The 1,153,433-nt window shown below is 42.4% G+C and overlaps 9 protein-coding genes and 3 long non-coding RNA genes across 38 annotated transcripts; 6 read left to right on the forward strand and 6 right to left on the reverse strand.

Annotated features, from left to right (window-relative positions):
- The first annotated feature begins 34,294 nt into the window (after positions 1 to 34,294).
- MAML3 (mastermind like transcriptional coactivator 3) lies at positions 34,295 to 478,307 on the forward strand. The gene is made up of 5 exons (XM_047798468.1): positions 34,295 to 35,573; positions 285,119 to 286,666; positions 452,967 to 453,212; positions 457,332 to 457,416; positions 476,028 to 478,307. Exons 1-5 carry the CDS (start codon positions 35,103 to 35,105, stop codon positions 477,023 to 477,025), a joined length of 3,348 nt encoding a protein of 1,115 aa, XP_047654424.1. The 5' UTR covers positions 34,295 to 35,102; the 3' UTR covers positions 477,026 to 478,307.
- LOC125137615 (uncharacterized) lies at positions 83,034 to 91,946 on the reverse strand. Of its 3 annotated transcripts, none has more exons than XR_007137457.1 (3): positions 88,429 to 91,687; positions 87,188 to 87,267; positions 83,034 to 83,576 (listed from the first exon to the last, which is right to left on the reverse strand). It is a non-coding gene; the product is annotated as an uncharacterized LOC125137615 (long non-coding RNA). The 3 variants fall into 3 exon arrangements; XR_007137456.1 differs by having other exon boundaries at positions 86,942 to 87,267; XR_007137455.1 differs by lacking the exon at positions 83,034 to 83,576 and adding an exon at positions 91,824 to 91,946 and having other exon boundaries at positions 86,364 to 87,267; positions 88,429 to 89,858.
- Positions 478,308 to 478,431: 124 nt separating the features above from the next.
- Positions 478,432 to 546,746, reverse strand: MGST2 (microsomal glutathione S-transferase 2). Of its 4 annotated transcripts, XR_007137453.1 has the most exons (7): positions 546,495 to 546,727; positions 540,732 to 540,831; positions 488,256 to 488,326; positions 484,954 to 485,035; positions 484,286 to 484,468; positions 478,570 to 479,097; positions 478,432 to 478,488 (listed from the first exon to the last, which is right to left on the reverse strand). XR_007137453.1 is itself a non-coding variant. In XM_047798469.1 (5 exons), exons 1-5 carry the CDS (start codon positions 546,550 to 546,552, stop codon positions 484,339 to 484,341), a joined length of 441 nt encoding a protein of 146 aa, XP_047654425.1. In that variant the 5' UTR covers positions 546,553 to 546,746; the 3' UTR covers positions 484,241 to 484,338. The 4 variants fall into 4 exon arrangements, 1 of the variants encoding a protein (XP_047654425.1); XR_007137454.1 differs by having other exon boundaries at positions 478,432 to 479,010; XR_007137452.1 differs by having other exon boundaries at positions 478,432 to 479,097.
- A 67,600-nt stretch (positions 546,747 to 614,346) lies between these two features.
- LOC125137735 (uncharacterized) lies at positions 614,347 to 616,110 on the reverse strand. The gene is made up of 3 exons (XR_007137496.1): positions 615,929 to 616,110; positions 615,740 to 615,837; positions 614,347 to 614,816 (listed from the first exon to the last, which is right to left on the reverse strand). It is a non-coding gene; the product is annotated as an uncharacterized LOC125137735 (long non-coding RNA).
- Positions 616,111 to 633,365: 17,255 nt separating this feature from the next.
- SETD7 (SET domain containing 7, histone lysine methyltransferase) lies at positions 633,366 to 682,614 on the forward strand. The gene is made up of 9 exons (XM_047751721.1): positions 633,366 to 633,683; positions 634,509 to 634,641; positions 643,592 to 643,721; positions 652,926 to 653,127; positions 657,523 to 657,712; positions 663,965 to 664,046; positions 667,746 to 667,863; positions 671,184 to 671,341; positions 676,986 to 682,614. Exons 1-9 carry the CDS (start codon positions 633,393 to 633,395, stop codon positions 677,164 to 677,166), a joined length of 1,485 nt encoding a protein of 494 aa, XP_047607677.1. The 5' UTR covers positions 633,366 to 633,392; the 3' UTR covers positions 677,167 to 682,614.
- A 17,802-nt stretch (positions 682,615 to 700,416) lies between these two features.
- On the reverse strand, positions 700,417 to 725,447 carry RAB33B (RAB33B, member RAS oncogene family). Of its 2 annotated transcripts, none has more exons than XM_047799057.1 (3): positions 725,309 to 725,447; positions 724,796 to 725,063; positions 700,417 to 703,228 (listed from the first exon to the last, which is right to left on the reverse strand). In XM_047799057.1, exons 2-3 carry the CDS (start codon positions 725,042 to 725,044, stop codon positions 702,788 to 702,790), a joined length of 690 nt encoding a protein of 229 aa, XP_047655013.1. In that variant the 5' UTR covers positions 725,045 to 725,063; positions 725,309 to 725,447; the 3' UTR covers positions 700,417 to 702,787. The 2 variants fall into 2 exon arrangements, with proteins under 2 accessions (XP_047655013.1, XP_047655014.1); XM_047799058.1 differs by lacking the exon at positions 725,309 to 725,447 and adding an exon at positions 725,239 to 725,302.
- On the forward strand, positions 725,444 to 763,714 carry LOC125137928 (uncharacterized). Its single transcript, XR_007137539.1, has 4 exons — positions 725,444 to 725,568; positions 726,679 to 726,851; positions 763,203 to 763,320; positions 763,422 to 763,714. It is a non-coding gene; the product is annotated as an uncharacterized LOC125137928 (long non-coding RNA).
- Positions 763,715 to 763,803: 89 nt separating this feature from the next.
- On the reverse strand, positions 763,804 to 846,490 carry NAA15 (N-alpha-acetyltransferase 15, NatA auxiliary subunit). Of its 4 annotated transcripts, none has more exons than XM_047799054.1 (20): positions 846,125 to 846,486; positions 819,438 to 819,522; positions 818,644 to 818,748; positions 815,569 to 815,726; positions 814,142 to 814,276; positions 812,349 to 812,502; positions 808,980 to 809,099; positions 806,681 to 806,776; positions 806,193 to 806,299; positions 804,271 to 804,343; positions 800,849 to 801,018; positions 799,306 to 799,458; positions 798,096 to 798,224; positions 796,483 to 796,696; positions 784,902 to 785,095; positions 778,717 to 778,825; positions 776,717 to 776,815; positions 770,015 to 770,161; positions 768,888 to 768,985; positions 763,804 to 766,577 (listed from the first exon to the last, which is right to left on the reverse strand). In XM_047799054.1, exons 1-20 carry the CDS (start codon positions 846,176 to 846,178, stop codon positions 766,377 to 766,379), a joined length of 2,601 nt encoding a protein of 866 aa, XP_047655010.1. In that variant the 5' UTR covers positions 846,179 to 846,486; the 3' UTR covers positions 763,804 to 766,376. The 4 variants fall into 4 exon arrangements, 3 of the variants coding, with proteins under 3 accessions (XP_047655010.1, XP_047655011.1, XP_047655012.1); XM_047799055.1 differs by having other exon boundaries at positions 764,133 to 766,577; positions 770,015 to 770,158; positions 846,125 to 846,484; XM_047799056.1 differs by lacking the exons at positions 763,804 to 766,577; positions 768,888 to 768,985; positions 770,015 to 770,161; ... (1 more) ...; positions 778,717 to 778,825; positions 796,483 to 796,696 and having other exon boundaries at positions 785,023 to 785,095; positions 846,125 to 846,487.
- A 3,975-nt stretch (positions 846,491 to 850,465) lies between these two features.
- Positions 850,466 to 854,818, forward strand: NDUFC1 (NADH:ubiquinone oxidoreductase subunit C1). The gene is made up of 4 exons (XM_047799059.1): positions 850,466 to 850,584; positions 851,158 to 851,261; positions 852,146 to 852,225; positions 854,488 to 854,818. The coding sequence occupies exons 1-3, from the start codon at positions 850,518 to 850,520 to the stop codon at positions 852,203 to 852,205; spliced, it is 231 nt and encodes a 76-aa protein (XP_047655015.1). The 5' UTR covers positions 850,466 to 850,517; the 3' UTR covers positions 852,206 to 852,225; positions 854,488 to 854,818.
- An 8,568-nt stretch (positions 854,819 to 863,386) lies between these two features.
- Positions 863,387 to 877,525, forward strand: MGARP (mitochondria localized glutamic acid rich protein). Its single transcript, XM_047799394.1, has 4 exons — positions 863,387 to 863,548; positions 869,450 to 869,553; positions 874,455 to 874,545; positions 876,697 to 877,525. The coding sequence occupies exons 1-4, from the start codon at positions 863,467 to 863,469 to the stop codon at positions 877,134 to 877,136; spliced, it is 717 nt and encodes a 238-aa protein (XP_047655350.1). The 5' UTR covers positions 863,387 to 863,466; the 3' UTR covers positions 877,137 to 877,525.
- A 51,038-nt stretch (positions 877,526 to 928,563) lies between these two features.
- On the forward strand, positions 928,564 to 1,031,431 carry ELF2 (E74 like ETS transcription factor 2). Of its 15 annotated transcripts, none has more exons than XM_047751704.1 (11): positions 928,564 to 928,691; positions 953,241 to 953,328; positions 954,677 to 954,915; positions 972,250 to 972,415; positions 1,015,818 to 1,015,931; positions 1,018,000 to 1,018,173; positions 1,022,372 to 1,022,410; positions 1,022,794 to 1,022,880; positions 1,026,448 to 1,026,640; positions 1,028,134 to 1,028,484; positions 1,029,109 to 1,031,431. In XM_047751704.1, the coding sequence occupies exons 3-11, from the start codon at positions 954,844 to 954,846 to the stop codon at positions 1,029,734 to 1,029,736; spliced, it is 1,824 nt and encodes a 607-aa protein (XP_047607660.1). In that variant the 5' UTR covers positions 928,564 to 928,691; positions 953,241 to 953,328; positions 954,677 to 954,843; the 3' UTR covers positions 1,029,737 to 1,031,431. The 15 variants fall into 15 exon arrangements, with proteins under 15 accessions (XP_047607660.1, XP_047607662.1, XP_047607663.1 ...); XM_047751706.1 differs by having other exon boundaries at positions 1,018,036 to 1,018,173; XM_047751705.1 differs by having other exon boundaries at positions 928,606 to 928,691; positions 953,244 to 953,328.
- A 7,886-nt stretch (positions 1,031,432 to 1,039,317) lies between these two features.
- NOCT (nocturnin) lies at positions 1,039,318 to 1,062,241 on the reverse strand. Of its 4 annotated transcripts, none has more exons than XM_047798961.1 (4): positions 1,061,848 to 1,061,961; positions 1,043,484 to 1,043,556; positions 1,041,851 to 1,042,120; positions 1,039,318 to 1,040,356 (listed from the first exon to the last, which is right to left on the reverse strand). In XM_047798961.1, the coding sequence occupies exons 3-4, from the start codon at positions 1,042,110 to 1,042,112 to the stop codon at positions 1,039,533 to 1,039,535; spliced, it is 1,086 nt and encodes a 361-aa protein (XP_047654917.1). In that variant the 5' UTR covers positions 1,042,113 to 1,042,120; positions 1,043,484 to 1,043,556; positions 1,061,848 to 1,061,961; the 3' UTR covers positions 1,039,318 to 1,039,532. The 4 variants fall into 4 exon arrangements, with proteins under 4 accessions (XP_047654917.1, XP_047654914.1, XP_047654915.1 ...); XM_047798958.1 differs by lacking the exon at positions 1,061,848 to 1,061,961 and adding an exon at positions 1,050,837 to 1,051,806; XM_047798959.1 differs by lacking the exon at positions 1,043,484 to 1,043,556 and having other exon boundaries at positions 1,061,848 to 1,062,241.
- Between the last annotated feature and the right edge of the window lie 91,192 nt (positions 1,062,242 to 1,153,433).

Genomic DNA, 1,153,433 nt, shown 5'->3' on the forward strand with positions numbered 1-1,153,433 from the left:
GCCACTCACTTCTATGGTCATATCTTTGACCTTTTCATTATCAATAAATTCAGTACCCTCAAAATCTTATTAATCTCAGACATCCTACTCTCTTACCGTTGCCTGTTATCTTTTGAGCTCATATCTCAACACAAATAATTCTTCTGTGCCACTAGGACTTTAATCCACTGCTTCTGTTACCCTCTCACTGTTCTACCACCGTAACATCCTCTCTCCCCTCCCCTCCTTGTAGTCTATGGGTACACTCATCCCCTTGCACACAGACTTGACTCCCTCACCCCTCTCTCCCTTGTACTAGATTAACTAAACAAAAACCATCATTGAATTTCAACTCTGCCTACTGGCTGCTTTTACCTGCCCAGCATAACCAAACACCCAAATACGCTGAGTGATTTCACTTTAAATTCCTGGTCACTAACCTTAAGAGGTACTCAATATGGCCTGGAACTCATCCTGGTTCCATCACTTTGTCATGTTCCTAGGGGGCCTAGCATGTCTTCTGACTCTTCAAACCTCCAACAGCTCCTTCCTCGTCTTTGCTCTCAGCTGATAGTGTCGCTCTCTATTTCACTGCAAAAACAGAAGTGATTCTCCCAATACCACGTCCAACCACTACCTGTGCCTGTATGCTCTACCTTTGGGTCCCATCCTCTCTGACCTACTCAAGGATGTTGCCTCAGCAAGTATCCCCTTTCTCCTCCAGTATCATCAGCTGTTCCTTCTCTACTGGATACTTCTCATTAGTGTACAAGCCTGTTGTTATTTTCCCATTGGAAACCCTCTTGAGTTCACTGCATACCATTTATCTCTTTCCCTCTACATCAGACCTGTCCAGTCTCACTGTCTTCAATTTCTCTTCTCTTGTTGCCCCCTAAGCCCATGCCCATCAGGCTTTCTCCACCACCGTGACACCAAAGCTGCTCAAGTCATCAGTGACTCCACATCATTCAGCTCCAGTGGGCAGTGCATGGTCCTCCTCTAATTGCTGTATCAGCACCTTTTCTCTGTGTTCCTGGAGAGTCCACAGCACACTGTGCTTCTGAAGGATGGAATGGGGTTCTGGTTTTATGGAATTAAATGTGTGGGATAGGAACAAACCAATCTACAAGAATGTGTCTTATAGCTACTGACCCATCTGCCTTCTCTGAGTTAACGATGATTTATGGCAGAGCAGTAGTAAGGAATGTTAATTGGCTTCATTTTAGTACACTTAGATTTCTTGCCAGGGACTGTGGATTGATTGAGGGGGAGGTTTTAAGGAACACTGTATTTTTGTTTTCCAACTGAAACAGCTCTTCCACTCTTCAATCTCTCTCAGTATTTTGAACCACAAAGTAGTGTTAGAATATATCTTACAGAACAACTAGCCAAACCTTTTATCTGATAGAAAAAGTTCAAAAAGGCTGAATGACCTGCCCAAAGTCGCACAGCCAATTAGTGACCCATTTGAAATAGAACCCGAGCTTCTCACTCCAAGTTCAGTATCCTCTCTACACACTTGCTGTTGATCTGCTTCTGTACAGTTCTCTCAATGTTCACATTCTGTAGTGATACTTTCAGTTCACTTTTCAAGGAATACTTTTGTTCTCCTGGACTGTAGAGGGTCTGTAAGTCCAGCATCCTTTCCAACACACTTGCAGCTGATGGATTTTCCAGCAGTTCTTTCAAGGCATGCATTCTCTTTGGTAAAAATTGAAGTGTAGTTAATTTACAATGTTGTGTTAGTTTCAGATGTACAGAAAAGTGATTCAGTTATACACACATATATGTTTTTCAGATTCTTTTCCATTATAGGTTATTATAAGACATTGAGTATAGGGAGTTCCCGTTGTGGCTCAGTGGTTAACGAATCCAACTAGGAACCATAAGGTTATGAGTTCGATCCCTGGCCTTGCCCAGTGGGTTAAGGATCTGGTGTTGCCGTGAGCTGTGGTGTAGGTTGAAGATGCAGCTCGGATCCTGCATTGCTGTGGCTCTGGCGTAGGCCGGCAGCTACAGCTCTGATTACACCCCTAGCCTGGGAACCTCCATATGCCATGGGAGTGGACCAAGAAATGGCAAAAAGACAAAAAAAAAAAAGATATTGAGTATAGTTCTGTGTGCTATACAATAGATAAAGTAGTGTGTATATGTTAATCCCAACTTCCTGATTTATCTCTCTCCATCTCCCTGCTAGCCCCTTTGGTAACCATAAATTTGTTGGCTGTCTCTAAGTCTACTTCTCTCTTGTAAATAAGTTCATTTGTATCTTTTTTTTTTTTTTAAGATTCCCACAAATACGTGTGTCATATGGTATTTGTCTTTCTCTGTCTGACTTCACTTGCGTGCATTCTTTACTGAGGCCTTTCATTCCCTTTTCAAGGAGTCCTTCTGTCCTCTTGGATGGTTTGGAATCTTTGGTTCCATCAAGGAGCATATTTCACTTATCAGGGCTACATCTGACAGTGGCTTTGATTTGTTGCTTTGCCCCCAAGTTGTAAGAGAGACACGCTTGGCAGAATCCCAGCGTGCATTCCAGGACCAAATAATTAAAGATGTTCTCGATTGTGCAACATTTGAAAATAACGTCCTAACCTAAAATTCTAGACTCACTGCTTGTTTAGCCATCAGCCCAATGCAGTTGCCGGGGCCCCGTTCCACACTTCAGCCCTTCTGGCCTCTGAACCTTTGTGCCCTTCGTGACGGTCTCCTGAGTCCTGCCCAAGCTGTTCTGCAACTGAGTTATTGCTGTGTTTATATGGTTAGAGAGGAAAATGGAATGAAAACAAGGCAGTGCCCCTCCCCAGTACACACATGACCGACCTTTTAGGACAACAATAAGCAAGGACTTCTTAGTGAGATAAACTGGTTCCGAGAACAGAGTCAAAGTTGCTGAAAGCTGTTAAAGAAAGGCTGTGTTGGAGTTCCCGCTGTGGCGAAGCAAGTTAAGAATCCAACTACAGTGGCTCTGGTTGCTGCAGAGGTGAGAGTTCAATCCCTGGCCCGGCACAGAGGGTTAAAAGATCTGGTATTGCTACAGCTGCGGCATGGGTCACAGCTGTGGCTCAGATTCAGTTCCTGGCCCAAGAACTTCCATATGCCATGGGTGCAGACATTAAGAAAAAAAAAGACTGTGTTAGCTTAAGGAGAGTGGTGGTGTCCTGAATAGCAGCTATCATAAGTAGCACTTCACTTCGTACGAAAAACTATTCTGGACTCTTTATATGTATGACATTAGATGTATTATGTTTAATTCTCACAACTCTATAATATAGGTACTATTATGGTTGAGAAACCCCAGGCACCAAGAGGTTAAATAGCTGCCAAGATTACACAGTTAATACAGTGGCAGGACACGATTTGAACCAGGTCCTGCCTCTAGTCTCCACTCTTAATCATGATGTACCCTGCCCTTCTGGAAGCCGCAAATAGGAGAGCTAGTGTCCATCTTTGGCTGAGCCAGTTGGAGACTTGAGGACAGACTGTTTCCCTCTCTCCCTATGGGCAAGGCCACCCTTCATTGGTGGAGAACAGTTCCTCAAACACTCTCAGTTAAGGAGCTGTTCCTAACAGCATCCATTTTTTTCTGAATCTTCATTTAAAGATCCACTTTAAGATTATAAAAGGGAATTTCATGGAGCTCAGTCTATAGAGGAAAAATGCAAATCATCACACAGCATTCTAGTTTTTTGCTCAAACTCTATGGGTCTTGGTTAACATGAGTCTGACAGCTCCTCTAAATTCACTCTTTCGATGCTGCAGAGCAGATGCAGGCTAAGAGCCCGAGGCCCCAGTTACTGAGAGCTACCTGGGGACATCCAGGGGCTGGTCTCACCTGGACACTGCAGACATCTTGGCATCACAAACCTTTTCCTTTGAAGTTTTGACTGTCCTAGCCTCCTTATTAGATTGGTGGCTTCTTGATGAAAAGTGCTTGTTTTACAAGTCTTGGCAGCCCCCCACTGGGTCTGTCATTGCCCCACTCACGTCCCTAGGAAATTTCAGAGTTTCTTCCAGGTGCCAGAATGGCATCTGTGCTGAGGGCTCTTCCTATAGAACAGTTGAAGGCACAGAGCAAGCTGGAATTGTTTGGCAATTAATCTGCTCCCCTCCCAGTAGCCTTCAGCCAGTGAGTCATGCGACTAAAGGCCCCAGTGCTCTCCTCCCTCAGGTGGGATAACACTGAGATTCTGTACTGTACCCTTTCCCCGCAGGATTAAGTTCCAGTCACCCACACTGCTGTCCATCGTAACAACAGATCCTGTTGGCTGCCTGCCAATCCTGCCTCACTCCTCCGCTCCTCTGGAGCATCCGTGCCCTGGAAACCTTGTCTCAGGACCTGCGTTGTGGAGGTGGGGGGAACATGCCTACTGTGCCCAGCATCATGTTAAGCTTGTTATAGGCAGGATCTTATTTCATCTTCGCAGCAGCCATAGGATGTAAGGAGTTATTTCATAGATGAGAAATCTGAAGCTCAGGAAGCTGTGTAACTGGCTTAGGGTCATGTAGCTGCTCAGCAGGTAAGCTGGACACTGAATACTCCCTGTTCTCTTTGGCTTCATGGTCCTTCTGTTTCCATCCCAGCCTGTGGCCCAGGCCAACTTTTCCTATCCTGGATTAAAGACTCAAAAATATGTGGAATCCATTTGTTGACATTTCTGGAATAACTTCTGATGATTTGCCATCCTATAACCTATTCCGTGGATAGATCAGCAGTAATAAAACAGTATCAACACAAGCAAGTGTTTTCAAAACACCTTTTCCTCCTCTCTTCTGTCTCCCTTCATGGAGATTGAGGTGGTGCCAGAGTGAAGGCAGGGAGCAGGCATGACTCATTAACAGCCTGCTCGGCAGACTGGTTTGGAAAACTCCCCACATGCAACTGATGATACGGACACAGAGGCGAGAGAAGACGGGAACCGGCTGGGGCGTAAAGACCAACACTCATATCCCTGGGCCTGGCTTCACTCCCGCAAAAATGTTCCTAAGCTGTTGTGTGGACACAGTCTGAACAACTCCGCAGAGAAAGACAGCTCACTGGAGGTTTGGTGTCCTCTCATATTTGATAAATAAGTGACCAGAGTATTCTTTTTTTGGCCATGCCCATGTCATGTGTAAGTTCCCAGGCCAGGCATCAAACCTGCACCACAGCAGTGACCCGAGTAGCTGCAGTGACAATGCTAGATCCTTAACCCCTGACCCACAAGGGAACTCCCAGATTTTTTTTTTCCTTGCCTCAGAGGAAAGCTATAGCTTTTTGTTGTTGTTTCTTTCTTTTTCTTTTTCTTTTTTCCTTTTTGCCCAAAGATCTCTCTAGGGTCTGTCTGTCAGTCTTTATTGGGCACGCAGAATTATAAACTTAGCAACAAGCTCTTGTCCTTAAAAAGCATTAGGGTCTAATAGCAGAATTGACCAACCTAACCCTTCCATTGAACTAAAAGTCCTCCCGGACTCCATCGTCAGACTTCGCCTGGATCTCATAGCAAGAGTGACATCCTTAGTCACCCAAGGACAGAACACTGCCAGCTCTGCCGCCTGCTCAGTGATAATTTAGTAAGCTTCTAGCTTCTGCACGGGCCTCAATCCTGAAGGTAACACACGCAGGGTTGAAGAGGGGCTGTCCCCCCCAGATCACCTGTGAAGACCCTCCCTCTTGATATGACGAGATGGATGGTCTGCGAGGGAGTAATTGTCCTAGAGCCACTATTGATTAAACGCTGAGAAACATGCTTAGGTTGCATCTGCTGTCAGCCGAACCAGTGATGGCTCTGTGTCTTCCTATAAATTCTTCTTTTCCAGCTGGGCCTTTTTTGGTGCTTTAGTATTAAAATAGACGCTTCCTAATTTGACAGATCTCTGTCATGAGGATCCGTCTGAGAACTTCTGTGGTACTTTCATATTAGCTATCTCTTCACAAATCAGCCCTGTGCTCTCTGGCTTTTCTAAATCATAACTCACTGAATAGCTCCTTAAGCAGGCAACAGCCACATAACTAGTAATTAGTGTCCTGTCAGCTGATATCAGCAGCATTAGTTTTTAGCTGCTGACATCAGCAAGTCATTCATACATTTAAAGCCATAGCTTCTCATAATTGCCATGAATACATCTGAACTCTCCAAATTAATACGAAGATCCTTTAAAAAAAAATAAAGCAAACCATGTTTGGGTGAAAGTGTATAAAACAAATTAAAATAAGAATTACAAGCCAAATTTCAGCACAAAAACGAGTCTGTAAAAGCCTACAGTCCCAGACAGTCTTTCCAGCTCTGGCACAGATATCTATCATAAATCCACAAACAAGCCTGCTCCTTTTTGATTAGAGGATGGAGTGGTTTGGTCAAGGTTATAGAGAACATCTGTTTTAATGACAGAAGTCAGTAGAACAGCAGTGCTTTGAGCCTCTCCTTTTTTTAATTCACTGATTGCTCCTAAAAGAGTCAGTGAGTTTTTTTCAAATATATCCTTTTTAAAAATAAGGCCAAATAAATACTTGACTCTTATCCTGAAGGGAAAAAAAAGTACTGTGTCAAGTTTGCATTTATTTGAAAAGTCAAAAATTAAAATTTCAGAATTAGTGAACCCTATCTGAACAATACCTATGTAACTTTTTAGAGAAGTTACAAATTAATATGACCAAAATATCGTCTAGGAAAAAGAGAATCATTTTAAAAGAAATTAAATATGAAGAAAAATACCTACTTTGTTGAAATAATCAGAGAAATAATAATTTTCTTTAAGAAATGTACTTTGTCCATTACTTAACTTCCATCCCCCCAAAAGACTACCAAAGTGACATTTATTTTTAGATTTGCTTCTGAGGTTTTACACCAAATTGATGGTTGCTACACCTGCAAAGCCTTACATATTAAATTGAATTAAGCATGAACCAGATCGCAATTGTAACTAACTTAGTACCCAGGAAACTCCACCTGCTGCCACCAAAATATAAGAGCTAAGATTTAATAAAGGAATTCTAAACAGATAACATTTTTCTTTCTCCACATTTTGAGACAATGTTTGTTCATCATATAAAAATGGCAAATATGCAAGTTGGAAATTCAGAAAACAAATATGTCAAGAAGCATTTTATGGATCATTTAAAATTATATTTAAACAGTTCCCGGCTATAAATTAAAGAGAAATTACGTGCCTCAGCTTTCATAAATGCCACATACCAAATTCATAGAAATTGATAAATACAAATCAAGTACAATTTATCTTATTTTTCATTAAATAAAACAGTAATTCACCAATTCCAAATGAGAGTTATAGACACTTACAGGTTATTAAAGGGAACAACGATACTGTATTACTAGAAATGTTAGTAACACATTAGGTATGTTGCTTCAACCGAACAGGAATAAATTAGGAATTGCATATATATTTTATGACATATAGATAGTTTTTCTTCCTCATTTAATCCAGCTCTCTTTTCTCACAGTTTAACCCTTCCCCTGGGGCAACAAATGCTATCAGTTTATGTCACAAATCAGTTCAGGGTGATGCAATGGCTATTAAACCAGAAGCAGTGGATAAGAAGGAATATTTTTATATTTGGGAATAAAATGTTGATCATTTATTAACTTTTCTCCTTCATTGACCTGCATAGGCATCTAACCCTGCTTACATGTTTGGAAAAGAGGGTGTGGACAAGGGGGCAGTTATAATGGTAGTTTGTAGTTCCCTGCAGTGGATTGTAATCCAGGAACCTCTACGCACTCTGTGGTCTAGTGCTCGCTGGACTGGAGAGGGAGATGAAGTGCTGAGACAAGAAAGGTGCAGAGATGAGAGTTATTTTCTTTATTAAAAAACAGCTTTTTCAGGAGTTCCCATCTGGCTCAGCAGAAACGAATCCGACTAGAATCCATGGGGATTTGGTTTCGATCCCTGGTCTCACTCAGTGGGTTAAGGATCTGGTGTTGCTGTGAGCTATGGTGTAGGTCGCAGGTGTGGCTCAGATCTGATGTTGCTGTGGCTGTTGTGTAGGCCGGCAGCTGTAGCTCTGAATCAACCCCTAGCCTGGGAACCTCCATATGCCGTGGGTGTGCCCCTAAAAAGACAAAAAAAAAAAAAGCGCCTTTTTCAGATCAGAAAAGTTCTGTTTGCTCTATGATTTAGAAAATACAGAAGTAGGAGTTCTTGTCGTGGTGCAGTGGTTAACAAATCTGACTAGGAACCATGAGGTTGTGGGTTCAATCCCTGCCCAGATCCGGCATTGCCGTGAACTGTGGTGTAGTTTCCAGACGCGGCTCGGATCCCGAGTTGCTGTGGCTGTGACGTAGGCCAGTGGCTGCAGCTCCGATTTGACCCCTAGCCTGGGAACCTCCATATGCCGTGGGAGCGGCCCAAGAAATGGCAAAAAGACAAAAAAAAAAAAAAAAAAAGAAAAGAAAAGAAAGAAAGAAAATACAGACGTAGATTAAAAAGTAAAAATCACCAATCATTTAACCTCTCAGAGATAATCACTTTTAAATTTGATATGCTTCTTCTTGGTCTTTTAAAAAAAATATTTGACAAATGTGAAGAAAATCTTGCATCCTGCTTTTTATTTGTGGGCATATTTCATCTTATTAGGTATTCCTCAGAAATGTGCTTTTTATTGGCTACATAGTATTTTGTTGTATGTACTGTCCTCTGTTGAGCCTCCCCCTGTTGTTGGACAACTAGGTTGTTTCCAATTCTTTTATGCTCTGAATAATGTTGTGAAAATAAGACCCTTGCTTGTATGTTCTTATGTGCATGTTTGATTATTTCCTTGGGATAACCCCCTATTATGGTAACTATGCCCTTGTTCTGTGTTGCCAAATTACTTTTCAGAAAACGTGATATTGATTCACAGGGTTTACATGATGGAGGGTAAAATTTAGTTGCAACCTTGCCAGGACTCAACATTACAAATTGAAAAAGAATTAGTGAAAATTTAAGTAAGTGAAAATTGGCATTTCTTTTTCATTTTAGCCTCCTTGGTTTATTGATGGTGCCCCCTGAAGCCCAGAGAGGGAGAGGCACTTGTCTGGGCTCACACAGCATGTAAGGGCAGAACTGGGGCTAGAACCAGGTCTGCTGGCTCCCAAACCTTTTCCTATGGGTCCCTGACACTGCCCTGCCATTCTTTTCCATTTTAATTTACAGTTCTATGGCAGGTGAGTTCTGAAGAACTATTTCAATGGTTTCATTGCATTTATAAAAATACATACAATCATTAAAAAATAGAGAAAAATATCAAAGAACATCTACTATATAGATATAACAGATGATCATTTAGAAATTTTTATTTAACATTTCTGATATATATGGACATTGTGTACATATAAAATTATACTGTACATAATATTTGTAACCTTTTTCATTCAACAAAATGTTTAGCTATCTTTCCACATTGTATATATAAAGCATCATTTAAAACATTTGCATAATAATTCATTATGTACTAACATTTATTTAACTAGATCCCCCCATTCATTGGCATTTAGATGATTTTGAAGCAACCAAACATTTTGATAATTTTCTTTCTCTTGATTTTAAAATAAACTATCTGCAAATTTAAATGTTTTTAATAAAATACTTCAGACATACAGTCAATGCAAAGAATTATATAATGAACACTTCTATGTCAAGCACTGAGTTTTAACAGATTCCAGCAATTTGTCATGATTAGGTCAAATCTTTTTTTAAAAGCAATAAAACAACATATATATAATTAAAGCCTCCTGTGCACCTCTTTCCGATCACATTCCCTTCATTCTTTCCCTAAAGGGAAATTGTGGTATAGCATTCCCATGAATGGTTTTATATGGATTATATCTGTAAGTACATAATATATCCATAAACAACAGATAGCACTGCAGTTTTGTTCTTAAACTTTTAAATAAATATTATTACACTATATTTTCTCCACCTTACTTTTTTAGTGTTACATTTCTTAAGCTTTATCCACATGGGAACTTGTAGCTTTAGGTCATTCATTTTCACAGCTGCACAGTATTTCCCTGTATGACTGTATTTGACAATTTACATAGTCATTCCTCTATATTGAAAGACATTTAGGTCATTTTCAATATTTCGCTACCACATATAACACAGCTGTAAATATTCGAATTCTTGTGTAAGAGTTTATCTTGACTAGGGACTATTTCCTAGAAATGGAATTACTGGATGGTAGAAAGTATAAGCATCTTAGCTTTGCAATTTGAATTGTCCTCTAAAGTTGTTCTACCAATTTGTACCCCGAATAGTAGCTCACCAAAGTCCCTATTAGAGTCAGGTTTTTTATTCTTCCTAATCCAATAGGTATGAAATGGTACCTCATTTTTATTTTCATTCCCTGATTGTTAGTAAGGTTGACCATCTTAACGTGTTGTTTATATCTCGTGTCCATTTGTCTATTGGACTGTTAGTCTTACCAATCCTTTGTGAGTTCAACACATGGTAAATGCCTTGTAGCCTATAGCTTATATATATGTTTTTACATGTTTGGGGGTTTGGTTGTTGTTGTCATGTGGTTGTTTTGCTCTTTTTGTTGAATTGTAAGATTATGATGTCATCACATTTGTCAATATTTCCTTAGGGTTTGGGATCTTGTATTTATTTACCAAATCCTTCCCAACACTGATTTGTTATGATTAAAATTATATTTTCTCTTGAACGTTTTGTTTTTCACATTTGATTCCATAATCCATCTGAATTTTTTGTATGTGAGGTATGAGGCAGGGCTCATTTCCTTTCCATACAAATTGCTCACCCTTACCAAAGCTGATATTGCTTTGTGATGTGACCTCTGTCCTGCACCAAATTTTTCATAGTCCGGCTTCTGGGCTTTCATGTGTTATTTCATTGGTTTGTCTCTCCTTGCCCTAAAGTCACCCAATTTTAAATGTTCTCATCTGATATTGGGTCAGGATTGTACTTTTCGTTTGTTTGTTTGTTTATTTTAAAAGTGTTGAGCTAATTTTTTCCCTTTACTCCACCAAATGAATTTTAGGATTAACTTGTCGAGTTCTGCTTCTGTTCCCCTCTGAAGGGTATCTGCCTAGCATCCCAAGCCATGTGATGGTCTGGGAGAAAAGTAGTCCATACAAGGGGCGGTGAAAAATGTCTGAGTTAGCATGAGCTTAGCGTGTCCAAGAAGCAGTTGAAGAGCAGTCTGACCAGAAGGAAGCAAATAGGGAGAATAGTGGGGGGAGATAAGTTATTGAGGTAGCATCATCAGGCTACGTAGGTGATGGCAGGAAGCTTGGAATTCACTCTGAGCACCAACAGAAGACTTGGAGAAGTCATAAAAAGGGACATGATGAATTGCATCATGTTTTAAGACATTCTCAGAGTTCCCGTCGTGGCTCAGTGGTTAACAAATCCGACTAGGAACCATGAGGTTATGGGTTCGATCCCTGGCCTTGCTCAGTGGGTTAAGGATCAGGCATTGCAGTAGGCTGTGGTGTGGGTTGCAGACGAGGCTTACATCTGGTGTTGCTGTGGCTGTGGTGTAGGTTGGCACAGGCTCCAATTAGACCCTTAGCCTGGGAACCTCCATATGCCATGGGTACGGCCCTAGAAAAAGGCAAAAAGACAAAAAAAAAAAAAGATGTTCTCTCTGGCTGCTGTTGGCAGAATTGACTCTAGGGAACAAGAGTGGAAGCTGAGGGACCAGTTGGGAGGCAATTGCCATCAGATGTGTAAGAGATTATGTTGGCTTGCCCTGTGTTGGTAGCTGTGAAGGTGGTAAGAACTGCTTGGATTAAGGATATATTTGAAGATGAAACCAACAAGGTGTAATGATGGGTTGGATGTTTAGTGGAGGGAAGAGAACAGTCAAAAATGACCTGATGTATCTGGCCTGAGCAATGGTAAATGAAGCTGCCTTTACAGAGGTAGGAAAGCCCTGGAGAGAAAAAGGCTGTGTGTTGGCCAAAGAAAAAGGGAAACGAAGAGTTCTGCTTGAGATACTTATTTTACAGTCAGTGAAGACGTCAATTAGAGGGTTGAAGTTGGATTTACCTTTGTGTGTTTTTAGTGAATATGCGACATTTAAAGTCGCAGGAATGAATGAGATCATCAGGATGGTGAGTGTAAAGATAGGAGGGAAAACAAAGAGGACCGAGGGCTGAACTCCAGGGAACTGTAATATCTAAGTACCAGAAAGATACAGGGGCACCAGTGAATGAGAATGGATGACCATTGATCTAGGAGGAAAATCAGGGGGTGTGTAGAGTCATAATATCCAAGAGGGAAGAGTGCTGCACAAAGGATGGAGAGCCTCTCTGTCAATAGCTGCTTGAGAGACTAAAATAACAATTTTCCATTAGATTTGGCAGTGAAATGGTGACAGTTACAGCCTGATTTAGTTGAGTTGAGGAGAAAATATTAGGTGGTAAAATGGAAACAGTAAGTCTAGAAATAAGATTAAAGGAATTCCCTTCTATTCATGATTTACTAAGATTTTTAAAAATCTTAAATATTTAATTTTATCCCAACATATTTACTGCACTTGTTGAGAATGACTGACTTTTCTCTTTCAATCTGACAATGCTGGCTATACTGTTTTATGATGTTGAACCATCCTTGCGTGATGGGAAAATTCCACTAATTAGGATGTATCATTTTTATAGATACATACATGTATGTTGAATTCAATTTGTTCTTATTTTGCTTAGGATTTTCCTATGTTCATAAATGAGATACAGCTGTTTTAGGATTATCTTTTCTTATGCTATCCCTTCCTATTTTAATTTTAATCTTGTACTAGCTTCATAAAATGAATGAGCAGCTTTTTCACTTCTTTAATTTTCTAAAATATTTATATAGTGTTAGTATTATCAGTTTTAATTCCTATAAAACTGTCTGGGTCCAAGGTCTTTAGAGTTTAGGGAGGATATAGAAAATATTTTACTTGTAGATGGTTGCAGGTTTATTGTCAGGTTTGGTTTTTTTTTTCTTCTTCTTGTCAATTTTAAGGATGTCATTTCTTTCCTCTTTGCTCTCAGATCACTTCCCTGTCTTCCTGCTGCAAAGTCCATTTCTGAGATTCCCTGTCCATTTAGCTAGTTTTGGTCAGTGGTGAGCTCTAGCAGAGGACTAACAGGCAGGAAGAAGGGAGAAGCCAAGTCTCTCTCTGCCTCTAGGAGTGGCTATTTCTTCTTGGGTTCCAGCTCCCACTAAACAGCTTTTCCCCTTGGTCCAGCTCCCTCTCAGCCCTCTGTCACAAATCCAGCTCCCGCTGGTGACCCTGGGTCTTACCCCCGCCCCAGTTATGCCAACTCCCCTCTTGGCCCCTCCAGCCCTAGTAACAGCTTCCAATGATACTAATCCCAATGTTGTGTAACCACCTGCTGTTTCGCTTTGAAGGTCATCTTTTGAAGGGAATCTCCTGTATTAAATCCCTTTTATTGGACTACCTGGAGAGGCTCTGTTTTCGTGACTGAAATGTGACTGCCCCAGAGAGTTTATATGTTTCTGAAAAATCATCTACTTCATTTTCTATTTTATTGGCATGCATATGAAAAATTATTGGCAAAATTAATTAGGATGCTTAGACTCTCTCTACCACATCCATGGTTGTGTCCTCTTTTTCATTTCCAAAATGGTATGTGTCTTCTTGCTCTGTCTCTCTCACTTCAGTCTTGCTAAAGATCTGAAAAATATATCCAATTTACCATTTAAAAAAAGGAAGGGGCGGAGTTCCCGTCGTGGCCCAGTGGTTAACGAATCCGACTGGGAACCATGAGGTTGCGGGTTCGATCCCTGCCCTTGCTCAGTGGGTTAATGATCCGGCGTTGCCGTGAGCTGTGGTGTAGGTTGCAGACGCGGCTTGGATCCCGCGTTGCTGTGGCTCTGGCGTAGGCTGGTGGCTACAGCTCCGATTCGACCCCTAGCCTGGGAATTTCCATATGCCGCGGGAGCGGCCCAAGAAACAGCAAAAAAAAAAAAAAGGAAGGGGCTACTATCTATGGATCCTGGCTTAACATGCAAAAGTTATCACTGGAGGGATGAGAAAGAAAATAATATTGGTTGTCAGTGGGAGGGAAATTGGATGGTCAGGTAAAAGACATGGAAAGTTTTTAATTACATACTAGTTCGTACATTTGGAATTTTGAACCATACGAATGATTCCCTTAACAAAGACTTAGATTTAGAATAGTTTAAAAGAGCAGATTTTGGATTTGCTTGCTTTTCTCTTATTTCTTTGTTTTCTATTTTATTAATTTCTGCTGTATCCTCCTCCTCATCATTTCCCACTTTTTACTCTCTCCATGTTTACTCTGTCTTCTAGCTCACTTATTTTCAGCTTTTGTATCTTTTTAATAAACAAATTTAAGGCTACAATTTATCTTTAAAATACCATTTTAGCTTATCTTGGGTTTTGACAGTTTATAATTTCATAGTGTTTTAACTATTCCAAATATTTTATTATTTCCACTGTGACTTCCTACTTAATCATTGGATTACTTAATATTAAGTTATTAATATTGCTTAATACGTATCTTTAATATTCTGAACTTATGGGCCTTTTCGGTTTTCTTTTTTATGTGCCTTTTAGATTTTCTTTTTATTGTTGATTTCTAATGTAAGTGTACCGTGACAAGATATTGTGGTTTATATGGCAGTTTTACTTTGAGATTCGTAACCTCCTTTGGATGGTCCTTTTTTTTTTTTTGCTATTTCTTGGGCCGCTCCCGCGGCATATGGAGGTTCCCAGGCTAGGGGTCTAATCAGAGCTGTAGCCACCGGCCTACACCAGAGCCACAGCAACGCAGGATCTGAGCCGCGTCTGCAACCTACACCACAGCTCACGGCAACGCCGGATCGTTAACCCACTGAGCAAGGGCAGGGACCGAACCCGCAACCTCATGGTTCCTAGTTGGATTCGTTAACCACTGCGCCACGACGGGAACTCCTGGATGATCCATTTTTTACAAGTTCCATTAATACTTGAAATAAAGGGCATATTCTCTGAGTCAAATGTAGGATGTATGTGTATGTAGGATGTACATTAACTCAAAAACTTAATAATTTTATTTTTCAGACTTTTATTTTCTTATAATTTTTTTCCTGATTGATCAATTAGCTTTTAATACGTGTGTTCAAATAACCCACCATGTTTTGCAAAATTGTCTTTCTAATTGTCAGTTTTTGCTTTACTAATATCAAGATTATGTTGTTAGTAGCATAGATATTTCATGATAATTATGTACTCTTGGTGGATTGATAACTTCTATAGTGTCCTATTTTTAATCTTTATTAATGCTTCTATTCTATTTATTTTATTTTATTTTTTAAGTGAGAATTGCAACGATTTTTAATTTTGATTTTTAGAATTTATATTTACTTATTTATTTTTTGCTTTTTAGGGCCTCACCCACGGCATATGGAGGTTCCCAGGCTAGGGGTCAAATCAGAGCTACAGCTGCTGGCTTACGCCACAGCAACAGCAACGCAGGATCTGAGCCGCATCTGCGAGCTGCACCACAGCTCACGGCAATGCCAGATCCTGCACCCACTGAGCGAGGCCAGGAATCGAACCTGCAACTTCATGGTTCCTAGTCAGATTCATTTCCACTGCACCACGATGGGAACTCTGCTTATATTCTATTTTTTTATGATATTATTAACTATCATCTGTTGTGTGTATATATGTCTGCCTGGTGTATCTTGTTCCATTCTTTATTCTCAAAATTTCAAAATCTTTTAAAACCATTTATCTTGAAAGAGACACAATGGGAACTCCTCAACTTATTTTTGACAAAGGTGCAAAAACAATTCAGTGAAGGAAAGATAGCCTTTGCCACAAATGGGCTAAACCAACTGATCGTCCACAGGCAAAACAAATTAAAAACAACAACAAAACATAAAAAGCAAAGCCCACCTAAACCTAACACTGTGTACAAAAATTAACTCAAAATGAATCACATTATTTAAAATGCAAAATGCAAAACTATAAAAGTTTGGAAAAAAAGTAAGCAGAAATCTTTGGGACCTAGAGCTAGGAAGAGTTCTTAAGCTTGATACCAAAAGCACAAATCCATCCATAAAAGGAAAAGCTAATAATGTGGGCTTCATCAAAAATAAAAACTTTGGTTCTGGGAGAGACTCTCTTAAAAGAATGAAAAGACAGATTATAATTTGGGTGGAAATATGTGTAAAACATGTATCGACAAAACAATTTATATCTAAAAAATATAAAGAATTCTCAAAGCACAATAGTAAATAAACAATCGAATTAGAAAAATGAGCCAAAGACATGACCCAATACTCTTTATCAAAGAGAGCATACCATTGGCAAGTAAGCCCACGAAATTGGATATTGAACTTCATTAGCCCTAAAGGATATGTAAATTAAAACCACAATTGAGATATCACTGCACACCTATCGGTATGGCTAAAATTAAAAACAGTGACTACACCAAATGCTGGCAAGAATGCAAAGAAACTGGCTCACTCATACAATGCTGGTAGGAATTTAAATGGTACAGCCACTCAGGAAAATAGTTTGGCAGTTCCTTTTAAAAGCAAACAGTTTCTATGAGTCAGCAACTGCACTCCTGGGCATTTACCACAGAGAAATGAAAACTTACGTTCATGTAGAAACTTGTACATGAGTGTTCATAGCAGCTTTATTCATAATAGCCCCAAACTGGAAACTATCCAAGTTTCCTTCAGTGGGTGAGTGGATAAGCGAACTGTGGTATATCCATGCCAAAGAAAGTACTCATCAATAGGAGGAATGAAATGTTGATAAATGCAACACTTGGATGAGTCTCAAGGGAATAATGATGAGTGAAAAAAAAAATTTGCCTACTGATAGCATTTACATAACACTCTTGAAATAACAAAATTATAGAGATAGAGAAAAGTTTAGTAGTTGCCAGGGGTTAGGGACATTTGGGAGAAGGAGAGGGTATGGGTTTCAAGCAGTAGCAGGAGGGAGCCTTATGGTACAGATTTTCTGTCTTGATTGTGGTGGTGGTTACAAGAAGTGCTCTAAGTGCAGACTATTTGTTCAGGAATCTTTTGTACTTTGCAATCAAAAAGGAAATATATTGACAACCTGAAAACTCTCTGAGAATGTTGTTACAACTGAAAAGTACAGTTTCCATGGAAGATGCAGAAATTTGTTTTCTTGGAATTCACCATGACGTGGAATCTACCGTATTGGTCAATGAGAATTACAGTTTAATTTCATATTCATGCAATAAAAATTATTCCCTCTGGTTCAGTATGTTAAATGCTGGCTACCATCTGTGTTGATAGATCTTTTAAAAAGTCATTCAACTTTTAAGAAGTATGTAGCCTTTTATCCACTAGAAGATTTCCTACAATATTGATTGGAAAATCATTCTGATAGCAATCCATCTAAAATTATAGAAGGTAAGAGATTTAAGATTGCTGAAAGTTTTTCCCTCTGACTTACTCTGGATTACCATTAGGGAAGAAAATGCAGTTCTAAAATAATTGTTCCCTAATTAAAGAAGGAGTTGGAAAGCACTTCTTACTTCAAGTCCTTTCCTGAAATATCAGTTTTTATAAATATCCATCTGTTTGGGTTATAATTTCCCTTATCATCATAGTTACGCAAACACATGTCTCAGTTTTTAAATAAGAAATGCAAGACCGCTCTTGAATGTTCTCAATATATCATTGATTAAAATGATATTAATCTGTAGGAGGCAGATATAAACCTTGGATAATAAACTTTCTTGGGTAATTAAAAAATGCAATAAATTAGTAAATTCTTTTAATAATTAAATTCATTTCACAATTATTTCTTGTGACTAGTGATACATTTGAGCATATCTTTATTATTGTCTTTATTTTGTTTTATTTTTATCCTCTTTTCCCTTTTTATAATTTTCCTTCTTGTTTTCTGCCAAATTGGTAAATGCCTTTATTATGCTTTAAATATTTTGCTATTTTTAAACTATAAATTACATTTCTTGTTGTTGTCACCCCTATGTTTTTAACTATGTAACTATAAATTTTCATTAAAAGTTTTAAGTTATTCTGTTTTCTTTTCTTATCTTTTTTGCTTTTTAGGGCCGCAACCGTGGCATATAGAGGTTCCCAGGCTAGGGGTCGAATTGGAGCTACAGCTGCTGGCCTACACCACAGCCACAGAAAGGCCAGATCCAAGTGGTGTCTTTGACCTATACCACAGGTCACGGCAACACCGGATCCTTAACCCACTGAGCGAGGCCAGGGATCAAACCCGCATCCTCATGGATACTAGTCAGATTCATTTCCACTGTGCCACGAAAGGAACTCCCTTAAGTTATTCTTTACCACCATCCTTCTAAACACACGGAAGATCCTGGCATAATTTAGCCACTTATGGAACAACCCCTAATATTATTATTATATACAGTTTTAGTTTTTCTTCTTTTTTTAAAGTAAAAATGTTAATTATTACAGTCAATGGCTAATTAAAATATATCCACTTATTTTGTCAGTGTCTTTGCTTATTATTATTTCTTTTATCCAATGTCTTCCCAGCCCACCTAGCTCAAATCCTCATTCTTACTAGCTGGGAGATCTTAATATTTCTGTACCTCAGTTTCCTCCCTTTAAAATGAGGTTAAATATGTATTTTACTGGGATAAATTAGGAGTTTGGGACTAACATATTCACACTATTATATATAAAATAGATAATAAACAAGGGCTTACTCAATATCTTGTAATAACCTGTAAGAGAAAATAATCTGAAAAAGAATATATGTATATATATTCATGTATAACTGAATCACTTTGCTGTATATATGAAACTAACACAACATTGTAAATCAACTATACTTCAATGCAATTTTTTAAAGTGTATCTACCTCATAGTATCATTGTGAGGATTAAAACTAGTTGATGTATGTATAGTGTTAGCTGTCATTATAATAATTATTATTATGAGCCTCTTTTCTTTATATTCGAGTCAATCCTTTAATGGGTCTGTGTGGGATTAAACTTTCCATGGGTAAAATGTCTTTATTTTGCCTCTTTTTTGAATGCTAGTTTAGTTTTGGTGTGAGAATCTAGCTATATGGCAATTTATTTTCCTGCAGTAGTTTGGATAATTATTTTATCCATAATGCCAATGAGAAGAGGGCTGCCAGCCGACTGTCATTCTTCTATAGGTAACCAGTCTTTTTTCTTGGGTAGCTTTTAGGGTTGTTCTATTTGCACTTGATGTTTTTACAGTTTTCCTACAACATGGATTTATTTTTATTTATGTTGTGAACTTTTAGTTTGAGGACATATCTTCGGTCCTGGAAATTTCTCATCCTCATCTTTTCAAATGTTATTCCTCTGTCATCTGTTTTTCCTTGGAACTCCTAAATATTTAGTTTGGAGCCCTCCATCTATTATTCATGACTCTTAACTTCTCTTAAGTATTTTTTGTCTCAAAGAGCTGCATTCTGCTTGGAATCCTCACCATTATTTTCCAACTCTCTCTTTGGCTGATTTCAATCCAGACCTGACCCCATCTATTAGGATTTTGAATTTCAAAGAGTGCATTTTTCCCTCCAAATTCCTAATCATTTCTTTTTCACATCTACTAGTTCTTGAGAATGTTTATTTTTGTTGGTGGTGGTATTTTCTATAAATAACTACTCAATTGTGTAAATATCCACAGTCATACATTGAGGTAAGAAAAATTCAACTAAATTTTCAAGGAGGGTGAGTTATTTAAATTCATTCTATTTTAGTTATAATTTTCATGAATCAAGTGCTTATTTTATGTAGAACTTTCTCCACAGCAATGACAAAGATTCTTAAAATGTCTTATATTCTACTTAGCTCCCTATTTTTTTCTTTTCTCTCTCTCTCTTTCTTTTTGTCTTTTTAGGGCTGCATTTGCAGCATATGGAAGTTCCCAGGCTAGGGGTCGAATCAGAGCTGTAGCAGCCAGCTTATGCCACAGCCAGATCCAGCCACATCTGTGACCTACACCACAGCTCAAGGTAGTGCCAGATCCTTAATCCACTGAGTAGGGCCAGGGATGGAACCCGCATCCTCATGGATACTAGTCAGATTCGTTACCACTGAGCCACAATGGGAACTCCTACTTAACTCCCTATTTCATCAAGTTCAGGGAATCAAAAATTTATCTGCATCAAAAATACTCACACTGCAAACATATTTCAAGGAAAATCTAACTGAAAGTTAACAGGCATGCAAAAATACAGTCCCCTCTACCTTTTTTTTTTTTTTTTCTTGATTCCATATTTCTTCCCAGGCAGTGCGATGGGCCCAGGTCAATTTGCACGGCTCTCAAAGGACAGTGCCTCAGAGCTCTGTGGATTCAGAGCACTACTGACTTAGCCACCATTCTGACAACTGTCTCCAGCCTCCCATCGGAAAGCCTCATAGACTCATTCCTCTAAGCAAAGGTGCCCAACTTGGAGAGAATCAGAAGGAATGTTAAGGGAACATTTTCCCTACCAAGAGGCTGCTAGCACCAAAGCATTTACTTAACGGCCCCTTTGAATCTGCATCATAAAGCCAGTTGGCTTTACTGTTTCCCAGAGGTGAACTGGTTTTAAGCTAGGGCATTTTGTTAATTCTGTTTCTTTAGGAGTTCAGCCTGAAAGTGTCCCTTTTATCTCAAAGGACTCCAAAGTCCTGCGCTGGATGCTAACCCCTCATGTGAAGACCAACCTCTTCTGAAGTGCTAGTCTGGACTGACTCTCAAATCTAACGTTGACTAAATGTGCCCTGGGGTTGGTTAGAGTCACTGAACAACAGGTGAGAAAAGCTTCAGTTTTCAACTTTTTGTATGTGGTATAAGACATGTTAGTGTTTGTATTTCCAAATACGTTTTTTTATGTCTGCTATTTCTCAAGGAAATGGATGCAGCTGTTACATATCTTTATGCTTAAAAAAGATGTATGTATATTTTTCCTTTAATCCTTATCACTCTCTTATATGGCTGCAGCAGTGTTTACAGCATGAAATGCAAGAGCCCCTGTGATCATCTGTTCCTTAGTAAGTTCCTATATTGCCATATTCAGTTCCGTGTACCAATTAGGATAGGTTTCTTTTTTTTTTTTTTTTCTATTTCTTTGGGCCGCTTTTGCGGCATATGGAGGTTCCCAGGCTAGGGGTCGAATTGGAGCTGTAGCCACTGGCCTACGCCAGAGCCACAGCAACTCAGAATCTGAGCCACGTCTGCAACCTACACCACAGCTCACGGCAACGCTGGATCGTTAACCCACTGAGCAAGGGCAGGGACCGAACCTGCAACCTCATGGTTCCTAGTTGGATTCGTTAACCACTGCGCCACGACGGGAACTCCAGGATAGGTTTCTTATTAAGGAGTTTTATTTATGGGCAGTTGTGGAATTTTGGAGTTGGAAGGTGATACAGACATTAACCTTCTGCTCTAGATAGATAAGGTAGGAAAGCAACAGTAAAGTCAAGAACAAACAGTTAACTAATATCAGGTCTAGGATTAGAATTTATGGTTTTCCCAACTCCTGGTCTAATGCCCATGAAGGCAGAAGAGCCTATAAATAAATACAAATATTTGGTCCATTCAGAAACCTCCTGAGATATGCCTTATAGTTTTTTGTGTGTCTATTAGTAGTATCAAAATTGTTACTTCTGACATGTTACACACAAAATCAACAATCTCCTGGACCCATTATGAGGTACTTAAGAACTTTTTTTGAAGGCTTTGAAAGGCAAAGGAAAATAGCCAAAGGAGCTCTCTGCAAATGGGCAGCTTTCCCAGATTGCCCCAGAAGGAAAAAAGAATGACCAAATTAGTGAATCCGAGTTCTTTTAATAGTTCTATTAAGATGTCTAATTGTGAGTGTAAGGCCCTATGACTTCATCACAACGTTTGGCACTCTGGTTGAAAATCTTGACTAAACCTGCACTCTTTTACAACACTAAAATTCGAACAAGTCCTTGGTCCCTTAAATGAAGAGACACATACAAAACTCTTAAGTTGATCATCCGTTTAAAACCATACTCAAGATCACAGCGATTTTACAAGCCAACCCTCACAATTACAGGCCGTATATTTCTGAATCCTTAGCGTGTATCAGGCAATCTTATTTAATCTACCTAGTAAACTGGTGTGGTAGTCTTAAAATTGATAGTGCCTCTATTTTGTAAACAAAAAATCTGAGATTTCAACAAGTTATATAACTTGTCAGAGGTCATATAGCCAAAAACAGCAGGGCTGGTATTTATATCCAAGTCTCCCTGACTACAGGGTTTAGCTCCAAATCATGGTGAGCCCCATTTTGTTACAGGCGGAAATGAGTCCATGAAAGAAGGTATCCCTATACCCCAAAGGACTAGAACTGGCATGCCAGCTAATGGTATTTAATACAATATTTGTTGGATACACAAATGAACGAAGTCACAAGGGTATGAAGCCTGCCAGCATCTTCAAATGCGTTTGTAAAGCTCCTACCCAATTTACAAGGTCTGCATGACCCAAGAAAGGTTTTCAAACAAGTTCTTGCTGTTACTTTGTTAGTCTTCACCAAATGGCTTCAAAGATGTCCAGTGTAGATGGCAAGGAAGACCGCGGAGCTTCCCACTGTGTATATCTATATTTACACACACACACATATATTCTCTCTATATACATACATATACACATATATACATGAACGTGTGTGTGTGTGTGTGTATACATACATAAACATACATATACATACATACAGAGAGAGAGTTATTATTAGGAGTTGGTTCATGGGATTGTGGAGGCTGACCTCCCAAGATCTGCAAGGTGTACTGGCAAGCTGCAGATCCAGGAGAGCTGGTGGTGGTGTTCCCATCCCAAGGCCAGCAGGCACACGACCTAGGCAGAGCCATGGTGTTTCCATTTGAGTGTGAAGGCAGGAAAACCAGTGTCCCCGTTTGAAGGCAGTGAGGAAGGAGGAATTCTCTGTTACGTGTTGCTTATTCTCTTCAGGCTTTCGACTGATTGAATGAGGCCCACCCCCATAGGGAGGGCAATCTGCTTTACTGTCTGTCAATTTAAACATTAATTTCATCCAAAAACACCCTAGAGAAATACCCAGAATAATGTTTGATCAAATATCCAGGCACCCCATGGCCCTGTCAAGTGGACACATAAAATTAGACACCGGGGAGGAGAAGCAGATTTGCAGAGGAAATCAAGAGTTTTGCTCAGAGTACGTTAAGTTGGAAATATTTATTAGACCTCAAAGGAGAGATTATTGTTAAGCAACTGGGTGTAGAGACTAGTGTCCTTGAAATACGGTGTTTTTCTTGCCCCCGTACCTCCCATATGAAATCCTGACATGAAATTCTTTGTATTAACATTGACTTTAATTGACCCTATTCTAGTTATTAAGATTGAATGTAGATTATTAATGCTGATATAGCTATATCAGAAAACATATTTCTTAAGACATCATGGATTCTCACTTTTCTGAACCCCTTCACCTCTGCTGTTTCATTTTTCTGGATGCCCTCTCTTCATGTGTCCATCTGGAAAATACCTTTTAAAGATTCATGAGATGGTGTCACCTCCTCCATGAATCTTTTCCTGAATCATTTAGACAGACTTCAGACTATACACACTCCCGTTCTTCCTCCTCCTCATTTTCTCAACTCCTTTCCTTTCTCTATTTTTCTTTTGAGAAAATAGAATGTTTTCACTTTCAGAGTTCCCTGGTGGCTCAGTAGGTTAAGGATTCTGCATGATCACTGCTGTGGCATGAGTTCAATCTCTGACCTGGGAACTTTCACGTGCCATGGGTATAGCCAAAGAAAAGAGAAAGTTTTCATGTTCTGTCTTTATTATATAAACATATACAATGAAAGCAATAAGGAAAATGAGAGTAGAAAGCCCCTAAAATCCCAAAGTAATGGTAAATAACTAGCTTTTTAGTCTGCTTGCTTTAGATACACAAAATTACATAATTTTATAGAATAAGAGCACTTTTCTAACTCGTTTTATAAACTACTTTTAAAAATCAGTAATGTTTCATAAGGATCTTTTAATGTCAATCATTATAGCTGAATGTGACTCATTTTTTGAAAACAGTTGCTTATTTGAGTGTATGGATATAATATACTTTATTTATCCCATCTTCCAATAGTGATTTTTAGTTGTTTTTTTTTTTTTGTCTGTGATAAGTAATGCAATCATTCATGCTTACGTGAATCCTTTAAATTATTACACGTAATTCATTATTTGGATATAATGAATATCCAGTCCCTGATTGATGGATATTTCAATTATAACCCCCCCCCCACACACACACACACAGTTGATGGAATGGAAAGAAAGAAGGAAGGAAGGAAGGAAGGACGGGAGGAAGGGAAGGAGGGAAGAAAATGTAAGAAAAGGGAGAATTAATTGGCTTGTATAATTGAAACTTCTAGGGCATCTTGGCTTTAGGCCCACCGGGATCCAGGACAGAAATGGTGTCATGAGGACTGTCGCCCTTTCTTGGCTCTGTTTTCCTCTGAGTTGGCTTTATTTTCAAACGAGTTTTGTCATTGTGATATTAAAGCTGACCCCAGGCAGCTCCAGGCTTTTCTGGTCCTTAACTTCCATGATTCCTGGAGGAAAATATGTTTCTTTTCTGGTATTTCCAGCAAAATTACCAGAAAGAGGTTGAATTAGACCAGTGTGAGTCACACGTCCATCTTTGAATCAGTGAACGTGGTCAAGAGGAAGGTGATCTGGTGACAAGCACGGCCCTGGAAGACCAGTGTGAGTCACACGTCCATCTTTGAATCAGTGAACGTGGTCAAGAGGAAGGTGATCTGGTGACAAGCACGGCCCTGGAGCCTCACTGCAGACTCCATGGGCTGAGAAGGTAGGCAGGAAGGTTGAGAAAAGCTATAAAGGTGTTCTGTTACCAGATGACATGAGTATGGTAATTGAGAAAGCCAAAAACAACAATACTTAAGGCAGATTAACATAGCTTAAAAAAAAAAATCCACCAGTGCTTGCGTTTTTTTTAAAAAAAGTTTTTAATGGTTACGAATCTATTTAACATCGACCTGTAAAATGTCCCTGGTTGGAACTTCATTTTAACCAACAGATGCCACATTGCTTCTGCTTTAAGATTGGGTGACTCCTGTTCCTTGCCAATCAACCTTGTCTTCTTGTCTTTTTGCAACATCTGTCAGTTACCAATCCATGGGTGGTGAGCAGAATTGGATCAATAAACTTCCACTGTCCTGGGCAGCTGTCACTTCATCCCTATGCCTGGTCTGTTCCTTATGGCACCTGAGGTATGGCAGACTTTTTCCTTCTTCCATGCTGAAGATTTTCTCTAACAGAGACTTGGCAGGAGGGGATGCAGAAGAAGTGAAAAGCGTTACAACCAATGCTGAGAACTTTGTTTTAAATCTCATAGGTGCTCACTGATACACTGATCCTAAAACAGTTGCATTTCACATTTGATGATTTTTCCTGGCCTTCCCAAAAGCCAGCATATAACCAGAGGCATGACTGGGCCACTGTATGTCGATCCCTAGGTAGGTTAATCATTTGGTGGACCTTGAAATCACTTTGTTTGGCATTTACTCAAAGGAAAAACTGAGAGTTGCAGAAAAGCCTCCATCTCCAGGTGCTGTTCCTTCTCTGAGGTCCCAGACTTGCATACCCCACTCAGTAAGACAAAACCCTTGTGGTACCAGGACACACCCTTCTTAGCAAGCAGACTACCCACCATCTACCTTCGTATGATTCTAGGGTCTCACAAACCCATGCCACCACTACACCAGGATGTACACTTGCATGCCTTTCGAACGTGAACAGTGCTCCCCAGTGGAATTCTAGACAATAAGGTTTTCCCATCTCAGCACACACTGAGTTGGGCCATCCTTGTATCTGCCCAGCTCAAAGGAACGAAGAGAAATTTGAGGAAGCCAGTTTTAACAAGTGAACCATTAAACTCTGGAGCTAGAGTTAACCAGTTCCAAGCCAACGTGAGCCAAGGTTTGGTGCCATTGAGAAGAATGAAAAGATAACACGTGAGGGGGCGATGGAGAGTGGAGATTGGGTAGGGGAGAAAGGGAGAGTTTGCCAGCAAAAACAAGGTCAAACAGAACTGCCTTTGAACACATTTTAGCTGTGGACCCCTTTATTCAAAGGCAGTCTTACTCCAATTGGAGTTAAGCTGAAGAGCAGCCAAGACCCAATCAACTCCTCTCCCCACCACGCACAGTCCCTGAGGCCCCTCCCAGGGAATTCTTAAGGCTCAACTCGGCTTAAAAAACCGCTGACCTAGACTGTCTGCAAAAGTAACAGTGAAGAATGCAGTTTGCTCAGAGATAAACTGATGTTGCTTGGGTTTCATTCCAGTGTTCAAAAGGGAGCGCTCAGCTGAGGAACAGTCAGTATCAAACCATTAAACAGATACCTTGGGGTGATTTTTCATCAGACAATGAAAGTGATGCTTTGTATTCCTAAACTGTTGTGGCTTATTATTTTTCACCTTTTGAATGGCATGTATAGAATGGTAAGCCTTTTCTTAATTTTGAGTGTCATTCTAACTAAGCAGAGGTTAATTGTTTTTTCCAATCCCCTTCTCACTAGTTTGGTTTTAACTGTGACAAACCCATTCCCATCCCTCCTTCAAACTGGCCAATCAAGAGCTGACTACAATTCTCTCATGCTAGCCTGTTGTATTATTTATATTTCCTTTTCCCCACTGGATTATGAAGCTCCCTTGGGGAGGAAAATGTTTCTTTTCCAGCATGCATCCCTTGCACCCAACATAGGACTTATCAATAGTCAATAAATATTTGCTGAATGGGCGACAATAGCAGTAACAGAATGGCTACAAGGCCCCTACAGCAACAGCAACAACAGCAACAACAAAATAACAGCCAGGGGAATCCAGACAAGTGCATAAGACAGAGGCTGTAGCTGATTTGAATGCAAGTCGTGTAAACTCTTTAAGCCTTCACTTTCTCCTCTGTAAAATGGGAGTAATAATATAGCAGCTATATCTTTCTCAGACATGTAGTTGTGATCCTCTTTAAACCCTTGCATCGTCTATGATGTGAGATCAATATACATGATTTGGTACATTCCTCTACTGACTCTGAGCAACTGCAAAATTGTCCCCTTGCCCCGTTTATTTTTGAGCACAGATGAAATATATATACAAACAGAGAGCATGTGGTTGAATTCACATTAAAGTCGCATTTGGTCCAACTCTGGTTTGCCTACCAGCAAGGGTTGTTGGGATTATTAAGTTGGTTTACACATGAAAAGCTTTGCGCAATATCTGACAATGGCCATGAGGGTACAATGAATGGGAGCCCTTGCCTTTGCTGACAGACAGCAAGTGCACCAACTCTCCAAGCCAATTTATAGAATACCTCAAACCTCTGAGAAGCAGGATTTTTGGAAAAATAAACCACACCTCACTATGATTTTCCTGTATTGCATTCAAATCACTTCTACAGAATGGTCTTCCTCTCCTGGGTGACGACTGTTCAGGACTGGTCACAACTCCCTTTCCCATTTTGTAACTTTGGTAAACTGTGAACCGTTCACTCTTTCATTTACTCATCCCCCAAATGCAGTTACAGGGCTCTATCATAGCCAGGCCCTGGGTTAGGTCCAAAGACCAATAGAACACACATGAGAGATGGACAAGTAAATAGACAATTAGAGTAAAATAATGTGGCGTTCCTGTCGTGACTCAGAGGTTAATGAACCCGACTAGTATCCATGAGGATGCGGGTTCGATCCCTGGCCCCGCTCAGTGGGTTAAGGATTCGGCGTTGGTGTAGGTCGAAGACACGGCTTGGATCCCACATCGCTGTGACTGTGGTATAGACCAGCGGCTACAGCTCTGATTCAGCCCCTAGCCTGGGAACCTCCATATGCCTCGGGTGCGGCCCTAAAAAGACAAAAGACCAAAAAAAAGAAAGAAAGAAAATAATGTGATGGTGTAAGCACCAAGACAGAGAAATATGTGTTGAGAACACCGAGAAGGTGACCAACCCAGAATGGGGCCTGAGGGAGGCCTGGCCAGAGGCAGCCTTCTGGGAGAATGACTCCTGACCGAGTCTGTTCTAAGCACTGCAGCAGCCGCCTTCTGTTTGAGTGAGAGCTGGGCAAAGGGCAGTGATCTTAATTTCATAGAAACGTAGACCCTTAAAATTAGAAGGAACGTTAGGCACCTAGTTCCATATCACATTTCTTCAGTAGTTTGTGCTCTGGGGTCAGGTGGCCTGGGTTCAAGTTTGCACTCAGCCACTTTTCATTTGCAGTTTGGGGAACGTTCCTTAAGCTTTCTGTGCCTCGGTTTCTTTACCAGTGAAGTGGGGACTAATAACAGAATCTAGACTAGAGCAAGTTTTCACTGAATGTTGACCATTAAAATTATATCCGAGGCTACTGCTGATCACCAGTAAACGTTTACCAAAAAAAGTCCAAGTTTTTAGTTCTTTGATTATTTGTTAAATAATTATTTCTGAAGTTAAGAGTTTGGCTGCTGATAGGCCTCCATAAATAAGAGACTTTATAAATATCTTCCCCAAATCTTCAGCATCTTACATGGAAGCCAGCCCTTGTTCAAGGCAGATGCCTTATAATATCAAATTACTTAGCCCTGAGACTAGAGGTATATGTGAGACGGTACGAAAGGCTTTTAAAAAATTTGTCTGCCTTGGACTTTCGATAACCTTTCTCCTAGTAACCAGAGAACTATTATACACATATGAAAATACATGACTAAGAAAATAAACCCCATTCATATTCCTCTGAAAATTTATGACATGGTCTAGAGCTCAGTAAACCCCTTCTTAATAAAAAAGTGAAAATTAATCATGTAAACAGGCTCTGGCTAGGAATATTTAAATACTCAAGGAAACAAACTTCTGAAACACCTCTTGGTCCATGGGGACGTCATGCACACGCAGTTGGTTTATTAGGCACAAGGAGCTCATTAACGTAGCCCTAAGAGGCCAGTAATTGTTAGACTAGACAGAGTGCAAGCTTCAAACGTTATGAAACTCTATATCTTTAAAGATATTACATAATGAAGATTTTCAGTTAAATAAGACTGACCTTTTCCCCTAATAAGGAAGTTTTATTATACAGAGATAGACATGAGCATGACATTCTCAAAGTACTAATGCTGAAAAAAGGCAAGTCAGATCGACTCTTCTGGGATTTTTACCTTTGTGTTTTTGCTGCTTCCCCAGGGCTTAAGGGTTCAAGAGCAACACATCCACTTGAGGTTAGGAAAGGGTCTTGCACCCTGGGTGCTAGTGATTCTGGCTGTGCAGATGATGCAGGGAGTGTGGGCTTTGTCACAATGTGTCGCAATTGCCCAGGCAATTGTTGTGAACTTCAGTAGATTTACAACTGCCTTCAATTTTTTTTACTCTCTCCTACACAGAGCTTTCTAGAGTGTGTTTCTTTCTGTGGGACATAACAGGACTTTGGCAACGCAAGGTTAAACAAAGTTAAACATGCTTTGTGGCAAGATTTCTTGCAGCCTTCACTGAGGTAATGAATCTTTAAGAGAGGGAGATGCCGTACAGATCACCTCCTCAACTTCCTGGGCTCAGAAGCCTTGCTGGTGAAACATCTTCGAGGGCCAGCTTCTGCAGGATCACAGCTCTAGAAAGCAGTGCAATAATACATCTGCTACCTCACCACAGTAAGAAGTGTAAATCAGCTTGAATCTTTTCAACGGCAGCATTGTCCCAAGTTTATCGTCTAGACTTCTGGATGGCCTTCACTATCTGGCTCTTGCTTTACTCCCGGCCTCAGCCTCATTGCTCATCACATCCTCTGCTGCTCATGCTTCCGGGAGAGGGAACTCCTTTGGGTTTGCTGAAACAATAGGCCTCAGAGCCCTCTTCCACTCTTTCCTAGCTCCCCACTTCGTGTCCCTCCCCACCCCCTCACCCTCACCACCTTAGCTTGGCTCCCTTCAACCCGGTGTTCAGAGTGAGTTCTGGAGAAGTCTGCTTAGACTCCCAAGCATGCACTTTGAAGCCTCTTTTTTTTTTTAGACAAATACAGAATATATATAAATTCTACTTATGTAACTATACACACACACAAATACAGAAAAATATGAAGCCTCTTTTACATGTTCCCAGACCCACTGTGTATTAGTCTCCCCTCCCTGCATCTGCACCGAGTCTAGCTGGCCTTCACTGAGGTTGGGACTGTGCTTTTTTTTTTTTCCTTTTCCCCCTTTCTCTTTATTGAAGTATAGTTGATTTGATGTACACTATTGGGTTAGTTTCAGGCATACAGCAAAGTGATTTGTTTACACATGTATATATGTACATGTATATATCTATACTATTTTTTCAATTCTTTTCCATCATAGTGTATTATAAGACATTGAATGGAGTTCCCTGTGCTAGACAGTAAATCCTCGTTGATCGATTTTGTGTATGGTACTGTGCACCCATTAATCCTATACTCCCAATTCATCCCTTCCCCCTCTTGCTCCTTTGGTAACCATAAGTTTGTTTTCTATGTCTGTGAGTCTGTTGTCAATAAGTTCATTTGCAGTATTTTTTAGTATTTTTTAATTATCCTTTTCTGTCTGACTTACTGTTGTATGACAGTCTTTAGGGCCCTAGGGACTGTCTCTCTACACTGTTAGGCTGTATTCCCAGGACCCGCCACAGCACCTGGCACACAGGAGGCCATAACTATATTTGTGGAATTACTGAAGTGATCACTCTTGCTAGATGGTTGAGGGCTCACGCTGCTGCCGCTAGTAACTCCGGACTGCCTGGCCCCACTCTGTGGGTATATAAAGGTTTGCTTATCCATAGGTGGGGCAGGCAGAGGGTTCGTCCTGTACCTTGGTTACCAAGTATTCTTTTAGAGGACAATTATGAAGCCGGTTCTGTTGATCCACATTAATAGGAATGCAGAAGTGGCACATACCGTGGAGTTTCTACACAAAGAAACTTGACTCTTCTTTCTTGACTCTGAGCCCAATTAGGAGGACATGGGAGGATGATGTGGAATTGGCCTAAAGAAAAGGGAATCTGGTTCACCTCCTTGGAACTGCCAACTTCGGCCCAGAGCCAGAGCCTCGGGACAACCTGGCACAGGTATTTCTTCATCGAGCCAAGCCTTTGGATGCAACCACGTAATTTCTTTCTCATCACTGCCACGACACCTCGGCTTTCTTTGCCATTCTAGGGCAACAGCACTGATGATGCGTTCAGTTTCCATCCGGAAGTTTTGCTTCATAGCGGGCTCACATAAAAGATAAAGATGGTCAGACTACCAGAATGCCCTCAGAGGAGGGACTAAAATTGCTTCCCCAGAACCTGGAGCTCTCTGACTTTCAAGGAGTTCTCGAGGATGGTGACCAACAAAGCTGGCAGCCCTGTAGGAAGATATCACGCGAATGTAGAAGTAGCCAGTATAAAGCCTCTGCTTCTTCTAAAGTCACTGAAGTAGACGGACATCTCAAATTCTGGGTAACTCACCTCCGTTGCTCAAGACTCAAGTCGTGTTCACTTCCTGCTTCTTTCTTTTCATCATCCTGTACAGTTAGGATAGGGTTTCTGACCTCAAGTATGTCAGTGGAGTACTTAACTGCACGGGTCAAAGGACTCCCCCGCTCCGCCCTCATTGGCCATCACTCAGCTTCACAGTCCTTCCTTTCTGCACATCGTAGTCTTAGAGCTTGTGGTTGCCACTCCCACCTTCTTGACCGGATAAAAGGTGGGTGCTCTGTGTGTGTGTGTGTGCGCGCGCGCTCACGTGCACGTGCGCGCGCATATGTACCCATGAAGAGAGTCAGCCAGCCATTCTTTTGTGTGTAGTCCACTCATGCACTACACTCAGACGGCGAATGATATTGTGGTTGTGCAAGAATAGCTCCACTTGTTTTGGGGGAGCTCTGGGGGTAAAGCCCCTCTACCTGCTAGTCCTCAAAGGGAAGGATGCAAACTCTTGTGTATTTGGGGCTTCCTTTCATCATAGGAGAGGTAAACAGCTGGATGGGAATACATGTTGCTGCTACCGTTGGAATTTTTTTCAGAATGACAAACTCTCAATTAAAAGATAAATTCTGAGGCATAGGAAAAAGCAAGAATTAGAACCCAGGTCTCAAAACTGAAGCCCCAGTGCTCCAGACCCTCAAACTTGCTGCCTCTGTAAATCACACCGCAGTTCTGCACAGGTAAGGTGAATGCGTGGGGTAGAAGGAGGGCTAAGAATTGAACTCTAGGGAAGAGACAGCAGAACGAATTCAGAGTCATAGCCTCCTCTCCACAGTGAAGCCGTATGTTTCCTGAATTAATAGAGATATTATTTAGTGAACCATGTGAATAAAGGTCACTTTGTGATATCTTTTTCTTATAATTTCTTAGAATTTCTCTGTGTTTTTAGGATCTGAACTGACTTTTTGCTATAGAACTCAACTCAATTCCCTCACAGACTTGAAGGAGGGGGGCAGTTAGTGATAATCAGAAGATTGAATGTTAACTAACTAGCCCTCTGAAAAAGTATGGCAACTTTAGCGAAAGATATTTTTTCATGTTGGTCACACCAGGTTAATCAATATTTTGCTACCCATTTTACCATATAACCCAAATGGATGTTAAAGATATAGCTCACCATATAGACCTGATTAATTGAAGAAAAATATTGCTTCTTATTGCTGACATTATGAGGTTAGAAATAGCATCCTATGCTAATCTGCAATGCCAAGATATGAAGATGGTTTAAATCAGATCTCATGACTAATGCATGAGATCCAAAGTTCTTTTATTCCTGGCTATTTTAGAAAACTGGGGTGTATTTTTACTCTAAAAACTAATTCTCTAAGATTTATTGAGATAATATAAAATGCCTTATTATTAACAGCTCACAATCAAGTTCTCATGATAATCACAGAAACGCTATTTCTCCATTTTAATTTTAATTTTTTTTTTTTTTTGGTCTTTCTAGAGCTGCACCCATGACATATGGAGGTTCCCAGGCCAGGGGTCGAATCCGAGCTGTAGCTGCCAGCCTACACCACAGCTCACAGCAATTTGGGAACCTTAACCCACTGAGCCAGGCCAGGGATGGAACCTGTGTCCACATGGATGCTAGTGAGATTTGATTCTGCTGAGCCACGATGGGAACTCCCCATTTTAATTTTTTCACAATTATGTATTTGCAATGGGTTAAGTCCAGACTCAAGGATATTGTATTTGATCCTTAATTGTTGTTGGTGATATTTTTGATACTCAATATCGGAAAGATAGTGGAAAGTTTAGATTACTCTCTCTGGTTGCCACTCCATTTTAATTGTACTTATGGTGAATTCATTTAAACAGAAAGAAATATATCTAGCAATAAAGTCAGCCTGTTATTTTTGCTTGTTTTTGTTTTGACAAACTGTGAAATGCTGTGTTTTTCCTATAGTTCTAGTCCATGAAATCTGCAATCTTTCCACCTGATTTATGAAGGACCCTTAATTACTGCTGTCATTAGCACCTAGTGTTCAAAACAGTCTGTTAAAATGTACTGTTAGTCTCACCTCCAAGTCCCTGTTTGCTTTATTTTAATTTTTCTTCCAAGTAAGTAAAACAATAATTGCCCTAATAACAGCAGTCATTATGTACCGCGCATTAAATAATATTCCAAGTTCTTTGTTGCCTATTTCTTTTTGTTCAGAATTTGGCATTTGTGTGTTAAGATGGCCTAGAGTTTGAACGCGTGTTCATAAGCAGCGTTACTACAATTCAGGACTTACTACCTGGGTTTTACAAACAAACGAGCCACTCATTTGCCTTTTTCTTTCCACATGGATAGGGATGACAGACAACTGCTGTGAAGCTTCAGTGTTTCTGCCTGATCATGCACGGTTCTGCAATATAATGCATAAATGTATAACAACAACTTGGGCTCTCTTGATACCTCGCTTGGAATAAGGAAATCCAGCCAGCCGGGCGCGTCCCTGGCCGTGCGCGCACGCGTGCTCGCGCGCACACACATATATACACACTCGCGCACGCACACAGACACAGGCGCGCGCGCACACACACACACACACACACACACAGGTCAAAAGTTGATGCGTTCCCAAGATCCCTCAGAATCTTTCTTTCTCTGTTTTCTGGCAGCGCCGGCTTCCCAGTCCCGGTAGTAGGGAGGTTGGGGGCGTGGAAGGGCGGGGAGGAGAAGCGGAGGGAGGCGGGAGCCGGGTGCCTGTGCGCGCCGCGCCCGCTCCAGCCGGGTGAGAGTCCGGGCCGGGTTTTGCGCGGTGTCCCCGGGCCTGTCTCACGGCCTCCAAGCCGCCGCCGCTGCCGTGTTTACTGAGCTCGCGCGTCCTGATATCACTCCGCTGGCATGGAGGAGGAGGAGGAGGTGGAGGAGCGAGAGGAGGAGGCGGCGGCGGCGGCGGCGGCGGCGGCGAGCAGTTGATCATTGTGATGGTGGCAGGAGCAGCGGCGGCAGCGGCAGCCCAGCCGAGCGTTAGGGGCTGCTCTCCGCGCGGCGTTTTGCAAAGGACTTCACCGATCTACTTTTGCAGTCGCCTCGGACTGTCCATGTGTTTACTTCCCCCAGCCCGAGGATTCGATATCTAGGTTCCTGTGAAATGCAACTGAGCAGCCAAAGTACTTTGAGAACACGGGGCGGCATAAACACCAAAACTTTTTTGTGGAAGGAAAATGCAATAAGCAAGCTTGCCGTTTTCCGATGCGGTGTGGAGTGAGTGTGTGTCGCGCGTGTCCGCACTGGAGGCATATGCTTGTGTGTGTACATGGGGTGTGTTTTTCGGTACGTAGGGAGAAAATGCTTGCCAACTACCGGAAATCTCCTGGAATTTATTAGAAAATAATGGATTATAAAAAGAAGGCAGGCGAAGAGCGGATCTCCCCTTGAGTTGCAACCCGATTTGCTGCTGGCTCAGTTTGTTGTGATTCTTTTTGTTGATAGGTGTCTGATGGTATTCTGATAACACCCCCCTCTTTTTCCCCCTCGAGCTTTACAGTTTAAAAAAGGAAACAAAAAAACCACCCCAAAATCTCTCCCCCTTTTTTTCGCCCGGCCGGGATCGCTGTTTCCATCCATGTGCTTGCGTCTCCCCCGCGTTCCACTTAAACTATTTTAATCCTTGGACCCAAGGAGAAGGCTGATAGGGGGTGGATAAAAAAAGTTCTTCCAAAATAGTGTGCCCGGGGAGCAGGATGGGGGATTTCGCAGCCCCCGCTGCCGCCGCGAATGGCAGTAGTATTTGCATCAACAGTAGCCTGAACAGCAGCCTCGGCGGGGCCGGGATCGGTGTGAATAATACTCCCAATAGTACTCCCGCTGCTCCGAGTAGCAATCACCCCGCTGCCGGCTGCGGTGGCGGCGGCTCCGGGGGCCCCGGCGGCGGATCGGCGGCGGTCCCCAAGCACAGCACGGTGGTGGAGCGGCTCCGCCAGCGCATCGAGGGCTGCCGGCGGCACCACGTCAACTGCGAGAACAGGTACCAGCAGGCTCAGGTGGAGCAGCTGGAGCTGGAGCGCCGGGACACCGTGAGCCTCTACCAGCGGACCCTGGAGCAGAGGGCCAAGAAATCCGGCGCCGGCACCGGCAAGCAACAGCACCAGAGCAAACCCCAGCAAGATGCGGAGGCTGCCTCGGCGGAGCAGAGGAACCACACGCTGATCATGGTGAGGGCGCGCTGGCAGCGGGCATGGGGCGCGCGCGTGGGGGGGGGAGCTTCTTACACGGGGGCACGGGGATCTGATTTGCAAGGCGGGTGAGGTGGGCTGAAGCCGAAGGGTTAACGTCAACTTTCCTGAGCTAAAAGCTGCTGTCGCCGCTACCTGTTAATCTGTCAGGGTTGTCAGATTTGGAGAAGAGGGGGCGAGAGGGGGAGAAGCCAGTCACGACTGCGAGGGGCGGAGGGAGCCTGGAGGAGCGTCGGGGTGAGGTGCTGGAAAAGTTTTCCCCCCTCTCCCGTTCTCAAATACCAATTTGAAAGAGTGAACCCAGAGTTGAAACCTCGCTCCTCCTCTTCACCGCTCCCCACCCGACCCCTCGCCTTGCCGCCTGGGCTCCCCAGACCCGTCCCCCTTCGCCCACACCTCTCAGCACATCCTCTGGGTGCGGGGAGAAATTGATGCTGTCGCAGATTCTGGGCGGACATCAGGCCCTCGAACCCTGGGGGGAGGAGGAGGAGGAGGAGGAGGAAGGGAGATGCTCTCTCCCTCCCCCTCAGCTCACCCTCTTCGGGCTGAGAAAGTCTGAGAGTTTTGTGAATGAACTTTGAAGTGGGTGAGAAACCAGCGAGGGTGGCTGCGCGCGCGCGTCCGCGGGAGCGCGCTTGGATGCGGGGCGCGGGTGCGCTTCCTCGCGGCTGGAGAGCCGGGGCTGCCCCGGCAGGTGGAGCGGCCCCGAGGGTCGAGCGGGGAGCGGCTCGGCGGGGTCAGGAAGCGGGGGGCGACGCCCTGGGCTTGCGCCCAAAGTCCCCGCCACACAACTTCGCCGGGGATTCTTTCTCCTCCTCCTCTTAAACTTGCTCGCACGTAGCTTTCTCCGCTTCTCTCCCGCCCCACTCCCTGCCAACTTTCCGAGCCTGTGTGATAAGCCCGGAGAAGTGGAAGGTAGCGCAGAGGTGAAAGACGCTTAAATGGTTGGGTGGGTGGGTTCGAGGTAGGAGGAGCAGCCAATGGCTTAACTTCTCCGGGAGGAAGGGGCAGTTCCCACCCCTTAACCCTGAGGGTTGAATCCTTTCTCCTATCTCCTCTCCGGTTCTTTTGCTTTCCTTTCTGGCGGGGGCGGTGCGGAGGAGGGGGGGAGCCGGAAGCTTGGGAAAGGTGTCTGCAGCCCCCTCCCCCGCCGTGCCGCGCCGCCAGGGTTGGGTTGCGCGCGTGTGCGGGGTGGGGCGGGCAGCGGGAATCTGGGAGCGCAGCGGTGCGGTGCGCTTTCTCCCGTTTCCCCTGCAGACCGCACCTCGATCGGCGGCGCGGGAGGCCCTCTTGGTGTGCGGCGTATAAGTCGCGCACGTCCTGGGTCTAGGGGTCGTCGGCTCCAGGGGTGGTGCGGGTGCCGGCGCGGGCTTTCTCCCGGCTCTCGGTGACAAAGAGCCGGCCTGGGGGAGGGGAAGAGGAGAGACCGCGCTCGCTCCCCACCCTCCTCCCACCCCGCACGTGAAGAGGAACAATTTGTTTATCTTGGGCTTCAAGAATCTTTCCCTCCTCCCAGTTCTCCGAGGCCACCCAGCCCCTCCTCCCTCCCTCCTCGCCGCGATCCTGCCCATTCCCGCCGGCAGCACCTTCCCTCCTCCCTTTCCTCCTCCTCCCTCCTTTTCCTTCTCCCACCTCCCTCGAGCCCGCCTTCCCCCTCCCATCTGGAACGCGGCCTTGGGGGAGGGAGCGGGAGGCGCTTTGTCCGCTCAGCGGCCGGGCTCGGCCCCAGAGGCCGCTGGGCTGGGAGGGGCGCTGCGCCCCGCGGCCCTGCCCCCACCCCACGGCCGCCCCCGCCCCGTGGGCCCGCGCTTCCCCTGCAGCCGAGCCTGCCTAGAGCGCGAAGAAGAGGCGGACTCGGTTTGGAGGAAGAACGGCAGTCATAGACTCAGGGAGGGAGGTTCTCGCTTTACAAACAGGAAGCCCCAAACCACTGGCACACTGTAGCTTTTCTGATTGTACCCGGAGGCGGGGCCGGACCAGCATCCTGACCGTGCCTCGCGTGGCCTGCTCCTATTTCTCTCCAGATCCGCGTGGTCTCTCACTCCCCGCCCCCCTCGCACCCTTCCACGGATGAGGAAACTCACTTTGTGAACCTAAGACTCAAGTAGCATTTGGAAGGCACTTGGAAAGTCATTCTTGCCGGCTGGCTCTACGCCCTCTTTTCATGTGTCTGTACACCCCACAAGCTCGGATTGTGTAGGAATGGGCTTTTTTCGTGAGGCTCCAAAATCTGTCCCAGGGCGGCTCTCCCGACCATTCGGGATGGAGGACTGTTGTGGCGTTGTTACCTCGCCAGCTGGGCCACGCTGGAACAAAAGCCATGGCCGATCGCTTTTGATCGCGGTGGAGAGCAGCAGAGTTTCCCGGCCAGAAAGTTTTAGTGTCTGGGTGGTGTTCTCTCGAGGGTGCCATATCTGATCTGGGAGGTGTGGAGCGAGCGTTCTGGGGTGTGCGCGTCTGGGTTACAGTACACCCGCAGGTGGGAGCAAGCCCAGGATCCTGAGGTTACCTGGAAGAAGGTAGCAAGCCCAAGCCAGAGCTTTCTTTTGAAAATGAAAAGATGGTGCTTATTTGAATGGATGGGATGTAAAATGTAAATTTCACAGTGAATCCTAGTTCAGCAAGTTACCAGACTTGAAAAATGATGGTCTGAAAATAACACTTTTCTATCAATTTTATGATAATAGTTTAGCCTATTGATTAGATTGGTGTAAATGCCAAGGCTATGTGCAGGAATATATTCTAGCTTCAACTGCCCTTCACATATGCATCTCCCACGAATATCGGTGGGAAGTATGTGTGATGAGTGTAATGAAAATAAGCAATCTTAAATGTTAAGCAAAGAGTTGCCTATAAATTCCATATGCAACAAAAAGGGAAGAAAAAAAGGTAACCTTCTCTACAAGTTATTGTTCCTTTAAAAATAGTTTATAATTTTACATTGGCCCCTGACATGAAAGTGTATTTTAACTTAGCCTGTGTGTGAGATAAAATCTTGAAAACAAGTGGCAAAGAAAATGTTGACCTTCCTTTTCAAAGATCAGCTAATTTTTTTTAGCTGGATTTTAGTTGGGCTGGGGGGTGGGCTCAGAGCTATTTAGTTCTCGGATTGAGGTCTCTATTTGGAAAGCTCTAAAGAAAAGCAATAATCAACTAGAGCCAAATAATAATGTGATGATAAAAATAAAGGTGAATAGGATTCTTTTCTGTTTCATTGCTATTGTTTACCTTCTTAGGGCCAATATGTCTAAAGTACTAAATATCGATTAGTTCGCTTTCTGCTTGGCTTGGATTAAGAAGGCAGTCTAATCAAGGCTTTACCTCTTTTGATTTGTTTTCTTAGCTTATATATTTACAAGCATAAGCATGAAGAACAAACAAGCAAACTGGAAGCAGGGTGGGTGAGGTGCAATAAAAATCTTCCTTGGCTCCAGGGTGCTGGGAGGGGCCTGGGTTTCTTATGGGTCCCTAATAGCCCTGTTAGAGAATGCTTAGCCCAGGCCAGGGTTTTGTACCTCAGGTGAAAGGGAGTTTCTGGGCAGGTGGTCAAAGAACTCTTCCCCCCACACCCTATTTATTCAGAAGGCTCATCCCCACCCCTCCCCCCCAAAAGTTGTTGGGAAATATTGATTTCACCTATTAGAGAATCTCAGTTGAAAAGATGTCTTTTCCTAAAAGAGTTTTAATTACCTGTGGTAGCAGAATGAGACATTGTTCGTTCTCTGTACTTGGAACTGAAGCCCTGGTTAAAATTTTAAGATAAATTCCAATTGACAAGTTCATTTTCAAGCCGAAGATAGACTCAACAAAGGTGTAATCATTCAGGCATACCAAAAAGCGTGACAGTGCCGTCTTCAGAATTTCAAAATTGTCTTCGTTATACTTACCAAGTTTGACCTGGATAAATCACGTGTTTTCGTGACCTTGCTACTTCCTAGCACCATCATAACTTTCAGAGTGTACTTACTTTATACATAGCTTAGAAACTGTATAAATAGAAGTGATTCCTGCTCAGAAGAGTTTATCACATAAAATACATTTGATAATAAGGGTATGAATCACTGACTCTTGGAGAAAACTGACTTCTCTGAAATATTCTCATCTACTCCTGGAAGAGATCCAGGAATGCCAACATACTGGTCCTGGGCTAAACCTCCTTATACATGAATCTTGTTTCTCATTTCTTACCTCACTCAAGGTAAATTACTGGCTTTGTATCCAGGTTTTTTGGCAAGCTTGTAACGTCAAACCATTTAAAAAACTTCCTTATGAACCTTTTCTTTGGCTTATCCTGTTCTGCTGTTCTCCTCCGTCATGGGATTTGACAGTGTCTCCTGAAAAACCTTCCAGAGCCCACACAGGGTATGGGCTTTTTTTCGCAAAAAGTTTGTGAAAACTTTTTTGAAATTTCACTTCTCTGTGCTTCACAAGTGTCTGTTTTTTCTTTTAAATTCTCAAGAAGCATTTTTTTTCAAGCTCCAATACATGTTTAATTATGTTATTGATGGTCTTGTAGTTGTAGTATTTAGTTGATGTATTTTGTATCGGGCAGCCAGCAATCAGAAAAGTAGAAACACAGTTAATCATTAATCCTAATCTGCAAAATGCTCTTCAGGCTGAGTTCCTTCCCAGGGAAAGCTGAATTTTCAGGCAGATAGCATATTTGATACTTTCCGTCTTGTCTTTTTATATGAAGAGAAAGCTTTGGAATCTTTGTAGGTTTTCTGCTGTCTGATATGAGGAAAGTGAACAGTCCACAAATGTGGTATACTAACCTCTGTAAGGATGAGGATTTTAAACATTAAAATGGAGTTATATAGAGTTATTTTCTAAATACCTCTATGAAACCAATAGCCAGCTGTTGTTAAAAGCGTTTCCTGACAGAGTTCTTCCATTTGGTTGCAGCAAGAATGGTAGAATCTCCTCTGTCTCATTAGCGCGGAAAAGGAATCTCGTAAAATAGACCATTCTGGACACTGCGTGGTAATTCTTGGACACATCTGAAGTATTTATGTGTTTTGTTTTGGTTTAAATCAGGCATTTCTTTAATTTTTCCATATTTTTCTTATTACTTCTTACATTTGACATCATATCAATGAACATAATCCATTGATTGTACTTTCCCATAGTCTCAGCATAAGTTTCCTTCTCTGTTGACGTACTTATGTTTTATTTGATGTCACTTACGGAGTTTTGCTTATGATTAGTGCTCCGTGTTTATTAATTGACACTTCTGTACTATATTCTTGAACTTAAGATGGCTAAATTCTGTCATCTCTTTTTGCATCACTCATCATAGAGAACTGTGAAATCATCAGACATCAGACTCTCATACAGAGGAATATATTTAAAACTCAGTCCCAGGATTTTCCTGTCTGTCTTTTAACTCCCGCAAATAGCTTTGCATTTTTCACTCTGTTATGCAGAGGCTGATTATTGAGTTTTCAGAGCCAGCTTTTGGCCTTGTTTTTTTCTCCTCCCTCCTGTTGCCGACCTTTTGGTCTTTTCACTGATTTTTAGCACCTTTACGAAAGAGTGGAAAGAAGAAATAAGAGAAATTTAATTCTGGCGCTTTCTCCTCTCATAGCTAAGGAAACAATTGGATAAGATACCAGTCATTTTGGACTATTTGGGGTTTGATTTTGTATGCCATTTACTGTTTATTAGCACAAAATCATAGAGAATAGACTGAATTTTAAAATGTCATTCATTCATTCGACAATACTGGCCTAGTGCTTATAGAAGTTAAAATGCTAAATAACACACTTGCATCCAAGGCTTTGACAATGTTTTATGTTCTTTGTAGGTTTTCAGTATTATTTAAGTTAGTTTTAAGAGAGTAACAGGTGTTTGTTTTTTAATTAGCATTAAATTTGATGCTAGTGACTTCTCAACAGTTTAGGACTGAGTTATACCCCTTTCCTGTAACACTTTAAGTAAAATAATATGCTTTGCTTTCCTGTTATTTCAAACTAATTTGATATTGGTTTCTGCAAAAAAAAAAAAAAAAAAGGCTGATTTACACATGCCCACACCGACTTATTGGATTCCCCCAAATTAAATTTTCATTAAAAATATAGCTTGCTTTTCAGATAGAGTCTTTCTCCAAATTCATTATTCATGTTTGTGAGTTGGAAATGGAGCTTTTAGAAAATCAGCCATCACCAAGAACTAATTAATTTTCCTTAACTTAAAACAAAACAAAACAAAACACTTTTTTTGTTCTTTGAATCTATCAGAGTTTAAAGAACTAAAGAAGTAGGGTTGGATAAAATTACTCAGAAGATGCAGTTGAGATCATAGGGTTCCAGGAGTTCTCTGGTGGCCTAGCAGTTAAGGATCCAGCATTGTCACTGCTCTGGCACGAGTTTGATCCCTGGCCTGGGACTTTCTTGTGGCAAAAACAAAACAAGACAAAACATAGAATCCAGATCATAGGGTTCCATTCTGTGCATCAGAGGAGCACACTTTTTAAAAAAGTCTACATGGCTATTCCACCTGCTAAACAGTCGAGAGGCATTTGAGTTGTGGCTTATCAACTCCATTTGGGAAAGAAGCACAGTTTTCCCTGAGAGCCACCATACACATGTGCATAGCAAAAGGAAATTACTACTCTGGTTCAGTTTATTTATTATTATTATTATTAACAGCTGTACCTGTAGCATATGGAAGTTTCTGGGCTAGGGGTTGAATTGGAGCTGCAACTGCAAGCCCATGCCAGCCATGGTAACATGGGATCCCAGCCACATCTGTGACCTACGCTGCAGTTTGTGGCAACGCCAAATCCTTAACCCACTGAGCGAGGCCAGGGATTGAACCTGCATCCTCACAGACACTATGTCAGGTTCTTAATCTGCTGAGCCACAATGGGAACTCACAGTTGGTTTTGGTTTTCTTTTCTTTTTTTTTTAAATCACAAGCTGCGCATACTATTCTTGGGGATTTTAATAGTAATCTCAAAGGGCTGCTGTACTTCCTCCGACATAAGGAAAGCATCTTCTTACGAATACTTTAAACACCTCTTTTTAATTGTATTGGACCTGCCATTGGTTGGAATGACCTTTCTGCTGAAGTAGAATCTTTTAAAATAGGAGTAACTAACATTCATCTTCCTTAAGCAATGTCTTAATAAACACAGAAAGCTTGAATGTAATGTTTAGACTGATTTTCTTTCTAACTCCTAAAGTCTCCGTTCTGTGGGTAGAATTTGGTTTTTGCAGTGTTTCGTGTTATGACTCTCCAGTCTTCAGCACATTCTCTTGTGCCTGTGTGTGAAGACGTTACTAGGTTACATTATGGTAGTTCTCCCCTTCTTGCTCGCAGTATCTTTCTCTACCTCCAGAAAACCCACGTCAGGACAGGGGCTTCTTTCCCTTCAAAGGAAAAGGCTGAAGTGCTGAGTCTATTTGTGCAGATTCAACCTGGGATGTAACTGTGACTCAAAAGGATTGCCCAGCTCTAAAAGACAAGCTCTCCTAGCGCCCTTTATTCTCACAGTGGTGGGTTATTTTTCTTTGATTGTTTGTTAGATGCTGAAAGTAGCTCAGTGATTGAGAGTGAATCTAAAGGGACTGGTACCCAGTAAAAAGCTTGCAGGAACTCTAGTGGTAAGTAAGAGGCAAAAGGGGATGTGGATTTTGGAGTCATCTTCTGGAATGGATGGCAAGGGAGATAGAATGGATGGCAAGAGAGGTGATTGGTTTTGCTCATTTGGGCTGAACTGATAGTATCCTGGCGCTCTGGAAGTTTCTGGCGATAACATATGCTTTTAGTAGTCTGTTCTGAACCTGCAACCTTACTAAAGCTCAAATGTATATTTTTCATAGCTAATGGCCTTATTGTTTGCATCTGGGAAAAAAATCATTTCCTAAAATATTTCCATGCTCCCTTAAATGACTACTTCTGCCATTTAAATGAATTACTATAGGATTCCTTTAAATCAGAGATTCTCAATTGATGGAGACCCCTCCCCCCCACCCCGGGGAACATTTGGCCATGTGGAGAGACATTTTTAGTTGTCACAGCTGGAGAGGTGCTACTGCTGTCTCGAGGGTAGAAGCTGGGGCTGGTGTTAAACATCCCTCAATGCACCCCCAACCAAGAAATCACCCTGTTCAAACTATCAGTCTTATATTGCTGTTGAGAAGCCCTGCCTTCATCAAGGAGCTCCCCTAGAATGTTGAAAATACAGAGTGTGGCTTTCCTCACAGATTTTCACAAACACTCTGATTACTTACAGGGTGGGGAGAGGAGGGTGCTGCTCTGCGGTAGGCGGTGCCTGGGAAGACGGCAAAGTGCTGCGGTGTCGCCTCTCAGCACTGGCCATGTGTCGTTCGGCTTCTCCCTTCCTGGTGTCCGGTGGGGGCGGTGAACAGTGGTCATTCCTCTTACCTTTACTTACTTGATCGTTAGGCTCCAGTGAATGAATCTATGTAAGCGTCCCAAAGACTTGATGGTGTTGCACAAATCCCAGGCTTCTTTTTCTGAATTACTTTCCTCCCACTTACTTGTTTGCCTCTCACCCTCGTGCACACTCACCGTTGAGTGATTTGAGGCTCATTTCACTCATGCATAAGCCAGGGTCTCAGGGCTAGGTATGGAGCAGCTGCTACCAACTGGACACAGGTGTTTCTAGGGGCAGGGATGCAGTAGTGAACCTGGGTCGTTGCTCTCTTTGGACTCACAGGGCAGAGTGTGGGTTCGTGTTTCAGATGAGCTGTATGAAATGTTCTTTGTGGTCTTATGAGAACGTGTTAATGGAGGCCATTAATAACCTACTGTTTAGGAAAATCCTGAGGGTACGGAATGCTTCGTATTTTCCTGCAAGCTTTCTATACCTGTAGCTTTCCATATGCACTGCTATCTACAGCAACATCTATTTCATTGTTTTTCAAGTAAAAGTCACATTGTGGAGGGGAGAGGAGTAGGTGGTCTGCTAGAGAATAAGGTTAAAGGATGGTGGTTAAAAATGAGGCCGATGGCCCTCTTTCCTTTTTCTGGACTAGGTGACCCTTGTAGTGTCACCATCCCCGCTTGACATCGAGCTGTTGGAGGGAATTAGACCCAGTGGGGGAGTGTTTAGAAAGAAGCCAGGGGAAGGTGCGGTGATTGAAACCAAGTCTCATGAAGAACAGCTGGGAGACCTGGAGATGTTTAGTCTGATTTAGGGGATGATATGATTGCTTGCTTAAAATATTTGAAGCGCTGTCATGTGAAGCAAGAATTAGAGGTGCTCTTCTGGCCTCAAGGGGATAAAGTCGGGAGCAGTGGTTGGCGGTTATTCGGAGCAAGGTGTGGTTTAATGTAGAAAAAAAAATGATGTGAAAATTGAAGCTGTTCACAGATGAGATGGGCTGTCTTGATGAGTGAAAATGTTCCAGCAAAAGTTGTTCAATTAGCTGAAATGTTGGGGAAGAAACGACACCGTTTTTCTTTTTTAAATTAGAAAACTTTTAAACAATATAAAAATACCAGATGCAAGAGGACAGGGACTTTGTCTCTTTATTACTTTCATCTTTATTACTCTCATGGTAGAACAAGACCTACCTGTACATGGGCAGAACCCTAACTATCTGTGGAATAAATTGCTGAATGAAAATGAGTAGATGGTGACTTAATTCCTCGACCTCAGTGTCCCCCCTTCTCAGAAATTACCATAGTTGAGAATCTCTCTGAGACCTTCTTTTTGCTTACCGTATAGCGAATATCATGTTTCTTTTTCTACATATGTGGAATCATATTGTACATAGGGTTCTGAGATTTACTTTTCCCACATAATGGATTTTGGAGACCTGTCCAAAACAACACTTAGATCCTTAACTCATTTTTTAAATTCTTCTAAGCATTCCGTAACATAAATGTTCCATAATTTATCCAGTGATCTCCTTTTGAGAGAGACTCTGATGGTTTCTCATTTTTGGTTACTTAATTTCAATGAACAATCCTTATCTATATATCCCTGTACCCATGTGAGCGTTTCTGTAGCACAGATTTGGACTTCTTTCTGTGTATGTAACATGTATAAACAGACGAAGTCCCCCCCCCCCATCTCTGAATCTACTGTGGTTTAACATAGCACCTGAGTCTTATTACAGCCCATTTTAGGGCAAATGATAATCGGGTCTCCTGAAACATCGGGCTTAAAAAAAAAAGCATTAACTTGAGTGACTGGTATGGGTCTTGGCAGTCTATGATGAACTCGATTCATTTTTAAAGGCTGTGTATCTGGCCATGCATCTTACAGGAGTGACTTTCTTTCATTTCATCTGGTCCTGGTGGCGAAATTAATAGGAATCACGTTAACCAGCTCCTGTTTATGCTGTGAAAGTGGGACATTCACTGTCTTGAACACGTTTGTAGCTCTTTTTATCCTTCCTGAGCTTCGTGTTTCCCAGACCCGCATGGCTTTGTGTGTAAAAAGGTACTTCGGTGGGCGACGCAGTCCCTGGGGTGGAGTGGGTGCAGTTTGGAGTGGTCATAAAAATCACAGGTCTGTAAGTTGCCACTTCCTACAGGTTCAATTACCCTGACTAATCCAGTCATCTGTGTAACATGGTAATAACAACCTGCTGACCCGGCCAGCTGGAGAAAATGCATCAAAACGGACTTGCCTCAACAGTCGCCTTTCAGCGTTTGTTTCGACAGTGAGGAGTCCTATCGGTTTTCACTACATGGCGGTGCTGACGTGGTCGCCAGCCTGCCCTCCGTAAGGCTCCTTGGTCATATTGATTTACTTCTGGCATGGCAACTGCCCTGCAGCCAGATACTAAGAGCGACAGTCAGTGTTCTTACAGAGCCAGAACAGTTTGGCTCCAGCATCCACACTCTTGCCTTCACTATTATTCTGCCTTCACCTGACTGCAGGGTTCTGTCTTGGAAAGGTGGTGTGAGCAGCTGTATTTTCCAAATAACCATGTCCTCCCAAGGAGTGAGCCTCACCTATCTGACCTCCCTTTAGGTTTTACGATCCGTTTGGACAGGAGCCCACATTAAGCCACGCGCAAGTGCTGGTCCTTGGCTGGCCCTGCTATTTTCTAGGGAGGGTCCCCCACGCTGCTGTCCCCTGCCCTTGTGAACTTCTAGCCCCCTGTGTCCCTCTTCACCCATCTCCTTTACCACCACCTCATGTCTTCATCTTGGTCACAGCGACAGCAGGGCCTGGAAACGTGTGCAGAATGTGCAGGGCCGGTTATTTGAAGCACAGAAAGAAGCCAAGGGCAGAGATGTAGGTGATTAGCCTAAACTTTAGAGGTCATTCTCTCCCAAGTGATTCCAGTAAAGCAGGCGTTCTGCTTCAATTGATGGCCTAGAAACTGATTAGCAGCAGCCATTTTCTGCCATTTAGCTGCACCGCATAGCATCTTAGTGAGAAAAGCTCCTTTGGCCAGCTCAGCTAATGCAGCTGTGTGCTCAGTGCAGCCTTTAGGGGAGGGGACCTCGGTCTAAAGACAGCTAGGTATGTTCTGCTTCAGTAGCTTAAATAGCAAGAGTTGGTTGGGCACATAAAATAAGAACCTTACTTCTAATCTTGAAACTAGGCCAGCCAGTCCGATCGTCGAAGACATCCTTAAAGTTGCTGTGCTGGTCACGCCGCGCAACTTCAATCTGTGACTCTTCCTGCTGACAGCCAAGTTGAAACAGTGAAGTTTCGTTTTTGCCAGTCTACTGTCCCTCTGAGCAGTGTCATCTGACTTTTGCGTTTGCTTCTGATTTTTCCTGGATCTGTTTCTTTTATCTTCTAGCCCTGGAATGCTCATTGAAGGGCGACTTTCACGTATTTACAAGGTGGACGGCTGCCTTGCATTTAGCATCAAGTATAACATGTACCTTTGCATTGACTGTGGACAGATAAATGATTCTCGGTTTTTAATATTCGTTATTTCATAGCTCTCTGATTATAGTTATTAGATTAAAACTGTTTTCCAAAGGCTGGTGAGATTGCAGCTAGGCTGCAGTAAACTTCTAAGTTCTAATTCCTTTTGGAAAGCATTTTCCATTTCTTTTTTGAAAGAGTCCCGACATGATTTGTTCCAGGGAATACATGATGAGAATCAAGTCTTACCTTATTATGGAGTTTTTAAAAAACACGTGTTACAAAAAGTGAGGGTTTCAAGACTCATTCTTTTTGAAGAGAGTTTAATAACCTCGGAGATAAATTCATACCGAGGCGATTCTGAGGTTGATGTTAACATTTATGCAAAGAAATCGGACCTCTGTCAGAGCCCGACAAAATTTCCTGGAGACTAAAGAAATACAACTGTTTTAATTGTTCATCCCTGAGTTTTGGCTTCGGAGTGGCTGAGTGCTCACAATACCGGAGTGCCCTGCGGGTAGAACATACCTCCCCCGTGCCTGCTCCTATCTTCTATTCTGTGCTCCTTTGTCCCCAGTTCTAATCCACTGTGGCATTTCAGTCCCTCCTTCCTCCCTGCCTCCGGGAGCAGAGATGTAGCTGTAGCAGGGGACGCCTTTGCAGCGCGTGCAGGTGGTGTTATCTTTAATCACTTCAGGTATTTCCTCACAGTGGTGTGTGCAGATCAGCGCCTCCCGGGTGTAACATTCTCTTCACATCCTGCAGTAGCCCCTTCCCCAGGAGACGCTCTGATGTTGGGTAAACAGGGTGGTTTCTCTAAAGGAGTAACTTTCTCAGTTTAGAAAGTTGTTACGGCTAAATGGTTGAGAACGTACTTTGCAGTTTAACTGGGAATTCCTAAAGGGTTTGCAGCTGCTATTGGATTTTTAAAAACATGTTCGTTTTCTTCAATGAAGCATGGAAACAAGGACATAAGATTTGGATTTCATGCTGCTTCCTTCTCAGAACCTATGGGAGGGATGGTTGAAAAAACTGTCACAACAAGGACTAACCATATTGGGGAAAAAAAAAAAAAGTCTTTGGCAGATGGTATGTGTTAGAGTGGAGTTAGTCTGGAGCCTGTGATGAACTTGGACCTTGTCATGGTAACCTGGAGGGTGGCAAAGTTGGGTGAACGGGAACCTCCAGAAGCTGGGATATTTGGCACCCTGGCTATTGAAATTCAAATGCCCCCCCCCATTTGATCCTGTTTTTAGAGTGAAAGGACTGATATAAATCCTTCAGGGGCCTTTTTTTACCTTGACGTTTGTGGTCTGGGTCTGAGATTGAAGTTGGAACACTGGGAAATATGTAACAATAGTTTCAAGGAAAGGAGCCTAATGATAGTGTGTGTCCGGGAGAATCGTGGCTTTGTTCCCTCTGCCGAGGTGCCAATTGTCTGTGTTACTGGTTTGGTAGGCTCTGTGTTTATCTGCGGCCTGGAATGTCAAAGGATTGCCAAGCTAAGAATTTTGCTTCCCTCGCTACCCTGAAGTGATGGTGTAGGAGTTTCTGGTATTGGCTGGTGGGGGTGAGGACAACCATATATGGAAGGGGGAGGGGACTGGCTGGCTTTGGTATCCCGTCCCTTCTTCCTAATGCCATTTTCATGCCTCTATTAACCGAGAGTGGATACTCTGAATAATTATTTATGTCTGTCTTTTCCTTCACAGTGTAACGCACACGTCACTGTTTTCTTCAACTTTTTGTAATATATGTGTTGATGATACACTGAAGAGCAATACATTTGAGAAGAGAGATAATTAGCTTTGACAGACTTACAGAAATGAGACTGTACAAGGAGGAAGCAAGAGGGTTGCTTAAGCAAGGGAGTCTAATACAAGGTTTGAGGGGAATTGTCCGGGTAAATTCTTCAGTGTTAAAATTCACAACCATCTTGGTGGCCCAGGTTAGAGGAAGAAGTGCATTACTGTGTGATTTTGAAGAACTTAAATATATCTGTCATAGTTTTAAAAAAAACCTTTTTTTTTTTTTTTTTTTTTTTACTGGCCGCATTCACAGCACATGGAGGTTCCCAGGCTAGGGGTCTAAGCGGAGCTGTAGCCGCCGGCCTACACCACAGCCACAGCAACTCGGGATCCCAGCCACGTCTACAACCTACACCACGGCTCACGGATCCTCAACCCACTGAGCGAGGCCAGGGATTGAACCACAACCTCATGGTTCCTAGTCGGATTTATTAACCATTGAGCCATGATGGGAACTCCTCAACATAGAATTTTTTAACCGCTTTTAAAATTGAAGAATAGCTAATTTGCATCATTGTGTTAGTTTCTGGTGTATAGCAAAATGATTGTTATATATTTACATACATATGTATAAATATATACATATATATTCTTTTTCAGGTTCTTTTCCATTTACAGGCTATTATAAGATATTGACTATAGTTCCCTGTGCTATACAGTGGGTAATTGCCTTTTATTTTATATATAGTGGTGTGTATAACGACATAGAGATTTTTTTCTGTTTTGGCTGCACCTCTGGCATATGGAGGTTCCCAGGCCAGGGATGAAGTCCAAGCTGCAGCTGCAACTGACACCACAGCTGAGGTAATGCCAGATCCTTAACCCACCGGTGCTGGGTGGGCAGTGAACCTTTGGGTTTGCAGCAGCCTGAGCCGATGCAGAGACAACTCAGGATCCTTCACCCACTGCCCCACAGGGGAAACGCCAACACAGAATTTTAAATGGAGAAATTAAAGATACTGAGTGATGATATCAGAGGAAGAAATAGCAACTCAGCCACTGGTGTTAAAAATTCCTTATGTTGTTCTCAGTGCCTTTTAATCTCTCTTAGCATGAGCATGTATCATCTTGGAGGGACCTTTGTTTAATAGCCATCTTACCTTAGAGTTTTCCTTTCGCTTTGGTGCCTTGCGCCCAGAGGGGGAGTTGTCCTTCAAGAAACATGGTTCACTCAGCATTAATTTGGCTTAGTTGTCCTTCTTGCCCCCTCCCAATTTAGGGATTCTTTGCCGAGGGGACAATTAAACTGTCTCAGTGTCTAGAAAGAAGGATATGGACCACGGGTTGGGTGAGGTTATTCCTCCTGTTGTCTGATTGTATATTTATTTTCTGTTTTCTGGATCGAAAACTTGTGGAACAGAGTGCAAGAGATTGACTATGGCAAGAAGGGAGGGGGAACAGGTAAAAATTAGGTCATCTACGTAAAAGAAAGGAGCAAATAAGGCTCCGGGGTCGCCATGGTTTCTCTGGGCCAGTCATGCCCCATCCACAATGGAGGTCAGGATGATGCCAGGAAAAAAGGGCTCTATCTAGACTGTTCTGCGATATACTGGTTTAACGCTCATGAGACAGAAGAGAGGAGGCTTTGGGGAAAGTTTACTGAGAAAGAAAATGTGTAGACAGCTCACCGTCAGGTCTAGGGGGTGCCTTTACGTTTGGTTACCGACAGCTTTTGGCAGCAGGATCTCTGGGCACAGACCAGGGTCTATCTAGCTGGAAAGTGGGCTCCGAGGGACTGGGGAGGGTGGAAGGGTTTGCATTTCCCTGTGCACGGAACCCACCGTCGCTGGGGATCAGAGTGAAGAACGCCTTTAAAATGTCCAGCTTTTCTTCCCTCCACACCCAGGAGCTGCCTCTGCCTCCCCCACCCCCTCCATTCCTCTGTCTTTTGTTCCATGAATAAATATTATGTGGTTTGGTGCTCATTACTCTCTGATATGAAAAAAGGCAATTCATTAGGTTGAAGGAGGAGGGGGAGGGAGACACCATTTTTCACCCGGTGCATCAAGCGCGGTTACACTGATTTGAATTCCCAGAAAAGTAATAAAACAGTGGAAATCATGATAAAACGGCTCCTGGGCTGACAGCTGTGCAGCACGCGGGAACCCGCGCACAGGCCCCTTGCTGCAGCAGGACAATATTGTGGAGCATATGGTGCATTGCAAGCCAGTTGTTGAACTTGGTGGCCGGCTTTTGTTTGGGTGACTCTCCCAGCATCGGGCCTGTGGTGGCTCTTCAGAAACTTGTAGTCTCCTTGGCAGGAGGGCTCTTGGCTCCAAGCCAAGCCGTGCTGTACGGTGGCTGACTCAGGCCACTCGGAAAAGCTCAGGCTTGGGGAGCGTGCACGCCTCCTTATTTTGGACACTAATCAGATCATTTGTTCAGCAAGGAGAAACTGGGATCTTTTTCCCACAGCAGCCCAGGGGCTACATTACCAAAGGGACATTTTCTGCAGGAATGCTGAGGAATTATTACGGATGCATTAATTCATCAGAGCCCAGTCCTTCTTGGGAGAGTGATCATCATTTGTTTTGTTTTTAGCTCTTTTCAGAAGCACTTTGCAATTCCCTCTTCATTCTTAAGGCTGTAAGAGCTAAAACCAGCAAGGAAGTGAGGGCCAGTGTTATTGCTCCAAAGGAGGGCTGCTACCCGTCTATCTAGTTTTTATAAGATGATGCTAAAATAGGCCCTTTGCTTAGCATGGGTTTATTTTTCAAATGTGTGAAGCTGGCATGTGTGTGTGCATAAAAAGACTGATTAACTCCACTTTCCTCAGAAGGGGCTCCTTGGCCGCCCCATGACTCTGCCCCACCTCGGCCGGCGTTGGGCTGTCATCCTGAATCCTTGACGACATCAACCTCTGTGGAGGCAGGGTCACTCATTCTGGTCCCTTCCCTCTTGATCTGAAGTGTAAGGGAAGATGCAGAAGGGCCCCCTGGCCTTGGGAGAGTGGTGCCTGCAAACAGAGCAGAAGGCAAGCCTCCGAGAGAATCACACTCCGTGAGGGAGGGCAGTAGCCCGTGCTATTGTGCTCTGCGTGCGTGAGAATATTTTTATTTCAGGAGCTGAAAGGAGAACATGGGTGGTGCTGGTACTCGATTGAGGAGCACCAAATGGCGCCCTATTCTTGATCTCCTTGGGACTTTTTTACCCCCTTTTTTGCAGAACAGCCGTAAAGGCTGTGTTTGGCTGTTGGGATGAGGACATTTCTTTTTCTCATGAACAGATGTCATTCCCAAGGCCGAATCTCCTGGAAAAAGACATACATATGTATGTGTATGTATATTTATTTATTTCTGCAATGTTCTGCTAATGACTAATCAGAGATTATGTTTGAACGCTCTTCTCGGGGAACTGGTGTTTTTTTTTCCAAGCCTTCATTTTACACTGGGATCCCTGGCCTTGAAAAGAAAATTGTTTGAAGTGGAAGAAAATAGATCTGTCGCAAATGTGCTGCAAGTGGCCGGGCACTGGCTGTAGCACTCCGGGCGCGAAAGTTGATGCCCAGCTCTGGATGATTCAGAGCATTGGGAGGAACGGGTAGGGTCCCGTTTGCTGTTTACTTGCTGGCGGGGTTGTAGAAGCTCCTTGATGGTGTGAACATCCTTTCAATCTTTTCTTGATAGTGTGTTTTCACCAGTTACTGTCAGGGGAGAGGTATTTCGACTTTTACTTTCATGAGTTTCTTGAGTTGGGGGAGCAGTCTTTTTACCTTCTCTCCCTTGATGAGATGGAAGCAAAAACACTTGGCTCTTTCTTTTCTGTGCCCTGAACACCGAGGAGCCAACCACGGCCACTCCTAGAGGCTTTGCTACAACTATCCCAGCCTCTCCCATACCCTGAGGGAAAGCTGGTAGAGAAAGTTGCGGGGGGAGTGGACAAATAGGGGAACAGCTAGAAAGGAAAGCAGGAGACAAGGGGAAGGGGCAAAGTTAAGAAATGATAAGACATTTTGGGTTGTTAAGAATGGGTGAACACCTCGGAGCTCCTGGCATGGCGCAGTGGATACGAGTCTGACTAGGAACCATGAGGTTGTGGGTTTGATCCCTGGCCTTGCTCAGTGGGTTAGGGATTCAGCAGTGCTGTGAGCTGGGGTGTAGGTCGCAGACATGGCTCAGATTTGGTGTGGCTGTGGCTGTGGCGTAGGCCAGCAGCTATAGGTCTGATTAGACCCCTAGCCTGGGAACCTTCATGTGCCAAGGGTGCCGCCCTAAAAAGCAAAAAAAAAAAAAAAAAAAGGTGAACGTTTGAATGGACAAAGTATCCTTGTTTCCATTGAATTAGGTTTTTTTTTTTTCTTTTTTCTTTTTATGGATGCACCTGCAGCACAAGGAAGTTCCCAGGCTAGGGTTTGAATCGTCACAGCCACAGCAACGAGGGATCCGAGCCACGTCTGCAACCTACACCACAGCTCAGGGCAACGCCGGATCGTTAACCCACTGAGCGAGGCCAGGGATTGAACCAGCTTTCTCACAGAGTTAACTTTGGGTCCTAACCTGTCGAGCCACAGTGGGAACTCCATTGAGTTACATTTGTAAATATCTTTATACCCATGTTATACTTGCACAATAATGCAAGTATAAAATTAGGCGGCATATTTAGGGGGTACGTCGAGCTACAGTGAGACTCAGCTCACTCACTGGGTCACCAAATAAGTAGGTGGCAAAGCAAAAGCAGAAACAGGCTATTGATGTTCTGTGTTTGGTATAGTTCTTCCAGTTGGGTGAAGAACTGTGAATCTGAAAATCCATCTGTGTTGTTTGACAAAGTATTAGGAAATATAATCTTCAAGGGCTATGGGGACAGTTCAATTAAAAAAAAACTTGCCCCCTAATGTGATTTGTATTATAATTATTTAATACCTAAAGGACTCTTGTAATTGAATTTTAGGGTGCTTCATTTACATTCTAGCTGAGGAGAGATAGAAATACTATCACTTTGTGGTCCTCTAATCGCTGTCCCAAACATTCACAAAATGCCCAGTGATTCAATTATAAGTGTCTTCTGGGGACCGCATAATTATATACTATCCAGTTATCATTATAAAGCACCAGGGGACGGTGAGCCAATCAGGTAGCATTAGTGGCTGTTTATTCATAACCCTGTAATGGATAGTACAAGATGCTTTGGGTAAAACTACAACTTGTAAGAAGGGGAATGATCTTGCTTTACAGGCAGGAAAGGGTTACATACTAATTGTTAAGTTGTACCAATAGGACTTTTGAAGTAAATGCTTACTGATACGACACTATCAAATAATTGACATTGTGTTTAGAGTAAATGAATTATGAGATCTAAAGACGTAGACCAGGAGTTCCCGTCATGGTGCAGTGGAAACACATCCGACTAGGAACCATGAGGTTGCGGGTTCGGTCCCTGGCCTTGCTCAGTGGGTTAAGGATCCAGCATTGCCAGGAGCTGTGGTGTAGGTCGCAGACGTGGCTCGGATCCTGCATTGCTGTGGCTGTGGTGTAGGCCAGCGGCTACAGCTCCGATTAGACCCCTAGCCTGGGAACTTCCATATGCCTCGGGAGTGGCCCTAGAAAAGGCGAAAAGACAAAAAAAAATAAAAATAAAAATAAAAATACGTAGACCAGAGACCCTATAGCAACGAAGGAAAAGGGAGGGTACCGTTGTGTCTATAAAGCTATGCCTTTTTAAGACAAAGAACAAAGAACAATGCAAGAAAATATGCCACATATAGGATATAGCTACTGGATATGAGGACCTCGTAACCTTTGAATTAAAGAACGGAGAACAAATGTTTTCAAGGATGTTTGTGCAAAATAAGAAGTCTTTTGCCTGTTCCTGCCAGGGTACCACAGAGGCATCTCCTTGCAGACTTCGCCTGCTTCCAGGCCTCTTTAAAGTGGTCGCCAGCCCTCAACAGCAATTGCTTCTGAGTAGTGTTCAAACAACCCTGACATGAGTCCCTTGGTGTATCATTATCTAGTCTCATATTTAACCTTTTTCTAAGAGCCTCCCCAAAGTCCAGAGTTTTCAGTTAGCACCGGAGGAAGTTAGAAAAGGTGTTTTTCCTCCTCCTGACTGCCCAGCTGTGAGAAGCATAGTTATCTGGAAGTTGTCTTTGTTTTTCCTTTTTTGTCTTTGTCCTAGGAGGGGACCAGGTAGATATGGGAGAGGAAAGTGGCTCGTTGAGATAGGCCAGACTTTGTGGCAAGCGTCCATACATCAGTAAGAACGTGCGTCTCTTTTTCCAGTTTTTACTCAGCCTCTTGCTTGATGAACTCTGTTCTCCTGGGAGAGAAGGACCAGGGAGTGCAGGCATTTGACAAGTATGTGACTCTATTCCTTTTCTTTTCCCTAAACTTGTCATTAGTGAGGCATGTGTGGCGATCAGAGGTCAGGGACAAGCTGCAGGGTGTGGACAAGCCTGCGAACAGGGGCAGTGGTGTAGGACCCACCTTGGCACCTCCTTACAGTAGGTAAACAGAAAACCCTTAAAAAACAAAACAAGGGAGTTAAGGATTGGCATTGTCACTGCTGTGGCTCAGGTTGCTTCTGTGGTGCAGGTTTGATGGCCTGGGAACTTCTGTGGCTCTGGCTGCAGCCAAAACACCAAACTAAACCAAACCCTTAAAATCCCTAAAACAAATCCAGAACCTTACCTGCTCGGTTTTAAGCTTGAAGGCAGGACGGTTTTTCCTAAGTTAATTGTTTCTTCATCCACCTTATGTATTTGTGTTTCTGCTAACACCTGCCTAGACTTACTATCTTAATATCAGTGCCCTTTCCACCATTGCAGATTTAATAGAATAGTAAATACTAGGTTTTTTTTTCTTTTTTTGGATGCACCCACAGTATTTGAAAGTTCCTGGCCAAGGATTGAATATGAGCTGCAGCTGCAAGCTATGCCATAGCTCTGGCAATGCCAGATCCTTAACTCCCTGTACCACAGCGGGAACTCCAGGGTGTTTTGATTGTAAAGGACCATTTATACTTTGGCTCTTTTAGTTGCTGTGCTGACTGGCCATCAGCCTAAACAACTTCTCTAGTTCCCATTTTCTTTTTTATTTGTTTCAGCTCTCTGGCAGACAAAGGTTCAGCCTGTCTTTCTAGAGGTCCAGGGACAATTATTAAAAAGGAAAAATCTGCCCTTTGTTTTGCCTTCACCTTTCGAAAATATATTCTGCAGTCAAAATCAGTTTGGGTTTAATTTGATTAAAAAAAAAATCATTGCCTCACTGAAAGAAGGCATGTATAAGCATTGGTGTGTGTATGTTTAGAAATGTGGTTGCATTTTGGTTTTACCTTAGAATAGGATAGCTCATGCTTCTAAGCTATTCATTTATGTAACAACTATGTGGCTTCGAGAATCTGCCATGGCCTGGAAGGGGGCCTCCAGGATCCTATGGATGGGAAAAGTAATAATAGTGACAGTTCACATTTCCGGAGCGTCAGACACTTTTAAATTGTTTTACATGTTATCGTCTCTTTTAATTTCATAACCATGCTATGAGGCTGTTATAATTATTGTTCCCATTTAAAAGATGAGACCACTGAGTCCCAAGGAGTTTTGGCAACTTGCCAAGGTTAATGAGCAGTAGAACAGGGATTCAAACACAGACACTCTTGCTCCAGAGTGTATGTGACTAACTCCTGGGTCTACGTGCTTCTTAGTGTTGGTCCCAGGAGGAGACTGATGAGTTTAGGACTTTGGAAAACTCTTGACTTGTGCTCTGGAACATGGTTGAAGGACCACACCCAGAGGTTGCACTTTTCCATTTATTCCCTGACTGGGTTTCTCTGCTCTGCCCTGACCCTAGGGACAGGGTGTCTGCTCTGGGTTGCCTGGCTCCTGTATGTGGCCTGGTTGCCATGCTGGTCTCAAAAGATACCATCCACTTTTATTCATTTGTTCCTCTATCAGATTTCCAAAGCCAGAATCTTCTTTGGGCTTTAGCACATAGGCAGGGGACTAGCATAACTGCCTTTGGAGCCAAGTGCGGTGAGAGCCTCTCTCTCTCTGTCTCTCTCTGTCTTGGTGTGTGTGTGTGTGTGTGTGTGTGTGTGTGTGTGTGTGCGTGTGTGTGTGTGCGTGTGCATGTGCACCCTTTTTTAAATTTTTTTAGGGCAGCACTTTTGGCATATGGAAGTTCCTAGGCTAGGGGTCAAGTTGGAGCTGAAGCTGCTGGCCTACACCACAGCCACAGCAATGCCAGATCCAAGCCGCATCTGCAACCTACACTGCAGCTCATGCAATGCTGGATTCTTAACCCACTAGATGAGGCCAGGGGTCAAACCTGCATCCTCATGGATACTAGTCAGGTTCATAATCTGCTGAGCCACAACAAGAGCCTTCTGAACCTTTTTATTGGACAGGACACCCATAGAGGGTTTTCCAAGAGCACCAGGTCGTCAAGGTTAGGAGCCAGCCTTGGCTCCATAGACCCCCTTGCTGAGGTGCACAGGCTCCATGAAGGCAGGGATTTTGTCTCTTTTATTCCCTGTTGTCTGGACTCAGAAACATGCTTTGCACATGGTAAGTGCTTAGTCCACACCTGTGGGCTTAAGCTCACGGCCACGCGTGGTTGTCTCTCAGCTCAAGGTTTCCTTTCACGGTTCCATCCTTCCCCCTCTGTCCTTCCCCTTTCAACCACCAGAGTTCTTTTATCCATGAATTTACCTAAATCCTTTTTTATGAATATTTTTAGCTTCTGCACCTCCCAAGGTGATGAGTATTCTGTTTCCATGAATAAGAGATCTTACCTCTTCTATATTCTAAAGTGTCCTTTGTAATCAGAGGTGGGAGCAGAAGTTTGGAGCAAACCCAAGGGGAATATGGACAGACGAGGGGACAGGAGAGCATTTGAGCACAAGGAAGGGGGGCCTCACTGGGAAGAAGAGGGGCTGTCTGTATTGTCACTCAAGTCTTGTGCTGATGACACTGTCTGTGAGGTGCTGGATGAAGGCAGTGATTCTGCAATTCAGTGAAGTGACTCTTTGGTGGGAGCAGGGTTGGTGACAAAATAGGTCCCTTTGCCCTTTCATTCAAGGTCAACTCATGATACACACATACAGTTTTGGAAACTACGTGAAATGTATATGGAGGCTTGGCTTGTCTTCTGCTCAGTAGCATCCTTAATGGTAAAGCTCGGTGGCCTTAGCGAAGTTACATTCTGTCTGGGCCTCGGTTTCCCCACCTATAAAGTGGGGATAACAGTAGTGCTATCCTCACGTGCTGATGTGAAGACTAGAGATATAATTCCTGTGGGATGTTCAGTGATGGTCTAGATACACAATAAACATTCTATAAATGTCAGCTGTTAGGAGCACATCACCAAGATGCCCACTGTTGTGCTTCACCAGAGCAGGCTCAGGAGCGAGCCAACATGTTTGCTCTCAAAAAAAAAAAAAAAAAAAAGGAACATGACTCTAAGTGGGTGGGTGTTGTAAGGAGGGGTGGAGCTTTTGCAGTTCTCTTGTGCATCTTGGGAGGAAAGTATTCAGCAGGTCCAGATCCCGTTGCAATGACTTTCAACAGGAGTCCACATTCCTTCAACACTTTTCTGTCACTGTCATTCATTTTGGACCTGCCATTGCCCATCTTCCATTATTTATCACCGACCACTCACCCAGCACCTTTAATGAGCCCACTGCTGGGCTAAGCATGGAAATGACAACCGCAGTTGGGCTATGCCCCCTGCTCTGGAGGAGCATGAAGAGTATTTGGCGGGGAGGAGTTCCTGTTGTGGTGCAGCAGAAATGAATCCTACCAGGAACCATGAGGTTGCGGGTTCCATCCCTGGGCTTGCTCAATGGGTTACGGATCCAGCGTTGCTGTGAGCTGTGGTGTAGGTTGCAGACACGGCTTGGATCCTGCATTGCTGTGGCTCTGGTGTAGGCTGGCAGCTGTAGCTCCGATTCAACTCCTAGCCTGGGCACCTCCACATGCTGCGGGTGCAGCCTTGAAAAGCAAAAAGAAGAGAAAAAAAGAGTATTTGGTGGATGAGGGGTGGAGGTATGACGTATAGGGCATCAGTGCAGAATCACGAGTTGCTTAGTGTTGTTGAGACGGAAGTTTCAGGGTAGAAAATGGTGGGAGCAGAGGCTGGTAAGATAGGCAGATATTGGGAGGCAGAGGCCCTTACATTGCCAAGCTCGAGAGCTTCCATTATGACGTAGGTGAGGAGAGACCATGGGAAGGTGGTAAACAAGGGAGTGAGGTGGCCAGCCAGCTGTAGGTGAAGCGTTCTGCCCACCATGTGAAGAATGGGCTCGAGACAAGGCCTGGAGGCAGGGAGGTCAGCTAGGAGATTGTGGAATCCTCCAGCAGGGGCTGTTGAAGAGCTTGAAGAAGCAGAGTGGTAGGGAGAGATAGAGATGGGAGCCCCTTTTCAAAAAATATGGAGGAAGTAATTGAGTAGCCTGGCATTGTTGAGAGTGGTCAGAGATGCCTTTCCGGTTTCCAGTTTGGGCTAATGGCCTTGTTACCCAATATAGGCAATGCCTTAGGTTTTTTGCCTTTTTTTTTTTTTTTTTTTTTTTTAATGGCCACACCTGCAGTGTAAGTAAATTCTCAGGCCCGGGATTGAATCCGAACCTTGACCTACCCACAATGCTGGATCCTTTCACCCACTGCACTGGGCCAGGGATCAAACTGGTGCCTCTGCAGCACCCCGAGCTGCTGCACTCGGATTCTTAACCCACGGTGCCACAGTGGGGACCCTGGAAATGCCCCAGGTTTTGGAGGGAAGATGATCAGTTCGTCTTTGGAAAGTTGAGTCAGAGTGGGGTCCATCCTGAAGGGATGTCAGCAGTCAGGTTGGGATGTACTGGCCTTGAATTCAGCCCAGAGGTCTGAGGTGCAGGTGGAGACAACAACAATGGCAAAAACGTCCGAGTGGATGCAAGGGGCCCAGGTTGTATAACCCGAAAAAGAGAACGGGGCCAGGAACCTTGGAAAACATCATCCAGTGTACTTTTAGAGGGGGAGGCCCCCAAAGGGAGATAAAGAAGGGGTCGTCCAGTTGGTGAGGAGTATTAGCAAACTGAGCAGTGTAGGATCACAGGTAGCCAGATAGGAGAACCAAACAGCACCCTGGGATTTGGCAACCAGAAGCACCTGGCTTTTCAGCAGAGTGGTTACAGTGGGGTGGTGTGTGCAGAGGCAACAAATAACAAGTATGGAAGTGGAGAGGCTGGCTGGACAGGAAACAACAGCATGCATGGGAAGGTAGAGAGAAGGCTAGGAGGTCTCACATGCATGAGAGGGGCCCCTTTAAATAGTTGGTCAGCCTGTTGGAGATCAAGGTGTCTTCAGCATTCGTGGTTTTATAGTCATCGTTTTTCCAATGCATATTATAGTCTGTTATTATTATTATTATTATTAAAAAGGATCTATTAAATTGAATTATGGTGTCGCCTCGTTAAGACTTAAACATTCTCCTCTGCATAGGGGTGATATGGTCATGGGTTTGCCTTGTGTATGAGTAAGTATATGTGTGTATGATATAATTTGGATTCTTGCGAAAGACAGTTAAGAAGAAATAAAGCCATGTGATTACCAATGCTTTTTTTTGTGAATCTTTCTTTCAAAATATACATATTTTAATAGCTTTTATTTTGTAAAAAAAAATGTTCTTTTTTATTGAATATTTATCCGTTTATGTAGTAATATTAATTTCTGTTCTGATACGAGTTGGAGTGTCTTTTAATAGAATCTATACGAATTGAACGTCAGAACTTGAGGATATTGAAAAATTAAGCTAAAGTTGAGCTTAATTAAAAAACCAAAGTCCTTGCCCAGTTTCTTTAATTAAAGAACATTAGGGAACAATTAATTTCTATGAATCATTTCTTTGGGAAGAATTTTCTGCGTTATAAACTCTTGACTGTTGGCATTGGATATAGGGCATTTGCAGACTGGGTATCAGCCTGGCGAGACTTGGCTTTTGTGGGATTTTTGGATGCCGGACACAAGTTGCTCTATTCATGACCCTAGTACTGAAATTCAGGATGCTCAGGGCTCTGCCGCCTGCACCTCGGATTTTGCTGCCGTAATGACAAGGCGTGATCCATGTGCTCGAGGAGTTTACTCGCTAAAGGACCATGAGGTTGGGTCAGCTCAAGGCTAATTAGAGTTAGAAACAGGCCTGGCAGCCTTGGAAGTCTAAACTCTAAATCCACCCTCCCTGGTTCTGCTTTTTAGAGAAGTGCCTGGGCTTCTGTTTTATGCTAGCTTTTGGCTTCTGTTCTTTCATCTAGATTTTATGGTGCTTCTCAGAGATAACTCGTGCAGGGTCACCAGGGCCCTTGAGAGAGCACTTCCTAATGCAGATGGAGAGAGGCTTAGAGCCGTTTGAGTGTTTTTCCCTCCTGGAGGCTTTCCCACGAGATCTAGTCAGTACAGTTGGACAGGAGCACATCATCACGTCGGGAACAGAGCACTCTCCCAGGCACCTTCCAGAAATGCATCAACCTGGGCTTGGTCTTGGGACATTTAGGAACTAGTCAGGACGGTAGGATCTTGGACATTGTTTCAGAGTAGCCATTGGTTTTTTAGCTCTCTGTTCACAGATCTCAGAATGCTGACATATAATATACATGGCAGCATGCCCAGTGGTGGATGAAGACTAGATGTACAGGAAGCTTCATAGAAACTTTGGAAAGAAGAGGCAGAGAGCGTGGTGGTTAAAAATCTTGGAGAAAAGGGTAAAGCAGGACCTGTTGGAAGGAAGAGCATTTTGACTGCTCAAGATGGAAGTTTGAGAAGCGAGAACACGAATCAGTGGCTACTGGTTAATGTTTGGAAATGTTGCAGGGAAATCTGACCAGATTTTTCCTAAAAACTGGAGGAAAGTGTAGAGGTTTGCATTTCAAATCTTACTCATTTTGGGGTTTGCAGCGAAAAATGACAAAACAAATGTTTGTCTTGAATGAAAAAGTCATCACTTTGCTGTACCCCAAAAACCTTACAAAGATTTTTCTGCTGTGACTTCCCCCCTTTTTACATTTATAAGGTAGTTCTCTCTCACCCCCCCATCTTCATTTCTTTCTTTTTTTTTTTTTTTTTGCTTTTTTAGGGCCACACCCGGGGCAATATGGAGGTGCCCAGGCTAGGGGTTGAATTGGAGCTACAGCTGCTGGCCTACACCACAGCCACAGCAATGCGGGATCCAAGCCGTGTCTGCAACCTACACCACAGCTCACGGCAATGCCGGATCCTTAACCCAATGAGGGGGACCAGGGATTGAACCCGCAACCTCATGGTTCCTAGTTGGATTTGTTTCTGCTGTGCCACAATGGGAGCTCCTTCATTTCTTTCTTCAGAGGGTCTGTTCAAGTGCCTGGCTGCACAAAAAGAAATCAGCCACCCTTTAAAGATGTTGCTCCACAAAATCGAATTCAAATTTTTTTTAACTCTTTAAATGCTTCATCTACACAGTTGGTGGTGCGGAGCAATAATGAACTTCACCCATGATTCTTCTGATGGGGTGGACTGTGCTGTGCTTTTTTTCCTGTGACCAGAGAGAGAGGATTCTTCTGAACCAGTCAGACGTAGGAAGCCGAAAACAGAAGACCTAATGAAAGTGATATTTGAGAGGGAGAAGAAAAAAATATGTTGGAGGATGAGATTGTAAGAAAAGTATTTCAGGAAAGCTCACACCTTATCAGGGCGATGAAAACTCTGAGCACTTAAAGTACTTGTAGATGTTTACTTAGTCTTTAGTTAAATATTGCTGTGCTTTATTTTAAGAAATGATGCTACTTTCGGTTTTACAAATGGTTTTCTTAAATGGATCCAAGCTTGTTTATTCCTGTCACTGAAGTGTTTTTCTCTAAATAAATCAACTTGCCTCAGCACCTTTTAAGTAGATACCTCTGGTATATTGGCTAAGTTTTGTTTTGGTTTATAAAACTTGACTAGATGCCACTTTGAGGGAACAAAGTCAATCCATTAAATAAAGTCTCTCTGTAAAACGTTCTGCTTTGCCATATTGCTGACCAGCACAGGTAACTCAGTGGCTAATATATAGAAGTAGAGGTTTTCCTTTCACCTGCAGAGTCTATTCAGCCTGTCACCTCTTTTCCCCTTGCAGTGGGGTTGACTAGTCATGATTGCCAGCTGAAGAATATTTCCAATTGATTTCAGAAGAACGTTGGAACTTTACCGTTAGAATCAAGGAAAAGACAGGTTATGTTATAATGTGGCTGAGATACGCTTCTAAGGCTTCAAAGGTTGGATTATTTATATGAGCCTAATGAGGCTTTAACATTTTTTTAAAATTATTTTTACTTTTTCCATTATAGCTGGTTTACTGTGTTCTGTTAATTTTCTACTGTACAGCAAAGTGACCCAGTCACACATGCCTGTATACATTCTTTTTCTCACATTATCCTCCATTCTGCTCCCTGGGCCCTGGTAAGTCCCAATGAGATGTTAATATTTGAGTCTCTTTGGCACAACTTTCTTGGCTTCAGGGACCACTGTGCAAACTAAAACAAACAAAAGCTTCAAGAAGCCAAGAAATTGAGTCTGAGCATCACAGTTTATGTGCCCAAGTGAAAATAACTTCGCCTTTTGATGTTTCTCTCTATAGCACATCCAGTGGCAGAATTTTCCATAGCATCGTTCTTCTGTAGACTTAGAAAAATGCAGGCTATTTTAAAAGCTTAACAATCCAAACTGTCCCTTAGTTTGGATTCAGAGTTTTTAGGCCTAAAGATTTGCTTTGATACTGGAAGTATATTTTCCCTAAAACAGCCCTGTTTTTTAAAATAATAAAGATCACGACAGTATAACCATTTCTAAGGATGCTCTTGAGTTGCAAACCAGATATTACTGGATTTTTTTTTAGCTCTGGGAACAAGAGGTGAAGAACTCCTTTCCCCCCATGTGGGTGGGTAATTTCAAAATAAAAAGTGAGGGTAAAAGGAACAGTTAATAACATAATCCATACGTTTCTTCGTGAGGGGGAAATAAAAAGATCAAGGAGAAACGACTAGATCTTAGTTATGACCAGCCTTTATTATGGGAAGAGATTAATTCGAGTGGACTAACTATATCTAAAATTAGAACTGTGGGAAAAGGATTATACGCAACAAAATGCAAAAGATTAATGTGGAAGCATGAGGCCTAAAGATCGGATAGCCTTAAAATACTAATCTATGGTAAACTTGCTCACACGGTTCCATGCTGTCAATAAGGAAACAGAGAAACAAGAATGGTGTCAGTTGAGCCAAAGGTTTTGTTAATTAGTCTTTGGTTAATAACTCGTTTCAGAAGACATCATCTGGCCTGATGTGCAGCTTTGTGGACAAGGTATCGGAAGTAACCTGTAATTTCCGACGGCTCCTTGCTCATTAGGACAGGCACTTAGCTTCACATGGTGGGTGTTACACTTCGGTTAGCTTTTAACCTTAGGAGACAGACTTGATTGTGATCGGGAGCCTTTTTCTCAAGCCCACAGTAATTATTAATTTGCTTCCCTGGAACAGCTAACAGTAGTGGACGACATGGCGAGATTTCGAGATGTTTGACCACAGAAGAAGACTTGTCTTGAGATGCCTAAACACTGCATGTCCCAGAGTCCCTTTAGGGGGAAACTGTTGAGAAAGTCTGTAATGGCTGTGCCCTAAGTGAGCACCAGTCGTATCCATGTGTGCAGTGGGAGGTGGGAGGAAGGGAGGCTGAGAAGCCTGTATCCGGAAAGGTATCGAATCTGTTGAGTCCAGTTGAGCTCTATGGACTGTAAGACTTTAATGGCTGAATCTACGTTCTTTTCATGTCATCTGAAATGAGGAGACAAGTGTTTCTAATTCCATCTCAGGCATATTTAAAAATTGTTAAAAATTATTCGTTGTAGTAACACCTTTTCACATGGTCTCTCGAATGGGTTATGTAGTGGAAAAAGTAAGTAGGTGTTCCTATCACATGAGGTGGGAACCGAGGACCAGACCTGAAGGCTGACCTTCTTGGGGTGATTTTTGAAAGCGCCCTTATACCACCCAGAACTTGTGCCTTGAATTCTGTGGGAAATGCCGTCATAGAGATTTTGACTTTGGAATGTCTATGGAAGCTGCCTTTGGCAGAAGTGGCTGCTGGCTACCATTCCTCTAATGAACAAGCCTACATTCATTTCCAAATCCCTTTTACAAAATAATTTGGTTGGTTTGAGTGATTGCATTTGGAATGTCGGGCCCTGTGCCCTTTCCCTGTGCCATTAGAGGCCTTGCAGGAGGGAGAGAATCTAGTCAACCCGGATCATTTGATCATTTGAGCCGTCGGAAATTACGTTTGGGCGTGTTATTTTTGCAGTTGGAGAGACGGTTCTGCTCTTTTTCCCTGCTACAGCTTGTTCAATTCCATTGGGCTGGGATATAAAAATTGACCAGAGGAATGAATCGGGGCTGTCCAAAATATGTTTAGTGTTATAGTCTTCTATCTTGTTAGGAATTCATTTTTTTTCCCCCCACACTGGAATATGGAAGCCCTACAAAGATAATCAAAGTTAAGGTCTTGATTCTACTACCAGAGCCTTATGTGAATATATATATTATATAAAATTATTATTATTAGCAAATACTTATATGGTACTTACTAAGAACCAGACACACTGTACTAAGCATTTATTTATTTATTTATTTATTTATTTATTTATTTATTTATTTATTTATTGTCTTTTTGCCATTTCTAGGGCCGCTTCTGCGGCATATGGAGGTTCCCAGGCTAGGGGTCAAGTCAGAGCTGTAGCCGCTGGCCTACGCCAGAGCCACAGCAACGCAGGATCCGAGCCACGTCTGCAACCTACACCACAGCTCTCGTCAAAGCCGAATCCTTAACCCCCTGAACAAGGCCAGGGACCGAACCCGCAACCTCATGGTTCCCAGTCGGATTCGTTAACCACTGAGCCATGATGGGAACTCCTGAAATTCTTACTTGAGAGAGAAGGACAAGTGTTTTAAGCAAATCTGAGGGAGTGTTTGGATCAGTAAAATTAGGAGCCCCAGACATTTACTTTTGGATTCTAGGGAAAAAGATAAGATAATGCCCTTCCCTATAATTAGGATTTTATTTCTATTAAAACTCTAAAAACCACCACAAATTATACTAAAGATGCAAGAGGAGACAAGGTCCTACTGTATGTAGCACAGGGTACTATATTCAATATCTTGTAATAAACCATAGTGGAAAAGAATATGAAAAAATTATAACTGAATCACTTTGCCTTATACCAGCATCGTAAATTAACCATACTTCATTTTTTTTTTTTTTTTAAAGGAGGGAATTTCTGATGTGGTGCAACAGGTTAAGTATCTGGCATTGTCTCTGGATGGTGTGGGTTGGATCCCCAGCCTGATGCAGTGGGTTACTGGAAAAGGAAAAGGAAAAAGAGGAAACAGACCTTCATTTTGAGAACAAAAAATAGGACTTTTTTATTCTGCTGAGAAAGAGGAAAGACGAAGTCCGGCACCAGGCTGTGCTGGAAGGAGAGTTTCCAGAATGAGGGGCGGTGCCTAGGTTATTAGCGCTCTGAGCGCGGATCCTGCAGAGGTGGTCTCAGGAGCTGGGCTCTGTATCTGTGGGTGAAGTGCCCCATGCTTTTTAAAAGTCTCATCTGCCAGGGGAGATGTAAATGCAAAGTGCTAATCCTTTGTCATCAATAACAGTCCCATGACACTGCTTTCCAAGACAAGTGTTACTGATTCAATTTGGTTGGCTGTGTTTAGCTTCCTTAAACCTGCTGCAGTTTCAGTTGAGTAAAGCATGATTCACTTCCTGCCCCAAAGGGTATTAACCAGCCCTCATGGTTTGGTCTGGAAGTGGCCAAAGCCCTGGGGGATGAAGAGAGTGACAACTTGGGAAGCAGGGGGTTGGCACCTGGGATGAGAGTGGCAGTTTCTAACCTGACTTTGGAAGGCATCGAAGCCTTCAAGGCATCCAAAAGTTAGTTGGCTCCACTGTGACTTGTGTTTTCTTTTGAATTTGTCAGCCTCCCTTTCCTTGTAGTGGAACCAGCATACACACTGCCTTGATTTTTTTTTTTTTTTTTGGTCTTTTTGCCTTTTCTAGAGCTGCTCCTGCGGCATATGGAGGTTCCCAGGCTAGGGGTCTAATCAGAGCTGTAGCTGCCGGCCTACACCAGAGCCACAGCAACGCAGGATCCGAGCCACATCTTTGACCTCCACCACAGCCTACTGCAATGCCAGATCCTTAACCCACTGAGCAAGGCCAGGGATCGAACCTGCAACCTCATGGTTCCTAGTCAGATTTGTTAACCACTGCACCACAACGGGAACTCCACACCGTCTTGATTTTTGATGGCCGGCCAGCAGTAGCCCTGAAGACACCAGTGCAATGTTCCTGTGTCTTCAGCAGAAGACACATCAGCAACACTTAAGGGCCAGCGATAAGAAGCTCCCTGAACCTTAAAGTATCAAAGGGCCCATTCTCTGGCGATCCTGGATACGAGATGGTGTTGTTGGGACACATGAAAAGAAGTAAAAATCCAGAATATAGAAATACAGTATGACTGGATTAATTCGAACCTAGATGTTCAGAATGTGTGGTCATTGTTATATGGCTTGTTACTTTATCTAAAAGCATATCAGTAAACACAGTAATGGAGCAAATAAAGCAGGGAAAGGGAGGAAATTTAACCCATCGAATGAAATAAAACTGCTTTCTTTAGAATCGTCTATTTTTTTTAGCCAAGGAAACAATAAAATACTTACAAATGCAGTCACCAAAATGAGGCTCTTAAAGGACATGTTTTTAGCAAATATTTGTAGTCTGTACAGTTGTATCTGTTTCAAAGTAATTCCTAACTTTTTATTAGTCTGTATCACCTTACCTATTACTGTGAATTAATAAGTATTTTCTATATTTAAATTGACATCTGCACATTATAAATCAATTATCCTCCAATATAAAATTTAAAAAAATAAACTGACATCTGCCTTTCTAGTGACTTTGTGGTTTTGCTGGGAAGCCTTCTACGTTGAAACCTAAATTTAAAAAGGATGATCTTTGCGTTATAGAAAAGAATCTTAATTTCTCAAACTCTCTGCCTTAGTTTTCAGTTAATGGCAGGATTATTGCATATGATGTATGGTTGTTTGTATTCAGTTTTTCATTTCAGTTGGATACATTGAATGCACTTACTTTGTGCTCTCTATGCGTCAGTTTCCAAATCCAAATAAAGGAATATATACACTATGTGTTCAGGGTCATCAAGAAGGGAATTTAGGAAGCTGTTCTTAAACCTCCCATTGGCTTTTGAAAACCCCTGGAGCCCTAGGTTGTGCCTGAAGAGACACGATTGCTTCCCAGATTTATCCTGGTGTTGGTCTTTCATGCACATTAACATGCTTACTGGGAATGCAAGCATGTATATATTCATGTGTGTGCCCAGCTGAAAGTGAAAATTATAATAGTTTGTAGCTTCCCATACTTTACTTGTTTATGAATTGTACATTGAGGGCATTTCTTTTCTAGTCCTCGTTTTATTTTAAAAGTGAAAATTTGGAGTGAAAGCACTCGTGTTAATTGAGAGTGAACGCTTGAATTTCAGGAAGAGGAGAAACCTGTGCTTTAAGATTTAAAAATAAAATGTATTGTTATGGGCTATGAATAACTCAGAAGGAGTGCTAACTCATGTGGAAATCTTTGTGGAATAAAATCTTTGGATAGAAAGGTAATGAACTGAAAACAAATTATTTTACATACCCATATAGGACAAATGTTTAACAAAATTTCAGCAGCATAATTAGTACATTGCAATGAACTGAGGCTTCATGAGTCTTGTCCGTGGAATGTTATGGCTCTATAGGATGCAAGTTTGGAGCTTTTTACTTAAATACAACAATTTGTCTGTGAGGTGTATAAAGTAATAGTATATTTTTCCTGTTAAAAATCCAATGCAAGTGACTGAGGCAACGGGAAATGTTAACGCTAACTGAATATTTGATGATACTAAGGAATTAGTATTGTTTACTCTTTAGATGTGGTAGTGGTATTATGGTTATGTTTTTGAAAAAAGAGACACTAACTTTTAAAGGTATATTCTGAAGTATTTACAGGTATGATATGATGACTGGGTTTTTCTTTAATATATGTGGAAGGGAAAGTGGATGTCATAGTCTGGTCTGCAGTAACAAATTAGGCAGACTAGGTGGCTTATAAACGGCAGAAATTTATTATTTATTTATTTATTTAATTTTTAGGACCACACCCGTGGCATATGGAAGGTCCCAGGCTAGGGGTCAAATCAGAGCAATAGCTGCTGGTCTACACGGCCATGGCAGTGACAGATCCGAGCTGAGTCTGTGACCTATACCACAGTGCATGGCAATGCTGGATCCTCAACCCACTGAGCAAGGCCAGGGATGGAACCCACATCCTTGTGGATCCTCGTCAGGTTATTTAAACCACCGGGCCAAGAAGGGAACTCCTGAGTCACAACGGGAACTCCAGCAGCAGAAATTTATTGCTTGTAGTTTCGGAAACTGGAAGTCAGCAGCCAGGGTGCCAGTATGGTCTGGTGTGAGCATCCTCTTCTGGGTTGCAAACTCTTCGTTGTGTCCTCACAGGGAGGGTGAAGGTCTCTCCACATCCTCTTTGATAAAGGCACCAATCCCATTCACGAGGGTTCCATCCACATGACTTAAGCATATCTTCCGAAGGCCCCACCTACTAGTACCATTCTTTTTCATTATGGTTGATCACAGGATATTGCGTATAGTTCCCTGTGCTATAACGGTAGGACCTGGTTGTTTTTCCATTCTGTATATTAGTTTACATCTGCTAATCCCCAACCTCCCAATTCAACTTATCACTGTGCCCCCGCCCCCTTGGCAACCACAAGCCTGTTCTCTATGTATGTGAATCTGTTTCTGTTTTGTAGATAGGTTCAATTGTGTCATATTTTAGATTCCACATGTAAGTGGTATCATATGGTTTTGTTCTTTTTGACTTACTTCGCTTACTATGATAAACTCTAGGTCCCTCTGTGTAGCTGCAAATGGCATTATTTCACTCTTTTTTATGGCTGAATAGCATTCCATTGTATATATGTACCACATCTTCTTTATCCTTTCATCTGTCAGTGGGCATTTAGGTTTCTTCCATGTCTTTCCTGTTGTCAGTAGTGCTGCAGTGAACACTGGGGTGCATGTAGAAAGATACTGGTGGGGTTTGAAGCCCATCTTGTAGGTGAGCTCTTGGTGCTATTTCCCTATTTCCTGGAGTAGCACCCAGAGGCACTGACTCTCTCAGAGCAGTGAAGGGCTATGTGACGGGCCTCATTGGAGAATTACTCTCTTACCTTAGGGTCTGCAGCCAGAAGCTGGAATTGCTTCTGAGCAGAGGTGACGTTTTACCATAAGGTGAATGAAACGTATGTTTCAGGTCCCCCCCCTCCTTGTACAGCCCTTTACAAAGTTCTAGGAGGGGCCCTAGAAATTTTCATATCGGCATGCTTTATTTTATATTACTGATTTCACTATTAAAGAATTAACTGTTGCAGGCCTCAGGCCACACAAACCCTGAAACTGCTCTTGCTTTTGAGCATCTTATAGAAGGTTCTTTGCTTTATTTCTTTCTGAAAAGAACAGAGCACAGTATCTTCTCCCTCACAAATCAGTCAGAGATTACTAAGCAGTTGTATGTAAAATGGAACCAGAAGCTATTTTCTGAGCAAGTGAATTGTGGTAATTTGGTACTGACACAAGAGGGAAGGGTCTCCTTGTAGACTCTCTGGGTGGTGGGCCCTACTGTAGGTCCAGCAAACAATTTGAGTTTGGTCCTGTTTCCACTGTTCTGCACTGTTGCTTTGCAGCTCTTATCTCTGTGTTCTCATTTTTTCTACTCTCCGACCTACAGCTGCCCTATGGGGGGTGGGAGGGATAGGAAACATACGTTTCATTCACCTTATGGTAAAACGTCACCTCTGATCAGAAGCAATTCCAGTGATAGCCAGAGGCAAAGCCAGTTCCTATGTCACCGGCAGTGATGACAAGAAAAAGTGTATGAGGCCACTTTTCTATAGATGGACCAGAGATGCACCCAAGACCAGAGATGTTTCTGTTCTGTACTGAACAGAATAACGTTTTCTTTTATGTTGCTCCTTTTGATGTCTGTGCATTATAGTCTTGGAAACCATCAAGTCAACATATTACCTTTAAAAATATAGAGCACGACTTGGAAAAAAGGCTCCCTCCTGGGCTAGGGTAGGGAAGGTGCGACATAGACCTGCAACATGTTGTTGAGCCAGAAAGAATGGGGGATGGTCAAAGGACCAAGACTCGAAGAGCCTGCTTGATGGGCTCCCACTGGCCAAACTGGGAGAAGCTGAATGTCAAAATAAATATGGCAGTGGGTTACAACTCATTGAGTAAAATAAGAATTTGTAAGCCCAGCGTGATATAGGAATTGAATACATAGATAAAGGTTAGGGGGATCGAGAACAAAACTCTTACTTAGAAGGCCAACTACTACATACAGAAGGAAGGGCAGAGGGTAAAATCACCCATGTATGGTAAGACTGGGTAGGTGAACATTTGATGAGGAACAGGATATTTACATATCAGAGCATCTCCCCCCAAATTGCCTTTAATTACAAGGCAAATATAGTAACTTTCTAGTAGAGACATCTGGGGAATATCACTTTAACCCAATGATCCAGAGACAGACCGACGTCATGTACTTCTTGGTAGGGTGCACGGAGGACGCGCTGTCTTGGTCTAAAAAAGAATGACCTGAATCTAATCAGGAGGAAACATCAGCCATACCAAACCGAGGGTCATTCTGTGAAGGAATGGGCCTGTAATCTTTAAGAATGTCAAGATCAAGAAGACAAGGAACGGCTGAGGAGGGTGAGGCAAGGGCAGGGACCAGAGGCGAGGCCAGGTTGGAAGAAGAAGAGATACTTCCGCTCTTGGTAGGGTTTGTTGGTTGTGGGAGCTTCTGGCTTCCTCAGGAGGAGGTTTCCGAACTAGTTTTCCGAGTTTGCTCTTCAAAGGGGGTGATGTAGTTAGAGAAGATCCTTTGAATGAGGAATACAGAAGACCTCAGAGAGGGTGCTCACAAGCTGCCCCTCCTCTCACAGTTGGGGGGTAAGACGGGGAGGGGGGCGGGGGGGATAGGTGACAGATAGGAGAATCTTTGCCAAAGGCAACTTGAGTTTACAGGCTCTACTCCGTCAAGCAAGACCTTTGTATTTATCTGACTCTTGTTATCTAAATCATGTTTTTCACATTCCACCTGCAGGGGGTGGGGACCAAGCTAGGATGACTAAGTGAAATCCACAATGACTACACAAAAATGTTTCCTCCAAGTGTTTTAAGTTGGCTGACTTGATTGGAATGTTCTGGTCATGAGGTGGCCACTTTGACTAGAGCTTTACTTAACACCCCTGTGTTTGCTAACAGCTGTATCTTTGATGTCCTATGAAAAATTACACAAATGAGGAGTTCCCGTCAATGCTCAGCGGAAACAACTCTGACTAGTAACCATGAGGACACAGGTTCGATCCCTGGCCTTGCCCAGTGAGTAAAGGATCCAGCATTTCTGTGAGCTGTGGTGTAGGTTGCAGACGAGGCTCAGATCTGGCATTGCTGTCGCTGTGGCGTAGGCCAGCAGTTAGAGCTCAGATTTGACCCCTAGCCTTCGAACCTCCATATGCTGTGGGTGCAACCCTGAAAAAGCAAAGAAAAAAGAGAGAAAGAAAGAAAGAAAATTACACAACTGATTGAATTTTTCCATTAGGAGGCTCAGCCTCAGTTTCCTCTCAGACCACCTTTTTCTGGCTTCCAATGAGGACTGTGAAGGAATAGCATCAATATAGGCAAAGGATGGCCAGGAAAGAGAAGACCTGTCCACCAGCCACCAAACAATTAAAGTGGCTGTGTTACCCAGGCCTTTGGCTCATCAGGCTTTCCATGCTTGTTGTGTAATGTACATAATGCCATGTTTAACACATAGTGTGGGTAATGTTCGTTCATAACTATAATGTTTTGACAGCTGGCTAAATGTTTTATGGCTGTGGTTTTTAGGATTTAGCCTAAATAGAACATTTCAGGCTCATTCTGACAGGTGTACAAATACTCCTCTAAGAATTAATTTGTTATCTGTGAACATTATGTTGCTTCTGTCCTTTTGTGGGTTGGTATTTGTCCCATCATATGAAATTGCTTCTTTTGTCTTAATGGGAGAGTTTTTGGTTAACCATGAAGCTCGGTACCACTTCCTATAACTTTGTTGCTGGTTAATGAGTAGTTGATGGGCATGATTTTATTTCTGTGAGAATGACCGAAGTTAAAGAAGGATGAGCCATCTTACCAGGAGCTGAGCGCCTGCACCTGAAGGGTTATCTTTTCCTGTGCATTTTTTGCTCTTTGTAATTTGCTTTTCAAGTCCATGTGACTTCTGACTTTGTCTTTAAGTTTAATGACTCTTTCTCCTAAGTGCTTTTCTCCACAAGATTTTTCCACAAAAGTGTTTGTTGGTCAAAGTTCACTTTTTAATGCTCTAAGAATGAGCCTTTCCTCAAAGATGTGGTTGCACCCAGCACTAAGAATGTGTGGTACTGGGAGTTCACTGGTGATTCAGCAGGTTAAGGATCCAGCTTGTTGTTCACTGCTGCAGCGCAGGTTTGATCCCTGGCCAGGGAAATTCTGCATGCCCAAGGGTGTGGCCAAAAAGAAAAGAAAAGGAAAAAAAAAAGCGCAAAAGAATGTGCAAGAGTTCCCGTTGTGGCGCAGTGGTTAACGAATCCGACTAGGAACCATGAGGTTGCGGGTTCGGTCCCTGCCCTTGCTCAGTGGGTTAATGATCCGGCGTTGCCGTGAGCTGTGGTGTAGGTTTCAGACGCGGCTCGGATCCCGCGTTGCTGTGGCTCTGGCGTAGGCCGGTGGCTACAGCTCCGATTCGACCCCTAGCCTGGGAACCTCCATATGCCGCGGGAGCGGCCCAAGAAATAGCAAAAAGACAAAAAACAAAACAAAACAAAAACAAACAAAAAAAAACCAAAAAAAAAAAACAAAAAAAAGAATGTGCAGTACTGAATCCAAAAGTCGGACAAGCAAGTATTCACTTATATTATTGGAGTGTGAAGCAGAGGGGTTGACAAGTACTGGGAAGAATGACCGAGGGCCAGTTGTCCACACGGAAGTCCTCTGCTTCCTTGTTTCCACCCTTGGGAGCTGTCATGCCATTCAGTGTCACCGTAACTGCCACATACTGCAGGGGCACATACACTGATACCTGTGTAAGGATTGTAGGGGAAGTAAGGCACTGCCTTCAGAATAGGCCAAGATTGGGAAATTTTGCTAATTTTCATTCTCAGATTTTTAAGAATCCTAAGATGGTATCCAGACTCGACCTGTTTCTGTACCCCTCTTGCTGGCTGGTGCATTCTTCCGGCGCAGGGACGGTTCACACACAGCTACGTTTATACGAGTCACAGCGTCCTCCTTCTCCCACCCCCCCCCCCTTCCCACTTAAGGTTTCTTTTAGTTTTTGCAAAGCAGCCATGTGAGAGGAATAAAATAATTTTGAAGAGCATTATATGGTGGGAATTTTGACAATGAGTGGAAGATGGTAATTACTCTCTTCCATTAGACTCAGTGGCTTTGGACAGATAAGCTGTATTGAAACGTGTGACCAGGGCATGGGATCATGGATTGTCTTTCACTGTTGTCATGGCGACAGTGATGCAGGTGGCCTATAACTGCCGGGCTGTCAGATCTTATACATCAAACTGGTGCTAAGTGAAAATATGTTAGAGGCATTGGGGAAAAAAACTGCCAGCAGTGTTTATAGGATCAGCTGGGGAAAAGCTAGCCTAGTTGAAGAAAAGATTTCCGTTAAAAGCTCTAGGTGGTTGCGAAGAAATTGGAGTTTTTACTTTTTATTAATAAGAGGAGCGTGGACTATTAAAAGAAAAAAAATGGCTTTCTGGGTGTTGCACTGCTGTCTTCATACACATAATTAGCACAATGCCTTTCTGCTTCCCCTTTGAGCTAATGTGATAATGCAGTGGCTTCAGGAGAGGCAACGAGACACCGTGTGGTTCAGAAGCTTTGCTTGGGCACTAGGGAACCCGTGGTGCACACTGCAAGAGGTTTGAATCCTTTTTCTGGAAAGCTTCATGAATTTTTGTTAGTAAGAAGTGGTAAGAAAGCACTCTGGTGGGATTCTGATACAGCGTGCTTTAAGTATTATGTAGAATGTTGGATGGGACTCAGCTATGCATATTGGAGTCAATCTGTTTGAATGTAAGAGCAGAGATTCCATTCAAATGTGGAGAGGTTCCTCTGTGTCAAGCTCTATGATCACACCTATTTTTTTTCTTTTCTTTTTTTTTTTAATCTTTTCTCCTCTTCTTTTTCTGTCTTTCCTCAAAAATTTATAAATGGGAGTTCCCGTCGTGGTGCAGTGGTTAACGAATCCAACTAGGAACCATGAGGTTGCAGGTTTGATTCCTGGCCTTGCTCAGTGGGTTAGGGATCCGGCATTGCCATGAGCTGTGGTGTAGGTCGCAGACGTGGCTTGGATCCCGCGTTGCAGTGGCTCTGGCATAGGCCAGTGTCTACAGCTCTGATTGGACCCCTAGCCTGGGAACCTCCATATGCCGTGGGAGCGGCCCTAGAAAAGACAAAAAAAAAAATTATAAATGCCTTGAACTGAAACCCTCAACTGCTAAGCAACAAAGAATATAACCTCTGTGTGTGTGTGTGTTTATGTATAAGTGCCTTATCTCAAGAAGTTGAAACTAGCTTTATAGTTCTCACTTAATCATACTATCTTGGTAAATTGGAAGAAGAAAATCATTTATGTTCCATTTCCAAAAGTATTCCTCAGGATAGACCATGAAAGAAGATAATAAAGAATGGGAATGCGTATATGTGTATGACTGGGTCGCTTTGCTGCACAGCCAAAATTGGCACACTATTATAAATCAACTATACTTTAAATAAAAAAAAAATGTAAAAAAAGAAAAATAAGTATTCCTGAGTGGGACAGTCTGTTAGTTGGTGAGTCAGGCATTGCAGATGTAGCAGTGGGTAATTCCTGGTTGGCCCCTGAGGTAGGCAGGCAGTGTAGCTCCCGCTTATGGCATTTTTTTTGAAATATCTTCTTCGGTATATTCTTTATATTGAAATCTAAGCGTAGGTGAAGTTACCCTGTATGGCCATTGGCATATAACTGACCAGTCGGAGTACTAGAGATTCAGTTTAATTCACACATATGTATTGGATGTGTACCAACTAGTAGGTATTTTGCTTGTACTCATCTTCAGGAGGAAGTAGCTCTAACATTTGTTGAGGGCCTGCTATATGTCTGGTTATTAAATTATTTAATTCATGCAGTATTCTTGAAAAGCAGATCATTAGCATTTTGCAGCTAAGAGCCTTGACAAAATCACGATTGAAATGTCTGACTCCAGACTCCATGTATTTTATTATTTTTTTTGCCACACCCAAAGCATGTGGAATTTCCCCAGCCGGGGATCAAACCTGCACCAGAGCAGCAACCCAAGCCACAGCAGTGACAACACTGGATCCCTAACCTGCTGCACCGGAAGAAGACGCCATGTTTTATTTTTTTACCGTGTGGTTTCAAGAGATGTGCAAGACCAGCTTTGCCTTCAAGGAATTCAGTTTCACTGGAGACCCAAGCAAATATTGAATAATTACAACAGAGCTTGTTAAGTGCTATAACATACATAGGCACTGAGGCATACAAAGCAGGGAGCATCTAACTCCCTAGAGGAGCTCATGATGGAGCTGGTTATTAAAGGAAAAATAAGTAATTTGAGGGGGAATTCCAGGCTAAGGGGACATCATGAGTCAAGACACAGAAGGATGAGACTGACCATGGCACATTCTGGAATGGCAAATGTGTGTGTGTGTGTCTTGGGGTTCAAAGACTGTGGTTGCTCTTGTAAGTCTTTACAAGTTAGAAGTTGTTGGCTTGCATGATAGTTCCCTCTAGATTTTGGTTTGTTCTGACTAATTTCTATTTTTCTCTGTGTGCCCTTCTCTTTTTGGGGGATATTTTTTGCTCACCCCACCCTTGACTTTTATTCCATCATTCTGGTTGAGGGTTCTCTTCTTTCTCTAAAGAAATGTACATAACGGGAGCTAGTGGGTGAAGAGGTGGAGTCTGGTCACCTATCAGTTCAGACAGATAATTTAAATAATTAAAATGAGGAAGATTTGTACAATCAAAGGACTCAGTGGTGATCATTTTCAGCTTTAAGTCCCAAGCAGCTGATTGAAAACTAAACTCAGATTTAGTCTCTGTGCTAACTGCTGACCAATAATATATTTTCATCATGTAGCTTATATACATAATGGAGATTTTAGTTCTTCATTCGATAATGTTTATAAATTCTCTGCTTTTTTTTTTTTTTAAATAGCCACGCCTCTGGCATACAGAAGTTTCTGGGCCAGGTATCGATTCCGAGCTGCAGCTGTGACCTACACCACAGCTGTGGCAATGCAGGATCCTTTAACCCCCTGTGTGGGGCCAGGGATGGAACCTGTGCTTCCGCAGTGACCCAAGCCACTGTAGTCGGATTCTTAACCCAGTGTGCCGCAGCGAGAACTCCTACTTTTTGTTTTTTTTTTGTTTTCATAAAAGCACCACTCCTTTTAAACCTAACTCCTTGATTAATAGATTTTGTCCTGAAATTAATCTCAGGATTTTGCTAAACCTTGTCTATTTTAGATCGAAGAAGGAAAACTAATGAATTTTTCTCAAGTTGGAATTGTCTGTCAATGATTTACAAAGTGATTTACAAGTAGTCCAGATGATTATGATACCAGTGATTGAGAAAAAGGTAAACATTAGGGCCCTTAAAAGTGACAAAATTTGAGTGTTGGTGTACGCCGATCTCCATGCCATGCTACAGTAGTGTGTTAATCTAAGATTTCAAATCCTGGTATTTTAGAGGTATTTGGAAATACTGATTTTGTTTTGTTTTGCTTTATTCAAAGAATCCAGAGCCTAAGGTCCCAGTTGCGTAAGGAAGATTCTCCTTGACTCATCCATGTGTGCACACACATGCATGTATAATTTTGTAGGTTGGTATGCCTAAGACTCATGCATATAGCAATTGAACAGTATACTATGTAAGGATGTGTGCCAAGACTTATATCTCCACTGACCAGAGCTGAGGCTTATGATGGTCAGGAGCCATTGGAAGGAAAAAAGTATTTCTGTGATCCCCAGGGCTGCCTAGAAGGATAAGTCAGTCCACAGCTTGCCTCCAAGCAGGGAATGTCTAATCAAAGAGGGAGATTTTTGGAGACAACAGGAAATGGAAAATTAATTTGAGCCTCCTCTCCCCCAATCTTTTCTTATGTCTCTGGAGGGGTTCTTTTTTTTTTTTTTCTTTTTCTAAGACAAGTCCGTTTTTACATAGAAATATCCTGCACTATTGATGACAAAAGATTCTTTCATTTTAGAATGCCTGTTCCTGGTGGTCTAGCATAATGCAGAGTGATGGGATTTGTAGTAAGGGGTCTTAAAAGTGGGATTAGGAGCACTGAAAAACCATGCTAGCTCTTTTAAAATCTTTCTTGAAGTTGGAATCATATTCAGGGGTTGTCTTTTCAAGAAGGGGAATTTTCCCCTAGTTATTCCCTTGGGTGTTTGCACACTAGGATCTCAGGATTTCAGTATTAATCCAGTATCTCCATCACTCAACTGACGTGTCATGGACATATAGACCAGACTGTGGAAGAGGATGTCATTTTTTTATACCTCCACATTCCTCACAAACAGCTTCTTAGAATTACAGGCTCACTTTTTAATTTGGTGATTAAGCCATTTAAACAGGCAACTGTTTGTTATACTGTATCAATACTAGGTTTTGGAAACAAGAAAAATGGATGTGATTTAACTTGAGGATGCCCAGTGGGGAACAATCCTGCTTTGTAAGACAGAGGCTGGGCTGACCTCTTGGGTCTTTTCATATTTCATTCCTATAATTCATTCCACAAAGTACTAAGAGGTTCTCTAAGGGTCCTTGACACCTTCCTACACTTAGGGTAGCTCTGAAAAAGTAGAACAGCAGATGCAGACTTGATGAAAATTTGAATTGGGGCGTCAGGCTAAGACCAAGATAATCTAGTTTCACATGAAACCTCTGGATCCCCCACTGGTTAAATCTAGTATTGTGAGTATTTTGATCACCATTTTAAAGTGCCTGTTCTCAAGTCATGAATAAAAACCTTTAACTAAAAATATGAATTACCAAAAAAAAGGACTTTATTGTACACTTTTTTTTTTTTTGGTGATAGGACATAAACAAAGCAAAATCAAGTTACATACTGGTGGCGGTGGTGGCTTCCAAGACAGTGGAAGGCTTTCTGTGCTCAGCTAAGTCAGGGAGCTTCAGGATGAGAGCCCCGGGACATATTCCCGCTAAACAGGGGATCCGAGTTGAAATAACAGCGCTCTGGCCCCTCCACATCCACTCAGAAAGTTTAGAGAGACAGGCTGAGAAGGCGTTGAATTATTATCTCAGGTGAGGGACTGTGCCACTATCAGACTATTCAAATATACATATGAGGGGAATTCCCGTCGTGGCTCAGTGGAAACGAATCTGATAGTATCCATGAGGATGCAGGTTCGATCCCTGGCCTCACTCAGTGGGTTGGGGATCTGGCATTGCTGTGAGCTGTGGCGTAGGTCACAGATGTGGCTTGGATCCCAAGTTGCTATGGCTGTGGTGTAGGCTGGCATCTGTAGCTCTGATTCAACCCCTAGCCTGGGAACCTCCATATGCTGCAGGTGTGACCCTAAAAAGCAAAACACACACTCTTATTAAATGTACATATGGGAGTTCCCATCGTGGCGCAGTGGTTAACGAATCTGACTAGGCACCATGAGGTTGCAGGTTCCATCCCTGGCCTTGTTCAGTGGGTTAAGGATCCAGTGTTGATGTGAGCTGTGGTGTAGGTCGCAGAGGCGGCTCGGATCCCGAGTTGCTGTGGCTCTGGTGTAGGCCGGCGGCTACAGCTCCGATTGGACCCCTAGCCTGGGAACTTCCATATGCTGAGGGAGCGGCTCAAGAAAAAGGCAAAAAGACCAAATAATAATAAATAATAATAATAATAAATGTACATAAGTAATTTTAAAAAATTTTATAATAATGCCTTAATTCTTTTTTTTAATATATTTTTTTTATTTTCCCACTGTACAGCAAGGGGGTCAGGTTATCCTTACATGTATACATTACAATTACATTTTTTCCCCCACCCTTTCTTCTGTTGCAACATGAGTATCTAGACAAAGTTCTCAATGCTATTCAGCAGGATCTCCTTGTAAATCTATTCTAAGTTGTGTTAATTCTTTTATTTAAGGTGTGGTACTAATAGTTTTTAGTCCCAAATGAACACCTCTATACCAGAACAGAGGTTACTGATAAATCCCACTTTTAAGATTCCTTACTATAAATCCCATCACTCTGCATTATGCTATACCACTAGGAACAGTCATTATAAAATGAAAGAATCATTTGTCATCAATAGTGCAGGATATTTCTATATATTTCACTGATATAATGTGGACAACAGTACATACTGTATTTTTCCTGGGAGAAAAAAAGGTGGAGAAATATTACTGTTTGAGTCATTTCCGGACCAGTGGAATGAGTTGCTCTGTAGTCCAAAATTTGGTCTCTGCTGTGGTGAAGCCGACACTGTGGTTTTGATGTTAATGTGCCAGTAGCCAACAAGACTGAAGATGAAGCGGAATTTTACCTCATTAACCATTCTTAGGGTAGGCTGGTAAGCCTGGACCAGCTTGCAGAGCCCAGGAAATCGGTAGCATTGAAGACAGGTAAAGGGTAACCCAGATTTCATCTCATTCGAACTTCCATCAGCCCTGCTGAAGTTTTTTATAGAATGATTCACACTGAAAAACCATCTTGATTTTTCAGCCCTTTTAAAAACAATATTTTCAGCATGTCTTAATGCTTTATATAGAGTTGTATCTCCAATAGGCTGGCTTAATTGTGTACGAAACTGGAATTTCAGATGAAAGGCTTCCTAATGCACAAAAGAACCTCAGCTCTCCCTCAGAACCAAAACAAATACATACATAAACAACAATAAAAGAGTTTCAATTAAGACTTTTAGAACACAAATACCCATTTAAATGCACCTAATTCTGTGCCAGCAGCCACTTTAAAATGTTGTCCTTTTTAAAGGAACATCCAATATAGTTGAAAGCATGGGCTTTTATAAATATAAGATGTTTCCTTGCATTATCTGAGAGAAGGAGAAAGGCAGGTCTAGCTTTTCAGATTTAACATGCTTAGCTAATCAGAAAATCTTTATTAATTAAATTTATGAGTTATATAACACTGGATGTGGATCTTTGAAATTTTGGGGTTGCAAAAATGTGATTAAAAAAACTAAACTGTAAATCATCTTATAATTTTGGGAAGAGCATGGCGCTGGGTCATACCCGTCCCATGGCTCTTCATAGGTTCCCAAGACCTTCCTCTCCATCTGAAAGGATGAGACACTTTTCTGTTGTTGAAACAAAGCCAGCATCGTGGGGCCAGGTAGGGATCTTGGCCATGGACAACTACATTTGAGTGTGAGCTGCATTTCCTGTTTTTCGAAGAGTCAGTTTTTCTGGATTTTCTGCATTTCGGCTTCCTTTCTCTCCTTTACGGCCACACTCTGACCTCCATTCCCTTACCTTTGTGTCCTGGGCTGTTTTCTATGGACTGAGAATGAGGTGGGAGAGGAAAGCAGGGCAGATAGCAGTTGGGTGGATCATAGGAAGGGAGGCAGGAGTTACACCCCATCCCGGCTCCACCACTGACTAACTTTGTGACTTGGGGAGATGTTATGGACTCAGTTATGTCCCCCCACATTCATAGGTGGAAGCCCTAACCCCCGCTATGCCTGTATTTGGAGATAGTGCCTTTAGGGAGATAGAGTGAAATGAGGTCAGAGGGTGGAGCCTCTAATTCAGTGTGACCGGTGGCCTTAGAAGACAGAGGGACATCAGGAGTGACTGCATACAGGGCAAAGGCCAGGCGAGGACACAGCGAGAGGGCAGCTGGCTGCAAGCCGGGAAGGGAGGGCTTTGGAGAAACTACACCTGCCGGCACCTTGATCTTGGACTTGCAGCCTCCAGAACTAGGAGAAAAGAAATTCCTGCCCTTTAAGCCACTCAGTCTGTGCTATTTTATTATGGCAGCACTGGGAACAAATAATGGGGAGTTACAACATCTCTAGGCTTCAATTTCCCCGTCTAAACTTAAGATGGAGTCCCAAATCCTTCTGAGGTTGTAGGGTTTTGGTATGAGAATAAATGATACAGCACAGTCCTGCTCATGCCTCAGTGTATGTCTGTGAGGAGGAGTGGATGCCCACAGGAACAGGCTAGTGTTCATTTTCTAGTAGCCCAGGCTTTTTGCTTAGTACTGCATTACCCTGAAACAACGACAATCATTCCCCATGTCACTTTGGAGTTTCCCATCACATTTCGGTTCATGTCTTATAGAAGACCCAGCCTGAGGGCACGGGAGATTCTTTTTTTTTTTTTTTTAATTATTACTCAATGAATTTATTACATTTATAATTGTACAACGATCATCACAATCCCATACCCCCAGTGCATCCCCCCACCCCCCAAACTGTCTCCTTTGGAAACCATAAGTTTTTTCAAAGTCTGTGAGTCAGTATCTGTTCTGCAAAGTTCATTGTGTCCTTTTTTCAAATTCCACATGTTGGTGATAGCATTTGATGTTGGTGTCTCATTGTCTGACTGACTTCACTTAGCACGATAATTTCTAGGTCCATTCATGTTGCTAAAAATGCCGTTATTTTGTTCCTTTTAATGGCTGAGTAATATTCCATTGTGTATATGTAGACCCTTTTCGATTCCAACACACGTTTAGATCGTCTTCAACAGTTAGCTGAATTCTCCCCGTACATTTTAGGTTTGTTTTATTTACTATGTTTCAAAGACAATAAAATGGAAAATCCAGTATATGTAAAAAAATGCTCAGCTGACCCAGCATATAGAATTGCCTTTGCTAATTCTGTCTATTTTATAAACTAAGATCACATATATCTGCAGCACAACAGTAGTCGCTTGAGTTTACCCACTATTGTGTGGCTGAGAAACCAAAGGTGTTTTCAATCCTTAACCTGATTTCACTTCTAGCTTATACTCATCTAAGAGATTTCAGATACGTTCTCCCCACTTAGATCGATGAAGACACAAAGATTTCTTCCTCGCAGGCATAAGAGGTGTGGGTGTTTAAGGGCTAGAACACAGGCTCCTGGCTTCCTGCACGTCCAAGATCAAGGTGCACCGTGTTCAGCGGGGTTGTTCGTAAAGTTCACTGTCAACTGCATCTGTTCAGAGAGAGGTGGGCACGTCTGTCTTTTCCCTTTTCAAAGTAAAGAATAGAGCTTAGGTTTTGTACCTCCAGGCCTTCCAATTTAATGCTCTTTACAGAGCAGACGGTCAATAAATCAGATACTTACATAGTATTGAGCATATTGAGTATATGCTGTGTACCTTATCCTTTGAGACAGAAGTACAACCTGCAGGACGTGGGTGCTGCCCTCAAGTTGCTGATTATCTAATGCAGGGGATGAGAGCTCTGCCAGGCTCTAGGACACTTGGGCTCATGATACACATGTATAATGTGTAATGCACGTTTCTTCAGGATAAGCTCATTTTCCCCCAACTATTCTATTGGTAAATAAGAGAAGTATTCCCTTTGGAGGAAAAGTATTCTAGTAGTTAGGCCAGGCCTAGGATGCTGATTAACATAGTGTTGTTCCAGGGACTTTTGCTGCTGGCAAACCACCTCAACATTTGGTGGGCTAAAAAGAGCCACCCTGTAATTATATCTGTGATTTTGTGGATCATGAATTTGAGCAAGGCTCAGCTGGGTGACCCTCGTGGTCCCTGTAGTATGTGTCACAGGTCCCTCAGTGGTATTCAGTCAATAGTTGATCTGGTCTGGAGGGTCCAGTATGGCATTCCTCACCTTCCTGGCACTGTGGCAGGGATTCCTGGAAGGCTGATCTCTCCCAGGGTCCCTCTCCCTCTCCATGTGGACTCAGGGCCTCTCGATGAGATTTCTGCACTAGGGTGATCAAATGTCTCGCAGGGCGGCTCGGCAAAAGCGTAGGGCAAAGCTGTGAGTCGTGTTACACGCTAGACTTGGAACTGGCATAATGTCACTCTATTGGCCAGACTGGTTACAGGCAGTTCATATTCAATGGGAGGGAAATAGACTCACCTGCCGATGGAAGAAGGATCAAAGAATTTGTGGCCATCCACCCCAGATGGCATACACCTCTGGTTTGCTGGGGGGGTTTTAATCTTTTTTTTTTTTTAATTTTTTTAAAATACACCCAAGATTTTACTTCCAATGCATTCCAGTTTTCTTTTGCCAGAATTTAAAGCACCATGGGAGTGTCTTCTTTATGTAAAGAATGATAAACTTGAGGATTCTTTTTTTCTTTGTTCTTCTCTTTTTTCTTTTTGCTTTTTAGGGCCACACCTAAATTAGCCTGGAAATTCCCAGGCTAAGGGTTGAAGCGGAGCTAAAGCTCCTGGCCTGTCACAGCCACACCAACGCCAGATCCGAGATGCGTCTGCAACTTACACCACAGCTCACGGCAATGCCAGATCCTTAACCCACTGAGCGAGGCCAGGAATCGAACCACATCCTCATGGATACTGGTTGGATTCATTTCCACTGGGCCACAATGGGAACTCCAGCTTGAGGATTCTTTTAAAAAAATATCTAAAATGTGGTCTCTAGCATGGAAGAACTAACAGTCCAGTAGAGAAGGACCACGTAAGCGGATGACTCTAGAACGCAAAACTTAATAAAATTGAGAGAAAGGTACCATTGAAGCATGAGTGCTGAGTGGCTGCGAAATCAGGGGAAGTTTCAGAAGGGAGGGGGTGACTCATCTGAGCTGAGCCTTGAGGAAGACAGTGGTCCCTGCAGATGGGAGGGGGTGGGGGATGGCATCAGGAGCAGGGGCAGGGAGCATCTGCACACGGAGCAAACGATGTGGCCTGCACATTGGCTGCGAGCCTGGAACGTGGGGGCTGCCCTCACCCAGGGGGCAGAGGCGGGGTGGGCAGAGGAGGTGAGGCTGAGCAAGTGGGTGGGGATGGCTTGGTTCTGAAAACAGACTTGTTCTGAGTGTAACGGCCAGGGATTTGTCACAGAGACATGCCAGGATCAGATTTCTGATTCTGAACACTATTTCTAACAGCAGGTCTGGGATGGATGGGAGGAATGGCAGACAAGAGGCCCAGAGACCAGGCAGAGCTGGCAGTCATCCAGGAGAGCGGTCACTGGGCAGTAGAATGGAAAAGAAAGGGTTTGAGAGTGGTGTGTCGTGGGAAGAGGGGGGTGGAACAACTTTTTCCGAATGCCTCGCCTGTGTCCAAACACTCTGCTTATATCCCTTATCTAATTTATTTCTCTCTAAAATCCATTTTTCAGGAATTCCCTGGTGGTTCAGTGGATTGAACTGGCATTGTCACTGCAGCGGCTTGGGTGGCTACTGGGGTGTGGTTTCGATCCCTGGCCTGGGAACTTCTACAAGCTGTGGGCATGGCAAAAAAAAAAAAAATCATTTTTCAGATGGGGTCACTGAAGCTTAGAAACATTTAAGAACCTCCTTGACACTGGATAGCTAGAAATGAGAAGGGCTGAGGTTCAAAGCCAAGCAGGTATGACTTTCCACAAAATCTCACGGCCTCACCCATTGAAAACAATTGAAAATTTCTTAGGAGGTGCATGGTTGTGCCAGTAACAAAAATAGAGATAAAGATTCTTTAGAAAAATCTCTGCCCTGAGTTGTATGTGGGTATGTCTGTATCGAGCACATGCTTCCTACTCGAATGTAGTTTTAAAATGTTTAAAGTTTTCAGCTAGTTTCCCTTTCTTTCTTTCTTCCTTCCTCCCTCCCTCCCTCCTTCCTTCCTTTCTCTCTCTTTCTTTCCGAGCTTACAGCATATGGAAGTTCCCAAGCTGGGGTCGAATCGGAGCGACAGCTGCTGGCCTACACCACAGCCACAGCAATGTGGGATCCGAGCCACATCTTCGACCTACACCACAGCTCACACAATGCCAGAACCTTTACTCACTGAGTGAGGTTAGGGATCGAACCCACATCCTCATGGATTCTAGTCAGATTCATTTCCACTGAGCCATGATGGGAACTCCTCAGCGAGTTTCTTTATCAATTCTATGCGCTTAAATGTCAGTAACAAGAAAGTGAAATACACAATTCGGGTCAGTGCACCTGATACTGTCTTTTCTCGTGCGTAAATGATTCTGGGCCTAATAACTGGGTTTTATTGCGTATTAGCATCTTGTACACACAACATGTATTGTGCCACATAGGGAGCTAACCAAAGCATCAGGGAGGGCTGGGAAGGAAAAGTAAAAATGAGTCAGAGAGAGAAATAATGCAGCAGTTCATTTGGGTGCTTCCTCTGTAGAACGTCCCCCCCCCATCACAAAATAAGTCACCTTTCTCATTTTAAGAGCAGAAAGGCAAAAGGGACAACCATCTATGTCTCTGAAGTCCTATTCCCGCCTAAACCCTGAAGGTTGGGGCTAGGCAGACCCAGCCCTCCGCCTTTGGGTTCCCAGGTGTCCAGCCTGACTCAGATCCACAGCCACAGAGCCTTTGTGGTCAGTGCCCAGGAGTCAGGCCTGCAAGCAGACCCTCACCTGAAAATGCAGTTCCTGATGCAGGTCAAAACGAGGTGCTGAAAATCATGGCCTCTGGCATATCTATAGAGCATCCACTTGGTTTCACGTTTACAGGTTTTCAGAGCCCCACCAAGTCCCAGTGGTGATAGGTAAGCATGAAGGAGAAGGGGCATCTTGCTTCTCTTTTTTGTGGCTGAGGCTCCCTGGCTAGATCAGAGTCTGCACGTCGTCAGTGAATATTCACTGAATGAAAGGACCGCTTACCCGCCAGGTGCCGGGTTCTGCTGGCTGCTTGACGTCCTATGTCCCATTTAATCTTCATAAAATGATGAAACTTGGTCCTCCTGTTAGCAGATGAAGAAATGGGTGCCTCGAGAAGTTAAGTTACCTGCTCAAGGATGAGCACCTTATGGGTAATAGAGCTGGACTTCAAACCTGGATTTGTGAGAGCTCTTACACCTCTGTCCTTTTGGGTACACTCTGTTATAGGCTTTGGGAGAATATTGTTTGGGTGTCAATCCACACCCTTCACACATGCAAAAGAGAAGTTAGCCCAGTTTGAAAATGTGAGAACTCTTGAGAACTCCCAGGACCAAGCATATAGTAGGTGCTCAAAAAATGCTGACTAAAGGAAACACTAGTGTTTCTTTCTCTCTAGTCTACTGCTTTGTCATTTACTATTGTGGAGAACAATATGGAAGACTTGAAGGTTTTTAGCCTTAAAAATATTATTATTATTATTGCCTTTTAGGGCCACAACCTGCGGCATATGGAGTTTCCCAGGCTAGGGGTTGAATCGGAGCTGCAGCTGCCAGCCTACACCACAGCCACAGCAACGCAGGATCCATGCCATATCCAAGACCTACACTCACAGCTCATGGCAACGCTGGGTCCTTAACCCACTGAGCAAGGCCAGGCATCGAACCTGCAACCTCATGGTTCCTAGTTGGATTTTTTTCCGCTGTGCCACAATGGGAACTCCCTTAAAAATATTATATTTAAGAGAAGTTTCTAAACATGGGGGTTTGACAAAATGCCACACCAGTCAGTGACAGCTGGCTAATGTGTCCTCTTCTATGCAAGTTTGGAGACATGTGGCAGAAACACAGTATTGGGGCTCTTTCTCTCGTCTTGCTAAAAGCGATCACCTCCCCCTTGTCACCAGGAAGGAAGGCAGCAGTGAGCTGGGAGATGCAGTTGTGAAATTTCTGGTTTTTCAGGAATAGTCAGATGAGTGGCCAAACTTTACCCTCTTTCTCTGCATTCTCTTTACTTACCTCTTGGATATGGTTTGTAGGATTAAGCCACTTCTTCTTCCGGGCCACCCTCCACCCCCTCTTTTCTTGCCCTCAGTGCATTCCTTCTTGCAATATTCTGTTTCTAAGAGAGCTTTTCGTTTAATATTTTCTAATGCAACAGCCTTTTCGTCTAATCTGGTTTCAAACTCCTGTCTTTTGAGGGAAAAAGAACCAGGTACTTCTGGCTCTCCCTGTCTTTGGATTTACCTGGGTTGTCCCTGCTGAAGCAGTGAAGAAATGAGGGCCACGGAACTGGCTTGAATGGAACAAAACGTAATCATTTTTGCCTTTTCCCTCGTCGAAGCTGCTCCTAGATATCTGAGGGTCTGAGAAAAGGTGGGGCAAGGCAGTGGGAGAGGAGAGGCCTTACCTGGCAGGGCGGTACCATGATCACAAAAGGAGAGGCACAGGCGACAGGAGAGCGGGTTGTGGAAACCTAAAGAAAACAGATTCGGAAGTGGGGTCTGCCTTGAAATAGATGCCTCTCTCCTGCTCTTGACCTGAATTTACATCTTAGTCCATGAGTGTTTTGCATGGACAGGGAGGTGTGGAACATGCTATATTGGCTAGTTTTTTGGCAGATCGAGTTTCCTGTCTCATTGTGTTTTAAAGTAAAGCTGCCTCTACAGATGAAGCGGTGTCTAGGGTGTTGAGTTGTTGTAGGTTGTATCCTTTCGGTGGGCGTGGCCTGGGATGTGGTTCCAGCTCCAGTCCGGTGGGTAAGTGCTGGTTCATTGCTCCCATAGGGTGAAGGTAAACAGGGGTTTATTTGTCAGGCATCTCAGGGCATAAGTTCCAGGTAAACACAATCTACCCTGGGACGTGTTAAAACTTAAACAAAACAAACACAAACCAAAAAAACCCCAAACTCATACTGACGGGAATTATTCTCACAATGTTTGAATTTCTTTCTCTGGACACGTGAGAGTGCTGGACAGAAGTCGAGGCTCTCTGGCTGTCTTGGTCATCATGATGGGGCTCAGTATTGTCCCTCTGTTGTGTGCTGGGGGCAGTCGGCTCTGTTCATACGTGCGGAACACCGTGTCCCTAATGGTGCAATGTCCCCAGACTGCTGTGTACGTGGTGTTCTTTTAAAGTTTGTCTCCTTTTTCGCACATGATTAGCCCTTGTGTCATGGTACCAGGTCAGCCCCTGGGAGCCTCTTTCCACCCTACTCGGCCTGCTTGGCCTCATATTTTATGTCTAACTTGCTATGCCTGGGGAATGAGACGGCACCAATTATTAGAAGGGAAGTTAAAGTGACAACAAATGGGCTGTGAATGCAGACCAGACGACCCCTAGAAAGCTCGCTCGTTAAGCCCCGCCGTGCGCACTTTCCGGGATTTGGCTTCTCTGGAGTGTGTCTGACTGAGGCTCCAGCCGGTGTTCTGGTTAGTTAAAGTTTCAAGACGAGTGAGCTGTCACCCTGTGACTCACCGTGTACTGTTTTAAGCAACGACACAGACTCAGAGCATAAAAGGATGTCGAGTCATCTCCAGTTTCCTGCTCCGGTTGACGTCATTGTCATCGTCATCACCCTCAACTGTATCACATTATTAAGTGTCCGAAGAAGCAGATCAGTCGCCAGACAAAACATGCTACATAGACACACTCCTTGGTGTCTCGGAGTCTGTCTTCTTTAAATAGATAACATGAAAATGGAGCTAATTCAGGCTAAGGTATTGATCATCCTGCAGTAACAGATGGCCTTAACCAGTCATCTGAAAGCACAAGTGCAATATCCCAATTGCTGAGAACCTGCTGTGTGTGCGTAACAGGTGTCCGCTGTGTGAACTGGGTGCTGAGACCACACTCAGAAAGAGTACACAGCCCCCCGGCCCCCAAGTTGCCCCTAAGGAGCTGGATACAGTGACAGAAGTGTGTGTGAACATGATAGGGGCACAGAAGTGTGGTATGTGGCCTACTCAGGTGGTAAAGAAGTTAAAGACAGATGTGGCCTGGGCAAAGTCATAGTCCTTAGCTGAGTGAAGGGGGGAGGGGCTGCTCTCAGGTGAGTGTGAACTAGGGGTGCAAGTGGGAAGCACCCTGGGGGAGGGGCAGGTGCCCAGTGCAGGGAGTCACTGACTCCAGTGGTGGCAGAGAAGCATGGCTCTGAATGTCATGCCGAGGGGCTTAGAGGGCAGAGTGGAAGGGCACTGGGCAATGGAGTTAGGTATCAGGTCCTTTGCTGGGTGATGGGGGATGGTTATGAGCAGGATGGGTTATGAGCAGGATGGGTTTGGGCTGTGGTTTCATCTCTGGCTTCTGGAGTTGGATTTGAAATGTGTGTGAAATAAAGTTCAAAAAGCTCGCTGACAGGTATAGGAGGCAAGGGTGCAGTAATGCTCGAGCCTGGCCCCGGGTGCGGGCACTGTCTCCATGGAAGGGTCACGTTAGAGAGGAAGGTGATGGAGTCAGCTTGGGATGTGCAAGTCTGGCCTGTTTGTGGAGATGGTCCAGGCTGAGCTCACAGTGAGATCTTGGAAAATCTGGGCTTGGAGTGTCATGGATGTGCTCTGTGAAAGTTGGAGAAAGCAGGTGGCCTTGGTGGGAATAGATACGATTCTTCTCACTCAATCAAGTTAAATCTGACAAAAAGAGAAGAAATGTATGCTCCCTCCGACTTCGGGGACGCAGATTCTCTGCATGAAAAGGAGGGGCTCCTGGCTGAGCTCCACCTTCCTCTTCTGGGGCAGAAGCTCAGGCAAGGCAGCTCCTCTGCAGACATGGACTCAGGTCTGCCCTGCTGATTGGCTTGGGTTTTGTCCTGGATGATCAGTAGCAGGCTTCCAAACCTGCACTGGGGCTGCCACTGGCCAGGGGAAGGGCAGGTAACAAAAGAAAAAGACGTGTATTGCACACTTCCTAACCCAGAAAGAAGCTATGGATCAGCTGAGAAACACACGGAGAGAGATAAAGACAGAGGAAAGAGGAAAGGAGGGGGAAGCTATCTGAATAGTCGGTTCAGCTTGAAACAGCATTTGAAAAAAACACGGAGAGCTGAAAAGAAGAGAAAGTTACTTCTGTGTCTGGTCTTAAGGAAGTTCACACTTTAGCCATGGGCTATCTTAGGAACCACACTCTCCATATTTTGAGGCGCCCTCTCTCTCTCTCATCATATTTGGGGCAGGGCGATGACTATAAAAGAGCAAGAAAGGAGCAAACTGGTTCCACCTTTAAAGCTTTCTTAATTAGAAGAGCCGAGAGAAGATGAGTGAGGGCCATCGGAGTCTCGACTCTGTGGATGGCCCCAGTCAGCACTGAGGGCCCTTGGTTAGCTTTATTGGACGTGTGCTTTTTCTTTGTTTTGCATCGAACAGATTCCCTTCTCTGATGTTCAGTGGGGAACACCGTTGCCTGAGGATGGCAATTAGCTAGAGCTAGGCTATCTCGTCTTTGCACAGCCCAAGATGAGGTATATAATTACTCTGGCACCTCAGCAGCCTTTCCAGCCCCTCTCTCTCTACACACACACACACACACACACACACACACACACACACACCACACACACACACACACACACACCAGGATGACAGGATCATCCTCTTGCACCCCGCCCCCTCTCCTGTACCCCCTCCCCCTCCCCAGTTCCTCCTCACCTGGCTGAAATCCTGGGGTGCACGGACCTTGCCTGCAAATAGAACACACGGTGCCTGTTACGTCATCAGGTTCGGCGCAGCTCATTGGCCGAGAAGTTGAGAGTCTTATTTTAGACCCAGAGACTGGGCGGTGTGGATCCAGCTAGAACAGGTCTCTTCCAGCCCCAGCTGCCGGCCCTCCTCCTGCGGTTGCTGGGGCTTCAGAGGATGGAATGTCAGAGGGAGCTTGCTGCTAACTGCAGGGTGAGCAGGACAACCTCGCTGCTATTCAGCTGGGAAAACGAAGATGGGCAACCCAGAGGTGGCTGACCACCCAGCTAGCTGATATTCTGCCCTCCACACTGACACATGCTGCCTTCTTAGTTGCTGCCAACCGTACAGGAGCCAGTTATAAAAGATTCGGTCTGTTCCTCAGCCTCTCCTCCTTTCCCATTTGCTTCCTGTAGTTGAGGTTTTAAAACGCCTGCTTTGATATTCCGAGTAGATCAAATGCGTTCCAAAGGATATCTCAAGCTAGGTTAATACACTTCAACTAAGATGCTTCCTCTGCAAACCGGAGGTTTAAACCTTCTGGGATAAAAGCCTTAATGCGGTGAACAGGGGTATAGATCAGATCCAGGAAGGCAGAGGAAACAAAATATTTGAAAAGACTTCACTTCGTTTAGAACCCGCTAAGCAACCAGAGAGGGCATCTTTTCAGAAACTGAAAATCTGGACACATCATCTGGCAAAGGTTTTTCTTTTTTTTTTCTGATTTAATTATAAAAATTCACATCTGGTTATGCCTTTCAGGAATTTTTTTTAATGAAAATTTGTGACAAAGTACAAATCTACCATAAACTTATGACAGCAGGCAACCAATAGAATGTTTCAGATCAGAATCGCCTAGGAAAATTCACAAGTTCCCTACACTGTAGGGCCAGGTTGTAGATGGATAACCAACCTCCCCAGTGTGGAAATCTGAGTGCAAATAAGAGCAATGAGGACTGAATTAAGATCTTGCTGTCTTCACACTTGGCGACTGTGCCCGCCTTGATTTCACAATAATACATCAACATCATCTCTGGTACATCCCGGCTTGTCATCTGCTGTCAGCTCAGCAGCTAAAATGTCTAGTGCTTTAATATCACGATCATTATTGTGTTGGGGCTCTTCAGGGTCAGGCATCCCTCTTTCCGGTGGCCTCAGTGTAGACCAGGACAAAACCTGAGTTTGGTGGGGGAGCCTTGGGTCCCCCTGGCATGGTTTTGTGGGCCTCTCTTCCCAGTACTCCTGCAGCTCCCACCCAGCAGCCTTGGGAAGCCAGCGTCCCCTCCCGCGTTTCCTGTGCCCCGCAGCCTGGGCCGGACCCCCTGACGACACCCATTGAAACGCAAATGACAGCAGTAATTGGCTGAGAGATAAACCCAGACAAGTGAGTGAGCAGTGCGCGGGGAGTTAAGTGGCAAAGTGACAATTACCGCACTGCAGCCTCCGGGATCACGAGCTGCCGGCCGTTTGTTCTCAGTTTTAAAGGAGCAATAACACATTAATTGCAGGAGGGCTTCTCGGTTAACGTGCCTCACCCGGTTTCTCCTCCGATTCTACTTTGGGGAGGGGGAGTAGGTGGCCTGGAGAAGAACGGCTGTGTTGATCGCTTCTCCCCAACCCCAGCTCCCTCCCCATCCAGTCGGGTTAGACTTTTGGAAATATATGTCCTTGATTTCCATAGGCTGAGAGTCGGTTTAGTTGGAAGATTTTATAAAAGCTCCCTAGCAGGAGCTACAGGTTCCCTCTTGGTCACAAGATTCTAGTGTCTACACCAAGGAAAAAAGCAGGGCCTTAAAATAAGTCCAAGTTGCCATCTTTCCCTCCAGGTCCATTAACCCTCCCCCCCCCCCCTTTAAGTTTTATAGCAAAAAACGATCTGTTAGCCAGATATATCGATCAACAACAGAGAAGATCCCTGCCCTTTTTAGAGCTTATAGTCTGGTTTGAAGAGAAGGATAAAACATGAGTAAAACTAGGGTCTGTTCTGTTTGCTCCAAGTGGAGATCCATATTGAGATGTTAGGTGGAGAATCTAGGTGGGCTGTGCTAGGCCTGCCCTGCTTTCTCTGAAAGGCCCTATCAACGCTGTTGTGGTCATAAACAGACATTTAGGTGATTAGCTTGCCCTTGAGATAAGCAGACTAAACAGACCCAGGAACTGGTTGGGAGCCCTTTCTCTGTGTTATCTGCCTTGCTCCTATATTCAGAGTTTTCAGAGTCTAAATACCTTACAGGTGCTGTCTACTGGACACGTCTTTGGTCTTTGGATGGTTGGTTTCCTTCAGCCTAACCAACCATCCCCTATGTGATAGCTGGTTCTTTTGCCTTTTGCAGAGAACTGGTTATTTCAAGAACAGGCACTTGTCTGCTTTGGGACATATTTCTACTCAGAGGCTGAAACCTACAGAAGTAAGTGAAACAATTAAAGGAAAAAGTAGACCCTTTCGAGTGGCAGATAGAAGCACAGCCGTTCTCCTGCCTCAAGAAAAGCTCGCCTCTCAGCTAAGGCCAGCTTTGCTGCAGACCCTGAGGGTAGACTGGGAAACTGCAGCCTGGGCCTGGTCGTGAAGAGTGGGTAGCTTTTTGCTGAACCCACTTCTTCTCCTCCTCCTCCCCCTGCCCTTCCTCCCTCCTTTTTTGTCTTTTTGTAGGGCAGCACCTCTGCATATGGAGGTACCCAGGCTTGGCGTTGAATAGGAGCTACAGCTGCCAGCCTATTGCCACAACCACAACAACATGGGATATGAACTGCGTCTGTGACCTACACCACAGCTCAGAGCAATGCCGGATCCTTAACCCACCAAGCAAGGCCAGGGATCGAACCTGCATCCTCATGGATACTAGTCAGGTTCTTTACCTTTGGGCCACAGTGGGAACTCCCATGTGCCCACTTCTTGAACTCACCTGGCAGAGCGGGACATACTGGCTTGTCTAATTAGAAAAGGCCTTCTGTTCAATATGTGAAGAAAGCCTGGATAAGAATTTGTGGAAGCACGTAGTAGTAGCTATAGACTGTCCAAGAAGATGAATAAATTGCTATTTATTAAGTGAAACTTTTCTACAGAGAATCTTAGCATTAAAGTAAGAATTAGACTATGTAGCTTGGTTTCTGACTCTGCCACCTGCTAGCCTTTTGACCTTGAGAAATTGTTTAATTGCTCAGTTTTTCAACTGTCAAATAAGGATACCATAACCCTTTTCAGGATTGTTCTGAGAAGTAGATGTTATAGCACTTAGTAAGGCTATTAATGAGCCCTGGAAACAGTGCCTGGAACATAGTAAGTGCTAATTAAACGTTAGCTATTGCTGTTACTGCTGTGTTATTATTATTCAGGTTTTGTACCTCATATCTTTAGTATGAATCACAGGAGTGATACCAACATTCTAACATTCCTTGAATGCCACGTGGGGCCTGGGCAAGAATCATTCCTGCTTGGGTTCATTTTTCTTTTTTATTGTTAGATGCACCACTCTACAAAATGAGCTCCACGGAAAGGAGTCAATGGACTGTTGGTGAAGATTAAAAGCAACAGTAACACCACAAAAACAAGCAGCAAATTATTTGGCTACAAAGTTGGTTCATCTGTTTTGGAACAAAATGGTGTTAGTGAATAAAGAAGGCCAATATTAACTTTTGGGGGGAAACTATCCAGCTATGATGTTGTCAAAATTGCATTGGATTTGGAGAAATATGTGGTTTTGTTTTGTTTTGTTTTGTTTTTTTATTGCTTTTTAGGGTCACATCCATGGCATATGAAAGTTCCCAGGCTAAGGGTCCAGTTGGAGCTGTAGCCACTGGCCTGCGCAACAGCCATAACAATTCCAGATCTGAGCCATGACTGTGACCTACACCATAGCTCATGGTAACGCTGGATCCTTAACCCACTGAGCGAGGCCAGGGATCGAACCTGGGTCCACATGGATGCTAGTCAAATTTGTTTCTACTGAGCCACGGCAGGAACTCCAAATATATATTTTTTAATGCCTTAAATCATTTGCTTCATGTACAGCAAAATTCACTCTGTTTTGCGTACTGTTCCATGAGTTTTAGCAAATGCAGAGTCACGTAACCAGCACGGTTAAACACAGAGCAATTCCATCACTAGATGTCCAACGAAAATTTCCTCATGCTACCACCCTCTTGTTATCAAACGTCCCCCACCCTTAATCCCTAGTAACCACTGATCTGCTCTCTGCTTCTAGTTTTGCCTTTTCCAGAATGTTCTGTGAAGGTAGTCACAGAGTATGTAGCCCTTTGCGTCTTTCTGCACCTAGTGCATTTGAGATGCATTCCTGCTATTGTGTGTGTACCAGTGAAAAGCTTATTTTTAATTCACAAATCATTGTATTGAATTCTAGAGCTGGATGGAAATCTTAAAGATCTGAGCCAAACACTTATTTCCCAGGTGAAGAAACAGAGACCCCTAGGGTGAAGTGACTTGCCCAAGGTCATGAAGCTAATTAAAGAAAGAGCATGGATTTGGAATTCCCTGCTATTAGTCCAGGCAGCATCTGTTAAATCATGCTGGGATTAAGAAAAATGGGTAGCTGATTGTCAGGGGAGTTCCAGTCTTCTTATGTTTGGTCAAAATCTGATCAGGCAAACAGCCTTATTTATGATAATTTCAGGAATAGATTTCTAGGAGGTGTAATTTCTTTAGAAAGTATTTGGATTAGTCTCTTAGAAACACATTTTTTTTCCCCTGTGGCACATCTGTATGTTAATTCTGATTTGATAATAGAGCTTAACCTGAAGGCCTGTTATTTATTTTATGTTGACAATATGTTTTTTAATATCTAATTATAGGAGTATTCTGAATATTACCGTCTTCTTTTCAGCTGACTTTTTAAATACCAATATGTTCCTAGGTGGCTTTGTCTAGAGCACAGAGCTAGTGGATCCACGTTGGAATTAGAGCTATCGATTCCTTAGTTCATTTGTTAAACAATTATTTGTGGACATTCTACTATGTAGGAGGCACTGAACCACAGGAAGTGTAATTAAATCATTGTTTTTAAGCTTACATTTGAGTCGGTACTATGAATTGGGTGCACCAGAAACGAATTCAAATCAGTTCTTTTGAGTACACTTAAAATCTTACTAAGCCTGGTGAGGATATAAAGATGATAATGCAAACTCTCTTTTCTCAAGAAGCTTATAAGTACCGAAGAGAGGTACAAATAGAGTGCTATTGGGAATGCGGTTTCTTGGTTGGGGACGGGTTGGGATGTGTTTTAGTGCCCAGAATTTTGCGCACGGGAGGGCCAAGGCAGGTGGGTGCTAGGAGATGAGACGTTCATCTGCTTGCAGCACACAGGATGGGTGGAGGGGCAGAGACTGGAAGCTGGCAAGCAGGTTTGCTGGGGAATGCATCAGACTGGGCAGAAGTGAGGAAGCCAGCCCGTGCAGCACTGGGAATGGAAAGGAGGTAGGAGAACTGGTTGAAAGAGGAAGCATTCAAAGAGGAGGGTTTTTTTGGTTTGTTTGTTTGTTTGTTTGTTTGTTTTTGCCAAGCCCGCAGCATGTAGGAGTTCCCCAGGCCAGGGATCCAACCGGTGCCATAGCAGAGACCTTAGCACAACTCAGGATCCTTAACCCTCTGTGCCACAAGGGGACTCCCCAAAGAAGATTTTGAAGTTGTGCCCTGGGTGACTGGATGGGCAGTCCTGATGTGACACAGAAATTGGAAGAAGGGGATGGGTGGTAAGTGGAGGGTGAAGAAGGTGGTAAGGAGGGAGGGAAGGGGCTTTGTCTCTTGGAGCAGGTCAAGTTTGTGGGAAGGATTTTGCATAGTTGGGAACCTGGTAATAAGTATTTATGATTGATGGGTATTCATTTCTAGCAGGCTAAATATTTCCCATTTCCCTTAACATAATTCCTTAAGAATTGTGTTTTTTGCTCAAGGGTTGATGGCATAGTTCGTTGTGGTTCAGCAATGATTTTTGACCCCTTTTCCTACCTGTGGCATGGTTCAGTGCTTAATGTGAGCAGTGAAGGAGACAAAGTACAGAGGAGGGAATGCAGGCCATAAATTATCACTCTGAAGATTTTCCGTCGTGGCTCAGTGGTTAACGAATCCGACTAGGAACCATGAGGTTATGGGTTTGATCCCTGTCCTTGCTCAGTGGGTTAAGGATCCGGCGTTGCCGTGAGCTGTGGTGTAGGTTGCAGATGTGGCTCAGATCCCGCGTTGCTGTGGCTTCGGCATAGGCAGGCAGCTACAGCTCCGATTGGACCTCAGCCTGGGGATCTCCATATGTCTCCGGAGCGGCCTTAGAAAAGGCAAAAAGACAAAAATAAAATAAAATAAATTATCATGCCGAAAAGGACATACCTTAGTTAGGAGTTAAAAGACATATTAAAGACAAGTTGAGAGTGAAGTTACATGCCTAGGAGACAAGAAACAAAGTAAATAGAAGTTTTCAACCCAGTGTTGATCAAAATGTGGGGAACTGTCTTCACTTTCACTTTGTTGATGTTTCTGTACCTGGATGGATACCATATATCCAGAGAAGAATCTGGCAGTAATTAAAAAGAACTATGACTCTAGTTTTCATAGCCCTAAAACCATAGAAAACCCCCAGTACTTGTAAAGGACAAAGAATCCTGTGGCAGCATTATTTACAACAGTAAACAACTAAGAACAGTACAAATCTGCAAATAACAGAATGTCAAGGCAAAAACTGCTGAAGAAAATATTTTTTTGGCTTAGAATGGGCTGTTATGACAGGGATGAGTATCTGAAATCATAATCAGTGGTGTGCAGTGCAAGATAGATGGACCCTCTGCTGACAGCCAGAGAACAGGACTGCCGCAAGAATCCAGAGTCACGCAGAAGCTGGGAGTCTATGATACAGGGAAGGGGTTAGTAGAAGAGTTTTTTTTTTTTTTTCTTTCTTTCCCCTGAGTCTATTCGGAGTTTAGTCAAAAATGGGAAGAAAATTTCTAACGAAGTAGTTTACTGCTCATTACTTGTCTCCTCCTCTCCTTTCTTCTCTCTCTCTCCCCCTCCCTCTCTCTCTCCCCCCCTTCTTCCTTTCCCTCCCTCTCTCCTTTCCCCCCTCCCTGTCTCTCTCTTCCCCTCCCCCCTTTCCCTCTCCCTTCCTCCCTCCCTCCTCTCTGTCTCCCTCTCCTCTCTCTCTCTCCTCCTCCCCTTTTTTAAGAGGTTCAGTTCCATTTATACTTGGCATGTAGTTGTGAGACAGAGGAGTACGACGCATTAACCCTATGGGCAAGACTCTGAAAGCTGGGACTTTAATTCTGATTCTGTTGTACCTGTAAAACTCAGAGCCAGTCGCATCATTTTTGATGTTTTAAATTTCCCGGTCCTGTGTGTCTCACAGGGCTGCAGATCGTTGAAATACAACAGGTACAATGGCTTAAAACATTTTGACAACTAGATAGTGTATTGTTTAACCCTACCATGGGACAAAAGAGGATAAAAGACCAGAGCTGAACCTATGAGAGTTTGAGTCCGAAAACGTGTGTCTACCCAGGTGGAATTAAAGAAAGAAAAGTAGCAGTGGACACTGAGGGGACAAGGTCTTGAGGCCACACTTGTGAGGCAGAGCCCATGTGGGGCAAGAGAGCCCTGTGCGAGGTCTGCTGTTCCCAGCGTAGAGCTACTTTGGACACGCTCCTGAAGCTTTTAATGTCTTCTGTATGTGCAGAATGATGCTCTTATATTGGAAAACAAACATGCGTGGAAGGCCTTTAGGAGCCATTACTTAAGTTCAGAAAAGATTTGTGCTGAGTCCAAAAAGAGCAAGCATTCTGTGAACGGAAAGTTTACATGAGCTTAGTTGGGGCCAAAATTTCCTTTAGGAAAGTAAATTTAGACCAGTAGTAGTTAAAGGAGAAGCATAGAGTTTGACAAAAATCTTAGAGGCCTATGAGGCCTATAGGCCTGTAAGACCTATGGTGACAGAAGTACAAATTTTTATTTATTTATTTATTTATTTATTTGTCTTTTTTTTTGCCTTTTCTAGGGCCACTCCTGTGGCACATGGAGATTCCCAGGCTACGGGTCCAATCGGAGCTGTAGCTGCTGGCTTACGCCAGGGCCACAGCAGCAAGGGATCTGAGGCGTACACCACAGCTCACAGCAACGCCGGATCGTTAACCCACTGAGCAAGGCCAGGGATTGAACCCGCAACCCCATGGTTCCTAGTCAGATTCGTTAACCACTGCGCCATGATGGGAATGCCAAGGTGTACAAATTTTAAATGATGCTTTTCAGTACACCTGGAGCTAGAGTTTCTGGGAAAATGTGACTCTAAATGAAGGCAGCAGTCCTACCTGGCAGGAGATTTTGCCTCTTTCCAAACAAACTGAATGCCTTTTATTTTGGCCATGTCCATGGCATCCGATGTAGTTCCCGGAGTTGAACCTGCACAGTAGCAGTGACGTGAGCCACAGCAGTGACAACGCTGGCTCCTTAACCCACTAGGCCACCAGGGAACTCCCATCATTTTTTATTTGGAAACTATTACAAATTAAAACCTCAGGGTACCTTGTTGGCTAAGCAGACCCTTGGGTGAGAGATGAGAAATCAGAAGTATTTTCAGAATTCCCGGTTTCATAGTGTGTCGCTTGCTTTGGCTAAGCAGCTCTAAAAACAGGACTTTTTAAATGTATTTGTATTTTTTTTTTAAATTGTTGAAGTGTAGTTGATTTACAATGTTGTGTTCATTTCTGCTGCGTAGCAAAGTGATTGATTTATAGGTGTGTGTGTCTACACACACATATTCTTTATTTGACTCGTTTCCATTATGGTTTATCACAGGATATTGACTCTAGTTCCCTGTGTGCTACAGTAGGACCTTGTTGTTTATCCATTCTAAGTAGCTTGTGGGGTCAGTAAGAAGTGGAAGGGACCAGGGCAGCGACCCGACTTCTGTTTACCTTTTCCAGAGAGGGTCAGGTAGGGCCGAGTAGGGAAGCCTTTTCGCTTATGATGGGGAAGTGATAGCTGGCATCGGTGTACAGTGTGGCTCAGGTAACCAGGGGCGGGGAATGAATTGTCCTGAGTCTTATGAGGGCGCCCTTAGGCCTGGTCTCTGTTCCCTGTGAACTGATCCAAACTAGGGGTGTCCTTTGAAGTTGCTGGCTGCTCTGCTGGGACCAGCTCTGTGACTGCAAAGCGAGATGAGTAACCAGTCCCAAATGTCTAACTACCCATTACCTCTTTGTTAAGAGCTTGGGAAGAAATAAACAAAGACAGGACCAGAACAGGTTAGACAACAGCTGGTTAGGTCTTTTGGTTTCTCTATACTGTGGCTGGACTGTAAACAAATCCTCGATTTTGTGAACTTGTTCACAGCCTACTAACAGCCTGCTGTGGTCCCTGGAGCAGCTCTTCAGATGCAGAAAGCTTTAGAGGGGACTGCGAGGGGGTTGTTTCCAAATTATCAATCAGCAACTGCAGCCTCCTAACAGTAGCCATCACCAGACTCTAGACTGTGCAAATTGGCCTTTTGAAAATGATATTTTCTAAGGATACTATTGGACTGAGTGGTTAATTGTAGGAGGGAAAATCACTGCATTTTAAATATTAGAACTTATATTCCAGCAACACCCCCCCCTTGGCTTTTTAGAGCTGCACCCGTGGCCTATGGAGGTTCCCAAGCTAGGGGTCAAATTGGAGCTACAGCCACAGCAACGCAGGATCCAAGCAGCATCTTGGACCTTCACTACAGCTTATGGCAACGTCGGATCCCTGACCCACTGATCGAGGCCAGGGATCGAGCCTGGGTCCTCATGGATGCTAGTCGGGTTCATTTCTGCTGAGCCACAATGGGAACTCCTGTTTTTCCCCTTTATGATAAAACCTTGAACACAGTGTGTTCAAGGCGTGTTTTAGCCCTCAAAGTAGGTTAAAGGAGACTCTTTCTCTGGAAAAATAAGCCTTGTTTATAGGGTCCAAAAATAGTTGCTAAAAACTTCCTCTTTTTTCTTGTTTATAAGTCTTTTTCATTTTGGAGGTCAGGAAGTAAATGCTGGTTTGAGGTCATGCTTCATAGTAACTTGAAGGGAAAAGCAGAACATTAGGAGGAGAACGATGGGAAAGAGGTGATGGGGGAAATCTGAGTTATAAACACTTAGATGCAGGAAGCTAGAGGATTTAGGAAGAAATAAACTTTAGAATGGCTGATACACTGGTAATAAAATTGTACAATGAAGTCAATGACATTTTAATTATCTTCGAGGAGTATGATCTGTAGAATGAGAGAATGGCAGCCTTATACACCTTTCTGGTGTATATATGCATGTCACTTTCCTCATATGGCAGCAGATCATCCAAAAGAGTTGAGAAGAATTTTGTAAATAAGCAAAAACCTTTCCTTGATTGTACCCAGACAAATAGGGCTTGAAAGCTGTATATGCCACCAATGGGTAAATATCTGAGTGGTCCTTGACCTTTAGCTTGTCCGGTAAGTTATATTTTCAGTAGGAGTTTGGAAAAGTTTCCTGTAAGTACATATTACAGGGTAAAGGTAGTCCTTTTTTCTTTCCTTCCTTCCTTCCTCCTCCCCCCTCCTCCCCCATCTTCCTTCCCTCCCTTCCTCTCCCTCCCTCCCCCCTTTTCCCCCTCCCTCACTTCTTTCCTTCCTTGGTCCTACTGGGTGCTGAGTGATGGTGATGTAGCAGCAGAATCAGGGAGACCGTTTAGCCCTTCTCTGCTGGCTTCAAAGTTAACAGTGAGTTGCACCTGGTATTCCTAGGGCTGAGTTCCACTATCAGCAGTATGGTTTTTTTAAAAAAACCTAGGGTGTTTCATTTGCCGCTGGGCTTCTTTGAAGCCTGCAGGAGCCAGTGTGTGGGAGAGAACTTGGGCCTGGAGGAGGCATGGGGGCCAAATGCCTGTTAACGGCCTGGGACAGGCAGGGAATGGCAAGGTGGCTTTTAAACAAAACAAACCCCCTAAGCCGGGCCCTTAACAAAACATCATTTGGCTTCGTTAAAACTGGGAAGACGCAGGGGAACCTTCTGGTAAAACTGGGGGCAGGGGGAAACTAAAGATAACTGGAGCTTCCAGAGAGTTGGGTGGCAACCAGGTGGCCTGACTTTTCAGGTCCGCCTGCGTGTTAGGAAGAGAACATGATTCGGGAGAGTCTGAAGTATCAGGCCCCAGGAGTCCAAACGACATTTATGTGCAAACAAGGAGTGTATTCACCTGTATTCCTTCTCATTTTTCTGACCACTGGGATTCCACGTGCCGCACACGGAACTCCCTAAATCTGGCCGACAGCAGGAAGGATAAAGGGATATTGAAATGGCATATGGAGGTGGGTGTTCATTGGTTCAGACGTGGTTTGCTGAGTGTCACTTGTGTGGATAAAAGCAGGGGGAATTTTCTACCTGTACCTAAAGAGAAAAGGCACTACAGGAAAAGTAAGAGAAATGCTTTTCTGCTTCTAAAAAGGCAAAGCTGCTTTCTGAAGGTGAGCCGTGATGTCGTGGAAAGAGCTGAGGTCTGAGGGTTTTTTGGTTTGGTTTTGGTTTTTTAGCTCTTTACTCATCAGCCAGATTGTTTTGGAAAAGTCATGTCACCATCGTGAGCCTTAGTTTCTTCTTCTGTGAGATTGGGGCCACTCATGTCCACCTTCTGCCTCCTAGATGTATTGCGAATGTGAAATGAACTCGCGCATAGAAAGAACGCATAGTGAACCGTGAGACGCTCTACACCCAGCAGGCGCTGGTTCCTGCGGATACTAAGACCAGGCCCCCTTCTCGCCTTGGTGACTAGCCTCACCTGTTCCACGGAGCACCTGCTGGATGGGGCTTCAGGAGATTGGCTGCCTTGTAAACCGAACCTTTGCGGCTTCCGTTTGATTTCAGGGCTAATGGATGAGCAGAGTCTCAGCGGGGATGAGAGCCTCCCTCTGGTCTCCAACGTTGAGGTGTGTTTGTAGCAGTTTCGACAGGTCCCCCATTCGGTTTCTTTTGAACAAACTCCCTAAGTGGCTTAGTTCTGATCTGGGGAAAGCCCAGCGGGTACTTCGGGGACTGTCTCATTTGAACCATCACCTCCTGACCTCAATGAAATGGACGTGGCCCCTGAGGTCGGAGGGCACCTGCCGTGGACCCTGCAGGCCTTCCACTGATGCAGGCTCGTGGCTGGGACGATGGCACTGACTGTGGGCAGAGCCTCGGGATAGGCCCGAGAGGCCACAGGTAAGGAGCGAGAACAGGGGGCTAACAGTGGAAAGAGGCCCCTCCTCACGCCGCCAGGGCGCTCCCGCCCTGCAGGCTGACCTTCCCTCTCAGGGCGGCCGTGGCTGCTTTGCCGTGTCCTGTGTTGTGTCCTTGTGGGGTTTGGTCTCCAGTAGACCAGGCTGCAACATGGAAGGGAAGAAAGGAAGAATATCACTTTGCAAACATATGGAGATGACCCAACTCATCCCGCTTGGGCCCCCAGGCAGAACACACTTGCCTGCTAGGGGTGAACAAGCAGCTGGTCCTAAACCATTCTTTCCTTGAACCCTTTTGACGCGGGAAGGAAGCAGGAGGGGAGAACACAGCAGGAATTCTTTCTCTTCGGCTGCTTCCTCCTCTGTTGCTTACAGTCACTCAACAGAACTGATCTTAGGGGGCGGCTCCTGTGTGGGAGAGAGAAAGAGAGAGGGCCTGTGTTTTATGGAGGAGACTGATTAGCTTGGGCCCTGTGATTGTTGTCATTGGTGGGGCGATGGATCCTATTTTATGTTTACTGCCCCTTGACATTTCTTAAAAGGAGTCTTCAAAGCAGAAAGCCCGATTCTGAAGACCAGTTTCTGGGCAGTAAAGTTGACAGGGTTTACCATCGGGAAAGTAAACCTAATAGAGAAAGAAAGCAGGAGAAACAGCGGCAGCTCCATTCCGCCAAGGCTTTTGATGGTCAAAGGGCTGTTTATGAAGCCTGAGGGGCAGGCCTGCACCGGTCACATCCTCCGGGGGTATGGGGCGTGAGGTCTGTTTCTTCTCTTCCCAGTAGACACCCGGGGATCTGGAGTAGCAGCTAGATATGAAAGCTATTAGCAAGATCACGCCAGGGAGACTTCAGTGTTTACTAATAGGATTTTTCAAATTGAGTCACTGTTGACTTGTCTTCATCTCCCGGTTTATTTCCTCCTTGGGCTCACCCAGGATCGGGGAGCCCCTTTGTCTTCAGCCACCCCATACCTGCGTGTTTCGTGACGTTTACACTTACATATTGAACTTGAACTTGACTTACGCAGTGTCGCCAAGGCAATAGCTAAAAAGGTTTATTTCAGTGAACACTCAGTGTTGGTAAATAGTGAGGGTGTTGTCTCATGGTCCCTGGGGAATACCGCTTTTCTCCTCGGTGAGGAGATGGTGAGTCCGGGGAATTTTGCTGCTGGGACTTCAGGAGCGGGTTGGAGATGCGTGTTTACGCTTGTGCTCATGGACAACTGTGCATGTGTATTTTGGTTTCCTCGATGTGTTTAATGTTATGACAGAGACATCTTTCCTACCCACACCTCCTCAAAAACAGAATGCTAGGGAAAAACATATCTGGGAGAAGGCGGCCTCAACGCTTTTCAGAAGATAAAAATGAAATGGCCATAAGCACAGAGAGTGAAATGGATAAAGAAGAGGTGGAGACTGTATAGGGTTCCATGCCCTGGAACACCTTCCTTTTCAGCAGGGCGTGGGGGAGACACGAACCCACCTGACAGTTTGTGTATTTTGTGTTTAATGATGTAGAAATATTTGGCTCCGCTTAATCCTGAAAACTCTTAATTCCTTCGCCTCTGGAGTACACCGTTCTGCTCAGAATTCCTTTTTACACACAAACAAGCAGGACGATTGTGTGGAGTTCTGCCTTATGTGAACTAGATCAACAGTTTAAAGCCAGGAGTCAGTTTGAGTGGAATCGGTGTCTTAAGCTAAAGCAGCCGTCATGTCTTGCTTCTCTCATTTTTTGCACCAGCCAGGCAGCCTGCTGCATTGGGGAACCTAAATCAAAGGCAAAAACTGAACAGTGGAAAATGTTCTTGTGCTGTCTTAACTCAAGGTTGAGAACTTGCCATCTGCTGTTTTAGGGTTTTAGCGGTGCTGTGATGAAAGACCAGTTTCTTCTCCTATTTCCAGTCCCTGGTGGACTGATACTCTGAGGAAACACAGGAAAAATGAGTTGCTAGCAAAACGATCTGGCTTGGATGTTCGTTCAAGCAGATCCCTCGAAGGGCTGCTAACTGCACCGCACTCTCAAAGCCCCAGCTTAGCTGGGAGTGTGGAGCCCTGTCGGTTTGGGGATGAGCACCTGGTCCAGGGCCTGGACTTCAAGTTACACTGGTCTTCGAGCACGTTCTGCCCCACAACTAGAACTTCTGTCTGTAATGCTTAAAGGAGGAAAAGAGCTAAAGGAGCTATTTCAACCATGTGTTATTTTTGCACACACCTCTGTGCTGGCTCATTCTAGCTCCTTCTTTAGTCTTTACCTTCCATTCTCTATAGTGTGTACCTTTGGGTTAATTGCCCATGCCTTTCCTTCCTGTTTCCTGCAGATTAAAAAATTGTACTGCAGACATGTACGTGATTACATGTGCTGCTTTTTCCCCAAATTACCACACACCCTGGTATTCTCTGTGCAAGGGAGTAGCGTGTTTGTTTCTCTTCAATACATTTGAAATAAATCCAAACAATTGTGTTGCATTTTGCAAACATGTATTTTGGAGTGAATTACACCTCCTGTGATTCCAAACATTCTACAGGTCAGTCTGAGACTTTTACGTGATAATTTGAAAAAAAAAAAAAAAGAATGTTCTGTTAACTTCCTGTCTTTGGCTTTAAAGGCCTATAAGCAAAGCGGAAACTAAGGTTTTGGGATTAGCAGTGCGGAGTCAGTCTTCTGTCTGGGGTCGTCTGGGAAATAGTAGCTATTCTCTTGTGCAGGCTTAACCTTGACTAAACATCTTTTAGGACTCAGAGGAAACCTTCTTGTGGGGACAGGTGTCATTTTACCTTTCAGTTTCCCTATGAAAAGAGTAAGAACATAAATATGTAGATCTACCATTTGCTTCTTACATGAATGGCGTTCATTTGTGATTTTAATTTCTCCCCATTTCTTCCTACTGAAGAGTTTGCCTTCCTGTTTGGAGGGTGAGGTGGGGTTTCCTTGCCAGTGCTGAACCCCGGAAAAGAGAGGGAACTGAGCTCTTGGTCCCAGTGTCCCACAGGCTCTGGGGGACAGAGTTTGGTGACAGGGCCTACCTAGACTTCTCTCTCCCTCCCCACTTTTTTCCAGAGACCCTTGACCATGGTCTCCAGGACCTGGGGACTGGGTCCCCGACTGTCTCTTTTCCTTTCCGTCCTCAGGAAGGGCCCGGTGAATTTGTGCTGACCTGGGAGCTTCCCTACCCTTGAACTCAGCACAAAGCAGCTCCAGTCACCCTGATGTTGGATGCCTGCCTGCCAGAGACAAAGCTTGGACAAAGCGTCTTGGCCTCTGGAGCTGCCCTTTCATGTGTGTGCCCTGCTCCCTCCTTTCCTTGGATCTTCTCGTTTTCCATCTTTAAATTTTCTTCTAAAGGCACAAATGCTCATCGAGTCTAGGCAAGCCTCCGGGGCTGGAGAGGGAGGTCCTTCTAACAGTAAAGCTCTGAGTGGCCACCCCTGTCCCCACAGCAGAGCCGGGGTCACATTGACAGCCCTGAGCCCTGGTGGTTTTCCTCAGAGCCCTGGGTGGGGGGAAGCACAGAAGTGTAATAAAGACGGTAATGATTAAAAGAGTCCTGGTTTTTTCTAGGGTTCTTCTACCATGTCTAAACTAAACTGGGGGGCAGAAGGCTCACACTTAGCAATTTGATCAAGCTGCAAGTGATTGGTGTGGGAGTGGGTGATATATATATATATATTTTTTTTTTTTTTAAACCCCAGCATCTTATTTCTGTTCCTTAGTGCTGGAGTGGACTAGTAATGGCTCCTTCTTGTCTATTGCCTATATTCTTTATCCTTCTTGTTTTCAGGCCTCTTCGAAAGGGTGAGGGGGTGGGAGGGAGGGGAAGACAACCCTCGCTTCTAGGAAAGACTGTTTGTTGATGGTGGTGTTTCCATGTGGCACAGTGGCTTACGGATCCAGCATTGTCACGGTAGCAGCTTGGGTCACTGCTGCGGTACAGGTTTGATCCCTGGCCTGGGAACTTTCACATGCTGTGGGTGTGGCCAAAAATTTTTTTTTTTCTAAAAAAAAAAAGACTGTTGATTCCAATTCCAGAGGTATCTGGAGACAGAGGGGCCGACTTGCTTTTATTTCTGCTTTACTTAAAAGGGGATAGTGGCTACTTTGATAAATTCTACTAGTCCTCTGTGCAAAGAAATTTTTTTTTTTTTTGTCTTTTTAGGGCCACATCCATGGAGGTTCCCAGGCTAGGGATCTAATCAGAGCTATAGCTGCCGGCCTACACCACAGCCACAGCAATGAGGCATCCAAGCTGCATCTGCGACCTACACCACAGCTCATGGCAATGCCAGATCCTTAACCCACTGAGTGAGGCCAGGGATCGAACCTGCATTCTCATGGATGCTGGTCAGATTCGTTTCTGCTGAGCCATGATGGGAACTCCCTCTGTGCAGAGACTAGCTAGGCATTATCCTTGGGAAACTCCTCGGCAACCATAAAATAGAGATTATCCTCAGCCCCACTCTAAGGATGAGTAAACCGTGGCTTGGAGTGTTTTAGTGGCCCGCCTGATACCATAGAGCTTTGTGAGATTTGGAATTTGAATTCGAATCTGTTTAGCTCCCAAACCCAGAACATATTGAGGAGGGGTGGTAGGATGGATCAAAGCATTGGCCTCCCCTTTGGGGCTGCCTTTGACGTGGCCCTGGCCCCCATCTTGTTGGGTTTGGAGGGAACAGTCTCTAATTCCCTTTGGGGAAAGTACAGTCTGGCAGGTTCCTGTCAATTAGGAACGTTTGTGTTCTAAAGCTACAGCAGTAAGATTCCTGCTCTAGACATGGAGGTGAACAGAGGAGTCTTCGGGGTATTTCAGATGAAAGGACTCACAGAAGTTCTTGAAGATGAGGACATGGTCTCTGTGTTTGCGTGCGATCGGGGGGCACCTGAGCCCCGGCAACTTGTGACAGCCCATCTTTAGGAAGAACGAACTGCAGTGGGTGCTAGAAGGAAAGATACGGGCAGGTTTGGGGGCAACCTGACCTCTGTGCCGAGGCCGTGGTGAAAGAGGCTAAATGCTAGCTCAGCATAAAGGGCAGAGAAAAAAGCTTTTGAGCAGGGTAGCAACATCCTCGACAAAGTTGCATGAACCAAATGCACCAAGAAAAGTAGGGCACAGGTGAAGGCAAGGCTGCCCGGGGCCCAGAGCCCGAGACCTTGCAGAGGCAGAGAAGGAAACTGCAAAGCCAGGTGCAAAGTGACTGGAGACTTTTCTGAATCTGAGCGCAAACATTTCATTTGTTCCATTTTCATGTGTACCTGTCGTTCTAAGGTCTCCACCAGTCAAGGACGTTAGCTTTATTTCTGTTGTTTTATCAAAGTAATAGGCTGATATTTTCATTTTGAAAATACACAAAATTTAAATGCGAACTATCCTTGGTTGTTTTTTTTTGTAGTTTGTACAAAATTCTAAAGCAGAATCCTCAGCTATGATATCTCGTTTGATCATCACAGATCTTGGGATAGGGGATAGAGAGGGACTGTTCCTAGAAAGAGTAAATACTAAATAACTTTTATATTGTATTTAAAATATGTAAAGTGCATGTCTGTACACACATTAGAGGTTCTTCCTAACATCCTGGGAGGAAAGTTGGCAGGTAAACTTAATTCCTTAACAGACACTTAGATTTTGCTATTAAAGAGCACAAGAGACTTGCATTTTCACTTATTTTTTCCCCTGCATTTGTATTTTTTTCTTCAGTAAAATTAATTTTGGAAATTCCCAGCCATATCTTGGCCAGGTTATAGGAAAGACTTCTTATAATGAAGTTTTTAGGAGCCCTGACCCTGGAAGGGGACAAACCTAGATCTGATTCCTGCCACTGTCACCTGCTATCAGTGTGACCTTGGCTTAATCACTTAACCTCTCGACGTCTCGGTTTTCATATCTATAAACTGGCAATGATACCAACCTCAGGGAGATACTGTGAACATTCAATGAGGTGATAGAGCTGAAGCATTGAACAGACAAGGAGCCTGGAGTGAGCATTCACTATGGCAAGTGATTACTGTTATGGGCGTTGTTATTAGTTCTCTCCCCCTAGAGGTCAGTTGTGGCAGGTGTGGATTCCACCTGAGGTGAGAACAGGGGGGAGCTGGCTGACAGAAGGAAAGCAGATAGAAGCTGGGGGCCAGTTGAGGATGAATAGTGACCCTGTCCTTCATCCTACGCATCCTTCTTTTTTCTGATGTCTTTGCTCCCTGCTTTTTAAAAATTTCTTTTTCTTTTTTTCTTTTCTCTCTCTCTTTTTTTTTTTTTTTTTGCTTTTTAGGTCTGCACCTGTGGCATATGGAGGTTCCCAGGCTAGGGGTCGAATTGGAGCTGCAGCTGCCGGCCTACACCACAGCCACAGCAATGCTGGCCCTTAACCCACTGAGCGAGGCTAGGATTTGAACCCATGTCCTCATGGCTTTTAGTTGGGTTCGTGCCACGACGGGAACTCCCTTTTTGTTTTTTGTTTTTTTTTTCCACATTCTTCAAATATATATTGTTGGGAAAGAGCAACTGATGAGTGACTTTGAAAACTATTTCCTCCAGCTTCAAATGCTATGAATGTTGACTGACGTCCACTCATACGAACCTCCGCCCCCCAAATGGCAGGCCGGGGCCTCCCACCCCTCTGCCTCTCCTGTAGTCCTGTGGGTTCCCAGCACAGCACCTCATGCCAGTAGGGGTTCAGTGCCCAGGGGGGACACGGATTGAAAGGGCCAAGCAACTTGTCTGTCCTGTCCCTCTGATGGAAGTTCCTAAGAGATTAAGCTGAAAAGCTAGGTATAAACTGTTCAGCAAATCAGGCAGTTGCAGATCTGTTGATTTCTGGTCCTCCCATCACTTTCACTAGGGCCTGCCCTTCCCCCAGCCTCCCCCTTCCCCACCCAACACTCACACGATGTTCTGTTACCCAGGTGGAGCAGGGACTCAAATTTAGAGACCTCCCCTCCCACCCCATCACTGTTTGAAAAGGAACACATCAACCACCCCCACCCCGTTTCTTTTGACATCTTCCACATGAACCCAGAAGAGGTGCCAGAGCAGTGACAGTTTCAGCCAGCATTTCCTCTTCTGGGTCCCTTCAGGTTTTCCTGATGGAGAGGTACTTAGAGCCTGAGAAGGAGGGATTATTGGCAGCTCCAGTGACCTCTAAGTGGTTTTCTTCGCTATTAATACCGTTGAGCGAGCGGGTGGAATGGAAGCGGAAGTGTCTGGGTGACAGACACTGCTGAGGTGTCCGTGGCTGCTGTTAGGATCACAACAGGCTGTCTGTGCCTCCCCTTCCTCCCCCGCGGCCACCGCCTGGCCCTGTGTTTCAGACACGCACACATTCTTCAAATATCACATTCTGGGACATTCTTGCCCCCCGCACCGGCCTGCCCAAGGGACTTGCAGATAATGAATGGGAGCTTTCTTAACTAATGATATTCCTCACCATCTGTCCAGCTGGTCACTGAGAATATAGGCAGATGCTCTTTTTATTTTTTTAAATCCTGACCTTGTAAACCTATAAATGTAAAAGTTGCTGTTATTAAATCTGAAAGAGTATTCTGCTGATATACTTTTTTTTGTCTTGTAAATGATTTTTATTTTTTCCATTATAGTTGGTTTACAGTGTTCTGTCGATTTTGCTGATACACTTTCATTGCGGATTTTTTTTTTTTTGGAAGTATGATTACGGTGAAGCCTTGAGTCTGTAAAATGAAGTGTTTTTTGTTTTGTTTTAAGTCCTGGGCTAGTGTGTATGTGTTGATATTTATTCTCTGCCGCTTTGCATTTCTCAGTGTTCAAAGCGTGGGCATGCTTAGCTTTTTGTTACCATTTAAAACTCGCGGAGGCAATGGGAATGTGGGAGGGGATCTCACCTCTGCCTAAAAGCTGTAAAATTCGGAAGCTGGGCAAGGGCTGGCTCCGGCCTGGTTCCCTGGAGGCGCAGGAATGCATGTCCAGGAAAAGTCTGGCGGAGCCAGCTGGTTGGAGCAAGTTCATTGGCAGCCTGCAGCCGGTGTGGATGGTGTTTTGAGGGAGCGAGCGTGTGTGTGTGTGCGTGTGTGTGCGTGTCCGAGTCCTTGCTCACGTGTCCTCTGCAGCAGCTCTTGCAGACAGCTGTTGAGAAACTGCTGGTGGTATTTGTCCTTCTCAACAATGACAAGGCATCTTATGAATCCCCAGGAACTGAAAGACAAAGGAGGCTACAGAAAATGGGACTGAGGCAAGTCATCTGGGACAGAAAGATGCCGCCCTCCTATTTCCATGACACGCCGTTGTCTGTTGTGGGAAGTTTGGCAGTTCTCAGAAGGAGCCCAGGCTGGCAGGGAGGCTGGGCTGCCGCCGCCTGCTGTGAGGTTGTTAACATGAAGGACGAGAGGGCAGGAGCATTTGTACTTCTCAGTGATTTTGAAATGATGACTACCTTGACCAGATGCAGGGGGCAGAGTCATTTGTGTGTACCAACAAGGCTCAATCAAGTTCAAATACAGATAACAATGAGCTAAAGCCGGAAGCTGCCTTTGGGAGGTGCCCTCACCTCTCATGGGGCTCCTTGGAAGGGATTTGGTCCAGTCTTTGTTGAGGCTTTCAAACTTGTACATCATCTCAGAGGTGCCATTTTTATTTCAAGGACTTATTGTTCAAGATTCTGATTTGGGCTTTGCTAAGCAAAGGCCAGTGTCATTTTGGTTCTTGGGTGTCTGTGGCAGAGCTGCTGTGCAGTTTGTTTGCTTGCTTTGAGGGTGCTGCCTTCACTTTGGGTGCTTGCCCCCCACCCCCTTTTTTTTCTCTCCAGAGTATGTTCTACATGATTCTGGTTATTTTTATCAGTGAGCTGAAAAAGTAAGCTCCCTTTCATAAAGGGAAAAGCGTTTTCATAATGGAAAAACAAGATTATAATAGATGACAACAAGATGCTCTGTCGGCCTCAAAGTCCTTAGGTTAAAATATTTACAGGATTCCTTTCCTAGGCATTTGTTTTAACATGGCTCTATGCAATTCCTTTAGCAAATGCTTCTAAAGCCTTTGCTAAGTGTCACGTACTGACATGGGTTTCAGAGATGCTGAAAGCGGGCAGACAATAATATCCCTGTCTTCATAGAACTTCAGAGTCTGGCTTATTAATTTATTTATTTTTAATTTTAGTATTTAAATAACCCAACTCCAGTGTGAGCTATCTCCATTGAATGATTTAACTGTATATTCTTTTTTTTTTTTTTGTCTTTTTGCCATTTCTAGGGCTGCTCCCGTGGCATATGGAGGAGCTTCCCAGGCTGGGAATCTAATCGGAGCTGTAGCCACCCACCTACACCAGAGCCACGGCAACGAGGGAGCCGAACCTTGTCTGCCACCTACACCCCAGGTCATGGCAACGCCAGATCCTTAACCCACTGAGCAAAGCCGGGGATCAAACCCGCAACCTCATGGTTCCTAGTCGGATTCATTAACCACTGAGCCACGACAGGAACTCCCTTAACTGTATATTCTCATCTGTAGGCCCTATGATATAAAAGCCATCCCTCCTCTTTTCCTAGTATCACGCCTCTAGACATACCATGTGAATTCCGCCTGAGTCCTTTCTCCTCTACTGAAGAAAGACGCAACCATGCTATAGTGGAGACTGGTCAAAAGAAAAAGGCTCCACACTTTGCCTTCTCTAGGATAATAGCATTTTGAAGTTGCAATAATCAAGGTACAAATTTTTTCCTTAGGTTAAGTGCAAGCTGATACAATCACATATTGATTATCTGATTATTCAAGAAACTTAAAAAGCTTGATCTTCCTTAAAAGTTACCCATCTTGGGGCATTTCCATTCTTCTTTTCGCATTTTTTTCAGAACACAAAGAAGGAGGATCAGGAGTTCTGAAAGTCTTATCTGTCAAGTTGTGAATTTTGCCAGCAGCCCCTTCAGTATTTGGGTGTAGGGGAGAGAGAGAGAGAGAGGGGGATAGAAAGTGGACACAAGAGTTCCCATCGTGGCTCTGTGGTAAGGAACCTGACTAGGACCCATGAGGTTGTGGGTTTGATCCCTGATCTTGCTCAGTGGGTTAAGGATCCAGTGTTGCTGTGAACTGTGGTGTAGTTTGCAGATGTGGCTTGGATCCGGCGTTGCTGTGGCTGTGGCATAGGCTGGCAGTTGTAGCTCCAGTTTGAGCCCTAGCCTGGGAACCTCCATATGCTGTGGGTGCGGCCCCCCCGCAAAAAAAAAAGTGGGCAAAGTGAGGGTTAATGGGGTTGTAATTATATTGAGTTAACATGTATGGAGTGGTTACATTGTTTTATGAAATGGTCTAAGAATTTTTTTTTTTTTTTTGCTATTTCTTGGGCCGCTCCCACGGCATATGGAGATTCCCAGGCTGGGGGTCCAATCGGAGCTGTAGCCACCGGCCTACACCAGAGCCACAGCAACGTGGGATCCGAGCCGCGTCTGCAACCTACACCACAGCTCACGGCAACGCCGGATCGTTAACCCACTGAGCAAGGGCAGGGACCGAACCCGCAACCTCATGGTTCCTAGTCGGATTCGTTAACCACTGCGCCACGACGGGAACTCCAGGTCTAAGAATTTTTGAAGAGCAATAATGATACAGAAACAACACGTTTATTGAGACCCAACTATGGGTCTGACCATAGTCTGGGCTTTTTATGTAATTACACATTTAATCCTCACAACAGTCATATGAGTGAGATAGGTGGTATTATTTGTTATTATTTTTAAGATGAGAGAAAATATATTAGGGGGGTGAAATCATGCATTTTCAAGTCCAGTGTGTAAGTGATGGGATCCACTTGAAAGCTGATAGAGTAAGCTCTTAGTTGAGTTCTCTTTACTGTACATGCTTGTTTTCATTCTCTTTACAAAATTAAGAACTGGCCCAAATAGCCTGAAAAGTGCCTAGGCAGAGACCATGGGTAAACACACAGATACATCCCAGATATTTATTTATTTATTTATTTATTTATTTATTTATATTTATTTGTTTGTTTGTTTAAATAAACAAATAAATAGCAGCATATGGAGGTTCCCAGGCTAGGGTTCCAATTGGAGCCATAGCCACAACAGCACCAGATCCAAACCGCGTCTGTGACCTACACCATAGCTCATGGCAATGCCGGATCCTTAACCCACTAAGTGAGGCCAGGGATGGAACCTGTGTCCTCATGGATGCTAGTCAGTTTTGTTTCCGCTGAGCCACGATGGGAACTCCCTGTCACCCTAGATGTTTAAACATTCCTTTGTGAGTTGACTTGAAGTTCATAGCCACGCTCTACTCTTCTCTCTAAGAAAAGTACTTCTGACACAGATTTCAAACATTTATTGAACACCTGTTATGTACAAAACCTGTGTGTGCTTGTGTTCATGGGCACAAATTAAACGCTCTGCAAAGAGTGATAGAGAATGCAAAGACTGACAGAACCATTGTGTCAGGTGTAAAACATGGTGCCCAAACTTTCTGACACTCTTCCCACTGAGAGGTGAGGTCTGTATCTCTTTCTGCTTCTGGGCAGGATCATTCTTGGAATACTTGGAAGTGATGCTTTGTGACTTCCAAGATTTCCAAGGCTAGGTCAGAAAAGGCCACGGTACCTTTCACCCAGTCTTCTTGAGCCTTTGCTTGGGAGGCCAGAACAACGTAAGAAGTCTGACTACCCTGACCGTGGCATGCTGGAGAGGCCAATGGTAGACTCCCTGCTTGACGGCTCCAGTAAAACACCCAGCCAACAGCTACTGTCAGTTGCCTGCCATGAGGATGAACCATGTCATGTGGTCAAGTAGCATGGCCAGCCTTCTGATGATGCAATGAGCCCCTCCCAAATTCCTAACTCACTAAGTGAAAATGGTTGTGTTTTTAGCCACTGAGTTTTAGGAATAGTTGTTATAACTTCAGGAATCAACTATACATACAAAATTTTTAAGTCTTCAAGTTTTGATACCAAATATTCTGTGGTTTAATGATTTTTTTTTTTTTTACTAATTTTATTAGGGTCATAGCTTGTAATCCATATTGCAGTGTTAACAGTGGTCACTTAATTTAGAGATGACATAAATTCCAAATGATATTTTCCATATAGTGATTTCTATAGTCATTAAAAATTACTAATATTTACTGTCATTAGTGTATAATCTTTATTCCTCAACTTATCCTTCCTTTTCTGTTTATCAAAAGCAGATAAAATAAGGCTAAGATGGATATTATGTATTCCCTGAAGTGTTCAATTTAAATGTTTGAAAACTTTAAATACATGGAAAAATTCAGTGTTGCATTGTGTTTATTGTCACAAGTTGAAGAGCTACCTGGTCTTGGCAGCTAAGTATGCTTTTTGCAGAGTGGTTGAGACAATGCAGAAAACCGTGCTGTTTTAGGAATTTAATACTTTCAACTACACCCCTCCCCACTCCAGTGAGTTATATTCTGGGGCATTATAATTGAGGAACAGAAGGGAATGGTCAGCCAGTTTTATTGTAAATACCCCTTATGCCGTCTCTGTCCGCTGACTTTGGGGCTGTCCCCAGCACTTCTCTGAGGAACTGTGGGACAGATTTATCAACTCTTGGCCATTTTGATAGCCAGGCTCAAGTCATGCACCTGAGCAGCAGAGGGAATTGGACCCTTCCTGAGCACCTTGGGTCTCTTTCTCTGTACTTTTCTTTTTTGGTCTCTTTTCTGCTATTCTCTCTTTTCTCTCCCTCTTTCTTACTCCCCTCCCCCCATGTTCTCCTTCCTTTCCTCCCCCTCTTCCTCCCTCAGTCTCTCCCAGGCACACACACTTCACTTCCCTTGATCCACGGGGTTGTAATATTTTGCAATTTCCTTTATTACTATCCTGAGTCCCCTTTCCTGCTTCCAAACTCGTGAAACTATTCTAGGACGCCTTGAGACTGGAGAAGAAGCACGCCAAAATGCATCCTCTAGGGATTCATAGGTGGGCCTTGCTGTTGCGGTTGCTCATGGAAGGGATACTGATCCTAACCCATTTACATAAAAGATGGCGAGTCTTTGAGATTCCAAATAGCCTGTGTGGTATAAAATCCCCTTTCTTTGTGTCTGAATAATTGACACAAAAAGATTTGTCGTTCATCTCTCAAGGCTGATCTAAAGATATTCGGTTCAAAGTGCCTTAAATTGGATGCGCTCTCCTGGAAAAGAAGCAGCAGCGAGGAGGATGGGAGAATCTGGGGCCGTATGGCCCTGCCTGCCAAGCGCTAGGCCATCCCAGAGCAGGTCAGCCTGGAGCTTTCCACTGCAGCTCCTACACATTCCCTGCCTCTGGTGACCTTGGGGCAAATACAGATGGGATGCACTTAACAGCATTTATTTTCTTGTAACTACTCTGCTTTGAATCCCCAAACTTTGCATTAGTCATTTTCAGCAATATGATTTTTTTTTCCTGCTCTGTTTGTAGGGACATACTTGTCTTCTAAACTCTTTCCTCTTAGATTAATTCCCAGGGCACATCTCTCCACATACTTGTCAAACTGGGCAAGCCACCCATCTGTGGGGTGTGAGGGGTGTGTATTTGAGAGAGGACTCTGGAAGTGTCAGCATGATACCTCCTCACACCTCTGGTACGGATTGCCAGCAGAGAGATGCAGACGTTGTCCGGGGAGCCAGCACATATTGGGAGCTGGCCTTTCTTGCATGTCTTCTATGTGAGCTACATGATAGTTCGTTTATTCCTCACAGCAACTTCAGAGGTAGTGGCCTCACTTCCACTGTTAGAAAATCAAGGCTCAGAGTAGTCTCGCCCAGGAACACGATTGTGATTCAAACTCAGGTCTGTCTGCTGCTCAGATCCACGCCCTTTCTGATTCTAACACACCAACCTTAAAAAGCAAAGGTCTAACCGGGGATGTTTCATACTTCTGATTCACTTATTTTCACCCATCCTTTTTGAACTGCCTAGTGCATGAGACACATGAATGTATCCTGGAAAACTGTGGCTGAATCAGTCATTGCTAACAGTGTGTGCTGAGAGGCCTGACTGTTAAGCTTTTACTAAGACCTTGAGTAAATCCTTCAGAAAGAAGGATGCCATTCACTGAACAGATCCTTATTGAGCAGCTTCTTTACACCAGGAACGGAGCTTTGGCAGCCTTCCAGATGGAGCTTCTCTCCTGGGGATGTGCCAGGAATGTGGAGTGAGAGGACAGAGCAGAAGAGCACCCTTTTTGTAATGAGAATAATGCCACGTGGATCCAGTGCATCTATAGCTTTGGATTCTCTCATGTTAGATTTTACTATTTAAAGAGAGAATAAAACTTAACCATGCCTGTGTAGGCTAGGAGAGTCTTTTAAAACAGGACTGGGAGTTCCTGTCGTGGCCCAGTGGAAATGAATCTGACTAGGATCCATAAGGTTGTGGGTTCGATCCCTGGCCTTGCACAGTGGGTTAAGGATCTGGCGTTGCTGTAAGCTGTAGTGTAGGTCACAGGTATGGCTAGAATCTGGCATCACTGTGGCTGTGGTGTAGACCAGTGGCTATAGCTCCGATTCAAACCCTAGCCTGGGAACCTCCACATGCTGTTGGTGCGGCCCTAAAAAACAAAAACAAAAATAAAAACAAAAACAAAAAAAACACAAGGCTCTGCCCAAGGTTTCAAAAATCTTCATATGGATGAGTCACGGCCCAAATTCTCACAGCAAACTCTGTTGGCTTTGCAACCTGATGGTTTGTGAAGCCAGCAGAGCCTGTCTGGACTAAGTTTATTGCAGAAGATCTCAAAGTTGGTAATGCCAAGCAACATTGATTTTGAAAAGTTACAGCTTTGAGGATGAAGGTCTGCTTCTGAGTTCTGAAAGCAGAAGGACTCAGCTGCATGTTATGTGAGAAGTAGCACCATCTGTAAGCCAACTGATAGGTGCAGTTATACTTCTTTCCCTTCTTCTTCAATAAAATAAATGCTAGCAATGCATACCAGGAAAAACAACAAAAAACTAAAAAAGAGAGATGAGATTCTATCTTCATGGAATTGTACAAAGGAAAGTAAAAGCAGACCGTGATTTTCAAACACAACTGAGAATTTAATGTCAATTCATACTTTCACTTCCGTATGTGTACCCATCACAAGGTGGCTTTTGGATTCTGCCAGAAAATCCTCTATAGAAAAGCAGGTCTTTACTTCTGCTTCCCTGTGAAGGTTTGGCATTTCCTGGTAGAGGTGCCTTCATGGACAGACACTGTAAGTATCTTTACATGATGATGCAAGATAAAGACAACCTTAATCCAGACAGTGGTGGTTGGAAAAATGTGAGCTCTGTTGGTCAGGTAAACATTTGTTGATTTGGGTGAAAGAATTTTCAGTTTTAGGAGATGGGAAGTTTGAAGTGGTTGGAACCTTCTGGCAATGTGAAAAGAGTCTTGAGAAAACCTTCTGGTAGTTAGAAAAGAGCTTCAAGGAATGAAACCTGAGGACTCCTACTGTAATATTAGGGCATAGCTGTTGTTCTGTTGTTGGCAGTAAAGGGAAAAGGGACGAGGGTCATGAGAGAAAGGAAGTCACTGTTTTTGTGATCAGGCGACAGAGACTGAAGGTGGGTGGATCTCGTTGGACTGTCTGATGAGTGGACTCGATGGTGTAATATTGGCTTCAGAAAAGACCAGGCCATGGCAGAGTCAGAAGGGCTCAAGCCTTGTTCTTTCTGGATCTGCCAGGAACCAGAGGGCCGAAGCTCAGTGGCTACCTCTGCCTCTCCCCAAGGAATCAGCCAAACTTTCAGTGCTTGAAGTGTGGAATGGCCAAAAGCTACCTTTAGCCCAACTACACACAACAGAAGCATCTGCAATTTGGTAAAGAGCCTATGATAGAGCACTTAGATGCCCCCAATTTGGTAAACTTTGGCTAAGATCGTATTTTCCTTATATTCTGCCTTATGTCATGTCTTCCTCATTGAGACTCAAAAGCTTATAATGTGCCTCTTGCATTTCTTTCGGCATGAGTGTTAAATCCGAATGCTAAGAGATCTCGCTTATGAAACAATTAGATATTTCTCTCTCAATTCAGTCACTCCTGTAGATACTTTATAGGTGCATGTTTTCCCCTGAAATAGCTTCTCGAAGATCAGATTTCTTCAGACTCAAGTCAAAGGGAATTGTTTGAAATTTAGAAAGCAGAGACCCATTTATGTGATTAAATATGGATTATAACCCAGGTGGTGAAATAAGACATTTGTTCTGATTTCTTCAATAGGAAATGGAGTTTTCCCAGCAGCTTCAAGGAGGGAGAAAAGGGGAGGATGAGGTCAGCCTTGCTACTTCAAGACACACACATTCTTTTTTTTTTTTTTTGTCTTTTTAGGGCTGCACCCACGGCGTATGGAGGTTCCCAGGCTAAGGTTGAATCAGAGCTGTAGCCGCCGGCCACAGCCACAGCCACAGCCACTCAGGATCCGAGCCTCATCTGTGACCTACACCACAGCTCAGGCAACGCTGGATCCTTAATCCACTGAGAGAGGCCATGGACTGAACCCACATCCTCATGGATGCTGGTCGAGTTTGTTAACTGCTAAGCCATGATGGGAACTCCATGACACACATTCTTAAGTAGACTCCCTTTCCAATGTGCCCATTTTGTCTTATTCCATCAGTATCCACACATAGCATCTCTTTGTACATTAAATATTTCAGAGAGCACTGAACATCATATAGTGCTCCTCTATGTTTGGTCAACTCTTAGGCCAAGAGAAAGGGAACTTCAAATCCTTTTCTTTTTAAGAAAAATGAGTAGACCAAGTAAGAAGTACAGAGGATGTTTCAATTAATAGTGTCCTGGATGATCGGTTATTATCAGTTATAGTATCTCAGCCATATGCTGGATGAAGAAGACCTCACACTGTTTACAGATTTAAAGATCATGTATGTGTAAGGACCCCAAAGTAGCGTGTAAAAGGAAACAGACCACTGTGGAGTATAGATCAGGAGCCTCTGTAGACACTGGCAGGTTTTGAGTTTCCAAATAGGATGGCATGACTTGAATCTTTTGTCTTCCTTGATTCCTTCCGAGGAAGGACCCATCTCTTCCTTTTCTGAATGTTGACATTTGTCACAATCCTGTCCTACTCTTGAGAGTCATCTCCACTGCCATCCTACCCCCTCTTCTTTTTTTTTTTATTACTCAATTAATTTATTACATTTATGGTATACAATGATCATCACAATCCAATTTTATAGGAGTTCCATCCCACAACCCTAGGGCATCCCCCCACCCCCCAAGCTGTCTCCTTTGGAAACCATAAGTTTTTCAAAGTCTGTGAGTCAGTATCTCTTCTGCAAAGAGGTTCATTCTGTCTTTTTTTTCAGATTCCACATGTCAGTGAAAGCATTTGATGTTGGAGTCTCATTGTATGGCTGACTTCACTTAGCACGATAATTTCTAGGTCCATCCATGTTGCTAAAAATGCCGGTATTTCTGTCTTTTTAATGGCTGAGTAATATTCCATTGTGTATATGTATCACTTCTTCTTTATCCATGCCTCTGTCAGTGGACATTTAGGCTGTTTCCACATCTTGACTATTGCAAGTAGTGCTGCAATGAACATTGAAGTACATGTGTCTTTGTGAGTCATGGTTTTCTCTGGATAAATGCCCAGGAGTGGGATTGCTGGATCAAATGGTAGTTCTATTTTTAGTTTTCTGAGGCATGTCCATACTGTTTTCCACAGTGGTTGCACCAATTTACAATCCCACCAACAGTGTACTAGGGTTCCTTTTTCTCCACACCCTCTGTAGCACTTCTTGTTTGTAGACTTTTTGATGCTGGCCATTCTGGCTAGTGTAAGGTGGTACCTCATAATGGTTTTGATTTGCATTTCTCTAATGATGAGTGATGTTGAACATCTTTTCATGGGTTTTTTGGCCATCCATATGTCTTCTTTGGAGAATCATCTGTTTAGATCTTCTGCCCATTTTTTGATGGCGTTGTTTGTTTTTTTGGTATTGAGTGGTAGGAGGCGTTTATAAATTTTGGAGATTAATCCCTTGTCAGTTGATTCATTTGCAAAGATTTTCTACCACTCTGTGGGTTGTCTTTTCGTTTTGTTTAGGGTTTCCTTTGCTGTGCAGAAACTTTTACATTTGATTAGGTCCCATTTGTTTATTTTTGTTTTTATTGTCAATACTCTGAGAGGTGGATCTGAGAAGATGTTGCTGTCATTTATGTCAGAGAGTGTTTGGCCTGTTTTCCTCTAAGAGTTTTATAGCGTCTGGTCTTATATCTAGGTCTTTAATCCATTTTGGGTTTATTTTTGTGTAGGGTGTTAGGGAGTATTCTAAGTTCATTCTGTTACATGTGACTGTCCAGTTTCCCCAGCATCACTTATTGAACAGGCTGTCTCTTCTCCCTTGTATATTCTTGCCTCCTTTGTCATAGATTAGTTGGCTGTAGGTGCATGGGTTTAATTCTGGGCTTTCTCTCCTGTTCACTGATCTTTATTTCTGTCTTTGGTTTTGATGATTGTTGCTTTGTAGTATATTCTGAAGTCCAGGAGCCTGATTCCTCCGGCTCCGTTTTTCTTTTTCAGGATGACTTTGGCTATTCTGGGTCTTTTGTGCTTCCAAACAAACTTTAAAATATTTTGTTTGAGTTCTGTGAAAAATGTCCTTGGTAATTTTATAGGGATTGCACTTCCTACCCCCTCTTCTAAACTTTGAGTTCACACCTGGCTGCCTCTTTGCTAGATAGACCAGTGATATTTTTAAAAAAAATAAAGAGGGGGAGAAGGAGGAGCAAAGGAAAAGGAGGAGAAGAAGAAAAGAGAATAGGTGGCTTTGGAATCCAGCTAACCTGAGTTCTGGTTTTGGTACTTTTTTTTTTTTCTTTGTAGGGCCCATCCATGGCATATGGAGCTTCCCAGGCTAGGGATCTAATCAGAGCCTACACCACAGCCACACCAACACCAGATCTGAGCCACATCTGTGGCCTATACCACAGCTCACGGCAATGCCAGATCCCCAACCCACTGAGCAAGGCCAGGGATTGAACCCACAACCTCATGGTTCCTAGTCAGATTCCTTTCTGCTGTGCCACATTGGGAACTCCTGATTTTGCTACTTAATAGTCCTGTAATCTTAGGTGGGTTCCTGAATAGCTCTGTGCCTCTTATTTCCTCATCTAGGATGGGGATAATAGTGCCTACTTTCTACTTGTTGTGAGGATCTAATTACATAATGTACATCGAATGCATATAGCACAGTACCTGGCACATAGCAAATAGTTAATGAATGATAGTTATCACAATTCTGTTAAAAATACTACGATGACTTTTGCAGTGACTTGCTGGAAAACCGCAGAGACATTCCATCTGCTGGAAATCAGTTATTCAGCAACCTCCTATACTGACCAAGAGTAAAAACATTGTACAATTAAGGAAGTAAGCAGAAGAGCCTCTACAGAGCCAAAATAAGCACTCAAAATCTGTGTCCTAGAACTATGCTCTTCCATCAGAGGGGTGTTTCCCCAGTTTTTTGTAGTTCTTGACGCATTTGATCCTATGTATTTGTGTTTTAAACACACGCTTTTTTAACAGCTATGACAACTGATCTCTAAGCCTGTAGCACATTAGCTACAAACTGGAAAGGAGCAAAGTAGAAGGGAGGAGGACCTCCGGATAGAGGCTGATGCGTGCTGGGCGGAAATGAGAAACAACAGAAATGCAGGGCCATGTCGTGGATGACACTGGTCCTGAAACCCTAGCCCGTGTCACACTCGCCTGGAGGGCTTTTAAAACAGAGTGTCTGAGTCAGAAAGATAGTATATTCAAAATAACTAATTTGGGGGACCTTCCAGCTCTCGAGAAGAGCTAGCTGTCTATAGTGATGCATTGCCTGTGACTCCTGGGTCGCCACACCTGTCTGGTGTTGTTCCAAGGGGGAGTGGGGAGGTATCTGGTCCCACTTGACAGTGCTGTTTATGATTTGGGGGAGGTATTTGTGGTTGTATGATTGCTGTGCTTCCTCCTCCTTTTCTTAGTGACTTTCTAGACCAAAAGCCTTCACAGATGTTTTCTCTGCCACACCAACTGTTGGCTTCAACATCGCTCTCATAAATAGTTGAGTTTGTTTCAATCACAATGTCAAAACACTGGGCTCCGTGGCGGTTGCCGTATACAGGCACCATATTGTCATTCTCCTCTTGGTTCCTTTTGCCAGTCAGTGGCAATTTCTGCCAACGTCAAGTCAAGTCTAAGCAACAAGTCGTGGACGAAGGTGACCATTTGTCAAAGAGGCAGCCGCCTTCTTCCTGAGGACCACTGCCATTCTGAACCTCAGCTTTTAAAATTTTTCTTTAACTAGGCGGAAGAGAGACCTACCCTGGCAGAAATTCTTGCTGGCCAAGGTTGCGTTCAGTAACTGGGTATAAACTCGGTCTGGTACTTTCCTCGAGTTGACATGTTGGAAGTCTTGCATGAGGTACACGTTGATCATTGTTTTGATCGTAGACGTTGTTCAGAATCTCTCAGACCTTCTAAGAGCAGGGTTTTGTTTCTTGTTATTCTTAGAGGTGCCTGCGTGCTGTCGTCCTCCTAGGAACACAGTGTGTTTTTTAACTAGAGAGAGCATGCAGTCTTCCGTGTCATGGTTAGGGGATTACTTTCATTAGGCAGACCTCTCTCTAAGATAAATCTCCTTCGTGCATTGAACTGTTTAACTTACTTAGGGAACGGTGTTTTCTTTTGAGTCCAGTTCTGGGAAAAAGTGAGGACTGTTCCCAGGGTGTTCACTGAGAAATGAAATATGGCTCTGGGGTTTGGTGCTGATGGCTGAGGGGGTAGGGACAAAAGGAGAGATGAGGAGAGCTTTGAAAATTCATCTCTGCCTGTGAGTGCCACGCAGAAATCCACATCGAATGTGCATGCCTTATTGTCACTACTGACGAAAATCTGAGCCATCATATTCCTTGATAATAACTTGGGATAAAAACAAGCATTTCTGGGACCACAGTTGCTTATTCTCCCTGATTATTTAGCTGAGGAGATTATTTTCTGCTGAGGTCATTGAATTTCAGCTAGCACAGGGACCTCTGGCTGAAATCCAGTGGCACATGTAGTTAGATTTCTGTTTATATCTGATCACGCAGATCATTGTATTAATACTGTAATTAGGAAGAGGTCAAACCTTTTACTTCTATTCTGAACAATACAAAATAGTCAGTACTTGTACTTAAATAGATTCTAGGATATTTTAAAATGTCAGAATATCATTTATAACAGTGATACTCTAGATAGGCAATTCGAAAACTGTTTCATAACATTAATGTAGGATCTGACACTCTCTGTAGGGGAAACCCATAAAATTGGAGAGATTTTAATCTTCCTTTAATTTAGTTTCTGGCTTTGTAATGGCTTTCTATGCATTTTCTGTGACTGGCCACGTTAGCGCTGATCTAATGCCCTGTCCCAGGAAATCTTGGTAATGTTTTCTAGGACCTGTATTACCAAGCTGTGTCAGGGGCAGGGTCTGAAAGTTAAGATAAGTTACCCCGTCTTGGTTTTTACTTTGATTTCAGGCTTGTGCTAATGATATCTATGACTTCTAATGGCTTTACTGTCCCTTTTCTTTGACGCCCTTGCAAATCCCAGCTAGTCGCTTCCAGACCTTATTAATACTAATAAAAATTCATATGGCTTCATAGATCACATTAGATACCAACATTTAAGGATCTTTTGAGTTCTAAATATAGTAGCTGTTTTGTTGGAGAAAAACATGTTTACCTATGTTTTAAATGCTGCTTACCTTTCTACTTGGAAAAGATGCGTATTTGGCTTCGCCATTGCGGTGCCATAGATGCCCTGACGATTTCTGCAAGAATAATGAATCCTTCAGTTTTTTTTCTACCTCTTGACCTAGTCTTTAACTCTTACAGACACATTTAAAACCACTGAGGTCACTTTTTACCTCAGCCTCCTTTATAAGAGTTGATTCCCTTCAGCAAGGAATATACTAAAACCAAGTTAAACAATTTGACCTGTATCAGACTTCTGGTTCAGACGCAGTAGTCCCCATATTCATCAGTCATCCATTTCTTTATTTTATAATACGGATTTGTTTCATTTCCTTAATAATCAGACCAGGAGAATATCAGAGTGTTTCTTTTCTCCTTTCGCCTGCATCCCTACCAGCGAGTACTCCTTAAAGCACGTTCCTTGGGAACTATGCATGATCAGATTTTACAGCCTTTTCCATCTCACATAGGCCCTACAGGAGGGGAAAGTGATTTCCTTCAGGGAAAGGAACAGCTCTCTGGGGTGCATCATTTCTTCAGAAAGTATTTACTGGATCCTTAGCTCTATTCCTGGGATCTGCTTATCGACTACCTATGATGTTCCTGTGAATGTGTGAAGAAGAAAGGTGTTTTTCTTTACTTCCAAGCGTAAAGTCACCCGAAAAACTTTTGATAAAATAATAACTCTTTCTTCGTAGTATCCAACTCCTTTTAGACAAATTTTAAAAATGAAAATAAACCTCAAGTAGAAATAATGCTAGTTGTTCTAGAAACCCCTGAACTCTGATCCTGCTCTCCATTTAGAATTTCTAGGTGGAATTCCCATCATGGCGCGGTGGAAACGAATCTGACTAGGAACCATGAGGTTGCGGGTTCGATCCCTGGCCTTGCTTAGTGGGTTAAGGAGCTGGCACTGCTGTGAGCTGTGGTGTAGGTCACAGATGCGGCTTGGATCTGGCGCTGCTGTGGCTCGGGTGCAGACCGGCAGCTGTAGCTCTGATTAGACCTCTAGCCTGGGAACCTCTATATGCTGCGGGTGTGGTCCTAAAAAAGTAAAAAAAAAAAAAAAATTTCTAGGCAATAAGTGAAATCACAGGAAGAAAAAGCATCTGTAACCTGAATCATAGTGTCTTTCAGCCTTTGCAGGAGAATAGAGGCTAGAACTAGCATTTTACATACAAGATGCAGCCTTCTTGAGAGAAAACACATACCCAGACTCTCCTTTCATTTCTCTTATCCCTGTTCTCATTTTCTTTTCCTTCTATTTCTCTTTTCTATGGTTGTTTTTTTTTTTTTTTTAATTGGGTCAGTAACACGAAGACCCTTGTTTAAACCCAAAGGATTAATTCAGAAGAACAAGTAGTTTCTATGAAAACATTCATTGCAGTGTTTTTTTTAAAACAGCAACAAAACTGTAAAACAAATGAAATGCTCAATAATAGGGAAATAGCGAAACAAAATTAATAGGAATTCCGGAAAGCTGTAACTTGGTGATGGGCACTGTGTTGAAACATGGAAACATGAAATAATGTATGGGAGACAGAATACAAACATTAGGAACATAACCTATTAACAATAATGCCCATATAGGTATATGTTTATATGTATATGCATATAGTATATATAACCTTCCATTTCATGTCTAATATCTATGCATTCATTGCTCCAAATCCAGAAGGAATAATGAAAGAATTACACCTAGCATTAGGTTCTTTTCTTACCAAAATGACTTAAATCTGTAATTTAAAAAATACTCAAAATGTGTGGGACTATCACGAAAGACAAATGAGGTGTTTAAGGGCAAACAGAGTTTTATTTTACATTTTAAAAGAATCATGCTTTTTCTCCCTTCCTATTCCATTGTATGTTGATATTTAATTTAAATTTAATTGAATTTAACTAAAAGGGTAGGGTCGTGATTTCTCAGATGAATAAAATAAAGCTTCTCCAGAAATCTACTCTCTGGTTTTTAAGAAAGACATTTTTTAAAAGAAAAAATTAGAGTCACTCTACATTTAATTGGAGGTTAGGCGTCCATCAGCCTCACCCATCTGGAACCAGGAAGTGAGTTTAAAAAAAACACCAACATAAACATTACAAATAAAAAGCCAGAGAGAAGGAGTGTGTGTGTGTGTGTGTGTGTGTGTGTGTGTGTGTGTGTGTGGAGGGGGGGGACCTGCCAATGAACACTGGAGCGGGTATGGAGTTATACTCTGAGATCTTCCACAGACAACCATGTGGAAAATGAGAAAGCAGACTAGAAGCCGTGTGAAAGCAACAAGTGTAGAGCATAGGAAAAAAAGAAATATAAAAAGCAGACTTGGGAGTTCCCGTGGTGGCGCAGCAGAAACGAATCCAACTAGGAACCATGAGGTTGCAGGTTCGATCCCTCACCTCGCTCAGTGGGTTAAGGATTTGGGTGGCCGTGAGCTGTGGTGTAGGTCACAGACATGGCTTGGATCCCGGGTTGCTGTGGTTGTGGTGTAGGCCAGCAGCTGTAGCCCCGACTGGACGCCTAGCCTGGGAACCTCCATATGCTGTGGGTGCAGCCCTAAAAAGCAATAAATAAATAGATAAATAAATAAATAGCAGACTTGGAGAACTGGAGGGCTTGTCAGTTTGGGGGTCTTCTAATCCAGGGTCAAAGAGCTCTATTGAGTTTAAACCTCCCCCCAGAGGTAATTGAATAGCAGCCTATTATTACTAATAATATTCATAACAATGACGGTATAATAAATCATCAAGAGAAATTGGTATTTTCTGTTTAAGAATATATGAATGTAAGTATGTCATGCTTTAGAAAGATTTCCATAAATAGCTTTTACTTCAGTGACTAAACTTCACTCTGTAGATAATTCAACTAAGTAGAAAATAGACTACCATATTTTTTCCTTCCTTCCTTCCTTTTTCTTTCTTTCCTTTCTTTTTTTCTCAGTCTTTTGTCTTTTCTAGGGCCTCACCCGAAGCATGTGGAGATCCCCAGGCTAGGGGTCGAACTGTAGCCGCCGGCCTATGCCACAGCCACAACAATGCCAGTTCCGAGTCGTGGCTACGACTTACACTACAGTTCACAGCAACACCGGATCCTTTACCCACTGAGTGAGGCCAGGGATTGAACCCACAACCTCATGGTTCTTAGTTGGATTCCTTTCTGCCGCACCATGATAGGAACTCTTTTTTTTTTTTCTTTTTACCATATTTTTCTTAAAGCCAGATAAAATGTTATCTTAGCCATCACTTAGAACATTCTTTTGCTGACCAAGAGGCTGTTCCTTATTTAATGCCAATGAATTGACTGATTTTTTTCTCTTCCCATAGTTTCAGAACAAAAAGCTTCTGGTAAATAGTTGCTAGAATCAGTCTTTTGGGGGAAATTTTGTTTTGGATTCCTATGACATAGTTTTGAATAGTTGTGATTTCTTTTTTAAAGAGAACTTTTTAGTTCAACTTTTATTAACAAGTAAAGCTCCACCCTCTCATTCTCTGATGTTCAAACATTAAATAGCTCCTTTATGGCCTGAAGGTAAGAAGACTGCAGAAATTTAAAAGGCAAGTCAGCGTGGTATTTGAGGTATTTTACTTCATTCTAATTCTGAGTTTAAGAGCCCCTAGATTTGGAGTTAGACCACGTGGGTTTAAATCCTGCCTGTGTTATTTACTAGTCTCACGATGCTCAGCAGGGTTCTAACCTCCCTAAATCCTTAGTTTCTACATCCAAAAAATGGGCCTTGTGTAGTAGGGCATTTAAAGTGCTTGGCTTAGTGCCTGCACATAGTAAGAACTCCATCAATGGAAGCTCTTTTTTTTTTTCCTTAAAAAAATTTTTTTTTTTCTTTTTACTGCTGCACCTACGGCATATGGAAATGCCCAGGCTAGGGATCCAACTGGAGCTGCAGCTGCCAGCCCACGCCACAGCCACAGCCAGGCCAGAGACAAGATGCATCTTAGACCTATGCTGAGTCTCATGGCAACGCCAGATCCTTAACCCACTGGCCAGGGATGGAGCTCGCATCCCCACGGACACTATGTTGGGTCCTTAACTTACTGAGCCACAGCAGGAGCTCCTTTTTTAAATGTTTCAAGTTTTATTGAAGTGTAGTTGATTTACAATGTTGTAATAATTTCTGCTCTTAATATAACGCCTTGATTTGTTTTTTATGGCCAGAACATGATTGAATCTTTTCTTTATGACCCAAGGAGGCTTTGAAGAGAAAACGAACAAGATAGTGGAGGGTGAACCGTGTGTGCCAGCCTTTTTAGAGCCAAAGTCAGGACGCCCTCAGAGAGTCCTTGGGAATGGAAGTATAGACAGGTGATGCGTGATTGTGAACACCAACTGGTTTGCTAAAGTGAAGGCACCACGTGGCAGGATCCGTGTGACGGTGGAGTAGGGGCCCCAGTGACTTCCAGAAGGTTCAGTATTAACCTCCAGGTAGCGTCCCGGCTCCTCTTTCGTCCATGTCAGCATCTCCTTCCTTCTAATGCCACGTGCTCTGCTGCTGCAGCTGAATCTCTCTTTTCCTTTTCTTCCTCCCTTGCGTTTTTCTTTCTCCTCTGTTCTCTCTCCTGGCACCAGCTCTTCATTTCTAGGCTTTGGAATAAAAGGTTGGCCTTTGAAAGACACTAAAGCCAGTCAGTGTGTTTCATTCCCTTTTCACAATTGGCCCTTCTCGGTGGCAGTGTAAGTCCTGAAGTTGGGGTCTGTCCCCAGTACTTAGCACACTGCCTGGCCCAGAGTAAGGATTCAGTGTGCACTTGATGAAGGAACCCACGACATGTAATTTTGGAACTTTGTTTACATGTGGTGGGGTGCTCAGAGGTTATTTATTTATTTTTAACCTCCAAAGAGGTGGTAGGATATGTATTTCTACGTTCTTTTTGAATCTGAGGTTTTTCCCAGAATTCTAAAGGATCTAGAAAGTTGGACGCAGGATTAGCAAAATGTAAGTGTAGTTATGTCTACATGTTGTCATCTAGACAGCTGATTAGTGGCAGCAACCCAACAATCTTTAAAAAAAGAATAAACAAACAAAGGAATAAACAAAAACAGTAAGAAAACCATCCCCAAGGGGCTGTCTAAATAAAGGGCAAAAATTCTTACGGCTCTGGGATCTTTCACATTAGTATTGGTGGTATATTAAAAATATACTAAGCCTGCTTGAAAGAAACCAATTCATACCATTTTCATATATGCACAGAATTGCAACAAATGGCAAAGTAGAGTTTTTGATGCTCTGACTTGTGAACTTATCACCTCTGTTACTTTAAATCACTTAAATTTTAACAAATAAATGAGATATTTGGGGTAGGGACATAGAGTCGATAAGAATAACAAATTCTTGAGTGAGAAGGGACTTTAGAGCCCATGTGGTCTGACCTAAATAATCCAGGAATTCCTTCTACAGAATCCCTGACAGATGGTCATACACTTGTGTTTTGAATACTTTTTAGTGTCAGGAAATGTGTTATTTCAAGAGGCAGCATATTTCATTGTTGGACGGTTTTAAAAGTTAGAAAATAATATTTTCATACATCAAGCCAACATTTCCATCCTTCTAACTCCCATCCACGGATCCCAGAATATTTCTTAAATATTCTACTGTTTGTGTTTTAGCAGAGGGTGACCAAAATGCTGTCATGTGTTTGTCAAACACCTACGTGGAGCTTCCTTACTGTTCGGCGCTGCGAGGCTCCTGAAGCTTCCGAGGTGGTCCCTGCCTGTGAGCAGCTCATAGGCTAATTATGAGACCAGACAACCCCACGCTGTTAACTGACAAGTGATGATGGGAGAACGGAAGGTTTCCCGTTCCTGTCTGTGATCTGGAAGTCTTAAAGGAGGAAGTAAAGACCAGGAAGGAAGCCTTGAAGCGGGATGCTCCCAGGCAGCAAAGGCCTGAAAAGAGGAGGGGAGGATAGGGCTGTAGGCACAGAGACCTAGGGGATGAAGTTAAATAAGAAGGATACGGAGGAACCGGAAAGCTCTGAAGACGTCTTTAAATAACCAGTCACATCATGTCTTCCATTCCGGCTTTTCAAATCATAGTGTAATACATCCTGCAATGAAAGGGTAAATGATACAGAAATGCCTTAATTAAAAAGTGAAAAAAGGGACGTATCTTTCAGCTCTCCTGCCCATTCCCTCAACCTAACCACCGTTTTAACCACGTAGGGTACATTCTGGGCTCGCAAACTAGGGCTCATGAGCCAAAACGGCCCCACCACCTGTTTCTGTTCAGTCTACAGGCTAAGAATGATTTTTACATATTTATATCATTGAAAAGAATGCCAAGGAAGAATGAGATGTGAAAATAGTGTGACACTCAAGCGTTAGTGTCCACAAAAAAGTATTACATTTTGTCAATAAGAAGTTTTTGGAAATGTTTCTCTCTCATTATGTAAGTATCTACATAAGAGTGTTGATTTTGCCTTTTGGCCCTGAAAACCTAAACTACTTACTAAATGACCCTTTGCTGGCCCTGGTATATGCCTTCAAACAAACAAACAAACAAACAAAAACTGTAGATATACACATACGTGCATGTTTATGGTGTTCTATTTTGTTTATAAAAGTGGAACTGTAGGAGCCATTTATGGCAAATCTCTTTAGATCTGAAGCAGTTAAATAGATAAGAACCACTGTTGGTTGTGAGGGCCAGGGGCAGACAGTGTTTTGAAGCTACATGGCCCAAGCCTCTGGGAGTGTGGTCCCTACAGGGATAGCAGGTGCAAAGTGATGTGCTCCAAGCCTGGGTTACCTGAATTCCAACGGGAGTGGGCGCCAGATGTGAGATGTCCAAAAGTAGAGTCCAAGGGGCCAGGGAAGTCACTGAAGGAGATGAGGTGGGGAATAGTCCAAGGCGCCCCCGCCTCCAGGGTGGTGCTGTGGAAGACGTCCAGATGTTGAAGGGGCACTCTTTGGAGAGGCAAACAGCAGACCATCCACCTCTAACCAGGAGTGCCGGTCATTGGTGCCCACAACTCATGTTACCTTCTGAAGCCTGTGTAAGCCCTCACCTTGCATTCTGCATCTTGCATCTGGCACGACTGATTTGATAATATACATTTTGAACAAGGGCTGTTCTAGGTGCCTGTTTCCCAGCTCTCTGTATACAAGTTACCTGAGTATACATACAACTGACATAAGTGATGTCTGTTGCGTTGGTTAATGCTGAACATTGGGGGTTCATGCTGAAACAGTGTCTGGAAAAGAAATGAATCACAGGCTTAAATTGAGCACCATTTGCTTCCCTCTTAGGGAAATATTTTGAGGGAAAGAGTCTCTCATTATAAAAAAGTGTGTGAGATTTTGGAGGGACATTTGCGGATGCCATTTCTACCACCCTCACCCCCATGACCAGATTTCTGCACGTAGGGTTGGGTGATGGGTGGCGTAGTCATAGCACTTCCCTGCGCACACACAACGCGGGTTTGTGTTCCCCTGTGTTCTGTCAGCATGAGCTGTGAAAAAGAAGGAAAGCCTCCCTGTTGTGCTACAATTAGGCCCGATGCCCCATTGCAGCTCCACCTTGTGGATTTTATCTAAGTGGTGAGTTCCCTACAGCTGGTTTTCAGAATCTCCTCTGATACTGAGGAGTCTCCTTGATACTCATTTTAGTTAAAATAGACAATTGTGTACATAGAGGTGGATAAATTTTACCTTTCATTTGACGTATGTTTGAACAATTTCTGGGTTTTTTGGGTAGGTTTTATTCTAGCCTCCTGCATACTAATTTTTTCCTTTAACTCGTTTGGTGAAAGCACCTGATAAGTGAGATCACAAACTAAAAAATTTGAAAGAGAATGTAAGTAGAATGATGTCTCAGCTCTGTGACAGTGGCAGTAATGAGGGATCCCTAAGAGGTAAGAGGGAGACCTCACCATGGGAGTCAGAGAACTGCCAGGTACCCATGGCCCATGGGCTAGACATCAAGAACCTGCTTCTGACTTCAGCTTGAAAATGGTTCCCTCTGTGACACTGGGTAATCTGCAAGACTCCTGTTTCCCAGATGGGAAATGAGAATGTCACAACCTAGCATCTAGTTGGACATAAAAAGTTTGGAAGTTTGGGAATAAAAAGCAGAATATTTGCACAGCACTTTGAGCATCTTTAAAGATGAGCGACATTTGAATTTTCAGCATTACTGGTGTTCTGTTCGGTGTGTACCTATCTTGGTGAAGACACCTTAGACTTTTTTTTTCCCCCCCAAAATGAATCAAGCTGTATCACCTGACCCCTGACATTACTTTTACAATCATCTTGGCACCTTTAATATAGTTTTAAATATAGTGCCTATTTTGGGAGAAATCATGGCTTCTGTTAGTGACATTGTTTCTTGTCCTTACTGGAAAAAAAAATCATAAGGCTGATAGATATTTTTGTCATTAACATATAGGCATTTTTGCTTGCTTTCAGAAGGCTATAACTTTAACGTTTATAATTAAATGGACTTTTTTCCTCAATGGAAGGGAATTTCTGGGATCTGACTATACACATAGAGTAAAAGAAATGTGAATTGATTAACATGCTATTATATAAACTATGGGAGTGGAGTTTCTAAAGACCTTTATTGTACTAATCCTTCACTGTCATATATTTCTCTATAGAGTAAAATTCCGTGGATGCTGGATAAAAGTTTCATTTTGCCAAAGATGACTTAGCCAGGTATCAAAGAGGATAGTTAATAAAAGTGATCTGACCTTCATCGTGATTCTGAAGGAGGCTCTTGTCCAATTATGTTCTCTCTCCCTCTTGTGTACAGTCACTGCTAGTGAGTCAGTTTCTACACGGGAGCATTTGTACCTCAGGGGAGAGGGCCCCTGACCCATGAGGAGGTCCTGCGGCCAGCTGCCCAGAGCAGAAAAATGTGTATTCAGTGGAACCCCTATCAGTGGAGCAAATGTTGAGAACCTGGTAGGTGGTACCACGTTGTACAACTGCACCCCGAGCAGTAGGTGTCACTGTAGTCAGTGGCTTCTGACTGCTCAGAGCTGAAGGGGTTAATTGGGTCTGGTTTATTTGGGCAGATAAAGGTCCATCTGTGCCCTCCCGGCTGCTTGTCTTTGTCGCTAGGGCCCCAGTTGACACCAATGAAAGGCTCCAGTCCATGTTGAAAGGCACCATTTTTCTCTCCAAGAAGGGAAGCAAGATACCCTCCCATCTATATTTTAGAGTCAGGGGCTAGGCTGTTTGATGTGATGCGGTGGGTTGAGTTGAGGGGGATAAACAGAAGTGACAGACTCCTTCTCAAGTCTGGTGGGGGACCTGGGATGGAGGGGAAGGGAAAATTCTATTAAGAGAAATGAAAGAATATGGACTCGCGGAATACATTTCCTTGTTGTTGTTGGCCCTGAGCCCTGTTACATTGAGGCGGTGTGAGCTTTCAGAACTTCTATCAGCATCCTTCTCAGAAATTTCCCTTTTACCACAAAGGAAGCAAAGAGAGAGAGAGAGAAAAAAAAAAATCTCTCTCCAGCAGAGATGTACTTTTTTGGCGCTTTCCACCCCAGAAAGTTAATTCTCAAATGCTAAAATGGAATTTAGGATTTAGAAACAGCTACTCTGTGGACTAATTAAAAAAAACAAACAAACCCAACAACAAAAAAATCCACCCAAAACCCTGGGATTACATAGCCAATTGCTTTTTCAAGTACACCCAATTTTACTTTTTCTTTTCTAGTAGCACCCTGGTGTGAAAACAAAACCGAGTAAGCCTGCTGTACAGTTTTAGATTCATCTTATCTCTTATTATAATTATTTTTCTTTTGCCTAGAGAACCTATCTCTCTCCCAACGCAGCACACATGCAGCACAGAGCAGTTTGTCCTTTAAAAAAAAAATACAGGAAGGCTTTCTGTGTATGATTTTTACAGGTACTCATTAAAAATAACTCCTGTCCAGTCTCTGCTCTTCCCCATAGCCTGCCGGTTGGTTGTGCTTAACTCCCCGATTAAGCCTTGCTCTTAATGCTACAGTGTGTTAAGCTCAGACTGCTCTCTTTCTCTCTCTCTCTCTCTCCCCTTCCGTCTCCCCTCCGAGTGAGTGGCTCGTTTTAAACCATCCACACGCTCCCTGAGCCCGGTGGCGTCGCTTCCTGCCTCCCCGGCTCGCTGTTGCTAAGTGAGAGGCAGCAGATCACCCGTAAAGCTGAACCAATAGCATCCTGACCCCCATAGGCTGGTAAAAGCCGAAGAAAAGAGACTCCCACCGCGTTGTCTGTGGCCGGCGGGTCCTCCTCCCCCTCCCTCTCCCCTCCCACCTTTTCTTTTCCAACAGGAAGGGGAGGCGGTGAGGGAGCCAGGAGGAGGAAGAGGGAAGAAAGAAGGTGGGGGAGGTGAATCCTAATCTGCCTGGCTGTACTTGAGATAAATGCCATTTTTTCTTTGTGGAGAAAGGGAATGGGCGCTTCTCTCCAGCAATCACAGACCGGCAGATGCGCTGCTTTCTGCCCCCAAACTGCCGGCTGTTGTCAAAGCTCAAACTCGGAATGAGACGTTTGTCGACCTGCAGACAGACCTGCATATCTGCTCTGCTTCCTTCTCCCTCTCCCTCTCTCTCCACGCCCCCCACCCCCTCCACAGCTGTGACTCTTTTAATCCCTATAGTCGTGCAGATCTTGGCACCCTCTGTTCATTCTTCCTCTTCACCTCTCCCTTTCTTCTGTCTGGCAGTACTCTAGTCCAGAAATGCCTTTCCTTGAATGTACAAATGGGCAAAGGGTATTTTGTATCTTGTCCTGTGGAAGGAGTCATCTGATCATCCTGGGGAATGAGTGAGAGCGGAGGAATATTTATAAAGGCAATTAAAAAAAATTCCCCATTAAGAATGTCATTGTCTTTGGTAAGGTCTATGCAAGCACAGGATGAGATGAAAGGCTGTTCCTATCTGGATAACTGCCAGTGTAGACAGCCAGTGGTAGAGTTGCGATTATACAGAGGAAGTGACCTTTCTCCTATAATTACTTGGGTATTTTGGGCAACAGCAGACCCAAGTTACCTGAGTAATTACGGCTTTGTAGATCTGACCTTCCAACAAGACAGATTCTAGGTAAGTTTTCCAGGGAGAATGTTTGCTATCTTTGGTGATAAAAGGAGCGAAGGCATCCAGTATTTTTGCAATCAGATGAAGTCCAGTTACAAGGAGGCTTTCTTCGGTTCAGTGCCCAATCGATTCCCAGTAAAGGTCCTTTACTGGACATTTTGGAGATGGCTTATTGTTTGGTGGCTCCTCTGTGCCTTTGGAAAAAATAACTCGTGTTTCTCAGTCAAGGGTGTTGTGGTTTCCTGTAACCTATTCCTGGATTTGCTTGTGTTGTGGTAGGATATCAAAAGCACGATACTCATGGTTAAACTGTCCATTTCCCTCAAGAAATTTTCCTTTCATACTTGAAATCCTATCGTACTGCTGGACCAGAAATCCCGTCCACTTACTCAGTATCACACAGAAAAGTGATCGTTATTTTCCCACTCCACCTACTTTCTCCAGCCTTTATACCAACTTCTGTCTGTCTTTTTTTTTTTTTTGAACCCAAACTAAAATATTTTCATAAAGGGGAAGCGTGGGGGGATCAGATTAACCAAAAGGGAATTACCAGGGAAAAACCTTCACAAGCGCTCAGCAACTAGAATGTTTTTGTTTTAAGAGTTTATCTTTTTCTTAATATCATGACGTAAACGACAGTCAATACAGGTCTTAGCTAAAGCATTTAAAGCCAAAATTCGTAGATGATCTCTAGATATCATCTCACTCACTTTTAGTCCCTTCCAGGTTAGGTCGGAACTATTTGCTGGTTGCCCAGTGCTCAGAACTTCATCTTCTGCTGTGCCCATTTTTGAAACGGAGAGCTGATGACAAAATAAAGCTCCACAAGTGAGCAAAGAGGTTAAAAGGGGTGTATGTCCATGAGGTGGGGCCAGCATGCCCTGTAGAACTGCCTTGCCCCCCAGTTGGTCACTAGATTAGAATTGTTAGCTGTTACTCATTTACCACTTGCCTGTTTTCTGTACAGCCCTGTGCTGAGAGTTTTGAGCTGGAAACACAGTCTAAGCTGGGTCCGGCTTGGTGTCCCTCTCTCTGGGTTACAACCCTCTGGGTTTTCATTGTTCAGACATGGGCACAGGCTTTAGCCACATTAACCTTCCAGGACCAGCTCATCCTGCTTTTCTCCTACTTGGTAATTCTCTCGCTTCAAATCGCTGGGTCCCGCCCACCTCTGCTGCCCAGAATTTCCTGACTCAGCCATTCAAGCACAAATCCTTCTAAGTCCCTCAGCACTTTCTTCCCAAATTTGCACTTGTCTCGTGTACTTTCTAGACATTAGTTTTGACTTCTCTGCCCTGGATACCTGGCTACTCTGTTTCCTCTCCACTGGGTCTTCTCTTCCAGACAACTTCTCTTCCTCCGGTCCCTGTGGAAATCCGCCCCCCCACCCCCCCAAGCCATCTTAAGTTCTTTGCTCAGTGCAACTTTTTTCTCAGTCTCACCTACTCAGATAGCATCTCCCAGTCCTCTGAAGCACTGCAGCCTCTTTCTGTAGAAACTCCCCATCATCTGATTTGACTTGTACTTGCCGTATCCTTGGTGGTGCCAAGGTCAGCTCAGAGGAGGGCATTCAACATTCTACAATATTCCCCATCAGCCTCCCTGCAAAGCCGCTTCGAATAAATATATAATTACACACCAACTGCATTTGCTCTGCAAACACGTCTTCAAGATCATCTCCCAAGTGCCCTTGGCGTCCCAATTGCTAACCCTAAGTTCCTCCTTTATAGAAATTCTGAAACTCTATCCTGCTCACTTTATTTTAAGTGTCTCAGGGCCGCAGCTGTGTCTTCAGGGTTCCCAGAGCGAGTACAGTAAGTGCCTGGCACCCAAAAGGCACTGGGGATGCTTGCTGAATGATCCCATCCTAAAGCCCAGGAAACTTTAGAGATTATGTCTGTAGCTCTCCAGGTTTTCAAACTATATAGATAGAGAAGAATGGAGTTTGATGTGAATCTTTTAAATCAGGTCCTGAGACATCAAAAGTCAGTGAAACATTACTGTATTTATTAAGAGAGGGTAGATGATGATATAGAATAGACAGTCCCCAAATCTGAGTGGTTTGAAGCAATGAAACTCTAATTCTTGCTCCTGTTTATTGTGGATTGGTAGGGGGAGGGACTCTGCTTATCACTTCTGTCTTTCAGGGACACACTCTTGACGGAACTAACCACCATCTCAGGCCAGTGGTTGTGCGAAAGGAAACGGGGCCCAAGGATGCTTTTGGAGATGATGGATCAATTTAAGGTTTTGATTGCAGTGATGGTCTCATGGGTGTATTCTTACCTCCAAACTCACCAATTTGGAGTTCCTGTCGTGGCTCAGGGGTTAGCGAACCCAACTAGCATCCATGAGAATGCGGGTTCAATCCCTGGCCTCCTTCGGTGGGTTAAGGATCCGGTGTTGCTGTGAGTTGTGGTGTAGGTTGCAGATGTGGCTCGGATCTGGCGTTGCTGTGGCTCTGGCATAGGCCGGTGGCTACAGCTCCAATTGGACTCCCAGCCTGGGAACCTCCATATGCTGTGGGTGTGGCCCCCCCCTCCAAAAAAAGGCTAAACTCACCCATTTAATGTTCCAGCCCAGAAACCTGGCCCTTGGTGGCTCACAGTGCTTTTGGTCAGAAGTGGTCACATGATCCCATCTACCCACAGGAAGGCCAGGAAGTATAGTTCTGCTGTGTGCCTAGAAGATAGCAAGTTAGAAATACTTGGCAAATAGCATAAAAGAACCTCCCAACACATACACACATTTTATCACTCACTCAAAGGTTTTTCGAGGAAATTTCTAGTTAATGGTGAGCTTGGAAGCACAGAGAATATTCACATAATTCCTCTCCCTTTTCTTATAGTGTTCTTACGGTTACCGCTGAGACAGATCGCACTTCGTAACTCTGGAAAGCTTGGCCATAGCAATTAAGGGATAAGTGGTTCTGTTGTCTCGAAGTGTAAAATGAAGAACTTGCCCCTTGCTTACCTCTTCAGCTGCTCTCATCAATACTTCAGAGGCTCTTATGATGGGTAAATTATGCTCTAGACACCTATCCAAGGATTGCCCCCGGGTTCACGTTGAATGTTGTCACAGTCAAGATCATAGAAAATCTGCACAAGTTTTTATGAATTTATTCCAAAAAATTAGAGAGTATACAAATAGTACAGATTAGCTGCTTCATGTTTCATAGTAAAATGTTGGAAACAGTCTAAATGTCCAACAGTAGGGAATTAGCCATATCACCTTCTGGAATGTGTAAAAATGGAATATGTGTCACCATTAAAATTCTATTTGAGGGGTTCCTGTCATGGCGCAGTGGAGACAAATCCATCTAGGAACCATGAGGTTGAGGGTTTGATCCCTGGCCTCACTCAGTGGGTTAAGGATCCGGCGTTGCCGTGAGCTGTGGTGTAGATCCGGCGTTGCCGTGAGCTGTGGTGTAGATTGCAGATGTGGCTCAGATCTGGCGTTGCTATGGCTGTGGTGTGGGCCAGCAGTTGTAGCTCCGATTCTACCCCTAGTCTGGGAACCTCCATATGCTGCAGGTGCAGCCCTAAAAAGACAAAGACCAAAAAAAAAAAAATTCTATTTGAGAAGAATATTTAATGAGATTGGGGAAATGTTCACAAAATATTGATTGCTAAGTTTTTCGAAAACAGGCACTAGAACAGAACAAAGAGCAGATTCTGCTTTTTAAAAATGTATTGTAACTGCAAAGAAACTAATATGTGACTAGGGTTTATCTTTTTGTGGTAATATTACGAGGGGTTTTGGTGCCTTTTCCCTTTTCTTTTTTTAGTTAAGCAGGAGTGACTTTTTTTTTTTTGTCTTTTTGTCTTTTGTTGTTGTTGTTGCTATTTCTTGGGCCGCTCCAGCGGCACATGGAGGTTCCCAGGCTAGGGGTTGAATCGGAGCTGTAGCCACCGGCCTACGTCAGAGCCACAGCAACGCGGGATCCGAGTCGCGTCCGCAACCTACACCACAGCTCACGGCAACGCCGGATCGTTAACCCACTGAGCAAGGGCAGGGACCGAACCCGCAACCTCATGGTTCCTAGTCGGATTCGTTAACCACTGCGCCACAACGGGAACTCCAGGAGTGACTTTTATTGCATATAAGGAGATAATGTAAATATCTCTGGCCTCTGACATACATTAATTTCAAGTAATATATGTGGTGCTAATTCTTTTAGACAAATAAGAGGCGCACAGGTGACTCTTGTGTATAGTGGAATGAGGCCGGTGCCAAGACAGAGGTTCAGAAACAGTTCCCTGTGGGAATCCCCCTCTCGGCGCAGCAGAAACAAATCCGACTAGGAACCATAGGGTTTCAGGTTTGATCCCTGGCCTCGCTGTTCAGTGGGTTAAGGATCTGGCATTGCCATGAGCTGTGGTGTAGGTCGCAGACATGGCTCAGATCCCACATTGCTGTGGCTCTGGCATAGGCCGGCAGGTGTAGCTCAGATCAGACCTCTAGCCTGGGAACCTCCATATGCTGCGAGTGTGGCCCTAAAAAGCAAACAAACAAACGAAAAAACCAAAAAGAGTGTCCTGTGGATCAGGAGACAGTTTGACGTGCGTTCACACTTGTCCGGGCATAGACGCTTTCCCTTTCTTTTACTGAGACGCAGTATAGATCTTTCGTGGCATTTTGACTTGACATTTCACAGCTGCCGCAAATCCACTAAGCAGGGACATGACACTGGCACTCTGAGGCCGCTGGTAGCACATTGGTTTGTCAAGAGATGCTAAATTTGCTGAGAGAGTGAAAAGCTGGCATGTATTTATTTGGGGTTGATACAAACTCGTATGAAATAGGGGCCCGTTCTGGAAGAACTCGTAACACTCATTCATCTTACGTTGTTCCCCGAGCTCTAATGCTACAGCTGTCATCCACTCTCAATGAACGATTGTCAGATTGTCAATCCTCCATAATACGGAACAATTTTCATTCCCTGTGTTGAAATATCCCCATTGTAGTATAATTCAGTTCATATTAACAATGCTTTGATGACAATCCCTCTCCACTCCACCCTTTCCGCCCTCCCCCTCTCCTTTTCTTAACCAGAAGGAAATGTATTTTGACAATATCTCCACTGTTAATAATTTTCTGCTTTTAAAACATTTTGGGCCCATAGCCCTCACTGAAACTTCAGGGAACACACCAGTCTTTTTTTTTTTTTTTTTTCCCTCTATCTTGGGATTAGGTAGTGCCTTACCCAGAAGAACTGAGTGTATTTTTACCCATTTGTCTTATTTATTCTTAAAACATCCCCCTGGAAAAAGAGCTTGTATTATGATTCCCATTTTATAAGGGAGCATATTTAGAACTCAGCCGTCTTCACGTTAGGGTCTACAATCTGTTCATTTGAAAAGGCTGCTTATTTTTCCGAGTATTAACAGTGGTATCAGGAGCTGCTTATATGGTGGAATTAACTACCCTAATGAATTTATATTCACTGATTTTCCCTAGAGGGGAAACTGGTTCTAAGTATAAGGCTTCACCAATTTTCAAGGTACTTTCCTGTCACCATAGACTTATTTTAAACTGATTGAGAGTGTTGTCTTTGTTCGAATTTTCCCAAGAGCTGAATCTAGGTGGGTACAGTTGATATCATTAAAATATACCAGGGCACACTTGTGAAGCTGCTCCAGCTACAGTGCTGCACTTCTACAAGAAAAAAAAATATTGTGGTTGTTGGACATTTTCGCTTTTCTCATTTCTTAGTTCTTCACGCATCCGCATACATGTCCCCCAACACGTGGGGAGATGGAGAGAGTTCGGGGAAGGGAGGAAGTTGGATGTCGAAAAACCACCAGAAATTTTTGTAAGGTCACAAATCCCCAGATGACTGCTTGGAAAATGTTACAGTATTGCCTTCTGGGGGCCTCTTCCTCAGCATTCTTAAAACTGAAAATTCAGGACTTTCGAAACAGCACATTTCTCAGAGGTAGGGAAACAAAATTGAAGGCAGGTGAGGAAAAGAATGCTGTTTGGGATCTGAGAGTTGAACAGAGCCTGAGGTAAACACGTGTAGACATGTTTCCTGTTCTGCCTCCGTAAAGGAAGACTTGAGAAATAGAGAAGAGGGGTGAGAAGCAGAGGAGAAGGAAAAATACATTCCTAAGACATGCCCGTCCTGGTCCAGTTGTCCTGCAGGTCGTGCTCTGGTGCATCTGGGGACAGTCCTGGATTCGAGGACCTTGTCCCTTAAGCCCCACAGTGGAGATCTGTTGTCACAGCCTTTCAGGGCATTAACTACTCAAGCATAGACACCCGAGGGATGTGAGCTACATGGCTGTTACTCAACAGCTTTGAACAGGAAGTGGAGACCCCACCACTAACTGAAACTTCAAACTTCATGTGAAGTCTGTACCCGCTTGGACCATTGCCAGGGCACAGGAGCCATCTCTCTCCCGCAGCAGGAAGCGCCATGGGGCCCAGAGGAAGCCCCACAGTCACTCTTGGGTGCAGCACTGCCTCATCGTGTGGTCCCAATGCGACGGGGTCAAATGGGACATCAGCCTTACTTCCCACTTTGCCCCCTTTTAAAAAGGAGGCCTAGCCAGGATAGGGATGTGGTGGGGGTTGGGGGTGTGAGAGGCATGGTTTTAGTGATCCCTGTGTATAAGGCAATTCTATACGGTGCAGCCAAGCTCTGCCAGCAGCCTTTAAAGCCACACATCAGAAACAGTTGGCATAACTGATGCATTCATTCATTCAGTCTCTCCCTCCCTCCTAATGAAATAATGCTGAGAGCTGGAGTCAGACACCTGAGTTTAAATCCCTGCTCTCCCATTTCCTGGCCGTGTGACTTGGGTGCACGCCTTACTTTTTACCATTAAAATGTGGATGATAATAGTTCTCACTTCTCCGGAGCTGGGGAAGGATTCACTGAGTTAACGTGTGCTCCACACGGCACCTTCCTCTTAGTAAGACCTTAGTAAAGCTTAGCTGCCATATTCATTTATTTCATGAATGAGAGGTGGCTACCCACCAAGTCTCACTCAGCTCTCCTCTAGTTAGAGGCCTATGCTGAAATACACTCTCTGGATGATGGAGTTGCAGCATTCCCTTTAAATCCTAGTTTGGCTTTTCTTTGCATTTATCATTGTCTGAATCATTTAGAAAAATATTCTCCCATCTTAACCAGTGCTGGAGGTGAGAACACACCTTTGGTTGTTTGGGGGGGGTGGTGGATTTATTTCCGTTTCCTCAGTTTTGAATAGTTATGCCCCTGCCTTGTTCCCTCTCCTTCTCTTCTATTTCTTCTATTCTCTTTTTTTTCCCCCAGCCTCTCTTTATCATCATCCTACTTCTGCCTTACTCCAAGGAGTCTGAGCCAGTGAAGGGGTGGTATCCAGTGGCAGGTGTATAACCACGCTCATTCATAGTTGGCACTTAAAGACTCTCTCTCAAAGCAGTGTAACTTGCCTCTCTAAAATTAGGTTACCTTACTATGCATCTGTATAGAAATGCTTGCATCTTATTGGACATGAACCACCTCCTATCTAAAGAAAGTCATATTTTAAATGTCAGGAATATAAAAGTTTAAAAAATATTCACAGTGTGTCGTACGACACGATTCCATGAAAGTTTCATAGACTGCATTTCAGAGGCAAGCAGAATGGATCCAACACTTGCTGAAGAGTAATTGTGCTTCTGTTCTCTCAGGGACTTGAGTTGAATTAAATGTATTGGCTCAGATTGTCATAATGTCTCCGGAATGGAAGGAGGGTAATATTTTATGTTTATGTAATAGTGGGAGAAGACTATTATTATGCATAATATATATATTTGAATCCTATTTAAATCAGTGAAGGGTTCGTTCCTGACACTGATGCCCATCCTCTGGCAAGATGAGGTCAGCATGAAAGACATAAATATGGCAATTACTCTCTGTGTAATTTAACATTTGCATTTTCCACAAAATTATGGTGTCCCTTTGTTGAGTACTTTACCCCGTGTGTTGTTGATTTTTTGAGGGGGTGTGCGTTGGAGTTTCTCATTTCTGTTGAACATCATATTAGATGTCACATGGTCCAAGGGTGAGGGGAAGGAGGGATGGACACACGCGTGGATGTCAACTGCAATTAACCTTGTGTGGTAGTGAGAGGGTGGCATTCACTGTGCACATTCAGGCGGGAGGGACCTCCCTCACCTTCTGCCTAGAGAGGGATTCCGTTTGTGAATTCTGCGTAGTGGCTGAGAACCACAGGGTGAGTTTGGGCAAGTTTTGAGATGTCTCTCCTAAGTTCAAGATCTATTTCTTTGTCTCTCTTTGTCTCCTACCCAAATATCAGGTCACCCATGCAGGTGATGGGAAGACGGCCTTAACACCATGATGGAATAGAAATGACAATGAGAAAACATTCCGCTCTCCTCCCCACTCCCTCTCCCTCCCTGCCTCTCCCTCTCTGCTCTGTTTTTTTGTTTTGTTTTGTTTTTTTGTGGGTTTTTTTTGTTTTTTTGTTTTGTTTTGTTTTGTTTTGTTTTTGGTCTTTTTGCCTTTTCTAGGGCCGCTCCTGGGGCATATGGAGGTTCCCAGGCAAGGGATCTAATTGGAGCCATAGCCACCGGCCTACACCACAGCCACAGCAATGCGGGATTTGGGCCGCATCTGCAACCTACACCACAGTTCATGGCAACACCGGACCCTTAACCCACTGACTGAGGTCAGGGATCGAACCCACAACCTCATGGTTCCCAGTTGGATTCGTTAACCACTGAGCCATGACGGGAACTCTGACTGCTCTGTTTTTCTTATAGGAGACTCCAGATTCTCCCTATTCATACTGTGTCAATGGAAAGAGCCAGCAGTCCAGCAGGGTCCCTCCCTTTTCCCTTTTCTACCCTAGGTGTTCCACTCACGCACACATTGTCTTAGGAGCCTGTCCACATGTGTCCTCAGGCCCTTCCTTTTCCTCATTCGCTCATTTCACTTCCGTGAATGTGTGTGTGTGTGTGTTGTTCGGCCCCCTGCCCCAGCAGTGGCAGAGGAGTTTGCCTTTGCTCTCACATGTGCCCTCTTTTTCTTTGGGGAGGGGGCTTTTGAAGTGCTGATAGTAGAGTGTGTTTGGTCTTTTTTTTCAGGGCTGCACCCGCCGGCATATGGAGGTTCCCAGGCTAGGGGTCGAATTGGAGCTACAGCTGCTGGTCTGCACCACAGCCACAGCAGTGCAGGATCCGAGCTGCATCTGCAAATACACACAGGTTTCCCCTGCTGTGTCCAGGTGACCCTATGGGGGAGCATTCCAGCAGGGAGCTAGGATGCTATGGCTTGATCTTCCAAAGCCTCAGTGATACCTTCTCAGGTAACTGCCTCAACCATGCCCTCCCTCACCTCGGCTCTCCCTTTGGAACTTCTCTTCTTTCCGTCGTTTCCTCAGATTTCATCCTAAGGAAGTTCTTGTTTTGGAATTTTGGAGTTTTGTTTACTCTGCCCTAACTCACTGTAGTGTGATTCCTGTACACGGAGAGGGAGCCCTGTCACTGTGCTTGTCATTCCAAGAGCACCTTCCCAAAAAGCAGCTGAGCTTGCGTGTACCAGTTTCTGTCCTTTGTGTTTTGTGTATCATCTGGATGGAGAGGGGAGGATAGCAAGGGACCCACCTGCATCTTTGTCCGACCTGAGGGAGGACCAGTGAAGATTAAAATGTATATAAATACACCAGAAGCATGATAGGTATAGGATGTGTTGCCTTTGGTTTCTTTGTTTTCAACAGCCTTAAATGTTTCATTTAGAGCTGTGAGAGGTGCACCTCTGCTAGTCAGCTCTGTGACCTTGGATGAGTCATTTTGTTCCCTGCCTTCCCTGTAAAATGAGGGCTTTGGATCAGATTGTCTTCAAGGTTGCTTCCAGCTCTGAAGCCTTCTGGTCCTGTGTTTCTTGCGTTTTCCCGTGGAACACTTGTAGCCCTGAAAACAGCGCTGCCAAGCACCTTGCTCTCTGGCTTTCTTCTGCACCATGGAGGCTTTCTGAAGCCTCCTGTGGTCTTTATTAATCACACTGAGACTGTCATCTTCTCAGGCTCTAGTGGAATGGCTAAGGTGCCCTCTGCAGAAGCTGTCGTGGCTAATGTTCTCATTACTGACTAATTGGCTAAAGAGACTTCTCTCACATTGCATTTAGCCTGATTGATAGTTTTCTATCACCTGATGGGTGGAATGGACAGCCAAACCAATTATCCCTGCAAAGAGATCCCCATAGAGCAGAGCAGTGCCGCCTGAGACAAAAGGCCCCTATAGATTATGTCTAGTCGGGGTGCCTGCTGAGAGTTTGTTAAACGAAATGGTTTTCTGAAAAGTACAGTTTGACAGGCCTTGAAATACGTGTGCCTTGGGTCACCCCTAAGCTCCCTGGGCCTTGTCTTATTGAAGGAAGGTGTGTTTCTGGTTATGCTTCAAACCTGGATGGCTGGGAACAGCTAGTTATCTGTGAAACTAACTCCAGTTAGCTTTCTCCTGAGTGAAACTGTGTGTGTGTGTGTGTGTGTGTGTGTGTGTGTGTTCCAAACTGAAGCTGCAGGCCCCCGATGAGTCATGTCACATGGAGACACACTCTTACTCAGACCCAACCTTGTAGACATAGGACGTCACTCAGGTTCCTTATTTTGTGTTCATTTTCTCATTATATTGCTTAGGCTGTTGAGAGGAAATAATATTCAGGCCATTTGCTTAAACTGAGTCCCTTTCTTTTTAGCTAACACACTACTTTATTGAAATGACTCTTTCAAGTCCAAACTCTAGTTTTACAGTGGAAAGATAACTCATGTGGTAAGGACTCAAGGCAAACCTATGTCAGGGAACTTCACATTCACTTCTCAGTCCTTTTAAAAAAAAATTTTTTTTTTTTGCTTCTTTTAGGGCCGCACCTGCAGCATATGGAAGTACCCAGGCTAAGGGTCGAATCAGAGCTACAACTGCTGGCCTCCACCACAGCCACAGCACTTAGGATCCAAGCCATGTCTTTGACCTACACCAGAGCTCATGGCAATACCAGATCCTTAACCCACTGAGGGAGGCCAGGGATTGAACCCACATCCTCTGGATACTAGTCAGATTTGTTTCCACTGAGCCATAACTGGAACTCCTTAAAAACATTTTGTATTAGAGTATAGTTGATTACAGTGTTGTGCCAATTTCTGCTGTTCAGCAAAGTGACCCAGTCATACATACATATATATATACTCCTGCATGTTGTGTGACCGAGGTTCCCGCATTCTGCTCCCCGGCTGCTGTATCCACCTGCCGCCAGTGAATCCAGGAAGGCAGCAGGGCAGGCTGCGACCTAGGCCGTTGGTAGATTCTCCTCTGACCTCACATGAGCACACACTGTGTCAGAATGGCCCTCAGATGCATCAGAGAAACACACACACTTGGTATTTAATGAAAACTTTGACTGGCAGGGTATGTAAGCAGAAGTACTGTTAGCAGCATCAAGCTGACGTACAATGACAAGCCATTTAGAAAAGAAATATGCCCCTTACTTTCCTATACAAGCCATTCCCTGTTGGAGAGATGCTTTGTTTCTGGTTTGAGTTCATCTTAATCCATTCTCAACTCTGCTACTTTTTCTTCTGTGAGCTCCTCAATAAGAAATATAGCAGGAAAAAATTCTAACAAAAAGTAAACAGCTCAGACATGGAAGACAAACTTACGGTTGCTACAGGGAAGGGGGGGTAAATGAGGAGTTTGAGATTAACAAATACACACTACTAAATAAAAAATAGATAAACAACAAGGGCACGCTATATAGCACAGGGAACTATATTATTCAATGTCTTGTAATAACCTAGAATGGAAAAAAATCTGAAAAAGTACATAGTGATTCAGTTTTACCTACATATATGTAAAACTGAATACATATATGATAGTACACCTGAAACTAACACAACATTGTAAATCAACTTAGCTTCAATTAAAAATTTTTTGTTAAAAAGTTGTGAAAATGGGGGTGGGGTGGAGTAAAAAGCAAGTTCTGAAAGGACTTGAACTAAAGCTTTACCCCTCAACCTTAGATGGACCAATCGGATGTTAAATGTTATTGTTCTATTAACATTTTCAGGGAAAGACTTCCATATATTCCCTAGAGGTAAAGACATGGCTTGTCTCTTAGAAGCTATATTTTATTAAGTGACGACTGCATTCATTGTGCTACTGGATAAAAACAGGAAGGAAAACCTGGACTGAAAAGGACTGTATTGATTTCAGTCATTTGGAACATGAACATTCCATCTTGGAGAGGTTAACCTTAGATCTTCCTTGACTCATATTGTTGGACAATGAAACACATTTTTGACCTTGTGTCTGGTAAATTGCCTTCCTGCGGGGCTCGTGAACATTCCTCTGCCTGCTTTTATCCATATATAACCCCCACCAATGCATGATTTGCTTTGGTTATATATCATTAAGTGGAATTTACTGGAGTTAGACAAGCAAGGAACCACATACAATCAAATAATAGTAACGCCTCCTTTATTAACCCCCTTCAAATCCAAAGCAAAACAAAACTTTGTTCAGTTACCGAATAGTTGCATTTATAGATACACAGACATTGGACAGGAAAACCTCAACAAATTATTAAGGGCTCGAATTTTTTGGTCAAAAATTTCTGTTAAAGTCAAATCACAACCAAGTAATCACATATCGGATGTTCCTTTATAAGAAATTAACTTCCAGGTGGAAACTAGGGATCAGGTAGCATTAAGCTTGTCTCTTCCATGAGGCCACTACTTGCTAAGCAGTAGGTGTCCTGCCAAGAACGGGACAACTGGATCGCAGCTTTGCCTCCGTCGTGATACTTGGCTGGCTCACCTCACAGGATTCTTGTGAAAGGTATAGAAGCCTTTTGTAAACACTTGGGTGCTATACAAAGCTGCTGTTGCTGTTATTATTATTATTATTATTATTATTATTATTATTTATTATCAGTCCACACTGTGAGAAGAGCTGTGTTGTGATAATAACTTTGATACCCATTGCAAGATGATTAGTCATCAAAGCACAATTTATGTTCAGGCAGTTGTATTTTCAAAAGCAAGTAAATCATTTAATATATCCTAAGAAGACTTTAAGAATTGAAAAAAGGTTTAAAAATCTCATACTCCTGCCTAACGCAGGCAGACGTCATTCCATTTTATGCTCAGCGTCTTGCCAACACAAGACCATGTGCACTGTCACCCGTAAATGATCTATTCCTCCTGACAGTCCTGTGTGATGGACCCTGTCATCATACCCATTTTACACACGTGGAAACTGAGACCTAGAGAGATTAGGTGACTTGTCCTGGAGCACAGAGCTGGCAAGTCTCAGAGTTTTGTTTTGTTTTTTTTTTATTATTACTCAAATGAATTTATCACATCTGTAGTTGTATAATGATCATAACAATCCAATTTCACAGGATTTCCATCCCATAACCCAAGCATACCCCCCCCCCCCCGCCCCCCAAACTGTTTCCTCCGGAGACCATAAGTTTTTCAATGTCTCAGAGCTTTTTTGAATCCACAGACTTAGCGCTCTTCATCACTGCCCTGTACTACCTCCTGTAGCATCTGGCATAAAATAGACCCCCAGTGAATGTTTGGTGACTGATGGTCAAATGCCATTAGAGACTCAAGGTGCCCTTTAGACTGAGCCCAGTCAGCCTTTCCCTCTGACTCTCGCTTCTCAGTAAACCAGTGATACCTTTCTTCACCCTGTCTTCCAGTGTTCACTTGTATTTACATTCGTCCATTCGTTTATTCTTTTGGCAACAGTTCTTTTGACATGCTCCTCAAGACTAACAGTACAAAGTCTGGGACACAGAACAAAGTGCTCCAAGCCCCTGTGCCTGTGAGTGATCCCACAGCGTCAAAAAGGGAAGGCAGAATCACAAGCAGAGTAAGAATGGCCTTTTATAGAAGGAAGCGATAATAAAAGCGTGAGCAGAAGAGGGTGTCACAAACTCTGTGGACAACCAGGGGAAGGCTTCATGGGGCAGGTGGCTGGACTTTAAAATATGTAGGAGTTAACAAGTGGACAAACAAGGAAGAACAGAGGGAACAGCATGTGCTAAGGCAAGGAACCAGAAATTGGGGGGAAATTCAGTATGGCAGGGAGACCAGAGGCTGGAGGTTTTGGTGGGGTTGAGAAGTGCTCTGTGTGCCATGGGTTTTAACTTCATCCTGGAGGTGAAACATTTGAAATGTCTCATGTGAGGCCCTGTAGACTTTTTTTTTTTTTTAATTGTAGTTGATTTACAGTATTATGTTAGTTCTGGTGTACAGCAAAGTGACTCATATTTATTTTTCAGATTATGTTCCATTATAGGTAATGGAGGATATTGCATGTAATTCTGTGCTGTGTAGTAAATTCTTGCTGCTTATCTATTTTATGTATAATAGTTTGTATTTGTTAATCCCATACTCCTAATTTGTCCCTTCTTCTCTCCCTCTCCCTGTTGGTACCTATGTGTTTATTTCCTGGATACCTTGATTTTCTCCACTGCACCTCCCTGGCTGGCCCTTTCCCATGCTCAGCCTCTCCACATGCCATTTCTTCTCCCAGGTTTGAATCCTCCCTGCTCTACAATGTCTTTTTGCATCGTCTCATTCCTGCGAGCATCTCCCTTTCCCAGCTTCCCACAGTTTTTATTTGAAATTAAATATGACTCTCATTCCTCGTCATCTTTTCGTGGGCTTATTGCTACAGAGCAACAGTAGTCATGAAGGGGAAGGAAATGCTTCCAAGGTCTGTTTCTGCAGAGCTCTCAGTGCCATGCTGCTCAGAGGCTGTGCTCACTGAGTATTTCGAGGGCTGTTGATTATGGGAAATCCATATGGGAAGAAGAGGTTTAGCTGGGTTCTCCTAGAGCTTTTCAAAAATTCAAACACCAGCTAATGTTTGGAATACCTATTCAAAGTTGTAAGTTGATAACCTCTTCCAGAAAATACAATTTCTCCTCTTCTATAACCTTTTGACCAGAAAAAACATCAAGCAGAGTATGGAGCTAAAAGGGACCTTGGCAGGTGAGCAGCGAGATCCGTCCCCTCCTTCTTTACAATGAGAGGGTTTGGGGTCTTTTTTTTTTTTCCCTCCAATGGCAGAAATGACACAAATTCATTGTAAGAAATCTTGGAATGTCTCCAAAAGTGCAAATAAAGAAGAATAAAATTTGATCGGATTCCTAGATCTCTAGTGAGTTTTCCTTAAAATAAATTTTTTAGAGGTGACAGGACAGGTTGAAGAGGATTCACATGTTAAAAGTTTTTATAAGATATGGCTAAATGCCCCTCAGTAAGATTGTTCCTGTTTACCTACTTGTGCCAACACTGTGTGTGAGTCTAGTATTCTTGGTTTTATGTCATGTGCAATAGAGCTTACTCTCAGATAATTAACAATTTTTATAGTCCAAGGACTTTGAGCCTGCTTAGGCTTTGTGAGAAACTGAATGGAGAAGTGAGATGATTTTAAATCTCTGGTTTAACTATAACTAATGGACAGTTTCAATCTCCTTGAAAGCAGAATGACTTCACGTCTAGAGTTTTCATTCCGATTAAACTCTCCATTCAATGCTAGAAGTCTAACCAATTCCAAGAGCCGCTCATCTGCTGCTGAAAGGCTACAGCAGCTCCCTTCAGTGTCTTCTGAACTTTATCACCAACTCTCATAAAAGGGGCGCATTCCTTATTTGAGCTCCCCTTGTCTTACCTTTGAAAGGGAGTAATTTGAGCTAAATTACGTCCAGAACCATCTCCACTGATGATTCTAGAACCATTGATATAGCTTGATATGGATCCTCCTGGAGTTATGGGAGTCTTGTCTGATGTGTGGGAAAATGGGACCTGTCTAGTTAAAAGCTGAAGCAAATCTGAGGCTGAGCTAGAGTTAGGATCCAAAATTCCACACTTTCACTGGACTATTTTTATTGATTAATATTCGCTCCAGAAGACTCTTGGCCAGTCAGCATGTACAGGGCTGCAGAGTTCCTTAGAGTTGCTGATCCAATCACTTCCATTAAGGCTTGGGAATGGGAATAAGGCACACCTGGAAATAGACCCAGGAGAGAACTTAAGCATAGTTCAGAAGGTGGAGAGATCACTTTCAATTAGGGGAGAAGGAAGATCTTTGGGAAGGAAGAAATTTTCCACATGCATCTTGGCAAGTGAAGACGGCAGAAGGCACGTTTCAGTGAAGCTTGTCATTTCCAAGATATGATGACTAACCCTAGGAAAGATGAAGATTTATGGATAAAAGTTTCCGTGCAGGATTATCATAAAATTTAAATTCCAATTCAACATTGTCATTCATCGAAAATCTTTGTACAACCAATATTGCGGAGCCTTTGCCGATGGATTACTTATGTGAATCAAAATTTAATATAACAAAATTTCAGTGAATGAATCGTGATAGGCTTATAGGGTTTGTTGTTTATCCCGTAATAACATTATAGGCCCTCACATACAGTCGCAAGCATCCTCAGACTCGGAACCAGTGTCAAACTTCTTGTTCTCTGGGATAGCCTACAAGAAAAAAATTACTTAGCACTTTTGAAAATATTTCTTCTTTCTGTGATAATATTATGTATATACACTCTCAGCTAGCCCCTCAGAGGAGAGCTGAAGGTCCCGTGTTCTGATTTCAGGTGAACACGCACTGGCTATATTTGAGGAATAAATATTTCAATCATACAGTGAGTATGTACTGGAAGAATCATGGACACATTTCTCTGTTCTTAATCTGTTTGTGCTCCCACTTGCTTCAGATGCCCAATTTTGAAAATTTCTAATGTAATGGACCAGTGAGAATGATCCCAACTAGTGGCCATATTGAAGGAAAGAGTAATTTTTACCCAAGTACAGCATCACTAGATTGTGCAGCTGCTTTGGGGTTGGATTTTAATCTCTGCTTTCTTCCCCGCCGATGCTGTGTTACCCACCTCTGTAATTTCTGCGTTTCTCCTTCTCAAAGGTGGCAGCCTTGTTAATCTCTATCTAACACGGCAGTGCCTAGAGAGGTCATAATGACGATGATCTTTTACCATCCCTGGGAGTTAAACTGTCTTCTCCGTTATGAGGCTGGCCCGGTGCAGGGGGTAAGCTCAGAACCCGCTCCCGCTGAAGCACTAGCTGGCAGTGTTGGAAGCACGTGCTGTCTCTCAGCAAGCGGGGAGGGAGACTGGAATGCAGAGCCAGGGCGAGCAGAAGTGCTAAATGCCTGAGAGTTGGAGGGAAGGAAGAGGAGACGAGGTAAAGGAACCTATGGCTTTAAGGAAATACAGAAGCAAAAATGGATGGGAAAGAAAAAAAAAATTAAGAGAAAAAGAAAGGGTAGGAGGAAGTGGATGGAATGAGAATGACATGCCTTGAAGAAGCCTTTCCAAGCCTGGCCCTTGGTTTTGTTTGATCAGTTAGTAAAAGCTGATTCTGTCTCCCTGTGTCTTTCCCCTCGTGCGTGTAGGCAGCTTAGGGCAGGCCCCTTGCCAAGGCTGGTGTTTGTTGTCCAGGGTCTTCTGTTGAATAGCTCATCAACAAAGGTTGTAATTTTAAAATAATTTCATCTGCTACCTCCAGAGAAGCTGTCACAAAGTTACTGACGTATGGTAGGTGTGGCATTTAAAAATGAAGACTATAGTTACCCCCATTAAAAATGGGAGGGGAGGGAGTTCCTGTCATGGCACAGCGGAAACGAATCCGACTAGGAACCATGACGTTGCCGGTTCAATCCATTGCCTCTCTCAGTGGGTTAAGGAGCCGGTGTTGCCATGAGCTATGGTGTAAGTCACAGGCGAGGCTCAGATCCAGCGTTGCTATGGCTGTGCCTGTGGCCGGCAGCTGTAGCTTCAATTAGACCCCTAGTCTGGGAACCTCCATATGCCTAAAAAGACAAAAGACCAAAAAAAAAAAAAAAAAGGGAGGAGAGGGGTGGAATGAACTGTGGACAGGATCAGTGCCAGAACTGAAGGAGATGAAAAAAGGGATTGTGGGGAGAATAAGTTGGGGGCCATATGGACAAAGAAACCAGGATGGGCAAAGAGAAAGATGTGGTGAGAAGAAAAGTCTTGTACTTCCCTTTCTTCATTTCTTCTTACTCTTAGAAATGCTACATCCACTCCCAAATGAAATAAGTGTGAATATGTGAGGAGCTCTCGCTCAGAGAAAGAAAAAAAAAATCCACGTATTTTGTCTCAGTCATCTTATTTTGTCAAACCAAGCAAAGAGTCCTCTTTATCCACAATAACTTTAGTTAAAAATACAGATTTGAGACCAACAGATTTAGATTGATTAGTTTGGTATGAATCTTAAAGAACATAACAAATGGGCACCTTTGTGTTTTTTGGTTTTGAAACAAAAATGCACTCATTTGCTAAGCCGATAAAAATGGTATTTGTGTAATAATTATGGGTGTTGTATTTCAGTCTTTTTAAAAGAAGCATATAATTGGAGTGATAGATGTAATATTTGCAAATACTATTATACTTGCTAATATCATTATAAGCCCTCTTTCTCTTTAGTTTGTGATTGCTTCCTAGTTGGACTCTTTAAAATGAATCTTTTTCTTAAAATGTCCCTATTTTTTTAAAAATGTGTTTTTGTGCTACAATATAGGGTGGAAATTAGTTGGTTATTAATCTAGCCTAGCAATGAACAGTCACAAATTCAAACAGCACACAAATAAGAAAGGAATAAAAAAAAGAGAGTGAATACATAGAGTCAAATACAAGCATAGATATTACCCACAAAAAAGAAATGTTGGTGCACCTCTTAGTCTGTGGTCTTTGAGGCATAATTGATAAATAAGGGGGATAATTCGTTGCCCTAATGGCAATGCCAGTTTTGAAGAGAGGGAAGTGGCCAAGTCTGCTCTTTTTCTTTTTTTGTCTTTTTGTCTTTTTAGGGCTGCACCCACGGCATATGGAGGTTCCCAGGCTAGGGGTCTAATCGGAGCTACAGCCACCGGCCTATGCCAGAGCCATAGCAATGTGGGATCCAAGCCGCATCTGCGACCTACACCACAGCTCACGGCAACACCGGATCCTTAACCCATTGAGTGAGGCCAGGGATCGAACCCGCAACCTCATGGTTCCTAGTCGGACTTGTTCACCACTGCACCACAACGGGAACTCCCAAATCTGCTCTTTTGAGGTGGGAAACTCACAATGGGGCTTATTACCTCCCTTTCCCCAGTTGAATCAACTCTACTGGGCTGAGCAGAGTTTGGTGTTACTGAGGTAGTATCTGTCCCCCGCGGGCAGGGGTGTGTGAATCTCAGGTGTCTCTGACCAGGGAGCTGGATCCCGTGGTTCTGCAGCCCTTCTGACCTTGTAAAATTGGGGCAGGGGCTTCAGTGGGGGCAGTGGTTTCACCCAAAAGCTAGAGGTCATTGGGAAAAGCAGAAGCAATATCCAAGTGACAGTGACAACCGTGTAAAACCAAGGGGGAAAAAATGGAGAAACCTGAGAGTAAATGAAGTCTGTCTATAGGACTCTCACAGGAGAGCGTGAATCATCAAAGAGGTTCCGTAGTTACAGCCAAGAAGTATTTATGGCGATCAGCGGTGCAAAGGGTAATAAGACAAACATAATAAAGAAGAGAAAGGAAGGCACACCAGAGATAAAGGGGGCCTTGTGTTCAATGAATAGGGAGATAAGCTTAATGATTATGCTCAAATGACTGAACTATTGATGGCAAAATGGCTGAGCTTCTGAACTGCTTTTTAAAACTGGCCTTTAAAAAGATAAATAAGGATAATTAAACAGTAATGAAGACCCGTTTCATTAAAAAAGAAGAAGAAGAAGAAAACAAATAAATAAGCAAGGTCTTGGATGATGTGTTAACCAGTGTTAATAGAAGTAGTAATGAATTCATCAAAATATGGACACTCTTCTTTGGAAATCATGAAGAATAATGAGGAAGAGAAGTGGGAGAGAGAGAGAGGAGAGGGGCTGGATGATTATCCAGTGTCCAAGAATGACTATTGAATTGTTGGCAGATATAGCACAGATAATCAAAGCATAGATTTCTAATATCTTATTTTAGCCTCTTTTTTTTTCCAGAGTTCCTACCCTAGGAACCCATTTATCATATCTCCTAGTAGGAGTCCAGACTCAGTTTTTTCTCTTCTTGCTGCCCTATCCATGGTCCAGTATTGCTAATGTACAGTAAAAATAAGTTTAAGAGAGTATCGTCCCTTATATTTCACAGAACAAGAGTCCCCAAGGAATTCATTTCTAAATAGAATTAGCTTTAAACCTGTTCCAAGCATAGTACCTGCCCGTAGTAAGTACAGTTATCCCTTAGTATCCACGGGGCTTGGGTTCCAGGATCTGCCAGAGACACCAGAATCAACAGATGCTCAAGTCCCATAGTCGGCCCTCAGTATCCACAGTTCTACAACCATGTATTGTGGTGTACTAGAGTATTTACTGAAAAAACTCCATGTATAAGTGAACCCGTGCAGTTCAAACCAGTGTTGCTCAAGGGTCAGTTGTATCCCATAGGCAGTTGTGGAATAAATACACAAATTAAGAAAACTGTGTGGCTAACAAATAGAAGATTTGGGCAGGGAAATATGTGAACACCGAGAAGATACGAGGGCCATGAGCCACACAAACAATGTAGTTTTATAGAGACTAACTTAATTGATTTTTTGAGGGGGAGGAATCGGAAAACAAGTGAACAAAAAGAATGTACAAGATACATTATTATTTCTAAATACATCCAGACATGAAGGCAAGAATTGGTACCAGGTCTCATAAAATCTAGTTCGGAAAATGAATTCAAATTGACTTGAATGTGTCAGATTGATTGAAACTTGCCTGAAGGACTGAAAGTGTCAATGATAAATCGCAATGCATTGAATCTAGACGAGGGTAAGACTCTACATTGAGCAAGGCCTTACTGAACATCTCCATTAATTATCCGAGAAAGGATGTAAATAGCACATTCATTAAATGTAGAGAAGAAACCAAATAGAGAGGACTTTTATTAAACACTGGGTGGGGCTGAGGATGCTAAAAAGGGAACTAACCTGCGCAGGAGAAGAATGATGCTAATGACTGGACTGAAGTCAGCTAATGCCCCGGCAGGGTTTACTCTGCTGAGCACAGTGCGAAGCACTGCCTTCAGGATGCTCATATCCTACACTCACATCCAAAACAAGTTCAGCATCCTCAGCAGACAGATAACACAGCTGCTTGTTGTGTGAAGGAGAATGAAGGAAGTGTGGCATTGGAGGGACAGCGGACTGCTGTGTGGGCAAAGGAGTGTGGTGAGACTCTAAATAGAGCAGAGCCAGGACTGTAGATTCGGGTCCTTTCACTGTAAGGGAAACATTTAGGGGAATTGACTAAGGTTAGGTTATTGTTAACAGCATGTGCAACCAAGAAGCACCAAGACAGGCTGACGTTTTCCTTCCAGCACATAGTATGAGCCACAGATTATGGGGTCGGGACATTCGGGCCCACCTACCCTACCTCTAAACGGGAACTTTTTAAAACATTTTTTTTTTGAGTTCCCGTCGTGGTTCAGCAGAAACAAATCTGACTAGTATCCACGAAGATGCAGGTTCGATCCCTGGCCTTACTCAGTGGGTTTAGGGTCTGGCGTTGCCATGAACTGTGGTGTAGGTCGCAGATGTGGCTCAGATTCCCAGTTGCTATGGCTGTGGTGTAGACCAGCAACTACAGCTCTGATTCAACCCTTAGCCTGGGAGCCTCCATGTGCCGCAGGTGCGGTCCTGAAAAGACAAAAAAATATATATTTTTTTCTTCCTTGTGTTAAGGTGACTTACTAGATACTGTTTTTACTTCATTTTTAAATTAGGCCCTGAGGATCAATTCTATGAAAATACATATAATTAATGGAAGAAAGTATTGCACATGAAGATGTTCATTCGAGTGTTGTTTATAATATTGAATCAATGGTGATACCCTGATGTCCAGTAGTGGGGGAAGATTTTAAGTTTCCTGGCTCCATTTGATGCCATATTCTTCAGCCATTCGTGGGTGTTTATGAAGAGTTAGAATGGGAAAATATTCACGTTTTAATGTTTGGTGAGAAAATTAGGATGCAGAATTTACCAGAGAGCATAATTAAAAGCAAAAACCTAGTGTATACCTAGAAACAAAATACATCAGTAGTTGTCTTTGTTGGGGGAAAGAGGATGCTAGAAAATGCAGTATTTATTGGGTCTGACCAATAATTTGTTCAGAGTGTTAACTCCTGTCTCTAAAGGTTTTTATTTGTAGTTTAATATGTTTTGATGAGCCACTAGTAAAGGTACTTGAGAGTATAGTGATTTAGCTATGTGGATTTTCTTTGGGGAAAAAAACTTATTTCCTCATTATTGAAGGGTATTAGCTCTCCTGAAGATGGATGTTGAGCAGGCACACCGGGAACATTCCCACATGGAAATGTGGCTCTTGATCTTATAATAAAGATGTAAACCAGTAGGTAAAAGGCAAGGATGTACATTATAACCCCCAGGATAAAGGCGGGAGGCTCACCACACACACAGACTCACAGCCACCCCTCAGTGATGAAGCCAGTTCCTCCTAAGGACTGAGTGCCGATCTGTGGGTGAGATTTTGTAGACACCAAACACGCAAGGTGAACAGGGATGCTGGGCTGATTTTATTGGGTATTTTTCAAAGTAGTCGAGAGGACGGGGTAAGAAGCAGGTTTCTAAAGGACATCGAAGCAGAACCAGCAAAACCCGAGATGATGGGCTGGTCCTCTAAAATCTCCTGGAAGCAATGGGGTTGTTCTTTCTTCTTCCCGTCTCTGTTCCCTAGTCACCCCAGGCTGGTCCCTTTCATTCTCACTTCCCATTCCTTAGGAGAACTGAGCTATATACACAGAATGTGCATGTGGCTGTTTCTAGAGTGGTTGGTTTGCAAGGTATTTGTTTTCAAAGTATTTCTCATCAGGAGGGACAAATCCTTCCATATTCGTTATCAACATATTTTATCCTGAGAATTGTCAAACATGCAGAAGTAGAGGGACAGTATAAGGATCCCTCATGTACCACCACTCAGGTCCAACAGTTATCAAGATTTGCCACCCTTACGTCATCTAGGTCCCTCTTTTTTTTTGGTCAAAGTAAAAAATCTTGGACAACATGTTTCATGCTGATTTACTTCAGGATGCACCTCTAAAAATTAGGAGATTTCTCATACAATTTGTCACAATGCTATTATCAGACCTAACAAACTTAACGGTATCTCCTTGGTATCATGTGATACCTAGTCCATAATGAAGTTTTCTTGATTATCTCGAGAACGCCTTTTCCTAGTTGTTTGTGTCTATCAGGCTGGAGACAAAGTTCACACATTACGCTGTTCCGTCTCAAATCTCAGTCCCTGCTTCCTCTCCCCCTTCACCACCCTCCCATCCCCATTAATGTGTTAAATAACATTCTTTTTTTTCCCCCTCCCTTTTTATGGCCCCACCTGCAGCATATGGAAATTCCTGGGCTGGGGGTTGAATCCCACCTACTACAGCTGTGACCTACGCCCGCAGCTGCGACACTGTTGGATCCTTTAACCGACTGTGCTGGGCTGGGGATTGAACCCACGGCTCTGCAGCAACCCGAGCTGCTGCAGTCGGATTCTTCAGCCACTGCACCGTAGCAGGAACTCCTAAACATTCTTTTAATGACTTGGAAAAATAATCACGGCGTACTCTCAGGAAGAACTTAGGAAAGTTGAGAACAGTTAACTTAGCCTGTTTCAGTTTCTGTGAGAATTTTCCCATAATATTTCCGATGGTTCTTACTTTTGTTAGGCATTTGGGAAGGAGATTTCCCAGGCTCCTTTGGTAAACCTGTCTCACATCCTCGAGAGGACAGAGCGTATCTAACCAGGATCCTTCATCATATGGGTCAGGCCTTTTCCTCTTGATCTGACTTCAGTAGGACCGAGAGATCTTTAGTGATATCACAGAGTTCATGTAATTCACATTGTGTCCTGCAGTGATTTATATGTTTTTATGATGATAGTGCTGATGTTTTACAAATTTAAGCAAGAGATGGTGGAGCGTGGTGATTAAGAGCACAGTATTGCTGAACTGTATGTTTAGGATGGATGGACAGCAAGGTCCTACTATACAGCCCAGGGAACCATCGTCAATATCCTGATAAACCATAGTGGAAAAGAATAGAAGAAAGAATGTATAGAGCTGTATACTGAATTGCTTTGCTGTATAGCAGAAATGAACACAGCATTGTGAATCAATAAAAATAATAATAAAAAGAAGACGGATTGCCGGATCCAAAATTTTATTAACTCTATCTCTTCCTCGCGGTGTGTGTGACCTTGGAAGGTCACGTATCCTCTCGGCACCTCAGTTTCCACATCTGTAAAACTGGGCCAGCAATAGTAAGCATCTTAGAGAGCTGTTAAGATTAATGCACACATACACATGTTGCTTAGAATAAAATCGAACATACTGGGCACTTATATAAGTGTTAGTTATGGCCATCATGGCATTAATATGTCCTTGTTATAAAAACAAAGTCACCCTCAACTTGTAGACAGATAAACCTTAATATTCTTTAGACTCTTTTAATGAAGAAAAACATGTGAATAAAAGGGAAAGGTGAATAATTTGTGAAACTGGATAAAAATTCTGTTTTCAATATTAGGAACCACTCTCTGGATCCTGATCACTTTTTCCCCAGAAAAGTTGAAATGTCAGAAGTAGCAGCATTTCAAGAGAAATCAACTGAGAATAGAGCCTTAGAATGTAGGCCTAAAGAATCAGTTGTAAGAGTTTGCTTCATTTCTCTGTTTTGGATGAATAATGTTTATTAAACTTGCATATTTAAATGAAAAAGCACAAGCAACTATTTTAACAGCCATGTCTGAAAGCCAGCAAATGTTTCGAAGAACAAATGTAAGCTTGTTTGAACAATTCTCTACAAATTCCCCTCCCTCCACTTATCCCCCCAAAGCAGCCTTTGCCATATTAGCGCTGGGCCTGGGCATAAAGGGCCGAATGTGAAGGGTGTAAAAGAGCCTATTGTCTAGGCCGCTCCTGGGTGATGTGAGGGCTTTGGAGGTGTGGGCTGAGCAGGAGGAGCTAACTGGGCGGGGCTGCCTCCCCACAGCTTGGCTGCTGTGCTGCTGACCACTGCCCCTTGAGCAGACAAGTTGAAGCTACTCTTATTATTAGTAGTAGTAGTATTTTTAGGGCCACACCCATGGCATATGGAGGTTCCCGGGCTAGGGGTCCAATCGGAGCCGTAGCTACCAGCTTACACCACAGACGCAGCAACACAAGATCCGAGCCGCAACTGCGACCTACACCACAGCTCATGGCAATGCTGGATCCTTAACCCACTGAGCCAGGCCAGGGATTGAACCCACATCCTCATGGATGCTAGTCAGGTTCGTTAACCTCTGAGCCATGATGGGAATTCCTGAAGCTACTCTTGGAACCTTGTGGCTGGATGGACTGGAGTCCTGGGAAGTGAAGTGACTCAGGTCTCCCAGGAAGGAAAGATGGGAACTCAGTTTGCTCTCCTCCTGGTCCAGAGTTCTCACCCGCATTTCTGCACATGGATGTTAATAAGGGCTAAGGAAAAAGGATGCCATAGCCAAAAGGCTTGGGACACACAGGTCCATATGCAGCATTTCTCAGATTTATTTGAACATGGAACCCCCCCCCCTTTTTTTTCTTTTTACGACCATACCTGTGGCATATGAAAGTTCCCAAGCTAGGGGTGGAATCGGAGCTGTAGCTGAGGCCTATGCCACAGCCATGGCAACACCGGATCTGAGCTGCATCTGTAACCTATGGTGCAGCTTGCAGCAGTGCCAGATCCTTAACCTACTGAACAAGGCTGGGATTGAACCCACATCCTCATGGACACTATGCCAGGTTCTTAACCTGCTGAGCCACAGTGGGAACTCTCCAGAGCCCCTTTTTTATTGACTATGCTTTGGCTAAAAACTCCTTCGTGCAGTCCTTTACTTAAATAGAGTAAATAGAGTACACAACACTGGAACAGAGGGAGAAAGAATAGCATAAGCTTGTAATATTTATGAGTCATCCTGAACTGTATTTGAACTAGGGTGATTTGTACTAGGGTGAGACCCTGGTAGGTGGGCTATTTCCCTTTTCAGGAACCCACTTGCCACATCTCTAAAAGGAGGATAATGGTGGTAACTGTAGCATCATTTAGCATATAGAGCAGTGCTAAAAAAATGTCTGCTGTAATGACGATGGTGGTGCTGATGGAGGAGATGGATCTGATAGGAGCAGTGGCATCAAGGACGGGGTGAGGCCATTCTCCTATTGAGCTGGTAGTGGCAGATGAAGACAAGGGGGGAAAGGTAAAAGTTGATTAAATTGCTTCTTTAGTGGGTAGAGCCAAAAAGAGATGGGTGTATTTTGTCTATTCTCAACCCTTGAATCGTATAAGAAAGAGGTGAATTTCTCTCCTATGCCTCTTGTCCCCTGCCTTCCTCCCTAGCCAACACGGATTTTTGCTATTTCTAGAATCAAGTTAATCCGTTGTTCTTTGCTGGGCATCTTATTGATCTTTTATGTTATTAATATTCACTTTTGGCTGCCAGATTGGCTCTAATGAACCATTTCTGTTTATTTTTAGCACACTTAGAAAGCTGGGCTGTATTAGCTAGATTGCATCCTGAATTGTATCTACAAGGAATTTGAAGTGTCCCCTTCTTGCCCCTCTTTTTCCTGTTTCCCCCATTTTAACTTTATCCCAAATGGAAATAAAGGAAGACTTCACTTTATGAACAGGCTTTTTTTTTTTTTTTTTTTAAACTCAGAACTTAATGTTCCCATAAAAACAATGTTCCCAGGCTAGCCACTAAAAATTATTTTGTCCATGGTGATTAAAAGAAATGCACATTTACAACAAGAAGGAAGCAATTTTATTTCAAACATCGTAAAATGGATTTACTCACTTTTTAAACAGGTGCCTCTCCCTCCTGATGAGACTCCCTTGCTGGAATCAGGGAGTTCCTTTGGGTTTCTCCACGGCTATGGAGGCAGTATCCTGTAGGGTTAGCTGGAGAACTCTGGGGCCAGACTGCTGGGGTTATTGCTCCTTGTCTGCCGCTTACACTGAGCCCCTGGTAGGTGGGCTATTTCCCTTTTCAGGAACCCACTTGCCACATCTCTAAAAGGAGGATAATGATGGTAACTGTAGCATCATTTAGCATATAGAGCAGTGCTAAATAAATGTCTGCTGTAATGACGATGGTGGTGCCGATGGAGGAGATGGATCTGATAGGAGCAGTGGCATTGAGGACAGGGTGAGGCCAAACCAAATTAGGTAGAAGTACTAGGATCAGTGGTACCAGGAAGTAGGTGCAGGGAGATATTTTAGGAAAATTAAACTGGCCAAAGAAGGGGAAAAAGGGAGACTTTCAATATAGTTGTGACCTGGAATAGCATTAGGAAAAGAGGAATCAGAGAGGGTGGGGACATTGTTGGGTCATTTTTTTTTTTTAAATGAGGGGGAAAAATGAGCTAAGGAATGTAGGTAGATGGTTTGGCCATTTTCCAGCTTTGAGATCAAGTCTAATTCCTTAGCTACTTTGAACTTGAGTTTTCTTATTTTATAAACTGGGAATAATAGTATTAATCTTGCAGGACTGTATAAAGTTTAGAAAGATGTATCTGAAATGCCTGCAACATAGAAGACCCTCGATAAATTGTGTCTGTTATTCTTATGTAAAGGGTATGTTGCTAAAGTACTTTCAGCAAATCATTCTTTTTTTGTTCCACCTCTAGTTTATCTCTTTTATATTAATGATCCATTCTCACTCTTGAAAAATAGAGAAGTAAAACAGTTCAGTAATTGGTCCAAGATCACACAGCTGCAAAACGGTGACATTGGGATTGGAAGCTTGCAAGTGTAACTCCAAAGCCCTTGCTCTTAACAGCACATGAACTGGTAAATCCCAGGGAAATGGCATCATTGTTTCATTTCTTAAGGCTCTACATACAGAAAAGAAACAGTCTTCTGTTCTCTACACCTTGTCTGTTTTCTTCTGCTTGTCACTGCTTGGGTACTTTTAAAATGAAAAGGTGACCTACACCTTTGCTTTTGGCACATCACATCTTGTTCAGGTAACATGTATCTGGCTTCAATTCCTTCCAATTCTCCAAGGATGGAATTTTGCCTTGTCACTTGACCCACGCCTAAACTTAGATAAATTAATAAGAGTGGACTGATTTGTCACTCAAGTAAAAGGTTCCTCTCCCCCACAACCCAAGTTAGTTTTTTACTTGTATTTGATCTCATCTGCATAGTGTGTTTGGTCCTTTGCAAGTTTTGCAAGTTCACGGTCCAGTAAGAAGTATCTGATTCACTTTTCTTCTTCGTCTTCTTTTTTTTTTTTTGTCTTTTTAGGGCCATACCTGCGGCATATGGAGGTTCCTAGGCTAAGGGTCATGTCAGAGCTGTAGCTGCTGGCCTATGCCACAGTCACAGCCACGCCAGATCTGAGCCACATCTGTGACCTACACCACAGCTAAGGGCAACAGTGGATCCTTAATCCACTGAGTGAGGCCAGGGATCAAACCCATGTCCTCGTGGATTTTAGTCAGGTTCATCACTGCTGAGCCACAATGGGAACTCCTTGATTCACTCTTCTTTGTGCTCAAGTAAATATTGTCAGCTTTCTTCCATCCTCTCAGAAACAGGCTCCCACCCACTCTGACTTAGCTATGCAAACCCTAAACAAAACCAAACATGGCAACCCCTAAACAAAGAGTCCAAAACTAAGGCTTATTTCTTTTCTCTTTATTCTGTAAAATACTTATACACTATTTACTCAATATCAAGCTTTTGGAAGCCATTATAAACAAACCCAGAAATAGGTGCTTTATAGCCCATATATTAGCAAAAACTTGTAGTAGCTGAAGGCACTGACAAATATCAGCCATGAACAAGACTTCACAGTGCAGTTCTTTTATGTGTATCTGGAAACGATATTTTTAATACAGCTACTGTTTTCTTCTGTCCTTTCAATTGTCTGCAGGTCTCCTCCCCACCCCCACCTGGAAAAAGACAAGCCACCTGTTTGCATTAGGGTATTTACATAGGCACCTCTTTCCTGGAGAAATATGGCAGCAGCTGAGATAGCACAGACCTTGTTAATACTTAACACTGAATAAACAGGGCAGGTAATGACCATTGTTAATACTTCCAGATGCAGTACAGCAACACAGTTGTCAAAGGTCAGGAGGAAAAAATATAGCACTGCTGTTTGCAGTGGGAAGAACTTTCTGAAATGGGACATGAGAAAACAAGGGGCAGGCATACATCCTGTGTCTTAAGGCCTTTGTCCCTGAGAGTACTGCCAAGCTCTCTTAGAACTGCTGTATAAGGATTTGCAGGCTCAGTACTGAGAAAGATGGAAACTTAGTGGCAGACTCTTAGTACCGGGAAATCCTCACTTTAAAGCAGCCAGGCCTTTACTGTTTCTCCAGGAAAATGAAGCAGTCAGATGAGCCTACCTAAATGTCATATTGTAGGCAGCTTCTTATGCCACCTTCCCCAGGGACATTCCTAGCTGCCCATTGCATGCTGAAGGCACATGCTGTATCTTTTTGAGGACCTTGCAGTATTTGCTGTAAAGGACTTTGTTACTTCCAAGAGGAGCTCACAGGAGAAATCTGCTATTAGTTGGTGTTTTCCGCAAAGATGCTTAGGTGTCTAGATCATAGAGCAGTAGAAAGATGAAGCTCTAAGATTGATTTGGGAGATCTCCAGGGACCTTGCTCATTCTGTTGATCACTTTCCTAAGCAGGAACCAGTCATCTGGTTGACCACAGAGTTGCCTATCTTCCTATGCCAGAGGTTTAAGAATCTCTTTGTTCATTTATTCATACTCATTCTTTCATCACGCTTAGTCACTGAGTATCTGCAATGGATTAGGCCATTTTCTCAATGCTTGTGACAAAATAGTGAACAGTAAAGGGGCAATTACAATATGATGAAACAATTACAGGACACATGAAGTATGCTTCACCCAGCCTTCTGAGGGATCTGGGAAGATTTCAAAAAAAAAAAAAAATCTTTAACACCCAAAGGAGATAGTCAAAATGTTGGGTGAGGAAGTTTTCAAGACAGAAAACACACCAAATCCCTGCAAAAGAACATAGCTGGTTAGGGGAACTGAAGGTGGTTCAGCATGGCTGGAGGGTAGAGTTCAAGGGTGACTTAAAGATGAGTCAACAGAAACCAACTGGAACCCAAATTAGTCAAGAAGCTGAGATTTAAACAACAACTTGGAAGAGGAAAAAAAAAAATCTCCAGTTACTGATTTTTCACATATTAGCAACTTGAGAGGTTACGAATTCATCTCTTTTAAAGTAATTTTTCATTTTTTTTGGTCTTTTAAAATTTTTAGTTTACGTCACTTATTGCTGCTCACACAGCACACATTATAACAAGCATGAAAAGCTGAGAAAACATATAGATGCCCAGCATTAGGGGATTAGTTACATAAGTTGGTAGTAATTATTATTATAATATGGAGAACAATTATTAAAAAATTAGGTTTTGAGGAATCATTCATTTTTTTCAACTCATTTTTGTTAAGTCATTAAAACATGAATAGCAGATACCATTTCTTTCTTTCTTTTTTTTCAAATGGCTGCACCCACAGCATATGGAAGTTCCCCAGCCAGGGACTGAATCTGAGCCACAGCTGTGACCTATGCTACATTTATGGAAATGCCGGATCCTTTAACCTACTGTGCCAGGCAGGGGATGGAACCCTTATCTCTGCAGAGATCTGAGCCCCTGAAGGTGGATTCTTAACTCACAGTGCCACAACGGGAATTCCATGGACACCGTTTCTAATTCATCTCCATGGCTCCCTCAGTACTAAGCTGTACCTGATAACAGACTATCAGAAATGCCTGTGGATATCTTAACAAATGAATGAGGAAGGCTAAGTGTGGCCACATGAGACTGTTGGATTTTACCTTTCACACACACAAAAATAAATAAAATTAGCTACAGAGAAGAAATTGTGTGAAATTAGACAAAACTATTTTGATTAATATAATGTTTGAATTAGTGATTCAGGGCCAAATAATTGTCCTGATCTTTTTTCTATTCTTTTTCAGGTAGTGAAATAAGTATATTAAAAGAAACAAGATCACTTTCCTTATTTAGAACACTTTTTCTATAACTGCTATGAAAAATCAGAGTATACTTTTGTTTGATGTATTTATCATATAACATAGTAGCTGTGTATATATTTTTATTATCCACACATTCATTTTCCACTTTAATACTGTTATGGGAAGGTTTTTTATTTTTTTATTTTTTATGGTGTCATATGTCTGTTTGGGTTTTCTTCAGTACACACATCAGCAGAAGAGGCTATGTGGGGGGAAAGGGACACCCACCCAGAGGTTTTTAAATTAGAATCAGGGTTACTTCTCAAATTAAAATTTTAGGTTACTTGAATTTGGGATATCTATACCAGCACTTGTCTGTTGACAGCCTCTTAGATTTGGGAGAAAGTTAGCTGACTCTAACTAGCACTGATCTTCATTTCTTAAGTTTTCAAATTAAACTTTAAATTTTGAGATGATTTTAGATTTACATGTAGTTGTATGATATGATGCAGAGAGATTCCCTGTATCCTTAGTCCTGTAGTATAATATCACCATTCAGACCTTAGCATTGATACAGTCATGATAGGGAAGGTTTCCATCATCATTAGCATCCCTCATGTTGTCTTTTTATAGCTATACCCACTCCTATCCACTTTTTTATCCCTGGCAACCACTAGTCTGTTCCCCAGTTTTATAATATTGTCATTTCAAGGATATTATGTAAATGGACTCATACTCTGTAACCTTTTAGGATTGGCTTTTTTTAACTCAGTGTGATCTCTGGAGATTTGGTCAAGTTGTTGCATGTGTCAATAGTTCATTCCTTTTCATTGCTGGGTAGTATTCCATGATATAGATATACCACAGGTTTTTAAACCACTCATCTGTTGAAGGACATTTTAGTTATTTCCAGATGATGAATAAAGCCACTATGAACAATCATGTACAGGTTTTTCTATGATCATAATTTTCATTTCTCTGGGATAAATGCCTAGGATTACAATTACTTAATTGTATGGTAGTTGCATGTTTAGTTTAGTTAGTTTTTTTTTTTTTTAAAGAAACTGCCAAACTGTTTTCTATGGCAGCTGTGTTACTTCACCTTCCCACCAGAAATGCGTGAATGATAAAGTTTCCCTTTATCTTTGCTAGATGTGTTTGGAGAATTCTTACGGTATTTTGAAAATCTTTATATATTCTAGATACAACTCTTTTGTCAGATAGATGGTTTGAAGTTATCTTCTCCCAATCTGTAATTTATCTTTTCATCTTCTAAGAGACTCTTTCATAGAACAAAAAAAAAGCTTTTAGTTTGGTGAAGTTCAATTCATCAATTTTTCTTTTACTCATTCTGCTTGTTGTATAAAGTTTAAGAATTATTTGCTCATCTCTAGAGTCTAAAGATTTTTTCTTCATTCCTTATCTTTTTGCTGATATTTTTATAATTTGACATTTTGCATTTAAGTTTGTGACCCTTTTTGAGTTAATTTTTGTATAAGATCTGAGGTTTTGGTCAAATTTCCTTTTTTTTTTCCCCCTCAACCTGTGACTGTTTAGTTGCTCCAGACCATGTGTTGAAAAAGTTATCCTTCCTCCATGAAATTGCTTTTGAACCTTTGTAAAAAATCTTTTGAACATCCTTATGTTGTATGGATCTAGTTTTGGGTCCTCTATGCTGTTCCATTGATCTACAGTCTCTCTCTACTAGTTCTGCAGTCTTGATTACTCTTAAGTCTTGGAATTAGGTAGACTGATTCCTTCCACTTTATTCTTCTTTTTCAAAGTTATTTTAGCTATTTTAATTTCTTTGCATTTTTATATACATTTTAGAATATTCTTGCATTTACAAAAAAGTCTTGCTGAGATTTTGATAGAAGTTGTGTTAAACCTGTATATCAATTTGAGGAAATTGACATTTTTACTATTTGAATATTCCAATCCATGCATGCCTCTCCATTTATTTAAAACTTCATTGATTTCATTTATTGGTGTTTTTAGTTTTCAGCCTGTAAGTCCTGACAATTTTGTAAGATTTACATCTTTTTCATTTTCCATGACTATAAATAGCATTATAGTTTTAATTTTGGTGCACACATTTATTGACAGTATAGAGAAACATAGTTGTATTTTTGTATGTTAGTTTTGGATCTTGATACTTTGCTGGTCTCACAAGTTCAAGTAACTTTTTAGTAGATTCCTCAGTATTTTCTATATAGATAGTCCTGTCATCTGCAAATAAGAACAGGTCCTTCCTCATCTGTATACCTTTTAGTTCTTTTTCCTGCCTTATAGCTCTGACTAGTACTTCTAATATTTTGTAGAATAACAGAGGTGAAAGCAGACATTCTTGGTTTGTTCCTGATCTTAGGGGAAAAGCATTCAGTCTTTCAACATTAAGTATGTGGTATTTTTTTGGAGGCTTTTTATCAAGTTGAGGAAGTCCCCTCTATTCCTAGAAATTAAGAATCTGAAAGAGTAAAGAGGTTTGAATATTATATGTCGTATAGGTTATTATTGTTTAGCTTAGGAAATTATTATAGAGTTTATTTTCTTGCTATTTGGATATATTTTTAGCAGTTATGTGAAACAGGGCAACCCAGAGAGGTGGATGCCCTTTTTTTATTGCCATTTCATAAGCGATTTAATGTTTCATTTCTTTTTGCTTTCTGTATTTGACTCTGATTCCTTTTTCTTTCTGTTTTTTTTTTTTTAAAATGCATCATAAACAATACCTTTGCATCATAATTGACTAATGGAAGCCTTCTGATTCACACTTTAAAAATAATATATGTTTAGGATGAGTACATAAAAATATTTCAAAAAGCTATCCTAAAGTTGGTTTCAGTTGGGATTCAAATTAAACTTTATTTGACTTATACTAGCCTCCTTTTCACTCAAAATTTTTGTTTTAGAATGTGCAGCTTTACTTTCTCCTGCAAAATTAAATATTGCTGCACTTACTCATAAAGATGTCTATTTCTTCAAGGCAGGCTATGAACATAGAACAAACATATCTCCAAATTTTGAAAAACAACAACAAGAAGTCAATTCAAGGTGTGTTCGTGAGGTTGTAGGTAGACCAGATGGCAAGGGTGAAGATAGACTGAGCTACGTGGGTGCCCTGGCAAGCTAAACATCTGGCTCCTTGAACATTTGTTGAACATTTCCTAATGAGAGTAAAGGGGAAATGACTGTCTATTATTAAGATCAGTATACCTTCCTTCCTGTTTCTTTATGTGCAAAATACAATGTCTATTACATGCTCTGAATGTAATGAGACATTTTAACTTATTTGGACATGTCTTTCATTTTACAGTTTTCTTTAACCACTCAAAACTGGATACAGTTAGTTGTACTCACCATCCTTACAGGTAGTCTAAGTGAGTCTAGTCACGTGGTTTCTTTGCACCACCATTGTTCGCTTGGATGGGAGTGAGTCTCCTTTACATTTCACTAGTGAGGAAAGAGTTTGAGGGTAGAAAGCCTGAGTTAATTGGCACTGTATTTTTGACTTATTAGTTGTGTTTCAGTGCCCCCTATGGGAGGTGGCAGGGCAGCTGTCTTATTGGGCACTGAGGATGAAGGACAAAGGAGAACCCAGAGCTAGAAAGGTTAGGGAAACTTGACTCACTGGTTTAAAAGGTATTGATTTTATCTAAGCAAAGAAGTCTTTTAGACAAACGTTAAATAAATGCCCAGATGGAATTCAGGAACATTTTTTTGGTAGTGGGGGGTATGAGTGGACCAACACAGAAAGCTCAGTTGACAGTAACTTCGAAAATATAGGCGTGAGGTCTTTAAGTTCTGCCTTTGGATGGGAGTACAGCAGCTGGAAGGAAACTGTGGGCAACATGAAGAAAGAACTGATGGGCTGGATGGCTGATGATATAGAGGAGGCTGAGAAGAAGGAATAAGACAGAACAAGAGATCTTAAGTCACATTGACCTTCCAGATATGTCTGTCACTACAGCCTGTAACACTCACAATTTATGTCTTCTGGCAAATACAGTATAGTAGATTGTCCTGCATCAGGGGAACTAAAGCCTGGGTTTCAGAAGCAAAACTAATTTTTGGATCTAAATGGCCCTCCTTTTATCTCCTTTTCCTTACTGAAAAGCTCCAAGGTAAAATTTTTTTTGGTTGCCAAACTTGCAAGAATTCTGTTTTTCAAAACTTTCCATTTTAAGACCCCTATTTGCGACAAAATATGTCTGATTGAAGAGGTATTAAATAACAGATAAGTGCTTAAAACCTCTATAGACTTTTTTTTTCCCTGGAGTTTATATTACTTCTCTAGTATATGTAAAAATTAGAGTTACTAATTCAGAAGTTTTGATAACTTAAGCAAGAAATTTAATTGTAATTCTCCATGAAAAAGGTTTTCTTCCCTTTTCTCCTTTTCCCCCCAGAGGTGGAATGTTTAAGACGGGTTGAATAAGAGAATAAATTGTTTATAGCTTTTTTTGGAAAAGTGGTTAATGTCTAATGAAAGCATCTCTTCTCTACACATACAGAAACTTGCCAAGCTGCAGGATGGACAGAGAGGTTAAATGGATAGAGCCAACTGTTGAGCACAAATAAAAATCATTAGAGCCCTTAGTGCATATGGGCTCAAAAAGGGGGTGGGGGGGGAACAAACCTTCTTGGAGTATAACTGATGAGTATCATTTCCCTACTTTATAAAGTCATCAGAGCAAAGTGTTCAAGGCTTATAGGTCTTTTATATTTTGTTTAGTGGGATCCTTATTTGTTTCCCTTATTTCAAATTAGAAATAGCTTCATATTTTTTATCTAGTATATTCCCCCTTCAAAATATCTTGACACTTACTTTGTTTCAGCTGATCCTAACATGAGTAGATCATATGGAACTGCTGTGGATATGTGAATATACTCAACAAAATACCATCAAGTCAATACCTTAAGGACTTAGGTGTGGCAACACTTATATTTTATTGATTTAATTCGAGTTAGGCAGCTGCTTGAAAACAAATAGCATTTCTTTAAATGAAAAATTCTTAGTTCTGATTTTTAAATGGTTCCGACTGATATTCTCCCTATAAAGAGGGTGGATTAAAGAGCAAATATGACTATAGTAGCAAGTAAGTATGCATTTACATATTCAGCTTGAATGAATGCTAACATTTAAAAAATGCTTCTACCATATGGCACAAACATAGATATGTGTGTGTGTATATATGGGTGTACTTATCAGTGGTACAAATTTCCAATCACTCCAGTCAAAACATCTGATTTAAATTTGTTCCTCCTGCAAGTTCCTGCTGTGGCTCAGCAGTAATGAACCTGACTAGTATCCCTGAGGCTGAAGGTTCGATCCCTGTCCTCGCTCAGTGGGTTAAGGATTCCGCATTGCCACGAGCTGTGGTATGGGTTGCAGACATGGTTTAGATCCTGCGTTGCTGTGGCTGTGGTGTAGGCCAGCAGCTGTAGCTCCAATTTGATCCCTAGCCTGGGAACTTCCATATGCTGTAGGTGTGGCCCTAAAAAGCAAAAATAATAACAATAATAATAATAATAAAATAAATGTGTTCCTCCTGCTGAATGCCACATATGCAGTTTGGAATCAGGTGAAGTTAACCTCTTTTAGAGAGGTCTAGAACTAATGTCTAAACAGGGCCCTTGTATTTGTAGTTAGCATGAATGACTTTTTAATGCGGAGCATGGTAGAAAATAAAGAATGGAGTTTCCCTGATGCGCCTGCCCTTTATTTAGTATATTCTATGCCACCTCCACGCATAGGAGGATAAAGTTACCTTTTGCACCGGGAAGCAAAAGGTCTAGAATGCAGAAGAACCCAATAAAAGCAGTGCCTATTTTCATTCTGCTTAGTTGAAAACAACTTCTCTGAATCACCAAAAGTTCTTCATTTTCCATAGTATACAGCCATTTGTGCAACAAATGGGAAGCCTGGCCTAAGGATGTTTAAGTAACAGTATTATGCTAAGATACAGTCTGCCTCAAATGAGCTTTTCTTACACTGAAAAAAATTCCTGTGATTCGAGATACCCTTCCAGGTCCTCAGTACCTTTTTGTTGAGTGAAATAAATGACTAGCTCTTGTGCCTGTATTACTGAGAATAATTTCCTTGATTTAAGGACACCTTCTCAGCGAAGTGAAGTTTAACATGTATTATCATTGTTAAACGTGTTACAGTTAGGTACGCGAATTCACTCAGAGAGAGATTCTTAAACATTGATCACCATGGTTGAGGACAAAAAGCTTTATAGGAAACCATGTCATGCTAACCAGCCAGAATAAGAGACCAAGGAAAAGACTGGGAGCAGGTGTTTTGTCTACACTGAACTGTGACACAGACTAGGGCATTGGGTCAGGATCAGTAACATGTGTGATAGGAGGGCTGAGAGAAAGCTTATTATTTAAAAAAGTAGACAGCTCAAGCTGCAGAATGAGGCCTGGGAACCCTAGATTGTTGGTTCCTGACGTCGATCCCTCTGTGTGTCTTCCTGGCAAGTCCCAGTTAGTAAACCAAAATTCCAGTGACTGAAATGCACATTACACGTTAATAGTGGGCACAGGCTGACATTCTGTCCTGGCATTAGCTGTCGTCAGGCTTGAGCAGATACATGCTTATATCTGGATGATGGTGTCATACGCACTATATTTTTGGGGATCGATCATGATATTTTTATAAGAATGCAAACGTACAGGAGTAACTACCATCAGGTCACAGTTTGGAAGGTATTAGAATTTTAAGGAAAGATGACTATTTTATTAAAAAAAATTTTTTTAGGATCGCAAGTGCAGCATATGGAATTTCCCAAGCTAGCAGTATAATAGGAGCTGAAGCTGTTGGCCTACACCACAGTCACAGCCATATCCGAACCATGTCTGAGGCCTAAACCACAGCTCCTGGCAATAGTGGATCCTTAATCCAGTGAGTGAGATCAGGGATCAAACCTGCATCTTCATGGATACTCGTCGGGTGCATTTCTGCTGAGCCACAACAGGAACTCCAAAGATGACTGTTTTACAAAATGAAGCCAAATGTTATTTACAAAATGAAGCCAAAATTACAAATTATAATTTAAGAACAACTTCACTGTCCCTCCTCTGTCAAATCCATGAGTGAAGAGTTTGTGCCCTGGGGAGACATAAAGCTGGATCTATATGCCTGTGAAGGCTGATGGGTTGGGGGCTATGGCCAAGAGTCAATTGCATATCAGGTTGTATGTGTGTGTATAAAGGTTGTTTACAGATATGGATTCACCTCTTTTTTCCATCCTCATAAATTTTATTTGTTTATTAGAGTAAGACACTCTGAGATTATCTAGAAGATGAACTATGTATATTCAGTATCTGAAAATCAATACAAAGGCAGGCTTTTAACTTGGGAGGGAAAAAAAAAAAGATTTGTGGTTTGCCTTTTCATCTCTTATCTGCCTGTGGTTTCTTTTTGGAGTTCCTTCAGGGATCCCTGCCATAAGGATAGGTGGTAAACTGTGTTTCTAATAAACCTACTTTATTTGAAAAATATTTGGTCAGAAAATGTTTGGTCCTCACCATGTGATATGACTCTAAAAGGTCAGCAACCTGTAAACACCATGTGAAAACATTTAAAAAATATTCTAACTCCAGAGTAAATATCACAAATATTAATCCTAGACATCAGAATCCCTTTTCTCAGCAGTCCAAATTGACTTAACAACGCCCAACAATGCCATTTCTTACTGAGGAAAAATCCTCTTTGACAGTAAGGCCAAGTGAGCTGTGAGTTGCTGGATTACTATGGCCTGAAGGGCCATGTCCCTGCAAAAGGCAGTCTCTCCCAGAGATTTTAGGTAAAGAACAGGGAAGCGGTGGGTGGGTGGAGGCCTGTGGCTTTTCCAGGGTCATGTGGGAAAAGACACAGGTCAGGAGTTGGAGTCCGGGAAGCCTAGTATTTTCCCTCAACTCTCTCAGCTGTTGATTGAAGCGTGTCATCACCCTGGTCTCCCAGTTGTCCTGGACCCACGACTTTGGCATCTAACCCAATTATCCCTCCATCCTTTTGGTCCCCAAGAGCTGAATTTAAAATGGGTGAAAAGGTAAAAGTAACTAATACAGGACTCTTTTTTTCCATTGTTATTTCTTTTCCCTCTTTCTTGCTAAATCTCTGAGGCTTCCCCACCCTGCCCCCAAAAGTAACAGAATACAGAAACATGTCCCCTTTCCCCTTTGCCTCATCTTCCATATCCTTAGTATTATTTTAGCTACCAGAAATTGGCATTGGGAAGAATCTCAGGAAGTGAAAGCTGTAGCAATTACTATTTCTAAGAAGGACCAGCCCAGTTTTCTTGTGAGATTTCCTTCTGCTCTTTAAATGAGTGTAGGCAATTTTCCTCAAGCCGATGGTAGATTTTTTTTTTTTTTTTTTAGCTACAGTGAAATCTTTTCACCTTTATTACACATCCTCTTTTTTTCCTAATCGTTCTAAAATCTTACCGTTTTCTCTATAGAGATCAGTATTCTCTTCAGTAGAAATTTATGATCAGAGCCATTTGAACAAAATGCAGATACAAGATTTCCCATAATCTGTTTTCTTCCTGTAATATTTGCCCCAGCAATATGTAGGATGACACCCTATGTTGCAGGATACGTAGGCTTCTGAGATCCCCTTTCAAAGTTATTACCCACCTCTGTCCCACTATATCACCAACATTATGAAGCTTGTTATTTCTCAGGTATAACCAAGTTTATACTCATCTGTATACAGTACCCAGCTCAGGGGTTGTTGGGAGGTTTAAATGAGTTAATATATGCAAAGCCCTTAAAAGTGTCTGGCATATGGTAAGATATATGTAAGTATTTGCTGTTATTAACTACCTGTTTTATTGTTTTAATTTGATAGAAGAATTTAGAATGTCAGCTTCAGTTCCTCATTAACTGTGATTGGATGCAAAGCTGGCCTGAAAATTGTTTGCCCCTCAGAGGTCAACAGAACTACTTCTGTTGAATGAGAGAACATACTAATCACCCTTTTCTCCACCTTGTTGAAGGGTTTTGAAATATTCCCTAACTTACATCTTGTTCACGCCAATACCAGCCAGGAGAGGGGAGGGCTGCAGGTCCCTCCTCCTCCCACTCTCCTTCCTCTTGGCCCTTTAGAATTAAGGACAAGACAGAAGAGCATTTTCTTCAAAGCCTCAGTTGTTCTGATAAACACGAGTCAGCTTACTGTACAAAGCCAGCTTAAATTTGGAAACCCCTTGCATGGCACATGATCTCAAGTGGCAGCCTCTCAGCACCCCACCTACCATTCAATTTCGGGTGATTAAATAAGGACTGTTTGCCCACCTGGTGCTTTAAAACTGACCTGTGTTTCCCACAAGATGACTTGAGGTGGAATTATGTCACGGCACCAACATCTTTAACACTTTAGGGTGAGAGATTTCAGAGAGATCAGATTTCGTCAGGTGAGTGACAAGACTTCAACTCCTTCCTGCAGTGTATAAAAACAATGAAACATGAATGCATTTTATTGCAGAGTGTTTGACTCATGTGTGCATATTAAAATATTTTTTCGAAGACCTGTGAAATAGCGTATCTCCCTATGAATGTTTATAGCATTCATTACCAAAATTCATCTCTAGGACATATGTTTTTCTGTTTTCTCCTTCTAATCTCCTTTTGGGAGAATGGAGGGTGGGCGGAAATCAGCTTCCCCAGCTAGATCTGCGTTTTTTCCAGTTAAAAGTGAAGTTTCATTTAATTTGTGGTCTGACGGTATGGGAATTTTTCCCCTAATCTGTTGTTATTTAAAAGAGCAAACCCTATTCCTATCATCATCTGTTACCTGGGGTATTATTTAGTAAGTGCTTTGTTTGTAAACAGACAGTGGGTTTTGAGAGATTTAGTCCTGTGGTGAACACGTTTGCAGCATCCTACCGTGGCTGTTTAGCAGCTGCACTGTTAGCGTTCATCTTTTCCATGTTTTAGTTTTAGATCTCAGTTTTGAGGTGATTTTTTCCCCCCCCGCAATGTTTTCTAGGTTAAGGAAGATTTTACACATATTACTTGTGAAATCCCCAGTTCTTTTTCTGTCAGGGATGACTAGGAATCAGGACGGAATTAACCTGTTCTAGATCTTTTTGGGGCAAGAGGAGGAGTGAAATATTTAAAAAATTCTTCTCCTCGGCATTGTCTTGTCGTCACTACAGCCAAACAGGACAAAGGGAGGTGATGCCTTTAGGTTAAGGTTAATTTACAGATGTCAGCAGCCTGTCTCCCAACCCCATTCCACGGAGGACCCCAGTTTTTCTACCTGTGTTTTTCAGAGGAGCACAGATTTGAACTACTTTGCTGAACTTCATCCTTCCTCTTAATTATTTATTCGATTTCACAAGCAATCCTCAACTCGTAGCAAAGAAATCAAAATCATTGTTTGTTCTTTGGATGGTTGAAAATACAGCTGTGTCCAGGGGAGTATGGGGATGGAGAGGTGTTATTTCTTATCTTAAAGAAAAAGAAAAAGAAACCCAAAACAGCAAAACTAATTAAAACGGTAGAAATCCTCTTAGCCAGGAAATGACTGTGAGTCTCTCCTCCGCAGCGGAGCAGCTGTTGTGAGCCATCAGCTGGCACCAGGCGAGCCCGGGTTTGGGGAGGGGGCTGCTGGGGGGCTTCCCTGCCCCCCCCACCCCCACGCTCTCTCTGCACTGCATTTGCTCTGAGCCTTCATTGTCTTCCTTCTGTGTCTAGTGTTCTTTGTCTGCGGTGGGTAGCGGTGTCTCGCCCCCACTCCATAGCCAGTCTCCCTCAGCCTCTGTTCATCCCATTTTCTTTCTTTTTCCTGCTCCTCGCGCCCCCACGGCCCCTTCCTCTCTTTCCTGGTTTTATGATTCAAGTGATTGGAGAGGATCTTAGGTAAATGCTCAGAAGGTCCAGCTTCTAATGAGCTTCAAAGAAGTAAGGACATAAGATGTGATGCCTTTAAAATGGACAGTGTGACTGTGGATTTGGGAGTTACATGTTCTTGATGTAACAGTGAAAAATACTGAGGGGGTCGGCATGAATGAGGGGGATGGTGCTCGCCCATCGGTCTGAAGTAAAGGGAAGGTGCTGTTGAATTACATTCCCTCCCCCAATATTCTGGGGCTTGGAGAGAACTGTCAATGTATCCTGGCTGCTGTGCCGTTGTTAATAAGAAACACAACGTGATAACAAATGCCTTGTGAATTTCAATGGCCAGGTACATGTTCAGAAAGGCTTCTGAAATAAACACGTGCCTCCACATTCTGGCTGGTGTAAAGCATTAATAATGGCTTGATAGGGCTTGGCTCTAAAGAGCTCATTTACAGCCTCTCTCTTCTCTTCTGCCCATTACCTGTGGCTTACAGTGCTTTTTAAGTGATTCTCTTGCTTGTGCTGAGAAGAACAGCGAGAGGAGAAAGCTTGGGTTGACAGAACTCTTAAAGCCATTTGTAATGGACACAAAAAACTTTTCCTTGGGGGAACTTCAAGCTCTCCAGTATAGAAATCCTATAGCTGGGACAGACTTAATTCAGGGAGCCCGTCCCAAAGTTCTCTGGTAGCTCATCAAGTTAAGGATCTGGCATTGTCACTGCTGTGGCTTGGGTCACTGCTGTGGCAAGGGTTTGATCCCTGGCCCAAGGACTTCTGCTTGCTGTGAGCGCCACCAAAAAAAAAAAAAAAAGCCAATCCCTTACTGTTCAAGATATGGAAACCGAGCTTAGAGGATGCTTTAAGACATTTCCTAGGACACAGAGCCCCATGTGTGGCCACATTAGAACTTGAATCTGGTACTTTTTTAAGACCCTTTCAGGACAAAGGCTAGTCTCTCAGTCCCCTTTGGAGGATGTCACCGGCAAAATGTTGTCCCCAAACACAGAAAGAGAGATTGATCCTGTTGGCCTTACAGGCATCAGTCCCTTGGCTCCAGCCATCCCAGAACTTTTGTTTCTGCTTCTCTTTTTCACACCACTCCCTGCCCTATCCCCTACCCCTCAGTACCACTTAGTACCTTTCCTCCTTGTACCTAAGGTGTGCCCTATATTTTTCTTTCACTAGGTGCTTCCCTCCCAGTATATTTGGAATTCTGTCCAAGAGCTCCACCTAAAATGTTCTTGTAGGTAACCCAGACCTAACCCAAAGAAGCAATGCTAATTAACATCAGTTCTAAATGTGCCCCAAGCTAGTGTGGCAGGCTCAACACAGGACAGGCCCAGGGGCGGACATCAAGTCCTGGTGCTATAGCACCAGTTCAGGGGAACATAGTAACTCCTGTGGGCCCCCTGCAAAGTTCCCTCCAGCTCTGGAAGCTTAGGTCCTCATGTATATGGACAGAGAGGAATTTTGAGAAAGAATTGGTCAGTGGAAGCATCAACCCAGTGGAACTGTGTTATTCAAAGTTCAGGCTCCTGGATCTTCAGTCCCCCGTTGGAGCTGGCTGCTTTGTCCCTGCACTGCTCTGCTGCTGCCACCACAAAGCATCTCTAGCTGGCTCTGCCGGCATTTGCTCAAGGGTCTGGTGCTGCTGGTGAGGGAGGAGGCTGGGTTTCTGCTGGACAAAGGCTACCATGTCATTGAGGGGGAATTCTAATACATACAAGTTGCTTGTCTGCCAAGATGGTTTGAGTATGTCTAGTAAACAAATCAAGGGATACATGTAACCGTGTTCATGATGTTTCTGTTTTCTGTGTTGTGTGAATATTCTGACTCCAGAGTGTAAGCTCCTTTACAGGCAGCCCTGTAATGACACAGTGTTAGAGCTGAGTTGCTACTTAATAAGTACTTAATGACAATGACATGTCCTGGGTCTGCCTTCTGATTTTAGGTCCAGTATTTAGAACCTCTAGCCCTATAGTATTTGAAGTCATAATCTTCTGAATATTTGGGAATGTATCATGAAATTAAATTTGATATGGAAGTTGACTCATCTTCCTCTTTCCCATGGTGACTTATTACAAATCATGATTTATACTTTCTGCTTCTACTTCTATGTAAGTTTTCCCACTCCATGGCCTCAACTGGAATAATTTTGCAGACTTTAAACTTATTCCAAATGTAATTAGAAATTCAACAGTACGGATTTCAGATAGAAAAAAAAAATGATAGTGTTCTTTTGAATGCTTTTCATCTTTCTGTGGTGCTGTAAAGAAGGCATGAGTCCAGGTGTGAATCTGGTTTTGTTGTTTTTTGAAAGGGAAAATGTCCAGTGTAGATGGACAGTATCTATTAAAACAGGATGTGAGCAAATAACAAGAAAGTTTTGTGAGGCCAACATTTCCTTTTTCAAAGAAAGTATTTAGTATATGGGGAAAGATTCACTGTGGTTTTTGTAGAATCATCTGGATAAATTGGGAAACATTCTTGGATTAATTACCAAAAAAAAAAAATACCTTCCATGAATCAAGTTGTGGATGTGCCAACAGGAGAGAATATTCGTCTCACTTTTGTATTCACCTGTAATTTTGACCCATTTCTTATAAGGACTCAGAAGAGGGGTCAGCCCTGTTTCTTAGACAAAGTTCTGAACCAACTTAGTGACTTTGACTTATCACTTTGCTACTTCTGAACTCCGAGACCTCTTGTGGGACATCTTTTAAGCTCTTGGCTTTCCTTTCACTGGAATTATAATACCTGCTCCCTGCCTTCCTTAAATGAATGTTGTAACACTTATCAGGATATATGGGATAATGTCCCCAATGAGAAAGCAATTTGGAACTTTCAAAGTGGTTTCACTACAGAGAAGGAACTCTGAAAATGTGTTTTAACATGGTAGGAACTGATGGTGGCAAAAACTGCAACTGCTGAGGGGGAAACTGGAGAAGGATGTTGCAAATTTAACAAACATCTCTTACATTCTGAGCTGAAAGAGCAAAATCAGTCTGTCTTTTGTTCGTTTATTTGAGATTTGGTTTGGGGATCATACTTGCACTACATTGGAAAGGAAAGAAGGCCACATCTTTTCTTAATTCTTGGTCCTTTCCCTATTGTGGGCGCCATTTACACAGCTGGATGGCGACCCCATCTCAGTCTCATCCACACCACCATACTTCCTTTGGGGGAAGACTCTCAAGCAGAAGTGGTGCTGGGATACAGGTTTGGGTCACGGGCCCTATAGTTTGGTTTTGATGTAAGCAGAGGTATCCTAGGATGTGACGATGAAAAGACAGGCATGCTGGTCTATTTCTCTGATTGTCGTACCAATTTGTTACATGATCTCAGGCAAATATGTTTATGTTCCTTTAAAGGGCTGTATTGATTTTAACTTCACCAGCTGTGAGGAGTTTTAGTTGATGTTGGCAAAGCTCTTTTTATTCCCAGGTTGAATCATGCCATAGCAAGCGCTGTTTCGTTTTGTTTTTAATTTCAGGGCTGGGGAAGAGAGGTTATGGAGCTCCTACTGCTTTGCTGGCTCTTTTTACCCCATAATTTCAGACATATAGCAATAAACCATCACTGAAAGTAATGAGCAGGTTTTACTGAGGTAAATGAAGATGACCGTGACAGTTTTATTATATTAATCGAATGGTATTACTGTTTAACATTAGCAACACCTCAATCAGATGCTTCCTTGAGTTTAAATGGAAAACCCACGGTGACTTTCAAGAAGAGGATCATGTTAAAAAGTAACATGTAGCTCAGATTGGAGAGAGAGTTTTGAAGTAATCCTTAGTTATAGCCTTCATACGGCATTTGGTAGAAATGTTTGATGAAACATAGTGGGCATAAGAGTTCCCGTCTTGGCTCAGTGGAAGCGAATTCGACTAGGAACCATGAGGTTGCGGGTTCGACCCCTCGCCTTGCTCAGTGGGTTAAGGATCTGGCGTTGCCGTGAGCTATGGTGTAGGTCACAGATACGGCTCAAATCCCACATTGCTGTGGCTGTGGTGTAGGCCAGTGGCTACAGCTCCAATTCAACCCCTAGCCTGGGAACCTCCATATGCTGTGGATATGGTCCTAAAAAAAAAAAAAAGAAAGAAAGAAAAAGAAAATAAAAGAGAAACATAGTGGGCAGAAATACGGTAAAAGTGGGGGGGTGATAAGCACATTTCTCGTCAAAATATATGTGGTAACCACATCTATGAGGCAAGGGTCATTTACAGAGCTCCTGCTCTAGAACTAGGTCCTCAAATGGTTTGACTTAAATCTTTAACTTATTAATGGCGTTTTTATTCCGTAGGTTCATGTTAGTCCTTATTCACTTGAAAAGATAAATATTTTATCAAAGAACTAGATAACATTTGACACTGTAAAAATCTTATTGGATGGGATATAAATAATCTGGAGCACCAAGTTTCTGTGTGGTACCCGCAGCATTTAAAAATAAATCCTGGGGCGGGACTTCTGCCTCTGGCCAAGTAAGGAGGTCGACAACTCTTCTCTTTAAAACAGCAAATATAAAATTTGACCAAATGAATAAAAACAATCATTTCAGTGTCTGGAAATCGAGTAAAGGCATAAAACAATCTGAGAAATGTTTAGGCTAGAACAACAGCTGAACTTCTTTTAAGAATACCCGGAGTTTGTGGAATTCTTGCCGGGGGCTGCTCTCATCCCTTGCCCCGTTGTCATGGAGGTTCTGGGAGCGAGGAGACCACAGTCCATAAGGGCTGGCAGGTTGCTGCTTTGTCAAAGAGAACGCACTTGATCTGGAATGGTGGGCAACTCTCACGACCAGTGATGGGCTTAATGATGTTGGTGGGGGGACGGTGGTTGGGGAGGGCCGGTGGCTCTGTTATCTTGAGGTTGCTGTCGTGGTTGGGGAAGCATATTTCTGGCTAAGGCTGCCGACATATGCAGCAGACAACAGAGGGCCAAGCTGTCCGTGCACTCCTGGCCAATCCCAAGGCTGAGCACATGCACAGAGGACATGAGGAAGGGCTGGGCGGAGAGCCACAGCTGAGACCAGCTTGAAAATGGCCTGAACTTTGAGCGTGCTCCTGTAGCCTTAGATCCATTGGCAGAGAATGGAAGTCTTACTGGCTTTGAGCACGGTGTTTGTGAAATCATTGGCCAACCATTAAGCCATGCAGACACAAGAGTGATAACTAGGAAACCAGGATTAAAAATAAAAACAAGAATTAAAAAAGAAAACCAAGAAGAGACATCCATCACCTCACACTGCAGAGGTGGTAGATTTCACAGAATTAATCCAGGCAAATTGCTAAACAACTAAAAAAAAAAAAAAAAAAAAGCAGTGACAGAAACAACAACAGCCTTCAGGGGGAAAAAATATCAGAATCCAGAATTACTCCAGTACATCCATCTTTAAGGTCCCTTTTCAACAAGATACTCTGGGACATGCCATGAAAGAAGAGAGTGTGACCTATACTCAGGGATAAAAGCTGAAACCATGGGGACATTGATGTAAAGTTGGTTTAACATCTGAAATGTAATTAAGTAATATACCGTATTAATAGGATAAAAGACACAAAACCACATTTTCATCTCAATAGGTGGAGAAAAGCATTTGACAAAACCCAGCACCTAACTATGATAAGAACTCTCAACGAAGTAGGAATAGAAGAGAACTTGGGCACCTGTGAAAAACCTACAGCTAATAACAGCATAGAGAATGGTGAAGGATAGAGGCTTTCCCACTAAGGGAACAAGGCAAAGATGTTTGCTCGCGCCACTTCTATTCAATATTATACTGGAAGTTCTAGGCAATGCAACAGGGCAAAAATAAAAGCATCAAGAATGAGAGTTTATTTGCCGATGATTTCATCCTGTATGTAAAAAATCCCAAGGAATCCACCAAAAAACCTATGAGAACTCATGAGTTCAACAAAGACGCAGGGTATGAGATTAATATACCAAAAAATATTCAATTTCTCTTATAAGCCACAATTTTAAAATTAAATTAATTGATACGCTTCCTAATAATATAAAAAAGGAAAGCCTTAGTAATATGGCTAATAGAAGCATAAGACTTGTACACTGAAAACTATAAATATGGTTGAAAGAAATGAACAATGATTAGAAATGGAGAGATATTCCAGTTCATACCTTGGAAGACTAAATATTGTCAAGAGGCAGTTCTCCCAAGTTGATCTATAAACTCATTGCAATCCCTGTATGAAAATCCCAGCTAGATTTTTGTAGAAATTGACAAGTTGACCCTCAAATTTATAGAACATTCAGGGGACCCCTAGTAGCTGAAACAGTTTTGAAAACGATGAACAAACCCAGAGGACTTAACTCTCCTCCAAGTAGTATTTCAGAATGTACTATGAAGTCAGAATATTCAAGAAGATGTATTACTGGTGCATATGGAACAGAATTAAGAATCCAGAAATAAATCCTTACCTTTTAAACCTTCAGTGATATTACTTTCAAGGACAAGATTTATGTGGTAGATATGTGTTAATTGATATGAATATTATAATTTAAAGCTAGTAAATATTATTCTTACTATATACATATCTTTATAGCACATGATTCATAACCATTAGAAGTAAGGTGGTGACCAGATTTTACGTTATTTCATGTGACTTTTAGGCTTTTATGTCCTTCATAATATACAGGTAAGTAAATACTAAGGTTTCTGGGTAGTGGGTTTAGATACTCATGTAACTACAGAAGTTGTAGTCAGTGGTACTTTAGACTCTGAAAAATGAGAAAAAGTGAAAAATTAAAATTATTGTATGTTAAAGAAAAATAATTACTGTCCTCTCAATATGTCTTATTTATTTTCTTATAGTCCTGATTTTCTTTTACCTGCCAATTTACTTTAAAAATAATTGGTATTTAAAATATTTAAATTAGGAGTTCCCATTGTGTCTCAGCAGTAAACGAACCTGACCAGTATCCATGAGGACGATGGTTCAATTCCTGGCCTTGCTCAGTGGGTTAAGAATCTGGTGTTGCCACAAGCTGCAGTGTAGGTCACAGATTCGGCTCAGATACCGCGTTGCTGTGGCTGTGGCGTGAGCCGGGAGCTGCAGCTCCAATTCGACCCCTAGCTTGGGAACCTTCATATACTGCTGGTGTGGCCCTAAAAAGACCAAAAAACATATAGTTAAATTATTCTTTTTAAACTTTTCACTAAAGTATACATACAGAAAAGTGCACAGATCTTAAGTTATAACTTGGTGCATTTTCACGAAACGAACACATCTTTGTCACCAGGATCAAGATCAAGAAATGGTATAGTACCAGAAACCCAAAAGCTCTGCTTAGGCCCTTTTCCAGTACTACACCCCAAACAAATGCACCCCAAATGAACACAACCACTATCGTGACTTTTTAAAAAATTGTATTCTGTTGTGGTAAGAACACTAAACACAATATCTACCCTTTTAACAAAATTTTAAGTGTACAGTTCAGTGTTGTTAATCCACTGTTAATTTATGGTTCATAGTAAGCACAATGTTGTACAGCAGAGCTTGAGAGTTTATTGGTCTTAACTGAAACTTTACTCCCTTTCATCAGTAACTCCCCATATCCCTCCCCTCCCCAGATCCTAACAACCACCAGTCCACTCTATTAATTCTACAAATTTAACTATTTTAGGTACCTCATCTAAGTAGGATCATAAGCATTTGTCCTTCTATGTCTGGCTTATTTCACTTACCATAAGGTCCTCAAGGTTTAGCCATACCGTCATATATTGCAGAATTTCCTCCTTTTTAAAAAAAGGCTGAATAATATTCTATTGTAGGTATATACCACATCTCCTTTATACATTTATCCACTGATGGACCTTAAGATTATTTCCCCATCTTGCCTGTTGGGACTAGTGCTGCAATGAATATAAAAGTGCTAATAATCTCTTCAAAATAATTTCAACTCTTTTGGATAAATATCCAGAGGTGGGATTGCTAATCATAGGATAGTTCTGTTTTTTTAAGGAAATTCCATACTGTTTGCCATAGCAGCTGCACCATTTTGAATCCCACCAACAGTGTGCAAAGGTTCCAATTTCTACATATCCTTGCCAATACTTCTCTTTTGTTTTTGATAAGAGCCATCCTGACAGACGTCAGATGATATCTCAGTGTAGTTGGGTTCATGGTGGCTGGATGATTTCGCATTGAGCATCTTTTTATGTATGCATTGGCTATTTGTATGTCTTTTATGGAGAAATGTCTATTCAGGTATTCAGCCCATTTTTAAATCAGGTTATTAGTATTTTTGCTATTGAGTTGTAGGAGTTCCTTGTATGTTTTAGAAACTAGCCCTGTATCAGATATATGGTTGCAGATATTTTCTCATCCTCTGTAGCTTGCCTTTTCACCTTGTTTATTCTTTCTTTTGCTGTTCAGAAGCTTTTTAGTATGTGTAGTTCCACTTTTCTATGTTTTCTTTTGTTGCTTGCTTTTGGGATCAGATCCACAGAAATCATTATCAAGACTAGTATCATGAAGATTTTCCCCTATATTTTCGTCTAGAGTTTTATAGTGTTAGGTTTTTTTAAAATGCATTTTGAGTTGATTTTTGTGGATGATATAAGATAAAGGTCCAGTTTCATTCTTTTGCATGAATATATCCAATTTTCTCAATACCATCTGTTGGAAGAGACTATCCCTTCCCCATTGTGTATTTTTGGCACTCTTCTTGAATATCAGTTGTTGACCATATATCCATAAATTTATTTCTAGGCTCTCTATTCCATTAGTCCATGTATCTCTTTTTGCCAGTACCATACTGTGTTTTGATTACTGTAGCTTTGTAGTATATTTTGAAATGAGGAAATATGATGCTTCTAGCCCTGTATCAAAATTGATACGGCTTTTTGGAGTCTATTGTCATTCCATAGGCATTTTAGGATCATTTTTTTTCTCTATGGTTAAAAAATGCCTGGAATTTTTATATTGTTTTGAATTTGTAGGTTGCTTCTGGTAATTAAGTTATTCTTGAAGTAAATACTTTGTGTGTGTCTCTGTGTGTGTTCCGGGGAGAAGGCAGTGATGCTAAGTGCAAGAGAGAAACAAAATTACTAAAAGACCAGGCTCACAGTTATAGCATTAACATGTTCGTGTGTTCCCTGATGTTATGCAGCCCGCTAAAGGCCTTAGCCATTGGTTTTCACAGAAAAAGAGTAACATAACCAACACACAAGGAGAAGGACAACCAGAGTTTGTATCCTTTGTAGAAGGAGGAAGCTGAGCACAAATCCCTTGCTAAGGCTGGTGGGATGGGAATAGGTAGCCTCTCCGGGTCTCATAGTGAGTCCCGGGCACCATGCCTCATGCACTTGTAATGACATCCCAAACTGGAGAAAGTTCAGGTAAAGGTTATACACGTTCAGTGATAAGTTCAACAAAATCTCTGCCCAGTCTTGCATAATAGAGTTATCGTAATAGGGATGAAAAACAGGAAGAAGGCAACTAAAGCCATCAAAGTATTTTGTCCCTAAATGCCATCCTGGGGAGGCTGATGGTTCTGATTCACCTGGCCTTCTCTCTGGAAAAATGCTCCAGAGGGTTCATTCTTTCATTCATTCTCACGATGCCCTTGTGGGTAGGTAAGGTGGCGCATACTATTAAGGAACGGTCTCAGTAATGGGACATTCAAGAATCCATTCCAAATGTTCTTTTGTTGGAAGGCAGCACCTTTGATGGTCCTGGGAGATTTGTGTCCTTGGCCGAGATTCTTATTTCTCTCCCTTCCGGAGCCTTCCTCTGAGCTGTGCTCTGGGATGGATAGAGTACATAAATTTCAGGAAAGAGGCAGTTCTGCCAATGGAGGAGACTTGCAACTCAGTCAGTCTGTACCCAGCAGCTGCCTCCCAGAGGCAGGCAGGGAAGAAGCAGTTTCAAACAGCAAGCACTCCCTTGGATTCCATGCACAGACCTGGGTGCTTCTCCAGAGAATGTGTGGTATTTGAAAATGTTCATCCCCTATTTAATAGGGGGTAAGGTAAGGACATGTTTATCTCACTTTCCCATCTGAGGATCTGCCTCCTTAATTGGGAGTTGCTTGTTGTCAGGAATTTTTAACTCAATTTTTATTGGGTTAAAATGTACATACAACCAATGCACCAATTTTACATGCACAGTTTGCGCTTTGACGCATGTATGCACTCAGGTACCCGCTATCCTACCCAAGATGTAGACTATTTCCACCCTGCTACAATGCTCTCTCTTGCCCCTTCCTGTCCTTGCTTGGTGTAAGTTTAAGCCGGGACAGCTTAAGAACTGAAGTGATTTGTAAATGGCCGTTTCATGGAAGCCTGTAATGGACTTAGACTTTGCTGTTCTCTCCAGCTCATGAACAGGGAATTGATACTTACCTGGAAAAACAGTTAAAACACAGCAAAAATGAACCTCAAGAATGGAGTGTGGGACAACTCTTCTGGGGCTCCCTCTTCCCCACCCTCCCCACCCTCCCCACCCTTTTTGATTAGTTACCATTATTCAAGCCAAAAGGTCCAGCAGAGTAGTAATCATGGGACAGCCCGCTCTTCATAGAAGACTGGCACTGGAAAAAGAGGCAACAGAGGACGGAGCGTCAGAAGCCCCACGAGGGTTGGAAAAGACTCCGTGAACTTCTAACTCTTGTGTTTCTCCCTGAGAACGCCTGTGTTATAAATGATGATGGCCGTGAAGGGAGAAGAGAAGCTGCCCACTCCAGGAAGAGCTGCACCTGACGTGTTTTGACATGGAACCACAGAGAGGCTGCCTTCTTTTTCAGCTTCTCACGAACAGGGGAAAGGACAGAGGAGGCTTCTGGACACACACGGAAGAGGCATAGCGTTTGTGCCACAAAACAAACAGACAGGGAGTGACATGGTGGCCACAGAGCACTGTGGTGACTGGCAGGATGCAGAAGCAAGAGTTGAGCTGTTTTTCCGGCCTCACCACAGCTCCTGTTGGGGTATTTTCTTCGAGGCTGTTTTGTTCCCATGAAACTGCTGACCATGATACCTCAGATGATGCCCAAATATTTATAAACAGCCATCCCCTGGGGAGACGGAGGGAGCAGGAGAATAATGCTTGTTGTAAAAGAAACCTTAATGTAGGGCAGGTGAGTGACTAATTTATCCATTAATCTTTTTAACATGAAGGAAAAGAAGCCACTTTCTCCGATCTAAAGGCTTCACAGTGGCTCCCTCAGCATCCCTTCTCACACAGCCGTAAGCCTTTTCAAACTGGCAGGTCGGCAGCCCTCAGGTTGATGGTGCAGAAGTGCTAAGTGCGTTTGAATGGTATCATTACTGGCCCCTAGTAATTGATTACTGTCCACGGTGAAATATGCAGGGTAGGGACACAGCCAATCGCAATCACTTAATCCATCCTGGCTGTTTGTTCCCCATCTCCTGAGACCTATCAGCCACATGCTATCTGACCCCACCAGGCAAATTACTGATGGTTGCTTTGTGTGTACAATTCACTGTGTGTTTACTGTGTTTCCTGTGTTAACCCAAACCACTAGCTTTAGTGAACAGGGAAACACGGGGAGGGGGGCTTGCTTTGCAATGCCAAGTTCACCCTCTGGTTAACCTCTCTGGCCTCCTTCTTCATGAGGATTTGTGATTGACTGGCCTCAGTTTTGTTGCTTTAAAAATAAAACTCGAATGGCATAGTGGTTGTATTAGGAATATTAATTGTTAGACTCAAGATAGGTTGATTGGAATAAGATCCTGGAGGGTTGTTTGTAATGCAGATTTTTTAGAAAAGAAGTGGGAGAATAATGAATAACAACCAGAACTAATCAGTTTTGTCCATGTGTGTGTGTGTGTGTGCATGCGCGTGTGTGTATTTAATCTAGTGATAATGACTAAAAGTAGTTATAAAAAGAAGTAGAAATTCAGTGGCTACATCATTTTCTCGGCCCCTTTCCAAGAGGCTTTATCCTTGTATCTTGGCAAATCTGCCTGTCCCTGATATAGACTAAGGAACTTTGGTACTCAACCCAAGAAAACACAATAGAAGGAGGTAGAGGTCAGCTGAGAGAAAGATTAAGAAATGACTGTTAGGTGTGCTAGTACTCTGATGACCAGTGATGAGACTCTGTGACCAAAATCAGAAAAAGCACAGTTGATACTCAGTAGTCTATAGGGGAATGAATGAGAGCTACAGATGGTAGAAAGCACACGTGGGTCTGCTCCTCTGCTCATCCTGACACTGCTTTGAGTCGAGCTGGAAGAAACAACATGACAGGTGCTACTAGGTCCACCAGTGCACTTGGGAAGCCAGCAGGAATGAGGTTGGGAAGAGCTCAAGGAGGTATCACCTTAGAGACAGCAAAGAGATTGGTCTATTTCCATAGCGACCCTTCAAGAGCTCATGTGCTAAAATTTATGAAAAGAAATTGTTGCGAAGATCTCAGTGGAGATCTTTGTTGCCTCTTTCGGTGTTTTTTCTGGTATTTTTTTTCCCAACACTCCCTGGTATGTGCAGCACGCCATGGAATTCTAGCTGATTCCGAGAAAAGCAGGGCAGGTATGTACATGTGTACTGTGCTTCTGGATGAGGCTTTTTAGGACACCTACCTCCACATGGTCACTTCTAGTGAGCACAGAATCTTAATCCTTGTACATATTTGTTCCTCACTTGGGGCCTCATAGCTAAATGACGTTGGACAGCTGGCGTAAGTGACTCCCAAGGTAGATGGGCATGTTTCACTGTTGATCACAATTCATTTTAGCTCAAATAAATAGATTAAATACATCTAAAAGCACTGCCATTTTATCCTGTGCCGTGAGACCTAAATTATTGCAAGGTATTGGCTCATTGTTCTGCTAATTAGCTCACATGTGATGATGGTTTGAGGGTCTTTGAGATTTGATCTGTCCTTCTCCAGAGCTCTGCTCCATGGTAAGATTTCCCTTCTCTGGAGTCTGGTGATTCAGTCCTCCTCACACTTGAGTCACTGACATTGAGAACTAAAATAGCAATCCGTAATTTCAGCTCTTATTGCTGGAAACTTCTAGATCTAGCCTGTGCTATGCTAATACCTGTCACTCTTCTCTACCTATTTACCTCTCAACCCCAGTGAACACTGTTAACCATCACCTCTCTATAAAAACATTGGTGTTCGAACTGGTCTGAAACATACTACATAGTATATGATTCTATTTTTATGACATTCTATAAAAAGCAAAACTGTAAACAGAATGGTGGTTGGCAAATATTTGAAGAGAAGGGAGGGTTGAATAGATGAGGCATAGGGGATTTTTTTTAGGATGAACTATTCTCTGATACCTTAATGATGAATACATGACAAGGCATTTGTCAAAACCTATTGAACTTTACATCACAAAGAGTAAAGCTTAATGCATACAAATTTAAAAATATATGAAAATATATATATTTAGGGGGTCAGAGGATCCCAGAATAGAATGCAGACTGTGAAAAAAGACACTATTTAAAATATATGAAATAACTTCATTGATGGGAGTAGGGGATAAAGATGCTGACCTACATAGCTTTAGAAATGAGTTAAGACTGCAAAACTAAAAGCAAAAGGAGCTGTATGTAAGCATTGTGCTCTGATGGTTTTTTCCCTGCAGAAGGCATAGATTCACAATTCTAAAACAGCTATAAAATATACTGAAATTGAACAGTTATTTTCAATGAGTGGTGGACTGTGGGAGGCAGGGTTTTCTCACTGTTGCAGGAGATGAGGTTTATGGCAAAGCAAGGCGAGAGGCTGGAATGATCCATATGGTAATCATTGGAGACAATGGTATGAAGTCATGTTTGGCTTAATATAGATACATTTGCCTACACATAGAAACATTTATAGTTGTGTTTCTGTGCACATGTACCATACACACATATATCCCTTTGCTCTATCTGTTAAGAAGGCCTAGAAATGACACCCTGGTAACAGTGAACCCCGGCAGTGCCCAGATCTTGGTTTCTAATACCATTCTCCAGTAAAAGGAACCAGGGCTTTGTGAAGAAATGGCTGATTGTAGGGCTGGAGCAGGAAATATAAAAGATGAGCATGGAGAGTCTTGTAATGTTAAGAAGTAGGGAAGTGTTAAAAAAAAAAAAAAAAACAACAACCCACAGTAACTGGAGTATGCTAAAGGGACATAGGAGCCAACTGAAAAAGCTCCCAGTGGCCAACAGTGGAACAATCTGAGCAACAAAATAAATAAAGTAGCATTGGATTGTAACCCAAAGTATAAAATAAACATTCCTGAGTTCATACTGATATAAATAAATGATTGAACCAATAAATAAATGAGAAAGACAAATCTGTACAGAGGAATTCCAAATCATTTATGTCAATACTGACAAGAAGGTGGAACATAATTTCCCACTCCCTAGCTGTGGTCACGCAGTCCCGTAGTGACTTCCCCCTGAAGAAGAAAGAAGGGAAAAAAGAATGACTTGACTGTGAGAAAATCTGGCAAGCACTGCCTTGGCCAGGTGATAAAGGTCCCCTCACCAGTAATAAATCATGTTGATATCACACACCCTTGACGAGATGTGATGGGAATGGCACCTCCCCTCTGTGGACTTCCTCTCCCAAACCCCTAACACCAGTGTAGCCATGAGAAAAGCATCAGACAGATCCCAAATAGCTGACTAGTCCTCTCCACACTGGTTATCAAAAACAGGGAAAGTCTGAGAAACGGTCACAGCCGAGAGGAGCCTGAGGAGACGTAATGGCTAGATGTAATACGGGATCCTGGATGGGATCCTTACAGACATTAGGTAAAAGCTAAGGAAATCTGGAGTTCCCATCGTGGTGCAGTGGAAATGAATCCGACCAGGAACCGTGAGGTTTCAGGTTCGATCCCTGGCCTCGCTCAGTGGGTTAAGGATCTGGCATTGCAGTGAACTGTGGTGTAGGTTGCAGATGCAGCTTGGCTCTTGTGTTGCCGTGCCTGTGGCCTAGGTTGGCAGCTGTAGCTCTGATTAAACCCCTAGCTTGGGAACCTGATTCATATGCTGCGAGTACGGCCCTAAAAAGCAAGAAGGAAAAAAAAAAAGCTAAGGAAATCTGAATAAATTGTGAACTTTAGTTAATGATAATGGATCAGTACTGGTTCATTAGCTGTGACAGATGTACCATATTAATATGTTAATAACAGTGGCTAGATGGGAACTCTCTGTACCATTTTGCAACTTTGTTATAAATTTAAAACTCTTTGTTATGGGCTCAGTTGTGCCCCCCCTCATGCCTCAAATTCATGAGTTGAATTCCCAACCCCCAGTACCACAGAAAATAACCGTATTTGGAGATAAGGTCTTTGAAGATGGGGTTGAGTTAAAATGAGGCCATTAAGGTGGGGCCCTAATCCAGGATGACTGGTGTCCTTCTAAGAAAAGGAAGAGACACCAGGGGTGTACATGCACAAAGGGACAACTGTATGAAAAGACAGTAGGGGATTGGCCATCTGCGTGCCAAAGAAGAGAGGCTTCCCGAGAACCCAGCTGCTGGCACCTTGATCTTGGACTTCCAGCCCCAAGAACTGGGAGAAAATACATTTCCATTGTCTAAGCCACACAGGCTGTGGTATTCTGTTAGAGCAGCCCTAGCAAACTAGTGCACTATTCTAAAATAACAGGCTGTTTAAAAAAAAAGTCAACACTGGCATTCTTTCTATTCCCAACCCAGGACCTTTGCCTGGATTTCTTCCTGTCATTCAGCTCTCAGCTCAAGATCAGCCATAGACGACGACCATACTCTTCTGTCTTTGTCACCTTCCCCTCTTTTACTTCCCTGCATGGAGCTTACCCCCCCACACACACTATTTTTATTTGTTGATCCCTTTATGCCTGTCTTCCTGCAGTAGAATGGGAGTTCCTTAAAAGGAGGAACCTCCACTGTCTCACAGCGGAATCCCCAGCACCAAACACTAGGGCCAGCACTGGCTGCATAGGAGACACTCCCTAATTGTTTGCTGAATGGATAATGAACCCCCTGGAGGAGCGGAAGGCTGGATGTGGACCAGGTATTCGCTTCTATTTGTGGACTAAAAGCTCTTCTATAGGTCTTTCCGGACAAACTACCATGCAAGTTCCTGGGCTCTGGAGGGCAGGCAGATGGTAAACCTCATGGCCCAAGGTGACTGATTTTTGATACCTTCTCCTGTCTGAGAAGCAGCCTGAGTCCGAACCAGGAGTGGAGGGCAGGGAATGCTGACCTGGCCAGAGTTCCCTCAGCCTCAGAAGCTGGGACAAAATCAAGTCAAAAGAAGGCAGTGGTAACAGTTCAGGGAGTGTGTCTGTGGCAGGGGGGAGGGAGTCTTGAAGGGAGCAGGATGGCGTGTGGTTTCTGGTGCCGAGGGCAGCCACAGGTCTGTTTTCTATAGGTAGAGAGGCTGGAAGCCAAGGAGGTTCTTCCTCCACGATCAGGCTCCAGTGGTGGTGGTGGGAACGAGGGCCTCTAGGCAGCTCGCTGGGTCCAGGGCTGGGCTCCGGTGCCGCAGGAAACTGAATGGGTGGGAAACCATCTGCCAACCAAGCAGATCATAGGATGGCCCAAGGACACCGCAGCTCAAAGCTTAGTCAGGCCCGTACCCACTGAGACCCTGTGGGGGACAGTAGGAGAGTCTCAGCTCCTGCGTGCCATTGGTAGTTGCCTCAGAAAACCATTAATCCCGCTGCTAGGGTCTGGGCCTGCGTAGAGCTGGGACAGCAGCTGGAGAACCGTTGTGGGCCGAAGGGAAGGGGCCTGGCAGATGGGAAGGAGATGCTGGTCTCCACAGAGGGGGCGTTGGATGAGCTCGCCTCTAGGCACGGAGTGGTACAATGGCACAAGGCACGAAAAAGATTTACAGAGGGAGCTTGAGCCAGGCAAGTCTAGACTCGTTTACATCATGTTGAGGCAAAAGGCAACCTTAGATGAAACTGTTTTAAAATTGTATTTCCTGGCTCTGCCATCCTAAATCATTCTAATCCTTAGTTCCTTCACCTTTAAAATGAAAGTAAAAATACCTACCTTCCAGGGTTGGTGAAAGGTTTAGAGATATCGTAGGAATAACTCCTAACACAGGGCCAGACATAGATAAGATGCCTAATAACCAGCAGCCGATACGATGATTTACTGCCACCTCAGACGGGTCCTTGCTTTTGTTCCTGTCAGATTTTTTCTAAAAGTAACTAGTCCTACAGCCCTTTGAAAGTGAAAGGGGAATGTGCGCTCATTTCAGTGCCATCTGAGGATAGAGAAGTGACAGATCTGCTTCCTGTTCTCCGGCGGGTTCTGTGGGGAAAGGCCAGGTGGTGGTGGCTGGAAAGGGACAAGCTGACCTACAAGGTCTCGGAAAAGGATGTCACTTGTGGGAGGGTCCCCGGGCCACCGAGAGCCAGTGGGGAGAGGCAGAAAGAGACCCCAAGTTCATTGACAACCCCTACCCCCTCCCCCCTCCCCGGGGCCTAGGTTGGAGACCTGGGAGAGAGAGGAAGACACCGATGCTCTGTGTCCCCTCCTGTCTGAGGATGTGGCTGTGCTGGGACATCATGGGAAGCATCTGGAGGGTGTGGTGAGGGTGCAGCTGCCCCGGATCCAGGAGGAGATAGAGCAGAGCAGCCAACCTTGGCTGCTCGTTTTTCAAGCGTTTCCAGGTCTTCAGGTTTTGGTAGGATTTTCCTTCAGAGAGAAGGGGTACTTGAGACGCCGCCCTTCTGACCACTCTCTTCTGTCTGTCGCAATACCGTATTTTACTTCCCTGCATGGAGCTTTCCAGCCCCAGTTATTTTTCTCCTTTGTGTTTGCATTTGCTGTCTGGCTTCCTGCAGTAGAAGACGAGTTCCTTGAGAGAAGGAACCGCCACTGTCTCTTTCGCAGCCAAATCCCCAGCACCGGACTCTTGCCACTTGTAGGGCCCGTTGTGTCCTCACGTTAACAGGCCCCCAGCAAGGTCCTGGCTTGTGCCAGCTGGGCCTCCTCAGAAGAGCTCTGCAGCCAGAGCTGGTGCTAAGTCATCCTCTGCTTGGGCAGCTCTCTCTACCCATAGGGATCGAGCGCCTGACGTGTGCCCCACGGCTCCCTGTAGCTTGTTACCTCTGAGGCTGGAGTCAAGAGGTCGACTTTGGTCCAAGGTGTCTCTATGACCTCCTTGGGCTCCATTTTTCACATCTGCATTTCCTCCATGTAGAAGGAGCCCAGACATGGGGAATGAAGTGTGTTCCAGCCCACCTGTAGAAACAACCTGCTGTGGGCCTCCCGGGAGGCAAGCGCCCTGACCTCCGTGAGCATCACTCGCTGGCCTGCCTCCCACCCTCACTGGGGAGATGCGAGCACTAACCTCATCACCGCCGAGCGCTCTTTCAGTTTTGGTGTTTCCCCATTCGGTGATGATAAATTTCCCTGAATTTCTGTGTGTGAACAGAAGAGAGCCTAGAATATCCTTTCAATGCTTATCTGGAGGTTGAATCTAAATGTTCCTAATTAGCATTGCCAATAGGGACAGAATGTTCCAAAGCAGAGCCGGACTGCATTTTTAAACAATGCAAGTTCTTCGACTTAGCCTTATATGAAGGACACGCTTAGACTAAAATGGTTTACTTTATCATAAGTTGGTGATCTCTGTCCAGAGATGGTTTAGGGCAGGTTTTCTCACCCTCAGCACTGTTGCCGTTTTGAATCAGATAGTTCTTAGTTGCAGGGCTGTCCTGTGCATTTGTAGGGTATTTCAGAGGGACCCTGGACTCTTATCTGCCATATGAGAGTAGCAGCCCCTACCCACCCACAGTTGTGACAATGAACATGTCTCTAAACATTGCCAAATGGGGCCTGGGGTGGGGGTGGGGGAATCACATCCCAGGTGAGAACACTGATGGAGGGCTGATTTCTGGTATGAATTTGAAAGGCAGAAAAATAAATATAGAGGCAAACTTAATTATGCAAATGCCTTGGGGAAAAATACTGTATTTCTAAAGCGGTAATAATAAATTCTGAGTTAGCCCAAGTGTAGGACTCTCTTTTAAAGTTCCTTTTCCACATATATACCTTCTCAACTCTACTTGAGGGATCATTACATAGTCAGGAAAGAGACCATCTTCTTTTTTTTTTTTTCCTCCTGGAGATATCACAGATGATTCCAAATAATATTGGATGTTAATATACCCTGTTTGAACAATTTCTTAAGAAATGCACACGTAAGATGTCAGCCTCACACATACAGTATTTTTGTGCTGAAACTCTGGTCACATCTTCACACCTGCATAGACTGGTAAAGACTATGTCACAAACCTTCTTGCTTGTTCCAGTTCCAATATGTTTAATTACACCAAAGCTGATGTTCGAAAGATTTATCATCATCTGCATTGACTGATATTTTGTGGGAGGAGAAAATACAATGAAGAGAGAAAGAAAGAAGAAAAAAAAAAAACCAACCAAAAACCCATCCCCTGAAGAATTGGCTCTGTCGTTCTTATATTCTATTTTGTGTTCCTGAGACCCGATAGAAAAGAAATTGTGAAACGGGGTGAGGTTGGCTCTACCATTCAGGCTGAAGTTGCCTTAAAAGGAAAACATGGCATGCTACATATTCCCCCTTCTTTCTCTTTTAGTTCCCTTTCAGCCATTCTCAGAAATGGAAGCAGGAAGAAAACTGCCATCAATTATGTTGAGAAACAACTGACGTTAAATCTGACTGATATTTGTTTATAAAACTATGCCCCATTTTATTTTCAGTGCATTCGCAGTTCCTTTTTTGCCCTTGAACATTCTCCTAACTCCCATGGTGCATATCTTTCCTTTAATCCGTGCCCGGATGTCGAATCGGTGAACAGTCCGTTTTGGTTGCTCCTTGTTGATATGATCCCTCAAAGTCAGCCCTTCCCCTCTTCCCATGGCCCTTCTCTGGTTCAAGCTTTCACAACCTCACAGTCACATGACGCCGTAACCTCGAGGCTCTCCCCTTTGCAGTTCGACCTGTGAGATTCACTGGACTCACACCTTTTTCATTATATTTGTGCATTTATTGGCCAGACGTCGTTTTAGGCTCTGGAAAAAAAAAAAAATCCCCACCCTCATGGGGTTTGCATTCCACTGGGGGCATGAAGGAGGAGTCGCAGATGGAGACAGACATTTTACAAAATAAATAAATGATAGGGTATGTAGAATATGGTAGATGGTATGGAAAAATAAAACAGGGAAGGGAAGTAGGGAGGGGTTTGTGTGTGTGTGTGTGTGTGTGTGTGTGAGAGAGACTGTGTATATGGAAAGACGGGCCATGATTTAAAATATGGTGACAGGGGAGGCTTCACTGAGAAAGTAACTTTCAGGCAAATACACGAAAACGTAGCCGAACATGTAGACCCCCAGGGAGAGAGCAGTCCAGGCAGAGGAAAAGCAGGTGTAAAATCTTGAAGCATGACAGGTGTTTGAGGAAAGGTCTGAGAAGCTGGTGTTAGAAATAGGAAGTCAGGTGAGTGAGTTAATGGGTTGGTGAGGAAGGGAGATACAGGGCCTTGTGGACCGTGGCAGGGACTTTGGCCTTTATCGTCCAGGAGAGAGGGGATACTGCTGGGTGGTTCTGAATGCAGTGTGATCTGACGTATTAATAGGATCATGTCCTCAAGTCATTACTTCCCCTGCTTAAAGCCACCACTTGACAATATATAATCCTATTATGCACAGAGCCAAACTCCTCATCCTCCCTGTCCCTGCTCAAGAACTTTCCCACTCATCCTGCAAAAGCCCTCTGGCCTCTTAGTAAAAAGGGGGCTCCCTACCCACTTCTGATTCTACCCATCCTTCAAGTCCAAACTGAAGGATGGACTTTTCTAGAAAAACTTCGCACCCCAAATTGATCCCTCCCAGCTCTGACCTCCTATTGTATTTATATTGTATTGATTATTTATAATGTGCACTTGGACTTAATCATCTATCGTCTTGCCCTGTTTTTGAAGCAGGCATCAACCGAAAGGTCTATGGAATTTGAGACCGAGAAGGGCCTCAGGAATCATCTGTTCTGGCTCCTTCATGTTACGAATGAGGAAACTGAGGCCCAGCAAAGTTTAGGACATTGCTCAAAGTCACTTAGCTAGTGGTTAATGTGTAGCAAATGGCCCTTAATAATGACATTTTAAGCTAATTATTAGATGATACCATGCCTTATACTTCTCCAGTCCCCTTTGATAGTAGTTAACATAGTATTTATGTAGCAGATGCTTATTAAGTTCAATTAAATATAAGAGTAAATTGATTTTTTGGTTTATTTTTTTTAAAGGAACATTATAGGCCTGTAATTCATCAACCACTTCTTGAATTTACAGATATTCTGATACAGAAAGCCATGTAAAATACCTTTGCCTTTGGATTTTAGGGGTTTTGTTTGTGAATATGGTTAGATGAGAGAATGAAAAATGTTGCCTTTCTTGTAGGTATTTGTTCTGATAATGGTGAAAGATAATTCCATTATCCCTCCATGATTCAGCTATTTTCAATATTTCAATAAGATTTATCAAGGCAATTTGGATTGCAAACAAAATGTTTTTTAATCATTCTTTGTCCAAAAAGGAAAGACCAGTCACGGCTGAGTCCCATCCTTTGAGCTGTTTCTTCGAAGAATTGTTTTGATGGCAGACATGAACTTTCAATGTGTACAGATGTTGACGGTCTATCAGGACTAGTTCAGGAGATCTAATTCATCCTGTGACCCACAGACATCCTTGTGAAGCATAGAGTTTTCTTAAAAATATAGCCCCACATGGGGATGATGGAATGTCTCTGTTACAGCAATAAGTACACAACAAAACGAAGTGGTTTCCAAGAGTTTGTGGTCCAGAACATAGACTTATTACACTTGACCTTTAAAACGCAGACCCATCCAAACAATTCAGTTATGATTTCCCAGCATTTCAATATTTGCCGATAAATTCAGCACTGTTTTGAATTTGGCCTATGTATGATCAAAACAACGGACAAAAGCATGGAAAGTGAATTCAGTCTGCCATTGCTGTTCATGCACGGCAGCCAAAGCAAAGCTCCCGAGGCTTGAAATCACTTGTGGAGAAATCCTGCTGGCTTTGGCGAACTATTTTAAAGTCCACTATTGGTGACCCATGGTAGGACTTTATGACTAGGTCAGTTAGCTGACCATATCATGATGACAGTAATGCTAAGAGGAAGGAGGAAATTCCTGAATGAGCCAAGTAGCTTGGTTTATGGGTACCCACTGCACTTGGACTTAACGAGTCATCTAACAGATGAATAAGGGTGGTCACAAATCCAAGATAAAATGTAAATGGTTTGATGAACTCATCAGAAGTACAGTCTTTTTTTTTCTTTTTCTTTTATTTCTTGCTATTTTTTTTTTCTTAATTTTATAGCTGCACCTGCAGCATATGGAAGTTCCCCAGGCCAGGGACTGAATCTGAGTCCCAGCTGCAACCTATGACACAGCTGCAGCAATGCTGGATCCTTTAACCTACCACATTGGGCAGGGGATCAAACCCACACCTCTATAGCAACCTGAGCTACTGCAATGGGGTTCTTAACCCACTGCACCACGGTGGGAACTCCAGAAGTATAGTCTTACTGAAAGAGAATCTAGATATATATTCCCATGAAAGATGAAATATCAAGTATTTTTGTGCATGTTCTAGGGAAAGTATCCACTATGGTATTTCCCTGTATGTTTATAAATATAATTCTATATTATGGGTCTCTATTCTAATTGAATAGTGTTTCTTTTAGAGTTTTCAAAAGCTTTCGACATTCATCTTCAGATTTAGGAAGATGAAAATGTTCCTCTTCGCACATTTTCTTCAAAATTCATACCTGTTTCCATTTTTGAAATTGAGACATTATTTACATAAAATTCATTACTTTTTATACTTACATAAAATTATTATTTACGTAAAATTCATTACTTCTTAGTGTACATTTCTATGAGTTTAGATAATGTATATATTTGTGTAACTACCACAATTATAATAGAGAACATTTCTATCTTTCCCAAAAGTTCTCTCATTTTAGCACATTTTTGACTGTTACTTTTATTTGATGACAGCTACTTTAGTGGGTTTGACTTTTGTAGAGATTAAAAAGCATAAGGAACTAAGTCCAGTGGCTTAAGTGGCTGGAGATATCACGGAGTGCTGTGACTTTGGGTACAAGACAAGCTGTGACTATAAAATCGTGGCATCTGTTTTCTGATGAGACCTGTAAACTAGTTCTGACAGTCATTTCAAAGTTCAGCTCCAAAAACGTTTAGAGCAATGGATTGGATATATTTTTATAATAAACCCTGGTATTGTCTCCCAGCGTGTTTACTATTATAAAGGACAACACTTACTTGGTTCCTTAATAGAGCCCTGGTATTTGCAGACTTAACATTGTGTGTATGTGTTTTGTTTTGTTTGCTTTTTTTTTTAGGGCTGCACCTGAGGCATATGGAAGTTCCCAGGCTAGGGGTCCAATCAGAGCTGCAGCTGCCAGTCTACAACACAGCCACAGCAACTTGGAATCCAAGCTGCGTCTGCGATCTACACCATAGCTCATGGCAACCCCGGATCCTTAATCCACTGAGCGAGGGCAGAGATCGAATCCATGTCCTCATGGATACTAGTCCTGTTCATTACCACTGAGCCACAACAGGAACTCCCACATTGTGTGTGTTTGAAAGAACCCAGAACATCTGAGAGAGGAAGAAACTTGCAGTTCTGCCAAGGCATAAGTTTGAATCTCGATTTTATCAGCTGGATGGGCACAAGAGTAAGTGGATTCATTAGTGAGTGAGCCAAGCCCATTGCAAATCATCCCAGTCCCAAAGAACTGACCATTGTAAAGGTCTCTTCCGAGTCTGAATGAAGCAATTTTCCTAGAGTGAAAGAAACATGTTGTCTTTGTGAGAAATGGCTCCCTAAAGAAAGTTAAGTGTAGTATTCCAGATGGAAGTGAAGAGGGCTAAGAAAGTAATTTTTCTTAATCAGGAAAATGGAAGTGTCGAGGAGATTAAAGTGTGGTTAGGTTATGGCCATTAATGAATTTACTATATGGAAATTTAAAAAAAAATTAAATAGTTTCAGAGAACGCTTGGGCTGATGCAAAAACAACTCCTTAGGAGAGAAATAAGTCAGTAGGGGTTGAAGAGATCCCCTACATTTCTATGCATATTTATATTGCTATGAAGCACAAGACAAGTTTTAAAAAAATTATATTGGAGGAGAGTTGACTTACAAGGCCGTATTAGTTTCAGGTGTAGAGTAAAGTGAGTCAGTTATCCACTCTTTGTTCCCGTATAGGTTTATTACGGAATATTGAGTAGATTTACAAGGCAAATCATATGCTATTGTGTATCTGAATTGGGGCACTCAAGAAGATTGAGGGTTTAATTCTGTGAGATCTGTTGAGTTTTGATACTAGCATCATTACACATAGTTCTGTCTGGTGTGTCCAAGGATATGGGGGAAGTTGACATTTGAGATAGAATCTGTTGAGCTAGAATCTTTTGAGCTAGAGATGAGAAGTGTCCTATGGATAGTTTTAGTAGATCAGTGTACAATCACTGGATCAGTATTTGATTGACAAAGGCCCAAGAGGCTGGTGGTGGATCCTAGTTGCAGTGCCATTTAAATCACCCAGAGGGTGCAGTGGAGAGTGTTCCTAACTTGGGGAGATTATTCAAGAGGGTGGAGGCTGTGGCTGCCCTTTTGAGAACTAGAGAGGAAAACTGTTATGAACAGATTGCCAGCTAACTTCAAGGTCCTTTTTTTTTTTTTCTTTTTTTTAAAATTGGTCTTTTTAGGGCTTCACCTGAGGCATATGGAGGTTCCCAGGCTAGGAGCTGAATCAGAGCTGTAGCTGCTGGCCTACACCACAGCCACAGCAACAAGGGATCTGAGCTGTGTCTGTGACCTATACCACAGCTCATGGCAATGATGGATCCTTAGCCCACTGAGGAGGCCAGGGATTGAACCTATGTCCTCATGTATATCCAAGGTCCTTAAAACAGTATTCTGAGGCTTCCTTAGCATTAATGGGATAGTTTTTTAGTTAGCAGTATAAACCTGAGCTGTAGATTCTTCTTTTCTCAGTGATCATGAGAAATTCCTTGTCTTTATCTGGGAACTAGAAATAATGGAGTAATTCAGATATTTAACTACTATGGGCAAGTACACTTCTTGGCCTCTGGAAATACAATGAAAAGGCATAGGCTCTGCTCATAAGGCACTTCTGATAGTTGAGAAGACAGACATGAAAGTGAACCATGAGAACTCCATGGAAGTTGCTCACATGAAGGTACGTACCTGGCACAATTAGAACCTAGGAAGACAAGCCCACAAGTCTACTGCAAGATACGTAGGATCATCTGTCCTGTAATTGACTTCTCTCCTCATTTGGAGAAAAGAAAATGCTGCTGAGGCCCTGAGCAATTAAACGACTTCCCTTGTCATTTGTCATCTAAACTACTCGGACATCCTCCTGATCACCCTTCTGCTTCCTAATCTCTTGATAATCTGGTCCATTCTTAAAACCATTGCTCCAGGTTCCTTTTAAAACTGAGTGGATCTGAGAGTCCAGAGCCCCAGCTGTGACTTTCAGAGCTGCCATCTCCTTTCCGTCCGGCTCATCCCTCCACGGGCTGGGCTTCAGCACCCTGCCCACTCTCCTGCCTCATTTCGTGTTTCTAACTTTTGTTCATGTTCTTCTTTCTTTCTCAGCTTCTTTCCACCTATCAAAATCAACACATTCAAAGCTCAGCTCAAATGAAGCCTGCTCTGATTCTCCCAGTTCATGCTTGCATTTCCACAGCTCCCATTTGTAGACAACTTCTCTGAAAATGGTTGCATTCAGCTTTGCCTCTGCTTCATGTTTATAGTTCTAGCTCTTTCATTAAATTCTAAACCCCTGGAAGACTTGGATAGGGACATATTCCTTCATGACCCATTGACCTCATAGCCCATAGTTAAGAAGTAAAGCCTCATCAGATGCAGTTGAATATTGCCCAAGGTCAGGTGTGAGCAGAAGCCCCAAGTCTAAAAAACCTGGTTCTTCTGATCTACATCAAAACCTTAGGAACTCCAAGAAGTTACCTAACATGTCTTCATCCTATCAATTGCTTCACCTTGCAGAAACTTCTTTGTGAGCCTAAGGTGCAGAATTGCCAGTGTTGTCATGGCTCCCAGTGTTTCCCGTGGCAGCCAGGTTGAGGAGGTAGCCGGGATGGATGTCTTTATGTTGGGCATCATTTCCCCATCTCCAGTAGGCCCTATGAATATTTGAAGGGGAGTCTGGAAGCTGTTTCCTGTGAGGGAAGTTAAGTTGAAATGCAGGAAGTAAAGATTAAGGAATATTAACATAAAATCTGTATTGTGAATTCTTTTACATAAAAATGTTACCATTGTAGGGTGAAGCGGTGTCAGGGAGCTTTTCAGATGTCTACATTTTAATACCCCAGTGAAGAGTTTGTTGTAAATTATGAAACGTGGAAATTCTTTATCCTTCCAAAGATCCTTGACAAAAGAATGCGCTGAAGGGAGATGTGTGTGTGTGTGTGTGTGTGTGTGTGTGTGTGCGCGCGTGTGTTCATTTTTCCAAGTGTACCTTCCTGATGCAAAAATGTGGGGCAGCAGAAGGCAGTGTAGGTGAAGTGAGGAGTGACTGCCTCAGTCTTTGGTATTTTACACTGCTCTGTCAGTCTGTCTGTCTGTCTATCTATCTGCCTATCTGCCTATCCACCTCCCTATCTGTCCATTTCAATGGCATCGTGTACAAGCGGGGATCGTGTACAAGTCTCTGGTCAACCCAGCGTTATCTAATATGCAGTGGGGGGTCTGAAAAGAGGACTGGGGCTGCAGACCACCCCTCCCGTACACTCTGCAAGCTCCTTCCTCTGCAGGTCAGGGAAGGATCCGAGTTGTTATCCCGTTATCATGATCCCTGCTGTGGGTTCATGGAGCTGTCAACTGAGGTCTTCACTTACCTGCTGGTCCCACTCCATCCGGCTCCCTCCTCAGGCCAGCCAGCACCCTTTACCTGTTCTTCCACTTGCTGTTGGAGGAACACCAGCACCGGCACCCTTTACCTATTCTACCGCCCTTAACCAGCCAACACCCTTTGTGTGTTCCTCCACTTGCTGGTATTGCCTGTCTGGTCTGGCTTATAGTCACTTGTCTGAAAACTTCCAGGTTTGGGGCCCCGCGAGGGTCAGCCTGCTTTCCCAGAACAGGAAAATGCTGGTAGATGAAAGGCTTGGCAGCCTCCTTGTTCTCCACTCTGCAACAGAAGGGATTTTCTTTCTGTAATCACCACAACCACTAAAGTATTTGAACGTGAAGGCATTGAATCAGTCATCTTTGCTGGGAAAAGTTTCCACCGAGGGGCGGGTGTTAAGAGCCAGCCTCTGCAGTGGCACCCTGTAGGATTTTAAGCCCGTTGACCTCTCAAGGTGGCAGGTACTTGACCTCTGAATGCCTTAGTGTCCTCGTCTATAAAACGGGAGTGATAAAAATCCACTTCATAGGGAATTTGTAAGGGTCAAGTAAGTTAACATAGGTACGGCATTTAGAAGAGTATCCAGCCCATAGTGAGCACTGTGTAAATATAAAGCTATTGTTACTGCAAGAATGGCTTTGCCTGCTGCTCAAGAATTCAGTTGATGGAGGTTGGAATGGGCTTGTCAAGAGGGATTAGCAGCCATCTTGACCAGAGGAGAAACTGAGGCAGTGAGAAGAAGCCAGCTAAGCGAGGTCCAATGGTCTCTGTGGCTTTGCTTGACTTAAAATGCATGTAAACCCAGCTGGGTCTCTGCCACCCTCTGTGTGTTCTTAAGGAAATATGGACACCCTAATGTGATGCTAAAATCAGATGAAGCCAAGAGTGTGTGTCTGTTGGAATGTCCGTTGGGGGAAAAGAGCATGAATTTAGATGAAAGTATAGCAAGAAAACCCTAAGAGAAGTGAACCCTGAATGCAGTACAGGGCTGACCAAGAGGGAGAGAGGCGCCCATTCCCCTTTGCCCCAGGTGTTTGAAAAAATCATCTCCAAACCTGTGCCAACCACAACCCAGTCCTGCAGACACTGTGATTTTGCAATTTGCTTGCATCTGTGTTTTGCTGAAAGCTTTCAGTTTTTGGTGCCTCCAGAACTCTTCAGGCCTGGCAAGGAGAGCCGTGCTCTCATTGCCTTCTGCAAGCAGCCTCAGGACAGCAGATTTCATTTGGGAAACTTCCAGGGATGAAGAATGCGCCGTATGTGTGTGTGTGTGTGTGTCCCTTATAAAGAAAACCAACTTGATATTTATTCATGTTATTTTTAAAGAGGAATGTCCTCTAAGCTGCAGGAAGATAGAATAAGATTGTATGATTTTAATGCAGCTTATTACTTCTCAATCCCTTTTCCTTTGTGTGTTTCCCAAATGCTACTGACGGGAAGGGCACCAATGAAGGGGCAGAGAGGCAACCTCAGGGGGAGAACTCTATACCTCACAGAAGTGACTGCTTTCGCTTGGCGCCTATAAGTATCTCTTTTCCATCATCTTCTCCCCTTTGCCTTACTCAGCAGTGAAGAATCCTCAAATATCTGCAGAGATTCCCTAACAGAATTGTTTGCCTTTACTGCTGGGTTTTTTGGTTTTGTTTTGTTTTAGGGCCGTACCTGCAGCATATGGAAGTTCCTGGACTAGGGGTCAAATTGGAGCTGTAGCCGCTGGCCTACACCACAGCCACAGCAATGCAGGATCCGAGCTGGGTCTGTGACCTACACCACAGCTCATGGCAATGCCAGATCCTTAACCCACTGAGCGAGGCCATGGATCGGACCTGCATCCTCATGGGTACTAGTCAGGTTCATTACCACCAAGCCACAATGGGAACACCTGCTGGGGTTGTTGTTTGTTTGTTTTCTGACAGAATAGAAGGATTTTTCTGTTTTGCTCTTAAATTAAGTACAATTGAATTGATGCCCAATTGTTAAAAATGGCACAAATAGTCACTTGGGGTTTTTATTTGGCCATACCTGTGATACGTGGAAGTTCTTGGCTGGGCTGGGGATTGAACCCAAGCCACAGTGGTAGCCATAACTGCTAGGCCAGCAGGGCACTCCACCAGTCGTTGGCTTATCACAGTATGTCTATATCTACATCTGTTTCATGTCCATGTTCACTCTATAGACATCCCTCAAATAGAACTGGTATTCTTTATGTCTCTTTTTTAATGTCTTTCTGCAGCAAGGCCAGTGCACTTGATGAGTGGGGAGTCAAGAGGTCCTTGTCACGGTCATTCAAGAACATTGGGTATCATGGATACTTTTTTTTTCAGGATGAATATTTTTGTCACCATTAAAGCTGCTCAGTCCGTCTCTGGTTAATGGAAAAATTTCTGTTAAAAAAAAAAAAACAAAACTGGGCTCCAATTTAGTGATAATAAGGTTACCAGTCTGACTCTATTAGAAACTGACCACCAGCCAGGAATTTCTAGTTAATGCAAAGATTAGCTGGCAGTCATCAGGCACTGGTAAGAAACCTCCAGGACAGTAAAAGGCTTTCCTATGGCTAACAGCTTCATCTAGGGGAGTGGTAAGCCCATCCCATTAATAATCCTGTCAAACTAGAGATGAACCTAGTGAATTTAAATGCATTTTAGGAAAAGGAAAGGCAGGGACATATTCTGCCTGTTTTACCTTTGATGAGCTGACTTCCACCATTTTTCTAACATGAAAAATCCTTGCATGTTTCTAGTTGCTAACATCTGGTGAATGGCAGGGGGTACGCTGTGCTGTGTTCTGCATGCGTTATAACCTAATGCATTCATCCTAAATGGAGTACTCAGTAAGAAAAAAAAAAAAAAGAATTTTAAAGTTCAAAAAATAGGAAGACTTGACAACATGTATTTTTGAAGAGTGAATAGGTACACAGGGTACACAATTCAAAAGATACAAAGTGAGCAGGATGGGAGCAAGCAGGGAGACTTGATTTGAAGCAGTGTTTTTCTCCTGATTTATTTCAAGCAGTATTTTTTCATGTTGGCGCCTTTGCCAAAATCATTTGTGCTCAGGGTGGTGGGCGAGTGGTGGCGGCTTTTTGTTTGCTCAGTTTTGGCTGTTGCTGATGGAGAAAGACACGAGTATGGTCCTGATGCAAATGTTTTTCTTCAAGTTAATGACATTACTTGGCCAGATATTTTTCCCCAGTGTCCTCCCTTCCCCGTGTCCTCCCTTCCCCCATCCCGGGAGCTGAAGCCGTCTTTGCTTTTGCGTTCTTGTAAGAAGTTCACTGGCCATAAGCAGGTGTTCACGGGTAAAAATATAAAAAACAGTTCAATAAAGAATCTCAGATAGGTTAAAAGGAGAATGCAGGAATATGTTAAAAGGAGTTGGATATGTTAAATAGGCAAAAAATAAAATATAAATTTTTGTTAAAAATGTAATTTTCTCATCGCAGTATCCTTTTTTAATATAAAATAGTTTTTAACTTTGAAGCAAATCGTTTTGGATCTGGGGGAGAAAATAAAGGTACTAAGCAGGTGTTAATCTCAAAAGTAGTTGTAGGGAACAATAAAAGCCACGGCAATGGTGATTTCAGCCTTTTCTGAAGATCCATAGGCCACAGAGGCTGCCTGAGCTGTGCCTTATAGTTTATGAAAGGAAAGGCTCGGACTGAGCCAAAAACAAAAACAGAAGAGTTCAACTCTCAAGGTCAGAGAGAAGAATTCTGAACTTTCAGCATGTTTGTGTCATTAAAATCCAAATGGCTTACTTTGTAAGATTTTGTGGTGATTATACAGATCGTGAGATTGTCCTTTAAAAAAAAAAACAAACCAACAGGGAGTTATTTTGGGTTTATAAAGACACAAGGGCTTATGGACTTATTCTCTTTAGTAACAAAGTAAAAACACTTTAAGAAACAAGCTATTTTGGAATTATAGAACACTTGTCCTCCTAGATTCTTAGTTTAATTATGGAAACAACAGTGTTTTACGTTGTCAGGGTCACTTGTTTTTATGTCCCAGAACTGATGTGTACAGGTTTGTGAATGTGTACATTTCTTTCTAATTCTTTGTTCAGTAACCTCAGGTTGGTGCTTGAAATCGACCACAGTGCTTATATGTACACCATAAAAATTGGTGAAAGCTACATACAGGGGCTTTTTTTCCCCCCTGGAGAGCTGATTATTAAATATTTACCAGCACTTCACTGGATATAAAGCCTAATTGAGTTGTATTCATCAAATATGGGAGAAATCCAAAATGAGTAGAACCATTGCTTGGAATTTTAAAAATGTATTAAAGGAGGGAAAAAAAAATCTAGTGGAGGAGAACCAGCAGTGTGGCAGCATGTGTGGCAAGTTACCTCAATACTTGCCAGGAGTTGTAAGAAACAGGTTTTACTGTTATTCAGAGTAGCCAGTGGCTTGGTCTTGCCTTTTTTTTTTTTTTTTTGGTCTTTTTGTCTTTTTAGTGCCGCGCTTGCGGCATATGGAGGTTCCCAGGCCAGGGGTGGAATTGGGGCTGCAGCTACCGGCCTACACCACAGCCACAGCAACGCCAGATCCTTAACCCACTGAGCAAGGCCAGGGATCGAACCTGCAACCTCATGGTTCCTAGTTGGATTCGTTTCCGCTGCACCACGACGGGAACTCCTGGTCTTACCATTTTGGATGGAGTAATGTGAATCATGTCTTCATGGAGTGAGAATCAGCCAAAGGGCAGGGGGTGCTCCATCCTGCAGGGTTCCCCCTTATGGAACAGAGCTAAGATCCAGCTTCGGGAGAGGCTCTAACAGCTACATGACATTTTTTCCTTAACCTCAAAAAGTGACTACTTCTAATAGCTGTATTTTACAGACACAGAATTTGACGTGTGAGGAGACATAGAGTCCAAATAATACACAAAGATCAGATCCCTTCTCTTCCCTCCACCCCTGCCTTCCATTGTCCCTGATGCCTCCCTGTCATGGCTGGGGCGCTTTGAACAGGAATAAAGAGTTATCTCGATTATGGGGATTCTCAGAGCTAAAGGACAGCCTGACCCCTGGAGTAATGCCATTCTACTAGTGTATTTAAAATTTTTTGACACGAGGAATTATTGGCCAGGGAAAATAGAAAACGCCTCTCTGTTTTGTTGGCACCTGCTTCATGCAGACATCTTGTTGTCAGCCATGTAGGCAAGATACTGTGGTTCCGCTTCTGGCCAGGTGCTATCTCACACCCTTGATATTCAAAGCATGATCTATGGACCAGCATCTTTGGCACCAACTAGGAGCTTGCTACAAACACAGAATCTTGGGGCCCTTATAAACCTACTGAATCAGAGTGGGCAGGCGCACAGGATCCCCAGCCAATTTGTATGAACATTAAAGTTTAGGAAGCACCTCCTCACCTGTTCACGAACTATCTGAAGACCTCTTTGAAAGCTCCTTGAAAGAAATGGTTTTAAGATAAATAGAGAACCAAACTAGAAGACCAAAGAATAAATGACAAAGTCTTTAAATAAATCACAAAAGAGTTTTATTCATGGTCTTGTCTTTCCCTTCACCTGTCTCTAGTCTCCATTACACACTTATTTATAAAAAGAAAGAACTACGGTGGTGTCCCCGATGTAGAGAGAGAGAATAACCTGGAATTTCCAAAGGAACCATGTTTTTTGCACTATTTGACTGTGTCTCAAGCTTGATTTTACATGGTCATCTGCTAAAGTTGAAGCGTCACATAAAATAGCAATTCTCTTTCTCACTCTTCTCTGTCTCTTTTTTTAAAACATGAAAGTTTTTATTTTAGAGCAGTTTCCAATTTACAGAAAAGTAGCAAAGATAGTACAGAGAATTCCCATTTACTTCAGGCCCATCCATCTCTCTGGATTTCTAACCAGAGTTGTATTTCTGCTTCTCGCTGATTGGCAGAGTTTCCTGGCCAAGAAGCAAAGTTACAGCACCTAACACAAATAGTATTTGATTAAGGCTAATTACGGTGCTGTCACATAAAAAGAGGAGAAAAGAAAGCTGGCTTTTTCAACTAGCAATGAAATAACCTGCTGTCTATCTACTGACTTAATAGCTTTAATTGCCAGAACATAATCAAGATCTGGTGAATTTGTTTGAACATAGCAGCAGGCACCAAATATTTCAATGAGATCAAGTTGTATAACTAGTTGTGCTCTAACTCAAGCTGAAATCTCTCTGACAAAATGAGCTTTGTAATCTAAAAGGGAACACCTGTTGGGAGAGGTCCGTGTTAACGACGATTTGAGTTATTCACACTCGCTGAACGAAGAAAGTTGTGGGCTTGACATGACCTTGCATGAGCAGTAACCCTCTGCTATGTCTGACTTCTTAGTTTGCGGGATTGATTAGGTCAGGAGTGTATTTACACTTTATTCTGCAGGCTCATTGTACTTCCCATTTATTGAGAACTTCTTTCCAAAGAGACCTAGTAAAAGTGGACATTTAACACACTTGATGGGTACACTTCAGACATCAGTAAAATCATTTTATATGTGAAAGCAACCACTCTTCCACATTTTTTTGATGTCTGCTTTCTTTCTTAGGAATGTAGAACCAGGAATTAAGACACCTATAAGACAGTCTGCTTCCAGGAGGACAGACCAGGAAGTGAATCTGACAACAAATGATTTTGCCCAAGGGGACCTCAGGGTGGGCCCTTTTGGAGACCTCGCAAAGACAGTCACATCTGATTGGTTCCTTCCCACCCTGTTCAGACACTCAGTACCTGTTTCAGGATCATCTAACCAAAGGCTGTCTGATGGTAGCTAAGTATGTATAACCTTGAGCTTTCTGGAGACAGCTGTTCAAGTGAAAAGAACCCTTTTTGTGGAACAGTAAGAATAATTCTTTTCCTGTTTAGTAATCATTGAATTCCTCAGAGGAATTCACATTCTTTACCAACAAAGAAATTCTTTACCAGCCACAGTTGTCTCAAAAGAAGGTAAAGGTAGGTCGTGTTTGCTTAACTTGCAGGAACAGGCGAAGTTGCAGAGGTGAAAACTAAACCTAGTTGAGTGCCCCCGCCCCCAGTCACTTCCTCTTTCAGGGGGACGGTGGTTGTTAGGGGCAGGGCAGTGGAGGTGTGACAGTTTCTGTCGGTTACCCTGCAGCCCCAGAGGTGTCGCTAGACTGGGCTCTCTAAGAAGGCTCCATGCCTGCAGCAGACCTTTCTCCTGGGCGATGCCTGGGTAACCAGTGGACAGAGCAGAGTCACAGAGACTGGATTCAAAAGATCTGGGCTAGGGAGAATTCTGCCCCCGTTCCTTTTCCTCTCCCTTCTTTCCCAGCCAAGACTTCATGGTCTGCTTGCCTCCTGAATTTCCTCACAGGCCCTGAGAGGCTGTGGCTCCTGTGAAGCTGCTGAGGGACTGAGGAAGCCTCTTGTGGCTCGTGTTCAGATGTGCAAAAAGCTTAGCATGGCAAGAAGCCCGTAGGAAGGAGCAGAAGTCTGAGGGGGTTGCTTTTCAAGTTCCTACTGTTAATTTTTTTTTCATTTTCTTTGCCTCATCTACCAAGTCTTTGAGGCTGAAGAGGCTCAGAGTGGAGTTTGTCCTAATTTTAAACTTGCCCCCGTGACTGCCCTGTAATTTTCATACCGCATCCTAAATTAGAGCATGTCTCCGTAGGTTGGGCTCTGAGCATCTCTTTCTGTGAAGCTTTAGCAAACTACCCTTGATTTAGCAGAGGAATTTCAGCATAAAAATCCAGGATTCAGGGAGTTCCCATTGTGGCTCAGTGGGTTACAAACCCCACTAGAATCCATGAGGATGCAGGTTCGATCCCTGGCCCCACTCAGTGGGTTAAGGATCCAGTGTTGCCGTGAGCTGTGGTGTAGGTCACAGATGTGGCTCGGATCCCCAGTGGCTATGGCTGTGGTGTAGGCCAGCAGCTACAGATCCAATTCTACCCAAGCCTGGGAACTTTCATATGCTGCTGGTGCGGCCCTGAAAAAAAAAGAGAAAAAAGAAACAAAATGTGGGATTCAGTCCTTGTCAGAAGACCGCCTTGGGAAGAGTTTGTCTGGTTGCAGGGGGTCGTGAGGGAGGAGGGGCAGCTACAGCCATTGGCTGCAGCCAGTCATCCAATCATCTCTTAGAACAGGTGCATCTCAGCAGACGCCCACAGGACAACTTGTTTATATTCCATCTCTGACAGGAGTAAATTTGAGAGAATTTGTACAGAGATTATCTAACTCAGATTCTTTGTGTGTGTCCTTCCAAGACTGCAGCTGTGACTTTGACCAAGAAGATCATATATCTCTCATTTTCTGTGGGACCCAACTCCAAGTCTTCCTTCCCTAACCTAGGCCTCTGGATGTGACCTCAGACCACCACAAGCTTTCCTTTCCCCTGAATTTCTAGGACAAGCCTAACCTGGGTCTCTGTGGTTTTCACCAACGATTGATACTCTCTGCTTTCCATTTTGTATGTCTCCATTATACCCCAGGCTGGGGGTGAGATATATAACATGACCTTAGTGAATGATGCTTCAGTTAAGTCATTATCATCCGCTGTAATGATCTACGAGTTGAGAATTTTCTGACCATTTTAATCATGGGTCCTAATGGTCTTAAAATTCCTCCATTAGAAAGATGGAATATTTATACTTGCCTTACATAAATCTGCCCTACAAATAGATTTCTATTTACCTGCGAGCATGGAAGAAATCTGCAGTCATCATCCTGGTTTTTTTTCTTCAATAACAGTCAATGTGTTTCCAGATTAGTCTGTTCCAAGTAACTTGTTCATATCCCTTAGGACACAGAAGGCCTCAAAACTTCAATACCTGCCAACAGCCAAAGCCAAAAAGGCCCATACCAACTTGAAAACTGCTGCTCCCCATTTAGCTTTTTAATTCCACAAGGTGACCGCCTTCCTTTCTGCCGAGTGGTACCCCATATGAAGGAGATACGTCTTGACTCCTGTCCCTGCTATGGAGGCCTCAGAATAAGAATTTCAGCCCCAAAGCGGCACTCCAATCTGTGGATGCAGTCTCAGGACAATCTGTGGAAGAAAGGTCCATGCTCTGAGCATCCTTCTGTGGGCTCCCTGGTTTGTACAGGTAGATTCCTAAGCTGTGGAAGCGATAAGATTTTACTCTAGTTACAAGCTATCCAGTTGGCTGCCTTTCTTCATATAGGCAATTTTGCTTAAATGCTTTCTGTTCTGCTGGAAAACACATACCAGTGAAATGCATGTGGTTGGTGCGCCAAAGACCAAGCTCTTTCATTCAGTCCCCACAGAGACTTGTTATCTCCACCTAGAGAAGAAAATGGTCTATGAGATGCAGATTCCAACTCTCATGCAGAATAGCCATCTTACAAAAGTGTGCCACTGGTCCCAAGAGAAATCACCAGAGGATGATGGATGCGCTGGCGTGACTCCAGCAATACTTCAAGAAAAACAATGCAAGCACAGCTCTACCAAGCCATCAGTATCATTGTCATTTACAGGAAGGGCAGCAGAGTGTCATTATCCTTGTGCTCCTGATACTGATAGTTTCTCAGAGCCCAGAGGGGTAGGTGGCTTAGACACACTGGAAAAATGGAGGAGGTGCCCTCTTGGCTACAAGACCAGCACAACTCAAGACGTGAGTGTGAAGCTAGACGTTGATTCACCTCTACTTTTGCCATCAGGTGACTCTCTCGACTGGGTCCAAACTTGGCCAGATGCCCTACCTCCTGTCTGTCCTGCATAAATGCCACCTCCTCCATGAAGCATTCCCAGGCTTCCCCCTGCCAGAGGAAACCTGTTCTTCCTTTGAGGAGGCTTGGTACGCTTTGGCAGGGTCATTCCCCTCCTTATATTTTGGCTTCATGTGTACACTTCACGTCTCATCTTTCCTGCATTATAAAGTCCTTGAGAGGAGAAACACTGCTACATGCACATATGTATTTTCCACGCTGTCTTTGGAACAGAGATCACAGCCAGTAAATATGTAGTGAAGGAGAACATGGAAGAACAATGGCAGAATATGGCAGAGCAAGGCAGAGCATCTGTAGAAGAGCAGTGGTAGCACCATATCTGGGCTTTCTCGACGGGAGAGTCCACACACAGTGCCCCCAACAGGTGAGGTAGCTGGAAGTACAAGAGGAAAGAGACGAGTAAAAACACTGATGGATGAAGAGCCCTACATCGGTTGATTCCTTCCACCATGTCCGGTTCTGTGCACAGAATCTTTTCTCTTCATTTTGTTTTCGTGATCAGGGTTGGGTATTGTTTGTGGAATTCACTCAGGAAAACTTTGTAATTTTCCAACATAGTTAATATTCAGATATGAAAAATCTCTTACAGTTTAAATGGTGAATAGATGCTAATTTATACATATATACTTATGCTCGGAATGCCTAATTAATGATCTTCCATGTCAGTCATGGGTATGTTAATGAGCTTCTTTTGCTCCTGTGTCATAATTGCATTCGCCTCTCTCACTTCAGGTTGGGAGAACATCTTAGCTATGGATTAGCAAATGATGCAAAATAACAACAACAAAACAACTAACAATTACTCTGTGATTCATAAGTTTAGGGAATATGGAAGTATATGATCATAACAATTTAGTGTGAGAAGATGTAAAGGCAGCCAAAAAAAAAAAGAAGGAATCGGCTACTTTCATAGTAACTCTCCATTTGCTGAGTTTCAAAAAGGCCTGCTTGATGTGCAGGACTGTCTTTCTTTGGTCTATACAGTCAATTCACTGTCTTTTTTACTCTGAGGACAAAAGGGCTCTGTGATAAAGGGAACTCTATCAATAGGTGTTATCCTATATTTAGATCTGTTCTATTTCTCAGAACCGAGAAGTACCAGCTTCCAACTACCTTCCATAGTCTTTCTTTCCTCTACCCTCTTATTTTGGTTTTTTCCCTGAAACACTTTCATATTTTTCAGCCATAAGCCTTCCCGCTTTGATCTGGCAGAGTCCAATTGGATTTGATTCCTCACTTTTCACTTTTTGCCTCTGTGACTTTAAGCAAGTTTAGTGGCTTCTCTGTGCCTCTGTTCCTTCACCTGTAAATGAGGTTGTTAAAAAAGACAGGAAAATTAAATGAGTTGAAGTGTCTGAAGCCCATTGCAAGGCATGTAGCAAGCGATAGGATTGCCCCCTGGTTTTCTTGCCTTTTTTTCTATCCCTCCCTGATGAATGTAGTGGTTAAGACCGCAGCATCTGGAGGGCTACTGTCTGGGTTTAACTCCTGGTTCTGCTGTCTCCCAGTCCTGTGACCTCAGACAGGTGACCTAGCCTCGCTGTGCCTCACTCTCTGGGTATCTAAAATGTCAGTGCTTGGCATTTAGTAAGTGCTCACAAAAAAAGCAGCTGTTATTATCTGACAGTCCAAGCAGCTGGGTGACAGCAGCCCTCTGCAGATCAGCCTGTGGATCGGTGTCATCTGCTGTCAGGGTCAGGGAGCCCTTCTCCTGTGTTAGAGGCAGAGTGCCTCTGTCCTTTGTTGGGGACTGCAGGGTACAGACGCTTGGCCTGCTTCTAGATCTTCTCTGTGCCGGGGGGGGGGGGGGGGGGGGGCTCTTCTCTTCCGTTTCTCCTCTCCTTTGCAGAGAAATCAGTCCTCTTTGTGAGAGGAGCACAGGAATAACTTGTCCTGCCGTCGTCCTCAATGTGCACAGCCCTCCCTGGCTCTTGGCGTAGGGCGGGTCTGGAATGCCCAGCTCTCCGTTCCTCCCCTGTGCTCTTCCTCCCTCCTCCCCCTGACGGGCTGTGGGAGGACGAAAGGGCTTTGTGCCAAGCCTTTCACTTGGAGCCTCTGGGTTTCCTTTCTTTTTATGCCAGAGGCAAATAGTTGAGTTTGCTTGCTGGAAGTGAGGCTTCTGAAACCATTCAGCTAGCCCTGACCTTTTTAAGATAACAAGTTATTCTCAAAGTGGGATCAGAATTTGACTTTTCCTGATCTATTGCAGGGATCTATTGCTTGGCTTTTTAAGAATGATGAAGCTGCGAATCCTAATAACTGACCCTCAAATAAGCAGTCAAATTTATCCCCTTAAGTCCTCCGGATATGCCCACAGCAGTGAGGCTACTGGCACTTTACATCTACGGGTGTGATGTGCAGATTTCAAAATACTTTCAGAGAAATTCTTTTGATCCTGACGTATCCCTGACTGGTAAGACATGCCAGAATGTGTTATTCCCATTTTACAGTTAAAACAAAACAAAACACCTGAAGCCCAGAACGATTAAGTGACTTGTGTACTAATTATATTGATAGGAAGGTGTTCTGACTGGAAGTCAGAAATTTTAAACCAGTAGCTCTGATGAACCAGAAAAAGCAAGATTATGTTGAAGTCAAAAGTTGTACCCTCACCCCCACTCCTTGATCCCACTGGCTTGACACAACACAACAAATGCTGCTCCTGCTTCATTTCCAACTTGAAGTTCATGGGAGAAGAGTGAGGAGGCTCTGCTCCACCTGGTCACTTGGGGACTCAGGCTGTCAGAGGCAGCCTGAGACAATGCCATCTCATTATATGACCTGAGGGTTTGCTGCAGCAGGAGAAGAGAAGGTAGAGAACTCACAGCCATTCTTTCTCTGCTAAGTAGCCCAGTGGCAGGACTAGTTGCATGGCCCCAAATTAACTACATGGAAGCCTGGAAAATCCTCCTATATGCTCAGAAAGGAAGGTGAGCCCCAGAAATCTCTATTGCAGGTTTTTAGGTGGTCCATTTAAAGACACTGTGCAATATAGGGGGCCCATGTGGAATTAAGGATGCTTTATAATAAATATTGTAAACCTCTCATTTGTTGAAGAAGTATAGAAAGAGATAAAACAAATGTAAACAGCACATGATGTGTGAGGTAGTTGCCAAAAAGAAATAATTTGTAATCACAATAGGTCATGTTAAACTCTCCCTTTCTGAGTGTTTGTTTTAAACTTCAGATTTAATGACATATAGTTGCAAATACAATTATAAGGTATTTAAAGTGTACGTCATGTAATATGATATATACGTTATGAAAGGATCTCCCCCACCCCGTCTAGCTAATTAACACCATCACATCTTTATTTTTATTTTTATTTTTTTGGTTTGAATACTTCCCCTTTTGGACCGGATTTTTTGAAAATTAGAATGTTCTCCAAAAGCTGAACAGAAAACTTATGTTTTAAGGCCACTGATTCTCTCCCTCCTCTCCCCTGTTTTATAGAAAAACCTTTAGATTAAAAACAAAACAAAACAAAACTCTTCAAGGTATTCTTTAGCAAGTATCAAGGTTCACTCCTAAGATATTTTAGGAAATGCATTGTGTCATTTATAAAAAGTTTTATTAACCGCTTGGGTTATTTCCCAGGAAATAAGCTCTATGGTTTGCCCTCTCTCTGGATCTCTGATGTACTGGAAAAGTGAGTCAGGGACATGAACCAGTTTGACTGTGAGTTCCACAGAGGCTTGGCTGTGGATGGCCTTTTAGTGTAAAAGATTTGAGAATTTTTTGGCGATAAGGCTGGCACCCAGGAGCCGGACAGAAAGTGAAATGGTTCAGAGCCAGCTGGACTGCCTGAGACACTTCTCGCGTGACGTGTGTCTCTCGCATCCGTGTGTGTTTTCCACGTGGTGATCCACCCCAGCACCAGTTGCTGCCTGGATATCCTTGTGTTTGAATTGCCCACTCCTCCAGCCCGAGGACTCACCTAAGAGACTTACCTGGGGCTCCCGCCCTGCTCTGTGCCTTCTGGCAGCAGCTTATGGGCAGAGGGTCAGCCCGCCATGAGCTCCCTGCTAAACCCCTATCAGCACAGCAGAAATGCTTGGAAAGGCTTTGCACAGAGACTTGTTTTTCAGCCCTACCCTTCTCTTTTACAATGAAGTATTTCTTTTCGGTGATACACCTTTATTTCTCATAGTTCTGAAAGCTAAGTCCAAGATCCAAGTGCTAGATGAGTTGTGTCTGGTGAGAACCTTCTTCCTGGTTTCTTCCTGGTTTCCACAGCCTCCTTGCTGTGTCCTCACAGGGTGAAGTGTTTCTTGGATAAAGTGAACTTCACAGCATAAAATAGCCATCCAGAGCACACACGCCTGTAGTCATTTTCATGATAATTGGCACTTTTGTATGAAACCTCATGTATAGGAAGTTCAGGTATCATCTTAGTCTCAGCAGGCGCTTTTGAGTTTCATAGGTCACACATTCCATCCTCTCTATTCCAGGGATATAAAACGTGGAAGTGGAGCGACTTACCCGAGGTGGCAGGCAGGACACGTGGACAGACACGAGTGGGGTCTCCCATGTGTGCTTGGGCGCGGGACTCCACTGACACTTGTTAACTGTATGGTTCCCAGGCTTCACCTCAGAACTACTGAATCAGAATTTTCAGGAGGAGTTCCCGTCATGGTGCAGTGGAAACAAATCCGAGTAGGAACCATGAGATTGCGGGTTCGATCCCTGGCCTCGCTCAGTGGGTTAAGGATCCGGTGTTGCCATGAGCTGTGGTGTAGGTCACAGACATGGCTCAGATCTGGCATTGCTGTGACTGTGGTGTAGACTGGCAGCAACAGCCCCGATTCGACCCCTAGCCTGGGAACCTCCATATGCCACAGGCGCGTCCCTAAAAGGACAAAAGACAAAAGAAAAAAAAAAAAAGAATGTTCAGGAAAGAGGCCCAGGATGCCTTGTTTTTCCTAAGGACCGTGAATGACCTGTGAGACGCACGGTTAGTGGTCAGCTGCTCTGGCAGAAGTGACGACCCCTCTGTCATTTCAGCCTTCTTCTCTCCACTGGAAGGAAAGTCTCTACAAGGATGAGCAAGTTAACCCCACTGTGGGAATAGCAGCTACCTCTGCCCATCCCTGGAGTTTTTGAGAAAAGTACAGTTTTATGTATTTTTAAATGTCAACACTTTGTACCACTGGTTTTCAAAAAAGGCCCTGGGGACTAATAGTCGTGTCTGTGAGCATTCTCCAGGTGGTCTGAAAACAGGGTTCTTTCAGAATTTGTGGGGTTTTTTAAATGGAACTTTTGACTAGGTAATAAACACACACAGCACAACATTCAAAAGGTTAAAAACAGTATATGGTGAAAGATAAATATTTTTCCATCCCTTTCCTGCTGTCTCCTTTCCCAAATGCAACCACGCTTGCTGTTTTCTCGTGTTTCTTTCTAGTAACATCCCAAGTGTACATACACATCTATGTAAGGGTGTCCTTTTTTTTTTTTGTCTTTTTGCCATTTCTTGGGCCGCTCCCACAGCATATGGAGGTTCGCAGGCTAGGGGTCCAATCCGAGCTGTAGCTCAGCCTACCCCACAGCCACAGCAACGCAGGATCCGTGTCTGTGACCTACAGCACAGCTCACGGCAACACCAGATCGTTAACCCACTGAGCAAGGGCAGGGATCGAACCCGCAAGCTCATGGTTCCTGGTCGGATTCATTAACCACTGCGCCACAGTGGGAACTCCAAGTGTGTCCTTTTTTAAAAACCCAAATGGTGTCCACACCATGTTTAACGTCTATGTCACTCTGTCTAATTAAATTCACACTTTTCCTCTGATATCACATTGATTTTGTATCGTAGTTTTTGTGATAGAGAATGCTGTGGTCCTCAGTGGCTTACCAGTAAAAGTTCACTTCTCTTTTACAAGTCCAGCATGGGCATTTAGTGGACAAGCAACCAGCTCCTTCCATCTAGAAGTTGTTCCATGGATTTTTGGAACCTTTTGCTTCCAGCTGGTGAAGAAAAGAGACGATCTTAGGGAGTCTTGCTGGAGCTTTTTATGTGTCACCCCTGGAAAGGGCATATATCATTTCTGCCCACATTCTTTTGGAAGCACTAAGTCAAATATCCCCCTCTGTCTGCAAGGAGAGCTGGGAAATGTAGTTCTTTACTGCAAATCCAGTCACTAGTATCCAGTCCACACAGGTGAAGGGGGGCACACCGCTTTGCTGGAGAGAGAACAATCTCTCCATAGTTCTCACCCCCAGTGTACCTAGTTTTCTTAGAATTCCTGTGAGTGTGATTTTTTTCCCTCTCGGCATATGAGTATACAGTAGGGGGGGTGGTAGGGATTTTCAGACCACAGATGTAACCTATGAGAGTTTGAGAACCAGTGCTTTATTTAGGAGGCCAAGATCAAGTTCAGCTTTTCCACCTATTCGTATATGAGCCCAGGTCCCAGAACTGCCCCATGGTGTCTGTCTGAGAACAGGGAGACCCACTGGCTACCCAGACACTCCATGTGACCTCCTCGCACTAAATGATTCCCTCTGTCATCTAACCCAGTTAGATCCAAGAAGAGAGGGATTCCAGAATCCCCAAATCCCAGTCTGCCTGTAAAACACGATAGTGATATTCTAATAGTCCTTTTCAAGCTTTAATTTAATGGTCCCTCCCCCCCGCCCCCATGCTAGACTTGCTACGCAGCAATTTCCTGGCACCCTTTTAGCTTACAAAACTTTCTCTGCTACTAGAGGGAAAAAATGAACAAAAGCAAATCAGCAATCTAAAGAACTTTGCTAAGTGAAATGCTGGTGAGGGAGAAGTTCCTGAAGTTGCTGGGAAAGGAGCAGCCTGACCCAGCCTCCCTCCTGGCAGGGGTCGGAGGATGGCCCCCTCCCCCTCCTTGCCGCCTGAGTCTGTCCCCAGCATAGAAGCCCTGGGATGAAGCTGTGGAGGAAGGAAAACGCAGAAGGAGGTGAGCTGCGTCCCTTCCCTGCCCTCAGTCTGGGCCTCTCTGAGCCCGCGGCCTCACGGGTGGACCTGGGACAGATAGTAGAGGATTGAGGCCCCGAGTCCCCCCAGGCACTTCACCGGGGCTCTCTCTTCTCTGCTGGTTTGCGTGGCCTCTGTGGTCACTGTTCTCCGTGTCAGCACATTCAAAATTGCTGACTGTAAACACTGAAGGCGGCGTGCCTGCTACTGAAGAAGCCACAAGGAAAACAGCTTTGGGCAATCTTGGATGTTCTCCGTGTGACAGAGTCCTTGCCCCCAGCGCTGGTGCTTTACCCAGCACGGGGTTCTGCGGTTTGGGCGGGATGGACAGAAAGACAGAAGGGGCAGGGGGAAGGCGACTGGCCTTTTGAGATCTTTTCTTAAGGAAATAAATATTGGTTTTCTAGGAGCCTGGACAGAAGAGGAGTTCGGACAGTCGGAATGAGAGGCTTGCCAGCAAGCAGATGAGAGGCTAGCAACCAAACCCACGTGCAGATAGAAGTTGGGGGCCCTTAGAGGAATAAGGGAATATGCCAGGGTTTTGGAAGGAAGTGGTTACCAAAATACCAGCGTAAACCAAATCGCCTCTTCAAGTCCCTTGGCCTGGAGTGGCCCAGAAAGCCGAGATGGTGGGTGGTACCCTTCCCGCAGCGGGGGACTTGGCTGGGCTCTGAGCTGCTGTGCAGCAGTGGGTCTCTGGGGCCTGTTGGGGGGACGTCCGCAGACCAGGGTGTGTGTCTTTGTAGCCTTTCAAATCACAGCCATTCACAGAGGGCATGTGGATTAGAATCTTCCATGGTCAAACCAAGGAGAGTGGGTTACCCAGCTTCAGCAAGTTTGCTAGTCTCTGTGCTAACACTTAAAGCAGCCAGCTTCATCTTTCCTTCTGGGAAATCAGGAAGGAAGCTCTAGTAGAACAATTCGTGGCTCTGTATTGAGAGCCTCCTTTGTAAACATGATATAGCCTGGGTTCTGGGGTGGATGAGTCCATTCTGCGGAGAAAAAGAAAGCAGAGAACGTGTGTGTGTGTGTCATATGTATATACAAAGATACATATACCTATATAGCCAGTAGGACATATATACCAATGTATACCAACAGGTGATGTATCTTATATATGATATGTGTGTATGTATGTATCATATATATCACATATATCCTATATATCTCCATATATATCCTATATGTCCACATATGTGTATGTATGTGTATATGTATATACGCATACACACACATACACACACAGAGGGAGAGAGATTTATTTTAAAGAATTGGCTTATGTGATTGTGGAGACTGGCAAGTCCAAAATCTGTAGAGCAGGCCAGCAGGCTGGAGATTCAGGTGGAGTGATGCTGCAGTCTTGAGGCCCCAGTCTACAGACTAGAAACTCAGGCAGGGCTTCTATGTTGCAGTCTTAAGACAGAATTGGTTCTTCAGAAAACCTCAATCTTTGCTCATAAGGCCTTCCAATGCTTGGATGAGGCCCACTCATATTAAGCAGGGCAGTATGCTTTCCTCTAAGTCTACTGATGTAAATATTAATCACATCTAAAAATATAACCTTTACAGCCACATCAAGACTGGTATTTAACCAAAGAACTGGACACCATAGCCAAGTCAAGTTGACACATAAAATTAGCCATCGTATGGGGGGTTTGTATGTTGGAAGTGGAACGTTATATGCAGATGCCCATATGTCAAATAATAGAAATGAAGAGAGTAAAACACATTACAAGCTAGACTGTCCCAGTGACATGCTTGCTGGTTTTCTTGTGGCAGATTATACCTGGTGTAATCTCTGATCTAATGGGCATTCATTGGAAATAGTTCTTTTTACCTTGATGTCAGAGGAAGAGCACCTGGGCCAGCACAGAGCACGGAAAGAGTGAGAGTTCAGGTCCTGATACCGCCTCTGTCTTATGATAAGCACCTGAGAGTAATTGACTTCTGCCACCGCTTCTGTACTTTGAGAAGCGTGTTGATGAGGCACAGAGGGGATGAGAGGAACCAGCCCGGCTCAGAGCCCAGCCCCCACACTTGTCGTTTAACCTACCTGTGCCTCAGTTCCTCACGTGACCATGGGGATGATAACTAGTGATTTCTACCACATGGGGCTCTCGGGACAATACAGTTAAATGCACTAACATATATAAGTGTCTGCACATAGTGCCACATAAATGTTTGCTAGTATAATGATTACTTCCTGGGAACATGAAGCTCTAAAGTCTGAATAGAGGATGGAGATAGTTGAAGAAAAGTTTTTAGGGAGTTCCCGTTATGTCTCAGTGGAAACGAATCCAATTAGGAACCACGAGGTTGTGGGTTTGATTCCTGGCCTCGCTCAATGGGTTAAGGATCTGGTGTTGCCGTGAGCTGTGGTATAGGTCGAAGATGCGGCTTGGATCTGACATTGCTGTGGCTGTGCTGTAGGCCAGCAGCTGTGGCTCCTATTCAACCCCTAGCCTGGGAACCTCCGTGTGCCTCAAGTGCAGCCCTCGAAAGACAAAAGACGAAAGAAAAGAAAAGTTTTTAGAAATAGATTATACATTAAAACTTTTCTTTAATTCTGTGCCATATTCGAGACCACTTTCTAATGTTGTCCTTTAGGGAATTCTATTCAAAGCCCTCTTGGATGAGTTGAAACCAGGGTGAAGCCTCCTTGTATCCGATTCTGTGCTGTGGTTAACAGTGTCATGGAGAATTTCCAGGGTATTAATAATGAGCTAATACACCTATGAATGTTAAATGTCTTGGAAGCAGTTTCCTGATGAGCAAATAGCAGATGTGACAATGGCCATGGTCTAATTGCCCGAGAGGTAGTTAAATATAGTTTTTAGTCCTTTTCTAAGCAGTTATTTGAAAGCCGAAATATTTTCCTAAAGGCCTGTCAGTTGTTCTTAGCCACCAAATGAAGTGTGGCATAGAGTGCAAAGGGTGAGTGCTTTGGGGTGTGTTTCCTTCCTATACATCTAATTTATCTTTGTAAGTTGTTGGGGTTTTGGTTTTGTCTATTTCCATGTGTGGCTTTTTGTGTAGGGAAGTAGCTTTTATTGTCCTATAAGTTGCAGTAAAAAAATAACATGAGTTACCTTTTACTACGATCTTTCTATGTGTCAAGCACCATATTGAAGGCTTTATAGGTTTCATCACATGTAATCTTCATAATAATCCATCAAAGGAAGTACCACTGTTTTTCCATTTGAAGAAATGGAAACCATTTGAAGAAGCTGAGGCTTAGAGGGGTTATCTTGCCCCAGGTTCACCAAGTGACAGGAACACAAAAGCCCACTTACCGTGATCCTCGAATGTTCTTTTAGTTCCATAATTAAAATCAGTCCTACCTGCTGCTAGGGGTTTGGAGGTGTTTTGCAAGGTGTGGATTGAACTGCTCTTAGACCTGTAATTCTTTTATTAAATAGTGTTGAGTCCAATCTGAGGTGTTAGGAAGTTGTCATTTTCATACCAGGATTGTTGGTGTTTCACTGAGTAGGGCCTTCCCTGGGTGCCTGACAGCCGACCTGTGTGTGTAGGTTCTCTGGGGATCAAGGTTCATCCCTGGAGGAGACCTGGGGACAGACTTTGTGAATCACTGAGGCCTAGGCCAGGGGCTCTGGGTAGCTCACATGTCCATTTAGCAAAGAGCACTTCACTACCTTGAGGGCAAGAAGGAAAATACCGTTTGTGTATTTATGCTTTTTTTCCCAGACCACACCTGCAGCATATGGAAATTCCCAGGCTAGGGGTCGAATCAGAGCTGTTGCTTCCAGCCTAAGCCAGAGCCACAGCAACTTGGGATCCGAGCTGCGTCTTCAACCTACACCACAGCTTACGGCAATGCCAGATCCTTAACCCACTGAGCAAGGCCAGGGATCAAAACTGCGTCCTCATGGATGCTTGTCAGTCTCGTTACTGCCACAACGGGAACTTCCAAAATGCCATTTAAATATTGGTTTAAAGCTCGAGGAGGGAGGAGAAAGGCATGAAAATTACCAGAGACATTAAGAAAATCTCCAGTGAAAACGAAAAATTAACGTGGTGCAATGGTCGTGTCTACTGTGTGTATTTTCAGGAGTGATTCTTTTATGCGACAGAGATGCTGACATATCAATGACTAAAGTTTTACAACCATCAGAGAGGTTGTGCCCTGGGGGGAGTCTTCCTCTATATTTAGAATAAAACTTTGTGTTTTTTACTGTCAGGACGTGAGCTTAATTATAGCATGTTGCAAACTTTGCCTTTGTGAGGGTGTGTGGGGTGGGGAGGAACTTCTGGAGAAGTTCAGGTGCAATTTTTGTTTTCCTTTTGAAGCATGAGTGGGAGTAGATGCAAGGTAGTTGAAGAAGTGCGCTATTTCTTGACCCTTAATGAATCGATAAGCTCCCGAGAGCAGGAAGCATGTTTTACTCCTCTGTTTTAGCTCTTACCATACTACTTACGAATATTTATTTGCTTGAATAAAACAAGGGACGTCAACTTAGGCTTTTGGAAAGCTTTCATTTTGATTTTTACCTAGGTAATGCACTAATTATTCTATTGAAATATATTTTTTCCAGCTTAGAAACTTACATTTAAAGAAAATATGTAATTATCCATCATATTATCCCAAGAATTAGCAATTATGTGTTTGGTCTTGTTATTCTTTGACTATTCAAGGACTACTTTTGTGTGTTTATACATACCTGTGTGTTTAGCATCAAAACAAATTATTGCATTGCAGTTATTCACATTGTCAGGCTCATTACACAGCCTGAAAAGTGCTTGATTCTAGTCATAAGTCCTTCATATCAACCATGAAAATTTGCTCAAACCTACATTTCCTGAGCCTGAAAGAATCAGCCTGGCTGGTTTATCTAGATAAATAACAGACTCCACCTTGCCTTTAAAAACTGCTTATTAGGATGAATATGATACAGATTATCTTTAGCTTCTGAATATAAAATTTTGCCACACTTTACACATAGTAACTTTTCACTATTGTGTATATTGAATGATTACTTCAAAAGCCGTCAAGATGGAACCAAGAAAGATGAAACCATTTGCAAGGCCATATTTGGGGAGCATAGTGTTCCCAAGGTTTTATTGGTATTTTCCATTCTGATTCTACCATCCTACCATTTGGGGGAACTTAACATTTTCTCATTAGAAGATGTCTGGTGCTAAAATAGAAGGTAGTTAATCAGAACTGAGGAGATGTGCAGTGCATACACTTATTAAGGAGCAATCCGCTGGCTCCTTATTATGGCTCTGAGTTCCCAAGCAACACCTTCCCTCTTTTTTTTTTTTTTGTTTGTTTCATACAGTAGCTTATTAAAAACCACAGCCTGATTAAAAGCTTTGGTATGATGAACACGAGTAGGTAGATGAACCTGTGCTGGTAAAACCATAATCTAGAAGAATTGATACATTTCAACAATTTAAATAAGATTTGGATTTAGTTTATTAAATGCAGGGGGAAAAAAATCTGCCTTGGGTGAACATTTATTTACCATCTATCTAGTATCAGGCCGTCTAAACTCAGTGAAACAAAGTTGGTGAAGCTAATTTAAAGTTAACATGATGATTTGTTTACCTTTAAATATCCCTATGCAGTTAAAACTTTGACTTTAACTTATATCTGAAAGAGTACTGTGGAAAATGCTGTCTTGTCTATGGTTTGTTTTTTAGTATTAAGGATAGATGTTTGGCTGTTAAAAAAGAGGAGGAGTTCCCGATGAGGCACAAGGGGATCGGCAGCATCCTGAGAGAGCTGAGACCCAGCACAGTTGGTTAAGGATCAGGCTTAGGTTGCAGCTATGGCTTGGATCTGATCCCTGGCCCAGGAACTCCATATGCCATGGGGTGGCCAAAAAAAAGGAAAAAGTAAATGAAAAAAGAAAAGAGGAATTGGCATCTAGCAATCATCAATCCATGATACCACGTATAAGACTTCTGGACCAAGGACACATCTTTTTAAAAGTGTTTCTTTACAAGGTTTCAGACAAAGTCACATCAATACTTCCACATTGCAGGAAGTTATTTAGACACCTGAATTCATGAGAGGCAAGTAAAATGATAAATAATCTTCAGGAATAGGAAGAGTTCCTTGCTTTGGAATAATTTAGTCTTTAAAAAAAAGACATCTGGAATCAGCCATTCTTCCAAGGAGAGCCTGTCTTCATTTCAATGGAAAATGGTTTTTAGAGGTCGCAAACTGGGTCCTCAGGGTGCTTATTGCTACAGGATTGGCATTGTTCTTAGCCCTTTCAATTGATAGAGTAGGAAATGTGTCTGTGTGTGTGTGTGTGTGTGTGTGTGTGTGTGTGTGTTTAAGGAAAACTGCATGAATTTTGATTGATACTTTAAATTCGAATTTAACATTAAGTGATTTTTACTCAATTTTTAAAAATTCTTGTGATAAATTTAGGATTTGATCTGTAAATATTTAAACATTTTATTGACATGTAACTGACATACAATATTATATTAATTTTTGATGTACAACATGATTTGGCATATGTGTATATTGTGAGATGATCTCAATAAGATTGATTAACATTTCACATCCCTGCACATGAAATTCTTTTTCTTGTGATGAGAATTTTAAAGTTTTACTCTCTTAGCAAATTTCAGATATGCCATAGAATAATATTAACTGTAGTTGCCATGCTGTGTCCTGTAGGAAGAATTACTTGCCTTGGAATAATTCAGTCTTAATTGAGAAACTAAAATTTGAAAAGTAAATAAGAAGGAAAAAGGGAGGCCCTGGGAGGGTGAAACTGCCCAGAGCAGGTCTCAAATCAGAACTTCCTGGAAATTGCGTTGACCCTTTCCTTGGGCTTGAATGAGGGGATCCTCTTTTTTAACCTTTTGCCTTTGGGCTGCAACCTAACCTTTAGTACCATGTTGTATTTCAGACTTGCTGCAGGGAGTCATCAACAGATTGTGAATAGTCAACAGAAGGGAGCTATATAGCATGTAAAATCTGCTACTGCAAGAAGATAGCCGTTGTACACATTCTAAACAAGTATATCACATACGTTCAGTGTAGGCATTGATTCCAACTCTAAACGCATCCTCGCTTGGTCCTGGTTCTTTTCTACTTGTGTCTTAGCCAAAATGATACTCTATGTAACCACTTGGATCCAGACCTGGTCATTCCCTAGAATTTTTCTCCTTAAATAGAGAGTTTTTCTCCTTAAATAAACCCTAAACAGGCATTTTTTTTCTTTTTTTTTCTTTTTTTTCTTTTTTTTGTCTTTCAAAAAGACAGTGGTTCAGTGGTTAACGAACCTGACTGGCATCCATGAGGTTGTAGGTTCAATCCCTAGCCTTGTTCAATGGGTTAAGGCTCTGGCATTGCCATGAGTTGTGGTGTGGGTCGAAGACGTGGCTTGGATCTTGTGTTGCTGTGGCTGTGGTGTAGGCCGGTGGCTACAGCTCCAATTGGACCCCTAGCCTGGGACTCTCCATATGCTCTGGGTATGGCCCTAAAATGACAGAAAGACAAAAAAAAAAAAAAAAAACGCAAAAACCCAAACATCCTCCTGTGCCTATCCCCCATAGCCCACCTCCCACCCTCGGGCTCAAATTACATTGGTTTCCTTTTCTCTTCAAAATGAGGACACTTTGCTTTTCCAGCTCTGGCAATCTGTGACCTCTTTAGAGCCCACCCCAGGCCATATCAATTGTGGGTCTTTTTTATTCTTTTCCTGTCAATCATGACTGGCTTCTCCAATACCATCTTTTACTTCCATATGTTGTAAAGATTATAAATGGTTTTTTCTATAATAGAAGAAGCTTCTACTCTGATGTTATATGATTGGAGGGACAAGGTGCTATTCAAAACAACCCTTTATTCTAAGGTTTTTGTGTTGGAAGAATCTTTTTATAAGTGAAGCATTCTTTTTAATCTTTGTCAACACCCCACTTCACATGTATAAATAACATGTATTTTGATTTTGTTTTTGTTAAAAAATTATCTTTCATTGAAGAAAAAAATCAAAATACAAACACTTAAATAAATGTTTTACCTTGACAAAAATTTAAAACTCAGTTGTTTTGAGTTATGATGGTGGCTATTCTAATAGAGCAGAGCAAAAAATGTTGCCCAAATTAATCTGTCAAAATAAAAATGCTTTGTCTCTCTATAACTTCACAGGTACCTGCTTTATTTAGCTTTATGGAATGAAATAACCAAATCATGATTCAGCTTTCTAATGTAACTGCTCCAATATGTATTTCTATGTAGTTTACACATATAATATGTATCTTTTTTTTACGTGGGAGAACCAAAAACCTGAGTTGTCTGTCATCAATGGTAGGAATATATATAGGGGACCTACCCTGGAAAGGAAAAAAAAGTCATGACATTTTATCTTCTTGAAGTTTGATTTGAATCACCTTTCTGATGAGTGATTTAAATGTTACAACCAAGAGTTCCTGTCCATGGCTCAGTGGAAACGAATCTGACTAGTATCCATGAGGATGCAGGTTCGATCCCTGGCCTCACTCAGTGGGTTAAGGATCCGGCGTTGCCATGAGCTGTGGTGTATGTCACAGATGCAGCTCAGATCCCACGTTGCTGTGGCTGTGGTGTAGGCCAACGGCTACAGTTTCGATTCAGCCTCTGGTCTGCGAACCTCCATATGCAGGCCAGAGGGTCGGAAAGAGCAAGCTGCAAGCCATCAGCCCAGGGTTATATGGACATGCAGTCCTGAATCCCTTAACTTGGATGCTTGGATGCTCAAGAAGGTAATGGAATCCTCTGAGTTATGTCCTCCTTGATGTTAAGCATCCTTTTTATTTTTTATTTTTTGGTATTAAAGATTTCCCAAGTGAAATAAGAGAGGACCCAGTAATTCATTCAGTCATGTGTTTCATGCTGAAATATGAGGGCACATTAGATCAAAGGGCCCAGAGGCTGACCCTCTCTCCGTGTCCTGCCCTAGTGAGGTTTAGCATGTATCTCAATTCTATACAGACACACAAGCACACAATGCATGCTTACACACATACAGGCTCGGATCACACGAGTACACATGCCTTGCTGATGATGTCTGATCATTATTATCATTCTTTCTGCTTCCAGAATTCTCTCCCTACCCTAAAAAACAAACAAAAACAAAACAAAACAAAACCCTCCAATACCACACCAGCAGCAATGATGAAAAATTAGGATCACCCTTGTTTTATGCATGGGAAGAAGCCTATAGCATGGCATTTGGAACATAACACAAGTTCAAAGTTTTATAACTAATTCATTGACCAATCTCTGTGTGTCGATGGCTTTGTTTCAGAAAGTTACTCCCAGTGATAAATTCATGAGTCCATGGGTTATTCTGCAGAATCTATAATGTAGTAGGAAAACCAAAGATTAAACACATATAACAACTTAGACTAGAAAATCTTAGAAACCCTGAAAAAAATTTTTCAAAGATAGTATAAATGTAAATTATTACCAAATTCTGTAATGTGGGCAGCATATGTTGCCAATAATGTACAGCTAAATCTAGAAATAGAACACAAAATAAAAAAGCCAGCATGTTTTTATGAAAATGAAGGGAATATTGTCATCATAATGAAACCCTAGACCAAATCTATGTAGTAGGAGGGGAGAGCATTTTAATTTATGATTGTAATTGAACTAACACAAATGCGACATCCAGCCCATTTATCAGCATCCCTCATGATCTATATTTAACCTAGATTACAGGACAGTAGATTAATAACAAATCTGAGAATTGAGCCAGCTCCTAAGTTGTGGGAGTAAAACTTAATGAACAGCATTATGTTATATCTCTGTGTCCAGGGACTTGGCCAAAAAGGAGAGTGAGCTCTGCTGTACTCTGAAGGGGAAGGGTGATATGTGCCAGGCGTTGCTTTGTGTTGTACCTGCAAAGAGAGATAAGTAATGGCATCCATGTGAAGGAATTTGGAAAGCCAATGTACTGGGGGGAAGCCAAGCGGGAGGAAGGGAGCCAGGTTTGGGGTTCATTCATGAGGCAGCTGACTCAGATTACGGGAAATGGTTTGCTTCCTTTCTCAGCCGACTCTCTTTGACCAGGTCTAAAATATACCACATGCTATTTACTGAATGCTTCCTCTATACCAGGCGATTTGCCTACATTACTGCCACAGTCTTCCTCACGGAACTGAGGAACTGCCATTGCTTTCTACAGGTGAGGAAACCAAGGCTGAGAGCAGTTAAGCCCCTTGCTTGAAGTCACATAGCCAAGAAGTAAGGGAGTATAGATTCTAATCATCCTTTACTCTAGGTGTCCTAGTAAATCTTGAGATATTGCTGTAGGTTGTATGTTTGTGCTCTCCCCCAAAGTCAGTATGTTGAGAACTAACCCCCAAGGTGATAGTATTAGTTGGTGGAGGCTTGAGGAGGTGATAAGATCTTGAGGGCCTGTATTACCTCATAAATGAGATTAGTGCCCTTGGAAAAGCTCCCTTGCCCCTTCCACCATGTGAGGGTACAACGAAAAGTCTGCAACCTGAAGGAGGTTCTCACCTGGCCATGCTGGCACCTGCTATCAGGCTTTCAGCCTCCAGGACAGTGACAAATACATTTCTGTTGTTTATAAGCCACCCAGCCTATGGTATTTTTGTGATAGCAGCCCAACCAGACTAAGACAGGTATTGTACCCATATGACATAGATTGGGTAGAATAAATATGGAGAAAATAAGTTTGATAAGTGCAAATGAAGGTGGTTGCTGGCAACTTCATTGAAAGATTAGTGGTTGGGGCAGTGGAGGAGCAAGGAAGGGAAAGTGTAAGGATGCACCTAAAAACCAAATTTAAATGATGTGAAAGAGGTATGGCGGGTTGGAACATTAGAGCACTAAGAGATGACTTGGCATGTAGAAGTACATTCAAAGTCAAGTACTATGCAGAAGGCGCTGGACTGGTGTCTTGTTCAGACATATAGGCGGTACTGAAGCCCTCGGGAAATTCATAGTTGAATGGAGAAAAGAGATGTGTAACAGTATATTAAGAGCTGTCATTAGAGATATTAACAAAATCCTGTGGAAGCACAGGAGAGAAGAGACTAAACTGTAACTCAGAGTTTTGGGGAAAGATTTGTTGAGCATGGGGCTTTGGAGTTGGACTTGAAGAATAGATAGCACTTTGGCTGGTGGTGATGGAGGCTGGGATGGGGATGAGAGTGTGTGAAAAATGCTTCTAGACCCTGAGGTCAGTAGGAACTTGGTGGGAATACTAAGGGATGCCTGGAGGGTTGAGTCAGGGTCATAAGCCAGACTGAGCCATCTTTTGGAGAATCTGGACCTTATAGCCACAGGGAGCCATGGAAGATGTCTGAGCCACTTAATGTCTGGAGGTGTGCTTTCCGATGGTCATTCTGATGGCTCCTTCAAGAAGGAAGAAATGAGAAGAAATATAAGACTTTTGCAGTCGTGGTTTATATAAAAGGTCGGGGAATCACAACCAAGTCTAAGGCAGTGAAAGAGGAAGAAATACATACACGAGACGATCCTTGAAGAGGGAGCATCGGACAAAATGTGAAGAGTGAGAAGTAGCAAAGAATCAATGGTATGGCCACGGGTCTTCTTGAGTAAAGGGACATGTGCTCCATGAGCAAGCAGAAATAAGCTATTCATAGAATACAGACTTTAGAAGCCAGCTTTCACAGTATGCAGTGTGGGGCAGCGTTACTGGTGACAGACCCATCTTTAGTCATATATACATCAAGGTTATGAAAGATGATTAGTGAAATTATGTCTGGGAAAGACAATAGCTGTACCACTCGTTACAGTAATGGGGTTTGTGTCTATCCAAAATACGGTTTGTGCACTGGATAGCACTGTGAAGACCACTGGCCATATATTAAAATTAGTCTCATTATTTTAAGTATAATACATGTTACTACAGGCATACATATCTTTAAAATATATTCATACATACACAGATATATTACTCAATATAAATATATTAAATATATTGTATATAAGTATGGCTTTCCTTGACTTGAATTAATTTTTTTGTTTCACTTTAGAGTCTTATCTTGATCGCTTGTGTAACCCTTGAGGCAAAAGGAAATTGTGCCATTGTTTCGGGATGCAGAGGCTATTAAAGCAGGTGGTGGCTAGTTCATAACCCCCACCCCTCCACTCCACTCTCACGACCATATCCTATCTCATCACCCAGGCGCAATTATAATATCAATGAGCTCATGTAATATGGTATATGCATTAGAATGTCATTATATTTTCTGATTTTCTAATCTAGAGATAGCTTGAAAAGCGTAAGAAGCAGTGTTAACTGATAGTAGATGCAGGTTCCTGCCTTAGCGTGCCTCAAACTGGCTCTGTGACCTTGAGCAAATCACTTCATGGCTCCAGGTCATAGTTTCCTTTTCTGTAAATGGATGGAGTTGGACTAGGTGGTCTCTAGGGTCTCCTCCACCCATAGGATACTCTGTGCTCTGGATGCCTGAGACTAAGCACCCCTGCCCTTTCTCTCCCCACCTCTAGTTCAAAGTACCCGCCCAAGGACTGTGGGCAGTTCCAAATGGTTGCTGTTATTGTTTCAGAATATGTCATTGCTTGTATTTTTAAATCTCTTGGGTTCAGAGACTACACATTGCCCTTGGCAACCAGACTCCATAGGGACGTAAGTTTGTCCACATTGGCACAGGGAACAGGAAAAACAGGGAGCACTGTGTGCGTGGTTTCAAAGAGACGTTTTTACCTAGCAGACAACCACTAAATCCACATTTGTCCAGGCCCAGAGTCCAGTGGGGCTCTTGAGTGGAAGTCTGTGCATCTCGATGTGTCTGGCTGGTGAAATTTTGAAGTCAGGGGAAATTTCATGAAGACAGGAAAGGTGTGTGATGTAACTTATTATGGAGGCAGCTCTCTTAAACTCATCAGAAGAAAGCATGACTTTGTGCAGAAAAGCAAAGGAAGAGAGAGACATGAGAAAGGGGCCAAGGAAGCTACAGGAGTGACCGACACGAAATTGAGTTCTGCCATTGTCGCTTTTGAGATTAAGAGTTAAATCTCTGACTGAGGTTAAGAATAAAATACTTACTTCTAGGAAACAAGAGTGTAATAATAATTGCATTTCTAGGAAGGGAAACATTTGATGAAATTATGCAGATTTTAATTCAGTGTTGAAAGAAAATGTATCTCTCCAAAAAGTTTTACTAAGTATATCTTTTAGAAAATTTAGTTGGCAAGTAGCATTGCAGCCTTTCTTTGCTTCTTGTTCCTTTTGTTTAAAAACAAAAATAACAAATGCCTTCGGACTTCTTTATTACTCAATGAATTTATTACATTTATAGTTGTACAATGATTATCACAACTCAGTTTTATAGCATTTCCATCCCAAATCCCCAGCGCATCCCCCCACCCCCCAAACTGTATCGTTTGGAAACCATAAGTTTTTCAAAGTCTGTGAGTCAGTATTTGTTCTGCAAAGAAGTTCACTGTGTCCTTTTTTTCAGATTCCACATGTAAGTGATAGCATTTGATGTTGGTGTCTCGGTTGTATGGCTGACTTCACTTAGCATGATAATTTCTAGGTCCATTCATGTTGCTAAAAATGCTGGTATTTCATTCCTTTAAATGGCTGAGTAATATTCCATTGTGTATATATACCACTTCTTCTTTATCCACGCCTCTGTCAGTGGACATTTAGGTTGTTTCCATGTCTTGGCTATTGAAAATAGTGCTGCAATGAACAATGGAGTACATGTGTCTTTGCGAGTCATGGTTTTCTCTGGATAAATGCCCAGGAATGGGATTGCTGGATCTAATGTTTGTTCTATTTTTTTTTGTTGTTCTATTTTTAGTTTTCTGAGGCATGTCCATACTGTTTTTCACAGTGGTTGTACCAATTTACAATCCCACCAACAGTGTACTAGCGTTCCTTTCTCTCCACACCCTCTTCAGCACTTCTTGTTTTTGATGCTGGCCATTCTGGCTGGTGTAAGGTGGTACCTCATAGTGGTTTTGATTTGCATTTCTCTAATAATGAGTGATGTTGAACATCTTTTCATGTGTTTTTTTGTCCATCTCTCTGTCTTCTTTGGAGAATTGTCTGTTTAGGTCTTCTTTTTGGATGATAATGTGATACTATTATTTGACACCTGGTAGGAACTTGACCCTCCCCTTTCTTTCATCAAATTGCAGGATAGACTGCTGGCTCCTGAATCCAGCCTCTTGGCTCTCAGGAACAAGATGAGTTTCTAATGTTTTTGGTTCTTAAAAAACTTGACTGAAACCTGATTCAACAGAACTTCCTTTCAGGGAGTCACTTTTTAAAAGCTATTCAATCTTAGGAATGTAGTATTGGGGGGGAAAAATCAACTTCCTAAAAACTACTTAAAACATGATACTTGGAGTTCCTGTCGTGGCTCAGTGGTTAACGAACCCAACTAGTAACCATGAGGTTGCGGGTTCGATCCCTGGCCTCACTCAGTGGGTTAAGGATCCAGCGTTGCCATGAGCTGTGGTGTAGGTCACAGATATGGCTCGGATTCTTTGTTGCTGTGGCTGTGGTGTAGACCAGCAGCTACAGCTCCAATTAGACCCCTAGCCTGGAAACCTCCATATGCTGCAGGTGCACTCCTAAAGAGACCAAAAAAAAAAAAAACCAAAAAACATAAGTATGATACTCTTTTGATAAATTGCAAAAATAAGCAAAGCTTCATAGATAAAGAGACAAGGTACTTTCACATTCAGAGTATGTGTGTTCTTAAGGTAGAAGAAACCTATAGGTCAGTGGTAAAGCCTAATCTAAATGTTGAAACCATTACTAGAAGGAGATTTTTTCAATATAGAATGACAGCCTAAGGATCCTTCTGATATAGTCTTATCAGGTCATATCTGAAACCTAAGTTTCAACTATAAGAACCGAAATGTTTGTAAACAACTATTGAATGAAACTGAGTTCAATGACTCAATACTTCATTATCACAAATGCCATAGCTTCATTACTTAGTAAAGATGAAATTTAGCTTACTTATTACTCATCTGTAATATATTGATTATGAAGGATAGAAAAAACCTGAATGGTGTGTTTTTATATATCTAAACATATGTGATAAAACTGTTAAAATAAAAATGAAGATGGAGTTCCTGCTGTGGCACAGTGGGTTTAGGATCTGACTGCAGCGGCTCAGGTGGCTGCAGAGGTGTGGGTTCAATCCCAGCCTGGTGCAGTGGCTTAAAGAATCTGGCATTGCTGCAGCTGCAGCATAGGTTGCAGCTGTGGGCAAATTCAGTCCTTGGCTAGGAAATTTCCATGTTCTGTGGGTATGGGCACAAATACTACTACTAATAATAATAATAAATAAAAGAAAAATGAAGAAAATGATTAACACAGAGTATTCAAGTGGCATTGTTGGGGGGATGGAGGATAAAGAGGAGGAAGTGGGAACAGAGATATCTTGGGAAATTTCTAAATTGTTCTTTCAAAACAACAAGCCAGAAAACAACCTAGGACAGCTGAAGTATTGAGAATGAGTGTTCGATAAAGGAAGGACCATTTTTCCTACGAATGAAACGACTCCAGTATTGGATGTGATGGATTTAGGATTTTACCAGAGAAGAGAGGAAGTGGGGGGAGGGGGTCTCTTAACAGGATATTGCTGAAATCGCTTTGGCTTGGTGAATAAGAAGCTTCCTGGAGTTCCCGTTGTGGCTCAGCGGAAACGAATCCGACTAGGAACCATGAGATTGAGAGTTCGATCCCTGGGCTCGCTCAGTGCGTTAAGGATCTGGCATTGCTGTGGCTGTGGTGCAGGCTGGCAGCTACAGCTCCGATTATACACCTAGCCTGGAAACCTCCATATGCCATGGGTGCGGCCCTGAAAAGACAAAAGACAAAAAAAAAAAAAAAAAAGAAGCTTCCTGAGTATTATTTGTGGGATATATGTTTATTGCTTAAATCTATTCCACATGTTATTTATTTATAACTTTAAAGATAATTTAATATGTAAAAACCTCCTCTGCTGAAATACGGGTTTTAATTTACAAGCATCATTTATTGCACTTATGGCTGATAGATTGTTCTGAGTCAGAACTAATAAACTTGTAAGGATTCATGGAATATTGGTCTGAACAAAAAGAAAGCTCTTTTTGGTTGTCCTGTAACTACATCTGCTGGGAAGGCTGGATGACAGGAGGCGGCTGCTGGGCCCTAGGTCTTGCCGAGGAAGGGCAGTGATGGGCAGTGGAAAGAACAGTCAAGTGGATGATGAATACCTTCTAATTGAGTGGATATTGGCAGTGGTACATTGCCCAGGACATGAAGTGTCTGGCAAAGCGAAGATCTTTTACTAAATAAACACGGTTACACCCACATGGAAGTGCCTGTTTCTCCAGATTGCACCAGGTGATGCTAAGGAAACCACTGGGCTTTGTTGAAACAAACCAGCCACAAGAGTCAACAAGCAGAAAATTGCTCTAGGCCTCAGGGTTTATTTTCTCTCTGCAGATAAAGAATCTTACCCTCCACGTATGTTCCAAAGTGGTGTCAGGGCAGACAGGGTTAGAAAACCAGCAGCAGCGGCAGCACACCGGATGTCTTTGGCAGGGAGGAAAGATGGCATTGAGAGTTGAGTTGGATGTTTTCCCCAAGCCTCGAGAAGAGGCGTGAAAACCCCTTTGGAAGGCGGGGTCCCTTTCTCTGCACAGGCTTTTAAGTGGGGGGGGGGGTTGGAGAGTCACGTGGTTCATAGTTGTCTTTGGATGGAAGTGGAAAAAGGAGCGCTGAGGAACACCCACCAACTTGCCCACTTCCTGGTCCTTTTTCTGAGAGACTGATGGGCTGGGCGAGGGACATCTACCTTCTGATTAAGGGAGAATGACCTTAATCGCTGGCCTGAAAACCTGGTCCATGGGCGGCTTTTCCACATGTTCATCTGCATTTCCAGTCGAGAGAGGAGGGTTTCCAGATGCATTTTCACACGGCCTCCTGTTTCCTTTTTTGTTCATCTCCATTTTCCCCCCTCCTTGTTCCTCCTGCTTCAACATACACTCACACACACACTCATACACTCACAAACCTGTTCACACACACTCTCTCTCTCTCTTTCTCTGGGTTTCCCTCTTCCTGCTTTGCCAGCTCCTGGTTTTCAGACAAAGCCCCAGGCTGACCTCAGGAAGTTGAAGGGGACTCTGGGTTAAGAGCTGTCTGTTACTGTAATCATTTATTAGACTTGAAGGTGGATTGGCCAAATTGGATTAAATACATATTTAGCAGGCAGACGCTGTCCTGCCTGGGAACATCACAGGCGTGTGACAGACTCCACCACCTGCCCTGGCAGCACGCCCAACACTCAGCGGCCCCTGCCGGCTTCAAAGGCAGGACCCAGGCCTTGACCATCCCAGAAAAAGACCCCTTTGTGCTTCTGGACCAGCCAAGATACAGACATATTTGAACAAATGCACATTCATAGGAAGGAAGGTTCTTCAGCGTAAAACGTATTCGTGTTGGCTGTCTTTCCATCCTGTCCCCCAGCCACAAACATACACCTTGGGGCCCCTTACTTTGGTCCTATTAGGAAGAGGTTTGGGGCATTTTCATTAGTCTCTGGCAGCAAGCTGCAGAATGAGACATAGCAACATTCAATTTACATCAGACGACAAAAAGGATCACTCTAAGGAGGCTGATGCTTATGGGCCGGGCCCGAGTGGAAAAAGCCAACAAGGAAATCTCCAGGGGCAAACCAGGCCCCTTAGGGTCACTCAGCCCATCTATCATCTGTCTTATCTGTGTGTCTGTATATGTATGTTTTTCTCTTAATTTTTTCTTCCTTTCCTTTCTCACTTTTTCCTCCATCCCTCCTTCCTTCCCTTTCCTCCCTCCCTCCACATCTCTGTCTTTTCATAGTAATTTCTTCACACCCAAAGTTCCCACAGGACTCACCTCACCTCCTGGCCTCGCTCTGTGTTACTGTCCTTTTGATTCTGCTGCCCCTGGAAACTGCATTTCTTCCTCTGTTATTCCCAATACATTTCCCAGAATCCGAGCAAGTCCATCTTTCAAGCCAGCCTATGTCACAAAGAGACCATGGCCTTTCCCTGGATCAGGGTCCCTCCTTGGTTCCATCAGTGGTGACCAAAGGGAGATAGCCTCATGCACAAATCGTGTAGAATTTGGTTGTTTCAATTAAAAGGCAGATACAGGAAATCAATATTGCCAGGAAAAGTGGCTGAAACTAGATTAGGTCTATGATGCCCAGATTATCTTTTCCAATGGTTTGTCACTCATGCAAACCTACTTTTAAAGGGACTTTGGATAACATTTTTCTAGAAATGAAGATTATTAGTTGACTATACCTCCTTGGAATTTATGGTGATTTTAGCTTTTGGGTTGATATTTCCTTGGCCTTTACAAAGTCTTGCTTTGAAAATAGTGTCTATTAGTACTGAAATAAATGATTTGCAGGAGGAGATTTAAAACTCTTAACAAGCTGTTTGGTAGCTCCCCTCAAGCACTTTAGAAGCACTTGTTTATGTGTAAACGGTCAATATGCTAATTACAAAGAAGGCTTATCTACTTATTAAAGCACTTAACTGACTCCAAGTCACTGTTAACTAAGCAACACTTTGTTAACCTTGGTTAGCTGGAGGTGTCGCATAATGCTGAGATCAGTGACACTTCTTTTAAAGTATTTTATAATTTATTCTCCCTACACGATGGCATTTCTCCATTTTCCATCAGCCTGAATTAGAGGGAGATATCAAAAAAAAATCAAAATAACAAAAACATCCAAACCAGGAACTAAAGGACAATCAGTCCTCTGGTATCTCAGTTTCTGTATATGAGGATTCAACCAACTACAGGTCAAAAATATTAGAAAAAAATTTCAGAAAGTTCCAAATAAGGAAAACTTGGATTTGCTGCACATCCCAGCAACTATTTATATGAAGTTTATGATGACAGTTGACCACTGGACAACCAAGGGGTTGGGGGGCACCGCCCCTCACTTCCCTGAAAAAATCCACATATAATGTTCTATTCCATAACCATTGTTCAGCATCCAAAGATTCAACCAAGAATGGATTGTGTCATCCTGTATTTTTTATTGAAAACAAAGCAACATATAAGTGGACCCCTGCAGTTCAGCAGTTCAAACCCATTGTTCAAGGGTCACCTGTATCTGCATAGCACTTATTAAGTATAATAAATATAATCTAGAGTTGGCTTAAAGTATATAGGAGGATGTGCGTAGGTTACAAGAAAATACTACACTTTTTTTGCGGGGGCGGGGGGCACACCCACGGCATATGGAGGTTCCCAGGCTAGGGGTTGAATCGGAGCTGTAGTCACCCACCTACACCACAGCCACAGCAACATCAGATCTGAGCTGTGTCTGTGACCTACACCACAGCTCCCAGCAACCCCGGATCCTCAACCCACTGAGAGAGGCCAGGGATCGAACCTGCAACCTCATGGTTACTACCCAGGTTCGTTAACCACTGAGCCACAATGGGAACTCCATTTTTTTTAAAGGGATTTGTGTATCCCTGGATTTTTGGTATCCACAAGTGTTCTGGACCAATCCCCCCGTGAACATCCAGGGAAGACTATAAATTAAGCAATGAAACAGAGTTCCTGCTGTGGCCCAGTAAGTGAAGAATCCGACTGAAGTGGTTCAGGTCACTGTGGAATTGCAGGTTCGGTTCAATCCCCAGCCTGGCTCAGTGGGTTAAATGATCTGACATTGCCATAGCTGTGGCTTGGATTCAGTCCCTGGCACGGGAACTTCCGTATGCCATGGGGGCAGCCATAAAAAGATAAAAATAAAAAACAAAAATAAATTAAGCAATGAACATCTGGCCATAGGGACAGAGGGTGTATGAACATCCCTGTACTTTCCCCTCAATTTTGCTGTGCACTTAAACTGCTCTTAAAATATAAGATTTTAATCGTTTTTAAAAAATCTAAAAAACAAAAAAAAATCTAAGCATAGGAAGTTAGTGTCCTGATCTGAGAAATAAGAACAAAATAAATACCTTGTATTTACATGATATTTTTCTTAGCTTTGCTCAAAGAAAGGCGATCCAAAGTGCACTATTCAAGGAATTAAGCAAATTGGAAATTATTTCTAAAGTACTTTTTTTAAAAGTTCTTTTCAACTCTCCATAAAGTGATTCCAGAAATAGGGATTCCTGAAGACTACATGGGAGTTTGTTGACCTTGTGAAGATGTCCCATTTCTCCCCATTTAAACATAGAAAAAGGACCTAGGACAGGAGGAGGGCAGGTGGCAGGAAGGAGCGGAGAGTATTGTGGGGTATGAACAGAGACAGCACACAGTGACATGTGTCTCCACTGCTTTGTAGTTTTTGCCTTTAACTCTTCTGTGCTGCTATGTGTGAGTGCTTGTCCTTGACCCGTCAGTCCTGTCAATGCTGCTTGCCTTAATTGATAAAGATGTCTTTTAATATGGCAATTTTGTAAGGAGGGCGAGAGTAGCTGCTTAGTATTTTTAAAGCTGCTGATTCCTTAATGGCAGGCTGTCCTTTCTGCCTTTGCCCCCTCGGCCTGTCTTTGTCCTGGGGAAGGTCCAGCACAAGGGCTTCCTCAGCCCCTTTGTCCACTCAGGGTATGGACTAGGGTCCACAGACTCTGCCTAGAAACGTCTCCTGGTGGTGGACAGCTCTTGTGGTCACCAGGCTTTTCTTGGGAGGTGATAACATGGATTTCTCTTCTTCAGTGTGACTCCTTTGATTCCACTGAAGAAGAGGAATAGTTGGCTTCTATCATTCACCTGATTAAAAGGACCCCCGTTTCTACCAGAAGAATGTCTTTTTTTTTTTTTTGTCTTTTGTCTTTTTAGAGCCACAGCTGCAGCGTATGGAGGTTCCCAGGCTAGGGGTCTCATCAGAGCTGTTGCTGCCAGCCTACGCCAGAGCCACAGCAACACCGGATCCTTAACCCACTGAGCAAGGCCAGAGATCGAACCCGAAACCTCATGGTTCCTAGTCGGATTTGTTTCTGTTGTGCCACAACAGGAACTCCCAAGAATGTTTGTCTTCGAAACCATGCTGGCAGCTTCATTCTGTGAGGGCTGTTAGGGTAGGAGAGAAATCTTGTCTAAGAGCCTTTCACCTTCAAGTTCACAATAGTGGATGCTGGGCACATGATCACCTGGCTGGGACTAGGCTGGGCCTCCTTATAACCATTCTCATGGCCAGTGGTTCTGCAGTTCCAAACTTCATCATGATCTAATAGAAGAGAAAGGGTATACTCTCTTTTCCTCTACTTTTGTCTTCCCTGTTGCCCTATAGCAGGATTAAGTGTCTACCATCTTAAAACAAACAAACAAACAAAAACATATTTAGCTCTTTTCCTTCTTCCTTAAAAAGGATACAATCATCAAAGACTGTGACATAACAGCAGCTGACTCAAGCCTGAAAACCAAATATTCTCTAGCAAGCACAGCCCAGACCTGTATGTGATATACTAACAAGCACTGTCATGATTGCCTAGATGCTGGTATATTTGAGTTTCAGCTGTTCTCTGAGATAAACAATCATATGTGAATGGTGATACAGCATTAATAGAGGAGCTGTGATGGTTTCATCCTAACTTAAGTGTTCTAAAAACTCCCTGGTGACTGGAGTTATATGGCTCTTTTTACTAGCCTCCAAGTCATCATGGATCAAGTATAGGCAGTTTCTAGTTTAGAGAGTGCTAACCATCTAAGTTCAAAGAAAATACCCCTTTGTGGTGATTATCAATGCCAATGGCTAACCAGCATCATGGGCAAATTAAATTTCTTTATCATCTAGAAATTTCCTTTTGATTTTTAATGCAGTTTATTACTATGTTGACAGTTAGCATTGCTGCTAGAAAGTTGCAAGATTGCTTGATGTAAGATTTGATTTTTCTCTCCTTTCTGTCCATTCATAACAAAGCACCAAAAATGGTCACATGGGAAGTGATCCACCTCATTCCTTGCATTTTGGAGGCTGTTGGATACTTTCCCACCATCTTGCTTATATCCTAATCTCTAACTCCAATAGTTTTTAATATTCCTCCTTGAGATCCTGAAGTTACCCTGGCTCTTTCCTTACTCTCTTCTTTTGATCTATTGTCACGTGTTGTTGATTGCACTCACTATTGCTCCTCATATATATTTCCTCTTCTCCATACTTGTTGTTCTTGCTGAAGTTCAGACCATCTTTGATCCCCTAAGCTCTATCTGTAGCTTCCAAACTGATTTCTCTCCTCCATAGATCTTCCCCAATCCTTAGATTCCCCCCTCCTTCTGTAACTCCTGTCTGGTCATTTCTTCCTTGCATGCTCTCAGGAGCTCTCCATGGCCCATGGATAGAGCCCAGATTCTACCATAGCCATGGTGGATCCTACTCCAGCCACCATGCTCCCTACGTAGCCTGGTCTCCACCCAGACACAGCTATTCCCTTCCATGCCTGGCCCCCACAACTTCCTTCCTGTGCTTTCCTCCAAGCTGTTTTCTTTATCTGGAGTGTTTTCCCCTAATCTTTATAAATCCTATTTCACCCATCCTGGAAGATCCATAGCTTCTTCAGGAAGCCTTCCCTTATTCCTCCAAGTAGGAGTACATCTCTTCTTCCTCTGCACGCCCATCACCATTTATTTGTTTCTCCTAATACTCCTTACCATCTGTATAATTTTTATATGTTTCCTGGTAGCCCATAAACTGCCTGAAAACAGGATCTAAGATTCATCCTTTTTATACCCAAAGTTGCTTTGTATGGGACCTTAAACAAATACAATACTTGCCAATTAATATTTGCTAAGTTAATAGCTCCATTTTCAGTCTAATCAATGAGTGGCTTTGGAGCTGGTTATTAAATGTAGCTATGTTTTAAGTTTCAAAGAAGCTATTATGGGCATCACACTGATGTAGAAAAAGAAGTATCAGGAAGAAGTATCAGGCTAAAATGAACCGTGGGATGTTGGACTAGGATCAGAGTAGTAGTATAAACTACTATATATAAACACACAGATATAGAAATATACTTATCTCTATATACATGGGTCAATATGCATACATATATTGGATATAGAAATATACATATCTGTATATACATGGGTTAGTATACATAAATATATTACCTAGCTCCATCTACTGAGAAGGCCTAGAAGCAAGACACTCACTCAACACCCATATCTTACTTCTAATTCTCCAAACTCAAATAAAAGGAACCAAGCCCCCTTTGAGAAGAAGTTGTTCTTCAGGGCTCAGTCAGGGACAACACAAAATGAGCCTGGAATATTCTATAGTGCCAATAAGTAAGAAAACACTCCACCCCAAAAGACAAGGGCTTGTCCAAAGAATGCGGAAGTGGATATAAATGTGTTCTCAGGCACCAAAGCCAGTACAACTTGGACAGAAAAATAAAAATAGTACTGAATTTTACCCCGTAGAATAAAATAAATACCCAGGAGTCATACTGATTAAAAAACAAACAAACAAACAAACAAACCATGGGAGAAGTGACAGCTCTTCCTTAGGTAGAATTCCAGGTAATAAATGTGGAAGGAAGGTGGAAAACAGAATCACCATTAGGCAAATACCACAGTAACAACTGTTTCAGGCAAGACCCACAAATGGATACTAAAATTAGTGGCTAATATGTGAGGAGAAACAGGATTTGTAAAGTGTCAGTATATCTCCCTCAAGATACTTTTTATTACAAAGGGAAAGATACTGAAACTTGACAGTGGAAAAGCCAGCAGACACCATTCTAACCAAGTGATCAAGGAAAACAGACCAGTAATAAGCCATGCTGGCATCATGAATCCCTTGATGTAATGCACCAAGAACACAACACCAGTTTTGTAGTGTACTTGCTAAAAGGCATAAGTTCATTATGATTATGAAAAAACATTAGACAAATTCAAACCGAGGGACATTCTACAAAATAACTCTTTGGCACTCTTCAAAAAAGTGTCAAGGCCAAGAAAGACATGGGAAGACAGAGGCATTGTTACAAACTGGAAAAGACTGACAACTAAATGCAACATGGGATCACCTTGGAGAGGATCCTACAACAGAGGAAGGATATTAATGTAAAAAAAAGGTGAAATTCTAATAAGGCCTGTAGTTTAATTAATAATATGGTATGGATATTAATTTCCTTTTCTTGATCATTATACTATGGTTATGTAAGACATTAACATTAAAAAGAAGTAAAGGATAAGAAGGGCTTTGTCCTATTTTTGCCACTTTTCCTAGGTCAAAAATTAGTTAACAATTGAGGAGTTCCCGTCGTGGCGCAGTGGTTAACGAATCCGACTAGGAACCATGAAGTTGCGGGTTCGGTCCCTGCCCCTTGCTCAGTGGGTTAACGATCCAGCATTGCCGTGAGCTGTGGTGTAGGTTGCAGACTCGGCTTGGATCCCGCGTTGCTGTGGCTCTGGCGTAGGCCGGTGGCTACAGCTCCGATTGGACCCCTAGCCTGGGAATCTCCATATGCCGCGGGAGCGGCCCAAGAAATAGCAACAACAACAACAACAGACAAAAGACAAAAAAAGACAAAAAAAAATTAGTTAACAATTGAAAAAAAAACTTTTAAAAGGAAGCTACTGGTAATAAATATTTTAAACATTTCTTTACTCAAAGAGGATCCAAACTACCTTTATGCATAGTTAACAATCAAACATCCTTTGTATCCTTTCTGGTCGCCATTCTTTTCCATGTCTTAATCTCTTGTTTCGACTTGTTTATAGATATATGGGTCTAACAGCCTGTGCAAAAGCTCTTCCCTTCCAGTCAGAAACTACAGAACATATACCATCTCTGTATGTGGATATTTGGGTTTTTGAGCTGAAGAGCGCTCTGTCTGAAATCTCTTCTGAGAACGTGAGGCAAACCGCAGCATTTTCTCCTTTGCCTGGACCTTTGCATCAGCCGGGGAAGTTCTTTGAGCAAGAACAGAGGTTGCCCCCTTTGTTCCTGTGCTTTCTCCATCATCCTTCTTGCATTGTAACCTGGCAGAGTACTCAAAATCTCCTGTCCTAAGATGACCAGACTGGTGCAATATTCCTTTCCTTTACCATCTACGCCTTCTGCTTTTTCAGTGAACAGTTGACATACTTTTTTTTCCCAAAACACTTTATTTTGGAAATGTTCAAACATACAGAAAAAAAGAGAAAGACTATAATAAATGCTTTGTCAACTTGTGCTTAACCAGACAGGTACCATTTCCAAAGATCATCAATGGCCTCTCTTCTGCATGGTGAAGGGTATAGGTGACTACACTGGCCCTAGTTCTCACCCTTTGTTCATACTTATTTTTATATTCTTGGTTTTGGGACAATAGCTTGTTCCTTGGCTACTTTATATTATCAGTAGGAGCATCTGCTCCAGTGCAGGGACCTGCAAAAGAGCCTCCATCCCACCCCTTTGCACAATGTAGAATTAAGGGCATTTCTGGGGTGGCTCATCAAAGAAGGACCTCTTTAAACGTTTGCTGAGGGGCTCAAATTTAATTTATGCTCTTACTCTAATCTGAAAGCCAATTTTTACTCTAAAGGTCTAATTCTTCTAATAGAAGCTGAAATCATGTGTTGCTGATTGTGTTACTAAACACTGAAGGGGAAAGGGTAATGAAAGGTCACCAAACCAGAGTTCTTCCAGTTGTTGATCTGGGTTTTTCCATTATCTTTTACCATATTTCTCCATCCTTGCAGTAGAATTTCTGTGATTTTAGTACATTTCAGCTGCTGTCTCTGGATTAGAGTGACATTATGGGAGCCCAGAGATTTAGGAATCAGGTTTAGGAATCAAATGTTTTACTGCATTCCAGCAATTTCTGGTCATCAGAACGTGATGATCTAAATGGATCCTGTGATGAGATGAATAAGATGCTCATTTCCTCAGGGTGAGAGAGATTTTTATATCTGTATCCAAGTAGGATATCAAAGCATGAAGCCACACCTCTTTGAGAGCAGTTGTAGTTGGGAGTAAAGCTTGCCAGAGGATGATAGTACACTGTGGAATAACTGACCCTAATGATTTGAATAATCATCTAACAGTTTTACAGTAAGGTATGATTTTTATTTCATGGTGGTGAGAAGGAATGTCATCTCTTGGTTCAGAATAACAGAACTTAAGATGCTTACATGGAGAAAATTTCATGTGCTACAAATTAGGATAAAAAGAAAAGATTTTTACATCAATGAAATGAAAGGTAGAGATTTCAGAGACAATTCTTTATATAAGGTAAAACAGCTTCTTAATGTACAATCAAAAGAAGCAATCAAAAGAAGAGGAATATCCTTATGTCCACCTGTGATTGTTGCTGCCACCTTGCTTATCTCAGAACTGCTATCAACAGCATATTCTCTTTTACCATACTTCTCTGTTTTTGAAGTAGAATTTCTGTGATTTTAGTACATTCAGCTCCTGTCTCTGGATTAGAGTGACATTATGGGAGCCCAGAGATTTTGTGAGTTTCTGTGTCTAGGGAGAGAACAACAGACCAGGTTGAAGATGTTTGGGTTCATATCACATTTTTTTTAATGGTCATTCCCATGGCACACGGACATTCCCAGGCCAGAGACTGAATCCGAGCTGCAGCTGACTGACCTATGCCGTAACTATAATGCCAGATCCTTTAACCCACTATGCCAGGGCTGGGCGTGCAGCCTTGCCTCCACAGCCACCCAGCCACTGCAGTCAGATTCTTTAAAAAAAAAAATTTAAGATATTTATTTTTTTCTATTATAGTTGATTTACAATGTTCTGTCAATTTCTGCTATACAGCAAAGTGACCTGGTCATACTTCTTAACCCACTGTTCCACAGTGGGGACTCCAGCATCATTTTCTTTATTCCAGGGTAATATTCAAACACTAAGAAGAAAAAATAAATTGTGCTGTTTCTGCTGGATGTAGATGGGAGAGAGTTCAGGTTCTGTTGAGAAAAAAGATCCAGCATTCTACAGACCCTAGACTCTGAAAATATAGTAAGATGCTAACTCAAGACAGACGGGGTCATAAGTGAGCCTCTTAAATATATTGGTCTATCACCTTTTTCAAGATTATCTTCTTTCCTAATTAAGGGAAATGGTAATCAAAAGCTAGCCTTTTTTTTTTCTAGCCCAAAAAATTAAGCAGCCGACCTATAACCAATAATAGGGTCAGTAACTTAGGATCCTATGAGTTATCAAAAAAGTTATCTACCTTTTAATAAACTAGGGAAGCATCTAAATATGTTTAGGAAGCTTTTCATCACAAAGGCTTAAGATCTTTAAAAATTATTTTGGCCCTTGGAGTTCCCGTCGTGGAGCAGCAGAAACGAATCCAACTAGGAACCATGAGGTTGCCGGTTCGATCCCTGCCCTTGCTCAGTGGGTTAAGGATCCGGCGTTGCCATGAGCTGTGGTGTAGGTCGCAGACGCGGCTCGGATCCCGCGTTGCTGTGGCTCTGGTGTAGGCTGGCAGCTACAGCTCCGATTGGACCCCTAGCCTGGGAACCTCCATATGCTGCGAGAGCGGCCCAAGAAATGCCAAAAAGACAAACAAACAAAAAAATTATTTTGGCCCCTAAAAGATGTAGAGAGTGTGTGTGTGTGTGTGTGTGTGTGTGTGTGTGTGTTTTCAGTGGGACACTTCATTCCCCAAAGTGCAAGACAAGCAAGGCATTTGCTGTAATTTTCAGAAGAGTTTTACCATAGTGCACTCACCCATATATCCAGGCCTGAGATAATGAGGCAGTACCATGAATGTTAAGTCAGGAAACCAAGGAGAATGCAAGAACCAAATACACATTCCGTGGCTGATGTAAAATCAGTAGTACTTGACATGACATCAACCCTTAATGGGCATTGAAAGCTACTGCCCTAAGTGAATTGCCGGGAATGTTCCCAGGCAGTGACAGAGGGAGGTGTGGGAGTGGTCACCCCTGCAGGAGGGTGGTACAGCCACATGGCTGGCCTGCTGTAGGATGTAGAGTTTTTTCTATGGCAGGTGCAATGAGTAACAAAAAGGCAAGTCATGGATACAAGGTCAGGACCTCTATTTTTCCAGGGACTCGGTCTGTGCTGGTCTAAAGGCTACATAAACATACTTGTCGATTGCTTACTTTCCAACATGTTAATTACCCTTCTGGATCACCGGGACCCCAGACCTCTTTAACACGCTCCCGAAACCTCCTTGAAGGGACAGCTTTATCCTTCTGCCCATTGGATCATCGGGGCTGCTGCAGCCGAAGGCTGACAGCCGCTCCATTCCATCTTTGCTGCATCCCTTGTGCCAGAAGCCTCCGGGAATAGACAGGGATTTGGCAAAACTCCGGGCAAATGGACGGCTCCCCAGTGAGCACCGTGTGTAGCACGCCTTAGCATCACCAGGCACCTCCGCTGCTGCCTTCCACGGGCAACAGGGGCCATCGCAGGGCAGATTCTTAAATGAAAAACAGGGACAAGTAAAAGAAACTGAAGCCCAGAACTTAAAAATAGAGGGTTTTCCAAAACTGTAGCTTCTTGGGTGAGCAATAAATTTAAATCTTGACTCTGAATCCCCTGATCTTTCAGCCTTAGCTGAGGCAGGAAACCAATCCATTGCCTTATCGACTGGTATCATTAGCCTGAGGTTAGGGACCCGCGTTCTCTCTGAAGCAGGCCTGCCCTGTCTCTGCTAGTATATTATCCCTCTATCATTTTTGCTCGCTCTCTCTCTCTCCTTCTCCTTCTATTGCCTTTGATATGATAATGATCTTGAACAAGTAAAGTCTTTTTTTTTATATGAGTGCTTAAGGAATTAAAGGTGCGTGAGAGGTGGAGGGTGTTAGGAAGGATGGCAGTTTGTCATTAAAAAATAAATAAATATACCCCACGGAATAAGAAAAAAAAAAAAAACAAAGAAAGGTAGATAAAGGCAGCGGAAGTCGGAGGGGAGGACAGGCGGGTGTCTCTCACAAGGGCGGGAGCTGGGTGTTCCTAACAGGCTGGCTTGTGGCCCTTTATCGTTGGACAGATGCTCCCCCTGGCCCATCATTGATTTCCCTCTGCCCTCCACAGACCTGGCTGCAGTTAAGCTTTGTGTCCTTCACGTGATGCTGAGCCGAATCAGATTTTCCTTTTAGTTGTTCGATCAAATTTTCCTTCCTAGAGCTTCGAAGGCACACTTGGGACCATCTAGTAATTGCCTCCCCACACTGAACTGCTGATACCTTTATTGGATTGGCATAGGGTTTCAGAGGACTGTGTTTAACATGCAGTGAGCCGCAGCAATGCAAACAGCTTCAGTGTTTAAACAAGCATCCATTAGGCCAGGAAACAAGGCAGTGCCAGCCCACTTGGTGCTGTGTAGCGCTGGCAGCTGGAGGTGAGCAGGGCAGCCGGGTGCCTAAGTAGGAGAGGGCAGGCACGAGGGGAAGTGGAGGGCTGGCAGTGGCAGAGGAGGATCTGATTCCCTTTAGATTTGTCAGAGAAGGAGCAGCTTCTCCGAGGAAGAGGGGGTGCGGGGTGGGGGAGGGGAGGGAAATGTTGTGGCTAGGGACATGTGCAAAGCTCATTAATTTCTCATTATGTTAGAATTGCAATCTCCCCGCAGATAGGCGTTAACATTTGCAGTGCCAGAGGAAGGGCTTTGGGAAAGCAGCTGCCCTCCCCCCGTTTTTTTTTTTGCAAGCCCCAGCAAGCTCCACTGAGGGAGTTTTGCACCGCGGGAGTGGTGGTGTTGAATTTGTGAGGGAAGGCTGCAAGCCAACCCCACAGGAGCGAGAGAGAGCAATGTAGTAGAGTGAAGTGAGATGGAAAACTGTAGTTTGTAAATAACAAAGTGACCAGCCTTCCGAGGGGCTGGCAATTGGTGGACAGCGAGGCACATTGATCGGAAGCCAGGAAACGGAGACTGTGGGTCCACCCCAGCCTGGGTGTGAGGAGTGGTAGCCTAGACAGTCTCCAGATGCAGACTCGGGCCTCCCAGAGAGGATGGCGCTTGTCCCCTGAGTTGGCCTGGGGCTCCCTGGGATCAAGCAGGGTAGCATGAGGCAGAGAGGAGAGAGGAGACAAATGAAGGATAAAGAGAAGAAATGAAGCAGGGGATTCAGCCCATGGGATTTGGGAGGCTGTCTACTCAGCGGCTGCCACCTGCCAGGGTTGGTGTGGGTGGGGCAGAGGGAAGGTTATAAAGCAGATGGGAAGAAAGGCGGGGGAGGGGGGCTTAGTTTTCTCAGATCCGACCTGGCTGGGCCCAAACCCCTTCAGCTTCACCCCAGGGATTAAATTCCCCTTTGTCTAGCTCTGTGGCCCCAGCCCAAGCTTGACCCCGTCACCTCACTCACCCTGGGCAGTAACCTCAGGGACTCTGGCTCTGAGACAGTGGCCTCCTGAGGGGAAAAGTTGGAGCCAAGTTCTGGAGAAATTACAACTTTCTTCAGATACTTAGTCCTACTCTGTTAAAGGGTCAGGTGTTTTTCTCTGCCCTGAACCAACATGTGTCCTTTATCCAGAAAGGAAAGCTGGGTGGTGGCCAGTCTAGCAAAGAGTTCTACAGCAGGATGGCCCCGTGAAGTAATTCATGTTCAAGTTCTTTGAGAATATCCCATTTATACCCTTGTGTTTTTTCAGGAGTTCTTATTTGTACCTTAGAATTTCCTTGCTGTGAGTGTCTGGCATTCAGGTTCTGTTTCCAGCATAAATGGACATGGCCACACACAGAGAGCCACAGGCATGTCACCGTGCGGATACTCAGCCCATGTTCTGGAAGCAGTCAGCACGTGAAGGAGCACCTGCCCTCGATGGGTGTCCTGTAAAGTGAAGGGGAAGCTTCTCAGTATGGTTTGTGCAGACCTTTATGGGCAGACTTTCTGATGTAACACAATATTCCACAAAAGGATGGATTATCCGTTAGTTGCAGAATGGCCGAAAAAGTTAATCTCGTCATCAAAAGCCGTTTGTGTTCCTTTTGGAAAAAAAGATGAAACAAAACTGGAGTCCTCTTGGCCATTAGTTTGTTATGTACAATGGTGCTTGTAATGAACATTTAAAAAAATATATTTGATCCTCACGACCAGGTTTATTCGGGTTAGAAATACAGGTATGGGAGTCCCCGTCGTGGCACAGTGGTTAACGAATCTGACTGAGAACCATGAGGTTGTGGGTTCGAACCCTGGCCTCACCCAGTGGGTTAGGGATCCGGCGTTGCCGTGAGCTGTGGTGTAGGTTGTAGACACAGCTCGGATCCCGCGTTGCTGTGGCTCTGGTGTAGGCCGGTGGCTGCAGCTCTGATTCAACCCCTAGCCTGGGAACCTCCATATGCCTCCGGTGTGGCCGTAGAAATGGCAAAAAGACAAAAAAAAAAAAAAGAAATACAGGTATGGCATACAAATACTGCGGAGAAGCATTAGACACGGCTTTTTACGGTGGGTGAGGCTTCTATAGGAAACATAGTCAAATTCAGGCTCTGTGTATTAAAATCATTCGTTCAATTATACAGCTTTGACGAATCAAGCAAGTCATAGGAACAGAGCTAGGAAACAGTGCAGTCACTATGATTTCATGGCCAAATATAAGAAAAACATGCCTTCACTGTTTACATGTTGACTTTCCCAAGCTTGATTCCATTAGAAAATCAAACAGGATTAAAACAAGAAGAAAAAGAAAAAGAATTGTTACCAACAATAGACTAGACTAATAGAGCTTAACTTCTCTATGTCACCCCAGCAGGTCCGTGTTGTGAGATGTACCACATTCCAGGAGGTCTTGCCTGTTTTTCCAGGGCTGCTCCTGTCCCGTGATCTTTTTCAGCCAGACCCACATGGATTTGAGCTCTTTAAGCTGTCATTTCCCAGCATCTAGAGACTCTTCCACCCTCTAGTCCTTTATTTTGCCACGCTAGGAAGGAGAGTGGAAGTTAAGTTTCATCCAGACTTTCTACCCAACAAAAAAATGCTGACATCCACATTGCCCATTTGAGGAGAGAAGGAGAGTGATACAGCAGAATTACAGTTCAAAGTAAAATGAGGTTTCACTTTCAGGGAAAAAGAAAAAGTGGATTCCTGGCTCCTTTCAGGCTTTTACTATGAATAAAACCTTAAAGTAAAATATTAGAGCATCACAGATGAGATGGGACTGGGAGGTCATTCCTTCCGTCCGCTGTCCCCTTCTTCCATGGAGACACATCTAACTCATCCCAGATGGCTCTTCTATTTTTAAATAGAATCCAGAAAAGGGGATTCTGCCATCTCCTCATAACTCATTCCAGGGTGTCTTGCTCCTCACAGCCAGAATATTTTTTTCTGTAGAGCCCCAAGAAGAAGAAAAGACATGCTCTCCTAGGTTTACGGGCTTGGGCTCTTTCTCTCTAGGATTTGACCCTTCCGTGAACACTCCAAGGCATGGGTAGTGTCTTTCTCTCTTCAGTGAAAAAGCTTTTTTTTTTTTTTCCTCTTATCATTGACTTTAAATTATATTTGTGAGCTTCTTGGGGGTCCACAGAATATTCTGGTGAGGGCCTGTCGTGTCCACAGCCCTCTGTCCTAGGTAAGAGGATGAACAGCAAGGAAGCGTAGTCACTACAGTCTAAGAGAAGGACAAGCTCATACAGTCCCAGAGCTGATCGTCTGTGCTGACCAGCCTGGTTCATGCGCTCACTAACTCACTCACTCATGCTTTCATTTTGGATACTTACTGAGCTCCACTGTGGGCCCGTCCCTGTGTTAGACACTGGGCACAGACACATCAGCAGCGGCACAGACTAGGTCCTTATCATCCATGAGCCTGCCCTGAAGAGGGGGAGAATGCCAAGTCGAAAGTAAGAAGCAGGGGTGTTATGAATTGTGATAAGTGGTATGAAGGGAATAAAGCTGTGACGAGCTAGAGTTATAGGTGGGGGTGTGGCTAACTGGGTGGCCAGGGACAACCTTTCTGAACCTTAAAGATGACAGGGAGCTGGGAGGAGCAGATTCAAGGCAGAAAAGAAGCAGGTGTAGAGGACAAGCGGGAGGAGATACCCGTGTGGCCGGAGCCTAGTGGAGCAGGGAGGCTGGCCTGACATGGGCTTGGAGATCCAGGTCCACGCAGCACCTTCCAGGCCACAGTCAGGAGTGTGACTTGAAGAGAATGGGAAATCTGTTGAAGGACTTCAGGCAGCAAGACATGCTCCGATGAATGGTTTTAAATGATTCCTCTGGTTGCTCGTGGAGAATAGATTGGAGAGACTGTAGCAAGTTTAACAAGTGGAAAATGCAAGAGTCCCAGGGAGAGGAGGGTGGGTGGAGGCTGGTGGGGGTGGGGGAGACTTGGACAAAGAGGTCCATGGGCAGAAGGGATGCTGCAAGCAGATGCTGCATTCCAGGCATAGGTTTACCCCATTTAAAAACCACAAAATACATAGAAAATCAAAGTTTTTTAAAAAAAGAGTAATTATCCTCCTTATAAAATGATTCACTGCAAGTATCTGTTATAAAGAAAGAGAACATGTTGTATGTGTCTTCGGCTATAAATATTAATAAGAGATATAAAATCTTAATAGACAGATTATGGAATTAGAAGGAATCGTAGAGGTCACTTTCTCCCACCTTCCACCCAATAAAGAATCTCTTCTACAAATCCCTGCAGAGAAACGTGCAGCTTAGTATGAAAACTCAAGGGACTAGAAGCTCATTAGCCTCACAAGGAAGCCCTTTCTATTTTCAATCTTTTTTTTTTTTTGGTCTTTTTTTAGGGCTTCAACCACAGCAGATGGAGGTTCCCAGGCTAGGGGTCCAGTCAGAGCTGTAGCCACTGGCCACACAGCCACAGCAACTAGGGATCCAAGCCGCGTCTACAATCTATACCACAGCTCACAGCAACTCCGGATCCTTAACCCACTGAGCGAGGCCAGGGATTGAACCCACGTCCTCATGGATGCTAGTTGGATTCGTTAACCACTGAGCCACAATGGGAACTCCTTTTAATCTATTTTTTAAAGGTCCTCCTTATAGAAAGGCTGAATTCTTGGTCCCCATAACTTCCAACCCTTGATCTTAGTTCCATATTCTGGAGCTACACAGATTAATCCAAATCCATGTCCCACACAGCAACCGTCAGCCACCTTCAAGAGGAGCTCTGGTGTTCCTACTTCCCCAGCTCTTCTCTTTCTCCAGCAAACTATGCTCGGCTCCTTCACCTGTGTGGCATGTGATACAGTTTCTGGGGCCTTCTCTGCCCTGGTCATGCCCTCTTGCTGCCTGATGAGAATGAAGACTCCAGAACCAAGCCCAGCCTCCCAGCTGCCATGAGTATAGGATGTACATAGCCTCCCTGGATCTGGAGGACGTACATTCACTAATGCGACCTGGGATTGCAAAAGCACCTGAACTTCGAGGCAATCAAAGCTGCTTATAAGACAAGTTCCAACCTTATTTTTTACCGCTGTAGGAGAGTGGTTTTTTTACACTTTTGGAGGATCACAAACCCACACCGAGAATCCGATGAAAGCTTTAGATCCTCTGTCCTGAAAAAAAAGGCATATAAGCACAAAATTCTTCATATAATTTTTGGGAGTTCTTAGGGATCCTAAAATCCATTTTTACGTACATCTCAAGTTTAAAAAATCAGCAGTATTCATATTGTGGAACTCTGGTTCTGTCATCTAAAACCATGTATTTGCATTATCTTCATACTTTATAACACTTCCTTATAAGGGGGATAAGGAACACCCACTTGAAAATCCCTACAGGTTACTCTGAAATCATTAATGGAAGAGGAAAGTTACAAGAAGTCTTCAAGGGGCATTGTTGGATATGTTGCTAATGTTACCTCACTTAGTGTTTACAGTCATTTTCTGAACTAGAGAATATCAGCCCTGTCTTATGAGGAAGGTGAAATTTTAAACTGAAGAATATTAGTAAAGAAAAATAAAGAGAATTACATCCATCTAGGTGAAGCCAGTCCCAGTATAGTGTGATTTTTTTTTTTTTTTGAACAGCTTCGGCAATGAACTGTTGGTTGGTGGCCCTCTGTACTTGTAAGCACTAAGGCCGTGTTTGCCTAGAGCACAGCATTTCAGGTGCTGTGAGCACGTTTGGTTTCCTGGGAAATGTGTTCTATGTTGGTGCCTTTGCAGTGATGTCCCTGGAGGGTGGTGGGCAATGTGGTTGGTCCTCCTCGTGGCCCACCTGGGTGGCTTGGCATCACCTACACCATTTTCTTTAGGACCCGACTGGGGCTGGGTTAAGGGGCAGCAGATATTTATGCCTGAGCAGCACAGACAGCTGCAGAACTGTTCTGAGATCATCTGAAAGAGCTCAGCCTTTATAGGAAGTCCCCTCTCAGGACTTCCTTCCTTGCCAGCCACTGTGAGGCAAGAGCAGTTCTGAAGAGGCCTCCCCTCTTTTCCTATCTCATTTCAGAGCCACGCTCACTTCGGAGGAGTTTGGAAGTGAGAAACACATTCCATTCACATGTGGAGAAGCAAATGATGGAGAAGCATAGGCTTTGGAATTCAAATCTCAGCTCCCTGGTGGGAGCTGTGTGACCTTCAGCAATCTGTTTAATCTCCCTGAGCCCCTGTTTCCTCATTTGTATAAATGATATTTACTACCTTGCAGGGTTGAGATAGAAATTAAAAGATGTGGATTTGCCTGGCATAGAATGGACCCGTGATGCATGTATGCTATTTGCTGGTCACCTGGAGGAGGGCTTAAATTGTTCGGGCGCTTTGGGTAACAGTAGATATGGTGCGGCAACACCATCAGGCTTACCCTGGTTTGAACCTGGATCCCTGAGCCATCCTAAAGGAGTTCCCCATCCCCTTCCCCACCCCTCATTACCACCAAAATTTTGCTTAAGATAAAGAAGGAGTCAGAGTGTTTCTACTATGAAACCATCCTCCACCCAAGGTGCCATATAGCTGAGGCGGGGGGGGGGAGGGTTCAGAGATCTCCCCAGTGGTGCTTAGTCCCCAGCCTCACAGGGGTGCTGGATGTCATGGTACCTTGGGCTCACACGTACGCGTGTGTGCGCGCGCGCGCGCACACACACACACACACACACACACACACCCCTCTGAATTTAGGGGTTAACAGACCTCAGTTATACTTCCCGTGGACCTTTCTGAGAGAATCCTTGGTTCCACAGTCGTAAAAGCAGAACTGGATACTGGGTAGGGCTGCTGCTGCTTATCTAAGCCTATGAGACTCTAAAAGTCAAGTTTAAATATAGAGATGGGGCTAGGCTGACCTCGTCATTCTGTGAGTCATTAGATAAAGACTAGACTTGGTCATCTCCCTTTGCTAATAAGGAAACCAGCTTCATTAACTCAAGGAAATTAACTTGAAAAATTTTGCAGCATGAATCTGTTTCCAAAGAGGGCCTGAGATTTTCCCCTTCCGGGAGCTGATGCTCGTACGGCAGTCAATTCAAGAGGCTCTGTTGGCATGCTGTTGCTGCCAACTGACAAATGTAGTATTTCCCTGATCAAGCACCCAAGCCTTTTTCTCCTTGCTCCTGGAACAACTGAGCACAGAGTAATAAACTATCCAGAATGATTTTGCAACATGGGAGTCATTTGCATGTCTTTGTAATATGGGAGTCGAATGCCTGCTCTCAGTAAATATAAGCCTCCCGATTGACTTAAGGTAATTGAATGATTTTAGATTTAGTGTGTATATGCTTTTCTCCGCGGCCTCTGATTCTAAGCAGGCATAAAATCACATCAGAGAAACCTAAGTTTGGATATTTGCGTTGGCTCATCTGAGTAAAAGCGAAAATATGTAGAAATTGGGTTATCAGTTCCAGGCTCCGATTACTCTGTCTGTGAAACCTCACATTTCCAGTGGAGCTGAAGGTAGTGTCTTGCTTCAGATGTTACTCAGGGGCAGTTCTGCAGAGGACAATGAGAGAAAGATATTTTCGACTCTCCCCCAGGCTGTTTTGTTTTCCTTTTTAACTGATTTTTACACCTTATATGATTTTCTTTCCCAATTAGTTTTGAATTTCTCTCATTTAGCTCCAGATGTCCCTTGTGGTTGGGTCTCACAGAGTTGCTTAGGCATTTTGCTGTGTTCTTTCCTTTCTCTGCCCTTCGTTGAAAGGAGGTCTAAGCTCACAGTGTAGCTATATTTCTAGAGAGACCTGCCACCTTTACAGGATTTACTGTGGTCATTTTCTTTTTCTTTCTTTTTTTTTTTTCCTCCTCTCCCCTCAGTGTGGTTCTTTGTGAATTAAAATCAAGGTTCCTGGGGCTGGAGGTAAGAGCAGGACATGGGGAGCCTGGCCACATTATAATGAATAATAATAATGATTGTCTCGCTCTTTTGTGCTCTTCCCAGCCGATCATGTCCTATTGTCTTTGCATCCCTGGCTTGTTGTGTGGGGCCTGGTGCATAAATGATGCTCAGAGAGGGTGTGTTGAAGGAACAAACTAATTTTTGCAAATCCCTTTACCATTTACAAAGATGCTCCACATAGCAACATGGGGTGATTGTTTTCAAGACCTCAACAAAACCATTTCCTCCCTCGTCTCATTATGATTGTGAAATTGCTTCGGAATTTTGGAACAGTGATACTTTTACTGTGTGCCTTTCATGAAAAGCCAAAGTCTAATTGCCTTTTTTCTTTTGTTAATACAAGGGGCTGTGGATGGGAGGGAGACAGGAGGGAAAGTTTCTCGACTGCATATGTTTCTTGTCAAGAAATTTAAAGATTGAGTTATCTCTGGATTTTTCTTTTTTTTTTTCTTTATAACTGCAACTTACAGCTCTTTTTCTCCTCTCTTGCTCAGATGAAGGTGAATTTTAACAAAAGCAAGAGGTATATTTTAAAGGGAAAAAGACAAGTAGGCAGCAAGGGAGAGCCTTTGTTTTTATGACTTGTGTTTTGACTTGGCAGACACTCAAGGTTAATCTGCTCAACCAAATAATCCACATTGCTTCCATGTCAGCCACAGCCGAGCGACCCTTCCAAGGCACGCCAGCCCCACTCTTCTGTTGAGACATTTGAAGGATTTCAACCCTTGTCTTGTGTGCCAGTCAATGGCTGACTCCCCACCCCTGGGCTCTCAAAACCACTGCATATCCGCCTCTGGCAGAAACTCACCCAGGATTCTTAACCAGGCAGCTCTTGCTTAACTGGCTTCATTTCTAGACTCTCATCCCCGTAACGCTGACTTTTCCCCTAAAACTCAAGTGTAAAAGTAGGAAAACCATTGTATTACTCTTTTTCCTGAAACCATTGGCACTTAAAGACCAAAGTCAGCAAAGGAAACCTTAAGAATTTAAAAAATTAGAGAAGTCTTTAATTTTTACAGATGATGCAAGAACCATACTCAGACTTATAACCCAGAAGAAAAAAAAAAAAAATTCAGGGGCCAAATGATTTCAATCCAGAAGAACTTCAAGGTAAAACAGCCTGTACTCATCTACTCCACATGCTTCTGCCCTGAGCCCTTCAGATTTCTTTCCTCCCTTGGTTCTTTGAAGCCTATGATTATTTATATGTTCCTGTGAAAGACAGAAAATCTGCTAGCAAGGACTGTGTTATAGCCGTGTTATAGCCGTGTATCAGAAAACATATTGCTGGCAGGTGGGATGAACAGTAATTTGGAAATATTCGTTTTGGTCTTGGCTTGGAATGACTTTGGCCTAGTGCAGATTCATACTCTGCAGCTGTGTTCGTTCCGAGGTCTCCCGTAACAAAGCACGACAGCCTAGGTGGCTTAAAATGCCAGAAATGCATTGTCTTATAGCCTTGGAGGCTGGAAGTCCAAAATCAAGGTGTCAGCAGAGCCATACTCCCTCTGAGACTCTTTGTGGATCTCTCCTTGCCTATTCCTAGCTTCTCATGGTTTGCTAGTGTTCTTTGGCATTCCTTGGCTCACAGCCACTGAACTGCCATCTCAGCCTCTGGCATCACTTGGCACTTGACACTGTGTGTCTCCATGCCTTCACGTTTCATCTTCTTCTAAGAATGATATCCATTCTTATTGGATTAGGAGTCCAGTCCACTCCAGTATGACCTCATCTTTTTGTGTGTGTGTGTCTTTTGGCCTTTTCTAGGGCCACTCCCGTGGCATATGGAGGTTCCCAGGCTAGGGGTCGAATCGGAGCTGTAACCACTGGCCAGAGCCAGAGCCACGCGGGGTCCGAGCCGCGTCTGCAACCTACACCATGGCTCACGGCAATGCTGGATCCTTAACCCACTGAGCAAGACCAGGGATCGAACCCACAACCTCATGGTTCCTAGTCGGATTCGTTAACCACTGCGCCACTATGGGAACTCCCAATTTGACCTCATCTTAAAGAATTACAACTGCAGTGACTCTGTTTCCAAAGGAAGTCCCATTCCGAGACACTGAGGGTAGGACTAGACGTCCAATACCTTTTCAGGAGAAGCACAGTTCAGTCCTATAACAGTGGCTATACCTCTGCTTCAGAGCCCTGGGGAAGTTTTCCCTGTTTTTCTCTTTTTTACTTTATTTATTTATTTATTTGTGTATTTATTTATTTATTGCTTTTTAGGGCCGCACCCATGGCATATGAGGTTCCCAGGCTAGGGGTCGAATCAGAGCTGTAGCTGCCAGCTTATGCCACAGCCACAGCAACACGGGATCTGAGCCACATCTGCAGCCTACACCACAGCTCACAGTAGTGCCTGATCCACGATCCACTGAGCAAGGCCAGGGATTGAACCTTTATCCTCATGGCTAGTAGTCAGATTCATTTCTGCTGAGCCACGATGGGAACTCCTCTTTTTTATTTTTTAAATTAAGTATAGTTGATTTACAATGTTCCATGTATATAGCAAAGTGAGTCCATATATGTATATGTATGTGTATTCTTTTCCACTGTAGTCCGTAAGATATTGAGTATAGTTTCCTGTGTTATACCGTAGGTCCTTGTTGGTTTTCTATTTTATATATAGTAGTGTGTATGTGTCAATTTATTTCTCTCCCCCTTCCCCTTTGGTAACCATTAGTTTGTTCTCTCTGTGAGTTTGTTTCTGTTTCATAGGTAAGTTCATAAATTCAACATAAGTTCCTATATTTTAGATTCCACATATAAGTGATATCATATGCTATTTGTCCTTCTCTGTCTGACTTACTTCCTTAGTATAATAATCTCTAGGTCCATCCATGTTGCTTCAAATGGCATTATTTCATTCTTTTTAATGGCTGAGTAATATTCCATTTTGTGTGTGTGTGTGTGTGTGTGTGTGTGTATGTATGTCTACATATATATACACATATATACATTATGTGCGTGTGTGTGTGTATATATATGTATATGTATGCCACATCTTCTTTATCCATTTATCCTGTTCTTCTCTTATAAAGGACCAGCTCTACAAAAGTTCATTCGCTTCTCTCCTCAAGCCCTGGGTTTTTCCTCCTCAGCAGTATTCTTCCTTGGAGGTGAGGTCCTTGCCTCAGTGTCCATGGGAAAACTGAAACTATTAGAGCCAAGCAGCCTAGTTATCCGTCCCCATACCCATACACTTCCATCTCAACATACCTCTTCCCCACATTTGTCTTTAGACCATTCTTTTGTTGACTCTGAAGTGTCATTCTTCATTGGTTCAAAAGGAGATATCTCCACAGGAATGTAGAATAGTACAACTCTATGAGAAATAGTAGGGTGGTTCCTCAAAAAATTAAAAATAGAACTATCATATGATTCAACAATCCTGTTTCTGGGTATTTACCCAAAGGAATTGAAAGCAAGGTCTTGGAGTTCCTGTCGTGGTTGAGTGGTTAATGGATCTGACTAGGAACCATGAGGTTGAGGGTTCAGCCCTTGGCCTTGCTCGGTGGGTTAAGGATCAGGCATTGCCGTGAGCTGTGGTGTAGGTCCCAGACAGCAGCTCAGATCCTGAGTTTCTGCGGCTCTGGCGTAGGCCAGTGGCTACAGCTCTGACTAGACCCCTAGCCTGGGAACTTCCATATGCTGTGGTGGGAGCGGCCCAAGAAATGGCAAAAAGACAAAAAAAAAAAAAAAGAAGAAGAAAAAAAAGAAAGCAAGGTCTTGAGAGATTTATCAGCTCATCTTCATAGTGGCACTATGCACAGTAGCCAAAAGGTGGAAGCAACCCAATGTCCATGAACAGTTGAGTGGTATATACATATATTGGAATATTATTCAGCCTTAGAAAGGAAGGAAATTCTGACACATGCTACAACATGGATGGACCTCGAGGATATTACACTAAAGGAAACATTCCCATCACAAAAAGACACATACACTATTATTCCATGTATATGAAGTATGTAGGGAAAGTTCCTAGAGACAGAAAGTAGAATGCAGGTTGCCTGGGCCTGAGGAGATGGAAGGGGATAAAGATTTGTTGTTTAATGGGTATAGAGCTTCAGTTCTGCAAGATGAAATGAGCTCTAGAGATGGATGGTGATGGTGGCTGTACAACAGTGTGAATGTACCTAATGCCACTATACTGTATACTTAAAAATGGTTAAGATGGTAACTTTTTTTTTAATCTCTTTTTTTAAATTACTCAATGAATTTATTTACATTTATGGTTGTACAATAATATTTACATTTATAGCTGTGCAATAATCATCACAATCCAATTTTATAGGATTTCCATCCCACAATCCAAGCACATCCCCCCACCCCCCAAGCTGTCTCCTTTGGAAACCATAAGTTTTTCAAAGTCTGTGAGTCAGTATTTGTTCTGCAAAGAGGTTCATTCTGTCTTATTTTCAGATTCCACATATCAGTGAAAGTATTTGATGTTGGTGTCTTCTTGTATGGCTGACTTCACTTAGCATGATAATTTCTAGGTCCATTCATGTTGCTAAAAATGCTGGTATTTCATTCCTTTAAATGGCTGAGTAATATTCCATTGTGTACATGTACCACTTCTTCTTTATCCACGCCTCTGTCAGTGGACATTTAGGTTGTTTCCATGTCTTGGCTATTGCAAGTAGTGCTGCAATGAACATTGGAGTACATGTGTCTTTGTGAGTCATGGTTTTCTCTGGATAGATGCCCAGGAGTGGGATTGCTGGATCAAATGGTTGTTCTATGTTTAGTTTTCTGAGGCGTGTCCATACTGTTTTCCACAGTGGTTGCACCAATTTACAATCCCACCAACAGTGTAGTGGGGTTCCTTTTTCTCCACACCCTCTCCAGCACTTCTTGTTTGTAGACTTTTTGATGCTGGCCATTCTGGCTGGTTTAAGGTGGTACCTCATAGTGGTTTTGATTTGCATTTCTCTAATAATGAGTGATGTTGAACATCTTTTCATGGGTTTTTTGGCCATCTGTATGTCTTCTTTGGAGAATCATCTGTTTAGATCTTCTGCCCATTTTTTGATGGGGTTGTTTGGGGTTTTTTTTGTTGTTGTTGTTGTTGTTGTTTTTTTTTTGGTATTGAGCAGTAGGAGGTGTTTATAAATTTTGGAGATTAATCCCTTGTCAGTCGATTCATTTGCAAAGATCTTCTCCTACTCTGTGGGTTGTCTTTTCATTTTGTTTAGGGTTTCCTTTGCTGTGCAGAAACTTTTAAGTTTCATTAGGTCCCATTTGTTTATTTTTGTTTTTACTCTCAGTACTCTAAGAGGTGGATCTGAGAAGCTGTTGCTGTCATTTTTGTCAGAGAGTGTTTGGCCTAAGTTTTCCTCTAAGTGTTTTATAGCGTCTGGTCTTATATCTAGGTCTTTAATCCATTTTGAGTTTATTTTTGTGTAGGGTGTTAGGAGTGTTCTAATCTCTTTCTCTTACATGTGGCTGTTTCCCCAGCACCACTTATTGAACAAGCTGTCCTTTCTCCATTGTATATTCTTGCCTCCTTTGTCATAGATTAGTTGGCTGTAGGTGCATGGGTTTAATTCTGGGCTTTCTCTCCTGCTCCACTGATCTTTATTTCTGCCTTTGTGCCAGTACCATGTGGTTTTGATGATTGTTGCTTTGTAGTATAGTCTGAAGTCTGGGAGCCTGATTCCTCCAGCTCCGTTTTTCTTTTTCAGGATGACTTTGGCTATTCTGGGTCTTTTGTGCTTCCAAACAAACTTTAAAATATTTTGTTTGAGTTCAGTAAAAAACGTCCTTGGTAATTTGATAAGGATTGCATTGAATCTGTAGATTGCCTTGGGTAGTATAGTCATTTTGAGAATATTGACTCTTCCAATCCAAGAGCATGGTATGTCTTTCCATCTATTTGTGTCCTCTTTGATTTCTTTCGTCATTGTCTTATAGTTTTCAGAGTACCAGTCTTTTGTCTCGTTAGGTAGGTTTACTCCTAGGTATTTTATTCTTTTGGATGCAATGGTAAATAGGATTGCTTCCCTGATTTCTCTTTCTGATCTTTCATTGTTAGTGTATAGTAAGATGGTAACTTTTTATGTTATGAGTATTTTGCCACAATTAATTTTTCCCGTGCCCCTCCTTTCTTAGCATCAACCTCTCCTGTTCCCTGATTTCCTTCGCCTTCAATCCCACTGAGGACTTCCTTTTCCTGAAAAACCTTGAATTCACCTCCTGTCATACAAGCACTGATGCCTTTTTCCATCCTGCTTTTCCAAATGAGATTTCTTCTATAGAAGAGTCATACCCAGCATTTCTAGTCTTTACCATTTGCTTCTCTTACTGACCAAAAACCTGGCATTCGTTTACAGCCAAGTTCTAGAGATTTGCCACCCAATAGAGTAGCCACTGGTAGCTATGTTAAATTTAATTAAAATAAATACAATTTAGAAATTGGTTCCTGAGTAGCACTGGCTGCATTTTAAGTTCTTACCATCCATGTGCAAGTAGAGGCTGATGTGCTGGATAAGGTAGATACAGGATATCTCCATCATCTCAGTGAGTTCTGTTGGGCAGGCCACACTGTTTTTGAACAAGGAGTCCCAGGTCAGGAGAATCACTGGAGGGCTGGTTCAAACACAGAATCTGGGCCCCACCTTCCACATTTCTGATTCAGAAGGCTGGGGAAGTGGCTGAGAATCTGCATTCCAACGTGTTTCCTGGTGATATTAATGCTGCTGGATGCCCTAGAGGAACCCTATCTTAGATTCCCACTGCATTACTCTGGTACCAATTTAATGGTCGCTTACCTCTCCTTTCAAAGCTGCAACTGATAGGACAGATCTCACCACACACTGTTCTTCGTTTTTGTCCTACTTTCTGGATGATGTTTTATTTTAATCTCTCACTGATACTGTCTGTCTCTTTGCTGACTTCCCTCATCTAATTCAGAGGACCCGTCTCCAGCCATACGTTCACTTTTCCTTGGGAATTTTAGCACTCACGTTGTTTAGACCACCTCAGATGTAGGGATGGGGGACTCTCAGATAAACATTGTCTTATTTCTAAAGCCCTGTCTTCAGGTTTGTGGAATAACTGCATTGGAGGTACCCTCCCTCTGGATCACTGAGGTTAGAAACAAAGCTCTGTGTCTCTACCCTCTCTAGCCAATGAGCCGACACTTCCCAGATCTCTGATCATTGTTTCCATGCGTTTCTTTAAGCCATGTTAAGATGCTTGCATGAAAAGGTCCATAGAAATGTCAAGTAGTCTGTGTACCTGTTCATTAAATATTCGTGCAGTTGGAGAAGTCACCACTGCAGTATGCTGAGTAATTTCCTTAATGCCTTTGCTCCTGGTGACCAACTGCTTTATAGACTTCATCTGCTTAATCCTTTCCATGAGGTGTCATAGGGGTCACACATGAAGATGCTCATTTTCAAATACGAAGTCGAGGTGCAGAAAAGTTTAAAAGAGTGACCAGAGGCACAAAGCTGGTTATGCTTCTGGCCAGGAAGTCCAGCGCACTCGCGTGATTCCCATGCTAAGCCCCCAATTCCCCGCAAAGCTCCCAACTCTCTTTCCCAGCTCTCAACTCCTGTGCAGAGCTCCAGCTATTAGAGAACACTAAGCTTTCTGGGTTTTAAACATAAAAAGCAATTGCTAAATGTGATTCACCGTATTCTTCGCATAATGCCTTTCTGTGACACTTCATAGTAATGAGATAATTACCATGGGTACAGTATTAGCGTATACATATTCTGATAAGTTACAGCTGTAAGAAATCAGTAATGGCCATTAATCACTCTGTGTTCATTCTTTACGAGTCTCAGACTCAAAGGTAAGCTGCAGAGTTCCAACAGACCGAAGCTGAATTTTATAGTCATCATTTCTGCCATTTAGATGAGGAGTTTATGAATACAATAGTGTCTCCTTAATTTAAAGTAATTTGGGCAAACAGCTGCCGGAATTGAGAAAAATCTGAATTGAAGTATAGTAGTAAATATATACTACCTGTGATATACTTAAAAATAACAACTGCAATTCAAACTAGACTATCGAACAGTTAGTAAGTAAACATCCTTGGGAACTACCCTAATTAATGTATGAGAAGGAATCAAAATATGTGTATCAGTCGTTTATTTAAATTTGAGTCTCTTGAGTTCATGAGACCCGTTTCAGTCTTAAATCAAGTTAAGCGTTCCCCTTATAATCTTTATTATATCCATTCTTTTACATAGGAATCTCTTTTTTTTTTTTTTTTCACACAAGGGTAAATGTTGGGTTGGCCTTTAGCCAAGTTATAGCTAAAGGCAAAATTAATAGGAATTGAATTAATCAGGTTTTGTGACACAATGCATAGAAGCGGCAGTAATCACAAATTTTTCATTCTTTCAAATTTAGGAATTAGTAACATATTTTAGAAAAGAACCACAAGGTTAAGAGGAAACCTAAAATGTCATTTAATTCATCTTCCAACTACATCCAAATTGACCTGGTAGAGACATTAAAATTCTAGGCTGTTAGATATGTAAAGATTTTAAGAGATTTTGAGCAAATATACACTATCATATATAAAATGGATAAACAAGGTCCTGCTCTATAGCACCAGGAACCATATTCAATATCCTGTAATAAGCCATACTGAAAAAGAATATATATATATATATATAAAACCAAATGCCTTTGTTTTGTATCAGAAACTAACACAGCATTGTAAATCAACCATATGCCAATAAAAAAATTAAAATGGAGATAATTTTGCCCAGGCAAAGATGGAGTAGTCACCCGAGAGTTCCCCGATGGTGCGGCAGTTAAGGATCTGTCCTTGTCACTGCAGCAGTGTGGGTTGTTGCTATGGCACAGATTTGATCCCTGGCCTGGGAACTTCTGCATGCCACAGCATGGCCAAAAAAAAAAAAAAAAAAAATTGGAGAGTAGTCACCTGACTTCCCGAAAGCACATAGCTTGGTTAAAAGAGAATTGATTCTAGGACCTGGGACCCAAAACTCTAAGCCTATGATTAGGCCTTCACCCCTCTGCATTTTCTAGGCGAAGTATGATGATCCATGTCCAGAGAAGGTGGACAGCTCCTGCCTTTAACTGGGTGCAGCCTCCACTCACCCAGCTGGCCCATTTAGACTCTTCATGGAATTGAAGGCCATTTATTCAAAATCACTCATGGAGGCTGTGGAGAAGCAGAAGCCATGCACCTTCTGTAAGTCAGCAAAGTTAGCCAAGTCAGTGGGCAGCATCAAAACATCGTTGTTATCTACCTTGGACAAGTGCTAAGCATAACAGGAACGTTTCCCAGTAGATACTTAGGAGCAAAAGGATCATGTGCAACAGGCTCTGAATTTCTTCGAAAGCAGGGATCTTATCGATCTGTCTGTCTTCTGCACCCCGCTCAGCACCTGACACCAAGCAGACCATCATGAAGTAAGAAATTCTTTTAAGTGAACCATGTGATTGACATGCTTGGGTTTCGGTTTTTTTAGAAGGTCTTCGTGATTAGGATTTAGTGTAATTTTTCTTTCAAATTTACTAAAGCCAGAAAACCTTTGCAGAAGGGTGTAATGAATTCTTCCTCTCTTGCCCTCAAAGGAGGCTCTTAGTTACTTGGTAACTACCTGCCAGATTCAGCTGCCCTTCTGAGTTAACAGTGCCTTCCAGGGTGATTCTGAAAGTGAGTCATTAATTTGAACCCAGAGTCCAAATAGAGCTGGAGCAAGCCTTGGCGATGGAGTGGTCCAGCCCTCTCCTTTTATAATTGAGGAAATAGAGGTCCGGAGAGGTTAAGCCATTGCTGCCTGATCACATAATTAAGTTTGTTTAGTTGCTGTACTTTACTGAGATCTGGAAAACGCCACATGCATAGTTTTGCTTTTCAAGTTCCTGTCGTTTTCTGTGGTCTGTGCTCAGGGTATTTTTAAATACTGATAAGCATGTGAATGCAAACCTCGTTTAGTTAAATCTGGCTGTGTGGGCAGTCGTCAGTGAAATCTATTATATTGCCTTGCTTGCTGCCTTTATGTTCAGCTCTTTTGATTGGTGATGTTTGATTGGACAAAAGGTAACAAAATATTCATTGCAGTAAAAGAGCCTCCTTTCTTTCATATTCTCATAACTTCGGAATATCCCCCCAAGTCATCATTTGTTGTTACCCAAAAAAATTTACTCTGGAACCACTTTCTTAACCAAAGTGAAAAAAATTCTGTCCCAGGGGACTTTTAGAGAGCCATAAACCATGCAAAAGCAGGTGCTTACATAAAATATTATACAAACGTTAACTGTAGGATTAGCATGGAAACCACATAAATAATACCTGGATGGCTAGGTAAGAAAGATAAAACCATCATAATACATATTTTTGACTCTCCGTGGTTACAGTACATTTACAATGCACCACAATTTAAACAGAAAGTTGACAAACTCTGAATCTCTTACAGGCAAAGTGATGTATTGCAGGGGGGCATCTGTCTGGAGCAGGAAATTCTGTCATTCATCGTTCTTCCTCTAAATTAGGCTCTGGTCCTAGTCTCTCAGTACCTCGGTTTTCCCTCCGTGTGTCTCTCTGTGGTCAGATGGATTATCAATGGAAATTAACATTTACTAAGCTTTGGGAACAAACCTTCATTATTCAGAACCTTCTAAATCGTGACAGGCTTCTGAGGCTTTGCTTGGAGTTATCTCTGACTGTACTTCTTTGCTAGTAGTTCAGGGGCAAATATGAAATGTCTTTTGAATTTGGGATTAAAATTGGGAGATAAACACTTTCACAAAACTATGCTAGCAAACTCTCTATCAAATAGCAGTTGTGGAGCTACTTGCTTCAAGAGCAAGTCTTGACCCTATTGATTTATAAGTTAAGGATGACTTTAGCCATTTGCTTCATCAGCCACACAGGGAGTGATATGGGATCACGTCATGGGCTGGATTGTGTCTTCGCCCAAAATTCATGGCCTGAAGCCCTCACATCAGGCCTGTATTTGGACATCGGGCCTTTTAAGAAGTGATGAAGTTAGAATGAGGCTGTTAGGGTTGGCCTTAATCCAATCTGACTGGTGTTCTTCTGAGAACATTTGAACTCACAGAAAGATACCAGGGGTGCACACACGGAGGAAAGGCCATGTGAGGACACAGTGAGGAGGCGGTCATTTGCAAACCAGAGAGAGAGGCCTTGGAAGAAACCCAAACCTGCCAATTCCCTGGTCTTGAACCTCCAGACCCCAGTGCTGTGAGAAAATACGTTTCTGTTGTCTAAGCCTCCCAGTTGGTGATATTTTGTAATGGTAGCCCCAGCAAATGAATATAGATCAGTTCAAATAGCTTACCTTTTGCCACCAGTCAGTGTCAGTCACCGTGAAGCAGAAGTTTGCCTTGCAAGTGACTCCTTTTCCTCTGGTGCATCTCAAAGCCTCTGGATAAAGTCCAGACTTTTTTTTTTTTTTTTTTCTTAAGGGCCACACCCGCGGCACATGGAGGTTCCCAGGCCAGGGACCGAATCGAGCTATAGCCGCTGGCCCACACCACAGCCACAGCAAGGCCAGATCTGAGCCGTGTCTGCCGCCCGCACCACAGCTCACTGCAATGCTGGATCCTTAACCCACTAAGCGAGGCCAGGGATCAAACCTATGTCCTCATGGATGCTAGTCATAGTCGCCTCCTCTGCGCCACGACGTGAACTCCCTAAAGGCCAGACTTCTTAACACAGCCGACAAGCCTCGATGATCTCTACAGCTCTCCCTTCTCCAGCCTCATTTCTTGATGCTTCTCCCTTGCACTGAGGCTCAAGCCAGACACCATCACTTGAGGTTCACTTAGAAACCTTGCTTTCTTCTGGCGTCTTCCCCCCACTCTGAATCCTTCCAGTCTCAGCTTACATAGCAGTCTCCCCAGGAAGCCTTACCTTGTCCGGACAGAGCAGCGTGCCCCACCTTTGTGCTGGCATAGCTCAGGCATCCACCTCTAACTGCCTTGTCCTCATTCCTCTGCCTCTTTCCCCTCCGCTGTGCAGACTCGGGGTCAGAGACTGTGTCTTGTTCACTCTCGCATCCTTCATGCCTGATCTAGAACCTGGTGTTCTGTTCATTGAATCAAAGCATGAACACATCTGTGCAAGATTTTCTTTTAAAATAGCTGTGGAGGGCCTAACCTGGGCGAGACCCTGAGAGGCCAGAGATACCTTTAAATCAGATTATTAGTTGTGTTCATCGGCTTGGGCTGCCGTAATGAAGTAGCACACAGACGGGGTGCTTAAACATCAGGGATGCATTTCCTCATGGGTCTGGAGACTAGAATCTGAGATCAAGGTGTCAGCAGGGTTGGTTGCTTCTGAGGCCTCTCTCCTGGGCTTGTGCACGGCCAGCTTCTGTGGCTTCACACGGTCTTGCTTCTGTGCGTATCTGTCCTGATTTCCGCTTCTTATAAGGACACCAGTCATGTTGGATGAGGGCCCACCTATAGGACCTCATTAAAGATCCTATCTCTAGATACCCCCACTTCTGAGCTACTGGGGGTTAGAGCTTGAACATATGAATTTGGGGAGAACACAGTTCACCTTCACCGTGAGCACTGGCTTCCTAGGTTTTTACCACCTAGGGGTACCCCTGGGGTGAATGCAGACTGTTATGTTGCTGTCTGCTTTGGAAGCGTATCTGCTATAAAGGTTCAGTTATAAGTGTACATGTTCAGCAAGAAAAGGGCATTTTTGGAGTTGATGGGTTTTTTTTTCCAGGACTTGACGTAGGCTATTACATTGGGAGGTCCACACCTCTAAGAATAAAATCCCTGGGGACAAAAGTAGCAAAGCCATTCAGAATGTGGTAGTCATGGCACATTACCAAACTTATCAGAAATTCCGGTTCTGAAAGCGCTGGTACCAGGTTAACTCCTGGAAATTCAGTGGTCACACGTCCAGTGCCCACCCAGGAGATGAAAACATCAGATGCAAAGCTTTTTCTCTGATCTTCACTGCTCATCGACTTTCAGTACTGGGAGAGCTCTATGGGACACTAGAGTGTGGCTTTTAGCTTCAGATTGGACATAGAGGATTTAGGCTTCCCCTCCTTAAAGGCAAAGAAAGAGCCCACCCAGGCTCAGGCTCTGTCACTCCCTGTGCAGAACTGAAATCACTGCCCACGAAGTCAGACTAAGGTTGCGGGGAAGAGGCTGTGTAAGTGACTCTGACTGTTGCTATAACAACAGTACTTCGGTCTAATTTCTTTTGAAAAATGAATTTCAGCTGGTGGGATGAAGCCAAGCAGCTTCTCCCCACAGATGAAAGCTCTGCCGACAGCCTCCGGAGCTATGCTGTTTATGGATTGAGTGCATGGTGCTGTGTGGTGCTCCCTGGAACCTTCTCAGAGCCGGTCAGATCATACCAGTATTTGCATGAATGTGAGAAAGCACCCATCAACATGTGGACATTGTCACCTATGGCTGGTTCATCCTGGAGGGAAAATCCCCACCTTCTTTGTCTCATATGTGCAAACAGAGTTACTCTAAAGACGTGTAAATAATGGCCATCCCTTTGCTGACAAATGAAGGCAAGTCCCTTAGCTTTCAGCTTTGGGATAAAGACCTACTAAGAAATAGAGATGTGGGAGTCAGATTCCATCCAGAAATAAGAATAACGTCCAGGAGTTCCCTACATGGCACAGTGGAAACGAATCCGACTGGGAACCATGAGGTTGAGTGTTCAATTCTTGGCCTCTCTCAGTGGGTTAAGGATCCAGTGTTGCTGTGAGCTGTGGTGTAGGTCACAGATGCGACTCGGATCTGGTGTTGCTGTGGCTCTGGCATAGGCGGGCAGCTGTAGCTCCAATTAGACCCCTAGCCTGGGAACCTCCATGTGCCGTGGGTGCGGCCCTAAAAAAAAAAAAAGGCAAAATAAATAAATAATGTCCATCCTGTTTGCTCACTGAGATGGTTTGTGTGTGCATGAGTGTGTGTGCACATGCACGCATGCATGTGCACCTGTGTGAAAGACAGAGAAGGAGATGGAGAATTCTCTTCTGGGAGGCAGCTCTTAGCTTTGCTGGCTGTAAACACCAACTCACAAGGAACTGCAATGTTTGACCTCTTTGAGGGAAACGAGGGCCTTTTTATAGACGAGGAGGTCTTATTTCAATACTTTTGTTTTCCAAGGGGAGATAAACACGAGCTGGGATTTTATTCAAAAGTAGTGTCAGGTCCAGGCGCTGTGGGCTATTTGCATCCCCTAAGCTAGTATGGAACTTCTGTGCGGTGGAGACCATTCTGGAAGGCACTACAAACCAAAAGGAGAATTTCTCGTTAAAAAGAAAGGACATGTTGAGTAAACAGTGAAATAAAAATATTCTTGATTCCTCCCAGAGGGACAGAAAAATACTCGGCTTCCCTGAAGTATTTCTCCTCCCACCTCCCTCCTCCCAGAGAATAAACAGATTGAAACCTCATGCTTGGTTCCAACACGCCTGTTCTTTGGTCTGTGTTGTCGGTGTAAGTCTCCAGCTGTGAATGATGCAGATAAGATCTGATCTTTTCATTTGCCTTCTTCCTCCCTATGGTTTTCCCTTCTTCCTCCTTTGCCCGTCATTTCTTTACAGCTCTAAATAAAATCCCATTAGGAATTTCAGATTGTAATACAAGGTCATGCATACAGGCATGTTTGAGTAGATAATGCATGCGTGACTTCTCGTAGGAGGTATTCCTAAGGAAATTGTTTCTTGTCCTTAAAAATAAATGTAGTGATGCGTGTGCGTGTGCATGTTTGTGTTTATGCCTCTGAAAGGACAGAGCAGTTCCAGGTTCAGACTGTGGAATTCTGATGGCAGCTACAGATCTCAGTGGAGCTTTTCTTCAGAAAGCTACCGAGTAAAGGAAGCTGCCGCCAGGATGCACACATCTGCTCCCTCCTGAAGTTTTCAGGGCTGCAGCTATCATCACTTCTCAAACACATGCTAAATCTGCGCTTTCTGTGAGTCTGACTCAAAAACGTGCACACATCCTCCTTAGGCCGTCACGACCTGGGTGTCTAAAACACTTTCCCAGAATTTCTAAGCAAGGTTTGCTCGTGTTTGATCAGGACAGGAGTCTTCAGAGGCAGAAGAGCACAGTAGGTGAGAACACAGGTTTGAGAGGCAGGTGGAACTCAGGATGGCTCTGCTGTGTGCCCCGGGTCAAATGACTACCCCCCGAGCCCATTCTTCATCCGTCATAGGGGTGCTGTGAGGATTAACCAAGGTAATATAGGTAAAGCATTTAGCTTGATGCTGCGTACATGGTAAGCTCCCAGCCAATTAGAATAGTAAATGACAGGAGTTCCCATTGTGACTCAGTGGGTTAAGGACCTGACCTAGACTCTGTGAGGCTGTGGGTTCGATCCCTGACCTCACTCAGTGGGTTAAGGATCTCACGTTGTGTGGCTGTGGTATAGGCTGGCAGCTGCAGCTCCAATTCGACCCCTAGCCTGGGAACTTCCATATGCCGCAGGTGTGACCCTAAAAAGAAAAAAAAAAGGAATATTAAATGACAATAGTACCCTGAAACATTTAGTAAGCAGTAAACCAAATTCTCTAGGAAAAGTGTAAAACTTGAGAGCTTTCTACCGAAAACTATGTGAGGAGATTTGGAAGTCATACAACCTTGGCCTTTGCAGAGATAACAGTCTCAGTTTTAATAAGTAGTTAATAAACTCGTTGAAATACCAACTTGAACTACAGGTATGGAGCTTGTGAAAAACTTCATTACTTCAGATATAAAGAGTACACAGAATTCATGTGGCTTGTGATGAAAATATAACTTCATCATTCAGTTGCGAGAAAGCCAAGAGGCTCGGCAAGCATTTATGTATTTGGAAATCTGGGGATTTGAGTTGATCTTGGGACTTGGCGTTTCTAGATGTCAAGAACCTTGACCGCCACTGCTCCTGATATTTTACGATCCATTCTCAACATGTTGTTGTGGATTCAGTTGGTACTATTCAGGCGTCACTATAGGATAGGAGCATACCAGAAAATTCAGCCACCCTCAAAAAAGATTGCAAATGCTTTTAAAGAGTCCCTATCTGGCAGCTCACAGCTGGAACTGGGTGGGCACCTAGGACCACTCTTAAGCATACATTCTTAAGACTACCTGGGAATAGAGTTTTAAATCTGACGCATAGCAAAAAGGAAAAAAGATCAGGGTCATTTTTTTTTTTTAAGGGCCTCACCCATGGCATACGGAGGTTCCCAGTCAAGGGGTTGGATCAGCACCGTAGCCACCAGCCTACCCCAGAGCTCACGGCAATGTCAGATCCTTAACCCAATGATTGAGGCCAGGGACTGAACCTGCATCCTCATGGATCCTAGTCAGACTCGTTTCCACTGAGCCACGACGGGAGATCCCATTTCTGAAAATAAACTCAAAGGCTCCACCAGTGTTCTGAATGGACCTGTTCCTTGGGCCTTTGTCACTGGGGGTTCAGATGCTTACTTGGAAGACAAGGCCCTTTTAAAGATGATTTTTCTTCCTGGAGCATTTCAGAGCAGAGATTTTTTTATTTTTTAAACTGGCATCCTCTCCAGAGACCCAGCATTTTCGACTGACTAGATCCAGAGAAGCTGTATTTTTGGGATGATCACAAGTAGAGGTTTTAATTTCTTGGCTCTCAGGGAAAGAGTGTGTGTGTGTGTGTGTGTGTGTGTGTGTGTGTGTGTGTGTGTGTGTGTACTTTAATTCATATGACTTTTATTATTCAAAAAAGTTATTTTCTCTCTCAAATAATAGTAGGAGTATATAAGGCTAATAAGGCAGATTTCAAGAGTTTGATAAGATTTCTCTTTTTCGGAGTTTCTGTTGTGGCTCCGCAGTAATGAATCCAACTAGTATCCATGAGGACACAGGTTTGATCCCTGGCCCCGCTCAGCTGTTTAAGGATCCAGCATTGCCGTGAGCTGTGGTGTAGGCTGCTGAGCTCTGGTGTATGTCCCAGACACGGCTTGGATCCTGCGTTTCTATGGCTGTGGTACAGTCCAGCAGCTGCAGCTCTGATTCAATCCCTAGCCTGGAAACTTCCATGTACCACAAGTGCGGCTATAAAATTAAAAAAAAAAAAAAAAGATTTTTCTTTTTGTGTTGTTCTATGCTTCATGGAGACCCCCTTAAAACAAACATACTCAACTTCTGTCAATGTGTCTGGCATGTGTTCACTTCCTGGTGTAGCCTTTGGTTTGGGGAATGAATTCATCCCTCCACACCTGGCACACGGATAGAGAGTACGCCCTCAGTTCACAGGGGATGAAGATGAAGGTAAGCCCATAATGTGGAGGAAGAAAATGGTCTAGGATATTACCACACTCAGAGAATCCTAAAATATGAAAAGATATACATTTTTGCCTAATGACTTGCAGAAACCAGCAAATTTCTACAGAATTCAAGATCCTCTACGCTTTGCAATATCTCCACGTGGAGCTTTGTTTCTTAGTCCTGTGTAGGATCTGTCCCACAATATCACCAGTTAAACTCAGGGACATTTCATATTCACTTTGGGTTTGGCCGTGTACTATTTTTAAAAAATCAGACCAACAACTTCATGTCAGAACCCCAACAGAAGTATTAGCCTAGATCAGACTTTCTAAAAACTGGGGATCCCAGACCAACTATTTCAGAAGAATCTGAACTTTAATTGTGTTTCTTTCGGTACCTATGCCGCCAACCTATGTCTTAATCTGGGCCCCACTGTGGGTGACTAAATTAACTGTGGAAGTGGGACCAAGAAATCTGCATCTGATTTTTTTTTTTTTAGGACCTCACCCGAAGCATATGGAGGTTCCCAGGCTAGGGGTCTAATTGGAGCTACAGCTGCCAACCTACACCACAGCTCACGGCAACACCAGATCCTTAACCCCCTGAGCAAGGCCCAGATCTTGCACTGCTTAACCCACGAGCAATGCGGCCCAGATCTTGCATTGCTGTGGCTCTGGTGTAGGCCAGTGGCTACAGCTCCCATTTGACCCCTAGCCTGGGAACCTCCATATGCCGAAGGTGTGGCCCTAAAAAAGAAAATAAATAAAGTCGGATGATCACTGGCCTAGAAAACTGAACCTCTAAGTAAACCTCAAAAAACCTTTTCTAAGGATGCTTAAATCTTAAAAGACAGTTCTGGAAATGTTTTGCACACTATTCATATTCTACTGATTAAAATATCTCATACATGAATATTCTGGGTCAGTCATCAATACATTAAATAAGCAAGTCAGATTTATCCATGTGTTCATATGCTTATTATCTGCTAGTAGAATGAGAAGAAAATAACCACATAAAAATTGATTCAGTGAATCATCTTCCAGTTTGACCAGAGCAGATCAAAAATGACCAAAATGTTTTCTCTGAGTCTCTAAATTTGTTATAGCATCTGCAAGCTGAGATTCCAGTCCAACTTGAAAACTTGGGGATGGGGGATATTTGTGTCTGTAATATTTGGTGAAGGAAGTTCGTTCACACTTTTGGTTGGAAGGCATGCTTTGGCAGGTGAAAACTACTTGAAACCTTTGTAAGGAAATTTAAAATTCAGCTATGAAAATATCCAGCATTTTGAGTTCACATACATGTCAAAACATGTGACCTTGGTAATATTATGTGAAGTCTCTGGGTTTCAGTTTCACATTTCTTTTCCATGATTCTCTTTTTATGCTCTTGAGTTGTTTTCAACACAGATTTCCCTGGCCCTTAGAGTTTTCAATATTCTTAATATTAAGGACAGGGACAGTCTTCAAGCCATTTCTGCCCTTTTAAGATAACCAAGATAAATCATACATTTACTCAGTTGTCTCTGAGACACCACATAGATCAATATTTTCAGGTGCCTGCTTTAGGGATCTGTACCACAAGCTGAGTGTGGTTATTTGAGAAATCTTTTCAGTATTCATTCATTCGTTCAATCCTACGAAAAGGAGAGCATTGTGGTTTGATGTGTATTAGGATGCCATGGGCACATACAGAGGGACTCTAAGATCAGAAGGTGGGGGTAGGGGTGGGGGCTGCTGTTAAGAGAGATTGTACGAAATGTAATGTCCAAATTGAATGGTGATGGACAAATAGAATTGATCAGGTGAAGAAGCTGGGCGAGAGTAACCGATGCAGAGACTCAGAGAGACAGAGAACAAGCACCGTGTGTCTTGAGAATGGCAAATAATTAAGTAGAGCTGGAGGTTTGGAGTTGCTTGGTGGTGGAGGGCCAGTGGAGGGGAAGAAGGTTGGAGGTGACAGCTGAGACTGGAGAGGTAAGCAGGGGTGAGGGTCAAGTCGTGAGGGCCAGTACCGGGGACTTAGATGATGCTGACGATGGCAGACCGCTCCAGAAGAGCTGCAAGTGAAGGATGGGTTCACGGAGTTCCCTGGGGACCTAGCGGTTAAGGACTCGCGTGGTCCCTGCTGTGGCTTGGGTTCCATCCCTGGCCGCCCAGGAACTTCCGCATGCCCTTGAGCAGAGCTAAAAACAAAAGAATGTGCTCACACTTATAAGGAAGATCACAGCCACAACGCAGAAGATGGGTTGGAGAAGAGGCTCTCGTAGGGCAGAGAGGCTGGGCAGGAGCTGCTGCAGAAATGATGCGAGAAGCGTTGATGTTCTGAACTAGGGTGGTGGCCCTGGGGGTGGGGGATGAGAACAAAATTGGTTAATGAGAACAGATAGTCCTTGAGGTTTAATTGAGTGTGGGTGGTGGAGAGAGCGTGGAATCCAGGGTGATTCCTGAAAACAGCCTGAAAGAACCTCACCAGAACTAGCGTTGGAGCCCTGGGCCATGGATGAGGGCATGACGGAGCTTCACCTCCTGCAGGAGGCGGCGTGTGGGCCCTGCAGTAAGACTTGAATCAGAATTTGAAGCTGGTTGTGCCCACCCCCGTCCCCCGCTCTGTAACTGGGGATGCTGTGCTTAAACTCACTGTCTCTAAGTTAGTTCCTCCTCTATGAGGTGGTTCTCATACATCCTGCCCACCTTGTGGAGTCATGAGGAACAGGAGACAGGAATCTGACGCTTACCTCACTATCTTCCATCCTAAATCTTCATTAGTTTAATCATAGGATCATCGTTATTCCTAAGCGCCCTGATCCCGCCCAGTGTCATGCAAAATCAAGGACAAGGCAATAAGAGTTTTGTTGCTGGTTTTTGTTTTTTTTTTTTGTCTTTTTGCCATTTCTTGGGCCGCTCCCGCGGCATATGGAGATTCCCAGGCTAGGGGTCTAATCGGAGCCGTAGCCACCAGCCTACACCAGAGCCACAGCAACGCGGGATCCGAACCGCGTCTGCAACCTGCACCACAGCTCACGGCAACGCCGGATCGTCAACCCACTGAGCAAGGGCAGGGACCGAACCCGCAACCTCATCGTTCCTAGTCGGATTCGTTAACCACTGCGCCACGACGGGAACTCCTGCTGCTGTTGTTTTTGTTGTTTATCTTACCAGCACTCTGAAAAGTCTCAAGAAAGAAAGAATGTCTTTGTCATGGACCCACTGGCCCAGGGGACCCCTTAGAATCTGGTGGAAATGGGGGCCCTCCGTGTCAGCAGGGGCCTGGTAATCTTAGCCACATTCCTCCTTGTCGTGAGTGTCCCCCACCCTCCCAGTCCCACCTCCTCCAAAACGCTGCCCTCTTCTTGTAGAACCGTCAGACCTCCTCGTGACCCGCCCCGAAGGTCGGCTCTGAGGGTAATGTGTGTGTGTGGAAGCCCTTTATGACCCAAAGACATAGCTGGTCTTATTACTGCGGGTCTGGGTATCATATCACGGCTCCCAAACCATTTTGTCTCTCCCTGCCTCCAAGGTTCTCTCTGTCTCTGTCTCTCTCTGTCTCTGTCTCTCTCTCTCTCTCATACACACACACACACACACACACACACAGAGTTTCAGAGAAACACAAGCCATCAAGCCACACTGTAGACCAGAGGCTGGAGCCACTGTGGAGAAGGTGTTGTCTCCTTTGGAGTCACTGACACAGGAGAGCAGCCCCCATTGCCCCAGGCAGTGGGTGGACAGTGAGTTCAGCTCCTGGCACCATGACATCCCTTCATGGGAGAAAATATTTATGTGTAATAATAGTGATACCAGAACAAGGAAGCTGAAACTCGGTCAAGAGCTCCTGTGTGTGCTCAGTATGATGAGCACACATCATACTGAGTGGCTTCCATCTTTGGGAGGAGAAGGGCCTGGGACTTCCTAAGATAAGGCTATTGGGAATGAGACCCTGGCCTGAGTGCGGGATGGGGCATCCACAGGACATTACCCCAAGGAGGTGGCCGTGCCGAGCAGCAGGCTTGTGAGTTACCCAGCACACAGGTCCTATCTCCTCCTACCCACCCCCCTTGCATCTCCCTGGAGGGACACACAGACCGAGTTAGACCCGAGCACCTTGCCATCTAGCAAAGGATGAAGAGACATGGGAGGGTTGCTTAGAATTGCTCTGCTGTGTGGATGCAGCTAAAAACTGTAACATGGCTTTGGTGTGTCTTCAGCAATGTCTCTCTTATACTCCCAGTGCTGATACAGGAAATACATGTCAAGACTTGGGTTAAGAGGCCAGCAGCAGAGAACTCTAGGCCTTCAAGGAGAAGGAAATACTCAGGAGCTGCATTCAGGTTGCCTCCTGAAAGTGTATGATTTGAGCCTCAACAATCCAGCACTGTTCTACAATCTAGGACATGAAGGCATCAGCACTTGACTCAGGCTTGAATTGCAAATTCAATTTTTGTTGTTCATATTTAAAAAGCTACACAAGGTGCTTGGAAAACATTAGGCTTTGGCAGGCTAGGGGCCAGAAATATTACCTATTTTACCGATTTGTATTTAGAGATCCGGAAACTGATCTATCTCAGTTGCAATTGTGACTACTGATGTGACTGCATTTTAAAAATTATAATAGTGAAGGCTTTTTGAATGCTTACTGGATACTGGGCATGAAGCTAATGCTTTTCCACATTCTTTCATTTATGTTCAACCTCCCAGTAACCACATGAGCTAGATATTATTAACTATTTTGCAGATAAGGAAACCAAATCTTAGGAGAGTTAATAAGTTTCTAGTAGCTAAAAAAAACCAGAAAATTCCCTACCTACATGTAACTCACTTTCCTTTTTTTTTTTTTTTGCTTTTCTAGGTCCTCACATGAGGCACATGGAGGTTCCCAGGCTAGGGGTCTAATCAGAATTGTAGCTGCCGGCCTACACCAGAGCCACAGCAATGCGGGATCTGAGCCGCGTCTGCGACCTACACCACAGCTCATGGCAACGCCGGATCCCCAACCCACTGAGCAAGGCCAGGGATCGAACCCGCAACCACATGGTTCCTAGTCGGATTCGTTAACCACTGAGCCACGATGGGAACTCCTAACTCACTTTCTAATAGTAACTAACACTTACTAAGTACCAGACATTTATATGTAGTAACCCTTAGGTAGCGGGGAGCAGGTGGCTTGGGTTTGAGCCCAGGCATTCTCACTCCAGGGCCACTACACTTGTTCTGTCCTATGCTGCCTCACCCACCTAGGCCTGTTCTGCTGGTAACAGGTGAGACTTGAGGTTCCCAGCCAGACCTGTCTCTCTCCATGGTCTTGGCCACCACTCTTTTCCAGGGGAAGCAATAGAGCATTTATCTTTATTTCTCCATCCTACCCCATCCACCTCATGGTCTAGAACAGAACCGTGGACCTGTACTTTTAAAAATAAATTCAGGTTCATTTTTTGAAACAAGAGCTTATTTTTTTTTTTAAGGTTAACGTTCCTTCAAGAGGTGCCAAGGGCCTCAAGCCTTATTTCCTTTGGCCCCTGAACTTGCCGCTCTGTGCTGGAGCTGCAGTCAAGGATCTACCATACTGATGACAAGAACCATGGTATCCTGGTTTGTTCAATAACTAATGTAATTTTCTAGCAGTTCCTATCTAATGTGATGGATTGAGCCAGTATCCTCTCTGAAGTCAAATTCCAATGTGTCCCAGTTAGGGCCTTGTTTTCAGCAATTCAGGGGCTTCTGCCAAGTAACTAAGAATGTTTGGTGTTGTGACTAAAAATCGAAGAATTGGGGAGTTCCTGTCATGGCTCAGTGGAAACAAATCTGACTAGCATCCATGAGGACTCAGGTTCGATCCCTGGCCTTGCTCAGTGGGCTAAGGATCTGTGGCTGTGGCGTAGGTTGGCGCTGTAGCTCCAATTCGACTCCTAGCCTGGGAACTTCCTTGTGCAGCAGGTGTGGCCCCTAAAAAAAGCAAAAGCAAAAAAAAATCAAATTAAGAACCAGGGTTAGACTGGATTTTTTTTTTAATTTAACTTTTATTGGAAATGCATTTCTTTTTTCTTTTTCTTTTTTGGCTTTTGTCTTTTTAGGGCCGCACCTGCAGCATATGGAGGTTCCCAGACTAGGGGTCTAATTGGAGCTGTTGCTGCCGGCCTACACCAGAGCCACAGCAATGCCAGATCCAAGTCGCATCTGCGAATTACACCACAGCTCATAGCTACGCTGGATCCTTAACCCACTGAGCAAGGCCAGGGATCTAACCCGCAACCTTGTGGTTCTTAGTCAGATTTGTTTCTACTGCGCCAAGATGGGAACTCCATGGATTTTTACTTAAGGACCTTTTCTGTTTACTTTTAAAATGGAATTCTCTACTTATGAGAGAATAGCAATAAAGTGGCACTTCTTAGAATCCCCTGCCTCATCTCTGGATTGGTTTTATCATACGCAGGGCTCTTCTGGAGGCTTAGCAGTTCCATGTGAGTGCGGGGTCAGTAGGAAGCCTGCTCCTCTCTTTCCTTGTTCTGTGATACACAGCCCTCTGCTGAGGATAGGAGGGCGCCCCCGTGAGGGGCTGTTCTGCCCCCGTGAGGGGCTGTTCTACCCCCTCCCTCCCCAGGTTACTCTACCTCATGCCTCCAACACTATAAAGTTACTGAAACCTCCTTCTAGCAGCTTGGTCTTTCCCGTGTCATCCTTCAGCAGAGTATTTGCCCAGGACCCCCTCTGTGCCAGCCTTTTTCACCAGAGCCCTATAGACTGGCCCTTTCTAGCAGAAAGGAATGCAGCAGGCTCAGAAAAATCCATAGAGTTAGCAAGACTTTTCAAATGAGTCCAGTTAAGTGGACACGACACTCGTCAGGGTTAGAGATCTCATCATTAGGAATGTAGAGAGAATCTCAAAGTCAGGCATTCCTTATGCTCCGTGGAGTTGCCCCTGGTCTGATCCAAACTCACCTCCAATAGCCCCTGAATTGGACAATAGTGTTATTCAGTTTTGCCGTTGCCTATGAACCACTGCTATGAACCTGATCTGAACACCAGGTGCAGCCCCACAGATACACAGTAAGCAAGCCAGCCATAGTCCCTACCTTCTTGGAACTCGCTAAACAGACACTTAAGGCATTGCCCCAACGTGTGGTAGAAGCTATAATGGGTAAGTAGAGGTTGCTTGGAAAAAGTTATTCCAGGATTTCCAACCCCGTGTCGGCCAGTCAAAGGAGATACCTAAGGTTGTTGAGGTGGGGGAGGGATGTGAGAGAAGATTTCCTAGAGGAAGTGAAATCTAAGATACAACCTGGAAGATGGGTAACTGTTACCAGGGGAAGGGGGGAAGGAGGGGGAGGAGTGTGTTCCAAGAAAAGAAACCAAGTCATACAGCGCCCTGGAGGCAGAATGAAGCTCAAGACCAAACAGTGAAGAATCCCAGCATTTAGGAGAATAACAACAACAACGAAAAGACTAAATAAGGGAGACTGAGAAAGAGCAGAGGGAGAGAAAGTAGGAGACCCAGGAAAGTGCGGTATCTTGGAAACCCATGGAAGTGCTGTTAGAACAGAGCAGGCTTCTGTATCTTGAGGTGCTGGGGGGTCAAGTAAAATAAGAACCAAATGGAAGTTTTGGGTAATGTTAACCATTAATCTTTGTTTCTATGCTATTCAGTAAAAGGGTTAAATTCCATATTCTTAGAGGATTTTTAGTGTTCTTTAAAGTATTGTTGATTTAATTCCTTAGTGTTCTCAAGTAAGATGTGACGGGCATTTAAGATAGGTATTACTGGAGTTCCCCTTGTGGCGCAGTGGTTAATGAATCCGACTAGGAACCATGTGGTTGCGGGTTCGATCCCTGCCCTTGCTCAGTGGGTTAAGGATCTGGCGTTGCCGTGAGCTGTGGTGTAGGTCGCAGACGCGGCTTGGATTCCGCGTTGCTGTGGCTCTGGTGTAGGCCGGTGGCTACAGCTCCGATTTGCCTCCTAGCCTGGGAAACTCTATATGCCGCAGGAGCGGCCCAAGAAATGGCAAAAAGACAAAGAAAAAAAAAAAAAGATAGGTATTACCATCTTCCTCGAGTATGACACATTTTGGTCCAAGCCTCACATGTAGCATTTATTTGAAAAATAATAATAGATAATTCTTCCCTAGAAGAGAAGCACTGCCTTAAGTGTTACTTTTCTTTCGTTCTACTCTCTTATCTTTAGTTTGTTTTCTATCTCTCAGCCATGTGGGCTCTGCTTTTGGATAAAACTTTTTTCCTTAGAATTTGAATTGAAGCCTGGCTAATCATGAAATTGCAAGTGTCGCTTCTACTGTATAAGTTCTAAACCGTTTGAAAATTAGTTCATGGGCCATGCAAGCCACTATGCTTACAGAGTAACCTTTGACTTAGAGATTTAGTCATCGTCTTTCCTCTTTCTTTTCCAGCTCCAAGAGACAGTGAAAAGGAAGTTGGAAGGAGCACGATCACCACTTAATGGAGACCAGCAGAATGGTGCTTGTGATGGGAGTTTTTCTCCAACCAGCAAGCGCCTGCGAAAGGACCTTCCCACGGGGATGGAAGCCATCAACAGTTTGCCCAACACCATGCCGCTGACTTCAGCTTCTCCTCTTCACCAACTTGACCTGAAGCCGTCTTTGCCCTTGCAGAATAGCGGAACTCACACTCCTGGGCTTCTGGAAGATCTGAGTAAGAATGGGAGACTGCCAGAGCTTAAACTCCCCGTTAATGGTTGCAGTGACCTGGAGGATAACTTCACCATCTTGCAGGGCAAGGACCTCAAACAAGAACCACTCGATGACCCTACTTGCATAGACACATCAGAAACATCTCTCTCAAATCAGAACAAGCTGTTCTCAGACATTAACCTGAATGATCAGGAGTGGCAAGAATTAATAGATGAACTGGCTAACACAGTGCCTGAGGATGACATCCAGGACCTGTTCAACGAAGACTTTGAAGAGAAGAAGGAGCCGGAGTTCTCACAGCCAGCCACGGAGACGCCCCTGTCCCAGGAGAGCGCCAGCGTGAAGAGTGACCCGTCCCACTCCCCTTTTACACACGTCTCCATGGGCTCTCCCCAGGCCAGGCCTTCTTCTTCGGGTCCTCCCTTTTCTGCTGTCTCCACGGCCCCCAGTTTACCTTCTGTGGCCAGCACTCCTGCAGCTCCAAACCCCGCCAGCTCCCCAGCAAACTGTGCGGTCCAGTCCCCTCCGACTCCGAGCCAAGCCCACACGCCAGGCCAAGCTCCAGCCCGGCCTGGAAATGGTTATCTCCTTAACCCTGTGGCAGCGACGGCGCCCGGTTCAGGGTCGGGCCCGGTGGCCGTGCCCAGCTCCGACCTGTCTCCGGCTGAGCAGCTCAAGCAGATGGCGGCGCAGCAGCAGCAAAGGGCCAAACTCATGCAGCAGAAGCAGCAGCAGCAGCAACAGCAGCAGCAGCAGCAACACTCCAATCAGACTGCAAGTTGGTCTCCTTTGGGGCCTCCATCCAGTCCATACGGAGCAGCTTTCACGGCGGAAAAACCAAATAGCCCCATGATGTACCCCCAAGCCTTTAACAACCAAAACCCTATAGTGCCTCCGATGGCGAACAACCTGCAGAAGACGACAATGAATAACTACCTCCCTCAGAATCACATGAACATGATCAATCAGCAGCCAAATAACTTGGGTACAAACTCTCTGAACAAGCAGCACAATATTCTCACTTACGGCAACACGAAGCCTCTGACCCATTTTAACGCAGACTTGAGTCAGAGGATGACCCCCCCGATGGCCAATCCCAACAAAACCCCCCTGATGCCCTACATCCAGCAGCCGCAGCCCCCACCGCAGCCGCAGCAGCAGCCCCCGCCGCAGCTCCAGGCCCCCAGGGCACACCTGAGTGAGGACCAGAAACGCATGCTTCTCATCAAGCAGAAGGGGGTGATGAATCAGCCCATGGCTTACCCTGCCCTTTCAGCCCACAGTCAGGTGAGTGGAAAAGTGGGATGCACTTGGAGGTGCCCTCCTGGGGCGTTTCAGACCACCGATGTGTGATGCTTCCAGGCTCCAGCAGTAGGGGTGTAATTACCTGTAGAAAATCCTTCCTGCACATCCTCATGCCGTCACTATGTTTGGTGTTTTTTTTCCAAGAGATGGAAAAAAGTGGCACAATCTACTTTCCGGTATTTGAGTGCCTGGGAATTCTGACAGCAGATCAGATGCCGAAAGTGACATACTGTGCTCAGCCTGAGGGGGGCGGGCTGGAAGGTCACAGGGGAGAACAAAGTGCCCCTCCTGTAGCTTCACTCCCAGGTCATGGGGTCCTGGATTGGGGGTGGTGGGAAGGCCAGAGCATTTAGAGTTCTTTCCCGCCATCATCAAAGGTCTCGAACAACCTTCACCCATCTCACTGAATGGCGAATCGTGGAAATCTGGACTTTTGATGTTCAAAGGTGAGAGAGTTTTCTGTATTTTCCAAGTGAAGTGGAGGACAGATTTTTGTAGGACTGTGCAATGTTTCAACATTTGTTGCTAAACTAGTGCCATTAGAAGGTGTTTCAACCTCATGACTTGGGGGGACAGTAAAACCTCTCCAATTAATTTAGCTGTGATTTGGGAGAATTTGATGATGACCTTATAGGCTATTACAAAATATTGAGTATAGTTCCCTATGCTATACATTAGGTCAGTTAGGTCCTTATTGGTTATCTGCAGTATATGTTTTATATGTGTATATGTTAATCCCAACCCCATAATTTACCTCTCCCCTCTCCCCCCACCTTTCCCCTTTAAGTTTGCTTTCTATATCAGCGAGACTATTGATGATTTGTAAATAGGTTTGTTTGTACTACTTTTTAGATTCCACATATAAGAGATACCACATGATTATTTATCTTTCTCTATCTGGCTTACTTCACTTAGTATGATGATCTCTAGGTCCATCTGTGTTGCTACAAATGGGTTTCATTCTTTTTTTACAGCTGAGTAATATTCCATTGTACATATGTACCACATTTTCTTTATCCATTTCTCTGTCAATGGACATTTAGGTTGCTTCCATGTCTTGGCTATTGTAAATAGTAAATCTCCTTTAATTTGACACTTTATCTACCTCAAGGGAAATAGGGAAAGGCACCCTTCTTCTCACCTTACCCCAATGTGAGTGAATTCATGAGCCATCATTTTACTGCCAATTGTTGTAAATGGTGTAGGCACAATTCGGTGCCTCAGTCCTCTCAGGATGCCCATATTTGCACTGCAGTTGGAAATTGTGCAGAAAGATCTCTGCTCTGGAGGCCTTTGTGTGCAAACAGGCCGTACGTAGCTAGTGCTTGGATATGCGTGCACCATGGGAAGCATTAGAGGCACCAGGAAGTAGGCAGGCAGACTTGCATCACCCGGTGCCATGGTGCTGTTTGCATCTCGTAGCTCTTGGTGTGCCCACCCCACCTCCTACCCACCTCCCCAAGCTTGATGGAGGCTGCAGGGCTGGAGGTAGTACTGGCCTGCAGAGACAGGCCTGAGCTCTGTGGCTTGATGCCTGTCTGTCACAGCACTTCCAACCCCCAAGCCTCCCAGTGGTTTCTTGTCTGCACATGCCGACCGGCTCGAAAGAAATTCTTTCTGGAGAAATTAAAAGATAGCTTGGTTTATATCAACTGCCATCAGTAGCTGGTAGAAAAACATCATTGAAATGTGAACTTTTATGTTTTATCTTGGTTTCATTAAAAATATATATACCATTGGAAAATGCAACCTTTTATACATTTCAGTATTAAGTTGTGGAGCAGGGAAAAATAGAGGCAATACACAGGTTGTTTGTTGTAGCCCAGACGCCCATCAGAGGTTTATGAGATTGGCAGGCTGTCAGAATGGTCTGCTGTTAATCTTCATACAAACTGTGCTTCTGCATCCACTGTTTTTCACATAGAGTACTTCCTCCAAGCCAGACCAAAGATGATTAATTCCCACTCTGCAGACAGGTGGGTGTAGTGCAAGCCATCCTCGCTCCCCACCCTCACCAAACATCTTTTGAAATTGCTAACTTGGAAAGCCCCTGTCTTTGCTGGAACATGAATTTTAAAGGTGCTTACTTCAGGTCCTTAAACTTGCCTGGCTATGAGTAACCGAAGCCTTGAGCCACAGAGGTCATGTTTTGAAAGGGCTCAGTCAAGTGATGAAAAAATGAAAGTGATGGTTTTCTGGATTGAATCCGTGGGCTCCTCCTCTTCTCCTTCCATCTCACCAGCTGCTTTCAGGGTAGACAGCATCTTCCTTGTTAAGAGTAATCATTTTATAATCTCATAAAGAACCATCAAGCAAAAGCATGCTTTTTAATGAAACACTAACTCACCACTGCTTGAAACAAGCTTCCAAATACGTATATAAACGTGTGAATATCTTTCTGCAAACATACCATTTATTTCATGCTTTTATCTGATTGTGGAGAAGTATTGGCACAGACCTCAGAATAGTTCATTACACTCTGTGTGAGTACATCACACAAATACAAGCGGGAATTGTAGGCAAAACAGAGTATAATTATACATAGGTATAGTTCAAATTTGTTTCTGCTGTTGCTAGTGAAAATTCACTTTATTCTTTGTTGGCCACAAGGACCGTGATCAACATTTAGTTTTGATGAATGCCTTGAGCACCAAAGCTAATAACACTAGAACATTTTATTTTGGGATAATTATATAGATGTTTACTTATTTGGGACATTTACAGAAAATGCCATTTCTCCCAGAAACAACAAATAGAAATTCACATCCATTCCTGGAGTTTTCCAGAAAGTGAGAACCGAAAATAGCGAAAAACACGCAAAACTTATTTCAAAAATTTTAATATATTTTATCTGGTAATTCCACTTCTCTGAATTTACATATTGTTCCTTTTTAAAGAATTTAAAGAAAGAAGGAAAGAATTAAATTATTTTAATTCAAGTATTTAAAGAATTAAACAAAGAAATATATACAAAGACTATGCTCATGGTGTTACTTGATAGTGAAAAATTAGGATCAACATAAGCATTTTGGAAAAATAGAAATATACATGAAAATCATGCTATTAGTGAATGGTTAATACATGGGGATGCCCATAGTATGAGGGAATAAAGCAGCTCAAACAACAGCTTGTACATCACGATCTAAATTGCATTTTTTCATAGGTATAGAAAGATACTGACTCCATAAACTATTAAGAGTGTTGTTCCTGGGAGTTCCCACTGTGGTGCAGACGGTGAAGGGTCTGGCATTGTTGCGGCAATGGTACAGGTTCAATCCCCAACCCAGTGCAGTGGGTTAAGCATCCTGCATTGCTGCAGCTGTGGTGAAGTTCGTAGCTGGGGCCTGGATTCAATCCCTGGCCCGGAAACTTTTATATGCCACAAGCGTGGCCAAAAAAGAAAAAAAAAAAAAAAAGAGTGGTGTTTCTGGTTGGTAAAGTTATGAGTGATTATTGTTTTCCTCTTTATACTTTCCTGAATTTTTGAAATGTTCCATCATACATGTATGTTTATTCTACCATCAGAAAAAAAAAAATTTAAGGGAGGAACATACCCTATATTTAAAGGTTTATACTTTACCAATTCCTTTTTTAAAAATCCGTAGTTATCCAGCCAGTTTGCCAGTAGGATTGAGGTGCGTTGTGAATCCCTGCTTTGCCAGATAGTTGAGAAAAACCCTTCTCCTGACACTTCACTCTCTTTTCCTCTCTCTCTCCACTTCTCCTTTGGTCTTACAATCTTCTCTTAATTCCAATGAAAATCAGCTAAACCAGTGACAATGAAAATGTCAATAAAATTTCCACTGTTAAGAAGCTTTCAGCTCTTCTCTGAATTATGCTCTTGTGTTATTTCTCTGATCATTTTTCCCATCCCGTTCCTCCTTTTCTACTTTCTGCAACTTCTCTTCATCCTGTATTGGACCTTCTGAATTGCTCTCTAATTTTTAAAAGATGTGTTTCCAAACTTACTTTGATCCTGTAGGTCTATTATCTTTTCCTGATCTTGTTTCTCAAGGACAGGATCTCTCTCTCTGTCTCTGTTTCTCTCTGTTTTTGCTAAGTTTTGCTCAGTACCTAACACTGTCTTAATGTTTTATAAGTCATTTGATGGCAGTGATCAAAGTTTGGGCCAAAAATATGTTTACAGTTGATTATCGGCTTCAATTGGGAGAGAGTGTTAGCACAGATAGCGCAGAGCTGCTATTGAGATCAAATAGAAGAACTGGAAAGGCAAGTCTTTAAAGAGGCCTTTGATAGGAGGTGGTTATCTTGAACTGGTGGAACAACAGTGAGATTGCTGGGATGGCAAACTCTGTCTCTGTGTCTGACAAGCGAAAAAAACAATGGAGCAACTATAAAAGAAGTAAAGCAAAAGCAAATGACTACTTGCTGATCAAGGAAGGGTAGATGGAGCGTTCCCACTGTGGCACAGTGGGTTAAGAATCTGCCTACAGCGGCTCAGGTCACTGCAGAGGCATGGGTTCAGTCCCTGGCCCGGTGCAGTGGGTTAAAGTGTCCTTTGTTGCTGAGTTGCTGTGGTGTGGGTCACAGCTGTGACTCAGATTCAGTCCCTGGCCTGGGAACTTCCAGATGCCGAGGGTGCAACCATAAAATAATTCACAAAAGTTTTCTTTAAAAAGGGAGGGTAAAAGGACAGATACCCAGAGCCCAAGAATAATTTCCAGCATGTGATGTTAATTTTTGCTAGCTGCAATCATAGGACTAGATAAATCATAGCTCTGCTACTACTTTATTCTTCATATGTGTGTTTTCTGTGTGTAGCTGTGCCTATCGAAATGAGTCCATATATGTTTCTATTTTACAGAATGTTTTCCCCTTTCAGTTTTATTTTGCCAAAATCTGTTGGGTTTCATGTGAGGTATATTATTGTAAGCTTTGTAGCCGTAAAATCTCCACAGAAAGAATAGAGCTTCAGTATTCACAGACCTCATGGAATTCTCTTTGAACAGATATTTTCCTTAACTTTAAAAACTTGGAGGAGTTCCTGTCGTGGCTCAGTGGTTAACAAATCCAACTAGGAACCATGAGGTTGCAGGTTCGATCCCTGGCCTTGCTCAGTGGGTTAAGGATCCGGCGTTGCTGTGAGCTGTGGTGTAGGTCACAGACGCGTCTCGGATCCCGAGTTGCTGTGGCTCTGGCATAGGCCGGTGGCTACAGCTCCGATTGGACCCCTAGCCTGGGAACCTCCATATGCTGTGGAAGCGGCCCAAGAAATAGCAAAAACACACACACAAAAAATTTTTTTAATTAAAAAAAATAAAAACTTGGAGCCCCTCTGTTTAGTTTCCATAAATAAATAAATAAATAAATAAATGTGTGTGTGTGTGTATACAGTTTATTTTATAAATATATGTGTGTGTATACAGTTTATTTTATAAATATATATATTTTACAAATAATATATGACATGGTCCAGAAAGTCGAATAGTGCTATGAGGCCCCCTGCTTCATCCCCTCCATTCTAATTTTTGCTTTCCAACGGTGGCCACTTCAATTTGTTAAGTTTTAATTATTGGAGTTCCTGTCGTGGCGCAGTGGTTAACGAATCCGACTGGGAACCATGAGGTTGCGGGTTCGGTCCCTACCCTTGCTCAGTGGGTTAACGATCCAGCTTTGCCGTGAGCTGTGGTCTAGGTTGCAGACGCGGCTCGGATCCTGCATTGCTGTGGCTCTGGCGTAGGCCGGGGGCTACAGCTCCGATTAGACCCCTAGCCTGGGAACCTCCATATGCTGCAGAAGCGGCCCAAAGAAATAGCAAAAAGACAAAAAAAAAAAGTTTTAATTATTGCCATAAACCCCTATTCCTCAACAATATTTCAATTATTTGATTCTACAGAAGATAAGGATTTAACTCACACTAGCTCCTCACAAATACCCCCTCACACACAGTCCCTCTTTTTTTCTCTCTCCCGCTTTCAGTGTACCTAGAGAGATCACAGATTATGAATTTCAAAGTATTCTGTCTTGACATGACTGACTTTTGCCTACTGCCCCCCAGTTGAACTATGTAGTATACTGTGATTCTGTTTCCTTTTTGGGGGGTAATAACTTTTTTGTTTTCCCTGGAATTTATTTAAATTTTAAAATTTAAAATCTCTGCACCTACCTTTGATCTATCCCCAGCTTTTCTTTTGTCCGTGCCTGAGGCATGTGGGAGGGAGTTCCCAGGCCAGGGATCGAACCTGCACCACGGCAGCAACCTGAGCCACTGCAGGGACAATGCTGGATCTTCAACATACTGAACCACAAGGGAAATCTTATCCTCTACCTTTCTGACCCTGTAAAACTTTCAATATGATCTAGCACATCAAATCATCTATCTTTTCTTACTATTTTATTTCCTTTTCTCTCTTTCTCCTTCCCTCTCTCCTCTCTTACCTACTTCTCTTTCTCTTTCTCAACCTCTTTCTCCTTCTCTCTCTCCCCTGCTCTCTCCTCCTTCTTTCTTTCTTTCCTTTTGTGTCTTTCCTGAAGGTTTATGCACTCTTGTTCCAGTCTTCTATCCTACACTTTTCTTGGCCTGCTGCTTAACTGAGGTCGTCCAATGGCCCTTCACCATCATTCTTGGAATGTTTCCCCTCCCTTCTGTGTTGCACTTTCTGCCTTCTTGATCCCTCCTCCTTTTTCTTGCTTAGGCCCTCAAATTGGTGGAGCACATCCTCAGAGCTTCTTAGGAAAAGGTGCACCCTGGAGTTCCCATTGTGGCTCAGCGAGTTAAGAACCCTATGTGGTCTCTGTGAGGATGTGGGTTCGATCCCTGGCCTTGCTCAGTGGGTTAAGCATCTGCGACCTACCCTGCAGCTTATAGATTGGATCTGGTGTGGCTGTGGCTGTGGGGTACGCCAGCAGCTGCAGCTCTGATTCGACCCCTAGCCTGGGAACCTCCGTGTGCTGCAGAGGCAGCCCTAAAAAGAAGAAAGAAAGAAAAAGTACATGGGAGATTGCTTTTTGGAAGTGATTTTTGAGATTGTCTTTATCCTCACATTTGATTGATAGTTGCCAGATGTAGAATTATAGTTAAGAAAACATATTTCATCAGAATTGTGATGTCATTTTTTCACCATCCTAGAGCTTTCATACTATTGAGAAGTCCTGTAGCATTCGGATCTCCCACCCTATGTGTGGAACCTGTTTTTTCACTCTGAGAGCTTTTCAAATCCTCTTTTATCCCTGAAATTTCACAATGGTATGCCTTACTGTAGCCCTTTTTCATTTTTTTTTTTTAAATTAGGAAACGTGTCCTTAAGATGTGTTCTTGTATTATTCTTTGATCATTTCTGCCTTCCCTTTGCTCTCCTTTCAACTTCCTGGAACTTTCATTCATCTTGTATCAGACCTCCTGGATTGTTCTCTAATTTTCATATCTTCAGTTTTCCTTGTCTTTGTCCATTTGTTCTGTTATGTGAGATTTTCTTAACTTTATGCTCCAGCTCTAAAATTAAAGACTTTCTTTTTATCACGGTTTTAATTTCCATAAGCTGTCCCTTGTTCTCTAATTTACTCCTTTCGATCTAAAGATATTGTCATTTTTAAATTAAGTTTTTTTGCACTCCCTACTTTTCTCTATTTCTCCTGCGTGCCTTTTTCCATATGCTAACTTTCATTTTCTTTCACATTGGAAGTTTTTCTCAAATGTTTGTTTATTTAAAGAGTGAGCCACACTAAAACGAATTACTTGCTCTCTGTGCTTAGATAGGGCTTGTCAAATGTGGGGCTTTGCTGCAGGGGGATTGAGCTAGAACCCAGCCAGTTTATTGAGTCAGTGTGTGCAGACATTTCTCCCCCCCCAGGGCCAACCGGAAAAGACTCCTTCAATCTCATTTCAGAGAGTTTTGAAACCTAGGGGCTAGCTTTCAGAGCTGAGCAGAGGAAGCTGAGTAGGTGGTGGTGATGGGAGGGGCGTCTCACTAAATACTGTGTAGATTCTCGCTTCATCTCCCTGTTTTGTATGGCTCCTCAACCCGACCCAACCCACCCCAGCTAGGGCTGGGATTCAAGATTCCATAGTCTTGTGGCTTAACCATTCCAGATTCTTTCAATCTGGGATTGTGTATCTGGTCTACCTCTTCGCTGAACGGAACCAGAGCCAATGTTCCTTTCCCGTGCAGCACCCTACACCTCCCACCCGGGCACTCAGAGGTGCTACTGACTCCTGAGACTTTACAGTATCCTTGAGCTTGAACCATCTTGCATTTTTTTTTTTTTGCTCCCCCACCACAGGATTAGATTTAGCATTCTCTAAACACTCAGTTGTTTACCACTAAGCCATTTGATTTTCATCTTCCAACATTTTGGTGACACTCCTTGATAGCCATTTCCATCTCCCATCCTTTTTGTTCTTGAATGCTTATATCATATTTATTCCTTTATTGGCATCATACCTGGGAGTTAGAGAAAGCCAAGATAAATGCGAGTGTTCAATCTACCAGAGGCTTCCTCAGTGACTTTCAACATCTTTCTATCCAAATACTGAATGTTGCCCAATATTGAAATGTATATAGTACAGCAGTTTTCACATTATGGCTTCTAACCTTTGGGGCTTTAATAGAGCTGATTTCATGAATGCCAAAGAGCGCTCTTAACATAAAATTTACATGTCAAATACATGCATTCAGAAGAACAGCAGTATCAACACCATCATCATGCTATTTTAGAACAAGATCTCGTGATATAGCTATTGGAGAGTTTTTAAGATCTTGAAAATATTGACTTACTTCAAGAACTATAAAAACAGTTTAGTTTCTATGACCCTGACTAAGCCAATGGAATCTGACAACTCAGATGCGAGGTAAAATATTGACAGAACACTCATCACTGACTGAATCCAGGGCCTCCCAGCTGAGGGGAGACCAGTAGGCAGAGCACTACCAAACTCCAGACAATAAATGAAATGTTCCAATTGATAGGAATAATAACTCATTTCCATCCACATTACTGGCATATTTTGAAAATCCTGACTGATATTCTGTCAGCGTCTTAGAAACATCAGGCTTAGAGTAAACAACAGAAAAAGAAAAGTTTTAGGAAGGGAATTCTTTTTATTGTCGTATTGTGGAAGACAGGGGTTTTAATTAGCCCCCTATGAGAATACTCTTTCAAGGTTTTGTGGGATGAGAATATTCTTATTTACTGAGTGAGCTTACAGCCCATCAAAGTTTCAGTGGTCTGAAACTTTGGGGGAATCCTAACGGTCAGCCAGGTCAATTGTTCAAGAAATAGGGAATCAGATTCCACCGCTAAGGACACAGAATCAGGAGATCTGGGACAAGGCTTGGTAAGGCGCATTTTAATAAGCTATCCACCATCATTTTGTACTGGAGAAGAGTACATAGGATAACTCTGGAGCTACAGTTAAAGCAGCCTGTGTTTATTTCATGGCTCAGTATTTGCATATGCTTAAATTATTGTCTGTGGAACTACAAATTCGACAAGGTCTCAGACTTGTGTCATTTGAAGTAAGATGGAAAAATAGGGATTTCTTTTTCTTTTTTAGAATGGAGTGAAGTTTTTCAAGAGATCAAATCTTGTGGGTCCTAGCTTTGTTTCGTAAATCATGGAATTATTCCTGTTGATTTTCTTCATTGGACAAAGCAGTTCATCCTGTATGTGCTGCTCCCCACCCCACCATGGCAAAGGATGGAATTTCCCATCATCTCCCAAAGAGAGCACTGGCTATTCAGTCCTCTGTTTCAGGACCTCCTAAGGAAGGGCCCCGCCTTGTGTGTACTGAGCTGCTTTCCTCAGGATCTCCAGGAAGAGACCCAGCCATGGCGTGGAAAGTGCACACATTAAAGGAAGCACAGGGCTTACGTAGGACCTCTTTGGGGACATTCTTCTTTGGGCAAGATTACTGGCAGGCACATCAGTAGGACCACAACTTGGGGTTCCGTTTTCTGACACTGTCATGTCAAAGACGGCACCCAAGCACCTTTCCCAGATGCTCCTGGGCTTTGAGGAAGTGTTGCCTCATCCAGATGCTCAATTTCATTCTCCTTCCTGTCTTGGATTCCCTTCCTTGCCAGGTCATTCATGGGACCCTAAACCCTGGCCCTGTGCTTCCCAGTGGATATCCAGTGCATTCACACAGAAGAGAGTAGGTCTGGCTTTATTTTTGCCATGAAAGGAACCTACTAGCCTAAGGATCTATCACAAGTATATGTAGTGGAGAAACTTGACCAGGCTTACCCTACCCCCATGCATTCACTCCTGAAATTCTTAGAATTCTAAGTAGAAACGAAGAAGAGATACCAAATTAATATCCTCTGCAGTGTCCAACAGTATGCAGTCTAGTTGGGGAGATAAGGAGGCTGATGATACAAGTTAATACAAGGCAGCAAGTGGATAAATGCCATCTTACTAAATTCTACATTAAGGCTCATGGGCAGAGAGAAGATGATGGTCAGGGCTGCCAGGAGTTGAAAGGAGCAGCCTCCAAGCAGAAGATAAGCCTTGAGGCTGATCAAGAATAAGTAGGAGTCAGATGGGTGGAGAGTGGGTAGAAAGGCATTCAGTACCGGCAAGGAGTCATTCCTTCCGTGGATGCTGCAGATTATGGCCAGGCTGTTGGGAAGGTTCCTGCTGGAAAATAGTGAGGCGGAGTGTGTGGGAGAGCAGCTGGGGGCCTTTTTACTCATTGAAGTAGAGACAGTTAGAATCTCTGTCTGGATGTGGCATTTAAAGTTTAAGGAAGAACAGCCACAGCAGCATTTAGAGGAAAGGAATGACAGCTTTGTGTGGTGGGGAGGGGTGTTTTTTTATGGCCACACCCGCAGCATGTGGAGGTTCCCAGGCTCGTGATTGAATCAGAGCTGCAGCTGGCAGCCTACAGCACAGCCACAGCAATGCCAAATCCCAGCCGCATCTATGACCTACACCACAGCTCACGGCAATGCCAGATCCTTAACCCACTGGGCGAGGCCAGGGATCAAACCTGCATCCTCATGGATACTAGTTGGGTCATTACCACTGAGTCACAATGGGAACTCCAATAAATTTTTATTAACAATTTTTTATTAAAGTATGGTTGATTTACAATATTCTTTCAATTTCTGCTGTTCAGAAAAGTGACCCAGTCACACATATTTAGACCTTTTTTTTTCTCATACTATCTTCTATCATGTTCTATCCCAAGGGACTGGATACAGTGCCCTGTGCTATACAGCAGGACCTCATTGCTCATCCATTCGAAAAGTAATAGTTTGCATCTGCTAACCCCAAACTCCCAGTCCATCCCACTCTCTCCCTGCTCCCCACTGGAGTCTGTTCTCTGTGTGAGTCTGTTTCTCTTCTGCAGATAGGTTCATTTGTGCCCTACTTTAGATTCCTCATATAAGTGATATCATATGGTATTTGTCTTTCTCTTTCTGATTTGCTTCACTTAGTATGAGAATCTCTAGTTGCATCCATATTGTTGAAAATGGCATTATTTCATGGAATTTCTGAGATTAAAAGGAAAGGGACAAATACGTATTGAACTATACCATGTATGGGCATGGTGCTATCTGTTTGGGCCACCATGTGTATTATTTGCTTTCAGCCTCCCCAGAAGGTAATATCTTTATTTACTAGTGATAAATACCCTGCACAGTATCTTACAGCTCAAAGGCAGTGGAGTCCATTTTTGAACCCAGGCCCTGCCTGGCTCTTTATGCATCCACTGCACTTCAGTGGATGAATGTCGCCCATTCTTTGTATGATGCAGGAGCAAAAGTCTATTTGCTGTATTGGTATATATAATTTTGAAGCCCCCTCACTCTCATTAAAACTCAGATCAAAGCTTGTCTCCCTTGGCTGTGGTGTAGGCCAGTGGCTTCAGTTCCGATTCAACCCCTAGCCTGGGAACTTTCATATGCCACCGGTGCGGCCCTAAAAAAACAAACAAACAAACAAACAAAAAAGCCCTATCTCCCTTAGAGCCTGTTTCTGTTTTGTACATAGCTTCACTTCTGCCATATTTTAGATTTCACACATAAGTGATATTATATGGTGTTTTTCTTCCTCTTTCTGACTTAGTTCACTTACTATGAGCATCTCTAGTTACATCCATGTTGTTGCAGACGGCATGATTGTGTTCTTTTTTATGGCTGAGTAGTAAGAAATAACAGAGCTTGGTGATCAAATAAATATATAAGATGAAAGGGGAATGAATCAAATATTTATGACAATAAGGTCAAATATTAGGATGGTGTAACATTTTCTGAAAGGTGATGGGCATGTCACATATACATCTAAAAATCAGAATGTATTTGTATTTAAAAGCAACTCAAGCAGTTGTTATTATTTATCCTATTCTTCTGATTTGTATTTCTCGTTTGATAAGGTGCAAGTTCCATACTCAGCAAAAGGTGTGAAGCAACTCAAAGCACGTTTTTAAAAAATCTGTGTTAAATTGAGCCACAAAAAGCTTCTCTTATGCTTTATAGTTTGGAATTTTGTTTTTACAAACATGAAATTTTCAATAAAGTCATCTTTTATGAAAATAGTTGTTTTCATTATTTAGGGTAGTAATAGACCATTATATATACCTTTTGCTTAATATTTCTGTCGTAAGGATTTTCCTTGGTCACATCTTATCTATGACTCGCAGAAAGTACTCTCTAAAGATAATTGTTATGCAAGAGGAGCAGGATTCCAAGCTTTATTTATTTATTTGGCTGTGCCCACAGCATGTGGAAGTTCCCAGGCCAGGGATCAAACCTGCACCACAGCAGTGACAGCGCTGGATCCCGAACCTCTAGGCCAACCAGGAGATGCCCAGGTTCTAAGCTTTAAAACATAGTAAGTCATCATTCATTAACTAGTCATAGGGAATTGGACTTTTCTTTGAAAAAAAATGCTGTTTTATTATACAAAATATTCTTTTATATCTTGGTTCCTGAGCAAGTTTCTATGGAATTAATGTTATTTTATGAGACCAAGTGGCTTGCATCTGACCCAGTGTGTAAAGGATCAAAATACCTTTCATGAGTTAAGTTACATTTCCAATACACTGTCATGATTAGTTAGTCTGATTCATGAAATTATGCAGCTTACCTATACATTTTTATTTACGAAACAGTAAGTACTGATCCCATATAGTATCTAAAGTGTTAACTCTTGTTTATTAATATTATAATCTCCTAAAAGAGGTTGTATCAACATACCTGCATTTCCTAATTGCTTTTGCATCTGAGACGTTTGAACATTTCTTTGGGCTTCTTTTCTGCACTGGGCTCCAGCTGGTTCATACAGAGGACGTTAATAGGCCTATTAGGCCATGAGTGCTTGCAGTGCCGAACTGAACTTACACAGTGATGCAGGGAAAAGGTCATCTCTGAGTGGAGAGGGCACTGCACCCCGGTCACTGCTATGTTCTAGTACTTAGTGAGAACCAGGAAGTCCCCCTCTGAGCAGATGGACTGAAGCCACAGCCCCTCAGGCACCCCAGGTGTGATGGCAGCCCCCTGACACCTTCCCTGGACATTGCTGTGCTCTCTGCCCACTGCACAACCGCAGGTCAGTGTGCTGGGTCCACCTGCTTATTCTGTAAGAGTCACTAAGCACAGAGCAGAGTCAGCCTCTCCGTGCAGTAAAAATCCATGTTCTGGAGTTCCTGTCACGGCTCAGCAAAAACAATTTTGAGTAGAATCCATGAGGATGCAGGTTCGATCCCTGGCCTTGCTCAGTGACTTAAGGATCTGGCATTGCCGTGAGCTGCAGTGTAGGTTGCAGACGCAGCTAGGATCCCACTTTGCTGTGGCTGTGGGGAAGGCCAGCATCTGTAGCTCCAATTAGACCCTTAGCCTAGGAACCTCCATATGCGGCAAGTGCGGCCCTAAACAAACAAACAAACAAAAAAAGAATCCAAGTTCCGTGCACCACGTTGTGGGGCCTGGTGTGTGAGGCCCCCAGGCTGCAGGGAGACCAAAGGCCCTAGAATGCAGGATGGCTCACATCTGACCGTAGAGCAGCCTTCATGGCAGATAATGCTAGTTTCAATATCACCTCTTACTAGGAGTTTCATTAGTGTGGCAGAAAAGCCCAGAAAAATCGTTTGACCTCTCAGAGCAATGACAGATTTAAACGTACCAAACTCTAGAGCAGAACTGCCTGTAGAAATACCATGCAGACCACAGATACAAACCATGTAATTTAAAATTTCTATTGGCCACATTACAAAAGGCCCAAAGAAACAGATGACATTAATTTTAATATATTTTTATTTCACCAAATATATGAAAATATGATGTTGACATGTAATCAATATAAAAATTGTTAATGAGAATTTCCCATCATGGCATGGCGGTAACAAATCCAACTAGTATCCATGAGGACGAGGGTTCAATCTCTGATCACACTCAGTGGGTTAAAGACCCAGCTTTGCCATAAGCTGTGGTATAGGTCACAGAATCAGCTTGGATCCTGTGTTGCTGTGGCTGTGAGTAGGCCAGCAGCTGCAGCTCCAATTTGACCCCTAGCCTGGGAACTTCCATATGCCACAGATGCAGCCCTAAAAAAAAATTGTTAATGAGATATTTGACATTGTTTTTTTTCATAACAAGCTTTTGAAATAGGGTGTGTCTTTGACACACAACTCAATTTGCACAGGTCATGTTACAGGTGTTCAGCAGCCACCCATGGCTAGCAGCCATGATGTCAGCCAGGCCAGGTCTAAAACGACAAGAGCAAAAATCGGCTCTGTGATCTGAAAGGCAATCAACAGGACCAGAGGTGAAGCAGAATGAAAAATTTTTGGCTATTTCAGAGCAGCAGACTCTTCATGTCACCTCTTAACAGCTGTAAAAACCTAACCTGGATAAAATAGACTAGTGCCTCCCATTACCCTCCAACAAGCCAGGGGGCCACACCCAGCAGGCTCTGTGTCCTTGTCATTAGAATTCACCTGCTCTGTGTGGCACAGCCGTTTGTGTATAAGGCGGCTGCTTCTTCAGAGAAGGAGCGCAGCCCTTATTCATCCTACCCTCTAGTCAACCTATAACATTTGTGAGCAGCCTTGGGGCCATATAAACATCCTGCGGTGGGTCAGAAGCACCTGACCCCCTATTAACATGTCAATGAGAGTGGCTGGTGCTCTGGGCTTGTTTTCTAGGGTTTTGATGAGGTTCATTAATTATGTTGAGAGAAAAAGGTGTGCAGCTGGAGAAGAACCCACTTAGCGCCACGTGATCATGAATAATTGGACAGTTGGCAGAGTGTTAAATTGGTGGTCTGGCGAGATAAACTCGTGAATAAACACAATTCCCCAAACCACCGCAAAGCAGGCCCAGTTCTCTCGCCTCCCATGTCCACAATGTCTGGACTTAGAGCTGGTGGGAGCTAGTGTGAGCTCAGTTAGAGAGGAGCCTTGGAGGTCAGGAGTGGACTCTGAAGCTGGAACAGGTACCCACATCCTGCCTTCACCACTTCCTTACCTGCAGGATCTTGGACAGGTTACATAACCTTTTTCTGAGCTTTCGTTTTTTCATCTACAAAGTGGAGACTATAATAATAGGATTATTACGATGATTCTGTGTCTCTATTTATGTAATGCATATAAAATAGTATCGGGAGTTCCTGTCATGGCTCAGGGGAAGCAAGTCTGACTAGCACCCATGAAGACACAGGTTCGATCCCTGGCCTCGCTCAGTGGGTTAAGGATCTGGCATTGCCGTGAGCTGTGGTGTAGGTCGCAGATGTGGCTCAGATCCTGCATTGCTGTAACTGTGGCATAGGCCAGTGGCTACAGCTCTGATTCTCCCCTAGCTTGGTAACCTCCATATGCCACGGGAGCAGCCCTAAAAAGCAAAGCAAAAAAAAAAAAAAAAAAAAGTGGAAAGATTCTGTGAGAAACGTATCATATACGTGAAAATTATATGGACGGGGACTGCCAAGTGGCAAAAGTGTATTAACATTCTTCTTTAAAAATCCGCTGTGAGCAAGTTTCAAATGCTGATAAAAATGGCTTTCTTTCATCCTGGCCATGTCAGGATTGTTCCCTCCTGCAGTTACCTGTTTAGAAATAGAGTTACTTGGCATATTTGAATATACAATATGAAAATGTGTACTTTTCATTCATGCCTGTTAAATGAACAAAAACACCTCAAGAGGAAAATCTAGCTACTTCCCTACCCCTTACCTTAGAGGTCTCTTAGACTGTTGGATGCCTAGAACATTACCGTATGAGAAAAATCATTTGTCTTTGTCAACATCAGAAGCTAAAAGGAAGAAGGGATTTAACTCAACTAAACACTTAGAACACCTAACCTTTTTGTCTATTAGGAACAGGTAAACAGATATTCCCAAAATAATGAAAACTATTATGATTTTAAAACTGCTTTTATTTGGAGTTACCGACTAGGAACCATGAAGTTGCGGGTTTGATCCCTGGCCTTGCTCAGTGGGTTAAAGATACGGCGTTGTGGTGAGCTGTGGTATGTAGGTCGAAGACATGGCTTGGATCTGGTGTTGGTGTGGCTGTGGTGTAGGCCAGTGGCTGTAGCTCCAATTAGACCCCTAGCCTGGGAACCTCCATGTGCCGCGGATACGGCCCTAAAAGGCAAAAATGAAAATTAAAAAAACTTTTTTTTTTCCCCCTCTCTCTCCGGAGTTATTTAGACTAAAACAGGTATTTTTAGTAAAGTTTCTAAAGCCCAATGCCAAAATAAATGCGCACACTATTGGAAATTTTACTCTATTAGTTATCTATCAACATGTGACAAATTACACCCAAAGCCTAGCAGCTTAAAACAACAAGCAATTCTAAGGAAATCCAGGAGCAGCTTAGGTGGGTGGTTCTGGCTCAAGATCTCTCATAAGGTTGCAGTCACGTTGACAGCTGGACTGCAGTCATCCAAAGGCTGGACTGGGGCCAGGGAATCTGCTTCCTAGGATCCTAGGGGCTCCTTCCCATTGCTGCTGACCAGAGGCCTGCATTCATCACCACGTGGACCTCTCCACTGCTTGAGTGTTCTCCTAACAGGGCAGCTGGCTCCCCCAGAGGGAGCGACTCAGGAGAAAGCCGGGAGGAAGTTACAGTGCCTTTTATGACATAGTACTGAAGTCCCATAACTTCGCCTCTTCATTATTCTATTCCTTTAAAGCAAATCATTACATTCAGTCATACTCTAGGGAAGGGGAATTAGTTCTACCCACTGAAGAGAGTGTCACAAATTTGTGGACATATTTGTGGACACCGTAATTACCATGAACGGCTTTTGACATTTCATAAATTGCTTAAGTGGCATTGGCACAGAGATACTTAGGATGGGGAAGACTGAGCTGGCAGAGATGAGCAGACTCATCTGGAGGGATATGTGATTGGCATGATGTGCCAGAGTTGGGAAGGGAGGCAGGGAGAAGGCAGGAGATCATAGACTCCAACACACCAGAAGTTTGTTTCCTTTTACTTTGCAGCCCTGATTTGTCTCGTAGCAGTGAATTAACCTACAATATTAACGTACAATTCTGTGGTCCAGTACGAAGAAGCTTTCGCTTTTGTTTAAAGTACGAAATACAATTTTAGAGGCCCTGGCATCTTGAGCTATTGTCTCATTGACACTAAGCCCAATTTTCTTAGTTACGTGATTTTTCACTTCTGCTTTAGGAATTCTTCCCCTCACCTTTTCCCTTGAAGGCATGTATTGTTTCTATCCTATGGCTTCTATCCCCCTGCCCCCCAGCCCTCTGTGCCATCCTCCCTGCTGAAGTATTACCCCCTGAAAGGCATGGCAAACTCATGCTACAGCTCACTTCTGCAGCATCTCGGATGTTCCTGCAGCACATCCTCTGGTTCCTCTGTTTTTCATCTCACGACCTGGGTGCTGCTGGTAGTCACATTATAACTTCCTATTACTGAATATTTCAGGGGCCAGAGCCCTCGGTGCCCCATGCTGTCCACTTAGTCATCTCTCCCCACATTTGTATTATTCACAGCAAGAAGCATTCATGCAAATCCTTTAAGTCCTTCAGGCTTTTCTTTCCATTTCCCTTCAAATATGAATCACCGAGCAACATTTACTGAGGACCAATTGCACGAGAACAGAGCTGTACACCCGTTCCTGTGAGCATCACAAACAATGTAAAAGGCATGGTCCCTGCCCTTAAGAAGTTTAGCCTCTAGTAAAAGCTGAATTTTAAAAAAATTTTAAGCAGTAACAGCATACAGATTTCTATTTATATTCAATGGAATTGCATGTTGTCCAAGTTACAGTGATCAAATTCAGAGGTTATTCTTTTCTGTACATTTTGATAGAGAAAACTTGCTGTCTTCTGGATTAAGTAAATACATGGGCCTTGATGAGAAATGTTGCTTCAAGAAAATCATTTAATGGGGTTGATTTCCTAATATTATAAACACACGCCACCCAATTTGGTGAAAAATGCATTTTTGAAACCAAAATAAAGAGAGCACTTATGAATAATCTGTAAAAAAAAAAAAAAGATACACCCTATTAATGTAATAAATAGTTAGCTACAACTGGTAACTGAAATGTAAGCAGAAGCATAACTTATCAGTGTTCTAGTTTTTCTTCCGTTTTAAAGAACATCAGCCCTGTGCTTTGATTTGCTTTACTTTTGGTGGACTGTTGTTCAGAAAAGGGAGTCAGGGGATTGTGGGCTGTGACGAGTTGCTAAGGAATAAAAAGTGTAAGCTGAGGAGTAGCTAAGGATGAGGCCGTGGGAGGGGACCTGAAGGCAGTGAGGAAGCCCCTTGGAGCTCGTTATCAAGATCTAACCTGTGATACAAGAAGCAATGGGTACACACTGTAAGTTTCTGAAGAGAGGAGAGTACTATCCCAGTCAAAGTGATTGGCAGGCAAGATGCTAGGAAACAGCACACCTGGAACAAAATAATTAGGGCCAGACTGATATAACCCGGGAAACAGATCCAAAGAAAAAGTAAGAGATGGGTGGAAGTGACTTGGGACCAATAAGGAAAACCGAAGTCAAATTTCACTTCCAAGCCTCTAACTTCAAAACTGAGGCTAGTTGCTGGTAAAGGGAGAGCTGTCCAAAGGGGATAGTTGGAACACTATTGAGCTTAATTGTCAGTTGGACATTCTATTAAAGACGTCTTGCAGTGGAGGAATAAAGAACTAAAGCTGTGGGTTTGGGTTCATTTACGCCCAGGTGGTAGATGAAAGCGTGAGTTAACAAACCACTTCTTGGAGTTCCCGTCGTGGCCCAGTGGTTAACGAATCCAACTAGGAACCATGAGGTTTTGGGTTCGATCCCTGGCCTTGCTCATTGGGTTAAGGATCTGGCGTTGCCATGAGCTGTGGTGTAGGTTGCAGACGTGGCTTGGATCCTGTGTTGCTGTGGTTGTGGTGTAGGCCAGTGGCTACAGCTCCAATTGGACCCCTAGTCTGGGAACCTCCATATGCCACGGGAGCAGCCCAAGAAATGGCAAAAAACAAACAAACAAACAAAAAACACTTCTTGAGGGAAGGAGAAGAAAAAAATGTATATATATATAATGTCTGGTGCTAAATCTAGAGGTAGCTAGAATTAATGACGGGGGAAAATGACAAGCAGACAAGAAATACCTGTGTGTACGTGTGTCATTGTATGAGTGTATATGCACACGTGTATGTGTGTATATCACACATATCTGTACTCAAAAAATGTCTGAAAACCCATTTTTTGTATTGTTAATCCTAGTCAGTTCTAACTGCTGGAGTTATAAATACTATATTTCTTTTCTTTTCCCTTCTTTCTTTTTTGCTTATTTATATTTCCTGATTTTTCCACTTGAACATGTATCATTTTTCGAAGTTTCCCGACAGGGAGAAATCATTTTTAAGTCCTGGCTGTAATGAAAGAGATAGGAATAGAAGTTTCAAGGTCAGAAACTTCTAAAGGGAGCTTTGAAATAATGGTCTTAAGAGGAGGAAACTAAGATTCCCATCGTTGAGAGATTTTATTACTAGACTTTCAAAATAAGAGTATGAATTTTTTAAAGTTGGGGCTTAAAACATATACATGGCAAAGAGAAGAATCGAATTATCATCTTCTGGAACCTGGTTTGATCCAAAGCAGTGGTTCTCAATAAGGGATAATTTTGTTTCTGTATCTCCCAGGTGATGGTTGGCAACATTTGGAAACGTTTTTGGTTGTGGCAACTAGGGAGAGGGAGGGCTGCAACTGACATCTGGTAGGCAGAGACCAGAGAGGCTGCTAAACATCCTACAATGCACAGCAGGGGCTCCCACAACAAGGGATTCTCCAGTTCAATAAGTGTTGAGGTCAGGAAACTCTGTCTGAAGGGTAGTACGTATTAATAGCTACTCTCCATGGAATGTTTTGTGTGCCAAGATCAGTGCTATGCTAAGCCCTGGACATGAATCCTTTCGTGTCATCTTCGAATGACCTAGAAACTCAGACATATAAAGTTAAGGAGCCTGTTCAAGGTCACATAGTCAGCACGGGCACAAGGAACTAAGGCAAAGTCTGTTTGGATGCACATCTGAGCTCTTAAACATTGTGCCACTTGCCACCATGTTGACACGCACAGAATGAAATGGGAACACAAGAGGCACCCAAAGATTATATTGATATTCTGGTCTCATCTTCCTACCCCGGCCGAGGCAGCGGCTTCAGAACGACTTTTATCCCCCTAGAATGTAGTAGCTGCCAAAACAGATTTAAACCCTTTTCTATGTCTCTTCTCCGTCCCCTCCCTCCATCCCCATCTTCCAGCCAGAGAACTTCTTTTGCATGAGGAGCGTGTGCTTTTTTTGTTGAGTTGGGGGTGGGAGGTGTTTGGGGTTGGTTGCGTAAAGAGGAGCTGCTGTATTTCTAGTCTTCAGGCCTTTTAGTCATGGAGCAGCAATCTGAAAATGTCCAAAAATTCCTACTTTATCGCATCATTTAAGCACAGTGGCAGCAGATATTTGTACGTTATGCTCACCCAGCTTCCTGGGTCTCTTCGTCTTTATCTCCAGCCTTCTAGAGTTTCCTCAACCTCCTTGTCACTTTCACCGAAGGACACTGTGTATTAAAAACAGAAATTGCATTGCTTTTAGAAAGCTGCCTTCCATGGGTCCTTGAAAACATAGATCAGCAACTTGGTAGATCTAATTGGCTTACTTGTCAGCTAGGAGGGGAGAATAGAGTTCCCACTGCTGTGGACACTCATGTATCTCCACTTTGCTGCCAACACTCACCACTTCTTTTCTGATTGAAAATGAGGGTTGTTTTTTTTTTTTTTAAAGACTTTTGTCTTATATAGACTAAATTACTATAGACACAAGAATTGGAAAGTACCAATAGGCATTTCATTCTGCCTTCCCTTTGCCTTGTTTCTCACACCAACATGGGACTGAAATACAGTCACCTCTCAGCATCCAAGAGGAACGTGTCCCATATCCCCCAAGGGTACTGAAATCCGGGGATGCTCAGGTTCCTTATATGAAGTGGCATAGAATTTGTGTGTAACCTGCACATTCTTTCATACTTTAAATCACCTCTAGGTTACTTGTAATACCTACTACAATGTAAACTCTATGTCAATAGTTGCCGCGTGGCAAATTCTTTTGCTTTGGAGAACTTTCTGGAATTTTCCTTCCTAATATTTTTGACCCACACTTGGTTGAATCCACAGATATGGAACCAACCCACAGATACACAAGGCCCACTGTAATTAGTCCTGTCATTGCCACGCACAGAGAGACCCTAGCACATTTCAGAGTGCCCCACCCCTTTCTGTGGCTTGCTATGGATCACACAGGATTATTTTAAGTCATAAAATGTCAACAGTAATAAATATAATGAGGAAGGAAATTTGGATAGACCTCTGCACAGGAAAAGACTTATTCTAGAATCTTTTCCTGGGTGTTTTTGTTTGTTTGTTTTTGTCAAGACTGAGTTTCTTTTTAATACCAGTGTTATCACTCAAGGAGAAGGAGAATTTATTTGTATTCTTTATCCTGTTTTAATTTTGAAATAGAAAATTTTACAAATTCCTTGTCCTATTTCTTTAGACATGAAGTTTGAAAAAACACTACTTTTTTTTTTTTAAGTGAATGCTGTGTTTTAAGCATTGTTCTACATCTACCTACATGTCTTCATTTCACCTTCACAAAGCTTCTTCTTCTTTTTTTTTTTTTTGTCTTTTTAGGGACGCACCTGCAGCACATGGAGGTTACCAGGCTAGGGGTCTAATCGGAGCTATTGCTGCCAGCCTACGCCAGAGTCACAGCAACGCCAGATCCAAGCCACATCTGCGACCTACACCACCGCTCACAGCAACGCCAGATCCTTAACCCACTGAGTGAGGCCAAGGATCAAACCCACAACCTCATGGTTCCTAGTCGGATTCGTTTCCACTACGCCACAACGGGAACTCCCCCACAAAGCTTTTCGTAACAGTATTATTATCGCCATAGATTGTAGCTTAGAAAGGTGAAGTGATTTTTTTCCTATGGGTATTTAACTAGTAAATGGGAGAGTGAAGATTTGAACTTAGATCTCTTTGAGTCCAGGGACCAGACTTTAGTTTGCTACTGTGCAAAACTGCCTTCCAAGTCATATAGTACACCTGATGTTCAATAGTGTTCTCGCTCCAAGAACTACCGGCACTTGCACAGTAATCTACCCTCATCCTATCAAGCTGGGTGGCTAAGTAGGATGAATTCATGATGTCAAATGAATCTTGAATAATCCTGTGGCCAGTCTTCCCTATATACCCAGCATCAACAGTCCTGCCTCTGAGTTCCTGCTAAAAGGAGAGCTGGTATTCCTTGAGGTTTGGCTGTTACAGCTGCTCCATTGAGTACACAGTCACCATTTTCCTAAACAGCCCTACGTACAATCGTGTATCAGAAACAGTATCCAGGAGTTCCCGTCGTGGCTCAGTGGTTAATGAATCCGACTAGAAACCATGAGGTTGCAGGTTCGATCCCTGGCCTCGCTCAGTGGGTTAAGGATCCGGTGTTGCCGTGAGCTGTGGTGTAGGTCGCAGATGCAGCCCAGATCCCGTGTTGCTGTGGCTCTGGCGTAGGCCACCGGCTACAGCTCCGATTAGACCCCTAGCCTGTGAAACTCCATGTGCCACGGGAGCGACCCAAGAAAATGGCAAAAAGACAAAAAAGACAGACAGAAAGACAGACAGACAGACAGAAAGAAAGGAACAGTATCCAGAAATCTGGTTAAAAAGTACATGGTATATTGACACCAGGAACCAGTCCACTGATTTATGGGGAAGCCAGGCCATACCCACAGAGGTCTGGGAAAGGCAGTGAGAGCAGTGGGTCCAGGAAGTGGATGGACCTTAGTTTGAATGCTGGCCCCTTGGCTCTTCAGCTGGGGGAATCTTCCACAGGTTGTCATGTATATTTGAATTTCATATTTATTTCTCTTTTTTTTCTGTTTGCTTCTCCCTTTTTTTTTCCTTTTTCATCTTTTTGTCTTTTTTAGGGCTGCGTCCACGGCATACGGAGGTTCCCAGGCTAGGGGTAGAATCTGAGCTGTAGCTGTCGGCCTACACCACAGCCACAGCAACGTGGGCTCCAAGCCGCGTCTGCAACCTACACCACAGCTCACGGCAATGAAGATCCTTAACCCACTGAGCAAGGCCAGGGATCGAACCCGCAACCTCATGGTTCTTAGTCAGATTCGTTAACCACTAAGCCACAATGGGAACTCCTTTTTTTTTTTTTAATTGAAGTATAATTGATTTACAATGTTGTGTTAATTTCTCCTATAAAGTAATTCAGTTTTATATGCGTGTGTGTGTGTATATATATATATATATATATATATATATATATATATATATATATTCTTTTTTTATATTCTTTTCTGTTATGGTGATGAATTCCATAGGATATTGAACATAGTTCCCTGTATACAGTAGGACCTTGTTGTTTATCCATTATATATAATAGTTTACATCTGCTAACCCCAACCTCCCACTCCATCCCTCCCCCAACTACCTCCCCTTTGTCAACCATAACTCAGTTCTCCATGTCTATGTGTCTGTTTCTGTTCTATACATATGTTCTTTTGTGTCATATTTTAGATTCCTTATATAGGTGATACCATATGGTGTTTATCTTTCTCCATCTGACTTACTTCACTTAGTGTGATAATCTCTAGTTACATCCATGTTGCAGCAAACGGCATTATTTCATTCTTTTTTCATGGCTGGGTAATATTCCATTGTACCGTGTCTTCTTTATTCATATCTATTTCTTAACCTCAGCTTTCCCATCTGTGAAGTGGAGATAATAATCTGTTCAAAGTTAACGTTCTATGATCATTATCAGTATGAATCTTGTAGGTAGGGCATCAGAGAGAGACAGAAACAATTTTTTGAAAATTTCCTAATTTGGAATCCAACAAATCCTGGTTCAGATCTCACATTGGATGTTTAATAACTATGCCTGGGGTAGGTCTTTTCAGTTTCTTCATCTGCAGAATGAGATGATAATGCCGACCTTGCAGGGGATCTTCAATATGGTGAATAGCAAATGTTTGATGTAGAGCAGAGACTCAACAAATGTTCACTCTGCTTGGTATTTTCTGCTTACCAAAGCTGCTGAATTATTTTCCTAGCAGCTTAGACTAACTTCCTGAGTACCTTCCAGGCTTATGGATTTTCACGTTTTTTTCTTTCTTTTTTTAAGTAGCACACCCTTTTGAGAGTACAATGAAAGCTCCTGCAGTATCACCAGAAAAATACACATTTTTGAAACAAATGTGGACACAATTACAGGGGATTTTTGGACACTCCCCTCCCTCCCCAGAATAAGATTCCCTGGTTGAGGCCCAAGAGTTTAAAAATCTATGACAATCCAAATGGAATGATATTGCTTTATAAAAAGACTTATCATAGTAGTCCCATTACAACTTTCCCAGTATCATTAAAATAGAATTCCATTTACCAAAAAAAAAAAAACAAAAAAAAACACTCACTTGATTCAGAACATTTCAAGAACACATTTATTTCATTAATGGAGACAAGCCTCTTTTTAACAAAACATATTTATCAAATGCCTATTATGTGCCTAATAAGGTGGTGGGTGTTATGTGGGAACAAAAGAAGCTTAACATGTGGTCCCTGCCCTCAGCGTTTCCTTCTAATTGGAGAGGCAAGTGAACAAGGCAGCATTAGATGTATTAGCGCGATATGCTGCTATAATCAAGTACTAAATTGTGTGTGCGTGTGTGGGTGGGCGCACACGCACTCACATCATTCCCTGACCTTGAATTGTACACAAATCATTAGCGTCAGATTGGAGTTGCAGGCTTCTCCCCCACCCCTCATCTTTGCTTGGCCCACTTCCATCATGCCCGCTTCGTCTGTGTCTGAGACACATTTTAGAAAAAAGGGGGTGACATTATACAGTGAGGAAGGAAGGACAATCCATAGAGAACAAAAGGGGTCACCTGGCTGTCTCTGGTTACCCCTGCAGACGGGTTCCAGCTGGAACTGGAACGGGGCTGACCCAGGAGCACCCAGCCTCTGTGAAAAGTGCTTCACGGGACACAGGACAGCTTCCCTTCCCTGTTTACACATTAACTGCAGGGCTTTCTGTCAACGACTGGACATGAAGAGGGAGAGGAATAATGCAAAGAAGAAGGCCTGGCCAGCAGGGAGGGGAATTCAAGCACATGGAAGCACCAGGCCTTGTTTCGTGTTCACAGCTGAGATGGCAGGGGGTTTGGGCACAGGAGAAGGTCTGCGGGGAAATTGTTAGGTGAGGAGAAAGGGGCCTGCTCTTCACGTTTGTGGGTCCAGGACAAGAGGACAGAGGTGGTCCTGCATCCCGCATGCATCATATTTATTTACATCAAGCTACTGTTACGTTGAATGTGTTCTGTCCTGTGAAGTGCAAGTCCACGGCCCCCGGAAGGCCAGTTTGCATGCAGAGTGGGTTCAGCAGCGGGTGTTCTCTGGACCACCCAGTTCTCTTTCCATCGTTGCTCTGTGCTGTTCCACAGAGGTCTCCAACCCTGAGACCCTCCAGCCCACACCTCTAAGAGCCCCACGCACCCCTCTGGGCCACTCTTTGGGCCTAGAGGCACACCCAGCTGTGTGTCCACCTTCCAGAGAAAAGACCTAGGAGGGCAGAATTGAGGCTCGTAGGGGAGGACACATGGGGGATCCGTATCTGGAACACAGTCAAGAAGGGAAGGCGTGGGCTCTGGACTTGACTCTGCAGACAGCTTGCTCTGGTGCTCAGGTGTGGCTGGAGGAAGACTGGATTGGGCCCTCTAAAGCTGGGGCTCAAGGCAGGGCACCCTCCATGCATGTCTAAAAGCATATCTGAAGAGAAGGAGGAAGAAGGAAGCGTGAGTTCAAGTCAGTCATTAAGGCTTTGCAGTTCATTTGGGGGAAGCAGGAGGTGGGGGGAGTAGGGAGCTGGGAGGAGCCAAATAGGTGGAAGAGAGGTTGGAGAAGGGAGAAGGCCAGACCTGGACCACCTCTAACAAAGATAGAGACTCTAATTTATTATTGTGTTTAGTTAGAGAATGAGAAAAGCTGCTTTTACCGAAGCCAAAGGGCTCTATAATTCAGTGACAAGAGATATGAGAGGCAGAAGAATGATGGTTTGGGAGTTAAAAGCAGAAACGGGGATGATTTCCACCCAAGGTCACCTGGCCCCATCTTGCCTCTGTGCCTATAGCCTCTGCCTGCTGCATCCAGGCCCCGAACCCCTTCAGAACGAAGCATCCCTGCATTGTACTCCCCAGAAGAGAACAAAACTGAAGGTTAATTTTGATTCTCCAAGGAGGAAAAAATTACTTTTCTAGAACATTGAAGATTGAGAAACACCTTATGTAGAGTATTGAATATAAATATTGAAGATTTAGCTAGACAAAGGAGAGTTGCTGTATTTTTTTTTTTTTTTTGTCTTTTTGCTGTTTCTTGGGCCGCTCCTGCGGCATATGGAGGTTCCCAGGCTAGGGGTTGAATCGGAGCTGTAGCCACCGGCCTACGCCAGAGCCACAGCAACGCTGGATCCAAGCCGCGTCTGCAACCTACACCACAGCTCAGGGCAACGCCAGATCGTTAACCCACTGAGCAAGGGCAGGGACCGAACCCGCAACCTCATGGTTCCTAGTCGGATTCATTAACCACTGCGCCACAACGGGAACTCCGAGAGTTGCTATATTTAAAATGGCACTGTTTGCAGAATTAAAGAGAAAAAGATATCTTAACTTTTGCAGAAATATACTTTGTAGAACTGAAGAAAATGCTAATGATATGCTAATGATATTTATCATTTATCTCCATTTCACAAATTCCTTTTTTTTTTTTTTTTTGCTTTTTAGGGCCACATTCACGGTATTATGGAGGTTCCCAGGCTAGGGGTCTAATTGGAGCTACAGCTGCCAGCACAGCCACAGCCACAGCCACAGCAATGCCAGATCCTTAACCCACTGAGCGAAGCCAGGGATGGAACCTGAAACCTCATGGTTCCTAGTCTGACTCGTTTCCACCGCGCTACGATTGGAACTCCCCTTTTTTTTTTAATTTCACAAATTCTTTTTTTGTTTGTTTGTTTTATAAATGAAACAGTTGAGTGATTTAGGAGGGAAGAAAATGAATAGCAAGTTAAGCTTTATAGCAAAAAAAAAAAAAAAATCAAGATGCAAATTTGTTCTGCTAGTGTCCTAAAAGTATTTTTATCCATACTTAGCCTTATTGCTAGTCAGGTTGTCAGGTTAGTAGGCAGGGAGTCTGAGAGTCTTTGGGTGCCCTTTGACCCTACCTAGCATTTTGGCCCCTAAACATGTTGATGGCAAGCTATAGGGCGAAAGTCAGTGAACAGAGTTGACTTTTGGTATTCAGAAATTTATCAGTCAAGGTTTTTATTCATCACAAGTAAAGCCAAAGAGCCATGGCAGAGGTAACTAATAATTATAGTAGAGGATGAATTTGAGGCCAGGACAAGGAGCAAGCAAATCGGAGAGTTTATGGATGAACCCACAATGGCCTCAAAGGGCCCAGGGTCTGAATCTTCTTTCTACCTCTGTGTTTGTGCTTGTCATCTACCTTAGAGTAGTGCTCCTAACACAAGAATTTGTTATTACGCATCACTGCTGTTTATATTTTACAAATTTTTGTTAAGTTCATGTCTGACAGTTGCTATAATAGTGATGTGACTGATACCTATGGTGGAAAATTATTTTTGTGGCAGATATTCTTTTAAAAGCTTAAAAAATGCCTTTGGTCCCATATTCTAAATAATTATGTGTCTGAAGATGTGACCCCATTGAACTATTCAATTATAATTGGTTGTGTTTTCTGGGGAAACGTACCTGCTCTGGTGGTATTGCACATTTGGATGTAAGAATGTTTCTGGATGCGTTCCCCTCGTGTGTCAAGAGTTTGTGTATAGGAAAAATTCTCACTCTGATATTGTCACAGAAGGTAGAAGAAAGCACAGAGATTAGGAAGTAAATATAAACATGTACTGCAGCTGCGAAGTGCTGCACTTGTAGAACATTTTATATGCTTTCTGTGAAGACTTTTAGCTTCCTTTTAAAGCAGAAGAAACTATATTACTGTGCCTCGGGAGTTCCTGTTGTGCCTCAGTGGTTAACGAGCCTAAGTAGTATCCATGAGGACATGGGTTTAATCCCTGGCCTTGCTCAGTGGGTTAAGGATCCGGCTTTGCCATGAGCTGTGGTGTAGGTCGCAGACACAGCTCAGAGCCAGTGTTGCTGTGGCTGTGGTGTAGGCTTGCAGCTACCGCTCCAATTCAGCCCCTAGCCTGGGAACCTCCATATGCCGCGGGTGCAACCCTAAACAGACAAAAGACAAATATATATATATATATTTTTTTTAAAATATTTATATGTGTGTATAACAATGTACCTCTTTCATATGCCGTGAGCTGTGGTGTAGGTCACAGACACGGCTTGGATCCTGCATTGCTGTGGCTCTGGTGTAGGCCGGTGGCTACAGCTCCGATTCAACCCCTAGCCTGGGAACCTCCATATGCCGTGGGAGCGGCCCTAGAAAAGACAATAAATAAATAAATAAATAAATAAATAAACATTTTTTTAATATTTGAATGTGACTGTTTCACAAATATCAAGTCCTACGTTCACAACTACCCTGTAATGAAGGTAGTAACATTATCAGAGTATTTCAACAGCCTAAGAAGGATCATGGAGTTAGTAACTGGAGCCCCTGTGCAAATTCAGGTCTGTACTGCTCTGCCTCCCAAGCTTTTCCACCCCACACTGCAACCTAGATTTTGGTCTCCAGAGTATGCTAGTCCGGTGTCCCTCCAGTTCTTGCATAGGTATTAAATGACTCGTGCATTCATTTGTTCATTCATCCCTTCATGGCCAGAGTCCCTCCTCTTGGCCGGGGCTTGAGTTCTGGGAGGAGCCACAGAGTTGATGCAGAGGGCTCCCCACTCTTACCAGCATGTCTCGGGGAGCCACCGTGTTTTCAGCTAGATCACAGGCGCGCACGAGTGGCTGGTGACAGGAGCAAAGGGCAGCGTGGGTGGTCAGGGCAGAGAGACTCAAAGACACATTTAAGCTGAATAAACATCAAAGGATGTAGAAGTTGGTCAAAGAGAGAAAGGACTCAAGACAGGAACTGGCTGGTCAAAGCCACGGCAGTGTTTGGAGCCAGTCAGGCACAGTAGTTGCTGCAGAGATGGGAAAGAATCGAGATGGGAGGGGCAGGGTGCCCAGCTCAACGGTTCCCAAACTTGCTTGTCCATGAGAATGATCTGGGATTTTATAAAATGTCAGAACCAGGCCACATTCCAGGCCAGTGAGCTCACAGTCTCTGGGGGTGGGACACAGGCACCAGCAGTTTTCTAAGCTCCCCAGGTGATTCCAGTGTTCAGGCGAGTCTGGTAACCGCTGGCCAGACCCACCAGTGAGGATTCGTCCTGGCATATAATCAGCAGGGACTTGCAGAAAACAAGAGGCATGATCATACTCGTTTCTGGAAAAAGAACTTCTGTCCACACCCAGGGTGCCCCTAGCAGGGAGTTTCTGGAGGCCACCATCAGGCAGGACAAGTAAGTGTGCAGGGTCCTGAGGGTGGACCTAGAGGGCTTCCTCAAGGGACAGGAACAGAAGTGAAGTTTCCCTGAGCACCCACTAGGCGCCTCGTACTTTCAGGAGCTTGACATCAATTGATGGGCAGAAGCAGCCCTCGGAGGTAGAGCTGTATATTCCTGTTTTCTAGGCGAAGAAACTGCAGCTCAGAGAGAAGTGAGCAGCCTGGGCAGCCTGCCCTTTGGAGTTCAATTCAAAGACCCTTCTTGACCAAATTTAAATTTTAGGCTTTTTTTGTTCGTTTGTTTGTCTGTGTTTTTAGGGCTGCACCCACAGCATATGGAAGTTCCCAGGCTGTGTGTCGGAATCAGAGCCACAGCTGCCAGCCTACACCACAGCCACAGCAATGGTGGGATCCGAGCCACGTCTGCAATCTACAACCACAGCTCACAGCAACACCGCATCTTTAACCTACCAACAAGGCTAGGGATCAAACCTGCATCCTCGTGGATACCAGTTGGGTTCGTTACCATTGAGCCACAATGGGAACTCCCAAATTTTAAGCTGTTAGCTAAACCTTTGTGGGTTCAGTTTCCCTGTCTGTAACAGGAATTGATAGACCTTTTTTTTTTTTTTTTTTTTTGCTCAACTGTTGTATGGCTTGTGAACTCATATATAAAACACCTGACAGATTGTGTGGCATTGTACATATGTATTAGTACCCTTAAGCCAGTGGAGTAGTGATGGGGAGGCTGTTGTGTGGCAGGGTGGTTGGAATTTTGATGGTAGAACAAAGTCAGAGGTGCATGGCGAAAAATAAGGGGGAGCCAAGGCTGCCTAAGGTTTCTAGCAGGGAGGAGTCCTCCAGCGACAACGCACACAGGGAGAGGAGAGCCAGCCAAGGGTAAACCCTTGGGAACATCCGTATCTCAGGGTGAAGCAAGAAAGGAGGAAACAAAAAGAGGAAAAGAGAAAGAAGTCACTGGGCACCTGGGAGGTGTGAGGCGCCAGGCAGGGGTGATGTCCTGGGGTCTGAGGGTGGCCCACCAGGCAAGCCACAGAGAGGTCGGGAGGTCACGGGCTAGAAAGGACAGATGAATTGCCTGGTGGTCCCACATCTGCCAGGGAGAAGGAGGGCTTCATCTTCAGTTGTGGCAGATACACACACACACACACACACACACACACACACGTACGTTATGTGTATTTCTAAACGTATGAGTGGGTGTACGTGTGTAGGCACACTCACAAGGCACAATTGGGTGCCCCATGTGCACTGCCTAAGCTGGAGCCAGAGCTCAGAAGGTGAACGAAGTGGTACCTGACCCAGCCCTGAGGGGTACATGCAGGACAGCGGCCAGAGTGAGCAAACAAGGCCGGCTGTCCTCGGGTTTCAACAAAATAAAGGCATGGGTCTGCCCCGCTTTAATTTGTGGGAGAGCATTGGTTGGCCTGATTAGGAAAATCATTATTAAAATTAGAGGAAAATACAAGAAGGGAAGAGTGAAGGCCAGTGTGTTCGTAGCACCTGCCCAGCCAGGAGCCATCCCTGGAACTTACCTGCTTGTTTCCCTGAGACCCAGGCATAGCACATCCTTTTGGGGAACTTTCTGGAATGTGGCCGCAAGAAACCCCTCTCCCAAAGGCTTTAGAGAGAATCCATGAAACCGTCTGCAGAACATGCTTCCAAAGCAGAGGGGTTTACCCGCAGTGAGTCTGTTCTGGATGGGGTAGGAAAGGATTCCGTCCTCCTTCCCAGGTGCGGGGTCCCGCTCAGCTTCTGATGGAAACTGGACCCCTGACTTCCAGGGGCCACGTCCCCACTTCTGTGGCCTGAGGATTAGTGATTCCCGAAACTCAGGCTGTGGGTGTTGAACCGTCTTCGTGGACGGTGAAAACCCTTCTGATGGGACATCTCACACTTTAAGGCCAGATGAGGGCCTCTCCCCTGAGGCCTTGTGGAGGCAGCATGCAGCAGTGAGCCTGTGCCTGGCTGACCTTGAACTCTGCCTCTGCTCTCCGGGCTCATCCGATGCTTGTCTGCAGGGGCCTTGCTGTCATGGTGGCTCCCAGTCAACCACAGATGAAAGCAGACCCGAGCTAGGCAGCCTGGGGCTCCTCCGACAGCTGGTTTTGCTCCCAGGGAGACCTTAAGGTCTTGGGAGACCTTAACGCATTTAAGAGAATAAGTGTCCAGCAGTGCTAGAGTCAAGCTTTAGCACTCAGCTCATTAGAAGCAAAGTAACCTTTCTGTCTCAGTTTACCTATCTGTAAATTGGGAATAATTTTAATATAGTTTTCAGAAAGTCGTTCTGACTATTCAATGAGACAGCACTTGCCTGTCGGTTAACCCTGTTTCTGACATTTATTTAGTACTCGTTGCTCGTTCTTAAGTCAACACTATTTTTAGGGCTCTTTAGTCCAAGGTATGTCAAGCTATTTTATATAAACTGTAGTAGAAACTCTAATAATGTGAGTGTCAGAAGACGAGACTTTTCAAGGTAAAATCAGAGCCATTCTTCCTGTGAGGGCGTATCTGGGGACGCGATCTGACCTACCATATCAGCAGACCCAGGGCACGCTGAGATGGATGCTTGATAGCAAGGTCCTGGGCTGCCCTTTGACATGTGGCGATTATGTTTTGAGAGCTGGGGTAGGAGTAATGCAGAATGGCATCCTCAGAGGTGAGGGGTACACCTCAAACTTCTCTTTATTTTTACTCCAGCTTCCAGATTCCAATCTTGTCACGGTGGACAGATAACTTCTTGTTAGGACTTTATTACAGATGACCTGACTTCTCATCCAGGGATGATACATTCAATCATAAGTGTGGTTCATTTCCTAAAATTCTCAGTGTCCCTTTAGCTCCCTTGTCGCCAAAGCATTATATCCTGCCTTTGTTCACCACTGTTACTGGCTTGTGGAAAGCACAGAAGAGCCACCAGAGTGAGGCCGGGATGATGACGGAAGAGTCCGTCATGGAGAAACTGTTGGCATGTGACCCTGAAACTGCAGGCAAGGCATGTGCCACCCCCGGAACCATCCCTAGGGCTTCATATAGCAGAACACAGTACTTCTTTCAATGGCTTTTCCTGAGCATGAACTAGCTGTGTGGGATGCAGAGAAATATGTGACAAGCATTCAAGGAACTTACAATGAATTCATTTTTTAAATAAACTCTGTTAATCTGACCAAGTAGAATAATTTCCACTGGCATTGAAAAAAAAAAAGAGGAGCCAAGAGTCGTTAAGCAACTCAGCCATAGTTCTGTGCTGGTCCATTTTATGAATGACTTGGATAAAGTTATAAAGGGCACATTTATCAAGCTGGACATGGCACAGGGCTGGGAAGAATAATGAATACAGTACATTGAAGGAAGGAATGGAGATCTTAAAAAGAACTTCACAATTTGGAGTGTTGAACAGAATCTAACAACATGAAGTGTATCAGCAAATCAGTGTTAGGTTTGCCAGTGACCATATGACTTTAAATACGTTACTTAGCCTCTCTCTGTCTTCGGGCCCTTAGGTGTAAAATAGGAATGATGGCAGTCCCTACACATTGGCTTGTTCTCAGAATTTCAATCAATGCCTGAAAAGTGCCTGACCCATCAGAGATGCTCAGCAGATGTAGCAAGAACTCCTTTTGGTCTGTAGCTCCCTGATGGAAGTGTAGGGGACTCTTCAAAAGGTGGGATGAGTCTCTGTGCCTGCTGCTTGTCAAACCACATTATGGGGCGTATGTCCGGTAAATACCACACTTTAAGAGAGAGCTAGAAAAACTGGATTGAGCTCAGAGAAAAGTAACCATGATGGTGAGAAAGCTTAGAATCATATGATGAAAGGATGAAAGAACTAAGTATATTTAGCCTGAAGTAGAGAAGACTCAGCATTTTCTAATATTTGAAAGGTCCTCATATTGTAGATGGTTGAGATTTATTCTCTCCCCAGGGGGGGCCAGAGGTGACTATTTCAGAAAGACAAATTTTAGCTCAACCTAAGGAAGAACTTTGCTAATAATCAGAGCTGCTCAAGGATGGTAACAACTCCTTCAGGAAGAAAGGAGGTCCTTGTCAGGAGAGGTGATAATAGGCCAGATGGTGAGGCGATGGATGGACAGGGGACCTTTAATGTCCAATCTCTGAAGTTCCATGATTTTGAGAATAAACAGCGCTTAGTCAAGATAACAGGTCCAAAAAATTTTTGTCTGTAGATTGATTTTTAATATACGCAGGTAGAAGATCCAAGACCATCAGATGAGTCTGATGGTGGTGATTTGCCTTCCATGTTCACTGGTGGGGGTGGGACAGGAGTAGTGGGGTCCGGGGCCCTCCATCCATCGGGTTCTAGAGGAAGCATGGCCCGGTCGCCTGTCCTCCTGGCTTTGTTGGACGTACGTGAGCCCACTAGCTCAAAAACAGACCTTCTGCCTGGCTGGATGCATGCAGCCAAATAAAGAGAAGCTAAACAGACTGCTTCTTGTTTATCTTTCCTAATCTCCTTTAAACCTCTTCCTGCCTCAGCCAGCAGTAAACCCGTCACAGAGGGTTAACCTACCCCTCTTTCTTTTTGGTGTTTAATGTCACTGATATTTGTGTTTCCTGTTTGCTTTGGTTCTATTTGTTGTTTAAAACAAACTTCATTACGTTCATGCTAATTAATTATCTTCTTTTATGTCGTGTTTTCATGACTTTTTCTTATTTGGATTGTACCTTCACTTTCCCACTACTAGAATATAAAATGTGGAATAGCATGTATATAGTATTGCTTTAAAAATCAGTTAATGTGGAGTTCCCGTCGTGGCGCAGTGGTTAATGAATCCGACTAGGAACCATGAGATTGCGGGTTCGGTCCCTGCCCTTGCTCAGTGGGTTAACAATCCGGCGTTGCCGTGAGCTGTGGTGTAGGTTGCAGATGCGGCTCGGATCCTGAGTTGCTGTGGCTCTGGCATAGGCCGGTTCAACCCCTAGCCTGGGAACCTCCATATGCCATGGGAGCGGCCCAAGAAATAGCAACAACAACAAAAAAGACAAAAGACATACATACATACATACATACATACATACATACATACATACATACATACATAAATATCAGTTAATGTTACAGGGCATTTCCATCGTGGCTCAGCAGCTAACGAATCTGACTAGCATCCATGAGGACGCATGTTCGATCCCTGGCCTTGCTCAGTGGCTTAAGGATCCCACATTGCCAGTGAGCTGTGGTGTAGGGTGCAGATGTGGCTCGGATCCTATGTTGCTGTGGTTGTGGTGTAGGCCAGTGGCTATAGCTCCTGTTCGGTCCCTAGCCTGGGAACCTCCATGTGCCATGGATGTGGCCCTAAAAAGCAAAAAAACAAACAAAAAAATCAGTTAATGTTACAAAATAACATATAGATACCTGTTATTAGGTGCAGTCTCAGAGTTACAAATGATGTTCCTCAATCATAGCAAAGATTTTAATTGTATTTACTTTCTTTTGGTTGATTTACTTTCATTTGGAGCCACCAGAATGCTCTAGGGCTCTTCCCAGAACCACAAGGTTTGGAGGTGAAACATGACTGATTTTCTTAAAGGTACAAGCTTCTCGCGGTTTACATGTGGACTGAAAGTGCTGGTTCAGACTCTAGCACTTCACAGGACTTGGAGAAGAGGCTTTACTATGACCTTTAATTGCCTGCCTGGGTATATGACATCAGAACGAAGCCATTCATTTGCTTTCTGATAACTGGCATTGACTCAGCACTGTCTGCTCATTCTACTTCATAGCTGTCTACCCGGAGGATTTCTGAAGCTGGAAGAGCAGGTTAAGTCCATTGGAGCTTGTGTCCACCCAGCTTCCCTACACTGGAAGTCCTTGTAATTGTCCTTTTCCCAACAGGAGCCTCTTTCTCCTACCTCCTCTCCTCTGTCCCGTTTGAATTTGACTTCATAAACAACAAAAGCTATATTCATCTTATTGCTTCAGAATATTCTTTACAGCAGGTATTCAGTTCACTCTCACACTTTCCATAAGGTACCTGTTGCCTGTGGATTTTCCATTCATTCCGAACATACCGAATCCTTTCCATGTGCTGAGTAAGAACAGACGAGATAAAACAAGACATTGGCATTGCCCTCCAGGAGCTTGTGGTCCAAAGGCAGAGAGACAGAAAGTGGCAGTGCCGGGATGCTGGCCAAGGAGGGTGCATCTGGAGCAGAAGGAAGGATGCATGTCCAGACAATGGGAAAGGGGTCCGTATAGGGTGGGTACCAGAAAGAAATGAGACTTCATCAGTCTTGAAGGAAATTTTCCAGAGCCAATATTTGGAAAAGAACAATTTTTCTAAGGGAGTTTTATAAGGAGGAATGTAGTGTTTTCCTCATAATGAGTTTATTTTGTTTTCCTGTAGACTCATGAAATGTTTGGTTGCCATGTGAAAATTAAAACTTAGAAAGAAGGGGTGTGTAATCCAATCTGCACAGACCTGAACTAGTCTCATGCTCTTCATACCTTATCGGACCTTCCTTTGATGCCCATGATAAAGATGAACTAATGTATAGAAAAGCATTTCAGGAGTTCCCGTCGTGGCGCAGTGGTTAATGAATCCGACTAGGAACCATGAGGTTGCGGGTTCGGTCCCTGCCCTTGCTCAGTGGGTTAACGATCCGGCGTTGCCCTGAGCTGTGGTGTAGGTTGCAGACGTGGCTCGGATCCCACGTTGCTATGGCTCTGGCATAGGCCGGAGGCTACAGCTCTGATTCCACCCCTAGCCTGGGAACCTCCATATGCCGCAGGAGCAGCCCAAGAAACAGCAAAAAGACAAAAAAAAAGAAAAGCATTTCATAAAAATAAAGGGAGCCATACGAGTTATGGCTTTCTGTTTTAGGATTATCACACACATCGTTTTTGGAATATTTTTTACTCCTTTTGAATTCCCTGGTGATTTTAAATCTGAATAACTGAAATCCTTTGGAAAGATGAAGCAAAGAACACTCTGCAATCCATGTAGATATGCCACTGGAATGATAAATCTAGTACATGCACTGAAAAACAGGGAGAAAAAGAGAGTGGTTGGTGCTTTTTAAAAATTGCTTTCACTGTACACAGCCATGAAGCCTGTTTGTTTGGACAGATTTTTTTTTGCCTCTAACATATTCGTTGATGAACTTTTTATTCTGACATTGGTTCATCTCTTTGCACGAAACACTTTTTATCGTGCAGCAGCTTCATTCCCTCAGACCTCCACAAGTGTCAGGCCCCGAGATTTATTATCCAGCAGCGTGTAGCCCAGGATGAAGTTCACATTCAAATACGGTGAGAACAGGATTACTTACACATGACACCTGCTCCAGCGACACCCCATTCATCCTCCGGCAAGACTTCTAGAAACCTCAGATATCTAAACAGACAACGCTGGGGGTAAGAGACAGGGTTCAAGGCACAGAGTGACTCCCCAGAACCAAGTCTGTTGATTAGGAGTTGAAAGTAGTCAGAGGTTGGGAGTTCCTTCCTATCATGGTTCAACAGTAATGAACCCAACTAGTATCCATGAGGACGTAGGTTTGATCCCTGGCCTCCCTCAGTGGGTAAGGATCCGGGGTTGCCATGAGCTGTGGCGTAGGTCGCAGACACGGCTCAGATCTGGTGTTGCTGTGGATGTGGTGTAAGCTGGCAGCTGCAGCCCCGATTCAACCCCTAGCCTAGGAACCTCCATATGCTGTGGGGTTGGCCCTAAAAACGACAAAAAGAAAAAAGAAAAAAAGAAAGTAGTTGGAGGTTAGTGATGAAACAAGCATGACTTCCTTTCCTCCAGGGAGAGAGCAATAGATGCTTTAGAAAAGAGAGGCAGGCTGGGCGGGGGCCTTGAGAAGGGGGCCTTCAAGGGGGATTCCACAGCCAAGTTGAGGCCATCAACAGGGGAGGTAATGCCTCCAGCGGAATTGGTCTGACAGCTACCGTGCTGCCCAAGAGAGCCCTCAGTGATGTGCCTGAATCATGTTCTGCAGCGAGGGCCGGCCTTGCTCCCTAAACAACACCCAGCTCTGAGGGGTGATCCTGAACATGCAGTGGGCTCACCCTCAGGACAGATGCCCCCCCACGCTGGAGACCATGGCTTTGTTCTGTGCTGGTGCCACAGAGCCCGCATCAGCCCTGAGTGGATGTCTGCAGCTAGGGGTCATCCATGACAATACTCCTCTCCATTAACACAGAGCCTTGAGAGATGGTTTTATGTGCCACCCTGCCATTTAATGTCATTGATTCTGCAGAACTAGACGGGCCCTTGGCACCCATCAACAGTGACAGCACCTGGGGTACCGGTGTTCCAGAACAGTTCCAAATGTCCTGCATCAGGGGCAAAAAGCTCCTATTTTGTCTTTAATCTGAGCCTTATGGATTTGAGCAAATGCCACTAGACCTCATTGGCCTTCAGTTTTCTCACTGGGAACTGAGGAAACTGAATTCGTAGCAAGAACAGTTGACATTTCTCGGATACATACTAGGTGCCAGGCACCCAGGTGAATGGTTTCTAGATATCAGACTTAATTCTCGAACAACCTCTGAGGTTATCCTCCCTTTTTGGGTGAAGACCTTGGAAGGACAAGGAACATGCCTGAGGTCTCATCGCTGATGATAGGCAGAGATGGCATTTGAACCACGGCATCCAGCTAGTGACTTGAGGGGGTACTGAGGTCCCTCCCCCCTTTAACATCCTCCTCTGTTTTCTGATTAGGGTGTCTAAAAACCTTAGCAGAAGAATGAGCACTGAGGGATTATTACCAGCTTCGCTGCACTCCTCGGCACAGAGGTGATCAGAGATCATTTGCCTCCTGCAGAGCCTTTTGTGTTCCTGTCACCCAGCCTTTAAAATGCCCCCTGGGGACCTCTAGGCTTTCTCCATAATCCTCAAAGCATCCTTTCAGCAAATACACCTGCAGGCCCCCACCCGCTCCTCCTTTTCTCTGTTTATTTGAGACTGTAAAGACTGTGTATTCTGTCTCTGGAATATAGGGTCATTCTCAGCAAGGTTAGTTGGTTTGTTTTTTTACCATTTTCACAAGGGGAAGGTACTCTTATTATAAAGAAAGGAGCAACTGTCTTCGTGGTACCATTTGAAATTGATGAAACTTTAAGTGGATTAGAAGCCCGTCCTTAGTCCGTGTGTATAGATGGAAGCAGAAGTGCGAGGGCGTGGGGTGCTGGCTGTGTAGGTGCTGGCTGAGTGCAGGGCTGCAATGGAATTGCTTTGGGCTGCTGGGCACTTAGTTGTCCTAGTCCCTCGGTGTCGTCAATTCTTCATCTGTAACACACGAGGACAGTGATCATGTGTATGCTACCTGTTCCCAAGTACACGTTATTTTCACATTTTTTACTTCTTTTACTCCTCACCTGAGAGGACAAGTATTTTGTAAATAAGGAAACTAGAGAGTTCCCATCATTGTGGCTCAGTGGAAACGAATCCGACTAGGAACCATGAGGTTGTGGGTTCGATCCCTGGCCTCGCTCAGTGGGCTAAGGATCTGGCGTTGCCATGAGCTGTGGTGTAGGTTGCAGACTCAGCTCAGATCCCACATTGCTATGGCTGTGGTATAGGCTGGAGGCTGTAGCTCCCATTCAACCCCTAGCCTGGGAACCTCCATATGTTGCCGGTGCAGCCCTAAAAAGCAAAAGAAAAAAAGGCAAGAAACCGAGACCCACAGAGAGTACAAGACTTGGCCAAGATCACCCAACTTGTAGAGGGCAGAGCCAGGAGACAAACCTCATGTGCTCTTTCTATGTTATCATAACTGAGTCTGTAGGTATGGTAAAAGGCAGAGACAACTAACCAGAATGCTTCCCAGGCATTTTGGCAAAGACAAAGATCCTGGATGGATCACTAATTGTCCAGGCAGAACTAGGGAAAGTGCCGTGAAGGTAACGATGCATGGCCTCTGAATCTTCACGAACACTGGGAATAAAATGAAGCTATCGATGATAAGTTTCATACATCTTGAGACCCAGGGGCTTTCCATACCTGTTGTGATTTTCTCTGTGACTCTGACTGATATGGGCACAGGTGGATTTGCAGAGAAGTTATAAAAACCTATGAAACTTTCCCTTACAACTGTTATGGCTTACGAAGTTTTCATCAGCTTTGTTCAGTAACACAGGGGTGATATGCTTGATTGCGGTGATTTTTAGCGGTCTAGAACAAGAGTTCCAAAATGTGTTTTCAATACTTCCAAAATCTGCACCTCCTTTGAGCCTGATTCCCATAGGTGGTGAACATCTGGCTCTCTTACTCAGCATGGGTAGTAATGCTGTGACGAGCTGTGAGAACCAGGGTGAAAATTGCCGTGTGGCCAGCCCAACCCGGATTTCAATAAGCAGCCCGTCCCAAGGTCCTCAGGGTCCTGGAACCCCTTTCTTTGTTTGAGGGGGACCAGGTACAGACTTAGAAGGGCGGCTTTCACTTCTCTGCTTCCTGTCAGGGACCTCTTAGCTGTTCACTCGAGAAGCCGCTAAGGTCACTTTCACACAGGAATGGCCCTTCACCTTCCTTGCTCTCACAAGTAGTCCTTGTTTCCATGTGGGAACATCTATCTATAAGCCGGAGTGATCGTGGTCTGCAAATGTGACCATGTTTTCCTAGTTCCTTTGCAACCTCAAGAGGAATCCTGAAGCCACATACTCCAGACCCACTTTCTGCCCAAGGGCCTGGGCCAGTCTGCCCACCCAGCTTACTTCCCTGCTTCGGTACATCAGCCCCATACTGCAGAGAATGAACACGGGCCCTCGGTATGGGAAAAGGAAATAATGAACTGTTTAGATGTTGGTTGTCAGTGTTGGAGAAGAGAAAAGCCTGAAGACGGTCTCTGTTCGGAAACAATTTCGTTGCCCTTTCTTGTGCTTTTTCCTTTTTCTTCCATATCTCCTCCCAGGCACCAGCATTTACAGCCGTGGACCCTGGTAATTAAAATTGGATTTTCAGGAGTTCCCATCATGGCTCAGTGGTTAACGAATCCAACTAGGAGCCATGAGGTTGCGGGTTTGATCCCTGTCCTTGCTCAGTGGGTTAAGGATCCAGCATTGCTGTGAGCTGTGGTATAGGCCAGCGGCTACAGCTCCAATTAGACCCCTAGCCTGGGAACCTCCATGTGCCGCGGGAAACAGCCCTAGAAAAGGCAAAAAGACAAAAATAAATAAATAAATAAAATAGAATTGGATTTTCAGAGTGAAAGGAAGCTGGCTTTCCTCTGAGGAGTCTCAAAAAGCCCTGAAGGAGAGAGAGTAGTCCCGGTGGCATTTTAAGTCTCTGCTGCCACACGTGCCAGCCAATAGCAGACCAAGGCCATAGATAAATAACACTTTCAAAGAAGCTAGATTGTCCTAACTGGTGCTGCTGTGTGTCTGAGAACAGACTGGCCTTCAGTTCCTTGTTCTGATTAGCTCTCAGTGCCCCAGTGGGGAGTTTGCAAGACCACAGAGCCATGGGTACCTTCGGAAAGAAGGCACCTAATGGGATGGTATCTGAAAGGAGAACATAACAGAGAAATTTCTGGAACCCAAGTTGCCCAAAGAATTCCCACAAGGGAATTCTCTTGTGGCCCCCTGGATTAAGGATCCAGCATTGTCACTACAGTGGCCCGAAGAGTCATTTCTGTGGTGGAACTCCCACAGGTCTCAGGCACGGCCAAAAAAAAAAGAAGAAGAAGAAGAATTTCTTCTAAAACTATCATAATTTCCCACTTTTCTGGAAAGAGGCTCTCAAAATGTGAGTCATCTTCTAGGGCCAACCATATTCTACATTTTGGTAGAATGTTCTTTGTTTACTTCCTTTCGTCTTGCAGATAATCCGATCTTAATGTGGGTGTATCTGTACAGCAGAAGCTCTTTTCTCAACAATCCTTTTAGGAGCAAAGAAAATCTATGAGGTTGAGGTTTGCACCAGTGCTGGGTGTTGACACCACAATCTAGCTTATTTTGCGGGCTTGTGGAAAACCCCAGGGCAATTCCATCTAATGTATTGTCCAAATCAGGACACTTCTGAGAGTGAAAAGGGACACTAAGCAAATGGGTCACCAGGACAACATAGTCAGCCAGAGATGTCCTGGGCAATGTGTAATTATGCATAGTGAGGTTAACGGGATGAACAGAGAGGGCTAAGATGGTAATGACAGCTTGAAACTCTCTTATAGGATTTTGTTTTGCCATGGTTTAAATGTTTTCTTTTATAGAGGATCATATAGGAGCTTGGATTTCATAAAATACTACCTGCTCTTTTCTTGTTTCTTTTGTTCTAATACAAGCTACAGGTCAACTCACTACAAATACACAGAGTCTAGAAGGAAAACAAAAAAACTAGTGAATCTAAGTAAAATTGGGGTTTAGGCAAGTGAGAATTTTCAGCAAACTGAAAACATATGGTCTACAAAACCAGGAGTTCTAGTCACCTGTAAACCTTATAGAAATCATGGAACACGTGGTTTTTTACATAGTGAAAATGTCCATATGTAATTTTGTTTCCAGTAGGCATCCCGAACTATGTTCTCCTGCAAGATGGTCTCCTCTATAACTTCTCTAAGTAACAAAGATTATTTAAAATGTGAACAATTATAGAAACATAACTTTTCGGGAGTTCCCGTCGTGGCGCAGCGGAAACAAATCTGACTAGGAACCATGAGGTTGCGGATTCAGCCCCTGGCCTCGCTCAGTGGGTTAAGGATCCGGCGTTGCCATGAACTGTGATGTAGGTCACAGATGCGGCTCAGATCTGGCGTTGCTGTGGCTGTGGCGTAGGCTGCTGGCTAGAGTTCCGACTGGACACCTAGCCTGGGAACCTCCATATGCCACAGGTACGGCCCTACAAAGACAAAAAGAAAAGAAAAAGAAAAGAGGAAACACAACTTTTCAGAGTTTTATATAAAATTTCAAGGAAATGAACTGAACCACAGAAGCCGTAAGGGGATATTTTGATAGGCTGGGGCATCCATGACACATTCAAAGCTGAGTGGTGAAGTGACAGTGGCTCTCCTTTGAATTGGTGACTAGTCTGCACTTGAGGATCATATTGCAGTACTGTGAGGACTCAACTGATCTCCAGACTCAAAATTTTAAACTATTCTTTCCAATGAGGCTCGTTTTGCCTTCACCATTTCCCATCCCTGCTGGTTCTCTTTGCTCTGATCAAACTCCTGGTATAACGTCTTAACTGGGGGGAACCAGACACAAGTGTTCAGTTTAACCTGCTTATCAGCCACGAGGTCAGACCTTATCTAATTTTTTTCCCTGTGTTTCTTGTAGACACAGACTCTGGGCCCTCCTTTCAACATATTTGCTCTAATTCTTTTCTACAGGAAGTTTCTAGGGACCAATCAGAGCCAAGCAATTCATACAGTTTTCCTTTTAACCACTTAGTCACTGGTCTGGAGAACTAATAGAATCCTATTCCAGAATGACAAGCCTGCGTGTTTGCTCGCACACACGGAGCAGGTCAAGTATATCTGGTTTTGTTCTAATTCCTGTGCGTGTTCCTTATTTTTCCCTTTTCCTCTGATCAGGATAGTCATCGATGCTATTAAATAAGGGTTCGCGTTTGGGGCGAAAAAAGATGGTATGAATGTTCAGGGCAAGAAACAGTGAGATTTAAGAGTGTTTCAGTTTTTGTGTGAGGAAGATTTCCGGAAAAGGAGAACAGTAAAAAGGGAGCAGAGATATTGCTAAATAGGAAGAAGAGAGACAGAAAAAGAAACGGGGGTTCATCCCAGAAGATTAAAACCGTGGGCCTTTTTCAGGTCAGCTAATCACTCTCAGTTGTATATAATCTCAGCCACAAATAATGGCCAAAGAATACATTTGGTGTAATTTCATCTCAAAAAATGTGTCCCTTTTCAGATCACCATATCCTCTCTATTGAATTTCCTCTAAAAATTGACTTGCATTTTCTCTATTCTTAGAGGAAAATTAGGTTCTATTTCCCACTTACTTCATAGCTAAAACTTATTCTTTTCTTTCGTGTTTATTTTTATAAGCTCTAAGTGCATGTTTCTCCATGAAGAATTTTTTAATTGGTCAATATTTTAACACTGTTATTTTTCTTAGTGTGGGATTTTAAGTTATCTTTTGTCTCATTACAAAAATATGTTGTGTTTACAGTAGAAAATGTTTTTGAAACATACAGACAAGCAAAAATAAGAACATTAAAATCCCTGAAACGTCCCCAAATCACTACTATCAAAATTGCTGTTGTATTCAGTGGTTTTTTTGTTTTTTTTTTTAATGATTAAAGGGTTATTTTTGAGGGGAGGCTTCTACCCATTTCCACATTGTGTATTTGCAGACGTGTATATCTCATGCATTAATGCTGCCAGATCTATATGATAGAATAATTTTTTTAATGACTGGAATATTTAACCAGAAAATATCTGACATATGCAGCTCCTGCTCAGCTTTCGCGGTGCCCTGGTGAGAAGCAGCCGTCGGTGCTGTCATGTCTGCGTACACACACAGACATCCATCCATCATGAATATTTAAAATTCAATCATTAGGTGCAGCAGCGGTGGCGGCAGCATATTTGTTGCAACTGATCAGCCACTAATGGTTTAAAAACTTAGAAATTGGGGGCTGCTTTTGTCAATTGAAGGGGATTATTCCAAGCCACTGAAGCTCCTTGTCAGAATGGAAAAGTGTATTAAAAGAGATGGAATTGCACACCCCGGGGTCGCTAACAATTTATAATTCACTAAGCACACACGCTTAAGAGAAAAATAGATCAAACGGATGAGATGGGAGATCTCTAAAATAGTCTCCTGCCCAGATCAAACACAGTACCAAATAAACAAGCAAGCAGATATTCCCAGTTCTGTCTCTTCCTGAGTCCCACGCAGACAGAGGTTTCTGCTTAGGAGGGCCCCCTGCTTGGTGACCTGGGCTTGGCACCCCGCTCATTCATTCCTCCAGATTAACTTTCCTTTTCAAGCCAGCCTTTCACAACAATCGAAGCAGCCGTGTATTCTGTTGTCGCAATACTCAGGTGAAGTCTGTTTTCTTTCTTGACCGGGAGCTTGGTGATCAACAACCAGGCATGGTTGGAAAGTATTGCTGAAGATTCCCTTTTCTGTGCTTCACGGAGCAGTTCACAGGCCTGTTTGCGTCCTGGCACCCGCCACCGCACATTTTTGTTCCCGCCTCTCTCAATCAGATTTAGAAGGCGTTGTAGAGAGGCCCAGAAAATGTGGTCCAGCCTCGATGACGCTTCCTTATAACCTGAGCTGTCCAAAGTCCTTGAGAGAAAATGACAGGAACAGACATGCATAGAAACACATTTAAAACAAGCATTCTAGAATTCCTTATGACTCTTACAGAAACCACTTTAAAAATGTGTTTTTGATGATTTGCTCCATAGATGGAATCAGGTAGTGACCTTGTTCTTTTCACGCTGCCCCCTAGTCCCCAACCTGCCACCCTCATCTGGACTCACCCTGACCTGTGCTAACCCAGAAGGAGAGAATAGTGTGTGTATTTTTTTTTTTTAATGTTCTTATTTTACACAACCTGAGTAACGGAGGAAGAAGACGGAGAGTGGGATGGTCCATTCGCCCATGGCTGGCCTGTCTAGATTCAGAACATCCTAAGTGTAAACTGTGAAAATCTTATTGAATGATGTGAGAAAAAGCAGATCCATCCAGTCTCGTAGTACCGTTTGGGGGACCCCCCTCCCCACTGCCTTTCTGCTCGCAAAGAGCTGTGACATGGATCAGTAGCTTCACAGGGAAACTACGTGATTTTCCTCCAAAATTCAAAATGAATCACCTTGATTTTCTAAATTACAGGATATCCGATAAAGCCACGTGAAAGGTATTTTTAAGTATCATGGAGAAGCAAAAATGTTTAAAAATGGAGCTGTTTTTAAGGACTGTAACTCTAGAGAAAAGCTCTGTCTGCCACCAAAAGTCATAAACTAATGACTCTTTTAAACTACGTCTTTGAACAGAAAATAATAGTTATGCTATTATGAACAGATCATTTATTTCTTAAACTCTTCCCCTTGTAGACAGAAATGCTTAGTTTGGTGAGAGACTCTGGATAGTAAAATAAAAATAAAGTGCAGTGTTAGCTTATTATAATCTACAGCTTCATCGACAAGCCTCCAGGCAAATCTGCAGGAAGGGAAATTAAGGCACAAAATGATCTAGGGAAGACTGCATAAAAATTCAGCCCCAAAGTTGGAGAGAAAGCGTTCCAGCTCCTGGTTTTTTGTCCCTGTCAAACTGTCACAAATAACTGGAAGAAAGTCCACTTGGGGCATTTCAAACTCGGAGTTCTCTGTTTATGTGGCTGTTGGGATTCCTGCCCACTCCTAAAACTATATTCTAGACTTAAGGGTTAAGGATCAACATACCCTGCTATACCTTACTCTGAATCAAGATTTACTTAACCAACTGTAATTTTACTGCTGCCCAGATTCAATCTGTTGAGCAAATAAAAATCATTTTGAAAATGACCTACCTAGGTATTTATTCAGTTTGTATTTTAGAATTATAATGTTAGGCATAGGAGTTGGTGGTGCCAATGAAATTATTATATACCACTTGCCACAGATTTATAAAGGGGACTACGAAAGAGAGTATAAGGAATCACATCACAGGTGAAAGGTAGAAATCACATCACAAATGCTTTCATTCCAATAAGCATCTGTGTCAAATCCAAAAAATATGGAGTTAAAAAATTTATAAAAATAATAAAAAATAAAAACAAAAACAAAAATACTGAGTTAAGTAAAATTGTATTCAAAGTAGTTTCCTGCGTGGTTTTCATCTCAAGCCAGTCTAATTCCTGTTATCACTTGCTGGGTGAGTTCTTGGGACAGTCAGGAAGAGGGTCTAGACAGGAATTGAAAGTTTCTGACATCTCAGGGTTCAGAAGTGAACTTGTCATTCAGCAAAATGTGATTTCTTTGCTCTTATTTAGTTTTTCTAATTTCGGTTCCTACCTGGGTATCTTTACCAATTTGCCCCCATTCACACACCCCGGCCCTGGATAAAGATACTCATTGTTGGAGTTCCCGTCAAGGAGCAGCGGAAACAAATCCGACTAGGAACCATGAGGTTGCGGGTTTGATCCCGGTCCTTGCTCAGTGGGTTAAGGATCCGGTGTTTCTGTGAGCTGTGGTGTAGGTCGCAGATGAGGCTAGGATCTGACGTTGCTATGGCTGTGGTGTAGGCTGGCTGCTGTCTCTCCGATTCGACCCCTAGCCTGGGAATCTCCATATGCCGCAGGTGCGGCCCTATAAAGACCAAAAAAAAAAAAAAAAAAAGATACTCAGTGTTAACGTATAAGTCTTTTCCCATTTCTGTGTTGGCGCATCCCTCTCGGTCCCGTGTCATAGAGCCACCTGTCCAGTTCCATCTCCCTTTCTGTCACCCTCCCTACTTCTCCCCTTCCATATTCTTACTTCTTTGGTGTGTCCTCTCTGTTGGACTTTGTGGCATTTCTGATCTCCCCTTCCTGACCCGGACCCCACATTCTCTCTCCTTGATATCCCCCCTCAGCATTAGATCCTGGGAGCCATTAGGCTTGAGTAATTATTTGCAGAAAAGTCAACATCCTTTTCTCTTAAAAAAAAATCCCCTCTTGGAGAAAAACCTTGCAATAACCTTGCATTGACACTACTAACAAGGAAAGGAGGGTAAGTCGTGTGGGCCAGATTCAGTCTAAACCACTGGCAGGCTTTTGCCCAGCCCTCTGGCCTCAGAGCAGTGGGTCTCTGCCTGTCTGCTCGCCAAGTCCCCAGTCTCTCTGCTGCCTTGTCTTCTAGTCCAACTCTATGTCCTTCCGCTAGGGATGGCCACTTGGGCTGTTTCCCCAGACTTCGTCTCTCTCACCCACACTGTCCAGGTCAGCCCCTCAGCAGCATGTGAGGAGCAGTGGCTGGATGACGGGGAGGGAGACGGAGAAATGAAGAATTCACAAAGCACTACACAGACGATTAAGAGCAGGACGAGCTGCTCTGACAGCCTCATTGTCGAGACCGATTTCAAATGTGTTGGCGGTGATTCTGAATCCTGCCAGAAAAAGTGTCCAGGCTTAAGAGATAGGAGAGCTTGCCAGTGCTCTACTCTCTGGGGAAGGAGAAGCCCAGCTTGGTATTTGCGCCAGCCCCCCTCGGCCCACATCCTATCTCTGCCTAAATGAACAAGATAAAGACACCGGAATGCCACCACCATCTAAACGGTGGCATCTAATTGATTTTAACCTTAGTTCAACAGTGTGACCAGAAGGATGTTTCAATTACTGTCAACCCTGTGGGACACCGAGTGTCTGATTAGTAAGGATACCCCTGTTCTTCATTCTTTCAAGCGACCACTCATTATTCTGTAAGTTGTTGACTCCATCAATGAAACTGTGCCCCAACAGACTCAGTAATGCATAGATGCTTGAAGGTGCTTGTTAGTTTATAGCCAGAGAATGGCGCAGGTTTAGGAACAAGCCAGGTCTTCCATAGGTAGTTCGCAGCGGAGCCGGTGGTGTAGAAGCAGTGGGCTCCCACTCTTGGCCCACCTCACATATTAGTTGTGAATTTGATAAATGCCATCCTGAAGAGCAATGGATTTATTAATTAGCTGATTCAGAATGGTCTTAGGACTCATTTGGGATATGGAATCATTATAATTTAAAAATGTCAGTGCAGTGCCATGGAAGATGAAAATGGCACCTCCCGGGGGCCCTGTGGGCAATGCTTTTTACTTGGGTGGTGGGGTTTTCACAAGGTCATCATGCCACCCTCCGGAGGTCTCCTCATCCTGCCTTTGAGTAAGATCTCCAGAGAGGAGGGAAAGTTCCTGTCTGAAGAGTCAGGACCTGCACTGGGACAGGACCAACCAAGCAGGATAGTTCTCACTCTTAAATTGGAGAGAGTAGCCATTTCATTGGAAGACACAAGTGAATTAAGGTACGTTAGGAATAACTTCTGGAAAAGCCCAAACTGTGTATAATTACCTATATCTGTGAATAGGGAATCCCTCAGTTCCTTTCTAGCAAAAGATGTGATGAGGTAAGAAGGCAAAAATGTGGACCAGATTAAATTATCGTGAATGTTAACTAACAGGTTTCTGGTTTTATTTTTGCATTGTCCTTAAACCTGACAGTAAATTGGCATTTTAGTTCATATTGTTTAAAACCCTCTTCTTCCATGTACTAGGGACTGGGGAGTAAGTCAAAAACTGCAATATAACGATTTTTTCATCTGGTGTTTTTTAAACGTGACTCACATGACCCAGAAAGGTGACATGTTTTAGTAACATACTCATCTTTGGGCAAAGGATAAGCATCTTCTTTCTGTTAAATGCTAAGTTCTACAGTAGATTGAAGCGTTGGGCTGGGGAAAATAGATTATTGCCAGAGCCCCATTATCAAGTGGATACACGTAGAGCTTTGGGGAAGAATATGTGTTATTAGTTATAGTTTCAGTTCTACCTTCATCTTAGAGGGAGAGGAAATGGAAGAAATCATCTGCAATTAAGAAAAGGATCCAGGGAGTTCCCATCGTGGCGCAGTGGTTAACGAATCCGACTAGGAACCATGAGGTTGCGGGTTCGGTCCCTGCCCTTGCTCAGTGGGTTAACGATCCGGCGTTGCCGTGAGCTGTGGTCTAGGTTGCAGATGCACCTCGGATCCCGTGTTGCTGTGGCTCTGGCGTAGGCTGGTGGCTACAGCTCCGATTCAACCCCTAGCTGGGAACCTCCATGTGCCGCGGGAGTGGCCCAAGAAATAGCAACAACAACAATAACAACAACAACAAAAGACAAAAAAAAAAAAAAAAAGAAAGAAAAGGATCCACGCTTGTGTGCCTTGCTTACCATCCTGCCTCAGCAGCTTTCAAAAGTCCTCAGATAGCTCCAAAAATCAGATCTGCTGGCTTCTCACAGGGGCTCAGCCCCCAAAATGACATTGAGCAGTTTGGAGTGGGATGAGAAGTCAGATGAATCAAGGTGTGAATCCGGTCCTAGAAGAGTAATTTTGAGCAAGGTGACTGATCTCCTTAAGCATCAGTTTCCTCAGGGTGGGGTGTGTGTGTGTGTGTGTGTGTGTGTGTGTTGGCGAGGGTGGGGGTGGGAGTTGGGGTGGGGTGGGTGGGGGCGAGGGAGGTGTCTGGAAGTCCTACCTCCTAGGATTGTGGAAGTAATTCAACTAGAAACTGTATCTGCAAAATGACTCCTACACAGTAGGTACTTAGCAAATGCAATTCTCTTCCTTTTTCGGGATGTGCGATGCCATCACTTACCTCTTCTGTACTTTAGTTTCCTTGTATATAAAAGGAAGGATAATAACGTCAAAGTATATTTATCTGCCTAAAATCCTTCTGTTCGAGAGCAGCTACTTGAGTGTCAGTAAAACAACCCTCCCTTCTTTGCAACTCCCCTTGCTTGTTTGATGTCTTTGAAACTTCTTGGCTTTCTTCAACGGCCAATTCACCCCAAGTCTGGTTCCCACCCACCCCACCCCACCCCACAGCATGCATGCAGGCTGCCTCTCTGCACTGGGTGTGCGTGCGTGGCCGCTGCCATGGCTGGAAACCCACGGCCTCCCAGGGGACGCCTCGTCTGCAGGTCCTTCCCCCAGCCTGCAGTGAACCCGGGACCTTTTATTGATCTTGTGTGCATCTGGCTCCACTGTGATACCAGGAAGAATGGAGGTTGCTGGCCCTGGACTTGGTCCTGGACAAATAAATGTGTTTGTCGAAGCCCTTTCCCAACATTGGTTGTCTCCAGCCCAGGTGGCATTGTGGACGGTAATTAGTTCTCTTTATTGGAAGGGACATCAGGAGCTCTGGACTGCTTGCCGTGGACACAGGCAAAAAGATTCTTTCATGCAGCTGTTACTTGCTCTTTCATCATGCTAATGGGTAGCCTGTACGAAATTTAACTTCCTATCCCTGGCACCAAGCAACACCTATCAAACAAAGCATTGTTTCTTCTCACTGTTGATAAGTGTGACTCGTGGAGGCCAGCGATAGCATGCTCATTTTTATCTGCTAAGTGCACAGCGCTTGTAAAAAACCAGCAGTGGCCTTGTTACCACTTGACATGACACTAGGTTTAGCTGTTTACATTGACACACTGCTGCACCCTTTTAAAGCTGCAGCCGGGGGTCAGATTCATTAGAGAGCATCCGGTAGGATTTGCTCTGCTCCTCTGTTGGAAGCAGCAGGGCGGGGAGACGGCATCTTGGAATGGGTGGCTTTCAATTCTTTTCTTTGTTCTGATGGTTTGAGACCCCCCTGTTTATTCTCTGACCATCCACGGAAAAGATGAGAGAGGAAGAGAAGTCTGGGAACAGTATTTACCGCCTGTGATGAAGCAAAGGGATGCAGGGACCCAGTGTGTGTTGCTTTTCTCTTGGCTAACATGTGGCCTTTTGTTGCCCAGGAGAGCTGCAGAGAGGGAATAAAATGCCTGTGTCTCTTGCCACCACAAAATCAGAAGTCAGTGGAGCGGAACTTTATCCTTTGTCCTTTGGGCCCTCCTTCTTCCTCTCTAGTTTATGAGTATCCCCTGGACAAATGTGGGGACCCAGACTGCCTTTCTAATGCTTGAAGCCACTTATCTTTTGCTTCTAGTGTTGTTATCCCTTTGGACATTTAGGAAGTGGAAGGTATACTCCAGGATCCTCAGTTCATTTTGCAGTCACTGTGAGCAGACAAATCGCTGATGCCCTAGAACAGCCAGAGGATTCATTGCAGGAAGAACTGAAGAGCAGGGCTTGCCTCTCGCCACGTATGACTTTCCGTCCAGGAATCCACGTGCAGAAGGATGCACGTGACAGATGAGAAACTGCTTTGCGGTGCGCCATCCATGTTGCGGGGAGCATGCTGGCTGCAAAGGGCAAGCAGAGGAACCAGCCTCTGAGTTCAGGAACCTCTGGTATCACTACACGTTGCAAACATATCTTACCCCTGTCACAGCTTCTTTGTTTGACAGGCTGCAGAAGCTCCTTTCCACCTCTACCTTTCTGTCAGAGTGGAAGGATAATTAATGCATTTCCTTGGGTTAAATAATACACCCATTTTAAACAGCAACTCCTGCATCATTTTGCCCTTGCCCTTGGAGATTGGATCACTGTGTCTGTCAAGAATATCCCTTGCCAGGCCTTTTCTTCTAGCTGCTGCTGCTAACACTGCACAGTGGATTCTTCTGTCTGAATGATTGTTAGGAGGTCACTCCAGGAGATATTTGGACATTTTCCTACAACGCAGCATATGACGTCATAGTGTCCCCGTGTCAGGAGGCCCCAAGAAGCATTCACAGGATCTGTTATGGCTTTCTGAGTCCGAGCATTATGATACCCAGTTTACAAGTCCATTGTTGTCAGCCTGGCCAGGAATTCACTAGCTGCTCTGGAGAGAGATCCCATCCCATGAAGTCTGCTTATATCCGCATCTTCTTTTCCCATATGTCCACTGCACAACCACCAAGGCAGAATCCCAGGGGCTTTGGCACCATTTAGTGGCTGAGTGTGGTTTGCAATGTCATTGCTGTCTCCATCCCAGGTCCTGTGATGCTGCCGAGAACATCCAAGCACAGGGGGAGAGAGGCATGAATGGTGGCCTAAACTCTTGTACACAAGATGCTTTTCCAGCTTTGGGGGGCTGTCGATACCTCCCTCATCATCTATATAGACACAGAGTAAGCCCCATGTTCTTCTGGTGGAGTTAGTGCTGGGTCAGAAAAGCAGGGCGAGTTGATTCCAGGTACTCAGGTCCCCAGCACAGCACCCGCAGCACAGCACCCCCACGGGCAGCTCCTCCCCCACCCCACCTCCCCTTCATCTCCACCATCTCCTTGTCTCTTTGCGGGTCATTTATAATCAGCAGTCATGGCGTACAGGCCTCATTAGTGATATAGCCATTCCTTCAGTGCTTCAGAAATAATCATTTAGAAAAAAATGCACGGTTTCCTTCCCCCGAGAGCCCATGAGTGATGAATTTATTTCAGTTTGGCTGGCTTGGCTGTCTTGCTCAGCCTTATTTCCATATTTATTTCAACAAACAATGTAGGGTGGGAAAGAGAAACACACGCTGAGTGTATGCACGCGCTGCATCTCCACTCCCAAAAATGCTCTTCCTCTTGAGGGAGGTGTAAGAAGGCATGTCAACGGAAGCACCCTCCCTGTTAAAAGAGAATAGTGCCCCTGGCTAGGATGGGGTATCATGGAGGGGGAGATGAGCCAGCTCATCATTGCTTGGATTTGAAAACATGTGGGTAATGTGCCCAGAGCAACTGATTCTTATCCCCCATCCTGGTAAAACGGGTGTCCCAAGAATGCTTTAGTCCTAACCCCTGGCTCTCGGAGGATCTGATTTGGATGGTGGTGGACAGCAGTGAACTTTCAGGGCCAACTAAGTGTCTGATGCTCTTGGAGCAGACCTCGGTGCTCAGTAGGAACAGGGAGGGGCATGGTTGGGGATGGAAGGCTGCTCTGACAAGGAACGATGCCAACAGGTTCTTGATGGCAAATGGTGTCCTCAAGCCAGACTTGCAGATGTGCAAGCCACCTGGCTTCCAGAAATCCGCTCCCTGAAAAGACTTTTCCGCTTTATTAAGAATTTGGCTAAGGCTTACATTTAGCACACCTGAATGTTTTAGGGTGGATGTTTTCAAGTGACTTCAGCCACAGGTTAGAATCGAAGACCTCAGAATCTGTTTAGAGCTATGTCTCTGACACTGTGTCAGGTGTCACGCGTGGTCATACACCTCACCATTAGACGCAGAGGAAGAGAGGTACACGCATCTTGATTTGAGGGGGAGGCTTTGAAAGTGGCAATTAGTATTTAATAACAATAGCAATGATAAGGATAATAATGGGTTTTCTGTTCTAAGGTGAAAAGGACTAGAATGTGCAAAGCTGTATCTTGTCCTAAAAGTAACATGACACCATCTTCCTCCAGAAAATGTAGACAGTTCACCCATTTTACAAGAGAAAGGATGGAAAAAGCAAATGAAGAGAAGAACCAAGAATAAAAATTTTTTGATTTGGGGACCTCAAAAGCAACACTTCCAGAATTTCCTTTTCTCTGAAATGCATGTTACTAGACTGAGGATTCCTTTTTCTGAGAAAGACGTCTTGGTTTCCCCAAACTAGTGCCATGGACAAAGCAGAAGTGCTCAGGGGGGGAAGAAAAAGGTGGATTGGACAGTATCTCAAGGATACTGTCTTCCCTCAAATTAGACTCGAAATGATACTAGACAGCAGGGAATATCTCTAGGCTAGGTAAATACCTGTAAGGTAGAGAAACACTGCTGAAAAGCAGTATTTTTTTCAGGAATAACTCCTCAGAAAGAAAGCTAAAAATCTGGTGCCTCTTTGAAAATTAATAATAGACTCACATGCATGCTCATATCACTATTAAACGTAGCCTTGGACCCAAAAGAAGAGATCCTTCATTAACAAAGTGAGATGTAATAGAGTGGCACATTCAAGGGCAGCCTCCAACACCTGAGGACCTAGGAAAATCCATCCAGACCCTGTCTGTGCTGACCCAGACTTCTCCCTTGGGGCTATAACGTAGCATGGACAGATCTCTCAGCTGACTCATCCATCCTTTTCATATACTGTAAGCCGTATGGCATGGTCTTGATTTATTCAGCCACAATGGTTTTTATTATCCTTACAACTAATGGTGTTGTAAGATAATCTTGCAGGGTTGGAGAACGGGCCTTTTCTCACCCAATCCAGGAGAGAGCTAAACTGAACTCTTGCGGGAAAAGAGATTGGGAATGAGATGATATTGGGGTTGGTAGTGGCAGTAGTCATTCTCTAGCAAATTAAAGGTGGCCTGTAAACATGCCATACCTACTTGAAAAAATAGTTGAATCATAATTTTTAAAAAAGTGTTGTTTTGTAGGTGGGGGTAATGATGGATTCCACCAAGAATACGGAGGTCCATGCTCTTCAGCATCCCTTGGCCTTGGGAGAAATGCACAGGTGCCAGGCAGCTGGGAAGGGCCCCTTGCCATGCTATCAAAGGAGGACTCCAGCACTTTGCTAAGCCCCCAGGTCTTGCTTGCTGGAACTCTGATAGTCCATTTGTAATTGGCAATCTGACCACCCCTCAACCTGGCGTGAAGACGGCAGAAGTTGATAATTGAGTAAAGTTGATTACCCTGGTTGTTTTGAATTGGAACTGGTTCTCCTCATAGCCCTCTGAGGGTATTTCCTTTGACCCACCTAACTCCTGCTTATGGAATCTTATACTGTGTGGGTCTGTGACTTTTATTACGTTGATGCATTTGTCTCACCTGCCCTTTCTAGATTATTTTCTTTTACTAACCAGTTGACAGATGAGAGACATGTCAAGCAGACAGGTTGATTGAGTAGCTGAAATGCAGATGCTTGCCTGGTCTCTATAACACTTCTCTGTTCCTGTTTGTATTTATCTGTTTATTTACGAACGTGTTATCTGGTGCATTTTGTAATGTGGCTTCTGTATAGAACCTGCTATGGAAGCATGAAGGCCGACTGGTGAGTCTTGACATCTTCTTACTGGCATTTCAGGCCTAGAGAGCCCAGGGCCACGTGAGCCACTGCCTTCCCTGATAAGGTTCTATGTGATCTGTTCCTCCTGCAGAACCCCAGTATCTCCCTCTGGTGCAGCCCCCAGAAGACTCCTTTACTCAAAGGGCTCCTTTCCCCTCAAGGAGAAGCATAAACACATGTTCCCCAATGTCAGTTCCCTGAATTATAAAGTTATTCTCTTCTACTCATAAGGAGAACTTCACTTGTAATCTTTTACATTTAGCTTTGCCTCTTTTGAGCCACAATAAACTCCTTCTTCATGGAAATCATATTAGACTTTTCTGTGATTGTATAAAGGAAATGAAGGACCTCTTTGGAAAGGTTATATTAAACTTCGGGGAGAGGCATTAGAATGGGATAGAGAAGACCCTCGATGAGAATTAGGCAGGTTGGGTTCACGTCAAAGAGCTGACACAACCCTGTTACCCATTTTCTCTCAGTGACTGTAGGTCATCGGGTGAACATGGGGACAGTCCCCATTGGTAAAATGTGGATGTGGAATTAGCTCCTTTCTAGCCTCTTCTCAAGCCTTAAAGCTATTGTTAAGTTCACGTCGGTGAATGTGTAATGTTTTCCAGGGTGTCTGTCTGTTATTCCCTACTGCTGGATGGACTTGTAGAGCCAGCCACAGGCTTGCCAGAGTTTTCTGGTTCATGGAAACCTATAGGCTCAGAGTCCGGAAGGAACATGGCAAGAACCAAAATGAAACCAGTGTTAGGACATCTCAGATAATAAATGAAAGCTGAACTTACACATCTTAACAGGTCAGCAGTGTTCACTGAACACTTAGTATTTGCGGCATAATATCCGGTGCCCTGAGGCATGAGCTGAAACTCAGTCACTCCCAGCATGGGAAAGAGATACAAACACACACGTGCCAAGGCCACCTGCATAGGCGGCCACCACACAGGGCCATCTCTGAGCTGGGATGAAGGGACACTGCTCTCCTTCAGCCTCCACTGTCAGCAAAAACCTTTCCTTTAGTTCAGCTTTCTTTTAGTTCAAATCACTCTGCAAGAATACTTGCCAGAAGAAAGGAGAGCCCCTTGTCTTACACCGTTGTGTCTGTAACGGGGATTTTTGTCAGAAACATATTGGTGGAAAAAGCCCAAGACTCCTTTCAGATGGCTTCTCCCTTGAGAACTGAACAATATTAACTTCTTGGGGGGAACATAAAATCAGGGCCTATGTCATTTTCACACTGTCTCTCTAACTATGCTTGACTCCCCTCCCCTCTGTCCCGGGAAGGGGTGGTCACCCCTTCATGTTCCCTGTAGTCAAATCCAGAGTCGTTGAAATTGCTTTGACTCAAAACTAGCCAAATTCCCAGAGCAAGTCTAGGCAGTACTTCACGTTCAATAACATTTTCCTTTTTTTATCTACCATTCCTTGATGCTGGCCCCACTAGTATTGAGCAGAAGTCGGGGAGGGATGTAATTTTAGAGCAGGTTTGCTGCTCTCCAGGAAGCCCGCCACATCAGCTTCACTTTGGAACTTGTTAGAAATGCAGATGCTCAGGCTGCATCTCATGGTGCCAGCAAGCGAAGGCTACAGGGTAACCCCCACATGCCCCCCCCCCCGCCCCCAGAGAACTGCTAGATCTTTCAAGCCAGATCCACAGAAGATATTATTGTTCCAAGGGGAAGAAAGATCGATGTTTAACCACACTAGAAACCCCTCATATCATCAGTTGCTGAATATAGATTCCCATAGAAGTGTGTAAATCCTCTGGCAGAAAGCTTTTGTGTGAGAGTGAAGATAAGTTTCCTATTAAAACCCACAATGGAGTGATGCCTAATTCCAAAATGGCAGTGTGCTGTGTTTTCCATTTCTGCTTCCCCTGTACCTGTCACCAAGTTACAGAAGTGATTTTGGATCTGTGTGAGGACAAAGCTTTGATGTCAACCCAAAGCAGAGGGAGCATCTTTTTCTTTTTTTCGGCTTTTTTTCACTGATATTTCCTCTTAAAAATCCTCACCATAGATTTCTTCCCACTCTTCAGGAAGCCCTCTCCCACCCACAGCTCTCCAAGATGCTTCACTCTCAGGCGGGGTCTCTGTGCGAGAACAGATTCAGCAATTCCCTCTCCTAAAGAGCTTGCAGGAGAACCCCCATACCCACCCCATCAGCAGCTTCACTCTGGTTCCTACCAGCTGCCTCTCTTTACAAGCCCCTGGGGACCGAAGCAAATGGGCGAGTCAGTTTGTCCCCAAGCTGCAGCCCAGGGTGATGGTGAGGAAGGGCTGTCACGACCAGCCCTGGGCACTCCTGCCTCTGAATAGAAAGGAAGAGCAACAGCTGCAAAAACAAGTTCTTCCCTCTTGAACTGGCCGCATCAAAACCCTCTGCTTCTCCTCTTCTTTCCACGAGGACCCTGCTTGTCTTGAGGAAAACCTTACTTCTTGGGTCTTGTGTGGTGTGTCTCTCCCCTTTGCTGCTCCCCTTTCGCCCCACCCCAGCCTCCACACCCCGCTCTCCACTCCCCAAATCAAACATGTACAGATTTTACGGTTCACTGGAGAATAAGTGGCTGTCATTTCACAGACGGGCCAGGATGTAATTAGCCACAATGCATTGGAGTAATGGAACAGATGTCTCTTTGTAAACTGAGTTTGCTGCCGAGCACCGCGTGTGTGTGACCTCCGGACCGCTCCAGGCGACTCCACGCTGCCCCCTCCCCCGGCCTCTCTGTCATCCTCGGCCAGTCTCAGGCTTCTCAAGCCAGAGGCTGGGCTCACTTGAGTGTTTTTTGTTTTTCCCCCGTCTGTGCCACCCTGGTGCATTGCCGCGGCTAAAATGCTGCTGATGACGTGCGGAAGAGTGAGTAAGCGGAACCCACGTTTATTGATGTTCATTCACAACAGAAAAGGTGATACCCCTCTTATGAGCTAATTGGCAGTTTCAAGTTGCACTTATTACTGGGTGATAATACACCAGCAAAATCATAAATTACTGCTCTCCTCTCTGGCCTGTTGTTGTTTTTCTTAACTAGAAATAAAGATGCGTCGCCTTTCTTCCAAGGTCATTATTTAAAATTTCGGAGGAAGAACCATGCCGGTAACAGAAGGATGATATCAGATACGTAAGCCTCCTGCCTCGTAACCTTTAAGATCATTCGCTTACACAGAGTATGTGATCATGTGGTGCTCTGCATTTCTATGCATTTTACTTTAATACAAAAGTCTTCCCTTTTTTAAAAAAAAAAATTATTTTAAGTAAAAACTTTTACACAGCCTTCCTTCGGAGGCTGCAGGTTTTGTTAAAAAAAAAAAGAAAAAAGAAAAAAGAAAAAAAAAGAAAAGTGCCAGGCAAAATTCTTGCTCTGTCTACTTTCTCTTCTCTCTCTGAGGGGATGGGATGAGAGGTACAAACAGTAACTACATCCAGCCCCTCCCTCAAGCCTCCTGCACATGTGGAGGAAAACAATCCTGATTAAAATATGTGGGGAAACCCACTCCCTGGGATGGCGCTGGCCTTTGTTCCTCAGGATCTCGTGTTCAGTTTGATTGATTTTCTTCTCCCGGCCACATGCTCAGACTCTCGGCTTTGGCTACACACAGGAGAAAGAGGTCCGAGGCTCAGGTCGAAGGTTATGCTCCAGTGTATACATGTATTTGGTCCCTTTGTCAGGTGAGAAATACTCTTCTGGTTGTCACTTTGGTCACTGGAATCAGGAAGGCCACAGCCCCTTGGTCAGTGACAGAAGATGTTGCTACATAACATGATTAATAAACAGGAAGTGGTGTATTTATCATATGGGAAAACTGACCACAGTGAAACAGGAGTATCTGATGCTAAAGGCTCTAATCAGGACCTTGGGTTCAGATTTGGGACTTGGTGTGAATGTTTTTTTTTGGCCACCCCACAGCATATGGAGTTCCCAGGCCAGGAATCAGATCCAAGCCACAGTTGGGACCTATGCCACAGCTGCAGCAATGCCGGATCTTTAACCCACTGGGATGGGCTGGGGATTAAACCTGCGTCCCAGAATGCAGAGATGCCACCAATCCCTTTTCACCATAGTGGAACTCCAGTGAATTTTAAAATACTTGGTTAATTCATATTTTTCATTTTAAGATTTTAAATGTTGATTATTTTAGGAGTTCCCATTGTGGCTCAGCACTATCAAACCCGACTCATATCCATGAGGTGGCAGGTTCGATCTCTGACCCTGCTCACTGGGTTAAGGATCTGGCATTGCTTTGAGCTGCATTGTAGGTCGCAGGCACACACGGCTTGGATCTGGTGTTGCTGTGGCTGTGGTGTAGGCTGGCACCTGCAGCTCCAATTCGACCCCTGGCCCGAGAACTTCCATATACCCCAGGTATGGCCCTAAAATAAATAAAGGAATAAATGTTGATTATTTTACCCAAAACAGAATCAAAGGCCTTCATGTGGGCTTTTAAAATTATTTAAAAATTGAAAACAGCAGTCCAAAGTTAATTTTTACCCTAAGGAGTTTATAACAAATAATGGGTGGAAAGGTGTCTCTGGTGTATGAAATGGATGCTTCTCCAGGTTTAGCAGCGAGTAATTAGAAACTTCCTCATCATGACTTCATCGATTGTCCCTTGCTTAGGAAACTTGAAACCTCCCCCTAGTCTCTGTGGGATTTTGGCGATTGTGATTGTGTCATTGGTACAAACTTGGAAAAGAAAACTTCACAAGGTTTGGATCACCTCCTGATGGCATAGCAGCCAGAATGTGCAGTACTGGCGTACTCGAAACACTTTTTCAATATCACTTTTACTGTTTTGGTTTCCTAACTCAAGAGAAGCTTTCGTATCCTCAAGGTACATTATAAGCTCCGTTGTTAATAAAGCTATTTCTGAATGATTTCTGCTTCCTAATTAATGCCAAGGTGGAGTCAAGCTCCAGTTCCATCACATTGCAACTAGAGTCGTGTTGGGTGCCTCCTTGAAGACAGAAGAGGTGATAGGATCACGTCTTATTTTTTTTCATCCTCCCCAAAACCCAGCACAATGCGCAAAAACAGGAGGTGGTTACTTTTACATGAACTAGATTTCCAGAGATGTAAATTGCATGAGATCATTGTTTATTTTTAAATTACAGGAGTTCCCATCATGGCTCAGCGGAAACGAATCTGACCAGTATCCATGAGGACACAGGTTCAATCCCTGGCCTCGTTCAGTAGGCTAAGGATCTGGCGTTGCCATGAGCTGTGGGGGGGTAGGTCGCAGACACGGCTCAGATATGGCATTGCTGTGGCTGTGATGTAGGTGGGTGACTACAGCTCCAATTTGACCCCTAGCCTGGGAACCTCCGTCTGCCCTGGGTATGCCCCCTCCCCAAATGACAGATATCTGATAGAGCCAGGATGTATTACCATTTTACAGAATCTATGAATAGAAAGGACAGTTGAGGTCATCCAGCTCACCCTCTGGCCAAGAGCAGAAATCTCCTCTAAAAGTGTTGTCAGAATAGCTGTGGAATCCTTGCTTGTCATCCATGTTCATTGTTTGGATATGCTGTGATTTGAAAGTCCTTCCTTGCATTCAGCTGAGACCTGTCTCCATATAACTGCCACCTTGTTCTTATCTTGCAACACAGGGCAAACCTACCCATTTTTCATATCCAACCTTTAGAGAACTAACATATTTCTCCATCTTCTCTTTCCCAACTTGGTGAGTCCTAGTGCCTTCCGCTATTATTTATATTAACAGGATTATCTAGCCCTTTGTCACAAAGGCTGCCCTCTTTCTGACATGCTATCTTTTTTAAAATGAGATCCCTAGATCCATATACAAAACCCGAGATGTAGTTTGTCCAGTGCAGAGTTCAGTAGAAATTATCATGCCTTATCTGCAGCCTAAAGGGGCTTGCATCAATTAAAAATTCAAAACTTTTAATATAAACCACATTTAGACACAATTTTCCTCATGCAGTAGAAAAGAAATTAGTGTTTATGAATCTGTGTGTCTAAGTATTAATGCTTTTCTTTCGTGGCCTGGTAAGATTTATTTTTTTTCCTTGTAGTTATTCTTCCAGCTCACCATGCCAGTATACAAATCCCTAATATGAAACAGAGAGCAAAGTTCCTTAGAGGTCATCCATCACCGCACAGGAGAATCCAGATCCCGGGCTGCATCATCCAGCTTCATCATCTTCCCTTGTTAACCTTGACAACCTCATCTCCTTCTCCCCTCATCCATTCTCTGGGACCCACCACTTCAGTTCCTCCAACACACATGTTCTTTCTGTCTTCACACAGTCTAGTTCTCTGCCTGGAAGGCTTTAGCCATATTTTCTCTGACTCACAAATGTCTAAAGCCCCATCCTTCAAGGCTTAACTCAAGAGTCACCTCTTAGGAGTTCCCTTCGTGGCTCAGCGGTTAACAAACCCAACTGGGATCCATGAGGATGCAGGTTTGATCCCTGGCCTCACTCAGTGGGTTAAGGATCTGGCATTGCCATGAGCTGTGGTGCAGGTCACAGACTTGGCTCAGATCTCATGTTACTGTGGCTGTGGTATAGGACCGAGGCTACGCTCTGATTTGACCCCAGCCTGGGGACCAACCTCCTTTTGCCCTGTGTGCGGTATGGCCCTAAAAAAAAGACAAAAAAAAAAAAGAGAGAGAGAGAGAGTAGATCCCAAAAGTTCTCATCATGAGGAGAAATTTTGTACCTATATGAGATGATCAGTGTTAACTAAACTTTTTTTTTTGCTTTTTGCTTTTGAGGGCTGCACCTGTGGCACATGGAAGTTCCCAGGCTAGGGACTGAATCGGAGCTGCAGCTTCCAGCCTACACCACAGCCACAGCCATGTGGAATCCAAGCCTCATCTGTAACCTACACCCCAGCTCACAGCAACGCTGGATCCTTCACCCACTGAGCGAGGCCAGGGATCAAACCTGCATCCTCATGGATACTAGTTGGGTTTGTTACCGCTGAGCCACAACAGAAACTCCTAACCAAACTTTTTATGGTGACTGATTCCACAATATATGTAAGTCAAATCATTATGCTATCTAATAATCTCATACAGTGCTGTATATCAATTACATCTCAATAAAAGTGGAAGAAAAAAGAAAGAAAATATAAAAACGAGGGCATAAATGAACAGGGTTAAGAAGAGGAAACACAAAAATAGAACTATTTCTGGTGAGAGAAGTAAAGAAATTATCACCTCTTAAGCTCTGTTGGGGTCGTGGTAGGGAAGCATACCAGAGCTTTCCAACCCATCTTTAACCCTTGAAGTCAAGGTCTCATGTCTCTTTGTTTTGTTTTGACAGTATAAATAAATTAAAATACACTTTTTTAAAAAAAGGCAATTGCCTCTTCTGCAACACCTTTTCTGGCCCACATTCAGCTTTCATCTCCTTGAAGCACCTGCTCCACCCAGTCATTGCAGCATTTGTCACTGATTATGTGACATTTAATTGCCTGTTCATTTTCTGGCTCCTCTAGGCTTTCACCTCCTTGATGGACAGGGTGTTGTGTTTTCCTGTGGCCTTCCACTGTCTCGGATAATGCCTGGTATTTAGTGAGATTATATGTGTATATATATGATATCTCTGTAAGTCGGCTCGTATACTTACCGCTCTCTGTTCCAAAGGACAGTGAAAGAAGTTATGTCCAATGTTTTACTCAAGACAACCTGACCTATGAGGGGAGTAATCCCGTTAAAGAAGAAGTGAGCTTCAGTGGTTTGTTTGAGTGTTTTCTTCCCTCCTTTTAAAAGGCTCAGGCTAGATCCATGTGCCCTAGTGTCAAGGCTTTCTAACCATGCTCAATATCTACTTAAGTGACGATTGCAAAGCCCATTATGGCTCTACCCTGAGCCATACTGTAACTGTTTTTTTCTCCACGGTAATGGGTTTATGATTAACTATAATTGCATATAGGATCCCACATTGAGGAATAATTATAGGTGCTTATTCACTCACCTTTTACATCCCTACTATGTGCTGATATGTCAGACAAATAACATTCTGACAGCACTGTAATGGTAGTATAATCAGCAGACCAGACGATGCTGGGTTCTTCAATTACATGCTCACTTTTTCAAGAGTTGACATACCACCATTGTATTTATCATCAATTAAATGTCCCTATATTAGTTACTTGCAGTAATTTTTGAGGCAATCACCTCAGCCATAGCCAACCACGTTATCTCACCAAATAGAATTATTATCAGCAGTCACCATCCTCATCAATTCTTTATTAAAGACTCACTTCTCAAACCATTTTAAATTGTGGCTTAGAGTAAGTCATTTATATCCACATTTTGGAAATAGGCACATTATATTTCCATTTCATAAATATGTTTTATTAGTAATGAGTAGTATAGTATTAGGTTTCTATTAGTATTCTCAGCAGAGGTTGGAAAATGCTTAATTAACAAAGATATTAGATTGGAAAAAAAATGACTCTGGGCATATTTCTTCTTGACCAAATTATGGTCTATTTTTTTCCCTCGAGTCCTTGGTAATTTTTAATTGCAGGCACCTATCCCAGAGAGTGTATTTCCAAAGGTCTTTGTAGGGAAGCCAAAACCCAGAGGAAGCAAATTTCCTGAAGACTCTTCCGTTACTGTGTCAGGATCTCTTAGCACCTTCATCTATACATCGCGCCCCCCACCCCGGTTCCTTTGTAGAAACCCTCAGCAGTCAGTCTTTGTTCCTGAAGGTTATTGCTGGGCATCTTACCAATCATAGAGCAGCTGGATTCCCATTCCAGTTGTGGTAACCTAACACTGGTTATTGAAACCCAGAGCCATTTTTTTCCACAACCCTCCGGCTGGCTGGCTTTCATTCTGCAAACACATAGCTTCTTCCTATTGTCCATGCTCTCATTCAGTCTCACTTTTTAGAAGAGCAGTGAGACCTGGAAGTTTTGCTGTGCCAGGGAAGCCACAGAGATGCTGGGAGATGACGACCCTCTGATTGTCCTGCACAAACATGGTACTGATCTTGGGCTAATCGTTCTGCTGTCACCAAAACTTTTTCTTCATTGCTGTTGTTTTTAATTAGAGTTTCTGGTTTACTTTTTGTCCTCAACGCTTGTTGGGATTCTACTGTTTTTATTTCATTTTGAATCCTTATATTATCTCGTATGAGATGGGTTTATCATTTCCCATTATTATTTTCCCAAGGGATAGAGCTCTTTTTGTGATGATGTAATAGGTTCCTACAAAGACATGTATGTGTTCTCTGAAGAAAGAAACTGATGGTTGCACACGTGGACACTTGGCTGGTACAAAAGAGCAGGAGTTGTGGCCAGCTTAAGCCTGAAGTGGCTTGCTGGTTCCCTAACAGCAGGCAATTATGCTATCCTGGGGAGCCTCCACACAGGCTGTTCTGAAGCAGGTTGCTGTCTGCGTGAACAGGAAGAGCAGTAGAAATATGTGAGGAGTTCCCATTATCGTGGCTCAGCAGAAACGAAACTGACTAGCATCCATGAGGATGAAGGTTCGATCCCTGGCCGGATCCAGCATTGCCGTGAGCTGTGGTGTAGGTTGGCAGCTGCAGCTCTGATTCAACCCCTAGCCTGGGAACCTCTATATGCCTCGGGTATGGCCCTAAAAAGGCCAAAAAAAAAAAAAAGAAAGAAAAAGAAATATATGAGAAGCTGTGACTTCTCCTTAGCGATTGATTGCCCACCATTGTGTCCTAATTGCTGACGACACGGTTCTGTCCATACTTAATGTTTTGTTGAGATGTCTTTCCCAAGGTCCCTAGTTATGGGATTCATGTTCGTAACAATTTCTAATACAGCCCTTTTGTTCACCCAGCAGGTGAATAACCCCCAAGTTAATAAAAAGGTAAGCACTCTGATGCATTAAAAGACTACCCAATGCCAGTTCATACCATGAGGGAAACAGGAAAAGTAACCTTTCCTGACACCCCTCGTGCTCAGGACAAGTGAGCTTAGCCCATGCCAGCTTTTCCCAGTCCTTGGTCAGGTTTTGCCTAACATGACACAGAAGAGGGCATTGACTAGGGATGCTGGAGTGGAGGGCTGGGATTGGGGATGGCTTCTGGTGGCTTCTGGAGAAGGCTGCTCAAGAACAACAAAACTGACTGCATGTGCTCTTCTCAGATGAGAAGTCTTCTCCTTCTCTGAATCAGAGACCTGCCCCCACCAGAGTGAAGGGACCCGCCTCGCTTAGCCAGGCAGACCTATGGCACAGGCTCCCTTCCTCCGGCAGGGCTTCTGTGCAAACGCTGGCAGGGACACAGACTCACTCCCAAAGCGCTATCGGGACCCTGGGTTACAAATGAGGATTGATGTTAAGCTGAGCAACTGTAATGGCCTTATCACAGCAATCATTCTAGAACACCCACCTCTCCCCTTCTCCTTTCACATCTGACTGGTTATCTATTGTTCCTCCGTTGCCAGCGCTTGTTTGAAGAGCTCTGCAGCATTTGCAGGTATAAAAAAATGTGCAACTCTTTTTTTTTTTCCCTTGAAGTCATTGTCTATATTTAGGTCAGTGACGTGATGAGAGATGTTGATGTGTTTTGTACCTGGTGCTGAAAATTGCCTCCCGGATCTGGGGGGATGCAAGGCACTGACTGTACCGCCTGCACCCGGTGCCTGCAGCCCATGCTGTCCGCAGCTGGAGGGTGGGACCTGCCTTCTGCTGCCCTCCCTGCCCCCGCCCAGGGTCGCAGAAATGTCACCCTGGCCTCCCTGATCCTCTGTCTGAGAGCAGGGACTGCCTTATAAAAGGAGAGAGGAAGGCGGTGGGAAGTTGTTTTATCCTTTACCTGGAGTCCTCCCCCTCCCCTCCGCTTTAGGAAATGCGGCCCAGCTGAATCCTGCCCACAAAGGAACTGCACCTTTTTTAACATGCAAATGTCCCGTGGGGAAAAATAAATAGAGTCTCCTCCTTTGGGGAACTGGGGAACTCCGAGACAGTCCTGGCAACCCCCTACGACCCCCTAACACCATTTCCCTCTCCCCTTCCCACCCTAAGTGAAAGACATTCTGATTTTTTTCCCCATTATTTTTTTACGGAAGGAGGGGCTTTCATTGAATTGCTCTTAAGCCACTGTCTTCTGCTCCAGCTTCCTCCCGTCTAGATAGGCTTCATTAATTTGATAAGCCGACACCCAAAGAGAGGGGTGGCGGGAGCGCGGGGGGGGGGGGGGGGGGGGGGTTGGTTGCAGGAGGGGCTGCCTAGGGGCTGCCCTGAGGTTTTAGAAGATGAACTGCTAATGATGTTGAAGACGTACCTTTTCAGACTGCCTAGTCCCTCTGGAAAATCAGGGTCCTCTTTCACTTATTCTGATTGTACTGAAAGGACTGGAAAATCTCGGCCTGGTTGGAGCAGAGGAGGGGGCTGCGGGCCGGGAGGGGTGGGGAGGAGAGAGCCGCCTCTGAAGACCGAAGATGCAGTTACACAGCTTGAGGGGCCTTTGCTTTAACAGGGTGTCTGATATGGTCATGCTAAAGAGGCAGAAATTAATGGGGGGAAGTAGATTAATTTGCTAGGTCATTTATCGAACAGTCTTGCCTGATACTTACAAACTAGTGAAATTAGTGTAAATTGGCAATATGAATATTTTGATCAACATCTGTGACCCTTGACTCCAAACCCGGTAGGATCCAAACCATGATGCTGCTGACATTTCAGATGCACTAATCCTTGCCGGCCCTTTCCCACTTTCTGATGTGACAGAGCTGATTATACCAAAACAAACCATATGCGGAATCTGCCCAAGAAGTCCCATTGATACCACTTATTCTAGCGTGGGCAAAAAATTAGCTATTTTCCATGATTATGCCTCTCAGCAACTGGGAGAGCCGGCAAGTTACCGAGCTTCAGTATGATTTTATCTTTCATTCTCTGTTCTCTTGCCCACTTTTAAGATCATTCTCAAACGTTTACTGAAAACAAAGGTATGAGGCCTTCTGAGGATGGGAAGCCATAGAGCAGCAATATAAGCCATCTGCAGATGTAATAAAAACACAGAATATTCTTGGAGCACAGATCAAAATCCTACACTGGCTTGTTTTGCTTCTGAAATAAATACTGAGATGGGGGTGGGAAGACAACAGGCATCATTAGTTAAGTGAAAGCAACCCAGGCTCCTGCCCCCCAGAGTTTCTCTTCAGTAAATATTTTACTTCCTCCTCAATTTTACCAAGTGACGGTGATTGTTTGGCAGTGTCAGAGCTCACTGCTTTGTGGACGCCAGGAGCAGCTTTGAGCCTGAGGGCTGGAGGGCCAGGGTAGATATTTCCAATAGATGAACAGGTCTTGGCCTGTGGACCTGGCATTTCCTTAACTAGAATCTAAATTCTAATTAGATTCTAATGGCAAATAAACATTCAATCATTTAAAAAAACTGTTTATTGAGTCCCTGTTGTGCGCTGGCCACTCTTCTAGATGCTTAAAATAGATCCGTATAGGAAAAAGATCAAGATCCCTGCCCTTGTGCAGCTTATGGTCTAGTAGACATTAAACATGATAATAAGTGTAAATTTACAATATGGTAAACAGTTGTAAATGCTACTGAAAAATAAAAAGTAGAGGAGTTCCCGTCCTGGCTCAGCAGTTAGCCAATCTGACTAGCATCCATGAGGACGCAGGTTCCATCCTTGGCCTCCTCAGTGGGTTAAGGATCTGGCGTTGCTGTGAGCTGTGGTGTAGGTCACAGATGTGGCTTAGATCCTGCATTGCTGTGGCTGTCGTGTAGGCCGACAACTATAGTTCCAATTCGACCCCTAGCCTGGGGTGCGGCCCTAAAAAGCAAAAAAAGAAAGAAAAAGTAGAGCAGGGTGAAGGAGATTTTTTTTTTTTTTTTTTAGTAGATGTTAAAACTGAGGGGTATTGGAGCTCTCTGTTGGCTCAGCAGATTAATGGTCAAGGATCCGATATAGTCACTGCTGTGGTGCAGGTTTGATCCCTGGCGCCGGAACTTGGGTGTGCTGTGGGCACAGTCAAAAACATTAAAAATTTAAAAACTGAGGCATATTAAAATTTTTAAAAGTTCATTTGAGCAAAAATGGATTTGCATGTAGAAGCACCCAGCCAGAAGTGGTGAGGGGTGCTCTACCGACTAGAGTTTGGGGGAAACATATAGTGAGAAGCTGGAAGCAAAACAAGGAGGTTATTTGATTGGCTGTAGCTTTACTCTATTGGGCAGCTTGTGATTGGGTGTCCTTAGGTTTTGATTCTTCATCTTGAGGCATTACGGGCTGAGGTTTTAGTTTGCTTACATCAGCTGCTACGATATTAGCACATCTCAATCTAATGGGTCTCCTGTCCAATGAATTTCACACAAGGTAGAGTGAAGGTCCTGCCTGGGTGATGGGTTTATGAGCCTCTAATGCCTTGAATCCCAGCCCTGTATGGCTGCCTCCCAGCAGAGCAGGGCCACACCAAACCTAGAGGGCAGATAAGGCCAACACTTACACGCAGCCATGGTCGGGTATCTTAGTTGCGCCAGCCTGGGCTGCCATGGCCAGTACTACTCTGTGTTTGTGTCCATGAAAGAGTTCAGAGTCAGAGGTGGGCAGAATGGTCAAAGCCCTCCGTGGGCTGGTGTGTGTGGCGGGGTGCCTGGCCTTAGCAGTCCCAGTTCCGTTCAGGATTCCCAGCTAGTGTTCGGGGTTCCTTTTCTGCTCTTGCCAGTGGTTCATCATGTAACCGGCAGAGTGAAACTTACCTTTTCCTGATAATGGTCATATTCATAGAATCACAAGGTACCATTGTTAAAACGTGGCTGACCTGGGTGAGGAGAAATTATTTGTTCTAAGAAGGACTGAGTCAGCATTATGAGTTCCTTAACACCCAAAGACAGAAACAACAGAATGTCCAAGTGTGTCCCCTACGTGTGGTCCATTTTAGTCATTGAAAAACTCTGCTTTTCCGCCACCCTGCATGTGTTCTACACCTGCAGCTCAAGAGGGAGAATCAAGAGAAATACCCCACACCCACCACCCTGCCTGATTTTGGAGGACTTCAGGGAGAGGTAATAGGTGATCATTTCTTGTTCTTGTTCTTTTTCTTCAGAGTCAGAGCTGTGCTTCCAGCATCGCTGTAAAAGATGATGCGATGGCATCGATTTGGTTGAAAAGCAAAGCAGATAGGGTTCTGATTGTTCTTTTCCACTCCTTCGCTGTGACTGAAATCAGGAGTCCTGGCTTCTTGCCTGATTAGGGTTTGAGATGTGAAGCAGATCACTGAAGTGTGTCCGCACAGCCCAGCACGGAGAAATCCTGATGTCTGTGTGTACTTCCACAGCTGCTTTCTTTTTGTTTGTGGTCAGCAAAAGGAAGGAACGGATTCAAAGGAAGCCCTCTTTCTGATGGAGCAGATGCTGTGCTTAAGTGTGGAGAACGTTTACCCTGGCAGAAACGCCCTGCCCATATGTCAAGGGCCGGTAAGGGGACTCCTGAGACTCAAAAGCATGAGACCTGATTCTTCTTCCAGCAGACCTGTTGCCCAGAGAGGCAGAGTGGGGCTGGCAGGAGGCCCAAGGCCCAGAACTCACCCTAGAAACTCAGCAATAAGCCCAGAGCGGGAGGTACAGCCCGGCTGCAGCCCTTTCCATCTTGTGTCCAGAGTCCCTGCTCTCTTGTTTGCCTCCAGGATGAGGGTGATAGTGACCTGACTTTCAACTGCCTCACCAACATAAAGGACTAAGAAAGATCCATGAACTCTAGAAACTTTGGGTTCCACATAGATGGTTCATTTCTGGCTTCATCTACTCTCCAAGTTGTGATGTTCCATAGGTAACTGTGAGCAGGGCGTTAATAATTTTGAAAAATAAGTATGCCCTGGATGCTTACAATTCACCTGGTCCCGTGAGAAGTGTTTTTATGCCACTTCATCCTCATGCATCTTTTGAATTTAGGCACTGTTATCCACGTTACATAGAAGAGGAAAATGAGCCTGACTCACAGTTATCCAGAGTCAGGCTTTGAACTCAGAAAAGGTGGATTCTAATGGCCAGGCCGAGTTCACTGAGTCTTCTGTTCTCCTGGTTGGTGTGTGACAGAAAGACATGCCTTGCAGCGGGGCCCTGCTTACTTAGATTATCTTGTTGCCTAATACATGTGTTTTACATCCTTTGCAAGAGACAGCTCATCTAATTAACTAACTGAGACTCAGTGATCAGCTCCAGGCAGGCAAACAAAATCATGCATTCCTATAATGATAACAGTAGATTGACTTTGATAACAAAAGTTGCTGCTTTGACAATGGGTTTTCTCATAGGAAACTTCAAGCTGTGTCACCAGACACCTTACACATAAGATGTAGACATAGGACAGTTTAGCAGGACGTAGAGAAGTCCTCAGCATTACTCCTCTCTCCTGACCAGTGATTCTACTTAAAGAAATTTATCCTAAGAAGATGATCAGAGATGTGTTTTTTAAAAAGTGCATAGGAGTTCCCATTGTGGCTCAGCAGTTAACGAATCTGACTAGGAACCAGGGGGTTGCGGGTTCGATCCCTGGCCTTGCTCAGTGGGTTGAGGATCTGGTGTTGCCATGACCTGTGCTGTGGGTTGCAGACACGGCTCGGATCCCGCATTGCTGTCGCTCTGGTGTAGGCCAGCGGCTACAGCTCCAAATGGACCCCTAGCCTGGGAACCTCCATATGCCGAGCGGGCAGCCATAGAAAAGGCAAAAAGACCAAAAAAAAGAAAAAAAAAGGTAGATAGAGATCTCCCTCCATAGAAATATTTGGGAATGTTCACTGTAGTGTTATTTATAGTGGTGAAAAAATGGGGGGAAAAAGCTCTATATGACAAAAAGTAGAGGACTGGTTAAATAAATTATGGTACCTTCAGCTTGAAAGAATATTTCAAAGCTGTTACTGTAGAAGAGTGCTTAATAACATTGGGAATGGCTATGACACAATAAAAAGGTAAAAATATAAATAGAATATAAAACTATCTATAATGCCCAAATTTTAAGGAGAATGAGAATATGAACAACTTGAAATTGGATTTTTGGTTTAGTGAAATGGAGGGTAAGTCTTAGGATTTTTTCCCATAACTAAATCTGGAATAAAAGCTTTAGGAAATATGGAGTTTCTATTGTGCCTCAGTAGTTAAGAACCCTACATAGTGAGGATATGGGTACAATTCCTGGCCTAGCTCAGTGGGTTAAGGATCCAGCATTGCCACAAGCTGCAGTAGGCTAAAGATGTGGCTCGATCCAGTGTTGCTATGGCTGTGGTGTAGGCTGGCACCTGCAGCTCCAATTCCACCCCTAGCCTGGGAACCTCCATATGCTGCTGGTGTGGCCCTAAAAAAAAACAAAGGAAAAACAAGTTTTAAGAAATAACCTAGAGAAAATAGTGACTATGAAAGAAATACTCTCTCATCAGCCTACATTTTCCGTGAAATGAATGATAGACTAGCTCAACATCAGTCTTAAAACTATTTTATGTTTCTCTTTAATTTTCTTTAAAAAAGACCCATTTAATAAGAAGCTATATACGATACAAGCTGATACTTTTGCAATGTTGTGTTGTTCCTTCAAAAGCAATCTCTTTCAAAGAAAAGTAGAGGTCTCTATGCTGTTCGTGTAACAATTGCTTCATTGCCAAGTTCTTCGACAACGTTGGTGAAGTGGCTGACAGACTTTTTTCCTGATGAGAAAAAGTTTTGAGCAGGTCCAGTTGGGAGATCTGCACTGCTGAGGTGGAAGAATGCTTCACACCCAGCTTCCTCTTGCTTTTCCTCTGTGGCTGTCGTACAGATGGAAAGGCAATTTCTCCGTTAGCCTAGGGGTGAAAGAGAGGGGGAGAGTTGGAGTACAGGGGTGCTGAGCACAGCACCAGTGACCAAATGGGAAAGCCCAAGCCGGCCAGTCCCTACCTTACTATCCGATCAGAGCAGGCAGAGCAGAGGAGAATGAACAGCCGTGAGAAAACGGCTGCAGAGGAGGACTCTCTGTGTCCCCCAGTTTTGATAAAGTGTGAACGATAAACACTCAGGAGCAACTGAAGAAAGTCTTCATGTCTCAGTAGGGTTAGAATGGAGAGAAGTCTGAGTTAAGGATTGGTAGGAACGCTCCCTAATTAATTCTGTCTCGCTATTTGGGCTCACCTTCATTTCATAATCGATCATACTTCTGAAAACACGTGGGTGTTTAGAAAATAAAGTCATGATTACTAGCTGTGACCACTCAGCCGTTAGCCATATAGTCCCAAGTGAAAGAAAATGCCCTAAATACCCCAAACGGCAAAGAGAGGGTTAGCCTTGCAAATCTAGCCAATCAAAGGATTGTCACCACTGCCCCTGTCTTCCTGAGGCAAACCTGAGAGAAAAATGGAACACACAATGGCACTGTCATATGGAGAGGCAGTTGGAAACAGCGTACCTGGGGAACAAAGTACTAATTTCTTGTCATTGCATCCGAGATGACATACATAGTCTGACCCCAAATGCCTTTCCAGCTTCCTCTCCCTCTTGTGTCGTCTCTCGCCTCTACAGGCACAGTATTCTTTCTTCTTTCCCCTGAGTGAGCCACACCCTTCAGGGAGTCTGAGCCTCAACCAGTTATGCTCCCTGGGCCCAGCATATCCTGAAACTCTCTGCTCCTTTGCTGGTCAGAATCACCCTCCACTTTCCAGGTCCAGACAGACTCCCCTCGGTCAGAACTGCTCTGACCATCCTTCCCATACCTGTACACGTTCAGAGGGGCCTTCATCTCATGTTTATTTCATTCCGCCTCATTAGCCAGTTGTTCATGTTTCTCTCTCCCATCCGGTTGTTACTTATCTGTAGATGCCTCTGGTGGATGCCAAGCCAGATGACCTCATGCAGTAGTCATTTAACAGTAGTTTGCTGAATTTCATCAAATACAAGCCACTGTATGCATATTAAGATATATGCAACCATGTCATCCAGACCAAAAATGTCAAGAAACATGACCCTGGGACAGAATATTTGAAATTGGACTGGTCCTTAAGGACCCAGATTGCCAAGGCTACTGTAATACCACGCTATAATAACAGCTAACATTTTTGAGTCTTTGCTATATTCTAAGCACTACACTAAATTTTTTTTTCTTTTCTTTTTTTGTGTTGTCTTGTTCATTAAGGTATAGTTAATTTACAATGTGGTACCAATTGCTACCCTACACCCAGTAATACATACATATGCATTTCTTTTCCTTTTTTTTTTTTTGTCTTTTTGCCTTTTCTAGGGCCACACCCTCGGCACATGGAGGTTCCCAGGCTAGGGGTCGAATCGGAGCTGTAGCCTCCCGCCTACACCACAGCCACTGCAGTGCAGGATCCAAGCTGCGTCTGCGACCTACACCACAGCTCACGGCAGCGCCGGATCCTTAACCCTCTGAGCAAGGCCAGGGAATTCCTAGTCGGATTCATTAACCACTGAGCCACAATGGGAACTCCCCTGCATTTCCTTCCTTATATTATCTTCCATCATGGTCTATCTCAAGAGACTGGGCATAGTTCTCTGTGCTACACAGTAGGGTCTCATTGTTTATCCATTCTAAATGTAATTGTTTGCATTTGCTAACTCCAAAGTCCCAGTCCATCCCGCTCCCTCCCCCTGCCCCTTGGCAACCACAAGTCTGTCCTCTATGTCTGTGAGTCTGTTTCTGTTTTGTAGATAGGTTCATTTGTGCTGTATTTTATGTTCTACATATAAGCACTAGTTCTTTCCATGTAACATCCCATTTGATCCTCCCAACAGCCGTATGAGATTTAAGTACTATTATTATCCCCATTTTGCTGATAGGAAACCAAGACCAGAGGGGCCTCTTAACCAGGAAACCAAAGGGTACTGCACAAATACTGGTCTGCCCCTGTCTCTGCAGGGTCTCTCCCTTTGGCCTTGGACAAGGCCATGGTGAGAGTTGATAGCCATCCATCATGAAGTATAGCTGGGTATGTGCCTAATTCAAGCAACAGGCAGTGAGCCTCACAACAAGCAGTAGTATGTTGTGTAAACAGCTTTTTTGGTTCTGACAATGGTATCAGGTATCACTGATACTCATCAGTATTTGATGATTTCCCTACTCTCAGAAAGCTCCAGACTGTATCACCTCTGAAGTGAGATGGGCTTCTTGTAAAGGAAAACAGTCATGCATAGGACATATATTAGTCAGGTTCTCCGGAGAAGAGAATCAAGAGGATATAAATATTGATATATATGTAAGAGGTTTTATTATTGAAATTGGTTCACACAATGGGGAGGCCAAGAAGCCCCCCGTTCTGCCATCTGCAAACTGGAGACCCAGGAAGCTGGTGATGTAATTCGGTCCCAGTCTGAAGGCTAAGAATCAGGAGTACTGATGGGCTAAGTCCCACTCAGAGTCCAAGGCCTGAGAACCAGGAGGGCCAAGTCCAAGGGCAAGAGAGACACATGTCCCAGCTAAAGCAAAGAGAGTGAATTGGTCCTTCCTCCACCTTTTTGTTCTCTTCTGACCCTCAGTGGACTAGAGGGTACCCACCCAAATGGGTAAGAGGGGTCTTTTTTTGGTCTGTGCCCAAGGCATGCAAAGTTTCTGAGCCAGGGATTGAACCCATGCCACAGCAGCAACCCAAAGCTGTGTGGTGACAATACCAGCCAGCAGGGAGCTCCAGAGGGATCTTCTTTACTCAGTCTGCTATTTCAAATGCTGATCTCTCCCAGAAATACCTTAATAGACACACCCAGAAATAATATTTTATCAGCTACTTGGGAGTCCCTTAGGCCAGTCAAGTCGACACATACAATTAACCAGCACGGGAAGGAGCAGCGATATAACCTCAGTTAACTAAAGAAAACATCATAGAAGAGATTAGTCTACATTCAGCAAGTATTTTTTGAGCTCGCACTATGCACTGGGTACTCAGTAGTCGCTGGGGACAGGATGCTGAACAAAACAGAGATGGTCCTTAACCTCACACGCAGGAGTCCACACGAGTGACATAATCATAGAGATACATAATTACAGCCCAGGATGAAGGCAAGTGCTGGGGAGGAAACATATGGATGGCCATGAACGTGTACGGCCTAGTGAAGGGCAGGCTAGTCAGGGAAGACGTCTCGAGAGATCTAGAAAACCAGTAGAAGGTAGCCAGAGCAGTGACTCTCAAAGTGTAGTTCCAAGACCAGAACCATCACCTGAAGACTTGTTAGAATTGCAAATGACCCGCTGGATCAGAAACTCCAGGGTTGGGACCCAGCATTCTGGGTTTTAACCAGCCCTCCAGGCGATGGCAATGGGACCTGAAGTTTGAGAACCACTGCACCAGCAGTAGAGGTGGGGTCGGGTGGGGAGGGATGGAGGGCAGAGCACTGCAGCCAGGAGGAACAGTGTCATGAGGCCCCGAGCTGGGAGGCAGATGGCAAAAAGTGGAGCACCAGGAGGCCCCACAGGAGGAGAGTGGGGTGGCAGAAGGCTGGGAGATATGCCAGGGTCAGAATGCTTCAGGGCCCATCGTTAGGATTCCTCCCACTGTCCTAAGAGCCATGAAAGCCACCGAGGAGTTTTAAGCAGGAGTGTGATATGGTCACACTTGTATTTTGAAAACATCCCTCTGGCTACAGCGGGAAGAATTGATAAACAAGGAGACCTAAGCCCTCTAATTTGAAAACTGATGGAATGTAATGATACAATATTGAGACAAAGGGAGTGAAGGGGGTTCAGATATATTCCGGAGATGACAATTGGAAGGGTTATGGCAATATTTGAAATGGAGATTGAGAGCGAAAGATGCTTCAGGATGGAGCCTAGGCTTCTGAATTGTGAAACTAGATTGATGGTTGGTGGGGGGACAGGTTCCTAAATGTTGAGGTACTGAAGGTGGAGATCATGTTTCATTTGGATCATGTTAAGTTTGAGGAAGCTTTTAGATATGAACTAGACCTTGATGGACGCTTGATGAATGAAAGCAGGAAAAAATTATTTTGAGGGGGAGCTCTGGTAACTGCATGAGCCAAAGGAGTGAGATAGAAAAACAAATTTTTTTGAGGTTTGTTTTCCTTTTTTATTATTATTTATATATTCATTTGCAATCATTCTACCTATTAGTGCTATTTCAAGAACATGGAAACATTTGAGATGGAGGGAGATGAGTAGGTGGGATGGGAACCAGCCACAGCAGACTTTGAATTCCGAGGAAATAACTGAATCACCATTGAAGGTAGACAGGGTTCATCACATAGGTAGGTGTGTTTGTTTTAGGAAGACGGACCTAGCATTGTCATAGGCAGGCAAGAAACTAGAGGAAAACTATCACAGTATCTCTAAGGATGCTAGAGCACTACCTCCTTCCTTGTCACTGAAATCTAGGATTAGCGTTTGCATTCATTCATTATATTCCATGTGTATGGATATGTATCTTTAACCTCTCTCTCTATGTAGGTTCTGGAATAAACCTCAAAGATAAACTTTGAGAGTGTGAAAAAGAGATCTTTTTTCTGGGTCCATTTTCCATAACTGGGCAGAGGTAGGGTGTTTTCCCGTAAGCTAGTGTTTCTTAGTAGTGAAAGACCTGCACCTAGTAGACACTCAGAAAGATCTCTCCAGTGGAAGTGGACTGACCTCCCTAGAGCTGTGGGAGAAGACACAGCTCCCCACTGGACCCCTGGAGGGGGAAGGGGAGAGCATGGGGCCCTTGCATGAGAATGAGGACATTGGTGACCCCCATCTGTTCCTCCCCACCCCCCCACCGCTGCCATGGCGACATGTCTGGAATCACAGTAAGCCTCCTACCCCAGAGAAAACAATACTCTGTTTGAACGCTGTTGTGTTGGCCTCTGAGGCTCCCGGTCTGCAGGTCCCTTCCCCCCCACCAGGGGCTTGTTACAAAAGGCAGCTTTTCTACCAGAGGGTCAGTGGCTCGGCCGCTCATCGATTTGAGCCCATTTTATCCCTGGGCACTTTCCACTTGTTTGTTTTTGAACTCACCCCACAGCCTCAATGCTGTTGGTCTCATCGTGTTGTGAAGTTACCGATGTGGCCTCCGCGTTCGCCTGTATCCTGTCTGCTCAGCCCCACAGAGCATCGTGCCGCTTTCTTTCTTGTGTCTTCTTGTCACTGCCTTTGACTCACTGACTCACCAGGCTGGGGCTGCTTGAGCTCAACGGAATTAGTAACAATGCAATCAACATCTCTATTTTTATCTTTGCTCCCCCCAAACCCCCTCTCCGGGTTGAGACTGACTCACCATTTCTAGGTCTCAGAGCTTGGCAGCCTGAAATATACTGGGCCGAGGTGAATATATGCACAGATGTGATATTTCTACCACTCGATCCGACTGCGTGTTTTCTTCTTTTTTTCTAGTGACATAAGGGTTCAAACGTTATAAGTATTATTTATTGTGTCATCCTTATTGGTGCTGTCTTCCTGCTCAAGCTACTGTTTCTCTCTCGAGGTCTAAGATGAATTGTAGGCAAGGGAGGGAGCCCAGATCTGATTTCTGAAATTCATCTTTGGAGAAAAACTTCAGTTTTGAACTGAAACTTTTAACTTTATCCCAGCTGAATTCTGGAATCCTGAACTAGAATCCATATAAACAGAGTATTACCTCTAAGAAGTATTATTGGAGAGAATGCATGGTTTAATGCAAAATATCTTTTCCTACCTACACCTCTGGTAATACTTTATCATTTATTTATCATTATCATTCAGTGTTATCATTTCTAGAGATGATTTAAATTAAGAACCTGGGTTGTTGAAGTCTGGAATTGAATTGCACTCTGGCACTTAGTACCTGTAATCCTGGGCTAGTTCTGTAATTTCTTTGTATCTTAATTTTCCATTCTATAAAATGAAGACTTTTTACCTCTCACATACCTCATAGTACATATCTCACAGAATTGTCTTGAGAATTAAATAAGCAAATATAAGATACTTAAAACAGAGTCTAGCACATCATAAGCACTCCATAAATGTTGGATATCATTATTCAATGGACCGTATTTACCTATTTTAAAAGAAATGATTGAGTCCTTAAAAGAGTTTTTTTTTTCTTTTTTCTTTTTTGTCTTTTTGGGGTCACACCTGCAGCGTATAGAGGTTCCCAGCTAGGGGTTAAGTTGGAGCTGTAGCCACCGGCCTCCATCACAGCCACAGCAACAGCAACGTGGAATCTGAGCTGCATCTTCGACCTACATCACAGCTCACAGAGCAATGCCTGGGATTGAACCTGTGTCCTCGTGGATACTAGTCAGATTATTTTCCATTGAGCCACAACGGAACTCCTAAAAGAGTTTTCTTTCAGCAAGCACAATATACCTTAAGGTTTTACCTTCCCATACTTCTGAATTCACAGGCTACCCATATTATGGACACTGAAGGAGACACAAAATTACAGCACATACCTCTTTGTCTTTCATTGAAACATAGAACTTTCCAGCTTTGCAATCTGCCTCACATATAGCCAGAATTTTAGTCTCGTTTCATCAAAATTAGGTTTTGGCTCTTCTGTGGTCTAAATCCTAGTGCACGCACTTCTTCTCTAAGTAATCATATTTTGCATACAGTGACTTTTCCTTGGCTTATCTGATGCTCCTTCATTAGACCCTAATGATACTCTTTCATTTCAATAGCAGAAATCGATAGAAAATTCTCTGTAGAAGTTCTCCCTTTGTCTTCCAGCACTTAGGTCCCTCCCTCACTTACAGCCCTGCCTCCTTGATTGGAGGTGGGGAGGAAGACCAGCTGCTGAACTCATTTGGCAACAGCCCAGTGGAGGGTCATGGACCTCAGATGCAGGTGGGATCCAGAAGGTCCTCAGGAAACTCCCAGCGACCCTGAGAGCCCCTACCACCACCACCGCATTATCACTCTGGCTTGCCAAATCTAAGGGGTGGCACCACCCACCTTTCAGCTAAAATTATCTGAGCCATAATTCATTGCAGTGTGGTCATGTCTACACAACAGCCACAAGTCAGGGCTCAGAGAAGATCAGGCCCTGGTTTATGGGAAGAAGTGCTACTAGCATTAAAATGCTCCCCTGGGACAGAGACCACCCTCAGGATGGCTTCCAAAGCCTGAAGGAATTAGACACACTCAGTTTCTTTCATCCTGTCTAGATGTTCAGGGATAACTATGGCTCTTTTGTTTTTTAATTGCATCTTTATCACAATAATATGGATTCATAATTTGAGAGCTCACACCATTCCGTACGGCTGATATGGTGGAAAGTATCAGCCCTTCTCTAGCCCTCTTCCCTTCCAGATGTCTGCTCCCCAAAGCTGTAACATAGTCTAGCTATTTCTGCCAGTATGAACCTCTAGATTTTAAAATAACATGTTTCTACAGTTATCTGCTGATCATGTTTAGATATTACCTATTGATACCTTATCATGGAAAATGTGGATTTAGCTCACTTCCTCTTCCTGCCTCTCCAACATGCTCGTCTTCCCCCTCTTCCCAATGATCCTTATATCACGACTTTTGGTGAAATCAGTGTGTGTGTGTGTGTGTGTGTGATGGCTGATAAATGTTCATGGTTGAGCCAAATGGTGGACTTGGATCACATTTCTACCTCATATATCTCATGCTTTGCCTGCAGATATTGGCTCCATGTCTTTATTTGCTTGCTTAGATTTTTATGTCCCTGTCCTTAAGTCGTCCACAGCATCTTCATCAGCGGTATAAATCTCCTCATTTTCAAGCATCAGGAAATCAATCCATGTCTTCATGGGGTCACCCCCCCTTGAAGTTTGCAGCTTTCTGCCCCCACTTGGATTGGTGCCAACGTTGCCATGGAGCTGGCATCCTTAGCCTTTCTTTCATCTCGCTCCTGTGTTGGATCCTGGGTTCCTGGATCCCATGTCTTCTCTAGCTTGTCTCCATCCTCATTTTAGTGGAATGTATCCTCTAATAACTGCCTGAGAATTCATGAATTTATATGGGAGGTACATTTTTTGGCCATGCCCACACCCCTGGAAGTTCCCAGGCCGTGGATTGAACCCGCACCACAACAGCAACCCAAGCTGCTACGGTGACAACACAGGATCCTTATCCCATAAGGGAACTCTGAGAGGTGAATTTTTGAGGCCTTGCATGTAAGAAAATAACTTTATTCTTCTCTCACACCTAACTGGATATAGAATTCTAAGGTATAAATAACTCAGAAGGATTTTGAAGCATTTAATGCATTTTCTTCTGGCTTCCAAGGTCGCTGCCACAATGTCCATTGCCAGTCTAATTCCCATCCCATGGGAACTTAGAGGATTTTTAAAAAATTCTTGGCTTTCTGAAATTTCACAGTCATGTACCCTATTGTGTCCCTCTTTCTATTCATTGTTCAAGAAATTTTCTAGGCCCTTTAATATGGAAGTGCATGTCCTTCAGTGCTTGGAAATCCTCTTAAATGATTTCATCAATAATTTCCTCCACTCCATTTTCTCTTCTTTCTTTCTGGACTTCTTATTATTTGGATGTTGTACCTCCTGGACTGATCCTCTGTGTTATTATATTTTTTACTCTACTTTTCATCTCTTTGACTTTTGTTTCATTTTTCAAAAGATTTCTTAATCTTACCTCTACACTCTTTAGTTTGATATTATTTCTGCTACCCTGTTTTAATTTATGAAAGTTTTATTTGAATTTTCTAAATGTTTATTTTATACCGTCCTGTTCTTAATTCACAGGTTCAATATATTTTTTTTCCAAGAATATATGGATTATTTTAAAAGTCTTCTCCTGTTGCCTTTATTTTCTCATTTTCATTTGTTTATTTAGATTTGAGATTTTGTGTGGACTTGAGATTTGCATGTGTATTCATTGTTAAGAGGAAAGTATTAACAGTCTAACTGGGAGTCTCATGTTTATATGTAAAGACTTTCAAGAGGTGATTACTGGCCTGGAACCCAGCCATGGGGCATCCAAGATCTATTAGTCATTTCTCTTGGGCTGGTTAATTTCCCTAGAGAGGCATCTGCTGATCTTATGTTAAGGAGATGGAAGACTGGCTGCCAGGGTTCTGGAAGCCAAGTGGAGGGAGGGTTTGAAGTTGGATGTGATTATCTCACCAATGACTTGGAGACTTCCATTTAATTCCCTTGCTTCCAGTATAGCAACTGCACCTTCGCTTGTGCTTTGTGTCCATGCTCCAGATTCCTCTGCTTCTACTTCTTTGAAGAGGAAACCACCAACCTTTCAGCTTGGAGAAGACATAGTTGCATAGGAAAAGGCTCTCAGAGTCAAATGTTTTTATGTGGAAATTCAACCAACCCTCCTCTTTTTAGCCCCATTTACACCCCATCATCAAAAATATCTTGTGCCTCCAAGAGCTGTGTAAGGTTCTTAAGATACATTTGCTTCCTTCTCCTTAGTGCTCTCCCATTGAAAGGGTAGATTTCAGCTTTTTCTGCTCTGCTGAATTAGTTACCACTCATTCATCTGCTTTCCAGTTTCCAAAATTATGTTGACATCTCCTTTCCTACCCTCTCTGTGTGGAATTTTGCTCTTTAAAAAAAAAAAAAAAAAAAAGCAGTCTCCTTTTTGTCATTTCTGTAGAGTGTAAGGAGGGAAGGTAGAAAAGGAGTGCAGATAAAACCCTGCTTAACAGCAGTTCATGAGCCTGCGCTTTGTTTCTGAGGGATACACTGTTTCTATATGCATCAAAATAAAACCCTCTGGGTTACTTGGCAAGGTCTTCATCCTGGAATATTTTCACTTGGGGCTGCCCTGGTGACATAAGTCCACATCAGAATACTCTTAAGAAATGCAATGCGATCTAGAGCTATCCCAGGTCATATAAATCAGCATGAACTGAAGAAGTCCCGCCATCTCCCTGTCCAAGTCTTTTCTAGACTGTGGGCACTCTGGAAACACCGTGTATCATAGTATCATAGTATATCATAGTATCACAGTGGACCAATGTCCTTTGGGAGATTCAATTTATGTTCTGATTCTAGCTCTGCCCCTTGGAGGGGGGTTGTCAGTTTGGATCCTATTTGTCTATATGCAAGGAGCACTAGGTTAATTAGCAAAGATGTTTCATTTTCTTCCTGTAATAAGAAGCCAGATGGAAGGAACCACCACTGATCTGTGATGCCAACTACTGCTCACCTCCTTCTGTCTTTCTACCCCTGTCTGTGGCTTTCATCCTCATACTTGTTATCTCATGGTCTCATGGTCACAAGATGGTGTCTCCACCACCAGCCTGACACCTGCACTGCAAGGCTGAGAAAAAAAAAAGAATAAAGGGACAAGGAGAGGGGGCAGGGCCAATCACTAAGTGTCAGCATACTTTCCATGCATTTCATTGGCCAGAACCACGTTGCATAACTATCCCCAGATGCAAGGGAGGCTAGGAAGTTCCTCCTCAAATGCCTTGAGGATTGTAATAAAGAAAGAAAAAAGAACATTAGCTGGGCAGCTAAGACCGTTTCCCACACTAGGTTCATCCTCGAGCAACTTATTTAATCTCCTTTGGCATCTATTACCGTATTTGTAAAGTGAGAATAAAAATGCCTACCTATAGAGTTGCAGTGAAAAATAAAGGGGAAAAGCTTTAGAAGACACATAGCACCATGCCAGACATGTGACCCACACAATAGATGTTATGTTCAGTTTCATCTCTGAATATGGCCGCCCTCGTTCACATAGGCTGTGAAGACCTATACAGATGTCAATTATTTGATAAAAATTAAGTTTGTTTTCAGCATGCCATAGCACCTGTTGGCAGAGCATTTAGTAGAAGTGCAGTTTAGGGATCACAAGTCAAAAAGTGTATTTTTAGCACAGGATGTCTGAATATAAGACACAGAGAATATAACACTGTAAAGATGATTTTACAGTCCATGTCTTTTATTATAATCCTTAATCTTCCTTTTTATCCCTTTCCTTTCTTGCTCCCCCCCATCAACCTCTTTTTACCACACTCTTCCTTTGATCTCTTGAGAGGTTCCTTAAATTGTCTTTACTATTATTTTTCTACAAAGCTTTATTATGCAGTCATTGGACCATCGCTATGTGTTTTGTGTGTGTGTCTTTAATCAGCCCCAGTGACTGACCCTTTGCTCCCGTTACCCGGCAAAGCTGTGGGAAGACCTTATAAACCAGGTTGGGTCGAGGAGGTGGGAAAGCTAATGCGAGGGGAGGGCTGTGGCCAGCCAAGCCACAGCGGAGGATTTATGAAAACTGCAGTGGTCTGTTAGAGTTCGAGAGTCAGAGGGTGAGCACATATGGTTTCTGTCTCCTTATGTCCCCGGAATGTTCCTGCCGGTACGTACTTTGAGTGCTTCACGTCCTGCCTTGTTTTACACCCCATGCCCTGTCACCTGTCACACCCCGTGCCCTGTCACCATGCTCCACCCTAGCAGAGGACAAGGACCAGGGTCACATTTAATAAGCTAAATTGGAAGGGACCTTCTCTCTCCTCTTTCCAGCTAAACGAGCACTGGGGACAGAGGGGAGAGTTTTGTTCTGTGGATGTTTCTATGCAGTGCAAAAAGAAACAAGCCTGCCTGAGCCATGCTGCCTCCTAGAAGCAGCAGCTACAAACACATCCGCTTGAGATAAATACAGAAGGCAGAGCAAGAAGCCTCTCCCATTTAAAAATGTTTCCCTTCCCCGGAGGCTCTTTTCTAGCTGGTCTTTGCCTCCATTGAGTTCTGGCTGTCTGTGTAGAAACCAAATGCCACAGTCCAAAGGAGAATCTCTTTCACGGGGAAAACAAAAGGCAGCTGTCAGTTTAATCCCAAGCTCCCTGATAACATTCCAGCAGAGTTCCTTTTTCTGGAGATGAAATAAGAACCCTGGCAGGCCCTCTTGACTGGCCACATAAATCATTTGTAGTAATTGCTCTGAGAGAGGAGCGCCTCTCAGGCTCCGCAGTTAGAAGGGGGGGGGGATCACACACCCACTCTCGCACTCACTCTCTCTCTCTCTCTCTCACACACACACACACACACACACACACACTGCCGTTGCCTCTGGCTCATCCCCCCACACAGACTTGCACCCACATGCACGCCCCCTCTGCTCAGGAGTTGCTCACATCAGGATGGGCTCAGCGATCCATATTAAAAAAAAAAAAAAAAAAAAGCATGGCACAGAATAATGAATAGTCAGTTTTATGTTTCCTTCTCTCTGAGCTTGAGCCAATTTAAATTCTTCTGGAGCACAGTTTGGGAGGGGCTCGGGGTGGGGGGTTGACAGGGAAAGTGGCAGGGAGAGAACACAAAGGTAAGAGGGGGATGGTTAGGATTTGGCTTTGTTGGGCTTCTCCGTTGCTATGTATTCTGTGAGGTGTCACCTGCTTCCTCCTTTTTGCCTTTTCTGGTGAGAACTGAGATGTGGTCATAAAAATCCCCCACACTGTGATCTGGGAGCTGCTGCTGAGGCTTGGCAGTTCACTAAGGACCGAACTCTCAAAAGCCGCAAAGCTATAATATCCCTTCCCCTCTGTGGCCAATAAAGATGGTGATAATCAAATAACAGGGCTTAGAAGTGGTGTGGTGCCTGCAGCGGTTGGCCACAGGCCGGTGATATACGCCCTTCCCCTGTACCCTGATGTATGTTCATTGAAAATATTGAGGCCACCAGAGATTGGGGGGGCCTCCAGGCACACGCAGCCATTTGAAGAATGAATGGATGGATGAATAAATACATGAATGGATAGGTGGATGAATGAATGATGGATGCTGAGTTCAGTGTTGTGTTATGAACACAGCTTGAAAAGCCAGGAAAATTGCAGAGCCTCTGTGACGGATGAACGCCTTGTGCCTCTTCACACACAGTCCGTTAGAACTGTCCTCAGCATTGTGCCCAAGGACAGAGAAGAGGAAGTGAGGGAAAGGGGGGCTGGACCTGCGTGGAGAAGCGTCCATTTCCCCACACTGCCCTTCAAGCCTGACTGTCCACTAGCCCAGGCTGTGAATCAGAGCCTTCTACCCTCACTGCAAACGTGGACCCCACTGAGCTAAAATTCAAGATCATGTGTTTGATGTGATAAGAAAAAAATAGCACAAAACTTGGAATGCATCATTCAGGCCCAGAGTCCATTTCGCCTTCATCAAGCTAATAATAAAATCAACCTTCTGTGTTTTATTTCCCAGTTTGACACCAACTTTCTCACTTCAAAAGGAGAGCAAGGTGTGGGCAAGGAATTGTGTTCCACCTGCTGGACCCCAGCAGAACCCCAGGTGTGCTCCACCCCAAGTCCCTTCTGCCGTGAAGGCAGGAAGTGGGTGTTTTAGGGTGATGTATCCTGTGGAGTCTAAGCTCAGCCCTTCCCTGGTTGGCTCTTTCTTTCTCTTGTCTACTCCCACCCATAACCCTTGAAGTAATCAATCATTCCTCCCCTGCCTACCAAGCCAGTGGCTACATGTCAGCACGTGCTTGTACACAGGACCCAGGATGGCTCCTGTGGATGAGAAAACAAGTACATACATTTCCTTTTAAGATTTTTACCACCGAGGCGTCTCAGATATAGGTCAGTAAATTTTTGCTTTCATCTACAAGGTCCATTTAGGTTGGGGTTCTAAATTCAGTCACACACGTACAACTAATAATAACAGCTTCTGTTTGTGTGATGGTTTACAGTCTGCAAAGCATCTTTCCATATGGCAAGTCTTGTTGGTTGCTATTTTTAAGCTGAAGAAACCAAAGCTTAGAGATAAGTCACTTTTTTTAGGGTCAGGGAGCAAGTGGCAGAAACAGATATGGAAGCCAGATGATGAAACATCTAGTTTCATTTGCCATTGAGCATATATTGTCTTTCTAAATTATTGTGGTAAATTTTAGCAACTTACTTTTTATGTCATATTTTAATGCTAAAAATATATTTATATTAGAAAAAAATTTTAATAGACACATGCTATGTTTTTTAAATCATGCATAGTCATACCATCAAGATGATTTCTCCAACATCATTTGAAATGACTCATTCCAGTCATTTCTATGCATATAAGATTAATGTAAGGCTTTGATATATTCAGCATTAAATCAGGCAGCATTTGGTTTTGTATGTTACTTTTTTCAGTTATTTTATTAATTTTTTCATTGTCATTAAACGTTATTTATAAAACATGACTTTCAGTGCCTACATAATTTCCCCTGGTATGACTGTACTATAAATTACTGAACATTTAATCCATCTCCCATTGTTGAACATAGTTGTTTACCTTTTTTGTTTGTTTGTTTACAAACATCCTTATGAACAAATCATCAGTGGAAATTCTGATTATTTTTATAGCATAGATTCCTAGAAGAGGGATTGCTGGGTTGAAAGTTATTAACAACCTTTTAGGATCTTGCCATGTGTTGTATAATTGGTTTCCAGAAAGATCTTATCAATTTACAAGAGCCATCTAGTGAGCTCTCTCTCCATACTCTTTCCAACTCTAAGAATTATGAATCTTGAAAATAATCTTGGCAGTATAATAGTAAAATATGTATTTTGAGGGAATTTCTGCTGTGGTGCAGTGGGTTAATGACCCAGCTTGTTTCTGTGGAGACACTGGTTCCATCCCCAGCCCAGTGTAATGGGTTAAGGATCCAGCATTGCCACCACTGTGGTGTAGGTTGCAGCTCTGGGTCAGATTTGATCCCTGGCTCGGGAACTTCCTTATGCGGTGGGGGCAGCAGAAAAAGAAAAAAATTTTTTTTGAGTTTTAGTTTGCATTTGTATGATCATTAGTGATATTAAACAGCTTTGAAAAGAACTATTAGCTAAATTATATTCTCCATTCATAAATTATCTTCTGTTCATGCCTGTTCCTCATTTTTTAAAAAATTTTATATTGGAGTATAGTTGGAATTCCAGTTGTGGCTCAGTGGATTAGGAACCTGACATAGTGTCCATGAGGATGCGGGTTCCATCCCCGGCTTCATTCAGTGGGTTAAGGATACAATTGCCACAAGCTGCAGCATAGGTTGCAGATGTGGCTCAGACCTGGTGTTGTGGAGGCCCCAGCTGTAGCCCTGATTTGACCCCTAGCCCCAAAACTTCCATATGCCACAGGTATGGCTGTAAAAAGAAGAAGACAATATATATTGCAGTTTAGTTATTTACAATGTTGTGTTAGTTTCAGGTGTACAGCAAAGTGGTTCAGTTAAACATGTACATATATCTATTCTTTTTCAGATTCTTTTCCCATATAGGTTATTAGAGAATATGAGTTCCTTGTGCTATGCAATAGTTCCTAGTTGATTACATATATTATACATAGTAGTGTGTATATATTAATCACAAACTCCTAATTTATCCCTCCCCCCAAACACTTTTTGCTTTTGGTAACCATACATTTGTGTTCAAAGTCTGTGAGTCTGTTTCTATTTTGTAAATATGTTCATTTACATTATTTTTTTAGAATCCACATAGAAATGATAGCATGGGAGTTCCCATCGTGGCTCAGTGGTTAACAAATCTGACTAGGAACCATGAGGTTGCGGGTTCTATCCCTAGCCTTGCTCAGTGGGTTAAGGTTCTGGCGTTGCCATGAGCTATGGTATAGGTCACAGACGCGGCTCGGATCCTGCGTTGCTGTGGCTCTGGCATAGGCCAGTGGCTACAGCTCCGATTCGACCCCTAGCCTGGGAACCTCCATATGCCTTGGGAAGCAGCCCTAGAAAAGGCAAAAAGACAAAAAAGAGAAAAAAAGAAAAGGAAAGAAATGATAGCATATATTTGTCTTCCTCTGACTTTCTTCATTTAGTATAATAATCTCTAGGTCCATCCATGTTGCTGCACATGGCATTACTACATTATTTTTATGGCTGAGTAATATTCTATTGTATCCATTCTCCTATTGATAGATATTTAGGTTGCATCCAACTCTTGGCTATTATAACTAGTGCTGCAATGAACACCGCAGTACATGTATCTTTTCAAATTGCGGTTTTCTCTGGATAGATGCCCAGGAGTTGGATTGCTGGATCATATGGTAGTTTTATACTTAGTTTTTTAAGGAACCTCCAGAATGTTCTCTATAATGGTTGTACCAGCTTACTTTTCCAGCAACAGGGTAGGAGGGTTCCCTCTTCTCCACACCCTCGCTAGCATTTATTGTTTGTAGACTTTTTGATGATGGCTATTCTGACCAATATAAAGTGATATTTCATAGTAGTTTTGATTTGCATTTCTCTAATATTTTTCAGTGTTGAGCATCATTTCATATGCTTTTTGGCCATCTGTATTATCTTCTTTGAAGAAATGTCTGTTTAGATCTTCTGCACATTTTTTGATTGGGTTATTTGTTTTTTTGATATTGAGCTGCATGAGCTATTTGTATATTTTGGAGATTAATCCTTTGTCAGTTGCTTCATTTGCAAATATTTTCTCCCTTTCCGTAGTTGTCATTTCATTTTGTATATGGTTTCCTTTGCTATGCAAAAGTTTTTAAGTTTTATTAGGTACTATTTATTTTTATTTTTCTTTACTTTAGGAGATGGATCCAAAAAGATATTGCTGTGATTTATATCAAAGAGTGTTCTGCCTGTGCTTTCCTATAATAATTTTGTAGTATCTGATCTTACATTTAGGTCTTTAGTCCATTTTTAGTTTATTTTTATGTACAGCATTAGAGAATGTTTTAATTTCATTCTTTTAGCTGTCCAGTTTTTCCAGCTCCACTGTTGAAAGACTGTCTTTTCTCCATTGTATATTCTTGTCTCCTTTCTCATAGATTAATTGACCATAGGTGTGTGTGTTTATTTCTTGGCTTTTGATTCTGTTCCATTGATTTATATTTCTGCTTTTATGCCAGCACCACACTGTTTTGATGACTATAGCTTTGTAGTATGGTCTGAGGTCAAGGAGCCTGATTCCTCCAGCTCCATTTTTCTTTCTGAGAATTACTTTGGCTATTCAGGATCTTTTGTGTTTCCATACAAATTTTTAAAATTTTTATCTAGTCCTATGAAACTTTTCCTCATTTTTAGAATGAGATATTTCTTCTTTTAAAAACTTACCTATTAAAATTTGCATTTTTTGCAAATATTTTATCCCACTTTTTAATCTGCCTCCTTACTTTTAAGGTTTTTATGTGCAGTTTTTAAAATTTTATGTAATGAAAACTATTACCTTCTTTTATAACTTCTAGTTGTTTATACTTAGGAAGGATTATTCAAAAAAACATTAAATATTGGCTTTTTCTACATTTTTGGAGTTCATTTTTTACAGTTAATTGTATGCTTTCCAGAAAATGTATTCTTGTGTAGTCGTGAGGTCCACATCTATCTTCAAATTTTCCCCCAACTCTTGTCTATTTATTTAATCATCTTTCTTTTCCCCATATTTTTAACATATGCATTCTTAAGATTTCCTTTTGGACTCTCAATTCTGTTCCATTGATCCATCAACTTTACCTCAATAGCACAATTCTCAATAACTCTGGCTTTATATCAGGTTTTAATACCTTGCATTGCTCATCTTTAGCTACTTTAGCTCCTTCTCCCAGTTTATTTTTCCAAAATAACTATTAAAATATTTATTAGGTTCATAAGTTATTCCTCTGGAATGTTGAATTTGAATGCCATTCAATCTATAGAATAATTTGGGAAGAATTGACTTCTTCATAATATACAGTCATTCCATTAAGGAAATTTATCTCCATTCATTCAAGTCCTCTTTTACGATTCTCTAATTTTCTTCATATAGTTCCTATTCATTTCTTATTAGGGTTATTCCTGGGTAACTTAAGTGTTTAATTATTTCTGTTTCTGAAATCACTGCAAAGTGGCATTTTTAAAAGGAGGGTCCTGCTTAGCTAAATTGAGGTTAGACTCTGAGAACACCCAACAGAACCTGACAAGCTAGAAGTCATTAGTAATTAAATAATTTCCATCTGAAAACTAATTGGATTAAATTAACTCATCTTAAGGTATTATTTCTCAGACAAGAAATGTCCAACTGTTATTCTTAAATTACCATCAGTGACTATCTCTAATAATACCACTCTTAGTCAATGGGTAAGTGAGAAAGAAATGAACTTCATGCCTATAGTAAATTCATTTTTAAATACATTTGCTTTTTGTCATTACTAAATGACAATGTTCTTATTCCCTGCTTCTAAAGCCACACTTCTTCCTAAGTCAAATCTCAGGTCTTATCTCAGTAAAAACTTTTGATCTCCAAAACACACATTTTTCCAAAACAAAAGTGGACGTGTCAGAACTACTTAAATTTACACACACAGATGAGACTGTGTGCATATATAAATCACCATGTTTGGAGAAAGAGAATATAGTACAGAATTTTAGAGCATAAACAAATCTTAAAAATCAACTAGCCAAAAGCCATCTAGTCTTACTGGGATCCATGAATGCCCTGAAATTGTTACCTTGTGTGTGTGTGTGTTTGTGTGGGTTCACATGTGCATGTGCACATGCATTTTTCTGAGGGGATCTGTTCCTGACTTTGATATGCTTGCCAGTTCTCCAAGACCCTAAACACTGTTGAGGATGACCAGGCTGCTCTAAGCCTCTCATTCCTCAAATGGTCCTGAGTTGTTGAGGAGACAGACATACCCTTGGGCACACAGCTCTTCTGGGCCAGGGCTGAGGCAAGAAGATGGGTCTCTTGAACCCCAGATTTTTCCGCAATACCTTTCTGCACACTGCATATGGAGATTCTATCAAATCCCTATACACCCAGGGTACTGCATCACGTGACCTGGGTGCCATGGCACAGTGTGGAGACAAGGCCCCAGATTGAAACTTGGCGCTGGGCTCACCAGTTGTGTGACCCTGGGCAAGGTGTTCAGTGCTGACCTTGGTTTCCTTGTTTATGAAATTGAGGACTAAGATTTTTTCCACCCGAGTTTTGAGAAGACATAGTGAAATGATGTGTGTATGTAGACACATACCCAGGTACTTTATAACCCGTAAAGTTATGATTTTCATCATGGCTCTGGGGGAACTGCAGTAAGGAAGGCAGAGTGGAGCCATGTGACAGCATTAGTAACATTCAGCTGCCACCTTGTACACACCAAACATCTCAGCCTCCACCAGAGCCAGCCTCCCGGTGCTAATTAGCCCTCTCCACTGCTTTGATAGCAAAACACAGTCATTAACTTACACATCTCCCAAACACCTGCTGACAAAAATGCTCTTTATGATGCTATGCCTGGGAAAAAGAACATATAACTCTTAGAACTTCATAATAGGGGTTCTGTTTTTGTTTTGTTTTGCTTTATAAAACCTTCATTTTTTTTCCAAAGAAAAGAAAGAAAAATGGTAAGCTGTATAACATTTGAAGGATGGTGATTAACTATGTCTTTTTTAAAGTTTTTTTTTGAAACTATCTGGCAGCACTTCATTTTATAGTGATCCAAAAACCTCATGGAGAGTTTACCAGTTCATATTATTAACCATCTCGCCAAAGCCACAAACCTGGGTATATTTTTATGAAGAGGAAAAGTTGTATCATTTCTAAGCATAATACATATTCATTTAGCACTGCTTGCTATAGCGTACAATGAGGCATAAGACATTTTTGTCATTTAGGTAATACTTCACATTTGAAAAGTGCTATTCAATTTCCGAAGCACTTTTACAAGTGCTTTTATTTACTGTATAAATTTAATTTATATATTTAGTGTATAAATATACACTTTATCTAATACTCTCAATAGTCCTGTTAAGAAGGAATGATTATCCTCATCCTTAAAATGAAGGAATGGTGGTCAGCTGGCTGGAGACCCGCCCCCCACTTAACAATCGGCAGAGCAGGGACGTGACCTCACTCTTCTGACATCCATCTATCTCTCGAGGCTGCAAGACAGCCTCACCTAGAAGACTCTGATCCTGTAATAAACAGTTATACTCAATTTGATCTTTAAAAGAATGTGGGTTTCTTCTTTTTTTTTGCAATTTGTATTATTCGAGTATTTTGAGTCAAGAGAAATATGGAGAACTATTCAGAGACTGAATGAACAAAAGGAAAAATAGTAAGCCAAAGCTACGATAACAGAGGAAGATGGGCACAGCAGAAGGCAAAAACAAATGAGTTCATGGGAAAACAAAGTGAACAAACTCAATAGCAACCTCTGGATAGAAGAGAGAGAGAATCAGGGAGAGAGAAAGGAACACAGGGCGGCATGTGCCCAGGAGCCAGGCAGCCTGGGGAGGCATGCCCAACTGATGTATACAGTCCTCCCTCAGTATCCCTGGGGGATTGGTTCCAGGACCCCCGAGGATACCAAAATCGTCTGGTGCTCAAGTCCCTTGTATAAATTGGCATAGTACAATGGGCCTTCCATTTCTGCATCCACAGATTCAACCAACCACCGAGATCCAAAATTGGTTGAATCTGCAGATGTGGAACCCACAGAGACAGAGGGTCCACTGTCTAATCTTCCAGTAGGAGGTTCTAGTCAGCTCATTCTAAATGGCTCCAGTTACAGGATATCTTGAGTCTTCTCTTCCTACCCCATCCAGGACTGGCTGGATCCTTGCGGCTGGGCAGTTAGAGGTCTCCCCCTCGCTAGCTACTGGGATTTGGAAAGAGGGGGATGCTGATCCAACTCCTAAGATTGAAACTTGTTTAGCCAGAAAAACTTGGTGTTTAGAAATAACCAGACCACACCACTCTGAACCGCACATCCAGTCTCATCCTAAAGAGGGCAGTCTGTCTGTCCATCTGGCCCCTTCTGCCCAGGTGACTTGGGCCTCTGGGGAGCCTGCACCTACTGAAATCTGCCCTATCCTTGGGACTTAACTCTTTATAAGACTGTACTCCTTCCTCTTTCATATCTTGTCTTCACAATAACAACTTTCCCACTTTACTTATTTGCTCTGCTCCTGGTACTAAGCATCAATTACCTGGAATTTCCAAAGACATGGACGTGAACAGACGTGGGTGCCCACATGCGTGCACACACCCCTATTCCTGCTCCCTTACACTTGGGCTTCTCTTGGATGCTGACCCAAGTCAAAAATCCATCGTCACTTTTACCATCTTCACTCGGACAGATCTGTCACGGCCATCCTTCCGGTGGCGGGGGGTCGGGGGGAGTCCACTCTTCCTGAGCCTGTGGTTTACACTCCTCCCTTGACCCCTCTCCATCTCCCAGGCCTGCCTCTGGGCTTCACCACTCCCAGCAGCAATGCAGTTGAACTCTGCCTTGTGGCACATGACCTTATTTGGGGAGTAGAGTTGCCCAGTTTAGAGAACAAACAAACAAAACAGGAAGCCCAGTGAAATTTGAATATCAGATAAACAATGAGAACTTATTAGTATGTGTGTGTATTGGTATAAATTGTTTATCTGAAATATAAATGGAACTGAGTGTGTTAACTGAGCATATGTTATCTGGCAGCTCCCCTCCAGGGAAGTCCAGTGATGGTCAGAGCCCTGTGCTAAAGATGGTCTTTGCCATGGATACTGGCCTATCCCAGGGTGGGCTCCTAGGTCCCTTAGAGGGCTGCTTATTTCTAAGACTAAGCAGATGGCACTTGATCTGTCAGTCAGGCTCAGGTATCTGAAGCCCAATAAGCACCAAATCGGATCCCTAAAAAAATCTTCCCACCTGGACGCAACTCTTGCCAAGCATCAAAATGTCCTTTTATTTTTCTCTCGGCCAAGATCTCCTCCAGCTTCCCAAATAAGGGCCAAAACATTGCAGATAATTCAAACAATGTGCCAGCCCAGTCTCTCCTCAACAGGATTGCTGGTTGCAAAAGAAATGAAATCAGTGCTGTTTACAATTCATCATCCAAAATTATTATTCATTTTGGGCAAATGGCTGTTTGTAAAACTAGTCTGCCATATTTTGAATCATTATCTTCCATTCCTTTCAGAAATTAAAGCTGACTTTGAGTTTTCAAATGAAAACAAATCAGAGGCCCCTCGGATTCTCTCTGCTTTGTTCCGTATGTGCAGAGTCTTCGGTGAGGGAGGCCGCCTTCCTTACTCAGGTCCAACTGGCAACTGAAGGGGTAGAGCACCTTCTTGTCTCCTCTTCTTAAAATCTCTCTCTGATCCATAAAGCAATTACAACGGAAGCTTTTTATCATTTTCAGTGAATTATGTGTTTCGCTCTTCTTTTCATCTTTATTTATTGTCATCATCAAATCAAACACTGAGTAGGTAAGTATTCCCATACCCTGGAGCTGAGATCGGGAAAGGCTGCATCTTTGTAAATTTGCCTTTGATTGGGACCATATACACACACACACGCACACACACACATAGGCTTCTGTGTGACTTTCTCTGGGACCTCTGGGACGCCACCTTTTCAAGGCAGATGGCACAGGTGGTCATTAAACAAATCTAGACATAGAAATGTTCATAGAATATCCAGTTCCAGCTACTCCTAAAACCTTGCCCTCAATAACCGGCACCAGGGAACATTTAAGAACATTTACTGTGGGTGGTGCATGCAATATTTAAAAAAAAAACCAAAAAACAAAAAAACTAAGAGCTGTTAAAGCCTGAAAGAAATAAGCTGGCTCTTTTCCAAAATGAGAAAATAATGTTTGGCATAGATTTAATATTACAATAATATATATTCTTTGGTATAGTGGAAGAAATAACACAATCTTTTACAGTGCAGTTAGGTTTTATACAAAGGTGTACACTCTTTTCTTGATAGGATAAATATTTGGTGTCATATTCCCCTTCTTCTCCTATTTCCCTTACTTCTTCTGAAACTCGAGAGGGTAAATATTAAAATGCATTTGCTTCTGTTTAACTATGAGTCACAGGGCTTACCGGGAGCCCTCCCTCTGGAAAAATAACTGTAAAGTGCCACAATTGAAATCAGCTGTAGCCATGCTTGGCTCTCCTTGATGTAGGAGGACCTTGATGCAAGACTGACTCAGAAGTCCAGTCTCCGGTTTCTGTACAACAGAAGCCATGAGTCCCTTCAACCTGGAGGACAGAGGAGACTCAAAGCTCCTTCCTGCCTTCCCACCCTTCTCCTGCCCCAGTCTCATCCTGTTTCTAGTTTATGAGCTTCATTGCCAGTTTCCTTACATGAACCTAGTAATGTTCTGTCAAATGAGGACAAAAAGAGCTCAGTGCCCTCCTTGGATTTTCAGGTTTCCCTCCCACTGCCTAGGGTTTAAATTAACTACCTCTTCTTCCTTCACACACATGCACACGCATGCACGCATGCTTTATCTGTAAAGGGGTCTAATTATTTTCTGACTTAGTTGCTTTAACCTTGAAAGTAGAATGGCCGCCTTTATCATTAGACAGTTTGTAACATTAGGTTGATGTACAATGATGGGGTGGGGGTTTCCTTATAAGAATCATGTGAAGAATTGTTAATCTCAAACAAATAGAAATGGTTATAACTCAAGGAAGTGATTCACTTTAGGAGAAGCTGGTCATTTAATTATTACTTTACACCCAAAAATGGCCCTGCTCACCTACAGACAATAAAGGTCATGCTTTTGAATGGTCTCAATCTTTAAACCTAGAGAAGCAGGGGTTACAGTCAGGCTGGCTGGCATTGGAATGCTTTTATCACCTACAGGACAGAGAAGAAAGCCCGGGAAAGAAACTCAAAACCTTACCTAGAGTTTAGGCTGCTTTAACTGCCTAAACTAATTACTTATAGGCCAAGAGAGTCAGCTGCTTTCAATCTGCCCACTTCAGATAAAGAGATAAACTTATTAGATATTAAAAATTGCAAAATTTAATAGGTGAAAGTCACAGGTGGACCTGGTAGAGGATCAGGATTTGAAAGGAAAATGCTTATACACCCCAGCGATATTGGGTAACTTGTGCTATTAGTAGTTTTGTTATCTCATTTTAGAGGTGAGGCCTAGAAGAAATTTAAACACTGGCAGAATGTCAGTCTCTGAGAGCATCTACTCCTACACTTGCAGGAAGCAGTATTTTTGTGGGATTGGCCTGATCGGTCTTACCTTATAGACTATAAGCAGTGTGATACTTACAAATAGCGTCTGGAAAGTGTATTATGACCAGTTGTTAGCAGGCTCGACTATCAGAAGCCAAAGCAAGTGACAGCTATGGCCTTTGTGCTGACTTCATATTTCCCTTACGCTTTACAATAGGGAAGATGTGGACTACAAAAGGCAAGGAAATTTTTGGCATTTTATTTATATTTCATATCCTGCACTTAATATTTCTGAGAGGTATAAAAGAATGCTTTAAAACCGACCCCTTTAAAAAATTCATTATAGTTTAAACTAACTTGCAAAAAAAAAAAAAAAAAAGGTAGCGTTCTTATCCCCATTTTAAAGATAGATGTGGAGGCTCCTGGAGTTTGGTAAGTACTTTCCATGGAATAGAACTAAGGGAAATTCTAAAGTTCTGTCCCAGGTTTAGTTAGGCCCTTGGCTTTCAATACTACCAAATGCAGTACAGTTATACTAGGAGCAGTTATTGAAGGTGATTAGCAAATTATCTGACTTTTGGGGCCCATCCTTATTATGACCAGCAACTTTGGATACTGAGCTGTGTGCTGAGTTTAGCTCTGTCTGGGAACAGGGACAGACTGTCAGAGGTGAAAGGTACTTAGAGTGTTTGGGTTGGGTTGGGTTGGACTATATAAAGTTGCTGACATTCAACTGTATTTGATCTACAGAAATGTCATTTGACTCAACCTAACATATACCACTCATTTGAAGTATTTAGAGTATTTTTTTTGTATTTCATTATGAAGAGGGTAAATTATTTTTTTCATATTTCATTATTAAAAGTTTTAAATGAAACAAGTATTGAAGAACTACTACAATGAACTCCCATATACCTGCCACCCCGATTCAATTATCAAAATATTGCCACACTTCCTTTGTGAATCTCCTTCATATCTTTTTTGTGCTGAAGTATTTTAAAGAAAATTCTAGACCTCAGGTCCCTTCTCCCTTGTGGTATATATACACATATCCAGCTCTAAAATATGAATACATTCTTATGTAACCACAATATCATTATCACACTTAGTAATTGCTTGGTCCATATGAATATGGTCTCAAAAATGTCTCTTATGATTGGTTTTTATGGCTGGTCATGATCCAAAGTCCACCTGTTGCATTTGGGTTTTACATCTTTAAGTCTCTCTCTCTCTTTTTTTTTTTTCTTTTGCAGTGGGAAGCACATTTATTTCATTTTTTCTTTTGTTTTTTCTTTTTCCCCTCTTGCTGAAGTATTGTTAAAGCAAACTGCAACTACACCTGAATTTGAGCTCTACCTCTCCGTGAGGTTGCTGGTCAGCCAGCAATGCCCTCACTGGGAGGGCTCTTTCCACCAAAGATATGGTGTTTGGATTAAGTCTCTTTAAAAAAATCTGGACCGGTATATCCCTTCACCTCCTTTTCATTATACCCCCTTGGCTTGTTGAAGAAACTGGGTCAGTTGTCCAGTGCCACATTCTAAATTTATCTCTTCACTGTCATAGGATGCTGTTAGCTTTAAGTGAACCTAACCATGACCTCTCACCCCGCTCTCCTGACCCCAAGATCAGTACCTGACAACATACCCCACAGCATGAGCCTGTTGCCACATTGATAACCCCGATGGCCTGAACCACCCCGTAACTGGCCTCTAATTATAAACACCAGTGTTTGTGTGTGTGTGTGTGTGTGTGTGTGTGTAGATATATATATAGATATAGATTGTGGTTTTATTACTTTAAAATAATGCTAACTTCAGTTGAAGCTTCAAAACTGTAAAGTTTCTCATGGCATATATGTTATTTTTTTCAACTGTAAGAACAAATGGAAAGCTGTGGTTTCAATAGGCAGTCTTGTCTGGAGCACCTGCCCTGGGCCAGGCCCTTGGACATGACACTTTTAGGTATCACAACAACCCTGGGAATTGTCAGCCTCACTTTACAGCTGAGGACATTGCGTGTAGGGAAATTTAAAAATCTGCCTAAGGTTCTCTGTGTCCAAGTCCAGTGCACAGGTGTAAAATAAGATCCAGAGACCCTAACTACTGTGTCTTTTGTGCTGATCACCGCTCATTCCTTCATTCATTTAGATTTATTCTTTTTTGCCATGTCCCAGGCATTATGCTTGGCTTTGGAGACTATCCTTCCTCTTTTGAATTTTTTTTTTTTTTGTCTTTTTGCTATTTCTTGGGCCGCTCCCGCGGCATATGGAGGTTCCCAGGCTAGGGGTCTAATCGGAGCCGTAGCCACCAGCCTACGCCAGAGCCACAGCAACGCGGGATCCGAGCCACGTCTGCAACCTACACCACAGCTCACAGCAACGCCAGATCGTTAACCCACTGAGCAAGGGCAGGGACCAAACCCGCAACCTCATGGTTCCTAGTCGGATTCGTTAACCACTGCGCCATGACAGGAACTCCTGATTTTTTTAATGGTTTTTTTTTGTTGTTGTTGTTGTTGTTGTTGTTGTTTTGTCTTTTATCTTTTTAGGGCCGTACCTGTGGCATATGGAGGTTCCCAGGCTAGGGGTCCAACTGGAGCTATTGTTGCCAGCCTACACCACAGCCACAGCAATGCCAGATCTGAGTCACATCTGCAACTACACCACAGCTCACCACAACTGCTAGATCCCAACCCACTGAGCCAGGCCAGGGATCGAACCCACACCTCATAGTTCCTAGTTGGATTCATTTCTGCTGCGCCACGATGGGAACTCCTAATTTTTTTTAATGTATTAATCCTCTTTTTATTGAAGTATAGTTGATTTACAATAATGTGTTAGCTTCAGTTAGTTATGCAGCAAAGTGATTCAGTTATATATCTATTTTCAGATTATTTTCCATGGTAGATTATTACAAGATATTGAATATTATTTCCTATGTTACACAGTAAATTCTTGTTGCTTACCTATTTTCTATATAAGAGTGTGTATCTGTTAATCTCCGTCTCCTTAGGAGACTGTTTTGATTTGTGGCCACTTTAAAGCATATATATTGGAACCATTTTATAATTGCTCTAAAGAATTCTAGAACTAGCCTCTTCCTTATGGCTAATTATTTTCTAATATTAAGTGTTTGCTATAGTTTCTAAAAGGGTGCACTAAACCAGGGCCTGTATATCTATGATGGTTTGTTTGTTTTTTTTAACACATTCACATAACTAGATTTTCCATTGTGATGGAATAATTCCTCTAGAGGCTGGAGCCATGGAGTTCACACCTACAGAAAACCCTGATAGGCTACTCTAGACTGGAGGACTTTTAACTGCCTCTGAAAAGCCTGGGAAGAGGATAGCATTTCTTAAAATCCATGTAGGATCTTTGTACCAGCTGGGCTTCATTTCAGAATCTACTGCTGTCATTACAAAATAGTTGTTTTCTCTTTAATCTATGTGCCACATCGCAGCAATTTTCATCAAAAATATATTAAGCCCCTGCTGTAAATTGGCCCCACACACCCTTGTCAGACACGTGAAGCATAAAATATCTTCTTTTCTCAAAGTTTTTCCCCTCTCTAAAGCCCTAGCAAATATCAGCACTTCCTAAAGCCTCATAATAGTCCATCACACCTGTAAGCCAAGGATTATAATGCGTAACGGATCTGAGTCAATGTCAGAGAGTGATCTTATCCTTTGTTTGTAAACACAATTACAGAAAAGACATTCTAGAACAAAGAGTAAAGCCCCTACATTTCTGGGGGTCACCTCGAACTGCCTGCCTAGGAGAAAATAGTTTCCAACCTCAGAAAAGAGATTTCCATATGGTACCTAAAGCCTACCCTATCGGAATGCTGGCATTGTATACACCTGTGCTGAAGGTGGGGGTGGGTAGGTTGGTACATGGAGTGGGCATGTCTGCCTGTGAGAGACAGAAGAAGATAATGTGGATTCAAGGTACCTTTCTGGGCACTTTACAAGTGTGGTGACACAGTGGATTACTCTCCCCTAGAGTAATTTAGGATTCTCCAGAAGTGTTCACATGCCTACAGCAACACTACTATGTGTCATAAGTGGGATCAGCTTGAAACCTCATTCAAGAGGGTCTGCTAAAAAGACAGGCACTCCTTCCCACCTTTCAGCTTTCAAGACACTGCATCCCTGTGGTGGAAAGATTTGTCAATCTGATGCCTAGGAGTCTGTGCTATAGAGGAAAGAACAGGGTCCGTTCCTTCCTGGAAACTGTGACTTCGAATCTTTCTTCCACTTTTTTGGTTTCTTGTAAAAGAAAACTCGAGCTATAGTGCCTTAAACAATCCCCAGAAGCCCCTAGAACAAAACAGCTTTTAACAGGGAATTGCCTCTGATTTTTAAACCATTCTAATTTCACCCTTAACACTCACTAAGATGCATTCAAAAACATTTCATGTATAACATGCATGACATATAAAGCATGACCCATTCAATTGAATTCAAATTTAGTTGACATCCTTATATTTTTTTGTTTTGGAAAAAACAACAGCCAGAAGTACACATTTTAAGGAGCATCCACATTTATTGCTTGTTTTCCTCTTTAATAAAATGTCTACGAAACTCAACATTGTGTTAGGGTTGTTGTTGGGTTAGTCTATTTTTGTTACTGTTATTAATGAAATTTCAAGTTAGACAGCCTTTTGGGCTTTGCTGAATTTCAGGATGGATTATTGACATATCTGACAGGTGCAATGCAAATCTTCCACCGCTTCCCCTATGTCTTCTCACCTAACTCTGTGTAGCTGCCCTTTCTGAGCCCTGGGGAAGAAGCAACATAACTTCAGCCTCAGTCACTTTCTAAGAGATGTAACTATATTGGGGAGGCAGAATGATTCTTTCCCTCAAAAACTTCAGTTATTGGGGAGTTTCTAAGTGCCATTTGCACCAGTTCTTACCTGCTTTTGGAAAAGAGCCCTTCAGGGCCTGCAACCTCTTGGCACCCTGCCCCAGTCTATTAAGAACATCAGTACATTGCATTAGTCTTATTGCTATCTGAGTGGCTTATAAATACAAAGTACATGGCATTTTTAACACTTTCTGTCTGAAAATACGGACCAGAATGGAAAAGCTTGTATAATCTTAGTTCATTCACTTAAGCTCTATATAGTTGTGGAGATAGCATTATCATAAAATGTTTGTAATTCAGAAGATATTAATTTATGAGGAACATAAATCAATGTCAAACAAAATTTCTTTCTTACTACTTTAAACCTGAATTGGTGTTAAGACATCAGCTTAAATCTGTTCCGAAACCATCTATAGTGTTTTAAATTTGCTCTCAGGGAGTTCCTGTTGTGGCTTAGTGGCTTAAGAACCTGACTAGTATCCAAGAGGATGGGGTTGGATCCCTGGCCTTGCGCAGGAGGTTGATTATCTAGTGTTGCCATGAGCTGTGGTATAGTTCACAGATGTGGCTCAGATCTGGTGTTGATGTGGCTGTGGCATAGGCCGGCAGCTGTAGCTCCAATTCAACCCCTACCTGAGAACTTCCATGTGCTATAAGTGAGGACCTGAAAAATAAATAAATAAATATGCTCTTGCTAAAGGATACCATTTGCTCCTTATTAAGGAGGACTTGGAGTCAATGACCTCTTAGGTCGCTTTCAGATTTAATATACTATTAGCTGGAGTCTCATCCCTTTGTATGTGACAGTTTTTGTTGTACTCTCTTCCTATCTGCATGAGTGGAATTGCATGCTTGGCCCTAGTCACAGTGCCTGAAATTTAGCAAATGCTTAATAAATGGCTGAATTGGATTCTTTTGTTCAAATAGCCCTGTCTGTATTGATGCTTTTCTAGCCTACAACATGCATCAGCCCAAATACTGAAAAACTCAAGTTTAGAGACTGCAGTGTCTCTGGCCCTCCCCAGCAGACAGAGCCTTCATAATCGCCATGTCCATCTGTCTCCAGTGGCTGCTCTGGGAAGAAACACCTTCTATAATAATCCAGCCTGCTGGTTGTTAACAATAGCTTAAGTTGATGAGGAAGAAATACAGAACATGGGGCTAGAACACAATGCACTGAAAAGGCTGTAAAATAAACTCAGGGTTATGGGATGATATTTGTTTTGGTATAATGTGCCTTGTGGCCAAATAGCTCCATGGTTAACTTCAGGAGGTGTATTTCCCTGAATTATGAACAAGCTACCTTGACTCTCATTTTGAAATCAAAAGCGTTCAAAGATAAATGCACTGAAGGGAACACTTACTTATGAAACTACAGAGAAAATTTATCTATAACATCACAAGTCAATGACATAGTCTGTTTGGATAGAAGGTACCTTCATCTTCATGGACAATGGATAAGAATATGCTTTATAAACTTTAAAGATTTATGTAACAAGGTTCTATTATAAAACTTTGGCAATTCAGTACATACTAGGAGTTAAAAAGAGAGTTAAACAAAATTTCTTTTTTTTATTTTGTTTTGTTTTTTTAGGGCCACACCCATGGCATATGGAGGTTCCCAGGCTAGGGGTCTAATCGGAACTGTAGCCACTGGCCTACACGACAGTCACAGCAACACCAGATCTGAGCCATGTCTGTGACCTACACCACAGCCCATGGCAACACCGGATCCTTAACCCACTGAGCGAGGCCAGAGATCAAACCCGCAACCTCATGGTTCCTAGTCAGATTCGTTTCCGCTGCACCATGTCAGGAACTCCTGAACAAAATTTCTAGGAGAATTGCCTTTAAGCTTGATTTAATGTCATGACCTTAGCTTAGTTTTCTATTCAAAACTTGTTTAATGTTTGTCAGTATGGTCATTTAAAATGACATAACCTCCTCTGCAAAACTTCCTGGACAAAAAAAAGAGAAGAAACTATAAAAATTCTCAAGTTCCTCCCTGTTGCTGCAGGAACTTAGTCAAAAGCTGGTTGGTTAAGATTTTAATGTAAGATTACTCAGGTACAGCATTATTCACAACAGCTGAAAGACACTAACAACCCAAATGTCCATCAACAGATGAGTGGATGGAAAGTTCCCGTCATGGCTCGGTGGAAACAAATCTGCCTAGCATCCATGAGGACAAAGGTTCCCCCTGGCCTCGCGCAGTGGGTCAAGGATCTGGCGATGCCATGAGCTATGGTATAGGCTGCAGATGCAGCTCAGATCTGGCATTGCTGTGGCTGTGACATAGGCCGGCAGCTACAGCTCCAATTTGACCCCTAGCCTGGGAACTTCCATATGCCACAGGTACGGCCCTAAAAAGACCAAAGAAAAAAAAAAAAAAAGTGGTTCAAATGAGTAATTTTGTTATGTATATTTTTCACAGTTTAAAAAAAGTTTTATCTACAATTACCGTGGTAATTTAGAAAAGAAGTAAACAATAATATATTGTTGAGGTTTTCTTTATCTCCTATTTTTTTTTTCTTTTTTTCTATTTTGTGTGTGTGTGTGTGTGTGTGTGTGTGTGCTTTTTAAGGCCATACCCGAAGCATATGGATGTTCCCAGGCTAGGGGTCAAATCAGAGCTGTAGCTGCCAGCCTACGCCACAGCCACAGCAACACCAGATCCAAGCCGCATCTGCAACCTACACCCCAGCTCACAGCAACAATGGATCCTTAACCCACTGAGTGAGGCCAGGGATCAAACCAGCAACTTCATGGTTCCTAGTTGGATTCATTTCCGCTGCGCCACGATGGGAACTCCTACCACACTTTTTATAATTCTCACCACACCCTGAAAAGTTAGTATTTTTAGTACCCCAATTTTACACGTGATAAAACCGAGATTTACAGGATTCACCCAAGGTTCCTTAGGTCACCCAGGCACAAAACAGTGGAGCCTGGATCCACACCCAGCTCTCCTGGGTCAGTGGCCCAGACCCTGTCTAACAGCTCCGGTTAGATGCTGTTCCATAAGGGAGCCATGGCATTCCTCCTCTTTTTTTTTTTTTTTTTTTAATTAAAATTTCTTTTGAACATTGTAAATCAACTATAATACTTTTTTTAATTTTATTGAAGTATAGTTGATTTACAATGTTGTGTTAGTCTCAGGTGTACAGCAAAGTGGTTCTATTTTCTTTTTCAGATTCTTTCCCCTTATAGGTTTTGACAAAATATTGACTGTAGTAGCCTATGCTGTACAGCAGGTCCTTGTTCATTATTTTATATATAGTAGTGTGTGTGTATGTCAATTCCAAACTCCTAATTTATCCCCCCTCTCCGTGCCATTTCCCCTTTGATAACCATAAATTTGTCTTCTATGTCTATGAGTCTATTTCTGTTTTGTAAACAAGTTCATTTGTATCATTTTGTTTGGATTCCACATTCAAGTGATATCATGTGGTACTTGTCTTTCTCTGTCTGACTGACTTCAGAGTAGCATCATCTCTAGTCAGTCATGTTGCTGCATTCTCTTCCTGCCCTCTGACCCCTCATCTGTGGTCTTCCTTCTTGACCCCGTCTCACTCTACTGACTCTGTAAACCATCAGTGAAGTGATACGTTCACCAGAGGCCTGCCTGCCTTTTCCTTTTGTTCCCGTGCTTCCCTCATTCCATCACCTACTGTTGGGGTTTTCAGTCATCACTTTGAAACCAGTGCCATCTAGGTTTCCTTCTGTACCCTGAGCCCTCCGCTTCATGTCACATGTAGACGTTCTCCCTTGCTATTGGCCACTAGAGTCAGTGAATGAATGGCTCTGGCTAGGTGAGTGGCCTCTTCATCCCACAGTGCTCCCTGCCTGCCTCCAGCATCCTCAGAATCTTATCTGACCAACATCCCCAGGGGGTGTTAGTTGAGGGGGCCTAAATAATTAGTTTCCTACTTGAGCTTCCAAACAAGGTCCCATGCACAAACCTGCAGTCACAGAGTCGGCTGAACTTCTCCTGACAGTAGCATTCTGGCACCTCAAGCTTGGCCTTTTCAAAATCTAGTTAACAGCTTCAAAGCTTCTCGGTCACCCATGTGCTGTCAACTTCCACCCCCAGGTCCAGATCCTTCCCTCCCCTTTCCATCGCTCCCCTCCTCTCTGAACAACATGGCCCTAGCTGAGGTTGTAAAATCTCTTTGGAGTGACCTTCTCTCTGATCTCCAATATTTCCTGATTCCAAGACTCCCTTAAAAAAATGATTATATATCACTTCTCTGGTAGAAAACTTTGATGGCTAAAATAAAAATTTCTTACATGACATTCAAAGCCCTGAAGACTCAGATTCCACGTTCCCACCCAGGCCTTGCCTCTGCTGCATCTTTAAATCCCCCTGCATCCGGAACACCAATAATTCCCACCCAGACTGGATTTACCTGCTCTTCACCTCTCTTAGCTCACAAGGCTCCTCGCCATCTAGATTATATTTCCCTCTGTCCACCCTTGCTACACAATGCTACCCTTCTTCCAGTCTCAGTTCAAACACCTTTTGTGCAGCCTTCCCTGGTTCGGGACCCCCTCATTCTGCCCCCTCATCAATTGTAATCATCCCAATGTGTCTGCATTCACTGCGAGTTCCTCTCTTACCATGTTTCACATATTCTGCATTATATTATTTTCCTTATATTGTTTCGTGTGATGAAAGCTCTTTAAGGGTAGAACCATACTTCACAGCATTTTGCCTTCCCTATGGCACTTAGTCTACGGACTTTCACATAGTAGGCTCAACAAATGAAATACATTGGACTCTATTTAAAAGGATTGTACTTGATGATCTCTAAGGCCACTCTAGAGCCTTAAAAGGCCTTGATTATATGAAATAAACCTGAACTAACTCTTTCTGAATCAGCCATAAAAATTAGATATGGCTGCAGAAATAGAAGTTCCCCACCCCCACCCTCACCTCCCTACTCCTGAAAAAGTGGCTTAAAACTAGCATAGTTTATTTCTCTTTCTTATAAAGGAAGAACAGGAGTATGCAGTCCAGGGCTAGTATGGCAGCTCCACGGTCATCAAGACTGAGGCTTCTTCAAACTCTCTACTCTGCCATTCCTAGGTTATGACCTTCATAGTCTATAATGGCTTCTGGAGCTCCAGCCATCACATAAGAGTTCCAGGCAAAACTTCCAGGAACAGAAGAAAGCATGCCCTCTCTGAAGAAAATCTCCAAAAATATCTACCCAAACTTTCACTTACATCTTACTTACTTGCGTCACTTATATCACTTAATTTCTTCGCCACTTTTATCTGTAAGACGAGTTCAGGGTTAATGCCTTTTAGCTGGATAGCAGTGGGCCCAGGTAAAAATGGGGGGATTGGATACTTGATAGGCAACTAATAACCTCAGCCACCTTCTTTTTTTAATCCAGCTTTACTGAGATAAAATTGACAGGTAACATTGTAAATGTTTACGGGGCATAACATGCTATTTGATACATTTATGTATTGCACAATGGTAACCACCATAGCATTAGCTAACACCTCTATCACCTCAAGTAATCACTGTTTCTTTTTTATGGTGAGGACATTTAAAATCTACTGGGGGAGTTCCTGTCATGGCGCAGGGGACATGAATCCGACTAGGATCCATGAGGTTGTGAGTTCAATCCCTGGCCTCACTCAGTGGGTTAAGGATCTAGTGTTGTTGTGAGCTGTGGTGTGGTTCACACATACGGCTCCGATCTGGCATTGCTGTGGCTGTGGCGTAAGCCAGCAGCTGTAGCTCCGATTAGACCCCTAGCCTGGGAACTTCCATATGCCTCAGGTGCAGCCCTAAAAAGACCAAAAAAAAAAAAAAAAGAACTTGTGACAAGATGCAGCATATTTATCTTTCTCCTGCCATCTGAGAAAAGAAACCAGGAAACAGCCATGGAGAAGCATCTTGTGAACTCAGTGATCCTAGTTTCTATTCAATTAAAAGAAATACCACCATGAAGAAGAGAGACAGAAAGACAGGAGTGTGGCAGGCCCCCTGCTGCCACCAGAGGTTACAAAAGGAAGCCAGAGTAGAGGATGGCTCTATAGGAAAGTTAGCTGCCTGCTAGGATTTCTGTCTGAGTTTTTAATGTACTATCCCAATGAAAGGGGAAACATTTCAGGATCATTTCACCTCAGCACATGAATAAAGGTGAACTCGGGGTTGAATTTGAGTCGGGTGCCTAACCTTCAGGTGTGTTGTCGTTAATTCGTTGGGGTCTTTCAGGCATCCCTTAGCGAAGCATCTTCCCAAATAATGCTTCATTCCACACCTTTTAAAATGCACTAATTTCCAAAAGCGTGAAGCAAGTGGAGGCCAAAGCTCTTAAAGTAGAGAGTTAAGTAGGAAGCTTTGAAATGGCATGGTTAATAAAAAATTAAGGATTGCTCTGAGACACTTCAGGCAAAACTCAGCAAACTAGGGGATTGGGTAGTGTGAAAGCAGATGAAATTTAATTTGGTTAAGTGTAAAATAATACACTTTGGGAAAGATAATCTAAACTTCTCATAATCTCTGATAGGCTCTGAACTCATAGTAAAATAATTTAAGAGTCCTGGCTGATAACTTGGGGAGAATATCTGTCTGGTATCCAGCAGCAATTTTAAAAGCCAATAGGATGCTTGGGGGGTTAAAAGAAAAAATAATATAGAAAATTTAAAATAAAATAGAAAACGTTAGTGCTATTCTGTGTCCAGTTTGGGTATCATAGGAGATATTAAATCCCAGAAAAGGGATTTGAAAATAGTTTATAAAAGTAGTGTGACTTGGGATTTATATAAGCTTACTGACTTGGAAAATGGCATTTTGGAAGAAAGAAGAGGAGATAGAAGACAAAGAAGAGGAAGAACAATTTAGAAATGGATGCTTCCTCCTTGGTTCTGGGGTCCCATGATATGAAAAGGCATGACTCAGTGAATTCAACAACAACGACAAATATTAAAGAAAGACAGCAGATGAACTTTAACCAGTGTTCGTTTAAACGGTAGATCTCCCTGTTCCAGGAGGGGACTCATATTGGATTAAGGGGAGCAGAATTACATTAACATTTGTGTCTGTTCGGCTGAGAATGAGTAAGTCAAGTGTAAGGAACTTCCCTTGGGAGGCCAGCGGAGTGGGGCTGAGGGATGGGGAGAGCTCGGTGGAGTGCTGCCCCCGGCCCAGGAGAGAAAATTCAACTAAGAGGCTTGGCAGCCAAACCTAATTAAATCATGTCCATGTTTCTCTTAGACATAGAATATTTATTTTCCCTCCGACTGTGCTCTCATGATTCAGCACATCCCACAGCAACAATTGGCAGGGGTGCTCCTGGAAGGCAGAGCGTGTTCGGACTCTGCTGAAGGACGGCCCTGGGTAGGTGAGAAGCAGGGCTGGGAAGCAAGGCTGAGAACACATATCATTTCCCTGAAATCAATATATCGTGCTCTCTTTCTCCAGTGGAAACTGTACTAGCATTAACCTGGCCCTTGACCCCACTTTAACCTCACCTCCTCAAACACATAATCCTGGGTTATCCATTTTCCAAATATAAGTAACTGCTGAGCCGTGCTTCCTGCTGGGAACACAACCTGCCCGGGGACGGCAGTGCTGTCGTATTGACAGATATGTCTGTTACCAGCTGACACCTTGGAGAACCGATTGATTGGTTCAAACAAAAATCTAGAGATTTATTTGAAGGGCCAGCCAGGTCCTTCACAGCATTTTCTCGGTTCAAGATGTCAGTTCTGCCTTAAGAACAGGAAGCCAAAGAGCAGCCACTCTTTTGCAGGTATTTTGCCGACAAAAAAACAACCCCATTTCCACATAATCCCCATGAAATCAGCATCTGGGCTGGGATTTATGGGTCTTCTTAAGATAGATCTGCTAAAATGATGCCTGAAATCCCCAAAATTGTGAAACGCATCTCCTCCCCCTCCATTGTTTCTCACATCCTTGAAGCACATTAGTGCTCCCGCCCCTCTGTTAGTTTGCTTGAGAGGCCGTGACAGTGGACCACAGACTGAGTGGCTCAAACAACAAGGTGTAGTTCGGCAGGGTTCTGGAGGCTGGAAGTCCGAGATCAAGGTGTTGGTGGGGTTCATTTCTTCCGAGAGACACTCACCGTGGCTGATAGATGGCTGTCTTCTCCCTGTGTCCTCACAATTTCTCCCCTCTGTGTGTGCCTGTGTCCTAACTCCTTTTCTAATAAGGACCCCAGTCCCACTGGATTAGGACCCACCCTAATGGCCTCGGGTAACCATAATTACCTTTTTAAAGATCCTAGGTCAAATACAGTCATATTCTGAGGTCCCAGGGGTTGGGACTTCAACATATAAATTTGGTGGGGGCACAGCGCAGCCCATCTTACCACCAACAACTTAAAACTCAAGATTTTAGTGACTTTCCCTGGTCCGTGTGACAAATAACTATTGGAATTGAAATGCACAGCCTTCCTTCCCTGTACCTGGTATGAGATGCTGGCAGACCATGAACTGGCCCCTGCTTATTTGCCAGTCAAGGAGCTTTCTTAAAACACAGAGTAGTTCCAGGACCAAAACCCCTCAGTAGCATTTTAAATTCAGGAAATCTGCTTGCTTTATCACGAAAGAAAGAAAAAAAAATTAGCGAGGGGACAGATCCCTCCACGTGTGGCCTCAGGTGCTGGGTGGCCATATTATTCTTGCTGGCTGACATCTTTCCACACAATGCTACAGCGCGACACCAGCCGGGCAACAGCACAGCCACCACGTGCAACCTGCTCCTGTCAGTGGGGCTCACCATAGTCCGCCCCAAAGTAAAAAGCTGCACTTACTGCCCAATTCACTCATCAGGCACGCTCTGATCCCACAGCCAGCATCCATAACCATTTTATTCCTCCTCACAGCCTTTCCAGGGGAATTAGGAATACAGCTCTGCTGTTGGTTTTATTTTCTGTCCAGAGCCCTACTGAAACGAACTCTGCTGTTTAATATTTTAGGTATGTAAATAGCAAAACTCCATCCTAACTCTTGATTGCTGGATCTGGCAATGCCTGAGAGGACCCTGAAGCGGGGGTTTAGACTGGGGTTCAGACAGTGGGAGCCCCGGAAGCCCAGTGTCAGCCCTGGGCTCGTAAGCTTCTGTGTCGAAGCTAGCCTTCTAAACCTGCCCAGGATCTTTCTCAGGTGGCAACAAAGAAATGAAGCAGTCCCCAATTTTGGAAGTCCCCACTGATCAGGGGTGAAAGAAGGGGTTGCCGCCTTGGCCAAGGCATCAGCCAAAGGGAAGGTGTTAAGTAAGGCCCTAGAAAAATGAAGAAAATACAACACTGGGAAATAGGAACAGGTGGGATTTTAAAAATGCAATGCCAACGTGACTCCTTTTTAAGGAAGGGAAAGAGATCCTTAAGAAAGGAGACACATACACATGCACATGCACTCACACACACAGGAAAACATCAGTGTTTGTGCAATAGCAGCCTGAGGCCATAGAGGAATACTCTTAGCAAATGGAAGTAAATTGCACCAGGAAGAAGAGAGGGAAGGGTTGTAACTGGGGCTCTGAGCTTCCTAGATCACCCCAGAGCCAGCCACCTAACCCACACCAGGCTTCATGCTCACAGACTCTGAGCTGGCTGGTCCTGTCACTGGCCAGGATCATTTGGAATGCTGTTGGAGATGCAAAACAGTTTTAGAAACAGGAAACTGAAAGTGTTCTGCTCAAAATATTTCAGGCTCTGTGTGTGAGAGAGAAAGGGGGGTCTGTGTGCCAATAAGAGCCGGTTTGTATGGACCCACCCAGGCAGGCTAGTGGGCAGCCAGGCGGGCATCAGGCTGGTCTGGTCTAGCTGACTCCTCTCTGCGACAAAGGCTCCTTGTTTTGCATAGCCATCTCTGTGGAACGGCAGAACCAAGGGTCTTGTCTTTTCTTCTCCGTCTTCTCTTGGATCAGGGAAAACGGTTGCGTGCGGATGCTCAGGAAGGTAAACATGTGCATTTTAATATCTGTGGCTCCCCCACAGTCAGCCAGCTATTTCCTCCACCCAGGTGGAAAAGGATGGCGGGCCTCTCTGACATGCTGGTTAGTCTGAAAACAGACCGCTAAATGCATAATGAAGAGCCTCGGAGGAGTCAATCTGCATGTTAAAATGGTGTTCAGCAGCCCGGGCTGTCACACAACATAATTTGAAGATGAATGTGCATCCAATCAGATGGCCAATTGCTGACGGGCAGGGTCCTGGCTAGGAGAATTACCTGTCTGCTTGCGGCAGCGGGGCTTCCGAGGGGCCACAGGTTCACACTGCCACCACCCCAGTCTGTGACAAGACAAAAGAGCCCTCTCCTGGCCCTGCCCAAATGTGCAGGGTCAGACCATGCCAAGAGACAGAGTCAGCTGGCGAGGAGTCGTTACAGAAGTGGCTATTGATCCCAACAGAAAGACATGGGGCTTTCAGCACGCTGGGGTCCAGGGTCTACAGACAATAACAAAGGGAAGTGATCTGCTTGACACTTAGAAACAGAAAAGCTTGCTCCGAGCAGCCCGGCACTGGCAGGAGCTGCCCGCCACGCAGCTTGGGCTGCAGCCCCTGCAGTTCCCAGCCACTAGCAGCCTTTGCAGGAATGCTGTGTAGATGCTACTTTTGTCCCTGAACATTTGACAGCCATTAGGACCTGACTCCAGGGGCAGGACATCACACAAACACAGGAACACCAGAGAAATGAGGTTGGAGCAAAGAAATTAGCCATCTGCCTGGTGAAGCCTGTATCCCCGAGATAGCATTTCCATAGGAAGACAAGCTACACGGATCCATTTCCTTGTCCTGTGGCACGGCGAGTCAGAGGACAAAAGGCTTAGAAGGACCATGTTGTCTTTAAGGCTTCTGCACAGAGCGAGGCTGCATGTGCCTTTTTTTTTTTTTTTTTTTTTCTAACGCTAAGTGCATAGTAGAGCTGAGTTAAATGCCAGGCCCTGGATGAGGATTCGTATTAGCTGGAGGTTTTGCATTGCTCCCTTCTTGACATACCCAGACACTGAAAATAGGCAGCCTACAGCCAAATTTGGAGCCTAGGAAAGAGCAGCAAATAAAACTGTAAGGCCCTACTTGGGATGTTGCAAATCCCCATCTGAAAGATAGAGGGAAGATTGCTTTTAGGCGAGGAATGATTCAAAATTGAGCCCTGGACATGTTCCAGCCGTCCTGAGCTGGGGGCTTGACAGCAGAGACTCCCTGTTTAAAGTGAAGCCTCACACCCAGAAGCTGCAGGTTCCAGGCACATGCACTATGGGCCCCATCCATCTCCTCCACAGTAAAAGAGCACGGCCCGAAGTGCTCTGGGCAGGGCTATGCCATTACAGACAGGCCAACCGGAAGAGGTGCCTGCAAAAGGTGCAAGGAAGGCTGGCCTCCATTTAGCGTGAGTCCCACCCTGCCTGAGAGCCTGTTAACAAGTGCAGAATTGTCCAAGTCTTTTCTCCCGAGGTCCGTGAGCCAACACTTGTCTCCGTGTCCACTTGAACTCTACGTTTCATATGCCAGACTGGCTCCAAAGTCACTTAAATTCTTAAAAAAAAATGTTCTGGCTGATTTTTTTAAAAGCCAATTTGACCCATGACGACCTTTGAGGAGGGCCAACAGATCTAGCCTTAATTCCTGGATGTCATCATTTTTCCTCTCCTTTCACATCCCACCAAGTCACCTCAATGGGTCATGTTCCACAGTGACTGCCCCCTGGTACCCAGCATCTGCCTCCATCTAGATTCGGCTTCTCTTGGACCAAAAGGATAACCAGACATTATCTAATCAAATGACATAAGCAGGGTGCTTGCACGTGGGGAAAATGCTGTGAAGGAATTTCTGTCATCCTTGACATTTTCTGATGTTCATTTGACTCAGTTGCCTTGACCTTCGGATGCCAGATATTTTCTTAAGTTTTGGAGAAAAGGCAGCATCTGCACCAGTGGAGTGGCGGGCATTGAAACCAGTGCCTGTATGGTTAGACATGAAATAGGCTTGGCTTGTGTTCACTGTCCTGGAAGGAAAACCACACTTCACTGCCTGTGGGGGTCATGAGTCTTTGACCTCCCTTTGCCTGCCTATGACATTAGAATAATAGTAGCTAATCCTGCCTAATGCAGGAAAACAAATGAAGCTAGTGCAGAGAAAATAGCCATAATGGATATGCAGTCAGCTTATGGGTATGAGTGCTTCAAAATCATTAGACTCAAGCACTTAGCATAAATCCAATCTAGTGGTAGAGTTGGGTATTTGAAGTTTCTGAGACGTCAAGACCATGACATTTACCAAAGTTAATCACTCCACCTTAACTTTCAAACTGTAGAACTCCCCATTTTTATATCCACTTGCAGGTATAAAGGGCTTTCCCATTCATTGTTCACACCCCAAAAGTTCAGCAACTGAGTTAGTTGCATAGTATAAATTGTGATCCAAATTGAAGAGAGTGGGTTATATTGCTTCATGCTTTAGAGTGTTTCTGGGTTTTCTTCTGCAACTTTATTTTTTGATGATGAAGTACAACACAATTTGAGGGCAGTAAATAAATTGACTTAGAATTCATGATATGCAATGAAAGCAACATCCAGAGACGAATACATTTGGGGTAAGAAGTTAGTAGAACCAGTTGTAGTGATTGTTGATCACTGACGTTATGATTTCAATGACTGCCCTACAAGCAAAGGTGATTTCTCAGAACTTGTGTAATTCTGTCATCAGAGACAGGAGACACATGCATGGCCCTGCAGAGGATGAAGTGCCGCTCTGTCAGGGATCACTGGTGAGGAACAGTGAAACGGTAGCAAGTACAGGATAAAGCATTCCATGAGCCTTTCACAGTTTGGTGGAATAAAAGCAGTTAAAAAAATTAATTATAGTCGATTTACAATGTTGTGTCAGTTTCTGCTGTATACATCTACACATATACATAAAGCAAAGTGACCCAGTCACGCACATATCTATACATTCTTTTTCTCATATTCTGTCATGTTCTATCACAAAAGATTGGATATAATTCTCTGTGCTGTACATCAGGACCTCATTTCTCATCCATTCTAAATGTAATAATTTGCATCTACTAACCCCAAACTCCCAATCCATCCCACTCCCTCCCCCACCCCCTTGACAACCACAAGTGTGTTCTCTCGGACTGTGAGTCTATTTCTGTTCTGTAGGTAGGTTCATTTGTGCCACATTTTAGACTCCACATGCAAGTGATATCATTTGGTATTTGTCTTTCTCTTTCTGACTTACTTCACTTAGTATGAGAATCTCTAGAATCTCATATTGCTGCAAATGGCATTATTTTTATGGCTGAGTAGTATTCCATTGTGTATGTGTATCACATCTTCTTAATTAATAGACATTTAGGTTGTTACTATGTCTTGGCTGTTGTGAATAGTGCTGCTGTGAACATACGTAAAAGCATTGTTTTGACAATGAGGTATCACTTCACACCAGTCAAAATGGCCATCATCAAAAAAATATACAAAAAATAAATGCTGGAGGGGGCATGGAGAAAAGGAATCCTCCTCCTGCACTATTGGTAGGAATGTAAGCTGGTGCAACCACTATGGAGAATAGTAAGGAGGTTCTTTAAAAAACTAAAATATAGAACTACCGTCTGATCTAGCAATCCCACTCCTGGGCACATATCTGGAGAAAAACCATAATTCAAAAAGATACATGCATCCCAGTGTTCATTGCAGCACTATTTACAATAGCCAAGGCATGGAAGCAATCTAACTGTCCATCAACAGAGGAATGGATAAAGAAGATGTGGTACATACATACAATGGACTATTACTCAGCCATAAAAAAGAATGAAATAATGCCATTTGCGGCAGCATGGATGGACCTAGAAATTATCATACTAAGTGAAGTAAGTCAGACAGAGAAAGACAAGTCGTATGAAATCACCATTATGTGGAATCTAACAAAAAAAATGATACAAAAGAACTTACTAAATAGAAACAGAATCAAAAGATTCTATTCAGATTCAAAATCTTCAAAAAGATTTTGAAAACAAATTTACAGTTACCAAGGGGGAAATGGGTGGTGGGAGGAATAAAAGGGGGTTGGGATTGACATATACACACTACTGTATATAAAACAGATGAGTAACAAGGACCTGCTGGGTAATCTACACAGTACTGTGTAATAACCTATATGGGAAAAGAATCTGAAAAGGAACAGATACATGTATATGTGTAACTGATTTACTTTGCTGTATACCTGAAACTAACACAACTTTCTAAGTCAACTGTACACCAATAAAATTTTATTTATTTATTTATTTATTTATTTATTTAAAAAGCACACTTTTGGCTCCCACTGAGAAATCTGAGGTTAGTTCAGAGTCTGCCCTTGGTTGGAGGTTCCTTGAGCCATGTCACAGATTTGTGGTCCCCACTTTTCACACAGATGCACAGCACTCACAGAATTCTCAAATTCTACAAGACCCAATTATCTTCTTCACTACGAAGGTGTGACAATCTCAGAAGCTGTGAGCGGAGAAGGAAGGGGCTCTTGGCACCAAGTGAGTTTTCTAGATCAGGGCCGTCCATTACAACTTTCTGGGATGTGAATGCTGTCCTTTATCTGCATGGTCCCATGCAGTAGCCACTAGGCATGTGTGGTTACCAGCATTGGAAAAGTGGCTAGTGCAACTGAGAAACTGACTTTTAATTCAATTTAAGTTAAATGTGAATAGTGACTCTGCATTGGCTGCATGTCTCCTGATTTTCATGCCCTTCTTTTGTGGTTTTTTTTTTTGGCTTTTATAGGGCTGCACCCGAGACATATGGAAGTTCCCAGGCTATGGGATGAATCAGAGCTGCAGCTGTTGACCAGCGCCACAGCCACAGCATCACCAGATCGGAGCCCTGTCTGTGACCTACACCACAGCTCACGGCAACGCCAGATCCTTAACCCACTGAGCAAGGCCAGGGATCAAACCCGCATCCTCATGGACACTGGTTTGGTTACTGCTGAGCCAAAACGAGAACTCCTGATGCCTTCTTAAGGAGCCTGGAAGTTGGAAACAGCGGCAACGTGGCTGGCCTGGAGGCACAAGAGCCTCGGAGTCTTACCAGCTGACAGAGAACAGCACTTATGCAGGCGACATATGGCTTGTGCCCTGCAAAATAAACTAAGACTGATCTGTGATGGGGAGCAAAAGTCTTTCCCTGTCGGCCTCCCCTCCTCCACTCATTCTAATTGCAGAGACTAGAGAAGGGGCCTATGTCATCAAGCCCGGTTATTGTCAAGCTCAATTTGCCATGACTTTTATTTTCCAATAAGCAATCTGGCCAGCTGTGGCTGAAAATGAAATCACCAAAGCAGACAGTCCCTCACCCCTCCTCCAGTTATTGATTAATAAAGAATCCAGCCCATGTTCCAGTCTGTCTTCTTGTCTTCTGGTTTACATACCACTGGCAAATCCCAGGATGCAGATACAGCCCAAGAAATACATCCTGAAATGGACAGCAGATATGAACTTGTATTTTTTAATTTGAGGAGATTTGACTGGGCTTTCTCAAACATTTTAGAAACAACGTGAAATACAAATAAGTCCGTAAGCTTAAAAAATGTGACCACTTGGAGGGTTTTTTAAGGGGGCGGGGGTCCTAAGTTATTTTTTAAATTAAGTTTCTAAATTTCAGTTATCTTCACTTATTATCAGCCGCCTGATGATAATACTTTGGGATTTTGAACTGAAGGGCAATAAAACCTACTAGAAACCTGCTGGAGTCCACATTCTGTGAGGTCTCTGAGTCAATCAATCATTAACACTTTTCAGCCCCCAGTCAAAGACATCTCTCGGCTCTTGGGGGAAATTAAGGGCAAAAATAAAATAGAGGTTCCTGACCTTGATCTTAAAGCCTTGGCTCCCTGGCTGGGGCAGTGGTAAGTCACAGCATGCAAGGCCTACAGCACTCTTGCGGTCCTGTCTCCCAGTGCTCCTTCCCGTCCCTTCCTCAGTCCAATTCTGAATTGAAGCAAGCCATGTGACAGTAGATTTAGGATGACTCATAGCATTTCCTATGGGAACTGAAAACCACGAGGGTCTAAACATATTATGGAGGCAGAGCTATGGACGAGCTTTCAGGAAGAGTACCAGAACAGCTCAGCCTCTCACGACTTTCTGTAAAGAAAAAAGAAAGCAGACACCTCAATTCATCCTAACAGGTGATCCGGTTAGTGGCTTTGGAGTGGGGATGGTGGAGTTTCCATCCCCGTCTTTCTCTCCTTCCACTTTGACTGTCCTCGGAGGCCCAAGGTCAACCCTCAGTGCTTTCTCTTTTGTTTAGGGAAACTCTCCTAAAATCTCCTGGCCCTAATAAGGATGACGTCCTGCTGGGTCTTACTCCTCCCTAGGACTCCAGTTGAGTAGCCTAGCTCCCCTCCCCACTTCAAAGGTACACAGCCCTGTGAATCTCTGACCAAAAGATCATCTAGTCCATTCACAGCAGTTTCTTTTTCTCATTTCCAGCTCTCTTGAGATACAACACTCTCCCTTTATAATCAACCTATTTTTAAAAAGTTTTTTTATTAGAGTATAGCTGATTTATAGTGTTCCTTCAATTTCAGCTGTACAGCAAAGTGACCCGGCCATTCATATATATATATATATATATATATATACACACACACATATATATATATATATACACACACATATATATATACACATACACACACATATATATATAGATGCTCTTTTTTTTTAACTATCTTCTATCATGTTCTAATATTCAACCTGTTCTTTATTCAACCACTATTTATTGTATTTCCTGCAATGGGTCAGGTACCCGTTTGAGGCTTGAGGACACCACTGGGAACAAGATAGATCAAGTCCCCACTCTCAGAGGATACATGTCTGGTGGCTGGAGAAGGCCTGCAGAGGTGATGCTTGATCTGAGACTGATACTGGATTAATGAAAAGGAGCCAGCTGAGTGAAGAGGTCAGATGAGAAGGTCCAGGCTGAGGAAGCAGTGGGTGCAAAGGTGGAACAAAGCTGGCTTGTTCAGGAACACTGAGGAAGTGAGGTGTGGCTGAAGTGAGCATCGGGGTGAGGGGTGGATGTGACGAGGACTGGGCAACAGGCAGGAGCAGGTGAAACAGGGCTAGAAGGCTATGGTGAAGATTATGAGTTTTATTCTAAATGTCATGGGGAGTCTGGCCGGTGTTGAGCAGGGGAGAAACATGGTCTGCTTTATGCTCTAAAAGGCAGCCCTGTGGAGAATGGATTGAAGGAGGATTCAAGGATCCCCCTGACTCAGGTCCAGGCGACACTGCTGGCGTGGATGGGGAAGGTGGTAGTGGAGATTGAAAAGTGGTCCAATTCTGGGAGTTCCCATTGTGACTCAGTGGTAATGAACCCGACTAGTATCCATGAGGACGTGGGTTCAATCTCTGGCTTTGCTCAGTGGGTTAAGGATCCGGCGTTGCCGTGAGCTGTGGTGTAGGTCGTAGACGTGGCCCAGATCCCATGTTGCTGTGGCTCTGGCGTCGGCCGGCAGCTATAACTCCAATTCAGCCCCTAGCCTGGGAACCTCCATATGCCTCGGGTGCTGCCCTAAGAAGAGGAAAGGAAAAAAGAGAAGTGCTCCAATTCAGACTTTGTTCTGGAAGTAGAGCTGACAAGATCTGCTGAAGGGCTGGATCGTGGTGAGTCGGGAAAGGAAGGACGTGGGAAAGATGCCTGGGACTTTTTCCTTAGCCAATAGGGTCAATGCTGGTATTGTTTAGTGAAATAGGGAAGATACCATAAGTGTCGGGAGATGTGAAGAGAGAAAGAACCCGAAGTTCTGCTCTGGATGTATCAAGTCCATGACCCATGTTAGCCTGCACGTAGTTTTTGCTATCCTGCTTCCGCTGAGTTCGTCCTTCTGGTCATCGGAGCATGTGCCAGCTTTCTATGTAAGCCTCTTGTTCCTCCTCCTTGTGGAGAAGCTGGTCGGCGCCCCTCCAAAACCCTTCCTGTATATGAATACAGCTGCTGTCACCCCTTAACCTTTTTTTCTCCAGGATAAACAACCCAATTCCTTTCATCTCGCTTTGAGAGCCCCTTTGCGCTCCCTTTAATCACGGGTTGCTGCGCTGGCCTCTGCGTCCTCACCGGTTTTCTCCATGTCCTTTTGTAAATGCCAGAACCAAAGTAGGAGGCAGAATATCGGTCTGATGCAGGTAAAGCAGAAGGCTTGTTTGCTGTCCTTGCTAAGTCACTTTTTCAGCCGCTCCAAGACGGTGTCCTTTTTCCCACAAACCCCTTGACTTGGATCCTTGGTTCACCTGTGATCTCTGCCCCTTGGCTTCTGTCTCTACCTATGCTTTGTCCTTCGGGGTTTGTGCCTTCTGTTTGGGGCTTCAAAAACTCACTTTGCGCATGACTGCTGGGGGCTCATTTCCATCCTGCTTTTGTAGGAATCACCCAAAGACGGTTCAAGGAAAGACTGTACCTGAGAACCTCTCCTGGAATGGCTGATAGCCCAGCTGCAGCCCTGCCTCCATTCCAACATCGGCCAGTAGCTTCGTTATTTTTTCCTTATCTGTGTACATCTTCAAAGTGCTTTCTACTCAGTTATCTGCCAAGTTACTTCCTTGACCCTTGCAGCAGGTTCAAAAGAGAAACAAAAGCAGAAGAGGGGGTGGGAGTTTCTAGGGCCCTGTATCCACACAGCAGCCACTTCGGCTGTGATCAGACCTCAGCTCTCTTTAGACAGGTCAGCATGTTTTACTTCTTGCTAGAGAATTGCAACACTTCTACAACAAAATGCAGCAAAAATTAATGTTCCAAAATAAAATTAGAGCAAAACACCATATATGAACTGCAGTTGATATCAAAGAACTGTTGATTTACAAAACAATCATTTTTTTCAACCTAGAAGAATTGGAAAATTGTTTATGCAGATGCATTTATCATCTTGCCTGGGGTTAATACGTTCACATTTGGCATGCTATTTGGTGGAAAACATTTATGTAAGATTTTCATCTCTCACAAGTAAGTTAAATGGCAGAGGTGGAGGCAGGGCTTCTCTATTCTATTTGGCTCTCCCCTTACTCCCCTGAGATGGGGGAAGGTGCAGAGTTCTTCTAATAGCTGCAAGTTTTTCCTTCAGCGTGAAAGAAAACTGAAATATTTCCTAAGCGATTGGAAACTTAAAATGCTTTAAACTGAAGCTGAAGGTAACAGGCTTTTGAGGGAACTCCACGTATAGTGGAAAAGCAGGATGTCAAAGAATGTCCACCATGCGCAGTGGACACACAGTCACATAGTCAACAGATGATAGCAACTCTTTGATTTGGTATCTGGGGAGGATGTCAGCAGTCACAATGAAACCAGGAAGTGTCGGAAAATAACACGCAAGCCAGAAATCAAACAGGAATCGAACAGACTCATGCCTGAAATCGAACCACTTCAGTCAGTGGCTGACTGTCCCTTCTTTGGCTTTCCAGGCTCACAGCCCATGGTTTCACCTGTGAGATTGTAAACTCCAGTTTCATTCCTCATCCTTAATTCAGCTAGACAGAGCTTTGAAATGGCAACTAAATTACCTTTTGGTGAAATCAAATCTTCCCACTAGCTTCAAGCAGAGAGGAATCCAGACCACGAGGGCAGGTTAATGTGCCCAGGAAGCTCCCTGTCACTCTCCGGGAGCCCAGAGAGGGTGCAGGCCATTAAAAGGGTTACTTACATCCTTTGTCCCCTGCTGTTGGTCCTGTAGGGGGGCTAATCTCTGCCCAGGCTTTTTTCTTTGGACAGCCCGCCTAGCTTGCTTAGGGCAGTAAAATGTTTATTACCTGTTTATTGTGTGAATAACTGCAGTCTAGGAAGAGAAAATATTTCTCAGTTTACCTAGGGCCATGAAAATAGGATTAAGAGTTCTCGGGGCTGAGGAAGGAGCAGTATAAAACCCAGAGAATTATATACCATGCAGCCCTGAGAAGCCCAAGTCCCCCTGCATTATCCTTTTATTCTGGTCATGGTGACTTTTCCTCTTATTCTCAGACCTGTGTAATTCACCATTATGGATTTGGAGATGGCCAGTGCTCTAAAAGTAAGTCTTCCCCCAAAGAGTGTCTGGCTCATATCCCAGGTGGTGCTATCAGATTGCACCCAAAGACAGGCCATCAACCTGATTAATGTGTACACATGCATTGATTTCTCTTTCCTCCAAAGTCAGTTCCACACAGCTTAATTTCCACCTGTTTTGCAGCGTGAAGATTCAATAAAATGTAACAGTTCAGGCCAGCCTATGACCACCATTTGCACTGAATTCAGTTGTCGTGGTTTAGATAATTCATGTCTAAGATGTAAAAATTGCTGGTACACATCTTCAATTAGTTCTTGAACATGATTTCCCTCCTGCCCTCCCCTCCCTCGCCTTTTTTCCCTTCTTAGGAGTCTTTCTGTCTTGATCATTCATGGAGCAAAACAGAATTTAAATCCTGTTCAAACCTCAGGAAAATTATCCTTAGTGATTTCTGAATCTAAAATACCAGGATCTTCTAAAATACGGTCATTCTTAGACGTGAGCTACAGGATTGAGCCCTCATTGCCTTTGAAATCTACTGTTCTCTGTTCTCTCCATTCATTCACTTGTTCTTTCATCTTTTTGACAACTATGGATTGAACTCCTACTATGTACCAACCACAGTGTTGGGATGGCCAGGTGTGGTTTTAGATCCCCTTGGTTTTGACTCCAAAACTTGCCAACTATTTCAGAAGTAAAGTGCACAATTAGAAAGACTCCAGGAGTTCCAGTCATGGCTCAGTGGTTAACGAATCCGACTAGGAACCATGAGGATGCGGATTCAGTCCCTGCCCTTGCTCAGTGGGTTAATGATCCGGCGTTGCCCTGAGCTGTGGTGTAGGTTGCAGACGCAGCTCGGATCCCGCGTTGCTGTGGCTCTGGCGTAGGCTGGTGGCTACAGCTCCGATTGGACCCCTAGCCTGGGAACCTCCATATGCCTCAGGAGCGGCCCTAGAAATGGCAAAAAAAAAAAGAAAAAAAGCAAAGATTCCGTATCTGTGATTTCACAGTGTTCCTATCATTTTAATTTCTCATCAAATTGAATATTTCTCAGCCATCATCTCAATCAAAGTGCTCTTTTCAAGTCTGAGGTCCTATCTGTCAAGGTGCTGGTGTGTAATCCATACAACCTGAAGTGTGAGCGATTTGGCAATCATTTTATCAATAGGATACCTGTAAATGGTTTTACCAGATAATTCAGGCTTCACAAACGCACTGTTAATCTGAATTGTTGGTATTATTAATTGAGGAACCTCAGGATTGTTTGGCACAAGCCCATCTTCTGTTCCCATGAGCACCGAGCCTTTTGGTAATCTGCTAACTGCAACCCCACCCTCATTACCATCTCTGCTGGAATTCTTTTTCTGTAGCAGCATGGGCAGGCATTTATTCTCTGGAGAACTGTGATTCCCTGGTCCTTTTGTGATAGCCTTCTTTGGGGTTGAAGAACCTACAGCACTGGGAGAGAATTACCATCTGTGATCTGATGAACACTATGCTGAAGGGTGAAAAGGCTTAGCAGTCATTTTGGTGCCATCAGATACCAGGATGCTTGGGATGTGGAGACCTCTGTGAAGATGACAGACTCTTTGCCCTTTAATCTATTTGTCATCATGAGCACACCGTCAGCCAGTAAGTTTCAGAGCTGGAATTAAAGCTAAGAATCTCCGAGTTCATTGTTGGGTCTGTCCTCAGCTTCTAGAGTTCAGATTTATAGACTGGTTTTCTTGCTGCTTTTAAAAGCTACCAATAGGAGTTCCCGTCGTGGCGCAGTGGTTAACAAATCCGACTAGGAACGATGAGGTTGCGGGTTCGGTCCCTGCCCTTGCTCAGTGGGTTAACGATCCGGCGTTGCCCTGAGCTGTGGTTTAGGTTGCAGACGCGGCTCGGATCCCGCTTTGCTGTGGCTCTGGTGTAGGCCGGTGGCTACAGCTCCAATTCAACCCCTAGCCTGGGAACCTCCATATGCCGCGGGAGCGGCCCAAGAAATAGCAACAACAACAACAACAAAAAGACAAAAGACAAAAATAAATAAATAAATAAATAAAAATAAAAGCTACCAATAAAATCTGAGTGTGCACTTAGACTATTTAAAATGTAGTACTTGATATATTAAAGCTGATTTTGTTATAATATTATCATAGGATCATAGAGCTAGAGGAAATGTAATACATTAGTTCAGGGTTGGGACCCCCTACTGATGCTTGAATCCTTTCTACAGTATCCTTGCGAAACAGTTCTCCAACCTCTGCTTGAACACCTCCAGTGATGGAAAATTCACTAACCCATTCCATTTTCAAACAGCTCATTCTTTAAGTCTTGCTATAATACATGTAAAAATTAATGGAGGGCCAATGATATTACAATAAGCTCTTTAAAATGTCTGTGAAGTGGATGAGCAAGAACTATAGCTGAAGCATTGTAATACCTTTGTTTGCTTGCTTTAAGGAGTAGGGGGAGGTTAAAGACCCAGCGATGATTCTTCAACTTCGGTGTGCAAAAGAATCACCAGGTGAGCTTATTCAAAATGAAGCTTTTCAGGCCCCACATCTGACAGCCAAGTCTAGGTTGGAACCCTGAAATATCTGCATCTCTGAAGCTGATTCTGGTACCAGTGGTCTCTCTGGAACACTTAATGAATCTCTGGCCTAGGCTGGGAAATTGGGACTCTATTAAACTGAGTGCCTGAGAAATCTTTTATGTCTTCTATGGCCTCAACCAGAAAAGCCTTTCCAACATCTGAGCTCAAGAGGCATGGTATATAGATTAATTAGTGGTTTTACTCGTTAGTTTACATCCTATATCCCCAATTACTCCTACAGGAAATAATGATTCAGGTTTGAGTGAATCTTCCTCCCAGCATTTGCTGATGGGCACAAGGTATTCGAGCATGAGTGCTCATGCTCACAGAATCTCTTTACTCTTCCAGGGAAGGGAGGCCTTCTTCACTACCTGCCATTTGATATGCACTTAGTTATAAAGTGACTGCACAGTGGGATAGGAGGAAGGACACCGCAAAAAGGGCCCTTTTGTGTTGTGAAACCTCTTTATACACAGGACTATCAGCCCATCACATGACTCAGTCTTAGAAGAGCTCTGAGAAACAGCTCTAATTCTTGGACCCATCACGGCCAAGAATAGTTCATGTAGACAGTGGCTGCCCCAAGTCTTCCCCAGAGAGAGACTCTTCAAAGGAAAGGGGCTGTGGCCCTTCTGTTTGTTAGATATATGGCATAATACACCACTGTCGTTTTAGTCACTGAGGCTGTAACTTTGGGTGAGGACTTCCTGCACGGAGAACTCTCTAGAGGGAAGGTGCAAGTACACATCCTTCCTGGGAGGGCTCTTGAGGAGGCACTCTTGCCACCTGCCCTCCTAGAGACTGTTCTAAAGCCTGTGACATCAGTCCTTTCACCACCTCTGGGCAGCCTTTTCTACCTGGTTTTCTCTTCCTCATTCTGCCCACTCACCCTTTCTGCTCCGCCTATGTTGCTTTACAGATACACTCTGCAGCCATGTCCTTTCAAGAGAAACTTACTCTTGTGTCATTTTCTTTATTGTGGTGCATTTGACCAGGGGCCAGAGCGTCTTGTCGGTCCTTGGAGCTCACCTTTGGGCTGAGGGCTATTGAGCTAAGCCTAAAAAGAGGCCAGCAGTTAGCTGGCTTCATTCCAGAAAAGAAGCCAAAAAGAGAGGTTCAGGCAATGTATTTTTAGGAACAAAGACCGACTTTCCAACTGAGTGCCTGCCTCACCCTCTGACATCAGGGTCCTAGTCTATCCTGCTTCAACCCAGCCACACGCTCTCTCTTCCTCTGGGGCCTGGGAGGAACTGGTTATCAGGGACACAGACAGTCCTCAGTGAGCTAGGTACTAATGTGGGGACTCTCTTTTCCTTCCTCACCTTTGGAAATACCTGCTGGACTCTACAAGCTTCCCTCCTAAGCCTGTTTAAGCCAGAAGGGTCCAAAGATTTTTTTTTTCTCAATGCCATTTCTTACTTTGTCATATTTGGACACCATGGAAATATTTCTCAGGACGTCCCTGAATCCTCCTGAGCAAAGGAGCCTTGACATGGAAGATTGTCAGAATTACTCAGAGTTTCTTGCTCTTCAATAAGCATCCAATGTACATATACATTTTTGGGGGGATTATACTCTTAAATCTTATGGTCTCTTGTAAGACACACCACTCAAAATGGTTTTCCTAGAAAAGTCTCGTTTCAGTCAACTAGAGAGTGTCACTATCGTGCAAATGGCCTTCTCCCGTGGACCTCAGCACAACAAGGACACGAGAACACACTTAAGGGAAGTAGCATTTTTGGTGTTCTGTGTCCCTGAGACGTGTCCTCGGAAGAATATATTTTTACTTAACCTCCTCTGATGCTACATCAGGATTCAGGGATCTCAGAGCCCCTCCTGGTGTGAGGGAGGCATCCGCCCTCGTGTGGGCAAAGAGCTTCTCCTTGCAGCCCCGAAGCCCCACCCGCCTGCACCCAGCCCCTGGCTGAGTCCTCAGAACCAGGGGTTCTTTACCAGCCTCACGGTTCTCCACGCCTCCGCTAATGGCCGGCCCTCTCTTGCTGCTGAGACTTGGAATTCCTTTAGTGAATGCACCAGGAGGTGAGCTTTGGAAGGAGAGAAGTATTCTTCCTAAAGCTATTTCATACCAAAGCAGCCACAGCCAGAGCCGGGCCCAGGCTCGACCTGGGGCTCCCATCCTAACACTCCCACGGTCGTGCGCACGCGTCCATGCTGACCCAGGCCAAGTGCATGTTCTTTATTACTACAGGGGAGGGGGGGGGAACACGGTCCACCCAAGGGGAGAGAGGTTGTTGAAGGGAGAGTGTCCAACTTGCTGGCCCATGAGCACCGGGACAACTCTCAGGACTTGGTCCATTTCCCCAAACCCATCCATCCATCAGCACCACGTCACACAGCAGCAGAGCTGGTTCCTACTGTGGCCACTAAGGCCACCTTCTCTCTGTCATAGCGGTACTAAGAGCAGACCCAGAATTCACCCTGATATTGCCCTATTTCATAAACATGGGCAGAATAGTTTAAGGATCTGGGGTTGCTTATCATCCCCAAGGATGCTTGACTAGCACAGCCCTCGCTGTTATATTGTTAAGGCCAGATTAATCTGAGCAATAATAAGTACCAACATGTGGGAATAATAAAGCAACTGGTTTTCAAAGAATCACAAATACTTTTCAGCTATGTGATCTTTTACTAGAACCTGGATTCAGGCAAAGCACTTAAACCTGTGGCATGAGACTGTCAAAAAATACAATCTTTGACAAAAGTCCTTTACAAAACCTATTAAAATGCTTTAGATGCCCGGATTTTACAAGAGGCCCTTGTTCTCGTGGATGGGGAAATGGCACAGATGCATTTGAATATAAGAGAGAAAGAAATGGCACTTTCTGTGGATGTGAAATAGTCTGAGTGGTGGCTTGTCTGAATACCATCTGCTGTCCTAAGCAAAACCCCTGCATTTCAGTGGAGCAGCAGAGGTTTCTTTCTCACTCACCTAAGAGCCCGATGTGGTTGTCCTTGGTCATCAGGTAGCTTTTCTTTACACGGTGATGCAGGAACCCAAGTTTTTTCCCTCTTGGGCCTCTGCTGTCAGCAAGTCCCCAGAGTCCTCTGTATCCCACAGGCAGGTGAAGAGAGGGATTTGATGGAATAGGCACCTCCTTTCTTAAACAACTCTGGCCAAAGGAACACCTTTTACTTCCACTTATATCCCACTAGCCAGAGCCAGTTGTTTGCCCCAAGCTAAATAGAAGAGGTCCTGGGAGCTGTAGTCTCAGCCAGGCCGCCCCTCCCTGGGCCAGACTCACCACTATGGAAAGACAAGCACGGTGTTTGGGGGACAGTGAGTGGGTTCTTCCACTCAGACTTGGTGACTGACTTAAAAATGATTCAGGACACAGGAGAATGTGCAAGCTTGCGGAGGATACTCTATCATGATGAAAAGTCTAATCCAAATTATGTAAATTCTGGAAGATCAGTTGGTACCACAGCTGAGGAGGAGAGAAGCAGCAGCTGAAACTCAGTGTGGAGAAACCAAAAGCAGTGTATCTAGGGAAAACTATCCAACTTGGGTTGTACTCATGGTATGATAATATTTCAAGAAAAGAGATTTTGTTCAGAAAACAGACATATGCCATCATCTGAAGACATGAATACAGGGGGAGGTGACCACAGCCAAAAAAAAAAAAAAAAAAATCCACCAAAGTAACCAACACCTTCTGGTGAATGATTACAAATATATAACAAAATAATCTTGTTCAGAATTTTGACCATCCTCATGTAGAATATGATATACCATTCTGGCCACTGTATCTTAAGAAAAACTAACCAGAACTAAAGAAGCTTCAAGAAGGAGCCAAGTGATCAGAGGTGGTAATTCATTACCTTTCTGAAGACAAAGGAAACTTTGAGAATCTCAGAGAGCACTGCAAACATGTGTACACACAACTCTGCGTGCCATTTCCTGCCCACCTGTGATACTCAGACCAAAGTTAAGAACCTCTGGTTTAGGGAGTTCCCGTCGTGGCTCAGTGGTTAACGAATCCGACTAGGATCCATGAGATTGCAGGTTCGATCCCTGGCCTCATTCAGTGGGTTAAGAATCTGACGTTGCCGTGAGCCATGGTGTAGGTCTCAGACATGGCTTGGATCCTGCGTTGCTGTGGCTGTGGTGCAGGCCGGCAGCTACAGCTCTGATTCAACCGCTAGCCTGGGAACCTTCATATGCCTCGGGTGCGGCCCTAAAAAGACAAAAGACAAAGAAAAAAAAAAAACCCTTTGGTTTAAAAAATGGTATGTGAGGGGAGTGCCCATTGTGGCTAAGCAGGTTACAAACCGACCAGTATCCATGAGGATTCGGGTTCGATCCCTGGCCTCGCTCAGGGGAGCCTCACATTGCTATGGCTGTGATGTAGGTTGGCAGATGCAACTCTGATTCGACCCCTAGCCAGGGAACTTCCATATGCCGTGGGGGTGGCCCTTAAAAAAAAAATGCTATGTGAGAATAAATGTTAAAATCTGGATTCCTCTGTCTGACTATAGAAAGGCTGAGAGAAGCTATATATAGTCAAAAAATTTTTCTTTAATTACCAACACAGACATTTTTACCAAATCCTGATGTAGTAAGACAAAACTGGGAAGACCACTCTTGTGTTTGAAAGAGGCAAATTCAAAAAGAAAAAAATTAGCATCACTGATTTACATGGCTGGTTTCATAAGCTTGTGGAATTTCATTAACTCAAGATGTGGTAAGGCCAGACTTATAAATAGCTTGTAAGATGGCTTAAACCAATTTCCTGGATGATAGGTCTATGATGAGAGATGTAGGAGAAAATTCAGTGGTTAGATGTATGGCCCTAACCATCTGAGATCGATGCCAACATAGCTAGGCATCTTTCCTAAATGACCCTTGATGCCATTGCAGGAGACTCAGAGCTGAGTTGAATGGATAGATGGTGGGGCCTGACCCAGAGTAGAGATTTTAGGTTAGAATTGATCACCTGTACTAGCTGGAAAGTTGATGCTTGATCTTGTGTGTCTTTGCTCGTTTGGGAGGAAACGAGACATAAATTGATGTATGTAATGAAATTGGTATGATAATGAAATGAGCCATAATGGTGAGGTGAGGTGTACACTTGTTACGTGTGAACAGGACATTTTCATGGGGGACAGAGGAGTGTGTATCACTACCTCCAGGGCCCCACGTGTATATACTGAAAGGAGAAGAATAAGCAACTGTCTCAGCCTCACACATGAAGGCTTGTGCAGCTCACCAGCTCCACTGGTTAGAGAGCCAGGGTTTAGGGAGACAGTACAACAGCCGACCAAGCTCTTTCCTCTCTGCTCATCATCTGCGGGGTGGCCTGAAGCCAGAGCCTCCAGCTCACCTTCTCTCCATTCACCTCCTTGGCAAATCCAGTGAATGATTTCTGAAATCAAGCAAGAGGAAAGGGTGCGCTTGGAGTTGTCTAGAGAAGAATCAGAGGATGTAAGTAGTTTCCCCTTCCATGATTGTACCCCTGAACAAAACAGCTCATCTCCCCTCGGTGCCAAACCTTATTGTGTAATGGGTTGTGCTTGGTGATTGGAGGAACCCCACGTTATTAGAAATTCCCCTGGCTGCCACTCTCTTGGCACCAACAGCTTAAAACAAACACGCATGAAGCAAGGTGACTGCTGAGTGCTTATGGAACAACCAGTGATGCTCTTTTTGTGAAGAGATCATCCTAGTTCATCATAGGTGAACCAGATGATCTCCTAGTTTATCTTTTTCCTAGAAGAATAGGGGAGAAGATGAACTAGGAGGGAATGCACAACACTTTGCCTGATGTTCAGCCCATAGTAGGTGCTCAGTAAATACTTTGTTCTTCATTAATTGAAAAGATTATAGATGTCAAAGAATTTTCCAAGTTCAAAGCTATGTTATGACTTCCAATTTTTAGACCTCTTCCTCCCTTTGCCACTTATCCCATACTCCAAAAAAAATACCTTGAAATGAAGGAGGCTACCCTTTGAATATTTTAGAGGCTGAAAATATAACTGTTACATTGAAATACTTTAACCTATGTGGCATTTCTTTAGTTTTGCACTTTCAGCCCCAGTCAAGGCACAATTAGGGTAACCAGATGCCATTTTGTAAAATGTTAACAACTCCAAGCACAGTTCCTTCCCTTTTTTATTTGAAAGACTATTTAACAGCATTAAGACTGTGGAAAAGATGCGAAGGAAGCGTTCATAATCCCACCATCCTAACACAACAAGTAATTTCATTTTTTAATATTCCCTCCGGGATTTAGATAACACACATGCATATTTTATAATCACTTCAGTTAAGTGATGGCCAACAAGCAGCTGTTAGTGGGGCTACCTAAGAGAAGAGGGTGTCTCTTGTCCTCTGGCTGGAGTTAACCTGCCTGGGGGACCCACCCCAGGGGAGCCCCTGGCGATAACCTGGCCGCCAACCACATCCAGGCTGGGCCCACCTCTGCCATTGGTCCTTGCTTCCCAAGGACTCCAGGCCCAACCCTGTTGCCAGCCGCCCAGAAGAGGAGCAGAAGTAGAACCAGTTGACAGCAAGCAGAATATTTCACATTCTCTCCCACTGCTTTGAACCGGGATGTGAGCCTTGCTTTCAGGGGCTAGAGAGGGCACCGTCCCACAGGAGAGCACAGACCAGCGGTCTGTGTGCCCAGCACTGTCTAATCACGTGAGATGTTGCCAGTCCTCTCCGTAGACTGCCAGTCACAGCGGCGGCGACATCTTCCATCAGGCTCTTTGGCTCGCTCTGTCTCCAAGACAACCTTAGAAGGTCATCACGGTGATCTGTATTAGCTCCACATTCTAGGAAAGGGAAATCAGGACTTCATGGCTTCCGTGTCCTAGGAACCAAATTCAAGAAGGAATGAAAGTGAACTTGTGCTTGGCTCCCCTGGCCATTCTAGAAGGAGTAGTGGCCTGCTCTGTCCACCCACATGCAATCTCTCTCTCTCTCTCTCTCACACACACACACACACACACACACACACACACACACACACACACCACACACACACACACACACACACACCTTTTCCGAACTCAAGCAGCTTTGCCAGGCATGCGACTCGAGTAAGTAGGGACCTTTCCCACCCAGCATTAGTGAGCAAGGGCAGGGGGTGGCTGATAAGGGAGTCTGGCAAAATGATGTTTAAAAATAAATGGTTTCTGACCAGGATGGGAAAAGTTTGCTTGTCAGCAGGATTGCTTGTCAGCAGGACTCCAGATCCAGGTACACGGTGTCTTTTTGTGCTACCATTTCTGTCTCGCGTTATTAAAAAATAATATATTGATAACTGCCGCTTCAGTTTACTCTGCTTAGAGAAGTTATTTTTGAAAAGCGGCAAAGGTTGGACATTATTTCCTTGACTTTGGTGTGGTTTTGCACCCTCTTTTTGGAAATGCAGAGCCCACCCTCTCCCCTCCCCCTCCCTCTTTCTCTGTAGGTTTAGAAAAGGAGTCTTATCAGTTCAGTATTATTTTAGCAATAGAAGCCCTTTTACTTTGGCTATTTTTAGCCTGTCAGGTGCACTCTGCCTGCCATGAACTTGGTATATTCAAGCGCTTAATTCCCTGGCCCCTCTCATTTGAAAGGGAGCCTGTTCCAGCCCTCTGACCACCATAGCTCCACTTTTACAGCTGCTCGTAAATTTCTGAGCATGCAGCGATATCTTTAGCTGTGACTCCAGATATTTCCTGTTGAGCTGCAAGATGCAATCCTGCAAACACACTGAGGCTAAATATACCTTCTCAGGCCAGCACTCAGCCAAATAAACAGGGGCAGCATCAACATGACTTTTTTACTCCAATGCTGAACAGGTTTTTTCATGTAGATTAATGAATTTTGTTGATTGGGGCAATTGAAGTCATTTCCCCTTCCCCTGAGTGTCCAACACCCAAGCTTCATTTTTCTCTCTTGAGTCAAGATCTGAGCCGAAGCCCAGGTGCAGGGATTTGTACCAGGTATGTTTTAATCCCAGGGGCCTCTTAGCCCTGCACTTGTACTTGATTAAACAGATGGCCCCACAGCAGCCAACTCAGGACCACACTGCACATGTGCTCACAGAATCCAGACTCTTCTGCAGTTTTGCCTAGGGCCTTAGTCATTCAGGAGGTGGGGGCTGGAGTGGGGAATGCCAGCAATGTATCCTTTCCTTTAAGGAATGTCTCCTTTTGAGTCTTGAAAAAGGAAGAGAATGTTACATTCTTTCTAGGTCTCCTAGGAGACCTGTGGTAGGAAAAATTTCCCCTCTGGAGTTAAATTCTTATCCATAGGGATGCGCTGATCTTTTTACATGTCTCTAAAAAGTTAAACTGTTGTTCCTGAATAAGGCCTTGGATTCTCGGAGAAAGCTGTTTCCCGAGACTCTTGAGAAGCAAGAGTGTACACCAGTTTCCCTGTCACCAAGATCAGCCAATCCCAGGCCAGGAAGACTCTCCACCCACAGAAGCCAGGGGAACATGAGGATGACTGGATGTCACCCTTGAACTACCAAATGGGCACTCAGAGCCCCCACTGCTGCCTCCTGCGGAGGCTATGGGATGGTGCCTGCCGTCACCCCACCAGAAGAAATTCCCCTCGGAAGGTAGTTAGGGTCAGTGGGGTCTACAGATACCTATCTATTCCCACCAGTGTTCCACCTGCTCCTTAGCCAGAGGTCACTTCGGGGGCACACGTTTTGGCTATCAGTCCAGTAATGGAGCCTGATACTTGCAGACAAACATGAGCCTGAGGATCCCACTGAGGAAACCAGTCTCTCAACTGTCTCCTTCGCGTGTCATTTTGTGTGTTTGTGATGCTGAATATTTCTGTAACTTCCTGTACTTTAGGGATTTCTTTTCAGGCTGCTATTTGGCAAACACCGTTGCTCATCAAAATTCATTAAACAGGGGCCAGCCACAAAAACAAAGGCATAAGTAGTGTGGGCTTGCAAAACCAGCAAGACAAGACTACAAGAAACACTAATTTATAATAACAATAATAATAGCTCTCCCTTATTATTGCTTACTAAGACCAGGTGCTGCTTAAAGCAAGATATATATAGTAACATAGAGAAACCTCACAACAATCCTATGAGGTTGCATCTTTTCTGTCCCCACATCTTTCAGTGAATACATATAGTATTTATTGGGCACCTACTATGTGCCAGGTACGGGGCTAGGCACTGGGGATATAGCAGTGAACGAGATAAACAAGGTTTCTGCCCTCAGGGAGCAGAGCAGACAACTGCACAAACAATTACACAAGTAATTCCTAGGTGGCAGGGACCAGCTGGGACTTAGAGCTTGAAGAAGAGTCTTGCATGGTCCACCCTGTGTATGTGGCCTGCAGGCCCTGGGAAACCCACGGGAAGACTGTCTGGGCCCTCACCCTCCCAATTTCTCCAGCCACTTTCCCTCCCACCCGGTGCCCTGCACTTCCAGTCCAGCAACACAGGAAACTGCTGTATCTTACCTCCATCTCCTTGCTCCTCTTGGTCCCGTGGCCTCTAATACTTTCTTTGACCAACCTCTGGACTGCTTCCAGAGCCTATGCCCCCAGAAAACCCTCCTCGACCCTCCTTGCCCCGGTCTGGCTGGGTTAGTTGAGCTTTTTTGGGTCTCCAGGGCCTCTGGTGCTGATCTCTGCACTGTAGTTGGCCTCCGTCCTTCTCAGAGATCTGTTTAGGGGTCTGTTTTTTCACTGGCCAGGGTGCTCCCTGGGTCCGTCTTTGTTGACCCTGTCCAGCAGCACAGGTCCTGACCTGCAGACAGCTACTGGCTACCATGAACGCTTGTTGGATGACTATGCCTTTGCACATGAGAACATCCCTTCTCTGCCCCAGCTGAAAAGGTTAGGAACCAAGAGACTCCATTTACCTAATTGTAATTAATGGGACAAAAGGGAGCCTGGTGGGGGAGCTGGAGAGGCAGTTAGGCTGGAGTGGGAGGGGAAGAAGGGGAGCAGTTGCGAAAACCCTTCCATCTCCCTTGACGGATGCCCACCCAGGCTCTCTTTGAACGGCTGCAGTGACCGAGAACTTGCTGCTTCATCCCACCATCTGTTCCTCTGTCATGTCTGTTGAAAAGTTCTCCCTTTTGTTAGGCAAACCCAGCTGAAGACTTTTAGAGATTTGTCCTCTGGAATAACAGAGTCACCTGACTCTCTCTTCTACATAAGAACCCTTCAGGTATCTGAAGAGTGTTACTGTCACCCGCATGAGGTTCGTTTTTCCTTATCAGATCATTCTGGTCCCTTCAGCCCATCACACACCTGGACATCCCCCAGCTCTTGACATCTCTCCTAAGACACAGCACCCTGAGCCGAATGGTATATTCCAGATGGCTTCTCATCACTGTGAGCTAGAATGGTCCAATCTTGAATTCCCTTGTTTTATAGACTCATCACTTTGTCAATTCTTATTGCTCCTTTGGGTAGTGAAATTCCGTCATGTTTCACATACGACAGACTCATCAGAGTTTAATCATTATAATAATAGCAGCTACCAGTTATTGAGCATGTCCTGTGCCATGAGGCAGGCACCTGCTGATCCTTGTCGCCTCGATAGCTAACTTAGTCCTCCCACCAGCAGAGGCTGAGTAAAGTTAAGTAATTTACCCCAAATGCTGGGATCTGAGCTCAGCAGAATGTCTGACTCCAAAGCCCACATTCTACGTAACCCACTGCCTCACCTCCCATCCCAACTGACATGGCTGATTCCTTCACCTAAACATCAGACTTGTCTCTGTCAGGTTTGCTCTGAGTTTCTACTCAAGTGTCCAGCATCTCAGAAGCATCACAGGTAGAGTTTTGAGCTCGTCTTTTCAGGTTTGCATCATCATATCTGCTGCATTGTTCCAGGTCGATGGTAGTGCCTTACAGCTCCCCATCAGAGAACTTCTTACAGGCTGACTCCAGCTGGGCACCCGAAATTTCTATCAGCTTCTAAGCAACCTGCCTTTGCATTCTCTACCCCTTTTTCCATTTTGCCCAAAAATCATCCTGAGAGAGGCCATTAAATAGCACCCTGCTTTGAGATATATCATGTATGTAGCAAGTCTCGACTCTAGCAAATGAATAACAGTAAGGAATAAGCAAAAGGTGGCTTCTTTGTTTTATATATTCACAAATTCTGCATTTAATTTTTTGTCCTAAATTACCAGAAATCAATTGTCATCTTCTCCTTTACCCCCCACCCCGGGTGAAAGTAAGCTATTGCCTTGGCTCTAGGCTTCCTTCCTTATTCTCCCTAGCCTTACATTAGTCATTTGTCCATTTCAATATCAATAGTGTTCCTACCACCACAGAAGCAAAAAATAATGTTTTATCTTTCATACTTTTCCTCTCCCCAATATTAAAATAATGCCTATTTCTTACAAAAATGCAAGAAGGTAAAGAAAACAAAATACAGTTGTCCAGTCATCCTCGAGACAGCCTCTGACATCTACACGAATTCTTTTTCATCATTGCTAGAAGGCAGTTTGCTCATGTGCTAAAGTAATTTATGGCAAGACCAAGGGTTGATTCCTCACACCCAGAGCAGGAGCTACAGCCTAACGGCAGCTAGGAAATTAGTGAGGGAGAAATGCTGCTGGTTCAAGGTGAGGAGGAAGGCTGGAAAGAGCGGGATGGATCATGCAGAAGCAGGAGGGAGGCTGGGATCTCCCCATGTGGGGAGCCTCCCCCCCCCCCCCCAGTATCTCCCTGTTCAACCAAGTTTGTTCTGTTTCTGTTGTTCAAGGGAGCACATGGTCGTCCCCAAACCTCTTGATGTTGTTTCCCCAGAGGAGTCACTTGGCTGCTCTCCTGCTGTGGTTTTGCCCTTTCTGTCATAACTACAGTGCCCCCTACTATCCAGTTTTATCTGGACACATTTCTCTCTTCCCCTCAAACGTCACTTTGAACACCAGAGATGAGAAGAAGAATCGCACAGGCAAGAAGTTTCCCTCTGGGTGACTGTGACATGTTGGACATCTGTCTCCAAAGACGTTAGGTTCAGTTTAGAACCAAATCTCTCAATCAATCACAGTGATTTTTCACAGATGGATGGATGGACAAACATCTAACAGAATGTCTTGTAGATTCTCATCAAGAGAAGTTCAGGTGCAGCGCTGCCCAGAGGTCCCTTCCAGCTCAGTGATTCTTTGAATGTGTGATTGATATTTTGGAAACGGGGATATCACTTGGTATATTTGTCAGTGGCTGGCAAGCTTCACGAAAATTCAGCATGGTCTAAGGAAAGCCTTGAGGAAATATGCACCGTATGGAGGAGTTTGGGGGAAGAGACAAGCTAGTCATCAGAAGGCATAGGTCAGAATGTGGAAGAGCCTGTCCTGGAAAAGTTGTTGATGGAAAATAAAGGGGGGACACAAGAAAGAGCCAGAAGAAGTGTCTGATAACACACTAACCTGGCAAGAAAGGATAAGGGAAAATGGCAATGACCATTCTGTCAAGAACTTCACTCCAAAAGGCAACAGCAGGTCATACTGCTGTTTCAGCAGTAGAATCGCACAGGCAAGAAGTTTCAGATACAGATCAAATTATGTGCCTGGTATCAAGTGACGAGTTGAGCTACATGTTCTGGCCACTTCTGCACACACAAAGGGATAACCATCAGGTGGGGTATTGTCCAATCTGAAAATATTGTCCAAAAAACCCTTAGAAGATGTATTCAGAATCTACAGTGCCTCCTCAGCTCTTTTATTTTGTGTCATAATGCACACAGGCCACATTCGCCAAGTAGGAAAAGCACACCTTCTCGTCTGTGGACGTTGGGAACTGCAGTTTAAACAGGGGCTCAGGAAAAGCATATGGTTCTCTCCCGAGACCAAAAAAAAAAAAAAAAGTTATCTTGAGTTGACCTGAGGAGGGGTCACGCGGGAATTTAGAAGGTTAGGTGAAGCAGCTAATCGCAGACCTATTGCCTGTCATTCCCTCATTCATGGAGTCCCTACCATGTGACAGGCACTGCCAGAGGCAGGTGAGAACAAAGATGAAGGCTGGCAAGGGACTCGCAGCCTGCCAGGGGAGATGAACGGACACATTCAACCAAATAAAAGTGATTGGGTACAGCCAGAGTTAGCATGGGGGCTGGGCTGGAGGCCATTCATCCATGGGGCTGGAGAGCTAGGTCGTAAAGCTTGCCCCTGCTAAGGAATATGATTTTACCCTACATGGGGTTAAAGGTTTGGGGGTGGACAGGAGGAAGAGTGCAAATACCCTCAGAAAGCTTAGCCTCGGGGCTGGGTGTCTGAAGGGTGTATAGGAAGGCAATGAGAGGAACATGGAAAAGAGGAGGCCAGCAGAGTGACCCAAGGGGAGTGTCTGTCGACCAACCTTGACCAATGAAATATTTTATACCTGGTAGGAGAATATAAAGGAGATAGAAGCAACCAGATTCTTTCATGGAGCAGATCTGGAGAATGAGAGGGGAAAGGAAGAGTCTAGGATGACCGCCTGGTCCAGACATCAGGCTAGCAAGATGGCAGCCCCATGTTCAGAGGCTTGAGTCTAGGGCTGGGCTGGAGAGGGCAGAGGGTCATTGGGTAGCTGGTTTCATTCTGGCCCCACTGAGTGTCTGTTTGTTGTGAAAAACTTGCTTCCAAGCTGCTGATGGTCTGAGCTGTATGGGCAGGAGGCTTAGTCACATATGCAGTTCAGGTCCTGTAAAGCTAAGAGAGCCTGCCCACTCTCCCAGGGGGAGGGGGGGGGAATGAAAAACAAAAAACCTTAGGGAGAAGGGCAGGAGTTTCCTTAGAAAAATTTGGTTCTCGATTACCTGGTTCTCAAAATCACTTTGTTTCTCAAGAACATTTTGTGCTGATATTCCTAGTCACAACTGTTTCATGGGTGCCAAGCTGATACTGACCCAGACGGAGTAAGAAGTTGCAGGGGAGTGGGTGTCCGCACAGTGAGCAAAGAACCAGTCAGTGCTGGTAGGAACCTAAACCGGCCGAACACAGCCTAACGACTAAGACACACCCAGATCACTGCCAGAAATGTTTTATTCCCGGGAGCTTGAATTTGCACATTGGTTTCTCCAAGGCAGCTTTCCTGAGAGGCCAAAGTCAGCTGGGCCTTCTGGGTCCATTGAAGATGGAGTGCTTTACCCCAGGTTTTGTCGGTGGGATAGTCTATGGGAATGTTGAAGGGTGACTTTTTAAGGCCATCTTTCTCTCTTCAGCCAAATGCAGATCTGTTCCACACACCAACACACTCCTGGCTTTGGTTTGTATTGAGGGGCATAATAAAAATCTTTTCCAAATTAGGGATCCATTTGACACCGTGGGACACTTTAGAGTGTATAACCCTTTATCAACATGTATCATGTTTTTCAAAATCCTCAACCTTTTTCCTGACTAGAGAGTGTTACTTTTAAAACATACTAAACAGCTAACAAATTGGGATTAAAAAGTTCAAAGAGGAGTTCCCGTCGTGGCGCAGTGGTTAACGAATCCGACTAGGAACCATGAGGTTGCGGGTTCGGTCCCTGCCCTTGCTCAGTGGGTTAAGGATCTGGCATTGCCTTCAGCTGTGGTGTAGGTCACAGACGGGGCTCGGATCCCGCATTGCTGTGGCTCTGGTGTAGGCCGGTGGCTACAGCTCCGATTCGACCCCTAGCCTGGGAACGTCCATATGCTGCGGGAGCTGCCCAAGAAATGGCAAAGAGACAAAAAAAAAAAAAAAAAAGTTCAAAGAACATTCTTCTGCAGATAACCCACCTGCTTTGGTAGTCTGCTTTATTTCTTCTATTAAGTGCAGCTTTTCTAGTGAATTATATAGAGGAACAAATAACTTTTAAGTTAACTTGCCATTTCCCTTTTCAGACCTTTTCAGATCCCTACGTAAGGTTTAAAGAGCGAGAAACTGAATTTCAAATGTGGTTCTCAACCAGCTCTGAACCCCACAGCATCCATTAAGTACACTCAATTAGAAATTCCAGAATTAAAGTTTGGGGTTTTTTTTTGTTTGTTTCTTTGTTTTTTCCTATTTAGTTATTGCTATATTCTGATGCACTGCCTGAATTTCAGAGAACCAGAAATTTCAGTCCCAGCCTCTGGCAGTTTCATCAGCAGAAGTACTCTGAGTCTTTTTGTTTTGTGCATTAGTGTTCTTCTAATACTGACACGCAAAAGCTTGCTCGCTCTCTTTCTTTTCTTTCACTATTGTAGTAAACTATATACAAGGGACCAAAAAAAGTAATTTGAAACCCTGAATCAAATCAATTGCAATTGTAGCAGGGCAGTAGATTCTAACTTGATTGGTTTCCCTCATTGCTGGCATAGTTATCTTTGATGTAAGATGCTAAGATTGTATGATGACCAAGCCAGATAACAAAGCAGCCTTTCTCCATTGCCGTTCGAAGAGCCTACAGGTGTTACCCTGGCTTAAGGCTGTTAAAATATGGAACAGCAAACCAGCTGTCATTCATAAGAATTGGTGCTGGCCAGCTGGCCAAGCCAACTACAGGAATAAATACATGCCTTTTCTTTCTGATACACAGGGGCCTCGCCTCTGAGCAGACAGCTGAGGAATCTCAGGTGACAGCCCCCAGGAATAGTGTTTGTGGCATCCAGGCATTCACCACCCCGGAGAGGCAGGACAGGAGACGTCTGTTGTCAGCATGCTGATTAAGGAGAGGAAGTCTGTCCAGACGGCCTCCCCAGGCTTTGGGTGGAGGAAGAGAAACTGAGGGAAAAGATGAGATGACTACAGGCTATAAATTAATCTTATTTGCCGCATCCTCCGTGGTACTCCTTAGGAAGGAAACACTTGGAATCACAATTGCACTGGGGCAACTGGTCATTTTCAAAAACTGAATGTAAAGTATGATACAGAGACCCTCGTGTATTCCCAATGCGAGTGTAAATAGGTTAAATCTTTCCAGAAGGCAATTTGGGAATATGTTCCAAAACAGGAGCCTTAAAAATATTCATGCTCTTTGACATAGAACTTGAACTTCTAGGAAGCTGTTCTAAGGAAATGATCAAAGATAGGCGCAAGCATCTATGTGCAGAGTGTTCATTTTAGCATGAATTAAAATGGTGGAAAATTGAAAATGATTCAAATGTCCAACAATAGACAATTGATTAAATAAATTATTAATTCCATATACTATTCCATACAATGGAATAATGTGAACTTTATTTTATTCGAATGCTTTGGAAGGAAATTTACTAAGGGATTACCACTTTTCAAAAATGATTACCAGTGCTTTTGCTTTCTTGTTTTATGTTTTTCTGTGTCATCCACATTTTTCTATGGTGGATAAATTTAAAATCCCAAAGAAAAATAATTTTAAGGAAATTAACGGTGTAATAACAGAAGCGCATGTTTACATCGCTAAATTTTAAACAGCACCCCCAACTCACCAACCTAACACAACACATTTATATTTTTCACATTATACACTTGTTTAAGTTTTCACACAGGGGCAGTCATATGCTATTTGATATTCTGCTTTTCAACTAACATTATAGTTCCATATTATACATAGTCTGTCAATTCATTTTCATAGCTCAATAACACTGTAAAATATTCATGTACAATCACACAGGAGGTATATTAAGTCTGCCTTGGCTGAAGAGGGTTTTCCTTCCCACCTCCTGCCCCCACCCCAGTCCAAGGAGAGAAGTCATCATTCCATCATGGGCGTTTTGCTCATTACGTAATTCCTTTGTTTCCTTATCTGTCCGTGTTTCCCCCCCACCCCGATAATGTAGGAGTTACTTCGGGATGGGCCAGTGCCTGCGTATCTTTGTGGCCACGATGCCACCAGCACTGGGCCTGACATGTGCATCACACCTGCTCACTAAAGGTGGACACGGGAAATGGGGGAGAGTCGGACCAACGGACAGACAGAAGTGAACAGGGCTAGGCTTTGATGGTTTAATGTCTATCTGGCTTGAGTAGCCATGCAAACCTCCTGATTCTGACCTCAGCCTCAGGGAAGTGTGTAGGGCAGGAGCGTGAAAGGCCTGCAGTTGCCCTAATATGGACTTTTACCCCCTTTAGTCCTTTTATAAAATTATAATTTATTTTCACAGTAAGTTTTGGACCCTGAGTTATAATGGCCTGCGTATAATCATTTTCTCACCAGCTTCTAAAACTCACCTTTAACTTTTTTGTCAGAATGTTTCCCATTTGATATTTGGCACATCCCTTTTCCAAATTTGTAGCAATACCCGTAACAGCAGTTAAAATGCTCCTAGCAAAAGGAAACAGAAAAGGACAAAAAAGGAAAAAAAAAGGAGGGCTGTTTAATGGGTACAGAGATTCTCATTGGACGGTTAAAAAAAAAATCTGTGTAACAATGTGATGGTTACACAGCGCTGTAAATGTACTTAAAGCCACCAAACTGTACACTTTGAAATGACTGAAATGCTAAATTTCTATACATTTTGCCGCAATTTAACAAAGGGGGGGAAGGAGAGAGGGAAGAAAGGAAGGAGAATAGAAATTGAGTCGTGTGGCGCCCACTCTTTCTATAAATCTGTTTTTTATTAGTTGAGCCCTTTCCTGAACGAGATTCAAGACTGCAGTAAGTCTTTTTGAAGACAGGAAGAATAAATTCCTCAGGTCTATATTGTATCCTATTATCTTGACCTAGCAGATAGGTCCAAAAAGAAAAAAAAGTCACCCTAGCCTGCAAAAACTTTGCTGGCCCATTTTCTTTCTTCCTTTAAGCTCTTCCCAGTGGTACCACAAGGAAACTGCTGATGGCCATAAGCATTAGCAGCCTGAAGAACTATGGTTATATATGTAGAGTCTTTTTTTTTTTTGCCTTTAAAATGATGGCCTGCCCCTGGCCGTTTTTCTTCTAGAATCAAAGTAAAATTATTTCAGTGCTAGTCCTGTGTTTATTTGAGTGGCCGTGCCACCTCTTATCTATACACATGCTCTCTCAGAAGAAATATGTGCAATGCTAGGTGGTAAAGATTTTTTTTTTTTTAACTATCCTTTAGAAAATACAGAAAGGTGTTTGTGCCAAGTCTGGCTCTGAATGAAGCCATGAGAAAAGCACTGGCTTCTAAACCTGCCGTGACTGTGGCCGTTTCCCCAGCTGCCCTCCCCTCGTTGCCACAGATGAATTCATGACAGGGGTGGGTGTCGTCATTCACCCCCTTTTCAGAAGTGGGGCTGTGAGCAGAGAGCATGGCTGGGTCCAGGGTGGATGCCACTTGTGGGTGAAGGAGTGACCACCGCTCTGGTCCTACTGGCTGCACAGGTGCCTAAGCCCACAGAACCAGTGGGCCCAAATACCATCTTTCATTGAGGCCAAGATGCTCGTTTTTCCCTCTGTGAAATCAGAATGCACAGTGATGACGTGCCATAGTTTAGTGGGTACCTTTTTTTTGCTTTCTTCCTAGCAATGCATAATCTGTGCCTTTAAATCTATGAGCCTTTGAGTTGAGGAAATACGATATATTGGGAAGAACCTAAACACAGCCATCTGTACCATTTTGTACAAATTGCTGCAGTCCCTACCTGCAAGGAAAGTTAGAATTTGAATCCCTGTGTCTTGGGCAAGAGATAAGACAAGACTCTGTTTTTCAGAGTCAGGCTAGTAATTGTGAGCCTCGGCTTTCTGCTGCTGGACCCAGACCACAGCAATAATAAATGTAGTCCAGGTCTCTTTTCAGATGGGGGCTCCGTGGAGGTCTCTCTTTGAATGTGTACCTTTCTTTGACAAAGGGGCTAAACCTTGCCTGTAGACACTGCAAGAGCTAAGAATGGAAACTTTGTGGATTAGAGGTCAAAGATGTTGTAACTTTGTGTCTTGCTATGGGCAGAGTGGCTAACTGGGCTAGGTCTACTTCCATGTCCTCTGCTCCCCTCCTGCCAGGCACAAGGTCCTGTCCCCTCTCCACCTGGGGTCCATCCAACCTACCGGTCCTGTGTATCTTCCCTTAGAACCTGAGCACTCTCTAGAGTCAGGGGCTGTGCGGGTTGTCTATGTGTGGATGGCCACTCCAAGGACACGTGAAGCATCACAGCAATCTTCTAGACAGCCTAAACACAAGGGGGAAATGTTACCCTGAGATTAAGACCTGGGAGAGAAATTCTTAAGAGGCATTTTGTTATCTGGCAAATCATACCGGCAGGTAACTACCCACCCCACCTGCACTTAAGCCTCGCCCTTTCCCTGTGCTCTGTGCCTGATCCAGAGCTAGAGCCTGAAGACTTGGGGCTGATTTTCACGTCTGACAGTCAGGGCAAAGGAGTGATTGGATCATAACAGACAACCTGCTAACTGTTGTTGCAAACAAGACAGACTCCTCCGACCAGGAGGAGATGCTTCCGCTCCTACTGCTCAAAAAAGGATGATGATTTTCAACCAAGGCTGAGATCGGAAATGGGAAAGCAAAACAAAAACCCTTCTCCCCAAACATCCTCTCACCTCCATTTTTTTCAAAAAGGCAGCAGTGGTGGTAGTGATGAGATTTGCTGATGAGAAATCCTGGGATGAAAATGTACCCCTGACTTTTGAAATTCAAAATACAGTTTTCTTAGACCATTTTTAGCTGAAATATAAAAAGAGGTGAGTTGAGCCTAAAGAGGACCTGACTACCTCTTTAAATGTCTGTTTTTCTTGGCTGCACCAGGGCGAGCTCTGCCCTGAGGTCAGACAGAGAGAACAATGGGGGCGGGAACCCAGTGTGTCAGGTTTCACCACATGAGGAGATGTGGTCTAGACACAGTCCCATCAGTAACGCAGAGTCAAGGGGATCTAAGGCTTAGAATCTCCAAGGAACAAAGGGGGAGTAACCCCAAAACTGCACCAAAGGCCATTTCAAGAGTCAGCCTGGTTTGCATTTAGTGCAGAGGCAACAGATGCTAGACGGTCCGCAGGAGACCTAGTTACCATCAGCCTGAATGGCCACTCCTTCCCTCCGAATCCACTGATTTTACTGGAGATGGAGAGCGACCCACAGGCAAGTGCCCGCCCAATAAGTTTCTCAAGCTTCTAATGCCACCTAGGAAGGGGCTGAGGAATTGTCACCCTCCCTTCTCTTTCATATTTAGGGGGCACTCAGGGGGCCTTAACCCCCTGTTCCTTCCCACTTAGCATTTGAAATATCACATGGGCAGTGAGCTGCCTTATCTTGGCGGACTGGAGTTCTTGCAGATGGATCCATCCAGAGTTCTGCCATCCAGAGTTTCTCGTATTTTTCACGGCTGTGTTTGGCATCCTATTGGCACTTCAGGGTAAAATCAAATTCCCTGTCACTCTAGTGACATGAATAATCCATCCATATTAATGAAACGATCGCTGTTCCTTGCCATGCCTTTTCCTATTCTTAAGCTGATTTCAAATAACACGAATCTCTCACTTTTTTGGGGAGGGGGGGAGTGGATTTTCTTATTCAACTCCACTATGGTGGGGGGGGATGGGACAAAGAGATAATGGAAGGCTGGTGATGCAAAATAACTGTAAAATAATTACTGCGTTGCTCCAAACTCTGTATTATTCATCCGTGTTGCAAGAGCCCCTGTTCAGTCCCACACTTGAGTGGCAACCTCACCAATTAGCACTGCCGCTGCGGGTCTGTGAATTGCATGTGAAAACAGAATTTGTCCAGAAGTGTTCATGCAAATTGTGCAACACGAACGTGGCCTCCGTGTCAAGTCCTTTCACGTGTTCTGACAGACTCGTGTCTTTCCAGATTTCTCTGATCGGTGGGGGCCCCCCCTTGACAGTTACCAGAGCTCAGAAGCTAAAGGAAACAGCTCCTGTTGCCACAAGTACTATGTCTGTGGTGAGGTTTACGAGCTGTTCCTGCAACTGGGTTTTTGCCTCGGAAAAAAAAAAAAAAAGCGATTTTCACTCAGATCTGGGAGAAAACAGATTAGGAAGGAAATAATAATCTGTAAATATGTAATGTTAAGGCCCCCAAACCTATTCATTGGCCCCATGGTGCTTGAGTAGCCATTTTTCTTAGTGGAAACTTTTTGAGCATTTTAGCATGAATATATGTTTCATATTTTAAAAATTGGTATTAAGGCAAAGATACCGGAAAAGCAAAAGTGTCAGATGAAGTATGAACTTTGCTGTTATTTTATAGAGTCAGGGTGTAGCATGTCTTTGTAAATAGAGTAACTATACATTTATAAACCATTGTTTTTCCCCAATGTGAAGAAATTCCTTATCTTTCCTGAAGAGGAAATTAATTGGTTCTCTTTGAGCTCTGTTTGGAGCTGTTAGGTTGTGATTTGAGGACTGTCTGGAGGACCCGGACGGGAAGAAGGATGTGCCCTGGGGGCCTCAGAGGCTCCGGCAGCCACAAGCATGCCCACATTCTGTTGGCCAGTGGCACTCACCCAAAGGGAGGCCCCAAGACACACTGTCTTCTGAGGCCAGAGACAGAAAACCAGGGTGAGCTTTCAGCCCTTAAAAATGGCTGCCAGCAAACTCTCTGGTCAGGCTGAGCCCTTCCCGCTTTTTCCCCTGCCACGCCACAGCCCACAACCTCAGAAGCACTCACTTGCAGTGGCTCAGCTTTTCAAAGCTACTTGCATTGAGACTGAAAGAAAAAAAAATGTCACCTCAGGAGTGCCTTTGATCTTTACCCCCCAAAGGTAGAGACTACAGAAAGCACAGCTTTGGCTAAGAACGTCTCCCAGCTGCACCTCCTCCTGCTTTTAGGGGATGAGGATAGAGGCGTCTGCCAGCCAGGGTCTGTTCTTGGACTTTTCTCAGCCTGCTTCTTCTCCGGCTGCATCCTGCTCTCTCCATTTCAATCATTTGCATTTATGGGTTTTGCCTCCTCTCTCCCTTGCTGTCTGCTTTTTCCCTTCAGTCCCAGACAGCCTTGTCTCGGATGCTTTTGACCTGACTTCCATTCTTTTCAGCGTCTTGCCCCTCCTCCTGGTATGCAAGTGTTCAAATGCTTAATGCCTCTGTTTTGAGGGGTGGGCCTGTTTCTCTGAAGGCCCTAAAGAGAGGGATTGGATTGGCGAAGAGACTTGTGGAGACCAGAACCAGAGACCCCAACCTAGGAAGGGGCCCAGGTGCCCTGAGCCTCAATTCCCAAGGGTTCCCTTCTGGATGAGCTGGAGGCAGTGGTACAAAGAACCCAGGAACGGAGGGAACTCAGGTACCCCAGGCCGGGGTGAGCCTGGGTCTCAGCTCCCAGCCCTCCAGCTCTACCCATGCATTCCTGCTGCTCTTAACAGAGATCATGATAAAATCGTGGTGGTTGTGGGGGAACAGGACTATCACACCAGATTTTTTAAAGTTCTTCCCCACCCCACCCCCCACCGCAAATGCATTCTTTTAATGAAGGGATAATGATGCTTGGAGGAAAAAAAACCCTGTCTAAAGAGGAAAAGTTTCCCCACGCTCTGTACCCTCCTCCTCAGCACACAAACTCCTAAATTATATTTCCTTTCTCAGTGTGCAAACAGTGTGGATTTGGTTGTAACGTGTAAGATTCTCAATGGATTTTTTTTTCCCTCCACTTACTAACGCCTTTGAAAAGCAGCCCATTCTACAGAGACCACAGTTAAGTCCTGATCGCCTGCACATTTGCAGGGCAGGGCCCGGCTCTGCTCTCAGCTCCCCCTTGCTGTCCCCAGAACACAGGCCGAAAGCCTGCGGGCTGCACAGCCCGGGCTGGTTCCGAACACAGACACCCAGAGGTGGCGCTGGCCTATGGCCCCTGAGTGAAATAGGGACCCGGAAGCCCAGAATCCTTTGCGTGAAGCCCAACAAGAGCTGGCTTGGCCCAATAGCCCCCTCCCACTTCCGCTTTCCCTGGGCCTCGGATTACCTTTGCTTGGTCAAAGGAAGGAGAGCGATCTGTCTCTCTGCTAGTTGTTTCAGAAAAGAAAATATAATCGTAGTTTGACGCATTACTTTTGGCGGATGCACGAACAGAAGCTCTTGTGTGAGAAAGGGAGGGGGGCGGGCGGGGGAGGGGCAGGCGGAAGGAAAACAAATTGGCTGCTTGCAGAGGTCCGGTGTCAGACATCGGAGGAATCTTGTTCCTTCAGACACTCTGGAAAAGACCATGGCAACGAGGGGCCCAGCGAGCATGCGAGGGAGACGGATGGGGAGATTTGCGGCCCCTCCCTCAGATGAGAAGACTGAACAAATCAGGGAGGCAATGGGTTTCCCAGAGCCCCGCGGTGATTTCAGAGTCCTGCCCACCGAACGGCCTGCTTGGCCACCTTGTCTCAATAGGGGCAGGGAGATTTTCGAAGAGAAGGTTTTTCTCAGAAGAAACGCCTAGTTTCCAAGCTGCTGATAATAAAGCATATTTTTACCTGGACATATTCTTCAATCATGAATTTGCAATGGCCTGACTGGCTTTTTAGGGATTAACTATTCTATTTGAAGTGATTTTTACTCCCATCCCTAGTTGAGACTTAAAGGTTGGTGGAATAAATGCAACATCAACTATCTTAGGAAAATAGATCACACCACTTCTGTTGTAAACAAGGTTCAGCCTAAAGACCAAGAGAGATTTTGACTTCTTTTCTGACCCAATGGAGAGCATAAACCCACTAACAGCCTTAGTGAAAATATTTAGTTAGCATATTTGCTGTGAATTCTATTTGTCCTTAAAAGCTTTTAACTGGGTCACCATCTAACTTTCATTATTCTTTCTCAGGCCTTCTCGAAAAAAGTTAACTGAAACACTTAGCAGGGAGTAGAAAGTTGGGGGACCAGGTAAGAAAGCACAAAAAGTTAAAGGTTTCATCTCAAAGTAATTCAGGGGCATATTTCCTGTTATTGTTTGGCATCTTCATCCCAAGGATACATTGTCAGGGCTTTGAAAATATTCACGGTGTACACCTACCATCCTATTTCCGGTTAAAAGCCAGCTTGTGTGTTTAAAATACAGTATCCTAAATTCACACGTAAATAAATTCAGTATTTAAAAAGCGGGGAGGGCAAGGAACACTGGAACAACTTACGTTCAGTTTTGAAGCAGGGATCGCTGGGAAGTTCCCATTGTTCCCATTGGTAAAGAACCCGACCAGTGTCCTTGAGGATGTGAGTTCAATTTCTAGCCTTGCTCAGTGGGTTAAGGATCCCGTGTTGCTGTGAACTGTGGTGTAGGTCACAGACTCAGCTTGGATATGGTATTGCTATGGCTATGGTGTAGGCTGGCAGCTACAGTCCCGATTGGACCCCTAGCCTGGGAACTAACTTCCATATGCCGCAGGTGCGCCCCTAAAAAGACAAAAAAAAAAAAAAAAAAAGCAGGGATCGCTGTCTCTTCCAGATTTCCAGTAGCCCAGGGAGGGCAGAGTGAGAAGAACAGTGGTCTGGGTTCAGGGAGTGAACAGGAGGAAGTGGGGCCCCAGACATCTGCCTATATAGTGAAAAACAATGAGTTTTTTTTTTTTTTTTTTTTGGCTGCACCCAAGGCATGCAGAAGTTCTCTGGCCAGACGTGAACCCACGCCACAGCAGTGGCAATTCCAGGTCTTTAACTCGTTGAACCACCAGGAAGCTCCATAAGCAGTAAATTCTTATTCTTGCCAAAATATACCTTGCAGTTAAATGTGACTCTTTACTCGTCAGTCCCCATGTCAGTAAAGAAGTCTTGGCCACCTTCCCTTCTGGTCCCAGATGGATTTCTCCACTGCCTCCCAATCCTGCCTCCCCATTTTCTCCTGATCCAGCCCTATTCTAATCTCTGCTTTACCTGACTCCAGCTTAATCTTATTAAAGTAATGCTTTTATCACTGTCGTCCCTCTAAGAGTCTGCTGTGGTTCCCTGGCTGTTGGCGAGGTCCCGTGTCTGTGCCCTACTCAGACGTGTCAGTGGTCAGACCTGCCCTGCCCTGCCAAGCTTTCCTCCTGTGTGACCTGGCACAGCCTCAGCTTGGGGCCTGCGTGCAGCCACTTTCTTCCTCGCAGATGGCTGTACCTCCCTTCTTCTCTGCTCCCTCAAATCCAAGTCTACACAAACATCGAAGCTCCCAGTCAAGTCCCCCTTATGCATGAAGCTCTTCCCGGAGAATTCTGGGGCAGGTAGGACCTTTAGTGATCTCCGGGCAGAGGTCCTCATTTTACAAAGGAAACTATGAAACTCAGAGAGGTTCAGTGACTTGCCCCAGGTCTGACAATCCCTCCAACTCAGGTGTCCTGTGTCCCCCATGCCACCCCCTTTCTCTTATGTAACTAACCATCTCAGGTCTGACCAGGGGCTTTGTGGAATCCTGTGGAACCAGGACACATACACAATCTCTGCCTTGATGGGCTGGGATCATCCCTAAGCTTTTCAGTGAAAGGCAACTTTGTCCACTGGGATTTTAGCATCTGTCCAGGACTGAGGCCATGAGTGCCTGCTGTTGTGCTGGGGTGCTGGAGGCCCTTGGGGGACTCTGGAGCAATCAAAGCTTTTTCAAAAATGGGATGATACACCTGCAATGAGGGAAAATCTTAGTGGCAAAATATATATTCCACATGTGATGTTCCAGCACTCTGACTATGGGTGGAGGCTTTGTGGTATGTGCTTCTTTTCTGGAGGAGGGGGTAGATGCATTTTGGCCATGGATGGTAGTACCTTACTCTACATAAAATCAAAGTGGAGTTGTAAATACAACTCATACCCATGGATTTTTTGGTATTTGATTAAGCAAGTCTCTTGTTTCCTTTTTTGTTTTTTTGTTTTGGGTTTGTTGGTTGGTTTTACCTGTGACTGAGGTCTTTAGGGAGAAGCAACTCTGAGCCCCTCAAATTGAACTGAAAATGCCACTTAGGGTGGTGCAGTGCTGTCTGGCTTCCAGTGACAGGCATAAGGCTCCACATTCTCGAACCAGATCCCTGAACATACGTTAGGTTAGCAGCTTTGGCAATGTATCTGACTGACCTTGTCACCCTTTCTTATCTGGGTCCCTTAGCAGAAAGTGAATCAGAGTATTCCAGGCCTCTCTAGATTCCTCCCAGGGTGTGTGTGCATCTCACTGCAGCATATATTTGGGCTCAGTCCTCAGCAAGCCTCTGGGACATGCTGAGGGCCAGGGGGACTTGGCTGTAGCCCCAGATACTTCCGCAGTGATGTAGCATGGCCCATGGCATAGGGACAGCCCCTCTGTATTGTGAGGTATCTCTCAACATCCTGTATAGCCAGCCCTCTGAATCCACAGTTTTCACATTATGGTTAAAACCATATTGGGGGGGGAAAATTTCAGAAAATTCCAAAAAGCAAAACCCAAATTTGCTGTGCCTGGCAACTATTGATACATGCTTACATTGTATTTACAACTATTTAAAAACCATTTACATCATATTAGGTATTATAAGTAATGTAGGGATGATTTAAGGTATACAGGAGTATATGCATAGGTTATATGCAAATATTATGCCATTTCATAGAAAGGACTTGAGCATCCTTGGATTTTGGTAGCTGCAGGGGGTCCTGATACCAGTCCCCCTCAGAGATACCCAGGGATGACCATACATGGACGGCTACTCCTGAGGGTTTACGTTTTCCAACTAATGGGGATTCAGTGGCTCTTTCTTTGCTTGGAAATCCTCTAGACTGCATCCAAAAAGGAGTGGAAGGTTGGCCTTGTCAGCCTTTTTTTACAAGCTGCTTAATATGAATTAGGAGGTAATGTTCATTGGGTCTTACATGGAAAGTAATCTTCAGTCAAAATTAAGATTAAAAATTAAGCCAAGAGCTCCCGCTGTGGCACAATGGGATTGGAGCACCGGGATGAGTGTTCGTTCCCTGGCCTGGCACAGTGGGCTAAGGATCCAGTGTTGCCGCAGCTACAGCTTAGTTCTCCGCTGTGCCTCAAAACGGATCCCCGGCCTGGGGGCCCTATGTGCTAAGGGGCAACCAAAAAAAAAAAAGAAAGAAAAATTAAGCCAAGAACCTACGGTAAATAAAGCAGGTGATCTCATTCTTGGTGGTTTTTCCTGTGTGTCATATCATGGGGACTTGGGACAGACTTATTAAAGTTTAATTCAGAGGTTCATCACTCCCTCCTCCCCCCTCCTCGGCAGGTTTCCAGCCGTTTATATTTCATCTCAGCTTCCTGAGAAAGTTTGGTTGACTTAGGGAGGATTTCATCACTATGGATTGAGAAATTCTCTATTAGGTAAAAAACTAAGCATGTGTTTTAGAGAAATGGTCAGAAGTCCAGAAAGAGTCTCCTCTGCGTGCTAGGGGAGCTTCGCCAGGTTGATAAATACCCGAAGAATCAGTTAGATCGGCCTGCTCTTCTCCAGCATGAATCAGCCTGACCCCCCTGTTCTAATTTTAACCTCCTACGAACGTTCAACTTGGAGAGAAGATGCAGTTATGAAAGCTCTGAAAGGAGGTGCATGGGTTTATGTCAAGTGCGTACGTGAATCTCAAGTACAGGTGCAAAGGAGCTGACCTGAATCTGGGAAGCACAGGGGAGGACAGCATTAAGTTAGCTGAGCTAGAGGAAGAATGAGCACAAGAAACTTTGGGGAAAAGTGGGGAGGGGGTAGGCATTTGAAATGACATTACGGGAAGGGGGTCATACCAGGCTTTGGCTTCTGGTAGAAAGAAATAGGAAACTGGTGATTATCCCTGATGTTTAAGCAGAAGTACTTTACCTGTGAGAGGGGATGCGTGACAAAAGATACTTGGCACATAACCCCATCTTAGAAAGTCTCTATGGCTATTGCCAACACGAAAGGATTTCTTCTTGAAAAAAATGGAAGTGTCACACAAACTTGACTTTCATTCTAGGGTCTAGTTCCTTATATAGTTATCAAATTAATTTTTAGCCTCAGCCAATGTGGTCTTTTGTAGGAGTTTTCTGGTGGCTCAGTGGGTTAAGGGTCAGTGTTGTCATTGCTGTGGCTTGGGTTGCTATGGGCCATGGCTTAGATAGATCCCTGGCCCCAGAATTTTCACACCTCTGTCACAGCCCAAAAAAAAGGTGGTCATTTGTGAGCAGGGATGTTTTCCTCCATAAGGCTGAAGAACTGATCTGACCATTAAGAAAGTACAAAATATGAGCTGAAAATATAGGCCCTGCCCTAAGTTTCTAATTCCTTTCTTTTTTCCTTCTTTTTTTAGTTACCCAATGAATTGTATTACATTTATAGTTGTATAGTGACCATCACAACCCAGTTTTATAGCATTTCCATCCCAAACCCCCAGCACATCCCCCTAGTCCCTCCCCCCATCCCCTAACCTGTCTCCTTTGGAAACCTTAAGTTTTTCAAAGTGTACGAGTCATTATCTGTTCTGCAAAGAAGTTCATTGTGTCCTTTTTTTGAATTCCACATGTAAGTGATAGCATTTGATGTTGGTGTCTCACTGTGTGACTAGCTTCACTTAGCATGATAATTTCTAGGTCCATCCATGTTGCTAAAAATGCCGGTATTTCGTTCCTTTTAATGGCTGAGTAATATTCCATTGTGTATATGTACCACATCTTCTTGATCCACTCCTCTGTCAATGGACATTTAGGTTGTTTCCATGACTTGGCTATTGTATATAGTGCTGCAATGAACATTGGAGTACATGTGTCTTTTTTTTTTTTTAAGGGTAATAATGCTGTAGTTATTTTATTTTCTTTATTTCTCAAATGAATTTATCACATCTGTAGTTGTGTAATGATCATAACAATCTGATTTCACAGGATTTCCATCCCACAGCCCAAGCACATCCCCCCACCCCCAAACTGTCTCCTCCAGAGACCCTAAGTTTTTCAATGTCTGTGCATCAGCATCTGTTCTGCAAAGAAGTTCATTGTGTCCTTTTTTCAGATTCCACATGTCAGCGAAAGCATTTGATGTTGGTATCTCATCGTATGGCTGACTTCACTTAGCATGATAGTTTCTAGGTCTATCCATGTTGCTAAGAATGCTGGTATTTCATTCTTTTTAATGGCTGAGTAATATTCCATTGTGTATATGTACCCCATCTTCTGGATCCACTCCTCTGTCAATGGACATTTAGGTTGTTTCCATGTCTTGGCTATTGTAAATAGTGCTGCAATGAACATTGGAGTACATGTGTCTTTGTGAGTCGTGGTTTTCTCTGGATAAATGCCCAGGAGTGGGATGGCTGGATCAAATGGTAGTTCTATTTTTGGTTGTCTGAGGCATGTCCATACTGCTTTCCACAGTGGTTGCACCAATGTACAATCCCACCAACAGTGTACTAGGGTTCCTTTTTCTCCACGCCCTCTGTAGCACTTATTGTTTGTAGACGTTTTGAGGATGGCCATTCTGGCTGGTGTAAGGTAGTACCTCAGAGTGGTTTTGATTTGCATTTCTCTAATGATGAGTGATGTTGAACATCTTCTAATTCCTCGTTATCAACATTGTGATCATGATTGCAAATACTTATGAGCACTTGCCATATGCCAAGCACTGTTGAATCATGCTGCTACCTGAGAGAAGTTCAGGTAAAATGAGTGAAAAGTTAAAGATCTGTGGAAAGGATGATTTCTAATTGCTTCCAAATTCCTTTATCCAGGTTACTGGGGTGGGGTGGGGGGGGGAGATGGATCAGGAGCTGTGCTCACCGAGACACGAGTGAATAAGTGAAACTCCCTTTGAGGCCTATACTTCTCCTAAGACTATTTTTATGCCAGTTTGTCACCAACTCAGGGTTAACAAAAGACCTGGGGCCGCTTCTATTTTTTGGAGTCACCTGGTATGTTTTACAAAAAGAAGAAATTCCAGGGAGTTTCTGCTGTGGCACAGTGGGTTAAGAATCCAACTTCAGTGGCTCAGGTCACTTCCATATACTACAGATATGGCCATAAAAAAAAAAAAAGAAATGCCAATAAGGTTAAAAGAAAAGATAATGTTTATTTTTATTTTATTTATTTTTATTTTTTTTGTCTCGTGTCCTTTTTAGGGCTGCACCTGCAGCATATGGAGGTTCCCAGGCTAGGGGTCCAATCGGAGCTGTTGCTGCCAATCTACGCCACAGCCACACAATGCCAGATCCAAGCTGCATCTGTGACCTACACCACAGCTCATGGCAATGCCGGATCCTTAACCTGAGTGAGACCAGGGATCAAACCCGAAACTTCATGGTTCCTAGTCGGATTTGTTTCTGCTGCGCCACGACGGGAACCCTATTTTTTAAAATACAGTGTGGTATACTTATACCTAATTCACAAGATAAATACAAGAGTTATGAAGAATATTAACCTATAGCAGACTTAGAGGAGTGTGATCTAGTTACAGGGCACCACTTAAAGCTGTAAAATAGGAGATACCTTTCAATTGTATCAGGGTTTCTCAATGACCCCACATAAAACATCGTGTGGAGAATATATCTAAAAATCTCAACTCAAGGGTCATTGTGGATGTAGGATCCGATGCCCCCCATCCTCCTGCCCACCAGCCCTTCCTGACCCCAGGTGAGCCCTTCTCCTAGAGACTTGCTTCCTCTAAGAATGTGGTTCTCAGCCCAAATCTCTAAGTGTGCAAAGTACCAACCCCAGATTTCTAAATGTTACTCCTCTTTTTCTCTCCTTTTTCATGCCCTCCCCTGAGTCCTGGCCCCCTGTCACCCCTCCGTGACACCATGACAGCTGGCCTGGCTCTGCTCTCAGGGGCATGGCAAGGGCTGCCCTCCCCTCAGAGCCTTGCCGTCATCACACCTGGTTTGCCCACATGCAGGTTCAGCCAGCAGGGTGGGCGGGCTGACACAGACCCTCCCTCCCAGGGTGTCTCCTGGAGATGGGGGAGTCCAGGGGGCTGCTTTGTACCAGAGGCTCTTCCGGGCATTGGTCCCAGCATCTCTGAGCCACCTGCCCAAGGCCTCAGAGACAATGGAGGGCACCCCCGGGCCTTCTCTCCACAGCCTACCCTCTAGCTCGCTGCCCGCTTCCTCCTGCCTGTCTTGGAGAGGTTGCAGCAGAGAGCTCCATTTGGCAGTGTGGTGGTGCTCTTGTCTATAAATGGAAACATTGGCCTGGCTCCCAGTATAACACAAGATAGGCCTCTGCAGCAGTTATGCAATCTTTGCTGTGATGACTTCATCAGAAACCGGGTGGGGGGCCCGGGGCGCAAGGCAGGAGAAAGGGTCGGTGTGGGGGAAGAGTAGCTCGGGAGAAAAACTCTGGCAGCACTGCCGAAGACAAATCAAAACTCCTTTTTCCCCTTCTTGATTTTTAAATCAAGGAATCAAAGGCAGCAGACATATGGGTAAAAGCCCTAGTTTCTGGAGCAGGTGACAAACCATCTGCAGTCCATGCATAGGGACAGTGGCCACTTGGAGGCAGGCAGGTGCCATTCCTCCTTTGGCGGGGGGGTGGGGGGTGTCTCATAGACCCTGGGCTGGATTTTCTTACAGCCCCACAGAGGAGATAGCCTGTGGAGGCTAAGGACAGTTTTCACTCATCTCTTGAGTTCTTGGGCTCTAAAGGTTGGGCTGGTTTTGGCCGTGCTCTATGGTTTCCAGCCTGGAATGGAGAAGAACTTCAGAGAGCAGGATGGTACCCCAAAGAAAGCTGGCCTAGCTGTTGAACTTGTAGCCAGACCCGGCGGGTTCAAGTTCACGCCACGTCCAGGTCTTGACAGGAAGAATGCCGGTTAAGGATGTCTGTCACACTCTCAGGAGTGTGAGGTAGGCTCTAGTGCAAATAGTCCAAGACACACCCAGAGCCCCTCCCAAACTCACTACATTCCTTTCCTGCTCTGTTTAGCCTAAATATTCTTAGTGAGGTTTGGGGTTGAGGGGGGAGGCGGTGAGGATGGGTTGAGTTGTAGTTTAATGACTCTTGTAAATGTTGGCCATTTAAGTTGTTTCTTTCTTTCTTTCTTTCTTTTGCTACTCGAAATCATTCAGGCTATATAAGATAAATCTTTGCACAATGCTATGAATATTTGCAGCAGATGAGTCCTTAGAAATGGAGTTTCGGGGGCATGACGTATTCAGGTCTTGGACCACTCTGTCCCTCTGCCCTAGAAACCATTGTCCTCTTGGCTCCCGGAGCCATTCCCAGACACCCTGTCCTCTGGGAACCTCAGTCCCCTCCCCAAGCACAGTCAGGTGCTTCGAGCACCAGGTCCTCAGGCTCTGGTCCTCCTGGTAGAAGGCCCAGGGACATAGCTTGTGCTGTTTCCTCTTCAAAGATGCCGTGAGCAGCTCAGGAGTCTCACCCCTCAACAGAATTGTACATTCCTTGGAAACAAGCAAATAGACCCTTTTTCTTTTCTTCCTTTTGTTGTCAGTTGAAAGACTTTCTTTTTTAGAGCATGAAACTTAATATTTAATATTGAAGTAGTGTGCTCATAATAGAAAATTTGAAAGAATGTGAAAATAAAAGTCACTTAGAATCTTCATATAACCTGATTATTCAGTTTTAGCAACTGCTTCTCCTTCCACTCTTAACTATATATTGTAAGTTTGGTTTTATATGTAATTAGATGATCTGAGAAGGAATGATTTTTATTGGCTGCCCAGTATTCATGGTATGGATGTTCCATAATTTATTCAATCAAGCTCCTATTGTTGCACACTAATGAACTTTTAACCAATTTAGAGTTGCTTTGGTGGTCAAATTAATCACAACAAAGGGATCAAAAGGACTCTATAATTTACATCAAAGGCAGAGGAAAAGCATAATTCTCAAAGTTGTGTTTCCACTGGACAGACCTATGCTATGGTACCCTATGTTCAAAGCACTGATAAGGACAAATGGTATTTTTGTTGTTCTTACCCCAAGTCAGTCCTTGAAAACCTGGCCTTCCTGTGGCTGATGGCACTGTCCCATCTTCGCTCTGGATGGCCCCCTTTAACCCTTTCTTTCATCTTCAGTGGATGCTCTGGTAGCCCCGAGAAGCAGGCCATTACAGGGTTATCTTTTTTCCTCCTCTCCAGTCACACATCATATTGGTCCAGGCTACAGTTCATCATAGACAATTAGTTCAGTTCCGCAAATATTTATTCTGTTGCACCTGTGGACCTGGCTCTGTGCTGATGCTGGAAGACTCATAACAAAACCTATAGAGCTTGCAGGAATGTTGCCAAAAGGATACTATCCTACCAGAAGATCACTGCTTATAAGCATTTGGAAAACTGGAACTTTCTATCTCTCCTGTGTACTTAGTAAGAAGCAGTGGTACAGTCATCTACCATGATCTAGATCAGTAATATATCATGGAAGACATATTGCTGCAGGTCAGGGAGCCGAGAAGAAACCCCAAAGCACACCAAAATATTAGCAGGGTTGCCTGCAGGTGTTAAAAATGAATATTGCCTTTTTAAAAATACTTTTAGACAGTATTTTTGACTTTTTCCAGTGATCGGGAGGACAAAGTCAGCAAAACATGCGTTTGTTAAAGAGTCAAAAGTCTGAGTCAAAATACCATCCTTCTCACTGAGAACCTAGAGAGAAAAGCCAAGCTTATAGTCTTAGTCCTCATTATCCTGGGAGGGCAGACAGAACCAGAGGACACAGAACGTCTCCCACCCTGACTTTCTAAAGCTGCATGATCAAGATGTCGCAGCAATGACAGTACAAAGAATAAGCTGTGTGCTGTGCGGTCAGGGTGTGCCAGTCAATGGACCCTCGATGGACCTGAGTTTCTACCCAGGTCTGTGGGGTCCCCTCAATGTAAATAAACTGCTCCTTCTTAGAGGCTGAACAAAGAACTTTCCTAAACCAGGAGTTTGCATCATGGCTCAGCAGTTAGCAAACCTGACTAGCATCCATGAGGACGCGGGTTCAATCCCTAGCCTCGTTCAGTGGATTAAGGCTTACAGTGTTGCCGTGAGCTGTGTTGTGGGTCACAAACGCAGCTCGGATCCCGAGTTGCTGTGGCTGTGGTGTAGGCCAGTGGCTACAGCTCTGATTGGACCCCTAGCCTAAGAAGCTCCTTGTGCCACAGGTGCAGCCCTACAAAAAAGACAGAAAGACCAAAAAAAAAAAAAGAACTTTTCCTAAACCCATTAGCAGACTTGGCGTGGGCCCCAAGTTACTGCCCTTTCAGTAATAGGCTTCCTAAATTAGTAAACTGCTTCAAAATCCGGTCGTCTTGGGGACACAAACACCACATATCATAAAACAAACTTTTTAATCCTAACTTCTTCATTAATCTGCTGAAACAGAGGGGTTTATATGAAAGCCCTATTGGGGCTCTGCTATGAATTTATCATAAGCAACTCTCCAAACCCACAGTGAGAAATTATTCTGGACAAGGGCAAAGAAAACCCTTTCTGCAAAAGAAACCACCATCCTGAAACCACGTTTCTGCCCTGATACTTGATCGACTTCAAAGAGAATTCTAAGGTTTTATTTTATTTTGATTTTTCTTTCCATTTCTGGTTGAATGGTCTAATCTTATGCCCTTTCTTTAAATGTCGAAGTTGATGCCACAAAGGCATCCTAATTTTGGGTATCAGGCAACATATAAAAAATGATGTATATTTTTGTGCTCTTTCAGCTGCATCCTTTGATCCCAATAGAGTTTCTACCTTTTCATTCTATGCTCATTCCTCTCTACCCCCACCCCTCTCCCATTTCTCATTACTCCTGAGTCCTCTTGGGTGGTCTGCTCAGTTTAGACCAGCTGCATGTTCTGGTCAGTGGAAAAGTCAGAAGCCCAAAGACCACCATCAGCTGTGGGACATCAGACAAGTTACTTCACCTCTCAGAGACTGGGACTTTTTTTAAATCATCAAAATGAGTTTACGCATGGAGTTCCAGTTGTGGTGCAATGGAAATGAATTTGACTAGGAACCATGGGGTTGCGGGTTCAATCCCTGGCCTAGCTCAATGGGTTAAGGATCTGGCATTGCTGTGAGATGTGGTGTAGGTGGCAGATGTGGCTTGGATCCTGCGTTGCTGTGGCTATGGCGTAGGCCAGCAGCTGTAGCTCCGATTAGATGCCAAGCCTGGGACCCTCCATATGCCACGGGTCAGCCCTAAAAGGCAAAAAAAAAAAAAAAAAAAGAGTTTACGCGGATGAAAACACTGAGCTGAGTGTTTTGCATACAGTAGGTGCCCCAAGTGTTAGCTATCTTCCATTGTTGCTTCTGGTCTTCAAGTTTGAAGAGGGGACTTTCTTCAAATCATAGCTTTCCTACCTTATACCAGACCGGGGGCCAAGAAGTCTAGTTGTTTGATGCTTCTTCCCTGAGCAAGGAAGTTTAACTGGCCTCACCCTTTCTCAATCCTGGCTGCTCTGCAGCCTCCACAGCAGAGATGCAGGACCACTGACCTTTCTGGAAGAATCATGGCACCATAAGCTCCTTTCAGAACTCTTGGGTTTACATTGCCTGAGCTGCCCTCGGAAATTTTGAGTTTTGTTCCAAATGCAGAAGAATTTTCAATAGAAACCTAAGAAACGCAGCACCCTGAATTGCTCTTGAAAATGCAGGGCTTGCAATCCAGTCAGGGCACAGAGAGTGCTCAAGCCCCAGAATGCAGTTTGTGCCTATAAACCAGGATTATTTGCCCAGGTGTTTCTTAAAATGTGGGTGTGGTAATTCTCAGAGGGCGTGTTAAACTGTTCCCAGGGGCTCTGATTCAGGAGGCCTGCCCCCCCGCCTGAGAATCTGCATTTCTAACAAGCTCTCAGGTGATGCTAATGGTGCCAGTTCTGGAACCACACTTTGAGAAGCCCGGATTTAGCCCATCATGGTTTCCCAGCAGCCCACACTGGAGGTGGGAAAGGTTTCAGCACCTTCCTGAGCATCTTCTTAGCACTTTCTCTCTACAGCTCTTTCAAAGTTTCTCTTGCTAAGGGAGGAGTCCTATGGATGTGATTTTCATTTGAGAAGGTGGAGATTGAGACAGAGACATCAAATGGGTCCTGGAGCCTCCTAGTGCCAGTTCCCCACCCTTGAGCCCCTGGGAGACACAGCCAGATGCCTCCGCACAGCCTCCTGGGGAATGTGGGTTCTCTGCCCTGAAACCGCTGAACTCTTTCCCGGCAAGTGATGTTCTGTGTGAAACGTCAGCTTCCACCTTTGAAAATACTTCGTCCTTCTGAAGCTTAAAACTTGAACAGTGCCTTTGCAGGAGAAAGCCCCCAAAGTGTGAGCTTGGACATAGAAATGTCTTGAAGTATAGAATCTAGGCAAAATTCCGTTTGGGCTGGGAAAAAAATTTTTTTTTTAATGAGTTGATCCACTTCAGTGTGTGAAAAGCCCAGAATTGTTTTCTGGGGCATGCTTTTTGTGTATCCATTGATTTTACATTTTCCTACTGGTGAACAACTCTCCTAGCAGCCCCCAAGCCCTCTGCTCCCACTTCCTTCCAGGCGGCTGGCACACACGGCCTGGCGGGACGGGGATGGGGCAGGCACGGCGCCCCTGGGGCGCTCAGCTGCCACACCGGCTGCAGAGCAGGGCGGAGTTCCTGGGGGCCCTGGGCGGAAGACCCCCCGGCCCCCCGCGCCGCCCCCGCCAGCGCCCAGACCGCCGCGTCGGTTTCTTTGTTAAGGACGCCTGCGCGGAGAGTCATCTTCAGGCCGGCCGGGGGCGCACGGGCCACACTCCTGACTTCTTAGAGTCCTCTAAGGACTTGTAAGCTTACGGGCTCGAGTTGAGAGGCTAAATTACGCCCCAGGGGACTTTTTAAGTAAAATCCTAAATTTCATTGAGGCAGTTTGCAGGCCCTGCGGTGGCAAAGACATTGAGCCCAGGCTCGCCTCCCCGCGCCGGCTTAGTGCAGCTCGGGCTGCGAGGAAGCCCGTCCCTCTCGGCCAGCCGGCCCCGGGGCCTGGGGTGCACCGCTCTCCCTCCCGTCTCGGGTCGCCACCGTCCCCATCACGTCCTCCCGCTCCCGGCCCTTCCGTTTCCTTCCACGGCTTCCCCCACCCCCCACGTGAGATCTCGCTCTCCTCGGGCTGGAAGCAAAGTCGGTAATAAGAAACCAGTTCAGTGTCAGTCGGAGATGGGGGTGGGGGGAGATAACCCCAGAGATACAGGGCAATGGAGAGAGAACTCATTTTGTGTAAAGAGGGCCTCCAGTCACCAGGGAATTCCTGGATTGTCTCAGGCTGTCGTGTGTGATGTCCATCACGCCATGCGAACACCATCTGCTCGATATTATGCTCTCAGTTGCCAGGCTACCTGCTGTACGCAGTAACACTTGACTGCCTGGCTCCACGCTCGCAGCGTTAGCCCAGACGCGCGGGGCGGGGGGACGGGGTGGGGGAGGAAGGCGAGTCATGATTAAGCCATCTGCAAGCTGGGGGTGGGGGACACGCCGCGCGGGCGGAGCGGGCGGAGCAGGCGGGCTGGCAGCGAGGGCCGGGCTGACACCACCATCTGCTGGGGCAGGAGGAGAACAGCAGCTGCGTTCTTGCCGGAGGAGAACACCTGAAAAAAGACTGAAGCCCTAGGCTGCCTCCAGCCACTTCGCAAAGTCCGGGCACCCTCTCATCCCCGCCGGCCGCCTTTTGCCGTCCCCCGCCGCCCTCCATCCCCAAGGAGCTAGTCATCGTTGGTTCGCCGCCAGCAACCCCGGCCCTTCTCACCCAAATACTCTGCATGTTCTTGAAAACACATAAGAGAAATAAAGCTTCCCTACGCACAGATTTATAAATAAACAGCTGGCTGCTCTTGAGAGATATTTTTACCACAGCTGTTTTTTTGAAGTAGAAAACTGCCTCTTTGTGGAAGGTGGGGTGTTTTTTACACCTCCTACCTCTCTCCAGCCCTTAGAAAATTGCTGGGATCTTTTCCCTGGAGGAGAAGATACGTAAAATAGGTTCATTGGTTTTGATCCCCCCCCCCCCTTTATTTTAGTGGAGCATGAGAGCTTTGGGGAGTAATGAAGATCTATGTATTCAATTGGATTTCTGAGGGGAAGAGACGGAATTAAGATTCTGGGTAGAAGGCAAGGGAGGTCGTTGGGCCGGGGGTGGAGTGGAGAACAAGCTAGTAATTAAAACTAAAAATACTGCATCATTTGGCTTCAAGGCATTACATTTCTGGTGACGAAAGCTCAGCCTGGTTTTTCTCTAATTGCACACCCAGTGTGTGTCCTCCTTAGAAACAAGAGCAGTGGCTTGAAATCCTGAAATTCTCCAGACTATTGCTCATTAAGCCTTCTCAGACTGGAGGTTAAAAGCCACCATGTCATATGAAACAGCTAATGGCCTCACCAGCTCAATTTGTAAGGTGAGTCACTCGGTGCATGCGTCTTTGCACTCGGTGTACACCCCTGAGCCTGGGGCTCTAGGTGTCACTGCTGTTGAAGCAGCAGAGCTGGTTGGGGAAGTCCTACAGCTGGATCAACCTAGGCTCACGGATGTTGCACATCAAGGGTGGTCCTTTTAAAAATGTACATAGCCCAGGAGTCCCCGTCATGACTCAGTGGTTAACGACTCTGACTAGGAACCATGAGGTTGCAGGTTTGATCCCTGGCATTGCTCAGTGGGTTAAGGATCCGGTGTTGCTGTGAGCTGTGGTGTGGGTCACAGATGCGGCTCGGATCCCACGTTGCTGTGGCTCTGGCTCCGATTTGACCCCTAGCCTGGGAACCTCCATATGCCTCGGGCGCGGCCCTAGAAAAGGCAAAAAGACAAATAAATAAGTACATGGCCCTTGTCTAAAGGTCTTCAGTGAGAAATCTGAAGGCAAAACTTTTGGGTGGGAATCATTTGGGGAAATACATAATCCAGGGAAGCAGTAAGCAGACTATCACTTTGGGAAGGTATTTCCCCCACCATGCTTTTCAGGTACAGGTCTCCTTCCCCAACCCTGGGGCCCCCATGTGAACGCAGAGCATTCCTGTGAAACCTTTCCTAAGCCGGAATGGCTTAAAGCCAAGAAGAGGCAAGTGCCTTAGGACACGTCTTGCTAAGAATGCGCAAAATAAATAAAGGGCAGATGCTCTCACACAATCCAAAGCTCTGGCAGCTTGATGCTGAGATGCCGAGTGTAGTTCCTGGAGAAGGAGCCTGGTGGCGCCACTCCTGCTGCTGGGACTGCCAGCTGCCTCTGTAATCATTCTCTGCAAAACAAACACCGAACACTATTAAATTTTCACCTTTTTTTCATAAAAGCAGAAGTCCTCTTCAGAGGTCTTTTGGTTAGCAAAACAGGTACCAGTGTCGGGCAAAGTGGTGTAAAGTGAACTTTCAGAAAGTGGGGGATTTCTTTTTGGTCCAGGAAGACAGGGGCCAGAAGTGCTTAGATGATGCTATATCCTGACTTCGTTTGCCTTGATCTTTCTTTCTGGTGCAGAGAAGGCTGGGGAGGCCACACATCGCTACCTGCCGCTCCCAGGCAAGCTCACAGGTCTCACAGGACCAGAATCTCTCAAAGTGCACAAAGATAAACAGGGCCAGCCCAGGCCAGGCCTCTCATAAAATCAGGCTGAAGAAAACCAGATCTTCCCTTGGGTCTCATTTTCTTTCCTGCTCTCTCCTCCTTATCAAAATTGGAAAATATCAAATATACTGAAGTACACAGGAAAAAAACCCATATAACTGTGTTTTTGCTGATTGGCTAATTACCTATACCTCTGTTGTGACTCCGCTTGTTAAAGCGTTAGCTCAGTCAACCATTTGTCTCCAGAGGTGGCAAGAAACAGCTTTATCCCATTGGAAGGAAGGGTAAGATAAAAACAGGTAGCAAGTCTAGGGTGGAAAGAAAAGAGTGAAATATCTTGCCCTCGGCAGGGGTCAGTCATGAAGTAAACTTTTGGGTAGCATAAAGTTGCAGGCATTGTTGAGTAGAAGGTCTTTTTTATGAACATAAATATTTCGTAGCTCTCTAATTGTCTCTACAAAGAAAATACTCAAAGTTTTGACTTCAGCAATAGCACACATTTGAAAAACAACACAGTGTGCTTATGGGAGACATATTTAGTCTGCAGGCAATTCTTTCTTTTTTTTTTTTTTTTTTTTGTCTTTTTGCCATTTCTTGGGCCGCTCCCGTGGCATATGAAGGTTCCCAGGCTAGGGGTCGAATCGGAGCTGTAGCCACCAGCCTATGCCAGAGGCATAGCAACACGGGATCCAAGCCAAGTCTGCGACCTACACCACAGCTCACGGCAATGCCAGATCATTAACCCACTGAGCAAGGGCAGGGATCGAACCCGCAACCTCATGGTTCCTAGTCAGAGTCGTTAACCATTGCGCCACGACGGGAACTCCAGCAGACAATTCTTGAGTGCACACTTGGCATGATGGACCCATCGTCTGGAGAGGCCTGTGCCTGTGGAATGGGTGCTGAATTCAACCCCAAATCAGTGTTCCAGTTCTGCAAGTTCTGGGTCTTCCGTTTACCCTGTGACCTGGGCCACGGCACTAATGGACCAGGACTTCTTGAGCTATTGTTTCCCAGAGGAGAGGAGCACTAGGTTTTTGTTTGGTGTTTTGCTTGTTTTGTTTGGGAGGTGGGCGTAGGGGAGGGAAGAAGAGCACCTGAAGATGCAGTTTAGGTACCTCCCAGCTGGAAAGAAGGGCACGAATAGCTGAGCCCCACATGGCAGAGGGCAGGGGATACAGCACACCCAGGCCTTGGGGCCTCGGATGCAGGGCTGTCTCTCTAGGAGAGGCAGAGAGCAGACATAGCTCTAAGTTTTCAGAGGAAACTATCAGCATGATTCACTGTATCAACAGTGAAGAGGGAGCAAAGCGAAAAGAGGACAAATATGAAAATTCAGTTTGACTGCACTCTGTTTTTCATTTGGGGTAGCTTAAGACTAGGTGGTTCAGATTCCCGTTGTTCACAGTTCCCGCCGTGGCTCAGTGGTTAACGAATCCAAGTGGGAACCGTGAGGTTGAGGATTCGATCCCTGGCCTCGCTCAGTGGGTTAAGGATCCAGCGTTGCCGTGAGCTGTGGTGTAGATCACAGATGCGGCTTGGATCCTGCATTGCTGTGGCTCTGGTGTAGGCTGGTGGCTACAGCTCCAACTGGACCCCTAGCCTGGGAATCTGCATATGCTGCAGGAGCAGCCCAAGAAACGGCAAAAAGTCAAAAAAAAAAAAAAGATTCCTTTTGTTCACGAAGCAAGCTAGTTGAATGCATTAATAACGATTGAAATGCCAGTGCAAATAAAAATAGTATACAGGGAGTTTCCTGGTCATCTAGGGGTTAGGACTCAGTGCTTTCCCCTCTGAGGCCCTGGTTCAACCCCTGGTCTGGGAATGGAGATCCCACCCCAAGCTCCTGCACACTGTGGCCCAAAATAAATAAATAATATGTGAAATTTGTTAACTCTTAAACATCCACTTAAGGTGGTCAATTTCATACATACCTCTATATAATCTTAATTTCCTTCACCCCATATAACTGGAAATAATAACCAATGTAGAAAAAAAAGAATGAATATCCAGATTTTACAATGAAGAACTTTTTTTTTTTTTGTCTTTTTGCTATTTATTGGGCTGCTCCCGCGGCCTATGGAGGTTCCCAGGCTAGGGGTCGAATCGGAGCTGTAGCCACGGCCTACGCCAGAGCCACAGCAACGCAGGATCCGAGCCGCGTCTGCGACCAACACCACAGCTCACAGCAATGCCGGATCGTTAACCCACTGAGCAAGGGCAGGGACCAAACCCGCAACCTCATGGTTCCTAGTCGGATTCGTTAACCACTGCGCCACGACGGGAACTCCCGAAGAACTTTTTTAAGTCCAATTTAACTGGATACAAAAATTTAAATAAATATAGATTTATTCACATTCATTTCTCACCACCTAAATCTCATAAGGGTGCCTCATGGTATGACTGTGGATGTCCTTACACGTGTGCCCACTTAATTCCTGTACCTCTCAGATGGCAGCTTTTCTTTGTTCAGATTAATTATTTGAAATGAATGAATTCAGGGAAATCTTTCTGCAGAATGTTTCGACAGTACATTGCCAGTTACCAGGTGTGCTTGATAGAATGAAAGGAAAGGAAGCATCAAGAAACTAAATCTTATGGTCATGCACCTGCTTTCCCCGTCAGCTCTTTTTCCCTAATGGGCTACACCATTGGGCTGTTACTTCCCCTCTGAGCACAATCAGAGCATTCATTTGAGCTGTGTGTGTGTGTGAGGAGTCCTCTACCGCTTTACCTCCTGTTCATTAATGGCCAGTCCTTAAAAGTTTCCATCATTTGACTGACACGTAATTACAGGATCAAGACCCAGTTCAACCCCCCACATTTAAATTATTCGAGACGTATGAGACTCGATTCTGTTCTTAAAGATGTTGGGAGATTACATATCTTTGGTCAGTGTCACAAATTCCTAATTCTTACCATCAATAGTTCTCACTAGCAGGAATTTTTTTTTTCTTTTTTTCTTTTTTAGGGCTTCTCGGAGGCATACGAAAGTTCCCAGGCTAGGGGGTGGAATTGGAGCTGCAGCTGCCAGCCTATGCCACAGCCACAAAATGTCTCTTCTACTAGCTAGGAAGCCCTCTTGGCTAGGCAGGCAGTAAGGATAAAGATTTAAGGTCAGGACATCTCATTCTAGACTTAAAATGAGCCCCACCTGAGTTAGGAGGAAGGCAGAAAAACACAGCTGAAAACCCAGTTCTTATTCCTTAGCCAGTCCCATCAGAAACAGACGAGACCTGGTCTCAGATTTCCCAGAGCCATGCTCTACACTGTTCCCCTGTAGGCTCTCCAGGCCCCCTGTGCGAAGGCCAGGTTTGAGGGCCACTGGGTTCTTTTTATGGAAATGCAGTGTGGGCCCTTGGGATCCCGTAGGCGTGCAACTCAGGACCTGCCCCACCGCGTTCGCCTGTGCTTCCCTTCAAATGTGGAATTGCGGCATTCTCTTCTCTTCCTGCCCTCCCAGGAGCAGCACCCAGTCGGGCTTCCCCGGACCACGGGCCCCATGCAGTCCTCCGTGCCCCCAGGCTCGGGTGGTTTGGTCTCCGGAGCCGGTCCTACAGGGTCCGGCTTCCTGGGCAGCCAGCCCCCGGCGGCTATCATGAAGCAGATGCTCATTGATCAGCGGGCCCAGTTGATGGAGCAGCAGAAGCAACAGTTCCTGCGGGAGCAGAGGCAGCAGCAGCAGCAGCAGCAGATTCTGGCCGAACAGGTAACACTCGCCCGTGGTATGAATCGGTCGCTCAGCACAGATTTATTGGGCACCTGGTTAAGGGTGTCTCAGTTCATGTGTTTCATCAAGAAGTTCACAATCCAGCATTTCCCCGAGATCACAGAGAAACCTGCGGAATTTCAGTCTTTTGGCCTCAGCATGCAGCGGCTTGGGATCTCAGTTCCCAGACTGGGGTTGAACCCGGGCCCCAGTAGTGAAAGGGCCAAACCCTAACTGCTAGACCACCAGGGAACCCCTAGAACCTGCGGGATTTAGACGTTTCAATGAGTGAGGCCTTTTCTTTAAATGAATTAGTTTGTTCTTAAAAGACAGGTTTGAGCCATCCATTTGAAGACCTATTTGCCAGAGACCTTTCTTCAAGTCTGGCTCTTTTCTTCTGGCCTCTGGCACAGGGGTCTGTGTTAGCAGCCTGGGATGAGGGTGGGGGCAGGAGTGGAAGGGGGCTGGCTCACTTTCTTCATAAACCCTGATATTTCCGGCCTGAAGAAAAAAGAAAATAATTCAGAGAACTTTGTTTCTTGGAGGAGATTGTCAGAAGGCGGGATTGAGGAGAATTTGTACAGAATTGGTCATGAACAATGGAACAGGAACAATAGCAGAATAATAGGGCCCACAGAACTACCTGGAAACCTGAACCCGGGGTCACAGAAAGGGTGCAAACTTGAGAAATTTCCCAGCAGCTTTGAAAACAGCTCAGGAAATCTTTGAGTTAAAGGAAGGCCTAACACACAGAAAGCTTTACCTTAGCCCTCTTTGACCACCCTTGACATATAATGCCTCCAGCTTTGAAAGAAAGCCTCCCCTGCCGGCCGCTCCTCTGGATTTCAGCATGCTTTGTCTTTCGAGCTGCCCACGCCTGATTTGGTGTTATTCCAGACAAGGCCTGAGGCCGTCCACAGGAGGTCCCTTGATGGCTCCTGTAGGGTCTGTCCAGCACATCTCACCCTTCTATTACAGGAGATCTGAGGTTGTCCTCTAAGGCTCCAGGCCCGTGGCTACCCTTCCAGAATGGTCTCGGTAGGATCATAATTTGGGAACTGTATTAGCATCCTCCACCATATCTATAGCAGGATGCTGTGTAGGACACAAGGCACGTTGAGGTCCTTACTTACCAAGAGCAGCCATTCAAAGGGACACCAGTCATGCCCCAAATAGAAAAATTGTACCTTTGAGCACAGATCCCTTATGTTCCTGTTTTCGCTTTTGTTCCCGAACAGCTGTGTAATTATCTCCCTTTTTACCGAGGTCAGTCAGCCGCCTGGCAGCTCTTGTACAAACAAACCTCTATCCCTCTCACCCTGCATAAGGTGCGTGACAAGGAAGCACACTAATCTCTCTCAGACAGTGATGAATGGGGCTGCCGAGGGGATGCTGGGCTCTGCAGAGCTTCTCCTAAGCCAATCCCATTTCAGGTGTGCCTGGTACTTTGCGTGATGGTCTTTGATGCGTGCGCTGTGGCCAAGACTCAGAGGGGAGTCCGGGTAACCAGGCCAGTTGTGGCTGCGCCAGCCCAGGGGTGTCCCCACTGGGGAGATCAGCCAACCCCAGGAAGGGGGAGGGAGGCAGCAAGAACTGCCACGGGATGGTGCCCACAGACCACGAGGTGAGAGGGCTGGACTGTTAACAGCCTGGGACACAAAAAGACAACAGGTTCCTTGGAAAAGACAAGGAAATGGGAAAGTGGACAAAAATGAGTATAATTCCTTTGCGACTGTGTGCCAAAAGCCAAAGAAGGACCAAGGAAAAAACAACTTGCTTTGGGTCACATCTTTTGTTTGTGGTAGGATTTTGGGAAAACCACCTCTCTCGTCATCTGCAAATAAGGTTTTCATCATTCCCCAGCCTTCCACTAATGCTCTCATGAGGAATGTATGTAAAATGCTTTGGAAACTGCACGCACATAGGTGGGCGTCTGTCACGTGACCCTGGTGTCATGGAATGTGAGGGAAGAGCTGCAGCCACATGTGCCAGCCATCCTGTGGGAACAGCCGGAAAGGGAAGCCGGGAGAGGTAGCGTCTCACCTGTGCCTGGAGACCGGGCTTACTGATGCAGGCTGCCTACAGGTCTGCACTTGTTTGGAGAGTGAATGTGGCCACATCAATGCCAAGGTGACTTTCTTGGCCCCACAGTGGCTGTGAAAGTATCCAAACACTTTCAGTTTTGCAAACAGCATATTGGGAACACTTGGGTTTCCTGACAAGCCACGTTGAGGGGAACAGAAGGTTTGGAGGTCTTGCATATCTTTGGGAACTTTCGAATGGTTCTCTGTGGACTTAGAAATCAGAAGAGAGCAGGTTGAAAGCAGGTGTGAATTAACGTTTAATGCGTTCTCCAAGCGCACAGAGTGTGTCAACTCCCATCCATTCAACGGGATCTGGAATTTACATCTGAAATATTGCCAAAGTCCCTTTATTTTATACATGAGGAAACTGAGACCAAGGAGCTTCCGTGATGATATTTTTCAGAAATCACAGAGCTAGAGAGATCAGAGCCAGGACTGGAACCCAGGCTCCCTGACTCCTGACTGACAGCCCACCCCCGGCCCCAGGGCTTACTCCTAGTTGTAAGTGGGACAGTTAAATTCTTACATAATATGAGAAGTTTGGCTGAGGAACAGCTTTTAAGTGCTCAGCTTATTCTCAGTAATGCTCTCATGTTGCTGCCTAAAAGATTAGCATGGGTTCTTGTGTACACTGTGTCTATACAATTAATTCATTCCAACAGTTTTGTGCAAAACACCACAGAATGGGGTGAACAGAGACTGTTCTTTTCTTTGGTTGCCAGAGTGCTGGCTGCCCTTGTCAAGAAAAAGGAAAGAAAAAGAAAATTATAGAGCTGCCCAGGAACAAAAACAAGAGAAAAAATAGAAATAAACACATGTGTTAAGAAGTGGTCAATGTGTGTTATTTTTATAATGAACACTCTAAAGAGCGGGGCCCTTGTTGTATGTTTTTATAGCCCTTGCAGATGAAAGGTGCTTAATGAATATTCAGCAGCTGCAGAAGGAGGTTGCATGACAAGCCGAAGGTCGTGCAGACTCGGAACTAAACCCCTTGCTTTGCTCTTTCTACCTCTTTCTTATTTCCTCTCTCTTTTCGCATGCAGCATGACAATGATCACAATAGCCTTCCCAGTGTATTGGTAAGAGCGGTGGCCATGCAAAATCCCCGTAACTGGAAGAAGAAAAGCTAAAACACAGGCCTCCTGGCTCCTGGTGTATATGAAAACCCACGCAGTTTGCTCAAGACAGTAAATGCCATGTATCTGACTCACGGAGCTGCATTTTGCAGGCAGTGTGGCTTCCTGGGAATCAAAGGAGCGTTTTCTGTAACCCCTGAGAATCCTATCTTCCCATACCCAAAGCATCTCTTTTAGGCCATTAAAAATCAATTGCTTGTCTGTTGGAGCACAGTCCTCACCATGCCGAGGAAATCACGACGGCTGATGTTGGAAAAGCAAAGTCAGAACTGCCTCTCTCGCTACACATCCCTCATGAGCCAGCAAGTCCACACAGCAGAAATGCCACAGATGTTCCCTGGGGATGTTCACAGCAGCAGTATCTGTGACAGCCAGAAACGAGAAGCACCCCACATAACCATCCCTAGTAGCAGGGGTCAAGAAATCATGCTATGTTCCTATGGGGAATAGTACTCAGCAGTGAGAAGGAACAAACCTCACTGCAGGCATCAACGTGGATGAAGCTTGCAAATGGAATGAATGCAGGACGCCAGACCCAAAAGCCAGGCTGGAATACACCGAATAAACCCACTTATATAAAGTACAAGCAGGCCTAACGAATCTGTTGTTAGGTTGGGGTGGTGGTCCCCCCATGTCAGATGAAGGGTAAGGGGCATGAGGAGCTCCTAGCAGCATTCTGTGTCTTGATCCAGATGCTGGTTCTCAGGCGTGTGTTCGTCTGTGGAAATCCATCCCAGTGTGCACGGATGCTGTACGCTTGTGCGCTCACCTATGCGCATGTTATCCTTCAATAAAAAGTTTGGTTTTTGAAAACTGCCTTCCTCAGAACAGCCTGGATATTTACTTTGCATGTTCTCTCACATCCGCCTCCTCACCCTCCTTTTTCTTTGTTGTTCTAGCAGCTGCAACAGCCACATTTACCCCGGCAGCACCTCCAGCAGCAGCGGAATCCATACCCAGTGCAGCAGGTCAACCAGTTTCAAGGTGAGGCTGCCACATACCTTTGCCATTGTAGACCTTCCAACTGGGAAGGATAAGGGAATGCAGAGCCAGGGACAATGCCATGGGCGCTGTGCTTGTGTGCAGGTAATATTAAAAATGTTTAAGAACTGATGGTACCAACCACTCAGAGTGCCAGGCTTAGCCTTCTGGTCACTGGGCCCCTTAGAAGTCCTGGTGGGTTCAGGGAGGGGTTGGGGTAGCTGTGGGAATAGGACTGGAGAAGTTATTCTTTACCAGAGATATAAAAGTATCTCGGTTTAGCAACCAATAAAGACATACAGGTGCTTGCTGCCCTAGTGTCAACCTTGTTTAAGTCTAGATCATCATCTCAGTGACCACGGGGTCGGGGGAGGTACCCTATGCCACATCTGTCTTGCTGATCCTAGTAGGTCAGCTGCTCAAAGCCCTCACTTCCAGCAACTGAGGTGGAAGAATCTGGCTTTCAGCAACCACCAATCTCTGATGAACATGAAAGACAAATGGGAACTGGAGTTTGATTGGACTGTCTTGATCCTGCTGCCGTTTGCAGAAATCCTGAATCATGGCCCCAGTAGCAGTGGGAGAACTGTTTGTCCTATGTTGCCATGCTTTGTAAAGTAGGGGGTCCACTCAGATATCAACCCCTCCCATCTCCAAGAGAGAGAGATGGGCCTGAGGACCCTCCCCAGTCTCATCTCCAGGAGTTTTCAGGGGCCAACAGGGGTCATGTAGCAGCAGAAATCCTAACTCCTGTCCTCTGTCCTTTTAATAGGACCTAGATCAGTGCATCCTAACTTCTCAAATGTTACCTATCATTTTGAGAATCTGTCAGGAGCTATGAAGCCCCTTGCACAGAAATATGCATATGTCTAAATAAATAGAAATGTTGTACATCATTTCACAAGTGTTACCCTCTTCCATAGACTGTGGGTGAAAAATTTGTGATCTAGGGTAGCATTTTTCAGTCTTCAGGTTGTAATACCAAGTCGGTTGTGACGATAATGGACCACAACCAAGGTTTTTAAATTATAGAACAGAAGAGGTTCCCATTGTGGCTCGGTGGTAAAGAGCCCCACTGGTATTCCTGAGGATGTGGGCTCGATCCCTGGCTTGCTCAGTGGGTTAAGGATCCGGCATTGCTGTGAGTTGTGGTGTAGGTCACAGACACGGCTTAGATCCCAGGTTGCTATGGCTCTGGCACAGACCTGCAGCTGTAGCTCCGATTAGACCCCAACCTGGGAACCTCCATATGCCACAAGTGCGGCTCTAAAAAAAGCAAAATAATAGAAAATGAATGACCAGAGTGTATCATCATTAGGGCAGCTTTGTTTCTGTGTACTATGAGTTGTGGTTTAAGAGTCTGAAATCCACTGAAGTTCACATCCAGATCTCCCCGACAGTTGCCTGTGGACATCGTGGGGTTTGAGCAGCTGCCACTCCCTCCCATCCCAGGGGCATTTATATCACTTCAGATCCCTTCAGACAGACAGGGAAGGACAGAGGGAACTGGGCTGGCCACAGGTGTTCTGTGTGCTCAAGGAGTGCCACTATCCTTTGAAGAGTTACGTTTCTTACTTGGTCATGGGCAGGGAAGAGTGGGAAGTAGTCACTGTTGCCCACGTAGTTTTTGTGGTCGACACAGAGTCCTCCTTTCTACCAGTAATTCTCAGACTTGAGCCTTCATCAGATCACCAGCAGAGCTTGTTAAAAACACAGCTGCCCTGACCTCATCCCTAGAGTCTAATTCAGTACGGTCTGGAGCCGGCCTGGAGAATTTGCATCTCTACCCAGTTCCCCCCAGGGGCCACCCTTGGGGAAACTGGGACTTTACATTATGAACTAATGAAAACCATTAAATCAGATAAACCTGGTTTAGTGTCCCTGGCGTTTCCTAGGTTCATAGCCCATGTATTAACTTTTGGACTAAAGGGACCCACCAAAGTTTAATATCGCCTTTATGTTATGCATTACTCTGAATGGTTTGGGGCCAATTTGAAAGTTCTCATCTTTGAACCTTTCTTTTGATGACCCCAAATCACAGGTCATCAACCTAAAAGTATAGCTACACTGAAGCTAAACAACTAGTGACACTTTAGGATTTCTGAGCTGATAGATGTAATTAAAAATTTTTTTTTTACTGTCTTTAGTATTTGCATAAGTTTTACTAACACCTTAGATATCACATTGCTATGTATCTGGGAAAACAGCAAATTGATAGATAAGAAATATCCTTGCAGAGAAGTGATGGTAGGAATAACTCGTTTGAGAACCTACAGGTCCTCTCACCACTACACTTTTCGAGGTTTTAAAGACTGCCTTTCTCTTAAGTCCTGTGCCTCTGGGCTACGTCACATGCATATGGGGAAATGCTTATTTTTCATAAATATAGATTCCTTGTAAATAGAACACAGACCCTTTTAAGGAAAAATGTGTATTACTGTCTCTATTTGAACATGGAAATTTTTCTTTGACATTGTGATGTTAACCAGCAGACAAGAAAATGAATTTGACCATGGTGACTCATAGTAATTTCTGTGTTGGACAAAAAGGAAAAAAAAAGGCTGTTTAACATACGTAATAATCAGATAAGGATAAGTTAATATGTTAAATGCCTTTGAACTTTTTCTTTTGTATATAGTTGCTTTACATTGTTCTATCAATTTCTGCTATACAGCAAAGAGACCCAGTCATATACACACACATATACACACATTCTTTTTTTCACATTATCCTCCATCATGTTCCATCACAAGTAACTAGATACAGTTCCCTGTGCCATATAGCAGGATCTCATTGCTAATCTACTCCAAATGAAATAGTTTACATCTACTAACCCCAAAGCCCCGTCCATCCCATTCCCTCCCCTCCCCCTTAGCAACCACAAGTCTGTTCTCCAAGTGCATGAATTTGTTTCTTTTCTGTAAAAACATTAATTTCGGCTGTAGATTCCAAATATAAGTGAAATAATATTGTATTTGTCTATTTCTGACTTACTTCATTAGTATGAGAGTCTCTAGTTCCATCCATGTTGCTGCAAATGGCATTAGTTCTTTTTTAAGGCTGAGTAGTATTCCGTTGTATATATGTACAAAATCTTCATAATCCATTCATCGGTCATTGAACATTTTGGTTGTTTCCATGTCTTGGCTATTGTGAACAGTGCTGCAATGAACATACGGGTGCATGTGTCTTTTTCAAATGAAAGTTTGGTCCCCATATTTGCCTAGGAGTGGTATTGCTGGCTCATATGGTAGCCTATATTTAGTTTTCTGAGGTACCTCCACACTGTTTTCCACATTGGTTGTCCCAATTTACATTCCCACCAACAGTGTAGGAGGGTTCCCTTTTCTCTACGTCCTCTCCAGCATTTGTTATTTGTTGATTTGTCAATGATAGCCATTCTGACTGGTGTGAGGTGGTACCTCATAATAGTTTTGATTTGCATTTCTCTAATAATTAGTGGTGATAAGCATTTTTTCATGTTACTCTTGGCCATCTGTTTATCTTCTTTGGAGAAATATCTATTCAGGTCTTCTGCCCATTTTACAGTTGGGTTGTTTTTTGTTGTTGTTGAGTTTGTATATATTGTTTTTATATTTTAGAGATTAAGCCCTTGTCAGCTGCGTCATTTGAAACTATTTTCTCACATTCTGTAAGTTCTCTCTCTTTTTTTTTTTATGGCTTCCTTTGCTGTGCAAAAGCTTTTAAGTTTGATCAGGTCCCACTGGTTTATTTTTGTTTTTATTTATGTTGCCTTGGGAGACTGACCTAAGAAAACATTTGTAAGGTTGATATCAGAGAATGTTTTGCCTATGTGCTCTTCTAGGAGTTTTATGATGTGTTGTCTTATGTTTAGGTTTTTAAGCTATTTTGAGTTTATTTTCATGTGTGGTGTGAGGGTGTGTTCCAGTTTCATTTATGTACATGCAGCTGTCCAGTTTTCCCAGCACCACTTACTGAAGAGACTCTCTTTTTCCCAGTTTATATTCTTGCCTCCTTTGTCAAGGATTAATTGACCATAGGTGTCTGGGTTTATTTCTGGGTTCTCTATTCTGTTCCATTGGTCTGTATGTCTGTTTTAGTACCAGTACCACAGTGTCTTGATGACTGTGGCTTTGTAATATTGTCTGAAGTCTGGGAGAGTTATGCCTCCTGCTTGTTTTTTGTTCCTCAGGATTGCTTTGGCAATTCTGGTTCTTTTGTGGTTCCATATAAATGTTTGGATTGTTTGTTGTAGTTCTTTGAAAAATGTGATGGGTAATTTGATAGGGATTGCATTGAATCTGTAGATTGCTTTGGGTAGTATGGCCATTTTTACAACATTAACTCTTCCAATCCAAGAGCATGGAACGTCTTTCCATTTCTTTGAATCCTCTTTAATTTCCTTGAGTAATGTTTTATACTTCTCAGCACATAAGTCTTTCACCTCCTTAGTCAGGTTTATTCTTAGGTATTTAATTTTGGGGGGGTGCAATTTTAAAAGGAATTGTATTTTTATATTCCTTTTCTAATGTTTCATTGTTAGTATACAGAAATGCAACCAATTCCAGAATGTTAATCTAGTATCCCGCTACCTTGCTGAATTTGTTGGTCAGTTTGAGTAGTTTTCATGTGGAGTTCCTTAGGGTTTTCTATGTATAGTATAATGTCATCTGCATAGAGTGACAATTTTACCTCTTCCCTTCCAGTTTGGATACCTTTTATTTTTTTTTGTTTGTCTGATTGCTGTGGCTAGGACTTCCAATACTATGTTGAATAAAAGTGGTGAGAGTGGACATCCTTGTCTTGTTCCAGATTTTAGCAGGAAGGCTTTCAGCTTTTCTCCATTGAGTATTATATTGCCTGTGGGTTAGTCATTAATGGCTTTTATTATGTTAAGGTATGTTCCCTCTGTACCCACTTTGCTAAGACTCTTTATCATGAATGGATGTTGGACTTTGTCAAATGCTTTTTCTGCATCTATTGAGATGATCATGTGGTTTTTGACTTTTCTAAATGTGGTGTACGACGTTAATTGATTTGCTTATGTTGCACCATCCTTGTGAACCTGGGATGAATCCTACTTGGTCATGGGGTATGATCTTTTTATATGTTGTTGTATTTGGTTGGCTCTTGTTGAGAATTTGTGCATCTATGTCAATGAAAGATATTAGCCTATAATTTTCTTTTTTGGTGCTGTCTTTTTCTGGTTTTGGTATTAGGGTGATGGTGGCTTCATAGAATGTCTTTGGGAGTCTTCCTACTTCTTCAAACTTTTGGAAGAGTTTAAGAAGGATGGGTATAAGTTCTTCTTTGTATGTTTGGTAGAATTCATCTGGTCCTGGACTTTCGTGTGTAGGGTGTGTTTTTATTACATATTCAGTTTCATCTCTAGTGATCTGTCTGTCCAATTGAGCTATTTCAATGAGGCCATCATCACCCTGATACCAAAACCAGACAAAGATACCACAAAAAAAGAAAACTACACGCCAGTTTCACTGATTGATAAACATAGATGCAAAAATCCTCAACAAAATACTAGCAAACTGAATCCAACAATACATTAAAAGGATTGTACATCATGATCAAGTGGGAGTTATCCCAGGGATGTAAGGGCTCTTCACTATCTGCAAATCAATCAGTGTGACACATCACATTAACAAACTGAAGAATAAAAACCATATGATCATCTCAATAGATGCAGAAAAAGCCTTTGACAAAAATCCAACACCCATTTCTGATAAAAACCCTTCAGAACGTGGGCATAGAAGGAACCTACCTCAACATGACAAAGCCCACATATGACAAACCCACAGCGAACATCATTCTCAATGATGAAAAGCTGAAAGAATTCCCACTGAGATCAGGAACAAGACAAGGATGTCTGCTCTCACCACTACTCTTCAACATAGTTTTGGAAGTCCTAGCCACAGCAATCAGAGAAGTAAAAGAAATTAAAGGAATCCAGATTGGAAAGGAAGAAGTAAAACTATCCCTATTTGCAGATGACATGATAGTATACCTAGAGAATCCTAAAGACTCTGCCAGAGAACTGTTAGAGCTCATCCACGAATTTGGCAAAGTCGCAGGACACAAAATGAATACACAGAAATCGATGGCATTTCTATACACTAACAATGAAGGAGCAGAAGAGGAAATTAGGGAAGCAATCCCGTTTACCATCGCATCCAAAAGAATAAAATACCCAGGAGTAAACCTACATAAAGAGACAAAACACATGATCTATTTCTTCTTGATTCAGATTTGGCGGGCTGTATGTTTCTAGAAAGTTGTCCATTTCTTCTAGGTTGTCAAATTTGTTGGCATGTAATTGTTCACAGGATTACTCCCTTATGGGCTTTGGTAATTAAGCAGTATCCATTGAGATTTCTTCTTTTTTCATTTCTTACTTTATTTCATTCTTTCTCTCCTCTTCTTTGTGAGTCTGCCCAGAGGTTTGTCAATTTTGTGTACCATTTCAAAGAACTAGCTTTAGGTTTTGTTGATTCTTTTCTTTTCTTTTCTTTTTTTTTTTGAATCTCTTATTGATTTCCTCCATGATCTTTATGATCTCCTTCCTTCTGTTGACTTTGTTTTGTTTGTTCTTCTTTCTCTAATTCTTTAGATAATGGGTTAAATTTTTTTTTCCCCTTGTCCTTATAACAACTTTTTAATTGTGTAATTTAATTTTTTTATTACTCAAATGAATTAATCACATCTATAGTTGTATAATGATCATAACAATCTGATTTCACAGGATTTCCATCCCACAATCCAAGCACATCCCCCTCCCCCAAGCTGTCTCCTCTGGAGACCATAAGTTTTTCAATGTCTGTGCGTCAGCATCTGTTCTGCAAAGAAGTTCAGTTTGTCCTTTTTTCAGATTCCACATGTCAAGGAAAGCATTTGATGTTGGTGTCTCATTGTATGGCTGACTTCACTTAGCATGACGATTTCTAGGTCCATCAATGTTACTAAAAATGCTGGAATTTCGTTCACTTTAATGGCTGAGTAATATTCCATTGTGTATATGTACCACATCTTCTTGATCCACTCCTCTGTCAATAGACATTTAGGTTGTTTCCATGTCTTAGCTATTGTAAATAGTGCTGCAATGAACATTGGAGTACATGTGTCTTTGCGAGTCATGGTTTTTTCTGGATAGATGCCCAGAAGTGGGATTGCTGGATCAAATGGTAGTTCTATTTTGAGTTGTCTGAGGCATGTCCATAGTGCTTTCCACAGTGGTTGCACCAATGTACAATCCCACCAACAGTGTACTAGGGTTCCTTTTTCTCCACACCCTCTGTAGCACTTATTGTTTGTAGACGTTTTGAGGATGGCCATTCTGGCTGATGTAAGGTGGTACCTCAGAGTGGTTTTGATTTGCATCTTTCTAATAGTGATGTTGAACATCTTTTCATGTGTTTCTTGGCCATCTGTATGTCTTCTTTGGAGAATTGTCTGTTTAGATCTTCTGCCCATTTCTTGATGGGGTTGTTTGTTTTTTTGGTATGGAGCTGCAGAAGTTGTTTATAAATTTTGGAGGTTAATCCCTTGTCAGTTGATTCACTTCCAAAGATTTTCTCCCATTCTGTGGGTTGCCTTTTCGTTTTGTTTAAGGTTTCCTTTGCTGTGCAGAGACTTTTCAGTTTGATTAGGTCCCATTTGTTTATTTTTGTTTTTACTGTCAGTACTCTTAGGAGGTGGATCTGAGAAGATGTTGCTGTCGTTTCTGTCAGAAAGTGTTTGGCCTAAGTTTTCCTCAAAGAGTTTGAGAGTGTCTGCTCTGATATCTAGGTCTTTAATCCATTTGGAGTTTGTTTTTGTGTATGGTGTTAGGGAGTGTTCTAATTCATTCTCTTCCATGTGGCTGTCCAGTTTCCCCAGCATCACTTATTGAACAGGCTGTCTTTTCTCCATTGTATATCCTTGGCTCCTTTGTCATAGATTAGTTGGCTGTAGGTGCATGGGTGGAATTCTGGGCTTTCTGTCCTGTTCCACTGATCTATCTTTCTGTCTTTGTGCCAGTACCATGTGGTTTTGATGACTGTTGCTTTATAGTACAGTCTGAGGTGCAGGAGCCTGATTCCTCCAGCTCTGTTTTTCTTTTTCAGGATGTCTTTGGCTATTCTGGGTTTTTTGTGCTTCCAAACAGACTTTAAAATATTTGGTTTGAGGTTTGTGAAAAATGTCCTTGGTACTTTGGTAGGGAATGCATTGAATCTGTAGATTGTCTTAGGTAGTATAGTCGTTTTGACAATATTGACTGTTCCAATCCACGAGCATGGTATATCTTTCCATCTATTTGTGTCCTCTTTGATTTCTTTCATCAGTGTCTTATAGTTTTCAGAGTACCGGTCTTTTGTCTCTTTAGGTAGGTTTACTCCTAGGTATTTTATTCTTTTGGATGTGATGGTAAACGGGATTGCTTCCCTAATTTCCTCTTCTGCTCCTTCATTGTTAGTGTATAGAAATGCCATCGATTTCTGTGTATTCATTTTGTATCCTGTGACTTTGCCAAATTCGTGGATGAGCTCTAACAGTTCTCTGGCAGAGTCTTTAGGATTCTCTAGGTATACTATCATGTCATCTGCAAATAGGGATAGTTTTACTTCTTCCTTTCCAATCTGGATTCCTTTAATTTCTTTTACTTCTCTGATTGCTGTGGCTAGGACTTCCAAAACTATGTTGAAGAGTAGTGGTGAGAGCAGACATCCTTGTCTTGTTCCTGATCTCAGTGGGAATTCTTTCAGCTTTTCATCATTGAGAATGATGTTCGCTGTGGGTTTGTCATATGTGGGCTTTGTCATGTTGAGGTAGGTTCCTTCTATGCCCACGTTCTGAAGGGTTTTTATCAGAAATGGGTGTTGGATTTTTGTCAAAGGCTTTTTCTGCATCTATTGAGATGATCATATGGTTTTTATTCTTCAGTTTGTTAATGTGATGTGTCACACTGATTGATTTGCAGATAGTGAAGAGCCCTTACATCCCTGGGATAACTCCCACTTGATCATGATGTACAATCCTTTTAATGTATTGTTGGATTCAGTTTGCTAGTATTTTGTTGAGGATTTTTGCATCTATGTTTATCAATCAGTGAAATTGGCGTGTACTTTTCTTTTTTTGTGGTATCTTTGTCTGGTTTTGGTACCAGGGTGATGATGGCCTCATAGTATACGTTTGGGAGTATCCCTTTCTCTGCAATTTTTTGAAATAGTTTCGGAAGGAGAGGTGTTAGCTCCTCTCTAAATGTTTGCTAGAATTCGCCTGTGAAGCCATCTGGTCCTGGACTTTTGTTTGTTGGAAGTTTTTTAATCACCGTTTCAATTTCAGTTCTTGTGATTGGTCCATTCATCTTTTCCATTTTGTCTTGGTTTAGTCTTGGAAGATTGTACTTTTCTAAGCATCTGTCCATTTCTTCTAGGTTTTCCATTTTATTGGCATATAGTTGCATGTAGTAGTCTCTTATGATCCTTTGTATTTCTGTGATGTCCGTTGTTCCTTCTCCTTTTTTCATTTCTAATTGTATTGATTTGAGTCCTCTCTCTTTTTTGCTTGATAAATCTGGCTAAGGGTCTATCAATTTTGTTGATCTTTTCAAAGAACCAGCTTTGTGTTTCATGATCTTTTCTATGGTTTTCTTTGTTTCTCTTTCATTGATTTCTGCTCTGATCTTTATGATTTCTTTCCTTCTACTAACTTTAGGTCTTGTCTGTTCTTCTGTCTCGAGCTGCTTTGGATGTGATGTTAGCTTGTTTATTTGAGCTTTTTCTTGTGTCCTGAGGTGGGCTTGTATTGCTCTAAACTTCCCTCTTAGAAGGGCTTTTGCTGCATCCCATAGGTTTTGGAGTGTCGTATCTTTGTTGTCATTTGCTTCTAGGTATTTTTTACTTTTCTCTTTGATTGCTTCCGTGATTGATCCATTGGTTGTTTAGTAGCATGTTGTTGAGTCTCCACGCGTTTGTGTTTTTTGCAGATTTTTTCTTGTTGTTGATGTCCAGTCATATAGCATTGTGGTTGGAAAAGATGCTTGGTATGATTTCAATTTTCTTAAAGTTACCAAGGTTGGATTTGTAGCGCAGGATGTGATCAGTCTTAGAGAATGTTCCATGTGCACTTGAGAAGAATGTGTATTCTGTTGCTTTTGGGTGGAATGTCCTATAAATATCTCTCAAGTCCATCTGGTTTAATGCTTCCTTCAGGGCCTGTGTTTCCTTATTGATTTTCTGTCTGGATGCTCTGTCCATTGGTGTAAGTGGGGTGTTAAAGTCCCCCGCTATTATTGTGTTATTGTCGATTTGTCCTTTTAAGGTTGTTGGCAGTTGCCTTATATATTGTGGTGAACCTGTGTTGGGTGTGTGGATATTTAAAATTGTTCTATCTTCTTCTTGGATTGATCCTTTGATCACTGTGTAATGACCTTCTTTGTCCCTTAAAATATTCTTCATTTTCAAGTCTATTTTGTCTGATAGGAGTATTGCTACTCCAGCTTTCTTTTGATCCCCATTTGCATGAAATATTTTCTTCCATCCTCTCACTTTCAATTTGTATGTGTCCCTGGAAGTGAAGTGGATCTCTTGAAGACAGCATATATGTGGGTCTTGTTTTTGTATCCATTCAGCCAGTCTATGTCTTTTGGTTGGGGCATTTAGTCCATTAAGATTTAAGGTAATTATTGATATGTATGTTCTTATTGCCATTTTATTAATTACTTTGGCTTTGTTTTTGTTGCTCTTTTTTCTTCCCTTCTTCTCTTGTTCTCTCCTCTTCTGGTTTGATGAGTGTCTTTAGTGTTGTATTGGAGTAGATTTTTCTTTTTTGTGTGTGTCAATTGTAGATTTTTGGTTTGCAGTTATTCTGAAGTTTTGATATAAGAGTCTATATGTATATGAGATTGTTTGAAGTTGTTCTCTTAATTGCAAGTTCATCTTCAGTGTCCTGCATTTGTACCCACCTGTTTTCATGATGTCTGCTTTTGGTGGTATAATTGTACATGGATGTTTCGTATCTTTACTGTATATATACCTTCACTGGTGAGCCTTGTCATTTTTGGTATTTTTGTTTCCTGTTGCTGCATTTTCTTTTCTGCCTAGAGAAGTTGCTTTAGTATTTGTTGTAAGGCTGGTTTAGTGTTGCTGAATTCTGTCAGCTCTTGCTTATCTGTGGAGCTTTGGATTTCTCCTTCAAATCTGAATGAGAGCCTTGCTGGGTAGAGTAATCTTGGTTGGAGGTTTTTTCCTTTCATCATGTTAAGTATATCATGCCACTCCCTTCTGGCCTACAGAGTTTCTGCTGAAAAATCTGCCAATCGCCTTATCAGGGTTCCCTTTTATGTTATTTCTTTTCCCTAGCTGCTTTCAAGATTTTCTCTTTGTCTTTACTTTTGGTCAGTTTGATTAATATGTGTCTCAGTGTATTCCTCCTTCTTGGGTTTATCTTATATGGTACTTGCTGCGCTTCCTGGATTTCAGTGAGTGGTTCCTTTCCCACGTTAGGGAAGGTTTTTCCTATTATCTCTTGGAATATTTTTTCCGTCCCCTTCTCTCTCTCTTCTCCTTCTGGCACGCCTATAATGAGGATGTTGGTGTGCTTAATGTTGTCCCAGAGTTCTCTGAGACTCTCTTCATTTGTTTTCAATCTTTTTTCTCTTTACTTTTCCTCATCCGTAATTTCTACTAATCTGTCCTCCACCTCACTTATTCTTTCTTCTGCCTCCTGTATTCTTCTGTTGGCTGCTTCTAGTGAATTTTTTATTTCAGTTATTGTATTTTGCCTCTCTTCTTGCTTAAGTTTTATATCTTGTATCTCTTTGCTCAGTGTTTCCTGTAAGTTATCCATCTTTGCCTCCAGTTTATTCCCAATGTCTTGCATCATCTTTAGCATCAACAGTCTAAAGTCTTTTTCCTGGAGGCTGAGAATCTCGTCATCATTTAGCTGATTTTCTGGGGTTTTTCCTTTCTCCCTCATCTGAGTTATACTTCTCTGTCTTTTCATTTTTATAGGTTTTTGGTGTGGTGACCTTTTTACAGATACTAGAGTTGTAGCCTCTCTTACTTCTGATGTCTGCCCCCCTTGTGGCTGAAGTCAGTATGGAAGCTTGCTGTAGGCTTCCTGATGGGAGGGGCTGATGCCTGCCCCCTGGTAGGTGGAGCCGATTCTAATCCCTCTGGTGGGTGAGGCTTTGTCTCTGGATGGGATTAGAGGTGGCTGTGTGCCTGAGGGGTCTTTAGGCAGCCTGTCTACTGAGGGGCAGGGCTGTGGTCCCACCTGGATTGTTGTTTGCCCTGGGACTTCTCAGTGCTGACTGATGGGTGGGGCCAGATTTTCCCAAAATGGCCACCTCCAGAGAAAGGCATGCTGCTGAATATTCCCAACAGCTTTGCTTCCAATGTCCTTCCCCCACAGCACTCCACATTCACCCCTGCTTTCCCAGGAGGTCCTGCAAGAACTGCAGTCAGGTTTGACCCAGATTCCTATGGAGACTTTGCTTTGCCCTGGGACCCAGTGCACATGAAAGCCCTTTAAGAATGGGGTCTTCAGAGTTCCCGTGGTGGCGCAGTGGTTAACGAATCTGACTGGGAACCATGAAGTTGCAGGTTCGATCCCTGGCCTTGCTCAGTGTGTTAAGGATCTGGCATTGATGTGAGCTGTGGTGTAGGTTGCTGACACGGCTTAGATCCCGATTTGCTGTGGCTCTGGTGTAGGCTGGTGGCTATAGCTCCAATTGGACCCCTAGCCTGGGAACCTCCATATGCTGCAGGAAGCCTTAGAAAAAGCAAAAAGACAAAAAAAAAAAAAAGAATGGAGTCTTCGTTTCCCCCAGTCCCGTGGAGCCCCTGTGCACAAGCCCCACTGGCCTTCAATGCCAGATGTTCCAAGGGCTCTTTCTCCCAGTGCCAGATCCCCACACGTGGGAGCTTGATGTGGAGCTCAGAACTCTCACTCCTGTAGGTGGTCTCTGTGAACCAGTTAGTTTCCAGTCTCTGGGGCTTCCCACCCAGGAGGTATGTGGTTGTTTATATTGTGTACTTGCCCCTCCTACCTCTTGATGTGGCCTCCTCTTTGTCTTCTGGATTAGGATATCCTTTTTTAAGGTTTCTGGTCCATTTGGTTGAAGATTGCTCAGCCTTTAGTTGTGAATTTTGTTGTTTTTAGGAGAGAAGTTGAGCTCCAGTCCTTCTATTCCACCATCTTAATCCCATCTCTGGGTTAAATTGTTGATTTGAGATTTTTCTTCTTTTTTGAGGAAGGCCTGCATTGCTATGAGCTTTCCTCTAAGCACTGTTTTTGTGGCATTCCATACATTTTGAATGATTGTATTTTCATTATCATTGCCTTGAGGTATTTTTTAATTTCCCTTTTGATTTCTTCATTGACCCATTGGTTTTTTAGTAGAATGTTGTTTAGTCTCCCTGTAGTCAGTTTTTTCTCATTTCTTTTCCTGTGGTTGATTTCTAGTTTCATGCCATTGTGGTCAGAGAAGATACTTGAAATAATTTTTATACTCAAATTTGTGGAGGTTAGTTTTTGTGCCCCAATATGTTGTCAATCCTTGAGAATGTTCCATTTGCACTTGAAAAGAATGTATACTCTGATTTTTTTGGATGTAATGTCCTGAAAATGACAATGAATTCTAAGGTTTCTATTGTGTGATTTAGGATCTCTGTTGCCTTATTGATTTTCTGTGTAGGCGATCTGTCCATTGACGTGAGTGGGGTGTTAAAGTTTCCTACTATGATTGTGTTTCCATCAATTGCTCGTTTTCTGTTTGTATTTGTTGTATGTATCTGTGTGCTCCTATATCAGGGGCATATATATTGACAATTGTAATATCCTCTTCTTGAATGTATCAGTTTATCATTATATTGTGTCCTTCTTTGTCTTTCTTTATGGCCTTTGTTTTAAAGTCTATTTTGTCTGATATGAGTATTGCAACTCCTGTTTTCCTGTCTTTTCCATTCACATGAAATATCTTTTCACATGAAATATCTTTTTTATATCCCCTCATTTTCACTTTATGTGTGTCTTTTGCCCTAAGGTGAGTCTCTTGTAGACAGCATACTGTAGGCTCTTGTTTTTTTATCCTATCTGCCACTCTGTCTTTTGATTGGAGCAATCAGTCCATTTACATTTAAGGGAGTATTGATAAATATGTATTTAATGCCATTTTAAACTTTGTTTTCCAGTTGATTCTATGTTTCTATGTTTCTCCTTTGTCCCTTTCTTTTTTGTGATTTCCTTTTCATGCTCATGTTCTTTTTAGGTTTTGTCAATATACTGTTTGGTTTTGGTTTTGTGGTTGTCCTGTTTTTCAAGTATATTAACCCCTTCCTATATCTGCCTGCTTTAGCTTGATAGTCATATAGGCTCAGGCAAACTCTTAAAAAAAAAAAAAAAGTCTAGATTTTCTTACTTTCCCCACCCACATTTTATGATTTTTGATTCATTTTTTAACAACTTCTTGTTTGTGCTTTTGCTCTTCCTTGTGTTTATCATCACTTTTACATTAGGGTTTTTTTTTTTTTTTTTTCCTTTTAGATCTATATACTGGCTTATTTAAGCAATTGCTTTCCACTATTGATTTCCTCCATGCTCTTTCTTCTTATTTCTTTTTTTAGAGGAGCCCTTTCAGTATTTCTTTTAGAATGGGTTTCATATTGCTGTACTCTCTTAGCTTTTGTTCGTTGGAGAAATTCTTTATTTCTCCTCTATTTTAGATGATATTCTTGCTGGGTATTCTTGGCTGCAAATTTTTCCCTTTTAGAACTTTGAATATATCTTGCCACTCTCTTCTGGCCTATAGTGTTTTCTGTAGAGAAATCAGCTGATAGCCTTATAGGGGTTTCCCTTATAATTAACACTTTTTCTCTTGCTGCCTTTAGAATCCTCTCTTGAACTTTTGCCATTTTTAGTATGTCTTGGTGCAGGCCTGTTCAGGTTCAACTTGTTTGGGGCCCTCTGTGTTTCCTGTATCTCGATGTGTTTCCTTTAGTTTTGGAAAGATTTCAGCCGTAATTTCTTCAAATATATTTTCAATCCCCCCCTTTTTTTCCCCTTCTCCTCAGGAATCCTTATTATGCATAGATTGGCCCACTTTGTATTATTCCATAGATCTCTTACATTGCTTTCATGTTTTTTCATTTTGTTTTCTGTCTGCTGTCCTGATTGGGTGATTTCCATTATTCTATCTTCCAAATCCCTAATTTATTCCTCTGCATTATTCATTCTGCTCTTCAATATCTTTAACTCAGTTTGTGTCTCTGGAAATGAATTTTCTAATTTTTCTTGGCTCCTCATTTTCTAGTTCCTTTCTAAAGTAATCTGCATTGGTGTTCATATCCACCCTTAATTCCTTCAGTATTTTCACTATCTCCTTTTTGAACTCAGTGTCTATCAGACTGCAGAGATCTGTTTCATTATTTGTTCCTTCAGGTGAATTCTCCTGTTCTTTTAAACAAGAATGGATCCTGAGATTTTTCATTTTGCTTATATTTTTCATATTCTGTGAGTTTAGTGAAAACAACTACTGAAGTCTTGGAGGGCTGTTTATATACATGAGTGCCCCTAGAGATTTTGTCAGGGCTTACCTTTTTATTTTTAGGGTGCCGTTGAGTGCTTCCAGGGAGATGGAGGCAATGGACAGGGCCAGTAGCCAGTGCCTTGTTGCTGGGCCCTTGACAGTGGCAAGGACCTGTGGGAAGATGGCACCAGCTGCTCTTAGTTTCAGGGCCTTGCGAAGTGACAGTGATCAGGCATGTGTAGGTAGTGCCTGGAGCATGAAGCAGTGGCAGCAGCAGGGCAGGTGTGTTCCCAGGGGAGTGAGAGCAACGACAGGTTTTGTTAGGTTGTAGTGCCCTCTTCTTTCCCAACCTCTGATGTGACTTGGGGCCGCAGGTGGTGCAGGTACACAGACCCCTAGCAGTGGTGGGCCACAGCCCTCCCTCAGTGTCTGAGATGACTGCTGTGGTTTATTCCTGCTGCTTGTATATCACACAAAAAGTGCTGTGTCACTCTTAGGCCCCTGCTGCCCTTAGGCCACACAAGAGATGGCTGGCCTCCCATGGCCCAATCAAGTGGTGCCTTGCCACCCATAGCCTGTGCCAGAGGCAGCCTCCCCTTGAGCATCCACACATGCACAGGGAGAGGTATTCCTATGACAGTCCACCCTTCCTCATCCCGCCCTCCCCAATGCCTTGCTTCTCCTGCAGGCCTAGACCTCCTCCCAGGTTCCCTCAGCTATGGCTTTCAACTCCCTAGCCTCTCAGGCTGTCTCCACGCAGCCCACCCTAGTTCTCTCCCTGGAACTGACCTCCAGAGCCAGGGTCTTAGCACCCAGCCCAAGCATCTCAGTCTGTGGTGTCTGGGCAGTGGTACAAATGGTCGATGTGACTCACTCTCCTTTGCCTTCTTCAGTCAGATGCTGCGCTTTTCTCAGTGACTGTGCAGTCCCTCCATCTCAGCTGATCTCCCCATCAGTTAAGTGGCTTCCCAGTGTGGGTTCCTTTCCTCTTTAACAGCTCCCTCTCAGGAATATGGGTCCTGTCCTGATTCCTTTGCTCTTTTTCCCTTTTGTTCTACCCAGTTATGTGGAGGGTTTCTTGCCCATTTGGGGGGTTTAAAGTCTTCTCCAGCATTCAGTAGATGTTCTGTGCAAATTGTTCTACATGTAGATTTTTTGTGTGTGTTTGTAAAAAGGTGAGTGTGATGTCTTACTGCTCTGCATCTCGATCCTTCTCCCAAAATGTCCTTTTTCTAAAAGAATTATGCCTGGATGGTGTAGTCATTTACACTAAGTAAAAATACAAATTGGCCTGGAATAACATTTCAATACCTCTTAAAAAAGTATGGCAGCACTTCTGTCCAAGTAAACTATTTCTCATGGACAAAATTAGTGCAGACAATATCTAATCCTTCAACATACTTAAATATACAAAAAAAAATGTCCAAAATAGGGAAGTCTCTTCATCTGTTTTCAGCAGCCTGTTTATATAATTTGGGTCTATCCAATTTATCTGAATCAGCAGTGTTTTTCCCTTAAATTTTTTTATAAGCAACTCAATAACCCATTTCACCACAGTTGATCAGCTTGGCCATGCAGTCAATACAAATTTAGTCTTCAAGGTCACAACACTTTATAACAAGAGTCCAAGGTGCAATATATACTACTGTCCAGTGTTTAATCAGGAACTTTTTATTTTTTTTTAATATCCACTGAGATATAATTAAACTAAAAACCAAAAAAATTGAACATTTTTAGGGATCTCTTTCAGATCTTTCTGGTTTCCCCACAATAAGCATTTCATTTTTCAATGCGAGGTGATATTGATCTCAAGCCACAAAAACTTAAATCATAATCAAGATACCCATAATTTTCTTTAAGAAAGAAACTATGGAGCCGTATTTGCTGCTCAGAAATCAATATCCCCATCAGGAAGACAAAAACACACTTCAGTTATCTGCCAAGGTGCCAGGCTTAACAAGGTTGTACTATTCACATTTGGTTTCTCATCCCAGTTCCAGGTAGGATCAAATTTGCTTGTAATATTGATTGGCTCCCATGCTGCACCTTTTAAAAATGTCCAGCCCAAAAACAAAAAAAAAAAAAACTTTTTCTTTCATAGACTTAATCATTAGTAGACACATAAAAAAATCCATTTTTGTGCACCTCCTAGCCCTTGACAATGTTGGGCTTCTGAGGGTGACATTTCTATTCTCTTGGCTGGTTTAGAGATTTCCTGGAAACATGTAAAGAAGGTTTCATTCAAAGGTCTAATTTAGAGTTGAGTGACTTGGCATTGATACTCTGGCCAACTTTTAAGCAGCATCATTAAAATTGCTTTAGTGGTCCTTGCTGATTTGAAGGAGTGGACTTTGCTGGAGAAATGCATAAAATCCACTCCAAGTAGCAGGATGATCTCTTTTTCTAGCTCAGGAAGGTGGCCAGTTCACACTGACATGTTATGATTCAGAGAATCTGGAACATGTGGGAAAGCTACAGAGTGGATCCACAAATTGTCCCATCTGTCAGAATAACTTCTTAGCAGAAGCAGTGGCCTTTCACCTCTCAAATCCTGCTCAAGTCTTAAGGGAAATTAGTCTAATGGTCTTTATTGAGAGTATTCTCTACTGAACCATGTTCCACTTCACAAATGGTACATGCAAAGTGATCAGCTGTTTCTTCCTAATTTAGCCCAAGAGGTGAATTTCCTCTTGCCTCCAAAAAAAAAAAAAAAAAGACATCTTACTAGTTGAGGAAGGCATCAAGAACACTCAAACAATTTGCTTCTGAAATGCAAACAAAAATATCAGGTTATATCAAATAGAAAAAGTCAACTACAAAGGCATGTGTGGTGTATCATCCTAATTTTCATGTGTCTATTCATATATTAAGTGTATAGTGGTCATTTCTGGATGGTGGGAATTCAGGTGACTTTAATTTTCATCTTCGTGCTTCTCTTTTCCAAATTTTTCACAATCAGCATGTTATAGTCAGCAAAATACCGATCAGTCTTTTAAAAGATTATCAAAGTAGATCCTTTCATACAAAAGGAATTTGTCATTTGTAAAGAAAAGTCCAGCTTGTCACATTGCTTATGGAGATGAGTGAATCGGTGTGTCCTTTTTCCCTGCAGGGTCTCCCCAGGATATAGCAGCCGTGAGAAGCCAGGCAGCCCTCCAGAGCATGCGAACGTCACGGTTGATGGCACAGAATGCAGGCATGATGGGAATGGGACCCTCCCAGAACCCAGGGACAATGGCCACAGCAGCAGCCCAGTCGGAGATGGGACTGGCCCCTTACAGCACCACACCTACCAGCCAACCCGGAATGTACAATATGAGCACAGGAATGACCCAGATGTTGCAGCACCCAAACCAAAGTGGCATGAGTATCACCCACAACCAAGCCCAGGGGCCGAGGCAGCCCACCTCAGGGCCAGGGGTCGGGATGGTGAGTGGTTTTGGTCAGAGCATGCTGGTGAACTCTGCCATTACCCCACAGCACCAGCAGATGAAGGGGCCTGTAGGCCAGACCTTGCCCAGGCCCCAGGCCCCACCAAGGCTGCAGAGTATTATGGGAACAGTCCAGCAGGGGACACAGAGCTGGCAACAGAGGAGCTTACAGGCAATGCCCGGGAGGACTAGTGGAGAATTAACATCCTTCAACAACGGCACCAGCTACCCGTTACAAGCTGGCCAGCCGAGGCTGACCAAGCAGCACTTCCCCCAGGGACTGAGCCAGGTGGTGGATGCTAACACTGGCACCGTGAGGACTCTCAACCCAGCTGCCATGGGCCGGCAGCTGATGCCACCGCTCCCGGGGCAGCAAGGCACTGGCCAGGCCAGGCCAATGGTCATGTCTGGCCTAAGCCAGGGCGTCGCTGGCATGCCAGCATTCAGCCAGCCCCCAGCACAGCAGCCCATGCCTGGGGGCAGCTTTGCTCCGAGCAGCCAGAGCCAAGCCTATGAGCGAAACCCCCCTCAGGACATGTCATACAATTACAGCAGCGATGCCGCTGGGCCTTCCTTCCCGGGCCTCTCGGACAGTGCCGATCTCATGGACTCCATCATCAAAGGCGGGCCAGGGGATGAATGGATGCAGGAGCTCGATGAACTGTTTGGAAACCCCTAGTCAAGAGGGACCCTGAGAGCCAAAACCCTAGTGGTTAAAGCTTCCACCATGAAAAAGAAACAGGATGTGGACTCATCCTTGTTTTTTTTGTTTGTTTGTTTTTTTCACCCATGTAAACTGAGCAGAACTGCAGCCGGCTGACAGTGGAAGGTCCAGGTACCAATCCCCAGCCCTGCTGGGGTTTGTTCCACCCAGCAATCAAGACAGACACCCTGCCAATCCCGCTGCAAGAGAGGGAGCCGCACAGGAGGCAAGTGGAGAGAGGAGTCCACGGCCCCTCTGCTTGGCCCTGCCTGCGATCGCCTGGCCTAGCAGAGCCGCTCCAGCCAAGACAGACTGCTGCCTGACGTGCGGTGGCTGGCAGCCCCTCCTGGCCCTGGTCCAGGGGTCACAGCGCTGGAGAGACAGAGGCGAGCGAGCCAGGGGTGGAGGAGAGGCCCCCCTGAGGCGGCTGGGTGGTTGCACACACTGAACTCTGACTGCGAGAAAAGGCTGGCCTTCAAGACATGCCACTGGATTTGGAGGGCAGGCGAGAAGACCAGAGAGATGTCGCCAGAAGACACAGGCTCCACAGGCCTGTCTCCCGCCCATGATGACTCTCAGGAATGTTGGAGACGTTGCCTCACAAGGATCACCAAGGGAGCTTGGAGAAAGGTCCTGCAGTCCTGGGCAGGCAGCCCTCTGCTGGTGACCATGGTGGCCGTCGCTGCAGGGAGCTGGGCTGGAGCCTCCTGGGGGCCTGGTGCAACCAGATACATCTCAGCAGTTCTCATCAACTCCTGGCGGCCACAGGCTGGGGAGGCCCCAGCTGGACGCTGTGTCTGCCAGCACCCCCGCCTCTCTCCCCTGTTGCCCCACCGCAGCCTGCCCCTGCTTCTCCTTGCAGACTATCCAAGAAGAAATGAAGCTTTTGTCTTCAGGGAGCCTGGGCAGAGGCAAAATAAAAGCAAGAAGCACCTAGACAAGCCTGATATGCAGGAAGCGACACTGGAGTTCTCTGCCTGGCACTGAGTGACCACCCTGCTCCTGAGCAGTGGGTTTACATGAGCACGTGATGCCTCTGGGAAACCAGGGAGGGACTGGTCTGGATGGCGCCGGCTCTGGCTCCCTTGGGAAACCTCCCAGGAGTGAGGCCCTAAAATCGGCCTGGCCCTTCATCCCTGCTCACTAGAAAGACAAAGCTCAAACCCTGAAAGATGAGGAATTGAAAATTCAATTGCTCTGCTTCACACGTTTTGATGATAAAAAGGAGGAAGGGATGGTTCCTTCCCAGTGGCAGAATGATCCTTTCGTGAAGTTCTGTAGAGTTGTTCTCTTTGTAATTCGCTCACCTCGGCACCTCACTGAAGTCTGTCGGGAGGGGTCACCCACCCTGACTGGCGACTGCCGTGAGGCTTGTCTCAGCCCTCCTTGCCTCCCCTCCTGCTGTCCAGGTTTGCAGGCCACGTGGCACAGCCATTGTCCTGAGTGAGAGAAGCGAGTGTTTTTCTCCTGCCACCCCTCCCCTCTGTGTCCAAAGGCAGGCTTCCCCTCTGCACACTCACGTGTAACTCAGCGCTGCAGAGCCCCAGCGCAGCTCCGGGAGCAGGTCCTGGGAGGGGGGTTCGAAGGAAGAGCTGGGGCAGAGGAGGTAGAGGCAGGGGCAGCCCGGCAAACCCTGCCCTTGACTTGCTCACCCAATGCCAAGGTCACAAGGCTACTCAGAGCAAGGGACCGGGCGGGGTTGTGTTCCCTCTGGGAAGAGGTGGTGGCAGGGTGACCGAGAACTCCCTGTGTGGGGAGGGACCCACCAGGGAACGTCTTGAGTGGCCAGGGATGATAACCAAAAACAGAAGTAAACCAACGAGAAGACAGAATATATAATTACCTTTTTCTGAAAGGTCCAAGAAATGAATCTCTAAGCAACGATGGAAAACTGGAGGTGGTGATGGAGGGGGAGGGGGGGGCTCCATTATCTTTTAAAAGCTTCCTCCAAATGCTCAGTACTGGGACCAAGTAAATAGAGGTAGATTTTAATAAGGTGGTTTTGTTTTGTTTTTGTTCTTACTAAGGTGCTGATGTACATGTAATGTCTAAAAAAAAAAAAAGTTATTTGTAAATAAGTTTTTACAATACTTCAGATATCACTGGGTCTACTATCTGTAAAAAATATATATATACATATAAATATATATATACCGTTTGTTTAAAATAGAGTATTTTTATTTCATTCCTTAACTCATCATCCCAGCAGTGGTATTTGCACTTCAGAGGACATCGAATTACTAATTTGTACTGGATGACCTACAGCAACTTCCCCCATTTTCTTCAGATTTTTCTAGTTATCTGTTTTTACTTTGTACATTGAGCATCGCTTATTTCCTTTTAAGAAATGTACAGAACTGAAGTGTAGAAATGAAGTGATGTTGACCTACCACTTTTAAAGAAAAACAAAAAAACAAATAAAAGATCATTATCTGAACTAATCCACAGTTTAGTTTATTTTAGAACTCTCACTGGAGCACCAGCCTTAATTAAGCAGACGTATGATGCTGGACTTTAACTCCAGTTCTTATCTCAAAATTTTGACATCATTACTTTAAACATTTATGTAACAGTAGAGATCACAAGCACTCATCCCCAGCCTTTTTACTTCAACCATACAGCTAAAACATTCTAAACAGGCACCCCGAGCCGTTCCCGTGGTGGCTCAGCGCTAATGAACCTGACTAGTATCCATGAGGACTTGGATTCAGTCCCTGGCTTTGCTCAGTGAGTTAAGGATCTGGCATTCCTGGGAGCTGCGGTGTAGGTCATAGATGTGGCCCAGACCCGGTGTTGCTGTGGCTGTGGGGTAGGCCAGCAGCGCTACAGCTCAGATTTGACCCCTAGCCTGGGAACCTCCATATGCAGCGGGTACAACCCTAAAAAGACAATAAACAAATACGCATTCCAGGGACGTGGAACAAGTGAGAGGAAAGTCAGCTTTGAAAGAAACGGACCAAAGTCCATTTGTAGATTGAGTACCATCACAATTCAAATTCCTCCTGGTTTGGAAAACTGATAGTAAAATTCTCATTTAAAAAAGGAAGGAAACTTGGGTATATTGGGGGGAAAGTAACAATGGGGCCATGCTCCATTGTACTGGACCCTGGTGCTACACCCACGCATGCTTACATGCACACGCGCATACACACGCACCTCTTCTACCAGCCCAGCTGCATCTCTTTGGAGGATGGCCTTCGGCCAGGGTCTGGCTTAACCAGCACCACCCACAGAGAGTTTAAGATGCTTAGAAGTTCATGTCTCTCCAGATGTGAGATCCCAGTTAACTTGCCTGGACAAACCCTGAGCTAGGACTGCTGCTCCGAGCTCCCCTGCAGGATCAGGCAGAGACTGGGACTTGGCCTGAAGGTGCCCCCTTGCTTGGCTTCCTGTCTTTGTCTGCCCTGTTTCCCCTCCTGGGAGCCCTTCCCCAACAAATCACACACACATGAATCCACTCCACTTCTAGAAGGACAGACCTAGGCTTGCCATCCAACTTTAAAAAGCACAGCAAAACAACACATATCAAAACTGTCTGGGTGAAGCAGAAGGAGGCCACAAGAACAGAATGAGGTCATCATCAAAAAGAGATCCAGGAGTTCCTGAGGGTGGCTCAGCAGAAACAAATCTGACATCCAGGAGGACGCAGATTTGATCCCTGGCCTCCCTCAGTGGGTTAAGGGTCCAGCGTTGCCATGAGCTGTGGTGTAGGTCGCAGACACGACTCAGATCTGACATTGCTGTGGCTATGACATAGGCCAGTGGCTACAGCTCCAATTCAACCCCTTAGCCTAGAAACCTCCATATGCCATGGTTTGGCCCTAAAAAGAAAAAAAAAAAATCTGAAACAAAGATGAGTTTTAATATGTACAAATTCCAAGAGAAAAAAATGAACTTGACTAAGGAAGAAGGGGCCAGCCCTACTCAGGGTGGGCTGTGGTCCACACTCACTGGCAAATACCATGGAGAAAACAATGTGACATTGGGCCTTGTCCCACTAATATTGGCTTAGTGACATGAGATCAAAAATGAACAGATTCAGGGGCTGGGGCGGGGAGGCTGACACAGAATAAAAATATGAAGTCTGAGAAGGGCTGAGTACTCCTCCTTGTCCTAATGAATTATTTTTAATTGGGAATTCCCATCATGGCACAGCAGAAACAAATCCAACTAGGAACCATGAGGTTGTGGGTTTGATCCCTGGCCTTGCTCAATGGGTTAAGGATCCAGTGTTGCCATGAGCTGTGGTGTAGGTCACAGACTCGGCTCGGATCTGGCATTGCTGTGGTTGTAGCTGTGGTGTAGGCTGGCAGCTGCAGCTCCGATTCGACCCCTAGCCTGGGAACCTCTGTATGCCATGGGTGCGGCCCTAAAAAGACAAAAGACACACACACACACACAAATTATCTTTAATTACTGCACTGGATGAATGGACTGCCTTTCTCCTTTAAGAAGATTCTTATTTATAATTGTGCTGACTTTTATAAAATCCCAGTGCAGCAAGTGCCTAACACAGGAAGGTGGAGAGAGAGAATAAACATCTTTCCAGAAGTCACTAGGCATCTGCCTCCATGGGGAGGAAATATTTTATTGCCAAAAATTAGGAACCTTCAAAAGCATGAAAGGAGCCATTTCTGCCTTTGACCACAAGGAAGATTGTGTCTGAAGGAAAAAGGGTAAAAAACAAACGACCAGATGCTTTTCCTTCTTAATGACTTTTTTGGCCACACCTCATCTACTTCTAACCCTGCAAGGAAAAGCAAGGGAGAGGAAAAATACCTTAAAGGAGAACAGGGCTACTTGTTTTTGTAACCAGTCCTTTATCTTCCCATCTCCTTTTTCAATTTTTTTCTTCTTCAATTTTCTCTAGTCTCATTTTGTTTATGTTTTTAGGATATGAGACTTCCATGCCCGTGTCCTCTGGCTGGACTACCACAGACACCTGTCTCATTTCACACAGTAAGCAGAGGAACTGGGGCAGCATTCACACACCTGGCACCCAGGTGTCCCTGCCGCGCCCAGGACAGTTGCCAGGCCAGGGCTTATGCTATGGCCCCACCCCTACCCTCCGATCCTAAGTCACGTGCATAGTGCTCAGAATAAAAAACCTTCAGAGGTACCCAGAACTTGGCTTTAGGTTTTAACTTTGCTTTAGGCTTTTAAACTTTTTGTTACGGACATTCTCAAACAATAAGAAAAATAGAAAGAATACGACAACGAATAATGGTACACTCACCAACTCAACTTGATCATTGTCAACACTTCACCGGAGATGCTTCACATAGATACTCCGTGGAATCATTTCAAAGCATACTCTACACACCCAGTCACTTCACTGGTGCCTCAACCTCCCAGCTGGCAGCTCCCAAGAAGCAGGCCATTTGCGTTCCAAGCCACAACATCACTACTGCACACAAGGAATTCCCTAATAGCTCATTCTTATTCGAATTGTCCCAATTGCCTCCCGGATGTCTTCCATCATCATTTTTCTGCTAACCAGAATCCAGGATCCCACATTGCCTTTTGGGTTTTATGCATTTTAAGGCTTTTTTTAATTCAGAAAATATCTTCTCCATCCCTTTGTTCATACACTTTTTGAGGCAAAGGATCGGTTTTCCAAAAAGAAAAATCGGTCGACTTACTAATATCCAAAAAATACCTACGTCAGATCAGAGACTCACATCTCTTCAGCCAGCACATTTATTCCCTGTAGCCAATTTATAGGAATTAAAAACATCAAGAGGTTGCCTTGGTGACCAAAGAATTAGAACAAAGGAAACAAATTCTAGAGTTCAGATGTTTTAAAGATACAGAGCTTTGATGTGCTGTGGGCCCATCTTTTCCACAGTTGTTTAAGCAAACTGTGTGTCTGCTTACAGGTGTGTTTATCGTGTACATCTTTAAATAGTTCCTGACTGATGCACCCTGAGCGTGCGTGGGCATATTTAGCACTTGGACTGGGGATATGAGAAGTTGCTGTGTTTTCTTTTCTACTATTCCAGAAACACTAGTGTTTCAATGCCTTTATTTCTTTTTCTATTATTCATAGCCTCAGTAACTGCCTTTGCACCCATACACACACAAGTCCCAATAAAAGCATCTTAGAGATGCCTACACCAGATTCAAGGCTGTCAAACTATCTTCGAAAAATTACAGAGCCCTCTCTTCCTGATGTTAACAAATGTTACATATGGTCATAATTCCATTTTCCTAAGACCCCTGAAGATGGGGAGGTGGGCTCATTCCCATTTTATAGATGAACAAAGTGAAGAAAGGTCGTTTGCCTTGCGCCAGACAGCGACCGCACACCAGGGCCCAACAGCTGCAGGCCTCCAGCCCCTGTGAGTCGAAGTGCAGTGGAAGCCAGGCTAGCCTCTCCAGCCATGACCTTGACCCTCCTTTGCCTCCCTGTCCAGGGGCAAGAACATTCCCTGAGCACTCATCTCTGGATGGTTCCTTGAAAACGATATGCCCTCTTGTCTTTTTTCCTTTGGTCTTTTTTTTTTTTTTTGTCTTTTTGCTATTTCTTTGGGCCACTCCCGCAGCATATGGAGGTTCCCAGGCTAGGGGTCAAATCAGAGCTGTAGCCACTGGCCTACGCCAGAGCTACAGCAACGTGGGATCTGAGCCGCGTCTGCAACCTACACCACAGCTCATGGCAATGCCGGATCGTTAACCCACTGAGCAAGGCCAGGGATGGAACCCGCAACCTCATGGTTCCTAGTCGGATTCGTTAACCACTGCGCCATGACGGGAACTCCATCCTTTGGTCTTTATAAAGCCCATTTCCACAGCTGGAATTGTTTTGTGCTGTTAGCTGATGGCTGTCTTCTCTGGCTACTCTATGTATTTGCCTCATTTTCGCCACCATCTGTGGCTGTCCTGCAACCCGTGGGTGGAAGCTGCCTTATCAGCATCTCCCTGGAACTTGCCATCAGGAGAGAAGCAGTCTCAGAAGCTAGTGATTGCAGTGGACCACAGAAAGCCCTGGACACAGACAGGGTAGGCTTCTCCCCACATGAGCAGTTCTGACTTGGGCACGTACTTCTATAGCCAGGGCTCGGCACCCTTCCCTGTTGCCATGGGTACGTCCCCTCAGAGCAAACTTTGGTCCTTAAACTAACAGGAAAAATCAAAAGGGTATGATTCTACAGAGCCATTTCGGAAAAAAAAAAAAAAAAAAAAACCAAATAGGGATTTTTATTGCTTTTAATTGAACAAGAGAGACCATCTAACCTTCAGAGTGGAAACATCTTCTGCAGGCATTTGAGCAAAAGGAGAGGGCCACTTTAGAAGTGCCTCAGTTTCTTGGCAATATTGAGGTCCAGATATTCATCCAGAAAGCTGTTTGTAATCCCCACAGCACCTAGGACAGCCAACAAGGCCAAAACCCCCAGACTTAACCGGAAACCAGTGATCCTGTGGGCAGAGATGAGAGAGAGGAGAAAAAATAAACTGGCCTACAGTGGTGCAGCCGGGGAGCCCAGGCAGACGGTTCATTGTGGACACTGCCCAGCACATCCATGTTTTTACCATCGGGAAATTTCCAGCCATCAGACAAACTGAAGAGCATGCCTAGTCACAGGGGTCAAGGGGCTCCCTGGCACCGTCAAAGGATTCTCAAAGCTGGGTGGGATGATTGCCTTGGTAACTTCTAGGAGATAGTGCAAAATGTGTGCAAGGATTTCAAGTGCAGTGGTCCAAGGATGTACATTTAGTGCAGTTTTACCCTTGCATTTCCCCATCTCACACCTAGTTGTGTATGGCCTGGTGAGACTTGGGCAACACAGATCACCTTGTGGTCACAGCCGTCAATGCTGTTAACGCTGTCGGGAACAGGAAGCTAATTCAGACTCCACTGTGCTACTTTGTACCTAAAAATCCACTGCTTGGGTTCTCCTTACCTTTTTTTAGGAGCTTCTGAATATCCCCAGAAATACCGGTGACGGGCGTAGATGTACACCAGACCCAAACAAGTAGCAAAAACTACAGAGGAAAAAAATAGAGGAGACACAGAATATGACGGCAGCCTTTCAAAGAGTGGGGTGAAAACTGAGAAAATGGTCACAAAATGTGTATCTGGCAAAAGACTTGTGTGCAGAATATATGAAGAACTTGGACAATGCAATAATGAAAAGAAAAGATTTTTTTAATAGCAAAACAATAGAAAATTCATATAGCAAGATAAACAAATGTACCAATAAGTACATGACATTTGTTCAACCTCATTCAGTATCATTCGATATCTGCAAATTGTAACTTAAAACCACAGTGAGATGACACCTCTGCACATCCACCGAATGGCGAAATTTTAAAAACACTGACAACATAAAATGTTGGGGATGTAGGAATCCTCATGCATTATTGGTGGGAATGCAAAGTAGCACAGCCACTTTGGGAAAAGGTCTGGTCGTTTCTTATAAAACTAAACATTACTTTTCAACCCAGCAATTCCCTTTTGGTGTATTTACCCAAGAGAAATGAAAGCACATGTCCATAAAAAGCCTTGAACGGAATGTTCATTGCAGATTTAATCATAATAGCCAAACACTGAAAATAGACTGGAAATCTATCCACAGGAGGAAGGATAAGCAAACTGTAAAAAGTATACAATGGAATCTCACCAACAATGAAAAGAAACAGATAACTTGCGACAGTTCGGTAAATCTCAAAAACATTTTGCTGGAGTTTCCATCGTGGCTCATCGGAAATGAATCTGACCTGCATCCATGAGGATGCAGGTTTGATCCCTGGCCTTGCTCAGTGGGTTCAGGATCCGGCATTGCCTTGAGCTGTTGTGTAGGTCAAAGATGTGGCTTGGATCCCACATTGCTGTGGCTGTGGTGTAGGCCAGCAGCTGCAGCTCTGATTCAACCCCTAGCCTGGGAACCTCCATATGCTGCAGGTCTGGCACTAAAATGAAAAAACAAAACAAAAAATAAAAAAAACCCAGAGCATTGTTTGCCTCTAAAAGGGCCTGGGAAGGACCTGAGGAAATTTTCTGAGAGGTTGTCATGTTCCACATCTTGGTGGGGATTTGTGTGATGCAGGTGTATACACTTGTCAACACTCATTGGCTCATACACTCAAGGATTTGTGCATTTTGCTAAATACAAATTTTACCTAAAAGAAATGTAAAATGCTGTTTGATGTTCTGCCATCCTGTCCAATGAAAACAATCTCAGTATCTTCCCTACATTAGGGAACCTCTCTTTCCTCAACGCTTGACATATGCAAATTACCAGAGCCCACTTATAAAATCTTGGGACCCTGGTATGCAGGATAAAGTTATAAATAAAATAAAATTCATTATTGCCATAGGTCAAACTTTTTTGGTTTCCACTATCTACCAGATATATTGTATGGATTGGGGTGAGCGGTGGAAAAGATACCAGCTCCCTGCCCTTATGGGGTTTCTCAGCAAAGACAGACAACAGACAAAGGGGAAGACAGAAGCAAAGGGTAGACTTGAACGTGCTGTGAAGGAAGTGACGGGGGATGGGATGGTGGGAACTGGAGAGGCCTCCTTTAGGAAGGGGTTAGAGAGGCCCCTCTGAGGGGATGACTTGCACTGAGCCCTGAAGGGTGAGAAGGAGGGGGCCCAGCAAAGAGCTGGAGAAGAGGGGTTGTCTCCAAGAAGCGGAGAGATTCTAAGCATGCTGCAGTTTTAAACCTCCCCATATGCTCAATTATGCCCACAAAGCCAATGGGGACTGTTCAAGGCAGTTAACAGGCAACCTACTCTGGATGAGAAAGAATGAAAATTACAACAACATACCTGAGAAATCCCTTCCTGCCAGGTGATTGGCCTCATTCAGCCCATCAGCGTGAAACGCAAAGGGTCAAATGGCAGAGGCCAAGTCCCATTATCAAAAGGCCCTTTTCTTGTTAGTGGTGAAGATGGTCTCACCTAACAAGCAACTATTGCCTTCATTCTTGCCCTTAAGGGATAAAAATGTGAGTTGGACCAAAGTCAAGTCATTCTCTAAAGGACATGTTCTCTGAAATTCCTCAGTTGACAGTGAAAATCACAAGAGGGAAATGATAGGCTTGCCTCTGAAAGCAGCTGGATTTTGGTTTATTTAAATCTTAGCAATCAAGTGTCAAGCCCAAATGAGGCCATGAGAGTTATTGGAAAGAAAAGGGGATTAAATTTCTCCCAATAAGGTAGCGGGTGCTATGGTGACCTCCCATGAAATGGACGGGCAGAGTCTGGGTAAAGCCCCCAGCTCACTAAGGATACCCCTTCAAACAAAAAGCAGAGATTTAGAGAGTTTCTACATACATCAATAGCACTACATCCTTGGAAACTCTTTAAGAAAAAGTACATGGGCTTTTGGGTGAAAAAACCTATAAACCCTGCTTGAAATTACTTGAAAGCTCATTTTTCCCTCAATCGTTGAACATTTAAGTTAGATAAATTTCTTGACCTCTCTGTACTTCAGTTTCTTCATCTGTACAGTAGGAATTAACTATCTGAGCTGCCTTATAGGAAGGTTTCTAATCCTTTGCACATGAGAGAATATATGTATGACACCTAAAAACAGTACCTGGCACAGTAACTACTCAATACACATTAGCTATAAAAATTAGGGCAAACTGTTCATTCTGTGTTCTGTTCCTGCAGATAAATTAGAATTCAGAGTATGAGATTTGAAGATGGGAACATGTCATTTTTATTTTGGAGTCTCCAGCATATGGTTTGTTCCAAGTTTGTTTTTACTTTTTTGTTTGTTTGTTTTTTTAAATCACCGAATTAAATAGGAATGAGGGAGTTTCCATCGTGGCTCAGCAGTAATGAATCTGACTAGTATCCATGAGGATGTAGGTTCAATCCCTGGCCCCAGTCAGTGGGTTAGGGACCCCACACTGCCCTGAGCTGCAGTGTAGGTTGCAGATGGGGCCCAAATCTAGCCTTGCTGTGACTGTGACATAGCCTGTGACTGTGGCATCAGCCTGCAGCTGCAGCTCTGATTTGGACTCCCAGCCTGGGAACTGCCATATGCTGAGGGTGCAGCCCTAAAAATAAATAAATAAATACGAATGAGGCCAGAGTTAGCCTATCTGCAGCACCGTGCTCTTTGATGCACATAGACAGTGCTTATTTTGTTTAAAACAATTTCCAGGATCAATAGGTGTGTGGTTGCTTGATAGTTATAAGGAACATAGGATCATCAGAACAAAGTTGACTATGTATTAAACTTACCTTGGTTGAAATACCATCCAGCCACCCACAATGTAATAATGAATATTGGGTAAAACTCTAAAGAGTTTTGTCTGCAAAAAAAAAAAATAAACAGGTAGGTTATTTTAGGAGAAAACTATATACCAAAGCAGTGAGTTTTCATCTAGAGGTAAATGCCCAGTTTCTTCTTATAAAAATAATATAAAAATTAATAAGGAGCTTAAATGTCCTTACAGGTAAAATGAGTTTTTCAGAGTGGGACTCAAACATTGTTTAAACATCAAAGGCCAGAGTTCCCGTCGTGGCTCAGTGGTTAATGACTCCGACTAGGAACCACGAGGTTGCAGGTTTGATCCCTGGCTTCACTCAGTGGTTAAGGATCCGGCGTTGCTATGAGCTGTGGTGAAGGTTGCAGATGTGGCTTGGATCCAGTGTGGCTGTGGCGTAGGCCGGCGGCTACAGCTCCAATTTGACCCCCAGCTTGGGAACATCTGTATGCCACAGGTGTGGCCCCAGAAAAAGGCAAAAAGACAAAAAAAAAAGAAAAAGAAAAACAAGGTCAAGAAATCACTCCCTCAGATGTAAATGGCCCAGAGTAGAAATGAATCATAGGTCTTTTCCAAAGACAGGCCTCAAGATGGTCTTGATGCTGAAACTAGAGATCATTCTGAATCTCATCTAAATAACTCAGAAAATAATTCAGTTCACATTAAATGAATTTCTTGCCCAGAATTCCCCTCACACCAACTGCCATCCATTTTGAGTTACCTCAGTACATTAAAAAATGGTTTTTAGGAGTTCCCACTGTGGCTCAGTGGTAATGAACCTGACTAGTATCTATGAGGATACACGTTCAATTCCTGGCCTCACTAAGTGGGTTAAGGGTCTGGCATTGCCATGAGCTGTGGTGTAGGTCACAGAAGGGGCTTGGACCCTGCATGGCTGTGGCTTTGGTGTAGGCCAGCAGCTGCAACTCCAATTCAACCCCTAGCTTGGGAAGCTCCATATGCCGCAAGTGAAGCCTTGAAAACCAAAAAAGTTTTGTAAACAATTCCCCCTAAAATCTCCTGAAATCAGTGAATGAGCATATTTAATTCCCGTTTTATGGAGAGGGAAAAAACTAAAGACTGAGAACCCAAGCCGACAGGTGCCTCTCAGAGAATCAGAGGTAGACTGTGTCACCTCTAGATTCCAAAGCTCTGTCCTAATGTCAAGTCAAATTGCTTCTATTCATAGAAGACTTGCATGGAAAATTTGATACTATTTTAAGCAAAAGGGAATAGTTCTCTGGGAACTATAATTAATTCATCTGCACCTAGCAAAAGGAAAAGATATGAATTATATTCGTCTTCCTTCCTGTGCTATGCCCCCAAGTGATCTTGGTTAGGTTGGCTGAGCTCTTGGCTGACAATATCACAACCAGAAAAAACTTTAATGTAATTTGTAATGAGGTATTGAGTTGATCCTGGGGGAAGAGTCATAGTCTACAGCATTAGAAATGATCCTGCATCCTTCCTTAAGCCTTAAAACTTAAAAAAGTAACAAAGGTTATGATGCAACTGACCCCCGAAAAAAGTTGATCTGGTTCTTGAAGGCTAAATATTCTAACCCAGGTCACCATGAGTGATTCTTCTTAATAAAATTTTTTTTAAAAGCGTTCTATTTTGTTTTGTTTTTGTGACCATTATGGCAACATGGGATGGACCTGAACTTCCCCCCTCCCACAGGTGCACTGAATGTGCAGATACACACAGAGAAAATCCCTCTAAAAGAAATCCAGAAGCCAGCTGAATGACTCCTACACATTAGGCAAATAAGAAAATAGTCACACTGAAACACGTGGCTATTGGAAAAATTGCAACACACTCTCCTCAGAAGACCCTGAATAGCTAAAGCAAACTTGAGAAATAAGAAAAAAAGCTAGGAGTTCCCGTCGTGGCACAGTGGTTAACGAATCCGACTAGGAACCATGAGGTTGCGGGTTCGGTCCCTGCCCTTGCTCGGTGGGTTAACAATCTGGCGTTGCCGTGAGCTGTGGTGTAGGTTGCAGACGCGGCTCAGATCCTGCCTTGCTGTGGCTCTGGTGTAGGCTGGCAGCTACAGCTCCGATTCGACCCCTAGCCTGGGAACCTCCATATGCCACAGGAGCGGCCCAAAGAAATAGCAAAAAGACAAAAAAATAAAAGAAAAAAGCTGGAGGCATTGCACATCCTGATTTAAAACTGTATTACAAAGCTACAGTAACTGAAGCAGTATGGTATTGGCATAAAAGCAGATACACAGGTTAATGCAACAAAATAAAGAGCAGGAAATAAACCCATGCATATGTGGTCAATTAGTTTTTAACAAACCAGCAAAGAATATACAACAAGGAAAGGATAATATCGTCAATAAATGTGTTGAGAAAACTGGAAAGCCACATGCAAAAGAATGAAACTGGGGGAAGGATCAGGATATTGGGAGAATAAGATGTGGTGCTCTCCTTAACCCACAAACACATTTAAAAAAATCTACATGTATAACAATTCACACAGAACATCTACTGAATCCTGGCAGAAGACCTTTAACCTCCAAAAAGGGCAGGAAACCCTCTGCATAACTGGGCAGAACAAAAGAAAGAGAGAGAGAAAAGGAATCAGGATGGGACTAGCACTCCTGAGAGGGAGCTGTTAAAAGAGAAAAGCAATCCACACCCTTGGAAGACCAGCCAATGTGGAGATCAGCCAAGATGGAGGGACTTCAAAGTCACCAAGAAAAGCACAGCATCTGGACTGAGGAGGGCAAAACAGAGGGAGAGCCACACAGACCATTTGTACCAATGCCCCTGGACCATTTGTACCAATGCCCCTGGACACCACAGCCTGAGCCATTCAGGCAGGGTCTGAGTGTGGAGACTCAGGCTCCAGAGGTGAGTTCCAGGAAGAGGACTAGGATTAGCTATGTGGAGACAGCCTGAGGGGCTAGGCAGCTGTGCTCCACAGGCTGGGGAGTGGAACACCACAGCATAGGGAACTTGGAAGGAGATCTGGGCCTTCAGGAGAAGCAAGTTGCCATTGTTGGAGAGGTCAAGAGGAGGAGGGGCAGACTGCAGTAGGAATCCCTTTTTCTGCACATGCGCAGACTCTCAGAGAGCAAGGCACTTCTGACACAGGCTACAGGTGGCGAGGTGCCAGTTGCTCGGGCTACAGGCAACCGGGTTCCTCTTGTGTGGGCTGCAGGTGGCCAGGAACCTCTTGTGTAGACTAAGGGCAGGGGGCTAAGCATGAAGCAGCACTTCATGTGGGATCTATAGGCAGGTGGACAAAACACAGCAGTCATCTCAGACACTAGATGGGGGCATGGCCTGCTACAACTAGGGGGTCTGTGAACAGGTACCAACTGTGGCCCCAGGCACATCAGAGTTGGCAAAGAAGAGGGAACTGCAACCAAGCACCACCCATTGTTGCTCTCACTCCCCTGGGAACACACGTGCCCTACTGCTGCCACTGCCAAATGCTCCAGGCACTGAATAAATCTGCCTGAGGCTGATTAACATTTCTAAGGGCCTTGCAAATAAGAGTAGCCTGAACCACCTTCTGGTGGGTCCTTGCTACTGTTAAGAGCCAAGCAACTAGGCACTGACTACTAGCCCTGCCCATTGCCTCCTTCTCCCTGGAAACACATGCAGCAACCTATCAAGAGGATAACAGCCTGGTCACACTGGGGAAAGAGACAGCAAATATCCAAATTCCAACACCAAAAATAACTAGTAATCCCCCACAAAATACAAACGGGCACTCTTGTATAGAGCTATCCCTCCAAGACTACACTAGTTGGTTTCCCTCAACTCACAGAATAAGAAAAATATAAACAAAAATGAAGAAGCTCAGGAACCATTCCCAGTTAAAAGAACAGGAGAATTCACCTGAAGAAGCAAATAATGAAAGGGACCTCTGCAGTCTACTAGATACGGAGTTCAAAAAGGAGCTAGTGAAAATACTGAGGGAATTATGGGTGAATGAATAACAGATATAAACAGAAATCCAGATTACATTAATGGAACTGGAAACTGTAAGGAGGAACTAAGAAAAATTAGAAAATTCATTTCCAGAGACATGAACTGAGCTAAAGGCGCTAAAGGGCAAAATGAATAGTGCAGAGGAATGAATTGGGACTTGAAAGACAGAATAATGGAAATCACCCAATCAGGACAGCACACAGAAAACCAAATTAAAAACAAACAAACAAACAAAAAAAACCACACAGACAGGATAAAGATGGCAGAACAGAAGGACTGGAGCTCAACTTCTCTCCTAAAAACAACAAAATTCACAACTAAAGACTGAGCACACTTCACCCAAATGGACCAGAAACCTTAAAAAAGATATCCTAATCCTGAAGGAAAAGAGGAGGACACATCAAGAGGTAGGAGGGGCAATTTCATGATATAACCAACCCCATACCTCCTGGGAGGGAAGCTCCACAGGACTGGAAACTAACTGGTTCACAGAGACTCAGCTACAGGAGTGAGAGTTCTGAGCCACACATCAAACTCTCATGTGTGGGGATCTGGCACAAGGAGAAAGAGCCCCGGAGCATCTGGCACTGAAGGCCAGTGGGGCTTGTGCACAGGGGCTCCACGGGACTGGGGGAAACGAAGACTCCATTCTTTTTTTTTTTGTCTTTTTGCTTTTTCTAAGGCTTCCTGCAGCATATGGAGGTTCCCAGGCTAGGGGTCCAATTGGAGCTATAGCCACCAGCCTACACCAGAGCCACAGCAAATCGGGATCTAAGCCGTGTCAGCAACCTACACCACAGCTCACATCAATGCCAGATCCTTAACACACTGAGCAAGGCCAGGGATCGAACCTGCAACTTCATGGTTCCCAGTCAGATTCGTTAACCACTGCGCCACCACGGGAACTCTGAAGACCCCATTCTTAAAGGGCTTTCATGTGCACTGGGTCCCAGGGCAAAGCAAAGTCTCCATAGGAATCTGGGTCAAACCTGACTGCAGTTCTTGGAGGACCTCCTGGGAAAGCAGGGGTGAATGTGGCTTGTTGTGAGGGAAGGACATTGAAACCAAAGCTCTTGGGAATATTCAGCAGCATGCCTTTCTCTGGAGGTGGCCATTTTGGGAAAATCTGGCCCCACCCATCAGTCAGCACTGAGAAGTCCCAGGGCAAACAACAATCCAGGTGGGACCACAGCCCTGCCCCTCAGTAGACAGGCTGCCTAAAGACCCCTCAGGCACACAGCCACCTCTAATCCCATCCAGAGACAAAGCCTCACCCACCAGAGGGATTAGAATCGGCTCCACCTACCAGGGGGCAGGCATCAGCCCCTCCCATCAGGAAGCCTACAGCAAGCTTCCATACTGACTTCAGCCACAAGGGGGGCAGACATCAGAAGTAAGAGAGGCTACAACTCTAGTATCTGTAAAAAGGTCACCACACCAAAAACCTATAAAAATGAAAAGACAGAGAAGTATAACTCAGATGAGGGAGAAAGGAAAAACCCCAGAAAATCAGCTAAATGATGACGAGATTCTCAGCCTCCAGGAAAAAGACTTTAGACTGTTGATGCTAAAGATGATGCAAGACATTGGGAATAAACTGGAGGCAAAGATGGATAACTTACAGGAAACACTGAACAAAGAGATACAAGATATAAAACTTAAGCAAGAAGAGAGGCAAAATACAATAACTGAAATAAAAAATTCACTAGAAGCAGCCAACAGAAGAATACAGGAGGCAGAAGAACGAATAAGTGAGGTGGAGGACAGATTAGTAGAAATTACGGATGAGGAAAAGAAAAGAGAAAAAAGATTGAAAACAAGTGAAGACAGTCTCAGAGAACTCTGGGACAACATTAAGCACACCAACATCCACATTATAGGCGTGCCAGAAAGGAGAAGAGAGAGAGAAGGGGACGGAAAAAATATTCCAAGAGATAATAGCCAAAACCTTCCCTAACGTGGGAAAGGAACCACTCACTGAAATCCAGGAAGCGCAGCAAGTACCATATAAGATAAACCCAAGAAGGAGGAATACACTGAGACACATATTAATCAAACTGACCAAAAGTAAAGACAAAGAGAAAATCTTGAAAGCAGCTAGGGAAAAGAAATAACATAAAAGGGAACCCTGATAAGGCGATTGGCAGATTTTTCAGCAGAAACTCTGTAGGCCAGAAGGGAGTGGCATGATATACTTAACATGATGAAAGGAAAAAACCTCCAACCAAGATTACTCTACCCAGCAAGGCTCTCATTCAGATTTGAAGGAGAAATCAAAAGCTCCACAGATAAGCAAGAGCTGACAGAATTCAGCAACACTAAACCAGCCTTACAACAAATACTAAAGCAACTTCTCTAGGCAGAAAAGAAAATGCAGCAACAGGAAACAAAAATACCAAAAATGACAAGGCTCACCAGTGAAGGTATATATACAGTAAAGATACGAAACATCCATGTACAATTATACCACCAAAAGCAGACATCATGAAAACAGGTGGGTACAAATGCAGGACACTGAAGATGAACTTGCAATTAAGAGAACAACTTCAAACAATCTCATATACATATAGACTCTTATATCAAAACTTCAGAATAACTGCAAACCAAAAATCTACAATTGACACACACAAAAAAGAAAAATCTACTCCAATACAACACTAAAGACACTCATCAAACCAGAAGAGGAGAGAACAAGAGAAGAAGGGAAGAAAAAAGAGCAACAAAAACAAAGCCAAAGTAATTAATAAAATGGCAATAAGAACATACATATCAATAATTACCTTAAATCTTAATGGACTAAATGCCCCAACCAAAAGACATAGACTGGCTGAATGGATACAAAAACAAGACCCACATATATGCTGTCTTCAAGAGATCCACTTCACTTCCAGGGACACATACAAATTGAAAGTGAGAGGATGGAAGAAAATATTTCATGCAAATGGGGATCAAAAGAAAGCTGGAGTAGCAATACTCCTATCAGACAAAATAGACTTGAAAATGAAGAATATTTTAAGGGACAAAGAAGGTCATTACATAGTGATCAAAGGATCAATCCAAGAAGAAGATAGAACAATTTTAAATATCCACACACCCAACACAGGTTCACCACAATATATAAGGCAACTGCCAACAACCTTAAAAGGACAAATCGACAATAACACAATAATAGTGGGGGACTTTAACACCCCACTTACACCAATGGACAGAGCATCCAGACAGAAAATCAATAAGGAAACACAGGCCCTGAAGGAAGCATTAAACCAGATGGACTTGAGAGATATTTATAGGACATTCCACCCAAAAGCAACAGAATACACATTCTTCTCAAGTGCACATGGAACATTCTCTAAGACTGATCACATCCTGCGCTACAAATCCAACCTTGGTAACTTTAAGAAAATTGAAATCATACCAAGCATCTTTTCCAACCACAATGCTATATGACTGGACATCAACAACAAGAAAAAATCTGCAAAAAACACAAACGCGTGGAGACTCAACAACATGCTACTAAACAACCAATGGATCAATCACGGAAGCAATCAAAGAGAAAAGTAAAAAATACCTAGAAGCAAATGACAACAAAGATACGACACTCCAAAACCTATGGGATGCAGCAAAAGCCCTTCTAAGAGGGAAGTTTAGAGCAATACAAGCCCACCTCAGGACACAAGAAAAAGCTCAAATAAACAAGCTAACATCACATCCAAAGCAGCTCGAGACAGAAGAACAGACAAGACCTAAAGTTAGTAGAAGGAAAGAAATCATAAAGATCAGAGCAGAAATCAATGAAAGAGAAACAAAGAAAACCATAGAAAAGATCATGAAACACAAAGCTGGTTCTTTGAAAAGATCAACAAAATTGATAGACCCTTAGCCAGACTTATCAAGCAAAAAAGAGAGAGGACTCAAATCAATACAATTAGAAATGAAAAAAGGAGAAGGAACAACGGACATCACAGAAATACAAAGGATCATAAGAGACTACTACATGCAACTATATGCCAATAAAATGGAAAACCTAGAAGAAATGGACAGATGCTTAGAAAAGTACAATCTTCCAAGACTAAACCAAGACAAAATGGAAAAGATGAATGGACCCATCACAAGAACTGAAATTGAAATGGTGATTAAAAAACTTCCAACAAACAAAAGTCCAGGACCTGATGGCTTCACAGGCAAATTCTAGCAAACATTTAGAGAGGAGCTAACACCTCTCCTTCTGAAACTATTTCAAAAAATTGCAGAGGAAGGGATACTCCCAAACTCATTCTATGAGGCCACCATCACCCTGATACCAAAACCAGACAAAGATACCACAAAAAAAAAGAAAAGTACACGCCAATTTCACTGATTGATAAACATAGATGCAAAAATCCTCAACAAAATACTAGCAAACTGAATCCAACAATACATTAAAAGGATTGTACATCATGATCAAGTGGGAGTTATCCCAGGGATGTAAGGGTTCTTTAATATTCACAAATCCATCACTGTGATACACCACATTAACAAACTGAAGAATAAAAACCATATGATCATCTCAATAGATGCAGAAAAAGCCTTTGACAAAAATCCAACACCCATTTCTGATAAAAACCCTTCAGAACGTGGGCATAGAAGGAACCTACCTCAACATGACAAAGCCCATATATGACAAACCCACAGCGAACATCATTCTCAATGATGAAAAGCTGAAAGAATTCCCACTGAGATCAGGAACAAGACAAGGATGTCTGCTCTCACCACTACTCTTCAACATAGTTTTGGAAGTCCTAGCCACAGCAATCAGAGAAGTAAAAGAAATTAAAGGAATCCAGATTGGAAAGGAAGAAGTAAAACTATCCCTATTTATAGATGACATGATACTATACCTAGAGAATCCTAAAGACTCTGCCAGAGAACTGTTAGAGCTCATCCACGAATTTGGCAAAGTCGCAGGACACAAAATTAATGCACAGAAATCGATGGCATTTCTATACACTAACAATGAAGGAGCAGAAGAGGAAATTAGGGAAGCAATCCCGTTTACCATCACATCCAAAAGAATAAAATACCTAGGAGTAAACCTACCTAAAGAGACAAAAGACCGGTACTCTGAAAACTATAAGACACTGATGAAAGAAATCAAAGATGTAGCAACAACAACAACAACAACAACAAAAAGACCAAAAAAAAAAAAAAAAAAGGAGTTCCCGTCGTGGCTCAGTGGTTAACGAATCCGACTAGGAACCATGAGGTTGCGGGTTCAGTCCCTGCCCTTGCTTAGTGGGTTAACGATCCGGCATTGCCGTGAGCTGTGGTGTAGGTTGCAGACGCGGCTCGGATCCCCCGTTGCTGTGGCTCTGGCGTAGGCCGGTGGCTACAGCTCCGAATTCAACCCCTAGCCTGGGAACCTCCATATGCCACGGGAGTGGCCCAAGAAATAGCAACAACAACAACAACAACAAAACACCAAAAAAAAAAAAAAAAGAAAGAAAGATGACACAAATAGATGGAAAGATATACCATGCTCGTGGATTGGAACAGTCAATATTGTCAAAACGACTATACTACCTAAGACAATCTACAGATTCAATGCATTCCCTACCAAAGTACCAAGGACATTTTTCACAAAACTCAAACCAAATATTTTAAAGTCTGTTTGGAAGCACAAAAGACCCAGAATAGCCAAAGACATCCTGAAAAAGAAAAACAGAGCTGGAGGAATCAGGCTCCTGCACCTCAGACTAGACTACAAAGCAACAGTCATCAAAACCGCATGGTACTGGCACAAAGACAGAAAGATAGATCAGTGGAACAGGACAGAAAGCCCAGAATTCCACCCATGCACCTACAGCCAACTAATCTATGACAAAGGAGCCAAGGATATACAATGGAGAAAAGACAGCCTGTTCAATAAGTGATGCTGGGGAAACTGGACAGCCACATGGAAGAGAATGAATTAGAACACTCCCTAACACCATACACAAAAACAAACTCCAAATGGATTAAAGACCTAGATATCAGAGCAGACACTCTCAAACTCTTAGAGGAAAACTTAGGCCAAACACTCTCTGACATAAACGACAGCAACATCTTCTCAGATCCACCTCCTAAGAGTACTGACAGTAAAAACAAAAATAAACAAATGGGACCTAATCAAACTGAAAAGTCTCTGCACAGCAAAGGAAACCTTAAACAAAACGAAAAGGCAACCCACAGAATGGGAGAAAATCTTCGCAAGTGAATCAACTGACAAGGGATTGATCTCCAAAATTTATAAGCACCTTCTGCAGCTCCATACCAAAAAAACAAACAACCCCATCAAGAAATGGGCAGAAGATCTAAACAGACAATTCTCCAAAGAAGACATACAGATGGCCAAGAAACACATGAAAAGATGTTCGACATCACTCATCATTAGAGAAATGCAAATCAAAACCACTCTGAGGTACCACCTTACATCAGCCAGAATGGCCATCCTCAAAACGTCTACAAACAATAAGTGCTACAGAGGGTGTGGAGAAAAAGGAACCCTAGTACACTGTTGGTGGGATTGTACATTGGTGCAACCACTGTGGAAAGCAGTATGGACATGCCTCAGACAACCCAAAATAGAACTACCATTTGATCCAGCCATCCCACTTCTGGGCATCTATCCAGAGAAAACCATGACTCGCAAAGACACATGTACTCCAATGTTCATTGCAGCACTATTTACAATAGCCAAGACATGGAAACAACCTAAATGTCCATTGACAGAGGAGTGGATCAAGAAGATGTGGTACATATACACAATGGAATATTACTCAGCCATTAAAAAGAACAAAATACCAGCATTTTTTGCAACATGGATGGACGTAGAACTATCATGCTAAGTGAAGTCAGCCATACGATGAGATATCAACATCAACTGCTTTCACTGACATGTGGAATCTGAAAAAAGGACAGACTGAACTTCTTTGCAGAACAGATGCTGATGCACAGACATTGAAAAACTTATGGTCTCCGGAGGAGACAGTTTGGTCGGTGGGGGATGTGCTTGGATTGTGGGATGGAAATCCTGTGAAATCAGATTGTTATGATCATTATACAACCACAGATGTGATAAATTCATTTGAGTAATAAAAATAAATAAATAAAATTTTTAAAAAGCAAAACAAAAACATGAAAGCAATATAAGAGATCTATGGGATAATATAAAGCAGGCCAATCTATACATAATAGGGCTATGGAGAAGGAAAAGAGATTGAAAATATTTTTGAAGAAATTATGGGTCAAAAAATTTTTTCCTAATCTAAAGGAAACAGATATCAAGATTCAGGAAGTACAGAGGGCCCCAAACAAGTTGGAACCCACATAGACCAACACCAAGACATATTATTTAAAAAATGGCAAAAGTTAAAGGGAGGATTCTAATGGCAGCAGGAGAAAAGCAAAGCCTTAATTATAAGGGAACCCCCATAAGGCTATCAGCTGATTTCTCTACAGAAACACTATAGGCCATAAGAGAGTGGCAAAATATATTCAAAGTTCTAAAAGGGAAAAATTTACAGCCAAGAATACTCTACCCAGCAAGAATATCATTTAAAATAGGAGGAGAAATATAGAATTTCTTCAACAAACAAGAACTGAAAGATTACAGCAATACTAAATCCAATTCTAGAAGAAATACTGAAAGTGCTTCTCTAAATTTAAAAAAAAAAAGAATAAGAAATAGGATAGAGGAAATTATGACTGGAAAGCAATCACTCAAATAAGCCAGTATACATATCTAAAAGAATAAAAAAAAAAAAACCTAATGTAAAAGTGATGATAAACACAAGGAACAGCAAAAGGAGAAGCATAAAGAAGTTTAAAAAAAAAAGAACTTCAAAATCATAAAATGTAGGTAAGAAAAGAAAATCCAGACTTTTTTCCTTACATGTGTTTGAGCCTATACGACTAGCAAGCCTAAGCAAGCAGATATAGGAAGGGGTTAATATACTTGAAAAACAGGACAATCACAAATCAAAATCAAACATTACATTCATAAAGACTAGAAAGAAAAGGACACAAGCATAAAATAAAAGGAAATCATCCAACCACCCCCCAAAAAAAGGAAAGGAAAGGAACAAAGGAGAGACAGAATAAACCTTGGAAAGCAAGGTTTTAAATGGCAATAAATATACATTTATCAATAATGACCTTAAATATCAATGGACTGAATGCTCCAATCAAAAGACATAGAGTGGCAGGCTGGGTTAAAAAGCAAGAGCTTACAACATGCTTACTACAAGAGACTCACCTAAGGGCAAAGGACACATATAAATTGAATTGAGGAGATGGAAAAATACATTTCATGTGAATGGAAAAGACAGGAAAGCAGGAGTTGCAATACTCATCAGACAAAATAGACTTTAAAATGAGGGCCATAAAGAAAGTCAATGAAGGACACTATTTAGGATATTACCATCATCAATACATATGCCCTTAACATAGGAGAACTCAGATACATACAACAAATACAGACAGAAAATGAGAAATTGATGGGAATGCAATAATAGTAGGAGACTTTAACACCCCACTCACATCAATGGACAGATCCTCTAGACAGAAAATCAATAAGGCAAGAGAGACCCTAAAAGACACAATAGAAAAGTTAGACTTCACAGACATTTTCAGGACATTACACCCAAATAAAATGAGAATATTTCATTCTTTTCAGGTGCACATGGAACATTCCCAAGGAGTTACCACATACTGGACCACAAAATTAACCTCGACGAATTGAAGACTATAGAAATTAGGAGTTCCCATCATGCCACAGCAGAATCTGACTAGGAACCATGAGGTTGTGAGTTCAATCCCTGGACTCGCTCAATGGGTTCAGGATCTGGCATTGCCATGAGCTGTGGTGTAGGTCACGGACGAAGCTCAGATTCTGCATTGCTGTGGCATAGGCCAGCGGCGACAGCTCCAATTTGACCCCTAGGCTGGGAACCTCTATATGCTGCAAGTATGGCACTAAAAAGACAAGAAACCAAAAAAAAAAAAAAAAATTATTTCAAGTATCTTCTCTGACCACAATGGCATGTAACTAGCAAACAACCACAAGAAAGGAAATGAGAAAAAAAAATGATTACAGGGAGACTAAACAGCATGCTACTAAAAAACAAATGGGTCAATGATGAAATAAAAAAGGAAATTAAAAAATACCTCAAAACAAATGATAATGAAAACAAAATCATTCAAAATGCATGGGATGCTGCAAAAGCAGTGCTTAGAGGAAAGTTCATAGCAATACAGGCCCTCATCAAAAAAGAAGAAAAATTTCAAATCAGTAATTTAACCCACTACCTAAAAGAATTAGAAAAAGAACAGACACAACCTAAAGTCAGCAGAAAGAAGGAAAACATAAATAGCAGAGAGGAAATCAATAAAATAGAGACGGAAGAAACAATAGAAAAAAAATCAATACAAACAAGAGCTGGTCCTTTGAAAAGGTAAACAAAATTGACAAACCTTCTGGCCAGACTCACTAAGAAGAGGAGAGAAAGAACTCAAATAAACAAAATAAGAAATGAAAAAGGAGAAATCTCAATGGATACTGTAGTAATACAAAAAAAAAACATAAGGGAATACTATAACCAATTGTATGCCAAGAAATTTGACAACCTAGAAGAAATGGGACAACTTTCTAGAGACATACAGCCTGCAAAAATTGAATCAAGAAGAAACAGATCAACGGAACAGACAGATCACTAGAAATGAAACTGAATTATATAATAAAAACACACCCTACACACAAAAGTCCAGGACCAGATGGCTTCACAGGCAAATTCTACCAAACATATAAAGAACTTACACCCACTGGTCTTAAACTTTTCCAAAAGGTTGAAGAAGGAGGAATACTCCCAAAGACATTCTATGAAGCCATCATAACCCAAATACCAAAACCAAAGATACTACCAAAAAAGAAAATTATAGGCCAGTATCTTTCATCGATATACATGCAAAAATTTTCAACAAGGGCCAACCAAATACAACAACATAAAAAGATCATACCCCACAACCAAGTGGGATTCATCCCAGGTTCACAAGGATGGTTCAACATAAGCAAATCAATCAACATTATGCACCACATTAACAAAAGTCAAAAAATCTCATCTCAATAGATGCAGAAAAAGCATTTGACAAAGTCCAACATCCATTCACGATAAAAACTCTTACCAAAGTGGGTATAGAGGGAACATACCTTAACATAATAAAAGACATTTACGGCAAACTCACAGCTAGTATAACACTCAATGAAGAAAAACTGAGAGCCTTCCAGCTGAAATCTGGAACAAGACAAGGATGCCCACTCTCACTATTTCTATTGGACATAGTGTTGGAAGTCCTAGCCACAGTAATCAGACAAACAAAAGAAATCAAAGGTATCCAAATCTGAAAGGAAGAGGTAAAATCGTCACTGTATACAGATGACATGATACTATACAGAGAAAATCCTAAGGACTCCACACAAAAACTACTAGAACTGATCAATGAATTCAGCAAAGTAGCAGGATACAAGATTAACATTCAGAATTGGTTGCATTTCTGCATACTAACAAAAAAAAAATTAGAAAAAGAATACAAAAATACAATTCCTTTTAAAATCACACCGCCAAAAATTAAATACCTAGGAATACACCTGACTAAGGAGGTCAAAGACTTATATGCTGAGAACTGTAAAATGTTGTTGGAGTTTCTGTCATGGCGCAGCGGAAATGAATCTGAATAGCAACCATGAGGTTGCGGGTTTGATCCCTAGCCTCGCTCAGTGGATTAAGGATCTGGTGTTGCCATGAACTGTGGCATAGGTCACAGACACAGCTCCGATCCCACATTGCTGTGGCTGTGGCTGGCAGCTGTAGCTCCAATTGGACCCCTAGCCTGGGAACCTCCACATGCCACTAGTGTGGCTCTATAAAAAAAAAAAAAAAGCAAACATATAATAAAAAGATAAAATGTTAATCAAGGAAATTAAAGGGGATTCAAAGAAATGGAAAGACATTCCATGCTCTTGGATTGGAAGAGTTAATATTGTTAAAATGGCCATTCTACCCAAAGCAATCTACAAATTCAATGCAATCCCTATCAAATTACCCATCACATTTTTCAAAGAACTACAACAAACAATCCAAACATTTATATGGAACCACAAAAGAACCAGAATTGCCAAAGCAATCCTGGGGAACAAAAAACAAGCAGGAGGCATAACTCTCCCAGACTTCAGACAATATTACAAAGCCACAGTCATCAAGACACTGTGGTACTGGTACTAAAACAGACATACGGACCAATGGAACAGAATGGAGAACCCAGAAATAAACCCAGACACCTTAATCCTTGACAAAGGAGGCAAGAATATAAACTGGGAAAAAGAGAGTCTCTTCATTAAGTGGTCTTAGGAAAACTGGACAGCCATATGTAAATCAATAGAACTGGAACACACCCTCATACCACACATGAAAATAAACTCAAAATGGCTTAAAGACCTAAACATAAGACAACGCATCATAAAACTCCTAGAAGAGCACATAGGCAAAATATTCTGTAACATCAACCTTACAAGTGTTCTCTTAGGTCAGTCTTCCAAGACAGCAGAAATAAAAACAAAAATAAACCAATGGGACCTGATCAAACGTAAAAGCTTTTGCACAGCAAAGGGAGCCATAAAAAAAGACAGAGAGAGAACTTACAGAATGGGAGAAAATAGTTTCAGATGATGCAACTGACAAGGGCTTAATCTCTAAAATATACAAACAACTTACATGGCTCAACAGCAAAAAAGCCAACAACCCAACTGCAAAATGGGCAAAAGACCTGAATAGACATTTCTCCAAAGATATACAGATGGCCAACAAGCACATGAAAAAATGCTCAACATCACTAACTAGAGAAATGCAAATCAAAACTATGATAAGGTACCACCTCACACCAGTCAGAGTGGCCATCATTAACAACTCAACAAATAACAAATGCTGGAGATGGTGTGGAGAAAAGGGAACTCCTCTACACTGTTGGTGGGAATGTAAATTAGGACAACCACTATGGAAAACATTGTGGAGACACCTCAAAAAACTAAATATAGAACTACCATATGACCCAGCAATCCCACCCTTTGCCATACATTCAGGCCAAACTTTCCTTGAAAAAGACACATGTACCCGTTATGTTCATTGCAGCACTATTCACAATAGCCAAGACATGGAAACAATCTAAATGTCCATCAACAGATGAATGGATTAAGGAGATGTGGTACAGATACACAATGGCATACTACTCGGCCATAAAACAAGAACAAAATAATGCCATTTGCAGCAACATGGATAAACTAGAGACTCTCATACTAAGTGAAGTAAGTGATAAAAAGAAAGACAAATACCATATAATATCACTTATATCTGGAATCTAATATATGGCACAGATGAACCTACCTACAGAAAGGAAACAAACTCATGGACATGGAGGGGAGAGAGGGAGGGAGGGGGACGGACAGGGAATTTGGGGTTAGTAGATACCAACTATTGCATTTGGAGTGGATAAGCAATGACATCCTGCTGTACAGCACAGGGAACCATATCTAGTCACTTGGGATGGAACACGATGGAGGATAATTTGAGAAAAATTACTGGGTCACTTTGCTATACAGCAGAAATTGACAAAACAATGTATATCGACTATAACAGAAAAAATAAAAACCTAAAAATTCAACTCAAAATGGATTAAAGACTTAAACATAAGACTTAAAACAATAAAACTCATAAAAGAAGACACAGGAGAAAATATCCTTAACATTAGCCTTAGCAATGATTTTTTGCATTTGATAGTAAAAGCAAAGGCAACAGCAAAAAATAAACTAGTGGAACTACATCCAACTAAAAAGCTTCTTCAAAGCAAAGAAAATCACCAGATGAAAAGACAACCTATGCAATGGGAAAAAATATTCATAAACCATACCGTATTTTCTACAAGTGGTTACTATACAAAATATACAAAGAACACATATGACTCAACAGCTAAGAAAACCAAATAACCCAATTAAGAAATTGGCAAATAAATAGAAAAGATATTTTTCCAAAGACGTAAATGATCAACAGATACACGAAAAGGGAGAAAATATTTGCAAATAAAGTGACCAACAAGGGATTAATTTCCAAAATATACAAACACCCACAGCTCAATATCAAAAAACAATCAAAAAATGGGCAGAAGGAATTCCCACTGTGGCCCAGCAGAAACAATCTGACTAGTATTGATGAGGATGTGGATTAGATCCCTGGTCTCGCTCAGTAGGTTAAGTTGGAGTTGCTGTGTGCTATGGTGTGTAGGACGGCAGCTACAGCTCTGATTCAACCCCTAGCCTGGGAATTTCCATTTCTCCAAAGACGACATACAAATGGCCAAATGACCAAGGACACAGGACAAGGAAAGATGGCAAAGTAGCATGACAGAAGGCTCATCTATTCCTACAAATAAATTGAAAATACAGGTATATGTAGAACCATTCACACAGAAAATTTGCAAAAAAAAACACAAAACCTCAAGATTACAATAGCTCAAGAAAAACATTATAAAACCAAGTAGGACATAAGAAAGAAGAAGAACAAGAGAAAAAGAATCAAAAGAAATTGAGATGGGACCTACTCTCCCAGGAGGGAGCTGGAAAGAAGAAAAGCTCCTGCGACCCCACCATCGATGAGATCAGCCAAAAACAGAGGAGGAACTCTAGACAAATGGAAACAGTCCTCCACAAACCGGCAGTGCTGTGGACGATGGGCAACTATAGGTGGGTGCCAGCAGGTGTTGGAAACTAAAATTTGGCCTTAAAGATCAGACACAAAGAGGGAGCTGAGGCCGGCTATGTGGGGAAAAAACTGGAGTTGGCCACGCACAAACAGCCTGGAGGGTCTACAGCATAGGGCGACCACAATGGAGAGCATCTAAGCAGAGGCAATCCAGTCAGGCTTCGAGATTAGACCCCATTCTTTGGGGGTGCTGGAAAGAAGGGGCAGGATCCACCACTACAGCCTTGTTCCCTACACCCACTTACTCAAGCTGCAGGAACACTGCCTGCCTCAGCTCAGAAACAGCATGGCCTAGTGGCCGCCCAGCAATGGCTGGGAAGCAGCCCCGCCCTTAGGGCTGTAGACTTCTTGGAGCAGGTGGATAACCACCTGGGGGAATAATACAAGTTCCCAGTTGCAGCCAGCAGGGACCCTGCACTAGCGGAGCCCAACCTGCTACAGAAGAGCTGTCAGCAGTATCAGGTGCTCAAGGCACCTCCCCACCCCCACCCCCGGGACAAAAGATTAGGAGAAACGCAGATGCTCTGGCTCCACCCAGAGAATCTGCAGGGGCTTTGACCTGCAGGGCAGTGCCAGAAAAGCTGCTGGCAGCAGCACTCATTTCCTGCCAAAGCAATGACTTGCTTGAGCAGTGAAGACACAGAAGTCTCAGCTCCGCCCAGAGAGGCAGCGCCCATTCCCTGAGAGGGTCACCAGTGCCTACTTCCTGCTGACCAGAGAAAACACATGCACCTTGGCTCCAGCCATGGACTCTACAGAGGCTCACACCAGCAAAGCAGCACCAGAAAAACTGCTTTGGCAGTGCCCACTTTCTGCAAAAGCAATAACCTGCTTGAGCAGGGTAAACATAGGCAAACAGGCATCTCAGCTCTGCCCAGAGAATCTGCAGAGGCTTGGGCCAGGGCAGCAGTAGCCGTTTCCATGAGAGAGCTCCCAGTGGCCACTCCCTGTCAAACAGGGAAAACACAGGTGCCTCAGTTTCACCCAGAGAATCCACAGAAGTTTGCACCAGAAAAGCTGCTGCCAGCAGCACCCATTTCCACAAGAGAGCTGTCAGTGCCTGCTCTCCGACAGAGTTGTGGGCTGCCCAACCAGCAAAAAGCACAAGATACAGGACCCCTGCCAGTGACCCTGTGAAGGTTCACATCAATGGCCCTTTCCATACCAAGGGAGCCAGAGGCGGTCTGTTAAACCACATTCCAATCTGCAGGGCCACAGAGAGCACTCCTACCAAGGCAGGGGGAGGGACCACCAGAAACACATCCTGTGGCTAAAGAGAAAGCCTGTGAGCAACAATTAGAGAGAAGCCCCCCAACCCTGAGACTTAGAGACACACCCCTAGAGTGGCCAAGCAAGGAGTACCAGCACAACGGCAGCAACTGCTCCTATATTTACAGAGAGCAATCCCTAGAGCCTACCCAGCAAAGAGGTACATGTGAATCACTACCACCCCTGAGAACTCCAGGACAGGGCACCTGCTTCAGCATTTACATACCAACTGTTAAGGGAACGATAAACAGAAAGGTAGACACTATGAGACAACGAGAAGCAGATTTCAGACAAAGGAACAAGACCAAAACACACAAAAACCGCTGAATGATGATAGGCAATTTACCTGAAAAAGAATTCAGAGTGATGACAATAAAGATGATCCCAAATCTTAGAAAAAGAACAGAGACACAGATCAAGAACTTAAGAGATGTTTAACAAAGAGAGGACTTGAAGAGCAAAATGAATAGTGCAATAGCTGAAATTAAAAGTAATCTAGAAGGAACCCATAGCAGGTTAATGGAGGCAGAAGAACCAGTAAGTGAGGTGGAAGAGAGTATGGTAGAAATCACTGCTACAGAAAAGAATAAAGAAAAAAGAATGGAAAAAAAAACTGAGGAGAGTCTAAGAAAAGTCTGGGACAACATTAAATGTACCAATATTTGAATCATAGGGGTTCTACAAGGGGAAGAGGGGAGGCAGAGAAAATACTGGAAGAGATTATAACCAAAAATTTCCCAAAGATGGAAAAGGAAACACTCAAGTGGAAGAAGCACAAAGAATTCCATACAAAATAAACTCCAGAAGAAATACAGCAAGACACATACTAACCAAACTGACAAAAATTAAGTTCAAAGAAAAAATATTAAGAGCCGCAAGGGCGAATGCAAGGGAATTCTCACAAGGATAACAATGACCTCTCAGCAGAAACTCTACAAACAAGCCAGAAGGGAATGGCAAAATATGTTTGAGGTGATGAAGATGAGGAACCTAGAACCTTGAATACTCTACCCAGAAAAGCTCTCATTCAGATTTGATGGAGAGATCAAAAGCTTCACTGACAAGCAAAATCTAGGAGAATTCAGCACCTCCAAACCAACTCTAGTTCAACTACTAAAGGAACTTCTTTAAGAAGAAAAGGAAAAGCAGTATTTAGAAATAAGAATATTAAAGATAAAGAAGCTCACTGAAAAGGCAAAGATAAAAGTAGGAAATCACCCATCGACAAATATGATACCTAAACTAGCAAGCATAAGAAGAGGAGAGGACAAATGCAGAACATTGAAACTGCATTTGAATTTAAGGAGACCAACAAGATGAAACAATTTTGCACACATATAGTTGGATATATCAAAATATAAGGGGAACCACTTGTCAAATAACTAATGGTCACAAGCATAAAAAGAAAAACCAAGCAAACATAACACTAAACATGGTCAGCAAATCATAAGAAAGACAATAAAAAGAGAAAGGGAAGAAAAAAGACGCAAAATAGAAATCCAAAAAATAACTTTTTGTTGTTGTTGTTGCTTTTTAGGGCTGCACCCACGGCACATGGAGGTTCCCAGGCTAGGGGTCCAATTGGAGGTACAGCTGCCGACCTATGCCACAGCCACAGCAACACAGGATCTGAGCTGCATCTGCAACCTACACCACAGCTCATGGCAATGCCAGATCTTTAATGCACTGAGTGAGACCAGGGATCAAACCTGCAACCTCATGGTTCCTATTGGATTCGTTTCCTCTGTGCCAGGATGGGAACTCCCCAAAAAAGACTTTAAGGAAATGATAATAAATACATACTTATCCATAATTACATGGAATGTAAATGGACTAAATGCTCCAACTAAAAGGAAAAGACTAGCTGAATGGATTCAAAAGCAAGACCCATATATATGCTGTCTACAGGAGATCCACTTCAGATCTAAGAACATGTACAGACAAAGTGAGGAAATGGATAAAATATTACATGCAAATGGAAATTATAGAAAAGCAGGAGTATCAATATTCATATCAGACAAAATAAATTTTAAACTAAAGAAGATCGCAAGAGACAAAGAAGGACATTACGTAATGATCAAAGGATCAAGAAATCAAAAGAAGAAATAAAATTTTAAATATAAATATACCCAACATAGGAGTAGCACAATATGTAAGGCAACTACTAACAGCCATATAAGGGGAAGTTGACAATAACACAATAATAGCAGGGGACTTATAGCAATAGACAGATCATCTGGACAGAAAATCAGCAAGAAAACACAGGCCATAAATGATACACTAGACCAAATAAACTTAACTGATATCTATACAACTTTTCACCCCAAAGCAACAGAATACACTTTCTTCTCAAGTGCATACAGATTGGGCCACAGATCAAGCCTTAATAAATTTTTAAAAATTGAAATTATTTCAAGTATTTTCACTGATCATATTGCTGCAAGACTAGAAATAAACTACAAGAAAAAAAAAACAGCAAAACCCACAAACTCTTGGAAACAATATGTTACTAAACAACCAATGTATCATTGATGAAATCAAAGAGGAAATTAAAAGATAGAGACAAATGACAATGAAGATACAACAATCCAAAACCTATGGGACACATAAAAGGCAGTTCTGAGAGGGAAGTTTATAGCAATAAAATCTCACCCCAGGAAAGAAGAAAAAAGGCAAATAAACAATATAAACTTACACCTTAACATCTAGAGAAGGAAGAAGAGACAAAGCCCAAAATTAGTTGAGGGAAAGAAATCATAAAGATGAGAGCAGAGGAGTTCCCATCGTGGCGCAGTGGTTAATGAATCCGACTAGGAACCATGAGGTTGCGGGTTCGGTCCCTGCCCTTGCTCAGTGGGTTAACGATCCGGCGTTGCCGTGAGCTGTGGTGTAGGTTGCAGATGCGGCTCAGATCCTGCATTGCTGTGGCTCTGGCGTAGGCCGGCGGCTACAGCTCCGATTGGACCCCTAGCCTGGGAACCTCCATATGCCACACGGGAGTGGCCCTAGAAATAGCAAAAAGACACCAAAAAAAAAAAAAAAAAGATGAGAGCAGAAATAAATAACATAGAGACAAAGAAAACAATTGAGAAGATCAATGAAAACAAAAGTTGGTTCTTTGAAAAGATCAACAGAATTGATAAACAGCCAGACTCATCAAGAAAAAAAAAGGGAGTGGATTCAAATCAATAAAATTAGAAATGAAAAAGGAGAAGTTAAAACTGACACTGTAGAAATACAAAGGATCTTGAGAGACTACTATGAGAAACTGTATGCCAATAAAAAGGGATGACATAAAAGAAATGGACAGAGTCTTACAAAGGTACAACCTATCAAGACTGAACAAGGAAAGAAGAGAAAATATGAATAAACCAATCACAAGTAATGAAATTGAAAATGTGATTTTAAAACTTCCGAAAAACAGAAGTCCAGGACCTGATGACTTCACAGCTGAGTTCTACCAAACATTCAGAGAAGAGTTAACACTTCTTCTGAAACTTTTCCAGAAAATACCAGAAGGAACACTCCCAAGCTCATTCTGTGAAGCCATCATTACCCTGATAGCAAAAACCAGATGAAGATATAACCACAAATTACCAGCCAGTATCACTGATGAACACAGATACAAAAATCCTCAACAAAAAACTAGTAAACCACATACGAATATACATTAAAAAGATCATACACCATGATTGAGTAGATTTATCCGAGGGATGCAAGGATTCTTCAATATCGCCAGTCTATCACCATGATACACCACATCAACAAACTTAAAAATAAAAGTCATATGATCATCTCAAGAGATGCAGAAAAAGCTTTTGACAAAATTCAAAATACATTGCTGATAAAAAAAAAAAACTCTCCATAAAGTGAGCATAGAGGGGAACTACCTCAATATAATAAAATCCATTTATGACAAACCCACAGCTAACATCATTCTCAATGGTGAAAAACTGAAAGCATTTCCACTAAGATCAGGAACAAGACAAGGATGCCTTCTTTTGCTAATGATATTCAATATAGTCTTGGAAGTCCTAGCCATGGCACTCAGAGAAGAAAAAGCAATAAAAGAATCCAAATTGGAAAGGAAGAAGTAAAACTATCACTATTTGCAGATGACATGACACTATACCTAGAAAATCCTGATACTACCAGAAAACTGTTAGAGCTCATCCATGAATTTGGTAAAGTCCTATGATACAAAATCAATACACAGAAATCAATTACATTTCTATATGCTAACAATGAAAGATCAGAAAGAGAAATTCAGGAAACAATCCCATTTACCATCACATCAAAAAGAAAAAAATACCTAGGAATAAACCTACCTGAAGAGACAAAAGACCTGTACTCTGAAAATTGTAAGATGCTGATGAAAGAAATCAAAGAACACACAAACAGATAGAAAGACATACTATGTTCTTGGATTGGAAGAATCAATATGGTCAAAATGACAATACTACCTAAGGCAATCTACAGATTCAATGCAATCCCTATCAAATTACCAATGACATTCCTTATAGAATTAGAACAAAATATTTTAAAATTTGTATGGAAACACAAAAGACCTCAAATATCCAAAGCAATATTGAAAAGAAAAACAGAATTGGGAGAATCAGGCTCCCTGACTTCAGACTCTACTACAAAGCTACAGACATCAAAATGGTATGGTACTGGCACAAAAACAGAAATAGCCATCAATGGAACAGGATAGAAAGCCCAGAAATAAACGCAAACACCTATGGTCAATTAATCTATGGCAAAGGAGGCAAGAACATGCAATGGAGGAAAGACAGTCTCTTCAATAAATGGTACTGAGAAAACTGGACAACAGCATGTAAGAGAATGAAATGACAATATTGTCTAATATCATATACAAAAATAAACTCAAAATGGATTAAATACTTAAATGTAAGGCCAAACACTATAAAACTCCTAGAGGGAAAACATAGGCAGAACACTCTTTGATATAAATCACAGCAACATCCTGTTCCATCCACTTCCTAGGATAGACAATAAAGACGCAAATAAACCAATGGGACCTACTTAAACACAAAAGCTTCTGCAGAGCAAAGGAAACCATTTAAAAAATAAAAAGACAACCCACAGAATAGGAGAAAATTTTTGCAAATGACTCAACTGACAAAAGTTTAATCTCCAAAATATACAAATGATTCATACAACTCAACAACAAAAAAATACAACCCAACTGAAAAATGGGCAGAAGATCTAAATGGACATTTCATCAAAGACATATAGATGGCCAACAGGCACATGAAAAATGCTCAACATCACTAATTACTACAGAAATGCAAATCAAAACTACTATGAGGTACCACCCAAATCACACCAGTTAGACTGGCCATTATTAACAAGTCAACAAAAAACAAATGCTAGAAGAGGATGTGAAGAAAAGGGAACCCTCCTGCACTGCTGGTGGGAATGTAAATTGGTAACACCACTATGGAAAACAGTATGGAGGTACTTCAGAAAAATAAAATTACCAAATGACCCAACAATCCCACTCCTATCCAGACAAAAATTTGATTGTAAAAGATACATGTACCCATATGTTCATCACAGCACTACCCACAATAGTCAAGACATGGAAACAACATAAATGCCCATTGATGGATGAATGGATCAGGAAGATGTGGTACATATATACAATGGAATACTACTCAGCCATAAAAAGGACAGAATAATGCCACTTGCAGCAACATGGATGGAACTAGAGACTCTCACACTGAGTGAAGTAAGTCAGAAAAAGACACATGATATCACTTATATGTGGAGTCTAAAATATGGCACAAGTGATCTATCTAAAAAACAGAAAAGATCATGGACATGTAAGACCGACTCATGTTTGCCAGCAGAGATGGGGAAAGAGTGGGATGGATTGGGAGTCTGGGGTTAGTAGATGAAAACTGTTTCATTTGGAGTGGATGGACAATGAGACACTGCTGTATAGCACAGGGAACTATATATCTCATCACTTGTGATGGAACATGATGGAGAATAATGTGAGTAAAAGAATATATATATATATATATATATTCGTGTATATATACATTCATATATATACATGTGAGTGGGTCACTTTGCTATACAGAAGAAATTGATAGAACATTATACATCAATCATAATAAAAAAATTTTAAAAAGAAGATATGACAAAGTACTCAACATCATTCATTATTAGAGAAATGCAAATCAAAACTACTATGAGCTACCACTTACACCAGCCAGAATGGCCATCATCAAAAAGTCGACAAACAACAAATTCTGGAGAGAGTGTGGAGAAAAGGGAACCCTCCTAAACCGTTGGTGGGAATGTAAATTGGTGCAACCACTATGGAAAACAGTACGGAAATTTCTCAAAAAACTAAAAATAAAACTACCATTTGATCTGGCAATCCCATGCCTAGGCATCTATCCAGAGAAAACCATAATTCCAAAAGATATATGCACCCCAATGTTCTTTGCAGCACTATTTACAAAAGCCAGGACATGGAAGCAACCTAAATGTCCAGCAACAGAGGAATGGATAAGGAAGATATGATACATATATACAATGGATTAATACTCAGCCATCAAAAAGATGAATTAATGGCATTTGCAGCAACATGGATGGACCTACAGATTATCATATTGAGTGAAGTTAGTGAAAGATAAACATATCATTTATATGTGGAATTAAAAAAAGTTTAGAAATGAACTTATTTGCAGGACAGAAACAGACTCACAGACTTTGTAAAATTTATGGTTGCCAGAGCAGATGGGGCGGGGCGGAGTGGGGGGTACTTTTGTAGACCCTTGTTGGGAATGTAAACTGATGCAACCACTATGAAGAACAGTATGGAGGTTCCTCAAAAAATTCAAACTAAGAACTACCATATGGTCTAGCAATCTCACTCCTGGCTATATATCCAAAGGAAACAAAATCACTATCTCGAAGAGATACCTATATTCTCATCTTCATTACAGTGATAAGAGTAGCCAAGACATGGAAACAATCTAAGTGTCAGTCAGAGGATGAATGAATAAAGAAAATGTGATTTTATATATATATATGTGTGTGTATGTGTATATATATATATAATCTCACACACATATATATACACACACATATGTATAAAATAGACTATTATTCAGACTTTGAAAAAAAAGAAAATTCTGCCATTTGCTTTTGCAACAACATGCATGAACCAGAAGGGCATTATGCTAAATGAAATAAGCCAGACAGAAAAAGAAAAATACTGCATAATATCCTTATATGTGAAGTCTAAAAAAATGAACTCACAGAAACAGAGTAGAATGGTGGTTGCTGGAGGCTGGGATGAGCAAAATAGAGGCTGATAAAAGGGTACAAACTTTCAGTTATTAGATGAGTAAGGTCTGAGGATCTAATATATAACATGGTAACTACAGGTGATGACACTTTGTGGTATAATTGTAATCTGCCAATGGAGGAGAACTTGTGTTCTCACAAAAAAAAAAAAAAGTAAATATGTGAAGAATAAATATTCTAAGGTAAGGGATGTGTTAACTCAATGAGGGAAATCCTTTCACAAATTAAGTATATATCAAACCATCATGTTTTACACTTTAAATATCTTACTATTTTGTCAGTTACACCTCAATAAATCTGAAAAAAATTCTAACAAAAAAAAAGAGAAGAAAGCATAATTACAAAATATAATTCTTTTTCTAATTCTCCAAAAATCTACAGGAAATTGTGGGTGGGTCAACTTAGCCTTATTAGTTTATGACTCGACCACATAAGAAAAAACTCCCTGGTAATAATTCACCCGTCTCTTAAAGGTGGGTAAGAAGACTGCATAATTAGCTGCATAGCTAAATGCTCATGGAAAGACCATGGCTGGTACAAAGTCAGAAGTGCTAATGGACATTTCCAGTCCTGCACCAGCAATGATGACAGTGAAGTGACCCAGACGGCTAAGAGCCAGGAGAGCACTCATCAGACTCCTGGCAAGTCAGAAATGCAGAATACAAATGCCAAATGCTTTTTTTTTTCCCCCTTGGTATTTTTAGGGCTGCACCTGCGGCATATGGAAGTTCCCATGCTAGGGGTCAAATCGGAACTACAGCTGCCAGCCTACACCACAACCACAGCAACGCCGGATCCAAGCCACGTCTGTGACCTACACCACAGCTCTTGGCAAAAGCCGGATTCCCCCACCCACTGAGCAAGGCCAGGGATCGAATTTGCATCCTCATGGATACTAGTCAGATTCGTTTCCTCTGAGCCATGATGGGAACCCTCAAATGGCAAATGCTTTATTCTTCTTCTTTTTTTTTTTTTTTTTTTTTTTTTACTGTCGTCTTTAAGGTCCCAAAGGCCACTAATCACCCAAGGAACATCTTGTCCAGCACCTGGCACTGTTATCCCCGCAAACCACAGGCACAACTTTCTTGTACCCAGGGAAGTGCCAGAGATTTGTCTTTATGCTGCTTGCCATACTTGGCATTATTTTGCTTCTGAAGGTTGCCTTCTTACCAGTCTTTTCAAGTTTGTAAGTTGCTATGGTAGGTTAAGCGGAAAGATATTTTATAAATGTGAATGGTCAGAACAACTGCAGCTAAGTTAAAAAAAAAAAAAAATTTTTTTTGGAGTTCCCTTCGTGGTGCAGTGGTTAACGAATCCGACTAGGAACCATGAGGTTGCGGGTTCGATCCCTGCCCTTGCTCAGTGGGTTGACGATCCAGCGTTGCCGTGAGCTGTGGTGTGGGTCACAGATGCAGCTTGGATCCCGCGTTGCTGTGGCTCTGGCGTAGGCCAGTGGCTACAGCTCCGATTCGACCCCTAGCCTGGGAACCTCCATATGCCACGGGAGTGGCCCAAGAAATAGCAAATAGACAAAAAAAAAAAAATTTTTTTTCTTTTTCCTCAGTTAAATCCATGGACCTGTTTCCATGAGGTAAAAGAGAGTAAGAGCAGAATGCTTTATTTTCCAGCTCATTGGAATTTCATTATGATCCTTTCTGGAAACAAAACACAATTGTCCCTCTTTTATCTAGGCTTATAAGACACCTTAAATTATTCCAACTTTAAGGATTGAGTTTTTCCGTAACAGGACTCAAAATTAGCCATGAAGAGATTTTTTTATAAATCACTTTCAAAACCAATCCATTTTATTCTCTGTAAAAATCTAATGCTTTAGACTTATATTTCCTACTGTACTAGTAGCCTTGGCTAGGCACGTGGGGGCAGAGACAAGATTTTACATCAAAGCCGAGCCCAACCTGCGCTGCTGAGGCAGAGCCTGTGGCCCTCACCTCCCTCTGCCACAGACCCCAGAGCAGCCACCGTGTAGTCATGGAAGACTCCAGAACCTAGGGAGGGGTTATGCATTCACAGGACTGGAGCAGGACAGTGGCACATCCCCTCCCTTCAACAGCTGGCCAGGAGGGCTCTGTCCTGCCCACATCCCCTGCAGCTCCAAGAAGTAACTGGGAAGATGGGGGTAGGGGAGCCAGGGTCCTGGGAAAGCAGGGTTGTGAGTATAAATGCATCCATACCGCAGGAGGGCACAGCCTGGAGGATCTGGGCAGTTTTGCACCATATCTCTGCACCCTCCTCTGCCAAGAAAGGAGACTCTCTGTCCCCTAGGAGCAGCTAGGCACTGTTGGACTCACCCTGACCTCTTGTCCCAGCTGCACTGACTGTACTTTTCTCCTGGTCTCTCATTTACTGACTTGCCTTAAGTCCTGAGGCTTTGCCCTTTCTTGCTTTCATCTTTCAGAGATGGAAAATAATTCTCTGCCAGCCAGCCTGGGGCCCTGCTATTGCTAAGTCTTCCTTGCACTGCCTGCTGAAGTCACCAAGTATTCCTTGGCCTGGAAATACCTGGAATCCCATTCTAGCAGCTCAATCTGACATCTTCCAGCTCCTCCACCCCATGACCATGGCCTTCTGCCCACCAGCATTTCTGGGCCCCTGTAGACCCCCACAGCACAACTGAGAGGTCCAGGCCAAGATGTGTTCTGGGACGGCTCATTCACAGTGAGCTTTCAACACACGCTGATTAACTCAGGGGACCAAACTCGGAAAATGTGTTCTTCAAAAACCAATCAGTGACGAGTTACAGTTACATTGACACGGGAACCAAAATGAAAATAATTGGTCTCTATGTGCACAAGAAGGCCACCTACTTTACAGGAAATCCTTGGGAAAAATCTCCTATGGGACAGAAGTCTGCTAGCAGCAGCTGCATCAGTTTCCCTTTGAGTGGAACAGCAGGTAGCGGTGGCTCTGCCTGTGGATGGACGGCTCCCTTCCTGCATTTCCACACTCAGGGAAAACCAGAATGTCTACTCACTCCCTGGTGAGACCTACTTTGCACTATAATCCTATGCTCTTTGATATTTAAAAAAGTTAGGGAGAGGCATCCCCTTTGTTTTAGGCAGATGTCACCATAACATAAGCCTCAAATTCCACCCAGAGGTAAAGGTTGAAAGAGTCTTTGGTGGAAGGACAGTAGGGTGAGCAATCATACTTGTTTGCCTTGGACTGAAGAGGTTTTCAGCACTGGGGATTGAATTTTTTTTTTTTTTTTGGTCTTTTTAGCACTACTCCTGTGGCACATGGAACTTTCCAGAATAGGGGGTGAATCAGAGCTGCAGCTGCTGGCCTACAACACAGCCACAGCCACACTGGATCAGAGCTGCACCTGCAATCTACACCACAGCTCACGGCAACACTGGATCCTTAATCCACTGACTGAGGCCAGGGATCAAACCCACATCCTCATGGATACTAGTTGGGTTAGTTACTGCTAAGCCACAACAGGAACTCATTTTTAAAACCGGGACAATCCCGGGTCAGTGGTCCCAGCCTGCCTGGAACTGAAGGGTTTCCTGGGACAGGGCAGTCTGAGTGCTAACCTGGGAAAGTCCCAACAAACTGGCAAGAATTAGTCACTCTAGAGAATGGGCTGATGGAGCCCATGAAGATTGCATAGTTAAAGCCACTGAAAGTCCCATGGTGTGTCCTCACTTCCACGGGGCTGGAAGCTCAGGATATGTGACCATCACACATCCTGCCTGGACCGGAAGGCCAGGAGCAGAGAAGGTAGTCCCCAATTAAATACTGCCTGGGCCCAGCTGCAGTCAGTACGTATGTGCACTACAAAGCTCACCCCATACTGAGAAAGAAAGAATCACACTGGGTTCTGGCTGTACCTAAAACCCTAGTCTCTGACTTTTTAAAATTGCATGACATGGGAGTTCCCATCATGGCTCAGCAGTAACGAACCTGAGTTCCATGAGGACATGGGTTCGATCCCTGGCCTCACTTAGTGGGTTAAGGATCTGCCATTGCCATGATCTGTGATGTAGGTTACAGACACAGCTCAGATCCTCCGTTGCTGTAGCTGTGGTGTAGGATGGCAGCTGCAGCTCCAAGTCGACCCCTAGCCTGAGAACTTCCATATGCTGCAGGTGTAGCCCTAAAAATAACCAAAAATAAAGAAAAAAAGTTGCATAACCTGGATAAAAACTACACACATGTCCTACTGAAGCACAGGCAGCAGGCTGTGCAGAAGCCGCCAGTACCTCCTGGGAGAGGGTAGGGCTACTTCTTGCCAATGAAAGCTAGGGAAACAAGATATGCCACTTCCAAGTCAGATGGCAAAGAGGATGGTTGAATGGAGAGAATTCTGAGGACCTGAATGGGGACAGAACCCTTAGACAGAAGAAGCCTAGGCCCTAAATGACCACATGGAAGGCCACAGAACCAGGACCTCCCACATGGGACTTGACATGAGAGAGAACTAAACTCCCATTACATCAAACCACTGGGAATATGGGGTCACTCCATCAGCACAGCTAATACATTCGACCAGAAGAGAGTATCATATACATGACATTACAACACAAAATAGAAATTAAAAGATGATATTCTAAACGAAAACATAAATAGGAGCTCCAATGTTTTCCTTACTCCCATAGCAGATTCCTCTTCCACAGCACCCCTTCTCAGCACTTGGGAAAATTTGGCCTAAAACACTTCTGCTATTTGATGGAGTCCTCATGAACACTCAACATGAAACTTGGCTCACAATCTTTTTTCCTTCTTTTTAGGACCACACCAGCACTATATGGAAGTTCCTGGGCTAGGGGGTCAAATCGGAACTGCAATTGCTAGTCTACTCTACAGCCACAGCAACACCAGAGCCTTAACCCACTGAGCAAGGCCAGGGATTGAACCCACATCCTCACGGACACAACATCAGGTTCTTAACCCACTGCCACAATGGGAACTCCTGTTTATAACCCTCTTGTTCACAGAAAATCGGAACCATTTGCCAAAAGTGAAACCTGAACAGCCAGAGAACACTTCTAATGCCATGCTTATGGCATGGTATCTTTAAAAAAGTAAAAAGCAGGCAAGGAACCTAAAGGAGTTTCCCCTCATTCAAGATTTTTGTTGTTTCTCTTTCTCCTTTTCTTTTATTGACTTGTTCTGAAACAGTAGGCTTCACACTGCCACTTTCACTGTTAACCAATGACCCAACCTTTATCTGCGGGCTCTGACCCTCGTAAGTATTGCACAAGCTGGCAGATCCAAGCAACAGACTAATATACTCAGAAAAGGCTTGGGGGTGAGAGGTTGTTGGAGCTAATCTTTTTACATAGATCTGTAACTATCTAAATTAGTCCTTGTTGAGTAAAACTTGTTGGAGGGACATGAGAAGGAGGCCGTTGCTGGGGGCAGAAGGTTATGACTCTAACCAGCACTTGAGCGGTGCTGCTGATAAGGAACAGGATGGGCAGATGGGGGAGTGAGGTTTGCAGTTCATCCAAAGTCTAGCTGCCTCTCATCCCCTGACTGCCCCAGAATCACTCAGCTTTTGTGACAGAAGTTTTTTGGTGGTGGCATGAAACAATTATTTGTGTCTCTCCAAAATTTACAGCTGAAACCCAATACCCCCACCCTCCGTGATGGTATTAGAAGGAAGGAAGGAAGGTTAAATGGGCCCTTGAACACCAGTACTCTTGTGGTGCAGTGGGTTAAAGATCTGGTGTTGCCACAGCAGCTGCTTAAGTTTCTGCTGTGGTATGGGTTCAATCCCTAGCCCAGGAATTTCCACCCTGCCAAAAAAAACACCAGGGAGTTCTCTGACGCTCACCAGTCTGACTCTCCCTCTCTCTTTCTCTCTCTCTACTGATGAAAGGCCACTTGAGGACATATCAAGCCTTCCAAGGGAATGGAGCTCTCATCAGAAGTAGAATGAACCAGTGGGTTTCTCCTTATGGCACAGCAAAACGAATCTGACTACGAACCATTACGTTGCAGGTTCAATCTCTGGCCTTGCTTAATGGGTTAAGGATCTGGCATTACCATGAGATATGGTGTACGTCACAGACATGGCTTGGATCCCACATTGCTGTGATATAGGCTGGCAGCTGTAGCTCCCATTCTACCCCTAGCCTGGGAACTTCCATATGCTACAAGTGTGGTCCTAAAAAAGCAAAAAAAAAAAAAGGGGGGGGTGAGGGTGCTGGTTAACGAATCCGACTAGGAACCATTAGGTTGTGGGTTCGATCCCTGGCCTCGCTCAGTGGGTTAAGGATCCGGCATTGCTGTGAGCTGTGGTGCAGGTTGCAGACGCGGTTCGGATCCCACATTGCTGTGGCTCTGGCATAGGCTGGTAGCTATAGCTCCGATTCGACCCCTAGCCTGGGAACCTCCATGTGCCACAAGAGCGGCCCAAGAAAATGGCAGAAAGACAAAAAAAAAAAAGCTAAGAGAATTCAGCACTGCTGAACCAATTTTACAACAAATACTAAAGGAATTTCTCTAGGTAGAAAAGGCCACAACTAAAAACAAAAAGATTACAAATGACAAGGCTCACCAGTAAAGGCATATGTATAGTAAAGGTAGGAAATTATCCACACACAAATATGCTACCAAAATCAGAAATTGTGAGAAGAGAAGGGTAGGTACAAATACAGGACACTGGAGATACACTTGCAATTAAGAGACAAACAACTTTAGAAAATCTCATATATATAGACTCCTATATCAAAACTTCAGGGTAACTGCAAACCAAAAATCTACAATAGATACACTCACAAATAAGAAAAAGAAATCCAAATACAACACTAAAGATAGTTATAAAACCACAAAAAGAGGAGAAGGGAAGAAAAAATAGAAACAAAAACAAAGCCAAAACAGTTAATAAAACCACAATAAGAATATACATAGCAATAATTACCTTAAATGTTAATGGACTAAATGCCCCAACCAAAAGACATAGACTGGCTGAATGGATACAAAAACAAGACCCATATATATGCTGTCTTCAAGAGACCCACTTCACTTCTGGGGACACATAGAAATTGAAAGTGAGAGGATGGGAGAAAATATTCTATGCAAACAGGAATCAAAAGAAAGCAATACTCATATCAGACAAAATAGACCTTAAAATAAAGAATAAGGACAAAGAAGGACATTACATAATTATAAAAGGATCAATTCAAGAAGAAGATATAAAAATTATAAATAGATAAGCACCCAACATAGGATCACCTCAATATATAAGGCAACTACTAAAAACCTTAAAAGGAGAAATTGACAATAACACAGTAATAGCAGGGGACTTTAACACCCCACTTAAAGCAATAGATCATCTAGACAGAAAATCAACAAGGAAACACAGGCCTTAAATGATACATTAGACCAGATAGACTTAATAGATATTTATAGAACATTCCATCCAAAAGCAACAGAACACACATTATTCTCAGGTGCACCTGGAACATTCTCTAGGATTGATCACATTCTGGGCCACAAATCAAGCCTCAGTAAATTTTAGAAAATTGAAATCATATCAAGCATCTTTTCTGACCATAATGCTATACGACTGAAAATCAACAACAAGAAAAAAAAACTGCAAAAAAAAACACAAACACGTGGATACTAAACAACATGCTACTAAACAAACAATGGATCACTGAAGAAATCAAAGAGGAAATTAAAAAATACCTAGAAGCAAATGACAACAAAGACAACAATGCAAAACCTATAGGATGCAGGAAAAGCAGTTCTAAGAGGGAAGTTTACAGCAGTACAAGCCTACTTCAGGAAACAAGAAAAAGCTCAAGTAAACTACCTAACTTTACATCTAAAGCAACTACAGAGAACAGACAAGACACAAGGTTAGCAGAAGGAAAGAAATCATAAAGATCAGAGCAGAAATCAGTGAAATAGAAATGAAGAAAACCATAGAAAAGATCAATGAAATGAAAAGCTGCTTCTTTGAAAAAAATCAACAAAATTGATAAACCCTTAGTCAGACTCATCAAGAAAAGAGAGACAACTCAAATCAATAAAATTAGAAATGAAAAAGGAGAAATTAAAACAGACATCCCAGAAATACAAAGGATCATAGAGACTACCACAAGCAACTATATACTGGTTAAATGGAAAACCTAGAAGAAATGGACAAATTCTTAGGAAAGTACAATCTAAATCAAGACTAAATCAAGACAAAATAGCAAAGATGAATGGACCAATCTCAACTATTGAGATTGAAACTGTGCTTAAAAAACTTCCAGGAGTTCCTGTCATGGCTCAGTGGTTAACAAATCCAACTAGGAACCATGAGATTGTGGGTTCGATCCCTGGCCTTGCTCAGTGGGTTGAGGATCCATCATTGCCGTGAGCTGTGGTGTAGGTCACAGATGTGGATTGGATCCCGCATTGCTGTGGCTCTGGCATAGGCTGGTAGCTATAGCTCCGATTAGACCCCTAGCCTGGGAACCTCCATATGCCATGGGAGCAGCCCTAGAAAAGGCAAAAAAAGAAAAAAAAAGAAAAAAGAAAAACTTCCAGCAAACAAAAGTCCCAGACCAGATGCTTCACAGGCTCAAATCCTTAGAAAAGTACAATCTTCCAAGACTAAACCAAGACAAAATAGAAAAGATGAATGGACCAATCACAAGAACTGAAATTGAAACTGTGATTAAAAAACTTCCAACAAACAAAAGTCCAGGACCAGATGGCTTCACAGGCAAATTCTAGCAAACATTTAGAGAAGAGATAACACCTCTCCTTCTGAAATTATTGCAAAAAACTGCAGAGGAAGGGATACTCCCAAACTCATTCTATGAGATCACCATCACCCTGAATACCAAAACCAGACAAAGATTCCACAAAAGAAGAGAAAATTACAGGCCAATATCACTGATGAACATGGATGCAAAAATCCTCAACAAAATACTAGCAAACCACACCCAACAACACATTAAAAGGATTGCACACCATAATCAGGTGGGATTTATCCCACAGATGCAAGGATTCTTCAATATCCACAAATCAATCATTGTGATACACATTAACAAACTGAAGAATAAAAACCATATGATCCTCTCAATAGATGCAAAAAAGCTTTTGACAAAATCCAATACCCATTTCTGATAAAAACTCTCCAGAAGGTGGGCGTAGAAGGAACCTACTTCAACATGATAAAGGCCATATATGACAAACACACAGCTAACATCATTCTCAATGGTCAAAGGCTGAAAGAATTCCCACAGAGATTAGGAACAAGACAAGGATGTCCACTCTCACCACTACAGTTCAACACAGTTTTGGAAGTCCTAGTCACGGCAATAGAGAAGAAAAGGCAATAAAAGAATCCAAAGTGGAAAGGAAGAACTAAAACTATCACTATTTGCAGATGACATGACACTATACCTAGAAAATCCTAAAGACACTACCAGAAAACTGTTAGCTCATCCATTAATTTGGTAAAGTCCCATGATACAAAATTAATACACAGAAATTGACTGCATTTCTATATGCTAACAATGAAAGATCAGAAAGAGAAATTCGGGAAACAACCCCATTTACCATCACATCAAAAAGAAAAAAAAAATACCTAGGAATAAACCTACCTGAAGAGACAAAAGACCTGTACTCTGAAAACTGTAAGACACTGATGAGAGAAATCAAAGATGGCACAAACAGATGGAAAGACATACTATGTTCTTGGATTGAAGACTCAATATTGTCAGAATGACAATACTACCTAAGACAATCTACAGATTCAATGCAATCCCTATCAAATTAACAAGGACATTTTTCACAGAATGAGAACAAAATATTTTAAAGTTTGGAGGCACAAAATACCCAGAATAGCCAAAGCCATCCTGAGAAAGAAAAATAGAGCTGGAGGAATCAGACTCCCTGACTTAAGACTATACTACAAAGCTACAGTCATCCAAACAGTATGGTACTGGAACAAAGACAGAAATAGAGATCAGTGGAACAGGACAGAAAGCCTAGAATTAAACCCAGGTACCTATAGTCAACTAATCTATGACAAATAAGACAAGAATATACAGTGGAGAAAAGACAATCCCTTCAATAGGTCATGCTGGGAAAACTGGACAGCTACATGTAAAAGAATGAACTTAGAACACTTCCTAATATCATACACAAAAATGAACTCAAAATAAATCGAAGACCTAAACATAAGACTAGATACTATAAAACTCTTAGAGGAAAATATAGGCTTAATACTCTCTGACATAGACCACAACAATATCTTCTCAGATCCACCTCCTAGGGTAATTACAATACAAACAAAAATAAACAAATGGGACCTAATTTAACTTACACATTTTTGCACAGCAAAGGAATCCATAAACAAAATGAAAAGACAAACCATAGAATGGGAGAAAATATTTGCAAATGAAGCAACTGACAAGGGATTAATCTACAAAATTTATAAATACGTCCTGCAGCTCAATACCAAAAAAAAAACCATCAAAAAATGGGCAGAAAATCTAAACAGGCCATTCTCCAAAGAAGACATATAGACAGCCAAAAACACATGAAAAGATGCTCAACATCACTAATTATTAGAGAAATGCAAATCAAAACTATGAGGTACCACCTTACACCAGCCATAATGGCCATCATCAAAAAGTCGACAAATAATAAATGCTAAAGAGGGTGTGGAGAAAAGGGAACCATCTTACACTGTTGGTGGGAATGTTAATTGGTGCGACCACTATGGAAAACAGTATGAAAGTTCCTTGAAAAATAAAAATAGAATTACCATTTAATCCAGCAATCCCACTCCTGGACATCTATCCAGAGCAAACTATGGCTCAAAAAGACACATGTACTGGAGTTACTGTCATGGTGCAGTGGAAACAAATCCAACTAGGAACTTATGCTCTTGTAGGTTCAATCCATGGCCTCACTCAGTGTGTTAAGGATTCAGTGTCACTGTGAGCTAGGTTGCAGACAGGGCTCAGATCTGGCATTGCTGTGGCTGTAGCCAGCAGCTATAGCTTCAATTTTACCCCTAGCCTTGGAACTTCCATATGCTGCAAGTGCAGTGCCCCCCCCAACAAAAAAAGAAAAAGAAAAAGACACATTTACTCCAATGTTCATTGCAGCACTACATACAATAGCCAAGATATGGAAGCAATCTAAATGTCCACCGACAGAGGAATGGATAAAGAAGATGTGGTACTGGAGTTCCCGTCATGGCACAACAGAAATGAATCTGACTAGGAACCATGAGGTTGCGGGTTTGATCCCTGGCCTTGCTCAGTGGGTTAAGGATCCAGCATTGCCGTGAACTGTGGTGTAGGTCGAAGACGTGGCTTGGATCCCGAGTTGCTATAGCTCTGGCATAGGCCTGTGGCTACAGCTCTGATTAGACCCCTAGCTGGGAACCTCCATATGCCTCAGGAGCGGCCCTAGAAAAGGCAAAAAAAAAAAAAAAAAACTTAAGATCAATAGACTTGTAAGAAGAATGGAAATGTGTTGTCTATTATCTTTTCTGTACTTACTACAAAAGCAGATGACTTTTATTACTATAATCTTAGTGTGGCAGAGTATTTGAGAAATTACTTTTTGTGAATTTTCCTTTTTTTCATAGTTTTTAGACATGCATTATGGTCAACAGTTTTAATTTCTAAATTTCGGGATTAGAATTCAAATTGACAATGAGAAGCTAGTAAAATGTCCAAAAAAAAAAAAAAAAAGAGAGCCCTAGAACTGCAGAACTATAGCAGAATAAGAAAAGCTACTCTTTTGGAGTTCCCATCATGGCTTAGTGGTTAATGAACCCAACTAGTAACCATTAGGTTGCAGGTTCAATCCCTGGCCTCGCTCAGTGGGTTAAGGATCTGGCGTTGCCGTGAGCTGTGGTGTAGGTTGCAGACGCAGCTCGGATCCCGCATTGCTGTGGCTATGGCGTAGGCCAGCAGCTACAGGTTCAATTTGACCCCTAGACTGGGAACCTCCATATGCTGAGGGGGCAGCCCTAGAAAGACAAAGCCCCCCCCCCCCCCCAAAAAAAAGCTATGATTTTGAAAGAGTACTCAGATTCATGATGATTGGGTTTCCTTGTGCTTTGCAGCAAGTTACTTCTGGAACAGGGACTGAAGAAGGCAGCATTAAACAGATAGGTGCACACAAGAAGGAAGTGAGAGCTGGTTCTCCTACCTCACCACAAACTGATGGAACCATTGCTGGGAAAGGACATATCTGCCCAGGCTCCGGGTTTAGAAATAATGTGGAAAAAAATTTATTTTTGCTTTTTTTAGGTTCTCACCTATGGCACATGGACATTCCCAGGCTAGAGGTCGAATCAGAGCTGCAGCTGCTGGCCTACGCCACAGCCACACCAGATCCAAGCCACGTCTGCTACCTACACCACACACAGTTCATGGCAATGCCAGATCCTTAACCCACTGATCAAGTCCAGGGATCAAACCCCCATCCTCATGGATACTAGTCAGGTTCGTTGCTACTGAGCCATTACGGGAACTCCAGAAAGTTTTTTTATCTAAAGAGAACAACCAAAATTTTTAATGATTGAAAAAAAAGATTGAATCTGTGCTACACAGCCTCAAAATATAGAAGATGAAGGATAATAATGGTCCTCAAGTGCATGAAAAAGAGTGAGGTCATCAATAGCCATTCTTTTCTTGTGGTGAGGATAGAATCAGAGGAAATTTATTTAAATTACAACAACCTCAATTTATTACTTGGATCTACTTTTTAGATTTATAAAGGCCTTTAAAGGGATCAAGGTGCTTAAATGAGACTAGAGAGACATTTCTAAGCTTGGTAATAACATGAAGAAATGGCCCTCAGTGAAATTATGGTTGCTATTTCATAATTTAAAAAAATCTATTCTGGAAGGGAGAAGTTTGGAATTTGGAGTTAACATATACACATTGCTATATATAAAACAGGTAAACAACAAGGCTTACTGTATGGCACTATATTCAATATCTTGTAATATGGGGAAAAAATCTGAAAGGGATCTGATAACTGAATACTTTGCTGTATACCTAAAATATTGTAGATCTCCTAGACAATAAGAAAAAATTAATTTAAAAATCTTTGTTAAAATATATTTATTTATTTATTTATTTATTTATTCTGGCAAAAGACTGCAAAACTCAAGTAAGTCACCTCTGATGCCTTCCCTGGAGGAAGGGAAGAGGAACTGAATGGGCCTAAAGTGAAGGGGCCCTGGAGTTCCCGCTGTAGCACAGCAAAAACAAATCTGACTAGTAACCACGAGGTTGTGTGTTCGATCCCCATCCTCGCTCAGTGGATCTGGCGTGCCGTGAGCTGTGGTGCAGTTCGCAGACACGGCTCAGATCTGGCATTGCTATGGCTGTGGTGTAGGCTGGCAGCTGTAGCTCCGATTAGACCCCTAGCCTGGGAACCTCCATTTGCTATGGGTGTGGCCCTAAAAAAAAAAAAATTTAAAAAAAAAAAAAAGACCGAGAAAACGGGCCCTGGGCCAGTAACTCAGGCAAGGTGGGCTCCATAATCATCATCTCTACTTGACAAATATATAGCCAAACAGAGGCAACCCACAGACAGGAAACAGGAACTTCAGTGGCGGCCAGAGGGACCTTGAAGTGACTGAGATGAGATGTCAAGTTGCACTCAAAGAATGACTTAGTCCTAACACCACTCTTCTTAGCTGGGCTTGGGACACAGCAGGAGAGAGGGTAGGGAAAAGGCAGCATCTCTGTCACTGACAGTGCACAAGACTATCAGGCGAGGCTCAAGGCACTCAGGGCTTTGGGTCAGGAGAGCCAGAAAAGAAAGCACATCCCCTCTTAGCGATGTGCAGAGTTCAAGGGAGCTCTCTCTGAGGAAGAGAACAGGTAGCCAAGTAGGCTCTTGAATTACAAACTGGTTACCCCAGGGGCTCCTGCCTTAACTACCTCACGTTAAGTTGAAATAGCTTCACTAGCAACGAATCTGCTCTGATCTGGCCAAGTTTACCCTAAATCTTAGAACCTGAGGCAAGAGCTGGGTTAGTGCTATGTAATATCGAAGAAGAAATTCAGGAAAGGGAGCAGGACCGTTCCCATTCACCCTGGAGAGCAAATCTGTATGATGCCCTTAAAGGTATTACATGGCTCCAAATCCCCCACCCCCACCCTAATTATAGGCTATTATTATTATTATTATTATTATTATTATTATGTCTTTTTAGGACAGCACCTGCATCATGTGGAGGCGCCCAGGCTAGGGGTCTAATCGGAGCTGTAGCCACCAGCCTACACCAGAGCCACAGCAATGCCAAATCCGAGCCACATCTGCAACCTACACCATAGCTCACAGCAACGTCAGACCCTTAACCCACTGAGCGAGGCCAGGGTTCGAACCCAATCTCATGGCTCCTAGTCAGATTTGTTTCCACTGTGCCATGACAGGAACTCTGGCTATTATTTTTTAACCCCTCTCTGTTCTGTGATAAATCAAACAAGACAACAAAACATTTCTAACAAGGAAACAGAATCTGTGTACTTATTACCTTCAGAGAAATATTTAGAAATAAGGTCCAGCTTTATTCCTAGGACAAGAGGAGTCCAGATGCAGAATAGAAAGGAAAAGAGCAATAACTTGTTTGAAAGAAAGTCAAATTTGTGAAAACTATGTGAACAAACAGAACCAGAAATGGCCCAAGAATTTAGCCTGATGGAAACCTAACACTCCCCAGCAGGACATTCTCAGATCATGAAAGACAAAGTGGGAAGGTGCAGAATTTCCTTCTGTGACCATTTTTATAAATAGTGTGATGTCTCCCAAACTTCAAACATGAATATATTACCATCAACATTTTAGCCTCTCTGTATACCTCTATTTTTCTATAAATCAGCTACTTTTCTTACTCAATGAGGAAAAATGAAATTGTTCCCACTTGCAGTAGCCACATAAGAGTCATTTTCTAAAGGAGAGGTAAGCATAAAAATGAAGCCCATGAAAATAAAAGTTGTCAGATCCTCATTAGATGCCCTTGATCACTGAAGGCTCTGAGCATGAGACCTCTTCTCTGCGGAATGGGGGAAACAGGGTCCAAAAGGCATCCAAAACACATCAGAACGACTTCCTACTAAATGTGGCAGATGAACCTATATTTATTTCTCCTCCCTCCTGAAAGTTCACTAAAACGCCAGTAAAAGAATAAATAAGAAGCAAAAGTGTCCAGGAACACACAGAGTGGGAGCAGCCACAGCAGCAGAAGAGATGGCAGCAAATGTCTGAAGCAAAGCCAGCATGTGGGGAACAGGAGCTGAGCTGGCAGAGAACCGAACCTAGGTAGTGGTGGGAGGAGGAACCAATGACAACTAAAATGATCCTGATCCCAGAACCCAGGAGGTTCTGGTCGTGAGACCCAGCTGATAGAAGGAGGACCCTGGCTCCCCTCCACCTCTGAGCCCCACCCCTACTCCTCCATCAAAGGAGGTGGGAGGGTTATTGTCTGGAGAACCTGAACCAGAGAATCTCTGGTTCCTCCGGGAACAATGGAGGGTGGGGGTAAAATTCTGGACTGAACACAAAGAGCAAGTCCACATACAACACAGTGGAAGAAGCTTCCTTCCTTTACCCACTGCACGGTCCAACTACTAGAAGGCAGGCCTATTATACCAGCCTCCTCCCTCACCCCCTGCTCCCTCCTCCTCCTCTAGAAGAATGACCTACAGATACTGACATTTTGGGGTTCCCCCAGAATAAATTGCCTCCTGATCCATCACTCTTTAGTGAAGATGCCCACTCAGTAAGCCCCACCCAGGCACCCAGAGACCCCAATTCACTCCCTCTTTCTTAAATCGCACAGATGGCCAATCGAGAATGACGTGATATTCAAATAAAGCCTCTAGCATCTCTTTTGCTGGACTCTTGGCCTCATTAAGGCTGGAGGGCTCCAAGTTCAGCCCCTGGTCCTTTCTTCTTCTTTACCTGGACCCCCTCCCTTAAAGATGGCATCCAGCCTCCTGGATCTACATCATCTTCATGTGCCAGTGGCTCCTGAATTTACATTTCCAGCTCAGATCTCTCTGCTCAAGTGCAGACTGGTATATCCCACCTCTATTTTCTACCCTCTCTCTCTGCCTGGATGGGTAAATAATAATGTATTAGCCAATTTATTATGCAATAACAATCCAAATAGCTTAGGAAAGCCTACTGTTTAAAGCCTCTCCTTAGCTGTAGCACAAGTCACATCTTCTGTTCTTCCCCCCAAAACTCCTCCTCCTGCAGCCCTCTCTGACTCAGGTAATAAAAATCCCATCCTTCCAGATGCTCAGGCCAGAAATCTGAAAGTTGTTCATGTCACTTCTCATTCTCCATTACTTATTATTTAAAGAAATCCTAGGGAGTTCCCATCGTGGCACAGTGGTTGACAAATCCGACTAGGAACCATGAGGTTGCAGGTTCGATCCCTGCCCTTGCTCAGGGGGTTAACGATCCGGTGTTGCCGTGAGCTGTGGTGTGGGTCGCAAACGCAGCTCAGATCCTGCGTTGCTGTGGCTCTGGTGTAGGCTGGCAGCTACAGCTCCGATTGGACCCCTAGCCTGGGAACCTCCATATGCCGCAGGAGCGGCCTAAGAAATGGCAAAAAGACAAAAAAAAAAAAAAGAAGAAATCCTAATGGCCCTTCCATCAAAATATATCCAGAAACTTCCATATCTCTTCATCTCTACTGCTATCTTCCTGGTTCAAGTACTGTCTTCTCTGGACTGAATTGTTGCAGTAGCTTCCTGACTGAATTTTTGGCTTCTACCAATGCCTCCAGACAGACTCTTCTCAGCAAAACAGACAAAATGATCCTTTTCAAATATAATACCATGTTATTCCTCTGCTTAAAACCCTGTAATGACTTTCCATTTCACTCAGAGAAAAAAAGCCAACGTCCATACAATGGCCTTCAAAGCCCTGCCTGATCTGATCATCCGTTGCCTTTCTGACTGCCCCCCCCCCCACTCTGCCGGCTTCCTCTGTCAGTGTGGCTAACATCTTTGCTAACCCACCAGGCTGTTCCTTCTGTCTCAAGAGCAACTTCCCTGCATGACCACATGGCTAACTCCTTCACCTGCTCCAAGTCTTAGCATGAGTGCCACCTTTTCAGCAAGGCCTACACTGACCTCCCAACTCAAACTGTGTCATATCCCTGTTCATCCCCGGGAACCCACCCCCACATCCCTATACAATGCTCTTTTTCTTGTAGATCTTACCACCACCTTCTTACACAATATCTAATTTTTTTTTTTTTAGGGCCGCACCTGCAGCATATGGAAGTTCCCAGACTAGAGGTCAAATCGGAGCTGCAGCTGCCAGCCTATGCCACAGCCATGCCAGATCCGAGCTGAGTCTGTGACCTACACCACAGCTCATGCCAACACCAGATCTGTAACCCACTGAGCGAGACCAGGGCTTGAACCTGTGTCCTCATGGATACTAGTCAGGTTTGTTACCACTGAGCCACAACGGGAACTCCCAATAACTAATTTTCTTATGATACTATCTGCTTATTATTTATTTTCCTGTCTTCCTTGATTGTAAGGTAAACAAAGAGAGCAAGGATCTTTTTTTTATAGTAAAGACTATATTTAAAACCACTGCAGTTCAAATAGGCTGAGACAAAATTGTTTTCACTATCCATGTGAAAGGCTAAACAAGTTAGGAAAAATATACTAATTATTACAAGGACAACTGTTTTAATTCTTTAGTATTATGTATGTGTACAAACAGCAAAAGAGTACTAATTTCTAGTTTCTCATGTTTATTTATGATAGACATCTGGATATCTACCTTGCATGTCTGCTTAGAAACACAATTTGAGGTGACTAAGGAACAAAGGTCTTTCTCTGAATTGCTCACTATTACATCTCCAGCAACTAATACATAGAACAGGTGCCTAATACACAGAGGTGCTAAAAAATATTTAATGGATGAATAATAATTAAAAATTAAAGACAAAGGCCAAAATAGACCAACACTAAGGAGCTTATAGAAGAAACAGAGATGATGTATTTTTAAAATAATATCATTAAAATCCTCATATATAAGAGAATAAATTGTATCTGTGAAAAAAAGGAATGTTGTAACAGCAGCAGCAACAGGAAGAACTGAAGGACAATCAAAGGGTAAAAATTCTTAGGAATTAAAATTCATGTCTGAAATTTAAAAAAAAAAATCAGTAAAAATCAGCTTAAGAAATTCTCAGACAGAGGGGGAAGGATGACTATAGAGGAGTAAGATGTAGCACTCACATTCTCCCAAAAACAATTAAAAAAATGCATTTATGTCTACATGTAGAACAATTTGCACAGAAGATCTACTGAACACTGGCAGAAGACCTTAAACTACCAAAAAGGGCCAGAAACCCTCCACATAACTAGATAGAACAAAAGGGGAAAGAGAGAGAGCAAAGGAATCAGGACAGGACAAGCACTCCTGAGAGGGAACTGTTAAAGAGGAAAGGAACCCACCTAACCAATGGGGAGATCTGCCAAGACAGAGGGAACTCTGCTGAGAAAAGCACAGCAGCTGGACTGAGGAGGGCAAAACAGAGCGAGAGCCACATGGACCATTTGTACCACTGCCCTGGACACTACAGCCTGAGACGCTAGGCACTGAGTCTCAGGCTCTGGAGAATCTGGGGAGAGGACTAGGGTTGTCTGTGTGGAGACAGCCTGAGGGGCTAAGGAGCTGAGTGCCACGGACTGGGGAGCTGCGCACCACAGCCAAGGGAACCCAGGAGGAGGTCTGGGCCTGCAGGAGAAGCAAATAGCCATTGTAGGGGAGGGCAAGAGGAGCAGGGGCAGACTGCCATAGAGATATCTTTCCCTGTGCATAAGTGGACTCTCAGAGGGCAGGGCACCTCTGGCACAAGCCACAGGTGGTAAGGCACCACTTGCTCTGGCTATGGGTGACCAGGTGCCTCTTGTGCAGGCTAAAGGAAAGGAGGCTGCTAAGCATGAAGCAGCACCTCTTGTGTGATCTACAAGCAGCAGGGACAAACCACAGCAGTCATCTCAGACACCCAAGTGGGGCACAGCTCACCACAACTAGGGGTCTGTGAACAGGTACCACCCACGACCCCAAGCACCTCAGAGGTTAGCAAAGAAGAGGACACTGCAACCGAGCACCATCCATTGTTGTTCTCACTCCCCTGGAAACACACATGCCCTGATATTGCCACTCCCAAATGCTCTGGGCACCACCTGCATATGCCTGATCACTGTCATTTCCCATAGCCCTGCAACTAGGAGCAGCCTGCAGCACCTTCCCAAAGGTCCTTGCCACTGTCAAGGGGCCAGCAACCAGGTATTAGCTACGAGCTACTAGCCCTGCCCATTGCTCCACCTCCCTGGAAGCACACACAGCACCCTAAAAATAAAAAGTAAGCCAGAACAAAATACCCAGGGGTGCTTGCACATATAAATAGCCCTCCAAGACTACAGTAGTTGTTTTCCCTAAACTCACAGAATATGAAAAATATAAAACAAAATTAAAAAGCTCAGGAACCATTAAAAGAACAGAAGAATTCACCTGAAGGAGCAAACAATCAAACAGACCTTTGCAATCTAACAGACATCAAGTTCAAAAGCAGATGGTGAAAACACTAAAGGAATTAAGAGCACATATGAACAGTAATGCAGATTACTTTAGAAAGGTACTAGAAAATATAAGGAGGAGCCAAGAAAAATTATAAAATTCATTTGCAGAGACACAAAGTGAGTTAAAGGCACTGGAGACCAGAATGAATAATGCAGAGGAGTGAATTAGGGACCTGGAAGATAGAATAATGGAAATCACCCAATCAGGACAGCAGACAGAAAACCAAATGAAAAAATATGAAAGCAATATAAGAGATCTATGGGGTAATATAAAGTGGGCCGATCTACACATAATAGGGATTCCAAAAGGAGAAGAAAAAGAAAAGGGGATTGAAAATATATTTGAAGAAATTATAGCTCAAATCTTTCCAAATCTAAAAAGAAACAGATATCAAGATACAGGAAGCACAGAGGACCCCAAACAAGTTGAACCCAAACAGACCCAGACCAAGACAAATTATAATAAAAATGGCAAAAGTTAAATAGAGGATTCTAAAGGCAACAAGAGAATAAAAAGACTTAATTATAAGGGAACCCCCATAGGGCTATCAGCTGATTTCTCTACAGAAACACTACAGGCCAAAAGAGAGTGGCAAACTATATTCAAAGTTCTAAAAGGGAAAAATTTGCAGCCTGGAATAATCTACAGAGCAAGATCATCATTTAAAATAGAAGGAGAAATAAAGAATTCCTCCAACAAACAAATACTAAAAGTACAGCAATACTAAACCCATTCAAAAAAAAAAAATACTGAAAGTGCTCTCCTAAATAAAAAAGGAGAAAGAATAGGATGGAGGAAATCACAATTAGAAAGCAATCACTTAAATAAGCTAGTATACAGATCTAAAAAGGAAAAAAAAACAAAACCTACTGTAAAAGCAACAATAAACATAGGAACAGCAAAAGGACAAACAAAGATGTTAAAAAGGGACTTCAAAATCATAAAATGTGAGGAAGGAAAGTAAGTAAATCTCGACACTTTTTTTTAGAACTTGTTTAAGCCCACATGACCATCAGGCTAAACCAAGCAGAAATACGAAGGGGTTAATCTACTTGAAAAACAGGGCAACCACAAATCAAAACCAAACAGTATATTCACAAAAACTAAAAAGAAAAGGACACAACCATAAAATAAAGGAAATCATCCAACCAAAAAAAAAAAAAAAGAAAGGGACAAAGGAGAAACATATAATCAACAGGAAAACAAGGCTTAAAATGACAATAAATACATATTTATCAATAATGACCTTAAATGTCAATGGACTGAATGCTCCAATCAAAAGACATAGAGTGGCAGACTGGATTAAAAAGCAAGAGCTTACAACATGCTGACTACAAGAGACTTACCTAAGGACAAAGGACACATATAAATTGAGAGTGAGGGGATGGAAAAAAAATATTTCATGTGAATAGAAAAGACAGGAAAGCAGGAGTTGCAATACTCTTATCAGACAAAATAGACTTTAAAACAAAGGCCATAAAAAAGACAAAGAAGGACACCATTTAATGATAAATTGATCCATTCAAGAAGAGAATATTATAATCATCAATATATATGCTCCTAATATAGGAGCACCCAGATACATACAACAAATACAAACAGACAGAAAACGAGAAATTGACGGGAACACAATCCTAGTAGGAGACTTCAACACCCCACTCACATCAATGGACAGATCCTCTACACAGAAAATCAATAAGGCAACAGAGATCCTAAATGACACAATAAAAGAGTTAGACTTCATTGATGTTTTCAAGACACTATGTCCAAAAAAAAAAAAAAAAAAAGAATATATATACATTCTTTTCAGGTGCACATGGAACATTCTCAAGGATGGACCACATATTGGGGCACAAAACTAACCTCCACAAATTTAAGAGTATAAATATTATTTCAAGTATCTTCTCTGACCACAATGGCATGAAAGTAGAAATCAACCACAGGAAAAGAAATGAGAAAAAACTGACTACAGGGAGACTAAACAGCATGCTACTAAAAAATAATGAGTCAATGAAAAAATCAAAAAGGAAATTAAAAAATACCTCAAGACGAATGGTAATGAAAACACAATCATTCAAAATGCATAGGATGCTGCAAAAGCAGTGCTTAGAGGAAAGTTCATAGCAATACAGGCCCTCATCAAAAAAGAAGAAAAATTTCAAATCAGTAATTTAACCTACTACCTAAAAGAATTAGAAAAAGAACAGACACAACCTAAAGTCAGCAGAAAGAAGGAAAACATAAATAGCAGAGAGGAAATCAATAAAATAGAGACGGAAGAAACAATAGAAAAAAAATCAATACAAACAAGAGCTGGTCCTTTGAAAAGGTAAACAAAATTGACAAACCTTCTGGCCAGACTCACTAAGAAGAGGAGAGAAAGAACTCAAATAAACAAAATAAGAAATGAAAAAGGAGAAATCTCAATGGATACTGCAGTAATACAAAAAAAAAAACATAAGGGAATACTATAACCAATTGTATGCCAAGAAATTTGACAACCTAGAAGAAATGGGACAACTTTCTAGAGACATACAGCCTGCAAAAATTGAATCAAGAAGAAACAGATCAACGGAACAGACAGATCACTAGAAATGAAACTGAATTATATAATAAAAACACACCCTACACACAAAAGTCCAGGACCAGATGGCTTCACAGGCAAATTCTACCAAACATACAAAGAAGAACTTATACCCATCCTTCTTAAACTTTTCCAAAAGGTTGAAGAAGGAGGAATACTCACAAAGACATTCTATGAAGCCCCCATCACCCTAATACCAAAACCAGAAAAATACCAAAAAAAGAAAATTATAGGGCAATATCTTCCATCAATATAGTTGCAAAAATTCTCAATGAGGGCCAACCAAATACAACAGCATATAAAAAGATCATACCCCACAACCAAGTGGGATTCATCCCAGGTTCACAAGGATGGTTCAACATAAGCAAATTAATTAATGTCATACACCACATTAACAAAAGAAAAGTCAAAAAACACATGATCATCTCAATAGATGCAGAAAAAGCATTTGACAAAGTCCAACATCCATTCATGATAAAGAGTCTTAGCAAAGTGGGTATAGAAGGAACATAGCTTAACATAATAAAAGTCATTTATGGCAAACCCACAGCCAATATAATACTCAATGAAGAAAAGCTGAAAGCCTTCCAGTTGAAATCTGGAACAAGACAAGGATGCCCACTCTATTTCTATTTAACATAGTATTGGAAGTCCTAGCCAAAGCAATCAGACAAATGAAAGAAATAAAAGGTATCCAAACTGGAAGGGAAGAGATAAAATTGTTACTCTATGCAGATGACATTATACTATACATAGAAAACCCTAAGGACTCCACATGAAAACTACTCAAACTGACCAACAAATTCAGCAAGGTAGCGGGATACTAGATTAACATTCTGGAATTGGTTGCATTTCTGTATACTAACAATGAAACATTAGAAAAGGAATATAAAAATACAATTCCTTTTAAAATTGCACCCCCCAAAATTAAATACCTAAGAATAAACCTGACTAAGGAGGTGAAAGACTTATGTGCTGAGAAGTATAAAACATTACTCAAGGAAATTAAAGAGGATTCAAAGAAATGGAAAGATGTTCCATGATCTTGGATTGGAAGAGTTAATATTGTAAAAATGGCCATACTACCCAAAGCAATCTACAAATTCAATGCAATCCCTATCAAATTACCCATCACATTTTTCAAAGAACTACAACAAACAATCCAAACATTTATATGGAACCACAAAAGAACCAGAATTGCCAAAGCAATCCTGAGGAACAAAAAACAAGCAGGAGGCATAACTCTCCCAGACTTCAGACAATATTACAAAGCCACAGTCATCAAGACACTGTGGTACTGGTACTAAAACAGACATACAGACCAATGGAACAGAATGGAGAACCCAGAAATAAACCCAGACACCTATGGTCAATTAATCCTTGACAAAGGAGGCAAGAATATAAACTGGGAAAAAGAGAGTCTCTTCATTAAGTGGTCTTGGGAAAACTGGACAGCTACATGTAAATCAACAGAACTGGAACACACCCTCACACCACACATGAAAATAAACTCAAAATGGCTTAAGGACTTAAACATAAGACAACACATCATAAAACTCCTAGAAGAGCACATAGGCAAAACATTCCCTGATATCAACCTTACAAATGTTTTCTTAGGTCAGTCTCCCAAGGTAACAAATAAAAACAAAAATAAAAGCTTTTGTACAGCAAAGCAAACCATAAAAAAACCCAAAAAGACAACCTACAGAATAGGAGAAAATAGTTTCAGATGATGCAACTGACAAGGGCTTAATCTCTAAAATATACAAACCACTGATACACCTCAACGACCAAAAAGTCAACAACCCAATGGAAAAATGGGCAAAAGACCTGAATAGACATTTCTCCAAAGATATACAGATGGCCAACAAGCACATGAAAAAATGCTCAACATCACTAATTATTAGAGAAATGCATATCAAAACTATGATAAGGTACCACCTCACACCAGTCAGAGTGGCCATCATTTAACAACTCAACAAATAATAAATGCTGGAGATGGTGTGGAGAAAAGGGAACCCTCCTACACTGTTGGTGGGAATGTAAATTGGTACAACCATTATGGAAAATAGTATGGAGGGTTTCCTCAAAAAATTAAATATAGAACTACCATATGACCCAGCAATCCCACTCCTGGGCATATACCTGCACAAAACTTTCACTGAAAAAGATACATGCTCCCCAATGTTCATAGCAGCACTATTCACAATAGCCAAGACATGGAAACAATCTAAATGTCCATCAACAGATGAATGGACTAAGGAGATATGGTATAGATACACAATGGCATACTACTCGGCCATAAAACAAGAACAAAATAATGCCATTTGCAGCAACATAGATGAACTAGAGACTCTCATACTAAGTGAAGTAAGTGATAAAGACAAATACCATATGATATCACTTATATCTGGAATCTAATATATGGCACAGATGAACCTACATACAGAAAAGAAAGAAACTCATAGACATGGAGAACAGACTTGTGGTTGCCAAGGGAGAGAGGGAGGGAAGGGGACAGACAGGGAATTTGGGGTTAGTAGATGCCAACTATTGCATTTGGAGTGGATAAGCAATGACATCCTGCTGTACAGCACAGAGAACCATACCTAGTCACTTGGGATGAACATGGTGGAGGATAATATGAGAAAAATCATATGTATATATGTATGACTGGATCACTTTGCTGTACAGCACAGAGAACAATGTAAATCAACTGTAATAGAAAAAAAAAACCTACATATAAAAAAATTTCCATAAAGAACAAAAGCCCAAGACAGAAAATTCAAAATTAAAAAAAAAAAAAAAAAAAACTAGAGCTCCCATTGTGGCTTAGCAGGTTACAAACCCAACTAATATCCATGAGGATGTAGGTTCAATCCCTGGCCTCTCTCAGTGGGTTAAAGATCTGCTGTTGCAGTGAGCTGTGGTATAGATTGCAGAATCATCTTGGATCTGGCATTGCTATGGCACAGCCCCAGCTGCAGCTCTGGTTTAACCCCTAGCCTGGGAACTTCCATATGCTGTAAGTGCAGCCCTAAAAAGAAGGAAAAAAAAAAAAAAAAGGATCAGGCCAGGAGGTCAGCTTACAACTACCTTTTTTTTTTCCCCCCAGAGTAAAAGAACAGAGAAAATGAGATGAGATGACAAAATTTAGAGATAAACAATATTTTAAAATATTCTAGAACAGAAGGACATGAATTGTCAGGCTGTGAAAAAAATCTCCTCCAGGGTTCAGTGTTGTAAAAAATCCCAAAGTATTAATAAAAGAACCAAGCAATGTATAAATGGTGATATGTGTGATGTCTTTAAAAGCACTGGGTTTGGGGATTAAATATAATGGGAGCCCTAGCATCCAGCAGCAGGCAAATTTACAATGTTTAGGGTGGAATATTCTGTGTGGCTCTGAAAAGGCAAAGAGCACAAAGTGATCAAAAACACTACAAATGCATGTGACAGAGAAAGCTTTCTCATTCTTACAGGTTTCAGATTTTAGGAAATGGTTCATGGGCAGAGCGATAATACTGGCCTTCCTCTGTTTTGAAGTGAAGAGGAAGAAATAAAGATTTCAGATAGAAAATGGATAGCATAACTAATCTAACATGAGGCTACTGAACTCTCAGGAGGCCCCCTCCAGGCTCTTTGACCAAACTGTTGCGCATAGAGATACAAAGTGGTGCTCCTAACATCCTGGCCTTTTATGTAAATAGACCCTCTGAATTTCTAATATGGGCGGGTAAACTCCATGCACTGCCTACCTCAAGGATCACGAGAATGGTCTTGGCCATGAAGAGTGGTTTGTTAGAATGGCACGTCTTCTCTACACATCTTTCCCCTACTTAATAATTGTGTGTCTGTGGCAGGACCAGACCCCTGAAGGGGGAAGCATTACTCACTGTGCACGAAATATTCTCTCAAACTCTGGCGACCCAGAGACAGCCGGAGGCATCACTTTGTATTTTAATCTTGCCTTTCCTACCTGCAAAGCAAAATAACCTGCAAGTGGAGGAATGAATGTTAAAAATGTGGCACATTATTATTGGCTAGTAACATGCAAATTTAAACCACAACTAGAGTTCCCATCGTGGCTCAGCAGTTAATGAATCCGACTAGGAACCAATGAGGTTGCAGGTTCGATCCCTGGCCTTGCTCAGTGGGTTAAGGTTCTGGTGTTGCCGTGAGCTGTGGTGTAGGTCACAGACGCAGCTTGGATCTGGTGTTGCTGTGGCTGTGGTGTAGGCTAGCGGCTACAGCTCTGATTAGACTCCTAGCCTGGGAACCTCCATATGCCACGGGTGCGGCCCTAGAAAAGACAAACGAAGACAAAAAATGACAAAAAAAAATTTAAACAATTAATACACTACATACCTGTTAAAATGTCTAAAATGAAAAAGACAGGTGAAGATACAAAACAACTGGAAATTCTCATCTACTGCTGGTGGGAATGTAAACTGGTACAACCACATTGGAAAACCACTTGGAAGGGTTTTTTTTTTTTTTTTTTTTCTTCTTCCTGTCTTTTTGCCATTTCTTGGGCCACTGCTCCTGTGGCATATGGAGGTTCCCAGGCTAGGGGTCTAATCGGAGCTGTAGTCACCAGCCTACGCCAGAGCCACAGCAACGGGGGATCCGAACCGCGTCTGGAAACTACACCACAGTTCACGGCAATGCTGGATCCTTAAGTGGCTGAGCAAGGGCAGGTATTGAACCCGCAACCTCATGGTTGCTAGTCGGATTCGTTAACCACTGCGCCATGACGGGAACTCCCAGTTTTTTTTTTTTGTTTTTTTTTTCTTTTTGCCAAACAAAAGAAATCTTTTGGAATTCTTTTTTTTTTTTTTTTTTTGTGAGGAATATGTTGACCATACGATTCAGTCATTCCACGACTAAATATTTTCCCAAGAGAAATGAAATCATATGTCCATAGAAACACCTGTACACACATATTCACAACAGCTTTGTTTGTAAGATTAAAAATTAGCAACAACTCTCTGATGTTTACCTTCACACGTCAACTAAGCCAGCCCTGCTGCCCAGTTGTTTGGTCAAACACTGGCCTAGATGTTGCTGTGAAGGTTTTTTTTACATGTGATTAATGTTTCCATGAGCAGACTCTGAGTAAAGCAGATCACCCTCCATCCTGAGGACAGGCCTCACTGATTCAGTTGAAGGCCTTAAGAAAAAAGTCTGAGGTCCCCCAAAGAGGAAGAGATCTTTGCCTCCCTTTGGACCCAGACTGCAACATCAACTCTTGTTGGACTTTCCAGCCTTCCAACCCACCCTGCAAATTTCAGACCATAACGTGAGCCAGTTTCTTAAAACCGATATGTGAGTGAGTGTGTGTGTGTGTGTGTGTGTGTCTCTACCCTACTGGTCCTGTTTCTCTGGGGAACCCTAACACAAATGTCTATCAACAAGTGAGTAAACAGTTTGTGGTATAGCCATACAATAGGATACTCTTCAACAGTAAAAAAGAATGAACAAAACATGGGCGAATCTCAAAATAATTATCCGGAATGAAAGAGGCAAGATCCCCCCTCCAAAAAGGACTACTGTGTAAGTTTGTTTATATGAGTTTCTCACAAGGGCAAATGAACCGATAGTGACATAAATCGGATAAGCAGATCAACAGTTTCCTGGACATGAGGCAGCCAGGAGGGAAGGTCACAAGAAAACTTGGGACTGATGGCTCCTGCATGACCCCTATTATGAGATTGTGACATTCGTCTCCTTTGTTTGCTGCATGGAAAGCACATTAGATTATCAAACCCCAGTACCTGTGATCACCTGCCTCTGATGGTTAGTTCTGTGACCCTCCTTCACTTTAGACCCACGCTGCCTCCTTTGTCTCAAGGCCTGTCCTTATCTCCCTCTTTTTACCCCATAGTTAACCTGTGGGATCTATTATTTTCTTTCAGATCATTTCTCCACTTTCAGTTTCTTACTGGTTCTCACCAACACTATTCTGGCCTCCCTTATTTTAGTACCTCCACTTGCTACTTGCTAGTGTTTTAAATATAATTTCCTTTTCCACACCAAGTTTGCAGCTTCAGTCTCTCATTGTGTGACAATATTAGGACCATGTGTTTCTTCCTGAAGCATGATACTACCTCTCCTCCGATGAGCAGTCAGTAAATACTGAACCTGGTTGAGCAAGGTACTCACAGCTGGCCACTTCTCTTCCCCTTCATCCCGCTCTGCTGCATGCAAAAACTTGTTCTGGATCCAGAAGCTAGAGCTGAATATCTAAACTGTGGAAACACTTGGACTGGTGTCTTTCTCATTCAAATAGTAATGGCCTCACTCAAGTCTGGGAGACTAGAGTGAAGGTAAGAAAAGTGAGGGATTGGGGGGGGGTTTCTGTCGTGGCTCAGTGGTTAACAAACCAAACTGGTACCCATGAGGACACAGGTTCAATCCATGGTCTCGTTCAGTGGGTTATGGATGTGGCAGTGCCATGAGCTGTGGGGTAGGTCACAGACGCGGCTCGGATCCCGCGTTGCTGTGGCTATGGTGTAGGCTGGCAGCTATGGCTCCAATTCAACCCCTAGCCTGGGAACCTCCATATGCCAAGGGTGTGGCGCTAAAAAGACAAAAGACAAAAAAAAAAAAAGTGTGGGATTGGACACTGATGGTTTTCAGCCCAGGGCTAAGTATTTTCAAGGCAGCATAAATCTGAAGCAGCCAGTGACTTGTGACCTCAGCTGGAGCCAAAAAGGAGATCTATGTATGGAGGGGAAAAGTGGGACTTGGCAGCCATTCTGGACCCTGCTGTTACCATTGCTTCTAACTCACTCCTCGGCCTTGGAGAAACACCTGGCAAGGCTCCTTGTTTCCACGTATAAAACAGAAACGATGAAAGATGTGTGCGCCTAGATTTGTGTATCAGCAATGGTGCCAGAACCTAGAGCTTCAAAACAAAGATGAATAAGTGAGAGCTTGGCAGTGCTGCCTTTCTTCAGTTGCTCATCGCACCTGGTCAGCACATGTCTGTAGCAAAAGTGAATGTGAAGGAAGATTCCCCGCCACTCCCAGCCCCAGAAAGGAAGACTTTCAGCTCCAACTCCAATGGGTCTTGGGTCAGGGGCCTCAGAGAGACTGTGGTTATCACGAGGGCAACATGATGAGAAGGAAAGGCTGTTTCACCACTTTTTCTGGTAAGCTTTCATTTTATTTCTCTTCCTAGGAGTTGACTAAAAACTTCTTGAAAAGAAGTTCCTTTTGCTTTGCCTGTCTTTTCTCTCCTAGGCTGTCTCCAGGGAGAGACATGTGTGCTGGGGAAAGTGAATCAAGGCCACCCTCCCCCTCTCCCACCCTGCCCCATCCTGCCCCACCAGCCCCAGCTGGGCTTCTTCACTGCTCAGCTGCCTCTCCATACAGCAGGAGCTTCTCTCTGGGGATGCAGCCAAGGACAGAAGTGACCCTGCTGAGCACAACTCTAGCTGGGCACCATGGGAGCACTTCCTCCCAAGTGTCCTCTTTAACCCACTTGGATGGGGACACCAAAGAAGAAAATTTCCTGGTCAAGGGCACCCAGCTTTTAAGTGGCTGGACCCAAAGATTTGAGTCTGTTTTCAAGCCTTAAGCTGTTTCTACTAAAGACCCCAGTGCCCCATCTCCATAAACACCAAGCTTTTGCTAAAACAAAATTCTTTTTTTTTTTTAATTTTTGGATTTTTGGGTGGTTTTTGTTTTGTTTTGGCCACACCCACAGGATGCAAAGCTCCCCAGCCAAGGAATCCAACTTGAGCCACACCAAATCCATAACCCACTGAGTCACCAGGGAACTCCTAAAGCAGCAAATGCTGGTTTGTTTGGGTTTTTTTGCTTTTTGTTTTTTTCTTTTTTACTGCCCCATAGCGTATGGAGTTCCTGGGCCAGAGATAAGATCTGAACCACAGTTGCAACCTACATGGGCCAGGGATTGAACCTGCACTCCAAAGATGCCATCAATCCTATTGTGCCACATCAGGAACTCCCAAATTCTGGTTCTTGATGCCAATTAAGCGATTCTCTTTCCCTCTTTCTCTCAGCCCCATCCCACCATCATTAAATACACCCTGTCATGGAGCTCCTCTGTGGTGCAGTGGCTCAGGTAGATTTAGAGGCATGGGTTCAATCTCTTACTCTGTACAGTGGGTGAAAGGATCCAACATTGCCATAGCTGCAGCTCGGATTCAATCCCTGGCCCAGGAACCGCCAAATGCCACAGGTGCAGCCATTAAAATAAAAACAACAAATTCCCTGTCCCACCAACCACTACTGGCCACCACCCCTGGCCCAGTCTCCTCTTTTCACTGCAGCTGCCTGACCTCCTGACCACAGTTCACACTGTCCCCAGAACCCGCCAGCAAACAGGCTTCCAGTGCGGATGTGCAAGGCCGTGGCAGCCTGGGGGCGTCTGTGGACCTGCCCCTATGCTCTCTGCAGTGCTGGGATGCAGACACACTCAGGGTGAGCAGTGCCTATGTGTGTAGGTCTAGGGGAACCAGGGGCTCAGCACAGGACACTTCAGACCTAACAGCTTTTTTTTTTTTTTTTTTGGTCTTTTTAGGGCCACACCTGTAGCATATGAAAAGTACACAGGCTAGGAGCTGAGTCGAAGCTGTAGCTGCCAGCCTATGTCACAGCAATGCGGGATCCAAGCCACATCTGTGACCTACACCACAACTCAGGGCAACACAGGATCCTTAACCCATCGAGCAAGGCCAGGGATCGAACCTGCCTCCTCATGGATGCTAGTTGGGTTCATAACCCGCTGAGCCACTACAGGAACGCCCAGGCCTAAGCACTTTAGTTGGCAATAAACATCCTGTTTTACTGGAGAAAAAATGGTGAGTCAAACCACAAAATGTGGGTCTTAAGGCATGAAGAGTTTCATCAGTTCATATGAAGCCTGCCATTGAGTATGCACGCAAACTGGACCTTATCCTAAACCGTGGGGCCTCCATGCTTGGCACTGAGCAGTCCCCGGCTCTGCCCCATTTCCTGGTAGAAGCACACTGGGCAAAATAAAGAAATACGTGTATTTGATGAGAAGTCTTGCTCACCAGGGCTCAAACCTTTTCCCCCATTTCCCATAGTAAGCAAGCATGTACCTGAGATAACATGAATTAATCAAACGTGATCCCAGTGGGGAAAAAAGCCCTCTCTTTAACCAGGCAATCAGAATACTGAATAATCCTGGTGGGAAGATGCCTTCAAATTTAGACTTACTTAGTCTGAAGCTCATATTTTTGCACATTTTTTTTAACCTAATAATCCTATCTGCCATTGGCAGCTTATTTAAGAAAACACACATTCAAGATCAGGGTTCAAGAAATCAGGACCGTCATTTGAAACAGGTACAATGTTACCTTTGGATCATTTCTAATCGGTATTTACAGCCCACTTCCCCCAGGAACTCACAGTCCGGGCTGTGAGTTGTAGCCGCAGACGCTGCAGAATCTCTGGGCTTGGGGGGCCCACCGGGTCCCCAGAGGGAGAACTAATTCCTGGAATCTTGCAAATCTCTGTCTGTCCTCCGGGAAGCAGGCACTGATGACCCTGAATGCACGGCTCTGCTGAGCCCTCGGGCCACCAGCAAGTGAGTATGAAACTCCAGAACCTTCCCGACACACACACACACACACACACACACTCACAGCCCGGACTCTTACTTTGCTGACAGGCAGAGAGGAGCGAGAGAACAGCCAGCAAGATCGAATTCTCCGCCATCTTTCACTGGGAATGTTCTGGTTCACGGAACGACTGCAAGAACTTGGCAAAGCTGACCTTCCTTATAAAGCAAATGGAGCTGAGAGAGAGGGGAAAAAAAAGGAGGTGCCAGCAGCTGCGTGACCTTTGCTCTGGAACAGAAATCAGGAAGGCAGGTGGGTCCAGGCTGTCAGTCACGGATCCTCACCTGGCCCGGGAGCTGCTTCCTGAATTTTTTTCAAGCCTCTCTCCTCCAGCCAATCTGCGGAATTAGCCCTCCAGCAGCAGCAGCACCTGCCGTTAAACCATCTTCTCAGCCCATTGGTCAACAATTTCCCCTTCTTCTTTCTCTTCTAACCCCTGGACCCCTTAGCCCCTCCCTGGCTCCAAGGCCTTGGCAGAGAGCTTTCTCAGCTCCCGTGGAAAAAGAGAGGAGAAGGAAGATTTTATTTAATTCCACTAAGATTTAAGAGCTAACTTAAACTGATTCTAACATTATTCCCTAGTAAATGGCAGACCCAGGATTTGAACCCAAGTCCAGCAGATTCCAGCAGTGCCCTAGGTCCTGTACTAGGCTGCTGCCCACTATCACCTTTACTCCCCTATGATCATGATGACCACAAATTTTTGAGATATAATTGACATATAGCATTGTCTTAGTTTCAGATGTACAATAGAAAGATTTGCTATGTGTATATGCTGCAAAATGATCGCTGCCAATAGGTTTAGGTAAACACCCTTCACCTGATTACAGTTCTTGTGCTCAGAACTTTGAAGATCTACTTCATTAGCAACTTGCAAATAGACCTGCAGTATTGGTCCCTATATATCTTATGCATTTCATCCCTAGGACTTATTTATAACTGGAAGTTTGTACCATAAATTTTTAAAAAATAAACTAGGATGTATGTTCTGAGAAGGAAGAGGGCCCTTGAGGAAATAAGTAGGCCAATATTTTTTTTCTTTTTTGGCCGCCCCATGGCATATGGAGTTCCCAGGTCAGGGGTCAGATCGAAATCACAGTTGCAACCTAGGCTGCAGCTACAGCAACACTGGATCCTTAACCCACTGTGCCAGGCCAGGGATTGAACCTGTGTCCCAATGCCCCCAAGATGCCACTGATCCTATTGCACCACAGCAGGAAATTCAGAAGCCACCCCCCCCTTTTTTTCTTTTTTTTTTTTTTTTTGCTTTTTAGGACCACACCTGCAGCATATGGAAGTTCTCAGGTTAGGGGTCAAATTGGAGCTACAGGTGTTGGCCTACTCCACAGCCACAGCAACGCCATATCTGAGCCACTTCTGCGAATTACACTACAGCTCACATCAACACCAGATCCTCAACCCATCAAGTGAGACCAGGGATCGAACCCACATCCTTATGGATACTAGTCAGGTTCTTAACCCAGTGAGCCACAATGGGAACTCCCTTGTTTTGCTCTTTGAAGATTCCACTTCCCGAAAAACAAAGTTGAGGCCCCTTCCTTGTCCCACCCAGCTCACTCAGAGGAAGCCCCAGTGCCTGCAGGAAAGCCAGTGTGTCTCAGCCTTGCACAACCCCACCCGGGCTCCCAATACAGACACTTAAGGATGATACACCCTTGGCAGAAGTTGAACCTCTTTGATAAGATGGGTAATGAGAACTGAAAGGAAATTTAAATGAAATAGGGATATTACGAGGACTGAATTAGTTAACATTTATAAAGCACTTAAAACAGCATACAGCATCTAAAAATGTGTTCTGTGTTAAATAAACACATAAAGTGTCTAGAAAATTTCTCAGCATTAGGTACCTAATGATAAAAATATTTGTTAAAAGGTAAAAGTCATGCCTCTCATACAAATATAAAACGAGACCATATCAAAGATTTCATTGAGTTAATTTATGAGGGAACCAGTATGACATTTTAACCAGTTCAAAGGAGAGTTCAAAGTGCCACACACACATGGTGTTATAAAATCCAACTCAGTTCATTTTGAAGATTTTACTGGCTTTATTGCATGACTCATGAATTGGGCAATGTCCAATCTAACAAAGGAGAAACTGTAAGAAATGACTTTTTTTTTTTTTTGGCTGCACCTTTGGCATATGGAAGTTCCCAGGCCAGGGGTCGAATCCGAGCCTCAGCTGCAACCTATGCCACAGCTGCAGTAACGCCAGATCCTTAACCCACTGCATCACAGTGAGAACTCCTGGAAGATGTTTTTATAGGCAGAAGGGAGCAGAACAAGCAAGTTATACTTGGAAAAAACCAAACTGGTTATTCCAAGTTTACTTTCCCTCAGGGGGTAGCAAGGCTCTATCAGGCAGGTTACCTAACTAGGACTGATCAAGCCATTCCTGGTTTAAGATTCCATTTCTGCAAGAGCAGAAACTGTAAGTCTGTAAGTCTGGGCCTTGTTTTTAATAGGGAAATGGGGATTCATTTACAAATCATTGCAAATCAGGTCTGCTCCCAGGGCCCTGCTTGTCTCCTCATGTGGCTTCTGCTCACATTCCTTCTTGAAACCACGGAAGACCAAGATTCTGTAAGAAGATAGATTCTGGAGGCCCAGGACAGCCCTGAAATGTTCTTGGGTGTCTGAGTGAATGGTTTTGGCTTCTAAACTGCAAGCCAGCCGTCCTGACCCCACTACCATCTACTAAAATATCCTCCCCAAACGACAGGTCTCGAAGGAGAGGTCCAGGCAGGACTGTGGGCAGGCAGAGGCTCTCCAAGGGAGAAAACTGCCCTGAGAAAGAGAAATAGCAGAAGGAAGAGCTGAGCAAGGGAATGGGGGGCTCCTGGCTGATGGCCACAAACACTGGGTGTTTCTAACCACTGTTTTGAGAAGTTCAGGTACCTCCACACTAGGGAACTCACTTTAAGAACACAACTCCAGGAGTTCCCATCATGGCTCAGAGGAAACATTCCTGACTAGTATCCATGAGGACGCAGGTTCGATCCCTGGCCTTGCTCAGTGGGTTATGGATCCGGCGATGCCGTGAGCTGTGCTGTAGGTCGCAGGTGCAGCTCAGATCCTGTGTGGCTGTGGTGTAGGCCAGCAGCTGTAGCTGCAATTTGACCCCTAGCCTGGGATCGACCCTAAAAATCCAAAAAAACAAAAAACCCACAACTCCAGAGTGAACCTTGGCCCCCAGTGAATTGCCATCTTCCTACTTTCTGGACAAATCCTGAGATTCCTAACTTGACGTCTCCCAGCCAATCCTAGTCGGTCACCAACCTGGGTCCTAAAAGCTGTTAATACAACAAAAAGTGCCTCAAATGCTTTGAAATCCAGTGAACACGTGTGCTATCTGCTTTAATAGATCTGGTATCATCTCTGCCTCTTGGAAGGTATGAAACAATGGAACTTTGGATAATGAAATGTTTACCAACAGCTTCTATAGTGAGAAAACTTCCTGATAATCCCACATTTGAAACTCCACCACAGCATTTAACAAACTAACAAAAATCTGAGTTTCTACCTCTCCCCCGGATGGTAGAGGGTAAAAGGCATTTTCCCTGAAGTGAATACATATAGATCCTTCCAGTATGGGTCCTATTCCTTAAATTTTTATCAGAAATGAAAAACAAGAGGAGAAACAACATATTGGTAATTATAGTAAAATGTTTTAAAATTATTTATATTACCTATGTAAACACAAAGCAATCTATAAGAGTTTCTGAGAGGTTAGCTTATTAGTTATCGTTTGTTACCAAAATTATACGCTGGATAAGGCAAAACAGAGAAGAGTGTGGAAATATAAAAACAGCCTCAAACCCTGCAAAAGAGCTGATGTCACGAAACGTAAACTCTAAACATAAATATTTGAGTAAATTTGCTAATAGATGAAAAGATATGTATTTAACCATAGAAATGTTCTCAGACCAATTGCATGTCCATCCCACCCCCAATTATTTCCTGATCTCACCCACTGTGTTAGAGCCTCATCCTTCCAAAAACGCCAGCTCGTTGTCCTGGTTTCTGCTGGCATTGCAGCAAACCCTCTCTGCTGCCAAACAGGCCTGGCAGCCGAGAGAGACAGAACATGCACTGCCTTCCGCGGTGGCCAGAAACAAGCAGTGATCACAATTATCAAGGACCATAATGAAACTGACAGCACTACTGGTCTGAACCCAGCCAGCACCCAGACTGGGACTCGAACCCACAGTTTTAAATGAGAATCACTCACCCGGCGTCTGGACTAGCTGAGGTTCAGGTTCTTCATGCCTCCATGCAGGAATTCAGTGAGAGACAAAGCCATAGGCAAGAAACGGATTTATTAAGATAGGACGCTTGTGAGAGAGGCAAGCAGGCAGGCAAGAAGGTTCTGCCCAAGGATCCGATGGGCCACAGGTTTATCATCCAAGGGGAGTGGGGGTGGGAAAGGCCTGCCTCTTCCTTTCTGGGAGTAGTAGCTCCTCTTTAGTATCTGGTAAATTGTGTATTCAAATCAGCTGAAGGGCCTGGCTTCAAACTCTTGCCCTTGGTCTGAATCTGAATGCAGACCTCATCCCATCCCCCACCCAATGACCTGAGACAATTCTCGCACCTCCACTAATCAAGCAAGCCTGCCTTGTTCTGGTGGCCTTGAACTTACAGTGGTCTCCCAACATCCCCTAGGTTTCTCTCTTTATCTATGGTCCCTTATTGAGACTTCTACAACTACCTGTGCCTACTCTATCCTTGTCAGTAATACTCCTGATTGAAAACAAGCCCATGTAAGGGTCTCCAGGTGTCTAGCCTTTATTGCATTCTCTTACTGAAGGTCCTGATCAATGGAAAACACAAGGTAACAACTCAGCAAGTGCTGAAACAAAGCTCAATTAAACCAAACATGAAATTACACCCAGAGCTACATATTGCAAAAATTTAGGGACTTGCAGCGGTCCTGCAGAATATTTTCTCCCCACCCAGAAGCTGGAGTGCTTTGCTCTGTGACCCTGGGTGTGGAAGCCAAGCTAGAGCAGACCAAGGCATGACATTCATCAGGGAAACCTCTGTCCTGGGATTCACAGGGCAGAGGATCAGAGTTGGGTATCACCAAGGCTCGGGCAGAAACTGCCTGTCATCCAACACCAGGAGTGTCCCATCCTGGCTCCAAGGCAGAAACCAAAGGAGAGCGGAAAGGCAAAGAAACCAAAATTCAGGCCTCAGGGTGGTGTGGGAAAAGAGCATGAGCTCTGAGCTGGGGACCTGGGCTCAGATCCCCATATGGTGTGGGAGAGGCGAGTTGCTAAATGCCCTCGCACGTTTGCTCAAAGGGACATAATAGTACCTACCATTCAGGGGCCCTCTGATGACGCCATGAAAGATGAAATAACATGCAGAAAACAAACAGCACAGACCCTGGCAGGGTCTCTGCCCCCCACCCCATGCCCTCAGGCCCAGTGGACACAGAGGAGACAAGGCCACAGCACAAAGCAAAACCAGCAACGAAGGCCGAGGGCTGTTAGAATTTCCCAGAAGAATAGAAACAGCCCTTGAATTGCTTCAAAATGGCTTTTGATGGTAATAAAAAGTCTGAGCCTGAGTTGTCTTCAGGTTTACGTAAGGTCTGGGAGAGGATAAAGTAAAGCAAAAGCTAGAGACCTGGGAAGGGATTAGAAACCCTCCCTGACAGCCCCTGGTACACGCAGCCCTCCTCACACAGAGATGCACGCGTATTCCTACACACACACCTATGAACTCACACACTCATACATACCTATGCATGCTCACACACACACACACACACACACACACACTCACACACGCCACACTCATGTTCCCCAAAGGAGATTTGTAAGCTGAATGTTGCACCTCAGGACACATACTCTCACAGAAATAACATTATAAATGGTGGCCGTGTTGTCAGGTTAAACAACATGTTAACGCATAAATGAGGTGACCCAGGTTTGAGGTCATGTTGTCAACTGAACAACAAAAGGAACACTAATCATTCGCTGAGTAGTATTTGAAATAAGGTACTTTAAAAGAGGGCCGTTGGCATAAACTCCCTGCCCTGCCCCGCCCCATGGGGAGAAGCCAGGCTCCCCATGCCAGGCTCCCCATGGGCCGTGCTGGGAGCTGGAGTCATAGACTTGCTGGGCCAAAAGCAGCAAGAGGCAGGAGAGCCCTGGGCCTAGAGGGTTGAGGCAGCCTACATGAGCCTTGGTCTGACGGGGCTCTGATGTCCAACACCCCAGCTGCCAGCTCCACTGGGCCATGCCAGGCCCCACCGGTGCTGAACAGTCTTAACTACTCTGCCTAATCAACAAAGGTGCACATGTCTTATTCCCATTTTTCCGGTGGAGAAACTGAGCTCAGAGATGCGTGACTTACCCACAGTCAGTCCAGCCCAGTCCTGCTGCTCCCAAAGCCTTGACACTGAACTGGCCACACACTGGCGTCCCCTGAGGGTCATTAAAAATACTGGCGTGAGCTCTCCCCACACAACGATTCTGATTTAATTGGCCTCAGGTTCGGCCTGAGCACCTGAATGTTTTAAAACTCCCTGGATGATTCTAGGGCATGGCCAAGGTGGAGAACCACCGTCAAAACCAGTATTTCTCAGGATGGGCCTCCCCACCCACTCCCATCACCCGTGGTGATGTGAACGCACAGATTTCTAGGTCTCATCCGGGATCCATTCCTGAGCATGGATGTCAGTTGATTAAGCAACCACAGCCCCTCGTAATTCACACAACACTCCGAGGAGGCTGTCAATTAATCTCACTTTGCAGATAAGGACACAGGGACGCAGAGAACTTTGGGAACTAGTCACTCCATCTGGCTGCCTCCCAAGGAGGAATGGCCCACACCACCTTGGGGTGGGATGAGGGGATGAACAAGAGGGTGGAAGCCAAAGTGGGTGTCCTTGAAGTCCAGGTGTGGCAGGTTCTGCAGAGGCAGAAGGGAGGAGGAGAGGGTGGGAGGAACAGGATTCTGGGGGTGCAGCGCAGGAGGAATGATGTAGGGAGAGTCCCAGGGATAGGCCTTGCTGGGGTTCCTGGGTGGGGAAAGTAGGAAAAACAGACACGAGAGAGAAATGGAGGCTGAGATGGGAGAGAGGGGGTGCTGAGGTCCCAGCAGAGAGCAAACTGCCCGAGCCTGTGTCTCTGCTGATTCTGCACCAGGCCCACAGATACCTGCCTGCTGACTGATTCCAATGCCACCCAGACGTGGACGCTTCCCATTAGAATCACCAAGAATCCAGAGTTCCCGTTGTGGTGCGGTGGCTTAAGAATCCAACTGCTACCACTTGGGGTCGCTCCGGAGGCACATGTTCCACCCCCCCCCCCACCCCCTACCCCACAGTGGGTTGAAGGATCTGGTGTTGCCACAGCTGCTGATCAGGTTCAATCCCTGTCCTGGGAATTTCCATATGCTACAGCTGTGGCAAAAAAAAAAAAAAAAAATCACCAAGAATCATTGCTTTTGAAATAGGCACCAATTTAAGTGAGAAGTCTCTTGGATTTTGTGACATCACAACCAACTCCGAGAACTGAGAGTTCCGCTCACCAAAGGAGGAGAACTCACCCACTCTGAACTCTAACGTGGCATTTCTCCTCGGCTTGTCCTTGAAGCTTAAATGTTAGCTGTCTCTCGTGCGTTGCCCAGTCCCTTCATTAGGCATCCCGTGTAGGCAGGACAGAAATCTAGCACACAGAGGGGGCAGTGTGACTGGGCTACTTAAAGAAAAGCAGGTCCTATGCCTTCCCCCCTCCCACCCCGTCTCTCTGGGGCTTGTTAAGGCAAAAGGAAAGGGCAGCTATCCCCTCTCTTGATGAGAAAATACAAAAGGTCACAGATTAAGAACCAATAGTTAAAAGCAGCTCTCGCTTTGCAATGCGGTGCTATGCCTGTGATGGGGCTGTCATGCCAGGGGAATCACACGGCAGCCCAGCCTGGGACAGCGGGACCCACAAAACACCCATCTCTCAGATCAGAGGCCCAGGAGAGAAGAAATGTAACAAGATAAATCAGGAGCTTGAGATGAACAGATACACACTGCTGACATATGAGAAAAAGAATGTATGTATATGTATGATGGGGTCACTTTGCTGTACTGCAGAAATTGACAGAACATTGTAAATCAACCACAATAAAATTTTTTTTATCTTAAATCATCTTTTCAAAAAAAAAAAATAAACAGAAGGACCTATTGTCCAGCACAGGGAACTCTACTCAGTGCCTGTAATAACCTATAATGGAATAAAATCCGAAGAAGAACGTGTGCGTGTGTATATAACTGAATCACTTTGCCGTACACCTGAAATGCAACATTGTAAATCAACAATATTTCAATTAAAAAAAAATGTAAGCTTTTGCTGAGTCCCTTGTAGGGGTCCTTGGTTTAGTCTGCCTCTTCCTGGGCTAAAGCAGCCGCCAGCAAAGTAGCCTGTTGTTTCACTCTGCATTGTTCCCTATTTTCCTGAACCTGGTCCCTCCTGGTTGGCCACCAAATTTGTTACAGCACTAGGTTCATTTTGCCCGACATACAGCAAACCCAAACGCTAAGACACCAAGGTTTGCAGCAAAGAGGCAAGCAGGCAGCCAAGCAAAGAGGTGGGAAAACAAACCTCAAACCCGCCTCCACCTGTTGTACCGCCTTGTAGACAGAATACAGCTGTTCCATCCCTTCATGTCGTTGCTCTGCCCCCTTCCACAGCCAGGACCAGAAACCCAACGTATTCTTATTATGTTGCCATTGCCACAGGCCCCGAAAGGGCCCTGATGGGTAACTGGCCGGGTCCAATTCACAAGCCTGTTAATATCCCTGAGACTTGTGTCATAATTGTTTAGGGCTGGTGGGTCAGGGCTAGGTTTTATATTTTGTAGGTAACCAGATCCTCAAGTTTTATGTGTATTCACAGCCACCCATCCCCACAGGCATGGGGCTATGACTTTTACCTTTTCTCTCTGTTTTTTGTTTTGTTTTGTTTTGTTTTTTTAGGGCCATACCCACAACATATGGAAGTCCCCAGACTAGGGGTCGAACTGCAGCTACAGCTGCTAGCCTACACCACAGCCACAGCAATGTGGGATCCGAGCCACGTCTGTGACCCTCACTAGAACTCACGGCAATGCCGAACCCTTAACCCACTGAGCAAGGCCAGGGATCAAACCCACATCCTCATGGATACTAGTTGGGTTCATTTCCACTGCACCAAAATGGGAACTCCTGCGGCTGCAACTTTTAAACTGGAAAGAAATTCTGAGGTTAACAGGATGTCATCACTATAATGAAAGAGATATCAGGTCTCGAGGCATTTAGCTGCCACAGGGCTCCACATGCTAATGGACGGGCCCTCTCGGGATCAACCCCAAACAGGAAAACCCTGGTGTAACGTGAAATAAGCAAGAAGCCCTATGACGGTTTTGTTCTGCTAACCTAGCAAGAAGATAAGAAATTTCAAAGACTGGATGCCTGGTTTTCTCTTTCTTTTCCTTTCTTTCTTCTTATTTATCCCTTCTGCTTCCCCTTAGATTATATTTGGTTCTCACCTTTGTTTCTGGGACTTTGTTAGTAAAGCATCTTTAGGATTTCAGTCTCTGGCAGGTTTTGGGACGAAACAGCCTCATCTGCCCCTCTGTGCCCCCACCTCCATGCACCCATTTCCCATCCTTTTCTCATAGGACCCACTGGCTAGCATCTCTCTCTCTCTCTTTTTTGTCTTTTTTTGAGCCTCACCTGTGGCATATGGAGGTTCCCAGGCTAGGGGGTGAATCAGAGCTGTAGTCGCTAGCCAACACCACAGCCACAGCAACGCCAGATCTGAGTTGTGTCTGCGACCACAGATCACGGCAATGCCGGATCCTTAACCCACTGAGGGAGGCCAGGGATAGAACCTGTGTCCTCATGGATACCAGTCAGATTCATTTCCGCTGAGCCATGAGAGGAACTCCTAGCATCTCTTTTTATCCCCAACTTGCAGTCGGAAGATCCTGAAGAGCCACACTTCAGAGTAGGGAGCTGTAGTTTAAACCTGGTCCTTTTCCATCAAGAGAAGTTATATTTTGTCAAACCACTAGGGGGAGTAAATCCCAGGATTGCCAGAACTCAAGGGATTCAACAACCCTGGGAGGAAGCTGCAGCTGCAAGACCAACCAGTCAACCCGCTCAGTTATTGCTTCCTCCTCCAGCTTTCCAGACACCACCCTCAGCAAAAGTGGAACAAGTCAGTTATCAGAAATTGTTTGCCAGAATCATTTCTAAACCATGCCCTAAAAAAAAAAAAATCAATGTTTTAGAAATCAACAGATAGACCACTTCCAGCTAGAGCCTTGTGATAGGAGTAAAAAACATAGGTGCTTAAATATAAAACCACCAGGATTTAATACTTAGTCCTAACCTATTCAAAACTAGACACAAGCCAAACCCAGATTCTGCCCTAGAAGCTTACATTCCATTGAGTCCGAAACAGGAAAGGACACTTCAAATTTAGCATTCCTGTAGGAGGTAGCCAGGAGCAAGAGGTGAGAAAAGACAGAAGCAGCATCTGGTGGATACAGCAGCCAAGAGAGGAGATTCCATCTTTTGGCAAATATTTTGAGGAGTCAATTACGATACCTTAGACTTTGATTTGATCCTTGAATGCACCTCTGGCTTCTAGAAGAGTTTAGTAAAATTAAAAAGGACTCTGCAATGTACTTTACAGAAATTCTTTGCAAAAGAGCAGGTCAAAGAGCTGGACAGAATCTGGAAAGATTCTCAGGGTCAGGCAGACAGTTTGGTTGATAAACCATCAGAGAATGGAGCTTTCTCCCACACCTGCGGTGAGGGTCCAGCTTCACAGTGGCAGAGGAAAATCTCAGGCAAGGAAAGGAATAATCTGAAGACTTTCAAGAATACACAGGAGTTCCCATTGTGGTGCAGCAGAAATGAATCTGACTAGTATCCACGAGGATGAGGGTTCGATCCCTGGGCTTGCTCAGTGGGTTAAGGATCTGGTGTTACCAGGAGCTGTGGTATAGTTCACAGATGTGCCTCAGATCTGGCGTGGCTGTGGCTGTGGCATAGGCTGTTGGCTGTAGCTCCAAGTGGACCCCCAGCCTGGGAGCTTCCGTATGCCACGGGTGCAGCCCTAAAAAACAAACAAGCAAATAAAATTAAAAAAAAAACCGATGGGATTGGGTGACAGATTGTCTGTGGTGAATGTCCTAGCCCATACTCCCTAAAGCTACAGAGCCCAAGGCTAGGCTTACATGCTTTTGCTTTATTTGGACAGAACAACACCAGGGCAGCAAGAGGGAGGGAAAGGGAAGTGAGGCAGAATGAAGGGAAGTGTGGGTTTTCACCAGGACCCCTGCTTCAAATGAGCCATGACAAGACACAGCAACCACCCCTCTCCCCCACCTGGGATGCCTTCGGATGGGCTGTTGGAGTACCTGCACCTCAGAACAGCCCTCTGGAGAGAGGAAAGGAGAACATATCTCCTATCTCCCATCTCTCCTTGGTCAAAGTTCCCCTGTAGCCATTTTAAAACCTATCTACAAATGCCTTGACATTTCTCCCATCATGAGGTGGGGACTACATCCTCTCTGTGACTCTGCGCTGGCTTTCATCACGTACTTGTGGCCAGGGGAAGGCAGCAGAAGTGATGCTGTAGGGCTTCCGAGGCCAGGTCTGCCTTGTCACTGGAGCTCCTGTGCTTGGAGCCCTGGGCTCTCCTCTAAGGAGTGGACACAGTCCTGGGCTGAATCTCAGGGCTCTGCTAGACAGTTCCAACCAGAGGTAACAGCCAGCATGAACTGCCCGACCTGCAAATGAAGATACGTTCAGATGATTCTAACCCACAAGTACAGCAATGAGTCTCCCAGCTCCAGCCTCAGAGAGGGAGGAGCAGAGACCAGCCAGTCCTACAGCATCCTACTGACCCCCAGCACCCAGGAGTCTAATTAAATGGTTGTTTCAAGCCTCTGGACTTTGGGGTGATGTGATCACCCAAGCAGTCCCTGGAACACTCCTTTTACAAGTCAATGACACAGCCTTCTAGGCTGCATCATTGGGCCCCTCTGACACCCGTGCCCTGCAGTTCAGCACTTGACAGGAGCCAGGGACACCAGGGCTCTGATTGGTGGTCTTCAGATGGCAGATTGCAGATACACCACAGGGAGTCAGTCAGCCACAGTGGAGCCAAGGTGGAGCACGTGGCTGAGGATTCAGGAGAGAGATGAAGTCAAGAGCACTGGGCACGGCGTGCTAAGAGGTCTGATAAAGGGGTGCAGTAGAGCGAAGGCAGGAGTTAAGGATTCTCACCTTCCTGGTTTCTGACTTGAGCAACCAGGTAGATTCATGATTTTCATGTAAACCATTAGTGTAAGTTCATGAGAGAGGAATTGAATAAAAAGAGGGGGCTCAGTTTGAAGTGCCTATGTATCCAAAGATGGTCAAGGTCATTGATCTTAAGACTCCAGGGCCCCAAGAGGGCTTAAGAGCCCGTCCCTGAGTCTTCTTTCCAGTGGAGTGAATATTTTCCAGGTCTTTGGTTGGGACCTTTGCCTAGCTGAATCCTGTATTTCAAGGCTCGTGTGCTAGAGAAAGCAGAGGTATCGCTAAGAAAGAACACAGCCTCTGCCAGGGTGGCCATAGATAAACACATGCCCTATATCCCCATGCTGACAGAAGAGAGACCATCTTTCTTTTTTAAATGTGTGGGGAAAATATTTTAGTTACCTTCAAAGATGTGAAACCCTTTCTTGGCATGAAACACTCCTCCTCCGTCTCACTTTTAACCCAAATGGCCAATGTTCTATGTAGTCCTAATGTTAGCCTGTTTTGCATTATGTGTTTGATAATTGGTGCCTTTGACTGATGTTCTTGTTAATGTTGCTTTAGTTCACGGACTTGTAATATTCTTAGGCCTGGAGGAGATTTCAAAAAGAAATAATATAAAGCAACCCCCTATGCCTGGATGCCTGAGGTGATGGGACCCTGCTGTCCCTGATCACAGGTAGGCAGGGTCTTCTTCTGAAACAAGAAGTCAAGGTCAGGTCTGAGAACACCAGGCCTGATTCCTGTGCAGGCAGAGGCCCGGGGTCTCCCAGTCCCAGATAAAACTCCTTTGACCCACCCTATCCTGTTCTCACAACACATAGTCCGGGTTCTTCCAGATCCCCCTCCCCAGCCCCACTGCTGAAATTAAAAAGGCAGTGCCTGCAGCAGTAATCATTTTTTGATTATTTACACAATCACGTAAGGGGCACCACATTCCTGTTCTGGGGGCCTTTATTACAATAATCCTTACAAAATCCCTCTGGTGTCACCCACATTTTTTACAAGGAGAAACTGAGGAAGTTCCCGTCTTGGTGCAGTGGTTAACGAATCCGACTAGGAACAATGAAGTTGCGGGTTCAATCCCTGGCCTTGCTCAGTGGGTTAAGGATCCGGCATTGCTGTGACCTGTGGTGTAGGTTGCAGACGCAGCTCAGATCCCGCGTTGCTGTGGCTCTGGTGTAGGCTGGTGGCTACGGCTCCGATTAGACCCCTAGCCTGGGAATCTCCATATGCCACAGAAGCGGCCCTAGAAAAAGGCAAAAAGACAAAAGAAAGAAAGAAAGAAAGAAAGAAACTGAGGCACAAAGAGATTCATAAACTTGCCCAAGATTGTGTAACTAAGTGATACCAAGAGTTCACTTTTAGCCCCAGTCCAGTGGTCCTGGCACTATCTCTCTCTTCCCTAGAGCTTTTTGTATCCAACTCCTCTGTTACTCTCAAAGAATAGAAGGCATTTCTCTGAGTTTTGGGGAGATAGAGCTGTGTGCCCAAGATTCACTGTACCTCTCCCAGATCGCCACCAGATGGCGTAGTGAGCGCTAACATCCTCCTTCTTTCCATCCTTGGCGCTTGGCTAGACCGACAAGGGTGGCGCAGAACAGCTGCAGGGAGCATGTCAACACAGAGTTCTATTTAGGAAAGCGGGGCCTTCCGCCTGGCCCTGTTTCCCATCGGGATCCTTGGTTGGCTCTCCACAGACTATAAATGAATTTTCTTTTTTCTTGCTTCCCCATCCTACTGCTAACCCACATCTCTGATTCTATTTTCTCTCCGTCCCTGACACCAGGGCACGAGTCCCACCCACAGCAGGAAATAGTGTCTTGAAGAGAGAGGGCAGCACGCTGGCTGGGTGGGCCAGGGAGTCGAGGTCTACAGTCAGTCCCCAGGGTGACTGGTGGACCATTTTCTACACAGACCAGGGGCCCAACACCGTGCACACTCCAGCATTCACCCGACCCCCACACCTGGTCCAAGGGACCTGTCTTAGTCCGCTCGGCTGCCATAACAAAGTAACAGGGGGCTGGACGTCCAAGATCAAGGTGAGGACAATTTGTTTTCTTCTGAGCCCTCTCTCCTAGGCTGGCAGATGGCCTCCATCTCACTGTGTCCCCACATGGCCATTTCCCTGTGTGCCCTATTCTCCTCTTTTCATAAGGACACCAGTTGGGTTGGATTAGGGTCGCACAAGCAGCCTCATTTTATTTTATTTGTGTGTGTGTTACTATTCTTTTTTTTAATTGAAGTATAATTGACTTACAATGTTGTGTTCAAGTGTTCAGCAAAGTGACTCAGTTACATTTTTTTTCAGATTCTTTTCCATTATAAGTTATTACAAAATATTGGCTATAGTTCCCTGTGTTATACTGTAAATCCTATTGCTTATCTATTTTATGTATAATAGTTTGTATCTGTCAATCCCATGCACCTAATTTATCTCCCCTTCTTTCCCCTTTTGTAAGCATAAATTCATTTTCTGTGTCTGTGAGTCTGTTTTATATTCAGATTCATTCACATTGTTTTTTAGATTCCACATGTAGGTGATATTATATGGTATTTGTCTTTGACTTCACTTATTAGGATAATCTCTAGGTCCATCCATGTGGCTGCAAATGGCATTATTTCATTCTTTTTTTATGGCTGAGTAATATTCCATTGTATATATGTACTACCTCTTTACCCATTCCTATATGGATAGACATTAAAGTTGCTTCCATGTCTTAGCAATTATAAATAGTGGTGCTATGAACATTGGGGTGTCTGTGCGTTTTGAGTCAGAGTTCTCATCTTTTCTTTTTTTCATTTTCTAAGGAACCTCCATACTGTTTTCCACAGTCAGCCTCATTTTATTTTAACTGCCTCTTTAAAGGTCCCATCTCCAAATACAGTCACATCCTGAGATACTGGGGCCTGAGATACTGGGGCTTAGGGCCTTCATATACGAATTTCAGGGTGGATGCAATTCAGTCCATAACAGGATCCAATCGCTAATATTTAAAAACCTTGAGGGCAGAATTTTGTGCTTAATTTTCACCCCAAGAGGTCACAGGCAAAGTCATAGGTCACAATGGGTTCATGGCCTTCATCACTGTGTGATGTTAAGGATGAATACGGCTCAAACAGTCCACGTAATTGCCAAATGGCCCATCCCGGGGCTTACATGGTGGCCCCGATGGATCTGGTTTGGGGTCTCTAACTGACGAACCAAGTAGACGATCACCAGCCTCTGCTTCTCTATGAACAGCTGGTTCCCCTCTTCTCTCTCTTTTGAACACCCCCAAACGCAGCACACTCCCAGAACCCATTCTCTGGAGTCTTTCTGCCTGAGAGAAGGTTCTTGGATGGCAAACTGGATATGCGTGACACACCCTGGGGGGCTGTAGGGATGACAGAGTGGCCCCAGGTTGAAAGATTAGGCCAGAGAGTCTGTTCAATCTGGGAGTGCCCCCAGGCCAGGTTTTGTGGAGGCTCATTCAGAAGAAAGTCAGAGAATTAAGAAATCCCAAAGAAGTCCCTTCCCAGGGCAAAAAATGGTAGTGGAACAGCAAGAGAAATGCCTCATCAGAGAATAAAGAAAGCAGCTCCCGTTTGCCAGTGGCTGAACATGGCTGGGGGTTGGGGACCAGGTCACCCTCAGTTGGGGAAGACTCATTTGACACCAATGGGTCTCCAGCACCGGCTTTTTCTTAAACTGCTCTGCTGTCCCCTCAGAGGTAAAGCTAACCCTGGTTTGATAACCTAAGTAATTCTCAACCCAGTCCCTATTCAGCCCTCTCCAGGGTGCCTTGCCTCCCTCAAGACATAAGATTTTTGTATTCGTGTGTTAGATCATGGCCATGTAGAGTTATACGATGCTGGAGCCACAGTGGAGCATATGCAATAATTGTGAGTCCAGCCTCATAGTCCAGGCTGTGTTTGGGGAGACGTATCTCCGGGAGGGAAGACAAATCTGTATCCACAATAAGTGTCTATTTCAGTGATAATAAATTATTGCCCTTTCCATTAAGAAAGTAATCTTTACCTGAATAGACATTCCTCCAAAGAAGATATACAGATGGCCAACAGCACATGAAAAAATGCTCAACATCACTGATCATTAGAGAAATGCAAATCAAAACTACTATGAGATACCACCGCACACCATTCAAAATGGCCATCTTTAACAAGTCAACAAATAACAAATGCTGGCGAGGGTGTGGAGAAAAGGGAACCCTCCTACACTGTTGGTGGGAGTGTAAACTGGCACAACCACTATGGAAAACAGTATGGAGGTTCCTTAGAAAACTATACATAGAACTACCATATGACCCAGCAATCCCACTCTTGGGCATATATCCGGACAAAACTTTCCTTAAAAAAGACACATGCACCCACATGTTCATAGCAGCACTATTCACAATAGCCAAGACATGGAAACAACGTAAATGTCCATTGACGGATGCACGGTTTAAGATGTGGTGTAGGAGTTCCCATCATGGCACAGCGGAAACGCATCCAACTGGGAACCATGAGGTTGTGGGTTTGATCCCTGGCCTCGCTCAGTGGATTAAGGATCTGGTGTTGCCGTGAGCTGTGGTGTAGGTTGAAGACATGGCTTGGATCCTGCATTGCTATGGTTGTGGCGTAGGCCAGCAGCTACAGATTAGACCCCTAGCCTGGAACCTCCATATGCCTTGGGTGAGGCCCTGAAAGGACAAAAGACCAAAAAAAAAAAAAAAAAGATGTGGTATATATACACAATGGAATACTATTCACCCATAAAAAAAACAAAATAATGCCATTTGCAGCAACATGGATGGAATTAGAGATTCCCATACTAAGTGAAGTAAGTCAGAAAGAGAAAGAAAAATACCATATGCTATCACTTATATCTGGAATCTAATATATGGCACAAATAAACCTTTCCACAGAAAAGAAAATCATGGACTTGGTGAAGAGACTCCCCAAGGGGGAGGGAGTGGGATGGACTGGGAACTTGGGGTTAATAGATACAAATGATTGCCTCTGGAATGGATTAGCAATGAGATCCTGCTGTGTAGCACTGGGAACTATATCTAGTCACTTATGATGGAGCATGACAATGTGAGAAAAAGAATGTATATATGTATGTGTAACTGGGTCACCTTGCTGTACAGTAGAAAATTGACAGAACACTGTAAACCAGCTATAATGGAAAAAATAAAAATCTTTTTTTTTTTTGGTCTTTTTTTTTAGGGCCACACCCGCGGCACATGGAGGTTCCCAGGCTAGGGGTCAAATCGGAGCTGTAGCAACGCAGGATCCGAGCCGCGTCTGTGACCTACACCACAGCTCAGGGCAACGCCAGATCCTTAACCCACTGAGCAAGGCCAGGGATCGAACATACAACCTCATGGTTCCTAGTCAGATTCATTTCTGCTGCGCCACGACAGGAAATCCCTAAAAATCATTTTTAAAAATAAATAAAATAAAATAAGATATTTAGGAGTTCCCATCATGGCTCAGTAGTTAATGAAGCCGACTAGGAACCGTGAGGGTGCAGGTTTGAACCCTGGCCTTGTTCAGTGGGTTAAGGATCTGTCGTTGCCGTGAGCTGTGGTGTAGGTCAAAGACAAGGCTTGGATCTCGTGTTGCTGTGGCTGTGGTGTAGGTCGAAGACTCGGCTCAGATTCTGTGTTGCTATGGCTGTGGTGTAGGTTGGCAAATACAGCTCCGGTTCGACCCCTAGCCTGGGAACCTCCATATGCCACAGAAGCGGCCCAAGAAATGGCAAAAAGACAAAAAAAAAAAAAAAAAAGAATACAGAGTCCATCCCAATGTGGGCGCTGGTGGGTTTGTACGGTGTCAACTTAGTTAAGGTAGAGCTACATCCCCTTCCTGAGAAGTTCTGGGTTTGTCAGGGCCACAGGTGACATCTGGAGGAGGAAGGAAGGCAGAAGTAAAGCAGCAATTTTCTTCTTCTTATACTAGAAGGTCAGCACAGAATGCAAGGTGCCTGGTGTGTAGGCTCCTGGTGCAGGCGTGGGACTGCAGCTGGCCTGCAGCTCCTCGGCTTGCCAGGACCTGCTCCCTCAGCGCCTTTGACTCCAGGCCAGGTGTCTGTTTGACTAGATGACAAAGGCAGCAGATGCTGCTGTAGGTCACTCCCACCATCAGTGTTTAAGGTGAGAGGTGACGAGAGGCAGACATGAGTGTCAGTCCATCCTCTCGGATTCCAGGCCTTCTTTGGAGGTTCTATGTGTTTTGCTTCCTCCCTTCACATCCGTCATTCATCTTCTTCTTTTTTTTTTTTTTTTCTTTTTAGGGCCACACCAGCAGCATATGGAGGTTCCCAGGCTAAGGGTCAAATCAGAAATGAGATCGGCAGCTTCCGGCCATACACCAGAGCCACAGCCACAGTGGGATCCTAGCCGCGTCTGCAACCTACACTGCAGCTCACGGCAACACCAGATCCCCAACCCACTGAGTGAGGCCAGGGATCGAACCCACTTCCTCATAGATTCTAGTCAGATTCATTTCCACTGTGCCACAAAGGGAACTCCCCCATCTTCCTTTCCCACCTGCCTCCCCTGCTGACTTCAGGCCCTGGCAGCTGAAGCAACAGCCACCCATAGATGGCACAACCAGCTCCCACAACTGCAAACCCTATAAAATCCCTTAATATGTGTGTATGTTGCTATAGACTAAATGTTGGTGCCCGCCCCCCATCCATATGTTGAGGGGTTTTTGTTTGTTTGTTTGTTTGTTTGTTTTTGTCTCTTTGCCATTTCTTGGGCTGCTGCTGTGGCATATGGAGGTTTCTAGGCCAGGGGTCGAATTGGAGCTGTAGGCGCCAGCCTTCCCCAGAGCCACAGCAACACGGAATCCGAGCCGCGTCTGCAACCTACACCACAGCCCACGGCAATGCCAGATCCCAACCCACTGAGCAAGGCCGGGGATCAAACCCACAACCTCATGACTCCCAGTCGGATTTGTCAACCACTGAGCCACAACGGGAACTCCCACATGTTGAGATCTTAAGCCCTAATGTGATGGTGTTAGGACGTAGGGGCTGTGGGGTGTTGATTAATTCATGAGGGTGGAGCCACTGCGAAATGGGATTAGCACCCTTATAAGAGAGGCCCCAGGAAGCTCCCTCCCTCCTCTCACCATGTGAGGACACAGTGGAAAGGGCCAGCCATGAACCAGGACGTGAATCCTCAACACCTTGAACTGGGATTCCAGCTAAAGCACCACGAGAAACAGATGTCTGTTGTTTATGATTTACGTAGCCCATGATACTCTATTATAGCAGCCTGAACTAAGAAATGTGTGTGTGTGAGAGAGTGTGTGTGTGTGCATGCACGCACAAGCTTCTGCTTCTCTGAACTCTGACAGAGCCGAAGAATGAGAAGGGATGCCCAGTAACAAAAGGGAAGAACTCTGCCAGCCCTTGGCCTGCTTCTCCTTAGAGCTCTTCCTCGCCCTTTCCCTGCTCTGCCCTGCATTGCAGGGGACTGACCACGTGGGCTCTGCCATTCTCATCTCGCTCTCACTGAACATGCCCGCCATCGTTTCACCTGTCACTCAGTGCCTTTGGTCCTGGGCCCTGGTAATGCTCTCTCCATTTCTGTCTCCAACCTGAGGATGGTAAAGCATCATGCTGCTCTAATCTTTGGGTTGCCTCTCTGGAAACCCTGACTTTTCAGGCTCACCATCATTTGCAGAACCAATTCACTGTAGCAATTCCCATTGTTTTGAACGCTTGAAGTAGTTTCTTCTGGCCTGGTTGAACCCAGATGGACAACAGCCCACTTGAAGTCTGAGTCCCTAAACTTAAAGTGCGATCAGTCAGGAGAGCATGTGTCTGTCCCCATTAGCAGTCAGCTTTCTTCAGGGGGAGGCACCATGTAGGCAGAGAGTTGGATTTAAGCAGAGCTGAAGTCTTGGTGGGAAAAACTGATGGAAGGAGGAGCTGAAGGTGATTCTCAAAGACTCTCAGCCACATAGAGATAAGTGAGGTTATGAACAGCAATGCAAAGGTGGAAAAAGTCAGTGGGTTAAAAGTCTGTGTATGGTTGATCAGTTTTAGATCAGAGGAGCTACGGGGAGTGAGCAGAAAGGGTATGTAAGGATAATCAGGGATTCGGATGCTTGAAATCAATATTTTGGAAGAGATGCAGCCATGGGTAAGACCATGAGAGTGAGTGGCTGGAGGACAAGATTGATGGAAATGGAGAGAAGGCAGGACCTGGGTCAAGGAGTTGAGTGGATTATCTACCTGAATAGTGAAGACCCACCCTAAGACTTCTGAAGGGTCTGGGTCTCTCTTGTAGACTGACATCGGGCTTGTTCTCACTGCTGTTAGCTCCCTCACCAAGCCCCTCTATATGTGGCCACTGCTACTCTTGCTCCCCAAGCCCCACTAGCACAGAGCTGTTATGTGTAATAGACATTTACCAAATACGCACAGATTCAAGAAGAGACCACAGCAGAGCATAGGCTAACTTGAAACTGAAGTTTCAGAAGTTCCCTCTGTGGCCCAGTGGAAACAAATCTGACTAGTATCCATAAGGATGCGGGTTCGATCCCTGGCCTTGCTCTGTGGGTCGGGGATCCAGGGTTGCCCTCAGCTGTTGGTGTAGGTGGCAGACGCAGCTCAGATCCCATGTTGCTGTGGCTGTGGTGTAGGCTGGCAGCTGTAGTACCAATTCCACCCCTAGACTGGGAACGTCCATGTGCCACAGGTGCAGCCCTAAAAAGCAAAAAAATACAAAATAAAATAATAAGTTTCACATAGGTATTCATGTTACCTATGAAGTCTTCAGGCCCTTAATAGGAATTTCCCAAAGACCATTCTTACCTTGGGTCCTAATTGTGCCAGTGCTGTTCAGGTCACGTCCCTCTTCAGAGACCCCTCTCCGCCTTGCCAGCATCCTGATCTTGGACTTCAAAGCTCCAGAACCATGAGGAAATTAATCTATGTGGTTGAAGACCCCTGGCCTGTGGTATTTTGTTATGGCAGCCTGAGGTAACAAAGGAAAAAAATTAATAACAATAAATTAATAACAATAAAAGGGGGGAAGGTTTTCTAGGACGCTGAGCCTAGATTTCCCTTTACAGTTTTGCAAAGGCCTGGTTCTTGTGATCTAAATGGAGAGGGAGAGGGGAGGATGTGACAGCTTCGGATCTGTCACACAACGGGACTTGGGCTCTCACCAGGCCAGCCCCCCCACCGCATTTACTATCCTTCCCTCCCTGGATTTCTGGGGCTGGCTGTCAGACTGAGGCAAATACTCCACCTCCAACAAAAGCAACTGTTTGAGTTGGGCGCGTTCTGCCTTTATCTTGGGTCACTTTCTAGTCCTCTCCGAGGTTCGGTTAGTTTTTAAATATCCTAGTTTAGATAACCAAAGTTCCGCGAAGGGAGTCGTGGTTGGTTTTTGTTTTGTTTTGTTTTTTTCCTTTTGATGAATGCCAGGATCAAAAGCAGCTTTCGAGTCTCTCCTGTGGTTATCGACCCATTGTGAGCCCCTCTGCAGCCGAAGGCCTCGCTGTGATCCAGGGAAGGCTGGGGATTAAGGAGGATTCCGCGCAAGAGGCCTGAAGACTGCACGCGGCGTGGGGACCTCGCGTCTCTCTTTGCCGGCGCATAATAGACCCAAAGTGGTGGGGCGCTCACAAATTCATCCCCCCCACCACCCCGCCTCCGTTTCTAACCTCAGGGGGAGACCTGAATTAATTAGTTAAACAGTTGTGCGGCTCAAAGGCTTCCTTTCAGCCGCAGCGCTCACGTGGCTGTCTCTTTTATCGCCGGCAGGTCCCTGCTGCCAGGGGTGGGCGACGGAGGGCGGCCTTGCTATGAGCACTTGTTTAAACAAGGCCAATTTCCCCTCTACTTTGCAATGCAAATGCTTACGAGAGCTTGGGGCTTGCTCCTTAAATCAGATGGAATAAAGACACTTTGGAGGGATAAGCCTTGATTCTTTTCCAACCTTTTTCTCTTAAGGCTAAAACCAGTCTCCCCAGATCGTCCTTTGATTTTGCAGTGTTGAGCGTTTACATCATAAGGAAAATTACTTTGTTCTTCAGGATGAACAGTTTAAAATGAGACCCATTTAATGTTGTTGTTATTTTAAATTTATTTAGAATAGTGTTTTTTAAATGGGCCTCTTAACACCGTTGGCCTTGCCAATGTTATTTTTATGTGCCCAGTTCTAGGCTCCTTGGGCGTCTTGTTTTATCCTCAGGTCATCTTGTAGAGAATTGCAGGTGGTAAACGTGGCCTTAGCATTTCTGTGTCTGGCCAGGTGCCTGCCATGCACACAGTAAGCACTCACTAAATAATTTCCTTGGTGAATTATTTATGGTGCATCTGCATTCATCTTTTATATTAGACTAATTCTCTCTCTAAAATGTGGGTTTGGCGGTTTTGTAAACCTTTTCCGCAAATAGGCCTGTTGCCTGTCTTCACTGCATTGTTAGCAGTTCAACCAAAAAGCGTTGCTTACCACGTGCTAGACGATATTCTTCTCTGGCTAACTCAGCTTTTTTTCTTTTATTGATTTAATACCCATGAATATCACCCAGATTGCCAATCAACTACTAAGAGTTCTGGCAGCAATTCACAAACTCTTAAGAATGGTGAAGAAAGTCCAGCTTTTTTTTTTTTTTTTTTTTTGGTCTCTGGAGCTCAGAAACATTTTTATGGGTGAACTAAAAGATGGTCAGAGATTAGCAGCATTATCTACAATAGCCAAGATATGGAAGCAACATTAAGTGTCCATGGACAGATGAATAGATAAAAAAAAGTTGTGATATGTACGTAAAATGGAATACCACTCAGAAAGAAAGAAATTCTTCCGCTTGCAACGACATGGATTGACTTGGAGGGTATTATGCTAAGTGAAATGTCAGATGAGAAAAAGACAAATACTGTTTGATATCAGTTATGCCTGGAATCTAAAAAACAGACAGTGAATATAACAAAAAAGAAGCAGACTCACAGATCTAAACTGATGGTTACCAGTGCTCAGGTGTAAGGGATTAAGAGGTACTAACTACTTACAAAATAAATCAGCTACAAGGAGGCACTGTACAACACAGGGAATATAGCCAATACTTTCTAAAAACTGTAAATGGAATACGACTTTTAAAATTGTGAGTCACTACATTGTATACCTGAAACTTACATAATATAGTACATCAACTATACTTCAAAAGAATAATTCTTAAAAAAAAACAGAAAAATAGAAACAAACAAAAAAGGTGGTGTCAGCCATAGAGTGACGGAAGGCATTCTGGGGTCCCCCGTCCTTTCTTTTACTCACACAGTGACATAGGCATTTATTGGGGTTCTGCCCTGTCTTGAGAAGCCCAGAGTCTAGGAATTATAGGGTAAAGTGATAGACATTTTCATAGCTTTTTTCTTTTTTTTTTTTTTTTGCTTTTTTAGGGCCACGCCCATGGCATATGAAATTTCCCAGGCTAGGGGTCGAATCGGAGCTGCAGCTGCCAGCCTACACCACAGCCACAGCAGCAAGGGAGCCGAGCCGCGTCTGTGACCTACAACACAGCTCAGGTCAACACCGGATCCCCGATCCACTGAGCAAGGCCAGGGATCAAACCTGAATCCTCATGGACACTAGTCAGATTCATTTCTGCTGCGCCGCAATGGGAACTCCTCTTAGCTTTTTAATTTATTAAATGTCACCATTTGGTTGGCCCAGGAACATCTTATTTATGAGATGGGCTGTAGCAGATGTTGGTACTCAGCTGAGCCAATCTTAAGCATCGAAGCCCTTTGCCCTGGTAGCCTCACCTCTACCTGTTGTGAGCAGGAAGCAGGTCAGCTGAGCCACAGTGCTATAGGGTGTGTGGTGACCAGAATCAGGTGTACGGGAGCCACATGGCCTCCCAAAGCATGCTAGCCTTGGCATGCCTCCTTACCTTTCTGAGAAAAAGGAAAAAAGGGGTGAGTGGAGCAGGTTATCAAAAAGATCACTAGCAAAAGCCTCTTTGTCCTTTGGAATAGTTCAACCCTGATCAGTGCTGCGTGCTCAGTCCCTAGCTATGTGGAAGAAGCACAGCCACCGCAGACAATGGGGATGGGAAGAAAGCCAGCTTTTCTGGCAGGACTTCCAATGTTCAAATACAAGAATGGCCATACCGCCCAGGAACCCCTCAGTGAGAGGCACAAAGCCTCTCAGTAAATCCATCTTGGAAGGCAATTCATCTTGGCTGAACCCCACAGAGGTGGGCCTGTGGGGAGCAGCAATTGTTGATGAAGCAGTAAAGTCCTGGCTTAAGCTGGCTAGGACAGCCATGGGCTTCTTATCTTAACCACAGACACTTTGTTCCAAGCAAATGTTATCAACTCTTCAGAAAACCTGCTGAAAGAACCAGGCAAATCAAGCCCAAGCTGCCCTCCGTCTCTCTGTGCCCCTGTCTGGTTTCCCATGAAAGAAATTAAACAAAGACAAAGACTCAGCTCAAGCTGGTTTTCTCCATCCCAGCCCATGCCATGCTTCTCCTTCCCTCCATCACCCTGAGGAAGTCGCTTTCTGGAATAATCTGTCTTTTACCCCTGGAACCTTCAATATGGCTCTAGGAATATCCTCCTCTAGGACCAGGGAACCCTGTCTTTCAGAGATAATCATCAGAGATAACTTCTCTGAGGGAGAGTAGGCATCTAACAGTAGAGGCACACCTTGCTCCCAGTTGTAAAACGACCTTCTGCCATAAAGACAGGACAAGTTCATGAGCAAACACAGATGGCTCTGACAGCACCCTAACACCTTCTAGTAGTTTTCCACCAGCTCATCCCAGCCTTTAGAAACCCTCGCCCTCTTAGGGGAGTTGAGTTCAGACTGGATTCTGACCTCTCTCCCTTATTGCCATAGCCTTGAATAAAGTTTTCATTGCTTGTTTGACTTTGCTCAGTGCCATCTTTGCTTTGACACCCCTCCTCCCCGCTCCCCCACAAATTCTGTCTCATTCCATTGCAGCAATGGATTCTGAATCACCCAGAGGGCTGATTAGCACACAGTTGCTCAAGCAGTAGGCCCGGGGCAGAGCTTGATACTTTCCACTGAGTTTCCAGATCAGATACGACTGGTCCATACTTTGGTCTTTTTTTTTTTTTTTTTTTAATTTGCACAGACTGCCTTAACCCCCTGAGGCCCCTGAAGTTCTTGGTAGTCCCAGTACACTGTCCTGTAATTGGGCCATTAGAGCTGATGGGAATGATTCCTTTCCCACAATCTTCTCCCTCTCTCTCTTTTTAATACTTTCTCCCCTTTTATTCTCTAGCCTTATTCTACCCTTTCCTTCCCTCTCCTTCGATTTGCAGGTTACAGCAATTTTCCAATTAGCCTTTCCCTTCTGGAAAAAAACGAAAAGAAAAAAGTAGCCTGCTCCTCCTCAATCTTTCCATGTTCAAGGCTGTAGTTGTTTTTGTTTGTTTTTTAATAGACAAATCCTTCTTGGGGCCCCCTTGGCACTCTGCTTCCCTGGAGATGGGGGAGAGGGCTTCCTTCACCCTCCCTGGTTTCCTAGCAACTTGTCTCCTTTCTGACAAGTCACTGCCCCTGCGGAGATGCCAGCTGATATGCACACAACAAAGGGAAAGTGACACCCCTGCTCCACTTCCCTTCTTTGAAGGCCTCCCTGTTCATTAGCGCTGTGATAAGTGGCTTGCTCTGGGCAGGCCCCCTGATGCCCCCTCCCTGATTAAGCCAGCCTCACTGCTCCTCCCAGGGATCTTGGAGAGATGGCAGCTTGTCGCATTCCTGAGATGCTGGGTATGTACTGGGAATTCCAGATTTAATCCCTAATTACATCCAGCCCATCACCTTCAGAATAGGAGCCATAACAGCCTTTTCATTGTTGTCTTCATGTCAGGAAGGCTGAGTGGAAAACTATGTCCATGTTCATGCATTTTGCTGCTACATCCTCTCCTTACACATCAGAGTGAAGGGAGCTTTGCTTTCCTCCTGCCAAAGCTTTCGTGAGAGAAGCTGTTTGCTCAACACCCTTCAAGCTCCCTGCCCCCCACCATCCTTTGTTTCTTCTTCACACACTCATGAATTAACTGTTTGGAGCCCAAGGTTGGTAATTGACTTTAATTTGTCACAGAAGATAGAGACAACCCCCCCACACTTAGCACTTGTGGAGTGGAAAGTTGGTTTGTTCTGGACCAACCGGGGAAGCAAGGTTTCTCAACCTCGCCTTCTATAATCCTAAAAGAGACAATAGAGTAGAGGGGGGGAAAGGAGAGACAGGAAGAGAAAAAACAAATTCCACTGTGAAAAAAAAAAAAAAGACATTCATAGCAGTAATATTTATAACAGAGAAAAATTATAAGTTACTCATATGTCCAATAGGTGAATGCCCAGCCAGGATACTAATACAATAGAAGATTATTAGATTGATGTTATAAATGGTAGGCCATTTATAAGGACCATACCAATCATGGAGGTAAATATGTTATATATTTACATATGCATAATACATGTAACATATAGATGTATGTGACAAATAATTGTACTCACAGTAATTCAGGGGGAAAAAAATCCAAGAGAGTTTGAATAACCAGCTAGATATTGGTAAAAACATGTGTAACTGTTCAGAAAAATTAGAAGAATATATGAAAAGATATGGATAGTATAGAGATGCATGGTCCAATATGGTAACCAATAGCCACACGTAGCTACTGAGCACTGGAAATGTGGTTAGTCTGAATCGACATATGTTGTAAGTGTAAAACCAGATTCAAAGACAATATGAAAAAATACATAAAATATCTCATCAAGACTTTTATGTTGATAACCTGTTGAAATGATTGCATTTTTAATACATTGGGTTAAATAAACATATTATGAAAACTAATTCCTCTTGTTTCTTTTTACTTAATGTGGTTACCAGAAATTTTTTAATTACATATGTGACTCACATTTGGGGCTTGCTTTTTATTTCTATTGACAGTGCTATGTTTAGAGTTTAATGTTAGGTCCCTTTTTCTATAAAATTGCTAAACTCCTTGTTCTGTTTATAAGGCTCTGAGGTCTGGAATTGAGGGTATTTGCAAACAGTATTTCCACAAACACCTGTTCTACGGCTGGCTTTCTACTTTTTTTTTCTCCTTTTTTTAGGGCCATACCCACAGCATGTGCAAGTTCCCAGATCAGGGGTAGAATCAGAACTGCAACTGCCAGCCTACACCACAGCAACACCAGATCTGAGCCATGTCTGCCACCTACGTCACAGCTGAGGGCAAAGCCAGATCCCATTGAGCAAGGCCAGGATTGAACCCACTTCCTCATGGGTACTGGTCAGGTTTGTTTCCACTGAGCCACATCAGGAACTCCTGGCTCTCTACATTCTATACTAGACTTTAGACAAATAATGGGAATTGTGGCTTCTGTGGGACGATGGGAGGTTGCCTGGAGAGGAAAAGAGGAAGGCCACAGACTTCAGAGGTGGTAGGGTCATTGAGACAACTTAATATTGGAAATACGAGTAGGTGGTCTCCTAAGATATCACTTGTCATTCTGGAGGCTTCCTTCCCAAACCAACTCTTTCCTACTAGCCCATCAGCTTGACCTCTCAGAGTTAAGAAATGTCCTCTATTCATTGTCCATGGAGGAAGGACACATTTATTAAGCTCCGAGTTAATTACATATCTTGGAGTATAATTCATTAATTTTGTCATTTATGTGTCTGATTTCATTGTTAGAATTCTTTCCTTCGGGACAGTTCATTGACCACAGGCTTTAATGGGGGTGAGTGGAGGTGATGGAGTGGAGAACAGGGCATCTCTGGTGCTGAGGATGGGACAGAGGCATGGAGGTGCCCCAGGGAATAGGGACTTGGCAGAGAAGTAACATACTCACTTACCTAATCAAACTTTTGCTATAACTACTCATGTGTGTGTAACCAGGATGTCCTAGCAGCCAGAATTGTCCCAACATGTGCTCTCAGAAACTATTTGGAAGAGGACATGACAGAAAAAAACTGTCATCATAAGTGTATTCTACATTTCAGAGACTCTGCAGACTTAAGAGAGAATAATCTTTGCTGCCTTAGGGGCTGCTTTCATTAGCATGGAAAAGTGCCCCCCACATTAACCCCTGGTCACAGAAGCTATTAAACTTGGAAGAACTACTTTTTGTCCAACAGAAAAAAAATCCAAAAAAATTTTTTTCCTAAGAAAAAGAAATTCTTTTGTGTGTGTGTGAGTGTGTGTGCGTGCGTGTGTGTGTGTATGTGTGTGTGTATCTTTTCTAGGGCCGCACTCATGGCACATGGAGGTTCCCAGGCTAGGGGTCTAATCAGAGCTGTAGCTGCTGGCCTACACCAGAGCTGAGGCAACTTGGGATCCAAGCCATGTCTGCGGCCTACACCACAGCTCACGGCAACACTGGATCCTTAACCCATTGAGCAAGGTTAGGGATCAAACCCACAACCTCATGGTTCCTAGTCAGATTCCTTAACCATTGAGCCATGACAGGAACTCCTGAGCCATGACAGGAACTCCAGAAAAAGAAATTCTTATTCAACTACTACATCTCATTTGTTCAATAAACATTCATCAAACTCCTAACAGGTACCATTCACCCACTTAATAAATGCTAAGTCCTCACTTTATAATATACTGTCTAGTTGAGACCCCTAGGCTCTGAAGACTGCCTGGGTTCAAATCCTGTCTCTACTACTTCCTGGCTGGGTGCCCTTGGTCAAATTACTTAATCTCTGCAAGCCTCTTTATCTGTAAAGTGGAATGACAATGTAGTGTTGTGACAATTACATGAGTTAATATAATGAGCTTTAAGGAATATGCAATGGAGTTCCCGTCATAGCTCAGTGGTTAACAAATCTGACTAGGAACCATGAGGTTTCGGGTTCGATCCCTGGCCTCGCTCAGTGAGTTAAGGATCTGGCGTTGCTGTGAGCTGTGGTGTAGGTTGCAGACGTGGCTCAGATCCCACGTTGCTGTGGCTGTGGCGTAGGCCAGCAGCTACAGCTCTGATTTGACCCCTAGCCTGGGAACCTCCATATGCCACAGGAGTGGCCCAAGAAATGGCAAAAAGTCAGAAAAAAAAAAGAATATGAAATAAAGCTCGTTGTATTAACTCATTTAATTAATGAGTAGATATATGAGTATTTGCTGCTATATGCTGGTCAGTGTGTATAGGGATAACAAAGATAATAAGCACAATAAATTCTGCCCTCAAGAATACTCCATCTGATGGCCTTTCAAACACATTACTTCATTTAACCTTCACAATCAGCCCATGAGTTTGCATTAATCTGAGGCTCAGGCAGACTAAATCATCTGCCTGAGCTCACACAAATAATAAATGATTTAGAACTGGTTATCACAACCCTAAATCCAGGGCTCTTTGCTCAGTAGTATGCTGTCTTTCTAGTATTTCAGAGGCAGTCTTAGCCCATGAAACAGAAGGCTTTATCCGTAATAGCCTCACAGAGATATTTTCTCTGCTAGAGTATTAAGGTGTCTGGGGAATCAAGTAAAATAAAGTCCCGACTGAATTTATCTTGCATATTAAAAAAATTATCTCACATTTTTTTAAAGTCTCTATGTAGGCTGGGTCAGGGTTGATGGCTTCATGATACCACAAAGGACCCAGATTCACTCCATTTCTCTGCTCTCACCATCAAGGAAAATGAGATTAGCATGATTGTAGCAGCAAAATGATGTCCTATTCCCCCCCCCCCAATAGGAACTAGGGTGACTTTCACAGAGGATATGAAGCACCCTCATGTGGAGGAGGGGAGGTACAGCCGCAAAATCAGAGCTTCTGCTATCTGTTGCCTAGGCTGTTAACAGTGTCTGCTATAAGTGACACTAAGTGTCACTACGTAAAACATTCATCAAGTAGCATTTCTTTTACAACAAATAGAATCCTCATCTCAATTTCAAAAAAAAAAAAAAATCCAAAATCAGAGTTGACTACAGAGAAGTTAATGGAGGTATCTGCCTCTATCATGATGAATTTTTAGTTTTGTCCAAATCCTTTTTACTTGAACAGCTTGGTTGGGGTCATGAACATATCTAAGTTGTTCTAACCAGTTCAAATCTTTTAAAATATTATATGTGACTTCTTCTCTTTGGGAAGTGCTTTTTTTTAACTACAAGGACCTGCTGCTTAGCACAGGGAACCATATTCAGTATCTTGTCCTTGAATGGGATAGAACCTGAATGGAATGGAAAAGAATCTGGAAAAAATATGTATCTATGTGTATAAATGACTCACTTTGCTGTACACCTGAAGCACTGTAAATCAACTATACTTCCACTTTTCAAATAAAACTTTCAATTTTAGTTTTTAAAAAACAGGGTAGAAGAGAGTAAAAGAGTCAAAGGGACACATAGTAACCAAAGAGAAATGCTATCCTATCCTTCCTAGGAGACAGGATTTTATAGGATTCCTGGATCTTTCTTGTATCTGATTGTTGAGGTCTTGACAGCTTTTCTATTGAAGAATACAGCCATGTCTGTTAAACTAATTGTAGCTGTTCACTCCACTATATAATTTTACAACATTTCAGCTCCAAATAGAATGGCTTCAATAAACATAAAGCAGACTGACACATCCCAGATTTCTGCAGTTTATTTTACACCAAGAAATTACATTCGAGATTTCCAGACACATTCTATAAAAGAAAATTCAACAGGAAGTTTCTTTCACTTCCTCTAGATCTGACCTACATTTCAAAAATATATGAGTGAGCTATAACCAGGAGCTTCTCTTGCTGCCATTATTCATGCTGTGTTTTCTGCAGATTTTTTTCCTCCTCGGTGACTCTAATGGCCATAGAGGGAACTAGAGAGCTCGGGAGTCTTTATGCAGCCCTAAGTGGAAAAGCAAATGCTGTCAACAGGGATGGCCAAACAGCATAGCTCTGGACCACCTACATCCAGCAAATTAATCAGAAAAATAAGACCTCGGGGCTCCTTTTGTGGAATAATTGAAACCTGTGGCTTTTTCATCTCTACAACCTTAGATATTTTTAATGTGAGCAGCCATTTATTTGGTGGCTACATCATCCCCAAATCCTTGCCACCAGCTTCTCTACTCCAAAGGAATCGACGTGGTGATGAATTAGATCTGCTGTGTGTTAACATCCCTGGCTTTTTAGAGAATGGTGCCATATAAATTCAAGGCCTTGTTTAAAATGAGCAAAGGCCCATAATACACCAACTTACATTATTTTATTGTACTCTAGGCTTCAATATAAACAGAGAACATTCCCCCAGCTCCTCCACCTGCCTTATTAAAAGTTCTGGAGTTTAGTACAGGCATCTGGTGTGGTCCCTAGATAGATGTGCGCGGCTTTGTCCTGGCAAAATAGTGTATTTCACAGAAGCTTTTCTTTCCATTTCAGAGGGACTTCCACAAAGTAGCTGGATAAGATGCTCATAGTAGAGCAACTGCTACCCTCCGCGTCCCAGGCAAGATGCCAGGAAATGTGGAGAACAGGGGAAAGCAGAGTTAAGCAATAATGTGTTAATTCCGTTTAAAGATCTGAAGCTGGAGTTCCCGTCGTGGCACAGTGGTTAACAAATCCGACTAGGAACCATGAGGTTCGGGTTCGATCCCTGCCCTTGCTCAGTGGGTTAACGATCCGGCGTTGCCGTGAGCTGTGGTTGTAGGTTTCAGACGCGGCTCGGATCCCGCGTTGCTGTGGCTCTGGCGTAGGCTGATGGCTACAGCTCCAATTCGACTCCTAGCCTGGGAACCTCCATATGCTGCGAGAGCGGCCCAAGAAATGGCAAAAAAGACCAAATAAATAAATAAATAAATAAAAAGTTAAAAAAAGATCTGAAGCTGAAGAACAACTAGGTGCAGAGTGAGGAAGTTTTAGGCACTTGGATCTTTAGCAGGGATTTAAAACTCAAGTGCAGGAGTTCCCGTTGTGACTCAGCAGGTTAAGAACCTAACATAGTGTCCCTGAGGATGTGGGTTGGATCCCTGGGTTATGGATCTGTGTAGGTCGCAAATGCAACTCGTGGCATAAGCCTGCAGCTGCAGCTCCAATTCAACCCCTAGCCTGGGAACTTCCAGATGCAGTCCTGAAAAGGAAAAACAAAAATGCCTCAAATGCATCCAGGGATCAGAAAGGTAATATAAATTGTCACATGGCCAAACTAAGCCAACAGGAAGTGATAGGACTGGGATAAATAGGAGCATACAAAACCCTGCCTATGGGCATTCAGATTTTAAAAGTTAAAAATTTTGAAAACAAAAACTAAAAAACTAAAATCACTGTATGTACAAATAAAATGTGCCCTCCAGTTACTGCATATGATCTTATACAGAAGAACATCTAGGAAGATGGTTGGTTTTGAAGATATTGGGTATTTCTACTTAAAAGCCAGATAGCCAGATTCAACTTCAAATAAGGTACAAAGTATTGCATGTGCTGAAACTCATAGTTGGTCATAGGTTAAATAAGATGTGGTATATTTATTTTCTCCCACAGTGCTCATCACATAACAACAATAGCAACAGCAGTAACAGTAAAAATCATCAGGAGTTCCCATTGTGGCTCAGCAGTAATGAACCCAACTAGTAGCCATGAGGATGCAGGTTCAAACTCTGGCCTCGCTCAGTGGATTAAGGATCCAGCGCTGCCTTGAGCTGTGGTATAGGTCACAGACGCGGCTCAGATCTGGTGTTGTTGTGGCTGTCATGTAGGCTGGCAGCTGCAGCTCCAATTTGACCCCTAGCATGGAAACTTCCTCATGCCGCAGGTGCAACCCTAAAAAAAAAAAAAAAAAAGTAATAATAACAACCATGAATACTCACATAGTCCTTCCTATGTGCCAGGCACTTTTCTAAGCACTTCACATGTATCAGTTCATTTTTAATGCTGGAAACAACTTTCTGCAGTGGATACTATTATCCATCTTATACATAAGGAAACAAAGGCCCTGAGTCAGACTGTTAGGAAATGGTAGAGGCTGGATTTGAACCAGGATAGATGTTCACTCAATGCTTCTCTACTAAACTCCATATGATCTGAGCTTCAGAAGGATTTCAATGGCGTACTCATGACCTGGGGATCGTACTTACACCAATCCAATCACTTCACTTATTTATTTATTTGTCTTTTTGTCCTTTTAGGACTGCTCCCATGGCATATGGAGGCTCCCAGGCTAGGAGTCTAATAGGAGCTGCAGCCACCGGCCTACGCCAGAGCCATAGCAACGCAGGATCCGAGCTGCGTCTGCAACCTACATCACAGCTCACGGCAATGCCGGATCCTTAACCCATTGATCGAGGCCTGGGATCGAACCCGCAACCTCATGGTTCCTAGTCGGATTCGTTAACCACTGAGCCATGACGGGAACTTCCTCATTTCAGTAATTTAAAGTTTAAACTCCAAACTTTTCTCGAAAACGCTTTTCATAGTAAGAAATGCCTTTTGCCTCTTCACCCAGTGTACACATCTGTGATTCAGCACGCACCCCCACTGCACACAGTGCACTCTGGTCTGTTCTATTCTGTTGTGTATCATTTTTTAAAATTTACTGGTAGCCAACAATTAGATTGATTTCTACAATTTGGAAATCACTAATAAAAGGATCTTTTCTTAGTCCAAATACGTATATGGTCAAATATTGATTAGCATGGATTCCAGAAAAAAAAAATTTATGAAAATTATTGCTCCTGCCTTGATTTTACCTCCCAAAGATAGGCATTAGCATACAAGCAAAAGAGTGAATTAGTGTCACTCTTTGCAAGCACAAATGCCTCTTGCATAATTGTCGTAGTCAAAAAACAATTCATACACACACAGCACAAAAGTTAAACGATTAGTCCTGCAGCCTAATCTTACATTACTGCCTTCTATTCAAATACTGCCCAGTTTGTATCTAAGACAACCGAATAAAGAGAACCCACTTTCTTTTCTTCCCTTTTTCCTTTTCTCTTTCTTTCCTCCTTCTTTCTTTCTTCTTTCTTTCTCTTCCTTCATTGCCTTTTTCTTCCTTTTCTTCCTTTTTCTCATCCTTTAATTCAACAAACAAGTGTTGAGCATGACCCCAACAGACACATACACTGGCCTTGTGAAGTTTACAGTCTGGTGAAACCCAGACGAGATACATTGATGACAGTTTAATTCCTTTTCCTTTTTGTAAACTGACATACCAAAATATTTCTCAAAAGCATTTCAATAAATATTCTATGTCAAGATGCCAGGCATCTAAAGTAAAAATGAAAACAAACAATCCCCCAGTATATCTCATATCTTCTGCTCTTTTCACTGGAAATTGTCTGCCTGACAACCAAGGCCAGAGAGGAAACAGGTGTTTGGTTTTATTTTTCAGTAGCTTCTCTTCTGGCTTTCTGTATCAGTTGCCTGTGATGTTTATCTTGCCCCTGAGTTTTAGAGATGCCCTTGCCATTGAGTCAACATACTTACATAAATCCAATATACTGGTGTGAGAGCAAGTTCTGCTTTCACTTCATGTAAGAGTAATGGAGGCTGAACCATATATTTTAAGTTATTCTTTTCAGTAACTTGATCATCTGAGTCCTCTGTTTAGTAAAAATTCCAAGGAGCCTCCAGATGGTATAGTAAGTACAATATTACCCTCTAGATAAAAGGTGACAGATATTATTCTGGCTTATATCTCACTGCAAAATATTTCCAAGTTTAGGGAAAAGGGGGGTTGGCTAGAATCTAAAGAACTCTTCTATCTGTGTTCAGTGCCGTCCTGTCAAGGAAGCCCATCCACATCTACCCACTCCTGCCCCCCCATCACCCTTGCTCTAGTTCTTTTATTTTTTTCTCAGTGCACTTGCTACCTTCTAACATACTTTGTGATTGACTTATTTCATGTTTACTATGTTAATTGTTGATTATTTATTGTCTTGGCCCCTATTGGAACTTGAACCTCAAAGAGACTAGAAGATTTTTGTATTGATATACGCTAAGCCCAATGAATAAATACCTACTGATTGATTGGATAAATAAAAGAACACATCTATTGATGATCTATTATAATCTATGATGCAAAGTATGGGCTTTGGAATCAAAGTATGGGCCGTGTTCAGCTCCCAGCAACTCCGCTTATTAGCTGTTAGCCAAGTTCTTCATTCCTCCTGGTTTCCTCAACAATACTATCCTATCAGGAGGATAATTTTAATGCCAAGCTCTCAAAGAGGCTGTAATGAATGAAGCAGGACCCTATGGTCCTTTGCTCTGTCCTCTTCCTGCCTTTTGTCTGTGGGAAAACCTCAGCCAAAGAAGAAGTTTAATCAGAAAAGTGAGAAAATGAAAAAGCAAAGGAAAACAAAGACCAAATAATAATAGTCAAGTCATTAAGCAAAGCAAGGACTTTTGCTTCCCCCTCAAGAGCTAGAGATAATATTCGAGCCATATCCTGTGAGCCATCCTGTAGATACTGAAACCCCCACCAGGGGGAAGTTAACAACTCAATGACCAGACTGTAGCTATGACATAAGCTGCCATGATTCCAAGAACTGGCCTCAAGAAAATGGGAACAGGAGTTCCCGTTGAGGCAGGTTAGTGATCGGGCATTGACATGAGCTGTGGCAAATGTCAAAGACACGGCTTGGATCCCGAGTTGCTATGGCTGTGGTGTAGGCTGGCAGCTGCAGCTCTGATTGGATCCCTAGCCTGGGAACCTCCATATGCTACAGGTGTGGCCTTAAAAAGAAAAAAAAAAAAAGGTAAAGCTTAGAGAATTCCCTGGTGGCCCTAGCGTCTAAGACCTCTGCATTGTCACTGCTATGGCTCAGGTTTGACCCCTGGCCAGGGAACATCCCCAAGCCATGGGCAGGGTCAAAAAAAGGGGGAAAAATATAGAGATTATAATCATTTATTGGTGTTCTTAAATGTCAGAAATAAGACTTTATATTTTGTTTTCTGTTGCCCCTATTTAAAATTTCCCATTAAACAGTCCAAACTCTGGATTATCAGATAAATAAACTGCTCCAATACTTCAAAAATTGCTTATAAAATATGGAGTTCCCATTTGTGGTGCAGCAAAAAAAGAATCCAACTATTATCCCTGAGGATTTGGGTTCGATACCCGGCCTCACCCAGTGGGCTAAGGATCTGGTGTTGCTGTGAGCTGTGGTATAGGTCACAGACGCAGCTTGATTCTGGCATTGCTGTGGCTCTGGTGTAGGCAACTGTAGTTCCAATTCAACTGATAGCCTGGAACTTAATGCTGCAGGTGGCCATAAAAAACAAATTAAAAAAAAAAAAAAAGTTGGAGTTCCCGTCATGGCACAGTGGTTAAGGAATCCAACTAGGAACCATGAGGTTGCGGGCTCGACCCCCGGCCTCACTCAGTGGGTTAAGGATCTGGCATTACCTTGAGCTGTGGTTGTATGTCGCAGATGCGGGTCAGATCCTGCGTTGCTGTGGCTCTGGCGTAGGCTGGCAGCTACAGCTCCGATTCGACCCCTAGCCTGGGAACCTCCATATGCTGCGGATGGGGCCCTGGAAAAGACAAAAAAAAAAAAATTTATAAAATATGAATGTGAGCCATTATTCTGGGGTTTTACTCCAGTCTCTAAATCGACTTACCAAGAGCTGGCCATTCTGAGTTGGAGGTAGACCATCCTGTTCTCCCCTAGGAGTATGGATTATTCCAGCTTTGCAAAAGTCAGCCTAGGGAAAAGGACACACACTTTGACCGAGGAATAACATTGCTAGAATTTGTTCTAGACAGGTAATCGGGATAGGGCCCAATGAAATGCCCACGAGAATGTTCACTGAAACATTATTTATTTTAATTAGAAAATGGAGACAAACGAATAACTCAAATAAGGACATCACACAGAACAGTGGTGTATATACATCAGGCTGTTCTACGGGTCAGAAAACTGTTGCCTATGGACCGAATCCAGCCTGCCTGCTTTGGTAAGATTTTACTGGAATACAGGCACGTGCTCATTTATACATTGTTTGTAGCTGCTTTGACCACAATAGCAGGGCTGGGTAGCTGTGATAGAAACTATATTTTCCTTTCCTGTTGCTGTGAAAATGTCAGCCCCAACAGCCTGAATGTAGCCAGAACCCAGATGGGAACTCGAATCCAGCCAACACTCAGATTGGAACCCATGTGCCAGAACTCGAACCCAGCTTAAAGCCAGATTGGGACTTAAACCACAGTTTTAAAGTAGAATTACTCACCCTGTGTCTGGACTCACTGAGGTTCGGCTTCTTTATGCCTCCGTGCAGAAGGAATTCAGCGAGAGACAAAGTGATAGGCAAGAAACGAATTTATTAGGATAGGACACTTGCGAGAGATGCAAGCAGGCAGGCAAAGAAGCTCTGCCCAAGGATCCGATGGGCCACAGGTTTATCATCCAAGGGGAGTGGGGGTGGGAAAGGCCTGCCTCTTCCTTTCTGGGAGTAGTTGCTCCTCCTTAGTACCTGGTAAGCTGTATATTCAAATCAGCTGAAGGGCCTGGCTTCAAACTCCTGCCCTTGGTCTGAATCTGAATGCAGGCCTCATCCCATTCCCCACCCAATGACCTGAGGCAATTCCCGCACCTCTATTTAAGCAAGCCTGCCTTGTTTGTTCTGATGGTTTTCTTGAACTTACAGTGGACTCCCAACACCCCCCAGGTTTCCCTCCTTATGATCCCCTGTTGGGACTTCTACAACCACCTGTGCCTACTCTATCCGTATCAGTTGCTCTAACAAATTACCCCAGACTGGTGGCTTAAACCATGCACATTTATTTTCTTACAGTTCTGGAGTCAGAAGTCCTAACCTCAAGGTGTCAGCAGGGCTGCATTCCCGGAGGCCTGGTGAGAACTCTCTCCTTGCTCCTCACAGCTTCCTCTAGAGGTCACGCTAGTACTAGAGGTCACTATACTCCCTGGCTCAGGGTCCCCTGTGCCATCCTCAAAGCAAGCAGGCTAGCATTTTATGATCTCTCCCTCTGACTCCTACCCTTCTCTCCCTCTGACTCCGACCCTTCTGTGTCCCTCTTCTAAGAGCCCTTATGATTTCACCAAGCCCATCCAGATAACCCAGGGCAAACTTCTGTCTCAAGATCCTTAATTTTTGTTTTTTTAAGTTTCATTGAGTATAGTTGATTTATAAGGCTGTGATGATTTCCGCTGTACCACAGAGTGATTCAGTCATGCATATACGCACATCCATTCTCTTTCAGATTCTTTTCCCTCAGGGGTTATCTCAGAACACTGGGTAGAGTTCCCTGTGCTGCACAGCAGGTCCCCGTTGGCCAGTCATCCTGTCTACCTCAGCGTGCATACAACTTCAAGCTTTCTTCTGCCACATCAAGTGACATATTCACAGGTTCTGATGCTTGGGATGTGGCCATGTCTAGTGGGGGCAGATTTCCATCTACCCCACCCTGTTAGCTTCAAATATTTACTCTCTGGCCCTTTCAGGAAAAGGTCGCTGACCCCTGCTTTAGGCCCTGGGACTGGGAGACCAGCAGCACATGGCCTGAGGGAGTGACTTCTCTGCCATGTAACCCCAAGAGGGCTGCCCTCTAAGTCAGTTCTACAGTAAGGGACCCCTTTAGAAATACAACTGAAATTAACCATGAAGAACCTGAAAAATACCCAGAACATTAAAAAAAATAAATAAATATAATCTAAATTTCCAAATCATAAGGATGCTTTCTTGGAGTTCTCAATTTTAAAACTTTTTACAGGAGTTCCCACTGTGGTACAGTGGGCAGGTCACTGCTTGAGGCATGGGTTCCATCCCTGGCTGGGTTCAGAGGGATAAGGATCCAGTGTTGTTGCAACTGTGGCTTAGGTCACAGCTATGGCTCAGATTTGATCCCTGGACTCAGGAACTTCCATATGCTGCAGGTGTGGCCAAAAATTAAAAAAAAATAATACAAAGCAATAATCATTAAGATCTGTGGTACTGACATAAGGAGAGACATATAGATCAATGAAAGGAAATTGAGAGTCCAGGTCTAAACACAGGCTAGGTAGCAACCCTGTGGGGACTCTGATAAGAACTTCCTACTGGGATGAGATGGCACAATTAAGAGTCAAGTTCCAGGCTAAGGGAAGGCAGGGCTTCTAATTACAGTTCTCCCACCCAAGAAGAAGAGAGGATTACAGATAAGAAAATGAGAATACTGTTAAGAAAATTTATCCCAAGCTGCCCCTAGATTCTAGGCTGCTCCCATTGGTTTCCATGGAGTCAGAGTAAAAAAGCATATTCTTGAAAGGATGAGAGTTTCCCACACCTCGTTTTGTAGTTTAACCATTAAATACATCTGAGCTTCTTCGCATTTTTTTTTCTTAGTTCTGGTGCTTCTTTATTTCACTTGTTCCCAAACTTTTCTCCACACTCTTCATTCTCTCCACTGATGCCTGTCCCTGCCCCTCCTCCAACCATCAACCTCTCTCTCTCTCTCACACACACACACAAGCACATTCACCACACATTCTTATCACAGCAGCAAATAGTTCATTAACTGCATGGATTTTAGATTTAGATTGAACTAACTTTGAACTCAAGTTCTGCTTTTTATTTACTTTTACCTAAGCAGGCATGCACCTAAATGCTAAGCTCTTTTCCCTGTCCACAAGATGGGGATAATAAAAATATTGATCTCACAGGGTTTGCTATGTTTAAATGTGTATATAGGGAGTTCCCAGCATGGCTCAGCAGCAAATGAATCTTACTAGCATCCATGAGGACACAGCTTCAATCCCTTGCCTTGCTCATTGGGTTAAGGATCTGGTGTTGCTAAGAGTTGTGGTATAGTTTGAAGAAGAGACTTGGATCTGGTGTTGCTATGGCTGTGGTGTAGGCTGGCGGCTACAACTCCTATTCAAGTGCTAGCCTGGGAACCTCCATATGCCACTGGTGTGGCCCTTAAAAAAAAAAAAAAGTGTATAGGAGATATTTAGCCCCAGAGCCTGGCACATGGTAAGTTCTCCCTTAATGGCACACAGTAGCTGTGACTGCAGGAACTTCATAACAAGTAGAGATATTTGTAAAAAGAAACTCCTCTGGGCCTGGTTTCATTCTGCTGAAGATCAGAGAGAGACCTTGGCTTACCTGCAGGATTGCAAAAATAATCTCTGCAAAAAAATAAAATAAAATAAATAATTCCCTGTTAAGGTAGAAATTTTCCTAGACATAATATCTCCAACATCCATGTACCGACCTGTCTTCAGATGCTCTTAATAAAAATACATGGTTCTATCAAATCTGCTGCTTTTTAAAGGGGGGATTTTTAGGCTTACATATCAAATTATTAAGAGGTAGAAAAATATACACTGTGAAAAAGATAAGAGAAGCAGGATTTGGCTTAGGAAAAAAGCAAGGCAGAGTGTGTGAAATTAATAGCTGTCTTCAACAAGGATATTAAAAGCTATTATGATGAGTACAGTGGTCAGCTCCGTTCCATTGCCACTAAGACAGAAATGAATTATGCGGCTTAACTGTGGCATTTAAAGTGAGATTTAGCCAACTCTGGATTAAACACGCTTAGAGAAAGGAATCAAGGAATGGATAATGCAAAACAGTTTATAATGGGAAAAAAACGTTTGGCTTTGAAGTGAAGTCATTGACACGTATGAAAGGAACGTCTTTATGAAGACAGCCATTGACTGCCTTGCAGATTTTTTCCCCCCACTGCATTCATTTATTGCACAATTGACTGGACCACTTGGTGGATTATCTTTGGCAATTTTTTTACGCTGACATCTTAATTAGCTTTTATCACAGTTTGAAAAACAAAAACCAAGCCATCCTTAGACTGGTTTGCAGACTCTCATCAGCCAGAGGAGCACCATTTCTTAAATCAGCCCTGCCTCCTGGCTCTAGGACGCCTCACTTTCAAAACCCTACTCCACGCAGACTCCTGCCTTCCCATGAAGATTTTGGCTCTTGACTGAAGCCCTTTCTCTCCACTCTGAGACCTGCTAGCATTTTAGGTGAGCTCAAAATCCACTGTGATGACTAGAGCTCTTCACTTCACGGCCATACCCTTGATCTTGGCGCACCCGACCCACTCCTCCTCGGAAATCATACCTAAAACAGTAACTTCTTACCCTTCCAACAAGCCAGCTTAACTGCTGTTCAGGTAACATCTCTTTGACCTCTGCAGCCCCACCTTGTTTCTTGAGTCAAGTCTCTCCTGAAGGCCGAGGTGACGGCTACAAACCCCCACCTGCAATCCTGTCTCTTCCTCGGCACCCTCAGCAGATCACCCCACCTGCTTCCTCCAGGAGAAAGTAGATGCTGCCAGAAAACAGCACCTGTAAGATGTGCCTGCAAATCGTCACCCCGCTTCTCCCCCGCTCCCGCATCCTCTGGTTATGGTGGACAGGCCACCCTCCTCCATCCTATCCTCCTGGGCCCTGGACCCCTCTTCAGCTACTTTTTCAGGGATGGATTAGCTTTTTTTGTCTTCAGTCTCTCTCTTTCTACAGACTCTTCCCATCGGCATTAAACATATTCATTTCTTTCATCTTTTATTTTATTGTCTGTTTAGAGCTGCACCAGCGGCACATAGAAGTTCCCAGGCCAGGGGTCAAATTGGACCTGCAGCTGCCAGCCTACGCCACAGCCACAGTCACATCAGATCTGAGCGGTGTCTGCAGTCTACACTGCAGCTCATGACAACACTGGATCCTCAACCCACTGAGCAGGACCAGGGATTGAACCCGAGTCCTCATGGATACTAGTTGGGTTCGTTACCACTGAGCCACAAGGGGAACTCCGGTTTTTTCTCATCTTAAAATATAAAATAGGGAGTTCCTGCCGTGGCACCTTGGAAACGAATCCGACTAGGAACGATGAGGTTGCGGATTTGATCCCTGGCCTCATTCGGTGGGTTAAGGATCCGGTGTTGCTGGGAGCTGTGGTGTGGGTTGCAGATGCACTCAGATCTGACATTGCTGTGGCTGTGGTGTAGGCTGGCAGCTGTCACTCTGATTAGACCCCAAGCCTGGGAACCTCCATACGCCAAGGGTGTGGCCCTCAGAGGACAAAACACAAAGTGTATATATATATATATATATATATATAAAATAGGAGTTCCCCTTGTGGCTCAGCAGGTTAAGAACTCAACATAGTGTCCATGAGGACGTGGGTTTGATCCCGGCCTTGCTCAGTGGGTTAAGGATCCAGTGTTGCCGTGAGCTGTGGTGTAGGTCGCAGATGCGGCTTGGATCTGGTGTTGCTGTGGGCATGGTGTAGGCCAGCAGCTACGGCTTCCAGTCCACCCCTAGCCTGGGAACTTCCATATGCCTTGGGTGCAGCAATAAAAAGAATGAATGAGTGAATGAATGAATAAATAAATAAAATCAAAACTCTCCCTCAGTCGGCACTTCTACCCTGTCTCCTTCATCTTCATGGCAGATCCATCCACACCCCTTACAGATCCCACTCCAGCTGGCCTCTGGCTCCCACAGCACCAAAAAAGATTTCACCCCTGCTGACCAGATAAAGCTTTTTGCAGTAAATTTTGCTTCTTCCTTCCTTGACCGCCAGGGAACATCACCCCTGCTGGCTATGCCCTGCTCCCGTGCTTTCTGTGCCATGGGTGCTCTCTTGGTCTCCTGTCTCCCTCTCTCTCTCTTCCCTGACCATCTCCTTTCCAGACTTCTCCACAGAGGATGCATTTTGGATTTTCTCCTAGGGCTCTGTCTGAGGCCCCTTTCTCTTTCCATTCTTCAAACTCTCCCTGGTTGAGCTTATTTAGTCTCAAGATGTCATTACCACCTAAAGTCTAATGATGCTCAAGCCTTTTTCTTCTAGATATTTCTTCGGAGCTCCAGGTACCCAACTGGCCACTAGAGGCCTCCTCTCCAATCTGTCTCATCTAGATCCCTCAAGCTCAATCCTGTCCCAAGCAGGGCCCATCATCAGGCCTTCCTTCCTCCCAACTCAGCCTCTGGCAGGTTCCCTTGCTCACAGACAGCACTCAACCTCTAGCCTGGTGCTTCCACCAGGGACTCAGGTGTAATTCTGGAAGCTTCCCTCTCTGACTCCTCACATCCAATCAATAGTCAAGTCTTCCATCTGTCCATCCTAAAAATCTGTCCATCTAGCACCATCTCTCCATCCTCACCACTGCTTCCTGGACCAGGCCACCAGCCCTTGCTTAGCGTGTGTAGCAAAGCCCTTCCAGTTGGTCCCCCTGGGTCTTGTCTTCACTCTTGCAAACAGCTTCGACTGATCTCAGATGTTCATCAGATGGTGTCCTGCACGTGCTCCCCTTCCTCTAAAGTCCTCTAAGTTTTCCATGGCCTCTGAGATAAAGCACAGACTCCCAGACATGGCTCCCAAGGATCTTGCTTCTCTGCCTCTTCCCCTGCTCCTCACGACTCACCTGGCCTCTCTCCCGGGTTCCTCCCTCCCAGGAAAGCCCTGTAATACTCCTCTCCTTCTCCTAGTCTAGCCCAGGCTTAGCTTCTGGTCTCAGCTTAAACGTCACTTCCTCAGGAAATGAGCCTCCAGGGATGGGTTGACTAGTGCCTCCCCTCCCTCCTCCAGACACAAAAAAGCTATTCCACATCCTAATTCCTAGAACCTGTGACCATGACCTTATACAGCGAAGGATGTGATTAAGCTAAGCATCTCCAGAGATTTTCCTGGATCATGCAGGGGGATTTGTATTAGTCTGCTTGGTCTGCCGTAACAAAACTCCACAGACTGAGTGGCTTAAATGACAGAGATGTATTTTCTCATAGTTCTGGAGGCTAGAAGTCCAAGATCAAGATCTGGAAGGGTTTGTTTCTGGTGAAACCTCTATCTGGCTTGCAGATGGCTGAATTCTTGCTGTCACTGAATGGCCTTTCCTTGGAGAGAAAGAGAGAGAGAGGTAGAGAGAGTTCTGATGTCTCTTTCTTCCGTTCTGGCTGCCAGTCCTATGGAACTGGGTTCACTCTTCTGACCTCATTTAACCTTAATTCTCTCAGAGGTTCTCTCTCCAAATATGGTCTTGACTGAGGGCTTCTATATATGGATTTGAGAGGCACACAATTCATTACACAACAGGCCTTACACTTGTATCCTTGTAATGTAGACATGCAGAAGACACCGGGGGAACAGGAGGAGGTGACCAACGAGGCAGAGATAGGGTGATGCAGCCACAAACCAAGGAATGCCTGTGGCAACCAGACAAGGGACAGACAAGACAGGTTCTCCCCTAGAGCCCCTGCAGGGCTGTGGTTCTGCTCACCCCTAGCTTCTGCCTACCAGAATTGTGAGAGAAGGCCTTTGTGTTGTTTCATGCCACCCAGTTTGTGATCATTTGTTGCAGAAGTCACAGGAAACAAATAAATACACTTCCTGGACCTCAGAAGAACGTTTGGCCACCTGCTCATGCCCCCATGGCCCCTGTCCAGCTCCTCATAACCCGTATGACACTGAGTTGCAAGGGTTTGTTTTGTACCTCTTCTAGACTGGGTTCAAGAGGGAAAAAGGTGGCATTCTCTTCCACCACCGCTTCCCGGGGCCTGGCACATAGTAAATGCTCAGTAAATACATAGGAGGTGGATGAATAACTGTGCTGGTGTTGGGAATTTCTTGGCAGAGAAAATCGACGAACAGACTGGGCTGTGAGAAGAAGCGAGGGAAATTGTTCCTTATAGGAAACATTCTCAGTCATCTGAAATAATTAGGCAATAATTAGGTCTGGTCTAGTGACCCCAGAATGACTTTTCAGGGGGTTTCTAGCCCATCTGCAAGCTCTGAGCCTGCCTGTTGCAGTTTTCCCAGCAACGTGAGCTTTGGTGCCCCCTGGTGACGGAAATGAGTTGTTGGTTGTAAGTCTGTCAAGCCTGCGGAATGACATTTTCTCATGAAGAAATTAAATTTTCTCCTGTTTAAAGAAATAAACTGGGAGTGCCCACTGTGGCACGGTGGGTTAAGAAGCAGAGTGCAGCGGCCCCGGTCACTGCAGAGGCAAAGGTTCAATCCCTGGCCCAGCACAGTGGGTTAAGGATCAGGTGTTGCCGCAGCTATGGTTCAAATTCAATCCCTGGCACAGGCACTTCCATATGCAACCATTAATAAGACAAGAAAAGAAATCAACTGGAATTGCGTATTTAACCACGAAGTCGATAAAAGTGACATCAACTACATAAACTCCAAAGCATTTGCAGATGTCACTTTGAGGGTTTTGTTTTGAATATTATGATTTCCTTGTGAAATATGAAATTTCAGGTTGCATTTACTACTACACTTTCTCCTCAAATAGCTATGGCTTTTATGATCGAATTTAATTATCATTTGGAAAACTAACACTGTATTGTAAGGGCTGCTTATGATAACTAAAACTTACAGTGCTTTCCAAAGCCCTTAAACCTCTATTGAGACTGAAAATCAAGTTGTCATTTTCTAACAAACCACATACATAAAACCATTGCGTGTGTGCTGTTTGTAAATGAGAAGTTATGGGTCTGGATGCCTGTCTGTAAACAGACTGACTTTACCTCCTGATCTCGTGAGAGGCTGACATCTACACAGTCTTCCGATTTAAATTCTGTGCGAGTTGCAATGTCAGACTGTTCCACATGGCAACCGCCTGTAGGACTGCACTTAGTTTCCCATCAAAAATGTGTTTTCCAAAGTGCCATTGGAAGATGATTTGAGAGGAGAGAGTAAATAATTTTTTTTCCTTTCCAATTACATCATCATTTTAGGGATAAGTCACCATCATTCCTGATGATTTTCAAAGGATCATGTTGACCTGCTAACTTTTGAGTTGAAAGTGTTTCTGACCTCAACCATTTAGTCAAATAAACAAGCACTCATTTGCAGGAGGGAGCTGCTATTTATAGGCATCCAACTCTGGTTTCCTTCCTAAAGAGTCCTTTTATAATGCAAACAACCGCCCTCTGATTTTGTTTGTTTGGCATAGTCCTAGTTTCACTTTTCCTATTTGCTCAAAGCACTGTGTATCCAAGTATACCCACAAGTCACTGATGTCCCCAGGGTGCTTCTTACAAGGAGCCAGAACTAAGCCTTATGATGCAACTACTTTCAGGAAGATGCAACTGCTCGTTCTCAAGATGATTCTTCAGCTAGTGAGATTTCAGTTTGTTTTTTCTAGAGAGAAATGAGCTAAGGGGGAAAATGTATATATTGGAGAGGGTAGAGAGGTGAGGATTGTTTTAAAGATGCCATTTTAGGATGGGCACTTGCCAACTGCCTCTACAAGGATTAAATCTTAAAGCCACTGCAGCTGCTGACCCTCAGCAGCCTCTGAGAGGAGCTCAGGAGTGAAGCACTCTGTGCTCTGCGGAAAACTGGCAGAACAAGTCTTTAGATAGATATTTTCAAGAGAAGATTATATGAGCCTCATTCTTGTACCTCCTCATATATAGAAAAGCACTAAAATCTTTCATGGTGATGTCTGCTCCTAGTGACTAACAGTAACCTTCAGGAGACTAACAGCAAACTTCTGTAAAAATGTGTGCATGGTTGCATGTACCTCCACCCTGGACCAAAATCACATGTTTACTGACATTTCCCCTTGCTTCTTTGAGCAGCAGAGCCATCTGAAATGCTGCTTCTGGGCTATAGTCCTTTTTTTTGCCCCAAATAAAACTTAGTTCACAATTCTCACATAGTGCATTTTTTCTTCCGTCAACAAAGACTTGGGAGGCAATAGACTGTAATAGTGAAGTATAAATCCTAGAATCAGACTGCCTGTATTTGAAAACAAGCATTGCCATTTACTAGTTCTGTGCCCTTGGGAAAGACTTTTTTTTATCTCCTGTGCCTTCTGTTCCTTTTCCTAAAATAGTGGTAAAGAGGGTAACTTTAAAGTTGTTATGAACCTCAAATGAACCTCAAATAGCTCAAGCAACCTTGAAAAAGAAGAACTAGGCTGGAGGCATCACACGATTTCAAAATGGTATCACAAAACTAATAGTAATTAAAACAGTATGGTACTGGTAAAAAGACAGAAATATAGGTCAATGGAACAGAACAGAGAACTCTGAAATACACTCATGCTTATATGGTCAACTGACCTTTCACAAGAGTGCCAAGAATACAAAATGCAGAAAGGGTAATCTCTTCAACTTTGGAAAAACTGGATATTCACAGGCAAAAGAATGAGACTGGATCCATATCTTACATCATACATAACAATCAACTCAAAATGAATTAATCATTTAAAGTCCTGAAATTATTAAACCCCTAGAAGAAAACATAAGGAAAGTCTTCGTGACATTGATTCTTGGCAATTGTTTCATGGATATGACACCAAAAGCACAGGCAACAAAAGCAAAATTAGAAAGTGTTACTACATTAAACTAAAAAGCTTCCTTTTTTTTTTTTTTTTTTGTCTTTTTGCAATTTCTTGGGCCGCTCCCGTGGCATATGGAGGTTCCCAGGCTAGGGGTCGAATCGGAGCTGTAGCCGCTGGCCTACTCTACAGCCACAGCAGCTTGGGATCTGAGCTGCATCTGCAACCTACACCACAGCTCACGGCAATGCCAGATCCTTAACCCACTGAAGGCCAGGGATCGAACTTGAAACCTCATGGTTCCTAGTTGGATTCGTTAACCATTGAGCCACGACGAGAACTCCCTTTAGCCTATTTTAAAATCAGGTTATTACTTGTTTTGATGTTGAGTTGTAGGAATTCCTTTATACATTTTGGAAATTAACCTTTCATCAGATAGAGGGTTTGCAAATATTTTCTCCCCTTCCATAGGTTACCTTTTCACTCTGTTACTGGTTTCCTTTGCTGTGCAGAAGTTTTTTAGTTTTGGGAATTCCTGTCGTGGCTCAGTGATTAACAAATCTGACTAGGAACCACGAAGTTGCAAGTTCGATCCCTGGCCTCGCTCAGAGGGTTAAGAATCTATCGTTGCCGTGAGCTGTGGCGTAGGTTGCAGATGCAGCTTGGATCCCACGTTGCTGCGGCTGTGGCATAGGCCGGAGCTACAGCTCCAATTAGACCCCTAGCCTGGGAACTGCTGTATGCCACAGGTGCAGCCCTAGAAAAGACAAAGAGACAAAAAAAAAGAAAAAAAAATACAGATTATTCAGCCTTATAAAAGAAGGAAATCCTGTAATATGCAACAATAAGGACATTATACTAGGTGAAATAAGCTAGTCACGTGGCCCCACTTATGTGAGGTATATAAAACAGTCAAACTAATAGAATCAGAGGACAGAATGGTCGTTGCAGGGGCAGGGTTGAGAGGGAAATATGGAGAGGTGCTAATCAATGTACACAGTTTCAGTTATGCAAGATGAATCTATTCTACATATCTGATATACAGTCTGATAATAATTTTGGACTGCGCACTTAAAATTCTGTTAAGAGCTCCAAGTGGGCATGTGGGGGGGGGGGTCGCAAAAAAATTAAAATTAAATTCTGTTAAAAGGAGCTCATGTTGTGTTGTACACACATGGATGCATAAAGTTGTTATGAGAATTAAATGAGTCAATGTTGTGAAGCCCTTGGAACAGTGTCTGGCACATAGAAAACATACATATACATTTTTCTAATTATCATCAAACAGCCTTCTCTGGTCCTGACAGCCAGTGATGAGGATTGCTCCTCCTTGCCCAGTTTCACTCCTTTGCCCTAAGCTAGATGGGTTACTTTTTCCAGGGAGAGAAATTCACTATGAAAATCCTTTAATTCTGGTCTGATGGACTGCCTGACATCTAAGTTAATTCTTAGGTTTATAGATGACTTCATGGGTGATAAGTTGACTATACTCACTAAAATAGGAGCATAGCTCCTTAAATTGATAATGTGGGCGAGTTCCCAGCATGGATCCGCAGTTAACGAACCCATCTAGCATCCAGGAGGATGCAGGTTAGATCCCTGACCTTGCTCAGTGGGTTAAGGATCCAGCATTGCCATGAGCTGAGGTGTAGGTCACAGATGTGGCTCAGATCCAGCGTTGCTGTGTCTGTGGTGTAGCCTGGCAGATATGGCTCTGATCTGACCCTTAGCCTTGGAACCTCCCTATGCCACAGGTTTGGCCCTAAAAAGAAAAAAAAAAAAATGATAATCTGGGGAGGAGTGTTTGAGAGCTGGCAAGGATGCTGTGGCCAGAAAAGGGCTTTTTCCAGCCACCAAACCTGCACAGTTCCCTCTGCAGTTCCAGCAGAGGGCCCAGCAGAGCTGGTTGACACCTTGGGAAAGAGAACTTGTGGGGAACTCTGTGACACGTGGATTTCAAATTCATGGCTTCACCCTGGAGTCATGTTTGGTTCTTGGTCCTAAGCTACACAGTCAGTGAACGTGGTGAGGGGGTTGGATCTGTCCTTGAGAGCCCAAGTGGAATAATAGGTGTTGCTGGAAAGTACAGCTTTTTAACCTTAAAAAGGAAGAAATTTCTGAGACATGCTGCAACAGGGATGCAACTTAAGGATGTAGTGCTAAGTGAAATAAGCCAGTTGCTAAAAGACTATATGATTCCACCTATTGAGGAAGGTAGAGCAGTCAAAATCTTAAAGACAAAATAAAAGGCTGGTTGCCAGAGGCTGAGGGGAGTGGAAGTAGGGGGGAGTTGTGTTTTTTTTGGAGCTTCAGTTCTGCAAGATGAAAAGGGTCCTGGGGATGGAGGGCAGTGATGGTGGTTATACCACAATGTGAATGTACTTAACCCACTCAACTCTACACTTAAAATGGTTAGGATAGTAACTTGTATATTACCTCACTATTCAAAGATTTAAATAAAGGAATTTCTTAAAAGTGCTGCCTTTGACAACATTGAATTCTATCCCTCTTCTTGGTCTCCAGAAAATGCAAGGGAGCATAAAATAGCAAATATGTGCCATCTTCTGCATTTATTTCTGTAGTGCATGGCATTAAGGTTAACTTCTAATTATTCATTAAACAAATATCTACTGAGCACTTACAATGTACTAGGCCTTGTTCTAGAGACTGGAATTAAAACAGTGAACAAAAAAGATTCCCCCAATTTCCTATCCATAAGGATCTCACCTTCCAGCATGCAGAGAAAATAAACAAGCAAGATATACAGTATTTAGATGGCAATATGAGTTTGGAGTAAGGGTTGTTATTTTAAACACAATTGTCAGAGAAGACTTCACTGAAGAACTACGTAAGACGAATGAGATAAGGGAGTTAGCCACGAAGAGTGTTTCAGGCAAAAGGAAAAGTCAGTGCAAAGGCCGTGGGGCAGAGGCATGACTCATATTCATGAGGAAGAACAAGGGGGGGGCATAATGGCAGAGTAAGCAAGGGCAAAGTAGTCTAAAGTGAGGTTAGATATATCAGAGAGACCAGCCTGGATCACAAAGGTCACAGGAGCTCACTGTTAGGAAGAGCTTGGCACTTACTCGAAGACGGTAGCAAAAGGAATGATGTGATCTGACTTCTGCGTTAAAATGATCCACCGAGCGGGGGCTCAAGGGCAGAACCGGGGAGACAAGTAGGATTGCAATATTCCGGGTAAGAGAGTTCAGAGCTCAAACCAGGTGGCTAGCAATGGAGGTGGTCAGATTCTGGGTGTATTTTGAGGAAAGGGCTGACCAGATTCCCTGGAAGCCTGGCTTAAGAGAAAGCGAAGGAAGAAAAAAGTTAAAGAAAACTAACTACTGTAGTTTTAGTTGTAATACAGCCCCACAAACCCGGTGACTTCAAATAACAGAAATGTATTCTGTCCCAGTTCTGGAGGCCAGAAGGCTGAAATAAAGGAGTTATTCAGCCATTATCTCCAGGATATTCTGATCCTGGCCTCTTCCAGTTGCCAAGATCCAGGCATTCCTCAGGTTGAGGCTACGGGTGACTCCAGGCTCTGCCCTCACCCTCACATGGGCTTCTCCTCTGTGCCTGCGTCATCTCTTGTGTCTCTCATAAAGATACTTGTTATTGGATTTAGGGCTTAGCCAGGTGATTCAGCATGTTCTCATCTCAAGAGCCTTAACTGCATCTGCCAAGACCTTTTCCCCAAATAAGATCACATTCACAGGTACCAGGGTAGGACATGCACTTATCTTTTGGGGAGACACCTTTCAACTCACTGCAATGACTCTTAAGCTCTTTTGACCCAAGCCCCTGAAAGGCTGGAATTGCCATTTACTGAGATGTTGAAGATGTGGGTTGAAGAGAATTGGGAGAGGAGTCCAAGACCTCATCGTTGAGAGGCTGACTTGACACTCAGTGTAGCTGTTGAGTGGACAGCTGGGTGAACTCGCCTAGAGCCCAGGGCAGTGCACGGCTTGAGATATAAGTACAGAGGTACCGGGATGCAGGCAGCACCACAAGCCACGGGCCCCGTGATGGAGCCAGGGGAGGAATGGAGGCAGAACTGGGGAGCCAAGCCAGCATTCTCGGAAGACCCAGCTAAGAGCTGAGAGGAGCAGCTGGGTGAGAAGAAGAGAAATGGGAAAGTGTGAGGTCCTAGAAGCCAAGTGGGGAAATTGCTTGAAGGAAGGAGGAGTGATCAACTCCATAGTCTGACCATGGCATCACAGGTGCAAGTCCTCAGGCCTGGATTTTCAGGCAAAAGTTCAAATCTCCTCTGCAGTTTCCTGGAACAAGATTGTGTGATTTTCATGTAACTCCACTTTGATGATGCGGGAAAGCCAGTGGCATTTGATTGAAATCATCACCAATACCCAGTTACTTCAAATGAATTATATTTTCAAAGTGTTTCATTGCTATTTCGATCAGCAAAGCCTTCTCACTGGGTCCATGTGTAGTGCCTTTGACTCAGAAGAAAGGCATCTGTCTCAACCCCACACAAGGTAGGAGAAACCGTCAAGAGTTACTGGGAGCAGAAATGATATCATTTGCCTCATTTTCAGCTCCTGAGGTAAAGACCATATTATCATTCATAGGACTATGAGGGAAATCACTCAGAGAAACCGTTTTTAAAGGCTCTAAACTATTGCCGGAGAATGGTATAGTCCCCTCAGGAACCCAGACAACGATGCGACAAGTGAAAAAAATCCCACCATCATGACTGAAGTCAGCTACACGATGCCAAACATCTGATCAAATCAATCAAGGTAGTTAAGCAAGTTGTTTATCACTGGGGTTGGGGGAGAGGCAGGTGCGGGGAAGCAGCCCGAGGGGATGGATTGGGTTTTTCCACCAAAAGGACACTTGGAAGACACAACTTAAATCTTGAGCAGTTTTTGGCTTTTTTGTGAATGATAATAAATAGTTAAGAGTAGAGAATTGAGTGCTAAATCTTGAAGAATACATCTTGTGGAAATTGTTTCTATGTCTCCGTAGCACAAATATCTCAGTCTTCACTGGTCTGTGACCACAAATGGGACTTCATCATATCAATATCCAGATCTCCGTGACTCACAACCTCCACCAGCTTGACATCAAAATTCCACTCCCTTGAGTGTATGTGGGAATCCCAAGAGTGTGTATTTACAGTGCCCCTAAAGTTGCAAGCTTGGCTGAGAGGGGACCTTAACCCTGACCCCGGTAAAGCCCCTCCAAGCTGGTGGCTGCTCAGAGTCACTGCCCCACTGGATGCGGTGGGGCTGGAACGGCTCTGAAATTCCATGCAGGCGACAAGCCTCCTCTCTATTGTGAGGCCAGTTAGAGGGTTGACAACACAGGGGTCCTTGAGCCTCAGAATGTCACAAGCCTGAGTCACAAGCCCTTTCAATTCAGGCACAAAGCCCTTTTCTCCCCAGGGATGAAGCTGTGCTCCCTGGGTGGGAGGCAGTTCTGGAAACAGCCCCGGTTCAGCTCTTTACACGGAGTCCTCAAGGTCAGTCGGAACCTGTGTGCCCCAGAGGCTCCTCAGCTCTCAGGGATCAGTAGTTGTGAATAGGCTGGACTATCTGAGTCCTCACTCTCCCCAGCTGAGACTTTGCTTTAGAAATTTTTTTTTAAGGATTAGAAATGTTCTGTCCTCTAAATGATAGCCAGGGAGTTCCTGTTGTGGCTCAGCGGGTTAAGAATCCAACTCGTATCCATGAGGAGGCGAGTTCCACCTCTGGACTCTCTCAATGGGTTAAGGATCTGGTGTTGCCGTGAGCTGTGGTGTAGGTTGCCAGAGCATCTCGGATCTGGCATTGCTGTGGCTGTGGTATAGGCCAGCAGCTACAGTTCTGATTAGACCCCTAGCCTGGAAACTTCCAAATGCCACAAGTTCAGTCCTAAAAAGACAAAAAATAATCAAATGAAATGATGGCCCAGTAGACTGTTTCTAATTCCAACAAAAGAGAGAAATTTTGGGGAAATAGGAACAGTGGTTAAAGCACTTTGGGAGATTGGTCCCACCACTTCTCTGCAGGCTTCTGTACCCTTGTACCCAACAGAAAACCCTCCGTTTGCTCAAGGTAGGCCAAAGACACCAGGGATGGTTCTGAAACTGACAGCACTAACGGCCTGGACCTAGCCAGAACAAAGATTGGGACTCAAACTCACGTGCCACGACTTAAACCCAGGACTCAAACCCAGCCCAAAGCCAGATTGGGACTTAAACCCATGGTTTTATTTTATTGTCTTTTTGCCATTTCTTGGGCTGCTCCCATGGCATATGGAGGTTCCCAGGCTAGGGGTCGAATCAGAGCTGTAGCCGCCGGCCTACACCACAGCCACAGCAACACAGGATCCCTAACCCACTGAGTGAGGCCAGGGATCAAATCCACAACCTCATGGTTCCTAGTCAGATTCATTAACCACTGAGCCACGACAGGAACTCCAAACCCACGGTTTTAAATTCGAGTTACTCACCCAGTGTCTGGACTCACCAAAGCTCAGGTTCTTTATGCCTCCGCACAGAAGGAATTCAGCGAGAGACAAAGTAATAAGCATGAAATGAATTTATCAGAATAAGACACTTGTGAGAGATGCAAGCTGGCAGGCAAAGAAGCTCTACCCCCAGGATCCAGCCGGCCACAGTTTTATCATCCAAGGGGAGTAGGGGTGGGAAAGGCCTGCCTCTTCCTTTCTGGGAGTAGTAGCTCCTCCTTAGTACCTGGTAAGCTGTATATTCAAATCAGCTGAAGGGCCTGGCTTCAAACTCCTGCCCTTGGTCTGAATCTGAATGCAGGCCTCATCCCATTCCCCACCCAATGACCTGAGGCAATTCCCGCACCTCTATTTAAGCAAGCCTGCCTTGTTTGTTCTGATGGTTTTCTTGAACTTACAGTGGACTCCCAACACCCCCCAGGTTTCCCTCTTTATCTATGATCCTCTGTTGGTACTTCTACAACCACCTGTGCCTACTCTATCCCTATCAGTTCCAGCCTGGACCCAGCTTCTCAGCACCAAGGAGAGAGACTCCTTAAGAGGACACCAAAAGCACTCCTTTCTCTATCCTAGTTCGCTCAGAGTCACAGGGTAGGGTGTGACCCTTGCAGAGAGAAAAGGATTCAGCAACCTAGAACTTTGGAACAGAGGGTCATATTTATGATAATAGTGTTACTCTGAAGAAATCTAATTACTTTGGGTGTTTACTACGTGCTAGGCATTGTGCTAAACATGTATGTTTTGTTTTGTTTTTTTTTTGGGGGGGGGTCTTTTTCTAGGATCGCACCTGCGGCATATGGAGGTTCCCAGGCTAGGGGTCTAATCGGAGCTGTAGCTGCCGGCCTACACCAGACCCACAGCAATGCAGGATCCGAGCTGCATCTGTGACCTACACCATAGCTGAAGTCAACGCCAGATCCTTAACCCACTGAGTGAGGCCAGGGATTCGAACCCGAAACCTCATGGTTCCTAGTCGGATTCGTTAACCACTGAGCCACGACGGGAACTCCTGTACATGTATATTTATATAATATAAACCATTATATATGTGTACATACACATATAATCTTATTTAATCCATATACCAAGACTATGACACAGATTTTGTATCTCAGTTTTACAGAAAAGTTAACTGAGGCTCAGAAAACTGTCCATAACAAGGCCACACAGCTAATAAGTATTGAATAGGGCCAGGGGCCTAACAGAGTATAATTCCAAAGCCTGAGCTTTGAAGGACCATACTGTATTGGCTCGTAACATTCAGAAGTAAAAAATCCCCCTAAACCCTCTCCGAAATCAGAAAAGTCATTCATAAAACACAATTGTATTGAAACGTTCTTTTGGACACCATTGCAGTGAATTCGATTTATGTTCCAGAAGCACACGTATGAGAAAGGGGGAAAAAAACGCATGTCGTAGGTCAGATCTTCCCAAGTTGTGTGATGTTAAAAGGCCTCAAGAAATCTGGCTCCCCTCACTATCAGCCTCACTATCTTTGAAGACTGGAACCTTGAAGCCGTTGGGTGGTCAACTCTGGAAGAGCCACCTGTCTACCAGCAGGCTCTTCCCAGGAGCCTTCAGGCCCCAGTTTCACTTGATTCAGGGACTGTGGATCCTCAGAAAAGTTACGGTACCTCCAGGGGTTTCCTCAACCCCACCTCTGGAAGGCCAGGATAAATGCGGCTGGTGTGGTATTATTCTCCCCCAACCAGCCCCACCAGCCCCAGGGAATATGCCTGGGATGGGACAAGCCTGCTTAGAGGGAGCTGCAAGTTCCTGAGAAAGATTCAAGATCATCAGAGGATGCTACTTGTTACTATTTCAGAAACCAAGGAATTTTGTCTCCCAGGCCTTCACTCTGGTTCTATTCACCACAGAGCAATTTCACTAGAGAAGAGCACAGAAATGAAAAATAAAATGGCCATTAAAAGTTTTATTACAGTACAGGCCTAGTGGCTATTTTTAAATAGAATCCCTTTGAAATTTTATTCTTTACACTTTTTCTCATCAACGAGTTGGAACTGTTTGAGAGATGAGGTGAAATTTCACTTTAGAATGATGTTGCTTTTTAACTGCCAAAAAAAAATGAGGTATCCGTTTTAACTCGTCTTATCCAAAAGGAATATCAAATTCAAGTCTGGAGAAAAGAAATTATGACAATTTCCTCCTTTTCTTCGACATGATTATTTAAAACTTTTTTTTAAAAAATCTCTTCAATTATTAATCTTCAAGAAATGAGACCGATAATGAACACTGAGATGGGCCCCGAAACTCATCAGCACCTGGAAAGCAATCCTTGCAGGAACACTCCATCGGAGCTTTGTGATAAAAGGCACCGACAGAACCAATTCATTTGCATCCCATTTTGTAAGACACTAAATAGAAGAGCTAGTGTCACAATTTCATTATCCCTGTCCCTCATACATATTGCATTATGAATTAATGTATCGATGCAAAGTCGAAAGCAACCTTAAAGTGGAAAACACTCAGCTCAGAGCAGCTTAATTCTAAGGTGCATCACACTGTCGACTAAAGTTTACCGTCTCTGTCATCTCACTCTCTTGCCATAACCTAATGACATCAGAGGCTTTGAATCTGGAAACTCGAAGTGACAGGACATGGCTCTGTGCTGCATATAACACTTAGGAGAACTAAGCAACTGGAAGGAGAACCCGCCCCCTTGGGGAATGAGCAGCCAATAAGAGAGTGCTTTGATGACGCAATGCCTTTTCTCCCTGGCGAGCCTTTGGTTTAATGGAAACAAAGGTAACAATAACGTGCTCCAGGAGGTTGTGAATTCCTTCTGCCTGAACAACTCCTGGCATTCTGCGCATCTCCTTGATCTCAGGAGGTGGGCTCAGGGAGTGGCCAAGATTTCAAAGGAGCCCCAAGCAACAGATGGACTATAGCTGCCTCAGAACAACGTGACTCTCTCTGTCCCCAGGGTTTGCTAGTCTCCTTGGGTTGGATGGACATTGTCCTGGGTTGGGTGGGCCTTGTCCTGGGTTGGGTGGTCTAGAATGTTTTCCAACCCCATCAAGAAATCCTCCAATAATCAGCGGACACTTGACGGTGTTTCCTACGCATTTAACTCAATTCTGACACTCTCTATCTGGAGATGGCCTCACATCCCACAGGCTCAGGGCTGAAGTCCCAGAGCCCTCATTTCAGACGCCAATCGCAAGTCCGGGTTGTCACCTGTGCTTCTGTCCCACTTGCTGTAAATAGGAAGTTCCCAGACCCCCTCCTCAGGTTCAAGCAATTTACTAGAGTAGCTCATACAACTCAGAAGATGTTTGCTCACATTTGTCAGTTTACTGTAAATGGTATTTATAAAGGATACAGATGGACAGCCACAGGAAGAGTTTCCTAGGGTGGGGTCCAGCAGGCTTCTGAATACAGGCGCTTCTGTCTGCAGGGGCTGGAGTGCCCCACCTTCCTGGCATGTGGATGTGTTTACCAACCCAGAAGCTCATCAAATCCTGTTTTTTGAGAGTTTTGATAGAGCTTATCTGCAGCTCTCCCCTTTCCTTCCCAGAGGTTGGTGTGTGGGCTAAAAATTCCAGCCTTCTAATCACTTGGTTTTTCTGGTGACCAGCCCCACCCTGAAGTGAACTAAGGTCCCCACCTTAAGTCACTTTTTATTAACCTAAACTCAGATGTGCCCCAAAGGAGCTCCTTATGAAGAGCAAAACACACTCAGAAAATCCCCAAGGTTTGTGGAGCTCTATGCCAGGAACCAGGGAGAGAGTCCCAGTATACTTCTTATAGCCCAGTGGGCATGACCCAAAATTTTCAGTAATGGCAGATAAGGCCTGTCCCAGCTAAGACAGGGTGGTGGCCTTCCTGGGGTGAGAACAGGCTCCAGGGTGCTGTCCTAGCATCTGGTCTCACTGCCTTCGGTCTCCCCCCCACCCCATCTCTGCCAGACTCATTCCATAAAAGCACATCCCTGACCGCATCGTTCTCCTGCTCAAAATAAAGTCCTGGCATTACTGCAAACTTGTCTTCCCAGATTTATTTCCAACTGCTCTCTCCCCACACCCTGCACTCCAGCCTAGCCCAACTCATCCCTCACTCGCACCTGTGCTCGCCCACCTCTGAGCCTTTTCCATGCTGTCCTCAGCCTGACACGCTCTCCTCTCTCATGCCTGTCCAAATCCTACCCCCTTTACACAGGAAACTATGCTCAATGCTTGTCTCAACCCACTAGTTCCTCCTCAGGAGAAAACTCGTCTTTTGTGTAAATATCTAAGAGGTACAGGTGTAGTGGTCCTCAGGACATTTTTGCTTGTGTAGCCCTGTAATAATTTTTTATAAGACCACGTGTCCCCTCACACATTCTAAATTGACAAAGAAGTTTCTATTATAATATGTGCCTGCAAAGGTAGTAATTGCTGTTACAACGGTTCTCACACTTGAGCGGGCATCAGAATCACCGGGAGGGCTGGTGAAAACAGATTGCTGGGGCTCTTGTCCTCCGATTTTCTGATGGGGGTGGGGCCTGAGAATGTGAGTTTCTGTAAAGTTGTGATCCCAATGCTCACCGCTCAGGAACTACACTTTTGAGAACTGCTCTTCTGGTGTATTGTAAATATTGACATGTGGTGGGTTTTATTTTTTATTTTTATTTATTTATTTACTTTTGTCTTTTAGGGCCGTACCCACAACTATAGAGGTTCCCAGGTTAGGGGTCCAGTCGGAGCTGTAGCTGCTGGCCTACACCACAGCCACAGCAATGTCGGTTCCTTAACCCACTGAGCAAGGCCAGGGATCGAACCCACGTCCTCATGGATACTAGTCAGGTTCGTTAACCATTGAACCATAATGGGAATTTGTGATGTTTTAAAATAAAACTGTCGTACCACTGCTTTAAAGACATCCAGAGGGATCTAAAATCCACAGTAATTCGAGGGTCACCATCATGCAGTTTTTAAAAATACAAGAAGAAGCTCTTCTTGGCAGGTGGAAGTTTCATGTTGCTCATTTTTCGCCTTGAGCTTTCATTTCTGTTCTATTTCCTCCATTGAATTTTTATGCTAATTTAAAATATTTCATTCTTAAAAGTATTTTATTGATAACTTTCACCTATCTCTGTCGGAAATGTATGTATAGAAGTTGAAACAAATTTATTTAAATTTCCTGTAGCTATTAAGCTCTGGATGTTTAAAATTTTTATTTTGGATTAAGTTATTATTACAATTATTGGTAGTATACAGTTGAACAAAACAACATATATTTCTATTCAAGATGAAAAGTAAAATTTTATTGGAAATGTAGCTCTTAGTAAGATGGGACTTTTCAATTAGTTTTTGTATTTTTAATTAGTATTACTTATTGCTGGAATGATGCAGACTTCTAAATGAATTCTATGCCTATTTTTATTTTTTATAGACATGGCACCAAAAAATATTGTTGACATGAAAATGGAATGGATTATGTAACTGCAATTTTACTTAATTCTCTGAATGCCTTCCAACTTACAGACCAACAATCTCATAGTGATCTAACCCCTAGAATTATTTTTTAGAATCTACCAGCTGAAGATCTGATCAGGTCTTCTTCAACACGGTTGAAAACAAAGAATCAGGAACCACCTGGTTTGCAAAAGTGTTCATTACCCAACTATTTGAGCCATTCTCTTTTTCAGTATTGACACCATTAGTTCAAATTATCCCTTTCTTTACTGCACTGGAGATTTTGTTATATTGGTTTGCTGATTTTTTGCTTTTTTCGCTTTTTAGGGCCACAGCCACAGCATATGGAGTTCCCAGGGTTGAATCGGAGCTACAGCAAGGCGAGATCCGAGCCGCGTCTGCGACCTACACCAGAGCTCATGGCAACACTGGATCCTTAACCCAATGAATGAGGCCGGGGGTCGAACCCATAACCTCATGGTTCCTAGCTGGATTCATTTCTGCTGTGCCATGACGGGAACTCGGATTTTTTGCTTTTTTAATTATCTAGGATGGGGGTTGACAAGCTAAGGCCAGCTGGGGCAGCCAAATTCTGCCCAGCCTATTTCTGTACAGCCCTCAAGCAACTAATGACTTTTGCATTTTAGAAGGATTGTAAAATGCGCACACACACACACACACACACACACACACACACACACACACACACATAGAGGAAGAGGAAGGAGGAGGAGAAGGAAGGGGAAGAGGAGAAGTGGGGCGGGGGAGGAGGAGGAGATTTAAAGACACAACATGTAGCCCACAAATTCTGAACTATCTTCTATCTGACCCTTTACAGGTAAAATTTTCTGATTTCTGATCTAGGACAAAGCAGCCTGGTAACAGTCAGAAGGCTGACTCTATCTATTCATTTGTACAGTGAAGTCAGGCCTTTGTGAAAGTGTCTGTCTTGATGCTGGGTTCTCATGATGATCAGTTTTAGAAGAGGACATCTGGAAGATTCGAATCTGCAAATGATTCCCTATCTACAGCTGCATAACACACTCCCTGAAACTTGGTCGCTTAAACCAAAAACAAGCATTTTTTATTCATTTATTTTTTTTTGTCTTTTTGCCAATTCTTGGGCCGCTCCCACGGCATATGGAGGTTCCCAGGCTAGGGGTTCTAATCGGAGCTGTTGCTGCCAGCCTATGCCAGAGCAACAGCAACGCCAGATCCAAGCTGCGACCTACACCACCGCTCAAGGCAGCGCTGGATCCCTAACCCACTGAGTAAGGCCAGGGATTGAACCCCAAACCTCATGGTTCCTGGTCAGATTCATTAACCACTGAGGCACAACGGGAACTCCAAGAACAAGCATTTACAATCTCGAACTCTGGTGGAGTTTAGAGAAAAAAGCTTGTCTCTGCTCCACCTCACTTAACAAGGGCTGGGGAATGTGTTTCCAGGACAACTCCTTACAGGGATGTCAAGCGGCCTGTGGTTGTCAGCTGGGAGCTCAGGGGGCAGAGGCCAATGACTTCAGGTCCTGTGCAAGAGTTCACACAGCAGGCCCACCTGCTGCCCTACAAAGCCCTACTGGCAAGGCTAGCCCCTGAATGGGATTTGGAGACTTGGCTTTGTGAGGGTTTTTACCCCCTAACTGGTAAGAGTGGCTCCCTGTGCTTAAATTGTTTATGCCAGTAATGTGGTTTATGCTGAATACCAGCCTCCTCCTGGGGATCTAGAATCTTGGTACATGCCAGGCAGAGGGTGCCTACATCCAGCCCACCCTAAAAACCTGAGGCACTTTGTCTCTAAGCCCTTCTTGGTGGACATTTCACACAAGGGGTCACAGCTCATGCCCACTGGCAGAGGACTCCAGAGGCCTGTGCCTATTTTCTCCTGACTTTGCCCCTTTTCCCTTTTTGCATTGTATCCTTTCAGCTAATAAATCTTAGCAGCAAAGACAACCATGTGGCAAGTCCTGTAAGACCTTATAGCCAGTCATTGAACCTGGGAATGATCTCAGGTCCCTCTACACAGTTCTTGTTCAGGTGGGCCCCTCCACGTGGTCTTGGCTGCCTCATAGCCTTTAGCTGGGTTCCAAAAGCAATATCCCCAGAGAATGAGCCAGGTGGCCCTCACCTTGGAGGTCATGGAGCATCACTCTGCCCGCTCTATTAGTTAAGATGTTCATAAAGGCCCTCTCAGGATCCAGGGGAAGATAAACAGAATCCTCCTTCTGATAGGAGTGCAGCAAGGTTCTAGAAAAGCATGTGGATGGGAAAATAAAATCAACCATAACTTTAAAAGCACCTGTACCTTCATACCTGTTGAAATGTCTCTGAATACCTTTGGGATAGGTTCCCCAGTTTGAGATCACTGCCATACTGAGTAAAACATCGGCTTTGAGTCGCAAAGACTGGATTTGAATCTTGGTGCTCACAGATCCTGCCAAGAAAACATTTCCAAGCATGCATACCTGTTAAAGGTTCTGAGAGTTTCAGAGTGATTGATTGAGGCCCAGAGTCTGGTTATGAAGCTTTGAGAATTTACTAATTTTCTCATTCAACAAATATCGAGTGGCTTTTATGAGTTGGCACTGTTTAACAAAATTGACCTAGTCCTCATGACCTTACAGAAGAGGGAAAAACTGAATCAAATGATCACACAAATAAGTAACAACCCCTGTGTGAAGCTCCATGAAAGTGTCCAGGGCTAACTCCACCAGAAGATAAGCTCCATGAGAGTTTGCATTTTGTTTCCCAGCATATCCCTGCCTCCTAGAAGGGTGCCTGACATACATTAGGTGCTAAATAAACATTTGTTGAATGAGTAAGTGAATGAATAGATGAATGAATGAGTGGATGAATGAATGAAAGCTGTGCGGTCACTTCTGAAGGGTTAGTGTAAATTCTTTTAGGAAGTGCTATTTTGGCTGATGTTAAATATAAGAAACTCCATTTTTTGGCTTGATTTCTACCGAATGAATTTACATTAAACCAACTCTCAAGAGCCTTATTTATGCACCAGGAGACACTCATTATGTTTGTATTGGGAGACATACCTGATTTACTATTTCTCTAGGAAGCACCCAAAAAGCTCCAAGGGGAACTATCTTTGGTACCGCTACAATCCTGCTGAGTTGAGCAGTAGTGAGAGACCTCTCAGGGAGCCAAATTATTTATCAGAAGGCTGATAGAGAAGAACCTGGAGTTAATCAAATGGAAACTAGATAGGTTTGAAAGACATTCGTATACATCATTCATATAATTTACATAAAACCACTTCCCTACTGGGGACATTCCTGTGCAGATCAGATTCTCCTCTCTCTTGGTAGTGCTGAGGAATCATAGCAAATCGCATGGCTGGAATTATCCCTTTCCCTAAATTCCAAGCAAGAAACTAGACTGATGTGCAATTCCAGGGCCTTACTCTTTTGCTGTGGGCTGTCGGTGAATCTCTTCTCATCCAGGCAGCTGTCTTCTTGGGCTTGTGCCCGTTTTAGCATCTTCCTAGCTCCTGGCATTCTTTGAAATCAAGAGTCTGTGAGGGTGGTTTTTTGCTTTTTTTTTTTTGCCGGGGAGGGCAAAATTTACCACCCTGAGAATGTCCCTTTGGCATGCAGGTTATTTCTAGTTGAAAACAATCAAGGCCCAAAAGACGCAGGAAGAACCTTTGACTTAACTGCCTAAAGAATGTAGATAGAGGACCTCTTCCAGGAAGGGAGCCCCCACCGTAGACCACTCTAGTAAGGACTAGGTCTGTAGACACAAAGGAACCGAGCAAAGTCTGTTTTGTTCAAATTCTTCTCTGTGTCCCATTGTCTTCGCCTGGCCTAGCAAACATTCGCTCATCAAACATTTGCTTTTCAAACATTTGCTTTTCCGTCTCCTTGTCAACAGCCTCCTCCCTTCGGAGGCCCCAAACCACCGCTCCCAACATCCTCTTCCGTCTTTAACTGAAGACAGCATATAAGGTGAGGGTTTCGGCCATTTGGCTGAGTCTCTCAGTTCTCCTGGGTCTCTCCCATGTATGCATGTTATTAAACTTTTGTTTGATTTTTCCCCTGCTCCTCAATCTCATGTCCATCTACTTCTTAGACCAGCCAGAAGAACCTAGAGGGGTAGAGGAAAAATGTCTGCCTCCTGGGTATATGCCTCTTACAGGAAGTCCTCCATGTAGCATCTGCTGTCTCTGGGTAACATATCTATTTCTGGGTGTTAAGCACATGTGTTTCTGGTGCAGCTGAGTTTAGGCATGACTGCAAAGTTTTGTGCTCTCTGCCTCACAAGCCCCGTGTGACCATTCACCTCACTGCTGTAGCATATCACCCAGAGTGGATGCATACATGCGTGTGTGGGCATTGAAAGAATGTATGTGCACCGATTTGCTGTTACAAGTCCTGCAGGGACACTGGGAGGATGGCTGGCTCCCTGGAAGTGACGTCTGAATAAACCAGGTAACTAACAGTCGAGTCAAGGGAGCATCCAGAGGACTGAACCCTACTCAGACTTAGAGACCCTGTCATGTGTGGAGCCACGGAGAAAAGAAGGGAAAGAGTTAATGTGAGGGCCGACACGTCTCAGAAGAGTATTTTGCTCACAAAAACTGAAAATAGCATGTGGAAGTAGGACATTTGAGCCTTATGGAAAAGAATTAAAGGCTATTTTGTAACCAAATGCTCTTAGGAAAGTGGGGAACCTCTGCAGACACAGGTGGGTCTGCGGCACTCTGGCCCCAAAGGGCTGTTTTTAGCTCATGGGACATCATAAAGCTAATTTCCTAAAAATGAAGATTTCCCCCCTCTGCCTCTATAAAATGAATATTCCTAGTCACAGTCTTCCCTATCAACGGTAAGACAACAAATTAGTTTCTTCAAGCAGCAGAGCTGTGGAATTTCTCACAGACACTGGAGCGCCCAGTAATTTTCCTAGAAGATCTGAGAAATCTTGTCAACAGAGCAGGAAGGAGAGAGAGAGAGAGAGGGAGAGAGAGAAGTGGCAGTTATCTTGAAAGTTCTGGCCTTAAGACCTCAGAGGTCAAGGTATGTGGGCCTCCTGAGCTACCACCTCTGAGTCTGGCCCCCTCCCTCCTTCCCTCTGAGTCCCTGTTGTGGCTCAGTGGGTTTTTGTTTTGTTTGTTTGTTTTTTGGTTTTTTTTGTTTTTTTGTTTTTGTTTTTGTTTTTGTTTTTTGTGTGTGTGTTCAGTGGGTTAAGAACACGACAGTGTCTGTGAGGATGCAGGTTCCATCCTGGGCCTCACTCAGTGGGTTAAGGATCTGGCGTTGCTCTGAGCTGTGGTGTAGGTCAACGACACGGCTTGGATCCTGCGTTGCTGTGGCTGCGGTGTAGGACGGCAGCTGCAGCTCTGATTCAACTCCCAGTCTGGGAACTTCATATGCCGCAGGTGCAGCCCTAAAAAGAAAAGGAAAAAAAACTTTTTTTAAGCTGCAAAAAATGCTTTTATCACCGTATGTTTGCAGCCTCCTGTGACATAGACATATTACATCAGAGCTCTGCTTGCCCACATGATACTTTTGGACAAATTAGAAAAGGCATCCTCTACACTTTATCTTCATCTATTTAAAAAATTGTCTTAGTATGATTTTTTTTTCTGTATTTCTTATTTCTTACTTTAGGTGGACATTACAATTATTTCCTGATGGAGCTGTCTTTGAATATTGCTCCTGTGAAGAGTTTTATACATTCAGTCGAAAAGATACAAGATTTCACCAAGGCATACCTGGGAATAGGATAGGTAGACCAGAGGTATTCATTCGACTGTCAGCTTTCCTGGGCAATACCAAATTGTTCTCCACAGGGGCAGTGAAACAGAGCAAGGCCCCATGGGGCTCTTGGGCACCAGCCTTTCTCTGTCCCCTATTTCTTGTTTTTAGGGAATAAGCTTAGGCCTTCATGACCTTCCCTGAGTTCCAAAGGGCAGGTTCCAATTTTTTTTTTTTTTTTTGTCATTTTGCCATTTCTAGGGCCATTTCTGCAGCATATGGAGGTTCCCAGGCTAGGGGTCTAATCGGAGCTGTAGCCCCTGGCCTACGCCAGAGCCACAGCAACGTGGGATCCAAGCCACATCTGCAACCTACACCACAGCTCATGGCAACGCTGGATCCTTAACCCACTGAGCAAGGCCAGGGATCGAACCCACAACCTCATGGTTCCTAGTCAGATTCATTAACCACTGAGCCATGACGGGAACGCCCCAATTGTTTTTAAGAAGACCTTTTTGCACCACCTGCAGCAAAACTGTCTGTGATGTCTAGGATATGAATGGCTCCCTTTCAGAGTTAAAAGCACAGGCCCTAAAACCAAACAATTTGGATTCAAACTCTAGCTCTGCCTCTTCCAGCAACTGCTAAACTTTTCTAGGGACCGAGTTTATAAAATGGGGATAGTATACTAACAATCAAGCGTGTTATGGGGATTAAATGAAATGAAATGATGTACATACAGCACTTAGTATGATGTTCATCCAATAATACGGTTTGTGCAAACAGGACAGGAACCCACATAATACCAGCATGCATTGTGTAAGTTAAAAATAGGATTTATGGGGGGGTGGGATTTACAAGCCTAGAAATAACGATTGTTCCTGAGGCTCTGGGTCCCCCAATGTCCCAGAGGTGAGGGGACTCAGCACAGGACAGAGACACAGACACAGCATGGAAAGACCCCAGGAGAGGGGCTCTGTGCCCTCCATGCTCTACACACATTTAAGAAAAGCAGCACAGGAAAGTCTCGATAAGTCTGTAGTCATGGAGCTTCCTGAGCCGTGAAACAGCCGGCCTGTTACAAAAGAGAGGCTCCTGGGCTCAGCCTCCAGCATCAGCCTCGTCCTCCTTAGCCAACTCTGACCAGCTGAGCTGGCTTCCTGCTACGAAAGTGGAGGAAATGAGCTGCCAGAGCCATGTGATTTTCTCTCCTCTGAGAGTGTCACACAAGAAAACATGTGAGGAAACAAGCATTTGCTGCCCACGGCAAGGGTTGAACTCAGCTTTTCCAGTTTCTAAGGCCAGGGATCTTTCCACTCAGCCATGTGGCTTCTGCTAACAAGTCAGCCAAGAAATCATTCGACCCGTTTAATTGAAACTAATTCCAAATCTCTTAGAGTCGTAAATTGAAAAGAACATGAGAGATAATGTAATTCAATCTGACATTTGCAGACAAAAGTGAGACTCGAAATGGGTAGTTGATTGAGTTACCAGTATGAAGTGGCAGAGCCGGGCTTGAACCTTCATCTTGCAAATCCCATTTCTTCTTACACTGCAATGAAGTGCAATTTAACCTTGTTTAGCACACAAGTCACAGAGATCCTGTTAAAAAAGGGGCTTTATGGCTTTAATCTGCAAGGGTCTAAGGAAAAGCCAGCAGCTTTCAGAATATATAGAGAAAGCAAGGAGACACAAATTGATTCATTTTGTTCAAATCCTTGGAATTTCTGTAAATAAGAAAGAAAAGCTAGATAATTTAGCAAATAATGACCAAGAGAACACAGCTATGAGATGTAGTCAAAGATTTGTTCAGAGGAAAAGTCACCATCTTAAAATCTTTTTAGCTTAAGAACAGATGTGAAGGAAGTGACTATTCAAGAAGATTTTTAAAAAGAGTAATTGTTTTTGTTTTTGTTTTTTGTTTTTTGAGGGCCACACCTGCAGCGTATGGAGGTTCCCAGGCTAGGGGTCTAATCGGAGCTATAGCCACTGGCCTACACCACAGCCGCAGCAATGCGGGATCCAAGCCATGTCTGCCACCTACACCACAGCTCACGGCAACGCCAGATCCTTAATCCCCTGAGCGAGGCCAGGGATCGAACCCACAACCTCATGGTTCCTAGTTGGATTTGTTTCCACTGGGCCACCACGGGAACGCCAAGAATAATTTTTTAAATCTAAGGAAAATAGAATTTAAAAGGAAAGCAGAATGTATAAGTAAATTGAAACCAAAATCCATTTGGGGGAATTTTGGGGAGACAGTGCATTCTGGGTCTCTTGTGTGTCTGTGCATTTCAAGAGCACACGGACTGGCTTTGGCTCTAGACTATGTTTTCAAGGGGGTCTGAGTAGCAAACGGCTTGAAAGCTAGAGCAAGGGCCTCTATCCAGAGCCAAGGGCAAGCATTCTTACGGGCCACTATAAAAGATTCAAGTTTGCTAAGCTGAGGATTCAGATTCCTCTCCCCCAACCCACCACGTGAGCAGGCATCACGCAGCCTCCATGGTGTGAACCTGTGGGAAGTGGCAGGACCTGGCAGGCTTGTGTGTCCTTCCAGCAGACTAGCTAACGTGTTAGCTTGCACATAGAATAAACTCCCAGACCTTCCGCAAGTCTTCATATTGATAAAGAAATCCAGAGCTGGTTCATTACCCCCCCCCAAAAAAGAAAACAGCTATAATAATAAATAATCCACTAAGTTAGCCTAAACAAGGAAAAAGAAGAAAAAGTACAAATCAAGTTAGGAATTAGAAAATGGATTAACACACATGTATGGGAAACTATAATTCTTTTTTTAGCTTTCTTTATTGAGATGTATTTGACATGTAACATCATATTGGTTTCAGGTATACAACATATTGATTTGATATTTATATATAGGAAATTTAAATCTTATAAAAGAATCGTTTGTACAAATATGTGTTCCTGTTTCCAAGGTTTGAGCGAAATGGATACTTTCTGAGGAAAACGTAAAATTTCAAAATTCATTCAAAAAGAAGCAGAAAACCTAAGCAGGCCCATTTCATACCAGAAATTGAGAGGCCAACGCCAAGGTCTTGGTCTACCCAGCAGATCAGCCACGTTCTGCTGGGGCCTGTCCTCTTGCTCTTCCTTGGCTCTCAATCAAAGGCGGATGTCTCAGCCAACAGGGCTGGTGTCTGGCTCTGCCTGGACTTAAAAGGGGAGGTGAAATCTGCCAGTCATGACTCCAAACATTATGATGCAATAAAATGACCTAATAAATGACATTTTTTCACTGGAGAAAGAGGAGAGAGAGGAGGAAAAAGAATTGTATTAAATAGTACACACACATACTTCTTATCAGCCCTGTTCTTTGTCATGCCATTTTCTTTATTTTTTATAAACTTTTATAAATTTTTATCAATATATATATTTTTTTTCATGTATTTTAACACCTTTGCCCTGGAAATGCCAACTCGGAAGTGACAGGGTTTTTTTTTTGTTTTTTTGTATTTTTTTGTCTTTTGTCATTTTTAGGGCTGCACCCTTGGCATATAGAGGGTCCCAGGCTAGGGGTCTAATCAGAGCTGTAGCCGCCAGCCTGTGCCAGAGCCATAGCAATGCGGGATCCGAGCCAAGTTTGCAACCTACACCACAGCTCACAGCAATGCTGGACCCTTAACTCACTGAGCGAGGCCAGGGATCGAACCCACAACCTCATGGTTCCTAGTCGGATTCGTTTCCACTGCGCTACGATGGGAATTCCCCAGAAGTGACAGATTTTGATTGGACAAGGATAGTAAGATCACCTGAAAGTCATTTAGTGCATGTTTGTGCCTTTCCAGGGCTCAATCTGCTGCCTGACATGACAGCCTTCTCCACCCCACCCATTACAACAAAGCAGTGGTTCTCCAGTCAGAGCATCAGCATTACCCGAGAGGAACTTGTTAGAAATGCACTTTCTTGAGCCCCACCCTGGATCTCCTACACTCTGGAAAGGAGATGGGGCCTGGCAGGCAGGTTTCCACGAGCCCCTCTGGGTGATTCTGATGCACAAGTCAGGTTTGAGGAGTGCTGTAATAGACCTTATTCACGTCAGCAAATTTAGCATCTCTCCGAGCCCACTTCCTGTTGGTTGCATCAAAACTATGAAGAAGGAAAAAAAATTCCATTCCTTTGCAGCCCCCCTCTCGCTATAAATAGTGAACACTTGCTCACCAGCAGCTGGAGTTCCGGCCCATCCTTGTCAGAGAGCTCCATCTCCATCAGACAGCTGCTGCAGAATACCAATAGCTGGAGGAACGACGGAGTCAGCCCTGCTGGGGAAAAATTCAACCATCTTTTAGGTCTTGCCCAATAAAGTCACGAATCATTTTTGCAGTAGAAAGTTAGGAAAGCAAGGGTTACCCCACTTTTTTTTTTCTTTAATGAGGAAAGTTAAGACACAACTCAACTGTTTATTAACAGCTACCAACCCTAATCCTAACTAAATGTGGGATTTAAAGAGGCAGCAAGATCTAATGTTGAGGCAGCAAAACTGGAAGAGCCAGAAACCTGAATCCTTTCCCTGTCTTGGTTACTAATTCACCACATGACCTTGGGAACATTACTTAAGCCTTTAAGTCTTTACTATTCCTGTGTGTGAAATATGAGATAATAATCCCTCCTTCCCTCATCACGGACCGGGGGTAGATTCATTACAAGATCTGCAAAAGTGCTTTGGTTTTTTTGGTGATGGTGTTTTTTTTTTTAAAGAGCCCTTAGGGCAGAGCTGGCCCTAAGGTAGCAAGGCCCCATGTTGCCCAAACTCAGGGAAAGACTGGGGAAAGGCTAGGATTTCAAAGACTTAACTCCCTGCACCTCTGACCCAGCAACCACACCCACGCTGAGGCAGGTTGGGCCACTTCTGCCCTTGGCTTGTCCCTCTGATGGGACAGGGGTGGGGAGAGGTGGAAGCGATTGTTCATGATTCTCTCATACCCCACAGCAGCTCTGATCAAATGTTTTGAGCCCAAAATAGGGGTTACCAGCCTAACAAACGAAGGGGCCCTATGGAGAAATGAGGTGGGATTTTCCAATCAAAAGGGAAAGATTACATCCCCTGTCACCTCTTGAACAACCTCTCCCTCAGCAAAGCCCCTCCAAGAGGTCTGTGCTCCGCCCCCACCTCCTTCCAGTGGGAGCTCCCAGAGAACCATCTTTTCTTCTCGGCTCCTGAATGAATTCTGAGCACACGCTACACGTGTATTGAAAGGGAGCTAAAAGAAGAGTAGTTGGCTTAATTCTTTACCTTGGAGAGAGGGCTCGACACACATTTTATCCTACTTTCACCTGCTTGTTACTGCTTACAGCGTGCCCTGCATTATCCCTACCTTGGAATGCCTGGACCCATTGCCTCTGGAGATGTAGGATTTTATCACATAAGGAGCCTCCATTTCTGGTCAGATGACCTTCTTTTAACATAGTAAACTGAGGCTCAGAGAGAAGAAATGACCTAGATAGCTATTTCGTTGAGAAGCTTAGTTGTTAATATATTGAGTGACTGAGTGATAGTCACTCTATCAAAGGGCTTAGAAAACTTCAGAAGCCAAGAATGGATCTGGGCTATAAATAACACCTGGGCATTGTCTTCGAGACATGAAGAGCAGACTCACACAGAATTCAGAATGACATGACTTTATTCCTTTTCATGGCTGAAGAGTATGCCATGGTATATATGCATCACATCTTCTTTATCCATTCATCCCGCAATGGACATTTAGGGTGCTTCCATGTCTTGGCTATTGTAAATAATGCTGCTATGAACATTGGGCTGCCTGTAACTTTTCAAACTATAGTTTTCTCCAGATATATGCCCAGGAGAGTTGGACAAGGTAGCTCTATTTTTTAATTTTTGGAGAAACCTCCACACTGTTCTCCATAGTGGTTACACCAATCGACATTCCCACCAGCAGTGTAGGAGGGTTCCTTCAAGGTTCTCTTAACATATCCCTCAGGGAATATAATCAATAATTTTTTTTTTTGCTTTTTAGGGCTGTACCCAAGGCATGTGGAAGTTCCCAGGCTAGGGGTCCAATCAGAGCTACAGCTGCCAGCCTACCCCACAGCCACAGCAACCAGATCCAAGCTGCATCTTCAACCTACACCACAGCTCACGGCAACGCCAGATCCTTAACTCACTGAGTGAGGCCGGGGATCGAATCCGTGTCCTCATGGATACTAGCAGTGTTGGTTACCACTGAGTCACAATAGGAACTCCGACAATCAAGACTTTTACAGCTGTTCTGCTCTTTACTTACTTGTCCTAATCAGTTTTACAAGGGAGGCCTTGGGCTTTGTCCGTCATAGATGTGGTAACGCTGGGGCTTGTGAGGGGACGCATCCTGCCCAGGTGAACCCATCATAATTAGGTAAGCTGTTCAAAGCTTAAAATGAAGTCCATCCAGCAACGTGGGCCGGCATGGAATTTAGGATGCAAAATGCTGTCCCTTCTTTGCCATCTTCCCTTCCTCTGCTCTTCCTGTCTTGCTTTCTTTGTAGACGTTGTCTCCTCAACCTCACACCTGCCCAGCACACCAGTGTCTGGGGCTTACCCTCTCTGGCCTGGCCCCACATCCTCTCCAAGTGCCAAGTACACTTTTCTGCTCAAGGCCTCCGCCTTGACCTCCCCTCTCAAACATAACTTGCTCCTCCCACATGGACTCATTTTTGCAAAGAAAAGATGGCTAGAGGCAGTGCCTCCTACCCATAATAGCAAAGTGGGGCCACATTCAAGTCAAACCTCCCACCAAAAAAGGAGTTCCCATTGTGGCAATGAACCTGACCAGTATCCATAAGGACACGGGTTTGATCCCTGGCCTCGTTCAGTGGGTTAAGGATCTAGTGCTGCCATGAGCTGTGGTGTAGGTGGCTCAGATCTGGTGTTGCTGTGGCTGTGGCGTAGACCAGCAGCTGCAGCTCCAATTGGACCCCTAGCCTGGGAACCTCCATATGCTGTGGGTGCATGCCTAAAAAGCAAAAAAAAAAAAAAAAAAATCATACCACATACTCTGCTAAAGCTAGATGCAGGCTGTTCTCCCTTGGAAGGGTGTATGCAGAAAGCCTAGAGCAAATGACAGAAAGAGGTTCCCACGAGTCCCCCAAACATAACTTCCATAATAGCACTGCCACTTATACACTACCAGGTATCAGACACTCCAAGTCTCAACCCCACCCTCTGAGATGCCACAACCCCCATATTCCGGATGAGAAAATTGAGGCTCAGAGACATTAGCACGCGTCTCACTGGTGAGAGCTTGAATCTGAACCCAGATCTGCTTGACTTCAACACCAGCCTCCTAATTTCTACATTCTTCCACATTCAGCTTAACTCTGAGGCAGCTGACTCATTCCAAGCTGCACTGAGAGCCAGATCATGCTCCTCGTCCTCCTCCCCTGCCTCCCAAACCCTCCCCTCTACAGGAAGCTGATTTCCTGTTGGTCTTTTTTCTCTCCGCCCTGCCCCCACTCCCTTCAACCTCTCTACCTTTCATGGATGCTTTCTGATGAAAGGTGTAAACAGCTCTTTATAACTATCCTTTTTGTTCTCCATCTTAAAAAAAAAAAAGTTTATATTTTAAAACATGGATGCATGGTTCAGCCAGCACAACCCATTGCAAAGGTATTTTCCCTGTTGAAGAAATCATATCTCCAACACCTGCTGCGCCCTTGAAAGGCTCTCTGGAGCAAATGGTGGTGAGGGAGTCTTTGTGCTTACCTTGCAAACATCACCAGGATGAAAGCCCTGGCACCATTGCAGGAGAAAGCTGGCGTATGAAACCTGCCCTTAACTAGGAGTCAGTCAACTACTCAATCACTGACAACTCCGAGTCAGTCAACTACTTAACATGGAGCAAGCATGAGTGGTCCGTCACCTTCTCTGGGCCTTGGATTCCCCTGTGCAGTGATTTCCAAATGCTGGTGCCAGGTTGACCGTAACCAAATCATCTGCAGAGCTTTTTTAAGGCCCAGCTCTCTCTCCACTGCCACCCTGATTGAATATCACTCAGATGACGCCTAGGGATGCTTACGTTTTGAACGTTCCCTGGGTGATCCCTACCCAAGGCTAGATTTGGGAATCACTGAACAAGATGATATCTAGATTCCTTCCAACTCTAAGAAATATGATAGTTTCCCCTTACTGCACTAAGGGAACTTGAGAGCACCCCTGTGTTCCTGGTATGGCCAAGTATATCCCAAATGTCACATAAAACAGGGACACTGGTCTCTATTGCAGATCAGACACTGTGTGGATGGATTTGAATGACCATTTGAAACCAAGACTCAGGCAGGGGCTTGGCTGCCACTCAAGAGAGAACGGGGTTTGGCTCTGGCCTGTCTGGCTGGAAGGCAGTGGATAGGGCACAGGGTACATGGCAGAATCCTGCTGGAGAGGATGTCTCCCTCTGTAAACAAAGCAAATCCCTTGCTTTCAAGTTTATTGACAAACAGAACAAACTTAAGAGTTTATGTTTTTATAACTAAAAATTCTTTTTTTTGTTTTCCTTTTTAGGGCAGCACCCGTGGCATGTGGAAGCTTCTAGACTAGGGGTTGAATTGGAGCTGTAGCTGCCGGCCTATGCCACAGCCACAGCAATTCAGGGTCCAAGCTGTGTCTGCAAACTATCCCACAGCTTGCTGCAACACCAGATCCTGAACCCACTGAGCAAGGCTGGGGATTGAACCCATGTCTTCATGAATACTACTCAGGTTCTTAACCCACTGAGCCACAATGGGAACTCCCTATATCTAAACACTCTTGATGAGCAAAATCTCAGGGACAGAAGAATCTGGTGAGGAAGAGATTTTAGACAGCAAAATATGACACTAGTTCTTATTCTGGAGAATTTTTTTTTTAAACTTCTATTACTGTTATGAGTCGAATTGAGTCACCCCCCTCAAAAAAAAAAGATATGTTGCAGTCTGAATTCCAGGACCTCAGAAGGCAACATGTGAAATCTAGTTAAAATGAGGTTATGAAGTTCCCATTGTGGCTCAGCGGTTAACAAATCTGATTGGCATCCATGAGGACTAGGATTTGATCCCTGGTCTCGCTCAGTGGGTTAAGGATCCGGTGTTGTCATAAGTTGTGGTGTAGGTCACAGACAAGGCTTGGATCCTGTATTGCTGTGGCTGTGGCTGTGGCCGGCAGCTACAGCTCCCATTCGACTCCTAGCCTGGGAACTTCCATATGTTGCGGGTGCATCCCTACAAAGACAAAAGACAAAAGACAAAAAAAAAAAAATAGATCATGAGCATGGGCCCTAATTCAGTATAACCGGGTCCCTATGAAAGGAGGACATTTATATACAGACAGACATGCACTGGGGGAAGACCATGTGAAGACACACATAGAGAAAATGCCATGTGCCTGAGTGATGCATCTACAAGCCAAAGATTCTTGGCAGACACTAGAAGCTAGGACAAGACAAAGAAGAATTCCCCTCATGTTTCAGAGGGAGCGTGGGCCATGCTGACTTCTCGACTTAAGACTTCTGGCCTCCACTGCTCTGAGACAATACATTTGTGCTATTTCAAGCTACTCAGTTTATGGTACTTTGTTACAGCGAACCAAGGAAAAGAATACAATTGCCAACCTAGATTTTAAAATAATTGTAACAACAATAGTTGTCACCCTCTGTTGCATGATCTCATTTAATCCCCTCAAGAACCAAAGTTCTCTTGTGGCACAAAAAGTTAAGGCTCCAGCATCATCACTGCAGTGGCTTGGGTTGCTGCTGTGGCTCAGGTTCAATCCCTGGTCCAGGAACCTCCACATGCCACGAAAGTGGCCAAAAAAAAAAAAAAAAAAGAACCAATGAAGTGGGTTTATCATCTCCCCTTTTATTGTCATCCCCATTTAAGAAAAGAGGCAAGCATGACTAAGTCATATTAAGAAATTTGCTGAAGGTCAGATGGCTCTAAAAGGAATAGGACTGAACTTGATCTTGGGCTATCTAACCCCAAAGCCTTCCACATTACACCACTGACCTTAGAGTATCCCCTGTGGAAGAATTAAACCAAGAGAAGAAAACCTAAGCAATTCCTCCACTGTTGATGCCAACATTTATAGCCTAGTCTCATTATTTTGTTTAAAGGAAAATTGAGGGCCAGATACCTACAATTAAGTAAATACCAAAACACATGAAGTAAAATGTCAAATGCTTTTAAATTAGAGGTCTGAAATTTAAATCAAATAAGTAGGGATAAGACCCTGCTTCTATTAGTATAAATTAATCAATGACTGAGTCTATATATTTCTAATAAGGGTCTTTCCCAAATGGATCACTCTCTTATGCAAAATAACACACAAAATTTTAGAACTCCCATCAAAGGCGCTCCCCCAGGAGTTCCCGCTGTGACACAGTGGGTTAGGAATCTGACTGCCCTGGCTCAGGTCCCTGCGGTATAGTTCTATCCCTGGCCAGCACAGCGCAGGCTGCAGGTATGGTTCAAATTCAATTCCTGGCCCCATGCCATGGGTTGCAGCCATTTAAAAAAAAAAAAAAGCTGCTTCTGCTTTTTGAAGACCTAACTTCCTAACTTTTAGGCAATAAAATCTTTGGCCTCAAAGTGGCAGCACAAAGATTAGATACAAGGAAGAGAGGCCTGAAATTACCTTGTAATTTTACTGATGAAAGGATGATTTTCAACGATGAAAAATCAAACCTGTTCTTTCTTACACTGTATTATCATGTCCATATTTAGATAACTCAAGCAGAAATTTCCTGAGAAATTCATGGGCCACCAGTTCTACATACTTGGACCTTGGCGTTACGGAAGAATTCTCACATGTTGGTTCTAGCCTCTAGAATTCAGCGGGTGGAAGAGCCAGTGACAGCAGGCCTGCCCTCTGTTGGCATGCAGATTGGCAGGAATGCTCCCTCAGACAGGCTCAGACCCGCCTGTGCCCATCAGAAGCTGGAGGGAGGCGTGACCACGACAGCTGGGCTTCCCCCCTGCTCTCTGATGCCACCCCATCCCTGGCCCTCTGCCCCATCCTCCTTTGTCAGAAGCTGCTTTTCCTCAAGCACCAGTATTCAAGAGAAACATTTAATTTGTATTTCTTATTCATTTTCCCTGTCTTGTTTCCTGGATTTTTAACTTTGTTATTTTTTTCCTACTGAGCATGGTAGGTGAAATAGGCTTTTGTGGACTAGCCTGGGAACATTGTTTCCAGGGCAAAATGTATTCTGTGTTGGAAACAAACAACATACACAAGGAAACTCAGGAACACGACCTCTTTGTGGAGTGGGGACTGTCTGTCCAGCCTCCTGTATCAGAGTTAAAGCCTACAAGCCTTCTCTTTTCATATCTGGACAGCCCTTTTTCTTTTATAATGTTTCAAGCTAGGCTGGAAAGCTATGAATTTGGCCACATGTGGGAAAGCCTAAGAAATAAACCGTTTTGATGTTTGTATGATCCTTTTTCTCAAGGGAGAAGGTTTAGAAAGAAAGTGTTATAACGGCTTCTTCCTCTTCAGGAAAGCACCAGTCCTCTGAGAAGAAGGTGGTGGGAGGTGATTAAACTGTTCATTCACTTGACAAAGATGATCTATTTACTTACATCATCCAACAACTATATACTGAGTGTTTACAACGTGCTGGACCCTGTTTTAGGTGTTCGAGTGGAAATTCTAACAAAACAAACAAGGTCTATTTGAGACTGGCCCTGAGTAAGGGAATAAGACAAATAAACAAGAGCATGTAGTGGCAAATGCTATGATGAAAAAGAAACAGAGGAAGAATTCCACAGGAGAGGAGTGTCCAGACAGTTCCTGCTGGTTGGATGGCCAGGAAGGCCTCCCTGAGGAGGGCCTTTCATGCTAAGACCAAAACCCGGTTATGAGACTCTACAGGGAGAAGAACTGCAGGTAAAAGGAACGGTGAATGCAAAGGCCCTGAGGTAGGAGAGAGCTTGATTTTAGCCCAGGAACAAAAGGGTCAGTATGGCTGGAGTATAGCCACTGAGAAAGAGGGGAATATGAGAGTGACTTACAGAGCTGGGAAGGGACCAGATCCTGCAGGACCTGGGTAAGAGTCACTCCTAAGTACGCAGACAACACAGAAAGGCTTTAAGCAGGGCAATGACTTAGGTGAACTGATTTGAAAGGCCACCTTCCTACTCCATGAGAAGGCAAGCGTAGAGGCCGAAGTTTTAATTCATATTTTGACAATCTTATGTCATGGCCGGCAGGTACTCTGTACTGGCCACGTGCCTGGAATTCTTTAAACAGCTTTACTTGCATTACTTTGATGAATCTTCACAACCATTCTATGGAGTAGAAGTTCTTAGAATTTCCATATGACACAAAGAAAATAAAGCCTAGAAAAGTAAAGAAGCTTGCCTCCAGCTGGTAGACTTAAAAACAAAACAAAACAAAACAAAACAAAACACCACTTCTTTTTATATTTGTATAAGTCCATTATTAAAGTCATTATAAGAAAACTTTTTTTTTGTTTTGTTTTTTAGGGCTGCACCAGTGTGGCATATGGAGGTTCCCAGGCTAGGTGCTGAATCAGAGCTGTAGCTGAGGGCCTACACCACAGCTACAGTGACATGGGATCTGAGCCACGTCTGCCACCTACAGAACACCTCACGGCAACACCAGATCCTTAACCCACTGAACGAGGCTAGGGACCGAACTCATGTCTTCCTGGGTGCTAGTCAGGTTCATTAACCACTGGGCCACGATGGGAACTCCAAGAAAACTATTTTAAATGAGCAAAAAAAAAACCCAAAGCACTTGTGATCACATCGCCCTAAGATAACTACTGTTAGCTTTTTAGTTTAGGCTTTCCAGTTGTTGTGCTATGCAAATATATTGACTACTATTCTCAAAATTATAGGACTGCTTACTCCTATATATGACATAATTCCTAGATTTTTTTACATTTTCATTATTACTTTTAAGAATGCTGTCCAACAATCCATTTTGAATGGCAATATTAAAAAAGGTTAAATTGTAATACATAGAATGGAGTCTACTATTGGATAATTAATTAATATGGATGTGGTGTAGGCCAGGGGCTATAGCTCCGATTTGACCCCTAACCTAGGAACGTCCATATGCCACCGGAGCAGCCCTAAAAGACAAAAAAAAAAAGACTGAATTGTTTTCAATTTAATGAAGTTCTCAAAGAAAAAAAAATTCTGTCCTCTTCCATGTCCTCAGCACAAAAGTCATTTGTCAGATGTAAATTGCTCCCAAGATGGCCATTCCCAGCAGCCTGCTCTTGGTGGGTTTGTGCGGATTGGTCCCTCAATAGCAGAGAACGCCTTCTTGCTACAAGCCTGCACGCATCTCCTAGACACTTCTGTGTCCAGACAGTGATAGGCACCACGAAGCCTAGGGCAAAAGCAGCAGCAGATATAATTCCTGCCATCCACCTCAGCCACCATCACCAGAAAAACAAACAGAGCCACTTGGGCCCAAGGAGAATGTCATCTCAAATAAGTTAAGGCCATCAAAAGAAGGGATACCTGGAACACCTTCATAAAAGTATACCTCGAAAGTGGTCAAAATTACAAACTTCCATTTATACAGGAAATAAGTACTGAGGATGTAAAGTACACTGTGATGACTCAAGTAAGACTGCTGTAGGATATACAGGAACACGACTGAGAGTAAATCCTAAGAGTTGCCATCACAGGAAAAAAAAAACGTTTTGCTTTTTCTTTTTATTGTGTCTATATGAGATGAGGGAGGCTAACCAACCACATCGTGGTAATCATTTCACAGTATATGTAAGTCAAACTGATAGGGATGGAGCAGGATAGTTACACAGATAGTTGTAGAAGTCCCAGTAAGGGACCATAGATAGAGAGGGAAACCTAGGGGACTGTAAGTTAGTAATTGCTCAAGAAAGCCACCAGAGCAAGGCAGGCTTGCTTGGCTAGAGGAGGCACGAGATATGCCTTAGGTCACTGGGCGAGGGATGGGGTGAGGCCCGCATTCAGGTTCAGACCAAGAGCTGGACCACCCTTCCGCTGATTTGAAAAAGCACTCTGACAGTCCTAATTTGACCTTATAGGGTCAAATACTCTCTTACCAGATACAAAGGAGGAGTTGCTACCCGAGGAAAGAGGAAGAGGCAGTTTTTTCCCATTCCCACTCCCCTTGGATGATAAAACTGTAACCCACCCAATCCTCAGGGCAGAGCCTCCTTGCCTGCCCGCTTGTATCTCTCACAAGTACCTTACCTTAATAAATCTATTTCTTGCCTATCACTTTGTCTCTTGCTGAATTCCTTCTGTGCTGAGGCACAAAGAACCTGAAGCTCAGTAAGTCCAGACACTGGGTGAGTGCTTCTAACTTAAAAACCATGGGTTCAGGTCCCCACTTGGGTTCTGGGTAGGTTCCAGCCATAAATGCTGTCAGTTTCAAAACCCTACACTGTACACGTTAAACTTATACAGTGATGTATGGAAATTATAGCTCAATAAAATGGGAGGGAGCATACTTTCAGCAATAAAGGCAAAGCTATCTTCTGCCATGTATATACTCTGGTAGTTTCATCCCCCGTAATTCCATCTTGCATGACACCATAGCAATTGAGGTGGGGCGTCGTCCTCAAGAAGGGTTCTTTTTTTTTTCTTTTTTCTTTTTCTTTTCTTTCTTTTTTTTTTTTTTGTCTTTATGCCTTTTCTAGGGCCACTCCTGCGACATATGGAGGTTCCCAGGCTAGGGGTCTAATTGGAGATGTAGCTGCCGGCCTACGCCAGAGCCACAGCAACTTGGGATCCGAGCCGCATCTGCGACCTACACCACAGCTCACGGCAATGCCAGATCCTTAACCCACTGAGCAAGGGCAGGGACTGAATCCGCAACCCCATGGTTTCTAGTCAGATTCATTAACCACTGAGCCACAAAGGGAACTCCCCAAGAATGGTTCTTTAAATCAGGCAGCTTCTAGAATTGTTTCTCTACCACTGTCTTGTCATTTCTCTTTCCTCTGTATGTGGTTGTTCATGGTTTGGACAGCTATGGCTCCAATCCCAATACCACCACTGATGTGACTTCAGGCAAGTTATTTAAACTTGGAGTGTGAGTTTCCTCATCTATAAATGGAGATAATATTCCATAAAGTCATTTTCAGGATTAAGTGGGATCGCATGGACCAAGATTCTGGGATACAGTAGACTGTCTCTAAGGCCATTCTCTTCTCACTTGTCTCCTGCCCTCTTTGCCCACTCTCTAAAAGAACTCATCATTCTGCATGAGATGTGTGGTATGGCTGCAGGCCCAGGGGCCCTTGATTTGAGCCCCATTCAGTCATGTTTTTGTTGTGGGATCCTGGCCAAGTCTCTTTAAACCATCCCGGGCTTTGAGGATTACTTTGAGATACTAATGAGATCATAGATACCAAATTGCTTTCTAGTCAAGACAGAGCTCTCCAAATACTAGAAGAGTATAGCAGCAAGAGAAATAGTTCTTTGGAGAAAAATGAATCTAAAAATGAGATACACCCACTGTATAATCCAATTTTTTTTTGTCTTTTGTCTTTTTTGTTGTTGTTGTTGCTATTTCTTGGGCCGCTCCCTCAGCATAAGGAGGTTCCCAGGCTAGGGGATGAATCAGAGCTGTAGCCGCTGGCCTACGCCAGAGCCACAGCAACACGGGATCCGAGCCGCGTCTGCAACCTACACCACAGCTCATGGCAAGGCCGGATCGTTAACCCACTGAGCAAGGGCAGGGATCGAACCCGCAACCTCATGGTTCCTAGTCGGATTCGTTAACCACTGTGCCACGACGGGAACTCCCAAATTTTTTGATAACTATTTTCAGAGGGACTATTTTTTGAAATAGGAAATATAATTGCAAAACACAAAAATTTTACACAGGATTGGTGGGAAGGAAAAGAAAATTGACTTGCCCCTCTCTCTTCTCTCCCATACAACTAAGAATGAAGCTAGCCTGCTTCAAATCACAATGTTTTGTCACACCTGAATGGACAGAGAATCAAAAGGGGAGCCAGTCCAGAGAGGTGGCAAAATGGAGGAGGTACAGGGCCTCTCCTCTTGAGCAATAACTAGTCTTCCCACTTGATGCAGAAGCTCAATTCAGGCTTGGGGCACTGCCCAGATGCCAGGTTGGAAGAAAAATGCTCAAGACTTATTGAAGACCTGCCCCCATAACAGGGCTGCTCAATTAGCATCATTCTCCAAGGAGACAGGGCAGGGCCTGCTTCTTTGTGTTCCTCTATTTGAGGACAAGAGCATTTCAGCTGGGCTCTTTATTTATTTATTTTTTGTTGTTATTATTTATTTATTTATTTTTATTTTTTTGTCTTTTTGCCTTTTCTAGGGCAGCTCCTGCGGCATATGGAGGTTCCCAGGCTAGGGATCGAATTGGAGCTGTAGCCACCGGCCTAGGAGCCACAGCAACGTGGGATCCGAGCTGCATCTGCAACTTATATCACAGCCCACGGCAATGCCAGATCCTTAACCCACTGAGCGAGGCCAGGGATTGAACCCGCTGCCTCATGGTTCCTAGTCGGATTCGTCAACCACTGAGCCACGACAGGAACTCCCCGCTGGGCTCTTTAAATTAGGCTGAAAGATATTCCAAAAGTTGGCCACAGTGTCTTTTCCTGGGTATTGATCTATAGACTCAGCAAGGAGGATCAAAAGGACCCTAAATGACCGGAAAGACACTCTAGGTTCAAAAAGACTTCAAGGCAGGTCCCTGACAAAGTCCTTCCCCGGGAAGGAATGGCTTAACATCACGTCCCTGTGGGAGAGGGTTGCCTATAGGTCAAAGGTCTCATTTCAATGACAGGGGTTCCAGAAACATGCTGTCAACCTGTCCTTGTTTTGTAACTTGAGTCAACAAGGCTGTGAATATTTTCATTTCTGGATATTGCGTTCAAAATCAGTCAGTTTTGTTCTCCATCTATGTTAGACTAGATGCATCTGCACCCTCAACGTGAAATTTCACTGCCTAAGTCACATAGCAGAAGGCCAGCCTCTCTACTCTCACAGAGAAGAGGACAAGAGAGCTGGGTGCCCGGGAAAAGATATACAGCTCTATTACATAACAGGACCTCTGACCTTAATAAGGCTGATCTCTTTACCCAAAGTGCATGAGAGCCTAAGGAAGATTAGGTCACTGTTGGTACCCCATGAAGCAGAAAAAACTTGGAAACCAGGTCATCCTCAGAAAGTGAGACTAGCAAAATCTGCCCATACAATGGATTTGATTAGAATTCAGGGGTAGTAAATGAAGACAATGGCTGAATAATTTGGAAATACCCCAAATTCTCATCAAAGTAACTTTACTATCAGGAAGGTAGACATGGAATGTGATGATGACTGTAAAAGTGTAAATCTGCCTACTTGGCGATATAGATGCTGTGTGGAGAAACTGGCTTGAAGAGACTAGAGCATACAGGAAGGAAGCCCACACTCCCAGAAGCTGGCGGGACCATCTAAGGAAGGATAGGTGAGGGGAGTGGGCCGCCTCATTCTTTCAGAGACTTGTGGCAGGTGTATGGCTCTTGGGGGGTCACACAACTAATTTCACTTATTCTAACTCGTCTGGGTGGAATTTGTCTTCTCAAGTACACTATCTACAAAGAGAGACTATGCTGTCATGACAACATGAATATTCTGGTCCCTTGGCCATAATTCAGGTATGTACATCAGTCTCCTAAGTCTGGTTAATGTGAGTTTATTTGAGGAAGGCCAGGATCTGGACCTTGATGAATGTTGTGACATTTGTGATGAAAAGGTCAGCTGGAGATGCCCTTCCCTTCCCTCTGTGTACAGTAACACTCACAGTCGCACAAGGCACCCATTCCACACAGTGTTAGCATTTGTACATGACTGATTCCAGGACCCAATGAACTTGATTATAGCCCACTAAAATAATTTTTAAAGCAATCAAATATAACGATGCTTAATAAAACACATTTGGTTTTCTTGGTAGTTTTATTTCTCAAATTCCTTCATCCCATTGATTTTTCTGAAGTACTTTCTAAAGCAGTCACTCCTTTGTTATCATTTCCAAGTCTTTCTTTCTTTTTTTTTTTTCAAATTATGTTACTCAGCAACTTCACCAGGCCCAAGCCTGATAACTGTTTTCTTATCCCAGAATGTCAAGACCAAAAGGACCAGGCACACTTTGGAAGAAGAAGGTTTGTCCTGAGTGGACCCAAACAGGTAGACCTGAGCTGCATCTTCACTCCCTCCCTGACCCAAAAGGTCTAAATTTAGTTTACCGGATATACTGCAATGACATTAACATGTTGCAAGAACAAGAATCAAGCCAAAGAGAGAAAATGTAGCTGAATATGATGTGAGATATGTAAATGCCATGGCAACTGAGATGTCTTCTCTATTATTTAATTCACTTCCTCAGGTCAGGTTGTCCTGCCCTCTCCCTGCACTTCCTGTTGCTGTAATCAAATCAGGTCACCCTCAATCCCTGTGACCTCCTCACGACTGCAGTTGTGTCTATTTCCAGCAGAATGAATTTCCTCCACCTCTTCTTTTGCTCCCAGACCTTTATTTGGTGCCCTTGATGTTCCTTGTTGCTCTTCGGTGCGGTGCGCTCCACATGCTGTAAATGCTTCTCTTTCATCCCATCTCCTCCCCCACACCCTTCTCCTCCCTGCAGCTCTCCCGCCCCTCCCTCTAGCTTCCGCAGTTGTCACTAACACAGTTAGCCACTTGACTAGCAACTCAGTGATTCAGGATCCAAGCATGTTGGTACTCCTGAAAGGCCCATGCTTCCTTTTCTAGGGTAAGACACAGTCCTCCCCCCTCCCCTGCCACCCCCACCAGATCTCAGTGCTGTTAAGTTGAGCTGACTGGGGGGCTTGAATATTCTGTTTGCCAGGGTTGCCCCTGTTTCTTCCCCTTTTTCTGTGTGCATCCCTGGAGCTCTTCATGCTCTATTTAGCTTTTCCCCAGGAAAGGTGGATGGAGAAGGTTTGAGCTTAGCATTTTAGTAGCCCAACCTCCTCATTTACAGATAGGAAAACTAAGGTCCAGAAAGTTTAATTGACCAGTTGCATGGCTAGTCCTTGGGGGAACCAAAACAGATCAGGTGAAAACTCAATCAAATTGGCAGATTATGGTGAGGGAAAAAAAAAAATCTCATTAAGGGGTGAGCAATGCCAAAATGAGACTTGATTATTTAAGAGTTCTTTCATTTGCCTTCGTCTCCCTGCCAATGGTGTAAGCAAAAGATCAAAGCAGAGCTGGCATACCAGCCACAGACCCACCCGGACACCTGGCAAGGCTCTGCCTAGCAGGAGCATGGAGACCCCAAAGGCCGCCTGGACCCCTCCAGCCCCTACCAACAGGACAGGAGGAGAGCTCAGTGACAGCCAGACTAATGAATTCCACACGAGTTCCACATCCATGAGGTTTTTGCTGTTTGCCAGTATGTATCGTGGTGAACTGACAGAATTTTTTTCCCTTCAATGTAGGAAGATGCCCAGGAAAGTATATTTATTGCAATAGTTATATCGGTTTTGTAAGTAAGCACCAGCCTCACTGGGGAAAGACATGGGTGGTAAAATGAATAAAATAACTCAGTATTTTGACTGCTTGCTGCAGTGGAAGAGGGACTTAAGTTTCCCAAGCTGAGTGGGAAGAGATTTAACCTTGGATGTGAAGGAAGCAAGGCAGCTTAGAAAAGTCACGCCTTGTTGTGAGCAAGTCCCACCCCACGGCCTGGCTGTTGGATGTCCCGGGTGGGCCGTCCCTTTCCTCGCTGGTGGGGCTTGTTCTGGTGCATCAGGATCTGCTGAGTTAGGAGCTCAGCCATCGCCACCGCCACCCCACATTATGATTAAGAGCTCGATTGATTTTCTAGCCCATGACCACATCGGTGGGGACAGAGTTCGACAGAGGAGACTGGCGGGAAGCCAAGTGGAAAGAAGGCTTTATGAAATGAGCTCTCAATGAAGAAAACTGTGGGAAAGAATGCGATGGAAGCAGATTTGGGGCCAGTAGATGTGGGAAAGTAGAACAACTCAAAAAACGCTCTTCAGTCTCGAATGAAAACAAAGCATTTTGCAAACACAGGAGGAGGATCCAGTGTGTGAGAGACTCAGCACTGTTTATATAAAACAGAATATTCCTCTCTACACCATTATCACTGACAAGGTTTAACCTTCCTTTTGCACCATGCACTGTGCTGGGTTCTGGGGCTCTTGAGAAAGATCAGTCAGTCCATCTAGAGAAGGGGATTGAAAACACACACAAAGTGATCTGTAAAAAATGCAAATGGATCTTAAGGAAGTCATCAAAACATTTTGCCTAAACTTTGGACCCAGAGCCAGCAGCATGAGTGGTGAGGGAGGGGATTGGGACTGTGCCCTGCTGCTGCCTGTCTCATGTGCAAAACTGAAGAACGTTCTGGCAGGAAGGCCCTGGTTGCTTTCCACTCCACCCCTTACTGGTCCAGAGGAGGCCTGATGCAGAGATGGGGGCTGTGTGCAGGATTCCACGTGTTCTCTAGCAGCAAGTGGAAAGTGAGCACATGACAGTTTGGGTGGGCAGGAAAAACTTCACAGCACCAAGCTGGACATCCTCCTCTAAACTTAAAGTTAGGGTAGGACACCCCTGATGAGATCCCTCCCTTCTTCCCTCCACCCACATACCCAACCCACTGTGAACTTGCTGCAACTCTGTGACCCCATCTGTGTATTTCGAGGGGTGATTTCTTCCAAACTACCCTCCCTCTGCTTCAGCCCCTTTTGAGTAAATACATAAATAATGTGTGCTGCCTTTAGCTTTCAGTATCTTTTAAAAAGATAAACTGGAAACTGGAGAAGAAGATGATATCTGGTGTGCTGTGTGCACCAGTATAATATGAAAGAGAGGCGATGATATGCTTAAAAGGGAAAATAAGAAAAAATGTCATGTAACTCAAAACCAGTGAGTGAGTAAGCTTGGTACATGGTGGGGGAAAAAAAAAGAAAGAAAGAAAGAAAGAAAATTCTGTTTCTATGGTTCATGTTTACAAATGATGTAAAATGAAGTGGCTCTTTCATCTTCCACTGCAGAAACCCCTTCTCTGTGTAGCTTTGGAGCCAAGTATCTGCACTGGAAACCTTTAATAAGAAGGTTAAATCTAAGCCAGAAGACTTTTGAAAGGTATTGACTAAGCTGGGGAACCTCTGAGCAGTCTAGCCTAAGCTGGGGGACCTCAGAGTGTTCTAGTCTAGACTGGAGGGTCCTTCTTCCAGTGTCGCAGCACCTCTTAGCTCCTAAGGGAGGAACTCAGGCCAGAAGGGGTGGCCTCCCAGGGTCCCTCTGCAGGTGAGCAATACCAGGACCCAAGTTTCCTAACTCCTGGCACAGGACCCTTCCCTCTCTTTCTGAAACAAAGGGGGTTGAAATTCCTGGCAGAGTATAGGACAAATGTTCCTAACACGATTCTCTTTTTCACAGAGGAAAACCAAACCAAACCAAACCAAACAAACAAACAAACAAACAAAAAAAACCAAAAACAAAAACAAAAACTGAACTTAAGGAGAAACTCACAACACTGGATAAGAATACCGGGCATTTAAGCCCAAAGCCAAAACCAAGGCGTGGTCTCCCGGTACTGGAAGTACTTTGAAATCCCCCAAGTCTCTTTCGCTGTTCAGAAAACAAAATAAACAACTTTCTCTTGCTCCCTTCTATCCCCCCGCCCTCTCCGTGCAGTAGCTGTTCTTGGCGGATGCCCAGAGCGGCACCCGGTAATTCCACGGTACATTGTGTACATTTGCATCCATTTAACCAGCTATTTACAGCCGCCCTTTATCGCCACCTGTAAGAGGCAACGCCATAATGACACTAAGTGGCGCGGCCGGGAAGCGGGCGCCCTGTGATGTTCTCCACTTCGAGAGCCCGAATCTGTGAAGGGGTTGGCACTCGGAGGAACAGGGAGACGGCTGGGGACATCCCACGTACAGGGCGAGAGGCGCGAGAAGGAGGCGCGCCAGACAGAGGGTCCTTCCCCGGTAGCTCCACTCGGTGGTTTCTTTTCCGTTACCACAACCGCGAGGAGGGACCTGCCGGGCCTTCCGCGCGGCTTGTTTCCTGCCTGGTAAAGAGACCGCTGCCATTTGGATCTGGTGAATTTCTGAATCACCCAAGACGCCTGACGGTCCCGAGGAGGGTGAGGACGCAGCGCACTAGGGTTGGAACCTCATCTGGGCTGGATGTCACCCCCCACCCCGTGTCTGGGAAACCTGCTCGCGGATGTGATGCGGCAACGCGAGGGACACCTGCGCTCCCGTGCGTGCCGCACTCGTGCAGCTCCGGGTGGCAAACGCGGGTGAAGTGAGGGCGAGAGCAGAAGGAAGTTAAGGCGCTGGAGCGTCAGGAACGCTGCCTTAGCTTCCCTTGCCCTTTGGAGGCTGTCCAAGGGGCGGGGGATGGGAGTGGGGGTGGTGAGCACTGCCCGCGGACTTCCAAGTGGTCCCCCGCACAGGTGGAGGTCGGGAGTTCTGAGCCCCTGGAGGGCGGGTACCTGGAGGTCCCGAGCGCTCGCGAGGAGCCCACCGAGCCCAGGCCCGGCGTGGCGCGGTCGGAGCGCACCAGGCAGCTCAGAAGCAAAAGATAAACCCTTCTGGGCCCGGGGGCTGATGGGCTGGGGCACGGAGTCAGCGCGGACCCGGAGCGCCTTTCGTTTTAAGAAGCCTTACTTCTGGGAAGGGACAGGGAACTGTCAATCAACGAGGGAGGGAGCGCACCGGCGCTGGGTGATGTCAGCGGATCAGCTGCTCGATAACAAAGAGGGGGTATTACAGGAGAAAGTTGCAGCGGCGGCGGCGGCCACGGCGGCACCCCGAGCCTCGGAGGCAAGGGGCAAGTGGGCGAAGGGAGGAGGGACGGCTGTTGCCGGAGCAGCTTAAGGCCAAGGAATTGAAAGGGCTGTAGGGGGAGGCAGTGCGAGCCAGCCCCGACTGCTCCTCCTCTTCCTCCTCCTCTAAACTCGCAGGGTTCAGCCCCAGCGCTCGCTCAGCCGCCGGGAGCACCCGGAGGGACGGGAGGCAGCGGCGCGGCCCCGAGCTGGGCAGGGTCCCCAGCCGCCATGGATAGCGACGACGAGATGGTGGAGGAGGCGGTGGAAGGTACAAGCGTTTCTCTGGGGCCGGGGGAGGAGGCGCCGAGGGCACGGAACGCGGAAGGAGTGGCGGGCTGCGACCCGCGCGGCGCAGGGCCCCGAGGCCGCCACTGTCCCCTCCGCGGGTGGCCCGCCGCTCGGCTCGAGCAGGGGCAGGACAGCCACGGCCACGCGGGCCGGAGCGCGCACTGCGCGGAGGGGCACAGGCCGGGAACGGGGCTCGGCTGGGCCGGGGTCCCCCGGCGGGCAGGGCTGCTCCATCCCGCCCGGCCACCGCCTGCATCCGCCCTCGGAGTTGCGAAACGTGCCCCGCGCTCCGGCCCTTCCCCCTTTGGGGGATGAAAGGTGGGGGTGCGTAGAAGGACAGCCCCCCTGCGGCCGGCGGTCTCCAGGGAGCAATCCCCCTGCACGGTTTTGGCAAGCTCGAGCCCTTCTCCGGCCGCCAGCCCTTTCCTTTCGCTTGCCTCTGGGACCCGCGGTGACCGCGGCCGCGTCCGGGTCGGTTCCGCGACGCAGTGCACGGGGCCGAACGGGGCACGTGGCAGCCTCGGGCCCGGCGGTCGCTCCTCTGAAACAGTGAAATCATTGCAGGGCCGTAGGCGACGCTCCGGACCCGGGGCTTGAACGCACGCCGACCGGGAGGCGGTTGGCCCTGGCCTCTGCTGCCCCCGAGCGAACTCAGTCAAACCGCCCCTCCCCCTCCCTGCTTCCCAGGCGGGTGCCGCCGCCGCCACGCTGTGCAGGCGCGCCGCAAGCCCGGACCGAAATTGCTGGGTGACACTTAACTTTCTGAATTCCATGCAGTTGGCTGTGGGTGATATCACCGCCTGGGTGTCGTGTTTCTCCGCCCCTTCGTTCTAGCGCCCCTCCCCCGACTTTTCTCGCCACTTTGTTTTGCTGACTTTCTCCACCTCTTTTTTTTTTTTTCTTTCTGTCTTTCTTTCTTTCTTTCTTTTCGCTAGTTCCAAAAAACGAGGTGGGGACGTTATACAATCTAGTTGTTTGTGTCATGAGATGTTATGATTTTGTAACAGTGAATACTGGAAAATACTCTTTAGCGTATTTATTTGCTTCTACTCGACAGTACGTCGTGATGTTTTGCGATGTTGTGTGGTATTATTCCAAAATATTTTAACCAAACATCTAAGTAAATATTTTTTAGCTTTTGTTTGAATCTGGTTTCTATCTGATTTGTATGAACAAGTTCACATAAATGGTAAAGAAAAAGTGGAAACCTTACAGAGGCGGATGCATAGTTATTGCTACTTGGAGAAAAAAAAATCAGTTTTTATGTCAACATAATTGACTCCGTTTGCAGTGCTCCCGAGGTTTTAGAGAGAGATTAAGTAGAATCATATTTCTGAATTCTTTAAAAATGTAACTGTCCTAATGTAATGATTGAAACTTCTTGTTTCTTTATCCAGCTTCACGGAGTGGTGGTGGTGGTGTTTTAATTTCCCAATGTCCTGAACTCACAGAACTATTTATCTTTAATAAGTAAAGCCATGTTGGGACTTAGCAAGGCCCAGAGACATTGATTGGAAGCCTTCTTTAAATTTAATTTATTGACTGCTTGTGCCTTCATATTATGAAAGATAATTGAACAGTGTTTTTCTCATATAGTTAGGGCTTGCTTTCATTCATCAAAGTTTACTTTTACTTGTAAACGTTTAATGCAAACCTTTGCTCACAGGCAGTGCTCACTAGCTTAAATCACTCTCCCCTTTGAAGCTGTTTGGAGATATAAGGCCCAGTTATCTGTGGCCCTGGGCTCCTTGCAGAATGTGAACAAGCACTTCTGGGACTCTATGGATGTTGTTTTTGAGATTGCCCAATGGATGGAAGCAGAGACGTTCTTTATATAAGAAAAGTTTTGCTATCTAGGGTGACCGCATACATTATTGTCCAAAATCAAAATATACTTGAGAATGAAAAGGGTGGCTATGCTGGGACAGCTGGCTTAACCTTGAATGTCTGAAACAATCTGGACACATGGTTACTCAGTTGTACCTAACAGTAAACAACCAGAGTAACACAGAACCTTTAAAAGTCCTTAGATGCATCCAAAGCTGAAACTCACAGTGTCTAGAGCATGCATGTGTAAAAGTGGGCTTTTCTCCAGCCATTCTTGGCCTTTTAAGTGCTGTCTATCATAGTGTTTACTTAACATCTAACCCATGGATGGGGCACTGGGAAAAGGCTAGTCTGAATTTCTTGGTGTTAAAGCACCAACTAACCTACCTCTCTTCATAAACAGAGCCTGTATTCTCAGTAATTTCATTATCTTACCTACAGTTAACATTGCTGTGGTTGTTCAGCTCTTACAGTGTGCAGGCTCTGTGCTGTTCACACATACATTATCCATTCAGTTTTATGAGGTGCCTATTCATTTCATCTTCATTTTACAGAGGCAGGAATGGAGGCTTAGAGAAGTTAAGAACTAATGCAAGGACACTCAGTCAGGTAGGAGACAGGCTTGGCCCTCCAGAATCCCACTCTACTGTATCAAACTGTCTCCCTACATTTTTCTTATTTTTTTATTTTTAGTGAGTCAGTCAAATACGTGAAATACTTGGTGACCGAGCCTGGAAGCCACAGCTGAAGGTTGTGTCTGTCTTTATGAGAGTCACTCTTCAGAGGCTGGTTCTGAGAGAGCTCACTGACTTTCAGACAAATGTATTTGGGCAAAGAGAATTTAACTTACAGCCTCTGCAAGAGATATCCTTTTTCTTCTTCTTCTTCCTCCTTAGAAATTTACTCTGGGGAAGAAATGGGTGTCTTCAGGACTTGAGTTTTCATATCATTTGTCACATGATATTCATTTTGGTGCTCTGTTGGGGTGGAACTGTAGCTGGGGTCAAGTTCTAAGCTTGGGGTGGATGAGTCCCAAAGGGCAGGTGGGTAGTGGAGGGAGCGTCTGGTGTGGCGGTGGCTGTGCTCCCTTAGGAAGATAGCCCTGGGTCTCAGTGGGCCTGTGAATGTTACCCAAGCTCCTGCTGTGGTTTTTTTTAAAAAAAACTCTTTGAGGCTCATTGCTTCAGCAGGGAGTGATGTGTAACTTTGGGAATAGAAATCTTTATTACTATGTCTCTTTCTTTGCCTCCCCATAGACACAAAGATGGATACAATGTGGTCCCTCATCAAATTTCAAATAAATATGTCATATCTAAACAGATGAGCGATGGTGGTTGAGAGGCAGTAAAAATTGCTCCCAGCTTGGGAGAGCAGATGGGGAAGGACTTCCTGGAAGAGGTGACATGGACTTGAGTCCAGTTGAGAGAGGAACTTTGGGAAGAGGGAGAGGTGTGGAATATTACACAGGCATATTCAGAGGCGAGTCGCTCTGTTCTGCTGTTAGAGGGCCGACAAGGAGAAAAGTGGGGATGAGACAGAGGGAGGCTTGCAGAACCAGAGAACATGGACTGCATTTCGGAGGCGTGGGGGCTCTTGAGAGCCGGGCATGGGAGGGTTCAGGCTCTCCTCTGAGGGATGAACAGGCAGTCCCAGTGGGCGGGGTGAGCCCCTAGAAGTTTCTGCAATAGCGGGTATGAAGGCAGGAAAAAAACAAATACAAAAAAAAAAAAAAAACAAACAGAAAGGCCTGCAAGCATAAAGGAGATAGCAAGTAAGAATAATCAAAAGGAGGAAATAGAATCTCCAGAACTAAGGAGCCAGGATGAAAACATTTCTGTGTTTCATGGCCCCAACCTCCTCAAAATATTAAAGAATATTTTTAAAGGTCCCCCTAATATCTTATCCTGCCTGGCTCTAATAAGACTGCTCCTGCCCCAAACTTAGGGAAAATGCTGTGTTCCCATAGCACCCTCTATATGGGGGCCTCCTGTTAAAACTATGACCCTCACAACTAATAATTGAACTCTTGCGAAGGATTACTCTCAAAAATCAAATTGTGGGGTTTTTTTTTTGAGGGGGGTTATAGCAGCTTTATGTGGGATCTCAGTTCCCAGACCAAGGATTTGAATCCAGGCCACAGTAGTGAAAGTGCCAAATCCTGACCACTAGACCACCAGGGAACTCCCTCAAATTGTGTTTTTAACCACCCACATAAGTGCATCATCATAAAGGCACATTCTTTGCACTAAATAGAATACATTTGCCTTTTTTTTTTTTTTTTTTTTTTTTGCCACACCAATGGCAATGAGGAAATTCCCAGGCTAGGGATTGAACCCTCACCACAGCAGCGACCATAGCCAATGCAGTGACAATGCCAGATCTTTAACCTGCTGTGCCACAAGGGAACTACACATTTGCCTTGTATTATTATTACTTTTTTTTAAAGTAGTTCTTTTCTACAAAACCAACAATGCATGTAAGGATCACACGCGCGCGCGCGCACACACACACACACACACACACACTCAGATCTCCTGTGAGTAAGCCTGAGGCAGTAAGCAGCTGGGTGTCTAATCCAAAGGGAATTTCCTCTGCTGGGAAGTTGCATCCCTGAGCAGAATACAAGCCTGGCTTTCATCAGGTTGAGGAAAAAGCTCTGAGGAGGAAAATAGAACTTTCTGCCTGTTCAGTAGATAATGATTTTGGAACAAAGTGGGAGAGTAGACATGTGAGATGGGTACATTTTTCCCCTTTCTCTAACTTCTGTAAATATTTAAAATTGTGCTACAGACAGATATAAGCCACCCGAGCTGGGACAGCCTTCTGAACACAGAGCAAGCCATTCAAGTGGCTTTTCCTTGTCATCTGGGCCTGGTGTTCAACCTGTGCTGAGTGGAAACTGGCCTGGAAGGCTCTGGGCTGACTTGGTGCATTTGACAGACGGACCTCTATCAGAGCAGAGGAGGCCTAGTGTTTCTCTTTGAGTTGGGTCACACTTGGAAAGGACAGCCCTTTGTGGCCAGGCGATGCCGTTGAAGATCCTGATGGTTCTGTGAAAACTGTCTTACCTACGAAAGCGTCTCACCTCTCCTAGGTATGCCTGGAACCTGAGCATACCTACCTCCTTGGAGGGCGCTTCCTCCACCATTGCAGGGAAGAAAGGATGTTCTGTTTGTCCTCCCTTAGCTGGGGAGAAAAGGGATTGAAAGATTAGGGGAAGGGCCCTTCAGCATCCTTTAGCAGCTTGAGTAGGGGTTAGTGTGTTTCCTGGTCAGGTAGCTTCCTGGTCTATAAGATTGGACTTGGGGGGATTGCTTTGAGGTGTCATGTAGATGACAGGAACACACACACCCTGGGGCCAGGTGCATACACAGGTACACAGGCTTCTTTCTTCTCTGTATATCAGTCTTCCTCTCCATTAAATTGACTGTTACTGCCAAGGCAAATATTGCATGATCCTATTGTCCACATGGCATTTGAACAAGTGTTGTACCAGAAGCCGCTGCAGCGCTAATGTTGGTCACAGAGGTGAGGTCACAGCAACCCTGTCTCTTCTCCTCCCGACAGCTCTTTCTTTGGGAAGTCTCTAAGTTGTCCTTGTTGGGCTGTGGCTGTTGTTTTAGATGTAAAGCTCTGCTGCAAGGATCGCCATTCCAGGCTAGTGAACATTCAGGGTGGAAGTCATGAATGATCGCAACCTTTAGCTTTTAGCTCCTTTTCATTGATCGTGAGAATTGATCACATCATCCTCCTTTTGGAAGGAGGAGAAGAAAACAGAACAAAGCAGCCAACCAGAGGATTCTGCGGTGATCTGACTGAGAAAAGACTGCAGCGCCTCCCCACAGCAAGGAAACTACCTTTAGAAAGGCAGGGAAGGAGTTCCCGACGTGGCTCAGCAGTTAGCGAACACAACCAGCATCCATTGAGGACAAGGGTTCGATCCGGCGTTGCTGTAAGCTGTGGTGTAGGTCGCAGACACAGCTTGGATCCCAAGTTGCTGTGGTGTAGGCCAGTGGCAATGGCTCCGATTGGACCCCAGCATGGAAACCTCCATATGCAAGTGCGGCCCTAAAAAGACAGGAAAAAAAAAAAGGCAGGAAAGTGTCATGGCTTCTTTCTAAACGCATCATGTCGGAGTTCCCGTCGTGGCTCAGTGGTTAACGAATCCAACTGGGAACCATGAGGTTGTGGGTTCGATCCTTGGCCTTGCTCGGTGGGTTAAGGATCCGGTGTTGCCGTGAGCTGTGGTGTAGGTTGCAGATGCGGCTAGGATCCTGAGTTGCTGTGGCTGTGGCATAGGCCAGCGGCTCCAGCTCCGATTGGACCCCTAGCCTGGGAACCTCCATATGCCTTGGGAGCAGCCCCCAAAATGGCAAAAAGACACAATGAATAAGTAAATAAATAAATAAACGCATCATGTCACCAGAGAAACGGCCATCATTCAGCAGCTCTTCTGTTCCCCTCTGTCCCTAGAGACTAAGAAGGCCATGGGACTCCTCTTCACTGGCCTTCACTGGAGGGCTGATGTTTTTGCTTTTATCTCCATTGGGTTCGGGACTGTCCCTCAGGTGCTTTTTGTGTGTTTTATGATGCTTCCAATTTTCGATAATATCTGATTTCCAGTGCTGAGGGTGCCCCTGCAATGTTTGATCCAGAAAGAGAAGAGAACTATTGCAACTGAGGAAAAGTGGAAATGAATTTACATTGGATCTTTTCCCCCTTAGTGTTCCTCTTTATCATATTTCTCTTGATCTAAAGTAGAATAATTTTGATCAAACAGTAACTTTTTAAAGGCTAAATATGTGAATTGTTTTCTATGGGGGAAGCATTTTCCACAAAATAGTAAATACTTCAGTACAAAGCTGAAATGAATCTGATACACCTAAAACAAAGGTGGAATGCTAAATTCATTGGAATGCTAATAGCTGAATTTAATTTACTCTAAGCAACATTTCAGAAAAGAAAGCTTTTAGTGATACATGGAGTGTTTTCTTTTATGAAAAGAGAAAAAGCAGATTTAATTTCTTTCAATGAGAGAAATGTCATCAGTAGATACTTAGAAAATAATTGTCCAAATTATTTTCCATGACTCAAGTGTCATTAAATTATGTCAGTTTGGGGATTTTGAGCAAGAAGAAAGCAGTTGTGGCTTAGTTCTCTCCTAACCACTGATTTCCTGGCCTCTGGCAGAAAAAAATTTGTGTTAAGAGGAAAGGAACCTGGAGTTCCTGTTGTGGTTCATCAGTAAGGAACCCGACTATTATCTGTTAGGATGCAGGCTCGATCCCTGGCCTTACTCAGTGGGTTAAGGATCCAGCATAGGCCGTGATGTGGCTCAGATCTGGTGTTGCTGTGGCTGTGGTGTGGGCCAGCTGGCAGCTGCACTTCTGATTCGGCCCCTAACCTGGGAACTTACATATGCACAGGCGCAGACTTAAAAAAAAGCAAAAAAAAAGAGAAAGAAACCTTATTAATTGTGATTTAAGTAGCCATGTTTTATTGTAATATATTCTAGGTAACTCATTCTATTCAGAGTCAGATTAGCAATAAAACAGTGTATTTATTCATTGTTATTTTATGTTGAGGTAATCAATAATACAAATAAAGAGCTTTTTTGTTCCTTATACGCGTGCTTACTTACGATTCCCTTCTAAGGGATGATATTCTTTATCATCTTAAAAGAAATTATTTTAGGAGACTGAAGCATTCATTGTGGCGGTATGGTTGGTGTTTTCTTTTATGTCTGTGAGCCATCTGGAAGCCATATTTAAGTGTTTAATGTCCCTGCATTGCACACAGTATTTAATGCTTTTATACCTTTTTCATCCATGACTCAGGTTGTTAACCCAGGAAAAAGCCTGGAGATTAACTGCTGCCTTCATTTTTACCCACCTCTGCAAAATTAGCTCACCAGAATGGGGAGACACCAGTGAGGTGACTCCTGGGTTTTGTGAAATATGTGGATAGTAATTAAAAACCTAAATATTGACTGTAAACACCAATATTAGAATATACCAATTGGTGACCCAAGAAGAACCAGCCATTTAAAGATCACAGTGTAGTAACTGCTGCTGATGTTTAAAATCTCTGCTTAAATAGCAGTGTGGATTCTTCTGGCTACATTTAAAGCACAAGCCCTCTCAGGAGTTCCTGTCGTGGCACAGTGGTTAATGAATCTGACTGGGAACCATGAGGTTGCGGGTTCAATCCCTGGCCTCACTCAGTGGGTTAAGGATCCAGCGTTGCCGTGAGCTGTGGTGTAGGTTGCAAATGAGGCTCGGATCCCGCGTTGCTGTGGCTCTGGCGTAGGTTGGTGGCTACAGCTCAGATTCGACCCCTGGCCTGGGAACCTCCGTATGCCTCGGGAGTGGCCCTAGAAAAGGCAAAAAGACAAAAAAATAAAAAATAAATAAAGCACATCTCAACACAGTGGGTAGAGGGTATATGACAAGGTGATTACTGAAAATTCCAAGCTGAAAGATTTTGTAAAGGAAAGCTATAAGTTTAAGGCTAAGCTTAAGTTTAAGCTTAGAAGGACTCTGAGTTCGTGTGTTAGATCAATGAGGTAGAGAAATATTAGGGCATTTTGAAAGGCGTGGCTCTATCCCTTGTTGTTTGAGGGGGATTTTCAGAAGGCGCCTGGCTAGCAGAGCTACACATCCTACAACATAAGGATCTCAAAAGTCGTATTGTCTACTTAGTTCTAGAACCTGATAACTTACTGCCAAGACAGTGTGCCATCCCAACCACATTTCGGTTAAGCATGAGTTTGGGGGCACTGATTCCAAGCTTGAATACCATGTGGGGAAGTCCTGGGTAAATTGAAGCGTGTACTGCAGAGATCATTGCTGAGAAGAACTCTCAGTCCCCAGTAAGATGCAGGCGTGTTTTCGGTTCACATTCTCACATGTGTCTAACGCCCTCAGTGATGGCCCAGGGTGTACCTGGCGGGTGGTGCTGATGCAGGCAGAGAAACCTTGGCATTTGCTCTCTCCTCTGGTGGGGAGGGGCCCTGGGCTGTGCAGGGTGCTCACGAGTAGCACCTGTGTGATGGTCGGAGAGCTGGAGAATGTGAACATTTGCCTGTGGTTCCCTTTCTCCAGGGCACCTGGATGATGACGGATTGCCGCATGGCTTCTGCACGGTCACCTACTCCTCCACGGACAGATTTGAAGGCAACTTCATTCATGGAGAAAAGAACGGCCGGGGCAAGTTCTTCTTCTTTGATGGCAGGTAGCACCCACTGTTTGGTTTTATTTGGGGTTTGGGGGAAGGCAGGGGTTGGGTAGGTACCAAATTACTTTATTTGGAGGAATAATATAAAGGAGAGGATTTAAGTGGATATTTTAGGACAATGTATAGAAAAGTCAAAGTAACCCCAATACACATGTACTGCTTTGGGGACCTGGGACGTCACCCCCTGTTAGCAAACCTAACTTGGGTCCACTGGCTTATGCACAGTAAAGCCAATCTGCTGACACCGGGTTGTGGTAAAGGAAAGGGCAGCGTTTCTTGTAGGTGCCGAGCAAGGAGTTCAGGGCAGCTAGTGCTCAAAATCCCTGAGCTCCCAGCTGGGTTTCAGGAAAGCATTTTTAAAGGCCAGGTGAGGGAGGGGTGTCGAAGGTATGTGATCAGCTTGTGCACAATTCTGATGGTGAGGTAGCAGGGCAGTGTGACAGGGGTTAACATTACCCATCCTTAGGCACCAGTAGGTCTGGGGGCTCCCTGCTCATGGTCATCCAGTAAAGTCTTCCATCTGGTGGTGGTTTAGCGTCTCTAAAACAGCTCAGGAAATGTGCATCAGGTGCCGTTATCTAGGTACTTCAGAGAGAAGCTAAAGCAGAAGACATGGTGGAGGGATCTATCCTGGGAAGGCCCCATAGGGTCCTGCTCGGTTACACTCCTCATGGCCATGGCCTAGGACTCAGCTCGGCCATCGCTGCCCCTGAGGTGTGCTCATCAAGAGGTCCTCTGCCAGGCCAGATTCAGGGCCCAGATCTTGCACAAGGTGGTTAGGTGGCAACACAAGTCTTTGATGGATTTCTCCTCCTCGTTTGGATAATGAGTCTTGTAAAATCATGTTTGTCAGGGCCCAGTGTGTGCACCCCAGTACTGGCTGAGTCATGCTCTTTTCCAAGCATAACTCGGGTTTGGATATTGTGTTGGCTACAGGATTGCTTCACAGACCTGTGACACAGTGAACTGGCGTGCCAAGAATGGGCCCCAGGCTGGCCAAGTGGGGCCTGAGGCTCCTAAGCGCCTCCCTCCCCGTGTCAAGCTAGTCCTATCTGGCTCTGGCCACTTTCATCCCATTGGCCTGGTGTGCCTTACACGTGCAATGAGTGCATGGGGGTCATGACCAGGGAAAGCTAAGGCTCTAGGTGAGGCCAATAGCCATCTGTAGACTAGAAAGAAACTCATTGCCTTTTTTTTTTCTTTTGGAGGCACTAATTCATTCGTTTTTCACCTACCACTGAAATATCTGTAGAGACTTAGGTCGGATGGTAGACTCCAAGAGTGATGTTATTAGCAAGGACCTGAAGAGCTTGCCCTGCAGACAGATAGGGGCTAAGACCTCAAGGGGAGAAAGTCAGAATCATTGCTTTTATAACATGGGATGAAGCAGCGGGGTGACAGGTTCTCAAAAGGTCATCATCACCTTCTTTTTAACCCCAATAATGATCATGGTATAAGACACCTGCTCAAAGGATTTGTGGAAAAGTTAGTGAGTGAGTCTTATGACTGAAATAAAGGCTGTGGAATCTATTAGGTCTTCCTAAGTAGGGTGCAGGATGTGGTCACAGAGAAGTCAGTTGTTTTGACATGAAGCAGTACCTTAATTTACATTGTTCTACTAATTTTTCTCCATTACTGCTCCCAGCGTTTAGGATCTGATGTATCGGGTAAAGTAAAATGGGCACTCAGTGCTTTTACAGCCAGTCGGGAGGATTTAGTCTGGAAAAATGCCTCCAAAAAGGCTGAAATCAAGGTTTTGAAATAACAGTTGAGGAAACAGAAAGTTTCTCTTAGAGTTTTTAAAAGTTGTTCAGGAGTTCCCTGGTAGCCTAGCAGCCAAGGAGCTGGCATTGTCCCTGCTATGGCATGGATTTGATCCTTGGGAACTTCTGCAAAACAAAGGTGCGGCCTGAAGTTTTCACTGTGGCACAATGAGTTAAGAATCCAGCTGCAGGAATTCCCGTCGTGGCTCAGTGATTAACAAATCTGGCTAGGCGCCATGAGGGTGCGGGTTCAGTCCCTGGCCTCGCACAGCGGGTCGAAGATTCGATATTGCCGTGAGCTGTGGTGTAGGTCGCAGATGTGGCTTGGATCCTGCATTGCTGTGGCTGTGGTGTAGGCCAGCAGCTACAGCTCCGATTAGACCCCTAGCCTGGGAACCTCCATGTGCCATGGGTGTGGCCCTAAAAGAACAAAAAAAAGTCCTGCTGCAGCAGCTTGGGTCGCTGCAGAGGCACATGTTGTATCCCCGGCCCAGCACAGTCCGTTAAAGGAGCCGGCATTGCTGCAGCTGTGGTGTAGGTCTAGTCTGTGGCTCAGATTCAGCCCGTGGCCTGGGAACCTCTATATGGTGCAAGTGCAGTCTCTAAAGAAAAAAAAAAAAGAAAGCAGCCTCCCCCCCTAATTTTTTTTTAAAGAAGTTATTCAATCCTGTAGTACTAGCTTATGTCCCCATCAGAGGGTTTGTTTGCAGGCACAGGAGCCTGTGTTTGCAAAATCTCAGTGTATGACAGAAGATTTGGCATGATGCCTTCTAATCTTATATAAAACCTGAACCTGGATGTGTGATTTTTTTAACGTACTTTATCGAGGTATGATTCACACACAAAAAAAGCTGTACATATTTAACATATACAACTTCATGAATTTGGAGTTCAATATATGTTCCTGAAACTATTACCACAATCTATGCCATAGACTAGGTGTGTGGGGGGGCTTTTTTGTGGGTTCTTTGTGTTTGTTTTTGTTTTTTGTCTTTTAGGGCCGCACCGTCAGCATATGGAGGCTGCCAGGCTAGGGGTCCAATTGGAACTTTAGCCATCGGCCTATGCTACAGTCAGGCAGGATCCGAACTGCTTCTGCGACCTACACTTCAGCTCACTGCAACACCAAATCCTTAAACCACTGAGCGAGGCCAGGGATCGAACCTGTGTCCTCATGGATCCTAGTCGGGTTCATTAGCCACAGTGGGAACTCCATGGGTGTGTGTTTTGTGAGAAGGTTTCAAACAAATAAAAATTTATATCAGGAAAATTCTGAAATCCGTTTTTCCCTTTACACTGAATATTATAAATGAATAAGAATTTTAAATATTCCAATTTGAAATATTCAGATCTGGATCAGATTCAGAATTGTAAATATTCAGGAAAAGTGACCTGGAAAGATAGAAACAGAATATTTTAAGTTACACATATAGCAAATAATTGGTAGAAAAAAAGAACTTCAAGAAATACAGAAATGGGAATTCCCATCGTGGCTCAGCAGAAACAAATCTGACTAACATCCATGAGGACGCAAGTTCAATCCCTGATCTCATTCAGTGGGTTAAGGATCCAGCATTGCCGTGAGCTGTGGTGTAGGTTTCAGAAACCAACAGTTGACTAATCTTAAGTTACAACCAGCTTGTTAAATTGGAAACCCAAAGTCAGGCCACTTGCCCTTCACGAGGTATTTTATCTTACAAATGAGGAATGAATGAGAAAATTGATTGTGTGTGTGTGTGTGTGTGTGTCTGTGTGTGTGTGTGTCTGTGTCTTTTTAGGGCCACACCTGCGGCATACAGAAGTTCCCAGGCTAGGGGTCGAATCAGAGCTGCACTTGCTGGCCTACACCACAGCCACAGCAACGCCAGATCTGAGCCTCATCTGAGACCTATACCACAGCTCACAGCAACGCCAGATCCTTAACCCACTGAGAAGGCCAGGGATCGAACCTGCATCCTCATGGATACAAGTCGGGTTCGTTACTGCTGAGCCATGTCAGGAACTCCTGACCTGATTTTTAAAATTCTTTTCAAGCAGTTACGGTTTTCCATCTCCCCCACCCCCATTCCTTTTTAAAGGAAAGAAGATTGTCCTAAGATTAGGTAATTAGAACTTCCTAAATCTGTTCTGGTCCTGAGATAAAACCCCTTTACATGGCGGAGAGAAAGGAAGCTGGAAGATTTGTTGGTGTGGTTCTGATGTCCTCTGGCATCAGTGATTTGCTGGAGTATTTTGTGGTATTATAAAATGTTTAGCATGCAAAATACTTTGATATACACATCTCTAATTTTTATACTAGTCCCAGATTCGTGGATGTTCATGTTAATGTATTTTTTCCTGAATTGTTCTCATTTCAACCAAGATCTGTGGATGTAAAAACAATTGAGCAGGATTTCCCAACATCTTGAATGGTAACAAGAAAGCGCTATTTCAGTGCAGATCGGCTTTGGATATTAGGACATCATGTGGTTTTAGCCTGATTATGAGAAAGAGATGTTACTTCATTCACTCCTTTTTTAAAAAGTATTATTGATGCTTCCCTTTAACATGTCAGTTAGATTTCAAATATTATTTGCCTCTCCATGACTTCATCCTCTCTGTCCAAGTCATTTTTGGATGTTGATTTGCTTTGCTAATGAATCCAGCTAAGAGGACTCCTTGTCACTCATCAGATAACCTAAGAGAGGCTGTCCATCTGAGGAGCCACAGAGGAGGCTGCTATTTTCCAGGTGACAGGTCCACGCAGGTGTTCTTGTGTTTGGTTTTTAGAACATGCTTGATCACATTTCAGAGAAATTGGAGTTGGAACAGACTTCTGAAGTCCTGTATGCCAACCTCCCACATAAGGCAAAAGTCCCTTCTAGATTGCTTTTGTTGGAACCAGCCTCAACAAATAGATTCATCTGCAATCTAAGAAACAGTTCTGGTTGAGGCACAGGTTTTTGTGACGTATAAGAAGAAGAAAGGGAGTGGGAAAGAGATGGATAATTCTGAATGCCTGCCATTCGCTCAACACTGGACATGTAGCCTTCATAGCAATCTGTGAAGTACATTTTATAATCCTTTTTTATTTATGAAGGAACTAAGGCACAGAGGGTTATCACTTGCCCCAGGTGACCTCCTTGGTAAGGGCTGGAGCCGAGATTCAAGCCAAGGTGAGTTCACTTCCAGAGCCACCCCACTTCGGGCTGCATCTGCCACCTTCCTTCAACAGGAAGCAAGGAAATAGCTCTGATCCTAATGGCCTTTCTTCTGTGCTTTCATTTTGCTTGAGGCCATTCATGAGCTACCCTTGTGCAGAGTTCAGAGGTGGCCTGGGGTGAATTCACTTCCTTTTCTGTAGGAGCTTGATGTCTTGGTGGGAGCTTGGCAGATTGCTGGGAGCTTTTCCCAAGGAATCAAGCAGAAGAGCCCTGATCTAGTGAGCTGGCCTCCCCGAATTTGTTTCCTCATTTGAAAAATGGGGATAATTATATCTACCTCTCCAAGTTGCGAAGATTGAATGAAAAAACTCGTAAGGACTTTACAGAGTGCAGGGTACTTGGTGTTTGTGGGAGGGCCCCCTTTTTTTTACTATTACTATATGAAGGAAAAGCCAAAACTGGTTAGTCTTCTAAGAACTTTTGTGTATTCAGATATTATTAAAAATGAAAATATTTGAGGAGAATGCAGATGTATTTAGGTAAACAATTAAAATTTTTTCATTTCGGGAGTTCCCGTTGTGGCTCAATGGTAACAACTCTGACTGTTGTCCATGAGGACGCAGGTTTGATCCCTGGCCTTGCTCAGTGGGTTAAGGATCTGGCATTGCCATGAGCTGTGGTGAGGGTCACAGGTGTGACTCGAATCTGGCGTTGCTGTGGCTGTGGTGTAGGTCAGTGGCTGCAGCTGTAATGCCACCCCTAGCCTGGGAACCTCCATATGCTGCAGGTGCAGCCCTAAAAGGACAAAAAAAAAAGGAAAAAAAAAAGATATGACCTGTCCTGTACTAGACTCTGGTGACTGTGGTTGCAGAGGTCAGGGTAGGCTCTGTGGGAAGTAGGGCTCCATGTGGGGGATGGGCAGGCTTTGGGGAGACCAGTGATGAGCACACTTCTTCCAAAACCCAACCCCAAATCCAATTTCAGCAAGAAAGATTAGAAAGCTATTTCTACATAGCTACTCCTCATACATGACCAGATTATTAGCAACTGAGTGGCTACAAAACAGTGCTGTTTTTTCAGTTGATTTCTTTTTTGAATAGAAAAAGTCCAGAGGTGGAAGAATGTTCATTATTTTCCCAAATTTATTTTTGTTTGGGACAGGAAAAAAAAAAAGTGTGACCCATACCTTTTTTTCCTGAAGGTGCCCTGAGGAATTTTAAAGTCTGGTTACATATGTTTTAGGGGAAGAATCAGGGGAAATGTAGTATGAGAAGCAAAGATACACAGAGGTGTACCTGGGGCCAGTGAATAAACTAATATGAGTAGGGAATTCTAGAGCGAAAAGTCAGCAAACTTTCTCTGCAGAGGGTGAGAGAGTAAATATTTTAGGCTTCCGGGGCCACATGCGGCCTCTGTTCTAACTATTCAGCTCTGCTGTTGTCATATGAAAGCAGCCACAGAGGATACGGAAAGGAATGTCCGTGGCTGTGTTCCAGCAAAACTGTATTTACAAAAACAGGCAGCAGGCCATGGTTTGCCAGCCTCCTCTGGAGGAAAAAGTTAGAAAGGTAACACCTTTAAACACCAGGCTAAGAAGCTTTTACTTTATTTCCTCAGTGACAGAGGATTTCAAAGCTGCATCGTGTTTATTGCCCTGGAGACCCCAGTTCATGTGAGAACATGGCCCTTTTTTGGTATGAGATTCCATCCAAGCTACCGAAAAAATTTACCAAGGAAGCGAAGCTGTTTGCTTAGGCAGGTGCTGGAAAATAGCGCAGTCAGCTGTGCTCTCCAGTGCCTTAAGAATTTGCGTTTGTGAATCTTGGGTCTGTTGAGCTACGGCAAATAGCAGTTTGTTCTCAGTACTGTGATACTAATAAGGATGGGCAGTGCTGCTGTGAGCAAGGGCGGAATAAGCCACTGGACATGGTTTAGAGGAAATAGGTGCAAATGCACATTATCCTCTGATTCGCAAGACCCATGCCTTGTAGGTTTGATTGTAAACCTGAGAAATATTGGCAGACTAATCTGTCGGGATAATTCTGCCCAAACACACGCAGTAACATTTTCAACGCTGCTGAGAATTCAAAGTCGATAGGGTCACCAGGTTTCGCAAATAAAAATCTAGGGAAAAATGCTTTCAGATAAGCAACAAAAAATAGTATAACTACGGCTTCTTCAAAGCTTGGGACATACTTATGCTAAAAAAAAGTTGTTTATCTGAAAATCAAACTGACCTGAGCATCCTATATTTGATCTGGAAATCCCCTCAATGGAGGTAGACTAGATTAAATAGCTTTTTGCACTGTTTATTGCATCATTATGTGGGTTGATTGGTTGTCCTTCACCAAGGTTGTTCTTTATTTTTCATTGCAGGAAGTCTAATGACAGTTGGATCTCATTAATTCTGACCTCACTGATTTAGAATTTTGATTATTGATGCAAGGGCTATGCTAAAGTGCATTTCTTTCTCTTCATGAATTTACTAGGCCTATTTATCACTAATAGTACAAACAAAGCTGAAAGAGAGCTATTTATCTCCTTGGGGGACTACAAAGAGTGTAATTACAATGTAATCAGAGACTATCACTATTTAGACTCTGCTTTTCATTTCATTATTATAGATCATCTTGCCATTCATTGCAGCAAGGCAAGGTTTTTCCAGGCTGAGTCGGGTGCAGCCACCTCAGCCCTCAAGTCCCCCTTGGGTCCCACCTGTCCCCAGTACCTATCTTCTGTTTTTGTGTTTGTTTCATCCATCATGCTTTCTATATCCTCTCACAATGCTCACCACTTAAAGGCATCCTACAAATGTTAGTTGAGTTAATGAATGAGCGCTATCTGCACATGTTAAAATGATCAAACTTTTTTTGTTGCTAAGCATCTTAACATTTTAAACGTAAAAACGAACTTGAGCTGGTCCTTCTCTGTATCCCAAATTTCCGTTCATGATGAGAATTTTTTTGATAAAGTTAGTTTCATTGCATATGGCCTTTGCGAGGCTGACACTGAAATTGTTATTAAAATTCCATAAGAGGGTTCCCGTTGTGGCACAGTGGGTTAAGAATCTGACTGCAAAGCCTCAGGTCACTATGAAGGTGTGGGCTCAATCCCTGGCTTGGTACAGTGGGTTAAGGATCCAGTGTTGCCACAGCTGAGGCATAGTTTGCAAGTGCAGCTCAGATTCAGTCCCTGGCCCGGGAACTTCCATGTACCAAGGGTGAGGCCATAAATTTTAAAAATTGAAAAAAAAAGGGAGTTCCCATCATGGCGCAGAGGAAACGAATCTGACTAGGAACCATGAGCTTTCAGGTTCATTCCCTGGCCTCACTCAATGGGTTAAGGATCCAGTGTTGCCATGAGCTGTGGTGTAGGTCACAGACACGGCTTGGATCTGGCATTGTTGGGGCTGTGGTGTAGGCCGGCAGCAATAGCTGTGATTAGACCCCTAGCCTGGGAACCTCCATATACTGCGGGTGTGGCTCTTAAAAAAAAAAAAAGCAAATAAATAAATAAAATTCCAGAAATGCTTTATGAGGAGAGAAGAAAGTTTCTTGTAAAATCCTCATGAGCACCCCAGTGGGCTTTCTTCTGTTCTAGGACTATAGGTCTCAAATTTGATCAGGCTGCTAAGGATATTAGCAAGGTTTTAGCCTGCCATCTTCTTTACTTGCCGCCAAATCCCATGATGTCACACACACATATGTAGAAGATCCCCATGTATCTTCCAAAGAGATGGAAGGGGCTACTTTGCTTGGATACCAATTATGGTCGTCACTGATAATGATGCATTAATGGCTTAAACCCAATATGTAGACATCTACACATTCTAAGCCACATTTGTAAAGATCTCTATATACAAGCCATCTGAAGGACCCTTGAGAACTCCCAAGGAATTCTGGACCATCCTTGAGGGACTTTAAGCATGAATAGTTTATATGTGGAAAGGGCAACACCATCAATTGACTGGCATTGGTCCGCATCTAGCCTGGGACCATATCTAGATGAGGTTCCTTCTGTTTCCACCTGTGGGTTTTTTCTTCTCCATTTCCTCCAGCTGAGAAACTAGATTACTAGGAACCAGGAGATTAGGAATTAAGTCTCCCTCTCTTTCTAATCCTACCCATATGTGGGACTATTTTTTCCTAGCAATCTCAGCTAACGCAAGAGGACGCAGCGCTTTCGGGTCAGCCCTGGGACGGAGCTGGGCGTGGGACCCGTGGGATGCGATCCTTTCTCTTCCGAGGGTTGAGTCACAGTCTGACTATCCCCTTTTGTCCTCCCTTCTCTCACAGCACCTTGGAGGGATATTATGTGGACGATGCCCTGCAGGGCCAGGGAGTTTACACGTATGAGGACGGGGGCGTTCTCCAGGGCATGTATGTAGACGGCGAGCTGAATGGACCAGCCCAGGAGTACGACACCGATGGGAGACTGATCTTCAAAGGGCAGTACAAAGATAACATTCGGCATGGAGTGTGCTGGATATACTACCCAGTAAGCCTCGTGACTGTTTGCTGAGCTGAAAAGTAGCATGGTTTAAGACAATGCTTTGAGTCTTGGCAATAACGAGTAAGATGTATTCTCTGCGTTAGAAAATGTGAGGCTCTGCAACTTGAGAGTCAGTAGCTGAAGCCACCAGCTTGGGAGGGAGACTGTCTCGCTCTTGGCGTAGACTGTTGTCCCTCCGTCTAGTAGGAATTCCTTCAGAGTGGCTTTGGAAAGGAAGTGATTAGTCATGATGAAAACAAACTGGGACAAATTGGTTTTACTGTACCAAGAAAATAAAGACAAAAATATATTGCTTTTTAAAAATACTCCTTTGGTATAGAGAAAGAGATGGTGAAATGTTTCATTGTTGCAATTAATTTTATTCTTTCTCATATGTAGGAATGAATCCAGACATTTCCCATCTTTGTGGACTTACTACACTATTGTTACTTGATTTTACAATCCTACTCCCTACTTTATAAGCTGCTTTATGGTTTATGTTGCTTAAATTAAGGTGATTAAAATGAACTTGCCTTTGAGTATTTGATAACATTTTATGATCTTTCTGGAGCTGACTAGAGCAAAAAGGTGTGGCAAAACCATGATTGGGAATTAAGGCTGTCATTTTTGTTGGCATTTCAAATATCCCATCTGTTCTTTAGTGAATTCCAGAAAATATTTCGGAAAATAGACCTGGGAAAATATTTTATCTAACATTTTATTTTGTCCAGAGCTTAAGTCAAAATACGTTTTTTCCCCTTACTCTTAACCCTATTTTCTTATGATTTGAAAGTATTAATAAAAACAAAGCATCTAGGAGTTACCTTGTGGCTCAGTGGGTTAAGGATCCAGCATTGTCACTGCTGTGGCTCAGGTCACTGGCCTGGGAACTTCCACATGCCACAGGTGCAGCCAAAAAAACAAAACTCCCGAAGTATCTACTCCATGTATAACAAGAAAAGTTGTCCCAGCTAAATCCACTTATACATTATTCTTTAAAAAATAAATTATACTGTAGGCATAAAAGAATATTGTAAAACATTTTTTAAAATAATTACTAGGAAGTTCCCATTGTGGCTCAGTGGTAATGAACCCAGCTAGTATCCATGAGGATACAGGTTCAATTCCTGACCTTGCTCAGTGGCTTAAGGATCCAGTGTAGCTGTGAGCTGTAGTGTAGGTTGCAGTCACAGCTCAGATCCAGCGTTGCTGTGGCTGTGGCATAGGCCAGCAGCTGCAGCTATGATTCGATCCCTAGCCTGGGAACTTCCATATGCTGCACGTGCAGCCCATAAACACACACACACACACACACACAAAAACATAAAGCATTTACACCTTCTTTTGGTAAAGTCTGCAGTAGCCCAGAAGTCCTTTCAGTTAGAGAGGGAGGAGAGGTGGAGGTACTTAGCAGTTTAGGAAGCCTTGAACTTGTGTTCCTGTGTGAGTAGGCAGGATAAGCATCTTGCTGCCCAGCGCTGGGGAGCTGCCTATATGACAGTGAATCTTGAAGTCAGGGAAGGTGGAACTCCTCATGAGGGTGGGTCTAGGAAAGACCCAGATTCTCCTACCACCTGTCATTTTACTTGGGACCGAGATCCATTTAAATCCCTAGAGGAGATTGAAAGATGCACTAAGGTAAATGGATCCGATTCACTGGGTGGGGTTGCATTTTGAAACTGAAAGTATGTGGCTACATTTTAGCCTTTAGCTTTAATTATTGTTTATTTAAACGGTAAGAGAAGACTCTGCCTTAGGAAGGGAGAAATGCTGGGGAGTCATAAGCTTTCAAAATTAACTTGGTGGATAACTTTTTATATAGTATCTGTTGGCCTTGGGGGGTGGGGGTGTCATCACCCACCTCTGATCTCCTCCCTGGACTGGGAATTAATTAAGAAATGGAGGCGTCAAGGATTAAGATGTTGACTGCATTGTGGCAGCGTTGGATTGGAGATGTGGTTTGGGCTTCTACTCTTGCCCCTCTGAACTAAACAGATGGACCAGCTGCCCACAGAGCAGCCAGAAAGCTGCAGTTTCCCCTGGGGGAGTGGGGCTGCCTGAGGGAGCTTCCCCAAGGAGAGGACAGGAATGGAGAAGGGAGCAGGTGTGGCCTTCGGGTACCGCCACTTCCCAGGACAGGTGAGCAAAAATGCAGAACATATGAGAGCAGCAGGCGCTGTCTTGTTAACCCCACTGACGGTGTCAGTGGGTGTAGGACCCTGCCTTCTCACTAATCAGGAGATCGATTCCTCCTCCCACAAGGGGGAGCCACTGAGCAGAGGCAGGAAAGGAGCAGCCTCTTCCCCAGCTCCCCCGACACAGCCCACAAGGAAGTGTGTGTGACCGTGAGGTCAAAGCAGGAACAAGGGGAGGCAAAAATAATGATCCTCCCTACAGGATTTGTAAGTTTATTTCTTCCAAAATTCTACCTTGGAACAGTGATGGAAAGTTTTTACATAAAAACTCAGAGTTCCCTGGTGGCTCAGTGGGTTAAGGAACCTGTGTTGTCACTGATGTGGCACAGGTTCAATCCCTGGCCCAGAAACTTCGTCATGCCTTGAGCACAGAAAAAAAAAAAAAAAAAATTAAAAGCTCATAACTCCTTTTGGAAATAAAAGAAGAATCTTTGCTTTATCATTCTAGACAAATATATTCATTTGCCCCCAAAACTGGAAATTTTAAGGAGGAAAAAATGTGAGACCCTAGAAAGACAGAATCCTGTTATGCATAAATAGTAATGGTAGTAATGGTGGCGGCTTATATTAATCACAGTGTCTAAGAAGCACAAATGCTCTCACACTATTCATCTCAGTAATCATCACGCGGAGCCTGAAGGCAGACTTCACAGAAAGTATCGTCCCCATTCAGGCTGGGTCATGAAGAATTAACTAGAGGAGAAAGAGCAAAATACATCCCTAATGCACTTTCTATCCAGGAAAAATGCTTCCACGTATTTTTCTATGGAAGTGCTCCGATTCATTTTTTAATTTGTAGCCTTTTTCTCCAAAGAGCAATTAGACTATAGCAGAGCTCTTTTACCTGGTGGTATGTCTTCTGCTGTCTGTCACTAAACAGCATTTGGAATCCCTCTGAAGTCATCCCATGTCACCGATTTGAGTAGCCGCTTCTAGAACCTTTGAGTTGGGGAAATAACTAAGGAGAGGTCATGGCATTTCCCTGCTTGTCAAGCTCAGGAAGGTCTTAGATTTTCAGTTATACCATAAGGATTTTATGGATGGATTAAAAAAAGGAAACATCTCTTGTACCCTAGGTTAGATTTTTTAAAATTATTTATTAGTCTCTTTTTTAGTATCCCAATTCAACTTTAAAAGTATTCATACCACCTACTGTGTCCCTAACACTGGTACCAGGATACAGAATTCTGTGACAGCCTCTGCCCTAAAGCACTTAGTGACCCTCAGGAATGAGGCGAACAACAGTAAAACAGGAAGCACAGCTGGCCCGTCTCCTGGAAGCAGGCAGAGGGAGCAGTAAATAGAGAAGAGTGGGAAGAACGAAGGGATGGGAAAGGGAGTAGAATTTAATTGATCTTTTTTCACTTTTCCTTCTAATTCCAAAAAGATTGATGGTATAGGATTTCTCAGAAAGACTGTGTGCAGAAGCCCTTTTGCTTATCCTGTAGAAAGTGCGGAGAGCTCTGTTTACTCATGTACACTGATTAGTTGATAGGCACCTTTGAACTAAAGATGTTCTGAATAGACCAGAAATCTAGAATTCAGCATTTGAAAAGTGAGATCATAGGAAGGGTGAGTAAGACTCTGTCACTGTAGATCCTCAACCCATTTGATATTGGCCCAAAGTAACACTTAGTTACGTGTCCTTTAAATGTTCGTAACTAATATTACAAATATGTTTGTTTCTTAGATAACGAATGCAAGATAGAGTCTGAGTAACTTGTCCAGGATTATAAAGTACAGCTCCCTTTCTGATTCCTTTCTTTTTTTTTGGCCACCCCAAGGCATATGGAGTTCCCAGGCCAGGGATCAGATCCCAGCCACAGCCTCAAACCAAGCCAAGGCTGTGACAACACTGGATCCTTAGCCCACTCTGCCAGCCAGGGGCTCGAACCCAAGTCCCAGCGGTCCCAAGACACTGCCAATCCTGGTATGCCACAGCAGGAGCGCCCCATCTCTGGTTCTAAATAAGGTTTATATGCCCCCGTGCATGTAACTTCCAGTAGTTTATTTGTGTGGAGCTGGATGGAGAAGAGAAAATGCATCAGGTTGTTCGTGTTTGTGTAAAAAGCTTTGAGTTCTTAAACTCTTATGACTCCTATTAGTGGTACTAACCTTGGGGGAGCACTAGAGAAATGTCTTGAACTCGTGCCATATAGATAAATACTATATATAATATTTTCTGGCTTTGGGTTTTTCCCATCAGGATGGAGGTAGCCTTGTAGGAGAAGTAAATGAAGATGGGGAGATGACAGGAGAGAAGATAGCCTATGTGTACCCGGATGAGAGGACTGCCCTGTATGGAAAGTTCATTGATGGAGAGATGATAGAAGGGAAACTGGCTACTCTCATGTCCATGGAAGAAGGAAAACCTCACTTTGAACTGATGCCTGGAAGTAAGTTAAATCTGCTTCATGTGGGTTGTGCTAATTCCAAAGCAGGCTGGAAAGCCTTCTGTGGAAGAAGTTAGCTTCTTTGTCTAGTCCATGTTCATGGTTTATTAGTCAGGGTTGCTGTGTAACAGACCTCTCAGCATCTCTGGTTTACAGTAGCAAACATAGGTATGCTAAGTAGCTGTACTCAGCTGGTCCAGGCTGGGCATAGCCAGGCCAGATTGGACTTGAGGCTTCTAGTTAGGTTGGAATCTGCCCTGTGTCTTAATTCTGAGGCCCTGTCTGAAGGGACAGTTGTGACCTGGTCAGGATTTTTTCAGATGGTCCCAGGAAACCAGAGCCTGAGCAGACACCTGTGATACCTCTTAAAGCCTCAACATGGAATTGACACAATGTCCGTTCGCCCACTTTTCATTGGCCAAAGCAAATCACATGGCCAAGCTGAACATCCATGAGACAGGGAAATACACACCATGCCCTTTAGTGGCAGATGCTGAAAGGTCACCTGACAAGGGCATAGCCATGTAATTCTAATGCAGGAAAGGAGTGAAGAAATGACAGCTGTCATTCAGTCAATTTTAAATATTATATCTTAGGGGAAAAAAAACTATAGTTTAATGATTTTAAAGAAGCAAATCAGGTAGATCTCCAAGTTGGTACAGACTATAAAGCTGATTCAGCCTGAGCTGTGATGGCAAAGATAAATGCACACTGTCACCCCAGCCCTCTTCAGAGCCTAGCATCTTCTTGGAGTACATGTCCCATCCGTGAGTGAGCCTATCAGAATCCACATCATAAAAAAATCCTCGGAGTTCCCATCGTGGCTCAGTGGTTAGCGAACCCGATTAGCATCCTTGAGGATGAAGGTTCAATCCCTGGCCTCGCTCAGTGGGCTAAGGATCTACAGCGTTGCCGTGAGCTGTGGTGTAGGTCGCAGACATGGCTCGGATCCCAGGTTGCTGTGACTGTGGAGTAGGCCGATTCAGTTCCTAGCCTGGGAACCTCCATATACTGTGTGTGTGGCCCTAAAAAGACCAAAAAAAAAAAAAAAATCTCTTTCCTTGTAGTGGTACAGGATGGCACACTAAACTTTTTTTCTGATTAAAAAATTATGAGGAGTTCCCGTCGTGGCGCAGTGGTTAACGAATCCGACTAGGAGCCATGAGGTTGCGGGTTCGGTCCCTGCCCTTGCTCAGTGGGTTAACGATCCGGCGTTGCCGTGAGCTGTGGTGTAGGTTGAAGACGCGGCTCGGATCCCGCGTTGCTGTGGCTCTGGCGTAGGCCAGCGGCTACAGCTCCGATTCAACCCCTAGCCTGGGAACCTCCATATGCCGCGGGAGCGGCCCAAGAAATAGCAACAACAACAACAACAACAAAAAAAGACAAAAGACAAAAAAAAATTATGTATTGTGGAAAATATACAAAGAAAAAAATGAAAGCTTTCTATAAAACTTTAAGAAAGAAATTAAGAAATTATAAGAAAGTTGTTTGAATTGGTCTTCTTCCTTGAAAACAATATAAACATGTATGTATTTCCAAGCCAAATTAAGGTATAAGGAGAAGAAAGTAGAAAAGAGAATATGTCCAGGCATTGCTAGGTCTATTTGGACTGAAAGGAGAGTCTCCAAAGGGATTGTCCAAAACCAGGAAACCTAGCACTTTACCTTTAGGTCCAGCTTGGGTTGTTTAAATGGCTCAGCTTTTGTGTTTTTTTTTTTTTTTTAAGTGAAAAAATGAGGTATTTTAAATGCCATGTGGGATTCTGGATTGGATCCTGGAACATAAAAGGGACATTTGTGGAAAAACTGGTGAAGTCTGAATAAAGTCTGGAGTTCCATCAATAGTTACGCAGCTATGTTGGTTTCTTAATTTGGACAAGCGTACCATCTAACATAAGAAATTACCATTAGGAGAAACAGTGAGGGCTACTGGGAACTCTCTGTACTATCTTTGCAATGTTTCTGTAAACTTAAAATCATTCCAAAATGAAAAGGTGGTTGGTTTGTTTTTTTAAGTGAAACAGTCATCTTTGAACTTCAGATTCTAATATCTGAGCCTTTCACACATGTTCTCAAAGGAGACAGGGTCCTTATGTTCGGCAAGGAGGAGACTCCAGCCAAGAGGAGATCCCACCTGGTGAGGCAGGTTTGAAGACTTCAGAAGTGGCAGCATTTTTAATGGCAAGAGTCTTGAACTTAAGAGTCACCTCAGCTCCAACATTTACTGTATTATGATCTTGGGCAGGTTATTTATCCTTTCAGAACCTGTTTCTTCCTAGTAAAATACAATCGTGGCACCAATGGTAAAACACTGTCTGGAAAGCTCCTGTGGTTATCACATTCTTCTTGGTATACGTATGAAACCCACATTTCAGGGTGTGAGAGGGATCATTCTCAGGGGAATGATTCTTTTTCTTAGAATTCCTGCTTGCAAATAGCAAACACCCTCTTCATACTGACTTAAAGCCAAAAAAAAAAGAGGGGGTGGATTTATTGGCAAGATCCCAGCAGGCCTCAGTTACTTCAAGGAAAGGTTGGATGATTTGGGTGTCAGGTCAAGAATGCAGGGTGCTTTGGGGACCATGCACAGTCCTTACTCTGAGTCCTGCCCCTTTTGTTTCTTTCCCCTTCCTCTTCCAGTTACAATTAGTGACTTGCTGACTAGCCGGCAGATGAGGGCTTTCAGGGTCATGTGGCCTCTGGCCCAGGGGTTGGTGGCAGGAGGAGGAAGCAGAATGAAGTACCTCACCTGAAGTCCTCCTCGGGACCTTCTCCCTCCCACAACCTTTCTCTCTGGGCCTTTGGAACCGCAAACTTCTTCTCTCTCCTCATTTACTTCGTGCTGAGTTTCTCCTTGTGCCTCTGCCTGGAATGTCTTCTCTCCTCATCTCTTCGCCTCTCCACACAGGAATTCCATTCCCCGGCTAATGCCTATCCCATCATTACAGCTTGGCTCCCCTCTTAAAATAAATGCTCGTCAAGTGAATGAGTAACAGTGCCAACTACAGGGGAGGCGTTCCCATTGTGGCTCAGTGGGTTAAGGACTTGACATAGTCTCTGGAGGATACAGGGTTGGTCGCTGACCTTGCTCAGTGGGTTAAGGATCCAGCATTGCATAGGTCACAGATGCCACTTGGATCCAGTGTTGCTGTGGCTGTCGCGTAGGCCTCACCTGCAGCTCCAATTTGACCTCTAGCCCTAGAACTTCCATATGCTGCAGGTGCAGCTATAAAAATAAATAAACTATAGGAGGAGTTCCCGTCGTGGCTCAGTGGTTAATGAATCTGACTAGGAACCATGAGGTTGCGGGTTCGATCCCTGGCCTTGCTCAGTGGGTTAAGGATCTGGCGTTGCCGTGAGCTGTGGTGCAGGTTGCAGACGTGGCTCAGATCCTGCGTTGCTCTGGCTCTGGCATAGGCCGGCAGCTATATCTTCAATTGGACCCCTAGCCTGGGAACCTCCATATGCCACAGGAGCGGCCCTAGAAAAGGCAACAAAAAGACAAAAAGTAATAATAATAAAATTTTTAAAAATAATAAACTATAGGAGAGAGGACGAAAAGTAAAAGGATGCCTTCAGTTTGCTGGAGGCATAGGCCTGTCTCCAGGTGTAGAGGGAGGGACAGTGTGTGTTGGAGAAGATGCATCAATCACCTCCTTGGGGGCGGAAAGAGACATGACCCCTGTTCGCATCTGCATAGCCCCTAACACCTTGCTTTATATCTGTCATGGGCATGTAGTACGTTTGTGAGCAGTTTTCATCTAAGGAAAGGAGATGGAAGTTCATAGGAGAAGTTCTGCACAGTAGGACATGTTTTCCACAGAAATGTTTGGTTTGAAAGTATATTTTTTTTCCTTTTCTGAACTAAGTTCCTTTGATGGGTTGTGTGCTGGTCCTGATGCTTTCCTCAGCCTTTCCCTGCCCTGCTTTTACTGCGGGACTCCTGCTCCTTGTGGGCTGCATTTTCCAGGCTCTCTTGCACCTGGCTTCTGTCTTGGTTTGCCACAGGGAGGCACTGGCGAGGGACACAGAGAGAGACAGGAGCAGGAAGAAGCTGTGTCCAGATGTGTCCATTTCCCAGCAGGACGGTCCCCACAGGTCCAGCTTCCCTGGGCTCCCCCAGCGTAGAGCTTCAGGAACAGCCCTGCATCTGCTCCCCGCCTCCATGGCTCGGGGTTTTGGCTTCGTGCTCTTGCCAGTTTCTGGGCTCCTCATTGCCCTGTTTGGTTTCTCGGCTCTTCCATCCTCTATGTCACCAATTCCCTGAATTAAATTCTCTGTCTTAAAATACTCAAATGGTCTGTTTCCTGGTTAGACACTGACTGATCTAGACTGTTCTGTGACTTTTAGTTTGAGACATTAATTTGGGTTTTGCTTGTACAAAAAAACAGAAAGAGGACCTGGTAACCATTGGTAACCGCTAAGGAATTGCTTAATGGAATAATTGGTGATGCCTTAGTGCCTAAAATAATTGACTTTGCAGGAGTAAGCCCTCCAGTTAGTTCCAAAAGTTGTCCCTTTACTGATTAGCCTTTGGAGCACCGCATGCTTCCTTGTGCCCTGGGAGGATTCTCCGAGGCAAATTCTTTGCAGAGAACTAATGTTAATTCTAGGACAGTTGTGTACCTTCATTTCTGGAATAAATTACTAATTGGCTTCTGAACCACTTTAATAGAAATAAGATGACTTTGTTAATGCTTTTTCAAAAGCAGTCTGTTCTCGTTAATTCTGGAGAGGCTGAATGTTTATTTTTAGTGAAGGAGACAATTGCCAAGGGTGGGTGGTTGAATTCTACAGACTGTGTCTCGTATGAAGAAAACCACAAGAAAAATATAAAACTATTATCCCATCTGATCTGACTAGAGAGAGCTCAAATTTTCATGACAAAGCATTTTCTCGATTAAAAATTTTAATTACACAAGCAGCTTTTAAACCATTTGAATAAAGAAACTTCAAAAGCAAAAAAGGATTTTAAGAGATACTTCTGATGGCTAGTTATTAAGACCTGAAAATAAAACTTGGGAGCAAATCTAAAAACTATCCATTTACATTTTGCATAGCAATCCGTAATTACTTGTGTAAATCTGCCTATAGGAGGCATTTTATCTAGCCAATCAGCAACTGCTCCATTCAATCATGTTTTTTATTTTATTATTTTATTATTATTACTATTATTTTGTTTTTTTAGGTCCACACCTGTAGCACATGGAGGTTCCCAGGTTAGGGGTCGAATTGGAGCTGGAGCCACTGGCCTACACCACAGCCACAGCAATGCCAGATCAGAGCTGTGTTTGTGACCTACACCACAGCTCACGGCAATGCCGGATCCTTAACCCACTGAGCAAGGCCAGGGATGGAACCTGCATCCTCATGGATGCTAGTCAGATTCCTTTCTGCTGAGCCACGGTGGGAACTTCTCAATCATGTTATAATTAGAGCGGGTAGTACCACCCAGTACAACCCCCTTCCCATCTACTAAGCACCCAATTGCTGTATTCAAAAATAACCTAAAAATATCTTTAAGCAACTCAACATCGCAAAGTTCAACAAAACAGCAGATTTTAATCCCCTCGTAAGACTATTTGATGTTATGGCAGAATTTGTTACACTTATGATTCTCAAATCATAAATGGTCTTAAAGGTATTAACATTAGTGCTACCAAATGGTGTGGACGATGCTTAGATTAGACCACTCATGGAATTCCAGACGCTTCTAGAATGAAAGAGCAAAAGTAAATTATGCTTTATAACATGGCATCCATCTTCTTGTCTGTATTCTTGAATATAGTGAAAGCATTTCCGAAGTAATATAAAAATTTCCTTAGATTAACTTTTTTTCCTAAGTGTCTGTATTTTTTCCACTCAAGGAAAAGAAATAAAACCCCTATGCATGTCTTTTACTAAGTAACAAAAATGAAGAGTTGAGGTGTGTGTATTCATAATCGTAAATTCTCCTAAAAATAGACCTGCATGTTATCGTAATCACTGAAAGATTCATGATGAATATGATGGAGGATGAAGTTAAGCATTTTATTCTGTTTGCACATTTCTCAGCCTAAGTAAACTTTATCATGAAAAGTTATTATTGTAAAAAAAAAAAAAAAGCACATCCATTTATACTGAAGAATTTCATTCTAGTTGGTATAACTTTAGTATTTTTCGTTATTTAGCTCTCTCTGGTCCCGTGGATAGAGGGAAATATTGGGAATGCTCTTCCCTAAGTCTGGGCCTGGACTGAGTTTTGTTTGCTTTTCAGGTGCAGTGTACCACTTTGATAAGTCCACTTCATCCTGCATTTCTACCAGTGCTCTCCTTCCTGATCCATATGAATCAGAGAGGTAATTTTTTTTCCTTGTGGTTTTAACAGCACTGTTTATGTGAGATTAAATCACCCTCATCGTGGGACTTATTGCTCCTTGGTGGCTTTCTGCTCTGGCTGAGTTCCTGAGCAGGAAGAAATATGCATATATTCTGAGGAAGAGTGTTTTTATTCTCCTATAGAATCTGTCCCTGTGAGAAAGTTTCTCTGTCCATAGAGCATGGAACAGCCCGTCTGTCAGTCCCAGAGTGAAGCTTCTATGAAGAGCCATCTGCCAACTGCTGGCCAGGCAGCCAGCTATACCCTGCCCCCCGTGTCCCTTTTCTTGGGGCTCTGCTGCCACCATTTGTGCCTCAGCCCCTGCTGTCCCCTAGGGACTATTCCACATTCCTGAAAGCACTAGGTGAGCCACCAGATGCCTCTTCTTAGGCCAGCTGAGGGGTCTGGAACGCAAGATAATTTCTTTATTCACTAAAGGAAGACAGGCGTGAAACTAACAAAGCATAAGGAGCATAAAAATATTTCAGCTTATAAATTACAAGTTTCTGATTCTATAAGCTCCCTGGAAGAGTGTCAAGCCTTGTTCCATTTCAGGTCTTAGATGAACTCTAGCCCTTGCTTCCCGGTAGGGCTTTCTCCACTCCCTTCAGGGGAGTCTTCGTCCCCAGTGACGGGCCTGTCTGTGGGTAGGAGTGCTATCTGAGGTGGCTTTCTCTTTGCCTCACTCTTCTTCTTCTTCTTCTTCTTCTTCTTTTTTGTCTTTTTGCCTTTTCTAGGGCCGCACCCGAGGCATATGGAGGTTCCAAGGCTAAGGGTCTAATCGGAGCTACAGCTGCTGGCCTACACCACAGCCACAGCATCCAAGCCGTGTCTGTGACCTACAGCACAGCTCACAGCAACGCCGGATCCTTAACCCGCTGAGCGAGGCCAGGGATCGAACCCGCAACCTCATGGTCTCTCGTGGGACTCTTTTCCGCTGTGCCACAACAGGAACTCCCTTGCCTCACTCTTCTTAAGCGTGGCTTCCATTCAGTTTCTGTTCTGTCCCCATCTGAGGAGAGGCCCCTCCCCTGGTTTAACTGACAGGGCTGACACCACAGCGTCATAGCGAATGAATAGCCTCTTTCTTGACACAAGGCTCTGGCCCCTTTGCAGAGAGAAGAGTTTGGTCTCTGGTTAGCCCCCAGAACACAACAGGACTGTAACTGTGTCTTATCAGTCTTCTTCGTTACTGTTATTGCGATGATGATGTGTAGCAATACCCTCAGACTATCAGTGATTTATGAAAGCAAATTTTCTTTTTTGCTTTTTAGGGCCACACCTGCAGCAGATGGAAGTTCCCAGGCTAGGGGTTGAATCGGAGCTACAACTGTGACCTACACCATAGCCACAGCAACGTGGGATCCAAGCTGTGTCTGTGACCTACACCACAGCTCACAGCAAGACTGGATCCTTAGCCCACTGAGTGAGGCCAGGGATCGAACCCTCATCCTCATGGATACTAGTCTGGTTCGTTTCTGAGGAGCCCCAGCGGGAACACCTGAGAGCAAACATTTCCTTTTATGCTTGTGGTTCTGTCGGTTGGCTAAGGTTCAGCCACCTTTGACTGGGCTCCACTCGGCTCAGCTGGACTAGGCTGCACTCCAGGTTTCAAGTTGGGTTCTGGTCAGTCTCACATGCCTTCATTCCAAGACTCAGGCGAAGGGAGCAACAGCTCCTCCAGGGTATCTTCTTGTGGAGATTGAATGGAAACTCAAGGAAGCTGGCAGAAACTTGTCATGCTTCTTAATACCCGAGACCTGGCTGTGCTATCGCTTCTGCCCACATTCTAGAAAGAAAGCAGATCACGGGGCCAAGACCAAAGTCATGGTTGAGCTGAAGGGAGTGCCTGAAGGGCAGTTACACGGCCAAGGCGCAGGATGTATAATTCTGTCCTTGGAAGAGAGTCAAAAGGTAGAAGCACTAATTCAGGCTTCCAGTCAGTAAAATAAGCAGAAGATCTGTGTAACAAAAACCACAGATGACCAGTTCCACCAGAGTCATTACATGCCAGTGGCTGGAAAACCTGAAATAGTGTGAATGGGGCATGTCTTCTCTTACTAAATCCAGTTCCATAATCATGAGCGCTGTTTTCTTATAAAAGCAGCAGTTTGCAAACTTATTCTGTAAAAAGAGCCACATGGTCAATATTTTAGGCTTTGTGGGTCTGTATTGTAACTAACGACTCAAGTCTGTCTTTTTTTGGTTTTGTGTTTGTTTTATTTTTTTATTATAGTTGATTTACCATGTTCTGTCAATTTCTGCTGTATAGCAAAGTGACCCAGTCATACATATATATATACACATTCTTTTTCTCACATTATCTTGCATCACAGTCTATCAAGTGATTGGATATAGTTCCCTGTGCTGTACAGCAGGACCTCATTGTTTATTCACTCCAAATGCAATAGTTTGCATCTACTAACCCCAATCTCCCAGTCCATCCCACTCCTTCCCCTTCCCCCTTGGCAACCACAAGTCTGTTCTCTATGAGTTTGTTTCTGTTCTGCAGATAGGTTTATTTGTGCCATGTTTTAGATTCCACATATAAGTGATTATCATATAGTGCACATACTATTTGTCTTCCTCTTTTTGTTCTCAAGTCTACCTTGGTAGCACTAAAGCCACCATAGAAAATATTAAACAAATAGGTGTGGCTGTGCCCCAATAAAACCTTAAACAAAAATGGACAACAGCCAGATTTGGTCCTTGGGCCATAGTTAGCTGATCTGTTATAAACTCCTTTGTTGGGAAGTGCTTATTAGATATATTTAAATATTTGTCACTCTTTCATGTAAAAGACTCATCTTGGGGTTTCATTAAAATAGTCCTTCTCTGGAGTTCCCACTGTGGCACAGTGGGTTAAGAATCAGAATGCCGGAGTTCCCGTTGCGGCTCAGCAGGTTACAAACCTGTCTAGTATCCATGAGGATGCAGGTTTGATTCCTGGCCTCTCTCAGTGGGTTAAGGATCCAGCCTTGTCTTGAGTTGTGGTGTAGGTCGCAGATGTGACCCGGTTTCTACCCCTAGCCTGGGAACTTCCATATGCTGCAGATGTGGCCCTAAAACGCAAAAAAAAAAAAAAAAGAATCAGAATGCGGCAGCTCCGGTCACTGCAGAGGTGAGGATTCGGTCATGGACTGGATGCAGTGGGTTAAAGGATCTGGCATTGCCACAGGTGTGGTGTAGGTCACATCTGCAGCTTGGATTCAGTCCTGGCCCGGGAACATCCATATGCCATGAGTGCAGCCATTAAAATACAAACGAACAAACAAAACCCAGTCTTTCCCTCCTATTTGAACACTGACAAATTTGCCTATTTGCACTGACAATTTTGAGTATAACTTTAATTAGCTTTGGGAAATGTTGGTGTTGTCCAGGAAGACAGCGGAAATTGTCATTAACTAAAAACAAACATTAAAAAAATCTTACATCAAGCACTGAGTTACTTTGTGAATATATACTAACAATCCCCTTACTGGAGAGCAGTGAAAGACCAGGTACCAGTTCTCCAAATCCCAATGCCAAATACATGGTTTACCTTTTTCTTACTTTCTTGTTGGATTATTATGAGCTGACATTTTGAATTCTGTAGCTATAATGATATTTTGGTGGTTGCTGTAAGCAATGACATATCAAACTAAAAAAAAAAATAATTATTTTCCTGTTTTTCTTTTAGGGTTTATGTTGCTGAATCCCTCATTTCCAGTGCTGGAGAAGGACTGTTTTCCAAGGTAGCAGTGGGACCCAATACTGTTATGTCTTTTTACAATGGAGTCCGAATTACACACCAAGAGGTGAGTGGGTAGAAATGGGAAATCAGTTTGATTGAAGAGCTTTGTTTCAAACACCCTAAATTTTCTCAAGCATCCCTTTGCTTTCGTATTCACTAGAAATATACAGGAACAGAAAACTTGGCTTTTTTGTAAAAATTGCTTGGAGATTGTCCTAAAGCAGGCTTAGGGCTGCTGTAGCAAAAACACTGTCGACTGGAATTTAGACAGAAATTGCTTTCTCACAGTTCTGGAGGCCAGGAGGTCCAAGATCAAGGTGGCAGCAAGCAGATTCTGTGTCTGGCACAAGCCTGCTTCCTGGTTCATAAACGTCTCTCTTTTTGCTCTAACTTCACATGACAGGAGGGATGAAGGTGCTCTCTGGGGTCTATTTTATAAGGACACTGTTCTCATTCATAGGGCTGTGCCTGCCCTCTTCTGACCTAAACCCCCCTCAGAGACCCTACCTCCTAATACCATGACGTTAGGGACGAGATTGCAACATATGAATTTGGGATGGGGGGGACACACATTCTGTCTATACAGATATTTTCTCTTTATTTTGAGACTTAGTATGATTTTTTAAAGTTCCACACCTATCGGAGTTCCCGTCCTGGCTCAGCGGAAACAAATCTGACTAGTATCCATAAGGATGCAGGTTTGATCCCTGGCCTCGTTCAGTGGGTTAAGGATCCGGTGTTGCCGTGAGCTGCCGTGTAGGTCACAGATGTGGCTCAGATCTGGCGTTGCTGTGGCTGTGGCATAGGCTGATGGCTATAGCTCAGATTTGACCCCAAGCCTGGGTACCTTCACATGCCGTGAGTGTGGCCCTAAAAAGCCAAAAAAAAAAAGAAAAGAAAAGAAAAGAAAAGAAAAAAAAATTCCACACCTATTTTATAGAAAGTGGAATGCTTTCTATAAAGTATAAAGGGTGACAGTAATTGCTTTGCATTGGACTACCCCCTGTGTCTGAAAAACTGAGATTCAACCAGACTCTGTCAGTAATTAATTTATGACCTCGGTGGGGTACTTTACAGAAAGGCCCCCTGCTTTTGTTTGTGCAAAAGCCATATAGTAGTCTGCAACTTGCCTGGAGGAGTTCTATTGCCAAAACAATTAAAAGCTAAAGAGTTAAATCAGGAGTTCCCTGATGGCAGAGGGGGTTTAAAGATCACCACTGTCACTGCAGTGGCACTAACATTTGATTCCATAGCTGGAAACTTTTGCATGCTGAGGGTGTGACCAAAAAAAAAAAAGCAAAAAAAGTGAAGACATCAACTAAACTTAAAACCATAAAAAGAAGAAAAATGGAAGGAAGGAAGAAGAAAAAGAAAAGCAAAAAAAGGAATGAATCTATAAAACAAGAGAGAGTTAAATCACCTCTTGCCTTTAAGACAAATATTTGATGTAATTCTCAGATTTTTATATACTTTTTGATTTTGTCTCTTCACCTCACAACTCGCTTCCCTAAGTGTCTGCTTAAGGGCGAAAAGCTTGAGCTTTGAGCACAGTGCTGCTGGCCCCATGCTGGTCTCACGCATGAGTGTCTGATACTGAGCACATCGCCCACCTTCATGGCTTCACTTTTTCATTTGTTCCTACAGAAGGATGAAAGGGCGAAATCCTGGAGAAAATCAAATCGCTGCACATTCAAAGCAGCCGCACCGGCAGAGATGTCTGTGCACAGACTGAGCTGTGGTCTCTGCCCCAGTGTCCCCTTGTGACGTCAATCCATGAAAGTCCAAGAACGTCAGCCTTGGAAGGCAGCCCGGGATGTTGATACATAATTTTTTTATTCAAGCATTGTACAGCTAAGGAAGCTGAAGCCCAGAGAGGTTAAGCAATTTGCCCCAAGTCACCAATGTAGTAAGCAGCAGAGTTCAGTGAAGCACGGCTTCAAACAGCAGAAATCTGGCTCTGTGGTGAAATTCCCTGAATAAACGAACGAGGTCCCCTCCTTGCCCTGATGAAGTTTAGAGTCTGTTGAAGAGCTGAGAAAAATACACTAGTGACAACATAAAGGAGATGGTACCGAGGGCCATGTATCACACAGGTCTGGAGTATGAAGCTCCACAGAGACTGTTTTCACTTGCGTCACTGCTGTATCTCCTGCACCTGGAACAGTGCCTGGCCCGTGGTGGGCGCTCAGTCAATATCTGTTGAATGAATATCAGGTGCAAATAAAAGCATGATTGTAGTTGAGAGACGGGAGAGATGGTGAACCTCTGAGAGTCAACAGTTTTGAATGAAAATGTGATTCTGTTGGTTCTATAGGCTGTTCCTGCTGGATCCACAGATACTGGGGCACTTTGGTGGGGATTGGTTGGGAGAAGGTGGTTGCACAGTGGATAGTTGAGTCCTGTCCTAAGTGGGAAAGCACCCTGCTTGTCTGTGACTCTCTCTGCTGGTCACAAGGATTGCCCACCTGCAGCAAAGGTGTAGGGCTTTTCCTGGCACTCAATTTTGCATTCCTTAGGTTTCTGGTTCCATTTGATGGCCTTTTATTTTTCTTTTGCCTCATCTTTCTCACTGTAGCGATTCATGGGTTTTGGGGGGCTGATTGGAGGAAAAAAAAACCCACAAGAGGCAGCAGCACAGGACAAGCTTTATAGGTCTTGGGTGGTGATTACAGGGTTATACGAGGTTACACGGAGAGGAGTGTCATCCCAGCAGGAGATGGTCAGAAGCTTATGGCACAGGGGCTGCTGTCCAGAGCAGAGGGGAGCAAGGGAACTCCCGGGAAAGGGATCAGAGAGGGAGCTGACATGCCCAGGTACTGTGTAGAACAGGAGGATTCTCCGGGCCAAAGAGCTCCAAAGGACAGTCGCAGTCTGGTGTCTTTATGGTCCTGGGTTTATCTGTCTGCTCTTAGCAGATGTGCATCAACCATGTTTTGTGGGTAAAGCAGATTTAATGGCTAAAATCTGCTCTGTTTGGGCTACTTAAAAACAATGGGATGTGTAAACATTTGGGCTTGGTGCTGGTGGGCCTTTAAGGTAACAGGTCTCAGCTGGCAGTGAAGAAATACCCTCAAGGCCATCTTTGGCTCATTTACGTAACACTCACTGCTTTTAGTTCAGGACATGTGGTGATATTTTTGTGTCTTTGTAAAGATCTTCAAATCCTTTACTGGCATAAGACAGGAGAAAATCTGTAGTGGGTTGAGCTGCCCACCTATGCCCTTCGCACCTTCAGCCTGTGGGGTCTACACTTCGGAGGTGCAAGGGGGCCCATAGGCTCTTTTCATGTACATGGCATTCAAACCCTGAAGTTCAAGGATAAATGAGTTAATATCTCAGCTCCTGGAAGGTCCTTTCTAAAGTTCACTTTCTTGTTCTTTTCAGGTTGACAGCAGGGACTGGGCTCTTAATGGGAACACCCTCTCCCTCGATGAAGAAACGGTCATTGATGTGCCTGAGCCCTACAACCATGTATCCAAGTACTGTGCCTCCTTGGGACACAAGGCAAATCACTCCTTCACTCCAAACTGCATCTATGACATGTGAGTAGGACACCAAGCTGCCAGCCACTGGGGCGGATCTGGCTCGAGGCCCCTAGAATGAGGAGGGCATCTAAAAGGTGTTTTGCTGCCCCAAGCAAGGTGCTCCCTCAGGGTATCTCAGGGTCGTCTGACAGGGCCTTGAGGTTGCCTTGAAACTCAGAATTGAAACAGCCCCACTCTTTGGCCTTGGCAGGCAGGCCAAGAAATGGAAAAAGTGCTTTGGAGAGTAGAAATGCTGTTGGAATGCTGGACTTAGTGGTTGCTGTTTTATTGTGGCTTTTTTGTCTCCAGTTGTCTCATTCTGGAAAATTAAGGATAGTGTTATTTGAAGTAATTGGACAAATTGAAATGATGCTGCACAGTGGAGATTAGGGCATTCTTTTATGATCTGAAAGAAAGGAGGACAATAAAATCCTAAACCTGGGGCATGAGGTCGCAGTGTCGGGGGAAAAAAACCTTTAAAATCAGAGTCTGTGTCATTTGACAACCAAGAGGGGTGTAATACTGGCACGTGCTACAGCATGGACGTGCCTCGAAATCATGCTAAGTGCAAGAAGCCCATCACCAGAGACCACGAAACGTGTGACTCCATTTATGTGAATGGTCCTCTGTAGCCACAGAGACAGAGCATAGATCAGTGGTTGCCTAGGGCTGGGGGTGGGGAAGGCTAATGAGTAGAGATGTTCCTTTGGAGGGTGATGAAAGCTTCTCAACTTAGTAGTGATGGTTGCAAAACTGACAACTACTGAATTGTACACTTTCAATGGATGAATTTTACAAAATGTGAATTATATCTCAACAAAGCTGTTATTTTTCATTTTCGGCCACCCTGCTGCATATGGAGTTCCTGGGCCAGGGATCAGATCCAAGCCCAAGTCACAACCACTGCCACAGGTGCAGCAATGCCAGATCCTTAACCCACTGTACTGGCCAGGGGATCAAACCCATGCCTCAGTGCTCCCAAGCCACTGTCGATCCCACTGTACCACAGCAGGACCTGAAGCTGTTATTTTTTTAAAAAATCAAATAATCCTACCTCCCTCTTGGCCTGAGCACCCCCGCCCCGCCATTGTGCATTGCACCCCTTATTGGAAAACCTCCAGAATGAGAACCTTGCCGATATCCCTGGAGGCCGCTGTCTGGACAAACATATAGACACTCTGGAATTAGCTGTTGGGCTCTGATGAGTAGAAACTTCTTTCTATTGAGCCCAAATGGGTTGCCCTGTAACATCCAGCCCTAATTCTTGGCCCTAATTCTCCCTCTTTCTCTCTTGTGTACAATGTACACAATCTCTTTTCCATGTAGTGGCCCTACAACTATCTTCATAGTTTTCCCGTGCCGCCTGAATGCTCTCTTCCAGAGGTCAAGTGTCTCTGATGCATCCTTAGAGGATACAGCTGAGAGTCTATGGCGTTGTTGACCCTGGCTCAGCCCAAGAGTGCCACTTCCTCCTAGGAGCCGGGCAGCTGTGTGCAGCTTTTCCTGCCCAGCTGTAGTTTGCTGTCCTCCAGTCCTCTGGCTTGTTAACATAAGCAGGATCAGATCATGTGCATTTAATCTGCAGGGAAATTGCCAGGGTTTGCGTGTTCCTTCTTGCACCCCTGAGATGGCTTTAAAATTGTTCTGGCAGTGACTTGCTCTCCTTGGCAGCCAGTAACAAGTATTGAAGCTACAACTTCTGTTTAAAGGGTGGGTAGAAACAGAAAAGGACATGTGTCATGTGAAATGAAACTGACACTGTTATTAACTCTGAGGCTTTCACGGCTGATGTGAATTAGGCCAAAGCATCATTCCAGGCTGCACATAGCTCAGCGACAACCCTTTAAAGCAGTGGCAGCTAATGATAATAAATGCTACTTAGGATGCTCCTTAAAATAAGTTCTGGAATTTCACAATGAGGACATGATTTTTCCTATCAAAAAGAAGAGCACAGGAGACAAGAGAGAGACCCATTGGTGCAAAATCAAGTCCATCTTCAGAGTTTTTTTTCAAGTCCAATGTGAACTATGAATTATTTGGGGTTATAGGGAGACTACCTGAATAACAGAACATTCAGGAGGAGTTCCCATCATGGCACAGTGGAAAAGAATACGACTAGGAACTGTGAGGTTGCGGTTTCAATCCCTGGCCTTGCTCAGTGGGTTAAGGATCTGGCGTTGCCATGAGCTATGGTGTAGGTCGAAGATGCAGCTCGGATCTGGCATTGCTGTGGCTGTGGCATAGGCCAGCAGCTACAGCTCATTAGACGCCTAGCCTGGGAACCTCCATATGCCGTGGGTGCAGCCCTCAAAAGACAAAAAGACCAAAAAAAAAACAAAAAAAAAACCCACAAAAAAACATTCAGGACTTCCCATTGTGGCTCAGCAGAAACAAATCTTACTAGTATCCATGAGGACGCAGGTTCGATCCCTGGCCTCACTCAGTGGGATAAGGATCTGGCGTTGCCATGAGCTGTGGTATAGGTGGCAGACGTGGCTCCAACCTGGCATTGCTGTGGCTGTGGTGTAGGCCAGTGGCTACAGCTCGATTCGACCTCTAGCCTAGAAACCTCCAAAAAAAAGATATAACATTCAGATACCAATTCATGGCATTCATTTGTTTCTAAAATCATTGCTACCATTAGGCATACTTTAACGTAAACAGAACAACACTTCTGTAAGCTGTTTTAACCATAATCTGGTACAATGTGCCAGATGGACAGATAGATAGGAACCACTTGCCTTGCTGTAAGTATAGGTAACTTGTTGACAAGGGGCCAAACTGCATGGCCCAGAGGTTTGGTCTGAGGGCTGATCATGTGGCCAGCGTTTCCTGAGTACTTCCTCCAGGTGGATGCTGAGCAAAGGCTTCTGTGCACGTGGCCATTCAATCCTCCCAGTAATTCTGTGGGGCAGCTCTTATTACTGCTGATCCCATCTCACCCACAGGAAGTGCAGGGCTCTTGTCAGAGTCACTAAGTGCTCTTAACCGTGGTGCCACTTTGAAGAATCAGCACCTGGGACTGAATTCATTTCCTACTCTCGGAAAATAATGGCAATGAACAGGAAAATAAAAACACAAGAGGATGATAAGGAAAGTCTTAGGTTTCTCGTGGGATTTTTTCAGTGTGCTAGAAGGTTAACTAGAGCTCCATTATTGAACTATAATTGGTTTTGTGTTGTGTTAGTTTCAGGTGTACAGCAGAGTGATTTAGTTTTATACATATATGTATGTGTGAACATATAAATATATTCTTTTTCAGATTCTTTTCCATTATAGGTTATTACAAGATCTTGAGTATAGTTCCCTGTGCTACACAGCAGGTCCTTGTTATTTATCTATTTTATATATAGTAGTATGTATCTGTGAATTCCAGATTCCTAATTCCCTGACATTTCCTCTTCGGTAACCATAAGTTCATTTTCCATGTCTGTGAGTCTGTTTCTGTTTTGCAAATAAGGTCATTTGCATTGTTTTTGGGATTCCACATATAAGCGCTATCATAGGACATTTTGTCTTTCTTTTTCTGACTTACTTCACATGATATGATCATCTCTAGGTCCACTCATGTTGCTGTAAATGGCATTACTGCATTCTTTTTCATGGCTGAGTAATATTCTGCTGTGAGGAATATTATTTTTTTATGAAATATTTTAATTTAGGGACACGGAGTTGTGGTTTTAATGAGTTCCCAAACCCTGGTCTGCGGATGTCCTGTGTGATGGGGCACACACAGTCTGAGGATTCTGTGCCCGTGCACTCCATGTGCTTGCTTACACACGCAAGAACTGAATGAGTGGCGCCCTCACTTGGTGCCAGGCACTGGGGGCGGTGCTTTACTTACGGAGCCTGTTTTGTCGCCACAACCCTTGGAGGATAGGGATTCCTAGTGCTATCATGATGTTGCAGTTGAGGAAAGATGAGCTGCAGATGAGATTCAGAGACACAGGTGAGCTTTCCAGAGGGAGGCTGTAATAATGTGTGGACCCAGGACTCACACCAGTCTTTGGACCCAGATCAAGGTGTGCTTTCCAAGAAATAGAACACCCAAGGAGGGTGGACATAGAGGCCCTCTTGGAGTGGGTGAGGGCATGGCTGTTCATTTTCCCCCACACGAAAGATGCCCCTTGGAGTTCCCTTGTGGTGCAGCAGTTAAGGATCCAGGGGTGTGGCCAAAACAAAAAAAATATGCCCCTACACCACGGACACACTCCTCTCACCATGTGCTGACCTTCTTGCCCCAGGTGCCATCTGACTCAGGGCCTGGGACCTTCTTAGGTGTTTCAGTGTCCTTTGTTCAAAGTGAGACTATAGATGGATGAGATTGATTTGACTGTATGCATGCAAAAATAAAGTTTCTTTCTGGCCGTGTCTTCCATATTAGGGGAGATGAGTCTATTAATACTTGTTTAGCTCCTGTTCTCTGCAGGGAGCTGTGCAGGTGAGCAGGGGTGGAGGAGGAACGTAATCATAGCCTTAGGCCGGACTCAGGGAGGTTCTAAGAGAACTGATGAGCCACTGCTGTCTTCACAGGACACGTCAGAGGGAAACGTGAAAGCAGCGGGATGGCAGGGAGAGCTAGGCTTCCCTCCTGGAAAGGAATTGTCACCTACTTTTATGCTAGAAAACAACTCTTCCTTTATAGCTGCAGGATGGAATATAGTGTTTTTGTCTTTGAAAACCCACAAGCCTTTCTTAAAATTCCCGGAGTGCCCTGGCCAAGCCTTCCCCTTGGTATCCGATGCCACAGGCCAGCTGAGCCCAAATGCCAACAGGCTGCACAAGGTCTGATTTCTCATTATAGACAGACTTTTGTCATAGATCCTGAGTTGTTGATTTATAAACACAGAGTGGCAAATATGCCTCAAAAGGAAGATGGAGTTGTGCTTTTTTTTTTTTTTTTTCTTTTTAGGGCCGAATCTACGGCGTATGGAAGTTCCCAGATTAGAGGTATAATCGGAGCTACAGCTGCTGGCCTACCCCACAGCTCACGGCAACGCCAGATCCTTAACCCACTGAGGATTGAACCCAAAACCCCATGGTTCCTAGTCGGATTCGTTTCTGCTGTGCCTGGAGTCAGGCTCTTTAAACTTGAGATACAAATTTTTTTTTCTTTTTTTTTTGTCTTTTTTGTTGTTGTTGCTATTTCTTGGGCCGCTCCCGCGGCATATGGAGGTTCCCAGGCTAGGGGTTGAATCGGAGCTATAGCCACCGGCCTACGCCAGAGCCACAGCAACGCGGGATCCGAGCCGCGTCTGCCACCTACACCACAGCTCACGGCAACGCCGGATCGTTAACCCACTGAGCAAGGGCAGGGACCGAACCCGCAACCTCATGGTTCCTAGTCGGATTCATTAACCACTGCGCCACGACGGGAACTCCAAGGCTCTTTAAACTTGAATGTACATAGGAATCACCTGGGTCGGGGAAGGTTGGGGGGCTGCTGGCATTTAAAATGCAGATTCCAATTCAGCGGGTCCATGAGCACTGCCCTGTGGGCTCTCAGGGGAAGCTGATGCTGGCTCCTGTGTGCCTCACAGGCTGAGGACCTACCTGGTGACCAGGCCCGAGCCTGTGGGTGACTCCTGCCTCCGCCCTTCTAGCCCTTGCGTCTGACATCGCCGTTCCGCCCAGGAATGACTGTGTGCATCTTGCTGTCTAGGTTTGTCCATCCCCGTTTTGGACCCATCAAATGTATCCGCACACTCCGCGCTGTGGAGGCCGATGAGGAACTCACCGTTGCCTATGGCTATGACCACAGCCCCCCAGGGAAGAGCGGGCCGGAAGCCCCCGAGTGGTACCAGGTGGAGCTGAAGGCCTTCCAGGCCACCCAGCAGAAGTGAACAGCCTGGCTCTGGGCTTCAGAGACTTGGAATAGAAACCTGGATCTATGCACTACGTTTCTCCGACAACGGGACAACCAGGGACTGCTCATGCTGTGACATCACATCCTCTCACTCCGCGTTCGCAACGACTTTCTCTCGAATACTAACTAGGTTTGACTCTATTACTCATACCAGTTTAAAATTAGCTAGCCTCGCAACAACGTCCTACTGAGAGGTACTGTCGAGCACTTGACAGAAAACAGTGATGTTCTTGGGTGGGTCAAGTCTAAATCTGTACCACGTTCAGAGATGCCAAATGATTAGACTGAAAAAGGGAAAGGGGTTTTTCAGTCATTTTTAGTCAGTGGTTTTTCCATGAGGTTTATTTCTCTGGCCGATGCAAACTGTGTTATCACACTTGCATACACGCCGTATGGAGGGTAGAGAATTACTACATTTTTATTCTCTAAATGTAGTATAATTTGCCTTTTAACCTTTGATCTGTATCTTGCAATAGAATGGCTTTGTTTTTTGCCCTAGCGGACAGAACCCCACTTTTTGAGTCACTTTGCCCCCTAGTCCTCTTCTCTATCTTAGATGTCTTTTACAAGAGAACACTTCCAAATGGATTTCGTGTCCGTGCCGTGTGTAGGTCTTTCTGGCTCTTTCTATATCATTGTTTCATGATTATGTCCTAATATAAAGACCTGGCTCATAGGGCCGGGCTCTTCTTATAGAATTATTATTCTCGCATGTAAACAAAGATATCTTTGCTTTAAGATGTGAGAAGAAATGAATTTACTTTGTTTGCATTAAGTTATGGAAGAGTTGTAATATATACTTAAAGAAAGAAGAGAGGGAAATTAGTATTTCTAAGCAGTAACTGTGGCAATTTTGCAATATCCTCAATAGTGCTAGTAATTTTTTTTCTCCTTGGGTACACATTAAATGTACATAACATAGAGCAGTCTGGCTTGCAGCACACAGTGCATTGAATTCAAAAATATAGCAAACTTGAATTCTAACACAGAATTCAAATTTTTTTTTTAATCGCTACTATTAAGAGAGATGTACTGATCACTAGGTACAAATCAAACCTTAACGCTAAAACTCTTCATCATTGTAATTTCAAAGCACTTACCTGCTTCGAAGCCTTGTGAATTAAGAATAACACCTGTATAGTTTAAACGCAATGGTATCAATAGCATTTCAGCCGTTTTGCTAGCCATGTGTAATCACAACTGCAGAATTAAGGAGACAACCCCCAGTTTTTTAGTTTAGCTAGATTAGGTACGTAGTGTAACTGGGATTGCTCTGAATGAATTCTAAGAGTTGGGGTTTTGTAAGCACCCTAACCATACACCATCGCTATGTTTTAGATGAGGAGCTGGGAGGTCTGGAGGGCAGTGCTTGCTGCAGGCTGCAACTGTCAACTGGGACTCCTGTCCCTGAGTCAGTTTGGTCTTGAAGCTGACACAGGTGGACAGTAGGGAAGGCTTGCAGGGAGGAGGAGAAGAGAAGAGAAACAGGCAAGAGGAAGTTTGTTATTTCATGTCGGTTACATGATGCTCTTAGGAAGAACCTAACCAAAGTGCTTGATCCAGGGCTGCTAACAACTTTCAGTTCTGGCAGATCCTGGGCTTGGGATTCAGCTCTCAAGGCAGGAACAGAAGTGGCCCTTTCCCTCTGGAAGGCCAGGCCTCCTGGAGCTCCCCCAGCAATGCTGCTCCGTGACAATGGTTTCAGGGAAGTAAGCTGCTGGTTCCCTCGTGAGAAGTTCTGCGGGCTGCCAGAAAGGTCTTCCATGAAGGGAACTGACTAGTTTTTAGATCAAGAGGCATCAGGATAGGATCGCTTCTATTCTGTAGAAAGAGACCATTCTGTAAACTGTGACAGATGGGCAGAGCCTTGGGACTTGTATACTGATAGGTGCTTTCATTCAAACGCCTCCTAAAGTGAGTGACTGTTGTCTGGAGCAAGTTGGCTGGCTTTGATTAATCGCAGTCTGCAGTCCATTGCCTTGTGGAGCCAAGGCAGGGAATGAGGTCAGGGGAGCGGCTGAGGTCACGCCTCTGATGCTAGGACTTCATGCCTGAGGACAGTGTCATGCTCCTTGAGAGTGTCATTTCTGTCCCAAGGCGCTACCCTATTCACATGGAATGTTTTCTTTTCTTTTTGACAAAGTGATTGAAAAATTGTAAATAGTGATTAACCAGCGGATCCACTTTCCAAATGAGATAGCGAGTGCTAACACTCGGCAGTCTGTCTGTCCATGACGTTTGGACCAGTCTGTCTGTGATGCTCAGACCAGTCAGAGGCAGCAGGACCCAAAAGCTGAGCCTCTGTGTCCTCCGTCCTCACTCCCCAGTGCTTCCCCCGCCCAGCCCTTGCCTCTCCTCCTTGTCTCTCGAAATGCCCTATTCATACAGAACCACGTGCCACCTCCCCGCCCCCCCCCCCGCCCCAGCCAGTCTCTCTTGCTCTGTGTGCACCCCTGGCACCCTCTATGTCTGTCCCTCCATGAGTACCTCTTTCCATCACTCTGTGTCCGTGTCTGGCTCTGCGGCTCCTACTGTCCCCCTGCCCCCTACACATTCCTAAACCTAAGGCTTTGTCGCTGGGTGGAGTTGGAGGGGGCCTTGAGATTCACTGTGTTCTGTAGGTCAGTGAAACTGTCGACGGGGTTGGGGTCCCGTGAGGAATGAACTGATGAGGAAATAAGGGTTTGTTCCCTGTGGGAGCCAGAGTCTGAAGGGGAAACCCTGTCTTTTGCTAGTGAATCTTGACATCCGCTGTGGAAGGAACTGTGTCCGGTCCCAAGTAGTTTCATCAGCCTCATGACAGGAATGTGGACGATTCCATGTGGTGGGGATTAAAAGAATAAGGTGACGATCTGCTCCAGAGGGGCCATGTACCTAGGAGGGTGCACGACGCCCTGGTCACGAGGCGATTCACTCAGAGCCATCTCAGTTCAACTCCCGCATGACTAGATCTTTCCTTAGCAGCTTCTCTATGACAAAATATTATCTTGTGTTAGAGTTAGGAATAGGAACTAACCTGTAGGAGTATGTCCCCAAATGGGCATTTGGATGGTACAAACAAAAAACAACCGTTAAGGTCTGACTTTCCGACACAAAGGAACGTGATTAAAAAGCAACAGGCAAGGAAGATTTGAGTTTTGTGGAACCTATTCTTATTTTAACCTGCTTCCTCTCTGGTCTGCCTGAGAAACTGAGAAGGAAATTTGTTGTTCAAGACCGCTTTGAACCTGTCCGAGGAAGTAAACGTAACTTGCCTTCTGGGGGTTCCTCATACTTGAAAAGCAATTTCCTTGTCACCCACAACCTCAAAAGGCCAAAGCAGAGGTAACCATTGACCACATTTAATTGTAACGAGTCAAATTGCAGTAACTGTGAACAGTGAATTCAAGGCGTGTCTTCTCAGTGAGTCAGTATGTGGTATTGAGTAGCCTTCCTTTGATATATGAAATTTTAAATCATTCACTGCAAAATGCATTTAAGATCTTCCAGGAAGGTATCATTTTCTGTTTTGCTTTGTTTGAAAACAGTTGCCTCAAGTTTCTGTCTTAAGAGTAGTGATTTAGAATCCAGACCTCTTTTGTTTTAGAAAAACAAGCAAAAACTACGTTGCAAGACTGGTAGCTGTAATGTTTATTTGCCGCAGATCAAAGGTTCACAAAAATATCTTAAATTTATATCTACTTGAGGTACCTTGATAGATTGTTTTTTTCTTCGGTCTTTCCCTTCAGGAATTTGGAGCCTCGGTGTCAACTTTTCTTTGAAACATACGAAATTGTACAAGTTTTATTTTGCCAGATGTGTGCAGACATATTCAAAGCAATGAAACTATTTCAAGCCATACAAACCACAGGGATGGAAACCCTTTTCACAAATTTTAATGTGTTTGTATGTAAATAGATGTTTGTATGAACTATTTTCATGGTAGAATGAATATATTTCAATGAAGTTGAATTATTCCAGTGCTATTTAAACAAATGACAAAAATTTTTGGTGAGAATTATGAGTCTATTGAGATACAATGCAGATCAATTTTGATTTTTACAAAATCCAAAGCCTACAAATAACTCTGACTCATGGCAACTTCCCCGTGTTGTTGCACCTGACGTGGAGACAGCTCGTAGGCTTCCCCAGTGCCTCAGCCGCTTCCTGGTGGAAGTTAGGTGCTCGTGGAGGTGTGTCCACCTTTTAGAGACATCGCTCCAGGCCCCTTTGGGGGCCTGAGAGTGAATCAGAGGCATTAGAGACACCGGTGCAGTTATCCAGAGCACAATTTCTTTGCAGGGCAGCAGAATCAGAAGCCAGACATGGCCGTGTGACCCTGGGAACTGGGTTTTCTGGCCGCCGTCTACCGCCACCCTTACTGCCTAGTCACACATGTCAGGGAGGCTGCCCTCTGTGGAGTTGGGGCTCACACCCCCGGGGTGGGACTTCACGGTTTTGCCAGTGGTCCCTGCCTCCTGGCCTCCACCTCACAGAGGATGGAGGAGGGTGCTGCTGGCAAGGGGCCCATTTCTCAGCACAGTACACTTCCTGTCTCAGCTCTGGGAGACTATGCACCCAAGCACCCAACTTCCAACCAGAGAGAGACGTCCTCGGATAACGAAGACCCTTGCTTCCTCTGTCTGTGACTTTACACACGTCGTTAGAAGTCGTTTTAGCATCAAGACCAATCCCATCCCTAGGACATACCTCCCAACTCCCTGATTCTTATTAGAACGCTCCTTTATAATGATATTCAATTTGAGTGGGTTCCCCCCCCTTTGTTCCTGGATGTAATGAAATGATAAATATGATGACAGATTTTCACTGTGTATACTAGCAATATGTACACACATGCCAGTGTATCTTAACACACAACTTGGTTACATTTTGGATTATTGTCATTAATCTCGATTCATGTAATTGGGAAACTCCAGGGACCTCGTAATGTCTGCTTATCATAGAAGAAAGTTGGGTTCATGGTTCTGAGCTCCCTACTTCAAAAGTTTTTCCTCCTGGGTTTTCTGTGTTCTCTTTTTATTCTGAAATGTGTAAATTAGGTTGTGAGGTATGTTTAAGGATTGGAAGCTAGGGGAATGCTTTAGGCATTTCTTGCAACCAAAAGTTAACCTCATCACAGTTAACGAGCATCTTTGATTGGTCTTTTGTGGAATCTGAACTAAATCTATGAGCCTTATTCAATATCTATAATTCTATGATTTTTTTTAAATTATGGGAAATTAATGAAAGATGTTTACATGAATAACGTTTGCCCTTACTGTGTTATGAATGAGTTTTTTGTAGTGTGTCTGGGTGCATGTGCAAGAGAGTAGGAAAAATGTTTCTGAAACAAAACTTGACAAATATTTGTAATGAAAAGTAAATTTAAAGATTGCTATAATTGCGCTATAGAAACAATGCAAGTATTAAACAAAATATACAATCACTTGCCATTGTCTTTCTTTGGTCGTCTAGAGCAGAAAGGCAGTAACGTATTTCTCATGACACGTCTACCTGTATATTTAAATGACTGAGCAAACTTTACATTAAGAAGTCGATTTTTTTTTTAATGTATTATTTTTTACGTATCCTCACTCTCCTCTTTTCCTTTTAGGGCTGCATCTGTGGCATATGGAAGTTCCCAAGCTAGGGGTCAAATCAGAATTAATAGCTGCCAGCCTACACTACAGCCACAGCAATGCAGGATCTGAGCCTCATCTGCAACCTACACCATAGCTCACAGCAACGCTGGATCCTTAACCCACTGAGCGAGGCCAGGGATTGAACCCGCATCCTCATGGATGCTAGTCAGATTCGTTTCTGCTGAGCCACGACAGAAACTCCTGAAGTTGCTTTAAAATGTTATTAACCTTTTACTGTTTTCAAAGCGTTATAGCAAGACCTGCAGGAGGGGGATGGAGAGGTTAGGCGCTTTCTGTCTATTTGGCATGACACCCCATACATCCATGATTCCAAAAAAAATTAGCAACAGCAGCCAGAAGTATCTGATTGACTGTATAAATGTTAAGGGTATGAATGTAAATGAGAGGATCGGGGAAAATGTTTGAAGAATGGGAAACTGCGACTCGTGGTTGAAGTTACAGGACCGTTGTTAGTTGTGGTAGATCTTGGAGGCCTTAGGAGGACAGCTTTGAGTCACAGAAACCAGGAACCCCTTATTTCTGCCTAGTCACAGTCAACATTCCTGAACTCTCCCCCTACAACATTCCCAAAGCACAAAGCCAATGACTATTTTGTAATTTGCTCCATGAAGATGTGGGTTCAATCCCCAGCCTTGCTCAGTGGGTTAAGGAGCTAGCTAGGGTTGCCATGAGCTGTGGTGTATGTCGCAGACACAGCTTGGATCCCCCCAAAATTAGCTATCAGCTGGGCCCTCTGCCTAAGGTCCCAAAGCAGTGAATTCTAGCAAGTCAGACCAGGCTACGTGAGGCAGTTAGGCATCAAACTGAAACAGCCCAGGAGCTTCCTGCTTTATTTTAGCTCCCTCATTGGCCCATTTCTTGATCTTACACCCTTTCTTTCATTGAAGCAAGAAAGGTGACTCAACCCAAGCCACTGCTGGATCAGCTTCACCACCTGGAAAGAGACGCCTCCACGTGCTGGATCTTTAAGGCAGAGTTTCACCCACTGACACACAATATTGATATTCTTCTTCCTTGTGGGGAGAGGGGTATGAAATTTAAAAATTAATAAAACTGGGGTGAGTTGAAGAAGCTAAACTAAAAAGTGAAGCAGAAGTTCCCGATGTGGCGGAATGGGATCTCTGGCATCTTGGGAGCACCGGGACACAGGGTCCGTCCCTGACCAAGCCCAGCGGATTAAGGATCCCTTGTTGCCACAGCTGCAGTGTAAGTTGCAACTGTGGCTTGGATCCGATCCCTGGCCCAGGAACTCCATATGCTGAGGGGTGGCCAAAAAAGAAAAAAAATAATAATAAAAATTTTTTTAAAGGGAGGGATCAGGCAATTTCTTGTGGATTAAGGTGGGTGTGGGCTCAAGGGTTGTAGCAGTTACTGTAAGGAAGACTGAGACCAAATTATTTTAGTCTCAGTAATCATCCTCTATATACCTCTTACTAAATAGCTGCCTTTGGGTTTTAATGTTCCAGACCATTTAGCCTGCTAATTCATACTAGACTTGAAATTATTTCAGCAGTTATCTCTAGAATTAGAATTAGATAAAAATCATTCAGAAGGATTTTATGCATCTAACTGGTATGGGGTTATTCAAATAGAAAGCTCTGTCCCAAAAGTATTTTTTAGAACAGTGTTGCCTTTCATATAAAAATATGGTGCAAACTCCCCTGCAACATATTGGTGTGACTTCTTTGTGAAAACCAAAAGCCATGGTTTGGAATTTAGAGCTTCACTTTTTTTTTTATAGCCACACTGGAGGCATTTGAAAATTCCTGGATCAGGGATTGAGTCCGAACCACAGCTGTGACCTACACTGCAGCTGCCACAAAGCCAGATCCCTATAACCCACTGCACTGGGCCGGGGATTGAACCGGCACCTCCACAACAACCCCAGCAGCTGCAGTCAGATTCTTAACCCACTGCATCATGGCAGGAACTCCTGAGCTTCACTTCTTATAATGTACATAGAAAAAGATGAAAGATGAATGGTTCCATCTAGATTGCTACCAAATTTTTACTTTTGCAAGTATCAGAATGCTTCCAGCTTCAACAAACATAAACCTGCCTCGATATAGCTGAAGTGGTAAAGATTTACTATCTCACATAACAAGAAATGTTGAATGACCCTGGAGTTGGTTCATTCTAACCAACTTTCTATTGTTCTTCTCTGCAGTTCTCAGCAGGTCAGGTTTGCCCTCAGGGGCCAGCTCACCTCATAGTCCCAACATGGTTGTCACAGTTCCAGACATCACACAGCCTGATGTGGCAGCATCCAGTGGGTGAATAGGAAAGTTTCAGCAAGGCCCAGATGTCAAAGCATCAGAAGAGACACATTTAATTCATTGGGAAGTAAGGAATCAAGGACCATTCTGATTTGGGATCTGAACCACTAAAACAGTGGACTAATCACTTCTGAAAATCACCCCTGTTGCCACTGTGGATGCTGAATGACCTGTGCTCTTCAGTTTTTGTTTCTATTTCCAAAACAATCCATTGATTTATTCGTGGCCCAGCTCCCTCTTGTGGTGAGGATTTATTCTCACACTGTTTTTGACATGAAGCTGGAGAACAAAAAGAACTTTGGCAAAAGGATGATTTAATACGTTTTGAGAACAAAGGTGAAAACTGAGCTAATGTTTATTCCTGTCATCGGGTTGAACTTTGAATAGGCGAATGAAGACACAACTTCCAGGGCTTTTTTATTTTTAAAATAAGCCCAAATTTCAAAAGGGTTAATAGCACATTTGGAGCCTGCAATAAACTAAATTAAGCAAAGCTTGGTTTTCTTTTAAAATAACAAAAAGTCATTTTTAGGCCATGTGGCTCTTTAAAAGCACCATTTTCTGCAAAACATGGCTTATGAGTTCATTAGTCCTAAATTAATCTTATCCTTTTTTTATTTTTTTGGTGGAAGTTACTGCGCCAGGGATTGAACCTGAACCACTGAAGTGAAAACCCCTGGATCCTTAACCCACTGCACCACAAGGGAACTCCCATACTTCAATTTTTTTAAAATCAAACTTTAGCACTCTACCTCTACGTGTGTGTGGGTGTGTGTGTGTGTGTGTGTGTTGAGGAACTTACCACTTACCTAGGTAAGACTTATAGCACCTACAGCCATATGAGACACAGCCAGAAACCTAAAAGCACTGGACTTCTGAGCAATCAATAACTATTTCAAAGTTCTTGTACTTTGCTGGGCAGAAGTACCTTGACACAGCCACTGAGGAACACCTGAGCCTCAGCGCCTCTGACTCAGTGAGGTGTGACAGCCATCAAGAGAGAGGGAAGGAGAAAGTATCAGAAAAATGTAGCTGGTTTTCTAAAAAATCTCTTTTCCAGTTTTCTAGCACCATGGCTTGAAACCAGGTACCCTAGCAATCTCTGACAATGTTCTAGGCTTGCACTTCTCCAACCTTAGGGGGCAGAACACCTGGGATTCTGTTACCTGTGCAGATTCCCAGACCCTGCCCCTAGAGACCCTGCCTGTGGATCAGGTCCCCTGGGCAGAACACAGAAACCTGGCATTGCTGCTCAGAGTGGTATTCCTGAGTAATTAAGAAAAGATAAAATTAAGTGAAATGTACCCTGCCTAATGATAACGGTAATGGTTCTGAGAACCACAGGCTTCCCTCAAGAACTCAAAATTCACTCTCTGGGAGCTCTTTTAAGATCAGAGCAGAGATAGCTCAAGTCACCAGAAAAAAAAAAAGAAAACCGGTTCTCAAACCAGCAGGACTTGATCTGATAAAATATCTTTAAAAACAATGAGGATGTTTAGAATTTTCTTCAAATTCCAATACAGAAGGTGGGGGAAGTGGATGAGGATGTAAATAAAACCAGACTGACTGACCACGTGTGGATAGTGATTGAAGCGAAGCCATGAGGACCCGAGGGTTCATTATCTTACACTGTGTATTTTTCTGTGTTTCAGAATCTCCGTAGTAAAAAATTAAAGAAAAAAAAGAAATTAAAAAAGAACAAGTTATTAACCAAAAACATATTGTCAAGGAGGAAGAAATTTTTCTCTATCCTCCTAGGTTCTTCCAGCTGGTCTAAGTATTAAATTGACATGAAAGAGAGTAACAGGAGAGAATCAAGCAAGTTTTTTGGTTTTTTTGTTTTTGCTTTTCCTTCTTCTTAGGCCCACACCTGTGACATCTTGACATTCCCAGGGTAGGGGTTGAAATCAGAGCTACAGCTGCTGGCCTACACCACAGCCACAGCAATGTGGGATCCAAGCTGTGTCTGTGACCTACACCACAGCTCATGGGAATGCTGGATCCCCACCCACTGAGCGAGGCCAGGAATCAGACCCACATCCTCATGGATACTAGTTGGATTCCTTTCCGCTGAGCCACAATGGGAACTGCCAGAATCAAGCGAGTTTAATAACATGTATACATGGGAGAGACCCAGGAGAACTGAGAAACTCACCAGAATGGCTGAAGCGCTCACCTTAAACAGCATCCTTAGCTAAAGACAAAAGAGGATGTTGAGGGTGGGGAGAATTGGTTATGGAGAGTTAGCAGGAAAAGCTTGGCAAACAAGGGTAAGGTTCTTAGGCGGACTAAAGTCATTGCCTTCCCTGATCGTAAGAGTTTCTAGAGATGTGGTCATCCTCCCCTTCCTGGTACAGCCAGGAAGACACCCTTACAAATGACCATTTCTCTTATAAATGTGAGTGGAGGGGGAACTTCTGCTTGGTTTTCAGAGCATTTCCCATGCCTGCTGCTCCTAACCAACTTAAAATAATGCCAAAGAGACATATTGAGGGGTGGCAAACTCTGCTCCCCTATACAAACATATAGCAAAATACCAAAGAACAAGTGTCACAGAGGCAAACACATTACCTGTCTTAATTCTGCCCAAGTAATTGCCTTCCTGGAATTTCCCAAGTGCGTTGGCAAACTAATCCCCCTGTAAAATGGATCTATCACATACTATTAACAAGTACATGAATGTAAGTGCAAACTCCCCTTGTTCTGACTCTTTGCTCACCAAGCAAGCCTCTGATTATCAATCTGCCTTCAGGGAGAGGATACTCTTTTTGCTTTTTAGGGCCGCAGTACAGGATCCGAGCCGCATCTTCGACCTATACCACAGCTCACCGAAAAACCGATCCTTAACCCACTGAGCAAGGCCAGGGATTGAACAAGCATCCTCAAAGAGACAACATCAATTCTTAACCTCCTGAGCCACAATGGAAACCTCTAGGTATTCTGACTGTGCTAGCACAGCTCCTCAGTACATGTGACAGGCAGTCTTCACTGAGTGCCACTCAACTAGGATTCTGGTTTTGATCCTGGTCTTGTAAGTTTGGTTAATGAATCTGTCCTGGGAGGTGGAGCTATTCGTAATGTGCTGACAAAATATCCAAGTTCTGAGCCTATAAAGATGAGGGAAAGCCTTAAATCAAGGATAATTTCCCAAGGCAATGAATGTCTCCTGGTAGAACCTCTTAGGAAGAAGCCAGCTGGGGAATAAACACCCCCCCTTCCCCCGCCCCAGCTTGTGGCTGCTTTCCTTGATGAACTGAATGTTTACTACGATATAGGCAGTAAGGTTGTACTAGGTATTTCCATTAGTTATCTCACTTGACCAAAAAAAAAAAAAAAATGTCACCTGCCATACTGGTAAACAAAGGATGTTGGGATGACCAAGTTATCAGCTACCAAAGCTGCCTGGACTGTGCACCCTGCAGGAATTCAGGATGAAGAAAAGCAGACTATTGGCCCTAGATAGTTAAGGTGCAGATCAAAGGGATGATTTCAGTGAGCTCAGACTTTTGCATATCCCCATTCCCATGAGACTATATATCTATTCACTAACGTGTGTGCGTGTGTGTGTGTGTGTGTGTGTGTGTGTGTGTGTATACACACGAATGATTTTTTTTTTTGCTTTTTTTTTTAGGGCCGCACCTGCGGCACATGGAGGTTCCCAGGCTAGGGGTCTAATCAGAGCTACATGCCCGCCTGCACCACAGCCATAGTAATGCCAGATCCGAGCCTCCTCTGTGACCTACACCACAGCTTACGGCAACACTGGATCCATAACCCACTGAGCAAGGCCAGGGATCGAACCCGCAACCTCATGGTTCCTAGTCAGATTCGTTTCTGCTGTGCTACCACGGGAACTCCCTGTAATGATTATTAAGCATTGTTCCTTGAAACAGAATTTCAGTGAAACTCTCCATCTCATTACAAAGAATTGTCAAGAGTTTACCATTTAAGATAGTGTTACTAGTAAATCCATTCAACCAGCCCTTGTAAACCCATTTGCTGACAATGAATGGACAGTGAGGGTGCTGCTGTTAACCTGTCCACGATGTAGATGGTAGCATCAGGATACTTGAATTCCGTATGTAGAAACTCCAAGGCATGTACCTGTCTGATACCCAGTGTCACTTCATGTATTAAACATTAGCAGCACTGAACTTCTATGTCTATATCAATATCATCTATATTCAAGCAAACATAATATTCTGAATGTCCTTCCCACACTCCAGTGTTTCCACACCCCCTGGGGTGTGTGCTCTATCCATCTTATTCTGTTTGGTGGAACAATATATCCCAATATAACAGAGGGCACTACTTATCATTTTATTTTTTCTTTTTAGAAGGCTTCTTTCTATTCCAAAGTCTGATCTGATAAGCTGCTCTCCCTCCCGCACCCATTGCATTGTGATAATTGCTCAGGTATAGTAGACACACCAGGACACGTGTGACTGGGTTCAGCCTTTTGCAGGCCCAGAATAATGAAGGGTAGTGAGAAGAACAGGCTCAATTTGAGGTCAAAAGATCTAGACTCAAGCCCTCTAAACTTTCTTCTCTCCCCTGCCCTTTAGGGCCGCCCCCAAGCCACATGGAAGTTCCCAGGCCAGGGGTCGAATCAGGGCTACAGCCACCGGCCTACACCACAGCCACAGCAATGCTAGATTGAGCTGCATGGGTGACATACACCACAGCTCACGGCAATGCCAGATCCTTAACCCTCTGAGTAAGGCAGGGATCAAACCTGCACCCCCATGGACACTGGTCAGATTCATTTCCATTGAGCCACAACAGGAACTCCCCGAACTTTCTTCTCTTTAATGCTGTTTCCCTCTTATAAATGAGTCCAATAAAAATTGCTCCACCTGTTTCACAGGCTCGTTTTAGGAATAATGCAAATAACAGACACTGGATTGTCTACCCAAAAGCCATTCACAAGACATTTTCCTCCTTGCCTAAAATATTCCTCCGGTGCCTGAAATATTCACATTTCAAGAATCCTTTTGCACCCCAATGTTCATAGCAGCACTATTTATAATTGCCAAGATATGGAAGCAACCTAAGTGTCCATCACCAAATGATGGATAAAAAAGATGCGGCACACACACACACACACACACACATACACACACACGCAGAGTGAAATACTACAAAGTCATAAAAAAGAATGACATTTTGCCACTTGCAACAACATGGATAGACTTGGTGGGTATTATGGTAAGTGAAATAATTCAGATAGAGAAAATCTATCTGATAGTGTATGTTTTTACTAATATGTGGAGTCTAAAAAATAAAACAAACAAATATAACATTACAGAAGCAGACCTACAGATATAGAGAACAAACTAACTAGTGGCTTCCAGAGGAAGCGAGGAGGGACAATACAAGTGTAGGGGATTAAGAGGCGCAAACTACTATATATAAAATAAATAATCTACAAGGAGATATTGTACACCACACAGAATATAGCCAATACTTTATAATAACTATAAATGGAGTATAACCTTTAAAATTGTGAACTATTACATTGTACGCTTGAAACATATAATATTGTATGTCAGCTCTACTTCAATAAAACAAACAAACATTAAAATGTTCTAGGGGTTCTTGCTGCGGCACAGTGGATTAAGGATCCCGCGTGGTGCAGCGGTGGCATAGGTTGCAGCTATGGCTCAGATTTGATCCCTGGCCCCAGAACCTCCAAAAGCCACTGGTGTGGCCAAAAAAGAAAAAAAGAAAAAAGTTGAAATGCTCTATTGTGGCAACTCCAAAAAAAGAAGAATCCCGTGCAGCTAAGCCTGGCCACCAGACGCAGTTCTGGCCAATGAGATGTTGGGCACGGGGGTGCGGTGCAGGTGGTAGTCACTGAGTGAAGCCTCCGGGAAAACCATGTCAAAGAAAGAGATTCCAGTAGGCATACTGCCTTCATCTCTTCTTCCCCATTCCACTTTTCACCCAGTAACCAGAGTGAGTTTTTATTTTTATTTTTTGGCTGTGCCCAGGGCATGTGGACGTTCCTGAGCCAGGGATCAAACCCACACCACAGCAGTGACCCAAGCTGCTTCAGGGACAACGCTGGATCCTTAACCCTCTGAACCACCAGGGAACTCCCAGAGTGAGCTTTAAAAAATAGTGAAGCAGATCATGCCATTGCCTTACTGAATCCCTTTCCACTGCAGTTAAAATTAAATCAAGCTGTGTACCCTGGCCTGGCTACCCTCCACCTCCCAGTATCATTCAGTCCTTTCTCCCCGACTCCCTGTACTCCAGCCAGACCTTCTGTTCCTCAAAGTTGCCAAGGGTTTTCCTGGCTCTAGGCCATCACACCTGCTGATTTCTCTGCTCTCAGCTCTTCTCCAGCTCTTTGCACAGCTCGTCAACTGTCAGCTCTTCACTCATACGTTTGCATTAAAGATGCTTTGCTGACCACCCTTCACTCACCCTCTCTCTCTCATCACCCAGTTTGCCTTATTACTGTCTTTCATCCCAATCCCAGTTATTTTGTGTACTTGTTTATTTGTTAATTGTGATCTATTGCTAGAATACAAGCATCCCCAGGGTACAGCCTTTGTCTCTCTTGTTTATTGCTATATCCTTAGCCACTTGCACAGTAGCTAAAACACAGCAGACACTTATTCAATATTTGCCGAATAAATGAAGGGCTTTCCCTATGGATCTGCATCTTCTATTCATTATTTATTTATTTATTTTGGCCTTACCCATGGCACGTGGAAGTTCCTGGGCCAGGGGATCGAACTTGCACCACAACAGTTACCTGAGCCATGGAAGTTTCAACACCAGATCCTTAACCCATTGAGCCACCAGGGAACTCCCATTCATTACTTATTCATCAAAGGAAATGAGAGGCTAAACAAGACTTTCTAATGGGAATAACAAGTGCCTAACACAGGACATGCATAATGGCTAGATGACTTTCATGAAGGGACAGTCAAGGAAGCTAACATGGTAGCAAAAAAAAAGTTAAAGGAGCAATTGTGATTGGCTGAGAGTGGAATGTAGTGGAAAACACTTTATCACTCTAATTGCCAAATAATTGTTTGGGGTTTTTTGGTTTGCTTTTTTACTTTTTAAGAAAATTGAAGTGTAGTTGTTTGTTTTGTTTCTGTGTTTTTAGGGCTGCATCTGTGGCATATGTTAAGTTCCCAGGCTAGGGGGTCGTATTGGAGTTGAAGCTGCCAGCCTACACCACAGCCACGGCAACACCAGATCCTCCCTTAAGTTGGCTGATAAATTCAAAGCACTCCAGTCAAAATCCCATCATGGTTTCACATAGAATTTGACAAGATGAATCAAAACCTTAGGTAGGAGAACAAAGGCCCAAGAATAACCAAGATGCTGGATGAAGGTGAAGGACTTTCCCTACCAAATATCAAGATATAAAGCTCTAGCAATCATGTAGTATCAGCTAGTAACAGACAAACAGACCAATGGAATAAAATAGCCCAGAAACAGCTTCATGGGTTAAGGATGTGGTATTGTCACTGTTGTGACATAGGTTTCCCTGACCAGGGAACGTCTGCATGTCCCAGGCATGGCCAAAAAAAAAAAGTTTTGTCGGACAGTATAAGGTGTTTTGAAGTCCTGCCTCAGGGCCTTTACATAGCCAAACATACTCTTCCTTCAAATCTTCATATGTCTTCTTCCTTCAGTTCATTCAGAGAGATTCAGATCTGACTGTGCTATCCAAATAATTGGGAGTTCCTGTCATGGCTCATTGGAAATGAATCCGACTAGTATCCCTGAGGACACAGGTTCAATCCCTGGCCTTGCTCAGTGGGTTAAGGATCCAGCATTGCTGTGAGCTGTGGTGTAGGCCACAGACACGGCTTGGATCCTGAGTGGCTGTGGCTGTGGGACAGGCCAGCAGCTATAGCTCCTGTTCAACCTCCAGCCTGGGAACTTCCATATACTGAGGTTGTGGCCCTAAAAAGCAAAAAACAACCAAAAAACAAATAATGCCCCTGGGCTTCCATCATTCTTTATCCTCTAACCTGCCTTACTATTGTCTTCAAAGCACTTGTTAACATTTCACACTTTTATCCTCTCTCTCGGTATATGTGTGCATTTATTTATATACAGACACACGCTTGCTATTTTGTAGAACCTTTTGAAAGCAGGTGACATGCTGAGTAATTTTCAAATGGCAAGCACTCAAGAGGATGATTATGTAGGAAACAAATGACATTCAAATAAGAGATCCTGACCGCAAACATATGGAAATTATTATCCATAATCAAGGCTGCTATGAGCAGAAGAAATAGATTTAGTTCCTCCTTCTTTTCCACCATATAGTTATTATTTTGCAGAGTACTTTGAAAGCAAGTTGCTAACATCTAGGCACTTAACTCATAAATACTTCCATATGGAGGTCCTAAGATTCTCCCATTTGGAGTTCCCATCGTGGTGCAGTGGTTAACGAATCTGACTAGGAACCATGAGGTTGCGGGTTCGGTCCCTGCCTTTGCTCAGTGGGTTAACGATCCAGCATTGCTGTGAGCTGTGGTGTAGGTTGCAGACGCGCTCGGATCCCGCGTTGCTGTGGCTCTGGCGTAGGCCGGTGGCTACAGCTCTGATTGGACCCCTAGCATGGGAATCTCCATATGCCGCGGGAGAGACCCAAGAAACAGCAAAAAGACAAAAAAAAAAAAAAAAAAGATTCTCCCATTTAACCTCAATACCATTATCACAACTAAGAAAATTAACAATCATTCTCTAATACCATCTAGCCTACAGTCGTCATTCAAATTTCCAAGTCCTCTTACATATTAAAAGGCACCCACAGTACTGTTTTTCTGAAATAAAAAATTTTAATGATTTAGCTCAAGTAAACCATTTTATTTGTAATCAATTTCTCAGCAAGCATGGTACAGGGTCCTTTTGAAGGGAAATAATCTAACTCTAATTGTTTTTAAAAATACTATCTTTATGAATATATAAAATATTTATCAACAAAATCAACATACTTATTAGTTTGTAGACATTCAATTAAATGATTCTTAATTTTCACATTTTGGGGTCAATCCTTTTTTTTTTTCTCTTTTTCAGGTCTTAAAAATTGTCATGGGTCTTCAGAAATTCCTTGGTCCTGGCTCTGTGCAGCAGCTGCCTAAAGGATAAATTGCTTGCTAGCAGCAGCAGACAGGAGAGGATGACTCAGCAAAGAGCCTTCAAAATAGAAACCAATTTGAGCCCCAAACCTCCCCCTCCTTGCGGATGCCCAAGTTCCAAAAACCGGGCCACAGTGAGAAGTCCTGAGGCTCCAAGGGGAAACAAGGGTGAGAGTTTTTTTCTGCCTGTACAGCCCAGAGTTAAAGGGTCACCTCCAAGGGAAACAGCCTTTAAGGCAGTAACATGATGTAATCTGAGCAAGGCACTCTGCACTGGTCAGAACGCCCGGACTGGAGCAACCAGTTTGGAAGAGTCCAGTGGCTTTTTTGTTTGTTTTGTTTTGTTTCTGCAGTGGAGGATAACCAAAATCAGAAGTATCTGATCTGAATTCAATTCATAAGACCAAAAAAAGATTCTGGCTGTAGGAAACGTGAGGATGAGGACAGCTCCCACAAAGACAAAATACAACAGAAAGCAGAGATGATTGCATTAGCAGCAACTTTGCCAATGGCAGAAGAAAGAAGTCCTACTTAGGTTTCTAAGAGGATTTCATTATAAATCAATTTAAGAATAACTGCGTTAAGGCACAAAAGGGGGCAGGTATTATGATAAACCCATTATTGCCCCATTTTGCAGATGGGGAAACTGAGGCTGAGGGAAATGTAACATGGCTTATAGGGGTCTTGTCCGGGGTCAGCTGGCAAAACTGGCCTTTGCTTGCCATCATGATACCAGAGAAAATGATGAGGACCCAGAATTAAGAAATGCTGTGGTTTTTGTTTTTTGGGTTTTTTTTTTTTAAGCTTAGCAAAGGAGCTGAAAACAGAGGGACATCATTTTTACTTTCATGTAACAAAATTCCCGGAAGAGACATGTTCTCACCAAGACAATGCAGTATTGCTCTAACACAGTACTGGGCAGGAATTGCTCATTTCACCAAGCATGACTCAACCACCATGTCAGGAATGTTTTTCCTCTTGAAAGCCCTTGCAGCCAAATCGTCAAAGAATCAAGAGGAATCACTTAAGGATATGAGTGATTTTCAAATGGTGAACACTTTGGAAAGAGGGCAACTGTGGAGGAAACAAATGACAAAGACTAGATCCTGACTGCAAAGATGTGATTACTGTACATAATCAAGGCTACTGTCAGAGGAATTAATGACAGCAGTCCCTCTTCTGTCCCACTGTAATATTCTAGGGAAGGATGAGTTGAGGGGAGGATGCCAAGCATAAACCCTTAGGCAGTGGCTCCTGCCTCTACCTTTCCCCATATCATAAAGAAACACGTAGCCACAAAGCTACAAAGCTGGCCTGGCATAGGTTAAGAATCCAGTGTGTTAAGGATCCAGTGTTTCCACAGATGCAGCACAGGTTGCAACTGCAGTTCGTATCTGATCCTAGGCCCAAGAACTCTGTATGCCTTGGGGTGGCCAAAAAATAAATAAATAAATAAATAAATAAATAAATAAATAAAAAGGTCCACAAGGGAGTTCCCTGGTGGCTCAGCTGGTCTGGCATTTTCACTGCTTGGTATGGGTTCCATCCTAGGCACAAGAACTTCTGCATGCCAAGGGCTCCACCAAAAAAAAAAGAAAAAAAGAAAAAAAAGTCCTCAAGTGTTCTGACAGTTCTCCACACACAGTTGGAGTTTGTCTTCTTCCCTTAAACCCCAGTAGGTTTTTGTGATCACCATTCAAGAATAGAGACCTCGAAATTAAAAAAAAAAAAAAATTGACTTTGGAGTTCCTGCTGTGGCTCAGTGGTAATGTACCCAACCAGTATCAATGAGGACATGGATTCGATCCCTGGTCGTGCTCAGTGGGTTAAGGATCCGGTGTTGCTGTGGGCTGTGGTGTAAGTTGCAGACTCAGTTCAGATCTGGCATTGCTGTGGTTGTGGCATAGGCTGGCAGCTGCAGATCTGATTCAAACCCAGCCTGGGAACTTCCATATGCCATGGGTGGGGCCCTAAAAAAAAAAAAACAAAAAGAATAGACTTCTGTGAGAAAAGGCCCTCGGGCTTCTGTCCCACTGTAATATTCTAGGCAAGGGGCACTTGCTCTAGGCATCTTCGGCCACCCTAGGAGAACTCTGGCTACCTTGAGTTTTGGAGAAATTAGTTATGCAACAATAGGTACTAACACTATTAACTCCTTTAATTTTCAGTTATCATCAGTCCCCTTTCAAAAATTGAAAGGACACTGAAGCCTAGAGTTTTCACCCTTACAACTTCTGGGATTCAGTCCCTACAAAGCTGGACCTCAAAGTCCACATGTGGCATCCACAGCCTCTCAGAAAGAGGAGGACAAAGGCAGGGATCAAAGGCAGTGGAAGGAGTTCCCATCATGGCACATCAGAAATGAATCTGACTAGGAGCCATGAGGTTGCAGGTTCGATCCCTGGCCTTGCTCTGGCGTTGCCGTGTGCTGTGGTGTAGGTCACAGACGCGGCTTGGATCTGGTGTTGCTGTGGCTCTGGCGAAGGCCCACAGCTGCTCTGATTAGACCTCTAGCCTGGGAGCCTCCATATGCCATGGGTTCGGCCCTAAAAAGACAAAAAACAAACAAAGGCAGTGGAAGTGATCCATCCCAGTGGGAGACTAGCTGTGGGAGGTGAAGGAAAGATAGAGCCTGGGGGCTTTGAGGAAACAATAAAACAGAGAAGTTTAGGGAGCAGGATTATGAATTTGGATTTTGACATGTTTAGTTGGGTGTGTCACTGGTACCTCAAAAGGAACATGGCCCACAGGTATACAGAGGCAAAGTCAAAGCCTTGGAATCAAGGGTTCTGAAATCAAGCTCCTTTTGAAGATGAGATCGTAAAGGGAAAGGGTGTTTAGCCAGAAGAGAAGAAAAAGAAGGACAAAGGCTTAGGGAGTGCCTCCTTGACTAGTTTGATACACATGACCATTTGTGATTAAGCTCCTGTGTCTTCAGAATTTTAAAATGTGTGTTATACAGTCTGTGGCTATACAATGGGATAATAGATTCCACAAAGCAGACAACATTTACTAATCTTACATTTGCGTAAGAAGTTTATGAATTGCTGGCTTGAGAAACGGGATGTTCTGTCAATAAGCCAAACCTAGACCAGATGCAATGGCACAGAGACTGGCAGAAATAAATGCTAGGAATACTACTAATACACCACTTGAAGATCTTTTGTATCCCACAGAATGAATGTATTCTTTTCAGATGAATATCCAGGTTTGGGAGATGTGACATCTTTTTCACTTCGGCAGAACTTCTTTAAGAAAAATGATTACATGGAGTTCTCTGAGGCTCAGCGGGTTAAGGACCCAGCACTGTCACTGCAGTGACTCAGGTCACAGATGTGGCCTAAGTTTGATCCCTGGCCTGGGAATGTCTACATTCTGCAGGCATATAGGTGCTCCCAAAAGAGAAAAAGAAAAAAAAAAAAAAAGATTACATGGCAACAAAAGCAAAAATAAACAAGTGGGACTAAATGAAACTAAGAAGCTTCTGCATGGCAAAGGAAACCATCAACAATTTAAAAGGCAACCTATGGAATGGCAGAAATTTTGCAAACCACCTACCAATAAGGGATTAATGCCCAAAATATACAAGGAATTCATGCAACTCAATAGCAAAACATAAATAAATAATTTAACAATATGAAGAGCCTGAATCAACATTTTTCCCAAAGACATACAAATGGCCAAGGGATTCTTGAGAAGGTGCTCAATATCTCTCATCATCAGGGAAATGCAAACAGAAATTGCAATGAGACATCATCTCACATCTCTTAGGATGGCTATCAGCAAAAAGGCAAGAAATAGCAAATGCTGGCAAGGATATGGAGAAAAGGGAACCCGGGTAACACTGTTACTGGGAATATAAACTGGTACAGCTACTACAGAAAACAGTATGGCAATACCTCAAGAAATTAAACACAGAACTACCATGTGATCCACAAATCTCACTTCTGGGTATACGAAGGAAACAAAAATCAAAGAGCTATGTGTACTCCCATATTCACTGCAGCCTTTATTCACAATAGATAAGGTATTCACAAGCTAAGTGCCCACTGACAAATTAATGGATAAAGTAAACGTGATAAACGCAGAGGAATATTACATCTTAAAAAGGAAATCTTGCCATTTGTGACACAGATGAAGCTGGAGGGCGTCATGCTAAATGAAATAAACCAGAGGGAGGAAGAGAAATGCCGTATGGTATATTCTTCTGTCAACATCCCAGTGAAAGTTTCCTCTTCTAGGCCATTACAATAAACTGCCTGGCCACCATGGCTCCATCCCTGCGCAGCCTTTCCCTTGCCACTGGAATTTTCAGCATAGATCTGATGGCCTCACTCACCACTTTGCTTAAACACTTTCATTAGTTACCCATTGCCTAAAGAGTAAAGCTCAAATGTTTTTGTATGGCTATACTCTTTTTTCCTTCCATTCTCCCAAATGTGGAAATTCCCAATTTGATCTTTTTTTGGCTACTGGTCCTGGGCTGGGCACCTGACTCTAGCCAGGCCATCATAGAAATTTTGACTTGGGACTGACAACCAGCCAATCTCTCTTTGGATGCCTGCAGCATGCAACAGTCCAGAAGTGGCCAGTGGCCATGTTTTCTGCCAAGTGAGCCAGTAAAATAGAGAAATCCAATTACAAAAAAGAGAACAAAGGTGTGCAGTGAAGCTGAGCCAGAGGTAGCAAACTAATGCTCAATCCAGCTCTTCTTCCCGTCCAGCTGCATCCTCGTCCTGGAGTCTTCACATCAGACAAGTCAGACTTCTGACAATAAATTCCCCCTTGTAGGCTGATTTGAACTGCACCCACATCAGACCTAATTCTAGCACATATGGCAACTTGCCAGTTCAACCACAACCTGCTTTGCTAGCTTCTTTTCCCACTGCTCATTTCTTTGCATCAAAGCCTTAAGATCACACTATCTCTGTGTTGTTCTTTGTAAATTCCTTTTTAATGACATTTGCCATGTTATATTGTAGAACTCCCCTGTGTTTATATAAGTTCTTCAAGGACAGAGTCTTACTCATCTATGTAGCCATCTAACACAACTGGAAAACACATGGCAGGTACTTGACAAATGTTTGATAAATCAGGTTATTCCAACAATCAATTAGTATTTGCCACACAGGCTCTAGCAAGTTGCCCTCCTAAAAATTTGACCACTTTATTAATATCTGATTTAAAAAGCAGCATTTAAAATTCACTGAGTAATTTTAAAAAAAGCAGTTCTTTCAGGAGTTTCTGTTGTGGCTCAGCAGGTTAAGAACCCGAATAGTATCCATGAGGATATGGGTTCAATCCCTGGCCTTGCTCAATGGGTTAAAGGATCTGGAGTTGCAGTGTGTTGCTGTGAGCTGTGGTATAGGTCGCAGATGAGGCTCAGATTTGTAACTGCTGTGGCTGTGGCATAGGCTGGCTGGCAGCTGCAGCCCCGATTCGACCCCTAGCCTGGGAATTTCCATTTGCCGCAGTTGCAGCCATTTAAAAAAAAAAAAAAAATTCAGTCTTTTATAAATAATTTTTTGTTTGAACAGAAGAGTAATTTATGTATGAAATAAACTGATCAGGGAAAGTGGTATGAACTTCAGAGGCCTCAAACCCCAATCCACATTCCCCTAAAGGGCCTAAATGAGGAATCTGAATGTAAAAATTTAATCTTATACCTGCTACCTACTCCTTCTTTCTCATGTATTTTATAGTTACTCATTCTGCTCAATTCTTTTAACTCTAGAGATGTCAACTACTCTTGTATCTGACATTTGCTCTAAAGTATTCTTTTTTTTCTTTTCGTCTTTTTAGGGCTGCATTCATGGCATATGGAGGTTCCCAGACTTAGGGTTGAATTGGAGCTGGAGCTGTTGGCCTACACCACAGCCACAGCAATGTGGGATCCACACCTCGTCTGTGACCTACACCACAGCTCATGGCAATGTTGGATCCTTTAACCCAATGATCGAGGCCGGGATCGAACCTGCATTCTCATGGATCCTAGTTAGGTTCGTTAACCACTGAGCCACGAAGGGAACTCTCAGAAGTATTTCTAAATAAATGTCCAAGTGGGTTAGTTTTTGTATGCTTGATTCCAACATATTACATATTACCTGGAAGCCAGGGGAAAGAAGAGATTCTTTGTTTCATTTTATACTCAATCTAGTAACCAAACAAAGAAAATAAACTACAATTTCTTTATGCCAAAGTTGGTTTATTGAACTTCATGAGGCAAAGTTACAGTGACACTATTCCACAACAAAATTATTTAACTCTAGATTTCATGACGAAATGTATTAGCAATATACTGTCAATAAAGCATTGTCCTTAATAGCTAACTTCATTAGAGTCTGGATTAGCTTCCTTTGGTGTTCTCAAATTACAACTTTTCCAAAACATATCTGAGGTTTTCAACTAAAGGTCACAGTTAAACTAAATTCACCCAGGAGTTAAAAAATGTGTGATTTCTGCTTTAAAAACTAGTAACTAGTTGTTTGATAGCCACCATTTTGGAAGTGATTTCTCAATAGTTTGTGAAATATTTTATAAATATTTTGGAAAATATCTAAAAGCTTCATCCCTATTCAACTGATAAGTATGTTCTTTTTAAAAATAAAAACATGTAGAAAAAAATTAAAACAATGAATCACTGCAAATGGGATACAAATATTTTAAAAATAAATATTAAAGTGAAAAAATATGTCCTTTCACAGAACTTTAAAGGATATTTACTACTAACTTCTTTACAAAAAGAAATGAAGTTAAATTACTTGTTTAAAAAAATGATAATAGCACTGAAAAAAAAAAACACAAATGTGCTTAGAAAGTGTGTAAACTTTCTTCTCTCACTTTAGAAAATGTTTTGATAAGCAATAAACAGATTCCCTTCTTTAAAAAACTATTACACCCACCACAATTATAACAGCTTACTATAAAAAGTTACAAATCAACATTAATTTAAATAAAGTCAAATCATTTTTAATTCTAACAGGATAAGAAACATGGATTAATCTCCTTAAAAACAAAGCAAACCTGTTCTTCCATAAGCTAAGGAAAACAGAGTAATTATTTCCTATAATTATTACTTTCAGTTAGTTCATTTATTAGAATTATCTTGTTTTTATAACTGAATTATCCAGTCAGGACCACCATGACGATTAAACAAAAACTCCTAAACTAAATCAGATCACATGTTTAATTGGTTTCCCACATTCTGAAAAGATTTTAAGTATAATCGCATTTTGGCTTAGTTTCTTCCAAAATTATTAAGTTCAGCAATCTTTCAGAATTAGTCAATGTGCACACCTCAGTTAAAGTTCATGACTTACATTCCAGTCATGTAATAGCTTTATATGCAAGCTTACTATTTTCTATGTGCAAAATCTTAAATTCAAAATAAAAGTATTTAGGGTAAAAACTTTTTGAAATATTTTTTTCACCATTGAGGGAGGGATAGGCTAGATATTTTTCAGTATCTAATTTTTTCTTTATACTGAGGAGGAGTACTTTGTTGTGACCATAAAATTTAAAGATTTAAACAACAGGTATACTGTAACACAGTACTATTACAGAAATAAATGTAGACTCATAGCAATTAGGGGCATGCCCTCAGAGCTACAATCCAAAGGGAAGATGATCTGCTAATTCAGCCTTTAGGCATTAAACTGAACAGGGGTTGGGGAGAGCAAAATATACTATGTCAGATACACAGCCTGAAATTACTAAAAGCCAGGAATAGATAGATCTCTTGTGGTAGCCAGGAACCTTGTTCACCTATTTCCCCCAAATCACAACTCCTTAAATCTTTCAGTTTTTCGGTTTAAAGATATCAAAGTGAAGCATAAAGCACCTTATTATGTCATTTCATTTGCATTAAAATCTGATTTACTTTTGCATATTTTATAGAATTTAGTTAAGAAAACAATTCAAATTACCCTTTAAAAAAATAACAGTGATTTTTGTAGACCATCAGGATATTGATTAGAAATATGAGGCATCTAAAACTGCTGGAAAAGTCATTCTTTATGGACTGAGAACCAGAAAACATTCTAGGTCTTCTCCCACTGGAACTAAAGTCTTGGCTCTAAAATGCACCAATAACAGCACGATTAAATACATTAATTTTACAATACAAAGAAAGAACTCCAGGGAGACACAAATATCAGTTTTTATCCTGTTGAGAACACTTCCCACTCAAAGGACATACCAGTGAGTGTACTAACCTTTAATATATTTTTTTCAATCCCCAAAACATAGGATTAAACAATCGCTGACTTAAAATTCCATCATGCTCTCACGTGAAGCCTCCTTCATTGGGATCTCAGTGGAAAGATGTTCTGATTCACCCTAACTTTGCTCCATTTCAACCTCACTTGAAAACTTTTTCCTTGTGTTGTCACAGTGACAAACTTGATTAAGTACATACAAAATACAAAAATAAGCATACAATGATAAACAGTAAAGTGTCAGGACAATCCATTATATTTGAGATTAAATTCTATGACTTATCACTGTCATACTTCAAAAGTATTTCTTTAGTCAAAATTACCGAATATAATAAAGACTGTTATTTAGCACCAGCACGTCATTGCAGGCTTTGGTTCAGGCTTCAGGATAACTCCATCATCAGGGGGTTGACTAAGCATTAATGGTTTGTGGCTCTTGAGCTTATGAGCCAAGGTCATAAATATAGCTTCCACATGGTCATTATCATTGGGGTTTTTAGCAGAGGTTTCAAACAAAGGCATACTGTGTGTGTCAGCAAATTTTTGTGCCAAGTCTGTGGGTACCTGAATGGCACTTCTCAAGTCACATTTATTTCCAACAAGAATCCGAGGTATATCGTTGGCTAGCAAATGCTGTTTGCATTCTTCTATCCAAGATGGTAGGCTATGAAAACTCGCCATGTTGGTCATATCATACACGAAGACAACAGCATGTACATTTCTGTAGTAGTGCTGTACCATGCTCTTTCTGAATCGTTCTTGTCCTGCTGTGTCCCATAGCTGGATCTGAAAGTGAGGGAGGGGGGAAGAGAAAAACTGAAAATTTGATTTCAATTTCACATACAGAAAAATTTAACCATCTTTGCATGGTCTTTCATACCACATACAGAAAAATTTAACCATCTTTGCATGGTCTTTCATACTTCTTCACTTATACTACTTTGTTCTGTTCCATGATGCCTTTTCAGTGTTGTTTACAGGAACCAGACTTCATGATACTAGTCTAGTTACCTCATAATTAATGCAAGTGTCAGAACAAATACTTCCATTTTGCACTTTAATTTCAGTAAACCAAGTTTGTTTGGAAAACACTATGCCTTAAAAATTAATTTTAAAATGCTAAAAGAGGAGTTCCCGTCGTGGCTTGGTGGTTAACGAATCTGACTAGGAACCATGAAGTTGAGGGTTCGATCCCAGGCCTTGCTCAGTGGGTTAAGGATCCGGCATTGCCGTGAGCTGTGGTGTAGGTCGAAGACTGGCTCGGATCCCGAGTTGCTGTGGCTATGGTGTAGGCCAGTGGCTACAGCTCCAATTAGACTCCTAGCCTGGGAGCCTCCACATGCCGCGGGAGCAGCCCAAGAAATGACAAAATAAATAAATAAAATAAAATAAAATAAAATGCTAAAAGAAATATACATCAGGTTTTAACAAACATATTAAGTTTCTAATTCCTGTAAATTTGGTTACGATATGCCCTCCGCTACCTTTTACTTATCTTTTTATTTCTTTCTTTTTTTGGCTTTTTAGGGCCATACCTGTGGCATATGAAAGTTCCCAGGCTAGGGATTGAATCGGGAGCTACAGCTGCCAGCCTACACCACAGCCAGAGCAATGCCAGATCTGAGCCACGTCTATGACCTACACCACGGCTCACGGCAAGACTGGATCCCCAACCCATTGGGTGAAGCCAGGGATTGAACCCACTTCCTCATGGATATTAGTCAGGTTCGTTTCCGCTGCACCACAATGGGAACTCCCTTATCTAATTTAAAATGGTAGACTTAGGACAGATGTGAAAAGCCATCATATCTAGCCCCCAAATCAACATGTATGTATTGTGTATATATACAGTAACATGTATACCACACACATAAATCCTATGAAATCGAGGCCCCTTTGGGAAAAAAAATGTTTTTATGGCTGTACCCTCGGCATATGGAAGTTCCTGGGGCCAGGGACTGAATCTGAGCCTCAGCTGCGGCAATGCCAGATACTTTAACCCACTGCACCAGGCAGGTATAGAACCTGCACGTCTGCAGCGACCTGAGCTGCTGCAGTCGGATTCTTAACCCACTGTCATAGCAGGAACTCTCCTTTAAAAAATTTTAATTGGCTAGAATATCACTTTTCTATCCTAAACATCTTTATCAATAAAAGTGCTTCAATACTTCCCAGCGGAAATATGGGGGAATTAGGGAAAATGATATTTAAAGCTAAATACAAGTCATGTGCTATGATTCTTTTAAAACATTGACTTTGGAGTTCCCATCGTGGTGCAGTGGTTAACGAATCCGACTAGGAACCATGAGATTGTGGGTTCGATCCCTGGCCTTGTTCAGTGGGTTAAGGATCCGGCGTTGCCCTGAGCTGTGGTGTAGGTCGCAGATGTGGCTCAGATCCCACATTGCTGTGGCTCTGGTGTAGGCCAGCGGCTATAGCTCCGATTCGACCCCTAGCCTGGTAAAGTCCATGTGCTGTGGAAGCAGCCCAAGAAACGGCAAAAATAAATAAATAAATAAATAAAATTTAAAAATAAATAAATAAAACATTGACTTTATCCTGCTTTTGTTTAATTCTTTAAAAACAGTTAAATGATGAAGGTACTGGTAACAGTGGAGAAGACGAGGCAGATTTGCTTATATAACTACTACTTATAGACACTCAGAGTATGGAAGTCTAAACTGGTGATTTCTCTAAGTAATATCAACATAGAGGGAAACTGAGGGGATACTGAAGGTGACCCCCAAATAAGTAGGATATAAGAAAGGAAGTGCAGCATGTGGAAGTTCCCAGGCCAAGGACAGAACATAAGCCACAGCAGCAACCTGAACCACTGCAGTGACAGCATTGGATCCTTAACCTGTTGCACCACAAGGGAACTCTAATGCTACCTTCTTTTTTTTTTTTGTCTTTTGTCTTTTGTCCTTTTAGGGCAGTACACACAGCATATGGAGGTTCCCAGGCTAGGGGCCTATTTGGAGCTGTTGCTGCTAGCCTACACCACAGCCACAGCAACGCCAGATCCGAGCCACGTCTGTGACCTACACCACAGCTCATGGCAACACCGGATCCCTAACCCACTGAGCGAAGCCAGGGATCCAACCCAAAACCTCAAGGCTCCTAGTCGGATTCGTCTCCGCTGTGCCACGACGGGAACTCCATACCTTCATTTTTACAAGTGCTGATTTTCTCCATCTTTTTTATAGTTACTAATTTTAGTCCAAATTTCTCCATTTTAAAAAACTTTCTCCCTTTCTTCCTAATTAACATAAATCTAAATTTGCTCCAGGTAGAAATATAAAATACTACATGTACACTTATTCCAGAGATATTGCAGATTTGGTTCCAGACCATTGCAATGAAATAAGTACCACAATAAAGTGAGTCACAAGAATTTTTTGGTTTCTCACTGCATACGAGTTATGTTTACACTATATTGTAGTTTATTAAGTATATAATAGTATTATATCTAAAAAAAAAACCAAAGTACATACTTTAATTATCCATGAGGTTGCGGGTTCGATCCCTGGCCTTGCTCAGTGGGTTAAGGATCCGGCGTTCCCATGAACTGTGGTGCAGGTTGCAGACGTGGCTTTGATCCTGCATTGCTGTGGCTGTGGCGTAGCCTGGCAGTTGCAGCTCCTATTCAATTCCCAGCCTGAGACCCTCCATATGCCAAAGATGCAGCCCTGAAAAGCAAAAGAAAAAAAAAAACTTTATTGCTAAAGAATGCTCATTAACACCTGACAACAGAGAGTTACCACAAATCTTCAATTTGTAAATAACACAGTGTTTGTGGCACACAGTAAAACAAGGTATGCCTGTACGAACTTGATTTGTCAGGCTTTCTTGGAACTAGGGGGGCCAAGTAACACAGTTCTGGCTAAAAATTTGTAAACAATTTTCCCAGTGGGTGTTTCTAGAAAAATTAATTGATTGCATGTACCTTTTACACTTCTCTTGCCATACCCCTTGTGCCTGGAATGGACTATAGTGCTAGGAGGTTCAGCAGCCATTTTATAAACAGGAAGAAGAAAACCATACACAAGAATAACAGAATAGAAGTCTAACATAAACTTGGAGCCCTGCTGACAGAGTATCATCATATACAGACGGCTACCTCTGGTCTCCTTATTACACGAGAAAAATAAAATTTTACATGGTTAAATCACAGTTGAATTTCTCTTACATGTAGCTGAGTACTCTCTAAAATTATTTGCTATGTACACTGTTTAAAACCTTGAACACTTACACTCACATTTACTCAGGAAAGCACAAGGTTTTGCCCTGATTGCACTCCTAGAGGCCACATCACAAAGTGAATCATTATAAAATACCCACTCTGTGATGTAAGCAAAACAGTTGGCAGATGGACCATAAAGACTCAGTAGCATGTAAATCAGAGATAGAAGCAAACAACTATCAACAAACTAAAAGGTAACAGCATCTAAGATTATTTAAAATCAACAAGTATTTATTAAATACCTACTGTGTGCCAGCAGGTTACTCTTACACCACTAGGCAATGGTTTCTGAACCACGACGCCTAAAGCACAAGCAACCAAAGAAAAAAAAACAGATCAACTAGACTTTATCAAAATTAAAAATGTTTGTGCTGGAATTACGGTCGTGGTGCAGTGGTTAACGAATCCGACTAGGAACCATGAGGTTGCGGGTTCGGTCCCTGCCCTTGCTCAGCGGGTTAAGGATCTGGCGTTGCCGTGAGCTGTGGTGTAGGTTGCAAATGAGGCTTGGATCCCGAGTTGCTGTGGCTGTGGCGTAGGCCGGCAGCTCCAGCTCCGATTCGACCCCTAGCCTGAGAACCTCCATATGCTGCGGGAGCAGCCCAAGAAATGGCAAAAAGACAAAAAAAAAAGTGTTTGTGCTTTGAAGGGCATTATCAAGAAAGTAAAAAGACAACTCACAGAATGTGAAAAAATTTGCAAATAATATATTTGATAGGGGTCTAGCATTCAAAATATTTAAGAACTCTTACAACTCAATAATAAAAAGAAACATAACCCAATTCAGAAAAGGATCTTAATAGATGTTTCCCCAAATAAAACAGAAAAATGGTCAATAAGCATATGAAAATATGCTTGACATTAGCCCTCAAGCAAATGCAAATCAAAACTACAATGAAATACCACTTTACACCCACTAGGATAGCTGTAATCAAAATTTAAAAGATGGTTAACAAGTGTTTGCAGAGATGTGGAAAACTGGAACTCTTATACATTGCTGGTGGGGATGTGAAGTAGTACAGCCACTCAAAAAGTTAAACAGAATTTTATTTAGCCATAAAAAGAAATGAAGTACTGATATATGCTAGAACGTGGATGAACCTCCAAAATACAATAATCAAAAAGACCAGACACAAAAGGCGACATATTCTAAGGTTCTATTTACATGACGTATTCAAAATAGATAAATTCATAGAGACAGAAGACAGACTGGTAGTTGCCAGGGGTAGGGAATGGGGAGAAACATTATTGGATGAAGGGTTTTATTTGGAGTAATGGAAATATTTTGAAACGAAACAGAGGTAGTGGTTGTACAACATTATGAATGATTTAACTTCACCTCAATAAAATATCAGGAAAAAAAAAGAGACAGTTGCCACATGACTCAGCAATTCCACTCCTAGATGTCTATCCAGGAGTACTGAAAAGATCTGTTCATACAAAAAACTTGTACACAATGTTCACAGCAGCATTATCCCCAACAGCTATAAGGCAGAAACAACCCAATTATTCACAACTTATGGACAAACAAAATGTATGTCCATATAATGGAACATTATTCTGCCATAAAAAAGAATGGAGTACTGACACATGCTACAACATGGACGAATCCTGAAACATTATTATGCTAAACAAAATAAGCCAGACACAAAAGGCCACGTATTGTAAGATTCCATGGATATGAAATGTCCACTATAAGGCAAGTCCCTAGAGACAGTAAGCAGTTTACTGGTTGCCATGGTCTAAGGGAACAGGAGGAATAGGGAGTGATTGCTAATGGGTATGGGGTTTCTTTTTGGACTAGGAAATGTTCTGGAATTAGACAGTGATGATGGCTATACAGGCTTGTAAATATACTAAAAACCACTGAACTATATGTTTTCAAAGCATAAATCTCATGTATCTCAGGTTTTTTTTCATGGCCACCCATAGCCTACAGAAGTTCCCAGGATAGGGATCGAATCGGAGCTGCATCTGTGGCAACGCCATATCCTTTAAACCACTGCACCAGGTCAGGGGTTAAAACTGTATCTCTGCAGTGAGCCAAGCCACTGTAGTCAGGTTCTTAACCCAATGTACCATAGCGGGAACCCCTATCTCAGTTTTTGTTGTTCTTTTTTTCTTTTGTCTTTTTAAGGCAGCACCTGCGGCATATGGAGGTTCCCAGGCAAGGGGTCTAATAGGAGCTGTAGCCACTGCCCTACACCACAGCTCACAGCAATGCCAGATCTTTAATCCACTGAGCGAGGCCAGGGATCGAACCCACAACCTCACAGTTCCTAGTTAAATTCATTAACCACTGAACCACGACGGGAACTCCAATCTCAGTTTTTTAAAATGAAAACAAATCTCACTTCAAATGGTATCTTTAACATTAAAATATTGGGGGATTAATTTGGATGACCTATATAAAACCTGTCCAAAGAAACTGGAGCTGATCTTTCTCTTTCAGAAACATTCGTGTAGCTCAGGTATTCAAAAAGCATTTCATCAATGAACAATGACTCATAATGTTTTAAGGAGAGTACATTTTTAAGGTAGAAAATAATAAAAAGCACACAAAAGGAAATACACCAAAATATTAATGACAGTTGTCTGTAAGGCAATTTCCCCCTTTATTTCTACTATTCTCTGTTTTCCATAACAAACATACATTTGTTTTAATAAACTAAAATTTTAAAAAATTACACAGAATTTAGATGTGTCTAAAGAATTATGGAAGTGCTCAATAAACGGAAGTGATGAGAATGCGGATGTTTAATCCTAAGGAAACCACTTATTTACTAACTCAGGCTAAGACTGACTCAACAATACTCTTCTTCCCATCAATCCTGCTCAAAACATTCTAATTGGATCAAGAATTCCAGGAAACAGGTATGAAATAATAACTCTTTTACACATTATTGGAGAGCCATAAAAGTCAATGCTATGTTAGTAAAGCAAAGAAATATAGATATCTCTCAGTATCCATAGGGGAATGGTTCCAAGACACTCCCCCACAAAAGGCCAAAATCCATGGATGTTCAAGTCCTTTATATAAAAGGCATAACATTTGCATATAACCTACACATATCTGTATACTTCAAATCATCTCTACATTATTAATAATACCTAATGCAATGTAAATGATATGTAAATAATTGCCAGCATGGGGGAAATTCAAGTATTGCCTTTTGGAAGGTTCTGGAATTCTTTGTTCCCCAAATATTTTCCCACGGATATGGAGAGCTGACTATATTTAAAAGAAGGCTTCTTGATCACATCCTGGGCTACAAATCAAACCTCAGTAACTTTAAGAAAATTGAAATCATATCAAGCATCTTTTCCGACCATAACACCATATGCCTGGAAATCAACAACAGGAAAAAAACTGCAAAAAACACAAACACGTGGAGACTCAACAACATGCTACTAAACAACCAATGGATCACTGAAGAAATCAAAGAAGAAATTAGAAAATACCTAGAAGCAAATGACCACAAAGATACGACACTCCAAAACCTATGGGATGCAGCAAAAGCCCTTCTAAGAGGAAAGTTTACAGCCATACAAGCCCACCTCAGGAAACAAGAAAAAGCTCAAATAAACAAGCTAACGTTACATCTAAAGCAGCTCGAGAGAGAAGAACAGACAAGACCTAAAGTTAGTAGAAGGAAAGAAATCATAAAGATGAGAGCAGAAACCAATGAAATAGAATCGAAGAAAACCATAGAAAAGATCAATGAAATGAAAAGCTGGTTCTTTGAAAAGATCAACAAAATTGATAAACCCTTAGCCAGACTTATCAAGAAAAAAAGAGAGGACTCAAATCAATAAAATTAGAAATGAAAAAGGAGAAGGAACAACAGACATCACAGAAATACAAAGGATCATAAGAGACTACTACATGTAACTATACACCAATAAAACAGAAAACCTAGAAGAAATGGACAAATGCTTAGAAAAGTACAATCTTCCAAGACTAAACCAAGATGAAATAGAAAAGATGAACGGACCAATAACAACTACTGAAATGGAAACGGTGATTAAAAAACTTCCAACAAACAAAAGTCCAGGACCAGATGGCTTCACAGGCAAATTCTAGCAAACATTTAGAGAAGAGCTAACACCTCTCCTTCTGAAACTACTCCAAAACACTGCAGAGGAAGGGACACGCTCAAACTCATTCTATGAGGACACCATCACCCTGGTACCAAAACCAGACAAAGATACTACACAAAAAAGAAAACTACAGGCCAATTTCACTGATGAACATCGATGCAAACATCCTCAACAAAATACTAGCAAACCACACCCAACAATACATTAAAAGGATTGTACATCATGATCAAGTGGGAGTTATCCCACGATGCAAGGATTCTTCAATATCCGCAAATCAATCAGTGTGATACACCACATTAACACACTGAAGAATAAAACCCACATGATCTGCTCAATACACACAGAAAAAGCCTTTGACAAAATCCAACACCCATTTCCGACTAAAAAAAAAACCTTCAGGAGTTCCCGTCGTGGCACAGTGGTTAACGAATCCGACTAGGAACCATGAGGTTGCGGGTTCGGTCCCTGCCCTTGCTAAGTAGGTTAACGATCCAGCGTTGCCGTGAGCTGTGGTGTAGGTTGCAGACGCGGCTCGGATCCTGTGTTGCTGTGGCTCTGGCGTAGGCCGGCGGCTACAGCTCCGATTAGACCCCTAGCCTGGGAACCTCCATATGCCACGGGAGTGGCCCAATGAAATAGCAAAAAGACAAAAAAAAAAAAAAAAAACCTTCAGAACGTGGGCACAGAGGGAACCTACCTCAACATGATAAAGGCCATATATGACCAACCCACAGCAAACATCATTCTCAATGGTGAAAAGCTGAAAGAATTCCTGCTGAGATCAGGAACAAGACAAGGATGTCCACTCTCACCACTACTGTTCAACTTAGTTTTGGAAGTCCTAGCCACAGCAATCTGAGAAGTGAAAGAAATAAAAGGAATCCAAATTGGAAAGGAAGAAGTAAAACCATCACTGTTTGCAGATGACACGATACTATACCTAGAGAATCCTAAAGACTCTACCAGAAAACTGTTAGAGCTCATCCACGAATTTGGCAAAGTCACAGGATACAAAACTAATACACAGAAATTGACGGCATTTCTATATACTAACAACGAAAGAGCAGAAAGAGACATCAGGGAAGCAATCCCGTTTATCATCGCATCCAAAAGAATAAAATACCCAGAAGTAAACCTACCTAAACAGACAAAAGACCGGTACTCTGAAAACTGTAAGACACTGATGAAAGAAATCAAAGAGGACACAAATAGATGGAAAGACATACCATGCTCGTGGATTGGAAGAGTCAATATCATCAAAAGCACTATACTACCCAAGGCAATCTACAGATTCAATGCAATCCCTATCAAATTACCAAGGACATTTTTCACAAAACTCGAACCAAATATTTTAAAGTCCTGTTTGGAAGCACAAAGACCCGGAATAGCCAAAGTCATCCTGAAAAAGAAAAAACGGAGCTGGAGGAATCAGGCTCCCAGACTTCAGACTATACTACAAAGCAACAGTCATCAAAACCATATGGTGCTGGCACAAAGACACAAATATAGATCAGTGGAACAGGACAGAAAGCCCAGAATTCCACCCACGCACCTACAGCCAACTAATCTGTGACAAAGGAGGCAAGAATATACAAGGGAGAAAGGACAGCTTGTTCAGTAAGTGGTGCTGGGAAAACTGGACAGCCACATGGAAAAGACGGAATTAGAACACTCCCTAACACCATACACAAAAACAAACTCTAAACGGATTAAAGACCTAGATATAAGACCAGACACTCTCAACTCTTAGAGGAAAACTTAGGCCAAACACTCTCTGACATAAATGACAGCAACAGCCTCTCAGATCCACCTCTTAAGAGTACTGACAGTAAAAACAAAAATAAACAAATGGGACCTAATCAAACTCAAAAGTCTCTGCACAGCAAAGGAAGCCCTAAACAACACGAAAAGGCAACCCACAGAATGGGAGAAAATCTTCGCAAGTGAATCGACTGACAAGGGATTGATCTCCAAAATTTATAAGCACCTTCTGCAGCTCCATACCAAAAAAACAAACAACCCCATCAAGAAATGGGCAGAAGATCTAAACAGACAGTTCTCCAAAGAAGACAAGCAGATGGCCGAAGAAACACATGAAAAGATGTTCGACATCACTCATCATTAGAGAAATGCAAATCAAAACCACTCTGAGGTACCACCTTACACCAGCCAGAATGGCCATCCTCAAAACATCTACAAACAATAAGTGCTACAGAGGGTGTGGAGAAAAAGGAACCCTAGTACACTGTTGGTGGGATTGTAAATTGGTGCAACCACTGTGGAAAGCAGTATGGACATGCCTCAGAAAACTAAACACAGAACTACCATTTGATCCAGCCATCCCACTCCTGGGCATCTATCCAGAGAAAACCACGACTCGCAAAGACACATGTACTCCAATGTTCACCGCAGCATTATTTACAATAGCCAAGACATGGAAACAACCCAAATGTCCATCGACAGAGGAGTGGATCCAGAAGATGGGGTACATATACACAATGGAATATTACTCAGCCATTAAAAAGAACGAAATACCAGCATTTTTTTGCAACATGGATGGACCTAGAAACTATCATGCCAAGTGAAGTCAGCCATATGATGAGACACCAACAGCAAATGCTTTCGCTGACATGTGGAATCTGAAAAAAGGACACAATGAACTTTGCAGAACAGATGCTGACGCACAGACATTGAAAAACTTATGGTCTCTGGAAGAGACAGTTTGGGGGGTGGTGGGTGCGCTGGGGGTGTGGGATGGAAATCCTGTGAAATCAGATTGTTATGATCATTATACAACTACAGATGTGATAAATTCATTTGAGTAATAAAGAAAATAAAATAACTACAGCATTATTACCCTTAAAAAAAAAAAGACACATGTACTCCAATGTTTATTGCAGCACTATTTTCAATAGCCAAGTCATGGAAACAACCTAAATGTCCATCGACAGAGGAGTGGATCCAGAAGCTGTGGTACATAGACACACTGGAATATTACTCAGCCATTAAAAGGAACGAAATACCAGCATTTTTAGCAACATAGATGGACCTAGAAATTACCATGCTAAGTGAAGTCAGCCATACAATGAGACGCCAACAGCAAATCCTATCACTGACATGTGGAATCTGAGAAAAGGACACAATGAACTTCTTGGCAGAACAGATACTGACTCAGACATTGAAAAAACTTATGGTTTCCAAAGGAGACAGTTTGGGAGGTGGGGGGATGCACTGGGGGTGTGGGATGGAAATCCAATAAAATTGGATTGTGGTGATCATTGTACAACTATAAATGTAATAAATTCATTGAGTAATAATAAAAAAATTTCAGTCAGTTTAAAAAATAATAATAAATTTAAAAAAGAAAAAGAAAAAATAGCTTTAAAATTTTGCTCACAGAATTGCTTGAACAAGGGATGGCAATAGGACACAGACACACTGCCGTGCTGTCTGCTGCCTTTCAGGTTTACACAGGACACTGAGATGAGGGCAAGGGGACCACAGAAGGAACAGTGGGGCGCTCAGCAAAGAAAGGACAGGACGACTGATAAAAATCGGCAGTCATAAAAGGCTAGAAAAAACTCTTCACTAAAAGACACACAGATAGATTCTCAGTGGGGAACAAACCTTATGATAACCTAGAAAAATCTTGAGGTTTAGCTATGAGTGGAGTGGTTCACAACGCTTAAAAAGAGAGAGGAGTTCCCACTTTGGTGCAGCAGTTCAGGTCGCTGCTGAGGCATAGGTTTAATCCCCAGCCTGGTACAGTGGATTAATGATACCGGTAGTATTGCCACCGCTGTGGCACAGGTTGCAGCTGTGGCTCAGATTCAATCCCTAGCTTGGTAACTTCCATATGCCGCAGGTGTGGCTGGAAAAAAAGAGCAAGAGAATGACACTTTGGAACCTAAGGAAGTGACATGCTTCTGTGTTGCAAATGTTCAGTGGGGAAGTATTTTCAGAGAAATTTTTCCCAATTTAATACTTAATATCTTAGGAAGGAAAACGGCTCATAGGTGTTTCTACACATTACTCCCATTTAAACATTATAAACACAACACAAAGTATACTTTAATAATATTTCATGAATTTCTACTTTAAAATCCAATGTCAAGTCCCAACAGAAACGGCAACCTATTTGCTAAATCCTAAGAGTGGATTCTTACTTTTCATGGAAGCTTTTTAAGTAGTTTTACCAAAATGAGAAATAACCTGGCTAAATTGACTTAATACTTTTTGTTGTTTGACTGAATAGGATAAAGGAATTATTAGCCCAAATGAAGTTCCCAGGCCAGGGATCAAAACCATGCCACAGTAGTGACCTGAGCCAGAGCAGTGGCAATGCTGGATCCTTAACTGCTTGGCCACCGGGAACTACCCCCTTTTCTTTCAAAAAACACATTTTTATTATTTTTGCTTCTAAGCAGCCTATACAAAAGATCATCTGATAATTACATGAAAGCTTCTATTATCAACTTGCTATGTAAAATCATAACTAGTATTAGTGACACTTCAAGAGAACTTTTTTTGCTTTTGGTATACAGAGTAGAAATATGTACATCTGATGTATAGATCCAAATGACAAGTTTTTAAAATAAATTTTACGTTCCCTAACAAGGAAGAAGTTACAAATTTTGTGTGACTATTTGAAATTAATATATTAAATGAAGGATTTAATTAAAGCATAATGAAAGGGATAGGAAGAGAGTAAGCAGGGAGAGAAAGGAAGCAAGAACTGGGAGACCTGGAATGTAAATTTTAGCACTGCCATGAACTTGTGTGAGCTTAATCCAGTCACTCAGCCTTTCAAAACAAAGTTTTAACCTTAAAACCAGGGCCAATTTATATAACATCTTGGATTCACCTTTTATTAAAAATTAGTTGTTGCCTTAGAGTGAAGAATACACACAATGGAAACAGTAATCCTAGCGATCTTCTCTCTCTACTACGCTTTCTCTGCTCATTTATTTTCCATTATTACCATCTCTTCTGAAGGTATTAGTGTTTAAACTACTGACATATATTTGGAGGCTTAGCATAACCCAGGCACATTCCAGGCACTATGTTAAGTCCTTTACATGCATTATCTTATTTAATATACACAATCCTATGTAATACCCAATCTTGCAGATGAGGAATTTGAGATCTACTAAGATCTACTAAAGTTAAGTAATTCACTTGAGGTCACAAACTACTATAAAGTCTTTTTTTTTTTTGGCTCTACTTGCAGCATGCAGAAGTTCCTGGGCCAGGGATCAAACCCAAGGCACAGCAGGGACAAAACCAAATCCTTAATTGGCTAGGCCACCAGGGAAGTCCTTTTTTTTTTTTTAATTGAATTATAGTTGATTTATAATATTGTGTTAGTTTCAGATGTACAGCACAGTGGTTCAATTATGCTACAAAATCTTAAGCCCAGGATTTAAACCTGGGCTGACTGATTCTACAGTGGATGCACGTCAGTTTTCCCAGCCTACTGCCACTTCTCTTCCCAGCACCTCATTTTCCTTGGGGAACCATCCCTTCCCATCTTCAATTCATGTGAACACCTCATTCCCTGGCTAGGCATGTGACCTGTCCCCCCACAACCCCCCCTCACCACAAGTTAGGAACGGGCATATGTCACAATCCTCAATCAGAATCACTGAGTCGCCATTTTAGAACTGGTGTCAAAACCGGCAGAAAAAGAACTTCTGGGTTTTCAGTTATGTGAAAGGAGAAATTTTCATTTGGCTTAAGCTAATGTGAGCACAGAGTACTGACACAGACTCCAAAACAAAAGATCTTGACTACTGATAAAGATTCCTGGGAAGTAAATAATTCTATCACATCTCACCATCTGAGTACATACACCAGTGTTGCCACTTTCAAAGAAGAGGTACAAGAATTTCAGGTTTCTGAAGGCAGGCTGGAAGAACAATGGGAGCTCTGACCTGATTCCAGGGATCCTTTAAATCCATACTTGGCTTCAGCAGTCATTGCAGATCATCTTCATCACACTATGAAACAAACTTCTACTCCACTCTCTATGCATGTTAACTACATTGAGAGTTTTGTTCTCATCTATCTATGCTTCCAAACTTCATCATATCTACGATTATTTCCTCCAATTCCACACTTCTGGCTGACAACCAGACTTCTGCATTTGAATATACCACCATTTCCACACACACACACAAAAGACAACTTTTATGGGACCTCTCAAAATGTTCCATATGGTACTTATCTTTACTAAAGGTACTATCTACCTCCAGCCAGCCAGACGCACAACCTCAGCCTTCTGAATCCTCCTCCTTCTCATTACCAAAGACAGTTACCGAAGCCTTTTAGCTTTACCATCAAAATAGCTCTTTTATCACCTCCTTCTTTCCATTAATTTCCTTTATCACCTCAATTCTGGATCTCCAGAGCAGCTTACCAATTGACCTGTCTTCATACATTCAACACTTATCTGAGTACTACACAGTTTAGAAACCAAGCTAGACACTGGATGATATCTATGGAATTACCAGACATAGGTCCTGTCCTGAGTAAGACTGATTAAGACCTAATAAAGGAGGTAGACGCATATATAACACAATGAGAAAAGATGGAGTTTTCTTGTGGTGCAACAGATTAAGGATCTGGTGTTGTTACTGCAGTAGCTCAGCTTGGATTCAATCCCTGACTCAGGAACATTTGTATGCTGCAGGCAGAACAAAAACAAAAACAAACAAAGAAAAGAGACAGATAATTTAAAGGCTCAGGTAAGGTGCTAAAGAAGTTCATAGGTGGAAGAAACAGAATGGAAAATGAGAGGTAGGGAGATTCCTTACATAGGCACACTGAGTGATGAAATACGGGAAAGGGGGGATATTCCAGGCAAAGAGTGGGAAACGCAAGAGGAAAACAAAGGGATCAGCAAATGATTGTCTGGACAGTAGGGTACTTGAAGGAAGTTAATGGAAAAAAAGTTAAGGAAGAAAAGCAGTCTGGAGCACGAAGAGGGAAAGCTTTATGCTAACTTTAAAAGTTGGAACTTTTATAATACAATGGAGAACTACTCAGGGTGTCTGAAGCAGGAGAGATTAAGGATATTAATTCCCTAAAATGCAACACTAATCTGGCAATTCGGCAACAAGGTACAAAACAGATTAATTGAGGACTGGGGTTGGGAGAGGAGTTAAGCTACTGCAGCAGGTCAAAGAGGGGTTAAAAAAAAAAAAAAAAGAACTAGGATTTTGAAGAAAGAATGAATGAGAAATCAAAACCAACTGGACTGAGGGAGCAAAGAGAAAGGCAAGGTCTCCAGAATGAGAAGGATGACCTAGGATAACCTAGGTCCTGTGAAGAAGAAACAGATCTTTCTACCCTGCTGCCAATTTAACTAAGTCCAATTGTCTTTCAGCCTGCTGATCATTCCTGAATGGGAGAGAAAAGCAAAAGAGGACACCAGTTCCTATCATGAGAGACAAAATTTGATGTGACCTTGTCAAACTGTGAATAAGTTAGCCTTATACAGTACACATTGCTAAGACATTTGGCCATGCTAATCAGAGGGTCTATCAGGGAAGGTCTAACAGTGGTTTACAAACTGAGCTCTTCAGTTTAAACCTTAAGGGGCTGTTACACTGGAACTGGGAACTATGGAATGGAGTTAGGTCAGATGAGTCCTGGACATCTCTGCATCATGGACAGCAGCTCCATCTTTATTCACTTTATTTGTTGATGCATAAAATATATTTGAAAAATGGTTCTGTGACCTCAGAGAAGTAATCACTTGTCTGGGGCAGGGACCCTGATTTTGGTAATCAAATATGTAAGTTCAACTCTTCTATGGCATGTCCTTGCTGTCTGACTTTGGAAACAACCTTTAACTTCTGTATCAAAAGAAGATGTTAACCTCCAGTAGCACATTCAAGTCTATCTAAGAAGACAAAAAATGAAATGTCTGATAAAACACCTTCATTATCTTGTGTCAGGTACAGGGGATTGAAAGGAAGATGTATAATAAAGGCTTAAAACTGATTTTCATACTTCAACTGGAAATTTCTTCTGTGGTTTCCCTGGCCTAAACCTGAAGAATAAGTTCTTGATCCGAGTCAAGGAATTTGTGTGATGGTTGCACAATTTTTTTTCTCCGACCGTAAACAAGTTACAGTATATTTAAGTGGTACATCTGCAATAAAGTAAGGGTTTTTTTGGTTGTTAAAAAAAGAAGAAACAGGAGAGGCAGATCTGCCAGGGAAGATGAACTCACCACTGAATTTTGAGGCAAAGGAGGGATTATGCAAACAGCCATGACTAGAAGACAACAGGAAATACAGAATGGCAAATGATAGGAGAGGTCTGGGCCAAAGATTTGGAAGTTATCTTCACAGAAGTGATAGCCTGAGTCAAGAGACTACTAAAGGAGAGAATGTAGATAAAAAAACAGGTCAAGGGGCAGATGAGTCTCAGGATTAATCCTCAATCACTGCCACATTCATCCTCCTAAAACACTTGGACTTTTTACCATGCATACTAACTGAAGTCTAAACACTATTGCTGTTTTTCACACTCTTTACAAAAGTTGCTAACAACACCTTCACATTCTTCTCACTTGCCACTTTTCCACAGGAACCTTTAATCTGCTGGGAGCATCCTGCTGATGTCCCTCATCAAAACAACCTTCTCAGCTCAGCACTTCCTCTGGGAAGCCTCACCCAGCCTTCCAAGTGAGAATGATTCCTCCACTAATATTCAAACCAGCAACTTGGCACTCACCTTGCCAGTCATCTTTTTAGGTATATAAATCTTGTCCCTATCTAGGAGAGCAAATCATCTCCACACTGTATCAGGGTCAGCAAATATTGCTGTAAAGGGTCCGAAGAGTATGCATCTTAGGCTTTGCAGGCCTAACAGTCTCAGTCCCAACTACTATTTAACTCTGCCACTTCTGTGCAAAAGCAAGCATAATATGTGAACAAGTGAACATAGCTGTGTTCAATACAACTTTATTTACAGACATTGAAACTTAAATATCACATAATTATCACTTGTCATGAAAACTTATGCTTTTGATTTTTTTCCCCCAGTTTTTTAAAACGTTAAAATCGGAGTTCCCATTTGGCTCAGCAGTAACAAACTCAACTAGTATCCATGAGGACATGGGTTTGCTCCCTGGCCCTGCCCAGTGGGTTAAGGATCCGGCATTGCTGTGAGCTGTGGTATAGGTCGCAGATGAGGATAGGATTTGGTGTTGCGTGGCTGTGGCAGGCAGCTACAGTTTCAATTCAACCCCCTGGGCTAGAAACTTCTTTTTTTTTTTTTTTTTAGGGCTGTACCTGTGGTCCTAAAAAGATGGAAAAAAAAAAAAAGGTTAAATTCTTAGCTTGCAGGCTGTGTGAAAATAGGAAGTGGGGCACAGATGGTTACTAGACTTATCATAGTGATCACTTCATAATGTATGCAAATATCAAATCGCTATATAGTACACTTGAAACTAACATAATATTGTACATCAACTATATTTCAATTAAAAAAAAAAGGGGGGGAGTTCCTGCTGTGGCGCAGCACATTGTTTCTGTGGTAGCAAGGGATCAATCCCCAGTCTGGCACAGTGGGTTAAGGATCTGGCATTGCCTCAGCTTTAGCATCAGGCCTGAAGCCCAGATTCCATCCCTGGCCCAGAAACTTCCAAACGCCATGTGCAAACAAAAAGAAAAAACAAAAAAACAAAAAACAGGCAGCATACCATATTTGGCCCTCAAGCATGGTTTGCTGACCCCTGCACTGTACCATAATTCTTTGTGTTAAATGTCTTCTTTCTGGCAATTACTCATTAAACATTTGATTTACCAATGGAAGGAGAGGTCCTTCAGTTAATCTTGTATTTAACATGGCAAAATCTCATACCACTACAAACAATAAGTAAGCTATCCCAATGTTCAAACAGGAACTGTTGATCCCTAGCGAGAGGACGGATTGAGTCCAACACTAGGTTTAATGGTTCTATTGGTGTCCATCAATAGCATGTGCTGATATGAAAGGAAATATAGCTAGCTATGATTTTTCCTCATCATATGAGGAAGGAGCATAAGAATTAGTATCTCAATTTAAAAATCAACTATATATATTTTTTATGGTTGCACCTCCGGCATATGGAAGTTCCCAGGCCAGGGACTAAATCTGGGCCACAGCTACAGCCTGCACCACAGGCTGTGGGATCTTCTAACCCATTGCGCTGAGCTGGGGATTGAACTTTCACCTCCCTGGGGACCCAAGTTGCTGCGGTCAGATTCTTAACCCACTACGCTCGCTATAGCAAGGGTTATAAAACTCATATAAAAAACAATCAAATGTATCTGTATTTAAGGAATTAATTTTATAATTTCACTCAGCTTCCAAAATTCTACAAACCAGATTTTATTCTTTCAATTATACATATATAGAATTTAGGAACAGATTAGCAAATATAGACTTTATCACATTTTATAAAACATTTTAAATGATTCTGAAATAGCACTACTGTAAGACACGCTCTCTGAAAAATTTCTTTTTTTTTTTTTGTCTTTTTGCCTTTTCTTGGGCCGCTCCCGCGGCATATGGAGGTTCCCAGGCTAGGGGTAGAATCGGAGCTGTAGCCACTGGCCTACGCCAGAGCCACAGCAACGCGGGATCCGAGCTGCGTCTGCAACCTACACCACAGCTCACGGCAACGCCGGATCGTTAACCCACTGAGCAAGGGCAGGGACCGAACCCGCAACCTCATGGTTCCTAGTCGGATTCGTTAACCACTGTGCCACGACGGGAACGCTCTCTGAAAAATTTCCAGTCCATGAAACGTCTGACACAATATCTCACTTTTGTGTGTGTGTGTGTGCTTTTTAGGGCTGCACCCACCAGCATGTGGAGGTTCCCAGACTAGGGGTCTAATCAGAGCTACAGCTGCCAGCCTATGCCACAGCCACAATGCAGAATCTGTGCCTCGTCTGCGACCTACACAACAGCTCATGGCAATGCCAGATCCTGAACCCAAAACCTCATGGTTCCTAGTCGGATTCGTTTCCGCTGCGCCATGATGGGAACTCCAGAATATCTTACTTCTATCAAACAAATAAAAATAATGTCTAGAAAGTCATTTTATTGGTAAAGTAACAGAGCTTTCCAGCTTTCACATTTCTTAAAGCCAGAAATGTCATTTCAAGTTAGGCTTATAATTTTCCGAAGAGATAACATGAACATTTCAGCAGCACTTAAGATACATTATAGGTTAACAAAAAAGGAACAGAAATGTATGGAATAAAGCTCTTCTATATCACTTGAGTTTGTTTTTTTTTTAAGACACTGGAAAAAAAAAAAAACACTTAAAAAAATTTTTCAAAAATAGCCACATCCTTTTCTACTACAGAAATCTCTGAACATTTCTATAGTCTTTTCAACCACAATAACAAATCTCTCTCGAGTTTTAGCCTAACCTGATATGTTGATAGGGACACTTGAGTTTCTTTTTCTTCTTTCTAAAGCTCAGGAAAAATCCCAGAGAAAAATGTTTTCTTCTTGCTCTTCTCATCCAAAAAGATCAACTCTGCGACCTCAGATTCATCACATCTGTGGTTCTGGTTTACTTATCACTGCCAGCTGATCCCAATAGCTAAGGCTTTGATGTTACACACTGGAGATTTTATATATATGCATGCCACAGCCATGGCATGTGGAAGTTCCCAGGCCAAGGATCAAATCTGTGCCACAGAAGTGACTTGGACCACAGCAGCGACAAAGCTGGATCATTAACCCATTAAGCCACCAGGGAACTCCTTTTATTATACATACACACAGACACACACACACACTCTTATTTTCTTTCTTCGCTTTTTAGGGCCACAGCATATGGAAGTTCCCAAGCTAGGAGTGGAATCAGAGCTGCAGCTGCCAGCCTACACCACGGCCACAGTGGAATCCAAGCTGAGTCTGCGACCTACACCACAGCTCACGGCAATGCTGGATCCTTAACCCACTGAGCAAGGCCAGGGATTGAACCCGTGTCTTCATGGATACTAGTTAGGTTTGTTACCACTGAGCCTCAACAGGAACTCCCTATTTTATATATTCTTAATATTCTTTAAGTATCTTTTAAATTTGCAACTGATTCATCTGTGATCATAAAATATAAATGGCAACTGGGAGTCTGGTAAAGAGGATCGAGCCCCAACTTCTCCCCTGCCTCTATATCCTCTATTTTACTATCCTGCTTCCATTTGAGGGGAATTTCTCTTCCCTTCAGCTATCTGTCTATGCCCTACTCTATTTCTTTATCATTCTCTGGTAGTGAAGCCACAGAATTGATGATGCCAAAGAGAAATAATGATGTTAAACCACCAGGGAACTTAAGATAACCAACTGAGAAGCAGGTGCCTCATATATGTTCTCATTTAATCCTCACATTAGCCTGATACAGTATTATAACCCCAATTTTTCAGACAGGAAAATAGACTCTGAAAGATCAAAGAAACTGACTGAGGCCTAGAATAACCAACTACCCCAGTTTGCCTGAGACTGAGGGGTTCCTGGGATATGGGACTTCAGTTTTAAAACTGGGATAGTCTCAGGAAAGCTGATCACTCTACTTAAGGAGACACAGTCCTTTCAAAGGTTCAGGCCAGGCCAATTGGGCTCCAAAGCTCATGCGCTCCCTCTCAAACCTCAAAAGTCTCTTTATTCTCCTCCCCCACAGGTTCCTAAGCCTAACTTAATTCTGATGGAAAATACTCATCTTCTTACTGTACCTTTTCCTTTGCAATGTATACAAATCTTTCTTAACTCCCTAATGTGGGGCATCCAAAGGACCATCACTCATAGATAGCTTGAATGGGACAATGACAAAGTGAAGATTAAAAAAAAAAGAAGGGCCTACAGAAGATTGATGTGTTTTTAAACACTGTTTCTTCTGCTTTACTATCATTAGCAGTAAAGCTCCTTTGTGGGTGGAGAGGTGGCGCAGTGGTTAGGGAACTGAAAAATCAATTGTTTGTGCCTCAAGTAGGTGAGAGTGGGAACGAAGTGAGCCTTCCCCTCCACCAGGGAACTGAGGTAAAGAGGGACATTCTAAGTGAAAGCAAAATAAACACAACATAAGGAAGGCAGAGCAGTTCCCTGGGTCCATAGGTTGTAAGGGATGGTATTAGCAGGTGGCTGACGGGTTAGTAGTGGCTAGGAGTGAAGAAGTGTGTCTAGGGTTTTTACACCATCAGGAGGCATCAGCCCTGTCACTGATCCTCATTCTACAACACCCCCATTCCAACCCCTCAGAATTCCAGGCATGGCCTTGGGCTCACCACTTTCTCCACTGTTACTCTGTCTCCACTCTCAGGAGCCACCAATAAGACTTGAAAGAACTAAAAGAAGATAGCACCAAGAATGTGGTCTGGCAACCCAAGTAGGAACCAGTACCAATTTCAGAATATTTCTGCAGGAAAAGAGATTTTTCTAAACTACTCAATGTCATACCGAAACCACTGTAGCAAAACTCTAAGCAACAGAATATCTAAGTACTTCCTTAAAGGCAATGGGGCTTTACTTCCACAATACCTAGTGAAGTGCTCCAATGAAATGTTTAATAAGAGATATTTATCAAATGAAATCCCCATGCTGAGAAACTTCACTGTTTTTCCTTCCTCTTACTTCATAACTCCCAGCACGTGAGATACAGCCCACGAGTCCATGGGTACCCCCTACAGTCACAAACTGGCTGCACCTGCATCACCTGAGACCTGACCAAATCAGAACCTGTGTTTAAAGAACAAAAACGAACCAACAAAACACCCACAAGAACTCCCCAGGTGAATCGCATGCACATCAAAGTTTGAAAAGCACTGCCTTAGAAGTTTACTGAATACAAGACCTTCCAAGCCCAAACTCCAATCTCCACAACAGCGTTAGAATAGATGGAGCGCATGCCCTGCACAGGGTCAACAATTAACCCATGGACCGGTTGGGACACTTGTCACCCCGAGGCAACCTTCCTCCCTGACAGTCTTCCATCCGCTCACCTTGATACGCTCCTCGTCAATCTCCACGGCTCGTTCTCGGAAATCCACCCCGATAGTAGCCTCCGTGCGATCGGGGAAGCGGCCGGCGCAGAAGCGGTAGGTCAGGCACGTCTTGCCCACATTGGAGTCGCCAATCACGATTATCTTGAAGATGCGGGAGCGAGCCGGAGGCAGAAACACTGAGGCCCCTGACACCGCCCCGCTGGACGAGAAGCTCGCCTCGAGTGACGACTCCATCTCCGAAGCCATTCTCCTGACCCGCCCCAAACTGAGGCGGTGGGAAGGAGACGCAGAAAGGCTGGGAAATCACGCCACCGGGAGCGAGGCCGAGCCCGCCGGCTGGGCTGCGCAACTTCCCAGGAGCCACCGCCCTCCAGCCCCGCAGCGCGCGTGCGCACCTTCCCGCCCCGCCCCCGGCCCGCGCAGGTGTGGCGCCCACCAACCTAGACTCACGGACCCTTCCGCCTTGTCCCCGGCTCCACCCTAGCGTTACTCAGGCCGGGGCCCGTCTACCTGGGAAATCACGGGGCCTGTCAGGAGCCTGACGGTGGCGCGGAAGGCAAGCTGCCGAGAGGCCGAGCAGAGTGCCCAGGCCCAGCACCCAGGCAGGCCCGGCCCCGCCACGTCCAAGGCTCCCGCCCTCTGGAGTAAGCGGCGCGAGCGCTCTGGAGGCGGGGAGAGAGACAGCTGAAAAGAAGGAGGTACCGCCAGGCAGTCTCTCGCGAGAGGGCGGAAGAGCCGTTTCGACGGGGGCGTGTGCCCGCTGAGGCCGAGTAAGGTTTTCGGAGGGCTCGGGCGTCAGGCTCTTCGCTTTCTTCGATTTGTTGTTGGGGCGTCCCGGGCTTGGAAGTGGAGGCGGGTTCCCTTGGCTTGCAGCTGGGGTCCCCGGAGTCGGCTGCGCTCCCTGACTCCTCTGGGCTCTCGTGACCGCAGGAGTTGGGACAGACAGGAGTTGGAACAGCGACGGGGCTGGGAGGGGGGAGTGAGGGTGTGAGAAGCACTTAGAAGCGAGTTCCGGGTGGTCTTGACCGGAGCGTGGTTGTCAGTGAGCAGGCAAGAGTTCAGTGCCGTCCGCCGCCTCCGCGCAGAAGATTTCATTAGACGCCCTGAGCGATGCTTCGGTGCCTGCAGAACTCTGGTGTCCGGGATTCGCGGCCCAAAAGAAGTAGAACAAATCACATGTGGACCACGTGGGGGCATGGAACCCAGAAGCTGTCACTCGACGGCCTCTGTGGTGAGAGTAAAACCGGCTGTGCCCTGGTTTTAGGTCTTCGTGAGCAGGCCTGGGTGACGATGTCGTAGCGGTTAAATATTACTGAGTGTTCGCAGAAGTTGTCTTTGTCCGTATACCTAAGGGAAATATTAATAGATGAGACCATTCAGTCTTAATTTTTTCTGATTACTGTGAATTCTTCCGAGGAAACCTACCATATACTAAGTCATAGAAAATGTCCCAAATGTGCAGACACACTGCTTTTTGTGAAAAGTTTTGTTTTGTTTTGCAGTAACGAGACTGGGGTTTTTAATTTTGTTTTGGTTTGTTCTAAGTACAGGGTTATGCCTGCTGCCTGGAAATACAAGGAGAATGGAGAGGAGTACATAGTATGCCTTAAATAGAAGGAGGGGAACAATAGAGCACTAACAGCCCAAAGAAAGGAGATAAACTGCTTATTTCGGCAGATAAAACGAAGGTGTGCTTAGAGCAAATTAGTGGTAGCACCTGAGCATGCCTAGTTGCCAGCAATTTGCAAAAGCCTTGATACACAATAATTTCTGTTATGGTGGAAAAACTAAAGTTACTAGCATACCAAGTTATGTTAAGGAAGGGAGGAGTTTACCTGGTTGAATGTGTATGCCACTTACATTTCAGTTTACTGTTACAGAAACCAGAACATGCCCTGGAAAATCCTAACTGTTTATCTGTGAGGTGGTTTCTATGAAGATTAATCATCCCAGAAACTATTAGAGGTCTACTCAACCTGTCCCATTTAAAAGATAGAATCTGAAGATTTAATGAGAAAAAGCACTTGAAGAATTCAAAATTGTGGCTAATCAGGTAATTTGAAAATATGGTTAAAAAGCATCAACGTCTGTGTATCCCAAGGCCCTTGCTCTTTTTTGTATTCTGACTTTTTTGGTTTAGCTCATGCTAAACTGCATTAGTAATTCATTTTCTTGTCTCTTTATCCAGATCCTATTCATATTTCACATACTAGCTCAAAAATCTTATCTCTGTGAAGCTTTGGTTGATTACTTCAGCTCAGAATGTTTTGGATTTATTCTAAAAGTAATGTGTTTTGGGGGTATTGCTCACTGGGCTTTGGAATACTATCTCTGGCTGTTTATGTCATGTTTATGTGTTGTGCCCTCCAACTGGTTTGTCAGTTCTTGGCTACTGGCTGAAAATAGTAGTCATTGTTATTCAGCAAATGGTGGATAAATGAGTGAAAGGAGAGATTTCTTGTGTAAGGATTGTCAGTTTGAACCCTTTACCAATTAGTTGTGCACAGTTCTGCATAACTTAGATGGAAAAATCATTGTAGATACTTGACCGTGTTATGAGGAGTTTTGTATTTTCAGTCTGCAGTTTGAGAGATTCCTTATGTGATTAAAGTGCGTATCATTTGTATTAATCGAATAACCCAGGTTTGATGCTTGAAAGAGATTCTACTGTTGGGAATAGTGGATGGGTGATACAACTCTATTTTCTGAGAATTCATTTTGTCTTTGGTGTTTTTTACTACTTGCAGCTACTACCACTTGGCCTCAAAGTATAAGCATGTAGCCTTGCCTTTTTTTAATATTTTAACTGCAAAGCTGAGGAGAGACTAAATTTGGATCCTTTAATAGTAAAACTGGAACATTATACACAGTTTAGGGTAAGATGGGTGTTGAAAAGTAATTTTCTAATAGAAAAACCTGAGTGGATATTAAAAATATAAAATAAGGGTAATCTTATATACAAAATATAAGATTTTCAACTTTTTAAAAATTGTAGTTGATTTATAATGTGTTAATTTCTGCTGTACAGCAAAGTAATTCAGATATATGTATACATTCTTTTCAGTATTCTTTTGCATTGCGGCTTATCATAGGATATTGAATATAGTTCCCTGTGCTATACAAAAGGACCTTGTTATTTATCCTTTCCATATATAATAGCTTATATCTGCTAATCCCAACCTCCCACTCCAACCTTCCTTCAAACCCTTCCCTTTGGCAACCCATAAGTCTGTTCAATATGTCTGTGAGTCTTTTTCTGTTTTGTAGATAGGTTCATTTGTGCCATATTTTAGATACCACATATAAGTGATATCACATGGTATTTGTTTTTCTCTTTCTGACTTCACTTTGTGTGGTAGTCTAGGTCCATCCATGTGGCTACAAATGGCATTATTTCATCCTTTTTTATGGCTGGGTAGTGTTCCATTGTATATATATTCTTTATCCATTCACCTATTAATGGGCATTTAAGTTGTTTCCATGTCTTGGCTATTATGAATAGTGATGCTATGAACATATGGGTGGAGGTATCTTTTTGAATTATAGTTTAGTCTGGGTATATGCCTAGGAGTAGGATTGCTGGATCATATGGTAATTCTATTTTTAGTTTTTTAAGGAACTTCTATACTGTTTTCCATAGTGGTTGTACCAGTTTGCATTCCCACCAACAGTGAAGGAAGGTTCCTTTTCTTTACGCTCTCTCCAGCATTTGTTATTTGTAGACTTGTTAATGATGGCCATTCTGCCTGGTGGGACTTGGTGCCTCTTTGTAATTTTAATTATCAGTGTTGAGCATCTTTTTCTATGCCTATTGGCCATATGCATATCTTCTTTAGAGAAATGTCTGTTTAGGTCTTCTGCCCATTTTTCTTTTCTCTCTCTCTCTCTCTCTTTTTTTTTTTTTTTTTAATTTTATGGCTGCGTCTGCAGCATGTGGAAGTTCCTGGGTCAGTGATTGAATCTGAGCTGCACCTGCAGCAAAGCTGGATCCTGTAATCCACTGCAATGGACCAGGGATGGAATCTGTACCTCTGCAGCAACACAAACTGCTGCAGTCAGATTCTTAACCCACTGTGCCACAGCAGGAACTCCTAGGTCTCCTTCCCATTTTTTGATTGGATTGCTTTTTTGTTGTTGAGTTGTATGACCTGTTTGCATCACTTTAAACTTTCATTTACTGTAGCGATGCCACCTCCCTGTAGCAAAGGCCATTTTTAACTAGTCTTACCAAGGAATAGCTCCTAGACAATTTCACTCTTTAAGTTTAGGCCTGAGCACAGAGGACAAAAGAGAGTTCATGTACTTGCCTATATAAGGGTTTCTCAACTTTGGCACTATTGATGTTTTGAGCCAGATAATTCTTTTTTTCTTTTAATTGAAGTGTAGTTGATTTACAATATTGTTTCAGATGTATAGACAGCAATTCAGTGTTTTTGCAGATTAAATTCTATTGTAGGTTATTACAAGATAATGGCTATAATTGTGCTGTATACAGTATATCCTTGTTGCTTATCTATTTTATACATAGTAGTGTGTTAATCCCATACCTCTAATTTGTCCTGCCCCCCCCTTCCCTCTCCCCTTTGGTAACCCCAAGTTTGTTTTCTACATCTGTGAGTCTGTTTCTGTTTTGGATATACATTCATTTGTGTTATTTTTTTAGAGTCCGTGTGTAAGTGATGTCATATAGTATTTGTCTGTCTCTGTGAGCCAGAGTGTTCTTTGTTGTGGGCAGCTGGCCTGTGCATTGTAAGATGTTTAGTAGGATACTTGACTTTTCTCCACTACCTGCCAGTAATACTCCACTCCTAGTTATAACAACCCAAACCATCTCTAGACATTGCCAAATGCCCCTGGGGTGTAGAATTATGCCCGTAATCACTAGCCTGCATAAGTGCTTTTCTCACAATTCTGGTTTCCTGCTCACCCCATTTGATGGCAGGAATTACCTCTCCCTTAAAGACAGAGATAAGACAGTCTAATTCTCCAAGAGAGTACAGCACTGGTCTTGTTGCCCTCCACCAAGAGGCCATATCACTGGCAAATAGTAACCCCAAATATCTTATGATAGATATTACATTATAAATAACAAGGACTTTAATTTTAGTATCTAAACAGTAAATTACCATCAACACTTTATAAGTAAGCTTGCCGGGTTTCAGAATTCAAGTCATAACCTCATAAGTCAGGTCACTGAGGACTTTTGAAATTTAACTATATATTCTTTATGTAGCACTGGGCTAATGGGTGGGACAGGGGAAAAGATATAAAATATGGTTTTATTTTGTTTGTTTGTTTTTCCTTTTTTGGCCTCACCTGCAGCATGCAGAAGTTCCTGGGCCAGGGATCAAACCTGAGCCACAGCAGTGACCCAAGCTGCTGCAGTGAGCCAGATGCACATCACCACAAGGATTTTAGCCCATGTGGAATTTATAATCTAGTTGCAGAGCCAAGTTAACATGGAACCATTAATGAATAACGTGGGGGAGTTCCCACTGTGGCTCAGTGGGTTAGAACCTGACTAGTATCCCTGAGGATTCATGTTCAATCCCTGGCCTTGCTCAATGGGTTAAGGATCCATAAGCTGTGGTATAGGTCACAGATGCAGCTCGGATCTGGTGTTGCTGTAGCTGTGGTGAAGGCCGGCAGCTGCAGCTCTGATTGGACCTCTAGCCTGGGAACATCCATATGCCACACCTGCAGCCCTAAAAAATAATAATAATAACAACATGGGATAAAATAGAAGGACAGATTTTACCATAGAGGTGCTTGGGCCTAGACTTCAGAAATTCTAAATGTGTTGAAATGTGGAGGCAGACTTCAAGCTAGAATGGAAAGCTTATTAGGGAGTTATAAGTTGAAAAATTCCCAGCACTCATACAGGATTGATGACTTCAGAATTACCATTTGTAGTAAAGATCTCACTGAACAGCTGAGGAATTCACCAGAGACACCTGAAGGCTTTTGCCTTTGTAGTAGGGCTACCCTAGCCCTAGATTAAAGGCTACTCTAGATTTAACCTAACATTTAAAAACAAGCCTTGAAGGAGTGGTTAGCAAATCCTACTAGGAACCGTGAGGTTGCAGGTTCGATCCCTGGCCTCACTCAGTGGGTTAAGGATAAGGTGTTGCCGTGAGCTGTGGTGTAGGTCGCAGACGCGGCTTGGATGCCGCATTGCTGTGGCTTTGGCGTAGTCCGGTGGCTACAGCTCCATTTGGACCCCTGGCCTGGGGACCTCTATGTGCCGCGGGAAGAGGCCCCAGAAAAGGTAAGAAGACCAAAAAAATAAATAAATAAAAGCCTTGAAAGGATCAAGCCGATCCACAAATAACTTAACTGCCTGCCAAAAAAAACCTCAATATTTTAAAACACACACATAAAATCAAGACAATAGCAATATATAATGTTCCCAATGACCAGTATATAATAAAAAATTGCTGTATATTTGAAGCTTAAGCAAAATTTGATCCATAACCCAGAGAAAAATTAGCTAACAGAAACAGAACCAAAGATGACAGAGATCATAGAAGTAGCAATAGGACATTTAAAAAGCCATATGCAGAATTCCTTAGTCCAGTGCAGTGGGTTAAAGGATCTGGTTTTGCTGCAGCTATGGCTCATGTTAAATCCCTGGCCTGGGTACTTCCATATGCTACAGGTGCAGGGGAAAAAAAAACAAAACAATGATTAGAGAAAATGTAGATTGGACAAATAGAAAACAAATATCAACTATCCTCAATAATTAAATTAATTGTAAATAGTCTAAACCCTACAAGTAAGAAGACATACCTCTCTAAATAAAAAAAACTAATTATGTACTGTGTACCAAAAGAACAAAAGGCATCATCAACATAAAGTCAGAGATAAGTGACTGTGTAAATAGAATAAAGCTGGAATACCTATATTAGTGTCAGGACACGGAATTTGGCCTATCTTCAAGACAAAAGGATAAAGAGAAATGTTCCATAATAAATAATAAAAGGGTCAGTTCATCAAGAAGATGCAGTAACAGAACTTCAAATTGCATGAATTAAAAATTGACAACAAGAATTCCTGCTTGTACAGTGGGTTAATGGTCCAGCATTGTCTCTGTGGTGGTGTGGGTTTTACCCCCAGCCCAGTGCAGTGGGTAAAGGGTCAGGCATAGGTCCCAGCTGTGGCTCCGATAAGATCCCTGGCTTGAAACTTTCATATGCCAAGGGTACAGCCAAAAAAAGAAAAAAAGACAGTTTTTATCAACCAATGTGGCCTAATTGATATGTATAGAACACTACATCAAACAGTGGCAGAGCATACATTTATTTCAAAACACAATATGGCACTGAGGTAGACCATAAACTGGGAGATTTTTAATTTTCAATAAATTTAGAACTGAAAATATCACTCAAGGTCCAATCAGGAAATAGAAATCACAATAATTTGGCCATTCACAGTTAATTTTTTTATTTTTTATTTTTTTGGGTAAAGAAGAAAAAGATAGCTTTATTGCTTTGCCAGGGAAAGGAGGCCACAGCAGGCTGATGCCTTAAAGACTATGCCACCCATTCACAGTTTAATATAGAGGATTATTAACTATGATGGGATTGAGTAACAAGGGATTAGCTAGTAGAAAGTAAAGAGAACTATAATATTATAGGAATATCAGGTATAAGAAGTAATTACTACCCCTAGGGCTGAGATAGACTCCCCAAGGTGCCCCCCTGCCCTGCTCCCAGCTCCAGGCTGAGATCTAAACCTTGTTATAGAGGGCAAGGCCATGACTTATTGTCTGACAGCAAATTTGCTTTGGTTCTTTGCCAATGTACCATGCTGGAAATCCCCCTTCTGGTCTTTATTGATACCAGAGAAAGCTTTCCTGGGTAGGTGTCTTGTGGGAGCCACTCTGCTCCAAAGTAGTCTGAGGTTGGATCTGGGAAAGCTGCTGGGTACTGGTGAAATTGCTCAGACTGCAGGAGCCTGTTACTGGGGAAGCCACCTGCACTGTAGAAACTAGGCACTAGGAAGTCACCTACACTGCAGGGGCCAGGCAAAGGAAAAGCTATAGGCACTGTAGGATTGGGGGCGGAGGGTAGGGGGTGTGTATGCAGAAGAAACTATGTGTGTTACTAGTGCCAGCCAAGAAAGCAAGCAAGAACCAGGAAGGAAAGTTCTTCCCAGCACCCTCTACTGACATAGCTTAACATTGTGCCAACTGGCAAATGAAAAGTATTTAAAGAGCATAGTTCCAGTTTTAGAGTAGACACGTAGACACTGAATCTAGAAGATAAAACATTTCCTAATAAATTGCTTAAAGGATAGATATCTTTTCTTTCTTTCTTTTTTTTTTTTTTTTTTTTTGGTCTTTTTAGGACCGCTCCTGTGGCATATGGAAGTTCCCAGGCTAGGGGTTGAATCAGAGCTACAGCTGCCGGCCTATGGCACAGACACAGCCACAGTAACGCCAGATCCGAGCCTCATCTTCGACCTATACCACAGCTCACAGCAATGCCACATCTTTAACCCACTGAGTGAGGCCAGGGATTGAACCTGCATCCTCATGAATACTAGTCAGGTTCATTACCTCTGAGCTACAATGGGAACTCCAAGGATAGATATCTATGTCATCATCTCTTCAGATGCTGAAAAGGCATTTAATATAAAATTTAATAGCCTTTTTTTTTTTTTTGGCCGCACCTTCAGCCTGTGGAAGTTCCTAGGCCAGGGATTGAACTTGCACCACAGCATTGACCCTAGCTACTGCAGTGACAACACCAGATCCTTAACCCACTGTGCCACAAGGAAATTTCCGAAATTTCATATCTTTTTTTTTTTTTTTAATGGCCATACCCATGGGATATGGAAGTTCCTGAGCCAGGGACTGAATCTGAGCTGCAGCCATGGCAATGCTAGATCCTTTTACCCACTGCACTGGGCCAGAGATTGAATCTGCACCTGTGCAGGAACCTGAGCCACTGTAGTCAGCCACAGTGGGAACTCCTACTATCCATTTTTAATTTTAAAATCTATGGTAAATTAGGAATAGGATACTTCCTTTACTAATAGAGAATATCAAATATTCTCTTCTAGTAGCATGGCTAGTAAAGTTCTTTGAGGGGCCCTCCTCCTGCAGATTGGGTATAATCTGCATGAAACATGCTGTATAAGGCAACATTGATCCTCTGAGGTTGAGAAAGTTCCTAAGGAGTCCTCACCACCACCACCCACGAACCCCTAGCGCAGACTGATCAGCGAGCTGACAGGAGGACATATTGTCTATAGCAGCTGCAGTCCTGATCCACAGCCAGCCATGCATGGGACTCCCTCACTGAAACAAGATTCTCTATGGGAGCTGAATTAATTTTAAATCTATGTTGCTCTCTGGCAATGAGCAGAAACAGAAGCAAAACCTTTCTAATCTAGAAAGGACCCCTAATCTAGGTCAAGAGGACTCCCAAGGTTAAGGTCCAAGCAATGAGCTCACAATCAAAGAACCATAAGCACCAAGAAGTCAGACTTCTTGGTGAATATCTGCAGAAATAATATTCAACAGATAGATAACTCCAAGTGTCATTGTAGGAGCTGATAGGGTATAGAATAACTATGTTCCAAATGTTTAAAAAGTAAAGGCTGGGAGTTCCTATTGTGGCTCAGTGGTTAATGAATCTGACTAGCATCCATGAGGATGCAGGTTCTATCCCTGGCCTCACTCAGTGGATTAAGGATATGGCGTTGCCATGAGCTGTGGTGTAGGTTGCAGACGTGGCTCAGATCCTGCATTGCTGTGACTGTGGGGTAGGCCGGCGGCTGTAGCTCCGATTCAACCCCTAGCCTGGGAACCTCCATGTGCCATGGGTGCAGCCCTAAAAAGCAAAAAAATAAAAAATAGAAAAGTAAAGACTAAAATCACAAAGATGAGCAAGGTCTAATGAGAAGGCAGACTAGGAGGCAGGTGAAGGAGAGAATTTCTAGACATGAAAAGCAGAATTGTTGGAATGACAAAACTCAAATGCAGGTGTGGCCATACAAATAAAAGTTAAAAATAGAACTAATACATTGAATAGCGTGTAGGTAGTGTGTAGGTGTTAGGAGGAGAGGTCAGTGGGGTTAAAATGATTCTAAGATCATTTTATTTGGAAGAAGGGCTAGTAGACTGTTTACATTTTAAGTTAGAGGTATAAGAAAACTTCTAGAAAAAACAAATATAGTGTATGAATTTCAAATAAAGGGAGAAAAGGGGAATTTTAAAAGTTTGAACAAAAACTTAATTTTTAAAAAAATACCCCAAAAGGGGTAAAGGAATAGATCAGAAAAAGCCAGGTAAACATAAAAAAGATGTAGAAATAAGTTGAAATACATCAAGAATCAAAATAATATATGTGTATTAAAATTACCTGTTAAAAGGTAGAAATTGAAATAAAAAGAAAAATCTACCTATATGCCATGTACAAAATACTCAGTTCCTTAGGAATTGGTTCCAGGATCCTCGAGGATACTGAAATCCATAAATGCTCAGAGTCTGTATGTAAAATGGGTAATATTAGCATATAACCTACACACAAACTCCCATGTATTTTAAATCATCTCTCAATTGCTTGTCATACTTAATACAGTGTAAATGATATGTTAATAGTTGCTAGCACATGACAAATTCAAGTTTTTCTTTTTGGAAATTTCTGGAATTTTTTCCCCAAACATTTTTCAATCCAAGATTGGCTGAATCCATGTGTGTGGAATCCTTGAATAGGGAGAGCTGACAGTATATATGGGGAAATGGTTTTTCAGGCAAAGGGAAAAGCAATTGCAAAGTCCTTGAGGCAAAAACAAAGTTCAAGGAATGCAAATATTTAAAATTTTAAAATCTGCTTAGAATCAATATTTTTTCTATTTCAAACAAAATATAGAACACTTACCATCACATAGACCCATTTATCCTCTCCCCTTTATGTTATAGTTGTCATCAATTACATCTACATATATCAAAAAGCCCTTCAGGCAATGTTGTAGTTTTTGCTTTTAACGTCAAGCGTATTTTAATGAACTCAAGACAACAGCCTACCATATTTATATAGATACTTTTCCTGGTACTCTGTGTTCATTCCTAATGTTCCAGGTTTCCTTCTAGTACCATTTCTCTTCTGTCTGAAGAATTTCCCTTAGCAATTCTTTTCTTCATCTGAGAATGCCCTAATTTCACCTTAACTTCCTCTTTTTTTTTTTTTTGTCTTTTTACCTTTTCTGGGGCCACTCCTGCAGCATATGGAGGGTCCCAGGCTAGGGGTCGAATCGGAGCTGCAGCCGCTGGCCGACACCAGAGCCACAGCAACTCGGGATCTGACCCTCATCTGTGACCTACACCACAGCTCACGGCAACACTGGATCCTTAACCCACTGAGCAAGGCCAGGGATTGAACCTGCAACCTCATGGTTCCTAGTCGGATTCGTTAACCACTGTGCCACAACGGGAACTTCTCACCTTAACTTCTGAAAGATATTTTTACTGTACCTACTATTATGTGTTGACCATTCTTTTCTTTATCACTTTAAAAATGTTGTGTCACTTCCTCCCAGATTTCATGGTCCCTTATGAGAAATCTACAGTAATTCAAATTGTTGTTACCCTGTAGGTAATAATTGCATTTCTGTGGCTGCTTTCAACATTTTTCTGTATTTCTCAGCATTTTGACGATGATATGTTTGCGCACAAATACCTTTATGTTCATTATATTTGGGCTTTGTTGAGGTTCTTGACTCTGTTGATTTATGTCTTTTGCCCAAATTTTCAACACCTTTTGTTATTAAGTGTTTATCCGATATTTTTTTCTCTCTCTTTCAGGCTGGGTAATTTATACTGATCTATCTTCAATTTCGCTGACATTTTGCTTTGTCATCTTTACTCTGGTACTGGATGAATATTTAATATTTAAATTTAAATGTTTAAATTTTTGGCTACTACATTTTTCAGTTCTAAACTAAACATTTGTTTTTTTCTTTATATTTTCTGTTTCTTGCTGATAATTTGTATTTTTCCATTGGTTTCAAAAATGCTTTTGATTGCTTGCTAAGAGAATTTTTATAACGGAGTTGAAAACTTTGAAGGGCCTGAGATTTTACCTTACTTGCAAGCTAACAAGCTAGGCTGCCATAGTTTCAGGGATAGTAGCAGAAGACATGAGTCCCCAGGGTCAGAGACAAAGGACAATTTATTACCCACAGCAGGAGCAGGAAGCAGAATATCGGCATTTATGCCAGTTTCCCGAGCCCCAGTTCCCACTGAGTAATGTCAGGGGGACCATGTGACATGGGAGCTTCATCACAGGAGAGGAACTCTATGCAAAACTCCAGTTTGTCATAAGGGGCCAGCAAACCTATCCAACTGTGCCCTGGAGAGAGAAGTTATCTTTTTTATTCAGGTAGCACACAAATCTGTCCTTGGCCCTAGAAGAAGACGTTATCTCTGTCTTCCAAGGGTGTTTGCTCTATAAACATCCCTGAAAAGATAGTCCAGGAAAAAAGCTATTAATGCCCTTGCCCAAAGGACATGCAGAAATACAACAGATCAGTGGAGAATTGTCTCCCAACAAATAGCTCCCTCAGAGCCTTTGTCAGATGACTCCATCATCTGTATTCTCTCAACATTGACATCTTTTTTCCCCATGTGAATTGAGACTTTTCCTGGTTCTTTGTATGCTTAGTAAGTTTGGATTGCATCCTAGACATTTTGACTGCTGTGTTTTGAAACTGTATTGTGTAAATTCTATTGAGAATGTTGGTATTTTGTTTTAGCAGGCAGTCAACCTGGGTAGGTTCAGGCTATAATGTAGTGGTATATACCTCGAGGGAACTAAGATTTTGGAAGGAAGGGGAAAGGTGTGGAATTGTCAGTGGGGAGCATGCGGGGCACCTACCTCATCACTAGGCATTTTAGTTAAGGTGGTAAAGGATTAAAACAACAACAAACAAACAGCTGCAACTTGAGAGCATTGCAAGGAACAATATTACTAGGAGATGGCTAGGTTTTTGGTTAGAGTAAGAAGATAAACACAATGTTTATAACAGTTGTTTAAGGCTGATAGGGGATTTGACTGACAATAGCACACTGAAAGAATCAAAATAGATCAAGAGAAGTGGGAAGTTATTCTAGAATAGAGCAAAGCATTATGGAATTAAGAATCTAGATGATGTACTTGACCTGTTACAAGAGGCAAATAGGCACAAGAGATAAGATGGAGTTCTTTCTTTTCCTGTTGGGATTGTTCTTTTAAGCAGTTTGTAGTCTCCAGTTAGAGTGTCAGAATTGTCCCTAGGCAGTTTATTTTGGTGAGGCAAGCAGATACTGTGATTTGGGAGGGGAGGGGTAAGTCAGCTTACCAGGAGCACACTGAACTCTGTGAGCCTCTAAAATCCAGTTGGGGAGTTCCCGTCGTGGCACAGTGGTTAACGAATCCGACTAGGAACCATGAGGTTTCGGGTTCGGTCCCTGCCCTTGCTCAGTGGGTTAAAGGATCCGGCATTGCCGTGAGCTGTGGTGTAGGTTGCAGACACGGCTTGTATCCCGCGTTGCTGTGGCTCTGGCGTAGGCCAGTGGCTATAGCTCCGATTTGACCCCTAGCCTGGGAACCTCCATATGCTGCGGGAGCAGCCCAAAGAAATAGCAAAAAGACAAAAAAAAATAATAATAAAAAATAAAAAAATAAAATCCAGTTGGGGTTGTAGTTAGAAGGACCTATGGAGCCATAATTGAAATCTAGGGATACTGAGAACCCTGGAAACTTCCTTTATAGACTAAATCTTTGTTGTTGCTGCCACTGGACAGGCAGTTTTCCAGGAGCGTGGAAAGTGTATAGTGATATAAATATCTACAGGGAAAACCCCAAAAAAGCAACATCATTTTAAGTCTCTCCTCAAACTTCAACTTATCAGAGGTGGTTTATTCGAACATGTTATCTGAAATAGTATTTTTCATGGTCATTTTCCATACTCTTTACTATGCTTCCCTCACCTTCTTAGCACTTAATCACTGCCTGTCATATATTTATTTATTTAGTATTTCCTCTCAGTAGACTGGAAAGTTTTTGTTTGTTTGTTTTGTTTTTGTTTTTTAATTTTATGGTCGCACCTGCAGCCCATGGAAGTTCCTAGACCAGGAATTGAATCTGAGCCACAGCTACAACCTACACTGTAGCTTCGGCAACAGTAGATCCTTTAAGCCACTGAGCTGGTCCAGGGACCGAACCTGCATCTCCACAGTGACCCGAGCTGCTGTAGTCAGATTCTTAACCCACTGTGCCCTGGCAGGAACTCCAGACTGTAAAGATCTTGAGGACAGATTTTTTTTTTTTGTCTTTTGTCTTTTTTGTTGTTGTTGTTGCTATTTCTTGGGCCGCTCCCTCGGCATATGGAGGTTCCCAGGCTAGGGGTCCAATTGGAGCTGTAGCCACTGGCCTACGCCAGAGCCACAGCAACGCGGGATCTGAGCCGCGTCTGCAACCTACACCACAGCTCACGGCAACGCCGGATCGTTAACCCACTGAGCAAGGCCAGGGATCGAACCCGCAACCTCATGGTTCCTAGTCGGATTCGTTAACCACTGAGCCACAACGGGAACTCCCAGTTTTGTTTTTTTTAACTGCTCATTTTCAGAACCCAGAATAGTGCCTGACACATTGTAAGCATTCAGTGAATATTTATAGAATGAGTGAATGGATAGAGAAGGATATTAGACTCTTTAAGTTAGTCTTAATGAGTGAACAATTACCCAATCAATAATCATAAAATTAATAGTGTTTTCTATGTACTAGCAAAAGCCATTAGAAAAATGTTTTAAAAAGTAGTATTTATTAACAGCACCAAAAAGCTATAAAATATCCAGAATTAAACCAAATGGAAACTAAATAACATTCAAATTTTACTGATAGAGTTGAATAGAGAAACATACCATATTGCTGGATGGAAAGACATAATATTGTAATGATGCAAATTCCCCCAAAATTAATCTATAAATTTAACACAGTATCAATCAAAATCTTAGTGACATGTTTAGGGAAGACAGAAGGGCAACATTTTATTAAAAGATTTAAATTTTCAGGAGTTCCCGCTGTGGCACAGCAGAATTGAATTGGGCTAGTATCCATGAAGATGTGGGTTTGATCCCTGGCCTTGCTTAGTGGGTTAAGGATCCAGCATTGCTGTTAGCTGTGGTGTAGATCACAGACGCAGCTTGGATCCCAAGTTACTGTGGCTGTGATGTAGGCCTGCACCTGCAGCTCCGATTTGACCCCTAGCCTGGAAACTTCCATATGCTGCAGGTATGGCCCTAAAAAGCAAAAAAAAAAAAAAAAAAGATATACTTCCCCTTGGAGGACCATCAACCTCATCTTTCATACGACTTTATATCAAATCTGAGTAAAAGATTAGTGTAATGTTTTAATAAGATCAGAGTGTGTGAGTGTTTTAATTTCTGCACCAGATAAGATAATCATGTCAAAAAGTCAAAAGCACTTATATGATTAGGTATAAACTCTTATAGTTACTTGATTAAGTACCTTGCATAAGGTGAAATGGTCTACAATATTTTATTTCTGTAGATTGAAATTGTTCATCTTTATTAGGGGATAAATACTAGGGAATATTTAAATTCAGAATATAAGTAGATAATGGAATCACCAGTCCTGTTACCACCTCATGCAATAATGTAAAAATAGACCATTCACTGACAGAAAATTTAATTTTAATCAGCTTCAGACATAAACTGTAGAGACAACACTGCCATCTAGCTGTTGAATACTGAGTATATTGCTGAAACATTCTTGACAATGCTGTTTCTTTTATGCAGCTACTCAACATTCAGAAGACCCCAAGTAAATTTCCTTTCTGAGATTGTGACTCTGCCTGCCAGAGTGTGACTTATGCTGCCCCTGCTAAGTACAAGCCTCACCCGGGGAGGAGACGGTATCCTCTCACCGTCTCATGCTCAAGGCTCTCCTGTACTACACACACTGCAAGCAAAACAAACAGAAAACAACCAACCAACTTGATCCCTGCCCTAGGGAGATTAGAGAAATAAATAGCTAGGCATTTCAGTGCCTAGATTGGTGAATGAAATGTTTCAAAAGTGAGGAAAAAGAGGGTGCATCTGTGTAAAGCACAGATATTGATCCTTATGCGAAAGACGGTGCAGTCCTATAGAGGAAGTCCTTGGGTTCTGGCCTCTGGGATGTTGGCTGCATGTCTGCCAGAGTGTGGCAAGTCAGTGACTACTGTTTTAAACTGTCAGGAAGTCCAGCAGAGACTAGGCTAAATACTACCACTCTCAACATTCAGCATAGCAGCCCCCGCAAGGATCCAGCAGTTACCACCACACCCTGGACCTAGAAACACTCCTACAAAGATTAGGTCGAACACTGCCTAGGACCCTCAGTTAACCCGTTGTACTCAAAACAACTGGGCAAGAAGCTGAGAGACTATATTTCTATTCAAACTTTTCATTCCTGGTCACTGCTCAGAAGGCAGCCTCCTCACCCACCCATCAGCTTTCCATTTCTTGTTTGCAAACTGCTGTGTACCTGACAGCACACCCTCTAGACCTCTCATCCCCACCTTTCCCACAGAATCCTTCCTTAGCCCTTCTCAGCATGGACCTTAGCAACCTGTGCCACTGTAAATAAACTCACCTGTACCTTTACAGCTTTTTTGATGAATATGTCTTCTATTTCCTCCACCTCTTTCTCAAAAATACTACTTCCTTTTCAGTTTCTTCAAAGTGTATGTACTACAAACCTCAGAATTGCTATTGCCCTTTTTTGTCCCATAGCCTCTTCTAAAGCACTTCACTGTCCTATAAAAAAACTTTCATTCCTTTGAGTTTAGTCCATCCAGTTTGCCACCCTTTGCTTTGTCCCTAACAGCCATTAACCCCCAGATCTTTTTCCACAATAACATTATGCCTGCATCATGTTATTCCTTTAAACCTCAGTTTATTTCATCATTTCCTAGGAGATTTCATGGTTCATGTGGAGGGACTATTGAACACCCAAGCATCACAGTTCAGGGCCACTTCAACCTCATTCTCTGGGCCACACTATCTGCTTTGTTATGGGTTAGTTCTGAGTGATTTCAATACCCTTATCCTCCCATCCATGATACCCTCATCTACACTCTCATCAAGACTCATTCCTGTAATACTGCCTTTTCTTCCAGTTTATTCTTTTTTTTTTTTTTTTTGTCTTTTTGCCATTTCTTGGGCCGCTCTTGCGGCTTATGGAGGTTCCCAGGCTAGGGGTTGAATCAGAGCTGTAGCCGCCCGCCTATGCCAGAGCCACAGCAGTGCAGGGATCCAAGCCGTGACTGCAACCTACACCACAGCTCACAGCAACGCTGGATCCTTAACCCACTGAGCAAGGGCAGGGATCGAACCTGCAACCTCATGGTTCCTAGTTGGATTCGTTAACCACTGAGCCACAACGGGAACTCCTTCCAGTTTATTCTTGGTCCCACTTCCTTCCATATCTGGCCTGGATCTCTTAAATGTTTATTTGATTAGTTCTCTCCTTGGGGCTTTCAATCCCCCTCTATATTTCTCCTTCCCTGGTATCTCTCACATATAGAACAGTGCTATATTCTGCCAGGCACCACTGCCCTCAGCCCTCTTTCCTTCATCCATGTCTTTTTCCTCCATCCATCTTCCATCTCACAATTCTGGGTCAGTCCTATAACGTTTGGTTGTATAAGCCATTCATTCAGCTGAGATACTAGAAATAATCATAAAACAACTACACTTTCATGATTTCCAAACTCAGTCCCATGGTTAACACTATTCATTAATGCCTCTGTCTTTATTTTAGTCAGCTATCTATTCCTAACCATTCTCTTCAAACCATCTTCCCCCAGACTAATCTTTTACCCCCTCCTACTTCACAGATAATATCATCTGTTATTTTCTACTTCACAAAAAAATACTGAGACTGTCTAGTGTAAATCTCTGCTCTCACAGCTATAAGTTTACTTATACCATTCTTTTACTTCCTTTTCACTTCTGAGAAAAGGTGTGTTTTTCAAGGCCCACCTTTCTTGTCTCCTTTGGGACCTGACTCCATCGATTTTCTCCCTCCTTCTCTACAAATTTCTTTCATTCTAATTAAAATCACGCTGAAATAGGAGTTGCCTGGTGGGTCAGCAGGTTGTGGTTCTGGTGGTGTCACTGCTGTGGCTTGGGTTGCTGCTGTGGTGCAAGCTTGATCCCTGGGCCGGGAACTTCTGTGTACTGTGGATGTGGCCAAAAAAAAAAAAAAAAGCATGCTCAAATCTCTCAATTATCATGACCCCTCTTTTTACCCTTTTAACTCTTTTTGGTTTCTGCCCTCCATCTTTCCTTTCCGTCTCATTTAAAGTTTTTTGAAAAAGCGGCATTCTCTTGAAGTCTCTGTGTCTTCACCTCTCATTCATTGCTCATTTCTCTGGCTTAAATTCACACTACTTTGTGGAAACTAATTTTGCTAAGTTTATAAAGGACTTCCTAATTGCAAAATCGAATAAACATTAGACTTCGTGAGTTTTGATAAAGTTTTCACTAATGGTAATGTTTTCCCCCATTTTACTAAGGAAGAATGTTATACTCTTTGGCCTAAAGTATAACACTGTAGTTGTAGTGAAAGGTAAGTACAGAATTGATCCTATTATCTTGGTTTCTAATTATAATACTTTAGCAAGACATCCTGGCAATCTCTAATAATATATCTTGGAGTTCCCATCGTGGCTCTGGTTAACAAATCCAGCTGGGAACCATGAAGTTGAGGGTTCGATCCCTGGCCTCGCTCAGTGGGTTAAGGATTTGGTGTTGTCTTGAGATGTGGTGTAGGTTACAGACACGGCTTGGACCTGGCATTGCTGTGGCTCTGGCATAGGCTGGTGGCTACAACTCCGATTAGACCTCTAGCCTGGGAACCTCTATATGCTTCAGGTGTGGCCCTAGAAAAGGCAAAAAAGACCAAATATATATATATGTGTGTGTGTGTGTGTATGTATATATATGTATATCATGTAGCTCTTGGCCATGTTACTATGGGCATCTTAGCCACTAGGGTGGTTTCTTTTGCAGGACACTACATTTCATTTAAAGGATAAAGGAGAGAATTGGTAAATGATCTTAGACCCCTATCTTCACCATGTTAAAAATCCAACTCCCCATTATAAAAGGAGATCCAAACACCAGCATAAAAGGGGGTTATGGGGAGAAAAAGGTAAGTTTGGACATAAAGCAGTGTCAGCATAAAGCATGCTGTATATATCAAAAGGATAAACAAATACTATGTAAAAATGCATAGTTTAGAAAATGGCTACTTTTAGGAATTCCCTCACACATTGGAAACAATCCGATTAGGAACCATGAGGTTGCAGTTCGATCCCACTGCTTTGCTCAGTGTGTTAAGGATCTGACGTTGCCATGAGCTGTGGTGTAGGTCGCAGATGCGGCTCAGATCTGGTGTTGCTGTGGCTTTGCTGTAAGCTGGTAGGTGTAGCTCTGATTGGACCCCTAGCCCGGGAACCTCCACATGCTGCAGGTGTGGCCTTAAAAGGACAAAAGATGACCAAAAAAAGAGGCTCTTTTTTAAAAAAATCAATTCTTTTCTAAAGCAGTTGTAAATAGCATGAGGCATTTAACTTCAGTAATAGCTCTTTAAGCAAAATAATGTGATCCAGGAATACAGCGTGGTTTAGTTTGCCTTTAAATGAAAACCTGGGTTCAAGTTCCTGCTCTTACATCTAGTTTTGTGAACCTGAACACCCAGCTGAGAATGGGAGAAGCAGCACGGGGGAGGACGTTCTGGGTGCCCTGGGCAGCTCGCTACTACTACTGGGTACCTTTAACAAGTCATGGAACGTCTCTGACACGCTTAGGTTCATCTGTAAAGGAGGGATGATAATACCTACATGTGAGCACCTTGGAAGTTACAAAAGGCAATAATGTTTTAGATATTATTTGAGCCTCCTTTCCTCCTGAAAAACTATGTTGTACGTCCTGGTAACCAACCCTCCTACTTTTCTTTTTCTCATCACTCTTGATAAATCAGTAAAAGTACCCTTAACCTTCTGAGAGAGTACAGAAATCAAGGAAGCATTTATTTCAATTGTAGATTTTTTCCTTACTTTCTGAGTGAATTATTATCTTGGTATTAGTACATTTTTGTCCACCCACTTTATCAGTGAGGAAAAAAAAATTGTTTCTTTTTTTTTTCCCATTACCCCCCCCCCCCTTTCTTTTTGCTGCCCCTCTGCATGTGGAAGTTCCTCAGCCAGGGATGAGACATGAGCCACAGTTGCAACTGGATCCTTTAACCCACTGTGCCAGGCTCGGGATTGAACGCACATCCTGGTGCTGCAGAGATGCTGCTGATTCCCTTGTGCTATAGCAGAAACTTCAGTTGTTTCATTTTTTAAAACTTTATAAAAAGTATCCCACATAGACCTAAAATCAACAAAAACACGTGATATTAGCCATATTTATCTCAAACATGTTTTTTAATAAAAATTAGTGACCACTTATATCCCTCTCCCACCTTTAAAAAGGACCACTGTCCTGAATTGTTTATAATTCCTAACCCTGTTTTTAAGCTTTTACTTTATGTGGCTACAATAAACTATAATCAGTATTATTTGATTTGAAAAAATTTCGCTCAGGAGTTCCCATTGTGGCACAGCAGAAAAGAATCAGACTAGTATCCATGAGGATGCGGGTTTGACCCCTGGCTTCGCTCAGTGGGTTAAGGATCCAGCGTTGCTCTGAGCTGTGATACAAGTCACAGATGCAGCTCGGCTCCCGAATTGCTGTGGCTGTGACATAGGCCGGCAACTGCAGCTCTGATTTGACTCCTAGCCCGGGAACTTCATAGGCCACAAGTGTGGCCCTAAAAAAAAAAAAAAAAATCACATTTAAGAAATATGCCATTTATGGAGTTCCCGTTGTGGCACAGCAGAAACGAATCTGATTAGGAACCATGAGGTTGCGGGTTTGATCCCTGGCCTTGCTCAGTGGGTTAAGGATCCACCGTCTCCATGAGCTGTGGTGAAGATTGAAGATGGGGCTTGGATCTGGCATTGCTGTGGCTCTGGTGTAGGCTGGCAGCTGTAGCTCCGATGAGACCCCTAGTCTGGGAACCTTCATGTGCCAGGGGTGCGGCCCTAAAAAGACAGAAGACGGAAAAAAAAAAAAAGAAATATGCCATTTAACTTGCTTTGGAGAAGGGACAGGGGATCACCACTGTTTTGGAGCACATTTTTTTTTTGTCTTTTTGCCTTTTCTAGGGCGCTCCCGTGGCATATGGAGGTTCCCAGGCTAGGGGTCCAATCGGAGCTGGAGCTGCCGGCCTACACCAGAGCCACAGCAACTCGGGATCCAAACCACATCTGCAACCTACACCACAGCTCACGGCAACGCCGGATCGTTAACCCACTGAGCAAGGGCAGGGACCGAACCCGCAACCTCATGGTTCCTAGTCGGATTCGTTAACCACTGCGCCACGACAGGAACTCCTGGAGCACGATCCTTGATGATTCACTCAATGCTAGCTTATTTGTTTAAACTGTACAGCATTTCATTAAATGAATATAATACAACTTATTTATGTTACATTTTGTTTTGTTTTTTGTTTTGTTTTTGTTTTATTTTGTTTTGTTGTTTGTTTTTGTTTTGTTTTGTTTGTATTTTTGCTATTTCTTTGGGCCACTCCCATGGCATATGGAGGTTCCCAGGCTAGGGGTCTAATCGGAGCTGTAGCTGCCAGCTTACACCAGAGCCACAGCAACGCGGGATCCGAGCCGCGTCTGCAACCTACACCACAGCTCACGGCAACGCCGGATCGTTAACCCACTGAGCAAGGGCAGGGATCGAACCCGCAACCACATGGTTCCTAGTCGGATTCGTTAACCACTGCACCATGATGGGAACTCCCTATGTTACATTTTATTTCCAAATTTCATTATTGCAAATAATACTGCAGTGAACATTCTTGCATGTCTCTCTAGCAAATATGTGGAAATATTTACATGTATGTGTGTATATGTGTGTATTCTAGAAGAATTGCTCATTTATACACATGTTTAATTTTAGTAAATGAGTATTGCCAGTTGCCCTCATACTGATTATAGTAATTTATACTCCAAAGACAGTACACCTGAGAGTTTCTATGCTGTTTTTCAACAACTTTGTCAATAGATATTCAGACTTCTAAAATGTTACCATCTTGATAGATAGGAATTATCACATCTTCATTTTGAACCTGTTGACCCCAATCCTTTAAAACCTTTGATTTCTCAACACTATTATCTTCTATTTCTCTTAGCTTTTGGACAACTATTTCTTGGTCTGTTTTGCTAGCTTTGCTTCCTCTACTTCCTTTTCTCTTGGTATGTGAGTTAACATCTTTTTTTTTCATTCTCTTTGAGCAGTCTTGTCCAAGCCACACAACTCCCAGCTACCATTCAAGTCACCTTTCTTCTAAGTTTCAGACCCATATACCTAATTGCTTATTACACAGCTTAAGGGACTTAATATGCCTAAAATTCCTGTCTGAAAGACCTCCTTCCCCCTCAATTTCTTCTTCCCAATTCTTAACTTTGTTTAATGATACAGTTAAAGACAGTGTTTTATGCTAAAACCCTGGCCATCACTGCTAACTTTTACTTCTCCATGCACTGCTCTCTTCCCAGAGCCAAGTGACCTAGGTCCTACCTTCTTAACATCTCTTGTAGCCTTGGCTCTCCTCTCCATACTTAACTGCTATTGTCCTTACCACTTCTTACCAGATGTTGCACTGATCAGAAGCAAGTATCAAATGAGATAACAGGTGCAGGATGTTTACTGTATTGCCTGGCACACAGTGAACACTCAGTGAGTGATAGCTGCTATTCACCAGCTCAGCTTGAGTCTTTCCATCAGACTTGGTGCCTCCAATTTTGTTCTCCATTCCCACCATAACACTGCTAGCAGAATTCTTTCATACTTATTATTCTTCCCTATTTCTTCATTAGCTGACCTTTGCTTACACAAAGCCAAATCCAGTCTTTTAGCAAGTCCTCTAAGTCTCACTTTAATCAGAGCACCAACTTCATTTCCCAGATTCCATTCACACTGTTTTACATACAGTTCCTGAATACACTGTCTTACTTCATGCTCTCTTTTGCTGTATAGGAAATTCATCTTTATCTTTCCAAACTCAAGGAACATTTACCCTTAAGTTTTTCCTAGTCCATCCAAACAGAAATGAGTACTGATTCCTAAGTTTATGTATTAACTGCTGCGGTCATTTCTTTTTCCTTCTTTTCTTTTCCTTTCCTTTCCTTTCCTTTCCTTTCCTTTCCTTTCCCTTCCCTTCCCTTCCCTTCCCTTCCCTTCCCTTCCCTTCCCTTCCCTTCCCTTCCTTCTCTTCTCTTTTCTTTTCTTTTCTTGCTTTCTCTCTCTCTCTCTCCCTCTCTCTCTTCTTTTCCCCTGGCCAGGGATCGAATCAGAGCTACAGCTGCTGGCCTATGCCACACCCACAGCAACTCAGGATCTAAGCCACATCTGCAAACTACACCTCAGCTCTTGGCAAAACTGGATCTTTAACCCACTGAGCAAGGCCAGGAATCAAACTCACGTCCTCATGGTTACTAGTCATGGATACCGCTGAGCCATGATGGGAATTCTTTTTTTTTCTTTTTGTTTTTTGCAATTATTTCTTTTTATTCCCACAGGGATTTTTTTAATTACTCAATGAATTTATTACATTTATAGTTGTACAATGATCATCACAAAATTTTATTGGATTTCCATCCCACACCCCCAGCGCACCCACCACCCCCCAAACTGTCTCTTCCGGAGACCATAAGTTTTTCAGTGTCTGTGCATCAGCATCTGTTCTGCAAAGTTCATTGTGTCCTTTTTTCAGATTCCACATGTCAGCGAAAGCATTTGCTGTTGGTGTCTCATCATATGGCTGACTTCACTTGGCATGATAGTTTCTAGGTCCATCCATGTTGCAAAAAAATGCTGGTATTTCGTTCTTTTTAATGGCTGAGTAATATTCCATTGTGTATATGTACCCCATCTTCTGGATCCACTCCTCTGTCGATGGACATTTGGGTTGTTTCCATGTCTTGGCTATTGTAAATAATGCTGCAGTGAACATTGGAGTACATGTGTCTTTGCGAGTCGTGGTTTTCTCTGGATAGATGCCCAGGAGTGGGATGGTTGGATCAAATGGTAGTTCTGTGTTTAGTTTTCTGAGGCATGTCCATACTGCTTTCCACAGTGGTTGCACCAATTTACAATCCCACCAACAGTGTACTAGGGTTCCTTTTTCTCCACACCCTCTGTAGCACTTCTTGTTTGTAGATGTTTTGAGGATGGCCATTCTGGCTGGTGTAAGGTGGTACCTCAGAGTGGTTTTGATTTGCATTTCTCTAATGATGAGTGATGTCGAACATCTTTTCATGTGTTTCTTCGGCCATCTGCATGTCTTCTTTGGAGAACTGTCTGTTTAGATCTTCTGCCCATTTCTTGATGGGGTTGTTTGTTTTTTTGGTATGGAGCTGCAGAAGGTGCTTATAAATTTTGGAGATCAATCCCTTGTCAGTGGATTCACTTGCGAAGATTTTCTCCCATTCTGTGGGTTGCCTTTTCGTGTTGTTTAGGGCTTCCTTTGCTGTGCAGAGACTTTTGAGTTTGATTAGGTCCCATTTGTTTATTTTTGTTTTTACTGTCAGTACTCTTAAGAGGTGGATCTGAGAGGCTGTTGCTGTCATTTATGTCAGAGAGTGTTTGGCCTAAGTTTTCCTCTAAGAGTTGAGAGTGTCTGGTCTTATATCTAGGTCTTTAATCCGTTTAGAGTTTGTTTTTGTGTATGGTGTTAGGGAGTGTTCTAATTCCGTCTTTTCCATGTGGCTGTCCAGTTTTCCCAGCACCACTTACTGAACAAGCTGTCCTTTCTCCCTTGTATATTCTTGCCTCCTTTGTCACAGATTAGTTGGCTGTAGGTGCGTGGGTGGAATTCTGGGCTTTCTGTCCTGTGCCACTGATCTATATTTGTGTCTTTGTGCCAGCACCATATGGTTTTGATGACTGTTGCTTTGTAGTATAGTCTGAAGTCTGGGAGCCTGATTCCTCCAGCTCCGTTTTTCTTTTTCAGGATGACTTTGGCTATTCCGGGTCTTTTGTGCTTCCAAACAGACTTTAAAATATTTGGTTCGAGTTTTGTGAAAAATGTCCTTGGTAATTTGATAGGGATTGCATTGAATCTGTAGATTGCCTTGGGTAGTATAGTGCTTTTGATGATATTGACTCTTCCAATCCACGAGCATGGTATGTCTTTCCATCTATTTGTGTCCTCTTTGATTTCTTTCATCAGTGTCTTATAGTTTTCAGAGTACCGGTCTTTTGTCTGTTTAGGTAGGTTTACTTCTGGGTATTTTATTCTTTTGGATGCGATGATAAACGGGATTGCTTCCCTGATGTCTCTTTCTGCTCTTTCGTTGTTAGTATATAGAAATGCCGTCAATTTCTGTGTATTAGTTTTGTATCCTGTGACTTTGCCAAATTCGTGGATGAGCTCTAACAGTTTTCTGGTAGAGTCTTTAGGATTCTCTAGGTATAGTATCGTGTCATCTGCAAACAGTGATGGTTTTACTTCTTCCTTTCCAATTTGGATTCCTTTTATTTCTTTCACTTCTCAGATTGCTGTGGCTAGGACTTCCAAAACTAAGTTGAACAGTAGTGGTGAGAGTGGACATCCTTGTCTTGTTCCTGATCTCAGCAGGAATTCTTTCAGCTTTTCACCATTGAGAATGATGTTTGCTGTGGGTTGGTCATATATGGCCTTTATCATGTTGAGGTAGGTTCCCTCTGTGCCCACGTTCTGAAGGTTTTTTTTTTAGTCAGAAATGGGTGTTGGATTTTGTCAAAGGCTTTTTCTGTGTGTATTGAGCAGATCATGTGGGTTTTATTCTTCAGTGTGTTAATGTGGTGTATCACACTGATTGATTTGCGGATATTGAAGAATCCTTGCATCGTGGGATAACTCCCACTTGATCATGATGTACAATCCTTTTAATGTATTGTTGGGTGTGGTTTGCTAGTATTTTGTTGAGGATGTTTGCATCGATGTTCATCAGTGAAATTGGCCTGTAGTTTTCTTTTTTGTGTAGTATCTTTGTCTGGTTTTGGTACCAGGGTGATGGTGTCCTCATAGAATGAGTTTGAGCGTGTCCCTTCCTCTGCAGTGTTTTGGAGTAGTTTCAGAAGGAGAGGTGTTAGCTCTTCTCTAAATGTTTGCTAGAATTTGCCTGTGAAGCCATCTGGTCCTGGACTTTTGTTTGTTGGAAGTTTTTTAATCACCGTTTCCATTTCAGTAGTTGTTATTGGTCCGTTCATCTTTTCTATTTCATCTTGGTTTAGTCTTGGAAGATTGTACTTTTCTAAGCATTTGTCCATTTCTTCTAGGTTTTCTGTTTTATTGGTGTATAGTTACATGTAGTAGTCTCTTATGATCCTTTGTATTTCTGTGATGTCCGTTGTTCCTTCTCCTTTTTCATTTCTAATTTTATTGATTTCTAATTTTATTGATTTTCTTGATAAGTCTGGCTAAGGGTTTATCAATTTTGTTGATCTTTTCAAAGAACCAGCTTTTCATTTCATTGATCTTTTCTATGGTTTTCTTCGATTCTATTTCATTGGTTTCTGCTCTCATCTTTATGATTTCTTTCCTTCTACTAACTTTAGGTCTTGTCTGTTCTTCTCTCTCGAGCTGCTTTAGATGTAACGTTAGCTTGTTTATTTGAGCTTTTTCTTGTTTCCTGAGGTGGGCTTGTATGGCTGTAAACTTTCCTCTTAGAAGGGCTTTTGCTGCATCCCATAGGTTTTGGAGTGTCGTATCTTTGTGGTCATTTGCTTCTAGGTATTTTTTAATTTCTTCTTTGATTTCTTCAGTGATCCATTGGTTGTTTAGTAGCATGTTGTTGAGTCTCCACGTGTTTGTGTTTTTTGCAGTTTTTTTCCTGTTGTTGATTTCCAGGCATATGGTGTTATGGTCGGAAAAGATGCTTGATATGGTTTCAATTTGCTTAAAGTTACTGAGGTTTGATTTGTAGTGCAAGATGTGATCAATCTTAGAGAATGTTCCACGTGCACTTGAGAAGAATATGTATTCTGTTGCTTTTGGGTGGAATGTCCTATAAATATCTATTAAGTCCATCTGGTCTTATGCTTCATTCATGGCCTGTGTTTCCTTATTGATTTTCTGTCTGGATGATCTTTTCATTGCTGTAAAGTCCCCCACTATTGTTGCGTTATTGTCAATTTGTCTTTTTAAGGTTGTTAGCCGTTGCCATATATATTGTGATGAACCTGTGTTGGGTGCATGGATATTTAAAATTGTTATATCTTCTTCTTGGATTCATCCTTTGATCATTAGGTAGTGACCTTCCTTGTCCCTCAAAATATTCTTCATTTTAAAGTCTATTTTGTCTGATATGAGTATTGCTACTCCAGCTTTCTTTTGGTTCCCATTTGCATGGAATATTTTCCTCCATCCTCTCACTTTCAATTTGTATGTGTCCCTAGAAGTGAAATGGGTCTCTTGAAGACAGCATATGTATTGGTCTTGTTTTTGTATCCATTCAGCCAGTCTGTGTCTTTTGGTTGGGGCACTTTGTCCATTAACATTTAAGGTAATTATTGATACGTCTTTTTGCCAATTCTTGGGCCGCTCTCGCGGCATATGGAGGTTCCTGGGCTAAGGGTCGAATCGGAGCTGTAGCTGCCAGCCTAGGCCAGAGCCACAGCAATGCAGGATCCGAGCCTCGTCTGCGACCTACACCACAGCTCACGGCAACGCCGAAACCTTGACCCACAGAGCAAGGGCAGGGATCGAACCCACAACCTCATGGTTCCTAGTCGGATTCGTTAACCACTGCGCCACAACAGGAACTCCTAATTATTGATATGTATGTTCTTATTGCCATTTTATTAATTGCTTTGGATTTGTTTTTGTTGTTCTTTTTTCTTTCCTTTTGTTCTCTCCTCTTCTGGTTTGATGAGTGTCTTTAGTGTTGTATTTGAGTTGATTTTTCTTTGTTTGTGTATCAATTGTAGATTTTTGGTTTGCAGTTATTCTGAAGTTTTGATAAAAGAGTCTGTATGTATATGAGATTGTTTTAAGTTGTTGTCTTTTTTTTTTGTCTTTTTGCTATTTCTTGGGCTGCTCCCGTGGCATATGGAGGTTCCCAGGCTAGGGGTCGAATTGGAGCTGTAGCCACCGGCCTACGCCAGAGCCACAGCAACACGGGATCCGAGCCGCGTCTGCAACCTACAACACAGCTCACGGCAACGCCGGATCGTTAACCCACTGAGCAAGGCCAGGGACCGAACCCGAAACCTCATGGTTCCTAGTCGGATTCGTTAACCACTGCGCCACGACGGGAACTCCAGTTGTTGTTCTCTTAATTGCAACTTCATCTCCAGTGTCCTGCATTTGTGCCCACCTCTTTTCATGATTTCTGATTTTGGTGGTATAAGTGTGCATGGATGATTTCATATCTTTACTGTATATGTACCTTTCCTGGTGAGCCTTGCCATTTGTGGTATTTTTGTTTCTGGTTGCTGTCTTTTCTGCCTAGAGAAGTTCCTTTAGTATTTGTTATAAAGCTGGTTTAGTGTTGCTGAATTCTCTCAGCTTTTGCTTATCTGTAAAGCTTTTGATTTCTCCTTCAAATCTGAATGAGAGCCTTGCTGGGTAAAGTAATCTTGGTTGGAGGTTTTTTCCTTTCATCATGTTAAATATATCATGGCACTCCCTTCTGGCCTGCAGAGTTTCTGCTGAAAAATCTGCTAATAACCTTATCGGGGTTCCCTTGTATGTTGTTTCTTTTCCCTAGCTGCTTTCAGTATTTTCATTTTGTGTTTAATTTTGGTCAGTTTGATTAATACATGTCTCATGGTATTCCTCCTTGGGTTCATTCGTAGCGCTTCCTGGATTTGAGTGAGTGGTACTTCCCCATGGTAGGGAAGTTTTTGGCTATTACCTCTTCAAATATTTTTTCTGTCCCTTTCTCTCTCTCTTCTCCTTCTGGCCACCCTATAATACGGATGTTGGTGTGTTTAACATTGTCCCAGAGTTCTCTGAGACTCTCTTCATTTGTTTTCAGTCTTTTTTCTCTTTTCTGTTCTGCATCTGTGATTTCCACTAATCTGTCCTCCATGTCACTTATTCGTTTTTCTGCCTCCTGTATTCTGCTGTTGGCTGCTTCTAGTGAATTTTTTATTTCAGTTACTGTATTTTGCATCTCTTCTTACTTAAGTTTTATATCTAGTATCTCTTTGGTCAGTGTTTCCTGTAAATTATCCATCTTTGCCTCCAGTTTATTTCCAGTGTCTTGCATCATCTTCAGCATCAACAGTCTGATGTCTTTTTCCTGGAGGCTGAGAATCTCCTGATCACTTAGCTGATTTTCTGGGTTTTTTTCTTTCTCCCTCATCTGAGTTATCATACTCTGTCTTTTCATTTTTATAGGTTTTTGTTGTGGTCTCCTTTTTACAGATAATAGAGTCATAGCCTCTCTTACTTCTGGTGTCTGACCCCCCTTGTGGCTGAAGTTGGTACGGGAGCTTGCTGTAGGCTTTCTGATGCCTGACTGGTGCCTGCCCAGTGGTAGGTGGAGCTCATTCCTATCCCTCTGGTGGGTGGGGCTTTGTCTCTGGTTGAGATTAGAGGTGGCTGTGTCCCTGGAGGGTCTTTAGGCAGTCTGTTTACTGATGGTGGGGCTGTGGTCCCACCTGGATTATTGTTTGTCCTGGGGCTTCTCAGCACTGATGGGTGGGGCCAGATTTTTCCCAAAATGTCCACGTCTAGAGAAAGGCACACTGATGAATATTCCCAAGAGCTTTGCTTCCAATGTCCTTCCCCCACAACAAGCCACAGTCACACCCTGTTTTCCCAGACTCCAAGAACTGCAGTCAGGTCTGATCCAGAGTCCTATGGAATCTTTGCTTTGCTCTGGGACCCAGTGCATGTGAAATCTGTGTGTGCCTTTCAAGAATGGGGTCTCTGTGTCCCCCAGTCCCGTGGAGTTCCTGCACACAAGCCCCACTGGCCTTCAATGCCAGATGCTCCAGGGTCTCTTTCTCCCAATACCAGATCCCCATGCATGGGGATTTGACGTGGGGCTCAGAACTCTCACTCCTGTAGATGAGTCTCTCTGATAGTTACTTTCCAGTCAGTGAAGCTTCCCAGCCAGCAGGTATGGGTTTGTTTATATCACTTCATAACCCCTCCTACCTCTTGATGTGGCCTCCTCTTTGTCTTCTGGAGTAGGATATCTTTTTGAAAGTTTCTAGTCCATCTGGTTGAAGGTTGCTCAGCATTTGGTTGTAATTTTGTTGTTTTTATGAGAGAAGTTGAGCTCCAGTCCTTCTATTCTGCCATCTTAATCCTGTCTCAAAGTCTCCTACTATTATTGTATTCCCATCAGTTTCTCCTTTTCTTTCTGTTAGTATTTGTTTTATGTATCTGTGTGCTCCTATATTAAGGGCATATATTTTGACGATTATAATATCCTCTTCTTGAATGGATCCTTTTACCATTAAATAGTGTCCTTCTTTGTCTTTCTTTATGACCTGCATTTTAAAGTCTGTTTTGTCTGATATGAGTGTTACAACTCCTGCTCTCCTGCTGGTCCATTGGCATGAAATATCTTTTCCCATCCCCTCACTTTCAATCTATGTGTGTCCTTTGCCCTAAGGTGATGAGTCTCTTGTACACAGCAAATTGTAGGCTTTTGCATTTTTATCCAATCTGCCACTCTATTTCTTTTGATTGGAGCATTCAGCCCATTGACATTTAAGGTAATTATTGATAAATATGTATTTATTGCCATTTTAAACCTTATTTTCCAGTTGATTCCATGTTTCTCCTTTGTTCCTTTCTTTTTTTGGTTGGATGATTTCCGTTTATTTTATGCTTGTGTACTTTTTAGTTTTTGTGAATGTAATGTTTGGTTTTGATTTGTGGTTGCCCTGTTTTTTAAGGATGTTAACCCCTTCCTGTATCTGCTTACTTTGGCTTGATAGTCATATAGGCTAAAACACATTATTAAAAAAAAAAAAAAAAAGGCATCTATATTTTCTTACTTTCCTTCCCCACATTCTATGAAGTCCTTTTTTAACATCTTCATTTTTGTCCTTTTGCTCTTCCTTGCGTTTATCATCAGTTTTACAGTAGGCTTTTTTCCCCCCTTTTAGATCTGTATGCTGGCTTATTTAAGTGACTACTTTCCAATTGTAATTTCCTCCATCCTATTTCTTCTTTTTTTATTTAGAGAAGCCCTTTCAGTATTTCTTCTAGAATGGATTTAGTATTGTTGTACTCTTAGCTTTTGTTTGTTGGAGAAATTCTTTATTTCCCTTTCAATTTTAAATGATATTCTTGCTGGGTATTCTAGGCTGCAAATTTTTTCCTTTTAGAACTTTGAATATATCTTGCCACTCTGTTCTGGCCTGTAGTGTTTCTGTAGAGAAATCAGCTGAAAGCCTTATGGGTGTTCTCTTATAATTATCATTTTGTTTCCCTCTTTATATATTTAGCTTTTGCCATTTTTATTATAATATGTTTTGGCGTGGGCCTATTTGGGTTCCTCTGTGCTTCCTGCATCTAGATATCTGTTTCATTTAGATTTGGAAAGTTCTCAGACCTAGTTTCTTCAAATGTATTTTCTGTCTCCTTTTCCTTTTCTTCTTCTGGATTTCCTTTTATGTGTAGATTGGCCCACTTTATATTATCCTATAGATATCATATGGCTTTTGTGTTTTTTCATTTGGTTTTCTGTCTGTGTTCCTGATTAGGTGATTTCCATTATTCTGTCTTCCTGAGTCACTAATTTGTTGCTCTGCATTATTCATTCTGCTCTTTAGTGCCTTTAGCTCAATTTGCATCTCTGCAAATGAATTTTATACTTTTTCTTGGTTCCTCCTTATATTTTCTAGTCTAGTTCCTTTCTAAAGTAATCTGCCTTGGAGTTCCTGTCATGGCACAGTGGTTGACGGATCTGACTGGGAACCATGAGGTTGTGGGTTTGATCCCTGGCCTTGCTCAGTGGGTTAAGGATCCGGCGTTGCCATGAGCTGTGGTGTAGGTCGCAGATGCGGCTCTGATCCCGTGTTGCTGTGGCTCTGGTGTAGGCTGGCAGCTACAGCTCTGATTCGACTCCTAGCCTGGGAACCTCCATATGCCATGGGAGCAGCTCAAGAAAAGGCAAAAATAAAAAAAAAGAAAAAAAAATAATCTGCATTACTGTTTATATCCACTCTTAATTCCTTGATATTCAGCCTTAATTCCTTAATTTTCACTATCTCCCTTTTGAATTCAGTGTCAGACTGCAGAGGTCTGTTTGATTTTTTGCTGTTTCAGGTGAATTCTCCTGTTCTTTTAACTGGGAATGGTTCCTGAGCTTCTTCATCTTGCTTATGTTTTTCTTTTTCTGTGAGTTTAGGGAAGCCAAACTATAGTCTTGGAGGGCTATTTCTATGCAAGAGCGCCCCTTTATATTTTGTGGGGGGTTACTATTTGTTTTTGATGTGAGTTTGGATATTTGCTGTCTCTTTCTTCAGTGTGAGCAGGCTGTTATCCCCAGAGTGGTGAGTGTGTTTCCAGGGAGAAGGAGGCAGTGGGTAGCACTAGTAGTCAGTGCCTTGTTGCTGAGTTCTTGATAGCAGCAAGGAACTGCAGGAAGGTGGCAGGTCCTAGTTGTAGGGTCCTAGGAAGGGGCAGTGATTGTGTGGGCACTGCCTGGAGTATATGGCAGTGGCAGCAGCAGGGCAGGTGTGTTTCCAGGGGAGTGAGAGCAGCAACGGGTGGTGCTCGGTTGCAGTGCCCTCTTTTTTTGCTGACCTCTGAGGTGACGGGGGCCGCAGGTGGAGCCTATTCACAGACCCCTAGTGGTGGCATGCCACTCCTCCCTCTGGTGTCTGAGATGACTGCTGTGGTTTGTCCCTGCCACCTGTAGATCACGCAAGAGGCACCATGTCACACTGAGCCCTCCTGGTTCCCTTAACCCACACAAGAGGTGCCCAGCCACCTGTAGCCCACACAACAAGCGCCTGGTCTCCCATAGCCCAAGCAAGTGGCCTCTTGCCACCTGTAGCTGGCACCAGAGGCGTCCTGCCCTCTGAGAGCCCATGCATGTGCAGGGAGGTTCCAATGGCGGTCTGCACCTCGTCCTCTCACCCTCCCCAACAACGGCTCCTTGCTTCTCCTATAGGCCCAGACCTCCTCCTGGGTTTCCTCTGCCATGGCGTTTCGCTCCCCAGCCTGTGGCACACTGCTCATTAGCCCCTCAGGCTGTCTCCACACAGCCAATCATAGTCCTCTCCCTGGAACTGACCTCTGGAGCCTGAGTCTCAGTGCCCAGCCCCTGCCTGAGCATCTCAGTCTGTGGTGTCCGGGCTGGTGGTGCAATCATTTCTGGATTTGCCTGTCTTCTTCACTAGCCTGTGAAAACTGTGAGAGCAAGGACTATGTGGAGTTCCCTGGTGGCTTAGCAGTTAGTGATCCAGCATTGTCACTGCTGTGTTGTGGGTTCATTCTCTGGCCTGGGAACTTCCCTATGCCATAAGTGTGCCCCCCTCAAAAGAAAAAAAGAAAAAGAGGACTGTCAATTATCCCCAACATGAAGTTCCTGGAGATGGTAGGCATTCAATAACTACTGTATGAATGGAAGGAAGGACACTGGGACTGGCCTTACTTTGTATCTTCTGAAGAATTTTATTTTTCCTTTTAGGGCCACACCTGTGGCATATAGAAGTTCCTGAGCTAGGGGCCAGCCTGTGCCACAGCTACTTGGGATCCAAGAGGCATCTACGACCTACACCGAAGCTTGTGGCAGCACCAGAGCCTTAACCCACTGAGTGAGGCCAGGGATAGATCCAACATCCTCATGGATACTAGTTGGGTTCTCAACCTGCTGAACCACAACGGGAACTCCTTCTAAAGGATTTTTAAACAGTAGCATCAAGAAATCTAAGTTCACTAACACTGGTAAAAGTTTTCATCAATGTCAAAATGATGGAGGATGGTGGTATTGCAGTTGATTTTCTCCACTTTGTGAAAGGCAAAATAGTGTAAAGTGCTAACATGTAAAGTAAAACATTAGGGGGAAAAAATCACAATTTGAGCTGTTACTATCTACAAAAAGATTATTAACTATTTCTTGAGCATACTGGTCTAGTGTACTATAGGAGACAGACAAAGATAATCAAGTAGAATATTGGCAAGTAAACAGAAAAGAACATCCTTTTGCAAATACTAATATTTATAATGAATGCTTACTATGTGTCAGGCTTTCTGATGATCGCTTTACATACAGAATGTTACTTAAGCCTTCCAACAACTATATGAACTATAAATCCTTAGTATCTTGCTAAGGTACCTGAATCAGGGTTTAAACTTAGTTCTGTCTGATCTAAAAGTTTGTTTTACTACATCATACTATTATTGCTATATCAAGCCACAAAGTGTTTGTGCCAGAAATTTGGCAATTAGTTAGAAGGATCAGAGAAAGTAACTAAAGCATAAGGTAAGCCTTCCATGTAAAGAGATTAAAGCAGTTTTGACTTTTAGTTTGCAAAAATGAAAGAAAATCATCCCTGTCTATAAACTTAAGAATGGCAATGAACAGTATGAACCAGACTCATTTATTAAAATCTTTAACCAGTCAAGAACAAAATAGATAGACTTGAGGGTTGGTGTATAAAATAATTCCTGTTTTATTAAAGAAAAATACTAGATTGGATAGATTTCGGAGATGTATCCAAAATGTTATTTCAACAGATCTCATAAACCAGGTTTTAATTTGATATGTGATTCTGTAGCAGGTAAATCACCTTTCCAGGTTCCATACAAACAAGCCAACATTTTATTTTGAATTCTGTCTCTTCTAGAATTAGGATTCCTTTCACATCTGAGGTCTCACTTGTAGAAAATGCAGTTCTTTAGGGAGAAAAATTATGTATTTGGCTGGATATTAGGTATGTATATTAGGAGTGTATGAGTTTTCAGAGAGTAATACCTACCACCTGTCTTGATTTAAAAACCTGCTGACTGTACTTTGCTTTGGTACTCATCTACTCAAAAACTCAACCATCTGTCTATGGCAATTACTGCTTTAAAGGAGCCAAGTTACCATGACATCTACCTAAGAAGAAAAAAAAGGAAGAAAGGAGGGAGGAAGAAAGCAGGGAGAGGAGGAAGGAAAAGAAAAAAGAAAAAGAAGACCAATGTCCAGGCCTGACTCCAGATAATTTAAATCAGAACTCTGCAGGTGGCCCTGGGCACTGAAGTTTGTGTTCCTTAAATAATCCCCCTGGGATTCTAATATACAACAGGGATTACGTTTATGACTTAAAAAGATTGAACTTTAGTCCTAAGCAGAGAAGATCATTTGTGGACCATGGTTTCAGCTGTGATGGACATTGGCTATACATGGTCAAGTGTCCAGAAACAACTACTGCAGATCCCCACCTAGTGTCTCCTTACTTGTAAGAATGGACAGTGGTGATACTAGGCTGAAGAAAACAGAGCCTTACGGATGAGAGGTTTGTCTCTTAACTCTTTATACTGCTTGAAAGGTGAAAAGACAAAACAGCTACTGAGTGACAGTCTTTCCAGTAACTGTTACCTGGGTGGTTGGTTGCTAAAGCCATGGAAGATGAGATTCAAACTAATGCCAGAATGAGCAGGCAACTGAGAAAGTGGAGGGCAGTCCTCCAGTCGTCTGCTTCCTACAAGGCCATGACTGTTCCTCTGACAAACTATAGGGAAAAAAACAAAGATTAGATATGACAAGTTCATTCATCATAAATAAAATATAGTGGATCTGTGGTATTTTGAGGAAATTTGTAAGATCAACAGAGAGGGACAAGGGAAAGATAATTGGGAGTACTCTAAAATCAATAGATAGGGATCAAAAAAATCTATAAGCCTTTGCAAGTGACCTGAAAGCCAACAGTACATTATTACTATTTCCTACAATCTGCAGGGCAGTATTTATATTCATAGAGAATTTGACAAGGATCTGAAAATCTGTACTGTTCTAGTCATACCTTTATACCAAAATGTACCCAGTGTAAATCTTTAAGATTTCATATAGCACATTAGAAACAGATTTATGTGAGTCTGAACCAAAGCATTAATCATTTAACTTCATATTGTAATTAGTTATTTCTCTAAAATAAAAGCATCCTAGCAGGTCAGTGAAAAAATGCTATGTGAGTTCCTGCTGTGGTACAGCAGGTTAAAGATCTGCTGTTGTCCGCAATGGCTAGGGTCGCTGCCGAGGCTCTGGTGCAATCCCTAGCCTGATGCAGTGGGTTAAGGATTTGGCATCGCTGCTGCTGTGGCTCAGATTGAATCCCTGGCCTGGGAAATTCCATATATGTGCAGCCAAAAAAAACAAAAAAACAAAAAAATCCTATGTGAAGTGGAATGGTTGAAATAACAACTAGGCTCTTGAAATAAAATTTTAAGATATAAAAAAACTACAAGTGAAGCAGTTGGCTTAGTCTTAGGTCCCTTTCAAGGAACATCTGGCTAAATGTTAACAGTACAACAATGCTAGCTGAATACTTATATTACTGTTACTAATTTAGCAAAGTAAATTTTTTTTGTCTACACCCATGGTATGTAGTTCCCTGGGGCGGGCATCACATTGGAGCCACATCTTCGGTAATGCCAGATCCTTAACTCAGTGCACCACAGGATAAATCCTAGCATAGTAAAATTTTTCACTAAGTTAACAAAGGGAAGAATTAGAATTTAGTATTTCATAGTTTAGGCCTTAGAGAAAAGGGATGGACCTGGGAGACAGGTATATTTACTTCTTTAAATGGCCTTCGTTGCACTTTTAAAATTACCAACCAGCAATTAAGACTAATTTGAAGGCAAACAGTACTTAAAAGAAAGATGAGAGGTGGTAGCTAACTTATTCACTGTTAAGAAAGACCAGAGCTTTAGAACACTTTTTTTTTTTTTATTAGAACACTTTAGAAAACTATCTCGACCAGTTGTGCTAAGGAATCAAGCACTAGACAAAAGACTTGATAAATTTGCAGATGAAAGTAAACAAGCGGCAGCTCACTTAGGGAAATACGGTAGATGAGAAAGACAGCCAGAGAGGAATGGAGACCGGCTTCTAGCTTGTTAGTGCACAGGTAACTAGATAAGAGAAGGCAAATGTAATCATTATCTGAAAGCAAGCCCTGGGATCCAGAATATATTCCAAAAATCTCTTTACTTCTGTTTGTTTCTAAAAAATGTGTACTTAGGGAGTTCTCCTGTGGCAGAGTGAGTTAAGGATCTGGCATTGTCACTGCAGTGGCTCTGGTCACTCCTCTTGCAAGGGTTGAATCCCCTGGCTCTGGAACTTCCACACGCCATGGGGAGTGGCAGCAAAAGAAAGAAGTGGGAGTTACCCTTGAGCAGGGTCTTGCAGTGCCAGGACAATCCCCCCACCTGGCTCAATGGGTTAGGCATCGGTGTTGTTACTACTGTGGTGCAGGTTAGATCCCTGGCATGGAAACTTCCACTTGCCACAGCCAAAAAAGGAAAAACAAAGTGTACTTATTGAGGCCAAGTTGAAGACTTAGCAACAGCAGAAATCTTTTATCATAGTAAACTTCCCATCATTCTTTCATCACTATCAATTTTTTAAAATTGTACCACTTGTATAAAACAATACAGAGCCTTAAAATAGACACGAAAGCCTGATATTTTTTTTAAATCTAAGAACTATATTGTTGTTTTGTTAGATTGCCAAGCAGTCCTGAAACAAAGTCTGTATTCTGGTTTTGGCACACAATCCTACAAAGAGCACTGAGGATTACAACTCCAACAAGTTTATCTAGAGTTGACAAGTTAGTAAAGTCTAATTTAAGTAGTACCAACTTTTCTTTCTTCTGGCTACAACCCCAAGATGGCATCAACAAAGACACCTGGATAACCCAAGAGGCTAGAATCTTTTAGACCTTCTCTCCTACAAGACACTGCTTCCCTTTCCTGCGGCCAGTTTTTGTGTCACCGGGGGGTATGTCCTGATGGAGGTAGTGGTATTAAATAGGCTGTGTAACCTGGAGTATGTAACATCGTTTGTTTTATCAACAATGATAAAACAATGATATGAAAAAACGATGATATGAGAGCATTCTTTTTCCAGAACCTCCTGCACACTACCAGCATCCTTCTTGTAAAATGCATACTGAAAGGTGAAAAGTACAATTCAAGGAAGAATAACCTTTTCCAAAAATGTTTTATTGCTACAAGTTTTGAGATTTCCAACCATCAAAATTGGAACAAATGTAAGATTTTAGCCCTCTGAGGGGCAGCATAGCCATTTCATGGGTCTGTTTTTAATTTAGGTTTGGCAGTGGATTTAGCAAAGTTTAGATGACAGCAGAATGGTATCAAGAAACCTTGCCTGTAACTTAAAAGAGGTGGAGCACAAACTAGAACAGGAAGACTACTCCCATCTGAAAGGTCAGTCTTTAAATTCTCTTAAGAGTTAATTTCAAAATTTAAGGCTGGTATGTATCTTGTAAGAAAACCCAACACTTCACTTGTAACTTTTTTTCAAACAGATGCTATACATGACAACTGAAATATTCCTAGAAATAATGCAGAAGAGACTTCCCTGAACTTGTCACAACCTACCGTAAGCTAGACCACACTTTTCCGGCCTCTTACAATCACAGCTTTCACTTCACCGCTCTTACAACAATAGATCAGAGTGCAAACAACGTTATGAAAAACGAGGGCTTGATAAAACCCACAGAAAAGCTATTCACTAATATTGGGACTACTTTTAGTCATGCTATTATAGTTCACGCTTTATTCTTGTGCATAATAAATAGATACAGAAAAATGTTGAAAATGTTATGACTCAATTGTCTGATTAAAGCTGAGGCAACTAACCTAGTCAGATTTTAGTTTTTAAATGAGAAATGACAAGAGTAGTAAATATAAAGAAAAAAAAAAAACTTTACTTTCCTATGTTAATACAAGTCAAGGGACCCTTTCTTCTCAAAGGGTTGATAACACCAGTTCTTAGCAATAAACATAAGGCACTTGTTTAGATTACAACATCACTGCATTTTTTTCCCACTTGTTTTTTCTAACCCTGTTTTCCCCCACAGTATCATTTGGAATAAAGTGAATGAGGCAAATGTGAGATGATCCAGTTGATACTACTTGAGCAAGATAGTACAGTACAATATTGAGGGGTGATGTCTGGACATAAAATGAACCCTTGTCAATGTCCTCTGATACCAGACAATGTATCCACTATCAAGTAAACCTGAAAGAAAATAAAATATTTATTTAATAGTTCCAGTAAAATTGGGTTGGAGTACAATATACACGTTAGGAATTTAGCTCCTCATGGGTGGCATCTGCATCAAGAGTTCTTAGTACTTAGGAATATTCATTCTAAGACAATCTACATCATTTGAACAGTCAAGACAAATATATGAATTTTATTTCAATATACAGTAGAGCTTAAAACATAATTCACACATACACCCCCTATCATATGGCTGGTGCCTCCTCCAAATACCTCATTCGTGGCAGAGGTAGCACTAGTGTTCTTTACTAACAATAAGAACTTCAGTTGCCACTCACAGGAGAAAAAAGTGTTTTGTGGTTTTGTTTTGTTTTTGTTTTTTTTTTTTTGCCATCTGTTAAGATGTTCCTGAGACAGGGCCAGTTAATAAAACATAACAAAGCACTGGAATTCAATTTGTACTTTTCTTTACATCACTACATTGTTAGACTGAGATGTGGAGTGCAGGTCATGTACTATGAAAGGTTGAGTTTAGCACATCTGTTCAGTCAGTAAAAGGATCAAGTCTCCTGAAAATTCCCTCTAGAATATACTTTCTATAAACTACAAGTACCACAAAAAGGTCAATTATATATACAATCGATTAATTTTACTTAATCTCCTTATTTGCTGAGATCTTGCAGAGGCAATGAGAAGACTGAGCCTTTGGCTAGTTCTCAGTGTATAGGTTTAACATTTTAAGGCCCATTTTCCCAATCAGAGTAGCAGTTCTCAGTTTTCCTTTCAAATTATGAATTATATTCATAGTACCTGCTGCCATCCTAGCCTTCAGTGAAATCTTAATGCAGGAACAGTGCTACGCTTGCATTATGGAATTTCCCTGACACCAGCACTAAGCCCGTTCTGAAAAGCTCCCATCTGCACTGGCTTTACAGCACGTTACCTTGCCTCTGGCTTCCACCTCTGTTTCCACCTGTGTATTTTCAAAGAAGCCCAACACGTATTAGTTGAAATATTCACACAACTGTTTTTCAAAACAATTTATTGCATCATATTTGGTACCTTATGTTTGACAACAAAAAGGAAATTACATCTGTAACTGCAGGAAAAAGAAGCTGGTCTGTTATTGAAAAAAAAAAATCTTGGGCCCTTTAAAAATTACAAAGTCTTGGGCTTGCCTGAAACAACTGAGCAAGAAATATATTCTTAGAAATGTAGGGCTTCAAGTATTACAAACCTGTGACACTGTGGAAAAATTCCAGAGGTATCTAAACTGCAGCACTTTTTTTTTCTGCATATCATGAACAAGGCCTGCTGAGGTTTTTAACTATTAGTCTCTTGATCAGTCATAGAATGGTAGTCAGGAGTTCTGCTCTTTAACTTCAAGCCATGGTAGATTTTCTTTTTTCACTCTTGGGTGAAAAAAATTCATGCTAATTAGTTGGTGCCACATCACAGTGCATTTGGTTCTTGCATTACAGTTTTAACAAGTTTGGCCAAAACAATGCCGAAAGGTTCGCATTGTTATTTTAGTTCTTCAAGTTTTAGTTAAAATAATTGAGATTGTTCCAACTGGTTCCTTCAGTTAAAAACTGTGGTACAAGAACACCAAACTGATCATGTACAGTGAATTTTGGAAACACAACAAGCGTATTGAACACCCTCTAGGTTTCTTGTAATTCTGCTTGGTATCTATGTCCCAGCATCTACAACATCAAGCATCTGTTGTAGGTTTCTCTGTAAATAGTGATTCACATTGCATACTTCCTATGGTCAGAATCAACCCCGTAACAAAATCAGTCAGATGCTAAAGCCCCAACAACTTTGTGCTCAGTGAAAGAATCCAGTGCTAAAACAGCATTTAGCTGTCTGAGATATAGTAAAATCTCACAAGACAAATTTAAAGTAATATTTCTGCCACACACCTGCTTTGTTAGCTGTAACAGCCTCCAGATTTTATATAAATTAGTTTAAAAACATTGGTGGGTAGGTAGGAATAGGATAAGGTATCTTTTTTTAACCCCTCAATTTTAGCAGCTTTTAATTTTTTAAGAAACTGAACCTATATCCTGTAATATGTTAGATATTTTATATATACTTTTTCAGCAGGATAAAAAACGTAAAACACTATTTGAAGGCAAGAACATTTACTCTTCTCATTCTGTGTAAGTTAGAGCAATGCAGCAGGTGCGTGACAAAAATATTATACACTAGATATGGTCCAAAGTCATTCCATTTGCTTGTTTAATGATGTTCAAATTTCATTGGCCAGTTCTTCAGTTTCTGCAGAACTATCTCCATTAACTGTGATCTTCATATCCTCTTCATATCCAGGAGGCATGAAAGCCAAAGCATAAGGGAAAAGCTTATGACAATTTGCTCTATAAACCTCAGCAGCTTCTTTACAGTCTCCCAGGCTACCATCACACAAGGCTTCTAATACCTCCATACATGTCTAAAGAAAGAAAAAAAGGTCATGTTATAACTTGTCAAAAAAAAAAAAAAGATTTTTACTGTGAATTAGACAATTAGCAACAGACTTCCAAAATAAACAAATGTACATGACTGAGATATATAAAAGCATTTACTCCCACTACACATTCCATTAGAGTCTGTTTCTTAAGAACTGCAGGGTTTATACAAATAGATGGCCGTGTAAACAGGGCCAGGACTAAGATAAGGCAAGCAGGGTCTGTAGGGCACTATGTCTAAAGACACACTCTTGGCAAGTGCCTGCTGGCAACCCTGCCTCAGCCTTATTTGGCCATGTATATAAATTTGTATACCGCTGTCAATTACTAACGTAAGCTTTTTTTGTGTGTGTGTGTCTTTTTGCCTTTCCTAGAGCCGCTCCTGTGGCATATGGAGGTTCCCAGGCTGGGGGTCGAATTGGAGCTGCAGCTGCCAGCCTACACCACAGCCACAGCAACACAGGATCCGAGCCAGGTCTGTGACCTACACCACAGCTCATGGCGACGCCAGATCCTTAACTACTGAGCAAGGCCAGGGATGGAATCCGCAACCTCATGGTTCCTAGTCGGATTTGTTAACCACTGCACCACGACAGAACTCCCTCAAACATTATTTCTGAACCTTGTATCCAAATGAAAGAGAACCTTAAGGTAGGTTCAATGACTAAGCAAGAAAGAGGTCTCAAACACAAAGGAAATATATACATGCAAGAAACATTTGCTCATGAAAACCACTAATCCTCTCAACTTAAGTAGGTCTGATTTTATCTTTAAATGATTCATATTTGACTTTGCACTTCTCATGTTTTCATTCTTCATCTTTTCACCTGGAAAATACTACAGTGTCCACAAATAATACTCCACAAACTTTACCAATCTAGAAAGGTTCTAGTATAAACGATGCATGATCAGCATCTAAGAAGCAAAATTTTCTTTCTTAAAGACACTTCGTTTCCTATTAAAGGAATATATCATTACACTGTCTTTCAGCAAGTGTGTTTTTTTTTGGGTTTTTTGCTTTTTGTCTTGTTAGGGCTGTATCTGAGGCATACTGAGGTTCCTACGCTAGGGGTTGAATCTGATTCATAACCACCAGCCTACGCCACAGCCATAGCAACACCAGATCCAAGCTGCATCTTCAACCTATGCCACAGCTTGCAGCAATGCCAGATCCTTTAATGCACTAAGCAAGGCCAAAGATTGAACTTGCATCTCATCTTCATGGATACTAGGTTCTTAATTCGCTGAGCCACAATGGGAACTCCCAGCAAGTGTTTTTTAAATCTGGCCAATTATCCTTTATTTTTAGTCTAGATTGTATTTTGCAATACACCCATATTATCTTTTACTAATGTTACCTATTATTGTTTACTAAATCACATTATATTACAAGCTATAAAATAAGAATTTCCATTTAACCTCTGGAAATACACCTTAACTATGTTAGAATTGTCACCGAAACCAATGCTTGCTCAAAAATGTAGGTATGGACAAAAATCCAAACAACTATGGAGAGTGTATAATTTTACTAAAGCATATTTCTTAAAAAAAAAAAAATTATTCTAGGAGTTCCCATTGTGGGACAGTGGAAATGAATCAGATTAGTATCTATGAGGATGAAGGTTCGATCCCTGTGGGTTGGGGATATAGCATTGCTGTGACCTATGGTGTAGGTTGCAGATGCGGCTCAGATCCCATGTTTCTGTGGCTCTGGCGTAGACGAGCAGCTGCAGCTCCAATTTGACCCCTAGCTTGGGAACGTCTAGATGCTGCGGGTGCAGCCCTAAAAGGAAAAAATATTATTCTAAATAATTATTCTAATTATTAAACTAGATGTGAAACTAGTTACTGAATGCCAAGTAGCCTGCTGTACATGTGTGCACACATGTTCAATCATAAATAAACTTAAGATAAGCTAGGTAAGAATTCATAATGGTTTGGAAAATAGTACACATAAAAAAAAAAAAATCAGAAGTTCCCATCATGGCACAGCGGAAACAAATCAAACTAAGAACCATGAGGTTGCAGGTTTGATCCCTGGCCTCGATCAGTGGGTTGAGGATCCAGTGTTGCCGTGAGCTATGGTGTAGGTTGCAGGGACAGCTTGGATCCAGCATTGCTGTGGTGTGAGCCGGTGGTTACAGCTCCTATTAGACCCCTAGCCTGGGAACCTCCGTATGCCTTGGATGCGGCCCTAAAAAGACAAAAACAAAAAAATAATAAAAAATAAGTCATTTGGTGAAAAAAGAAATCAGGTATTCTTACAGAGAGATTATGAAAAACTCTTTATTTACCTGGAGGTTTCTGTTAGTGAGGGATTCATCAAGTGTTGTTGCCAACTCTACAGCTCGCTTCTGACTAGAAGAATCTAAATAATATACCATTTTGGCAGCTAAAAGAGAAGAAAAAAGGAAATTTGTTTTATTTCAAGATAAAACCAGTATCTTCTATCTATGCAATATAAAATTCAAGGTGTATGTGCACAAAGTGTGGCACTTTATTAGAAAAATGGAATAGCTGTTTTTTGTTGGTGGTTGTGTGTATTTGTTGTTTTTCTGTGAGTTTTGTTGGCAGCACTCATGACATGCAGAAGTTCCTGGGCCAGAGATCAAATCCACACCACGGCAGTGACAATGGTGCATATTTGACCCACTGAGCTACTAGGGAACTCCTGAGACACTGTTATTAAAAAATATTAATAACCCTGACTGTACAAACTAGGAGAATGATTAAGGTAGAAGAGACTCTGAGGAAATACAAACATTCTAATATTTGTCTTTGTGTGGTGGGACCATAGAGAGTTTTCTTCTTTCTAAAATGAACATAATTTGGGGTTGAGGGTAATATTTCACCATGTGTGCATGCATGTATCTTTGTCTTGGGGGTTACAGGTGGGGGAGATACCCAACCTTGATGGTATGAGCCAAAAAACTGAATTCAGAATTTCCATAAAGGCATATATACAAAGCTGCTGGGCTTCTTAGCCAGGTATTTTAAAAAGCACACTACTAAAGCACTACCCATGGGGTCCCATCATGTCCAGACTTTGGCTCACTAGCAGACCCTTGCCATATGATCCTTGCCTGTGAGGTTTCAGGTGTTTCAGAACTGTCAAGTTTGATTCTCTTATATAAGCATAAGAAATCAAAGATGATAGTGAAATATAAGAGCATGTTGATAAGAGAAGGAAAATAGAAAGTTCTTTCTCATTGCATGTAATAGACAGCTAAATTCAGTTATACTTGCTTCCTTGCAATGCCTATCTGGAACCAGGAGAAACTACTAGCCTTGATTCATAGTAATAATTTTATCTAAGAAATGTAAAAATTTATAGGAGGCATATTTAAGCTACTGTTTTCATGAGATTATATAATAAAAACTGAGGTTGTTTTAGAAGCTAAGGACAAAAGAAAAAGATTACCTGATAATCTATGTGGCAATGAATCAGAATTCCTTTTCAGAAAAGTTTCGTTAAAATTCTTTGGATTCGTTGCTCCAAAAAGACGATTCATTTCTTGTTTTAATACTGTCCTAACTGTATCAGGTAAATCTTTACTTTCACACACTGCTGAACAAATTAAAAACAAACTATTAGCAGTCAGATACTGATAAAGTCTGTAAAAGTTAAAGAATCAGCTACCTGATGAGGCCAATGAAGCAAAGCAATTATAGACAAAGACTAGATAAATCTACTGATTGATAATTCAACACGTAAAGAGCTAACCTATACAAATTTCAAGAATGTTACCAGAATAATCTAATGATCTTCCAGAGGCTCTCAAAGACATTTCATTGACAGATGATTCATTCCCCCCCCCCAAAAAAATTGTGTATTGAAAATATAGATAATGAAATACACAGTTCCACAGCCTTCTAATCCCCTAGCAGTGGCCCCATCAACTTTAAAGGGAGTCTGTAAGGCAAGGGCTTCATGTAACCTACCTGGTAAATATTGTCACAGCAAATAAGTAGTGCTGAAGTCAGAAGAATTTTCCACACCCTCTCCCCATCTTCTATACTCAAGTAAGCCATTAAAAATTTCTCTAATTAAAAAAAGATTCATTGACTTTTATTTTTAGTGGCTATGTGAATTGAGCTATCACTATATAATAAACTCCAAAGGACCACCAAAGTAGTCTGTAATGAAAAATTATAGTCATCATATTCCCAGGCTCTGGCATTTGGAGATGGAAAAACTGACCTCCAACCTCTCTAGTTTGAATCCGAGTTAAGCTTCATTCCATTATTATTTTGGTATGGAAAGATAGTCTGGAGCTTTGAGCCAGACAGACCTGAGTATGAATTTAGGCTTGGACAAATCATAACCTCTCTGAACCTATTTCCTTTTTTTTGGCAGCACCCACAGCATATGGAAGTTTCCAGGCCAGAGACTGAATCCGAGCCACTGCAGTCAATGCCAGATCCTTAATCCACTGCACCAGGGGGAACTCCTGAAGCTATTTCTTGATCTATAAAATTGAAGTGATATCTAAACTACAAAGATTACAGTAAGGGAAAGCTATGTATAAAAGAGCTAACTATATAATAATATATTTGCTGAAGACTGAAAACAAATTTTGCTTATGGTTAGGAATTATGGTGACTTTCAAACTCTTAACCAAGTGTCTGTACACTGATGAACATGTAGCCTATATATATATATATAACTTATTACATGAACCAAGAATTTCCCAGAATACTGACCCTTACTATGCACAACACAACACATGCTGGTATTTTCTACTTTATTCTATTTCTGTTTCAGGTTGCCAATGCTAGTAATGACCCACTAAACTGTTTTTACTGCCTCACTAATGGATCACTACTCTAAAAAATTCCTGAACAGTAAACATCCAAGTGAAATATTCTACACGTAATTAGTAACTACATAATTGATTGCTGCATGCCTTTTGTAGATTGAACAGCATTTCTTCTATCATTCTGTAGAACCGGGTAGTTCAAATAAATGAGCTACCAATTAAAGAATATAGCTTAATGGCCATTATGGCTGAACTTTCAACTTGGATTTGGCAATTTATCAATATTGTCATCCAGGGGCAGGGAGAGGGAATACAAAGAGAACTGGAAGAAAAATTGTTAAAAAAAGGTTATAGCAAATTACAGCCAACATTATGTCAACAAACAGAGGTCCTCTATAAACCATGTTATTTCTGTTGGCCTTACTGGTTTGCCTGAAATGCTTTCAGGACACATTATATGCAGATAGGAAAGTATAGTTTATATTATAATTGGTCACAGTTGCAAACTACACTTTTCATGTTTTTTCATTACTTTCATTAGCTTGTTTTCCTCAGATTAAACAATTTACCCAAAAAAATCAAAACTTTAAAAAAATAAAAAGCCCGTATAATTAAAAACAAATAAATATATATATCTCTTGTGTTTGGGATGTATAAAGAGGAAATATTTTTAAAAATCCAACATCAATTAATAGTTGTTTTCTTTTTTTGTGATAATAATTTATGTTAATAAAGCAATTCTTTGTTTAACAGATAAAAAAAAGACTGTTTCCAAAAACATCTCTCTACTAATTCACAAACTGTTTCTGGCTCAGGTTTCTCCCCTAAATCATGTATATTGGAACTGTAATTTCCAGAAAGATATTAATTACAATCCATCAGAGTTCCCGTCGTGGCTCAGCAGTTAACAAAACCAACTAGCATTCATGAGGTCACCAATTTGATTCCCTGGCTTTGCTCAGTGGGTTAAGGATCCAGTGTTGCCGTGGGCAGTGGTTGTACGTCACAGAGACGGCTCGGATTCTGTGTTGCTGTTGCTATGGCTGTGGCATAGGCCAGTGGCTACAGCTCCTACTGGACCCCTAGCCTGAGAAGCTCTGTGTGCCATGGGTGTGGCCCTAAAAAGAAAAAAAGACCACCCGTCCATCCATCAATTCTACTGCAGTAAAATTTAGACTGTCCTATGGAATTCTGTATAACAAAGTTTCACCTGTACCTTTAAGGAAAGGAGCAACTCCAAATGCCAAAGATTTATTAGATAACCTTTTATTGCTAAAGACTAATATGGGAGGTAAAGGTGGGAGGTACAGGGAGAGTCAATCAAAAACTCCTTTGCAAGTAATAAAAACTAACCAAAAAATACTGTCTCAAGAAAGCAAAAAGGAAAAAACTCAGATTACATAATTATCTTATATGATACAATAAGTCCGAGTAATGAATCAAGAAAAATAGGAGTTCCCATCGTGGCACAGAGGAGATGAATCTGACTAGGAACCATGAGGTTGGGGGTTCGATCCCTGGCCTTGCTCAGTGGGTTAAGGATCCAGTGTTGCTGTGAGCTGTGGTGTGTGTCAGATGCGGCTCAGATCTGGTGTTGCTGTGGCTCTGGTGTAGGCCAGCAGCTGCAGTGCCGATTTTACTCCTAGCCTGAGAACTTAGACATGCCACAGGTGCGGCCCTAAAAAAACAAAAACAAAAAAAGGAAGAAATGACTTTGTACCAGTAAGAGAAAAAAATGGTGCAAGATTCACTGTAGATCAAGGTGACCAAATAATACCAATTTTAAAAGCATATAAGGGAATATACACATGTAAGTGAATAAGAAAGCAACTGAATACCTAAGCTCCTTTTACTTAGCACTGACCAAAAATATAATTTAAATTGCTTTAAGTCCTACATTTTTTTAAGTGAAAAACCAGAGTGCTAAAATCCATTCTGAGGGCAGGACCCTAAGTCAGGCCAAAGCCAGATAAAGTAAGATGACTGGCCAGAGGAAGCCCGAAGGATTGCTCTCCTGCAAGTAATTTAAACAACCTCCAAAGCACATGTTGCTCTCTTCCTCTCTTGCTCTTTCTCTCTACCTTTCCATCCCCACCCAACCCAGCCTGCCTGTGCCTATATTTTCTCTCTGCACCTTATCTTCTCTCTCCTCTCTTTTTAAATAAACACTTAATTGCCTCACTAAACAAACAAACAAACAAAAACCCTGAAAGGTATAATGCCATGCTCCTAATTAAAAAGGGGAGATGAAGCATCCTATATAGTAAACATCTTCATGGAACAACTATTATTTACATTGGTAGTATAAAAACATTCTGGAGATTTGGAAGAAACCCAAATCATCCTAAAATGAACATTCAAAACTGATAAAGTGTGGAGGTATTGTTTTTCCTCCAAACTGACCCAAAAGGTGTTCCTTGTGAGGATTTCTTTCTTTTTTGCTTTTTAGGGCCAAACTTTGACTTATGGAGGTTCCCAGGCTAGGGGTCAAATTGGAGCTGCAGCTGCCGGCCTACACCACAGCCACAGCAACGCAGGATCTGAGCCATGTCTGTGACCTACACCACAGCTCATGGCAACGCCACATCCTTAACCCACTGAGCTGAGGCCAGGGATGGAAGCTGTGTCCTCATGGATGCTAGTCAGATTTGTTTCCACTGAGCCAGATGGGAACTCCTGAGAGGATTTCTTTGTAAAGGAGTTACTACAACATAACAGCATGACCAATGTGTTCCTGAAAAGTTACTTCAAAGTCAAATCTTTTCTTAAAGTACTAAGTGCATTATTTATAGGAAACCTGTGGGGCATAGTAACAAAGGTGCCTAAATTTAGTCAAAATAAGGATCACTTTGTAAATCTTCCTGACAATGATGTCAGCTAAACACCTAGAGCTATAGCCATAGCTAACACTGTCTCCATTCAATAATTCTTTTTTTAATGTATTTTCTTCCTATGACTGAAACCAGAGCATATGTAAGCTCCCAAGCCAGAGACTGAATACAAGTTGCAGCTGTGACCTACACCACAACTAGATCCTTTAACCCACTGAGCCGGGCCAGGGACTGAACCCTCGCCTCCACATTGACCCGAACCATTGCAGTTGGATTTTTAACCTATTTCGCCACAGGGGGGTCGCCATCATTAAGTCTAACTTTTAATGTCAGGAGCATTTTGCCTTTATTTCTTTTTTCTTTTGTCTTTTTAGGGCCACACCCAAGGCACATGGAGGTTCCCAAGCGAGGGGTCCAATCGGAACTGCCGCTGCCGGCCGACACCACAGCCACAGAAACATCGGATCGGAGGTGTGTCTGCGACCTACACCACAGCTCATGGCAACGCTGGATCCTTAACCCACTGAGTGAGGCCAGGGATCGAACCCGCAACCTCATGGTTCCTAATCAGATTCGTTTCTGCTGTGCCATGATGGGAACTCCTGCTTTTGTTTCTTTAAAGTCCATGAGCATTTTAATTTTCTGAAATAACTGTTGCAAGAAAATAGTCATACTTCATTAAACCATATACTCATTACAAGCAAATAAGCCCAAATATGTCAATTTATATTTCAAAGTAAAGTCTCTAACTCTATAAAATTTATATGTATTATTTTATTACCTTTCAGGAAAGAACTGATTATATAAAAACAAAGTATGTATATTGAAAATAGTTTAAAGGTACTCCATTCTAACTGAGAATGAATTAAATAAAGACTTTTATTTCTAGCCATAATTTTCTGGGTCATAATTTCAAAGATTTTTTTTTAATACAAAAAGAGACTAGAAAGAAATGATTTTTTTTTTCTAAACACAGCAATTATTTCTTCTGTTTTCCATACTGTGGTTATATAATTACTTTCAGATTTTTTCCCCCTTTTTAGGGTCACACTCATAGCATATGGAAATTCCCAGACCGGGGTGGAATCAGAGCTGCAGCTCCCAGCCTACCCCAAGCCATAGCAACACCAGTTTCAGGCCACTGCAACCTACACTGCAGCCTGTGGCAACACCAGATCCTTAACCCACTTAGCAAAGCCGGGGATTGAACCTGCATCCTCATGGATACTAGTTGGGTTCTTAACCTGTTGAACCACAATAGGAACTCCTACTTTCAGAATTTTTTTTAAATTGAGGGGAAAAATTCTTTGATTTAGTTTTTGTAACAGGAATCATTTTTTGACGAGTATAAATGTAATTTAAATAAGGCTTTACTTTTTCTTATCAGTTAAAACAATGTTCTTAATTGGGGCAATTTAGCATTTTCCAAAAGAATAACTGGGATGCTGGGTTTAATCTCACATATAATGACATAGGTTTATATAATGTACAGGTTCATATGGGGCTAAGTATTTAGCAATGAGATAGCTAATTTAATAGTACTTCCAAAGTCTGTAGATTATTCTATTAAAGATTCAAACTTTCCTTATCAGTCACTTAAAAATCAAAACAAAAACAACACTACTTTACTACAGGAGTATTTTATTCTAAATTTAAAGCTCTTGTAGTAGAACAATATGATGACCTGGGCTCTCATCTCTGCTTCACTATTAATTATTGATGTTATCTTGAATAAATAATTAAGTCTTTCAGGGTCCCAAATTTCTCAACTATAAAATGAGAAAATGAGCATGAAATTTCACTTTTCATTTTCTAAAATTCTAGTTTTACTGCTTATTAAAACTAGTATATGGATCTTACTGTCAAAATATATGAGAAGAATATTGTTTTAAAGTTCTTTTTAACCTATATTTACTAACAAAAATTTTATGACTGAAATAACTACTAAAGACAGATAAACAAGGGGATAACTCATCAATTTCAAAGAGACGCTTTGATTTTAGAACAAGTTACTAAGAAGTTTCACATAATGAGGAGTTCCTGTTGTGGCACAGTGGAAATGAATCAACTAGGAACCATGAGGTTTTAGGTTCGATCCCTGGCCTCACTCAGTGGGTGGCAGACGTGGCTCGGATCCTGCGTTGCTGTGGCTCTGGCGTAGGCCGGCAGCTATAGCTCTGATTAGACCCCTAGCCTGGGAACCTCCATATGCCGCAGGTGCGGCCCTAAAAAAGACAAAAGACAAAAAAAAAAGGAGTTTCACATAATGAAATGTGATGCATTTTTTAGAAACAGAAACAAAGGTAATTCTGAAATATTTGGACTGAATGATTCTATGTCAAAAATGAGGTAACATTTCTAGTCTTAAAGACTTTCGTTACAAAGGAAAGAACCCTGCTTTTTCCCTCAGCTAATTTAATTTATGACAGCTTTAAAATGACTGAGTTTATGATAAACTTGTACAAATCACTTAACAAAGTTTACTATCACTACTGTAGTCAAATACTTAAGTAATGGAAAACAAAAACATACCAGTACTAAAGAGTCGAATCATACATTCATGAAGCCAGGGATGACTAGAATCAATAGCAAATGCCCTCTTTACTGATTGTAGCATCAAAAGAAACTTTTCTATAAAAAGAAAAAGATATATTTCGATCATTTTATAAAAAGAGATGCCCTCCTCTGGAGGACTAATTAATACCTTACAAATAGAAAAACTCATTTAGAGTCAATGACATCTAAACTCCAACATATGACTGAAGCAAATGATTTCCTCAGATTCGTAATATTAGCTAACATTTTCCGCGTAACATTAAGAAAAAAGTTTTATTAAGCATGAAAAATTTAGACAGCATTCAACATTATTTGAACTAATGCCATATAAACAAAAAAACTTGGAAGCCATTTCCTTTCCTAACCTCCATTATTTAGTTAAATAAATAAATTTTTCCCATTACTCAGAAAACCTCATTGTTTATGCTTAAAACAATTGCCTTTCTTGTATGTTGTGACATGTGAAATGGTTTCCCTTCTACCTAACTGTACCTCTCCAGTAAATTCCTGACTCTTCTTCCCCCTCAAAAGGCAGAGTACTCACCAAGGTTATGTTTTTAGTCATTTTCTAACCTTTCTCTAAACTATCCTTTCACCCTCTCTCCCATGTTTCCCAGCCTTCAGTACTGTCTCCATCTGATGAATGGAAAATTGTACCCAATTACTCACCACATTTCCAAGTCTCATACACCTCTTTAAGATTTCCCTAATTTGGCACAATTCTGCAAATATCAAAATTCAAACCCCTAAGCACCTCTGACAATTCCTTTTCCCTTAACTCAGAAAGGTACAAATACTGCCATGTCCTTTGTTATTACCCATTTCATACTGAGGAAATGGAGCCCAAATGCTGGAGAGTGACTCAGAGGTTAGTACACAGCAAAGAAGCCAATTGAATGGAATTTAGATTGCCTCTCCCCACTTAAAGCAGAACGGCCTTTGCATTTCATCCTGTGGAGTTCTATCTAAGAATATTTGCTTAAAAGAGAGTTGTATTAACTGTTAAAAATTTTAAAACTACCGGACTGTTTCTTCTAATGTTCTAAATTATAATCGTTGTGGAAAATAAAAAATATGCATGAAAATATTTTAATCTCTCAAACTGATCTATTTTCTTCCTAGCTACTTTTCTATTTTAATACTCAATAAAACTATCTTAATAAGATGAAAATTTAACTATAGTTAGTTTTGAATTCCATTTTGAAACAATGTTATATATAGCAATCTTTCCTTGACATTTGATAAACATGATTTTTTAAATGAATAGAGAGGCACCATTTTATTATCTTTTAGTTGGACAGTTAACACTATTTATAGTAGTAACTTTCTGTCAGATCTTACCAGTTCCCTTTCCTTCAATATGTATTAACTCAGAGATAATACTTTCTTTTCAACAAACCACTTTTGGATTACATCAATTCAATACCATAAAATATTCTTAGTATCTATTATACATAGTCTAAAAGAATTCTAAATCTGGCAACCAAGACCTTCATTTATCCTTTACCTGGCTCAGGCAATACAGACATTATTTACACACACTTGTATTTTCTTAATAGATACTCTTCCCTTCTATGATCTTTTCTTTTAGAAATATGGCCTTTTTTTCCTAAGATATACCTCAAACATCACATCGTCTATTTATAACAATGGCTAATAGCTGACATTTATTTAATGCTTACTGTGTACTAGGAACTCTTCTAAGATCTATATGTATTAACTAAATTTTATCCATACATGTATATAATCCTAGTTATATATTATATACATCTATTTTTGGTCCGAATGTCCTAGAAGAGAGAATCTTATCACTGTACTTCCCCACAACATGTGGTATATAGCAGGCATTTCTGTGTGGAAGCTGCACTGGCATTTGCCAAAATACCCTAGAGTGGTGAGGCTGTGAGAGTTGGCTGACTACATCTAAGAAATACAGTGATGAGTTTTAGCAGGGCCACTATACCCTAATTGCCTACCTTTCCTAAAGTAAATCTCAAAGGCAAAAAGATGAGTTTCTATCTTGTTCTTCACCAAGTTCTTCAACGGAGTTAAAAATTTAATAGCTTCTTCCAATGGAGTTTCAACCTAACAAAAATAAAAGACATTATACAAATGGAAGCAAGATTTTGGGGGGATGTGAATTTAGTCTTAATAACACTTTTTTGGGTAAAAATCACTTACCAGTTACCCAGAAATACACTGTCATGTTTTATACTCCTGTAATCTAAAGGAAAAGGATTTTGAACTCTTCACTGGTTTTTAACTGCAGAGATTATAGATTATTTCTGGACAGAAACTATTGAACAAGTAAAGAAGACAAAGTAGAACCAGAGCCAGCAAAAGAAAGACGGTAAGAAAACAGCTAAGATAGCCAAGGAGAAAAAAAGATAGAGAAGGGATATGAAATAAGACGAAGAGAGCTAAGAACAATAGACAATATTAAAGAATGAATGAATGTAGAAAGTACCAAAAAATAGTACAAGAGTTCTCCTATGGCACAGTGGGTTAAGGATCTGGTGGTGTCACTGTAGCAGCTTGGGTCACTGCTTGTGGCATAGGTTTGATCCCTGGCCCAGGAACTTCTACATGCCATGGGCAGCCAAAAATAAATGACTAATTAAAAAATTAAAAACAGTACCATATCCATTTTGATTGATTTTTTCCACTACAAATTCTATAGAAATCTGTATTTATTCAAATGCCATACTACTGATATCATCTGAAAAGTTTTAATTTATAGAATTCTGTCTCTACACACCCTTTATTAATTATATAAACATATTAATTACATACCTGTAATCACTACTGTGCAAGTGTAATGGTCACTGCATAATTGTGCTCTTGTTCTACTCCTAGACTGAGTAGACAAGACTATTCTCTATAGACTGAGTTGGGGGTACAGCATACCACTATATCTATTTGAAAGGCACTGAACATCTGGGTTCTTTATTCACCTTCTCTCATTATGGAGGCAATAACAATTTATCCCAATGGAATTCGAGTATGCCATATTTGTCCAACATGCCTGCCAGTTCAGTAATGGTGGTTTCACCAACAAAGATTCTGACCAGGAAATTATTTAATGGCATTAAAAACAAACAAAACCAAGTTAAGCAAGAGGTGTGTCTGCAGGACTTACCTTGTACTAGTATGTAAAGCAGCTAGTCATTTTTCTTAGGGATATATGCTCCAAACCAGAAATCAATATATGGCACTATCACTCACTCTAACAGCTATAGCTATCAAAAGATAAAGGAGAAAACAGGGGCCCTGTTTATCTCTTGTTATCAAAAGATAAAGGAGAAAACAGGGGTAGAGAACTGGAACCTAAAATTTGCCACACTTTCCATTTCTCCATAGTTCCCACTGTGGCTCAGCAGTAACTGAGCTGGTAATCCAACTGGTATCTATGAGGTTGTGGGTTCGATCCCTGGCCTCGTTCAGTGGGTTAAGGATCTGGTGTTGCCATGGCCTGTGGTGTAGATCGCAGACGCGGCTCAGATCCTACACTGCTGTGGCTGTCGCATAGGCCAGTGGCTACAGCTCTGATTTGACCCCTAGCCTGAGAACTTCCACATGCTGAGGGTTCAGCCCTAAAAACGCAAACAAACACTTCTTCTTTTTTTTTTTTTTTTTTTTTTGCTTTTTAGGGCTACAACCGTGGCATATGGAAGTTCCCAGGCCAGGGAACTGAGCCAGTACAAGAACTCCCAAAAAAGTAATTCCTCAAGGGGTATACACTGAAATGATGTCCTGGTATTGACCAGGATAATTTACTACAGGGAGATACAGCTACTATTATTATAAAATGCAAACAAAAAAGGATACTGGGAAGTTGAATCATTACAAGTATATTTACCAAAATCAGGTATTTGAATTTGGAAAGAGAAAAGAAAAAAGTTAATTCTGTCTGCAATTCTAATAAATGAAAACACATGCCCCCAAAGGAGATCTGATTTCCCATCCCCATATGTTTCTGTGTGCCTCTAATAGGTAAGATTTTTGTCAAGCTAAATCTAAGTGTTTAAATATATGTACATAACCACAATAAAGCTAATTATATTATATACATAATATATATGACATAATATATAGTATATAATATATACATAATATACATTTATATATACATAATGCAGTCGAGGATTATATAAAGAGCATATAATGTTCTATAATCAGTGCTTTAAGATAAAAAGTCAAAACTACCCTTGAAATCCCTAAAGTTATAAAGACAGACACATAAATATAGATATGAATACATAGTATCACTAGTTTTCATTATATGTACAAAACCCATTCATTTAAGTACCAAAATTGCAATCACTGTAGCATGACAGTCACACTGTGAGAGGCACACAAGAACTGAGATGGACTAAACAAATGGCAGTCATTCCTTCCCCCACCTCAAACTCAGGTGGGGTCCTATGTTCACTGAGAGGAATAATGAATGGAACTGCTAGCAGTACGTATCCCCCCACCAAAAAAAAATCTATCCAGTCAAGAAGATATGAATTTACCTAAGTTAAGAATGTAGGGGAGTTCTTGTCGTGGCTCAGCAGAAATGAATCTGACTAGCATCCATGAGGATGCAGGTTCAATCCCTGGCCTTGCTCAGCAGGTTAAGGATCCAGTGTTGCTGTGAGCTGTGGTGTAGGTCACAGACACGGCTTGGATCCCGCACTGCTGTGTGCTGTGGCTGTGGTGTAGGCTGGCCGTTGTGGCTCTGATTTGACCCCTAGCCTTGGAACCTCCATATGCCATGGGTGCTGCCCTTACAAAAAAAAATGTAGAATGGGACTGCACTGTGTTGATGGGCAATTTAAAACATTTACAAGGGCATTTTTTTCATATGCAATTTTAAAATTTATCAACTAAATTTAAATCTAATTGGAGGGTTAACACATGTTGTATAGGAGTATAGCCTCCCTATACACCTAACACAGCAACAAAAAACTTAAAACTAATGAACACCATACAGACAGGATACTAAGCAGTTACTACCTTTGGTGAGGAATATGTGTGTGCATAATAGGAAAAAAAAAATCCAGTCGAGATGAATGCCAATTAAAGGCAAGGAGGAACATAGGATGGATGGTGCATGAGAGAACTCATAAATATCAACTACCAACTGCTGTCTCATGGTAAGTTGGAGAAACAAGCAATACAGATTTCACCAAACTTTTACATTTATATTCAGTTAACTCAATATTAAACTCACTAAACTTCCTCCAATTTCCCTTTTCTCCTTAATTTAACAATGCTTTTATTATTTAAATTATCCTGAACTAGTGAGCCAAATTTATCATTTACTAAGTGGAAGAATGATGAAATACAGGATCACAAAAAAGCAACTACGGATTATAGATCCAGAATTGGCAGGCACTTTTTTAAACAGACTACAACGCCACTCCTGATTATGTCAGCTTGGTGTAATGTGGCCTTGCCATCAGATTGGAATTTGGCTGAGTGTGTGTGCTATTAGATGGGGGCATCTTCCAGGCAGACATCCTAGGAAGAGAAAGGTGTTCTATGCCTAACAGATAAGAACAGCACATACTGAAGAGCAGTCCATGAAACTGGTGCTTTCCACTAGGATTCTTCCAAATAAAGCAGTCAGAAGCACTTTTCTTCTTTTTACCGCCACGCCCATGGCATATCCAAAAAAATATGGGCCAGGGGCTGAATCCATGCCACAGCTGCAACCTAAGCCGCAATTGTGGTAATGCCAGATTCTTTAACCCACTGTGCCAGGCTAGGGATCAAATCCATAGCTTTACAGCAACCCAAACCACGTCAAAATTTGTAACCCACTGTGCCACAGTGGGAACTCCCAGAAGCACTTTCTGTAGGCATTATTTTGTTCTGAGACTCTACAACCCTCTAGCTATAAATGATTAGACTACAACTTGACATCTGACCTAAAAGACAGGTTAAACACAAAGCAAGCACCAAAAGTGTCTAAGAAGCCCTGGGTACAAGAATTCTCTCCAGAGTCCTCCTTATTACACAGTAACTAAATCCAAACAGATCCTCTCTTTAAGAATTATAATGCAAGACAGGAAGAATCACAAGAAAAAAGTCATTAAGTAAAGTCATGGGACAGAAAGCAAGCAAGTCAAAAGAATGATGATGGCAGGCAGTCAGTGATAATGGTAAAAGTGGTAATAAGATAATAGCTGAGGTATAAAGATGGAAGGCCCCTTAAGTTGATATTTTCTCCAAGTAACTGTGCAATTCTCCATGAGGCCTGAAAGGTCAAATTTCTGTGCTTCTTCACACCCCTATATATGCTGCCAATAAACTCTCGACATCAATAATAAGGCATTATCTTTGTTCCTAAAAAGTATACAATTATTGGAGTTCCCATCACGACGCAGTGGTTAATGAATCCGACTAGGAACCATGAGGTTGCGGGTTCGATCCCTGGCCTTGCTCAGTGGGTTAAGGATCCTGTGTTGCTGTGAGCTGTGGTGTAGGCCCGGTGGCTACAGCTCCGATTAGACCCCTAGCCTGGGAATTCCATATGCCATGGGAGCGGCCCTAGAAAAGACAAAATATAAATAAATAAAAATAAAATAAAATAAAGTATACAATTATTGTCAATATATCTTTGTGAAATTTCCAAGCTACATTTATCTACAGTTCTCAAATAGCAATATTGCCATGAGATATTCTTATCTATCCGCGCTGGTATAATTCTAAAAATATTTTCCAATTCTACTTGTTAGGTATTACATTGTTCCTTAGTTATATAGCAACCAATGATTTCGAATTTTGAATTACTAGTAAGCCTAAAACTGAACTCTAGAGCAGTATGCTTACTATATTGCTTTACCATAATAAATCATACAATTACTTGTACATGGAGTAGGAGGGTGTCAGGACCACAAGAAAAGTGCATAGGTATGTTACTAATCAAAATGATTCACATGACAATGAATGCCTTAGTTTCAGCTTAATAGTTAAAAATGGCAGATAAGATTTTTTGGCTTAAGGGAAAAATTGGGGGACTTTTAAGGTATTAGGTTAAAATACTGAGTAAAACAAAGAAATACTATAAAAAGACAACATGAGTCAAGAGATATACATACAGAACTCTCTTTTTTTTTTTTTTCTTGTCTTTTCTAGGGCCGCTCCCACGGCATATAGAGGTTCCCAGGCTAGGGGTCTAATCGGAGCTGCAGCTGCCAGCCTACACCACAGCCACAGCAATGAGGGATCCGAGCCGCACCTGCAACCTACACCACAGCTCAAGGCAACGCTGGATCCTTAACCCACTGAGCAAGGGCAGGGATCGAACCCGAAAACTCATGGTTCCCAGTCAGATTTGTTAACCACTGAGTCACGGCGGGAACTCCCAGAACTCACTTTTTACAAGCTCAATTTAGGCTAGATATAAAAAGTTGAATGTTGCGCCATTCATAACAGACACTACATTCTTTTTTTTTCTTTTTAGGGCCAAACCTGGTGGCAGATGGCAGTTCCTGGGCTAGGGGTCGAATTGGAGCTGCACCTGAAGCCTACGCAACAGCCACAGCAACGCAGGTTCCGAGCCACTTCTGCAACCTACATTGCAGCTTGCAGCAACGCCAGATCCTTAACACTGAGCTGAGGCCAGGACTGAACCTGCATCCTCGTGGATACTAGCTGGGTTCTCAACTCACTGAGCCAGAATGGAAACGCCCACACTACATTCTTTATACATATATTTTCTCTAGTCCTAACATCTCTGCCTATAGGGATTTTTCCTGGTCCCATTTTATTGTTGAGAAAACCATCAGAGAGGTTAGACAAAGTGTCCAAGATACACAGTGAAGTTTAAGAGCTAATGTGTAGTCCCAGATCAGAATGACTCAAAAGCCAAAACTTTCCAGTACATCATACTAGATTTCACTGGATCAGAATCATTATCTCAAGTTTTTTTCTTTTTGTTACAGCCACCTGTGGCATTATTTTAAGTTTTAAATGTGAAATGCAATCAGAAAAAAAAAAAAAAGAGAGAGAGAGGGAGAGAAGGAGAAAGGGAAAGAAAAAAAAGAAAGCTAAAAATTAAAATGATTTTATACTCTAAGATCTCTAATCAAACTGGCTAAGACTGTAAAAGATGACAATAGAATGGTCATGAAATTTTACTTAATTGTGCTAAACATTACTCAAGTACCTTGGCCAGTTTCTCAGGGATAAGTTCTTCTTTTGGACCTCCAATTTCCTCATCATCATCATCTTTCTTCTTTTTCTGATTTCTCTGCTGCTTTTCTTTTTCTGCATTTTTTTTCTCTTCCTCTATCTGGGCTTTCTTTTGAGCTCTTCTTTGTTTATTACGTAGCTTCTTTAGCTCTTTGTCAGACATGTTTGCTGTAAGCAATAAGTGTTAATAAAATTATCAACATGTTAACCCAATAAATGATAATCAATTACTACTATGTAATAGTCTCGTACAAACATCCATTAAAAAATTTCATGGTGCACATGTTCATGTGCCTCTGTGTACCTTTTAATAGTGTCACATTTGATAAAAAACATTAACCTCTTCAAAAAAAAATTTTTTTTTTGGTCTTTTTAGGGCCACCCCCATGGCATATTGAGTTCCCAGGCTAGGGGTCAAATTGGAGCTGTAGCCACCAGCCTACAACATAGCCACGCCAGATCTGAGCCACGTCTGGGACCCACATCACAGCTCAAAGCAATGCTGAATCCTTAACCCACTGAGCAAGGCCAAGGATTGAACCTGCATCCTCATGGATACTAGTCAGATTCACTTCTGCTGAACCATGATGGGAACTCCTCCCCACCCCCGGCGCCCGCCCGCCCCAAATTTCTGAAATCAAGTGAACTATTGTGGCAACCACAGCAAAGCACAAGAGCAGCAGTAAACTCCTTGCTTCCATTCTCAGCCCATAACATGCTGTTTCCTATCTCTACAGCACTGTACTATGCTTTCTCCTAGGGACACCTTCTCTCATCTTGTCAAACAGTACTGCCACTACGCCTCATATATTCTGCGTGCCACGATACTTTGTTTATACATACAGCTGTTTCTCTTTTAGACTGCAGACACCTTGTTTCACTCTTAACCTTTGTATTGTCAGAGCCCAGCAACATACCAAAAGACAGAGAAGACACTCAAATATTCATTTAAGGGATACTGTATAAAAACATACAATAAGTTAAAAATTTGACATAAAAATTAATATCCCTTGAGGTACAAACCATAGAATGTCTCAAAGAAAGACTAGAATCACTGATAAATATACCATAATAAAGTGAAAAGTCTGTAGTGTTTAAACTTGAAGCAATAAATCTGAAAGCTATGTTCAATCAGTATTTATTTGGAAAACACTTGTTAATAGTAAGAAATGAAAAAAGTCATGCTAAAATACACTAGCACTGTGATAATTTTAAGATATGTCCACAAATTCTTCCCTTAAAAAAGTACAGCCTATTTCGCTGCCCTTAACTGTGGGCTGGACTTACTTTTTTTTTTGTCTTTTTTGCTATTTCTTGGGCCGCTCCCACGGCATATGGAGGTTCCCAGACTAGGGGTCCAATCGGAGCTGTAGCCACCAGCCTACGCCAGAGCCACAGCAACACGGGATCCGAGCCGCGTCTGCAACCTACACCACGGCTCATGGCAACGCCAGATCGTTAACCCACTGAGCAAGGGCAGGGACCGAACCCGCAACCTCATGGTTCCTAGTCGGATTCGTTAACCACTGCGCCACGACGGGAACTCCTGGACTTACTTTTAACTAAAAGAATGTCACTGCTGTGGTATGGGTTCAATCCCCAGCCTAGAAACTTCTTCATGCCATGGGCACAGCCAAAACAAAATCTTTTCTTAAGGCTCAGAATTCAGAAAAATGGTGTTACTAATCAAACAAAAGTTTCTCTTAAAAATTTTAAGCATATGATTCATAGACCCGCTCAGCTACAAAACTGACCTTCTTAAAAACTTGGAAGAAACTTTTGTCCTCTCAGCAAAAGCACAAAAAAGATACTTGTGCATGTGGATTTCAGTAAGATTCACAAAAGATCCATAAAGTTTTAAAGAAAATGATAATGGCAGAAACAGAGCAAACTTGGACTGAAAGGAACAGACAGAATAAAATGAAAAGAGGTCTTAACACTCCCCAAATTTTGGAAGTAGATTAAAAAACTACTCCGTTCCAACAAATGCTAAACTTTCAGAACCAAAAGAAAAGAAAAGGAAAAAAAAAAAAAAAGGATTCAGAAGGTAGATCAAAGAACCCAGAGGGCAGAGCCAGGAATTTCTCCTGGATCTTCAGTCATCAAAGGACTGCTAATCTGTACGCAAATGGACTTAAAAATTGATATAAACCAGTAGCTCCTGTTATGTCTCCCATTCCCCCTCACCAATCCTTTTTAAACGAAAATGGGTGGGTGCTCTATTCCTCTCCCACCACTTTATACTCAATATGTAGTTGGCAGATAATTTGTTTTAGTTCACAGGATTACATAAGAAAAAGAACTCTACTTGAAGAGCTACACTAAAGAACCCTATTTAGGCATTCCCACTGTGGCTCAGCGGGTTAATGATCCAGCATCGTCTCTATGGAAGCGGAGGTTTGATCCCCAGACTGGTACAGTGGCTTAAGGATCCAGTGCTACTGCAGCCGTGGCTCTGATTTGACCCCTGCCTTAGGAATCTTCCACATGCCTTGGCTGCAGCTGAGAAAAGAAAAAAAAAAAAAAAAAAGGAACCATATCAAAAAAAGTCTCAGAAATAAAAAAGATGGGGTGGGGGGATCCTTGGCCTGGTGGTTAGGAATCAATTATTTCACTGCTGTAACCTGGGTTCAATCCCTGGTCTCGGAACTGAGATTCCGCATCAAGTTGAGGCACGCCACGGGGGGAAAAAAAAAAAACATAATTCAAGAAATCTTGTTAGCATCTGTACCTCATTCACATTTGGATTTTGGGCTAATGCTATAATGGGATGAAACTTTAGGAGGCTTTGTGAGGGGCAAGTATATTCTACATGTAAGAATAATGTAGGGAGTTCCCGTCATGGCGCAATGGAAACAAATCCAACTAGGAACCATAGGTTGCCAGTTCAATCCCTGGCCTCACTCAGTGAGTTAAGGATCCGGCATTGCCGTGAGCTGTGGTGTAGGTCACAGACGCGGCTCGGATCTGGCATTGCTGTGGCTCTGGTGTAGACTGGCAGCTGTAGCCCCGATTGGACCCCTGGCCTGGGGACCTCCATATGCTGCAAGCGCAGCTCTCAAAATACAAAAGACCAGGAGAAAAAAAAAGAATAATGTAGATACTTGATGTCCAGGAGTTCTCAATGTGGTAGAGTGGGCTAAGAATCTCACTGAAGCAGCTTGGGTCACTGTGGAGGAGCTGGTTCGATCCCTGGCCCAGTGCGATGCATTAAAGCATTGGGTGTTGCCATAGCTGTGGCCTGGATTCAGTCCCCAGCCTGGGAACTTCCATATGCCATGGGTTTGGCCATAAACAAATAAATAAAACAAAATACTTTATGTCCAGAATGCAGAACATGGCATTTAAAAATATGTCCAATACATGGAGTTCCTGTCATGGCTCAGTGTTTAATGAATCCAACTGGGAACCATGAGGTTGCCAATTCAATCCCTGGCCTTGCTCAGTGGGTTAAGGATCCGGCATTGCAGTGAGCTATGGTGTAGGTCACAGATGTGGTTTGGATCCCATGTTGCTGTGGCTCTTGCCTGGGAACCTCCATATGCTGCTGGTGCAGCCCTAGAAAAGACAGAGACAGAAAATAAAATAAAAAAAAAATATGTCCAATACAGATGGCCAAAAACACATGAAAAGATGTTCAACATCACTAATTATTAGAGAAATGCAAATCAAAACCACTATGAAATACCCTCACACCAGCCAGAATGGCTATCATCAAAAAGTCTACAAACATTAAATGCTGGAGAGGGTGTGGAGAAAAGAGGACCTTCTTACACTGTTGGTGGGAATGTAAATTGGTGCAACTACTATGGAAAACAGTATGGAGATTCCTCAAAAAACTAAAAATAGAATTACCATTTGATCCAGCAAACCCACTCCTCGTCATCTATCCAGAGAAAACCATGACTTGAAATGACCCATGTACTCCAATGTTCATTGCAACAATGCATACAATAGCCAAGACATGGAAGCAACCTAAATGTCCATGGACAGAGGAGTAGATATAGAAGATGTGGTACATATACATAATGGAATATTACTCAACCATTAAAAGGAAAGAAATAATGGCATTTGCAGCAACATGGATGGACCCAGAAGTTATCGTGCTAAGTGAAGTTATTCAGTGAGACACCAACATCATATGCTATCACTTCTATGTGGAATCTTAAAAAAAGGATACAGTGAACTTGTTTGCAGAATAGAAACTGACTCACAGACTTTGAAAAACTTATGGTTACCAAAGGAAACAGGTTGGGAAGTGGGGGATGGGCTGGGGGCTTGGGATGGAAATATTATAAAATTGGGTTGTGATGATTGCTGTACAACTATAATTGTAATAAAATTCAGAGTAAAAAATAAAAATAAAACATAAAAAATAAAAAATTTTAAAATGTCCAACAAGGAGTTTTGTTGTGGCTTATCAGTAATGAACTTGACTAGTAACAATGAGGATGTGGATTCGATCCCTGGCCTCCATCAGTGGTTTAAGGATCAGGCATTGCTACAAGCTGTGGTGTAGGTCACAGACATAGCTCAGATCTGGCCTTGCTGTGGGCATGGTATAGGCTGGCAACTGCAGCTTCAATTCAACCCCTAGCCTGGGAATTTCCATAAGCTACAGGTCCTGCCCTAAAAAGCAAAAAATAAATAAATAAAAATATGTCAAAAAATTCTTTGATTTTCTTCCCCACTCAAGTATATGTTGTATCTGGTGACCCACTTCTCCAATTAAAATGTGGAGAAAGTAAGACAGGATGTTATGTCTACAGAAGAGAACATTTGGGAGTTCCCTTGTGGTACAGCCGGTTAAGAAGCTGGCGTGGTCACTGTAGTGGCTCAGGTTTCTACACATCCCAAGCATGGCCAAAAACAAAAACAAAAAACAGAGAGAGAGAGAGAGAACATTAAAGGTGATGTGGCTTCCTCTGCTCTCTCGCTACCATGTCTTTAGGAACTCAAGAAATCCTCAGGAGAGACTGAAGAGCCGTGTGAGTGAGCCATCTGGGAAATGGATACTCCATCCCAAGACAAGTCTTAAGATGACAGGAGCTCCAGCCAATATCTTAATTACAACCTATGACACCCAGAGCCAGAAGCACCTAGATTCTTCTATGGAACCACCTATGTGAATGGTTGTTTTAAGCTGCTAAAATTGATTAGGCAGCAACAGATAACAACCAATAGATTAAAAACAAATACATACCTATTTATCTCTCTCTTTTTTTTTTGCTTTTTAGGGCTGTACCTATGGCACATGGAAGTTCCCAGGCTAGGGTCCTACACCACGACCACAGCAACTCGGGATCCAAGCCCTGTCTGTGACCCACACCACAGCTCATGGCAACGCTGGATCCTTAACGCATTGAGCGAGGCCAGGGATCAAACTCGCATCCTCATGGATACTAGTCAGATTTGTTTCCGCTGAGCCATGACAGGAACTCCCATACCTGTTTCTCTTTTTGCTGGTAAAGAATTCCTTAAAAAGAATTTCAAACAAGAACTAAAAATTACATCTTAGAAACACAAAACTACGGCCTGAGTGGTCACATAAATTCTGACCTTTTAATGATTTGTAAAATAACTGCTACCACTTGCATGCTTACTACAAGACTAGATACAACATATAGATTATTTTATTTAACAATCTTGACAACCTCATAGATTAGAGTGTAATACTATTTTATATATCAGAAAACAGAGCTTTCAGAGGAAAAATAATGATCTGAGTAATAGTAAAAGGCACAGCAAGGATGTCAATACATTTCACTCTGACTCTGAAGTCTAGGCCAGGCTTTCTTTTCACCATGCTACACCAGGAGTCAGCAAACCTTTTTCCGCAACAGGTGAGATACAAAATATTTTTTGGCCTCGAAAGTCATAGGTCTCTGTTGTAACTAAGCTCAGCTGCTGCAGCATGAAAACAGCAATAGATAACGTGTAAAGAATGGGCTGAGGTAGGTCCATAAAATTTCATTTACCAAAACAAACTACAGTATGGATTTGGCCCACGGGCTAGTTTGTGAGCCTATTCTATACCACATGCCACTGCCTTAAAAGAACTCAAGTCAGTTCATAATTATTACCATACAAAAATAGAGAAAGGAATAACCATATAGAAAATTAATACAGAAATTAAGAGTTCAAATCATATATCCCTTAACAACAATTATCTTGATAAGCACAGTTTCAGCTTTACATAAATTAGCTAGTACTATTGAATATAATAGAGGCTCAGAATTTTAGCTTAGGAGGAGTGAAAGGAAAATTCTACTATGCTGCATTATCTTCTTTTTAGAAGTCTGTGTGTATATATATGAATGTATATATGTGTATACACAAAAAATAACATCTTAATCTAGACTACTCTACCCAGTCAAACTAACATACACATAAGAAGGCAAAATAAAAGAAATCTGGAGTTCCTGTTGTGGCTCAGCGGTTAACAAATCCGACTAGCATCTATGAGGATACAGGTTAGATCCCCGGCCTTGCTCAGTGGGGTTAAGGACCCAGTGTTGCCCTAAGCTGTGGTGTAGGTGGCAGACATGGCTCAGATCCTTCGTTGCTATGGCTGTGATATAGGCTGGCAGCTACAGCTCTGATTGGACTCCTAGCCAAGGAATCTCCATATGCTGTGGGTGAGCCCCTGCTGCCAAAAAAGAAATCTAGCAGCGATATAAAGGCTTCTAAGGTCATGGGAGTTCCCGTCATGGCTCAGTGGTTAACGAATCCGACTAGGAACCATGAGGTGGCAGGTTCGGTCCCTGCCCTTGCTCAGTGGGTTAACGATCCGGCGTTGCCGTGAGCTGTGGTGTAGGTTGCAGACGCGGCTCGGATCCTGCGTTGCTGTGGCTCTGGCGTAGGCCGGTGGCTACAGCTCCGATTTGACCCCTAGCCTGGGAACCTCCATATGCCGTGGGAGCGGCCCAAAGAAATAGCAAAAAGACAAAAAAAAATAAAATAAAATAAAATAAAAAATAAAAAAAAAATAAAGGCTTCTAAGTTTACTGAAAAGATAAAAACAAACTACTGTTCCTATTAATCAGCACTGTTTTAACAACCCTAACCTACACAATAAAGCATGGGTAGAAAATATTTAAAGAAACTGTTCACAAATTAATATAATGGCCTCCATAGAAAAACAAAATTTTTTTTTTATCTTTTGTCTTTTTAGGGCCGCACCCTTGGCATATGGAGGTTCCCAGGTTAGGGGTCCAATCGGAGTTGTAGCTGCCAGACTACACCACAGCCACAGCAACGCCAGATCCTTAACCCACTGAGCAAGGCCAGGGATCAAACCCACAACCTCATGGTTCCTAGTCGGATTTGCTTCTGCTGCGCCACAACAGGAATTCCCATAGAAAAAAATTTTAAATGAACTGAAAAAACTACTAAACCTATTACAACATTCAACAAGTATACCAATTTGACATACAAAAACTACATTAATATTCACTTGGAATATTATAATGCAGAAAGGGGGCATGTAGGGATGATACTGACAGAAAATTTGCTAAAGTTATAAGACAACAATTACACTAAAAAATAAATAGGCATTTCCATCATGGCTCAGCGGAAATAGGTATGCATTCACGAAGGTTCGATCCCTGGTCTCATTCAGTGGGTTAAGGAGCTGGCGTTGTGTGAGCTGTGTGTGATGTAAGTTGCAGACTCGGTTCGGATATGATGTTGCCATGGTTGTGCCATAGGCTAGCAGCTATAGCTCTGATTTGAAACCTAGCCTGGGAACCTCCATATGCCACAGGTGCAGCCCTTAAAAAAAAGACAATAAAATAAAATAAATAGGAGATACATGCATTTTAGTATGCAAAGGCTGAATACTGAATACTGTTTAAGATTTCCCAATCCCTAGATAACAATCTGTATGTTAAATGCAATTCATATTAGAACTCCAAAAGAAAACTTCTGGAAAACCAACTAATTCTACAGTTGCAAAAATTAACATGTAAATCAAAAAAAATTTAAAGACATAGTATTAGATTAAGAGAAAAATGGGTAAGAACAGAAACCTGTATACTGAGGTCAATACATAATAGTTTTAGTATATCTCTTTGTTTTAATATATATTAAGACAACATGCCCACAATCTACCACAATATTTTTTTCAGAGTTTAGCTCATAATAAAAGCGAATTTTTAAATATGATGACATTTTAAAACACGAACGTGGAAGACCGATTCAATAAGTACTATTTAGGGGTGAGCAGTCTATCTGGGGATAAAAAAGCCACCCTCCACCCCCACATGTAAAAATTATCTCTAGATGATTAAACAGTCAAAAGTAAAAATAACAAAACAAATATAAGAAAACATAAAAGACATCTGCAAATATATTTTATATTTTGAAGACGTCTTTCTAAGCAAGACCTGAAAGCCATAAAAGACTAAAAAGTTTTTTAACTCATAAAAATAAAAACTTTCAGAAAACAAAAGATACCAACCATAAATAAAGTTAAGATCTAAGTGACAGGAAGACAATATCTGCAACACATAAATAAAGATTAAAGCCCTGAATATGTACAGAACCACAAACCAAGAAATTTCAAAATAAAATGAGCAAGGAGTTCCTACTGTGGCACAGTGGGTTAAGGATCCAACATTGCCGCAACTGTGGTAGAGGTTGCATTTGTGGCTCAGATTCAATACCTGACCCAGGAACATCCATATGCTTCAGGTACAGCCCAAACACCTCCCCCCCCCCCGCAAAAACCCCATAAAATAAAATGGGCAAAAGATATGAACACGCAACTCACAGAAGAAACCCAAAGGCCACATATACAGATGTTCCACTCTTAAAAATCTAGTAATTACAGGAGTTCCCATCGTGGCTCAGGAGTAACGAACCTGACTAGTATCCATGAAGACATAAGTTTGATCCCTGGCTCAGCTCAGTGGGTTAAGGATGCCATGACCTTCAGGGTAGGTTGCAGACATGGCTCAGATCCTGCACTGCTGTGGCTGTGGAGTAAGCCAAAAGAAGCTACAGCTCTGATTCAACCCCTAGCCTGGGAACTTTCATTTGCTGTGGGTGCAGCCCTAAAAAGCAAAAAAAGAGGAAAAAAAATTTAGAAATTATAAATTATATGTTTTGCTCTCTAAGTACCAAAGTGTAAAGGATGGGTAACATTCAGTGTTAGCAACAAAAGATAATCTCAATACAGTGAATACAGTGTCAGTGGCAATAAAAACTGGTAAATATTTTGGAGTTCCCCTCATGGCCCAGCGGTTAATGAACCTGACTAGCATCCACGAGGATGTGGGTTTGATCCCTGGCCTCACTCAGTGGGTTAAGGATCCCAAGTTGCCATGAGCTGTGGTGTAGATCACAGACACGGCTCAGATCCTGTGTTGCTGTGGCTGTGGCATAGGCCAGCGGTTACAACTCCTATTCAACCCCGTATCGTGGGAACCTCCATGTGGCGTGGGTGCAGCCCTAAAAAGAAAAAGACAAAAAAAAAAAAAAAAACCTGACGAACATTTTATGGAAAGCAATTTTACACAACTTTCATATTCTCTAACCCAGCAATCTCTACTTTTAATAACCCATGCAAATAAATATGTGCATAATGATGTACAGGACATTTACTGTAGCACTATAATAGTAAATAGGAAAAAACAAACCAACCCAAACATATTCCTCCTACAGAGCCATTACAATGATTAATGATGACATTCAGCTGCACCCAAACATGGAGCAATACTATAAAATGAAGGGGGAAAAGTGTAAATTTCAGTTATGGGCTAAAAAAGTAAAATGAAATGAAACAAAACAACCACAAAGAACCACCTTGAAATGTGTGCATAAAACACTGAGAATGGTAACTGCACAAAGGAAAGTGAACATTTCATAAGGATAGCTCTTTGAAAGGAGATAACCTTTGGGTAGGAGAAAAGTGAAATGGTATTTTCACATTTGTTAGGTATTTTTCTGAGTTGTTTCAACCTCATATAAGAGTTAATTGTGTACCATATGCATAATTTGAAGAAGAGGCGGAAGGCAAGAAGAATGAACAGGAAAGTAAACAAAAGAAGCCAGAAGATCACAGCTCTCAGCTTCGATTATAAATTGTCACCTAGATTCTCACTGGCATTTTCTCTGTACTTGAAGAAGCAGCAATAGGTAGAGTTTCAAATGAAATCTGTATAAGGGTTTCAATGTGTGACCTTAGAAAGTTCTAAATTGTTCTCAGGCAATAGGAAGTAAAATTTAATAACAAATTATCAAAGATCCAAAGGTCTTCAGCAAGAGGAAGGATATAGAAACCTTCATAACCTCAGAAGAGAAACAAATCCAGGACTGAAGAAAAAATAAAAGTCTGACACATTTTAATGCTCTAACTCCTGTAACATTTTGCCATGAATAAGCCACAAAATATCTGGACAAACAGTATCTTTCTAGGAGTTCCCACTGTGGCTCAGCAGAAACAAATCTGACTAGTATCCATGAAGACACAGGTTCAATTCCTGGCCTCGCTCAGTGGATTAAGGATCCAATGTTGCTGCGAGCTGTGGTATAGGTCACAGATGCGGCTTGGATGTGGCATGGCTGTGGCGTAGAACAGCAGCTATAGCTCCAATTCGATCCCTAGCCTGGGAACTCCATATACCCTGGGTGTGGCCCCAAAAAGACAAAATGTCAAAAAAAAATATATATCTTTCTACATGCCTGATCACTTTTATTATGAGATCCTTTCCCAAATAATTATCTAAGGAAGACTTCTCCCCACACATTCTGACATCCTGCTATAAAAAATGGCATGTTAAAATTGGTCAAATGATAAACCACTAGGCTAAATTTTACTGGCTTGATTCCAAACTGAGTTTTAATATTCAAATAATAATTATCTTCTAGTAAGTTAATTATATATTACTATTAAAGAGAGAAATAACTAGATATACTGGTGGCCAAGACTAATGTAGCATTCTAACACTGATATAAAATTAGTATAGTATAGTAGGTAACAATTTATACTATTGGGTAAACCAGATATTAAATGTAAAATTCATGAAATTCAACTCCTTAGAAGGTAATCATTACAAATTAAATTCTCACTTGACCTGTCAAAGACTAAACAGTATTTGCTGCTGAGAGAAATTCACAAAATGGTCATCATCATTTTCTAAAGTATGTATAACAGTTTCCCATAAGATGCTTAACAAAAAGCTCAGGAAAAAATATATATTACACCAAAACATAAAAATACACATATACAGGGAGTTCCCATCACAGCTCAGCAGAAATGAATCTGATTAGTATCCATGATGATATGGATTTGATCCGTGGCCTCATTCAGTGAGTTAAGGAACCAGTGTCGCCATGAACTGTGGTGTAGTCACAGATGCAGCTTGGATCTGGCATTGCTGTGTATATAGCTCTGATTAGACAACAAGCCTGGGAACTTCCACATACCACAGGTATGGCCCTTAAAAAAAAACAAAACAAAACAAAAAAGCAAAGCAAAAAACCCCCAAAACCCCACATACATATATACACACACACCATAGCAAGCAATAAGAACTCTTTGAATGTTATACCTGTATCAGCTTCATGTTCTTTATTTTCATCTGTAAGGGGGTTGTCATGAAGCTTCAAATAGATCTCTATAGCAATTCTTGCTGCCTTGAAGTAAAATGGATGCTGTCGAAGTACATCTTCTAGTTTTAATAAGTCCACATATGATCTAAGGGTAATCTTCCTCATACAGTATGTATGAAAGTCAAACTGGTCATCAGTGATTTCTATAAAATGCTAACAAAATTATCTTTTTTATTAAACTGAAGTATAGTAATAGCAGAGAGAGCTACAAAAGTCAAGCCATTGCAATTACTTGTTTCCTAGGCATTAAAGAATCAGTAAAATCTAAAAACATTAAAAATTACAATAATTCAATATAAACACTCTGCATATCAAGTAAGCAAATACATTAGCCATCACCTAGCACAGTATATGGCATATATTAGGCACTGAATTATTTGCTGAATGAAAGGAAACACAATGCTTTAAATATATATTTATTCCTTCCTTAGTCATACTTAAATAAAGCTATCACAACAAATCAAACAGAATTTATCAGTATACATAATGGTGTAATACAGTAGATTTATATATTAAACATTCAGTTTTTATATTTAAAACAATTTGCAAAAGATTGTAATATGGAGTATTTGGTAATTTTTCTAAGAATACAAACCTAAATCCTACGCAATGTAACGCTGGTATGAAGGGAAATCAATTAGCAAAAGTCAGTCAAGTAACCAGAAAACAACATATTTCAACTAAGCTCTGGGGTTCTCAACTTGATAAAAGACCAGGCATGAAAATATAAAAATTATTTTTATATATGAAAAACAAAAAATGAACACCAACTACTAATGATAGAAATGAATCAGAAGTGAAGAGGACTAGGAGTAAATTTATCAGAAAAAGAGGAATTACATAGGTTACAGAAATACTGTGAAAAGGCTCTGAAGCATATATCTAATATTTATCAAGGGTATATAGCACCATCAATCAACCCCACAACATATAAGTTTCTAGATAACTTAATGAGCTTTGTATGTAGCTCATACAAAGAAGAGTAGCATCGATTATAAAGAAGCATTTAAAAAAAAAATCAATGAAAACGGAGCCAAGATATAAACATTCCATTAAGTTTTTTACACACATTCTGGCAGGAAGAGAAGACAAGTGGAAAGTCTGCTGAATAAACACTCTGTAATACTTTCAATATGAAATTTGAAAAACATGAATACTGATTTTTTAGATTTTTTTTTTTTTTTTGGTCTTTTTGCCATTTCTTGGGCCGTTCCTGCAGCATATGGAGGTTCCCAGGCTAGGGGTCAAATCGGAGCTGTAGCCACCGGCCTATGCCAGAGCCACAGCAACGCGGGATCCCAGCCGTGTTTGCAACCTACACCACAGCTCATGACAACGCCAGATCGTTAACCCACTGCAACCATGAGGTTGCAGGGATCAAACCCGCAACCTCATGGTTCCCAGTCAGATTCATTAACCACTGCACCACGACGGGAACTCCTGATTTTTAGAATTCTTACTGTGTATTATTAAAGTGAGAGAAAAGAAAAAAAACTACATAGGATTTGCCAAAAAACCTTCAATGTATAACAAAATAAAATGAGAAACTTACTCTTTCAATCTCATGACATTTCTTAAGTGCTTCACCAAATTTATTCATTGCCTTATAAGCTTGGGCACACTCTGTCTGGAACCACATGCACTGCATTTCATTCAAATTCTCCACTGCTGATGTTCCTTCCTATATGAAAAGCACACATATTCAAAGACAATTTCCTATCAAATACATTATTCCCCCACAGCATTTAAGAAGGAAAAATGGGAGTTGCCTTCGTGGCTCACCGGTTAATGAACCTGACTAGGATCCATGAGGATGTGGGTTCAATCCCTGGCCTCGCTCAGTGGGTTAAAGATCCGGCATTGCCATGAGCTGTGGTGTGGGTCACAGACATGGCTGGGGTTCCACATTGCTGTGGCTGTGGCATAGGCAGGCAGCTGTAGCTCTGATTCAACCCCTAACCTGGGAAGCTCCATATGCCGTGGGTGCGGCCCTAAAGTAGCAAAAAAAAAACCCCCCAAAAAAAACAAAAAATAAAAAGGAAAAATGGTCAACTGATTTGAATTATTTCAAAATAAGTTTTTTTCTTTTACCATTCTCAGACTAGGAGGGAACAGTCAATACATGAAAGAAATTAAAATTATATATTATATTTCTAACCAATAAAAACAACAAAAAATCTTGTGAATGATTACTCAAAAGACGTACATAATTGCGGATGGAAGGTAAGGTAAGAAATAAACAGGAGCACAAAGAAGACACTCCATCAATATCATTAGTTCCCTCTGCCCCTAAAAATTTCAACTGAGCATTCATCAGTATAAATCAGAGTTTTAAAACTCATTGTACAACCATATAAAAAGAAAGCTGTTTTATAACAATATTTATTTCACATGTTTTTGATAAGGCAATTTAATTAAAGTTCTCTTTTGATATTAAAAATATTAGAAGTAAACTTTGAGGAGTTCCCGCTGTGGCTCAGCAGATTAAGAACCCAACTAGTATCCATGAGGATGTGGATTCAATCCCCGGCCTTGCTCAGTGGGTTAAGGATCTGGCATTGCCTCAAGCAGTGAGGCTCGGATCTGGCATTGCTGTTGCTGTGGTGCAGGCCTGCAACTGCAGCTCCAATTTGACCCCTAGTCTGGGAACTTCCACATACAACAGGTGAGGCCCTAAGGGAAAAAAAAAAGTAAACTTTGAAAAATAAGGTATACAAGTGTGAACTGCTTATTTCTAAGTAAAAAAAACTAGCTGTACAAACCCTTGTAAACTTTGAGCACATTTCTTCAGCCTCTTTTATGAGATTGGCTTTTAGCATGTACTTTGCACACTTGGAATTGATAAATCTGTCTGCTGTGTCCAAGGCCTGGGCCTCATCCATCCACCTTGCGGCTTCTTTAATATTCCCAGCATGCTAATGGTAGCAGGGTACAAAAGCAAAATAAACCTGTCAGTATGCTAATTTTACCATGGAGATAGTTTCCTGTTCATAAATAACTAAAATACAAATGAAGGTAGTATTTCATCCCTTATGACCCTTATGTAGTAGACACATACATTCTCCTGTTAAGTTCAGATACCTTTCTGCTCATGTAGAATATAAGCTCTCTGACAGTAAAGACTTGTTTTAAAATTTCTGTCCACTCTTATAACCTCAATGACAGCACACTACAACAGTAACTGGCAACACAGTGAATACTCAAAAATAACGGTTTAAGAGTTCTGTCATGGCTCAGAGGTTAATGAACCTGACTAGTATCTATGAGGATGCGGGCTTGACCCCCAGCCTTAATCAGTGGGTTAAGGATCCAGTATTGCTGTGAGCTGTGGTATATGCCACAGATGTGGCTTGGATCCTGCGTTGCTGTGGCTGTGGCACAGGCTGGTGGCTCTGCTGATTCAACCCCTAGCCTGGGAACTTCCATTTGCCAGGGGTGCTACCCTAAAAAGACACACACACACACACAAAAAAGGTTGAAACAAAGAAAAAAAACAATCAAAATCTTTAAGTCAGAACAACATAATTCAATGTAAAGGTCATAAAAGGAAAAAGGATGGCCAGATTTCTACTCTAAAGGAACCAAGAAACATGATTAAGATCACAATGATCCTCATTCTAATTAGTCTAATCCATTTGACAAAACCACAAAACTAATGAGCTTTCTGGCTTTGAAAAAGTGCTTTTAAAACATTACTTAATTTCATTATTTTTGGTAAATAAATTACTGGTTTATGATTTCTTCCCCAACAGCTTATATTACTAAACTGTATCTGTATTAATACAGAAAAGAGCCAATTTTAAGCTGATGCTAAAACATACTAAAGAGTCTTAAGTAAGACCCAGGAGTTGAAGAGGCAAGAGATAATATGTAGAATTCATAGAAGAAACATTCAGTTTCACTTCACTAAGATTACTAGATACTGATATGATCATATTCAAATGTTAACAGAAAGAAACATTTCACAGCAAATATAATTATTTTTGATTGCCTATAGTCTTGTAACTTAAAATCAAGAAAACACAGATATATGTGTATATGTGAATATATCAGAATATGAAAAACCATACATAACCATATTAATGTATGTACACGTTTGTATATATGCAGATACAGATAAATAAGCAAATATGCATAACCATGACAAATCTAAAAAGTAATCAGACTGAGAAATGTACTATATTTGTCATTCCATGTTTTGTGAACTATCAAACGTCATTTTATTTACAACACTGAGAATCTATAACATATTTTTTTTTAAAATGCCTTATTACCTCACAAGAAAAAAGGAGAAAATATTTTTACCTTATAGATTTTAGCTTTTACAAGAAAGAGTTCTATCAACGTGGGTGTACTTTCAATAGCAGTATTTATGTATTCCAGAGCAATAGATGGCTGACCAATTTTGTCATAATGTTGTGCCAAGTAGTACTGGACCCAAAGTAATGTGGTTGGTGGTTCCTCTTTTCCATCATCTTTTAAAAAAAAAAAAAGAGGGGGGAGGGGAGAAACAAAGATTAATCACTATATATTTTTTAATTTTTATGTATTTATTTTTTGTCTTTTTAGGGTCGCACCCACAGCATATGGAGGTTCCCAAGCTAGGAGTCAAACTGGCCTACACCACAGCCACAGCAAGACCAGATCCAAGACGCATCTGCGACGTACATCACAGCTCATGGCAATGCCAGATCCTTAACCCACTGAGTGAGGCCAGGGATCGAACCTATGTCCTAATGGATACTAGTCAGATTCGTTTCTGCTAAGCCATGATGGGAACTCCAATCACTCCAATCACTAATATATTAAGGGAGTAGCCACCTCAAAATAGCTCTATCTTTATTAATAAGGAAGGTAGTTCAATCCATGTTATATATGCATCTACTTATGAAACTACCTCTAAATTTATAAGATCTTTGGAAGGGACCACACTTTCTGCTCTGCATAATTACAGCTCCTAGCACAATGGCCTGAATAGTAAGAACTTCATATAATAAACATAGCAGATAAATGAGCTCAAAGTTATAACATATTACCCAAAAAGAAAAATGGATGGGGCAGAGGGGCAGGCTGTACTAGAACCATGAGAGTGTACTGATCAAGGTGTTAAGTATGAGGGGAAAAAAATACACTCAAGAGAAAACTTCCATTAAAGTGAGGTTAAGAAAAAAGAAAGGTTTGATTGTTTAATTGGGTTTCTAGCTAATGTACCAAACTCAACATAAATACACCTGTGATGTGGTTATTTTGAGTTTTGGTGATTTTAAGATTCTTAATATATTTTAATATTATTCTTAATATATTTTAAGATTATCCTGAATATGCAACAATGCAAAATTTAAACAAAAATTATACCAAAAAGAGAGGTAAGTATTTCAGTTCATAATTTAATTTGTATATACTCACAAAGATATGTGTAAGTTAAAGTATACAACCCACACATTTAAAAAATGCTTTTTTAATACAAATTTCTAAAATCTAACAACTGTTATTTGCTTTAAAAAAAAGCAACAGATTGCTTATTTTTATCCTAGCAGTAGGATGCTCAGTGGACAAACAATAGGAGTGGAACTCACCAACTCCCGATCTGATAGATCTGCAACTAAAGTGCTGCATATTCTTGGGCATGTCATTGAACCTCTTCCACATTTGTAAAATATGTAGGAAAATGCTGATAATCAAAGGAACATTATGATGATTAACCAATGAAACCATGGTAACGCTTTCTAAAAAGTACTATTAAATTCATCTGAGACCTAGAAATAGTGATCAACTCGATAGCAATAAATACTCCAGGTCCTACATTGAGCTTTCCCACCGCAGTAATCATGATCCTTGGGGAAAAACAACTGATTTCAGATCTGCTATGAGCAGTATACAAGATGAACTGGAATATTTTGTCATACCAAACTGCAAGGATACTATCAACTAATACCTTAGTATATGAAGGCTTAGAACCATGCGAAACTACAATGATTTAAAACATCAAATATATGTAAAGCCATGAGTTCATAATAATACTTTTGAAATGTATATTGGCCATCTTTGAAGGATGCTACTACACCAATTCACTATTTTGAAAACAAAAAAGTAGGAGAGGTAGGGGAAAAAAAGGCAGCATTGTCTTGCTGCTTCTATACAAAGAGAAATACTGCATAAGCAGATAATAGATATTACCTCTTGTAAAATGATTTTAAAAAATGAATGATAGAGTATTGCTAGTTTGTAATTCTCTCTTTTTTTGCTTCGCCCATGGCATGTGGAAGTTCCTGGGCCAGGGATCAAACCTAAGCCACCACAGTGACAACACTGGATCCTTAACCTAGTGGGCCACCAGGGAACTCCACTAGTTAATAATTCTTAACGGCTTCTAATATATGAAACAGACACTTCATCCCTCCTGATCAAAGAACACACCACCACCCATGAAATAATCTTGATCATTCCTCTTTGTCTTTAAAATTAAAAGGAGTTCCTGTCGTGGCTCAGCAGTTAGTGAACCCGACTAGCATCCGACCCAACTAGCATCCATCAGGATGCGGGTTCAATCCCTGTTCTTGATCAGTGGGTTAAGGATCCAGCGTTGCTGTTAGCTGTGGTGTAGGCCAGCGGCTACAACTCCAATTCAACCCCTAGCCCGGGAACTCCCAATATGCCATGGGTACAGCTCTAAAAAGACAAACAAACAAACAAACAAAAACCCGAAAAGAAAAAAAAAAATAAATTGAATCTCATCAAGCCTGTAGTCAAAATCTGTCCATTAGAAGTTTCTGTAGTGATGGAAATGTTCTAGATCTGTCCAGTACAGTAGACATCAGACTTACACAGATATTGAGCAGCACTTGAAATGTGGCTACTGCAATGGAGGAACTGGACCCTTGTTTAACTAAAAAATTTTAATAGCCATGTGTGGCTCCTGGCTACCTACCATACTAGACTGCACAGCTCTACATCCAACTACCGATCGATAAAAGAAATTCAGAGGACAGTGAAATAGCGTGTTAAGCAATACTATATGGGTATATTCCGCAAAATCTAGACTGTAGAAAAACTAATTTCTTTAATAAATAAATTGTGGGAAGAAGAGACGATGGAGGAAAAACCTATAGATTTATAAAAAAGAATTAAGAGACATCAACTGAACTCAAAGTATAGAAACAGATTATATCTGGATCTTGATTCAAATCAACTTCAAAAACAGAGAAAAAAAAATGACATTTCTATGATAACTGGAAATGTAGGTATGGACTTTTTTCTTTGATAGTAAGAAGGTATTAATGTTGAAGTATGGTAAGGCTATTACTGTTAAAAATCTGTAGAATAGTAAAATATTCATGGATGAAATGATGTGATGTTTGGGATTTGCTTCATAATAACACAGGGGTAGAAGGAAGGAGGTAAGCATATAGATGAAGTAAATTTGGCTGTAAGTTAAAAATTACTGAAGTTGAGCTGTAGGTAAATGGAGAGCCTACTACATAAAGTTTCTAGTTCTGCAACTGTTTTAAATTCTACACAAAATTTTCTTCAATAAGCTATTTTCCTATCTTCTTACCAAATATTTTCATACAATGTGCATATTAATGCATTTTCATCCTAAGGTGGAAAAAATTTAAATATACTAATTAACTGACTAAATAATGAACAATACTGACCTTCTGAATAAGAATTTCATAACACATTAAGATTTTCAAGATGTTTTTAAAACATAAAACTTGAGCACTTACCATTGGGGTTAAATAACCGGCAGCTTTTTAGAGAGGTTTCATAACCTACTACTAATTCTTCTATGATTGCCACCTAGAGTACAAACACACAAGTACACTTTAATAAAAATAAATAAATATAGTTACTATGCTTGTGCAAAATGTGTTATTTACTATAAGAGGGCTAAATAAACATTCTGACACTCACTCTGTCCTTATGTGTGTGTGTGTGTGTCTCTCTCACTCTCTCTCTCTCACACACACACACACCCTTTAATAAATCTCTTTACCTAGGGATAAAAATTTAAAAGCAAGTTAACTATATATTTCTAAAGGTGTGTTTTAAGACAAAACTTTTTTAAAAACTTACTGGCAACTCCTTTCCTGCTATAAAACAAAGCTGAACTAGAAATCATGAAAAGGTTGGACAAAAAAGAAATAATGTTAGGGATGATTTTTATCTTGGTTCATTTTTACCTCAAATCACATAAATAACACCCACAGTTAATTAACATCTGCACTTCAGGAATCAAGAATTAAATAGACTATGAAAAGAGAAATTCCAAAGGTAGGTAACAGCATCTACTTTCAATTTCAAAATCAAGGGAAACCATTAGTAAACTGAAGCATGGAACAGTCGGTGGGTTTCTGAGATCCAGGAGAATGAGTGGCTGCCCAGGTTCTGGTTTCTCCTGACTCATGACTATACTACTTATTCCTAGCTTTGTAAGAGATCTGTGAATACTTTTAATTTATTAATTCTCTTCTTTCCTTAATCTCTCTATAATGATTTTGCTACCATTATAGAAGCTCTCTTAAATGACCTCAACTGACTGAACAGATTAACACTAGCTCTCTCCATTACCTCAGAAAACTGTCAGGACTGAGTGGTCACAGCCAGATTACTCTGGTGTGCCCATGCTCTTCTACTCCCACAAGATGAGCTACATGCTTACTAAGGGTTTTCTTTTCCCAAACCTGCTTGAATTAGTTGCATTCATTCCCATCACTGCAGACTTTAATTCAGTATCACGTAAACTTAAGAAATGAGAACAAAAAAAAAAGAACTGTTTTTGTACGTTGAATACTGTGGAAAGATTCAAAGATAAGTTAATTTTTTAAACCAACCAATTATGGTTGAAATAAGATAATCATAAAAGGAAAAGTCATAACAACATATATGATTCTACAATCAAGATTGCTTCAAAAGTATCGAGTTTTCACTCTACCAAAACTAGAATTAACAGACCATATTTTAACAACATGATTTTTAAAAAGGTGAAAAAGTCATCAATAAAGACCATATCTTGGGCCTCTCAACAAAAGACTGAAAAATAAGCTCCCTTTATGTGCTTTAGGTTAAAATGTTTAGGAAGTTTAATCTGCCCTATCTTTCTGATTTTTCACTGTAACTGAGCTATTTTTAATCCAAACATGTCCTGATGTCACTGTACCTGTTAACAAAATAATCTAAATTAAGATTAAAACATCTTTTAAAGAGCATTCTGAATATTGTAACACACAACTAAAAGAATAAACTAATTTACTAGGACAGCAAATTCTTCTGACTCTTCTTTCTACCAAATAAAAAAGGAGTTGTTAAGGGGGGGAAAAAAATCACTTCTGCTTCCACCATGAGCAAGGATTAGAGAAAACATTGAAGAAATCACTATCTTACCACCTTTTCATACATACGCTGACTCATTTAAAAGTACACATCAGAAACAAGACAGAAAATAAAAAAGCGGTAAGTTACTTAGCTAAAGAGATGAGGATGAAAAGGAAGTAAGAAGCACAGAAGCATTTAACTTGCAATCAAGGAAGACTATTGCTAGATTCACGAAGTGTGTACCATGTGCACAGGTAACCCGGAACCAAGTATTCCAAATACTATGCAAAGAAATAATAGTAAAAAACAGAACGACTATTGTATTTTGGCTTACCTTTTCTTTATCTTTATATAAAGACCTCAAAGTATTGAAGACTGGTGGACAACCCTTGCTGAAGTTCATCCTAAGGAATTTATCCAAACATTCTTTAAACTTCTCACCTTGGAAGAAAAAAAATCCTGTTGACTTAACTGACTTACATTTAACAACTCTCACAATGCATACATTAAAACTTTAATATGTATACTCATATATTTAAAACCGAGGAGCTCCCACTGTGGCGAAATGGATTAAGAACCTGACTGCAGCAGCTTTGGTCAATGAGAAGGTATGGGGTCAACCCCCAGCCTAGCATAGTGCATTAAAGGATCTGGTGTTGCTGCACTTGCAGTGAAGGTCACAGTTGTGGCTCAAATTCAGTCCCTTCCCTTGGAACTTCCATATGCCACAGGTGCAGCCTTAAAAAAAATAATAATAAAACCAAGGAAAGATATTGTATATCATAACACCATTTTCACTGCTTTGCAATTATTCTCACTTACCAGATAAAAAGTTTAACGGCAGTCTTCTTGGCACCAATCCCCTGGGATATTTAGTCCAGGCTTCCTCATAAATTTTTAGTCGTTCTAACATATTAGCTGCAGACAAAAAAGCAAAACAAAATTTAAAACTTTTTCAAATGTAATTATAATATATATTTCTAGAATATTACAAATTTCTGAATACATAAAAATTACCATATTAAACACTGAACATTGGAAGAAAATTATTCATAATCTAACCACTTACATACATCAGCAATCATTTTGGAATATTTCCTTCTAATATTTTCTTATCTTAAATACATAATTTTCTTTACCCTGTTCTGCTTTAGGAAGCCTTTCAAAATCTTAGGACTCTTCTACTTTAGTTCTGAGAAAAGGCTTGTTTATTATGTTTCCATATATGGCTTCTCCACATTCTCTTCAAGCCCCTCCTTTAACTCCTCTCCTCTGATTTATTTTGGAGACTCTGGATCCATCCTCTATCTTCCATTTCTCCACATACCTTTTATATTTTCTTTTACTTTCACGGGTGCAATCCCTGACCCAGGAACTTCCACATGCCTTGGGCATGGACAAATTTAAAAAAAAAATTTTTTTTTACATCACATCATTAAGCAGATTTTTCATTTCTCAAAACTGTGTCCCTATCATCTTTACCTTTTGTTGACACTGATGGTTATCATTCCTAGACCACTATTCCTATGGAGGATGACGTTCTTTGTTACAAGGTTTCTCTTGCATAAGTCAATGTACCAGGAATGGGTCTCTATCAGTCTTAAGGGAAACTTTGCTTCAAATTGATCATCCTGGCTAAGGACCCTGTCTCTGTACATGACATGTTTCAGGGCTTGTCCTCACAAGTGGGTACCATTCATAAGAGAAAACGGTTGGGGAGAAGAGTCTCTGAACCAAACTTATTTGAATCCTCCTCCTCACACAGGGAACAGTGCTAATCTTTCAGCTTGGCTATGTTCACTTGCTCCAGTGGGCTACTCCGCTATGGCCATATGTTACCACAGAAGCTACGCTTGCTTCTTTCCCTTAGGGAGACATTTTCATTTCTTTAAGTGAAAAATTTCCTTTCATGTCTTTGATGCTGCTATGCATTTGTGAATTTGTATGGGGGGGCACATACACAGCATGTGGAAGTTCCCAGGCCAGGGAATGAACCCCAGCCACAGCAGTAACAACATCAGATCCTTAACCAGCTGAACCAACAAACAGGGAACCCCTATTTGTGAATTTAAAAAAAAATTATTTCTGGAGTTCCCGTCGTGGCGCAGTGGTTAACGAATCCGACTAGGAACCATGAGGTTGCGGGTTCGGTCCCTGCCCTTGCTCAGTGGGTTAATGATCCGGCGTTGCCGTGAGCTGTGGTGTAGGTTGCAGACGCGGCTCGGATCCCGCGTTGCTGTGGCTCTGGCGTAGGCCGGCGGCTACAGCTCCGATTAGACCCCTAGCCTGGGAACCTCCATATGCCGCGGGAGCAGCCCAAGAAATAGCAACAACAACAACAACAAAAGACAAAAAGACAAAAAAAAAATTTATTTCTAAAATTTTTATCCTAGCTATTACTATGAATTTGTAGTAAAAGAGAGGTTTCAGAAAATGCCAATCTATCATATTAAAATGGTAGTTCACAAAAGTACTTTTGTATTCAGATTTTGAACCAATTCTTTTTTTTTTCCTCTTTAGGGGCGCACCTGCAGCATATGGAAGTTCCCAGGCTAGGGGTCTAATAGGAGCTGCAGCTGCCAGCTTGCACCACATGCACAGCAATGCCAGATCCAAGCCATGTCTGTGACCTACACCACAGCTCACGGCAATGTCAGATCCTTAACCTCCTAAGGGAAGCCAGGGATCAAACCCGAATCCCAGTGAATACTAGTTGGGTCTGTAACCTGCTGAGCCACAACAGCAACTCCAGATTCTGAACCAATTCTTGTTTGTCTTTTTAGGGCCACACCCAGGGCATATGGAGGTTCCCAAGCTAAGTGTCAAATCAGAGTTGTAGCTGGCAGCCTATGCCACAGCCACAGCAACACTGGATGAGAGCCATGACTGCAACCTACACCACAGCTGACAGTAACGCCAGATCCTTAACCCAATGAGAGGCCAGGGATTGAACCTGAGTCCTCAATGGATACTAATTAGATTCGTTTCCGCTGAGCCACGACAGGAACTTCTTGAACCAATTCTTAATCTCTATTTTTCTAGTTATGTTTCTCAATGAGTTAATACATGTTAACGAAAAAAGTGGTTAAAACTTAGAAAGTTCCAATCAATAGGCAACTACCTGGCTTGAGCGCCTTTTCTAAGCCTTTGTAATAGGCCCAGTTTTCAGGATTTCTCTCTTGTAATCCTCTGTAAACATCAGCTGCATCTTCCAAACGACATAACTGCAACAGAAGTTCCCCTGACAAAAAAAAACAAATTAAATTAACAAGTATCTTCTGACTGTAACTAAGTTTTCCTCAAACTTTCTTAAAATGTCTTCAATACTGGGAAGTAGGTAGATCTGGTATCCTACTCAGTCCCCAGTTCCCTTCAGCACGACAAAATTTACCATGTTATTTTATTGCCTCTCCTTTTTTAAAGTTCATATTTAGAAATATCCTCTTCACATCCTCAATCTATTCAGGTGTATTTGTCTAACTCCAGGCTACTTTCTCAAATTCACTGAACACAGTCACCAAGACATCTACTAGAATTATTTCTGACAATATATGGACAATTTCAAAACCCAAATTAGTGGATTAATAATCCCTAATCATATGATCCTTTAATCAATTAACAAACAATTCTGCTCTAGCAGCCCATGGCTACATTGTTTCTCTTCCAATTACTAGTTTTTCTCTCTTGCAACCACCAACTAGACATCTTGCTTTAAGCTTTACCTACCGTGACTTTCTTCTTCTCTCTAATCCCACCATCCAACTTTAGAGAAAAACCATTCCCTTTTCTTTAGATTTTCCAGCAACCTGTAGACCTTTGTTCTCTGGGCTGCATGATCAATCTCATTCCTGAATGACATTAGCAGCCCCAAATATAAAAATCAATCTATCTAGGATCCTTTGTTTACAAATTTTAAGGCCTGGATCTTTCCTTGCTGCACACCTTCTCACAAAAACAGTTGTCAGACAAATGGACTAAGACACTGATTTCACTAGAAATATATGAGCTGCAAACTCATACACACCTCAAACACTGCTCAGGAATCCTTTCCCATACATTAATGGCCTCCCATTCACCGAAGTATTACTTTCAAACCAGGACCTCACCCTTGCATCTTTTGTTATTATCAGATAATAAAAAAGAATGATTACTGAGAAGCAAAGTGACTTTTAGGTGTATCACATGCACTAATTACTTCAATTCTCGATGCTCTATGAGATAGGTTACTACTACTTTTGTCATTAAATCAGAGACTTAAGTAAACTTGCCAAAGGTCTCTCAAAGATAGTTAACTTTTAAGAGTCAGGATCTGAACCCAAACAATTTGGCTAAATGAGCACATACTCTTAATATCTATACCCTGAGTCATTCTCAACCAGGGGCATCCAGGGGAAATTTAGCAACACCTGGAGACATCTTCAGTTTCACAGAGTGCTTTGGTATTTGACCAGTAGAAGCTACCGATGGATGAAACATTACACAACATACACGAGACACTGTCCATCTCCAATATCCAGGTGTCAAAATGTCAACAGTACCAAAGCCCATTTCACCAAAAACATTTTAAAAATCCTGCAACTTTTCTCTCTTATGCTATTCTCATCCACATTTCTTTCCCTTAATATTTACCTACCTTTCCCTTGTAAAAGGAACTGGTGGTATAAGAACTAACAATGCAACTTTCCACCTAACTATGCCCACTCACCCACTCCAGGAAGTTCCTAAAATTATCCTGACCACCCACCACAAACATCAATGCCTTTATTACTGGAACATCCAACAAATGATGATTCTACTCTTAGTTCCCTTCTATTCTCTTTATATACCTTGTTTCCAATACCTGACTCACTTAAATATTCAGTACATATTTTGTGGAATGAACTGATAGCTATTTCCCATTTTACTGAGAAAATGGAAGCAACTAGATGAGAACTCCCAAACAGCCACTACATCTACACACCTACTTGTCCATATACTCTACTGTCTCTCATTACTGTGGATGAACTATTCATATTGTTATCCAAAGCTAATCTTTCAATTTTATCTTCTATCTAGATCAATATCCCCAGTACTATATCAAATATTCCATTTCATTATCTAGTGAGCACATGCTGTAAAAACCTACTGTTCCTATGATTATCACCACTACCCTGTATGTGCTTCCCATACAACAAAACTACTTGTGTGAGTCATATATGCATACTACCTTCAATTCCTCTACTTAAATCCCATTTAAATCTATTTGACCTGTTTGGGCTTTCACGTCCTTCCTTCCAAATGTTCTGAAAGTCCTTTTATTAAGGTCACCAGTGACTTCCAAATTGCTAAAATACATGAGTCAATTCTGAGTCCTCAGTTTGACCTGTCACTCTTCCTCAGTAGTAAAGTTTCAAAAATAAATAAATAAAACAATGTACCTTAAGAGTATTCTGAATGTCACCTATTTCCATAAAGAAACTGAGGCCCAAATCTTGCCACTCATCATACATCTGATTAGTATCCAATGAAGGAACCCAAACTAGTATTTTCAATCTTGACATCTTTCCAATAAGTTAAAAACCTTTCTTTATAACTAATAGACTGCTAAGGGATGATCAACTCAAGTGAAAGAGGGCTGTTTTGGATCTATAGCTCACAAATGAGCTCCAAGCACCTTAGACTACCATTTTTTTCTTGCCAGTAGCATTATCCTCTGCTGAAGAGTTCATCAGGCAAATTATAGCTATATCCACCATATACACAGATAAAACATTTTTCTAGTATTCAGCTTCAAAAAGAGCCAAAGAAATCTGAAACCAGCAAACTTCATTCGCCTGATCTAACAAAGGCAAACCAACATTTCAGATAACAGTTCTTAAACAGTACTTATATTTTCAATTACTTGTTATTTTGCTTTGGTAGTCCATAATTAGTTCCTCAACTTTTAAAACCACAAGATGACTCCATTTTCTTTAATAAATGGGTGCATTGGAGATCTTTATTTAAGGATCTATCTATCCTCCTATCATAATCCATACATATAAATCCAAAACTCTGGTTTCAATTCATGTTCTATGTTCAGAAAGATATTCAGATAAACTATAAGGAACCCAAGGAATGTCCTATATGAACTTTAGCAAAGGCTGATTTATAAATATATATTACTGGCAATAAAGAAATATGTCATATGCATTCAGTTTTGCTAATAAGCAGTTTGTAAGAAAACTTAATAATCTTACAGAACTGAGCATTTGCCTTCTGCGTTTTTGGATCAGGGATACTTTAAAGAAAAATATTGCACAGTCACTGCATTCAATGATTTATTGTTCACATTTCCCCCCATATCAAGATCCATTGTTTAAATAGAAATTTTCCTACATTATAAATTATTCAAAGTACATGAGAAAGAAATACTGTCATGAAAAATTGTATTATATGCAACTAGATTTTTCAGTCTTGCCCTTTGCATAACTGAATACCAGAATAAATTATTTTTTTTAAAAAAATGTACCTTTGGTTTCTTCTACAGCAAGTTTATCACAAATCTGCTTTTCATAGGTACAAAGGTGTTCCAGAGCTTCTCTATAGAGACCTGCTTCCCGAAGAACTTGATTCTGATATAAAAGGAGTTCACTATATTCATAATCCACTTTATCAGGGGATGTCTATATATGGATACAAGGAATACTAACAGTAAAGACTTTGTTTTTGTATTAGAAAAATTTTCACAAAAGCAAATACACATAAGAGGTCAAAGAATAACATACGATGGATAAAGCTCATTTTTAAAAAATCCCCAATATCTGCCTAGGGAGCAACTAAGTAAATAATGATAATATTAACTTATAACCCACTGAACAAAATAAGAATCCCTAAGTCTTTACGTGTAATAAATAGAAGGAAAGCTCTTAAGAGGAGAATGTCAAATAATAAATCTAAAAGGAATAAGACAGGAAATTACAATTTTGTGACTATCACAGGAACAGCTGATTCAGGAAAAATCATAATCAATGAATGCTAAAACTAGTGATAAAAGTCTGATAAGGAACAGACCATTCATAAAGTCTCAAACTGTTTATTAAACACAGAAAAAATAACAAGTTTATAGTGAAAAAACCTGGCAGACACCACCTTAACCAAGTAATCAAATGGAATAGACACCACATGGCTCTTAATGTGCTGAATTGAGAAGGGTTCATCATTTCTGTATTTTCTTGCCACAATGCCTAACAATATCTAATAAGGACGAAACACCAAATAAACCCAAATTGATGGACATTCTACAAAAGTACTGCCAGGAATCTTCAAAAATACCAATGTCATGAAACACAAAGAAAATCTTCAAAATTTCCAGATTGAGGAGTGCCCATTGTTGCTCAGTGGCAATGAACCTGAGTAGTATCCATGAGGACACGGGTTCAATCCCTGGACTAACTCAGTGGGTAAAGGATCTGCCCTTGCCATGAGCTGCAGTGTAGATCAGAGGCAGCTCAGATCTGGCACTGCTATGGATGTGGTATAGGCCAGTGGTTGCAGCTCCAAGTTGACCCCCAGCCTGGGAAGTTTTTATATGCCATGGGTATGGCCCTAAAAAGACCAAAAAAAAAAAAAATCCAGATTGAAAGGAATGGAAGAGAAATGATAACTAAATTGAAGTATGATTCTAAACTGGGTAATTTTTTTTAACAGTGCCCAACTACTGAGTTAATGAAATATATAGAAAACAAACCAGCAGATACTATGTGAGCAAAAAATAAAAAATAAAAAAGTTTAAAAAAAAAAGGAAAAAAGGAGTAAATATGATTTAATAGAAGGATTTAAGGGTTTAAATATAGCTACAGTTGTGATCATATTGTAATGTATAAAACTGAAAAAAAAAAATCCTACAAAGGATATAAATAGGAATTGGTAAATTTTGAATATGGACTGTGGATTAGATAATAACAGTCTATCAATGTTAAATTTCCTAATTTTTTTATAATCTATATAGCACTATCTATTGAGTTATTCTTAGGAAACATCAACTCAAATATTCAGAAGTAAAAGAACAAGCTGCCTATAATTACTCTCAAATGTTTCAAGAAAAATTATGAATAGCTAAGCAGACACAGAGACTGAAAATTAAGTGTATCAAATATTAACAATTAATGTAAGTGAACTTCTATATGGAATTCTTTGCACTATTCTTGCAACATTTCTGTAAGTTTGAAGCTATTTCAAATAAAAAGTAAGACTATACACTTCTTTCTTTTAGCTATACTAAGAATCAGACCTAGTTTACTAGGTCTAATGTCTGGTTGTTACCTGTTGTGTTTTCCTAAATTCTTCTAAAATCTTTGCTGCCATTTCATAATCTTCTAATAAATGGTAAGCAATAGCATAACCAATCCATGATGCTCTTTGTGCAGGTCGAAGCTGAAGTAATTGATATCTCGTTTCCTAAAAGGAAAACAGTGAAAAATAAATGGTCCTCAAAAAGATCATACCGATTTACCCAATAACTGAGCAGGCAATCTGCAACACAATGATGAAATAATAAAAGACAGTTTCAAAAATCCGTATTATATAGCTTTATAGAAGCAAAGAAGATATTTAAGTATGATGAAACTTCCAAGATAATCTTATAATTTTTTAAAGACCAGGTACCCTTGATATTACTAACTGATCTACTTACTCTAAGAAAAGAGGATGGAAAAGACAGTACAAAGGAAAAAAGTTTTTTGAACAGTGCCCAACTAGTGAGTTAATGAGATTTATAGAAAACAACCCATAAGAAAAAAAAAAGAATGAAAAAAGAAAACCCAGCAGATACTACGTGAGCAAAAAAAAAAAAAAACAAAAAAACAAAAAAAACAAAAAAACAAAAAAACAGGAAAAGAAGGAGTAAATGTGATTTAACAGAATGATTTAAGGGTTATTGCTGTAGCAGGGTTTGATCTCCGGCCTGAGAACTTACGCATGTCACAGACATGGCCAAAAAAAAAAAAAAAATCATGAGTGCTCAACACCATAAAATAATTTTTTTCTTTTTCTATTATTTTGTATCTAAATAAGATGACAGAGGAGTTCCTGTTGTGGTTCAGTGGAAATGAACCCAACTAGTATTCATGAGGATGCAGCTTTGATCCTTGGCCTCAATCATTGGGTTATGGATCTGGCGTTGCTATGAGCTGTGGTGTAGATCACAGATGCAGCTCAGGTCTGGCATTGCTGTGGCTGTTGCCGTGGCTGTGGCACAGGCCTGGCAGCAGTACCTCCAATTCGACCCCTAGCCTGGGAACCTCCATGTGCCACAGGTGCGGCCCTAAAAAAAAAAATACCACTGAACTTTTATTCCAAAGTAACAATGGAATATTGCTGGAAGCTATAAAACAACTACATACACGGGGAGTTTCTGTTGTGGCGCAGTGGAAATGAATCCAACTAGGAACCAGGAGGTTGCAGGTTCAAGCCCTGGCCTTGCTCAGTGGGTTAAGGATCTGGCATTTCCGTGAGCTGTGGTGTAGGTCACAGACGAGGCTCAGATCCCGCATTGCTGTTGTGACTGTGGCATAAGCCAGTAGATGTAGCTCCAATTCGACCCCTAGCCTGGGAACTTTCCATATGCCACAGGTGTGTCTCCAAAAAGCAAAAAAAAAGCAAAGTTTTATTATCAGATGGTACTCAAAAAGTTTTAAATATTTTAACAATATTTCCTCCTTAGAATAAGAAAAATTCTCTGTTTTACTTACCCTGTAACCCTCAAGATCTCGCATTTGAATCTGTAGTAAAGAAAGGTCCCTTAAGATTTGAAGATTGTCTTTATCCCATTTTAGAGCATTTCTGTAACACTTAATGGCTTCATCGTATTTCTTGTCTGACCTCTGGAGAAGGCCATAAACATGCCAACCTAAAGGATTTAGTTAAGGATACAGCCTACAAGTCAAGAAATAATATTCCAATAATATTCCTCAGTAATCAGAAAACAATAGCTATTTATGAAATTACAGGCTTAAAAAAATAAGGGAGAGAATATATAGAAGGTAGTTTCATACAGTGGAAAATAGCACAGCTTTTCAAGCCAGAGAAAACAGGTACAACCTGCCTTATTAACTGTGACCTTAAACAAATTAATTTAGTCTTGGTATGTTTCCTCAATTATAAAAAATAAAGAGAAAACCTATACAGCAAAGCATAGCAGTTTGGTGACAAAACTAGATAATATATATAAAGTGCTCACTGGCTGGCAAAATATAAAATGCTCAGTAAATATTAAGAATTACCTTTACTTTTAAAAGGAAAAAGATGGTATCGGGTATCTATGATATGTATTTACTTCAAATCAGGCATATTTTCTTTCTTTTTTTATGATTATCATAGTCCACAGGATTTTAAAAAATTTATTATAATTGATATACAATGTTCTGTATATTTTCTTTTCTTTAGCTAACAAGGTTCTTAGGATAATGCACCTACCCTTAGTGCAGTATAAAGTTCTAAAAATCAACTACATAAAAATTTTTTCCCACTCATTTAAATAATACTTATTAAAACTTCTTACTAAATTAGGGGTAGGTGAACAAAATGAACAATCTCTTACAGTCAAAGAACCTTAAGTCTAGCAAGGGCTACAGATAAGTAAGTAAATTACAGTAGGTTGTAAAACTGTGCTATAAAGGGATAAAATATGTTAATAATCCCACTCCACTAACAGAGGTCTTTAGATCTTGATTATTCCAACAGTCACCCATCCTCCTGCATTCAATCTCTCTGTGTTTATTCTCACCTGCCAAAGTAACCTTTCTAAAACACAGAAAACTCGGCGTTCCCATCGTGGCACAGCAGAAACGAATCAACTAGGAACCATGAGGTTGCAGGTTCAATCCCTGACCTCGCTCAGTGGGTTAAGGATCCAGTGTTGCCATGAGCTGTGGTGTAGGTCACAGATGTGGTTTGGATCATGTGTTGCTGTGGCTGTGATGTAGGCCAGCAGCTGTAGCTCCGATTAGACCCCCTAGCCTGGGAACCACCATATGCCGCAGAGACGTGGCCCTGAAAAGAAAAAAAGAAAAGAAAAGAAAAACAAAAACAAAAAAACCCAGAAAATTCTACTTCCTATTTTTAGAAACTTAACAATGTTCCTCTCTCAGATCAGACTCAAACTTTTCAATCTAACAACTTTTACACCAGGAATCCTCAAGAGTCAGAAAATACAGAATGTCTAGGGTGGCGTGTATAACTGAAAATCCACATGTTATAAATTTTACTTGAAAAATAATCTTTATCATGTAAGAGATAAAGGTGAAGGAAATCTCAGTTAGTTGGAACACAGTTTTAAAAATCCTGAGACACTACTCTTCATAATCTGCCCCCATTACTATCCTCCCATGCCCTCACTCACATTTCAACCACCAATACCCTATTGTTTCAGGACTTGATCAACTCTCTTGAGCACTGCAGCACCTTTTAGGTGCCTCTAATCTCCGCCTCCTAAAAATCTATCCTCAAGGAGTTTAATGTTGCCAAAAATTTAAAGAAATTTACATTTAACAAGAGGAAGCTGGAGTTCCCGTCATGGTGCAGTGGTTAACGAATCCGACTAGGAACCATGAGGTTGTGGGTTCGATCCCTGCCCTTGCTCAGTGGGTTAAGGATCCGGCATTGACGTGGGCTGTGGTGTGGGTCACAGATGCAGCTTGGATCCTGTGTGGCTGTGGCTCTGGCATAGGCTGGCGGCTACAGCTCCAATTGGACTCCCAGCCTGGGAACCTCCATATGCCACGGGAGCGGCCCTAGAAAAGGCAAAAAGACAAACAAACAAACAAACAAACAAAAAACAAGAGAAAGCCAATTAAATACAGCATCGCAAATACATACAGAACACTATGCCAACATTAAAAATGATGAAAAGATATCTACAACAGTCTTAATTAATCTTTTGCTCACCTTTTTAGTTTCTTGTTACTCTCAACTCATTCACTTCTGCTTTACCTGATTAGTGATAATTTTTGAACAAGCTATAGCATTTTAAGTAATACTCAGAGGTGTTCAGTATAAGCTTCTAGCAAGTATCTTCCTTCACTACTGTAAGATCCTTGAAAGCCAAATCCATTATCTTAGTCTGTATTATGCTGAGGGCCTTGTAAACACTTAAAAATTTGTTTAATGTTTCAGCACTTAAAACTGTGTTAGCCCAGAACAAAGTTAAAGAAATATTTGTTTAAAAACTACTTAAAAAATATCCCACAATTTTTTTTCTGTCTTTCCTTAGATATTTGTACTTGCTCCTATTTTCACACTTCCCTCAATAAAACTTACAGTACTTAGTATTTTCAGGGACTATGTTAAGCATCATTAAATCTTTACAACACAGTGAAATGGCAATAATTACCCTCCTACTATGCGTAAGGAAATTAAGCTGTAAGAGCACTTAGATAGAAGCTCAGCTGGGATTCGAACCTAAATGAAACATACTCCAAACCCTGTGCTCTTAATCAGTACCCTAAATTGCTTCTCTAATACTCATTTTTGTATAGCTTTCTGTAAATTTATGCTATGATGAAACCTGCAGGGTGCCTTTTTTTAAAGAGAGAAGAGATTTTGGAGATATTTTAAAAGACAAGTTCCATTATCTACTACAAGCAAGTAGATAATGTCAGAACATAGTAGGTATATAACAATGTTTCATGAATGAAGACAGCTATTGTATTCAACTGAAGAATGAATCATCTCCTCTGGATTTATATGGTAAGGAGGATCTAAAACTTCTAACTCCCAAATTACCACCTTAGCTCAAGACACCCCAATCCAACCCTTAAAAAGGATACACACATGACTCTTCAAGTCATTTCTCAAACCTCTACGAACCAATTCATAAGCTTCTTCCTTTTTCCCCAAACAGTTCAATGTTAATCCTTTCATAGCCAGGGTTTCTATTTAAGAAAAAAGAAAGCAATTTAAAAATAATAACAAAAAAGTAACTATTATCTCAAAGACAAATGTTACATTATCCTAAGTATTTAAAACTTCAGGGAGATTATCGAGAAATTTCCCAGGTTTTTACAGAATTAAAACATTTTTACTATTCTATTATTTTGCTTTTTATGGCCACACCCACAGCATTCAGAGGTTCCCAGGCTAGGGATCAAAAAGGAGCTACAGCCCCTGGCCTATGCTACAGCCCCTGGCCTACGCCACAGCCACAGCAACTTGGAATCCAAGCCATGTCTGTGATCTACACCACAGCTCATGGCAACAATGGATGCCTGACCCAAAGAGCAAGGCCAGGGATCCAACCTGCATCCTCATGGATACTAGACAGATTCATTCCCACCACGCCACAAGAGGAACTCTAGAATTAAAATACTTTTAATTGACGAATGAAGTCAACACACATTTCTATACTAAAGGCCTCCCTAAAGGTTTTTTTTTTTAGATAAAAAAGATATAGAAATGCATGAAAACCTGGTAATGCATATGCTAACAAGATAAAATAACTTTCCTACTGTTCTTCAGGGGAATTCCATGGGATGACCTTATTAAACCACTTCTTTAAAGTATAAAAAACTCCATCTTGAAATAAACTTTATGGTTACACCAAGTGTAGAGTAGTTACATTTACCTCCATGCTCAGCAAATTTGGGATTTGAGAGGATTTGTTTACAGAATTTCAACCCATTCCGGTACTGCTTATGTTCATAACATCTCTGTAAAGACAAAAAAAGAAAAATGTAAGTTCACGAAGAAATGCAATTTTAAACTCAGTACTAAATATTTTTTGTTAAATACAACAAAGTGATCAGATGTTACTTCCATATTCTCCTAAATCCCACTAAAATGCCAGTTTAAAAAAAAGAAAGAAATACAGAAGGTTCAAACATAAAAAGGAAGAGTAAGGCAAAGGGACAAAACATGCACAAGAAAAATGTCATTAGATCACTCCAAAAGGTCCACCAAGTGTTAACACGAAACTGAAAAAAAAAGTATAGAAAATATATTTTAAAATAACATCTTTTGAAGTTTCTGTTGTAACGCAGCAAAAACTAATCAGACTAGTATCCATGAGGATGCAGGCCTCGATCAGTGGGTCAGGGATCCAGCATTGCCATGAGCTGTGGTGTAGGCTGCAGACAAAGCTCGGATCCTGCATTGCTGTGGCTGTGGTGTAGATCAGCAGCTGTAGCTCCAATTTGACCCCTAGCCTAGGAACTTCCATGTGCCGTGGGTGTGACCCTAAAAAAGCAAAATAAAGTAACATAAAATGACATTTTTTTACTAAAGGAAAGAAGTCTCTGAAGTCACAAGGGACAAACGAGTGCATGCAAATTAATGAAGGGCACGTCATTAACGCAAGTTCAAAGCCTGGAAATAATGGACGGTCCTTAAGAACTTCAAGTCAGATCTGTAATTAGAATACCACTGGGGAGTTCCCATCGTGGCACAGTGGTTAAGGAATCTGACTAGGAACCATGAGGCTGGGCGTTTGACCCCTGGCCTCGCTCAGTGGGTTAAGGGTCCGGTGCTGCCGTGAGCTGTGGTGTAGGTCACAGATGAGGCTCGGATGCCACATTGCTGTGGCTCTGGTGTAGACTGGAGTCTACAGCTCCGATTAGACCCCTTGCCTGGGAACCTCCATATGCCATGGGAAGCGGCCCTAGAAAAGGCAAAAAGAACAACAAAAAAAAAGACAAAAAAAAAAGGAGTTCCCATCGTGGCGCAGTGGTTAATGAATCCGACTAGGAACCATGAGGTTGTGGGTTCGGTCCCTGCCCTTGCTCAGTGGGTTAATGATCCGGCGTTGCCGTGAGCTGTGGTGTAGGTTGCAGATGCGGCTCGGATCCTGTGTTGCTGTGGCTCTGGCGTAGGCCAGTGGCTACAGCTCCGATTCGACCCCTAGCCTGGAAACCTCCATATGCCGCGGGAGCGGCCCAAAGAAATAGAAAAAAGACAAAAAAGACAAAAAAAAAAGAATACCACTGGGAGTTCCCACTGTAGCCCAGCAGAAACAAATCCAAGAGGAACCAAGAGGTTGCGGGTTCGATCCCTGGCCTTGATCAGTGGGTTAAGGATCTGGCGTTGCCATGAGCTGTGGTATAGGTCGCAGGCACAGCTCAGATCTGGCATTGCTATGGCTGTGGCACAAGCCAGCAGCTGTAGCTCAGATTCAACCCCTAGCCTGGGGACCTCCAACTGCAAGTGTGGCCCTAAAAAAAAAAAAAAAAAGAATACCACTAAATTTTTATTCCAAAGTAACAATGGAATATTGCTGAAAGCTATAAAACAACTACACACACAGGGAGTTCGAGTCATGGCACAGCAGAAACAAATCCGACTAGGAACCATGAGGTTTCCGGTTCGATCCCTGGCCTTGCACAGTGATCAAGGATCCAGCGTTCCCCTGGGCTGTGGTGTAGGTTGCAGACGCAGCAGCTCAGATCCTGTGTTGCTGTGGCTGTGGCGTATGTAGGCTGGCAGCTGTAGCTCTAATTAGACCCCTAGCCTGGGAACCTCCATGTGCCATGGGTATGGCACTAAAAAGCAAACAAAATAAAAAATAGAAAATAAAACCCCACTACACACAGCCTTCAAAATTCAGAATTCCTTAACCAGCAAAATCATCAATCAAGTATATGAGTAAAATGACATTTTAAGCCTTCTCAGAAAGTTAAAATTTTAGCTCTCTGTACTCTTCCTTGGGAAGCTATTAAAAGGAATCAAAGCAAACACAAAAAAACAATATGGGACTTAGTAAATAAGTAATCTAATGCAGGAGTTCCCATTAGGGCTCAGTGGAAACGAATCTGACTAGGATCCATGAGGAATCAGGTTTGATCCCTGGCCTCACCCAGTGAGTTAAGGATCTGGTGTTGCCATGAACTGTGGTGTAGGTTGCAGACATGGCTTGGATCCTGCGTTGCTGTGGTTCTGGTATAGGCCAGTGGCTACAGCTCCAATATGACCCCTAGCCTGGGAACCTCCATGTGCCACGGGAGCGGCCCAAGAAAAGGCAAAAAGACCAAAAAAAAAAAAAGTAATCTAGTACAAAAAAAGGACTAAAGAACAAACCACTCCAAAATCAAACAGGACTCCAAAGGCCACCATGGAAGAGGTTTCTAGCAAGGGCAAAAATAGATGTACTTCATAATATGGAAAATATTGTTTATAAGCACAAGACAGAAATACAGACACACTTGGGGGAAATGAGCAATAAGTCTGTAGAAAATGAGTAAGACAGGTATTAACCCCAGGAAAAATAAAGGCTTATATAGGAAAGTGTGGTCTTAGTATACAATTGGCTCAGCAATAAATAATACATGTGTAATTATAAAAATGTAAACTAGGAGTTCTCTGGGGGCTCAGTGGGTTAAGGATCTGACATCGTGACTGCTATGGCTCTGGTCACAACTGTGGTGCAGGTTCAACTCCTGGCCTGGGAACTTCTGTACGCTGCAGGTGTGGCCAAACCACAACAACAACAACAAAATATTGTGATATAACTGTAACGAGAGAATGAGGAAAAGACAGGTGGGCAAATGTGTGAATGATGAAGTTTTAAGTCCTATTTTTCCATAAATGGCATCAATATGTTCTTTTATAACAGTAATAATTTTTAAAGCATGTATTCCTTACAGAAAAGAAAACCCTCTGCATCTTAAAAGATATGATGTCAGAATTCAGTATTATAAGTTTAAACAAATCTTATTCACAACTTCTGAAACAATCAATACATTCAAGATCTGGGAGGGATAGTTAATGCAAATGACAACAAAATCATGGTAGAAAAATATGAAGAAACAACCAAAACTGTAAAATTTTACATTCAGCATCAAGACATCAATTGCTCAATGCTACAGTCAATTACAGAGCTGTTCTATAATCACCTATGTACTCACCTTCTCTACTTTGTTGTTCACACCTCAAGCCTGAGATACTATTCAAACACAACTGACTTTACTTCCCAAAATCTATTATTCACCAATGCAGCAGATGTCCTTCCATCAACTCCTCACTCAGATGATAAAGCAGAAAACCTAATTATCCTCTATGCTTACCTTCCCTCACACTTCCATTCTCTAGCAGATGCATAAGTCCTAGTTTCTCTGCAATAGCTTTCTAACTCTCCACCCCTCTACAATCAACAGGCAAAGTGATCTGGGAGATAAGAAGGAGGGGCGAGTAGAAGCAGTAATTTACAAGCTCCATTAACTGTATACAACCAAAGATACTTAAGACTAAGCAACTTGGAGTTCCCATCGTGGCTCAGTGGTTAACAAATCCGACTAGGAACGGTGAGGTTTCAGATTCATTCCCTGGCCTTGCTCAGTGGGTTAAGGATTCGGCGTTGCCATGAGCTGTGGTGTAGGTCACAGATGTGGCTCGAATCCCGTGTTGCTGTGGCTCTGGCGTAGGCCGGCAGATGCAGTTCCAATTTGACCCCTAGCCTGGGAATCTCCATATGCCATGGGTGTGGCCCTAGAAAAAAAGGCAAAAAGACAAAAAAAAAAAAGGACTAAGCAACTAAAGTTAGTGTTCCTATTTACTTAGCAGAAAGTCTAAAAATGTTTTTCTTATAATGATTATAATAATAGTAAATAGCATTAAAGACAGCAATACTCTAAAGACCAGGCTAATTAAAAGTAAACTCTTATGAGTTCCCTGATGGCCCAGTGGTTAGGTCTTGGCACTCTCACCACTGCAGCCGGGGTTCAATTCCTGATCTAGGAACTGAAAGCCCACATCACATCAAGCCACGGCAAACTTCAAAAAAAAGTGATACTCTTGACTTGTCACTTTTCCAAGGACTACATACATTCAAGCAACAGTTTAGTGCATTGTTTCTTTAAAACTCTTAATTAGCTTTCTAGAAATTTACTTCCAAAAAAATGTGGTAAGGGAAATTCCACTTTTGGCCATGACAGCCTGAACCTCCCCTTCCTACCATAAACAACAAAACTGTACAAAATGTATACAATAATTATTGTCAGTCATGGGACAACACGCATTGTGAACCATGAGAAAGGGAAAACAAAATTAAACATGACACACTTGGAAATGTCACTGCACAGGGAGAAGGATCCCAAACAGAGTATCATGGTCCAGGGTTAAAAAGACAAAGGCTGAAGTTCAAGGAGGCTGAGGTACTTGGAAGGCAGAGTACTGAAAATGATAGAACTATTCAGAGAAAGAGATCCAAAAATCTGCACAAGGTCCCCATGCATTTGTGGGGTTTTTTTGTTGTTTTTTTTGTCTTTTTGCCATTTCTTGGGCTGCTCCCACGGCATATGGAGGTTCCCAGGCTAGGGGTCTAACCGGAGCTGCAGCTGCCAGCCTACGCCAGAGCCACAGCAATGCAGGATCCGAGCCGCATCTGCAACCTACACCACAGCTCACGGCAACGCAGGATCGTTAACCCACTGAGCAAGGCCAGGGACCGAACCCACAACCTCATGGTTCCTAGTCGGATTCATTAACCACTGCGCCACGATGGGAACTCCTCCCCATGCATTTGTGGCTGAGAATTATTGAGAATTAAGTCTTGCATATGTAAGGTGAAACTTCATGAAGCCAAACAAAGAATGACTAGGAAACAGAAAGTTCAATAATTCTTAGGGCTCCCTTGGTATTGAGAGTTCCAAGTAGCCAGAACGGAGTCTTCATTAAACAGCTGTGTAATCCAGAAAACACTGCAAGAAAGTCTATTCAGTAGCAGACAAAAACTAGCCCTAGAATAAGTATACCCTAGAAAGCCCTAGACTGATGGGCAAACCATTATCTTCACTAACTGCTGTAACAAAATCTAACATGCTTAAAAAAAGACAATTAAATCCAATAAAACAGTATAAAATTCTTAGCGCTCAACATCCAATTAAAAGTTACTAGATAAGCTAAGAAGTAAGAAAATATGGCCCATAAAAGAGATGATGAATTATGACATAAGGATACCAAAATGACTATTATAAATATGCTCCAGAATTTAAAGAAAATGTAAACATAGCAAGAGAGAACTGGAACATAGGAAAAAGAAATAGCACTTCTAGAGATTAAAACAAAAACAAAAAACCTATCTACAATGAAAACTTCATCAGCTAAGATTGAAGCAATTATGATACTGCAAAAGAAAAGATCAGTGAAACAGACACAACAATAGAAACTATCCAAACTGAGAAAACAGAAAAAACAGATTAGCAGAGCCAAAATGACCCTTCTTTACAATAGAAAAATAAATTCTAAGAGTTCCCTTGTGGTGCAGGATATGGTGCTGTCACTGTGGCAGCTTAGGTCACTGCTGAGACATGGGTTCAGTCCCTGCCTTGGGAATTTCCATATGCCAAAGGCACGGCCAAAAAAAACAAATAAATAAAAATAAATTCTAAAAGCATCACAGATCTAAATGTGAAATATGTAACAATAAAGCTTCCAGAAGAAAAAAAAAATTTTAAGTATCTTCATTATACTGGAGTGAGCAGGACTCTTTAAGCAAGAAATTTTAAATGTTCAAGATAGTGTTTAAGGATGTCCCACTGTAGCACAGCAGGTTAAGGGTCTAGCATTGCAGCACCTATGGCAAAGATCACAGCTGTAGCTCAGATTCAATCCCTGGCCTGGGAACTTCCATATGCCACGGTGCAGCCAAAATTTTTAAAAAATTTTTCCATGCTCAAGATTGTGTTTGAGGAGTTCCCTAGTGGCTCACTGGGTTAAGAACTTGGCATTGTCACTGCTGTGGGGCAGGTTCAATACCTGGCATGGGAACTTTCACCTGTCTTGGACATGGCCAAAAAAAAGGGGCAAGTCAGAGAAAACAATAAACATTTTTGACTAAGATCTTATATCACAATATAAAAGAACTTCTTTTAAGTTGATAACAACAAAACAGCTCCTTAAAAAACTGGGCAAGTCTTGAAAAAAATAACACACAAAGAAGTTATCTTAATGGCTAATAAACACATAAAAAGGTGCTTGATTAAACAAAAAACACAATGTCACATCATTAAATTATTAAAATAATAAATTTGATATATCAACTGATAAAGTTATGGAACAACAGGAACTCTCATACACTGCTTGCTGGTAGGATATGAAATTAATTAATCAAATGGTGCGAGTATGCAGCAGAAGGAGTTTTATGGTATAAAAATTATATCTCAATAAATCAGATTTTTAAAAAATACTATTTGGTATATGTAATAAAACTAACCATACACAGACACTGACCCACTAATTCCAATTTTAGGTATACACCCAAATTGGTTATATAAACCAAAGGTATATTCACCAAAAGACAGGAAAAAACGTGAACAGCATTTATTAATAGGTGAGATTACAAAAAAAATGTGAAAGAACACCTAAAATTAATGAAACACTAGCAGCAGTAGTAGTAAGTCATAATAATGTAAGCTTAATAATCTCACTTTTAATTTACTTGGCATTAAAAACTGCTTTTACACTTAAGGCTTTCTTAAATTTCTTAAATTGACCAAAGGCAATAAAGTAAACATGATATAAAAGTCTTCTCTGGAGTTCCCATCGTGGCGCAGTGGTTAACGAATCCGACTAGGAACCATGAGGTTGCGGGTTCGGTCCCTGCCCTTGCTCAGTGGGTTAACGATCCGGCGTTGCCGTGAGCTGTGGTGTAGGTTGCAGACGCGGCTCGGATCCCGAGTTGCTGTGGCTCTGGCGTAGGCCGGCGGCTACAGCTCCGGTTAGACCCCTAGCCTGGGAACCTCCATATGCCGCGGGAGCGGCCCAAGAAATAGCAACAACAACAACAACAACAATAACAACAACAACACACACACACACACAAAAAAGTCTTCTCTGTTAAAGTATATATATCATTAAGTGCCACACTGTATCATAATCCTAGCATGACATTTCTAGGTCATTTTTACATATTAGAAACAATATAAATAAAATTTTTACTTCATGAAATTAGTAAAATAATAAAAAGAGCTGCCTTTGGAATCAAATAGCTATGGTTCCAAACACTGACTTCTGACACTAAAACTAATTAGGTAATCTTAAGCACTTGCTAGGTTATAAAAAAGAATCCTTAAATCATGGAGACAAATCATCATCAAGAAAAGACATGTAAAACAGTCAATAATTAACAACTAATACTTACTGAGAAGCTACTGTGTGCCAGGCACTGTGCTAAAAGCTTTAGAGGGAAAACTCATTTAATTCTTATCAATACCTTGAATTAGGTACTCCTTTTTATCCACATTTTAAATGAGATAACTAAGGTACAGGGAAATTATTACATAATTTGGCCAAGGTCACACAGCTACGAAATGATGGGAAAAAAGATCTGAACCCAGATAATCAGGATTCAGAGCATTATACTTAACCGTTATAACTACCTGTATACTACAGTAGAGCAACCTAAGCCTAGCACAGTAAAAAAGAAAAGTGTTTTAAAAAACCCACTAACAGGAGTTCCTGTTGTGGCGCAGCAGAAACGAATCCGACAAGGAACCATGAGGTTGCAGGTTTGATCCCTGGACTCGCTCAGTGAGTTAAGGATCCGGTGTTGCCGTGAGCAGTGGTGTAGGTTGTAGATGAGGCTCGGATTTGGTGTTGCTACGGCTGTGGCGTAGGCTGAGCGGCTACAGTTCCAATTGGACCCCTAGCCTGGGAACCTCCACATGCTGCGGTTTGGCCCTAGAGATAGAAAAAAAAAAGAAAGAAATCCACTAACACAAGTAATATAAAGCCACTGTAGAAAGCAGAGAGGAAAAAGAGGGAAAAATTAAGTTATATTCCCATCAGAGAGGCAACTGTTATTAATATGCTGACTTTTTTTTAAACAAGAAAGCTTTATTTAATCCAGGAGTTCCCATCTCAGTGGAAACAAATCTGACTAGCATCCATGAGGACGCAGGTTTGATCCCTGGCCTTGCTCAGTGGGGTTAGGGATCCCGTGTTGCTGTGGCTGTGGTGTAGGCCAGTAGCTACAGCTCCCATTCAAATCCTAGCTCAGGAACCTCCATGTGCTGAGGGGGCAGCCCTAAAAAGACCATTGCGGGGGAACCTTTAATTCAAAAATTATATAACAATCTATCCCACACAGAGTAAAAATGCGGACCTGAATAAATATATTACTAGCATATAGAAATCACAGACATTGATATTCTTTTTTAAATTTATTTTTTGCTTTTTTTTGTAGGGCTGCACTGTAAAAAAATTCCCAACAGGTCCCCAGGCTAGTGGTCAAATTGGAGCTATAGCTGCCAGCCTACACCACAGTCACAGCAACTCAGGATCTGAGCCAAGTCTGTGACTTACAACAGCTCACAGCAACGCCAGATCCTTAACCCACTAAGCGAGGTCAGGGATCAAACCCGCATACCCATGGATCCTAGTCCGGTTCATTAACTGCTGAGCCGAAGGGAACTCCCACATTGACATTCTTGACATGCAAAAATGTGACTTTATTTTGTACAACTGAACTTAAAATACTCAAGACTGCAGTTGTTTTTTTCTTGGTCTTACTGGAAATACCTTATATTGTTTATAGCACTCTATTTCTCAAAGGCATTTCACACTAACATCTCATACAACCTTCATGATACTCCTGTAAACTGAGCACAAAAGGTTCAACCCTTACTATCAGGTAAAATTTAGAAAACAAGCAATCTGCCAAAGACTACAAACCTAGTTGTTGGCAAAATGCCTAGTATTGGAGTCTTTAATCTAGGCCCCCTGAGTCCCAGTTGAGAGCTCTTTACACCACAAACAGAAATTCTATTAAATTTTATTAACATAACCAACTGGATAATTCCCCCAATAAGCGAGTTTACCAAATAAAAATTTAAAACCAAACTCAAAAAAAAATTTTTTTTTTTTGGCCACGCCCATGGCATGTGGAAGTTCCCAGGCCAGGGACTGAACCTGTGTCACTGCGGTAACCAGAGCCACAGCAGTGACAATGCTGGATCCTTAACCCGTTGAGCCCACAAGGGAAATCCCACCAAACTCTACTTTCTTTGAATGAGATAATACTATAGCACTTATCTTTCTTTTTACCACACTTCAGGACAGTAATTAAATTTCAGTTCCTAATTATTATGTTCCATTTAATGAAATTTGGCAGTCTTCCGTATTAAAATTATACTAACTCAAATATCTTCTGTCAATGTGACCTGTAAAAATAATCCAGAATGGCATAACCTTCCAAATAATGGCTAAGAATTAATTTCTCCCCTATCAAGAATCAGTGTGCAGAGTTCCCGATGTGGCTCAGCAGGTTAAGAACCTGACTACTATCTGTGAGGATGTAGATTCCATCCCTGGCCTCGCTCAGTGGGAAAAGAATCTGGCACTGCTTCAAAGTATAATGGAGGTTACAGCTTAGAACTCACATTGCTGTGGCTGTGGCCAGCAGCTGCAGCTTTCATTTGACCCCTAGCCTGGGAAATTCCATATGCCACAGGTTCAGCCCTAGAAAGAAAAAAAGCAAAAAAACAAAAAACAGATCAGTGCACATTTAAGGAAACAAATCTCAATCTCTTTCCTAAAAGCACTAAACCTACAACAGGTCACTCATTGCAAATGAAAACAGTATTCTCACAGTTTAATGGAAAAAGTAGCAGCAAATAATCAACTTACTTTATACTATAAAATTTCCTTAAAAATTCTGCTCTTGTCCAAGTAAAAACTCTAGTAGCATATAGGACTAACAAGAAAAATAGGAAATAGTGTACCATATTCCATTCAACAATTTATTTCCCCAAAACATATAAGGCAAAATCTATGCATAATTCAGCTTTAACACAGGTTTTGTTCTAAATGAAATGTAATCTAATGGGAGCTCCTGTTGTGGTGCAGTGGAAACCAATCCAACTGGGAACCATGAGGTTGTGGGTTCAATCCCTGGCCTCGCTCAGTGGGTTAAGGTTCCAGCATTGCGGTGAGCTGTGGTGTAGGTTGTGGATGTGGCTCAGACCCTGCGTTGCTATGGCTGTGGTGTAGGCTGGCAGCTGTAGCTCCAACTGAACCCCTGGCCTGGGAACCTCCATATGCTACAAGAGCAGCCCTAAAAAGCAAAAAAAAAAAAGGCAAAGCAAAAAAGAAATGCAATATTATAAATGAAATCTTAAAATATAATAGAAGATATAATCATAAGTAGCCCTTTGTGAACCATGCAAAAGGCATAAACATACAAAATAGGAAAAAAATAAGTTTATTTGCTTGTTTTCATTATCAGTAAAGTTCATGCTACAAAACTACATGGACCATAAAACTTCTAGAAGAGAACCTAAGTAAAACTTTCTCTGACATAAACCATATAAATGTTTTCTTGGGTCAGCCTCCCAAGGCAATAGAAATAAAAATAAAAGTAAACAAATGGGACCCAATCGAACTTGCAAGCATTTGCACAGGAAAGGAAACCATAAAAAAAATGAAAAAACCTATGGGATCACGATGTAACAGATAAGGGCTTAATCTCCAAAATACACAAATGCATAGAATTCAACAAAAAACAAAAACCCAACTGAAAAATGGGCAAAAGACCTAAATAGACACTTCTCCAAAGATATATGGATAGCCAGCAGGCACATGAAAAAATGTTCAGTATCAAAGGCAAATCAACACTACAGTTAGATACCACCTAACATTGTTCAGAATGGCAATCATTAACAAGTCTACAAATAAATGCTGGAGAGGTGTAGAATTAAATACAAATGTATATAAAGAACCTGAGTAAGCACTTAATAAAAATGTTTAAATAAAGCACTATGGGAGTTCTCTTGTAGTGCAATGGGTTAAGGATCCAGTGTTGTCAATGCATCAGCTCAGGCTGTTGCTGTGGCGCAAGTTCAATCCCTGGCTCAGGAACTTCCATGTGCCTCAGCCAAAAAAAAAAAAAAAGGACTGTGATATCAGCTATAACTTACAATATTTAGACCCAACACAGCTTAACTGATTTTAGAGAACACTAAAAGCAGAAACTGAATTAAATATCTACAATCAAGAGGAACAAGGGGTCTAAGATATAAATGTTCCACATCTTGAAAGGGGCATAAGCTGCACTGGTTTGTGCATTTGTCAAAACTTAACAATATGCTCAAGACAACTAATAGGAGTTCCTGTTGTGGCTCAGTAGTAACAAACCCATGAGGACTCGGGTTTGATCCCTGGCCTCATGTAGTGGATTAAGGATCAGACACTGCCATGAGCTGCAGTGTACGTTAGACATGGCTCAGATCTGGCATGCTGTGGCATGGGCTGGAAGCTGCAACTCCAATTCAACCACTAGACTGAAAACTTCCACATGCTGTGGGTGCATCCCTAAAAAAAAAGGCCAAAAAAAAAAGGACAACTAATAGAACAGTTTATACTTTAACTCAAAACCTGTGATTTTATACTTTAACTTTTTAATGAGTTTTTTGGAAAGAAAACACAGAATCTCTGAAAAACTACCTTTATCCTCCCTTTCCTTTAATTCTTTCAGTTGGTGCTTCCATTCACAGACAACTGTTATCCTTTTAATATCAAACAATTTCTGACAAACTATTACAACTGGGAAAACAAATCTTAAGGATGATTTTTCCCTTCTGATTTTACATTATTTTAAAAAATAAGTTCGTCTTACTTCTAAATAAGACAAAATAAGACCCACTGAGATATGACTTAATAAATCAAGTCTGTTTTATGGACTCTCTTAGTTGGAAGAGACCTTAAAAATCACCTGGTAGAAGTGGTCACACAGCTCTTGCCTGGTGCCAGCTCACTCTACTAAAATGCTTTTAGTTATACTGAGCCAAACTCTATATCCCTCTAACACTTCTGTTTTTTATTCTTTTTTTTTTTGGTCTTTTTGTCTTTTTAGGGCCACACCCACAGCATATGGAGGACGCCAGGCTAGGGGTCTAATCAGCTGCCAGCCTATACCAGAGCCAGAGCAACACCAGTTCCAAGCCACGTCTGCAACATACACCACAGCTCACCACAAGGCCGGATCCTTAACCCACTAATCGAGGCCAGGGATCGAACCCACAACCTCATGGTTCCTAGTCGGATTCATTTCCATTGCGCACAATGGGAACTTCTGTTTTTCATTCTTTTAGCTGTTCCTTATATAGGGATTTTAAGTCCTTTGATATTTTGAGGTTGATACAATACTGTTCCCATACCAACATATTTTATAAAACCAGTAAAATTTCAAAAAAACAATTAAAGAATTTAAATGGGAATGCAGGAATTCCCAATGTGGCTCAGCAGTAACAAACCTGACTAGTACCATGAGGATACAGGTTTGATCCCTGGCCTCCCTCAGTGGCCTAAGGATTTGGTGTTGCCATGAGCTATGGTATAGGTCACAGACGCAGCTCAGATCCCGAGGTGCTGTGGCTATAGCACAGGCTGGCAGCTGCAGCTCCAATTCAACACCTAGCCTGGGAACTTCCACATGCCGCAAGTGCAGCCCTAAAAAAGAAAAAGCAAACAAACAAACAAAAAATGGGGTTGCTAGGAGTTCCCTGGTGGCCTAATGGTTAAGGACTCAGGAGTTGTCACTGCTGTGGCTCAGGTTCCACTGTTGGCCCAGGTACTGCTGCCTGCTGTGGGCACAGCCAAAAAATAAAAATAAAAAAAAGTAAATGGGGTTACTAAATTTTTAATTTTTCTAAATAAACAATTATGTAAAAATCTATCACTATTTCACAAAACAAAAGGCATTTCAAAATTTTAAAGTAACAAGCACAGAGTCTCAGGATGAAACAGGTAAGAAAGGTCTGTGGGGATTTTACACCAATATTTCTCTGATGTATCAGCATAAGGGAGTCATTGGTCTATCTCTCCCCAAGTTTTGGGCCCAGAAGTTAAAATTACAGATAAGGGCTTACAACTAGCAAAACTGAATGTGATAATCACGACCAGCTTTCTGGATATTATAACCCTGTTAATGCATTGTAAAACATGCCAGATTTTCTTCCCTCCTACCCCCAGCATTAAATTCTGCCACTTGAGAAAAGACAACTGAAGGAAAATTTAGGATTCTTGCTAAATGTAAATAGAACTCTGCTATAAACTCTGCTTAGAGACAGGACAAAATTCAGTAAAATTCAAGGTATATACATATGATTTGGAGTCAGCTATATAATAGAACCTCAGTTATTTCAATGATATTATTTTGATGATAAATAATCCCAAAGAGTTTAGGGAAAACAATATAGTTGTCATGTCAACACAGAAATATTAGTATAATCGTATACTATACAATTATATAAAACCTGAATTGCAAATGATTTTAAAGCAAGCACTATTATTTTCAAGCATAGCACATAAAAACAGAAATGAATTCCTTATAGGATAATGGCTGTCCCCTAATTTCTAGTCTACACAAATCCTCATAAAACTATACAGGCCAAGAAAGAGAGCAAATAAAATCACCCACAGCATTATAAGGAGATGCGACAATTAAAAACTCTAATTTACATGTAAGTACATAAACACTCAAAACCAGAAGTTCCCAAAAAAAGACAAAAAAAAAGACCAGAAGTTCCAAGTTCCAATGGGAACTGTTCAAAAGAGCAATACAGGAGTTCCCACTGTGGTCCAATGGGAGCAGCAGCGTCTCTGTAGCACCAAGACACAGGTTCAATCCCCAACCTGGCAGAGTGGGTTAAAGGATCCACCATTACCACAGATGCTGTGCAGGTCACAGCTGTGGTGTGGAAATGATCCCTGGCCTGGGGACTCCATATGCTGTGGGGTGGCAGAAAAACAAAACAAAACAAACAAAAAAAAACAGTAGAGCAGGGTCCTAGTGGTGACTGAATACATGTAATATTAACTAGGATGCACCCAAGTTTACCCAAGCAAGGGGTCAAAAGGAAGTACTGAGAGGCATGATGGGCAAGAAAAACAGCTACTGAGGAGTCAAATGTAGAGGTTATACACAGAAACCAAATAAAACTGGGATTTTGACTATACAAGAAAGAAGTGTAGAGGTTTAGAAAGTAAGATCAAAGGTGGCAGTTTTAGTAACGTATGGCTTTGGAGAAGGAAACACCTTAGAAGGATGATAAAATGTCACATGAAGGCTTGACGGAGAGGGCAGCCCTACTAAAACAACACAGAACAATGGAGGAGAGGGGACTTCTTTTTAAAACTGTTTTTGATTGTAGCAACAAAGGTGCTCTTGGGAGTTTCCGTCGTGGTGCAGCAGAAACGAATCCAACTAGGAACCATGAGGTTGAGTGTTCAATCCCTGGCCTCGCTCAGTGGGTTAAGGATCTGGCGTTGCCGTGAGCTGTAGTGTAGGTGACAGATGCAGCTCAGATCCTGCATTGCTATGGCTGCAGCTCCGATTAGACCTCTAGCCTAGGAACCTCCATATGCCACAGGTATGGCCCTAAAAAGCAAAACAAAACAAAAAAACAAACAAAAAGCAACCTGAGGAGAAATAACCCAACATCAATATCAAGTTACTTACACAGAATTTTTAAAAGCAAAAAATTTTTGGGCAGATGAAAACACACCAAAAATCAGAGTGATAAAACAAAGGAAAGATGTAACATTCCATCACAAATCAGAAACAATTAGATAACATATGCAGACATAAAAGAATACCTCAAATCAGAAAGTATTTTTAAAAAGAGTGAAAAATAGTAAGTCTTAAAATAGGAACAAACTGAACTAAAACAGAAAAAAAAACACAAAATCATTTCAGAAATGATGACAAAATTGCAAGATGTATGCTCTAAAGAGATAGAAAATAAGACTTCTCAAGCAAAAGAATAATAGAGAAAAGAATAAGAAAAACATAAAAGAGATGCAAAGATCCAATAAACAAAAATCACTGAGGAATGTAACAAGAGAAAAATAAAATTTAAAACTACACTTCTTTCTATTTTTTAACGGCAGCACCTGCAACATATGGAAGTTCCCAGGGCCAGAGATCAAATCTAAGCCACAGCTATGACCTACACACAGCTGCAACAATGCCAGATCCCTTAACCCACTGCACTGGGCGGGGATTGAATCCGCACTTCTGCAGCCACCTAAGCCACTACAGTCAGATTCTTAATCCACTGTGCCACAGTGGGAATTCCTAAAACTATAATTTTTGAATCAAAAGAAAACATAAATCTACAATCTGAAACTACAATCAGGAAAAATTTATCCAGAAGAGTTGACACAGAGACATATCCAAGTAAAACATTTTAATTACAGGTAAAGAAAAACTCAAATCTTCAAAACGAAAGACCAAGTCATCTACAAAGAAAAGAAAATCAGGTTGGCATTAGCAATATATAAGCAAAACAACAGGCCAATTTTGTTCAATAAACTTAAGAAGATAAGAATCAAGGATTTTATACCCAGCCATGGTCCTTCAAACACCAAGCCTGTAGGAAAACACTTTCAATATGTAAAATCTGAAGAGATTTCCACAAGCATTGCTTGAGGAATCTCTACTAGACAACAAGCTTCATCCAACCAAGAGATATGGGAAAACTTCAGAAAAAGGTCTTCTGGTAAACATTAACTAAATCTAATACAAAAGCATTGACAAGAGTAGGATAGTATGTAAAATGACCCGCTAAGAAAGTAAAAATAACTTTAAACGGTCAGAGGAAAGGAGTTCCTATTGTGGCTCAGTGGAAACAAAGCTGAATAATATCCATGATGATGTGGGTTCAATCCCTGGCTTCACTCAGTGGGTAAAGGATCTGATGTTGCCTTGAGCTGCAGTATAGGTTGCAGAGACGGCCTGGATCCTGGCTCAGATCCTGAGTTGCTGTGGCTGTGGAACAGGCCGGCAGCTGTAGGTCCGACTCAACCCCTAGCCTGGGAGCTTCCATGTGCCATGGGTGCAGCCGTAAAAAAAAGCAAAAAAAAAACAAAAGAAGGGGAAAAAAAGTCAGAGGAAAAGAGACATCGAAAAAAACTAAAGTAGAATAAACTCATTTGCTGCATCACACATAAGAAAATGGGTTGAATTTAAAGCTGACAAATCAAATAGTAGCATATTTTACAGTCACAGTATAAAATTCCCCTCTCCTCACCTTAAATAAGATAAAAAAGACTAAAGGACTGTTTAAAGGTATTAAATACAAAAATAACTAAAACAAAAAAACCTTCATAAATAGTAAAAAATATACAAAAACGGAAGTGCTAAAGAGAATACAAAACATATAAACATAAAAACAAGATGAGATCAATTCAATGAAAAAGCTAAATAACTTTCTTGATAGACTACACCTATAATACACATTTACTAATACATATGCTCTACTGTTGCCAGGGACTTTCATACATATCTCACTACGTGACCAGTGAGGTAGGTCAGCAAAGTAGTGTTTTTTCTTTTTTAACTCAAAAAAATTTTTTTGGCTGTGGAAGTTCCCGGGGCCAGGGATGGAACCCATGCCACTAGAAGTGAACCAGGCCACTACAGTGACGCCAGATCCTTAACCCCCTGTGTCACAAGAGAACTCCTTTTTTTACTCAAATTTACAAAGTAACTTTAAAAGTGCAAAAGACAGGAGTTCCCATTGTGGCTCAGTGGTTAACGAATCCGACTAGGAACCATGAGGTTGTGGGTTCGATCCCTGGCCTTGCTCAGTGGGTTAAGGATCCAGTGTTGCCGTGAGCTGTGGTGTAGGTTGCAAATGAGGCTCGGATCCCAAGTTGCTGTGACTGTGGTGTAGGCCGGCAGCTACAGCTCCAATTCGACCCCTAGCCTGGGAACCTCCATATGCCGCAGAAGCAGCCCAAGAAATGGCAAAAGACAAAAATAAATAAATAAATAAATAAGTAAAATAAAAGTGCAAAAGACAAAGTAAAGCAGAGCTAGGATTAAAACCCATCATCGATTTTTCTTCCATGTCAGGCTTCCCCCATTGAGCATCAAAACTGTTTCAAAACACAAATTGAAGAAACACATTTTATCTTCTTCTTTAAAAATGTTATTTAGCCACCTCACAAAAATCTTTAAAATGAATTAACCTGAAACTTTTGATACTCTAGGTACAAAGCTTCTTCTAACAAAGAGAATGTTGGAAAAACTTTGTCTCCTTAATGGCAGTGGCAACTAAGGTGGCAAAGAATGTGACATCATCTCAGGTACTAGATGCAAGAAGTTCTGGCTTCAGTAAATAGACACACTTCAGAGTGAAGGAAGAGATACCTAGTCCCAGGCTGTGTGAACTCTACATCAGTAAGTTAGATAATGTACGGCCAGTTCTGCTACAATGATACTTTTGAAAACACATATTTGCTCCAATACCATTGATATTTAAGGAACATTTTGAACGTACTAATTTCAAATTTCACTTTTGCTTCTGTAGAATTTGTCGGCCAGAAAAACTATGTGAACACAGAAAACTGCAGCCAGCTGAAATAAGCCACACAGGCATGCACAGCACAGACACACACCCTAGACATCTCGGTTTCCCTCAGTTCACTTCGTGGGTTATGAGCCACATACAACCACCTTTTGCTTTACAACTTTCTCTCAGATTTAAGATAGCTTTCCTTCCATCACTTCATAAAATCTCACCAGCTGCTATCCTTCTAATACCTACTTCCACAGCAAACTTCAGGTCTTTCCCAAGGCAAAATGCAGTATTTACATTGCAGTATTTATATATCTGTTAGCCACTTTACATATGTAAAACTGCTATCATTTTTTATTAGACTCTTACTTTTGTTTCTAATTTGTCACTAATGAAGTTTTGAAGTGTTGTGACCAACCTCATTTTCCCAACAAACCCTGTGGTTTTTATCACCTGATTTTGAATAAATAGTACAGTGACTTTTAGGAATCCAGTATGTCCTGATATAGCACAAGCGACTATATATAAAGCAACTAGAAACATACTTTAGACAATGTAATTATAAGGATTGGCTATACTTACTACCATTTCCTCAAAGGAGTAATGCAAATTTTATTTATTTTTTTAGGGCCACATTTGCCACATATGGATGTTTTCAGGCTAGGGGCTGAAGCTGCAGCTGCTGGCCTACACCACAGCCACAGCAACTTGGGATCCAAGCCACATCTTTGACTTACACTGCAGCTCAAGCCAATGCCAGATCCTTAACCCACTAAGCGAGGCCAGGGATCAAACCTGCATCCTCATGGATACTAGTCAAGATTGTTACCACTGAGCTATAACAGGAACTCCTCAATCATTATGTCTATACTGCATGCAGTTTATATCTTACTTTTTAAAAAAAAATTTTGGGGAGTTTCCACTGTGGCTCAGCAGAAATGAATTTGAATAGCATCCATGAGGACGCAAGTTCAATCCCTGGCCTTGCTCAGTAGGTTAAGGTTTCAGCGTTGCCATGAGCTGTGGTGTAGGTCCCAGACGAGGCTTGGATCCCGAGTTGTGGTGTAGGCTGGCAGCTACAGGTCCAATTCGACCCCTAGCCTGGGAACCTCCACATGCCGCTGGTGCAGCTGTGGAAAAAAAAAAAAAAGGACAAAAAAAATTTTTTTGGCTGCACCCACAGCATATGGAAGTTCCTAGGCCAGGGATCAAACCCATGCCACGTCATCCGCCCGAGCCACACCAGTAACAACACAGGATTCTTAACCCAGTGAACCACCAGGAAACTCCAATATACTGTCCTTTTAGATAGCCAAGAGGATGCTTTTATTAAATTAAATTTCTGTGGAATTTTCTGAATTTCAAATTAAGTAGTGAACAACACAATTCATATCTTACCTAAAGGGGAAAAAAACATATATAACAAGTTAAACTAGTTTTTTGGATTTTTTTTTAAGTTATAACTTCAATACAACTTGGTAGAGTATGCACCACAAAACAATTTAGATGTAAATGTACAGCTGACATTCCAGGGAAATTCCCAAAAGTCAAGAACACATCACAGTGGAGTTCCCGTCGTGGCACAGTGGTTAACGAATCTGACTAGGAGCCATGAGGTTGCGGGTTCGGTCCCTGCCCTTGCTCAGTGGGTTAAGGATCTGGCGTTGCCGTGAGCTGTGGTGTAGGTTGCAGACGCGGCTCGGATCTCTCGTTGCTGTTGCTCTGGCGTAGGCCGGTGGCTACAGCTCTGATTGGACCCCTAGCCTGGGAACCTCCGTATCTGCAGGAACAGCCCTAGAAATGGCAAAAAGACAAAAAAAAAAAAAAAGAAATCACAGTATAAAATTTCTTCCCCTCCACATTTTAATGTATATTCTAAGAACCATCAATCTTTTAAACTTCTTGAATTGCTCTTCTTACCACCAGCACTGGCAACTGACATTATTTCTAAAACCATTCTTCGCAAAAATCTTAAGATTTTCTATCTTCATTAGGGCTGTTGCCTATAAATAGAAAACAAAGTTTTATCTAGATATGAATGCTGATGGCTGAGTAGTTAAGTGGCTTGTTTTGCCACACTAGCTTCCCAGCATACCTTTCCCATATTCCTAGAATCCAATTTGATTTTTAAATTTTCTGAAAAACACTCACAAATCAAGTCTAAATTACAAATGTTCTCCCCGCTAACATTTTATATTCCTGTCTCATAATACCATATACACTAGTTCTGATGGCTGACTTTGTATCAGAATCAGTTTTAGAGCTTCATGGAATTCCAAATGACTAAGCCTTACTATCCGATTGAACAGGCTCCTCATGACAAACATCTTCATTTAATCTAGATGCCATTTTTCCTTCAATATGAAAACAACCAAAAGAAACAATAAAAATTTCCTCTCATTATGCTTATGTGATGGGATAAAGGCCATGTAAACAAAACTAATACTATGATTCATTCATAAATGAAACTTCCAAGGTCTTACCAGGTAATACAGGTTCTACTTGATACTCTACAATTACCTCATATAATAATGTATTCTACAATGCCAAGGCCCATCCAACTTCCTTCTCCAAAAACCTTTACAGGCAAGCACAAAATCCAGAAAGTCCTCCCTCAATCTATAGTCAGTCTTAACATTCATTTCACACAAAAATGTTAAATGCCTATTATGGTACATTATTTCAACCTATGTAGGCACAGCAATAACAAGGCCTCTATATTGATAAAACCTACATTTTAATTGTGGAAGACATTTTATTTTATTTTATTTTATTTTTGCTTTTTAGGGCTGCATCTGCGGCATATGGAAGTTTCCCAGCTAGGTCGAATTGGAGCTACAGGTGCCGGCCTACACCACAGCCACAGCAACACAGGATCTGAGCCTTATTTGCGACATACAACATACACCACAGTTCATGGCAATGCTGGATCCTTAAACCACTAAGTGAGGCCAGGGATCAAACATGCATCCTCATGGATACTAGTCAGGCTTGTTACCACTGAGCCACAATGGGAATTTCCATGGAAGACATTTTAATTGTGGAACACCTACTTGTATACATATAACAGATGATGGTAAGTAATAAGGAGAAAAATAAAATAAGGACGAAAATAAGAAGATTGAGTTGAAGAGGACTTCTGGTCAAGGAAGGCCACTGCATAACAATTTAGAGGATATCTGAGCAGAATTCTGAAAGACGTAAGAGAAGAAATGAGCCATGCAGGTTTCTGGGGAAGAAAATTCTGAACAGTCCTTAGTATGGGATCCCTTCTATGACCTAGCTTTTTATGTCCAAAAGGACTTTTACGAACAAAGAAAATATATTTGAATCAATGCTATCTGAGAAATGTACTATCAGAAGCAGAAATAGGGATTCCCATTGTGGCTCGGCAGTAATAAACCCAACTAGGAACCATGAGGTTGCTGGTTCGATCCCTGGCCTTGCTCAGTGGGTTAAGGATCTGGTGTTGCCATGAGCTGTGGTATAGGTCACAGAGGCAGATCGGATCCTGCATTGCCGTGGCTGTGGCACAGGCCGGCAGGAAAAGCTCCGATTTGACCGATGGCCTGGGAACTTCCATATGCCATGGGTGCGGCCCTAAAAAATAAATAAATAAATAAAGATTCTTTATAGACTTTTTTTTTGGTCTTTTTGCCTTTTCTAGGGCCACTTCCCGAGGCATATTCAGGTTCCCAGGCTAGGGGTCCAATCGGAGCTGTAGCCGCCAGCCTATGACATAGCCACAGCAACGCAGGATCCAAGCCGAGTCTGTAACCTACACCACAGCTCATGGCAACGCCAGATCCTTAACCCACTGAGCAAGGCCAGGGACCAAATCCGCAACCTCATGGTTCCTAGTCGGATTCGTTAACCACTTCACCACAACGGGAACTCCATCTTTACACTTTTAAAAAAGTATTTTTTGAGGTTTAAAAGAATAGCATATTTATACTATAGCAAAATTGAATTTCATTTTCAAATTCACTTTGAAACAAATTTATTCTAGTTCAAAACATTTGATTACCTACTGTATACAGAAGGGGAATTTACAGCCGGTAAAACTTTGTTTCCATTTTTTGTTTTTTGTTGTATTCTAAACATATGCAGTACAGGGAAAAGTACACTAAAACCACTTTCAAGGTTACTGACCATATTCAGTTACAAAACTATTATTGTCACATATAAATTTAAGTCAGCTGCCCTCCCCATGAGCATGTGGAAATTTACTTGTTAAGAATTCTTGGAGTTCCCACCGTGGCGCAGCCGACTACGAACCATGAGAATGCGGGTTCGATCCCTGGCCTTGATCAGTAAGTGAAGGTTCCAGCGTTGCCATGAGGTGTGGGGTAGGTCAAAGACACAGCTTGGATCTGGTGTTGCTGTGGCTGTGGCGCAGGCCAGCAGCTGTAGCTCCGAATACATCCCTAGCCTGGGAACCTCCACATACCACGGGTACAGCCCTAAAAAGAAGCAAAAAAAAATTCTTAATTTTAATTTCATCTGCAACTAAATCCAACCTATCATTAACTGTAGAAGAAGCACCTTTCCCAAAAGCAATAAATAATATAAAATAATTTACCTAAATATTTGAAGGTACTTACAATGTTTGTATCTGCCTAACAATTACAACTCCCTTTACCTAACAAAGAATTGTGTAGTATATATAAGCGCCACCCCCCCAAGTTTCATTCCTGACTCTTACACTAGCTGTTAACCTTAATCTGTGTGTTCCTTAATGAAAATGTTCCCATCTTGAGAAGATCTGAGACTAAAGGATTCTACAAGTGCACCTGTCCAAAATGGTAATCATTTACCACACGGGGATGTTCGAATTTAATTAAAATTAAAAATTCCCTTTCTCAATCACACTAGCCATATTCCAGGTATAAACAGCCACAGGGAGTTAAGGGCTATGCTATCATAATGGACAGCACAGACATAGAACGTTTCCATCATCACCAAAAGTTCTATTGCGCAGTGCAAATGCCAAATTTTCAATAAATAACAAATATTATCACCACGATATGCTAACTTCTCTTACCACTTTTATAGGAAGGGAAAATTCTACCTTCAGACTTTCAACTAACAGCATAAATCATTCAGGCAGAAGTCCAAAAATAGATTAATGATGTACAATATTTCAAGTATTCCCAGCTTAGATTTTTTTTCTTATAGCTCATATAACATCTGAAGAGAAAATAAAGTAGAAGCAACTACAATCACCAAAGTAGCAACACTTCATTACAAGGTGTTAGTGTATGTCCAACTACTTTTCCAAGTGGGTTAAAATCCAAAAAGATGTGGATTTCATTTTACCCTGGTAACCTTATTGTTTCTACCCTGAACCTATATCCTAAGAAAGTGGTGTAAGATCTAATAACGACCCTCAAACTATTTAGATAAACAAATGGCATCATGAGTAGGCAAAGCCACAATTTTCTAATGACTTAGGTTTCCGAATTCTTAGAATAGTATGTAATTACAACAACGACAACAAAATGCTTCTGGCAAACACAATTCTTTTTTAAACTAAACTCCTACATAATATCACACTAAATTCATCATCTGCCCTTTCTATAGACAAATTATAGACATGACACACTATGTAGACATTCTGACCAACTTTAACATTACAGAACACGGTAGAGTAATGCTGGGGGGAAAAAAGTTGGGCTAAATATGCAACAAAATTGAATTTTAGGTATCAACCAGACTAGAACGAGCCAGGCAAATCCATTACAGAAACTCTGAAATTTTCTGTGAACTGGTAAACCAGGTTTCCTTTGAAAAATTAGGACAAAAACAAACTTCATTATTTTGAAATGGAGGTTTCAAATTTTGAAAAAACACTAACTTCATTTCTCCACAAGTTTACTACAAACAAGTATGGAACAACTAACAAAGTAGTACCTCAAAAACTGAATGCTACTGGAATGATTTAACAGTTACCCCACCTAGTAACACTTGATTACAAGTCATTAGAGTAATCCCAACTTTCCCTGTGCTGGACTGGGCATCGGGAGTAAGGAAGGGGGGTTGGAAGGTTTAAAATCAAAGGTGCTTAATTACTACAAAAACTGAGGAAGCAGAAGCAATTTTGAAAAAGTAAATACTAACCATACTTTTGGTTAGTAATATTTTCTTCATTCTTAACACAAAAAAACAATAAGGATATTGTATCTCCTATCATTTAGTGATTTTTCACATTTTTGCATACACCTCACAACAAGAAATCCTTTAGCACTTTGATTTTAGCAATCAACTTAAAGATTTTCCTCCACTATCACCACCAAAAAAAAAAGTTTAAGATGTTTAATCAAAAAATTGCTATTCTATGGTTAAACAAACTGTGGTACATCCACATCATAGAATAACACTCAGGAATTAAAAAGAACAAACTATTGATACACCCAACAATTTGCATGAATCTAAAGGGAAATTGGCTGCACAATAAAAGGCCAATTCTAAAAAGTTATATACTGTATGACTCTTTTTAGTAAACGTTCTTGAAATAAACAAATTATAAAAACAGAAAATAGATTAGTAGTGGATGCCAGAGTCTGGGGTAGAGGAGATGGGAGGAACATGGGAGGGTGTGGTTCTAAAAGGGCAACAGAGGGATCCTTGTGTTCATGAAACTGTTCTATATATTGACTGTAATGATGGTTATATAATCTACACATGTGATAACACTGCAAGAACTAAATATACACACAAATTAATACAAGTAAAATGGAGAAATATAAGATTGACAGATTGTACCAATGTTATGTACGATATTGAACTATAGCTTGCAAAGCATGAGCAACAGGGAAACTGGGTAAAGGGTCCTAGGTAATCTCTCCACATTGTTTTTTAAAATTACACTTTACTCTAGTTACCTAAAAATAAAAAGTTTGATTTTTTTTAACAAAGCACTGTCATAACAGTTGGGAAATATGAACATAAACTGGATAATAGACAATATTAGGGAATGATTGTTAATGGTATTGTGGTTACACAACATAATGTCCTTATTCTTAGAAGATGCTTGCCGAAGCATTTAGGGATGAAGTATCAGGCCTGAAACTTATTTTCAATGCTTGTATATATGTGTGAGAAGAAAGAGAAGGCAAATACGGCAAAATTTTAAATATTAAATTTACATAAAGGGTTCATGAGGGCTTCATGTACCTTGTCTCAACTTTTCAACTTTAGTTTTTCAAAATAAGCATTGGGGAAGGAATATTAAATACAAAAAACTGCTGGAGTTCCCGTCGTGGCACAGTGGTTAACGAATCCGACTAGGAACCATGAGGTGGCGGGTTCGGTCCCTGCCCTTGCTCAGTGGGTTAAGGATCTGGCGTTGCCCTGAGCTGTGGTGTAGGTTGCAAACACGGCTGGGATCCCGCGTTGCTGTGGCTCTGGCATAGGCCGGTGGCTACAGCTCCGATTGGACCCCTAGCCTGGGAACCTCCATGCGCAGTGGGAGCAGCCCTAGAAAAGGCAAAAAGACCAAAAAAAAAAAAAACCCACACCCAAAAAACCAAAAAACTGCTATCCTAAAACTATGTTACAGCCAAACCCACACACCAATTAGTCCTTTAAAAAGGTTCAAAAGTAAACAAACTGTTCTGATAAAACTGCTATAGTCCCACCTATACTCCCATTAGTCTCAAAACCAAAAACTCGCATTAAGGACTTCAAGGTAATTAAGAGTTACATGGTATTGGATCGACTTCCTCATGTTTTCCACACGAATTGACTAAATCTGTAAGCATGTGGATATTTTTGTAAAATCAAAGTTAGTTCAACATGGACTACCTTCCTAGGTCTAGAAAACGTGGATCCCCAGAGTTGTTATACTTTTCAAACAAATGTAATAAATTTAAATTACCAGAGGAAAAAACTAACACTTTCACACACACACTCCAAATCCTAAATCTTAAATTTGGCAAATGCAGTTTCCCTGAAAGCGGCAACCCACATGGTAAATGCCAAACAAAAAAAGTGCTACAATGTATTAACTATAGCATCAAAGTTGTAAGATAAATTTTACAACGTAAACAGTCCTCTAAACATGGCTGCATTTATGGTATTTAATAAATACAAACTACACACATTTGAAATGCAGGTAATTATCTAGCCTGAGCTAGTATCAGAAAGATCCATCCAGAAGTTCTCTTTGCTGCCTATTTCTTGCATCAGTGTTAATACAGTTCAATCCACAAGAAAACCTGGGTCTAGAACTTCTCAACTAAAAGCTCTTAACTTTTCACTTCCTACTGGACCGCCCCCTCGCAACGCGCCCCACCTCCCTAGGAGGGTGATGGGGTGGGGCTGTTTCCCGCTCGGAAAGTAAGAAATAAATGTCTCTTCCCTACTTCAGAAAAGAGGGAATGAGAGAGGCCGAGAAGCTGCACTCAAGCAAGCTACTGACTACAAGAAGACAGTCATTTAGAAAGCTCCTTTTCCTCTTCTTAACTCCTTTTTTCCTTCCCTCCTTCCAGGCCGTTCTGTGTCTCCAAGTCGGGCGGGGACAGGTGAATCCCAAGAGGAAAGGAAGAGGGAGGGACGGACGATGGAGGGAGAGTCGCGCTTGGGCAATGAATGAGCTGCGCTGCATCCGCACCACCTGTTCCTTCCAAGGGTGCCACTTCGGCCTGCCAGCATGGTTCCTGCACCACCCGAGCCACCACTCCTGCCTGTGCTGCCCACTTCCCTGCTAAAGACCAGGCCTCTCCTCTCTCCGTTCGGGGAGAATGAAAACCGGCAGTCTAGAAATTAGGAGAACGAGGCCTACTCCGGAACCACGGCCTCCGAAACGTGAGGACGAAAGGAGAAAGACTGTGGTCCCTGGCGCGCGAGCCCAAGTGGGAACCAAAAGAAGGGAACGAAGGAGTGCATTCGGCCTGACTAGGAGTACGAAGGCGGGGTCCCGGGCGGGGGTGGCCTGGTGCCCGGCGGGCTGAGGTTAGAGGTGACAGGCCCGTGTACCGGCTAAATCCTCCACACTGCTTGCCCAGAGCCTCACACTTACCAAGATCCGCTTGAAGAGCGCGTTCTCCTTGGGCGGGAGGCTCACGGCCGGCATCGTTCCGGCTCCTCCCGCTGCTCCCGCCACCGCCCGGCTCGGTCAGTCTGCTTGTCCGACCGCCGCCGCCGTCGTTCCCTGGCTGCTTCAGCCTTGACTGCCCCGATCCACCGCCGCCACCAGGCCTCGGGTCACCGCGTCGCCCAACCTCGACACCCCTTCCCCTCGTAGTCTTTTTTCCTTTCTCACTTAACGCTACCACCGCTTTCCCCCCCCCCCTTACGGGTCTCCGTCGGCGGTTCACGTGGTAACTGAACAGACCGACAGAGGCAGCCAAAATGGCGGACGCGGAGGGCTTTCCCACCCGGGTCACACCTCCTAGTACGCAGGCGCGATGACCTCCTTTCCCCACCTCCTTGGTCCTGAAGCTTGCTGGGAAACCTGGAGCTGGCGGCCGGCCGGGGCCGGGAGGGTAGCGGTAAGCCCCGCCCACCCTTTCAGGTCCCAGCGTAGGAGGCGCGGGGGAAGCGAGGGGAGAGTAGCCAGCTGCTGTTCCCATCGCCTCCTCATCAAAAATAGCCTTTCTACTCCTCCTTGCTAAATTGGCCTTTCATTCATTGCGTAGAGGCTCCCTGTGCGTATAATCATAGTTTGAGCCTAAAGTGCTAAAATGTCGGTGTCCAAGAAGCGCCGTGTTTGCGGATGAAGTGCCAATTAGGTACCAGAGGCGAAGGAGAAATGAAGGCTTCACCCCAGTGGGTATTTGTAAATAGATATAGAGAAGATGGAGCTTAATGGAGTCTGAAAAGCGTGAAAGAGTTAACCAATTAAATGGGCCTGGCTGGGGTATCGGTGATTTACTTTTACTACTTTAAGAGGACCCTGAAAGATAGCCAGACCCTGAAGTGCCGTATTTGCACTGCCAAAGAAACATCTGAAGGTTAGAGTGTGTGTTTTTATTTTATCATTGAGTTTATGCAATGCAGTGTTGAGGACTGTATGAGTCACCTTGGGATAGTGAAGCATTCAAGGTCACTGACGCCCTTAGAGCTGGTATCAAGCTAGTGCTTAGCATTGTGACTCCCCTTCACTAGAAATCCTGAAATCTTAGGAAGCTGAAGAGTATCTGGCAAGGATAATAGAGAACTGCTGCAGTAAGTAAGGTCAGACTAGATACCGAATAGAGCCTCTTACAATTTCACTCACAATCAAGGTAAAACTATTTTTAAAATGGCAGTCTATTAATGACTGCAAATCATCACATATGAGCTATTTTTTACACTTGGTTGTTTGCGATTATCTCTTTCCATATCCTGAATTCTACCAGCGGTAGCATTCTTTGTGTCATGAATCATTAAATAATATACACAATAGTTTTGATCTTTTAATCATATTTACACAAATATTTTACCCTCCTCAGCTTGCTCTTTAATCCTCCGTGGAAGGTGTGAGTTGAGCAACACGTTTACCCATGGAAAAATCTGAGACTATTGCTTGGATTTTCTAGCTGCTATTTTGAGTACCCTCTCCTTTTGCCTGGGTCTTAAGTAAGGCTTTAGCAGTCAAATCCTGGAATTTCCTCAAATTCTCTGATCTCTTTAAAAGTTTCATGAAACAACTGCCTCTGAGTTTTGAAGTATGGTTTTCAGGGTTTTTTTAAACTTTAGCTTTCTAAAAAAATAATAAGACCCAAAACAAATTTAGAATCCATAAAAACGGTTATTTAGTGATAACCTTCAAACTTCACTGCCCCTCAACAGATCTTTCAATTATCTGAACTATTAAAATATAGAAATACCGTCTAACTTAAGATAATAATTTTAACTTAGCTACCAACTTGGGTTTCCAAATCTCTAGCTTTATACCCAAAAGCCCCTATAGCAATATTATTTGCTATGGTTTCTGAAATTTCTCCTGTAAATAATATGCTATTTTCACCTTGGGGGAAGAAAATTTATGTTCTTGAAGCAAACAGTAGTTTCCACCAGGAGCTGAGTAACTGAATAGATGAACCAGCAATATGGTTTGGCTACTATATTCTTTTTGGCTGATAACAAATAAATAGCAGTATTTAACACTCAGTGAATACTAGTCTGATTCAACATTTACGTGAGTCTTGTCCCAGTTAAAGTGCACCTACAGATAGCTGTTGGACACACAGTCAATGATTTAATACTCTGAACTCAGCAATAAAATATCTAGGCTGATAGATCACCGCTATTTGACAAAGAGAGATCCATTTGATGGGTTATGCTTTGAATGAGGGCCATGCAGGGAGTTACATCCAAGGCTAAATGATGATGATGATGATGGTTAGTTCATTCATCCTAGCCCATGTATTTGCATGTTACTATTGTAACAAATTAAACATAAATTAACACATAACTTTTCAGTAGTTTCCAATTGTGGCTTAATGGGTTAGGAACCCGACATAGTGTCAGTGAATATGTGGGTTCAATCCCTGGCCTTGCTCAGTGGGTCAATAATCCAGCATTGCCACCAGCTGCAGCATAGAGGATGAAGCTCGATCCTCTGTTGCTGTGGCTGTGCCGTAGACCAGCAGCTGCAGCTCCGATTTGACCCCTCACCTGGGAACCTCCTATATGCCCCATTGGCAGCCCTAAAAAACAACAACAACAGCAAATAATAATAATAAAACCTTTGTACTGTTTTCAAGTTTTGCTCCTTTTAAGCTCTCACTGGGAGGTGTGAGTTAAGTACAGTGTTTCCCAGTGGAACAATCTGGGACTAAAAATTTGGTTTTCTGGCTGCTAACTCAAATTCTTCCCCCTTTGCATGGGTCATGAAGTTTTGGCATCAAATTCTGGAGATGCTTAAATGAATGTCATGTAGCAACTTCCACCAAAATATCATAGCTATTACCTCCTGGCTGGAATTGCTTCATCAGGATTCTTTTCAAGATGGAGTTTCACCTACAGCTGCCTACTCCAAGTATAGGGTTCCGTCAGCTCTGACATGCTGAGAAAAATGTGCTTCTACTTCATCACTTTCCCAAAATATACACTAGTAAAAGGATACATGGAGCAAAAAGAGAAAATAGCCTTTCCAATAGCAGTCCTGAAATTAGTAATTTGCCTACTGGCTCTGTATGCTCTGACTAAATATGGCTTCTGTTCCAGCTTGTTGGATACTAGCAAAAGCTGTGTCTGGACAAACTTCCAAGGGATGGTGTAGAAAGGATATACAACTGACAGGTTGCTGAGTGGACGAGAAGCCAAGAAGTTGAGAACCAACAACTGACTCAGCATGTTAGTTGGGTGGTTTGCTTACTTGAGCATGAGCCCAAGAGGCTCAAACTAGGTTGCAAACTATAAAGTGACTCACAGTTTAGCAATCTATGCAGCCATCAGTTGCATGTAAAAATGAACCAGAAAACAGAGAACACTTATTTTACTCTCTAGTCAATAATTTTTGGTTAAATTTTTTTTTCAATGACATTGCTAAAGAAAATACAGGTGGAAAAGGAGATTTGCTAACATTATTTTTCTCTTAAAATGAACTTAAATGACATTAAGTTCAAAAGATTAGAGTTAAAGCCTTAAAATTTATCTTTTACCTATACATATGGTCTTTAGACATCAGATTGAATTGAAAATGAGATACACAAAAAATCTGGTTTAAATGTGAAAGATAAAACCCATTGCTCAGTGCAACAGGTATCAAAGAGCTAGGCAAAAATAAGTTATTTACAACTACCAGACACCTCCTAAGGTTTTCTGTTACAGATGTAAAAGGGAGGCATAGAGAGGTTAAATACTTTGAACTTAAAAATCATATAGGAGGGAGTTCCCACTGTGGTTTAGTGTGTTAAAGGATCCAACAGCTGCGGGGCTGTGATTCAATTCCTGGCCCAGGAACTTCCTAATGATGCATGGGATGTTAAAAAACAACAAACAAATAAAACATATAGCTAAAAAGAGGTGAACAAGAATGGCGCTTTGAACTTGGCTCCGCAGCTCATGGCCTCAGAGGACTGTCTACACCTGTTAGGTGTTTTAAGATCATCATCTGGTGTCTGAAAAACCTCAGTCCGAGTCCAACTTGCTAGCTGTGTGATCTTGAGCCTTCTAAAATAAGAGGATTCGCTTCTCCTCACAGGGTTGTGAGTCGGGGTTATGAAATAAACTCTCAGAGAAGTGGCTAAACAATTTTTTTGTTTCCGTTTTAATCCACTCCTACCTAACTCCATTTTACGTATTGAAGACTGAAACCAGCGGAACTAGAGTACCCTGCGGTAACTGCTATACTTGAGATTCACACCCCTACGCAGCGCAGCCACAGAGCCCGGAGTCCCTCGCCTCCGCCCGCCAGGGGGCGCTCGGCCCCGCGCCGACCCCGGAACCGCGCGACTTGGGGAGGCGGAGCCCAGTCCGGCAAGATGGCGGCGTCCGCGTTATTGCGCCCCTTCTCAAAGCTGCTTTCATCGGCCAGGCCCCCAAGTGGCTGTAAGTGTCTCTCCTCGAGCAGGCAGTCTACTCTTTTCGGCCTGCGGCTCCCAGGGCGAACCCCGCCCGCGGAGGCCGAAGGTGGCTGTGCGGCGAGCTCGTCCTGCTGTGACCTTCGCCAGCCAGTCCCGGAGCCCATGCTTGCCTCCATCCCTGACTCTCGGCTCCCCATCACCCGAGGTCCACCCTCCTCCGAGAGGCCACTCGACCCCTTTGGTCTCTGCGAATAGACTCTGAGCCCCTCGTCCTGCTGCTCTGCAGATTTGGTTCTGCAGATGCGGAGAGAGGGAACCTTTCCGGAGGCGCTTCTATCCGCCCACTCCTGGGTCGTGAGGGTCCTCAAAAGCCAGCGTAGTGCGAGGATTTGAAGAGGTCCTGGATGACAGGGGCCACCCACCTGGCCCTGTTGGTGGCCCAGGACGAATTACTTGACCACTCTACCTTTCTTTCCGTGGCTGTCTTAAGAGAGGAGGTAGAAGGGAGGGTTAAATGCAGTAGTAACACATGTAAATGTCAGATTTATTTCCACAGGACTGTAAATTATAGATTTACAGAGTTTGCATCCCCTTTCAGCTTCAGCGCGGTCAAAGTTCTACATTCGGGAACCACCACATGGCAGCCCTGACTGGCTGAAAGTTGGACTGACCTTGGGCACGTCCGTTTTCTTGTGGATCTATGTAAGTATTTACTCCCTTTCATCATGCGACTCCAACACAGTGGAGAGGACGAATAGCAGTGCGACATTGAATGTTGCTGAGCAAATGTCTCATACAATAGGATATCTATATAATTGCTAATAATGTTTCTCCATGAGGGAAATCTTAGAGACTAAAAAATATTAAGGTTTTGGGGCACCAAGAAAATGGGAAGAGGCTGAAACCTGTCATTGTTTGAATGGCTTTTTTGTGAATGGCAGTTTTACTGCATGATTAATTATACTTTATTTCTTAACAAAGATAGCAGATTTGAGTTTTATGAAGGTACTATTTTCAGATGCCACAGGGGTGGATCATAAATAAACAAGCTATGCAAATTAAATCCTATTAGACTTACAAAACATAAGTTTTTTGTTTTTTTGGTTTTTTTTTGGTCTTTTCTAGGTCCGCACCTGTGGCATATGGAGGTCCCCAGGCTAGGGGTCGAATCAGAGCTGCAGCAGCCAATCTACGCCACAGCCATAGCAACGCCAGATTTGAGCCACATCCACAAGCTACACCACAGCTCACAGCAACACCGGATCCTTAACCCACTAAGCAGGGCCAGGGATGGAACCCTTGTCCTCATGGATGCTGATCAGGTTTGTTACCACTGAGCCACAACGGGAACTCCAAGGGTTGCCTTTTCAAATTTAGTGTGTCAGATTGTGGTGAGCAAGTATATATCATTCATAGTTTTTGGACTTTTGTATCCTTTAGCCTTTTATTTCTAGCTAGAATAGTTGTAATTCTTTTAATCTGTCCTTTTTCCTCTTGCAAAATATAAATATCACTAGTTGGTCTCTTCTTTCTCTTTAAGTTGCCAGGAACATTACATTCTAATTTTAACTATTACCTACTTCTAGCTCATCAAACAACATAAGGAAGATGTTTTAGAGTATAAAAGAAGAAATGGATTGGAATAAACTTTTGAAATACTGATACAGTAAGTATGCAGTTTTAAAGGATGAATGAATAGATTATGCAAGTTCATTTACCTCCTTTTAAATCATGTATTTTGGGTTTTTTTAAATTAGGTTTATCCTTTTAGCATCCATATTCCTGTTTGTGCTAAACTTATCTCTTAGCATAATTACTTTTAATCATTATGCTTTGTGTTCAAAGAAAGTTGTGCTTAAGAATGAAAGAAAAATCATATTATTTTTTTAACTCTAATAATGCTATAAATGGTGCCTTCCTAGCACTTAAGACAAATTATTGTTGTTTGTGTATTTATTTTTTTCTTTTCTTCCTTTTTTTAAAATTTTTAAAAATTCACTCATCCACAGCATATGCAAGTTCCCAGGGCCAGGGATTGAATCCAATCTACAACTGCAGCAATGCCAGATCCTTTAACCTACTGCACCAAGCTGGGGATCAAACCTCCTCAATGACCCAAGCCACTGCAGTCAGATTCTTAATCCACTTTGCCATAGCAAGAGCTCCTATTTGTCTTTTTCTTTTTCTCTTTTGGCCACCCCATGGCATATGGAATTCCTGGGCCAGGGATCAGATCCGAGCCGAAGTTGCAACCTAAGCCACAGTTGCAGCAATGCCAGATCCTTAACCCACTGTGCCAGACCAGGGATCAAATCTTCATCCCAGAGCTCCCAAGATACTGCCGATCCCATTGCACGACAGCAGGAACTTCCTATTTTTCTATTTCTTATTATCTGTTTGTCATATACCACACTTGAATTTAAATTCCATGAGAACGGGTATTCAGTTATTAAATTTTTTACTGCATGAACATTTCATTATGATGGTCACTGTAACTAACACCCAGTTGGACAATTCCTGATAAAACCTAGCTGTGAACAAGATAGTATACACTGCATGGTCTGTGATTTAAAGGAGAGAGTGAGAACTTCCCTTGTGGTGCATTGGGTTAAGGATCGGGGTTGTTACTACAGTGGCCTAGGTCCCTGCTGTGGCATAGGTTCAATCCCTTGCCCGGGAACTTCTACATGCTGCAGGCACGACTGAAAAAAAAAGAGAGTGATTTTATTTTATATGTATATGTATACTATATTTCTGAAAACCATTTTAAAGAAATCCTGTATTAATCCTTTTGTAAAATGAAAAATCTCAGTTTTGGAATTTCCTTTGTGGCTCAGCAGGTTAAGAACCTGACTAGGATCTGTGAGGATGAAGATTCAATCCCTGGCCTTGTTCAGTGGTTAAAGATCTGGTGTTGCTACAAGCTGTGGCATAGGTAGTAAATGCAGCTGGCTCTGGTGTTGCTGTGGCTGTGGCATAGGCCCGCAGCTATAGCTCCAATTCAACCCCTAGCCTGGGAACTTCCATGTGCCAGAGATGCGGCCCTAAAAAGACCAAAAAAAAAAAAAACAACTCAGTTTTCATGTATTAGATTGATTAAAGTAGATAACTCATATTGGCTGTATAATAAAACAATAATCACGAATATATTTTTTTCTATTATTATCACTGTGCCCATTTCACTACTTCCTTCAGTCCATCAAGAGATAAAAATGAGGAGTTCATATTGTGGATCATGAGATTACGGACCCAACTAGTATCCATGAGGATGCAGTTTCGATCCCTGGCCTCGTTCAATGGGTTAAGGATCTGGCATTGCTGCAAACTGCAACATAGGTCACAGATGCAGCTCAGATCTGGCATTGCTATGGCTGTGGAGTTGGCCAGCAGCTGCAGCTCCAATTTGACCCCTAGCCTGGGAACTTCCATAGGCAGCAGATGTGGCCGTAAAAAGAAAAAAAAGAAAAGAGATAAAAATGAGTATTAAATCAAAACTGGATACTTTTGCTACCCCTGTAGTTCAAATTAAAAAAAAAATTTTTTTTTTTTTTTTTGCTAAAACGTAAATAAAATGAGGGGTTGATTTGTTTTCTAGACTTCCCCTGATGCTTCTAAGTTGAATTATTCAGCATGGTCTAATTTTATTTTTAATTCTTTTTATGGCCACACCCACAAAATATGGAGGGTCCCAGGCTAGGGGTCGAATCAGAGGTGTAGCTGCCAGCCTATACCACAGCCTCGACAACACTGGATCCTTAACCCACTCAGTGAGGCCAGGGATTAAACCCGTGTCCTCATGGATACTAGTTGGGTTTGTTAACTGCTGAGCCAGGACAGGAATTCCAGAATGGTCTAATTTTAATATTACATCTGCTGGTTAATGCTATAGTTTTTTGGTTTTTTTTTTCTTTCTCTCTCTCCATTATAGGTATGTTCCATGTAGTGATTATAGGAGTTCCATTGGATTCATCAATCTGTTGAGTTCTAAATGTGAGAGAAATATGTGAATATGTGTCAAGTCAGCATTTATGTTTTGCATAATTAAAAAAAATAATGTCTGTATTCTTCAGATGATGTATATTGTGATAATGTATAGACTGTCAATTCTAAGGTAGATTATTAGAAGTATTTTAATGTGGAAAGTACTATCAATAATAAGGTCAATGGTAATTGAGAACATCTTGGTAAGAAGACTTCTTAAGGATACAGGCTAAAAAATGATTGCTGAAATAAATCTTTCTCCTTATATCAACTTTTAATTTCTAATCACAACACTTGTGCTTCATTGTATCAGGGTGGTAGAACTACTCCTACTCTATTATTGAAAATACAAAAGAACCCAAATACTCTTTTATTCTAAAGGAGAAAGCAAAAATGAATCCTATTACCAGATTTTCTTCTGACTCCATTTCCTTGAGTTTGAATGATTTTCATTTGGGTGACTGTTTTTACACCAGTTATGGCAACATGAAGTTTGTTGACTCTTTTTGCTAAATAAGACTTTCATCTAATGTATAGCAAACTCTGGGCTATCTAAAAAGGAGGTGAGGGGGGAGGCAGGGTTGGTGAGAGTTAATAGGCAAAAATTTAAAAACACTCCATCTATCCCTCATCAGTTAAAACTTACTTATATGCCACTTCATTAATTCATAATTTAAATACTAATGTACCATACATTTAAAAATTCATTATTTGTATTGCCATTCTGAGGTTAAGTAGAAAGTTTCATTGCCTTCTAAATGACTTTGTGTGTGTTTGGGGCTCTGGTCAATGGTTTTTTTGGGAGATTCATGGCCCTATATCTTTGGAAGTCACTTCTGAATATAAATTCAGAGTTTCATTATTTCAGAATAAGTATTGAATCCAAATTCAGTGAAAGACCAGATATAACAGTAGCTATTAACTTTTGTCAATTCAGAGTCCTCGCTGGTAGAACTGAAAAGGACCTCAAGGGTCATATAGACCAATTCTTAATTTTACAAACACAAAAACCAAAGGTAGAATCATTTGTCCCATATCACTGTAAAGTAGAATAATAGACTCTTTTTTTTTTTTTTTGGCTTTTGAGGGCCACACAAGCAGTATATGGAGGTTCCCAGGCTACGGGTAGAATCAGAGCTGTAGCCACTGGTCTACACCACAGCCACAGAAATGCGGGGTGTGAGCTGAGCCTGCAGCCTATACCACAGCTCACAGCAATGCTGGATCATTACCCACTGAGCAAGGCCAAGGATCAAACCCCCATCCTCATAGATTCGTTTCTCTGAGCCACGACAGGAACTCCAGAATAATGGACTCTTAAAGATAACCATGTCCTAGTCCCTGGAATCTGTATACCTGTTAGGTTATATGGCAAAGGGGGATTAAGGTTGCAGATGGAATTAAATTTGCTAATCGCCTGACGTGGAGATGCAGAAATTATCCTGGATTATCTCATTGGGCCCAGTGTAATCACAAGGTCCTTGTAAATGGAAAAGGAGGCGTCAGAGTGTGTCAGAGTGATGTGATATGAGAAAGATTCAGCTGGCCATTGCCAGCTTTGAAGATGGAAGAGTGCCAAGAACCAAGGAATGGAAAAGTCAAATTCTCCCCTGGAGCCTCAAGAAAGGAACACAGCTTTGCTGACACCTTGATTTTAAACCAGTGAGACCCATGTTGGATTTCTCACCTACAAACTGTAAGGTAACAAATTTGGGTTGTTTTAAACCACTAAGTTTGTTATAACAGCAGTAGGAAACTAATTTTGTCACATGGTAATAGACCAAGAAGTCAGATATCAGCTCCTAATTTGAGAAACTTTACGCTAAAGGAAATACTTAAAATTCACATCCCTACATGGAACAGAAAACTCTAAGATACTTGAGATTCTGGAAATTGATAGCCTTGGAAATAAAATACACCTTTAATAAACAAGATCTCTGTGTCAGGCCTTGAAAATGTAGCTACCCCGTGTAGACTTCCATCTTGATTGTGCCTGTATAACTCCAAGGGGAAGTGATTCATGAAGACCAGGGCTGTTCAAAAGGACTTTCTGCAGTGATGGAAATGTGTCCATCCAGTTTGCTACTATCCAGCATAGTAGCCACTACTCCCATATGCCTACTGAGCATTTGTAATGTGATTAATATGACTTCATTTTTAATATTATTCATTTAATTTAAATAGCCACGTGGAACTGGTGGCTACAGTATTGGATAGTACTGATGCAAATTATTCTTTAACACCTCCTAAAGTTGTGTCACATAGACGCACTGGTAAAAGAGGCTTTCTAAGGTAAATATTGAAACCTAACTCATATTAAACTAAAAAAGAAAGGTTATGAGGATGCAGAGTTGACTCATAGACCCCCATATCAGGAATGCACCTGGGCCCAGGAATAATTTGGGCTTGAAATTCAAATGTCATCAAGACTTACTCTTGGCTCTTCTCTGTGTATCTGCTTTATTTTCTTTGCACACAGACATTCTCTTCCTCAATCCACATTGTAAAGAGAAGGCCACAGTCAATAGTCCCTAGGTTTTTACATCTCAGTTTAAGACAGTGGCTGGACTGAGCAAGAATCATTCTGATAGTAAACTCCTAAGAGGAACTTGGTCAAATGATGATTCCTTTTGCAGTAATGTAAAAAAATTTCTATAAAAAAGAAGATGCATGGAGTTCCCGTCATGGCGCATCAGAAATGAATCCTAGGAACCATGAGGTTGTGGGTCCGATCCCTGGCCTCGCTCAGTGGGTTAAGGATCTGGCGTTGCCATGAGCTGTGGTGTAGGTCACAGACGCAGCTCGGATCCCGAGTTGCTGTGGCTGTGGTGTAGGCCAGCAGCAACAGCTCCGATTAGACACCTAGCCTGGAAACCATAAGCCGCAGGTGCAGCCCTAAAAAGACAAAAGGCAAAAAAAATAAAAAGGAAGAAGATGCAGACAAAATCATGTCATATGCAGTCAAGTTCTCTACTAGATTAAAATCAAATTTTTTCAGGTTTAGTATTTGTGATATAGTCATCTAAATTACTTTCCCTGTTGGTCTAGAGGTTAGAATTCAGCACCTTCACTGCTGCAGCCCAGGTTCCATCCTTGGTTTGGTCTGGGAACTGAGGTCCTACATCAAGCCATGCTGTGGCAAAAAATAAAAATGAAAAGATAAATTAACTTTTAAGTTGCCATAGAAAAAACGAGCTATAAAGAGCTCAGTTTTAAGTATAAGAAGTCATGGGTTGAATTTTGCCACCCCAAATATGTTGAAGTCCTACCCCCTAGTATCTCAGAATGTGATCTTCTTGGAAGTAGGATATTTGCAGATGTAATTAGTTACAATGAGTATGGTGGAATAGGGTGGGCCCTTAATGCAGTGCGACTGGGATATTTATAAGAAAAGAGACACACAGGAAGAAGACAGCTGTGTTATGACAGGCAGAGATCGGAGAGGTGCATCTGCAAGGCAAAGATTACCGGTAAACATCAGAAGCTGGAAGAGGCAAGGCACAATTCTTGCCTACAGGTTTCAGGGCAGGCGTGGCCCTGCCCACACCTCGATTTCAGACTTGTAACATCCAGAACTGAGAGAATAAACTTCATTTTAAACCATCCGAGTTTGCAGTAATTTGTTATGGTAGCCCTTGGAAAATAAGATGGAAGGGTTAGGAAATGTCATGTTCATTTTACTGCAGAAGAAAAAGTGAATAGATGGGGAAGGGTACAGAGGAACCCTCCAAGAACAGTTTCAGAATTTACCATCTTGATTACACTTTTCCTTCATTTTATCTAAATATTTTCGGCCATCAAAAGGGTGCTTATCAGGGTTAATAGGTGCAAACTGTTGCATTTGGAGTAGCTAAGCATAAGATCCTGCTGTATGGCACAGGGAACTATATCTAGTCACTTGTGAAGAAACATGATGGAGGATAATGTGAGAAAAAGAATGTATGTATATGTATGACTGGGTCACTTTGCTCTACAGCAAAATTTGAAAGAACATTGTAAATCAATGATAATAAAAATGTGTGTGTGTGTATATATGTATATGGAAAAAAGGGTGTTATTGGAATTCTTTTGTGTCACAGTGAGTTAAGGATCTGGTGTTGTCACTGCAGCACTTGGGTTGCTGCTGTGGTGCAGGTTTGATCCCTGACCCAGGAACTTCCATGTGCCACAGATGCAGCCAAAAAAAGGGAGGGGTGCTTCTCAGGACTTTCTTAATTGCTTGCCAATTTTTCTTCCTAGATACTCTTCTAAATTGTTTCACTTTATATTGATCTGTTGAATGTACAGGTTACAGCCTAGGGACATAGTATTAAGAAAAACAAAGCTATTTCTAGCTTTTTTTGGAGCCTAGGAAATCAGTCTTTGAAAATTGCTTTTAATTATATGAAACTTAAGCCTTGAATAAGTGTGATTAATATTGCCAGTAGAGGATCCTTACAATATGTTTTCAAAACTAATATCTTTGTCAACAATCACAAGTGGAGAACATCCTAGACAAGCCAAGTTATCTCTCACCCCAGATTCTTTGTTTCCAACAAGACCAAGAAGAATGTCAAGGATGTGCTCAAGGGCGGCGTAAACAATGTGACTAATGGCTGGGAAACTTGTCTGAACCTTACAGAGTCTTCTATAGCAAAGACCTACTCTTAAAATTCTTTCGGGATTCTGGAGAAAAAGCTTGCCACAGAGTGTATTTGACAACCCACAGGCATGTTCTCTCTTGGGAAATGTTTCATCAAGATGTGAAAAGTGTTTGCCTTCAAACGGGAAAGCAACATATCCTACAGGAGCAGTAGCGAAGGTAGCAAATTCCCTTTGATCAAAGAGCCGTGAGCTTTTAGCTAAGACGAAAAGAGATCTGGAGAAGTGTCACTATTTATCTCACAGTTTTCCCCTCTCCCAGCTGTGATGGCCACATCCACCCTAGGGGACACAATAAACTCCCACTGGGCTTATGATGAGATGGTGGAACATAATGGGTCCTGTCATGTGTGCATTGAGAGGCATCCGAACATTGTTAGAGAGCCTTGAGCGTTGACTGGAAGTCAGTATAACTCTCCTCCTCCAACTAGCTGAGCATGTTTTACACTTAATGTGCTTTAGAGCTTACAACAACCCTATGAATAAAGAAATTACCCACATTTTACTCAGACCAGTGAATCAGACCAGGTATCTGATTCCCAAACTCAGGTTGTTAACCACAATATTATACTATCCAGATTTTTTTCATGTGTAAAAAGAATAATCAATATTTTCCACCTACTCCTTAAGATAGTTTAGAGGATGAAGTACAAAGATAAATGTGACAGTACTTTGGGAGGAGTTCCCGTCATGGTGCAGTGGAAACGAATCCAACTAGGAACCAGGTTTCGGGTTCAATCTCTGGCCTCAATCAGTGGGTTAAGGATTCGGCGTTGCCGTGAGCTGTGGTGTAGGTCCCAGACACAGCTTGGATCTGGCGTTGCTGTGGCTCTGGTGTAGGGCGGGCAGCAACAGCTCTGATTAGACCTCTAGCCTGGGAACCCCCATGTGCCATGGGTGTGGCCCTAAACAGACCAAAAAAAAAAGATGTGATAATACTTTGGAAAAAGTTTTTAAAGCCAGATATGCACGTGTGGTTTTTGTTGTTGTGGCCACAACCATGGTATGCCCACGGTATAGAAACTGCACCACAGCATGACAACGCCAGATTCTTAACCACAGGCCAACAGGACACTCTGCAAGTGTGTTATTTTTGCGTTGTTTGAATTAGTTTGTTTAGGGAGTTCCTGTTGTGGCTCAGCAGTAATGAACCTAGTACTGTGAGGATGCAGGTTTGATCCCTGGCCTCCCTCAGTGGCCTAAGGATTTGGTGTTGCCATGAGCTATGGTGTAGGTCACAGACACAGCTCAGATCCCGAGTTGCTGTGGCTATAGCATAGGCCTGCAGCTGCAGCCCCACTTTGGACCTCTAGCCCGGGAATTTACATATGCCACAATTGTGGCTGTAAAAAGAAAAAAAAAAAGTTGGTTTGCATTGTTTAAATCAGTTTGGTTTTAACCAAAGCCTTTAGATTACATTTACCTAGTCAGAGATTTCTTTGTGATCATTGACCCCATTGATGGTAGGCTTGACCGTTACTCCTGAGAAAAGAGTGGTTCCACATTTCTTTAACCTGAAACTATAACCTCTGAGTGATAGCAGAAATCATATCTTTTTCATTGATTTACATCCTGAAGCAGTAATAATAAATACTTGATAAATATTTGTGAGATAAATTATAACCAATCCTTAGCAACTAGCATAGTCTCTAGCATGTTATAGGCATTTTGGCAGATACTTACAGACAGTTTCACTGAAAGTAGATGGCTGCTATGGAACCTGGAGATGATCCAGAAAAGCTCAGAGTCTGCCCAGATCCTGAGTCTAAGTCAGAATTCTGAAGAGGAATTAGGATAGTGTCCTGGGAGCCATGGTTATTTACAAATGTTTACTCAGAAGGAGTACTTTTCAGGGGAAATGGCAACACATTATATAACAGTATGATATATGCATTAATTCATTTAAATGTATTTGCTGCCTTTGAGTATTTCCTCTCTCTGACAACTAAGACAAAATTCAGCCCTGAGTACACCAAAGAATAAGCTGTAGTGGCAGGCTGACTTCTTTTCTTTTTTTTGTTTGTTTTTAATTTTTTTTTTCTTCTTTTTAGGGCTGCACCTGTGGCATATGGACATTCCCAGGATAGGGGTCTAATTGGAGCTGCAACTGCTGGCCTATGCCACAGCTCATGACAACACCAGATCCTTAACCCACTGAGCGAGGCCAGGGGATGGAACCCGAAGCCTGTGGGTATTAGTTGGGTTCCTTACTGCTGAGCTGAGCCACAATGGGAACTCCTGTTTTTTAATTTTAAATTGGGCAGCACCAAATTGGAAATGATTAGGAGCTCTCCCACAGATGTGATTTGTCAGTCTGCCCTAGCTGCTAGCAGTTCATTCTAGGATGGGCACCCAATGCTGGTCAAAGGTAGCAAGTGTACTAATTGCATTTTGTTAGATTCAGGACTACCTAACTTCTTAGGGAGAGTCTCAGTCTGGCTCCTTCTTTGGGATGTGGAAGTCTAAACTTCCAAGTAACTACCTAATTACTCTTAAGGTTTAATCACTAAGAATGGCAATTACTCAGAGTATCAAAAAACCTTTCTGACCATTGGCTTGTACACCTTAAGTGAGAATATGTAAAATATTATTAGAATTAGATTGAGAACTAGAACTTCTGAGGAATGTTTAGTTATTCACTTAGCAAATGAGCAAATATTTTTCCTGTAATATGCCAAGAGAAATTGGAACTAGAAGAATTATATTTGTGTCTTTAAAAAGAAATAATAATGGAGGAGTTCCTGTTCTGGCTCAGCGGGTTAAGAACCTGACAAATTGTCCATGAGGATTCGGGTTCCATCCCTGGCCTCACCTTGTGGGTTAAGGATCCAGTGTTGCCACAAGCTGTGAAGTAGGTCACAGATGCGGCTATGATGATCCTGCCTTGCTATGGCTGTGGTGTAGGCCCTCAGCTGCAGCTCTGATTTGACCCCTAGCCCAGGACCTTCCATATGCCACAGGTGTGCCCCCCAAAAAGGGAGTTTCCTGGTGGCCTAGCAGTTAAGGATCCAGAGTTGTCACTGCTGTAGTGTGGGTTTGATCCCTGGCCCAGGAACTTTTGGGGGGCAGGCTCAACCAAAACCAAAAAATAAACAAAAAGATGACCATCAGTCCCTGAACATTCCTCCCCACCACCTGATCCTTTGCTAAATGGAATAATCGTCACCTCCCTCAGAAGGCTGAAAAAATTTCAAGTGCCAAACACACATAAGGATTTATTATAGTTGGAAACGATCCCTTCCAAAGATTAATCACTTAGAAAATGTTATGAGTTCCCTTCGTGGCGCAGTGGTTAACGAATCCGACTAGAAACCAGGAGGTTGCGGGTTGGGTTCCTGCCCTTGCCCAGTGGGTTAACGATCAGGCGTTGCCGTGAGCTGTGGTGTAGGTTGCAGACGCGGCTGGGATCCCGCGTTGCTGTGGCTCTGGCGTAGGCCGGCGGCTACAGCTCCGATTAGACCCCTAGCCTGGGAAACTCCATATGCCACGGGAGCGGCCCAAGAAATAACCAAAAAAAAAAAAGAAAAGAAAAGAAAAAGAAAATGTTATAAGCGTAAATTATTGGTTTCCATATTCAAACCGTGACAGATTCTTGTAGCCACAGTGAGTCAAGTGATTGAAATCTAGAAGAAACTAATGATTTAACGTTTTTACTTAATTTGGAAATACTGGTTTCATATCCCATAGAGAAATATACAGCATTTTTAGAGTTTATATTTAAAAGTCATTGTAGTAGTGAATTGTCTAGAGATTATTTCTTGGGGATTTTCTTAAGGATTCTGACCATCATCCAGAGCACTAATGGAGGCTACCCCTCTCCTCGTTTCATTTCCAGGGAACTTCCAGCTGCTCTTTCCAACCCTAGGAAAGCTAATTGAGTGCGTGAGACAAAGGGGGTTCAGATAGCAAACCGCATGATAAATCATGTCTGTCTCTTTTTATTTCGGATGCGAGTCCCGAAACATTTCCAGCCTTCTCTGTGGACTTTCACTCAGTGGAATAGAACGGGGCACGCAGGTGATGGCGATTTCTCGGTTCCCTATTCCTTTTCTGAGATGCTATTAGATTCTCGAGCCCAGGAAAAAGCAACAGAACTTGGAGGTAGGGTTGAGAGGGGAGGGTGCGGATGACCAACCCTTATGCACGTCCCCAGACCCGCCCGAGCGGGGCTGGCAGGGGTCGGCGCCCCTCCCCCGGGCGGGGCTTGCCAGGGCTGCTCTGGCTCCCCGCGCTCCGCGACAGACGCAGGGCTACAGCAGCTGCTGCGCTGGAGGCAACTGGCGCGATGTACCTCCGCAGGGCGGTCTCCAAGACCCTCGCGCTGCCTCTGAGGGCGCCCCCAGGACCCGCACCACTCCGGAAGGACGGTGAGTGCCAGACACTGGTTCGGGAGTCTCTCCTGGCGTCCACGACTGAGGACAGGTGCCCCGCACGCAGGTTGCGCTGGCCCGCCTGTCCTTGGTGGGCCAAACCCAACCCGCGGCGGCGGAAGCCTGAGATTAGGGATGTGGGGGAGAAATGGAGGATGGTGGCCGGAAAATCGCCCCGAATTCTTGGAGACTTCGGAAGTAGGGAACCGTTCCAACGCGGCTTCTGTATCTAGACTAGACTTCTTGTGTTGGAATCTTGATCTTGGGCAAGTGATTTAACCTGTTTCCCCATCTGTAAAATAGGGACAATAATGGCTGTGAGTTTGAATGAGTTAATATGTAGTTAAGGAGTTCCCATTGTGGCGCAGTGGAAATGAATCCGACAAGTATCCATGAGGATGAGGGTTCCATCCCTGGTCTCGCTCAGTGGGGTAGGGATCTGGCAGTGCCCTGAGCTGTGATGTAGGTCGCAGATGCAGATCGGATCCAGCGTTGCTGTGGCTGTGGCGTTGGCAGGCAGCTGTAGCTCGGATTCAAACCCTAGCCTGGGAACTTCCATATGCCCCAGGTGCAGCCCTAAAAAAATAAAATAAAAATAAAAAGTTAAAAGCGCTTAGAAACGTGCCTGGGTAACGTAGGCATAGCTTACGCTTTTATTAATATAGGGACCAATGCACTCTCCAGCTTCATGTGGAAGCAAATGAATAGGTGGTAAGATGGACACTGCTCTGCGGGCCAGGCAGGGTTGGGAAGGCAGTGCCCGCCCAGTAGAAATTGGGTAAATGTTCTTGAGTGAACTCTAGACTTGGCCAGAGCTCGGCAGCCGCGAGACTGGGTGATGGCATCCCCGGTGAGGAAGCGGCCTCTGAAGCACTTTCCTTAGGGGCTGCAGAGAGATCTGGAGATAGCCAGCTGCTTGGCTGCTTGGCCCTTGTGTCCACGACCCTTAGTTTTCTAATGCATAGGCAAAGGGAAAGTATTTTCTAAAGGGGAAGTGGCAGTGCCGGCTGGGAGCTTATAAATAAAAATCGACAGGTACAGAAAGCGTCTAGCACAAGCCCTAGGATACAGGTGCGTGCCAGCAAGAGAGCATGTTTCCTGCCTGCGGCCAGGGGCCCAGGAGTGCGTGCCCCTGCAATTCTGCCCCAGCCCTCTCTTTCCTAGTCCTCATCCATCTCCCTTCTCATTTCCTTCCCTCATTGCAGCGGCGGCTCTTTGCCAACTGTATGGAAAGGTGTTAGCTCTTCCTTTTCTTCTCACTTCAAAAGGCTTGTGAGGTAGCTTTAGCCTAGTTCGGGCACTGGAGCCGGGTGAGGAAGGCTCCTGCGGAAAATTCCATGGCCAATTTTTTTTTGCTTTTGATTAGCCTAATCAAATGGTGATGGTGGTGGTAGGAGAGAAGGAAAGTATGGCTAACCAGCTTTATTTTTCTCTTAAAATGCAACTGGGGAGAAGTTGCCTCCAGTAACAGAAATAAGGAGTCTTCTTCCTTGATCTTTATACCGAATAAGATAGAACAGATTTTTTGCTGGTGAAATAGGGGGAAGCCATTCATTTGAAACTTGTGTAGATAAAGGGGCTGTTGTGATTGAGGATGGGGTGGGGTGGGAAGAAAAATGAGCGCCATGACCATGGCCTTTCCAATTATCTAACCGCAAGCCTCACCCACTGTCCTCACTAACAAACACATCTCACCTTTCTTTGGTAGCTGCACACATTTCAAATAAATTCCTCCCAACTTGGGGCAAAAGAAAAGTAGTTTAAATATTCTAAATAGGGGGAGTTCCCCTCATGGCTCAGCGGTTAATGAACCCAACTAGGATCCATGAGGATTCGGCTTCCATCACTGGCCTCACTCAGTGCATTAAGGATCCCAAGTTGCCCTGAGCTGTGGTGTAGGTCTCAGACGCTGCTTGGATCCCACTGATGCTGGTGCTGGGATCCACGTGGCTGTGGTGTAGGCTGGGGGCTACAGCTCCAACTCGACCTCTAGCCTGGGAACCTCCATATGCCTCAGGTGTGGCCCTAAAAAGTAAAAAAAAAAAAAAAAAATTCTACAGGTGGTCAGTAATACTGGTTGTGGCAGTGCTTTTTCTCATTTTCATCTAATTACATTTTTGTAGTACTGATGTATTTATGTACTTTCAAAACTAGTATTGACTGGAAGTTTGGCTTCAGTCATGGACATTAAACTTTTATTGTCACTTTTGACTTCAATGAAAAGTTAAATTGTTTCAGTTTTTTGTTTTTTTCCATGTACCTACAACATGTGGAAGTTCCCTGGGCCAGGGATGGAACCTGTGCCACAGCAGTGACAATTCCCAGATCCTTAACCTTCTGAGCCACCAGGGAACTCCACCTTGTTTTAGTTTTATTGAAGGATAAAATTTTAAGTGTGCTTCATCAAATTTTGTTCTCTGGTTTTTGCTTTTAAAAATGTAATTTTTTTTTTCTTTTTTGGCCGCCCTGTGGCATTTGGAATTCCCAAGCCAGGGATCAGACCAGATCAGAGCCACAGTTGCAACCTATGCTGAAGATGTGGCAACCCACATCCGCAACCCACTGTGCCTGGTCTGGGATCAAACCTTTATCTCAGTGCTCCAGAGATGCTTCGAATCCCGTGGGCTCCAAAAAAATTTTTAATAAGTAAGTAAATTAGCTTTATAATAGACCACTGGAAGAACTACAGGAAGTCAAGATAGAAGTGTCTTATGATCCTATCACTTAGTGAATATCACTATTTAGTTGCATTTTGTTTGTTTGTTTATTTTTGTCTTTTTTTTAGGGCTGCACCCAAAGCATATGAAGGTTCCCCAGCTAGGGGTTGAAATGGAGCCCCAGCTGTGGGCCTACACTGCAGCCCCAGCAATGCCAGATCCAAGCTGTGTCTGCAACCTATACCACAGCTTGTGGCAACGCCAGATCCCCGATGCACTGAGTGAGGTGAGGGATCAAACCTGCATCCTCATGGATACTATTCAGATTTGTTTCTGCTGAGCCACAACAGGAACTCCTATTTACATTTTAATGTCCACAGTGTTCCAAACCTTTTTTCCCCCTTCCTACCTTCTTTTTTCTTATGTACATTGCTTCTACAATTCTGGGGTAGTCCTGTAAAGATTATTTTGCTATAACTTTTCACCAAATATATTGTAAATATTTTCTCATGTAAGTAAACACTCTTTTTCAAAAAATTAAAATATTTATTTCACATTTATAAATATGCTAAAATTTGTCTAATTCTTACTTAATACTTATTTCCTATTTCATTGTTGTTTTAAATAACCTTGCCATAATTGTATTTATATTTGTCTTCACTTAAATCTAGTAGATTTCTCTATTTCTTCATATTTAAAAAACTTTTGGGGGATTTTCCACTGTAGCTCAGCAGTAATGAACCTGCCTAGTATCCATGAGGATGCAGGTTCAACCCCTGGCCTTGCTCAGTGGGTTAAGGATCCAGCATTGCTGTGAGCTGTGGTGTAGGCTACGGACAAGGCTTGGATCTGGTGTAGCTGTGGCTGTGACATAGGCTGGCAGCTGCAGCTCTGATTCAACTCCTAGCTTGGGAACTTCTATATCTTATAGAAAAGGCAAAACAAACAAACAAACAAAAAAACCCAAAACTTTTCGTTGTTTATGTCTGGTGGCCAACTATGAAAGCTACATATTCACTGTATAATAACAGATGTATTTTTTTGTCTTTTTTTTTTGCCTTTTAGGGCCACACCCGTGGCATATGGAGGTTCCCAGGCTAGGGGTCTAATTGGAGCTGTAGCCACTGGCCTACGCCACAGCCACAGCAATGCCAGATCCAAGCCAGGTCTGTGACCCAAACCACAGCTCAAGGCAATGCTGGATCCTTAACCCACTGAGTGAGGCCAGGGATCAAACCTGCAACCTCATGGTTCCTAGTTAGGTTCATTTCTGCTGTGCCACAACAGGAACTCCCCCAGATGTATTTTTAAACCAAAAAAAAGCCCTACTACAAGTGAAAGCTGTAATCTCTTATGCCTCTCTGGGCACATTTGTATGGAAAAAAAATTATTATTTTTCCCAAGAGATGGTCATTTATCCAGATTAAGAACATATATATGAAATCTTTCCAATTTTGCTACTACAAAGATTTGTAGTCAGTGCAAATGTCTTAAGATTTGCCCTCTGAGGGAGTTCCCGTCGTGGCGCAGTGGTTAATGAATTCGACTAGGAACCATGAGGTTGAGGGTTCGGTCCCTGCCCTTGCTCGGTGGGTTAATGATCTGGCGTTGCCGTGAGCTGTGGTGTAGGTTGCAGACACGGCTCGGATCCTGCGTTGCTGTGGCTCTGGCGTAGGCCAGCACCTACAGCTCCGATTCAACCCCTAGCCTGGGAACCTCCATATGCCGCAGGAGCGGCCCAAGAAATAGCAAAAAAGACAAAAAAAAAAAAAAGATTTGCCCTCTGAAAATCATAACTTCTTCCCCCACCCCTGTCCTCTATGTCAGGCCACATCAAAACACTTTATTTTCCTAGTCACACAAGTCCCATGCTTTTGCACATGCTGTACCTTCTGCCTCCAGTGCAGTTTTCCCTTCCCTTATTTAGCTGACAAACTCCTACTTTCCTTCAAAACTCAGGTCATGCCTTTTCAATTGTGACAGCTACCTTGAGCCAATTAACTGTGTTCTTTCATTGCATTTTCATGCTATCATGATTTCTTTTTTTTTTTTTTTTGTCTTTTTGCTATTTCTTGGGCCGCTCCTGCGGCATATGGAGGTTCCCAGGCTAGGGGTGGAATCAGAGCTGTAGTCACCAGCCTACGCCAGAGCCACAGCAACGCAGGATCCAAGCCGCGTCTGCAACCTACACCACAGCTCATGGCAACACTGGATTGTTAACCTACTGAGCAAGGGCAGGGACCGAACCCGAAACCTCATGGTTCCTAGTCGGATTCGTTAACCACTGCGCCACGACGGGAACTCCATCATGATTTCTTTTTACATCTATTACATCATTTGACATACTGCATTGCAACTAATTCCTAGTCGGATTTGTTTCTGCTGTGCCACGACGGGAACTCCAGAATTGTACTTCTGTTTTAGATATGGCCTTATAGCAACCTTTGTCTTAAAAAAACTTATATCTGTGCATATTTAAAGGCTTTATATGAGAAAAATTAAAGTTTCTTCCTATATCTACATTTAGATTTATAGAAATGTGTTGATTTTTTTTTTTTCTTTTTAGGGCCACACCCGCAGCATATGCAGGTTCCCAAGCTAGAGGTCTAATCAGGGCTACAGCTGCCAGCCACAGCCACAGCCACAACAGATCCGAGCTGTGTCTGTGATCTACACCACAGCTCACAGCAATGCCGGATCCTTAACCCACTGATCGAGGCCAGGGATCGAACCTGCAACCTCATGGTTCCTTAGTCGGATTCGTTTCTACTGTGCCACAACAGGAGCTCCAAAATGTGTTGAATTTTAACATAAATGTCTTATTTAATATATAAATTTTAAACACAAATGTACTCAAATCATTTTTGGGAAAGATAATCTTTTCCACTAAATCCTGTGGTGTAGTATATATAAATGGATTTCTTTTGCTAATATGCATCTCGTTTCACAGTTAAAATTGTTTAGTTCTTTTGTCATTTTTCCTTACCCATGCCTGCATTCCTTCCAAGAAAAGCATGATGCTAAGCATCAAAATGACAGGTTTCACAAGTACTTATCAAATCAGATTGAGAAAATGTCAAGTGGAATTATTACCCTTCCTTGTAATACTGTATTCCCTTAAGCTAAAATCAGTTCATGTTAATATATTCTAGGTTCACAGAGGGGAAAATTTTTTTCAGATGTAATCATTTAAAATAATTTTGCCTATGGTGGAGCTAACTGTTTAAACTTGTTTTCCTAGCATCTCTTCGCTGGATGTCATCTAACAAATTCCCTGGAACATCTGGATCAAATATGATGTATTATCTGCTTGTAGGTGTCACAGTCAGTGCTGGTGGATATTATGTAAGTGTTTAAATAACTTTGGTGTTCAGGAACTCAAATATTTCCAACCTGTGGTAAAACACACAGCAGTGTCAAGGTCAGGCAGGACATGGGATTAATTAAATATATAAGATTATGAAAAAAAAATTTGTTTAAAATACTTAATACCACTAAGTATGCATGACTTTCAGTAAAAACAGTGTTACTAATAGTACTAATAGCTTACATTTGAGTGTTTACCATATGACAGATTCATGGCCCATTTAATAATTACAATAATAATTAATCCTGGTTTTGAGAGATTAACTTTTTAAAAAATTAACAGACTTTATTTTATTTTTTTGTTTTTATAGGGCTGCACCCGAGGCATTTGGAAGTTCCCAGGCTAAGGGTCTAATGGGAGTTTTAGCCTACACCACAGCACAGCAACGCAGGATCCGAGCCACATCTACGACCTACACCTCAGCTCGTGGCAACACTGGATCCTTAACTCACTGAGCGAGGCCAAGGATCAAACCCACATCCTCATGGATACTAGTCAGAGTCATTTCCGCAGTGCTACAACAGGAACTCCCCAGACATTATTTTTTAGAGCAGTTTTAGGGTTACAGAAAAATAAAGTACAGAGAATTCCTATGTATCTCCTCTTACTTCTGTGCCCCCCTTTACCATATCAGCATTCTTGCTTTAGTGAAGTACATTTGTTACAAGTAATGAGTCAATATTGATATGTTATTATTAACCAAGGTCTGTAGTTACATGAGGGTTCATTCTTAGTGTTGTTCATTTTACGGGTTTTGACAAATATATAATGACATATACCTGCCATTAGAGTAGTTTACAGAAGAGTTTCACTGTCCTATCTCCTGTGCTCCAACTAGTCATTTTTCTCTCTTCCCACAATCTTTTTACTGTCTCCATTGTTTTTATTAGCTTTATAGCTTTATTTACTTTTTTTAAAATAAAATTCATCCATAATTTTTTTGAAAAATTCAAACCATACATATATAAAATTAAAAGAAAGTTTTCCTCCTTGGTTCTCCTTATTCATTCCCTCAAAATAACACTAAAACAAACTTTTTTTTTTTTTTGGCCATATCTGTGGCATATGGAAGTTCTGAGCTGCAGCTTGCAGCTGCCACCTATCCCACAGCTGTGGCAATGCCAGATCCTTAACCCACTGCACTGGGCCAGGGATTGAACCCGAGCCTCATCAGTGACTTGAGCCACTGTAGAGACAATATCGGATCCTTAGCCCACCTCACCACACTGGGAACTCTAAACAAAGCTTTTAATAGTATGATTTTGGAGCTAAAAAATGAAATATTTGTGATTTAATAAGATAACCTTATTGAATCATTCCTCATTGTGTCTTAAACTTTCTAAATTGAAATCTAAACTTTATTATGAATAAAAACATAAGTCTGTATTTTTCAGAAACCACAATCACTACATTTTGGTTTGACCCTACAGAAATATGCATAAAGGAATTTTTAGTCATACCTGGGAGCAATCTGTAGGGCTATGTAGATGATGAAACCAAAATATATTTTCTAATCTTCAGAAATTTGAAAGCCTCAAGAAGCTTCAAACATGTCACATACTACTGTCCTTCACTAATCTACCTGTCACTCACACCCAGATTCCTTTGCTCCTACCATCTTTCTACTGCTGCATATTGAATTCACTGCCCAGAGCTACTGGAGTTAGATGTAGGTCACTGGAAAAACAGATTAAACTAGGCCATGTGATTATGTGGGAAGCTTAAAGATTGAATTTCATCTGGACATCACTACATCCCTAATATGTTTACTAGTTACAGACATGAACCTCTCGTGTCTGATAAATCTTTCTTTTCAAAAACAGTCTGAAACTGGATGGTTAAAAACCGGCTACTCCCAGGAGAACCCCCCCCCCCCCAGACTGGGTTTCTAAAAGTTGTGGTAGGAGTTCTCTTGTGGTGCAGTGCGTTGAGTATCTGGCATTGTCACTGCTCCTGTGGCACAGGTTTGATTCCTGGCCTGGAAACTTCCACATGCTGTGGGTGAGGCCAAAAAGATAACAATAAAAAATAATAAAAGTGGAGTTCCCATTGTGGCTTAGCAGGTTAAGAACCTGACCAGGATCCATGAAGATGTGGGTTTGATCCCTGGTCTCACTCAGTGGGTTAAGGATCCAGTGTTGCTGTGAGCTATAGTATAGGTTGCAGTCGAGCCTTGGATCTGGCATTGCTGTGGCTGGTATAGGCTGGCAGCTGCAGCTCCGATTTTACCCCAGCCCAGGAATTATGCTGCAAGTATGGCCGTAAAAGAAAAATAATAATTATAAAAGTTGTGGAAGGCTTTGAATGCTTATATTTAATAAATAAGTAATATCACTTGGAAATAGCTTCCAAAGTCTAAATTTGTGACCCTCTCTTCTAATAGACCTTTCTTTTGCTCTGTGCTTGACTATGTTCATTTTGAAAAAGTTATTCTCTAGGTTACACATGAGTGTGAATTATTCTTCTATCTCTTTGATTCTGCTTTAGCAGCTAACTTGTGTTTTAGCCCCTTGAACAATATGACTAATATCCTTGGGATGTTGCTGCCTGGATGATTATTTCAGGGATGTAAACTCAGGCACAGGTTCAGCTTTATTTACTGCCCTAAGAACTGAGGGTGCTGACTCAGCATATGGTCCTGTAAGCTGGCAGGAGCTCTCACCCTGTTAGAAAATATTCCCTGCCTTTATATGAAAATGTTGACTGTCATGCCTGCTGATTGTGTTCGCTCTGTGCATTTCAAAGCCAGAGGATTCAAGTCTGAATTCGCCAAACCCTGGGGGTTTGTTCAAGGGTCACTTTTGCATCATTTCCAACCACTGAGCTTATGGATTTCCCATTTTCACAGTCTAATTTTAACATGCTTATAAAATGGTTTGTAATTTGCATAAGACAATTTTTCATGAAGTGCTTCATTTTTGGAAAATTTAGAAAATATTACATATAAATATACAAAGTTTTAAAATCTGTACTCCTACCACTAAGAGAGAAATCACTACCAAGCTTTTATTATTTAAAATTTTTTTTTTTTTTTTTTTTTGCTTTTTAGGGCTGAACCCATGGCTTATGGAGGTTTCTGGGCTAGGGGTCAAATCAGAGCTGTAGCTGCTGGCCTATGCCAGAGCCACAGCAACACCAGATACGAGCCACAGCTCACAGCAATGCCGGATCCTTAACTCAATGAGCAAGGCCAGGGATCGAACCGGTATCCTCATGGATGCTTGTCAGATTCATTAACCACTGAGCCACGACGGGAACTCCAACCAATGTTTTTTTCAGCTGAGATAATGAGATAATACAAACAATATTATCTACAGCGAGATTTTCTTTTTTTTTTTTGAGATTATCATTTTAAAAATATCATTGTCTAATATGAATACAGGCCAGAGACAGCTACTTGAACTTGAAATGAAAGGATACCTGTACATTTTATCTAAGATTAAGATAGCTTTATTCCCAGTTCTGTTTCTTGCTTTTTTTTTTTAAGTTGAGGCTGCTTATATATATACATACTTTTTTTTTTTTTTTTTTTGTCTCTTTAGGGCCACACCCGCAGCATATGGAGGTTCCCAGGCTAGAGGTCCAATTGGAGTTGTGGCCGCTGACCTACACCACGCCACAGCAATGCTGGATCCAAGCCTTGTCTGCAACTTACACCACAGCTAACAGCCACATAGGATCCTTAACCCACTGAACGATGCCAGGGATTGAATCATGTCCTCAGGAATGCTAGTTGGGTTTGCTAACCACTGAGCCACGATGGGAATACCTCAATTCTGTTTCTTAACTAACCTGTGGGCAGGTAATATTTCAGGTTTTAATGACTAGCCCTTGCTTACTTCACTGGGGACAACAAATTTGTCATTTTGGAAGACTTTTTGAAAACTTTTTATTGTGAGAGAATTAAGTTTCACATGAAATTATAAGAACAAATTCAGAGAGAGTTCGTATACCTTTGACCTCGTTGTTTCCCCCAGTGATAACATCTTTCCTAACTATAATACAATATCCCAATCAGGAAATTGACATTGATATGATCCATAGACCTTATTGAGATTCTACCAGCTTTACATGCAGTGTGTGTGTGTGTGTGTGCGTGTGTGTGAATGCTCACGTGCCTGTATTTCATCCTAAACAATTTTATCATGTGTGTAGATTCGTGTATTCACCACCATGGTCAAGAGACAGGACCACTCCATCACTGTAAAGATTCCTTGTGTTATTCTTTTGTAATTGTACTCACTTTTCTTCTGCCCTCCCCTCCCTTCCTCCCACTTCCTGTCAATCACTAATCTGTTTCTCTCATTTCAAGAATGTTACCCGCCCCCCAATAATGTTAGATAAAAGCAATAGTAAGGTGTGTAACCTTTTGAGATTGGCTTTTTTTCACTCAGCATAATTCACCTGGAGATTCATCCAAATTGTTTCCTGTATCTATAGTTCATCCTTTTTATGACTGAGTAGTTTTATGGATGCATAACAGTCTGTTAATCATTCACCTATGGTAGGACATCTGGACTGGTTTTAGTTTTTGTCGATTACAAATAAAGCTACCCTGAACATTTGTGTAGGTTTTTGAGTGCACATAAATTTCTGTTTCTCTGAGATAAATCCAGAGGATATTTGTAAATGCCTATCAGAATATTTTGATTCTAGCATAGTTTATTTTTTCTTTCTTTGTCATTATCTTTGACCTCTGTTAGAGTATTTCTTTATTTCTTTTTTTAAGCACTCTACTCAGTGGCAAAGATCCAAAAGGGGAAATAAAAGAGTAGATGTGTGTACTGGTTTTCTCGTCTTTGAACTTTATATACCTTTAAACTTGGCATGGTGAATCTTAAAGCTCAAGAAATAAACTTAAGCACATATTTACTTTCAGACTTACAAGACAGTCAAAAGGCAAGCCAAACACAGCGAACATACTGCAAACATGAAAGAAAAAACCAAAGCAGAGTTACATCCACCTCAAGGTAAAGTGAATTCGCTATTTTTTTTTTTCCCTTGAGACACAGATTTTCATCATCTTAGTTTAGCAATGAACACTGTTTGCTTTTGGCTTCTTTACTAACTTAATCCAAATTGGCTCTGGTAGGAATTTGATCAGAAAGGAAAAGTCCAACTAGAGCCTAAAGAATATTGTTAAACATTTTGGATGAGTGCATTTGGTAAATGAAAACTGCTGACCAACAGCTTTGTCTTCTTTGTGTGGTAATGTTACTTTTCCCCTACTCAGGCTTCCATTCATGCAGGCATAATTTTAGTAATCTGTTTCTCTCAGCAGATGCACCTTTCATTTCCCTTATTTTTTTAAGTCATGAAACTAATTTTGTTTCAATTTTGGCTAAGATGACCTGTGTACAATGACATTAGTAGATTCAGTCATGTCTACTGAGTGTCTCAGTTGATCTGATTGATAAAATGGCAACTTATAGAAACAGAAACTTGACATTTTCAACTTACTGTATATTTCTTGCCTTAAACTGCTTGCTTTAAACCATACTTTTTCTATCTTAGCTATAATGCCGTTATTATCAAATACTATGTTCACTATATGTTTTGTTTTGTTTTGCTTTTTAGGGCCGCACCTGTGACACATGGAGGTTCCCAGGCTAGGGGTCTAATCGGAGCTGCACCTGCCAGCCCACACCACAGCGACAGCCATGCAGGATCTGAACTGTGTCTGCAACCTATACCATAGCTTGTGGCATTGCTGGATCCTTAACCCACTGATCAAGCCCAGGGACTGAATCAACATCATCACGGGTACTAGTTGTGTTCATTTCCACTGAGCCACAATAGGAACACCATCAAACACTATGATTACTGTTAAGGGACAAAGAAAATAGCTGCTCATGGACCAGTTTTAAACTTTTAATCATGACAACAAGAAGAAACAGAATATCATCAATAAACATTATTGAATATAATCGTGAGAAAGTTGATTGTAATAATAATAATAAAATACAACATTTCCTGGAGTTCCTGTCGTGGCTCAGTAGAAGTGAATCCAACTAGGAACCATGAGATTGCAGGTTCAATCCTGGCTCGATCAGTGGGTTAGGGATCCGGTGTGAGCTGTGGTGTAGGTCGCAGATGCAGCTTGGATCTGGCATTGCTGTGGCTGTGGTGTAGGCTGGCAGCTACAGCTCTGATCGGACCCCTAGCCTGGGAACCTCCGTGTGCCGCGGGTACAGCCCTAAAAGCCAAAAAATAAAGATAAATAAAAAATAAAATACAGTATTTCCATAGCTCTTTCTTGATTTTTTTTTTCTTTTTTTTTTTTGGTCTTTTCAGGGCCTCGGTGTTTGGAGGTTGCCAGGCTAGGGGTCTAATCAGAGCTGTAGCTGCCAGCCTACACCACAGCCATGGCAGATCAGAGCTTTTTTGTGGCTTACACCACAGCTCACAGCAATGCCAGATCCTTAACCCACTGAGCAAGGCCAGGCTTCAAACCTGCAGCCTCATGGTCCCTAGTCGGATTTGTTTCCGCTGTGTCACAATAGGAACTCCCAGCACGTCCTTGGTTTTAAACCTCTTTTCATGCACATTATTTTAGTCAATCCTTATGGTAGCTCTGTGAAGTAGATGTTATTAATATCCCCGTTTTACAGATGATGAAATTGAGGTTGAGAGAGGATTAGTGATTCCTCACAGTCCTCACCTAGTAGGTTGGCTATTTTTCCATGCTATTTCACATGACATGTTGCTTATTTTCATTGTTTTATTTGAATAAATAACACATATAAATTATTTTTTTAAGTTCAACAGATTCAAAGGATTCTGTAGAATAGCAGATGCTTCATTTTACCTCCCTAGCTTCTTTGTACCCTCTTGGAGAGAGTCTTCACAAATATAACTATCTAGGTCTATTCTGCCCTCCTTCTGTCCTAAACGCAAAAAATACCGTACTCTATACGTTGCTCTTCTCCTTGCTTTTTTTCACTTAACAGACTACCTTGAAGACCATTTCATAACTGTACATATTGAGTGGTCTTGTTTTTTAATTTTATTTTTATTTTGAAAATTTTTTTGGTCTTTTTTTTTGAAATGACTGCACAATGTCCCACTGTGTTCCCATGCTCTTTAAATTAATACTCTGCTTAATGGACTAAATTTTAAAGGTGAAAAAGAGAACCTAGTGAGTGCCGAGGAAGCCAGTTCAGACGCCCCTGTGGTATCTTTAGCGGAAGCACCAGTGGTAGATGCTGAAGATACTCCCCAGGCCACAGTGACAGCTATCGAAGAGGCTTCCCCCTGTCCAGACACCATGGAGGCTGCTCCTGCGGAGACCCTCGGTGCTGAAACTGGGCCAGAGGTGACAGATGCGGCAGCGACGGTCGAAACCGCAGAGGTTGGCCCTGAAGTGACCTTAGAGGTTACAGGCACGCCCCTGGATGAAGCTGTTGCCATCAATAGTGGTAAAGGTACAACAGAAAATGAAAGCCATGGTGAAAATGCTGAACTAGAAGAAAATTCTCCAGTTGAGTCAGAATCCTCTGCTGGGGGTGATTTACAGGAAGAAGCTGGTGGTGCTTCTGAGGCTGCCTCACCTCTAGGCTGATCTCATGCTGATTGACACTTCCGGAAAAAATGCCATAGAGGGTCTGATAGGTGTTTTCATAGTTTTAGTAACCCTGTTTTTTTTAAAAAAAGACTTCTTTTCTAGAAAACATTCAGTGTTTGATATCTACTGATGGATTTCAGGATTAAAAGTTTGAGATTTAACATGTCCAAATGGTTTTCTACTCTCTGGAATCAGAATATGACATGGAAGTAAAGAGCTTAAAGAGTTTCATCTGTGGATTTAAATTTTATGTCATAGGAATTGAGCTATCTATACACTCTGCAATCACTTTAATTTTGCTATAACTTTATCCTTCTGTAATGTATGTAAATCTAGATTCTTGAGTTTTGATTTGAACTGATTCAAATAAATTTGGAAAATCTTTAGTGCTTCTATTTTTATTGACTAATATACGTGTAAATAATATGTATTGACATGTACACATATAACCTCACATGAACATTGCAATGTTATCAAAGAAAACATATAATCTATGGAGAACACTCCATATGGCCATATATGTGTCCCATCTCCCATCTATACTACATGGGAGCTGTGCCCACATTTTCATTTCATTTCTTTTTTTGTCTTTTTAGGGCTGCACCTCTGGCATATGGAGGTTCCCAGGCTAGGGGTTGAATTGGAGCTATAGCCACTGGCCTACACCACAGCCACAGCAATGCCAGATCTGAGCTGTGTCTGTGAACTACACTACAGCTCATGGCAACGTCAGATCCTTAACCCACTGAGTGAGGCCAGGGATTGAACCCGAAACCTCACGGTTCCTAGTCAGATTCATTTCCGTTGTGCCACAATGGGAACTCCACATGAGTCTCTTTTTTTAAATTATTGAAGTATAGTTTATTTACAGTGTTGTGTGAGATTCTGGTGTGTAGCAAAACAATTCGGTTATACATATATACATATATATTCTTTTTCATTATAGATTATTGCAAGATATCGAATATAGTCCCCTGTGCTATATAGTATGCCCTTGTTGTTTATTTTATACAGAGTAGTTTTTATCTGCTAATCCCAAATGCCTAATTTATCCATCCCCTTCTTTTCCCCATAAATTTGTTTTCTATGTCTGTGAGTCTGTTTCTGTTTTGTAAATAAATCCATTTTTATCTTATTTTTTCTTTTAGGGCTGTACCTGTGGCATATGAAAATTCCTGGGCTAGGGGCCAAAATGGAGCTTCAGCTGCAGGCCTAAGCCACAGCCACAGCGACACAGTATCCAAGCCTCATCCTAGATATATGCTGCAGCTGGTGGCAACATGGGATCTTTAACCCACTAATTGAGGCCAGGATCTAACCCTTCTCCTCACCGATACTAGCCAGGTTCTTGACCCACTGAGCAACAGTGGGAACTCCACTTGTATCACATTTTAGACTCCACATATAAGTGATATCATATGATATTTTATCTTTCTCTGTCTGACTTCACTTAGTGTGATAATCTCTAGGTCCATCCACGTTCAAGCAATGTTTATTGAAGACTTACAGTTTGCACCAGGGATCATTCATTCACATAGTCAGCAAATATTATCTGAGCAGCTGTAACCTACCAGGCACTGTTTTAAGTGCCAAGATTAAAAAAAAAAAAAAAAAAAACCCTCCTTTCCTGGTCAGGTTCTAGAATGTGATCAAATATAAACAAGGTATGTAAGAAAACTATACAGTGTGTTAGATACTGCTAAGTGTTTAAAAAGAATAGTAATGAAAGTAAAGGGATTGTAAGTGTTGGTTAGGGGTGGGAGTTGTCATTTTACAGGGTAGCCAGAGAAGACCTTACTAAGAAGCTACCTTGTGAATAAAAATTTGTGTAAGGGGCCTAGACATGAAGATACAGGACAAGGGAGAGCAGCGGAAGATCATTCCCTACGAGAGGATTGAGCAGTGTAAAGGATCTGAAGCGTGAATATGCTAGAGAACTTGAGGAATTGCAAAGAGGCCAGTGTGGCTGAAGCAGAATGAAAAAGAGGGAGAGTAGTTGGAGATGATGTCAGAGAAAAAGAATGGTTATGCAAGGATGGGCTAATCACACAGGGTCTAGTAAGGTTTTGGCTGTTCAGGAAGTTAGAAAGTTGTCAGGGATGCTGCTGGTGCTCTGACTTGATCCCTTTAACTGGGCAGTACATTTACTTCTGGCAGCTATGAGTATCACACACACACACCCCAGCCCTCAACCTCACCCCAGACAGCTGGCAGACAATGACTAATTGCTGCTGTGTACAAAAGGTTGGGTCATCACTGTGGGACACCTCAGAGCTCCCCAGGGGCTCAGGTTGAAGCAGGTTTCCAGCTGAGATTTGATCTTTGCTTAGCTTTTCTCCCGTGTCCCATCCTGCTTGCCTCCTTCTCTCCTGTTCTCCTGAGAGCACTCCTTTAATTAATCACCTGCCTTCGAATTCCTGTTTCAAGCTTGTTTCTAGGAACTCCATATAAGATAATTGTACTGTGGTCCTAGGAAGCAGACCCTAAGAATAGATGGATGGTGATGAGGACCCCATCACTGGTGGAAGGTGGAGGACTGCCGGTCCCTAAACTTCTGTAGTAGTGTGGCTACAAAGATTTTCACCCATGGGAAACTAAGGCAGGATACAGGTGGAAGGCGATATACTGGCTGGTTTAATGCCTCTGGAATTGGAGAGGCACAAAGAAATAATAACTGTAAGGACTTAATCATTGCAGAATAATGTTTAATTCTGAGGTACAGGTTGTTTGGAATTTGTCTCAATACCAACTCTGCATTAGACTCATAGTCTAAGGTCTACACACAATTAAGGGATGCTGTTTCACTGAATATTCTGTTAGATGGAGCAGGAACACTACCCGGTACCACCCTTACAACCTCAACACACACACATACGTGCATTCTTCTCCACATTTTGGTTAGGGTGGTTCCTGTTGAAAATAATTCAAGGCAGATTCAACAACAGAGATAGTTATTATCTAATCAGCTATCCAGAGGTCAGGCAGCTCCCGGGTTTTAGTTTATTCTGTGGCTCAGTCATAAAGAACCAGCTTATTTCTATTACTCTGTTCTGCTATCAAGAATGTTTTAGCTTTATCCTTGGTAGGCTTTCCTCATAATCACAGGATGAATCACCATAATTCTAGGTATTTTATTCAACCACAATAACGTCTACTCAAAGTCTTTCAAAAGGAAGAATTTCCTTATCTTAAAAAAATAATTTAAATATCTATTTCTTCTTTTTAACGTTATTTTTTTTGTCTTTTTTTTTTTTTCCATTTCTTGGGCTGCTTCCACGGCATATGGAGGTTCAAAGGCTAGGGGTCCAATCAGAGCTGTAGCTTCCAACCTACACCAGAGCCACAGCAACGCCAGATCCTCAACCCACTGAGCAAGGCCAGGGATCTAACCTACAACCTCATGGTTCCTAGTCAGATTCGTTAACCACTGAGCCATGATGGGAACGCCTAACGTTATTTTTTAATAATAATAAACTTTATTGGTAATAACCACTATTTTAATGTTATATTATAGAAAATATCAAACAAAAGCAGGGAGAACAGTAAAAGGAGTCTTCATTTGCCCTCACCTAGATTTACCAACTATCAACCCTTGGCAAATCTTGTATTGTTAGTCCCACCTACTTAATCGTCTACCGCCACCACTGTCTTTATGTAAAAGAGTAACAACAGTAATAGTAACAATAATAATTCTTTAGTATTACTAATTGTATGGTCAGTAATCAAATTGGCTTAATTGCCTCATAAAGGGTTTTCTCCTCTCTTCAGTTTGTTTTTTGGCTCAGAATCTAATCAAAGACCACAAAGTGCAATTGGTCAATACAGCCTTCCGTCTTTTTTTTTTTTTTTGTCTTTTTGCCGTTTCTTGGGCCGCTCCCGCGGCATATGGAGGTTCCCAGGCTAGGGGTCAAATCGGAGCCATAGCCACTGGCCTTCACCAGAGCCACAGCAACGAGGGATCTGAGCCATGTCTGTGACCTACACCACAGCTCACAGCAACGCCAGATCCTTAACCCACTGAGCAAGGCCAGGGATCGAACCTGCAACCTCATGGTTCCTAGTCAGATTTGTTAACCACTGAGAAACGATGGGAACTCCAGTCTTTTCTTTTTTTCTGCAGGTTACTTCTTCATCTCCCTTTTGTTTTTCCTTGAAATTTATTTTTTCAATAAACTGAGTCATTTGATCTATAGCATCAAATCTCAGTCTGGATATTGCTTATTGCAACCACATGTTTTTGTTTTGTTTTGTTTTGTTTTAACATGTTCCTCCACACATACCCTCTACTGCCTATAAGTTCGCTTTTTTTTTTTCTTTTCCTTTTTTGGCTGTCCCATGGAGTTCCTGGGCCAGGGATCATATCTGAGCTGCAGTTGTGACCTATGCCATGGCTGTGGCAATGCCAGATCCTTAACCCACTGTACCTGAATTTAGGACCTGTGTCCTAGATCTCCAGAGACACTGCCAATTCCATTGTGCCACAGCGGGAACTCCTAAGTTGACATTTAGACCCAGAGGTTCGATCAGATTTAGCTTTATTGTTTTGACAGGAATATTTATAAGCAGTATTCATACTTCCACCGGGATTCACAATGTCTAATTGTTTTTCTCCTTGTGATGTTAGAAGTCATTGGTCCATTATTTCATTAGGAGAGGTAAAATGGTGATATTGTAATTTTATTATTTACTAGTGGGAGTATTATAAAGGGTAACTTCTTTCACCAACTATATGGTTACATTGAGAAAGAGTTCATATAGGAAAGACAGAGTAAATACTTGGATCTTTCTTTTTATAACCACTTTTCAAACAATGTGATGGCTCCCTACCATGCAGTATTATAAGTGACTAATACATAATTTTTTAATATCATTATGAACTCAGTAATTTAAACACAAGTTATGTGCTTTAATCAATTCCAGTTATTATCCTTATTTATGCTCAGATTTCCTATCATTGACAAATGGGAGATTCTTCAAGAAGCTTTCTGAGGAGTTCCCTTCGTGGGCAGTGGTTAACGAATCCGACTAGGAACCTTGAGGTTGCGGGTTCGATCCGTGGCCTTGCTCGGTGGGTTAAGGATCTGGCGTTACCGTGAGCTGTGGTGTAGGTTGCAGACGTGGCTTGGATCCCGCGTTGCTGTGGCTCTGGCGTAGGCCGGTGGCTACAGCTCCGATTCGACCCCTAGCCTGGGAACCTCCATATGCTGCGGGAGCGGCCCAAGAAATAGCAAAAAAAGAAAAAGAAGCTTTCTGACTCAAACCTAGTAGTCTTGGATAGCTTCATTGCTTGCCATATAAGATGTAAATATCCTACCACAAACCTGAAATCAGCTATTTCTTTAAGGAGCCCTGCTTCTTTTTAAATATGATTGTAGTAGTGAAAGATTTAAATATTTAAACTACAATCTGAATGCTTTAGGGGTGTCCATTGCTACCAGGTTGGTCATTATATCCAGGCCTTTAAGTAGACAGAGCTAAGAAGTACTCTTTTTTTTGGCGGCACACATGGCATATGGAAGTTCACAGGCCAGGGACTGAACCACAGCTGCAGCTGAGACCTATGCCACAGTTGTGGCAATGCCCAATCCTTAACTCACCGCGCCAGGCCGGGTTTCTAACCCAAGCCTCCGCAGGGACCTGAACCTCTGCAATTGGGTTTTTATCCTGCTGCACCAAAGCAGGAACTCCAAGAAGTTTTTTTTTTTTTTTTTTAAAGATAGAATACATGTCATGAATTCATACTGATACTTCCTATTCAAAGTTAGGACCACAGGGTTTTTATTTGATTGATCTTCTCTTCCACTCCAAAAGTTTGCAGTTCAAAGTGATTTATCCCACAACACAAACTGCAGTCTCAAAAAAACAAATACTATCATTAATAATATAATTACTAAAAACACTTGAGGATTTATTTTTGAAGTACTTTTTATCCTTTTTGTGTATGAAGTTAAATTGATTTTAAGTCACTTGGAACTGTTCCTCTCTGGGCAGTTATGCCACAACTCAAATCAGTTTCATATTGCTTTTGAAGGATTGCCTTTTTAATCTAATTTAAATTTCTCTCTCTAGCTCCCTTTTTCTTTTTTTTGGTGGTGCCTGTGGCACTCAGAAGTTCCAAGGCCAGGGATTGAATCCATGCCACAGCAGCAGTGCAAGCCACAGCAATGACAATGCCAGATCCTTAACCCACTGAGCTATATTTAAATTTCTTTTCTTTTCTTTCTTTCTTTTTTTTTTTTTTGGCTTTTTGCTATTTCTTGGGCCGCTCCTGCAGCATATGGAGGTTCCCAGGCTAGGGGTCGAATTGGAGCTGTAGCCACCGGCCTACGCCAGAGCCACAGCAACGTGGGATCCAAGCCACGTCTGCAAACTACACCACCGCTCACGGCAACGCCTGATCATTAACCCACTGAGCAAGGGCAGGGACCGAACCCGCAAGCTCATGGTTCCTAGTCAGATTCGTTAACCACTGCGCCACGACGGGAACTCCCTAAATTTCTTAATAATTTCTTGGAGGTCCCACATGATTCAGAAGTTTAAGGATCTGGCAATGTCACTTACCCTGTGGTGTAAGTCACAGACATGGCTCAGATCCTGTGTTGCTGTGGCTGTGGTGTAGGCTGGCAACTGGAGCTCTAATTTTACCCCTAACCTGGGAACTTCCATATGCTGTGGTGTGGCCCTAAAAAGAAAAAACAAATAAATGCTAAATAATTTTCTTGGTTCTAAAGTCAAATCTATGAAACAAGATATATGTAGGGAAGTCAACCTTTTCTCTTTCTTCCATTAACCTATTAGAAACTAAAACTTTGTGGGGGGTTTTTTCCCTTCTATTTTTGTATTATATATATTTGCTACCCTTCCTTCTTAGATAAACAGTGGTATACTATACATAGATATCTCTGCCTTACTTTTTCACTTAACTATGCCCTGGCGCCCACTCTGTTGTAGTGCATGGAGATAGTCCTTGCTACTTTTCACAGGTGCATAGAACTCCACGTGTGGGTACCATGGTTTACTCAGTCTCTTACTGACGGATATTTGAGTTGATCCTAGTATTTGCTATTATAAATACTGCTGCCATGAATAGGTTCATGAAAATATCTTTACATTTTTGCCCGTGTATCATTGGAATAGATCTCTGAAATAGGGATTGCTAGGTCAAATACACATTTACTTTTGCTGGCTATTGCAAAAGCAGCTAGTAGGAGTCATACAATTTTGCATTCCCCAAACAGCAGTGTTATGTGAGTACTTATTTCCTGTCAAAGTATATTGTCAAATGTTTGGATTTTTGCTCATGTGATTGATAAAAAAAAATTATACCTCAGTATAGTTTCAATTTGCATTTCCTTTATTAAGAAGTGAAGTTTAATATTTTTTCACTTAGTTAAGGGCTTTATTTATTTATTTATGGCTACACCTGAGGCATATGGAAGTTCCCAGGCTAGGGGTAGAATCGGAGCTGCAGCTGAAGCCTATCCCACAGCCACAGCAACACTGGGTCTAGGTCACATCTTTGACCCAGACAGCAGCTTGCAGCAATGCCTGATCCTTCACCCACTGATGGAGGCCAGGGATTGAATCCTCATCCTCACAGATTGAGCCACAACGGGAACTCCATATTTCTCCTTCTGCAAACTATTCACATCTCTAATGCATTTTCTATGGTGTTAATCCTTTCCCTTTTTAGTTTTTTATTATTCTCAAAATTTAAAAATCCTTTCTTTCTTGGCTGCCCCACAGCATACGGAGTGCCCTAGTCTGGGTATCAAACCTGTGTCCCAGATGCTGCAGAGACACCATTGATCCCAATGCACTATAGTGGGAACTCCCCTTTTCTATTTTTTATTTTTAATTTTTTACTTTTTAATGCCGCACCCACAGCATGTGGAAGTTCCCAGGATAGGGGTTGAATCAGAGCTGCAGCTGCTGGACTATATATCACAGCTCACAGCACTGCTGGATCCTTAACCCACTGAGTGAGGCCAGGGATTGAACCCTCATCCTCATGAATCCTAGTCGGGATCATTAACTGCTGAGCCATGAAGGAAACTCCCCCTTTTTTCCTTTTTAGAAGCTCTTTATATAATAGAGATAGTAAACTTTTGACTATGATATGTTATAAATATTTTCCAAATTTGTCATTTATCTTAATTTACTTACGATGTCTCTGTAGTATGAGATTTTCAGTTTTTATGTAATCAAATTGATCGATTATTTTCTGCACTGTTTCTGAATTTTGAGCCATTATAATACGTACATAGTAGATTGGAAAAAAAGAGCCACACATTCTTCCCCTGTATACACACTCTGTGAAGTGTGACATTACATCTCTTCCCATCAAGAGATGGATACGGTTTTGTCACCTCCTTGAATTTAGGCTCGCCCTGTACTTGGTAGAATGCTTTGGAAGTGATCTCATGAGTGTTCTCCATCTCTTGGAATCCTGGGACCACCAAGTGAAGAAGCATAGGCTGATCCATGAGGATGAGAGACCGTAAGGAGAGAGAGGCCCCACATATTGCTGGAACCAACCCCAGCTCTGTGAGTGAAGCCATCCTAGACCAGCCATGTCTGATGGCTGCAACTGTTAGAGTGACCGCAGGCAAGAGCAGATACAACCACTCAGCTGAACACAGACCAAAGGCCAAACCATAAAACTTCGAGCACAAAAGATGGTTGTGTATTAAGCCATGAAGTTGTCGCAGTTTAGACAGAAAGGTGTAGTTAAGACAGGAAATAAAACTGTGAATTTAGTGCAGCCCAGCTTTCAATATTGCATTTCACATTCTTTAACAGGGATGAAGAAAGAACTAGCTGTGCCCAGCAGATCCAGAGTTGGTCTGGCTTAACCTCCTGGGAAAGTATTGCCTTTTCTGAAATTTTTTTTGTAGAGCTGCTAAATGCTAAGTGTGGCTGCAATACAGAGGATTTTTTTTTTTTTTTCTGTTTAAAATTCAATATTTATTTAAAACAACATTTTCAACTCTAAAAGCAACCTATATTTTGTTAACTTTTTTTGACTTTAACAACCAGTGTAATCAAAGTTTAGCAAGAGTATTCTATAAGCAGCATTTTAATTATGAGACAGACCACTGACAGATTTTAAGAATTAAAAAAATACTTAAAAAAAAAAAAAACCCAAAATGGGATAAACAGAGTTTGGGGCCTAGAATTGCAAAAGATAAAAATCAGTAGCAGAATCAGACAAGCAAGTTACTTTTCTTTGATGAATACAAAGATATAAAGGCAGTGTAAGTTTAGAAAAACATTAACATACATTCAAATCAATGAAATGCTCATGAAATTTAAATATTACTTTAACTGTTGAAAGAAATTTATGGAGCAGTTTTAATGTCTCTGAAGTAACTACACTGTCCACTTTTTCAAAATGTGAATTTTCTATTAAAAAGGACACTGTTTCCCACAGCCAGCTTTTGAGAGTTGAAGCTGGTTTCAGAGAAGATTAGTTTCTGAATGTGTTAGTAATTTCTGTGCCAAGTATTTGTCCTGTCAGATAGCATCTGTTGACCAGAAGCAACACTGTCCTTTATAATAAGGCATGTTATATAATGTTTTCCCTCAGCTAAATATTTGTCTAAAAAGATATCTAGAAGAAATGTATTTATTTAACTTTTTTTTTTTTTGGTCTTTTTGCTATTTCTTGGGCTGCTCCCTCGGCATATGGAGTTTCCCAGGCTAGGGGTTGAATTGGAGCTGTAGCCACCAGCCTATGCCAGAGCCACAGCAACGCGGGATCCGAGCCGCGTCTGCAACCTACACCACAGCTCACGGCAACGCCGGATCGTTAACCCACTGAGCAAGGGCAGGGATCGAACCCGCAACCTCATGGTTCCTAGTCGGATTCGTTAACCACTGCGCCACGACGGGAACTCCTTATTTAACTTTTGAGGTAAGTTTTTAGTGAATAATTTGGAGGAATTTAGAAAGTTAAATATTATTATTTGAATTTTTCACAAGGATATATAATTTTAAGTATTTATTGCCTGAATTAAAGATTAAACTAATATAAACTTAACTTTTATTTTCTGAGGTTAATTCATATGGGTAGTGATTTCTAGGGTGGGGGAAGAGAACGAAGAGAAAATTAACACTTTCCTTTATCAAGTGACATGAAGATGGGAAGACTGTAGGCATTATTACTACCACTCCCCCTCTAAGGGTGAAAATCCCTCCACGCATATCAGAAATGCTTTCATTCAGAGCAAAGGATGGAGTTCCCACTGTGGCACAGCAAAAATGAATCTGATTAGTATCCATGGAGGATACAGGTTTGATCCCCAGCCTTGCCTAGTGGGTCAGGGATCCGGAGTTGCTGTGAGCTGTCATGTGGCTGACAGCTGTAACTCCAATTCTACCCCCTAGCTTGGGAACATCCATATGCCAAGGGTGCAGCCTTAAAAACCAAAAATAAATAAATAAAAATAAAAGCTGTTTGCACTGCGTCTTGAAAAAAAAAAAAAGAGCTAGGGAAAGAATCTTCCTTTGAGGTGGAAGATCCTACTTGAATTGTGGTTATAACTATTATGCTTCAATCAGAAGCCAAACAGAATGACCAAGTAAACAATTTTTTTTTTTTCTTTTTAAGGCTGCACCCGTGGCATATGGAATTCCCAGGCCAGAAGTTGAATCGGAGCTGCAGCTGCTGGCCTATGCCACATCCACAGGAATGCCGGATTCCTAGCTCACTTAGCAAGGCCAGGGATGGAACTCGTATCCTCACTGACACTAGATGGGTTTGTGGCCACTGAGCAACAGCGGGAACTCCCAATTAAACTGATTTTTAAAGTTCATCTTTTTAAAAATTATTCAATGAATTTTATTACATTTATAGTTGTACAATGATCATCACAACCCGATTAAAATTCATCTTTATGCTGTATAGCACAGGGAACCCTATTCAATATTCTGTGATAAGCTATATGGGAAAAGAATCTTAAAAAGAACAGATATGCATATATGTATAACTGAATCACTTTGTTGCATAGCAGAGATTATCACAACATTGTAAATCAGCTATATTCACTAAAAATTAAAAAATGAAAAAATTCATCTAGATGATAACTGATTGAATTAATCATGCAGTGATTTTATTCTATTAAAATATTTAGAATATGGGTTTTACAAAGCCACAACCCAGTTATTTTATTCATACAGAACTTTCAATAAGGATATTACATTTTTGTTTTTTACATTTTTTTTCTTTTCTGGCTGCCCCTTGAAGTTCCCGGGCAAAAGACCAAACCCAAGCCACAGTCGAGACCTATACTGCAGCTGTGGCAACACCTTCAACCCACTATGCCAGGCCAGGGGTCAAACCTGCATCCCAGTACAGTAGAGATACCGCCAATCCCATTGTGCCACAGTGGGAACTCCTACATTTTTTAAAAAATTAAAGTATAGTTGATTTAAAATGTTGTGCCAATTTCTGCTGTATGGTAAAGGGACACAGTCATACATATATATATATACCTTCCTTTTCTCATATTCTTTTCCATCATGGTCTGTCCAAAGAGATTGGATATAATTCCCTGTGCTATACAGTAGGACCTCATTGCTTATCCATTCTAAATGTAATGGTTTGTATCTACTAACCCCAAACTCCAAGTCCATTCAACTAGCCACCCCCCCTTTTAAAAAAAGAACTCGAATAGTAGCAAAATATTCTGGAACTAAGCTTTTGTGAATTTCCTACAATCACATCTCTCACTTCTAGTCCTCTCCATCTCCAAACTATCTCCAAACTGTATCCTCAGTTTATTTCCTCACATCTGCAGCTGCTTAGCAAGTCTCCCTACTATTCAATTCAATTCAATTCACTATTATCCTTCTATAGTGGTAAGTTGACCATATTAGTTTCCAGTTGAAAACTTTTCACTAGCCCACCAATATCTGATGGAGGACATCTGAATTTGCTATGACTTTACAGTCAATTTTTTTTCTTTCTTTTTTTCTTTCTTTCTTTTTGCTTTTTAGGGCCACACCCAAGGCATATGGAAGTTCCCAGGCTAGGAATGGAATCAGAGCTACAGCTGCCAGCCTATGGGATCTGAGCTGTGTCTGCAACCTATGCCATAGCTCACGGCAACACTGGATCCTTAACCCACTGAGCAAGTGAGGAAGGCCAGGGATCAAACCTGCATCCTCATGGATCCTAGTCCCCGTTCGTTAACCGCTGAGTCACGAAGGGAACTCCCTATAGTCAAAATTTTTGTTTTATAGTATGACACACAGTCAAGGTCCTTCATAAACCACAACTGTCCAACCTTTCTTCAACCTTGTTTTCTGTCCTTGCTCCTATTTTCCTGCATCTTCCAACAGCCTTGCCTCCCCTGTGATCCAGACAGCCGAAACGATATAGCAATATCATTACTTAAGCTTGCCATCCTGTTTTATGCCTCAAAAATCTTACGCATGTAGTTCACTCCACCTGGAAAGACACTCCCAACCCCTCAGCCAGCTCAACTTTTTCTTTTTTTTAAATTAAATCAACTTCTAATTACTCAGCTCAAGCATTAGCTGCTGTGCAATGCTCTTCCTCACCTGACTGAGCTGAAGCTATCACCCCTTCCTTTGGGTCATTCTATACCTCACTCCATTATTGCATTTATCATTATGTTTTTCTTTTCTTTTTCTTTTTTTTTTGTCTTTTTGCTATTTCTTGGGCCGCCCCTGCGGCATATGGAGGTTCCCAGGCTAGGGGTCCAATCGGAGCTGTAGCCACCGGCCTATGCCAGAGCCACAGCAACGCAGGATCCAAGCCGCGTCTGCAACCTACACCACAGCTCATGGCAACGCCAGATCGTTAACCCACTGAGCAAGGGCAGGGACCGAACCAGCAAGCTCATGGTTCCTAGTCGGATTCGTTAACCACTGCGCCACGACGGGAACTCCTTCTCCAGCATTTATTATTTGTGGACTTTTTGATGATGCCATTCTGACCCATATGAGGCAGTACTTCACTGTAGTGTTTTTTTGGTTTGTTTTGTTTTTTGTCTTTTTGCCATTCATTTCTAGGGCCGCTCCCGAGGCATATGGAAGTTCCCAGGCTAGGGGTCCAATCAGAGCTGTAGCCGCCGGCCTACGCCAGAGCCACAGCAACGCGGGATCCAAGCCACGTCTGCAACCTACACCACAGCTCACGGCAACACCGGATCGTTAACCCACTGAGCAAGGGCAGGGACCGAACCCTCAACCTCACGGTTCCTAGTCGGATTCGTTAACCACTGCGCCACGATGGGAACTCCCCACTGTAGTTTTGATTTGTACTTCTCTAATAATTAGTGATGTTGAGCATCTTTTCATGCTCTGTATATCTTATTTGTAGAAATATTTGTTATGTCTTCTTTGGGGAAATATGTTTTTTGATCTTCTGCCCATTTTTGATTGGGTTGTTTGTTTTTTAGTACTGAGTTATATGAGTTGTTTGTGTGTTATGGAGATTAAATAAATGTTGAATGAAATTATGACACAGGGAGTTATGGCCTGTTTTTATTTATTACTATTATTATTATTATTTTGGTTATTTTTGCTGCAGTGTGCAGCAGCCTGATGTGGGATCTCAATTCCCAGACCAGAGATTGAACCCAGGCTGCAGTGGTTAAAAGTCAAATACTAAACTCTAGACCACCAAAGATCTCCCTGGCCTTTTTTTATATAGAGTTTACCTCTATGAAACTGCTGGTATTTGGCCATTTTCACCTACCAAAACAGCAATTTTCTAAAATCCAACCTAAATATATTCCAAGAGGTAAAACTTGAGCAAAGTTCAGATTGTTAATGTCATTAAAATATGTAAAATTTCTTTTTTCTTCTTTTTGCTTTTTAGGGCCACACCCACAGGTATATGGAGGTTCCCAGGCTAGGGGTCTAATCGAAGCTACAGCTGCCAGCCTACACCAGAGCCACAGCAATGCCAGATCTGAACCGCGTCTGCGACCTATACCACAGCTCACGGAAATGCCATATCCTTAACCCACTGAGCAAGGCCAGGGATCAAACCCACAACCTCATGGTTCCTAGTCAGATTTGTTTCCACTCTGCCACAACGGGAACTCCAAAATATTTAAAATTTCTAATGTACACACAGATCTCAGATTATTTGAAAAATCACCTGAAGAAATTCCCAAACATAAATGTGTTGGGGTTTTCTTTAGTAAAGAAATTAGCCTGTATTTTTCTTCTTTAGTACCAAGCCCACTTGTTATTCTGAATTTTCATTCCATTTGTAATTTTTTTTTTTTTTACTAGAAAGCATTACATTTGTAGGTATCTTGCTCAGCTTTCTATCCAGACCCTTCCCCTTCCTATCTTGGTTAAGAGTCTAGAGAGGGCAAACATAGTGCTTTGGTTCAATAGTGCTCTGGGAAGCTTTTTCAGCTTTAAAACAAGCACCACCACATTAATCAGTTTACATGAGAACTGTAGCTGCGGGCAGATTCCAGTGCAATTACATGTGCCACCTCATATTATTTTAGCTTCACTGTTCCTGAAGAGATTATTTCCCAAGTATTTAATTACAACTCTTCATAATAATGACTGTTTCTCTCCTGGGGAAAGTTGAACAGAAATACCCAAAATCTTATTTTTCCTTGAAACTCTTTCAAAAGTCAAGTCAATATAATAAAGTTGTTATGAGCGCTTGTATGAGTTCTTGCAAAGATATTTCTTATCCAATAATAACTCATTTCAAAAGACTTATTCATGAAAACAGTAGAGAGGAAGCACGGTTCCCATTACCATCTTAACTCTTTTTTACCCTGTTGGCTATTTTGGTTACTGTTGTATTTTCTGCCTCTCCCTAAAAAGTCAATTTCCTCATAACTCAGCATTAATTGGAAGCAGAATTTCTCATCTTCCTGTCAGTGCACGCAGTTGGCCATTCTCTAGACTGTAGACAGCTTCATGTGGATGAGTTTTGTCTACTCAAGTTTCCATAGTTTCAGTGTAATATAAATATATGGCTAAATATATATGGTTAAAAAATTAAGGTAGCTATGTGTATGGTGGTGGTGGGACTTACTATACTAGATGTAAAGACTTATAAAGCTATAGCAATTAAAATAGTTGTTACAGGTGAATAGATAAATAGCAATGGAAAAGAATAGGCAGCTGAAAAATAAGTCCATATATATATGAAAAGGTGTATTATGACTGATTTGAAATCAGTGAGGAAATGATGAACTCTATAGTAAGTGGTGCAAGTACTACCGAGAATCCATGTGGAAAAATAAAATAAAATTAGCCCCTTATCTTACCATATACACAAAAAATTCTAATGGATTAACAATCTAAAAGTGAGATGAAAAATTCTAAAATTTTTGGAAGGAAATATTTCTTTGACTTGAGACAAGGGAAGGATACCTCAAGACACAAAATTACAAAACAGAAGAAAAAGATTGATAAATTTTATTATATTAATATTAAAACTGCTAAATAATAAAAATAACTATGATGAAAGTGAAAATATAAACCACAAGATATAAAACCAACAGAGTATAAGAATCTAGGCTATGTCAAGAATTTTTAGGAGTTCCTGGAGTTCCTATCGTGGTGCAGCGGAAACGAATCTGACTAGGAACCATAAGGTTTCGGGTTTGATCCCTGGCCTCGCTCAGCGGGCTAAGGATCTGGCTCAGTGGGTTAAGCTGTGGTGAAGGTCGCAGACGAGGCTTGGATCTGGTATTGCTGTGGCTCTGGTGTTGCTCTTTCTCTGGCGTAGGCCGACAGCTATAGCTCCGATTAGATCCCTAGCCTGGGAACCTCCATATGCTGCAGGTGCAGCCCTAAAAAGACAAAAGACAAAAAAAAAAAAAAAAAGAATTTTTAGGAGTTTCTGTGTGGTGGATTAAGGAGGTTAAGGGTCGACACAGGTTCAATCCCTGGCCTAGGAATTTCAACATGCCCTGAGTGCAGCCAAAAAAAAAAAAAAAAGGATTTTTACCAATAATTAAGGAAAAGAGAAACATTCTAAGTGGAAATTCACAAAGGATAAGAATTCATATAAAAAGAAAGCTGAATAGCTAATATATGTATGAAAAGATTCTCAACTGATATATGAAAAGATTCTCAACTTTATGGATGGAAAGCAAACAAAAACAATAAGTATGCAAAAAATGTATGTCTATAAGATTTGCAAAAGTTTCAAAAGTCTAATAATATCAAATGATGTGTTGGTATGTTTAATGTTTATTGGTAGATCCAACCTGAAAAAGAATTTGATAATATCTAGCAGAGATGAAGATACTCCTACCCTGTGATCCCAAAATTCCATTTCTAGATATATATTCTATAAATGGCAACTCCCACATGTGTTCAAGGTGATATGCAGTAGAAGATGGTCAGAGAGCACTGCAATAGTGAAAAAATTGGAAATAACCTGAGTGAATATCAATAGAAAATGGAAAAATAAGTTGTGGTTTATCAGTAAAAGCATATCCTGGAAAATTGAGATTCTACATGGATATTAATCTATTTATTTTTCTAGGAAAATAACATTTAAAATGAGGAAAATTTCTATATATTATAGACACTTTATTTTTTTGGCTTTTTAGGGCCATACCTGCTGCATATGGAAATTCCCAGGCTAGGGGTTGTATCAGAGCTGCAGTTGCTGGCCTACACTATAGCCACAGAACACCAGATACTTAATCCATTGAGCAAGGCCAGGGATTGAACCCACGTTCTCATGGATAGTATTTGGGTTCGTTACCACTGAGCTACTACGGGAACTCCTGATTGTTTTTTTGAGCCCTAGCGGAAATTAGTCTAATAAGGGATTGAAATTTAACTTCTCTTCATAATGGGCTACTGCAAGAATCTAACTGTCCATTACTGTGTGAAAGAAAACGAGGTAAGGTTTTAAATTTGCTTTTATTTTATTTTATTTATTTACTTTTTGTCTTTTTAGGGCAACACCCACGGCATATGGAGGTTCTCAGGCTAGGGGTCCAATCGGAGCTGTAGCTGCCAGCCTACACCACGGCCACAGCAACGCGGGATCCGAGACGCATCTGAACCCACACCACAGCTCACGGCAACGCTGGATCCTTAACCACTGAGCGAGGCCAGGGATCGAAACACATCCTCAGGGATACTAGTCAGATTGTTTCCACTGGGCCACGATGGGAACTCCGGTTTTTTAATTTGCTTTTATATTTGTACCTGTGTAAGTCTATAGACGTGGACACCAAGAAGTAATTAACTATGAACACTGAAGCCACCTGCTTCCACAGTTTATGGTCTACATTATCATGACTTACTGTTTCTTGGTGTTCACTAGCAAAACTTGACTATTCCAGGAGATCCCGTTGTGGTGCAGTGGAAACGAATCTGACTAGTATCCATGAGGACGCAAGTTCGATCCCTGGCCTCGTTCAGTGGGTTAAGGACCCAGCGTCGCCATGAGCTGTGGTGTAGGTTGCAGATGCAGCTCGGATTCTGTGTTGCTATGGCTGTGGCGCAGGCCGGCAGCTGTAGCTCCAGTCCGACCACTACCTGGGAATATTCACATGCCACAGGTGTGCCCATTAAAAAAAAGGCATTTTCCTATTGCATTCTCCAAACTCAGAAAAGATACAATCAGTGAGGCATTTCCCCAGGCACTTGAGGTTTGGAAGCAGAGCTGCAAGTGACAGCCTGAATGTTCTCCACAGCCAAAAATGTGGACAAGAAGCTGCCTTTTCCCCTCCTTTGGAATGCTGGGACATAGGAGGTGAGAGAGGGTGCTGGTGTGGTTCCAGATATGAGTGATAAATAACTCAGTAAATGGGGTGTCTAATTACAGTGGAATAGAGTGATCAAAATCCTCTTTGGGATTTTAAGAATTAGACATTACTTGCTTTTCATTCCACTTTGGCAAGGCTTTTTTGTTTTTTGTTGTCTTTTTGCCTTTTCTAGGGCCACAACTGCGGCATATGGAGGTTCCCAGGCTAGGGATCTAATTGGAGCTGCAGCTGCCGGCCTTTGCCACAGTAATGCCAGATCCTTAACCCACTGAGTGAAGCCAGGGATTGAAGCTGCAAACTCATGGTTCCTAGTTGGACTCGTTTCTGCTGCACCATGACGGGAACTCCTGGTAACTTTTAATTTGAACAAAATTCCTTTCCTCTGAATGGTTTAAAAATATTTGATTTTCTTCCAGGCATTTTATTGAGGTAATTTCCTGCTTTATTTTTTAAAAATGTAAAATGTGGGATGGGGATAAAGAAAGATCTACCTGACTTTAGGACAAATAATACTTATCTAAGGCACTAAATAAAGTATTTCAAGAAAAGTACATGCTTGCCATTTTGCAGAATTGTTTAAACGAGATTGGACTAAAAAAAGTTATAATCTGTTGCTTGATTGCCCTAAAATTAATATGGGAAAAGATTCCAACTTCATTTTGAGGTTGCCCCAGGCTATAGGACGTACCTTTCTGGGATCTGTTACATGTTGTGTGATTTATTACATGTTTGTGGTTATGCCCCTTTGTGTCTAGATTTCGATGTCTCAAGGAAAGTTAGAAACAATTCTTCTCCTTAGCCATAGGTGTTGCGGATGTGAGGCTAGATTCTCAGTTTTTGTGGTCAACAGGGCATTGGGAATGTACCATTTGGAACTTGAAAGAGAAAAAAAGGGTCGGTCCAGATTCGGCAGAGTGGTCCCTGGTTATAATTTCCTATCATTTTCCCTGCTGTGAGGTAAAAACTCTTACTGAAAATGGAAAGAAAGGTGACTATCTTCATTCCTAGATTTTCCTGAGTATAAAAAGAGAACCATAAAAAAAAATCCTACAAGAAACTGAAAGAAAACTCAACAGAGCTTCTCAAGTTTTTCTTTTTTTGATCCTGAAAACTTTGCAGGATGAAGGCCTGTGTTAATAGAGTTCCCTAAGTAATCTCTTTTATTTGGTCAAATCAACTGCTTTTCAAGACTCTGAATAACATTTATTAATGGACATGTATTGAACTGCCAGCTATTCTGCCAACCAGAACTGGCATCGAACTAGGTGTGTGGATAGACTGAGACACTTACATTCTAGTTGGGAGAAAGACAAACAAAATGCTGTAAAATGTGTTGTGGCCTAGAAATGTGGAAGTAGCTATGGGAGCCTCTATAGGAGGAGTGGGGAAGTGAATCGTAGTCACAGAAGGCTTCCTGGCAAAGATAATTTCTCACTTGAATTTGAAGTATGAGTAGGGGTATAGCCAGATGAAGAAGTGGAGACTTGGATCAGGTGGGCAATCCAGGTGAAGGGAGCAGTCAAGGTGGCCAGGGTCTAAAATGTTTGCAGTAGGGAGTTCCCTGGTAGTCTAGTGGTTAAGATTCAGCGATTTCATCACTGCGGCCTGGGTTCAGTCCCTGGTCTGGGAACTGAGATCCCACATCATGCTGTGGCATGCTGTGGCCAAAGTAAATAAATAAACTTGGAGTTCCCATTGTGGCTCAGCAGTAATGAACCCAACTGTTATCCATGAGGAAGTGGGTTTGATCCCTGGCCTCACTCAGTGGGTTAAGAATCCAGCATTGCTGTGAGCTGTGGTGTAGGGTGCAGACATGGCTCAGATCTGGCGTTGCCGTGGTTCTGGCATAAGCCGGTGGCGACAGCTCTGATCAGACCCCTAGCCTGGGAACCTCCATATGCTGCGGGTGCGGCCCTAAAAAGACAAAAGACAAAAAAAATTTTTTAAAAATCACTGCTGGGCATCACTGGGATGACAGAGTACCCTCCTCTAGACTTTCTAGTATGAAGTAGTAAAAAGCTTTCCCAATTTTGTGAAATCACAGTGACTCTGATCACTGAACTTTTAGACCTTGCCAGCTCTTTGCCCTGGCCCCTGGGGTCCCTTGCCTCTCTGCCAGGACAGCTGTTGTGGTGCTGAAACCTGGATAGCACCACAAGCCAAGGGCCTGGCTGGGTGCTTGCTTGTACATTCATTCTTTCATTCATCCATCTTACCTAAGTAGTAATTGAGTGCCTACTATAAGTATCTTAAAAGGAAATATCTATATCCCAATCTCTAATCTCACAAAGGTTCCCCCCATATAAATTTGTAGATGCAAATAAAAATGAAAGTAGAACAACTTCCAGCTTCACTAGACAGCATCCAAGCTCAAAGGCCACTAGATGTGACGTCTCTTTATCTAAGTGTCTCAGTTCCAGCCTTTGTTGAGGTAAAAAAAACTCCTGTTATATACGAAATACAATAAACACTTTACTAAAGGTGACTTTCTAAAAAGTTATTTGAATATTTCCTTTTTTAATTAATTAATTAATTAATTTTGTCTTTTTAGGGCTACACCCACAGCATATGGAGGTTTCCAGGCTAGGGGTCTAATCGGAGCTGTAGTCACCAGCCTACACCACAGCCACAGCAATGCCAGATCTGAGCTGTGTCTGCGGCCTACACAACAGCTCACGACAACACTGGATCCTTAACCCACTGAGGCCAGGGATCAAATCCGCAACCTCTTTGGTTCCTACTCGGATTCATTTCCACTTCACCATGATGGGAACGCCTCCTTTTTTATTTTAAATTAAGAACGTTCCAGTTTTTAGTGTAAAAGTAATATGTAATCTTTTTTTTTTTTTTTTTTTGCCATGGCATGCAGAGGCTTGATGTGGAATCTCAGGCCCCAGCCCAGGGATTGAACCTGGGCCACAGCAGTGATTGTGCCAAATCCTAACCACTAGACCACGAGGGAACTCCTCTATAATCATTTTTTAATTAGAAAATAAACATAGAAAAGTGTCCTTGTGGCACAGCAGGTTAAGTATCCGGCATTGTCTCTGCTGTGGTATGGGTTCAATCCCTGGCCTGGGAACATGCTACTACTGTAGCCAAAAAAAGAAGAAGAAGAAAAAAAAAGAAACATAGAAAGATAAGAATATAAGCCATATTGCACTATCCAAAGGAAATGATACCTATAATTCCATTACAATTTATACACTTTGACTTCCTATCTCTCAAAAATGTTTTAAACTAATTTTAAATCAATTATTGCCACCCAAATACAGAAAGACATAGAGTATTAAAAAGTTCCCAGTCCTCCCCAACAATAGCATTTCTTAGAGTTAATCACTAAATAAATAGTGGCTATCCTCCTAGACATTTCTGTGCATATTTAAACTTATATTTTCAATCTTTTTGAATGCATAGGATTTGGGGGGGTTCATTTCTTTTTTTCAGCACATGCCTTTGTTGAGGAATTTTTTATATATCACATAATTCACTAATTCCAAGTGTACAATTCAATGATTTTAATATAGTTATTTTACTATTTCACATGTACAACTATCACTATATATGCATTTTATAACATTTTCATCACTCCACAAGATCCCTCAGGCACATTTACTGTCAATCTCCGTTCAACTGAGCCCTCACCCTGAGCAAATACTAGTCTACTTTCTATTTAGAGCTTTTCCATTTTTGGATATTTCATATAAATGAAATCAGACAATATGTGGTCTCTTGTGTCTACTGTCTTTCACTTAACATAATACATTTATTTTCGGAAAATGGAGAAAAATGTTTATGAATACTTAATCTTATTTGGCAATTATCACTCACAAGTAAAAAATACAAAGACGTTTTATGTATTAACAATGTCAGGGCAAGAACTAACAGCAATTATCAGCCATTGAGAACTCATACACGATACCTACATTTTTTGACATTCTACTCTTCCCTCTAGTGGCCAAGATGAAAAAATGCTCTTGTGTTTGTAGCTGGAACACATCCCGGGTTCTTCAAGGGCTCCTCCTAAATGAGAGGTTACGTTTGGGGATTTCATGGTGAGAGATATTTCGTTTTTGTTTATTAGAAGTCTTTTGTAAAGCATTTTCCTAGGAGACATAATTTATCATTTCTCACAGTTTTTCCCGCCATCAGTTGTACCAGTCTCCACATGTGGAAGGTTTTAGTATTAAGAGTTAAGTGTGGTGCAAAACTAAGTGTGGTGCAAAACTACCCACGTTCAAATCTCAGCTCAGCTGCTTCCTACCTATAGAACTGGGGGCAAGTTACCCACTCAGTGGCTGAGTTTCTTTTCCTTCTGTACCATGAGGATGACAATAATACCTGCCTCATGGGGTTGTTGTGTGGATTGAATGAATTAAGAACAGAACATCCTGGCACACAGTAGGAGTTGAAGAAATCTTACATATCCTCCGGCCCACATTTTCTGCCTTCAGCCCTACTACAATAAATGCCCAAGCTAGCCTTTCCCTGTGCTCTGCTGTTATCCCCACCCTTCTTCCCAATGACTTTGCTTCAGTCATTTTCTCATCTTTCTCCTTCTGCGATTTCCTCCTCGGTACCAGAGCATCTCACTTCCTTCCATCTCCAGTACCACATCTCCAGTTCATGACATAGACTATGGCTGCAGCCTTCTGATCAGTCGCCCTACTTCCACCCCTACAGCATGCTGTCACCCAGCAATCTGAGTATTTTAAAAATCTTAACCAGAATTGATTGTTTCTTCTTAAAACTAATGTTTTTGTGGAAATGAGTACTTTCTACGTCGTATGTGATGAGTGCTGAAAGACTTTCTAGTCAAAAATAGCTCCCCTGGGAGTTCCCATTGTGGTACAGCAGAAACAAATCCGACTAGTGTCCATGAGGATGAGGGTTCAATCCCTGACCTTGCTCTGTGGGTCTGTGGTGTAAGGTCACAGACGCGGCTCAGATCCCGCATTGCTATGGTTGTGGTGTAGGCCGGCAACTGTTAGCAGCTGTAGCTCCGATTCAACCCTTAGTCTGGGACCTTCCATATGCCCCGAGTGTGGCCCTAAAAAGACAGAAAAAAAAATTGCTCCCCCATAGCCAATGACTGATGCTTGACAGCCCTTGCTTTTTTGGGTCTAGTAGTATAACCGTGGACTTCTCAGTTTTGGAGACAGTCCTGACCAAGGCAGGCACTATATTTTCACCTCCAGATGATGTCTGAGACTAATTCTACTATTATTAGCCCTACATTTTTGCCACTTCCACAAGTCCAGCATGAGCTCTGGGATGCTAGTACTACCCTGTAAGCTGCACTCTTCCCAGTCACCTGCTATGTTTGCCTCAGTGTATGTACCTCACCCTTTTCTGCAGTGTCTGCTTTAGACACTAGGACCCTCTGCCAGAAGTAGAATATTTCCTGACTACTAACGTTGGATTTGGATGCTCATAAGATGCTTAGATTGCGTCACTTTTCTTTCCAGGAGATTAGACTGGGCCTCCATCCCCAACAGCTTATTTGGGGTCCTGCTGGAGGCTAGATGCACCATCCACACTGCTATCCACCTCACTCTGAATAACATCTCCTTGCTAGGTGACACCTGCCGGCTTGCCCTGCCAGCTAGACTAGAACTCCTTGGATATTAGGGGGGGTGCTTATGCCACTTCAGTTCTGACATGTGCAATTTGGTCAAGTTCCACATAGCACATTTGGTTTATTTTGCCACAAAAAGCAGAGAATAAGTCTCTCCCTTCTTGCAGGAACAGGACTTCAAGTTACTGAGGCTAAGTCAGGAAAGTAGTACAAGAATCAATGGAGGCCCGCATGCTGAATGTCTATATATATAGAGAGAGATTATCAATCAAGTGGGCAAACTGTTTAATAAAATCAATTTCATTCTCTAACCTTGAAATATACCTTCAGAGTAATAAAACTGAAATATGTGTAGAACTATGTTTTTTACTATGACTAAAAATCGGCAAAATATTAAAGATGAATAATTTTAATTATTATGGCATGTCTGGGTGTTCTGTTGATAAGTATAAAATAAAGGCAATCATAATTCATAAATTTTTATGTATTTATTTCTCTGGTCTTCATCTCAGCAAATCTCCCATTATGATGTTATAATCAAGATTTTTTTGCTTTTTTTTTTTTTTTTTTTTGCTTTTTAGGGCTTCACGAAGGGCATATGGAAGTTCCCAGGCTAGGGGTCAAATTGGAGCTATAGCTGCCAGCCTTCACCACAGCCATAGAAACGCCAGATCCTTAACCCACTGAGCGAGGCCAGGTATCAAACCTGAAACCTCATGGTTAGTAGTCAAACTCGTTTTCACTGTGCCACAACAGGAAACTCCATAATCAAGATTTGTTTTCTTGGAGTTCCTGCCATGGCTCAGTGGAAACCAATCTGACTAGTATCTATGAGGACACAGGTTTGATCCTAGGTGTAGGTTGCAGACGTGGCTAGGATCTGGCATTGCTGTGGCTGTGGCATAGGTTGGCAGCTACAGCTTCAATTTGACCCCTAACCTGGGAACCTCCATATGCCATGGGGGTGGTCCTAAAATTTCCACTGCCATGGCATATGGAGTTCTCAGGCCAGGGACCAGATCCCAGACAGAGTTGGGACTATGCCACAACTGTGGCAACGCTATCCTTTAACTCATTGTGCCAGGCCTAGGATTGAAACTGCATCCTGTAGAGATGCCAGAGGGAACTCCTGATGTTATAAACAAGACTTTTACAGCATTCCCTGGTGGCCTAGTGGTTAACAAACTGGCATTATCACTGCTGTGGCGCATGTTCAATCCCTGGCCTGGGAATTTCTGCATGCTGTGGCATGGCCAAATAAAAGAGATTTTTATAATGATTAGCCTTTACACTCACTGTTTCATACTATTTGGGAGAATGAAAAACCTCCTTTTCTCTGGCTTCCTATCTTACACTGCTGACCTTTCTCTGCCTATTCATTGTCTGGTCTCTAGGAGAGGAGTGAAGTATTTAAATGGAGAGTTTGGGAGAAGAAGCTGAACATCATCAAGCTCTTCCTCCCTCTATTTTCTTTGAGTTTTGCCTCCCTGCAGGGTGTGCACAGTCTGCTCTGCTTTTTTAGGTGGTTGTCCAGCACTGTCTATGAGGAAGTAGGTAAGTTCAAGTTAGGGGTGAAATACTAGGTAACCTACTTGGCTAACACACCTAATCTACATCCTTAAACTGCCTTTAATGTCAACAAAGGTGTTATTTTCGCTCTCTTTACTGCTTTTCTGTTTCACCTCTTTCTCAGTTGATTCCATATTTCAGCAGGAAACAGGGTAGGATCATTCATTGGACCCTAAAACTTTTTTTTTTTTTTTTTTTTTTTTAGGGCTGCACTGGTGGCATGTGGAAGTTCCCAGGCTAGGGGTCAAATTGGAGCTACAGCTGTCAGCCTACACCACCTTTGGGGATCCAAGACAATTCTGTAACCTATATATACCACAGACTTGGCTCATGGCAACGCCGGATCCTTAACCCACTGCACAAGGCCAGGGATTGAGCCTGCATCCTCATGGATGCTAGTTGGGTTTACTACCGCTGAGCCACAACAGGAACTCTGGGCCCCATAACTTCTGACATGCTTGGTGGCTGGGGTTCACATGGGCATATAACCTGTATGGGCACTGTGCTGCTTTCATAAATTTGCCCTAATGTGGGCCCAACATTTAACTAATTCTCCATCACACAGCTTAAGCCATGGTTTTACTGGAGGCTCAGGGAAGGAGTACAACACAGAAAATAATTTACAACCACAGTTTAATTCCACATCTGCCCTGGAGTCTCAGGCCAAGTTAGCTCCCTGCCTGGCTCCTGCACTATTGTACTCAGACAGCTTACTCTGTCACCCAAAGATCTGCATCATCACTCTCATCACATACCTCAGAATCCATACACAACAACCCTTCTGGCCAAAGAATCTCCTCTCCTCTAAGTCACAGCCCACCTTTCTTAAGTCTTCAGCTGCTGCTTTTTTTTTTTTCTTTTTTCTTTTTTTTTTGGCTGCCCTATGGCATATGGAGTTCCCAGGCCAAAGATCAGATTCGAGGCACAGTTGCAACCTATGCCCCACCCGTGGCACCTCAGGATCCTGAACCCACAGTGCTGGGCTGGGGATCAAACCTGCATCCCAGTGCTACAGAGATACCACCAATCCCACTGTGCCACAGTGGGAGCTCCAAGACCTCAGCATCTTTCCGTGCCTGAACCAACTTTTCCCCAAATTGAGTGATAATGAGAACACAGTTTGTCGGAGAAAAATTCACCTTCATCTATAGGTGTGAATTCTGGCCCTATGGTTCTTACAGTACATTTTCTAGACATAATCGAACTTATTTACAAAACAGAAACAGACTCACAGACGTAGAAAACAAATTTATGATTATCAAAGGGGAAGTAGGGGAAGGTTAAATTAGGAGTTTGGAATTAAAAGATACATGCTACTATATATAAAATAAACAACAAGGATCTACTGTGTGGCATAGGAAGCTATATTCAATAATAACCTATCATGGAAAAAATCTGAAAAAGAATATATATATATAAAGAGATATATAGATATATCTGAATCACTTTTCTGTATACCTAAAACTAACAAAACATTGTAATTCTTTTGTTGTTGTTGTTGTTGTTGTTATTGTTGTTGTTGCTATTTCTTGGGCCGCTCCCGCAGCATATGGAGGTTCCCAGGCTAGGGGTTGAATCGGAGCTGGAGCCACTGGCCTACGCCAGAGCCACAGCAACGCAGGATCCGAGCCGAGTCTGCAACCTACACCACAGCTCACGGCAACGCCGGATCGTTAACCCACTGAGCAAGGGCAGGGACCGAACCCGCAACCTCATGGTTCCTAGTCGGATTCGTTAACCACTGTGCCACGACGGGAACTCCCAAAACATTGTAATTCTATACTTCAATAAAAAAAGAAAATATATGAAAAAAGGTACATTTTCCAAAGTTAGGGTTAAATAGTTTTAAATAATGTGTTGGTGGTAAACCAATGGATTACACAATTCACAGTGAAACATACCAAGCCTAGGCTAGTTCTTTTCATATTTGTTCCTTCTGTCTGAAGAGAAGATTAAGCCTGTCCATCCATTCTGTACTCCTTTCCCTCTGAATTCTCCATTTCCAAACAGTTACTCCAAAACAATGCAGGACTCCTTGGAGACAGGGGACAGTTGTTGGCCTAACACTCTGAGAAGCTTTAGCAGAAAATTAGTGAATTCTGGCTTAGCAGTTATAGCCTTTGTGGAGATAATGTCATAGTTGATCAGATAACCTGCATCAGATATCCCTAACCTCATTATCAATCAAGTATGTCAGTAGGTCCTAAGGAAAGCAGATAATGAGACAGAGTTACAAGATTTATTGGTGAATAAAGCCTATGAAAGATAAAGAGAAAAGATACATGATTGGACAGAGATTGCCTTCAGTCTGTGATGCAGACCTAACACTTGGAAAAGGAAATGGAGGAGGAAGCAGAGAGAGCCTCAGGCCCTCACAGATCTGATAAAGTCTCAGCCAACTCTCCAGAGCAGACGGCCTGTTAGATGAGTCCAGCTTTGGGCAGAACTGATCAGACTTAGTAGTCCTGCTGGCTACAATCACTGGCTGGGGTGCCCAGGAGGAGCCTGGCCTAAGCCTGAAAGCCCAGGTGGATAATTCCTTGCAGTTGAACAGCATGTTCTTCCTTGAAAAGAGATCCAAGCATAGACCCTCCTTAGCTTCCACAGCAGGGAACTTTCTCTTTCTCAGCTGACTTTCCATCAGAGGACAAAGTGAATGGTCAAAAATGTTTTGTTCAACACTTTAGCTTGTCTACTTTCTAACCATTTTTTCTATTTTACTTCTTTCCATCGCTAGAGTCTGTACTCCATTCCAAACCACTATTTCTTTTTCTTTTTTTTCTTTTTAAGGCTGAACTTGCAGCATATGGAAGTTCCCAGGCTAGGGGTTGAATCAGAGCTATAGCTGCTGGCCTACACCACAGCTCACGGCAACATAGGATCCTTAACTCACTGAGCAAGGCCAGGGATTGAACCGGCATCCTCAAGGATACTAGATGGGTTCATTACCGCTGAGCCACAACTGGAACTCCAAAACCACTATTTCTTGCTAGAACTATTGCAGTAATCTCTACTGATCTTTCCATACTCACTCTGGCACCTTCCAGATAGTTCTTCATCTTTTCAAATACAAGTCTAATTAAAACCCCTAGTAGCTTATTTCTCTTAAAAAAAAAAACAAACAAAAACAACACACAGTTAAATTCTTTTTTTTCTTTTTAGGGCTGCACCTGAGGCATATGGAAGTTCCCAGGCTAGGGAATTGTTTTGGAGCCATAGCTGAGGCCTACTCCACAGCCACAGCAATGCCAGATCCAAGCCACATCTGTGACCTACACTGAAGCTTTCAGCAATTCTGGATCCTTAACCCACTGAATGAAGCCAGGGATAGAACCCACATCCTCATGGATACTAGTAGGGTTATTAACCTGCTGAGTCACAACAGGAACTCCCACAGTAAAATTCTTAACATCATTTTCAAGTCCCGAGGGTCACTCCCAACTACCTCCTCAGCATAATCTCATACTCTTCATTCCTTTGCTATGCACTAATACCGTAGCCATTTTTCTCCTCTAGAAAATGTGTCTTGCTTCTTTCATTGAGGGCTTTTGCATATGTAAGTTCCTCTGCCTGGGATGCTTCTTGCATTCTTTCCATGTCTGAGAAATATAGCATAATGCAGCTGGTGTTTGTTTATTTTCCCCTATTCAACATACTCTAAATTTCTTTTTAAAGTTAAGCAAAATGGGAGTTCCCTGGCGGCTCAGCAGGTTAAGGATCCAGTGTCATCACTGCTGTGGCATTGGTTACTGCTGCAGCATGGGTTTGATCCCTGGCCCAGGAACTTCTGCATGTTGGGGATGTGGTTAAAAAAAAAAAAAAAGCAAAATGTAGCTCAAAAGGGTAGATTTTTTTTATAAAACTAAAATTAAATAATAGAGTATACATAGATGTAAAATATTGAAGGACAATATTATCACACAAGTGACATGTAGAAAAAGTTGAATACAATGACTGCTTGTTTATTTTGGCTGAGGCATGCAGCAGCTTGATGTGGAATCTCAGTTCCAAGACTGGTCATTGAACCCCAGCTGCAGCAGCCAAAGTGCCAAGACCTAACAACTAGACCACCAGGGAACTCCCAATGATTGTTTTTAAGGAGAAATTTATTAATTTTATTATTATTATTTATTATTATTATTATTCATTTCATTATTATTATTTTCAGATTACTATAAAGAATAAATTTGCAGCCAATTATTTCTGTGGAACCAAAAAAATTATGTAGTGTTCTGTGAAAAAAGCAAAAATATAAATTGATAGGTATAGGACTTCCATTTTTGGCAGTACAGTCAACCAGATAACCAGAAAAATGTCTTGCCATATAATATCTAGAAATTTTGGATAAAATATAATAAATGTTCCTTTATTTTTTTTAATTTTTTTATTTTTTTGTCGTTGTTGTTGTTGCTATTTCTTGGGCCGCACCCTCGGCATATGGAGGTTCCCAGGCCAGGGGTCGAATCAGAGCTGTAGCCACTAGCCTATGCCAGAGCCACAGCAACGCGGGATCCGAGCCGCGTCTGCAACCTACACCACAGCTCACGGCAACGCCGGATCGTTAAACCACTGAGCAAGGGCAGGGACCGAACCCGCAACCTCATGGTTCCTAGTCGGATTCGTTAACCACTGCGCCACAACGGGAACTCCATAAATGGTCCTTTAAATGCATAGCTGAGAAACATCCCTAAGAGAAAGAGAGAGGGAGAAACATAAGTGAGAAAGAGAAGATATTAATAATTGATAAAATTAGGTGAATTGTACACAGGTGTTCTTTGAGCTATTTTTTACTTTCCTGTGTGCTTAAAATTTTCCAAGTAAAAAAATTAAAGGAGTTTCCATCGTGGCTCAGTGGAAACAAATCCGACTAGCATCCATGAAGATGCAGGATCGATCCCTGGTCTCGCTCAGTGGCTAAGGATCTGGCATGGCCGTTAGCCGTGGTGTAGGTCAAAGACGTGGCTCAGATCCCGCATTGCTGTGGCTGTGGTATAGGCCAGTAGCTACAGCTCCAATTTGATCCCTAGCCTGAGAACCTCCATATGCCGTGGTGTGGCCCCCCGCCTTCAAAAAGATAAAAATAAAATAAAAATTAAAAAATTTTAAAAATAAGGTAATAATAGAAATAACAAGATAGACCCCCAATTCTGAACACAATATCAGATGAGTCAAGAGGGAGGGTGAGGGGATGATCAAAAGTATAGCATTTCGAGGTATTCTCCAGGAGGGTAGACAACCACTTTTTATAGATTTTAATAGAGAATAAAGAAGATCTATATATTTTAAATTTTTGCTAAGTACGACTTCATAATTTGCTATGTGTTGTTAATCCTAAAGATACTAGATAGGGTCATTTAAATATTTCTAAAAAGTACTGAAATATATGCACAAGGACATTTATCTCGGCATCGCATTGCTTATAGTAGCTTCCCAAATTGGAAATGACAGCCTTTTTTTTTGGTCTACACCCATGGCATGCAGAAGTTCCCAGGTCAGGAATAGAACCTGAGCCACGGGTGACCCAAGCCACTGTAGTAACCATGCCAGATACTTAACCTAGTGAGCCTCACAGGAACTTTGGAAATGACCTTGCTTAGAACCAGTACATGAATTATCACATATATATATTTGGGGTAATTCTATGCAGTCATTAGTAATGATGATGATCCTCCATATTTACTGACTTGAAAAGATTTCATGCTTATGATTGAGCAAAATAGGTCACAGAATACATGTAAGACCTCATTTACATAAAATCATTTTAATACAGCTATGATTATGACAATGGTTGTCTCAGTAATAAGCGTCTAGATGATTTCACTTTGTACTTTATACTTCTCTGTATTTGAATATATTAAAAAGAAGCATTAAAAAAACAGTAAAGGGAGTTCCCGTTGTGGTGCAGTGGTTAACGAATCCGACTAGGAACCATGAGGTTGCGGGTTCGGTCCCTGCCCTTGCTCAGTGGGTTAACGACCCGGCATTGCCGTGAGCTGTGGTGTAGGTTGCAGACGCGGCTCGGATCCTGCGTTGCTGTGGCTCTGGTGTAGGCCAGTGGCTACAGCTCGATTCCACCCCTAGCCTGGGCACCTCCATATGCCGCGGGAGCGGCCCAAAGAAATAGTAAAAAGACAAACAACAACAACAACAACAACAACAACAAAAAAACAGTAAAGCTTTTCTTAAATGCAAATGATAAAATAAATTCCAAGTATTTTTTGCTCTTCCATTTCCACGTGGGCTCTGACCATTAGCAAAGATATCTGAAAACATTGTACCTAGAAATGAAGAAAAAGCAAGCAGAGACTAGTGAAAGCTGCTGCTCTTTCTCCTCTCTCTCTTTTTTTTCCGCTTTTTAGGGCCATACCTGCGGCATATGGAGGTTCCCAGGCTAGGGGTCGAATTGGAGCCGCATCTGTGGGCCCACACCACAGCCACAGCAATGCCAGATCTGAGCTGCGTCTGCAACCTACACCACAGCTCATGGCAACGCCAGATCCTTAACCCACTGAGTGAGGTCAGGAATCAAATCTGCATCCTCACGGATACTTGTCAGGTTCGTTTCTGCTGTCATAACAGGAACTCCTCTTTCTCCTCTCTTGTAATAAGTTGAGTCTGCAGTCTGTAATAGGACTTCAACATACACAAAAAAGTGTATTGTATTCTTCCTATCTGAAAGTCAGGAATATATGGCCTATTCCTGTCTGGCTAGGAAATCCACACAGAGAAAGGGGTCATCATTTCCCTGGCTGAATGAAAAAAGGGCTCCTTCAGGCTCAGCTGCCACTAGGGATTAGAAAAGCAGCTGCAATCAAATAAGTACCCTACGGCTATGGAACTCAATATCAAAGAATTCTTCTCAATCCCAGTATTCAAGATGACCCTTCCCTTCACATTCTTTCAATATTCCACCTAATTCATCTGCCAGAATACTTTTCAGTTCCTTCTCAGCAATTCATTCCTGTCTTTTCTAAACCTTGTACCAAGGCACTGCTTCCATCAGGGATTTAGCAAAATATGTAGTGCACACGTAAGCTTTTCCCTGGTTATGAAGTCTGGGTGCCTCTGAGGCCAACTATGCACAAAAGTTTGTAGGCGTCATGGAATCCATAGGCAAAGAAGTGCATCTGAGAGTCTAAAAAATATTTAATACCAAAATGTGTATCCTGACCTAAGTATATCCAAGAGGGAAATTAGACTAGGTAATCAGTCAGGTCCACTCTAAACCCAGAGGTCCAGGTAATTTTTACAGCATGGCTTTGAACCCAGGGGACTCATCTGTGCTCATAATAAAGAAACACATCTCAGCGTGCTCAATAATAGCCAATAAGAGCCATAGGCTCTTAATTGAGCCTATGGAGGTTCCCAGGCTAGGGGTCCAATCAGTACCGTAGCCACCAGCCTATGCCAGAGCCACAGCAACGCTGGATCTGAGCCACATCTGTGACCTACACCACATCTCACGGCAACGCTGGATCCTTAACCCATTGAGTGAGGCCAGGGATCGTACCCTCATCCTCATGGATGCTAGTTGGGTTTGTTAACCACTGAGCCACAATGAGAATTCCAGTCTGTGGTATTTTGTTATGGTAGCCTGAGCAAATACAAGTACCATAACTTTTAAAAATGCTTACCTTTTTACACAATTCTACTTCTAGGAATAATCTCTAAAGAAATCATTGTGAATATTCACAGAAATATAAGTTCAAGGATAGTCTCTGCAGTCCTATTTATAGCATGAAAAAAATTAGAAACAAATATCTAAGACTGTGATTGAATAAATAAAGGTAGATTGAATAAATAAATGATGAAGCTCAGTCTTTTAATATACTGTGGGAAATTTCACATGGAAAAGGAATCATAAACATATTATTAGATGAAAAAACAAGGCTCTAAAATGATGTATGTAATATCCAATTATTAGGAAAAATATTGTTATGCATAGAAAGACGTGGCGATGGAGTTGCTTGCATATACATTTATTTTTATACAAAAATATCAAGAGTAATAAGGTCAGAATGATGGATTAACCAGGGATTTTTAGTTTCTTCTTCTTGTATATATTTTAAAAAGTCACAGTGAAAACATATTAATAATTTTTGGGATGAGAAAGAAGTCTACAAAGTTTGTTACATTCTTACAAATCCGAGCTTGGTAGACTGAATCATTGAGCTGAAAAACTAGGCTTGAATTTAGATTCAAAACTGTTAATTTCTCAGAAGGGAAACAAACTACTTGGATAGCAATATACTCACCTGGAACCAAAAGTATGATACGGCTGCTAAAAAAAGCTAATATAATCTTAGGTGGCACAACAGAAGTACAGTTTACCATACTTTGTTCAGATCACACCTAAAGTACTAATCTCAAGAGTGTCCCATGTAAAGAGAGAGAAATTGAGGCCATAGGGAACAAAAACAGAGTAGAATCACTTGGAGATTCAGTGATGATGCTTACTGGGCTCAAAACAGAGAAGAGGAATGATAGATGTGGCAGCTGTCAAATAGAGGGCTGGCATAGAGAAGACAAAATTAATTTTTTATTCCTATGATGTCCTTAAGAGAAGAACTAGACCAAATAATTATTGGTTATAGAGATGCAGCTTTCATATGAAATATAAGAACTTTTTTTTTTTCTTTTACAGCCACACCTGCAACATATGGAAGTTCCCTGGGCTAGGGGTGAAATTGGAATTGTGGTCTATGCCACAGTCACCAAAACATGAGATCTGAGCCGCATCTGCAATGGATCTTTAACCTGCTGAGCCACAATAGGAACTCCAAGACAGAACTTTCTAACAATCATTAGTCTATAGCAACAGGATGGGTAGGAAGCTGCTGAGTAGGGTTGAGATAAAGGAGATGTAGAAAGTTGTATATCCAAGTGGGAAATTAGACTAGGTAATCAGTCAGATTCACTCTACGCCCAGAGGTCCAGGTAATTTTTAGAGCATGGCTTTGAACCCAGGGGACTCAATCTGTGCTCATAATAAAGAAACACATCTCAGAGTGCTCAACAATAGCCAGTCAGGCAGCCCAAGACCTTCAGCTTCAGACTCTCTCCCACTCCTGACTGTCAGGCCTATTTCTGTTATATTTGTTCCTTCTTCCCCCTACCCCCCAATAGAAATACCTTTATAAAAATGATTTTTAAAGAATTCGCTGGTGCTCAGTGGTTCAGGGATCTGGCATTGTCACTGCTGTGGTGTGAGTTCAATTCCTGGCTCAGGAACTTCTGCGTGTCGAGGATGATGCCAAAAAGAAATTAATTAATTTAATTTAATTTAATTTTTTTGTCTTTTGTCCTTTTAGGGCTTAACCCGAGGCATATGAAGGTTCCCAGGCTAGGGGTCCAATTGGAACTGTAGCCGCCAGCCTACACCACAGCCACAGCAACACCAGATCTGAGCTGCGTCTGCGACCCACACCACAGCCCACGGGAACGCCAGATCCTTAACTCACTGATCAAGGCCAGGGACTGAACCCCAAATCCCATGGTTCCTAGTCAGATTCATTTCCATTGCCCCACAACGGGAAGTCCAGAACTTAAGTAATTTTCAACAAGGATTTTTTTTCTTTGCTTTTTAGGGCCACACCTGCGGCATATGGAAGTTCCCAGGGTAGGGGTCGAATTGGAGCTACAGTTGCTGGTTGGCACCATAGCCACAGCAATACCAGATCCGAGTCTCATCTGCGGCCTACACCACAGCTCACAGCAATGCTGGATCCTCAACACACTTAGCAAGACCAGGGGTCGAACCCTCATCCTCATGGATACTAGTCAGGTTCGTTTCCACTGAGCCACAACGGGAACTCCTAAAAAAAGGATATTTAAAGCAATATACATGTTCCCCGCAAACAGGTAAAATAATGCAGAAGTGTGGTTTAAAAACCCTGCAGGCTCCTTTCTACTCTCCATTTCAGTATTCTTTGTTGTTGTTGTTGTTGTTTTTGGCCATGCCTGCAGCATGCACAAGTTCCTGGGGCCAGGGATTGAACCAGAGCCACAGAAGTGACAACAATGCTGGATCCTTAACTGCTAGGTCACCAGGAAATCCCCCCATTTTAGTATTCTTATACATAAGTGATTTGTCCTATCCATAGTATGGAATAATATAATTATTCACTCAATAATTATATTGGGTGTCTTTCAGTGTCAGTACACCTAATGGGTGTCTGAAAACTTGGGAAATCGAGGGTACATTTATTTTATTTTTTATTATGCTAAAATATTACCATTTTAACCATTATAGGGGTACAAGTCAGTGGCATTAAGTACATTCACAATGTTGTGCAACTGTGTCTACAAAGACAAATTTATTCTTAAACAGTATGTTAGTTCCAATTTCAAAATACATGCTCAATGCATTGTCTTCAACCTTTAAACACCTTTTCAGGTGCATTTAAAGCAGTGGGTCCAAATGTCAGACTGAAAAAACTAAAAGGAATGGGCTATTGTTTCTGAGTTTCTAAGCCTTATAAACACTGTAGTGCCAGAGGCAGGCAGAGGTTAGAAAGGAGGTATTGCAGTCTTGGCTCCGACACTACCAAATGTGTGAACTTCAGTACATCATTGTTTGACTCTCTTTTTTCCTACATCCTGGCGACCTCCAGAGAGCGCTATCCTAAAGTAAGAGACTAAATGCTTGCTTCCTATCTGAGCTATTTTGCCTACATAGCACTTCAGGTGAAACAAAGCCTGCGCTTCTCCTCACAGAGGACTGCCCCAGGAGCTGAAGCCGGAGACTTAAGGCATGGGGTCGGCTGGCTGCATCTGCCCAGAATAGTATGCCACAATAAGAGCTGACAAACTGACTCAAAACAAAATATCTCTTTGGGGAATTATAAATGCTAGATACACCAAAAAGAACATGAGTCATTTTAGCTAAGATCACTGTTGTGAGTAAAAGTCCTGGTTCCTGTAGTTCCTTTTACGCAATCTCCTGAAGTAGGAGCAGCTGGATGAGTCAACTTCCAGAGCTACCTTCCTTTCTTGTCACCCCAAGTTCCCAAATATACTTGCAACACTTCCTCTCATTGAATGTAATCCCTGTGTGTGATCCTTTTTTTTTTTTTTCTCTTTTTAGGGCCACATCCATGGCATATGGAGGTTCCCAGGCTAGGGGTCCAATCAGAGCAGTAGCTGCCTGCCTACGCCACAGCCACAGCAACTTGGGATCCAAGCCACGTCTTTGACCTACATCACAGCTCTCAGCAGATCCTTAACCCACTGTGTAAGGCCAGGGATCAAACCTGCATCCTCATGGATACTAGTTGGGTTTGTTACCCTTGAGCCATAATGGGAACTCCTGTTCCTTTAATCTGAAACAAGCTACCTAAATTGGAGCACATTATTATTATAACAAAAATCTTATTTGGAACAGGTGGAAGCAAACCAAATGTCTATCAACTGGTAAAAGGACAAACTAAATGTGGCACATACAGAGAGCAGAATATTAGCCAGCTTTAGAAAGGAAGGAAATCTTGTCACATGCTACAACATGGATGAACCACGAGGACATTATGCCAAGTGAGATGAGCCAGTCAAAAGAGAGACATAAAGCAATCAAATGCACAAAAACAGAAAGTAGAGTGGTGGTCGTCAGCGGCTAGGAGAGGGAGGGGGAAATAGAAGTTGTTGACTGGGTACAGGCTTTCAGTTTTGCTAGCTGAAAAGTTCTGGAGCTCTATGTACAACAATGAGAATATACTTAATACTACTGAACCGTACACTTAAAAGTAGTTATTGCACTAAATTTTGTGTTATGTATTTATCACTGCAATTTAAACTTTATTTTTATTTTATTTTTTTGCTTTTTTTAGGGCCAAACCTGTGGTGTATGGAGGTTCCCAGGCTAGGGGTCCAATCAGAGCTTCGGCTGCTGGCCTCTATCACAGCCACTGCAACATCAGATCCGAGCCTCAACTGAGACCTACACCACAGCTCACAGCAACACCAGAGCCTTAACCCACTGAGTGAGGCCAGGGATCAAACTCGAAACCTCATGGTTCCTAGTTGGATTCGTTTCCGCTGCGCCACGATGGGATCCCTAAACTTTATTTTAAAAAAATCTTACATAGGCCATTCAGCTTCAGGGACCATTTGATTTCACTACAGCTGAAACTTTTCTCCTTACACATCTGAATCATGATGGTTTGTAAGGTGTCTCTAAGCCCTTGGGGTCAATTATAGTGGTTACATTGCTGCTAAACTTTTTTATAACAAACAGAACCTTTTACTGTGCCAAATATCAAATTCGGTTTCCAAATGGTTTCATTTTCAAATCCAAAAGGGATTGTTTAATTTTATATTTGTTAGTAACACATTTTGCTTTACAGTCTAAAACCATTTTACATATTATCTCATTTGATCCTCATAACAATGAACCTTGGGGAAGATAAAGTAGATATTACTATTTTCATTGCATAGATGAGAAAAAAAAAAAAACAAGGCTTAGAGAGAAATGTGACTTCTCATGAGTCACCAATTCAGCTAGCAAATCTGAGTATGGAAATCTAGATCCCAAACTCTCCGGAGAGAGCTCTACGCCATGAAAGTAATGAATATAGTATGTACTGCTTCACTTTCATTTTAGCAACTTTAAAGTTTTATATTTTGGTAAAAACCACAATTTCAAGATTTATCTCTTAACCATGAGAATCCTATTTCTGAGAATCATCAGTCTTGGGATCATGAGAAATAACTTAGACACCTGGTTCTACTGGTGGCAATATAATTTAATTGTGGTCAAAGTCAAGGACATTTTACAAACTCTGACTTTTGTAAAGTGATGGCTAATTTATTCTCATGTCTCACGGTTCATACCGAACATCAGATCTGAGAGTCTGGGACTGGGTTTGTCCACTTGAATGTGGGTCACAGGGAATAGGAATGAAGTTCAGGGTCATGCTGGGGCAAGAATCCTGAGTGGCCATTCACAGTATAGACTGGATGCTACCCCCATTCTCTATTTTGTGAGTGTCTTTGTCCCAAATGCTTCTGAACTGGCATTTTCCCCTTCCCACCCAGTTATAATCTGATTAGAATGGAAAATGTTATCCTCTGTCCCCGTCTGCCCCTTCAGCAGGTAAAGAAGAAGGTCATGGAACTGTTATCAAGGACAGGGTACAAATTTAAACGAACATTCCGCTTTGTGAAAACAACTTTAAAAAATGTCAGCATGGGTGTAATGAGATGGATATACCCTGCCTAATGAGAAAGCAAGAAAGCAAGCAAACTTGGTTTTGATGACTTTAAAAAGAATGTTGGTATTTTTTAAGTCAGAAATACTGGGAACTTAAAAGGTAATTAGGTACAGTTTTAGAAAAGGAAAGTGAGACAAGTCTAATTTTCAGACATTTGGTTACCGAAGTAATAGAAGCAAAGTCCTTTTGAATTTGTTTTTGTTTGGTTGTGTTTTTTTTTGCTTTTTTAGGGCCGCATGTGTGGCAAATGGAAGTTCCCAGGCTGGGGTCGAATCGGAGCTACAGCTGCTGGCCTACACCACAACCACAGCAATGCCAGATCTGAGCTGCATCTGTGACCTACACCACATCTCATGGCAATGGTGAACCCTCATCCTCATGGTTCCCAGTCGGATTTGTTAACCACTGCACCACGACGGGAACTCCTTTTTTTTCTTTTGAATTTGTTGACCCCACATTTCTCAGAAGCTTCCGTTTACAAAATTTTCAACAAGCTCACAAACCTACCAGATTTGCTTCCCAAAATTCCAAGCTCTGGTTTTCTTTGAGAACAAGGCAAACTGTCTGGATATACACTTACAGTTATAAACATAGAGGGCACAAAGTCTGAGAGCTTCCAACACTTGGCTCATCAGAAACACTAGAGAAAGAGAAGAAGGGAGGGAAGGGGTGTGTGTGTGTGTGTGTGCGTGTGTGTGTGTGTGTGTGCACATGTGGAGGAAGGAGAGGGAGAAGCTGAAGCAGAAGGATGGGGGACAATTGATGGGGATTTGTAATCAAACCCAATTGCAACTGCAAATCAGGAAGGACGTAAATATTCGTGTGATTTCTCTTTCATGCTAGAAAGCATCTGGGATTTGGTACAAGGCTTGAGGCTTGAGATTGGGGTTGTGTTCTGAAGAAACAAGGGGGACTTGAGAGGGCTGAAAGAGGTAGCACGATGAATCTCAATGTGACATGTAAACAAAGGAAATGAGTAATTGAAAATATCCTGTCTGTGTATTCATTTTCTGCATACACGGACAAAGGCCAGGGTATGAAACAAATAGTTTCAGCCTTACTGTTACTTTGCTCTATTAAAAAAAAAATGTAACATAGAAGTATTTCCATAAATTTCATAAAATTCTATTCAAGAAGGAAAAATACCATACTGTTTTTGTCCACATTGGAAAATTCCTTTTCAAATAGTTTGGGTAAATTATTGGGAGAAGTGTCAGAGGATTAAGCTTTCCTGGTTAAACCTAGAAAGTAAAACCTCATAAAATGATGCCTTTGGAACAGATTTTGGAGTCAAACAGTTCGAGACAAATATTTCAGTGTCCCATTATAAGAATGATTTCTTGACTTTTAGGCTTGAGGTTTTCCTTTTCTGGGAGAACTACCCACATCGGCCTTCTCCTGCCCTTCCCCAGGATGTGCAGACACAGTGAACTAAGCTCTTCCTGCTATAAAAAAGACCGTCCAGAGCAAGACTGCCCATCAGAAATAGAGCACCCACTATGAGTATAATTTTCAATGTTTTAGTAGCCACATTTAAAAAAGTAAACACAGGAATTCCCTGGTGGTGCAGTGGGTTGGGGATCTGGCATTGTCACTGCTGTGGCATGGGTTCAGTCCCTGGCCCAGGATCTTCCACATGCTGTGGGTGTGGCCAAAAAAAGTAAAAGTAAATAGATGAAATTAACTTTATTTATATATTTTATTTAACCCAATATATCCAAAATACTATCAAGTCAACATGTTGAAAGCAGCTCTCTGGCCCCTTTCCTGTTTGGCTGCTTCTGTTCCCCTTTAACCTTTAAAGAACCTAATTAACCTGTTGATTCTTTTCCTAGATAAAAAGAAGCAAGAATAAAGAATTAAGCAGTATAAAAATGACTAGCTCTCTTCCCCCAGCATCCCCCTTAGCAATCCTGCAGGCAGATCATGGAGGTAAGGTAATCTGTAGAGTCAACCGGTCTACATGCAACAAGTGAAGTAGCAAATTTAATAATGTATCTAAAAGATGCACAGCCATATATATGTCTAATTCTACCTTAACTTTTTTCAACCATTTTTGTTGTGATAAAATACTTCTAAGATTTAATTGTTTTATTTATTTATTTATATATTTGCTTTTTAGCACCACACCTGTGGCATATGGAGGTTCCCAGGCTAAGGGTCAAATCAGAGCTGCAGCTGTCAGCCTACACCACAGTCACAATAACACCAGATCCGAGCTGCATCTGCCACCTACAGGGCAGCTCAAGGCAATTCTAGATACTTAACTCACTGAGCAAGGCCAGGGATCAAACCCGCATCCTCAAGGATGTTAGCTGGGTTCGTACCACTGAGCCACGATTGAAACTCCCGATTTAACTGTCTTTTAAGTGTACAGTCTACCTCAACTTTTAAAATAATTTGTTGAACAGTTACTAAAATACCAAATATCCTTTTCACTCAGAATGTTCATATAGTTTTCCCACTCCTATAGATATAAGAACAAGAAAGGAAAGTTTCAATGTGACTATAATCTTTTTTTCATTTTCAACAAAATTACTAAACTACTTTTGAAATACAAATCTGGGGAATCATTTTCCCAGCATCTAAGAATCTCATAGACACTGAACTCAAAAACACTAGGGGAAAGGTCTGAGAGATCGGTATCTGATGAACAATAGCTGCTTTATACCTTAAAAACAAAAGTTAAGGAAAAAATTTATAAGCAATTTCTGTTGGTTTTGTAAATATAGAAATAATATTTTAGTTATATTGATGATGTTAATATGGATTTTACATTTCTCCATAAAGATGAACATATGCTGTAAATTTTCTTTCACTCATATGGTTTCCTCAATTCTTCATAAGTAAATAAATACAAATGGAACTGGAGTATTCAGAATAAAATAGAGTCAAATAATCCAGTAAACATATTTTTGAAAATTTGATTTCATCTACAATTTTATGTTCAGAGTTGAGTGAATTGTATATGAATAATGTGGTATTAACTCTTATTAGAAAAACTTAACTTTTATATATTTTTGTTCTTGTTGTTGTTTTTGTCTTTCTAGGGCCACACCCTCGGTATGGAGGTTCCCAGGCTAGAGGTCCAATTGGAGCTGTAGCCGCCAGCCTATGCCACAGCCACAGCAACTATGAATCTTAGCCGTGTCTGCGACCTACACCACAGCTCAGGGCAACACCAGATCCTTAACCCACTGAGCGAGGCCAGGGATCGAACCCTCATCTTCATGGATGCTGGTTTGGTTCGTTAACTGCTGAGCCACGACGGGAACTTCTTAACTTTTATATTTTGAGTTGTATGAACTTAACTTTCCTAAAACTTTCATATTTTTGAACTCTATATAATTTTATTTTTTTGGCTTTTTTGTTGTTGTTGCTATTTCTTGGGCCGCTCCCGCGGCATATGGAGGTTCCCAGGCTAGGAGCTGTAGCCACCGGCCTACACCAGAGCCACAGCAACACGGGATCCGAGCCGCGTCTGTGACCTACACCACAGCTCACGGCAACGCCGGATCGTTAACCCACTGAGCAAGGGGCAGGGACCGAACCCGCAACCTCATGGTTCCTAGTTGGATTCGTTAACCGCTGCGCCACGACGGGAACTCTGAACTCTATATAATTTTTACTACCTCATGTTGCTCTGTGCAGATGACTGGGTTTTTATGAATCCTTTGAACTTAGAATGGTGATGTAAAATAAGAAATTAATTAACATGCTTATTTACTGAGGATGGGTAGTTGTTTCCCCATGCCCCCGCAATTCTTTGCTCTGGGCACACCTAAAAGTCAGGTCAGCATCGTTTTGCTTCCATGGTCACTCCACAGCTGGGATAACTGGGATAAATATGATTTCTCACTATCTTAGCTGGCTTGAAATGACCTACTGAACTTATATCTAAATACGAAAAAGGTCAGTCTAGAACTAAATAATTTACTGTGCTGTTCCTCTGCTCATCTTTGCTGCCATGTTAACACGTCACCTTTTTTTCTAGGATGTTTTTTAGGCACTGGCCATTTCATGGATTTGCTTTCTTTGACAGTATTCCAATGAGTTTTTGTATTTGTTACTTCATAAAAATAAAGATTTTTTTACTTTAGCTAAAGATTTCTCTCAATAAAGAGAAGAGTATCCTACTCTCTCTTTAGGAGTTACTTTACCCTCTACTCAGATCTGCCTGTAATTGTGCATTCAGCATAACAGTAAAGTGTAAATGCCTACTGTAAAAGATAGCAAGCGCTTCTTTCCTCTTGCAGGTCCTTCCTTCCTTCCCTTCCTTCCTTCTTGTCTTCTTAAAAATTTATCTTTAATTTTATTTTTTCTAGTTTTATTAAGATATAGTTGACATATAACATTGTATAATTTTAAGGCATGCAATGTAATGATTTGATATATGTATATACTGTATCTTTCTTTTTCTAGTCTCCATTCAATTTAAATGCCACTGGATTCAATGATAGCCAAACAGCCCCAGCAAAATTTTGGACTCAAAAAGTTAATGCATGGAAACTGCAGCAGTTGAACACTATCTATAAATTTATAAATCTGTCCATCAACAGTTGAATGGATAAAGAAGATGTGGTACATATACACGATGGAATACTACTTAGCCATAAAAAGGATGAAATGATGCCATTTGCAGCAACATGGTGGAACTTTTCTTATACTAAATGAAGTCAGAAAGAGAAGGACAAATACCATATGATATCACTTATATGTGGATCTAAAATACAGTACAAATGAACCTATTAACAAAATAGAAACAGACTCACAGACACAGAAAACAGACATGTGGTGGCCAAGGGGGTAGGGATGGACTGGGAGTTGAGGGTTAGTGCATGCAAACTATTACATATAGAACAGTATATATGTATATATTGCATCTATAAAAATAACAAGGTCCTACTGTATAGCACAGTGAACTATATTCAACGTCCTGAGATAAACCATAATGGAAAAGAATATAAAAAAGAATGTATATGTATGTATAACTGAATCACTCTGCTATACAGCAGAAATTATTATTATTATTTTCTTTTTAGGGCCACTGCCACCGCATAAGGAGGTGCCCAGGGTAGGGGTTGAATAGGAGCTGTAGGTGTTGGCCACAGCAACGCCAGATCTGAGCTGCATCTGTGATCTACACCACAGCTCATGGCAACACCAGATCCTTAACCTACCAAGTGAGGCCAGGGATTGAACCTGCTTCCTCATGGATACTAGTCAGATTCATTTCTGATGAGTCAGGAAGATAACTCCAACAGTGTCAAATTCTTAATCCACAACACAACTCATTTTACTTTATAATTTTATCTATCCTCTTGTGTTTTAAAACTTTTATTTTATTATTATTATCATTTTGTCTTTTTAGGGCTGCACCTGTGCCATATGGAAATTCCCAGGCCAGGGGATGAGTTAGAACTATAGCTGTCTGCCTACACCACAGCCACAGCAATGCCAGATCCAAGCCGTGACTGCAAGGTACATCGCAGCTCATGGCAACACCAGATCCTTGACCCAATAAGTGAGGCCAGGGATCAAACCTGCATCCTCATGGACACTAGTTGGGTTCCTTACTGCTAAGCCACGACAGGAACTCCCTGTTTTAAAACTTCTTAAAAACGTCATGTGTTGTTTTTGTAATGAAGAAAAAGGCAACTTTAAGCCAACTTTTTCCTAAAAAAATTAAATCTTCAGGTAAGAAAGGATAAAATTCATATTTCTGTTTCAGGACCCTTAATGTGGGGAAAGGTATCACAATTAAGTAAAACAATCTCTGTTTTAAGATATTTTCCCACATTTTGCTCACATTTGTTAACATAACAAGGAAGTTCCGTTTTTATCATTTATTTATGTTCTAATAGTTATCTGTTGAAGCTTTCTCTAGTTTTTACTGTTTACAAAGGGACCTACTTTCTCCTCATTCATGCTGGGTAGTAATAAAATTAATCCTTGTGAACCTATTCATTTTCTATCTCTACTTAGGTAACCAAATAAAAATGCAGACTTTGTAAATGGGCTCTGGAATTCTCTAGTAGAATGTGAGCCACTTTAAGGTTTATTGGATTGTGAACTGGGCTCCTTCACCTACCTCAAGTCACAGGAGAGCACGGGTTAGGGAGAAGCCTGCCTGATCACCCTTCAGTCTTGGAGATGACAGTACTGGGGAGTTGGAGCAGGGAGGAAGCTGGACTGAATGTTGAGAACAGGGAGTCTGCCACCAGCCTGCTTGGATTGCCTCTCTGGCTCCACTACTCACTTGCTGGTGGTCTTAGAAAAGTTGTTCTACCTTCAGTTGCCTCAGTTTCATAATCTGAAAAACAATGATAATGCCTTCTTGATTGGGTTGTTATGAGCATTAAAAGAGAAGATTAAAAGAAAGTACACATTTGATCAACACTATTAAAGTGATGCTAGGAGTTCCCATCATGGCTCTGTGGAAATGAACCTGACTAGCATCCATGAGGATGCAGGTTCGATTCCTGGCCTCACTCAGTGGGTTAAGGATCTGGCTTTGCCGTGAGTTGTGGTGTAGGTCACAGAAGTGGCTCGGATTTGGCACTGCTGTGGCTGTGGTGTAGGCCAGTAGCTACAGCTCTGATTCGACCCCTAGCTTGGGAACCTCCGTATGCGGTGGGTGTGGCCCTAAAAAGACAAAAAAATAAAAAAATAATTTAAAAAATAAAATGATGTTAAATTTCAAAAGCATTTTGTTGGTATTTAGGACTTTGATCACATATAAGTACAGATACTATCAGTTATTATATCTCTTCATGGACTTGTGAATATTAATTTGAACCATTGGACTATTTTTATTTCCTTCTTTCCTGTACATTATGGGAGTTTCTAGTCTTTCATATAGATTAACAGTATTTTAAAACTCTCAACTCCTCATTTGTTCCATTCTTTTCTGTCTGGTGTTCACACTTTAATTATGGTTCTCCTCTGACCTTTTCACCTCCATATTTATTGGCTTCTTATCCTGGCCTCAAATTTCCCTCTCTCTTTTTGCTTAGCAGTCAGTGTCATTGGCAGATATGGAAAGTCTATTAGACACAATGAGACAGACAGGAAGAACTGGATACAGGAGCCACAAACTGGAATTAAGGGACTCTCTTGGCAACCAGTGGAGAAAGGATTGCCTGGAGAGGGAGACAGGGAACACAGCCAGTATCACTCAACCATCTGCAGTAGTGCCTGCTATGTTAGGCAGAACAGGGATGCCAAACAGAGGCGAGTAGGGCTGCAAAGTGGCAACAGTGCCCTACAAATTTTGGGGACTAGGACCTGAGACTGGTGTCAAGGCTGATGAGAGGGCAACATTTTTCATTCTTGATTTTTGGAAATGTATGGTTGAAACAAGGCTGCCTTTTGTTTTTTGTTTTTCTTCAGTTACACCCAAGGTATGCAGAAGTTCCCACGCCAGGGATCAAACCTGAGCCACAGCAGTGACCATGCTGGATCTTAACTGCTAGGCTATCAGGGAACTTCCTACTGTGTAACTTTGAACAAGTGGTTTAACTTCTCATACCTACAACATGAACTGTAGGATAGGATAATTATACAAATCTTATAAGATTAATGAACACAAGTATCTAGCTGTATACTAGTAGGGGCCAATATTATTATTTACCACTACTAAAATAATGCCATACACTCTAATTAGCTGACCAGTAGGAAAAAGCTCCAGAGAAGAAAGCAAATAAATAATGGGAAAAACAAGGCTTTTGGTTTGCGCTTCTAATCTTTAGAGTGACCCAAGAAATGAATGGAGAAAAAAATTTTCTATTAACTCATTTTAACTTAGTAGCATGGAAGAAAGAGCTAAATGTGCTTGAAAACTAGTCAGCCTACAGACATGGAAATTTATTTCAGATCTTTCTCCATGGAAGATATTTATCTTTGTGTTTTAATTAATTACTACAGCATTTATCCTGAATTTTATTAAGAAACCAATTTCATTCAGAAACTTTAAGGATTAATATAATCTTAAATCACTAATAAAATGTCATGTACATTTCATTTGGACTTTTAGTTTTTAATGAAGATAAAGAGGCAAAATCTGCTTAAAAAAATTGGCTTTAACACTGAAAATATCAGAAATCCTAACCAGAATAAAGTGTAATCCATCTTAAATGCTTCAAATATTTTAAAACAGCAATATGTTATTTAAAAGTAATTCATCTGTGGATAGAATTAGTAAAGTGCTTCCAACTAAAGCACTAAAAAGAAGGCTGCTTTTTAAATATATCAAGATCTCAAATTATGAAATGGCTTAAAGTATTTATTTTACTAGAAAACATTACATGGTAAAATTATAAATGAGGATTTGGCTTCCCTTTTATATTAAAAATTTTATACTTTCTGCTTGTTCTACCTGATTGCATTTGATGGTACAAATTTTTTTCTCAAGAACAATCTCATTGGATTCTGGAAACTTAACATGTTCCTGCAAAATTATTTTGGTTTTCATCATCCTCTTAGGCAGGCCTCTTATAACTTATTTAATATACAATATTGAAGAGATTCTGATTCATAAAAGGCAAGAAGTTATCTAAAACAGTTTTGGGACTGGGTTCCTTTGCAGACCGACAGCATGGGAGAGTTATAAATAATTATCTTTAGAGAAGCCCAGAAAGGGGTGGTGGAAGGGATGGGTACAGTGGCTCACCCATAAGGTTGGTTAACACCAAAATATAAACGGGACAGTTGCCCAGAACTAACTATTCTTTAAAGAGAGATAAAAGAAGAGATTTTTTTTTCTGGCTGTTCTTACAAAGTCTACATAGTTCTTGATAACCTGGGATTTCCCTGCTTGCAATGAGGGAAACCAACAAGTTTAAAGACTATGTTGGTCACTCAAAATTCACCACTGTGGAAGGCCCTAGTGATAGCCAGCTTCTAACATGGCCCTAGTGATCCTCATCTTTCCATGTTCACGTCCATGTAGTGCCCTCCCACACTGAGTTGGGAGTGGTTTGTGTGACCAGTAGAATAGGGCATAAGTGATGGTGTGTGACTCCCAAGGCTGGTCAGAAAAGGCAGCACGGGGAGTTCCTATCATGGCTCAACAGAAATGAACCTGACTAGCATCCATGAGGACGCAGGTTTGATCCCTGGCCTTGCTCAGTAGGTTAAGGATCCGTCAGCTGTGGTGTAGGTCAGTGGCTACAGCTTTGATTTGATCCCTAGCCTGGGAAACTCCATATGTCCCAGGGTGAGACCCTTAAAGTAAAAAAAAAATAAATAAAAAATAAAGACAGCACGGCATTCTCTTGTTCTCTTGGATTACTCACTTTGAAGTGTTACAAGTGACTAAAACCTTATTTCATCAACTATAACTTAAAGCGTCTAAGGATGCGACCAAGAAAGAGAATTTCCAATTTGGGAGGACAAATGATTTACTGGCTACCACTTGCTCGAAGAATTTAGTCTTCTCCTGCGTTCCGCCTGTTGTTTATCATGCCCACACCTAAAGGGCCCTTCTCCCATTTAATAGTCTGATATAAAAGTGGGGAAAATCTCTTCTCTGGGCTAGCCTCTCATACTGAAGACAGGTTGAAATTTAAAAAGAGACTCAGATAATTAGAGAAAACAAATGAGAAATAAACAGAAAAGAAGTACAAATGCATTCTACCCAGTACATGTTGCATATAATCTTATTAATATTTAATCTATAGGAGTTCCCGTCGTGGCGCAGTGGTTGACGAATCCGACTAGGAACCATGAGGTTGCAGGTTCGGTCCCTGCCCTTGCTCAATGGGTTAACGATCCGGCGTTGCCGTGAGCTGTGGTGTAGGTTGCAGACGAGGCTCGGATCCCGCGTTGTTGTGGCTCTGGCGTGGGCCGGTGGCTACAGCTCCGATTCGACCCCTGGCCTGGGAACCTCCATGTGCCGCGGGAGCGGCCCAAGAAATAGCAACAACAACAACAACAACAACAAAAAGACAAAAAGACAAAAGACAAATAAAATATTTAATCTATATATACTTGCATGTAGATGAATATAAATGCACAGAAAAAAGTCTGGAGGCTAAAATGCTAAACTTTTATGGTTGCCTGTGGAACAGTGGAGGTATGGGATGGCTGGGTATGTGTCGGGTATGAGGAGTGGAAAGAAAACCAGAGAAGGAAAGCAGATTTGGCTTTAAAAAAAATCTATTTTGTATTATCTGAAAATTACTGATGAGAATGTATTAATGAAACACTTGTATAATTAAAAAATTAACTGTAATATTAAAAAAGAAGCAAAAGTAATCTAGTTATCACATAGAGATCTATTCTGTAATCATGCAAGGATTGCTGCTCATATCAGCCCTTTCTTTCTGAACCTGAGGTCTTTTGAATGCTTTGCTCAAACTTTCTGGGTTCCTCACTTCACTGGCTTCTGTAAGGGATGTCTTTCCAAGACTATCAAAGAGCTGCCTCAGAGACATCAAGTTGGGCAACTCTAAGGCCAATCTCAAGAGAGCAGGTTGCTCTCTTTCCTACTGTACCAATCAATCAGTAACACTAATTCTGGGTAGCAAACCACCTCAAAACACAACACTCTTTTTTTTTTTCTTTTTCTTTTTTGCAGATCACTGGCTTCAAGCTGGGGATAGTTCAGGACCGCTTCATGTATCTCATTCTTCCTGTACTAGCAGACTACCCAGGCATATTCTTTACATTTCGAAAGGCAGATGTGAGAGAGGCAAGCAGCAACATGCAATACCCTTCCTAAGGTGAGGCTCAGAACTGTCACACTGTCATCCATATTCCTTTGGCCAAGAGCAACTGGCCAAAGAATGGAGTGGAGAAACATTCTGTCTCTAATGAGAGGAACTACAAAGCCACATTTCAAAGGGTGTGCACGGAGCAGTGAAAAATTGGGAACACTAATGTTATTCACCACTGTTTCTGCCTGGGACTTTCCAGCTTATTTCCAATGGACAGTAGGGGAGCTATATTTCTTCTCGTGGTAGTTGGAAACGGGAATGATTTGACCCAGCAGGCGAGATCGAGTTCCTATCCACAGAAACCAGGCATTGTTGTTGCATGCTCCTTAATATGCCATGTTATTGTCATGGAGATGCAGTAGTACTGATTATTAATCCCTTACAAATATCAAAAAGGACAAAAGTTCCCTTAAGTGGTCGGTTATTTTACAGGAAATAGGGGATTATAAATACTACCCTGGAACGGGTGCTATTTGTAGTATCCTGTTATGAAAGGTTTGAATGTTCTAAGATTTTATACATTCTTTAGTTTAAAAAGGTGCCAAGAGTCGCCATATTTTAGAACTCAGGAATCCATAAAACTTCATCAATGTTCAGAGGATCTCTTTGACTAACCTTTTCTGCTGTCCAGATTTCCTCTCTGTTTAAAAGCAACGATCCCCAGAGTTGCTTTTTTAGAAAGGAAAGAAGGAATCCCGAGCCCTGCCCCGTATCACCCCTCTACATAAACAGGCATCAGTAATAGCTTTGGAAAAAAAAAAAAGAGAAGATCATTAATTAAATTCTTAGGCTCTTTAGAGACTTAAGTCAGTAGGGTAGGGCCTCCTGTGGTTCTCTGACATTTGAGACCTATTCTAGGGTTATTTCTGTGATTCCCCACGTTACTTTCAAGAACAACTACCGCTTACATTCCTCAGTTTCTCCTTCGCTCAGGACTGGTTACGAAGACCCCAAAAAAGTAGGACTAGAGCCCGGAAACGAACCTGGGGAATACAGCGCCACGTCCACTGGCGTACAAGAGTCCGAGAGGAGAGCAGGATTAGTCCCCACACGCACCGGGACAGGCACTGCTCTTTGTTAAACAAATATAAGAAAAAGCAGCGGCAGTGGTTGGAGGGGAATATATTGAAGCACTTGTATGCATAACTGTGCATAAGAAAGGTCATTAATGATGCACGCCAAACACTGGGCAACCCCGGGCACCGTGTCATTGGCTTTTGTGCACTTGAAGGCGCGTGAATGCCCTGCTCAGAGGCTCCCCTTTGTGTGAAAGTGGGGAAACCAGAAGCATGCACCTACTGTTGGGTTTTAATTTTTGAATTTGCAGGCACTTGGACCAAAATACTCCTGCACCAACACACTCCCGCATTCTCGCACCGACAGTCGTCGAGCTCGAGTTACTTCTCCGTTCCTCGGCGTCCGAGGGAGGATCGACAATGGCTCGGGGCGAGCGTCCGCAGCTCCGGGGGCAGCGCCAAGGGGCCGCCCGCCGCGCTCCGCAGCTGCGCGCTGAGCCCCACCGCCCGCCAGTCAGCAAACGCGGGCACCAACCGCCGCGCGGCCCGGCGGTTGGGCGGGTGGTAATTTCTGGGAATGGGGCGGGGTCCGCGGGGGTACGAGGCTGGGCGTTTGCTAGCCAGTTGAGGAAGGAGGGTGAGGAGGAGGAGGAGGAGGAGGAGGAATGGGAGGCGCCGAGGAGCCCGAGGCGGGCAGGGCGGGGCTCCATGAGCATCACGGGCCGGGGAGGGGCCGGGGGCGGGGCAGGCGGCGCGCTCCAGCCCGCTCGCGCCCCCACCCTCCACTTAGCCCAGGCTGAGGAGTGGAAACCGGACTGACCCGGGCCAAGAGTTTCCACAACCCAGTAACTGTCAGGCTGCCTGAGTGTGGAACCGTCCCTGGAGGAGAAGGGTGGAAGTCCAGAGCGGGGGTGGGGTGACAGCTGGGGCCCGCGGGGTCTTCAGAGAGTGGCGAGAGTGTGTGCGAGCGGTCCCAGCCGGCGGGGAGAGGCGGGCGGGCGCTGCAGGTGCACGCGCGGCCGCGCCACCCCCACGAGCCGGCCAGTGCTTGAGAGCCTCCGCGCCAATCCCGGGCTGGGGCCGGAGCCAGGAGCGGGATGGGGGAGCCCGGAGCTGGGAGCAGCTCTAGTGGCGAGAGTCTTTACCTGAGAAAGCAGGTTTGGGAGAAGTTAGAGGATACCGGGCGGGTGGATTCGAGTGAGCCGCAGAGGCTTGTTTGGCGGGCTGGTAGGGGCCAAGGGCGACGGGGCCCCACGGGGTATAAATAGCCGGCCAGGGTTTGACAGGCGCAGCGGTGACTGGCGGTGCCGCCCCCCCTCGCCGCGTGGGGAGGGGAGGAGCGCTCGGAGCGAGCGGGGTGGGGGAAGCGGACTCGAGTGTCCTGGTGGCGGCGGCAGGAGGCCGAGTGGGAGGAGCCGAGGCGGGGGGTGGAGGGAGGGGAGCAGGGCGAGGGCGGGGGCCACCATTGCTCCCCGCGCCGGGCTCTGTGTCGCCGCCGTCGCCTCGGCGGTTGGGGGGTCGGTGGAGCGGCGCGGGCGAGGGGCTCTGCGCGGGGCGGTGCGCCGCTGTTTTGTCTTTTCTCCCAGCGAAGCGGCTCGGGCAGCTGGGAGGCCCCGGCTCCCTCCGGACGCCTGGCCAACGGCGGCGGGGACTAGTCCGCGGCCCTGCTGGGAGAGAAAGCGAAGCGGAGGTCTTCCCCGGCGACGCGGAGAGCAGGTAAGAGCGCGGGCCGCCGATGCTGGTGGGAGGGAGCGCGGAGGGTGCGGCGAGAAAGCCTCGCTGTCCCGTGTGCCGCCGCCTCCCTCCGCGCCCCCGCCCCGCGCCTGTGTTGTTTGCTCCTGGGTTTGCGGAGGGTTTTCCGGAGGCTGTGGCGGTGACATTGGACTGGCAGCGGAGGAAGGGGGCTGAGTGCCCCCGGGCAACGGTCGGGGAGGAGACTTGGAGAAAGGGGAAGGCGCGCGGCGCGCTGGCCTGCGGGGAGCGCCGGGCGCGGGGCAGGGCTGAGGGAAGAGGTTACGGACCCCGGCGGGGGGGTGGGGAATGGGCCGCGCGCAGCTGGTCTCGCTGTGTTTACATCGCCGCGCGAGTCACCTCGGCCGAGAAGCGGACTGAACTGACCCGCCTTATCCCGCGGGGAGGCCAGGGCGGGGGTCCGGCTCCGGAGGAAGCGCGTCCTGGGAGGGTCTGTAGGGCGGGAGGCTGCGGCCGGCGCCGGGGCAGGGCGGCGAGCTCGGGGCGGGACCAGGGAGGCTCTGGCCGCGTGGGGTGGCGTGGAGGGCTGGAGACCAGTTTCCTTCTCAGTCGGGCCTTTTCGCCGCCTCTTACCTTTCCTGCCCTCCGCTACTAGCTGGCAGGGCAGGTTGTACTCGGTCATTCTTCCATTCTCGCTCTCCACTCCGGCCCCCTGCTGCCACTTCCCCTATTCCCCCGGGAGTCGGGAGGCAGGGCTCCGGTAGGAATCTGTTTTTTAAACAAAACAAAAACGGGCACTTTAACACGCGCGTCCAGTGACCGCCTTCTGGATCCTCTCTTCGCGAAGCTAGCCCTCAGAGACTGTGCTCCTGGATGCGTGAGGAACGCTGGAGGAGGACGATGAGGGCCCTGCTGGGTCTGGTACTGACTGCCGGAGCAGCTTTGCGAGCCAGGCAGCACAGTCCCCTCTCTTGCTCCACTTGGGCATTTTTATTTCATGTCAATAAAGGACAGAGAAAATATTCCATTTCCCCGAGATCCAGATTGCCCAGTTTCTCATGTTTCTCCTGTGCCAGCATCTTGGGCTCTCTTTTTTTTTCTAGGAGCTAGCTACAATGCAAAATAGTCTTTAAGTTCTTAATACTTCGTTAAGTGAGTGAGAGGGGGACACTGTTGTAAAACTGTGAATTTCACCCCCATTCTTGTGTTCATGAACATTTATTTCAGCTGTGTGGTTTAAATTTTAATCCGGTGATGATAGAACAGTAATCTGGTGTTTGGTAATCAGATTTGCTTTTCTTTTTTATCTGTGAGTTTATCAGAGAGGTAAATTATGCACTTTGTGTAGTGCCGTAATCACAGAATAGTGCCAGAATGCACAGAAGAACGTATGCTTTACTAAGATAGAATTGGCTATTTGAGTTTCAGCATTTCTTCTTATCTTCAAAAGGTAGAATGACTTTTTATAAGACTGAAAACTACTGAATTACATCTAAAGAGATTTAGAAATAAAGGTTAAATATAGTGTAATGCAGTTTACACAGTGAGTTCATATGAATATTGTTGAGACATCTCCTAGTAAACACTAAGTAGAAAATTGTTATGTCTTGGGCATTTGAAATTTGAAAATTTAGTGTCAGCCTTTTTAAGCTTAGCAACTGAACCGATTCCTTTGATCATCGCTTTTCATTTCAGACATATATACTCATTTACAAAATGATCGAAGTAGGGTGGAAAGAATTTATAGTTTTGAGATTTTTCTATGCTAAGTAGAGAGCTCTGTGACTGTGGCTGTGGTTAGGGCCTTACCAGTGTTGATGGCTTTACCTATTCACAGATTGTACACCAGGGTTTGTTATTTTTGATAGCAGCTTTATTGAGATATAATTCACCTAACATTCATTGCACTAATTTGAAATGTACAGTTCAGTAGTTTTTAAAATATTTACAAATTTGTGAAACTATCACCATAATAAATCTTAAAACGTTTTTATCACCCTGAAAAAGGAACCTCATACCCATTAGCTGTCATTGTCCATTTCCTCCTGCACCCCCCCAAACCCCTAGACCTAGGCAACCACTAATCTACTTTCTGTCTCTATAGATTTGCCTGTAATGGACATTTTATATAAATGGAATCATACAAAGTATGATCTTTCATAATTGCTTTCTTCGATTTAGCATAGTGTTTTCAGAATTCATCCATGTCATACCATATGTCATTATATAGCTTCTTTTTAGTGCTGAGTAATATTCCATTATATAGATATACCACATATTATTTATCCATTAATTAGTTGATGGAATTTGAGTTTCGGCCTTTTAGCTGTCATGAATAATGCTGCAATGCACATTGTGTACAAGTTTTTTATATATGGATGTGTTTTCATTTCTGTTGGGTATATACACTTTTTTAAAAAATTAGCTTTCTGAGTTATTTAATACCAAAAATTAATTTTGAATGCAAAATTTAATGATTTTTTTTTAGTAAATATATTGTTAAATTATCATCACAAGCCAGTTTTAGAACTTTTTATCACTTTCATATATTCTCTCTGGCCTGTTTGAGGTTAACACTTATTCTCACTCCTGGCCCCAAGCAACCACTGATTTATGTTTTGTCTCTATAGATTTGCCTGTTCTAGATATTTCATGTAAATGGAAACATACAGTATGTAGTCTTTTGCATCTGGCTTCTTTTGAGTTACTGTACTGTTTCTGGGATTCATCCATATTTTACCATGTGTTGGTATTTTTTTTACCACTGAATAGTATTTTATGGTATCATTATACCATAATTTATCTGTTGACCTGTTGATGGGCATTTGGATTGTTTCTAGTTTTTGACTTTTGCAAATGATGAAGGTTGAAAGCTTGAGTACAAGTTTTTGTGTGGCCATATGGTTTCATTCTCTTGGGTAGATGCCTAGGAATAGAATTGCTGGGTCATCTGTTTAACTTTTCAAAAAACAACCAAACTGTTTTCTGAAGTGGCCTTACATTTTATATTCCTAACAGCAAGCTATGAGAGTTACAGTTTTTTCACACTTTTATCATCACCTTTATCATCTGTTTTGTTATAGCTGTTCTACAGGGGTGTAGAGTGTTTAACTCATTGTGGTTTTAATTTGCATCTTTCTTAAAGATGTAAGATGTTGAACATTTTTTCATGTGATATTTATTCCTGTATCTTTTTGAGTGAAATAGCTATTCAAGATTTTTTTGTCCATTGTCTTATTATTGAATTGTAAGGGTTTTTCTTAAAAATTCTGGATGCGAGTCCTTTCTTAGATACATGATTTACAAATACTTGCTCCCAGTCTGTGACTTTTTTCTTTTCTTTTTTTTTTAATTGGACTCTTGAAGCACAAAAGTTTTAATTTTGATGGAGCCAGTTTCCCAGTTTTTTTCTTTATACATCGTGCTTTTGTTGCTTTAAGAACGCTACCTAGTCCAAGATCTTGAGGATTTTCTCCTTTGTTTTCTTCTAGATGTTTTATAGGTTTTGCTCTTAGAGTGATCTATTTTGAATTAAGTTTTTTTTTTTGCTTTTTAGGGCCGCACTTGTGGCATATGGAGGTTCCCAGGCTAGGGGTCGAATCAGAGTTACAGCTGCTGGCCTGTGCCACAGCAATGCAGGGTCCAAGCCACATCTCATGGCAACGCTGGATCCCCACCCGACCCACTGAGCAAGGCCAGGGATCAAATCTGCATCCTCATGGGTACTAGTCGGATTTGTTCCCACTGTGCCACAATGGAAACTCCCTGAATTAATTTTTATTTATGGGGTGAAATGTAAGGCTCTAAATTAATTTGTTCATATGGATTATCTTAGCACTATATGGTTTTTTTTTTTTTTTTGGTCTTTTTGTCTTTTTAGGGCCACACCCGTGGCATGTGGAGGTTCCCACGCTAGGGAACTGATGGGAGCTGTAGCCTCTGGCCTACGCTACAGCCACAGCAATGCCAGATCCAAGCTGCATCTGTGACTTACGCCACAGCTCAGGTCAACACCGGATCCTTAACCCACGGAGAGGCCAGAGATCAAACCCTCAACTTTTTGGTTCCTAGTAGGATTCCTTTCTGGATTCGTTTCCAGTGTACCACGACTGTGTTTTATTATAATTTGTGAAACCAGGTAGTGTGAGCCCTTCAGTTTTGTTCTTGTTTTTAAAAATAGGAGTTCCCATCGTGGCGCAGTGGTTAACGAATCTGACTAGGAACCATGAGGTTGCCGGTTCGGTCCCTGCCCTTGCTCAGAGGGTTAACGATCCGATCCATCGTTGCTGTGAGCTGTGGTGTAGGTTGCAGACGTGGCTCGGATCCCGAGTTGCTGTGGCTCTGGCGTAGGCCGGTGGCTACAGCTCCGATTGGACCCCTAGCCTGGGAACCTCCACATGCCGCGGGAGTGGCCCAGGAAATAGCAAAAAAAGACCAAAAAAAAAAATTGTGGCTATTCTGGGTCCTCTATAAAAATTATAGCATCGACTTGTTTTGCAGTTTTGATGGGGAATGCATTGAATCTGTAGGTAAGTTTGGGATGGATTGTCGTGTTACAATACTGAGTTTTCTAATAAACGAACATGAAAATTTATTTATTGATCTTCAGTTTTTCTAAGTGATGTTTAAAATTTTCAGTGTATGGAGTTCCCGTCGTGGCGCAATGGTTAACGAATCCGACTAGGAACCATGAGGTTGCGGGTTCGGTCCCTGGCCTTGCTCAGTGGGTTAACGATCCGGCGTTGCCGTGAGCTGTGGTGTAGGTTGCAGACGCGGCTCGGATCCCGTGTTGCTGTGGCTCTGGCGTAGGCCGGTGGCTACAGCTCGGATTCGACCCCTAGCCTGGGAACCTCCATATGCCGCGGGAACCGCCCAAGAAATAGCAAAAAGACAAAAAAAAAAAAAGATTTTCAGTATACAAATGTTTTACTTAAAATTTTACTGTGTTAAGAACACTTTCCGAGAGATCTACCCACTAAACTTTTTTTTTTTTTTTTTGGCTGCATCTACGACATGTTAAAGTTCCCCTGTCAGGTATTAGACCCTTGTCACAGCAGCTGCCTAAGTTGCTGCTGTGACAATGCTTTATCCTTAACCTGCTGCACCACATGAGAATTCCGAAGTTTTGTTTGTTTTTTTCTAATTCATGAATGGGTATTGGATTTTATCAAATGCTTTTTCTGCATCTCTTAGCATGACCAATTGTTGTGGTTTGCTCACAGTTGTCCTGGTTTTAGAAGTGTAAGTTTCCCTGCATGTTGGGAAACCCTTCAGACCCAGACAAACCAGAATGGTCCATCACCTTAATGTCTAATGATCATGTGGTTTCTGTCCTTTATTCTATTAATAGAGTATATTACATTAATTTTTAGAATTAAACCAACCTTATATTCCTGGGATAAATCCCACTTGGTCATGGTACATAATTCTTATTACATGTTGCTGGTTTTAGTATGTTAATGTTTAGTTGAACATTTTTGTTTCTACATTTATGGGAGTTAACAGTCTGTAGTTTTCTTGTCATATTTTGTATGGGAGATAACAGTCTGTAGTTTTCTTGTCATATTTTGTATGGGAGATAACAGTCTGTAGTTTTCTTGTCATATTTTGGATTTTGTAACATAGTAACATGTACTAGCCTCAGAATAAATTGGGAAGTGTTCCCTTTGTTTTCTGTAAGAATTTGTGAGGGATTGGTATTGAATATATTTGATAGAATTCATCAGTGAAAGCATATGAACCTAGATTTTTATCTTCAAGAAAAATTTTTTTTCTTTTTGTCTTTTAGGGCCACACTTGCGGTATATGAAAGTTCCCAGGCCAGGGGTCAAATTGGAGCTGTAGCTTCCCACCTGTGCCACAGCAGTGTGGGATCTGGGCCATGTCTATGACCTACACCACAACTCATGGCAACGCTGGATCCTTAACCCACTGAGCGAGGTCAGGGATTGAACCCACATGGATACTAGTCGGGTTCGTTATTGCTGAGCCTAAGGTTATTTCCTTAGGTTGTGTTAGGGATTACGGTGTGTGTCTTAATTTATCACAGTTTACTTCAGATTGACTAATTTAATTATAGTAAAATACAGAAACTTTGCTTCATTCCCCCCCGTGTGTCTGTTAGTATTGTTAGACATTAAATTTTTATGTTATAGAAGCTCAATAATACATTTTTATAGTATTTTAATGCAGTTGCATGTCTTTTAAAATAGAAGAAAAATGTGTTTAAACAATTTGTTTATATTTATCATGTATTTACCTTTTATGGGCTCTTTACTTCTTTTAATGTATTTGGGTTATGGGCTGGTTACTTCCTTTTACTCCAGTGAACTTCCTTTTGGATTTCTTGTAAGGAAAGTCTGTTATTAGTGAATTATCTCAGTCTTTGTTTCTTGGGATTGTTTTTATTTTGCCTTTATTTCTTTTTTTTAATTTTTAAATTTGTATTTATTTATTATTAGGGCCACACCCATGGCATATAGAAGTTCCCATGCTAGGGCTCAAATCAGAGCTGCAGCTGCTGGCCTATGCCACAGCAACGCTGGATCCTTAATCCACTGAGCAGGGTCAGGGATTGAACCCGAGTCCTCATGAATACCAGTTAGGTTCGTTACTGCTGAGCCACAATGGGAACTCCTATGTTTTATTTATTTATTTTTAAAAATTTTGAACCTATGATTTATATCCTGCCCACTTCATTAAAAAAAAAAAAAAAAGGAAGTTTCCAGGCCAGGGATCAAACCCATGCCAGAGCAGCAACTCAAGCCACTTCAGTGACAAAAATGGTTCCTTAGGAGTTCCCTTTGTGGCTCAGTGGTTGATGAATCCGACTAGGAACGATGAGGTTGTGGGTTCAACCCTGGCCTTGCTCAGTGGGTTAAGGATCGGGCGTTGCTGTGAACTGTGGTGTAGGTCGCAGACTCGGATCGGATCCCATGTTGCTGTGACTCTGACATAGGCCAGTGGCTCTTGGACCTCTAGCTGGAAACCTCCATATGCTGCTGGTGAGGCCCTAGAAAAAAGACAAAAAACAAAACAAAACAAAACAAAAAACCAAGCAAAAATAGATCCTTAACCCACTGTGCCCAAGGGAATTCCAATTTTGCCTTTATTTTTGAAGAATAGTTTTACTGGATATAGAATTCTTTGTTACATATTTTTTTCTTTAAGCATTTTGATTATATCATATCCTGCTTTCTGGCTTGTATTGTTTCTGAGGAATTATTTTTCTTTCTATGCTCAAGATGGTCTTTTTGTTTGTTTGTTTGTTTGTTTTTTTGCTATTTCTTGGGCCGCTCCCGCGGCATATGGAGGTTCCCAGGCTAGGGGTTGAATCGGAGCTGTAGCCACTGGCCTATGCCAGAGCCACAGCAACTCGGGATCTGAGCCGGTCTGCAACCTACACCACAGCTCATGGCAACGCCGGATCGTTAACCCACTGAGCAAGGGCAGGGACCGAACCGGCAACCTCATGGTTCCTAGTCGAATTCGTTAACCAATGCGCCACGACAGGAACTCCAAAGATGGTCTGTCTTTTTTAATCAACAGTTTTACTGGATGTGTCTAGGTGTGGGTCTTTTTGTGTTTATCCTACTTTGGATTCAGTACACTTAAATGTATAGATTGATATTTTTTAACCATTTGTTAAGTTTTGACTGATTTCTTCACATTATCTTTTATGTCCTTTTCTCTCCTTTTCTTCTGGGACTGTCATTACATGTATATTGGCATGCTTGATGCTGTGTAAAAGTCTGAGGCTCTGTTCATCTAAATTTTTTAAAAAAATTCTTCATAATTGATAATTTCTATTGATACTTTTCAAGTGCATTGTCTCTTCTGTCATCTCTAGTCTGCTTTTGAACTCAGTTAATGAATTTAAAATTTTGGCTCTTAATGTTTTTCAACTCTAGAATTGTTTTACTTTTCAACTCCAAGATTTCCATTTTATTCTTTTAAAAAGTAATATTAGTATCTTTATTCAGATTGCCTATTTGAGGAGTTATAGTTGTGATTCTTTAAAAATGGTTTCTTCAAGATAAACTTAAATTTTAGCTAGAGGATGATATTTAAACTATCTTAAAAATGGAATTTATTTCTAAATTATAGTTAATATTTTCCCCTGTATTTCATGATATTCAGGAAAGTGTATTACTCATAAATGCTGTATTTCATCTGATAGTTTCTTTTTAAACATAGTTAGCAATTTACTTTTGATTACTAGTTGGGATCAGCGTACAATTTGAAAGATGTGCCATTAATTCTGAAACTGCTTCATTCTCTGAACTGATTATGCAGTGTTAAGTCTACTTGTTTGTCCGTATTACTTGCTGCTTCTCTCACAGTAGGTGCTGATGGGTAGGAAAAAAAAAAAAAAGACACTTACGAGCAATATAATGTGTTAGAATGGTTACAAAATATCAAAATCTTCATATGAGCCTACACATTTAGTAGTATAGTATTTATTCATTTTAGGACCTTGAGAGACTGCAGTAAATAAGACAAATGTAATACTTGTTCTCGTGGAACCTTACATTCTATTAAAGGAGATGTATATTAAACATATAAACAAGATAATTTTAGAGAATGCTAAATATAATGAACAAATAAAATAGGGTAATATGATTTCAAATAGAGAATGATGGGGGAGCTACCCGGAAATGTGATATAATTTGGTTGAGGGGAGCCATGAAGGAAATGTCTCTCTGAAGGGGTGGTGTTTTAGGTTAGATCTACATAATGGTTTGAGGAGGATTCAGTCTGTTGATGATTTGGAAAAGCTGTGTAGCCTAAAGAACAGGAGGTGAAAAATAAGCTTGCTGTATTGTAGGAATAGGGCCAGTGTGGCTGGAACTCAGCAAGACAGTGAGAAAGAGAAATAAGGGATGAATGAGATCAAAGAGGAGGGGTGGGCTAGCCCTGGCTTGATCTTAACCTTCTAAGCCGCAATAGGAACTCCCTGGATTTTTTTTTCAAGTGTGGTGACAAAACACTGGAAAAGTATGTTGGTGACCTTCATTCTTGACTTAAGAGTTTATAGCCTGTGGAGTTCCGTGATGACCTATTGGGTTAAGTATCTGGCATTTTCACTGCTGTGGCTCAGATCAGTGCTGTGGCACAGATTTGATCCTTGGCCTGGAAACTTCTGCATAACGTGGATGTGGCAAAAAAAAAGTTAGTTTACATCCCAGTATATAATTTTATTTTTAAACAGTTTTTAGTGTGAGTAAATATATGTAGGATTTTCTAGAAAGAGACGAGTTCCCATTATGGCTCATCAGGTTAAGGACTCAACTAGTATCCATGAGGACATGGGTTCAATCCCTGGCCTTGCTCAGTGGGCTCTGAGCTGTGGTGTAGGTCACAGATGCGGCTTGGATCTGGTGTGGCTGTCGCTGTGGTGTAGGCCAGCAGCTGTAGCTCCCTTCAGGCTCTAAGCCTGCGAACTTCCATATGCCACAGTTGCAGCCCTAAAAAGCACATGCACAGAAAAAAAAGAATAGAAGAGAAAATAACTTTTTCCTGATGTTTCTTTTTTGAAATTTATCTAAAAATACTTGCTTAGTGATTAGAGTCCCAGGAACAACGGAGAAGATGATATTTAGTTTTTCAAATAAAATAAGCATGCATTTGTTCATCTATTCATTGTACATTCTATAACCCTCATAAGTGCTTGTGTTCCAGGGCCTACAGAGGAAGCTGTAAACCTTGGTTTAATTAGATAAAGGGAGATAGTCTTGTGAATAGTTTAGGTGTCAAAGTGGGAGACTGGATGCACTTTTCCCCCCAATTGTTTCCGCAGGGGTCATTTTATTTAGCAGTACGAAAAAGTTTAGGGAGTTCCTGTCGTGGTGCAGTGGTTAATGAATCCGACTAGGAACCACAAGGTTGCGGGTTTGATCCCTGGCCTTGCTCAGTGGGTTAAGGATCTGGTGTTGCCGTGAGCTGTAGTGTAGGTTACAGACTCTGGCTTGGATCCTGTGTTGCTATGGCTATGTCATAGGCTGGCGGCTACAGCTCCAATTGGACCCCTAGCCGGGGAACCTCCACATGCCTCGGGAGCAGCCCTAGAAAAGACCAAAAAAAAAAAAAAGAAAATGTTTATATTTTGTTTCCAGGTAGTTCTGTTACTTAAAGATGAATTTTAGTAAGATATAAAGCCTACACCTGAGAATCTTTGTTTCTTGCTAATATAGAATTGCAGGTCAACATTTCTAAAAAATGAATAAGCTCAACCCTGAAGAGAGCAAAGGAGAAAGAATTCCTGATGCTGTCATTTTCTCTCTAAGGCCTATAGAACTTATATGAGAGAATTTGAGAGTTAAATAATTCCTTCCTTCTTGGTGCCACCCCTCTTTTTTGGAAAGGGGAAAAAATGTGTATTTAAATAGATAAGATACATGTAATTCCAAGTTAGCATATTTTAAGCCTTCTAACCAGCCCATTAAGTGAGCCAGTAAGGAAGTAGGTAGAAAAATTCCCCAGGGTGTTGTAGGAGAAGTTCTATATGATTCTTTGGCAGTTTTAGTTTTAAAAACACTTGTATAATCAAGAGGAAGAAAAACTTTAAGGGCATAGACCCTAGAGCCAGACTGCTTAGGTTGAAATTCTGACTCTCTCATATGCCTTTTGTTTGACCTTGCATAAGTTACTTAAAATCTCCTCATGCCTGAATTTCCCCAAATGTAAAATGGGGATAATAATACCTGTTTTGTAGGATTGTATGGATTAAATAGATTAATACATATAGTGAGTTGAGAGTAATTCTGGCAATAGAATAAGTTCTATAAATGTTACCTGCTGTTATTCCTTTATTTTTTGGAAGAAGAAAAAAAAAATAGGCTGGTTATTGACTTTCCTCTAGGATAAATTCTCTTTAATGGATTCATGTCCTGTCAAACCAGAATATTAAAAAAAAAGATTCTTTGTAAACAGTTCTTTGCTTCCTTTTAAATCATTAAAGTGAAGAAGTTAGCAAAGGTTTTGGAATTATCTACATTAGGATCTTGAGGATGGCAGTTGCTGGGCCAGCAGTTTATCTGTCCTTCAAAAAGAAGAATTCTCCCAGTTTGCCTTGCTGAATAGAACTTAAGTAGATTTTAGGTTTTCTCGATGACTGGGAATCTGCCATATATCCTGATCATGTTTAGCTTCAGCTTCCTATAAAGGAGCTGCTTAACTACCTTAAATTAGTTGAAAAGTCTTTTATGTATCGCTTTTTAGATGTACAAGAGGCTATTATGACCAGATTTGAGATTTTTTTAAACATCTGAGCAATGGTCAGGGTATAGGCTATGACTTTGATCGTTACATTGTCTCTAACCAGACTTCCTAGTACTTATTCTTTTCTCTGCTGCTTACATGAATTGGAAATGTGCTTGTTTATAGAATATACATGGCTAACCATTTATTTCCACCTGGGAATTTCTGTATCCTGCAGGTGTGACCAAAAAATAAAATAGTTGATGAAGTCTAGAAATGAATTTTCATATAAGTTTAGAGTTTTTGATTAATAACTAGACTTTTGTTGCATATCTTTATCCTCAAGATAGGTTGGATTCTAAGATGTGCTTAATGAGCTCTTTCTCTGTATACTTATTCTGCCCCTTATTATTTTTGCCCTAGAATTTGAGCATACATGAAATGGTAACAGAGATTATGAGTGTTAAAAATATCAAAGGCGGAGTTCCTGTGGCTCAGTAGTTAACGAACCTGACTAGTATCCATGAAGATGCAGGTCTGATCCCTGGCCTTGCTCAGTGGGCTAGGGGCTAGGAATCTGGCGTTGCTGTGAGCTGTGGTGTAGGTCACAGATGTGCCTAGGATTTGGTGGTATTGTGGCTGTGGGGAAATCTGCACCTGTAGCTCTGATTTGACCCCTAGCCTGGGAACCTCCATATGCTACCAGTGTGGCCCTAAAAAGACAAAAGACCAAAAATATTAAAGGAGTATAGCTAGGCAGCAGTATCATTTTTAGTGATAACTGTGGACAGCCAAGCCAGGTTGATTTTTGTCTTCCGATCTCTTTCCTCATTAATTATTTAAATAACTATTGTGTTTGGATTATTTAGAGTATTTTTATTTTATTTATATATATTTTTGGCCGTACCCATGGCATATGGAGGTTCCCAGGCCAGGGGTTGAATTTAAGGTGCAGCTGTGGCAACGCCACATCCTTAACCCACCGTGCCGTTCCAGGGGTTGAACCTACACCTCAGCAGCAACCAGAGCCACTGCAGAGACAGTGCCAGATCCTTAATCTCCTGTGCCACAGCAGGAACTGTCTACTCAGAGTATTTTTAGGTGATATTTCCCTGTTAGATTCTCACCATTACAAAATAAGTTGAACAAACCACCATTTGTTCAGTTATGCCTGGTAAGCTGGCCATTGTAGTTCTTTGGTTGAAGAAGAAACCAACTGAAACATGCCTAGCAAGGAAAGCATCAAAATATCTTAAACAGAACTTAGACGAAGTCACAAATTATATAAATTAACTTTTTAGTCTGTGGTCATTCTGTGTCTTTGTTTATGTGTCATAACTCAGGACCATGAATAAATGAAGACTTTGAGGTATTATCTGTGATATGGGATATGCAAAATTGTTTTCATGATTGGAATGTTATTTTACTTGATTTTCAAATTAGTCTCTTTATTCTATTTATTATTCTTTTATAAAATGAGCTCTAAGATCTCTTCCAGTAATTTCATATATTTTCTCTTATCTTGTAGATTTCTAGCATCCAATTTAAATTACCTCGATCAATCACCTTGCCCTAAAGTAAATCTCATGACATGACCTCTTGCTGCTTCAGTTTTTTCCAGCCCTGACCTATAGGCCCAAATATTTGTAAACTATATTCTCTTTACAGAGTTCCTGTCATGGCTCAGCAGTTAACGAATCTGACTAGGAACCATGAGGTTTCGGGTTCGATCCCTGGCCTTGCTCAGTGGGTTAAGGATCCGGCGTTGCCATGAGCTGTGGTGTAGGTTGCAGACGCTGCTTGGATCCTGCATTGCTATGACCCTAGTGTAGGCCGGCGGCTGCAGCTCCTATTAGACCCCAAGCCTGGGAACCTCCAATATGCCCCAGGTGTGACCCTAGAAATGGCAAAAACAAAAACCAAAAAACTATATTCTCCTTAGACTTAATTCAATTTTCAGAAGGGAATTCTTTCTTTAAAAGATGCATTAATTTACTTTTTATCCTTTTAAAATGTTGAAGAAATTTGTTTTAACAAATTGTAAGAATGAACATCTCAGTTTTACATGAGGAGCAGTTGCATTTTAGGAGTTTGTTCTGTTACTAATTTATTTTTATGTGAAGCTTTGGCAATATGCTACAGCACTGATTGATGCTATCAAGGAGATAATAGTAAAGTCACATTAGTTAAATACTCAGAGTGTACCAGGCATTTTATGTAAAGAATTAGAAGAACTAAATACACCTACTTCCCAGAGTTGTTTTACTATCTTATTATGGATGAGGGTGTTGAAGTTTAAAGAGGTAAATAACTGTCCAGGATTACATAGTTGTCTAGCTTTGTCAAGTTTTTTGTAAAACCTTCTTGGGAATTTTGACTGGAAGTACATTGAATTTGTTAATTGAATTTGGTGAACGTTGACATCTTTAATATACTGAGCTTTCCCTTCCAAAAACATGCTGTTTTTTTCATATATATAAGACTTGTTCATTTCTTTCAAGAGATTTTTTTTTTTATTTTCTCCATAGAGGCCTTTGCATAATATTTTGTTAGATTGAGTCTTGGGTATCTTATACTTTTCATGGTTATATTGTAAGTGATATTCTATTTATTTATTTTTGCTTTTTATTTTATTTATTTATTTACTTATTTATTTTGTCTTTTTGCCATTTCTTGGGCCGCTCCCGCGGCATATGGAGATTCCCAGGCTAAGGGTCGAATCGGAGCTGTAGCCACCGGCCTACGCCAGAGCAACAGCAGCATGGGATCCGAGCCGCGTCTGCGACCTACACCACAGCCCATGGCAACGCCAGATTCTTAACCCACTGAGCAAGGCCAGGGATCGAACCTGCAACCTCATGGTTCCTAGTCGGATTCGTTAACCACTGAGCCGCTACAGGAACTCCTATTTTTGCTTTTTAAAGCTGCATCTGTGGCACATGGAAGTTTGCAGGCTAGGGGCTGAATTGGAGCTGTAACTGCTGGCCTACACCACAGTTGTAGCAATGCCAGATATGAGCTGCATTTTCGACCTATACCAGCTCATGGCAATGCAGGATCCTTGACCCACTGAGCAAAACCAGGGATTAAACCCACATCCTCGTGGATACTAGTCCGGTTTGTTTCTGCTGTACCACGGTGGGAACTCCTGTATTTTTTTTTTCCTGTAAGTGAGAGTTGCATCATTTATATCATCTTCTCTCTCTCTCTCTCTTTTTTTTGTATTTTTTTTTCCTTTTTTTGCAACACAAGCACTGTTTGGAAGTTCCTCAGGGTCAGGGATCGAACCTATGCCGTACAGCAGTAACCAGAGCCACAGCAGTGAGAACTCAGGAGCCTCAACCTGCTTGGCCGTCAGAGAACTTCGGTGACACTCTTTTTAAAAATTACATTTTCTGTTTGTTTCTGGTATATAGGAAAAGAGTTGCTTTTTTAAAATAGTGATTTATATTTGTATACCTCACAGATCCTCTTTCTCTTCTTTTTAAAAAAAAATTTATTATTTGTTTTTGTCTTTTTAGGGCTGCACCCGTGGCATATGGAAGTTCCCAGGCTAGGAGTCGAATCAGAACTGTAGCCCCTGGCCTATACCACAGCCAGAGCAACTTGGGATCTGAGCCGAATCTGCAGCCTGCACCACAGCTCATGGTAACACTGGATCCTTAACCCACTGAGGGAGGCCAGGGACTGAGCCTGTATTCTCATGGATACTAGCTGGGTTCATTACCACTGAGTCACAATGGGAACTCCCCCCTCTTCTTCTTATATCTTATCATCTGTAAGCAATGATAGCTTCATTTCTTCCTTTCCATTTCTTTTGCCTCTTAATTTTTCCTTATCAGACCTAACTGGTCAGGATTGCCAGTGTGTGTGTGTGTGTGTGTGTGTGTGTGTGTGTGTGTGTGTGTTTGCCATTTCTTGGGCTGCTCCCGCGACACATGGAGGTTCCCAGGCTAGGGGTCGAATCAGAGCTGTAGCCACCGGCCTACGCCAGAGCAACAGCAACGCGGGATCCAAGCCGAGTCTGCGACCTACACCACAGTTCACGACAATGCCGGATCGCTAACCCACTGAGCAAGGCCAGGGATCGAACCTACAACCTCATGGTTCCTGGTCGGATTTGTTAACCACTGAGCCACGACAGGAACTCCGCCATCGTGGTTTTTGAATTGAAGTGGCAAAAGTAGGTACATTTGTTCTGTTCCCAGAATCTGTCAAAGTTTTCGATATTCTGCCATTGAGTCTTGGCAGCTTTTTTTCTTTGATTTATAAAATTTTATCAGTTGATTTTTATTGTATCTATCAAGGTGGTATATTATCTTTTGCTGCATATCAGGTTACCTACAACATGTGCTGATGGTGATGTGGAGAAATGAGAATTTATATACTGATGAGAATTGTAAGATGATGTGGCTTGGCATTTTCTGAAAATGTTAAGCATAGAGTTTACTATGTGTTTCAGCATTTCCACTCCTAGGTATACCAAGAGAAAAGTAAACATATGTCCACACAAAAACTAGTACATGAATTTTTATAGCAACAGTATTTATAACAGTTGAAAAATAGAAACAACCCAAATTTGTACCAACTGATGAATGGCTAAATAAAATGTGATATATCTATGCTATGGATTCAGCAATAAGAAAAATTGAAATACTAATACCTGTTACACATAGATGAATACTGAAAACATACTAAATGAAAAAAGCCAGTCACAAAACTCCACATAAATTTCTGTTTATATGAAATGGCCAGAACAAGCAAATCTCTGGAGATAGAAAGTACTTTAGTCTAATCAAGGCCTAGGGCTTGGGGAAGGATGGGAAGTGACTGCTAAGGGACATGAGGTTTTTTTTGGGGGTGGGGATGCTGAAAATGTTCTAAAATTAGGTTGTGGTGATGATTGCACTGCTTCATTAATATACAAAAAACCATTGAATTATATGCTTTAAGTTAGTGAAGTGTGTAATACATGAATTATATCTCAATAAAGCTGTTTTAAAAGGTAAGTACATGTGCTATATATTTTAATTTTCACCAGTCTGATAGAGAAGTATCTGAGAGAAATGGTATCCCAGTTTTTAAAAATTTGCATTTCTGTGTGAGTGAATTTGAAATTCTTTCATATGTTTAAGGGCTATTTTTATATCTGTTTTTGTGAATTGTGTGTTTTTCATATTTTTCTCTTGGTTTTTTTTTTTTTTTTTTGGCTGTGCCTGCAGCATGTGGAAGTTCCCACGACAGGGATCAAACCCACACCATGACAGTGACAATGTGGGATCCTTAACCTACTGCACCAGCAGGGAACACCTCTCTTGGTTTTTTTGTTTTTTTTTTTTTATTATTTTTTTTAATGGCCACATCCATGGCATATGGAAGTTCTGGGCCAGGGATTGAATCCAAGCTGCAGCTGTGACCTCCAGCACAGCTGTGGCAACGCCAGATCTTTTAAACCATTGGGCCAGGCCAGGGATCAAACCTATATCCCAGCGAGTTCCTGTTGTGGCTCAGTGGTTAACGAACCCGACTAGTATCCATGAGGACATGGGTTTAATCCCTGGCCTTTCTCAGCAGGTTAAAGATCTGGCGTTGCCATGAGTTGTGGTGTAGGTTGCAGATGCGGCTCAGATCCTGTATTGCTGTGGCTGTGGTATAGGTCGGCAGCTACAGCTCTCATTGGACTCCTAGCCTGGGAACCTCCATATGCTGAGGGTGTGGCCCTAAAAAGACAAAAGACAAAAAAAAAAAAACCCTGTACATCCCAGCGCTCCCAAGACACTGCCAGTCCCAGTTGCACCACAGCAGAAACTCCCCTTTATTCTCTATTTTATTTTATTTTTTTATTTTTTCGTCTTTTTGCCATTTCTTGGGCCACTCCTGTGGCATATGGAGGTTCCCAGGCTAGGGGTCCAATTGGCGCTGTAGCCGCCAGCCTTCGCCAGAGCCACAGCAACGTGGGATCCGAGCCGCGTCTTCGACCCACACCACAGCTCACGGCAACGCCGGATCATTAACCCACTAAGGAAGGGCAGGGACCGAACCCGCAATCTCATGGTTCCTGGTCGGATTCGTTAACCACTGTGCCACAACGGGAACGCCTATTCTCTATTTTAATCATTCCTTATTATTACTGATAGTAGCCTTTTGTAATATCCTATTTCCAATATCCTGGGTCGAATTTTACTTGTGTTTGTAATTTATATAAATAAAATCATATACAAACTATTTTTGATGAGAGTGTGATTGTATCCTAAGCAACTAAATTATAGTCTGAGCTGAATTTACTTCTGAGTGATATTTAGTTTTCTGTCATTTCTCAAAGAGTTTTTTTCAGTCCTGAGGGTTCACTTAGTATTCATTGTTCAGAGTTATTTCTCTTTTTGTTATACCAATTTCTACTCCTTCTTCCAGTCCCAGACCAAATGGTGACTCCTTTCTGAAGTCTTTATAGAACCTCCCCACCCCATCCACCCCAGGGCTGACTTGGGTGCTCCTTTTTTAATGTTTCCAATGTACTTTGTGGTTTCCTATACGGCATTTACATTTTTGTAATTGCCTCTGTGTGTTTCTCCTTACTAGACTCTAAGCTGTTTGAAGACCTAGTCTGACCTCATTTTTGTGTTCTTGGAATAATGCTTTATTTGGTATATAGTAAGTGCTTAATAAATGTCATTGAAAGAACTCATATAGTAAGAGAGAGGAAAGAGGTGATATTATTAAAGGAGAAGAGTTGTCCATGAGGGACAGGTAGTATTTGAATAACCAAAGAAGAGGATGTTCCTGAGAGAAGGGAACCAGCAAAGGGATGGGGTGGAATGAGCATGTGTCTGTGTAGTGAACAGCGAAGATATTTGTCTGATTGGAACATTTTTTTTAAATGTTTTTTATTTTTTCCATTATAGTTGGTTTAGTGTTCTGTCAATTTCTGCTGTTCAGCAAAATGACCCAGTAATGCACACACATATATATATTCTTTTTCTTACATTATCCCTCATCATGTTCCATCGTAAGTGACTAGATATAGTTCCCTATGGGAACGTGTTTGTTTATCCTCATAGTCATCACATCTTTATTGTGTACTTGCTATATGCAAGTCACTGGTTTAGGTGTTATAAACCACATCTGGATACACAGATGTTTAGAACTTGATGCTTTGAGAAAGTGGTAAGAAGAGAAGCAAGATTTTAGAGGGCTCTGAAGCAGGTCACACTTGTTGAGCTTGATGTGGTTGATGGGAGGTGGCAAGTGACTGCCCTACTGGAACCTATTCTTTCCCTTTGTTTTTGTGGGGGAGGTTTGTGTAATGGGGGGTAAGAGCATTGTGAAAATAATAATGAGCCCCTTGGGAAGGCGGTTTCTTTAGAGCTGAGGCTTGTAGAACAGCTAGGAGTTGGCCAAATGGGTAATGGGAAGGGTGTCAAGACAAGAGGGAGAATATAGAGAACTATATACAACTGTGAAATAAACCAGTAAGATGGTGGGAGTAAAGGAAGATGAGACTAGATAGGTGGGCATGGATTAGATTTGTGATTTCTATACTGAAGCATATCAGAATGAACATTTCCTAACTTTTTCCCCTTTTTTAAAGTTTTTTGTAGTAGAATTACAATGTGATAATTTCTGCTATACAACAAAGTGATTCAGTTATACAGGTGCACATGCCCCCCCCCCCTTTTTTTTTTCTTTTTAGGCCCACACCTATGGCATATGGAGGTTCCCAGGCTAGGGGTCTAATCATAGCTACAGCTGCTGGCCCACATCACAGCCATAGCAACATGGGATCTGAGGTGTGTGTGCGACCTACACCATAGCTCATGGCAACTTTAACCCACTGAGCAAGGCCAGGGTTTGAACCTGCAATCTCATGGTTACTAGTCAGATTCACTTCCGCTGCACCACAATGGGAACTCCACACACAGCCATTCTATTTCAGTTTCTTTCCCCACATAGATTATCCTAGAATGTAGAATATTGTGTAGAGTTCCCTGTACTATATATAGCAGGTCCCTGTTGGCCAGTCATTCCATATACCGCTGTGTGCAAGTGCCAATCCTAAACTCCCAGCCAATCTCTTCCCTTTCCTCCTGTCCCCTTTGGTAACCATAAGTCTGTGAGTCTATTTCTGTTCTGCAAATAAGTTCATTTGTAAAAGAGACATAGAACCCTGGCTTGTTTCTGCTAAGTCAGTATGCTTGCAAAAAGGTTGAGATGTCATCTTACAAGTGATGTTTAACTATTGAGGAATTTTGAGAGTAACCTGACGTTATTCCATCTTGGATCGCCCTGATACTTTATTTAGATGAATCAGAAGGGAGGGAAGAGTAGAGACAGGCAAATTCTGAGTCTCTTACAATAATGTAGAGAAATAATAATAAGGACCTCAAGGGCAGAGAATATGAGATTATTGAGAAAGGGTCAAGAGTGAGAGAGTGTGATGGTATTGATGGAGAAAGGAGTAGCAAATGACTTCATCTGTTTTTTAGGCAACTTGTTTGAGCTAAGCGCAATAGGAGAGGTCACACTTTGGGGGAGGTAGCAGAGGAAAAGTTTAGTTTGGGACGTGTCGAACTTCTTCCACACTTTTATTCGTCCCATTTAATGTCTAGTCTAGGTGCTCTGACAGATTTCTCTGTGTTCATTCTTGACTTTTCTCTTTCTTTCACACCCACATCCATTTGCTATCAAATTTTGTCCATTTTATCTACAAAAATTTCCAGAAGTTGACCACTATTCACTCTCTCCAGAACCTACCACTCTGGCCTAACCACTATCGTTTATCATCTAATTATTACTGTAACTTCTAATTGATCTCCCTTCTTCTGCCCTTGACCCCTTGTCCTCAACCCAGCATCTGAATGATGCTTATAATAATCAGGTTATCTCTCTGCATAAAATCCTCCTTCCTGGGGTAAAAGAGTCCTTGCAGAGAGCCTCTCTGGCCCCCTTCCCTTACCTGTTACCATCTTCTTTCTTCCTCTTACTCACTTTTCTCCAGCCATTTTTGCCTTTTTGGTGATCCTTAAACTATTCAGGTGTATTCCCTCTTAAAGATCTTGAATTCCTTCTTAAAGATTTTGAATTTTCTCTTTTCTTGGGCTCCCCTTTCCTCGCCCCAGTCATTGGCACAACTCATTCCTACTTTTGGGTTCTCACTCATACGTCACTTTTGCAGTGAATTCTTCTCTGATCATCCTGTTTCAAATTGCGCTCCTCTTCCTTCTTGCATATTCTCTCCCTTTGGTCATTTGTCTCCTGAACTTTTATCACCATCTATGTGTGCTGTGTATATTTTGTTTATTTTTATCTCTCCTCACTGAAATTTAAGACCCATAAAAACAAGAACTTTCACTTTATTCACTGTTATGCTTCTGGCAACTGAAAACTACTAGTATACAAAGGGTGCTCAATTAATATTTGTTGAATGGTTAAATTAATTAATGGAGTCCTCAGAGTATCCTGGAATAGATGCTTGCAATTTAATTTGGCAAGGAAGTACAGGTAAGAAAGTGTCTAATAGACAAAGTTTAAAATGGTTTAGAATATATATTTTATTTGAGTTCTGTGAAAAATGTCCTTGGTAATTTGATAGGGATTGCATTGAGTCTGTAGATTGCCTTAGGTAGTATAGTCATTTTGATAATATTAACTCTTACAATCCACAAGCATGATATATCTTTCCATCTATTTATGTCATCTTTGATTTCATTCATCAGTGGCTTATAGTTTTCAGAGTACAGGTTTTTTGTCTCTTTAGGTAGGTTTACTCCTAGGTATTTTATTCTTTTGGATGCGATGGTAAACAGGATTGCTTCCCTAATTTCTTGTTCTGCTCTTTCATTGTTAGTGTATAGAAATGCCGTTGATTTCTGTGTATTCATTTTGTATCCTGCGACTTTGCCAAATTCGCAGATGAGCTCTGACAGTTTTCTGGTAGAGTCTTTAGGATTCTCCAGGTATATAGTATGTCATCTGCAAATAGTGATAGTTTTACTTCTTCCTTTCCAATTTGGAATCCTTTAATTTCTTTTACTTTCGGATTGCTGTGGCTAGGACTTCCAGAACTATTTTGAAGAGTAGTAGCGAGAGCGGACATCCTTGTCTTGTTCCTGATCTCAGCAGGAATTCTTTCAGCTTTTCACCATTAAGAATGATGTTCGCTGTGGGTTTGTCATATATGGCCTTTATCATGTTGAGGTAGGTTCCCTTTATGCCCACTTTCTGAAGGGTTTTTATCAAGAAATGGGCAGAAGATCTAAACAGACAGTTCTCCAAAGAAGACATACAGATGGCCGAGAAACACATGAAAAGATGTTCAGCATCACTCATTATTAGAGAAATGCAAATCAAAATCACTCTGAGGTACCACCGTATACCAGCCAGAATGGCCATCATCAAAAAGTCTACAAACAATAAGTGCTGAAGAGGGTGTAGAGAAAAAGGAACCCTAGTACACTGTTGGTGGGATTGTAAATTGGCGCAACCACTGTGGAGCAGTATGGAGATGCCTCAGAAAAGTAAACACAGAACTACCATTTGATCCAGCCATCCCACTCCTGGACACCTACCCAGAGAAAACCATGACTTGCAAAGACACATGCACTCTGATGTTCACTGCAGCACTGTTTTCAATAGCCAAGACATGGAAACAACCTAAATGTCCATCAACAGAGGAGTGGATCCAGAAGATGGGGTACATATACACAATGGGATATTACTCAGCCATTAAAAAGAACGAAATACCGGCATTTTTAGCAGCATGGATGGACCTAGAAACTATCATGCTAAGTGAAGTCAGCCATACAATGAGACACCAACATCAAATGCTTTCACTGACGTGTGGAATCTGAAAAAAGGACAGACTGAACTTCTTTGCAGAACAGATGCTGATGCACAGACATTGAAAAACTTATGGTCTTCGGAGGAGACAGTTTGGGGGGTGTGGTCATGTGCTTGGGGTGGAAATCCTGTGAAATCAGATTGTTATGATCATTATACAACTACAGATGTGATAAATTCATTTGAGCAATTAAAAAAAGCAAGTAAAAAAATAAAATGGTTTAGAATGGAAGAGAGATTTGAATGAAGCTGTGGCAGTATATGAAAGTGTGAGGGAGTCAGAAGAGGACTAGGGATGGGATTCTGGAAGTACCTACGTGTAAGAGTTGACCAGAGAGTGGCACTGTCCTTAAACTTATCCAAGTGGGAAACTTGCTCTGAGCTTGTGCTTTGGAAGTCCTTCAATTACACCCCTCCGGATCTAGGATGAGGATTTTGAGGGAGCAAGGGAACAAGTCCATCTGGTACCCATTTTGAGATCAAGCTAAGAGTATTTTAACCCCAAAATTCCCTGCCCAGTGTGGTCCTTTGCAGATCTTTTCCCTGATTCTCACCTCTATTGACTGTACCACATGTATGGGCTTCCCTAGGCCAACTGGCAGCTGTTTGCAGGCATATGGCCAGAGCTGAGACATATTGTCTGGGATGTCTACATGTATGTGTATGAGGCTCCTTATAGTACAAAGTGGAGCCAAAATTGGGATGAGAAAAAGGGGTAGGCTGGGAGTTCCCTGGTGGCATAGCAGTTAAGGATCTGGCCTTGTCATTGCTGTGTCACAGGTTCACTCCCCGGCCCAGGTACTTTTGTATGCTGCCAGTGCAGCCAGAAAAAGAAAGAAGAAAAGGGGCAGGCTGCAGGGTGAAGTTAGGGTATGGTCTTTCCATCCCCAATAGATGTTGAATCTGAAAATTCTAAATCTGAACTTAGCCCTATAGGTTGTTATAAAAGTATATATGTCAGGATAGGAGGATAGAATAATAACATACTAGCTTGTTAGTTTGGTTTATAACTTTAAACTATTTAGACATATGACATATGGGCTTATATTTGTACTCTTCAAGCTCCTTGAAAACTAGGGGTGGGCCGGCTGCAAGAGGGAATTGAAAAGGAGTGGGAGAGGGAGCTAGAGAGGGAGAAGGTAGGTTTCAAGGAGGGAATGATCAAGTGTCATATGCTTAAAGATATTAAGTCTTTTGAAGACAGAAAAGTATCCATTGGATTTGATAACCAGACTTTAGTAAAAATTTCATTTGGTGGTGATTGATGCCAAACTTCCATAGAAGGAGTACCTGAGAAATTAGGACGTGGGTGCAAAGTATAAAAGATTTTTTTTTTTTTTTTGGTAGGACTTTATCTGAGAAAGAGGAAACTAGAGCAGTAGCTGGAGGACTATGCAGTGTCATGGAGGAGTCATGTTTAAGACAAGAGACTTGTAAATGTTTATATTTTGAGGGAATGGACCCAATGTTAAGTAAGAGAAAGTTAAGGGAAAAGAGGGAATAATTGGTGCAACAAGGCCTAAGATCCAGTGCATAGGTCAGTAGATTAGTTTTAGAAAGGAAGAGTGCTATTTGAGGAGGCTTGGGGTGTTTCAGTGTGTCTGGATGCTAGGTTTGGAGGGTGAGAGAGCAGCAAAGTGAACAGCAGAAAAATTAATAGGTAGTAGTAATTTAAAGTTGATTTTATACTTTTGGAGATCTGGGGTGTTATACCTGCCACCACTTGTTAAAATCCTGTTGGTTAATTGAAATAGAGCACGAAATATGGTGTATAGGATATATGTGTTGAAATCTATCCTTGGTTGTTTGTGGTGACTTAAAGTTTTAAGTTTGAAAAAAAAAAACCTTCAGATTCTTTAGTAGCCTGGAAATAATTTCTTTTAAAAATTATTATTATCATTATTATTTTGTCTTTTTAGGGCCATACTGCGGCATATGGAGATTCCCAGGCTAGGGGTTGAATTGAAGCTGTAGTCGCTAGCCTATGCCACAGCCACAGCAATGCCAGGTCTGAGCTGCGTCTGCAACCTACACCACAGCTTATGGCAGTGTCAGATCTTTAACCCACTGAGAGAGGCCAGGGATCGAAGCTCTGTCCTCATGTATACTAGTCAGATTTGTTTCCACTGAACCACAACGGGAACTCCAAAATTATTTTTATTTTTATTTATTTATTTATTTTAAGGCTGTACCTTCAGCATATGGAAGTTCCGGGGGCCAGGCAAGGGTTGAACAAAAGCCACAGCTATGACCTGCGCTGCAGTGTGGCAGTGCCAGATCCTTTAACACACTGCCCTGGGCCAGGATCAAACCCTCACCTCCCCAGAGACCTGAGCCACTGAAGTTGGATCCTTAACCCACTGCACCACAGTGGGAACTCCAGGAATAATTTCTTTAATATGTTCGTTACAAAATGTATTATCAGGCTTTGGAGATGGTTTCTTTTAATTGTAATAAGTAATACTGTATGAATTATACCTACTTTGGGCAAAATATTTTTAGTAGAATTATATTAATACTCTCTTTTCCCCCCACTAGTAGTTCCAGAGAACTGCTGGTTTATATTTTAGCTCTTGCCAAGTTGTGAAAATAGTGAAGGATGATTAGACTACTAAACCTTCAAATTGTAAGTAAAATTTATTTCTGCTGTTACTATCTGTGATTAGAAAACAAATTGAAAATAGTTGTTACTTTATAATATTGTAGTACTTTATAGTAGTGTGATAAGATTGTGGATTTTTATTAATTTTTTTTAAGATAAATAGTTCCTCTCTCATTTTCTGTTGATAAGATCAAAAAGGAGACTAATAGTACTGAATGAGTCTTAGGGAGGTGGAATTTATGCTTTTTTTTCAGATATTTCTTTTCTTGTAGAAGTTTATGGAAATTATTATTTTATTTATATATCTGTATGGTACTCATGTTCAAACTTAATATAGGACATAATATTAATGGATTGATTAATAGAAATGTTTATTCTTTTCTCTTTAAATGTGCTTAATTTTTTTTTTTTTTGGTCTTTTGCCTTTTCTAGGGCCACTCCCGCAGCATATGGAGGTTCCCAGGCTAGGGGTCCAATCGGAGCTGCAGCCACTGGCCTACGCCAGAGCCACAGCAACAAGGGATCCGAGCCACGTCTGCAACCTACACCACAGCTCCTGGCAACGCCAGATCCTTAACCCACTGAGCAAGGGCAGGGATCGAACCTGCAACCTCATGGTTCCTAGTTGGATTCGCTAACCACTGAGCCACGACGGGAACTCCATAAATGTGCTTAATTTTTTGCATTTTTTAATTTCACTGTGAAAAAATCCTGTTAGAAGTGAGTCTGTAATTTCTCTGAAATATTCAACATTAACAAAATCAAATAAGATGTAGCTTTTTAGGAATAATACAAATAAATGAATCTAGATGATGTACATATTGACATTCATCTCTACCAGGGAAAAAAGCTTGAATTAATGTTACCTGGAACCATTTGCTATATTGTATTTTGAACTAAAAAAAATAAAATCGAGGAAAGAATGATAAAGTAATAAATAGTAAAGGCATTCCAAGTCATTTCACTATTTTCAAACTACTCTTTTAATTTGTTAGGTGAATAATTTTAAAAGTTGTCTTGGCCCAGTGCATAGCATTTTTTTTTTTTTAATGGTAGGAATTTTCACCAAAATATTTCAGGAATAATAGTATGTATTAATAAGAGGAGGAAGTTATAACATTTTATCTCTTAGACAGTAAATATCATAAGGTCATAACATGTGCAATAAGTTGGTAAAAACTTAACTTCAAATTGTTACTGAACTTGACAGCTCTAAGCAGAATGCTCATTACTGCCCTCTTCTGATACAAGGCTGTATAACTATCTCCTTTTTCACAGTTTACAAAAATGTTAAAAATTAGATTGCAGAATAGGTTTTGCTTTAAATCTTTCTTGTATATTTTTAATAACTTCAAATTCTTCCTCTTTTTAGGCTCTCTGGTTAATCATCTTTAGAAGACTGGATTTCTGGACATCTACTCTACTCCATCTCTATTGACTTTTAAAACATGATAACACAAACCTATAACACTGGCAGTCATCCATGAACCTTTAATTACGTTGATTAATAGCATTTGAAGCTTCCTCAGGGAATAAACAATGACATCAGCAGTGGTTGACAGTGGAGGTTCTATTTTGGAGCTTTCCAGCAATGGAGTAGAAAATCAAGAGGTTAGGCATCCAATGTATTACATTTTTGTTTTGTTTATAGAAATTAATGCATGAACTAATGAATTTAATGGGAAATAGGTAATTGAGAGTAGGAATGTACAATGCATGAAACTACATGTGTGTCATGTGTCCTCATATAATTAGGAAATAGAAGGTTGTGGAAGGTACTGTTGGGCTTGAGTTGCCTGAGTTGTTGGAACATGTGTATATTGGAATGACCTGGGAGGGAAAAATTGAAAGAACAGTAGTGTTAGTTGAGAAAGTAGATTTAGTTTCCTGATAAAAATCCATCGTTTTGTCTTTTAGAGTATATAGGTATATACCATATATCAAATTAGATGCATCTTAATTTAGAATTTTGTATCTCTTTAGTTATTGTCTTTGTTTTTTGACTATTACATCTAATTCAATGTGGGAATCCCATCATATTTTAATCATATATTATTTGTACTTAAGAATTTAGATAATTTGTAAATTAGAAAAGAAATTAAGTTTTTGAAATTTTATACTTGAAGAATTTTGTATCATTAGCATATTTGGTTATTATTATTCTTAACATTAAAGAATAAGAGATAGGAGTAGAAAAATAACAGTACCGGAAATATATGGACTTTAGAGCCTGGCTTCTGTCCCCACCATTCAGTAAAGGCTGAATATTGGGAGGTATCTAAATTAAAATGTAGTAATGCTGTCTCAATAATAGACAAATATTTGCTCAGAGATTAGATGGGAAACTGGAATGGGAAAATGGAAAATTTACTGTATTTGAAAACTCTGTTTTCTGTATTCTGTGATATATACTGCTGTTACTGGTACTTAGTACCAGCACTGGTCCTAGTGACATGACTGAGAAACAGGATGTCATGCTGTTTGTTCTGAAGTCTGTGTTCTTTTTCTTGCTTGCTTGGTGTCTCCTCAGTCTTCCTAAATAGCTTTGGGCAAAGTTGGTGGGAAGGGGATAAAGTGAAGGTACTGCTTTTCCTTTGTTATCAGTGGACTTGGTCACTGAAATATTCCTGTTATATTTGAATCTAAAACTGGTTCAAAGTCCATTGGGAGCCACAGTAAAGAACATGCTTTATTTTCATGATCAGTTTCTACTTCTTTCTTAAAGATTCACTTTCTGTATGATCACTTCCTGGTATGACTCACCAAAGAAAGGAGGGACTCAGGGGACTTTTATCTCCTCCTATATCACCCAGACCAGTGATTGCTCTTTCAAGTGCTTTCTCATTGTCCCATAGTCTTACTCTGTTGGTATTTAATTCTGTGGGGGAGCTGCTAAGAACAATAGGCAGAATATGTTTATTTACCGTGTGCTGATGAGTACTTCTATTATGGGGAAATGAGTACAATTTGTTTCTGGAAGACTCTGTATTTTCCTTCATTTACAGTGGAACCCCAGGTATTCATGGCTTGAAGAATGATTATTATGGAAGAGAGAATTTGATAAATGAAATAATTTTACCAAGGCATTATTGACTAATGATTTATATGATAACCTTATAAAATGCCTGTGTTCATAGGCATTTTAGGTAGTGTGGCACTAGAAAGGAAGAAACTATTCTTGGGGGCTTTGTTCTTCAAATTATGTTGTGTGGGTGCCACTTACTTTTACTCATTTGTTTTTTCAACAGATAATTAGTTGACCACTTACTTTGTGTCAAGTAGTCTAGCCATTGGGGATAAAATATTTCAGAATGGCTGTGAGGAATAAATCAGGACTGAAGATAGATGGGGAGTTGGTAGGGCTATTTAGGGTAGACAGGGAAGGCTTCTCTGAAGAGATGGCCTTTTAGTTTAGACATAAATAAAGTAAGGAATTGGGCTGTATAAACACTTGGGGGAAACAATTCCTGGAATAAAGAAAGACACTAGTATCTGAAATACCACCTAATTTTACCAAGGGAATTTTGGGGATGGTGGTATTTGAAAGTTAAAATTTTGTCTTATAAGCAGCTATTCAGGAATGTATATATAATATATAATCTGTACTAGCTCTACTCTAAAATGTAGAGTAGGGTAGGAGAAAAAGACCTGTCAAGATTTTATTGCCATAGCTCCAAAATCTGAAGAATAAGTGTTTAAAAAAGTGGTGGGGAGTTCCCGTCGTGGCGCAGTGGTTAACGAATCCGACTAGGAACCATGAGGTTGCGGGTTCAGTCCCTGCCCTCATTCAGTGGGTTAACGATCCGGCATTGCCGTGAGCTGTGGTGTAGGTTGCAGATGCGGCTCAGATCCCAGGTTGCTGTGGCTCTGGCATAGGCTGGTGGCTACAGCTCCGATTCAACCCCTAGCCTGGGAACCTCCATATGCCGCGGGAGCGGCCCAAGAAATAGCAACAACAACAACAACAACAACAACAACAAAAAAAAAAAGACAAAAAAAAGTGGTGGGCATTTGGAGAGTTATTAGTGATTTTTAGACTTTATTTTTTGTGATTTTATTCCATATTATAAAATTAATACATTTTATAAAATTAGAATAACTCTATTTGACGAAGATACCAAAAAAGTAAACTACAATCTTGCTAATGAGTATAGATTAAAAAGTCAAAAACAAAATAGTAATGTTTATAAAATACAGTCATATGTTAAAAGTTTCAATTACCAAATAGGATTTAGATATACAAGGATAATTCAATTTTAAGAAAACCATTAAAAGACAACTTACAGAATGGGAGAAAATAGTTTCTAACGATGCTACTGGCAAGGGCTTAATCTCTAATAAAATATACAAACAACTTATACAACTCAACAGCAAAAAAAGCAAACAACCCAATGGCAAAATGGAAAAAAGACCTGAATAGACATTTCTCCAAGAATGACATACAGATGGCCAACAAGCGCATGGAAAAATTCTCAAGAGCACTGATTATTAGAGCAATGCAAATCAAAACTACTATGAGGTACCACCTCATACCAGTCAGAATGGCCATCACTAATAAGTCCACAAATAACAAATGCTGGAGAGGGTCCAGAGAAAACAGAACCCTCCCACACTGTTGGTGGGAGTGTAAATTGGTACCATCACTGTGGAAAACAGTTTGGAGGTAACTTAGAAAACTATATGTAGAACTACCATATGACCCACCAATCCCACTCTTGGGCATATAACTGGACAAAACTTTCCTTGAAAAAGATACATGTACCTGCTTGTTCATGGCAGCTCAGTTCACAATAGCCAAGACATAGAAACAACCTAAATGTCCATAGACAGATGATTGGATTAAGAAGATGTGGTGTATATATACACAATGGAATACTACTCAGCCATAAAAAAGAACAAAATAATGCCATTTGCAGCAACATGGATGGAACTAGAGACTCTCATACTGAGTGAAGTAAGTCAGAAAGAGAAAGACAAATATCATATGATATCACTTATATCTCAAATCCAATATATGGCACAAATGAACCTTTCCACAGAAAAGAAAACCATGGACATGGAGAACAGAGTTGTGGTTGCCGAGGGGGAGGGAGTGGAATGGATTGGGAATTTGGGGTTAATAGATAACAAACTATTGCCTTTGGAATGGATTAGCAATGAGATCCTGCTGTATAGCACTGGGAACTATATCTGGTCACTTATGATGGCTCATGATAATGTGAGAAAGAAGAATGTATACATATGTGTGACTGGGTCACCTTGCTGTCCAGTAGAAAATTGACAGAACACTAAACCAGCTATAATGGAAAAAATAAAAATCATTAAAAAAACCCCATTAATATAATATCTATCCCTGCTAATATGGCAGGATATGTTATTAGGGATAAAATAATTGATGAAATATGATATTATGAAATTCAGTATCAATTCTTTTTTTTTTTTTTTTTGCTTTTTAGGGCCACAGCTGTGGCCTGTGGAGGTTCCCAGGCTAGGGATCAAATTGGAGCTGTAGCCGCTAGCCTACACCACAGCCACAGCAATGTCAGATCCAAGCCAACATTGACACCAGATCCTTAACCCCCTGAGTGAGGCCGGGGATCGAACCTGCAACCTCATGGTTCCTAGTTGGATTCTAACCACTGCGCCATGACGGGAACTCCTAGATGTATTTTTCTTTAACATTATAAAATAGTAACTGTTGCAGATCAAGAGCTAGAATCCTCTTTAATGATCGAGTACTGCAGTACGTAGAGAGAAAGTATGGGCACTACCATAACAAAAAAAGACAAAAAAAAAGGAGTTCCCAGGTGGCTCAGTGGGTTAATGATCTGATGTCACTGCAGTAGCTTAGGTCACTGCTCTGGTGCAGGTTAGATCCCTGGCCCAGGAACTTCTGCTTGCTGTAGGGGCAGCCAAAAAAAAAAAAAGCAACACACCCCAACATCAATGAAGTAGAAAGTGAACAATACATAAATTAAAGCAGAAGTTCATCCTTTGAGGAGTCCCCGTTGTGGCTCAGCAGTAACAAACCCAACTAGTATCCATGAGGACACAGGTTCGATCCCTGTCCTCTAAGGATTTGGTGTTGCTGTGAGCTGTGGTGTAGGTTGCAGACACGGTTTGAATCTTTTATTGCTCTGGCTGTGGTGTAGGCTGGCAGTTGTAGCTCTGATTCGGCCCCTGGCCTGGGAACTTTCATATGCTGCAGGTGTGGCCCTGAAAAGCCAAAAAAAAAAAAAAAGTTCAACCTTTGAAAGATCAATAACATTAATAAAAATCTCTAAGTAGACTGCAGAAGAAAACAGAAGGAAATAATTACTAATATCAGGAATGAAAGATACTATGGATACTAAGTATTATGAACAACTTTATGATACCAGTAAGTTTGACAGCTCAGATGAAATGAATGAATTCCTTGAAAGTCATTTCAAAAGGAATATGACAAGGCTGAATAACCCTCTATGTTTTAAATAAGTTGTATTTTTAGTCAGAAACTTTCCTGCAAAGAAAATTACAGAGCTAAATGGCTTTCTTGATCTGCCAAGTGTTTAGGAAAGAAATAATACCAATTCTACACAACTCTAACATGACTCTAGAAAATGCTCAAGGCAGCATTTTCTAACTCATGAGGTTAGCATTACCCTGATACCAAGACCAGACAGATTTTAATAGGAAAATTACAAAGCAGTATTCTTCATGAACATAGAAACATTCTTGATGAAATACTGGCAGTCAGTTGATTCAGCAACATATAAAAGGGATCCTGGAAGTTCCAGTTGTGGTTCAAAGGTAACAAGCCCGACTACTATCCATGAGAATGAGGGTTCAATCCCTGGCCTCACTTAGTGGGTTAAAGGATCCAGCATTGCTGTGAGCTGTGACGTAGGTTGCAGACACAGCTTGGATCCACGTTTCTGTAGCTGTGGCAAAGGCTGGCAGCTGTAGCTCCGATTCAGCCCCTAGCCTGGGAACCTCCATATACTGCAGGTGCAGCCCTAAAAAAAAAAAAAAAAAAGGATCCTGTGTCTCAAATGGAGTTTATCCCAGGGAGGTAGATTTAATCTATGTTAAGTCACCATATCAACAAAGAAAAGGGAAAAGTCATATGATCATATCAGTAACCACAGAAAACCCATTTTCCAAAATTCAATACCTATAATGCAGATTCCCTAAACTAATAATAAAGAGCAATTTTCTCAACCTGATAAGTGTATCTATGAAAAACCCACAGCCAGCATCATGCTTAATGGAGAAAGACTGGATGAGTGTTGTCCCTTTAAGGTTGATAGCAAGGCAAGAATGTCTGCTCTGACCACTTCTAGTCTACATTGTACTAACAGCATTGCTACAGAGCAAGAAAAATAAGACTTAGAGGTTGGAAAAGAAGAAATAAATCTCTTATTTTATCGGCCATGCCTAGGGCATGTAGAAGTTCTAAGGCCAGAGATTTAACCTGTGCTACAGCAGTGAGGGGACCTGATTCTTGACCTGCTGAGCCATGAGGGAGTGCCTGTCTTTATTTCTAAATAATACAATAATGTACATAGAAATTCCTAAGAAATCCACACAACTATTGGAAATAATTAATGTAGAATAGGGGAATATGTCATATCAATTTTATCTATATAGTCTGGAAAAATGCAATTTGAAATGGGTTAAGGATCTGGCGTTTTCACTGCAGCAGCTCCAGGGGGCTGGTGTGGCATGGGTTCAATCCCTGGCCAGGAAACTTCTGCATGCCACTGGTATGGCAAAAAAAATCTGATTATAAAATTGTGTTAAAACTAGACTGTAGACGTATCAATTATATGTGGAATCTAATAAAAAATATACCAAAAACCATGAACTATAGAAATTTCTAGAAGAAAACAAAAGGAGCAAGTTTTTTCAACCTCTAAATATGCAATAATTTCTTAGATTGAACACCAAAAATAAGAACCTTGAAAGAAGAAAATGATAAATTGAGCTTAATTTAAATGAAAAGCATCTCCCTCTTAAAAAAGTCCCAGGAGTTCCCGTCGTGGCTCCGTGGTTAACGAATATGACTAGGAACCATGAGGTTGCGGGTTTGATCCCTGTCGTTGCTCAGTGGGTTAAGGATTCGGCATTGCCATGAGCTGTGGTGTAGGTTGCAGACAAGGCTCAGATCCCGCATTGCTGTGGCCCTGGCATAGGCTGGGGACTACAGCCCTGATTGGACCCCTAGCCTGGGAACCTCCATATGCCATGCAGGAGCGGCCCAAGACATGGCAAAAAGACAAAAAAAAAAAAAATAGTCCCATTAAGAAAATGGAAACCCAAAGATTGGAAAAATTATTTACAATATCATGTACCTATATTTAGAATATTTTAAAGGACTTATACTAAGGTTACATATAATAAATTGGAGATAATCCATTAAGATGGGGAAAAGATTTGAACAGATAATTATATGAATGGCCAATAATCACATTTAAAAATGTGCAATGTTATTAGCTATCAGGGAGATGTGAAGTGAAAACACAAGAGATACTATTAACATACTTGTATAGAATGATGAAAATTCCAGAGTGATTGCCTATTTGGAGATGTAGAGCAGCAACTGAAACTCTCATAGATTGCTGATGGGAATGTAAAACAGTATAACATACACCTTGGAAAATAATTTTATAGTCTTTTAAAAATTAAAAGTAAAGTTACCAAATGATCTGGTAATCTGATTTGTAGGTTAAAATATAAAGGAAGGGAGGGAGATAGTAAGACATTAATAGGAGCATTACAGCCATATGAAGACAGGTCTATCAAGACAATGGAAGTCTTAGCAATAAAAAGAAATGATCTACTTATACATGCAGTGACATGTATAAGTGTTAACATTATGCTAATTTAAAGAACTCAAATACAGGAGTACAAAAACTGTTGGTTCCATTATATGAAAAGGCAAATGTATAAGAATAGAAAGATTGGTGGTTGCCCATGGGTGGGTGGGGGAGTAGGTGGTGGTGTGGTGGTGATTGTGAAGGTTTAACTGATACAGGGGGTGCAAGGGAACTTTATGGGGTAATGGAAGTATTCTGTTTCTTGAGTGTGATGGTATTTACAGGGATGTTTACATTTGTGGAAATCCATAAACTATACATTTAAGATAGGTGTGTTTTATTTATATAAATATACTAGGTAAAGTTGAATAAAAATAAGATTTATTTGTTGAGATAGTTTATCCTGCAAGTTTTTTGTTTTTCATTTTCTGCTGCTGCATTGGCATGTGGAATTCCTGGGCCAGGGATCATATCTGAGCTGCAGTCAAGACCTAGGCTGCAGCTGTGTCAGCGCTGGATCCCCAACCTGCTGTACTGGGCTGGGGAATCAAACCCACATCCCAGTGCTCCCAGGACGCCCCTGATCCTGTTGTGCCACTGCGGGAACTCCTGTCCTGCAAGTTTTATATTATGCCAATGATCTTTCTTTTTAAATTACCCCTGTAGACCTGAAGGTTTTTTTGTCATTGTAATTATTATTACTATTATTATTATTACTGCTATTATTATTATTACTACTATTATTATTATTATTGGCTGTGCCCAGGGCATGTGGAAGTTGTTGGGCCAGGGATTGAACCAGTGCTAAAGCAGCGGCCCAAGCCATAGCAGTGACAGTGCCAGGTCCTTAATCCATTGTACCACCAGGGTACTCCTGTCATTGTTTTGTTTTTTTGTTTTTTGTTTTTTTTTGTCTTTTTGCTATTTCTTGGGCCGCTCCCGTGGCATATGGAGGTTCCCAGGCTAGGGGTCCAATCGGAGCCGTAGCCACCAGCCTATGCCAGAGCCACAGCAACGCGGGATCTGAGCAGTGTCTGCAACCTACACCACAGCTCACGGCAATGCCGGATCGTTAACCCACTGAGCAAGGCCAGGGATCTAACCCACAACCTCATGGTTCCTAGTCGGATTCGTTAACCACTGCGCCACGACGGGAACTCCCTATTTTTTTTAATTAAAAAAAGGTATTTTGATTTTTCTTCTTAGTTATACAGGATTATTGCAAAAAACAATAAACTCAGACATACTTTTATTTGCTCAGCTCTCTTATTAGGTTATTTGTAGTTTGAGAGATATTTTTCAGATTTTTAAAATGCATTTGTAAAATAAATACGTATTTAAATAGAATCATACAATAGTACTGTTCTGTTACTCATTCCCCCCCCCCCAACTTATTTGTATCCTGGATACTTTTCCATGATGATACATATGTATCTGTTTAACTGTTTAATTGATGCTGGACAGTCTATCAGTATGTAGATAAACAGTAGTTATTTAATCCATTTCTGATGAATGTTTTTTTTCTTTTTTTTTGCCTTATGAACATGTTGGTTAGGGGACTTGTCTTAAAGCTGTGTTTGCTTAGCAAGCACACTATTTTTATTTTATTTGAAATGGTTTCTGGGGGTAAATGCTTTGGAGAGATTAGTCCCCCAGAGCCTGCCAGACTGTATGTTTCATTTTTGATAAGGCTTTGAACATGACCTTACTCTACCACAGAAGAAAAAATGTGAAATAAATGTATGTATTTTTTTAATATACTCCCAAATTCCATGTCTTTCAATGTATTTCTAACATTTAGTGATAATCACTGCCCTCAGTCATTTTATGTATATTTGTCTTTGGAAATGTTGGATACTCAGTGACTTGAGTGTGTTATAAATGCACTTCATAGGTGAACAGTGCAGTGTTGTACTTGCCCTGCCTCTTTAAGAATTTCTCTACTTGAATGGAAGTTTCCAAGCACTTTAAATTAGTGCTTGTGGTAGGATTGCCGTAAAAATAAAGGCTGTCCAGTTAAATTTAAATTTCAGGTTTACAAATAACTTTTTACTTTAGGTATATACCAAATATTGCATGGGGCATCCTTACACTTACTGGTTTATTTGAAATTCAAATTTAACTGGATAAGTTGTGTTTTTATTTGCTAAGTCTGACAACCTTAGCCTGTAGAGAAATATGTAGGTTGTGCCAAGATCCGCTGAATCTAAATTTCATGCATTTTAATTATTGCATATTTTGGTGACTTGAGCAAGAATGTGGTGATCATAAATAAAGTAACCTGGAATTTCCGTAGTGGTGCAGCGGAAACGAATCTGACTAGGAACTATGAGGTTTTGGGTTTGATCCCTGGCCTCGCTCAGTGGTTTGGGATCCTGCGTTGCCGTGAGCTGTGGTGTAGGTCGCAGACGTGGCTCGGATCTGGCATTGCTGTGGCTCTGGCGTAGGTCGGCAGCTAGCCTGGGAACCTCCATGTGCTGCGGGTGTGGCCCTAAAAAGGACACAAAGATAATAAATAAATAAAATAACCTAGTGGATGTGTAAGTTTCTACTATGTTATCATAAAACAAAGACTCTCCATTCTCTTCTTTTCCATCCTCCTCCTTCAATAAAAATTGCTAATTCCTCTACACAGTTCAGAGAATTATCTGCATATCTATATGCAGTTGTCGCTGGCTCCTGCTGTTTGACAGAAAAAAGCTAAGAAGTTACTCACCTTCATATATTATCAAATGTCAAATTTATGAATACATGTTGAAATTTATTGAGCTTTATCATTTAAAAAATTTGTATAAGGAATGACAACTTTTATATATTTATTTATTTTCTTCTGTGGTCGCACCATTGGCATATGGAAATTCCTGGGCGAGGGATCTAATCCGAGCTGGAGCTGCAGTGTCAGGGACCTATGTCACAATGTAAGCAATGCCAAATCTTTAACCCACTGCACTGGGCCAGGATCTAACTGGTGCCTCCCAGAGACAATGCTGGATCCTTAACCCACTGCACCACGGCAGGAACTCCTATCATTCTTTGAACCAAGCTACAAATACTTAAATGCCAGTTTAGTTTATATGAAGTACATGTTCTTGAGGATATGAAAATTGACTTGATATAAAAATGGACTCTTGTTCTCAATCATTTTACTATCTTGTCAAGGAGTTGGATATGAAAACTGGTTATTATAATACAGGATAGTGCATAGTGGTAATAATAGGCAAACAATTTGTTCTAGCAGTACTTGGTATGGAAAAATTGATTCCAAATAGGGGATTACAGAAGACTCCCTGGATCTGTGCCATGAATGTATGAAAAGGAATTGGACAGGTAATGGAAGGTAGTTTCAGGCTGCAGAATGAGCGTGAGCAAAAAAAAAAAAATCATGGATGCTTTCACTTTTGGGAATTAGGAACAAAGCAAGTAATCAAACAGCTGTGTGAAGTAATGAAGGAAATAAGGCTATGAAGGTGATATATTAGTTTATTGGTGCTGCCGTAACAAAGTACCATCAACTGAGTGGCTTAAAGAGAAGATAGTAACTTCTGTTTGAAAGTAAAGTTTTGAAATCAAGGTTTGGCAGAGTTAGTTCTTTTTGAGGGCCGTGAGGGAGAATCTCTTCTATGCCTCTCTCCAGCTTTTGGAAGCTTCATGTGTTCTTTGGCATACATGTACACGATTTTTCTCCTTGTGTCTTGTGTCTTTAAATTGTCTTCCCCTCTGTATGTATCTCTCTGTGTCCAAATCCCCTCCCCTTTTTTTCTCTTTACAGCTGCACCTGTAGCATATGAAAGTTCCTGGACTAGGTGTTGAGTCAGAGCAGCAGCCACAGGTCACAGCCACAGCAGCAATTGATTTTGAGCTGCATTTGCAACCTCTGCATTTGCGGCAGCTCAAGACAACGCCTGATCCTTAACCCACTGAGTGAGGCCAAGCACTGAACGGGCATCCTCACAGACACCATAGCAGGTTCTTAACTTGCTGAGCCAAAGCAGGAACTCTTGGGTTGTTTTTTTTCATTGTTGAGTTGTATGAGTTGTTTGTATATTTGGAGATTAAGCCCTTGTTGGTTACATTGTTGGCAACTCTTTTCTCTCATTCCGTAGGTTGTCTTTTTATTTTATTTTTTTAATGGTTTCCTTTGCTGTGCAGAAGCTTGTAAGTTTGATTAGGTCCCATTTGTTATTCTTGTTTTTATTTCTGTTGCTTTGGGAGACTGACCTAAGAAAGCATTTGTACAGTTCATGTCCGAGAATGTTTTGCCTATGTTCTTTTACAGGAGTTTTATGGTGTCATATCTTATGTTTAATCCATTTTGAGTTTTGTTTTTGTGCATGGTGTGAAGGTGTGTTCTAGTTTAATTGATTTATATGCAGCTATCCAGTTTTCACAGCACCACTTGCTCTAAGAGACTGTCTTTTTCCCATTTTATATTCTTGCCTCCTTTGTCAAAGATTAATTGACCCTAGATGTCTGGGTTTATTTCTGGGCTCTATTCTGTTCCATTGATCCGTATATCTGTTTTTGTACCAGTACCACACTGTTTTGATTATTGTAGCTTTGTAATATTGTCTAAAATCTGGGAGAGACACACCAGATCCCCAACCCACTGAGTGAAGTCAGGAATCGAACCCATGTCCTCATGGATCCTAGTTGGGTTCGTTACCACTGAGCCATGATGGGAACTCCCTGGACTTTTTTTTTTTTTGCTTTTCAGGGCCACACCTGTGCCATATGGAGGTTCCCAAGCTAGGGGTCTAACCGGCCACAGCCATAGCAACACGGGACCCAAGCCGAGTCTGCAACCTACACCACAGTTCAAGGCAATGCCATATCCTTAACCCACGGAGTGAGGCCAAGGATCAAACCCGCAACCTCATGACTCCTAGTCAGATTGGTTTCTACTGCACCACAATGGGAACTCCATCCCTGAAATTTTTTAATTAAAAAAAATTTTTTGCTTTTTTTTTAATAGATAGCGGCAAAGAACCATAGAAATATTAAAACAAGATAAAACCTGACTAAGATATGAGAGAGAAGAGTTGGGTCCAGGATCCTAGTTGATGGGGAAAAGAATATAGATAGAGGAATTGGCCCTGTAGAGAATTCTAGTCCTCAAGTATTTCATAGTTTAGAAAATTTATTTCCTACAGGTAGGGTAGGGGTGGGAAGTTTACAATAAAAAATAATTGCAGATTAATGTTACTGTTAAAAATACTATTAGATTTTAGAAGAATAAAGTAAGTTATAAATCCCTTGGACTGTACATAAATAAAGTATTCATTGCTTGGGTCAATACTAGTTCAAATGCTGCTTATGATGTTGTTTTTCAGAGTTTCTAATAAGTGGAGACCATCAGTCTTTTCCTATCCCATGCTTCTCATTAACAGCTATTGTATAGGTAGGTGGTACTGCCTGTAGTCTGTGATTATAGAGCTGATCAGGAAGCAGGAAGATTCAACTGTCATTATATCCGATTTGTGGGAAAGAAATTTTTTTAATGTTAAAAAGTTCAACTCATTTTTTTGCCTTATGCAGAGTAGGAAATTCAGTGTTAATATTCAATATGTACTTTGTTTTTTAAAATTCACTCTTTATTTAAGTAAATAATTAAAAAATTTTATAAATTATTTAAAAGTTTTCGTGAAAAGTGTATAAAATATGTTCAACTTAAGAATAACAAAGAGGGTGTTCCTGTCATGGCTCAGTGATTAATGAATCCGACTAGGAACCATGAGGTTATGGGTTCAATCCCTGGCCTTGCTCAGTGGGTTAAGGATCTGGCATTGCCGTGAGCTGTGGTGTAGGTTGCAGATGTGGCTCAGATCCCACGTTGCTGTGGCTCTGGTGTAGGCCAGCGGCTACAGCTCTGATTAGGCCCCTAGCCTGGGAACCTCCATGTGCTGTGGGAGTGGCCTAAGAAATGGCGAAAAGGCAAAAAGGAAAAAAAAAAAAAAAGAATAACAAAGAGGAGTTACCTCGATGGCTCAGCAGTTAGTGAACCTGACTAGCATCCATGAGGACAGGGGTTCGATTCGTGGCCTCAATCAGTGGGCCAAGGATTTGGCATTGCTGTGAGCTGTGGTGTAGGCTGAATACTTGCGGCTTGGATCCTGTGTTGCTGTGGCTCTGACATAAGCAAGCAGCTACAGAACCAATTCAACCCCTAGCCTGGGAACCTCCATGTGCTGAGGGTGCGGCCCTAAAAAGACAAAAGATGACCGAAAAAAAAAAAAAAGAATAACAAAAAGAGAACATACTATCTATCACTTGTGTTTAAAATATAAATTATTGGAATTCCCATCGTGGCTCAGTGGTTAACGAATATGACTAGGAACCATGAGGTTGCAGGTTCGATCCCTGCCCTTGCTCAGTGGGTTAAGGATCTGGCGTTGCTGTGAGCTGTGGTGTAGGTCACAGACACGGCTCAGATCCCGAGTTGCCATGGCTCTGGCCTAGGCCAGCGGCAATAGCTCTGATTGGACCCCTAGCCTGGGGACCTCCATATGCTGTGGGTGCGGCCCTAGAAAAGACAGAAAGACAAAAAATAAAATTAAATTAAAAAAATAGAAATTATTAGTATTTTGGAATACTAAGTGTGCCTCAGAGCCCCATGCCTGTCCCCAGAGGTGCCATTATCCTCACTTAATGTTATCATTCTTTCACTTTTTGTTTGTTTTTTTTATTATAGTTGATTTACAGTGTTCTCTCAATTTCTTCTGTATAGCCAAGTGACCCATTTATACATATATATACATTCTTTTTCTCATCTTCTATCATGTTCTATCACAAGTGATTAGATATAGTGCTCTGTGCTCTACGGCAGGATCTCATTGCTTATCAACTCCAAATGCAGCAGTTTGCATTTATTAAACCCAAACTCCCAGTCCTTCCTACTCCCTCTCCCTTGGCAACCACAAGTCTGTTCTCCATGAGTTTGTTTCTTTTCTGAGATAGGTTCATTTGTGCCGTAAATTAGATTCCAGATATAAGTGATATCATATGGTATTTGTCTTTCTCTTTCTGACTTTGTAGAAGAGTCTCTAGTTCCATCCATGTTGCTGCAGAGGGCATTATTTCTTTTTTGTGGCTGAGTAGTAGTTCATTTTGTGTATGCACCACATTTTCTTAATCTGTTCATCTGTCAATGGACTTTTAGGTTGTTTCCATGTCTTAGCTATTGTGAATAGTGCTGCAGTGAACATAGGGGTGCATATATCTTTTTTTTGTTTGTTTTTTTGCCATTTCTTGGGCCGCTCCCATGGCACATGGAGGTTCCCAGCCTAGGGGTTGAATCGGAGCTGTAGCCACCGGCCTACTCCAGAGCCACAGCAGCGCGGGATCCGAGCCGCGTCTGCCACCACCACAGCTCACAGCAACGCCAGATCCTTAACCCACTGAGCAAGGCCAGGGATCGAACCTGCAACCTCATGGTTCCTAGTCATATTCGTTAACCACTGAGCCACGACAGGAACTCCGCATGTATCTTTTTGAATGCAAGTTTTTTTTACAGATATATGCCCAGGACTGGGATTGCTTTATATTTATCTTTTTGAGGTACTTCCACACTGTTTTCCACAGTGGTTGTACCAATTAACATTCCTACCAACAGTGTAGGAGAGTTCCCTTTTCTCCATACTCTCTCTAGAATTTGTTCTTTGTAGACTTATTAACGATGGCCTTTTTGACTGGTGTGAGGTCGTACTTCATTGTAGTTTTCATTTGTATTTCTCTAATAATTAGTGATGTTGAGCATTTTTTCATGTTGGCCATCTGTATGTCTTCTTTAGAGAAATGTCTGTTTATGTCTTCTGCCCATTTTTCAACTGGGTTGTTGGTTTTTTAGCTGTTGAGTTATATGAGTTGTTTGTCCTTTATTTTTCTTTATAGTTTTATTGTCTGTGGATATATCCTAAACAACCTATTGTTTATTTTGAAAAAATGAATAGTGTACCAAGCCAAGTGACTTAGTAAGGGGCAGCGTTACAATAGTTAGATGAAGGCTTCCAGGAAACAGCCTAACTAGTTCGGCATCAGGTTACTGAGCATCAAGAGTTTCTACTCAGGTAATCATTAAGCAGTGTAATGAGTTAAATTTGGAAACATAGAACCATCTTGCTTGGGTATCTGGCAGTACTACAGTATGCGCCCAGTTTTGTAGGTTTGTTCAACAGGTGTATGGTCACATGGAAAGTGTGCTGTTCTTTATTTTTGAGCTCTTTGTGGTCTTCTAACACTTAGGAGTAGATCAAAACAGAACATATCTGGGAGGTAAAAATGAGCTGATCCTGGTAGCAGGGCACAGTGGACTGAGTAGGTACATCAAGGTAAGCTGAGTATGAATAAATATCTGGAATAGGCTTATCTGGGCCTTCTGTCCTTAGGAACAACATCAGTGATTGGTTATCTTGATGATGATAGTTTATCATGCTGTCTCAGGAGTCACTCTGCTGCAATTGAATTCGTTGCCCTTTAAATCCAGAGCACAGCTGGCATCCTGGAATATTTCTTCACAGTCCAGTCCTCCTAAGGATTATTATTGTCTCTCTCACATGTTGGATCTTCTATAGTCTGTTTCTTAAGTTGTTGTCTTTATTAAAAGTTTACTCTTTTTTTGATGGAATACACTTTCCAGTTGATTCTTAAGAAGATTCATGGAAGGTAAATGCTTTGAGATCTATGTCTGAGAAAATATTCTACTTTCATAAGATGGTTTGGATGAAGAATTCTAGGATGGAAATAATTTTCCTTTGTAGTTCTGAAAAAATGGCTCCATTGTCATCTTCCTTCCAATATGACTGTTAAGAAGACTGAAATCTGAGTCCTGCTTCTTTGTATGTGACCCGTATTTTCTTTCAAGAATCTTATAGAATCTTCTTTTTTCCCAGTATTGTGGTATTTCACAATGGTCTGCCTCAGTGTAGGTCCGATCCTTAATTTGTCTGTACTAAATACTTGGTAGGTCCTTTCAAATGGGCAGCTCATATCCTTCAACTCTAGGAAAATTTCAGAAAATCTTTCATTTCCTTGTAGTCTTTTTCCCCTCTGTTTTTTTCCTGGAACTCCTGTTATTCAGATATTGGACTTTCTGGACTAGTGTTTTCTTTTCTCTCCTATGTCTTTTTTTTCTCTGGTTCCTGGAAGACTGCCTCAATTTTGTCCTTCATGCCCCTGTTTTTTTCATTTCAGCTATTATGTTTTTAATTTCTAAGACCTCTTTATTTTTAATGTTCTTTATTGTATTGTGTTCTGTTTTATGGATATACCTTCTCTTATCTCTGTGAAGAAAAATAATATATATGTGTATTATGTAAATAATATTTTTTGTATTAGAGGCTTTTCCTTGGATGGCTAGTATACTTGGATGTCTGCTCATGCTTAAAAGTGGAGGACTAAAAAGCTGATTGGGAACTCTGTTTTTGGTACAGTACTGATACTAGCAAATGTGCGTATGTGCCTCAAAGATGCTCTTGTTTTTCTCTCTCCAGAAAGTAACTCTCCAATCTTCTGCTGAGGTGGGGAAGGGCCGGTTGCCTAGCATCATGGAGGAGGGAGCAGGTCTAGGAATAAAAGTGCTTTTCAAACAACTTTAATGGAATCTTCCTTGTTTTAACCCCCCTCTTCTTTCTCCACCACCTGCTGCTCCTCTGTTACCAGAAGTAATTGGTATTGCCTTCTGTGGATCCTCTGGTGTAAAGTGTATTGTGTCTCATTTATTTTTTGCTGCCAGGCTATGATTTGGCTTTCCTGGGTCTGCTAAACCACTTAATAATATTCATCCATCCACCTTAAGTCTTTTAAGATTTTGTTGCTCTTATCTCCTCTCCTTTGTTGCTCTTATCTCTTGTTATGATTTTATGTCTGAAAGTCTTTTATTGCATTTTATGGGCTTTCATGAGAGAGTGAAATTATATGCATGTTTTTAATTTGCCCTGGTTATTTAAAATGTTTAATATATGTCTCACCTCTTGAGCCTTGAAAAGATTATTAAAGTTAGCTCTTTTCATCTCTTACTTTGATTTTCACATTCATATTTATAATACATGAAACTCATTTGGACTCCTTGAGACCATTTGAACTCGGGGATTTATAAGTAAATCCAGAATTTGTGAATAAAGAGGTTGATTGTGTTTTAAATTTGCTCTTGTAGGAAAGTGAAAAGGTTTCTGAATATCCAGCAGTGATTGTGGAGCCAGTTCCAAGTGCCAGATTAGAGCAGGGCTATGCAGCCCAGGTTCTGGTTTATGATGATGAGACTTATATGATGCAAGATGTGGCAGAAGAACAAGAAGTTGAGACCGAGAATGTGGAAACAGGTAGACGTCTCATAAAATGTTCATTATTTATAACTTTCTCATTTTGTAAGTGTCAACATTACTATTGCCGGATGATTCATATACTGAAAAACCTCTTTTTAATGCTATTTAGTTTAGCTTGGAAACCAGTGAAACATCTCTTATTCAAGAGATTTATATACGTACAGAGTTCTATATTAAAATTCTTTAAAGTTTAGCAGTTTCACATCATGGACCTTAAGGACAAAATTATAGTTGCATAATAATAAAACTATTTTTGTCACTTTTTTCTGGGAAATACCAACTAGTTGTTAATTATCTATAGAAGTCATTAAGCTAGTATAAGATTTTTTAATTCAAAGAATAAGTACAGTATTCTCATTCTGTAGTAGATTAGAGTTTCTTTTAACAAATATTGGTGGAGCAGTATGATTTCTTTTTTCCCAGGTCAAAAAGGTCTTTGTAGTAGTCTATCAGATTCCTCTTCCCTTTTTGTCTTCTTAGAAATCTTGGTGTTTTAGGAATTCCCGTTGTGGCTCAGTGGTTAGTGAATCCGACTAGGAACCAAGAGGTTGCAGGTTCGATCCATGGCCTTGCTCAGTGGGTTAAGGATCCAGCATTGCCGTGAGCTGTGATATAGCTTGCAGATGTGGCTCGGATCCCGAGTTGCTGTGGCTCTGGTGTAGGCCGGCGGCCATAGCTCCGATTCGACCCCTAGCCTGGGACCCTCCATGTGCCGAGGGAGCGGCCCTAGAAATGGCAAAAAGCCAAAAAAGGAATCTTGGTGTTTTAGTGTGTCTGTGTTGAGATACCTATGTTTGGGCATTGGTGTGTATAATTCTTGGGGGAAACTTTTCATTTTTGCTATTGATCATAAAGAAAAAAATTTTTTTTTTTTTTTTACCAGAAGGATTATAGTGACAATTTTGTAATAATAAACATTAACATTTATTTTTAACAGTTAATGGAAAAAAAGAATTCTTCTGCTTGGTTTATACTCCTAATAAAAATTATTAATACTTTATATAAATTTCTATAAATGTAACAAAGTCTCATGATTAAAAATTTTGCATATTTGGTGTCCTTCTGCTTGTTGAGGCCCAGTAGCACTCCCTAGGACTCCTAGCTTATTCTAGCTTAAATCTGTTCTTTCTCCAGTTGTATTTTTTGCTGAGCTGAGGGATTGGAAGCTACCTTGTTCTTTGGAGCAATGATGACAACAGTGCCAACAAACCCCATGAAAGGGGTAATCAATTCACTTTATCAAAACACGTAGCTAAACACTTCATAAAGTCTTCTTGACTGTTGTCTGGAGTGGTATTTGATTGACAGTGGATAATGCAATTGGCAGGAAGAACATATTTTTTTGAGAGTTTTGAGAGTTTTCCAGTCTAAGGCCAGAAGTTTAGTGGCAAAGATGAATTTTCTTCTTGAGGAAAAGAATAGGAGGAACAATTATAAAAGTACTATGCAGGATGATATTTTGAAGTTAGCTATGGTAACTGATTTTATTATAGGATCATAACTAAATAGAAAACTAATGGCACAAAAAAAGTATGATAGTTTAAGTTGAATGAAAAAAATAGAACATGGAGTTCCTGTCATGGCTTGGTGGAAACAAATCTGACTAATATTCATGAGGACGCAGGTTTGATCCCTGGCTGGCCTTACTCAGTAGATTAAGGATCCGGCTTGCCCTGAGCTGTGATGTAGGTTGCAGACTTGGCTCGGATCTGGCGTGGCTGTGGCTGTGGCATAGGCCAGCGACTACAGCTCCAATTTGACCCCTAGCCTGGGAACCTCCAGATGCCATGGGTGCGGCCCTAAAAAGCCAAAAAAAAAAAAGAAAGAAAAAATAGAACCTGATTGAAATTTCTGAAAAATGTTTTCATCAAAAAATAAATAAATAAATAAAGATAGAGTTCCTATTGTGGCTTAGTGGAAACGGACCCAGTTATTATCTATGAGGATGTGGGTTTGACCCCTGGCCCTGTTCAGTGGGTTAAAGGATCTGGTGTTGCCACCACCTGTGGTGTAGGTCTCAGATGTGGCTGGAATCTGGCTGTGGCTGTGGCATAGGCCAGCAGCTGTATATATGACAGTTGCCTAGCTTGGGAACTTTAATATGCTGCACCTACAGCCCGAAAAAAAAAAAAATAATAATGATAAAGAAGACTGTGATTTTGGTAGCAAATTGCAAACTTGGAAAAATGAAAACTGTAGTGCTAAACTGACACCAGTGGAAATTTACATTCACATTAAATGTCAAAGCATGTTGACCAAATCTTATTGGTTGAACAGTCGATGGTTAACAATTCATTGCATTAATCTGGCAAAAACAATTCCTGATAGGAAGTGAATATAATCTATTTAAGGGATTTTCTCTTCTTAGTTTTCTTGAACTCTTGGAGGGTGATAATATCATTTGCAGGACAGAGATGTGAGGGATTAGAATATGGAAAAAGAGGATATACAAAGTCTAGATAGAAGTACAGTTACTTTTGTGATATTTTAAAACTGGTTTTTGAATAGTTGAAAATATTTTTTAGATTTGTTTGTCTTCACTAAAAGGAAATGTTGGTAAATAACTTACATTATTCTAAAATAGTCTAAAAAGTACCCATGAAGTTCATTTTACATTTTATTTTTAATTCCGTTCTGGCACACGGATTTAAAGAAAAAATCTATGCTTGCTTTATTACTTCTAAAAATAAAGAATAGTACGGTGTAACTATACTTGTCTCTCTTTACAGAATGACACTGTAAGATGTAGCATTCAGATATAACTCTTTTAAAGGCAATGCCAAATTCAGACTGAAGACTACTGTCTCATACACCTATAATCAAAACAATTTAATACACTCACATTTATTCATCAATAAGACATGCAGAACTTGGAGACTACAATATACTGATTAAGATATTATGGCTCATAGTAATTTAGGAATAATTGTCAATATATATAGATGAGTTTAGAATCAGTTAATCTGAGCTTAATTTTTTTTTTTACTTAAAGAATAAAATGCCATTTTTAAATGAGTTGAAATCTGAATAATAAATTTTCATTTTCCTGATGTCTGGCACATACATAGATGAATAAAGTTTGTTATGACCTGTTGTAATGCATGTTTCCTTGTAGGTAGTAGAATAGGATCTTGTTGTGATACAAATTTTTGTCTTGAATCCCAGATATATGTAGATTTTAGAGAAGATGTCTTGGAAGTAAAGGAAAGGAATATTTGTAAGATGGCTACAAGGTTTCTGTTTGGTGAATTGGTGTGAATGAGATCTATGTAGAATAAAATTTTGTTTTGTACATATAGGAAACATTTCCTAGAATGCTCTTATATTATGATTTAGATTATATTAGTCTTAAAAATTTTCATAATTATATTTATTAATCTGTTATGTCCACTCTCTGCATGTTTTCATTGAAGTTTTTCTTCTTTTATTCCTATATACCTATACATATATGTCCATGCCAGAAACAATATTCATGGCAGGAGTACTAAGACCATATAATGATGTACATTTAGCTATCTTCATTATTTTATGTATAAAATGATTTCTTATTTTACTAGTGGTACGTATAGGCCATTTTCCTTCACTGTTTTTATAGACTAAATGTCTGCATTTTCCTCACAGAGCTTGTGTGTAGTAGTACTCCTCTCTTGGAGTTCTCTGGTGGTGCAGTGGGTTAGAGATCTGGTATTGTCTCTGCTGGGTCACTGCTGTGGCTTAGGTCACTGCTATAGCATGAGTTCAGTCCCTGGCCCAGGAACTTCCACATGCTGTGGGTGTGGTCAAAGAAAAGTAAAAAAATAGTAATCCTCTCTTAAATTACACAGGAAAAACCAACTGTATTTGAAACTTTAAAAGTAAACATATTCGCTAAGTCTATAAATCTTTTTGATGATAACTGAAGTTTAATAATCATAAAGAGACTTTGATGAGTAGTGATGAAAGATGGCTGAAGGGTGGTCTCACTCTGACACACCAAAATACCTTTGCCAGTGGCTACAGATGCTGCCAGTTCTGGGGGCCTCTGGACAGACTGATAACGGTGAGTTGGGGAGTGGAGAAGAGTCTCTTGGATTCCCTACTGAGATGTGGAAATTCAGTTTTTATGTTCACTCTTTTTTAAAAAAAGTATATATACACATAGAGAATACATAAGTTTTAAAAGGTTATTATAGATTACCATGTAAAAAGTAACATGTTTTATATCAATGCAATCAATAATAGATAAGTTTTGCGAGAAATATTTTGAGACTTGGGTTGAGAAGTTTGAGCTGTTTAGAGTGTGCTTCTTCATTTTGTACCTTAACGTACAGTATTTGTCCTTATAACCTTCTGCTTTAATTTATGAGAGTGTATCAATAAACACTTTGCATTTGTTATGTGCAGGGGCACTATGTTTAACATATTTTTTCCTTCCAAGGAGGCAATAATTTATGTCATAATCAAAATATAAAGCAGTATAGAATCATTTGAGCACTATTTACAGATACAAAGAAATTTTCAGAAGAGACAAGTTCAATTACAGGATTAGGGATTATTTTAGAGAAAGTAAAGAAGGAGGACAAATGGTAGGATTTGGGTGGGCAGAAAGCAGGTAGGCAAAAGGCATGTAGACTGAGGGAAATATAATTACCAAATGGGTGGCATGTAGAAATTCAAGGCATATTTAGAAGATACTGAGTAAATAAGACATTAACAGGAGGTTCCGTTAAGAACTTGTCATTAGATTGTGGTTTGAACGCAAATTGGTAATTAGGCATGTAAGAAGCAGAAAGATTTGGAAGGTTTTGGGTAGAAAGTACTAGATGATTAGTATCTCAGTAGATAGAAGATTGATCGTAAGGGAAAAGATGAAGCAGAAAGACTAGCTGTTGTAATATGCATCAGGGGTGGCTTGAGGACTATTGAAACAGGTAGAAGCAATAGGAACAGAAAGGGCTTATATGGTTCTACTATGTAAGATCTCATAAGATTTGATATGACAGATTGGGGGAGGAACATACTTGAAGTATTACTCAATTTTTTGACCCTAATAATGGCCATAGTATCATGTAGAGTTTTGAGGGAGCCAAGACTGTTTGGTTATAAACATGGTGATTTTGATTAGAAGCAAAACATGTAAGGGGAAATATTTAGGTATTTAAAGGTGTACAAATGTATGGTCAATATCCTATCACAAAAGAGAGGGCATATACAAATTAGGATAATGTAAGGAATGTTTTAATAAATGGCTTGTTATAAATAAGCGAGCAGGTATGGGGTGACCACAGCGATAGGGTGGTACTCCAGAGCTAGCAGTAGCAGAGCTGTTTCTATCCTTTGGCCCCAGAGCCAAACAGAGGAGGAGTTACTGGAACCCAGAGGAAGAGAGCCCTGGAGAGAGGGTCAGCTTGGAAGAATCTGGGTGCTTTGGTCAAAGGCCATATGTGACTTGAGTGTAGTGCCACAGGAAGGGAACTAGGGAAGTCAGCCTCCAGGAGTGAGCAGAGTGAAGGGTAGAGGGTAGATCTGGAGGTGCAAATGGAATATTACTTAGTACAGCTGAGCTTAGTACAGAAAAGTCAAGGAGACCAGTTTGGGAATCATCCTCACTGAAGGCATGGAAATAAATGAAAACTCCAAGGAGAAAGGTATTGGAGAGATTTCTCCAAGGGGGAAAATATTTAAATTCTATATTTGCCTCGCTATGGTCAAGAACAAAGAACACAACTAAGAAATTAATCTTAGGGGATGTTTACATTTTGAGGAATGCAAAGAAGAGACAAAGAATAGTCAAATATTACAGAAAATGCTGGGGAACTATTACTGAATGTAATTTTTTAAAAATCTTTTTTTAAGCCTTTTGCGTAGTTCTCTTTAGTAGGAAAGGGAAGAATGCTGATTGGGTTAGTTAGTCCTGGTTTCATATTTCTGCTTTATCACTTACTTGGCAGTATTTAATCTTTTCAGAGACTCTCACTGGCATGAAATAGGAATTCAAGGTTGTGAGGATTATATAAAATAAAACTGTAAAGCACAGTGCTTATGTTGTAAGTGCTCCATAAGTGTTCCCTAATCTTAAGACCTTTTGTGCCTTCAGATATGGAGAAGTTCTTTTATACATTAAAACAGGACATTTGTTTACTTCTCTGTTGTATTTTTCTCTTTCACTTTGACTTTTTTATATAGACAAATGTTTATACATAAATTTTTGTATTTTAAATTATTATATAATATATAAAATATAAATATATAATATAAACATAAATTATTATATAATTTATAAATGTCTACTTTTCCCTCCTCATTCCTTCCTTAACTTACTGTGCTCTGGCATCTACATTTATCATTTTCCTGAGGCTCTTTGTTTATCAGATTTCAAATGTCACTCTGTCAAATTCATTGACCCTTGGAAGTAGAGCTTTCCTAATCTGACCTTCTTACCTATAGAAACAGAGTATTCTAGCTGTTTTCCTTATTGCCCCTTGCATGGCTGTGCTCTTTATGCTTCTGAGCTTTTGCTCACATACAGCTTTCTGTCAAGAATGTCTTCAAGTATTAACCGTTCTTTTAGGCCCGACTACATGAAACTGTACTTACTGCCTTTGCTGACCTTCTGTTAGACCATCTGGAAACTAGGCACTTGATTGTTTGCTTTCTTATACTGTTCTTGTGTGTATACTGCTTTGTTTTCAAAGTGAGCGTTTAAGCCCCTTGAAGACAGAGTCTGTATTTTTATTTTGTTGAGTGTAGTATGTAGTGTTTAACACATAGTTGTTAGGAAATATAGGCTGAAACAAATTGAGTTTTGACTTAGAATTGCAGTATAATATAATCAAGAACCACCTATCTAAAATCTTAAATATGTTTTCTTTTTTGTTTATTTGCTCAGTATTGAACCACCTTAGGGTTATTTAAAGTATAAAAACGTACTCATCCAAAAAACATAAATATGCTCATCCAAAATATTTCAAAGCCATGATGTCATACTTAGGTTAATTTTATCTTAAAATCATAATAATTTTTCATTATTCTTGCCTACACTTAAATTTGATTTTTTTTTCTTATAATAAAAGCAAGACATGCTTATTGAAAAAACTGGGGAGTATTGCAAAGAATAAACAAAGTGAAAAGCACCCATAAGCTTACCAGCAAGAGGACAGTAACTACCACTTTTCTAAATTTGCTGCTGGTCTTTTTAAATGTGCATTTTGAGCACAATTAACATCGTGTAATACAAGTAGACTTATTTATTAATCCTTGCTAAAAAACATTGGCTGAAAGGGATCTGGTAGCTTCCTACTTTTCTATTCTGATCATTGGGAGTAGGACTTTGGTTCTTAACCAGGTGTCAAAACCTAAGAAGTTGATCTTACTAGTTAATTATCAAGAAAACTGAGAAAACTTTTTTTTTCATAATCAACAAAATTGTGTTTAGAAATTAGTCGAAAAGATGATGAATGAGGAGTGTTTTCTCTGCAATGGCTCTGGTTGCTGCTGAGGTATGGGTTTGATCCCTGACCCAGCACAGTGAGTTAAGGATCTGGTGTTGCCACAGCTGTGGCATAGGTCACTGTTAGGAGCTATGGCTAGGAGCTATGACTTGGATTTGATCTCTGGCCCAGGGTCACTTCCATATGCCATGGTTGTGGCTGACAACAAAAATAGATGAATGATAAGAATTTTTACATGATTCAGCAAGAAAGTAGTAAAATGAAAATTTAGTTTTTTAAGATTCACTTTTAAAAAATAAAATCAGGTTTCTCTTGAAAAATAAGATAAGGAACCAGATTTCTTTCTTAAAGAATCTCAAGACTAGGGTTGACTTCATGATGAGTTATGGTAACTTTTGTATTTATTATACCATCAGAAATCCTCCCTGTGGCACAAAAGGACTCTTTTAATTAGAAAATATTGTTGCCACAGGGAGGTAGAAGATCGACATGAAAAACTGGGGATCTGAAAAGGAGCCCCTATCCTAGGATTACCTAAAGGTGAAACAGATTGAGCCAGAAGGAAGACAGTACTGGTAGGTTGGTCTTTAATGTATTAAGAATGTTTACAGGAGTTCCCGTCGTGGCACAGTGGTTGACGAATCTGACTAGGAACGATGAGGTTGCGGGTTCGGTCCCTGCCCTTGCTCAGTGGGTTAACGATCCAGCGTTGCCGTGAGCTGTGGTGTAGGTTGCAGACGCAGCTCGGATCCTGCGTTGCTGTGGCTCTGGCGTAGGCTAGTGGCTACAGCTCTGATTCGACCCCTAGCCTGGGAACTTCCATATGCCTCGGGAGCGGCCCTAGAAAAGGCAAAAAAAAAAAAAAAGAATGTTTACAGTTTTACATTTAGTTACAGTTATTTCCTCTATCTATACCATATTTTTGTTTAAAAGGTGACAGTGATTCCTCCTTACAGAGAGAGAAAGATTACAATAATATTTTTCATCCTAAATAATTTGCTATCTAAATTAATCCCCTGCCATGTTCCTGATATTTGTTTCTTTTTATAAAGTTCTAGAGCTATTTCCTGCCTCTACTTCCTTGGAAGTTACTCCTGACTGAACATCTTCAAATCTTTTTTTTTTTTTTCTTTCATTTCTGTATTTCTACTTCTCATTCTATACTTTTTCCTACAATAATTTTTTAAGAAGCATTTTCTCCCAACTATCTATTTTCTTGAGTTTAGACTATAGATTTCTTGAGTTTAGTCAATAGATTTCTGAAAAGGTAAAATGTGGGAGTTCCTATCATGGTGCAGTGGTTAACAAACCTGACTGGCATCCATGAGGACATGGGTTCAATCCCTGGCCTCACTCACTGGCCTTGCTCAGTGGTTTAAGGATCTGGCATTGCTGTGAGCTGTGGTGTAGGTCACAGATGCAGCTCAGATCCCACATTGCTGTGGCTGTGGCTGTGGCTGTGGCTGGTGGCTATAGCTCCGATTCAACCCCTAACCTGGGAACCTCCATATGCCTCCACTGCAACCCTAAAAGACAAAAAAAAAAGGGGGGGTGGGTAAAATGCAAATTTTAAGTTTGTTTAATTTTGATTCTAGAATTGTTTGAGTTATAATTATACTGTTATTTAGATCAGTTAGGAAGCATTATTAGAAAAAAGTTTTTAATATTTTTATCAATAGTATTTATTTTAGTCTAAGATGCCATCAGTTGTAAGAAACATTATTTTTATTTATTTTATTTTATTTTTTTGTCTTCTTTTTTTTTTTTTTTGCTATTTCTTGGGCCGCTCCTGCGGCATATGGAGGTTCCCAGGCTAGGGGTCTAATTGGAGCTGTAGCTGCCGGCCGGCCTACACCAGAGCCACAGCAACATGGGATCCAAGCTGTGTCTGTGACCTACACCACAGCAAAAATGCAGTCCACTTTAAATTTTAGGATACCATCAATTGTAAAATACATCCTGACTTCAGAGATGTCAAAATGTGAAAAAATGTGCATCCTAAAATTAATGAAATATGTTATCATTCAATTATGAATCTTCCTGATATTCCCATTTACTGGGAAATTAGATATTAGAATACCAGGTTTATGAAAAGTAGAGGTGAGTTACACTTGTGGAAGTCCCTATATGTACTTGAGTAAGATCTCTAAATTCTTTATTGTCTTTTAAGAGAGGATATTTAAAAAATCATTTAACCATACTGCCTAAAAGAACAGAGTAACCATATAAGGTATTAAATTTTGGAGGGTATAGAAGATGAAAAGTATTTTAATATGATGCATTTACTTAATAGAGTTTTATCATAATTGTCAGTTTTTAATTTGGTTTTGTGATCTAAAAAGAAAATGAAATGAAGCTTCTGCTTTCCAAATTACTGTTTTAAAACAGGTTCCTGTAAGGACTCTTTAAAATACCCACTGATTTTTAGTGCATTTGAATATATGTTTTACAGATTATTAAGTATGTGAAGGAGAGTGGCCAAAAGGAAAGAACTACCCTGTCAATTAATAAAGCAGAAATGGAAATGAATTATTTTGAATGGTTTTTGTATACTTGTCAAGAAACATCTATTTTATATAAAAGGAAAGATAAGTATATCTAGACAATAGACCATTGCAGGATATTTGTTTGGTTTGGGAAACTAGTAGCATTCATTCTTTTGCACTCAGAGTTTTTTTTTAAACACTAATTAACTTTTCAGTTTTACATATAACAAACAGTGTGTCTAAGTAATACACTTTTATTAGACTGAGGAGAGGACTAAATACAGATTAAATAAAATTTTATATGAGTAGCACACAGATTTACAAATGTTGCCCAACAGGGATAGCTCAAGCTTCCTAGATATTCAAATAGGAATGCTTTAAAAGTTGTCTCGAGGCAAATTCATACATTCATTTCTCTACCAGTTCTACTGAGGACCTGCAGCGGGTCAGGTTCAGAGCTGACCATTTCCTGATGAGCAAAACCCTGTCTTTGCCCTTACCAGGCTTTCAGCTTTTGTGCAGAAGATGAACAATTAAACATGTCATTACAATAAAATGTGAGTTAATGTTATGATAGGATTAGTGAAAGGTTTAGAAAGTATACAGCAGGGGAATGGCTAGGAAGTCAGAGAATTGCCTCCCTGAGGAAGTGATATTTAAACAGATTTGAAGTAATTAGCCAAAATAGCATGGCTGAAAGTCTGGAGGAAGGAGAACATGGCCTGTGTGATTTGCAGGAAGGAATTTAACATGGCTAGAATATGGGTTATGAGAAAGAAAGGGGATTAAAATGAAGCTAAAGAGGTAAAAAAGGAAACTTGCTGGTGAGGACTCTGAAAGCTTTGTTATCTGTTTTTGGGGCCTTATCTAAAGGACAAATGAAGTCTTTCTAAGAATTTTAAACAGAATATGTTTTTTTTATACAAATTTAGTTATTTCCAAAATATTGAGTACTGTAAATGAAAAGTAAAGTAAGACAAGCAAGGTATTAACTAAAATAAAGACAACTCCTTATTAGCTCCTTCTTCACAGTTCCCTAGTTTTAAGCGAGGTGAACTATTCTTACTCACTTTTCCACTGAAATTGTCTGCCTCTGCAGATTGGGCTATAGATATGTTCATTGTCTACACTGAGCTAAATGTTACAGAGATTAAGGCAGTTATACAACTAGCCTTTCCTTTTGGAATCAGAAGATGAGTGCTTTGGTATAATGCTATTTTAGGAAGAGGAATCATTGTGTCTTATGCATCCTCCATTCTCCTTTGTAAACTGGGAAAAGGGTCCACATGTTTCCTCAGATTTGTAAAAGGACCCCTAATTTTGGAGCGGTCAAGAACACTTTTAACACTGTTATATGAGCTGTTAACATTTTGTATAGTTTTTTAACCTTGTGTCATGGGCCTTTTGGCCCTTCTGTTTTTTAAAAGTAAGTAGTAGCAAACACTTTAAGAATTGTTACATACTTGTTTTGGAGGCTACAAGAAATGGGGAGGCTAATGAAAGACTAGTTAATTCTGCAACTAGTCTTAGGGGAAACAGAATCCCAAAAGGCAGAATAGTTGAAAGGAGAGGAAAGCAGGCTGGATTTCCTTCAAAGAAAGGAAAAGAGCTTGAGGAGTTACCCTGGCTCTAAGACCGTTTGTGGAGTTATCCAAGACTTCCTATGGTACAAATAGCACTTTTTTTGTGTGAGCTGAAAAAAGAAATTATATGTAGCCATTATTGTCAAGGAGCTTGTCTCTATTGGGGAAAATAAAACAACTCTTCATAACCTGAAGTTTAATAAAATCAGTGTTAAGAGAGTGAAGAGGAGAAAGCTGTTAGCCCCTGTGATGAAGAGTTCATGTTTTAACTGAGCCTGAGAAGATAACTAAACTTTCATTTGGGAGGTATAAAAGCACAGTAAGGAAGACTATTCAAGTTTAGGGGGAGGAGGCGGGTATTGTGAGAAATCATCATTTACACCTTTTCTTCCCTTACCTCCTAGTTCATTACCAAATCATGTCCACATTGCCTCCAAAGTATACCTTGATTCTACCAATTTCTTTCCAATTTGATTTCTACTAGCCTACTCCAACCTGTAGTTATTTTTTATAGGAGCCACTGCTTGATGGCCTTTGGTGTTCTAATTGGTCTTGTTTTCACCCCTACCCCTCCCACTCCAACCCCAAGCAATCCATTCTTCACATTGTAGCCAAGGTGATTTTTTAAAATGTTTATAAATTGAATCATGATGTTCCCTTCCCTAAAACCTTTAATGGGTTCTGATTGTACTTAGGATAATATTCAGGATTTTTACCCTGACCTTTAAGACACTGAGTAATTTGACTCCTCTCATCCATCTGGAAACAATAACAGCAACAACAAAAAAAAGACCCTGACATTTAGGTTTCTTTACTATATTACCAGGAATACTTCTTAGGGCTTTATATAATAATAGATTTAATACTTTCAACAAAACAAGACTGAACAACCTTTCTAAGGGAAGATAGCTATTTAAGTGGTGGAGCAAGGACTAAAAGTCAAGTAGGTAGTGCTCCAGGGCCCAAGCTCTTAAGGGCACTGGACTCTTACTCTGATGAATTATACAATACCCCCACCCCAAATGTACACACACACCGTTATCTTTTCACCTTCCCATTAATCAAGATTTACCTTCCCACAGTGCTTACATATGCTATTTTTCTTCCTGGAACATATTACTTTTCATTTTTCACATTTTAATTCCTTGTCACCCTTTAGATATCAGTTTGAAAGTCACTTTCTCAGAGAGAAATAGGTCTTTAGCTGATAATTCTTCAATCTGAACGAGAATTATTCTGTTCTTTTATTTATTTTTTTAAATTTTATGGCCACACCCGAGGCATATGGAAGTTCCCAGGCCAGGGATTGAATCTGAGCCACAGCTGCGAGCTATGCCATAACTGCCGCCATGCCAGATACACTGCACTGGTCGGGGGAATCAAGTCTATACCTCTGCAGTGACCCAGGCTGCTACAGTCGAATTCTCAACCCACTGTGCCCCAGGGACTCCTGTTATTTTTATTAGACCCATTCTCTTCTATTTTTTGGTTAGCAGTTACAACTTGTGATATAGTGAATTCATATTATAAAGTAATAAGTAATTCTAAAAAATTTAAATCACATAAAATATGGCATTTTGGGGAAGTTTAATCAAATTACCTGAGGCAGTCTGTGTGGAGGAGGGGGTATAGTTCTCAGAGATTTCTTTCCTGCTCTAATCCTCAAATTGGGCTGGAATAACATTTTCCAATTCTTTGTTTGTTTGTTTGTTTGTTTTTTCTTTTTTGGCCACCCTGTGGCATATGGAGTTCTCTGGCCAGTGTTCAAATCCAAGCTGCAGTTGCAGCCTATGCCACAGCTATGGCAACTTGGGATCCTTTAACCCACTGTGCGGGCTGGGAATCAAACCTGTGTCCTGGAGCTGCAGAGACACTGCCAACCCCATTGTGCCACAGCAGGAACTCCAGATTTTCCAATTCTTAAAAAAGAAAAAAAAAACTTTGTAGAGGAAGAAGTGTTTCAGGATTCTGAATAAGGTATCCCAATCAGTCTCAGGACCGATTTAGGTAGTTTGGTGCCACCTGGTGGTAGTTATGTACTCTAGTGCTTGCTGTTTAAGGATAGGGTGGAAGTTGGGAGCCAATTCGCAATTAAAACTTAGTTGAATTCATATATTCATGAAATTTTACTGTGCTGTATTTATGTTTGTGTTTATTGTTTAATTTTCCACTCAGTGCTTCATAAGTCCAGAAACTGTATCTATTGTGTTTACTGATATTGCTCAAAGCCAGGCAACAAGTAAGCACTCGATAATGTATTTGTTGAATAAGTGAATCAGAAGATATCATGAACCAGAACAGAATTTTGTTTGTTTGCTTATTTATTTATTTATTTAGTCTTTTTGCCATTTCTTGGGCCGCTGCTGCAGCATATGGAGATTCCCAGGCTAGGGGTTTAATTGAAGCTGTAGCCTCTGGCCTACACCAGAGCCACAGCAAGGTGGGATCGGAGCCACGTCTATAACCTACACCACAGCTCACAGCAACGCCAGATCCTTAACCCACTGAGCAAGGCCAGGGATTGAACCTGCAACCTCATGGTTCCTAGTCGGATTCGTTAACCACTGCGCCACAACAGGAACTCCCAGAACAGAATTTTGTATTTTATATATAGACTGACAAGTCATGTAGTTTAACTAGCAATTAGGCTTTGTAGAAGCATATGGTGTGAGAAATGAACCTAGAAAGATAGAATGGAACCAGACTTTGATAGCCTTTGAATAAAATAGTTAATAGCTGTGTGAAACATGATCTGGAGAGGATGAGAAGTGAAATGAAGGAAATTTATTTTAAGTAACTAGAGCAAACAAAAATAATAGAAATGGAAGAAATAGCTTCCAAAATACTAAGTTGGGGGGTAGGTTAGAGAACAAACTACTTTTTATTTGTTTAATTTTTCCTTTTTTATTGAAGTGTAAAATAAACTAAACTTTTAACTAATTTAACAAAAAGGCAACAAAAGAAAAAACTATGGAAATACAAATCATAAATGAAGATAGTAGAATTAGTCCAAAGCATCAATTATATTAAAGTTACCAATGTGATCTTGATAAGAGTCTGTGCTTTTTTTTTTTTTTTCCTTTTTTTACTTTTTAGGGCCACACTTGCGGCATATGGAAGTTTCCAGGCTAGGGGTCGAATTGGAGCTGTAGCTGCTGGCCTATGCTGCGGCCACAGCAACATCAGATCTGAGCCATGTCTGTGACCTACACCACAGCTCCTGGCAACACTGGATCTTTCACCCACTGAGTGGGGCTAGAGATTGAATCTGCAACCTCATGGATACCAGTCAGGTTCGTTACTGCTAAGCCACAATGGGAACCCCAAGTCGGTGCTATTTTTAACAGATACGCAAAACACAGTTAAATAAAAGGAATGGAAAATGTATTTATCAAGGAAATACTATCCAAAGGAAGCTGCTTTATAATAAAATAGCATTCAGGGTGCAAGTCTTTAATTGAGATAAAGAGAGACTCTTCAGATTGCTAAAAGGAACAATTTAGAAAATGTAATCCTCATAAACTTACATGGATTTAACAACATAGGCTTAAAATAGCATTTAAAGTAAAAACTTTCAGGGAGTTCCCATTGTGGCTCAGTGGTAACGAACCTGATTGGTATCCATTAGCATGTGGGTTTGATCCCTGGCTTCATTCAGTGTATTAAAGCATCTGGCATTACTGTGGACTGTGGTGTAGGTCACAGACATGGCTCAAATTTGGTGTTGCTGTGGCTGTGGCATAGGCTGGCAGCTGCAGCTCCAATTTGACCCCTAGCCTGGGAACTTCTATATGCTGTGGGTCTGGACCTAAAAAGACAAAAATAAAATAAAATAAAAATAAAGTAAGAACTTTCAGGGAGTTCCCACCATGGCTCAGCAGGTAATGAACCTGACTGGTATCCATGAAGATAATGGGTTTGCTCATTGGACTGGCTCAGTGGGTTAAGGATCCGGCGTAGCCATTAGCTGTGGTGTAGGTCACAGATGTGGCTCGGATCTGGCGTTGCTGTGGCTGTGGTATAGGCCAGCAGCTACAGTTCCTATTCAACCTCTAGCCTGGAAACTTTCAAATACTATGGGTTCAGCCATAAAAAGACAAAAAAAGAAAAAGAAAAACTTTCAGAATTTCAAGAAGAGGGAGTTCCCTTGAGGCTCAGTGGGTTAAGGATCCATTGTCACTGCAGCAGCTCAGGTCATTGAGTGGCGTGGTTTCGATCCCTGGCCCAGGAATTTCCACATGTCTTGGGCATGGCCACGAAAAAAAAAGAATTTCAAGGAGAAGAGGACATGTCTACAAAATTGGGACTTTAAAACATCTCCATCAAAATTGAAAAGTCAGACAGACACAAAATTTAAAATGGTATCAAAGAACTGAACCATAGGATTAACAAATCTCATAAACTAGAGGTATATAGAATATTGTACTTAACTGAATAAAATACAACCTTGTACTTTTTCTCCCAGTTATATACAAGCCCATTTTTAACTGTGTACTAGGTCATAGAGAAATTTCAACAATGTCTGGAAAATCGTTATCATTCAAAGTGTATTATTTCATCACAATGCAATAAAATTAGAAGCCAACCATGAAAAGACAACCAAATTACTTCCTAATACTGGCAACTAAAAACTCATTAATGATAAGTTCCTACTAAAATATGTATATTGGGTTAAGGATCCAGCTGTGGCACAGATGGCAGGTGCAGCTCAGGTTGGTGCAGAGTTGAGGGTTCAGTCCCCAGCCCGGCGTAGTTGGTTAGGGATCCAGTGTTGCTGCAGTTGTAGTGTAGGTCACAGCTGCGGCTCACATTTGATCCTTGGCCCAGGAACTTAAATATGCTGTGGGTGTGGCCATTAAGAAAAATAAAACTCATTAATAGGTGAAAGAGGAAATTTATAAAATATTTATAGCTAAACAACAAAGGATTGAGTATAAAAAGTTTGAGATGTGACTTAACACAGAACTCACTGGGAAATTTAATAGCTCTAAGTGTGTTTATTAGAAAACAAGAAAGATTGATATAATGAGCATGTATTCAACTCTAAATGTTGGGTTTATTTTGTGTGTCTTTTTAAGGGCTTCACTGTGGCATATGGAGGTTCCCAGGCTAGGGATTGAATCAGCGCTATAGCCACCGGCCTATGCCACAGCCGCAGCAATGCGAAATCTGAGCTGCATCAGTGACCCTCACCACAGCTCACAGCAACGCTGGATCCTTAACCCCCTGGCCAGCGATCGAACCTGCATCCTCATGGTTACTAGTGACATTCATTTCTACTGAGCCACGATGGGAACTCCAACTCTAAATGTTAATAGAGGACAACAGAATAAATCCAAATTAAGCAGAAGAAAGGAAATAATAAAAGTCAATATTAAATAAGATGGAATAGATTATTAATAAAACCATAAAATTAATAAAAATAGATGATTCTCTGTAAAAACAGATCAAGGAAAGAACAAGCACTGTGATGAACAAGAATATGACTAATAGAAGAGAGAATTTGAAAATCATAAGGAAATACTGTGAACAACCTATTGCCAAGGAATTTGAAAACCTGTAAATGGACAGTTAAAAAATATATGTATAGATGTGATAAATTCATTTGAGTAATAAAAGAAAAAAATATGTATATTGGGTTAAGGATCCATCTGTGGCACAGATGTCAGGTGCAGCTTGGATTTGAACAAAAGCACATGAAAAGATGCTCAACATCGAGAATTATTAGAGAAATGCAAATCAGATCTATAATTTGGTATCACCTCACATAGGTCAGGATGGTCATCATCATGAAAGTCTACAAAAAATAAGTGCTGGAGAGAGGGTGTGGCGGAAAGAGAACACTCCTACACTGTTGGTGGGAATGTAAAGTGGTACAACCACTATGGAGAATAGAATGGAAGTTCCTTAAACAACTAAAAACAGAACTACCAGATGATCTAGCAGTTCCACTCCTGGGCATATATCTGAAGAAAAACATACTTTGAAAAGATAAATGCCCTCCAGTGTTTATTACAGCACTATTCACAGTAGCCAAGACATGGAATCAACCTAAACGTCCATCAACAGAGGACTGATTAAAGATATCCATTGTGGTACATACATACAATGGAATATTACTCAGCTATAAAAAAGAAATTTTGAAATAATACCATTTGCAACAAATGGATGGACCTAGAGAAAATCATACTAAGTGAAGAGAAAATTTCCAGATAGTGCTTTATGTGTGGAACCTTTAAAAATGATACAAATGAACTTATTTACAAAATAGAAATAAACTCAGATTCAGAAAACAAACTTATGGTTAACAAAGGAGAAAAGTGAGAGGAAGGGATAAATTAGGAGGTTGGGATTAACATATACACATTACTGTATATAAAATAGATAAGTGGGTTAAGGACCTGGCATTGTCACTGCTGTGGCATGGATTGGATCCTTGGCCCTGGAACTCTGCACGCCTCAGGTGTGGAAAGAAAAAAGAATAAGATAATCATCTGGGACCTAATGATTAGCCCAGGGAACTCTACACAATATTCTGTAATAACCTATGTGGGAAAAGACTGAAAAAGAATGGCTATACATATACGTGTAACTGGATCACTTTGCTGTGCACATGAAAGTAACACAACATTGTAAATCAACTTCAATATAAAATAAAAATTTAAAAACTATGCGTGTGGGGAGTTTCCATCATGGCACAGAGGAAACAAATCTGACCAGGAACCATGAGGTTGTGGGTTCGATCCCTGGAATCACTCAGTGGGTTAAGGATCCAGCATTGCTGTGAGCTGTGGTGTAGGTTGAAGATGCAGCTTGGATCTGGGGTTACTGTGGCTGTGGTGTAGGCCGGCAGCTGTAGCTCTGATTCAACCCTTAGCCTGGGAACCTCCATATGCCTCGAGTGCGGCCCTAAAAAGCAAAGAGATAAAATAAAAAATAAAAATGTGTGAATTTCAACTGAGTTGAGAAGAAATAGAAAACCTAGGCAGGAGTTCCTGCTATGGCACAGAGGGTTGAGAATCCTACTGCAATGGCTCAGATCCATCCCCGCCCCACTACAGCTTCGGTGTAGATTACAGCTGTGACTCAGATCTGATCCCCAGCCCAGGAACTCCATATGTCATGGGGTGCCCCCCCCCAAAAAAAGATAAGCAAATCAAATCTAACTCATTAAAAAAGTACATGAGGAGTTCCCATCGTGGCGCAGTGGAAACGAATCTGACTAGGAACCATGAGGTTGCAGGTTCAATCCCTGGCCTCGCTCAGTGGGTCAAGATCTAGCGTTGCCATGAGCTGTGGTGTAGGTTGCAGACACGGCTCGGATCCCATGTTGCTGTGGCTCTGGTGTAGGCCGCCAGCTACAACTTCAGTTGGATCCCTAGCCTGGGAACCTCCATATGCTGTGGGTGCAGCCCTAAAAAGATGAAAAAAGACCAAAAAAAAAAAAATACATGACTAAATGCATACTAGGAAGACAAGGAAGGCTAAACATTAGAAAAGTTATTGATGTAATTGACCATGTGAATGGATTAAAGGAGAAAACCCATATAATCATCTCAGTAGATCCAGAAGCATTTGTTAGAATTCATTACCTTCTGAAGATAAAGATCTTAATCTGGAGTGAGACTTTTTTTTTTTTGGTCTTTTTGCCATTTCTTGGGCAGCTCTTGCAATATACGGAGGTTCCCAGGCTAGGGGTCGCATCGGAGCCATAGCCGCTGGCCTACATCAGGGCCACAGCAACGCATGATCCAAGCCACATCTGCAACCTACACCACAGCTCACGGCAATGCTGGATGCTTAACCCACTGAGTGAGACCAGGGATCGAACCCTCAACCTCATGGTTCCTAGTCGGATTCTTTAACCACTGAGCCACAACTGGAACTCTCTGGACTGAGACTTGATAAGGGATATGTATTTAAAATCTTTAGCAAATTTCATAATGGGGAAACAGGATTTTGTGTATCGTATTTGTTAACTATCATTATTACTGGAGGGCCTATAAAAATGCAAATAAGACAAAAATAAAGACATATATATCAAAAGGGAAGAAACAAAATTGTTATTTGCAGGTTTAACACAAAATTTAAGAGTATGTAGATTTAAAAATAATGCCACTTGCAGCACCATGGATGGAACTAGAGACTCTCATACTGAATGAATTAAGTCAGAAAGAGAAAGATAAATACCATATGATATCATTTATAACTGGAATCCAATATACAGCACAAATGAACCTTTCCCAAAAAAAGAAAATCATGGACTTGGAGAATAGACTTGTGGTTGCCTGGGGGGAAGGGGGAGGGAGTGGGAGGGATTGGGAGTTTGGGAGCTTGGGGTTAACAGATGCAAACTATTGCTTTTGGAATGGATTAACAATGAGATCCTGCTGTGTAGTACTGAGAACTATGTCTAGATACTTACAACGCAGCATGACAATGGGAGGAAAAATTATGTATACATGTATGTGTAATTGGGTCCCTGTGTGGTACAGTGGAAAAAAAAAGTGTGTTGGGGGAAATAACAATAAAAAATAAATTAAAAAAAAAACTGCTTAGAAGTTTTATCAGGGTTGCTGTATATAAGAGCAATAATCAGGAAGTTATACAAAAAATATTCCATTCATAGTACTATGTTTTTAAAACTTAATTAGAATAATTGCCTTGTGGCCCAGTGGGTCAAGGCATTGTCACTTCTGTGGTTCTGGTTACCACTTTGGCATGGGTTTCATCTCTCGTCCAGATAACTTCTGTATGCTGTGTCACAGTCAAAAAATAAAAACACACAGACCCCCCCCACCCAAAACCTTAATTAGGTATCTAGGAATAAATCTGGCAGTAATATGCAATACCTATATGAAAATAAGAATTTATAGGAGTTCCCTTTGTGGCTCAGTGGGTTGAGAACCTGACTAGTATCCGTGGGATGTAGGTTCGATTGCTGGCCTCACCCAGTGGCTTAAGGATCCCGTATTGCCGCGAGCTTCGACATAGGTCACAGACTTGGCTGGGATCCTGTGTTGCTGTGGCTGTGGTGTAAGCTAGCAGCTGCAGCTACAGTTTGACCCCTAGCCCTAAAAAGAAAAAGAAAAAAAAGTTAACTTTGTAGAGGGACATAAATAAACAAAAAGATAAACAACTTCTGTAAGAGGAAATAGAAAACCTAAATTGACCCAAACCATATTGTTAATTCCTTTCATCTTTAACCCACAAATGTGCATGGAAAACTGGACATGATAAAACTGTTAATTCTTTCCCAGTTAATCTATAAATTCAGTGCAGTTCCAGCCAGAATTCATGAGAATTTGTTTTTGGTAGAATTTGACAAACTCTTAGATAAAGATCCAAAAAGAATGTAGACAAGTCTGTAAAAGAAGAAAGTGTATGGTACTTACCCTTCATTCGTACAGAATGCTTCTAAAACTATACAACATTTTAAAGTGTTAATGGCCCACAGACAAATTAGTTGAATAGAATAGAGAGCCCAGAAACAGAGGAGGCATACATTTATGCCTTTAATAGACATGGTTTTAGTAGACATGGATTATAGAAAGGATTATTCAATAAATTACATTAGGATAGTTGGCTGTTTTTTTTTTTTTTTTAATTTTATGCCTTCCCCCCGGGGGCATGTGGCACTTCCCAGGCCACAGACTGAATCTGAGCCACAACAGCAACCTACCCTGCAGCTGTGGCAACACTGGATCCTATAACCCACTGCACTGGGTGAAGGACTGAACCTGAGCTGTCACATAGACCCCAGCCACTGTAGCTGGATTCTTGTTTGTTTTTGTCTTTTTGCCATTTCTTGGGCCGCTCTTGTGGCATATGGAGGTTCCCAGGCTAGCGGTCGAATCGGAGCTGTAGTCACCTGCCTATGCCAAAGCCACAGCAACACGGGATCCGAGCCGCATCTGCAACCTACGCCACAGCTCATGGCAACGCCGGATACTTAACCCGCTGAGCAAGGCCAGGGATCAAACCTGCAACCTCATGGTTCCTAGTCGGATTCGTTAACCACTGTACCACGACGGGAACTCCCTGTAGATGGATTCTTAACCCACTGTGCCACAGCAGGAACTCCAATAGTTGACTTCTTATAGAGAGAAAAATAAAACTAGATAACTGTTTCACACCCTCTTGGGTTTTTTTTCAATAGATTTATTTATTCTTTACCCTTTTTATTTATACAGACATCTAATCTCTCTCCCTCATAAGCATCAAATTTATTTTGATTAATGGTTTTTTTTTAGTGTATTAAGTGTGCATATCCTGTTGTATGAATTTAAAGTTTATATAAATGGTATTATGTATCTCTGTTTCCTCCTTTTTTTTTAGTACTGTTTTTAATATCCATGCCTGTTGCTTTGTATACATCTAATCTGTTGCCTCTAACTGCCTCAACATTCTCCCTGATAGACATCTATCACATTTTACCTTTCTATTTGGCTAGTAATGGATAGATCACTCCTTGTATCAGCTATTGCTGCATAACAACTCATCCCCCGCCACCCCAAACGTATTGGTTTGTAACAAGAATGAGTTATTGTTTTTCCTGAGTCTATGGATTAGTTGTGTGGTTCTGTGAGATGGGCTGGGCTTTTTGTGGTTGTTTGTAGATCAGCTCGGAGCTTACTAGGCTAGGATGGCCTCAGCTGGTACAACTCTGATCTCCTCTCTAGTCTCCAGTCATCCTCTTTCTTTGTAATTCTTATGATGTTGATGAAGAACTCCAGTATATTTCTGTGCAGTGGATTAAGGATCTGTCATTTCCGTAGCTGCGGCCTAGGGTGCAGCTATAGCTCGAATTTGATCCCTGGCCTAGGAACTTCCTTATGCCACATGTGCAGCTGCATTCCTATTTTTTGGGGGGGAGGGGGGTTGGTAGTGAATGTTCTCTATTTTTTAATTAGAAATTTTGTTATTGAGGATATAGTTGATTTATAATAGTATGTGTTTCAAATTACAACATGGGATTTACAGTTGTTAAAGGTTATACTCCATTTATAGTTTTTATAAAATATTGGTTATATTTCCTGTGCTGTACAATATCTTTGTAGCTTATTTATTTTATACATAGTGGTCGGTACCCTTAATCCTCTACCCATATCTGGCTCCTCTCCGGCTCCCTTTCCCCACTGGTATGTTTTCTATATCTGTGAGTTTTTTTCTTTTTTGTTATATTCACTAGTCTAATTTTTTTTAGAGTCCTCATATAAGTGATATCATACAGTATTTGTCTTTCTCTGTCTGACATTTCAAATTAAGCATAATATACTCTGTCTGATTAGTATTTGTCATACACACATACACACCACATCTTTATCCATTCATCTGTTGGCAAAATTTCATTCTTTTTTATGTCTGATTAGTATTTGTCATACACACATACACACCACATCTTTATCCATTCATCTGTTGTTGTATACTTAGGTTACTTTTGCTTTTGTATCTTGGCTTTGCTGTGAACATTAGGATGTATATATCTTTTCAAATTAATGGTTTGGGTTTTTCTAATATATTCCTAGGAGTGGAATTGCTGGATCATATGGTAACTCTGTTTTTATTTTCTTGAGGAAACTCCATACAGTTTTCCACAGTGGCTTCACCAATTTATATGCTCATTGGCATTCCTTTTTTGTCCCTAAATTTTTTGTTTGTTTGTTTTGCTTTTTAGGGCCGCACCTGTGTGGCATATAGAAGTTCCCAAGCTAGGGTTCTGTCTAATCAGAGCTGCGGTCAGTGGCCTACACCACAGCCACAGCAATGTCAGATCTGATCCCTGTCTGTGACCTACACCACAGCTTGTGGGATTGATAGATCCTTAACCTACTGAGCTGGGGCCAGAGATTGAACCTGTATCCGCGTGGATACTAGTCGGGTTTGTTACCACTGAGCCACAATGGCAACTCCTTTTTGTTAGTAATCTTGAGGGAAGTGTGTCTGAAATTTCAACTTGAAGTTTACAGTTTGTTGTAGGTTTTAGTATGTAATATGTACCAGGTTAAGGGATTTCCATATAATTCCTTGGTTTTGTTTTTGTGTTAGTTATGCATGGAGATTTTTTTTCCAGCATTCTTTGATAAGTCATGATTTTTCTATTTTAATCTATTAATATGATCAGTTAATTGATGAATTCTCAGGCATTGACCTCCCCTTATGTTTGAGGATACATGTTACTCATCATTTTGCTGCTTTGCTTTAACTTAAGGACCTTTCATAAGTAGTATGGAACTATAATTTCTTTTCTTGTTCTTTCATAGTTTGGGAATCAAAATTACATTAGGCTCATAAAATAATCTAGGTTACTTTCACTTATTTTCTATATCCCGTAACAATTTCTGTAAGATAGGAATTAATTTAAAATTTTGCCCAAATTTGCCTAAAAGAACATTTAAACCTGGGATTTTTTTTCTTTATCTTTTCTTTACTTATTTATTTTTTTTGTAGAGAGGAGGTTTTAGACTACATTTTAATTTCTTTGCTAGTTATTATTCTATTCAGTTTTTTCTTTATACAGTATACAGTTTCTTTATAAAGGTCTTCCAGATTTCAACTTTTGTTAGCATATATTGTTCATAATATGAATTATTATTTTTTTGTCTATTGTATCTGTAGTTATTTCTCCCCTTTTGTTCTGTGTAATAGTTGTGCCTTCTTTTCTTGGTAACTATTGCAGGGGTCTATCTACTTTATAATCTTTCCAAAATCAACTTTTGGTTTTGTAAGTCTTTATTATTTTTTAAAGTTATTACTCTCCATATCATTTTTCCTGCTCTTTATGTCCTTTCTTGTTTCTTTGGGTTCTTTTGGTTTTTATATCTTTATCAACTGAACACTTAGTTTATTTTTGAACCTTCTCATTTCCTGGCATTTCCTGTTTTAGCTGTGTCACATATAGTTTGGCAAAATATGTTGTATTTTTATTGTAATTAATTTCTAAATATTTCTTAATTCCTTTATGATTTCCTTTTTATTTCATGGGCTATTTAACATACACTGTAAGGGAAAATACATTTACTAGTTTGACTGTATCAAAACTTAAAATTTTTGTGGGACAGAGGACACCATAAAACAATCAAAGTAAATATCCAGCAGCAATCTGGCAGCAGATATTTGGATCACATATCTGAATTATTATCTAGAATATGTTAACATTCTACAGATCAGTGACAAAGTGTGTCATAGAAAAATGACTGAAGACATAAATAGGAAATTCTTAGGGGAAATGTTAATAGCCAATGAATGTACGAAAAAAGTTTATCCACAGTGCTTAGTAGGTATATGTGAATTAATACAACAATTAATACAAGAGATGGCAAAAAATTTTAAAGTGTGGTTATATCTTATATTGACAAGAATGTGAGACAAATGGGACTTCTTTTTTTTTTTTTTTGTCTTTTGTTGTTGTTGTTATTGTTGTTGTTGTTGTTGCTATTTCTTGGGCCGCTCCCTCGGCATGTGGAGGTTCCCAGGCTAGGGGTTGAATCGGAGCTGTAGCCACCGGCCCACGCCAGAGCCACAGCAAAGCGGGATCCGAGCCGCGTCTGCAACCTACACCACAGCTCACGGCAACGCCGGATCGTTAACCCACTGAGCAAGGGCAGGGACCGAACCCGCAACCTCATGGTTCCTAGTCGGATTCGTTAACCACTGCGCCACGACGGGAACTCCAAATGGGACTTCTTAATACATCACTGGTGGAATTTTAGACTTAGAAAGCTTATTTGGAAAGAGTAACAATTTGAAATTAGGGGAGTTCCCATTATGGCTCAGCAGTAGCAAACCTGACTAGTAACCATGAGGATGTGGGTTTGATCCCTGGCCTTGCTTGGTGGGTTAAGGATCTGGCGTTGCTGTGAGCTGTGGTGTAGGTTGCAGACGTGGCTTGGATCTGGTGTGGCTGTGGCTGTGGTGTAGGCCAGCAGCTACAGCTCCACTTTGACCCCTAGCCTGGGAACCTCCATATGCTGTGGGTGTGGCCCTAAAAAAAGACAAAAAAAAAAATCCCCAATATGAAATTTAAAATGCACTTATTCTGTGACCTAAAAATTCTCTTTGTAGACATATACTGTAGAGAGACTTTAGCGTAATGCTTAAGAAAACAGATAAGAATTTTTTTCAGTGTTGTTTATAAAAGTGAAAAATGGTAACAACTTTATTTATCTATCATTAGATAATTTGATGAACAAAATGGGATATATTCATGCAATAGGGTATGCTGGAGTACGTAAAAAGCATAGCAGTTTATACCAACATGGATAGAATGTGAATCTTGAATGAAAAAAGTACGCTTTAGAATGGCGTATATGTTATAATGTCATTTATGTACCCAAAGTATGCAAAATAATACTTTGCATTTTGGGATACATGCACACACACATGCATAAATAAACACAGACAAAAAACATAAAAGTGTAAAAAATGGATAAAGAGTATATACAAAACTCATGGTAGTGATTTCTCTGGAGAGAGAGAATAGTGAATGAGGACTGGGGTTAGTACTTAAGGGTGTTATTATCTTCATCTGTTATGTGTTATTTCTTAGAGGAAAACAACACCTTCAAGTATAAATGACAATGATAACAATTGTTTGTTCTGGATGGTGGGGTTGTGACTGTTTTATATATATATTTATAATAAATACATATTTGTAGTTTCTTATACATTTTAAATTTCCCTCAAAAAATTGTATAGGATTTGGAGGTCCCTTTGTGGCACAGCAGAGACAAATCCAACTAGGAACCATGAGGTTGCGGGTTCAATCCTTGGCTTCACTCAGTGGGTTAAGGATCCGGTGTTGCTGTGAGCAGTAGTGTAGTTCGCAGACGTGGCTCAGATCTGGCATTGCTGTGGCTATGGCTGTGGCTGGCAGCTGTAGCTCCACTTCACCCCCTAGCCTGGTAACCTCCATATGCCTCGGGTGTGGCCCTAAAAAGCAAAAAAAAAAAAAAAAAATTTGTATGGGAGAAGACTTAAACTAGGGACACAATGACTTGGGATTTCTAGCCTGGGATGATGGTGATGTTATTGATAGAAGAAACAAAGGAGATTTGTAGGTAAAAGACCTTTAGGTACCAGTGGGTTATCCAAATAAAGATGTTTACCATATAATTGGAAATTAGAACCTAGAGCTAAAATAATAATAATAATAATAATTCAAGCCTAAAGTTGCTGATTTTTGAGTTTGTACAGCAGTAGTAGTGAAAGCCCTAGTGGTGAATGTATACTAACTACCATTCTTGAATGAGTGGAGAATGAAGAGAGAATGTGGCTAGGGATCATACTTTGGAAGAATAGTCGCATTTAGGGGTTGTGCAGAGGGAGGTGAAGTCAGCTAAAAAAACACACATAGGCAAAAAACAAAGCCAAACAGTTTAATATCATGACAAATAAAGGGAGAGATTTTAATAAGGGGTAGTTAATAATGTCATTTGGAGAAGTCAAGTGAGATAAAGATTAAGACGAGGTTGCTGGGCTCAGCAATTAAAAGCTTGATGTTGACCTTTGAAGAACTTTTCTGTATCTAGGTGCAGAAGATTTATTTTAACTAATTTTAAGAAGAAATTAGTTAATTTGAATATTCATTTTAGAATCAATTGAAATAGAATTTGACTTATAGTTGCAACATATTTTATAAAGTTAAGAACTCCATTGTGGGAGTTCCTCTTCTGGCTCAGCAAGTTAAGAACCTGACATAGTGTCCATGGAGATGCAGGTTCAATCCCTGGCCTCACTCAGTGGGTTAAGGATCCAGCATTGCTGCAAGCTGCCGTGTAGGTTGCAGATGGGATCCAATGTTGCTATGGCTGTGGCGTAGGCCTGTAGCTACAGCTCTCATTCGACCCCTAGCCCAGGAACTTCCATATGCTGCAGGTTCAGCCGTACAAAAGGGGGACAAAACTCCACTGTGAATGTTTTCATAAACAAGCTAAACAAGAAGCATGTATTAGCCCTTGTAGTTTCACAGAAATTGAAAAAAATTTCCTGAGTATTCAAGATACATACATTCTCTAATGATAATAAAGAACCTAAACCCTGGAGTTCCCGTCATGGCTCAGTGGTTAGCAAACCTGACTAGCATCCATGAGGACAAGGGTTCGATCCCTGGCCTTGCTCAGTGGGTTAAGGATCCAGCATTGCCGTGAGCTGTGGTGTAGGTCACAGACACAGCTCGGATACTGTGTTGCTGTGGCTGTGGTGTAGGCTGGCGGTTACAGCTCTGATTGGACCCCTAGCCTGGGAACCTCCATATGCCGTGGGTGTCGCCCTAAAAAGACAAAAGGCAAAAAAAAAAAAAAAAAAAAGAACCTAAACCCCTGAAATCAGTGGTCATAAATATTATTTAAAATAGAGAGATTAACCATTTTAGCTCACTTTTGCAGGGTGTCATATACACATGGTTACTTAATAAATGCTTTTTGAAGGCAATTGTTTGTCTAACATCCATCGGAAAAGACTAGCTGCAAGAATCAGTTGATAGACAAGTGTCCTAAGAGTGGCTGCTAAGGATTGGAAGCAGTGTTTTGCTTAATACCATAAAATGAAGAATTAACAAGCTCAAGGAGAGTCTGGCCCAAGGATAACTTAAGCAAAATGCAGAAAAAATGAACCTAAGCCAAATCATCATTTCAGAAACGGTGCATACTGGATCCTTACTCATCGTAGGGTTTTAAGGTCTATAAATACATATGGCATGATAGTGTATAATATAACTTTTGGGGATTATGGATATCTTTAAGAATATGAAAATAGCCATGGTCCTTTTCCTCAGGAAAAAAAAATGCATATTTTGTTAACAAATTTTTGCCTTTTGAATCCCCCATTAAAAATTCATAGAGTTCCTGGTGGCCTAGTGGTTAAAGGATCTGATGTCGTCACTGCTGTGGCATGGGTTCAATACCTGGCTCAGGAACTTCCACATGCTGTGGATGCAGCAAAACAAAAAAAAGCATGCCTATAATGGTTTTTATACATGTAAATAATTTAATTTTGCTGGGTGGTAGTCTGAATGTATCATGTACCCAGCACTACTCTAATTTCATGTATAAGTAATTTTCTATATAATACTAAGAATTTTACATTTGGGGTTTTGTGTGAATTTGAGCAGGCTTAATTTTTTTCTTTTGTTATCTAATTCAGTGCTACCGAGTATAGTAATAGGTGCCTACAGTAGAAACGTGCCCAAAATAAGTGCTGGAAAATTATTTGTTGCATAAATGAATGAATATGTGACTATGGGTTTAAACATCTTCACTTTAATAGTATTTTATAATGCCTAACTAGTAAATAAAACAGATCAGTAGTATAAAAAGCTACAAATAGAGAATTAAATAGTAGTGTGAAACATATGAGATAATCCATCTTTTCTCTTTGTAAATCTGTAGACTTGCACTCCTATTTCTATTGTTTATCTTTCAGTGTTGATGAGTCAAGCTCTGCTTAGTGATCTTAAATCACTTCATTCCAGCTTGTTGTCCTTGATAGATGTATTTTTCTTAGAGCTTAGTTTTTATGACCCTTTTTTCCCTCTCCTAAATAAACATGCCTAACACACCGTACCCCAGCTTTGATTTCATTGTTTGGCTGTATCAGAAAAACTTAGACTGGGAATTCCCATTATTTGCAGTGGGTTAAGGATCTGGCGTTGCTGCAGTGTTGTAGCAGCTGTGGCATAGGTCGCAAAAGCAGCTTGGATTCGATCCCTGGCCCAGGAACTTCTATATGCTGTAGGTGAAGCCAAAAAAAAAGGTAAAATTAAATTACAGAAATAAAATAATAAAAATAAAATTAGGAAATAGACAGCCTTCTCCCAAATTATAGGAATATAACATTAAAGGGATAGACTGTCTCTTCCCTTTGGTTCCTACCTGTAGTACTTTTTTTTTTTTTTTTTTTAGGGCTTCCGTTGTGACATATGGAAGTTCCCAGGCTAGGGGTCGAATTGGAGTTGCAGCTGCCAGCCTATGCCATAGCGCCAGCAACTCAGGATCCAAGCAGCATCTGCAGCCTACACCACCACAGCCCATGGGATCCTTAACTCACTGAGCAAGGCCAGGGATCCAACCTGCATCCTCATGGATGCTAGTTAGGTTTGTTTACACTGAGCCACAAAGGAACTCCCTACCTGTAATATTTTTAAAACTCTAATGCCTGTTGCCCTTGGTACTAGTATCTGATAGAGCACACAGTTATATATTTGGTAATAGCTAATTCATGGTGGTCAGGAAAAGAGATCATAATGTTCAGGTTCTCTAGGTGATGTTGTCTCTAGGCATCTTTCCAACTATTACCATTTTATGGTGTTTATGAGATAAAGGGAAAATACAAAGGAAATCACCAGAATAAGCTAAAAATAAAAACATTTGAAATCTATATAGTATTGGAAACAATTGTATATTTACATATCTCTCAAATTTTTTTTTCATTTTGATTACTGCAGGACCACAAAAATTCCAATAGCCAAGGGTATCTAATTTTTTTGGTTGTGTGAGACTTTAATGATAATGATTATATTTTGAAGACTTTCAAAGCACAGAGGTTCGGAGTACCCGCTGTGGTGCAGCAGGTTGAGGATCTCGCATTGTCTCTGTAGCAGCTTGAGTTGCTTCTGAGGCTTGGTTCCATCAGTGCAGTGGATTAAGGATCCAGCGCTGCCACAGCTGTGGTTCAGATTTGATCCCTGGTCTGGCAACTTCCATATGCCATGGGTGTGGTCAAAACCCCAAGCCTCCCAAAACAAAAATGAAAACAGACAAACAACACATATGCAGAGGTTGGAGGAGAATAAAAGAATTGATTCTGGGACTATAAAAAAAGACATGGGAAGAACTGCTTGAGACTCTGTAGTTGCAAGTTAGAGATTATTTTTAAATTTTATCTTTTTCTTTCTTTAAGCTGTGAAATGGGAGTTTAAACTTCTCCTTCTGTATTAAGTATCTTTTGCTGATTCACAGATCATCCCAAATTTAGCAGCTTAAAATAATAAACATGATATTGTACAGTTTTTGAGGTTAAGGATTGGGGATTGGCCTACCTGCTCTTTGATGAGGCTGGAATCATCTGAAAGCTTGATTAGGGCTGAGGTTTGTGTCCTAAATAGTTCAGTCATGTGACCCTTGGCAGGATGCCATTGTTCCTTGCCTAATGGGCTCTCTAAAGAGTTAGTTGAGAGGACTCATGACATGGCAGCTGGCTTCCTGAGAGACCCAAAAGGAAGAGATCAAGCAGACAGTTTCTCTAGTCACACACCATCCCTTCAGCTTTTTTCTCTTTGTTAAAAGTGAGTCATTAAGTTCAGCCTACACTCAAAGGGAGAAGGGAGTTCGATTCTACCTCTTGAAGGGAGGAATATAAAAGAATTTTCAAGAAAGAAAATCAGGTACCAAATGCATTATTACAGATAAACAGCCTTGTTCCTTTTGGTGCTTGGGGAGTGTTTGAGAGTAAGGCCTCTAGAGTTAGAGTTCTTGGGTTCAGATCCTGGCTCTGGTTCTCATGAAATCTGTGGCCTTGGTCAGTATTCCTATCTATAAAATGAGCACGATAGTAATATCTTTTTAGGGACATAGGGAGGACTAAGTGAAAAAAATGAAGGTAAAGTGCTGATAGTGGCTTTTATTTCAATTAAAGTTAGCTATTAATTTCCTGTTTTCCCTACTAGAACACAGCAGTAACTTGGATATAGAGGATTTCTTTCTGTAATGTTATTAGCAGAATGTGAATTTAAAGTATCTACCATGCTAACCTGCTTATTTTTATTCAATTTTAAAATTCTGCTTATGAATACCTGCTTAATCTTAAAGACTTGAGAAATTCAGATGTGCATGTATGTGAATATAACATATATATTTACATATACTACATGGTTTGAGCCATAGTGTTCAGAAGAAATGCATGTATATTTTAATCCTGCCACACTTATATTTTTAATATCTTACTGTGTTGTTAAAAATTCTTCAGACATGTTTTTAGTAGAACAATCCATTGAATTTCTTGATTTTTTTCCTTAGGCTAGGCTTTGGAAATAAAATTCCTCTTTTAGGCTCTTGATATAATAATATTAATTTCTTGAAAGTATGTGCCAATTTATATTTCCAGCAGTAGCCTCACCTTGTTTGCTATTCCTAATACAGTGGTATTGGTCTCTAAAAAGTATTGGTGGCTCTTGAGAGCCTAGTTACAGTAGGAAGGCAGAATTGCATTAAACCCCATGGAATTGTGTGTGTGTGTGTGTGTGTGTATGGATATTTTCCAGTCTTTTTGCATTAATTTCTGTTAGTATATATACACACATATATACTTAATGCATAAATATGTGTGTGTGTGTGTGTGTGTGTGTGTGTGTGTGTGTATTAACTGTGAAAGTATTACGTAGGAATAGATACAGGTATATGTATTTTCTATTTTCTTGGAACTTAAAATATAAGGCCAACCTGGATCCTTATAATTAAGATATACCAAGAGTAAAATACTCAGACTCACACTGTTCACTTATTTATAAAAGATATACCTCAAGAAGCAAATAGTAAGGTGAAAGTTATCTATCAGGCTTCAAACTTACTCCCACATTGAGGAGACGGCTCCTTTTGGGGCCAGATTAGCGTGTCCGCCTGTGAAAAAAATAAACCTTTGGTTTACATTACTCTTTTCCCTTCTAAATATAATACATGAAAATCTGTTGATTAATAGGAGTAGAAATTCAGATCTGTTATTGTTTTTCCTAAAGCTTGCAATTAGTCTCTTAGTGTTCCTTGTCATTCCCCCCTCTGGAAACACCCTCAGTTTAAGATGCTGCTGATCAATGGATGATCTTTATTTTACTTTATTTAAAAAAAAAAAAATTGGGAGTTCCTGTTGTGGCTCAGCAGTAACAAACCCAACTAGAATCCATGAGGATGCAGGTTTGATCCCTGGCCTCGCTGGCTCAATGGGTTAAGGATCCAGCATTGCTGTGAGCTGCTGTGTAGGTCACAGACTCAGTTGGGGTCCTGCTTTACTGTGGCTATGGCCATAGGCCAGCAGCTGCAACTCTGATTCGATCCCTAGCCTGGGAACTTGCATATGCTGCAGGCGTGGCCCTAAAAAGCAAAAACGAAAAAAACAAAAAAGTATGACTTTTGGCTGCTTGTGTGGTATGTGCTAATTCTGGGCCCAGGGGTCAAACCCATGCCACCACAGTAACAATGCTGGATTCTTAACCTGTTGAGCCACTAGAGAACTCTTAAGATGATCTTTAGTTGATCTTTTGTCTATGGTTGCACCCTCAGCATTTGGAAGTTTCTGGGCCAGGGGTTGAATCCCAGCCACAGCTGTGACCTGTATCACAGGTGTAGCAATGCAGGGTTTTTAACCCCCCCCTGCCATAATGGGAACTCTCATCCTTATTTTAAATTGACTAGAAAAGTTTTTTAAAAAGCTACCAGTCATATATAGTTTATTTTGTCCAATAGGTGTCAAGTTTACCTAACACAAGAAGGAGATCCCTATTTAGTTTAAGGTGGGTTTGTACTTTGTTAATGGCATATGGATTCTTTTTTGGGAAGGTGGGGATCATGGTGGTAAAGTTAGGGAAAAGGATCAAGAGAATAAATGATTATTTAGAAGAAAGAAGGAGGAGGACTCATAGCTATGTAATCTAATCTGAGGTTGCACTGACATGTTGACCTAACATTTGTAAAATAATATTGTATTAATATTACCATTGGAAAAAATTATCTCTAGTTATCAGCACAGTTCATTCAATTTAGATCATAAAAATCACAACTTGTTATTTAAAATTTGTAGCTATCAAATCTTTTTTTTGTGTTTATTCAGCAAATACTTATTGAGCACTTACTTTGTAGGAGGCACAGTTTTTTTGTGTAGAAACAGCTTTAGGGCAACGTTTTATTTCAAACTTTTTTTTTAATATTATGAAATTCTGAAACCAGGGAAGCATTTGTGTGTGTGTGTGTTTTAATGAAACTTCGTCTGAGCCATTTTATTGGCTTGATTTCCTCTTGTGAATAAGTTTATAGTCACTATATGGCGATTTATCTCCCTCTGCTACTGTATTTTTAACATGTACGTTATTTGTAATAAGGTTAGTTTTATCAAAGGGATCTTAAAAAGTAGATGATATAAATGAATACGTTTCCAAATGAACCAAATAGAAATGTAAGAGGATACATAAATTTCATGACTAAAAATTCTGAATGGATAATCCAGTCTCTCAGAGACTGGCATGTTCTGTTGTTTGCTAATAAAAACCTGTTTAGTGTGTTCTTTAATTCTTCTGAGGAGGGAAAAGGACGAAGTCGGTCTCTGAGAGAAGTTGGAAGCTCCTTACTTTGTCAAAGTAAAGCTTTTACAATATTTTGTAGGTATCACTTTTTTGTTGGTATGCCTGTTTCAAACTGCAGCGCTTTCAAGTGAACGGGTTACAGGTAGCATAAGCTGTGACACGGGCAAACAAGTTAGACAGCCACCTTTATTTCCAGCTGCGGGACTGGGTGTTAGATCTCTTCCAGAAAGAAAATTTGATTAATGGCTCTTTTCTAGAGTGAGGACAATTGCAGACTTTTCTTCTGCAGAGCGTGAAATGTGCCTCTTCCTGCCGAGGGGCCTCGTCCTAGCCGCGGATCCCGCGACCACTTCCAGCCTCAGGTGTCCCTCTCGCCGCGGGCCGCAGCGCTCTCCGGGGCGGGCGTCCGGGACTTCCTGTCTGGGCGCGGGGCGGAAGGATCGCGTTGCCAGCCGAGGCGGCCGCCGCCGCCGCCGCCCCTGCCGTTAGGTGGTGGGGTTTCTCAGCCCGGCGGCGGGAGGCGGGCCGCCCTCGGCTTCCTGTCGGAGGACGCGCAAGGATCCGGGCGTCTGAGTGTGTGCGAGTGCGTGAGTGTGTGTCGGTCGCACGGCGTGTGTCTCCGGCCGCGGGTTCCGCCTCCTCCCCTGTCGCCGCTGCTCACGGTGTAAGTCAATGTGAAGCAGCAGCTCCAGCCCCGGGATAAACATGGCGACGTCTCTGCATGAGGGACCCACGAACCAGCTGGATCTGCTCATCCGGGCTGGTAAGGACAGGGGAACTTTCCTCCTGTGCATCGGTGCAGCTGGAGAGGAGATGCACAGGAGTGGGGGCGACTCCCCGGTGGTGGTCAGTGCAGGGGGTACCGTGTCCACCTCAGTCACTGGGGCGGCGGGGTGAAAGGGGGTTAGTGAATGAAGTAATGGAGGCGACGAATCAGGAAGTGATCACCTTGGAGAGTAACCTGCCTCGAATTCGGCGCTGTCGCTTCAGGGTTGGTTTGTGGAGCAGCGGCGGCAGCTGCCGGGCGGAGCGCTGGCAGTGGGTGCCGGGGAACCGAGCCGCAGTTAAGTTGGGGACTCGGGGGCGGACGAGTTGTGCGCTTCACCCCGGTTGCCCAGGAACCAGGAAGTGAGTGAGGCTGTTGTCTCCCGGCTGCGCCTGCCACGCTGTCTGACCGGAGAGGCCGCTAGTGCCCGCGGCCGGGGGCGGCGGGCTTCTCCCGTGGACGCTCGCCACCCCCGCCCCGTTCTGCTTTCAGACTTGGTTCACAAATCCTCCACTTCCGCATGGACGAAGCAGCCCCGGGCCATGTCCGGTAGACCGATACCCGCCAAAAAAATGCTCTGACCCTTCTCTTCACATCCCCACCTTGTGCGATCTGAGAAGTAACGGTTCGGGGAAGGGTCACTTAATAACGTGGAGCGGCCCCGGGTGGGGTTTCTCTTGGGGGCCCGCCTTCCCTACCTCATTTAGTGGGCGTCTGTGGAGAAGTAGGTTTGTGCCCCTTCCCTCGTGGGTTGTTTTTTAGAGGGAGAATGGGAAGGGCACGGAATATGTTTTGTATCCCTGACCTGGAGGGTTGGGGCGTCAGAGAAGAACGTTTATTTTTGTAAACAGTGGGTGAAGGTGGAGGAGTGGGGCGGGCGGGAGGTAGTCTGGGCCCTAGGGAAGTCTCAGCACGGAATTGCCCCCTTTTCCCCTCCCCCCCAAGCCTCCCACCATAGCGGAAGCGCCTGGGAGAGGACAGAACCGACGAGATTGACAGGTCTCTGGTCCCAATCTGCTCGCTAAGATGTTCCAAATAAGAACGTTGGTTTCTGGGGGCGGGACTCTGGGCCCGCGCTGGGCCAATGAAGATTGGGCGGGAGTGAAGCTGACAATGTACGCATGGAATTGGAGGGAAGAGGAGTGTAAACACGGAAGTGGCCGCGGGGGTGGGGGATGTGCAGCGCCAATGCTGCAGCGGAAGGGCACGGACTTAAGTTACATAGAAAAAGCAGCTTTACCTAATAGCGGACGGCGCAGCGAGGGCCTTGAATAGACGTAGCAGTGCTTGAATACTGTTTATTTACTGTAATGAGCATAAATGTTCCTTTCCTTGGGATCTGTTTCATATTGCCATCGATGGGAGTTGGAAGATGGGCAATATTCACCTAAGAGTATTTCTGTAAAAGATCTTATCCTCTGTTTTCCATCCATTGTTTTTAGGTAGGGAAGTTTGGTTGGTGAAACTGTGATTCATTTCCATTGGGAGAAATCATAAGCATACATGTATCTTTAAATTTAACAGAAGAACATAATCTGTAAAATATAAGGTCCCAAAGAAAAATCAGTTTACTGAGTAGTGATTAAAACACATTTGACAGTTATTTTCTGATCAGAGCAAGAACTTAAATATTAGTGGAAAAGAGGCAGAGTACAACGAGAGCTTGTTCCCTTTGTATATGTTTAGTCCACTAATAATACTGTATCAATTAAGGGATGGAATTTTTGGCTTTATATTATTGGTACTAACAATACTTTTACTAATTGTTTGGGGCAGTAGTGTTGAACATGTACCTTTCCAGAAGTATTCCCAGGGGTTGTGAGAACCTTAGTATAGCCCATGCAGTTAGAATTTTGAAAAATACTCTAAAGGTAAGAGGACTTATTTTGCTAACAGAGGGTATTTTTTTTTTTTTTCATAAGCTTTTGGAATTTTGAAAACTAAGGTGACCTGTAGAGTTACAGTTTGAAAATATAAAATTTTATCAGTTTTTTGATAAGTTTTTTTTTTTTTAGTTAAATGCTGTTTTTCAGTTCTATTGCCTTTCTTTAGTGTATACAATTTAAGTTTACCTTGTGATCATAATGTTCTGTAAAGAATACATTTTACAGGTGTTCCTTTATGGCACAGTGGGTTAAGGATCCCAGGTTGTCACTGCAGCATCTCTGGTTGCTTCTGTGGCACAGGTTTGATCCCTGGTCCAGGAACTTCCACATGCCATGGGCCTGGCCAAAAAAAAAAAAGAATACATTTTACATATAATCGTTTTCAAATTACTCAATTATGTTCGTGTAATATGAAGCTCCTTTACAACCCTTGTTTTAGAAGGAAATTCGAGACAGGTTTGCTAATTTACCCAAGGTTTATTCATTGAGTTCAGTGAGTTAAAAGTTGAAAAGGGGAAAATGACTCAGAAGATGCAGAATCATGGATCTAAATTTTTATTGCTTGCAATTTTTGATGATATTGGGAGAGTAATGTCTCTGAGGTTTGTATTTGTAAGTGAACATTATTCCCTTGAGGAGAGTCATCAAGTGTGAGAAATCTTTCTTCACAAAGATCTTACAGTCTTAATTGAGGAGATAGATGAAAATCTATATAATATATAAATATGTAATATATATAAATGTTAATATAACTACAGTGGTTACTGTGATGGGCTGATGACTAGTGTGGAATGACTGATACTAAGGAAAACTTCTAGAGAAGATAAGCTTTATATTGAATACTGTTAGTACAACTGTTGATTCTAAGAACAAAAAAAGCATTTAGTATAACCACTACTATTATATAAGACGCTAGAGGATATATTTTTGGTTTTATTTTCCTTCTTTAGAGACTTAACTATCAACTAGCTTTCAGCTTTAGTTACCAACATTCATGCTGTCAGAAGGAGTTTGAGTAAAGAATGAAGTCAATAAGTTTATTAAAAATAACTCATTTTTACATACAAAATATTTTTGTGGTAAATATTTTTTATTTTTTTTTTATATACAGCTTTCACTGGCAACATGATAAATAAGAGCCTTGACCCTGAAGTTAGGAGATAAGTCTTAATCCAGCTGTAACTATACTAGCTCTTTAAGGCTTCATTTTTTTTTTTTGGTCTTTTGTCTTTTTTGTTGTTGTTGTTGTTGTTGCTATTTCTTGGGCCGCTCCCTCGGCATATGGAGGTTCCCAGGCCAGGGGTCGAATCGGAGCTGTAGCCACCGGCCTACGCCAGAGCCACAGCAACGCAGGATCCGAGCCGCGTCTGCAACCTACACCACAGCTCACGGCAACGCCGGGTCGTTAACCCACTGAGCAAGGGCAGGGACCGAACCCGCAACCTCATGGTTCCTAGTCGGATTCGTTAACCACAGTGCCACGACGGGAACTCCCTAGGCTTCATTTTTTGCAAGAGGACAGGATTGACTAGGAGATTTCTAATAACTTTTAAAGCTTTAAGATTATAGGTGGCTCAGAAGTACTTTTTAATAGAAAGTGATGGTTCTCTTTTTCTTGGTTTCTTTACATCATGTGAGTGAATTTGTCTGTAAGGTTGTTATGTAATGGTGAGGTTAATTTCTTTTAGCCAATCATTGTGCCAAATTTGAACTAGAGGCCATGTCTGTATGTTGACTAGGACTGTGATATAGTTTATTTAATAATCTAGGTTCATTTCTTAATAGGAAATGAGTTTATAGGAGAAATGAATATCTATAGGAAAAAAAATGAGTGTTACTTTCTTAGTATTTATGCAAAAGTATGGTGTACATGTGGTCTGGAAGATCTTCAATTAAAAATATTCTACCTTCTTATTCTCAAGTATGTATTTTTTCATCTTTTTTTGAGAAATTGAAAATCGAGAAAGCGGAGAATTTGGGAATTAAGAAATACGGTAACCAGAGGTAGTGCTCTACTTTAACGCAGTTATTGAATGGAAAGGAGAAATTTTTTCTGGAACACGGATAGAGCAAATGTTCACAGACAGAATAAATACGTCTAGTTTGTCAAAGTTCATTATGAAATTTGAACTTGAAAATCTTATTTTTCATATACTATAAATTGGACTATCTAGTATCAATCTTGAAAAGTTCATCAGTTTGAAAAAATTAGGCTGTGAAAAGATGAAGCATGTGTTTAAATAAAACTAGGAGTGGCATTAGTTTTTTTAATTTATTTGAAAATGTGTTTAAGAAATTGCTTTTCAGAATTCATTGCAGCAGTAGTATCAAAATCATATGAAAATTGAGTTAAAGAATAATATCAGTGTGTAAATAGTCATTCGGGGTAATTCAACATCAGACAGTTTTCCTTTAGAGACAAATTTTGTAGGTGGAGAGGGGCAGACAGAAGATAAGTTTTTGATAATTATTTAAACTACTTGTGTTATCTATAGTATAAATGTTCAAAGCGATGCAAAGGAATATTTATGAAAAGCTTCAAAACTCCTTCATGTATGAGTGGATAAAATCCTCTTGTACTTGTGGAAATGAAATCTTTTCATCTTACTTTTTCGTCTACACACTGATATTTATGTTTAGAAGCTGAAACTTACAGAAATAGGATAGAATTTGGTGTTATTGATTATATTTGATAGTAAGTTATAGCTGCATGTTTTAAAAACTAAAATCTCTGATATGGGGGATTCTGGGAGTCCCCCAGACTCTTTGAGGGGGGTCTGTGAAATCAGAATTGTTTTCATAATAACACTAAGACATTATTTGCCTCTTTGCTTTCATAAGTGTTCAAGAGGCATTTTCTAGATGCCTTGACACAACGTAGAATGAAGAAGCAAGTGCGAGAATCCAGTTGTTTCCCACCATGTATTAAAAAGGTTTGCAAAAATGTAAAATAAAGCTACTCTCTAAATTTTTCTTTGTTTTATAAAATTTATTTCTTATAAAAATAATAAAGTTTTCTTAGTTTTAACTTCGAATAGGAGATAAGTATCTAAAAATAGGACTTATATAAGAAAAAAACTCTTTGCGATCCTCAGTAATTTGAGTGTAAAAGGATCCTTTGGTCAAAAAAGTTTGAGAATAGCTGAATTACAGTTTTATTTAGCCTACATTTTTTAGTACCATAGCCACTAGCCACATGTGGTGATTGAATATTTGAAATGTGGCTTGATAAGCTGAATTTTTAATTTTTAAAAATTTTAAGTGATTTAAACATGAAAACTAGCAGTGAAGAACTTCTTTATATTGATTACATGTTGAGAGATTTTGGATATACTGGGTTAAATGAAAGGTGTTACTTTTACCTTCTGCTTTTCTTAATGTGGCTTCTGGACGTTTAAAAATTACACATGACTCTTGTTATAGAGTGCTATTCTAGAAAATAACTTTTTTCCCTTTTTAACCTTATAATATGGCTGTATTGGTTAGAAAGTCAAAGGGGATCAGGTAAAGATGGAGCATCCCGAATTTTTACTTTTTCCCCCTTTCCATTGCCTTCATTTGTGTTCTTCAGTCATCTATTACTCTTACAGCCTTAGGGTGTTAGAGGATCAGCTGTGATGTCAGGTGCAGTAGCTGAGTGATTCCCTTGTAATATTAATTCATGGTCTGCGTGTAGAATACCATTATCACCTAATGAAGTGTTTCCTAATTTTTTTCTATTGCTCTCAAATTAAATTGCTCTTAATTTTTATTTTTGACTTTTAAGAACATTGTTATGAATTAGATCCATTGCCAGCATTCTCTTCTGCAAAGCTGAGAGGTATGTCTCTTGTCAGACTTAATGACCAAGTTTGGTATTTAGTAACAGCTGTTGAGTGAGTCTGGAATAGTCTCCTGTGCAAACACCAGTTGATTAGAAAGCTAGAAATGGAATGAGAGTAACCAATAGTAAAGGAACACAAAAGCAAATTTAGTTTTTGACACTGATTAAAATTAAAATAATTTTGAAATTGCTATGATATATTTATTTCTTCAAGAAGTATTGACCAGCAATGCCCACTAGTAGTGATAAGTAAAGATGATACCCATCAGATTACTTTTAGCTTCATTGTTTTTGTTTTTAAGATGAGTTGTTTTATTTCTTTAACTCTCCCATATATTTCATACACAGGCCTAGAAAGACAACAGTAAATCAAGTTTAAGTAAGAGATGAGGAATTTTCAGCCTTCACTTATAAGTTGGCTTACTTTGATTGCACAGCACTGTTAAATTCATATTTACCTTTGAGAATTGTGCAAAATTTTAGTTTAAATTGTATTTGAATTACTGACTGAAACAAAATAGTATTGAAAAGTTTTCAAAAATTATGGAAACTTGAATAGGAGAAATATTTCTTAAATTTCTGTTACCAAAAAACTGCTTGTTATGTCAACAAAAGAAGAGATAGTATTCACTTAGAACACAGTGAGTGAAGTGATTTTGGAAAGTCAAATTATTTTGCATCATTATTTTGTTTTGAAATATCTTACTTCCATTTATGTCTTTGATACTCTCTGAACCATTAATATAAGTTTCATGAGGCCACAGATCTATTCACACTTGTATCTCAGGTTTATAGCACAGAGTCTGGCACTTGTTAAATCCTCAATAACTGTTTGTTTACTGTCCATATAGTATTAGATCTTATTGATAATTCATAGGGAATTTATGCATTTGATATTCTTATCCTAAATTTAAAGTATAAGTGACTATTTTTAAATTTGTATATATTAGTTTTACTCTGTAAATATAAAATATTTTAGGGATATAATATTTTGAGTTTGGGGGAAAGGCGATGTTTAGGTCAGAAATATAAGCAAGAAAATTTTCACTGATATAACTAACATGAAATCATGGTTTTGAAAATAAACCTCAAACCACATAAGAACTCAGGACAGCATAATGTATATAACTGCTGGCAAATTTCATTTTGTTTACAACTTAAAACATTAAAAAAGGGTAAAATTCTATTGCTGTATTATTATCAAATACTCAAAGCTCTGATTTTAATATGGTAGAGTTTTTAGGGCGTGTCTTAATACAATTACATAAGGAATTAATTTACCCAGGATTTATTAATAGCACCTAAGACAACAGCTAAATTGCAACACAAGCAGACTTTAAAGAGAATGAAGTTACTAGAATAAACTTGAAAAACCTGAGCATCTACTTCCCAAGGTTCTTTAGTGCACATGAGTATTGTAGGGAGGAACTTTGGGGGTAGGGGGGTAATTATTTTATACTTACTAAGAGTAAGTTTCTGAAAGTTGAGCTAGAAAGACTGAATCCTTTGCTTCAGTGAAGCTGCAGATAAGAGTAAGCAGGGTCACCTAAAGATAGATTTACTTAGAGGTTTGGCTGCCTCTCTGGAACTGTTTAGCTTTGAGCAGATTTCCATAAATGGAAAGAGCAACTGGAGAGACTCGGTACCTTGGTTGAGAGTGTGGATGATGTGCAACAGGTGGTAAAATAGTCACTGGATTTTTTTATAAATGCTCTCCAAATGACTGGTGCTAAGGCCTTAGCTCTTGGTGAATTTTGAGACTAAGTGAAAAAATTTTTTTCAATTGAAAGTTTACTGGAAACAGTTTTAAAAGATTCATATCCTTAGTGTATAGAACTTGTGAATTTGTAGTATGGTTTTATGAATTTTGTATAAATATGTCCTTTTAGTCCCTTTAGAGGACATCTTGAGAAAAATCTATCAAATTAGAAACTTAGATATTCATGTTTAAGAACCTCTTACTAAATAGAATTTTTAATATTTCAAGTCAAGATGTAAAATTAATGTATCATTAGGATAAATAGTTTGTGATTGAATTGCTGCTTTTCCTATAAAGTCAGTGGGTTGTCCTTAACTTCAGTACATACAAGGAATATTTGTATGTCTATTATATGAAAAGTCTGTGTTAGGAACCATAACTGATATAAAGATGAATTAAGATAACCCTCCCTGATCTCAAGGAGCTTATAATTTTATAGGAGTGATAAGAAATTATCACCGTTTATTGAATTCTTAGCTATGTATGCCAGGCACTGTGAAAGTTAAGTGCATTGCACTTAATTCTTACAACTGTATGAGGTAAGTAATATTCCTGTTTAGTGAAAGAAGAAACAGAACCTTACAAGAAATTAAATTGCTGGCCTACTAGGGTAATAGAAATTATGAGTGGTAGAGACAGAGCCCAGGGTGTTAGGCCTAGAAAACCAAACCATTGTGTATGCTTTACTGTTTCATAAGTAATTTAATCAGCAGAGCATAAAGTAAGTGCTAGAAGAGAGTTACAAAAGGAGGTAGAATTAGAAAAGGCTTTATGGAGGAGGAAAAAACAGAGAAACTCTCTTTTTTTTCCTTCTAAATTTCTTGGGTAAATCCCAGCGCAGTCCAATGAGATTTTGAAGAAGAAAGCAAGTTATTGTAAAGAAAATTCCCAGGTTCTCTGGTGTTAAAGCTAATGTACTCACCCAGAGAGGTCTGTAAGAATTGAACTAATTCATTAAACTAATTTAGATATGTGAGCTTCTGATTCTTAGCAGTGTTACCTCTGATTTTAGTAGCAGTATATCAAAATTAAATTGACCTCAAAGGATTATTAATGTACAACTACCCCCCCCCCCCGTTAGTTTTGGTCTAAAATTGATAGAGGGTGTAAATTTAAAGGGTCTGACTTTGTTTTTCCTTTGGGTAAGATTGAGAAATTTTTCATCAATCTAGTTGCTTTATTGTTTACATTGGTTTTATAAAAGTATATAGTTACTAGATTGTTTTGGTTTTTAAATTATTTATGTAAATTATATAGACAAATATGTATCAATGACTTATTCACATGACTTAACTACACTTACTTCTTATAGAATAATGTATTTCAGTTTAGTAGTATGTTTGATGCATTTTTATTGAGTAAAACTTACTTTCTTCCCCAGTGGAAGCATCAGTTCATAGCAGTAATGCACACTGTACAGATAAGACCATTGAAGCTGCTGAAGCCCTGCTTCATATGGAATCTCCTACCTGCTTGAGAGATTCAAGAAGTCCTGGTATGTAAACTGTTCTTTTTTATAGTTAAACACATCATATCACTTCATGTATCTAGAATAAAAGGTTGTTTTGTTTTTAAGGGTTGCACCTGGTATGGAAGTTATTACCAGGCTGGGGGTCGAATCAGGGCTGTAGCTGACAGCCTACACCCCAGCTCCTGGTAAATCCGGATCCCAGGCCAGGAATCAAACCCACGTCCTCATGGATCCTAGTTGGCTTTGTCACTGCTGAGCCATAACAGGAACTCCCGGATTTTTTTTCTTTTTTTTGTTTTTGTTTTTTTTTTTTTGCTACAAGGGGATTGTTAGTATTCTCAAAGTCTATTATACATAAATACCTGTGTTAGTAATAATTGATCTTTATTTGTCAAATTCCCAAATCTTAAATACTTTAAATACTCTTAGGAATAAATGATATAGAACATGCCCACTATAGACACATTTTTATTAAATTGTTCTTTATACTATCATGTCTTATTTCCTTAACTCTGGGTAAATTATAAACCTTAAGAGAATAGCAGATGGGGGCAGTCGCCACCTATGACCACTTCAAATCCTTTACAGTAAATACTAAGATTTAGAGTAAATACTAAAGTCAACTATACTTTTGTTTTGGCCATAGCTGAAGCATATAGAAGTTCCTGGGCCAGAGATCAAATCTGAGCCTCAGCTGCAACCTATGGCACAGCTATAGCAATGCCAGATCCTTAGCCCACTATGCCACAGTGGAAACTCCCATACTTTTGTAGTTACAGTAGAAGTCCCATGTATAATTCAGGGATATGAGAAGAAAATTAGGACATATTGGTCAATGTATTAATCCATGATAATGTGTATTAATTGAAATGTCATATCCCGATTATTCATGCTCATTGAAAGGAAGCCAGAGAAACATCATTGTATGTAACAGAATATTGAAAATCTATATGTGCTGCTTTAGTGACCCAAAATAATCAGGACCATTCTATTAGATAAAATTTTAAATGATGAAAGATAATATTCATTGGGCCATAATGAGCAGGTTTTCTTTCCATATTTTTTTCTTTGTTTTTAGGGCTCCACCTGCAGCATATGAGTTCCTGGGCTAGGGGTCGAATGGGAGCTGTAACCACTGGCCTATACCACAACCATGGGAACGCCAGATATGAGCCGCATCTGTGACCTACCTCAGTTTATGGCAATGCTGGATCCTTAACCCACTGAGCCAGGTCAGGGATGGAACACACATCCTCATGGATACTAGTTGGGTTCTTAACCTGCTGAACCACAACGGGAACTCCTCTTTCCATATGTTAAAATGAAGTCTCAGTGCTTACTTTTCTCTGAATACACTTTTTTTTTTTGTCTTTTTGCTATTTCTTTGGGCCGCTCCTGCGTCATATGGAGGTTCCCAGGCTAGGTGTCCAATCGGAGCTGTAGCTGCCAGCCTACGCCAGAGCCACAGCAACGCAGGATCCCAGCCGCATCTGCAACCTACACCACAGCTCACGGCAACGCCGGATCGTTAACCCACTGAGCAAGGGCAGGGACCGAACCCGCAACCCCATGGTTCCTAGTCGGATTCGTTAACCACTGTGCCACGACAGGAACTCCCTACATGTATTATTTTAATGCTATACCAGGTGCATGTTTTACCTAGTTAGAGGATAATGAGTTTGTGGAAGGAAAGTAATCATTAACCATTATTATACTATTACTTTATTTTCTGATGTTTTCCCAATTGTCGAAGTAATTCAAAGTCTTCTACAATGAGCTTGAAAGTATCTAAACGTATGAAGCATGGGGGTTGACTACTTATGAATCCCCCCTTTACCCAGAGGATTAACATTTCCTTCAAGTCAATTATGTTTGCATTTATTTCCTTACAGTGTTTCAGGTCATATTGTATATTTAGCAAGTTAATTTCAAGTTCTAATCCTGCTTTTATGAATTCTCAATAAACTGACTTTGTGCTCGTTTCAGCAGCACGTATAATCACATAACCTCACTTCTCCTAAATATTGAATTGTCCATATTAAGAAGCATTAATGGGGGTGGGAAACTTTAATTTTTCAACTTTTTTTTATAGTGGAAGTGTTTGTCCCTCCTTGTGTATCAACTCCAGAATTTATCCATGCTGCTATGAGGCCAGATGTCATTACAGAAACTGTAGTGGAGGTGTCAACTGAAGAGTCTGAACCAATGGATACCTCTCCTATCCCTACATCACCGGATAGTCATGAACCAATGAAAAAGAAAAAAGGTAGTGTATTTACAAATTTCTGGAAAATTGGGTGAAATTTTTTTTAGTATCTTTTTCTCTACTCAAGGAACGTAGGAAATATAAGCTGTAGATTTATGATTGATGTTATCTTAACTAGATATTCTCAAAGAATTAAAAAATTGAGATTTTAATTTTGTTTTTTAATATGTGCATACTGTTTAAAGGAGTTAGTATTTGAGCCCTAAAGTGATTGCTTGAAAATGAGATTATAATAGGTGCTCAATATACAGAAGGAAGATCAGAGATTCACTGCACATTGTTCTACTTTCTGATGTTTCAGGTACTTGATTACTTTTTATCTTCCTACTCTTTTGTGGGAATTAAAATAAAAAGCCTCATATTTGTCCCCGCACCTTCTGCCTTAAAACACCAAGATTGCCAGAAGGGACTTCTATAGGGCATGTATTCACCATTGGGTAAAGAGCATTTTCACTTACTGTTTGCCTCCTGCTGAAACTTGTGCTCTCCCCCTCCCAGTGGGTGAGGGGCATAAGACTCCAGCCCATCTCTAGCAGCCTGAGGAGATGGGCAACAAGTGGGTTCTTTTTCTGTTTGAACCAAATTGGCAAAACTTGAAAGAAATGTAATTCTGTATAAATGGGTACTCATCTAATTCTGCTTCCTTCACACTTTAGAGTGTGGGGGGGAATAAGGGAAAGTTCTTGTTGAAAATTATGATAATTATTTTTCATTTATTATATGGCAGTGTTTCAAATTGCTGTGATGTTTATAGGTCTGTGCTCATTGCTGTAAGGGATACAATGAAGACAGAATGCCTTCTTCCCTCTTAGAGTATAGATAATATGTATTTGAGGAAGACATAAATGAGAGAAATTATAGGTTTTGTTTTTTTTTTCAGGGCTGCACCCGAAGCATATGGAAATTTCCAGGCTTTAGGGGTCGAATCAGAGCTGCAGCTGCCAGCCTACTCCACAGCTCACAGCAACACTGGATCCTAAACTCATGGGTGGAGGTCAGGTATCGAACCTGCATCCTCATGGATACTAGCCAGGTTCATAACTGGCTGAGCCACAACTCCATGAATGAGATAATTTAGAAGGAAGAATTGCTTCCTGCTGTAAATGTTTAAAAACAAAAGGCACGCATATAAATAGCCCTGTTTATAAGACTCACAGACTTAGAGAACAAACAGTGGTTGCCAGGGAGGAGGAGTTTGAGGGAGGAATGGAGTGGGAGGTTGGGGTTAGCAGATGTAAGTTACAATAAATACATGGAGAGGATAATCAACAAGATTTTACTGTATAGCACAGAGAACTACATTCAATGTATTTATGATAAACCATAATAGAAAATATTTTTTAAAAGTGTGTATATATGTATAACTGAATCACTTTGCTGTATAGCAGAAATTAACACAACATTGTAAATCAACAGTATTGTAGTATGGAGTCCCCATCGTGGCTCAGTGGTTAACGAATCCGACTAGAAACCATGAGGTTGCAGGTTTGATCCCTGGCCTCTCTCAGTGGGTTAAGCATCCGGCATTGCTGTGAGCTGTGGTGTAGTTCAGCAGCTACAGCTCTGCTTAGATCCCTAGCCTGGGAACCTCCATATGCCACACATGCGGCCCTAGAAGAGACAAAAACAAAAAACTGCAATGTAATAAATAAAATAAATAGCCTTGTTTAAACACTGCCCACTATAGCCTTTGGATGGTTGTATCTTATGGGGGCTATTATAAAATACTTTAGAAATTTTTAGATTTAAATAAAGAAGGAAAAGACTATGAAAGGTTATCATTTGGGGAACAAAGACCTGTAGATAGTAAACAGGTTGATCTGCCTATGTGATGGTATGATATAAACCAGGAAATAATTTGCCAATTTAATACTAATCTTGTATTTGGAAATAGCTGGTCTTAATGACCATTTAAAAATTCAGGATTTCCCGTCATGGCTTAGCGGTTTATGAACCTGACTAGTATCTGAGAGGATATAGGTTTAATACCTGGCCTTAGGGGATTAAGGATTCGGCATTGCTATAAGCTGTGGTGTAGGTTGCAGGCGCAACTCAGATCCCCCATTGCTTGTGGCTGTGTGCAGCTGCAGTTGGACCCCTAGCTGGGAACTTTCATATGCTGCAAGTGTGGCCCTAAAAAGCAAAAAAAAAAAAAAAAATTACATATAACACTATTAATTATTCATTGGTGGTTAAGTATATTGGGGACATACAAAGTTAGGTTATTTTTTAATAGTATAGTCTTTTTTTTTTTTTTTTGGTCTTTTTGTCTTTTTAGGGCCGCACCTACAGCATATGGAGGTTCCCAGGCTAGGGGTAGAATCAGAGCTGTAGCTGCCAGCCTACGCCACAGCCACAACAACTCAGGGTCCAAGCCGCATCTGCAACCCACATCACAGCTCACAGCAACACCAGATCCTTAACCCACTGAGCGAGGCCAGAGATGGAAGCTGTTTCCTCATGGATAGTAGTCGGGTTCCTTAACCGCTGAGCCATGATAGAAAATCCAAGTCTGGAGTTCCCGTCGTGGCGCAGTGGTTAACGAATCCGACTAGGAACCATGAGCTTGCGGGTTCGGTCCCTGCCCTTGCTCAGTGGGTTAACGATCCGGTGTTGCCGTGAGCTGTGGTGTAGGTTGCAGACGCGGCTCGGATCCTGCGTTGCTGTGGCTCTGGCGTAGGCGGGTGGCTCCAGCTCCGATTCAACCCCTAGCCTGGGAACCTCCATATGCCGCGGGAGCGGCCCAAGAAATAGCAACAACAACAACAAAAAAGACAAAAAAAAAAAAAAAGAAAATCCAAGTCTTTTTATTTCCACAGCTTTTAATATGTACTAATGTGCATTGTGAATCTCTAGGAGAAGATAGCAGGCAGTGTTCTAAAAGTTAATTTGATTGTAGAAACCTTTTTCCTACTGATGAATAACTTCTTAAGGAATATGATTTGGGAAATGCTGCTTTATGAGAAAATAAGCCTTTGGGGGCTAACCTTTCTGTTAAGGAATTTGGGCTTTTTTGCTTGAATTTAGGAGACAGTAAAGATGTTTTATTACTGACTGGTTCATAGATATAAATATTAGTTAAATTGAGAAATTAAGCTGTTTTAACAAGGAGACCAGTGAACTTTGTTTTAATCATGTTTTTGTGATAGAACATGATAGAAGGTAATATGAGAAAAAGAATGTGTGTGTGTGTGTGTATGTAAACTGGGTCAGTTTGGTGCACACCAAAAATTTGCAGAACATTGTAAATCAACTATAGTTTCAATTTTTTTTTTTTTTGCCAAGGTATACTTCTTTTTTATTTTTGCCTTTTTTTTTAGGGCCGCACCTTGACATATGGGAGTTCCCAGGCTAGTGATCAAATTGGAGCTGCAGCTGCTGGCCTACACCACAGCCATATAGCAATGCTGGATCCTTAACCCACTGAGTGAGGCTAGGGATCGAACCTGCATCCTCATGGATACTAGCGGGGGTTCATAACCTGCTGAGCCACAATGGGAACTCATACTTCTTACTGATTAGAATGACCGTAATGAAATCCTGGAATATAATATCTATGCTTTTATATAAATTAAGGCACTTTAATTTAGCTCTAGATAATCCTTGCTAATGAAGAGTAGACATCAGAAATTCCAAATCTATGACAGTCGCCAAATCAGTAATACTATATTTAATCTAAAAATTTGAAATACTTTCTCTGGCGCAGCACAGTGGGTTAAGGATCTGGTGTTGCTGCAGCTGCGGCTTAGGTCGCAAATGCAGCTCGAATCTGGTCCCTGGCTCAGGAACTCCATATGCGAAGGAGGCAGCCAAAAAAGAAAAAAAAAAAAGAAATACTTAAGTATTTGCAGTCTCTTGAGGCTTCCCCTCACCTGCCAACATTCATCCATCAGTGCTAAGGATCGAATGCAATGCATTTCAGATGTAAGCCTTCTGTACTGTAGAGAAGTATAGTTCTTGCTTTTCTGTTCATTGTGGATGCCAGTCTGAGAGAGCTTTAGGGCAGAAGTGAGAAGAAACACAAGGAAGGGCACAATATTTATTAGACGTATGAGGTAATTACTTGGAAGATGTTTCTATCTTTATTATATTCCTGCACATTGAAGTGGGGAAATTTATGCTTAAATCCTGGTAAATTGATTGGCTCAGAGTAGTAGAGACTGTTTAAAATAATATTTTTTACTTTTCCTCATTTGAGCTCAAAGGGCCTCGCAGATTATCAGATCCACTGCAATAGGTAGGTAAAGCTTTTTCTAACAGTTCCGTAGAACAGAAAACAAACGTCTGTACTAGAATTTGTTTCCATTGCTACACTTTTGGAAGAGGTTAGCAAATTGAAGCTCTGAGCATGTAAATAAATAATAGGTTAGTAGTACCTGACTTGCCATATACATTGAGATTACTATCAACTAACTTGCCATATACATTGAGATTACTATCAACTAATCTAAACTTGCAGAAGTGCTTATAGTGCTTCTTTTAAAAGCAATTTTTATATAGAGATATTAATTCATAAATTAGTGTCTAGTTTCATGAACAATGTGTTAGCAAAGAGCCTGCTATCATGCTTCTGTTATTTCTCCTGTTTTCAATGTATGGTTTCAATGTCTTATTTTTTAGTTGGCCGTAAACCAAAGACCCAGCAGTCGCCAATTTCCAATGGGTCTCCTGAGTTAGGTATAAAGAAGAAACCAAGAGAAGGAAAAGGTAATTTGGGGAGGGCTATTTTGGAGGTGAAATTTTGTTTTTCAGTCACTTATAGGAAGATTATTTCTAGTATATGCACATGTGAGATGACTGTCTTTTGGTGGTACTCTTAATCAGGGCTGTATCAACACCATGTGGGGAGCCTTTTCAACTATCTATGCCTGGTCCCTACCCCACTAAGATTCTATGTTCAGGAGGTGGGCAGGCGTTTGAATTTGGGAAAGGTTCTAAGTGCAGTCTGATGCACACCTGTATTAAGAGCCATTGTTTTGGAGGATGTGTGTATGTATAATAGCACTCATCCTCACATGGAGTCACTTAGCACTAAAAAAGGTTTATAAAAGTAAAAACCTGGGAGTTCCTGCAGAGGCACAGTAGATTATGGATCCAGCATTGCCGCAGCTGAGGCATAGCTTGCAGCTGTGGCTCAGATTCTTCCCTGACCCATGACTTCCATATACTGTGGGTGCGGCCAAAAAATAAAAGGACTTTTTTTTAGGGCCACACCCAAGGCATATGGAGGTTCCCAGGCTAGGAATCAAATTGGAGCTGTAACCACTGGCCTACGTGACAGCCACAGCAGTGCTAGATCCAAGCCATGTCTATGACCTACACCACAGCTCATGGCTATGCTGGATCCTTAACCCACTGAGTGAGGCCAGGGATCGAACCTGCATCCTCAAGGATACTAGTCAGATTTGTTTCTGGTAAGCCATGATGGGAATTCCCAAAATAAGGTATTTCTGACAGAATTTCTTTTTTTTTTGTCTTTTTGTTTTTTCTAGGGCCACTCCCATGGCACACGGAGGTTCCCAGGCTAGGGGTCTAATCGGAGCTGTAGCCGCCAGCCTATGCCATAGCTACAGCAACTCAGGATCTGAGCCGCGTCTGTGACCTACACCACAGCTCATGGCAATGTCAGATCCTTAGCCCACTGAGCAGACTAGGGATCGAACCCGCAACCTCATGGTTCTTAGTCGGATTCATTAACCACTGAGCCATGACGGGAACTCCATAATTTCTTAACAGATAGAAGCAATGCAGTGATTCAGTACAAGGTGAATTTAATTTTCCAACCAACAAATTTCAGTCTCGTCTGTAAGGATGTCAGAACAGAAGTTTATATTTGCTTTAGAATTTGTATATTCTCATTAAAAAATAAAAGCCTCTTACATTCTCTGCTCTCTTAATTTGTTGGATAAATTGATTTCAAGTTTTCACAAGGGTTTTAGATGTATTCTAATAATCTGATAACTAAAATTTCTCGCTTCCATGAAGTTTTTAGTAGTACTTGGATACATTTTAGATTAATATATTCAAGTTTATTCCATCTTTAGCAGGTAGTCTGGTATATCTCATTTTAAATAATTAAAGCAAAAATGAAGTCTCTAGTTAAAAATTAAGTCTAGAAGCCTACCAAGAAATTTAGTTAGAAAAAATCGAGTTATAGTAAACTCATATTCAGGAACTATTTATTCAATTTGGGACAGACTTAGGATACTTTTATTTTCTTGTCCATCTTTGGTTGTTTTACATTTTTACTATCTTGGGTTTTATCTTTTAATTTACATTGAAAACTTTAAGGCTTACATAATAGTAGTAAATGTTAGAAAGTTAAACTGTAATAGACAGTTATTCCTGTTCTTATTTTTTTTTATTTTTTGCTATTTATTTCTTGCTTTTTAGGGCCACATCTGTGGTATATGGAAGTTCCCAGGCTAGAAATCTAATCAGAGCTGTAGCCTCTGGCCTACACCACAGCCACAGCAACACGGATCCGAGCTATGTCTCTGACCCTACACCGCAGCTCATGGCAACACCTGATCCTTAAACCACTGAGCAAGGCCAGGTATTGGACCTTCATCCTCATGGATACTAGTCAGATTCGTAACCCATTGATCCACAATAGGAACTACCTATTCCTGTTTTAAAAATTATTTCCATCATCAGTGTCTCCTATATTCAAAGACCTTATGTTTAACACTGGAAAAAAATTTCGTGATAACCTAAACCAATGAAAATGAATCACCTTTCATTAAAATTTCTGTTTAGTGTTATTAAACTTGATGCAACATGTTGTAATATGAAGATTGAAGTTTTTACTGACACACCTGCATTACAAATCCAGCCAGTGTTTCCTCTTCTGTAAAATTACTATGATAATGTCAGCATAGATTTAGTGAACTACCTTATCTGATAAAGAAGACTTCTCTTTCTAAATTCTTTTTTCCTTAAAACCCGAAATAGAATTGTTAATTTTAACCTGGGGATGGGAACTAGGGTGAAGCACTTAAAGATAACCTGAGGATGTTGATGCGTCTAATTAATTCAACAGATACAAAAACATTCAATCTCTACTGTGTTCCTTGTGCATATTGTACAAAAACTTCGTGCAGAATTAATAAAAATGCCCCAGCTACACATTCTGATTTAGTTGAGAGTGATGGAGTTGAAAGATATGTGAGTGTTTGGTGGTGGTGGTGGGGTTTTTTTGTTCTAATTTTTTTGGCCACACCTTTGGCATGTGGAAGTTACTGGGCCAGGAATGGAACCTGTGCCACACCAGTAACACCAAAATCCCTAACTGCTAGGCCACTGGGGAACTCCACATGTGGTTTAATAGTAAGAGTTTTTAGTCACAAATGCTGATATAATAGGGTTTCAGAGACAGGAATGTAACACTGTAAAGTTGAAGGTTAATCTTTTCAGGTCAAGAGAGATACACTGGGCTAAACTATGGGTTAATAGATTTATTGAATTTTCAGGGAAATTTAGGATGAAAATGAAATGCTAGAAGAAGAGCATCAGCATTTAGATTGAGTAGCAGGGGCCTGATTTGGAAGTCCCCTCCACACTCAAAGTTCTTCTCATGTAGCCTGTAATTTAGATCTAGGTCTGAGGATAGTAAAGGGTTAGTGACCAGGACCCTGAGGTGATCTGGTGGCTTTGTGGTGGCATATATATCTTAATCGTCTTCTCAGGACTCTGTTCTTCCATCAGTTTAAGAACCTCTGCACCTAGAGGTTCTTAAATGCTGCAGCTCGGGTTTGATCCCTGGCTCCATAGCTTCTACATGCCATGGGTGTGGCCAAAATGGAAAGAAAAACAGCAGCCTGAAAAGCCTCCTCTTCCCCAACCTTCCAAAAATAAAAAGTGATGCTCTTTCTTTTGGGACTAAGTTCCCTATTTTACCTACCCAGATTCCTTCCTTTTCTTTAGTGCAAATCTTAGACATCTTCTAAGACTTAATGACGTCTTGCCAAACAACTTTATCTTCACTCCTAAAACCCTAAACATTACTTTCTGTCATTCACTTGGAATATAATTATGCATGGCCTTGTGATGTAGCTTATATTGTTTCATACTTTTTTCTTGTATTCTTATTTACTAGACAACACAGTTTGACACTGTACAAATGATTGCTTGATACAGTCAAGTATTTAATGCTACTCCTAGTATATTTGTGCTTTACCAGTAGTAAATTGATTTTTTTATCCAGGGTAAGTAAATATTTACTTTTAATTATGTTGATGAGTTTTTAAACAATGTCTATCATTGTTTTCAAAGGAAACACAACCTATTTGTGGGAGTTTCTTTTAGATCTACTTCAAGATAAAAATACTTGTCCCCGGTATATTAAGTGGACTCAGAGAGAAAAAGGCATATTCAAGCTTGTGGATTCAAAGGCTGTCTCTAAGCTTTGGGGAAAACATAAGAACAAGCCAGATATGAACTATGAAACTATGGGACGAGCTTTGAGGTAAGAACACAAAAGAAAGAGTTTTCAAACAAAACTTACTATCCCTTAATATTGTCTATTAACTATTTCCAGAGAAGCTCTTAAAATCATTTATTATAACTTTTAATTAGAGGGGACTTTCTAGAGGAGCTTCTTGGATTTGGAGGCAGATGGGGAAAGGGGTTTGGTCTGGATGTCTAAAATTTCAACACCAGGAGTTCCTGTGGTGGCCCAGAGGGTTCAGAACCTGACTAGTATCCGTGAGGATGTGGATTCCATTCCTGGCCTCATTCAGTGGGTTAAGAATCCAATGTGGCTGTGAGCTGTGGTATAGGTCACAGACGAGGCTCAGATCTGGTGTTGATCTGGCTGTGGTTTAGGCCAGCAGCTGCAGCTCCAATTCGACCCCTAGCCTGGGAACCTCCATATGCCGTGGGCCCTAAAAAGAAGGAAGAAATAAATACCATTGGAAAATCCATTGTTTGTGGAAAATGAGCACCTTTAGGAAAATTAGACCCACATAAAATAGTTACTAAATTGTGAATTTGCTCTTTATTTAGTTCCTGCAAATTTGTTATGATGGATTTATCTTTATAAGAAAATTTCTCTTGCCCTATCAGTTTGAGGCACCCATGTAACTTTGTGATATACATGGCTTCTAATTAAGGGTGTTTATAAATAAACATAGCTTATGAGAGATAGTATTCACATATCCCAGATTGTTCTCTATAGGCATGGCTTAGGTACTTTTACCACGTAATAGGAGACTGTTTTTATAACATATGTAAATCAGAATGGACTTGTTGCCAATGTCTGTAAAATGTAGTCATCTCTCAGTATCTGAAGGAGATGGTTCCAAGAACCCCTACGGATAGCAAAATATGAAGTGGGGTAGTTTATCTGTAACCCCCATACACTTTTTTTTTTGGCTTTGGCATGCAGCAGCTTGATGTGGGATCTCAGTTCCCAGACCAGGGTTAGAACCCAGGCCATAGTGGTGAAAATAGTGGGTCCTAACCACCAGACTACCAGGGAATTTCCTCCTATATACTTTATCTCTAGATTGCATATAATACCTAATACAGTGTAAGTACTGTGTAAATAGTTGCCATCACATGATAAATTCATGCTTTGCTATTTGGAACTCTCGTGGAATTTTTTTCCCCTGAATATTTTTGATCCACAGTTGGTTAAATTCATAGATAAGGAGTCCACGGATATGGAGGGCAACTGTGCAGTAATAAATTCTGTATTTAGGTTAAATTACTTTAAGAAAAAGAAAGCTCTTACCTACCTTATAGATCTCAAGGTTAAAGACAGGACTTATGGCACCGGGTTCCAATTTCATTTCTACTTCATATTCTTAGCCTTTTGAACAATCTAGGCAGTATGAATTCCTCCTTATCTCTTATTGGTATAAATGAATGTCTTTTTTGCTAGCAACTATTCTGTGTGGAGGTGTTTTGGGAGGAAAATATACTTGATTTATTTATTTATTACTTTTCCCCTTTCAGATATTATTACCAAAGGGGTATTCTTGCAAAGGTTGAAGGACAGAGGCTTGTATACCAGTTCAAGGATATGCCCAAAAACATTGTGGTCATAGATGATGACAAAAGTGAAACCTGTAATGAAGATTTAGCATCAGCTACTGATGAAAAATCATTAGAACGAGTGTCACTATCTGCAGAAAGTCTCTTGAAAGCAGCAACTTCTGTTCGTGGTGGAAAAAACTCATCTCCTCTTAACTGCTCCAGGGCAGAGAAGGGTGTAGCTAGAGTTGTGAACATCACTTCCCCTGGTCATGATTCTTCATGCAGGTCTCCTACCACTACCACCTCTGTACCAGCAACGGCAGCTCCAAGGTAAGTGAGGGAGACCATTAGTTGTCTTTGAAAACCCTTTAATGATATGTTCCTTTTTAAATATTCTAAGGAGTTCCCATTGTGGCTCAGTGGAAATGAATCTGGCTAGCATCCATGAGGATACAGGTTCGGTTCCTGGCCTTGCTTCCCGGCGTTGCCATGAACTGTGGTGTAGGTTGCAGACATGGCTCGGATCCTGTGTTGCTGTGACTGGTGTAGGCCGGCAGCTACAGCTCCAATTTGACCCCTAGCCTAGGAACCTCCATATGCCGCAGGTGTGGCCCTAAAAAGACGAAAAAAAACACACACACACACACACACACATACACATATATATTTACATTCTAAGAACCCTCTTGTCAGGACTTTGAAATCTGTTAATTGTGTTACAGTAGATGTCTCAAACATGAATTGATTTTTATGGTTTAATAGATGAAATTTAATATAGGCTTTAGTTTAAATTTTATTTCATAGTATTTCAAACTTCAGGGATTTTCAGTACATCTGTAAAATTGGGGAGTGCTAGTTTTGTACATTTTGGATTTGCATTCATCTTTTTGCTAACGAGATCTGTTTTATAATTTAGCATTAAATATAATCAGCTTTATTTTTTAAATCTACTAGGACAGTTCGTGTGGCAATGCAGGTACCTGTTGTAATGACATCATTGGGTCAGAAAATTTCAACTGTGGCAGTTCAGTCAGTTAATGCAGGTGCACCGTTAATAACCAGCACCAGTCCAACAACAGCAACCTCTCCAAAGGTGGTTATTCAGACAATCCCTACTGTGATGCCTGCCTCTACTGAAAATGGAGACAAAATCACCATGCAGCCTGCCAAAATTATCACCATCCCAGCTACACAACTTGCACAGTGTCAACTGCAGACGAAGTCGAATCTGACTGGGTCAGGAAGCATTAACATTGTCGGAACCCCACTGGCTGTGAGAGCACTTACCCCTGTTTCAATAGCCCACGGTACACCTGTAATGAGACTATCGGTGCCTACTCAGCAGGCATCTGGCCAGACTCCTCCCCGAGTTATCAGTGCCGTCATAAAAGGGCCAGAGGTTAAATCAGAAGCAGTGGCAAAAAAGCAAGAACATGATGTGAAAACTTTGCAGCTGGTACAAGAAGAAAAACCAACAGATGGAAATAAGACAGTGACCCACGTAGTGGTTGTCAGTGCGCCTTCAGCTATTGCCCTTCCTGTAACTATGAAAACGGAAGGACTGGTAACATGTGAGAAATAAAGCAGCAGCTTGCCCATGGACTTTTGAATGTTAGTGATAGTACTAAGTATTGGCAAGGATGTCATCAAGAGAAGTCAAAAGACTTTAAAACATTTTTAATGCATATAAGAAAACAATCAAACTTACTGGAAATAAATTACCTATCCCATGTTTCAGTGGGAGATGAACTACATATTGAGATGCTGACAGAAAACTGCCTCTTACAGTAGGAAACAACTGAACCCGTCAATAAGAAAAAGGATTGAAAGGGACCAAGCAACTCACTACAATATCAAGTTACACTAAGACTTGGAACACTAACATTCTGTAAGAGGCTATATGGTTTTCAGTGGGGCGGGGTTGGGATGGGTGATCTCATTGTTACATATAGCAATTTTTGATGCATTTTATATGCATACCAGCAATTATTACTGTGTTCACACAGAACTCACTTAACTGGTGCTATGTGAAGACTGCTAATATAGGTATTTTAGAATGTGAATTGAAGAATGGATCCAAAAGCTTCAAAAGAGGATAGCAAAAAAGATCTAGTGTGATTTTTTTTTTAATATCATATAGCTTAAGCTGATTTAAAACAAAGGCCTTAGACTAATTTTCGGTTTTCTTTATTGAAATAAGCTAACAGCTTGTTTGTGTAAAGCTTTTTTATTAAAAGAAAAATTTTAAAAATCTTGTACCTAGCACAGTATTGTTATAGAATTTACATGTAACATTTTATATGGTAGTTTAAGTCTGTCAGTTTCTTAATTGTGGACAAATTAACAGTTGGCTCTGGCCTTTTGCTGTAACATGCCTGTGTCATTCACTTAGCCCTGGCAGGCATAGCAGTTTCAGTTCTACTGTCACTTGGAAGTTAAGGCTCAGCATGAATTTTTGTCAGGTAGCTCTAATACCTGGAGTTTTCTTTCTTCCTTCCTTCTTCTTTTTTTTTTTTTTTTTTAGTTGAAGTTTAAGAGGGAAAGTACCAGTGTTCAGATTTGAACTATAATAGTTTGTATATTCAACATTTGAAGTATATTCTATTTTGTTGTACTCTTGTTTCAAAGTGTATTCAAGTAGGTTTTCTGAAATATAGAAATGAAATTTATCTTGTGTTTTGGTCTCTGGTGATATTTATAACAATATTCCAAGGTTAGTACAGACACATTGCTTTAGTTAAGGAGTAATAGAAGTCCTTTTTCTCCTTGCCACCCACTGGCATGAAGAAATTCTTCTGTTTTGCTCCATTACATTTATATTTGGCAGATAATCTGCATGTCTCCACTTCCTTACTAATTACTGTCTACCTACCTTAATGAATTTACTGTTTTAATGTTAGCCACACTTAATTTATATTTCAAATCAGACCATTTGTTTCTCAAGCAGACCTTTTGAGGGTGAGGAAGAACAAATAATACCTGCTAACCCTTTTACAAATTAGAAAGTGGAGGGACCAGAGGGATTAAACGGGTTTCCTAGTTTCACACCGAACTAGGTCCTCTGACTCCACATTTTAATGCTCTTTCTACTGCAAAGAGAAGTTGTCTATTTTCACTTCTTCTAGAAATTTAAATAAACTGATACTGCATATTTGGTGGCTGTTAATTGTGCATTTGGTCAGAGACTACTTAGGTCTATAACAGCTCCCTTTGTAATCTATCTTTTCTGTAAACACACTTGATGATACTTTTAAATAAAAGCTCAAAGGAAAACTCACTTATTATCCCATTTGGGGGTTAATCTCAAATTCTACCTCCTTTAGAACACTTCTTAAATATTTCAGCTTCCCAAAAATGTATCATATGCCTTGGCTCTTAACTGTATGGCCTTTTTTACATGGCAGTCTCATTTGTTGTCACGTCTTTCATAATATTCTTCTAGGCCAATGCCATGACTTATACCCCTCCCCAATGCTGAGCATTTTAAACACTCAGACATTTATTGATTTTGGTTATTTGCTAAGAATCTAAGTCACATGGAAGATAGCTAATGAAACGTATTTTAAATGAGCAATTATTTCTGCCTATGCTACATTACTAATTGGTTCTAATTAGGTTAAGTTCCACCTGTCTACCCAAACATTTTTCTGTCTCTTTCAAAATAAGTTCACCTAAGGTCTAGATTTAGAAACACACATTGGTGGTATATACTGATCAGAGTGTTTCTTCTAATTGAAATTCTCAGTGGTATGGCTTTTAATCTCAACCCTTCCAAACTGTTAATTATTATAATTTATATTTGCTTTTTGTGTCCAGTGTATCAAAGAACCACATAACAATGACATGATGGCACTACATCTTCCGGTCTCACCAGGCTTTTGAACATTGATCAGCAGTTGGCCCATTCATTCCCTGGGTGATCTTCCAGCAACAGTTCCAGCCTTCACCCCCCTGCTTACCAGATGGCCAGGATACCTCTTTATAGAGAACACCAAGGTCATGAGCTATAAATTCCATTTCTGGACCCCTTGCTATAAGAGCATCTACTTATGCCAGTGTCCATCCTGCAGTTAACCACTCATCATTCTATCTTTTCCTTCAGTAGCCTGCAGTCAGTTCTGGCTTAGAAACAGTTGTCATTGAGGTTTCCAGTAACCCAGTAATCAAAGAGAAACTTCATTTTTTCATGTGATCAGCCTGCTCCATAAAACTCCCCTTTGGTTTCCCATGATACCCCTCTTCTGGTTTACTTCCTGCCTGACCAGCTCTTCTTAGTGTACTTTGTTTTCCTTCAGCTTTCCCAAGGCAGTACTTACCATGGGCTCCCTCTCTCATAGAGTAGTTGTATATATGATCTTGCTTCAACATAATTGTTAGATAATCCATGCATGTTGTTTGTATTACCAAATCTCTTGTTCTAGCTGGACTCAAAGTCTTAGTTGGATTTATTTAATTACTTACTGGCTATTTCCTTCTGAATGTCCAGTCGAACTTATTGTAGTGGGTCTGGAACTGAACCTCCAATGTCTTTTTTTTGGTCCTTTTAGAGCTGCACCCATGGCACATGGAATTTCCCAGTCTAGGAGTCAAATCGGAGCTGCAGGTGCCGGCCTACACCACAGTCACAGCAATGCCAGATCCGAGCTGCATCTGCGACCAGTGCCACAGCTCATGGCAATGCCAGATCCTTAACCCACTGAGCAAGGCCAAGGATCAAACCCACATCCTCATGGATGCTAGTTGGGTTTGTTACTGCTGAGCTGCAATGGGAGCTCCCCAGTGTCTACTGAGGTATGCCTATATTTGAGGTGACATTTATCTACTTCACTTTTTGTAAACACTGCATCTCAGCAATAATGCTGTGGGTTCAGAACTTATAAATGATATATTACAACTTCCCAAGTGAGAACTTAGAAACAAAACATGATTGTACTCCCTAATACTCCATATCAAAAACAAAACTGGGAGTTCCCATCATGGCACAGTGGAAATGAATTCGACTAGAAACCATGAGGTTGTGGGTTTGATCCCCGGCCTCGCTCAGTGGGTTAAGGATCCAGTATTGCCATGAGCTGTGGTGTAGGCTGGCAGCTATAGCTCTGATTAGACCCGTAGCCTGGGAACCTCCATATGCCACAGGTGTGGCCCTAAAAAGACAAAAAAAAAAAAAAAAGAACCTGAACTATAAATAGCAGGATATTGTTTACTCCCTTCCCACTGTATATGTAACTTGGAGAAAACTTCATCTATTTTAGAAAATTTTAATGATGTGATACTGTCACAAAAGGTGGACACTAAACTGTTTTAGAATCACCTTGGATGATTTTAAAATCCTGCTGTCCAGGTCACACATAATACGAGTTAAATTACAATGTGTGAGGGTGGAAGCCAGACATTGGTATTTAAAAAAAGTATCTCTCTGATTTCATTGTGCAGCTAGGTTTGGGCACCATTGCCATCCAGATATAATAAGGAAAGTTTTACATTTAGAGAGCTGTCCTGGAGTTCCTGTTGTGGCTTAGCAGGTTAGGAACCCAACTAGTATCCATGAGACTGTGGGTTCGATTCCTGGCCTTGCTCAGTGGGTTAAAGAATCCAGCATTGCTGCAAGCTGCATGGATGAGCGCAGATCTGACATAGCTGTGCTGTGGTGTAGGCCAGCAACAGCTCCAATTCGACCCCCTGGTCTGGGAACTTCCATATGCTGCAGGTGCAGCCCTAAAAAACAAAAGCAAAAAGAAGAAAAGAAACCTAAGAGATTTTTTGGTCTATTACCTGTATTGTAAATTAAGGTTTAGAAAAACTTGACTCTGGCTTCACTCTCCATCCCCTTACATAAAAAAAAAAAAAAAAAAGGTGAGGGTAGAACAAGGTTAGTTTCTGAGTGAATAACCGTAACCCACCATACAACGATGGATGCTTACTTTCTCACAAACTAAACTAGGAAAGGTTGCAGTTTTTGCTGGGTGTTCTCTACAGGTTTACCAATCTAAGTGAGATGTCAGGTGGATCCCGTATCCAGTCTTCCATCATCTCTCCTAATGGTGTTTCCTCCAGAACACACAGGACTCTGTAATCACATTTCAACATTCTTATATATAAGTGATGTACATTGAGAAGCCTAAATCAGTTCAATGTGGCAATTTAATACTCTCATTACCAAAAGAATTTCAGATAGTTTATGTATTGTGAGAGTAAATGAAAGTCAACAAAAGCTAGCAGGTGAGAGACAATGAAATAAGGCAAAAAGGCAGGATGGCAAAAAAAAAAAAAAATAGAATACATGCTATAGAATGTTAGAGTAATTGAAATTTAGCTATAAGGTTTGTTTTTGAATGCTTTGGCGGCCAGAGCAAAAAAGAATTCATCAGTACTGAGATCCGTATCATCCAAGTTTCCCAACTGTCTCCAAGCAGCAGTTAAGGACCCAAGCTGATGCTTGGGTTTGATCCCTGGCCTGGGAACTTCCAAAGGCTATGGGCATGACCAAAAAACCCCACAAAAGCAAACGAAAAATACTTAGTGCTGCCCTTCCAAATGGAATAATCTTTGTTCCTTTTTACAGACATACCTGTGGCATATGGAAGTTCCCAGTCTAGGGGTCCAATTGGAGCTGCAGCTGCTGGCTTACTCGACAGCCACAGCAACACCAGATCCTTAACCCAGGGAACTCCCTGTGCCATATTTTTATACATTAAGAAAAGCTCATCAGAGCTCTTTTATGCAAGCACATTTTCGGATGCTTTTCCTTTTTTAAAATTGAAACCGATTATGATTATGAGCATGTGTTTTTATTTTATCTCTTTTTAGAATTTAAATCTTGGAAATCTTTCCTCAAGTCTAAGACACATTATCTAATTATATGCAACATTCTCTTCATTATAAAATCTTGCATGTTTTTAAAAAATGGTACAAATTAGAACGTTTGCATCAATTTCTTTCTTTAGTTTGTAACACTACTGAGTAGCTATTCTTACCACTTTTTATTTTTTATTGTTATTATTATTTTTGTTGCTATTTCTTGGGCCGCTCCCACGGCATATGGAGGTTCCCAGGCTAGGGGTCGAATCGGAGCTGTAGCCACAGGCCTACGCCAGAGCCGCAGCAACGCAGGACCTGAGCCGCATCTGCAACCTACACCACAGCTCACGGCAACGCCGGATCGTTAACCCACTGAGCAAGGGCAGGGACCGAACCCGCAACCTCATGGTTCCTAGTCGGATTCGTTAACCACTGTGCCATGACGGCAACTCCACCACTTCCTTTTTAAAAACAAAAACAAAAACAAAAAACCAAAAACCATTGGAATTCCCAGGTGGCATAGCAGGTTAAGGATCTGGTGTTGTCACTGCAGTGCCTTTGGTTGCTGCTGTGATGAGGGTTCAATCCCTGGCCTAGAACTTCCATATGCCATGGGTGCAGTCAAAACACACAAGCCACCAAAGTATACAAACTGTATCAGCTATTCTAGATTTGGCAGTACTACTTTACTGTTTCAGAATCGGTCCACTCTCTCAGCTTCTGATCTATAATGTAAGTGTACTACAAAAGTATTTGACCATTTTTCCATTAAGAAATCTCTTCCTTCCCCACCATATTCCTTTTCTCCCTATTTGTATTCACTCAAGGCTAAGGACGTATGGTTGTGGGGAAGGAAGTGAGTAGTCTGGAGTCAGAACAGATCTGAGGGGGAATGCTGACTCCACTATTGATAGCTGAGACTTCGGTCAAATTATTTGACCTCTTAAGCTCTTTTTATTTATTTATTTATTTATTTATTTTGTCTTTTTGCCATTTCTTGGGCCGCTCCCGCAGCATATGGAGGTTCCCAGGCTAGGGGTCGAATCGGAGCTGTAGCTGCCAGCCTACGCCAGAGCCACAGCAACGCGGGATCCGAGCCGTGTCTGTGACCTACACCACAGCTCACGGCAACACCGGATCATTAAGCCACTGAGCAAGGGCAGGGATCGAACCCGAAACGTCATGGTTCCTAGTCGGATTCGTTAACCACTGCGCCACGACGGGAAGTCCCTCAAGCTCTTTTTAAAATTAAGGGTAGTTTTAAGGTCTCATGTGAAGCCGTTAGAGACAAACTCAAACGTTAGGAAGTAGGCATATACCATTATGGTTTATTTTAATAAATGAGGCTGTCTTCCCCATCACTGTGTAGAATGGAATCTACTGAAATACAGAGTGGAGGAAGTGAAAAACCATGACCACTCTGTCTTCAGGAACCTGCACAATGTATCTTCTAAGGCTCTAATTATAACCACAATCAAAATATTGTGGGATATAAAAGAGAAAGCTGGACCAAAAGGTACAAAGGGAATTAGAGAAACTCAGTAATGGAATATAATTAAAAATTTAGGGAAGTTCCCTTGTGGCACAGAGGGTTAAAGATCCAGTGTTGCTGCTGCAGCTGTGGTGCAGGCCACCATCTGCAGCATGGGTTCAATCCTTGGCCTAGGAATGTCTGCATGACACAAGTGCGGCCAAAAATAACTTAGAATACAGATTTATTATTAAACATACATACCTTCAGGTTACTATGATGGCCTATTTACAAAGAAAGACTAAGGAGAAATAAAAATAAAGTGCAACCGAACAAAATTTATATGCCACTATAAAAGTGCTTACATAAAACACACATAATTACATTTTAAATGAAGACAAACAAAACCCAAAAGCTTCCTGAAATAAGTGTCTAGCCTGTAGTCTACTTCTGAAGGATGACTCATAAGAATTCCATTGTGGATTTTCCTCCATCTCCTTAAAAGTCACATTTCAAATCACTGATATTTCAATCTGCTTATATTTCCAGAAGCCTTTCTGGGAGTTCTCTGTCATGACACAGCTGAAGCGAATCTGACTAGGAACCATGAGGTTGTGGGTTCCATCCCTGGCCTTGTTCAGTGGGTTAAGGATCCAGCATTGCTGTAAGATGTGGTGTAGGTCACAGACGCGGCTCGGATCCTGCGTTGCTGTGGCTCTGGCGTAGGCTGGCGGCAACAGCTCTGTTTAGACCCCTAGCCTGGGAACCTCCATATGCTGCAGATGCAGCCATAAAAGGACAGGAAAGAAAAGAAAAGAAAAAAAAAAGACAGAAGCGTTTTTGCCCAATGGCATTCCCACCCCAGCCCCAACCCATAAGGCAACCCATAGGACAGTGTTTGAAATTCAACCACTATTTTGGCTTTCATTCTCATTTAGATTTGCTTGCCTGATAATTTCTCTTCAGGTTGGTGTGCCTTGTTGTAGTAAACAATATTTAATGCTTGTACAAATAAGTATTCTAGTAAGTATTCTGCTTCTTAACATATGAATCAGTCATTCGAACCCAACGGCAACTGGTACAGATGTTCTTCCTGTTTGCCATTCCTTCTCGGCAGCCCCAAGATTCTGTGTATGCGATATACTGAAAACCTCATTTGTTTCAAAAGTGGTTCCAATGCAGAATATCTAGATGAACTATTTTTGGGACTCCTTGTGGCTGAGCAGACATACTTCATAAGCACAATACAGATGCCTTCAATGTGCAACTACAGATCCACCTCTGTCCTCTTACAAAATGAAGGCCTGAGTGTAAAGGAGTGAGGGTACCACATTAACAGTATTAAAAGATCAAATAAATCTACTCAGATTTTTTTGCATTAAAAAGGCAAGATAGGGAGTTCCCGTCGTGGCGCAGTGGTTAACGAATCCGACTAGGAACCATGAGGTTGCGGGTTCGAGCCCTGCCCTTGCTCCGTGGGTTAACGATCCGGCGTTGCCGTGAGCTGTGGTGTAGGTTGCAGACGCGGCTCGGATCCTGCATTGCTATGGCTCTGGTGTAGGCCTGTGGCTACAGCTCTGATTCAACCCCTAGCCTGGGAACCTCCATATGCCGTGGGTGCGGCCCAAAGAAATAGCAAAAAGACAAAAAAAAAAAAAAAGGCAAGATATTTAAAACACTAGCTTTAGAAGACCATTTATTTATTAATCTTAAATATTTACAACTCATGGGTTAAAATATTTATCAATTGATTTCCAGTAAATCGGCTGTTTTCTGGGATTTTTGTTCATCGGATATCTTTACCACTTTTATTTCTGAGGGAAGAGAATTCCAGGTCATCTTTCTAACCCTTTATAGTTTGTTCTACAGATGTTCTGAACCAGTCACCCGGCTACCTTAATAAATGTCAACGGCAGCCTCATTAACAGGCTGGAAACAGTTGCCCGTTTCTGTAAGAAAGGTCCCACCAACGTTTTAGCCACTGCCACACAACAGCTCCTAAATAACCTATTGTGCAAAGCACATTCCAATACTAATAATGACAGAGTGACCTCAAATGCATACCAATAGCATTTCGATGTAAAACTAGAAATTCATTAACAGTGACTGGAGAATGAAGACTGACTGTTCTCTTCAAGAAACCCAATGATGGGAAACATGGAGGCACAGGAAGGATTCATGAACACATCAAGGAAAAGTGATATTTCCACTTAACCAACCAACAAAAACCCCTCTGGGCTAAATAGTGCCTTCGTACATGACTATTGTTAGATACCCAAATAAAACATCTTTAAAGCTTTAAGAAAATTACTATAAATTATTCTATAACTTATGTTTTGCATGGGTTTAAAATGTTCATAATGCGATAATTTAATTTTACATGAAGACATAAAAAAATAAATATTGCCATGCACATATTGTTATTTTTTTAAAAACACCCACAAATAAATAACCTGAAATGTTGTCTAGAGAACTGGTTCCTGCATACCTGTTGATTATGGGGGGCTCAAGCAAGTCTATTTTATTAATATGGTATCCTTAGGAGTTCCCATTGTGGCTCAGTGGAAATGAACCCGACTAGTATCTATGAGAATGTGGGTTTGATCCCTGGCCCCGCTCAGCGGGTTAAAGATCTGGCATGGCTGGGAGCTGTGGTGTAGGTCGCAGACGAGGCTCAGATCTGGCGTTGCTGTGGCTATGGTGTAAGGTGGCAGCAGTAGCTCTGATTCGACTCCTAGTCTGGGAATTTCCATATGCTGCGCTTTAGGCCCTTTTAAAAAAAAAAAAAAAAGGAACATCCTCAAACTCGAAGCTTCACAACAAGCCTATTATAATGCCCTTTCATGATCAGAATGTAATGCTAAGGGAAAGAAAACAATACAAGCTGAAACTGGAGTGCAAACACCTTTGCTGCTGTAGGTTTTAATGGAAAAGGTTTGTGAGCTAATCGGGTTCCTTCCCACAGATGTGTTGCAAACATGGAAAGTGAAGTCAGAGAAGCTGGGAGCCCTGCCTCAGTCGACTTCTTATTCCATTTCAGTCTCCTGAAACATCCCTGGTTAATAAGACTCTTAGCAAAACACAGACAAGCATTTCTAACAGTCCCTCAAGATTCCTCATTAAAGCTGAAGTCACACACTAGAGACAGGTGGTCTGAAGGGTAGTTGAAGGACGGCAGCCGGTTGGGTCCGATCTGCTCCTCCGTGAGCAGATCCAGGGCCGAGCGCACGCTGAGTGCCTGCCGGGAGTACCAGATGTAATCCAGGGTGTGGCGGCACTCGCCTGAGGTCCGGATCTTCCAGGTCGTGTATGGGGGCTCTGACTGCCCGTCGGCACTCAGCAGCTTGTAGGCGCTGCTCAGGTTGAGGCTGGAGGAAGCAAAGTGTTTGTAGACCTCCTCTGTTGGCTCTGCGTTGAAGTCCCCACAGATAATGAGGGGGATCTTGGCTCCCTGGGTGATGTTCTGCAGGTTCTGGAGAAGGTCACAGCCTTGAGCCGATCGGAATCGCTCCCAGCCAGTGCGTGCCTTCAGGTGGGTGACCGCGATGCAGAACTGCCGGCGGGATGCCCTGCACTCCAGGGTCTGGGCGATGGCCACCTGATTGGTTTTCAGCGTCATGGCCGTCAGCCTGATGTTGGCACTGTTGACTAGCTTGAATCGGTTCTGGAGGAAAAACAAGGCACAGCCATCGGGTCCATTGTTATGTTCGACGTCTAGACAAGGTGACCAGGGCTTGGGGAAAAAGGTGCCTTGATAGCCCAGTCTACTGAGGAGGGGGTGGAAGGTGTCGAAGTAGTGGTCCACCTCTTGGAGGCACAGTATATCGGGCTGGTAGGCTAGGATCTCTTCCAGGATGAGACATTTCCTTTCTTCCCACTTGAGTGCTTCGATAGGGCACTGTACGAAGTTGTCTTTGCCTTCCCCAAGCGCTGAAATAAAAAAGCCAATCAGCTGTCAGCTACGAGAACCACGGCTCCTAAGAACCTGGGAATCTCTGCAGGTTTGAGGCTACCCAAGAGCTTCAGAGGGCTTCCCCTGCTGCAGACGCCTGCGGTGATCCTTCTCTATCATGCACCAGCCCACCAAACTGGGTAATTAATGTCTTACCCTCCAGGAGAAGCAAGCCCCTGATGCTTTCATATTAAAACCATTTCTTATTACTATGTTCTAGGACCTGAGATCCTCCATTTTAGTCTTTTTCTTCTCTTTAAGATTTTTATTTTTTCTATTATAATTGATTTACCATGTTCCGTCACGTTTTAGTCTTAAACAGTGTTTTCTCTGCACTCCCAGAGATGTTAACTGTGCCAGATGAAATATATACACTTAACTCTATATAATGATTTCAACACTGACTATGGTAATCCATACTAAGCCTCTTCAGACACCACTCAGAGTAAATGACATCTGTTTTAAATGGGCAGCTTTTCCTACTTGTGGATGAACACCTGAGAAAAAAAGAAAAATATCAAAGACTGGAAAGGCAGGAAGTATGCCCTTCTTTTCCAGAAAAGAGGAAAAAATGGTAACCCTGGTTTTTTCTTAACATTTCAACTGCTACGTGATCGGCAATAATACAGAAAGTTGACTGACACATCTGTTTGACTTCAGCAGACCCAGGAAAGGAGTCCTTCCTACCACAACAAAGTATTATCTTGGAGTTCCTGTTGTGGCTCAGCCAGTTGAGAATCTGACTAGTATCCAAGAGGATGAGGGTTTGACCCCTGGCCTCGCTCAGTGGGTTAAGGATCTGGCACTGCTGGGAGCTGTGGTGTAGGTTGAAGATGTGCATCAGATCCAGTGTTACTGTGCCTATGGTGCAGGCTGGCAGCTGTAGCTCTGATTTGACCCGTAACCTGGGAACTTCCCTATACCGGAGGTGCGGCTATAAAAAGACAAGGAAAAAAAAAAGACAGAAAAAAAGAAAAGAAAAAGTAATATCTTAGAGCAGAGAGGAGTGAAGAAACACCGCTGGCCTCAAATTATAAAGAGGTGTCTGGATGCGAATCTGGCCACAAGCAAGCGTGCCCAGATGCACCCTAACCCCCACACAGCTCTCATCCCCTGCAGAAAGTTCTATGTCAACCAATCAGCAGACTCTGGTTCCCCCTGACAAATCTCTTATTGCTCTGGACTGAAAGCTGGGGACAACAGAGAGGCTAATAAAAGTCCTTTTTTTAAGTCTGGATGTGCTGGGAAGCAGAGAGACGTTCACTGAACTTGAAGAGCCTGCAAATGTGGAAGGTACGGAAGACATTCGAGTTGCTGGATTTATTAGTGAAAACTTGATGACTCCCTTTCCTACCCACCCTGTGGGAGCTCCCCATGCTGCTCTAGTCACCCCCCCCCCTTCATCCCACCCATGCCTCGTCCCTCCACGGATGGCTTCGTTTGGGATCCGGGCACAAACATGGCGGGCATACCTTGGGCAAGGATGTTCCACTGCATGACCCTAATAGGTGGGTGGCTGCTGGGGCCATCTGCCCTCAGATCCACAAAATCCCTCTGGAAGCGGGGAGGCCGAGTGTGCAGGACAGCCCTGCATTCCTCAAGGAGCTCTTTAGGGTCGATGGGCTCCAGATGTTCTGTGTCGGGTGTCACCAAGTACTCTGGGTGCTGGGCAGCAGCGCTGCTGTTGAGCGTCTTGGCGAGCGCACTATATAGCCTGCTCGTGCCGTTGCCCATGGGATACACTACGGGAAAGGAAAGCACAGTTACACATGCCACTCCTCCTCCTGCCCTTCTTCCATTCTCCCTTAGCTTAACTGGGAGGTAGCACAGTTATTGTCCACAGAAGCCAAGAGCTCAATTCAGGGCGATGCTGCCATGTTCACGATTCACAGGATGGATTAAGGGAGGACTTTCCAGGTTCTAGCTTTTCCACTAGGACAGGTACTTGAAAAATGGCTGTTGAATAACTTGATCTTCATGGATTTGTCTTTATATTTTACAAACCCAGTCTTATGAAAGCATGGCTAGCTACACAAAATACAGATTCCTTTCTAAATTGTTGTTGTTGCCTTTTTAGGGCCGCAGGTGCAGTATATGGAAGTTCCCAGGCCAAGGGTAGAATTGGAGCTATGGCCGCTAGCCTATACCACAGCTCATGCAACGAGGGATCCGATCCGAGCCGAGTCTACGACCTACACCACAGCTCATAGCAATGCCAGATCCTTAACCCACTGAGCGAGGCTAGGGATCGAATCCACATCTTCATGGATACTACTCAGGTTCGTTACCACTGAGGCACGATGGGAACCCCCCCAAATTTTAATAGAACTTGAAGTCCAGTTTGTAAAGAGCCAGATGTTAGAAACCCCAGTTAGTCCTAAAGAGGTTAGGTTAGCACAGGCTGTTGCTCTAGCCATGCCAGGGATCCAGATCCCTCTGCTATGTATGGGAAGAGCACACCCCATTTCTCCTCATCTAAACGGATTAAAATGCTCTAAGGAGAACAGGGCAAAACCTTCATTGAATGAGCAAGAGGGGAGCTGTAATTGTCACTTCACTTGTAAGCAGTTGATCGCTCTTTTAAAAGGTCAACCACGTTTCTCTTCATTACAGTGTAAATTAGGGGCAGATTGGACTTGGAACAACCATCAAGATTCTGTGCATGATGCATCCTGGAATGGAGGAATCTGAGTTTCCCATCCAAATCCTTGCCCTCCCTTTCAAGACACAAAGTTCTCTTCATAAAACATATTATTTGGCAAGCTGATGGCATCTGAAACCAGCAGTCAATCCAATTCACTGCAGCAGGTCACAAAAGCAAATTCAAATGTTCACCACCAAGTGTCCTTAAACATCAAGAGCAACAAGCATGCAGGCATGCTCTCCATCGTGCCCTTGCATCAACTCAAAGTAGTGCCCCCCCCCCAACAAGAGAACTAGATGAAGGCAAAGAAACGCACACCCAGTCCTCCCAACATACATTTCTGTGTCCGTGCAACTGCAAGCAAGCCTGTTCTTCTCACAAACACACATGCAGGAACATGTGCACACACCTGTTTCGAACTGATTTGAACATGTTAAATTTTAAAAAAATAATTTGCTTGCCTATCTGAGTATGTGGGTCCAAAGAAATCTTCTTGGCTGGCAATACAACTTTGAAAATCTTTCTTCTGTAATTCTAGTTAAAAAAAAAAAAAAAAAGGGGGGGGGCAGTGAAAATCCTACAGTTTCTCAAGTGTGGTTTCCAGATCAGTAGTATCAGCATCGCCCAAATGGAAGGGCACCATGGGGCATTTCAAGTGTGAGACTAACAGCAATATTTGACGTCTGTCAGGCTCAGGCAAACTACCAGCCTGATGCATTTCAGCTTCAAAAGGACTGCTCTACATTCTTTTAATGACATCATATCTTTGCCAAGCTTTAGTTCTGTAGTGGTAGTTGTGGTAAAAAGCAAGGATTACACAGAAATAAATGTGAAAAAGAAGGTAACAGTGTCCCACAGGAGTCAAAAGTTTGAGGCGTTATGTGAAGCCTAAACCACACTTCCTTCTAAAACTTAGAAAAACCTTCACATAAAGTGAATGAGGAAGAGAATAACATCTGTTCAGACTACGAAACCATGCCAAAAAGACATGCCTGGAGAGCCAAGTGCAACTGTATCCTATGTAAAAGTGAGCTAAAGGTCACTAAGAAAGTGGCAGAATAGCCTAAATTAGAATTGGAAAACTAAGAAATAAGGCAACAAAAAGAATCAGTAAAAAAATATTAACAAAGAAACGAGGGGATGTTCCCATTGTGGCTCAGTGGTAGTGAACCTGACTATTAGTATCCATGAGGTTGCGGGTTCGATCCCTGGCCTGGCTCAATGGGTTAAGGACCCGGCACACTGTGAGCTATGGTGTAGGTCACAGACGTGGCTTGGATCTGGCGTTGCTGTGGTTGTGGTGAAGGCTAGCAGCTGCAGCTCCAATTTGATCCCTAGCCCAGGAACTTCCATATGCTGCAGATGTGGTCCTAAAAAAAAAAAAGAGAGAGAGAGAGAGAGGATAAAGCATTTGAGAAATAGTGGCAAATATTATATGCACCCCCCCCTTTTTTTTTTGCTTTTTGGGGCCACATCCATGGCATATGCAAGTTCCCAAGCTAGGGGTCGAATCAGAGCTTTCGCTGCCCGCCTACACCACAGCCACAGCCACATGGGATCTGAGCAGTATCTGTGACCTACACCACAGCTCACGGCAATGCCAGGTCCCTAACCCACTGAGAGAGGCCAGAGATTGAACCCGCATCCTCATGGATCCTGGCTGGGTTCGTTAACCACTGTGACACAAAGGGAACTCCTAAATGCCCATTTTAAGCAAAGATCCAACATAGAGATAATGGGATTTCTTGCAGCAGGAAAACCAAGGCAAGCACATGGAACAAATACTAAAAACTATAAATCAAGAGAACTTAGGAGCACAGAGTTTCAATCTGCAGGATGGATTAAATTCTGGAGGTCTGATGCAGAGCAGGGTGACTTTTCAATAATTCGGTATTGAATACTTGAAGTCTTTTACACGGGTAGATCCTGTGTGGTCTCACCCCCCACCCAACACACACAGTAACTATGTGAGTGACAGATGTGTCAATTAGCTTGACTGAAGTAATACCAACGTATCAAATATCAACACATTGTGTAGTACACTGTAAATACATACGATTTTTATTTGTTAATTATACCTCAATAAAGCTGGAAAAATAAAGTGGTCTAACAGGGAAAATAAGGTAAAACATGTATCACAGACATACTCAAACATCAATACATAAAGGTCTGCCTTACCTTTGTTATTCTAAAGAAAAGAGGAGGGGAAAAAAACCCTTAAAACCACATACTGAAAACATCACATACCTGAGAATATCAACCTAGAATGACCAATACCAACTGGACGGTAAAGAAAAAGAAAAAAATCCCAGAGTTCCCATCATGGCTCAGTGGTTAACGAATCCGACTAGGAACCATGAGGTGTCAGGTTCAATCCCTGGCCTTGCTCAGTGGGTTAAGGATCTGGCATTGCTATGAGCTGTGGTGTAGGTTGCAGACGCAGCTCAGATCTGACTTGGCTGTGGCTGTGGTGTAGGCCAGAGGCTACAGCTCCGATTTGACCCCTAACCTGGGAAGCTCCAGCCGTCATAGGTGCTGCCCTAAAAAGGAGGAAAAAAAAGAATCCAACTGCAGCAGCTCAGGTGGCTATGAAAGTGCAGGTTCAATCCCCAGCCCAGCAGAGTGGATTACAGGATCTGGCATTGCTGCAACTTCAGCCATTCTAAAAAAAAAAAAAAAAAAAGTCTACACACAATAAATGCTGGAGAGGGTGGGGAGAAAAGGAAACCCTCCTACACTGCTGGTGGGAATGTAAACTGGTACAACCAACACAGAGGACAGCACAGAGGTTCCTTAAAGAAACTAAATATTAGAACTACCATAGATCCAGCAAACCCACTCTTGGGAACATATCAGGAGAAAACCATGATTCAAAAAGACAGTGCACCCCAATGTTCACAGCAACGCTACTCACAATAGCTAAGACATGAAAGCAACCTAAATGTCCATCAACAGAGGAATGGATTAAGACGATGTGGTACGTATATACAATGGAATATTACTCAGCCATAAAAAAAGAACGAAATAATGCCATTTGCAGCAACAAAGACCTACAGATTTGTCATACTAAGTAAGTGAGATGGACAAATATCACCAGGTCACTAATATGTGGTTATCTAATCAAAAATGACACAAAACAGCAACAGACTCAAAGATTTTTTTTTCTTTCTATAGCCACAACTGTGGCATCTGGAAGTTCTCAGGCTTGGGTGTGAATCAGAGCTGCAGCTGCCAGCTACACTACGTCCATAGCAACACTGGGTATGGAGCCACATCTGCAACCCACACTGCAGCCTGCAACACTGGATCCTTAACCTGCTGCACCACATGGGAACTCTCTAAGGAGTTTTGTTTGGTGGGGGCAGACTGGGAGGTCTTGATACTTTGTCAATCAATCCCCAGCAGATATGGCATTTCTACAGCAACAATTTTAAGGTAAAACTATCATTATGTGTGTGATGCTGTGTGAATATACATATAAATGCACATGAATGAATATTTATATACTTCTATGTAGAACATGATAGATATTTAGCCAATAAGTATAAAAGCTGAAACGACAAATACATTCTACATTCAGAACTTAGTGCACACACATGGAGTCTGTAAATACTATTTTCTAGGATCTTCTATTTCAGGTTTTTTTTTTTTTCCTTTTTTAGGACTGCACTGGTCCCAAATGGAAGTTCCCAGGCTAGGGGTCGAATTGCAGCTGGAGCTGCTGGCCTACACCACAGCCATAGCAACACAGGACCCTTAACCCACTGAGGCCAAGGATTGAACCTGGGCCCTCACAGAGACTATGTTGCGTTCTTAACCCATTAAGCCACAATGAGAACTCCCCAATTCGTGTGTGTGTGTGTGTGTGTGTGTGTGTGTGTGTGTGTGTGTGTGTATAGATGTATATATATGAGAAACTAAATCACTTTGCTATATACTTGAAACATTGTAAATCAACTACACTTCAATTAAAAACAAAAACAAAAACAACTATCCAGAATTCCCTGGTGGTGCAAGAAGTTAAGAATCCAGCACTGCCACTGCTGTGGTGTGGGTTCCATCTCTGGCCTTGGAACTTTTGCATGCTGTGGGTGCAGCCAAAAAAACAAACAAAACAAAACCACGATATGGAAGATCTGCATAACCCAGTTAACCAACATTTATTTCACAAATGACCAATACAAAGTTCACTGACATGGTATCAGATTCCAAGTTGCAAAAAACTATTAAAATAGAAACTACCACAAAGAATATTAACTACAAGTCATCTTAAAAGGCTATTAAGATGCTTTTTCTCCTGACTACATTATCTGTGAGAGACTGGATTTATTTTAACCAAAAGAATATATCACAACAGATTGAATGGAGAAGCAGCTATGAGAATACAACTGTCTCTTATTAAGCCAGACCTTAAGAGAATTCCAAAAATGTCAAACAATGCTACTCTTCACTAATTTCTTTTTTGTTTTAGAAGACAGTTATTTTTCCACATACAAAAAAAAGATCCTTACTTTGATCATTTGTTAAAATCCTTAACACTGACTTTATTATTAGATTTAATGACTTGATAAACATTGAAAAATGTTCTCATGTTTTACTAACTTGATATACATGTCATATTAAATAAAATTCTGTGGAGCCCTCCACAGGGCTTTTTGGTTTTTTTTTTTTTAAGAATGAAAAGGTATCCAGAGAATAAAAAGTGGGAATGTCTCCTTGAATTCAACCATCCTCTAAGTGTGGACATCCTGTTTCAGCAGACAAACAAAGCAACTCCTTAGGAAAAAACAGAGCTAAAAAAGGTGAAATGAACTAACAGAAAGTAGACATGTCTATAATTCATTTAACCACAGTTTATCTCAAACTGACAGGGTACCTGATCCTGATCACAAAAGGTGGGAGGTCACCGCTCTCTACTGTCCCCAGGCTGCTCCAGGGACCAGCACACTACCTCCACATCACAGACAAGCTTCCCTCATCGCTACCCTGGGACTTCTCATTCCAGACTGAGCTTTTCTACACCTCAGAAATACCCTTCTCACCAAGTCAGCTTATGGAATCAAATCAGAAGGGATCTGAGGAAGTCCCATTCGTTTCTTCCTGTCTTCAGTTGTTTGTTTGTTTTTGTTTTCATCTTTTTAGAGCCACGCCCTCAGCATATGGAAGTACCCAGGCTAGGGGGTGAACCGGAGCTGTAGCTGTCAGTCTACACACAGTCACAGCAATGCAGGATCTGAGCCATGTCTGTAACCTACAGCAGAGCTCATGGCAATGCCGGACCCTTAACCCATTGAAAGAGGCCAGGGATCGAACCTGCGTCCTCATGGATGCTAGTCAGATTCGTTTCTGCTGAGCCACGGCAGGAACTCCAGTTCTTCTTTTCTGCCTCTAATCCTAAGAGCATATGAGCTTTATATTTAGTTCCAAAACCTTCTGGTAACAGACAGCAATTCAAAAAAAGTGCAAAACCTTGAGCTAGAGATTAATAATTAAAAGTGGACACGATGAAGAATTCACGTGCTATTTTTGTGCTTCTAACACCGTACCAAAGCTCAGATCCGCCTAAAAACTCCAAGGTAGTAGGGCAGTTATTTAAATTTGAGAACAAAGCAGGGCTGGTGCATGTGGGGTACCCTTCTGTCCCTCCCCCACAAAGGATGGTGCCAGTGACAGCTGAATGTTTCCTATGTACCACTCACAGTTCTGCTGCTTTGACTATGGTATCCTCAAGCCTCACCATAATCCTAGATTGTATGCCTTTTACAAGGTGGGAGTAACTTAGTAACAATTCCTGTGGTCTCACCTGTTTTTAAAAAGCCGCTTTCTTCTTTTAGAATATCAACCATTAAAAAAACATTCTTTTGGAGTTTCCACAGTGGCGCAACAGGATTGGTGGCATCTTGGGAGCGCTGGGACATGGGTTGCATCCCAGCCTGGGCACAGTGCGTTAAGGATCCAGAGTGTTGCCACAGCTGCGGCTTGGGCTGCGACTGTGGCTGGGATCTGATCCCTGGCCTGGGAGTTCCATATGCCACGGGGTGGCCAAAAAAACCAAACCAAACCAAAACAAACAAACAAAAAAACCCATTCTTTTCTCATATAAATACATGATTCCGAGGTTGCTTGCCTTCCTGCTGTAGTTTTATGCCTTAACAGGGGTTGTCATTCAGAGCTTGAAAATGACTGTTCAGAACAGCACCGTGGGGAGGAAGCCACTTTGCTGGGGCAGAGGTAGTACACACAATTCATCCAGGTGGTAGGTAGCTAAAATACTAGAAGTATCTTCTACTCAAGTTTTATTTGGCACTCATACTGGCTTCTAGGTCCAATGTGACATGTGTTTGCAGGGTTATTTTTTTATTTGACCCCATATTACATTCGGTTTTTGCCCCAAATTCATCCCCCCCAACCACTTCAGAAAAGAAAGTATCAGCCATCATTCTCAACGTAATACACATGACATAACACACACAGGCAAAAAAGATGACAACAAACAACAATAACAACAACAACAACAAAAAAAGATGGCAACAGTGTTGTCATGTAGCTGTACCGCTTTCATCACAGACCTCGATGCTTCATTCCATGATGATGATGATACATACATACCTCACTGCTACTTTATAGGAATAACTCTTTTTATCCTTATAACAGCCTTTAAAGATTTGCTGGAGAATTCAGATTATTTAGATTCCAGAAATACATTAGTGGTATGTCACCCCTTACCTTCCTAATAAATAAAGCAAATGTGAGCTAATCACTAAAATATAGAATACAGAGTTCCCATTGTGGTTCAGTGGAAACAAACCCAACTAGTATCCATGAGGATGCGGGTTTGATCTCTGGCCCAGCTCAGTGGGTCAAGAATCTGGCGTTGCTGTGGCTGTGGTGTAGGCCGGCAGCTATAGCTCAGATTCGACCCCTAGCTTGGAAACTTCCATATGCTGCGAGTGCAGCTCAAAAAAACAAAACAAAACAAAACAAAACCCATACACACATATATATAATATATATAGAATATATTTACTCCCTCTCTCTATATGTATAGAATACATTTTATATACATATAGAGAATAGATTCACTCCTTTTTTTTTCTTTTTTGGCCACACCCATGGCATATGGAAGTTCCTGGGCCAGGGGTCAAATCTAAGCCAGAGCTGCAGCAACACTGGATCCTTAACCCACTGTGCCAGGCAGGGGAGCAAACCTGTGCCTCCACAGAGACAAGCTGGATCATTAAGCCCTTGTGCTACAGCAGGAACTTTTTTTTGTTTGTTTTTTTTAAAAAGCTGTGGTGTGCAGTGGCTTGATGTGGGGAATCTCAATTCCCAGACCACAGACTGAACCTTGGCCGCAGTGGTGAAAGAGCTCTAACCACTAGACCACTAGGGAACTCCCAAGTATATGTTTACTTTTTATACTACCGATTGCTACACACTTCTCAAGAAATTGGCAGACCACAGTATAAGTTCCTAAGAGTGCCAACCATCAGAGGGAATGATGGGGGACAGTTTAATGAAACATCTTCAATCAACAGTTAGAATGAGAATCCTCACCATGCGCCCCAGACTGCCTGGGCTAACCAGTCCACACAGTCCTAACAGCACCTCAAAAATCACCACAGAAAGACCCCTCCACATAATGTTTTTCTAGTTACCCACAAATGCGTGTAATTCTAGAGTTTGCGCAAACCAGCCTATTAATAATTTCTCCCACCTTTAGTCTGAGTTTAGTCTCTTGAAATGATGGCTTGGCCAAAATGCTGATTAAAAAGCAGAAACTAAACAAAAGTCAGGATTATCTGGATACACACCTGAGAAACTGCTGGAGCCGAGCAACCTTGGGCCCAAGGAAACCTCCAAGAGTAAAGTACGCAGAACTGCAAAGGACAGACGTCACAGGAAGCCATCATTGAAACAGCAAGCTTATGCTGCCACCTACTGGCCATATGCTGAACCACATCAAAGTTCAGACATCTAATTCAGCAGCTCATTTTCATTAGGCTCTTTAGAGCAGGTTCCTGAGTAAACGTTGCCACCTTCAAAATATTCACAAGATAACCATCCACCTAAAATAGCTTGGGTATTGGATATGGGTGATATTTACTGAAGATATAAAGATTCATTGCCCCCACACCTGACAGCTTCAAGGAGCAAGCCTCAGTGGCTCCCTTCTCCTTACACCTGACCTGCTTCCTGACTTAAACCACCCTGGATATCTGAACCATAATCCTTGTCCCTAAGTTCCTGGTGAATAAGGACTAGATCCATCTCATTTACCACTTCCCCCAGGACTCAGCCCAGTGCTTCTGAAACGTTGATAGAAGAAAGGATGGCAAGTGACAGCAGCAAAGTGTCAAGGACCCTGTCAAACACTGGCAGGGGAACTGCCCTGGGTTGGGAAAGCACTTTATGGTATACTGTGCACTTTTACTTGCTGAAAGCTGTTATCCTCTTAGGAACTCCTTGGCTATTTTATAGATGATGCTCAATGGGACAAGTCACTATTACCTTTCTGGAATTTTGTGAGGCTGTAATTAGGGTCCTTTCTGTGTTGTTTTTTACTCATCTGCTAGAAAACCAAAACTCAACTGCACAGCATGACTCCTGCAGGTCTGCCTTCAATTTTTGTGTGGCAATATGGATTTGTAGGACATTAACTCCTGGACCCCAGAGACTGGATTCTAAGTGCCAGTTTAGGAAAATGCTATTTTCTGGTGAGGGTCAAATATTTCAGTCAGTGATCAGTCTTCAAATATCTATTATTGGAGTTCCCGTCGTGGCGCAGTGGTTAACTAGGAACCATGAGATTGCGGGTTCGATCCCTGCCCTTGCTCAGTGGGTTAACGATCCGGTGTTGCCGTGAGCTGTGGTGTAGGTTGCAGACGCGGCTGGGATCCTGCATTGCTGTGGCTCTGGTGTAGGCTGGTGGCTACGGCTCCGATTAGACCCCTAGCCTGGGAATCTCCATATGCCACGGGAGTGGCCCAAGAAATAGCAAAAAGACCCAAAAAAAGAAAAAAAAATCTCTATTATTGAGCACCACTGACTAACGTTGACAGGCATGCCTGAAGTCCTTAGCAGTTGAGCATGTTAGCATGTGAAGGGATAAGGGCTAAAGCTTCAACTTTCCTCAGTGAGATCTGGCTACAGTTCTGAAGGCAAAATGGCCTTAAACACATGGACTCCGGTTAGGCTGTCTGGTTTCAAATCCCATCTCCTCTTTTTACTTATCGGATACCTCTCTGTGCCTCAGTCTCTTTCTTTGAGGATCACTTTGGGTTACTGTGTACTTCCTTGGGTTACTGTGAAGAATGAGTTAAACTAAATGTCTAGCACATCCTAAGTGGTAGAAATGCTAGGCATTTTGCTACACTTAGCAAAGCTCACTCTCTGAGTTTAAAGAGATGCTATTAACCTTGGAGAGCCCAGCCTGGGCCCTACTACTTGAATGTATTTTCATTATTCTTCCCAATAATCCAGCAAAATGGGTATGTGCTTGCCATTTTATAGATACTAACATTAAGTGACTGAATGCACAGGTTTCTCAGGATTGCACAACTGGCAAAGGGACTGGCTCTGCAGGCCCGAGCGGTCTGCACCTTGGACTGTGGCTCATAGGCGTCTGAGTGCTGATCCGGAGTCAGGACAACTGCGTGGAGGCGAGCCAGGGGCACGCACATGCCCGGGGAATGAGCAGAGGGCAAGTTCCACCTCCTCCCTCTGCCATCCATCGAGGCACACATGTTGGCACAGCACAAAGTGTACAAGGCGGAGTAAGGACCCACCCCGCCCTACTGGAGAGATCAAGTGAAGGTCATGCCTCTCAACCTAACGTGTCTAAAAATATAAGCTCCTAGACACAGGACAACCCAACGACCTTTCTCTGCTAGGCAGCAGTCACGGACAAGAATGCCAGGACATGGATGCCAGACCAGCAGGTCAGACTCCTCTAGAACATATGGTAAGGAAAAAGAAATCCCTCCACCATAAAAGCTTAGGTTAACCTGTTAAAATTGGTGCTCCGTTTTCAGTTGGCTGGCCAAGCATTTCCATAAGCTGGGCTTTTCCAGCATAATGCTCTGAAGTAAAAACATTTTTTTTTTTTTGTCTTTCCGCCTTTTTCTAGGGCCGCACCTGCAGCATATGGAGGTTCCCAGGCTAGGGGTCAAATTGGAGCCGTAGCCGCCGGCCTACGCCAGAGCCAACAGCAACGCGGGATCCAAGCCACATCTGCAACCTACACCACAGCTCACAGCAATGCCGGATCCCCAACCCGCTGAGCAAGGGCAGGGATCGAACCGGCAACCTCATGGTTCCTAGTCGGATTCGTTAACCACTGAGCCATGACGGGGAACTCCTCTGAAATAAAACTGAAAAGGCGGAGAAGTGGAAAGAATCTGGTGGGATGGCAGCTCTCCACTAAGACGGTGTTACTGCCTGATGCTCATTATAAACATTTCTGGGACACTCAAGGGGGTGCGGGTTTACAGCTGCGGATGGAAAATAGGGAGCAAACAGGAACTTCTGCTCACAGTACAGAGTTCTCTCTAGATCAGGGGCCCAAACTATAGCCCTTAAGCCGCATCTGGTCAGTGTCCTGTATTTGTGATCTTTCACATTTTCGAAGGGTTGAAAAGATTTAATATTTCATGATGTGAAAAATCGTGATGTGAAATTCAAATTCCAATGTCCGTAAATAAGGTTTATGTATTGTCTATGGCTGCTTCCACACTTCAGCAGCAGGGCTGAAGAGCTGCAACAGAGATTTTTGGGCTATTAAGCCTAAATACCTACTAGCTGGCTCTTTACCGAAAAAGTCTGCAGACCCCTGCTCTAGATTATATTGAAATGAATCGTACAGTCCCTCTATACATATTTCACAAAACCAATGAAAGATTCAGTCCTTTAAAATAGGGAAAAACAATTTTCATATATAAATTTCCATAGATTTGCTTTAATAGTTACGGCATAGGTAGGAAAAGATCATCTTTACAAGTCTGAAGTGAAAACTGTCAGTGGTTTTGTTTTTGTTTTTTGTTTTTTTCTCTTTTTATGGTCGCACCTGCAGCATATGGAAGTTCCTGGGCTAGAGGTCGAATGAGAGCTGCAGCTTTGACCTACATCACAGCTCACGGCAACACAGAATCCCAGCCACATCTGTGACCCAAGTCACAGCTTGCGGCAATACCATATCCTTAACCCACTAAATGAGGCCAGGGATCAAACCCACATCCTCATGAATACTATGCTGCCTTCTTAACCTCTTGAGTCACAACAGGAATTCCTATCAGTGGTTTTTAAATCTTTAGTCCAGGAGTTCCCTTTGTGGTGCAGCAGGAATGAATCTGACTAGGAACCATGAGGTTTTGGGTTCCATCCCTGGCCTTGCTCAGTGGGTTAAGGATCTGGTGTTGCAGTGAGCTGTAGTGTAGGTTGCAGATGTGGCTCAGATCCTGCGTGGCTGTGGTGTACGGCAGCGGCTGTAGCTCTGATTTAACCCCTCGCCTGGGAACATCCATGTGTCGCGGGCGCGGCCCTAAAAAGAAAAAAACAACAAAAAAACCCCAAAACTTTAGTCCAATTATTTTTCTTTTTCGCCACACCTACAACATGCAGAAGTTTCTGGGCAAGGGATCAAACCGGTGGTACAGATGTAACTAGAGCCCCAGCCGTGACAATGCCAGATTCTTAACCCACTGAACCCTGTGGGAACACCCAAAGATTCATTTTTTTAAAATGGGAATTGACACGTTGCCTATAATCAGCAGATCATCAGACATGAAATAGAGCAGATTATTACTCTTGCCTTCCTAAGAGCTTTTGGGAGTAAAGTTCATGTATTCAGATTTTTTAAGACTGAAACAACAATGTAGTAAAACAAGAAAAGATGCCACCAAGAGACCAAAAACTTGCAAAAATTCCAGGAAGACAGAGACAGAATTAACAGAGAATCCGACTAGGAACCATGAGGTTGCAGGTTCGATCCCTGGCCTTGCTCAGTGGGTTAAGGATCTGGCGTTGCCGTGAGCTGTGGTGTAGGTTGCAGATGTGGCTCAGATCCTGCGTTGCTGTGGCTCTGGTGTAGGCCGGCGGCTACAGCTCTGATTGGACTCCTAGCCTAGGACCCTCCATATGACGTGGGAGCGGCCCTAGAAAAGGCGAAAAGGCAAAAAGACAAAAAAAAAAAAAAAATCTTCCCAAGGGAGCTGAGTCCACAAAGGGCAGGAGAGGCAGAGGGGAGATTGTCAGGGTAATTCTTTCAAGAATGGCACTGAGGAGTTCCCGTCGTGGCGCAGTGGTTAACGAATCCGACTAGGAACCATGAGGTTGCGGGTTCGGTCCCTGCCCTTGCTCAGTGGGTTAACGATCCGGTGTTGCCGTGAGCTGTGGTGTAGGTTGCAGACGCGGCTCGGATCCCGCGTTGCTGTGGCTCTGACGTAGGCCGGTGGCTACAGCTCTGATTCAACCCCTAGCCTGGGAATCTCCATATGCCGCGGGAGCGGCCCAAGAAATAGCAACAACAACAACAGACAAAAGACCAAAAAAAAAAAAAAAAGAATGGCACTGAGACAGCTCCTTCCTCTCTCACACAGAAATGGCCCAAGGTGGCTTCTGGCAGCTTCAGAAGTGGGACATGCCCTGAAGGGCTCCCAAGGGTGATGGGGAGGGAAGGAGAGCAGACGGGAGCTAACGATGGACCTCAGGGGAGCCAAGTCTCAGAGAACACAGATGAGAGCTGCCCAGCATGGCACCTCCAGGGCATGCAAACTGCTCTCCCCTGGAGGCACAGCCTGAGGGAGAAGCATCCATATGTATCTATACAGACTTACAGCTACAAGAGAATATGGACACAATAAGAATAGGCTTCTATTTAAAAAAAAAAGAGCGGACAAACAGAAAATCTCCAGAAACTATAAATGAGTTCAAAACAGACAGGTTCAAGCATTCCTGCTGTGGTAGCTCAGTCACTGCAGTGGGGCGGGTTTGATCCCTGGCCCAGTGCAGTGGGTTAAAGGATCCAGCTGAGCAGCTGTGGCTCAGATTTAAGTTCTTGGTCCAGGAACTTCCATATGCCAGGGGTGCAACCATAAAAAAAAAGAAAAAGAAAAAGAAAAAAGACATGTTCAGAAAAATCTCACCAAATAAAGAGATAAAGATTTTTTAAAAAGAGGACTCACAGAGGATGGATCCATATGGCCAACAATCTGTCTAATGGGAGTTTAGTAACATGAGAACAGGAGATACAGTGGATAAAATCATCCAAGAAACAGAAATTCTTCCTGTGCTCAAGAATGGTTTTGTCCTCAGACTGGGCTCACCTGACGCTGAGTCTTTTACCCTGATAGAACTTTTGAACATCAAGGATAAACAATACTTCTAGAGATAATCAATACTCACAGAGACGTTTAGGTTCCGAGGAAAAATATTTTTATTCATGGGCCACCTGTGTTCTGTAACTTTTAAAAAATTATTTAACAAGCTGTCATGAAAATCTTCCAACCACCTGAAAGGGAAATCAAGTCTAGAACACATCTCAGCAAATCTATTTGGCCTAGAAAATGGGAAAAGATGAACATATTCCTTCATCAGGTCCCTCAGGGGTGGTTAGCATCCACGAAAGCAAAACATAAAGGAATCAGGAAATTATCATATCCAAGGTGTCACCAGAACCTGCAAAGCAACTTCCTCATACCCTGTACTGGATGATGTACTGAGTCACAAGCCATTTGCAGACTGGCGAAGGACCCCCGCCCCAGGTGCTGGACTCAGAGCTGGGGGCTGGGATGGGAAAGGGAGGAGGAGGCGACGGGATGCAGAGACCAAAGCACCGCCAGGGCTCCCTCCTGCAACTCCCTCCTGCCCAGAGTCTAGCTCCAGGTAACTCTGGACCAGAGATACTACTCCAATTCTTAAGAGGGAATAAAGGCGGTTTTTAAATCTTTCTGCACAATCCCTCATAATAATCCAGCAGCCATCTGACTTCCGGGGGCACTGGTAAGAAACTTCTAGCAGGCTTCCAACCATTTGGTAAAACAGGTCTCACTGGCTGTCCGCCCAGGCTACACGTCAGAGCCAACAGCTGCTCAGGGCCCACTCGCAGAAACTAAAATTCAGATCTGAGTGGGGCACAGGCATTCTTTTGATAGTACCCGGAGAAAAAAAGTAGTCACCCCTCAGTGGCTTGGTCCCAGGACCCCCCCAGATACCAAAATCCAGAGATGCTCAGGCCCCTTATGTGCCCATCTGCATATGGGAGTCGGGGCAGGGGACGACATTTCACAGGGACATGCAAACCCGACAGGAATAATTTTTTTCAGCCCTCGTTCCCCTGGGCATGCCTGCCCACATCCCTGACACCGAATTCATGGTAACTAACGTATGTTTCAGGTGCTGCTTCCAGACCATGTGGAGACAAGATTTTTGCTGCGTAGCTAAGATCTCTGCTTGAGGTCTTGCTCCTTCCAGTGGGAAGGCTGCTTGCCCCGATCCGAAGAATAGCAAATCCCCGATATTTTAGTTGCTTTCCATTAGAGTTCAAGCAGGTTAACTGCGGAGCCAAAGACCCACGCACATCGCCCTTGAATTTCTAAGTATTCATGTGTGATAACCATTCAAGTGGTTATCATGATCCTATAAATCCTGATTAGAATCACTCCAAACAGTAAATATACCTGCGGAGTCTTCCTTCCTCCGCCTTCCAAGAACCAGGATGAACCTGTCTCACCTCTCTTTTAGCCAACATCACAGGAACTTACATGGTGTATTTACCCACCAACCCCCTCGACTGTACAGCTCCACAGACCCTCTCCCGTTACAATGTCAGTGTCAAGTTCTTTCTCACTGAACCTTCACAAATATACCAATTCTTTCCTTTTCTTGAAGTGTGCTTCCATTCAGGTAAAAGTTGGTTCTTCCTCTGGAATCTCCTGAATTTGTCTTGGGCCCCAAGCTCAACGATCTTAACTCTCTTCCAGAATTTGGCCTTTAACATGTACTATGTTTGGTAAAACTTGTGCATCAATCAGTCTCAATTTACCTTATGTTTTTTTCTAGTAAAGTCCAGCAAGCAAAGTTAAATGACTTGCAAATGTCCTGAGTGTGTTGAATGTGATTCTGGAGCCATGGTTATTAATTCAAAAGCCCCCAATAACTCACTGTTATTTAAACTCCTGCCTGTGCTACAGGAAAATGATACCTTAGTTCTTCCACAGAGAAAGCAATGTATTTCTGTAGAAGCTTGATAATTACAAGCTTTTCCATTTCTTCTCTCTCACAAGCAGCTTACTCACATCGTTAAGGGACATACTAAATAAAGCTGCCTCCTCATCAAACATGCTGGTATTTGCTTTTTAAATTGCACCAGGAAGAAAAGCAACATGTCCCACTGGTGGAGAACAGTAATTCAGCCAACTCTTCATTATCTGAGGAGGAGGAATGTGGGGGACACAGCATTTAGAAACCCACAGAGGACGCCAGACCGCACTTCATCTAGTACAGTAACAGTGGCAACTGCTGCTTCTTTACCCAGGCTGCTGCCTGCCATGAGAAAAGGTAGCAAAACACTGCTAGGTCTCCTTTAAATTCTAATAACCTGGAGTTCCTGTTGTGGCTCAGCCGGTTAAGAACCCAACTAGTATCCATGAGGGTGTGGGCTCGATCCCTGGCCTCGTTCAATGCGTTCAGGATCTGGTGTTGCTGTGAGCTGTGGTGTAGGCCAGCAGCTGCAGCTCCAATTCATCTCTTAGCCTGGAAACTTTCATATGCTGCAGGTGTAGCCCTTAAAAAAAAGGAGAGAAAAAAATTCTAATAAGCTAGCATTTGATGATTGTACTCATCTGTCCAGTGACCTCTGATGGCCAAGGGGCATAAGTTAGGAAGGAACTGATTATCAAATGGGGTCAAATGTTGGGATCACTTACCCCAACCCCAAAAACACGCTGGAGGGGAGAGTAGCTTCTAGCTCCCTCAAGCCTTCTCTAGCCAGATGTCTAAACTTTGGGCCATTTATGAGTAATCTGCTTTCAGAGTTCCCAAGTGGCTCAGTGGGTTAAGGATCTAGTGTTGTCACTGCAGTGGCTCTGGTCACTCCTGTAATGAGGGTTCGATCCCTAGCCTGGGAACTTCCACATGCTGTGGTTGCAGCTGGTGGGGGCAGTGGAGGGCGGGGGTGAGAGGGAAGAGAGTAATTTGCTTTTTGTTTTGGGGTGGGTTTTTTTTGGCGTTTTAGGGCCTCACCCTCGGCATATGGAAGTTCCCAGGCTAGGGATCGAATCAGAACTGTAGCCACTGGCCTACACTATCACAACCACAGCAATGTGGGATCCAAGCCACATGTGCAACCTACACCACAGCTCACGACAATGCCAGATCACGGACCCACTGAGCGAGGGCACGGATCAAACCCACATCCTCATGGATTCTAGTCAGATTTGTTTCTGCTGCACCATGAAGGGAACTCCCAGAGAGTAATTTGTTTTTGATTACTGTTGTCATTTTGTTCAGTAATGTGGAATCTGGGGCCCACCAATAACTGATTCTGTTTAATAAGTCCGCAGTAGGATCCACGAATCTGCACCTAATTTAAAAGCACCTAATGCTGGTTCCGAGGATCTCTGGGAAACGTTTTGCAAGGAACCTCTTCTTTCATCCTGCCACATTCCTGCCTCAGGCCTTCCACTTTGCTCCTGGCTCTTCCCAAGCAAAATGTTTTAACTCTTTCAATCCTACCTATGCTTCAAGGTCCAGCTCAAATGCCAACTACTTTCTGAAGCCTAAAGATCACCAGTGCAGAGGGACTTCCCGCCCTCCAGCACCCTCATGCCATTTGCAAACCTTTAATTGTAAGAGAATAAAAAGTACCTTATTTCATTAAACAGTCATGTCTTTGTGCAAAGCTCATCTCTCTTACTGGACACTAAATTCCTTAGAGGCAGGCGAAACCTCACATTCTTTTACCCTCCCATAATAAAGCACCTACAGAATGAGACTTTCTTTTTTTAGCTTTTGAAGGCGGCACCTGTAGTATATGGACGATACCAGGTTGGGGGTCGAATCAGAGCTGCAACTGTGGCATACACCACAGCCACAACAATGCTGGATCCAAGCCATGTCTTCAACCTACACCACAGCTCAGGGCAATGCCGGATCTTTAACCCACTTCGCAAGGCCAGGGATTGAATCTGCATCCTCGTGGATTCATTACCACTAGTTGGGTTTGTTACCGCTGAGCCACAACATGAGACATTTTGTAAAGACTTTTTTTTTTGTCTTTTCTAGGGCTGCTCTCCCGGCATATGGAGGTTTCCAGGCTAGGGGTCTAATTGGAGCTGTAGCTGCCGGTCTACGCCAGAGCCACAGCAACACGGGATCCGAGCCGCCTCTGCGACCTACACCACAGATCATGGCAACGCCGGATCCTTAACCCACTGAGCAAGGCCAGGGATTGAACCCGCCACCCCACGGTTCCTAGTTGGATTTGTTAACCACTGAGCCACAACGGGAACTCCTTGTCAAGACTTTTTGAATGATCAAGTGATGAGCATATAAATCGCATTCATGAATTCCTTCCAACAAGTTGCTAAAGCGAAAACTGAACGAATCCAGAAAATTGCCTAGCTCTTATAGTAGTAATTGTCTACAATAAAGTCTTTCAATTTCTTTCTTTGTAAAACCACGGGATATCAGAGAACTTCTAGAAAGTTCATTAAACACCTGCGTCAAAAGTCCAAGATCCCAAATGTTGTGACCTTTCTTCCCCAGCTAACAGCACAGCTGTCTGTCTGTATTACACAAACTATCTGTAGTCCCAGAATGAACCTACTGACTAACTCTGCCTCTGAAGGACTCAGAGGGAATTTAAGGTAAGAGGTTAAGATATGAGATATGGTCCAGGAGACACCAACTGGTTTTCTTTAATTTCTCCCACCTCTAACCTAACAATGTTCCTCTTGAAGATTCCCAGCAAGAAAAAAACACCAGCAGTTATTAGGTGGTATCCATTCTAACAGTAATTTCACAATGTGCCAAATTCCTATAGAACCGGGAAAGAAGATCTCAGTGACTGTCAAGTGCATCTCTTTACACTTTTTTCGGTGTGATAAAATTGCCAGGTTTGAAACAGAAGCTTTATTCCTAAAAGTATGAGTAATCTGTGTGTAAATTGTGGCCGCCCTAATGAGTCCTCAGGCTGAAACCAAGGTGGCAAAATAGGGGAAGTCCAGAGCACGTGACACGGAAAACTGACTCTCTGAAAAAGGATGGCATCACCTTTACACGATCTTAACCCAGGTATACAGGACGCAGAATGACATAAATATTAAGAGTGGAAGTCTCCGAACAATTTTCAAATAAATGTAAAAAGAGTCAATGCGCGTTATAACATAGTTAGCATGACATTTAAAAAAATTCAGAGCATCTAAGTCGTACAGGCCATATGATCCAATGAGTGTTTTTTCTTTTGCATAAAATGTTTCATCACGATTAGAAGTAAAACCAACAGAAATCATGTGTGGCCTCGGAAGGGGGAAGCTTAACCTAGGTCAAGAGCGAGAAATACTGAAAGCGCGGCATGCGACGATAAACGGGAAGCTACCACTGGGTTCCAGCTCTTACCGGACGCGGTGCAAGCCCCAGGCCAGGGAAGGCGAGGGCAGAGGGGCAAAGAGTAGCGGAGACCGCGGCTCAGCGAGAGGAGGACACGCTTCCCCGTCGGACCCCACCGCCCGGCAGCCCCCGGCTTCTCATTCATTCCGCGCGGTCTCCAGGTGGCGGCCGCGCGTTGGCCGCCGCCGCGTTCTCCGCCCGGAACCACCGTGCACTCACCTGTTCGGGACGACGACCTCGCGGCGCCCTGGGCCGCAGAGACCGCCGCCAGGAGCCGGGGGGATGCGGGCCTGGGGCCGGCGGCGGGCGGGGGCGAGCGGCGGCGCGGCGGCGGGCCGGGCGGGCGGCGCAGGCCGGGCGCGTCCCTCTGCAGCAGGGCGGAGCAGAGCCGCCGCGGGCTCTGAAACATGCCGGGCGCCGCTGCCACAACCGCCGCGGCTCCTCGCGCGCCCCACAGATCCTCGGGGCCCGGCCGAGCCAAGCCGACTCTCGGGTCAGTCCAAGCAGAGATGCCCCGGCTCCTTCTCGCGCAACCGCGGCTCGGCGGAAAGTCCTGGACCTCGAGCCGGAGACGGAAAGGTAGCAGCAGCTGCTACGAGGTGGAGCCGCTGTCTGCCGCGGGCCGGCGAGAGCTGGAGGGTAACCGGCCAGAGCTGCGAGCTGACAAAGTGGGCGCTACCAAGCGGGACCGGCAGAGGGGGATCCGCGGGACCGGAGCCCAGAGCGACCAGGGTGGGACTCCCAGAACCGGTGTGATACTGCTTCGACAGGAAGAAGAGCTTAAGGTGTTTATTGGATGGAGGACGTAGGAGGCCCAAAGTAACAAGTGATTCTTTGGTGCGATTTTAAAGAAATGTATCTCCCCTTCCGCTGGCTGTAGTGGAAACGCCCACAGGCTGGGAGTCCTGAGACCTTTCCAAGGCTCTGGCCCTGGGGACACGTGTGTCTGAGTGGAAGGTAGCATCTGTGTGTACGTGTGAGAGTACATGTGAATCCGGCAAAGGGTGTATGCCTCCGGCCCTTTCGGGAGGATATACTGCGTTAAACGAAATTAAGCATGATAGGACCCGGAGTGTGTGCGAGGGCGGTGCTAAGACAACATCCCTCTCCTCAAGGATGTGATACTCAGGCAAAGGGGGCCAAAGGTAGCAAGAGAAATCAGACCTTAAAGCTCAACAAGGCAGATTAAGATCAGTGTCACAAGTTTCCGCAAGGCTGGTGATAGAAGTCATAAACAGGCCTGGGATTTCTAGATGGGCTTTGAGGTCTAAGATTTACACTTGTGGAAATTGGGTGGGAAGTGGTGATGATTTACACATGAAGGAAGAGAATAAAGAAGAAAGCCCTAAGTGTATTTGGAGGAACAGTTCTTAGTTCTATAGGATGGAAGGTAAGGAGTAAGAAGACAGATGCTTGGATAGGTTATATAACCTCTGCCTATGGAAGGCAGAGATGAGACTACATCTAATATGGTAGGAAATTGTGAGCTGAGCAAGGATATATCTTAGGACCGTGCTTTTTCCCTCTCTTTTCTTTCTTTTTCTTTCCTCCCTCCTTCTTTCTTTTCTTTTCTTTCTACCCCACCCCCACCCCACGAATCTTACTGAGCCACAGCAGTGACAACTGTGGGATGCTAAACCCCTAGGCCATGGGGAACCCCAGCCTGACTTTAATTGGAGGTCATGTATCTCAGGGGACATGGAAAGGCAGGAGAGAGTAGACCCATGGATACGAAAGATAGTCTAGACCTGTATCTGGTACTGGAAAAGAATGAATGGAAGAAACAGCTCAGATAGATTGCGCAGAGAACAATGACTAACCAGAAAGGGAAGAGTGGTGGTTGCCAAGACTGGATTCCTCTCTGAATGATTTATGAATGAGAAATGTTTTCTTGTTGGATTTCCCATGATTTTTCTGGTTCTTCTGTCTTGTGGAATTGGAAGCTTTTCATTACCAAGGATATTCAAAACATTTTTGAGACCCGGGCTGTATATCTGACACCCAGAGGGTGTGGAGGCGTCAGCTGGTGCAAGTTGATCCTAACTCCTGGGAGACAGGCTTCTTGGCAAATTAGTAAATCTTCTGTTTCCTTATCTATAAAAACAGGTAGAATCATACCTTAGTCATTAGGTGAAATAAAAGGCAATGAGAAAATTTGTCAATAAAAAGTATTTTGCAAATATGTCAAAATTTTGAATTAGAATCCAGGGTCTATAGGAGTTCACTTACAATTGTTTTTCTTTTCCATATGTTTGGATATATTCAAAATAAAGTGCTGAAAGTACTATTCGAATATAAACTGTCATTTTTTATTTTTTAAAAGTTTTATTGAAGTATAGTTGATTTACAATGATGTGATGATTTCTGCTGTACAACAGAGTGATTTAGTTATACATATACACATAGTCATTCTTTTTCAGATTCTATTCCCATATAGGTTATCACAGAACATTGAGTTCCCTGTGCTATAAAGCATATCCCAGCTGCCGATCCATTCCATAAAATACTTAAACTGTCATCATATATATGCCAGGACCTGCGACCTCATGATTTTTTTTTGTCTTTTTTTTTGTCTTTTTGTCTTATTGCTATTTATTTGGGCCGCTCCTGCGGCATATGGAGGTTCCCAGGCTAGGGGTCCAATCGGAGCTGTAGCTACCGGCCTACGTCAGAGCCACAGCAACGTGGGATCCGAGCCGTGTCTGCAACCTACACCACAGCTCACAGCAACACCAGTTCGTCAACCCACTGAGCAAGGGTAGGGACCGAACCCGCAACCTCATGGTTCCTAGTCGAATTCGTTAACCACTGTGCCACGACGGGAACTCCTCTTTTTTGGTCACACCTGAGGCATTCGGAAGTTCCCTGCCCAGGGATCAAACCTGCGACACAGCAGTGACAATGCCCAATCATAAACCGATAGGCCACCAGGGAACTCCTAAACTGCCATTATTAAATGGGATTCGAAGTGCATGCTGTTCTGAAAACAGGTCAGTAGTATTATTTTTGTTATATATTAAATGCAGTATACTTTAAGCAATCAGAAAAATATAAATTAAAACTTTATTCACTTCAAAAACTCACTCAGCTGAGTAGCATTGAGAACTTTGTCTAGATACTCATGTTGCAACAGAACAAAGGGTGGGGAAAAAAATGTAATGTATACATGTAAGGATAACTTGATTCCCTTGCTGTACAGTGGGAAAAAAAAAAACAACTCACTCAGTAAGCGTTTGTTGAGCACATATTAAGGCTCTTCATTAGGGCACATGAAAATGAACTGAACAAAGTCTGCTCAGTCTAGTGGATGAGACATCGTATAAACACAAATACTTACAATCATCTGATAAAAAATACAGAATCATGATATGAACGAGCTTCTGTGGAAACACAGAAGAGGAAGTCCCTGACTGCCTGGAGAAGTCAGGAGAGGTTTTTTGAACAAAGTGATTTCCAGGCAGAAAGAAAACAAACAGCAAGGGAATGACAGGAGGGGTGTTTCAGGAACAGTGAGTACCACACTTTAATAAGCCTTGAGTACCCGGTGTCTGAAAGGGCGGGGCAGGAGGTGAGGTGGAAGCTGTTGGCAAGAACCAATCATCAAGGGTTTTCAGAGGAGTTTGGACTTTATCCTGGAGGTCCTGGGAAACCTTGGAAAGCCAGGTAGGTTGTACTTTGAGGGTGGCATTTTGGAAAGATTCCCTGTCAGCAGTGTGGAGGATGGATGGAAGACCAGAGAACAGTGCTGGTGAGGAAGAGTTCCAGGCAGGTCAGACTCTCTGGAGGAGGGAGGGGCAGGGTAGGGCATGCTTATCGGCAAAGAAAACCACTCAGGTGATTCTAATGCACATCCTTGTTCCTCCCTCAACATGACCTCCCAAACAATTAAACCAGCAGCAGGGATGGCGGAAAAGAGGTGGGTTTAAGCACTATGAAGGAGACGGGAACCACAGGGTTGAGCCAGAGATTAAACCCAGGGGGCGGGGAGTTCCCATTGTGGCCCAGCAGGTTATGAACCCGACTAACATCGCTTAGGATAAGGGTTTGATCCCTGGCTTTAAGGATCTGGTGTGTGTTGCCGAGAGCTGTGGTGTAGGTCGAAGACGAGGCTCAGATCCTGCGTGGCATCGGCTGGTGGCTGCGGCTCTGATTTGACCCTTGGCTTTGGACCTTCCATTATACCACAGGTTCAGGCCTACCACCCCGCCCCACTACCCGCAAAAATTAAATAGATCAATCCAGGGGGCAAGGGAGGAGAGTCCAGCTTCTAGAAATGAGTTAAGTGACAGGTTGATAATGGTATCGAACAAGGAAAACAGGTGGAGATGCCTTTGTCGGGGAGGGCACTGAGTTAAGAGCAGAGCATTTAACTGAGATGGGTCCGGGGAACACCCAGGTGGAGTCACTTTGTAGGCAAATAAAATTAAGGGCCTGGAGTTCATGGCAGGGTCAGGGCCACACACTATTGAGAGTCTACTAGTTGAAGCCGTGGATGATGAGGTCACTCACGAAAAGCCTTTTAAGTGAGAGAAAAGTGTTCAGAATGAAATCCCTGTGAAACACATACCTTTCAGGATCATTGGAAGGGAAAAAGACTTGAGAGAAGAACGGAAAGATTGGTATCTGGGAAATAAGAGACAAGTTTCTGGAAGAGTGGGACGGTGATGAATGCTCCCAAGAGGTCGAGGCAGCCAGTGAATCCTCTGGATTTGACAAAGAGAAGCTGCTCTTTGTGTGAACAGCTGCACATCGGCGGCGTGGTGGTGGCGGTGGTGGAAACCAGATGGCAGTGGTCCCAGGGCCTGGCAGGCAGGATACCAATGAAAGAACAATAGGCTAAAGAACGAGCTGAGTTTTCTTTTTCTCTGAAGATTGGAGCAACCTCAAAATCTAAATTGAGGAGGAGCCAGGAAACAGAGATGTTGTAGGAATTCCCCAGTTGGCTCAGTGGATTAAGGATCCGGCGTTGTCACTGCTGTGGCTCATGTTTGATCCCTGGCCTGGGAATTTCTGCAGCTGAAAAAGAACTTTATCATAGAAGTTGTAGTTTTTCCCCTGTTGAGACTTTCTGCTTAGCACTGCTATTTTCAAAGCAGTTCCACTAGTTCCTTTATCCATTAATGCCTAACTTCAGCTGTCTTAAGTGAAGCTATATCCATACCTATCCCTACACACATACAGATACCTACACATATGTGGACTTGAGGGGAAAGGAAATATCTCTCTTCCTCTTCTTTTTCTTGGCCAAGGCCATGGCACATGGAAGTTCCCAGACCAGGGATGGAACATGTGCTACAGCAGTGACCTAAGCTGCTGCAGTGACAATGCCAGATCCTTAACCTTCTGCACCACAAGGGAACCGCTTCCTCTTCTTATAATACCAGCAATCCTATTGGATTAGGGCCCTACTCTTATGATCTCATTTAACCTTCATTAACTTCTTGAAGGCCTTTTCTCCAAATATAGTCATATTAGGGGTTAGGGCTTCAAAATATGAATTTAGGGTGAGAGGGAACATATTCAGTTCACAGCACTGTACAGACCAATGGTGTATCAGTTGATGAGTAATCAAAACCAAACAAAGTAATGAACACTCTAATTCTATCGCTTTATTCTTCAGTGTATTTTTTCTTTTTCTTTTTCTTTTTTGGGCTGTACCTGTGGCACGTGAAGTTTCCCAGACTAGGGGTCGAATTGGACCTACAGCTGCCGGCCTATACCACAGCCACAGCAATGCCAGATCTGAGTCGTGTCTGCGACCTACACCATAGCTCATGGCAACACCAGATCCTTAACCCACTGAGCAAGGCCAGGGATCGAACCTGGGTCCTCATGGTTACTTGTCGGATTTGTTTCCACTACACCACAATGGGAACACCCTACTTTTCTGTTCTTAATAAACTGAAATGAAATTGCCTTTAGCGTATATAAAAATGCAGAAAAATCCCAAATGCTTTGACCGTATGCCGTATGTTTATACTCATGAAAGACATTCATTCAAAAATTTGTTAGATTCTGTAGGAGTTTTTTTTTTCATGTATTATATCCTTTTTCAGAGTTCCTGTTATGGCTCAGGGGTAAGAAATCCGACTGGCCTCCATGAGGTTGTGGGTTCGATCCGTGGCCTTGCTCAGTGGGTTAAGGATCTGGGGTTGAGCTGTGCTGTAGGTCACAGACATGGCTCGGATCCTGTGTTGCTATGGCTGTGGTGTAGGCCAGCAGCTGCAGCTCGGATTCAACTTCCATATGGTGCACATGTGGCCCTAAAAGAAAAAAAAAAAAAAAAAATCCTTTTTCTCAGAAGGTAACACTCTTCCAGGTGTCTTTTCCAGGGGATCATCAGGCATCCTGAACCAGGAGAACAGGGCTCTCACTGGAACTGCACCCATCACCGCTGTGGAGCCGGGGCCTCGCTTCTCACAAAGGGCTTCCAGGCCACAGATGAGCACAGTAGACTACTCTGAGGGGTGAGTTTGACTGGGGCACTCCCCAACAGCCTTACCAAGCTCTCAGAACTGCACTCACCTACGGTCCTGTGACCCAAAACCTGGGTTGGAAAACTAGGTTCACCTCGGTGGGGGTTGAGCTAAGACACAACCTAGCCAAAGACTGGGGGAAGGAAGGATTTGTTATTCCTCGTAGCAAGTTAAGGAAACCACCAGGGATCTTTCCCAAAGTAGTGTTACCCTGAGCAGCAAAATTGGGGAAGTTTTCAGCTGAGGGTACATGCATATTCATGAAGGGGCCTGAACTGAGGAGAATTCGGCATAGAATTGGGGCCGAGGTCAACAGAGTCTCAACTTTTGTTGCTTGAAGTCAGGAGAATCAACATCATCCTTCTGTCTTCCACCTGGGTGGGAGCCTTGGCTCCTGCAGAACTCAGAGATATATTAGTATGTGTTTCCCTTGAGGAAGAGCCAGGACTCTGCTTTGGGGCTGCATTACATTTTGGCTGCCCTTTCTCTCTTCCTGTAATACTGTGTTCCCTTAAGATCATTAATTCCTGAGAATTAATTCCTCTCCAAGGGCAAGCATTGCTGCAGGCTTAGATCACAAAGTGGCTGAGGCTAAAATGGCTTCTCTGTTGTTCCCCTTGTGGCTCGGCAAGTTTCGAACTTGACTAGTATCCACAAGGATGTGGGTTCGATCCCTGGCCTTGCTCCAGCGTTGCTGTGAGCTGTGGTGTAGGTCGCAGAGGTGGCTTGGATTCCTTGTTGCTGTCGCTCTGGCATAGGTTGGCAGCTGTAGCTCCAATTCTACCCCTAGCCTGGGAACCTCTAATGCTGCAGGTGTGGCCATAAAAAAATAAAGGAACGAAGCTCTTTCAGCCTCCTCCAGCCTATTTCCCCAGTTTCATAGCTCTTGCTCTGACATATCTTTTGTGTGTATCAAGAGCTAGTTCCCAAATATCACCAATGAGATAAAACTGAATTTATTGCTCACCGTTGAATGAAGGAGTTACCACAAGAGAGCTTGGTTCATGTCTCAAAAGGGAAGGACAAGCCCTGATTTTACTGAGATTTTGACATTTGGTTTAAGATAGGTCTATCAATGAAGGGATTTGACATGAATTGTGATATAATAGTAATTTAGGATTGGAAGAAACAGCAAGGCAAGATATATGAGGCCAGGAGTGCAAAGAGTGTTGGTACGAAAACTGTTTATACTGTTCATTAAAGAGTTGATGACCTTTCAAACAAGTTCCTAAATGAGCAATAAAGATATTTGTCTGGGCAAGAGTCTCCTGGAATAGTAAATTTTTTTTTTTTTTTTTTCAGGGCTGCAGCCACGGCACATGGGGGTTCCCAGGCTAGGGGTTGAATCGAAGCTACAGCTGCCGGCCTATGCCACAGCCACAGCAATACAGAATCTGAGCCGTGTCTGTGATCTACACCACAGCTCACAGCAACGCTGGGTCCTTAACCCACTGAACGAGGCCAGGGATCGAACTTGCGTCCTCATGGATACTAGTCAGATTCGTTTCCGCTGCGCCACAATGGGATCTCCTGGAATAGTCAAGTTTTGCTAGTGAACACCAAGAAACAGTAAGTCATGATAATGTAGACCATAAACTGTAGAAGCAGTTGGCTTCAGTGTTCATAGTTAATCACTTCTTGGTGTCCACTTCTATAGACTTACACAGATACAAATATAAAAGCAAATTAAAAAAACCTTACCTGGTTTTCTTTGACACAGTAATGGACACTTAGATTCTTGCAGTAGTCCATGATGAAAAGAAGTTAATTTTAATCTTTTATTAGACTAATTTCCACATGGGCTCAAAAAAAAAAAAACAAAAAAAACCCATCAGGAGTTCCCATAGTGTCTCAGCAATAACAAACCTGACTAGTATCCATGAGGATGTGGGTTCGATCCCTGGCCTTGCTCAGTGGATTAAGGATCTGACGTTGCTGTGGCTTTGGCTTAGGGTTAGGTGGCAGCTGCAGCTCCAATTCGACCCCTAGCCTGGAAACTTCCATATGCTTCCCGTGCAGCCCTAAAAAGAAAAAAAGAACCATCAGATTTCCTTGGTCATGACATTTTCTTTATTCCTGAGTCATAATATTATTTACAGATATTTCATGGTCTTATTCATGGAAGTTCAGGTCCAGCGATGCCAAATGAAATTATTATTATTCCCTGCTTCCTCTCCATGGACCAAATATACTTTTTCATGGTTAAAATGAAAACATAGCCATATCAGTGAAGAAGAAAATTTCTTCTACCCTTCTAGCTTCTGCTGGCTGATCTAAGAATTAAATTGACAAAAGACAGTTTAACAGGAGGAAATCAAGCAAAAATTTAATAGCATATACATGAAAGAGACCCAGGAAAACTGAGCCACTTGCCAAAATGGCATGAACCCTCACCTCAAATACCATCTTCAGCTAAAGACAAAAGCAGGATGTTGCCAGTTTGAGACTTCAAAGGGGAGGAAGGTGATTTACATGGAAATGGAAAAGCAAATGTTTGGTAAATAAAAGTTTGCTGGGCCGGCAGAAACAGTGGGACACAGAGTGGATTCTGTCCTCTAGGCCCTGCCTGGAGTGTCCTCCACCCTCCACACCCAGTTCATGTTCTTTGCAAATATCTCTGGCTCGCCTCTATTCTAATAGAAACTTTTTCTAACTTCTTGAGACAGCCAAGGGAGAGGTAAAAGCAAAGACTTCTGTTGCTTAAAAATGACCAGCTTGGAGTTCCCTGGTGGTGCACGGCATTAAGGACTTGACGTTGCCACTGCCGTGGTTCAGGTTGCTGCTGTGGAGTGGGTTTGAACCCTGGCCTGGGAACTTCTACATGCTACAAGCATGTCTAAAAGAGAAAACAAAACAAAACAAAACAGCCTAAATCAATTCTTATGCCAAAGAGGTGCATTTTGGGATGGCAAATTTTGCTCTCCTGCAATAATTAACTCAGAATAAAAAGTATATCTTATTATTTATGTATATGACCACACCTGTGGTATGAGAATGTTTGGACCAGGAGTTGAACACACGCCATAGCAGATGCCCAAGCTGCTGCAGTGACAATGCCAGATCCCACTGCACAGCAATAGAGCTCCATATAGCTTAGTCTTTACAAGATAAGTACAAAAAGCAAAAGATTTCTCATTATTTTAAAATAACACTTATTGTATCATTTAAATCCTCAAATCTTTACAAAAAATGGCAATTAATATAGTTTATCTCTTGGGAATTGTGTTTAGCTGATAAGAAACCTGAAATGACAGTGGCTTAAACAAGAGCTTTATTTTTTCCGTATGTAAAACGGCGTGGAGGCTGGCAGTCCAGGGCTGGTGCCATTCTCCATACCACCAGCGAGTCTGACTCCTTGTACCTTTCTGCTCTGTCATCCACTGAGCATGGACTCCATCCTTAAATTTATCTCATTTTATGAGACAGGGCTGTTAGAACTGTCATGTCTGCATTCTGGCAGGAAACAGAAGGAAAACAAGGGACCACATCAGCTATTCCCCTTTCAAAGGTTTTCTAGAAGGACTTTTCCAAATATATCTTGCTATTCATCTGACCACACCTGTCCACAAAGAAGATAAGAAATGAGCACATTGCCTTCAAGAAAGGCAGAGCACTTGAAAAAAGATTGGCAACTAGCATTCTGTCTTTAAGAACCAAAGAATACAACTTTTCTTTTTCTCTTTTACTTTTTAGGGCTGTACCCATGGCATATGAAGGTTCCCAGGCTAGGGGTCAGATTGGAGCTACAGCTGCCAGCCTACACCACAGCTACAGCAACGCGGGATCCCAGCCGCCTCTGTGACCTACACCACAGCTCATGGCAATGCCAGATTCTTAACCCAATGAGCGAGGCCAGGGATTGAACCCGCAACCTCATGATTCCTAGTCAGATTCATTTCTGCTGAGCCACGACGGGAACTGCAAGAATACAACTTTCATATCTGAAATAGGCATGTGATAAGTGATTCAAGCTTAAATTGTGTCATGATAAATATAGTAGAGAAAGAGATGGACATAGGAACTTACTCACAGTTCTCTATTGTAATCTGCTATTAAATCTTGCTATTGGGACTGACATAATAATGATTTAAAAACACTTTTTCCTATCTCATTTGTTTTTTGTTTTGTTTTTGTTTTTGGCTGGTATGCGGTAGCTTGATGTGGGATCTCTGCTCCCAGACCAGGGATTGAACCTGGGCCACAGCAGTGAAAGCACTGAGTCCTAACCACTAGACCACCATGGAACTGTTGCTGAAACTTGGCCTCTGTCCACTGCTGCCAAACAGAAACACAGAGTTAGAGTTTTGGAGGAAGGAGAAAAAGATAGCTTTATTGCTATTCAGGCAAAGGGGCCCACAGCAGGCTAATGCCTTAAAGACTGTGCCCTCCTGGGAAGAGATTAAGAGGAGGCTTTATAGTTTGGGAAGTGGAAAATAGGGCCATAGGTAAGGATCAGGGTAGAGGCAAGCTTGCATTTTTTCTCAAAGCTGGTATTTAGTGGCCCCAGGACTGGTTTTGGTGGTCTTCCTTCTTCCTGGAATGAAGAATGCTTCATCAAGTAGTTCTTATATTTGTTGCATCTTTTAGTTCTTTTAAAAAAAATATTGTATTGTTTTTTATTATTTTTGATTTACAGTGTTCTGTCAATTTCTGCTGTACAGCAAAGTGACCCAGTTATACATATATATATACACACACACACATTCTTTTCCTCACATTTTCTTCCATTATGTGCCATCACAAGTGACTAGATGTAGTTCCTTGTACTATACAGCAGGACTTCATGCTTATCTACTACTCCCAATGCAATAGTTTGCATCTACTAATCCCAAGCTCCCAGTCCATCCAACTCCCTTCCCCTTTGCAACCACGGGTCTGTTCTCTAGGTCCATGAGCTTGTTTCTTTTCTGTAGATGGGCTCATTTGTGCCATATATTAGATTCCAGATATAAGTGATATAATATGGTATTTGTCTTTCTCTGACTTTCCTCACTTAGTATGAGAGTCTCTAGTTCCACCCATGTTGCTGCAAATGGCATCATTCTGTTCTTTTTATGGCTGAATAGTATTCCATTTTGTATATATACCACATCTTTTTTTTTTTTGGTCTTTTTTTACTGCTGCTGCTCTCATGGCATATGGAGGTTCTCAGGCTAGGGGTCTAATCGGAGCTGCAGCCACCAGCCTACGCCAGAGCCACAGCAACGCGGGATCCGAGCCACGTCTGCAACCTACACCACAGCTCACGGCAACGCTGGATCCTTAACCCACTGATCAAGGGCAGGGACCAAACCCACAACCTCATGGTTCCTAGTTGGATTCGTTAACCACTGCTGCTCGATGGGAACTCCTATACCACATCTTCTTAATCCATTCATCTGTTGATGGACCTTTCAGTTGTTTCTATGTCATGGCTATTGTGAATAGTGCTGCTGTGGGGGGGTTAGTTCTGCAGAAGGGCTCAGTGGATATTGTTATGTACATTTCTTGGGGAGGAACCAGGACCTTGCCAAAAGGCTATACTACTATCTCTTGTCTGTTTCTCCCTGGTTTCTGCACACTTTCCCTTCCCTGATTAGCAACTGCCCTTTGAAACTCAGGGAAGGTCATGGAGGCTGAAGCTTATTCCCTAAAAACAAGAAATGGAGGACACAAAAAGTCTTGTGTGCCTAGGAGCCCTTACAGGACCCTGCTGGGTTACAGAACTCCCTGTATTTCTTTCGTTTGTACTTGGAACAAATATTTGAATGTCTCCTATACACTAGGCACTGTTTAGATATATCAGTAAACCAAGATTCCTGCCTTTGTGGATCTTATATTCTAACATGGATATGTAGACAATGAACAATATAAATCCTTCAGTGGTGAAGACATAACAAATTTCAGGTTGTAAATCATACTTTGTAGCACACTTAATCTATCTTAACCATCTTCTGTCAAAATGACCAAAGCCATTTAGTAATGAGTTTGATATCCTTTATTCCAGGGAAAACAGGAGTTCTTTGTGTGGCTCAGTTGGTTAAAGATCTGGCATTGTCACTACTGTGGCACAGGTTTGATCCTTGGCCTGGGAACTTCCCTATGCCGAGGGCTTGGCCAAAAAGAAATAAATTCAGGAGTTCCCGTTGTGGTGCAGCAGACACAAATCCGACTAGTATCCATGAGGACGCAGGTTCCATCTTTGGCCTCTCTCAGTGGGTTAAGGATCTGGCATTGGCGTGAGCTGTGGTGTAGATTTCAGACCTGGCTTGATTCAGCGTTGCTGTGGCTGCTGTGTAGGCCAGCAGCTACCGCGCTGATCAGCCCCCTAGCCTGGGAACTTATATATGCCACAGGTGTGGCCCTAAAAAGACCAAAAAAACAAAAAACAAAAAAACAAAACTTAATGTTACGTATACATGAGAGAGAGCCAGAAAAAAACTGAATATTCAGCTAAGGGCAAAAGAGTGAGTTATAGAAGCTTACCAGGAAAAGCACAGTAAGTAAGCCTGAGTGTGATGCATATTTAAGTCATTGTCTTCTCCGTTGGTAAGAGTTTGTAGAGATTTGGTTAATCCTCTTTCTGGTACAGGGCAGGAGATCCCCTTACAAATGGAGATTTCCCTTACAAATGTAAATGTTTCTTACAAAAGGGCAACTCCCCACTTGGTGTTCAGAGTATATCCCCAGGCTGCTGTTTCCCATAAAATAAGCAGTTCTGATACAATTAATATGCCAAGAGACATAATCTATGGTGGCAAATTCTCCTCCCTTACTGTCTCTATAGATTTACCTGTTATAAACATTTTCATAAGCAGAGTCATAATAGGTGTTCTTTTGTGGCCGGCTTCTTTCACATAGCATGTTTCCAAGATTCATTGATGTTACAGCCTGAGTCAGCATTTCATACCATTTCATGACCAAATAATATTCTATTTCACACAGATATACCACATGTTACTTATCTAGTAGTCAGTTGGTATATGTGTTTTCAACATTTGGGCTATGATAAATAAGGCTGCTACGAATATTTGCGGATAATTTTTTGTGTGGATTATATGATTTCATTTCTCTTGGATATCAATTTAAGGCTGGAATTGCTGGGTCATCTGGTAACTCTTGTGTTTAGCCTTTTAAGGGACTGTCAGACTGTTTTCCAAAGCAACTGCACCATTTTATATTCCCTTCTGCAATGTAGGAGGATTCCCAGGGGTCTCCATACTCACCAGCACTTGTTACTCTTTGTTTATAGTCCGTCCTAGCTAGTAGGTGCAAAGTAGTATCTCATTGTGCTTTTGATTTGCATTTACCTAATGATTAAATGACGTTTGGAGAAATGTCTATTCAGATTTTTTTGCCCATTTAAAAAATTGAATTATTCATCTTTTTTTTGTCTTTTTTTTTTTTGTCTTTTTAGCTATTTCTTGGGCTGCTCCCGCGGCATATGGAGGTTCCCAGGCTAGGGGTCGAATCGGAGCTGTAGCCACCAGCCTACGCCAGAGCCACAGCAAAGCAGGATCCAAGCCGCGTCTGCAACCTACACCACAGCTCACGGCAATGCCGGATCGTTAACCCACTGAGCAAGGGCAGGGACTGAACCCGCAACCTCATGGTTCCTAGTCGGATTCGTTAACCACTGCGCCATGATGGGAACTCCCGAATTATTCATCTTATTATTTATTTTTTTTCTATACCCGTGGCTTATAGAAGTTCTGGCCAGGGATTGCACCTGTGCCACAGCAGTGATCTGAACCACTGCAGTGACAACACTGGATCTTTAACCTGCTGTGCCAAAGGGAACTTTCATCTTTTTATTATTGAGTTGTATTGTATATATTCTAGATAGAAGGTCCTTATCAGATATACGATGTGCACATATTGTCTCCTATTCTGTGGGCTATCTTTTCAGTTTCTAGATGGTACAATTTAAAACACAAAAGTTTAAAATTTCCATGAAGTCAAACTTATTTATTTATTTATTTATTTGTGGCTTGGACAATTGGTGTCGCGTCTCAGAACCCATTGTGTAACTCAGGGTTGCAAACATTTATTCCTGTGTTTTCTTCTTAGTGCTTTGTAATCTTATATTTAGATCTATAATCCATTTTGAGTTAATTTTCATATATGGTGATAGGTAAGGTTCCAGTTTTAAGGGTCTTGGCACTCTTGTTGAAAATCACTTGGTTTTATTTCTGAACTCTCAATTCTATTCCTTTGATTTATATTTCTATCATTATGCTAGTACCAAACTGTCTCCATTGTAGTAGCTTTGTGGTAAGTTTTGAAATTGGAAATTATGAATCCTTTAAGTTTGTTCTTCTTTTTAAGATTGTATTGGCTATTCTAGTTCCCTTGAATTGCTATGTGCATTTTTAAGTCAACAATTTCTGCTATTAAGCCAGCTAGGATTTTGATAGGAAACACATGTTGAATCTATAGATCAATTTGGGCAGGATTGCCTTTTTTTTTTTTTTTTTTTTAAGTCTGCACCAGTGGCATATGGAAGTCCCCAAGCTAGGGGTCCAATCCGAGCTGTAGCTTCCATCCTGAACCCACAGCCACAGCAACGCAGAATCTGAGCCTCATCTGCCACCTTACACCATAGCTCGTGGCAACGCTGGATCCCTGACCCATTGAGCAAGGCCAGGGATTGAACCCATATCCTCAGGGATACTAGTCGGGTTTGTTACCACTGAACCACAGTGGGAACTCCCAAGGTTTATTTTTTGAATGGCTTATACATTCATATGATTCTTTAAAACTTGAAAGAGTATACAGCGAAAAATCAGTCTCTCTCGCTCCACTGTTCCCTCACTCACATGTGCAGTGCCCCTCCCTGCTCTGTTATAGTTTCTTCTGTTTTCCCTCTAGATACTCCACACACGTATAAGCAAATACACATACAGAAGCATTTTGTACACATTACTTTGCACCTTGCTTTGATTACTTAATATATCTTGGACAGCTCTTTGTATTTTGTGCTAATGCAGTTGTTTCCATTCTACTTTCTTGATTTATGATTTTTCTTTCTTGACTGGGTTGTTCTAAAAGTACCCAGGGTGGCCTGTACCAATGGCAATTGTTACTTAATATTGTCACTGAAACTTAGCCTCTGTTCACTGGTGCCAAATAGAAATGTGGAGACCTGGGGTGCTCAAGATGGGACAAAATATTTGCAAGCCATATATCCTATCAAGGACTAGTATCTAGAACACACAAAGAACTCTCAAAGTTCAGTGGTAAAAAAAACTTTCAAACAATCCAATTAGAACATGGGCAAAAATATGAAGAGACGTTTCACCAAAGGAAAGATACAGATGGCAACTGCATATTTGAAAAGATGATTGAAAGCATTAACTATCAGGGAAATGCAAATTAAAATCTCAAGTAGATCTCATCACATGCCTATCAGAATTGTTTTAAAAAAAGTGTCAACACTAAATGTCACGAATGGGGAAAAACTGAATCTCTCACACATTGTTGCTGGGAATTTTTCTTTCTTTTTAAGGCTTTTCCTGTGGCATAGGGAAGTTCCTGGGTTAGGAGTCAAATCAGAGCTACAGCTGCTGGCCTATGCCATAGCCTTAGCAATGCCAGATCCAAGCTGCCGCTGTGACCTACACAATAGCTTGCGGTAATGCCAGATCCTTAACTCACTGAGTGAGGCCAGAGATCAAATCCGAATCCTCAGGGACACTAGTTGGGTTCTTAACCCCCTGAGCCACAACGGGAACTTCATTCATTTTGGCAGTTTCTTACAAAATTAAACATGTGGAGTTCCCACTGTGATGCAGTGATTTAAGAATCCAACTGCTGTGGCTTGGATTGCTGCAGAGGTACAGGTTCGATCCCTAGCCTGGCTCAGTGGGTTAAAGTATCTTGTGTAGCTACAGGTGCTGCATAGGTCAAAGCTTTGGCTTAGATTCAATCCCTGCCCCAAGAACTTTCATATGTCATGGGTGCGGCCATAAAACAAAACAAAACAAAATTTAAACATGTAACTACTACACAACCCAGCAGTTGCACTCCTGGGCGTTTATCCCAGAGAAATGAAGACTTGTGTACAAAAATCTGTATGTGAATGTTTATAGCAGCTTCATTAGTAATAGCCCAAACCAGGAAACAACCCACATGTCCTCCAACAGGTAAATGGTTTAACAGTGATAACAACCACACCATGGAGCACTGTTCAGCAGTTGAAAGAGAACTGTTAATGTAACAACTGGCTCAATCTCTAGAGAATTAAATCCCAAAGGGTTATATACTATAGTTCCATTGATGTAACATCCTGTACTGACAAATGTATAGAAAAGGAGAATAGAACAATGGTTGCCAGGATAGAGGGAGGTAGACTTGGCTATAAAAGGCCACCGTGAAGGGCCTTTGTGGTGACGGAGCTGTTCTCATGTCAGTGATGACCGACTGTATCCTTGTCACTGTCCTGGTGGTGATACTGAATATAGTTTTCCAAGTTGTTAACACATGGGAACTGGGTAAAGGCTACACAGGATCTCTCTGGTTTACAACTGCCTGTAAGCTTACAATGATCTCACACACAATTTTCAATTAAGAAAAAATCTGCTTGCTGAGTTCTCTGGCTCTGTTTCCTGGCATTTGCCTTGATCTGTTGGGGGAGGCCTTGTTCTTATTCTTTTGCAGCGTCCCGGGAACTCTGTCACTTCACCAGAAAGTGCTCTGATGACTCCTCCAAATATGTCAGAGGGGGCCTGCTGTTTGTCAGTCCGTTTGGGAAGCAGCGAAAACATTTCCTTAGCAGATTTCCGTGATGTTTAGTGGTTAAAATTGGCAACAGGGACATTAGCGAATTACAACATGAATTCCCACGGGAATATCCTCAAGAGGAACTATCAGGGTTTGGAGCTCTCTGTTAGGAACCATTTTACAGCCTTGCTGTGACTTTCTCTTCCTATCCCTTGCCCTGCCCATCCCACCCAACCCCCTCAGGACACATCTGAGTTTAGATGGTTGACCCCCAAAATCCATCTTTTCAGTTCACTCTTGGATTGTTTCTTTGTAGTCCTTGTCCTTTTTTTCTTTTTCTATCGGTTTTCAAATTTTTGTTTTTTCAGATACAGAGCAGATTTATTTCTTCATTCACTATTAAATTTTATTAGGGTATAGTTGATTTACAATGTTGTGTTAGTTTCAGGTGTGCAGCAAAGCGAATCAGTTATCCATGTACATATGTCCATTCTTTTTCAGATTCCTTTCCCATACAGGTTATTACAGAATATTGAGAATTCCCTGTGCTATACATAGGTCCTTGCTGGTTATCTGTATTATATACAGTGGTATTCACATGTTAATCCCAGACTCCCAATTTATCTCCCCCCTTCCCTTCAGTAACCATATGTTTGTTTTTGCTATCTGTTAGTTTCTGTTTTGGAAATAAACTCATTTGTATCTTTTTTTTTTAAGATTCCACATAAAAGTAATTTCATATATTTCTTTTTCTTTTTCTTTTTGTCTTTTTAGGGCTGCACCCTCAGCATATGGAGATTCCCAGGCTAGGGGTCCAATCAGAGCTGTAGCTGCTGGCCTATATCATAGCTACAGTCATACCAGATCCTTAACCTGAGCGAGGCCAGGGATTGAACCCGAGTTCTCATGGATACCAGTCAAGTTCATAACCACTGAGACATGATGGGGACTCTGATTTCATATATTTCTATCTAGCTTACCTCACTTCATGTGATAATCTCTAGCTCCATCCATGTTGCTGTAAATAGCATTGTTTCATTCTTTTTTTGTGTCTGAGCAATATTCTATTTATGTAGGTACCTCGACTTCTTTTTTTAAGTTTTATTGAGGTAAACTTAATTTGTAAGGCTATGATAATTTCTGCTATACAACAAAGTGACCCAGTCATACATGTACACATGTCCATTCTCTCTCAGGTTCTTTTCCCACATAGATTATCACTGAATACTGGGCAGAGTTCTTTGTCTATACAGCAGGTCCCCCTTGGCCAATTGTTCATATAGTTCAGTGTGCATATGCCAATCCCAAACTCTCAGTCCTTCTTTCTCACCTATCTGCTTTGGTTACCATAAGTTTTTCAAAGTCTGTCAGTCTATTTCTGTTCTGCAAATAAGTTCATTTGTATACTTTTTTAAAAATTATTTTTTCGTTTTTATTTTATTTTTTGTATTTTTAGGGCCGCACCCGCAGCATATGGAGGTTCCCAGGCTAGGTGGGGGTCCAGTTGAAGCTGTAGTTGCCAGTCTAAACCACAGCCACAGCAATGCCAGATCCGAGGCACATCTGCAGCCTAAATACACCATAGCTCAAGGCAACGCCGGATCCTTAACCCACGGAATAAGGCCAGGGATTGATCCAGTGTCCTTATGGATACTAGTCAGATTAATTTCTGCTGAGCCACAACGGGAACTCCTTTTATTTATTTATTTTGTTTTTAGACTCCACATATAGGTGATAGCATATGATGTTTGTCTTTCACAGTCTAACTTCACTTAGTATGATAGTTTCTAGGTCCATCCATGTTGCTGTAAATGGTATTATTTCATTCTTTTTTATGGTTGAGTAATACTCCATTTATATAGGTATCACATTTTCTTTATCCTTTGCTCTCTTGATGGACATTTAGGTTGCGTCCATGTCTTAGTTATTGTAAATAGTGCTGCAATGGACATTGGGATACATGCAGCTTTTCTTTTTTTTTTTTTTTAAAGGCTGCACATGTGGCATATGGAGGTTCCCAGGCTAGGGTTCCAATCTGAGTTCCAGCTCCTGGCCTACACCACAGCCACAGCAATGCCAGACTATTAACTCCTCCATATGTGGCCCTAAAAAGCGGAAAAAAAAAAAGAAAAAAAAATTAACATTCCATTTATGTGAAGGTTCCCAGGCTATGGAGGTTCCCAGGCTAGGGTCCAATCAGGGCTGCAGTTGCTGGCCTGCCCCACAGCCACAGCAACACAGGATCCGAGCCTCGTCTATGGCCTGTATACACCATAGCTCACAGCAACGCCAGATTCCCGACCCACTGATCGAGGGCAGGGATCAAAATCATATCCTGATCAGAATTACGTCAGATTTCTGTCACAAATGGAACTCCCCAAAATGTGAATTTTAAAGCAAGTTTTTAGCTCAAGTAAATGTTAACAAACTGCCTCACAAGTCTTAGGTGGTCCCTTTGATGAGGAAGAGTATCTATGGCCAAATGAAATTCCTCTGCTCATTTGCTTACATCACTTATACTGATATGCTGTAAATAATGGAATTCCAGCCCTGGAATTAACCCAAGTTCAACCTCTCTAGTTTACAGATAAGGAAACTAAGCCCTAGAGTGATAAATCTGCTTAACTTCGCACTATGAGAGAACCAGGATTAGAACCCAAATCAAAGGTTCCCAGGAGTTCCCTTTGTGGCTCAGGGGTTAACAAAACTGACTAGGATCCATGAGGATACAGGTTCAATCCCTGGCCTCGCTCAGTGGGTTAAGGATCCGGTGTGTCATCATGAGCTGTGGTGTAGGTCATGGACGTGGCTCAAATTCCATGTTGCTGTGGCTGTGGCTGGAGCTGGAGCTCTGATTCAGCCCCTAACCTGGGAACCTCCTTATGCTGCGGGTTTGGTGCTAAAAAGCAAGAAAAAAGAAAAGAAAACAAAATCCCCCCAAAACAGAGGTCCCCAGTCCACAGGTCTTTCTGGTTTAGCACATTGCCATAGAAAGATTAGTAGGTTTACTTTCCATGCTCATACCTCTATCTGGGAGAAAGCTTAGCCTAGTGTTTAAGATTGTACACTCTGAAATCACCTGGCTCCACCTCCAGGATAAGTAACATGAAACAGGCTATTAACTCCTCAAGGCCTTTTTCCTCCTCTGTAAACTGGAGCAATCGTAGGACTTCCGTGGAAGGTGGGAAGTAAGTGAAAGTTTGCTTAGCATGGATCCTGATACACAGGATATGCCTGATAACCTGTAATTAGTTTTTTTTTTTTTTTGCTTTTTAGGGCCACACCTGCAGCACATGGAGGTTCCCAGGCTAGGGGTCCAATTTGAGCTACGGCTACCGGGCTACACCACAGCCACAGCAACTCAGGATCCAAGCTGCATCTGTGACCTACACCACAGCTCACCGCAATGCCTGATTGTTAATCCACTGAGCAAGGCCAGGTATCAAACCTGCAATTTCATGGTTCTAGTCGGATATGTTTCCACTGCACCACAACGGGAACTCCAAAGTTTAATTATTATTTAAGCAAGGGGTTTGAAAGGATACCGTAAAGAGAGGACAAGGATTTATGGAGATGATTCCTTTCTACGGTGTTGGAGCCAGTGGTGTCTACCTGTGTCGTGCTGCCTCTGACACGAGCTGGCTGGCTGATCTTTGGAGAAGTTATATAACGGGGCTGAGCTCCAGTTTCCTTATATGGAAAACAGGGGAAATGGTACCTACTTCGCTGAGAGAATTAACAAATGTAAAATCCTTGGCACGACATACTGGCACTCGATAAATAGGAGTTCCTTTTCCCCTTTTGTCTATTGAAATTGCTATGTAGCTTTTGGTCTTGAAAAGCTGTCTTCTGGCTGCCAGGTGATTGCAAAATTCAGTCACCATGAATCTAGTCATCATTGAATCTGGAACAAAAGTGGTTCTAAAATTCATTTGTTTAGTCTAGTGTTAGACAAGTGTAGCGGAACAAGTTTTATGTCAACTGTGCTTTTACAACATAGGTAATATCCATCTCATAATTAATGTTTTATGCCTTCAAAAGAGCTGTGGTAGCATCCTGGAAGATGTTGGGCTGTAGAGAAAAGGTCAGAGCTTTGGGTTCAGAAAACCTTAGGCGGGATTGCTAGGGTGCTGTGTGCCAGCTGAACACAGACCTTGAAAGGCTGCCGTGAGGATCAAGCTTGTGGGAAAGTAATAATAACTCTGGAGCACTCTAAGCATAATAATACTTATGGAGCATTTATTATGTGCAACACGCTGTTGTAATTAATTTATTTAATTGTCACAATCACCCTACAAGGTGGGTACAATCACCACCACTATGTGGATGAAAAACTCAGACACCAGGAATTTATGTTACCTGCCCAAAATTGCATGGCTAGTTAAGGTATAGACTCAGGATTTAAATCTAGGCATGTGGTTTCAGAGCCCAAACGTTACTGTCACTTTAGCCCATAATAGGGTAACAAATAATATTAGTTTCCCATCTTTTCACCTAAGATAGGCCTGTTGAATTGGAGGTCATTTTCAAAGTAGGGGACAATAGAGTGCTGAGAGTTTGTTTCAACTATCAAAAAGTTCTTTGTTTGTATAGCCTTGGCTTATATTTTTTATCCCTTCAGTTTCTCTTATCAGGAAGGAAAACAAGTTACAACATAGCGCTTAAATTAAAAGTACTTTCATGTCCACATGATTGTCTTTATATAAGTTCTAGTTTTATTTTAATTAAGCTGATTCCTTATTTAAAGAGAGGCTCACATTAAGAATTGCATACCTTATCAAAAATGAGACTTCTATTCTCTTTTCACAGGATGATAAATAAGACATTGACTTTTAGCACTTTACATAGTACTGGCTCACAGTCAGAGAATATTAGGAACTTGTGGTAATATGATGCTCTCAGGTCACAGGTATTATAATCATTTTGGCTGAATTAATATCACATGGCTTTGACATCTATGCGGCATGACTTTTGATCAGTTTTAAATGGGATCTTGTTTGACTTGGGAAGCACGTGAATATTAAAATGTAGGTTGAAATTACAAAAATAAACGTAGGGGACAGTAGTGTCTCCCCACATCAGAAGGAATAAAGCCAGGAAGTAGCTGATTAATAATGAGTGTAATTTCTTGGATTTAACGATGCCATCGTAAACTCTAGGAGCACAGTAGAATACTTTTTTTCTTTTTATGATCACACGGTAGAATTTTTAATTAGTACTTAACGAAATATGCATTTTTAATATTTTAGAGGGAAAATGTAAACCAAAGCCCCTGGAAAAGGAATGATTGTAAAAATCAGAACAGATTTATTTTTATTTTTATTTTTATTATTTTTTTGTCTTTTTGCTATTTCTTGGGTCGCTCCTGCGGCATATGGAGGTTCCCAGGCTAGGGGTCTAATTGGCGCTGTAGCCACCAGCCTACGCCAGAGCCACAGCAATGCAGGATCCAAGCCGTGTCTGCAACCTACACCACAGCTCACGGCAACGCCGGATCGTTAACCCACTGAGCAAGGGCAGGGACCGAACCCGCCACCTCATGGTTCCTAGTCGGATTTGTTAACCACTGCGCCACGACGGGAACTCCCAGATTTTTTTTTTTTTAAAGTCACCGGAAAGGGAATGAATATTTATTGAGCCTCTGTGTCCCAAGCACTATGATTACATGATTGACCAATCTGGTTTTGTTTAATTTTTATAACAGTCCTGAGACAGAGAGATTGTCCTGGTGTCTGATGAGGAACCTGTGGTTCTCGGAGGCTCAGAAACCTGCCCACACATCTGGCAAAGCATCGGAGCCTAGATTCAAACCAGTCCGGTCAGAGTCCTCAGCTGATGGCATTCCCTCCATCCCTGCCTCTGTTGCAGAAGTCCTATGGCCGTGTTCCTCATGCCTCTCCCAAGACTTGCAAGTCATGAGTTGTCTTTGGCTGGTATTCTCAGTGCCGGTGTAGGGGCTAATCTTAAAAGCCCTTGCTCTTCAGTATAACTGTTGAAAGAACGGGTGAAGTGGTGCTTCTCCTCCACTCTGAGCTGGGATAAAGGCTCCACTCACGTGCTTTCCCTCTCCACCATAGCCGCTGACCTTCTGCTGCTTTCTCTGAATTTAGCAGGGATCCAAGCTTCAGACTTAGTTTTGTTCGCTTTAAATACACACAGGCCTGGGGTAACTAGGGGGCCAGTTTGAGCCACCTGGGTCTTTATACAAGCCACCATGGAGATATCAATGAAAAAATAATGTTGCCTGCCACATCAGGAAACAAAGAGTGTTGCAGTCATCAAGCCCTCATGAGCCCTGGGGAAACTCAGGTTAGAAACAAGATGCCCTGCCATCATAGAGTCAGCTGCGTCAGCCACCCCAAAAGTGCACCCTAAGGAGACTCAGGATAAGAGTCTGGCCCCAGGTAGCTGAGGTACATAACCAAGGTGTGATTTCAGTGAGCCTGGAATCCTGCATCTTCCCAAGCATAGAAAAGCACTAAAGGAGTGCCCGTCTTGGTGCAGCAGAAACGAATCTGACTAGGAACCATAAGGTTACAGGTTTGATCCCTGGCCTCACTCAGTGGGTTAAGGATCCAGCGTTGCCATGCCGTGAGCTGTGGTGTAGGTTGCAGATGTGGCTCAGATCCAGCATTGCTGTGGCTGTGGCATAGGCCAGCAGCTACAGCTCCGATGAGACCCATAGCCTGGGAACCTCCATATGCTGTGGGTGGGGCCCTAAAAAAGAAAAGCACTAAATTCCTTAACTTAAGCTCTCTGGTTGTCTTTAATTAGCAGCAATCTTTTGATGTTCCAGTCACCTTGTCTTTGTTGTAAGAGTTCCTGTACACCCTGGCTCCTCCTCTGAGCCCCCCGAGAGACTGTATCCTGGGCTTAAGTCCTTCGTTTTGTCCACTGAATGAAACATAATCTTCAGCTTTTAGGTTGCGCACCCCCCCCCCGCCCCCCGCCCCCCGCCCCCCAGGTCTCCAGAGGCTTCTGGCAAAGAAACTGTACAAAGGTTAGAGGACATTAAGGCACAGTGAGCTTTTGTTTCTGGATCAGAGGGGACGGATGATGACGGGAATGATGATTTTTTTTTTTTTTTGCCAACCTTGAAAGCCTCCAGTCTTGAGCCCTAGGGAGCAAGAATAAAAATGGTAAGTTTTGGGAATAAAAATGGAAAGTCTGATTCGATGCATAGCTCTGAGATGGGGACCCATGTATCATGCACAAAGGGGTGAGGCTTGTGGTGGCCTCAGTAACACAGGGCTGAGAGAAAGTCTAAAGATAGGTGAGGTGTCCAAGGAGAGCTGAGAGGACGCAGGTGTGACCACATGGGAGCCACACCCTGGAGGGGAGTGATCTTGAGTTGAGTTTGAAGGACTCACATAGGAAGTGGGGTAGATTCAAAGGAATAGTTTTTGTTTTTGTTTTTTAGGGCTGCACCCACAGCATATGGAGGTTCCCAGGCCAGGGATGCAATCCAAGCTACAGCTGCCAGCCTACACCACAACTCATGGCCATGCTGGATCCTTAACCCACTGATCAAGGCCAGGGATGGAACCCTAATGTTATGGTTCCTAGTCAGATTCATTTCCACTGTTCCACGATGGGAACTCCCAAAGGAATAGTTTTGATACTATCACATTGATCCTAGTTCTACCCAGGTTGGTATGATGGAGAAAAGATGGGTTAGGATGTGCTTTTAGAATGCCTCCTATCTCTAGAGATGTAACTTATGATCCCTGCATCTGATGGAGGAGCCCGTCTCACAGATGTTAATTAAGCAATCACACAGATCTGTAACTTCAAGCTGTGATGAGCCCCATGAAAGAGAAGTACTGGGGACCCTGCTGGTGTATAAAGGGAATTCTGAGCTGGCCTGGGGGTGGGAATAATGAGGAGAGGCTTCCCTGGGGATGTGATGTTTGCCTTGTTGGGAGCTGAGTTTGCAAAGATCCTGAAGCAGCTGTGAACAGGTCACATAAATGTCAAACCATGGAGGGGGAGCAGAAGAAGACACACTGGATGTTTCTTCTCTGACTTGCATTTTAAAACACAAAGTTGCCTTTGTGAAAGTAGCAGGTAGTGCCTAAAGGGTCTGCTTGGCTTTGCCTGTCTGGGCATGTGGACTGGGGCATCCAATGACCTGCTCTCCACTTATGCCTCAGTCATCGACAAATTGCATGACGTCAAGCAGGTTTCATAACCTCCATTTTTCTGTCTTTTTTTTTTCTTTTTCTTTTTGCCTTTTCTAGGGCCGTTCCCGCAGCATATGGAGGTTCGCAGGCTAGGGGTCGAATCCGAGCTTTTGCTGCCAGCCTACACTGTAGCCACAGCAATGTGTAATCTGAGCCATGTCTGCGACCTACACCACAGCTCACGGCAATGCTGGATCCTTAACCCACTGAGCAAGGGCAGGGATCGAACCCGGAACCTCATGGTTCCTAGTCAGATTCGTTAACCACTGTGCCTCGACGGGAACTAATAACATCCATTTTTCGACGCATAGAGGAGGGCAGGGAGAGGAGGTGTCTTCCTGATGATCTACTATTCCTTGTGGCGCTGAAACCATGTAACCGTAGCTTTTCCAGAGCTGTTATTTCACTTTTTGGGAAAGGGCTTGTTCCATTCTCTTCCTAATTCCTCAGCAATGTCTAATCTTTCCCTTTGATTCTCAGAATAGGCCTTAGGAGAATAGAATTCATGTTGCTATCCTGGGAGGTATCATTGTTTTGTTTGGTTGGTTGGTTTTGGCCACCCTGTGGCATATGAATTTCCCAGGCCAGGGATCAGTCCAGGCCACAGGTGTGACCTATACAGCAGCTGTGGCAGCACCAGGTTCTTAATCCATTGTGTAAGGATCGAACCTATGTCCCAGTACTCCAGGGAAGCTATGATCCCCTTGTGCCATAGCGGAAACTCTGAGATGCCACTGTTTTATTGAACACACATTGTCCTTCATTACTTAGCACCTGGTCTTGTTGCTGAGCACGCAAAGGAGAAAGGGATGTGTCACCAGCCCACCAACGACCCCCCCCCCAGTCCACCATCAGCTCAGAAGACAAACATTATCAAGTAATTGTAGTATAAAGTGATAAGTGCATTGCAAGAGATAGAAGGTATCAGAGGAGCCAAGAGGAAGGCTGCTTAATGCCTGGGTACAAGTAATGTAGTTGGTTACACCTGGAAATAAAAGATAGGTGTGTAAATATGGTGGGTGCTTAATAAATGGATGTGGCTGAATGAATGAATGGATTGTGGTGTTGTTTTTCCACCTTCCGATGGTTCGCTGGCTGATTCCAAGCCCCGTTATTGCTCTTTCATGTCATAAAAGAAAACAATTTCATAATGGTTGCAGTTGTTACGCTTCCAAGAGCCACCAGGCCCTGTGCACCTTCACACGGGCACCGTTACTGTTTTCCTCAACGTTTCATTAGGTGGTTGTTTCTACTGTTCATCTTTCCTTCCAGAGACTGTCTGTGGTAGAAAGACTGCCCTTGGCCATTTTCATCGTGTTGTGTGAAGTCTCAGAAAAAAAAAAAATGAGTTTGATGTCCGCAACACCAGAGACAGGTGGGAGACTAAATGCAGGGGTAGAGAAATTCAATCAGTTTCCTCTCTGAGGATGGGTGCGCGGGGGTGTTAGGAGCCTGTGAAATGATGTGCTCGCTCCTAAACTGTGGGGAGAGCAACTTGAAAGATCGGAGTTCTCCCCTCTCCCTTTAATTTGCGCCCAACCCCTGCTGTCATGAAAAATGGGACTGGGGAGCCCTAAATGCAAAGCATCCACTTCAGAAGAAAAATGTTACTTTTATGCTGTCCATTAAGACATTTACCTGCTCCATATGCTCCAGAACATACTGGAGAAAGAGGAATTTGTCCCATGAAAATGGAGAGCTCGTTTCTGAAAAACTGTTTTCCATAAATCTTGCAAATTACTGGGCTCAAATATTCTGGGTTGTAGCCTGAGCGACCCCTGGGGAGCGATTATCAGGGAAATAACCGTGAACAGCAATAAGATCTTGCACAGATCCGATAGCAACACCAGGATGTGACCTTTTTGTGCAGGAGGCATTCATGTGGGCCTGCTTAGCTTGCCAGGAGCACTGTAATTAATGGGGCACCGGAGGGCCCTTCTTTTCTATGAGCTGCTAATTAGTCCTCCTGGAGACTCACATTGCCAACCACATCCAGGGCATCACATTCCCACCACTGCTTGTGGAGCGAGCAGAATCTGATGAGTGTGTGAGGGCTGTCAACTCAACCCCATAGGACTCCTCATGGTCCTCTCTTTTCTCCCAAAGTGGTCCTCTGGTGATCAGGCCATACCTACAGTTTCTACTTTCCTTTTTTGGGGTGGGGGGGGAAACGCGTGATTTCACTGGCTAATCATGAGGACCAAGTACACGGAATGATTTTGAACACACGGGCTGTTTTGCTTCCTTTTCCTCCTATGTTTTGGGTGGTTAGTGTGGCATGGAAAATACCACCACCCACGGTCAGGGGAGCTGGAAACCTACCTGCAAGCTTACTGTGCATGGTTGTATAGGTTGTGCCCTGCACAAGAATGCTAGCTGAAGGGGCTAGCGGGGCCTGAAATCCCACATGTGTGTTTGTGCACATTAGAAAGAATCCAGCTATTCTGATTCCAGAGTCTGAATGCTTAACTACACACCATATGGACTTCATAAACTCCTGGTGTTCTGGGCTTTCACCTCCTGGCAACCAGCTTTATCGTTTGCCAGCTAGCAGCCATTGAAGTGATCAGCTAGCAGGCATTGAAGCGTTGGGAGAGTATGAAAGTTGAAGCAAACCTTTTAAAAACCAAAAACTAAGTTTGATACTGGTATATATATACACACACACACATATATGTATTTTTATGTGTGTGTGTGTGTGTCTTTTTGCCTTTTCTAGGGCTGCTCCTGCGGCATATGGAGGTTCCCAGGCTAGGGGTTGAATCAGAGCTGCAGCCGCCGGCCTACACCACAGCCACAGCAACTCAGGATCCAAGCCACATCTTTGACCTACACCACAGCTCACGGCAACGCCAGATCCCCAACCCACCGAGTGAGGCCAGGGATCGAACCCGCAACCTCATGGTTCCTAGTTGGATTCGTTAACCACTGAGCCACGACGGGAACTCTGATACTGCTATATTGTCTGTGATTGGCACTTGCTGGAGAAAGAAGTGTTTGCCCTGGTACGCTGCACAATGTTTTACTTCTCCCATTCAATAGGAAGGTCTAATAGTCAATAGATGGATTATTTATTCACAGTCTCAGCCTTAGAGTTAACTTTTGGAGTTAACTCACAGGGTTTGACTACTAGTTGCCAAATTATGAAACTTCAGTGCAATTCGCAACACTATTTGGCAGTCAAAAGATGCTGACGTATCTTCCAGGGAGCTGGTGAGGGCCTGATTCACCTGTGTACTGATGACTTGCTAACTGATGTTTAACACGTGTTTGCACTTCTGCTGCGTCAGCCTTCTCAGGCCAACACTGTGTCCTTGGCAACGGTGCATTGGTAACACTGCGTAACACTGAGGGCTTTAGAAGCAGGACTTTAGCCTCGGCCCTTTCCAGCCGAGGAAACTTCAGCATATTACTAGCTTTGGAGTGTCAGCATACTCATTTGCCACAATTGTTGGAATTAAATAAAACAGGTAAAGCATCCAGCCTAGAACAACGTCAGAGGCTCTCAGTAAATGCTAGTCTCCCTTGCCCCCCTTTAAAAATCTTTAGTGAGGAGTTCTGTTGTGGTTCAGCGGGTTAAGAATCTGACTAGTATCCATGAGGATGGGTTAAGGATCCTGTGTTGCCATGAGCTTCTGTGTAGGTCACAGAAGCAGCTTGGATCCTAAGTTGCTGTGGCAGTGGTGTAGGCCAGCCGCTGTAGCTCCAATTCCACCCCTAGCCTGGGGACTTACATATGCTGTGGGTAGGGCCCTAACAAGAAAAAAAAAAAAAAAATAAAATCTTTAATGATTTTGGTATTAGTTTCCTAGGGTTGCTGTAACAAAGTACCACAGATGGGTAGACAGCAGGAATTTATTCTCACTGTCCTAGAGGGCAGAGCTCTACAATGAAGGTGTTGGCAGGGTGGTGCTCCCTCTGATGCTTCTAGGGAAGAATTCTTCCTGCCGCCTTACTGTAGCTTCTGGCAACCTCAGATGCCCCTTGGTTTGCGGCGGCATGACACCATCTAATCACAGTTTTCCTCTGTGTCTGTCATCATGTGATGTTCCCTCTGTGTGTCTCTGTGTCCAAATTTCCCTCATTTATAGGGACACTAGTCATACTGGATTAGGCCCATCCTAATGACCTCATCTTAACCTGATTGCATCTGCAAAGACCTTATTTCCAAATGAGGTCGCATTCCCAGGTACCCAGGTTGTGGGTGTCCATATCTACCCAGGTTGTGGGTGTCCATATCTTTTTGGAGAACACAATTCAACCCGTGGCAATTTCCCATCATCTGTAGAAGATAATACTCAATAGTTGTCTAGTGACTTTAGAGTTTCTAGAAGGTTTTTTCATCTTTGCCCAGGGAGACAGGACTTAATAATTTTTGTAAAGGGGGAAACTCCTATTAAAACGAGGGAATGGTTTCATTACAGAAGGTGAAGATATCAATTTAGGTTTTGTGCAAGATTTTCTTGTTTTGTAAAAATCACCAGAAGATACCATTACTTTTTTTTTCAATTTAAGATTTTGGAGTTCTGTGATGGCCTAGTGGGTTAAGGATCCAGCATTGTCACTGCTGTGGTGTGGGTCACTGCTGTGGTGGGGGTCATTGTTGTGGCATGGGTTTGATCCCTGGCCTGGGAACTTCTGCATGCTATAGGCATAGCAAAAAAAAAAAATTTTTTTTTTCAATAAGGATGTTCTTATCCTAGTTTTTAATGAACCAATTCAAAACAAAAAGCACTTATTTTAAAAGCACATAATCATTTGGAAACTGAGGGAATCTGACTTATTGAATTTACCTATACCAGTTCCTCCCTATCACTGACCAATTGGAAAAGATAATTATGGAGAAAAAAGGAATAGAAAAGAGAAACTTTATTCTTCTTACGGTTATCTCTAATTATAATTTCTTTGTAACCCACTAATATTTCCTTCAGGTATCTGAGTCTCTGTAATTGTTTTTCCTTTTTGAGAAAGAAAATACTGAAAATTAAAAAAAATATATATACCCTTTTATTAGAATTGTCAAAAATTGTTTGGAGTTTTTGCTTTTGTTGTTGATGATGTTTTAAAGTAAGCTTTATTTTTCAGCTGAAACCAGATTTTGCATTCTAAGCAAAATTTTCTTACTTTTCTTGGCAAAATTATCCCTAATTTTTAAAAGTTCTGGGAGATTTCCTGTTGTGGCTCAGTAGAAACGAATCTGACTAGTATCCATGAGGATGCAGGTTCAATCCCTGACCTCATTCAGTGGTTTAAGGATCTGGTGTTGCTGTGATTGTGGTCTAGGCTGGCAGCTACAGCTCTGATTTGACCCCTAGCTTGGGAACCTCCATATGCTGCAGGTGTGGCCCTAAAAAAGACACCTCACCCCAAAAAAAAGTTCTGGAAGGTTTCAGAAAAAAATTTAGTAAAAATTTTAACACAAGTGCAAGTCTCCTCAATATAGTAGTAATGATTTCTTAATTATTTTTTCTATGATTTTGTTCAACAAATTGTTTTCTGAAGTAACTAGCTCAGTACCGCATATTACTTGTTAACCATTAGCATCTACTTTTTAAAAAGCAGCATAACCAACTATAATGGAAAAAATAAAAATCATTTAAAAAAATTAAAAAAAAAGAGATAAAGCACATATCAGGTTTTTTTGTTTGTTTGTTTGTTTTTTGCTTTTTAGGGCTGCACCCATGGCATATGGAGGTTCCCAGGCTAGGGGTCAAATCAGAGCTGTCGCTGCCGGCCTACACCACAGCCACAGCAATGCGGAATCCGAGCCGTGTCTGCGACCCACACCACAGCTCACGGCAATGCCGGATCCTTAACCCATTGAGTGAGGCCAGGGATCAAACCCGCAACCTCATGGTTCCTAGTTGTATTCATTAACCACTGAGCCACGATGGGAACTCCAAGATCATTCCTTTTGAGCTACATTTATTACAAGTCTAAAAAAGTTTTTACAAATGATTGTCTGAAAAATTTATACTTGATTCATAACATGTATTCATACAAATTATTGACATGTTTTCAGGATATATGGGAAGTTTCATCATCACTTATGGACAGGTCAAAACAGATCAGTTAATGTTATTTGAATACCTGACAGAAAGGAAAACCTGGTGCTGTTTCAGTGAGTAAAGTAAGAACTAAGTTCAGGTTGAGAGGTCACCCAGGATGTTTCGAAACAAGTCATACGTCACTACTAAGAGTACAAAGATGGTTGAAACGTATATGGTAGTACGTTCATTTGTGTAATGCTTCTTGTGTAATGCTTCTGCCACTTCTCATTATCTTTAATCTTACCATCACCAGCAACTTTATTTAAGAATCCATTAGTCACCTAGGTATACATGATAATATGCACGGATGGCACCCAGAGAAGTCCATACACAGCAACACAAATCCTGGCTGTTGGTAAAACCCCTGACACTGTGCCTTCTGCGAATTCGGTAGCATACACACTCTCTGATGAAAGAGGAGATCCTGTTGGTTCTGTGTTACTTCAGAGGATTGAGGACTGACAGGTTCTCAGGCCTTTTGAATTCCTCGTGACAGTAAACCCATGGGGGCTGACTGGCCTGTGGGGGCTGCTGGAGAAATGCTTGCTGAGTTACAACATGACCTTTGAGTTGATGCAAATGAAAGCAGCAGGGAGACCAAAGCAAGTCTCCAGAGAGTAGATTTAATGTTGGAGCCAAATGCCATCACATCAACTTGAGTTTTTTTTTTGGCCACACCCGCAGCATGTAGAAGTTCTGGGGCAAGGGATGGAAGCCATGACACAGCTGCAACCTGAGCCACTGTCGTGACAATGCTGGATCCTTAACCTGCTGCACCATAAGAGAACTCCCAATAATGTGTTATTTTCATACCCCGAATTTCCCCCAAATAAATGAAAATGTAGTCTCATATTCAATGGTGGGAGTGTTCATTGTTATAAAACTCTGTGGAGAGCAATCTGGCGACCTCTATCAAGATGGGAATGCTCAAAGACTCTGACTCAGCCATGTGTGCAGAGTGCCCGTGAATGTTTAGTGCAGCATTGTCTGCATTAATGAAAACTGGAAACAGCCAACCTGGGAAATAGTTGAATACTTTCTGGTACAAGTGCTACCTCTACAGCTGCAAAAGAGGGAGGTAGTGCTGACTGTCCTGACAGTGGAAGAAGTTTCTTTCTTTCTTTCTTTCTTTCTTTTTTTTTTTTTTTGGTCTTTTTGCCTTTTTTAGGGCCGCTCCCGAGGCATATGGAGTTCCCAGGCTAGGGGTCTAATCAGAGCCATGGCCACTGGCCTACACCAGAGCCACAGCAACGAGGGATCTGAGCCGAGTCTGCGACCTACACCACAGCTCAGGGCAAGGCCAGATCCTTAACCCACTGAGCAAGGCCAGGGATTGAACCCACAACCTCATGGATACTAGTGGGGTTCGTTAACCTCTGAGCCATGATGGGAACTCCTGAAAAAAATTTTTTTTTGGGCCCACCCTCACGGCATGCAGAAGTTCCCAGGCCAGAGATGGAACCCGAGGCACAGCAGTAACCAGAGCCATAGCAGTGACAATGCCAGTTCCTTCCCCTGCTGACCCCCGAGGGAACTCTGAAAATATTTCAAAAGAGACATTTTGATTGATGTCTCCAGAAAGCATTTTGGTTAATCAGAGAGTTCAGAAACATGAGAGGGAGGGTGTCTGTCTCTTCCCAGAGGACAGGACACTTTCCTGATTATTACAAGCCAGTTTATATGATATTTTTGTACAAGAGTGAAATCCTTCCTTTCTTAAGGCAGGTAGTTCACTGTTTCCAGTGTCAAGTTTCTTGTTATTTCTCATGTTTCTCTGTAGGTTACAAGCTCCCAATATCAGGGAGACAGGCCCTCATCTTGAGTTCCTTGCAATGTTTTGTTCTGCAGCACTCGAACATTCATCTCTTTACAAACTCAAGCTTTATAACCTCCCATCTCCGTGTGTCTGCTCCCCTGGCACCCGATTTCCCATGGATACAGGATTCTGGGAGCAAGCTTATTACTCTTGGCAGAACCTACTTATAAGCCTACCGGGCTGGCAGAGATGTTAAAATATTGTTAGAACAATATTGAGGCATAAATCATGCTCCCTGCTCTGTCAGGTCTTCAGTACAGGTCAACCATGTGCTATTGCTCAACTGTACATTGGCGCCTTTTGGTATCGATCATAGGTCAATTAGCCAGTTTTGGCCACCCCAGCATTTTTAGTACTGTACGTGATGTTGGTTATTGTTACATTGGCTCCTATGGGAGGAGGTGTTCTGGAGTCTGAAACTATAATGGGTTTCAAAACTCTTTCTTATCTCACCTGTGGCTGCATTAAAAAAAAAAAAAAGGGTTGCTTTATTTCAAATGATGTCACTGTGATGTGACCTTGGGTTCAAAAGCGTCGCTTTTTTCTTTCATTTTTGACTGTCATCTATTTCTCAGGTGTTCTTGCTTCAGGTGCTAAGAAACCACCAAACCTCTTGATATTTTTAATTTTACGCACATTTCTAAAGTATTGGGAACCCACTTTTGCCTCAGCTGTTTCCAGTCTTGAGATCCTGAGATTCCTCCTTAAGGAATCCTTGTCCCAGGAAACAGGGAAGAGAATTCGAGCAGATGAGCCTTGATTGGGCTGAAATCTCCTGCTTCCATGCAGGATGCTTCTGAAGGCGGGTGGGTGGGGGGGGCAGTATTTTGTGGGGGAGAGAGATACTGATGCTTTGTTTCCCTTACCAGGAAAGTGTAGGAGGTACAAGGCCCGCCCAGATGTGGGCTGCTGTGACTTGCTCTGTGATCAGATCTGCTTTCTTGAGCAGAGCAGAAGGCTTGACACACCACCTACTTCCTTCTTGGCTTTGAAAATCACAAGCAGGGCTGAGTTAGAATGGACTCTACTTGGGTGGTCAGAATTCAGCTATACTGGTACGACATAAACCAGCCTCAACAGGAGTTCCCGTCGTAGCTCAGTGGTTAACGAATCCCACTAGTAACCATGAGGTTGCGGGTTCAATCCCTGGCCTTGCTCAGCGGGTTAAGGATCTGGCGCTGCCGTGAGCTGTGGTGTAGGTCAAAGACTCGGCTCAGATCCCGAGTTGCTTTGACTCTGGTGTAGGCCGGTGGCTACAGCTCCGATTAGACCCCTAGCCTGGGAACCTCCGTATGCCACAGGTGAGGCCCTAAAAAGACAAAAAATAAAATAAAGTAGGAGTTCCCGTCGTGGCGCAGTGGTTAACGAATCCGACTAGGAACCATGAGGTTGCGGGTTCAGTCCCTCCCCTTGCTAAGTGGGTTAACAATCTGGCGTTGCCGTGGGCTGTGGTGTAGGTTGCAGACGCGGCTCGGATCCCGCGTTGCTATGGCTCTGGCGTAGGCCGGTGGCTACAGCTCCGATTCAACCCCTAGCCTGGGAACCTCCATATGCCGCGGGAGCGGCCCAAGAAATAGCAACAACAACAACAACAACAACAAAAAAGACAAAAGACAAAAAAAAAAAAAAACAGCCTCAACAACAAACAAGCAGTAAGTTCATCAGAGAACACACCTAAGTCAGAAAGAGTCTAGTTACTGTGTGATCCAGCAACTCCACTCCTAGGAAGATACTCACAAGTGAGAAAAACCTGTAACCATACAAAAGCTTGTACGGAGCTGTTCATAACATCATCGTTGATAATGATCTCAACATTACCTTATTGTCGATAAGTGGAAACGACCCAAATACCTGTCAGCTGATGACTGGGTAAACAAAATATGGTAATCCATATGATAAATATTATCCAGCAACCCAAAGGAATAAAGTACTGACACATGCTACAACGCGGATGAACCTTTACATATTAAATAAAAGAAGTCAGATGTAAGTCATATACTGTCTGATTCCATTTATATGAAATGTCCAGACCAGGCAAATTCATAGAGACAGAAAGCAGATCAGTGGTTGCTTAGGGCCAGAGGGTTAGGGGCGAGTGAGGAGTGACTGCTCATGGAAATGAGGTTTCTTTCATGAAAATGATCTTAATTATTAGATTATGGTGATGTTTCTACAACCATGGGAATATATTCAAAAACACTTAATTCTCTCCTTCACATGGGTAAATTGTACAGCCTGGGAATCATATCTCAACAAAATTGTTTTTATTTTTACAGAAAGAAACAGCATCTTTAGAAAGGTTGAATAGAATTTGGCAACAGACATTTAGATCCGTGTGGCAATCAGAAAGCCACACGTGAACCGCATTTCCTTCCTGGCAATGTCACCCCCAAACTGATCTTCCTCAAGTTCCGTGTTTCTTGCATCATATCTATTACTCAGGACTTTCACTAATTCTCTAGTGCCAAAAAGGTTCTTAGACACACACACACACACACACACACACACACACACACACACACACACACACACACACGTGTAGCAATTTTAAAGGTCAGATGAGCAGAAATGTAACTTAAAAAAAAAATTGGTTTGAGAACTTTGTCTAGATACTCATGTTGCAACAGAAGAAAGGCTGGGGGAAAAATGTAATTGTAATGTATACATGTAAGGATAACCTGACCCCCTTGCTGTACAGTGGGAAAATAAAAAAAAATAATAAAATAAAAAAATAAAATAAAATTAACATGAGCTACAAGGATTGAAAAAAAAAAAAAAATTGGAGTTCCCGTCGTGGCTCAGCCATTAACAAACCGACTAGTACCCATGAGGACGTAGGTTAGATCCCTGTCCTTGACCAGTGGGTTAAGGATCCAGTGTTGCTGTGAGCTGTGGTGTAGTTTGCAGAGGTGGCTCGGATCTGGCATTGCTGTGGCTCTGGTGTAGGCCAGTGGCTACAGCTCTGATTCAACCCCAGAGACAAAAAAAAAAAAAAAAAAATCTTGGTCATTGTTTCTTCAACCATATATATATTTGCTTTTTAGGTCTAGGGGTCCAACTGGAGCTACAGCTGCTGGCCTACGCCACAGTCACAGCAATGCCAGATCAGAGTCAGAGTCAGGGTTAGGGTTAAGGTTACGGTTACACCGCAGCTCACAGCAATGCCGTGTCTTTAACCCACTGAGCAAGGCCAGGGAACAAACCCGAATCCTCATGGATACTAGTCAGATTCATTTCCGCTGCGCCACAATGGGATCTCCGAGAAATGTAATTTTTTAGTGATTGAATTTGACCTGCTTGTCAGCTCTCATTTCTGCTGATGGAGGAAGAACATTGCCTTTTGATTAAACAGTTACTCGAATTTAGGGATCTCCTCATCCTTGTTTCCTGTCCTTGGCCCATCCTTCTCGTTTCCGCATGTGGCTGGATTGGTGAAAGGATGCTTTCTACAGGACATGGACTCCATCCCAACCCCAAACTCCCTGCTCACCACCACCTCTCCCAGTTTAAGACTTTTGCTACTCCCCATTGCCCACCAGAAAAAGTCCTAATTCCTCAGCAAGTCTCATGAGACTTTGCAGTCTAGCCCCAATCTCCCTTGAATTGCTTCTCTTGCTGCTTTTATTAAGACATTCTGCCCTATAGACACCAGGGTATTTACTTTTCCCTTAATATAAGGAAGGCTTTCAAGCCTTTGGTTCACTCTTTTCTGCATGGAACCCCTTTTGCAACTTTCATCACCAAGGAAATATCCTTTGCAGTAGCCAGTTTCCATGTTGCCTTCTCTGGGTAATCTCGCTTAACTCATTCCTGCTGAACTAATCCTACTCTCTTAGCACCTTGTACATGCCTCTGTTCCTGAATTTATTACTCTTGGCTAGAACTTGTCAGTCTGTTCCCTCTTCTGGAGTGTGAACTTATTTAGGCTTACTTTTATTCATTTTTTTCTTTTTGCCTTCCAAAGTGGAGTGATACCCCTAGAACACTGAAGGGGAGGAATAACAGTGGAAAATAAAATGAAATAGGATCTCGATACATTCGTATAATTGATTAAAGAGTATCAGAATAGGATGAGATACACAAATCATGTGGGATGCCCAGCCTAGAAAATGCATGCAGGCTGTGCCTTACTAGTGAGGGGGTTAGTCACAAGCTGGCAATGAAAAGATAACTGCCCCTTTATGATTCCTCATTGAACTGGGACAGAGAAAGTCATTGAATCCTCACATAGATATGACTGACAAGGAACCACTGCTTCACTTTCTAGAGACTAACCAGTTTTAAAGCAGGAGGATGGGAGTTCCCGTCGCGTGGTGCAGTGGTTTACGAATCCGACTAGGAACCATGAGGTTGCGGGTTCGATCCCTGCCCTTGCTCAGTGGGTTCACGATCCGGCGTTGCCATGAGCTGTGGTGTAGGTCGCAGACGTGGCTCGGATCCCGAGTTGCTGTGGCTCTGGCGTAGGCTGGTGTCTACAGCTCTGATTGGACCCCTAGCCTGGAAACCTCCATATGCTGCAGGAGCGGCCCAAGAAATGGCCAAAAAAAAAAAAAAAAAAGCAGGAGGATGGTTTCCAAATGGTTACATGGCATTTATCTTAATTATTCTTTTTTAATTTTCCCCCCTCTTTTTAGGACCACACCCGCAGCACATGGACGTTCCCAAGCTAAGTAGGGGTCCAATCGGAGCTGTAGCCGCTGGCCTATGCCACAGCCACAGCAACGCCAGATCTGAGCTGCATCTACGACCTACACCACAGCTCATGGCAATGCCGGATCTTTAACCCACTGAGCAAGGCCAGGGATCGAACCGGCGTCCTCCTGGATGCTAGTCAGATTTGTTTCCACTGAGCCATGATGGGAACTCCCTATCTTAAAACAAAAATGTGCAGGAGTTCTGTGGCACAGTGGGTTAAGGATCAGCACTGTGGCAAAGGTTCAATTCCTGGCCCAGGAACTTCCACATGCTTAGATAAGTAGATAAATAAATAAAATAAAAATGTATGAATGTCCATTGACAGATGAATAGATAAACAAAATGCGGTTTATACATGCAGTGCACTATTACTCAGCCTTAAAAAGGAAAGAAATCCTGCCATGCGCTACAGCAGGAGTGAACCTTGAAGACACTAGCTAAGTGAAATAAGCCTTTCACAAAAAAAGACCAACTGTAGGATTCCACTTAGATGCGTTGCTGAGAGTAGTTACATTCACAGAGACAGTAGGTAGAATGGTGGTTGTCAGCAGCTGGGGGCTGAGGAAAATGGGTTATTGTTCAACAGTTCACCTACTTTTGGTTTTGCATGATGAAAAAGTTCTGGAGATGGACAGTGGGGGTGGTTGTATAACAATGTGAATGTACTTAATACCATTGAACTATACATTTAAAATGGATTAAAATGGTAAATTTTATGTTATATATTTTTTACTATTAAAAATTTAAGAAGATAAAAAAATGTAAGAGCATATGAACCATTGTTTTGTCTGCGATAGGGGAGAATCCAGATTTAAAAAGATAAAAATTTGGGAGTTCCCATCGTGGCTCAGTGGTTAACGAATCCGACTAGGAACCATGAGGTTGGGGGTTTGATCCCTGGCCTCGCTCAGTGGGTTAAGGATCCGGTGTTGCCGTGAGCTGTGGTGTAGGTCGCAGACGAGGCTCGGATCCTGCATTGCTGTGGCTGTGGCGTAGGCCGGCAGCCACAGCTCTGATTCCACCCCTAGCCTGGGAACCTCCATATGCCGTGAGAACGGCCCTAGAAAAGACAAAAAGACAAAAAAAAAAAAAGATAAAAATTTGGAGTTCTCCTGTGGCACAATGGCTTAAGGATGCAGCCTTGAAACTGCAGTGACTTGGGTCACTACTCTGGCACAGGTTTCATCCCTGGTCCAGGAACTTTCACATGCCATGGACATGGCCAAAAAACTTAAAAAAATTAAAAGGATAAAAATTTTAAAAGACTTAAAAATATAAGAGCATAGAATCCAGTTGTTTTATGGGGAGGATCCACATTTTGTAGAGCCTGAAGCCGACAGAATTTAGGGAGCCCTTTTACAGGAAAAAATTACAAATAGAAAATAAGGTGGAAAAGCAAGTATTATTTAAAGTGAGAACAGGAACAGATTGTATAAGGGAGGGTTCCTGAAACTTAAGCTTCCTTAGTTTAGCTTCAGTGAGAATCTGCTTCTGCTGGTCATAAAAGTTCTGTATTTTTTCTGATGCTCCCGTGTGCTTTGTACATATGACAGCTGTGGCAGTGCTGGGGAGGGTTTTTACTGGGTCATGGTGCAAGAGCGGATTGTAAGATTCCCACCCCCACACCCCCTTTCCTGTGCTTATTAATGGCTACATATGGATTGGATTCAAGTCAATAGTCAGCTTCCTCTTTATTTTCCTGAGACAAGTAATTGAGCCTTCTGCCCCGTGTAGATGCATTTTATCTCTGTATCCCTATGCCCCATGTGAGACTTCAGTAAATATTGTGGGGCTGTTCTTTGAGTGAAGTTAATGCGTTCATTTTTATTTTTTAAAATTAATTAATTAATTTACTGTCTTTTTTTTTAGGGCTGCATCTGTGGCATATGGAGGTTCCCAGGCTAGGGGTCAAATGGGAGCTGTAGCCGCCAGCCTACACAACAGCCACAGCAATGCCAGATCCTCAACCCACTGAGTGAGGCCAAGGATCGAACCTGGGTCCTCATGGATACTAGCCAGGGTCTTTTCCGCTGAGCTGTGATGGGATTTCCTTATTTTAATTTTTTTAAATTTAATTTTTTAGGAGTTTCCATCATGGCTCAGTGGTTAACAAATCCGACTGGGAACCATGAGGTTGCGGGTTCGATCCCTGGCCTTGCTCAGTGGGTTAAGGATCCGGTGTTGCCATGAGCTATGGTGTAGGTCACAGACTCGGCTCGGATCTGGCGTTGCTGTGGCTGTGGTATAGGCTGTTGGCAATAGCTCTGCTTAGACCCTTAGCCTGGGAACCTCCATATGCCGCAGGTGCAGCCCTAGAAAAAGACAAAAAGACCAAAAAAATAATAATAATTTTTTATTTTATATTGGAGTATAGTTGATTTACAATGTTGTGTCACTTTCAGGTGTATAGCAAAGTGATTCAGTTACACATATACGTGTATCCATCCTTTTTCAGATTCTTTTCCTATATAGGTTATTCCAAAGCGCTGAGTAACGTTCCCTGTGTTATACAGTAGGTCTGAAATTAATGCTTTTGTACAGGTGCCTTGGGGTGTTTTTTCCTAGCAAGGTTGGTGTGTTTAAAATGGTTGCCTGCCAATCTTTTGGCTCTAGGGTAGGGACAACAAACACAAACATAAAACCCAAGAATTTTGTTTTTTAGTTTTCCAGTTAATGTCTTTTTGGAGAAAAAAGCAGTGCCAAGTAGGTGTGGAGTAATTAAGAGGCTCCCTCTGGAAGCCAGGGACTTGTCCTGTGTATTTTGGGGGTCGCAGCAGCCTCGCCCAGTACTACCTGCCCACCCTCCTCCCCGGAGCCCCCAGGTGGCGTGGTCAAGGTCACCACAGATCAGCACCTTGGGAGTTGTCGGCTCCCAGATCTGCCAGATTCACTTTCAATTGCAAAGAGTTTCCTGGAAAACGACAAAGTCAAAAATGTAGAAGGGGAATTCCTCCGGGGGAGTTTCTGGGGAAAACATGCGTCCGTTTTTCATTACAAAGCCCGATCTGTAGAACCCCCTCCTTCCTCTGACTCATGTTTAATTGTAATGGCAGAGCAGAACTTAATGGCTGTTCTTCAGAAATGTCTGTGGGTTACACTTATTTTTAGGTTCTGTTTAAACCACGACATAAATAATGAGAAATAATTATTTTGAAATAATGAGAAAGGTCACGATGTAGTTTTTATATTTAGCTCAAGGAACATGGGGTGAAATGAAGTAGATCAGGGGTAAAGTGCTACTTCAAAAATCGGATTTCCTAAATTATCTTCTGGTGTCAGCTGCTCTGGTTGTAGATGAATAAATCCCTCAACTAACGAATGACAGGGCTAGAAGTCTGAACTCTTGAAAAGAGATTTCTGTTTTATCTAATTATGGCAGGAATATATATAATATATATATATATTATATATATATATACACATACATACATTATATATATATTATACATTATATATATTATATATTATATATATATGTATATATGTATATATATATATACACATACATACATTAGAAGAACATTTTTATCTACAGGAAAGAATGAAAAAAAAAAAAAACTCAAAATTGTCCTATAATTTACTCCTGAGAAATAATCTCTGTAGGAGTTCCTGTTGTGGCTCAGCAGGTTAAGGACACAATGTTGTCTCCATGCGGATGCGTGTTCAATCTCTGGCCTCACTCAGTGGGTTAAGGATCCAGCGTTGCCACAAGCTGTGGGGTAGGTCATAGAAGAGTCTCGAATTTGGCATTGTTGTGGCTGTGGCGTAGGTTTCAGACGTACCTCCAATTCAACCCTTAGCCTGGGAACTTCCATATGCCACAGGTGTGGCTGTAAAAAGAAAAAAAAGAAAGAAAAGAAAAGAAAGGGAAAGAAAGAAAGAGGGAAGAAAGGAAGGAAAGAAAGAAAGAAAGAAGCGGAGTTCCCCTCCTGGTGCAGTGGAAACAAATCTGACGAGGAACCATGAGGTTGCAGGTTTAATCCCTGGCCTCGATCAGTGGGTTAAGGATCCAGCATTGCCGTGAGCTGTGGTGTAGGTTGCCAACTTGGTTCGGATCTGACATTGCTGTGGCTGTGGTGTAGGCTGGCAGCTGTAGCTCCGATGAGACCCCTAGCCTGGGAAACTTCATCTGCCTCAGGTGCAGCCCTAAAAAGACAGAAGACAAAAAAAAAAAAAAAAAAGAAGGAAGAAAGAAAGACATTATCTTTACCTCTATATAATTTTAGGTTAACATATATTTTTGGCTAGGGGTTGAACCAGAGCTGTAGCTGCTAGCTCACACCACAGCCATAGCATTGCCAAATCAAGCCTTGTCTGTGACCTACACCATAGCTTATGGCAATGCCAGATCTTTAACCCACTGAGTAAGGCCAGAGATCAAACCCATGTTCTTATGGATACTATTTGGGTTCTTTACTACTGAGCCACGAGGGGAACTCCCACTTTTAGGTTAATATTTAAGAAATTTTTCCTTCAATGTTTATTATAGATAATGATTTTTTCTAAAAAATACAATGTAAAGATCTAGAGAATATACTAAATAGACTTTGTGTTTAAGAATTTAATATTCAGAGTTGTGAATATTTTTAGTGATCGATGACATGTAGAAACACAGTTTTGCTGACAATCTGGTGGGTAGGAATGAGTCAACTGGCTAGTGAGTCACATAGTGGCTGCCAGGTGTCCTCATCTCAATCTGGCTTTGTTCTCTGTAGGGGAAGAACAGCTCATTGACCATTTGTGGTCACATGTGTGCTTGGTGCCTCCCGATATACTCTCTCCCCTTTTTCTTTGGTTAGATGTATTGTGGTCCAACTAAAAAAAGACGTTCCAAAGTTCCCTCTGTGGCACAGCGGAAACAAACCCGACTAGTATCTATGAGGGTGGGTTCCATATCTGGCTTCGCTCAGTGGGTAAAGGATCCAGTGTTGTGGCTGTGGTGTAGGCCAACAGCTGTAGCTCTGATTCAGCCCTTAGCCTGGGAACTTCCATATGCTGCAGGTATGGCCCAAAAAAAAGGATCCTAATTTCCTTTGTAAATATGTGATTTAGTTTTGGCAAGTGAAATATAAACATAAGTATGCACAACTCCTGGGAAGTATTGTTTTTCCATTTCTTCTAGGTGGATATGATTTTTATGGCTGGTGCTCAGCAACCACCTTGGACCTTGAGGATCAATTTAGAGAAGGCTGACTATGAGCTGGAAAGTATGTAAGTTCCTGACAACTTTGTGAAGCCACCATGCTGGTCTGGGGCTGCCTACCCCAAGATTTCTTTTCTGTGAAAGAGCAATACATTTCTACCTTTAACCCAATGTGAAAACAATTTTTGTTGTTGTTCTTGTCATCCCTAAGCTTAATTCTAATGGATACAGGCTTGTTTACTATCACTTACCTAATGTGGAGAGTTATTGACTCGCCTGGGAAGAATGGGATGAAGTGATCTCACTGTGGGCGATAGAGCCAGGAGGCATCCTGGTCTTGGTTTAGTGTCTGTTCATGTCTATTCCTGCCTTGTGCTGTCTCCTGAAACCCATGGTCTGTGGACCAACCTACCAGCATAGCTTGTAAAAAGTGGACCTTGCTCTGTGTGTCTCTGTGGTGGGTTGGGGTAGGTGTGGGGCAAGGAGTTCCTGCAGCCTCATGAGGAAGACTTTTGGACCCAGATGTGTGGAGGGAAGATGATATGCAGACTCAGGGAGAGGATGGCCATCTCCAAGCCGCGGAGAGAGTCCTCAGAAGAAAGCATCCCTGCTGACACCTTGCTCTTGGATTTCTGGCCTCTCATCTGTGGTACTTTTATGGCAGCCCTAGCAAACCAGGGCTGCAGAGGAGAGGGAGGAGGCAGGTCTGCTCATCACAGAATCACTGTCCACCCTCCACAGATCCTTTACCTAATCCATCCTGATGGTGGTGACTCACTCCTCATGTGAAAAATTATGTTCTCAGTTCCCCAGAGTTTGCAAAGGGTTCTGAAAAGTTAAAGGGGCAGAACTTAAAGGAGTTATTTTATGTGAGAGTAAATAGGGTCCGAAGAGAAACTCTCTGCCTCCCTGGTTTTACAGCTAAGGGAAAGGTCTCAGATGTGGCTGCCCCCTGGGCCGGGCTGAGGTCACTGACCAGAGCTCTGCTTCCCAAGAAGAAAGCAGGATCCTGATAGAAGCGCTGCCCTTGAGGGCCTCACAACAATCTGGATATTTCTAAGGCTTTGGGGGCCCCCAAGGAGGCGTTTGGGGTGTGTCTGGGGTTGGAGAGAAAGCAAGAGCCCTGGATGTACTTTTCCTGTCCATCCCCTCTGCCCCCTTTCTCTCCTCCATTCCTGCAGACCGAAAGCGAGCATTTTCCTTATGTCTCATCCTTTCCAGAAGGACTGTGACCCCCACGGCTGAGTCAGGGTGATCAACACCCTAGCTTGCCTGGGACTGAGGTGTTGGCTGCTGAAACCACAACAGCCCTGGGCAGGCTGGGATGAGGCGGTCAGCTTCGGCCTGGCCCTTCCAAGCCCCTGGCGTTTCATTCCACACACACAGAGAGGGACCCTGGGATGTGTCGAGTTGAACTTGGGTTTGTGTTTGCTAAAGATGTGGAAGAAGTCTCCTCTTTAGCTGGGTAGTTCTCAGGGAGGGGCGTTCCCATCTCCCTAAGGGGCATTTGGAAAAGACTGGGTACATTTTTTCATTGCAACCGTACTTGCAGTGTGCTGTGGGCATTTAGAGAGGAGGGGAAAGGCCCGTGACAGTCCCTACGATGAGTCACTGTACTATTTAAAATGCAAGTGATGACCCATTGATAGCCCGAGCAGGATCACCTGGACTTGTTTTTGGAGCTCAGAGTCTTTCTGAAGAGTCCAGATTCCTTTTCTCTCTTGCTCTGGGGCTTTCAAGTCTCAGTGACGTTTCCTGGGGTTGGGAGGCTTTCAGAGCACATAATTTTCTTTTTTTTTTGAAAAGATTTTTAAAAATTTTATTTTATTTTTTCTATTATGATTTTTATTTTTTCCATTATTGCTGATTTACAGTATTCTGTCAGTTTTCTACTGCACAGCAAGTAGAGCATATAATTAAAAAAAAAGAAATCACATATAGAAGTAAAATATTTGGAAACTATTACCTCCTTACAAAACCAGCCTCAGAGTCTCTGTGATCCATGAAAATGGGCTTTGGAGCAAAAACAAGGTATCTTCTAGAGGACAAGGGTAAATGCACAAGGACAGGGCACAATGTAAAATACTAAAAAGATATAGGATGAAGCAGAATGAATCTCTTAGCCTTTGGGGTCCAGGGTCATTACCAACTCCTCCAGGAGGAGGGATTGGAGATTGAGTCCAGAAACTTCCCTGTAACCCTTACAGATCATTGTATAACTACATGTACAGTTTTCATTATAGTGCAAATCCATTGTCACCTTCATAACATTCCAATTTAAAATGCTCAGATATTGTAACCTAAGGCTGCTTGGACAGGGCAAGCCTGACATCAAGATTTTGAAGGTAGGAGTTCCCGTCGTGGCTCAGCGGAACAAATCTGACTAGTATCCATGAGGATGAAGTTTCGTTCCCTGGCCTCACTCAGTGGGCTAAGGATCTGGCCTTGCGCTGAGCTGTGGTGTAGGTCGAAGGCGCAGCTCGGATCTGGCGTTGCTGTGGCTGTGGTGTAAGCCGGCATCTGTAGCTCTGATTCGACCCCTAGCCTGGGAACTTCCATATGCTGCACATGTGGCCCTTAAAAAAACAAAACAAAACAAAAACCCAAAACAAGATAAAATATGGCAGAAATGAACCTATATATGAAACAGAAGCAGACTCACAGACATAGAGAACAGACTTGTGGTTGCCAAGGGAGAGGAGGGCGGGAGTGGGATGGACTGGGATTTGGGGGTTAGTAAATGCAAACTGTTACATTTAGAATGGATGGGCAATGAACTCCTACTGTATAGCACAAGGAACGGTGTCCAATCTCTTGGGATAGACATGATACGGTATGATGTTAGAAATAGAATTATATATATTATATATAGAACCATTTTTATTTTTTAAATTTTTGATTAGAGTTGGTTTGCAAGGTTGTGACACAACTATACTTTAATAAAAAATTTAAAAATAAAAAGAGTTCTGAAGCTCAGACTGGCAAAAATGGATGAGAATCACCCCTGTCTTCCTGAGGGTTTTATTTTTCCCTGCTGGGGGCACTCTGTAATATAGAAACAGAAGAGCCCCTGCAACAAAGCAGTTCAAAACAATTTCCAGTTTACATAGGAGCTCTTTTTGGCTTGTAACATAATTATTATAATACTTGATAATCCTTTTGGAGTATACTTATCCATGAACTCTCTAATATTTATTCAGCACCTGCTGCCGCCCCTTTCTAGCCTTCCTTTACTACGGAGGCAGGAAAGCTAGAGATATTTCCCAGATTCATTTGCAACCGGGGTTTTAGATTCTGCCAAGCACAACTACACGGCTGGCTTTCCGGGGGCAGCTGGGTTATATCGATTATCATGGCAGAATTATTGAAAGTGCCCTGTTCACTTTCATGGTCCTCACTGGGACTTGAGGTGGGTGGCTCTGATTGGCTGTTTTGGTAAGTCCCTGGGCGGGAGCATTAATTTTTCTAGGGCAGCTCTAGTGGTTTCGGATGTGTTATACTGAGTGACAGGCAGTGGAGGCAGTCCTGTTTCTGCTGCATCTGCTCCACTGAGTGGTTGGGCATTTCCCCAGGATGCTTTGTTTTTGTCTCCATAGCATCTAAACCCATTTCCCTGGTCTTATGGGGAAGTCAGTCAGGTTTCTACTACATTTTATCTATCTCATCAATTCCAAGATGTACATATTCTCGCTTTTTTAATCTTTGAAATTGGGATGCTTTTTACAATCGATGCCAGGTTATAGTTTAATTAGTAGTGTTATAACTTTCTTAGCGGTTTATATAATAATGGCATGTCTTACAAGTGGTGGCATCTTAGCTTTAATGAAAAACCGTAACACCGTATCACATGTTTTGGTCATCTTGGGCTGCGTAACAAGACTCCATACACTGGGTGGCTTAAATAACAGGAGTTTCTGTCTGATTCAATATCAAGTTCCATTCCAGGTGACTTGGCTTTTGGTGAGAACTTTCTTCCTGGCTTGCAGATAAAGTTGTCTTCTCGCTATGCCCTCTCACGGCCTTTCTTCATGAGTGTGCCCAGAGAGAGAGAAAGAGAGGGCACTAGCAAGCCTGAGCTCTCACTGGTGTCTCTTTTTACAAAGGACACTAATCCTATGGGGTCAGGGCTCTACTCTTAAGACCTATTTACTCTCCCCCCCTTTTAAAAAATTTTTAGGGTCACACCTGTGGCATATGGAAGTTCCCAGGTGAGGGGTTGAATCAGAGTGGCAGCTACTAGCCTACGTCACAGCCACATCACCGTGGGATCCAAGCTGCGTCTGTGACCTACACCACAGCTCACAGCAGCACTAGATCCTTAACCCACTGAGCGAGGCCAGGGACTGAACTCACATCCTCAAGGATAATAGTCGGATTCGTTTTCGCTAAGCCACGACGGGAACTCCCAAGACCTCATTTACTCTTTTTTTTTTTCAGATTCTTTTTTTTTTTTTTTTGACCTCATTTACTCTTAATTACTTCCTTAGAGGTTTCCATCTCCAAATACAGCCACACTGGTGGATTAAGACTTCAACATATGAATTTTGAGGGGACAAACATTTGGTCCATAACACTGCTTAAATCAAGTAGCTTATATTGCTTGTAACCAAGCACCATCGAACCATAGAATGCAAACAAACAAAAAAAGGGATCTAAGATGAGATGACTGGAATTAAAGTAATTGAGTCTTAGATCACTTTTTTCATGTTAAAATTCTACCTGGTTTTCTTAAAAAAAAAAAAAAAGCAAATGTGAATCAAGTCTTTCTGGCAGAGAGTAAGGGGTATTTTGCAATGCCTGACATTTTTTTAAAAACCTGTATTACGGGAGTTCCCATTGTGGCTCAGTAGTAATAAACAAGACTAGTGTTCCTGAGGATGCAGTTTTGATTCCTGGCCTTGCTCAGTGGGTAGGGATCCAGTGTTGCCATGAGCTGTGGCTTAGGCTGGCAGCTGCAGCTCTGATTCTACCCCTAGCCTGGGAACTTCCATATGTTGCAGGTGCAGCCCTAAAGAGGAAAAAATAACCAACCAAACAAACCTGTATTACCTATCCCCTTCCAGAGTGGCATAGGTTTTTCTGTCACTTACCTTCTTTTCTCTTATTATATCTGAATCCCTTCCTTTTTAAACCATAAAAGAAACTTTTCCAAGACCTTATTGTTACGTAGCATTAAAAAAAAATATTTTCCTGCTATGTGGTCCAGGATCTGTATGTAAATCAAATCATCCTGCAATATCACTATCATCACCACTGCTATCATCATCAATATTATCACTGGAAGTATTTAAGTATGCATGTGATTATTGCGGTAAACGTCTCAAGTCTTACTCTTCTTACTTCTGACATGTCTCAAGAACTTGATTCTTTCCATTCACACTGGCACTGTCCTGGCTGGAATCTCATGGTCTCCCATTTGGATAATTACAACACTCTCCCTGCTCCAGCCTTGTTCTTGCCTTCCAGCCCTCTCTCCTTACAGTGATTGGCAGTCTCTCAGACATCTTAAGAACCTTAGGTCTGCGGAGTTGTGGCTGAGCAGAACAGAATGGAGGTGCTTCTGGTAAGAGGTATTAGGCATTTTCCCTACCCAGGCATTCATTTATATTCATTGTTTTGCTTAAGGGCTGGAAAAATTCCCACAAGGAAAAAACTGAACCCTGGCCAGCCTTGTCAGGAGGTTCTGACATAAACCAGATTGTAGGAAAGGTACTGGTGCACATGCATGTGCGTACACACACACACACACACACACACACACACACACACACACACACACAGAGTTAGAATTCATGATAAGAAATGCAGTGAGCCAACCTGAGATCAAGGTCTAAGCATTTGATGGAGATAATGGTTTTACCTGCAGGCTTTACCTGGCTTCATGTATAAGTCCAGGGAGAAAGAGCTGAGTGTATTATTTAGGGTAAAATCAGACCATTGTATAAAGAGACTCACAATAATCAAGTGAATTAAGGAAGGTAGCAGTTTATTTCTTGGTTAGCCACAATCCAAGGTGAGCTCTGCTCCATGAAGCCATTCAGGGACTCAGGTACCTGGTTTTCTATCTCCTAAATCCTAGGTCCCAGTTACTAAGTTGAAAAGGAGTCAATGGCCTTTAGCAGACAGGTCTGATATGTGTTGTATATATGAATATACTATAATGTCTTGGGATCTGGATGATTCTGACGTTAGACAACCTTGCACTGAGCTTTCTTTCTCCAAAAGGGACTTCCTGGTTCTAGCACCCAGGACTGAGGTGGTGGCAGTTATGCAGCTCTCTTTTAATGGTCATGGAGTCCCCCTTTGAGGGATACATGTAGTTTCCTGCACCACCAGTCATGGTGGTAGTAAGTTGCCACCAAGATTGCTTGAAAAACTCATGGAAACAACCCTGGAGGGCTTTTGGAAATAGACAGGAAGAGGAATTCTGGGAAGAGACTGGACTTCTTATTACCCAAGCAGTGGCTGCTCAGAGTATTAAGGTCCAAGGTAACTATTCAAATGTGGCCTCATTTATACTCTTAGGCGAATGAAGCCTGGGCATTCCACTTGCAGACTTGATCATGTTATTATTATTATTATTATTATTTCGCTTTTAAAAAATTTTTCTCTCTCCTCTTGCTGCCAGGATAAAGTGCAAACTTTTACACTATACTCAAGGCTTCCCACCTTTTCAAGGCTGACTCTAACCAAAACTTCACATTTAATCTTTCTTCACCACTCTCCACGCCCTGGCTACACTGTAGTAATTACTCTCTTCCAGATGTGACAGGTATTTTCATGCCTCTGTGCCTTAGCTCTTACTGTTTCATAGGCCTGGAATGTCCTTCCTGTTTTGGACTAATCTTACTCATCCTTCAGATGTATGTAAATCTAATCCTTATGAATACCTTAAATTTACACAGCGCTGTATGTCAATTATATCCCAATAAAACTGGAAGGAGAGAAGAAAAAAATGTAAGATGTATAGGACAATGATTTGATTTACATACTTCATGGAATGATTCTCACGATAAGTTTAGTGAACATCCATCATCTCCTATCAATACAAAATTAAAGAAATCGAAAAAAGTTCTTTTTCATCATGAAAACTCAGGATTTACTCCCTTAACTTTCCTATATGACATACAGCCTGTTGCTTATATGTATCATCTTGTACATTACATTTATCTTCTAACTGGAAGTTTATGGTACCTTTTGACTGCCTTCGTCCAATTCCCCCTCTTGATCCCTTGGGTAACCACCAATTTGATCTCTTTTTCTGTGAGTTTCTTTGTTTTTGAAGTATAATTGACTTTCAACATCGTGTTAGCTCCTATTACACAACATACCAGTTTTTTTCTGTTTATTTCAAGATGATCACCAAGGTAAGTCCAGTTACAGTCTGTTACCATACAAAGAGATCACATAGTTATTGATTATATTCTCCACGCTGTACATTTTATACCTGGGACTCATTTATCTTGCAACTGGAAGTTTACACCCCTTAATTTCCCTCACCTATTTCTTCCCTCTCCCCTCTTCCCTCTCCCCTCTTCCCTCTCCTCTAATTTTATTTGATAAAACGCTAATATTGATGAAGATAACACAAAATTTCTAATATGGTTATTACTGACAAACTCTTTCATCAAATAATAAATTGAGAATATTGCTGGCAAACTATTTCATGAAATGTCAATGAGTCCATTAGTATTTAAGACAAGCCACTGCTCAAGAAAACCTGAAATGTCCTGAAGTTTTACATCTCATTTATAAAAGAAACCCGTTAGAGGTGTTTTCAAATTTGACAACAGTCCTAACATCTTACATGACTTCTTCCATGATGAGTTGTGAGGCTGAAAGAAATCTTTCTAAACTGTCAATAATAAAAACACATTTTGGAGTCTCTGGTGGCCTAGCAGTTAAGGATTCAGCATTGTCGCTGTTGTGGCTGGGGTTTGATCCCTGGCCCTGGAACTTCCACATGCCCAGGGCACAGCCAAACCACACCCCCTGCCTCCAAAACACATTTTGATCAATCGTAATGGAGGAAGGACTGAATTATCTTTTCAGTCTTTCTGTAGAAAGTGTTTTTATAATATTTCATGATATGAAGAGACAAAGGATATGCAAATAAAAATGTAACAAAAATGTCTTTTCGAAGTGTGATAGGTAATTTGTAAACATAGCAAGTTATTTTTCTTTTTTCTTTTCCTTCTGTTCTTTTTTTCTTTTCAGGGCTGTACCTGTGGCATATGGAAGTTCCTAGGCTAGGGGCTGAATCGGACTTGTAGCTGAGGCTTACACCACAGCCACAGCAACGCCAGATCTGTAACCCACTGAGTGAGGCCAGGGATCGAACCCGCAACTTCATGGTTCCTAGTCAGATTCGTTTCCCCTGAGCCACTACAGGGACTCCCATTTCTAACTTTAGATTTAAGCATTTCCCGAGTACCCTTTGTGATTTGGATGGCAGCTTTCAAATGTCCTATTTAATTGCCTCAAAGAAGATAGGGCTTCTGTCCTTCGAAATTGGAAAATACAAGTCAAATGGATTTGACAGTGTCCAGACATTTTTCAGTTGGTCAGTAATTCTCGGCTCCCATGCCGTATCCAGAGATAATTTACTGAGAACAGGGAACTATTTTTAAGGGTGTAATCCCTACTTGAGCAAGCAGATATGGTCTGGCTATTGATGTATATCTGTTTAGAAAGATTTTTGCCTCGTTGGTGGAACAGATAAGGTCAAAGATAGTAATCTCCCTTGTGAAGAAATGCTCAGGTTCCTCTTGTGGAGTATCTAATAATTTTTTTTTTTTCTTTAAATCTAGAGGTGGTGGCTGCGGGGAAGAAGCTTCCCTGGCTCTTTTTTTTTTTTTTTTTCATCTTTTTGCCATTTCTTGGGCCGCTCCTGCGGCATATGGAGGTTCCCAGGCTAGGGGTCGAATCGGAGCTGTAGCCACCGGCCTACGCCAGAGCCACAGCAACGCGGGATCCGAGCCGCGTCTGCAACCTACACCACAGCTCAGGGCAACGCCGGATCCTTAACCCACTGAGCGAGGCCAGGGACCAAACCCGCAACCTCATCGTTCCTAGTTGGATTCGTTAACCACTGCGCCACGACGGGAACTCCTTCCCTGGTTCTTATTCCCTCTCAGTGACAGACATTTACAAGGGATGCCTGGTGTCTGCAGTGACCTTGACAGTAATGGCCTCACCTCTTTTAATTGTCCTGGGTGATTATACACCAGTTTTCTGCTTTGTTTCATGGTCCCTTTGTGGACTTGGTGGATCAGCCGTGATGGAAAGCACCAGGGACCTTGTAGAAACGCCTCCTTTGGCATGTGAGAGTCTCTGTCCAAGAAGACGCCAATCAACATCCTCTTCTGTTTTCCTCCATAGTTACCTTGCGTCTGGGTCAGAATGTACTACTTGATGTTCAGTAAAAGCAGAGCTGCGCTCAGAACTCTTCATCATCTGTGGTTTTGCTCATGGGGTTTCCTTGGCCTGGGATGCCCTTTCTTCTCCTTTGCACATTTCTTCTTCTTGTCAGAAATTTTATTCTTAATTTGATCATCTCAGCCACACTGTTTCTGTCCCTTTTATCGGAAAGCCTCCTCTGAGGTCCTATGTTAGCACCTGACTTACACTTTGAGGAAGGCCCTTGCCTCATTCCACCTGTGTCGCTGCAGCACAGACAAGGCACACTTGAGGCATCTGCATGTCAGTGACATTGGCAGTGACTGCTTCCTCCGGCATTAGGTTTGAACAGTCTCCCGGCCCAGTCTGGAAAAATTCCCAGGCTGACAAGGCACCAGTGTTCAAAGACAGCTGATCATCACTGCTCTCTTTCACTTTAACTAAGTGAAAATTACTTTTCTGACCTCAGGGAAAAGCCGTATTTCATCTCTAAGGTGTCAGGACCCTACCTTGTCCCCATACAAATTACTTTTAGGACCAGGATGTTTCCTTAGACAAAATCTGCCCTAAAACATCCAAACTTTTCTAAACATCTGAAAGAGAAGAGAATCTCTCTCATAATTTCAAACTTGAAACTTCCAGGATACTGGCCTTGGGTTTCTAACTTTCAGTTAATATTGTAATGGAAGCATTTAAAAGTAAGGATTATAACCCTAGCTCTTAGGCCCTTAAACCAAGTGTATGTATTTCAAATTCTTTTACTACTCACTAGATGTCACTCTCTACCTGGTGAATTTCAGAGCTAAGCATTGTGGTGAGTTAATTAGAAAACTCTTTGGAAAAGTGTTTGTAAGTGGCTGCAAAATATATTGTCAATTGCTTTCTGATAGGACATTTTCCCCCAACTCTTAGCCGGAGGCATTCATTATTTATTTGATGAAAAGAAACCCTTCAAAACTCATCAGAGGAAAGAGGAGTAAGAGTACAGCAGTCTTTTCTTTTTCCAGCCCTGTGGCACAGGGGTTTGTGCAGGTGCAGAGCTGGATGGAAATCTGGCTTGCCTCTGAAATAATTTCTTCAGCAAAGGACAGAGCTGAAGATGGGTGTCAGCATTTGAATCTTTTCCTAGAGAGGCAGGGAATTCTGGTAGCCAGCCTTCTCAATATTGCCTCTGAGAGGACCTTTCGTGTGTGAAGCAAGCATCATGCACTTTATTTTCTTTTCTATCTTAAAAAAATTTTTTAAAATTATCGTTGGTTTACAATGTTCTGTCAATTTCTGCTGTACAGCAAAGTGACCCAGTTATACATATACATATATATATATATATATACACACTCTTTTTTCACATTATCCTCCATCATGTTCCATCACAAGTGATTAGATATAGTTCCCTGTGCTATACAGTAGGATCTCATTGCTTATCCATTCCAAATGCAATAGTTTGCACCTACTAACCCCAAACTCCCAGTTCATCCCATTCCATCCCCCTCCTGTTTTGCAACCACAAGTCTCTTCTCCAGGTCCATGAGTTTGTTTCTTTTCTATAGATAGGTTTCATCTGTGCTGTAGATTAGATTCCAGGTATAAGTGGAATTTCCCAGGCTAGGGGTTGAATCAGAGCTGCAGCTGCTGGCCTATGACACAGCCACAGCAACTCGGGATCCTGGACCCAATGAACGAGGCCAGGGACGGAACCTGCATCCTCATGAACGCTAGTCGGTTCATTTCCACTGTGCCACAAGGAGAACTCCCATTTTCTGGGTTTAACTGGATTTTCAATCATAAAATGTATGTGTGGACCTCGTCACTGGATTGCTGAAGTGAAGGAAACTTAAAGAATTAACAATGCATAAAGAAAGTTCTTTTTTTCCCCCTTTCCTTTTTTAAAAAAATTGAAATATAATTGACTTATGATAGGAAAGCCTTTATTTTCAGGTTGTTTAGGCTGACACAGTAAGCAGTGTTTCATGGGCGATTGTCACATCCTCTTTTAGGGACAGAGGAAGATATACTCTATCCATAGTTCTACCACCCAGAGGTTTCAACATTCATATTTGGTGATTTATTAATATTTGCTTTGTATATTACAGTTTTGTCATCTGTCAATCTTTCTATCAAAATTGTGATTTTTGTTGTGCATACTATTTTGTAAACTACTCTCCTATTTTTCCTTGTAAGTATATTATTCTACAATATAATTTTTTAAAATTGAAGTGTAGTTGATTTACAATATTGTGTTAATATCAGATTACAGCAAAGTGATTCAGTTATACATATATATGTGTATATATATCCATATTTACTATATATATATTCTTTTTATGATTCTTTTCTATTATAGGTCATTGCAAGATATTGAATATTTTTCCTTGTGTTATAGAGTAAATCCTTGTTGCTTATTTATTTTATATATGGTAGTGTGTATCTGTTAATCCTATATTCCCAATTTATTGCCCCCCCCCCATCCCTATCCTTTCTTTTGGTAATAAGATTTTTTTTCTTTTTTTCTTTTGTCTTTTGTCCTTTTAGGGCTGTACCCGAAGCACATGGAGGTTCCCAGCTAGGGGTCTAATCAGAGCTATAGCAGCTGGCCTATGCCAGTGACACAGCATCTGTGATCTACCACAGCTCATGGCAATGCCAGATCCTCAACCCACTGAGCAAAGGGATTGAACCCACAACCTCATGGTTCCTAGTCGGATTCCTTAACCACCGAGCCACGATGAGAGCTCTTTTTTTTCTATGTCTATGAATCTGTTTCTGATTTGCACATAAGTTCATTCTACTATTTTTTATATTCCACATATGTCATATCATATGATATTTGTCTTTCTCTGTCTGACTTACTTCACTTAGTATGATAATCTCTTGGATTCCTAACCCACTGCACCATAGTGGGAACTCCTGGACAGTTTTAAAAACCAGTTTCCAATGGTTGGACAGTCTTGCAGCTATCATGTGTATTCATGATTAGTCTTTAGAATAAAAATTGTAAGTGGAAGCTTCAGGGTCAAGGGCATGAATATTTTTAAGGCTCCTCCATATTGCAAATTACCTTATCTTTTAAAAAGTAATTTACATTTATTTCTATCAGTGATATACATACATGCTTGGGTCTTTGCACTGCTATTTTAGAAATGTTCTTATAGGTGTTCCCCACTGGCTCAGCAGGTTAAGGATCTAGCAGTGTGGCTCTAGTTACAGCGGTGACACTGGTTTGATCCCTGGCCCAGGAACTTCTACATGCCATGGGTGTGGCCAACAAAACAAAACAAAACAAATGTTTTTATAGTGACTTCCAGTGCTTTCTCCTAGGTTTTTTTTTTTTTTCCTTAGTAGAAAACAAGTACTAGTGCTTAACATCAGCTTTAAGATAAATGCCTTAGCATGTAAATAAATGACATTTTATACTAGATGAAAGCAAGAATAAATAAACAATAAAAGTAATAGTATTGCTTCTCTGATTCTGCATTTATTACAGCAGAATGATTTTGTTTTAATTACTAGTGATAAATACTTCATAGTCTACTAATAAATGTTGTGCAGTATATCTTGAAAAATGCAATAAACTCTGTGTCAGGTGAGAATTCACTACAGTACTTGGCCTTTAAATCTCTACTGAAAAGAAGGATAAAACTGCCATTTTTCCTGCTGAGAATTATTGGAAAGACTGATAAAGAAGTGAGACTTAGCAAGGCTCTGAAATAATTACGGCCATTAGGACAAAATTGCAAAAACACACCTGCACATTAATGTAGCACTAATATTAGGTCAGGGCTGTGCTTTTTTTTTTTTTTTTAATTAAACGTTAAACACAATGCTTTAATAAATGAAAATGAAAAAGTTTTCTTTTTTGGTCTTTTTTGCTATTTCTTTGGCCGCTCCCACGGCATATGGAGGTGCCCAGGCTAGGGGTCGAATTGGAGCTGTAGCCACCAGCCTACGCCAGAGCCACAGCAACTCGGGATCCGAGCCGCGTCTGCAACCTACACCACAGCTCATGGCAACGCCGGATCGTTAACCCACTGAGCAAGGGCAGGGACCGAACCCGCAACCTCATGGTTCCTAGTCGGATTCGTTAACCACTGCGCCAAGACGGGAACTCCTGAAAAAGATTTTTTAAACTTAGTTCAGGAATACCAACTTAGGAGTTCCCTTGTGGCACAAAAGGTTAAAGATCTGGCATTTTCACTCCAGTGGCTCAGGTCACTGCTCTGGCGTGAGTCCAATCCCTGGCCCGAGAATTTCCACATGCTGCAGGTGCAGCCAAAAAGAAAAAAAAAAAAGGAATACCATCTTAGTACTTGGCTATGTTTGAGAATGTATTGTTGTATAGATGAATTAGGTATGAACTGGTGTTTGATGGGCTTTGACCTACTGTTTTCAGTAGAGTTGGCAAAACTGGGCAAAAACATTCAAGTTCTAATCTTTATTTGGGCTGACTTTAGGGATATTCTTGGGAATCAGGAAGAAATTCCTTTTTCTTAATTTTTTGAAACTTTCTTTTTACTATGCTCGTAGTAAAAGAAATAAAAATGAAAACAGCTTTTCCCCCCTGATTTACTAAAAGAATACACACTCATTGTAGAAATGATTATACAACATAGAAAAATATAAAGAAGAAAGGAAAAAAATCATTAAAAGTACCACTACCCAAAGATAATTACTGCCAGTAATTTGGTGAACATCTTTCCAGACCGTTGATTATTCTCTCAAAAGACACAAAATTTTATACAAATGTGATTGTGCTACATATGTTCAGTGGCCTCCTTTTCTTTTTATAGAATATATGTTGTATCTGTACACACACACACACACACACACACACACACACACACACATATTTATCTTTTTTAGGGCTGCACCCATAGCATATCGACATTCCCAAGCCTGGGCTCGAATCGGAGCTGTAGCCACTGGCCTATGCCACAACCACAGCACTGCAGGACCCAAGCCACATCTTGGACCTACACCACAGCTCATGGCAACGCCGGATCCTTAACCCACTGAGTAAGGCCAGGGATCGAACCAGCATCCTCATGGATGCCAGCCAGATTCGTTTCTCCTGAGCCACAAAGGGAAATCCCGTTGTGACCATACTTTGAGGTGCGTATGTATCGATCCACAGCATCATTTTAAACGGATACTTAATATTCTGTTGTAGAGATATGCCATAAATGATTTTAATTTATTAGCGTAACATTTGAATTTTTATAAATTATAAGAAAGACATATGCTTCTGAAATTTTTTCCCCTGAAATTGCAGAAGTACATAAGGTAAAAAGTGAGTCTCATTTATTTTCTTTCTTCTCCAATTAATTCCCCTTCCCCAGGGTAATCCTAAAATATGAACTCTAGAAATTTATGAGAATATGTAAGTTTTTTTGGGGGGGGCACACTCATTGCATGTGGAAGTTTCCAGGCCAGGGACTGAACCTATGTCACAGCAGTGACCCAAGCCACTGCAGTGACAATGCTGGATCCTTAACCTGCTGAACTATAAGAGAACTCCTATAATTTGCTTTTTAAAAAAATTTTGCAATACACTGTGTACATTTCCCATGTATACACACACACACACACACACACACACACACACACACACACATACATATACATATATACACAGGTACGTATTACTTCTATATATACACTGTCATCTAAAGTTATCTAAAGCCATCTACAGATTTTTTTTTTGTCTTTTGTCTTTTTTGTTGTTGTTGCTATTTCTTGGGCCGCTCCCGCGGCATATGGAGGTTCCCAGGCTAGGGGTCGAATCAGAGCTGTAGCCACCGGCCTACGCCAGAGCCACAGCAACGCGGGATCCGAGCCGCGTCTGCAACCTACACCACAGCTCATGGCAACGCCGGATCGTTAACCCACTGAGCAAGGGCAGGGACCGAACCCGCAACCTCATGGTTCCTAGTCGGATTCGTTAACCACTGTGCCACGACGGGAACTCCTTAAACATTTTTTTATTTTTATTTTTTGGATCCTAACCCACTGAGCAAGGAAGGGCAGGGATCGAACCCGCAACCTCATGGTTCCTAGGTGGATTCCTTAACCACTGAGCCACGACAGGAACTCATCTACAGATTTTTTTAATGTCTGAATAAGCAGTATGGATTTACCATAGTTGATTAAACCTACACCTTATAGACGGATATTTAGATTTTTTTTTTTTTTTGCTTTTTTTTAGGACTGCACCCACAGCATATGGAAGTTCCCAGGCTAGGGGTCGAACCAGAGCTGTAGCCACTGGCTCCTGCCATAGACATAGCAACATGGGATCCAAGCTGTGTCTGCAGCCTACACCACAGCTCATGGCAACGCGGGATCCTTAACCCACTGAGGGAGGCCAGGGATCGAACCCTCGTCCTCATGGATCCTGGTCAGGATTGTTAATCTCTGAGCCACGAAGGCAAACACCTGATATACACATATACATGTATATACACACACGTACATATTACATCTATATATAAATGTTATCTAAAGCTATCTACGGATGTTTTTTAACATCTGTATATGCAGTATGGATTTACCATAATTGATTAAACCTATACCTTATCGATTGATGTTTAGATTATTTTGATTATTAGATACTCTAAATAATGCTACAGTGAACAATCTTGCATGCTCATATTTAAAAATGTCCTATCATCTCTTTTGTAGATTCCTAACAATGTTATTGCTGAATCAAAGGCATTATCATTTAATATTGATTTGTGCAGTTAACTGCCCTCCATTTACATTCTACTTCAAGCCTGTAACAGCTGCTATTTTCTCTCTCTTTTTTTTTTGTCTTTCTAGGGCCTCACCCATGGCATATGGAGGCTCCCAGGCTCAGGGTCGAATAAGAGCTATAGCTGCTGGCCTCCACCACAGCCATAGCAATGTGGGATCCTTAACCCACCAAGCGAGGCCAGGGATCGAACCGGCATCCTCATGGATACTAGTCGGGTTCATTAACTACTGAGCCACGACGGGAATTCCCCAGCTGCTATTTTCATTTTTATCTTTTGTAACCTGGGTGGAAACTTCCACATCACTGTTATTTTTATTTGCATTTCTTTTATGAATGAATTTTTAAACAGTTTACAATGCTTATGGCTGGTCATGTGAAGTTCTTCTGTGATGTACTTATTTGTGTCCTAATCTCATGTTTATTGGGACGTTTATCTTTCTCTTACTGTTTTGTAGGAGCTTTTAAGATGTTAAGAAAATTATTATTTTTCTGTCATAAATGTTGTAAATATTTTCAATCAGTTTGTCAACTGTCTTTACTTTTTTTTTTTTTTGGCTTTTTAGGGCCATACCTGCAGCATATGGAGGTTCCAAGGCTAGGGGTCCAATCGGAGCTACAGCTGCCAGCTTACATCACAGCCACAGCCATGCCAGTTCTGAGCCACGTCTGCGACCTACACCACAGCTCATGGCAATGCCGGATCCTCAACCTACTGGCTGAGGCCAGGGATCGAACCCGAAACCTCATGGTTCCTAGTCAGATTCATTTCTGCTGCACCATGACGGGAACTTCCTGCCTTTACATTTTGAATGCTTTAAAAAAACATGCAGGAGTTCCCGCCGTGGCTCAGTGGTTAACGAATCCGACTAGGAACCATGAGGTTTCGGGTTCAATCTCTGGCCTTGCTCAGTGGGTTAAGGATCTGGCGTGGCCATGAGCTGTGGTGTAGGTTGCAGACGCAGCTTGGATCTGACTTGGCTGTGGCTGTGGTGTAGGCCTGAGGCTACAGCTCCGATTTGACCCCTAGCCTGGGAACCTCCATATGCTGCAGGAGCAGCTCTAGAAATGGCAAAAAAAAAAAAAAAAAAAAAGCCATGCAAAAGTTCTAAAAATATGATGTAATTAGGAACTCAAATTCAGACTATGGAAAAGTCTGACTTGATCTGACACATTCTAATGGCCCTCTCTTCCTTCTGCTTACCCAGTAAGGATGGGAGAGGAGCTGAGGGTCACCCTGTCTGTCCCTTTCCTCTATGTCATCATTTCCAGGGTAGGTGGCTAATACAGGCATGTAACACAAGTAGGAAAGGATGTGACAGGTTGTTCTTTTTCTTTCTTTCTTTCTTTTTTTTTTTTGTCTTTTTGCTATTTCTTGGGCGGCTCCCTTGGCATATGGAGGTTCCCAGGCTAGGGGTCGAATCGGAGCTGTAGCCACCGGCCTACGCCAGAGCCACAGCAACGCGGGATCCGAGCCGCGTCTGCAACCTACACCACAGCTCACGGCAATGCCGGATCGTTAACCCACTGAGCAAGGGCAGGGACCGAACCCGCAACCTCATGGTTCCTAGTCGGATTCGTCAACCACTGCGCCACGACGGGAACTCCAGGTTGTTCTTTTTCCGTGGTTGTTCTCGTTGCTTATGGCACTATGACTGCTTTCAGGCTAGGCTGGTTGAAGGGGAAGTGTGGCCTCCTTGTTGGGGGGGTGGGTTCTGTCGGGGGCACCACTAACTGAGTTGTGATGTAACACTGAGTCCTATTGGACTCTCGTGCATCATGGGAGCATGGACCTGTGTGCATGGATGTGACAAATGGTATATGCCAAAGGGCAATAGGGAGTCTATAAACGCACATGCCTCTCTCCTCTCCACCTGCTCCATGGTTCATTGTGCTTCACTTTTTAAAACACAGCTTCAAAGATCAAGGGAATTCCCATGTGATGCAGTGGGTTTAGGACAGGCACTGCCGCCTCTGTGGTGCAGGCTGTGGTGCAGGTTTGATCCCTGACCTGGGAACTTCCACAAGCCTCAGGTGAGGCCAGAAACAGCGCAAAGATCTAACTATTCAAGTTATTAGGAATTTGAAGATGGAGAATAAAATCGAGGCTCTTCCGTGCTGGAAGTCCTATGTGATTGCACAGGTTACAGCTCATGAAGCTGGCCTTTTGGGGACCCCATCCTGATTCCTAATGGAAGCTGTGCCCGGGCTGTGGTTTAGGGATCCAGGCTGCTGGGGAGATAGGGCTGTGGTTTAGGGATCCAGGCTGCTGGGGAGAAGAGAGGGACTCAGACTTTGCCAGATACTGGTAAAAAAAAGACCCAAGACCCTTATCTTCAAAGAACATTGCCCCCTCTGCAGCCCAACTCCTGCCCCACCACGTGCACACACATATCCAATTCGCTAAGATATGTAACTTAATGCATTTTTGCTCTCTCTCTCTTTTTTTTTTTTTTTTGCTATTTCTTGGGCCGCTCCCGCGGCATACAGAGGCTCCCAGGCTAGGGGTCAAATCGGAGCTGTAGCCGCCAGCCTACGCCAGAGCCACAGCAACGCGGGATCCGAGCCGCGTCTGCAACCTACACCACAGCTCACGGCAACGCCAGATCGCCAACCCACTGAGCAAGGGCAGGGACCGAATCCGCAACCTCATGGTTCCTAGTCGGATTCGTCAACCACTGCGCCACGACGGGAACTCCTGAATTTTTGCTCTTTATTTATTTATTTATTTTTGGCTGTACCCTGAAGCCTGCAGAAGTTCCTGGGCCAGGGATGGAATGTACAACCACAGCAGAGACCTGAGCCACAGCAGTGACAACTCCTGATTCCCAACTGCTAGGCCATCAGGGGATTCCCATTCTCACTCATTTGAACAATGTCTCTAGGGGGCAGTGAAGGATTTGGGAGCAGGTCAGGGCCCCAGTGTGCTCCCAAAGGAATGAATGGTCCTGAGCCCCTTACTCAAGAGCCCACAGAAATGCCCTGAAAACAAAAAAAAATTAAAGAATTTCATAAGCTCACTGACAAAACAATCTTTTGTCCTGAAAACATACTTGATTTCTGGCAGAGCTGCTGTCTTTATTCTGCCCTGGATGCAACTGCACTCCAATGACTGGTAAGGGACCCTTTATACAAGTTTTTAAAGTGCTCGAAGAAGCATCCAGAAAAAAAAAAAAGACACCATGCAAACTAAAGGCACTATTATCACTTGTTTGAAAGTCTGTTTTGTTACCAGTCTCCCCTGGTGACATATAGATCAGCGTGGCTTATTATAAGCAAGGCCATGTGTGGCCTCTCATATTCCCATCACTTGCCTGCAGAGGCTCCTAGTCTCACCGACTTCCCAAATCAGAAGGAAACCATCCATAAAAGTGCCGAGAAACAAACACTGAGGCCAGGGGGATTTGAGTATTCCTTTTTCCCTACCAACAAGTGAAAACCCTAATCCATCAGATGTCCCAGACAGAAGCCACAAATCTTTTTTGTTTTGTTCAGCCTATTGGCACAGTGACAAGTTCGTATTATACTCCATCGAGAATCTCTCTTGTAACCTTACCCGGGCTCAATGAGTTCACAAGGAGGGCTGAAGCAAATAACCCTGGAATGCAGGTGATTGTTTATTTATGGATTTACTTTGCTACCTGCTAGTCTATACCCCAGGCCTTTCAGCAGAGCTTCATAAAAGGTAATGGTAACTGACATTCATCACACTCTGTGCTTCTTTTTCCATTTCCTGTTTCTTTAATAGATCCCTACAGAAGGTGCAGGAGAAAGCTCAGGCCTTTGTCAGACAGTCGTATTACTTCACTCTCTTCAAGTTCATCAAACATTCTTCTGCTGCTGCTTGCTTGAGTGAACCGTATTTTTGAAAACATGACAGAGGTCTCATTTGTAGACGAATCTTACCAACATTCGCCCACCATTTTCCTTGACCTCACATCATTCTAATCCGCTCCCCACATTCACGATTCCCCTGAGAGTTCCTTCTGGATCAGGGAGGAAGGCGGGGGATGTAATGACACCTTTGTGCACTTAGCATCACGGCTCAGAAAATTTCAAGGCACTTACCCGTGCTTAGCAACATCCATTTCGCTGATAAAAATAATGAAAAGTGCTTGGGTTTATGCTGATAGGCTCTCTGTAAATTCTGATCAGAGTGGACAGAGACATTTGTGGGAAGAAGATTTCTTTGTATAAAGAAACATTTCCAGCTCCTTTCTGCTGGGGGGCTCCATTATCTCCTTCCTCTCCCTTGCTTCCTTTTTTCTTGTTTTGCTTTGAAAACATTTTGAAATGTTTCACAATAGAAAAATACCTTGCAAATTTGATTATTCGATCATCATCCATTTGCTTCCATGTGACAATAGAACAGAAGCGTTTGGAGGGTCTCAATTACAAAGTCCCTTCCTTGTCTTTGGATGTATTCAGGGTCCAGATTTATTCTTTCCTTTCAAAATGGTCATACATGAGTGTATCCAGATACCAGTGGAAAAGAGGGTGGAGCTGTAGTGGGAGGAGGGGAAGTTTTCTGGCCTCTACTGAGTCTTCCAAGGACCCAGGCTTTCTTCCTCCCCCAACCCCTGCTCCAGGCCTCAAACTGCCTTTGCTATTCTCTTTGCTTCTTCCATAACAGCCTACCCATAGCTCAACCACTGTGTTGCTTTTTTTTTTTTTTGGTAATTAACTGTATTACCTGGCATTATCAACAGAGTTATTAATCATTGTTAAAGTTTAATGGAAAGATTAGAAATAAATATTTCAATTGTAGTGATTTTCTAAAATTATAATAATTAATTCAGTTATAATAATTTCCAGCTTCATAACAAAGCTTCTTTACATACCACGTTTTTCATACTGTTAGCTGGAATGCATAGAAATCAGTATTAACAGAGGAGGCCCCTGTAGGAAGCAATTTGATTAAAAAAATAAATAAAATCAGTGAGTACAGGAGTTCCCGCTGTGGTGCTGTGGGTTAAGAATCCAACTGCAGCGACTAGGATTACTGCAGCGACTAGGATTGCTGCGGAGGCAGGGATCTGGTGTTGCCACAACTGTGGCATAGGTTGCAGCTGGGCCTGGATTCAATCCCTGGCCCCAGAACTTACATCTGACGAGGGTGTGGCCATAAAAAAGAAAAATCAGTGAGTGCAAATCTGAGTGCCTGCTTTGCTGGTAATAGAGAGAATACACTTGCATGCTGCAAACATGTGGAGGCAAGCAGAGGCAACCTGAGGGGATCTCTTTATCCCGGGGCTAATTACTGCTCTCTCTTGCCTGCACTTTTGAAAAATGTACTCTTAGGCTCCGTTGCTATTTTTCATTACTTATTTATTTATTTATTTTTTGGCTGGACCACTGGCATGTGGAAGTTCTGGGCCACGGATCGAACCCACCCCACAGTGGCAACCGGAGCCGCTGCAGCGACAACGATGGATCCTTAATTCCCTGAGCCACAGTGGGAACACTTCTGTTTCTATTTTTTAAACGTCTGAGTTCTGGATAAGGACTCTGACTTATCATTGGAGAAGTCTATCCTTTCAACTTTTTTTTTTTTTCTTTCTATTTTAGGGCTTGACCCTTGAGATGAACTTTGCATCATGAACACATACTAAAGTCACAATAATTGAGTTGGGGTTCATTTGAAATTCTATTTGAATTTTCTCCCTGTGGCATGAGTAGTGTGTCTGTCCAGGTGCTGCCAGGTGTGTCCTTGGGGCTCCTCCCCCGGGGTCTCCTTGCACTGGGCTTCAGCTTCTCGGAGGGTGTCTCTGCTCTCTAGATGCTCAGAGGGGACCTGATTGTCTCGCCTTGGCTGAATGCGCATGCGTATGGATACTTCCCGAAAGAGCTTTGATCATCTTCTCGCTGTATCTTCTTTCCTCAGAAAAGACGTATCCAGCACATATTTTATGCCACATTTTGGACTAGGAACTGGGGACACAACAGAGAATAAGATTTTTAGATTCTAAAAATTCTCAAATTTTCATAGCTGTTGCAGGTGAGGATCTAAGTTTATTTATATTCAAGACGACACTTTTTCTCCCTAGTGTGATTTCTTGTGTGAACACGCAGGTGGAAAAACGGGACAATTAAAATGGACGATTGCAAAAAATATTTATGAACATTTTGGGGCTTCAGTACTCTTCCTAAAATGATGGCAACATTCAAAATACAGAGATTTATAAATTCACACTTAGCATTCTAAGTCTGAATGAATGATGTGGTATATTACATTATATGCAAAAAAAAAAAAAAAAGTGTTGTTCAATCCACTACCAACCGGGTTCTCGCCCTTCCTTAATCAATAGAAATTGTTAAGAGGCCAGGCAGGAGATTCAGGCAAGGCTCTCCTAGGGCTTCAGGGGGGCATTGAAAACAGTCAAGTTTCCCTAGCTTGCTTGCTTTCTGAGGGGGCGTAAACTGGTTCCTTACATGGGGTGAGGTAGGAGTAGATCCAAGGGTTGGGCCAGGGGGGTGGCTTAGATGGTCTTCCCAACCCTTTGGTGGTGGTGATGTGTGTGGGGGGCAGGGGTTGTACCTTGCTTTTGCTATTGGCTCTTCAGAAGGGGCGGTTGGCTATTTTTTTTTTTTTTTAGTTTTTTTTTTGTATTTTGTTGTCCATAATTTTGCCCCAACTGAGCATACACAGTTATTTTTAGTCCCTTGTGGTTTCTTTGTATTTTATTGCTCCAGGAGATGTTTGTCTAGGTACTAGCACTGCAGCCACTGTAGCAGAGTGTCCCAGCCCCCAGCCTGCCTCACTTCCTGTTTCTAAATTCCCACCCCTGCAGTGGATTCTATCTTTGTCACCTTGTCATATATGACATCAACTGTTTGGGTGCCAGTAATTGTGAGAGGAAAACCAAAACGGAGTTGGTACTACTAAGAGAGCTCTCTAAAACGTAGCAGGGAGGCCAATGAGGAAGTGTGACTCAGGCAAATCTCAGCCTGGGTGGAATCTGACCTTTCAATGCCCAAAACCCAAGATACTCATCAGACCTTTCTCCTAAAACAACTCATGACAGCCATCCCTTAAGGACAAATATTGCTTTTCTTGTGTCAGCATACAGCCTCATGATTTTTGCCTTTATAAGCGCCAGACTCTTTCTCTTCTCTGAGAACTCTTTCAATTTTACCCAAATCTGTGTCTGCCAAATTGCAATTCTTAAGACCCCAAACAAAGCTCTTTGTTCTTTGCAGCCTCGAGACTGATTATTGTATAACATTGCAAAGAGACAGAAAGAGGCTAAATTTTATTACATAGATAATTAATGTATGTGTTCTCTTCCTAGAGGGTGAAGACTCTTTTTCATATTTGAATAGCTAGAGCTTAGCATAGTACTTGGAATGTAGTAAGGATTCAATAAATGTTTGCTGGATAAATGAAGGCAGGCAGGATTTAGGAAGCTTAAAAATGAGATAATCCCCTTCTTGACTTTTTTTTTTTTTTTAATTTATGGCTGCACCTGCGGCATATGGAAGTTCCCAGGCTAGGGGTCGAGTCATAGCTACAGCTGAGGCTTACATGGGATCTGAGCCGCATCTGGGACCTGCAGCAATGCCAGATCCTTAGCCCGCTGAGTGAGGCCAGGGATCGAACCCACATCCTCATGAAGACTATGTCAGGTTCTTAACCTCTGAGCCACAGTGGGAACTCCTTGGCTGGTGTTTGGAATGGAAATATGGGAACGAAAATAGGAAGCTAAGGGTCCTTGTACACATTGCATGTTTCTTGCATCCTTAACTGTGCTACTTACATATGTGACATGTATGAACACTCATATTTAATATCATGAAGGAAGAAGCATCAATTTATTTTACAAACAAGGTAACTGAAGCTTAGTCAACTTATGAGACATGTTCAAGTCACACAGTGGATTACCTGGCAAAGCCATCGCTGGGACCCAGGTTAGAAGGTCAGAGACACTTCAAATTTCATGCTCTTAACTATTAAAATGTACTGTATCTTACAGACTAATTGTCCTGATGCTTTGGTGCATGCAAACCTGCTGGTAGGGTCCCTGCCTGATCCCCTCCCCCACTACCTCTGGTGCCTCTGCTGCCCTCCCCCTTCAGGATGCTGAGTCTGCAAATATTAGTGTTGGAAGAGAATATATCAGGATGTGAGTCTTTCTTGAAGGTCCTATTTAGTTTGAGCTCAGGAATAATTTGATGAAATATCTAATTTTATTTAGATCTTTTTTTTTGCGACATAAATCTCTAATGAGTCATTTGGAGAGGAGTTATGTTGCTTTATTTCTGGACAGAGGAGGCAGTGACATCGCTGGATATGTAATCTGCTGAACCACATGAGAACTCCAGCAATCACATTTAAAATTTTTGGGTTTTAGAATAAAATCTCCCATTCATTTTTGGGAGTTTCTGTTTCATTTTTTGCTTTGAGCCTTATTTATTTATTCATTTATGTAGAAGTTACAGCATAGATTCCTGAAATTCTGGTTGGCAGAAATGTTTGCCCTTGGAAAGCAGGGGATATGCTAGTACACACTGATACTTCCCTTTAAATCCAGAGTCAGGGGATATTTTTCTTGGGGAAAAAGCTCCCTCCCACTTGCACTGGTTCTTTTGACTTTGAGTGACCTCAAGATGAAGGGCAGTAATCAGCAAGCTTACTTAAAACAGGTCTGGCTTATTACCTCAATTCAGAATGGGCTGGAGGGCGTTGGGTAAGGGGAATGTTCCCTCCCTGGCCTGTTTGGGTTTAGAAGGACAGCCTAGGATGGGTGTCATCTGCCCCTTTATATATAGAAGGGAGTCTAATAAAAGGCATTAAAAACATCTTTTTCCTTCTTTCACTGGACTCCTTGTGTCTGTCACAGACCGGGCTGGACTGACAGAATGTTACACAAATGACTCTCCTTCTTAAGCAGCGATGAGGCAGCAGCAGGCATTTTTTCATTTAGAGTCTATCAACTGAGAATTGATAAAGTCATCACCGAACAACTGTAGTTTGACCCTGACCTGACAAAAGAGATCGAAAATGTCTGGTGTGGAGAGAAGCCAGGGGGCTCAGAAAGAAGCTGCCAGTCGGCTAAGGGCTGACACCACGCACTCCGCCGAGTGTATTTAATAACTGAAAAGTAAATAATGAAAGGCAGTCAATAAACAATGGTGGGTTTAATAAATTATTCATTTCAACAGTACTTCCAGTGTTTGCTCAGAGAAGGGACAAGGCTGTATGTTTTCTCCCAATCGGTTTATCTGGTCGGAACCTGTCTGGATGCTGAGTTGTTCACATTCAGGACAGCAGAGGGCGCTCGTGTCACACCAAAAAGGGAGGCGCTGCCCACCCCCCCACCCCCCCCCGACCACTCCAGCCCCCTTCCCGGTGCCTGTCGGTGTTTGCGAAGGGAGGAAGACACAAGCGGTACGAAAACGTTGAGAAAAGGTAGAGAGGAAGATAGAAAACGAGGGGGTAGGCACGGAAATGAAAAAAAAAAAAAAACAACGTATTTTTCACAGGGAGCTCAAATTCAACCCTGTACTGAAGCCAGGCACAAGGAAATAAAAAGAAAACAGTTGTTCTGTATTCCTCGGTTAAAATAACTTATTTATTTGAAAACCCGAGGACGACAGCTTTGGAACTGTCAGGGCAAGGGTAAGGAGACCTTTAAAAAAAAAATCCAAGCGATCTGTTTCCATCTTGAAAACCGAACTCCGGTTTTCAGGAAATGCCCCCAGGAATCAAGTGCTTCTCTGGGGGCTCGCTGCCAGCGAACAATCAGAACCACAGCTGCTGAGGGGCCCGGGGCCGTTTGCAGCTCAAAGCGGCCGCGCTTTAAAGTATGCCCTGCGTGGAAATGAATCCCCGCTATCAAATTCGGCCTTCCCTTTCTCTTCTCACAGCGCGGTGCCATGGCCTTATTTTATTTATGAGGAGGTGTTACACGAGGCAAACGTAACGTGTAGGAAGAGCCATTGTGCTCCCTGGGATATTTACTGTCTACCTAAGGAGCGGAGGTTTAATCTGTCCTACGCAGTCACGCAGATGCTGAAACGCATGGTCTTTATTTATAATAACGCAGGAGGCAGCCCACAGGGAAGTGTCATCTTGTTTGTAATCAATTCCGGTGCCAGGCTGTTGTTGCAGCACAATCAGACTCTGTATTAAGTGACAAATTGGCTTCCTCTTCTTACTGTGACTGTCATTTTTCTTCAGTGGGTATCCATCATCTCTGTTACCAGGCCTTGGAGTGTGTACCACACACGCGGACCCACACAAATACATCCCCTTGGAGTTTCTGTCCTGGCTCAGTGGTTAAGGAATCTGACTAGCATCCATGAGGATGCAGGTTCAATCCCTGGCCTTGCTCAGTGGGTTAAAGATCTGGCGTGGCCATGAGATGTGGTGTAGGTCAAAGATGCGGCTTGGATCCTGAGTTGCTGTGGCTCTGGTGTAGGCTGATTTGTACAGCTCTGATTTGACCTCTAGCCTGGGAACTCCCATATGCTGCAGGTGTGGCCCTAAAAAGAAAAAAAAACAAACCAAAACAAAACCAAAAAAAACCCCAAATACATCCCCTTGTGTGTGTACTGAGGAAAAAAAGCCATTCTCTCCCCTAGGCTTGCAAACAGCCCCCCTTTCTTCCACTGCAGGGTGAGTGCTGAGAGGCTGAAGGAGCAGGCAAAGTGGTGAGTATGCAGTGTTTGCAGGTGAGTTAGACATTGATGCATTGATGCGAGGTGAGTGGTTATTGAACTGATACTGGTATTCTTTGATTAATTGCAATTAGGAGCTTGATGGGAAAGTGGATGCCTCAATCCACAAGACTAAGTAAGCTGGAATATTTAAAAGGAAACTTTGGTTTTAATTTTATTTTATTCTTAAGGTCGAACTCTTGGCACATGGAGGTTCCCAAGCTAGGGGGCGAATCAGAGCTACAGCCACCTATACTACAGCCACAGCAACGCCAGATCCTTAACCCACTGAGCGAGGCCAGGGATCAAACCCATGTCCTCATGGATACTAGTTGGGTTCCTTAACTGCTGAACCATGACGGGAATGCCTTTGGTTTTAATTTAAGCCAAAGTCTTCTCTCACCTGTGGCAGACTTTTAAGGTGGTTAAACCCATAACCCCCACTTCCTGGCCTTCAGACCTTTATGACTCTCTTTTCTTGAGTGTGGGCAGGACCTACGACTTTCTTCTAACCAATACAAAGTGGGGAGAAGTTACAGGAGGTATGAGATTGTGTGTGATTACAGAATCCTCTTACGTAGGATTATAGCTCTCATCTTGCTGGAGTCTCTCTTTCTCCCTTGCTGGCTTCGTAGAGGCAAGAGCTCAAGTAGGGGAACCCCATGTGGGAAGGGAAGCAAGTGGTCTGCAGAATCTGAGGGCTGCCTCCTGCCGACATCCAGCAAAAGTGGGAAGCCCACAGTCCTACAACCACAAGGAGCTGCATTTTGCCAATAACCTAAGTGAGATTGAAAGCAGATCCTTGCCCATCTATGTCTCAAATGAGACTGTAGCCCCATTTAACACCTTCATTGTAGCCTTGTGAGTCCCCCCTGAGCAGAAGGCCCAGCTAAGCTGTGCTCAGACTCCTGACCCACAAATTGTGAGATAACAAATGCATGCTGCTTTTTTTTTTTTTTTCTTTTTAAGGCCACACTTGTGGCTTATGGAAGTTCTTGGGCTAGGGGTCGACTTGGAGCTGCAGCTGCAGGCCTATGCCACAGCCATAGCAATGCCAGATCTGAGCTGTGTCTGTGACCTACACCACAGCTCACAGCAACACTGGATCCTTAACCTACTGAGAGAGGCCAGGGATCCAACTGGCATCCTCACAGAGACAACATCGGATTCTTAACCTGCTGAGCCACAGTGAGAACTCCTTATGTTGTTGTTGCGGTTTTTTTTTTTTTTTTAAAGCTACCAAGTTTGTGGTGGTATTGTTACACAGGAATAGTAACTCTCAAAAGTATATCCTCCTTTTCCTCCTTCTCTGTCTCATCAACCTGTCAAAACCTGAACTTCTTCTTAAGTGAGCTGAATGAATTTTCCTGCTTAATCAATATCAGCTTAAAGATCTTAAAGGCAAAGTTGCCAGACCACCTGGAATAGGGTTTGATTTCTATTTAGAATAAATCCAAAAGATAGGTACAAAGTGAAAATAAATGGCAATGAAACTGAACTTATGTAGTTAATGGTAACCAGTTTTAGGACTGAGTCTGGTTGTTAACTAGATTATAGTGATCTGATTAGATAAAAGTTCCCAAGGAGCAGGCAAAAGTGGCGAATATGCAGGATGAGTGCACTTGACCCCTCTTGGAGTCTGTGTTGAGTCACCAACGTACTTTGAAGTTTAGAGTCCCCCACCCACTTGTGGGATGGATTTTTAATTTTTTAAATTAATTAATTAAAAAATTTAAGTTATTGAAATATAGTTGACTTACAATGTTGTGTTAATTTCTGCTATACAGCAAAATGATTCAGCCATACATATACAGATAGCCATTCCCATATAGGCTATTACAGGGCACTGGATAAATTTCCCTGTGCTATTCAGCAGGTCCTGGTTGATCATCCATTCCATATATAAAAGTGTGCCTTTGCCATTCCTCAAACCCGAGTCCTTCCCTATCCCCCTTGAAGTTGAGAGTCTTAGTTGATGCTGAGGGAAATGCAGGGATCCATTATTTGCTGGAGAGAGAAGAGCAATGAAGAGAACTCATGAAAATGGAGGCGAGCAAAGAGAGAAATGGTGGGTGGTTCCAGTCGGTCAAGACGGTAACAAGAAGATGACCAGGTGGCAGTTGGGTGAACGGGGCAGAGTGGAGCACAGAGTCTTTTGGTGCCTGTCACACCTGGGAGGCAAATTCTCCAAGATTGGGGCGAGCACTGCAGGGGCATTCCTGCCTCTGCTTGGATTATGCTTCTTTCCTGAAGGGTTTGTTCCCACCACCGACAGATCATCATTTGTCCTTCAGGTCCCAACAAACACTAACACTCATGCGGTCTTCTTAATTTCACACCACAGACATTTCCTCACATCCTTTTAAATAATAAACATTATTAGATCCTGTCACTGAGTTGTTTATAGGTAAACTGGGCTTCATGTGAGGTTGATCCAAAGGGATTATCATCATCATGAAATTGTTGCCGAAATCTCGGCTGCCTCTGTACCCCGATGCCAGATAGAAACTTGGAGACAAGCGTTGGAGGAAACAGAAAAAGTAGCTTTCATTGACAGGCAAAGCGGGGGACGGACACAGCAGGTGTCTCTAGTGCCTCAAGGACCGTGTCCCCTTGGAGAGGGTGCTGAGGGGTCTTATACTGTCAAGAGGAGGGGCCCGATCAGCTTGTGTTCCTGATTGGTTGGTGGCGAGGTCATTGGGAGTCAGTGTTATCTGCCTTCTGGTTCAAACCGCTCTGGGGTCTAAATGCTTGTGGGCAACACTCAGTTAACTTCTTCCACAGGGTAGGGGCTTCAGTGTCTGAGAAACAGCTCTGAGGACATGGCTCAGAATATTATCTATAGTCCTTGAGGAAGAACTAAAGGTCCTTGACTTGGGTGAATGACTAAACTATTATTATTCTGTCTTGCTTGACTGTTTTTTTCTCTGTATTTTCTCACTTCTCTGATTAAATTGATCCTTTGACTAAATTTTTTTTTTTTTTTTTGCTTTTCAGGGCCACACCCTTGACAAATGAAAGCTCCCAGGCAAGAGGTCTAATCAGCGCTGTTGCTGCAGGCCTACACCACGGCCACAACAATGCAGGATCCGAGCCGAGTCTGCAACCTACACCACAGATCACAGCAACGCCAGATCCTTAACCAGGGATCGAGGCCAGGGATTGAACCTGCAACCTCATGGTTCCTAGTCGGATTTGCTTCTGCGGCGCCACAACAGGAACTCCTGACTAAAGTTTTTCTACAGATAAAAAGGCAGGAGGAGAACATGAGTGGGGGCCACTCTGGGAAGGCCTCGCAGGGTCTTGCTTGGTTACAAAATCAATAGGACCCTAGATATGCTTTTTGTTTTGTTTTGTTTTTAATGGCTCCACCTGTGGCATATGGATGTTTCCTAGGCCAGGGACTGAATCTGTGCCACAGCTGTGACAACGCCAGATCCTTTAACCCACTGTGTTGGGCTGAGGATCAATCCTGAGCCTCCACAGTGACCTGAGCCACTGCAGTCAGATTCTTAACCTACTGCACCACAGTGGGAACTCTTTTTTTTTTTTTTTTAATTAAAGTTCTCTTTCCCTCTGGCTATCCTCATGATAACAAAAATGACTTTATTTCACACTTTTCAGAAGAGGAGAAAAGAACTTTATCCTAGACATCCAAGCAAAGCCCTTGGATCACTCTGATGGGCATGCTTAGCCTATAGTGCTCACCTCTGAGTCTGTCATTTTGACCAGGGGGGTGGAGGGTGCTGATTGTTACCGAGTCCAAGCTTGTTCTGCTTTTGTCACAAGATAGGGCAGTAAATCAGGAGGGAGAGTGTTGGGCAAGGAATAATGACTTTCTTTGGAGAGCTGGGAGTCTGAGAAGGTGGTGGACTCATGTTCTAGAGAACTGTCTTTACTAGGGTCTGAATGCTAGTTTCTTTTTCTTTTCTTTTTAGGGCCACATCTGGGGCATATGGAAGTTCCCAGGCTAGGGGTCGAATCAGAGCTACAGCTGCCGGCCTGCAATAGAGCCACAGCAACGCCAGATCCAAACCACCTCTTCGACCTACACCACAGCTCAGGGCAATGCTGGGTCCTTAATCCACTAAGCGAGGCCAAGGATTGAACTCATGTCCTCATAGATACTAGTGGGGTTCGCTACACCGAGCCAAGATGAGAACTCCTTACTAGGGTTTGAATGCTAGTTTATTTTTCTTTTCCCTTTGTGGCCACATTGAGCATATGAAGTTCCTGGGCTAGAGATCAAATCCCACCCACAGTTGCCACTAATGATGCAGCTACAGCAATGCCAGATCCTTAACCCACTGTGCCAGGCCAGGGATTGAATTTGTGTCCCAGAGCTCCATAGATGCCACTGATCCGGTTGGGCCAAAGTGGGAACCCCAGGATGTTAGTTTCTTTTATAGAACAAAGAAAGGGGAGGTTAGGAGGTAAAGTAAAAAGGCCATACGTAGTTGCAAATATCTCCTGGTTTCCCCAGACTCAAGGAGGGTGTGTTACCTTCTTCTTTCCTGCGGTCATTCACAGCTGGGCCATCAGGATGTTTCCTGGGAGGTGAAGGAAGGCATTTTAGTTTAATTTTCAAGTATAGGGGCAGGGTTGCCTGAGATGGGCCATTATGTAAACTTCAAGCTATAGGCAACATTCCTTTAGTGATTAACTTGTAGCAAAAGCAATAGAAAACAAAGGTTAAAGTGAAAGAAAGATCGAATGTGGAGTCAGATTGGCTTTCGCCTATTACAGTTGATGTGGACCTGCCTGGGGCTCTGTCCCTGGGAATCAGCTCCCCTGGAACCACACGAATTCCTCAGCAGAAATGAGTGTTCACTCAACCTTTATTTTTTTTATTTATTTATTATTTTTTTTTTGTCTTTTTGCTATTTCTTTGGGCCGCTCCTGTGGCATATGGAGGTTCCCAGGCTAGGGGTTGAATCGGAGCTGTAGCCACCGGCCTATGCCAGAGCCACAGCAACGCGGGATCCGAGCCGCGTCTGCAACCTACACCACAGCTCACGGCAACGCCGGATCGTTAACCCACTGAGCAAGGGCAGGGACCGAACCCGCAACCTCATGGTTCCTAGTCGGCTTCGTTAACCACTGCGCCACGACGGGAATTCCCTCACTCAACCTTTATTAACTGCTAGCGCAGCATGGTTTATTTACCTCTGAAATAAAAATTTAATAAGAGTGTTGCATGACTGAACAAATAATGAATTGTTTTGGCACTGTTAACATCGTTTCTATTTTTAGCCAATTCCTTGGTAAAGTTAGGATGTTAATTTCCAATACTGATCCTCCCACATTTCCTGTGTGGTTTGCAGGCCCTTCCTCATGAGGGTATATACTTATTGAAAGCAAAGACTACACCGAACTCTTGGAATATTCACTCTTTATTTTTTAATTTTTATTTATTTTTTGTCTTTTTCTAGGGCCACACCTCCGTCATGTAGAGATTCCCAGGCTAGGGGTCTAATCAGAGCTGTAGCTGCCGGCCTACACCACAGCCACAGCAACTCGGGATCTGAGCCGAGTCTTCAACTTACACCACAGCTCACGGCAATGCCAGACCCTTAACCCACTGAGCAAGGCCAGGGTTTGAACCTGCAACCTCATGGTTCCTAGTTGGATTCGTTAACCACTGAACCACGAGGGGAACTCCAGGAACATTCACTCTCAAGCACAATCACCAGTGGGTACAGAGCGGGTTAATTGCACTGAGGCCTTGCGGATAAGCCTTACAAATGTTCATTCCTACCATTGCTTAACAGTTTTTCTTATGAAAATGAATCTGATGGAACTCAAATATCCTTTTTTATCTTTCATGTCAAACTCATTAAAACATATTGAGATAACTGAAATCTCATTTTTGTACCCTTTCAGAACAAATAACTCCACCACTAGTAGTTCTTTGTATGAGTTGGTGAGTAAACTTGCGGGTTCTGGGATAGAACTGGGTTCAAATTCTGGCCTCACCACGTCATGGCTTTGTTTCCTGCAAGAGGCTTTCATGTCCTCTGTGCCTCAGTGTTCTCATCTGTAATGTGGGGAAAATCATTGTCCTAGAAAAGAATGGACAAAGCCTGTGAAGGGAGAGTTTCCCAAAAGTAAATATAAAAGTCCCTAGATAGAAGAAAAGATTTGAACCTTGCTCATAATAAGAGAAAATGAAAGCTATATGGAGATAGCATGTTTTTACCTACCAGATTGGATGGACTCAAGCTTTGGCAATCCCTCCCTTGTCAAGGCTGATGGGGAAATAGGCACCCTCAATGGTGCTGTACCCACTTATCTCCTATGGAGGGTAAGTTGTCAATTGCAAACGTGTACACTCTTGGAGCCAGCAGTCCACTTTTGGGAATTTATCATACAGATGTACACTTATGAAATGGTATATGTTCAAAGTTATTCACTGTAGCATTTTTCTTTTTTCCCTTTTTCTTTTGTCTTTTTAGGGCCACACCTGAGGCATATGAAGTTTCCGAGGCTAGGGGTCAAATTGGAGCTGTAGCCCCTGGTCTACACCACAGCCACAACAACACCAGATCTGAGCCGTATCTGCAACCTACATCACAGCTCACAGCAACACCAGATCCTTAACCCACTGAGCGAGGCCAGGGATTGAACCTGTGTCCTCATGGATGCTAGTCAGATTTGTTTCTGCTGTGCAACATCGGGAACTCCATGTAGCTTTTTTTAAAAATTAAATTTTTCTTTTTCTTTTTCTTTTTTTTTTGTTTTTTTAGGGCCACACTTGAGGTATATGGAAGTTCCCAGGCTAGGGGTTGAATTGGAGCTGCAGTTGCTGGCCTACACCATAGCCACAGCAACTTGGGATCCGATCCGAGGCACATCTGCGAATTACTCCACGGCTCCTGGCAATGCTGAATCTTTAACCCATTGAGCGAGGCCAGGGATCGAATCCGCATCCTCATGGATACTAGTTGGGTTTGTTACCTGTGAGCCATGACAGGAACTCCCTGTAGCATTTTTCTTAATGGCAAATGAGTCGAAGATAAGCCAATTGTCCATCAAAATGGAACTGATTTAAATCAATTATGATGTGTTGGTACAACGGAATGTTAGACAGTTTTATACTGCAGTAAAAAAGTCTCTATGTCTCGGTATGGAAATACTGACAAAATTTTGGTTAAATAGAAATAATAATAATAAAAAAACCCCTAGGTGCAGAACAGGATGTAGAATGTATTACCTTTTGTGAAAAACAGGAGGGGAAAAATATATATTCATTTGTGTTAGTATTTGCATAAGAAACTCTGAAGGGGAGTTCCCGTCGTGGTGCAGTGGTTAACGAATCCGACTAGGAACCATGAGGTTGTGGGTTCGGTCCCTGCCCTTGCTCAGTGGGTTAACGATCCGGTGTTGCCGTGAGCTGTGGTGTAGGTTGCAGACGCGGCTCGGATCCCGCGTTGCTGTGGCTCTGGCGTAGGCCGGTGGCTACAGCTCCGATTCGACCCCTAGCCTGGGAACCTCCATATGCCACAGGAGCGCCCCAAGAAATAGCAAAAAGCCAAAAAAAAAAAAAAAGAAACTCTGAAGGATTTCCTAAAAATCCCATAAAGTGATTATCTTTTTAGAGAGCTGATGGGGATTGGGGAGGAATAAAGATATTTTCTTCTGTACCATTGAAGATTGATTTTTTGAAACCTGTAAATCTTTTACCTAGTCAGAAAAATTGGAAAAATATCTGAACATTTCCAGTGTTTTTCCTTCCTGCGTAACTGGCGAGCAGTTGTTGGAACTCTGTAGCCTCATCATCACTTATGTGGCATACCTACTCTTTATGTGGCATGTCTACTGCCTCTTGCCTTAGACGAGAAAGGCCAGCTTAACGTCAGGGTAAAAGAGCACGCCTGGAATTTGGGATCAGTCAAAGCTGGATTCCAATTTTGGCTCCATTGCTTACTAGCTGTGTGATCCTGGTCAAGCGACTTTACCTCTCTGAGCTCTGTCCCGTCACTTGGAAAATGAGGAGCCACCTCATTTTACAAGTGTCACAGGTGTGAAGACTAAGTCAGGTGTTAAGAACCCACATAGTGGAGTTCTCATCATGGCTTGGCAGTTAACAATTCCGACTAGCATCCATGAGGATGCAGGTTTGATCCTTGGCCTCGCTCAGTGGGTTAAGGGTCTGGCATTGCCGTGAGCTGTGGTGTAGGTCGCAGATGCGACTTGGATCCCAAGTTGCGGTGGCTGTGGTGTAGGCTGGCGGCTATAGCTCCAATTTGACCCCTAGCCTGGGAACCTCCACATGCTGCAGGTGTGGCCCTAGAGAGACAAAAACAAACAAACAAAACCCACATAGCACAGTGCATGGCAGTTACTAAATTAAATACTTCTTTCATGATGGCTAGTCTTAGGCTATAAGTTCCTAGATGTTAGGGGTTGGTGGTTTTTTTTTTTAAGGGGTGTACCTGCGGTATATGGAAGTTCCCAGGCTAGGGGTCGATTTGGAGCTGTAGCCTCTGGTCTAGGTTGCAGCCATGGGCAATGCCAGATCTGAGCTGGTCTGTGACCTATACCACAGCTCATGGAAATGCCTTCATACTTCAACCCACTGATCTAGACCAGGGATCAAACTCGCATCCTCATGGATTCTAGTTGGGTTCTTAACCTGCTGAGACACAACAGGAACTCCAAGGTTTGGTGTTTTGTTTTGTTATTTTCTTCCCCCAAGTCGGTGTGGAGAGTGCTTTGTGCAGACTCGAACAGAGGGCTGTTTATGAATGTGAGGTGATGGAGATGATGACACCCTTATGGTTTCCAGAGGTACTGCAGGGGGACATGTATGCTTGTTCTTAGTTCATAAATAAAAAGAATACATCCTCACCCAGGGCTGGAACACAGGGGCAGAAATTGCCACCTCTTTTCCCCCTCAGGGGGTCACCTCTATCGGTCGGGAGCCACAGGACCGTGGGCTGAGAACTCAGGGGCTCCTGTGGGCTGGGCTCTCCGAAGACTCAGATGGAGCCGGTTGGAGGCTGAGCATATGAGCCTCAGGGGTATCTTACCATTGCACAGATGCTTCTTTCCCCATTGATGCTAGAACCTGGGGAATATCTTTGGTTCAACACATAATAATGAGTACGTATCATGTGTCTGGCAACTGGCTATGAATCTAGAGAAACAAAGACAAACGGGACCCGAGTTCTGATCCTTGCTAAAACCAATTCTTGGCACCGTTGTCCTTTGCAGGTTCCTGTGCAGGTTCAACTATGTGGATTTTCCCCAGCTCCGTCCATCTCGGGTAGATCCTCCCGTCCCTTTACAAATATTTTTAAATTTATTTTTTTTAGTGACTTCTATTACATTTATAGTTGTACAATGATCATCACAACCTAATTTTATAGCATTTCCTTCCCAAACCCCCAGTGCACCGCCCACCCCCAACCTGTCTCATTTGGAAACCCTAAGTTTTTCAAAGTCTGTGAGTCAGTATCTATTTTGCAAAGAAATTCATTGTGTCCTTTTTTTTAGATTCCACATGTAAGTGATAGCATATGATGTTGGTGTCTCACTGTCTGATTAACTTCACTTAGCATGATAATTTCTAGGTCCATCCAATGTTGCTGAAAATGCCATTATTTCTTTCCTTTTAATGGCTGAGTGATATTCCATTGTGTATATATACACCACATCTTCTTGATCCACTCCTCTGTCAATGGACATTTAGGTTGTTTCCATGCCTTGGCTACTGTAAATAGTGCTGCAATGAACATTGGAACACATGTGTCTTTGCGAGTCATGGTTTTCTCTAGATAGATACCCAGGAGTGCAGGAGTGGGATTGCTGGATCAAATGGTAGTTCTATTTGCAGTTTTCTGAGGAATTTCCATACTTTTCCAGAGTGGTTGCACCAATTTACACTCCCTCCCATCCCTTTTAATTTCGACATTTTAGATTTAGTTGAGGCCGTATTGCTTTCTGGCTCACCTAAATGGAAAACCTTTAAGACCATGAACCTGAAGGTCCAAACACCCAGACATTCAGACAAAGAAAGACGGTAGGTCACACAAGGATGCTGTCAGCCGGATCCATACACAAGAGAAGTAACATTATAGCAGCCAGTCTATTTGCATCCTACATGTGGGTCAGGGAGCACAGGGTGTCACCAGACTAGCGAGATGACTGCATGGCTAGGATCCAGAGCTCCTGACCTCTTCACCCTTAATCTGACCTCTGTGACCTTCTGCCAATGTAAAACCTAACCGGACTTCTGATTTTTACCATTTGTCAGATTGAGATGCTGTTGACTATGAGGGGATGGCGTAGGAATAATTATGAATCTTTAAATTAGAGGGCTTTAACACTTCAAATACTGCTGAGGTGCTCTGATGTAAAATCAAGACATTGCTAAACTATAACGGAAAATAATCAAAAAAAGAATATAGACATATTCGTAGATATGTAGAACCGAATCACCTTGCTGTACACCTGAAACTAACACAATATTGTGAATCAATTATACTTCAATTAAAAAAAGAAATTGCTGGGGAGTTCGCGTCGTGGCGCAGTGGTTAACGAATCCGACTAGGAACCATGAGGTTGCGGGTTCGGTCCCTGCCCTTGCTCAGTGGGTTAACGATCCGGCGTTGCCGTGAGCTGTGGTGTAGGTTGCAGACGCGGCTCGGATCCCATGTTGCTGTGGCTCTGGCGTAGGCCGGTGGCTACAGCTCCGATTCAGCCCCTAGCCTGGGAACCTCCATATGCCGCGGGAGCGGCCCAAGAAATAGCAAAAACAACAACAACAACAACAACAAAAAAGAAATTGCTGAACTTCTTATTGCCAGAAATAACTCTCGCTTCCTTTTCTGAGACAGCTCCTTCAAGTTCTATCCAGGAGATGAAAACAAATGAAAGCGGATTAGACCTATTTACACACTGCGAGGTTTTATACATCAGGCTGGGACCAGGTCCGCTTTCCTCCTTCCTTACTAGTAAATTGTAGCTGTACGGCAGGCATTTGATGGGTCCCAAACCAATCACGCATCAACCCCAGCCCCCCTCCCCCCGGACCCTCCCCAGCACGCTCTACGTACGGTATTGGCTCCCCAGCAGCCACTAACACAGAGGTGTGGGGGGACGATGCTGTGAATCAGTGACCGGGACTTCAGAGACGTCCCTCTGTGGTTCAATGGGTGGCCAGTGACACTTGGGTGAGAGAGGAGCAAAGGCTTTAAAGAATTTGGGCATGGGAGAACAGCAGCTGGTGCTCCCATCCCTCACTCTGCCTGCACAGGGGGCTCCCTTTCCCCTGCATTCTGAGTATACTGCTCGCTTTTTCCACGCTCTGGGAAATGGAGTAGGAGGCCCAGAGCTCTGGCCTCAGATGAATGGCCATGCTCAGCCGGGCACTGTGCTTGAAGGGGCTCTTAGTTTCCAGGCATCTCTTGAAACGCATCCTTTGTCACCTCCACCACTGACTCACAAAGGGCAAAAAGCCTGCCGTGAGATACCAGGCTCACTACTTGGTTGTTCGTGTCATTTCCTGCAATGTTTATCCGGTCCCCTCTGTGTACTTGGCCAGCTAGAACAAAACAGCGCTGCTATGGAAACTGCAAACACCAGGCAATCCTGGCCCTTGCACTTGGCAGCCCGGTCGGGAGAGAGATAATGGCTTTTGCTGTTATCTATTGGCTGCTGCTGCTCAGCCGGTGGTACCCTCGGGCCCTAACAAGGGACACGCTGACACTGCACCGCACCACTCTCTTGTAAAGCGTGCTGCCTTGTGATGCAGCGATGCAGGCCGGCGATAACGGTGCAGCTGTTATCCTGATGAGAACCTGGGACATTTATGCTTCCCGGACAACTTCTGTGGTCTCCTCACTCTCAGGTGACCCAGAACTCTCAAAATAATCTGCCGAAGTCGCGAACTTGCCAGCCCAATGGATTGGCAGATCTTCCATCTGTTTTTTTTTTTTTTTTTTTTTTTTTTTGGTGGTGGTGCGGAATACTAAGAAATACATTCTCCTCGAGAGGGTTGTAACTCAAATGCATTGTGTTGGGGCTGGAACCTTTTGGTGATGCTCATCCTGGCAGGAACAGCTCATGACACTCAGAACAGGTGACTGGACAATCTTCTTCCCGGGATAAATACAAATCCCAGTCCCCTAAACACACATTTAATATGAAACTCCAAAGGTTATTCAAACTCCTCTGTTGGCTGCAACGTTTAATAAGAGGTCCATTTTCTGTATCTGACATTAACCATAATAATGCTGGGGAAGAAGGAGTCCCAGAGACTGAGCGGTGGGATGCAGAAGACTTTGGCTTCTGGGTACCCAGGTTAAAGCAAACACAGCCTGGCGGGGAGTAGGTGTGGGCAAACACAGCTGTGTTTAGAATGCGCTGATGTCTTGGTCTATTTTTCCAATATTTGTGCTTTGAAAAGAGCTTTCTGCTTGAAATACAGCCTCTCTTGTGCTTGGGGTTCGCATGTGTGGTGGGAGAAAGTTATTCCATCTCTATTTCTGAGGTTCTCAGGGACTGGCTTTCTTCAAGCCATTTTCCCCGCTTCCCCACCCTGCAAAACCCATTTTCTCTGGTTTCAAACTGCTCTATTCTGGAAGAGATAATCGCAAAAAATCTTCTGACCCATTTGCTTGCAAATGCTTTTCTTTGGTAAGAAATATTTGATATTCTTAAAGCTCTTGCCACATAAAGTAGGGTGATTTTCGAATTCTATTTGATCCTTCTAAAAGCTAGCTAGCCTTGTTCTCAGAAAAATTGTAGTATGGGCACACACACACAAAATAGTTCTCATTCCTGATGTTATTTCATGTTTGTAGGCTGTGGCTCACAGGACTATTTGGATGAGAGAGGTGCCTCAGTGTGAGGCTATAATCACCAATGGCCTTCTGCTTTCTTTCTCCAGAGAGGGTGGGGCAAGGGCAGTCCCTGGCTGAGAATTTGATGGAATCTTTGCATTTAGTAATTTTAAAGGCTGAGTCGGCATTGGTGTAGGTAAGGGAGCGGCAGTTGATATCTACACCTATATTGACCTATCAGTCATACATATATGACTTATCAGTGGCTTGGATTTTTATTTCCAGGTGACCATGGGGCACAATTTGAATTTGGGCATGGGGGAGGATTGGTGAGGAAGGAAACGTACTGGTTTTCATCATTATATAGGCTATTAATTTCACAGTGAGAGAGGCAGCCTTGCAGACTATTAACCTAAAATGATAAAACAGTAAGTTATTTTACCAGCCAAATAGGTTTATTTGAGAACAGCAAAGAATTGTGATTTGGGACTTGCAACGATGGTGAGCCGCAGGCATGTCTGGTAAGCCAAGGAGAGGAAAACTCTTTTATAGAGAAGGGGGAGTGGAGAGGGGCTGTTACAAACAAAAAGTCCACTGGGAGAAATCGAGAGTTCCAAGTATAGTGACTTTTTATTGGTTGAGTGGTGACGCTCTTTCACTGGCTGAGCTGTTGCCAGGCAAGGGGAAAATCTTTCTTCCTTCTGCGGGCAGTAATAAAGTAGTGTCACTCTCTGCCAGAGATGCAAGGTACATTTCTTTCTTTTGGGATCTGAATCGACATTGAGTGATATATGTATGAGAGCTTCCCCTTCTGGACTCCTGACTCCATTTTAGTGAGGTTTCTCTTTATTTTCACATTTTTCCCTTTTGATCAAGATCTTTCTAAAAAGTATTGCTGATCGAGAGTCAGGTTTTATTTTGTTTTTGTTTTTATTTTTTTGAGGGGGCACCTGCTGTATGCGGAAGTTCCTGGGCCAGGGATTGAAACTGCACCACAGCTGTGACAATGCTGGATCCTTAACCTGCTGTGCTACCAGGGAACTCCCTTGATGTTTTTAAACTAGCAGTCAGTGGCCCTTTGTTGGTTGATGCCAGGAATGACCTCTTCTGGGTGTTGTGCTTCATGTTGGAGAGAAACTATACAGGTTGGAAAACTATTGTGGTCACGTTTGAATAACAAGGAAGGGTAGGAGGGAGATCTCTTAGGCAAATCCCATCTAAAGCTTGTATTTTTGAATCATGAATACAGCAAAGACACACTCAAAACTGAAGGAACTGAGTGCTTTATGAAGACATGGTGCAGAAATAAACATGAAGAATTAAACAGTATTGTTATTTCAAAAGAAACTCCATGAACCAAATGTTTTAGCAGTAATACAGCCTATAGGTTGCAAATTCAGAAACTTTGAATTTAGATAATCCAGAGTAATTTTATGATCTAGATGAAAGATATTTATAAATTCTAAGCCTTCTAACAGGTCTGGTCAGGATGTCTTGGGAAAGCTATCTCATTGGATGTCATCTGCTTCAATTCTGGGAAATCTTTACCTTCAGATAAACAGATGGTGTGCAGGTCCTGTGAGGATTTGGTACTTTCTTTAGATGTGTCGTGTAAATTCAGGAGTCTGTTCCCTGGAGTTTGGCAGCCCAAGGGTTGGTTACCAGTACCTGGTAGGGGCCTTTCCAGCAAAGTTGAAAAGAGTCTTTTGGAGATGTCTTTTCCAATAGAGAACATTTCCAGGTTGAAAGGTGGGATGTTTAAGTTTTCATATCCTGAGAGCTGACTATGAAGGGATTGCTTTACCAGGGCATGGTTATTTTCTATCTTTTATTTTTTTGGTCTTGCCTGTGGCATGTAGAATTTCCCAGTCCAGGGATCAAAACTGAGCCACAGCAGGGACCTGAGCTGCTGTAGTGACAACCCTAGCTCCTTAACCTGCTGCACCACAAGGGAACCCCAGGGCATAGTTATTTTTAATGAAAGCAATTAGGCGTTTATAATTATTGAAGTATCTCTTTTTATCAGCTGTGGATCAAAAGAAGCAGGCTGGGTGCATTGGGCATCCTGTGACTATCTCAAAGCCTGAGAGTTTATGAGGTCTGAAAGGGGTGGATTAGAAGAACCAATTGCAGTGCTTTTGGTCTCTATGAATTTGGCCTATTGGGTCTTAATAGTGCTACTATTCGACTAACCCATGGATTGAGGATGGTAGGCACAGTGCAAGGGTAAAACCAGCCAGTCAGACTTGGGGAAGTACCTGACCACTAAATGGGTTCCTCCATCACTAAGAAGTTTGAGAGGGGTTCCCAGGTAGGGATAATTGTTGTAACAAGATATTAGCCACAGAAGAAGCAGTGGCCTAGGTACAAGAGAAAGCTTCAGTCCAGTGAGAAAACACATAGATCATAATTAAAACATGTTTCTGGGAGTTCCCACTGTGGCACATCAGGTTAATGACCCAGCTCCTCTCTGTGGAAGTACTGGTTCATCTCTAGCCCAGCGCAGTGGATTAAGGCTCTGGCATTGCTGAGGTGTGGAATAGGTCACCCCTCTGGTTAAGATTCTGTTCCTGGCTCAGAAACTTCCATATGCTATGGGGGTGGCCAAAAAGAAAAAAAATATTTTTATGTCCATAAGATGGGGGCAGCTGAGTGAAATTCATTTGTCAAAACTTGTATGGCCCATTAGGCAATTCAAAATATCCAGGAGCAATGTGAACTTGTTTTCCTGGATTGTATTTTGAGTCGGCGGGTCAAGTGAGGTAGACACCCTTTGTGGCATCGTTCATATTTTCACACCAGTATTGGTTCATGAACGCTATTTTGTCAGTAGACCAGTGGTTCAGTGTGTGTACAGTAGTAAGGAGTGGGGATCTTTTTTTTTTTTTTTCTTTTTGAGTCCATACCTGTGGCATATGAAAGTTCCTGGGCCAGGGGTTAAATGGAAATGCAGCTGCTGGCCTACGCCACAGACACAGCAATGTTATATCCTTAACTCATTGAAGCGAGGCCAGAGATTGAACCTACATCCTCAAGGACACTATGTTGGGTTCTCAACCCACTAACCCACAAGGGGAACTCCAGGAGTGGGAATCTCAATGGGAAGTTGTGGGGAAAATGGAGTAACTCAGGCTCTTTCCGCCTAGCCGCCATGTTGTTCTGGTGAGGAATGACGCAGCAGATATTATGTAAGGATAGCTACACATGTACATGTGCAGTAGAGAATGATGACAACCACCTCTTATGTATCATTTTGGCAAATTGCCTGCTTTGTTCTGTACCAGAACAGAAGGCCAGTGGGACTTTCTGCACCACTTAGGCAGATTATGAATCAGTGAAGGGATATCTGACCCATGCCCAGTGCCTCAGTGCTTCTTCAGGTTGCCCAAATCCAGATTGAACCTGCCTGGTCTCAAGAGACTGCAGAACAGAGGTGCGCTGTGAATTTTGCCAGTATCACTGGAGATTTTGCCCCTAAGAAGGGTAGGAGCAGTTTCAACAGGAACAAATGATCAGCATTTCCAGAATTATCTCCAGTACCATCAGAAACAGAGAAAATAAAAGATGTTAAAGCATCATTTAATTCACCTGGCTGGCTATTTTGATGGCTGTGTTAATTCTAGACTTGATGCCCTCTTTTGAGAGAGAGAGATCTGGCATGATAGTTTTCTAAGAAGAAAGAATTTTCCAAGAAGAAGCCTAATAAGTGGAAAGAGATGGAGGAACTAAGGAGAAAAGGGTGTGCATCTCTCAATGGGCCTGAACAGTGGGGGACAGGTTCTGAGACAGGAATCTGTTGGGGTTCACTAGAGATCCCCACTATTTGAACTGCTTTAGTACTCTGAGGCAGGGGCTGCTTTATAGCAGTGGGATTAATCACCAAGAATGTGGCTCTAGGAGTTCCCGTCCTGGCTCAGCAGTAACGAACCTGAGTAGTATCCGTGAGGACACTACTGGCCTTGCTCAGTGGGTTAAGGATCTGGTGGTTCTGTGAGCTGGGGTATAGATCACAGGTACGGTGGCTTGGATCCCGAGTTGCTGTGGCTGCGGTATAGGATGGCAGCTGCAGCTCCAATTCTACCCCTAGCCTGGGAACTTCTATATGCCACTGGTGTGGGTCTAAAAAGCAAAAAAAAAAAAAAAAAAAATTGCCTCTAGAATCAATAAAGACAGAGCAAGATTCACAGATTCATCCCCTATCTGGGGATTGTTTCTCTGAACTGACTAAGGGAAAAACTGTCAGGAACCCCTGTAGTTCTTCAGAGCTCTCTCATTGGTTATTAGGAAGACAATGGAAAGGCTGACACCTTTAAGTTTGTAAGAAATGCTTAAATCTCTTCCCAATGTCATGGCTCTTTACAATGATAGCAGTAACTGGAATGTTTTGGGTTTGAATTAGGGACTTTCATTTGTCAGAGTTAAAGATTAAGACTTTAGCAGTCTTTCTTTTTGGTGACTCATCTAGGGTATGAGTGAGCTGATTTGCCAAATTAACTAAATCTGGAATGGATCTAATTTCTCATTCCATCCTGGCCCTTTCAACTAAAAGGGAAGATCCCAGTTCAGCCAGTAATAAACATGAAGTTAAAGGCTACTCTAGTGGAAACAACATTTGAAGGAAGGCCAGAATTTTCTTTAAAGACAACCTGAAGTCGATGACAATACTTATGAACAGGTTAATCAGTTTTTTGTATGCAAGTGAGAATTTTGTTCCCATCAGCAGGCTTAGGAAAAGCGACTGGAATTGCTTGGTGGAGATTTCCAGTGAGTCCTCTGGCCTCTTGTCAAGTTATGGGTTTGCTTTTTTAATCCCTTCCAGGAAGTTCCCATAGAGCTAATTTCATCAAGTGTTGGGCTTGACCCTCACCAACAAGCATGTGGACTAACTGATATAAATCTGAGAAACCATATTAGTAGATATGAATAACTGTTAAATTCCTATTTTTTTTTGTTTTGTTTAAGGGCTGCATGCAGCATATAGAGGTTCCCAGGCTAGGAGTTTGGGGTTGAATTGGAGCTGTGGCCATTGACCTACACCATAGCCACAGTAAGGCGGGATCTGAGTCACATCTGCCACCTATGCCAAGCTTGTGGGAATGCCAGATCCTTAACTCACTGAGTGAAGCCAGGGATGGAACCCGAATCCTCACGGATACTAGTCGGGTTCTTAATCCATTGAGCCACAATGGAAATGCCCTAAAATTTAGTTTTGATGATTTCAGAGCCATGGCTATCTCCTGCGGTTTTAGGAAAGTCATGTTTGGGAAGTTTAAAACTTTCCTATAATGGCCATTGATGTTCTAAATTACTTTTGGTTAAGTCAGTCCATTTAGTTAGAGCATGAGGCGGGACCACGATTTTTAAACATAAAATCGGCCAGGGTCCCCGAAGAGGGTGGGACCTCAAAACATTTAGGTAACTGAGATCCCATTTTTCAGAAGTTTTTCTCTAGAGCAAAAGAATAATTCTTAAATATCCCACAAGCCAAATAGCAGCGCAGTTCTGATAGGAACAGCCTGATCCCAAAGGAGTCTGACTGAAGTCCAGCACAGTTCCCGTAGGAACAGCCTGATTTCAAGACAGTGAGGCTGAAAGGCCAAATGAGTGCTCACAGACGAAACAAGTCCTTAACAGAGAAAGATGAAGCCTTTAAAACAGTGCCTAAATAAACCCCAGAGAGCTTCAAAATGCAAAAGAGCGGAACTCAAAACCAGGAGAAGAACTTTCGCTCAAACTTCAGGGTCAGTTAGAAAGCAGTGAGCTCAGGGGGCTCTGTGGGTACCAACACCTCTTTGCCCAGCAGCCTTAGAGCTGTTGGGGGTCTTCTCTGAATCTCAGTGGAACCTCTATGTAATATTAAGCTAAAAAAAGAAAACTGCCTTTTTTTTTTTTTTTTTTTTTTTTGCCATGCCTGCAGCATGTGGTAGTTCCTGGTCTAGGGACTGAACCCATGCCACAGCAGTGACCCAAGCTGCTGCAGCAACAATGCTGGGTCCTTAACCTGAAACAACAAATTATCTTAACAGCAAAATGTGTTTATCTGGGAGCAGCAAAGAAGTGCAGTTCGGGACATGTGACTGTGGTAAAACACATGCTACTCCAGCAAAGCAAAAGAGAGGAAACACTTTTACAGAGGAGAAAAGGGAATTTGGGAGGGCCTGTTGTAAGCAAAATTTCATTGGAGGAAACTGGGTGTTCAAAGTGTAGTGACTTTTTATAGGTTGAGTGGTGGTATGCTTTCATTGGCTGAGCTGTTGCCAGGCGGGGGCGGAGGGGGGGGATCTTTCTTCCTCTTGCTGGAAGTAATTAAGTGGTGTTACTTCCTTCTGGAGAGGCAAGCTACCTCTCTGTGTTGGGATCTGTAGTGACATTGAGTGGGATGTGTGTGAGAGCTCCCCTTTCTGGACTCCTGCCTCCATGTTGGTGAGATTTCTATTAATTTTCACAAGACTAGAGGGCAGGAGTTAAATGAATCGTCCAAATTTGGAAGAGAGAATGCAAAATGGTAATGTAATATAGAATGGGCAGATATAGCAGGCAGCTCAGTTTTGTTTAGTGTGTAAAGTGGTTTTTTTATTTTTAAAAAATCTTTCTTTCTTTTTTTAAATTTTTTTTTTTTTCCCACTGTACAGCAAGGGGCTCAAGTTATCCTTACATGTATACATTACAATTACATTTTTTTCCCCACCCTTTGTTCTGTTGCAACATGAGTATCTAGACAAAGTTCTCAATGCTACTCAGCAGGATCTCCTTGTAAATCTATTCTAAGTTGTGTCTGATAAGCCCAAGCTCCTGATCCTTCCCACTCCCTCCCCCTCCCATCAGGCAGCCACAAGTCTCTTCTCCAAGTCCATGATTTTCTTTTCTGAGATGTTCATTTGTGCTGGATATTAGATTCCAGTTATGAGTGATATCATATGGTATTTGTCTTTGTCTTTCTGGCTCATTTCACTCAGTATGAGATTCTCTAGTTCCATCCATGTTGCTCTAAATGGCATTATATCATTCTTTTTTTATGGCTGAGTAGTATTCCATTGTGTATATATACCACATCTTCTGAATCCAATCATCTGTCGATGGACATTTGGGTTGTTTCCATGTGCTGGCTATTGTGAATAGTGCTGCAATGAACACGCGGGTGAATGTGTCTCTTTTAAGTAGAGTAAAAATCTTTCTTTCTTTCTTTCTTTTTTTTTTTTTTGTCTTTTGTTGTTGTTGTTGTTGCTATTTCTTGGGCCGCTCCCGCGGCATATGGAGGTTCCCAGGCCAGGGGTCGAATTGGAGCTGTAGCCACCGGCCTACGCCAGAGCCACAGCAACTCGGGATCCGAGCCGCGTCTGTAACCTACACCACAGCTCACGGCAACGCCGGATCGTTAACCCACTGAGCGAGGGCAGGGACCGAACCCGCAACCTCATGGTTCCTAGTCGGATTCGTTAACCACTGCGCCACGACGGGAACTCCTCTTTCTTTCTTTTTAAACTTTTTCTTTTTAAGGCTGTGCCTGTGGCATACGGAAGTTCCTGGGGTAGGGGTCAGTTGGAGCTGCAGCAGCTGGCCTATGCCCCAGCCAGAGCAATACCAGATCTGAGCCACATCTGCGACCTCCATTGCATCTTGCTGCAACTCTGGATCCCTAACCCACTGAGTGAGGCAAGAGATCAAACCCGTATCTTCAGGGACACACTTTTTTTTTTTCTTTTTAGGGCCACACCCGCAGCATATGGGAGTTCCCAGGCTAGGGGGCAGTTGCCAGCCTATGCCACAGCCGCAGCAACGTGGGATCCGAGCCACATCTGTGACTTACGCCACAGCTCATGGCAAGGCCAGATTCTTGATCCACTGAACAAGGCTAGGGATTGAACTCTTATCCTATGGATGCTAGTGGGGTTCTTAACGTGCTGAGCCACAAAAGGAACTCCCATGTGTTTGTTTTTAAGTTGAAGTAGTTGCCAAATTACAAAACTCTGGAGACTTTATATAGAAACCCAAACTTCTGTCTTCTTTTAAGCAGTTGGAAGATCTGGCAACACTGGCTCCCCAGTCTGCATGGTAACAGTTGGGGAGGTCAGTAGAGGCTGCTGCCTTTAGGCAAGGATGCCTTACCTAGTTTGCTATAGTTTTGCACCCAGACCGCCTCACTCATTGGCATTCACTCTGTGGCCACTCTAGGCCTCTCTTGGCCTGAGAATATCTTGCCGGACTCTTCTGTGGAGCTTGACGTGACAAAGTCATCACTGACTTTCTGCTCAGGCATCACTTTCTTTGGGGCATTATTTGAAATGAATAATTTAGATTTGGTAGAACATGTACCTGAGAGGAAGGAGATAGATTTTGGAGTGAGACTAACACCCACGGGTAGGGTTTCTTGAACGTAGGTGAGGAGCCTTAGTCTGGGGTATATTTGTATATGCTATTAAAGCTGTGCTGTGCTAGCACTTATGCCCTGGCTTCTTGGTGGCTTAACACAGTGAGGGCTTACTCCTTGCTCATGGCACATGTTCTTTCTCATGGAGGGTGGGCAGCCCTTCTGCATCTTGTAGTGATGCCATCAGGAACCCAAGGTGACAGCTGGAGGAGAGAGGAAGTTTACGACCAGGTCTGGAAGGGGCACACATCATTTCCAACCCTGTCCCATGGTCTAGATCCAATCTTGGGCCCTAATGTGGCAGCAAGGTAGGCTGCCCATGGAGTCTTCCTGTGGGCCCAGGAAGAGGAAAAAGAAACAAGATCGGCAAGTGCCTAGCATGGCCTCTGTAGCAGAGGTTAAGGGAAGGCTGGTGTTTGGGAGAAAGGCCAACCTGAGGAGAGGAGGGCGGGGTGAGGAAGCGGGAGGTGCCCCTCACGGAGGAGGGGTGACCTCTCTGGGTCCGTCTTCCTGAGACTGTGGGGAAATCATCTTTAGCACAGAGCTTTGTGTTCTCTTCCAATGTGTAATTGGCTTTGATTCCCCCAGCCTTTTCGGGGAAGCTGATACGCATCCCTCTGTGGCCTCAGGTCGAGTGATGCAGAGAAGAAAGTGACAGCACAATGGAGGAAGTGCTGCCTGCCCACAGCCTTCTCTGCTGACTCCCTAGGAAAGCAGCCGCAGCCATCTGAAGTCTGTGTCCAGGAGGCCCGGGCAGGGCCCAGCCACAAAGTGAGTGG

This window comes from Phacochoerus africanus, chromosome 10 (assembly GCF_016906955.1).
Source record: "Phacochoerus africanus isolate WHEZ1 chromosome 10, ROS_Pafr_v1, whole genome shotgun sequence".
NCBI classification, from domain to species: domain Eukaryota; kingdom Metazoa; phylum Chordata; class Mammalia; order Artiodactyla; family Suidae; genus Phacochoerus; species Phacochoerus africanus.

Excerpts from the sequence above, each read along its gene's own strand:
- MAML3 (XM_047798468.1), top strand. The coding sequence starts at position 35,103 with ATGGGGGATTTCGCAGCCCCCGCTGCCGCCGCGAATGGCAGTAGTATT. Across the intron at positions 35,574-285,118 it reads GGAACCACACGCTGATCATG|CTCCAAGAGACAGTGAAAAG; the intron begins GTGAGGGCGCGC and ends TTTCTTTTCCAG. Across the intron at positions 286,667-452,966 it reads CCCTTTCAGCCCACAGTCAG|GAGCAGCACCCAGTCGGGCT; the intron begins GTGAGTGGAAAA and ends CTGCCCTCCCAG.
- NOCT (XM_047798958.1), bottom strand. The coding sequence starts at position 1,050,971 with ATGGCCAGTAGGTGGCAGCATAAGCTTGCTGTTTCAATGATGGCTTCC. Across the intron at positions 1,043,557-1,050,836 it reads CGGCTCCAGCAGTTTCTCAG|AATTACAGAAGAAAGATTTT; the intron begins GTGTGTATCCAG and ends TTTTTTAACTAG. Across the intron at positions 1,042,121-1,043,483 it reads GGACCCACATACTCAGATAG|TGTATCCCATGGGCAACGGC; the intron begins GCAAGCAAATTA and ends CCTTTCCCGTAG.
- NDUFC1 (XM_047799059.1), top strand. The coding sequence starts at position 850,518 with ATGGCGGCGTCCGCGTTATTGCGCCCCTTCTCAAAGCTGCTTTCATCG. Across the intron at positions 850,585-851,157 it reads GGCCAGGCCCCCAAGTGGCT|CTTCAGCGCGGTCAAAGTTC; the intron begins GTAAGTGTCTCT and ends ATCCCCTTTCAG. Across the intron at positions 851,262-852,145 it reads CCGTTTTCTTGTGGATCTAT|CTCATCAAACAACATAAGGA; the intron begins GTAAGTATTTAC and ends ACCTACTTCTAG.
- RAB33B (XM_047799057.1), bottom strand. The coding sequence starts at position 725,044 with ATGGCTTCGGAGATGGAGTCGTCACTCGAGGCGAGCTTCTCGTCCAGC. Across the intron at positions 703,229-724,795 it reads TTGACGAGGAGCGTATCAAG|ATCCAGCTATGGGACACAGC; the intron begins GTGAGCGGATGG and ends CCTCACTTTCAG.
- SETD7 (XM_047751721.1), top strand. The coding sequence starts at position 633,393 with ATGTTCTCCACTTCGAGAGCCCGAATCTGTGAAGGGGTTGGCACTCGG. Across the intron at positions 633,684-634,508 it reads GCCTGACGGTCCCGAGGAGG|GGTTCAGCCCCAGCGCTCGC; the intron begins GTGAGGACGCAG and ends CTAAACTCGCAG. Across the intron at positions 643,722-652,925 it reads TTCTTCTTCTTTGATGGCAG|CACCTTGGAGGGATATTATG; the intron begins GTAGCACCCACT and ends CTTCTCTCACAG.
- ELF2 (XM_047751704.1), top strand. The coding sequence starts at position 954,844 with ATGACATCAGCAGTGGTTGACAGTGGAGGTTCTATTTTGGAGCTTTCC. Across the intron at positions 972,416-1,015,817 it reads GACCGAGAATGTGGAAACAG|TGGAAGCATCAGTTCATAGC; the intron begins GTAGACGTCTCA and ends TTTCTTCCCCAG. Across the intron at positions 1,018,174-1,022,371 it reads ACCAATGAAAAAGAAAAAAG|CTCAAAGGGCCTCGCAGATT; the intron begins GTAGTGTATTTA and ends TCCTCATTTGAG.
- NAA15 (XM_047799054.1), bottom strand. The coding sequence starts at position 846,178 with ATGCCGGCCGTGAGCCTCCCGCCCAAGGAGAACGCGCTCTTCAAGCGG. Across the intron at positions 796,697-798,095 it reads AATGTCATGAGATTGAAAGA|CATTTTATAGAAATCACTGA; the intron begins GTAAGTTTCTCA and ends TAATTTTGTTAG. Across the intron at positions 770,162-776,716 it reads GATTCGACTCTTTAGTACTG|CAGTGTGTGAAAGTAAAGAT; the intron begins GTATGTTTTTGT and ends TAATTTGTTCAG.
- MGARP (XM_047799394.1), top strand. The coding sequence starts at position 863,467 with ATGTACCTCCGCAGGGCGGTCTCCAAGACCCTCGCGCTGCCTCTGAGG. Across the intron at positions 869,554-874,454 it reads TCAGTGCTGGTGGATATTAT|ACTTACAAGACAGTCAAAAG; the intron begins GTAAGTGTTTAA and ends ATTTACTTTCAG. Across the intron at positions 874,546-876,696 it reads AGAGTTACATCCACCTCAAG|GTGAAAAAGAGAACCTAGTG; the intron begins GTAAAGTGAATT and ends TAAATTTTAAAG.
- MGST2 (XM_047798469.1), bottom strand. The coding sequence starts at position 546,552 with ATGGCGGAGAATTCGATCTTGCTGGCTGTTCTCTCGCTCCTCTCTGCC. Across the intron at positions 488,327-540,731 it reads GAGAGAATATTTCGTGCACA|ACAAAACTCTTTAGAGTTTT; the intron begins GTGAGTAATGCT and ends TTTTTTTTGCAG. Across the intron at positions 485,036-488,255 it reads TGGATGGTATTTCAACCAAG|TTTTTGCTACTTGTTTGGGT; the intron begins GTAAGTTTAATA and ends TTTCCTCTGTAG.